At 45.0% G+C, this 975175-nt stretch overlaps 8 protein-coding genes and 4 long non-coding RNA genes across 53 annotated transcripts in view; 3 read left to right on the forward strand and 9 right to left on the reverse strand.

Annotated features, from left to right (window-relative positions):
* LOC309615454 (uncharacterized protein) overlaps positions 1-67877 on the reverse strand; it is a gene marked incomplete at its 3' end in the record, with an annotated part of 196475 nt that extends 128598 nt beyond the window's left edge. For 5 of the 8 annotated variants that reach the window (XR_014236824.1, XM_082365124.1, XM_082365125.1 and 2 more), the window contains exons 1-4: positions 67651-67877; positions 66018-66142; positions 25958-26124; positions 13577-13636 (exon numbers count right to left, since the gene is read on the reverse strand). Coding sequence is in view for 5 of the 8 variants with exons in the window: in XM_082365124.1 (XP_082221250.1) it covers positions 13577-13636; positions 25958-26124; positions 66018-66072 (282 nt within the window). The remainder of the gene's footprint in view (positions 1-13576; positions 13637-25957; positions 26125-66017; positions 66143-67650) is intronic. The other 3 variants (XR_014236822.1, XR_014236823.1, XM_082365122.1) reach the window with 1 other exon arrangement.
* SGCG (sarcoglycan gamma) lies at positions 67350-117683 on the forward strand. Of its 6 annotated transcripts, none has more exons than XM_082365117.1 (9): positions 67423-67547; positions 69410-69519; positions 89725-89919; positions 90536-90637; positions 92173-92260; positions 98884-99003; positions 105276-105348; positions 114419-114542; positions 116882-117683. In XM_082365117.1, the coding sequence occupies exons 3-9, from the start codon at positions 89725-89727 to the stop codon at positions 117053-117055; spliced, it is 876 nt and encodes a 291-aa protein (XP_082221243.1). In that variant the 5' UTR covers positions 67423-67547; positions 69410-69519; the 3' UTR covers positions 117056-117683. The 6 variants fall into 6 exon arrangements, with proteins under 6 accessions (XP_082221240.1, XP_082221243.1, XP_082221245.1 ...); XM_082365118.1 differs by lacking the exon at positions 67423-67547 and adding an exon at positions 67949-68025; XM_082365114.1 differs by lacking the exon at positions 69410-69519 and having other exon boundaries at positions 67350-67547.
* A 4158-nt stretch (positions 117684-121841) lies between these two features.
* SACS (sacsin molecular chaperone) lies at positions 121842-201153 on the reverse strand. 6 transcript variants are annotated; one of them, XM_082365008.1, is made up of 11 exons: positions 199946-201153; positions 182988-183512; positions 160757-160907; positions 154859-154946; positions 153877-153962; positions 151297-151408; positions 148005-148151; positions 144443-145934; positions 143736-143827; positions 138363-138389; positions 121842-134717 (listed from the first exon to the last, which is right to left on the reverse strand). In XM_082365008.1, exons 2-11 carry the CDS (start codon positions 183005-183007, stop codon positions 123160-123162), a joined length of 13773 nt encoding a protein of 4590 aa, XP_082221134.1. In that variant the 5' UTR covers positions 183008-183512; positions 199946-201153; the 3' UTR covers positions 121842-123159. The 6 variants fall into 6 exon arrangements, with proteins under 6 accessions (XP_082221134.1, XP_082221135.1, XP_082221136.1 ...); XM_082365009.1 differs by lacking the exon at positions 199946-201153 and adding an exon at positions 198423-199899; XM_082365010.1 differs by lacking the exon at positions 199946-201153 and adding an exon at positions 185255-185272.
* On the forward strand, positions 161405-178483 carry LOC309615474. Of its 2 annotated transcripts, none has more exons than XR_014236849.1 (5): positions 161405-162161; positions 166318-166500; positions 171833-171895; positions 175493-175577; positions 177190-178483. It is a non-coding gene; the product is annotated as an uncharacterized lncRNA (long non-coding RNA). The 2 variants fall into 2 exon arrangements; XR_014236850.1 differs by having other exon boundaries at positions 161408-162161; positions 166318-166488.
* An 83461-nt stretch (positions 201154-284614) lies between the features above and the next one.
* TNFRSF19 (TNF receptor superfamily member 19) lies at positions 284615-381887 on the forward strand. 7 transcript variants are annotated; one of them, XM_082365801.1, is made up of 10 exons: positions 284615-291833; positions 309368-309470; positions 311875-311985; positions 325045-325223; positions 335381-335466; positions 369080-369244; positions 369733-369858; positions 373113-373233; positions 373836-374241; positions 378740-381887. In XM_082365801.1, exons 2-10 carry the CDS (start codon positions 309393-309395, stop codon positions 378770-378772), a joined length of 1305 nt encoding a protein of 434 aa, XP_082221927.1. In that variant the 5' UTR covers positions 284615-291833; positions 309368-309392; the 3' UTR covers positions 378773-381887. The 7 variants fall into 7 exon arrangements, with proteins under 7 accessions (XP_082221927.1, XP_082221929.1, XP_082221928.1 ...); XM_082365803.1 differs by lacking the exon at positions 284615-291833 and adding an exon at positions 291848-298073; XM_082365802.1 differs by lacking the exon at positions 284615-291833 and adding an exon at positions 298137-298512.
* Positions 381150-389704, reverse strand: LOC309615836. The gene is made up of 2 exons (XR_014237090.1): positions 389034-389704; positions 381150-383285 (listed from the first exon to the last, which is right to left on the reverse strand). It is a non-coding gene; the product is annotated as an uncharacterized lncRNA (long non-coding RNA).
* A 45749-nt stretch (positions 389705-435453) lies between these two features.
* On the reverse strand, positions 435454-576588 carry MIPEP (mitochondrial intermediate peptidase). Of its 4 annotated transcripts, XM_082365048.1 has the most exons (19): positions 576313-576587; positions 573289-573462; positions 570196-570284; positions 567699-567785; positions 560685-560748; positions 556468-556650; positions 555771-555927; positions 551583-551631; positions 550087-550147; positions 545788-545840; positions 529830-529983; positions 528225-528302; positions 526238-526442; positions 524956-525065; positions 498028-498102; positions 495049-495168; positions 462725-462846; positions 460864-460937; positions 435454-435710 (listed from the first exon to the last, which is right to left on the reverse strand). In XM_082365048.1, the coding sequence occupies exons 1-19, from the start codon at positions 576448-576450 to the stop codon at positions 435613-435615; spliced, it is 2091 nt and encodes a 696-aa protein (XP_082221174.1). In that variant the 5' UTR covers positions 576451-576587; the 3' UTR covers positions 435454-435612. The 4 variants fall into 4 exon arrangements, with proteins under 4 accessions (XP_082221174.1, XP_082221175.1, XP_082221176.1 ...); XM_082365049.1 differs by lacking the exon at positions 498028-498102 and having other exon boundaries at positions 576313-576588; XM_082365050.1 differs by lacking the exon at positions 462725-462846.
* On the reverse strand, positions 450386-460849 carry LOC309615480. The gene is made up of 2 exons (XR_014236867.1): positions 457864-460849; positions 450386-457240 (listed from the first exon to the last, which is right to left on the reverse strand). It is a non-coding gene; the product is annotated as an uncharacterized lncRNA (long non-coding RNA).
* Positions 576589-579429: 2841 nt separating the features above from the next.
* On the reverse strand, positions 579430-592858 carry C1QTNF9 (C1q and TNF related 9). Of its 2 annotated transcripts, XM_082365120.1 has the most exons (6): positions 592582-592858; positions 589897-590755; positions 586671-586731; positions 585756-585937; positions 581847-581909; positions 579430-580404 (listed from the first exon to the last, which is right to left on the reverse strand). In XM_082365120.1, the coding sequence occupies exons 4-6, from the start codon at positions 585919-585921 to the stop codon at positions 579632-579634; spliced, it is 1002 nt and encodes a 333-aa protein (XP_082221246.1). In that variant the 5' UTR covers positions 585922-585937; positions 586671-586731; positions 589897-590755; positions 592582-592858; the 3' UTR covers positions 579430-579631. The 2 variants fall into 2 exon arrangements, with proteins under 2 accessions (XP_082221246.1, XP_082221247.1); XM_082365121.1 differs by lacking the exon at positions 586671-586731.
* Positions 592859-592949: 91 nt separating this feature from the next.
* SPATA13 (spermatogenesis associated 13) lies at positions 592950-859394 on the reverse strand. Of its 13 annotated transcripts, none has more exons than XR_014236816.1 (14): positions 740431-740979; positions 664119-665711; positions 640504-640869; positions 638676-638820; positions 610138-610274; positions 608883-609062; positions 608417-608602; positions 606884-607063; positions 604996-605228; positions 601477-601606; positions 599378-599750; positions 598870-598944; positions 594669-594766; positions 592950-593248 (listed from the first exon to the last, which is right to left on the reverse strand). XR_014236816.1 is itself a non-coding variant. In XM_082365030.1 (14 exons), exons 3-14 carry the CDS (start codon positions 665550-665552, stop codon positions 596905-596907), a joined length of 3618 nt encoding a protein of 1205 aa, XP_082221156.1. In that variant the 5' UTR covers positions 665553-665711; positions 675840-675958; positions 714709-714870; the 3' UTR covers positions 592950-596904. The 13 variants fall into 13 exon arrangements, 12 of the variants coding, with proteins under 12 accessions (XP_082221156.1, XP_082221157.1, XP_082221152.1 ...); XM_082365030.1 differs by lacking the exon at positions 740431-740979 and adding exons at positions 675840-675958; positions 714709-714870 and having other exon boundaries at positions 592950-597083; XM_082365031.1 differs by lacking the exon at positions 740431-740979 and adding exons at positions 693364-693486; positions 714709-714870 and having other exon boundaries at positions 592950-597083.
* Positions 859395-865597: 6203 nt separating this feature from the next.
* On the reverse strand, positions 865598-966330 carry LOC309615482. Its single transcript, XR_014236869.1, has 3 exons — positions 965375-966330; positions 883268-883442; positions 865598-865851 (listed from the first exon to the last, which is right to left on the reverse strand). It is a non-coding gene; the product is annotated as an uncharacterized lncRNA (long non-coding RNA).
* On the reverse strand, positions 929598-947752 carry AMER2 (APC membrane recruitment protein 2). 2 transcript variants are annotated; one of them, XM_082365811.1, is made up of 3 exons: positions 946449-947752; positions 938298-945833; positions 929598-937979 (listed from the first exon to the last, which is right to left on the reverse strand). In XM_082365811.1, the coding sequence occupies exons 2-3, from the start codon at positions 939016-939018 to the stop codon at positions 937096-937098; spliced, it is 1605 nt and encodes a 534-aa protein (XP_082221937.1). In that variant the 5' UTR covers positions 939019-945833; positions 946449-947752; the 3' UTR covers positions 929598-937095. The 2 variants fall into 2 exon arrangements, with proteins under 2 accessions (XP_082221937.1, XP_082221936.1); XM_082365810.1 differs by having other exon boundaries at positions 929598-945833.
* Positions 966331-975175: the final 8845 nt, after the last annotated feature.

The raw sequence follows: 975175 nt of genomic DNA on the forward strand, positions 1-975175 counted from the left end.
ATACATTTAGTCTGAGTATCACGTCATATCTTATGGTAACTAGGATAACCTTGTTATCTGTGGCACTTTGGCTAAAACTGCAGGCACTGAGGAGTTGAACGGGGGTGCCCCAAAGGCCGATCAGGAGCCTACAGGTCACCAATCAGAAAAAGTCTTAGTGCACAGTGACGAGTTCTAACAAAGAGTTATTCCCAGCATCTCTCTGTCAGTAGGTCTATATACCAAATTCTGTGGATTCAATTCAATCCTAGTCAAAATCTCAGCAAGTTACTCTGTGAATATTGACAAACTGATTCTGAAGTTTGTATGACGAGCAAAAGACCCAGAAAAATCAACACAGTATTGATGGAGCAGAACAAAGTCAAAGAACGGACACAATCCAACTTCAAGACTTACTATAGAGCTACAGTAATCAAGACAGTGTGGTGTTGGTGAAAAAATAGAAAAATAGATCAACAGAGCGAAATAGAGAGCCCTGAACAGACCCTCACAGTATTGCCCGCTGATCATTGACAAAGGATCAAAGGCAGTTCATGGAGAAAGGACTGTCTTTTCAAAATGGTGATGAAACAACGACATCCACATTCCAAAAAAAGAACCTAGAGACAGACCTTCTACCTTTCACAAAAATTAACTCCAAAGGGATTACCAACCAAATGTAAAACACAAAACTGTAAAACTCCTAGAAGATAACAAAAAAAAATCTAGATGACTTTGGGTACAATGATGTCTTTTTTAGATACAACGCCAATGGCATGATCCATGAAAGAAATCATTGATAAGCTGGACTTCATTAAAATTAAAATGTCTGCTCAGTAAAAGACACCATAAAGAGAATCAGGAGACAAGCCACAAACTGTGAGAAAATATTTGCATTATATCTGATTAAATTTAATCCAGCAATATAAAAAGTATGATACAGCATGAGTAGATGGAGTAATCCAAGAAATGTAAGGTTGGTTTAATAATTTAACATCAACCAATGTGATTTACCATATTAATAAAAATTTTACATATGCATATGTAAAAAGTAGAAAGAAAAGTCATATGATCATTTCAGTAGAGGTAGAAAAGTCAGTTTAAAATTCAATACTCGTTCATGATACAAACCCATCAATAAACTAGGCATAGAATGAATTTTCTTCAATCTGATAAAACACATCTAGGAAAAACCCACGGCTAAGATTATACTTCATGGTGTAATATTGAATGGTTCCCCCTAAAGTTGAAAACAAGGCACGAATATCTGCTCTCATCACCTCTGTTCAACATTGCACAGGGGGTTCTAGCCAGTGCACAAGGCAAGAAAAAGAAATGAAGGAAATAATGTTGGGAAAATAGGAAGTAAAACTGCCTGTGTTAACGGACAACTTGATTATGTCCTTGGTAAAAAATACTAAGGAATCTGTAAAGAAACTATTAGAACTGATTAGTGAATTTATTCTGCAATCTGCAAATATCAATTGTATTTCTAGGTATTAGCAGCAAAAATTAGAAAATGAAATAAAAATAAATTCTTTTACAATAATATAAAAAGTGTAAAGTTATTAGAAATAAATTTAACAAAGATACGCAAGACTTCTACACTGAAAATTGCAAAGCACGGCGGTGAAAAAAAAACTGAAGAGCGAAGTAAATAAAGAGATAAGTCATGTTCATAGCCTGGAAGACTCAAAAGTTATTAGGATGCTAGTGATCTCCTGCTTAACCTATGTATTAACATAATTCCAACCAGAATCCCTGCCTGCTTTCTTTAGAATTTGATAAGATGATTTCAAAATTTATATGGAAATGCAAATAATGCAGAACAGCCAAAGCAATCTCGATAAAGAACAAAGAACTTACATTACCTGATTTCAAGACCCACTATAAAGCTACTCTCATCAGTTTGACATTGCATTTAGGATCAACACCTAGTTCAATGGTGCAGAATATATAGTGCAGAAATAGAGTCACATTTATGAGGTCAACTGATTTTCAACAAAGGCACTTAAGCAACTTAACGAGGAAAAGAAAATCTTTTTAATAAATGGCATTGAAAAAATGGATATCAACATGGGAAAAATAAAATAAAATTCAACCTCCACCTCACCGTGTATACAAAAATCAATTTGAGATGGATCACAGACCAGAACATAAAAGCGATAACTATAACATCTTTACAGAAAACAAACATGGGAGGATTTCTTTGTGGCCAATCGATAGTTCTTAAACACAACACAGAAATCACTAACAACAAAGAAGTAAGATTGATAAATTGGAATATATTAAAATGTAAAACTTCTGCCAGTCGAAGGACACTTCGAAGAAAATGAATAGGCAAATCACAGAGAAAACACATGCAAAACATATATCTAACAATAGACTTTTATGCCAAATATATAAAAGATACCTACAACTCAGTAAAAAAGAAGATAAGCAACCCAATTAAAAATGAGCAAAGGCTTAATAAACACTTCAAAACAGAAGATGTACAAATAGCCAAAAAGCACATGAAAAGATATTCACAATTATTAGTTATCAGGAAAATGCAAATAAAATCACAAAATACCACTAGAACACCCGAATGGGTACAATTAAAAAGACGAATAACACCAAACGTTGGCTAATTGAAATCTCAGACATTGCTAGTTAATATAGCGCTGGCTATATAAAAATAGCAAAACCACTTTGAAAACATGTGTGGTAGTTTCTTATAAAATAAACTAATATCTACCGTCCAACCCAGTAACTCCACCCCTAAATATTGAGCAAAAATAAGTATATTTGTAAAACTGGTCCAAGAATATCCTTAGAATATTTATTCATTACAACCTGGAACAACTGAAATGTCCATTAAAGGGAGACTGGATGAACAAGTTGTGGTGCATTCCTACAATAGAATCATACTCAGGAAGAAAAACAAATTAAACTACTGCTACATGCAACAACAAGAGAAGTCACACACAAATGTAAGATTCCATCTGTGTAAGGTTCTGGAACAGGAGAAACTAATCCATGGTGGAAAAAACGGGGAAAATGGTCACCTTTTGGGGACAAGGAGTTAATTGGGGAAAGGTATAAGAAAACTTTCTGGGATGACAGAAATATTCTATATCTTAGTTAAGACAGGAATGTCAGTTACACACGTGTATGTACTTGTCACAACTGTGAATTTCACACTTAAGATGTGTGCTTCTCACTATATGTAAACTTTGCTTTGAAATAAAAGAACTGTAAACAACATTGACCTCTACATAGAAGGTCTCCTTTTTGGTTTGGGTTAGCAATTCTGAAACTTCTCCCTGTGTATTCCATGCTTGAGTAAATAAGCACATATACTGAAGAAAACATGAGTCAGGTTTGTCACTGCTGGAGAAGTGGTTACAAACATGAAAAAGGAGAAAGACAAAAATGTAACTTGTGGTTCTTAACATACTAAGTGAAGTAAGTCAGACACAGAAAGACGAATATCATATGATAACACTTACATGTGGAATCTTAAAAAAAATAACACAAATGAACTTATTTACAAAACAGAAATAGGCTCACAGACATAGAAGACAAACTTAGGGTTACCAAAGGGGAAAGCCGGGGAGGAGGGATAAATTAGGAGTTTGGGATTAAAATATGCATACTACTATATATACAATAGATAACCAACAAGGACCTACTGTATAGCACAGGGAACTCTACTCAATATTTTCTAATAAACTATAAGGGAAAAGAATCTAAAAAAGAATATATATATATATATATATATTCATATATATATATATATATATATATATATATATATATATATATATATAATCTGAATCACTTATAAAACAATAAGTATACCTGAAACTAACACAATATTGTACATCAACTATACTTCAATAAAAAAAGAAAATTTTTTAAAATGTAACTTGTGGTGCTGATTTGGAATTGGAAGCCCGGGCATGAACACATGGTTTATGATAAATAGGTGAAAGACAGATGATGATAGTCGGACAGATGGAAGATAGGTGATAACAGATGAAAGATAGATGATATATGATGATGATAGCTAGATAGACAGTAGATAGATACATAATTAGATAGACAACAGATGACAGATAGATAGATAGACAGACAGATGAACGTTGATGTATTTCTCAGCTCTGTTGAGGAGGACTAGGAACGATGACTCGTCTAAAGCAATGATTGCAGCTAATGCCAGCACCTTGGTTTACAGCTAATATTCCACAGGAAAAGGAACTAGAGTACCTCAGAGAAGAGGCTGATACCAAGGCTGGGACAGAAAAAGTACAAAATAAGTCTGCAAGATCTTGTATTAAAAAGCAACAAGGTGGTCAAAGTATGATGGAAACATCAAAAAGACACGGGAGCCAGCTTGAGGGGCTCCCACTGGTCAAATGTAGAAGAATTCGATCATCAAGATAAATAATAATTGTAATGGATTAAAATTTTCAGAATATAATAAAAAATTATTGGCCCAAACCTATACGAATAAATTACTAAATAAACAAATAGGAGAGAAAAGGAATATTTCTTAAAATAGGATGCCAAGAAATAAACACAGACGTAATGATGGAGGTATAAAAATCATTAATGAATGTTTACTATAGTGGATAAGTTTGATGGGGAACAGCGTATGCACGTAGTCTCAAAGCATGTCCCCATAAATTACACATTATTTAAAAAGGAAAAACAGTAACTTTACAGTAGAGACACCTGGCTGACAATACCCTAATCCAGTTATCAAAATTAACATCAGCTACACTGGTACAAACTGACATTACGTGTTTCTCCATACTATATAATAAGGAGAACACAGCATCATTTCTGTGGCGTTCTTACTAAAAGCATCAAAAAAGACTCATTCTTCAAAAGAGTCAAGGTCAAGAAAGAAAAAAAATTAACTCAGGAACTAATTAATCCCAGGTAAAGGAGATTAAAATGATATGGTACCTCAATGCAGTGTCTAACCCCTGGATAGGATCCTAGAACAGGGATAAAATAGTCATATAGGGCATTGGACAACTGATGAAATTTGGACTTGGACTGCCAATTAAACCTCCCGATTTTTATCACTGTAATTTGGTTACATAAGTATTTGTCCTTGTTCTTAGGAAATATACACTAAAGAACTTAGTGCCAAAGGGGCACAATATGTTCAACTTACTCTGAAAGGGTTCAAGAAAAGTAAATGTTATCTCTATATTGTATTATCTCTCTATGTACTATACCTGTCTCTAAAGAAAGAATGATAAACAGGTCACTATTCTTGAAATTTTTCCACTTTCGAAATTATATTAAATAAAAGGTTGCATAAAAGAATGCACATCGAAATAGGGAAAATGCATACAAAATTATATCTTTCTTATTTTGACGGTTTCTCTCAAATTTGCATAGGTCAGGAAGTTGTGAATTATTCAAATTAATAGCGATAGTAGGTGGAGGGTACTGGTTAGAAACAGCAGGAAGCAAATTTTACTCTTAGCAATTCATGACGAGGTACAAGGTTTTAAAAATCCTTACACAGAGGAGGTGGCTGAATGCAAAAGATCACAGCTTTCTCATTTAAAAAGGGCAAGTAATCTATTGCACAAAACCTTCTGCATGATAAAATGGATTTTAAATGCCCTAACATTACATATTTTCATAGAGTACTCTGAACCGCTATACAGCTGCTGGAGATAGCAAAGAATTTACTTCTTCCTGTATTTGATAAAACGACTGGAAATAGCACTTTTAAAATGAAATCGTCATTTTGTTTCGATTTTCAATCCAAGAAACCCCTTTATTTTCACCCCATGGTTATATATGTCTTTGGAGGCTCGCAAGAAAATGCGTCAAGAATGCACACTAACACAGTCAGGATGAAACCTTTTGACTTATATCTTTTCCCCTATTATGTGAAATTCCCGTCATAAGTCGTATACTTGAATTCTGCCCTGAGTGATAGGATGCCCGTGGCACCCTGAAGGCCGTGAGATGACAGGTCACAAAACGTCAAGTCTGGGAACGACAGCATTGGGTAAATACCGCTGCTATGAGCCTGTGCCTGGGGGCTGAGCCAAATGTGGAGGAAAGCCAGAATACAGTTCCACCAACACTAGTTACAAGATGGGGAAACAACTTCCGTGACCCTCAAAGCAGCAGCAGAAAGCACCATGTGAGTGAACATACATTCTAGTTTTTTTTAACTTGTAAAACATGTAGTCAGGAAAAGGGAAGCAATGGAGAAATAACTATGGCTCAGATATTTCACTTATTTCTCATAAAAAGTCAGGGAAATACAAACGATAACACTCTCTCTTCCTTTATAAACATGACGACAGATTTAGTGAGGCTAAATGTACCACTGAAGCTCCAGCCACCGTGGGATGGAGTTGGGATTCCAAACTCGGTGCTGTTCCAGACCAAAGGCTTGTGCCACATCACGTCCTTCAAGAGACAGCGACGGTCTTCACCCTCCCTTGGGAAAAAGTGTTAAAGAAGAAAATCTGTTGCTGCGCTTCCCTACTTCTTCTCCTCCATTTTATCAATCTGCCATTATTCTGAGTTGGAGAGCATGGACAGAGCCAGTTCTGAGGGAGCCAGAGGAGCTCACAACAGCGAGGGTGACTGAGGTCCCGGGGCGGGGAACGCGGATGGGGTGTCCCTGCCCTTGAGCATGATGCGGAATGCCATACCCTGTGGATAGTTCCACCTCAAGTGTTTCTAGCTGGCATGCCCTGCTGTAAACCGGGAAGGATAGAATGAAATGCATTTTTTTAGATCTACAAAAAATGAGACCTTCCCTCCTCTGCATAACAAGAGAATGTTTGAGAGTTCAGGTTAGGGTGAGAAACAGGGAGGTATCTACCATGAGCTACAAGTAAGGAAAATGAAGCTGTTCTTTGACAGTTAAACTAGTAAAACCCACCCAGAGTAGATGAGAAAAGCCATCCTATGAGTACGCTAGCATAGGTATAGTTATACTACTTGTTAACTGCCTATTATGAACTGGTCAGAGAACTGGACATTTTACACATTTTCTTACCTCATCCAATCCTCACAACAATCTCATGATTTAAATTGGATTAACTAAATTTCACAGAGGAAAATGAGACAGAAAAATCAACTTGGCTAAGTCCTAGCTAAGACTGAAACCTAGGCTGTTAAACATCAAAGTCTTTGTTCTCACCTCAAGGCTGTGTTGGCCATAAATGGGTTTCTGAACTGCTGGGGTGATCTTCAAATCCTACATCGGGGGGAAGCCCTGGCACAAGGCTATAAGGAAGACAATATAAGTCCATCCTTCCCTATTTTACCCATAGGGGAAGATTATATGACTAAAAGAGGATTATCACCCTGCAGCATAGAAAAGAACATCCAAAAAATGAGAAATGCCAGGGTTTACTAACAACCGTTCAAAGAAGGTACACATTAACACATGGGGTCATAAATTTCTAGCACATGAAGAGGTGTCCTCCATTATGGGATAAGAATCACTCATCTGGCATCACCACACACGCTGCTGAAATAGGTCTCCGATGTATTCACGCTATTTCCCTCTAATTATATGATCAGTAAGAACTTTACTGAATTACCAAGGAACATTCCAGAATATATGCCATTCTATTTTATGCAAACAAATTATGCAACTAGAAATAGTGCAATTTAAAAAAAGAAAAATTCAAACGTTTGTGTAAAATATATTAAATCATACAAAAATGTCATTCTTAAAGAAAAAAGGTGAATTTTAAGCCATGCTGCAGATAAACCACCTTAGATGGAAACAGAAGTGCTTCCTTTTCCTTGTCAATATTATCAGTTTTGTGATGCCTTTTACATGCATCAGAAATTTCTGAGACTGATTTAGGGATTATGGCGCTTTTATTTTAACATTCACTACGCATAAAATTTTAAATAATTTTATATACTACAAATAATGTTATTCAAATGTTCATTAAATTGTGGTGTCAATATAAGAGTGGAAAAACAGATCCCCAAATCAAGGAAGGGCCAAATGTTTTTCAGTTAATGCTAGAGGGAACGTTCTGAAAATTTTAAAGCAGCATTATAGGAGCACAGCTTCGTGTTGGCAAAAATCACTGTATATCAGGCAGGGATGATGAAAAAATATTGGTGACATAGCTGCAAAGTAAATGCCATAGCAATGTGCCTTTACACTTCAATTTCAGGAAATTTCTAAGCTCTGAAAAAGCATACTACCTACCTTACATTTATTTCTTTATGAAAATTACTGCTGAATTATTCAAGTTCTGAATTGCTCACGGTCTTCAGAAACAATTCCTTTTATAAAAATGGGATCATTATATTGAATGCAGATGAAAAATCATTCCAGTCAGAAGAAAGAATAACGTCCTTTAGAAATTAACGTACTTATGCCTGATTTATACACTTCCTTGTGATGCCTGATCAACAATAAGAAAATAAAAGGGCAAATGACTTTAAGAAATGCAGCCTTGGAGGACTCTCAGATGAAGGGCCCCTGAACTGCCACCTGCCACCCTTTCTCTCTGAGATGGAGATCTATGCCCAAACATGCCAGTGCTAACATCTTAACAACAAAGGTCAAGAAAATTCTCTTTCCTCTGAATTTCTTACTTGCCATTAAGACTGTTTGATCACAGAGCAAGAAATTAAAAAAAAAATACTACTGATACAGATCAAAAGACATGCTAAAATCAGTTGTGTATCTGGAATATAGTACTGTCTTCCGATGGAAAGTTTATTGTTAAAATGCACATGCCTGGCCCTAAACGCGCGTACTTCTGAGAGTCTGCACCCCTGAACTCTGTGCTCCTCTGGACCAGCTCTAGTTTGTCCAGTGTGTGCCTCCCCAGTGGCTCTCCCTTGCTTAGCAAGTAGCTGGGCCTCTGGTAGGAGGTGAGGAGGGGTGGCTTCTTCCTGGGACGGGTTAGAGCCCTACTTGGCACGAGCCACTTGCGTGCTGGCAGCTACCGGCTCGGCCCCCTCAATGTAGTAACTCCGTTCCTAGGAGAGTCCCTGGCCCATAGATGCTCGATGAATAGCCCTTGAATTGTCTAATGTGGGGGGCCCTCTGACTCGTGCTGGGGCTGAGGCAGGGGATAAGGCCCCAGAATAGGAAACAGCCAGTGGGAAGAAGTGCTTTATTCCTGGGAGAGCAGCTTGCGCTGGAGGTCAGGGAGCTGGGCCAGGATATGAGAAGAAGGCTCTGAGCATTGGGGCAGCGTGCTGGGTGTGTAGACATTACATCATTCTCACATCTCTTGTACCCAGAGCCCATGGTGAGGGCCCTGGACCCAAGGAAGAGAGGATACTGGTAACCTTAGCATCACACAGAAAGTAACTGAAAGAACACCTACTGAACGCTGGCAGAAGACCTCAGACTTCCAAAAAGGCAAGAAAATCCCCATATACCTGGCCATGTGGCTGACAGGGTCTTGGTGCTCCAGCCTGGTGTCAGGCCTGAGCCTCTGAGGTGGGAGAGCCAAGTTCAGGACACTGGACTACAAGAGACCTCCCAGCCCCACGTAATATCAATTGGCGAGAGCTCTCCCAGAGATCTCCATCTCAACACTAAGACCCAGCTCCACCCAATGGCCAGCAAGCTCCAGTGCTGGACACCCCATGCCAAACAACTAGCCAGACAGGAACACAACCCCACCCATTAGCAGAGAGGCTGCCTGAAATCATACTAAGTCACAGATACCCCAAAACACACCATTGGACCCAGCCCTGCCCTCCAGAACGACAAGATCCAGCCTCATACACCAGAACACAGGCACCAGTCCCCTCCACCAGGAAGCCTACACAAGCCACTGAACCAACCTTACCCACTGGGGGCAGACACCAAAAACAACAGTAACTGCAAACCTACAGCCTGCGAAAAGGAGACCCCAAACACAGTAAGTTAAGCAAAATGAGAAGACAGAGAAATATGCAGCAGATGAAGGAGCAAGGTAAAAACCCACCAGACCAGACAAATGAAGAAGAAATAGGCAGTCTACCTGAAAAAGAATTCAGAGTAATGATAGTAAACATGATCCAAAATCTTGGAAATAGAATGGAGAAAATACTAGAAACATTTAACAAGGACCAAGAAGAATTAAAGAGCAAACAAACAATGATGAACACCACAATAAATGAAATTTAAAATTCCCTAGAAGGAATCAATAGCAGAATAACTGAGGCAGAATAATGGATAAGTGACCTGGAAGATAAAATAGTAGAAATAACTACCACAGAGCAGAATAAAGAAAAAAGAATGAAAAGAATTGAGGACAGTCCCAGACACCTCTGGGACAACACTAAACACACCAAAATTCAAATTATAGGGGTCCCAGAAGAAGAAGAGAAAAGAAAGGGTCTGAAAAAATACTTAAAGAGATTATAGTTGAAAACCTCTCTAATACGGGAAAGGAACTAGTCAATCAAGTCCAGGAAGCACAGAGAGTCCCATACAGGATAAATCCAAGGAGAAACACGCCAAGACACATATTAATCAAACTATCAAAAATTAAATACAAAGAAAAAATATTAAAAGCAGCAAGGGAAAAGCAACAAATAACATATAAGGGAATCCCCATAAGATTAACAGCTGATCTTTCAGCAGAAACTCTGCAAGCCAGAAGGCAGGGGCAGGACATATTTAACGTGATGAAAGGGAAAAATCTACAACCAAGATTACTCTACCCAGCAAGGATCTCATTCAGATTCAATGGAGAAATTAAAAACTTTACAGACAAGCAAAAGTTAAGAGAATTCAGCACCACCAAACCAGTTTAACAACAAATGCTAAAGGAACTTCTCTAGGCAGGAAACACAAGAGAAGGAAAAGACCTACAAAAACAAACCCAAAACTATTAAGAAAATGGTAATAGGAACATACATATCGATAATTACCTTAAATGTAAATGGATGAAATGCTCCAACCAAAAGACATAGATTGGCTGAATGGATAAAAAAAACAGGACCCATATATATGCTGTCTACAAGAGACCTACTTCAGACCTAGGGACACATACAGACTGAAAGTGAAGGGTTGGAAAAAGATATTCCATGTAAATGGAAATCAAAAGAAAGCTGGAGCAGCAATTCTCATATCAGACAAAATAGACTTTAAAATTAAGACTATTACAAGAGACAAAGAAGGACACTACATAATGATCAAGGGATCAATCCAAGAAGAAGCTATAACAATGGTAAATATTTATGCACCCAACATAGGAGCACCTCAATACATAAGGCAAATGCTAACAGCCATAAAAAGGGAAATAAACAGTAACAAAATCATAGTAGGGGACTTTAACACCCCACTTTCACCAATGGACGGATCATCCACAATGAAAATAAATAAGGAAACACAAGCTTTAAATGACACATTAAACAAGATGGACTTAATTGATATTTATAGGACATTCCATCCAAAACAACAGAATACACTTTCTCCTCAAGTGCTCATGGAACATTCTCCAGGATAGATCATATCTTGGGTCACAAACCAAGCCTTGGTAAATTGAAGAAAATTGAAATTGTATCAAGTATCTTTTCCAACCACAACGCTATGAGACTAGATATCAATTACAGGAAAAAAACTGAAAAACTACAGACACATGGAGGCTAAACAATATACTATTAAATAACCAAGAGATCACTGAAGAAATCAAAGAGGAAATCAAAAAATACCTAGAAACAAATGACAATGAAAACACGATGACCCAAAACTTATGGGATGCAGCAAAAGCAGTTCTAAGAAGAAAGTTTATAGCAATATAATCCTACATCAAGAAACAAGAAAAATGTCAAGTAAACAATCTACCTTACACCTAAAGCAATTAGAGGAAGAAAAACAAAAAAACCCCAAAGTTAGCAGAAGGAAAGAAATCATAAAGATCAGATCAGAAATAAATGAAAAAGAAATGAAGGAAACAACAGCAAACATCAATAAAACTAAAAGCTGGTTCTTTGAGAAGATAAACAAAATTGATAAACCACTAGCCACACTCATCAAGAAAAAAAGGGAGAAGACTCAAATCAACAGAATTAGAAATGAAAAAAGAGAGGTAACAACTGACACTGCAGAAACACAAAGAATCATGAGGGATTACTACAAGCAACTCTATGCCAATAAAATGGACAACCTGGAAGAAATGGACAAATTCTTAGAAAAGCACAACCTTCCAAGACTGAACCAGGAAGAAATAGAAAATGTAAACAGACCAATCACAAGCACTGAAATTGAAACTGTGATTAAAAATCTTCCAACAAACGAAAGCCCAGGACCAGATGGCTTCACAGGCGAATTCTATCAAACATTTAGAGAAGAGCTAACACCTATCCTTCTCAAACTCTTCCAAAATAGAGCAGAGGGAGGAACACTCCCAAACTCATTCTACAAGGCCACCATCACCCTGATACCAAAACCAGACAAAGATGTCACAAAGAAAGAAAACTACAGGCCAATATCACTGATGAACATAGGTGCAAAAATCCTCAACAAAATACTAGCAAACAGAATCCAACAGCACATTAAAAGGATCATACACCATGATCAAGTGGGGTTTATTCCAGGAATGCAAGGATTCTTCAATACATGCCAATCAATCAATGTGATACACCATATTAACCAATTGAAGGAGAAAAACCATATGATCATCTCAGTAGATGAAGATAAAGCTTTCAACAAAATTCAACACCCATTTATGATAAAAACCCTCCAGAAAGTAGGCATAGAGGGAACTTACCTCAACATAATAAAGGCCATATATGACAAACCCACGGCCAACATCGTTCTCAATGGTGAAAAACTGAAACCATTTCCTCTAAGATCAAGAACAAGACAAGGTTGTCCACTCTCACCACTATTATTCAACATAGATTTGGAAGTTTTAGCCACAGCAATCAGAGAAGAAAAAGAAATAAAAGGAATCCAAATCAGAAAAGAAGAAGTGAAACTGTCACTGTTTGCAGATGACATGATATTATACATAGAGAATCCTAAAGATGCCCCCAGAAAACTACCAGAGCTAATCAATGAATTTGGTAAAGTAGCAGGATATAAAGTTAATGCACAGAAATCTCTTGCATTCCTATACACTAATGATGAAAAATCTGATAGAGAAATTAAGGAAATGCTCCCACTTACCACTGCAACAAAAAGAATAAAATACCTAGGAATAAACCTACCTAAGGAGACAAAAGACCTGTATGCCGAAAACTGTAAGACACTGATGAAAGAAATTAAAGACAATACAAACAGATGGAGAGATATACCATGTTCTTAGATTGGAAGAATCAACATTGTGAAATTGACTATACTACCCAAAGCAATCTACAGATTCAATGCAATCCCTATCAAACTACCAATGGCATTTTTCACAAAACTAGAACAAAAAATTTCACATTTATATGGAAACACAAAAGACCCTGAATAGTCAAAACAATCTTGAGAAAGAAAAATGGAGCTGGAGGAATCAGGCTCCCTGACTTCAGACTATACTACAGAGCTACAGTGTAATCAAGACAGTATGGTACTGGCACAAAAACAGAAATATAGATCAATGGAACAGGATAGAAAGCCCAGAGATAAACCACACACATACGGTCACCTTACCTTTGATAAAGGAGGCAAGAGTATACAATGGAGAGAAGACAGCCTCTTCAATAAGTGGTGCTGGGAAAATTGGACAGTTACATGTAAAAGAATGAAATTAGAACACTTCCTAACACCATACACAAAAATAAACTCAAAATGGATTAAAGACCTAAATGTAAGACTGGACACTATAAAACTCTTAGAGGAAAACATAGGAAGAACACTCTGACATAAATCACAGCAAGATCTTTTTTGACCCACCTCCTAGAGAAATGGAAATAAAAACAAAAATAAAGAAATGGGACCTAATGAAACTTCAAAGCTTTTGCACAGCAAAGGAAACCATAAACTAGACGAAAAGACAACCTTCAGAATGGGAGAAAATATTTGCAAACGAAGCAACTGACAAAGGATTAATCTCCAAAATATACAAGCAGCTCATGCAGCTCAGTATCAAAGAAACAAACAACCCAATCCAAAAATGGGCAGAAGACCTAAATAGACATTTCTCCAAAGAAGATATACAGATGGCCTACAGACACATGAAAGAATGCTCAACATCATTAATCATTAGAGAAATGCAAATCAAAACTACAATGAGGTATCACCTCACACCGGTCAGAATGGCCATCATGAAAAAATCTACAAACAATAAATGCTGGAGAGGGTGTGGAGAAAAGGGAAGTTTCTTGCACTGTTGGTAGGAATGTAAGTTGATACAGCCACTATGGAGAACAGTATGGAGGTTCCTTAAAAAACTAAAAATAGAATTACCATATGACCCAGCAATCTCACTACTGGGCATATACCCTGAGAAAACCATAATTCAAAAAGAGTCATGCACCACAATGTTCACTGCAGCTCTATTTACAATAGCCAGGACATGGAAGCAACTAAGTGTCCATCGACAGATGAATAGATAAAGAAAATGTGGCACATATATACAATGGACTATTACTCAGCCATAAAAAAAAACGAAACTGAGTTATCTGTATTGAGGTGGATGAACCTAGAGTCTGTCATACAGAGTAAAGTAAGTCAGAAAGAGAAAAACAAATACCGTATGCTAACACATATATATGGATTCTAAAAAAAATGGTTCTGATGAACCTAGGGGCAGGATAGGAATAAAGACACAGATGTAGAGAATGGACTTGAGGACACGGGGAGGGGGAAAGGTAAGCTGGGACGAAGTGAGAGAGTGGCATGGACATATATACACTACCAAATGTAAACTAGATAGCTAGTGGGAAGCAGCCGCATAGCACAGGGAGATCAGCTCGGTGCTTTGTGAGCACCTAGAGGGGTGGGATAGGGAGGGTGGGAGGGAGACGCAAGAGGGAGGGGATATATGTATACATATAGCTGATTCACTTTGTTAAACAGCAGGAACACACCATTGTAAAGCAATTATACTCCAATGAAGATGTTAAAAAAAAAATGCACATGCCTGGAGCCTTTTGCTACTTTATCTGCTTTGCCTTCCCGTCTAATTTAGATTTTTTTTTAACATAAATTTATTTATTTATTTATTTTTGGCTGCATTGGGTCTTTGTTGCTGCGCGTGGGCTTTCTCTAGTTGCAGCGAGCGGGGGCTCCTCTTCCTTGCGGTGCGCAGGCTTCTCACTGCGGTGGCTTCTCTTGTTGTGCAGCACGGGCTCTAGGAGCGCGGGCTTCAGTAGTTGTGGTGCACGGGCTCAGCAGTTGTGGCGCGCGGGCTTAGTTGCTCCACGGCATGTGGCATCTTCCCGGACCAGGGCTCGAACCCGTGTCCCCTGCATTGGCAGGCGGATTCTTAACCCCTGTGCCACCAGGGAAGCCCCCTCTAATTTAAATTTCCAGTCACTCCAAAAAGATGCTTCTTCCCATGTGAAAACAGTACTTACAGCCTGTCAGGAAATTGTTGTCACTTACTAAAAACTCCTGTATCAATCAGAAAATTTTCCCATTTTCTCCTGGTGATTTGGTTCCTGCTTTTACCTAAATAAAGCACCACTTAATTTAAGTTCAGAAATACGTGTTGTAGTTGGCTCATTTAAAAATTGAAGAAGGTTATTGTAAAGGGCACATTTTAAAAGCCCCAGGCTTTTAAATTATTGGTTCAGCTTTGATTGAACCTTATTACTAACTTCCTCCAAACTTGCACCTGAGTTTCCATAACTGGACCACCTCCTTTCTTGTCTGTTGCAATAAATAAATCTGTCTGTATCCCGCTCTTCCAACATGACAGAGTGGATCTTGACATGAAATGGGTATATTAGTTTTTTATTGCTGTATAATAAATTACCACAAACACAGCAGCTTAAAGCACCTATTCACTGTCTCACATTTCCCACGGTTCAGGAGTTTGGGTGCTGGTTAGATGGATTCTCTGCTCAGGATCTCATCAGGCTGAAATCCAAGAGAGGGCTGGGGCTGGGGTCTCATTTGAAGCTATTTCTTTGCACCGGTGTGGCTTAGGTCACTGTCTTCTTGCTAGCTGTTGATTGACAAATTCTCAAAGCTGCCTCTACTTCTGGAACTTTACAATTAGCAAATCAATCAGCACACTTGTGTGAGATCTCTCCGTAGAACACGTTTGTCTTGTGTTGTCATGTACAGGAACCGCTGCTGAAGACTAAGTGAAAACTTCCTAATGTACCTAAGTCTTTGGGTTCTTATTTTACAGGATACATCTACTGTGAGGGACTTCGACTGGGGAGGAATCTCTGAGAGTTTCTCCATTTCGGACATCCATCACGTACAGGATTTAATATCAGGAGGACGGATCATTGTGTCATTACTAATTCTGATGACCAAATGCTTAGGCAGGTTCCTAACTGAAGTGGGAAACAAATAGTGGCCACCTGCCCACCAGATCATAGCATATGTGTGAAAACATCACAATTCTTGGTTTGTGGAAAGCTACACACAAGATTAAAGAAAACCATGGCTTCAGATGCGGGTGAAGCATTAAGCTCACATGGGGGACTCACATCCCTGTCAGAGATAAAGGAGAGGCTGTGGGAAGCTTTGTGTCAACTCAAACAAAAACCCATTTAGGAGTGACCAGTACACATCTGACCTCAGCATAGAGGGCTCAGTATTTTGGGTACAAAATATGTATCTTTATTGTTCCCTGGCAATTAGCACTCAATGGCAAAAGCATATGTGGTGGATTAAACAACCTTGACCAATGAGACCATAAAGACCCCTTTGTAAAATAGATGCAGGTCTAAGTATACTAAGACAAGCTGAGTTTGCTTTTAATGTAAAGCGACGTTCCAAAGAAAAAGATCTGTTAGCTAAGAGAGCCAAATTGGAAGAAATGCTCTCCGAAGAGCATGGAGAAGGATGGGAATCTGTTTGAAAAGGTAAAGATGGGCTAGTAAATTGAGTCATACCGACCCAACCCATCATGTTAGAACACGACTGAACCCGACCGTGCAAAACAGCACACACCCTAACCCAACAAGGTCTTCTGATCGCGTCACTTGAAATGGAGGCCAAGGCAGTCATGGGCAAAACCCTTCCGTCTTAGCTGTAGACATTCAAGTAGCACATCACGGTGCCCCGAACTTATCTAAATGTTCTGGGGGCAAATGTAGCCTACAACAACATCCCCTAAATGTTCTCACTCCAGGGCATGGCCTACTGTGTGGGAACGATAATAAATGACATCTGTACACTTCTGGTGAGTCAAGATGGACTTTGTTACATAACACAGGAGGGGAACCTATCTCTGTGCAAACATGCCGATTGAGACAGGGTGATTAGCTTTGCTTCGAGTTAGACTGGAACCCAGAAATTACAGAATCAGTGGAACCGGTAACAATCCCAGTTCATAATAATACCTGGTAAGTGGGTAAAGTCCAATTCTATTAGCAAGGATTTTAGAATGCTAATACTCACACAACTATTTTCCAACAAACCTAAAGAATATCATGATAGGGACTTCCCTGGTGGTCCAGTGGTAGAGAATCCGCCTTCCAATACAGAAGACACGGGTTCCATCCCTGGTCAGGGAACTAAGATCCCACACGCCACGGGGCAACTAAGCCCAGGCACCACAACTACTTGAGCTCGTGCCCCTCAACGAGAGAGCCCGCGTGCCGCAAACTACAGAGAAGCCCTCGCACCACCACTAGAGAGAAACCCAAGCAGACCGCGTGACTTAACGAAAAGATCCTGCAGGTCTCAACGAAGATCCCGTGTGCCGCAACTAAGACCTGACGCAGCCAAATAAATAAATAAATCTAAAAATAAATACTATCATAATAATACCACAATCTGATGTAATATTGGTAAAATTTGGCTACCTTATATAAATATATAATATGATAATATTGATCAAATGTACTGAGAAATTGACCTAAAACTTTCTTAGGTTGTAAAGCCCCTGGGGACCGAGGAAGAACTAGATTCACTTAATCACCAGTTTATCACTGTAATTACTATCTCTATGGAGGGTTATCATAAAGCACAGATATCTGTAGATAAGAATATATGTAATAATCAAGTTGATAAAACAGTAAAAAGAAATACATAGTGGATTTTGGCTTTTCATTAAGTCTATCCCCACTCCTTGCTGGCTTCTGCAAATGAGGGGTGTATTTGCATTATTATTGCTGTTCTACATTATGAATAAGTGGTACAGTACGTGTAGATGTAATAGTACTAGAGATGGTTTCACTGTGGGGACCTTGGCCAAGGCTTGAAGGTAAGCCGTGAGGAATGAGACAACTTGGCAGGTCTGTTTATTCAGTAGCCATGACAATGACCTTTGGCCAAGCTCTGAGAACTAGGTTCTGGGATGTTCACATGGTTACTGGTAAATGATGTGATCCTATACGGCCAGGGCAGCAGGTCAGAATGTTTAGCATAAACATGAAGGTTCTGGTGTGCCTGGCTGGGACCTCATGGTGGCTGGTACCATGTGACCAGCACACCTGAAGACTGAAGAACTCTGCCTCCAAGACCCAGATGGGCTCCCCTAAGTGGAGACACCTTTTTTTTTTAATATAAATTTATTTATTTTATTTATTTTTGGCTGCGTTGGGTCTTCGTTGCTGCGCGTGGGCTTTCTCTAGTTGTGGCGAGCGGGCTACTCTTCGTTGTGGTGCGCGGGCTTCTCACTGCGGTGGCTTCACTTGTTGCGGAGCACGGGCTCTAGGTGCACGGGATTCAGTAGTTGTGGCACATGAGCTCAGTAGTTGTGGCTCGTGAGCTCAGTAGTTGTGGCTCACGGGCTCAGTAGTTGTGGCTCGCAGGCTCAGTAGTTGTGGCACGTGGGCTCTAGAGCGCAGGCTCAGTAGTTGTGGCACACGGGCTTAGTTGCTCCGCAGCATGTGGGATCTTCCCGGACCAGGGCTCGAACCCATGTCCCCTGTGTTGGCAGGTGGATTCTTCTTAACTGCTGCACCACCAGGGAAGCCCAATGGAGACACCTTGTATGCATCTTTTCTGTTCACAGCTGGACAGAAAATTATATCCATGCAACCCTCACGTGGGAGGGAGGACCTGCAAACCTGTGCTTGGTCTCTCCAGCCTTTATGTGTGTGTATATCCATCTTCCCTGCTGTTCCTGCACTATCTCCTCTGCTGTAATAAGCCATATCCACCAGTATACCTTTACGTTGAGTTGTATAAGTTCTCACAGTGAACCATCAAGTGAGTGAGTGATCATCAGACGCCTGAAATAATCAAAAGATTTGCGATAAACTTACTAAATCTTCCTGTAAATTCCCTACAACATCCCTGGACCCCGGTACCGACACTGTGGGGACCTCAGTGGTATTTACACATACCGCAGAGTACAATCCTAAAGGGAGTGTCCATCTATACTCCCTTCATCGCAGTATGGTTGTAATTTCATCTCATATGGCCATTGTCAATGCAGTATTATCACGTTAAAAAGCTCTCTTAAGCCAAAATTAGGTAAAGTTAGATAAATCAGACAAAACATTTATTCAAATAGTATTAGTCATCTTTGTTCACACTTTGATAAATTTCCTATTAGTAACCTTTGCCCTTTATCTCAGCAGTATTTGTTTTTTATATTTAAAGGAATGGAATATTTAACATCATCTTTGTTGAACATAATTTTCAGATTCCTAGATTAAAACTTTTGCTAAAGCAGATATAATATTTTATTCCAATAGATTCTACTTGGTTATTACTGGAATATAAAAAGTATCATCTTTATACATTTATTCAGAAATTGATAAACATTATAAAGTTTTCTGTGGATTTTTATGGACTCAGTTGATTCTAACAGATTTTTTTTCTAGGTAATCCTCAAATCACCTTAAAAAGTAATGATTTTCCCCTTATTTATGCTCATGTTAAATAATAATTATCCTTGACTTTAAAATATTCTTCTGGTGTTTTATATTTATGATATTATTAGGTTTAAAATTGAGATGTTCTTTATCATGTTATAAGGTGTCTTCTAGATGTACTGGGTTTTTCCTATAATTTATTAAGAATGTGTGATAAGTTTACCTTACTGACTTCAGCAGCTATTGAGAGAGTGATACAGTATTTCTTATTTGACGAATGGTGTGAAATATAGGCCGTTCTCACTCTGCACAGTGGTGTAAAACTGTAAAAATGATGAGGTACCTGAAGCTTCACAACCAGGGGGGAAGATAGTGATTGTTCCATGACCTTTACAAAATTGTTGTCAATGTACTGAAAAAATCTCTCAATGTCAGTTACTAATATACATTAGTAATGGAATGGGGGGGAAATAAAGCTTACTGTTATTTAGTACACTGAATTTTAAAACTAGAAACCTTGAGAATTCAAGTGTCTCTTTGTAAAAGCTCAGGAAGAAGGATGTGAGTAGTTCTTGCCTTGCTCTCCTTGTCCTGTAGCTGATGATACTATACGAAGTGCTCATGTTTTCCATGTCACCCCCTCTCTAAGTTTGGACCAGCTTCCCACACTTGATCCTTTGTGCTTTTATGTCATGAAATACCTCTGAGAATTCTTTGATGCCAGCGTCACTGCCTCTGGGACACCATCCATTTCCTCACACCCACTCTCCTTATTTACGTTGATAAATCTGCCGTCTCTAAGCTCCTCTGGACACGTTCCTAGAGTACTGCCAGCGTCCTCGTTTTCAGCTATTTCTTCTGTGACTCCGTTTACTTCTTGTTCCTATTTCAGTTCCCGTAAGTATTATCACTTTTAATTTCTTTGTTGTACTTTCATTTTTGTTGCCCAATTCCCTCTTTCCATTATGCATTTATTTTTACTTTCTTAGGGTAGACCCTTTTGACTATTGTAAATAATTTTCTCACTGTTTATTAAAATTCTACATGCATGTTTATAAGTAACAGTATGCATTAGTTTCTTTTTTTTCAGTAAGTAGCTTTTTTCCACTACTTTCATGCAGCATTGGCGCTAGTTAGGTAACTTCATTAAATGGAACTGAGTAGCACCATAATTCCTATATTCCTGAACAGATTATGTATCTGGGAAGTCATTTTTTTCTTAAGTGCTTTTATATGATTCATATAACTCTTTTTACCAAAATATATTGAATTATTTGGCTTCATTTTGCTCTTATTGTTAATATTATCACTCCTGATTTCTTTAAGTCAATATTTGCTTTGATACGTTTATTAAATGTATTCTGTATTATTATGTTATATGTTTGTTGTAAACAGCATATACTTTAATTCTGTGCGTATATGTGCATTTGTCTGTTTTAACATGCATTTTAATCCTCAGTCTTTTCAGGATATTTTCTATATGATCTTGCTTCTGTCTTTTTCTTTTATGTTTTCAAAATCTGTAGTTCCTTTCTAGTCGATTTCATTTTCTGTCCAGACTACACCACTTGCTGTTATTTTGTTCAATGATATGAATAGTAGATAACCTGCTATAAATTTAATAATGGCTACCTAAGAGTTCACAAAGACATCTGTAAGCTGACTTCCCTTAAGTGTGTTAGGTTAATTTTTTCCATCATTCATTCTGGTATTAAAAACTGACAAAGCATTAAATAAAACTTGAATAAACATGTAAGGACAAATAATCTCAAAAGAACAGGAGCTATAGTCTGATAGTCGCATAAAAAAGGCTGTCAGATTTAGATAGGATCGTGTAATTATTTTCCACCTGAATGCCTCCTGCAGTTAAGTATCTCATTTTCCTGTCTCACTAAATAAAGGAGGACAGGAAAGCAACAATAGCAGTTGATCATAAAGATGCATGATCTTTTCAAAGACTTAAATGCCCTACAACACAGAAGAGGAGGCTGCAGAGACTAACCTTGCAGGTCATCGTCCAAGTGGGGACATTCCCAGACTCAGAAGTACTCCTGACTATCATTAGTTTCAGATTTACTACAAGGAAGTCCTTCCAGGGTCTCTTGTCTTTCTTTCTTTCTCTTCTTCTCTCTTTTCTTTCTTTTTTTTTTTTTCAGTATATAATACTAGTGCTAGAAGTTCTCTCTGAGAACAGCCAGTTTAACCCCTTAGAAAGGCTATGTGACTTGTCAAAATCTCTGACATTTAATTATACAAGCAGCATTAGAGCTTTTGAATCCAGGTTCCCTGCATCTCAGTCCAATGTTTTTCCCATCACGAGCCTCCTAGGCTTTTATGGGGTTTTTTTGCTTTCTACCCAGAATAAACAACACACAATTTGCCACTGAATTGTCTGGAACTCCTTGACACAACTTCAATGGTCCCTGATTACTTCATCCCATAGATTATGGAACTAAACCACACACACACACACACACACACACACACACACACCACGGAGACGTCCCCCCCAAGCCAGAGATCTGATGAGCGCTACACCAGAGTAGCACTGAGGGTATTATTTCCCTTTCTGATCACTCCACCCATTGGGTGCTCATCATCAACAGACGCTGAGTAAAACCAATGTAACTGAGGATGGCAAGAAGCACCCTAGATTCTAAAAATATGAATTTAAGGATAGAAAAGACAGCACTGTCCTTATTACTCATAAGGTTCAGATATTTTATGAAATGCATGAGGCTCACTCATAGGACTCCTTTAGAAAATCTTTCATTATTTTGTGTAAAACACCACCGATATGTAACCCAGTGAAGCACAAGAAGGAAACCACCTTCGCATCGACAGTTTCACTGATCTCATTTCACTCTGCCCTTCACCAGTCTAACTGATAACCTGCCCATCAACAAGCCAGTTTCTGTAGTTTGAAATATGACCTGCTGGTGTGAGTGCCCCAAAATGTATTCTAAATGAAAGTGGATCGTGAATATATTTATAATGTGGTTTCTAAAGCAAGTGCCACAGAGTGTTTGAAGAGTTCTTTGTGCCAATTCTGTGACTATTTTTTAAATTCTGAAGAGGTTCTAAGTTATTAACAAGTCATGATTACGGATGAAATGAAATAATCTGAACCCTGTTGACTTTTTCCTGATGTAACTGTGCTTTGATCCTTGTTTTAATGAAGCTCTAAATGAAGGATACATATCAACTCAAATCTTATTTCCCAAATGTGAGCCTGACCTGTGTTGCTTTGTCCTTTGAGATGTCAAAGTTGGTTAAAAGAATAAAATCTGACTTTGATCGTTCCTGTATGCCAACCAGGAACGTTTTTATTGTAGAAGATCTGCATGAGCAACAGTGATGTTCTCTTCTCACTGTCAGGAAGGCAGTGGAGTAGCTGCACCCACTCTGATAGAACACAGATGTTCTCTGCAGCCCCATCCATCTTACTCCCGAGAGCTGCCATTAATCAGCTACATTTTCCCACCACCTTCCTTCCGAAAGACCATCCACGCAAGGGCTCTGGCTCCCTTCCTCTGACACGTAGTCATTGCTGTGACATCTTGGGCAAACACACCCACGATACGGGAGAATTCCAACAGGACTAGGCAGTGCTTAAATCTCCTACTAAAATTTTGGGTTTTGAGTTACATTTATTTTAGATGTTAGAACAATTTAAGAAATATAAAATAGTATTATGGCATGAAATTATTCATTTATGATCCCACCAGAGAAAGATGAATACTATTCATATTTTTACAGATTTCCTTTCAATCACCTCTTTGTCCACATATATGGTATATATTTTAAAAACTTAGTATCCTCCCTTTTTGCGCAATTCATGAATAACTTACCATATCCTTACAAATCTTTTTAAAACGTTATATTTAATTGCTAATAATATTCCATTATATTGATCTAACTGGAGTTAGCCAATGCTATTATTTTTTCATTCTTAACCTCTAAATTTATGCAAAAATATTTCTCTAAATTTATTATTAAGTTCTTAGACTAGATTCCTGGAATTAGAATTAATGAGTCAAATGACTAGATGTTCTTAAGACTATTAACAAAAATAATGTAAGGGCCTGCATTTCACAAATCCTCACCAGTAACAGCTCATTTGATAAAGTAAATTTATTTGACATTCCATTCAATAATAAGGGATTGGCTTTTTAATATTTATCATCCATTTATGTTCCTTTTCTTGTGAATATCTTTTGTTTTAATATTTTCACATTTATTTATGCTACTATGGTATACATTATGCGACTTATGACATGTAATATACTATATGTTCTATTGTATATATTACATAGAAAGGCTTGCCATTTTAAACTTAGCAAGAATGTCTTTATCTAAACAAATAACAGGTTTTCACTTATCCATATGCTCATATTTTTTCCTATAGAAACTTTACAAATATTCTGCAAGACCAGAAAGTCTTCAATCAGAGTATTACAAGAGACTGTTACCATATAAGTGCTACACACATTCATAATCTTTTCCATAATCCAAAATACTCTGAAACTAAAATAATAGGATTTTATAAAATTATTTGGAAGCAAAATCTGATATAACATTATATGCTCATAAAAATCTGTGGGCTAGGGATTTCCCAATGAGAAATATGAAAGTCAGGTATACAGCAAAAAAATTCTACCATGTGGTCAAATTCAATAATTCTCTGTATTCTGGGACTTCCCTGGTGGCGCAGTGGTTAAGAACCCGCCTGCCAATGCAGGGGACACGGGTTCGAGCCCTGGTCCGGGAAGATTCCACATGCCGCAGAGCAACCAAGCCCGTGCGCCACAACTACTGAGCCTGCGCTCTAAAGCCCGTGAGCCACAACTACTGAAGCCCACGTGCCACAACTACCGAAGCCCGCGCACCTAGAGCCCATGCTTCACAACAAGAGAAGCCACCGCAATGAGAAGCCCGCGCACCACAATGAAGAGTAGCCCCCGCTCGCCACAACTAGAGAAAGCCCGCGCGCAGCAACAAAGACCCAACGCAGCCAAAAATAAATAAGTAAATTTTAAAAAATAGTAATAATTCTCTGTATTCTGAATGTGTTTGCATGCTGTGTGTGTTTTGTGTGTATGTGCCCTGTTCATCATAATGCCTAAATATATCTCAGATCAATTCAGTTCTGTACTCCTCACTTCCTGGGTCCTCTTTTCTCCTTCTTGTCTGAGTGTTTTTTAAAATAGTCTTCATATACCCTACTCAGTGAGGATAATCATATATTTTGCATCATACATTCAAACTCTCTGCAGATATATTGATGCATTTGATTCAAAAAAACATAATATTTCCATCAGTTAAAAAAAGAACTTCTATTCTCAAGGATTCTGAATAAGGGATTGTGGATGTTAATATCAATTCTAAAAGAATTCTGTTTCATAGACTCAGCACTCACACATATTCACCTTCTGGCATGAGGCCAAACTAAGCAATCATTTCGGTGTATTTGCAAGTGATTGTAGCAGAATGCCACTGCAGCCATGATTTTTTAAAAAATACAAATTCATACTAAAATCAGGTTATGACTGAAAGAAAAAGAAAATTTGGTTAAAAGGTGTTTTCCAGTGAAATTGTCTGGATCTTCTTCAGTCTCTTTACAAGAGTCCTTTGTAGAAATAATAATTCTACTTAGCTGTGTGTAAAACTGGTGGGCTAGGGATTCCCCAGTGAGAAACAGAAAAGTACAGTATGCACCAGAATAGCCCCCCACGTGATCTAAGCTCATAAATTCTACTGTATTCTGAGTGTATACAGGTCATGCATTTTGTATGTATATGTCATGTTCATTATAATGCCAAAATAGATCTCAAATCTCTTCAATTCTGCATTCTTACTTCCAAGTCCTCTTCTCTCCATCCTGTCTACATTATCCCTAAGAGATCTCATCTCTCTCATGGCTTCAAATTCCCTGTGCTGGACCCAATAAAGACCCCCAAAGATGTTCACAACCGTGTAAGGTTATACATTACTTTACATGGCAAAAGGGACTTTGCAGATATGGTTAAGGATCTCAAGATGGGGCGATTATCTGAAATTATCTGGGTCAGAATCAGAGAAGGTAACGTAATGATGGAAGCACTGGTGTTGATCAGAGAGAGAGAGTTGCAGCTCCTACCTGGGTGGCGTGAAGATGGAGGGGTCGCTGAGCTGAGGAGGGCAGACAGCCTCTAGAAGCTGGAACGGACTCGGAGATGGATACTGCTGGAGGCTCCAGAAGGAACACAGCCTGCTGACGCGTCGATGTCAGCTCGGGGAAACGTTTCAGACTGCTGACTTCCAGAACTGTAAGATGATAAATACGCACTGTTTTAAGCCAATACATTTGTGGTAATTTATAACAGCAGCAATAGGAAAATAACACATTCCCCTACCAGCAGACAATTCCCATTCGAGAATGAGTGAGACTAGGCTTCTGAGTTCCAGACCTATATCCTGATTTCCATTTGGCATCTCCACTTGCATGTTTCAGAGGGACTTAAAACTTAGCATGGTCCAAAGGACACATGCTCTGTGAAAGTCATGGACATTACAGTAAACTACAGTTGTGGGAAAGAAACTTAAATGCAAGACAAAATTTGTGTAACATGGGTACACAGTTTACTGGTTCAGGACAGGCTTAGTTCCAACCTTGCAATGAATGACCTTAAATAATAAGAAATATTGCCCCAAAAGAATTATAATGCAAATAAGTCACTTGCTTAAAAAACTTTTAGACATCAATTACAATATCTCTTAAAAGACTTTAGAATTTTAATTATTTAAAGGTTATTAAAAAAAAAATTGGGTTAAGAGAAACTTTTTTCTATCATGCTATTCTTTTAATTTCCTGGAAGAGAGAAGCCAAAAAGTAATTAAAATACTGAAAGTGTAAGGGATTATCATCACCACAGTATCTTCAAAAACAAAATAAAACAAAACAACACAAAAAAATAATTAAAAACTTGCTAGAGTCTTTTAGGTCATTGGTTTCCAGTGAAAAATCATACTAAACACGGACTAATTAAACCAGGGCTTTCATTGTAGATAACGTTAACTCTATGAAACGGCAAGAGAAAAATAAATTATATACTGATCAAGGGTAAGTCATGAAAAAGACAATAGGGCTTGTAAAATATTAGGAAACAGGTAGGGAGAGAATTAAATGTCCGAAATACTACTCTTTCAGAAATTATTTGATTGGGTTTTACCACCATGAAAACCTTCATATTCTCAAAATATCACTAAGTCCTCAAAATTACCCATGCATATGAATATTTGTATATGAATATATAGACAGATATATAGATATACATATATAACTTAACCCATTAAAGATAATAGCTTTCTTTTAACATGGGATTCTGTATAAACTGGTGGCTTTTGCAAAGTAAGCTCCTCATCAATAATTTCATCCTGTCTATGGTCAACTCTTAAACTTCACTTCATGTCTGTACATTCAAAGCTCAAATCTCTCACCAAAGTACAAAATGAATTTCAAAGAAATGGACCAAAGGATGGCTGGTATATGCATATATACATACCAATAAAGTGCATTTTCTACGATTGTGTTAGCAATAATAGCTGCATGTGCTACTGAATATTTCAAACTTCAGACCCTATTTACAGCACAGTGTCAACACGTATTACAAGGCTGTTGTCCTGCAGATCTTTCACAAGATCCAGCTGAGAATTACACCATGTCATCTGCCTACTGTTGATGCTGAATGGGAACTGTGGCAAACAGCCCAGGCACTGGAATATTTTAATTAAATTAATATTTTGATTACTATTGCAAAAAATTATAATGCCACAACTACTAATAAATAAGATTTGAGCTCTGTGATAAGTGCTTTATCTGCTTATCTCATTTAAGCCTCACTGCAACCTTCAAAACAAATATTATTCATTTAAAACACTTTTTACAAGTGAATATACTGAGTAAAGAGAGGTTAAGTAACTTGCAGAGGTTGCATAGGTAGGGAGGGGTAGAGTTGAAATTCAAACCCTATTATGTAACACTAGAATGTACTTTTGAATAAAACATTAATTGATGTGTTAGAAATAAGTAACGCATATCATTTTTAGTCATTTTAAAAAGCAGTGAATACATAATAACAGACTACCTGATGACCACACGAAATTGTTACAAAATAAATTTGTAGGGTCTGTTTCAGCATAAAGAATAAATGAGAAAATATATATGTGCAAAAAACACATTTTGTAAATCCCATTATGTTGCCAGAAATGACTGCCTATCTGGGGAAAAATGATGACCACTTATTACGTATCATATTGAAAATTAAATTCTAGATGATTTGAAATTTAAAATATAAAAAAGTTTCTAAAAGTCTAGAAATATTAAGAAAGTGTTTGGAAACTAAAGATTTAACTAGAATATTTTTTTAAAGAATGGAACAGAGCGTGCTGAAGCAGGACGCAATCATATTTTTTATTGAGGTATAATTGACACATAACAACATATTAGTTTCAAGTGTACAACATAATGATTTGATATTTGTATGTGCTGTGAAATGATCACCAGAGTTAGGCTAGTTAACATCTCTCATCATGCACAGTTATTTTTTTTTCTTGTGATTAAAAACTTTTAAGATCTGCTCTCTTAGCAATTTTCAAACATGCAACACAGTACTATTAACTATGGCCACCATGCTGTACTTTACATCTCCATGATTATTTAATAACTGGAAGTTTGCACCGTTTGACCCCTTCACCCACTTCATCCACCCCTAGCCCCTTCTCTGGCCACCGCAAACCAATCTATTCTCTTCTGTTCTCTGTATCTATGAGCTGTCTTTTTTTTTCCTATTCCAAATATGTGAAATCATATGGTATTTATCTTTCTCTATGTGACATATTTCATTTAGCATAATGCCCTCAATGTCCATCCATGCTGTCAAAAATGACAAAACTTTTTGTGATTTCTTTTTTTATGGCTTAGTAATATTCCATTGTATAAATATACCACCTTCTCTTTATCCATTTATCCATCAATGGACTTGTAGGTTGTTACCATAACTTGGCTATTGTAAATAATACTGAATTTGAATTTGAGGGTGCATATACCTTTCTAATATTTTCTTTTTCTTCAGAAAAATACCCAGAAGTGGAATTGCTGATAGTTCTATTTTTAAATTTCTGAGGAACCTCCACACTACTTTCCACAGTGGCTGCACCAATTTGCATTCCCACCAACAGTGCACAAAGGCTCCCTTTTCTCCACACCCTCACCAACACTTGTTATCTCTTGTCTTTTTGATAACAGCCATTCTAACAGGTGTGGGGTGATGCCTCCTAGTGGTTCTGATGTGCATTGCCCTGATGATTAGTGATGCGGAACACCTTTTCATGTACCCGTTGGCCATCCGTATGTCCTCTTTGGAAAAATGTCTATTCAGATACTCTGCCCGTTTTTGATTGGATTGTTTGGGTTTTTTGCTATTGAGTTATATGAGTTCTTTACTATATATTTATAATCGTGCTGGGCACAGGTGGCCAAGGTAAGAACTTACATTTTACCTGGAGTGAGATAGGAGCCACCTAGGAACCATATTTTGAGCAAAGAAGTGACAGGGCCAGGCTGAAGTTTGTTTTTTTTTTTTGTTTTTTTTGTTTTTTTTAAATTTTATAGCTACTTTTATTTTTATTTATTTATTTATTTTTGGCTGTGCTGGGTCTTCGGTTCGCGCGAGGGCTTTCTCCAGTTGCGGCAAGCGGGGGCCACTCTTCATCGCGGTGTGCGGGCCTCTCACTATCGCGGCCCCTCCCGTTGCGGGGCACAGGCTCCAGACGCGCAGGCTCAGTAGTTGTGGCTCACGGGCCCAGTTGCTCCGCGGCATGTGGGATCTTCCCAGACCAGGGCTCGAACCCGTGTCCCCTGCACTAGCAGGCAGACTCTCAACCACTGTGCCACCAGGGAAGCCCCAGGCTTAAGTTTTAAAAGAATCATTCTGGCTGTTATGTGAAGAACAGATTATCAGGGGCCAAGGGTGGAAGCAAAGACACCTGGACCTTTATATTTACTGTCCGGTGGCCTTCTACCTTAGGTCTCTACGAATGCATTGGTCTACTTTCATGTACCTCATGCCTCCGGTTTACTGAATGCCTGCGTGCCAGGCCCTACTATGCCACACACCAGGGCCACACAGGTGATGCGGCACAGGTCCTGCTCTCTAGGAACTACAATTTAATGGAAGACACTGAAGCAAAAACCCCATAACACACAGAGTGTAGGTGCTATAACAGAGGGTTGTACCAAGTATTATTAGAGGAACAATAATGAATTCTGTGATTATTCATTTCTATTCTAATAATTTCCGATGACTCCTGGGAGGTAAAGAAGGAGAAAACCAGGGCTGTGCACCATCTGTCAACAAGGAGCAGAGGGAAGAGAAGATTCCAGCAAGTCCCCAAGCGCACATGGAATGCAGCCATGAAGACTTTAGCAGAATAGATCTGTCCGTGCTTGAAAGTTAATACCTAGTAAAACACAGCATGGAAATGATGGAAAAAATACGGAGACATAAGTGAAAGAAAACACAACTTAGAAGGCCTTGAGGTGCGGCCAATCTATGGACTTACTTCCCTGCAGGAGCCAGGGAAAGGTTTTAGAAAATGATTTATGTTCTAGAATATCCTGGAAGACCTCTGTGAAATACGAGCAAGTCCCACTGAAGTACAGGCTGAGATGAACACACAACAGACAACAGACAGGTTTTCCTAAATTATAACCTACCAGCTTGAAAGAGGGAATGCACCTTCCCAGGACTTCACTGACCTCTAGTCACTGTGGATCCATAAAGGACTCCACCATAACCAGAGAGGACAAGGCCCAAGTAAGATGGGGACCATGACAGAGCCAATGCAGATGTGTTTATGACATGGAAATTTGAAAATAAAGAGATGGGGAAAGACCTGCCAGGTAACTGCTATAAAAATGAAAACTGACTTCGAGAAATGTGTATTTGGCAAAACTGAAGACAGGGTCAAAGTATTGAGTGTGATGAGGGCAAATGCTTTATATTGATAAAGGTACCTTCATCGAAAGGTCAAAAAACTTAAGGACTGAACAGCATCACTTTGAAATATATAAAGAAAATATTTTCAAAAAATACAAAGAGAAACTGGCAAAACCAGAACTAGTGGCAAGTCACGCTGAAAAAAATAATGGTATAAAGAATTTGAATATCACAAACATCCAGCTTGGTATGATATACATATATATAGAATTGTGTACCAAACAAATTGAAACTACGCATTCTTTTCAAACACCATGGAACAGCTGCAGTAACTAGCCAGATGTTAGGTTACCAAAAAATTCTTTTAGAAAGTCCCAAAGCAGAAATTACACAGCCCAAGTTCTGATTACAATGTCACGAAACCAGACAGTAAACAACCAAAGGCTAGCCCCAAAGAACTTTCCACTCAGAAATGTTAAATCACTATTCTAAATGACTCAAGATAAAGAAAAACTCAAAATTAAAATTAAAGACTATTCAGAAATGAGTGAGAATAAAACATCATCTATCAAAACACAGACTTTGGACAAAGCATTAATCAAGGAAAATTTGACTGTGAGGGCATTTATTAGAAATGGAGAAAAATGGGAAATATATGAGCAAAGGAGTCAGTTCAATACAGTGGAAAGAGCAGTGGTCCAAACCCACAGCAAGGAGCATCAGCCAGGGGATGGGGAGCGAGTTCCAGAGCCAGACTCTGGGGTAGAATCCTCCTCCTCCCTCTCCAGCTTGGTCCTCAAGAGTTATTTCACCTCTCTGTGCCTCAGGCTTCTCATCAGCAAACCAGGGCTCTCATCGTTTTGTTAAAGGATTAAGTGAGATAGTGCAGATAAAATTCCTAGGAGAGCACTTGACACATGGTCAGCACCAAATAAATACCAATGTAAGCTTATTTTAAGAGGAAGACAACAAGGTAATTCAATTAGTCAAGGACTCATTTTCTTGGGGCAGAGGTGGAGGTAAGAGCAGGTTGCGTTTTCTGTAGTAAGAGCCCTTTACCAGAATCTCAGTTCCTCCAAGTACGCTGCGGTAGAGAGCACACTGATGTCGGAGCAGCGCACATGGATTGGTAATGGAACCAACCCAACATTTAGGGAGACGTTAGTGTTAATTCTACACAAACTCTTTCAGAGAATAGGCAATGAAGAGCCACCTTCCAGCTCATTTTATGAGAGCTGCATAAACTTGACTACAAAACTTGAACAGGACATTCCAAGAAAAAAATTAGCCCATCTCTTGTATGAACAGAGATGCAAAACCCTTAAACAAAATACTTGCAAACCAAATCCAGTTACATATAAAGGGATAACATGAGTGACCCAGCTGAACATATTCTAGACACACAAAGTTGGCTTACCATCAGAAAAAAATCAACCAATGTAATTCATAAAGGAGAAAATTAAATAGAATAAATTAGAATAAAGGAAAAACTCATAGAATTATCTCAATCTATGCAGAAAAATATCTGAAAAAAATTCAACATCATCTGATAATTTTAAATCTTAGCAACTAGAAATAGAAGGAAGTTCCTTTAGTCTAAAACAGCATAGCTATAAAAACATTACACGCCATGGTGAAATGCTGAACACTTCTATTTAAGACTGGGAAACAATCTTGGATGCTCACTGTCTTCCCTTCCATTCACCACAGTATTGGAGATCTTAGCCAGAGCAGTAAAACAAGAAAAAGAAATCAGGAGCATTGATTAGAAATGCAGGAATGTGATCATCACTTTGTGTAGGTAACATGATTATGTACATAAAAATAAAAAATAATCCACAAATAAACATTAAAATTAATGGCTGAGTTTAGTAATAAGGCTAATACATAAGACTAAAGCTCTTTCTCCAGATTCAAAACAAAGGGAATTTTTTATTTAAAAAATATAATTTTAAACAAACCTAATGAAATGCACAAAATTTCTACATAGAAAACTGTAAAACACTGAAAGAAATAAAAAATGATGTAAAAGAATAAAGGACATGCCAGGACTTCCCTGGTGGCACAGTGGTTAAGAATCCACCTGCCAATGCAGGGGACATGGGTTCGAGTACTGTTCCAGGAATATCCCACATGCCGCGGAGCAGCTAAGCCCGTGCGCCACAACTACTGAACCTGCGCTCTAGAGCCCGCGAGCCACAACTACTGAGCCCGCGTGCCACAACTACTGAAGCCCGCTAACCCTAGAGCCCGTGCTCCACAACAAGAGAAGCCACCGCAATGAGAAGCCTGCGCACCGCAACAAAGAGTAGCCCCTGCTCACCACAGCTAGAGAAAGAGCGCGTGCAGCAACAAAGACTCAATGCAGGGGCTTCCCTGGTGGCGCAGTGGTTGAGAATCTGCCTGCCAATGCAGGGGACATGGGTTCGAGCCCTGGTCTGGGAAGATCCCACATGCCACGGAGCAACTGGGCCCGTGAGCCACAATTACTGAGCCTGCGCTTCTGGAGCCTGTGCTCCGCAACAAGAGAGGCCGCGATAGTTAGAGGCCTGTGCACCGCGATGAAGAGTGGTCCCCGCTTGCCACAGCTAGAGAAAGCCCTCGCACAGAAACGAAGACCCAACACAGCCATAAATAAATTTAAAAAATAAAAATTAAAAAAAAAAAAAAAAATTGAACATTTAAAAAAAAAAAAAAGACTCAATGCAGCCATAAATAAATAAATAAATAAATTTATTAAAAAAAAAGAATATAGGACATGCCATGTTCATAGATTGGAAGAAGCAATATTGTTAAGATGTTCATTCTCCCCAAATTAATTTACAGATTCAATGAATTATCACTCAAACTCCAACAGGTTCCTTTGTGAAATTGGCAGCTGGTTCTAAAATCTACATGGTAATGTGAAGGACCAAGAGTAGCCAAAAGAGAAGAACAGGGTGGAATGACTTGCTCTAATGGATATCAAGATTTATTTCTAAATGACGGTAATGAAGCAGTACGGTACTGGGTGCAGAGACAGGCAGACCAATAGGACAGAAGTGAGAGCTTACACATGGGCACTGGATTTATGACTAGGACAGTAAGTAGGGGAAGCACAGCATATGGTCTCCTTGAGAAAAAGGGCTGGGAAATTCTGGATATGCATGGTGAAAAACATGGAATAACCTCTGATTCACATCTGATCATTAGACCTAACAATGTAGAGGTTGTTCATGACCCTATCACACACGGTTTTCATAGAGTGACGGGGACTAAAATCTGATTAGTACAGATTCAAAAGAGATTGGGAGAAGAGGAAACTGTGATAGAAAATGCAGACAACTCCTTCCAGGAGTTTTGATATAGAATAAGATATACACACTACTATATATAAAATAGACAAACAGCAAGGACCTACTGTACAGCACAGGGGACTATATTCAGTATCTTGTAATAACCTATAATGGAGAAAAATCTAAAAAAGAATTACGTGTGTGTGTGTAATTATTCAGTATATATACTGAATCACTTTGCTGTAAACCTAAAACTAACACAACATTGTAAATCAACGATACTCCAATTAAAAAAATGAAACTATTAAAAATCTAATCATGTCATTCTCTACTTAAAATCTTTCAATTTTTACTCATCAAAGCTACTCTTTAGTGAAACATTATGTGCAAGGCACTGTGATAAAAGCTTTATTTATAGCATTCTAATTAATCCTGACAATTCCAGGACATAGGTACTATTATTATCTCAATTTTTAAAAGGAAGGACCTGAGGCTTACAGAAATTAAATAATTGGACCCAGGGTTACACGGTTATTGGGGATAACCAACCTTGACATCGTTCAGTTTCTTGAACACACACACATCTCAAAACAGCCAGAACACTCACTTTGCCCTCAGTCATCCGCTCCCGCTGTCCCCTCTCTGATCCTGCAGGACTTAGATTAAAGTTTCTTTCTCCAAATGTCCTCCCGACATTCTGGGCTACACTACATCTCCCTGCTGTGTGCTTGTAATTTTCCTTCTAAACTATCTCCATGTAGTCTTATGATCAGGTGATCTCAAAGTCCCTTCAAGCTTTAAAAATGACTATGATTTCACCAAGTTTAGAGCAGTTTCTTATTATAAGAAGTTGGAAGTAGAGTGCTCTGTATTTTTTTTTTAATTTCCATAAACTTTTTGAAAATTCAGTGAAGATTATAATTTTATTTATTCTTGAGGATGCTGCCTGGGTAACTCTGTTCTAAAAAAGTTATTGCGATGATACGATTAAACATCTGGCAATACAAAATAAAAGCATCCTTTCGGTACTCTGCTCAGAAAAGAATAATAAACTGCCTGCCTCACAACAGCATGTTCCTGCTCAGGCTGAAACGTGGAGCCTCATTCTTCCTGAGCCAAACAGACTTGCCTAACGTTCTTGCAAGCAAGTTAGACAGCCGAAGAGCCCTTGCCTCAGCGCCATTAGGAACAGCATTGTTCCACTGAAATAGATGTGTTATCTGCAGCATATCCTAGAACCGTTTGGAAACCATCCAGGAGACAAGATGATAAAGATTAAAAGTCATTATAGTTACTTTCGCAGCCATAGTTAGACTAATGCATCTTCGGTGAGGACAGCTCACACATCAAAAACGGCCTTAGCATGACCTCTTAGAGAAATAGAGAAAATTATTAAGGAGGAAAAGAAAGGATTGTAAGCACAATCTTTATAAGCACTGATATTTATTTGGCAAAAGCACAGGTTGGGAGGAAGACAGAAGGACATGAAGGGTGTGGCATTGCAGACACATGCCATAGTATGCTTCTTTGGTGGGTATATACACACCCTTCTCTGTCAAATATCTATTTTAACACTACAACCCCAGACAACTTTTTGATAGCCTGCTATAGAACGGTTCAGTGTTTACTCTATTCGGGCAGATGCAAAAAACAAACAAAAAGTTAAATAGTTTATTTGACTGTACCTACTGAGTAAAAAAAGAGACGAAAACAAACAATGTAGATTAAGATCCCATAGCAATGTGATATAACACTTAAAATCATGAGGTTCAAACTACTCTTGGTATATGGGATATTTTTTCTAGGAGCCTTGAATCCTGCATTAATTAAGGCTGTTTGGGTTGCAAATAAAAGCCCTGCTTCCACTAATTTTTTTTTAAACATCTTTATTGGAGTATAATTGCTTTACAATGGTGTGTTAGTTTCTGCTGTATAACAAGGTGAATCAGCTATACATATACATATATCCCCATATCTCCTCCCTCTTGCGTCTCCCTCCCACCCTCCCTATCCCACCCCTCTAGGTGCTCACAAAGCACCGAGCTGATCTCCCTGTGCTATGCGGCTGCTTCCCACTAGCTATCTAGTTTACATTTGGTAGTGTATATATGCCCATGCCACTCTCTCACTTCGTCCCAGCTTACCCTTCCCCTTCCAGTGTCCTCAAGTCCATTCTCTACATCTGCGTCTTTATTCCTGTCCTGCCCCTAGATTCTTCACAACCATTTTTTATTTAAGAAAGTTTTCATGGACACCAAGGGCAGAAATGCATGCAGGACACAGAAAAAGAGCCCCAGGGCACAGAGCACCACCAAAATGGGCTGTGTCTCTCCTGTCTGCTTCTCCCAGCATGCTGACTAACATCCTACAGCTTCACGGGTCTACGTATGTAGTGAATAACTTAAACATTTCCATCAAGAAAGAATTCAATTTTATTAGAGATTTAGAGCATTTTAAAATTCTCAAGCAAAAAAAGAAATCAGTACTTCACATAAGCACATTTATTCTATTCTCCTATTCTCATGATTTTAAAAATAATATCCAAATTGCCACTTTAGTAAAGGAGATAACCAGATGGCAATTTTATTTCAAGAATTTTATTTCCAGAGGGTCAACAAATCAATCGTGGTTAAGCTTTTTCTTTATATAGCTTAAGTGTTTCTTAAGCTTGTTGGATCTGCAGATTTATAGTAGTTATCAGATTGGGAATACATCTTGGCCATTATTTCCTCAAACTTTTTTCTGCTCCTGCTTTTTTGGGTCTCCAATTACAGACATGTTACATTGCTTTACATTGTCCCACAGGTTACTGAGTCTCTAGGTTTGGGTGGGTTTGTTTTTTTCTTTTCTGTCTCTTTTCTTTGTCTCTGGATAATTTCTATTTCTGTGTCTTCTACTTTATGAGTTTTTCATCTAATCTGGTGTTTATCACATCCAGTTAAATTTTTATTTCAGATGCTGTTTTTTTCAGCTCTTGAATTCCCATTTGGCTCTTTTTATATCTTTTAGTTCTCTTGGTATTATGTTTTAATGTCCAGTTTTCCCAACACCATTTATGGAAGAAGCTCTCATTTACCCATTATATATTCTTGACTGCTTTGTTGTAAATTAATTGACCATATATGCATGGGTGTATTTCTGGGCTGTCACGTTCCATTGACATGTGTGTTTTCATGCCAATACTATACTGTTCTGATTACTATATCTTTGTAATATAGTTAGAAATCGGGGGGCATGATGCCACCAGATTTGTTCTTCTTTCTCAAGATTGCTTTGGCTATTCGAGGTCTTTTATGGTTCCATACAAATTTTAGGATTGTTTGTTCTATATCTGTGAAAAATGTCACTGGAATTTTGATAGCAATTGCACTGAATGTGTAGATGGCTTTGGGTAGTATGGACATCTTAACAATATTAAATCTCTAAATCCATGAACATGAAATACCCCATAAGTTTTTATGTGCAGTATTCTCATTTAATCATCTAAATTACCAATGATTGTAGTAATTTCCTTGCTACCAAACAGTTACTTTGGAGAATGTTATTTTAATTTTCAAGTGATTGTATTTTTGTTTAAATAGTCAACAGTGTACAGAAAGGAGATTTGTAGGATTCTTTTGTGGTTCCTTGATTAACAGGTGAGGTTTTCTTTCTTACGTGAAATTAGTTCTTCCATACTGATTCCATTAAGTGTTTTTCTTTATTTTCATATTTTCCTCATCATCTCAGTGGGAAGTCAGTGTTCTGTGACTATGACAATGTCAGGGTCATTTTAAATTCCTTTTGAAGGAAAAGTAAGTTGCTGTCTACTTAGAATGTAAGTTGAAAACCAACAGCCAGCCTCCATTGTGCCAAGCCATGATTTTTTCTGCATAGCATGATTATGGCACCCTCCAGCAACAGCAATTCAGGAGTAACTTGAAGATGTGGCTGTGTAATTGCTCTACACCCAGAGTCACAAAGCCAGTAACAGCTCTGCAAGGGACCAGGCAGATCATCCAATTAGTAAGTACAGTCCCTTGTTTTGTAGACTTTTCCATACCTTTAGTGGAAAATTTGCATGAAGAGCAATGCCTTACATAACAGAAGACTAACAACTTATTATAATTTATGAAAACATAATTTTTAAAAGGGTTACCCATAACCTCAGCTCCTTTAGAAACTAGGTAGAATAGAAATGGTTTTTCATCAGCCTGTAAAACTAACTACATTTTCTATTCTAAATGTCAATTGGTAAGTAACTCACCAGAGTAGATCATGAATAGCACTCAAGAGACATTGGAAAGTTTATATTTGAGATTCTGTATTTCAAAGTAATTGGAATTTCTTGATCATGAAGACAGGTGATGTCTGTGGAACATCTATTTGTAACTTAAAAGCAGGTATATTCTGAGTTACCTCTAAGTGTACTCTTTACATAAACAGTTGTCATCTGCTCTGGCCTTACCCATCTTTACTGTCATTTATAGGATCTCCTTTCCTCACCCCACTTCTAATAATCAGACATGGGGTTTCACTGTTAGACTTAAAGCCAGCCCAGTAATAATGTTAATACTATTACTGATGCTACTTTCATCTTACCTCTAATTCTGATTTTAATTCTAATACTAATACCAGCTAACGTTCACTGAGTGCTTATTAGACACCAAGCTCTTTTCTAAATGCTTTACGTGGATTATCTCTTTTAACACAAATAAGAACCTACTACTATAATCTCCATTTTACAGATTAGGAAACTGAGGCACAGATTGTTGAGTAATGCAGGCCAGTGGTAGAAGTGGGCCATCTACCCAGGCATCTACCCAGACCCTGGAGTCTGGTTTTAAACGCTGTGCTACTGCCCGGCCCTGGAGCTCATCTGGGTATTCAGGTCATATCCTGGTAAAAAGGGGAATTCTGAGAGCCTTCTCCAACTACAAGGGTCCATGGAACCTGTCTTTCTTGTAAAAACTACAGGCAACTTGCCCAAACTTGATCCTGCCTGCCTCAGAAGCCTGATGAGAGTCACACGCATGATTTTTCACGAGCAGGAGAGAGAAATGGGCTTCACAAATCATAACCTCCAGCTGTTCATTTCTGAGAAGGAGAAAAAGACCCCAAAAGAATAGCAGACTCTATTCAGATGTTTGACAAACATTTGACTAGTGATCATAACCCAGTGATGAAGGGCAGATTACCACACTCGCACATTTTCTTTTCAGGGGCTGTTTCTCAGAGGAAAACAATGGATCTTACTTGGAAATACTTCCTCCTTGATCTCATATTTTTTGTTAATTTTAAGGTGGTAATGTTGAATGGTTATTCCCATTGGCGTCAGATAAAGACTGAAATTGTCCATTGAATTTAACAACTAGGCAGTGTGGCTACAGCAGAGGGAATGAGGGAAACAAGGTAGGGGTGAGGTTCTAGAGGTGAGATGGCCCAGGTTCACAGAGTCCTGTTGAAATGCTGGCTTTCATTCTGAATATGGTGGAGCCACGGGCATGATTTGCATACAAGAATGGCATGATCTGACTCAAGATTTTAAATGATCACACAGGCTGCCATGTTGTGGACAGACCCAAAGGATACAAGGACAGAAGAGACCAGTTAGGAAGGGATTTTAATAATCCCAGCAAAGGAGGACAAGGAACTTTGGTAGCAGGAGAGACGGAGGGGTGGAACGCCGGGATGGAGGTGGAACCAGTTAGATTTGCTGAGAGATGGGATGTGGGTAAGAGAAGCAGTGAGGTCCAAGGATGACTCCAGGTCTTTGCTGATGACACTGGTCCTGGCTTTTTGTTTGTTTGCTTGTTTGTTTTGTTAGCACGGCTACAAGGATGGAGTTACCACTAATTGAAATGAGGAAGTATTCAGAAGGAAAAACAGATGGCCCAATGCATTGGTGCCATCTTATTCCATTTCATTAATTCAATCAATAAAATGTATTGCGTGTCGATTTCACGGGCTGCTCTATGTTAGATGTCAGAGATGGAGAGAGAAATACATGCTGTCCGTACCCTCGAAGAATTCACAATCTAGGAGGAGACAGACATATAAGACCATGTTTCAAATAATTTACTTCCCTCTTAAGAGGAGGAAATGTGTTACCACGGAAGAGAAGTGAATTTATCACCCCACAGAACATGACCAAACCAAATCATTCCCCAGTCCCATCTACTAAGGTTCTATAATGTTAAGAGAAAAGTTTGAAATATCCTCATCCTGAGCAGGTCCGAACAGCTAAACCCTAAGGGCAGGTCAGTGTTTAACACCATCCCCCCGACCCCAAGCAGGTACACACATGACTTTATATGAAGAGACCCGAGTTGACGAAATAACTCTATTTTTCTATATTCAAAATTTCCCTTTATCTTGAAGCACCAACTGTGAGAAGCCAGGAGGACAGAAGAAGATCTAAGAGTAAATCAATTTAGAATAAATTGGCATCCTTCTGAACACAGCAATTTGGCAAATGGGAGGAAAAGTGTCAACCGTAAAACTCAAAGAGCATATTATCACTGTAGATGCCTTGTTGGTTCTGAAATCCTTCCTTAGGGTGTTAAGATTTTAGACTCAAGAAGAACATGAGAAACACAATCACGTGTTTTGTTCTGAATCACTTATTCACAGTATAACCTTTTTAAAGTTGTCATACACTGTAGACATTTTAAGTTTTGCCCCTAGTTTTCAGAAATATAGAATTTTTCCTTCCAGTGTGTATATACTTACTACTGTGATTATATAATATCATACATATTATAAAATTATCATTCTACTTTGAAAAGTAGCCTCAGTAGTTTATAGCACCGCTATATTGAGCCAGCTTCCCCAAAGCTTCCCTGGGTTGAGCTGATCATATTTCATTTCTAGAATTAATTAGATACAAATTCTAGGACTAAACCCGTAGTAAGAGCAAATTTATAAGCTAACAAACCATTTCCAGAGCTCTTACTCTTTATGCTAACATTTCTATTGTGGTCTTGAAAATGAGTGTGGCTATGCATCTACGAAATGATTTTAAATAAGCTAATAAAGACGGAGTGAACATTGAAGAATCTATGAAACAGTATAGAGTTCTTCCTTCAAATTTACGTTTGGATCTGACCATGCCGGCAATAGAAAGCACATCTCTCACACTGGGGCAAACTTCTGAGCAAAGACCTGTTACCTTCTCCTAAATCTATTCTGAACGTAGAAGCTATTCCCAGTCCTAAAGTGCAAAGTTCAGGAAGATAAGAACCATTGTTATTCGTTTTTGTATCTTAGTGTCTGATACACAGTAGGTCTTCAACAAATGTTTGCAAATGAATAAAGGAATTAACTAGATCACTATTTTTAATTTGATAATTGAAAGTATTTTCACACAAGTTAAAGAATGTATCAGTGAGGCAGAAGTGACCTAAGGCATAATAGTCTTGGTTGCAGGAAATTTCTCTGGTTGATAATTACTCTACATACTACAGTATATACACATATCAGAGAATAATTTGGCGAAACCTAGACTTAGTTGGTAGTGGAGTAAAATATTTTGAGATGCTATTTAAAAGATATATGCAAATGAACTTATAATTGTAAAATTGTATTAGAAAAATCATAGTACTTCACGTAATATGGCACTTTGAGAATTAAATGGTATAACACATGCAAAGCCTTTGAATAGCGCCGGAGACCTAGTAGGTGCTTTGTGTACTTTGCAAGATGAGGAGAGAGGATGGACTGTTAGCAGTTAAATTTGTAAAACCTTGAGAAAAATCCATATGAAATTGTAATGAATTAAAGAAACGTTTATCAATCACCTACTACACGCCAACTCTGTATAAGTTGCTCGATAGGGATTGAGGCATGACTGAGATGCAGTTTCTGCCTCCGATGTGTGAAGGTGAGGTAATTATAAATAATTAAAATGCAACAACCAGGCGCTATGATGGAGGTACGTCCAAAGGTCTGGGGGACAGAGCAAGATAAGCAGCTAGCCTGTGGAGAAGAGGACCCTGGAGTTGGGTCACAGAGGATTCCCAAAGGGCAAAGGAAGAACGGTTTTCCAAGCAGAGAAAACAGATGCTCAGGAACCTGGAAGCAAGACCATGCTGTGGATTCACTTTAATCAGGGACAGACAATGTGGGGCAATGCTTCGGCAAGACTGGGACGACGGGTGACCTCAGACTGAAGGGCCCTGTGGGTTTAGCATTCTTCCTCTAGGCAATGTGGAGCCACCAAAATTTTGATTTTACCATAGCCTAAAACGTAAGATATTTTAAAATAGCATTTCATCAAACACTTTGGAAATCTTCTGAGAGCTGAGCCACTGAAGAAATACAGAACTCAGAGTTCTGAAATGTCTCAGAAGATAGACTCTAGCCCTGCCTGGGTCATTCCTGGGAGAAGCCTGGAGGAGCTGCAGTGCTATCAGTTGCACTTCAGTGAATTTAAAGAGGAACTTAATTTACTATCAGGCATTCATTAAGGTATTGGAAGGGATCTGTCTCACTGTCCCTGACCAAGGTCATTAAACAATGCTATTTTTGCATGTATTATATACAAAGCTAAGATTAATCCTGATTTTCTTATATTTCATTGTTTCATCTCATAATCGCACATGCAGAGGCAAGAGAAAAACTGAGCAAACTCCAAGGCAATTAACCAGAAATAGGAAGGATCCTCCTGATTTGTCTCTTTAAATCTCTACGGAAACTATATTGACAAAGTACGTGATGGTCTTCATATACAAACCTTTCTCTTTAGAAATGAAAGTACCTATTAAAAAGTTTAAAGTACCGGGCTTCCCTGGTGGCGCAGTGGTTAAGAATCTGCCTGCCAATGCAGGGGACAAGGGTTTGAGCCCTGGTGCAGGAAGATCCCACATGCCTCGGAGCAACTAAGCCCATGCGCCACAACTACTGAGCCTGCGCTCTAGAGCCCGCGAGCCACAACTACTGAGCCCACGTGCCACAACTACTGAAGTCCACGCGCCTAGAGTCCGTGCTCTGCGGAAAAAGAAGCCACCGCAATGAGAAGCCTGCGCACGGCAATGAAGAGTAGGCCCTGCTCGCCACAACTAAAGAAAGACTGTGCGAAGCAACGAAGACCCAACGCAGCCAAAAATAAATTAAAAAAAAAATTAGTTCCTTTAAAAAAAACTTTAAGTACTGACTACTATGAATATAAATGGGATTTCAAATACTATGGGCTTTAAAAGGTTTCTATCCTATGTGATAAAAAATGAAAGCCTCTAAGTCCGAAAGTTATGTATGTTTCAAAGGCAAGCATTTTACACTTTCCATGTCCATTATTACATTTTATTATGGGAGGCAGTATCCCTGGAATAATGCAACTCCATTTCCTACATTTGGTATAGAGCTGTCTCTAGACGTATACAGGGAGCTGTTTCAATGGATCTTTATTATTGTAGATTTTCATGACAACCACTCTGAGTGCATTCCAGATACTACTACATTCGAATTTGGTGACCCAGATGGTCTGTCCCTCTAGGAGATTTGTACATGTTTTGATGGACACTTAGTGTCATGTTGAAAAATTAACTGTCCCTATTTTTCTCCTCCAGTGTCAACCACTTTGGATGATTATATCCCTTCTGAAATTGCTGTTGCTCTAGCGTTGTTTTTGAGGTCCACTTAAGTACCCAAATCTACTCACATTTTTATCCCTGGTATGGCAGCTTGGAAAAATGTAAAACACTACACAGCAAAATGAAGGTTGTCTTTAAAGAAATATGGTAATTTTTATCTTCATTTAAAGGAAAGCTGGAAGGCTTTTAACCAGCTCAGAAGCCCAGAGAGGTTAAATAACTCATCCGAGGTCATATAACTTATAAATGGTGGTTCAGCCTGACTCCAAATTGCAGTCTCTGCTGACATTCAGGGCTCTGTTCATATTAGTATTAAGCTACGATGTTTCCATATGGATTTCCTGAACACCTGGACTCTGGCACGAGAAAATGAAATGTGTTTTTCTATGTTTATTCATTCAAAATATCTTTTCCAAGCACCTAGTGCCAAGTCTTACGTTTGCAACAAAAAACTAAACACTGTTCTTGGCCAGAAGAATGCTTAACCCAATTAGGGAGGAAATCTCATGAATTACAAAAAGAAAGGGGGAAAACACCATGATGTGTTAAGTGCTGTTCAGAGAAGGAATCTGCTCCCACCGTGATGGGTGTGGTGCTACAGTGTGGGAGGCACCTGGCAACACGAACGCCGCCAGATTCCGGAAAGTGGGCAGACATTAGGGCCCACCACGGGTCAAACACCGCGTACAATCCCAACTCCTTTTTCAAAACCGCAAATCCTGGAGATGGCTCAGAGCCCCGATTTGCCTTTGACGGCTCAGAGCCAATACGCTACCTCACGCCACCACGCCGTTTTTCAGTTCCCATGTTCACCATCCCATCCAAAGCCAGCACTGCCCTAGTAACACCGCGAGGATGGAAAATTACCTGGTCTCCTTGTCCGCAAGTCTTAAACCCTCTAATACACCCTACGCCTAGCTGCTGCAGCTCTCTTTTTGGACTGTGTACTTGGACTATGTACTCATTCTCAAAAACTTTTTGATGGCTTCCGGTGATCAAAATGAGTGGTTTTCAAGCTACGTATGCAGTCCACCCCACTTTTTCAAGGAAAATCTTACACCCAGAACCCCAATAACTAAATCAGATTGAAATGCATTTATTTGCACAAGAATCACTCCCAACCCCGCAGGCCTCAGGGATCTGGGAAACAAGTTTAAAAAACACTGAAAAGATCAAGAGGGGCACTGAGAGGCACCTTCACTACCGATCGCAGCCTAGAGCCTCGCTTCCAGCAGCCTTGTTACTTATGGGCCAGAAGCACAGACCTCACGCGGGAGCAGGGGAGAAATGCTGCGCCTCAGACCCACCCTGGCCCTGAATCAGAAACAGCACTTTAAAGATCCCCAGGTGACTTGCACGCACAGTAAAGCTGGAGAAACACACAAAGCACTCTAGCTCTCTACCATCTCCCCACACTGATGCCTTGAACGGCTGCCCTATCGCAGGCCCTCCCCTTCCCGGAAATGAGCATCCCCACAGCACCTTATTAGATGGCTTCACCCCTCCCCTGCTCTCCAGGTGCACTGGACACCTTCTCCCTCTGTTACTGCACCACCTGGGTTTACCTGCTGGGCTTCATTCTCGCCGTCACTCGACCTCTGATGGTCAGGGAACAGCCCAGATTTTAGAATAAGCAGGATCGCTTCCCCCTGGCTGGGGCCTTTCCCACCCCTCAAACAGATGTGATCTACCCTCTTCAGACCCCAAAGCACTTAGAACCATTCTTATACAAAGAGTATTCTATTTTCTTGTGTTTTAGCTAATTGGACGTTTGTTCTGTCTCCTATCAGATTGAAAGCTTTCCGGATCAGGAGCTCTGGCTTGCTTAACCTATGGCGTGTAAGCGTCCACAAAATATTTCTGGAATGGAATTGATTCTTGTGGGAAAGGGAGCTGAATAAAGGGGAGGGAAGTGAAGTCCGATGACAGCGTTCTCATCCAGCCCAGCCAAAACCACGGTACCGAGTCCAGCCGCCCAGGCTCTGCATTCCAAACTTCACTTCAGTAACGTGAGGAGGAGCCCTGCAGCGATAGGACTGTATTCCTGGGTGGTGTGTGTAAAACACCTGCCGAGACTACAAATTTCACGTTATGTTCACTGGAACTGCAAAACTGAAATCCACTCTGTAAGTATGCTTCTTGAACTCGCAGCCTTCTACAAGTATGCTACTTCTAAAAACTGTAGAAAATAAAAATAAAGCAGACTTCCAAACAAATTCCACGGAGTCGTTAGATTTCAGATGACATAAAAGTCATTTTCAAAGGAAGAAAAATCTAATCATGACATCAGGGTTTACATAAGCTTATTTTATTTATTCTAAAAATCTCACTTCAAAAAGGCTGGTAAGGAGCATATAATACAAGGCTTAAAATACCACAATATGACATGAACTAAAGAAAAACAAGACTGGAATGTAAAAGGACACAGAATGAGGCCAATAGGTGAGGTAAAATTTTATTAAGACATTTGCTTTGCATCTTTTCGAATGCACAAGGAGACAGTAGGGATCCTGTATTTTGTGTTAAGCTTTTAGCAGCCAACATAGAAAAGGAAACATCCCAGTTGAATGATTCATATCTAGAGCATAAGATGGGCTGGGTCATCTTTGCAATTAAGATTTTTGATGAATATTGGAGACAGAGCTACAGAACATTCTTTCAGTAAGTATTTGAAAGATGCCCATTTAGTAAGGTTTTTCAAATTTCGGCTTTATTGAGGTATAATTGACCTATAAAATTATAAGATATTTAAAGTATACATCCGAGTAATTTGACATATGTATACACTGTGAAAGGACTCCCCATCTAGTTAATTAACCTAGCCATCACCTCTCATATTTACCGTTGTTTTTAGGTGAGAATATTTGAGTTCTACTCTCTTAGCAAATTTCAGTTATGTGATACCATGTAATGTTGACAGTTGAATAAAGAATTATTTGTCTCAAGAGACAATGGAACTGGGGTTGTGTTAGACACCTTTGGTAAAAACTAAGATTCTATTAAGATAAAAATAAAGCCAAAATTTTATTAAGACAATTACTTTGCAGCTTTTCTAAGGCGCAGATAGACAATGGAAGAAAATTTAAAGTCATATAAGATAGACAGCCACAGAGTGCAAAGGGAAAAGGCAAAGTCTCAATACACATGGGGAATGAAAGGATTTTATTGTACCTGGATTTAACTCTAACAGATGCTTTTTGACTTTCCCCAAAGTGACATTGGTCATTTGACTAGAGGGAGTGCTGAGGGAAAATTTTAATAGAGATCATTTTAAAGGCATAGGAAAAAAGATGGTGCAAAAGTATATTTAAAATGTTGATGATGGGGTTACAACTGACATTAATTTTTCTTTATACTTCGTTTTTCAAAATTTCTACAATGTATGTGAATTAGTATCATGATCATAAATATCATATATATTAAATAACAATGAAAATACAAAGAAAAAGAGATGCCATTCCATTGCAAGATGAATGAAGACTGCTTTCAAAAGAGTTACCAGATGTATAATTCTGTTGTCAGCAAGGAGTCTGAATTTCTTGGCCAAAATATTCTGGCCATTTTCAATGAAAAAAATATCACAAATTAATAAAGATAAATTGCCTAGAGATAGATTTTAATGAAAGTGAACATACAACAGCAGCGTATTTATTACCCTGAATTGGTAATTTAACAGAGGCACATCTGGTACTGAAATACATATTGTTTAAACTATCTGAGCACATCTGGTCTTATCTTATTAAACAAACAATGCAAATCCAGGTAAAACTGGGCATCTCCTCATGTCCATGCGAATTACGACATAAAAACTTTCCAAACAGCAGAACACATGCAAGGAGACATAGGAACACCTACAGAAAAACACACATTCATTGATTGGCAAGTTAAATTAGGGATGTGTTGGACCACGGCTAAATCTGGAAATTGAGCACAATTAAAGACATGCTTGCTTCAGAAAAATGACAGAGTTTTAAAATGAAAGAGACAAAAATAAACTTGTAACTACATTCTAAAGAGCAGACAGCTTTTAAATTACAGGTTGTACAGAATCACACCCTTATTCATGCATGCATCCATTTGTGGACCAGAAATTTTTACATTCTCTTGTGTGCCAGCTTCTGATGAGATACTGGTGACCAGGTGACCAGTACGCTGAAGCACACTTACAGAGCGGACTTCAGTTTTGCAGTTCCAGTGAACATAACGTGAAATTTGTAGTCTCGGCAGGTGTTTTACACACACCACCCGGGAATACAGTCCTGTCGCTGCAGGGCTCCTCCTCACGTTACTGAAGTGAAGTTTGAAATGCAGAACCCGGGCGGCTGGACTCGGTACCGTGGTTTTGGCTGGGCTGGATGAGAACGCTGTCATCGGACTTCACTTCCCTCCCCTTTATTCAGCTCCCTTTCCCACAAACACAATCATCACAGAGCTCCAGGTCAATGGGGGGCAGACAGCACGCTAAAGCCTGGTGCGTGCTCTACAGGGGAAGGGTCCTAATATTTCAGAGAAGCCCCAAAGCAGAGGGAGAGCTGGCACCCACAATAACCCATCACGCAGCGCACCCCCCCAGGGTTAAACCAATCAATGGTGACCTCGCCATTCCGCGAGCATCTAAGCAGAGGGTTGCGGCTCAGGGTGGGTTTGGTGCGTGAGTCTGCTGGTTGAGGCCTCAGCCCTCTACGTCCTGTTCATCACTCTCACTGGCCCACAGAAGCACCCGATAAATAATGCTGAATGAATGAATGAACACTTAAGCAAGGGATTAGAGGCCTTAATGTTACTTCTCATTGTCTCTCTTTAAGAGAGTCAACAAAATTTTCATATGTCTGGGAAAACGTGTGACAATAGGGAAGCTATTTTTAAAATGTCTGAACTTTGCCTTGGAAATGACCTTAAAATGTTAAGGCAATTTGAGAATCATGAAAACAAATGTAATTAAGTAATTTAAATTACTGAAATTACAACTTCTGTAAACAGGACAGGAAACGCTGACCCAGATATTGTACTACCAGACAGCACGCTATTCCCTTCCATCGTGTTGTGAATCTGGATTCTTTATTCAGAACAGAACGCTCCAGTAATTACTAGGAATGTCTTGTTGACACCTGTTCAGAAGAACTTTTTCCCCTCCTTAGTGCGATTTTATTTCATAAAGCAAGAACAAAATACTCCAATAAAACACATCTCTAATTTAATATTAATGGGAAAATGATTTCTCTTTAAAAGATTATTTTTTAAAGCATTAAAACAATTTATTCCTTTAAGCAAAGAATCATCTGTACAATTTATTTTAGAGATGTTTTTCTATCTCACATAGAATAATTACCTCACCACAGCTTTAAACATTTGGGAGCTCCATATTTTTAAGAATATAAAATAAAATTGACATGATTGCCGCTACCAGTAAACTTACAACCTAGCAAGGTAAACACATCAAAAGAAACAATCTACTAAAAGCGATGAAATAAATTGTGAAATATATAAGATAGCATATACCAACCAAGTCACATGATGCAATAATTAATAAATGGCTCAGAGAACAGACCCTCAGGAAGGGGTAGAGGAATCCAAGATGATTGCACAGAGGGGTCGGACCCAGGAAGAGCCTGAAGAAGGGGAAGGATTTTGACTGGAAGCACAGAAACGGAGAAGCCTGGTAGCCAGGGGAATCTCAGAAGTCAATACAGGTAGATGGAAATTTCCTACAAAACTCTATCGCCCCTTCTAGCTCCCTCTAATCAAGGAGAACTTAAAGAGGTATTCCACGCAAAACTGGAATTCTAGAGACAGCATATAAATACATATCACAGGAATCTACTTGGTACATACCAGAAGGACATATGTGTGTGTAATATCAGACGGATATAGGCCACATCTGAGGGATAGATATCATGCAGTATATACGTTTAGGTATCACTTCATATCAGAGGGACCCAAATCCTATCTAGGATCTAAGACTGAAATTCCTGACCATCAGAGTTTGCTTTTCCCAAAAAAACCCTCAAAGAAAGTGGCATCCATCCTTCAGAGCCATACATTTCACTCCCAACAGCTAACATCATCCCACAAACAGCCAAGGAAGCACCGGGATGCAACTTCTCCTCTGGCGGGTTAACCTGAGAAATCTGTCTGGGGATTTCTCTTCATTTGCTGGTCATGAGGCTTTTAGTTCTCCAGTTGGTACCATCGTGTCTCCAGCCTTTCAGCCTCACTTATCGCAGTGATGCCCGCTTATCCACGAGAAGCCACATTTACATGGCTCTAAACACCAACTGCCCTGCATGCACTCCTCATGGTCCTCCCATTTCACTGGTGACTCCTTCTCACTACTCATCTCCTCCTCCTCCTCTCCCAAAACTCTAAATGCTGGAGGGACCCAGAACTGAGTCTTCCAGACTCTTCTCTCTGCAACTACACTCCATCCCTCAGGTATCTTATCCAGTGTCGTGGCTTAAGTCCTAGCTTCCATCTTTATAGCTCCAGCCTGGAGCCTCCCTCCTCATCTCCTGATGCATACGTGTGCATACAAGACACGTCAGCTTTGATGTCTTAAAGGGGACTCAAATTTAGCAAATCCAAAACCAAACTCCTCATCACTCCCTTAAACCTGCTTTTCCAGCCATCTCCAAATCAGCCCACAAGACCATCATACATCATTGTTTGGGGCAAAAATGTGAAGTTCTCTGCAAGTTGGCTCTTTTCCTCTGACCTCACATCCAACCCATCACCAAATGCATTGACTCTGGGCAACACGTCCTCCACACTGACCCACACTCTGGCCTGGGCTGTGGTCACCTCCCACCGGGACTGTCACAGTAAATGTCTGTCACGTTGCCCGATCACTGTAATCTACTCAATCAGTGGCTTACACAACAGATTACATCTCACAGTCTGGAGGCTGGACGTCCAAGATCAAGGTTTGGTTTCTCCTGCGGCCTCTCTCCTTGTCTTGAAGACGGACTGCCTCCTTGCTATGTCCTCACACAGTCTTTCCCCCTTTTCCTCCCACCCCTAGTGTCTTTCTTGTGTCCTGATCCCTTCTTCTTACAAGGACACCAATTAGACTGAATTAGGGCCCCACCCTAATGACCTCATTTTACATTAATTATCTCTTTAAAGGCCAAATCCTTAAATATAGCTACACTGGAGCTTAGGGCTTCAGTATATGAATTTGGGGAGGACACAAGTCAGTCCATAATGGTACCATTCAACAGTTTCCCATCTCACTCAGAAAACAAGCCAGTATCTTTTCAGTGGCCGGGGAAATAGTACCGGGTGTGGCCATCCTGTCTCCATTCTCTCCCCAGCTCCCGCACTCAAGCAAACTGGCCTCTTTGCCGCTCCTGGAACGAACGGGCACACTCTTGGGACTTGCAGTTCTCTCCTCAGAAGAGCCTTTCCCTCCCTCTCACACTGTTCTCAGGCCTTTACTGAAACGCCACTTCTCTAGGAGACCTTCCTGCCTAATTTACAGCCTCTCACCTTGAACACCACGACGCACTCTCCTGCTTTATTTTCCATCAGGACACCCATCACCATCTCTCCCTATGTTGACATGACACATATTTTACATATTTATGGGTATTTGTCTGGCACCAAGATTCATGGTGGCTGAGGTCTTTGTTTTATTCAATGCTATTCTTCATCATCATCATCATCTTCATCAACAGGAACAAATATTCTCCTATCAAGGTGACAGAAATTCATGACTGTTTTCAAGGGTACACTGCAGATAGGAATTATCAACTATTTCTAGAACTTATTTGGTCTTGACCACTAAATGACCTCCACTTTCTCCTACTTGATAATAAACTTGCACTGGTTTTTGGATCTCTTTCTGGCTGCTGACTTTGCAAAGCTACTCCAAATCCATTATCATTTCTTGTTTCTTTGCTTGTATACTCAGAACATGCTGAAATCAGCACATACAAATTCATAAATTCAGACCTCAAGGGCTTTTCTATGAAACCCCTTGGTTTACTGAGGTGTTAACATAAACAATAGTACTACAAAGAGTTAGAAATTTTAGATGAAAGAAGAGAACATTTATTGAGCACCTGACATGCGCCAGGCACTTTAGAAGTGCAGGATTTCGTTGAGTCCTTACAACAAGCCTCTCTGTTACTACTGTTATTCAGATTATTGATACTGTATTAAGTCTACTGATTTGATTGTCTCCTCTCACACACGGGAGCCGATCCTGTTCCTTGAATATAAGAAAATCTACGGGTTTTTTTTTCTCCTGAATGTGCACAGTTAATTTATGACTCTTAAGGATTTTATATAACAAGAAGCTTATCTTCTCCAATGAGCTAACATTCTCCTGTCCTGACACAGCCTCCATCTCAGAGACGCGGTATAAGCAGGAGTCAGGAGGGGAGAAAGGCACTGTTCTTCAACAATTCTCCAAATGCAGCATAATGTAGTCATTAAGAAGAGTCTGGATTCCTGAGTGCAAAGCCCAGCTCTCCCATTTATTAGCTGTACATCTTGGGAAGATACTTCACCTTTCTGTAAAATGGGAAGGATGGCGGCAATGATAATGACAGTATTCATAGAGGTGTTATGCCCACAACCTGTAACAGCTTCAATAATGTAAGTTATTGATCTGCAACTTGCTTTTTTTCATTTGCACAAACACGTCACACATACTTCCCCTGTTGATAAGCATTTAGTTAATTTCCAATCTTTTACTTTAATAAACAATGCCAAGCCAAACATCCTCATACATATTTCCACAGGTTTATGTAAAAATCAGTCCAGGATATATACAGAGAACAGAACTGGGGAAATGTTCATCTCCAATTTGTCTAGATATCGCAAAATTGTTCTCTAACGCGTTTGTACCGACTTTTACTGCACCCCAAGCAGTGAGTGACATCCCCCCATCATTTGATTGTCAGGCTTGATGAATGTGACCATCTGATGTGTGTGAGATGATGTCATCAGATATTCCGTTTTCATTTCCCTGATGGTTAGTGAGGCTGGATATCTTTTCATCATGTTGGCCTTTCAGATTCCTTTTTCTGCCAATTGCTTATTCACCATCGTATCTGCTACATTTTATTGGTCAAGGTAATTCATAAAACCAACCTTGATTTGAGGGGAGGAAAAATAGAGCCCACCTCTAAACAGACAGAGCATCATGCACACAGAGAGGGGAGGAAAAATAGAGCCCACCTCTAAACAGACAGAGCATCATGCACACAGAGAGGGGAGGAAGGAACTGACCACGGCCATCTTCAAAGGCTGTCCATTTATCAGTCGTGTTGCTTGCCTTTTTGTAATTGTTTTAGTTAATTTTATAGGAATTATATATCGCTCCCAAAAAATAATTCTTTAATCATTTAGGTTATTACAGAATATTGAGCAGAGTTCCCTGTGCTATACAGTAGGTGCCAAATGAAAACAGAATTTGAAAAGAATAGATAACATACATATGTATAACTGAATCACTTTGCTGTACACCTAAACTAACACAACATTGTTAATCAACGGTACTCCAATGTAAAATAAACATAATAATAATAATAATTCTTTGTAATTTATGCATCACAAATGCCACTTCCCAGTGTGTGGCTGGTTTTTTCACACTTTCCAGAGTCTTTCGAATCATAGAAGTTTTTGGTTTTAATATAGTCAAATGTACTGCCTTTGTCTCATGAACTGTGATTTTTGTGTCTCTTTTAAGAAAATCTGTGCTCTCCAAAAGTCATATTCTGCTGTTTCTCCAAATGCTTTAAATTTTAGTATCTACATTTGGGTCATAAACCATTTGGTACTTATTTTAGTACATAGTTTGGGGTAAGAATAAAATCTATTTTAACTTTTTTTCATGTCACAAGCCAATTCCCCCAGCACAGTTTGTTAAAGAATCTAGATTTCTTTATTTATTTGTGATGTCCTTCTGCCATATAATAAGTTTCCTTATATTTATGGGTCTATTTATGGCCTCTACAGCTATAATACAACACTATTTTAACAACTTAATAAGTAAGTTAAGCCTGAATATTTGGTTTGATATACCTTCATTTTTCTTCTTCAACTTTTCTTGACTATTAATGGTTCTTTGCTTTCTCATTCAAATTGCAGTCAGTTTGTCAAGTTCCACTTATTAGTATCTTGATTGCTATTACATCAAATTTTAAAACTTAATTACGTTATATGCAATCCCAATAAAAATCTCATCAGGCATTTTTCATTTTTTTCTTGGAAATTGACAAGCTGATTCTAAAATTAATATGAAACCATCTAGTGTGCAGAAATCTGGTATATCCAAAGCAGTCTCTGAAAAGAATTAAGTTGAAGGACTTATACTATTTGATTTCAAGACTTATTATAAAGCTGTAGTAATCAGGATTCGGTGATACTGGCATGAAGACTGACAAATAAATCAATGGAACAGAAAAGATCCCAGAAATAAACCCACATCTGTACTGACATTTGATTACCAGCAAAGTCAGCAAAGCAACGACAGAGAGGAGAACCTTTTCAGTAGGAATGGCAGGAATAACTGAACTCCGTCCGGAAAAACAGACTATAATGCCCACCTCAAAACAAACACAAACATAACTTATCATGGATTACAGACCTACATTTAAATGCCAGAACTACAAAGCTTCTAGAAGAAAACATAACAGAATATCTTCATGACTTAAGAGGCAGGGAAAGGTTTATTTAATAGGACACAGAAATTTAAAGCCATAAAAGAAAAAACTAATCTATCAAAATGAAAAACTCTACTCACAAATTCATAAATAGATACTATTAAAAATGAGTAAGAAAGCTACATACTGAAAAGAAATATCTGTTTATCTGACAAACACTCGCTATATAGAAGAACGCCTTCAACTCGATAATAAAAGCCAGTCTAACAAAACACGTGTAAAAGATTTGAATAGGTACTTCCCAAAGTACCATATGTGAATGGCCAACAAACGCGTGAAAAATTTCTGAGCAAGATTAGTCATCAGAGAAATGCTTATAAAACTATAATGAGATACAGCTACACACCCATTAGAATTTAAAAGATTGACAGCACTAAACGTTGGTGAGGATGAAGGGAATCTGAACTCTCATGCATTATGTGTGGGAACGTAAAATGATAAACCTCTCTGGAAAAATGTAAGATGGTGTCTTAAAAAACTAAACACACACCTACCCCATGACGATCAATTCTACTTCTGGGTATTCACCCGAGATAAATAAAGTATGTGTCCACAGAATGATTTGTATAGAAACGCTCATAGTTGCTTTATTCATAAGAGACAAAATTTGGAAAGAAGCCAGTGTCCATCAATAGGGAAATGGAAAAACAAATTGTTTCAATAAAAAAATGTTATTCAAAAATAAAAAGGAACAAACTACTAAAACATGTAACAACATGAAGGAATCTCACATACATTATGCCGAGTGAAAGAAGCCTTACTCAAAACAATAGACACTGTGTGATTACATTTATACAAAGCTCTAAAATAGGCAAATCTAATCTAGAATAGAAAAACTCAGAACTGTGGTTGCCTATAAGGATTAAGGACATGAGGGCACTTTCTTAGGTGGTGGTCATGTCCCACATCTGAATAGAGTTCTGAATTACCCAAGCATACACGCTGTCAAAACTCATGGAATGTTCTGTAATGACCTAAATGGGAAAAGAATTTGAAAAAAAATAGATACATGTATATGTATAGCTGAATCACTTTGCTGTACACCTGAAACTAACACAACACTGTAAATAGTTATGCTCCAATACAAAAACAAAATTTAAAAAGATTTTAAAAAAAAAAAAAGCTCATGGGATGATGGTATACCTAAGACCTGCCTTCCGTTATCCAAAGCAGTCAATGCCTATGAAGAACGTCAGCCTCTACACTACCTGGAAAATCATCTTCCTGAGACAGGAGTTTCTCTTGTTGGGGAAATTTCCCCCCAACAGGAAATGGGGGCGCAGGGATCTGTGCAATGCGACAGGGGTCAACACAGACTAGATAGAGCACAGCTTTGAAACGAGTCTGGACCCTGCCGTGTCCTAACTGGGTGATGTAAGTATTAGAAGTCACTACTCCTGCTGAAACTTCCTCCTTCAGTACTCGGGATAATAATATTATTATAAATAAAGTCTGAGCATTTCATGTGAGAATTAGAACAAACTTATGTATTTCAGTCCCATTTTCATAACCAGAGTCTGGTTTTAGGCAGGGGCTCAAGCCCAGCTCAAAATTTGGTGTAGAACCTATACATTGACTTCACTTTATGTAGGAACTGAAGCCCCTGCCCCAGGGTCTGTTTCCAGGAGTGATAACCCAGGGGCCACGGCAGTGCAGCCTGCACTCGGAACCTAGCTCTGGGGTCCTCCTTCTTTCTGGCAACTGAGAATTTCCTATTTTTCATTTAGGGTTTTGGGGGCTCTTTTTTTTTTTTTGGTCTTGGCTGTGTATTTTGAAAATGTTTATACTTCGTGCAGCATTTCTACGTATTTGCAGGGAAAGAATATTAAGGAAAGCCATTCCTCATCATGTTCGCACTTTAACTTTTCTAAGTCTGGTTTCTTCCTCTACAGAATGGTACTAGTGATGCTAATAATACTTAGTATCTATCACTAAGGTTGATGAGAAGATGAAGAGAGACTAAGCATGCAAAGCACTGGTGTATAAGATCTCCCTTCTAGAACCTAGTCTAGTGTCCAACCAATCTCAAAGAACAAAGTCAGAGGATTTACGTGGGTCCCTACCAAGAAAATGGGCAAGGAAAAGAAATAAGAGCTTATACACTGGAAAGAAAGAAGTAAAGCCATCCTTATTTGAAGATCGTAAGATTGTACATTTAGATAATCTAGTAAACTAAAGACAACATATTAGATGCTGTTAAGAGAATTTAGCAAGGCTTCTGGATATAAGATAAATACGAAAAAAACAATTGTATATATCTATATACTAGCATCAGTTAGTTAATTATTTGATTTTTAAAACACTATAATTTATAACTGATACCTAGGAATAAGTCTAACAAAAAATAAGCAAGACCCATACACAGAAGAGTATAAAACACACTGAGAGAAAGAAAAGATTTAAGTAATGGAGAGATATTCCATGTTCATGAACTGGAAGACTTAATATTTAAGTTGATTTTTCCCAAAATGAAGTATAAATGTAATTCAATCCCAATCGAAATCTCATCAGGCGTGTGTGCACATGTGCATGTGTAGAAATAGAAATGTAAAAATTAAGGGCGGGGGGCTTCCCTGGTGGCGCAGTGGTTGAGAATCTGCCTGCCAATGCAGGGGACACGGGTTCGAGCCCTGGTCTGGGACGATCCCACATGCCGCGGAGCAACTGGGCCCGTGAGCCACAATTACTGAGCCTGCGTGTCTGGAGCCTGTGCTCCGCAACAAGAGAGGCCGCGATAGTGAGAGGCCCGCGCACCGCGATGAAGAGTGGCCCCCGCTTGCCACAACTGGAGAAAGCGCTTGCACAGAAACGAAGACCCAACACAGCCATAAATAAATAAAAATTAAATTAAAAAAAAAAAAAATTAAGGGCGGGACGAGTCAATTTTGAAAAAGAGCAAAATTGGAGTGTTAGAGTTCCAGATACAAAGACTCGTGAGCAAGCAATGGTCATTAAGACAGACCAGTGCAATCAAACAGGAAGCCCAGGAACAGATGCTACCTTTACAGTCCCTTGATTATGACAGAGGGGACAGTGCCCCGTAGTGGGGAAAGGGCATTCTCTGCAATAGTGAAAGTGGATTAACTAGATATCTATTCTGGAAAAAAAAGTGCCCCACTATGTACTTCATACCATACATAAAAGGACAGATGGAACACAGATTTAAAGACATTAAACAATAAACCTCTAGGAGATATCATAAGGGGGAGTTCTTCGTGGTGCTGGACAGGCAAAGATTTCTTCAACAGAACATGAATGCATTAACCATAAAGAAAATCTAGTTCCTTAAAATTAAGAACTTTTGTTCATCAAAATTCACTACTAGGAGAGTGAAAAGCAAAAAAAAACAAAAACCAAATCATTCGCAAAACATGTATCTGTTCAAGGGAATCATATTCAGAGTATAGTATATATGGAATTCCTAAAAATTGATGGAAAAAAAGATATAACCTAATTTATAAATGGAGAAAAGCCTTAAGTAGTCACTCTACATGAAACAGTTTCAAAATATTTAGTCATTAAGCAAAAACAAATTAAAAGCAAAATGAGATACCCAAACACCAGAGTGGCTAAATAAATACATAATAACCAAAACTAAGTACTGGTAAGGATGTGGAATAATTTAGACCTCTCATACACTGCTGGTGAGGTTGTAAGCTGGCAAAACCATTTTGGAAAGCATGCCCATACCCTACGACGTAGCAAATCCACTTCCAGATACGTAGTTAACTGAAATGCATGCATCTGTGTACAAAGACATACAGAAGAATGTTCATAGCACAGGCAGCAAAAGCAAAGATAAGCAGATGGGACAGCTGCAGACTTTAGAACTTCTGTGCAGCAAAGGAAAGAATCAAACAGAGTGAAATGCTACCTACAGAACTGGAGAAAAGGTTTGCAACTCACGTATCTGATGATAAATAATGCGACTCACGTATCTAGATTAATATCTAGAAAATATAAAGAACTCAACAACAACCACCACCAAAACAACCTGGTTAAAAAATGGGCTAAAGATTTTAATAGACATTTCTTCAAAGAAGATATACAAATGGCCAACAAGCATATGAAAAGATGCTCAGCATCACTAATCACTAGAGGAATACACATTAAAACTACAACGAGATGTCACCTCTTACCTATTAGGATGGCCGCTGTCAAAAGCAAAACAAAAAACAGTGTTGGCAAGGATGTGGAGAACTTGGAACCCCCGTGCACCTACCCCAACCTCATGATCCAATTAAATTGAGAATTCCATACCAGGCACTTTAAAATGTAAAGCAAACCCAATTTTATTAAGTGTAAAGGGCAAAATTGGAAAAGAAGGGACTGGACTCTTTATGCCCCCAAGGGCCCGGTCGACGGGCCTGAGTTTGAGGGACCTGCGTCAGGATGGAGGCTGCAACACTGGACGTGACAGCGACCGTTCCCTCAGAGACTATGCGTTCATTGCTGCTAGTACCCCGTCTTTAATTATTAAGGAGAAAGCTATGGGATCCAAGTTAGGTCTCGGAATATCTGTACCGTTCCTTTAACTTATCTAACAAGACAGAGCTGAGTAATAACAAATTGTTTCACAGCCATGTTCCCACGAACAGCACAAAATTTTCTCTAAAACACTGTACACTCCAAAACCAACATACTCAACAACTAAATCTAATCATACTCCATATGCTTCTTACTTTACTTTTTCTCAGTGCATAAAATCTTAACAAGATTCTTTTAAAAACTCCTTATGGGAAATCTGACACCACCTCATTTCCTTACACTCCAAACTGAGTTGCTTAACTCACGCTTAAGAAATTTCCCATGTCTTTCTCTTTGTTTTTCCTCTCCTGGCTGGCACAATTTTTGATATGTAGTAGGTACTACTTTATTTGTTTAATTTTATCTAATTGAAGATATAAAATCAAAGTTTAAATGTCGATAAAAGTTTAAGAAGGAAAAATTTTTTTATATCACTAAAGTTGAAGCCAATGAAATGACAGTAAAACTATAAAATACCTATTTTCTTCCATCCAAAAAATCCTTATTATTCTATTACAGATTATTCCAAAGCATTTTAAACGATTTTTTCCCCCCAAAACCAACAAAGAGCAAAAGGGTAAAATTTTAAAACACAATACAGGAGTTTGAGCAAATTCAGAGTTTTCTCATCATTAAAGTTAATGAACCTCTGAGACTATAGTTTTAATATGAAATGATGATGTTATTCTTGAAATCTGTTCATGACTATTCATGGTGAAGCAGTTTTAGGTTCACCGAATTTACATGTTGCATATTACAGAGCGTGACAGCTTGAAATCCCATAGCCAAGAAACCCTGTGACTTCCAATTCAAGTTAATTTATGTCTTAAGTTTATAGATATGTAAACCCATAACAGATATTTTCATCTACGAAGACTGCAGTTGCAGTAAGGAGCATGACAACTATTTCTTTTCCACCATGGCCAGTGCCAGTTTCTGAGTGAGCACATGTAATCTTGTTCTTATACCTCCTTAAAATATTTTAGGGCCTCTCATGTTTGTTCCAGTGTGCTAAGCCATATGACTTTCTAAATTTCTAGCACAGTCCAGAGGCTGCAAAACTTTAATACATTTTTTGAAACTGTTTATTAGAACACAAAGGTATCTGAAGGAGAATCTGACACAGTGACCATGAAGTTTTCTTATTCAAGGAATCTTTTTGAGACTCATAAAGATTACAGACACTGTCAAAACAAATGCACAGGGCTTCCCTGGCGGCGCAGTGGTTGAGAATCTGCCTGCCAATGCAGGGGACACAGGTTCGAGCCCTGGTCTGGGAGGATCCCACATGCCGCGGAGCAACTGGGCCCGTGATCCACAATTACTGAGCCTGCGCGTCTGGAGCCTGTGCTCCGCAATAAGAGAGGCCGCGATAGTAAGAGGCCCGCGCACCGCGATGAAGAGTGGCCCCTGCTTGCCACAACTAGAGAAAGCCCTCGCACAGAAACGAAGACCCAACACAGCCATAAATAAATAAATACATACATACATACATACATACATAAATTTAAAAAAAGTTTAAAAAAAACAAAAAAACAAAAAAACAAATGCACACTTACACAAAATTTTGCTTACAATTTTAGGAATTTTAAAGAATACTGAAGTCCAATTCTTAGATCCCAGGTTAAGAATCCTTACCTACTTCAGTCCCCTTACTGGGAACCAAAGCCCAGAATGGGCCAGGACTCAACACTTTAGTGGCCAAGCCAGCCTGACACCCAAGCCTTTGCTGTCTGAGTTCAATGCTTTTTTCCTGCACTGCACTCAAACTCAGAAGAGGTGACAAGAAAGAAAACACAGAATTACAATTCAAAGTTCCCATTAGATATGGAATAAAGGCTAAACCAGACAGAAATGATAGGTGTAATAACTCTAGCATAATAGATTTAGTGGTAGAAAACAACCAAAACAAACCGTCAAAAGTGATAGCCTAGGCATGAGTGGCCAAAGTACATGTATAAAATGAACATGATCATTAATATCAAGTGATTGCTGGAAGGGAAGAGGGGGAGGGGCAGAGAAGAGAAGGAGGTAAGGGAGGGGAGGGGGGAGAAATGGGTTTACTGGCACAGAAATAAATATTGGTCTAACAAGTCATGCTGCTGCTAAGGTTAACATGGCTTAAGCTATCCAATTAAGTGAAAATGTGAAGATGATATTAAAGTCTGCCATAGGACTTCCCTGGCGGTCCAGTGGTTAAGACTGCACACTTCCAATGCAGGGGGTGCAGGTTCGATCCCTGGTCGGGGAACTAAGATCCCACATGCCGCACGGCAACTAAGCCCGCGTGCCGCAACTACTGAGCCCACGTACCGCAACTAAGAGCCTGCGCACTGCAACGAAAGATCCCAAGTGCCACAACTAAACCAAATAAATAAATATTTGGTATTTATTTACCAAACACAGCCATACAGGAAAATAAATATTAAAAAAAAAAAAAATAGGAGAAGAGAAAGGACTTCCCTGACAGTCGGGTGGTTAAGACTCCAAGCTTCCACTGCAGGGGCCACAGGTTCGATCCCTGGTCGGGGAACTAAGATCCCGCACGCTGCAAGGTGCGGCTAAATAAATAAATATAAAAAATAAAAGTCTCCCATAAGGTAACTATAAAAGGAACAACTATTATCTCGGTTTTTTAAACTTGGAGTAAGATGGACCATGCTCAGGTGATGCTTCGTTCAGAGACGGAGAGGTAAGTGTCGAGGTAGAAGAGCCAAGGTTTCAGAAGCAAGCGGACGCCAATCTGCACAAGGAGGGACAAGTATCTGGAACCTTGAGTCGAGGGAGGACTGGGAGAGGGCAGGACAGAGGTGGGAGAAGAGGAGGAGGGCGGGGTGCGGGGGTGGCAGGAGGACCACACTCTGCGCAGGTACTGTAACAGGGAAGAACGAATCTGACTCCACGTGAGATCTGTTCCTTTTGCTTTAACCCTTGGGCTCTGTTGCCTGCGCTTGTCAGGCTGGCTCTGCACCTTTTGTAAAAGAACGTTGCCTAGAGCCTGAAATACAAAGGACAGCCCATTCTCAAAGCTCTGACCTTTAAGAGTCTATTCATGTAGAGATAGAGTTGCAGAATGTCTGGTTGGAGGTTTATAGGGACATCATGGCCTGACCTACCTGACAGCTGCAAGAACAAAGGATCCTACACCAAGAAGTGTGCAACAACTAACCGCCTCCCTCCCTCACCTTGCCTTTAAAAATGCTTTGCTGAAACCCTTCGGAGAGTTAGAGGTTTTTTGGGCGTGAGCCACCCATTTCCTTGCATGGCCTTGCAATAAACCTTTCTCCGCTCCAAACTCCGACGTTTCAGTTTGTTTGGCCTCACTGTGCGGTGGGCACACGAACTTGCGTTCGGTAACAGTATCTCTTCCTCAGAACCCCCAAATCTTGAGATTGGTCTAAAACCCACAGAACGTTTAATGTGAGTGGTCGCGTTATGGAAGACACTGAATGACCCAAACGCTTCCTCTAAGGTGATGTACGAGCCAAAACAAACCTGTTAATTCTTAGAAAACTCTTTCTGACAATAGAACATATTTCCAAAGAAGACTGCACAATCTTCTCTGGAAAGTTAAGGCTAAATTAGTTATACAAGTGATTAAAATGATGCAAGTATAAAACCAGTTGAAGTTATCAAAATCTGCTAAATATCTTCTTTAGAATCTTTTAACTTGTTTCTTGTGATTCTATGATGTGCTTTCTTCAAAAGCCCACATATTTTAAAATATTAGACACCATTAGAAACAAGAATTTCAGGTACTGAATTTAAATACATCTGTGAAATTCACTCATGCACATGGATTTCATTAAGTTCAGTAAAGCAAATAAAACCTGTTGTTATAAAAAGGACCTTTGACAGCTCATAATTACATAAAAATAAATGCACCAGTTGAAGAGCAGGATAAAATTAAGATGTCACTATTGATGAATCTCATAACTAAAATTTTTAAGAAGCATTTTAAGACTCAGTAACTTTTCCCTGTTTTGTGTGGTTAAATTAAAATGGTAACAATTAATTTTGCAGCAACTTGACAGTAATTATTTAATTCTTAACACATCGTGGAAGGTAATTTTTAGAAATGATAGACTAAAATATATTATATTAAAATCTGCTTAGTTAATTAAACCATGAAAGACTAAGATGGCAATTGCAGTAAGAATTCAATTTAATTCTAAACCTGGGCTAAATTTATAGATTAGAAATAAATGATTGGTTCTAACACATGTAAGTAAGGATTACAATACTAAAATGAAAAGTAGCTCCAGGTCAAGAAGCTAGTAAAAGGCATTCTTGGCAGTGGTAGCAGCAAGATTCTTTTTGGTAAATATTGGCAGCTGACAACAGTTAGGACAGATGTGTGTTGCAGGCTTCACTTAAAAGCTAGTCTCAGATTAAAATCCATCACACATGGTAGGTACTGCATTGAATCTGTAGACTGCCTTGGGTAGTATGGTCATTTTAACAGCAGTAATTCTCCCAATCCACGGGCACAGTATATCTTCCCATCTGTTTGTGTCATCTTCCAGTTCTTTCATCAGCATCTCATAGTTTTCTGAGTACAGGTCTTTTACCTCCTTAGTTACATTTATTCCTTGTTATTTTATTAATTTTTATATGACTGTTAAGTGGGATAGTTTTCTTAATTTCTCTTTCTGGTAGTTCTTTATTAGTGTATAGAAATGCAACCACTGAGTATAATATTAGCTTTGGGCTTATCATATATGTCTTTATTATGTTGAGGGATTTTCCTCTAGAGCCACTTCGTTGAGAGTTTTTATCATAAATGGATGCTGAATTTTGTCAAAAGCTTTTTGTGCATCTGTTGAGATGATCACATAGTTTTTATTCTTTAATTTGTTAATGTGGTGTATCACATTGATTGATGTGTGGCTACTGAAGAATCCTTGCATCCCTGGGTTAAATCCCACTTGATCGTGGTGTATGAGCCTTTTAAAGTGTTGTTGAATTCGGTTTGCTAATATTATGATGAGGATTTTTGCATCTACGTTCATTAGTGATAGTGGCCTGTAATTTTCTCTTTTTATGATATCTTTGTCTGGTATCAAGGTGATCCTGACCTCATAGAATGTGTTCCAAAAAGTCCTGTCCTCTGCAATTGTTTGGAATAATTTGAGAATGATAGGTCTTAACTCTTCTCTGTTTGGTAGAATTCACCTGTGACGCCATCTGGTCTAGGACTTTTGTTTGTTGGGCTTTTTAAAATTATTGATTCAATTTCAGTAATGGTCACCAGAGCTATATGCTGTAGGGCTTCCTCCTACGGGGGCTGCCTGGGCCCTTCTCTTGTAGCAGGCTGACTACTGTGGGCACGCTAGTAGGCTTGTCTGACCTTTGTTCCAGTTGGTTGCCAGGCCCTGCCTCGTGCAGAGGCTGCCAGCCGGCCACGGGTTGGCAGGTCCAAGTCCTGGCATGGCTGGATATAGGGCCAGGGGAGTCTTGGTCCCGGTGCCAACCTGCTGGCGGGTGGGGCTGAGTCATGAGCGGGTGACCTTCTGGTGGGCTGGGCCAGTCCTGTCATGGTTGGCTGCAGGGTCCATGGTGTCCTGGCGCTGGTGATGGGGCCATGTCCTGGGGTCTCTAGCTGCAGGACCCTGGGGGTCCTGGAGTCACTGTTAGCTCTCAGGTGGGTGGGACAAGGGCCCAGGGCGTTCCAGGGCTGGTGCTCACCCCTTGGTGGGTAGGGCTGGGTTCTGGGCCCTCTGGTGGGCAGGGCCAGTCCCAGGGCAGCTGGCCTGCTGTCGCGTGGGGCTTTGTCCCTGCCCACTTAGCTGCTCGGCCTGAGGCAGCCCAGGACCGATGCTGACCGGCTGGTGGGTGGGGCTGGGTTCTGGCACTAGAGGGAGGATTTCAACGCTTACCAACACCAGCATCGTCGTGGTGGGATGAGCTCTGCACAACGGCTGCTGCAGAGTCCTCACCCCAGGCTGAGCGCCTGCTACCTCCTGCCTCTCTGCGAGCCTCTCCAAGATCAGCACGTGGGTCTGACCCAGGCTCCCTCCAAGCTACTGCTCTGCCCCGGGTCCTGGAGCGTGTGAGATGTTGCAGGCGCTCTTTAAGCATGGAGTCTCTGTTTACCACAGCGTTCTTCTCTCTCTATCCTTGGTTTTCTCTGTTAAATTTCTAGCTAGTCTACCACTGAGCTCTTTGCTGTCACGGAGCTACCAGCCTCTTCTCAATTGCATATTACCAAGCTCTCCATCATTTCTGAGGGTGCCCTTCCCCACCATCTGCACAGGGAGGGCTGTGGAAGTCCCCGCTTAGCCTGCCTCTGCCCCGGGCAGAACCTCGCCCCACTGCTCCAGAGCTAGAGCCCCCTCTCTCACCATGACCTCCCACCCTACGACTAGGGCACTGATTAGGGACTGCAGCCCCTAGTCTCGTCTCCTCTCCTCTCCGAGTGTGGAACTGCCCCCTACGAGGGAGCCAAGATGGGGCAGTAGTGGCCCCATATCCTTGGCCTGCCACACCTGGGGGAGAGGTTCCACGCTAGAGTGGTGGCTAGGACGTGGGAGGTCCCAGACCTGTCGGCCACACTTGCCTGGAACAAAGCTTGTGCCTGCAGCTTGGGGGAGGGGGGCTGAGGATGCTGGAGGCCTGCCCCTTCTAAGGAGAAACCAGCAACGCAGACTGGGAACTGGAGGGGAGGAAGGCCGTCTTCTCGGCTGCACGCACATAGCGCATCACACTGAGCTGGGGTGGCGCAGATTCAGTCCTAGACCAAATACCCAGATTCCTGCTGTTGTTACCAAGATTTAGTAGATTCTCATGAATGAATGTTTCTCCATTTACTGTATGCACTTAGGACAATTTCCAGAGACTTTAAATAAATGTTTTTAAAATAATTTTCACCACTCACTTTTGATTGTTTCCCTGGAGAGAGGGTCTACAAAGAGGCTCACATCACCATTCCAATACTTTTTCTATTTATATGCACTTTTATCATTCATTTAAAATTTTCTCTTTGTGTTTTACAATCTAAGTAAGATATTAATTTTCTGCATGTAATATATTCATAAATACGTATAAGATGCAAATAATTGTACATGTCCTGTGTTGCTCAAAATATCTCAGATAAGGCGCTCAATCAAAACCATCTGGAGAGTTCAGACCTTGTACACACCCCTGGCTTTTTCCATATTCCACTTTGGATATATTTACCTTTTCCATCAGGGAAGTCATGGCACGTGCTCTGGGCCCTTGATGCCGTCACCATCCCCAGCAGGAAACTCTTGCCAGCTCTTTTTTCCTAAGCCAACGAGAGAGATGATGCTGGCTCTGGGATCCTGTCAGTTTTGGCAAACAGAATACATTAATAACTTTTACACTATTTGACACAAACATAAAAACAGCAACCTTTACTGGATAGTATGGACATGTTTAGAGCAACAATTCCCAATTCTTTTCATTATGCTGCCTGTGAAATATGCAGAAAATTATTAATCCATCTTTAATAGTACGTCTGAATCTACAGCAATCTTACTTATCCCTGTGAGAGTAAATTTTTTTAAAAAACGGTTGTCACTATCACCTATGAGGTGGAGAATAATTAATGAAAATTTTCATTGGACTTTTCTGGGAAAATGGTTTTTGATTTCCACCTGTGAAAAGTCTGCTTTAAAAAAAAATGTAATCTAAGAGTTGTAAACATTTCTGCCTTGCAATTATCCACTTGGTTACGTGAAAAACATTTTTAAATACCCCAGCGTCTTTGTGTTTCCATTTGCTTCCAGATAAAATAGCGTTATCTCCATTTAAAAATTCACAGAATACACCAGTAGGACCCTTTCAGGAATGTGTTTGATAATCCACCTCCTCAGTACGTTCACCAAACATCTGCAGACACCCCGGCCATTCCCCAGACACAAAACTGCTGGAACCAAGTCACCCTCCCGTGCGGAGGTGTCAACAAGTAAACAAGTGACAGGCACGGAAGCACTACCAGGAAAACCCTACGCCTTAGCATCATTTGAGCGAACCGCTCCAGGCTTTAAAAAAGGAAACAAATCGTAGTACAGCTGCCGTTCAAAGCAGCGGGGGGGCGCGCAGTCCCCTTGGTGCCGCGGCCAGAGTTTCTGCAAACCCCGCGGGGGCCGCCCAGCGGCCAGGCCCCGGCCCTGCTCGGTGTCCGGAGCCGCAGAGGCTCGCGGGGGACAGGCCGGGGGACACACTGGAGCCCGCGAAGGGCCGGGTCCCCAGCAGGGCCGCCCTGGCGCGCGCGGAAAGGGCGGCGCCGGTTCTGGTACCTCGTGGGACGAGGGCCGAGGCAGGGACACCGGAGCTCCGAGCCGCACTGCGTGACGCGACGCCGCTGCACCGGGAACGGCTGGAAGGCGCCCCCGCGGCGGCAGAGGAGACGGGCCGGGGCCCAGCGACCCGCGGGGACGTGACTCGGGGTTGGCACGTGGACGCGCGCGCCGGGCGGGCGGGGGCGCGGGACGCCTCGGGGGCCCCGCGCGCCCCGCCGAGGTCCGCGGTCCCCGCCCGCCCGGCGCCGGGTCCCGGGCGCCCCGAGCCCGCGCGGGGATGTGGGCCCCCCCCGCCCGGGAGCGCAGTCGCCGCTGCGGCCGCCGAGGACGCAGGACGGAGCCGCGGCCCGCGCTGTCCGGGGAGAAGACGGCGGCCCTTCCGCCTGGGACGACGGGACCTGCGGCGCCGGCCCGCGCCCCCGGCCCGCGGGGAGCAGCGCAGGTAAGGAGCGCAGCCGCGGGCCACCGCTTCGCCGTCAGCTGCCCGGTTTCCAGCCCCTGAGCGGGCCCGCGCGTGCTCAGGCGCCCCCTGCCCGGCCCCGCACCTGCTCCTTCCGCCGCTGCGGCCCGCGGGTCCGGGGGAAGCCACGCAGTGTAGTTGGGACCGTCCGCCTGCCTTTGCCCCAAAGAGTTTTGCCGGCCGAGCCGCCCTCGGACTGGACTGAACTTCGGGGGAGTGACTCGTGTTCCGTGAATTGGTTTTGCGCATCGCGTCGCCCTGGGTTACTGACCGGCCCGCCCCCGGAATTAGGCGCGAGCGCACTTGGGGGCTGACCTGGGCTTCCCGGGGCGGGGCCGGGCGGGGGGTGGAGACAGAGAGCCCTGAAGTCACGTGCTTCACACCCGCTTCCCTGGGTTGGGGGGGGGGTCCCGGGGGGTCCCTCCAGCCTCAGCCACTACCCACCGAGTACCCATGGTTGGTAGGTACATATTTGCGTGTTATCGCTTGGTTAAATCGGGATTAATTAGAAAGTTGATAGGAGCCAGCGGTGGATAGTTGACTGGGAGAGTCACGTACGGTTTTTCTGGGAAACAGCTGCTCATCCAGTGATACCTACTGTCGTAGGAGTAGATGTTATAGAGATGGCACTCTGTGTAGATGCGTGGTATTGTTGTACTAGGGCTGCTGGGTGTCCCTTAAAGTGGGTAAATCTGTGTAAAGCAAGGGAATTGTATTTTTTAACTAAGCCTTTTTCTATGGCTCTTCTTGTGCTTTTCTTCCTTGAATATGAGCAGGTTATTTAAAAACTATGAAAAATAGATTTTACAGTATTTTTCAAATATTTACTTAAGCTGATCTCTTGGTTTTTGGTGATGGACTGTTTTACTGGAAGGTTCAGTGTGTCTGGTATTAAAACTTCCTCTGGAGAAAATGTGCTTCCAAACAAAATGATTGCAAAGTGGCCTTCGGTCCACGTGTGTAAAACATCCTGCAGTGAACTTTTGAGGTTGTAGAACAATCATGTTTTCAATTATTTTACTTTCTCTGAATCCTATGTTCTTTCCATTTTCAGTGTTTGTTAGAGCTGAATCAGACATTAAGGACAATATTTAGTAAATACTGCACATAAATCATTAACACGGATAGTACACTTACACTTCAGGCTTAGAAACGTAAGAAGGTGCCCTGCATAACAATTGTAATCTATGAATAATGTTTCTTTAATCTCAGGAAAAAATGTAGTGATGAATAATCCATTGAACAAATTAAATTCGTTAGCACTACATAGCAGACTATAAAAGGAATAAACAAACTCACATTTAACCAATAATTTGTTTGCTTTTTTAAACTATGAAAACACCTCTCTCAGAGATAATGAGGATAATACTCATTTCATTTTTAAAGAGGCATTTTATTCCTGTGGCTAGATCATGTTTCAAATATATTATATTAAAAAATATATATGTACTATTACATTTTAATCGGCACCATTTCATTTTCTTGGTTCTGATTTTTTTTTTAAACAAACCTGTAGATTACTTAGAGTTTTGTTTTGTTTTTAATTTTATTTATTTATTTTTGGCTGCTTTGGGTCTTCGTTGCGGTGGCTTCTCTTGTTGCAGAACATGGGCTTTAGACGTGTGGGCTTCAGTAGTTGCAGCAGGCCGGCTCTGTAGTTGTGGCTCGAGGGCTCCAGAGCGCAGGCTCAGTAGTTGTGGCGCACGGGCTTAGTTGCTCCGCGGCATGTGGGATCTTCCTGGACCAGGGATCGAACCCGTGTCCCCTGCATTGGCAGGCAGATTCTTAACCACTGTGCCACCAGGGGAGTCCTGATTTTTTTTTTTTTTTTTTAAATTTATCAGACCCTCGTTTAGTCTTTACTTCTTAAGATTGTGCCCTGCAAGAGCTCCTGTCTTACTGTGGATAACATCTGCAAGTATCTACAGACATAGTTACAGTTAAGCAAAAAAAGGTAATTGTATTTCTTTCTCCAGAATTGTACTGTTAGAAAGTGATTTATGTGGGAATGATCATTGTAGTATAACAACCCAAACATTTAATTTTCTAGACTTAGGAAATGGTGCTTTGTGATTTTTTTTAAAAATGCCCATTTCATTGTCTTCTTAGTTAAATTTATACGAAGTAAACACAACTGGTTATGTGCTCTCAGTGATACAAATACAGTGTTCTCTGTATAGACAGCCCTCCTTTGAAGTATATTTGCATATAAATTTCTGAACATGACGCCTTCCAAATTAGGAAACAAAATAACTACATATAACGCCTTGTCTTTTTAGCATATCATTTTGTTATATGTGAGGGAGATATTTGTACTGGAATAGGAGGCCGCAGGAAAAGGAGATAGTAAAGAGATGCTTCCTAAGTATTTTAAGGTCATGGACCCCTTTGAAAGTCTGGTGATAGTTATAGACGTGCTATCCAGAAAAATGCCTGGACATGGATACCTACTTTGGATTCACTTTCAAGAGGTTAACAGCTCTCTAAGCCCAGCCTTGGATTCCGACCAAGATCACTTAAATTAGATTTTTAGCATGTCAGTAGGCTTGGTTGCTGCACATACAAAACCCTAAGTCATTCCATTATATCAAAACATAACTGCATTAATAATTACCTTAATAATAAAACAATGAAAACTTAATTGGAAAAGTAACATGAACCAGGTGTTGATTTATAAAAATGTGCTTATTATCGCTTCTCGGCCTTTTGGCTAAGATCAAGTGTAAAAATGTGCTTATTATTTTTGTGTAATGTTTGTTGCTAAACCCTTTTTTTCAAAAATAAGGTCTCTGAATGAGAAAAGGAAGAATTTTTAAATATGAAAAACTCAACTAAAATCATATTGCATTGAAGACAAAGACCTGAGGAGCAAACAGATATGAAAAAGCTAGGGCTGTATACAAGTTATATTTTTACAAACAGTGCCTGTATGAATCATGGAGCTATTTAGGTGCAATTCTGTGGGTTGTGTTGTAACTCAGGTTCCTGACCAATGGCCCCTCCTCTGTATCCTTCTCCTTTAAGATTCATGACTCAGTCTGTTTGTTTATAAGCTCTTAATTCATAATGAATTAAGGGAAATATTCAAAAAATTATTCTCCAGAGAATCTCCTTCTCAGATGTACCCCTAATAGCTTGCTCCTTTACCTCTGTCTTCTGGCATTTGCCTTAACAAGAAAAGGGCTGTGTCCATGCCATCGATTGAGCTCCTGCTTTAACCCAGGCACTTTAGGAATTCCATTTCATCCCACCTTCACAAGCACCCTGTGATTAGGGCCCCCCTTTACACAGCCGGAAACTGGGCCACAGAGGCTGTCATTGGGCCAGGTGGCCGCTGGGCAGAGCTGGGTAATAACAGAGACCTGCCCCCAAACCCGTGGTTCCCACTGCAGCACAGTGCTCAGGAAAACCTTCCCACGAGCCCTGCATTTCACTCTTCTTATGGATGCAAAACAGCTCAAACAGCCAGCCCATATGACTAGGGCTAGTAATTCCTTGAATCAAGGGAAAAGAAGACCAACGTTTAAGGTTAAAGCGACGTCGTGTAAAAAAATAAGCACCACTAACCTTCATGCCCTTAAAACCTCACAGAATTTGTCTTTGGAAACTCTGTAGACGCCTCCTTTAGGTCTTCCTCCTCTCATTAAGTGTATTTCTTTGACTTTATAGTAAGTCAGGTAAATATAGGACATGGATGGAATAATATTAACACAGTATTCTATTAGCAAGTATCGAGGTGAGTTGAGTATAGTGGAAGGGTGATTTAGCCCATTGTACTTGCTTTTTATGAAAGATTTTAATTTTATTAACATTTATCCTAATCTGCCTGGGACAGTTCTGTCATCCTTTACACAGGATCATGTTTTACTACCCCGTTTTTGCCTGTCTTCCTTTTTTCCTTTCCTGTCCTTTCTTGATGGGTCCTAGACCAGTTTTTCTGTACATTTCAAGGGGGGATTTAGAGCACATATTTGTAGTAAATTTGGTCAAAGTCACACCCACACACGGTGCAGGCTCGTGGTTGGTACAGGCCCTGACTTTGCTGACTTTGCTGTCTTTCCGTCCACAGCCTTGAGGAGGGAGGGGCCTCTCCTTGTACTTCCTTCCATGGCAGGAGCTCCGGCCTTGCTCTGCCCAGAGGCCAGCTATCCCTGTTGGGCACAAAGATTCAGGCTGGGCCTCTGGGCCCAAGAGTGGGTCTCATCACCTGCCGCCTCCGCGCCTGTGAAGCTGCACCTCCCACTGTCTCTGGCTGTGACTTCCGTCCGTATTTCTAGCCCTGGAGAATTTTCCACTCTTTCCTATAAATCTGACTGTATATACTTTTTAATTAATTAATTAAATCATTTTCTAAAAATTGAAGTTTAGTTAATTTACAATGTTGTGTTAGTCTCAGGTGTACAGCAAAATGATTCAGTTATAATACATTTTATATATATATATATATATATATATATATATATTCTTTTTCAGAGTCTTTTTCATTATCGTTTATTACAGGACATTGAGTACAGTTCCCTGTGCTGTACCGTAGGTCCTTGCTGGTTACCTGTTTTATATATAGTAGTGTGTATCTGCTAATCCCAAACTCCTAATTTATCCCTCCCCCCAACCTTTCCCCTTTAGTAACCATAAGTTTGTTTTCTATGTCTGTGGGTCTATTTCTGTTTTGTAAATAAGTTTATTCGTATCATATTTTTAGATTCCACACATAAGTGATATCATACGATATATTTGTCTTTCTCTTTCTGACTTGCTTCACTTAGTATGGTCGTCTCTAGGTTCATCCCTTTTGCTGCAAATGGCATTATTTCATTCTTTTTTATGACTGAGTACAGTTGATTTTAGTTTTTTGAAGGTGGAGGGGATGTAAGAATGTAATATAATTATCAGATTCACTTCTTGAATTGACAATGCTAATTAGACACAGTAAATTTATTTTTAAAATAGTAAAACCAAAGTAAAACATGACCCACATTACAGTTTATTTCCAGTGGGTTGTATCAGGAGGTAGAAAACTTTTTCTGTAAGGAGGCATGTAATAAATACTTTAGGCTTTGTGGGCATAAGGTCCCTGTCACAACTAACTACTCAGCTCTGCAGCGCTGGCCACCATGGGGGTCCCTAAAAGAATAAGCATGGCTGTAACCTGGTCTCGCTCTACCTACAAGGACAGGTGGCAGGCCTTATTTGACACACAGGCCATTGTTTACCAAACCCTGACCCATACTAATGAAAGCAGTCAATTATTAAGAAATATGTTTAGTTGTGAAATATTTTTCAACATAGACTGGAATATATGTAAACATTCTTTTTTGAGAAATCACCTCATACAAAATACTGCTTAGTCATCCTCGAAAGATTTGGCAAAGAAGGAATTAGTCCCTTTTATCTTGACTTTGCTTTCTCTTCTCACCTCTTGCTTCAGAGAATGAGATAATACACAACCCCTGTGCCTCCCTGCAGGAAAAAAAAAAAAAAATGTTGCTTTCCTCTCTGGAGCTAAAAATTCAAACTGAGTAAATTAATGTTTGTAAACTATGCCCAGGTTGTAAAAAATTAGTACAAATAAGCGTTTCTCTTTTTTCGAAAAATAATATTGTAGTAGCTGCATCACTGAGAATATACTGTACATGTTGCATTACATTAAGAATCATCCCTGAGTTCCATCACTCTGCAAAACTGTTTCAACAATGAACAGCATAGAAAACTATATGAGTGACCCATACTTTAAAGGGGAGATTGCATTGTACCTATCAGTAAACCATGATCATGTGCATAGTTTTGATTTTATATTTTTATTACTTCATACAATAATCAAATGAGGTGAGCCAGACGAGTAATTGTTCTTTAAGAAAATAAGCAGGAAATAAGAATTGGAAATAAGAAAAAAAAAAAAAAACCCTAAAAAATATTTTATAAAGTTTGCCTTTTTGGCATTTGTAAGATTTTATAATTTCATTAGACTAAATGTTCTTAGTTTCATACTGGAAAGGATTCCAGATTTTTCTATGTTGCTTAATTTAAAAATGTTAGCTACATATTGAAAAGTGATGTTATCCTTTATTTGCTACACCTTAAACAGTTGGGAGATATTTTCCAACTTACAGATTTTGGTTATTTGTAGATTTTTTTTTTCAAATAAAATGGATGCCCAAGGTGATGAAAGGGAAGGTATCTGTACATACTTTCGTTAAGAATATTTTCCTGCAAATAAAGTAAATAGACTACTTTTATTAGATTTAGAAAGTAAATGCAAGGCCTGCAGGTGTGCTTCACTAGGAGTAGGACAGGAGAAGACAGCGGAATCCAGAGAATCCCCCAGGTAGCCTATTTGTTCCAAAGGCAGATGACTTCAGTGTTGTGGTGCTGACATGCCTCTGGTTTCACACATGAGGTTATTTCTGTGTGTAAGTTAGAGAAGCAAGAGTGTCCCGTAAAACCTGAGCAGTGTGCTGGCGGGGGTGTGATGCAAGAGGAACTCCCATTCACTGCTGGTGGGAGTGCAGAATGGTGCGGCCACTTTGGAAGACACTCTGGCAGTTTCTACAAAATTAAACACGCTCTTAGCATATGATCCAGCAATCGCGTTCCTTGGTATTTACCCAAAGGAGTTGATAACCTATGTCTACACAAAAATCTGCACCCAGGTGTTTATAGCAGCCTTATTCATAATTGTCAGAATTTGTTGACAACCAAGATGTCTTTCTGTAAACGAATGGATAAACAAACTGGTACATCCAGACAATGGAATGTTATTCAGTGATAAAAAGAAGTGAGCTATCAAGCCACAAACAGACATGGAAGAACTTAAATGCATATTACTAAGTGAAAGAAGAAATCTGAAAGAGCTACATACTGTATGATTAAAACAATATGACTTTCTGGAAGAGTCAAAACTATGGAGACAATGAAAAAAGAGCAGAGGTTGCCAGATGCAGGGAAGCGGTGTGAAAGAGGTGAACAGACAGCACAGAGGATTATAGGGCAGGTAAAAAAATATCCTCTATGAATCAATACAGGAGGAAAGCTGGAAAATTCACAAATGTGTAGAAGTTAAACAAAACACTCCTGAACAACCAATGGGTCAAAGGAGAAATCAAAAGGGAAATGAAAAAATACCTCGAGGCAAATGAAAATGACAACACAACATAAAACCTTTGGGGTGCTGCAAAAGCCATGCTAAGAGGAAAGTGGAGAGCAAAAGTGCCTACATTAAGAAAAAAGAAAGATCTCAAATAAATAACTTCATTTTATACCTCAAGGAACTAGAAAAGGAGATCGAAGTTGGCAGAAGGAAGGAAATAACAAATGTCAGAGCAGAAATAAATGAAATAGAAACTAAAAAGACCATAGAAAAGATCAATGAAACTAGGAGCTGGTTTTTTGAAAAGTAATTAAAATGTACAAACCTTTAGTTAGACTAAGAGAAAAAGAGAGGACTCACATAAACAAAATCAGAAGTTAAAAAGAAGTCATTACAAACAATAGAACAGAAATACAAAAGATCATAAGAGACTACTATGAACAATTACATTCCAACAAATTGGATAACCTGGAAGAAATGGATATATTCCCAGGAAAAATACAGCCTACCAGGACCAAATCAGTAAGAAATAGAAAATCTGAAGAGCCCAATAACAAGTAGGGAGATTGAATCAAAATAAAAAATCTCCCAACAAAGAAAAGCCAGAGACCAGATCCGGCGTCACAGGTAAATTCTACCAAACGTTTAAAGAGTTAATGCAATTTCTTCTCAAACTCTTCCAGAAGAGTAAAAAATGCGAACACTGTTTTTTTGCATTTTCGTATTTTGAATCCACCTGGTCAAATTGTAGGAGATACAGGAGATGATCATTTCAGAATGGAATGTGAATGTGATCCGTTTGATCATGTAGAAGTAGTCAGGGGAAATGCTGACGTCCTCGGTTGGAGGGCAGAAGGGTGGAGAGATGTTCTGTCATTAGGGACCAAGAAACAAATGCCTACAGAGACTGGAATTTCAGACGTGACCACGGGTAAAACCAAATGGAGAAAAGGAGGGGAAGGCTACTGGGTGGTAACGTACATGAACTCAACCCACAGGGTGAGTCTGGAGTTCGTAAATCGAGCTATAGCAATATAAAGTTATTCGAAGGTCAGAGGTTAAGTATGGGGAAAAAGATGTAAGTAGTGACCTCAGACCAGTGGATGTAGAGATGGCGGGGAGAAGCGGGAGACGCTGGGGTTTATCACAAGCCCTTCTGATGGATTTCCTCTCCAGCGTGTGCCGATTCTGCCTTGGTAATTACTTAGTGGGTTTCCTGTCATTCTGATGGACACACGCTACACTTCCATTCTCTGCCCAAAAACTCTATACTTAATGGAGCTGCAGGATCTGCTCCCTATAATTATGCAAAGTTATATGTTCATGGAATAATACTTTTTAATGATTATGACTCACTTCAGGCATTACCATCAGGTAACTTTTGAAATTTCAGATCATGCTCCATTTTCTCCTCTGAAATCTAAAAGTTTTCTATTCCTTTTAGTCTTTCCTTTTCTTGTCTCTTATTTCTCCAGATGGTTTTATCCCCTCTGTCTTCCCTGAAAACACTGAATTAGCCCTTTATACTAAATATTGACATCTAAATTCCCCCAGAGTACCATGAAAAAATAAAATACCTACATTCAGTAGTCTAGTAGTCAGTTTCATTTTTTATTGATATGGCAACTCTGAAAGGAATATGAATTATCTTTGTTAAAATGCATACACTTGGATCATCCCTATTTAAAAATAATCAGAGAAGCTGGGTGAGAATCATCCAGGTACTTACATTAATTACATTCTAGATGAAAACTGAGTTATCAGTTGTGTATGGAATCATTTGATCACTTCATTTTGCTTACTTGGAGAGTCTGTGGCCACCTATTTTGAAGACGTATAGCTTCAATTGAAAGTGCAAATAATTCACATGGAAATTTTTAAAGGTTTAAAGTTTATCACTTACAAAAGAATTTAATTTGATTTCACATTTCATTTGCCCCGAAAGCCATCCCTTATTGCTGTTACACTGACCTCTTCTGGATAATTCTTGTAATGTCATCCTGATTGTGTGTGTTAGCTCTATTTTTTTTTTAATGTTACTGTGCACTATAGAATTGATATCATAAAAAACAGAGTCTGGTGTAACTACAAAGTTCAACTAATTGAGGGTTGACTCTAGGCGGGTGCTGAGCAGGGAGTTCATGGTCCAGTAGAGAGAACAGGTCTATAAACCGATGATGGCAATGTAAATACAAACAATTATAATACATTTAAAAATCCATATACAAGGCTGGCTCTGAAAAGGTAAAAGATGAGAAAAAGATGAGAGGTGACTCTAATCCGAGGTACAGCTGGGCAGCCGACAGCACTGTGACTCCTGTGGTTTCTTACGGAGCCCAAAGGAAGGGGACAGGTGAGATGGGCAGGGCTCCACCGTAAAGGTACGTGTTCCTGTCCAGAACCAGGTACCGTATCCTGACGGCTTGCTGAAGGGCTTGAAGCAGGGCGGTGATAAGGACAGAATTACCTGTCCTCAGCGTTTCTCTGGCAGCCCCAGGGTATGAGGTGAGCACAGCGGTACCTAGAAGCAGGGAAGCAGGTCGGCTACACACAGACCAGGTCCCACAGTCAGGGGGGCACTGATGGGTGGAGAGGGAAGCAAGGCAGCAGGCACTGGGGAGCTTAGGGACCGACAGGCTGGTTAGCGAGGACGATTCCCAGATCTGTCGCCCCTGATTTTTGCGGAGGATGGACGAAAGAGTGGGTCTGGGGAGACGACGAAAGTGTGGTCTGGTTTGGGGAGATTTTGCCATATAGGCACTCACAGCTGCAGTTAGCGTGTAAAGCCACAGGGACGGTTTAAAATGGGACTACTGTGTATTCATCAACTTCAGCTGGGCCCGGAACGTGGTCTAATAGGTCTCACTAGTAACTTTCCTGCCAACTCTTCAAGGCAACTACGCCAGACTTCTCTGTTCTTTCCAAACCTTGAATTATCTCATCTGAAAGTCACTTCTCTCCACGCCCTCAGCAGCTCTGACCTTGAGCAAACTATTTTACATCTAGTGGAGGGTTAGACTAGTTTTCTTTAAGGCCCCTGATAGCTTTAAGATGTTATGATTCTGTTGAAAACAGATGAGACGTGTATGTGAGTTACAAACCCCAACTAGACCTACAGTGGAAACTTTGAAGATCTCGTTTCAATAATCTCAACTATGCTAAAAAATCAAAAGATTTTCTTTTTTCTCGAAGTCATCCTCCAGCAGGACCAAAAGTAGAAGTCAATAGTGTTAAATGAATCTGTGAATGTGAATGGAGATTCAACATACAACTTGACTAATGGCCTTACAAAGCAGCCCCCAATGCTGAAAAGTTCATTGCTATAAACCAGTTAACTGGTGGTTGAAAGGTCCCTCAGTAAGTAACCTTTCAGTGTGACATTTCAACCGGAATATTGAGTTAGGAGTTTCAAATTTTGACTTTTCAGACACACAGTAATACAGAAGTACATCTCATAACATCACTGTTAAATATAGTAGATATTTTTGTTGAGAATTGGTAGTTGTGCCATGGTTTTATGTCTAAACGAATTGCCATGATGAGAAAAATAGTAATGTGCAAAGAAGTCATGGAAGATTTTTAAATGTCTTATAAATAAATGTACGATTAGTTGAAGCTGTATCAGCTTTTCATTTAAGACCTGCAGCTGTTGGTGTTAAGAAGCATCAAATTTCAAAAGAAGTTACAGCGTAAATGACTAGAATAAGAGAAAAGGTCTCCTGAGAAGAAAATTAAAATTAACTATATGGATTATCATTACACTGCTTCTCATAATCAAGGTTTAGTGCTAAAAGGTGAATTTCAAATGTATAATTTAGTCAGTTTTAATTCAGACTCTAAAAATAATGCAAAATAAAAGATTAAGGTTATTTGAAATTTTGATATTTGTTCTGTGTTCTTTACACCTTATAAAAATTGAATGATCTACTTATCGTTCTTTTTAAATAAAGGTAAGACAACATAACATCACCTTGTTACGTTCTCATAATTTGTTAAACAAAATATAAATTCAGTTTACTTAGAAAACAACTGTGATAATTTTAACATGTAGAGTTTACCTTCTGTTTATTATGATGATCATTATTTAAGGTTTTCTCAAGTGTTAAAGTTTTTTCACTTAAAAAGAAGCCTAAGGAAATTGGTTTTTAAAGAGTGACTATTAACATGAGAATATGCAGTTTACTTGGAGGAGAACAGTACACATTTAATACCAATAAAGTTACAAGTTCTAAATGTTGCCTGTGAATTTGAAGTGATTTTTTTATGAGATTTCTGTCAACATTAGATTCTACTGGAAACTTGTCCCAGAAGTTTTTGCTGTTCATTTAAGGTAAAGTTCATTTTAGAAAGTTACAGTTACGTAAGACTGTCCTGATTCAGGGTTTTTAGCTGGTGGTTTCGTAGGAATTGCTTTCCTCTTGGCACACTTAGCGCTGTGTTCTGGAATTGGTGCCCAAACAATTTTAAGTGTGGTATATGAGTGGTTTGTGTCACTAAGTAAAATTAGATGCGCCGGCTGCTAACAACCGGGGATGAAACCTGAGACGAGGCCAGGCTGGGAGCCTTTGCTTCCAGGCTGGCTGGTGGACTTGACCCGTCCCCTCTCAGCGAGGCGTGGGACAGCCTGAAACGCTCTGTCTCAGAAGGATCTGGAGCGGTGCAGTTAATTCACAGTGTGCTTTTTACAACATCTAAGGTAAGTAATCGGTTTTTACTTGGATCTTATATAATTATAATGTTCAATTTAAAAACCAAATAGGTATGAGGCTTCTTGATTATTTTTTACCTTCATAGGTATCATAATGGAAAATGAATTTTAAATGTTGAATAAATTTAGCTCAAAATGATTATGTATTAAGTATCAACAAACTGTAGTTAACGTCTCAAGTTTCTTTCAAGTTATTACGACTACTAATATGCTACCTGTTTTTAGCATGATTATGTCCTTCTAATAGTTTTAATTTGTATCAATAGAATACCGTGATAGCATTTCTGTTTTATCGGGCATTCAATCGTTATACTGTTATTAATCTAGACAAAGGATAATCTTTAAGATCACCTGCTGCTAATTCTACTCTTAAACTTTTGTGGCAGAATTACGTTTGATTTACATTTTGCCCATAGTTTTGTTACAGACATTTAAAAACAGGGTAAAATTCATGAGAACAGAAGTCCAGGTAGTTTGATACATTAAGAATAAGCAAAACAAGAGCAAAATACCAAGTTTGGCTGCCCAGCCCTTCTTGGATGAAAAAGGGAAGAGTGTATCTCTCCCTAAATCTGGAATAAATAATGTGTTGCTCAAAATATGTATGAAAAAGTAAAGAGAAGTAGAATCAAGGTAAACCGTGCTATGCTTCGGCTTGTTTAAAGTGTCTGTTGTTTCTGGTGGATCCTAAGTTAATTAGGGCCCTTAGAAGACAAGTTTGTAGAGAAAGTCATCAAGAAAGATAACGGGGAAAAAAATAGCTCAACTGGCTGGAAGATTTGTCAGCAGGATGGAGTAACTCACTAGGTACGAAATGAACTACAAAACATACTGTGTTTATTTTTTGCTTATTTTCTTGGAAACGTTTTGGATCCACAGAGCCACTTACTGCCTCATGGTTCAAGTTGGTGGTAGTCTTAGAGGTTCTAGAATTTATCTGAGGTTTCTTTCAAAGCCAAAGGAAAAGTAGTATTTCAATATATTTAAATATCAAATTCCAAAGACTCACAAATCCAAGTTTCCCAAACATGCTGGCTAAGCTTGCAGCTAAAATGGTGCAAATCAAATTGTTCCATAATGTCCTTTAAAAAAACATACACTCTAGTCACTAAACTAGATTGCTATTATATTGAAGATGAAACTCAAAGAATAATTGTAAATTATGAATGGGTGCCCGTTTGGTTTAATTTTGCACATGTTGTTGGACCTGGGTGGGGTCTTCTCCGTGGCTTCCTCTCAAGCGAGCACAGCCCTGCTCACCCACCACGGATGTGGTTTCCCGGTGGGGAACCCTCAGGACCTGCCTCCCGCTTCTTTCTGTCCTTCCCGCCTCCTTCTCCTCCCAGCCTCAAACGCATCCAGTGTTGTTCTTCTCTGGACCCACTTCAGGACCAGATGTTTCTCTGGTGTTCTCATGAGCTTTGTAGAATCCCTCACCCACTGTCCTTGCCATTCCAGACTCCAAGCTCATCTCCTATTTCACATGTTATTGTGCCTTGGGGAAATTTATGGGAAAATAGATGCAGGAGTGTTTAGCAATCTGTGGATTTGCAAGGGTCTTGAGACTTCTCCCCAAGCCCCTCACAGCGCCCGAGTCCACTTGACTTTGGTCCAGCTGGTGTGCTGTGCACGCTGGTGAAGGAGATGGGCTTCCCAAGGGCTGCATGTGCCCAAGGCATCTGTGCTTTGTCCTGAAGCCACTGGGATAGAATTAGTCTCGGGGAAGGTCACTCTGGTTGCCATGGAGACTGGATAAGGGGCGTGGAGGGAGGAGAGAGGAGCTGTAAAACATTGACAGATGGCCTCAGATGAGGTCTGGAAAACAGACCCCAAGGGAGAACCAACAGGAAGAAGTCGTTGCCATGGAGGCCATACCTAAAACCCAGCCTCACCTTTGTGACTATTTTAACTCTATTTTAAACATTCTCAGTGAGTTTTACATGTGAAACATCTCTGAAAAAGCACACTGTCAAGAAGCCTGATAGGTCACTTGAGTTGATCAATTGACCAACTGATTGTTGATCGGTGGACGGAATTGATCATCATATGACCTAGCTAAGAAGGCATGACTTTGGAACTCAGTCTGGTTTATATGATAGCTAAAGGGAAATACCTAAGATAGTATGGTTGAAAAGCAAAGGTAGAAACAGTGCTTTTCTGATGCTAACCTTCCTCCCAAATCCAACTCACAAGGTAGAACTTTATGTGATCTTGAACCTTAAAATACACTGTTGAAATACAGCGTGCTTATGGATTAACATTCCAAGTAGAAAATTAAGTAGTATGATGGTCACTGATATGTGAAATGCAGGAACTGTCAGCCTGTAAACTATGACATATGCATCAATCACATCATTATGTCAATAAAAGGGCCAGGAAAATAACAATGTATAAGTCTATTATTTTCCCCTTTTGTTCTGTGGGTTCCGGTTATTTTCCTAGCAGTTTATGGAGTTTCTGTTAAAGTTGGTATGAGACATATATGAAGTGTGGTAAAGATGGAATGATTTCGGTTTTCAGTCATAACATTGGACCTAGACATGGGGACCTATTCCACAAATACATCGTAAATGAGAATATACTTCATTCTGCCTGCCTGTGTTTAACAAATACGTATAATTGAGCCCCTGCTCAGTTCCAGGCACTACTGTAGGTGCTGGTTATATTGTGGTGAACAAAACAGTGAACAAAACATCCTTATTTTGGCCTTATTTCCACCAACTTCAACTTCTGGACCTTGATATTACCCTTTAGTCAAATACTATATAAGGACATGGTAAAAGCTTCAGATTTCTGAGTTTCTTTAATAAAACAAAGAATAAAACACTAAGAAAATATATTTGAGTTGCCCATCTTTATAAACTTAACACTGCTTTAAAATAAGCCTCCTATCTGAACTAAGCAAACATGCCTTTTAAAACTACAGTTTTATGAGCTAACATTTGTGTGACAGTGGGTACGAGTGGTTTTTTTTTCCTTTTGTTACTTTTCCATTTAAATAAAGGTTTCTTCCCTGTTCAGGACTGTTAGCTACTTAAAGGGCATTTCTTCTGTTGATTTGGTGTATCTTGTAAGGAACTTTTTAAAATGGTAGTTTGCCATTTTATTTGAAAAGTCAGTTCTATTGTAAAGAAGAGAGAATGGTTTGATGACCTTTTAATCTGTGTGTGTGTGTGTGTGTGTATGCACGCATGTGTGTATTTATAGCAGGGGCATTAGTGATTGTGAGAATTGTACTGATTGTAACTTTGGATGAAATGGATAACTACAGTTTGTGTACTTTGCTCTATTTAGTGGCCATGCTGAGCAATTTGACCAAAAGATGAAGCAGAACTATTTTTGAAATTATTTGGTCGTCCTAAATGTAGTCATAAAGTTGGGACAAGTATGGTGAATTTACTATTAACTTCACTATTATCACAGGAATATATATATCCAAAGATATATATATATATATTTTTTTTAATCTGAAAAAATACAGAAAAACATTTGGGAAATGAAATTTTAAGTGAAAAAGGTAGAATATAGGGGGAAATGATTGTTAACAATTTTTAAATTTCTTTATCGTCTATTTTCTATGGGTATATATATATATTCATAAGTATTTCAATAGTCTTTTTCATTCAACACTCTATCATTAGCATTTCTCTAGGATATTATATGCTTTTCAAGCAGTTAATTCTGAACTAATTACTCTAATAAATTATCATTTATTTACTTTCCAGTTATTCACCATTACACATAACGTAAAATAAATATCCTTAAACATGAACCTTCATTTTCATTCCTAATTGTTTCTTTGGAATAAGTTTCTAGAGTTGAAATTACTGTTTGTTTGAGGTTCTTGGTACACCATCCTTCGAGAGGGACGATGTTAATTTTCACTTTCAACAGCAGAGGAGTTCCATGCCCATTTTTCAAACACTTTGCCAATAATGGCTACTACCAGTTTTTAAATCTCCCTTAATCTTTGAAAACTGCTTATGGAACTTGTGTTTATTTGCATTTCATGGTGAAGCTGAACCTTTTGCTGTGTGTATTAATCATCTGTGTTTCTTTAATGTATGTGCATTGTTTTGTTCAAGTTTTATTGGATTATTTATATTTTTAAGGGTAATAACCTTGCCTTATCTTTAAGGCAAATATTCTCCCCATTTGTTATCTGCTGTTAAATTTTCCTTGTCGATGTACTTTTGTCACATCTACCAGGGTGAGCTCCTCCCCACTGCTCTTTCTTTTCCTAAATGTTGGCACCAGTTGGGAATGCTATGAGTTATGATGCAGACAGTGAGGCAGGAAATACCTTGACAATTAGCAATTTAATGTGGGGATTAGCTATTTCTTGGAAGTTTAAAGGAAAATGGAGGTAAACTCGTCCAATGATTCTCAGTGCCAGCCTGACCTAGTCAGCTTTAACTTAATAAGCATGTATAAGAGACATGGAAGCAACCTAAATGTCCATCAACAGATGAATGAATAAAGATGTGGTCTACATATGCAGTGAAATATTACTCAGCCATAAAAAAGAATGAAATAATGCCATTTTCAGCAACCTAGACATTATCACACTAAATGAGGTAAGTCAGAAAGAGAAAGACAAATACCGTACGATATCACTTATATGTGGAATCTAAAATATGATACAGATGAACTTATTTATAGAACAGACATAGAAAATAACTTATGGTTACCAAAGGGGAAAGGCGGGGGGTGGGAGATAAATTAGGAGTTTGGGATTAAAATATACACTCTACTATATATCAAATAGACAAGCAACAAAGACCTACTGTGTAGCACAAACTATATATTCAATATCTTGTAATAAACTACAATGGAAAAGAATCTGAAAAGAATATACATAGTAAATATATATAAATTCAACTATACTTGTAAATCAACTACACTTCAGTTAAAAAAAAAAAAGTATATGAAGAGCAACCCATAAATACTGGATGTCTCTCATTTCTCACTTTCGTTTACTTATCACTTCTGTGTATGGGCTTGTTCTCGACTCTGTGTGCTCTTATCTTTGTCTATTTGTCTGTCCTTTTGTCACTGTCTCATTTTTTCATTACCATAGCATAAAACTGTGCTTTACATCCAGCAAGGTAAGCCCCACTCTTCACACATTCATTTGTTCAGTGCATATTGGCCTGTTATGTGCACGTAACTCCTGCAGGTCATGGTATGTCGTCACATGGTTATGATTGACTTTGCATGTGAGTGGCCTTGTCATTCTGATGGATGATGTAACATGATGGTACTAGTTATGTCATAAGAAATGATGCTACTTGAATATAGAGCCAGGTGACTATGAAAGGCAATTTTTGAAACTGAAAAATAATTTTCCTGAAGTTTTCAAAGGGACATGATGGATGCTATAAGAGGTTTGGTAATGCCCCAGTCAGCATGCCCTGTGGCCTGGCAGGACCTCACTCGGTGCTATAGAATTCCATCCCTGACATTCAGATGACTCTCCCTTGAAGAAGGGGGATGACCAGAGAAGCAGCACCTACGGGATCCCCTCCATCCCTGCCTGTGGTTCTCTTTGCTAAAATTAGCCAGTGAGCTTACGGCAGGAAAGCAGCCTCTGTCAGACGTATGCGTGGAAGTGAGCATAACCCCAGACCTCCTAACACTTCAGAGATCGATTTTTGTTTTATCCATTGCATTTCTAATTTTACTGAATTATGACGAGAGCAAAGAATTTGTATGAAATTTATCCTTTGGCATTTCTTCATTCTTCCTTGTAAATGTTTATCAGATTTTGCAAAGGTTACACCCTTTGTTGAAAAAAGTAAGCATTTCCCAACTTCAGGGATGGAGCTCTACACACATCCACTTAAACACATTTTAATTGTATTGTCCAGGGTTTCTATAGAAATATGTTAAAGTCTTCCACTATGGTAATACCTTTCTCGGTTTTTTCTTAACGTTCTTCTTCAATTTTTATCCCGTATATACAGATGAAGAGGTATAGAAACAGGTATAGATGTATCAGGACATTTGAGAGATGCATACACGTCTAGCATTTTATAGCCTCCTGATGAATTTGCTTATTTTTATATCCATAGTATTACAGCAATGCCCCATCGTCACGTGCCCTATCATCATGGGAGTTCAGATACAGCATAAATGTCAGGTGGCTCCTGTCCTTTGCTCCTGCCCCAGGAAACAGTGCCTGGTTTTCGTCACGTCTGGGGAAAGGATGCGAGGCGGGGTGTGGATGTGGCTGAGTGCCGTGTCAGGGTCGTGCAGAGCTGGCTCCGTCACCAGTAATCACCAGAGTGGGTTCACAGGGAGGTCCTTCACCCCGTGAAGGTGGCTTCACCCACGTCCTCTTCCCCTCTGTCCTGGAATCACTGTGCAAGCCCAGGGGCTCAGGACCACTCCCTTCGGTGGCCGAGCAGGAAGTGCGGGCCAGGGGGCTGGATGGGATGGTCAGCCCACAGCCTGATCATGTCTCCCCTGGGGCGATCTCACCAGCTGCACGGCACGTCTCTCCACTTACAAAGTTGAAATCTGGGACCCATACCTGTCATGAAGTTTCTTTGCTTCGGCGTTGTCCAGACTCAGAATGATTTTATTTAATTGACTTGAATTAAGTTATCCTGCTCAGGAGTCAGTATCTGTTTCCAATCTCACATATCTTCAATTATAGAAAATTCTTGGCAATTACCTCTAATCATTGTCTTTCCTATGTTTTCTCTGGTTACTCCTGCTGGAGCTTCAGTAAGACATATTTAGACCGTCTCATTCCTCAGACATGTCCTTTAAACTCACCCTCACGTTTCCGATGCCTTTTATCACTCCGGCGTGTTTTCTAAGATCTGTCTTCCTATATGTACTGATTCTCTTCTCAGCTCTGTGTAATCTGTTAAATATAGGGAAATTGTCTTTATATGTCACAACTTTAAGCGATACAACACATTCTTTGGAATTTAAAATATAACTGAACTTCTCATTTCTAAGGAGTCTGTTTAGGTCTTTTTCAAACCCACCTTTTTAAAAACTCCTTTTAGATTAGTTTCTTTTGAACATCATCCATGTGTTTATCATTTCCATGCCTCAAACTCCTGGCAACAGCCTCTCCAGACTAGGCATTCAGTAAAGGTTAGTTAAAATTAACAATGTCATTTAACAACATTTATGTAGTGGACACTGCATTCAGTTACTATACTATGTACTATGACAAGAATCAAAGAATGTAGAAGGCAGAATTTCTATCCTTAAGATGGTTTTATTTTAAATAATCAATAAGTAACCATGAATTCAAGAGCATATGAAAACTGATATTTTTGCAAAACATACTATAATGTTTCGTGTCTGGAGCCTTATGTGTTAAAATATTGATAACTATATTTAGAGAGAAGCATTTAAAGCTAATCAAAATTAAGTATACCATCAACATACTTTAAAGATGGTTAACAGGGAAAGGGGTGGGATATTTTTTAGTTAATTAATTAATTTATTTTTGGCTGTGTTGGGTCTTCGTTGCTGCATGCGGGCTTTCTCAAGTTGCGGCGAGCAGGGGCTACTCTTCGTTGCAGTGCACGGGCTTCTCATTGCGGTGGCTTCTCTTGTTGTGGAGCACGGGCTCTAAGCGTGCAGGCTCAGTAGTTGTGGCGCACGGGCTTAGTTGCTCCGCGGCATGTGGGATCTTCCCGGACTAGGGCTCGAACCCGTGTGCCCTGCATTGGCAGGTGTATTCTTAACCACTGAGCCACCAGGGAAGTCCCCATAAATTGTTTTTTAAATAAAGGAGCCTATGAAAATAATTTTTGCTCAAGATGTAGTAAAACTCAAAATTATTCACCTTGGAGTATAGATTTTTAAGTTCTAACATAAAATATTATCTTATTAATTTTTTGTAAAGGGTCTATAAGTAGATCATAAAGCATAATGCGTTGTTCCAGAGCAGTTTCTTGCCAGCATGAATACTAATACTTTACAGTTATCTGACCTCGAAGTGATAAAGAACTGGTGTCCTTTCCAATGCTAATTTTAACACATATCTGAAGGAAGCTAGCTGAACCTGATAGCCTCTGAAAGTCTCTTCCAGAAAAAATTGAATATACAGTGTCAAATAAAAATGGAAGCCACCATGAGTCACCATTAGAATATAAGCTAATAATTTATTAAAATAACAGCATCAACTTTTTAGAAAAAAAAAAACTGGAGTTGAGTGTTCTGCCTCATCATTTTAAATCATGCCTGTCTAGAGTAAGATCCTTGTTCAATGCAACACATCTAACACTGGTAAATGGCAGGTTAACCAAAAGAGTTAAGGGGGGCAATCATAAAACGTGGCTTTGTTACCGAAACTCAGGCCCAGGTGCCTGCCGCTCAAGCAGCCCTGTTCACACTTTGATTTTTAGCCCCAAAGACCCATTTTCATACTTCTGACCCCCAAAACTATAAAATAATAAAATTATGTTGGGTTAAGCTAGGTTTGTGATAGCTTTACACCAGCAATAGGAAGCTCTAGATAGGAATAGAAATATGCAGCAAGTGGAAACCGTACGTGTGTGTGCGCGCATGTGCATGTATATACACACACACTTGGAAAACTGCTGTTTTTATCGATCTGTAGCAATACTGTAAAATAACGCACTTGCTTTAAATTCAGATTCTCTGGCCACCCTTCCCAATCCAATCGCAGACTCCTAGCCTATCTTTTACAGAAAGTGTGGTTTTGCCACCATTATTTAGACGACAAGTGCTTTGAAATAAATATAACAGAGTGCTGTGTTGGGAGTGAGTGAGTGTCGGGGAAGACTTCTTTGAGGAGGTGACATGTGAGCTGGTCTGAAGCTGAGGAGGGAGCTGGCAGAGGGTTTCAGGTGGAGGGGATGCTCAGGAGTGAGTCCTGACCCGAGGGTTCACCTGGGCTGTTAAAGAGTGGATGGGGCGCTGCGAGCAAAAGACCAACAACTGCAGGTGAAGAGGTGAGCCAAGTAGGGTCTGGGAGGTGATGGAGGAGGTTGGATGTTCTCAGTGGGGAAAAGTCACGGGAAGGTGTGAAACTGTAGAGTGACAGGCGCTGACTTACATTTCACATGTCTGCTTGCGGGTAGAGAGGGGTTTCGGAGGGGAAGGAAGGGAAGCAGGCTTGCAGTGGTGCAGATGACAGTTCGCGGTGGCTGGCACCAGAGCGGTAGCCATGGCAATGGAGAGAAGTAGACAGATTTGGGATGCAGGTTGAAGGCAGAGCTGATGTGGGGCTACGAGGGTGGTGATGGACTTTCTAATACAAAAAAAGACTGGAGGGGTCAAAGGTGAGTGAGTAAAGAATGCCCTCATGAAATTGTTAAACACTTAGGTTTTGAATAATGCAGATTGTCAGTCCTGAGTGTTTGAAAATACTGAGTGATGAATAGCACCATTTTATACAATCAGCTGGAACACGGGGAAATGCCTGTTGTTTGGTTGGAAAGAAATTTATAGAATTATTTTGACCATAACATTTTAAATAAGGACACCTCCAAATCATTCCTAAAAATAAATGCATAAAAAATCGCAGAGGAGAATATTTTATATGATTCATCATTTTGCTACATTTACAATCAGAAAAGTTATAATTTCTAATCTTAATTTAAACAGGTAAAACCATGTTCTTTTTTTCCTTGTGTAAAGGGGAAAATTGAGCAACTTTTAAAAATCTCTTCACAGAGTGGAAATTGTTACTAAAACTCTTAACCTAATTTACATAAAACAGTGAATGTTTGTAAACATTTGTACACGTACACATTTTGATCTTTCTTGAAGTAGGTCAGTACTTGGGAGCTTTATTATAGGCCAAAGTTGGTGTGGTAGGTATCTTGAAAAGAGCCTTTTTAATTCTGAATAATTTAGTAGCTGAAGGAAGATGTAATTTAATCATTTGGCATAAAATTGAGTAATTGGATTTTTTTTTCAGAAGGCTCTTAGGTACCAGCTTGATTTTCCTCCCACTGAATCTTTTAAGAATGTGATAACTTGATTGTTGTGGGTTGATGCTTCAATTCCAAGTTTAATCTTGCAGAATTTTGAAAGCTGTATATGTACTGATTTTATTAATTAAAATCTGAAAATATAATCACTGGATTTCAAATGAATTTGTCCTATCTAAATATGTTGCATGACAGATTATCACTGTGGTTGAAATACAGTGACATGTTTCAAAGTAATAGCCAATGCTCATTTTAAACATCACTAATTTGGAAATTTGTTATTGGGGTAAAAAGTATTTTGTTGGACTAATGGTCAATCAATATTGACAAACAAATTCTCTTTCTGGCCATGTGTCTCTCCCTCTCTCCCTCTACCCCCCTCCTCCCCCCCCCCCTTTACCCCTCCCTCCCTTGCCCCCCACCCGGTGGCAGATGGTGCGTGAACAATACACCACGACCCCAGAAGGCACCCGCGTAGAGCGGCCAGAGAACCAGTCTGTCTACAAAATCGGCATTTATGGCTGGAGAAAGCGTTGCCTGTACTTATTCGTTCTTCTTTTGCTCATTGTCCTCCTTGTGAATTTTGCTCTTACAATTTGGATTCTTAAAGTGATGTGGTTTTCCCCAGTAAGTATTTTTTTTTCCTGATAAACATGTTCTTGTTTTGTTTGCGCTGTCCCTCCAGCCACATTGTATCAACAGAAGCTTCCTTTCATGCAGTTAATGTTGGTTTCCTGTCTGGATCAGAATTTTCAGTAGCAAAAAATAATATAACATTTACTTTTCTTTTTTACCTTTTTTAAATAATTTCACTGCGAACTAGAGCGTGTTGGTTTTCATTGCAGTTCTGTATTCTGATTGTGTTGGTGGCTACCCGAATCTATATGTATGTTAAAACTCATAGAACTATAAGCCTCAAGAGTCCATTTTATTGCATCTTAATTTTTAAAAATTTTTAAATAGTAGTGGTAAGATTTTTTTTTTCTGACATGGTGGTGGGCTCTTGCATGTTTGTTATAAAGTGATTATTTAAATCTTATATGCATTTCCTAAATAGTCCTTTGTATTTACACTAGACGTAATGAAATACTGAATATTGAATAAAAACAACTAAAGTTTTAAATAAAGTATTTAAGAGAAATACAGTAAAGTGCCAATAGGAAATCTATGACAATGCATACATAATTTAAGTTGATACTAAAAGGAGTGAAGAAGAAAGCAATAACAAATCTCTTTTTAACAGACAGGGATGGGTCACCTGTATGTTACAGAAGATGGACTTCGCCTGGAGGGGGAATCGGAGTTTTTATTCCCACTGTATGCCAAAGAAATACACTCCAGAGTGGTAAGAAAATGAGGACACATTTAAATAATTTGTGTTTCATGAAAAATAAATAATGGTGAAACACAGAAAGTTTGCTTTTCTGATGAAAGGGGTGCATGCGTCGACACTGCCTGTTTCCCTGGCCACGTGCCTTGGGTGGGCCCTAGCGAGTGACCGCCATGGTCACACCCAAAACCTTGCCTGGAAACCCCCAGCCCCGCCCCAGCAGATTTCTGCTTACATCTCATTGACCAGAATTGTGTCACTTGGGTCTCCCTCCCTGCAGGACAGGCTGAGAAAGCAATTAGCCTTTGCAGCCCCTGCGGTGGAAGCCAGAAAAAGAACAGTGTTGGAGAGCATCCATTGGATCAGACAACCAGAGTGGTTCCCGGGACAGCTTACTTTGTCTAGGTCCGGGGGTGGGCCTCACAGCTCTGACCTGGGCCGTGTCCTCCCTTTCAGGGAAAATGATAAAAAAAAAAAAAAAAAAAAGAGTCTGGATGTTGGGGCCTGAAGACTGGGTTCCATCATGGAACTGTCACTTGCTAGCTGTTGCTTTGGGAGAGCTGTCATTTAATCTCTTTGAGCTCAATTTCCTCATCTGTATGTGAGGAGTAATGCCACCTCCTTCAAAATGTGGAGATAAAAGGAGAGGCTGGATGGTAAAAATCATTGGTGAATTATTAGCTCTTATTATCATGCTGGTTATTTCAAAACACAGCAAAAACAAGTAGTAAGGTCACGCCATTGGATAAAAGGTGAGACAATGGTAAATCCATCTGCCTCCACAAAGCAAGTTGGAGAATTTCTGACCTGCTAGAGTTCCAAAGCACTCCTAAAACTTCTTTTCTTCTGAAAAATCATATTATACCCCACAACTCTGGAAGATATTTGGTTCCCTCTGAGTGACATAAACCCACCTGAATCCAGCAGCCAAATTACTGCATTCCTTTTGAAGAAAACTGTTATAGAAGAGCCAGCAATCTTCTGTGAGGCAAAGCCCCCGCTCAGACTATGACCCCACTTAACGTGCTCATAAAGCCACTGTATCTTCCAACAAAAAGCTCTAAAAACGTAGGCATCCAACAGATTTTAAAAGCTCTTTTGAAATTGTGAGAAGCCTTTTGCGTTTTGAAAAATAAGTAATATGGTCTTTATTTATAGAAGAGCTAACCGCTCTCTGATATATCATGTCCTGGACATAAATTATGAGAAATGAAATTTTAATTCCTTGGAAAAGACAAAACACTGATTAAAACTTGATTGTTTCAGATCTTCACCTTGAGAGCGGACTTGGTCCATTGTAACCAGTGCACACAGGCTCTGTAAACCCAGGAGGTTATTATATTTTGTGGGGAAAAAAAATTAATGCATTTACTCCCTTCACATAATATAATCCAAGTTTAAAAAATAGTTTTAGCCACAAATTTATAGGTTCACAGGATCTATGACATTGGAGAAATTAGTTTGTATAAATCCTCAATTTATATACAAATACAAAGGTATAGTCATTTTAAATAGTCTGTATTTGGCTAACTTTGTAAATCTGTTTTTAGGACTCATCTCTGCTTCTGCAGTCCACACAGAATGTGACTGTAAATGCGCGCAACCCGGAAGGAGAAGTCACAGGCAGGTTAAAAGTGGGTGAGTCCAGCTTCATAACAGTGCTTTGCATGTGTGTGGTCCATGAACAGTTGTGCTGAATGGATCCATTTGTTTATTTTCTTCTAGAGAATTCAAAGTTATTTATGAGCAATCAAAGTATGAGTTTTCTAAATATCATGCTGTGTGGACCACGGAGACTAGTTCAGGAGGTGGGAGGCCAGTCTGAAGTATTTTAAGTGAAGTTATTTTGGTTCCAAGAAATAAGAGAACCATTTAAGGTAGTACAAGAAACACAGTGATTGTCGCAGGATACAAAATAATCTCACAGAGACTAAGGAAAGGAAACAAAGTAGCTGCCCTCAAGAAAAGAATCACCAGGGCGGGAGAATCAAAGTATTCATCCTCTCTCTCCCTCCCTCCCCCTCCTTCTCTCCGCCATGTTCCCCTCCTTTCCATGAATCTCTGTCCATGATCTTCACTTGGGTATCATGGTTGCACCAGTTCTAACTCTACAGGACTCTCTGGTTCTTCATCCGATTGGCTGTAGTTCTCAACACCAGCCAACTTGGTTTTCAATGTCATGAATTCTCAATTCACAACAAAGTACTCTAATTGGCCCAATTACTCTGTTCAACCAACTGCCCTTGGGTGAGCCATGTACACCCATCCGATCAGCTAAGACCAAAGAATATGGTCACGTGGGAGAGAGGTCCTTTGGAGTCGTGCACAGAGAGCAAAAGGATTAGAAAGAAAGAATATCGATGGAAGAAATAACAAAAGAGCAAACAGCTGGTGAAAGGAATATACCTTCTCTACACCATCAACACTTTATAGATTTGCTAAATCTAAGAAATTGGATGGCTCTTCAGATTATGGGGAAATAGATGACAAGTGTACTACCAACACAGGCAGGTAACTTTCCGTGTCCCCCTTTTTTAATGGCTGTTGTTACAGAACAATAATGTTACATTGGAAGGTACAGCCATATCTTAACTTTATGATTCCTCTTTATTACAGTAATACATGAGTTCCATAGTCTGTGTTCTGATTTAACCTTTATAACTTTTTCTAAATGACAAATTGTATTTCTCTTTTGCTTAGAAGCTTGTTTGATCACCAAGTCCAGTGAAATTCTCAATAAATGTAGAGATGAACCTGAGTTTACACAGCATACATGTTCATGAAACTTGTCTAAACCAAATCATATTTCTTTATAAATTATGTTGTATTATGAATTGTGTCTACCATTTCTTAAATTTCTTGAAAATTTTTAACTGACTATAGCTTTTAAATGTTTGAGAGATTTTTACCCATCTTTTGTCATTCATTCAGCAAACATTTATTGAATGCCTATGTGCTACTTTCCATATGCTGTCAAGTAATTAATAACATTTAGAGTGTGTAATTATTTTGTAGGAGTTCCAAAAGTAAAAGAGTCATTTTATATTCTTCTGAAAATGACTTAACACAAATACTCATTTTCACATTTAATTTTTTGCTAAGTGTGGATTTTCATATATAGGGGAGTTAAAGATAACATAAATCTGTCTCCAATTTCGTGGATGAAATAATGGAAGCACTGAAAAGCTAATTTTCTCAAAAACACACAGCTAGTTAGTAGAGAAGCCAAACCAGGAGTCACCTTAGGACTTGCTTCTCCATCGGGGTGTTTCCACCACCCTCCCTCTCTACTCAGATCTCATTATCATGAAATAATAATCATAGCACACCAGGAACTGTCCTAGATGCTGCAAATATGGTGTTGTTTTTGTCACCAAGGAATTCACTTTAAAAAAAAAGTTTCCCATCAGAATTACTTTAAACTGTTAACCTCAAATTTTGAGTTTTAACCTTAGTGTTTCATACCTGAGGTAGATTTAAAATAAGTGATTTCTATTAAACCTTTGGTTGGAAAGCCTCTGCTATATTGAGACTCCTGAACCAGGAAATACTCAACTCACCAAATCCAAGATGATTTTCAGTAAATGACTTCCCACAATCACACTCATTCCAGCCTCACGTTTCCTGAAAGAAGTTAAATTTAGCCAATCTGGATATTAAAATGTGATTTATGTGAACTAGACAAAGTAATCCCATTTAATTAAATGAATAATTGTTTATTACTAAGACCACTGAAAAAATTGGCAACCAATACAATCAAAGACAAAAGTCTTAAATTCCAAAAGAAATCAAACATAGGAAAGCAAGCATCAACAGCTGCATTTCAAATCTTGGAACTAAAAGACAACAAATTGTGAACAACAGTGGACTCTTACTAGTTATAAATGCAGCCCTGGTTACTACAGTTAATGTTCTTTTGACTTTGAATAATAGAAACCACTTCTGGTTAGCTTCAAAATAAGACTTTTTAGCTGAATGGGGTCAATTTTGGCAATTCCTATTTCCCTGAAATTTTCTGTTTCATCTAGGTTTTCAAATTTATTTGCATAGAAATCTACATAGTACTCTCTTTTTGTTTTTTTAATTTCTTCCATTTCAATGGCATTATTTTAATGGCTACATAATATTCCAAGGAATATATATATATATATAATTGTGAATATAATTATAAAATTATATTGTAAATATAATGTATATTTATTGTAAATACAATTGTATATATACAATAATATTATTGCATATTTTATATATATATATATATATATATATATATATATATATATATATATATACACACACATACACACACACACACGATAATTTGATTATGTAATACTCAAAAATTGGAGTTAGGTTATTCCATTCAGTCAACACCACAGTTCTTAATCCAGGCCACTCATATATTTAGGAGGTATTCAATAAATACTTGTTGAATGAATGAATGGAGGAATGAATAAAAGACTGTGTAGGAAGGGATGGGCTGGAAAGCCAGCTTAAGTGTGGGAGAGAGTTCCAGGAGATGGGGTGGGGGAAGATGGACTGTCCAGGGTGCTCCAGAGTGGACAAGGGTTCAAGTATAAGTTTGAGCCACAGCTGTGAGGGATTTGGGGTCATAAGTGGGAAACAAACTCAAAATTTCTCAAGTAAAACAAACTCAAAATTTCTCTCTTCTCAGGTAGAAGAGAGAAATTCAACAAAGAAAGTCAGGAATAAAAAACAAGGGGTTAACATCACTGTTCACAATAGTCAAAACATGGAAACAACCTGTGTCTATAGACAGATGAATGAATAAAGAAGATGTGGTATACACACACACACACACACACACACACACACAATATATACATTGTGTATATATATAGTAGAATACTACTCAGTCATGAAAAAGAAGGAAATAATGCCATTTGCAGCAACATGGATGGAGCTAGAGATTATCATACTAAGTGAAGTAAATCAGACAGAGAAAGACAAATATATGATATCACTTATATGTGGAATCTAAAATATGACACAAATGAACTTATCTATGAAACAGAAACAGACTCACAGACATAGAGAACAGACTTGTGGTTGCCGAGGGAGTGGGGGAGGGGTGGATTGGGAATTTGGGATTAGCAGATGCAAACTAGTATATATAGGATGGATAAACAAGTCCTATTGCATAACGCAGGGAACTATACTCAATATCCTGTGATAAACCATAATGGAAAAGAATATGAAAAAGAATATACTTATAACTGAATCATTTGCTGTACAGCAGAAATGAATACAACATCGTAAATCAACTATACTTCAATAAAATAAATTTTTAAAAAACAGTGGGTTCATCCAAGGCAATTGCTGTGAACAGCACTGGAGCCCTTTCCTGGTTATTATAGGTGCATGAACTCATGTGCTTGGATGTAACAGACTAGCCTAAAGAATAGAGTCAGGCTATACAGATAAGAGTCACTGACTCCAGGCTTATGAAGTTGAACCTAGTGATACAAGATGATACCAAAAAATTAGTAGAATGAACTTAACCTCAGTTTTATACTTCCAGTTCAGTATTTTCTGTGATACGATATTTGCAGCAGCAGAATAAATCTTTCCTTTTCTCAAAGGACTCTGTGACGTTTGTTTTGAAACGATGCTGTCTTAAAGCTATCAAGGTGCGCGAGTGGAGTGGAGCTGTTAATGGGGCATATGGTAAAAGCCAGGAAGAATTTGATTGTGTCTTTACCAGAAACCGCTTAGGCCATTTCACAAACCTAATTCATCAGGTCATAAAACCTTCCTTTATTTAATTCCTTTATCTTTTATTTATTTCCCTCGTTATTTGTACCAAAGCCTCTTATTAAAATTGTGATTTTACCAGACAGCTCCTTTTTTAATCACAAAGAAAATATTTGAGTTTTATTTCTTAAAGAACTCTGCTGCACATGAGGGTGACTTGCTCAGCTCTAATGCATGTCCAGCAAGGTTATAAAGACTAGTAGAATATTAATGAAAGTTAAAAGATTTAACTATCAACTCACTTACTTTAAGAGATGATCATTCCTGTGGTGGGCTTGTTATCACTTGGAGCACAGTTTCTTTTGAAGTGGAAAACATATTTAAACTGAACATTCTATGTCTATATTTTTTTATAAAATGAAGATGGAATTTTATCCACCTCTGTGCCTTTGCTGGAGCAACCCCCTCTACCTGGAATCTCGCATTCTCCCTTCATCAGGGAAACATGAACTCTTCCAGGTCAGCCCAGACATCCTCTTCCCTGAGGTGTCATCCCTGACCCCCCAGGAGGGACAGGAATTCCTGGTCAGGGTTCTCACTGGACACTGTCCATGCTTGTATCACGGCACTTCTCAACTTGCCCTGGGACTAGATTTATATGCTTTTTTCTTCAGTGGACTACGAAATCCTATAAGTTGTGAACTGCATCTCCTCTTTTATATATCCTCAATTCTTAGCACAAAACCTTGAACATAAAAACATGCAATAAATTTGTGTTGAATGGAAGAGACTCACTTTCCTGCATTTTCTTTGATTTGAGGATTTATGTAGCTTTGTTACTCATGAAAATTATGCAGCTAAACTCATTTGTTGAATATTTCATCAATGTATATGAAACAATGGTTACAGAAAAAATGTCATTTAGTTTAACCACTTTCACTTGATAAATTCTCCTCGAATTGTTATATGAACCTCCAATGAGCTAAACAGTGAACTCTTACTGGATAAATTACTCCAGTTTTTTCCTCTTGATTCTAAACTCAAATAACTTCAAATTCATCACTTAATGCAAATCAGTGTTTATATGATAAATATGTAGGATATATCAGTGACCCAGAAGAGGTAAATAGTGACACTGAATCACAGGATAACTGAGCTTGGGTGAAAGCTCAGAAGAGCAAAAATACAGGCAACTATCAAAAAATAAAGCCAGGCTTCCTTCAGAGAAAGGAGATAAAACATAGAGAAAAAAAATGTGTTCCGCTTTGTAACATGTGCACATACACACACACACACACACACACACACACACACATTTAAATGAAGAATCATTGGAGGGTTCTGAGGTACAAATTAGTGAAAAAACATAAGAATATGTTGCTGACAATATCCAAAGCTGATTAATGTATTAATTGAAAAGCTTCTATTTAATTTCTAGCAGGTACCAATCAACTTGAATGAGTACTGTGAGGGACACAGGGACACATACACGAAATCTACAAGTATCCATTTCACAATAAACTTACTTTTCTAGATCAGAAAATAGAACTAACAAAAGAATGAAGGAACACTTGTAGTTCCTTAAGCAAATGCTGAACGCTATGTTCTAGAGAGATGAATCCATTGTGCTGCTAAGGTTAGAAGGACAGGAAGCACAGAGAAATCAGAAAACATGAAATGATGGACACCCAAGTGTACCAATGAGAGACGTGGAACAAGATCTCACACGCTGAAGGTACAGCGTCCCCAGTGCCTGGCACACAGAAGCACACATTAAACATCTGCTGAGTACAGTCGTAATTTAAAAGCCAGTGGGTCAGAGATTGGGATTGGCGTATATGCACTAATATGTATAAAGTAGATAACTGATAAGAACCTGCTGTATAGCAAAAATGAACAACAAACAGAACAAGTTCATGTGAAAGGAGTAAGCTTGGAGGAGAAAGTGATGCCCTGTCCCTGAAATAGAAAGAAGGGCTGGAGAAGACAGTAACGCCTGAGATGAAGGTGAAGGGCAGAAACTTTAGGGTGTGTTTCCATGGTGATGTCTGTTTGCTCCATGGAGTAGGAGGTGAGGATTAGGGCAGAGGCAGGGACCTGAGTGTGACTCATTCATTGTCTGCGTTAACTTTGGCCATTGAAGGAGGCCATTCATAAGATGGTCTTTCACAAATCTCACATTTCAGCATATAAAATCCTCAGTTGGTTAAATACTCAAAAGAACACCAATTTCAGTAATCTGCTTAGAAGAATTATATATTTTTTGGCAAGTTTTAAAAACCTGAAAAAATTAATTTTTATATAATTCATTCATACATATATTTGATATAGATCAACATACATGTGACCTACATTAATTTTAATAATATAATAGATTTAGGTTTAGGACTTAAAATTTAATCACAGAATCAAAAAAATTACTGGTAACAAATCTTAAATGTTTAATGATTTGGTACTACTGGGTGCCATGGCATGTGTAAAAGTAGAGCCTTTAACACTGCATAGACTACAGACTTTATAATAAAATGTTTTAATTAATTCTTTAGGTCCCAATATGGTAGAGGTGCAGAGTCAACAGTTTCAGATCAACTCCAAGGACGGCAAGCCACTGTTTACTGTTGATGAAAAGGCAGTTGTGGTTGGTACAGATAAACTTCGAGTAACTGGTATGTGGTAGCTCTTTATTTTTAATTAAGGAATAATTGACAAACAACATTAGTTTCAGGTGTACAACATAAGGAGTCAATATTTGTATATATTGTGAAATGATCCCCACAATAAGTCTAATTAACGTCCATCACCACACATACTTAAAATTTTTTTCTTGTGACAAGAACTTTTAAGATCTACTTTCTTAGCAACTTGCAAATACACAATACGTGGTAACTGTAGTCGCCATGCTGTATATCACATCCCCGTGACTTATTTGTCTTATAACTGGAAGTTTGTACCTTTGACCACCTCCGCCCATTTTGCCCACCTCCCAACACTCACCTCTTGCAACCATCAATCTGTTCTCTGTGGGAGTTCAGTTTTTGTTTTGTTGTTGTTTGTTTTTTAGATTCTACATATCAGTGAGATCATATAGTATTTATCTTTCTCTGACTTTTTTCACTGAGAATAATTCCCTCGAGGTCCATCCATGTTGTTGCAAATGGCAGGATTTCCTTCTTTTTCTGGTTGAATAATATTCCATTGTGTATATACCACATCTTCTGTATCCATTCATCTGTAGTAACTCTTAAGAAAAACAGTATCCCATGGAGGGCACTTCTGCAAAAGCAAATTGCAGTTTTGGCAAGTTTACTGTGGAATATTTCAGGCCGACAAGAAAAAGTACTGTAGTTTGAATTTGTTGACTTTTCTTCATGGCATTTCTTTTGAAATTCTTTGATACTCTCTTAGAAGAATGAAATCTTCCTCACAAATCTTTACCCACTTTTTTTTCCCCACCATATTGTTTCCTTTTATCTCTTTCCAATTTGTGTAACCCAAAGGCTTTACACAGAAATAGAAAACCACTACAGCCATCCTATAATTCCAACTGTGTTGGGAAAATTGCACCAAAAAACAAAACTTGATTTATTGTTTATGTCATACGATTCCATAATTGCTAGAAGGATGGTTAAGTTTTGTTAAATATATAAAATACGAGAAGAATATTTTTATAAACGTTAATTTTTCCAAGTAGATTCCCATTCAAGCTTTTCTCCACTACGTACTATAAAAGTTTGGTCTCTGTTTTAAATGGATTGATTTCAAGTAGCCTTTGGAGTTTCTTGGATCAGCAAAAGCAGCGGCAGTTGACGGCCAAGGAAAGAGGAGTGAGAAACGACAGAGAATCAGCTCACTCTGGGGGCCGAGAAAGAGAATTCAGTGCTTGGCTACACTCTTCCCTCTGGCCACTTGCCCTGAGCATGGGGCGGAAGGGGGGGGACTCAGTGGTCTTTCTTTAAGGCGGCCCCTCCAGATTCCTGACTTGCAGTGCCTCCTGATCTGAACGCGCATCAAGAAGTGCTTTCTTGCCGTTGCCTTTGTCTCAAGTACTCAAAGCGTAACGTGAAATCCCTCGTCCATTCTTAAACAGCTGCCATATATACTCCAGTCAACGGGGAAACTGAAAAATCATTTTTAAATCAAATTCATGGAGGGGATTAAACAATTTCACCACCCCAGTTTGAAATTGACCTCAGCCTTCAGCAGTCTCATTTTTCCCCCTAAAAATAGAATTGTCACCAAGTGACCAAAATCAGCACATCTCTTTTACTAACCCCAGTTGCAGAACATGTTATTGGAGCAGCAACAAAATGTCATCTTCAAAAAAAATATTTTATCCCGTTGCCAGAACTGGCTTCTGGAAGACGATGCACGGTTGGGTACTTCGGTTCCTTGGCAGTGATTCGCTAGGCGGGGTCCATTCCCCAACATTTAGGAAGGAAAACAGGGCCCTGGAAGAGTATCCAGTCTCATCACTAAGGAGAAAGACACAATCTAGCGATAAGGCAGTTCAATCCCTTCATCCCCCTCTGAGCAGCTAAATGGGATTACATATGTCACAAGTGACGACATAGAAATTCTGGAGTCACCCACAAAGCCACCCACAAAAGAGGACCTGGAAAGTAAGGTTTCAGCCACTGAAGAAGAAGTGAAGGTAAACACAGGTGGTGAGCCCATGTCCCTTAAAGATGTGAAGACGGATCTCTAGCAGCTGCTTAGAGAGAACCACACCCTTCAAGCACATGCTCAACACATCTGGCTCCGGACCCAGTCATGCAGCCCTGTGGACAGCTGATGACCGGCTCCATCAGTTAACAGCCCTTCAGCTGAAAGGAGCAAAAGGCCCAATTAAAACTGGCTTCGACTCTAAGGACATACATGATCCCACAGGAGGTCTCCAGGCTGATTCATTCGGTATTTTCCTCCAGTTCTGCTTCTCTCCTGACTTTCCCCTTTCAGTGGTGGTGAATGGTGCCATCAATTCCAAGGGTCACTTCCTTGTGCAGTGACTTCTCCAAACTTCCATAAGAGGACCTTGATGGCCTCTGGGGATCTGTGCTCCTTAAGTTGTCCTTCCAGCCTAAATTCTCCTCGTATTAAATTGCTTGCGTTTCTCTTGTAAGTGGCACTTAGTTGGATTTTTTTTTTTTAACCCAATCTAACAGAATGATTTTTAGCGGAGTTTAAGACATTCACATTCATTTTGATAACTGCTCTGTTTGGGCTTATCTGTATCATATTATTTCATGATTTTCACTTTTTAATCTTAATGAATTTGAGTCTGAAATAAACCTGGTGTAAGGAAAGATACAAGGGAAGCAGATCATGCAGGGGCTTTGGGCCTTTATGAGAAGTTAGGATTTGTTTTAAATGCAAAGGAAAGGGATTGAATTGTCTTGAACCGGGTACTCCTTGATTTATTATACATTTTAAGATCAATGTAACCATTATAAGAGAGAACAGCTTGTTGGAATGAAAGAATGGAAGCTGTAGGACCAATGAGGAGGACATTAATTGTAGTAATTGTAGTACAGGCAGTAGATGATGGTGACCTGGCCCAGGTGGTAGCTGTGCTCAGAGAGTGAAGCTGATTGATGACTCCAAATTAAGAACTAACGTATAGAGACTTGACAGTGGAGCAAATGGGTGGCAGGCATCCAGCGAGAGTGTCGAAGATGAGAAGATTACATTTGTTCCTGGATGATGGCGTTACTCTTGGGTAATGGAGGTGCCTGAGGAGGAGGAGAATACATCTGAAGGCAGAAAGAATCAACAGTTAATGTTTTAGACACTTACATTGAAGCTGCCTGTGAAACAGCCAAGTGCACGTGTCAGGTCGGCGATGGATACGCGAGTTGTCTGCTGCTCAGAGCAGAAGTCCCCGCTAGAGATGTAAACGAGGGCATCGCCAGCCAGCTGGGCCCCGAGAGATGCCAGCATCAGGGCCCAGGTAAAAGGGAGCAGCCATCAGAGAGAGTGAGAAGGACCGCGTGGTGGGAGGGACATCCCAAGAGACGTTTGCCCGGTGCCAGGAGACTCTGTGTCCCCGGGGTTTGAGTCCAGGAAAGGTGGGGACAGAAGGTGCCCTTGGATTTATCATCAGGAGGCCATTACTGTCTCAACAAGAGCATTCTCACTGGAGTACTGAAGCAAAGGGCACTTTGAGGTGGTGGCAGAGTGGATAGAATGGGACACAGGAGAGACGTGTGGAAGTGTGACTTGAAAAGCTCGTTTCAGCCCATAAATGCTCAGTGACTGTGTGGAATGAATCAATAGCTGTCAGTTCAGATACAAACATCAAAAAATGGCTGTTTGAACAGAAGTGTTAATACTGAACTCTACATATATCTGTAACTGAGGGGACCTGGGGGAGCGGCAGGGGGAAGGATGGGGCCACTTGGAGCAACATCCCCCCAGCTGTGGGCTCTGTCCACGAGCCCTTGAACTGCTTTCACCACCATGTCCGTCCATCTTGTCCCACGGTCTGACTGTAGATCTTCCCAGGAGCATCACACAGGATAAACTGCTCTAGGACCCAGAGGAGAAGGATGGTGTCATCCAGATACTACTGATACTTCATAGGAGAAATGACCAGACCATTTACTATGTCTACTCTCATTGACATATTCTTTAAAAAGTTAACATTTTAACACCGAGCTTTTTTTGTCTTTTTGATTATACTTTCTTGTATAGATACTATTCATACAGGTCATATTATACAGGATCATTTCAATACATTATTTCTAGGATGATGTTTTATAGTGGAACTTTTGTTCCCTGCCTAAAATTTAAATTCTACAACCTCAAATAATATGTTAGTTCTGTTTTCCACAAGGAGGAGATGTTACACCAATTATATTTTTTATATAATCTTTGTTGGGAATATTTAAATATGAGCATGAATGTAAAGGAAATACAATTACATTGAAAATCAACAACCATTAACTGAGATTTATTTTATGAAACCATTTAGGAAACACCCATTTTATATATTATATGCATACCACTTCTCAGGAGTAGTTACTGAATAGTAATGATATAATCAAGATCATACAATTTGGGCATCTACAGTTTCAGTGGTAGAGAGCTGCTCCTCTTATTTGAAGATAATACATAGTGGTTTATAGACTTCATGTCTGACTGTAAGTACGTTACCATTATCACATGTCACTGTACTATCACTAATTCTGGTCATATTAGAAGGTGAGTAATTGGCACGCATTTAAAATCTGATTGCGGAGTCATATTTTCTTGTAAAATAGTACCACTGGCAGTCTTAGAATAATTTCAACTCTTGGAGGAAAAAGAGTTGAAACTGTGTTAAAGTAAAAAGTGCCTGGGTACCTGGACTACATTGCAGTTTCTAGCTTGTCTTATAAAGGGTTTATAGGGGGTAAACCTTGTTGGCACTTTTTTCTCAGTCATATCGTTTTATTCATATAAAAATTAAAAGGTAAATAATTACACAAAAGTTTATGGCCCATGTTCCTTTTGACTCTGTCATCCTAGCTATGGAAAGGAATCATTATTTTTTGATGATCTGTAAAGCCCATCCTAGGTTTCTTGTCACAAAGCACGAATCCTGTTTCAAACAACGCTGTATAAACCCAGACGATAAATCTACTTCACAAGTAAAACTATACTTAGCATGTCTCCACCTATCTTATTAATGATTGACTTGAGATGTATTTTTTCTTTACTTTTTCTTTTATATTTTGCAAAGCAGGAGAAGCAAAGGGGAAAGAAAAGGATAAAGGGAATGCAAAAATCATACAAATTACTGTTAAATTATTTTCCTTTCCACACCAAACAGAAAATGTTGTCTATACTTCAGGCAAACCAGACATCAACCTGTGAAATTTGACTGACACAGTTTACTGGGGAAACTCTAGTGCTTAGTATAGTCTTATTCTCCACAATGGTCACCATCATCATTTAGGTTTGCTTAAGTGGTGTTTTAAGGAGAAGTGTCCTATTATAGCCTGTATGAGGATGTTTCTCATCTGAATATAATTTACATGAATTATAATTTTCATGAACACTAACCTTCACTCACCTGTGCTCCTTTATTTCAGTTTATTATCGCTTTTATGTTGATCACGCTACCAAATCTGGTTTGTAATTTTGAAATTTCATTTTGTACTGATGGGTGTGGTCTAGGCCAGACAGAAGGACCTAGGTAAATCATGCTGAGCACTTATCTGTGAATAACCCTGCTGTGCGTAGGTTAAAAGTGTGGGCTTTGAAGTCAAATCACAATCCAGCCACTTAGCTGTGTAACTCTAGGCAAGTTAATTAACCTTTCTGTTCCTCATTTTCTTCTTCAGTAAAATGGGAAAATAATCATACCTGCCTTGTAGGGCTCTGACTACTAAGCAAGTTAGGATATATCACCTTCGAATCTCTGCACCCTAACCCAATACCCACACCGTGTCTTGCACATAATTAGGTTCTCAGACTAACCAGACAACTGGGAACATACTGATTCGTACAAATTAGAAAGTCAATTTTAAATATTCAAAATTTGGATTTTTCTATAAATTTCCTGATGTGCCTTAAGAAACAGATCACACAAGATACAATTTTTACACATAAAATCTAGAGAATGAGTCAAATTACTATTACCGAAAATATATGGACTTAATGCAATTGTCAACTGAAATTTCTTTCAATTTGAGGGCTAATATTGCTTTCTGGTTTTAAAATAAGCCTGGGTATTTGTAACTGCTTTAAAAATCATATTTTGTTTATAGACATCTAATGAAATCGTGGTATCCTTGGAAAAGCAGATATACCTATTTTTTTCCTGCAACTCAAACATCTGTACGAATTCAGCAACGATTAGAACCTGCGTGTCCTGTAATATGCAGTGTAAATGCTCGATTTGTTGGCTGTTGTTCATTTTACTTTTGTAAAAGCTTCATCTTTGGTTTGTGTTTAGGGCCTGAAGGGGCTCTTTTTGAACATTCAGTGGAGACGCCCCTCATAAAACCGGACCCAATCCAGGACCTTAGGTAAGAATTTTGTTCAAATATAAACAAACTCTCTTATAGAAGATACCTGGTTAAGTGCTAGAATAACACGTTAGCAGATACTACCAGGTTGTTTCTTATTCCATTAGTTGTCTTTATTCTGATGAACTTCCGCCCATAACAAGTCATTTCTTACAAAAATCCAAAGGAGGTTAGAAGTCCTACTGAATGTCCCGTCCTTTTGTCTCTGAGCTCTTTACTAGCCCTGCCCCTGCCCCAGTGCAGCCTGTACTGTTCCAATAGCTATTCCTGCCTCCAGAAAATCTGAGGGACTTGGCTAAATGCGGCTATTTTATTTATTTTTTCCGATTTTTTAAATTGTGGTAAAATACACATATAAAATTTATCATCTTAACCATTTTTAAGTGTACAGTTCAGAACATATTTATACTTTACATACTTTAAAAGAATTTATTTTCTTTTCCATTATGGTTTATCACAGGATATTGAATATAGTTCCCTGTGCTATACAGTAGGACCTTATTGTCTATTCATTCTATATATAATAGTTTGCATCTGCTAATCCCAACCTCCTAATCCATCCCTCCCCCACCCTACCTGCCCCTTGGCAACCACAAGTCTGTTCTCTGTGTCTGTGAGTCTGTTTCAGTTTCATAGATAAGTTCATTTGTGTATATTTTAGATTCCAAATATAAGTGATATCATATGGTATTTGTCTTTCTCTTTCTGACTTACTTCACTTAGTATGATAATCTCTGTGTCCATCCAAGTAGCAGCAAATGGCATTATTTCATTCTTTTTTATGGCTGAGTAATATTCCATTGTCTATAGGTACCACATCTTCTTTATCTGTTCCCCTGTCGATGGACATTTAGGTTGCTTCCATGTCTTGGCCATTGTGCATAATGCTGCTATGAACATGGGGCTGTAAATGCAGCTATTTTAAATGTTTCATTGTTTCCACATCAGCCATAGTAAAGTCCAGAATGCTACTGGGGCACTTGACCTGTGACCTAGACTCCTTGGGGCTCTCTAGGTTGGCACCCTGGGGACCTCCTGCCTCACCCGTCCTGAGACTGAGCCGCTGCCAGGCCCCGACTCCACACTTCCACACACATTGTCCCACCTGACTGGGGTGCCCTCCTTCCCTTGGAGACCCCACGAATGTCTGCTTGTCCTCACGCTTCAGGTCACATGCCATGGGGTTATGATTCATGTGGTCCACAAACCCTTCGTTTTTCCCTGAAGAGCATCAGCTGAGGCAAAACATTTGCACTTGTTAATGAAGGAGGATGGTGTCCTATGTGGGCTGGAAATTTGCAAAAGGCATTCTTGAAAATTTAAATTTACATTACATTTTTTAAATATGTGCACTGTTAGTAGAGACAAGAACGTTATAAAACCGAGAGCTTGACGGATTCACATACGCAAAAAAAGTTGATATAGCTTTTTTTTCAATTGTGGCAAAATGCACATAATATAAAATTTACCATCTTAACCACTTTCAAGTGTACCGTTCAAAAGTCTAAGGTACGCTTATTGTTGTGCAGCCATCCCCCGCCTCCATCTCCAGCATTCTGTACATTTTGCAAAACTGAAACTCTGTGCCCATTAAACACTAACTCCCCATTTCCCCCCAGCCCCTGCAAACCACCATCCAACTCTCTGTCTCTATGAATTTCAGGACTATAGGTGCCTCATTTAAGTGGAATCAAACAGTATTTGTCCTTTTGTGACTGGCTTATTTCACTTAGCACAATATCCTCAACCTTTGGTATATCTTTACATCATATCAGAACATATAAAATCACCCAGTTCCATATATAAGTTTATTCTTTATACAGAGTCTCTGTGTGACTGTGTGTATTTCACTTTATTACTAGGCTACTGAATGTTTTTTGCTGGTATAACTGTTTATTCCAATAGTATATTTGTATTTTATAACAAAAACAAATAATATTTTTAAAAACAAATGTCTTAAAGTCTACAATGTCACTTAAAATCACGTTTAGAATTTGAACTTGAAAAATATTCAGGAGACAATTAACATGTTAACATATTATGTATAATAGGGAATAATGTACAGTAGGAATCCCAGCTTTACAGACAAGCCTGGTGACCTTGGCCAAACTAACCTTTTGAGGCTATTTTTTCTCATATATAAAACGTTGAGGGGCTTCCCTGGTGGCGCAGTGGTTGAGAATCTGCCTGCCAATGCAGGGGACACGGGTTCGAGCCCTGGTCTGGGAAGATCCCACATGCCGCGGAGCAACTGGGCCCGTGAGCCACAACTACTGAGCCTGCGCGTCTGGCACCTGTGCTCCGAAACAAGAGAGGCCGTGACGGTGAGAGGCCCGCGCACCGCGATGAAGAGTGGCCCCCGCTTGCCGCAACTGGAGAAAGCCCTCGCACAGAAACGAAGACCCAACACAGCCAAAAATAAATTAATTAATTAATTAAAAAAAAAAAAAACAAAAAACGTTGATAGGGACTTGGCTGGCAGTCCAGTGGTTAAGACTTCGCCTTCCAATGCTGGGCGTGTGGGTGCGATCCCTGGTCAGGGAGCTAAGATCTCCGTGGATCTCCCGTAGCCAAAAAAACAAAACATGAAACAGAAGCAATATTGTAACAAATTCAATAAAAGACTTTAAAAATGGTCCACATCAAAAAAAATCTTTAAAAAAAGTTGATAGTAATGCACATCTCAGAGTGTTCTAGGAAAGATTTAATAAGCTATTAAGTTAAAAATATTTTTTCTAAACTGAAAGTGGAATACAAATAATCATTTTTATTATCAAGTAGATATTCACACAAAATGGAATTAGGGTTAGGAAATTCAGCATTTCTCTTAATTTTAATGTCTAATTAAATATTCATCAAAAGCAAATGAGAGTTCAATTCAGCTTACCCACTTAGAGAACATTGGCAGCATAAAAATAGATTGTGACAATTAAATTATAACAATTTCATTGATTTTGATAAAGAACCATAAGATTAATATTACAGAATTATTAGAGTTAGGGAAAAAGAACATTTTATTTTCCTAGGAGAGGAAAATAATTCAATATCTTTAAAAAATAATCCCATTAAAACCATTTTGGAATTATAAAATAATGTAAATTGTAGAGATGCCAAGCCACTCTTTGCAATAAATGTCACTATTTTAAAATTATAGGTCTCAAAATTAAACAATTCATCATACGTTTTCCCATTAGGAAATAAATCTGCTGGCTTCTACAGCAGTCCCTTACTAAAAAAGAAATGGCAGAAGGGTATTATTCTCTGGCTTTCTAAAGAGTGATACTAAGAGAGGATTACATAACCCAAATGTTACAACCAAAGTGATTGAGAATGTAACGAAATTGTAAGGAATTGCTTACAATAAGGAATGAGGTTTGGATGGAAGATGTGAGCTAATATGTGCTGAATGCCTTCCATGGCCAGGAAAGGTGCTGTCACATAATTTGTCTCATTTACTCATCAATTCGACCTGAAAAGCATCAACTTGATCCCCATCTTATAAAAGAGAACACTGAGCTCTAGATAGTAGTTCTAAGGCACAAAGGAAAAAAATGTAACCAACTCATGACTCAACTTCAGCTCTGACCCCAAAGCCCTTCCATATACACTCTGTTCCCTCTTTCTACCGTGCAAGTGAACCCTTCACTGATTTATTCTTTGATTTACTACCAGGCTCCACTGATTGAGTACATGAGAGTCGTATTTTCTTCTGTAAGTTCTTGCCATAAACTGTCTTTCCCTTTTTATTTCTGTCCAGTAGCATTACTGTTCCTGGCCTGAGTAAAGTAAAGTAAGATATTCCTGGAATATCTTAACTGACCCATGAAAACTTTGAATGTGGATTTTGTTGGGTTAAGATCATGATGCATTTATAAAAAGATCTCTGAAATATACACGTTTAAATATCACAATTCAAATTTTGGTATTTGCTCAAATGGTAGTCATGAAAGGGTAACAATTATTATTTTAGTTAAGAAAAAAATATAATTAACTTGTATTTAAACTAGATTTACATTTCTTACAGCAAAATCATCCTCAAAAAAAGTGTGAACTCTGACATACTGTTTTAAAGCTACTTCTCATTCACACACGATATAATTCCATCTTTTTTTTTAAGTTAGCAAAAATGTATTAAGTGTATTTATTTGCCAGAGTCTATGATAGATGTTGGTTCTACAGTGATAAAAGGCATGGTCCCTGACCTTAGTGAGTTTAAAGTCTATTGGGAAAAGAAACATGCAAACAAGTTAGAACAACATAATTCTTTGCTATGATGAAGGTACAAATTACAGTGAGAGCATAGGAAAAAGAGCATAAATTCTTCCCAGGGTGACCTGAGATGAAATCACAGATAAGGAAGCATGTGAACTGAAACTTAAGGAATCAGTAGATGTGGATACGGTAGGGTAAACTGCAAAGCCTCTGCAACCCAATAGGGATGGGACGTGATTAAATATGTTATTATTTGTAAATTTGTGGAAACAACGCCTAGCACATAGTAATATGTGTGTCTTCATTAGTTAAGTAAAATGAGCAGACATGGAAATATTTGTTCCTGTTTCAAACACTTGTAAATATTGCTTTGCTTAATAAGAGTTTATAAATATTGCTCAACTAGAAACCAAGGAAAGCTAGTTCCCAGGTCCCAGTAATAAAGAGGAAATTCATGGTCAGAGCAAAGTGGAAGCTAAGTCAAGGGTACTCAGGGAGAAATCAGGATCCCATAGAGATTAGGGGCTGGGACTTTAATATTTTATGGGGACTGAGATTCTAAGGTATAGCCTAGTGTATATTGAAATGCCCAAACTGAGATATCTCATCTATCTTGGCCTCCGTGAAACAGGTATTTCAATTTACCTACTAGCCCAAGGATGCTGCAAGAAAGTTGCTATCTTGGGCTATGGGTTGAAAAAGTTACCCAGGAGAAATCATGGGTTGCAAGCATTAGGACTAAATCCACACGACCTCATTGTGTAGGAGCTCAAAGCTGGAAAATTAACATTAAAAACTGCACCAAGTCTATAAACCAATAGGATGATTAAAAAAAAAAAAGAGAGAAACTACATTGAAGATGTTAATGGCATAAAAACACTGATGGAAAAAAAATCTTGCTGAAGATGAGCTTACTAAAAGAAGAAGAAAAAGGCAAATGACTCAGGAATTGAACTACCATGGGGAAGAATTAGCAGCCACTTCAAGTTACCCTGAAACTCCAAGTAGTAGAGCAAAGCGAAGAGATTTTAAAACAGGTGTGAATAAAAGGCTCAAAGAGAAGAAAAAAAAAAACTTGAATACAAAGGTAAGGCAAAGACAAGATGAAAACAGAAGATTTGGAAAATAACGAAAAGAAGTTCTAGGAATGAGAGATTGAGTAATTAAAATCAGTGGCAGCCAGAACTTGGTTTCTCATACCATTCTCCAACAAAAGGAATCAGGATTCCTTGGAGAAATCCTTGGCTCATTCTAGGACTGGGAATGTAGATGAATTTAGAGCATCTTATAGCCAATAAGTAAGAAGTGCTCAAACATCAAAATAATGAGGGTGTGTCAGAAGGAACACAGGAGTCAACTGAAGGTTGGCAGGTATCAAATCTCCCTGATTTTTAGATTCATTTTTAAAAATGACAATGTTTGTAATATGGAAGAAATTACATCTTTTGCAAGATACTTAAATGTATGATCAAACATTTAGATGTTAACTTAAAATATGTAATGGGTGCCTCGTTTTTCAAAATTCTTTTAGGACAGCCATGAAGAGCACTGCTTGGTTTTCTATTCTACCCAGTTTTGGAATGTGTGGGTTTCGGGGATGAACATACTCAGTTTTACCAAACTTGGCCAACGTACACCTCAGAGTGCTTGCAATGGTGTCCAATTCATGAGCAGTACGAGTTTGTCTTTCCTCACATTTTTCCAATATTCGTCACTGTCAGAGTTTATGATAGTTTTCATCCTGATGTGTGCTATATTGTGTTATTTTACTTTTTGTTTCCCTGATGACTAGTGTGGTTAAGCATCTTTCATATTTTTATTTTGTTATTGAGGTTGCTTCTTCTGTGAATTGACTCTTCATCTCTTTGCTTCTTTAATTACTTTTTTAAATGGATTTGTAGGGATTGAAATATATACATATTCAGAATATTAACCTTTTTCCTATTATATTTCTATTAATTTTTAATGTTTACATACTGAAGTTTATTAATCATTTATTACTTCTGGATGTTAAGCCATAATTAAAAGACTTTGCCTACAGGAAGAGAAACTCATCAGCCACGTTTCTTGTATGGCTTTCTCTCTTACATTTGGATCGCTGATCCATTTGGAGTTTATTCTTGTATGAGGTACAGATACGAGAATCTGGGTCTAATTTTCTCTCTTCCAACTGGCCAACCAGGTGCCAGCAATTGCATTATCATGTAACTGCCACTACAATTTGAAATGTAACCTTTATCATATATAAGATTTCCCTGTGCATCTGGGTCTGTTTCTGCAGTTTCTACTCTATCCTGCTCAGCTGTCTATTCAGGTCCAAGTACCAACTTTGTTACTTAAATAAACTTTAAAAGATATTTCAGTGTCTGGTAGGGCTAGCCACACACAGGCACACATACACACAGACATACACATACATACATACACACATGTACACATACACATATACATATGTACACAAACATACATACACACATGTACACATACACACATGTACACAAACACATGCACACATGTACACGTGCACATACAAACACATGTACATACACATACACACGTACACATACATGCATACACACATGCACATATATACATACACGTGCACATACAAACACACAAACACAAACACACACAAACACACATACATACACACACGTGCACACACACAACACACATATACACACATACACACAGATGTACACATACACACAATACACACAACACACACACATACTCACAAACACACACACAACACACACATACACACACTCTTGCAGCTTTTCCCTTTCACCATTTCTGTCTGCTCTTGCTTATTTTTCCACATGAACGTGAGGTCTTTGATATCCGACCACTGTTGAATGTGTTCACAGAGAGGTGCACTTCAGAGCATTCTAATCTCAGCCGTTTGGGTAAAATGTGTCTACACCTGTGCTGAACTGAAACGTTTCATCTTCAAGGATAGAAATGACGCAAAGGGGACGAAGGTTGCTCTCCCAGGAGCTCATAGTATAAGGCCGTTAACAGCTAGTCACTGGACCTGTTGAGGTCGTTTGCGGTTTGAGAACTGATCTTTGAAACCGACTCACCCTCACCAGGGTCCCTGAAACAGGCCGGACCTGTGCAGTTGCTCACTCGTCCACCTCCCTTCCCTTCCTTCCCTCCCCTCCCCTTTCTTTCATCAATCCTGGCAGGAGAAATGCAGGCAGTTAGCAAAGTCGGAAGGGGCCCGCGATCAGCAGACCAGGCTCATGAAGATACCAGCGTGTTTCCCCAACACCTAAACCCAACAGAATTTGACCGATAAATTCTAGGAATGTCTCTGTTTCCTTGCACTCAAAGTAATATTTTTAAATGTGTAACAGATCAGATCTTACATACTGAGATGTACATAAGGAAGCTTTGTTTTCCATAACAAGTAGTGGTAGACAAGAAACTTGCTGATCAAAGGGAACAATCCACCTGATTTAAAAGTCGATCAATACTACTCAGCCATAAAAAAGAATGAAATAATGCCATTTGCAGCAACATGGATGCAACTAGAGATGATCATACTGAGTGAAGTAAGTCAGACAAAGAAAAAAACCATATGATATCACTTATATGTGGAATCTAAAATATGACACAAATGAACTTATCTATGAAACAGAAGCAGGCTCACAGACATAGAGAAGAGACTGGCGGTTGCCAAGGGGGAGGGGGGTGGGGGAGGGATGGATTGGGAGTTTGAGATTAGCAGGTGCAAACTATTATATATAGAATGGATAAAAACAAGGCCCTACTGTATAGCACAGGGAACTATATTCAATATCCTATGATAAACCGTAATGAAAAGGAATATTAAAAAGAATATATGTATGTATAACTGAGTCACTTGGCTGTACCGCAGAAATTAACACAGCATTGTAAATCAACTAGACTTCAATTTTAAAAAATTGCAAAAGTCGATCAAACACTCAGTCAATTCAGCAGCAAATTCATTACCAGGCACTTCTCTCCTCTTAAACATTACCCTTTCTGTCTCCTACCCACCTCCCCCTTGCTCTTACCCTGCAGTGGGAGGGTTTCCATCCTGTTCTCCTTCTTATGGATCTTTACACATTTCAAGGAAGTCACCCTTTCAACTTCTGGTTGAGTCAGGTTGGAGCAGCTGAAAAACCTGTCCAGTGATCACGTTGTGCCATCTGGTGGAAACTCAGTCTTTTCCAGGCGGAGGCAAATAAGAGAATTTTTCTGCTCCTGTGTTCCTGGTTCTGTATCTGTGTTTGACTACATCACAAGGAGATGCTGATAAATTTTACAAAAACAACGCCAGCGGAGGCCAGTCTCCACCCTGTCAACTCCATTAATTCAGTATTTTTCCAAAAGAAATCTTTGCATCTGCCCTGTAATCTTCCTAAATGAAAGCAAACAACACCTAGAGTCCAAATTTACATCCTATTTTGTGAACGTGTTAGCAAATGTACACGTTGCCCTTAAATTTCTCTTTTTCCCAAAGAAATTTGTATTTTGGCTAAAAAATAGTTTTCCAGAGATATTCACCAATAGCATTTTCTTCTGCTGTGGTGTGCCAGAGTGCAACCACGCCGTCGAAGCTACTGCACAGGGCTAGGACTGTCTAATGTTTGCATCTATTTTCAGAGGATGCTAATTTCATAGACTCCATTAATGGGAAATTAAAATTCCTTACTGCACTTTATTTCTGGATTTATCAATGAGTAACGTACCATATGTTAGCATTCAAGAATGAGTGAAGATACCATATACCTTACTGATAATATTTTCTATGCTCAGCCCTTGGTTGGGGGATTCCTGGGGTGGCTGTTTTTTATGCTATTTTTCCTGGTTTCCCTCATTTCAGACTAGAATCCCCAACACGGAGTCTCAGCATGGACGCCCCGAAAGGCATTCATATTCAAGCTGCTGCAGGGAAAATCGAGGCCCTTTCCCAGATGGACATCGTTCTTCACAGCAGTGATGGGACGGTGAGTCCAGTAGATGGGGGCGGGGTGGGCCTCCCGTTGTACAAGCCTCACGTCCCCTGAGCACTGATGACACGCTTGCCCATTAAGGCATCAGCATAGTAAATTTATGGTAGTGTGTAAAGAAACGTCATGAAAGGCATGGCACAGAAAATGTGAAAGGAAGGAAAAGACAATTTAGCACTGAAAGAAGGGCCAAGAAAGGTTAAAATAATTCTATGTTGGATCCAGACTGCTTTGTTTGGTATTTGTGCTATCAAGTCTCTTGTTATTTTCAGCTTTGAAAAAGTACTAGACTTTCAGAGCTTACAGAGAACATCAGTACTGCCACTTCCTAGTGATCCAACTTCCCTCAGTAGGGCCGTCACTAGGAGTTACCTGTGACAGCCGTCATCTGTTACTGCCAGGGGTGGTCGCTCGCACCAAGTTCTGGGTAAGTGAAAATTAAATATGAAAAGTAAGAGCTACAGTAAGAAAAAACCTGGAACCTCAGGTCCAGAAATAAAACATCGCTGATACGAGCTGTGGCTGTAACGGGCAGCAGGGTAGAGGCTCCCCACTATTGACCTTTCTAGTGTGAGATCAGTTTGCCAATTACTGTGTGAATTCGGGGACGCTAACGGGCCTCTCTGGGCCTACCCGTTAATTGTCAAGTACGGGAAATAGTATTTACTTCACAGTGTCACAGGGTTATGAGACCCCAATGCGGTAAGATAACTTTGAAATGATACTAATTTAATAGTAAGAGGGAGGTGGTGTTAAGGCGGCTCCTGAGTACACAGGACCCTCGAGGGCAGCCCACTGGTGGGAAACCAAAGTCATCAGGCGAAGCCCCTGCAGGTTGTAACTTACAAAGTTCTGATGCATGGAGCAGATAAATGCAAAAGTGGAAGCCAGGAATTTTGGAATCTTATTACTAAATCGTAATGTCACTACGTCCTGAAAGCGTATGACCTTGAAAAAAATCTATACTGATCTTAGTTTTGAAATAATATTACTTATTTTCATGAATTGGGTGCCATTTTACAAGTAGCACTCAGCCTGACCCGTACTTGAAGTTGATACCCCTTATTACTGGGAGCTAGTTCAAAGTGAAGAGATGTCTGGCCTCCCAAAAAATATTCTCCCAAAAAGGCAAATGAAGATGAACAAGAAAGCAGTATATGGACCATCAGTGACCAGAGTTTGCTGGAAGGACAGGAAAAAAATAACTAGAAAAAAATTAACCAATTAACCAGGAGAAAGGAGAGAGGAGAAGCCAACAAGTTAGGGAAAAGCAAAGAACTGGGCAGAGCCCAAAGCATTAGACAATAACCCAAATATGTTCTGCTCTAAAAAAATAAGACCCACTTGACTTCCTCCTCTGACAGTGACCCAGACCCCCGGGCAAAGCCTGCCTATCACGCATGTGTACTGTCACCCACCGCTTCCATGAAGAGGTCAGCATCCCGAGAGGGGACACAGACGCAAACGCCAGTTTTTTAAAAGCTTGGAGTATACAGGATGAGAGCCACGTAAAACAAAGGAGGGGTCCGACCTTGTTGGCGAGGAAGAACATGGAACCTTCCCAAACATGGTTTAATTCCTTCTGACAAGTGAGCGCCCTGGTCAGGCTTGGCTGCTCTGTGTGACCACACTTATTTCCTTAAGCTGTCAGAGAGATTTCCAGATCTCAATAAATGGCCATTTGTTTGTATTTCAGTTCAACTAAACCTCGATAGGAACAAAAAAATCCAGTGGCTTTCATCTTATTTTAGTTGTCTGTGTGTCTACTGCTTTCCTGCATTTAACAGAAGGCAGCAGAGTTTCAAATAATATTTTAAAAGCCGGGGAAATGGTTGACAGCTATTAGGATGAATTTAATTGCCTCTCACAGGAAAATAAAATCAGGAGAAATTCCAACAATCACAGGTTAAAATGACTAAGATGAATCTACTTCTGTGGCTTGTATCAATACTTTATCCTAATAGGGAGGAGAAGCTGAAGGTCAAAGTGGAACACAAGGCAAAGAATTGTATTATTTTGGTCAAATAATTCTGAAAGGTCTTCATAAAAGTGTCGCATCATACATTTTTTTCTAGCTCTCCCAGCACAATGAGTAAAAGAAAAAAATGACTTCCCTCCAGTTCCTAAGGACTATTTATCCCCTGCCTGGATGTAAACTAGAAATAGGCTTTTAAAGAATCAGATAATTGTAATATGATTTCAGTCAAGCCAGATGCCTACTTCATTTTCTCTGCAGAGACACAGCGAATTTGTTTGGAACATTCTGAGCATTTAATTTTGTGCTTGTTGCGTTCATTCCTCCTTGACCACTTCATCTCTCGTTCTCTCCCAAGCAGCTTGTGCTCGATGCTGAAACCGTGTGTTTACCCAAGTTGGCTCAGGGGACTCAGGGTCCCGCAAGCAGCTTGCAGGGACTCTACGAAATCTGTGCGTGTCCAGATGGGAAGCTTTACCTGTCTGTGGCCGGCGTGGGTACCACGTGCCACGAGAACAGTCACATCTGCCTCTAAACCAGGGGCATCTTCCACGGAGCTACCTGCCTCATTTCGGTGAGCTTTGGAGTGCCGACCTTAAGCCTTCACACCTGGAGCAACTCGACAAAGTAAAGCTGAGTTGGCACATGGGAAGGAAGTAGGACCCGCTTTCGAAAGGAGCTCAGAAAGAAAAATGTACCAGTGGAAGTGTTCCCATGAAACTCCGTGATCTCAAAGTGGCGGGTGGACCTTAGACACAAAAGTCAAAGGAATATCAGGAGAATGTGTTGATTCCACTAGACTGATTCATTTCCATCAGAACCATTGTGACTTTCCCTTTCTTGTACGTGTCGATCTACAGTGAAATATTGAACTGCTGTGTGGAATATCAGCTGTGGGTATGTGACTCCCCATGAGAGTAGCCATGGTCCTGCTGAGGTGCCCCGAGAGTTCCATGAGGTTTTCCTCTGTGTTGCTCAAACCTGTAAGTGCTCTCTTCATTTAATGCAACGTTTGTCAGGTTTCACAAGAAAATCTTCAAGTTTTGAAGGGACGTTAAGGTTGATTTGATTTTCAATATGTAGTCAGGGGAATACATTATACAAAACCATGCTTTCTTTATATAGTCAATGAGCAATAAAAATCAACCTACATTTTTCACAGACTTCACAGTGTGTCTTACTTTCTTTAATCCTCATAACTCTTTGAGGTAGGTACTACTTTTCCCCCAGTTACTGGTGATAAAAAAGGTTCAGATGAGACAAGTCACAAGGTCACACAGTATCTGTTAAAATTAAACTAAACTGTGACCCTGCATTTCCACATCGGTTTTCACTTCAGACAACTTTGACCTGTGTCTCATTCCATCCGCGGCACCAATCTACCTGATACCTGCGCAGATGGGCTGGTGCTCGCTTGACAAGTGGAGAAACTAAAGTCCAGAGGGGTTTGTCATCCACCAGAATCGCACCGCGAGTAGGCAGGGGCTCCCAGCTGCCCAGCAGGCATGCTCACTTGACGGGACAGGCGAGGGACCAGGTGGAACCTCACGGAGTCAGCCTCTTAACACTCACCGTCGGTTGTGTGATTTGTATTTGCATCCAGTGGGCACACTGAACCCATGAGCACGTTGGTTTTGTGGAGGCCACTCACTCACTCTGTAAAATGCCCTTCAGCACACAGAGCTGTGGATGTCAGTTTTGGTTTGTGGTTTACCAGTTGTTTATTTATTTTTTATTTATTTTTGGCCGCATTAGGTCTTCGTTGCTGCATGGGCTTTCTCTAGTTGCGGCGAGCGGGGGCTACTTTTCGTTGCGGTGCACGGGCTTCTCATTGCGGTGGCTTCTCTTGTTGCGGAGCACGGGCTCTAGGTGCGCAGGCTTCAGTAGTTGTGGCTCACAGGCTCAGTAGTTGTGACTCGTGGGCCCCAGAGCGCAGGCTCAGTAGCTGTGGCACACGGGCTTAGTTGCTCCGCGGCATGTGGGATCTTCCCGGACCAGGGCTCGAACCCACGTCCCCTGCATCGGCAGGGGGATTCTTAACCACTGCACCACCAGGGAAGCCCAGCACTGCAACTTTCTAATTAAAGGATTTATAACTATAAACACAACTTCAGTTTCACTTTCCACAGTCTCAGAACTGAGAGAAAAGTGAGTCTTTATTTCCAGTGCTGTTTTGACAAGGTGTTAACAGTGCAGCCCACTTCTGACAACTCCGCGACTTTTAAATTACTAGTGTCATAAACACTTGAGATTACAAAAGTACAGTGTTTCCTAAGCAGTTAAGGGCAAAGTCAACTCTAAATATAATGCTCCTAGTTTCTGGGGGCGGGGGGGGGACTTTAGATTATAAACTGGTATTTGCCTTTTCCATTTAGTTGAGTCCTGATTTTTAAAATTAACGTCTGCTTTCTTGCTCTAACATTCCTATTGTCATAGTAAATAATGTCGCCGTTTTTGTGTCATATGTACTTTCCTGTACCATGTTTGTGCAAAATAAAAAAGTCTTCCAGCCCAGTTGATGTAGATGGAACACAGGATCACCATGGAACATTTCTAAACTAGTTTGGTTCTCATAGAACGTGTGTACATGTCAAAAAAGATGATGCCGATGATAAAGTGAGGTCGAGAAAAACAATCAAAGAGAAAGTATGCGGAATAGAACCTTTTAAACAAAAGGTGCAAATCAGATCTTTTTTCTCCTCTGCTATAATGGAATCATCACTAAAGCTGTTTCTAGCTTCATTCTCCAGAGTGATCAGGAATTTCTCCTTGGTTAGAATAAGAACTTTTAGATGGGCTGTATTCTAAGATGTATTACATAAACCTGTCTTCTTAAGTACATTATACAGTGTAACTTAAATTTCCATTAAAGGTGCAAGGCCATGCTTATGAACGTACCCAATGAGGCATACACACGGATAGCCCTACACACTAGGTGCTTATCGACCGTCGAGTGCTGATATTTTAGTGACCTCGCAAAATAGTCCTTGTTTCTTTTCCAATTTCCGAACCGACTGAGAAGCAGACACAAGTGAAAAAGATGAAGATCACAATATCAGCTTTAATAGTAAAGTTGGATTTGCAGCAAAATGGACTTGCTAAGACCTTTCAGCAGAACAACCCCGAACCTCTCCCGCCCCGGCAGGCTCCGACTCCGCAGCCCCTACACGAGTTCAGGTCCCCCCGCCCGGGCACCCCCAGGTCAGTCTCCACTCGTGCGCGGACAGGGAAGCAGGGTGGGAGCTCCGGCGAGGCTGGGTCGATTTGTATTGATTTTCATCCCCTCCCTTCCCTGATCCAACACGCCTCTTCTCCCTTGGCTTTAGCTGGCTTCTCCGTACTGTAAATGCCACTGCAAATTGGCTGTGGTTTCATAACCAAACAAACTTTGGGCCACGTATAAACAAGCAGGTGGAAGAAGCGGGTCTGAGGGCACCGAGGGAAAAAGGTGGATTCGGAGCTGAACAGTCAGTGCAGCTTCACCTTTCGTCCTGGGCTTTGTATCCAGAACAAATGAGGGCACTTCCCGGGCCACTTAGCAGCTACAGGAGAAACAAGCCCGAATTTTAAACACATAGTTCTTATTTTTCAGTAAAATGTACCTCGCGTTGGCTTTGGTATCCAAGTCTTCCCCAGTCTCTCCCACACCTGATGGCACGGGGTGCCCGGGACCGGCTTCCAAACCAATGAAGGAGTGATGACACTTTAGGCCAAACTTGTCAAAACAAGATAAATGGAGAAGAAGCGTCAGAAGACAAGAGTTTTAGGAAATTCCACCTGCCGACTGCAGCTCTTGCCCGTGGGGTGCACGCCCTGCAGGTCGCGGACTTGCCGGCCCCCGCGATGGCGAGTCAGCTCCTGGAAGGAGAGCTCTTCCCAGGTCTGTGTCCGTGTCTCCTGCTGGTTCTCAGTCTCTGGTAGAAGCCGGAGTCATACATGACTCATTAAAAATCTCATCTAACTGCTGTCTTCTACTAGCTTTTATCCTTGAGGTCTGCAAAATATTGGAAGGACGGAAGATGTCAGCTGGCGCTAGTGAAAAACATCCCCACCAGTCCCCAAAGCAGACCTGTTCTCTTTTGACTGAACGCTATGTGAACATTTTCCCACCATCATTCTCAGGCTCGTCACTGGTCTCCCCCTGGGGGCTGTGGCGCATTCAGCCCTTCCGCTCACGGGGAAGCACAGAACCCGCTCCTGAGTGCAGAAGGCCTGTTCCAACCCCTTTCTCAGGAGCAGCTACGCCCACACCGGCTGGCAGTTTCCACCTTCTTTTTAATAAAAAAAGCAAAATAGGATAAAGGGTCGGGGGGAGCCTGATACAAAAAATAGTTCGGGTCCAAAATTCCTTACCCTGAATTCCAAAAAATGAAAACTTTCCAAATACATCTACTGCAAACTATGGATGGCAAAACCTGACCTAAATTTAGATGAGGCTACTTCTCATGGCTGTGTAGTTTACTGTGGGTGGGTATTCATGGTTTCACTGCAGAAATACTAATGTGTTTGATTAAAGGGAGCTGCCCAACTCTGATGGAAAAGCCTCATTAAACCCAGTTTATATGCACTGGTATTAACGTTCTAAAATCCAAATTCTGAAAAACATTTGGATGCAAGCGTTTCATATAAGGGACTGCGGACCTGTATTTTTTCTTTCAAAGGAAGTCTAGAAAAAACACAAAACTCCACCTAGATCAACTATCACAAAAGCCAGACAGGGTGTTCTGTGTACATTTTAATATCCAAAAGCAATGAAATATATTCCAAGTGTCGAATCTGAGTTTTAAAGCAGCAAGAACTTAAGAAAGTCCCAGACAGCTGGAGACCCAGCGTTTGGGTCGCCCCGGAACACAGAATTCCAAGCCTGGTCTGCCAGATTTAGAAGACTTGTGCCTGAGGTGTAAAGATGAACATGTCCTACCTGTTAGGGCTCAAGTGTGAATTGGCCCCAGGCACACAGCCCTCCCCTGAGGCAAGGTCGGTATCAATCCAGCTTCTACCTACAGAAGAACCATATTTAACGTATTTCCAAATACATATGTATACCACATATGTCAACTAATTTTATTCCCTAAAAAGGCGAAATAAAATCAACTCTTAACAAAATCAGTGAGCACCTAATAAACCTAGTATATGTCAAGTACTTTATATTCCATCATAAAAAAAGGAACCTATTAAAATTCCAGTATAAAATATATAGGAAAGTTCTATCCTAATATTTCCAATAAACACACATATACACACAGGTCAGAACTTCATATAGGAAGATATTAAGTTTGATCTTCAAGGAACTGTTTCTCAGGAAATACCAGCTACAATGATTTCATATGTACATTTGCTTTATTAAAATTGTGGCACTTAATATAATAGCAGAAATTATCACATGGCTTCACATCCAGAAGCAATACAATAGTGGAGGCGCAAACATTCCTTATTACCAATAAAAGTAAAAAAGTTTTAATATGTTCCATAAGCCCTTAATTGCATAAAATATTATATTTAGCATCATTTACAGCCAGCACACTTATAGAAACTAATTATCATCACCTTTCTTTTACATTCTGCAAAAGAAGTACATTTGTAGGACATTCAAACAGGATAAAAATTAAATGTCAGTTGTGAATTGTTCATGGGGAAAACACAAGCTGATAATTCCTCTTTTATAACTTATTAGATATTGTCACATGATTTTACAATTTTTTAATGCCTTCAAAGTGAAATCCCAAAAACTCCACTAAGTGCCATGTTGAAGGACAAAAAATGTTTACTGCAGCACCTTTAGACAACAAAAGATTGCATCCTGTTCAACCACACTATATAAATTATGACGTTTGTGGAAAATATGTACAAACAAACATAAAGCAAATGTTCTAACAGGTGACAGATGTCGCTTTGGCAGGCGGTTCTTGGAAGCAGTATTCACATCCAGCGGCCAGAACGGCCACCACTGGGGTCTCCCACGTGCTACCTTCATGAACCAGGAAGCCTGTAAACCCAGGGCGGGAGGACATCCAGAACAAGGATGTAAAGTGCACTCAGTGCGCCCCAGCAGTACCGTCTGCAGAGTCTCAATCAAGTAATATTCAGGAGTAAAGTACTGTACCATGTTATACATGTACTGAGGGTCTAATATGTAAAATTGCAACAAATTCATAATCGGATCCAGCTGATAAGAAAATAACACACCCAAGAGGATCCACTTAAAGAGATAATAAGTTCCAAAGACTTAATTCCCCTTATTTGTTTAAATCAATGATATGTCCAGTGTTTCATTAGCTCCTTCAAAAAATACTACATGGAAGACATAAAACTAACTTCACCCTAACCAGAGACAGACAGACTCTTATGTAACAAACTGCTGAGCTTTGGTTGTATAAAGTGCAGTTCAACAAGCTGCCACCTCAGCCGGCCAGCTGCCTCCAGCAATTCCACAGTTCACCACCAGCCTCAAAATAGTTCTTAGATCGGGTTAACGTCTTCTGCTGAAATTCATGTTAATAACAACTCCAAAATTCTCCCCGAACAGTCTGCAGTGTGCTTCACAATTCCTAAATAACTGGCAAGGAAGCTTAAGGACAGCAATTCATACTTGTGCTACAACACATTCAAGACCTAGCTCTGCTTTTTCTTTAAATACGTTCACACTTTTTGTTGTATAAAATTTTCAAGTTTTATGATGATACAGGCAGTACATTCCATCACTCTCATGGCAACCTCAGAAGTGAACCTGTCATTCGGGATCTGTGGGAAAGGCAGCAGATCGGGGTACCTTGTTTTTAAACTGTCTACACCGTAAGCTTCCAAGGTATGGACGTCATTCGTCAGGCCTTCCAGCTGCTCACTGTATTCCTCTATTTTCTGCGCGAGTGCAGTCGGCTTCACGTCTTTGTCGGACTTGCCCCGCACAGCATAGTCGGCGGCGATCAGAGCCAGCTTGGTAGAGAGGAAACATTTGAAGCACACCCATTCGTTGGCGTTTTTGTGGAGGTCATTCCTGGCGGCTGAGAAATTGGCTCTGGCTTGTCGTAGCCATCTGCGTGCTTCGACTGGGTTACCAACTGACTTGAAGGTGGGGGGAACAAAGAACCTCGGAGAGTAAGTCTGTCCGGCTGAAGGTGGGCATTTTTCCTTATTTTGTTGTTGCCTTTCAGATTTATGGCTCGTTGCTTCTTGATTCCATGAAGTGTAAAATCTCTGAAATGAGTACTTCTCTGACTGAAATCGGGATGCTGAGGTTGAAAACGTTCGCCTCGAGCCTCTGTCTGCATTTTGATCTAGAAAAGCCTGTTTCTCTAATCTGTTAATTTCATTCTGCAGATGTTTAAAAACTTCATTAGCAATGTCATGATTCTCTGGGTTTTTGTCAGGGTGCCATTTCAAATACAACCGCCTAATAATCTTTTTTCTTTCAGATTCTGGAAGCTTCCAAGCTTGCTCCACCACTGATGTCACTTCTTTTAAAATTTCTGGTAAAGAATTCACCTTAAGCTTCTTGGGGGAATGATGCTTCGAAGATGAGGTCTTGTGGCTCTCCCTACCAAAGAAAAGAGGAGGGATGCTTCGTAGACCAGGGGCCAGGAACTCTGTAGGGCTGGTGGGTGTGGAAGGGGCACTGTCTCTGCTCTGAGAGCTTTCCTCTGGCCTTGAAAACTTATACAGATCAAGAGAGCTAACTATTTTATATTCACTATAACCAATATCAATCTGATATATCTTTCCTAGAAAACTAGAGTTGTCAGCATCTTCTCTTTCAACTTCTTGTACGATAATGGCGTATGTATATGTCGGCTGGTACGACCCATAGATCTCCCCACCTTCAGCGTCAACAAGGTACCCGACATATTCCCCCGGGTAAAAGACATTCATTGGGTCCATAAGCAGAGTGTAATGAATCTCAGCAGGTATCGGAGTGCCGGGCATTGGAAGTTCAAGTTTCGATGGTTCTGAAGAGTCGTATTTCACTCCTAAACTGTCGAGTTTCTCACTGATCCTGTAAATATCATTGCATCCTAGCATAGCAATTAGATATGAAGTGTCGGAAATCAAATTGTCGGTCGCTGATTTAAGCGTCATTGCCAAGGCTAACAGGAAGTTAATGTCTTTACTGTCTGAATGCTGTATGTAGAGCAGGATGACTGCATTCCCAAACCTCTTCAGGAAAGCAAAAGTTTCACTTCTGCTCTGGGGAATAGGATTGAAACCTTTGACTCTTAACGTTGTCTGAAGCTTCTCAAAACAGGACACTTTCAAGCCTTCTCTTAGAGCTTTGCAGAGTCGTACGGCTTTCTCCTCGTTGGCCAGAAAAGCGTTATCGTTTTCATGCTTCATGATTCTGATCAGGCCTGTGATGAACTGTTCAGAGGACAAGAGCAACTGCAGCCTGCCCTGAAGAGAGCACAGCGCTCCAAACTGGCAGACTCGGGGGGTCTCCTCATCTAACTGCTCCTCGAGGATGCTGCTCAGCAGACGAGGCCTGAGTTTCTGAGGAACGAGCATAGTCAACTTAGTGTGGAACCCATGGTCTTTCCCTAAGTAGCACTGGCTGAGATCCACCAACATCTGCACACCGATATTGCCCTGGATCCTGCTCTTGTAATGCGGGGCGTCATCAAACACCAGGATGTTGGACTTCACCAGCCTCCCGTCCTGGCTCGGCAGGTAGAGTGCAAGGTCCCGGATGTTCTCAAGATCGCCCCGCACCTTGACCGAGTCATTCTGTAGACTCTTGAACAAGCCAGAAACGACTCTCTTAACGGTGCGCATTTCATTAGGATCTAACTGTTTCCCTTCAGAATTTTTGAATATGCGGCTCAGCACTTCAACATACTGCTTGGTTGAAATGATATCTTCAGTGCCTAAGTGTTTGAACAGCTGGTGAAAGGTGCCCAGTTCTAAAGGCAGCTTGTACAGATACGGTTTAAAATCAGACTCGTACTCAAGATTGATCACCACCTCCTCCGGCTTCAGAAGCTTCCAGCCATCTTCCACCATCACAAAAGCAATGCCCCGCAGTTGAAAACGGAACTCCCTTTTCTCTGCGCTGAGAAACTCGTATATGCTCCTTAAGACCTTTGCTCTAGTCTTGACCATGTCTTCATCCAGAGTTGTGATGTTGCATATGTTCCTGCAGTTATTGATGACCTTATCCAGAGGGGGGTCCAGGTTCACATTCAGCATACTTAAAACCTGCTCCAGCTGTTCTTGTGGACCAAGGTCACTCCCTTCTTGTTCTTTGATGCTCAAGGGGGTGGCTTTCTCTGGAAGAATAGGGCATGACGTCCATAACAGCTGGAGCACATCGCACTGCTTGAATTTTGGATTCACCTGTGCTCCGTTGAACTTTATAAGAGGAAGCGTTCCGTTCACCTCTTGATACTGAGGATGAAATCGAATGAATTCGGCAGGGGCCCGCTCAGGACATAAGAATGGTATTAAAGACAGTTCTTTCAAAAAATTTCCAGATAACAAATCCATTCGTTCTTGGAATATGTGGTAGAGAAGGATATCGACTGTATTTTGCAATGTTTCTTTAGACCAGTTTTCTGTATTAGCCCTCACACTGATCTCCTTAGCAAACTGTAACAACTGCTGCTGAGAAAGGATGTGTTTTAGTCCGATATTTCTTAAGAATTCTACCCAGGATGTCATAAATGCAACTTGATTTTTGGGTTTTATAAGTTGTTCCAATTTTTTAAAGAAGTCCTTAGGAATAAACAATTTTTCAGGAAGCATAACTTCAAAAACTCTCACAGTTCTATCATAGAAATGTTTGGCTTGCTTTAGTCGACTGTTAGCATCATGGATTATCAATAAACTTTCCAGTTTTTCAAAAAGTTGTTCCTTGATCTCTGACAATTCCTCAATACTTGAGAGTCTATTCTTAAGATAGATCAAATGCTCTAATTTTGCATCATAAGAGAGATTTTCAATTTTTGGTAAGAGGTGTTTCAAATATACCTCAAGATCATCTACAGGTACACAACCAAGCACCTCATATAGTTCTTTTAAGTGTATTTTTTCTTCAAGAAATGCAGAGGACGATGATTGTGTCCATTTTTCCACTTCAGCGGAAGGAATACTTTTTGTAAGCACATAGCATGTTCCAAATTTCGCAATGCTCATATAGCGACCACTGATGGATTTGTAGCATGGAAGTGACTTTAAAATTTTTATGTCATCTTGGGACATCAAGTGATTCAAATTGCAGTTGAAATACATCAAAAGTGCTTCAAAGTCACTTTCTACTAATTTTTCAGTTCTAAAAGTTGAGGTTTGGACCATATAATGCACAGCCCTCAAAATGCTTGTGGGGCTCTCTATGTTTGCTGTGTGACATGACAACAGAGGAACAAATGCACTGTCTTTGGAGCAGATTTTGTTCAAAGCAAGCTGAATACAGCCAGCTTTCATGAGAGCATGAAAAACCTTATCACTCTGGGCATTTGGAAAGACTGCAATGTGCATGAGACTTAGAGGAAGCAGAACATCACCTTCGGGAACTACAAGCTGATTGGCTGACACAGTAAACTTTGTTCCAGGGAGCAATGCCCAGTCTTTTAGGGTGTCAACAACAGTGTCAAAGGTTGCTTTTGTCTCTTCTTGATCCTCTTTCACATTTACGGATTCGCTGATAAAATGCCATGCACTCTTAAGCCAAGACTCGCTTGTAAAACTGTCTTCCCACTTTGTGCAACTTTTGGTCTTATATTCACGGGGCAACACAGAGGATAACAAGTCAGCAAAGCTGGAAATGTCAAACACTTTTGCAACTTTACAGTTCAGTAAAATATTATTGTACTTCAGGTACAATGTATTCATGAACAAGTCTTTGCGGGATGGAATCAATTCATGGTATGTTGTTAGAAACTTGGGTCGTTTTGCATCAAAAGTTTGCAAAACACTGTCTAGTGTAATGAGAAGGGGCAGTCCCTCCACTTCAATCCCGTTTTCTTCTGCATCCTTAAAACAGTAATCAACTAAGAGTTTTAAACTGTGAAAAAGTTTCAGGTTAGTCTGCTGGAGACGACAAGGCAGCTTCCCAATATGGCAGTTAGTATCAGGAGAGGAAAACGTCATTAAAAAAGATCGCACATCAGCAGGGGTGACATAACTAACGGGAATATCGGCATCTATCAGACAGTGGTACAGATTAGCAGTTTCATCACAGTTATAAACCAAGTTGAAGCCAATTTCCAAAAGCAGGTGTTTCAGCCTATAGACATTCTCTGCCACTGTTTTGCGTGTGGTGATGTTATAGTCTGCATTTTTAAGGTGGTGTAATTCATCCTGCAGCAAATTGTCAAAAAATGGTCTAGTTTTATTTGAAGTCGACATATTAATCCAAGTGATTATAACTGCAGAGTGCAGGTCAGAGCCATCAATGTTCGGAGCCCGCACAACGGGTAAAAGGCGCTTCATGTCCTCGTGGATGCAGCCGTAAAGTGCTTTCACCAGACAGTATAAATCTGGCTGTAGATCAAGCCTGTTGACTGGGAAGAATGACAAAAACTTCTTTAAGGTGTCCTTTACAACATGAATAGGCGTGTTCTGTAAGACCGATAACGTCGGGTCAGAACCAGGGAAATAGCGCTTTTTTAGCTGGATTAATAACTCGACGTACGCGGGAGCAATCAGGGCCGTCATTAAGCTGTTGTTCCAGTCACTCCGAACGCCCACCCCGTTGTCATCCCGCCACAGGTTCCTCCTGGCTGAATCGAGGGCAAAGTGGCCGTTCATGTGAAACGGTAACCCCGTCTCTAAAGAGAGGGGCAGAAAGCAGAAGGCCCTGTGGGGCTTTTTATAGTTGTGGGTGATGCAGGCAGCTACTCCGCCACGTGGGAAGAGAGTGATATCTTGGTTCTTGTGAGCTGATATAACGCTCTTAGATACTTTCTCCATACTTGAAAAACCTGATCTATTACAAATTAGCCAGGTGGTAAGGTTTCCCTCAGAGTCCTCCGTATCCATAGTGTAGGTGATCTGCTGAACCGGTATGTCCTTGAGCGGCCTCTTTTTAGTGACACTGTCAATTACAGATGCGTGAAACTGCTTCCTTTTCAGCCTGTCTCCATCAGTGATGTTGCCCTTCACAGAATACAGCACGTTTAGGGCTCCTGTAGCTTTATCTATTTCACAAATAGAAATTTTTTCCATGTGATTAAGAAACATTAAAAGTTCAGCCCCATCTGACCGCAGTTTGTCCAAAAGATTCTGGACCATTCTGTCTGATGATGGAACTGAAGAAATTTCTGAAACTTTTGCCATTTCTGCATTACGAAGAGGAAATCGAAACATTGTGCAATTATCCAGTTTAAAGTGGGTTCCCAGATAAAGATCCAGAACATCTGAGAACTGTGTCCTAAAATCTGCATCCAAATCTCTAAACATGCGTCCAGGACTAACAGATGTGGCTCCTGGTGCATATCTGGCATGAGGATCAAAAATACACAGGATGTCATTGCCGGAAATAAAAGAAGGGCAGTCTGTAATGTGATACACAGAATTGAATCCTATTCCGTACTGTCCAGTTTTACACGGATTTCCTTCCTTGGTGCCTTTCCCGAGGTTCTGAATCCCTCTGACGTCATCTTCTGTGAAAGGCTGGTTGTTGTACACACACAGTGCTGGCCCCTGCAAGGGGGCCCACTTGTCGTCAAATATCCTATCAACTGGATGCTGTCGAGGGTCAAACACAAAACAGATTTCTGTAGCCTTTGCATCATCAGCATTCTGAAGAAGTTCTTTCAGCATTTCCTTTTCTGAGGGATAGGCATTAAGGATACTCTTAATTCTGCTGGTCAGTTTTTCCTTCTGTCCAAATTCAGTGCCCAGTGTTGTAAAGCAGATGTTGGACGCATACCTTTCTAAGGCTTTATGTCGCTTTGGTACTGCTCCTAGTTTCACAGCCACTTCCCTGGGTATATCTGCATGACAGTATTTTACAGTGCTATCCTTTACTTTTATCCAGGGACAATCATTGTAGCATAAAGATTTTGCAGGGAGAAGCTTAAGATTAGTATCTGGCAATAATATTTGGCCATAATTTTTCTCACAAAATTCTTGTTTCTTTTCTCTAATGAGACTCCATATTCCTTCACTGATTATTCGCCGGCAAAGCTGAAAATTCTCTTCTGTTATTTGTTTTGTCTCTTTTTCTTGAGCAATAGACTCCAAAACAAGGGCAAAATCTTCAACAGTAAAAGACTGCCTCACACCCACACTTTCAAAAAGTTCACGGAAATTATTTTTATATTTATTAGGCAACTGATAAAGGTATGGGGCTGCTTCAAAATTCAAATGAAAAGCAATTTTTTCTGAGTCAACATATGCACTCTCAACTAGAATGAAGCTAAAGGTTTTTAACTTTTCAATAATTGATATCTTAGTGATGTCACTTTGCATCATTGCTTCATGAAGGTATTTGTAGCAAGCGTTGGTGATGTTCTCCTGGTACAATGTGATTCCATCATCAACTGATTTTGCAACTTCTTTCAGTTGGTTTACGACCAGGTCAACTGTGGGCTTCCGCAGTAACCCCAAAAAATCTTTAACAGCCAGTGGCACTGAACCGCAGCCTCTGAAGGAATGTGAATTTTCGTTTAGAACTGGCTGCAAAAGACAAACTATATCCTGATACTCAGCTGTATAAAGGTCGGTTGCTGCAAACATGGTTTCAGGCTTAAAACTGTTACCTTTCCAGTCCAAAGAAAAACCTGCTGGTTTTGTGAGAAATGGGAGGAAGGGGATTGTTTGATATTTTGCAGCAAAATCCTTTGCTCTAGGATCCCTTATTTTTAGTTTTTCATCAATAAGACTTAACAGGATGCTACTTCTTAGGCAAGCAGCACCGTGATCACTTTTATTAATTTCAGCTACTGACTCGGCACGTTCTAGCATGTCATCCCATAAAATATCATCTTTTGCCATACCTAACTGGACGAGTTTAATCAGAATAATAGGATTTAGGTAGTCCTGAGTAGAGCCGTAAGGAAATCGTCCGTCTTTAGTATCAAATAACTTTGCAACCCGTCCTTCAGGGTGGATTAATCTTGATGGTAAAACCAGAGGATGCCCCTCCAGAGAGCAAGGGATACATGGAGTAACACGAAGAATTCCTGAGAACTCATCAACTTTCTCATTCAGAACAAAATTCATTAAAGGATCTCTGAGTTCTGCTTCAATTTCTTGAATATTCGGAAAAAACACTTCTGAAAAAAACTGTTTCTCTGAAAATGTATTTTCAAGCAGTATCTGTTTGCAGCCAGCTTCTTCAAATCCTAATTTTACTGAAGAAGGAAGTTCAACAGCACAGAGGTTTTTTGACCCAGTCTTCTTGAGGTATTTCAAAAATATCTTGAAGGCTGCTGGACCAACATCTCTTCTCTTAAGTATACAGTCATCTAGAAATCTCACATTCTTCATGGAAACCCATGTGGATCCATCAGAGAAGACTCTTGTCAATTCCTTCCCTTTCCCGTGAGCTACATCTTCATAAAACCCTTGACAAATTACAGAGAAGTCATCATGAACCAGATCAGGGTCAGGCCACACTGCATGGTAAGTGTAGTCCATCAGCTCCCCACTTGTGGCCAGGTCACGCAGGATGCTGAGTGCCTCTAGGTAAGCTTTCACAACCACGTGTCTCATGAAGGTGGTGTTCCAGCGTCCTTTCGTATCTGTCTTCCAGATCTCTTTCCTATTTGAAGTAACAGCAAAGCACCCGTTGATGTGAACTGGCAATCCTGTTTTGATTCGTAGGGGTAAATAGCAGAACACCTCTCCAGCCTGTGGTCTCACAGCCCACTTCTGGTCCTGGATCTCAGCCAGAAAAACTCCCACTGCCCCGCAAGGAACCACTCCCAGCCTTCTCCCGCTCTCACTCAGGGAAAACCTGAGAGCCTCTCCTGTATCCATGCAGGTACATATAAGCCACGTGGTGCACTCCATTGTTTTTTGTGGTAACTCATCCGATGGCTTTTTTGATTGGCCGGACTTAGCCATTTCAAAGAGAGCAGCTGGGTCGTCATCTGGACCTCTAAAAAGTGGTGACTGTAAATCAGCAATCCTTCTGAACACGTGATGAAATTCCTCCACTGTGATCTGAAGGATGCAAGCTGACTTGGGTGCATCAGCGGGGAGCTTCTTGTTACTGCTGTCACAAGTCTTCATGAGCTTAGCAGCTTCTTTTAAAACACTGATGACAGGTGCAATCAATGCTTTGGAAGAGCACAATTTTTTTTTAATTACGATTGTATCTTGAGCTAAGCTGGGATTGGTTTCCTCAATTTTCAAGTACTTCAGATACATTGAGGTTACACTCTGAGTGAAAATAATAAGCCTGTGTCCACAGAGACTGAATTCATCCACAAGAGAGTAAATATCTGCTGTGTTGTAGCAGGTACTACTAACTTCACTCACTTTGGCTTCCTGCTGAGTTCTAAAGGACAGTCGGAACAGAGTCCCACTATAGCTGTAAGGTGCTTCCACGGTCAGAGGTAACTGACAGCCAAATACGTCTATGAATGGTTTGAACTGATTAGGAAATTTCCTAAGTCTTTTCTGCTGTTTACTCCAATTAATTTTGATCCCGGGATTAGATCTGTCTTTAATGTGTTTACTGATGTGGTTTATGTTGGGATCAAACATTATCATGAATTCTCGACTCATGATGATGGGAATGTCGGTGATGTGGTACACGGAATTAAACCCAAGACCAAATTTCCCAACTTTGTCAACTTCTGCCCTCTTTAAAGATTCCCCTAGCCTTGTTATGTTCACGAAGTCCGAATCTGAGAATTGAGAGTTGTTGAATGACCACAGAGCTGGCCCATGACACGCTGCCATCCCCGGGTCCAGGAGATTCTCTCGAATGTCCATGTTTCTTCTCATGTCAATCATGAAGCTGCATTCTGTTGCATTCGCATCGTCAGCATTTTGAAGAAGTTCTTTAAAGATATCTGACACTGAAGGGTATTCTTCCAGAATATTTTTAATTCTTACAGTCAGTGGTTCTCTTTGTCCTGACTGCTCAAAGCCCATGTTTTCGGGGTTGATCAGTCTTGTACTGAGGCACGGGACTTTCAGCCACTCTGCAGTTTTCATGGGTATGTCCTCATGCACCAAAATGATTGGTTCCACGGAATCTTCCAGTAAGTCATTCAGGTCATCAACTTTGATGTCACAGTAACAGCATTCATGAATTGGCTTCATGATAAGCTTGGAAGGATCTCTGCTATGATGTATAGGAACTGGTGTGTTGAGGCTTACTGGAATCTGATTGCTATAAAGCCATCGGATAATATTCAACATAAGATGAAGATTCTGTTTGCTTTCTTGGTCACTGAGGTCTTGGCCGCTTTTGAGGTACACCTTCTGAATGACCATGGAAATGTGATCTGGCATCAGCTCCTCTACTGAACCGCAGGCCTTGAACAGCTGGTGGAACTTTGCCATGGTTTTAGGCACACTGTGCAAATAAGGCTGAAGGTCAAGATCATAAAACGGTTTTATCACAGCTTGGGCGAGAGGACAGAACTTTTTGCCAGTCCAAACCCACGGAAATTTTAAGGCTCTAAAAGCATCCTTCCCTTCATTTAAATGATCATGCATGAATCCATAAATTTCGAGCAAAATGTGCTGGAATTGATAGTAGTCTTCATCACTAAAGGTGTTCGAAGTATACCAATCGACAACAATTTTAAAGTGCTTTAAGACAGCATTGATATCAGGTTTTGTGAAGATACCTAAAGCTTCTTCCAAGTTCACATGGACACTCTCAACAAGAGGAAGTGATGAGCCGACCAGAATGGCGTGGGCCGCGTCGCACATGTCCGCGGGTGCACAGAGGTCCCAGAGATCCCCTTTCCAGACTAAGGAGCCTGGGTAGTTCGGAGGCCTTTGCTTGCAAGCTGGAGCCCATTTTATTTTCTTCAGGGCCATCTTCCCTTCAGATGACTGCAGCAGGGCGTGGTTCTTATTTAAGACCAGTAAGAGCGTTCTGGCTTTCTTCAGGAGAATGTCCTGATTTGGACAAGAGCTGGCCTGTAAAGCTTCAATTTTTTTAGCCACTTGCACAACATCTTTCTCTTTGAGACTGGCTTCGTTTTTTAAACCAATCTGTCTTAAAGAGTGAAGAATATCTGGTGAGGTAAAAGCTGAGGGTGGGAAACAAGTTTCTTCTTCATCATAGAAGAGGTCCTTTAATACTTGCACATCAGGGTCAAAGAGCTCACTGGCTGATACCAGCCGCTCCTGTGAGATCTGCATGAATTTTAATGGCATTAGCCAATCAAGCACATTTGGATTCTCATTTTTAAGAGAGGATAGATTCTCGAGGACCCACAACATAAGGTGTGTCATCTCTTCGTGTGAATAAAATGCATTTTCGATGTCTTTTAAGATAAGCTTTAAGCAGCTGGTGGTCTTTACCTTCTCCACCTTGAGCAGGTTTGCCAGGCGGATGGTGGCCTCGTCGCTGCTGTCCACGACCGAGATGGAGAGCCGCAGGCCAGCCGGGAGCCTGGACGTGTGGTGCAGGACCCTGCAGCCCTTCAGCCTGGTGTAGGAGGAGATCCCCTGACTGGATGAATGGTTAATGCGCTTGAATATTGGCAGTTCCTGAATTACTCTTTTCTCCTTTTCACTGCTATCAGTTAAGTTAGCTAAGAACTTCCTTAGGGCATCTTTGTGCGTTGGAAGGAGCGACGCAACCTGGTTGCACAGCTTCTGCAGAGGCATCTTCTCCATCATCTGCAGAACAGCACTTGGGGATGGCGAATGAATGTATTTTTTAATAAGTGGATGTTGTATGGAGGCATCTAATTGCTTAAGGATAATCCCTCCAAGTTTTTGTACAATGTCAGCTAAAAATTCTGGGAGCTGTGCTTCAGATTCATCATCTAAAATGACTAATGAGGGGATCCTGAGTCTGATGAGTTCCACACACGTCTGACCTTCTTCTACTGCGGTTCTAGGGATGAGTGGCATCTCATCAAATAAAGTCAAATCCTCTGAAAAATGTATATAGAGATTCTTCCACACCATTTTAAGCCATGAAATAGATGGGTGCTTTTTGTCTTCATCACATGGATACCACTGAACAATCAACTCCCTGCCAGGCCAGAATGTGTTCACTACTTCTTTGATAAGACGTGCAAAACGTTCTGGGTTTAGAAGCTGTAGCTGGGTACACGGTCTTCCTGTAAATCACGTAAAGAAATGTTATGAATACATACAATTCTACTGTAACTTATATAACTTTCTATTCTCATAGATTAGACAGATTAAATAGTACTAGAAAGTCATTTTGAGAGTTTTAAGTACACTGTGAAAACGCAAAAATTGGGCATAACTGGGCTGATCACACATAAATCCATATTTATAATAGCCTGTGGGAGTGATAATTCTCTCTGGAAAGTGCTTATTTTAAATAAATATCTAAAATGAATTTAGATGTGTTTTAAAAATTATCCTATAATGCCCTACAAATAGAATCAACATGGAAAATAATTTTTAGTGGTGATTTGTTCACAAATAAAAGCACCAAAGAAAATGTGGATAAAGTTTAAATAAGTACCCTTTTATTTAAGGGTAAGTAATTTATAAGGAGGCCCAGTTTCCAGGAGCCAGGTGGCCACAGGATAAAGCAAGGCCCGAGTGAGCACACGGGGGCTAGCACCCTGTCCCAGCTGACCAAGGCTGCCAGGAGCTGAGGCCGCCAGGACACTGGAGTTTCCTCTCCACCAGTAACTAGATGTGTGAGGAGTTAGGGGTCACGCAGCCTCTCTGGGATTGGAAGTCTCTCACCTGGAGAAAGGACGAGGCTGAGGTTCTAGCTCTAAGACTGCTCTGTGCGCGTGTCCAGGTACGGAGCACAGTCACAACCCCCCGAGGCAGCGCTTACTTGGTACTTAGCACAAAGTAAAGTGTGTTCTTCTGGGATCTGGGCTTTGCAGAAGTGCTTCAGGGACAAGCAACAGGGGAAGCGGGCCCTGCTGTGAAGGCAGGGTTACCCCCAAAAAGGCAGCTCCACTCCCAGATGTTTTATAAACTAGGAGACTAATAAGGTTTTCTCTGGGGAAGAAAAGATTTTTGCTGACTTTTAATCAGTGGTCTAGAAAATAACATTTTACTTCTAAGTGCATGTTGTGTTTCAGAGTATTTCATTTGCAATACCAGGAGTAACAAAATTTTAAAGTAACACTAGGTACCTATAGGTATGTTATTTGCCCATATAGAGAAATAAAAAGCATCTCAAATTCAATCTTATGGAAAACTTAATATTCCATTTTCTCCCTAGGTACACGTAATTTCTAGACTCTTAAAAGACTAATTTTGGAAAAAGTTATAAAAGGGGGCACACCTCAAGCCCCTTGAAATTTTTCTGTATCAGCATTTGTTAACCAAGGAAGGACACCCTCGTTCCACAGACTCACACGTCAGGAAGATGGCCTTACTTTCTACCATGAAAGTTATCTTCCATGTTACAATAAGACATTTAAAATTACTGCCATAGAAGTTTAAGCAAGGGCATACTTTTGCAACTTTTGAAGATATCAATACCCACATTCTGATTATTATCAGTTTCTACATTGTGTGACTTAGGGTAAGTCAAGTAGTAATATTTAAGAAGTCATAAAATCTTGTCAGTAGTCTGACTAGCATAGCCTCCTCGGTCTATGAGTCCCATTAAGATATAATTTTTTTAATTAATTTGTTTAATGTTCTAAAAAATGCTTACTGAATTGAATTAACTATAATAGAATTTCCAAATCACAAGTAAGGCAAGGATACAATACCAAAGATACAAAAAAGGGTTAGAAATTAAAAATCAGAACACTCAACAAAAAAATCAAATACGCACCACACTGTGTCCTATGTTAATAATTGGCACATGACATGCATTTTGTAGATAATCCTATCCAATATCCTTGCATGAACTTTGGAACTTATAAAACATACCTACCTTCAGGAAAGTTATCTAATATCAATGTATAAATAAAATGCCAATAAAACCCGCACACCACACGTAACATGCGATTAACACCAGTCATGCTCAAATGAAAAAACAGCAGGGAAAATAAAGGAGAGAGAAAATGTAGTAGGACACAATTCTAAGTACATAAGTCAATTCAATCTGAAGTCCCGATTTCTGTTTATTTCGTATTTAAGCCTTTAGCTTTTACCCTAAAATATAAATGTTAACACAGAAAGAAGTCTCCCTGCCCTAGATTAAAAGTCATTGAAATTGTAAAGCATCTCCAACAGTATCAGTAAAATAATTTCACAGCGTTTTAATAAATGACTTGTGTTTCTGTGGCCTAGCCTTTAAAATCATCAGCACTGTCAAAAGAGGTTACGTAGCACTGTTAGGTGTCCCTGGAGACAGAAAGTGCTTCTCTAAACTCTCATCAGATGTGTCTGTTTAGAAATAGCTCTTCTCAGGGTAGTTTGTGCTTTCCTATAGATCGGTTCAAGATAATCACATCGACATGCTGAATCACTATTCAAGGATTGCACTACGTTTTTGTTTATGTGTTTATGTTCAGTCCTAACTTTGAGAAAGATTTTCAACATGAATGGAAATAGGATATTACAGTCTACTTCAAAATAAGGTGAGGGGCCAATTAAATGGTATGCCATCAGTCAGTCAAACCTTCAAAGAAAAAGGAAAAACGGGAAAGTAAATGAGCACACGGAAGGCGAGGACAGCCCGCGGGCAGGCTCAGCACTCCCTCGGGCACTCTGCAAGCCTGGCGGCAGCACCTAGCACCCCAGGGAAGCCAGCGGAAACCTCATTCTACCGCGGAAGGCACCAGCGTCATTCAGAACAGCACTCGTGACCAAATGACCAAACTTCTCTCAAGAAGTCATCACTGACGCTGCTTCGGCTTCCTAGTTTCCATCCCTAATAGGAGACGGACAAGTGGGGAGATGGCCGACACAACCCAGGGTCCCCAGGGCAGGCGCTAACCGTGCAGCCTGCTGACATCAAGATCCTGTCTTCCTCTTTGCTCACACCTTAAAAATATAAGAATATATAGTCATAGCAGCTGTGGATGATCAGCCACTTTTAATACAAGCTAGAAACCAAAGTTAATATTTATATGAATTATCACTATAACAATGACTTGGTTTCTAAATTTATTTCAGCTTCAAGGAAGAGACTGACTCAAAAAATAATGTTTACTATAAAAACAATTTCTGTAAAGCAAATCTTACGTCCTCTGATCTTCCAAGTGAAACATGACCTGGGGGGAAATAATACAAGTTGAGTCAAAACTTGTTATTAAAAAAAAAAAAAGACAGTCAATAACTGACACTCAGCATTGTGCGAACAGTCAGCGGCTGCCCCTAATGGCAGCTGGCGGCCACTCTACCTTTGCTCATCCCCCGGGTGCACCAGGCACACTGGACCAGGCTCCTCGGTGGCCGGTCCACACAGGGCCTCTCACTTCATCGGCACAGGTCCCAGAACGGATCCCCCTCTGACCTTTTTAATCTCAATATTTACGTGCATCATATAATAGGTGTGTGCACTCTCACACTTTCCCCTTAAATACCACAGCTTAAAATACCAATTTCAGCATAATTCTTTCATTTGAGACTAAATGTTCTATGAAATGAATGTTTCCAAGTCATTTAAATATGGTTTTATTGTGGTATGTGTAACAACCACCTATATACTCTACTAGTATAGTTTCCTCTCTCCTTTAAGAATTACCACCAGAAAAAAAATACTGATATAAATTCTAGCTACTTAGGTAAACGAAAGAACAGGATTCAAAGAATCAAATGAACAAAAACATCAGGCTACAAATGAACACAACATTTAGTCATCATACCTGAATATCCCCAGAGAAGTTGTTGTGCTAGAATATAATTAAATCCGTTCTTAGAAAAAGCCAGAATTGTCACAATTTTCACATGATGGCTACAGGAATTATTCTGTATCTTAAGATAACACAGTTTGCAGAATCTTACATATCATTATGTAAAAGAAAAGCCATAAACAAAACTCCAAACATAGCAGAATGTACATTTAAGATTTAAAGATATATTTCAATACGAACTAAAACCAAACTATTAGGCATTCCTACCATTCATCTGACTCAACTTTTTTTCTATTTATTTCCTCCAAAACCCATTGACCTGCTCCTCTAACTTCTGATTGTCACCCATTTGCTCAGGTAACCTAACACAGAAATAATCTAGACCTGTAATAGGAAAAACAAAACAAAACAGAATCATCATTCCAACTCTGCAGCTCAAGCAAGGCACTTAAATCCTTCAAATTCTTTCAGCTTCAATGTCTCCACCCCTCAAAGGAGGATGACGATTATCTCACGATTGTGGAGAACAAATAAGATACTGACGATACAAGAAATCCTGACTCACAGGCACAATGGGGGGATCTGCCTTTTCGCCCTTGTCCCTGCAACACCAGCCCACCTGGCCCATCAGCTTGCCACCCAGGCACTGGGAGTACAAAAGAAATAACAGATGGCCCCTGCTCTCAAGGGTTTGTAGTCTGGCACAGTGAAAACGCGCCTGTGATCAGGCAAAGAGGAGCACACGGACGGCGACAGGGTCCGGGAGTGAAGCAGAGACGGCCCCTCAGGTCTGCGGGCTGGGCGGGGCTGGAGACGGGAGAGTGGGAAAGGGAGCCGCTTGGAGGAGGCGCGCGGGCTGAGGGCCAGAAGATGAAGGAAAGTCACAGGGTGACGTGGAGGAGGGCGCCAGCAGTCTAAGCCAAAGGAACACCGTGTGCAAAACACAGGTATGAGAAAACCTTAATTCGGGTAAAAAAAATTTACCAAGCGCCCACCTTGAAGTGGGCGCTGTGCTGCACGGCGGTGACAAATCTCACAGGGCTCCGCTCCCACACGGTGCAGGGCACTCAAGTTTGTCCATCTGCAAGCGCCTGTGGTGACGAGAACAGAAGAGGGACACCGAACGAGTCGGGGTCAATCACGGGACGCCCCGCAGGCCACACGAACAAGACCACACCTGTCTCGAGTCGGGATCCGCTAGAAACCCGTGAGCGGGGCAGGCGGTGATGAGATGAGGGGTGTGGGCACAGTGACGCCGTGGCCCAGAGACAGAGGGCCTGCAGCACAGCCAGGGAAAGTGCGATCCCCAGACCCCGGAGACTGGAGAACAAGGAGGGCGAACGGGGGTTCAGTCCTGGGCATGGTAACGGGCGCCTTTCTCAGGAGGAAGGACCGGGCCAAAGGAGAGACAGATGCGGGACAGGATGAGGACCCCAGCTGGGAGAACGCCGACTTTGAGACACCTAAGGAACTCCAAGGGCAGAATGATAACAGCTGCCATTTCATCACCATTTCTTAGGAGCAGGTAGCGTGTTAAACTGTACACGCTCTGTACACATCATCCGATCTTCAGAGAAGCGCCTACCACGACTAAAATATTACAGTGGAGGTTATCAATAAGCTGCCCCACTGCGGTAACGCAAACTGGATAAAATTCAGCTGGCAAGTTGTGACTGCCGTCCTCCACTCAACCCTTATTCTCATTTCATTCCACTTGTGAGAAAGCAATCTTGCATTTCATGTAATTGAATCTTGAGGGCCCCAGATATACTCTTATGGAAGGATGTTCCTGTACTGCCATGACACTGATGAGGAAAGAGAGGCTCAGACAGGTCGGGTAATTTGTTCAAAGTCACACGATGGAGGAGTCGAGTCTGAACCCAGATTTGTGCGGCCACAGAGCCCAGGCTTGTAACCACTACACTGCACTGCACTGCCCCTCTTGAGACTGGGGTGACAACTGAAGGTATGGAGACCATTACATATGCGTGACAGTGGATGCCTGGGGGTGAATGAGTATACTCGAAGAAAGTAAGGAACAAAATGAGAGCTGAGCAAGGAGTTCCTGAACTAATCCCATTTAGCGGGTAAGCTGAGGAACGGGAATTCACAAGTAATTCTCAGAAGCAGGCAAAGAAGTATAAGGACACCGAGAGAGTGGTATCATCAAAGCCAGGGAGTTCAAAGAGGGAGTGACCAGTAGTACCAAAGCTGCAGGGAGATCAGGTAAAAAGAACAGAACATTCCACTAGATTTAATAATTTTTAAAAAGTCATTAACTGGTGACCTCAGTCAGGCAATTTTATTGGAATGATGTAGAAGCAAAAGTCCATGTGCTGTGATAACAGATGACGAGAAAGTACAGACAACAAACACACGCCACTCCTTCCAGTAGCTGGACTAGGACGGGATGCAAGAAAGCGAATCAAAGTCAAGGACTGTTTTGTTTTCCCCCAAACGGAAAAGACGGAAGCATGTAATTGCAAATGGGAAAGAGGTAACAGAGGTAAACAGCGAAAGTACAAGTAGTAACTTAATATTTAGCTCAGGATTTTAAATGTGAAAGAAGTGAAAAGTAAAACTACCACATAATGAGATAGATTTTGCTTGGGCTACAGAATTAGAGAAATACCCATTGCAGAGGAAAAAAACTTCACACTTCAATTGTATGCAGCAGTACTTTCAAAATTGGCCAGTCAGATTTTACTGATAATTGGTAAACAGAAGTCCACAGTGCTTTGTGTCAGCAAAACAATCACACAGTCATCATTTAGAGCAAAAAAGATCCAATGCTGTTAGACACCTGGGATGTTCCCTACCATAGGAAGGGAGCTACACAGATGTAATACTCTCGGCCTCTCCCCTCCCCACTCGTAATTCCCCACCTGCCCCACACACCAGAAAGAGGAATGACTTATCAACCAGTCAGGGTGAAGAGACTCTGCCCCTGCCCAGGGAGACTCGTGGGGCAGGGCGTACCCGGGAAGGAAGCCCGAGGTCTCCCAGTGCCCCTGCGACTGGCCTGGCGAGCTCACCCGCCTCACACTGGAGCGGTCACAGCACGAGTCCACCACGCACCACAAGCCAGGAGCCCCACTACCAGGATTATAAGTAACACGGGGGAGACTGGCGACGTCTACCTGCTGGATCCCTCTCTGTGCATCTCTTCACGGACGCGGCTCTCAGGAAAGCAAAGGTGTCATTTATTGGGTCCCCAACAGCCCCTACACATGTTTAATGTTTAATGTTCCCAAAACATGGCAATAAAGTAGTATCAAAAACAAATTTTTGTCTGGAACCAATGGTATAAAAGCAATAGGGAAGATACCCAGGAAGCAGTTACCCATCACCCATATGGCCAGATAAAAATACTGGAAAGGCTAGAGATCATGATTATTAAATAATCACAAGGGTGGCAGGCCAATACTTAAATCAAGATAGGAAAAGCGACCATGAAGACAACTTCTGGGGTAACTGAGCCACACGTTACGGGCAACAAACACAGTGAAGACGTCCCTTCTAGTGTAACAGTCAAAAAAAATTAACCAGGAACCAGAGATAAAACATGGTGTTGGTATGATCCCAAAATAACAAATCAGAATCCACAGTAGGTGAGAAAATGAAAAGACACACAAAGTGGGAAGACTCAACGTTATAACAATGTCAAATTACCAAAGTTAAGAGTATATAAATTTAATTTGTCCCTAAAAATCTTACAATAGGTACCCCATCCGTCTAAGGCCAGAGAAGCAAGTTGTGGCCATGTTCTGTGCTACAGGGTACTTGAACATTTTGAGTAAAAGCAGTATGATTCTGCTGGTTTTCTACCCCTTTTACCTGATTTGATTCTGAATAACTTTTGACTGATTTCCAAACCCCTATCTACCTCAGAAACTACTGGCCATTAACAAAAATTCTGTCTTCAAAAGAAAGTAAAACCACACAATGAAATAGCACAGCCATGGAAACGATGATCTACAACTGCGTGCACCAACCTGGACGGATCTCACAAACTCAGAGTAAGTGAAAGCAGCAGACAGAGTGCACACTGTGATTCCCCCCACAGGGAGTACAGTAACTCGCTGAATCAATCGGTGCTATTAAGAGTCAGGGTCACGGTTACCGTTGAGTGGACAAGACTGTCACAGAAAAGGCAGCCAAGAGTCCCTGGGTGTTGGCAGTCCTCTGGTTTTGATCTGGGCGTGTTCAGTTTATAAGACTTCATTAGGCCTACATTTAAGATATGTATACTTTTCTGTACGTACATTATATCTCAATGTAAAGTTTTTATGTAAGAATGTAATAGAGAATTTGAAAAGCAAGGATTTCTAAAACTTCGGAGCAAAAAATGGCAGAGTAATAGGAATCCACGTTTAGACTCCCAAAAAGGCTACTCTGAAGATGACAATTCCCAGTTAAGGAAGGGATCTCGATATTGGGAAGAGCAGTGTCCCAGGGATGCCCTTCTGGTTCACACCCGCACTCCCTTCAGCGTCACTCTGCTCCACCCTGAACTCGCCTCCCCCATTCCAGCTCCTTTCCCTTCTGTTTACGTGAATGAAGATGCACAATCATTACCTTTGAAAAGAAAACAGCATATAGTATAAAAGACACATCACAAAGAATATGCTTTACAACCTCAACTAGTAGGACAAATCTAGAATTTTTCAGGCCAATATCTAACTTAGAAAAAGTTCAGGCAACAGTCTTACAAGAGAAAGGATGCTCACAAAAGTTGGAAGATAATACTAAACAGAACCATGGTGATTTTTTTCCCCCAATTATTCTGTCTTTTCCTAAAAAGGATTCCCAATAAAGGACACCCAGCCTTTGCTACGACCCCAGGAGTGCCCTTTCCTGGCCCTGCTGCAGAGGTCATTTTGTCAGCCTGCATCTCCTCGACGCTGCCCCAGGACAGCCACACAGAACTGAGGAGGCGGGTGGTGTGAGGACAGAGCAAGGATGACGACCTTCTCTCCGCGTATGCGCCCTCTAACCCATGAGAGCGCCCTCACCACCGCATAGGCTACAAGGGATGAGGCTGGGGGCACAAATGGAAAAGAAACGGGGAGCACCGAAAGCTGTAAAGCACTGCGCACGCGTCAGGGATCACATCCATAAAGGCACACCGCCAGACCGTGACGAGAGACACTTAAATACAGTATCACGTTCGGATTCTTTTAGATGTCAGAATCCAGCACTGACATATCTTAAACTACAACAAGTACATGAAGTTGAACCACATGGAACTGCTGAGTGATAACGTCTAAAATGGGTAACTAATAATTTCCTATCGGTTCAACGTAATAGGAAACTTACATAAGCTGTCATTTTTATAAATACATATATTAAAAAAAAAAAACAACAACTCAACAGCTATAATACCTCGGGTTTGGGCAGCTTCCTTTAAAGCAGCCAGAAGGTGAGGCTTCAAGTTATCCAAAATAAATCTTCCTTCGAGACCTGGGAAAAGGGACCTAAAAAGTGAAAGAAACACAGCAATTTTAATCTTCTAACAATTCTAAGATACAGAAATTCAATCATAAAATTTCAAGCCAGTTAAATGTACTTACTATTTTACATCAATTATAAGGCACACATCTAATCACACTGCAATACTTTTTGATCAAGTATTATCCAGGCTTCGCTTTAAAACATGAGGACATCATGCACCATATCCAAATCCAGAAATTGTCTAAACTTCTTAGAATAAAATTCATTTTATTTTCTGAAATGTCAATACACACCCTGAGTTATAAAGAATTACTTAGTATAGTATTTTAATTAATTTAAATTAACTTCATCAAAATAATTCACTTTGACTAACTGTAGTTATTATTAGCGCTTTATAACCACTCTTTTCTGTGTTCTGTTATTGGAATTTCCCAGAAAAACAACTGCTAGGACCCGCTCTTTAACTGGTAAACATCTGGATGCCTTTCACCTTAGAATGTAAAAATGTATCCTTTCCTATTTTAACAAAGCAGCTCTGCAAAAGTCCCCCTAAGGTAACATCCACACTGACAGCCGATGAATTTCACAGCAGCCGACTGGAGGTGCGGGCAGGGGCAGAAGGTGGGGTCCGTGCATACCTGGGATAGCTTTCTGAGCTTATATAAACCACATCTTGATCGGACACAGACGAGGAGAAGGGGACGAAACTTCCGTTCTGTAGGGGCAGCAGCTCCAGCCCCAGCAGCTCGCCGTAGGCCTGGTCGGAGAGCACGAACTCTAGCAGCTGCAGCTTCTCAGCGGCGCTGGTACCGCCCAGGTGGGCTGCCTTCCGCAGCACCTGCCGGGTCCACGCGGGCGTCACCTTCCTCACGGGCCTCACGCCGGACGCCGCGAGCTGAACGGCGGCGGCCACGTGGGCCGGGACCCTGACGACCTGCTTCCCTGAGCTCTGGAGATAGCTGAGCACGGACCTGGTGCATTCCAGACTCTCGTCCAGTTCCGAGAAGCACGCCTGCTCCAAGGGGACCCAGTGGCCGCTGAGGGAATACAGGACTGCGTGCTGGAACAGCTCGTGAAACAGAGGCTCCAACACGGGCTGCCAGTGCGCCGTGACCCGCTTGACGTCGGGCCACAGCTTGTAGATGACGTCCACCGACAGGGGCAGGTCGGGGCTCCTTCCCGCCTGCAGACGTTCTATGCAGTCTAAGATCAGAGTGGCGTAGGCTCTAGGGACGACGTTCAGGACGAGAAACTCATTCCACAAGGCGGCCGGGTCCCTCCACTGGTCCAGCTCTCTCCATTTGATGCTCCTGCGATTGTCCGTCAGGCCAAAGAAGCCACTGATGTGAACTGGGAGGCCTGTTTTGCTTTCCTCGCCAGGCGGTAAAGGAAGGAAGCAGAAGGCTTTCCCTGAGAACGCGGACGCTGCTCCTCCCTCCTCCTCAGCTCTGCTTGACAGCAGCGTGGCTATTCCAATGACGGGGACGAACTTCAACTCATCAGCCAATGCATCGAGCCTACTACTAATCCCTCGCCCGCCCACGCCGTTACACACCAGCCAAGACGTTTTCTGTGCACCCCTGGCACTCTCATCTTCTAAAACTATATTTATAGGGTACGTGACACAGGTTATGCTGTTGCTGGGAATCTTCTCACAATAGTTACCGATGGCAGCTCCCAGGATCTTTATAGAATCCGGCCGCTCCTGTGTCAGGGCTGCACTCTCACTAGCACGCACTCTGAAGACCAGCTTCTCTGTTCCATCGGCCTCGCGGACAAGTAAGGAGATGTCCTGCACACTTTTCAGAAAGAGCAGCACCGTGTCTGCATCTGCCCTGAAAGACTCAAACAACTCGAGAACCTTCTGCTTATTGTAGAGGTTACTACTAAGCTGGGAGGGCTGGAGCCGAAGGGGGAAACGGAAAAATGTTCCTGGAAAACTGCCATTTATAAACGTCTCCTTGGTGCTTCCAAAGATGCCAATAAATGGTGCAAACTGGTCTGAAAGTTCGCTAATTTCTTTGCTGTCATCTTTGAGATTCCAACATTGGCCTGATTCATGTGGACCAAAAAGTGTCTGATGAGGATCTAACATCCCAATCTGATCACCACTAAAGATACAAGGAACATCTGTAAAGGAAAATTCAAGTCATGATCAACTCTGAAATTTAAAGGACAATTATAAGTACAACTACAATAGATAGTTACTATCATATATTACACATGAAAAAGCATGAGCCACAAGATGACTCTAAACAGATTTATCTAAAAACAAACTAAATCTAGCTTTCGAAATATAATTCTTTGAGCACAAAAAAATGGTTTCTCTTTTGATTCAAAAAGTACCAGGCATTGAGAGACTTTACATGATTGTTGTGAAAACCTAAGATATATCTTCAAACACTTATTAAACTATTAAAATACGTAAAGAGAATTTGGATATTTACACTCTCCCCATAGCCTAGTGAACCCAATTAAACAGAAGAGAGTTGCATCCTATGCTCAAAATAAAACCTCAACCACAGATTCTCTGAGAAAAGAGGGAAGAGAAAGAACAACACAGATGATCTGCAAGCACCGTGCCCTGGAGCGAGTGTGAAATGGGCAGGGACTTGAGGGCCTAACCTTCACACAAGACACAACTCCGTGAGGTCCACCTGTAATACGCATGGTCACTGACCACAGCCTCAGGTGTCACAACCGCCGACTCCTAAGTTCTCGGGTATTTTAAGTAGGAGATGTTACATCCACCGGCCCAGCCACCACATCCACCAGCAACGCCGGTCCACGGCCCCCTCGTCCACACTCCCTGTTCCACTCCCACTATTGAAACTATGTCAGGGAGGCTCCTGATGGTTGTAAAGCAGGACTCAAGAACTTCGCAAGTCCTCAGATTAGAGAACAGCACCCCGGGTAACACTGTCCCACATAAATGTGCTCGTTCTCCGATAGCGAACAAATCCACAGTGAGAGCAGATGCTGGCCATCAGGGGAATCTCTAAACAATTCACTCCTGTACAACTGGCTCCATGCTTATGCAACTCACGTGTATGCCCCCATAAAATTTAAAAACTACTACATGACACAGATGTGAGGAGTAACTCACAAATAGTTGAACACATGAATATTAATATTTGTATAATTGTTATATAATATTATGATTTCATCAGTGTTATTATATAACACATAACTAATATTACTTAACACAATATCATACAATATATCGTAATAATGTAAATGCAATTTAAAAAATAGGCTTAGTATATAAAAGTGGGCCATAGTGATGGTGACCCTATATCCCACTTGCCCAGGGCAGTCCCAATTCAGGCCAGTGTCTGAGAATAATACCACCTCTTTCGCTCTCAGCAGTGTCCCAGTTTGGGCAATAAATTATATGCCACTCTAGCTACAGCTACAGCTCTGCCAGCTCAACCCTCCTTCTCCTGCAAGTTCAAAATGCACAAACGGTTTCAAACTTAAACGATAACAAGTGCTAATTTCATAAAAAAGTTTTATCACAAAACTACAGTAAATACTAAGAGCTCTGATTCTGGAAGAACAGCCATATACCCTTAGAGGTGTCTACCCTAAGAGTTTCAAGTATTTCCTACTATAACCATGAATCAGAAACCTCATATTCTTTCTAGATTCCAAGCATGATTTCAAAGTAATGGTTAAAATACTCGTAAGTTTAAAGACAGTAAAATTTTTATGAAGAAAGTGAGAAACCAGAGTCATTTCAAAGGTCCTCTCCTTGTCAGTTATTCAATACCACTGGATATTATACTTCCTTCTTCCTGTTATTTAAACCTATGTACAAGAAAATCTGTGAAAATCGGTTTGCCTGACTCTTAAAGATTTGCAGTGTAAAAGTTTTTAGAGTAACAATTTTGTGTAGGCTTTCAACAGCTCACATAAAGTCTCAAACCTCACATAAAATGACTTAATATACTACACTGATTCCACCAGAGATGATGGCATTAACTTTTGCATCACATGATGAAGATTTGGTATAGTTACCATGGTAACGTGAGAAAACACAAGACACACTGATATTTCATTGATATACTTCTTGCCACTGACAAGAATTCGGGAAAAATGCCTTTTAAAACAGTATCATCTCTGAAGTTAACCCAATAAAGTACAAAATATAGGCTAAAATAATTGTCAGTCTCAAGACTGAAAAGCCAAACACCATACCTGTTATATGATAGACAGAATTAAACCCAATTCCGAATCTTCCAACCTTCAGAGGGTCGTCCTTCTTCCTGCTGCGTGCTATTTCCTGAATGCCGTGCCAGTCCTCCGGGGTGAACACCGCGTTGTTATGCACGTAGAGGGCAGGCCCTGGGCATCAGGAGGCACACGCACGTGTTGAGAAAGAAGGGAGCCTGGGTGATCACTTCTCTTACAATAACTTCCTCTACATAACATTGCTTATTTGATGGGAAGATGGAAAGAACTGAATGGAGTGACTCATCCAGCATTACAGTTTGGTTGCTTTCACATTAAAAACAGAAATTACAAATTAATGGTAAAAATTACCAGCAGAGGAAATATAGTATTGTTGACCAAAATTCCAAAAAGGAAAACTTATGGTACTTAGATACTCAAAACACAGGGCAAAGAAGAAAATTAATCACAGTGTACTACTTTTAAATTTGTTCCTAAATAGAATATTTATTTTTGTGAATGGAATTACCTGTAAATGTATAAGAAGACCAAAGAAACCTTGTTAATATATTATTTCATAGGGTGAAAAATAACCCTTCTCGGGCTTCCCCCTGGTGGCGCAGTGGTTGAGAATCTGCCTGCCAATGCAGGGCACACGGGTTCGAGCCCTGGTCTGGGAAGATCCCACATGCCGCGGAGCAACTGGGCCCGTGAGCCACAACTACTGAGCCTGCGCATCTGGAGCTTGTGCTCCGCAACAAGACAGGCCGTGACAGTGAGAGGCCCGTGCACCGCGATGAAGAGTGGCCCCCACTCGCCGCAACTAGAGAAAGCCCACGCACAGCAACGAGGACCCAACACAGCCAAAATAAATAAATAAATAAATAGCGTTCCTTAAAAAAAAAAAAAAAAAACCCTTCTCACGCGTCTATGAATTCAAGCACAGATATGGGGATGCTGGCCACAGTTTGCTTTACAAAAATGGCGTGACTGCTATTTGGAAAATAGTCAAAGTGGGGATATGAAAAGGCCAAGACTGCGAGGCTTTTGTAGGAAGGACAAGCACGTGGAGGCCGCCTCTGCTAAATCCAGGCCACAGGGTGTCCTCGGACACAGCAGGAAAGGGCCTGGGGGAGCCCCAGATTTCGCCACACTCCTCCACTTGTACCTCTTAATTAACCACATCCTTGAAATCTTTAGTAAAGTGAGAAACTGGGGAAGATCTCTGAGTTTTCTGCATCGGATCTGACATTCTGAGTCTTTTGTCATCTCATTACATAAAAAAGAAACAAAAACAAGTTGAACTCAAGAGTTCCCATCTACAACACTAAGTGTCGGTAAAGGGAAAAAACTGTGACCCAAGAAGATGACACCAGCCAAGATACCGCTCATGTCTGAATGCGAGAGAAAGACCCTCAAACACCACAAGCATGGAGGGCCCTCAACAAACATTTGTTAATTAAAGAGATCAAAGATCATGTCCACTTCCTTCTGTATGTGCAAGTTTTAAAAAATTGTCTAATCTGACGTCACTTTAAAGAGCCTCTAAGTATGCTTACGCATAAACTCAGCTAATTAATCTTGTTTCATAATTTTTTCTTCTAATGCGGTGAAGTCAGGGCTGGAAGGAAAAACTCCTAGACATGAGAGAATTGTGAAGCAGAATACTTCCAGGACCTCTTCCCGTATACGGTTCTACAGGACACTCCCCCAATCAGGATGACACCAGACAGAAAGCACTATGACACACACGAGCTCCCTGAACCCTCAGTGACTGGGGGCGGACTGCGTTCTCGCCACTCCAGGGGAGAGGCTGACAGGCAGCTGGCCTCGGGGCCCCGCTCAGGCACAGGAAGCACGAGGCACAGGCCTGACTGACACTCGGCACACAGCACCCCACGGACGTGGGCCCCGGGGAGCCCCGCGCAGGATCAGGATTCAGACAAAAGTCCCTCATATCTACACGGGGCATCTTTCGACAATGATTACATTAAATCACAGGCTCTCAGAGCCAGGAAACCTGACTGGTTTCACCCTCTCACCGAACAAATGAACGATGGGGGTGAGCTGACTTGCCCGAGATCATGAAGGGGGCAGGTGTCAGGGCTAGAACGAAAACCTCCTGACATACTACGTCTCATCCCAACTCTTTATAGAATTTTAAAAATGCAACTTCCATATCACAAATATGACCTAAGAATAAATATATTTATTTATTTCTATAATAAATATATCATAAACGCTAAATATTTAGTATTTAGACATTTAACAGTAATGTTGATTACCCTCCTAAATCATGAAACCTCTTTTCAAAAATATATGACTGGACTTCCCTGGTGGTGCAGTGGTTCAGAATCTGCCTGCCAATGCAGGGGACACGGGTTCGAGCCCTGGTCTGGGAAGATCCCACATGCCGCGGAGCAACTAGGCCCGTGAGCCACAATTACTGAGCTTGCGCGTCTGGAGCCTGTGCCCCGCAACAAGAGAGGCCGTGATAATGAGAGGCCCGCGCACCGCGATGAAGAGTGGCCCCCACTTGCTGCAACTAGAGAAAGCCCTCGCACAGAAACGAAGACCCAACACAGCCATAAATAAATAAAACCCAAAAGTTTAAAAATAAATAAAAAAATAGAGTGGTCTTTCTAAAAAAAAAATATATATATATATATATATGACTTACATCCCCTTAAAAATATGTCCAGGAGAGTCTGAACTGATCCTCCCTTTTTTCAATGACTTTCTACCACACACAGTCATTCACAATCACCCTACTGACTTTAAAGCTGCACTAAAAGTTATGCATATTCTTTTCAACACAGCACTTCAAAGCGCAGGACTTCGGAGTCCTTACGTTGGTTATCATTTCTTACTGTCTTTACTTTCATTTTCCTTACTCACTTCTCTCCTTCAATCTTCCTTCTCACCCTACTTCAAAATAATTCAAGGGCACTCTCAAAGCACAAAGTAATACACAAAGCCACAGCCTCTAACTTCTTTCCAAATGCAGAGAAGTGTTCTATTTGTCTCGCTAGTGATATAAATGCTCACAAGTTGACTGAACAGAATAAGAGGTTTATGTATTTACATTGCTTATTACTCTGAGTTTCAAGATTTTTATTCTTCACTCTGTAAAAATACCAACTAGCAGAGACATCTGCCCACAAAAAGCAGAGAAAAACATCTCTTGGAGTTAAATACGCCAAGAAGTGAAGGACAGGTGGTAACTTGACTGTTCATTAAACACTGAATTGTAAATCACTAAAACTCACCTGTTAGTACATAAAATAAAACTTGTCCGTAACTAATTATTGATTCTTACCCTGATATTGTGCCATATCTTTTGACCAAAGAGTCTCTGTTCCATACTGAGTTTCATCATATAAAAATTTAACTTCTGTGGCCCCAGCATCTTCTGCATTCTGAATTAATTCCTAGTCAAGAAATACACCAAAAAATAATAATATTTAATAAAACAGTAATCTACTGCCCATCTTTGTATTTACTTATAATATTTAAAAAGTAATTACACATAAGTAAAGGAAACCCACTATTTGCATCATGAGCGAGGTCTTTGTACATTCTTACAGTTAGCAAGCGCTGATGTGTAGTCCTTCCACGTTGCTCATTGTGTAGATCTGTGTGCCAGCCAACTCAGTATAATTTTTCTCCCTTGGATATTTTAGTAGAATTCGACCTAGTGTAGTCTAACGTAAAGAACAGGTGACAATCTCCTGGATGAGCTCTGAATTAGACCAAACCAAATCAAGGGGTTATATTTTAAATGGATGGGTCTTTAGACACAGAATAATCCACCCTGTATTAGCACACTCATGAACCTCTAACTTTGGGGGGCACTATTTTTTACTTTCCCAGCACCCTGGAATCACTAACGGGGGTGGGGGTGGCAGGGATGGGCAGGAACTGCAGAGGGCGTACACTGATACTACAGCCATGCCGACAGCAAAGCCTTCATCAGAGCGGGTGACACAGCACACCGCCTGCATGCAACAAGATAAGCATCAGACTGAGTGCGGGAACAGTGTGCAAATGAGAGCTGGTTGTGACATCAGGTGGGTGGTTAGTTCACCCCGTGCACACCAGAAGGCTGGGGACACTTATCCCACATGTCGTTCAACCCCAAACACGAACACGTGACCACGCCTTTATCTACCTCCTCATCAGCTACAAAGTCTTCCTGTTTACACAACTTCCTATTTCTCATGGGATTTTTAAGACCCACTCCCACCCTATTTAGTCTAGTAGAATCCCTAAAAATTAGCAATCTTATTTACATTAGGGTATAATATAAAATAATATTAAAGGTAGAAATAAAAGTTAAATAGGTAGCAAAATGCAAGTTTAACTTACAGAATGATAGCACTTTAGAGGCTGGATCTTGCTTTCATCTGGATGGCTACTTGAGACTTATGTGTATTTTAGGCAACAGAGATGAAGAAAACAAGATAACATCCCAAGTCCCAGATTCCAACTATCAGTCTCAAGTTGAACAAAAAATACGATGGGGCCCTTCTTCTCAGGGGATCTCTTTCAAACTGATTCTGAGAAGAAGAGGCAATAAATGTGCCCATTTGCATAAGATCTTGAGCTAGTCACTAAAATTTCTCTGGATCTATTTCAGCAAACATCACACAAGGTGGTGGCCTAAGTCTAGGTAATTCTAAGATTCCTATTACATCTAAAATGGTAGAATTCTACTAAAATAGCCAAGGGACAAAAATCATACTGAGTTGTCTGGCACATAAATCCACACAATAAGCAAAGCGGAAGGACTATACATCAGCGCTTGCTAACCCTAAGAATGTACAAAGACCTCGCTCACGACCACTGCCTTGTTTGCCAACAGGATCTCTACCACTCATTTTTGAATTGATGAGGCCCTACTAAATCCTATCTTAAATTTATTCTGTTCACCTCTCTCTACCCCCATAACCCAATAATGACACTCTTCCCACCTTCACTTTCCTAATATCTCAATATAAAAATGGCTTTCAAATTAGCCTTCTGTGGGCCACTGGTGCCTGCTCTCAAAGATGGACTTAAACTGCCCCAGTGCCTCATCATTAGTAAACTCCCTAGGGTACAGCACTCCTCAATCAGCGCCTGCCTGAGTATGACTAATACTTAAGGTAAGCTAAACTGACCTAGTGCTTATTCTCTAAAATTTTACCATCTAAACTAGAAAATATAATAAGAGCTAAGATATTGAACACAATAACAACTAAATAATTAGAGGAAAATGCATAATAATTGATCTACTTTTACACTTAATTAAGGAAGTTTCTTATTAAGCTTGAACACAAAATCTAACTTTTGCAGTATCTTCCATTTGCATTCTTTTATGATTGTTCAGTTTGTTTTTTTAATGAGTGTATTCAAACTAAAAGAATATATCGTAAATAGAAATACTTAACTAAAACAATTATCCTTTTAAATAAACTCTCCCAAAAAGCAAACTTCTAAATCTAGGGGAGTCAAACAGGCATGGGTTCATGGCCTCTGAATGTGGGTTTTGTCTTATTTTATTTGGTCGGCTGGTTGGTTTGTAATGCCCCTGCACAATGTTTTACATAAAATTCATAAAATTACACTACATAATTACATAAAATTACCAAATAAATGTTCCTAGAGCAACACTGCATGACTACAGCACACTGCAGCTTAGGGGGTTCCTTTGCCTCTGAAACCTCACATATTTACATGGACTGCATCTCAAGCCATCCCATCCAGCGTATACACTGCAAGTGCAGAGGGAAACAGACACAGCCATTCAAATCTAGACAAAATTCTAAAATGTAAATACTAACAGGACTTGTAAGTAATACTATTCCGTCTCATTTTTATCAATGTAAATGCACACATGCACACACCCATACCTCACCTTAAGAATCTGTCCTCCTTCTGGATATCTTCTTAAAATGTCCTTGAGGAAATCAACAAGTGGGGGAGTTGTTTGACCAAATCGACCTGAGAACACGTGTAAAACACTTTAGAAGAAAGTCCAGTCCTTTGGCCTATTATCAACGTGTTATTTGGTTCTGAGACACAATGAAGTTGTGCAAGTTCTGACTTCACACACTTCACTGCAGCCCTCTGGTACGAGGGCTACCTGACTAAACAGATTCAGTACAAAGCAAAGCAGATTCCATTTTATCAAATCTCAAGATTTTTAATTAAACTACAAATTAGGTTTTTAAAAAATGTTCAAACATATACCAAATGTCACATAAGGTTATTAATTCAAAAATAAAGAGCATGGCGGGGTGTTGCTATTTTCCAAAGCAAATGAAATAAATGGCGCTATTTTGTGGGTGCTTTGCCACTAAGTAATAAGCCAGAGATTGTGGTGCCTGTTATGACATCCTTAATAGTCGCAAACTCAACCAATGTCCTGAGTGTTTTGAAATACGGCACAATGTCTCAATGGCTGCCCAGTTCAAATACCCTAAGTCTCTCCTAAACTGGAGATTCTCAGAACTGACCAACCAGGTCACCTTCAGACAGGTGACAGCAAAGCGTAGGGAGCATGGGGGAAGGGAGATAATTTCTCAGATGCACAGAATAAAAATACATCTGTTTATAAGTAAAAAAGAAATCTGTGCTTAAGACAGAATCATCACTATGAATTTATCTGCATCATTTTAGTACAACTACCCACCACGACCAAGCATCCACAGGACCCTGCCCGCAGACTACTCCACCCATGCACCCTTACAGCTCACTGGCTCCACCCACACCTGGGTTCCTCTGGCCCTGACATCCCCTCATCACATCCAAATGTTATGTACATTCTTTTTATTTTTAAAACATAATCTTTATGCGACTAAAAATGGAATTTACTCCTGGTAAAGTCAATGTTATACCTCCCCCTTTTAAGCCTTTTGATTGAAGGTTTACAAAAAGATGACAATTTTGGGAAGTCAGATCTCCAATCCTGATCCAGTCAGATAACTGAAAAAAGAAAATAAAATTATGAAAAGCAATATAGTTCTTAATTCTGCAAGTTCAAAACTTTACCTCATTTTTTTTCACCTAAGAAATGTTTGTTTTACAAAACAGAAATAGAGTCACAGATGTAGAAAACAAACCTATGATTACCAGGGGGGAAACGGGGGAGGGATAAATTGGGAGATTGGGATTGACACGTACACACTACTATATATAAAATAGATAATAAAGACCTACTGTATAGCACAGGGAACGCTACTCAATACTCTGTAATGGCCTATATGGGAAAAGAATCTAAAAAGAGTGGATTTATGTATATGCATAACAAAAAAAAAGAAATAATGTTTGTTAAGTGTTCATATAAGGAAATGAGTTGTTCTGGAGAAGTGAATATTCCAAAGAACAAAAATTTAGTCAAAAATTTTATTTAAAAATGTAAATGCTTTTTCCTTAAATAATTACAAATAGATAAAGATATACAGATTCTGCTTTAAAATAATTTTTAAAATTTTATGGTGAATCAGGATTATCAACATAAACAAAATCATTATTTTGATCAGCATTTCCAGAGAGCATTACTCAGAACAGAGCTCCATGGGATTCGACAGATATTAGAGGACCAAAAAAAAAAAAAAAAAAGCTTTAATTTGTTGGAATAATTTGGTTTTTAGGGCATTCAACATATTAATATTATGGTAACCTTCTTTCAAAGCATTATACTATGTGGTATTTCACAAATTTTAGCAGTAATTTTTTTTTCATTTATTTTGAAGAGCACCTTGTAAGATACTGTTCCTAGAAATACACTTTGGTAAACTGCTTATAGACGTTGTTATAAAAAAGCTATGATGTGAAAGGAAGAGACAAGTGAGGACTCCAACCTCTGAAGCTGCTTTGGTCTATGATTTCCCCAACTGGCTCTCCTGAGAAATGCCTCAGTATTCGTTTTCCTTTCGGTGACTGCTCTGTTTCCCACAAAGGCAGGGTACAAGTGTGATCATGACCCACAGGGGCAGGTGATGGACGACTTTTCTGAAAAACTGCCAGATCCACTTCTCCCCAGCAGCCCACTCACGTTACTGAGGAGTGACTCACAGGCAACAGTCTGCAAACACTACCCCAGCTCTCACCTCTGGTGGAAGAGGTGAGAACCACCTCTGTCACTGACTCTTCCTTGACAGGGAGGACAGGTGCTGAAGGACAGTGCTCTCCATACCACGACTCCACCATCTCCATCGTCCACCCCCCACCTCACCCGGCTGCCCTCCAGGCTCCCAGAGCTCGGCCTGCCAAAAGGTGGCTTCAGCGGCCCTCCTCCACCAACAGTGGCACCAGCGTGTCCATTCCTAGTTCCTCTCACATCTAACTCGGTCTTCTCCACTTCCAATTGTTCAGACTCTCAACTTCTGTTGGATTTTTATAACCATCAACCATCTGGTCTCCTTACTTTCTGTACATCATCTTCATTCTAGTCCCCATTTCTAAAATACAAATCTGAACACAGTTGTTAACAGTTGTTACAGCTCCCAGTTTATAAAGCACTTTCATATACGTGTTCCCACTGAATCTTAAGGCAAGCCTGTAAAAAAAACCTCTGTGCACAGGAAATACGGAGAAAGATAATCACAACAGTACTGTTGTTAACAACAAAAATTCAGAAACAACCCAAATCCTATGACATATTCATACAGTGGAATATTATACAGCAATGAAAATGACTTAACTAAACTGTACATAAATTGGGGTGAATATTCATAACATAATATTGAGTGAAAAAAGCTAAATCCAAGTTGTTACATATAGCATAATAAGCTTCTTGTAAAGTTCATAAACAACTAAAAGTAAACAGTATATTGTTTAGCTTATACACACACATCCGTACACACATACAAACACAGGTATCCACACACACACACACACACACACACACTTATGATAAAACTATCGAAACAACTATAAAAAGGCACCAGAATAAAACACACGAAGAGGTAAGGCAAAAGAGACAGGCATACAGGCTGGGGAAGAAAAGAACAGAGGGAAAGGAAACCGTCAACAGCATTCTAGTTCTCCAGTTGGATGATGTCATCAAGGTTGTTCATTCTACTATTAATTAACTAATTAATTGATTACTAAAAGAGAGCTATGCATAAGCCAAGGATTAGTAGTCTAATTCAGTTAGCTAAGGTACTTTTAAAGAAGAACAGCAGAAAGGGAGGAAGGAAGGAAATCTGTAATACAGGAAGATGTCTCCAGGTCTTAAAGAGGACTTGAAAATGAAGAATACACGGAGTAGAACCCTGTCAGTGAAAACACACCTAACTGCTGTGTGAGTCTGACACTGAATGCTTTTGGTAGATTGTAATCAGTGGCCCATATCAAGGCGGTGATTCTCTCAAAGAGAAATCAAGCAGCAGAGATAACCTCAACAGTGCTACCTGCTTTCTCCCCCTGAGACTGCCAAGACTTGGGAGTTCTGCTTGGGCCTCTCTCCTTGGACCCTAAATCATTCAACCAAGCAAAGTGACATTGGTCGTGTTCATCTCCAGAGGCAACGAAACCTTAAAAGTTGTCCATTTCAGTCTTCATATTTTGTTTCAAACAGAATGATGACAAAATACTTTGAACACCGGGTCTCTGTTCAGGCCAGCCTAAGCCTCCCTTGAGGACCTCAGAGACGCTCACTTTCATTTACTAGGAAACAATAACTCTCTCCAAATTGTGAAGCAAATAGTATAATATGAACTGCAATCTGGATCTCCCAACACTTTTCCCTCTGTTCAGCTGTCAAGAACACAAGGAGGTTCTCAAGATTCAAGAGCTGATAGGCAGGACGTTTCCGATCAACTAAAAGACAGGAAAGGTAAGCAATACTTCAAACCTCCGGGTTTGAGGCTCAAACACATTTGGCTCGAGGAGAAAGGGTCAGGAAGATATGCAGCTCTAACGAACAGCTTCACTCTCTTCACAGGACAGGAAGAAGAACTTACAGATTACTCTTCCAGACCAGGAAAAGCAAGAGAGACAAGGAGAAGAGGATGGTAGGTGACCTGGAAAGACTGAGGACCAAGTAAGTGCCCAATGCTAAGTCCAAAACCAACCAGAACCAGCGAGTGACACCGAGGTGTCAGCAGCTTTTGTTTCTGCTTACCCTGAAATATGCAGAAGTCTCACCAATGATTCAAATCTAAGAGGTTCTGAGCAGCACTGAATAAAAAGGGAGAGAAACCACCTCTGTGAAAGATTCGCTTATAAAAAGGAGACCCTTCTTGATGACATGCGTTAGCATCACTAAGTTCACCAGTTCCGTAGAAGTCACAGCCCGTCCTCTGCATCAGGAGAGAACTGTGCCCTCTGACTGTTTTCTAGGAGAGCTCCATCCTTGAGTTCAAAGTTCACTTTTAATGGTTTAAGCTCTTCTTTGTTTTAAAGAACTTTACATTTAACTTTTACTTATTCCCAATAGACAGCCTGACAGGTTCTCTCTGATGTGGAATAGTCAAAAGTCCATAGACTCTGGAATCAGACAGATGTGGGTTCAAATCCTGACTTGATACTTTATCTCTCTGAATCTTAGCTTTGCTCTTCTGCAAAATGGACTAGTCACAACCATCTCCTGAGGCTGGCTGTTCTGAGTAGTAAATGAGATGATACACGCAAAGTCCCCAGCAGAACAGTGTGTGGAGCGTAGTTAAGTGCTCAGCAAATGTCAATCATATTCCCAGTGAGTTCACCAAGGTGCAGAAGGAGAAACGCACTGAGCAAGCTGCTTCCCAAAATCATGTCCCCAGCCCCGACCACTATCCCTTGAGCTTCAGTGCCAGATCCATAGCTGCCTGTTGACGATCATGCCCTAGACTCTTACACAGCAGAGACCTCAGAACTGGTTAGAATTCATTTTATCCCATTCCTACCAGAAACAGGAAAACAGATTCTAACAGGTTACTTAACTTGGCCTCTGTTATCCGCTGGTAATACAGGAACAGGATCTAGGTCATCTACCTCTTCACGCATTTTCCTAGATGCTTATATCCTGCCACCAGCTCAAACATATGCAAAAGCGAACTGAAACTTGGATCCCCCCGAACTTGTTCATCTCTGCTAACTGAGCATTCTTTTCCTGGTCTGCCTCAAGGCCTGTGAACATCCTTGGCCGGGCCTTCTCCCTTATTCTACATCCACCACCGCCACCACCCCTCCCTCGGTCTGCACGAATACACCCCCCCATCCGGTACCAAACCACCATAACTTTGTCTTTCACAAAGCCCGCTGTACATCCCTTCCTCTCAGTTTCAGCTCCACGATCGAAGTCTGGAAGCTCACCCCTCGTACCAGCACAAGCTTCCTAACTAGACTCGCCGCCGCCCACCCGCTCAATCCGAAACACGTTGCACACCACGCCCGCGTCCGCCATCCCACAGCAGTGCTTTGCAGAGACACCTCCAGAAACCTTTCCAATAGCAAGACAGAGCCCCACCTGACTCTTTGGTTCTGACCACATCTAGGGGATAAGATGACAAAGGAGAACCAGAGGAGCAACCAAAGAAGTAGGTATAGGACCCGGGAGGGTACACAGGAAGGTCAAGAGACTGGGGCGGACACAGATACAGAGGTAAGAACGATAAGCTTTCCTCCTCGGTCCTGCCCAAAGCCTTCAATCAAGCCACTGTCTGACACCAAAGACCCTGGGGAACCAAGCAGTAAGGAGGACTGATGCCTGGAGGAACACAAGAACAGGTTAACCTGAAATCTGTCTAAGAGGGCAAGAGACCAGAGGGTGCGCCCAGGCACGCAGAGGCCAAGATTACACTGAGAGGTTAAAAATCACGGGTACCAAGCATGTCCCCAGTATTTGTACTCGGTAGTAAGGAAATCCAATACTTGAAATGCCATCCTGGGTGGCTCAAGCAGTCCTTGTGTATCTGGTTCAACTCTTTTTTACCTCTTTATCACTTAAAAAGTGAAGATATTTACTAGGATAAAATAAGAAGTTAATTTCTAGTAAAACGTCTCCATTTAACACCGCCTTAAAGAAAACGGTAGTACTTCCACCAGTCTTAAAGGTTATATATAACATGAAATACTCCTATTTTCCAAAGTTTTGATCTGTTAAATCATTCATTTGCACCTTACAAGTTTTAATATAAATTTACTCCTCAAAATAACAGCTTCCATGTTAAAGTATGCCTGAAGAGCCTCTCAGTCCTAAATTTCTGTGATTCAGAGATGGGTAGAAACTTCTAAGACATAAAAGGTGAAAGTACTGACCAGGATTCCAGTTAAATGCATAACAAAATCAGAAAACTATGAGTAATGATGAAGTCACTTCAGTGGTGATGGCTCCGAAGAAGCGAACCAAAAACAAAACAAAACAAAAAAAACCCTCTCGCTAAAACGCCCATCAAAAAAGTATCTTAATTTCAGGAAGCGAAGATTCAGACAAAAGGGGGGAGGGGGAAACAATGCTGAAACGGCAGATCGACAGAAATCACAGCAGTGACAGGCACGCAGCCCCGTCATTCGATCGGTATCCACCAGGCATGATCATTCCCGGGCGAGCGGGAGCCCGGTCCCCCGTCCCGGCCGCCCCATCCCCGGCCTCTCCCCCCAGACCCCGTCGCCGGTACCCCCCGTACCCCGGGCCCCGTCCCCAGCCCGCTCCCCCACGTCCCCGGTCCCCAGGCCCCATCCCCGGGCCCCGTCCCCGGTCCCGCCGTCCCCAGGCCCCGTCCCCAGGCCCCGTCCCCAAGCCCCCCGCCCCAGCCGCCCCGTCCCCAGGCCCCACCCCCGTCCCCGGGACCCCGTCCCCGCCCTACCTGCCGGCCTCCGAGCCACAGCCGCTGCTCCGACGCGGGGAAGCCCGTCTCGGCCGCGAGGCGCCGCTTCACGTCGCGCACCGTCCAGGACGCGGGCACCGCCATCGTCCTGCAGCCCACGCAGCCGGGCAGCACGGTCACCCGGAGCCACCTGTGTGAAGGCAAAGGCCTCAGCGGGCGCCACGTGGGGCCGCGCCCTGGGCCGACCCGCGCTCACCTGTCGCCCATGACGTGTCCTCACCGCCGGCGCCGCCGCGCCCGCACCATGCTCCCGCCGCAGCCCGCGCCTCCCGGCCCGGCCCGCCGACAGGGAGCCGCTGGAGGAAGCCTCGGCCGAGGAGGGGCCGGCAGAGGCGCCGGCGCGCTCCCGGCCGCAAGGGCCCCGGAGGCGCCGCCCGCGGGCACGCGCCCGCCCGGACCGTTAGCTGAGGAGACGCCTGGCCTGCACGTAAGGCCCACCCGCAGGCCCTGCCCCAGGCCCCAGGCCCCGCCCCAGGCCCCGCCCCTCCGAAGGCCCCGCCCCTCATGGACCGTTCCGGAGGAGATGCCCCTCCCGTCAAGCCCCGCGTCTCCCTCACCTTTCCTTGAGGAGACGCTGGACCCACCAGGCCCCGCCCCGCCCTCAGGCCCCTTCCCGCCCATCAGGACTCGCCCCGCCTACAGGCTCCACCCTACCCGGATCTGTAGTTGAGAAGCTGCCTGGCCCCGTCCCTCCCTCAGGCCTCGCCACCGCCCGCCCGCCCTCCGTCTGCGACAATGCCAGGCAGGGACCGCCTGCAACACTTCGCTGGAAACGGGGGACGCAGGTTTACAGAGGACTTGTGTTTTCCTTGACCGAGTTCAAAGTGCCAGGACATGCAGAACTAGACCGGCAGGGCCTACGTCTCCTTCAGCCGTAGTGATTTGAGTCTCTGGAAGCATCTCCAAATGAGGTTGACGGTGGCCTCTCGGGCACCAGCGGGGAACGAGGCGGCCGCAGAACAGTGTCTCCGCGGATTCGTTTCCTCTTTGTTTTTAAGGTACAAGAGGAGGATCGATGATTCGGTTTCCTGATGGAGTGAGGACTGCCAGCAGGAAAGTGATAGATGAGAATGCACGCGAGCGTATCCTATGACGCGTTAAAACATATGCAACTTATTTTGGCAATATTGGCTTCTGTTGTCGTGGCCCGTTTCCCATCACACCTGCAAGCTTGTAATCAGAAGCAGGAGTCTCAGAGTTGATGGAATCGCCCCAGAGTGACTAACGTTGCCTTGTAATTTGAAAGTGTATGTGGCTTGTTGACACTTACGAACATGTCAGTCCTTTCTTCCGGCTAACGTCTCTCGGAGGTGTGGAAGAGACACATTGCGGAAAAAAAAAGGCAACGTCTACTCAGGCAACTCAAAGGCTCTGTCGTGAACAGGTAAACTTGTGTGCTTCTTGTTTAAATACCCTTAATAGAATTAAATTTTAGTGTTGACCCCAAAAATGGTATTAAATACTGTTTTTCAATTTTACCCCCTCCTCCACAGAAAATATTACTCAGAACTCACTATCAGTAATAAAGATACAAAACACCCTTACAGCTGTTCCATTCCTTCCTTCCAACCGTATTTAAAAGTGAAGTTGCTATAAGTCATGCAGGTTTTTCCCTACTTGGAACAAGTAAGCATGTTCAATCAATTACAGGAGAACATGCAAATTCAATATAAAGATCAGGCCAGAAAACCCTAACGGATGAACGTTCACTTCTTCAATCAGACGAGGCCATACAAGCAAGTGCATTAGTGCCAGGACAAATCTTTCACACCTCAATTCTTTGATAACCCTCAGATCTCTGATTTCCTTAAGGAGCCAGGCAAACAGGGTGTAGTGGCAAAGGAACAGAGGTGCAGAGTGAAGACTCGAGAGACAAAGAAGTGACCTGAAGGGAGAGGATTTCACAAGAAGTGAAGCAGATTTGGCTGGGGAAGGAGGCTGATCACGAAAATCTTTGAACACCTGGAGTTCAAAGTACACTCAGGATATCTTTTAAAGGGTTGGTCAGCGTGGGGCATGCAAATCTGGAACTCAGGCGAGGTGTCAAAGCTAAGGATATAGATTAGGGAATCATTCTTTTAATCACTCTGTTGATATTTGTTAAACCTCTCCTGTGTCCTAGATGCACACACTTCTAAATTGCAGGAATACAGCAATGAACAAAACAGAGTCCCTATCTCATGCTTACATTTTGAGGAAGAAGACAATAGTAAACAAGTGGACAGAGGATACATAAATTCACGCTATGAGGTCAGCCAGTTCTGTTTAAGTGAGGGGAGGGCGCTGGGGCTGTGCAAGATGGGACAGGAAAGGCACTCGGGTGGTCGCAGAACTTCTTCCTAAGAAGTGACAGGGAGCAGAGGCCTGGGTGAAACACAGGAAGGTGAGCTTCTCCAGAGAGAACTTACAAAGGGGGCAGAGAGCTGGTGCAGCTCACATTCCCCTCCTCTTTCACCCGCACTTGGTGTCGCTGCCTAATTCTTCCCCCTCTTCCAGTTCTCTCTCTGATGCATGCCCCAACCCGACACAAACTCAGATTTGGAATTAGTGTCTCCTGTTACTGGTGGCTTCCCGGGGCCTGGAAGAGGTCCTAACACAGAATAGGTGCTCAGTAAATATATACAAAGAAAGGAAGGAAGGACTGAGGGAGGGAGGGAAGGAAGAGAGGGAGGAAAAGAGGGAGAGAGGGAAAAGAAGGAATGAATAAATATCTGGAAAATAAAGAAAAGTGGAAACTCAAACATTATTCATAATTCTAACACCAACCTTAATACAAACAACAATTTTATACATGGCCATAAATTTAAGGGTTTTTAATATGATGGTAATTATACCATGAACACATAGTATTTTTCAATGTTTTTATCACTGTGTAAATCTCATTTCTATTAACTGCCTAACTTTCCATTGAGAAGAAATATCTTAGGCTACTTAACCCGATGAATAAGTATGGTAGTTTAATTTTTAATAAGTATGGGTATTTTAATTTTTCAAAAGTGCACAAACTTCGTAACTGTTGAATATCTGTTCATGAAACGTCACCAGTATGTATGATAAGAAGGAAATTTGCAAAATGTACTCTAAGAAATGTTAAGCTGAGCCTTATATTCATTCTGTAGGAACCTATTATCAAATGCAGAACAGCAAGAAGTCAAAGCTTTAGTCCCTTCTTTTAGAACGAGTCCAAATCAGTAAGATAGGAGGGGGTCATGGGACCACCCTCTGAGCCTGTTTCAGTTATAGAGACAGGCAAATGAAGCTGTTTTATTGGACAACCTGGATTCAGCAGGACGCAGAGAACAATGTTATTCCTTCTCATGACCCCTGTTTTAACTTGCCCTGGTTCTTTCTTTCTCTTTCCCTGGATGACGTATCTGGCATTGCATGGGCCCCAGCGTCCCCATCACTCTTAGATGATGAAAATCTTCCAGCCCCTAACGTGGACACATTTTAGTAACTGAAAATCCTATCCAGGGTAATCATCAAAATGCCAGTCCAATCCAGTGTAAAAATTCTTAAATTTTTATTCTGGTCCATCTGCAGTCTCACACTGCAGTTTAGAAGCATAGCTCCAGGCTCAGGTTAACTTCCCCTGAAACAATGCTTTGTGATTTTACAAACTGGAATGCACCTGATAGCATGTCTTTGATCAGAGGGAAACAATTAATTAGCCCCTTCTGGAAAATGTTCTCCAATTATACAAAGACAAAAGTATAACAAATCATTATTCCTTTGTTTCATGAGTCAGCACAAGGCTGTTTAGCTTGGAATTAAAAAGATGAGGATATCGTAGGCATGCCATTCAGTGAAGTCCTAAAGAATAAGTAAAACCATAAACGAAACAGGGAGAGGAAAAAGATCTCTAAGGGAGAGAAAACAGCACCTGCAAATTATGGAGTCAAAAATAGCAATAAAGCTGAGGAACTTCTAATAGTTCCCTACGAAAAGGTCAGAGGGCAAAATTCGTGCTGGAGCGTAAAAAATATGACCACGCGGTCATGAAGTCTCTATGCCACATACGGAGTGACTGGAGGGGATGGGGAACCCCTTTCAGATTTTAATCAGGTTAGGCGATCATAGCTACATTTTACAAAGATTCCTCAGGCAGCAGAACTGAGGGTGACTTAAGGAGACAAGACTTAAACTAGGAACAAAACCAAGGGAAAAATCGTATCCGTGAGATTAAGTAAAAAGCTTCAAGAAGGGCATCAGCAATGCCAAGTAGCTGAAGTGCCTATAGGATCTGACGACAGGGAGGCCACTGTTGACTTAGTTCTTTGCTCCAAAACCTACAAGAATTTGTAGGATCCAGGGTCAAGTTATTCAGCGTGGCATACAAGGCTCATCACAGTTTAGCACCAATCAACCTTCTCAGAGTCTTCTCAGGCCACCCTGCCAACCATAAAAGTCTGTGTCCCAGGATAAGGGAAGACACCCCTCCTGTCTGTTTTATGGGAAAAGAAGGATTTTCCCAGCAGACTTCTATTTCTCTCTCATTAGCCAGAACTTTATCACATGGCCACCCCATAGCTGCGAGGAAGGCAAGGAAAGTGAACACAGTTGTCTCTCGGTATGAGGAGCAGGAGGGAGGGGGGATTGGTTCCAGGACCCCCGTGGTTTCCAAAATCCTTGGATGCTCAAGTCCCTTATATAAAAGGGCATAATATCTGCATATAACCTACACACATCTGTGTACTTTAAATCATCTACAGGTTACGTATAATGCCTACTACAATGTAAATGCTCTGTAAATAGTTGCCGGCTCATAGCAAATTCAAGTTTTGCTTTTTGGAACTTTCTGGATATGGAGTTTCCACAGGTTTATTTAGCTTTTCAAGCCTCCATAGTAGGTTCCAGCAAGATAGTAGGGATTTGTGCGTGATCACCGGATCAGCCTACAGCATTGCTCTAATCTACATGGCAAAATGATGTTTAAATAATCTGCAGAAATATTAGAAAACAGTGCAACTGATAAGATTTTAAAAGATGTTGTGTAGTAACATATCAAGGTACATTTTTCTGAAGGATGGTGGAGGGGTGATATTGTGTGCAAGTAATCTTTCTTGGCCTTGGGATGGGAATTTGGGCAGATCCTATGATTTTTTTGCTCACTCTAATATAATGGCAGTCCTGAGGTCACTTTCAGTTATTTCAATGCTATGATTGGAATAAGTTCAGCCAAAATCATTACATAAAAATTCAACCTTCAACCTTCAATCCTCATTCGAAGGTCAGTTTTCTCCTCACTGAAGCTATCACCACCCCACACTAAGGCGGGTGGTCAGAGCCTTCCTAGAGGGAAGGGGTAGGGGGGGGTTCTCCTCTCTCCTTGTTCCCCCAAATAGTCAGCTGCGATTGAGCCCACACAGGCCAAAGCCCTGAGACAGGAAAGGAAGGAAGGTGGTCTGTTCCTACTTGGCTGGGTGGGCCTGAGCCCTATGGGCCTGGCAGGTGACTGAGGTCACCCTTTCTCTTCCTTGCCTCTGTGTTACTGAGCCTCTGTGTTTGATAAACCTCCCCCCGTTTCTGCTTTCCATCAGATCGCCTGACCTTGAAGAAGCATGGGGAGTCCACCGTCCTGAGTCAGGCTTGCTGGTTTCCACTCGTTTTGTCTCCATGCTTTCCTGGGGCGTCCAGCACCTGCCCTCTGCCTGCCACAGCCTCCACTGCCGGTGAATATCCTAAAAACACTGAGTTGGACCCTTTAAAAGGTGAATTTTATGGTATGCGAATTATATCTAAAAATAATGACATTGTAGTTGATGCGAAGGCAAAGGCATTCCCTGTACCACAGTGTGTAGAGTCCCTCTGGGCACAAACATTTGTGAATGTGGCTACTTTGACTTTTCTGGTGAGTCCAGTGGTTTGTCTATTTAACCGTCTTCTTAAGATGCTCTGGGTCTTTTTCCAGAATGGCCGGAACTGACATCTTTGCCCTCAAATACGTACAGGAACAGAATGAAATACAAACTCCTTAGAAGGACATTCAAGTTCTACTTGTCACACTCATCTCTCACTCCCCGCCCTCGCCCCAATTTACTCTCCCCCCGCTCCCACCTACCCTTCCGGGCTCTGCTGCAGCCTCATGAAATTAACTCCCCAGCTCTCTCACGTGGTCTCTGCCTGTATTCCCCTTCCTTCCCCGATGTCCACTCCTCCTTCAGATGCACCCCAAGTATCCTTCGCTGGGAAGCCTGACGCCTCACAGGGCACCGTGGCTGCGAGCCTGGTGCCCACCTTCTAGATGACTTCCCCCGTGGACCCCACAACTCCACCATCAAGGCCTTATGCAGAGTGATCCTTTGCACGGAGGATCTGGGCTTCAACCAGAAAGGCAGAGCTTAGCCGGCAAGCCACGTTCAATACAACAAGCCAAACGAGTGAAAGAACTTCCCTTCTCTGTGCCAATGGAGACACGGTGCCTTAACTTTTTTTTTTTTTTTTTGAAATAACTTTGATTTTATTTGTAATTGTATATATTTGCTTATAACTTTGACAAAGAACATCAAAGAATTTGGCACTGAAATCTCATATTGCTGTGATTAAAAGGAACCTGAGAGCCTGGATAAGGGCAGGGTTAATAATAATAATTTGACCATGATATCTCATCCCTGAATGCTTTTGACATATTTTATAGTGTTATTTAAAAGCTCAGTAGGGCTTCCCTGGTGGCACAGTGGTTGAGAATCTGCCTGCCAATGCAGGGGACACGGGTTCGAGCCCTGGTCTGGGAAGATCCCACATGCCGCAGAGCAACTAGGCCCATGAGCCACAATTACTGAGCCTGCGCTCCGCAACAAGAGAGGCCGCGATAGTGAGAGGCCCATGCACCGCGATGAAGAGTGGCCCCCACTTGCCGCAACTAGAGAAAGCCCTCACACAGAAACGAAGACCCAACACAGCCATAAATAAAATAAATAAATAAATAAATAAATAAATAAATAAATAAATAACGTAGTTCAAATATGTACTTCTTTAAAAGCTCAGTAAATATAGTATGGTATTCTGGATTGGATCCTGGAATGGAAAATGGTACTAGTGGATAACTAGTGAATACAAATAAAGTCTGGAATTTAGTTAATGATAATGTCCTAATGTTGTATCAGCTAGAACTCTTGTGATTGCAAGTAACTGAGGCTCAGCTCAGCGTACAAGGAAAATGGAACAATCATGAGTTTATCTCAGATTAGACTTGGTATGGTACAAACTTCTTTCTCTCTATTCTGCTTCTCTCTCTGTCTCTCTCTCCTCTGGATCCCTCTATGTTGCTCTAAAAGAAAACCTGTGTACTTCACTAAGATGCCATTGTTAGCCCCAACTAGTTATCTACTTAACATTCCAAGTGGAGGAAATGTATGCTTCCCTCTCCAATATCTATGTATGAAAAGTGCTAAAGAGCTAAAATCTATTTTAGTTATTTATTCACCCTTGAAATGATTACTAAGCCTGTTCATTTTGGCCATCCAAACTCGTGTGACCAAATAAGAATGAATCAACTACAGAGAAAAAAACTGTCTTGGGAAAACTGAATCTATGCAGTCATGTTACCAACATGTATGATCTCAAACAGGATAGGGTTTCTTTGCTACATGATCCCACAGCATCCTGTATATTCCTCAGTGAAATTATTCTAAATCATCGCAAGTCTGCCTTCCTCATAAGATCATCTTTGGTGACTTGAGTTATGAAATATTGCCTTACTCATCTTTCTATCTCCATGTTTATCTGATGTTAGTAACTACAAAATATTTGATGAATGGAGACAGAAAATAAATCAATCTGATGCAGGTAAGAAAAATAACTGGAGTTAGCACAGAATATGTTAATATTCATTTTTGTTTTTTGGCATTTAAGCAAAATTAATTTTGTTTAATGGAGGCATTAGATTTTAGTCCATGCCTCTGTTTGTTTCTCTGAGGTATAAGTGACATGTAATATTAGTTTCAGGTGTACAACATAATAATTGGCTATTTGTATATGTTGCAAAATGATCACCGCAATACGTCTAGTTAACATCTATCACTACACATAGTTACAATTTTTTTCTTGTGATGAGAACTTTTAAGATCTACTCTTAGCAACTTTCAAATATACAATACAGTTTTATTAACTGTAGTCACCATGCTGTACCTTAAATCCCCATGGCTTATTTATTTTATAAAGATGCTCATTTTTAACATAGCTCCTAGACGCTAGCTTTTCCCATTTTTTTTTTTTAATGTATTATCCATTTAACTTGAAGGTGAGGTTCTAGACTCAGCATTTTCACATGAGTGAGAATCCACTGGAGCACATGGTTTCTAGCCAACAGGTGAAAGAAATCCAGCAAGGCTCTTTAAACCCCATTCAGGATGGGAGTAAGGGTGGCCCAGGAAGCCTGAATGATCATCTCAGATTCTCACTTATTCTTCCCTTCCACACAAGGAAGGAAAATGGAGATAGAGGAGACGGTGCCTTAACTTTTTTTAGTTCCATTAAACCATGCTCTGAGAAATGATGTCATGTTTCTGAATGAACAATCCTCCCTTTCCTCCTTCCAAAGAGGGACTACGAATTCCCTAAACTGCTGTAAAAGTTTTGACAAAATAGGATTGTATAGACTTTACATGATGCTTTTGAATCTATTGTTAATGTGAATGTGAGGTAGCTGTTCGGTTGCCAAAAATCCTAGATTATTCTAATATAGCTTTGCCAAAGCAAAAGTAACCAGGAAGGGCCTTAAGTGTAGTCATGGTTATATACAGCAATGGGGTAATCTGAAAGAACTTTGCATTAGAAAGGAAAAAAGTGACTCAGGCCCTCAGATTTTGTAAAGGTGACACATCTTGAGCCATATTAGCCATTTCAGGGAATAACAAAACCACATGTGGTTTCTGAATTCCTCTTCCATTTATGACGACCTTGATTAAACATCCCCTCTTGGAACGCTTTATAGAAAATACGGAGATAGAGTGAGCTAACTATAGCAGTATGTACATTAAAATAAATGTACTGCATGCTAATAATTAGAGTGTTTTAATGGAGTCTCGGCCCTAGACACAATGGTAGGAAACTTACGACATAAACCTATAAAACACTCCATCATAAAATTGACTAAATTGAACATAAAAAAAAGGAAATGGTATGAGCAACGAATACCATAATACACTCTAATACACTTCTTCCTTTTTTCTGTTTCTTCCAGCTATTGATATTGTGCTTTTCTTTTAGGGAGTTAATAATTTTCCTTCTGTTTTGTCCTTTATTTACACACGTTGCTTTTCTTCACTTTCCACCTGTCTCCATCCTCCACCCCTTGTGTGGAGGTGAACTGATGGTCAGACCCGACGCCCCCTGCAGCCCCGCTCTCACGCCTTTCCATGGGAGGGATGTCACCGCTCCGAGCTCACTTCCTCACCTGTTACGACCCTTCCTCAGGGTTACGGTGAGGTGAAAAGGGCTGTCGCTGACCTGGGAGGGTCGCATTTATTCATACAATAAAAATGCGTGACGACCACGATGCGCTGGGTGCTGGCATCCTGATAAAGGAGCACAGTTCCCGCCTCTGTCTGGGGGTGCGCCAGCTCATGGAAACGGCACGCAGGCAGGCATCACGAGAGGGCGGCCTCCACACTCTTCTTCTCACCCTCATCCTCCCCATCGCCCTCCTCTGTGGCTCTGGCACCTGAACAGTCAAGGCCAATGCCAGAAAAACCGTGCAGCAGGCCAGTGGTGTCTTGGGTACTCTTCAACATCTGGATCTGAACTTCACCTCCTCTCCTGATGCACTCTGCACTTTGATCTACTGCTTCCCCAGCTCTGCTGAGTTCAGTAAGCGTGACCTGTGCCCATCCTACGTTCAGGCACTCCGCTGGGTGCCCAGAAATCAAAGACCAATGATGCTGTCAATAACGACCCCAGTGCCCGTAAGGAGCTCAAAGACTGAAATGATACACAAACATCATTTCAATATGAAAGGGAAAGTGCTAAAATAAAGGAAAGCTCCTGAGTGTCACGGCGTTGTCTTCCATTAAAGGTTTTCTTGGATGAGCACAGCAGCCTCAAGTCCCCGTCAGGAAAGAGACTGCCCTCCTGGTTGATTCCGTGTCTGGACTGAGATCTGGTTCTTCCTTTTCCTCCTTCATTGTCTTTACTCCCAAGCGTACCCACGGTGAGCTCCCATCAGCTCCATCCTTCACACCGTCGTGGATCTGCTTCCCTGCCAGGCACATCCCTCCTGCTCACGAGGAGTCCCACTCCAAAGTGGCCCTGGGATTCCCTTCAGGTGCATTTCCCTGTGTCTGTGTGTGTTTAGAAATAGAATTTATTTTTCTTTCCGTCTCTTTAAACCTTCTTTGGAGAAGACCACGCACACGGGGTAACTCTCAACAAGACGTATCCCTCTCGATGCCATGGCACTGTCTCCTCTGATCCCCACTTGCTTCTTCCAGCAGGAAGGCAATGCAGCCTATTCCTCTCTCTCAAGGATATTTCTGTTGCTGTGTGGGCACTAGGTTCAGAGTTTGGGAAGATGAGTCACCCAACTGCCTCTGAAATCGTATCACAGAGACCACTGTTCACTTAAAGCAGTCATTGGGATGGTGAGAAATTCAAAACCACACATAATAATAATACCTGCCATAATGAAACACTTACTGGGCACCCAACACTTCTAATTTAATCTTCACTAAAATCCTATGAGGCATTTTTATTTCTATTTTACAGATTTTTTAATAAAAGAGATTCAGAAAGGTTATAATTTCCCCAGACCACACACAGGGCCAAGATCTAACCCCACTCCGTGCAAACCCATACCCTGTCCATACCCCGATATGGGGTTGTTATTGGTGCTAATAGAGATGTTTATCCTGGGGAAAACATGACTCCAGGGTACATGTTATACTGTTCAAATAAGAGAATGGTTTTCATGTATAAAAATTTCTGTGTCTCCAGAGACAGATTTGGGGTTCACTCTAAAGAAAAATATTCCACCATTTAGAACAATACTCATTTGTATTCATTTATCACCAATCACATGCTGAATCTTTCACACCCACTGTCATATTTAATTCCCAGGTAAATCTGCAAAGAAGACATTATCAACCACATTTATAAATCAGGATTCAGGACCCAGAGATGGTAAGTAATTTGTCTAAGATTTCCTTGCAAATGCCAAGTGTCAAGACTGGAACCCAGGTTTCCATTCAATTTCCTTATTCTATGCTGCTCCCCAGAATTGAAGTAAAGGGGAAACACTTTGCTTGAGATTCTAAAAATCTCACACAGTCAGCATGCTTTAGGGATAAAAGTGCCCTAAAATCTCTCCTAAGAGCTAATTACAGTCTTGTATTTTCAAGCACATGGCAATTTTATAGTCTGGCTGGATGTAGGCAGCACAAAAGCCCTCACACACGTGCTGGAAAACACTTTTGAATGAATATGGTAAGTCAGACAAAGACAAATATCATACGATACCACTTATATGTGGAATCTAAAAAAATTGTACAAATGAACTTATTTACAAAACAGAAATAGAGTCACAGATGTGGAAAACAAACCTATGGTTACCGGGGGAAAAGGGCGGGAGGAATAAACTGGGAGATTGGAATTGACATATACACACTGCTATATATAAAATAGATAACTAATAAGGACATACTGTATAGCACAGGGAACTCTACTCAGTACTCTGTAATGGCCTATATGGGAAAAGAATCTAAAAAAGGGTGGATATATGTATATGCATAACCGATTCACTTTGCTGTACACCTGAAACTAACACAACATTGTAAATCAACCACAGTTCAATAAAAATTAAAGATAAATAAGTAAATAAATGTGATATATAAGCATGAATTACAGAATAGAGATATAGACATATCTACATGTCTATATAGATATAGACAGCAAAAAGGGTGAAATTTTACAATTCACTAGTTCTGTTCAGTTAATTATAGCCAATTGAGTTACTTGTGTAAAAATACACTCACCTGTGTTTAGCTGTTAAGCAGTGTCTCAGATAGAATCCCTAGACCATGATTTGATTAAACTAACATCCTTTGGATCAGAAGTATTTGAGAAATGAGTTTATTTATGAAAAATGGAATCTTTTTTATTTTGTCATATTTTATTTTTAACATTTCTTGCTTACATTCATTAAAGATTTTTAAAAATAAAAAAACATGTTCTTATTTATCTAATGTCTAAATATCTGGACTTGGAGTAATAATGTCAATGAATAATCACTTCAAAAGCTGACCATTGTTTTATCTCTGTGCAGAGTCAGCACCACAATAACTTGAAAATATGAATCACAGAAACTGTGTCCACAAAATTACAGATCTGTGAATTTGTGAAAAACAATGTTCTGTTTTTTCCCTTTGCTTTATTTAAAAATAGGAGCATGCTACAGCCTTCCTCACACGGAAGGGTTCATGAACGGCTTCATGCATTTGCTGTTTGGAGAACAATGATAGTAGTTGGCAGGCAACCACTACTGGAGGGGACACAAAGGAAATGCTAGTTAGAAATAGGTCAAGAGAGCTTTTTAAGGAAAATTGGGAATGAATCCATAAAAAACCAAAATGAGTGAATTTTACATGATTACTGCAATTGAACAGATGCTTCATCTGTTAAAATCCTACATTTTTGCTCATTTCCCAAACCATTTCAAATTTTCTCTTGATAGGATTTTATTGGATAAATTAGATAGTTATAAAATGGAAAAAGATGTCTATTTACTGACTGCTTCTAAAAATGAATATTTCTGAAGCAGCAGGGACAAAATTTTTAAATAGGGAAAGGGTAGAATAATATTCAAATGTACAGTTTTTCTTTCAGAATTCACCCAAATCTAAATCTAAACAAACTGTATGATTGTTCACTATTTCCATAATCTTTATAACTATAATGGCTAAGTAATTTACATTAAAAACTCATCAGTGGGGCTTCCCTGGTGGCGCAGTGGTTGAGAATCTGCCTGCCAATGCAGGGGACACAGGTTCAAGCCCTGGTCTGGGAAGATCCCACATGCCGCGGAGCAACTAGGCCCGTGAGCCACAACTACTGAGCCTGTGCGTCTGGAGCCTGTGCTCCGCAACAAGAGAGGCCACGATAGTGAGAGGCCCGCGCACCACAATGAAGAGTGGCCCCCACTCGCCGCAACTGGAGAAAGCCCTCACACAGAAACAAACACCCAACACAGCCATAAATTAATTAATTAATTAATTAATTAAAAAAAAAAACTCATCAGTGGAAAACTATTAAGGGCAATTGAATGTAGTTCAGAAAACACATATTTAATGTCCTTAGCAACGAAAGTTATATGTGTGTTTGTCTTGTAAGCCTTTGGTCACTTTCTTGTTTTCTAAATATTTTCCCTTTTTGGTTAAATAATCTAAAGATATTATAGATGCAAAACAAATATTCCAAGAAGGAAATGCTGGTCATTGTCTGCAAACCCTCTCCTTACACATCCAATTGGCCACCGTGTCGAAGTGCTCAGTCCTATCAACACCTTTTGAATCCATTCCCTCCGTCTGTTCCTGTTGGTTCAGGTCCTTACCCTCTTTTACTCAGACCACTAGGTCAGGGTCCCAGCTCTTCTCACTGCCCCAAATCGTTTCCCCTCCGACTAATCCTTCCTGTTGCCACCGAGTTGATCTATAACGAAGCACGACTGAGCCTTTCCCCAGCATAACAACACTCAGTGCTTCAAGTTCAAAGGCTTCAGAGACAGGCTCACCTCTCCTGCCTTGCCCCAGCCCCTCCTTCCTGAGCATCCTCCCAGAGCCCTGCAGCCATGCTCACATCGTTGTACCTTTTTTGCACATTTCCCTGGACATTCTATTTTAAAGACGTTAAAGTGGGAAAAAAAGCACCAATAGCTAGGCATGGCTTAACCAGTCAACTGAGTGGACGCAGAAGGTTAAGACGACGCAATCCAGGAAGAATCCACGCTCTCAATTGAAAGAATGGGCTAATCCTAACCTAACCCTTTGAGCAGCCTTCACTAAATAACTGTAAGTAAACTGGGTAACATTCATGGTATTTACTCTAAAAATGTATGGTCACAATTTCCTGTTCCAGAATAGGGAACAAGGGTTCTTAATCATCTCTTATTGTAACACGACCTATGGATCCAAAGAATATGATGACGAGGTACTATTAGTAAAGTGCAGACACAGAGATGACCCTCCCAGTGTTTGCCTTTTTCAGTGGCTGTGAGCAGCGGACAGAGAAGCCATCAGTTGCCTCCTCCGTACTTAACACGATATCTGCAAGACATGCGTCCTCCTTGCAAACCTTCTCTCCTCTCCTTCTGGGGCTCGACTGAAGCTCTAAGCTAAGCCCTCCCTAGTTAAAAATAAAGGTATGGTAAACATGTATGATGGGTCTGTAGTACATCATTTTTTTTTTTTTTTTTTTTGGCTGTGTTGGGTCTTCGTTTCTGTGCGAGGGCTTTCTCTAGTTGCGGCAAGCGGGGGCCACTCTTCATCGCGCTGCGCGGGCCTCTCACTAGCGCGGCCTCTCTTGTTGCGGAGCACAGGCTCCAGACGCACAGGCTCAGTAGTTGTGGCTCACGAGCCCAGTTGCTCCACGGCATGTGGGATCTTCCAGGACCAGGGCTCGAACCCGTGTCCCCTGCATTGGCAGGCAGATTCTCAACCACTGCGCCACCAGGGAAGCCCCATTGTCTTTTAAAAAACACATTTGCCTTCATCTTTCTCCATGCAGGTGAAAGGAACAAATTAAATACTGTCTGAAATCCATTCATTCGGGACTCTGCATTCAGCCGCCACTTTCTTGCAACGTGAGAATGGTCAGTTCCTTTTCGTTGTTTTCCCTTTTGTGGGCAGTGGGGAGCAGGTAGCAATTTAACCTTACGTCAAAATGTCAAATGGTTTGGCTGTGCCTTCTTATGCCAGATGGCACAATCATATGCAATCACTTTTATACAGCTTTTCTGTCTTTTATATTTTCTACGATTGTTCTAGGGATTTTGTTTTTTTCTACTCACTCTTTGAGGGCTTTTTCTACAGAACCTGTTTACTTGGTCTAGGAGGTGCTGTAGCTTTCAGATGGAGTTTGCCTCTGAAAAGAATTAGCGTTTTGTTTCTGTACTGTTTTTCGATGGCTACTGCTTTCAATCATAACAGACTAGAAATGAGAACCATTTATATTAAATTTTCACATATAAATCGTTTTGCCTACTGCTTAATATAAAAAAATCATCTTGAGTCGATTTAACTCTATGCTATCACTTCTATATGAGATTCCTTCCCCCAGCACCCCTCCCCAGGAGATTCAGTAAATGAGATAATTTAAAATCCTGTTTCATGCTGGGTAATAAGTTAACTTTCTATTATTCTGAAGAAAAAGCTATCAGTTGATTTTTCAGCGAAGGGGACCTTCCTAAGCAGTGTCTAAAGGGCAATGATTCTGACAGCCATGAATGTTAAATAACACATGTGTTTCTATGGCTGTGACTGTTCCTCTTCTCCCATCTGTGCCTTCTGGTAACCGCACCGAACTTGCCCCGGCTCCGCACACGAGTCCCTCCTTCCCTGAGAGGAACCTGCCTGGAGCGGAGCAGCCCTTGGGGCTCCTCAGAGGACCACCCTGCAGTTTAAGAAGTGCCCCCCGACACAGATGTACACGCAGGGCCCTGCCACAAAGACCAGGGCAAAATAAGACGTCTAGGGTTTGCTTTAACACACTGACACAAAGAAAAAGAGGGTCATGAACAAATGTGGTGGATTTCAATCATCACTGAATCTGCCCATTGGCTATATGGATGTTCATTGTAATAGTTCCCCTACTTCTGTGGATGCCTGAAATTTCTCATGATAAAATTTTTATCACAAGGTAGAGGGGTACCAAGGCCAAGCATAGGATTTCTGTCAATTCCAGGTAAGGAGGGTGAAAGCCCAAGCACCCCTCCACATACACCAATACTTTCCCTTTGCCCCATGGGCCCACTCTCCACCCTGCTCTGGGCCTCTGGCCAGAAATCCCCACCACCAACCAAGAAGGACAAGAAAGACGGGTTTGCAACTGCTCATTAGGCTGGGATGGTGGTGGCAGCACCGTGCCTGGGGCACCTGCGTGATGACAGATGCTCTGGACTGTGGGTGAGCCATCAGTGCTGGTTTCTGGAGGATGGAGGGATGAGAGCAATGGTGCCCTTTTCCACATCAGGTACTACACAAGTGTCTTACATTCACAGTCTCTGATCTAACATTATTATAGGCATTATTTTCCCCATATTATGAAAAGAAGTAACTTACTCAAGGCTCCATGACTAGTAAATGGGATTCAAACCAAGTTATGTCTGGCTCAAAAGTTTATACTCTTCCCATTACACAATTTGTTTTCTCTTAAAGGAGCTGGGAGGGTGTTTGTTGAGTTGGTTTTGTTGTGTTTGGATGCAGAGGTAGGTGTCTAAGGAAGAGAGGAAAGAGAAGACCTAGAAGGGATAGGATGGGAACCATCCTCCCCTCTCTGGCCACACACGAAGGACCGGTGTGGAGCCTATGAGGACAGAAGGTGAAGAACCAGTGCCATGAAATGCTGAATGGGAATAAGTCCATGCAGCACTGCCTCTTTCCTAGGAAACAAAATCAGCACGGGCTTGAGGAGAAGCCATTCCTCTTCCCGACCTACCATCCACAGGTTGCAGTCACTTTGGCCCCAAGGGAGTCCGTTGGGATAAAGTCTTACTGAGGCACCAGCTGCAGGGGTCATGACAAGTGACCTTGACCAAGAGGCTCAAGTGGAAAGAACGTGAGCAAATTCGTTCCTGGGCCCATAGGAGATGTCACCACCCTGAGGACACCCAGAAGTAGCTGGGGAAGAATTTAAGCCAACAAGAAGAGCATGGAGGTTAAGGTCTTACCAACAAGGTGAAGATCTGGAGCCATGGAGACATGGGTGTAAATATTAATTGACCTTATTTATACTCACAAGCTATTGAAACCTAGGAGGTGCGGAATAATTGCTAATCCACTGTTCTTTCTTTGGACTCTATGTCCCTGGCTCTATTCCGGGGTTACTGCCACCAAATCCACGACTCCATCAGAAGTCAGGGCTGGCAGGTTTGCTTCGCCCTCTCCTGCACACCTGCTCTTCCCTGTCTGGGCTTAGTTTTCATACAATTGGACTCAGCTTATCTGCCTGCTCTCCTGAAGACTGGACTCTGCTCTCTCATCTGAATCTTTGTTACTTTGATTATGGGATAATAGGAAATAAATATTTGGTCTTTGCCTCTGGATCCTGGCACAGAGCTCCTAAAACTCTTGGAATTTCCTGAGTGATAAGAGTGTTTTCTGTATGCTGATGGCAGGGCCCCCAGGTAGCCTCAGATCGGGGTGGGGAGGGGAGTTGGTCACCCCAGGAACCAACCACATGATTAGAGGGTAGGAACTTTCTGACCCGTTCTGATCTCCAGGGAGGGGAGATAGACTAGAGATTGACTTCAACCACCAACAGCCAATGATTTAATCAATCACGCCAACATGATGACACTTAGCTGGGAACTCTGGAACAACCACCAAGCGGCAGGAGTTTCCGGGCTGGTGAGCACATGAAGGTGCTGGGACGGGACGTGCACCTGGAGAGGGCCCGGGAGCTCTGCACACCTGCTGCCCCCAAATCTTGACCTATGCATCTCTGCCATGAGCTGTTCCTGAGCTGTATTCTTTATAATAAACTGTAGTCATAAGTAAAGAGCTTTCTGGGTTCTGAGTCAGTCTAGTGAATTATTGAACCTGAGGGCAGGGGTCCTGGGAATCCCTGAATTTGTAGTGGGGGTAGCCTGGGGATTCCGTCCCTGTTGGCACCTCAAGTGAAGGCGATCCCACAGGACTGAGCCTGTAACCGTGGGGTCTGTGCTAATTCTGGGTAGTTAGTGTTGGAATCAACTTGAATTGCTGGACACCCAGGAGGTACTGGAGAATTAGGGAACCGATTGTTGTTGGAAAGATCCTCATCAGGTTGTCAACATTCATCTTAAATGACATTCCGACACTGCCAGGTGGTCAGGACATTCTCCCAGCCTCCCTGGACAGACTGACACATGAACCAGCATAGAGCCGTCAGGTAAGGGCCTCCTACACACAGCCCTCCTGGCCAGAACTGCCGTCATCTCTCACCTGGGTTGTGACAGCAAACCATAATGGGTTTCCCCGCCTCTACCCCTGCCCTCCACACAGCAGCTAGAGGAACCCTTTCACAAAGTAAGTCAGACCATGTCACTCCCTGCAGTGGGTCCCCATCTCCTTCACGGCTTCCTCTTCAACCATGACTTCGACTCCCTGGCCCTCAGTCCCTCCCCGCCAGCACACCAGTCTCCTCCCTGTTCTTGGAACGTGCCAAGCAGCGCCCACCTACGGGATCTGCACGTGATCCCCTGTCTGGAACATTCTTCCCCTAAATAGCTTATGACTAATTCACTCACCTCCTTCAAGTGTTCGCTCAAATTTCACCTCCAAGAAGTCTTTCCTGAGCATCCTATTTAAAACTGTGACACACATTCCTACAACACCCCATTGGACTCCCACCTCCTTTTCCTGCCCACTGTTCCTTTTGTTCCATTGTATGAGGTACCATATAATTTAATTATGTATTATGTTTACTGTGTACTGTCTTCCTCTGTCAGAAAGGAAAAGTCACAAAAGTCAGCATCTACATCCATTTCATTCCCTTCCATATTCTAAAGACCAGGCATAATAAATGCCCAACACATGTTAGTTGAATGAATGACTTTAAGGACAGAGCTTCTGTAGCGAGCAGAACTCTGTGGGGTCTTCCCGGAACAGACCACCCCCACCAAGTCCTCTGCCTGCCTCTTGTCTGTAGAAAAACTATAGCTCCTAGGTCTTCCCCGAGTTCCAAAGAGTAAATTTAATCAGAGAAGTGAGAAAACGCAGAAAGAAAGGAAAACAGTCAAGCAAGACAAAATAATAATAGTTTAGCCGTTAAACAAAGTCAAGGACCTTTAGTTCCTCCTCCAGGGCTACAGATGATATTCTGAGCCATGTCCTTTGAGCTGTTTTGCAGATACTGAAATCCCCACCAGTTAACTGCATGCTGCCCACAAGCATGGAGACCCCAGACCTGTTGGAACCAGAAGGTTGATGATGTTGACTCCCAATCACTTCACCACCAACCAATCAGAAGAACGTCCACGAGCTGATCACGCCCTCCACAAGCCCCCTCCCTACCCCTGTCTTTATAAACCTTTACCTGAAAGCCTTTGGGGAGTTCAGGCCTTTTAAGCACTAGCTGCCTGGACTCCTTGCTTGGCGCCAGCAATAAACGCTGCACTTTTCCTTCACCACAACTGCGGGGTCAGTACGCTGGCTTTACGACGTGTGGGCAAGTGGACCCAAGTTTGGATCGGTAACAGTTCGTTTGCAGGATCCTAATTGAAAGGGCTGCACTGCCATCCCCTGGTTAGATGGACACTCAACACCTTGGATGGACCCTGCAGGAAGATAGCACTGGTCCAGTTGTGGCCGGGCTTGAACCTGACAAGGGCTCTCCACCTGGCCAAACTTTAGAAGGCTCCTCTGAGCCCTCTCTTCAACTAGGCCTTGTCCTCGGGCTCTGTCTTTGAACTGCCTAGCCCAGTTTTAGCAAGAATCCTGCTGTCAGTTTAGCAAGAATCTCCTCACCCTCGAGATCTGATTAACCCCCGCAGCTAACCAAAGTCCTCCTCCCGACCCTTGATACCTTATCACCTGGCCTGCCTTCAGCAAGTACCCTGTCAAGCCAGTTTAGCTGGAATTCCCCACCCTGGATGCCTCCTCTTATTAATTTGCCATCCACTGGCCCCCTCTCTCGGCTCACTGGCTATAACTACCTAGCTGGCTTTGCTGTATTATGAGTTAAGCCAGATCTCCTCCACAACTGCAATCGGTGTCAAGTCCTAAATAAAATCTTCCTTACCATTTTAACAAGTATCAGGATAATTTTTTCTTTAACCAAACTTATGAGTTTGAACAAGTCACATAACTTCAGTTTTCTCATCCATCAAATGAGACACTAAGACAGGACCTCTTAGACATTGTCACCAGCCTGAATCAACCCCAAATGGACCAAGCTCTTTAGCACCGTGTACCTAGAACTGTTTCCTTAGCATCCTAGGGGGCAGTTTCCCCAAGTCTCGTCCACCCCTCCGTATCCTGGAATCTGCTCTTTGCACTGTCACATACTGACACTCCAGAGTCCCCCTGAAGGCAATGGAAGGGAACCAATCCCAAAGCAGCCTTCAACAAGTGAGACTAACTCAATTTTTAGTTTAATGTTCAGATGGTATAGTCAAGAATATATCTGCTTTTATCTTAGCGTAACATTTTATATTGCTTATCACGTAGATAATCTAACTTCTTTTCTCCAAATACTTGCCTAAAGCCAGTTCCCTGGGAAAGCTCTGTGTGTTAATGCAGTGGCTCAGAGCAAGGTCCACGGCCCACACATCCCCCTGAGAACTCGGCATACAGTGCTCCAGAGATCAAGCCCACCCCGGATCCTTTTTAGCTTTAAAACTTATTATCTTGCCCCAGGGACAAAAAGACCAGACAATCAAGTTTTACATAGTAATGGTCTTAATAAGACAGGTTTTAAGTGTCTTAATAAAAGTGTGTTTATAGGTTGATGCTTTGATTATCAACCCATATACTCTGCTCTATGTATTCATAAATGTTGCTGTAACCAGTCACTGACATTTTCACTTCAAGGAAATTATAAGTTCTGTGGAAATTCTAAAGTACCCAAAGCCTATAGGATGTAAATCTCTGCAAAGATATTCTCAAAGTTAATTTACACTTTGTTCTAGCTGTAAATAGACTTTATCACCTAGTGACTGCAAAGATCATCTAATCTGTTGGTTTTTTTCACTATATGTTAGATGCTTCAAATCAATCCTGATTGTTGAAAATGTATACTTAGTGTCAGCATCAATGAGTCTATGTTATCACTGCTATTTAAAATAAATTTATAAATGAAATTATTTCTAACAAATCAGCCAACTGATAAGTTGGATGTAAATGAGGTCACCTTTAATTTGAAAAAACATCTACTTTCAAAACTACATGGAGAAAAGCACTACATGGAAGCAGTTTAGAAGGTAAAAAAAAGAAAAAATCCAAAGAAATACTGTGATATAACACATATGATGCTACATGAGGGTTCTTCTTTCAAGCTTAAACAATTTAGCATCAGAAATAGTGAGAAAATTCATCTCAGGTGACTTCTTATAATATTAGAAATAATCAAATATTCCAACTTGTCAATAAAAGTCAGACCCATTAAGTAGTCTCTATACCTGTGTGAACCACACATTTGAATGACAATCAGTCACAAAATGAATCCCGATTTGTTAAGAGGTTAAGTTATTTTGAAAAAGTTACACTTACTTCCTCTGTCTAATGAATAAAAATTTTCAAAAGGTAAAGAAAAAAAAAACAGATATTGGGTTTTTTCAATATTTCAAATTTGGAAAGCCAAATTTAAAAAATCTTTTTATCCATTGACATCATTGGGTTACAAGATGTGAAGCCCTACCTGGTCTCTGTGGCCCTAAATTTTGAATTACTGAACACACTATTTGAATACAGCCGTCAAAAACCAGTGAAAGAGTATTTTGTTATATGCTTAAGAAAAAAGAAGAGCACAGAGAAATTTAAGGGGTGATTATACATATACACCGATACTACATTTTTGCATAAACCCTCAAGCTTATCAAATAGGTTCTCATAAAATAGCAACTAAATTTGAGGAAAGGAGCAAATGTTATCTTTTATCGTCATAGTTTATAAAGGAAAAGCAGAGAGCTCTCTCTCTTCTCTCAGCTTATTTGATACAACTCCAAGTACTTCACAGTTGTTATTTAATATTTTCTAAATAATCATATGGCCAGTGAAAGGCACCAATATATACATTTTACAAAGGAGAAAATAGGATACATCTAGTCAACTGTCCATTGTAAGAGCCACACAAGGAAACAAAATCCAAAACCGTATACAGAAATGTAAGGAGTGATTGTCAACCACGGCTTGAAGTGTTATCTGCACGATTCCCATTAGAACCAGTGTATCTATGGTTGATTCACTTTTACCTCTAAAGAGCTTTCCTTTGTTTTTGCCAACATATGTTTCACATGGGAAAACCCAATAAGCCTTAAAATCACAGTGCAAAGTGTTGTAACTTAAAACATTAACTCATTTACCTATTATCCTTGGTCTCCATTATCACTTGGCCTGGAATATCTGTCTGGGAAAACCATGAAAATATTTTTCTTTCTTCCAAGTCTTTCCTTTGTGTTTCCTGTAAGCGTGTACTCCAGTTCAGCTCCGCCTGGCCAGTGAAAAGGCCGTTTTCCCCTCAGCATCCACTCATCATCTGATGTCCGAAAGCGTTGCTATGTTTTGTGTTTGTGTTCCTTAAAGTATGACTCTCCAGTCTCAAAGTGTTGCCTCCTTGGGTTACGCCTTCTGATCCAACAACCCACAGATGTTCTTAAGGTAAAATGGTATTGATTAGCTAATGGGTTTTGGCTTTTCCCCAAAGCAAAGATAAGCTATTTTCATCTGAGAATCTTCCGTATTTCTTTTTGAAGGAGTTGGGAAAGATATGTAGACGTTCTCAGGCTCCGTGTTCCTCACCCTTATCTCAGCAGACGTGCAGTACTCCTTGGCGAGCACCTTTCTTCTTGCTCCTGTGATACCTGCATCTTGGCATCACTTTTGGGCTCCTGAAAGAAAAATCAAGGAAGGGTAAAGGAAGGGGTAGGGGAAAGTACTCAAAGTAAAGGCACTGACAGTGCAGTTCCTCGTGGAAGACTGCCATGCTTCTGAGCTCCAGGGACTTTCTAATTATAGACTGCTGGTTGCACCACAGCCCTGGCCAAGTAGCATGGCACTTAGCCTTCCCCTCACCACCGGCAGACACACATCGTAACCACACAAGGCCGCCTCTATAAATAAAGGCATGTCCACTTAATTTAGTTCCATGTTCTCACTACCTGCGCATCTCTCCTCATCCCTCTAGTTCCCCGGCTTCTTCCAAGTAGAAGATGTGCTTCCCACAATGTGCCTTTTTTCAGGAACAATACCCCTAGATCCAAGCCTATGACTTTACCCATTATAGCTCATGTTTGAAAATGAAACATCTACTTTTTAAGAAGAAGAAATTTTACTAGTCATATGCTTAATAACCATTGTTGCCTGCAACAGTCTAACATTTTAAGAAATAAACCAGAAGAAAAAAATGACAAACTGAAACCATGGTAAGCCAGAGGGATGAATGAAACTGAATTTTCTACCCACTCCTACAAGTATCATGGTTACAAATTCTTTATAATTTTCAAGGCGCCCTCTTAGACATTATCGCGGTTCTTTGATAGAGACAGAAGTGCGTTAAAGCAGGAAGGTGAGTCGCTATGCTTCAGCGTCCTCGACTAGAAAGGGAGGGACTGAAAACGGGAAAACCAGTTCCTGACTTCTTACTCTGTTTTTGCTACCCAGCAATGTTTCCTTTTGGACAAAAGTAATGTAGAGATAATAATCTAAGCTATATTTAGAACACTGTAGATTCTTGGATTCATTAAAACCCAGGGAAGAAACTCAAAACTCACTGCAAATTCTTCCCCAAACACTTCCCTAGTGACTTGCTATAATAAAAATATTCCTAGGCACCATGAGTGAGATTAATGGAAACAAACCAACCCAAAATCTTATTATTCTTTTATAGGAAATCATATATCAAAAAATTTGACTGCCTCCTGTCAAGAATTAGAATAATTCTAGATTTTAAATTAAAATTTAAGAATTAAAATTAAACTAAGGAATTGTAGTAGCAAGAGAATGGAAGCCTTTGGCATGATAGTGGATTTTAAAAATTGGACTCTTCAATTTGAAATGCTCAGATTCAGAGACATTATGCATAATAAAGTGGAAGAACAGGATTGATTTCTTTATCTGTAGAATGAGAGAATTAGAATGTGTTCTAAGTTACCAACTCCTCTAAAATTCTATGATTCTAGACAAGTATATGTACTTTTAACTCATCAACAATTGTGAGACTAGGAATTAATCCAAATATGCTTTTTTTTAATTAATTTTTATTGGAGTATAGTTGCTTTACAATGTTGTATTAGTTTCTACTGTACAGCAAAGTGAATCAGCTATATGTATACATATATACCCTCTTTTTTGGATTTCCTTCCCATTTAGGTCACCACAGAGCAGAGTAGAGTTCCCTGTGCTATACAGTAGGTTCTCATTAGTCATCTATTTTATACATAGTATCAATAGTGTATATATGTCAATCCCCATCTCCCAAGTCATCCCCTCCTTCCCCCCTTGGTGTCCATACATTTGTTCTCTATGTCTGTGTCTCTATTTCTGTTTTGCAAATAAGATCATCTGTACCATTTTTCTAGATTCCACATATATGTGTTAACATTCGATATTTGTTTTCCTCTCTCTGACTTACTTCACTCTGTATGACAGTCTCTAGGTCCATCCACATCTCTACAAATGACCCAGTTTCTTTCCTTTTCATGGCTGAGTACCAAATATGTCTTTTAAATACAAAAAAAAAAAAGTTTTGTCAGTGAAAATATCCTTTTAAGGAAAACCATAAAATATGCGTGTATTATTGAACAGATGCAGGCATGAACATACATGAATGTTTACGGCAAAACATGAGCCTCCGAGGGAAATCTGGAATTGGCTATCCTTGGAGCAAGAAGACTTTCAAGGCTTTGCCTGCAGCCTGCGTGGGTTATCTGCGCAGGAAGTTCTGCCACCCTAGGAACATCAGCAGGAAATAGGAGTATCGATCTTAGTGGAACACTGCACGTCCATGCCCACCAGCCCCACTGCATGAGTTTCCATCTCTAATTCCAGCTTCTGGATACCTTTTAAAATATGTATTCTGTCATCTGGGATATTAATTAACTTTATATCACCTGGCACGCTTGACAAACTTGCTAAACAGCAAAGAGCCCTGTGGCATATTATTATAACTTTCCTCTGGATGGACAATGATACATTCATTACAAAAAAACAATCTTTGGATTGTTTTTCCTAAATAACTCTGCGCCCTAATGAACGTACATCAAACACATTTATTGCCATCATTTCTAGCACGATACAGTGACTTTGCCCAGCGTATTACTAAAGCCAAGATACAGTCTTTCTCCTTGACCACTACTGAGCTGCCAGTCTAATAATCTTGTCAAAGGGAGAAATGCATTATATAGATGTGCACTTCATGAACCCGTGCTGGGTCCCAAGGATCACCGTGTCCTAACAGCTCATGACCTCTCGCTAGTAATCCAATCTTCAATTTTAATATCACTTCTATTAGGAATATCTTCCTTTTTTAGACACTGGATTGGTTGTGCGTGTGCATCTCCCCAGAACCTGTCTTATTCTCTAATTGTGCAGAACTCACCGTCTGCGGTTGAATAACTATATGCCAATGACCACGCATGTGGATGAGAGAAGGCAGTGTGTTGACTGGAACATCAGTTTCCCAAACAATAGTCCAAAATTATAGTCATTTCATAATGTTTCTCATATTTGAGATGCAACATACCACTTTGAGGATCTTTGGCCTATTGTGTACCACCTGTTTGATTATTTACTTAATTTTTTTTTCTTTAAATGACTCTCTACTTAAATAAATGTATTATAAAAGGAAACCCAGTACCACGTTCCACAAATAGAAGGCAACTCTAAAAATAAACAAAAGGAATACAAAAGGAATCTTATTAAATTCTGGTTGAAAACACAATTGTCCATGAAAAACACTGAGTCTTTGACTTGCTCTTTCCTCATTATAAATGGGGATTAGTAAATTTATGGGGCATTCATTGCCTTCAATGATTTTATTCAGAAAGAAGAAAGGCTAAAGATTAAGTATCCATTTCAAGAACTTCGAAAAAAAGGTAATGGGGATAAACTCAAAGAAAATAAGGTTGAGAGCAGATAAGAGTAGAATTAATGAAATAGAAAACAAAGATACAATGGAAAAGTTAGTTCTTTAAAAAGACTAATAGGGCTTCCCTGGTGGCGCAGTGGTTGAGAGTCTGCCTGCCAATGCAGGGGACGCGGGCTCGAGCCCTGGTCTGGGAAGATCCCACATGACGCGGAGCAAGTGGGCCCGTGAGCCACAACTGCTGAGCCTGCGCGTCTGGAGCCTGTGCTCCGCAACAAGAGAGGCCGCGATGGTGAGAGACCCGCGCACCGCGATGAAGAGTGGCCCCCGCTTGCCACAACTAGAGAAAGTCCTTGCACAGAAACGAAGACCCAACACAACTAAAATAAATAAATAAATAAATAATTAAAAAAAAAAAAAAAGACTAATAATATTGGCCAACTTGTGGCAAGACTGATCAAGATAAAAGCAAAGAAGAAAAAAAAATGTTGGAATGCATCAGAAATTAAAAAGATAAGAGAATATTATTTTTTTTAAAAAAACTTTGTTTTTGGCCGCCCTGCGTGGCTTGTGGGATCTTACTTCCCCGACCAGGGATTGAACCCCGGCCCTGGCAGTGAAAGCGCCAAGTCCTAACCAAAGGACCACCAGGGAATTCCCTAAGTAAAAAACTTTAAGGTAATGCATTTTCAAATTTTGAAAATGGACAAATCCTTGGAAAAATATAAAGTACCAAACTAATTCAAGAAATAAGTCAATACTATATTAAATAGTTTCAATCACTGATATTTAAAATCTCCCCTTGGGGAAAACATTAGGTTAGATGGCTTTACTGGTAAGACGTACCAAATATTCAATAAACAAACAACTCTAAAAGCTACAGATTCTACCAGAGAACATAAAAACAGACAATATGCCCAAATAACGTCATGAGACTGATAATATTCCCAAATCCAATTATCTAAACCAGACTGGGACAGTCTGAAAAAGGAAAATTACTGGCCAATCTTACTCACGAACATAGATGCAAAAATTCCAAATACGTATTAGGAAGTTGAATGGAGCATGTGTAGTATAATAAAGATAATACTTTATGACCAAATTTATTGGACTTAGAGGATAAAATTCAATATCCATTAATGAACCCCCCTCTCAAAAATAGGAAAGAAAACAAAAAACTTTTAGTAAATAGGAAGTAGATGGGAACTTCCTTAATGGGCAAACCTCACACTGGGCTATCTCCATTTCTAGTAAACATTTCACTGCAGGCACTGCCAGGAAAAGACAGGAAAAAAAAAAAAAAAATGAGAGGGGCAGGAGGAGTGGGGAGGAAGAGGGGACAAAACCATCACCATTCACAGATGGGACAGTTGAAAAGAATTTCAGACAAATTAACAGAATTAATGATAGAGTTTATCAAGATTAGTTCTGATAAAGTTGATTAGTTCTGATAAAGTAATTGAACTGATAGAATTCAATTGCGCTTCTACACACCAGCAAAAGTTTTTTTAAAAAAGGAAGTTTTTAAGACAACCATTTATAATAGCAAGAAAAAATAAGTTACCTTGGAATAATTATAACAAAAGAACTTGTATAAAAATTTTAGATAGAAAATCTATAAACTTGAACAAAAGACACCCTTTTAAAAATGGAGAGATATATATGATGGGCAGGAAGGCCCAATATCACTGAAATGTCCGCTCTCCTCAGATTGATCTTTTAATTCAAAGGAATTCCAGTCAAAATCACAACAACCTTTTTTTTTTTTTTTTAGATTCCATATCTATGTGTTAGCATACGGTATTTGTTTTTCTCTTTCTGACTTACTTCACTCTGTATGACAGACTCTAGGTCCATCCACGCAGACGTAGAGAATGGACTTGAGGACACGGGGAGGGGGAAGGGTAAGCTGGGACGAAGTGAGAGAGTGGCATGGACTTATATACACTACCAAGTGTAAGATAGATAGCTAGTGGGAAGCAGCCACATAGCACAGGGAGATCAGCTCGGAGCTTTGTGACCACCTAAAAGGGAGGGATAGGGAGGGTGGGAGGGAGACGCAAGAGGGAGGGGAAATGGGGATGTATGTGTACATACAGCTGATTCACTTTGTTGTACAGCAGCAACTAACACAACAATGTAAAGCAATTACACTCCAGTAAAGATGTTTAAAAAAAAAAATCCCAACAACCTTTTAAAATGAAACTTGAAATTCTAAAAGTTTTATGGAAGAACAAGGGGATAAGAATAAAGAAAGACACTCCTTCAGAAGCATGAGGGGAAAGACTTGCTTTACTAAATAGCAAACTGTAATATAAAACTATAATAACTAAGTTGGTATGGCATTCACACAGAAACAATCAAAGAGCAGAAAGCTTAGAAACAGATCCATGCATTAATAGAAACTTGATACATGACAGAGGTGTTTGTCAGTTCAGTGGGGAAAGCTGGACCATTCAAAAAATGTTACCCGGACAAGTGCTTATCCACCTGGAAACATAAATGTATCTGTACCTCGCACTGCATACAAGTATTAATTCCAGATGATTAAGGGCATAAGTGAGAAAATGAAACATTAAAGTTTCTGGAAAGAAATATAACCCAATATCTTTATGACCTCAGGGTAGAGAAGAGCTCCTTAAACAACAAATAGAGAGCACTAACCGTAGAAGAAAAGATGGCTACATTCAAACCACATTAAAATTTAGAACTTCTGTTCACCTAAAGCAAGCTACATAAATCAGGAGAACATATTTGTCACACAGACAATCAAAAAAAAAAAAAAACTTGAAAGTAAAAAAAGATACAACCTCAAAGAAAAGTGGGCCAAAGACTCCAATTTATATATACTCTTTCCTATGCATAGCATTTCCATTTTAAAATGATAAAATTTAAATTTGTACTATATTGTGTCTTCTACATAGGATAATGTTGAAAGTGTTTATAACATGATGAAGAGTATATAATGACAGCTCTGTTTGAAGTAGTATCTTTAATATCTTTCATTTATTATCATAATAGCTGTTCATTAAGAATGAGGTAAAGATGGAATAACAGAGTCTACGTAATAAGATTTTAAAAGAAGAGGAAAGGAAGGGAGGGGAGGCAAGGAAAGAAAAGGGATTTGCAGACAGGGTCGCCCCTCACAGCATGGCTTCATTTTTTGGTGCCTACTTGAGTAGCACCCACTCCTACCCTAAATACCTCTCTGTTATCAGGGCATGCGTCCAGCCCCTTGTGAAACCTCCCTGAGAACTTATTCCCCAAGCATTCAAAGTATTCTTTGGGGTTCCCAAGATTCACTTGGTGCCAATAAATCCTTCTTCATTAGTATGAAATTCTGCATGTGGTATTTAAATAATAGCACTGTAGGGGAGCAAAATTTGCCATTTATCATACTAAGTGAAGTAAGTCAGAAAGAGAAAGACAAATACCACATGATATCACTTATATGTGGAATCTAAAATATGACACAAATGAACTTATTTATGTAACAGACTCACAGACATAGAGAACAGACTTGTGGTTGCCAAGGGGGAGGGGTGGTGCCAGAGGGATGGATCTGGAGTTTGAGATTAGCAGATGCAAACTAGTATATATAGGATGGATAAACAACAAGGTCCTACTGTAGAGCACAGGGAACTATATTTAATATCCTCTGATAAACCATAAGGGAAAAGAATATATATGTATATGTATAACTGAATCACTTTGCAGTGTTGCAGAAATTAACCCAACATTGTAAATCGACTATACTTCAATTAAATAAATTTTTTAAAAACTTAGGCTGATTATGTTTAAGGCCCCAAAGACTCAGGGAGAACCTCTGACCTTCCCACGAACTGCCTAAAAGAACACAGAGCACGTGTTCCAGGAAGGGAACATCACCATACATAACTGTGTTATGCACTGTCTGTCTGTTACCATTCCTCTCTGTGTCCCATTGTCTCTGCCTGGCCCAGCAAACGGTTGTTCACCAAACTTCTGCTTTTCCATCTTCATGTCAATTGCCTTCCTCCACTTTCAAGTCCCAAACCCCTATTCCCAACCTCCTCTCATGTCTTTAGCTGAGGATGGTATTTAAGGTGAGGGCTTTGGCCACTTCGGCGAGTGACTCAGTTCCTGGGTCTCTCCATGTAGACATGTTAATAAAATTTTGTCTGATTTTTCTCATATTAATCTGTCTCATGTCAATTTCATCCTTAGACCTGCCAGCAGAACTTAGAAGGGAAGAGGAAAATTTCTTCTTCCCCAGCAGTACCTTACCTATGTGTAATCCTTTACAATTACATGCATTGTTTCATGTGATCCTCAAGACAACTTTATAAAAGAGGTAGACCAGATAGCTTCCTCATTTTACAGGTTAAGAGTCCAAAGCTATAAGAGGTTAGAGGATGTGCCCACACCCTACAGGCATAGAGAAGGGGACAAGATGACAGAAGTTCTCAGGACCTGTCGGTGTTTGTTTACAGAGATGTTAGCTCTACCGGGGGAGTGTGAGGGAGCGAGGTCGTGCACACCATCACAGAGCCTCCTAGGGCAGCCGGAAGTGACAGAGCCCCAGCAGACCTCTTGACCCCCAGGTAAGGGATTTCAACAATAAACCAGGCTGCTTTCATATAATAATATTGAAATGTGTGGAGCTCATCAACATTCACAAATAATTATATATTGTTTATTATATATATAATAACCTTTATTATATATTGTTTTACTTATTCTCATGATTATATATTGTTATATATATTGTTTTATTTATTATATATTGTTTATTATATTTATAATAAACAAGCCTTTATTATATATTGTTTTACTTATTCTCATGATTACTTTGTACTAATTCAAGATCAAAATATGTAGACAAAGAAATATTAAAATGTCTTTCTTGATTCTCAGTACATGCTTTCACACATGTTTATTCAGTTCAACAAACATCCATTTCTTGGTGTGCTGTGGCCATTCTACATATGCAGATATATGAACACATCTCTGCCTATAATTAAGCATATATTTAGTTCTATTTCATTTTTATTGTATTAAACTACAGAAATGTTTTGTTCCTTACTGATTATATGACTACCACTATATAGATTTTTATACTTATGTGTTTAATGCTTCTCTTGTGTATAAATCTTCATCTGATAATGCATCCATTTTTGAGTGCTTCAGTGTATCCCACATTTACTTTTATAAATCCTTTACAATAACAATGCATGGAAGATAAAAGCTAGTAGCCTTTTTATAGCATCTAATATGATTGAACAGCAGTCTGATGCAATTTAAAAAAACGAGAAATGTGAACATTCAAACTATGCATACTGATAAATTGACAATTCCTCAACAAGACAATCAAATTAATCAAGATATGATAAAACTGGGTCTTTTTTAATTTTTTACTGCTTTCATGATAATTCTGTGTTTACATATTTCATTAACACAGGCAAGAAAATTAGTATATCCTAAATTTTGTACCCAGTTTCATTGCTATTGATAGTAAAACTGCAATGCAGTATGGTAAGGTTTTCTTGTAGAGGTATGGTATCTTTAATTTGTTAAAGTGATTTCATAGATATTATCTTATTTCAGCCTCATAACAGCCTCGTGATTTGGTGGGAAATCATTAATTCCATTTGACAGATAAGGAAACTGGTGTCCAGAAAAGTCAAGCACCATCTCATGCTGGGACTTAAACTAAGGTCTTTACTCCATCTCTTACCTTAATCCCACTATTGAGTACCCTATTACACTATTACTTAGTATCCCACTAAGTATTGAGTACTTAGGCTGATTATGTTTAAGGCCCCAAAGACTCAGGGAGAACCTCTGACCTTCCCACGAACTGCCTAAAAGAACACACTATTGTGTGTACACTATTGAGTAGTACACTAGTACTAAAAGAGTACACTATTGAATACTTGTACTAACACAATAAAGACACTCAAATATTATTTCCTTCTCTGCCCTTTGGTCCCCAAAGGGGAAGGAAGATGCTCCCATCATATCACTTTGGGGTAGAGTAATTCAATCGAGGCCACGACCCGGGAGTCACATAACCTCTCCGTGCCCAGCCTTCCTCACTGTGACACAGGACAGCTTGCCCCATCTACACACAGAGTCATCATAAACACCAGCCTGAACGGTGTCTAAAAGTACTTAATGGACGGCAGGCCGGTCCTGCAAATACGGGATGCCAGTCTTTTTGCTCGTGGCCTATCCTCTCACCCACAAAGGGCCAGGAAATGTTCATGCTCTTCTCGCCCAGTGATCCCTGCCCTTCTCTCACGCATCAGGGGCTAAACAGTCAGTGCCCTATGATGGCTATGAGGGAACAGGCCTGGCCGTCCACCCTGGCCAGCTGTGAAATCCCCGTGTTCGGCTTTGACTCCTGAAGCCACTGCCCACGGCTAATACAAGCACAGTGTGTCCCTCCAGTGATTTCTTCACCTTCCCAGCAAAAACACCCTGTTGTGGCAACCTGGCCTTTCCTCAGAGCAGTCGGATTTGACACCATATATGATCTCATTTAAGGAGCAGGAAAGAAACACGCTTGTTCCACTTACTCACTGGGGTGAATATTTCTTTGAGTTGCTCTACTTGAAATGGAAACTGGCCGGTTACCCAGGGCTTAACTCATGGCCATTGTGCCCGAGGGCCCTGTTTTAAGGAAGCAGGGACGTCCAAGGTGCCCCTCCCCCTTCACAGTTCACATCGACCCCTGAGCTCTACCTGTCACGAAAGCTTCACTTTCCCTAGAAGCAGTCTTTTCACCTATTTATAGCAAAGACTAGAGCCAGAGTTGTCTTCAGCGATCTCCTGCCAACAGGATACACATTCCTCTAAAGCTGGGAATTAAAAATCAACATTACTCTTCATCATGTTTGATGAGACGCATTCACAGGCAGCTAAATCCTCTGTGACGTGCTGAAAATTCACCGTTGAAAGTCCCTAACGTTACAGAAACGAGGAACCAATACAGACAGACCCCGGGCCCACAGAAAGCCTCCACCGGAATTACCCTCAGAATAACGGTCTTGCTCTCCTTGCTGTCAGCACAAAACATGAGTCAGCACAGACTTGAACACGGCATCTTTGCAAAACAGAGAAGTCAGATTAATTCACCCTGTAAATCAATAGACCAAAATGTAAGGCAAAGCAAGAACTCCAGCTGTCATTAATAACAGAACTGTATGGGCACAATCTACCGTAGAAAAGGTCATGGTCACTATAGCCTTATTTGACCTCAAGTAAACATCCCTGAAATGGAAGATTTACAGAAATGCACTTTACAGAGCCCAGAAGTGAAGTTAAAGGTAAGGGATACTTATCAGTGGTGTGTGTGTGTGTGTGTGTGTGTGTGTGTGTGTAATTGAAGATTTCCAGTAGAATGTACAGCAGAAAAAATACTGTATCTCAAATTTAATAAGAAAAATGTATAAATTATTCCCTTACTGTCCCAAATCCCTTCTATGTTGTACAAATCTTCCTCGTCCACTTTGCAAAAAGTTCCTCAAGAATGTCTTACTCAACTTTGCCCCCCTACTCGGTCAGATGCAGGGCTATGGATACAGAAGGTATTCAATAAAGAATGAATAGTTTAGTCACTTTGGCCCATTTCCAGGTAATAAAAGACATATATACTGTCATAGCATATCTTGAATCGAGTTGATCTAGCCTCAGCTTTTGGTCCGTCGACGGGCAGAGCTAATTGTTGGAGGCATGGGTTTGGAAGGGTTACCACTGGAATAAACTCCTTGGAGTCTTAGGTTTACCTTTAAAAGCTCAGTTATCTTCAAAGATAAATTTTACATTAAAATAATATGGGGCTTCCCTGGTGGCGCAGTGGTTGAGAATCTGCCTGCTAATGCAGGGGACACGGGTTCGAACCCTGGTCTGGGAAGATCCCACATGCCGCGGGGCAACTAGGCCCGTGAGCCACAACTACTGAGCCTGCGCGTCTGGAGCCTGTGCTCCGCAACAAGAGAGGCCGCGATAGTGAGAGGCCCGCGCACCGCGATGAAGAGTGGCCCCCGCTTGCCGCAACTAGAGAAAGCCCTCGCACAGACACGAAGACCCAACACAGCCAAAAATAAAAATAAATAAATAAATAAATAAATAACATAAGTACTCTCACAGAATTAGTTGAAGAATCAAACGTAATACTGCACTGTAGAAACACTTTAAAAAATAAAAATAAAAAAAAAATAATATGCCATATGGGTGAACTGTATAGTATGTGAATGATAACTCAATAAAGCTTTTAAAAATAATATATTAAAAATAGATTATATGATTGAAATACATCTCTTTTGATATTATCTGACTACTATTATTATTATCTAGCTTTTTGAAGGGAAAAATAACATTCACTCATTCACTTGAAAACCAATGTTTCTCTGGAGCCTGCCAGGGACTTTGCTCACCAGCCATCTGATCCCAGAGGTGGGGAGGGGAGAGGGTCACTGAGCTATTATTCTCAGGCCCAGTTAAGGAGAAACTGAGACTCCAAGAGATGAAGCATCAGAGCTAGTCTGATGTAGAGCCCGTTTTCAAAACCGCGTTTACCTGACTCCTAATAAATGTATTTGAAGTCTCGGGTATTTTTTTTCAGTCATTAGTCGGGCCTCTGGGGAAAATGAAGGCGAGTGGTACATAATACGTTCTTCAGGATCAGAATTTTCTTAGGATAATCATTGAACTTAAACATTTAATAAACAAAAGTATCAATAAATAAACCCAGAGAAATGTTTGGCATGTCATGGAAAATTGATAAAGATTAGATATAACTTATATTTTAAGTTTAAAAACCTAACACATTAATATCTTTAGGCTCAAAGTAACTATTATTTATCAGTTAAGATTCTGTTTATATAAGGTTGCCAGACTTAGCAAATAAAAATATGCCCAGTTAAGTCTGAATTTCAAACAAATAACAAATAATTTTTTTAGGTTATGTTTATCTTATGCAATAGTTTCTGTAATTTATCTGGTAACCTTATTAGGACTTTTTTTAATGGTTAAATGTATCATTGCTTTAAAAACAAGGAGAGGGGTGGGATGAATTGGGAGATTGGGATTGACATATACGCTACTATGTATAAAATAGATAACTAATGAGGACCTACTGCATAGCACAGGGAACTCTACTCAGTGCTCTGTGGTGACCGAAATGGGAAGGAAAACTAAAAAAGAGGGGATACGTGTATATGATTCACTTTGCTGTACAGCAGAAACTAACACATACATACGTCCCCACATCTCCTAAATGTTTTTATTAAAAAAAAAAAAACAAACAAGGAGAAAGACTAAACCTCTATTAATATGGTGAAATAGTGCACAAATTCCAGATGCCCCAAAAATTCAAATACAAACTCCTCTCTAGCACTTAGTACTTTAATGAAATAAGATCTATGAAGTTTAAATGATCACCCATAAAAATATTCAGGCAGCTTTGACTTATTTTAGAATGTTGTCGTTTCAGAACACGTGAAAAGGATATGTGAACTGCAGAGCCCGTATTTTTTTGACTAGAGGATAGACTCGTGGTCTCATCCAGAGCAGAATATTGAAAACGAATGCTTGTCTGGATGGCATGTTGCTGTAAGTGGACCACAGATTTCCCCTTACAAAACCGAGAAGCCCCATGGCATCCTGGGCTTCACATCGCCACGACCTCTTAGTGCCCTGAGAGGGCACACCGGGTGCAGGGGTCACCGCTCAGGGTTGGCAATCTGAGCGCTCACTGATGTCCAGCAACAAAAGCGAATTTAGATACCGCCCAGTCAACCCCCTCTTTCTACAAATAAGAAATGGTCAGGGCTCCACTCTTTTAATTTTACATTCTATAATCTGCAAAATGGGCTGCCTGTTTCACAAGGCTGTTGTGAAAGTGAAGAGAGACAACATACGTGAAAGCGTGCTATTTGATCAATAATTGTGATAAACTGGAGTATACCAGGCCTTGAAGGAAATTTAAAGACTGCCTACACCATACCTCTTATCTCAGAGCTGAGGTTAACAGACTTTCCCATTAGCACAAAGAGAAGCCACAGCCAAGGCAGAGCTACGCCTCTGATTCCCAGGCCAGTGTTTCTTCCAACTTCTTATGTCTCCTGGCACAATGGCGCCATCCTCGACTTAAATCTGACACTATGTGCTAAGAGCAGAGTTTAAGGAAAGCAAAGGTGGCCAGGAGAAAGGCATGCAAAATAGAAACTAAAACAGTAACGGGATTGGCAATATGAAAAGCAAGTTGCCACCCAGGTTGTCCAAGATCAGAACTGCCGCGGGAATTGTTCCAATTTCAAATCGGCGCCCTTTTGCACCGCTCACTTGGACTCATGGCCGGACAGTCAGTATCATCCTCAATTCTGCCATCATACAGGATTTGATGGGAGCCAGAAAAAGGAAATTGGCCTTTCCTCTTCCAGTAGAACATGCCTGCGGCAACATGGAAATATCAGCATCACTTTTATAAGAGATCCTTAGCAAGTGCTGAATATATTTTTTGTACTTAGAGCTGATTAAGCAGCACTTGGTCAAAAGATCATTTCAAAATTCATACCTTTAGGGGTTTCCCTGGTGGCGCAGTGGTTGAGAGTCTGCCTGCCAATGCAGGGGACACGGGTTCGAGCCCTGGTCTGGGAGGATCCCACATGCCGTGGAGCAACTGGGCCCGTGAGCCACAACTACTGAGCCTGCGCCTCTGGACCCTGTGCTCCGCAACAGGAGAGGCCGCAACAGTGAGAGGCCCACGCACCGCGATGAAGAGTGGCCCCCGCTCGCCGCAACTAGAGATAAGCCCTCGCACAGAAACGAAGACCCAACACAGCCATAAATAAATAAATAAATAAATTTAAAAATTAAAAAAAAAATTCATACCTTTAGTGAAATGGTATGAGAAACCTCTTTTTTTTTATTTTTTAAAATAAAAATTTATTAAAGAATTAACAACAAAACATAATAATAAGCATAAATAGTAAAACAACAAACATAGAATTACCGAGAACCCAATCCCTGTATAACACTATGTACATTCTTACTGTTAAACATGGTCTTATCCAGTGTGAACAGCAATTTATGCTTTACTTATTTTTGCTTGTCAAAAAATGAAGGATTTTCTTCTTTGCTTAATGAATAAATCTTTTGTTACTTTACCTAGGCTCTCCACTTGGGAAGGAAAATCTTGAACGTATGCTAATCGTAATTGAAACTGTATTATAATTGAAAGTCAGTTATGTTGTCATCAGCTTGCATTGTTCTGTTGGAAATAATTGTGAAAACCTGAACTCCATCTTAGGATGATTATTTAGTCAACAAGGACTCTTCATTGCCATTTTTATCAAGGGGGTTTATTAACGTCTAGTCTTAAAAAAAGATAATTTAAAATTTTGACAACACTTTTTTTGGCTCCTACGTACCTATTCATTAAGGAATCATTCACCTAATGACATAAGCAAAATGCCTTTTCTTTCTCCTATCGAAATGCTTTCTATTTCTTCCATCTACCTGGCTCTGGGATGTCAGCAGTCACAGTGAATCAGTAGAAGGAAAGAAGACCAGGGCCCTTAAAAGAGGAAAAATAATCCACGTTTCATTGTGCCCAAAGACAATTCAAATCACTAGATTTACAAGAATGTTTGAGAAACCTCTTTAGCCTGCTTCCCCACAGATGGGTAGACTGAATGAGAAAATGACAAAACACCCGCGAAGTAGCTACCTTTGTGCCAAGTACTGTGCTCGGTGCCTTCAGATGCACTGGATCATTTCAACCCTAGAAAACTGTGTGAACAACTGCCATCATCTCTGACACAGGAAGGAACTGAGGCTCGCAGAAGTTGAGTGGATTTTCAGGGGCTGCAGGGCTGAGATCTGAACCCAAGGCTTCTGAGAGCAAATCCAGTGTCAAGCAGCAATACACGAGATGCTGCTGATGTAAGCCAAAAGTCTTAAAATAAGGCTGTCAATCAGGTTTTCCTTCCTATTATGTGAAGAATAGAAAACACCATATTAATCATGGAAAAGATCTTACAAACCAAGCCAGGAACAAGGAAAATATGGGAATATGGTTTGTTTGAAAGGGAGACCGAAGGAGTCTTGACCTCCACAGAAAAGGAGGCAATTGGCCAGCTGAAAAGCCAGGAGGGTAAAGAAAGGATGAAGGGATGGCCACAGAGGAAGGAGGAAAAGGAACTGGGTATCATTTGTCCATGATGTGAAGAAGACTGCAGCAAGATTAGGGAAAGACAGCTGGTTAGTCATCAGTAAAACCAATGGGTTATGGTAACCATGCATTAACCTAATATGTGTCTGGTTATCAAGGAATAACTTCCGAAAACAATGTGAGAGATTTGCTTTTCAAGTGACAAATAAAATGGCATTAAGTGTCAATCGCTTATCTGCAGTGGAGGAAAGGTAAGAGCTCCCCTCGGTATAACTTCAGGGCAGCTCCCCTCAGCTCCGGGAGCGTATGGGCTTGGCCTGCATTCTGCCTTTTACTCAAATGAACAGGCTTTCCTCACACAGAGAGAACAAAACTTACACAAAAATTAAAGCCCAAGCTATCGACATGCTAGAAGCAAACCCAACACTCTTCACCGAGGCATCAACCTTGTTTTAAGAAAAAGAGTGAGAGATTTTCGTTGCTACTGTTAAAGCTGGGATACTCTAAGAATTTAATGATCACTTATTAAAATAAAATTTAATAACTAAGTAAAATGTTTTCAACTAAAAGCAGGATTTTCAGATATTACTACTTAAGATAACTGCAATAAGTGACATCATTTACGAGCATGCTGTTTCAAGGAGGACCATTACTATAAATTAGACCAGAAGGCACTTGGGGAACCCCGCTTTATTATTCAATAGCACTCTGCGCTCCACACTCTGCATTACAGCAATAGACCCTTTGTGAGCAAACCCACAGCCCGGGGTGGGAATTAAAATGACAAAGCCGGGAGCTCTGAGCATCTCGGCCGCGGGCATCTCTCTAGCAAGGCTGCAGCCCGCGCCTCCCCCGCAAACCGCAGGCTGCGGCCCAAAGTGGGAATCGCCAAAAGAACCCCTAACTTACAGCAGCACGGAGCTTTAAAGAAGCGTCTCTGTCCTCTCACAAGGCCGTTTCCCAAGGCGACCGCAGGGCCCGGCTCTCAGAGGACCTGGTGACCCATCCCCCGCGGAGCCCGCATTCCCGGGGGCCCCGGCCCGCTCCCGTGACATCCGGCCGGCCCCTCGCATACTCACCGGTGGCTGCCAGCATCGCGTCCCCGGCCTTTGTGGTCCTTGTGTCCCATCAGCAGGTTCCAGCGTGACTGCCACCGCAGCCGCACTGGTCCAGGCCACTGGACGCCGTGCCGCAGTCAGCAGCTACCCGCCCACACCCCGCGCGCCTTTTTTTTTTCTTTTTAAAGAGACAGGACCATCACCAAACCTTCGGTTTCAATAATGCTGCAAAATGCGGCTTGGTCGCTCCAACGGGTGGTACAGAGGACAGTAAGTGCATGATCTCTCCTGTTCAAATTACAGAGTTGCACTTAGGAGGAAGGCATGGCTACCAGCAGATCATCTCTCTTGGACACTGGTAGACCTAAGGCTGTGTGACCTTAGGCACGTCGGTTGTGGGTTGCATTTTCCCCATGGAAAGCAAAGACTGTGACCGGCCATATCCAGCCTGGAAATCCTATCATCCACTAGAATTAAGGAGCAGCCACACACCTGCTGCTAGAACACGATAACACGTTATGCTTGCCTTGCAGGTTCTAGCTCACAAGGAATTTTTTGTATTTTATTTGGATCTGGGTAGGAGTTTCCAAAGGTTAAAAAGAGCATTCACTCAAAAGGCTTTGTCAACTGTGAAATGCTATACAGCTGTCAAACGCTCTAAGTTTTCATTGTTACTGTCTATTTAATAATAAAACGATAGGAATGCTAGATCAGATAGTATCTACCTCCTTGCTTCCTACAGGAGGAGGATGTGAAATACCAGGAGAGTCTGTTTTCATAGGCAGCCCTACCTCCCCTCCCCCTTCTTGCACCGTCTTCCTCATCCAGGTTCCCGGGGAACGAGCCTGCTTCACCAGTGTGGACCTGGACGGCAGGCTTATCTGGGGACAGCTGGAGCTTTGAAGCTCCGGCTCGCTTTACCTCTGAGGAGAATTCCTAACTCAGCTCAGCAAACTCCAGACCTCTCCCCTGGGGAGACCAAGCAGGCCCCCAGTGTCAGAATCACTCCAGATTCAAAGCCACCTGCCTCTGCAGAATGGCCCTGCACAGGCTGCACTCAGGACACTAAACTGCCTGGTGTTTCCCTGGCATCTTAGCCTCACAGAGTCAGATGTATAAATATAATGCCCTAGGAGATGGTAAAGAAGTGTTTTGTTCTAGCAAAACCACTGTGTAACGACAGGTTTCCATCAGGGAGAAATCGCGCTGGGGAGCCCTTTTCCCTGATTCTCACTTGGTGCCGTGCGGGCCCTTGGTGGCAGACGGAGGCCAGCCTGTTCCCTCAGTTCCAACAGCACCCTTTCGATGGTCCCCAGGTGAATGAAGCCCATGTCGACCGAGACGCGGGCTCCACAGGCCCTGGGAAAACCTTCAGTTTCTTGTTCACCTAGCACAGTTATCTGCTCGTAACTCTGAGCTATAAGTTCTAAGTTTATTACTCCCCACTCCCCAACCTGCCAAGGAAAGTGGGTCCCTAAGAATATCCCGGGTAGGGGGTGTGGGGATGCAAGTAGCAGAAGCCCAGAGAAGAGCCTGGTCGTGCTGACCTGGCTAGAAAGTCCTCCAGGTGCCAGGAATCCAAGGAGAGGGAAAGCTGCGGGGTTGAGAGGACCCAAGAGAGAGCTGGAGGGGGGGTGGGGGAGGGGAGGGGAGATGAAATGTTTCTATGATGAGTGAGATTTGGGGGAGAGACTTAGTGAATTTCCAGGAAGCCGTGCTGCAGCTTGTGCGGTGTCATTCTGTCCTGTGTCCCCTCATCAGGAGCAAACTTTAGTAAGATTGTTCCCATTTCTCCCTGACACTCTGCAGCCGGGTTTGGGATCCCTCCGAACCTGCCACAGTGCTGAGTCACGTCAGCCCGGGAGCAAGAAGACATTTGCGGAGGGATGCGGAGTCTGCCTCCGGGGTGGAGACCCCCTGGGTGAGGACTGCCGTGTAGCGTGGCCTCTTCCTCGGGGCCCCTGCCCCTAAGCGAGTGCCTCCGTGCCCTCTGACTTCTTTCCCTCCTTCTGGGTCAGTGATGCCATCACCCAGGTGCAGGCTTTCTCCACCCCAGGCCTACGTGCTCCAATTGCTTCTTTGGTATCTCTCAGATACATTCATCAAAATTGGCTCTTCAGGAACTTCCCTGGTGGCTCAGTGGTTAAGAATCCGCCTGCCAATGCAGGAGACACGGGTTCGAGCCCTGGTCCGGGAAGATCCCACATGCTGGGGAGCAACTAAGCCCGTGCGCCACAACTACTGAGCCTGCGCTCTACAGCCTGTGAGCCACAACTACTGAGCCTGCGTGCCACAACTACTGAAGCCCACGCGCCTAGAGCCCATGCTCTGCAACAAGAGAAGCCACCACAATGAGAAGCCCGTGCACTGCAACAAAGAGTAGTCCCCGCTCGCCACATATATATATATATATATATATATATATATATAAATATATATATATATTATGTATAATATATTATAATATATATAATATATCATATTATATATAATATATTATATATATTATGATACTATATATATAATATTATATATATTAAAAAAAAGTGGTCTTCAGGGCAGTGTAGACAGGAAGAGGGGTCGTGGGCTTGCCTGCCACCTGTGTCCACACAAATGCAGCCAGTTACACCGAATCCCGTGGTCTTGTGCTGTCACTCATTTGGTGATATTTTTGCAATTAAATGACAAAACCTAGATTTTTTTTTCTTAAGTGGCAGTTATTGCCTTACACTAATTAGAAAGACAATGTGGGTTGCTTTTAGAAAATATGACAAATATAGCCCATAATCCTACCATCTGATGTAACTGCTCTTCGTCTTTTGATCTATATCCTATTTATATATTTATGTATATATCAATTTTGTTTCTGGTTTTCCCACTTAAATTATACTGAGAATATTTTCCTCTTTTATTCTTTGAGAGCATACTTTTTTTTTTTTTTTTTAAACTTTGGGTTTATTTATTTATTTATGGCTGTGTTGGGTCTTCGTGTCTGTGCGAGGGCTTCCTCCAGTTGCGGCGAGCGGGGGCCACTCTTCATCGCGCTGCGCGGGCCTCTCACTATCGCGGCCTCTCTTGTTGCGGAGCACAGGCTCCAGACGCGCAGGCTCAGTAGTTGTGGCTCACGGGCCCAGTTGCTCCGCGGCATGTGGGATCTTCCCAGACCAGGGCTCGAACCCGTGTCCCCTGCATTGGCGGGCAGATTCTCAACCACTGCGCCACCAGGGAAGCCCCTGAGAGCATACTTTTTAATGCCTGCATAATAACCCTTCTTACAGCTATGCCATAATTTATTCAACCAATTCCCTATGGTTGGACTTTAGGTTGACATACATGGTTTTCAGAAAGGTTAATCCCTTTTCCCCACCTACTCACGCTGCAAGGAAGCACCCAGCAAAATACTGGTTATGCGGAAGTCACCCAGTGAAGTTTCAGCGCCTTCACAAGCTTGCACAAGACAGGCCTTTCCACTGTCATGACACTCGCACGTGATTCCGCATGGCTTTACACTCGTTCTGCAGGTTCCTGTACCCCCATGACCCCCGCCTGCACTGTCCAGATGCACCAGCACCTACAGGAAACTGTACATGTTCAGTTAAATTCCTGGTACCGTTCATGGTATTTGAATGTTGTTGTCAAAAGATTTAGACTTTGTCGTAACAATGTTAGGGAGTCAAAGGCTTCTGGATAATTAGTGAAGCACAGATCTTCTGTGTTCCGGTCCATGATTAGGTGTTGATGCACACGGGTTAGAGGTCAACATATCTCCACCTCACCTCAAGCTGACCCTAGGAAATAGCATAATAAAGTATCATCTAGAGCCACCCTTGCCCAGAACCACGAAGGCTTAGCCAGAGGAGAAGCCTTTGCCACTTGTCTGGGGCTTTTAAGGAGCTGGCACCACCAGCCCTCTGGCTTTTTCTCCTGGAAGACTCCCAGCCATGGCTTTCACCACGGCCCACTCTTCCTTTCCAGCCATGTCTTGGGGCCTAACCCCTCTGCCCACGCGGCCTGCGTCGTCAAACTTGTACAAAGTTGTATGAGTGTCAGATTTTTATCAACTCAGAGATGGCCATTCAACCTGAGAGACGTCAGCTCCATCTCAGCACCTACTCATAACTCTGGGGTCTTAGCTTTCATGCCTTTTTCCCAGTCTCTGTTAGCTCACCTGTGTACAAGGCCAGGGCTCTCTCCATTCCAATAGCTGCTTTCAGCAGCTTAGCAAGCAAACATGGCTTCAACCCCTATAAACCAGTCAGGGTCCAGGCAAGTCACCTGTGACTTTCAGTTTTTTCATCTGTGAAATGGGAATATTACCTTCCAATGTGGGAGTACACGGTGCTCGGCATATAATCAGTAATTTCTAGGTGTTCAAATCGTAGAGGTTATTACTTTTGTATATTTCCTGCTTTAAGACACTTTCTCAAGTTGAGAAGTATAACTTTAGACCTGGGGGCAAGACACTTGCCCTTAAAAACTACCTATGTTACTTCAGGTCAACTTTCAGAGAATCCCATTACATTTCTAACAACAGCAGAAAAATGATCCCATGCCAAGACCTAAGAAGGACATGGAGCCCCTGAATTGCGAGAATGTGAGGGCCATTGGAAAAAACTAACAGACCTATGTTCCCATAAGCACATGGCCCTCAGTACAACTAGGCCGGCAGGGAAGAGGTACCAGCCACGTTGTGGGTTTCCTGTAAGTCCCCACAGCCTCTGGCCCCGGTGGACATCTAGGTGTGTGGCCAATGTTAGCTGAACAGAGAGGTTTGGGGCAGAGCACGCTATGTGGGGGACTAGACTATGGCATCCTGAAATATGCCACTTTGGCCTAAGGATTATTTCGAACTGACGACAATCGAGAAGCAGCAGACACAGAAAAGCTCGAAGTCCTCCTCTTAATCATCGGAGAGGACTCTGGGCTCCTAGCAGCCCACCTTGCGAAAGCCCACCTCCCTTCAGCTTCCCCCGGTGTTTACCTTCCCACAGTCTGTCATTTTCCTTGGTCTCGTCATACCCCTACACACTCACTGTCCTTTGTGAAGAGACTGTGTAAGCCCCAAGTTCTAACCACCCCTTTGGCGATTCATCCTTGAGTTTCTCCAGTGTGTATGGGCGCGGGGCATGGCTTAGCAAAATTTCTGGGCTTTACTCTTGTGAATCTGGCCTTTGTCAGTTTTATATCAGAGTCCCAGCAGAACCTAAGAGGGCAGAGGAAGGTTTTCTGCTCTCCGGCACGTACAGACTTGTCACTGGTTCCCTGAACTATTTTCTCAGCAGTCAGTCCCTGGAGCTCAGCTCTGAGTTAACATGCCTGCGGCTTTCTAGTCCTGTGATGTTCCAGAATAACCAGGCCTTCTGAGGCACATTCACATAGACAAGGAGACAAAGACCATCGCCACACGGCTTCCTTGTAAGTAGCTTTCTGTACAAAGCTAAAATCGGGCTCGTTTTGTCCCTGCTTCAAAATATAAAGGTGTCACAGTGAAGAAATACAAACTTTGCACATCTTAATTACAAGGGACCCAATTCTGCCACTTAATGCTGTGTAGGCAAAATTACAATCGATGTTTACGGTGATGCGTGAAACCATCCTAGTCACCTAAAAAACAGAAAAGAAAAGAAAAAAAAAAGCACACCAGCCTACAGCATCATTGGCTCCCTAGAAAATGAACACTGTTGTCAATAACCCAAACCTCTGTGAGGCCACAAAACGAAACACAGTCTACACAACTAGGAGTTGTCTCAGGTCAGCCTCCCATCCCCTTCGGGGTTTTTTTTTCCTTTTTAACTTGAAAAATATATCATTTTGAATATATAAAAACCAACCATAATCCTACCACTCAGAAAAGCACTGCTGGCATTTTTTAGTGGGTGGAAATCATTCCCGGTTATTTCCTAGGCGTATGTGTGCAATCGACAACTATTTATTTATTGATCACCCTGTATGTGTAAGGCCCTGTTCCATGCGCTGCAGCAAACAAACAGCAGTAAACAAATGGGCGGGGGGCCCTGCCAGGTGGAGCTTACATTCTAGCGGGGAGAAACCAAATATACACAAATAAACATATATGTAAGCATAAAATTAAGCAGTATAAGGAGATAATGGTGACATTGAGGAGGTGCTATTATAGACAGAGAAGGAGTTGAACCAAAAACTATTTACTGGACACTTACCATATGCCAGCTTTATGAAATATAGAATTTTCAGGCTTAGAATCAGAGTTACAATTCTTAACCTAGTAAGATTAAAGACAACAATCATCAAAGAAAAAAAATCAAATAGTCGACATTTTCATATATTTCTTTCTTTTTGTTTTTCTTAAACACTCAAAGTGATCATTTTTAATTACACAAGTAACATCATTGCATTCTTCTTGAAAATGACTCAAACGTTACAGCTAAAGGAAACCTTCCTTTATAACCCGAACATCCCGCCAGATTCTCATCTCAGAATAAATAACTGTAATCATGCCGAGTGTCTCCTTCTAGAGTAAACCTAGATCCTTTCAATAACGTGTATCACTGCAAACATGACAACGCGTTGTATCGAGTCTTCTGAAGAGCACAAATTAGACTCCCCGTCCTGCAAATTGCTTTTTCCACCTAATAATCTGTCAGTAAATAGGCTTAAATTTCATGCCAGTACCCCAATCTTTCTAACTGTTGCATAGTACTCCATAGTTAGGACAAATCAGCGTATTTAACTCTTCCTTTCTTGATAGATGTTAAGATGATGTCCAATTTGTAGTATTTAAAAATAAGACAGGGGCTTCCCTGGTGGCGCAGTGGTTAAGAATCCGCCTGCCAATGCAGGGGACACGGGTTCGAGCCCTGGTCTGGGAAGATCCCACATGCCGTGGAGCAACTGGGCCCGTGAGCCACAATTACTGAGCCTGCACGTCTGGAGCCTGTGCTCCGCAACACGAGAGGCTGCGATGGTGGGAGGCCCGCACACCACGATGAAGAGTGGCCCCCGCTTGCCACAACTAGAGAAAGCCCTCGCACAGAAACGAAGACACAACACAGCCATAAATAAATTAATTAATTAACTTAAAAAATAAATAAATAAAAAATAATAAGGCAATCGAATGAATAAACTTTTAAAAAAATAAATAAATAAGACAGTACTTGCCTCTTCATGTCCATGTGACTATTTTCCTTGGGCAGGTAATAAGGAGTGGAATGGTTGAAACATAGGATTTAAATCTTAATATATGCTGTACAATGGCTCAATCCATTTAAAGTGCTTGTATTGGTTTAAACTTCACTGGAAGTACATCCTTTGCAAAATTAGAACCACAATATATTCATCGTTTAAGACTGCATTTTCTCCCATATAACAAAATTCTGTGAACATTTTTGTATGTCTTTAAGTGCACTTTTAAAAGACAATTTTTAATGGAGGCTTATTATTCCATTTCATTTGATGTATTATAATAGCTTTTATCAATTTCTCTACTGTTGGATATTTCAGATATATCCAATTGCAGCTATAAATCTTTGTATGCATTTAGAATGATTTCCTTATGCTATATTCTTTGAAGTTAATAGTGGACCAAAGAGGATGGACATAAGGTGTTTAAAGCATCTTATACCAGTTGCCAAATTGGTCTCCAGAAAGACTTCACCAGCTGACGTCCCCACCAGCAGGAGGTAAGGATAACCACGTTCATTTTTAGATGAGCTGGAATTCAGCTGTTCTGCAGGACGTACTACGTAGGAGGAAGTCATGAAGGACTTTGTGAAGGTACCAAATCCCCCCACCGTGGAAGGACCTCACACGATGATGTGAGGCAATGCGGCAGAGTGGGTAAGAACACGCCAGCTGTGTTCAAGCCCCGGCTCCCCACCTACCACTGTGGGTCCTGGTAACACGACTTGTCTTCAGGCATCAGCGTCCTCGAATGTAATATGGGATGACGACAGAGCCTGTGTGCATAAAGCTTTTTGCACAGCACCTGGCGCAGCTCTCCCATAAGTATTAGCCAGATATCATTACATCATTGCCAACTATTCGCCTAGAGCAGCTACAGCTCCACAGACGCCCTTGCGGGGAGAGGGGAGGTGGTGACATGTGTCAGCCTAGGAGCAGCTGCCTCGGGTCATGGGTGACGTGACTCAGTGAATCCTCTGTCACAACGCCGGGCAAATGTTGGTATAACCTCACTGTGGACACGTGTGTGGAAGGTGGAGGGGGTGGCCTGGGGACACTCGGTCCCACTCGGTGACACGTAAACAGCTGCAGCATCCGAGAAGCCCAAGAGAAGCCTGGTGCGAGGCAGTCCCCCTCCACACCCGGGCCAGGGCTTCCTCCCCGCCTCAGCCTCCTGCACGCCATTCATCCTTTAGCAAACCTTGTTTCCGTCCCCACTGTGGACTGAATGTCCATGTCCCCCCTGAGTTCAGACACTGGAGCCCTGTCCCCAGTGTGATGGTGCCAGGAGGTGGGGCCTTTGGGAGGGGACTAGGGCACCAGGGGGAGCCTCACGGCGGGGTTAGTGCCCTTGTTGGAAGAGACAGGAGAGATGATCTCTGCATCACGTGAGGACACAGCGTGCAGGCGGCTGTCTACAAACCTGGAGGAGGGCCCGCACCAGGAACCCACCACGCTGGCACCTTGATCTCAGACTCCAGCCTCCAGAACCACAAGGAATCAGTGTCTTGATTAAGCTGCTCAGTCTGTGGTCTCTGGTATAGCAGCAGAGCTGACTAAGACATGCCCTTCTAGTGCCAAGACTTGCACTGGGCCCCGGGGACGGAGGGATGGGGACGGCCCCTCCCCAGGGGACTGCAGGTCCCCCAGTAGAGGGAGGCACACAGATGGCAGTGACGGTGACAGAGGCGTGTTTGTAACTGGGTGTGTCCACCCAGGGCTGGGGAAGAGGACAGAGAGGGTGAAAATGATTGCCTGGGGGGGCTCCGTGTCAATTAAAGACTGGTATTCTCAAGAGAAGCTTGTGCACAAAATAGCACTCAAATGTGATTTTCATATTAAAAATTAATATTTATTTTATTAAAGTTATAAATTTAAAATTTAAAGTTTTCCTTTAGCTCTTAATCCAATTCACAAATCTTATTATCTTATAAAGACATACATGATTCTAGAGAATTTTAGCAATCTCTACTAAGGAAACTTTGACAACTTAATTAGAATGCCATAAATCATTCAGACTTATTAATAAATGTAAAATCTTCAACTTACTTTTATTTATTTATTTATTTATTTAACATCTTTATTGGAGTATAATTGCTTTACAATGGTGTGTTAGTTTCTGCTGTATAGCACAGTGAATCAGCTATAAATATACATATATCCCCATATCTCCTCCCTCTTGCGTCTCCCTCCCACCCTCCCTATCCCACCCCTCCAGGTGGTCACAAAGCACCAAGCTGATCTCCCTGTGCTATGCGGCTGCTTCCCACTAGCTATCTATTTTACATTTGGTAGCGTATATATGTCCATGCCACTCTCTCACTTCGTCCCAGCTTACCCTTCCCCCTCCCCGTGTCCTCAAGTCCATTCTCTACGTCTGTGTCTTTATTCATGTCCTGCCCCTAGGTTCTTCAGAGCCTTTTTTTTTTTTTTTTTTTAGATTCCTTATATATGTGTGTTACTGTACGGTATTTGTTTTTCTCTTTCTGACTTACTTCACTCTGTATGACAGACTCTAGGTCCATCCGCCTCACTACAAATAACTCAATTTCATTTCTTTTTATGGCTGAGTAATATTCCATTCTATATATGTGCCACATCTTCTTTAACCATTCATCTGTCAATGGACAATTAGGTTGCTTCCATGTCCTGGCTATTGTAAATAGGGCTGCAATGAACATTGTGGTACATGACTCTTTTTGAATTATGGTTTTCTCAGGGTATATGCCCAGTAGTGGGATTGCTGGGTCGTATGGTAGTTCTATTTTTAGTTCAACTTACTTTTAAATGCTACAATTTAATAAACAAAATCGTCTTGAGTATCTAAATAACTCCTACAACTCATAAACTTATAAATGTAATGATTCTTAAGTTATCATAAATGTATACATTTTAGTAAGACTTCAATATACAACAGCAAATCAAAATGAGCTACTGAATCACATTTTTAATAGAATCATAGAGCTAATCATTGCTCCTACACACCAATTTCTTTTAAACATTACAGACACTTAAAATGTCAAACATGCACACTTTAATCCTCAGCACTAAACTATAAATATCACAAAGTTGATGGATTTCATCCCCTTAAAGATTTCTATATTTAATTCACAAGCTTCTCAGGATTAAAAGATGCTTACCTTGTTATAAAGCAGAAACTAACACACCATTGTAAAGCAATTACACTCCAATAAAGATGTTTAAAAAAAAATAGATAACTAATAAGAACCTGTTGTATAAAAAATAAATTAAATTTAAAAAAAGAAAAATTAAAAAAATTTTAAAAAGATGCTTACCCGCTAAGAAGGCAATTATGTAACCCCAACAATTTTGGAGGTGACTTTTCGGCCTTCTGAGGGTGCATAACAACAAGAGAGAAGAGCTGGGACCTAAGCTCGGACGCTTCCCAGATCCAGACTTATTTTTCTGTGACCTCGAAGCCAGGCTGAGCCATACGAATGGGGTCCTGCACCTCTCAGGGAGCATGCTCGGGGAGCCCACTTTCTCACCTCACCTAATTCTTCTCATCACTCATGAAGTCTACAAAGGCCAATCAGGATGCTCCCTCACCCGTCAGATGTTGTGTCTGACATGCTCATTGGCTGAGTTTAGACATTCCGTTGTCTGAGAGAACGAGCACGGCGCCTCGTGGAGAAGGAGGCTCATCTATTTCCTGGTGTCTCATGCCCTCTTGCTTTCTGCCCGCCGTCCAGCGCCCCTCTTGGGTGGCCCCCTGGTATGCTGGGGGCAGATGTGCAATTCTTCCCAACCCTGCCTTCAGTGACATCACACTGGGAGCTTGAAATCAGTCAAGGTGGGAGTGTTTACACCATGAAAATTGGTGATGCTACAAACAAGGGCTTTCAGGAAACTGGTGGTTAAATACTCACTGTTGGTGGTGCCCCTGGCAGGCTTGCAAACTCTTTGGTCACACGCTGTATTCTAGGTCAATCCATTGATTATTCTCTCCTCCCAAACAAATTTGGTCCATGCCAAGTTGGAGTGTTATAGAACTCTGTACTATTCTCTCTAGTAGAAAAGACTAATGTTAGATAAATCAAGTCACATTAAGAATTAGTGACAGTTGTTTACAGGCAAGCTGAGAGAGGAGGCCTCTTCCATAGGCTGCTGGGAACACCATGATTTTTTTAATATGTGTCACCCTCTGAGAACCTTCTCTCATTGTCCTCATAACTGTCTTTCCACGGAGCTTTTTCTCTAGTGTCTTTTTGGTTTATTGTTGTTGATCCTAATCTTGAAAACAATCTGTTGCCTTAAAAAAGGCCACTTTCAAAATGAAGAAACGGAAATCTTTGTAATATCACTGCTCAGAGACAACCGCTATTAATATTTTGGTGTATTTCCCTAATTCTGTTTTCTATCCATATTTATTTCTACATAATGTTTAAAAAATAGACACACATGATGTGTCTCACCTGGGACTCCCCCAGCTTAGCGAACATATCTTACACCAAAGTGACCTGACATCTCTGGCCATCAGACTCAAGGGTGGCCCTTTTTTTTTTTTAACATCTTTATTGGAGTATAATTGCTTTACAATGGTGTGTTAGTTTCTGCTGTATAACAAAGTGAATCAGCTATACGTATACATACATCCCCATATCCCCTCACTCTTGTGTCTCCCTCCCACCCTCCCTATCCTACCCCTTTAGGTGGTTACAAAGCACCGAGCTGATCTCCCTGTGCTATGCAGCTGCTTCCCACTAGCTATCTATTTTACATTTGGTAGTGTATATATGTCAATGCTACTCTCTCACTTCGCCCCAGCTTACCCTTCCCCCTCCCGGTGTCCTCAAGTCCATTCTCTACATTTGTGTCTTTATTCCTGTCCTGCCCCTGGGTTCATCAGAAACTTTTTTTTTTTTTTTTTGGATTCCATATCTATGTGTTAGCATACGGTATTTGTTTTTCTCTTTCTGACTTACTTCACTCTGTATGACAGACTCTATGTCCATAGGGTGGCCCATTCTTAGACCGACTAAGGACCTGTGAGCTGTGGTCCTACTCAAAAGATGGGCTGAGCCCATCAGCGTAGGAATTTGGAACTGGGAGACAGAGAGGAAGCCAGTGAGTGATGAAATTGAGATGAACATGTGTGCGGTATGAGAGAAGCTAAGGAAGGCAGTGTGGACCATGTGCAGGCTGGATTGTGAGACAGCAAAGGCTGTGTTTTGGGAGAGGAAGTGTGGGGTGGAGAGAGGAAAACAGGAAGCAGGTGCAGGAAGAGGTAGATTTCCCTCAATAGGGAAACCAGGAGCCCGAGGAAGGAGCCTTATGCTTGGCGATTTTCCAGATTCAGTTTCCAGGAGATCCCTCTGTCTCTGATTCTCATGAGGCTCCTGAAACCTTCTTAAAGCCCCTTTCATCCAAGCCAGGTCAATGTTACTGACAACCAGAAGAGTTACTGACTCAAACAATTTAAGTCTGAATTGACACTTTTTATTGACTATTATAAAATATTTCCCCAAGTTTTATTTATGCTTTAAATACATAGTTTTTAATGGCTAAATAATATTTCGTAGTATGGATACATTGTATAAGAAATCTAAATACAACAAAGTTGATTACTGTTAATGCCATCAAAATGAATCCCGGGGTATTGAGAAATCTAAGACCTATGGTCGCCCAGATGATCCAGGAAGAGCTCCAATATCCAAGAATCCTTTTACCCACCAGACATGGCAACACACACACACCAGAACTGACTGTGGAGAAATCTAGCATGCCTTCAAAAACTTCCTTGAGTGCTGTTTTCCTAACTGAACCCATTACAAATATTTTTATGAGGGCACAGTGGCTATTTTCCAGCTACCCCCTGCCTTTGTAACTCATGTCATAGCTCTGCCTGATCTTAGCCGTGGGACAAGGAAATCCAGGAAAAAGGCCACCATGAAGTTCAGGTGAGCAGATTAGACGCACAGAAACAACACTTACACCTAAACCCTAAATCTGCCTTTTCTTTCTAATAGATCTACTAGATTGAAAGAACATAAAATGTCATGGTTGCTCTTTATAGGGAAAGAAGAAATGGCATCAGCTCAAAAATTGGCACCAACGCTTGGTAAAACCTCGGGCAAAGTGTGAGGAATGTGGGCTCCATCCCGTTTCTAAATAGACTATCAAGTGCTGCACTTGTGGGTTTGGAGATTGTTTGGGAAAAAAATCTATCACCTTTCCCTCATGCAAATTTCACCCACATGGTAACCTGAAAGTTCTCCTGTAGCTCCTCTTTCCCAACTTAACAGGACAGTTAGTTTTTCTAGCTGAGCTTCTCCCAAACCCCTAAATTCACGCCAATCCTCCCACAAAACTCCACCCACCCAGTATTATCAAATACACGTGAGAGAGAAAAGCCACAGGATAATTCAAGCAGCAGGAGCATCTCTGAACTTCTCTGAGTGCTTTGCCTTATCTTTTTCCAATGATGTAGCTAAACCACCTATGAGGTAAGGGACAATGTTCTAGCTCTTATTTAGTGTTATTTAGGAATGATTGTGGCCCCCTTAGGTCAAAGGTTAGTTCTGAGAAAATGTGAGATAAAGTGTGTAAAAGATGAAGCTTATTTTACAGATAAAATGCTGTCTTTTGCTGGAGGGTCGAGTAAACCAAAAGTTCTGGTGAACAGACTGAACTATGACAGACGTGGGTTCCAGTCTGATCTTCTTGACCCTGGGTTAGTCCCTCACCACTCTGTGATTTGCTTTCTTTGTTTATAACGTGGTTTTACTGATGTATTGCCTCCTTCATCCAGGTTCGATGTATTCTGTATCAGTAACACCTCCCTCACTAAGTTAATGAGAAGATTAAGAGAAGTTTGTGACGTGTCTGCACTAAAAGTGGTCTTAATGGGGAAAAAAAGGTCACTTTCCCAGTAGCCTTACTGAGGGTTTAGTCGCTCTCCCTGCTACTCCCCTAGTTGAATTACTGCCTCAGATGTGTCTCATTTGGCCTTTACATTTTGGCCAGCACAGTGTTTGGTAAATAACTTAAATATATTTTTTTAAATTGTCAATATTTATAAGTTGGAATATGCCACTTTCAATCCAGGTTTCTGGCTTCTCTCGACCAGTGGGAGATCTGAGGACACATGACCCATGTTCTCAAATGACCATCGGTCCACAGTCAGCCCCGGCTGGCAGGGGTGCTCCTCTGGAAGGGGTCGGGTTGGCTTCGCTTCACGAAAGGAACCCAGAAGTATGTCTGCACACCCCACCTTGGGACGTGGAGGAGACCTCATTCATGGAGGGCCAGGGCCTCGGCCTTTGTCATTTCCTTCCTACCTCACAGCAAACCTCACGATTAAACCAGGCTCACAACGGAGGAAACGGGAGCTCGCAGAGGTCAGGTTCCTCCCCCATCCACGCCCACCTAGCGGAGCGCAGAGGTGGAGTCCACACCTGTCCCACCGCGACCCAGGTCCTGAGGTCAGTGGGGTTGTTACCAACCCTTCGAGTCGGGTCCCAGCAAGGGTCCTCCCGCCTGGTTTGCTCATCCCAATAGAACGACGCCCAGTTCGGTTCAGAAGCAAAGTAAAGTTTTATTCTCTGACCAAAGACCGGGAAGGTGGGAGCCTGCTCTGGAGGACAGACTCCCCCAGCGTCGGCTCTGCGGGGGCTGCTTTATGGGGTCTCAGCCGCGGGCGGGGTTCTCGCGGGGCGGGGTTCTCGCGGGGCGGGGTTCTCGCGGGGCGGGGTTCTCGCGGGGCGGGGTTCTCGCGGGGCGGGGTTCTCGCGGGGCGGGGTTCTCGCGGGGCGGGGTTCTCGCGGGGCGGGGTTCTCGCGGGGTGGGCGCAGGCGCAGGCGCAGGCGCAGATGGGCGGCTCACGCTCCAGGTCCCGTGCCTGGGGCAGCCTCTCTGCGCACGGCCCACCGCTGCCGCCATCTTGGAGTGAGTACCGGTGCAGCGTCTGCACGCGGCCCCCCCCCCCCCCCCCCCCCCGCCCCGAGCGCTGGGAACTCTAACCCGATGTGTTAGGTGGAGGCTTCTGTGCGCGGCCCTGAGCGGAGATGTCAGCGCAGCCATTTTGCCCCAGGAACCCTGGTCTGAGGTGCCGGCCTGCATGCGACCCCCTAGGAGCCAGTGACACGAGACTCAGCACAAAGGAAAAGGAAAAAAGGTTAGACTTGACTTTATTACCAGATTTCATCTTTGTTTCCCCGGAATTGTGAATGGCCTTTGCCGGTGACAAACCCTTGCTCTGCCGTCGGCCCTGCTCCTCACCGTCGAGGGCAGGACGCGGGCGGCGTCCCGACCCGGGTGGAGGAGCCGAGCTCCTCCTCAGACACCGCGACGGCTGCGTGGGAGCCCCCGGGCCTCGGCCCCGACCGTCCACATCCCTGAGCGACCCCCATTTGTCTAACCTCTGGGAGACAGAGGACCCCAGACAGGTTAAGATAGGTGCCCAAGTATCGGTCAGAGAATCCGGTCATCGGTGAAATCCTCCTGACAAGGCAGGGCTGCGGGTCTTCGGCCCCGACCCCGAGGCTCACCGCCGGGCTGAGCGTCCCTGGTCGCACGGTCGTGGTTTTCCGGAGGAGAAGCTCCAGGTCAGAGAGAGGGTCCCACGGGCGGTCAGGGTGCCGTGGCCCCAGGTCGTGTCTGTGGAGGCTGGGGCTCGGGGCCCCTTCCCTCGAGTGTGATGCACCCACGGAGTGACCCCTGCCACTTGGGGGCCGATGGGTGGTCAGGGTCACCAAGCGGGGTCCGTCCACTTAGGGGCGCAGTTCGGGGAACTCAGTGTGGCCCGCGTTCATTCACTAGCCCCCGCGGCCTCCTAGGTCTCTAGCGATGCCCCGCTGTCGGGCTTTGTCGAGCTCTCCTTCTGTGTAGACCGGCGGACGATTGGATGGACCTGGCCTTGGAGGTGTGAGGGGTTGTTGCCAAGTTACTGGTTCCAGGGCCGCCCTGTTGGCAGTTGGCGTCCACCTTGTTGTTTCCCTTTATCACCGCTGCACCCCCTTTGGTGACCCCCACAGTGAATCACTGCTGCCTTTATGGGAAACTGCACTGCTTCTAAGTGCTTCAGTATCCTTAAGCCATGTTTCTCCTGTTTATATTCTGCAGTAAGCGTTCCTCTTTCCTTCCAAATAGACTGTGTGTGTGTGTGCACGCGCGCGCACACACGAGCGTGTCGGATGGCATATGCATACTAGAATCTGTGTAAACATTCAACATCTTCCCTGTCCCGAGCTCTAAGGCTCAGGTGAGGGCTGTCAGCTCCGCCTTTTGGGCAGAAGTCCCTGGGAAGGCTTCGTGTGTCTATCACTTGGGTCTGGGAGGTCACCGCGTGTCCCCCCAGCCTTTTTCCCTCCCTCATAAAACTGCTCCTCTCTGTGGACCATTCCTCTTTGGGGTTTGGGCGACACTCACTTCCTGCCTCGGGGCAACTGGAATCGATCGTGTCTGTGGTTTCTATTCGGTCATGCTCCAGGGGCCCCGTTTCTGTGTGTAGCTGGGTAGCAGGGTTTAGCGTGTGACCGGTTTTTGTGGTGGCCACTGGGTTGTCTAAAAGCACAGCCTGCACTTGCATCCACCCTTCAGGGGATAGCCACTGTGTTCCCTTAGGACTTAACAAAGCCGGAACCTGGTGTGGGGTCCATATAGTGATTGGATTTGCTCCAGGGAGGTCGACTTGCTCTGTGCGGGGAGGTTTGTCCCCAGCCATTAACATCATCCTCTTGTGCCCTTTGTCTATGGGGACACCACCCTCCAGCTTGCCTCCCATTAGGTGGACAGCAGCCCCCAATTTATGTGAGATATCTGCGATATCTCTTCCCAGCAGGGGTACAGGATATTCGGGGACATACTGGAAGGAATGGGTGAGTGTGTGTTGGTCCACTTCACATTCTAGTGGCTCTAAGAATGCCCGTTCTTGGGCCTTCCCTGATAACCCCATAATTTTACAATCTTGGGACCCAGTTTGCCTGATCTGGTGATCAGAACCAAGTAAGTAGCATCAGTGTCAACTAAGAATTCGACAGGCTTTCCCCCTACGGCCAATGTTGGCCAGGGTTCCGGGGGGTTCAGGTGGTGTGCCAGCTTAGGAGTCCCCAGCCCCGTCATTCTTCATCTCTGTGGACCATCTGCCTTCGAGGGCTGTGGCCGGGATCTGCCATTTCTGTCCCCCTTCGGGGGCGGCAGGGTCATTCTCCCTTCCAGTGTCCCTCATTTACATATGGTGCACTGATTGGGTCCTAGTTTCCTTGGCTTGATGTCCCTCCTTGGGGGCCGGGGGTCACTTGCTGGAGTCGAGAGTCTCCATGGGCAGGTAGTCCGGATTCCTGGGCTGACTGGCTGACACTGGAGGCCAGCAGCCAGTAGGTGGGCTTGCCTCTGGCCCTCTTTACTCTCTGACTTTTCTTTCTTTATATCTCGGTTATTAAACACCCAGTAGGCAACCTGGACCAGACAGGAGGTCGGGGTATCTGGTTCTATTTCCAGCCTGACGTTTATGCCTAAAGTCAGGGGCAGTTTGGGAAATGAATTACGACCTCAGGATTGCGTTCCTTCCAATGACTCAGGGTCAGTGGTGGTACAGATTCGAAGGCATTCCCAGGGTGCTCTAGGAATGCCAAGCGGTTTTCCATTGGCTCCTGACTGATTTCCTTTATCTTATTCCAGTTGACAGGTTCTTGCCTGCTGCCTGGATTCCCTTTAGGACTATATCTTTATAATAGGTCAGCCTCAATCTTCTCTCCCCTTTTCCATTGTCTCCGTGGTCCCAGTCGGGTTCCTCATCCGGGACCACTTGATTCCCCATCTGAAAATAGCATGACCTGCGTTGTTTCTCTTCCCTGTGGCTGCTTCCTCTCAGGCTTTTGAAAAGACCACGGCCTTTTCTTCCCCTTTAGGAGTACATTGAGGAGGCTCTGGATGTCGGCCCAGGTGCTGGGGATTGCCAGAATTTGTTACCGACCCTTTCGAGTCCATCCACAGCGAGGGTCCTCCTGCCGGTGTCGTTAGAGCCAACAGAATGAGACCGAGTTTGGTTCAGAAGCAAAGGAAAGTTTTATTCTTTGACCAAAGAACGGGGAGGTGATTCACAATGTTGTGTTAGTTTCTGCAGTACAGCAAAGTGACCCACTTATATCAATATATATACATACATTCTTTTTCATATTCTTTTCCATTATGCTTTATCACAGGATACTGAATACAGTTCCCTGTGCTCTGCAGTAGGACCTTGTTGTTTATCCACTGTCTATATAATAGTTTGCCTCTGCTAATCCCAAATTCCCACTTCAATCAATCAATCAATCAATAAAAATAAATAAAACCAAAAAAATGGAGAGGCTAGAGCTCCTGCTCTAGAGCACATGCTTCCCCAACAGGCAGAGGAGGGGCTGCATTACAGGGTCTCAGCAGCTGGGAGGGGGTGAGGTTCTCCCGGGGCGGGCACAGGTGCAGCTGGGCTGCTCACGCTCCAGATCCAGGGCGGGGAACATAGCCTTTCTGCAGCAGGCCCACCACCGCCCTACTGGACTGAGTGTCGTGGGCGGGGCTCCTGCACCTGGCCCCTGGAGCGCTGGGAAACACGTATCTGATGTGAGTTTAGTGCGAGGCCTCTGCACACGGCCCCTTGTGAGCCAGTGACACTAGACTCAGCACACAGGAAAAGGAAAGGTTAGGCTTGATTTCATTACCCACACTCTATCTTTACCTCTTGGAGTCGTTTGTGGCCTTTGCCGTGACAGGCCAACCTGGGAGACAGGGACTAGACGAAAAGGCCATCCAGCCGCTCCGGGTGTGGCCTGGGGGCTCCTCTGGTGCTGGCTCCACTGAGAGGCAAGCTGATTCTCAGGGGGCTTCACACTGGCAGATGCTTGGAAAGAACTGAAAACACTCTACATCCTGTTGTCCAAGCAAAAGGGACTCAGTTTGGGGCTGGTCTTCCCAGGCTGGTGAGCCCGGCCACCAGTCTATCTGGCGACTTGGTGCTGTCTGGATTAGTCCATGTGTCTGTACTGATGTTGGGGGCATCTGTACTGATATCCACCGTCCCAGGCCCGCATTTCCCCAGACGCCGGGGCACCACCAACCTTGGCGACTCTACTTCCAACCACGGGGGGGCGCAGCGGCATCACTAAAAAGATTCCCACGACAAAGCTGTTAGGACACAAGGTTTGGGGAAAAGACTCATGGTTGTGGTGTTTTGTTTTTTGTTTGTTTGTTTTTATGATAAATTGTTCTAATACAAACTCAAATGGGGTTGTTCAAAACAGAACCTGTTCCAATCCCCTCATTTTGCAAATGAGAAAATGAAGGCCAGAAAGCTCCAGGGCCTCAGCCTCCCAAGGTGCACAGGAAGTCGGTGGCCACCTACGCTGCAGGCTTCTCCAGGCGATGCAGCATGACCCAGCCAGGGGCTGGGGCTGGGCGAGGGCCATGCACAGCTCGAAGGACACAGGGAGGCTCGGTGACAGCAGCCCCACTGTGTGCCATGGAGAACTGCCCAGGAAACCTCAGCATCGTTTCCAGATTGGAGGAAGTCGTAATGTAATGGGAAAATGAAGGAGTGCACAGCACAGGAAGAGTGGATGATGGAAGCACGTGGAGCCCAGAAGGGCTTCACTGGTTGCATCTGCACCTGTAGGGCCAGCAATCACTCTCGAGCTCCTGGCTGCCATGTTTGCACGGAGAGCTCCTTCCCTCCACGCAGAGCTCCTTCCCTCCACGCAGAGTTGACGAGCTCTGTCTATTTCTGAGTGTCTGATGAAGGATCCAATTTAAATGATTATTAGGACAGGCCAAAGCAGAGCAGCGCTGACCACTGAAGACCCTGCACGCCGTGGGGAGCTAACGCAGGAGGCTGTTGAAGGGAGCCCACCAATGGATGGAGCCTAAGGACTGATTATCTGGTCTGGTGCATCTCTAGCATTCAGACAAATCCCCATTAAAATTTTTTATTTTATTTACACTTTTGCTGCATTTAGTCATGATCATTCTAACTTAATTGCTGTTGTCTGTGTAATTTTATTAACTGTCTTTTCTTAGATATACCTTGTGTACCTTTCCAGGGTAATGCAGTAAATAAAGAGGAAAAGAACTTGAGAGACTGAAGCACTCAGAATGAGTCATTTCCTGGTTATCAAATCTAATCCTGTACTAGCGTGGATGCTGTATCCATGGTTAACCTCATGAGGAAGCAAGCTGTTCACTTCTCATTTCCTTAAAGATGTGCATTCCATTTCTTCTAGGGGCAAATAACCTAAAAGACAATTAAGCTAGATAATAAAAGATAGTTATGCTTTATCATTTCTATAAATTCTGCCCTTCTCCAAAATTGTCTTGATAAAATTTACCCAAAAAAGCATATGATATATTTATAGGACATTCCATCCAAAAACAACAGAATACAATTTTTTCTCAAGTCCTGATGAAACATTCTCCAGAATAGATAATATCTTGGATCACAAATCAAGCCTTGGTAAATTTAAGAAAATCAAAATCGTATCAAGTATCTTTTCTGACCACAACGCTATGAGACTAGATATCAGTTACAGGAAAAATATCTGTAAAAAATACAAACAGGTGGAGGCTAAACAATACACTACTTAATAACCAAGAGATCACTGAAGAAATCAAAGAGGAAATCAAAAAATACCTAGAAACAAATGACAATGAAAGCACGACCACCCAAAACCTATGGGATGCAGCAAAAGCAGTTCTAAGAGGGAAGTTTATAACAATACAATCCTACCTTAAGAAACAAGAAACATCTCAAATAATCAACCTAACCTTACACCTAAAGAAATTAGAGAAAGAAGGACAAAAAAACCCCAAAGTTAGCAGAAGGAAAGAAATCATAAAGATCAGATCAGAAATAAATGAAAAAGAAATGAAGGGAATGATAGCAAAGATCAATAAAACTAAAAGCTGGTTCTTTGAGAAGATAAACAAAATTGATAAACCATTAGCCAGACTCATCAAGAAAAAAAGGGAAAAGACTCAATAGAATTAGAAACAAAAAAGGAAAAGTAACAACTGACACTGCAGAAATACAAAGGATCATGAGAGATTACTACAAGCAACTCTATGCCAATAAAGTGGACAACCTGGAAGAAATGGACAAATTTTTAGAAAAGCACAACCTTCTGAGACTGAACCAGGAAGAAATAGAAAATATAAACAGACCAGTCACAAGCACTGAAGTTGAAACTGTGTTTAAAAATCTTCCAACAAACAAAAGCCCAGGACCAGATGGCTTCACAGGCGAATTCTATCAAACATTTAGAGAAGAGCTAACACCTATCCTTCTCAAACTCTTCCAAAATATAGCAGAGGGAGGAACACTTCCAAACTCATTCTACCAGGCCACCATCACCCTGATACCAAAACCAGACAAAGATGTCACAAAAAAAGAAAACTACAGACCAATATCACTGATGATCATAGATGCAAAAATCCTCAACAAAATACTAGCAAACAGAATCCAACAGCACATTAAAAGGATCATACTCCATGATCAAGTGGGGTTTATCCCAGGAATGCAAGGATTCTTCGATATATGCAAATCAATCAATGTGATACACCATATTAACAAATTGAAGGAAAAAAACCATATGATTATCTCAATAGATGCAGAGAAAGCTTTCAACAAAATTCAACACCCGTTTATGGTAAAAACCCTCCAGAAAGTAGGCATATAGGGAACTTACCTCAACATAATAAAGGCCATATATGACAAACCCACAGCCAACATAGTCCTCAATGGTGAAAAACTGAAACCATTTCCACTAAGATCAGGAACATGACAAGGTTGCCCACGCTCACCACTATTATTCAACATAGTTTTGGAAGTTTTAGGCACAGCAATCAGAGAAGAAAAAGAAATAAAAGGAATCCAAATCAGAAAAGAAGAAGTAAAGCTGTCACTGTTTGCAGATGACATGATACTATACATAGAGAATCCTAAAGATGCTACCAGAAAACTACTAGAGCTAATCAATGAATTTGGTAAAGTAGTAGGATACAAAATTAATGCACAGAAATCTCTTGCATTCCTATACACTAATGATAAAAAAGCTGAAAGTGAAATTAAGAAAACACTCTCATTTATCATTGCAACAAAAAGAATAAAGTATCTAGGAATAAACCTACCTAAGGAAACAAAAGACCTGTATGCAGAAAATTATAAGACACAGATGAAAGAAATTAAAGAAGATACAAATAGATAGAGAGATATACCATGTTCTTGGATTGGAAGAATCAACATTGTGAAAATGACTATACTACCCAAAGCAATCTACAGATTCAATGCAATCCCTATCAAACTACCAATGGCATTTTTCACAGAACTAGAACAAAAAATTTCACAATTTGTATGGAAACACAAAAGACCCCGAATAACCAAAGCAATCTTGAGAAAGAAAAATGGAGCTGGAGGAATCAGGCTCCCAGACTTCAGACTATACTACAAAGCTACAGTAATCAAGACAGTTTGGTACTGGCACAAAAACAGAAATATAGATCAATGGAACAGGATAGAAAGCCCAGAGATGAACCCACGCACGTACGGTCACCTTATCTTTGATAAAGGAGACAAGAGTATACAATGGAGAAAAGACAGCCTCTTCAATAAGTGGTGCTGGGAAAACTGGACAGCCACATGTAAAAGAATGAAATTAAAATACTCCCTAATACCATACACAAAAATAAACTCAAAATGGATTAAAGACCTAAATGTAAGGCCAGACACTATAAAACTCTTAGAGGAAAACATAGGCAGAACACTCTATGACATAAATCACAGCAAGATCCTTTTTGACCCAGCTCCTAGAGAAATGGAAATAAAAACAAAAATAAACAAATGGGACCTAATGAAACTTAAAAGCTTTTGCACAGCAAAGGAAAACATAAACAAGATGAAAAGACAACCCTCAGAATGGGAGAAAATATTTGCAAATGAAGCAACTGACAAAGGATTAATCTCCAAAATTTGCAAGCAGCTCATGCAGCTCAATATCAAAAAAACAACCCAATCCAAAAATGGGCAGAAGACCTAAATAGACATTTCTCCAAAGAAGATACACAGATCGCCAACAAACACGTGAAAGAATGCTCAACATCATTAATCATTAGAGGAATGCAAATCAAAACTACAATGCAATATCATCTCACACCGGTCAGAATGGCCATCATCAAAAAATCTACAAAAAATAAATGCTGGAGAGGGTGTGGAGAAAAGGGCACCCTCTTGCACTGTAGGTGGGAATGTAAATTGATGCAGCCACTATGGAGAACAGTATGGAGGTTCCTTAAAAAACTAAAAATAAAACTACAGTACGACCCAGCAATCCCACTACTGGGCATATACCTTGAGGAAACCATAATTCAAAAAAAGACATGCACCACAGTGTTCATTGCAGCACTATTTACAATAGCCAGGACATGGAAGCAACCTAAGTGTCCATTGACAGATGAATGGATAAAGAATATGTGGCACATATATACAATGGAATATTACTCAGCCATAAAAAGAAACGAAATTGAGTTATTTGTAGTGAGATGGATGGACCTAGAGTCAGTCATACAGAGTGAAGTAAGTCAGAAAGAGAAAAACAAATACCATATGCTAACACATACATATGGAATCTAAATAAAAAAAAAAAAAAGGTCATGAAGAACCCAGGGGCAAGACAGGAATAAAGATGCAGTCCTACTAGAGAATGGACTTGAGGACACTGGGAGGGGGAAGGGTTAGCTGGGACAAAGTGAGAGAGTGGTAGTGTATATATGGATATATATACACTACCAATTGTAAAATAGATAGCTAGTGGGAAGCAGTCACATAGCACAGGGAGATCAGCTCGGTGCTTTGTGACCAGCTAGAAGGGTGGGATAGGGAGGGTGGGAGGGAGACGAAAGAGGGAGGAGATATGGGGATATATGTATATGTATAACTGATTCACTTTGTTATAAAGCAGAAACTAACACACATTGTGAAGCAATTATACTCCAGTAAAAATGTTAAAAAAAAAAAAAAGCTTATGATAGACCTAATAAAAGAAGAATGAGCTGGGAGCTAAGGATCAAGAGGAAAAGGTACAGTAAGTACAGTAATGCTAACATGTAACATAGTTTCTATAACAGAGTATGAAACATGACTCTGAGCTTCCTGGAGGCGAAGGCAAAAGTGGAAACGAGAAATATGTAATAACAGCAGCAGACAGAAAACGTGATTTTTTAAAAAATTATTCTTCCTTGAAACCAAATCTAAAAAGAATTGGTGTATGTAAGGATTCATATGATGGCTTTAAGTGAAGAAATGATGGACAATATCCTCCATAAGAGTTCTTGCACAAATTGAAGGCAGTAAGAATTGATACTCCAGCACAACCAGTAAAGTTAATCCTGAGAGGGGCTGGGCCAGCCTAAGCGAACTTGTGAAGAAAAACTCAGAATTCCAGCAAATGGAGGCATGGAATTAAGGTGGCTGTTTCTTCTACATCCTTGTGCCTGGAGCCAGGTATGAATGCTGAAGACAGCTTGTTCCCATATAAACTCAGATAGGATTGGTCAAAACAGGGTCCTGCAAGAATTCTGCATCTCTGATTTGAAATTATAAATGCTTCTCCTGGGCCGTGTGTCTGGCCCCTTGGCAGACACTGGGGCACCCACGCCAGGCTGTCTAAGCGCATCCACTGGCAGCTCCGGGAACCAACAGGGGACATCTCAACGATAACGTGTGTGACACAGCTTTATTTCATCATTTCATCTCTGGATTGAATTTTGAGCAGATGTACATTGCTCTCTTTTTTTAAGGTAAAAAGCAATGAAAAATGCTGTGGTTTTGAAATTAAGTGAGCCCTTGAAAAATATCAGCTTTGTTTGGCTTCGGGTTTTGTTTTTTCCTATACTCTAAGTTTCTCTCCTTGGCAGCAAAATATCTAATTGAAAACTCAGCATGCCCACTGCCTCCCCACTCCTTCAACAACAACAAAAAATCTGTGGAAAGTTTTCACTAACTGAGAGAAGTTTTCAGTTTGGTTTTATTTTTAAATGATAGTCATTTACTTAATCTTTTAAGCATTTGTAATAAATTAATCAGTTAACACCCGTGTATCAGTTTCTAATGTGTCTAATATTGCCCTGAGCTACAAAAAAAAAAGATAATTTCTTCTATTCTCACAAATATCATGATCTTGTTGGAGAGGAGAAACTGAGACATGTGATACAGTTAGAGGACTAGTAAGTACGAATATGTGTCAGATCCCCAAGTGCAAGTTCAAAGGAGGGACCACGGTGGGAAGGGGTGGTCCGGGAAGAATTCAGGGTCTTTACCCGTGCAGTCATTCCTCATGCCTGAGAGAATGAGAAATATCTGAGAGCCCTGCTGCTCTCGGCCCTTCTCCAATCTGACAGATACTTATCCAGATCCAAATCTCTCCCCAAGTTTCACTGTGGCTCCTTGTAAGAACAGGAAAATCCTGCCCATGAATCAGACACTGGGAACTGCACAGAACCTGGTCGGCTCTGAGCTCATCAGCTCACACTGGGATTCCTGAGCACAGGCTTGCATTCCCGCTCTCAGTCTCCCTTGGCGACCTTCCACTCCAGCATCATCTTTTGTGCAGAGAACCAGGCACATTTCTCATCAGCATTAATCCTGCTCTCAGCCAGGCATGTAGATGAGCACCAGGATGTGAATCTGTCAGAGGGATTCCAGCCCAGCCTTCTCTCACAGCTGGGACACTGGCCGAGTCATGGATACAACCTGATCAGACATGAGGCTGACAGGTACATTCTTTATAAGTATGGTCCTGTTCGAACTTTCGCCTCATCAAAAATGTAACAACCGATGAAAGAAGAAATTCCTACTTCTTTCTTAGTGTATTTTTATTTTTTCAAAATTTTATGACCACTGTTGAGGAAAGGAGTAAGTTTTGGAATTACCGAAAAAACATGTTGATGGCAGCAGGGTGCCAGCTTCATCAGCTCCCCCATCCCACTGAGACCCCTTGACGAGCCAGGGGACAGAGACTGGGCAGCAGCAGAGGTGAAATTTACTAGGTGGGACCTTGGGTTCAACTGACAGATCTGCTGCAGTCCTATCAGCCCTCTCGGGAATTATAACACATTTCAACTTTGTACATTTCACATATTTCAAGTATGAGAGCTCAGGACTGACAATAACTGACCCTCATTCGCTCAGCAGACCTTTATTTCACACTGCGTGGCCCGGTTCTGGGCACTGTGGTGAGGACATTAACAAATGGTCCTGCCCTTTGGGTGGTCACTGTTTTATAGGGGATCTCTGAAAGCAAGATGGAAGCAAGGTCCCAGAGGGGTGGCCTTTGAACTGAATCGGTCTTTCAAAATAAGTTGGTCAATAGAGTTGGACCGAGGGAAAGAGAGTTTTGGAAGATGGACCTTTCAGAAAAAGCAATTAACTTGAGCCAAGGCATGGACACAAAAAAGCCAGAGCATTTGCAGAATTTCAGAATTTCAGACTGGGTAGAAGGAGCACGAGAGGGGCTTTGAAAAATACGGCTGGAGAGGTAACGAGAGTCCAGATCTCATGTCGCACAAAGGACCTCTTATGCTACCCAAAGGAATTTGGATTTTTTTTTTTCCTTTAGGCATAAGGAAGCCATTGAAGGGTTTTAAACAGGCAGCAAAGTAATCAGATTTACTCTTTGGAAATAAGAACTCCTGATTAGTTAATGAGCTCATATTTCTTTTCTTTCATGTTAACCATTGTTTTATTTTTTGGTCTTTAGACTCTATTACTTATTGAAATAACAAAATGACTGGAGTTAAGAGGCTAGGCCACTTAACCTTCTAAAGTCTCAGTTTCGTCTGTTTTTAAAATAGTGGTTACATTATCTGCTTTACCTTATTAAGTTTGATGTAAGAGTGAAGTAAGATGAAGGCAGATAAACTGGCTTGCGGTACTATTGTCATTGGTGTGCCTGTTGGACTCTATCAGTTAGCTGGTACCAAGCAAGTTACAGATGAATCAGTGTTTACTTTCAATGGGGAAAGGATAGTCTTTTCAACAAATGATGCTGGAACAATTGGATATTCACCTGCAAAATATATATATGAACTTACTCCCTTACCCCCTACCATATACAAATATTAACTCAAAATTGGCCATAGATCTAAATGCTAAGCACTAAGTCTATAAAATTTCAAAAAGAAAACATAGAAATACAGGAGAAAATCATTGTGGCCTTGAATTACACAAAGATATCTTAGATATGACACCAAGACAAAATTCAAGAGAGAGAAATCGGTAAATTGGATTTTGTTAAAATCTAAAACACTTGCTTTTCAAAACACATCATTAAGCAAATACAAAGATAAGTCTCAGGCTGAGAAAAATATTTGCAAATCATATATCCGATAAAGACTTGCAGCTCAAAGAACTCCATGACTCCATAGAGAACTTTACAACTCCATAGAAAGAAGACAAACAATCCAATAAAAATTGGACAAAAAACTTGAACCAAAAGATATACTATGGATAAAAAAGCACATGAAAGCTGCTCAATATTATTTGTGGTTAGGCACTCACACATATTTGTTGAGTGAATGAAATATATATAGAGACAACTTTATAATATCAGTTGTGGCTATTTTGGGTGAGAAAGAGAACAATGATGATATCATTATTAGCCAAGTGAGCCTCAAATGAGTTAATCCAAATAATTTACATCAAGGTAAATTTTTAATCTAAAATATTTATATATTTGAGGTAAAACTGGTAAATTTCTTCTTAAATTATTTGGATAATAGTTCAGGGCTCCCCTGGTGGTGCAGTGGTTAAGAATCCACCTGCCAATGCAGGGGACACGGGTTCTAGCCCTGGTCCAGGAAGATCCCACATGCCGCAGAGCAACTAAGCCTGAGTGCCACAACTACTGAGCCTGTGCTCTAGAGCCCGCGCACCACAACTACTGAAGCCTAGAGCCCATGCTCTGCAACAAGAGAAACCACCACAATGAGAAGCCCGTGCACCGCAACGAAGAGTAGTCCCCGCTCAACGCAACTAGAGAAAGCCTGAGTGCAGCAATGAAGACCCAACACAGCCAAAAATAAAATAAATAACATAAATAAATTAAAAAAGAAAAAAATATCTTAGTTCAAAAACTTGAGAGATGTTATACCATACCATTTTCTATCTTGGCTGTTAGAATTTGTGTGTGATTTGAGGATCCAAACCTCAGGTTGATCAAGTTCAGGATCATACTGAACAGGTGTATTCACCTCCCATCCCTCCTGAGAGCCCTGGGAAGTGACAGCGTAGCAGCACAAAGGGGAATAAACCCTTACAACAGAGAAAGTAAATGAGAGGGATTTCAGTAGACAAGACATTTCAACACATGCCCAGAGGACAGTAAAGCAGATGGACCGGGCAGCAAAGGAAGCTGGAGCCCAGAATATAATAACTGGGGACCCTGTGGAGTCTCCCCTGTGGAGGCCTGGAGAATCTCAGGCCTCAGAAATGAGAGGTACAGTGGGCATAAGTGAAGGAGAAGGCAGAAGCACAGAGGGGATGATGGGCTGTGTGTCTTTGTGGCTGCTGTGCTGTCACCTCTCTTCCACCCCCTCCCCACCCTTTCCCGAGCATGTGGAAGCCCAACATTGCCACTATTAAAAATAGTGGTAAAGGAGGTGGGTATTTTTGGGTTTTTTAAATAAATTTATTTTCTTATTTATTTATTTTTGGCTGCATTGGGTCTCTGTTGCTGTGCGCGGGCTTTCTCTAGTTGCGGTGAGCAGGGGCTACTCTTTGTTGCTGTGCGTGGGCTTCTTATTGCGGTGGCTTCTCTTGTTGCAGAGCACGGGCTCTTAGGTGCATGGACTTCAGTAGCTGTGGCTCGTGGGCTCTAGAGCACAGGCTCAGTAGTTGTGGCACACGGGCTTAGTTGCTCTGTGGCATGTGGGATCTTCCCAGGCCAGCGCTCGTGTCCCTTGCATTGGCAGGCGGATTCTTAACCACTGCGCCACCAGGGAAGTCCCTAAAGGAGGTTTTTGTAAAAGAGACTGTACCAATTTACCTAGGAAGATGTAAATCTTCTGTCCTAGATGCTTCGTTACAGAGACTCCTTCTGGCATCACGGAGTGGGGATTGACTCTAACCCAGTCGAGCCACCTGTGGTGAAGGACCAGTTCCTTTTTACAATTTTTTAATCCATTGCAGACTGTTACTTTTTAGAATACAGTGGAAATGAATTACTAGAAAAGATAAAAATGTAAAGGCAAAGACATGCCAAGTACAAGCACGAACGTTTTATCATTAGATCCAAGAGACACAAGATTGCATTTCAATGAATGTAATCAGAACAAACAAAATAGGGGGAAAAGAATTATAAAAATGGTACATATTTATTGATAGTGAGCATGTAGTTTTTGTCATTCTGTGATTGTAACTAGAGGTTATAAAAGAAATAGTGATTGTCCACACTTTAAGCCTATAAGCATTGGATGGACATCACATATAAAAATACTGAAAGTTTTTATTGTAAAAAGTGAGCCTGATTCTTGCTTTTAAATGTACTTAATTCATGTTGGATTATCAACAATGCTATTCACAGAGGATAATACATACCTAAACTGTTTCCATGTACTTTTTTCTTTATTTTTTGAAATAAAATTTACACACCCAAAAACTTTCCATTTTAAAGTGTACAGTTCAGTGGTTTTAAGTATATTCACAGAGTTGTGCAACTACCACCACTATCCAATTCCAGAACATTTTCATCCCCCCAAATGGAAACTTTATACTTGTTAGTGGTCATTTCCCAAACTCCCCTACTCCCAGCCCCTGGCAACTGCTAGTCGCCTTTCTGTCTTTATGGATTTGCCTATTATGGACATTTCATATAAATGGGGTAATACAATAAGTGGCCTTTTTTGTCTGGCTTCTGTCACTTAGCATCATGTTTTTAAGGTTCATCCATGTTGTAACATGTACCAGTACTTCATTCCATTTATGGCTGCATAACATTTTGTTGTATGGAGGGATCACAATTTGTTTATCTGTTCATCTGTTAATGGGCAATTGAGTTGTTTCCACTTTTTGGCTATTATGAACAATGTTGCTCTTAACATTAACATACAAGCTTTTGTGTCAAAATATGTTTCCAGTTCTCTTGGGTATATCCCTAGGAATGGAATTGCCAGGTTATGTAGTTACTTTCTGACTTTTTCAGGAACTACTGTTTTCCACAATGGTTGCCCATTTTACATTCCCACCAGCATTATATGATGGTTTCAGTTTCTCCATATCCTCGCCAACACCTATTATTTCCCCTTTTAAGTCATAATTATTATAATGGGATATAGCTGTTGTTTTTAGTGTGTGTGAAATGATAAATCATTGTAGATTTGATTTGATTTGCATTTCCCTAATGATATTGAGCATCTTTTCATGTTTATTGTCCATTTTTATGTCTCCTTTGGAGGAATGTCTATTCAAATCATTTGCCCATTTTAAACCTGAATTATTTGTCATCTTCTTATTGAGTTGTAAGAAATTTTTTATATATTCTGGATACTAGACCCTTATCAGATACATGATTTACAACATTTTTTCCCATTCTATGGGTTGTCTTTTTTTTTTTTTTAATAGTTTATTTATTTATTTATTTATTTTTGGCTGTGTTGGGTCTTCGTTTCTGTGCGAGGGCTTTCTCTAGTTGCGGCGAGCGGGGGCCACTCTTCATCGCAGTGCACGGGCCTCTCACTGTCGCAGCCTTGTCGCGGAGCACAGGCTCCAGGCGCGCAGGCTCAGTAGTTGTGGCGAGCGGGCCCAGTTGCCCCGCGGCATGTGGGATCTCCCCAGACCAGGGCTTGAACCCGTGTCCCCTGCATTGGCAGACAGATTCTCAACCACTGTGCCACCAGGGAAGCCCTATGGGTTGTCTTTTCACTCTCTTTATAGTTTCCTTTGATGCACAAAAGTTTCCGGTGTTGATGAAATTCAGTTTGTCTAATTTTTTCTTTGCTTACTTGTGCTTTAGGGGTCATCTCTAAGAAACTATTGCCTAACCCAAGGTCATAAAGACTTACGTACATGTTTTCTTCTAAAATTGTTATAGTTTTAGCTCTTGAATGTAGATATTTTGTCCATTTTGACATAATGTTTAAATATGTTGTGAGGCAGGGGTCCAAATTCATTCTTTTTGCATGTGGTTAATCAGTTGTCCTGGCATCATTTGTTAAAAAGAGACTATTCTTTTCTCCATTGAATAGTCTTGGCACCCTTTCTCAAAAAAATCAATTGACCGTAAATGCATGGGTTTATTTCTGGACTCTCAATTCTACTCACTGTTCTATATGTCTATTCTTATTTCAGTGTCACCTGTGTGGATTACTGTAGCTTTGTAGTACATTTTGAAGTTAGGAAGTGTGAATCCACCAAGTTTGTTCTTTTTCGAAATTGTTTGGGCTGTTCTATGTCCCTGGCATTTCTGTCTGAATTTTAGGATCAACTTGTCAATTTCTGCAAACACAGTAGCAGAAATTTTGATAGTGATTGCACTGAACTGTAGATCAATTTGGGTAGCGTTCCCATCCTAACAATATTAAGCCTTTCACTACACAAACATGAGATGCCTTTAATATTTATTTAGATCTTCTTCAATTTCTTTCAGCAATGTTTTGTAGTTTTCATGTATAAGTCTTGCACTTCTTTTATTAAATTTATTCCTAAGTATTTTATTCTATTTTAAATGGAATTGTTTTCTTAATTTCAATTTTGGGCTGTTCATTGTTATTGTATGACACAATTGATTTTTGTCTATGGTCTTGTATACTACATACTTCCTGAACTCATTTATTAACTCTAATAGATTTTTTGTATGTGGAATCTTTAGGGTTTTCTGTAAATAAGTTCTGTCATCTGCAAATAGAGACAGTTTCACTTTTTGCTTTCCAGTCTGGATGCCTTTTATTTCATTTTCTTACCCAATTGCCCTGGCTAGAATTTCCAGTACAATGTCTTGTTCCTGAACTTAAGGGGGAAAGCTTTCAGTCTTTCACTATTAAGTAATATGTCAGTTGTGGATTTTTTGTAGATGTGCTTTATCACATTGAGGAAGTTGCCTTCAGTACCTAGTTTGTTGAAGGGTTTTAATCATAAAAGGGTGTAATTTTGTCAAATGCTTTTTCTGAATCAATTGAGTTGATCACATGGGCTTTTTCCCTTTATTCTATTAATGTTGTATATTACATTGATGGATTTTATATGTTGAACCACCTTGGACAGAGAATTCCTTAAACATCTGAAGGCAATAAACCTCTGAATCTTTGTGGGGGGCTGGGGTGCTCCATGTGCATGTGGGATAATACCTTTAACCCTCAGACAGGCAGCTTAGAGCTCTGCCTTAGCCTTCACTTCCTGCTGGCACAGAACCTCAAGGTCAACTAGAGGGGAGAGCTTTTATAATAATAAATTACACAATAATTTGAATGTGTAATCTACATGTAATATAAATATATTATACAAGTATATATATTTATTTGTAAACATTTATGCATCCAATATAGGAGCACCTAAATACATAAAGCAAATACTAAGAGACCTAAAAGGAGAAATAGACAGCAATACACCTTTTTATACAAAGAAGCAAATTATATTGTATAAACTTTGTGTGAATAATACATGCCACACGTATTTGATAAACATGTATTAATGTCATGTATATTCAGTTTATTTATAATTATTTATGTTATAATTTATGTTTTATGATAATTCATTTATAATACATATAATACATTCATTTATATGAATATGTATGTTTTAGTAATTATATAAATTTATAAATTTATTACATTTATATTTTACAAATTACCAAGCTCTCCAAGATTAAGAGCTGGGCCAACAAAATGGAAGCCCTGAGCAGCAGGTTGGCTGCTGTCCTGAGGACTACCTGGCATACCTGTAAATGCCTACAAACTGGTGAAGCAGCTGACCACAGACTGGCAGTGCTGGAGGACCTTGTCCTGAAGGACTCAGCCACAGGTTTCACTGCTGACCTCTCAGTGCAGTGGCAGTCCGTCTCCACTGCGGAAGTCAGCAAGGCCCTGGATTCAGACATGATTTCCACACGGGAACTTCCAGGAGCCAAAGACCAGGCAATGCCGAGTGTGGACAACTCCTTTGGGATGGCCTATGATGAGACTTTCTGGGGGTGCCACCATGGCAACAGTATGTCACAGCTGCTCATACCCCCTTAATAGAGGAGGACACATGGGACAGTCCACACCTCATCAGGTACTACGATGTCATGTCTGACATGGAAATTGAATTTATTAAAAATAAAAAGGCTGATGAAGCATGCTGACGAGAAAGTACACTGAATTAAAGCATCCATAAAAAATATGGACAAAGGACCTGAATAGACGTTTTCCCAAAGTTATACAAATGGCCAACACATCCATGAAAAGGTGCTCAATGTCACTAATCACTATGGAAATGCAAATCAAACCCCACAGTGAGATACCACTTCACCCTGTTAGAATGGCCATCATCAAAAAGACAAAACATAACAGATGCTGGTGAAGATGTGGAGAAAAGGGAACCCTTGTGCACTGTTGGTGGGAATGTAAATTGGTACAGCCACTGTGGAGAGCAGTATGGAAGAGATCAGATTTGTGGTCACCAGAGGCAGGGGGTGGAGGGTAGGGGAACTGGATGAAGGTGGTCAAAAGCTACATACTCCCAGTTATAAGACAAATAAGTCCTGAGGATGTGATGTGCAACATGATGACTATGGTTAGCACTGCTTTATGATATATTTAAAAGTTCTTAAGAGAGTAGATCCTAAGAGGTCTCATCACACGGAAAAAAATATTTTTTGTATCAATATGAGATGATGGATGTTAACTGAATTTATTGTGGTAAACATTTCACAATATACATAAGTCAAGTGAAATATACATATATTTTGCTGTATACCTTAAACCTATGCAATGCTATATGTCAATTATATCTCAGTAAAACTAGGGGGCAGAGATGAGAAAGTTTACAAAATAAAGTACATTGCTTTAAAAAAAAAGAAATTAGTAGTGCTCTGATCTACATTCTGTCATAATTTCTTTATTATGAGTAAAATATTTTCCTGTCCTGTAGCTGAGTCATCAAAATATACTCCTATACAAACCTTAAATGCAAAACCATATTAAACATGCCAGCTTGGGTTTCTCAGCATTGTGTTAAAATGCTACAAAATTATGTATTTGAGCATTCTGAATTTCCCTACTTGTCTCATTGTGGACCAGTAGCCAATGGTTTGCAGACCAGCACCAGTGAAGGAGCCCACCTAGGAACTCTTCCCTGAGCAAAGCCCTCACACGTGTGAAACTCTAACTTCCTCTTCCACAGAGGGTCCTGGGAGGAAAATGGACCCATCAAGCCACAGCCAGGGAATCCCTCACCACCTACCCAGAACAGTCACCTGCTTCATTCACTCATTTATTGATTCACACATGCATTCAATGAATGAGAATTACCACAGGAGGAAAGTTAAAAACACCCAAAGAGAGATTTCCCTGGCAGTCCAGTGGTTAGGACTTCTTCCAATGCAGGAGGTGTGGGTTCGATCTGTGGTCGGGGAGCTAAGATCCCACATGCCTCCTGGCCAAAAAACATAAAATAGAAGCAGTATTGTAACAAATTCAATAAAGATTAAAAAAAATAAAAACACCCAAAGAAAGTAAACAGAGCAAGTAACTCTGGAGTAAAAAAAAAAAAGATTCAAAGAACAGAAGAGAACTTTAGAAGAAAGTTTAACTGAATCATTAAAGATTCAACAAGAGATATTAAAGAATTTCTCGGATTCAAGTCAGTTTCCTTTTGAAACATAAGAACATAATGTCTTGAAAAAGAAAGCAAAGATAAGCATTTGGGAATGAAAAATATGATCGTCAAAAATTTTTTTTTCAAAAGAAAGAATTTCAAAGTTAATCAAAATAACTTACACCAAGGGGTTGGGGGGGGTGGGGGGGGGTGGGAGAGATTAAAGGATGAATGAGATGGGAAAGTATTTAAAAAGAATTAATAGAAGTAGGCAGTCCAGGACATCTAATATTTGACTAGCAGGAGTTCTAAGCAGAGATACCAGAAAACGAAGGGTAGGAGATCATTCTTTTAAAGTGTGAGGAGGACAAAACTTTACTCGGAACCAAAAATGTTCAGAGTAAATGGGACCATAGAATTCCAAGCAGGACAAAAGAAATTAAAAGGCTTGAGACTCATCTTTGTGAAATTTCAGAACAGTAATAATAATAGGAGACTTAGCAATATTCCAAAGAGGAAAAAACAGACCATCAACCAAGGAGAAGATTTCAGCTGGTATCAGGTTTTTCTCATCAGCCACACATATGTTAGAAAATACTGAAGCAATGCCTTCAAATGCAGAGGAAAAATTACTTTGAAACTTTAATAATTGGCCCAGACAAACAATAAACTATGCAAGGGAAATAAATGCATTTTAAGTGATACTGGAAGTTCACCTGTCACATCTTTTTTCTCCAGAATTTACTGGAGAATATACTCTAGTCAACTGAAGGAGAAAGCCAAGCAGACTCACAGTGGAGGCTACTGAAGGTCCACATGGGGCGGAAGACTCCAGATGATGGCACATGAGTTTGTCCCAGAGAAAACTCAATTAAAATGAGAACAATTAAGGACTCTGGGAAAAGGAGGACTTCATGCAGTTAGTGTGACAGGCAGATAAATTTTAGGTTACAGTGAAGGTATATTATTCCTTTTCCAAAAAGAAGTATAAAAATAATTTAAAACTTAAGGAGGGGAAAATGGAAAGATGTGAAGACTGGCTCAGATGTGACACTTGTACTCTGTGAGCTTTGAGCATCTACTGCAAGTACAGAAATGGGGTTCATTTGACTGTCGTGAGCCCCATTCCTCTTGGACATCACCGCAGTTCTGCACTGGACACTTAGAGAAGGGGATGTTAACCGGGAAATCCACCCAGCGCTGCAGGAGCAGTGTTTACAAATTCATAAAGGCTGCCCTTGGCTTTCTACTTTTAGAATCAACCTGCAGACATTGAAGACTTAATTATAGTTGCAGAATGAAAGGTAAAATATTATCAGCCTTAATAAAGTCATAACTGTCAGAAGTTGTCAGTGAACAAGGGTAAGGAAAAAGGGAAGATTGTAAGGCATTTTATATGGCGCAAGGGAGTCAAAAACATTGACAAATGTTGATGAAACAAAGAAATAGACTATGTTGCTTAATATGACAACAATAACCAACATAAAAATTTTTTGAATTGTCAAAAAAATTGTCAAAAAATTGTCAAAAATTTAGAGAAATGGAAATGGGGAAAGGCAGTTCTATAAGTGAGATAAATCTTTATCTTTTGTATCAGGAAGTAAATAAGTATTGTTTTAAATATATTGGTCACTTGCATTTCTGTGAAATGTCCAGAAGAGGTGAATAAATCTATAGAGACAGAAGATGGAATGGGGATTGCCCAGGGCTGGGACTGAAAATGTGGGGTAACTGCAAATGGCCAGGAGGACCATTTTGGAGGGATAGAAATGTTCTAAAATTGGATTGTGGTGATGCTTACACAACTCTGTAAATTTACCAAAATTCATTTCATTGTACACTTAAATAAGTGAATTTTACACACACATTATACATCAATAAAGCTGTGTTTAAAAAAGAACTGTTAAAAATTGATGGATTATTGGAAGTTTTAGCCACAGCAGTCAGAGAAGAAAAAGAAATAAAAGGACTCCAAATTGGAAAAGAAGTAAAGCTGTCACTGTTTGCAGATGACATGATACTATACATAGAGAATCCTGAGGATGCTACCAGAAAACTAACAGAATTTGTTGGTAAAAATTCATTAATACAAAATTAATGCACAGAAATCTCTTGCATTCCTATACACTAATGATGAAAAATCTGAAAGGGAAATTAAGGAAACACTCTCATTTACCACTGCAACAAAAAGAATAAAATACCTAGGAATAAACCTACCTAAGGAGACAAAAGACCTGTATGCAGAAAACTATAAGACACTGATGAAAGAAATTAAAGATGATACAAACAGATGGAGGGATATACCATGTTCTTGGATTGGAAGAATCAACATTGTGAAAATGACTCTACTACCCAAAGCAATCTACAGATTCATTGCAATCCCTATCAAACTACCAATGGCGTTTTTCACAGAACTAGAACAAAAAATTTCACAATTTGTATGGAAACACAAAAGACCCCGAATAGCCAAAACCACCTTGAGAAAGAAAAACGGAGCTGGAGGAATCAGGCTCCTGGACTTCAGACTATACTACAAAGCTACAGTAATCAAGAGAGTATGGTACTGCCACAAAAACAGAAATATAGATCAATGGAATAGGATAGAAAGCCCAGATATAAACACAAGTGCATATGGTCACCTTATTTTTCATAAAGGAGGCAAGAATATACAATGGAGAAAAGACAGCCTCTTCAATAAGTGGTGCTGGGAAAACTGGACAGCCTCATGTAAAAGAATGAAATTAGAACACTCCCTAACACCATACACAAAAATAAACTCAAAATGGATTAAAGACCTAAATGTAAGGCCACACACTATAAAACTCTTAGAGGAAAACATAGGCAGAATACTCTGTGACATAAATCACAGAAAGATCCTTTTTGACCATTTCCTAGAGAAATGGAAATAAAAACAAAAATAAACAAATGGGACCTAATGAAACTTCAAAGCTTTTGCACAGCAAAGGAAAACATAAACAAGATGAAAAGACAACCCTCAGAATGGGAGAAAATATTTGCAAATGAAGCAACTGACAAAGGATTAATCTCCAACATCTGCAAGCAGCTCATGCAGCTCAATATCAAAAAAACAAACAACCCAATCCAAAAATGGGCAGAAGACCTAAGTAGACATTTCTCCAAAGAAGATATACAGATTGCCAACAAACACATGAAAGGATGCCCAACATCACTACTCATTAGAGAAATGCAAATCAAAAACTACAGTGAGGGTATCACTTCACACCGGTCAGAATGGCCATCATCAAAAAGTCTACAAACAATAAATGCTGGAGAGGGTGTGGAGCAAAGGGAACCCTCTTGCACTGTTGGTGGGAATGTAAATTGATACAGCCACTATGGAGAACTGTATGGAGGTTCCTTAGAAAACTAAAAATAGCACTACCATACAACCCAGCAATCCCACTACTGGGCATATACCCTGAGAAAACCATAATTCAAAAAGAGTCATGTACCACAATGTTCATTGCAGCTCTATTTACAATAGCCAGGACATGGACGCAACCTAAGTGTCCATCGACAGATGAATGGATAAAGAAGATGTGGCACATATATAGAATGGAATATTACTCAGCCATAAAAAGAAACGAAATTGAGTTATTTGTAGTGAGGTGGATGGACCTAGAGTCAGTCATACAGAGTGAAGTAAGTCAGAAAGAGGAAAACAAATACTGTATGCTAACACATAGATATGGAATCTAAAAAAAAAAAAAAAAAAAAAAAGGTTCTGATGAACCTAGGGGCAGGACAGGAATAAAGACGAAGACATACAGAATGGACTTGAGGACACTGGGAGGGGGAAAGGTAAGCTGGGACAAAGTGAGAGAGTGGCATGGACTTATGTATACTATCAAATGTAAAATAGATAGCCAATGGGAAGCAGCCGCACAGCACAGGGAGATCAGCTCCGTGCTTTGTGACCACCTAGAGGGGTGGGATGGGGGGGTGGGAGGGAGATGCAAGAGGGAGGAGATATGGGGATATATATATATGTATAGCTGATTCACTTTGTTATAAAGCAGAAACTAACACACATTGTGAAGCAATTATACTCCAATAAAGATGTTAAAAAGAAAATTGATGGGTCAAAGAACAGATGCAAAAGCACATTATTTAGAAAATGTTAGGTTAATGTTAGGTAACCAACAGGAGTAAAAATAGATGTATTCAAGAATCATTTAGGAACAGTGGGGCATGGTGAGAAAGTGAAATGGAGGCTGTTGTTTATCATTTATGCTTTTCTTTGCTATTTGATTTTTTATCAACACATAAAAATTTAAAAAAATTTTAAACATTTAGATTCATTGATGCAGAAAATAAATTCCTATTTTTTTAAAAAATATTTTATTTATTTATTTATGGCTGTGCTGGGTCTTCGTTTCTGTGTGAGGGCTTTCTCCAGTTGCGGCAAGTGGGGGCCATTCTTCATCGCGGTGCGCGGGCCTCTCACTATCGCGGCCTCTCTTGTTGCGGAGCACAGGCTCCAGACGCGCAGGCTCAGTAATTGTGGCTCATGGGCCCAGTGGCTCCGCGGCATGTGGGATCTTCCCAGACCAGGGCGCGAACCCGTGTCCCCTGCATTGGCAGGCAGATTCTCAACCACTGCGCCACCAGGGAAGCCCTAAATTCCTATTTTTAATCGTTTAAAATTTAAATATGAGTAATGATGCCATTGGGTAAATGAGCAGATTTTTTTTTCTCCTAAAGACCAAGGCCAAGTGGCACACTCTTTGACAAGCCACCATTGGTAACTCGATGGAGGCAAGAGCTCAGCTGAGCATAGTCAGAAGTGTGCAGCACTCCCAGAATAGAACAGTGTAAAGGAGAATAAACAACTGACCATCCCGGGAACAACATTTGGTACAGCTATGCGAAGTGGTTGCCATGGATTAACAGATCAAACATAAATAATTTTCAGGGAAGCAAGTGCCCTAGAAAACGAGATGACAAGTGAAGTCGATAATGTTCTCAGCTGTCTTCATCTGTTTGTGTAAGAACGATGCCAAAGTAATCATCTATATGCTTGGGTTCTGAGCCTCGTGAAGCAGCCTTCTTAACCTGGCCCAAAACTGTTAGGGTGGCTGATGAGAGACTGTCAACTGTGAAAAACAAATAGCAAGAAGTTTTCGAGATGGGAAGTGTTAGGGTGGGTCTGGGGGCTTAAAGCTGCAAGCTGAGGGCCTTGCAGTTGGTTTAGTCACCAACACACTCAGCACCAAGGTTGCTACGAAGTGCCTGGGAATATTTCAGTGTCATTTTGTTGGGTAACCAGAAACTTTAGACATGGACTCCCTTTCAAGTAAAGTGCTATGTTGGTAATAATAGTAAACCCATTGAGGGATCGCATGCAGCCAAGCAGACAAGAAAAGGGAATGTGTTGCCTTGGGCCAACTCCATCGTATTCAATTCTGTTGCACAGTCTTCCTAATAACAGTCTTGGTTTGCTCATTTTTTTCAGAATCCTCTTTTTACTTAAAAGTGTTCTTCAACCACTTTGAAACTGAATTCTAAGAGAAAGCCAGTTGTGAGCCGGAGAAGTTGGAGACTGATGTTCTCCTGGGTCTGTTCATGAGCCCTGGGGCCTGCTTTCTCTCAGACATAAGGAGGCCCATGTGAGATCCCCACCAGCTACAAATGTTCACGTGCTAGGCAGGATGCAGAACTTCAGGGGGTATAAAACAGTGACCTTCCTGAGTTACACGGGACAAATTAATAAAACGGTAACTAGCAATAGAGACCAGCATATAGAGTGTTGTATGGTGTGTGTGTGTCAAGTTTTGTTCGGGTCCTTTGATGTTGGGTACGTGAAGCCATCAGTGTGTATGAAGGTGTGTGTGTGTCCGGGAGGATGCAGACGATACTCAACATCTTAAACATTGAAAGGAAAATATGAATGAGACTAAATTATGATCACTCTCCCGTCACTCATCTGTCCCCCCTTTTCCAACTCTATCTGCTCACATGTTAAGCTGCATCTCTTCATGTTTTACCCCAGGTCAAGGTGATTACTGAGCTCAAAGATCTAACAAGTTCACCACAGACAATGCCTCCCTGACAATATGCACCTAATCCAGCACTACCCAAGTCCACTGTTGGGACACACATTATCCGGCTATAAAGCCCCAAATGCAGGTGGAGGTGGTGGTCCTCTTCCTTTGGACCTTCCCTCCTCTGCACCCTAAATAGAAAGTTAGAGAAAGACACTCAAAATCTCTCTTCACCTTTATTCCAGCCCAATCACTTTATTCTTCAAAAAAAGGAAAAGAATTGTAATAATTAACATAATTTTTCCCTGGACCCTGTTTTCTTATGTTCACTTTGATTGGACATATGTCTTTTGCCTACCATTTCTTTTTCTTGGAATATCTAAACAGCTAGAGTAAAGAAGGCTGTTTTTTTCTTTTCCCTTTCCTTTAAAACTTAAAAGTTGGAGTTCCGTAAAAAGTCAAAGTGGGGGACGGGGACTCATCAAAGAAATAATGCAAGAGGATTTCTCAGAACTACGAGTCACTAGTTTCTGTATTGAAAAGCCAACCAAGTAACCAAGCAAATAAGCACAATCACATCAGAGCACGTTGTCAGAATTTTTCAGAATTCCAGGACAGAGAAGGTCCTAAAACCTCCTAAAGATGAAGAAAAGAAAATGCAGTTAAGTGGAAGCCAGAAAGCAATGGAGCAATGCCTTTGAAATCCTAAAGAAAATGTTTTCATCCTAGAACTATATACCAAGCCCAACTATAAATCAAGTGTGAGGACATAATAATGGTATATTTTAATGTACAAGTTCTCAAAAAAAATTTTTTGTCCCTTATATCAAAAAGCTAAAAAAAAGCTGAGCTTTTTTTTTACTAAAAGCTACCAGAAGATGAGTTTCACCAATAAAAATGAAGACAAGGAATAAAAGAAATAAGAAATCAGCACAGGAACAGGCAAAGAAATGGTGAAGAGAGATCCCATGAGGACAGCTGTGGACCAGGCCTGGAGGACAAGAAGTCTGAACTAGAGGAAACTGGAAGGTTGTAGAAGATGTTTCTCCTGAAAAAAAAATGAAATTGATCGAATGCTTGATGTGATCTGGGGGAAGATTTGGACAATTTGTGAAGAGTTTGTGGTTGAATTAGCAAAAAAGACATAAAAATCAAGGGGGAAAAATAAAGATTATTAACTCCAAGAAAAACAAAACTTTGTACAGAAAGGGAAAAGTAATCATGATTTACTACATGGCTCAGCTACAGATAACATTTACATGGTCATAATGATGTAAATACTGAATACTGAGCTAATTATTTTACAGCATAGCTATTTTTGGAACTGGGAGGAGAGACATAGTTAAGTAATCCTCTTTTATAGTAGGAAGGTAACCTACAGCTGAACAATTGAAAAGTAGAAATAGAAGCATGCCATTAGAGAATTATACCCTAAAACAGGTAAACACAGCTGTCTCAGAGTAGAAAATGAGGTGAGAAAGGGATGGAGCCTGTTGTTTCTCACAACCAGCTTGTTAGCTTAAACTAAGGGCATATAAAAATTTGATAAATATTAAAGCTAAGACAAATACACACAAAAACAATCCAATTAACAAAGGGGTTGGCACCAAGATGGGTTGCTTCTGAGACCATAAAACTGTGGAAACCTGAAGCTTCCATCGACAAAATAATTATCCAAACTGGCTTCAATTAGGGGAAAAAAAGACATATATACTTGCAGTCATTATAGTCAGAAATTAGTGGAATTTTCTGGAATTACAACCTTCTAGAACTAATAAGAAATAAGAAAGATATTAGAAGTGGGAAATGGCTTACATTATGAAGCAGAGGGCTGGCTTTAAAGAGCTCAGATTATTTTACGAAGATGTGCATCATCAGTTTAGGTTTATAGCTTCAGTGTCTGAGCCTGTGCTTTCACATAGGGCAAACCATGCTGTGGGTTACATCTATCCGTGGTTAATGGTGATCCTCACCCACATAAGAAGGGGTGATATTGGGAGGCTGGCTATATGTGATCATTCTCCAGTTTACTTCTAATCAGTGATGGAGATTGTCTAAGCTCTGGGGGTTTCCAGCCGTTCTTGTCCTCAGTTTTCAAGAAAAAGATTCAGTGTGGAAACAGTCTGGAGGGAGTCATGGAAAAGGAGAAGGCTCAAGAAGAAACCACTTGGGAAATGCAGTCGCCTGGTGGCTAGGAAGAAGATGTTTGTACCACCAAGACACTGGAATTCAAAATAACAGATCAGATTTGCACAGCCTTATATAAGGCAGTGGAAATGAGAAACAAAAGACAAAAAGACTGGCCCCGCCGTGACTGGCAGTGCGTTCTGCGCCCATCTGTTTGGGTTTACTGAGTTGTCCTTTGCCAGCAGAGTTGGGGAAATGCATAAAAATAATTCCATCCCATCTCAGGCAGGCAGTATAATCAGAAAGGGAATATAATAAACCAATTCATGGAAATGGTGGGGTGTACCCTGTAAAAACTTAAAGCCAACATCTCTGAGCCAGGGTTGACTTCTTCAGTAAACTTTTGCTGAGTTTCCCAAGACAGCATGTCTCTTTCTTCTTTTCCCAGAAGCGTCCCAACCCAAAAAGCCTTTGGAAATAATGTCCTGTGCCAGTTTCCTAATCCCAAAACTCTACAGCAGATTATTCTAAAATAATGTCATTAGAAATGCTAGACTGGATTCTCAGTTGATTGAATTATAAGTTGATATGAAGTCAACTGCAACTATAAAATTGGACAATAAATCCTAATCATGTCCCTTGAACAACAACAACAAAAATGTGGGGAGGGAGTCCTTCAGTAAAACCTGGGCTTCTTCGTGTCTCACAAATCATGACGCTTGGACTCCTTAAGTAAAATAGTGAGGCTCTGTCTTCTTCCTTTGACCCCACAAGCCATGCGGGCCCTCAGGGGGAGAAGAGGCAGCCCTGACCCCTTGTGTATGCATCAGAGCCCCTGCGGGAAGCAGCAGTTCACCCAGGGGCCGCACTTCACACACATCCATGCAGAGACCTTTCACAGAGCTGTGGGCCACCCCAAGGCTCCACCAAAGATGCGAAGAGACCCCAAGGTGAGCATCATTAGGGAAAAAGCCAGGTTCCCCCAGTTTGATGGGAAGACAGGAGAAGGGAAGGTGACCAGAGCCCAGTGGCTACATTCTTGGAGGGACAGTTATTACCTGAAGGGTGGGCCGACGGGGAGAGCAGGGGAGGACGATCCTGAGCTCTCTTCCCTCCTGCTCTCCATCCTCTGGCCAGGCCCAAAGCTGGCTGACAAGAAGCTGAAAAAGGGAGTTCACAGGGATCAGTCTCCCAGGATTCAGACCGAAGAGAAGAACGGATGGGGAAGGTGGGGAGGAAGGAAAAAATGAGGAGAAACCAGCACAACTGGCATTTGAGCCAAAATGGTTGACTTAGACAACACCTGAAGTTGATTTTTTAGAAGCCTGAAAAGTATGTATATTAACGTGTGTGCGTGTATATGTAAAATAGAGATCACACACACACATGGACTAATCATCATTGTACCTCCAAAGTGATCTCAGTTCGCATAGAGTCATGAAGACACAAAACACTTTATGTTATACAAATATGGATGTCATAGCAACCCCCTGCCCCACAAGACTCCCGTTCAGCCTGGAGTGAGAGGCCTGGGTGTTGTATTTTCAACAGCTCAGTGAGTGATTCATTGCACATAAAGTTCTGAGAACCAGCCACTTCAGTAATCAATATCAGTCATGCACCTCTAAGGAAAAATGCATTTAAGCAGATTATTTTCCTTCTGATGACGGGGTTGGACCCTCTCTAACCAGAAGGAGAAGGAGCAGGAAAGGTGGAAAGGTGTGAAGGGAAGGACAGAAGGCAGAGAGAGGAGCAAAGACAGCTTCTGAAGGAAACAGGAAAAAAGCAGGCAGGAGAGGGGTAAGAAATAATAAGAAAGAGGAATCAGAAATGTGCATGTGTGGCTGACATCATAGTAGAAGTTTTATGTAGGATCCATTTAAAACCTTTAAAAATTCTAAGCACTAAGAACATTATGACTACCTGCTGAGAAGTTCTAAAGACCATGACACCCTGGTAGCTATGAGCGCACCCACGGCCCAGAGCTTGGTTTGTGAATACCAACCTGCAATGAAAGAAACCAGGGATCCTTGGAGAAATAGCTGATTCTAAGGCTGGGGCAGGAAATATGCAAGATGTACCTGGAGCATCTTGTAGGGTCAGGAAGTGAGAAAGTACTCAAAAAACAAACAAGCAGGAGCATCTGAAAGGATCACAGGATCCAACCTGAAAGAGCTCCCAACAGCCAAAGCAACAGAATAAAGTATATTGGACTACAGCCCAAAGTGCAGATAAATGTACACGAGTCCACAATTCTGTAAATAAATACTAAATAATTAAATGAGGGGAAGAGATGCGGTTTTCATACACAGGAATTCCAAGCAATACACACAGATACTCCCCTCGCTGGGAGTGGAGTTTAATTTCCTCCTTGGAGGGTAGGCTGGGCTTAGTGACTTGCTCCCAAAGAATAAAGAAATGGGAAGAGAAAAACAGTGACTTTACAGTGGAGAAACCTGACTGACACCACCTGAACCAGGTGGAAGTGAACATCACCAGCAATGTCACGTGGAGATCTGTGCCCTCAGTACCACGTGTGGAAAGGACACATCTCCTCGGGGATAATCTTGCCAGAAACCCATCATTCTGCTCCAATTAGGAGGACATCAGATGAACCCAAATTCAGGGACATTCTAAAAAATGCCTGCCCAGTACTCCTCAAAACTGTCAAGGTTATGAAAATAAGGAATTGTCACAGAGCTGAGGATCCCAGGGAACATAACAATGAAAGCAACGTGGGGTTCAGGATGGGACCATGGAACAGGGAGAAGAGATTATGGGAAAACGTGTTTGAATTCATGTTTTAATAAAGTCTGGATTTTAGCTAGTAGTAATGGAGCAATGTTAAATTTGAGGAATTTTAATTTTTTTTGAATTTTTTTTTTATACAGCTGGTTCTTATTAGTTATCCATTTCATACATATTAGTGTATATATGTCAATCCCAATCTCCCAATTCATCACACCATCACCACCACCCACCCCACTTTCCCCTCCTTGGTGTCCATACGTTTGTTCTCTACATCTGTGTCTCTATTTCTGCCCTGCAAACCGGTTCATCTGTACCATTTTTCTAGATTTCACATATATGCGTTAATATACGATATTTGTTTTTCTCTTTCTGACTTACTTCACTCTGTATGACAGTCTCTGTGTCCATCCACATCTCTACAAATGACCCAGTTTCGTTCCTTTTTATGGCTGAGTAATATTCCATTGTATATATGTACCACATCTTCTTTATCCATTCCTCTGTCGATGGGCATTTAGGTTGCTTCCATGACCTGGCTATTGTAAATAGTGCTGCAGTGAACACTGGGGTGCATGTGTCTTTTTTAATTATGGTTTTCTCTGGGTATATGCCCAGTGAGGAATTTTAAAATTATTCAAATAATTTTAATTTTAAATAAAAAATCAAATATCTATTGGAACTATTGATACTTCCTATAATATCTAAAGCAGTTTTTAAGACATTGGCTTGAGTAGTATCTTAATTGAATTACAGTCCACTTTTGAAAAACCAATACTGCAAAAAACAACATAAACCCTCCTGCTTCACTTTATGCACAGTCATCATCTGGATGTTTCCATTCACTTTACTGAATTAAAAGTGGCTCCTCCTCCAGGAAGCAAAAAGTAGCTGCCATAGGAGTTCACTGGCCAGAAGTTGCACGAATAAAACCTCATGTAAAATTTCTGAAATTTTCCTTGAACTAAAAATAAGCAAAATGAGTTGTTGATGACTAGATTGCTGATAAGGTCACCCCGGGAGACATTCCAGAAGCTCTGCAGATAATCATCTGCTCCCACAGTAAATTTCATACAGTTGGCCCATAAGAAATTTCACTCTCTGAAGTGATAAGACGTTCTGATTAATGCAAAAAATTCTCTTTTAAGGTTCAAATAGGAAGCAACTATTTGGATAACTAGAGGCACTATGAAAAAATTAGGTATTGAAATGGGATAATAAGTCCCTGTGCTGGTAATTGGTAACTAGAGGCTGAAACATGGTTACGGTGCCTTTTTTCTGGATGAACCTCAAAGCCCTTGACTCACGGTGGTGACAGCGAGTGGTACGTTTCTTTAGACACCTCCCTCTGGGGACAATGAACTGGTTCAGAGCAGCTCTGGCTAGAGATGGTTTACCCAGGGATAAATATTCGACTATAAGGCTTTTTATTCCTAGAGTACTGAATCCCAAGGATTCTCTGCAGGGCCAACTTAAAGGACATTTACTGAGCAAGATGTTTCCTGAATGTTTCTCATGGATTGGAAAATGGTTTGTAGGGAGAGAGGACACCTGTACTTCCCTGGGCACCAGATTACAAGAGTGACTGATAAGTTCCAATCGCAGCAGCAGTTTCTCCATCTAAGGCCTTCAGAGATGTTGAAGGACAGAGGCAGACAGACAGACAAAGACAGACGGAGAGAACCAGACTTAATGTTCCCAAAGTACTAATTCACCACGGAGAAGACAAAACGTTTCCGTAACTGTGATAGAGCATCCAGTGGCAGCTAAGTTTTATTTCATTCTTATGAAAATACAGATTTTTAAATTTATCCTAACCAAAATATTGACTTTGTTCTCTCTTAAATATCATTCTCCAATATGAACTGCTGAATCCTGGGACCACAAGTAAGATACTCTGAAGGGCTATCTCCTTATCTCACACCAAGAGCACAACTTACATGGAAACATTCACAGCTAATTCATCCCTGTAGACATCCCTCCATCCCTGCAGACATCCCTCCATCCCTGGATGGAGAACAGAACCAGATATCCCCATGGGGACGGCTAAGTGGTTTTTTAACTACAGAAATGACTGGTGACGTGGACCAGGAAAACTTTCTAGATGCGGACAATCTTTGTCATGCACCATGGCGGGAATTCCACAGTCTCAAACAAATCCTTGCCGAGATATTTGGATGGATTCAAATCTTAACTTTGAGGGGAATCCCACCTCTGCTGCCGCTGCCCCTAACAGCCCACCATGGACTGGGATTGTGTGGACTTCGGTTCCAGCCAGAGCCCTGGCCTGATGTACCAACATTTATAACCAGAGGTCACTCACTCATTTGGTAACCAGAACGTATCTTATTCTCTTAATGACTTGATTGAAACTTCCTAAGAAGCAGAGCTATGTCTTTTTAACCCCAAATCCAGCTCAGGCCTAACCTGATGAACCATAAATATTTGTCCAATGAATGAATAAACTACACTGTTTTATCACCCAAAGTCTCTTGCGTAAAATCTAACGTGATCCTCTCAGAATCTGCCACCAGGAAGATGTTGTCTCTTTTAAGGAATTTATAAGCATCTTACATTAGAATCAGAATTATTTAACTCACTAAGCTTAGCTTTTTGCCCTGGCAGCCAAATCAGAACCAAATAGTGTATTCAGTAGCAGTAACGAGACAAGGCCTTACAGTCAGAGTGTTTTCTTTTCTGATTTTAGTTTATTAAACTTACTGTTTATTTATATTTTATTCTAAGCTGCCTCAAATTGAGAAAGACAGTGATCGTTAAATAAATAAGTAAAAAAGTGGCAACGTGGGTTATGTTAACTGATCCATGATTTCAAGGTGTCCTGTTCCTCCCCCAGGGGCAGGAGACTACGTTTCTTCCCCTCCCTAGGAAGCCAAGGGGTGTTGTCTGTGTCCTGGGGGCAGGAGAGTTTTCCGTTCCTCCCCCAAGGCAGCTGGTTCTGCTTTTACACCTCCAGGGGCAGAGGGTACGTGGGTGGGCTTTGGGCTGGTCCCCAGGGGCAGCTGCCCTCCTCTGTCCCAGCACCGAGGGCCTCCAGTCTCCTGCGTCGGGGTGGGAGCTCCTTTTCCATCTGGGCTCCCGGCTGAGGGACATGCTCGCCCACATGAGCCTTGGGAATCTGCCTTCTCACTTGTCTGTATGGCGCCACCTCCTCCTCGAGCTGCGGGTGATCTGGCCTCTCCTGGAAGGGCTGGTCCCTCTTTGAAATTCCGTTTACTTGGTGACCTTGTAACCTCGGCTCTCTGATGGGCTCCAGAAAACTCATGATTTGGTAGATTATCCAGCTTGTTGTCATTGCTAAGGTGGGAGTGATGTTCTTTTGCAGTTTTCTACATCCTAAGTGGAAGCAGAATCACCAAGGTGATAGTTTGAACCACCACTGGGTGTTTTTCGAACACCCTTCAGCTGTGGAGCCATGGTTCGCATCCCCTCCTGCCTTCCTTACGTCCAACTGGGGCCCGGGCTCTGATCCTTTGCCAGGGTTCACATTCCGATCAAACCCATGACCTGAGTTTATTAGTCCCATGCCCAGGCACCTGGGTAACCAGCCGTCCTGATGGGAAATCAGATTACACCACGGGGTGGAGAACCACAGCCTCCTATGTAGTTATCACTTTTCACATCAGGGCTGTATTTTGGCAAGATCTCATTAAGTTTTCACAACAGGAACTTTGAAAAGCAACACATAAGGTTTACATAGTACAAAGTGAAATAGAGATGAATCATTTTCATAATTAATGCGTAGTAATTATATCAACACAGTCAATCCAAGTAATTTAATCTTAGCCCCATGATATGGGCTCTGAAGTTACCACGAGCTTGTTTGGTCTGGATCAGTACTTGCCAGATTCGTACTTTTTCTTGAGCTTTTTGATTCATGAAAATATATGATAAAGTCTATATGGAAAATGAAAGCCTTGGTACCTTCCTGAAAGTTATTTTTACAAATTATGGAGGCCTTTATAACAATATTTTTGCTAATCATCGTCTTTCCAATTGTCTTTATTTTCTATCTTAACTTGTCCTTGGAGGGTTACTGTTTCTGGTTGGTATTATATATGCCTGGAGAAAGCAAGCAAAATGTCCATGTGAGGTATCCTACTCCAGCAGTGAGATTAACCAGCTTTCCTGAAGTTGCTAGAAGATTGTACAGAACAAAAATTATACTGTTTAAAGTTTTAAAGCAAGTAGTCTCCAGTTTAAATAATGGCAGATGACTGTTTTTTCCCTAATAAAAAAACTATAAATACAGTAACTCTATTATAAGGGCCACATGCTACAAATTTTTCTGAAACAATTTTTTATAGTTTAAATTACAAATACCAGAAGTCAAATGTTTATAATTAAAAACTTAAAGTCTGATATCACAAATCCCAGACTGTCAAACACAGAGCACATACCTTTTTTTTTTTTTTTGAATTTAATTTTATTTATTTTTTTATACAGCAGGTTCTTATTAGTTATCCATTTTATACATATTAGTGTATATGTGTCAATCCAATTTACCAATTCATCACACCACCACCTGCCACTTTCCCCGCTTGGTGTCCATATGTTTGTTCTCTACACCTGTGTCTCTGTTTCTGCCCTGCAAACCGGTTCATCTGTACCATTTTTCTAGGTTCCACATATATGTGTTAATATACGATACTTGTTTTTCTCTTTCTGACTTACTTCACTCTGTATGACAGTCTATAGATCCATCCACATCTCTACAAATGACCTAATTTTGTTCCTTTTTATGGCTGAGTAATATTCCATCGTATATATGTACCACATCTTCTTTATCCATTCGTCTGTTGATGGGCATTTAGGTTGCTTCCATGACCTGGCTATTGTAAACAGTGCTGCAATGAACATTGGGGTGCATGTGTCTTTTTGAATTATGGTTTTCTCTGGGTATATGCCCAGTAGTGGGATTGCTGGATCATATGGTAATTCTATTTTTAGTTTTTTAAGGAACCTCCATACTGTTCTCCATAGTGGCTGTATCAATTTACATTCCCACCAATAGTGCAAGAGGGTTCCCTTTTCTCCACACCCTCTGCAGCATTTGTTGTTTGTAGATTTTCTGGTGATACCCATTCTAACTGGTGTGAGGTGATACCTCATTGTAGTTTTGATTTGCATTTCTCTAATAATTAGTGATGATGAACAGCTTTTCATGTGCTTCTTGGCCATCTGTATATCTTCTTTGGAGAAATGTCTGTTTAGGTCTTCTGCCCATTATTGGATTGGGTTGTTTGTTTTTTTAATATTGAGCTGAATGAGCTGTTTATATATTTTGGAGATTAATCCTTTGTCTGTTGATTCATTTGCAAATATTTTCTTCCATTCTGAGGGTTGTCCTTTCGTCTTGTTTGTAGTTTGCTTTGTTGTGCAAAAGCTTTTAAGTTTCATTAGGTCCCATCTGTTTATTTTTGTTTTTATTTCCATTATTCTAGGAGGTGGATCAAAAAAGATCTTGCTGCGATTTATGTCAAACAGTGTTCTTCCTATGTTTCCTCTAAGAGTTTTATAGTGTCCAGTCTTACATTTAGGTCTCTAATCCATTTTGAGTTTATTTTTGTGTATGGTGTTAGGGAGTGTTCTAATTTCATTCTTTTACATGCAGCTGTCCAGTTTTCCCAGCACCACTTATTGAAGAGACTATCTTTTCTCCATTGTATATGCTTGCTTCCTTTGTCATAGATTAGTCGACCATAGGTGTGTGGGTTTATCTGTGGGCTTTCTATCCCGTTCCATTGATCTATATTTCTGTTTTTGTGCCAGTACCATATTGTCTTCATTACTGTAGCTTTGTAGTATAGTCTGAAGTCAGGGAGTCTGATTCCTCCAGCTCCGTTTTTTTCCTGCAAAACCACTTTGGCTATTCGGGGTTTTTGTGTCTCCATACAAATTTTAAGATTTTTTGTTCTAGTTCCGTAAAACATGCCATTGGTAATTTGATAGGGATTGCATTGAATCTGTAGATTGCTTTGGGTAGTATAGTCATTTTCACAATATTGATTCTTCCAATCCAAGAACATGGTATATCTCTCCATCTGTTTGTATCATCTTTAATTTCTTTCATCAGTGTCTTATAGTTTTCTGCATGTAGGTCTTTTGTCTCTTTAGGTAGGTTTATTCCTAGGTATTTTATTCTTTTTGTTGCAATGGTAAATGGGAGTGTTTCCTTAATTTCTCTTTCAGATTTTTCATCATTAGTATATAGGAATGCAAGAGATTTCTGTGCATTAATTTTGTATCTTGCAACTTTACCAAATTCATTGAGTAGCTCTAGTAGTTTTCTGGTGGCATCTTTAGGATTCTCTATGTATAGTATCATGTCATCCATAAACAGTGACAGTTTTACGTCTTCTTTTCCAATTTGTATTCCTTCTATTTCTTTTTCTTCTCTGATTGCCATGGCTAGGACTTCCAGAACTATGTTGAATAATAGTGGTGAGAGTGGACATCCTTGTCTCGTTCCTGATCTTAGAGGAAATGCTTTCAGTTTTTCACCATTGAGAATGATGTTTGCTGTGGGTTTGTCATATACGGCCTTTATTATGTTGAGGTAGGTTCCCTCTATGCCCACTTTCTGGAGAGTTTTTATCATAAATGGATGTTGAATTTTGTCAGAAGCTTTTTCTGCATCTATTGAGATGATCATATGGTTTTTCTTCTTCAGTTTGTTAATATGGTGTATCACATTGATTGACTTGCGTATATTGAAGAATCCTTGCATCCCTGGGATAAACCCCACTTGATCATGGTGTATGATCCTTTTAATGTGTTGTTGGATTCTGTTTGCTAGTATTTTGTTGAGGATTTTTGCATCTATATTCATGAGTGATACTGGTCTGTAATTTGCTTTTTTTGTAGTATCTTTGTCTGGTTTTGGTATCTGGTTTTGGGAGTGTTCCTTCCTCTGCAATTTTTTGGAAGAGTTTGAGAAGGATAGGTGTTAGCTCTTCTCTAAATGTTTGATAGAATTCACCTGTGAAGCCATCTGGTCCTGGACTTTTGTTTGCTGGAAGTTTTTTAATCACAGTTTCCATTTCATTAGTTGTGATTGGTCTGTTCATATTTTCTATTTCTTCCTGGTTCAGTCTTGGAAGGTTATACCTTTCTAAGAATTTGTCCATTTGTTCCAGGTTGTCCATTTTATTGGCATAGAGTTGCTTGTAGTAGTCTCTTAGGATGCTTTGAATTTCTGCAGTGTCTGTTGTAACTTCTCCTTTTCATTTCTAATTTTATTGATTTGAGTCCTCTCCCTGTTTTTCTTGATGAGTCTGGCTAATGGTTTATCAATTTTGTTTATCTTCTCAAAGAACCAACTTTTAGTTTTATTGATCTTTGCTATTGTTTTCTTTGTTTCTATTTCATTTATTTCTGCTCTGATCTTTATGGTTTCTTTCCTTCTACTAACTCTGGGTTTTGTTTGTTCTTCTTTCTCTAGTTCCTTTAGGTGTAAGGTTAGATTGTTTATTTGAGATGTCTGTTGTTTCTTGAGGTAGGATTGTATTGCTATAAACTTCCCTCTTAGAACTGCTTTTGCTGCATCCCATAGGTTTTGGATTGTCGTGTTTTCATTGTCATTTGTCTCTAGGTATTTTTTGATTTCCTCTTTGATTTCTTCAGTGATCTCTTGGTTATTTAGTAACGTATTGTTTAGCCTCCATGTGTTTGTGTTTTTTACATTTTTTTCCCTGTAATTGATTTCTAATCTTATAGTGTTGTGGTCAGAAAAGATGCTTGATATGATTTCAATTTTCTTAAATTTACTGAGGCTTGATTTGTGACCCAAGAGGTGATCTTTCCTGGAGAATGTTCTGTGCGCACTTGAGAAGAAAGTGTAATCTGCTACTTTTGGATGGAATGTCCTATAAATATCAGTTAAATCTATCTGGTCTATTGTGTCATTTAAAGTTTGTGTTTCCTTATTAATTTTCTGTTTGCATGGTCTGTCCATTGGTGTAAGTGAGGTGTTAACGTCCCCCACTATTATTGTGTTACTGTCGATTTCGTCTTTTATAGCTGTTAGCAGTTGCTTATGTATTGAGGTGCTCCTATGTTGGATGCATATATATTTATAATTGTTATATCTTCTTCTTGGATTGATCCCTAGATCATTATGTAGTGTCCTTCCTTGTCTCTTGTAACATTCTTTATTTTAAAGTCTATTTTATCTGATATAAGTACTCCTACTCCAGCTTTCTTTTGATTTCCATTTGCATGGAATATCTTTTTCCATCCCCTCACTTTCCGTCTGTATGTGTCCCTAGGTCTGAAGTGGGTCTCTTGTAGACAGCATATAGATGGGTCTTGTTTTTGTATCCATTCAGTGAGCCTGTGTCTTTCGGTTGGAGCATTTAATCCATTCACGTTTAAGGTAATTATCAATATGTATGTTCCTATGACCATTTTCTTAATTGTTTTGGGTTTGTTTTTGTAGGTCCTTTTCTTCTCTTGTGTTTCCCACTTAGAGACGTTCCTTTAGCATTTGTTGTAGAGCTGGTTTGGTGGTCCTGAATTCTCTTAGCTTTTGCTTGTCTGTAAAGCTTTTGATTTCTCCGTCGAATCTGAATGAGATCCTTGCCGGGTAGAGTAATCTTGGTTGTAGGTTCTTCCCTTTCATCACTTTAAATATGTCATGCCACTCCCTTCTGGCTTGTAGAGTTTCTTGTAGAAATCAGCTGTTAACCTTATGGGAGTTCCCTTGTATGTTATTTTTCATTTTTCCCTTGCTGCCTTCAATAATTTTTCTTTGTTTCTAATTTTTGTCAATTTGATTACTATGTGTCTTGGTGTGTTTCTCCTTGGGTTTATCCTGTATGGTACTCTCTGTGCTTCCTGCACTTGGGTGGCTATTTCCTTTCCCATGTTAGGAAAGTTTTTAACTATAATCTCTTCAAATATTTTCTCGAGTCCTTTCTCTCTCTCTTCTCCTTCTGGGACCCCTATAATGCGAAGGTTGTTGCGTTTAATGTTGTCCCAGAGGTCTCTTAGGCTGTCTTCATTTCTTTTCATTCTTTTTTCTTTATTCTGTTCTGCAGCAGTGAATTCCAGCATTCTGTCTTCCAGGTCGCTTATCTGTTCTTCTGCCTCAGTTACTCATCTATTGATTCCTTCTAGTGTATTTTTCATTTCAGTTATTGTATTGTTCATCTCTGTTTGTTCTTTAATTCTTCTAGGTCTTTGTTAAACATTTCTTACATCTTCTCGATCTTTGCCTCCATTCTTTTTCTGAGGTCCTGGATCATCTTCACTATCATTCTGAAATCTTTTTCTGGAAGGTTGCCTATCTCCACTTCATTTAGTTGTTTTTCTGGGGTTTTATCTTGTTCCTTCATCTGGTACATAGCCCTCTGCCTTTTCATCTTGTCTGTCTTTCTGTGAATGTGGTTTTAGTTCCACAGGCTGCAGGATTGTAGTTCTTCTTGCTTCTGCTGTCTGCCCTCTGGTGGATGACGCTATCTAAGAGGCTTGTGCCAGTTTCCTGATGGGAGGGACTGGTGGTGGGTAGAGCTGGGTGTTGCTCTGGTGGGCAGAGCTCAGTAAAATTTTAATCCGCTTGTCTGCTAGTGGGTGGGGCTGGGTTCCCTCCCTGTTGGTTGTTTGGCCTGAGGCAACCCAACACTGGATCCTACCCGGGCTTATTGGTGGGGCTAATGGTGGACTCTGGGAGGACTCACACCAAGGAGTACTTCCCAGAACTTCTGCTGCCAGTGTCCTTGTCCTCACGGTGAGACACAGCCAACCCCCGCCTCTGCAGGAGACCCTCCAACCCTAGCAGGTAGGTCTGGTCCAGTTTCCCATGGGGTCACTGCTTCTTCCCCTGGGTTCCGATGTGCACACTACTTTGTGTGTGCCTTCCAAGAGTGGAGTCTGTGTTTCCCCCAGTCCTGTTGAAGTCCTGCAATCAAATCCTGCTAACCTTCAAAGTCTGATTCTCTAGGAATTCCTCCTCCTGTTGCCAGATCCCCAGGTTGGGAAGCCTGACGTGGGGCTCAGAACCTTCACTCCAGTGGGTGGACTTCTGTGGTATAAGCGTTCTCCAGTTTGTGAGTCACCCACCCAGCAGTTGTGGGATTTGATTTTATTGTGATTGCGCCCCTCTTACCATCTCATTGTGGCTTCTCCTTTGTCTTTGGATGTGGGGTATCTTTTTTGGTGAGTTCCAGTGTCTTCCTGTCGATGATTGTTCAGCAGCTAGTTGTGATTCCGGTGCTCTCACAAGAGGGAGTAAGGGCGCATCCTTCTACTCTGCCATCTCGAGCGAATCTCAGCACATACCTTTTTAATTGAGGATCTGGCCAGGGGCCCCGGCAGAACTGAAGGCTGAGACTGGCAGTGAGAGTGGTCAGGGGTGGGCGTGGCCCTGTCTGCCGGGGCCCCCAGGGCACCCTCCGAGGGGGTAGGACTGTGCCCAGCTTGGAGGTGATGGATCACCTTGAAAGAGCAGCGTGGGCAGGACCTATCTTTTATAAAAGCACTCACTTAGAATTGATGCCTTTCTGTTAGTGGAATAGAGCAAAGTCTGTCTGATTTTCTTATGTGGCCGGCTCTGCAAGGTTTCTTCTGCAACTGAGAATGACAGAGCAAGAATGCGTTTCTGGAAGCCAACTAGTCCAAACTCTTCTCCAGAGAAGAGGTGAATGACAATTCTACATCTAAAATGAAAAGATCAGCCAATCCTTTGTCAGATAAGAAACACATTTGGAAGAAAAAAAGGCCAGATGGATAGATATTTCACAAAACTAAACCAAACTATACCCCAAAATATAACTAGACAACAATATTAGCTTTCTTTAAGTGTTTAGAGCAGATCGCCCAATTTCGTAGTCTCATTTCTTAGGCTAACTTACCTTTATCAATTAGCTGACTATATTCTCTAACGATGAGTTATTTGGAATGTAAACATTTTGAAAAAATTAAAATCTTCTTATATTTCTTAACTCAAACAATTTTTTCATTCATTTAAAGTCATTTAAGATTTTATTTGATCTGAGAATTTCTAATTGATTAGGAATATAACATATATCTTGAGAGAAAATATGTTCCTCGCAATTATTTAACTACTGTGTCAGAAAACTATTGGGATTCTCCACCACCTTGCATTGTTCAGATTTGTATAAGCTATTGCAAAATACCATCACCTTTTATATTAGTTCCTTTGTTTTAAAAGGCACTAAGTATGACTTCGTTTACTTCTGACAGAATTGCAGTTGATCTAAACAAGATCTAAAACTACAAACCAAGGCATCATTTCCGAAGGAAGCCCCTTGTGCTTTTATTGTAACGTGTCTGGCTCACTTTACACTGGCGATCTCTTCAATATCCCTTAGTCACATCTGTTTCATGGATTTACTTGGAAAACAAAAGGGCTGTGAGAGCCTGGAAGACACTGATGCTGCCACCATGCATGGATTCAATTCCTCCGTCTTTGAAATCGCCTCCCAGACACATTCTGTGCATTTGGTGCCATGTGGAACAACTTAAGCCAGAGAAGACGGCATCAATATTAGATCAAAAGTATTTTTCCAGATGCCACTTCAAAATAACAAACAGAGCTGTAGAGCTTACTTCCCAGTGGAGACAGCATTTGGAACAATGCTTATCATTCACAGCTCCTGCTTCTGCGGATTAAAAAACATTGATCCATTCTTTTCAAAAGGCCACTGAAATATTTTGTACCCAGCCAAAGAGAGTTTAACAGAGTCTGTTAAAGCCCACCCTCCTGGGCCTGTGCCTCAGGAGAAGGAAACCAGTGACATGAACCGATAAGAATTAGAGTCTGGAAAAGATACTTTCATTAGGAAAAAAAAAAGAGATAAAAGGAAGCCAGTTAAAAGGAAAAATATGAGGATTCGAGGTACAGATTTCCTTGTAAGTATTTTTGTGTGTTTTTATTTTCTAAGTCCTTCTCTAATTCACTCAGCCAAAGTACTCTGCCTCTCTCAGCATTCCAGGGACATGTCATTTAACTGTTCCTCCGCAGGGAATGGTATCGTGTACTAGAGAGATTCGGGCAGTCATTGCGAGGTTCTTTGGGGACATGAGCCTCATCTTCACTTCACTTTGTATATCCCTGGGTGTCTTCCAAACACAGTCCCTCTCTGTGGTAACAATTCAGTAAATGTTGAGTTGAAGAGGAACAGGATGGGATGGAGTGGATGGAACGGGTAAAGGAGAGACCGAGGACAAGATGGGAGGAGGTTTGAGACACTTACACAAAATCAAAACAAGTCCACAAAAATGTATGCAGAGAACAAAGAAGTTTGTTCCAGTTGTTCCGTGCAGCTAACAAGGAATGGAATGGCTATCCTGCTACAGAAAAGTATATGAGCTCTACCACATCTACTCATCAACCACTTCTCCCTCGTATAAAATAAGGGTTTGTATGTGGAGTCAGGAGGGAAAGATCCATCTGTTCCGAACTCCAGGTGCACCTGAAGCTCCGTCTACGCTCCAGCCGCCTACCTCAGCCCAGGCTTCCAGCTGGAGATGCTCTTCTATCAAAGAGCAGGGGTGGCAATGAGTTGAATCTGAAACAGTTATGGGTGAAGGCTTCAGCCTGTTTGACCCCCTATTAATTTAGCTTGGATGTCTCATCCCTAAGGGGAAAAAAATGAAAAGAAAGAAAAGCGAAATTCCTTCTAAAGTGGCAAAAAGAACACAATGAAGATGTCTCAATATGTTCTCCAAAATCTCACCCAGGAAAGCCACTTCGAAGCTCTAGGGGGAACATGATACTCTTGGATTGTTCAGAAGTGTTGCTCAATCACAAAAATCTAAACGGTTCCTTGGCAATAAACAAATATGTAAATTATGTTGCTTCAGCATTTTTAAGTGGTGGGTAGCCTGAAAATGCTTTCTACAAAAAGATTAGTCTGTGTGTTAGACAGATATACTAGTTAGACCGTCCTTCTTAATCACTGAAAATAATGCTTCCTTTCCCACTAACTTAATCCAGAATAACCTTATATTATTATGACACTTTCAGAAAGAAAACACCTGTGTGTGTCACCTGGCACAATTTAAAACTTGTTAACAAGGTGGTGACAAGGAATTGGATGCCGTTTACCAGTGGTCAATACATGTTTCCAATAAACAAAGCCGATTTTGATCTCCCCAGTTCCTTGCTCACTGGTAGTTTAAATAAATGCATACCTTCCTTCAGTGAGGTGGGATCACTGTTCTTTGCCAGCAGGTGGTGCAAAAACCATATCGTAGAGATGGTTCCAGAAAAACAAAAGGACGTCTCGAGTTGGGAGCTTAGGTACACATGGACCCTGCTGATGGAGCTCCTTCTGTAATCTTGGCAGGTGCTACTTCCGTAATATATCACCCCTTCCCACCCTACCACCTTGCTAATTCCACACCTTGGGTTGGACACAGAGTTGATCCATTTTGGCCATCATGACAAATTTCATACTCGTCAGCTCTCATCGCATTTCCTCTGCTTTCTCCAGCTCCTTGAGGTTGATAACCAGAGCAGCCCAAGACCATTAGCCATTCCCAAGAGAGGCAGGTTATTTGTGACATGACTCCTTCTTCTCACCTCACCTGGAGGGCCCTGGATGAGATTGGGGTCCCTAGATCCGATGGACTCTGCCTACTAAGCTTCTGTTTCCGTTTTCTCCACCTCATTCTCTGCTTCCAATCAGAGATGAGATTCTGCACCATCAAAGCTGGTCCAAAGCAAATGACTATGATTATTTAGTGACAGAAATAGTGAACCATGGGATGTGTTGTGGAGAAGAAAGAAAACCAGTTAAAAATGTAAAGAATTTGATTGTAGAAATTTTGAATAGTTTAAAATCTGCTTGATTATTTCCTATATGATCTCCTTCAAATTCCTTACCTCTTCCATGCCTCAATTTATTTCTTTATTTACTTACTTTGGCCATGTGACAAGAGAGGGCACAGGGGAGGTCGAATGAATTGTAAGCACTCAAGAAAAAAGAATAAACTAGACCCAAATTTAATTCTTATTCACTGTACCAGGCACTGTGCTGTGGACTTCCACAAACTTCAGAAAAACAGCTACTAAGGGATAGTTCCAGGACGTAAATCCAAAATCCGGTTGGTTCTCCCAATGTGTTTCTCTTCATATACTGATCCATAAATGCTGATTCGATCTTAGGTTACAGGCTCTAGTTTTCAGGTCCGAGCAAGGCCACAGGTTGAATGTGACACTCAATGCTGTGATCCTCCTTAGCTGCTGAGGACACGCTGTCACAGGGATGCTGATTGGAGAAGGTCCCCCTCCCAGAAACACACATGCACACACAGTTCACTTTAAAATGCACCCCAGTTTTACTAGAAAGACTGGACATTCTGCCCTATGTCACAGAGACGGTTGGCTGCCTGAGAATAATCTGTTTCTTTTCAGCAGAGGACTAAGCAGCCAGATTCAAGTAGGAGAGAAGACAAATTTCCCCTCATTCCCCACTCTTCTGTGATAGCCGAAGATACCCTTGGGTAACCTAGACAGGCCTTACATGATCTCACCGCCACCTGGACCATGCCCAAGACCCGCCCCTTCAGCTTCAAAGCTGAGGCTCGGTTCCCAGGCAGCTCTCTTCCCTTATCTGCACCTGCATTCCAGCGCTCCCAGTGGGCCGGCTCCAGGCAACTCGCTCAACCCGCTTCCTCCCTTCCTTTGCTCTGCCACCTTCCTCTGTCCCTACAGGAGCTGCTCAGGGGACCCGAACAGTCTCCCGCCCCCAGCCTCCAGGACTCCCAAGTTCCCAGATGAACCGCACTTTATTTAGCTATGGCTGTGTTTATGTGCACTTACTTTTCACAAGGATGTAGAGCAGCTCAGATTCATCCCCCTAATTCTAACCAAACACAGAACTTTATATGCTCCATTAATGCAGTTTTTATTTATAGGTTTTCTATATAATCCTATGAACTTGTGTTAGATGGCATGTTTTATATGGATTCACATTATCCCATTGACTCTCATCATACTGGCAGTTGTCTGACCTTAAGACACGTTTTGATCCTAATATGTCCTGATGTCACACTTAAGAATGTAGATGTTTGATCTATGTTTTATCCTTTTTATTGGTGATTCTCCTTGTGCCTAATTTTTGTACTCAACTTTTGCACTAAGTTTATCAAGTGAGTGATCCAGGTGATAGCGGAGACCACCTATCACTTATCATATTAGCCATATTATTCAGTACATATTTATTAAGTATAAACCAAATACAAGTCACTGAATTTAGCTCCAGGAAAGAAAAAAATGAAAAAGTAATGCTCTCAGTCCTCAAAGAGTTTATTATCTTGAAAAGGGAAAAGATTAAGAATGTACACACACTTCTGCTAAGAAGCAGAACGGGGCAAGCATATCTCAGAGGCATAAACAAAGTGGTCTAGAAACACAGACAAGGGAGAGGTCTTTCTGGCAGAGGGCAGGCTGGAGATCGGATGGGGGCTGGGGGGGGGGGGTCTGTGCGTCTGAGGATAACGGCATTCATATCTGCCAGAGGCGCAGAATGGCCAAAACCACGAAGAGGGGACCGGCAGTTGACTTTTACTGCAACTGCAGTTGGCGAGGGAACAGAGCAGAGACCATCAGTAGCACTGAATTGAAAAGGGTAGGGGGTGTGGATTCAAGAGGATTTAGAGACGAATCCTTAGAATTCGACAAGTGCCCCGTGTGCCCGCAGGACTCAGCAGTGCCCTTCCTAAGCACTAGGCATTGTTGCAAGCGTGTCACGTGTGTTAATGCTGAGTCCTCAGGACAAGCTCCCGGAGAAAACCGAGAAGAGAAGGAAATGAAAGAGCAGGTTGAGAGCCAGGTTGTCAAGAGCCTCCAAGGCTCTACAAAGCCGAGACGGGATTCAGAGGCAAAGGGGATTCGTGGTGGCTTTTCAGCAAGGATGTGCTCAGGCAACACGGGGTGGTGAGTGGTGGCTGGGCCCTGGAAACTGGCTTGAACCCCAGTCTCTTACCTACTGGACCTGTCCGCTTGGGCCAGTTACAGGTGGGTAGTCGTTGGCCCCACCTAGTCCAGTTGTAGTGAGGATTAACTAAGTTAACACGTGTAAAACATTGCAAAGGGGGGCCCGGCATGTGCTGAACTCAGAGTTACACCTTCAGATCTGGGCTCCAGGCAGGTTAGACGGCAGGTGCATAAGTGGGAGGCCAGGCAGGGCTGCCGAGGTCGTCGTAGGCTGGGAGGACACCGAGGTGACCTAAAACTGGAGGGGGTGGATTTAAGAGATACTTAAAGGGAGGATCTCAGAATTCGACACGGTTGGGTATCTGAGTGAAGCCTCAAGGATGACGTCTCTAAGGTTAGATTGTCAGGAGAATGGGGTGCTGGAGACTAGTACAAGAAAGAACCCCTGTTTGGAGGAAGAGGATGTGTGTGGTGGGTGATTAAGACAGGATCAGTTTTGGATGTGTTTAATTTGGTCACTAGTGGAATACCCAAATAGAGGTACAGAGTAAGCAGTTTCAAATGCTTCCCAAAACACAGGAGAAACAAAACCTGTAAGATTTACCCTCTACTATTATTCCCATGGTGAATCTCCACTCAGTCCTCAAAATGTAGCTCAAAGGCTGCCCCCTCTGTGGACACTATTGTATTTATCAAATTGCACTGTATTTGTTTATACGTGTAACTTACTGAACTCCTTAAGGAAAGTAACATGTCTTGTTTTCATCTTTTTTTTTTTTTACCGTATTTGGCTGAATTGACAAAGGGATATAAACATCGTCTTTAGAGTGCTGCTAATTTAAATCGCAGAGATGTATGAGGTTCCCAGGGAGGGTGAAAAGAGAGAGGAAACGGAAGACCAAGGGTAAATCTCCCCTTTAGGGGACGCCTACATTTAAAGGTAAGAGAAAGTGGGGAAAGCAGTGAAAATCGGGCACAGAAGGAGGAGAGGTAGCTGGAGAGTAGAGTGCTACCTCGGATGAGACAAGAGAGGAGATTTAGACAAAAGAGAGGTCAGTGGTATCATGCTGAGAGAGGCACAGGCGAGGGAAGGAAGACACAAACGCTGTGGGTGCCAGGACACTTGAAGTTGGCTGGGAGATACACCAGTTAGGGGTGGGGGAAGGACCACGGCATGAACGTGGAGGGCCAGCATCTAGGGAACGTTGGCTCAGTAGATCCAGATCTTCTGAGTTCTGAAGGAAAGCCAGAATGCAGATGCGCATGTGAATATTAAACCTCAGCAACTGACTCCAGTTCAGAAAATAAAAATGTGACGGCCAGCACTCTGTGGGGCAGACAGATCCCACCTGCCCTGGAGGCAGCCAGTTTCCAGCATCCAGGCAAGAGTGATGGGGGGGTGGGGGGAGAGGACAGACGCTGAAATGGTGTTAAGTGGTTAGTGGTTGTCAGGACAGGGCAGAAGTCACGTTACAAGGCTAAGCAGTGAGTTGAGCGTTGAGGACCCAGAGGCAGGACACACAGCAAGTCACACTTCCTTGTGGTCTCTTGCCTTCCTGACCAGGAAGAACAGCCACCTATGGGCGAGCTTGCCTCAGAGGCACCACGCACTCGCTTTTGCTCAGACAGCACAGGGAGTTCCATTTACTTGTTTCTGAAAAGAAAGCTCAGCGCAGGGAAAATGGAAGTTATTGTCTCTCTAAAAGCCTTCCTCTAATACCTGCAGGGGCCAGATAGCCCAGACCGGATTTAATCAGTTAAGGTCAGGGCCATTAGCATCCATTAAGGCGCTGCTATCTGGGGTGTCTTTTGAAGTTCTATGTGGACCAGGCAGATCCTTTCAAGTCCTGAAGTGATTTTGTTTTGTCTGCGGCCAGCCAGCGGGGAAGCCAAGACAGGGCCCCAGGGGACCGAGGATACACTGCAAGCTGGGGCCCCGCCATCACCCAGCACAGAAAGGGCTCTGAGCGGGGTCTGCTCCAGGAGATCAGTCTAGCCTCTCAGAGGGTCTCTGCTTGGTTAGCACAAACTGAGTGTTTAGGTCAAGTTGCTTGTCTCTTCTAGGACTTAGTTATCCCATCTACAAAATGGAAATGATGGTAATAAGGCTAAAACCTAGTCCAGAACGTTTTCTGCATTTATCATAGTGTAACATGAAATTGAGTACTTAATAGAAGTGTGTGTGAGTGTGTGTGTGTGTATATGTGTGCAATAGAGAGCTTCCATCTAGTTAAAAAATATAAAAACTGAGATTTTTTTCTCTTTAGTCCATTAACTCCAAATCACAGAACAGACGGATGTTACAGACGCGCATCCAACGGGCTGTTTATAACCACATTCTTCATTTCGTTGGAGGCACTTGTAATTATTTCATTTCAAAGACAGTGCTATTTAAAGGTTATGACAAATCTTATTGGAAAGCTCCAGTAAACATACCTTATTTCACTGAGCATTTCTGGAAATTACCTCAGAATTGTTCAAGATGGTACAGGGCAGGTTTGCTTCCCTCAGAAAGAAGCAAAGGGTAATTTAGTAGCTGTGGATTGAAACTAAACAATGTTGCCAAAACAGTAGGAAGCGTCTCACTCAGGACCTTACCTTAACCAGTGGTGATAATTCTCATTTTCATGAAAGCTAAGTACAACTTAGGGCTTCTGAAGCTCTCTGCTAATGCACAATTGGTTCATTTAATGTTTCATCTTTCCACTGCTTTGATGTATGGATTTGTTTATTTTGTAATCATTTTGTTTAAAGACACTCTATGATTGTTTGATGGCTATGCCCATTCGTGCCATCCTTGAGATTTTAAAAACTACCTGTCATGGGCAATCACTAGGACCATGCTGCTGAAAGAGAATAATGGGATTAAAATACCACACACATGCAAGGAATATCTGGAACATAGTGGAGTCGATTTAAATATATACTGAATCAAGGATAAATGCATTGGGTAGAACACAGGTGCAAGTTCATTCCACTTCAAGGTCTGTGGGTACAAAGCACATCTTTCCTCCAGGTAGTGCTGCTGGTGGCGAAGGGCTGGCTTTGGGAGGCCCTGAGACGTCTGTCTCCTTTTGGGTAACTCTGCCCCTGGCAAGGAGCTGGGTGAGGGCCACAGGCATGGCAAACTGTTCCACCGTGAACAGGGATTCTCACAGGCTTAAGAGAAAACGTTTTCTCAGAGCACAGCCCTCTGCCCTCAGATTCCACTTCTCGCCTTCACCTGGACCTGTTCATCCCTTCAGAGCAAGGGCCACCCTCCCAGTGACGGGCTCCAGGGAGGGGTGTGGGTGAGAAGGCTACGGAGAAGCTGCTGAAGTTCCCTCCTGGACCATGTCCTGGGAATTTTACACACCTCTCACCGCTTTCATCTTAAAAGGTCTGCTGCAGACTGAATGTGTCCCCCAGATGCCTATGTTGAAGTCCTGACCCCCAAGTGGGGGTATTAGGGCCTTTGGGGTTGATGAGGCTGTGAAGGTGGGGCCCTCATGAATGGGATTCGTGCCCTTTGAAAAGAGACCACAGGGAGCTCCCTCGCCCCTTCCACCATGTGATGTTACAGCTAAAAGACGACTGTCCGTGAACCAGGACTCCACGTCTGCCTGCTGGCACCTTGAACTTGGACTTCCCAGCCTCCAGCACTGTGAGAAATAAGTGTTTGCTGTTTATAAGCCGCCCAGTCAATGGTGTTCTGTGACAGCAGCCAAACTGATTAAGACGACACTAGAAGTAGAGAGAACCCCATTCAGGTTTCTCATAATCATGGTTTTTCATAATTAAAATTATGATGTGACTTAACAGTGCTTGGTGTCCAGGTGCTTTTAAAATAAAAATGTGATCTCTATAATATCATTATGCTGTCAATAGTACGAAATAGAGTTAGTATGGTTCTTAATAGTCTGCAGAAGCACTTCCCTACAATTTAACTTGTTCAGGCCTAGAACGGAGGTAACAAACACCAGTGTTCGTACTGTGATGCTCATCCCAGGTGCAGATACTGAGGTTTAGAGACGCTTAAACTTAGTGTGTGTCAGCGTTGTCATCCGTCTGACCTGCTGAAGGCCATTCTTTCCCACCTCACACCATTATCCTTGATCAAAATTTTGTAAAATTCTTTTGTTACGCAGTCCTGGGGCAGGTGAAGTTTCTCGCCCATTTACACAGTCACTGTAAAGCTAAATCAATAGTGCTGGAAACCTGGATATAATAGAATCCTTTAAAACGTGGCAAGCATTCAGTATACCCAAAGTAACAAAAAGAACTTGCTATAGTATTACTCTGCCACATATAGGCCTGAAAATGCCAGTTTGGGGACAGAGTTAATGAAACCACTGCCGTTTTCTCTGGCTACAGTGACTGAGTCCTCTGCAAACCACGGAACCCCAGCCCCCAGCATCGTTCCTGCCGGGAGCAAGCGTGCGGTCCATGTTTCCTGACTGCTTGTTGAAACATGCGATTTATCTCTTGCTAAACACTGATTAACGTTGGATTCATTTAAAGTGTTGAATAATAGACACGTCATCAAGCACACAAATATGTCTCTCCTGTGACTAAACAAGATGTCCACCGATTTAGTATATTTTCCCTTTTTTCCTGACTTGCATTCCTATCACAAACAGAAATCCTCTCTAGTGAGCTCTGTGCACCTCAGAAATCTCTCATCACTGTCTTTTTTTTCTCTAATGTCTTTGCCTCAGTTCAATGACTCCACAATGTTGCTGATTTGATCCTTTCTAAGCTGCTCCTTGAAAGGCAGACTGTCCGTGTCTACTCACAGGGAAACAACTAGCAAATGGAGTGCCTGAGTTTGTGGAAACCAGCCAAATGCTTCTGGGGCTCCTGCTGGGGCCCGTCCACCTCTGCCGTCACTTAATCAGAGTGTTGCTTTTCTCGGGGGACCAGAAACAGCCATCTTTCTTCTGTCATTCATTTTTTCCCTTTTCAAACAGTTTTGAACCATGTTTTCTATCCATCCTCTTACAGAACTGGATCAAATATATTCTTTCACGAGGCTAATCTGAAATGTGAGTCTAGAGTACAGGATCTCGAACAATCCTTCCAATGCGGAAGAGACAGGCCCACAGGTAGGGGAAGGTACCTCTTTTGATTTAAAGTTGTTTCATCCAGAGGAAAAAAAAAATCAAAGGGATTACTTAATAATTATTTCCAAGGTCCGTAAAGCCGGCCTCACCCTTAGTAGCAATGATTTAAGACAGAAGAGGATGAATGGTCAAAATCAGCGGTTCTCAAGTCGAGGGGGCTTTTGCCTCCCAGGGGACATTTGCAACGTCTGGAGATATTTTTCATTATCTTGACTGGGGCTTGGGAGCAGCTGCTACTCTCTTGTAGCAGGTAGAGGTCAGGGATGTGGCTGAACATCCTACAGTGCAGGGGACAGCCCCTCCCCCCCCGCAAAAGAATGTTGTTGGGTGAGATTGACACCTTCCTGACCACCACACACCTGTCTCTGAACCACACAACTAGGGGAGTTTTCCCAATCTTGTGACGTAGCGAAAATGGATAAGGGTGTGGTGATGCTTATTCCCGTTCTCTTCTTACCTGTTGCTGATGCTGAGAAAGAACCATGATGGCATGTACATCCATCCCTTCACCGGTGCTCTTCCCTTTGACAAGATTGTGGGGAATGCAGGCTTGCAGAGGGTTTTCTGAAGACCCACGTGATTTTAGACATTCTGGTCTGGATATATTTTTTCTCTTCATTTTCTGAACTGACTTGACTGTGGAGTAATATTGTCTTTACTCTGGTTTTAAGGTCTTAAAAGCAACTATAGCCGTTTAGAGGGTATCAGATGTCATTGAGGTGAGTAACCACGATCATCATTAGATCTGACTTGTGTTCCATCTGCCCACTCTGCCTTAAATTGTAGGCTCCATAATGACTAAATTTAACTTGGAAATGTTTTCTGTCATGTTTATATAACATGTTTTGACCAGCTCTGCCTAGCAGCAAGCCAGAAGAGAAAACCGTAAATAGATTTTAAAAGTTTTTCGATTCAGTGCAAACAGTAATCCACATTCAGGGTTAAACCTTGAAATTCCAGAAAGATTTGAAGGTTTTATAAGGTTTACCCACCTATTATGTTAACTTCTACCTTCTTTAGTATCTAACTTAATTGCTTTGAAAGACAATTCTTACAGTGACTGGTTTTGTTTTCTTTTGTGTTTAACCTAGATTTTGCCAATATATGTAGCTGATTTCACTAACTCTCAAATATTTGCTTCCTTTGGGGGATAATATCTTTAAAACTATAATAGATGGCAGTAAGTCTGCCAGGATGCTGTCTTCGGTGGATAAGATTTCTGTGGTGGAGCTAATTATATAGGACATTGGGTGGTGTAGCATTTAAAATCCAGAACCGGAGTCCGACAGCCTGGGTTCCTAGTCAGCCTTACCGCTGGAAGGTGGGAGTGTAGCCACGTGATTCAGTTCCCCTGTTTCCTTCTGTGTAACATGGGAATAATAGTTGCATCTTCCTCACAGGTATTTGTCAGAAGTAAATTAGTTAAATCAGTGGTTCTCAAAGTGTGGTCCACAATCTGCTAGCAGCGTCACCTGGGAACTATTTGAAATGCAAATTTGCTGGCCCTGCCCAGACCCACTAAATCATAAGCTGTCCAGGTGGTTCTGATGCACACAAAACTTTGAGAACCACCAAGTTAAGCCACGTCATAATAAGCATTCAGTAAATGCTAGCTATTATTATCATGCAGTCTCTGTAAGGCTTCTCTTTTCTAAAGTATTTTATACTCCTGTCTACTTATTTCTTTGAAAACATCTATTTCTGACACGCCCTGGCTTTCATACCCTCCTGGCTTTTAGTCAAGCACAGAGTGACTCACTCAGACTCCCGCTCCTCCCTCACCCCTCCTCCTTCCTGGCTCTGGGGACTCCCCACCACCCTCCCCCTGCCCCCCGGTCCTCATCTTTCCTCCGTGAGCCCTGCACAGACCTCGAGGCAGTGGAGGTGCTCTCTTTGCTCTCCCAGAACATATGACAGTGTGAGAAAGGGCACGTGCCCTGATGCCAGAAACCACAGGGACATTGTAATGGTTTCCTTTAGGACACAGATCTCCACCTTTGTGGTTCATCACACCGCATAATTGCAGGGGGCACCATTCATACCATATTCCATGTAACCCTGCTCAGGTGTCTTCCTAAAGGGAATTTTTAGGACAAATAGGGAGGAGAGAAGATGACCTCGTAGCACTGAGAACAGTGGTTTTGGTGAAGTGGGGCCCCTGGCACATCTCAAAGTGCTGGCCTTGCTTGCACAGCGGAAAGGAAAGGCTCGTCTGGGACTTGGACCCCAAGTAGAAAGCGAAGACGCAGTGTCATCCTGGAAGGACTTTGGCGGAAGAAAGCCTGGTGTGACACCAACAGCATCCCTGTCCTCACTCAGTTTCACAGATTAACTTAACTGACAGAAAAAAGAAGAGCGAGCGTCCTTCTGAGGAGCGCAGCACGGAGAGGGGAGGGGAGAGAGTGACAAACACGACCTTGGCCAGGAGACCTTGGGCAACATCAACAGTCATAAACCAGGTTGACAGCACATGCCCTTGATTTTATATGATACGGTGAAAAGGGCACTTCACCTCTGTGGTCTTCCTCCCCAAAGCCCACAGCCCTGGTCTAATCTTGAGAAAAACATTAGATGATCCCATCAGAGGGACAGACCACAAAATACCTGATTAGTGCTCCCCAGCGTGTCCAGCTCAGCAAAAATAAGGAACATCTGAGAAACTGTCAAAGACCAGGATCGACTAAGGCGCCATGAGGACTAAATGTGACGTGTCCTCGATGGGATCCTGCAACAGAAAAGGACGTTAGGAAAAACTAAGGAGATCTGTATAAAGTATGGGCTTCAATAACAGTGCATCAATATTGATTTGTTCATTGTGACAAATGTACCATACTAATGTAAGATGTTAATGATAGGGGAAACTGGGTAAGAGGTATATGGGAAATCTTTTCAATATCTTCATAATTTTTCTTTAGGTCTCAAATATTTCTAAGAGTTAACGTTTGTTAAAAAGAAATAAAACAGTAAGACTTGAGGGGATTCAGCCACCATGGAGAGCAGTATGAGTTTCCTTAACAAACTAAAAATAGAGCCAAGATATAATTCTGCAATCCCACTCCTGGGCATATATATATATCCAGAGAAAACCGTAATTCGAAAAGGTACATGCCCTCCAGTGTTCGTAGCAGCACTGTTTACAATAGCCAAGACATGGAAGCAACCCAAGTGTCCATCCACAGATGAATGGATAAAGAGGATGTGGTATATACATACAATGGGATATTACTCAGCCATGGAAAAGAATGAAATAATGCCATTTGCAGAAACCTGGATGGACCTAGAGATTATCATACTAAGTGAAGTAAATCAGACAGAAAAAGACAAATACCATATGATATCGCTTATATGTGGAATCTAAAAAAAAACGATACAAATGAACTTATTTACAAAACAGAAATAGACTCATAGACATGGAAAACAAATTATGGTTACCAGAGGGGAAGGGGGGGATAAATTAGGAGTCTGGGAGTAGCATATACACACTACTATATATAAAACAGATAAACAACAAGGACCTACTGCATAGCACAGGGAACTCTACTCAATATTTTGTAATAACCTATAAGAACTTGAGAAATGTATATATATATATGTATAACTGAATCACTTTGCTGTGCACCTGAAACTAACACAACATTGTGAATTGGTTACACTTCAATTAAAGAAAAAAAGTCTTGAGGGGAGAGTGTGACAGTGGGCATACATGACATTCGTGTTGCAGGTCCAGCCAACATTTCTAGCCTTATTTCCTCTATTTAAACCTTACACATCAGCCAGTATGACTATGATTTCCTTAAGGTGAGGATTTTACTGTTTATTCTCCACAGAGTCTTGCATACAGGATGTGCTTACTTGTTTGAGAAATTGACAGAAGGGAAGAGAGAAGAAGAAAGGGAGAGATATAACCTTTCAGAGAAACAAATGAATTTTCCTAATTTCTTGGAAGATACAAGAGATAAAGCTGAGGTCATAAAGTACAAGTTAAGCAAAATTTCTACCTGAAGAAACTTCTAAAACAGAAAATGGTGGTGAGGAAAAGTAGTAGTGTTTAATTTATTATAAAAGATTTAGCAAATCAATGGGGGAGCACATTGGTTTTTAAAGGCTCTGCTTCAAGATATGCATACATTTTAAGGTCCTCCCCTAAGTACAAAGCCTGCTAGAGCTCATCAATTCAAATAAAGCTTTGGTTATGGTTATCTGCAGGATGCTTTCCTGTCATATCCTGTCTCACATGAGGCTCTTTAAACAAATGCTTCAATAGTCTAGATTTCCCTTGCAGGAATTGCTGCTACTGGCCCACCCAATAACCATTCCCTCACCTTCCTTGCAAAGAACCCTGTCTGTTCAGGAGTCTCCCAACATGCTCAGGAAAGGGGGGGCTCTCCTAGGCCCAGGTGGTTACCTTTGATTGCCATGTGACATCACGGTGATCCCAATCACCTTTGCCACTGATGGTTTAAGGGTAGGGATGTTACTCATTCTGGTCAACGATATGAGAGAAGTTTATTGGGAGGGGTTGTTTGCTTACATTGTTTAATGAGTACAGAGTTTCAGTTTTGCAAGATGAAAATGTTCTGGAGATCGGTTGCACGACGATGTGAATATTTTTAGCACTACTGTACATTTAAAGATTGTTAAGATGGTAAATTTTATGTTAAGTGTATTTTACCACAATTAATACTTTAAAAATATATATTGAGTATTCCAATCTATAAACACAGTGTATCTGTTTGTTCAGATATTCTTTCATTTCTCACAGCAATGTTTTGTAGTTTCCAATGACCAGATTTTACAATATTTTGTTAAATTTATTGCTAGGCACTTCATGTTTTTGATGTCATTGTAAATGGTGTTGTTGAAAGACAGTTTTACTACTTCCTCTTAATTTGTATTTCTTCCTTACATCCTGCCTTCCTTCCTTCTCTTCTCTCTGTTTTGGCGATGTTGAGCTCAAGTGGGGAGACAGGCGTCCTTGCCGTGCTCCCAGTATTGGAGAATGTTCAGTCTTTCTCCATTAAGTATGTTGTTAACGCTAGGTTTTTCACAGATGACCAGACTGAGGAAGTTCCCTTTTATTCCTAGTTTGTTTAGAGTATTTATTATTAGTGGGTGTTGGATTTTGTCAAATACTTTTCCTTGCATGCACTGAGATTATCTGGCAGTTATGTGTATTCTGTTAATATGTTGAAGTATCTTGATGATTTTTAGCCATCCTTAGATTCCCAACAGGAAACCCACTTAACCATGATGCACTGTCCTCTTTATGTATTAATGTGCTTGATTGGCTAACATTTGTTAAGGACTTTTTGTCTCTGTGTTCACAATATATCTTTATAAATGGCTGTCTTTTTTCTTGTAATGTCATTTTCTGGATTTGGTATCTGGACAATACTTACATCATAAAATTAAGAAGCATTCACTTCTGTATTTTCTCAAAAGTTGATAGAAAGACTTTGGGTAGAATTCAGCAGTCCAAAACTATCTGAGTCTGGAATTTTCTTTATCGAGAGATTTAACCACAGATTAAAATATTTAATAAGCATAAGCCTATTCATATTTTCTGTTTCCTCTTGAATCATATTGGTAGTTTGTGTCTTTTGAGTAATTTGTCCATTTAAAGTTTTTTAATTTATTGACATAAAGTTGTTCACAATATCTCATTATCCTTTTAATATCTGTATGATCTGTATGATAACCCACTCTCATTCCTAACATTAGTAATTTGTGTCTTTTTTTCTTAACCACTCTAGCTAGAGATTTGTAGATTATACTGATAATTACAGAAAATAGCTTTCGCTTACACTGATTTTCTCTACTGTTTGGTTGATTCCTAATGTATGAATATGTGCTCTAGTCCTTATTTTTTTTCCTTCCTTCTACTTTGGGTTTCATTTGTTCTTCTTTTTCTAGCCTATATAATACCTCTAAATACTACTTAAAGTGCCCCTTACAAATTTTTATATATTGTGTTTTCATTATCAACAGTACCATGGGTATTGTTTGATTTCCAAATACTTACAGACCTTGCATTTTTATTCAGTTTGGCAATCTCTAACTTTTAATTCAATTGTTTAGATAATTTTTATTTACAAGTCTGCCCCTTTGGGTTTAAATCTGGCATCTTGCCGTCTATTTTTTCATTAACTCCTCTGTTCTTTGCTTGTTCATTCTTTTATTACTCCCTCCTTTTGGATTAATTTAGTATTTTTTACATATTCTCTTTTATCTCCATTATTGACTTATTGGCTATTCATCTTTTATTAGTATTAATATTTATTAACTGCTCTATATTTTACAATAAATATCTTTAATTTATATCTTCAAATAATATTGTAACTTTTCATGTGTAATGTAGGAGCCTATAACAGGATACTTCCCTTTCACTCCGTGTCATTCTTTGTGCTGCTGTCAGACATTTTACTTCTACATTTATTACAAACTACACAATACATTCTTCTTTAAACTGTCTTTTACATTTACCTATACATTTCCCATTTCTGATGTTTTTCTCTCCTTTTTAAGATTCAAGTTACTGGTATGATTTTACTTCTTCCTGAGGAATATCTTTTAACATTTCTTACAGTACAAGCTGGGAAAAAGTCTTTCCAGATTTTGTTTGTCTGAAAATGACCATTTTGTCTTTATTTTTGAGGAATATTTTCACTGGATATATACTTCTGTGTTCCCCCTTTTCTTTCAGCAATTTAAAGATGTCTTTCCATTGTTTTCTGGCTTTTACTGGTTATGATGAGAAGGATGGGACATTCTTAATTTTGTTCTTGTGTACATAATGCTCCCTCCCACCCCGGGGCTGCATTTAAAATTTTCTCTTCATCGGTTTCCAGTAATTTGAGTGTGATGTGCCTTAGTATGTTTTTTTTTTTTTCATGTTTCTTCTGCTTGGAATTTATGGAGCTTATTGGTTTATAGTTTTAATCAACTTTGAAAATTTTGACTCTTATTTCAAAAAAATTTTTTCTGCCCTCTTCTCACTCAAATGATATGTTAAATCACTTACTTTCCCAGTCACTAAAGCACTGTTCACTTTTGTCCAGTCTTTTTTTTCCCTCTCTCCATGATTCAATTTGGAGTTTCCATTGCTACGTCTATAATTTCACTTACTTCCTTCTGCAGTGTTTAATCTGCTGTTAATCTCACTGAGTGAGTTTTCTCTTTCCAGGTATTGTAATTTTCAACTCTAGAAGTAATACGATATATGTACATCTGATTAAGTTCTTCCATGTCTAAAGCCCAGAAGACAGTAGGACTCACACTGTTGGTTTCCCCTCCATCCAGAATCACACCCCTGTGCTCTCTGTGGTCCAACATCTTCAAGCAGGTGTTTCAAAAATTTTGTCTCCTTTTCTCGTTCTCCATGGCAGAAGGGCAAGTCCATGACAACAATGACAGCATGACTGAAAGTGGAAGTTGTTGATAAGCTTTTAACACACTAATTATATAACCTTCTTCCCCTTACCCATCTTTTTTTGTTTTCAGTTTCTCCTACTAGAATGTAAGTTCTGTAAAGTCAGGGAATTCAGTCTGTTTCCTTCCTGTTACATCTCCATTACCTAAAATATACCGTAAATATTTGTTACATTATTGAATCAATTATTTATTTTTTTCTGCAACTTGAAGTACTTTAGCCAAGAAAGAATGACACTATATTAGTTCCAGTAAATTCAGGTTTTGACATGGCACAGTCAATATTCGTGACCATGAGTCCACATTCAGGGGTGTCTAGCTAGTATTACCTCAGTCAGCATGTGAGGCATCACTTAATTAGCAAAATGTATGTGAAAAATGGGCTCTCACTGGTGAAATTAAAGGTATTCAGAATATGGGGATAGGCTAGCATATTTCAGAGACATTCCTCACCGTTATAGGCCATAAGAATTCAGTGAGCCTGTCGTCTGAACCCTTAGTGATGGTATGAGGCTTAATCTTTTTTTTTTAAATTAATTAATTAATTAATGATTTTTGGCTGCATTGTGTCTTTGTTGCTGCGCACGGGCCTTCTTTAGTAGCGTTGAGCGGGGGTTACTCTTCGTTGCAGTGCACGGGCTTCTCGTTGTGGTGGCTTCTCTTGTTGCGGAGCGCGGGCTCTAGGCACCCGGGCTTCAGTAGTTGTGGCTTGTGGGCTCTAAACTGCAGGCTCAGTAATTGTGGCTCATGGGCTTAGTTGCTCTACGGCATGTGGGATCTTCCCGGACCAGGGCTCGAACCCGTGTCCCCGGCATTGGCAGGTGGATTCTTAACCACTGCGCCACCAGGGAAGCCCGAGGCTTAATCTTTAAACAATCCTGTCTCCAGCCATTTCTAGGCAAATACGTTTGCCTGACAGCAACTATGGAATGTTGTCATGCATTTTATGCAGAGCACTCAAATGTACAGAGAGCTGGAATTTCATCTAGATTAGAGAACCAGTTTCATATCTACTTTTTAATCAGTATCTGTTTAGTAAATGTTAGTATGTGTGCAGAAGTTGGTCTAAGATATGCTTTCATTATAGCTGGTAGGGAGGTTTTGGGGCAATAGCTAACCTTCTCCCACTACAAACTTTTCAGGGGTTCCTGCTTTCTACTAAATAGTAGCTAAGAGTTACGTGTAATCAAATTCACTTAGATCAGTTTGTGATTGACCAACTTGATTTATTCCCAAGAAAGTTAACTTAAGAAAAATCTAGTAAGGTAATTCATCTCATCAGTAGATTAAAGGAGGAAAATCTCATGATCATGTTAGAAGATGTATCACAGCTTTGACATATAATTTCTAACAAATTCATGATTTTGTAAAAGTTTAGCAAACAAGAAATGGAAGAGACCTTCTTTAACTTGAAAAGTATTATACCCAAATCTAAGATTAAATAAACTTATAAAATAAAATGAAAACCAAGGAACAGTTTTTTAAAAAATATTTAATGTGTATGTGATACTATAGATGTAGCTTTACGAATCAGTGAGAAAAGTATGAAGTATTCAACCAATTTTGCTCCTTTTACTACCTGGAAGGAATTTGACTTTTTGGTTTTTTCTATGGTAATCTTAAGGTCCTAGCAATCTTTGATTAAAAAGTCTGAACTACTTTAACAGAACACTAAAAAGCTGAATACCTCATCTCTTACTAATAATATCTCAGATACAATCTTATTGTGTGCAAATAGTTACATTGCATATACTGGGATAATTGGCAGTGCCCTGGGGGAAAATACATCTATTTCATTCCATGCATAAATGCATTTAAAAATCTAAGTGTAAAAAGTAAAAGACTGAAAACTAGAAGAAAGCACTAGAGAATATCTTTATAACTTTGGAATAGGCTAAATATCCCTTAAACAAGACAGAAAAAGCAAACACCTTATCCATTCATCAAAAAGATTTATAAATTTTATTACATTAACATTCTTTAACTTCAGTACAAAGAAATAACTTAGGCAAAGATAAATGGTAATTGATACACATACAACCGGCCACAAATTAGTATCAAAATTTACATGTAACATTCAGCAAATCAATAAGTAAAAGACAAACTATGGCAGAAATTGGCAAAGTATATGAATGGGTAGTTCAAAGAAGAAGAAATATAAATCGCTAGTAAGCATTTGAAAAGATAGTCAACCTCGTAATCAGGGAAATGAAGCTAAAAATAATGAAATATTATTTCATACTTATCATCTGGCCAAAGCTTAAAGCCAAGCATTGGTTGAGGAGTACTGGGAAGCAGAACAGCCTCTTGGAAAGCAAGTTGGCAACAGCTAGCAAATCCCTAAATTCTGCGTTTAGATCCCCTTGTGAAGCTCTCGTATATGCGTACTTAGAGCTGTAGATAAAGATGTTTAGTGGATGTCCATTGCAGCATTTTGTAACAGTGAAAAGCTGGAAGCAACCTAAATGCTCAGCACCAGGGCAATGAATAAACATTAGACGTTAAGATCCACATGGCGGAGATGATTCTCAGTGCCTAGAACCATGCCCAGCTCTTAGTAGATGCTCAATTAATACTTGTTATATATACGATTAAGTGAATTCTAGTACGTTCATACTGTCTTGTGTCATACAGCACATAAAACAATCTACATGCATCAACATCAATGAATCTCAGAGAAAAGACCTGCAAAAGAATTTGTGGAGCATAAATCCATACATGTAAACTTTCAAAGCACACGTCTTGTCACCTAACACTGCATATATTTTACTTCGTATTTACTCACTGTCTGTCCCTGCACTCTTTCAAATGTCAGCTCCAGGAAAGCGGGAATGTTTGTCTGTTTTATTTACTGCTGAATCCCCAGGAACTGGAATATTGCCTGGTGCCGAGTAGGCTCAGAATGAAATATAAAGGCACGGCGGTCAGGAGGCTGACCTCTTTCAGGACAGTGATTGCCTCTGGGGACCGAGAAATGTGGGTGGGATGTGGGGATGGCTCCAAATATATTTTGTAGTGTTTTATGTTTTAATCAACAAAAGAATAGAAGCAAATATGGCAAATGCTGGCATTAAACAAATCTAAATGACACATCTTGTTGTCTGTTATATAATTTTTCATATTCTTTAAATTGATGAATAATATCTGTATAACAAAACACAGTCATCTCAAATGTACAGCTTGATGAGTTTTTATATATGTATATGCCCACGTGACCACCAGCTAAATCAACATTCGCATGTTCGGCACCCTATGAAGTTTGCTTGTGCTCCTTCAGGTTTATACCACTCCTGCCCCAGACAACCACTATTCTGACTTCAATAACTAGTAAATCTGCCTGTTCTTGATATTCATATAAATGGGTTCATACAACGTACGCTCTGTTAGTCAACTTAATTTCATTGAGATGTATCCATGTGCTTGCATGTAGCAGTAGATCACTTTTTAAAAAAAATGTATAGTATTCCCTTGTGTGAATAGATAACAATTATTTATCTAACCTCCTGTGGTGGGAGTTTGATTTTTTTCCCCTAGTTTTGGGCCTTTATGCATAAAGCATCTATACATTTCAGGAACATATTTGTTTGTGTACATATGCTTTCATTTCTCTTGCATAGATCCTGGAACTAGAATTTCTGAGTCTTAGGTTAGGGATATGCTTGGATCTGGTAAAAACTGCCAAGTGGTTTTCTGAAGTGGTCGCACCATCAACACCAGCACCAGCGGTGTCTGAGTTTCAGCTGCTCCAGTCCTCACGAGCACCTGCTACTGCCCGCCTTCTTAGGTTTTAGCCATTCCGGTGGCTGTGGCAGCTTCTTGTTTAAGGTTCTAATGTGCATTTTCCTTCTTTTTTTATTATTATTTTTTTTTACATTTTTATTTTATACTGGAGTACAGTTGATTAACAATGTTGTGTTAGTTTCAGGTGTACAGCACAGTGATTCAGTTATACATGTACATGTATCTATTCTTTTTCAAATTCTTTTCCCATTTAGGTTATTACAGAGTATTGAGCAGAGTTCCCTGTGCTATACAGTAGGTCCTTGTTGGTTATCTATTTTATTTATTTATTTATATTGGAATAGAATTGCTTTACAATGTTGTGTTATTTTCCGCCATACAATGAAGTGAATCAGCTGTATGTATACCTATATTCCCTCCCTCTTGGACCTCCCTTCCCCACATCCCACCCATCTAGGTCCTCACAGAGCGCTGAGCTGAGCTTCGTGGGCTTTACAGCATGTTCCCAGTAGCTATCTGTTTTACCGTAACTGAAAAGGACACATGCACCCCAGTGTTCATTGCAGCACTATTTACAATAGCCAGGTCATGGAAACAACCTAAATGTCCAACAACAGATGAATGGATAAAGAAGATTTGGTACATATATACAATGGAATATTACTCAGCCATAAAAAGGAATGAAATTGGGTCATTCGTAGAGATGTGGGTGGCCCTAGAGTCTGTCATACAGAGTGAAGTAAGCCAGAAAGAGAAAAATAAATATTGTATATTAATGCATATATGTGGTTATCTATTTTAAATATAGCAGTGTGTACATGTCATTCCCAAATTCCCAATCTATCCCTCCCTTCCTTCCCCTCTGGCAACCATAAGTTCGTCCTCCAAGTCTGTGCATCGGTTTCTGTTTTGTAAATAAGTTCATTTGTATCATTTTTTAGATTCTGCTTATAAGCGATATCATATGATGTTTGTCTTTCTCTGTCTGACTTGACTTCACTTAGTATAATAATCTCCAGGTCCACCAATGTTGCTGCAAATGGCATTATTTCATTCTTTTTAAAGGCTGAGTAATATTCCATTGTATATACGTACCCCATCTTCTTTATCCAATCATCTGTCGATGGGCATTTAGGTTGCTTCCATGTCCTGGCTATTGTAAATAGTGCTGCAATGAACATTGGGGTGCATGTATCCTTTCAAACCATGTTTTTCTTTGGATATATGCCCAGAAGTGGGATTGCTGGGTCATATGGTAGCTCTATTTTTAGTTTCTTAAGGAACCTCCATACTGTTCTCCATAGTGGTTTTACAGATTGACATTCCCACCAACAGTGTAGGTGGGTTCCCTTTTCTCCACACCCTTTCCAGCATTTATTGTTTGTAGACGTTTTGATGATGCCCATTCTAACCAGTGTGAGGTGATACCTCATTGTAGTTTTGATTTGTATTTCTCTAATTAGTGATGTTGAGCATCTTTTCATGTGCCTCTTGGCCATCTGTATGTCTTCTTTGGAGAAATGTCCATTTAGGCCTTCTGCCCATTTTTTGATTGAGTTGTTTGTTTCTTTTGATATTGAGCTACATGAGCTGTTTATAAATTTGGGAGAGTAATCCCTCACCAGTTGCACTGTTGGCAAATATTTTCTCCCATTCTGTAGGTTGTCTTTTTGTTTTGTTTATGGTTTCCTTTGCTATGCAAATTCTAAGTAATAACATTGAGCACCTTCATTTACTTGTTGACCTTGGGAGCCCACTTTTGTGAAGAGCCCCATCTAACAATTAGGTTGTTTGCCTTTCTTATCATTTGTAAGAATTCTTCATCTGTTCTGAGACAGGCTCTTCAGGTCCTCATATCGTGAATATCCTTCCCTGGTCTGGCTTGCTTTCCACGTTCTTAATGATGTTTTTTGGTAACTAGAAATTTAGAATCTTGGTAAGATCCACTTGCATGTTTTTGAATATTTGAAATATTTTATAATTTAAAAATTTTAATTGAAAATAAAAAAGAGAGAAGGGCCTTTTCCTTTTCCTCCCAGTTAGAACATATGGTTGGAAGGATCCTTCCTCCCTCCCTCCCTTCCTTTCCTTCCTCTTCCTTCCTTCCTTTCTTTTTCCCCTTCTTTCCTTCTGTATTCCTTCCTTTTTTCTCTTCCTTCCTTCATTTGCTGTATATTGTATGACTTGTCTCTAACTCCAGGATCAGCACGGAGGGTAAGCCCTTCCTGCTCTCTGCGGCCCTCCCCTCCTTCCCCTCTGCCCTCTCCCCTGCGAGCCTTCCTTGGGGGCAGAGGCAGGTCTTCCTCCCTGGGGACCGGGGACCCGCAGGCCTGGAGGGGAGTGGGGGTGAAGGCCCAGCGCGCAGCCCCGCAGCCCTGTGCACCCCGAAGGAAGGGCAGGCGGGTGGCAGGCGCTGTTGCACAGGGCAGGCTGTTCCCGCTGCACCGAGTTGCTGAGAAGTGTCTCCGGGGCATAAATGCTGGGATAAACTGTGTGGAGAGGCGGGGCGGCCCGGACACACTCACGTTTGGAGAAGAATACCAAAGAATTTATAGAGGAAAAATAGAGATGACATAGTACAACATAAGGCATAGCTTAGAAAAGAGAATACATGCTAATCTACCCATCAAAAGAGTAATAGAATCAAGGGGATCAAATTTGAGAAACAGGTCACTCCTAACAGAAATCAGTCATTTATTTATTCAACCACTATTTATTGGCCATCCACTGTGCCATACCCCACGTGAGATGCTGAGAATTACTACTAACTCCTACAAGGCATTGATCCGGTCGCTAAAGGAGCTCAAAGGGCAAGGCTGGCCTGGAGCCACATTATGAAATATACAGTACAACATGTATCATTGCTTTTCTTAATCTTCTTTTTGTAAGCTTCTCCCAGCTGCTTTCCCCTCTCTGTGGTTCATCTTTGAACTTTAGACACCAGAATTAAAAATTTATTGTAGGAAATATATATATAGTTAGTGTAGTTGTGTCTTAGTGAGAATTTAGGTCTCCCAATAGTATTCCTGTTTTAAAGTTTATCTATTTTAATTGAATACATAAATAGTTACGTCTTAGTGGGAATTTAGGTCAACTATCGTCTCCCAATAGTATTCCTGTTTTAAAGCTTATCTACTTCAGTTAAAATGGTTGACTGGGGGCTTCCCTGGTGGCGCAGTGGTTGAGAATCTGCCTGCTAATGCGGGGGACACGGGTTCGAGCCCTGGTCTGGGAAGATCCCACATGCCACGGAGCAACTAAGCCCGTGCGCCACAACTACTGAGCCTGCGCGTCTGGAGCCTGTGCCCCACAACGGGAGGGGCCGCGATAGTGAAAGGCCCGCGCACCGCGATGAAGAGCGGTCCCCGCACCGCGATGAAGAGTGGCCCCCGCTTGCCACAACTGGAGAAAGCCCTCGCACGAACCGAAGACCCAACACAGCCAAAAATAAATAAATAAAGTAGCTATAAAAAAAAAAAAAAACGCAGCTTTCTAAAAAAAAAAAAAAAAAATGGTTGACTGGCTCCAGTAAAGGAAATCAGAAGAAGGTAGAAACAATCCATCAGCAGACGATGACAATAAAAAGTCCTTTCTGTTACTCCCTCCTCCCAGGTAAACTATCCCACATTTTATTATTGTTAGGAACTTGAAAGGCCAGCTTATTTAACTGTGTGCTTGAAATAACTTCAGTTAGAGTGAAAAGGAAAGTCTTGAGCTGGGTCAAGTGCTCCACGGATTTACATCACGGAACAGCAAAGGAGTATTTTCTCTGCAGTCTGCTTCCCCGAAGAGTACAGCTGGGCTGCGCATAGCAGCGTTTGTTAACAGGAGTAAGTTGATACAGTTGAGAGGGTCCAGAGCAAGGCAGCAAAATGATCAAAGGAGTGGCTGTGCATTAAGGTCGAAAGGCCTGGCAGAGTGTAGACTGGCCGAGCACTGGTGGAGAGGGGGGGTATGCTGCCTGGGTTCTCGATAAGAGTTCCACAAATATTTGAAAGGTGTCAACACCCGAGAAGGCAAGTCCTTATTTTGCTTCCTTGGAGGTGACATAATGTGAAACAGTAAAGGTAAAAGTAAAGGAAGAACAAAGTACCCAGAATATCAGGAAATATTTCCTACAAATAGCAACTGAAGTTTTTTGAAAAATGTCAAGCATTAGATCCACTATGCCCATAGTAGAAACTAACCGTGAATAACTTCCCTTGTCTGAGAATCATTGTCTTTCTTACCTTATTATCCAACATTTAATGCTTACTAACCCACCTTCTTCTACCTGTTGCTCAAATTCTTTCATATCCTTAGAGATCCCATCAGTGATGTTGTACCTGCTTTTTGGCAGAATATGATTTACGTAGCCAAGTCATGTAGACATATACAAATAGGAAGCTTCTGAAGTGGCCATCGCTGAATGTGTTCCATATGTAGCATCTCTGTTAATCAAGCAATGCAAAGGTTAGAATCACAGGGTTTTAAGAACCAGAAGCAAGCTTGAGGGAACCGCTCTCATCAGAGAGGCTGGTTGACTTCTCCAAAATGCACCAGCCTGATGACTGAGGAGAGAAAAAAAACAGGTCTCACCACCGTGGGGCCTGATTCCCAGTCTACGGCAAAAACTTTTTCCTTCCGAAAATGCAGTGCTCTCTGACTCTATATGACGGTCTCAATTTCATTTTTCTTAAAGCTACAATTAGCAGATTTTAGGAAATGTTTCTTTGCCAGATTTCCAAATTCTCCCACTTTTATTAATGCTAAGAAGAGATCTGTTTAAATTCGCACATCAGGTTCATTCACAGTACAGCTCTTATCCTAATGGGAAGATGAGCTTGGACAAGACTTCCCTGAGTGTCGGCCCCTCACTGTGCTCCGCACGGAGAGCGGCTGGAGCCGGGAGGGATGGTTTCTCCCTCAGCACAGGAGCAGCCCTGGTCCGTGCAGCTTCTCTGTAGAAGAGCTTCCCGTTGGGCACACCTAAGTCTGACGTAGGAAGACTGAGTTGCCAGGAGCCCTGTAACAGTCTCCCCATAGGCTGGGACAGGCTTACCAAAGGAAGTGTTGAAGGTTGGGACTATGGTGATTTCTTTCTACCTAGTGGCAAGATGATTGTGGTGGGCGAACTGCATCACACAGTGATGAATGGTACGTTTCACCCCCTGATCTCACCCTCCACTGACTAACTGTCTGGTTCTCGGCACTGAGCTGGTCTCGAGGTCGGCCAAGGTGAGTGACTCGTGGTTCCTTCCAGGAGCTCAGGGTCTGTTGTGCAAAGTGGAAACAGAGACCAATTTATAGCACTGTGTGGTGGGGAGCTATGATAGGGCCAGCAAGTGCTGTAGAGATAGAGAGTCCCACAGAGATAAGTACTGCCGACGGAATATGTGTTTCTTATTGTAAATCACATCACACATACAAATGCTGAAAACCCTTTAGTATGTAAACTAAGTACTCTGGAGGTGACTTGCTAGGTTGACATTGCTGGTAAAAACAAGGAGACTAGCTCGGAGAAGTCAGGCTTCCTAATCATAACAAAATCCAGAAATCAGGGGCAAAATAAAATGTAAAATTGTTTCATTGTGCATTAATATGCAAGGGTAGATACTGGAGGAAGGGAATAGGAAATGAAGTTAGGAATGAGGATAGAAGGGAAAACATGTAAAATAAAACAAAGTAAAATACAATACAGCAAAACAAAATAGAATAAAGTAAAATACGCCACAAGAGTCTGTAAGCAGATAATAGTGTGCCTTGAGCTAAGAATAACGATTGATTGTGTTAAATGCGTATACAAATATGGAAAAGTTTAAAATGCAGTAGCAGATTTGGAGACAATATTTGCAACATATATAACAGATAAATTATTATTTATAGTACCAAAATTATTGTTTCAAATCAATCAGAACACATTAAATAAGAGAAAAAGACAGGAAATCACAATAGTGGAAATACAAATGACCAATAAATATGTGAAAAGTTGCCTAAGTTCACTTGTAATTAATACGGAATGCAAATTAAAATGAGATATCACCTATCTAATTGGCAAAAAAAAAGTGGAAAATACCGATAAATCTCAATGTGAAGCAAAGGTGAAGGTTGGGGTAAAAGAGTTCATTTTTATATGCTGCTGGCAGTAATACTAAATGATAAAAACATTTTTGGAGCGTAATGCAGAGATACCATAAAATGTATCATTTCACCTAGCAATGTTCTAGGAGTCTTTCCTAAAGAAATATTAGCATTTGCTGGCAAAGATATTAACTATGGTACTGTTTACAATAACAGAATAATTGGGAATAACTTAATATCCACTAATAAGGAAATATCATGCTAGCATTCTGATATATTTAGTGTACAAAAGGTAAGTTTTAAAACAATAGAGCAGAATATAGCATAACCACATTTTTGTTTAAAAATAAGTAAATGTGTGTGCGTGTGTGCACGGTGTGGTGTGTGTGTATGGTGTGGCGGGTGTGTGTGCAGTGTGTGTGGTGCAGGCATGGTGTGTGTGCACGGTGTGTGTGCATGGTGTGGCGGGTGTGTGTGCAGTGTGTGTGGTGCAGGCATGGTGTGTGTGCACGGTGTGGTGTGTGTGCATGGTGTGGCGGGTGTGTGTGCAGTGTGTGTGGTGCAGGCATGGTGTGGTGCGTGCACGCTGTGTGTGCGTGGTATGGTTGGTGTGGTGTGTGTGCAGTGTGTGCACCTGCAAAGACGCACGTTTGGAAGGGCTCCCATCACAGGGCTGGCAGAGTTGGCCTGTGTAATGGGATTAGAATGGAAGGAAGGAAGGAAGGGAGTTCCTTTTCACTGTACACATTTCAGTGTACTTTGAATTTTTATTACAGATTCCTGTACCGATGTTCTGATCTGAGTCACATTTCTCTTTTCATGCTAGACCTTTAGAGAGGAAATCGTGCAATTTCTATTCGAATTCCAACACAAGAGACCTTTTTCTTAGCAACCTCATTTGAGGACAGTGTCTTATTTTGCAGTCTCTCCCACAGTGTCAGAGAGGTTGCCAATAAAGGGAGTGATTTTCAGAGATACTTGTTTCCTAAAGCTTTGCATGTAGATGTGATTATGAGATAAAGCAGCAGCAACGCATTTCCTGTATTAAATATCACACTGAAGTAGCACTTAAGATACCGACCAGAAGGTTAAACAAACATGAGTGGAAGAACACCCTTGTCAGAAACCAGCTTGCTAGCTGCCTTCTCCATTCAGGATTTGCCAGTAATGAAAAGCTTCTTGCTTTTTAAATTAAAAAAAAAATTTATTTATTTATTTTGGCTGTGTTGGATCTTTGCTGCGTGCGGGCTTTCTCTAGTTGCGGCGAGCAGGGGCCACTCTTCGTTGCGGTGCGCGGGCTTCTCATTGCGGTGGCTTCTCTTGTTGCGGAGCACGGGCTCTAGGCGTGTGGGCCTCAGTAGTTGCAGCATGCACGCTCAGTAGTTGTGGCTCGCGGGCTCTAGAGCACAGGCTCAGTAGTTGTGGCGCACGGGTTTAGTTGCTCTGCAGCATGTGGGAATCTTCCCAGACCAGGGCTCGAACCCGTGTCCCCTGCATTGGCAGGCGGATTCTCAACCACTGCGCCACCAGGGAAGTCCCAAGCTCCTTGCTTTAATCTTTTGAATCCATATAATTTTTTATAAAGAAGAATGAATTAGGATTATGGGTGATATGGATAATGTTTTTTACTTTGTTTTTCTGTACTTATCCAATTTTCTATAATAAATATATACTGTTTTTGTAATCAGAAAAAAAAAACCCAGTCCTTGAAATTTAACATTTTTAATAGGAGGACCCACACGCCTCCTACGGGGGATTTCTGTAGTGCAAGAAGCCAAGGGTAATTTACAGAGGCTATTAACACTTATGTTGGCAGGGCTCCCTACTTGTGAAAACTAAAACAGTGTTTTAGAAAGATATTTAATTAACAGAAAAAATAGTGCAATAGTGTAAAACAACACAGGTTTGGAGTCATACACTCCTGAGATTGATTTTAGCCATGTGACCTTGGAAGGTTGATATATCTTTTCAGACCCTTGGTCTCCTGGCCTATGCACTGGGGGAGTTGATGATGAACCTAGCAGAGGACCAGGTTGAAGGGAAATGGTTAACCAGGAACTATTGTTAAAGCTCTGCAGAATGCACATGAAAACTGAGTGTTCCATTATGTTCCAAACCTCTTGGAGACCCCAAATGAGCTGTCAGATCATCAAGGCATTTGAGGAGAGCTGGACACTTTCCTGCCTCTGATCATAGACTGTCTCCTGGCAGCGTCCCAGGTGCACTGGGCCCCAGGGCCCTTCACTTCTGACTTTTGACCGGTTGGACTTGCTACATCTTTCAGGGGCTGAGGTCTTTGCTACTCATCATGTCATGTGCAGCCCCTCCAGACCATACCCTTAGTCTTAGCAGCACAAGAAGCTCTGGGCCTTCCTAGCATCTCAAGGCCTGTGCCCTGTCTCTAGACAGCCTGCACCACACCAGGGTGGCAGGCTCACAAAATGCTGCCCCCAGCCCCGGCACACACAGGCCACTCCTGTTGTCTTCCCGTCATTCCTCCCTGTCTCCACGGTGACTCCTGCCCTCCACCATACCCTTAGCTGGTGAAGGACCAGACATCCTTCTCTGGGGGCACTCTGCCCCTCCAGTAGTAGAGGACTCACTCGCTGTCTAGCTGTGCCTGTATATGAAAGTCCTTTTAAATCGTTGAAGTTTATGCATACAGTATACACTTCATTTCTTATTTTGAGAGAATCTTATTTATAATCTTATACATTTATCTAAGGAGTGGTGAATCCTTAACCTCGAACGTGAATGAAGTATCCCCTCTGAAAATTGTCATAATACTCTTTGGACTTTTTGATGGTATAATGTAATAGTAAATATAATACTAAATATAATATAAAATATCACAGTAGCAGTTTAAAAAAAAATCAAAGTTGTCCACTTTCAAATGCTGTAAAACATGTTGCTTGACAAAATGCAAAATATCTTTTGACTTCACCATGAGAAATGCTTAGAAAAGGCAGAATACAGGGTGCTTTTCTCTTCCAAAGAGAATTTTTTCTCACCTGATACAGTCAGAAATGACTTTCTTTTTTTTAAATTTATTTATTATTTATTTATTATTTATTTTTGGCTGTGTTGGATCTTCGTTTCTGTGCGAGGGCTTTCTCTAGTTGCGGCAAGCGGGGGCCACTCTTCATCGCGGTGCGCGGGCCTCTCACTATCGCGGCCTCTCTTGTTGCGGAGCACAGGCTCCAGACGTGCAGGCTCAGTAGTTGTGGCTCACGGGCCCAGTTGCTCCGCGGCATGTGGGATCTTCCCAGACCAGGGCTCGAACCCGTGTCCCCTGCATTGGCAGGCAGATTGTCAACCACTGCACCACCAAGGAAGCCCCAGAAATGACTTTCTTTTAGCAATACTTTAAATAGCTGGGCGTTAAGATGTGTTCCATACTTACTATATGCCAGTACTATTCTAAGGTTGACAAAAACCTTAGGGAGTAGGTACACTTATTGTCCCAAATTTTAGAGATAAGGAATCTGAAGTTTAAAGTGACTTATTCACACTCGGAATTTCATGTGGAAATACTGGAATTCAAGCCAACACAGCCTGGCACAAGCAACCATTCACCTTCTTTATCCATTTATCTGTGGGTGGGCACTTAGGTTGCTTCTGGGTCTTGGCTGTTGTGAACAATGCTGCAGTGAACATGGGGGTGAAGGTGTCTCTTCAAGACAGTGATTTCATTTCGTCGGACAAATACCCAGGAGCAGGATACTCTCACATAAGGTCATTGTCTCAACGGCACTAACAGGGTAGATGTTGTCCCCTTCCCCTTTCCTAAACTATAGTTTAGGAAAATGAAGCTCGATGCGATTGAGCCAGTTTACCCCAATTCTCCAAGCTGTTACCCAGTAAGAGATGATGAGAGAGATTGAAACTCAGGCCTTTCTGACTCCAGTGCCCGTGCTCCTTCCTTGACATTGAGCTACTTCACACACAGACACACACAAAGTGTGTAAATGAAACAAGTTCTAAAATGATTCCTCCCCACTGATGTATATAAAGCAGTGCTTATCAGATATCATCCAGGATATAGCCTCTGAACAGAAAGTTTGGAAAAGATGGCATTAGAGAAGACTTCTAGGGAACTCCAAGAACTCTGAAAAGTGATGGGAAAAAAATAATATGTATTCCCTGAGCCTAGATCTCACAATTGTGGAATTTATGTGATTTGCCTGTCAAGGTAGCGAAACAAAGGAGGCATGTCTCAGGTGTGGGAAAGAAAAAAGCACTCAGTGGCAATTGGGGGACATAAGACACCTTCCTCAAGAACCTCAGGAAGCCCCCTCCATTCTTTGACATGAACAAGTGAAGTCTCCTCAGTGTTAAGTGCACCGAAAGGCAGCCTGGGCCCCTCGCTGTGGATCAGACAGCCGCCCAGCCCCACGGCACAGCCAGGTGGCAGAGACAGGACTTGGGGAAGAGAGCGAAATATGCCATTTACACACGACGTGGCACTAGGAATCAGCAATAAAATACTGCCACTTGGTGTTGTTAAAACCGATCATTATGTAGCCTGTGGTGACAGCATCAGATTTAATTGCTCTAATCTGAGCTTCTTGGAGGGGAAAGGAAAGCTGTGCAGCGGCTCGCCTTCCTGGAGTCCTGCCGAAGCAACAGCGGTGCAGGCACGCCTCCACAATGCAGGGGGCTCCGCGGCCTGGGGCTCAGCCCTAATGAGCCGGGTCGGGAGGCCTCATTCCAGGCGGCCTTCAGCCACGCTCTGCTCCTGGTGACACGGGGCCCGAACCTCGCTCCCCTTCATCTTACACGTGGGGGGTCTTGGCCACAAGACAAACAACTCAAAATAATTTTCAGCCACTTGGTGAATACACTCCCCCACTGGAGATGATATCGCATTACTAGACATATTTTGAACTACAGATCTTCCCTGATGAGATTTGTGTAAAGCGAGGATCATTTGAGTGGTTTTCATTGAAGTCCCTGCTTTCAAATGCCCCCTGCCAGGTTCCAGTGGAACTGTAAGAATCCTAATTCAGCCCCTCACCTATTTCTGTTGGTGTTGAGCTCTATCAAGACATTAGGGTTTACTTGCTTATCCATAGAGCCTTACAGAACATGTAGGTGTTATGAGTTCATATGTCGGTGTATCAGGAAACCTAATTTCTGAGGGCAGTTTGATGGAATATGGATTTAACACTGGATGCAAGGTTGGATTAACTCAGAGAAGAAATGGGCATACTTCCTATTTCCATTGGGAAATATTTTGTCCTTTGAGATATTTTATTTGCATTCAGTGGAGCCCAGGAAACGTTACGTTGAGTCCAGGTATCACAGGAGTTTTCCTGGTGTACTTTGGAGAAGTAATGGGAAATCACACCTGTATCACATACTGTCCAACCTCTGAGCATCTTTGAGAAATGATGTGTGAGGGAGGAAAATTATACAAGAAATGTTGGATAAAATGACTATTTTTTTTTTAATTTTTTAAAAATTATTTTTGGCTGCGTTGGGTTTTCGTTGCTGCACGCGGGCTTTCTCTAGTTGCGGCGAGCGGGGGCTTCTCATTGCAGTGGCTTCTCTTGTGTGGAGCACGGGCTCTAGGTGCGCAGGCTTCAGTAGTTGTGGCCCGCAGGCTCGATAGTTCTGGCTCACGGGCTCTAGAGCGCAGGCTCAGTAGTTGTGGTGCATGAGCTTAGTTGCTCCGCGGCATGTGGGATCTTCCCGGACCAGGGCTCGAACCTGTGTCCCCTGCATTGGCAGGCGGATTCTTAACCACTGCGCCAACAGGGAAGCCCCTAAAGTGACTATTTAAATGTTATACTGAACTCATTAACTGTTGAAACCAAAAATTTTGCTATCAAAATTTGTTCGAGAATCATAGAAGTCTGGAAATAAACACACCATAAACTACATTTTCTAATATCACATCAGGAAAAAATAAGATGAAACTAATTAGGAAGGGAAGTTATATAAGTTATATAAATTAAATTCTGTTGTCTTCTAAGTTTTGCAAAGATATTTTTAACTGGCCTTCTAAAAGTTGGCAAGTTGCCATTAGAAAATAGAAAATTTTCCTTCAGGCTGTAAAAGAGTGGTCTGCAATTCAGAAATGCACTGTAACCTAGATGGTAAAGAAGATGGAATTTTCTGTTTTCTATTTGGATAAATACTAAAAATAAAATAAGCTTATTTTATTGAATCTGCTACTGTTAAGGAAGAGTAGCAAGACAATTCTAAATAATGTGCAATAAATTTCTTTATTTTTTGAAGCATATTTTCTTTTTTAAAAATAATTAATTAATTCACGTTTGGCTGCATTGGTTGGTGCGTGCGGGCTTGGTGCTAGGGCTTCTCATTGCGGTGGCTTCTCTTGTTGTGGAGCACAGGCTTCTAGGCACGTGGGCTTCAGTAGTTGTGGCACACAGGTTCAGTAGTTGTGGCTCACTGGCCCTAGAGCGCAGCCTCAGTAGCTGAGGCGCACGGGCTTAGTTGCTTCGTGACATGTGGGATCTTCCCGGACCAGGGCTCGAACCTGTGTTCCTTGCATTGGCAGGTGGATTCTTAACCACTGTACCACCAGGGAAGTACGAAGTTTAATCTTAAATTATGGATAAATAGACTAATGTGATGGTTTTTAGTGAGTAAAGGGTTCAAACTATGGATTTAGCAGAAACGGCCCTAAAAGGCAAGGAGCACAGCTTTGGGGTAAGCACGGGGCAAGACTATGCTCTACATCATTCTTTTCTTTTGTGAATTTTAAATGCTTCACAAGTGCTAATAAATTACACCTATCTAAGAAGTACACGTGGTTTTAAAATCTAATTTTCTGAATCCCAAACTAAGACCAAGACTAAGATTAAGTGTCCGCCCAGGGCCTTAATTGAGAGGGTGACAGAGATCAGACACTAGGTAACTCTTGGTTATCTCGTTAATTACTTTAATTAAAGTACTGCTGTTTAATTGGCAAAGTCTAACAATTTAAATTTCAAAGAAAAGACAGTTTACTTAAAATCCTTAAGGACTTGTCACACTGCAAACAAAAACACACTTTGAAGAAGTCACCCTCTCCCTCTGGCAGTGTCCTGGTGCTTCTCCGAACCATTCTGGATACTGGACCCCGGTCTTTGGGAAGTACTGTGATTTCTCTAAGGAAGAGGCAATTATTACATGCTGTCCCCTGGAGCCAGGGTGGATCAGGGGGCCTTTCCCGCTGGAATCACCCCGCAGTACCGCCAGGCCTTCCAGCTGGGCAGCAGATGACAGAGCTGCGCTGCGTGAGTCGCAGGCGTGCAGCGCGATTAGAGGCCGGGCCGCCCTGCTTCCCGGGGCGGGGCGCGCTCCCCGCGGGCGGTGCAGCCTTCCTGCCAGGCCCGGCGCGGTGATGTCATGGGATCCGCGGCTCGGCGAGATGAAAGGGATCCAGCGCGGCCCGCTGGCACCAGGCACAGCTTCCAGCGCGCAATCAGGGCGCAGCGTGGGGACCCGAGCGCTGCGGTCCCGCCACTCAGCCCGGGCTGGGGGCACCGCCGGGCCAACTGGGTGCAAGAAAAAAGGAGGAAAGCAACGTGATCCGGGCCAAACAAAAGAATCCGAGGACGGGGAGGCGGGAGGGCGACTACCTGCTGAAAGGAGCGTTCCAGGAACCCTGCGCGCACACACGCAAACTTGGCCTGCCTTTGATGTGCTGCAACTGATCACCGATCAGATTACGGGCATTTCATCTCGCTGCTCGTCTGCCTTTGATCTGCAGGGCTCTTTTTCTTCTCCTGGATTGGAAGATTCGTCTGGGCTTGCGCTGACATACATTTTGGGGAAGGTAGAGCTTTTGGCACAGAAGCGCTGCCAAGGAGAAACTCAGCTGCCGAAAAGGGTGAGTACTGCAAAGAGTTCAGCACGCTGAAGGCGCAGCGTTCATGTTTCGTTGTGGCTTTCAGTTCGCTTTTCCTGCGAGTTCTCAGAAAAGGTGGTTCTGGTCCAGAGAGCGCGAGCATTTCTGTGCTTGAATACTATGTGTATGGATGAGAGGAAACACGATACTCGGTGCCGTTTCAGTAGTTTGTACAAAGGGTTTGCAATCTGTCGCGCACATTTTACTTGGAAATGAGTTGTTCCAACAGGACAGAAAGGGAGAGAGCTAACTTTAGCAATCACCCGCCGCTGCAGAGCCCGAGGTCTGTAGGCTGTAATTGCTCTAAGTATTTACAGGTTGCTTTACTTAGTAAACGGGCGGAGGAACTCTACTGGATGCCAATGTTTTCCTTGTTTTCTCATAGAAAAGAGTACAGTGCATCTCTGGCAATACTGTTTATTTATTCTCTCACCTCCAAGACTCCAACCTATCAAATACATTTCCTTATGCAGTGTGTATCCTCAAAGGAATCACTGGAGAGGCATTCAAGTATGATTAAAGCCTTTCCTGGGTAAAACTGAAGAATTTTCAAACAGGGAGGTTTAAGTTGTGCTAAGTTTGGTTTAAAAAAAAAAAAAATCCTCTAGTGGTTTTCTGGAACCTTTGGCAATAGCACAGGCCTCATGTACAGAAACATTCACAAAGTTAATATTCCTAAATTAAAATGTACTCTAAATGTAGTGACAGCTGTTGTGAGTTAAAATTTGCCAACTCTTTATGAAAACTGAGTAATCAACAGTTATGATGTTACATACAGTTTTTAGCCACATTTTCACTTTAGTTTACACCCAACATGGCAAAACCAAAATATATTGCTGTGCTGAATTTGAAAGTTAGCTTGTTTTGTCAGTTCAGTGATCACATGCATGTGCGCATGCACACACACACAGAGTGAAGTCTTTACATCGAGATGCAAGAAAATCCAGTGGAAATGTAAGAGCGCCATGTTCACATTAGTTCATTTTAATATTCTGGTCTTAATTTGGGGGGGGTTAAATATTTATCATCACGATAGTCTATTTTAGTGCTAGCCGAACCAGAGAGAAAGTAAGTGATGAGAGAGATGGGTTATTCTTTAGTCTGAAATTCTGATGAGACAGGAAGGGCCTAATGAGTCTCATTTCACGTGTAATTAATTTTTCAGAGCCAATTAATTAAATTACTTTCTAAACTTTCCTCCTGATATTCTAAGGAGGATAATTAGCATTGTTTGCTTAATTTTAAAACTGATAGCTGTTAAGTGGAGATTATTTAAAACCATACCAAACTGACTATATTTTTAAGATGTGTCAGTAAGAATTTGAAAGATTTAACTGTTGTATTTAGTCATGCCAAGAGAGGCATTTAAATTTTTGTTTTACTGACAATGTGACAAAGCATGTTCACAAAATCCTGAATTATCAGCTTAGGTTGATTTTTTTCATTTGTTTGCTGAAAAAGTCCTCTTTAAATCACAAAAGCAGTAGTAATGTTCACATTAGGATAAAGAAAATTAAACTTTTAAAATAATGACTGGAGAAGATGCCCAAAGAAATAGTGTGCTTAAGAACTCGGTCATTTAGTTCATGTTTGGGACTTCAAAAAATTTTTTAATGACTATTTATTCTGCTACTAGGTTCATTCTAACAAACAGACTTCCTTCAACACAAAACAAAAGGGAGAATTAGCAATTATCTGATTAATTTAGGTTTTGTAGAAAACTAGCTTGGGCAAGTCAAGTCATTGAAAATTCAGTTCAGTGTCTGAATTAATTCAGTTAATTGTTTACTTCTTGTGTCTTGGTTGAGAAATGAAACAGATTGTATTTGATTTTAAAAGAAGGATGCCTATTGCTGAATGTACAGGTACAGTCTCAAAAGCTGTCTCTGAATTAATTGCCGCCTGATGATCTTGACTGTGATTTAAGAGGGGATACTCCATAAGATTTCCACTGAACGAAACCCTTATATTACATTTTTTAATCACTTTCCTATCTGTTGCTTCAATGGCAGCTTTGTTACTGCAGAAAGTCCAAGACTTCAAAAGACTTATTTCTAGTCCTGATTCTGTCACTGATTAGCTATGTGACCTTAAGGGATTTGCTTCACTCCCCAGTGTTCTCATATGGGAAATGAGGGAGTGGATCAGATCATCCTCCTGAAATAAGTGGGGTGGAATTTTTATAGCCATCTTACAGATGAGGAAACTGAGATTGCAGAAAAGTCACTTGACTTTTTTAACTAAGTTACATGGCCTGTTTTCCAAGTCCTGGTCCTGTGTCCTTCCCAGTTCACCATGGATATTTTCCAACACCTGCTAAAACAAATGCACTGCTGCCTGGAGAACAGGGTTAGTTTGAAAGATCAAGATAACTACTTCCTTCTGCTATGCAGTTTTTGTTTCTATGATAGATGTGTCCGTCAACTGGATTAGTCCGCTGACTTCCCAACAGTTGCTTTTGCTTCCGTATTTCTAAGCAGTCTGAACACAATTACTGCTACACATAGTTTACCATGACATTTAAAATAATTTTCACAAAAATTTAATATATCAATGCAATGTGAAATTATATATATTTGTGTGTCTGTGTGTGTATGTGTATATATATACGTGTGTGCACATATATATATTATGCACATCTTTTGACATTATATGCACATCTTTTTGTGTTTCCAAGGATTTGATACTTTCTTAGAAGATGTCAGTGGTGTGCATGAAAAGTTTAATAGTTAATTAAAGGTTGTTATTCCTCCAGGGAGATTCCCAGTGGGATTTTGTGAGATTTCAGTTTACATATTCCATATGGGCTGGTACATGATATATATTCCCTATTACATTTGATTATGTTAAGAATCCTTGAACATGTTTTCACTAGCTCCTTCTGGGTTTTTTCTTGAAAAAAAAGGAATATATTTCTTGTGAATAAATTTATTTATTGACTATAAATTTTACACATACACACTGCTCTCAAGGCCAAATATCTCTCATGTCTTATCACCCTCATAAAGGTTTCATATAAAGCTTTACAGATTATTACTTAGTAACATTGTAACATTCACTAATATTTATTAATGTACTAGTTATTAATTCAGTAATATTTATTGAGTACTTGTGTGCTAGGCACTCTGACAATATTTTTCAGGACACCATCTCATTTAAATTTCCAGCAATTAAGTTTGTCATTCCAATTATACAGATGAGAAAAGTGAGGCTCAGAGGGATTAAATAACAAGTGCAAGGTCACAGGGCTGATTAAGTGGCACCACTAGAGTCTATCTGATTTCAGTTCGGGTTCTTTTGTTCTAGGGCTGGGCAGTTAATTCCTTCTATTATAAGAATTACATACAGCTGAACTTTACTGTTAGCAAACATTACAGCCAAAATTTGGGGGCAAAAACGTGCTCTGTTTTTCTTTCCTTCTTTTGGTATATTTTATGAGCGCTATTAGAATTTTTTGATAGGGTTTTCCATCAGTTGGCCTAGAATCTTCAACCAGAAAGGACCTCAGGACGTAATTCATTCTTCCTCTGCTTCAGGACTGGACCACACTCAAGCGTCCACCATTGGTCTGGTTGGTCAGACTCCCTGTGATGGCAGGGCTGGTCCAAGGCACCCTGGAAACATTCAGAAACTGGTGTGCCTTTAAAGAGTGATTCTTTAAAATGTCAGCACCATTTAGAGGAACGGGCTATGAAAGGGGGGGGCAGGAGGAGGCTCCCTGGTGGCCATGCTTAATTTCTCCTCAACTGTCACAAGCCATTCAGCTGTGCTCCAAGCTGCCCCGCAGATCCACCCACTTGCTGAAATCACCACTCTGAAGTGACCAAGTCTCACATCCTTCGATTGAGAAGTACTTCAGCATCATCCATTGTGACTTAACTCAGATCTTTGGTGAGAAGGTGGAGGGAGGTGAGATGGGGGTGTTGAGTGACTTTATGAAACCATTTCTTCCAACACAACCCACTCCCTTTGTGAGAAGAGTTCCGGGAAGTACAGCTTTCCGCATCCTGTTAATGGTCCCCAGCACTTAGACAGCCCTATGGCCTAGCCTCATTGGCTGCTGCCCTGCGAGCCTGTTCCTTAATTCTGCACGTGCGGAGAGGTCCCCTGTATTTATCGGGAAGCAGAGGAGGAGAGTCAGTGGCTCGTTTCTCCTCTCAATAAACACATGAGAAGAGTCTGGCCAACGCAGTGTCATAAACTCACCAGGGTCAGTGCAAGTGCTGCAACTTATAGCACCTTTGCTCTATAAATGTCATGAGTTTGACATTATATCAACTAAATAAATACCCTCCTTGGACTTTCCATGTGTATTAATTTAAGCATTCGTGGTACAGGGATGATTATATTAGGGTTCAGGAGGCCTGGATTTTGGATCCCGCTTTGTTAGTAACTTGGTGTGTGACCTTGGGCAAGTTGCTCCCCATCAGGCCCCAGCCCTACACTGATAGTCTGATTGGCAGCAGTGGGTGCTGGGAATTACTTAAATAGCTGGGTCTTGGTTATTTTCCCCCTCATTTTCTTAACTATATTTGGCAAACTTTACAACTCTTCGAGATTGTGGCCCCCATTTATTCATTCATTCAACAAATTTTTAATGAGTACCTACCACGTGCCAGGCACTGTGAACAAAGGGACAGAATTCAGTATTCTCATGTAGCTTGCATTCTATTCCTTTTTCCCATGAAATAGTGCTCTACATGGAAATTACTAGAAAGTCAAACAATTTTCCATTAACTTTGCTTCCAGTGAGCTAGCTTATCCCTGAAATTATTTTCTCAAGAAGTTTGTTACTTCATTGGTTCAACTTTTTTAGGAATATATTCTAAACAAATACACTGCGTATCAGCTTAGATATTGCTAAAACTAGCTTCAGAAAACCAACCCGTAACAGTCTTAAAAACAACACCTCTGCCGAGATCTTCATAAGAATTTGGCTTTTTCAGAGAATTCGCTGGCGGTCCAGTGGTTAAGACTTCGGGCTGTCACTGCCATGGGCCTGGGCTCAATCCCTGGTCGGGGAACTGAGGTCCCTCAAGCCACAGCGGCCAAAAAAAAAAGAATTTAGCCTTTTCACTAAAATTTCAATAATGATAGTCAGTGCTCTAAAGGGAGAGAATGCTTGCAGCCCTAATTCTAAGCATTGGTTTCATTGTGAAAGATCCTAGGAGTCATATGATTCTTTTTGTGCTACCACTGGGTCCTCCTTCCTTCAGACACTGTCCCCAGGTCACTTACACTCAAAGTGAGGTAAGTGGGGAGCATTTGTTAACTTAAGCGGCCTCTTCTTTAAAGAGTAAGAGGCACTTAACGGCTACAGTGCAGAGGTTCAATGGCTCTCCACTGTCAAATACCATTTCAGTTACCGATTTTTGATGCTTGGCATTGTGTGCCTGACAAAAGGTACAGCCCTGCCAACAATGGCTGCCATTTAATGAGCACTTACTATGTGCCAGGCATTGGGCCAAGCTCTTTAAATACCGTATCTTATTTAACAACGACCAATGAAACAACTTACTTCAACAGTGGGAGATACAGAAAATTGGGAAGGTCAAGTAATTTTTCCAAGGGCATGCAACTAGCCCACGGCCAATTGGCCTCCAAGGCCAGAATATGCGATGCCAAAGGGTGTGTACGTTAATAGGATCTGTCTGCAGAGAGCTAGCAGGGGGCTCACGGGGAAGAGCAGTCACATACAGATGACATGATGCAAGAATGAGTGAACTAAATGTGCCACTGTCTCTAACAAGGAAGGGAGGCCAGAGAAAAAACAAAGTAGTTCCTGGGCTGGCAGATTAAATTCCTCCCAGAAAACACTTATTGAACATTCGTGTGAATGTTTGATACTATCACAGATGCAAGTTTGAGCAAAATATGCTGCTTCTCGAAAGCAGGACTCCTTTTAAGTCCTTGAGGAAGAAAGCTAAGTCACAGGAAGTCAGGACAGGCGGGTGCTGCCATTGCGGCAAAAAGGCCTCAGACCTCGCCGTGACTCCTGGGAGCTGTGGCTTCTGAGCTGGTTCCTTACCACCTCGGGGGACGGAGCATCAAGAGGAAGCTTGGGGAGCCAAGGAAGGGCACGTTCAGGGCACACCGGAGGCAAGGCCCGCAGACCAGTTCGGCCAGAACTTAAAGTGTCCCGTCTAGAGGCAGGAAAGACAGAGCTGAAGATGTGGGTGGAGCCCAAACATGGAAATCCCTGACCAGAAGCCATTCTTCACAGTGAGGAATCTTTGTAAATCTTTTCGTTGGACAGGGACTACGATGAAAGGCAGGGGAAGCAGGACGGGTGGAGCAGAGCAGCCGGGAGGGAGGTTTGAGGGCGGGGCATTCAGGGGAGAGGCGTGGAGGGCCTGTATGGCACAGGCCGTGGACCGGGTGCTGGGATGAAGAGGAAACGAGGAGGAGGGGGTGAGTGTGTGAGACCTCACAGAGAAGCAGCAGTAAGTCAGCTTAACCACGGCGGCCGCAGGATGCCCTGTGTGCCGGGCTCTGGGCTACGAAGAAAATAAGCTGTGCCCTCGGGAAGGTGAGGTCTAGTTAGACAGACAGGTAGCTTCCAGCTAAGGGCGAGCTTGTTAGGGAACCTCGGGGTGTGATGTGGTCCCAGATCACAGCTGACAGGTAGGCTGGGGACAGGCCCACTCGCCTTGACATTCAGGTAAGACAGTGCGTATCATTTGTAAATGGTTAAAAATAAGTCGTGATTGCGGTTTCTATTCCGGCCATGACAGCCTTGAGGCTGACACTTGGAAGGATATTTTTAATGTATTTTTGTACAAGTACCTAGTAGCGCATTCGGCGTTCTCAGTGCGGGGTCATGAGACGGGCGGATTGGTGACCAACTGTGACAACTTATTCATTCTCTCAACAGACATTTATTGACCGCTACTATGGGCCTTGCGGTATAGAAAGGAAACATGGGATTTGGTTCCATTCAAAGAGACGTGCAGGTGTGCCGGGGAAATCAAAACCAACACAGGAAGTGGTGGGCGCCCCTGCACCAACGCGGTGCGTGCGCAGTCTCTTGGGTTGGGGGGAAGTTTGTCCACGTTCTCACTGGACGGATGAACAATTGCTTACATTTCTACAGCATTGTAGTGCCGAAAACCTATTTGTTCTGTACATGGTTCTTTTACTCCTTCCACTAAATCTGTAGAGCGGGCACCGTTAGCCTCGCTTCGTAAGCGCGCAAAGTGGAGAAGTTTCGACACCGTCCTCGAGCCGCGTGTGGAGGCACAAAGCCCGGACCTGCGCCGCCCACGATCCCCGGGGGCCTGGGCCGGACTGGGCTGTGCCCGCGCCGAGGCGGTGGAAGCATCCCGACCTCTGGAGGCCAATGTCTGGCGAGCGAAATGGGGAGGGCCCGCCGAGAAAAGCATCTGCAAATGACGAGGCGGCTGGTGGGCCGGGTCCTGGTGATTCGGACCCACCGCGCACACGTGTCACACCGTTTCCTGGGCCTTTCCTGGCGCAGAGGCGGGCGCGGGGTAGAAGGTCACCGGCAGCGCAGAGGCACAAAGGCCTGGAAACAGGTCCAGGTGGACGCGAAGGCGCCCCCTAGCCGCAGGCAGGTCCCCGACACAGCCCCGCTCTCCGTGGTCCTGGTGGGCCCCCTCCTGCCTGCCCAGGTCCGCCTGCGGGATGCAATCAGCAGCTCCCGCAGCCCGGGGGCCACCAGCGGCTGGACCGCGGCCTGGGGCACCCGGGGGTCTGCGGGGACGCAGCCCGGAGCCCAGAGGGTGGGTGGTGGGCGGTGGTTCCGATGTGGGCGGGGGCTCCCGCGTGGGCGGGGCTCCCGGTGGGCGGGGCCGGGAGGCGGCGGCCGTTGCTGGGCTACGGGGCAGCGCGGACCCGCGGCGCCTGGACGTGCCGGGTGTGCGCCCGTGGAGGGGACCCCGGCCCAGCTCCGCACCGAGTGCCGCGCGCTCAGCCCGGCTCAGCACGTACTGGAGCGTCAGATCGTCGCCGGGACCTGCGGAGCAGCCTCTAGGCACCCGGGAAGGTAGGTTCCCCGCCGCCCCCGGGGCCGTGGCGCCGCGCCGCGCGGCGGATCCGCGCGGCACGCGCGCGGAGAGGAGGCAGCTGCGGGTGGAGGGAGGGGGCGCCGGCCTGGGCTGCTCGCGTGCAGAGTAGGGGGCGGGAGGACAGGGCCGGCGGAGGCGACTCTCGGGAGGGCTGACAGCAAGGCCACCGAGATGCTGCAGCTGGAGGAAGCGGAGGGTGTGAGCACCCCCCGGCCCCCGTGGGCGACGGGAGTGACCGCGCTGAGCCCCGCTGTGCAGGGATCTTGTAAATAGAAAGACTGCATGTAGGCGAAGGTTCCTGAGTGTGTAAGTGTGTGCGCGAGGCTCTCCCGGGGCCTGGACGGAGGCGCTCCAGCCCGTCCTGGCGGGAAGCGGTCTGCAGGCCGGCCGGCCCGGCGGGAACTGGGGAGAAGGGAGGGCACTCGGAGGATGTGCCAGCAGCCCGTAGACACAGTGATGGGAAGGGCCGCTCTCACAGCCCTGGTCAAGGGTCTCATGCCATTTCATGGAACAGAAATTTAGCTCATACAGTCTTGAGGATGACGTTTGGAAGCATCCAAATACAGCGATCTGTTTTGATGGTAGCGAACTATGCGTCAAACCTGCAGTTACCATTGTAAGAAATCCAGGTCACTTTTTTTTTTTTTTTGCCTTTTAATGAAAGGACTCAATTTGCAAACAAAAAAAAAACATAAGCATTGTTCGATATTTCTTTAATTGAAACAGTTTAACAAACTACTTATGAATGGGTGGTTTTTACTCCAATGACAGTTTTCCTTTACTAGAAGACGATTTCTTTATATAAAGAAGAAACAGTTATTGTTAAACATGACTTCTGTAAACAGAAGGATTTATTTTAATATGTTGTTATTTCATGACCAGATACTTGTATGCAAAAGGGAAGATTATACTGCATTCGTTCAGGATTTACTCTATATGTTTTCTGTTGTACAGCTTCACCTTAGGTGTAGTTTAAAAACATGTTTATTTAAAGCACTGCTTATTATCTAATTTAAACATATGTAACTAGAGGGGGTGAGAATAGAGTCCTTCCCTGGAAGACAGTTTTTGACAGTTATTCACAGAGATGTCGGTACTTAAAAAGAGTTTTTCTTCGCATAATATTTACCAAGTTCTGAGAATAATACAAAACATAGAAATGCAATTTCATTTTGAAAATACTGCCTTGACATGAATACATAGTGCATTATCATGAGCTCTATGTTTGTTCCTTTTTAACCCAGGGAAGTGTCTCATGACATCTACTTTGTTACTGAGGCCACATGGCTTTATTAACTTTGGAATGTTTTTGCATACTAAGTGCTAGCTCTAGGATGTTGTGTTAGCATTTTCTGGGACATTCATGGAAGTTTTTTGTTTCTTTGATGGGGGTATTTTTAGGCTCTGAGTCCAGGCTGGATTTTGAGTTTGAAAGGTAAGGACATAGGAAGACTTTTTGTGCACTTGAAATTGCAATGTAAAGTGCCTTTCCTATCCAGAAGACTTGAATAAGGAACACTGCTAAATTTAAGTAACGTTTAAGAGGCTTTTTAAAAGAACAGAAAGAAAATTTTTTTTTACTTTAGATGGTCATCAAATTTAATTTATATATAATGTGTTTGTACATACATATAATAATCACATGCTGTGCTTAATATGTTAATTTAATTCACTAGTTGTAGCTCTAATATATGAATCCAGGGTATGTTGGGGACATTTGAAACCTAAGTGAGGAATTCTGCTAACATGAGGAGAATATTCTTCTCCTTTTTCACCTATTTAAATCTCTGAACCCAAACTTAACCCAATCCTCTGCAACCAGTTCAACGATTCAAAATATAACACAGCACAAAAAACTGAAGACATCTTTAATGAAGAAAGCCAAGTCCTCTTAAATCTGATGAATCAATATTTAAAGTCAAGCATTTAAAAATCTGGAAAAGGCCAGCATGCTCTGTCTGTTGACGACAGGTTGAATAAGAATACCCACCTCGAATAAATGTACACCCCAAATAAAGAGACAGCTGCTTATGTGATAAGAGAGCCGGGAACAGTTAAACAGTCCAAGGCGTTTGTCTCATGGCAGCTGATTCTTAAATGTTCATAGCCTTTCTAAAATGACCTTCTGGCTGAAGAAAAAGAACAGTCAAGCAGTAGGAACGCAATTTCCTTTCATGATTTACTGGCTGAGCAGTGAGTTCATTCATCGTATTTTATCTGTCTCAAATGTTTACATTTAAAAGTAAGATGTTTAAACAGTATTGGGTTATCGTCTAGTCCACACATCACAGAATAGGTACCTTTTAAATTGACGTTTTAAGACCTGGGTTTTTAAAAAGAGAACAACCAACCTCAGCAATTATATAAGACAAAGGAGCTTGTCTACCTCAAGATTAGATGTTATTCAGCCAACTCTTCCCCTCTGTCTGCTCGGATGGCTCTAATCTGAGGAAATTCTAGAAGAATGGAGGCCTCTTATAATGGAGAACACTACACATGTTACAAAGAAGGACTTTGGAATCTATCCAGGCTTCTAAAATAAAAATTTAAACAGCTGTGTTGTAGACATTATTATGCACAATTCTCTAGAATAGATTGTGTCAATGTTTGGGGTTCCCTCAGACCTTGATGCTACAATTGTCCTATTTGTATTTTAGGATTGAGAAACATTTGTGAATTGGGGGGAAGAGTACATTAGTTACAATACGCTTGTTGATTGAACATTCTGAGAACACTATGACTGATTTTCCTAAAGCAAAAATGATAGCATCTACAGCTCAGAGAAATGAAAAGAATTAGTCTCAAAAAACCGTATCCTAGGTTAAGTTCTGTTGAAAAAAATTATAGGAGCCTGACGGTGACTGGCCCCTAATGTTTTTGAACTTTGGAGGAATTGAAGATATTGTATTTGGCAACAGAACATTTTAAAGCTTGTAGAGTTTTTAGTAGAAAATATTTCTTGACTTGAAAAGGGAAATCATTCTCATTTCCCAGCCAACAACAATATGTATATTTTTATTACCACATACCTTCGTGAGCTTCCTGGGCTACAAAAAGGGCTGCCAACCCTACCGTGTAGGAAGAACAATTTTCAGGATATAGTGAAATTGAAGACGAAGATAAAGAACAGCTAGAGGCTAGGGGTTATTGCCCCGTTTGGAAATAGCAGTACCCTAAATTTCTAATTACTTTTTTATTCTCTTCACATATGGGACTGACGTTATTCTCAGCCATTTATGATTCTGTTCCACCATTAAATGTAAAAGGCTGTATGTGTGGCATTGGCGTCACTTCAGTGCTGATTTTATAAATTGTAAGCCTGCCAGTGTACTTTAATGTTGATTTCTTTAAAAATATTTCAGCTTATTGCATATTGGAAAAATGTATGAGTTGGTTGTAGCTTCATGACCTAATGTTAATACAGTTTTGCTAGATGAAAATGTTTACATGTTGCATGCCCTGTGTGCTGGATAATAAATCAAATGGCTTTGAAGGGATGGGGGGAAAAAAAAAAGAAAATTAAACAACTTATTCTGAAATGAATTATCCAGATTATTTGAATTATTTCAGATTCATATATTTTGGTCATTTATAAGATCACAAATAAAGACTATTCTCAAAAAGGTTACTGAATTGTTAAAATTAGAAAGATACATACCAGATCTTCCTCCTTGGTGATCTTTGTCGATATTATAGCCCTATATTCAGAAATGGGGTCCTCACCTGAATTGTGTGCTACCACCATCACTTATAGTTCAAGCTTAAGCTGTGGTTGCACAGATTTTTCCCCTATATTATTTTATCCCTTACAGCAGCCCTAAGAGTAAAAATATTATCCCTAGCTAATGAATTTCTTCATTTATTCAGCATCTGTTGGGCACATATTTTGGGTGAGTTAACAGCTCTAAAGGGAAATCGCAGTTCTTGTCATGAAGTCCTCAGACCCTAACTGATGGTAAACTCAGATGGCTTGGTTGATGATGAATGAGGGAAGGTTGCCCCCTGTGACAATAGGGAGGAGTAGGGACTGGAGCACCAGACGCCTATGTTCTTCTATGGATGGGACAACAGATGCTCAGCTGTAGCTCATGTTGCCTTAATGTGGGACTCGTGGATGCCAGGCTTTCTAATTTTTCAGGAAAATGCTCCATTTTTAATATTGAAAACTTATTTTTAAAATTAAGTGCTGTACTGACAGAGGGAAACAATGCATCCTGGCAAGATGCAATACAAGAGCTACAAAGAGAGAGAAGGAACCAGATAATCATCCTGTGAGACAGAGAGATATCCAGGGTGCTATGGAAGCACCAAGGAGGGTGCCCGTGCCAGATTTAGGGAGATCCCGGCTTGACAGATTCAGGGAAGGCATGGTAGATGAGGCACAGTGTATAGGAGAGCCCCAAGGCAAAAGAGGGGGCGGCAGTGGAGGGACCTGCAGGTTGAAGCAGCCACTGCGGTTCAGATCCAGGGGGCTGCCCCTCCCCAGCTGCTCCCGGAAACCCTGAGCTTTGCCTGGTGACGCACCAGCCCAGGTCTTCAGGATCTGGACGAGGAAGGGAAGGGGGCTGCACTTCGTTTTAGCGTCTGTTGGATTTACCCTGTCTAGAGGCTGGCCAATTAGGACGCCTCCCTGTTAGTTACCATTCATTCAAATGAGCAGGTTAACTTGATAAGCAGCCACTTTCTCTGCCGCTTAACAGAGTGTTTGCCTGCTCTGTGCTTTGGGCTCCTACCTCTTCTTTTTTGCTTGCCTGGTTCTCCTGACACCTGCTTGCATTTGCTGTAGAGCAGATGGCGAGGCAGGAATGCCACACACCTAGATTCCTGTAAACCAGCATCCTTGATCTTCTCCTGATATTTAGGCAAACCGTGAAAACCCTCGTGGGCCCATTATACATAATCTCATAATGTGTATATCTTGTGCTTGACAAGTCCTCCCCCAGATAAACAGAACACGGAATTCTGTCTATAAATGCATTTCTTTACCTTGGCCAGACCCAGAAGTTAAAAGCAATTTCAGTAAATACCTTTTTATGGCCTTATTTTTATTTTAAATATTATTACTTAAATGCTTGTTATTTCATTAACTTTTCCTTCTTTTTATGAATGCCAAAGCATTTCATAAGGTATTTCATTTGTTTCCAGGAAATTCAAGGTCACGCTTATAACACTGCACCAGCTAAATTGTTTATTTCTAAGTAGTGTGTGGCCAAGGGGTATGAAAAGTCTCCGCAGCCCTGCTTAGCTGGGAGCCCCTGCAAAGCACACCTTTGCAGCATCCTACCCCAGATGGCACCACCTCCTTTCAGGCACCTAATAACTGCTTAATCAGAGTTGGCGTTCGTTCAACGTGTTACGTGGTTACATAGCTTTGTTCGTGTTGACCAGGTGGATGTAGTCCTACTGTGCTAAGTGGAAGGGACTTGGACGCTCAGCGCGGTGGGTACAGCCCTTAGCCAAGCTGGCAAAGCACCAGGGCCCTGCCTCAGGGTCACCAAGCGTGAATTTGCTTTGGTTTCCACTGTTTCTAGTACATGTGTCCTTCGGCCCTCAGCATTCTCCCCATTGTGTGGGGATAAAGATCTACTTTAGAGGGTAGGTAGTAAGGAAAGAAGCTGCACTTCTTCTGAAGCACCGACACAGTACTTGATACCGTGAACGCTAAGTTCACACTGACCCTGTTCTCAGTCTTCGAACGCTTTCTGCAGCCTCAGTCCAGAGGTCTGAAACGCTGCCTGCCCCTCGATTGCGACTGTCTGCATCATGTCCCACATTTGTCCAGAAGGTTGCAGCCTTCAGGGGCTGTCACACACACTGGACCATTTGCTCCTCGAGGATGATATCACTAACAGTGGCGGCCACCATCGCTAACGAGTATCGAGCACTTCTTCTGGGCCAGGAACGGTGACATCTTCCAGCTGTTAAGCTCACTATTCCTCACAGCCGTCCAGGAGGCGGTACTGTCACGACGCCCAGTTCAGAGAGAAGGAGACAGACTTGGGTGAGGTCCACAGCTGGTAAGTGGTGCTCCCAAGAGCAGCAGAGCCACGGCAACATTAGCAGCCGTGAGCTTTTACTGTGTCCCAGGCCCCGGGCTGCGCATCTTACCTGCATTATTGCAGCGGACCCTCCGCACACCCCATGGAAAGGGGTGTGTTTCTGTCTCTATAGATGTGTGGTCTCAGAGGGACTTTGCTAAGAAATGGGACTGAAAACCCAGGTGTTCCGGTTGCCCTTTTCCCGTGACCATTCTCAATAACGCCCAGGCTGTTTTCAGTTATGGTGGCTTTACCTGCAGAAGACTATTTGAACTTGGCCTTTATAGCGCCTGATGGCTCTCAGGATCACCCACCCAAGTCTAAATTACATCTCAGCCTCTTGGTATAAAAAGCCAGGTTAAACAAGAAGCCACGGAAAACAGAAGTGGCGTATTTCAGTGGCACAGTTCAATCCCCAGCTCCCAGTGTAAGAAATCTTCTGTGAAGAACTGCTTGCGCTTTTTAAGCCAATTAGGATTTTTTAAAATACATCACTATATCATTTAATCCTGTGTCCTAATCTAAGGCACTGAATGCCTTGAGAAGGCAATAAGATTTTATATAAATCTGAAACAGAATGTTTATCCTGTTCACCCCAGAAGAATTAGATCTGTTACGTGCAAACAAATCTCAGGTGTTTTCCACAGTGTATTTTTCATTGTTTTGTGCTTCTTCATTCACTTAGTTAATTCAGGAAACGTTCGCTGAGCACCTTTGCGCTCGACGCTGGGAACACAGAGAATTCTAGGTGTGATCCTAGGATTGAATGCTTTAAAGGAACATTCAGTCTGGGAGTGAAACTGACCTGCGGCATGATGGGTCTTGTCCATGGACGTGGAAAGGGCTGTGGAACCTCAGGGAGGACCTCACTTCACTCAAGCTGCTTGGCTGTGGACCGCATTCAGCAGAGTGATAGTTGAGCTGGTTCTCAGAGGGACCCAAAAAGCGAAAGGCTGTCCAGACCAAGAGGGCAGGATCACGGGTGTCCAGAAGAACTGTGGGTATCGGGGCATGGCTGAGCTGGGCGGGCAGTGAGAGCAGTGACCCGTGATGAGACTGGCAGGCCGGCGGGTGAGATTATACAGGGCATAGGTGCCAGGCCGAGGAGTTCAGAAGATAATTTGCAGGGACAAACCCACCTGTACCCCTGGAAATTTAGGTGTAGCAATGCTCCTTTTGTATTTCCCATTCAAACTACTCAATTTAGCATGTGTGTTGGGAAGATAAGACAAATCAGCACATTGGCTGTAGTTCCGTTAATTTTTTTCTACCCTATCATCAAAAAATAAACCAAAATCTTTGTGATGCAAAAATCATAGTACACTGTGTTCAAATTTTCTCCTTTTTTTTGGTAGTGTATATGTGGTTTTTATCTCATCCTTTTTTTTAGGTTATAAACTTTCAAAAAGGATCATATTACGTACCTTTTTTTGCCCCAAGAGCACTATACATATATTTTTTTCATTATGAATAAAATATTTACACTACAAAGATTTTTTTAGGGTAAAGAGGGTAAAAAATTCACCTGGATCGCCACAGTATAAACCTAAACCATTGATAATATGTTGGCATATTTATTTTTGTACACAAAATGGGTGTATCTTACAAAGTCAGAATCATAGTGCCATGACTTCCAGCTTGATGTGCCTTTACAAGAAGATGCTGCAGCGTTCGTGTGCTTTACACAGTAATCAGCACCGTATCCCAGGAGAGTTTTCTGTGTAAACTAGATGCTCGATTGCCGACCGATTACGGACAGACTCTATCGATCTCTTTATTGCTCATGTTTTATGTAAATGCTTTGGTATTTATACCCTCTTTTCCATATTAGTTTACTTCCACGTAGATTTTATGTTTTTTACTTTGCAAAAATTAACACATTAAAAAAAATTGAAGACCCTGCTGGGAAAGAGATAGCCTAAAGCATACCTTTCAGGGAATGTGATTTTATCTTCTGACCCCAATCCTGTGTCTACACAGCAGCAGGTTGCATGGTTGGGTAATTGCTGGATGATTTTGAGATATGCAAGGGGAAAAAAAGCTATGACCAAGAAGCTGGAAAAGCAAAAAAAAAAAAAAAAAAAAAAAAAAAAAAAAGCCGTGTGAATTCACTCAAAATGGGTCTTTCATTCAACTAAGCTTAAAAATGATTTTTCATTGCCCTGGTGGTTGGACCTGCTGGGGCAGCTGGGATGACCACCTGGGTTGGTCCCCAGGCGGGGGTGGGGCGCGCCCCTGGCTGGCTGCTTGGTCCACGGTTAGGACAGCAGCCTGCTCTGCCCGCTTCCTTTGTTGTTATTGTTGCTGTTTTTCTTGAGCTCTTTGCTTCTGGTTGTTCTCTGCTCTGGTTTCTTTCCAGTTAGTCAGGTTCTCTGCTCTGGGTTTCTGTTAAAGAGAAACTGAACCATTTTTTCTCTGCCTGATCGATGGAGCGACCAGGTGAGTCTTCACTTTTTAAAAATTTTCAAATAAATCTCTTCTCTTGACATTGAGTGAATCTGTAAAACAAAACAAGACAGATTCGTTTCTACATTTTCGATCATTCCTGGTAAAGATATAGAGGCTTAGTTTACCTTTTCTTGAAATGTCAGGATAGTGCCTCCAATTCATCACTTGTAAATGATTTTTAGATGGTTTTAAATAAATGCTCATTTTTCTGCTAGTAGATGATTTGCACTGCACTGGTTTGGGGAAGAGCTCACAAATGCCAGATGTTAGCTATTTCTGCTTCTTAGTGGAGCTGAAGGCCCAATACCCAAGCACACAGTTTTTATTAAACGGAGCAGGTTGTTTTCAGGTGTATGTGACACGGGGACATTGGAGCCACCCACCTGGGTTTGCATCCAGCTCTGCCTCTCACTGGCGATGTGACCTTGAGCAAGTGACTCAGGCCTCTCTGAGCCTCAGTCTCCCCAGCTCTAAAACGGGGATAATGACAGTATCCACCTTCTAGAGTAGTTGTGAAGATGAAATGAGTTCTGCTAAAAATAGTACCTGGCATGGCGTGCTTAGCGTGTGTTAATTGTTATTTTATCTTTGTTATCATCCAGTATGACTAAACCCGTATAAATGGAAGGTTTCTATAAGTCACAGTTTGAACGTAATTCTCTGCTGGGTGAAGTCGACTGGACACTGTAGAGACTTGGATAGAAAGAAAATAAAGGCATGTGTAGCCTGGGAACTCAGAGCCAGCAGGAGTTTTGTATATACTTTGTAGGTAGACAAAGCTTCAATTCTCATAACCTAAATTTGTAAAGAATTACATAGTATTTGTCTATGGTATCCTTTTAAAAGGTGATTCCTTTTAAAACATAAATAGTGTTATGTTTTACTAACATACTAAATAATATTATGTTTTACTAGTGTATATAATAAATGGTAACATTGTATAATAAATACAGAATGCAGTCACTCATGTTATTAATGTTAAACGTATCTTCTTATCTTTTAGAGCTCTTCAACCAGAAATACATTTAATGAGAGCGATGGCTTTCAAAGTGCTACTAGAACAACAGAAAGCATTTTTCACGGTTGTAGTTTTACTAGCCTGTTTGGTAAGTCAACTCTTTACTTTCATAAGAATGTGGGGAAAGAATTCATAGAACTAGTACCCAATCTATTTTCTATTTCTAACCCCATATCTTAAAATTTTCTTTCAAATTCATTTTATCATTGTTGCATTTAATTAATAAGTCAAAGGTTGCTGTTGGGTCTTGACTTTTGTAACAGTGGTCGCAATTATTTATTTAAATCTAGGTGAAGTCATAAAAATCACAGCATCACTCGTTGCCACATGATAATGATACTCCATTGAGTTTATAGGCAGATGCCTGTCACAGCACAGCCTAACAAGACCTTAGATTCTAGTTTGGAGCCCATGACTTCACAGTTTGTGAAAAATTAGGAATCATTTCTTAAATGCTACTGTTTTATTTAGTTATTTATATCCTTCTTGGTTTCAAAAAGCATCAAAGATAGATGGAGAATTGTAATGTTTGAAAGCTTTAACACAAAACATCTATGAAGCTGTTCAAAAGAATTACTGAAACATTTAATCTGGAGATGTAGTCATGATCTACAAATGTAAAAAGAATTATTTACACTGAAGACAGTTCCTGAAGTCTTCTTGGAAGACAAAGTAAGAGGAAATGGGGTCCGATTGGAGTCTGACATGCAGATAGATGTAAGGAAAACATCCCTTCCTTGAGTTGAGGTTGTTAAACGTTGGAAGAAATGGTCCACAACAGAAGCTGTGGCATTTCTTTCTCAAAGCGATGCAGTGTCTTTGTGGTGGAGGGGAATCTCCTCTCTCCCTTAAATAAAACCAAACTCCTCTAAGATTGGTTGTTAATGAAGGTTAAGAAAGGTGGGAGGTGATTACTAGACCTTTAGCCCCAAATCATGGTTTAGTCTTGAACCCCACCTTGAATTCTCCCTTCTGCCTGCTCTAGAGGTTAAGGCTGTGATTTTATTTAAGGAGGTTGGCTGACTTCATTATAGATATTTGCTTCAAGGTGGAGGCAGTTTGTACTGAATAACTTCCCATCGTTATAACCATCAAAAACCATTTCTGTGCACTTGTGCGATGGACGTTACACACACCAGTCTCTGTTCCCCCAGTGCTTCCTAAGGTTCTCAGTTTTCCTTTAGGGAAACAAAATTGTATCAATAGTCAGGAATGTTACTGAGGGAGTCCCTGCTTGATGTAAGAGTTTGAACTGAATGTTGTCACCAGTCTGAGATTCTGTTAATATCAACATTTTTAATGAAATACCATCTGTTAAGAAGCAGATATACACACTTTGGTAGGATGGTGTGTGTAAGACGAACTTACCATTTTTAGGTAAAATAAGAAATAAAGGCTATATCTTGAAAATGACTTACAACCTTTGTTTTTGCAAAGCAGATAATCTTTCCATTTAAGTCCTATGCTGTGAACCAAAGTTATTGTTAGGACACAGAGAACAGACTTGTGGTTGCCAAGGGGGAGGGAATGGGGGAGGGATGGATTGGGAGTTTGGGGTTAGCAGATGCAAACTATTACATATAGAATGGATAAACAACAAGGTCCTACTATATAGCACAGGGAACTATATTCAATATCTGGAGATAAACCATAATGGAAAAGAATATGAAAAAGAATGTATATATATGTATAACTGAATCAATTTGCTGTACAGCAGAAATTAGCACAACATTGTAAATCAACTATACTAATTTTTAAAAAAAGTGTATTGTTAGGTCCCATTTAAGTGGCAAAATGGCAATCAGTAGGAAAGTAAGTTCATGTTTACATGACATTTTTACTCTGAAGCGTTCAGAGAATTGGTCCATTGTTATTGTCATCATTATCAGGAATTTTACTGATCTCACGATTGTCAGAATTTTTTGAATGATGAACTCTAAGTAAATGGAATTCAGCTGAAAAACTTCTGCATCAAAGCTGGGTATCAGATATGTCTAAAGGATAATAGCAAAGTTCTTGGGACTAGTATATGTATTCCATTTATTTATTTATTCAACTCATTATGGGTGAATATGTTTTCTTAAAGAGCAAAAATATAATTCTTGAATTCAGATTTTTTCAGGTTGCAAAAGGACCTTGGTCTCTGCGTAACTGTTCTTTTATACATCTTCTTATTTAGAAAAGAGAGCAGTTTCTACCTATTTTTACCTTGGGTACTCAGAAAAGTGTCAGAAGAAGATAGCAGTTAAATCCAGAAAAAGAGAACTCTCATTCAAGGAATACAGAGAGGAATCAGGCTTGTTGATTTAATTGTTCCACTGACTTTTCCAGAAAGTGTTTTTTCTTCCTGAAGTGAAAACTGAATTGGCCTCACTCTGAATTAATGTTTACATTCAGTGATTATGTGAATAACACTGAAGATACTCTTCCTTTTTTGTGAAAAATAGAATTAACTTCCCTTAAGATAACGTTTTGTGGAACATTTTTTTCAGGCGTGTAGAGTGATCTGTGAAACAGGAGACTGTGGACAGCAGGAATTCAGGGATCGGTCGGGAAACTGTGTTCTCTGCAAGCAGTGCGGGCCAGGCATGGAGTTGTCCAAGGTAACTGTCGGGCGTGTGGGAAAGTTGTAGATCTGTGTCTTTAAAATGCGTTCTTTTCGGCTCAATCCTTTCAGTTAATGACTAGTGAAATTTCTTGGTTCGTCATGTCCCTTTAGCCAAATATTGCACAATTCCCTTTTCAGTACATTCGATTCATGTGTCTTACTGAGATAAAAGAAATAGATTCTAATAACCGTAATTCAATAAATGTCATTGTTTTGTATAGTTTAGTGTTTATTGTATTTTATTGAAAGAATAGAATCATTAAACAACAAGGTCCTACTGTATAGCACAGGGAATTATTCAGTGTCCCGTGAAAAACTGTAATGAAAAAGTATATGAATAATGGGATCACTTTGCTGTACAGCAGAAATTAACACAACATTGTAAATCAACTATACTTCAATAAAATAAATTTTAAAAAATAGAATCATTAAGGTTTATTTGCTTTAATTAAAAAGAATCAACATTCTACTAAAGATTTAAAAGTAAAACATTGATAACAGAAAATGGTAATAATACTATTTACTGGGCCTTCTTTTTCTTAAAATTAAGGTTACAATTACTAGTCAAGAAAAACAGAGCCCAGCAGTGTCTTAAGTAACCGGGCTCCAAGGGAGCAGTTCTTTTCCAAGCCAGAGTTTTGAACATTGTTTTGACAGTGCCAGTACGATTATTAATTTTCCCACTTTGAGTATATGCTACTCCCAGGAGCATCTTAAATGTATTCATCTTCACCACTGCTTGTGAAGCAGCTGTGTTCCAACGGGGTGGATTCAGAGTTCTGGGTGTTCCCAGGCCCTTCTTTGTTGTGAGCATGCTCAGAGGCACACATGCATTTGCTTTATTTTCTGACCTTTTGAAGACGTTACCAGTTGTGGACAATTGATGTATCGTTTTGTTCTAAAGAATGCACCAAGGTCTTCCTGTTAGAAAAGGAACAAAAGATATGTCTTTATTTTAAGTGACTTTTCAAAGAGAAGTCCTTTTCCCTACGGTCTGCTGTTCTCTGAATTTGAGTCTTGTCATTCATAGATTTTTTGATCGATGATCTGCAAACAGCAGGAAACAAAGAATTATGCATTCCACAAGTGATTCCTGGCGGATGGCCTCTCTGGGTGTTGTGTTTAATATGTTGGCTTTCAGCTTCTTGTGCCATCCACTTGGAAGGAACTGGCTGAATTTTGAACTCTGCGGTGTCTAGTTGCTGAAGCACCCCGGCCGATGTTTTTTAAATCCCTGTGGATTGTAGTAACATGGCATTTTCAGACATAGGTTTTGCTCTGTTGGATGTAAAAAGGTCTTTTATAACAGCAGACCTGCATATCTAGGATATGTCAACAAAGTAGTTAAGAATGCGATTGTGCCCGGGAGGAAAACAGTGATGTTTCTACCCTTCAGAGTTCTTTTGTCAAATCTCTGTGAAAATATGAATATATCACAGATTCGAAGAGATGAGTGAATCATTTCTAAGAAATTGCTCCCTAACCTTCATTCTTTATCTAGAGAATGAAGATGAAGGTTCTGTCAGCTCGCAGTATTTTTTTTTAAATCCATCCTCTGAGATTATCTGATAACAGTTTCTGTATTTCATAATTTCCCACAGATATCCGTAAGAAATATTTTTCATTAGGTAGTAATTTTCCCTGAGTATTGCAATAGCTGTCCAACTTTATTTCATCAGGAGCCACCAAAAGGAAGCAATCTGAATAACCCTGCCTGTGTGTACTTATTTTAGTTATTAATATTTATGATCATTTTCCTCATTAAAAAAAAAAGACCAGGACAAAAAATTGAGTGAGAAAGAGTAAAAGTAAAGGTAACGACATCACTGAAATATTAGATTCTCAGGACCCACTCAGAAGCACAAATTTACAAATGTAGATAGAGGGTGTTCCTGCCTGTGTTGAGGTGTCCACCCTGCGGGCAGGCAACCCCTCAGCTTTCACCCTCACTGTCTTAAACAGACCGCCCAGCTCCTTTTAACAGACACTTAGTGAATCTTTGCTCAAGGAGTGGACCAATCTGTCAGCCTCGGATAGGTTTTGGAAAAAAAAGATGACAGTTAAATCTAGTAATATAAAAGTTAATGGATGTGTGATTGTGTGTTGCAAATAATGTTTTGCCAAGTCTTTTAGCTTGGGTTTAGCTCTTAGTAAATAAAATTAGCAAGTGAGCCTCGCTCAGGGTCTAAAATGTAAAGCGTAAGAAAGGCAAAGGAGTCAAACATACCTATGGAAGTAAAAATATATTTTTATTTTCCAGTTAATTAATCAAGGCAAAGGATGTGAGTTTTTTATAAGCAATTACTTTGGAGCTGGAAGTTTCTAAACTGTCCACTCATGAATTTGCAGTTTCTTCCTTCCAGGCTGCCTTTATTAAATTTTTAGCAAGAACATATATCTTTCAAAGGAAAGAAGAGTAAGTTCTGAGTATATTAAAATCAGATAAATCACTTAAATTGACAAGTATGTTCAACTGGTTAATTGTCACTTCCAAGCTTTGCAAATCAAGGCAAAATTTATTTTTGTCACTGAGACTAAGTTTTTGTTAAATTGTTAGATAACTACATTTATAAATAGTCTATTTGCTTGTTGCTTGGAATACTAAATATATCATGGCAGGGGTGGTTACCTGTTAATTTGTAATGAAGCAGATGAGTACAAGAGTCTTTACTTTTTTAACTGAGGTGTACCATTTTGGTTACCAGTGGTGTTTGAAATTTTGAAAGCACAATAAATAGCAAATATTTTATAATTATGAAAAAGGAAAGCTGGATCAAATTATTGATATCCACAACTAAAGTTTTCTTTATATTAAGAATTTTAAAAAGAACATTTTCACCAAACACAGAGCTTTTAATAATCTTTATTCTAACATTATTATGTAACTTATTCTGCTGTACTAAGCATAATTTAAAACTTCTGTCCATTTTTCTACTATCATGTCTATCCAAAATAAATTCCGGGTCGTGAGGTTCTTCGAATTACAAACATATATCTATACCTTAAAACTCAAGCTTGGAAATACTTTGGGTAAGCAGGTACAGTTAAAATTTCCATCTGTGGTTTTATTACTCCTATTTATTATTTTCTTTGGAAGGCATTCAGTCCTGCCTTTTCACAAGGTATGGCTTGCTCTCCCATGGTTAGGTCTCTACATTAGGACATGCAGTTGGGCTTGTTGGAAGGTGCCGGAAGAGCTTTCCTGGGGCAGCGTGTGCTCTGCTCACCTGTGGCGTGTGGTCGCTGTTTCCCGACCGCTTTTCACTTCCTTTCAGTTGTGAGAGCGTAAGGAATCTACGCAGTAGCTCCAGGTTCAGTAAGACCCTTGATGCTTGTTGCGAGCAGTGCCCTTCTCAGCTTTGGCCACTTTTTAAACGAGTACTTATTTTAACCTCTCACCCTGGATACTTTGCGTGTGTTCACCTGCAGGGTGTGTCTTAACCTAAAAAATATGGACTCTCTCTCAAAATGTCTTTAATTGTGAGTCTGTGATATATACCATGCAACGAAAATAGCTGACATTGGCCAACATGTCTTATAGTGAGCCAGGTTCTAGGTGATCTTTGTATGACATAAGGAATTCTTACAGCATAGGTCTTAAGTGGGGAATATAACTACCCCTGTTTACAGATGGGACACAGAGGTTAGTCGGTGTGTCCACCATCACTGTAAGTAAGTGACAGTGTGGGGGAGGAGGGGGGGCTCTTGGGGTCACCGTCTGCCTCCCGTCTTGATAATGCCTGAGGACGGCACACCTGGCAGGACTTTCTGTGCTGATGCGCGTGGTCTCTACCTGTGCCGTTCAGCACGGGTGCTATGAGCCGCTGTGGTTACCGAGCACGTGAACTGTGGCTGGTGTCACCGAGGACCTGGGTTGCTTATTTTATTTCATTTTAAGTAATGAAATTTAAGTTTCCCCATGTGAGGTTATGGTTGTCGTATTGGACAGTGTCGTTCTAGAATGATCGACTTCCCGCCAGAAGTTGTGGCTTAGGACCAACTTTGAAAACAGAGACAAATGTCCCAGCGTGTGCGATGCAGGAGCTGCTCCCGGCAGCGGCGGCCTTCCACTCCTCCTCCTGCGGGTGTCGGCATTGTCCTGGTCCCCACCTGTCCCTCCCGCTCCACGGGCCCCGCCCACCACTGCTGCCCTGGGGCCACCTGAGCCCTAGCATCTCAGCAGCCCTTTTGGTTCCCAGGTCCCTCCCACAGAGCCCCAAGCGCCATCTCCGTCATTTCGGCTCCTTTTAGTAACTCAGCTTAGGAAGTCGTTTTCCTGAATCTTTGGGAAAATATGTGACGGGTCACCGAGCCATTTAGAGTCTGTTTTGAGGATTTTATCCCCTTGAGCCATATTTACTCTCTCCCCCACTGCAGGGTTTAATTTTTAGTCTTTGAAAGTTTATGATAAAGATAATGAATAATGTCTTTTTCCTATTTCCGAGGCAAAAAATACCGAATATGATTTCCATGGCTCTGTAAGCAGCTACGCTGGGCGTTTTGACCGCAACCGTGTGCGTGAGTGTTCGGTGGCGTCCCGGGGGCTCGTGAGAGTGAGTGGGAGATGATTTTTGTTTTCCCGAAGTGACCACATTAGACTTGAATTCTCACCGTCTAGCGTTTGCCCGGCCACGGCCCCTCCTCCGCACCAAGCATTAATGCCAACAGTGTGCTTTTAACACGATCGCCTCCCGGCAGTAAATCAAGAAACTAGTTTTTGCATGAGCCTCTGGAAACAGACTTCAAGTCTCTGGAACGGTTTTCAAAGTAAGCTTTTGCTAAGCAATTATTGGGATGACTTTAGTTACTGTGAAAAAAGTTAACTCTTGTAAACAACAACATCCTTCCCTCCACACGGGTGCATGCGGGGCTTCCTATTTTTAAAGACATCTACTCTTTGGAAAACTGTTTACAACCTTATGAAGAAAATCACACAAAAAAATTAATGTAATTTTCAAGCATGAAAGAGATTCATTTCTGCCATTTAATTACAGTGTCGCTCACTTTATTTGTGTTTAATTATACCTAATCAAGCCCAGTGGTGTTTGGCAGATATTAACAAGCTCTAGCTTGTAATTTTTTCGTTAGAAAACTCAACTATGGGTTTTCACAAACCAGAAGTTGGGGGGATATGTCTTTGGTGTTGTTTTCTTAAAGGAAATTAAAAAGCTGATTGCTGCACACCAGTGACACCTGAATCTAATTTGTCATTTCCATTTGTGTGCCCTAGATTTTCTTTGTAAATAATTCTTTCTCCATCCAATTTGAGCTTTCAAAGTTCAAAGAACCCAAGTTAATACTTATTGGCTGTACAAATAAATAGTGCTTTTGACCGGAGGCCCCTGGTTGTGTTTCCCGGATAATTCATGGTCTGTGAGGATCTCCCCTGTCGGGGGGGCGGGCCTGCTCCCCCGGTGTGTAGGTGGGATCCACTGGTGCTTTTTGTTCAGTTCTGGATTTGCAGAGGGAGAGAAGAGAGAAGGGGATATGAGCACTGTTTACTTGGAGTCATTTTGCCACTGGAAAGCCACCAAATGTGGCTTAAAAATATTGGGCAGAGTGACAGAGCCACGGCTGCCCCCAGCTTGGGTGGAAGAAGCCCAGTTGGGTCCAACCCTCTCTTGCTTTGGAACCAAGATAAGGAAACTGCTCACATCTCCACCCGCCCAGGGGGAAGACTTGGCCTTACCAGCTAGGAGATATTGCTGTGGCCCTTACGGGCTTTTGCTCCCTGGGATAAAATAATAGTAGTAGTACTAATACTAATACTACTACTAATAATAAACTTTAGCAAATACTGCTTCACACAATATTTGTTCATCCGTCTGTTTACCCAGCAAGCAGCTCTTTATTACGCACTGGCTTAACTACGGTGAAAGAGAACATATTCAGTGGCACTTGCTGAAGTTGGCAGGGCAGGCATCGTTCAGAACCTTTGCAGTAGGCATGGGGATTTTACAGGGGGGAGGGAAGGGGCTGATCTCCGAATACAGCCTGGATGAGTGGGAATTCATAGCCGAGGAGCAGGGGTCGAGTCAGTGATGGGAATTACTACCAGGGGACATGAGAGGAAGAGTTTCTGACCAAAGCCGACCCGACAGGATTCTTGCTGAACACAGGGTGGGACGGTAGGATGTCACCTGGGGGGTGGGAGGCTGAGGACCCTGAGGGTGGGGTCCTGGTTAAGCCGACCCCGCAGGGTTCTTGCTGGAACTACATTTCACGAGGACATGCGCAGATGGGCTGGGAGGAGGTCCAGGATCCCGACTCGAGCGTGCTCACGCAGAGAACCTTTGACAGCTCCAGGGACGTGGGCTTTGGGGAAGCGGGGTAGGGGGCGATGTCAGATGCCAAGGGTTAGTCACTTCTTTTATGATTTGGGGAAGTAAGTAGGAACCCTATGGCAATGCTTTTTTTTTTTTTAATTGCATTCTTTTTTATCCATGTGTATATTTTCCCACCTCAAAGTTTATTAATAAAAAGGTCTCCTCGGCGATTCAGGGAAGTCCTAGGTATCTCCTTTAAGCTTTAAGGTACCAGGTCATAATTTCAAAAATAAAGGACTGCCGTATTGTTTTAAAGCCTCAGTGCATTTCTAGCGTTGATATTAATGGCAGACCGTCCTCCATAAAAATAAAACATGTAACTAATTCTGGAGCCCAGGCCAGTGACTGACTCACTCTTCCCTCCCCCTTCTCCTCCCTCTCCCTTAGCCTCCCACACCAAACATACACACACACACACACACACACACACACAGTCCTTCTAATAACTGGTGAGAGGGAGAACTCAGTACAACCTGGAAAGTGTCAAAGAAAACCAGAACAGGACAGAGGTTAAAGCAGTAAACACAAATTCTATTCAGGAGCTTTTGCAACAGGAGAAGAGAGACCTCGCTCTAGAGCTGCATTCAGCTCCAAATCCAACGTGGACACATGGGGGGTTATAGCCCAGGAGCAGAGCGGGCGTCAGGGTGGGCAATCACCAAGAGGAAACAGCGGAGGAAGGGGGATCCTGGCTAAATAGACACCAGGATTCCTGCTGCAGGCAGACAGGGGACCAGGCATCACCTGGGGCAGGGGGTAGGGTGGGTGGCTTGGGAGGTCAGGTATGGAGAATAAGCAGGTACCGAGGATGGGGGATTCTGGCTAAACCAACCGGGCAGGATCCTTGGACAACCGCGTTCTTCAAGACCAGACCTAAGAACGGGGTGCAGTTGAAAAAGTGGCTCAAAGACGCCTGCAGACTTTGGTCAAGCAGAGAGTCTGTCAAAGGAAAGACTAAGCAGAGCCAGCGTGGGCAGCCTGCCCCTTCCTCCTGTCACCATGGACCTGTCCACACCTCTGCTTCTGTCCCCAAAGGAAGTACTGTGCCTGGGAGCTCGCCCCCTTGTACCCCAAGGTAACGCGGGAAAAACCAAAAGATCTGATACTGTTGATATTTTCATGAGATGCCCAATTAGATCACGTGATCCTTGCCAGCTCAGCTGGCAGCGCTCGAAGGGTGCCCTCTGTGCCGCAGCACCTGGCATGCAGTGATGAGTAAGAGCAGCTCCCGTGGGGTAACAACCTGCATCCCTGTGGAGGAACCCGCGCTCAGGGGCTGATGCCGGCGCTCCCCACAATGCGCTGAGCGGGGTGAACAAAAAGGAGACGCAGAACGGTTGTCCACACACGAGGAGGGTGTGTCTGGGAGGTTTCCCCAAACCTGGCATAGTGGGGGAGTAGGAAGTTAGGGACGAAGGATGGAAAGACGGGTTACCATGGGACAGGGGCTGGTGACCCCCCCGCCTCGGTCTCTCTGTCTCTCTGTCTCTGTCACTCTCTCTGTCTTTGTCTCTCTCTCTCCGTTGTTTCGCCTCCTTCTGTTTCTCTTGGTAGTTGTTTACTGAACTTAATATGGAAGATTTCAAGGCATTTTTAACTACCTCGTTTTACTGAATGAAATAAAAACATCAAGGTAGACATTTATATGGGGGGTAATTTAATATTTATATGCTTTTTATAGCCTGGATTTCAAATAATTATGGCGTCTCTACATTTATGGTGCTTTAGAAATATGACAAATCAGCTGTAAATGTGGTCGCTGCCATGGACGCTATACAGTAATTCTTTGGAAATAATTGCTCTGAATTTCTAGTTAATTCAAGATGTCTAGTTAATTTAACATGTGGAATGATCTCTTCATACACTTCTTAGACTCTCATGAACTGAAAGCAATGATATTATTCGTAAAAGTTTAAAAATAATATTAGGCTGTGTTTCTAATAATCTTTTTTTAAATGGCAAATACTTTAGAGAAAGTATATATTTTAAACATTTTATTGAAGTGTAGTTGATTTACAACGTTGTGTTAATTTCTGCTGTACAGCAGAGTGACTCAGCTATACATACGTACGTTCTTTTTCATCTTCTTTTCCACATGGTTTATCATAAGATATTGAACGTAGTTCCCTCTACAGTAGGACCTTGTTGTTTATCCATCCTACACATACTAGTTTGCATCTGCTAATCCCTAACTCCCACTCCATCCCTCCCTCCCCCACCTACCCCCTTCCCCTTGGCAACCACACGTCTGTTCTCTGTGTCTGTGAGTCTGTTTCTGAGAGAAAATATATTTTGAATAAAATTCCCCCAAATAATCAATCTCTGTTCAAGTATGGCTCATGGTACCTGCTCTGTACATTTTGGTACTCTTTTGTGATAGTGATGATACAAAGCCTTATCTCAACCCCTCACCTAAATCTGCCCCAAAGAAAATGGCTACAGCTGCCACCAGAGCATATAAACTGCAGGCAGAAATAGTAAGCCAATATCCAGTTAATAAAGGCAAGCTATGATGCATTTGGAGCCTGGCTTTGTTTTCTTTCTATACATGGTTTGGTCCAGTGTAGAATGAACCAAAAAAAAAAAAAAGTTTCATGAAATCCTCATTCTATAAAATCTAATGACACGTAAATCACACACAACGATACATGGCAAAAGCTCATCGGTCAAAGCGGTCCTTATGTACAATATAAACTCTAGACACGGCCAGGAATCAAAAAAGAAGCACAAAGATTTCCCAACACTAAAGTATATGTTCTTTCTCAAAAGAGATGAAACTGTCAACACACCTGTGTATATTCTTTCAAGTTCATTTCTAGTCAGATCATTTCTCTAGTTTCTCAGGACTGGAGAGAGGAAGTGAGTGGCTGTAGACAGCAACGCTCAGCAGGAGGAAGGGAGGCCAGCTGACCAGCTGGCAGAGGCGTTAGAACAGCAGACCGGCCCCACAGACCCAGGACTGCCTAGTTCTTTGTATGACGGCACAACGCAGTAGTGGATTCAACCAGGAAAGGTTAAATTCTATCTTATGTACCCGTTTTCAAAAGGAGGTACTTGGGATTCGTTTTAGAAAAAGTTTTATTCAATAAAAATGTTTTAGATGGAAAGTGATGTTTGAAGTAGCCTAGAAAAAACTGGGGTCTGAAGATCCCTTTGTTCCCCAGTGAAGCTTTATTATACCGGAATCAAGGAAATCGGTCTGTTGGGCTGTAGAGAATCCAAAATAGTAATGGCCATCGGTATCATTTATTTACGGACGCCTGTGCTTGATTTAGAGTTTAGAGGCTTTATATGTTTTCCCTTTTATTCCTCAGAATAACCCTGTAGGGCCTGGATTGTTATCCAGTCTCACAGAGGAAGAGTCTGAGGGTCAGAGAGTTCCCAAAATAACTTAGCTGGCAAGTGGCCGATGTGTCTTTGGCTCCAATGCAGGAAAATATACACTTTCCCCCTGTATCAGCCTGGCTTGAAAAGCAACATTTCTGATGTTTGCTACCAGTTCATAGATGCCTACCCCTTTCCCTTTGTTTTCCTATCTTCCTCTCCCTCCCTTTTTCTTTCCTTCTCTGTTTTGTGTTAACCTGTATATGAGACCCTTACAGTCCCAGCTGCCTGGATCAAAGCGTGATGTTGAAATCGCTGCCGCAGGAACTTTGAGGGATGTGCCCAGCCTGTGAGTGAGGAGGTCCCGCCCCGGATGTCATGTGCACACGCTTTGATCCTGGGACTCGGGGTGGGAGGCTCCCTTCTGTGCCTAAAGAAAGCCTTTGGATGCCTGGGGCTCTCTCAGCAGCTAACACTGTCCTGGTGCAGATCCCGCTGCTGTGCACAGCCCCCCAGAATAGCAGTGGCCTCCCTCCCGCCAAGAGCAAGTACACATCCCAAGAAATTCTTTCTCAGTGTGTGTCTGTATTGTTTTCCTGATTACTAGAGATGCCTTGTGCAAGAAAATCAAATTCTAAAGAAATTCTAATTTGTGAATTAGTATTTAAAATTGTTCCCCCCTGCTCCTGTCTGCGCCTTTGGTTCAGAACGTTGTCTAGCTGGAGCCCTCAGGGTTAGGAAGGTGCTGACCTTCTGCTTTGTTTTTCTCCCCTGCTCTTTGCTGTGCTTGTTCAAGACACACATTGAAAGACGGGCAGAGGATTGAAGGAAAGGAAGGGATAGTCCTTCCCAGATGTGAGTGAGTTCATTAGTGAGGTCTGGATTGAAGTATCATTGCTAATATCCTTTACTGAGTGGCTTATTGAGTACAGGGAATACTATTCTTTGTGTTGGTTTTTGTTTTTTAATTGAAGTATAGTTGATTTACAATGTCGTGTTAGTTTCAGGTGTACAGCAAAGTGATTCAGTTATACATATATACATACATATATATATATGTATGTATACATATACTCTTTCAGATTCTTTTCCCTTACAGGTATTATAAGATATCGACTAGAGTTCCCTGTGCTATACAGTAGGTCTTTATTGATTATCTATTTTATATATAGTAGTGTGTATATGTTAACCCTAACCTCCTAATTTATCCCCACCTCCACCCACCCTTCCCCTTTGGTAACCGTACATTTGTTTTCTATGTCTGTGAGTCTATTTCTGTTTTGTAAATAAGTTCATTTGTATCTTTGTGTGTGTGTGTGTTTGTGTGTTGGTTTTGATTTAATTTTCAGCCAATAAGTACTGCTTAGTTGACTTTGTATAAAAATATGGATGAAGAAGTTAAATATATAAATTTTATGGAGAAACGAGAATTCTGACCTCGCTGGATCTGTGTTCTGGCTTCCGTGGTTCCCAGTGAGGAAGCTGAGGCTGTGAGTGGGAGCGCTGCCCGCCCCCCGCCCCCTGCCGCCCATCTGTCTGTGTGTGGGCTCCCAGCATGCCCTCCACGTGGGGCTCTGTTCGCAGCTCAAGAGCTGCTGTCTGATTTTTTTTTTAATGGCCAGTGTTCTATAGAAATCATCACATAGTGCAGATAACCATGCTAACATTTGATATGCAATCTTTCAGACATCTTCCTGTGTATATGTCACATAAAGTGCCTGAAAGTCCCAGAGTGTAGTGGTATGAAGTCTGGCTCTGGAATTAAACCACGTAGGTTCGTACCATATGACTCGGCAATTCCGCTCCTAGGCATACATCTGAAAAAAACAAAAGCACTGATTTGAAAAGATACGTGCACCTCAGTGTTCACAGCAGCACTATTTACAATAGCCAAGGTATGGAAGCAAACCTAAGTGTCCATCCACAGATGGATGGGTAAAGAAGATGTGGTACGTATATGCAATGGAATATTACTCAGCCATAAACAAGAAAGAAATTTTGCCATTTGTGGCAACACGGAAGGACTTGGAGGGCACTGTGCTAAGCGAAGCAAGTCAGACAGAGAAAGACAAGTACTGTGTGAATTCACTTATATGTGGAGTCTAGAAAGTACAACAAACTAGTGAGTAAAACAAAAAAGAAACAGACTCACAGATAAAAGAGAATAAACTAGTGGTTACCAGTGGGGAGAGGGAGGGAGAGGGGCAATACAGGGATAGAGGATTTTTTAAAAAGGATTATTATGGGATTGTATGAAATCACGTGTGTGAAACTTTTGAAAATTGTAAAGCACTATAGAATAAATAAATAAATTAATTAATTAATTTAAAAAACATGTAGGTTCAAATCCTGGTTCTGACATTAGCAATGTCTCTTTGGTTAAGGTGCATGCCTTCTGGGAAACCCCATACTCCCATCCGGGAAATAAGAGCATGGGAAGCGCTTCCCTCATTGGGGGGGAGGATGAATTAATGAGATCCTGGCATAGAGGAAGCCCCTGATAAATGTTAGTACTTACTATTAATGTTTTTGTAAGAAATGGGATCATATTTCTCATTCTGTTTTATAACTTATTTTTTAAACTATCATGAACACTTGTCTATAGCATTCTTTCTGTGATTGCATTATAACGACATCATATGACATGCTGTGATTGATTTAGTGCTTGAACTTGTGGAAATGATTGTATGCAGGTCAAAGAGCCGTCTGTGAAGCCCATCCTTGGAAAGCAGTTCTGGGTTCTGATGGCCAAATCTAGAGATGCTTGAGACCTTTAGTATCACAGGGTTTGATCCAAACAAGGATTTAGTGTTCTTATAAGCGTTGTGTAAGCATCTTCCCTCTCTCAGACAGTAATAAACAGCTAACCATTCCAAGTTTCTCTACGGATATTGTAAGCTTCTGACATTTCGTATGCAGCTGTCCTCGTGTTCTATTACTTATCATCAAAGCACTTATTTTCTGCCTTGATAAGTGAGTAGGTGTCTACATATTTCCCCGACTCTAGCTTCTGAGCACTCAGATGACCAGCTGAGTTGGAGAAGAAAGTGCTGTAATTCTGCCCTAAGCTGGCGATAATGCCGCAGCAGCGGGGGTGGGGTGGGGTGGGGGGGAGAGGCGGGGGGAGGGGGAGTCGGGGGGAGGGGAGGCGGGGGGAGGGGGAGAGCCTTTCTTACTCAAATGCTCGTGCTCCTGGAATAAGTGGATGACTAAGTATACTTAGGTCGTAAGAGAGATTATTAGCAGGGGGAGACACAGTGGAAGTCGCTGAGAGAGCGGCCTGTGTGCCCCGAGAGGCGGGCGCTGGGCAGATCACCAGCCCAGTTCTCCGCGGTATCTCCTCGTCCTCCTTTTTCACGCTCGCGGGGGCTGAATAGCTGTCTCTTGCCTGTTCCTCCCCGCAGGAATGTGGCTTTGGCTACGGGGAGGATGCCCAGTGCGCGAGGTGCCGGCCGCACAGGTTCAAGGAGGACTGGGGCTTTCAGAAGTGCAAGCCGTGCCTCGACTGCGCCCTGCTGAGCCGCTTCCAGAAGGCCAACTGCTCTGCCACCCGCGACGCCACCTGTGGGGACTGCCTGCCCGGGTACGTGGCCGGTCCTTCCCGCGTAGTCAGGCAGTTAGTCCGAACAGGCTTTTCTCCGGTTCCCTGCCAAGTGCAGATGCCCGCTGACGTTAACCCGAACACACTTGCTGGGGTTCGTGGCTCTTCTGTTCTCTGGGCCTCCTGTGTGCCGTGCACGGCGACAGGCGTGGTTAGGATGAAATGGATAAGCGTGGTGACCGGGGCTCAGTGTCCCGAAAATCCTCAGAGTTCCTGCAGATCGATAGGAAAGAAAACATGGACAAAGGGACGAAAGAAAAAACATTCAGTTCACAGAAGAGGAAGCGTGTGTGGCCTGTGACCATACAAAGCTGTCCATCCTCAATATGATTGGAGAAATGCAAATACCGCCATCCAGTCATTTCTGCGGTATTTTGTAAGGCATCACTTTGGGGGAGGGAGACAGAGATCCCCACCCACAGGCAGCTTACATCCTAATAAGATTTGACAAATACCTACACAGTAAATGATACGGTATGCAAAAAGGTGGAAGATATGATTGCTATGGAAAAAAATTCTCAAGCAGCTCAGGACGTTGGGCGTGCCCCCTGGGGGATGCAGGCGATGCAGGTTGCAGGATCAAAGTGGGTCATCAGGATGGGCGATGCTGAAAAGGTGAGCTCCCTCTGGACACAGACCCTGAGGTGGACATGGCCTGGTGTATTTCAGAAACTGCCAAGGGGCCAAGGCGGCTACAGGAGAAGGGAGAGCGGAGAGGAGGGAGACGCAGTGAGAGCAGCAGGGGGTGGGCAGGTGTACCGGTGGAGACCTTAAATGGGCACATTGAAGAGGAACCCAGGCCGTGGACAGAAAGGGGACCACACCTGGGCCAGGTGGGGAGACAGAGCCCAGGAGGAGGAACTTTAACATTTTAAGCGCTTCTAGGTAACGGTTGGCCGGACATGCCAGGTAAAACAGGCAGTTGGAAGCCAGAGTCCTGATGAAGCCGGGGACTCAGTGGGCCGGTGTGGTGGTCTGTTAGGGGCGAGGCATTGCTGCAGGAAGCAAGGAGGGGAGGGGACAAAGTGAGCATCAGGAGAACCTGATTAGTATCTAGTAGAGCCAGAGGAGAGACCAGGATTCCTGGAGCTTTCCTGGAACCCAGGCATGACAGGAGCAGCAAACTGTATTATGTAGTGGCTAAGCAGTTTACATGAATTATTGTCTGTGATGTTCACAGTGTTTTAAAAACAAAGAAAGTGAGCCTTATCATTAAGGTTATTCAGGCGAGATGGCACAGGCAGTGCTCAGTGTAGCTTGGACTCTGCCACCAGAAGCCACGCTCCAAGTCAGTGCAGACAGAGGACCCTGACTGCACTCCGCCGGCTCGTGCCCACAGGAGCAGGGATTTGACAAGTGCTGGGTGCCAGCTCTGGGGCTTTTAATGAAGCCAGAGGGCAGACAGAGCTCTGGGCCTGAAGGGCAGAAACAGGGCAGGAAATAGCCTCACGGGTCAAGCAAGTCCTTATGCGAAGACCCAGAACCCAAACAGATGCAAAAAGTAGTGGTCTTACATCAGCAGCACAAGTGACCAAGGAAAAAATAGCTATATTGGACTTTGTCAAAATTAAAGCCTTTTGTGCTTCACAGGATACCATCAAGAAATTGAAACAACAACCCCCAGAATTAAAGGAACTATTCGTAAATCATATATGTGATAAGGGACTATCTTATCTAGCATATATAAAGAACTCTTACAATTCAATAACAAAAAGAAAAATAACCCAATTAAAATATGGGCAAAGGATTTGAATAGACATTTCTCCAAAGAAGAGACACAAATGACCAGTGAGCTCATGAAAAGATATACGTCAATTAGTCATCAGCAAACGCAAAAAAAAGAAAAAAGAAAAAAACCCCACATACTTCACACCCACCAGGGTGGTTATAACCAAAAGACAGGCAATAACAGGTGTTGGTGAGGACGTGGAGAAACTGGGAATGTAAAATTGTGCAGCCACTTCGGAAAACAGTACGGCGTTTCCTCAGAAAGTTACACATAGAGTTACCACGCGACCCAGCACTTCTACTCTTGAGCATGTAACCCAGGGAACTGAAAACATGTCCACACAAAATCCTGTACACAGATGTCCATAGCAGCCTTATACATGAGAGTCAAAAAGTAGAAATGACCCAAATGTTCATCAGCTGATGAATGGATAAACAAAATGGAGTGTATTTAGCGATGGAATATTATTCAGCAGTAAAAAGGAATGAATTACTGATACATATGACAACGTGGAGAAACCTAGAAAACATTATGCTAAGTGAAAGAGGCCAATCACAAAAGAACACATATTGTAGGATTCCATTGGCGTGAAACGTCCGGAATGGGCAGATCTAAAGAACAGAAAGTAAATTAGTGGTTGTCTAGGGCTGGTGGTTGGGAAGGGTTGAGAAGAAGGGGGAGTGATTGCCAAAGGGTACAGAGTTTCTTTTCTTGCCTGATGAAAATGTTCTGAAATTGACTGTGCTGATGTTTACACAGCTCCGTGAGTATACTAAAGACCATTTACTTGAATACTTTTTTTAAATTTATTTATTTATTTTAATGATATTCTTGTCTGCTTACATTCTTTTTATTTATGTATGTATGTATGGCTGTGTTGGGTCTTCGTTTCTGTGCGAGGGCTTTCTCCAGTTGTGGCAAGCAGGGGCCGCTCTTCATCGCGGTGCGGGGGCCTCTCACTATCGCGGCCTCTCTTGTTGCGGAGCACAGGCTCCAGACGCGCAGGCTCAGTAGTTGTGGCTCACGGGCCAAGCTGCTCCGCGGCATGTGGGATCTTCCCAGACCAGGGCTCGAACCCGCGTCCCCCTGCATTGGCAGGCAGATTCTCAACCACTGCGCCACCAGGAAAGCCCTACTTGAATACTTTAAAGGGGTAGATTGCGTGGTATGTGAAGTATATCTCAGTAATCTGTTATTTTTTTAAAAAGTAATGGCCTGTAATCTCAGAAGACACTGATAGCTGTGAATATTATTACCCAGAGTCTTGAGCTCGTGCAAAGCTGATGGAAGGGCAGAAACAGGGCACCTGGTACCTCTCTGCTCCTGTTCTGACGAAACCGTGTCTTTGCTCCTCTGCCCTCTTCACCGGGGAAGAGGATGGGGGTCAGGGAGAGGAGGAGTCCACGGGAGATGCCAGGCTGAGCTGGGCAGTGTCCAGAGACCCAGGACTCGGTTTTTACAAGGGGGAACCCAGGCGTGGGCTGCTGGAGCGTGAGACGGAGCCCCCGCCAAACATGCTTCCTTCATGCTTCACCAAATTTGTTGTCACCTGAGCCCACTGCTTTAGTGTCACAGTGTTTGCTCATTCTGTAAATAGATGCTTAGATGTGGGACAGTTAGAAATGAGTAGACATTTGAATGGTGTTTTGTAGTTTATTTATGTGATTAGTTTAAAATTACATCCTTTCTAAGCAAGCATGACGGTATGAGGCAGGCAACAATTATAGAGTGACTTCTACTCTTCCAGGTCTTCCAGGGTGTTTTCAAAGTGTTCACCCAGCTTGACTGTACTTTTGTGAAAGAGGAAAATAGTTGACACCCGTTTGACAGACAGGAAAATTGAGGCAGAAAGAAAATACGCAAATTGTGTATTGCCTCCAGAAAAATGCCAAGGTCAGGCATAAGGTGGGCAAGTTTATTCCTGGTGTGACGCCTGCCCTCTGCGGCCGCGGCCTCACTCAGATCAGGATCTTCTGCTGCCCAAAGGCCCAGCCCCCCACCGGACACCAGTGTGGAAAGTCTGTCCTCTGTGCTACAATTTGACCAGTTAGGGAAATTCAGTGCCCTCGTTCCCAAATATGGTCAACAGCTTTGGGCCAGTTACTTAATTTCTCCGACATTGATTCTTCTCACCTATAAAAATATCACCTAATAATAACAGCAGCCTACAGAATTGTCAGAAGGATTAAGAACGTAGCTCATGTAGAGCGCCTAGCAGAGCACCTAGTACACAGTAAGCACTAGATAAATCATTGACATTGTTGCCAATTAATGTTATTGGGGGCCGGTGAAAGCTTTGCAGAAAGTGGCCAAAGGGCCTCCAGCCCCTGCTCTGGGCCACGCCCCCTTCCCTTCTCTGCCGAGGGGACCTGGGGCTCCGCCTTGGAAGAGTAACCCAGCCCCTGCCAGTTCTTTGCTGCTTTTAGTAACCGGGATGGTTAACACTAGGGTTTAACATCACCCCCTCCTTACAAAGGAGGAAGTCCATCCTTGGAGCGGATAAATGACTTGCTCGAGTCCTGTTTCGCTGCCCCTGAGGGTGGCCTCTGCCGGTTCTGTACCCACCCCCCCGTCAGCCCTGCTCCCCAGCCGCCTGGTCCGTCCTCCGTCCTTCTCACAGTGGCACTTGGCAACCCTTGCCCATCCCGAGCGCCCCAGTCAACACCAGGCTCTTCCCCTGGCGGTCATCTTTTCAGTAGCATCTTCTCAGTGTCACTGGGGCCATCGCTTTGGCTGCCGAGAACTGTGAATAGGGGGCTGACCCTCCAGCACAAACAGGGAGCCCACGGGTGTGTAGGAGAGGGCAGAATTGTCACCCGCCTCCGACGGACGCGCTGCAGGAAATGGGACCTGATGTCACACACAGGACGTGGCAGCTGCATTCAAACCTGTATTAAGGGAGATCATTCTGAAACCAGGGCTGGACTGGGGTCTGTCATCCCCCTGCAGAAATGCGTTCATTGGTGGAAGAGTTAGTGTCTACAACCAGGCTTTCTTAGAATAGCAGTTATCAAGCTGGTGTTCATTAGACTAAGTAGTGTTATTTGGGTTCAGCTCAATTAAAAACGCCTCTTCACATTCAGTGTTGGGGAATATTTTGGGTGGACAGATGTATTTATATGGTGCATCTCATCAGACAGTAAATTAGATAAAATTCAATGTGGTTTCCTTTTGTCTCTTTGCATTAGCTGAAAGCATGGAGTAAAATTTAAAGTTCAACGATAAAAACCACTTTAACCAGACACCGTGTCTATGTCTCTGTTCTCTTTTGTCTTATTTAATTTTTAAAAATTTGTGTCCTGTCTCATTTGGTCAGGAGCAGAGTGGCAAATATACCTATGTCCCCCAAACCTTGGCAATCTAAACAAAACAGAGAGTAGAATAATTTTTAAAGATTTATAGATTTCTTTACCCACTTAATCTTTTGTCACATCTTAAAACTCTAATTTCTGTATCTTCATCTTCAAATTGAATGATAATTTTAAGGAGACTTTTTAAAAATAAAAAAACAGTGTCTTTGATCGTTAATACATAATTGGTGATTCACTAATTATTCTGTGCTTTAGGATTCAGACCTTAATCTCATTTTGTACTAAGTGGAAAAAGTGAGAGTCGGTTGATGGCTTTGAAAATTTCGTAGCAGTTAAAAAAATCTTACATTCTGCCGTCCAGCCATTGTAATCAAGAAGCTGGCAGAGCAGGTTCTGAATGCTTTTAGATGATCTCTATACCACTGCTGATAGCTGCTATGAGCATCATGCCCAAGTATCACCTCTCCTGTGAGCAGTGGCAACAAGGCAGGCCCATCCAACCTCCTATCTAGTTAGGGTTTCTAGTTAAGACTTAATGGTCTTTGAAAACATGGTATTTTCTCACCTGCTAGCCTCATTTGTGTTACAGCCCTCAAACTCATCATATATTTTAATAATTATATTTTTGGCAAATATATTTTGTTCAATTTCAGGGAGAGCTCAGACCTCCAAACTGTTTTGTCACAAGTAGAATTCGTTATTTTAAAAATGTTCAATAATGTCCACATTTGATTCCCAGCACTTGTTTAGCTTATTTACATAGAAAGAGTTTTTCTGTTTAAAAACTACATTAGACTATCTTAATATTTAATTTAATCAACTTATAATTTGGCATGTTTTCTGTCTGAGATAAAGAGAATTAGTCCGCATATATTACAATGTTTAGCAAGAAGTACATCTAAGGAAGCTCCCTTATATTGTCCTATGGTTTTTACCTATTTTTAGATTTTTAAATGCATTTTTTAGTTGTGGTAAAAAAAATGTAACATAAAATTTACCATCTTAACCATTTTTTAAGTGTACAGTTCAGTAGTGTTAAGTATATTCACATTGTTGTCATTATACGCAGATGACATGACTCTCTATATAGAAAACCCTAAAGACTCCACACAACACTATTAGAACTGATAAAGAAATTCCACAAGGTAGCAGGATACGAGATTAACATACAGAAATCTGTTGCATTTCTTTAGACTAACAATGAAATATCAGAAAGATAAAGTTTAAAAATATTCCTTTTAAAATTGTGTACGAAAAAAAAAAAAACCTAGGAATAAACCTGACCAAGGAGGTGAAAGACTTATACACTGAGAACTAGAAAACATTGATAAAGGAAATTGAAGATTATTTAAAGAAATGGAAAGATATCCCATGCTCTTAGATTGGAAGAATTAATTTTGTTAAAATGGCCATACTACCCAAAGCAATCTACAGATTTATTGTGATCCCTATCAAATTACCCATGACATTTTTCACAAGACTAGAACAAAAAATCCTAAAATTTATATGGAGCCACAAAAGACCCAGAATTGCCAAAGCAATCCTGAGGAAAAAGAACAAAGCAGGAGACATAACCCTCCCAGACTTCAGACTATACTACAAAGCTGCAGTAATCAAAACAGCATGGTATTGGCACAAACACAGACATATGGATCAATGGAACAGAACAGAGAGCCCAGAAATAAACCTGTGCACCTATGGTCAATTAGTCTATGACAAAGGAGGCAAGAATGTACAATGGAGGAAAGACAGTCTCTTCAGCAAGATCCTGGTTTCAGTTCTTTTGGCTAGGACTTCCCTGGTGGTGCAGTGGTTAAGAATCCGCCTGCCAATGCAGGGGACACAGATTCGAGCCCTGGTCCAGGAAGATCCCACATGCCGCGGAGCAACTAAGCCCATGCGCCACAACTACTGAGCCTGCGCTGCAGAGCCCGTGAGCCACAGCTACTGAAGCCTGCGTGCCACAACTACTGAAGCTTGCACGCCTAGAGCCCGTGCTCCGCAACAAGAGAAGCCACCGCAATGAGAAGCCTGTGCACTGCAGCAAAGAGTAGCCCCCGCTCGCCACAACTAGAGAAAGCCTGCACACAGCAACAAAGACCCAACACCGCCAAAAAATAAATAAATGAATAAAAAAAGAAGTTTAAAAAAAATGCTTTTGGGTATATACCCAGAAGTGGAATTTCTGGATCTTATGGTAGTTTTATTTTTAATTTTCTAAGAAAACTCCATACCATTTGCCATAGCAGTTGCTCCATTTAACATTCCTGCGAGTAGTGCACAGGGGTTCCAGTTTCTCCACATTCTCGCCAACACTTTTTTTTAAATAGCAGCTCATTTCAGATCATTTAGTGCAATTTAGTGCTATTTTTTCATAGCACTAATGAGTGTGAGGTGATGCCTCACTATGGTTTTGATTTGCATTTCCCTGATGATTAGTGATGTTAACCGTCTTTTCACGTGCTTGCTTACCATTTATATATAATCTTTGGAGAAATATTCAAGTCCTCTGCCCATTTTAAAATCAGGTTATTTGATTTTTGTTGTTGAGTTGTAGGAGTTCCTTATATATTCTGAATATTGACCCCTTATCATATATATGATTTGCAAATATTTTTTCCCAGAGGGGTAGGTTGCCTTTTCACTGTTTTCATTGTATCTTTTTTTTTTTTAACCACCAAAGAAACTATTATTACTATAATTTAAAACTTTCTTTTTTTTTTTTTTGGTTGTGACATTTTTTCAACCACTTTGTTGAGGTATGATTGACAAAAGCTGTACATATTTATTGTATACAACTCCTTGAGTTTGGGAATAAGTATACATTGATAGTATTCTTTGATGCACAAAAGTTTTAAGTTTAATATATTCCCCCTTGTCTATTTTTGCTTTTGTTGCCTATTTACTATATGCCTTCTGGTTGCCTTTTGATGTCATATCCGAGAAATCATTGCCAGAGTCCATGTCATGAAACTTCTCCTATATTTTCTTCTAGGAGTTTTGTAGTTTGGGGTCTTACGTTTAATTAATTTTGAATTAATTTTGGTATATGGTGAAAGATCAGGATCCAACTTCATTCTTTTGCATGTGGATATCCAGTTTTCCCAGCACCTTTTGTTGAAGAGACTGTCCTATATTCCTATATCCATTAAGTGGTCTTGGCACCCTTGTCAAAAAGCATTTGACCATACGTGTGAGGGTTCATTTCTGGGCTCTCTATTCTGTTCCATTGGTCTGTATGTCTGCATTTATGCCAGTATTGATAATTGGAGTTCGTAATATGTTTTGATATCAGAAAGTGTGAATCCTCCAACTTTGTTCTTTAACTTTTACTTTATAAATTCCAAAATAAATATTTTTTATAAATTCTGGTGGAAAGTCACCATATTATAATCATTTAAACAGATTTTCACAGTCAAATGAAAATGGAAGGTTGAGCAAGTGCTGGATATGTCTGGACATTTGGTCTAATTATCTAGTTTCAAATGCAAATTTTGCTTCAACCACAAATCATACAGATTTGCTACTACATTATCAATTCCACAAAATAATTGCATCTATCTGTCTTTATAAACTTGATCTGTAATTTATTCTCCCTGTCACTATTTTTGTCATGAAAAAGTTGGAAGATATACATATATGTAAAATCACTTGAATCCCCACCATCTAGAAATAATCAGTTGTTAATATGTGGTATATAATATCCTTCCAAACTGTTTACAATGCAAATATATACACAAAAATTGTTCTTAGCTGCATTGGTAAATAAATGATCTGAAAGAATCTATACCAAAGCGTGTGTCTGTGCAAAATGGCATTATATTATTCACACTTCTTTCTTTTCCACTTAATGATAATTCATGAATTAAAAAAAATAGATACGTAGATCTGCATCATCGTTTCTAAAGGTCCCTTTGTATTCCACAGCCTTGGGTCTACCATGGCTGGTCGTGTCTGCTTTGGGTATGGGACTGTGCCTCGTTGACTTTTTTTCTTTTATGAGCAATGCTGTGGTTACACTCTTTACATCCAGCTTCACCCACTTGATTATTTTTTGAAGATAAATTTCAAAAAATGAAATTACTGGGTAGAATGTAAACTATTCTATTGAGTTCTGATGGCCTACAGCTAATTGCCCTCCTAAGTGTCAATTTATGTGCCCACTGGCAATAAACACAAGTGCCTCTTTGCCTAGGCTCACGCCAACACTTTCCCAATTTTCTAAGTGAAAATGGTATATTTTCACTGCAATTTGCACTTACTTGTTAGTAATGAGGTTAAACATTTTACTGTTAATTTTTTAAATTTAATTGCATCATCTTTTTAGTTTTAATTATGAAGTTTTAAAATTATGAAATGTTCTTCTTTTGGGAATTAGTGTTTTTTGCCTGTTTTTCAGTTGCCTTGTTCACTTTCACCATAATGATTTTTAAGTTTTATGTTATAGTCTTAAGTTATAGACAATACCATGACTAGAACTATTTTCCAATTTTCTTTTGCCCACTATGTTGATGATACTTTGTTTTTGCTCTTCAGATGCCTCTAGTATTTGTGCGTCTGTGTGTGTGTGTGTGTGTGTGTTTGTGTGCGCGCGCGTGTGTTCAAAGCTGTTAATCTCTTCCGTTCTGGCTCCTGGGTTTCTTGTCATGCCTAGAAAGATGCCCCCTTTTATCACGATTGTATCAGTATCTGCCTGCATTTTTCCAATACTTTTATGGTTTGCTTAGCATTTTTGGTCTCCGAATTTCAAAGGTTAAAAACTAGCACTTCACAAGTCATTTTGTCATTTAAATGACAATAGAAATGTCCAGATTTCATACGCTCTCACGGGCACCCCACCTCAGTGTACGAAAAATGGGGCTGAGTAGAACCTTCAAAGTTACGTTTAGTGAATTGTTATTTCTTAAGCGTTCACTGCATGCTCAGAGGCCTTTCTAAGGATGTGTCTGTCTGCTGTTATAGTTAAGCCTTTGAGAACCTTTTTTTAAACACTAGAACTGGTAATGGAGACTGCCAGTAATTTATCACCTAAGTCTGTTTGCTGCAGCTGTGAGCTTAGATGAAAATGCTAACAAGGATTATTTCCCTTTCTCTTCTAGATTTTACAGGAAGACCAAACTTGTTGGTTTTCAAGACATGGAGTGCGTGCCTTGCGGAGACCCCCCGCCCCCCTACGAGCCGCACTGTGAGTAACGCCACACAAAGAGCAGAGGGGCTGTGGGCCTTTTTAAAAACCTTTCTTCAGTGGGCAAATGGAACAAAATCTCTCTCTACTGCGGGGCTTAGAGTGTGTGGCCTTTTATCAGGCGTCCAGCAGGACAGAAAGCCCTTTTGTTGCGTGTCTCAGTCAGCAAACCGCATCCATTGATTGGACTCTCGGGTGAAGCACAGAGGCGTTGCTGCTGCCATGTTCCATTCAGACTCTTATCTTTCATGCTAGATCGTAACTCAGGCACCTCCGGTTAACTAGGGGGTCCACATCCTACCGCGTCGTGTCTTTGTGCCGGGCTCTTCCTAGTCCCCAGACGCTGTCGTGGGGTGGCTTCCAGGCGGTTCTGGAGGCATCCCCCTCGGGGACTGGCAGTCACCTGCTGAATGAGTGCGTGTCCTAGTTCATTGCATTCCCTCCTTCACTTTTCTCGTTTAACAAATAAGTAAAAAGAGAAAACCCGTTACATGTTGGTAAAGAGAAAATGGTGCCTTTTCTTCTTTGTATTAACGTTAGTTGAACTTTTTGACCATATTTTTTCCTTAGATGAAAAAGGCGTTTGTTTCAGGTTATCAACCTGCATTGATTTTGAATAGGAAAGAGTGACTCCTCACTCTCCTTAATCCTAAATACAAATCTGGCCAATGAAAACCCACAGGTGAGGGGCCAGCAGAGAAGTCAGAGGGCGGGCGCCCCCCAACCCCCCGGCCCCCAGGTGTGCTCAGGGCAGGCTTGTCTCCGCTGGGCAGGGCCTTCCTGAGCTGTGGGAGCAGCGAGGTCCAGGAGGAAGGCTGGAGGAGGGCGCCATCCCTGCATGGGTTGCTCTTGACTTGTGGGGAGCATGAGTAACACAGATGTTTATTTAGGGATTAGTTTGATATAATTTTCCGTGCGTGGGATCTGACCTCTTGCTTCTTTTTGTGACAGAAGCCCCCTTTAATCCATTGAAAGTCATTGCATTATTTGATAAGGTCACATGGTACTTTTGTTTCCAAGAATGTCATGGAATTTTGCAGTCCCTACTATTAGGTCCTTTACCAAAACGCATTACTTTCTACATTTGAAGTGATGGAAAGGCAAAGAACTTGACCCTTTCCAACTTTTATAGAAACGTACCTTGACCCCCATCTTTATAATAGGTAAAAGTTCGCCAAATAATTCATTGCAATTAACAGATGCAGTATTGAATACCTGTTATGTATTGGTCACAATTTGTTTTACTTAATTTTCTCAATGTCTCATCATCAGCTCACATTTGTCATTGAGGACACTGGGTCCAGAGGGGTTAATAACTTTCCATTGTTGGCTGGTAACTGGCAGAGACAACATTCAATCCCAGGTCCAGCTCCAAATACTATGTTCTTCCCCCCCACGCCCTACTATCTCGCTAGAAAAACCCAGCTGTCCAGTCTTCCCTCTGTTGGCTGGTGTAATCCTCTCCATGTTGACTTTTTCCTGTATTATTTGCTTTAAGGTTCGTCGTTTAACAAAAACTCTAAAAATCTAACATAGGGGAGATACTGAGAGGGTCTCTTTTTGCTAGACAGCCCCTAAAAGGACACGTCCCCTTGCCAGTTAAAATGGGGCAGCAACCTAGCCTTGCCAGTGGCTCAGCTCAGCCATCATTTTGTCCAGAAGGCCAAGATTATGCCCTTCATGCTAAACTACCATAAAAAGATTTAGTGAAGAAATCAGTATTACCCAATTTAGAGTTGGAAGGCCCTGGGTTTTTTTTTTCCCCTTAATTTATTGAGATTAAATTTAATGTAATCTAATCATAAGTCTGAGGCACTGGAATTTTTTGCCTTCGGGGATCTGGCTAAGCTTGGACATCATAAATTAGCCTTCAACTGTAGATTTCACATTTAACCTTTAATGTGTTGTAAAGCCATAAGTTATAATTTGAAAAGAAAATTGGCTAGTTTAATTTATGTGTATAGATATGTTTCACCCTATATAAGACTTTTTAGAAAACAAAGAAATATATTTTTCAGAGTCAGAAATGCAGTACACACAGCTAATAGCTTTTTGAATTATGAAACAACTGTCTGGTGGTCTTTAGTGAGCCTTAATCCTTATCACTTGGAAGGAAAGTTTGCTGCCTTTGGCACAGTTCTTGGGAATAATTCCAGAATGCAGCTAATCTCTTCAAAAGAGATCTTGAGGTCTTTGGGGGACATTATGTAAGGTGCCTTATGTTTTCATTTCTTCTACTTCGGGCTTTTCCACTCATCCACGAAATACTGCTCCTTCAGTGACTTTCCCCGGAGGAGTTGCTGTGTTATTTAGACTCTGAGCTCGAAGGTGGTGGCACTTCTCAAGCTACCTGGAGCGGTGGGGCTTGTTTCAGGGGTACACGTGGCAGTGGGAGGCTGGACTCCCCAGGCCCAGCGGCAGCCCTGGAGCCTGGGGGCTGTGGCCTCTGCAGCAGGACGCTCCCCGCAGCTACTTTTTCAGGCTCTGCTTCAGTCCCCCGTCCCCCCAACACTCTCAGCGGGCTGCTGGGGTGTGTACTTCCCTAGTCAGGCTCCTGAAGGAGAGAATCCGATCGGTGCAGGTAAACACCATCGTCCTGGGAGGTCCAGCCTTTCCCACTTACCTGCTGCACAAATACTTGGGTTCCTGCTGGGAGCGTGCACACCATGGTGCACACGTAGACCCAGTCCTTCCCTTCGTGGAGCTTACGGTGCAGGCGGCTAGCCGTCAAGTCACTCAGGCGCTGCACACCTGGACGCACCTGGCGACGGATCAGTCCCGCATGGGAGGATCCGCGGCTTTAAGAAAAAGTGATGGGTGATGACTCGGGAGCCGAGGGGCGCTGCCCCGACAGACCGTGACTTTCGAGCTGTGATCTAAGGATCGGCCAGGGGAAGATGAGCCCGAGAAGGAGGAAGCTGGGGCTGGGGCAGGGGCGGGGCGGGTCAGCCGAGGCGGGAGGTGCCCTTGGACTTGGCCCCGGAGGTCTTCGGCGGCCATTTTAGGGAGTGATGGACACAGAAGCCAGACGACGGTGATGTAGGAGGCTGTGCAAGGAGAGGAGCGGAGCCGACGGGAGGCCACTCGGTCCAGAGCTCTGGCTTGAAGGTGACGCGCGGGAGGGCGCAGGCAGGGCCGGGGTTTTGTTTTCCGTTGTTTGCAGGCAGGAGACACGTCTGCCTGTTTGCAGGTTGAGGGGAAGGTCCAGCTGAGAAAGGCTGCCTGTTCTGTATGAGAGAACAAAAGAATGATGTCACGTGAGGCTTGTTGAAGGATCCAGAGAAGGGGTGGCCTCTGGTGGCGGTGGCGGCGAGGGCTCCGTGCTGTAACCAGGGCCGGGCGGGGCGCGGGTGGGCAGGAAGCCGGGCTCGTGCGCCCAGAGTCCGGCGAGGCGCTCTCGTTCTGGGCTGTGCGTGCGGCAAGCACGAGGTGCCCCTCTGCCGGCTGAGGCTGGACCGGCACAGGGGGCTGAGGGCCTCATCCCAGAGAGTGGACGGACTAGATTAGATGAAGAGGTGTGTTTCCCAGGAACACCAAGGGTCCGCAGGAGTTAGTGGTCATGGTGAGGCCTTGTTTGCATCTGCTGTGATACCCGTAGGGGCTTCTGCTGCCACAAGACATGCCTAAATTGTACCCCAAATGCGCAGTTATAGCAAGCAACAAAGAAGTCCTTAAAGAGGATGACTGTCTGTGTTAATAACACCAGAATAATTTTAAATGACTGTAAATACATTTTTTTATCTGATACCTGAAGCAAACTGAAGATTTGCTTCGCGAGATTACGAGAAAACTTAACAGAAAGCACAAGATTGAAGACTTCCCATATTTCCGTCAACTCTCCAAAGGGCCACCCGGGCCCATCCTTGTCCTGGTTGGTGTAACTGTGGCGGGTGACTGAACTCCCTGGGGGCTGGGTTTCATGTCTGTAAAATGGGGTGCCCCCCCCCCGCTAAGGCTGATGTGAGGAGGAGATGGTCGGTATCTGTGATCCTCTGTGTGCTGTCTGGGCGGGCAGGAGCTCCAAGCTCTCAGCTCCTTCCTGGCCCCTTCTCCCACGCAGTGCTTCCTGCGTGCCTAGGCCTCACCGCCTAGCATTTGGGAGGAGTTGCTGTCTGGAGAAAGGGCCGCGGGACTGCCCCGGGGGTCTGGTGTTTAGCAGAGGCGGTGGTTCAAAGACCAGCAGTGAGTGTGGGAAGCCGCCCCACTCAACCGGACAGGGGGTAACAGGAGATGGAGGAGACGTTAGCCGTCAGATAACAGATCTATTCTCTGCAGCTTGATTTGTGATCAAGAATGTCTCAATAGGCGTTTCTCTCCCTGTAGGGCGTACCTGTATTCCTTGTAAACTGATTTCAGAAACTGGAAGGAGGGACTTCCCTGGTGGTCCAGTAGTAAAGAGTCCGCCTTCCAATGCAGGGGACGCGGGTTCCATCCCTGGTCGGGGAACTAAGATCCCTCATGCCACGGGGCAGTTAAGCCCATGCAACACAACTAGAGAAGCCCGCGCGCTGCAACTAAGACCCGACGCAGCCAAAAATAAAAATAAATAAATAAAATGAATATGAAAAAAAAGACTAGAAGCAAATTTCTATCTCCCCGACTCTTTATATTGGCCCAGTCTTAAGGACTCCTCGGAACCTTGGCGTCTACCAGCAGCAGAGTGTAGGACACAGCCTGGGACCAGCAAGAAGTCTGGATTCACTTCCAGGCTCTGCCTGGACCAATGGCGTCACGTTGGGCAAGTCAGCTCACCACTTTGAACCTCCACTTACTCCTTGGAAAACGGGGCTAAGCATGCCATGTTGGCCGAGTTTAGATAGAACTGAATGGAATCGCATCCAGAAGCACGCCAGCCTTCTTCCCAATGGTGCCTGCACCTGCCCCCCATCTCTGCGGCCCCGCCCGCCCCAGGTGTACCCTTTGTGGGGTACGGAGCCTGGGAACTGCCCCACTCCGGGAGGGTCTCAGATGCAGCTGGCTTCGATGTTGCCTTGCTGGTCCTCCCCCTGCACTGGGGGCTGAGCAATGAAGGTTACCTAGAAAGGGGCTGCGGTGGACTTTTGCGTTTGTTTACTCGGATGGCCAGAATGTCAGGCTGAAGAGTCCCTACTCCAGCTGGCTGCTTTCCTCTCTGTCCCGTTGCCCAAGGCCTCATGCCCGCTGCCCAGCCATGAGCTTTAAGCTCTCCTCCCCCCAAAGTAATGATGGATGTGTGAACATCAATTAGTCTGCCTGTAGCATTAATTTGTGAGGATGTCTGGTTGACATCACTGTAAATGCAGATAAATAAATGGCAGCCTTTACGGTAGAAACCCCTGCTTCAGGCTTTGCCCCTCATCATAGCTTCACCTCCTGATAAGGTGCAGCTGCTCTTTAGAGCATTAGGCGAAATAGAGAAAAACACCAGGAAATTTTAGAACTATGTCCTGCCCCGGGCCTGATAAGAAATGCAGATTTGGTGTGATCTCTTTTAGATGTGTTTACTTAATTTGGAACTGTAGTTGGAACAAATGGTTTTGAAAAAATTCAAAGCGGTTTTTATTTAAGGGTGTTTAACCTAGATGTTTGCTTTGTTCTTGGGGGCTCTGTAAAACGAACCACGTGATTCCGAAGAGATAAGCGATCAGATAAATCCGCCGGTGGGGGAGAAGGAAAGTCAGGAGCTGTGCTAACCTGCAACTATTTAGGAATTTACATGACTTAATACTCTCAGAAAACCCGCAGGTCTCTGCACCAGTAAGTAATACATCACATTATGAAAGATTGATTGTTTTCCAAAGGAAACTCAAACTGTCTTCTAAATAATGAATAAAACTGATTTCAAAGTAAACTTTTAGAAGAATTATTTGCTCATTAAAGATAATTTTAAAAGTTTAGTAGAAAATAAGAAGGGGAGAACATCGTAAACAAAACATTTCCAGCATTAGCACATACAAAACAAAATACAGCCTTCTGATGGTTTTCTTTTCAGTATTTTTTCTATCTCTACTACTGATCTTTTTTTAAAATAGGTGTAATTATGCTGTACATACAATTTTGTATCCTTTTTCCACTTGAGATGTATATTTTTTTCACGTACTATTCTAAACCTTAATGATATTTTCAAGTGAGTACGGCGTGGGCTTTGGACCTCAGGTGGATTTCAGGGCTGTCTCTGCCACACACATTGCTCTGTCCACGTGTGCGTGAGCCCTTCCACAGGTGGGCAGGTGGATGGTGCCCACAGGTGTTTGTGTGTCCAAAGGCACTGATATTTTTCTCTCTTGATCTGCAATGCTAAATTGTTTTGAAGTAAGGGTGCCTGGTAAACACCACTTTTAAAGAAAACCAATTTAAAAGGAAATAATGGGGAGTGTTCTGAAATCGATACCAGTACGGGTTTTCCAGCTACTTGTGGTGAAATACAGGTGGCCTCAGCTGCTACGTATGTTTCAGCTGAACCCCTGAGGTTCAGAAGCCAGTTCCTGCCGTCCTGCCAGCACCCAGGACTCTTCATACTACCAGGGACTAAAACACTCACTGAATCTGATCAGAGTGAGTGACATAGAATGAGATGCAGAGAGATGCATATAATCCAAAAGATTTATAGCAAATCCATTTGCTTTGGAAACACCATGTGATGTTATTGCATCTGTGTGTGTTTTCTGTTTCTGCAGCAGAGAGTTCTTCTCCTGGGCTTGCTAATACTTAGTGGCCTGACTTCCTGGAGTCCTTCCTGGATCCTCTGCAGGACAGGCCCACAAAGCCACCCTGTGCTAATTAAGGGTTCAGTGTACAGAGGACGCTCACGGAGTCTGTGGTCCTCAGGGCGCGACTCTAAGTGTCGGGGGGGGGGTCTGGTGCCCTGGGTGTGCTGGTGGAGCCCGGCTTCCAGACTGTTTCAGGACAGATGGGGGCTCCTGGGCCTCCTAACCGGTGGAGAAGGGCAGCTTCTTCAAGATTTGGGTCTTTCCTGTTAAGCAGAACAGGGTGGGGAGTAGAGGACAGTGAGATCAAAGGAAACAGCCTGGGCCTGTGGAAGTGCCGATTCCAGGGCCGCCTCCCCAGGCTTCTGAAGCAGGTGCCCCGTGCTGTTCACTCTTTATTCTTTGCTTTAGGGAACCATTCTCCTCTCTTCCGTCCACTTTCCGTAGTTCTCTGCTTTTCCTCCCTTTCTTTTTCTCAGTATTATGTGATTCCCTTACTTTATTGACAAACCGTCTAAAACAGTGGTCACGGAAGGTTGCTTATGGGGGAACCAAAGAGACGGAAATCCACCAGGGCTCCCTGCAGGGTCCCGGCACGAATGTCCTGCCCCGAGGACGCCTCGTGGGCCCCCCGTGGGGTCCACCTAGGCTTTACTGTGGATGATCTGTTGGCCCAGCCAGCCTGGCGGAGGGCAGGAAGCGGGGGAGCAGCTGAGACAGGCAGAGAGGTGGACGCAGGCGGGGGAGCAGCTGAGACAGGCAGAGAGGTGGACGCAGGGAGAAGCGCAAGGGCAGCCTGTGGGTCCAGCGGGGAGGACGCAGGACCCGTCGGGGCAGCCACAGAGCGCCAAGCACGCCGTGACTTTGTGCCACTTAGTGTAGAGCAGAGGGGCCAGTTCCACTGCAACGCCTGACCCCTGGGCTTTTCTGATGCCCCTCGCGACAGGCACTGCAGTTTTCGTTATTGCTCTGGACCCAGAAAGGGTGGGGGAGGGGAGACCCCATCACGTTTGTTGACATCTTTTTTCGGAAAACAGAAAACTGCCGTAATTTCTTTGAAGTGATTTCCATTGCAAATGGTTAACCCATTTTTCAAGCAGATTTGCTTCTGGAGGGGTAAACAACCGTTTTCTAAACATAGATTGACAATTCGTTGTAGCAAACTCTTCGTTTTCCAAGGAGCAGGACAGTTTTAACATCTTGGCCTCTTTAGAGAGAAAAAAGTGCGCGGTAAATGCAGCTGCTTTGAACGATTATTTAGCTGTTTTGGGTATTTATCTTTCCTTAGCCCTAGCTTCATTAAAGTTATAAAAATCAAAAAATTTTAAGAGAAAAAGGTTTCTCGTGTGCTCTATGTGCATTCTTTTCTCCCGATATAAAATTGCCAAATATTTGTAAGCCGTTCACTTGGTCCCGCGTAAGAAGAAGAACAGGAAAGGGCAGTTTAGCTGCCTTCACTGGGTCCGTGGACCGTGTCCCTTGAGTCTGGAGATGCTTTGAGAGCTCTGGTCAGCCGGCTGCCGTCTGGGAGGTGGGAGAGTCCTGGGCTGGAGACGCTGAAGGCTTTGATCCCGCCCTTCGAGCGGGGCAGTTGATTATTACCCAATCGGCTATAAATCTAGCTTCTCGGCCTTATCTTCAGTCTCTTTCAGACATCTAAAGTCAATGAACTCGTTTAAATATTTGCTCACGAAGAAACAGGTTGTGGTTTGTTAAAGGCCATCCCTAAATTAAATGAATGTTAGATTAAGTGCAGTTTATTTAAAAAACATAAAATCCAGCAGGCCTGTTTCATTAAGTTGTGGGCTTTTACAAAGGGTACAGTGATTTGTGTGTGTACCCATTAAACTCTTGAAGTAAATAGGTGTGGAGAAAAGCCGTCTCACAGTTTATGCCGGACCCGTAGTGGAAACACTCAAGGTTGTAGCTTAGCGATGACTCCTTCTCTTGGAGCAGAGTATTTATTCTCAGGAGGTGGTGTGCCAGGGCTCCTGCTGCCTGGAAACCAGCGCTTGGTCCTTTTGGGGCCACATTCCAAGGGCGCCTGGAATACGTAGCTGCCCCCGTGGAGGGGGGTCTTTTTGTCTTTAAACGTGGATGCGCGCCCGGCCGCTTCCCACGCCAACTGCTTGACAAGGGATGTCATTGGAGGAACATTGCTTTGAGGAGGGAAAAGAGAAGCATCAGGAGAGTTTAAAATAGCAAGCAAGGGGGCTTCCCTGGTGGCGCAGTGGTTAAGAATCTGCCTGCCACTGCCGGGAACACGGGTTCGAGCCCCGGTCCGGGAAGATCCCACATGCCGCGGAGCAACGAAGCCGTGCGCCACAACTACTGAGCCTGCGCTCTAGAGCCCGCGAGCCTTAACTACTGAGCCCACGTGCCACAACTACTGAAGCCTGGGCACCTAGAGCCCGTGCTCCACAACAAGGGAAGCCACCGCAATGAGAAGCCCGCGCACCGCAACGAAGAGTAGCCCCCGCTCGCCGCAACTAGAGAAAGCCCACGCGCAGCAACGAAGACCCAACGCAGCCAAACGTAAATAAATAAATTAATTAGTTAAAATCAATAAATAAAATAAAATAGCAAGCAGGGCTTGAGTTCCGGAGGGTACGACACTCCCTCCGCGTCCCGCAGCCTGCGCTGCCCACACGTAGCCAGGAGGTGGTCCCAGAGGAGAGAGGCAGGACTGCCACCCAAGTCGGGCCTAGCTCTCCAGGCCAGCTCGGAACGACCAGGGGCAAGAGTTTAATTTCAAACTTAAGGAAAAAACATCGAAACTATACTCGAAATGTAGTTGAGTCATCCTACTTGAAAAAGTAATGTAAAATAAGTCAAAGGGAAAATAAAAAGTTAAAAAAAATTTTTTGTTTAATAACTCAAAGGGTGGAAAAGGTAGTAGAAAGTAAAAATTGGAAGCTTAAACTCAAATATCAAATAGGAATTTTTAAAAAAATCTCATTTTAGGTGTTTAAACAAGTATTTTAACTGCTTTGTTTATTATTTTGACCGTATCAGAGAAATTAAGTGTTTGTGAGGGTTTTGTCTATATATTAATCATGTATCCATTTTCTTAAATATTCAGGACGCTTCTTTTCTTAATACTGTACAATTATAAGGAAAGGGAAGAAGTGCTTCTTTTGTCTTTAACTGTTCCAAAGTAATTTTTTAACTTTATTGAAATGTACTTGACATACAAGAAGAGGCATCCATTTTACGTGCACAGTTCAGTGGGTTTTGACAGATGTGCACAGCTGTGTCGTCATCTGCCCCAGGGAAGATGTAAAAGTCTTCCCAAAGGGGAGTCATCTCAAGCAGAGCCTGGAGTCACCTCAGAGGGGTTCTCTTTATCGTACTTACCATTGTCTTGAAGACAGGGTTTAGACATCTTTTTGTTCTCTTGCATTTTAAAAAAATGTATGTATGCATATATTACTGTTTTCTGTCCACGTTTCCTTTTCTATGTGGAGACCAAAGGGTTATGGTGTGAAATGTCGAATCTTGTGTTTAAATGATTTTCTGAAAAATCTTCAGTATCAAACTTAAAAAGTGCACTGAAAATCAGTCATCCCTGGAAAGCTTTCCAGTGATCATAAGAGACATGCTTTTCTTTAAAATGAGGAAAATTACTTTTTCAAATTTTTGGTGTTAGGCTGCTTAGCTCAGGAAGTCTCCCAGGGAGTCCTTTTTGGGGGCTTAATGCTAGTCTGGAAAGCAGAGGGCATAAAGACAGCTCTCTGATGTGATAACTGTCGACCAGTCTGTCCTCTTGTTCACGGACGAATGTACTAGATCCTACTCTGGGCACTGACGTGGCACCAGGGACCCTGCAGTGAAAAACACGGACTAAATTCCCAGTGCTCAAGGAGTCGACGCCCTAATACTCTGGGGGAGAGGGGTATTATGTAAGATAAGGTGGTCAGAAGAAGGCCTGTCCCAGGGTCCCTGATGCAGGGAGGAGGGCAGAGTGTGGACAGAGGCGGGAGCTCAGCCAGTGGGTGCAGGGCCTTGGGAAACCGTGCAGACCAAGGAGGACCCTGCCCTCTGAGGGGGAATGTTAACTACAGGAGTGACAGGATCTGCCTTCACATTTCACAGAGATCCTTCTGTGCTGCTGAAGATGGACTTCAGGAGAGCAAGGGAAGAAGCAGGGGCAGCGGTTTTAGCTGATTTGATAAAAGGATGCACTTAGAAGAACGGGCTTTCCACCCGTTTCTCAAGAGTTAATTTTTTTTTTTTTGGCTGCATATATTAATAATGTAATAATATTTATTATATTTTATCTGCTCTGTGATGTCAAAGAAAATTACAGAAGAATAGCATTCAGTTGATTTTTTTCTAAACTTGGGCAAAACACAAATTTTGAAGAGGTCAACTTACGATTTTATATCACATCGTAAGATTTTACTGCATGATAAATGTTTTCTATTATTTTAGGCCCTGGGGACACAAGAAGGATCTAAAAAATAAGATCCTGGAAGTTTCTCTCTTACTTCTAATGCTGATTAGCACTGAAAGGACACTCACATAACTACCTCATTTGATCATCCCAAGACTAATGCCAACCAATATCTACTTGATGTTTTTGTGGATTAGCTCATTTAATCTTCATTATGAAGAGGCTTGCTTTTGAGTCCTGGTCCTAACAGCTAACTTTCAGATGAGTTATTTAACTTGTCTGTGTCCCAGTTTTTTCATGTACCAAAGGAAGATTCTTATAGGTTTAAAAGAGGAAATAAAGCCCCCTCAATTGAAGTCCTGAATCTGCTTCACATTCCAAACCTCAAGACATATGTGCTCTTTCCAACCTAACCCAGACTTGGGTTCTTTACCATAAGGTCTGTCAACTGTCAGGTTATAAATTAATTAAGAGCAGGGTCAATTCTGCTGTAACAGAGACAGCAAGAAACCCAGTCCAAATCCAGATTTTCTCTTCAGTCTAGACCCAGCCATGTGAAACTGGGCAGAGACATACACACGTTTTTTTTTCTTAGTTGGAAGTTAATGGGTGGAAATAATTGAGTTTCATCATTTTAGAATAATTTCACAGAAGATTACTTCTTTCAGGGACTTCCCTGGTGGCGCAGTGGTTGAGAATCCGCCTGCCAATGCAGGGGACACGGGTTCGAGCCCTGGTCCGGGAAGCTCCCACATGCCACGGAGGAACTAAGCCCGTGCGCCACAGCTACTGAGCCTGCGAGCCATAACTACTGAGCCTGTGCTCTAGAGCCCGCGTGCCACAACTACTGAAGCCCGCGTGCCTAGAGCCCGTGCTCCACCACAAGAGAAGCCACCACAATGAGGAGCCCGCGCACCATAAGGAAGAGCAGCCCCCGTTTGCCGCAACTAGAGAAACCCTGCGTGCAGCAACGAAGACCCAATGCAGCCAAAAACAAAAAATTACTTCTTTCAATACTGCAGTGAGGTAGATAAGAATTATCCACTTTACTAATAACAGGGAAGCTGAGAAGTTCAGGAGGCAGAGTCCTTAGGTGAAAGCATGCTGAGCTGGACACTGCCTTCCCCGAGGATGTGGTCAAACGAACAAGGTCATGCTTTCACGGGAACACGGAGTCCAGGGCCCCCAGTGGAGCCTGGCACTCAAGGGGTTAAGCAGAGTCCTGTGCAGGAACCAGGAGGGCAGGGGCCCAAGTTTCATGTCTTTGTTCCAATTCCCAGATGGCAACCCGGTCTGTTAGTTGCAGTTGAAGCAAAACTATTTTTGAGTCTGTGTATCCTACAGCACAGATGGTTGAGGCCATAATAATGTGTTTCTTTTATGGTGTCTTTTCTGTTTCTTGGTGTAGAAGTTTAAAAGCTTCATTGTTTCATCAGTCAAATAAACACAGCAAGACCTTATGGGACTGTGGGATAATAAAAGGAAGAAAAACATCCTTGAAAGCAGGAAAAAAATCTTTTTCTTTATTCTGTTTACGGAGAAATGCTATAGACAATCTGTGGCCATTGTGTGGCTTATAATTTTTTCAGTGTTAAATATGGTATTTATCATAATTACAGTACCGAACAGTTATAATCTGCCCAGTGCCAAAGACAAGTCTAAAGTACCGAGCTCTCTCTGGGCGTCACAGACTTTCTGCGAACAGCACCGGGCGGTGAAAGTCGCTGGCCAATTGCGCGGCTGAACTGCGGGCAGTGGTGGCCTGGGGTTCACATCCCAGTCTCACCGGCCACTCTGCTGTGACAGTTGCCTTGTCTGTCCTTCCCTTCTCTTCCCCACAAAGATATGCATGATAACATGTGGCACAGCTCTGGCGGCGGACAGGTCTCTAAGCCAAGTGATCTGGAAGCAAGATTACGAAGAACAGAAACCAGGGGACTTCCCTGGTGGCACAGTGGTTGAGAATCCGCCTGCCAGTGCAGGGGACGCGGGTTCGAGCCCTGGTCCGGGAAGATCCCACACGCTGTGGAGCAACTAAGCCTGGGCGCCACAACTAGAGAGAAGCCCACAAGCCGCAACAAAGAGCCCTCATGCTGCAACTAAGACCCAACGCAGCCATAAATAAATAAATAGATAGACAGATAGATAAATAAACTGCTTGTTTCAGCTTCAAAAAAAAAAAAAAAGAAGAAGAGCAGAAACCAAGTTCAGTTAAGTAATTGACCAAGTCTCAGCCACTGGGACGTTCAGCCTCGTGGCAGCAGGTCCCAAGCCAGGATGTTACCCCCCCCGGGGATGCTTCTGCGTGTTGGGTTGGACTTCAGGATCCCCTCCGACCGCCAGCCTTTCAGGTCACTCCCCAGCCCCCAGGCCTCCAGGGTTGTCTTCCTACCTTTTGGGAGCCTGAACCCCTCATCCTAACCCCACCCCAGCCCCTCTCTTAACACCCCTCCCGACCCCTTTGCCTGTCCGACCTCTTATGACACTTGTTCCAGGCCTATCACTGGGCTGCTGAGTGCCCTTGAATCCTGTTTTCCTTTGGTTTTTTTGTTGCGTTTCTGATGGCACACCCAAGGACACGCACATCTTGAGGAGTAGAAAACTGTTTATCTTGTCCATCTATAATTTTCTTTTGTCCTGCTGAGAAGAAATACAGCTGTTCACTTCAATGCCTTGCTTTTTTTTTTAATTTTTTAAAAAATGTATTTGTTTTATTTATTTATTTTTGGCTGCATTGGATCTTCGTTGCGGTGCGCGGGCTTCTCATTGCGGTGGCTTCTCTTGTTGCAGAGCACGGGCTGTAGGCACAGGCTCAGTAGTTGTGGCTCACGGGCTCTAGAGCACAGGGCTCAGTAGTGCGGCTCACGGGCTCTAGAGCGCAGGCTCAGTAGTTGCGGCGCACGGGCTTAGTTGCTCCGCGGCATGTGGGATCTTCCTGGACCAGGGCTCGAACCCGTGTCCCCTGCATTGGCAGACGGATTCTTAACCACTGCGCCACCAGGGAAGTCCTCAATGCCTTATAAATGTAGTTAATTTTCATTTTCTGGATAGAAATGTTGACCTTTGGTACTAATAAATAAGATCCAAAGCCAAATTTAAAGAAATGAAAAAAGGGAAACCTTTGCCACTCCCTGTTGGTAACAGTCCATCAGCAGTGACGGGTCAGCTTCAGTGACCAGCGCTTTTGGGGAACAACAGGCCTGGAGAGGACGAGGCTCACTTCCCAGCTGCTTCTCACGCCTCCCGCCAGGGCCACGCCGGGGCCAGTGCATCCGCCCCTGGGTGGGCTGTCCTCCCCTGGCCCCTCGGCGCTCCCGGCCGGTGTTGGTGGAAGCTGGCGGCTCAGAGTGCAGACCAGCCACTGCTGGCAGATTCGGGCAGCAGGGCAGGGTCTGCAGGGCGCAGAGGAGATGGTGGGTGAGAACCAGGTGGAAGCTGGTGGGAGGGAGAAGAGGACAGAGACCCAGGTATTTGGAAAGACAGTTTTCAAAGCAGTACATACCCTGCTGGATGAGAAAGGACATCCTCAAATCATTATTCTTCTGGCCACTGAAAGACAAAGTACTCATTATTGTAGTCAGAGTGAGTGATGATACCGTGGCTTTTCAGCTTAGAACAAAACGGAGCCCTGCTGGCAGGTTACAGTGCTTGGCCTTCAGGGGTTAAGGGCTGTCAGCTCACTTTGTGTCTCAGAGGGCATTTGCACCGGTGAGCACGCGGCTGGTGATGGGTGGAGCAGCGGAGACGCTCTGGGTGGTGCCGTCGCTCAGGAAGAAGGCGCCGGGCTCCCCGAGACTCCGTTCAGACGTGCTGTGGGAGCGCGTTTACGCAGTCGGTGAGGTTCGCCGTGCAAAATACGGCCTCAGGTGGACAGGGAGCCAAGCCCACGTCTGCACACACCAAGCGGAGACTTGGTGACTTCCGCCGATTTTTAAAAATCATTTTTTGTAACCACGCAGGTTAGTAATTGAAGTCAGAAGATGTAGTTGGGTAGCTGTGTTGGTGAGAATCTGAACCCACCACATTCCTCCTTCAATTCACACCATCAGCTTATTGCAAATACATGCATCACCGACTTCCTGACCCTAAGGTGTCCCCAGGTGGGAGCAAGAGTGACTCTCAGGTAAAAGGTCACAGGTAAAGTCAAGGAGAGACAAGAGGGTGAAACATCCCCGACGTTGGGTAGAATTTCCCGTCGGTCAGCGTGTCTTTTTGGTCGTGACACTGTGCTGGCCAGGTGGTGGTCCAGGCTCCTTCCTCGTCACTGTCTCCCCTTTACCCCTCTTCCTCTCACATAAGAGGGTCTCTCTTCCCACGTTGGCGCTCCACCACGTTGCAGATGCTCACCGAGCATCACATCCACCCTCAGGAAAGAATTAAGCCAAATTCCTTTGTCCACAAAGACAGTTATCTCACATCCACGGAACTGGCCTTTTCTTCTGTTGTAATTTCACAGTGAGGCCAGACCATCTAAATATTGGCAATAGAACCAGGGAAATACATACATGACAAAATACAGATTTCAGACAGTCATTTGTATTAATCCCTCTTCCTTCAATGCCCCTTTTGTTTGCATTGAATTTAAATATGTGTCATTGTTTATGCTTAAAGTCTGTTTCTGTTTATCTGTCAATATGTCGGTAATAAGTCCAAACTGTGGTCTTAGTGCTCAAGGAGCTACAATAGAAAAAAGCACATTGTTTTAGTTTATTCTCTCCAAATCCTGTACCAACAGTGCTTAATACAAGGCTTTGGGAGAGGCTTGGAGATCTTGGACAAACATTATACTCAGGTGGGACTCTCACCTTGTGTCTCATCCACACAGAATGCTCCGCCAGTGTATTTAAGAAGCAGTGAGGGCAGGTCCTATAGCTTGTGTGCCACACCCCTCTAGAGAGGGACCAGAGGGTTGCTTCAGAGTCTTGGCAGGTGTACCCCTGCTCTGTATTCTCTGAGCTATCTCTGTGCCTGACCATTAATATTTTCCTGATTTGCCTAAAGTTTTTTTTCCTAAAGGCTTTTCTTAGTAATAGCTTTACCGTTTCATTCACAGTATTCCACGAGGTTGAGTTATTTTGCTCGTGGTCGCTTATTCTTATATAACATTGCTTCTGTTACCACTGGGAGATCATATGGTGGGACCCTTTGAGATACTTAGATAAAAGTAGTGATAGCTGTGTCTTTTGTAAGAAATGCGTCTAAACTTCTGGGGAGAGTCATGTTGGTTTGTCTTCACTGTGAATTTTCCTTCTGAATTTTCCTGCCGTCTAGGGCCGTGTAACAAGGACCCAGGCTGTCCCATCAGTGTATTCAGCGGCCTGCGCACTACGTTGGTGGTTCAATTGGTCTAAAAGACACTCCAGATTCTGACATAATTACAGTTAGAATATAATATCTGGTTCCGAATAATAACAGGAGGAAGCATGGCTAACACAGAAAGTTCTCTGTGGGAGGTACCATGCTAACCCTCTGTGTGCGTCACATCGTTCAGGTCTCACAAAAATCCTACGAGGTAGATACTGTTATTTCCCGATTTTACCGATAAGGAAAGTGGGGTTGTCATTTGCTGGTGGTAACACAGCTAGTAAATGGGAGAGCCAGCTCTTAACCAAGAGTATGCGCAGCCATATATACAATGGAATAGTTCTCAGCCATAAAAAGAAATCAAATTGAGTTATTTGCAGTGAGGTGGATGGACCTAGAGACTGTCGTACAGAGTGAAGTAAGCCAGAAAGAGAAAAACAAATATCGTATGCTAACACATATATGTGGAATCTAAAAAAAAAAATGGTTCTGAAGAACCTAGGGGCAGGACAGGAATAAAGATGCAGACGTAGAAAATGGACTTGAGGACATGGGGAGGGGGAAGGGTAAGCTGTGACAAAGTGAGAGAGTGGCATGGACATATATACACTACCAAATGTAAAATAGATAGCTAGTGGGAAGCAGCTGCATAGCACAGGGAGATCAGCTCGGTGCTTTGTGTCCACCTAGAGGGGTGGGATAGGGAGGGTGGGAGGGAGACGCAAGAGGGAGGGGATATGGGGATATATGTATACGTATAGCTGATTCACTTTGTTATAAAGCAGAAACTAACACACCATTGTAAAGCATTATACTCCAATAGAGATGTTAAAAAAAAAAAAAAAAAGAGTATGTGCAGCATTTTACAGTAAGTGTTCAAGCCAGGAAAAGAGAGAAGGAAAAAAGGATAAAGGCCCGCAGATGTCCGTGTACCACACTTGGACCAGTGGAGGGAAGCTTCTGTCCAATCCTTTTTAAAAGTTGAGCTCTGGACCTTCAGCAGCAAAGTGAATTCATGAACCAGCAGTGCTTCTGGTTCGAGCAGCGTCCACCGACACGGCAGCTCCGGGAGAAAGAGCTGTGTGTTTGCTATTTTAATTCTCACTCAGTAGAATCAGGTTCACATAAACACAACTTGCGTGAGCTCCACTTATGTGAGCTGATGGCCAGTAGAATCCGCTAGTTGTTTGTTATTATGTGTATTAACTTACCTGGATGGTCGCTGCTAACTATTTTCTGCTTCGACATCAGCAGGCCTAATTACACGCAGTTGCTCTACATAATCAAAATCCTGATACTGCATTCTTATCTTTAACCCTTTGATTGGTAGTAGTGTTCTGTCAGTTCCAAACTATTAGCAATCAGTTACCTCATTTCTCCACTGACTTTAGTTAAGATTTTCTACAAGGGACGACTCTATAGCACAGGGAACTTACCCAGTATTCTGTGATAACCTATATGAGAAAAGAATCTAAAAACGAATGAATATATGTATATGTATAACTGAATCACTTTGCTGTGCACCTGAAACTAACACAACATTGTAAATCAACAATGCTCCATTAAAATTAAAATATTTTAAAAAGTAAGAACAAAAAAAAAAAAGGATTTTCTAAGAGCAGAGATAAAGTTGCAGATAAGAACTGATAGGCCTGTTATTTAAAGAAGTTTCTTTGAATAACACACCTCTTCTTTTAATCACACACCTCTTCTAGGGTAAGAAATTCAGAAAAATGTTTTGATGAAAGCTTTCCAGAATGCAAAAAGGAGCTTTGATTCATATCACTAGTGTTTTCATTACAAGATTTGGACTTTCCTTCTTTAATTCAAAAGATAATAATGGAATAATTGGAACCATTTTGGAATATTGACTATAATCATATCTTTTTAAATGTCTTGTAATAGAGAGTAATGTTTATTAATAATCTAAAGGAAAGACTCTGTATATAAAGATTATGAGAATAGACATAAATGCGAAGGACACTTCTAAATGCTTTAAATTTAAGAATGCATTGAATTATATCCACCACCCTCCCCCTCCCTCCAGTTTCCAGAAGGACACTTCACATTTTCTTCATAGTTTCCTCCCAACAAACATGGTAACAAGCTGAGAATAGCAATAAAGCAGCGATGGGCAGGCAGCCCAGAGGGGAACAGAAATTGATCACGGCAGAATGGCAGATGGAGAGAGGGCTCAAAGGTCCTCCATGGGGGTCTCAGGGTCTCCTGCTCTCAGGAACCTGGGGAGCCGCCATCCCATAATCCCACAATCAGGGCGCCCATCCGTGCCATCACAGGGTACCCTGGGTTTCTTTGGTTCTGTAGCCTTTCAGCTTTTACATTTCACTTTATTTATCCTCAGTGGTTAGCCCAACGTGGCCAAGTGGGAAATAAAGATACAAAAGTTTACTTCTCAGAGGTGGGTTCTGCTTATGATAAAACCATATTTGTGAATCATCTGTATTAGTAATAGAAGAAAGCAAGCTTGAGGCCACCTTGGGGTTCTGCCTTGATTCACTTGCATTTAAATCATGAAAGGACTCATAATTAGGGCAGTGCCTGCAAGGGAACTTAAAAGAAGGAAACGAGCTCAGAAGTTCTGTATTTATAAACAAATGTTAAAACGTTGCTCAACAAAGGAAAAATGCTTGCCTAGCTGCACTGTTTTTGATGTGCTCTCAGTTCAAAAAGGAAAATCAATAAAAACAGTTTAGGACACTAACTTGGGAACTCAGCACTCAGAGCATGTTTGAAAACTGGTGTGACACGGTGAACTTTTGGTTTCACTTGCACACAACTGACTGCCCCAAATACAGATGTTAGAAGATGGTCTGGCCAATGTTTACTAGGCTCAGATTCTGGTAAACAGAAATGACAAGTTGAATGATTTGGGTGAAGCTTCAAAAGTAAGGTCAGAATGATTCCTTTTAAAAAAAGATGCAAATCCTAGTATAATCCTTCTGTCATTCCTTTGAAAAATGATACTTTCTTAATGTAAATAATCTTGCTTAATGAGTAATGAAATCTTGCTTGAGTTGTGATTACTGTTCATTATAAACTCCCACTGAGCTTCGCTCCTCTTATTTTACTTTGTGATATCATATTTTGAAATCACATTTTAGTTTCATTTTAATTCAGAGATTCACTCAACAAAAAATTTGTAGGCAGCTGCAATGGGCAAGGTCAGTAATTTTTTTAAAATATGGTAGTTCTATTTGTAATTTTTTAGGAACCTGCATATTGTTTTCCATAGTGTCTGCACCAATTTACATTCCCACAAACAGTGCAAGAGGGTCCCCTTTTCTCCACATTCTCACCAACACTTGTTATTTCTTGTCTTTTTGATGATAGCCATTCTGACAGGTGGGAAGTGATATCTCACTGTGGTTTTGGTTTGCATTTCCCTGCTGATTAGTGATGTTGAGCATTTCATGTGTCTGTTGGCCATCTGTTGTCTTCTTTGGAAAAATGCCTGTTCAGGTCCTCTGCCCATTTTTTAATCAGGTTGTTTGGGTTTTTTTGATATTCAGTTGTATGAGTCCTTTATATATGTTGGATATTAACCCCTTATCAGTCATATCATTTGCAAATATCTTCTCCCATTCAGTAGGCTGGGTTTTTTTGTTTCATTGATGGTTTCCTTTGATGTGCAAAAGCTTTTCAGTATGATTAGGTTCCAATTGTTTCATTTTGCTTTTGTTTCCCTTGTCAGAGGAGACAGATCTCAAAAACTGTTGCTAAGACCAGTGTCAAAGAGAGTACTGCTTGTATTTTCTTCCAGGAGTTTTATGGTCTTTTCATTTAGGTCTTTAATCCATTTTGAGTTTATTTTTGTATACAGTGTGAGAAAATGTTCTAATTTCATTCTTTTGCATGTGGTTTTCCAAGCACCACTTATTGGAGAGACTGTCTTTCTCCACTGTATATTCTTGCCTCCTTTGTTGTAGATTAATTGACCATAGGTGCATGGGGTTATCTCTGGGCTGTGCTGTTCCACTGATCCATGTACCTGTTTTTGTGCCAATACCATACTGTTTTGATGACTGTAGCTTTTGTAGTGTAGTCTGGAGTCAGGGGGCTAAAAATCACAAATCTGTTTTAACTTTCCTCTGGAATTGTTGAAATTTGCTTTCTGTAACCAATCCCCCAAATAAATCCTGATGTTGCTTAGTTATTTAAGAATTGGAAGAATTCATCCCATTAACCTTTGTTTACCACTTCTTTCTTGAAATGAATTCTTTTTCAGGCTTGTTTTCTTCTTATCTCAGAGACTAGCTCCTCCTCTTCTATCAGATTTCCTAATTTCACAGTGTACCTGAGTTCCGTCCTAGGTCCTCTTCTTTATCTACACTACACGTGTAGGTGATTTTACAGTCCTCTGGCTTTGGACATTATCTGTACACTCAAGAGTTTCAAATCTGTGTCTCCAATTACAATCTCTTTTATGCTTTGTTGGGATATCCAGCTGCCAACTCAGCAGCTCCGGGTAGACAGGTAACAGGTATCTGAAACTTCACATTTCCAAAACAGAATTCCCTTCCTTCCCGACCCCCACCAAATGCAGTGTCCTTCAAGCTTCTGCCATCCCGATTAGTAAATGGCACCATAGTTTTTCTGGGTTCACTCCAAAACCTCATATCATTGTTGGTTCCATCTTTCCTTGCCCATGACTCACAACTAGTACATCCAGTTGCTCTTACAACAAATATTGCTCAAACGTAACCAGTTGGCAACATCTCCGTGGTTACAGTCTTAACGCAAGCCATCATCATCATCATCTAGACCACTGCACACCCCCTCACCTGATGTCTTTCTCTCTTCACCTCAGCAGACAGCAGGTGGTTATCTTTCTAAAGTGTGAGAGCGTGTCACCCTCCACGTTTAAAACCCTCCAATCCCTTCCCATTATTATTATTATTTTATTATGCTATGCTTTGGTATTTAAGGAACCAAATACCAAATCCAAGGTCATGAAGGTTTTACCCTATGTTTTATTCTAAGAATTTTATAGCTTTAGTTCTTAAACTTAGATCTTTGATCCATTTTTTGAGTTAATTTTTTTAATATGGTATGAGATAGTATCCAGCTTCATTCTTTTGCACGTGGATATCCAGTTTTCCCAGCACCATTTGTTGAAGAGCATGGTCTTGGCACCCTTGTTAAAAATCAGTCGACCATACATGTGTGAGTTAGAGTTAGGGTTAGGTCAGTGCAACCTCTTTGGAATCAGTTTAGTCAAATGAATCTGGTGCTCTTGTGTACCAGGAATAGGTGAGACGTATATGAGCAAAATTTACTCATTATGCTTGTATTTGGGGTAGATTCCAAACCATCATTGCCCTGGCACATAAATCATCAAATGCAATGTGAAATCCAAAGCCTCAGAGGAAAGAGTTCAGTCCCCAAGAGAGCAGTGAGAGCTTAACAGTGTAAAACTTTGTCCAGAGTGTATCAGCATTAAATTAGCACTGCTGAAACAGTACGTTGAAGATTTGCAGTAACACCTGGAAGTTCCTTCCAATGTGCATATAAGTAGAATCCTGGAAGCTTTTTATATTACTTGTCTTATGGCCTTACAGATTTAATGAACCAAATGAAAAACTGAATCTCTGTTCCACATCCCTCCCTTTATCTCTAGGTAAGACAGAATCTATTCTTATTTCAAGGTAGAGTTCTAAGTGTCCATATTTCTTAAGCTACATTTAAAGGAATCATATCTTAAGTAATTTTAAATGTTGTCTGTCTTCATCTTGTACATAAAACTCCAGCAAATTTAATATTGGCATTCATCATGCTCTTCAAAGCAATCAAATTTGGGATCCTCAACATTTCCGTGTCAATAAAATAAGGCGTGGAACTAGCAGATTCGATGAAGACCTGCTTCATCCTTGCCATACTGGACGTCTGGGTGCCATTTGGGTTGGGTTTAGAAGATGGGGGAGTGGAGCTGTTTCCAGGCCTGAGTCTCTTAACAGCAGAGATATGGAAGGGAGGAGGAGATCCCCAAGAGACCGGCTGTTGACTGCAGAGCACTGCCACTTGCCTCATGGTGGCACTCGCTGGATTTGGGGCAGTTGTGGTGTTCTGAGAGGAGGACCTGAAAGTCTTACAAGAGTTGTTGGATTTGAACAAATCTGCTTGGATTGGAGCAGCCCAGTCTGAGCCTGCCCACCACCGCTTTGCCCACATCTGCTCTGTGGGCACACGGCATGTCTCGCTGGGTGCTGGGTGCTGGGTGTACGGAGAACCACCGGCTCGGGGCAGGCGCAGGCAAGGACTCTTGCTAATATATTGAGTGTTTTTATCGTGAAAGGGTTAGGGTTTTGTCAAGTACTTTTTTAGCATAAATGAGATGATCGTGTGTTTTTTTTCCCCTTTCATTTTTTTATTGTGTATTACGTTGATTGATTTTTTTTATGATTAATCATCATTGCCTTCATGGGATAGATCCCACTTGGTCATGGTGTATAATCCTTTAATATGCACTGACTTTGATTTGCTACTATTTTTGTTGAGGGTTTTTCATCTATATTTGTAAGGGATCTTGATCTGTAGTTTTCTTTCCTTATAGTGCCTTTATCTGGCTTTGGTATCAGGGTAATGTTGGCCTCATAGAATGAGTTAGGAACTCTTCTTTCCTCTTCATTTTTTGGAAGAGTTTGAGAAGGAATGGTGTTGATTTTTCTTTAAATATTTGGTAGAATTCACCAGTGAAGGCATCTGGTTCTAGGCTTTTCTTTGTCAGGAGGTTTTTGATTACTGATTCCATCTCTTTGTTATGGTCTATTTTGATTTTCTGTCTCTTCTGTGTCAGTTTTGTTGGCTTGTGTATTTCTAAGAATTTTTCTGTTTTACCTAGTTTATCCAATTTGTTGGTGTATTGTTGTTCATAATGTTCTCCCTTTTTATTTCTGTAAAGTCCATAGCAATGTCTGCTCTTTCATTTCTGATTTTAGTTATTTGAGTCTTCTCCCTTTTTTCCTGTCAATCTAAGTTTCATCAATTTTGCTGATCTTTTCAAAGAACTAACTTTTGGTTTTATTGCTTCTATTGTTTTTCTCTATTTATTTGTCTCTGCTCTAATCTTTATTACTTCATTCCATCTGCTAGCTTTTGGTTTAGTTTGCTCTTATTTTTCTAATGTCACCAAGTTAAACATTAGGTTATTGATTTTAGATCTTTTTAAATGTAGACATTTGCTGCTATAAATTTCCCTCTAAGCACTGCTTTTGCTGTATCCCATAAGTTTTGATATGTTGTTTTTTATTCTCATTCCTCTCAAAGTATTTTCTAATTTCCTTTGTGATTTCTTCTTTAACCCATTGGTTATTTAAGAGTATATTATTTAATTTCTGCATATTTGTGAACTTCCCGGTTTTCCTTGCGTTATTGATTTCTAGTTTAATTCCATTGTTGTTGGAAGAGTTACTTTGTATGATCTTAGTCTTTTTAAAGCTATTGAGACATGTTTTGTGACCTAACATGTGGTATAGCCTGAAGAATATTCCACATGTACTTGAGAAGAATATATGTTCTGCGATTGTTGAGTACTTCCTATTATTCTTAGAATAGAATTCAAGCTCCTCAATACGGTTTACAAATCCCTACATGCAGTGATCCTGACCAGTTCTCTGGCTCTGTCTCCTTCCACTCTTCTCTTGGTTTGCCCAGGAATTGTTTTTATTTCCTGACTTACTAATTAACTTAATGCTTTAGTGTAATAACATTAAATAGATGAGTGACTGATTAACTTAATTCCTTAGTGAAATAACAGTAATGTACCTTTTGATAGCGTGTGGAACCGTTGCTGTGTATCTTCGTGAAAAGTTTAAACATATATGGAAAAAGATTGAACGTAAATGTTCATAGCAACATTATTCATAATAGCCAAAAGGTGGAGACAACTCAGATATCCACCATCTGATGAATGAATAAACGAAATGTGGTCCATCCATACAGTGGAATGTTATTCAGTCATAAAAAGGAATGAAGTTCTGATGCATGCTGTAACATAGGTGAAACTCGAAGACATTCCACTAAGTTAAAGAAGCCATACACAAAAGGTCACATGATATTTTATGATTCCATTTATATGAAATATCCAGAATAGGCAAATTCATAGAGACAGAAAGCAGATTAGTGCTTACCAGGACATGGGGTGAAAAGGGGGAGGAAAACCATCACTTTAGTGGTGATGGTTACACAATGTTGTGAATGTACTCAGTGTCACTAAAGGTAAATTTTATGTTATGTATATTTCACCACAGTAAAAAAAATCAATTCAGTTTAAAAAATATATTTTTTTCTGTGCAAACAGAAAAAAATCTCATTTTCAAATAATGTTTTTTTAAATCAGTTATTGAAAAACAAACCACATAGTTCAAAGACCAAAGTTTAAAATGAAAAATAAGTAAAATGATAAAGACTCACTCTTTTACATTACATTACATCCAGTGTCAGAGTGCTTGATATAAAATGGATTTTAAAAATCCAACTATTTTATTTATTGTTTATTTCAGAGGAATATGCTGGTGGCTTGAACTCCAAAGGGTTTATCTCAACAGATAAATGAAATCTGGTGGTAGACAGTGCAGAGAGGATGTAGAACAGAGATGAGTAAACTACTGCTCTTTCTATGGGAATACAGCCCTAGCCATTCATGTACATATTGTCTGTGGCTCCTTTTCACTGCAATAGCAGAGTTGAGTGGTTGCAAACCTTTACAGGAAAAGTTTGCCCACCCTCAGTTTAGATACTGCATTTAGTATTTGACATCACTGAGGAGTCAAGCCTCCTCTACAATGTACTCCAACATCCTCAGTAACAAACTTTTATCCCCATGGCTGGCCAAAAAAAACAACACGGGCACATTTAGGTAAGGATATCTCCATGAATAAGAATTACACAGCTTTTTCCTCCCAGCTGGATTATAACTTGCCTGAGGATAAGAACCATACTTTATATTTACTTATATTCTTTATACTTTGCATTTAGAAAAGTAAGAAATAGTTTTATTAGGTCTACAAAAAAATCAGAAGAAAATACTCACGGACACTTTTGATACTCTCTGTCTTCATTTCTCAGAAATAAATTACTGATATTATTTTTTTACATGTTCCTTTGTTATCCATAATCAACAAATTCCACTTGGAAAGAAAAAGGAACAGTGCTATTCTAGCATGTCAAATAAAATGTAATCATGTCTTCTTGTCCTTCCTTCATCATCATTATCATCATCATTATTATTATTTTAAATAAAACCAAGGATACTTCAAATGCCAAAAAGAAAAAGAATAGAAGCTTTCTTTTAATGTGTGTGTCGCTTGTAACCAGGGGCAGGCGGGGCAAGAGAAAGGGGAGGAGGTGAAAAAAAACAAACGTAAATCATAATTGCATATCAAGACCCTCATCTAAATTAGAAGAGGATCTATGTATAAAATAAATAAGATACATGGACATAATGTGCCACACAGGGAATATAGCCTATATTTTATTATAACTATAAATGGAATATAACCTTAAAAAATTGTGAATCACTATGTTGTTACACCTGAAATTTATATAATTCTGTACATCAACTATACCTCAATAAACAAATAAATAATTTAGAAGAGGGGGAAAAAATCCAACTATTTTGTTTATTGGCAGACTTCTTTAATACATCTGGAATTCATACATTGAGTGTTACCATAGATATTTTTGTTTAACCAGTTTAGATTAACAAGATAAACCTTACTAAACTCCAGGGCTATATCCTTGCCTCAGTTAAGATTGCAAAATGCTCTTTGTTAATGTATTTTTTTAATGAAAGAACATAGCTAGAAATAGATTCATCAGGTTTTAAATTTGTTGAACAGTTATTCAACATGGGGTTTTTTGGTTGGTAATGGTAGTGGTGATGGAAGAGCACAGAAAGCAATGGATTGATTTGTACTTTACTTGAAAGAAATAAAAAAGTCAAAGATAAAATATATTACTGAAAATTATTAGCAAACGTCTAAATCGTAAGTTTATCTTCCTGAACTAATTGTTAATTGAGTTGCATGTGCCAAAGCATGGTCATCCACAAGTGAAAAGGCTCACATTTCCAATTCTGTTGGAGTTTCCGAAGTGATCTGTCACATAGTGTGACACCTGCTGTATTATTTTCTTACGTGACCTCTCTGATGAAAACACAAGGCATTAGTGAGGTCTTAAACATGGAAGCCCAGGCAGAAAGCATAATTAGTTCATTTACAGCTGGTTCTCCCCTACTCTATTTATCTGACACTCATCTAGTTCTACCATATAGACCTTAAAAAGAACATTTAAAAAATAAATTTAAAGAGCCATATGTTCTTTTTCACTGCGATAACATGCAAGAGCCTCTTTAATCTTGGGGCAAGAGAGGCTGAATTTGTGAAGCTCTATTTGTGTTTTAAGTTAGGTCAAGTTATATTGTATATGTTAACTAATTAAGTAGAATTTACTGGTCTGTACAAAATTTGAACTAGCAATCCTTCACACGGTAGTATATTTTTTGCTCTAAGCGATATTGTTGGAATATTGGAAGGAGCATAGCTTAATTTTTTTAAAAAGAGCAGACAGACAAATCGGGCCTAAATCTAGATTGAACCAGATTCAGTTGTTTAAATGAAAAACTGTATAGATTTGTACAGATGTCTTCATTTTTTAAAAATAATTTATCTTTTATTCAAATTGTTGAATACTTTATATTACAGTAAATTTGATTGAAAAAAATGAGGAAAGAAATCAATTTTTAAATATATACTCATGTTGAAATCAAACAAGCCAGCCGAACGGAGTACAAACCAAGGAACACTGTAGTTTGGTTTGCTTTCCAGAATATGAATACCCAATGGTGGTTTAAATGAAAAACTGTTTATAGATTTGAACAGACGTCTTCATCTGTAAAACCCTTGCTGTGAAGGATTATTATAACATTTCAAAAGTGGGTAATAAGAGGCCGGCCCTCTGTAGGTGTTTGGTGTGTGGTGTCTGTGATAATGTTGATGATAATTTGGATGACTTAATACAAAAAAAAAAAAAATTCATGGGCTTCTGTTGTTAGCAGATCTCTAAATGTTCATGTAATTTTCTCCATCCCTCTGAGTGGTTTTAGGGGGAGGGAGTGGGTAAAAATGTAAGATAAAGATGCCTAATTTGGTAAAATGATAGGAATGCAATTTAATCGTTCCCTGTATCCAATTTGCCTAACGGTCAGTTTCTGAAATTGACACCAAAGCAGCTTTTGTTGGAAGATGTGATTGACCTCCTGAAGGTCCTCTCCTTTTCTGGCTTCTTTGGTAATTCACTATAACTCTATTGTTGCTAAGTGTGGATTTTTAACTAAGATTACATTTGGCGGAGAATAACTAAAATAAGATCCCTTTCTGATGAGTCCATGGGGTGCTAATTCAGATTGAATAGAGAGAGCTAAATTTTTGTTTCATTCTCATTCTGAAGTTATAGCCAATAACCTTCAAGGTTTGTGTATTGATAAATCTGAGCAACCCTTGCTTTTTCTCCCAGAGTCAAATTAACATAACGTAAAGTAAGTGCCTGCAGATGAAACTGTTATTTTCCCCCAGCTGTTTGCACCTGTACTGTCACCAGCCAGAGGTGGAGGGATAAAGGACAAACGCACTGTGGGTATAATCTCATCTCAGTGATTGGACAATTTGCCATTTAACAAACTTTGGGGAATACTTAGGGTTTTCCAGTTTCTTTCACAGACATGCATTCGTTTCATCATTTATATTTATTGGGCACCAGCTATGTGCCCAGAACTCTTGTAAGTATCATCAATACAGTGGTGAACAAAACCGCTGACATCTCTGCCCTTATGGAGCCTGTATTTCAGGGAGGGATTTAATTGGTTGTGGTCAAGGCTAAGCAGCTGTAACAAGGAAGCCCCCCAGCACTGCAGCCTCTATAAGACAGCAGGTCCTCTCCGTTCTGTAACCGTCCAGGTGATTCAGCTGGTGGAACAGCTGTGCTGCAGGTGTCCTGCAGAGGCCCGGTGTCTGGCCCTTGCTGCTCTGCCAGCCTTGGGGTAGCTTCCTCTTCTGTCCTCCTCACCCATAGGATCCAGACTGGGCTGCTGCTACATGCAGCTCCAGCCCCAGTGAAGGGGACTCCGGAGTCATTTGTCCCTAAAGTGGAGATGACACAGATGCCACACCATCCCTTCTGCTACATGCAGCTCCAGCCCCAGTGAAGGGGACTCCGGAGTCATTTGTCCCTAAAGTGGAGATGACACAGATGCCACACCATCCCTTCTGCTACATGCAGCTCCAGCCCCAGTGAAGGGGACTCCGGAGTCATTTGTCCCTAAAGTGGAGATGACACAGATGCCACACCATCCCTTCTGCTCATCCTGCCGGGCCCCCTTGACTCTGGTTTGGACGTATCACACTTGGCCACAAAGGAGGCTGGGAAACGTAGCCTCTTGCTGGACCAGCTTAAACACAAGGCAGGGGGGTGGGTTTGGGGAAGCAGAGTGGGCTGTACTGCTCCCACCACAGGGGAGAAAGACAAGGAAGCACCCAAGTTAAATATATAAAATGTCAGGTGGTGGCAAGTGCTGGGGAGGAAAGGAAAGCGGGGGGCATTGGAGAGAGATGACAGCTTTAAGGAGTTGGGCAGGGGAGCCTCACTGAGTAGGTGACACTTGAGGAAAGAGCTACAGCAGTGAAGGGGTCATGCTCGCAGCCCGGGGAGGGCGCTGCAGACCGAGGCCATGGCAGGGAGGAGAGATTCGCGGGGCGCAGGGCGGGTGCTGGGAAGAGGGTGGGCCGGGACGGTGGAGAGCTCGTTTGGCGATATGCTGGGCTTAAGGTGCTTCCCCATCCACGTGGCGACGCCCCGCTGGCCGTTGGGTTTGTGACTCTGGAGCTGGGAAAGCAGCTTGGACTGGGAATGTAAAGTTCAGAGAAACGAGATGCAGCGTCTGACTTAATCCTGTTCTTTACTGTAAGGACCACGCTCACCTCTGTGGGGAGAAGCCGGCCAGGCCACAGGGAGGTCACGGGCTCCTGACCGCAGACCTGTCCGGGGGTGCAGGTGTGCATGGAAGCTCGTTCCGCCCTGAGGGAAATTCTCGTGGCCCCCCGCAGTGGATCTCGGTGCCACATCTGAGCCACTGTGTGATCGTCCCTGGGGAGGCTGAGGTTCAGGGAGGGGCCAGATGGCGCCAACCAGCTCCCTCCTCCCTGCTCAGCACCCTCTGTGGGGAGTGGGCTCTGGGAAGAGGGAGCTTTTGTTCAGCAGGTTTTTAAACACAGCCTACTCAGGCGTGAGAGAGGTTGAACAAGCAGGGGGCTCGAGAGGAAGCAGAGCTGCAGTTACTAGTGGAGGGCGTCTGGGCGCTGCCCCTCCTGCCATCTCGCCCTCGAATCCTTTCCAGACTCAAGCCCCTCCGTAGAGTTTCCGCTCTGCCCAGCTCATCATGCGACACTGAGATCCACGCTGGGCCAGAGGCCCGCAAGTGGAACGAGCTTCCGTGCACACCTGGACACGGGGCAGGTCTGTGGTCAGGAGGCCCGTGGTCTGGGGGGCCCGGCACCTGGACACCTGCACACCTGGACACTGGGCAGGTCTGTGGTCAGGAGGCCCGTGGTCTGTGGGGCCCGGCACCTGGACACCTGCACACCTGGACACTGGGCAGGTCTGTGGTCAGGAGGCCCGTGGTCTGTGGGGCCCAGCACCTGGACACCTGCACACCTGGACACTGGGCAGGTCTGTGGTCAGGAGGCCCGTGGTCTGTGGGGCCCGGCACCTGGACACCTGCACACCTGGACACTGGGCAGGTCTGTGGTCAGGAGGCCTGTGGTCTCGGGGGCCCGGCCAGCTTCTCCCCACAGACATGAGCCACCTTCTCCTCATCGCTACCTGACAGATGTTTACCTGCATCCCTGGGCAGGGTGGTCCACCAGAAAGGACCCGAAGGCCACGTTCCGGTTCTCAGGCTGCCTGCACGTCGCTGTGTGACCTTGAGCAGGTCCCTCAAAGTCTGGGTTTTCTCCTCTATAAATGGAGGGTGGTCAACGGACCTCACCCCATCGTCAGGAGGGTGGGGTCACCGGAGGTGCGTGTCACCGTCAGGTGGAGGAAAGCACGCCAAGGTCCACCCCGGCCTGAGCTCCTCCTCGGACTTTCCCGAAAGCAGTCGGAGCCCGGCAACAAATCCCCCCAACACACACGTCTCCCCAGCCACATTCCGAAGCTCTTTAGAGGCTGAGGTGCAAGGAGGGCGTCTCAGCTACTCGGATTCGCTCACCTTGTCCCACTCCAAAGGGGGCAGCAGGCCTTATAGAAACACTTGCCAGGCCTTGCAGGTGACCCCCGTGTTCTCATCTGTTCAGATCCTCACTCAACGAACGTCGTGCCTTGTAGGACTGAGACGTCTCAGTCACTACAGACACTCAGTACATCACCGTCCAGTTGAGCTGAGCCCACTGAAACGTTCAGTGTGAAACTGAACCCATGTACAGTGTGTCCTGTAACGTGAAACTTAAGCGAAGAAACAGCTCTCACTCTGAAGTAACTTGCCGAAGCGTAGTGCTGAGATCAGGGAGGAATCTGATAACTTAATTGGTTAGGGTAAGACGTGCCTTTGTATTCCAGAAGAGTTAAAACTTTCCAGAGAATATGGATAGTCCTATTCCCGATTGCTTGGACGTACCCTCAGGATCCTAGCAAGGTGAGGGTGAGATGCCTTGTAGGCATCGAGGTGCTTGGTCAGGGAATTGAGTTAAAGCCGTGGGTGGAAAGAATCTTGAATCTCAGTATCATGGCAGCAGCTACAGGCCAGAGAAGCAATCCTTTTTGGTTTGTAGTCGATAAATCCTTTTCTGAGCCAGAACTTAGTAGGGTAGAAGCCACTTCATACAGCTGGTACCGCTCCCTCCCCTCTGTTTTTACTGCTTAAGTCAAAAGAATGATAAGAAAATAGGCTTTTATCGGGAACTGATGTGAATGAGTTTCTGAGGGTGGTTCTAAAATCTAATGATATTCGGCCCAGTCTCTCATAGCTTCTGTAGTTATGTCTGCATTGCTGATGTGACAAACTTGAGAATGATGAACCCATTTCCCATTAAAAAAAAAAAAAAAAAAGATGGTGTTTGCTGTAAGGGTTGTCATAAACTTGTCCATATAAACAAGAATAAAGAATGTGGCTTTCGGATCATGCTTCCCATGGGGACTCTTGGGAGCGGTGTTTGCGTTAAACAAGATGCCTTTTCGTATATAGGTGTCAAAAACTGAGAGGTGAAACGTCCGTCTTTTTCTTGTTCATCTTCAGATGCTCCTGCCTGGGAAATGCATAGAGAAATAGCTTATTTGGTGTAATTACGTTTAAAATGGACGTTATTATGGCAACTCACTAGCATTGAAATCACAGTATTAGTGCCCTTCCTTGGAAAGATACGTGTTACCAAGACTTTTCTGATTGGCTTGGGGAAAATAAACCCTGAGTCACAAACCACCAAATTAAAAATATAATACCCATTTGAGGGCATTTCAGCTTATTTATAAGTTAGAAACAGTTCCTTTTCTATGAAGGCAAGGAAGTTGACTAATCCATTTTAGAAAGGTTTTAAACAATAAGAACCCAGAAGACTCTAATCTTGACCTACTTTAACCTGAATTCCTGGTTCTTCCGTAGGGTTTTTCTGAATATCTAATACTCCATTGATCAACGAGTTTAACTTAATCCTTACATCTAGTTAGGAACTTTATCTTCGACTCAAATAACGTATTCAGTCTCATTTTGATAACAGTTCTGCTAAAGCCTGGTATTGACTAGAGCTTGGTTATTTGGTGGGAAGTTTCAGCTAAGGGGCCTGATCTCACTCTGAACTAAACCGCTTTCTCACAAACATAAATCAGCTTCACCATTTGGTCGCAATAGGTAATACTTAATGTTTCCCAAGCGTAGCTCACGATTTTACTTGCATTCGATATAAATTCCTATTCGTGTATTTACTTATCAGTGTTTGCACAGCTGTGCTTGTGTTCATACGTCCTCTTGTGAATTTGTCCACTGACAGAGGCTGTTTCAGGTTTAGATTTCATCTCTATCAGGTCAGAGGTGTAATCTGTTTAACTTGCTGTATGATGAACATCTAACGTGTGCGATTTGATTATGACAGTATGTCTACATAGCTAGAAGCGCTATTTTTTTATGAATATTAAAACATGTTTACAAACAAGTATCCTTCAAAATGTATGATTGGATTAAGATTCTTATTCATCCAGGTCCAAGGCATATGGTTTATGTGCCTTTCCCAGTGGCAATAAGAAACGTGTATGAGGGTAGCCCAGAATCACTGAGTGTAGATACACCAAGATTCAACATTCCAGAACGATCGCTCCTGCTGTCATATTTTTATGATTCAATAATATCAACCCTGAAGTTTCTCTCTGGCTCTAGCCTCAGGGGTCGTACAGTGGAAACCAGGCTTCAGGGGTTGGGATGGGGGTGGGGCCTATGCAGTCAGGGCTGGGGAGAAAGTACCAGGTGGCCTTTTGTGCCGTGTGCAGCACCGATGCAGACACCAGCCTGTCATCTCTAGGGCTGCCAAGTCCATTACCATCACCGTGAGCCACAGGGGCAAACGGCCCTCAAGATGTGCTTCGTCCAAATTGAGATGTGCTGTCAATCTGAGGTCACAACAGTGGTTTTTTTCTCCAAAACTTAGGTGTTGTTCAGTAATTTAACAGCTAAGGCGTTAAAAAATGTTCACTGTCTCAGAAAGTGGGGACCTACTGTGAGGTTATGAATGATCCAAGTCCTCGTTTTCCCCTAAAGTTGACCCCCAAAGCATACTTTAGTTCAGCCTGCTTAAAACTGTAGAAGGTCTAATGCCAATTACAGAATGCATATCGAGTGCTTGCTCTGTGGCCCACACTGCCAAGTGCTGGGGAGGAAGAACAAGATGACAGATTCCCAACTCGCGGACGGTTCTGGCCCAACGGGCCCGACAGCACACGTGTCAGGGCTGCGCGTGCTTGGTGTCATGGGAACAGAGGAGAGTCGCAGGTAGAGGTGCGGTATTCCAGCGATCTCCCGGGCGGAGGGCGTGTCTGAGCCCTCTAGAACACCTCCCCCTGGTCTCACTGATGTTGCCTGAAGGCCACTGCAGCAGGGGACCCCGAGTTCAGTGTGAGCACCTGAGTACCTTGGGTGGTCGAGATGTGCTGATTCCATCCCCGTGGTTTTCAGGTACCAGCAAGGTCAACCTGGTGAGGATCCCGTCCACGGCCTCCAGCCCGCGGGACACGGCCCTGGCTGCCGTGATCTGCAGCGCCCTGGCCACCGTCCTGCTGGCCCTGCTCATCCTCTGCGTCATATATTGTAAGCGGCAGTTTATGGAGAAGAAACCCAGCTGTGAGTTCTGAGCTCTTTCTGTGTCTTAGCGTCTTGGTGAAGGGTGTTTGTCCGTCATCACTGCCATCCGGGTGTCCGACGAGAACCTAAGAGGAGAGTCAGGTTGCAGCCAAAGGGACAGAGAGAACACGTGGAAACAGGCGTCCCAGGGGCCTGCTCCCCAAGCGGCCTCCTGCCAAAAGGCGCAGAGGGCGCGGCCAGCGGGCAACATCACTTCCCGGGGACCTGAGGAGGCAGGGATACCCCCGCCCCTCGGCAGAAGCACAGCTCGTCTGAGTTCTGGCAACACAAGTACCTTACGTCTCGAGCTGCCTTGACCGATTGTTTCATATCTTTGCTTCCGTGTAAGAAGGAGTATTTTTAGCTGTGAACAGCAGCTCTCCTTTCCTTTATGACTGCAAAAGCTGGGGTGGTTCTGGCTGCGCTGTGATGTCCGTGGGCCCCTCCTGGGGAAGCTGTCTCGCTGACCGAGTTCTCGGCCTCCGCAGGGTCCCTGAGGGCACAGGACCTGCAGTACAACGGTTCTGAACTGTCCTGTTTCGACAGACCCCGGCTCAGCACCGCTGCGCCCCACGCCTGTTGTCAGTGCCACCGGGACTCGGCCCAGACCTGCGGTAAGTTCAGCGCTTGGGGGCCACTGGGAATGCGGGCCCTGAAGCTGCAAAGAACTGCTCCCACTCAGGTTTCCAGTTAAAGCTAATCTAGTTCAGTCCTTCTCCCCCGTCCCCTGATGTTTTGGGTGTTTTGTGTCTCTTAAGTATTGAACAGAAAAGAAGCATGTCATTAAAATTCTAGAATTTCTCAGTAACTTCTTAAGCAAGTTTGCCTTTATTTTGGGGTGAATTGATTTAGAATAATATGAGCCTTTTGCAGAACAGGGGATCCATCTCCTTTCTTGTCTGGTGGATTCCAACTGAACCTGCATGTAAGTGTCTTAGTGTCTTTTGGGATATCTTAAAGAAGAGGGAGGAGGGAGACCTATTGCAGGGTTTTCCACAAACCATAATTGTCTCTGGGGTTATTGACAGAAGTGAAAGTTTAGGGAAGTCCAGGCAGACCCCGGAGATACTGTGGGTTCGGTTCCAGACCACTGCAATAAAGTGAATATTGCAATAAAGCGAGTCACGTGATATTTTGGGGTTTCCCAGTGCATATAACAGTTACGTTTGCACTGTACTGTAGTCTATTAAGTGTGCAACAGCATTATGTCTAAAAAAATAATGTATACACCTTAATTTAAAAATACTTTATTGCTGAAAAATGCTAACCGTCATCTGAGCCTTCAGCGAGTATAGTAGTAACATTGAGATCCCTGATCACAGATCAGCATGACAAATATCACAATAATGAAAAAATAATGAAAAATTCGAAATATTGTGAGAATTACCAAAGTGGGACACAGACACAAAGTGAGGAGATGCTGTAGGAAAAATGCTGTCGATAGACCTGCTCAATGCAAGGTGGCCACAGACCTTCACTTTGGGAAAAAGCAATAACTGTGAGGCACGACACAGCCAGGTCTGCCTGTGATTCAGATGGACTTGGTTTCTAACGTGGGCAAAAACGGGCAAAGGTGACACCAGCTGGCACCCTTCCTGCGCCTGTCCCCACGAACTCACCTCCTCTGCAAAGTAAAAATCGACGCGGCCGCAGCCCTTCCGGAAGCCTGCCCTATGCCTGCTCCGGCACCTGTGGTTGCAATAGCGCAGCAGCAGCATTTTGTCTCCTGTAATAACCTTCCTTGAAGTTAAACATTTCCCAGTTCAATTGCTTATTGTCTCAGAACTGTCCGATCTTTCTTTTCAAGAAATTGAAGGGTTCAGCTTTTCAGTCTAATATTTAATATGTGGGATAAGGCATCTTCAACGTCATTATTTCTCTACTGGCCACTACTGTCTTCTGCTTTAGGGTTGAGAATAAAACATAGGATTTCCGTAGCGTGCGTGGATCTGGTTTTGCCTTTGCCTGCAGACGTCGTAGACTCAGCTCCTGGCAGTAGCGATGCCTTGGTGATTCTCAGGGCGGCCCAAGCACTGCATTTTCTAGATGCTGTGCCAGGCACTGCCCCTAGATCAGAGTTAGCAAAGAGGATCGCTTGAGAGAGAAACTTGGGTTTGAAATGTGATCAAGTACAGCTTTGTGCAAACTCTGCCTCATCGTCACTTCTATCTGAAAAGAAAGATTAAATACGTGGATGGCTTTGTTGCACGTTTTTGTAATAGAACGCAGAGACTGGACAGAATCCGCCCCCGCTGTCACCCGCCCAGGTTCAGTGTCGCTCATCATATAAATTGCTTCTTCCTTAGTGGCAGTGCCTATTTTCTTTTCACTTTTATTTTGACATAATTTCAGACTTTCAAAAATGTTGAAAGAATAGGACAAAGAATTCCCACATACCCTGTACCTCGATTCCCCCAGTATTAACATTGTATCTCATTTCCACATTTGCTTTATCGTTTTTATCTCTTTCTAAGCATGGTGGGTGTACACAGTCGACCCTTGAACAACTTGGGGGTTAGGGGCACCCACTCTCCGCCCAGTCAAAAATCAACGTGTAACTTATAGTTGGCCCTCTGTATCTGCGGCTTCTCTGTGTTCACGGTTTCTCCGTATCCGTGGTCCTGCATCCTCGGAGCCAAATACCCGCTGATCATGTGGCACTGTAGTATTTACTGTTGAGTATTTACTCCAAGACGTGCACCCACACACTGCAAATCCACGTTGTTCAAGGGCCAACTGTGTGCTTTACATAGACATGTACACAGTTTTTAAATTTCCATTTAAAAATCAGTTGCAGGGAGTTCACTGGTGCCCTAGGGTTAGGATTCTGGGCTTTCACTGCCGTGGCCTGGGTTCAGTCCCTGGTTGGCGAACAGAGATCCCACAAGCTGTGCGGTGCAGCCAAAAAAAGAGAAAAATCTGTTGCAGATGAGGTGTCCCTTTACTTCAGTGCTTGTTTCCTAAGAACAAGAATGTTCTCTTACACACAGCATGATTAGTGCTAATTTCCTAATTTTGTCTGTATGCTTTACTATATTTATAGTTTTATAAAATCAGAATTACATATGTCTGTATATGTAGAGAGAGAAGTCTAGAAGGCTGTTCAGAAATGTGGACAGTGTTTTACAGCTTACGGAATTAAGGAAGATTTATATTTTAATTTCTGATCTAATCTCTCTATTTTTAAAGTTTTTTTCTTCAGTGAATGTGTATTACCTTTGTAAGCAAAAATACCTACCGCTTCAGTGAACATAATAGTTTGCAAAGCTGTGTGCACATAGATAGCTATTCTTTAAGATACATTCCTAGCAGTAAAAAGACAAAAAGGTGTGTGTGTATTGAGTTAAAGGGTTTAGACGTTTATGTTCTGCGCTGCGTGGCTAGGCCACTCTGCAGAAACTCTGTGCTCTTTCCACCCTCGTCAGCCATACGTCATTTCACGTACCCTCTCATCATTCCTCTTCATCCTTATTTTCGTTGCAGTAAAATAGACATCACCTTAAATTTACCGTTTTAGCCGTTTCTCAGTGCACAGTTGGGGGGCATTAAGCACGTTCACATTGTTGTGCAACCGTCACCACCATCCCCAGAACTTCTCCACGACCCCAAACTGAAACCCTGTCCCCTTTAAACACTAACCCCCTATTCTTCCTGCCCTCCAGCCCCTGGGACCCACCATCCTACTTTCTGTCTCCAGGAATTTGACTCTTCCTGGTCCTTCATAGAAGTGGTCCATCATTTTTAAGATAAGAAAAAAGAGAAAAAATTAAACCTCATAACCCCTTTCCCCCCGAAAGTCACCCAAAGGGGATAGCTAAATTTTCAAGAGCAGTGTTGAACTGGTATAAACAAGCGCTGCACCTCACAGCCCTGCCGGCTTTCCTAGGGCCCGTGCATCTCATCCCATCCGCATGCTGTGACGGGGCCTGCAGCGTCGGCCGGGAGACTCCTGCTTGCAGGGTGCACTCCAAGGCCATTCTTCAGGACAGGTAAATGGGTGTTTTTAATCTATGTAATTTCATGTTCGCGTGTGCAAATATACAGGCTATACTCATTCACCAATTTTTATGTGAAACTATGGGACATCACTTTTTTAGTATTATTAATAACATTCTAGACATTGTAGGGGGTGGGAACTTTGGCAAGAATTAGGTAAGTGTCTCAGGGTTACTGATAGCCAATGTAACATTCTTTATTCTTTATATTCCACTAATTTTGTTTTTGTCTTATATTCATGATTTGTGACACTTCCATCATCTGTAAGTAATTTTTAGCATGTCACATACTCAGAGAATTTTAGAACAGCAATCAAAGGAACTCAGTTAAGACCCAGGAAACTGCCTATTTTAGACATCGGATTAAGTTTAACTATATTGGTTAGAAGTAGGTATAAAAATTCGGTTTTAAAGTAAATGTAGTAATTTAACTTACTGTATTGAAGCAAGTTTATAACAAAGGAAACAGGAGAATTCTGACTTAATAACTTGTTGTTTATTTCATCTAGAAAACTGAAAAGCATAGCTGGAATGTTGCTTTGTAGTAGGTTTTTCTCCCAGTAGAGTACTTACAGCTCCTTCGAACATGTGTCCAGAAACACAGGTCCAGCGGGGGAAGCAATGCCGACTTTCTTCGGGTCTCTTTCAAGGTCCATCTGTGGCGAGTTTTCGGACGCCTGGCCTCTGATGCAAAATCCCAGCTGTGGTGACGACATCTCTTCCTGCGATTCTTATCCTGAGCTCCCTGGAGAAGATGTTCGCTCTCTCAATCCAGAGAGTGCAAGCTCGGCATCCTTGGACTCAAACAGTAGTCGGGGTGTGGTTGGTGGGGCGGTTCCAATTCAAGCTCATCCTGAAAACTTTACAGAAACTACTGATTTATCGAGACTCGACAACTCAGTGCCAGAACCAGCGCTAACTCAGGACGCGCTCACTGCTAGAAATCAGCTGGATCAGGAGAGAGGAGATGTCCATCACCTGACCACTCAGCCGTCACCCCAGGTAAGGCAGCGATGGATTTGCTGTGGGCACAGCAATGATTTAAGGAATCCCAGAGGGAACAGGACTCTGTCCTCCATTAAATGTGGGGGAACCTGGGGAGAAGGTCTTTCCGTCCTTCATAACTTCTTGCATGTTATAGGAGAATATATTTAAATTAAATTTCAGGAGTCTTTTTTTTAAACTAATAGCTCATCTCTAAGGCCATCCAGGGCAGCCGCATTCTTTTCTCCTCTTGTCACTCCAGCTACCCAGCACCACACCCCAGCACCATCCTGATTGAGAGATGAGTTATTTATGGGAGCATCTTGGAAGCAGTTCCTCACCTTTGTCTTCCCCCGTGATGTTCTTATGCCCAATACTTACATGCTGTCCATTCACGGTCGAGTTAACGAGAATTTAGGTCCCCTCGGCTACCCTTTTCCCTCCTCTCTCTTTCACTGTGGTTTTTCTAGATTGCTTTGCTTTGACTGATTGATCAGTTTGGTTGGAAATTGATTGTTGGTTGTGATCTGGCACCAAAGACAGTAGAAGAACCTTCCAGATGGAAGGGTCTGAAATCAGGTTTTGGGGTGGGGCGGGTGGTGACTGCAGGGAGATGGGGCTCTGGCACCGGGGGTACCTGGGCACTGGCCCTGCTTTCTCCTCCAGGTGAGGAGGTGGCCCTTGCTGAATTTGACTTAATGTGTATAAGCGTTTCCTGAATGTGAGCACATACATCGTTGGTGTACGTTCTTCTGGAAGAATGATGCCGGCCTTGAGTATGAAAGGGCAGAATCACAGCAACAGGGGCTCCCAGGCCCCGCAAGCCCTGTTCTGCCCAGACAGGGCTGCTGTCATCCTTGGTCCTGCCTGCCCCGGATCAGGGACGCGGCCGATGAGGCACAGGCACACTGCGTGGGCTCCTGGATAGCACCTCTGTTTCCTTGAGACGTCCTGTCTTTGTCTCATAAAATCAGAAGGAGTCTAAATTCAGTGTGGATGGAGATAGTTCCTTCTAAGAACAAATATGTGGGTTTATATGCATCTAAATCTGCAGTACTTTTTTTTTTTTAACTATGAAGAAAATCTATAAAGCATGTACAGGGAATTCTGTACTGAAAACATGTGTTGGCTTTGGAGAAAAAACGATGCTGGTTTTCTCATAATAACGGAAATGAAGAAGAGCTCAATGAAAGGAGGAAAATCAAACAAATTAGGCAGTTTAAAAAGCATAGACTACGTACCTCTATAGCTGGGAAAGGTCACTTACTGACCTTGTTCTTTGGAGCCGGCCTCTAATTTTCACACTGTTCATGAGGATAGTAAGAAAAGACTTAAGAGTTGGCCTAGGTGCATATAGGTCTCAGAATGGACGTGGCCCACAGACCTTTGGACAGAGAACCCCCAGCAGCCCAGAGCAGCTAACAAGCCCCGAGAATGGGTGAGAGCAGGACGCAGAAGACAGGATACGGGGCCCTTTGGCAGCTAATCCCTACATCCCAATCGGATGCCTTGCCACGTACTCTAAAATGAACATCTTAGGACACTTAATATTTAATCTGAGTCACATTTTCATTACAAAATGCTGAAGTTTCTTTTCCATCAAGTCACTTGGTTCTGACGATAAACTTGCTTGTGTTGCCTTCACGAATTATGTGTTTCACCTTCTCGTGCATCTACTGTCAGAAGAAAGTCTGAGTGGCTGCAGTGACGGTGCTACCATCGGACTAGCTACAGTTCTTCCGAGTATTGTCAGTAAATAGAATTACTGCTCGTCTTAATTTTGTAGCTTGTCCCCAATTTTGTGGTGTAAATTCTAAAACTAAGGAATAAAGCATCTCGAAGCCAAGTCGTGTCCGAAGCAACTCAGCCTGCCCTTTTTCCTGTCTATGTTATCGAGGAGGTGGGGGTTAGGGTGGATAAGCCCTTTTGTCACAGCTACATGGATGCAAAATTGTAGAAACATAGTTTAGTATGTAAGATTGGTGCATCATGACATGCATTCTTTTCAGAATTGTCAAGGTAATTATGATTACATAAAGATACCTTCAACTCAAAGTCTGATGGAAAGTTATAATTACGTATAAGATGAATGAGAAAATGTTACATTCAGGTTGCTCCATGTAATTTATTTATTTATTTTTGAGGTAGTTCTCGGTGGCTAAGGACATCACCAAATATTTTTTTTATAAATTTATTTATTTTATTTATTTATTTTTGGCTCCGTTGGGTCTTCGTTGTTGCACGCGGGCTTTCTCTAGTTGCGGTGAGCGGGGCTACTCTTCCTTGCAGTGCACGGGCTTCTCATTGCGGTGGCTTCTCTTGTTGCGGAGCACGGGCTCTAGGCACGCGGGCTTCAGTAGTTGTGGCACACAGGCTCAGTAGTTGTGGCTCGTGGGCTCTAGAGCGCAGGCTCAGGAGTTGTGGCGCACGGGCTTAGTTGCTCCACGACATGTGGGATCTTCCCGGACCAGGGCTCGAACCCATGTCTCCTGCATTGGCAGGCAGATTCTCAACCACTGCGCCACCAGTGAAGCCCCATTCCATGTAATTTATTAATGAAGGGTTTTTATAGGCTTTCCAAGATGTGTTGTCTTATAACTATTAGATAATTTTGGCAAATCTAAATAAGACATCCTGAATTCAGGAAAGGGATTGTTATAGTGTAAATCATTTCCATTTTCTCCATATAATTGAAAATAGCAAATAATATTTTGAGCCCATTTTAAGCGAGAATCTTTTCTAAACTCTGAAAAACACTTCTCTTAGTTGTAGTTACTGAACTTACCTCTTGCAAAGAATTTGATTTCGGAAGCTTTCCATTAATGGACCAGAGGGCAGGACTCCTGGCTCTTCAAGTTCAAGTGCAGTGAGCTTGGCCCCTGATGTGGGCTCACTCCTAACTCAGGAGGGCACTGTTTCCTGTTTGGGGGTTGGATGAGGGCAGCTGTTGCCAAAACAGCCCCACCCCTTTTTAAACAATTTATTTCTATTTTATTTTCAATGAAACTTTAAATTCCTACCCAGGCACTCACTTGTATTTTAACCTCTATTTCACTTGAATACAAGTTTCATTCACTTGTATTTTAACCTCTATTCACTCTTTATTCCCCAGCTTTATGGAGATGTAATTGACATATAACATAGCATAAGTTAAAGGTGTACAGTGTGATTCGATTTATTGCCACGTGCACCAAGGGACTTTTGTCTGTATTTGGTGTGAGCCTCAGATTTCTAACGTGTGATGCATTTGTTTCCGAAAATTTATTTTTACACGGTAGTCTTCCTGTGGGTAGTTTAATGCCACCCAGAGTCTGATATGATAGTTATGGTTCAGGATAAAGCAAATAGGAGTGAGAGCTGTCTTTAGTCTGTATGATTCCATTTTAATCAAATGTTCCCTAAACAACACCTCCCCAGAAGGGAACCAGGACTAACATATTGAGACATCACTTGCTAAGATATTTGGGAGAATGAAGCCAGCCTGTTTAATAACAGGAAAAGCTTTCTTTGGTGGTGTTTCTTAACCAACGTTTTAAATGTCAACATGAAATAATGGAAGGAATGGTAGAAAAGATATGAGATGACCTGGGTTCTAGTTTCTCAATCTATCAAAATCTCTATTTTTTCCTTATTGGCCAATTAAGTATAATTTTCCTCCCTGGTAGCATTAATATGGTTGTTATTATCGTATCAGTTGATCAACATATTTGATAAAACTATCTTATTATTGAGAGAACCTCAGAAGTTTCTATTTCTAGATAATCTCCTTAGACCTTTGAAAAAAATTTTTTCTGTAAATGTGTCTGATATGTCACTAATGCCAAATTAGTGGTAAGTTAATGAAGGTTACTGCGTGAATGAAGGTTTCACTCACGTATAATAACACGCAGGTGACCCAAGCCTCAGCCCCTCCCAAAGTGAGGTCACTGTGCTTTTGTGATAAGGGACAGATCTAAAGGCTGCTCTCTCCTGAGGACGTTTGCCCTGTGACGTATGTGTGAGTATTCCAGGGAGGTCATTATAAGAGAAGTCTCATTCCCAGACTCTTTCTAAACTTTCTCCAATGGCTTCGCAGAAGTTTTAAATTCAAAGACTAAGAATAGCATTAATTATTAACCATCTTTGTTCTTTTAAAGAATAGACTAAAGAATCCTAAAATCTTTACCTACAATTGCTTTAAAAGAGTGCAACACAGAAACAAGCTTTAAATGTTTGACTGAGGTTGAAAATCAGCAAAAGAATTGTTCATTGATATAGTTTGTTTGGGGCACATTTTCATCTTTTAAGGACTGTTTGCACATATGGAGTGACTGTGGGTTGTGAGGAAATCTTTCTTTATTTTTATTCTCAGAGTACCTGATATTGGGACACCCTTACAGGAGTTTCTTGTCCATATATTATAAAATTCATGTGCACAATTAGTAAAAGCTAAGCACCATAAATTTTTACAGTCACAGTTGAGGGCTTTAATTTGTAAGGTGCTGTGTTCAAAGCTGTCCTTCTGTCACCGTTTCAGGAGGCCGAAAGGACTTGCTTCTTTCTGCAGTGAAGTGTCGTACGGAGGCCAAAGGGCGGCCACTCCTCTGCTTATGGACTCAGCACCATCTGGACCTCGTGTGGCATCTGGGGGAAGAAAGTAAATCTGAACCACACTGACAGCATTTTAAGCCTTTCAACCAGTTGCTTCTGAGCCAGACCAGCTGTAAGCTGAGACCTCAAGGAATACACTCCAAGCACTTCTGGGACTTTGCATCTTTCCTGCACAAGAAGCTTCTACGCTACAGGCTGACTTCAGAGACTGACGGGCCAAGTTTGCAGCCACCGAGCTTAGGGGTGTAACAAGAAACAGAAATGCATTCGTGCTTCTTTTCATGGCGGAGGTGGTTTGCCGAGACTGAAGACCCAGAGTATAAATTTTCATTTACGTTTTCTTTCCAGAAATAATTTCATGTATCCTACTAAAAGTCAACGTCAGATTAGTTACTTTAGTTTTTAGGTAGGATGGATGGGTTCAAAAGGGAGTGTTTTTATTTCCTGAAGGTCACTTTTTCATCCTCTACATAATTAGCATAGGAGGTTAGAATTGACTTAGCGTGGCCTGCCTGAGTCTTGGGTTTATTAGATGATGTTAACGGTCCTCACTGGGAATCAGAAGAGACCAAATCCTGCAGAATTGACGCTTCTCGCCTCAGCCACTGTCTTGTGAACAGCGGCTGAGTTAGTTAACAAGAGGGGCCTGAGTTAGGACATGTGTTTGGGAAAGAACTGCCCATCCCTCCGAGTTAAAAACCCCTTAGCGTGCGCATTCTAGATTAGCAGATTTATGTGAAAATCCATGGATATGGAAGCATTTGTTACTTCTGTCCCTGGGACTGAGCTTAAAAGATCCAGAATTTCTCTTTTATAGAGAATCGGTATTTATAATGATCTTTTATTTGCATCATATTTTATACTAAAGGCTTTAGAAATGACAACATATCAGGTTTCCCTACTACTGAAACGTGACACCAGGTGAGTAGTCTTAGGAGACTCTGCGTATTAGGACGAGAAGAAATAGCACAACTTGCAGGCAGCGTTTAGGTGAATGGATTACGACTGCCGTCGTGTAGCTTGACCAGGACATCACAGGGCTCCCACCCATCTCCTCGGCTTCGTCAGCACGGTGATTCCCACCGTAGCCCAACGGCGCTGGATTTGAGAGTCTGGTGCTTCTCTGGAGGTGATCCGTCCCCTACCACCTTGGTATTCACCTACTAGAACTAGCTCTAGAGCTGGGACAGAAATAACCCAGCTCAGGCATGAACCAGGGGCTGGCTCGTTTGCTCATCTCTGCGCCCTGGAGAGGAATTATTTGAGCAGGGTTTATTTTTTTCCTGCTTGAACGTACGTGATCAGCTCTGGCTGTTGTCTTTTAAGTGATTACTATTAGCTCTGTCCCAGTTGCACTTAAAAAAGAAACAGACCTTTGAACATCCCTGTGTTAGAGAACGCTGAGATATTTTGTTTCCAAATCAGTGTCTTCTACTTGACATTTAAAGTCGGCATTAGAGGGTATTCCTGGGCAGTCCAGTGGTTAGGATTCAGCACTTTGACTGCGGAGGGCCTGGGTTCAATCCCTGGTCGGGGAATTAAGATCCTGCAAGCTGCACGATGCAGCAAAAAAAAAAAAAAGAGTTTAAAGTGAGCATTAGAGATCTGCCTTTCCCAAGGACATTTTTATCTTCCCTCTTATTGCCCCGTGCTTTGCTCTCTTGCAGTAGTGAGCTCTCACGAGGCCTCTTCCTCGTGCTGGGACTGTCCCTCTATCCGCAGTTCAGGATCCGTGTGCGGACATGAGCTCAGGGTGTGTCGTGCACGTGACCTCCGTTCCTTTGACTGAAATGGGAAATTAGAGGGTCTCGTGGTAATGCACAGCCTTTCCTGTCTACCTGGTGTCCCATCATAGTTGATTGACTTTCTTTTTTCTCTTCCTTTTTTAGCCTAAACCAGTGGTTCCTAAGCTCTGGTACTCACCAACTCTTCTGAGACTTGCCCTTAGGAAATGTATATAAAGTATTTAGGACCTGATCACAAGAGGTCCACGAAAATGCAAGTTTCACTGTAAGTCACACGTGTGCCGTAGTTTGTAATCTGATCACTTTTGTGATGACAGAGGGGTGATCAAAGTAGGCCAGGGTAGTGCTCCTTTTTGTAACCTGAGTATATTTTCCACATGTAGAGCCCTCTTTAACTTCAAAGGCAAAAACACTTGCAGGAGAAAGCTAAGATTGATGGGAATGAGATTTTGGCCGCAAATCCTGAAACATCACTTTTGATCAATAGAGAAATACTTAGGGTTAAAAACTTGATTTCATTTGATACTGCATTTGAAAAATCCTGGGTTATTTTGTTGTGGACCATTTTTAAAGTCTTTATTGAATTTGTTAACAATATTGCTTCTGTTTTATGTTTTGGTTTTTTTTGACCCCAAGACATCTGGGATCTTAGCTCCCTGACCAGGGATCGAACCCGCACCTCCTGAATTGTAAGGCGAAGTCGTAACCACTGGACCGCCAGGGAAGTCCCGATCCTGGGTTATTTTTATTCAGAGGAAGACAGTTTACTACCATGTGCTGTGGAAACATACAATGATGTTATAGTCTACACTCTTTGTAAATGCTGTAGAGGACAGTCCAGTTGGCATTTCATATCAATATCCTGCAGAACTCGGATAAACTCAGCTGCTAGGGTGCTGATGCCAGGATCGCCATCAGCTAATAACAGGGCTGGGAGTGCGGGTGCTTGTGACTTCCGGCACTGCAGAAGCTCCCTGACAAGGATGAGATCAGGATTGGGGAACAACCACATAAAGGCATGGGGTTTTCTAATCTTGTGTATATGGAATGTATTTTTCAAATGTAGATTTTTCTACTTTAGATAAAGTGTTAATGTTGCTGTTACCTAGGTTAAGCACTATTGTCTGTGCTAGTAAAAAAAAAAAATAGAAAAGGAAAAAATACCCATCATTGCTTTAAGGCAGTCAGCTTGCATCAGTTTAGACCTCATCCTGACTATTTTGCATACTGGAATTGATAAATTTGTAAATGTTGGTTTCCTTACATAACTAGTTTTGTAAGACCTTTTTTTAATTTGTGAATAAAATTGTTACCTGGTATTCTTATCGACACGTCTGGTGAGAAAATGGTTGATGGTGTGAATGCTCCTCTCCTGCTCTCCGTGGAGGGTCTCACTAAGATCTCCTCTTTCCCCATGTATCCCTCTCTGGATTTCAGACTCTAGGAGGGAGATTTGGAATCCTCTGGTTACATCTCTCGGGCTGGTCAAGCTACTGAAAAATGTACTGAGTTATTTGAGAAGCTTTAGTATCAAGGTTTTCTCATGACCTCTTTTTTTTTTTTTTTTCCTTCATTTTGTGACACCGAGAGGGAAGGTCTGAAGAAGGAGAAGTTTTCCGTTCATTCTCTTTGGAGGTCAGTGGGGCGTTCTCCTGGGAGAGGTGGGCTGTGGGAGTGAGGGACCGCACACAGGGCAGCGCTGGTCACCGTGAGAGCCCTTGTTTCTTGCCAGCTCCTTCCCTTCTCCCTTCTCAGCCCCCCTTTTCCTTCCCTTCCTTCCCTCAGTAAAGCTTTGAAAGCTGTTCCTAGATTTTGAGAGGAATTTAGACTTCCTGGAAAAAAATGGCTTATTTATTTATTTATTTATTTTTATTTTATATTAGAGTATAGTTGATTTACAATGTCATGCTGGTCTCAGGTGTACAGCAAAGTGATTCAGTTCTACATATACATGTATCTATTCTCTTTCAGGTTCTTTTTCCAAAATAGGTTATTTGAAGGGTCACCATATTCTCTCAGCTTGGTGTTAAATGTTCCTGTGGACTCCATGAGGGAAGGACATTCATTAGCTTCTCTCCTCTTTCCCAGTGTCCGTGCAGACTTGGGAGAGGGGGCCTTGCGGGACCACCAGCTCTCTGAGGAAAGTAGCTCAGATCCTAGGAGCGTCTGACAGGAGGCCCAAGTGTTCTTTCATCACACAGATGACACATTTGCATGATTACAGCTATGATGGGTCTCTCTGCAGCTGTCCACCTGTCACTCTGAATATGTCCGTTTGTCCCATTGTAACTTGAGAAGTTGTCTGATTTTTTAAAAACGTATTTGGCACCCAAGAAGGTAGGAAAGTACAGCTTAAATGTATTATTCAGTTATACTGAAGCTAAACAGCAATCCAAGAATTTCCAAAATCTTCTATAATTTTGAAGACATTTCACGAAGACCCGGTGGATGATTCTAAAGACGTAATTATCCCACTCAGCCGTCAGCTCTCAGTAATATCGCTTATGTCACATTTCAGCCAGAGGAAGGTTGCAAGGTTTCTGCCGTAGAGATTCAGCAGGCCAGGGCCGGGTCCTTTCATAAACCACCAGTGGCATTTGAAGTAGTGTGATTTCTGGCTGCTTTCAAATTAGCCTTTCCAAGAGACTTGAACGTTAAAAACTTAACCAGCAAAATACTTTCTCTGGAACCATGGGTGGTCTTCTGAAGCAGGTTTCAATGATTCATCTGTAAAGACAGAGGAGTCTTTCTTTTTTATCTTAATTTCTAATGGCGTTAACTATTCCTACTTAAGACGGAAATAGCTGTGTTCTCTCAGTTTTGTTTGGGGTTGCATGTAGCCCCCAATGCCCTGCAGAGGGATTTTCCTCCCCTGGGTTGACTGTTTACAGTCAATAGAAGGTCTGCAGAATAGGCTGGCAATCCTTTAATTGCAGGTGAGAGAGGCAAGTGCCCACAGCCTGGTACACATCAGCTCTCGGTGAATCAGGTAAGAACTGTGTCCCCTGAAATCTAAGCACAAATCTGACTCCTCTCAGAGGGCTTCTCTGGGAAGAAGCTGTTTCCTGTGTCAGCCCCTCCTTCCTTCCTTCAATATCTTGATATATTTATATAGTCGTATAGGGTATGTGCTCGGTCATAAATGCAGTGCCGAGGTTGAAGCAGACACTAACTGTGAGGGAGACAAGCCTTTTAAGTATTTACAAAATGGGTCGCGTTGTAAGGAGAGTGCAGATTCCTCTGAGGCGTGAGGGAGCAGCGACGATCTGCGGACACTCAGGACGGGCGCGGAAACTGGGGAACCTTGTTCATGGTGGAGGTCCCCACGAGCAGCACGTGGAGAGGCCCAGCTTGTTCTGGGAGCAGTGGGACCAGGTTTGGGGGGAGCGGAAGCTCCAGCCTGACAAGGGCCTGCTGTGGTGCCCGGGGTGTCAGCTCTGCCCTGGAGGGAGTTACTTGCCTTTCAACAGATGGGTGATGTGACTTGAAAACCCTGAAATCTCTCGTCTTCCAGAAGCTTGGACGTTACAAAGCTAGGTGAGTTAGACCTCTGGCTGGGAGCAGGGGATGCGGCCAGCTGTGCATGGAGAGGCGGACAGTCAGTCCCCTGTTTGGAAATACCGGGGCTGAGACTTGTGTCATCGGGCTCACGTTTGTCCTGTTCCGATCTCAGGGGAGACGGTGCTAAGCGCGAGGTGCACGCTTAGGACTCGGCTGAAGCACCTGCTCAGGTCAGATCCGCGCTCCCCGGTCCCTGAGAGGCCTCGGGTGGGGACAGAACTGACTTCCCAGCCCCGGCGTGGCCATATGTCCCACAGCAGCACTGCTCAGACGCCTGGCCTGAGTCGGCCGCTGGGTGAAAGGCGTTTGTCCACTAGCTTCTAGATCTGAGTCAGCCGCCTTCATCTGAGAGCTAAAATCCTGCCTGCCAGTTTTTTCTCAGCCCCTCGCCCTTGTCTTAGAAACGCTGCCACTGGTGCTGCTTGTTCCTCAGGTGGGCGAGCAGCCTGGCACAGAAAAGCTCGAAGCCTGGCCCCTGGTTCGGGGTGGGCGGCGAGGCCCGGGGGGCCTGTGTGCAGCCTTTTCTGCTCCCCCAGCTCTGTCACTCCTGCTCGCCCTGGTCCCCGCGGTGCAGCCTCTCGGCTCCCCTGTCGGCCCCCCTGTCGGCTCCCTGGCACTCAGCACCCCTGCAGGGAGATCTTCCCGGGTAACGTTAACCCCAGATAAGTGCCCGGAGAGAGAAGTAGTCAGGTGGCTGGAGATGGAGCCCAAGCAGGAAGGTGAGGAAGGAGCCGCACAGAGAACCCAGGACCCTCCCTGAACCTGGAAGCGAACCCCATGCGGGTTGGGGGACGGGGGGGCAGAGCAAATGAGGAGCAGCTGCAGTCACGTGACCCGAGGGTCCCGTTTTCTGCAGAATGACTGTGTTAATCCTAATGTCCCTAAAGCCTAGGGAGAGAAACTGGGATTCAGTGTTTTTTCAGATGCGCCACTCAGAAGTGGGGAGGGAAGACTCGCGTGTGAGCTTGCAGAGAGGAAGCCTTCCTCCTTCCCTTGCTGCTGTCCCCCTCTGTGGCCCTCACCACGTGGCCTAAGGTCTGGGTCCCCCGTTTCCCAGCCACGCAGATTCCAGCTAACGTGGGGGCCGCCTCCTGGGCCGCCCATGGCCGAGGTTCCGTCCACGCAGAGCGCCCAGAACGCATCCAGGAGGGGAGCTCAGGTTGCATCCGAGTCCCATCTGACCGTGAACGTTGTATTCCCTTGAGGAATCGCACATCTAATAAACCTGCGCGGTAATTCTTGCGCTCGCCTGTCAAACCTAGGACAAGGCGCCTTTACGGACGTCCCTTCCTGGAAGGTGAGTTTGATGAGGAGGTTATGGAAGGTCAGGTTCCAGATGAGGCCTCTTGAGAGAATGTCTTCTCTCAGCTCATAAACCAGTCAACCACCCATAACGCTGTGGACTCCAGTCACTCTCTGACTGGATCCCAGTTAGATATTGCGTTGGGGAGGGTGATGGTTAATTTATGTGTCAACTTGGCTGGACCACGGTGGCCACGTAGTTGGTCAAACACTGGTCTGGATGTTGCTGTGAAGGCATTTTTTTAGATGAGATTAACATTTGAAGCAGCAGACTTTGAGTCAAGCAGATGACCCTCCATTGTGTGGTGGGCCTCGTCCAATCAGTCGAGGACTTAAGAGAAACGGCTGAAGCTCCCTGAGGAAGAAGGAATTCTGCTTCCAGGCGCCTTCGGATTCAAGCTGTACCATCATCTCTTCGCTGGTCTCCAGCCTGCTGGCCTGACCTGTAGACTTTAGACTCGTCAGCTCCACAATCTCTTAACTCCTTAAAATCAACCTCTCTCTTTCTTTATCTACCCGCCCTCCCAACACACACACACCCTATTGGTTCTGTTTCTTTGGGAAAACATGACTAATACAAGGACCAAAGATTAATCAATCAGTCAATCCCCAAGCTGCATAGACACCAGTGACCAGAACTTGTGGAGCCGTAATATGAGTGAAAGGTTCTCTGTTGGGCAGACCATAGAATCTCGAGGGGCTCCAGGTGTTCTTAAAGGCCGAGTCACACCACCCAGAGGTCACTGCTTGGAAACCACTGGACCGTCTCGTCTTTTTCTTCAGGCCCAGCTCCCTTTGCCCCCCACTCCCTTTCCTCCCTTCTCATAATTCCCATCCGGTCTCCCTGCTCCTCTCTCCTCTCTCTACCGTGCAGACGGCCTCCTGCCAAAGAGGCTTCGTCCGTGAAGGGAAAGTCCTGGCTCTTGTTGGTTTTGATACGATGACTGGACGTTGGTTCAGGGAGAATAAGAGAAAGAAAGCTATGGTTCTCTTCTGGAGGAACGGCCAAAATGACACTTTCTGAGGTGAGCGCTGGCCTGAAAACACTGTTGTCATTTGTTGTGAAACATGCAAAACAGCCAGCGAGTGTGACTTCCTTTGGCTGAGAGCTTCAGTACAGAGAACTTGTAATTGTTCTGCCTCTTCAGCAGCCCGGGCAGTGGGCACTGCTTTCCTGTGAAGGGAGTGATGCACAGACAGAGCCCAGGGTCTTCCGGGGACTCAGAGACAGACTCGGAGCAAGAACCTCTGTGGTCCTCCACGGCTCCCAAGGACACTCAGGAGTCCAGGAGAAACTTGTTCCCCAGGACCCAAAGCAGAGTCCCTGCAGGCCTCACTTCTCCCTTCCCAAAAAGCCAACCCCGCCTGCAGGATCGTATAAATCACTCTGGGGGGACACTGTCTTCGTTCTAAACCCAAGTTCTGTGCTGCCCTCTGACTGGGATTCAGGGTCCCAGGAATGGCATCTCCTAAAAATCCAGCATGCCCTTTCATAAGCAAACCAATTCAGTTGTCAATTTCCACACCTCCTCAAACAAAATGTAGAATTTGTTAGTGTAGAGCAGGAGCCCGAATTTCAGAAAAATCCTACATTAAACAGTACAGTGGAGGCCGCCACACAGGAGAACAAGCTCATGGCGTAGAAGGTGTTCCTCATTTTCAACACATGTGCCTTATCTGGCTCGATCTGCCCCTATGGTCAAAAGTCTATATGGCTCCATGGGTATAAATATTGTTTTTTCACCAAAGTTCAATCCAATGGATAAAGAGTTACCTCTACCAAAGATAATACCAGCTTTGGAGACAGCTCTAAGAGATGCGTTTGAAAGAAATCTTAAGTAACAGCAACATTATCAGAATAATGAATTGCCCAGTGAAGGAACATCTTTGAAGTTAATGATATTTATCTGGATATTCAGGGCTTGTTTGTTGTTTAGAATCTCAGTACTTAACGTCCAGGCCTCACACGCTGCACATTCTGTCGGAAGTGGTGAACATGCTGAAAGCCCGACCCGCGCTTGGGGGCCTCTCAGTCATAACGTGACATTTGAAAACAGCTTATCTCTTATTCGGCGCTTCTACATCCGTTATCTCATCTCGTCTTCACATCTGTCCTACGAGCAGGATTACGATCTTCATCTTACGGATGAGGAAATGGAGATTCAAAGACAGTAAAAACCAGCCTTAAAGTCAGTAAATGGTACAAAGTGGTAGAAAACATGTAAAAAGGTTTTCAGCCAATAGTGGTAGAGCTGAGATGTGAACCCTGGATTCCCACTCTCAGAGCCATGATCTCCTGGTCTCGCGATGCAACCAAGGAGTCCCTTTCCACACTGCGGTGCAGGGAGAGGGGACCCGGGCTTCTGGCCGCATTTGTGTGGGATGAAGGCGTGGCACTCCTGGCTTCACCTACAGCCCCAGGATGGAGCTGGAAGGACCGTAGAGATTGTCTGGTCCTGCAGCTTCAGCCTGGAGATCTGCAGAGCCCAGAGTTCTGAGGAGGCTGCCCCAGGGAGTGAGAGAGGCCTGCAGCGGGTACCTGGCCCATCTCAGCCCTGCTCCAAACACAGGACCATTCATCTCTCACTCTGCAAATGCACAGACATGGACCCAGCGAATCCCCACTCCATCCTTGGTCTCCTGGCTCTGAATCCATGGAGGACAGCAATGGCTTGATGATAATGAACACCAAGACAAAAAGCAGAGAGACCAGATTCTAGTCTGAGTTCAGCCACCAACAGTTGAGGGAGCTTGGGCCCATCACTTCTTTGGATTGTTTTTCTTACTCTATAATATAAAGGAATCAGAGGTTCTTTCAGGCCCTTGTGTTCTTCAAGCTGGAATCCCGGGTTATGGAGACTCAGAGCACCCACCACAAGGGCACAGCCCCTCATGTCACAGCACTGTCCCTGCTCCCTACGGCCAAGCTCACCTTCCACACCTGCCACATACCGTTGGTGGCCAGTTTCCAGTTCAAGCCCCAGGGTCCCATCCTTCTTTTATTGTTACCCCAGGAAAATAGCAGGACCTGGCTGTGATCCGTACCCCGCACCTCCACTATTTCTGGATGCTGTTGGAGCGGAAACACCAGGCTCCTATGAAAAGTGTGCAGACCATGGAAGCTAGAGCAGCCATGGGTCCCTGGGGGGTCGTCTGATCCTTTTATTCCTTCTCTCAAAAACGTTTATCCACCCGCAGTGGAATGGATAAACAACACGTGGTCTGCCCATAAAACGGAATATTATTCAGCCTTAAAAAGGAAGGGGGATAGGGAGCGTGGGAGGGAGACATAAGAGGGAGGAGATACGGGGATATACGTATACGTATGGCTGATTCACTTTGTTATACAGCAGAAACCGACACACCATTGTAAAGCAGTTATACTCCAATAAAGAGGTTAAAAAAGAAGAAAAAAGGAAGGAAATTCTGACACCTGCTACAACGTGGGTGAACCTTGAACACATTATGCTGAGTGAAATAAGTCACAAACAAAAGGACAGTATATAATGCTACTTACTGTGGTGTACTTACAAGAGGCAAATTTATAGAGACAGGAAGTGAAATTGAGGTTTCTAAGGTCTGGGGGTAGAGGAAGGGATAGTTAGTGCTTACCGGGTGTGGAGTTTATGTGAGAAGATGACAACGTTTTAGGTGGAGACGGTGGTGATGGTCACACAACATGGCGCATGTACTTGGTGCCACTGAGATGCACACTTGCGTTGGCTAAAACGGTAAGTTTTGTGTATATTTTACATTTTTTAAAGCAGAGTCTGTATCTAAATCAAGGTCCTGGGGGCCCAGCGCACGCCTCTCAGGTGGGCCCGCGGCTGCACACGCAGCTCCCCGGGCGACGTGAATCACGGAGTCTGGGACCCTCCTCCGAGCTGTTCTGGGTGGGGAGGCTGAGCCTGCGGCCCTTGCGGCCGGGAGCACCGGGCTCCCAGCGCGCCCTTCCCAGAACTCCCCCAGCACCTGCGGCTGCGGGACGCGGCTCAGCCGAGACCGCCGCCCTCGGCCGGCGGGGCCACCGCGCAGCCGCCGCCTTCGGACGCTCGGGTCGCCGGGGCTGCGGGCAGGCGGGGCGGGGTGGACGGGCGCAGCGCCCCGCACTTCCGCGCGCCACGCGGCCGCCCCGGGATCCAGCCTGACTTGCCCTTGGGATCCATCCCTTCCTTCCCTCGGGTAGAGTCACCAAGGGCGCGGGGAGTCCAGCTCCCGTGAAGACTGGAGCCCGGCCGTGGGCAGGCCCTTGAGCCCGGCGCTGGCCGCAGCCGTGTCCGGTGTCCCGCCGGCTGCCGTGCCCATGCGCCCAGCCCCGCCCCGCCTCCCTCCCCTGCCAAGCGGGTGGGCGGGGCCGCCCGGAGGAGGGACAGTGGCAGCGGGGAGCAGGGCGGGCTCGACCCTGACCCGGCGCCGGCACCCGCGCAAGTCACTTCACTTCCCTGAGTCGTTTTCTTAATTGTGGCAAAAGAGACGTAACGTATAATCTACCGTCTTAACCATCGTAAGTGTACAGCTCAGTGGCATGAAGTACTTTCACACTGTTGTGCAGCCGTCACCCCCATCCATCCCCAGAACTTTTTTTTTCTCTTTCCAAACTGAAGCTCTGCCCCCATTAAACATTCACTCCCCAGCCCCCTCCCTCCAGGCCCTGGCCCCCACCATTCTTCTCGTCCCTATGAATTTGACGACTCATATAAATGGAATCATATTTATCCCTTTGTGGCTGGTTTATTTCACCCGGCATAATGTCCTCAAGGTTCATCCATGTTGTGTAGCAGGTGTCAGAATTTCATCTTGAGTTTCCTTTTAACAACTCCTGTGCAAAATAGTGATGATTTCTAACTCTCCAGAAAGAATATAGTAAGAATCAGAGAGAAAATATGTAAAACTATCACAGAATAGGTGCTCCGTAAGTGGAAGATATTACTAACTCTACATGTATTACCAGTATAATAAGATGTGGAAAGAGTCTGCAAGCAAAATGGAAAGAGTCTTTGGACAAAAAAATGTTGCCTGCCATTCCAGTAAACAAGGAATGTTGCTGGCATTAAACCATCAGCCAGGACGGTGCACCCTGAGGGGATTCAGGATGGAGAGAAACAGGACACTGGCCCTAGACAGTTAAGATGCGGATCTAAGGAAGAATTTCGACGAGCCCAGACTCTTGCATCTTCCCACCCACAGAAAAGCACGAGAATCGTTAACTTGCGATGTCTGTGTTTTGTGATCAGCAGTCCTCATGATGCTCCACTACATGTTTGATTGTTTCTGGCAAAAACTCCTGTGCATCCCAGCTCCTCCCTGACCTCTTCAGAGAAGTTTCTCAGAGCATCTGAGAGGCTGTCTCCTGGGCCATGGTCCTCAGCAAGCTCCCCGAATAAAGCATAACTCGCAACTTTTAGGTTGTGCGTTTTTCTTTTTCAGTCGACAAGTTGCCTCTGCCTGTTCATCTGGGCTTGTGAGGTTCAGGGGGTCAGTTCAGAGCTTCCCACAGTAACGCGGGATTCTTTGGAGGCAGAGGAAGACTGAGGCCAGACTGTGGTTTGGCGACCTCGTTCCCTCCAGGTGGTGTGTGTAAGGGTAGAGGAGGTGGTAGAGGGTACAAGGAGACTGGGATGTTTCATCCTGGAGTCTGGGGTGGTTTTCCAGCACTGCCGCAAGAAACTCCTCTGGGCCAGCATGGAGATGCAAGGCCCCCAGGCCTGGATGCACAAATGCACATGTGCAGACAGTGAGACAGCAGTAAGCTGGGAAGCAGTGGGCCAGGCTTCCCAGGGAATCTCCCAGAACCTGGCCTCCAGGAAGGAGATCTCAGCCATGAAAGGCCACTGCCTGTGGGTGGGCTGCAGGTGCCAGACCAGCAAGTGTGGAGGAAGCAGCAAGGGTGACGGGCAGAGGCTGCAGAGGTGACAGCAGCTAGGAAGCTGGTGTCGGCACGTGGCCCAGCGTGTTTGCTGTGATCCACCTGTTCTGGAATTCTGGGATTCTGTTCTGTTCTGGGATTCTACCAGTCCCTGTTGGGTAAACCTATCCAATACTGCCTCAGGGGATGAAGGCCTGGGAAAACCAGCTACCCAGGAAGCCCAGAGAGCCAGGGATTCAGGCAGCACCGGCTGCACCCCACGCGGGGGCTCTGTCCGTGCTACTATGCCACAGAAGTTTACCTGCAGGGACAGAAGAGACTCTGAAGAAAGAACCAAGGGCAAGAGGGACCAGACGGAGCAATCTGAGAAAGCCCTCCTGCCCGGTCTGTCACCAAAGTATCTCAGAGGAGGAAACCAGGCCCCCGGAGCAAGAGCCAGCCGACACGACAAGGGCCAGGTTACGTCTCCAAGAACTTGCTGCCACAGCCACAGTCTGGAATAAATCTTGTTACATGATTAAAGATATAAAAGAAGAAATAAAAGATTATGGGACTTCCCTGGCGGTCCAGTGGTTAAGACTCCGTGCTGCCACAGCAGGGGTTACCGGCTCGATCCCTGGTCAGGGAACTAAGATCCCGCATGCTGCACGGCGTGGCCAAAAAAAAGAAAATTATGGGCGAGGAAAACAAGCAGATGTAGGAAATAAACAAATAGAACGTCTAAAAATTAAAAACATGATAAATGAAATTTAAAACAAATGTTAGGAAGCAAAAGAGACAATTGGAAAAATCAGTGGGCTGGAAATTGGATCTGAGGAAATAGAAGGGACGTATGATAGAACACGTGAAAAATAAGATGAGAAAGTCTAACATGTATCTAAAAGAAGTTTCAGAAAGAAAGAAAATAGAAGATGAGGGAAAGAAAATTCACAGCGGCCGTTTTCCAGGACCAAGTGTGTATCTCTATAGTCATGCCCTTAGATCCAGGAGAGCAGGCACCCTGCCCTGGGCCCTGCACCTCAGGGAGCCCCGGGGCTGCCAAGTGCCTTCCTCAGGGTTTTCTACACCCCCTCCAGAGGCGAGGACGAGCAGGGCTGGCAGTGTGTAGTCAGGATGCCCAGCGCCTGGAACAAGCCAGGGTGGACCACAGGCCTGGTTCCCCCCTTCAACGCACCCTCTGGCTCTCTATCTGGCTTATGGGGACATCGAGTCTTCCCCTCTGGGTTGTCCTGGGGGATAATTTAATGCCCAAAATGAACACGCAGGCCCAAAGGTGCACTTAAGTGCAAGAACATCGGTATATGGCATTGCAAGACTCAAACAATAGAATCAATCAAACCACGTGCAGCGTAAGGAAGTCGGGAGGCGAATGATTAGTAATGGAGTTGCGAAGCCTCAGGACTTGGGGCCCACGCAGGACGCCGGCTGCTGCTGGAATAACCAGCCCCCGGCCCCCGGCTCCAGAGCTGATGCAGCTGATGGAGGGCAGGAGGGGCGGCTGCAGCCACACCTGCACCCAGTACCGGCCATCAGCGAGCCCGGATATCCGGCCCCTCGGCGGCCCCGGAGGAGCACTGCCAAGCGGGCGGGGGTCAGCAGGCCTTCTCCCCGAGGTTCAGGCCGGGGGACGCGGCCTGGGAGCGGCCCCGAGTCCCCACAGAGACCCACACCCGCCGGCTCAGACCCCAGCACTGGGACGCCACGCACCGAGAGCTGCCGGCCAAGCCTTCTCGGCAAGACTGCTCCAACGCTGGTAGGGAAGAAAAGTTGTTTGTTTGGGGGTTCGGGTGCTTTTCTTTTGCTTTTCTTGGGGCAGAAGAAGGCGGGGAGCAGGCAGAGAGAGCCCGCTGGGGACATTGACCTGTCCGGGTCCCTTCCCCATCACCCGCCCTGTGCCCACCCTGCGGGGACCCAGCGCCCTCTCCTGCTGGGACACCGTGTCGGACTCGGGGCGCCAGCGCGGAGATGGTGACTGAGCCGGCCGGACGCCGGAGGTCCCCCGGATGCCTCTGGTCCTCCCGAGGGTCCTGCGCGCGGGGTGCCCGCCCGCCCCGGGGAGCAGCCTGGGTTCGGGCCTCGAGGCAGCGATTAACTCGGCGTTCTTGCAGCTGCTCCTCCCCAGGTGCGCTGCGGGGCTTGATCTGATCCCGGTCCTGTAGCCCGAGGTGGGGGGAAGAGTTTCTCCTTTGCTGTGGCTCCTTTGAAGGCCTTGGGCTCGCATTCCTCCGAAGTCCCTCCGGGCACAGCCCGGCTCTCCTGGCCTCCCTTTCCCCGACTGCGGGGCTGAAGCTGAGATTCCATCTCGGGCGCGGCTGTTTTCTCACCCAAACGAAGGGCCCCCGGAGCGGGGAAGAGGGAGCAGGCCCGCCCAGTAACCACAGGGCCCCAGGCCCCGGTGTTGACAAGCCCGCCTGGGCCTGGCCCGGCTGCGTGGCTTCTGTGACCATGTCCTGGGGTCGGGCAGCTTCGAGGCTGTGCCCCCCGAGAGCCCCACACGGCCCTGCTCGCTCGCAGGAGGGCCCACGCTTGGTTTCACCCCCTGTTTGCCGTCAGCATCTTGAAACTCTCAGTACTTGTTTGAACAGGGACGCCTGTGTTCACTCTGGATCGGGCCCCAGTGGGGTAGAAACTTGGGCCCAGCCCGGAGCACGTTCACGTGACTACTTGGGGGTGAGCAGACGCGGGGAGACCGAGGGGGAGGGGGAAGGGGGTGGAATCGGAGTCCTCCCCACGCTCCTCCCCTGCCCCGACCCTCCTGTGTCTCTCATTGTAAGTGTCCGTTGTGCCTGCTGGGACCAGGGCCTAGGAGGGTGCCGGGCAAACCTGTCCCCGTGAGCCAAGAAACCCCCGCCCTGGGGACAAGGAATGGGCCCCCTGCCTCTGGTTTTACTGTGTCCGACACATCTCAGATTACGGTGCCTTGAAAGCAAAGATGAAGCTTCCTTTGGATTTCCTGGTATAGGCTAATCAGAGAAAAGCAAATGTCTTCTGAAATGTAGCAGAAGCAGTCAGTGATGGCTTTAAATGCCTGGCGTGACCCTCCGGAGACTGAGAATGGGCGGCGTTTGTGATGCTTTGAGGACAGCAGTCCAGGTTCTCCCAAGAAAGCCTGACTGGTGACTCCACTCTCTCTGGGGGTGGGTTCATGATCTCCGCAGTCTGGGAGAAGGTTGGCCTCCGTATTTACTAACCTGGTCTTTACAAACAAGGGGCCCTGATGACCAGCATGGGGGGCGCAGTGTGGGGAGAAGGAAGGAATGGAAATTGGGGGAACCTCGGAAGACTGGACAAGGGAACCCTAGAATCCTGCCTCTTTCTCTGACCTTACGATGCCTCGGCTCATTCTTTTTTTTTTTTTTTTTTTTTATTGGAGTATAGTTGATTTACAATGTTATGTTATTTTCAGGTGTACAGCAAAGTGAATCAGTTATACATATACATATCCATTCATTTTTAGATTCTTTTCCCATATAGGCCATTACAGACTATGAGTAGAGTTCCCTGTGCTATATGGTAGGTCCTTATTAGTTACCTATTTTATATATAGTGGTGTGTACATGTCAATCCCAATCCCTCCCCACCCCCAGCTCCAGCTCATTCTCATGCAAACATAAAAAGGCTGGAAAAGTAGCGCTTTAGGGAACATATAGGATTTTGGAAAAATTAGCCCATTCCATGAAAATCCATGCCATTCTATGAGCCTTGGTCTGGGTGGGGTGGGGTGAGAGGTGTGCCTTGCCAACTCAGACGTATGGAATAAATCTGAGAGTTGGAAAGGACTTATGTGTAATCAAGTCCTGACCATAAAAAATCAATATGGGAAAAGTCCTGACTATATTTATTTATTTTTTGATTGAAGTATAGTTGAGTTACAGTGATGTGTTAATTTCTGCTGTACAGCAAAGTGATTCAGTTTTATATATATATATATATATATATATATATATATATATATATATATGATTCCTTCTTTTTTTAATGTTCTTTTCCATTATGGTTTATCATAGGATACTGAATATAGTTCCTTGTGGTATACAGTAGGACCTTGTTGTTTGTCCATTCTTTATAGAGTAGTTTGCATCTGCTAATCCCAAACTCCCAGTCCATCCCTCCCCTGACCCCCTCCCCCTTGACAGCCACAAGTCTGTTCTCTATGTCCATGAGTCTGTTTCTGTTTTATAGATAGGTTCATTTGTGTCATATTTTAGATTCCACATGTAAGTGATATCATATGGTATTTGTCTTTCTCTTTCTGGCTTACTTCACTTAGTATGATAATCTCTAGTTGCATTCATGCTGCTACAGATGGCATTATTTCATTCCTTTTTATGGCTGAGTAGTATTCCATTGTATATATGTACCACATCTTCTTTATCCATTCATCTGTTGATGGACATTTAGGTTACTTCCGTGTCTTGGCTATTGTAAATAGTGCTTCTATGAACACAGCGGTGCATGTATCCTATTGAATTATAGTTTTCTCTGATGTATGCCAAGAAGTGGGATTGCTGAATCATATGGTAATTCTATTTTTAGTTTTCTGAGGAACCTCCATATTGTTTTCCATAGTGGCTGTACCAACTTACATTCCCACCAACAGTGTAGGAGAGTTCCCTTTTCTCCACACCCTCTCCAGCACTTGTTATTTGTAGACTTTTTAGAAATGGCCATTCTGACTGGTGTGAGGTGGTATCTCGTAGTTTTGATTTGCATTTCTCTAATAAAACAATGTTGAGAATCTTTCCATGTGCCTATTGGCCATCTGTATTTCTTCTTTGGAGAAATGTCTATTTAGGTCTTCTGCCCAATTTTTTGCTCGGGTTGTCTGTTGTTTTGTTGTTGAGTTGTATGAGCTGTTTGTATATTTTGGAAATTAAGCCCTTGTCAGTCATATCATTTGCAAATATTTTCTCCCATTCTGTACGTTGTCTTTTCATTTTGTTAATGGTTCCTTTGTTGTGCAAAAGCTTGTAAGTTTGATTAGGTCGCATTTGTTTATTTTTATTTTTATTTCTATTGCCTTGGGAGACTGACCTAAGAAAACATTGGTAAAATTTACATCAGAGAATGGCTTGCCTACATTCGCTTCTAGGAGTTTTATGGTGTCATGTCTTATATTTAAGTCTTTAATCCATTTTGAGTTTATTTTTGTGTATGGTGTGAGGGTGTGTTCTAGCTTCATTGATTTGCATGTGGCTGTCCGACTTTCCCAGCACCACTTGCTGAAGAGACTGTCTTTTTCCCATTGTATGTTCTTGCCTCCTTTGTTGAAGACTAATTGACCGTAGGTGTGTGGGTTTATTTCTGGGCTCTCTATTCTGTTCCATTGATCCACATGTCTGTTTTTGTGCCAGTACCATGTTGTTTTGCTTATGTAGCCTTGTAGTACGGTCTGGAGTCTGGGAGGGTAAAGGAAAGGTCCTGACTATAAACAATTAATATGGGAAAAGTCCTGACTATAAAAAATCAATATGGGAAAAGTGAGACCCAGAGGGGAAAACACTGACTTAGGACCACTTCTGTCATCATGTTATCATCACCATTGACCATCCACACATTCACCGACCACTTAGTCTGTTTCATGCGCTGCATTTGCCACATTTCCTGCGACAGCTGTCCCAGGACGCAGGCAACTGGGGTGTAGTGTTAAGTGTCAGCAGTGTAGGGGTTCAGCTCAAATTGTTCCCTCAGCTGAGATCCCTCCCCGGAGTTGCTGACGGCCAAGACGGTTGATCCTGAAACTGTCAGTTTAAGGTGAGATTTGAGAACCGAGGAGGGTGGTTACATGGTTTGCGTGTAAACCATCTTCAGAGTCCGAGAGCAGATGCGTGAAGATCAAATAAGTTTCCAGGATCAAGCACGCCTGTTGTAAACCTGCTCCTTTGTAATTTACAGTGTGCTCCTAAACCAAAATAACTCTGGAGATACTGAGATAAACAGTTACATAGAACAGAAGGAGAGAGAATTATTGAGAACAATGTCCAAAGGGCTGGAATCAAAGCCAGAAGATGTTGATCTAGTCTACATGTATTAAGGATCCCATTTGACAAGCCTTGGACTTGAGCCCTCCTGATAGAAAAATCTCCATTTTATTTCTAAAGATCATGCAGGAAGAGACTCTCCCTACCAGCACCCGCACTCCCACCCCAGGAAATCTTTCCTTGGCTCCCATCCCATGCCTCAGGATTAACTACGGAGAAACTTTATCTCAAATCTTGTTCTAGTACTAACCCATCTGCATCATGTAAAAGAGATGGGAAACACAGCTAATTTCTGCCCTCGATAGAAGAACGCCTCACCCCGGGAGGAACACTTGGGCCCGAGCGTGAGATCCCAGTCACGCGGTTCTGGTTATTTTATGTCTTCCTCAGAGCTCACGTCTCTGTGTCTTCGCAGGACTTCCCCGAGGCCCCAGCGGGCAGGGCCTGGAGGCAGGAGGAGGAGGGGTGTCCGTGGTAACATCCATCCCTCTGGCATCGCCTTCCTGCCCAGAAGACCCGGGGAGGCAGCTGCCCATTAACCGAAACTCCATGAGCCTCCCAGTTGAGGATGAGAATAGGATGCAAAAAGCAAGGGGCGATCATTAAGGGCAGTAAATAAAAGGCGGTCCAGGGTGGAAAAAATGCAAGGATTACCCCAAGGAGGACAAGAATCCCAAACATAGTTATTAATGGCAAGGAGATAAAGTGTTTGGAAACGGCAAACACTGAGCGAGAACTCAGGGGAATGAGAAAAGGCCGACAAATTATATGTGAGCTCGTAACGGGATCCAGGGAAACAACCGCACGGAGCACAGCAGTTGTGAATCGCATAGTTGAGGTATCGCGTCATGGACCAGGGAAGAGGGCCGTCTCCCCGGAGCCCCCGGAGCCCACAGGCCGGCCCGCAGATGGCGGAGATTTAGCTGAGGTGGAGGGGATGGAAAGAGGGTCCTGCAGAGGGCGAGGGGGCAGGGCTGGACGGAGAGAATATTCCCAGCAGAGCTGGTCCCGGGCGGACAGGCCAGCCAGGCCCAGCCCCAGGGGATGGGGAGGCCCACAGGGGCGGGGCAGGTCCTCACCCAGTGCGTGCAGACCCCGAGGCCGTGGGACCGCTGGCCGAGCAGCTCTTCTAAGCATGTAGGGGAACAGGCAACACCACAGCCCGTGGGCCCTTGGGGGGTGTGCAGAGCAGCCGTGGCCGTGGCCCCCTCGGAGCCTTGGGTGAGCTCCTCGGGAAGGGATGGGCATTTTCTCAGCCTCTGCGGGCAGCCCTGCCGACGCCATCAAAGGCTGAACTTGGCAGGGACTGGGGAGCCTGTTCCCACCTCTGTCCACCGAGACCCAGGCCTGGTCTTTCTGTCATTTCTTGAGGTCTATTGTCTGCCCATGTTTCAAGCTGAGAGAAGGGCTGGCAGCAGAGGAGACTGGGGGTGACAGAGGGAAGCAGAAGCCAAGAAGGCCCCGCTCAGGGTGGCCACAGGGTGGGCACAGGGGCCAAGGCGGGGTTCGGGGTAGCCTCCAAGGGCATCAGACAGCGGGCTGAGGCCAGGAAACCATCCCCGGGGCCTGGGCCCGCTTTCAGCCACAAGCAGCTGAGCGCCTCATCCACTGTGTGATACACGCCTGTCTCCCATGCCTTGTGCAAATGTGTATTGATCCCCTGCACTAGACTCAAAATGCAAAGTGACCCATGTGGACCCCGGTAGGGACATGGAATAGGGGGAGATAGACAGGGAAGCAGATGATCATGCTCGGGGTGGTGGGTGCATGAAATGAGACCCCTGGGGTGGGAGTGGCCGCTCGGCCCGCAGTGAAGACCTTGTTGGGGGGATGCGTGGGCTCCTGCAGACGGAGCAGGGTCTGGCCAGGCAGTGGCAGGGGTGAGGGCAGCTCTGCACAGGTGTGGAGTATAAGGTTGAGGCTGGATTCACTCGGCCTGACTTTGAAGCTGTGTGACCTCAGGCAAGCAACTTAACATCTCTGTGCCTCAGTTCCTCATCTGTAAATAAGGATGGAAAATGGTACCCACCACCCAGGGTCGTCCTGAGGATTACATGTGTTGGTGTATGTAAAAACCTTAGATGCGTGTCCGGCACAAAGAAAGTGCTCTTTAAACAGGAGCAGCTGTCTTTTGTCATGTGTTGGGAGAACTTGGGGAAATTCAGTGTGATTGGACGGGACAGAGAGACACAAGCTCGAGGGCTGGAAGGGGGCAGACAAGGAGGGCGACGCCCGAGAAGTCACCTCGGGCAGGCACAGGCCTTGGGTCTTTTGGAGGCTGAGATGAGAAATAGCTTTCTACCTCTCATGTTATAGATTTCTAAGTATATTACTTTCTTCAATATATTTACAATCATTTTCCAATTCCATGACCTACAAACCTAAAATTAAAACACGCTGCTGTTTTTATATTGCGTCATTCAAGAGCTGTACAAAGCTATTGCTTAAACATGTATTTACTTGCGGCCAAAAGAACAAACAAAAATGAATGTCAGAGTTTATTATTTGGCTCAAAAAAAAATGCATCATGCTGGGGCAGCTGAAGGAGAAAAAATGAGTTCTACAAAAATAGGTGACCCCAGATGGTAAGATAAGTAATCAAAGCAAAAATCGTTGGCATTTTAGTGCTTATGAAATCCTTCACCTAAATGCAGTGCAAAAAGGTCCTGCTGCCCTTTTGGGCTCTTGGCCTGGGAGGTGCCGGGCAGAGGTGCTCAGGGCCCAGGAGAGGACTTGGGGTCAGAAAAACCCGGGGAGAAACCTCAGTAAATCTCTTAGGTAAGGAAGAAGACACTGCTTTTTAAATTAATTTATAATGCATTCACCTCTGTTTCTTAAAAATATTATATATACAGACCTTCCCCCAAAGCTAAATTTCATCAGGTGAGAGATGGAATGTCGAACTTCTGTGCCCTCCGGGCCTCTGTAGGGGGCTCGGCCCCCCTCCTCCCGGCTCTTGAACCAAGGAGCAGGAAAGCGGGAGGGGCCGGGTCTCAGTGCGGCCACACGTTGGAGGAGTTGGGCAGTCGCTGTTCGTCCTCACCTTCTCCTGTGCAATGGCCTGCCTCAGACACGGACCTGGGTGGGCCTCGCCGCCTCTCTCTCTTCTGGGCTCTCAAACACACATGAGCCCTCATAACCTTTGTCCTCCAGTGAGCTAACCCTGGCCCTAACCCTAACCCTAACCCTAACCCTAGACCTAGCCCTAACCCTAACTCTAAACCTAACCCTAACCCTGACCCTAACATTAGCCCTAGCCCTACACCGAGCCCTAGCCCTAACCGTAACCCTAACCCTAACATTAGCCCTAGCCCTACACCGAGCCCTAGCCCTAACCGTAACCCTAACCCTAACATTAGCCCTAGCCCTACACCGAGCCCTAGCCCTAACCGTAACCCTAACCCTAACATTAGCCCCAGCCCCAGCCCCGGCCCCATCAGGCCTCAGGCCCCAGCCACACGCCTGGTTTCCAGAGGGCTTCGCAGCCCAGCACGCAGTAATGTGCTACTTTGGTTACTTGGCCATCGTATTTGGGCAGAGGCCTCCTTCCCGGCATTCCTGCCCAGAGACGGCTGGGACGAAGCCAGCTGCGGTGTTCCTGTGGCCGTGGCCATAACGGCCTCTAATACCAGCAGAACCACCCAAACTGAAGCACCTGGGCCCCCGATCACTGCTGGCCCCTCCTCCATCACCTAAGTGCTATGATGGGCAGGCGAGAGGGACACGGGGGGTCTGGAAAACCAGACTCCTCTGCCCCACGTTGTCACCGGCGTCGGCCTCAGCTAGCCGCACCGACCCGGAGACCCTGCCGTGCTCTGACGACGCCCACCCGCCAGGCCCTCACACCCTCGGAGCCAAACCACGAGCCCCGTGGGAGCGGCGGCTGTGACCGAGCTGGACGAGCATTTGGAACACAGTGGGCGTCACCAGGGCCTGGGGGGGGATGGACGGTGAGGGGCGCAGGTCAGGACGGCCACGTCCCCCGGCGGTTAACAGACAAGAAGCGGGACCGGCTCCACGGATGCCCACAGGGCCCGACCTCCCTCCGGCCTCTCCTGGGCCACTTAACACACAGCCTTCATAAAAACTGTGAGCTACTTTGTCAGGGATGCTTGGAAATTCTCGAGGCCTCTTAAAGTGCTGAGGTTTGGAGCAGTGACTCCAGAAGCCGGGAGGGGTCTGAGTGACTAATCACCAGGTCGCTGATTTCCAGGCGAAATCCTGGGTGTCCTGACGCCTTCAAGGTGAGATGACAGCTGAGAAGGATCCCTCCTTTGATGGCAGCAGCCGAAACGTAAAGAGTTAAAAAGATGCTCCAAGGTCAGGAAATTCTACCCTGGATTTCGACAGCAGCTCCCCCGCCCACACTTTCCCACTAACCATTTGAGGGCGGCCAGAAGGTCCTGCCAGAGGCCACTTGAAAGAGAGCGGTTTGCTCTGCGCTCCTAGAACTGCAAGTCTGCAAGTCCAGAGTCTTTGATAAACATTTGGCTACAGACTCCCGCTCAGCAATCCCCGCTCCCCCCGGCCCAGATGAAGCGCAGGGCCCGGGTCTCCTGGGGAGGAAGGAGCCTCTCGTTTCCCCCCTCCCCGCCTCGATGTGGGCCAGCGGCACGCGTGGCCAGAGCCCTGGCCGTGAGACCCGGAGGACTGAAGGTTCCTCCCAGCACACACGTCCAGCAGGGCCTTGCGCCAGGCGCCGTGCGGGGAACTGGTCATCGGTCGCCCGCTCTTTCTGGAGGCCTGTCATGCCTGGTGCTGCTCTCCGTGCTGGGGGGACACACAGATGAAAACAGTGCTTTGCCACCAAGGGGCTTAGTGGAAAGTGGAGGGCTGTCATCAGGTCACAGGCAGACAGACAAGGTAGATGATGTTTGGCACTGAGGGGGGGACGGGGGACAGGACACGGGGCGGAGGAGAGGGAGCGCCGGGTGGGCGGCAGCCGCAGGGATGCTGGGCCTCCGGTTGGGAGGAAGCAGTCAGCGGGGACCCGTGGGCAGAAGCGAAGCCAGTGGGGGCCCCAAGACAGGCTATGGTTGAAGCCCCGGGAACCGGGCTGAGACGCTGAGAGGAAGGGCTCCTGGGGGTGTGTGGAGAGTGGGGCCTGCGGAGGCAGGGTCACGGGCTCGGACCTGACTCTCCCCTGGCTTCGGGGACCCACAGCGGGCCCCCAGTGGACGTGAATTAGGGGTGAAGGAGGCTCGCAGACAGAGAGGACGTGATTCAGGAGGCGCTGCCCATCCCCCGAGCCGAGCTGGAGCCCACACCCAGGCCTCCGTGACACTGACACCCAAGGGGGCCACTCGAACACCGGACACGACCCTGACTCACACGGACCCCACTGTGACGTAACCCGCCGGGGCCTGGCTGGACCTGCAGTGAGCGGCGTTGGGTGGAAGCAAGTCGGGAAGCGAGGAGGACGGAAGCCCGTCGTGCAGGGCGAAGGGTGAGAGGCGGCAGTCGTGGGCTGGTGGTTGCCTGGCAACCAGGATGCAGCCCTGCTCTGTAGCCGACTCCCCCGCTGTCAACACTCCCATCGGGGCGGTTTCTAGTTACCCAGGGGAAGCCACCGAACGAGGAGCTGGGAAGAGATGTGCACAACTGGCTCTTTGGAGCTGTTCCCACCGACGCCAGCTCCCACTGGTGGGGACCAGGGCCTGGAGAGTGCAGAGGTGAAGGGCTTGGACTCTAAAGCCAGGCAGACTGGGTTCAGATCACAGCTCTGGTGTTGATTAGCTGTGTGATCTTAGACAAGTAACCTAACCTCTCTGTGCTTCAGCTTATACCCTTGTAGAATGGGGATAACAGTAGTAGCTACCTGAGGATTGTTATAAGGATTGAGTGAGTTTATATTTATAAACACCTAGCATGTAGTAAATATTTAAATGTTTTCCAAATAAAATATGGAAAAAAGAGGTCTGAGTTCCTGTTGTGAATGTTTCTATGTCCAAGGACCAGTTCACAAACAGGTGCTCACGTACCGCAAAGAATGTTAGACAATAGTTAAGTGTGGAAGGAAATAGTTTATTGTTTGCTTTTTAAAATATAGTTAGTAGTTAACAGAGTTTAGTGCCTTAATATAGACCTCTACAGCCTTCAAAGAGTCAGGCTCATCTCCACCGCAGGGCCTTTGCATGTGCTGTTCCCTTGGCTCTTCCCCCAGACACCCCACAGCTCTTTCACTGTCCTGGGTTTTTTTTCCTCTCTCTCTTTTTTTTTTCCTCTCTCTCTCTTTTCACTGTCCTGTTTTAAGTCACTTTCCCAGTGAGGCTGCCTCTGACCGCCCAATTTTCCATTGCATGCCTCCCCCAGATTCCATATTCCCTTCCCTATTTTCCCATAGATGTTGTTACCTTTTAACCTACTACCTATTTTATTTTCCATCATTCCCTGCTAGGATGTAAGTGCCATGACAGCAGAGAGTTTTCACTGTTTTGTTCAACACTGTATTCCTAGTGCCTAAAAAGTACCAAATGCACAGCAGGTGCTTTAGTAAGTATTTGTGAAATGAATAGAGGAATATGTATGTCTCTTTGGGCTCAGCTAAATTCTCAGGCTGATTAACTTCATAATAATCATGCCAACTTGCACTAAAGCTTCAGCTGTGAAGTTTAGTAAGTCTGGGTTTTAACTCAAATATCAAGGTGGTTTGGTAAGATTCATCAATAAGATTGTTATTGTATGATGTGCCCTTTGCTTCAACTCAGATAACCCTCCATCTGTGTTTAGTTACTTCTTTGAACATTTATCTTACGGACTTTTCTTTGTGCTTATCCCCGCAACTGCATCTGGGCATGAATGACTGTGTATCAGTGTTTCAGGCACTGAGGAAGCAGATTTTTCTCTGACCCATCAAGGTAGTTTCAAAACCCTAGTTTTCCAGACAAGGAGCCTGACTCTGTCCAAGGGGGCACAGCTAGTAAATGGCTGGTTCAGGAATTTGTCCAGATCCACTCAGCTCTGAAGCTGTGTTTTGCTGCTCTGTCACGTTACCTCCAAGTGCAAGTTCTAGCTTACTTTAGTTTGCTTCTTGGTTTTTACTTTCTTTTCTTCCACAATAAAGTTAAGGTGATATAGTCAAAACCCAATGTGGTTTTCCTCCCAGAAATGATATGTTTAGGTATCCACCTAAGTAAGTTAATTAGATAAATGTCACATTCCTCTTTTCTCCCATTATTCATAGGCCTCAAGGTCTTTTGGTCCTAGTATCTTTTAATTTATCTATTTCTCTTGATAATTAGTTTTTAATTTATCTATTTCCCTTGATAATTAGTTTATCTCTATCATTGTAAGTTTGTGTGCAAGGCGTACCTAGCAGGCAGGTGTGCAGTGATCAGCAACAGCCAACTTCTCACAGCCTTTCATCTACAGGTGAAGGAAATTGTGCCTCACGTTCACTCATTCATTCGTTCGGTCATTCAATCCTTTGTTAATTTGTTCATTCATTCATTCACTCATTTGTTTGTTCGTTCATTCATTCTACAAAGTTCTATTGAATGCCAGCTGTGTGCCAGACATTGTGTTAAATATGAAAGTTACAAAGACACGGTCCTTAGCCTCAGAAGTGTTCTACACAGTAGGTGGATGTGTAAAGAATTTAATAGCATATCATAAAATTTCTGCAGATTCTCCAAATCAGCAAATTAATAACAAGTGATAATTATTGTACTTGCCATTTAGGTAACAGAGCTTTTCTGCAGCAGAGTCCTCAGGAAATCAGGGCCCCTGCCTCTGGGATACCAGGAAGGCTCACACACACACACACACACCACACACCACACTCCACATACATATCCCCGCATACCACACACACACACAATCTGAGCAGTAATAGGAATCAAGTCAGGATTCCTTTTAATCTATCAAGTGAATGATGTGCACGGCTCCTTTCTGTTAACACATTCTTAAGACATTTACAGTGTCTATAAAGCACTCTGGTCTCACCATCAGATTTAGATGTAAACTCCCATGAAGTCCTTCAGTAACAACCGTGACTAAGTCAGAATCATTTAAACTCATTCATGACTTCTGGGAAAGTCAGCTCACACTCTCTGTGGTGCATTTCAGATGCTTTTTCAAGATTTTCATAACGTAACAATGGCCAGATGTTAAAACCAGGCCCTGACTTGGAAATGTACCAGCTGCTTGAAATTTTAGAAACTCATCCTGAGGTCTTGTCCTGGGGCATCTGGGCACCATCGATGCCGTCAGCTAGAGGCCCACGTCACCAGCTCGGTGCTGGGCGGGAGGCTCCTAACAACCCAGGAGGTCCAGGAACCCCTGAAAAATGGCAGCAGGTGGGGGGCATGTCTTGCAAAGTCCAGGCAGGTACAGGCTGTGGGGCTAGGCTTCCTCTCGTCCTATTCCTTCTTCTCTCACCAGAACATCCAGGGGCCACTGTCACCGCCACCAGCTTGGTTGCAAAGGGGCCTGAACACTCCCTCTTGAGCTTTCATTGCAGAAGCCACCTCTCCTGTCCTTGAGGAGCCCACAGGGTTGTTTGGGGTTTTTTTCTTTGAAGAGTTACCTAGAAACTACAGGAAATTAGAAAGCAATAATAACAGGGTTTAGCACGGGGCTGGAATGACATTTCACAAAGATATTCTGGCCCGAAATTCATCTTACTGCATTCAGAGCTGGAAGAATCTTCCAACACGTTTTAGACATTTTCAAGTCTGATTTCCAGGTATGGAAATGCCATTGGTCCCCTGGGATTTTGCATGGCCCAGGGCACCACCCCACCCCCGACGTGGCCTCTGCTGTGTGAAACCCCATTTCCTGTGCAAGGAAGTTGACTCCACCCAAGGGGCACAGCTAGTAAACGGCTGGTCCAGAGATTTGCCCAGATCCATCAAATTCGGAGCCTGTTTTGTCGCTCTTACCATGTTGCCTCCAAGTACAAGCTCTAGCTTACCTTAGTTCGCTTCTTGGTTTCACTTTTTCTTCCACGATACAGTGGAAGAATAAATGTGTCTCTGTTTGGCTCTGTGACCTGCCCTCCCCCTCAGCCAGTCCTCTCGAGTCTCACGGGCGCATACGCATAGAACACCCAGTCAAGCTGGTTGTCAGGCCGGTTCGGCCCCTTGGCGGTAGCTCGTGTCTGGTCTGGAGGTGGCATAAGTCTCAGACCTTCCACCTCATCTGACGCCTTCAGATTCCAGAAGCCGACTCGGTCTTTCCCCCCTAAAGCAAATCTCCAGTCCTCTGGTTGGACCCTTGGTGGCGGCTAAGTTACGACATCCTCTGTGACTCTCACATCGCCCGCGGGGGAGAGAAGGCACCTGCCTTGTTCTGAGCTTTTGGCAAAGGACCTCGTCCTCCAGCTCCGACCGCCAGCTCCTCTCCCCACCCCCCAGCCCCGTTCTTTTTGTGTCGCGGGTCCCTTTGGGAATTTGAAGCTGCTCTCATCTCAGGTAAATGCACATCCACACAAAGCGCCGCGTACACATCTAGGCGCTCCACGGACCCTACGAAGCCCAGCCACACGGTTAACCTGCATCACATGTCTGTAAACTGGTCTCCTTTAATGGAACAATTTTCATGTGAGGTTGTAGGTGAGACACAAAGAAATCATTCCTTTGCTGAATCAATCGCTTGTGAGTAACCATGATGAGTCAGGTACTTTTCTCGATGCTGGGGATTCGACAGGGACCCGGACAGATGAGACCTTTGCATTAGAGAGCTTTCATTTTAGAGCAGAGACGAGAGGCAAGAAGTCAAATAAATCACATGGTGACCTCAGCCCCTGATAAATGAACGTAAAGGTGTAACCGGTGGCGCCGGGAGACGTGGCACTGCTCCTACAGACGCAGGCGGGGAAGGGGCTCCCGGGCGACGGCATTTGGGCGGAGACCTCAAGGGTACCCGGGCCGTCCAGGCCGAGGGAACAGCCAGCGCGGGCGGGAGAAGAAGCGCCGCAGGGAGGCGCGGCTCACTCCCGGCGTGCGGGACCCCTGGGGGGGGCCAGGCCCGGCTCCGCGCGCCCACGTGAGCAGGGAGGTGCCCCCCGGTCTTCGGCTCCGCCCCTTGGAGGCGGGGCAGCATCTCGGCTCCCGCGTCCCCGCGGCGCCGCCTGCCGGGACCCTGTGGATGGTGGGTGCCGTCAGCGCCTGTTGGGAGAGACCGGCCGGCGCCCCCGAGGCCCAGGCCTCGGCCGGGTCGGTGTCGGGGTCACGTCTGACCAGCCTGAGGTCGACTCGCACGAACGCCAGGCAGAGCGCGCCGTCCTCGGGGGGCCCCGAAGGATGCGCGGCTTCGTGGGTGATTCCTTACAGGTGTGGGTTGAAGTGTTTTGAATATGTACACGCGCCACGTGGTGAATTTTTTAACCCAAGTTTGTTCACTATGTAAACGATGAAACGTGTAAGCAGGTAAACGTCTAGTGCCGTTTGTGGCAGAGATTCCCCAGGGACGGAGTGGTGGACCCGGGCCCGCGGCGTTCATGACGATCCTGCCTGTGGCCGGCATCACACACACACACACAGACACACACACAGACACACACACACGCACACACACACACACACGCACACACACACACAGACACACACACACACACGCACACACACACACACGCACACACACACACACACACGCACACACACACACACACACGCACACACACACACACAGACACACACACACGCACACACACACACACGCACACACACACACAGACACACACACACACACACACACACGCACACACACACACACACACGCACACACACACACACACACACACGCACACACACACACGCACGCACTGCTCAGGCAGCAGCAGACGGCGTCAAGCGCTCGGTGAGCCCCAGTCACGAGCCGCAGGCCGGTCACCTCCCGCTCTGCCCCCTCCACGCGGAGGCCGCCCCGCGCCCGAGCTGCTCTGACCTTCCGTCCGCCTTTGGGCTGCTCGCCACTGGGCTTTAGAAGGGACCTTTGTCGGTTTCCTGTCTGCTCTTCCTCGCTAACTTCCAGAAGGAAACAAAGGGGACGAAGACTCAGCCAAGCAGCCCCCAGAGAGAGGCGGGCCCAGAACAGTGAACGAGGCCGGGTCGGGCGCGCCTCCTGCTGCCGGGCCCGTGGGCTGCTGGCCGTGGAATCCGAGACCTCTTCTAAGGCGTCTGTCTGAAGACACAGGCGAGTCAGAGGTGGGGAACCAAAGACGAACCGAGGGCAGCGAGGACGGTGGGCCCTCCCCTTGCCTGGTGAGGGTGGGGAAGGGGACGGGAGGAGCTGACCTGACGAGACGCCACGCAGGTGCGGGGCACACACTGAAGGACCCTGAGGAAGCCCCCAGCGTGAGGGACGCGGGGCGCGGAGAGCCCGGCGATGGGCTGACGAGCCAACCGCCAGGTGCTAGAGATCCTGGTGGCCCGGGAGGGTTGCTAGGTGGTGTTCTGGGCAGAAGTCCCCAGAATGCCCAAACCACCCTGTAAGTTACCGCTCCTCCCTGCGTGGCCCCAGGGAGACAGATACATGAACACAAAGATGCGAGGGAGAAGGGCGGCGGCTTTCAGATGTGTCTACCCCACCCTCCTCCCAGGGCCTCTAAGGTGATTCCACAATGGTTACAATTTATTCACTGCCCACCACGGGCCAAGCAATGTCCACACGACTCTCATCCAAAAGGTAGGGACTATTTAGTCCCATTTTATGATTAGGACGTTTAGGCTTATCTTGCCCCAGAACTACTAAGAAATTGTATTTTCTAATGGAAGGCTCCCTTAGACTGCTCAAAATTGAAATAACACTGAGGTGCAGACATTTTGCCATCAAATTCACAAAGATCAACAAGGAAGGACTGACCCAGGGTGTGTGTGTGTTAAGGAAACATGTTCTCACATACTGCTAGTAGCAACGTCCAGTTACACAAACCTTCCAGAGGGAAACGTGGCATCGAAAGCTTTAAACACGCTAACATCATTTGGTCCAGGATTCCACTCCCAGGACTTTATCTTGAGGAAATTACCATAAACATGGACAAAGATTAATTACAAAGGTATTTAATGTCTATGTTGTCTGGAAACAACCTAAACATACAACAATAGAGGGTTGGTTCAATGAGTAATGGGACCTTCGTATGTTAGAGGGGACGCCTCCATCCAAGCTGCTGGTTTTGTAGGCTTCTCCTCAGTCCTCCTGGCTTTTCTCCCCACCCCCTCCTCTTACCCAGAGAGGGTTGGGAGTTGCAGCCGCTGGTGAGTTATGGGCAGCAGGTGGGGGTGAGCAAAGGCCCTCTGCATGGAGAATTTGTCCCCTTTCTCCATCCCTCTGCACTTGGGCCGATGGGACGCCGGGGGCCTGGGGAGTTGTCTGCTCTGCGCTTTCCCTGGGGTGGGTTCTTGCAAGGTCTGAGCAGAGACTTGCTTCCCCTGGGCTCCTCCAGGCAATGACCACACTGGCCCAGTTTGTTTCTCGTTCTGGGCTCTGCCTTCCATTTAGCCTTAATTAGGAATAGGGTGATATTCTGGTTCTCCACCAGCTGTCTTATCTCTCGATTGATTTGGGTAGGGAAGATGGGGGCTACTCACTGGTTTCTCTCAAAGACCCTCAAAAACATTCGGTAGAATACGACGTCGCCATGAAAACTGGTCCCGAAACATACTTATGATTAAAATGGTTATATTTTTACAGCAAAAGAGTCAGTTACAAAACAATATGTAATAGCTGAGAAAAATGGGGAGATACCCATAGATTGTGGTTATTTTCTTCTTTCTTATTCTGCATTCTCTAAGTTTTTTAAAACAAGTCTTTAAAAATAAGAAAATCTATATTTAACACCTTGCTCCGCTTGAACAATCCGCTCTGAAGCCCTTCTCCGGATCTTCCTGGCTCGCCGGCCTCAGCGCGCCTTCCTCTGAGGCCCCGCACACCCGCGCTTGGACAGGTTATTACGTCACTATGGAAGCGTTTATGCAGATACTTCTTTTCCGCTAGGTTGCAAGCTCCTTGGGGGCAGGGACCTTATCTTTTCCATCTCTGACCACAGTCACCAGCAGGCATTGGCTGGTAATTGGTGCTCGCTCAGCTGACGTCCGTCCCGAGTATCTGAGGACAAGGTTCCCGTACCTAAAGGGCGGTGACAGAGGAAATGGCGAGCAGGTGGCTCTTCTTCAGGACAGGACGGAAGAAAGAGAGGGGGGCTGTAAGTAGCTCTAGGGAAGGCTGGCCTCCTCTTTTGCAGACGGTAAAACCAGAAAGCCTGTCACCCACGCGGGGCAGTCTGGGCGTGCCTCTGCCTGAGGGGTGGCGGCCCGGTGAACACGGGAGTCCCTCCCCAGCTACGATTCCAAGGTGAGGCAAGGGAGACCTTTCCTGCTCATCTCACGGCGCAGCCCCACGCTTCGGCCGGTGTGTGCCGCCCCTTGCACACTGTGGGCAAGCGTCTCCAGGTGGAATCAGCAACCTATGACCCCACCGCTCCCGGGCTCTAGGGGGCTAAGCGTCGTGGTCTCAGGGCTGAAGAAGAGCAGCCGAAGCTGGTCACTGTCCATGCCGGCAGAGCCTGGCTTCCCCTGTGCGGCACTTTGTATCACCTGGTCTGCCCCGCAAAGCCGCCCAGCGGGGCCCCTCCACCAGGGCGGTGAGCACCGACCGCTTCCTGCCCGGCATCCAGTCTGCTAACATCACCCACAGTGACCTTTTCTCTCTGCGCGGCCGCTCTGGTCTCGCTCACTCCACGTGTTTCAGATACCCTGCGACTTCTGCCTTGGGGCGGGGGGTGGGGGGGTGGGACACGTGGCCCAGACCTCGCGAGATCCTCACGCGGCCGCCGGTGAGCTCGGCACCTCTCCGAGGCAGTGCTTGGCTGAGCGGCGAGCACGTGACCGGGGCTGGTCCAATCGAATCCACCCAGGCGTGGCTCGTGTGGTCTAGCTGGCGCGCATGCTCCGTCCTTCCGGCTGAACCTGGGTTGACACCTGCGGCTGCGGCTGAGTCGGTGGTGTGGGGCCGCTCAGGAGCGAGGACGCAGGACGGAGACAGTTGTTTCGGAAAGAGTAGAATTTGGAGGTTGGTAATGACCTTTTATTGGCTTCTTTGATTTTGGGCAAATGTAAACTCTGTAAGCTTATCCTTGGTTAGTAGTGGTAATTATCGTGAAGCGCTGTGTGAGGATCAGATAAACCAGTGTGCATGTGTGAAAAGCCTCTTTCATTTAACATTAGCAGTGATTGTAACGTTGGGAGAAGGAAAACCTCGCGAGGAATTGAGCCCAGGAGGTCGTTTCTTTCCCCAGCCGCGCTAGGGCCTGATTCATAGCAGGACACTGGGTGTGAATTGATCTCTATTAAATGAATGAATATGAAATTGCAAAAGAACAGTGTTTTCTCTGAAGATCATTGCATGCGGATGGCATGTGGTGGTTCTTGGTTTGCATGGGGCTGTGGAAATGTGCTGTTGTCTTCTTCAAGAGACTCTGTCGTGGGGATTCAGCTGACTGGCAGCCCCTGACGCTGTGTTACTGAACCAAACTTGGGTCCCTTTGCCCAGCGTGGTAAAGCCTATCTATGACACCTGTTTGCGGTGAAGGAAAGGGCAGCCTTTCTGGCAAGGCAAGCAAGGAAAGGTTTTTAAAGACAGGGTGAGGGAGAGGGGTAGGGGGGGTGTGTGATCAGCTGGTGCACATTCTTGTGATTGGCTGGTGGTGAGGTAATCAGGAGTCAACAGCATCAACCTGGTTCCAGCCCATCTGGGACCTACTCGCTGGTGGTCAAGCAGCAGTTAACTTCTTCCACCTGATGGGGGTTTCAGTATCTGCAGAACAACTCAAGGATGGCTCAGAATATTATCTACAGCCCTGAAGAAGGAACTAAAGGTCTTTGACTTTGTTTAATGGCTAAACTATTATTGTTTGGAATTGCTTGACTGTGTTCCTTTGTTTCTGCATTTTCTCACTTCTCTGATTAAATTTGCTCTTTGGAACCCAGGGAAGACCTAGGAGGCTAAAGTTTTTCTACAGACAAGAAGGCATTTGGCGGACATGGGGGAGAGGGGTCTGTCCCAGGAAGGCCCCATAGGGTCCTTCTCAGTTACAATCTCACATTTTCTTTGATACTCCTCAGTCTTGAAGGGGAACAGGTGTGGAACAAGAAAGGGAATAAAGTTTTGGATAGAGAGGTTAATCATAAACTCGGCAGAGTAACTTCGTTTTAGGGGGACTCAGTTTCAGCTGAGCTTTGAGGTCCGCCGCTGTGTTATTGGGCCATGTTTCCCCTGGGCTCCTCCAATCAGTGATTGAGCATGGACCATTTCTTTTTAAATTTTGAACAATTTAATAGAGGTATAATGCACATACCACAAAATTCAGTCATTTCGCGTGTATAATTCAACGGTTTTTATTATAGTCACAGATTTATGCAACCATCACCACTAATTCTAGAACATTCTCATCTTCCCTAAAAGAAACTCCGTACCTATTAGCACTCACTCCCCATTTCCTCCACACCTAGCCCCAGGCAACCACTAATCTACTTTCTGTCTGTATAGAATTGCCTATTCTGGACATTTTATATGATTGGAATCACACAGTTTGTGGTCTTTCTTTCACTTGGCATTACATTTTCAAGGTTCATCTGTGTTGTAGCATGTGACAATACTTTGTTTCCTTTTACTGCTAAATAATATTCCACTATATGGATATACCACTTACCAGTTGATGAACTGTGGGTTGGTTCCACTTTTTGGCTCTTATGAATAAAGTTTCTGTGAACATTCATGTACAAGTTTTGGGGTGGACATATTTCACATATATATATGAATGGGTTATATTCATATAAATACCAAATATATTTGATATACTCAATATATTCACATTTCATTTTCTTGGGTATATACCTAGGAGTGGAATTTCCGAGTCATATAATAACTCCACGTTTAACTTTTTGAGTAACTACCAAACTGTTTTCCAAAGCAGTTTTACCATTTACATTCCCATTAGTAATATATGAGGGTTCCAGTTTCTCAACATCCTCACCAACACTTGTTACTGTCTTTTTTATTGTAGCCATCCTATTGGATGTGAAATGGTATGTTATTGCAGTTTTGATTTGCATTTCCCTGGTGGTTAACTATTTTGAACATTTTTCACGTGCTTATTTGTATACCTATTTGTATGGCTATTTGTATATCTTCTTTGGAGAAATGTCTATTCAGATCCTTTGCCCATTTTTAATTGGGTTGTCTTTTTATTATTGAATCATAAAATTTCTTTATATATCTGGATACAAGCCCCTTATCAGAGATGGGATTTGCAAATATTTTCTCCCATTCTGTGGATTGTCTCTTCACTTTCTTGTTGGTTTAATTTATAGCAAAATTGAAAAGTTTAAAATTCTGATGCAGTCCAGTTTATTCCTTTCTTTTGTCTCTTGTGCTTTTGGTGTCATATCTAAGAAGCCATTACCTAACCCAAAGTCATAAAAATGTATAGTTATGTTTATAGTTTGAGCGCTTACATTTAGGACTATCATCCATTTTCGTATATGGTGTGAAGTAGAGGTCCAATTTCATTCTTTTGTGTGTGGATATCCAGCTGTTCTGATTTGTTGAAAAGACTATTCTTTCCCCCATTGAATTGTTTTAGCACCCTTGTCAAAAACCGATTGGCCGTAAATGCAGAGCTTTATTTCTGGACTCTCAATTCTGTTCTGTCAATCTATATATCTGTCCCTATGCCAGTACTACACTGTCTTGATTACTGTAGCTTTGTAGTAAGTTTTGAAATTGGGAAGTGTGAGTCCTCCTACTTTGTCTTTTTCAAGATCATTTTGGTTATTGGGAGTCCATTTCCATATGAATGCTGGGTAATTTCTGTGGAATGCAGAACCCATCTAATGGGCAGTTTTGACTTGGGGACTCCACATTGGCCTGCCTGAAACTTTCTCAGAGCTGTGCTGAGACTCTTCTTGCCTGATATTCCTTCACCCCTCTCCTTTCACAGGGGTCAGACAGACCTTCATCAGTGTCTAAAGGTACTTCCTGCCTCCTTCTGCTACCTCCTGTTTATCCTTTACAGGCATTTCCTCCAGTGCATCTCCTGTCTCAACATCTACTCCTCAAAGAAGCTGAACTGACTCAAGTCCTAAGCTTGGAGTTTCTAAATCCCATTCCAAACCCTTTTGATATACAGTACTTGGAAATACATCAATCAATTAGGGAAGGGAAATGTCAACTTCTAGAAAACACGCCTTCTTTTAAGAGATAGGGGCCCAGGACCCTTTTCATAAGGAGAGTAAGCAGGTACAGCTCTGAATGTCCCACCTGTAGCCCTTCAACGGTGAGAGTTGAAGTGGCCAATTTTTCAGTATATGAAGATGAAATATTTTAGGGCTGTTTTTCACTTGATCACCCATGACCATGTGGCATGAGAATTTTTTCCCTTGTGGTTTAACCCAGTTTGATTCTAGAATTATGTTATTTGCAGCCAAAGCATCCTAACTATTGCTGACTGTCCATGGGTGGCTTGAAGACATTCTAGCAGTATCTTTATAAGAGATCATCCATTTTATTCAAGGTAGTTCAAGTTTGCCTTCTATCATTTGCTATCAAAGTGTTCATGTTTCTAAAAATCGTGTAGGAAGAAGAGAAATTGACAGTTTGCATAGCAAGAGAAAATCAATCTTCATTCTAACTTTCTCTATGTGACAGTATTTCATCTATTTCTGAAGGTGTTAAAACTAAATAAAAAGTGGTTATGTACCTTGAAAAGGGAGAATTATGAGCATTAATATGTACTAGCTACTTTCAGGAAGTTATAATTTCATAACAAAATGGAATTGTTTCATCATATACAGAAACAATCACACTTCCAGTCAAACACTATGTTTTGGAGCTTGTTACCCACAGAATAGAGAAAGGAAGTAAACATATCTACCACTTTCAGGAAGAAAACTGTTATGGCAAAAGATCATTTAGCAAGAATTTCCTAATCATCAGTGAAGCTTTGATAAAGATGCACCCAGCTGGGCTGCCATATGCAAGGCACTCTATTATTTACTGAATAAATAAAGATGAAAGGATACATATCTGGCTTCACAGTGTAGTGAGGAGATAAATATTGATAAAGTATAATTATAGATTTATTTTTAAAACAGCTTTATTAGGATATAATTCACATACCATAAAATTTACCCATTTGGAGTATATAATTCAGTGGTTTTTAGGCATATTGCATAATTATTTAACTTTATTTTGAATGTCTGTATTTTATTTTATTTATTTTTTTATACAGCAGGTTCTTATTAGTTATCCATTTTATACATATTAGTGTATACATGTCAATCCCAATCTCCCAGTTCATCCCACCACCACCACCCCCCGCCATTTTCCCCCATTGGTGTCCATACGTTTGTTCTCTACATCTGTGTCTCTATTTCTGCCCTGCAAACTGGTTCATCTGTACCATTTTTCTAGGTTCCATATATGCGTTAACAAAGAATATTTGTTTTTCTCGTTCTTTTTTTTTTTTAATTTTACAGATTTATTTATTTATTTATTTTTGGCTGCGTTGGGTCTTCATTGCTGCGCGCAGGCTTTTTGTACTTGTGGCGAGAAGGGGCTACTCTTCATTGCGGTGCGCGGGCTTCTCATTACGGTGGCTTCTCTTGTTGCGGAGCACGGGCTCTAGGTGCACAGGCTTCAGTCGTTGTGGCACGTGGGCTCAGTAGTTGTGGCTTGTGGGCTCTAGAGCGCAGGCTCAGTAGCTGTGGCGCACAGGCTTAGTTGCTCCGCAGCACATGGGATCTTCCCGGACCAGGGCTCGAACCCGTGTCCCCTGCATTGGCAGGCGGATTCTTAACCACTGTGCCACCAGGGAAGTCCTGTTTCTCTTTTTCTGACGTACTTCACTCTGTAGGACAGTCTCTAGATCCATCCACGTCTCTACAAATGACTCAGTGTCGTTCCTTTTTATGGCTAATATTCCATTGTATGTATGTACCACTTCTTCTTTATCCATTCGTCTGTCGATGGGCATTTAGGTTGCTTCCATGTCCTGGCTATTGTAAATAGTGCTGCAATGAACGTTGGGGTGCATGTGTCTTTTTGAATTATGGTTTTCTCAGCATATATGCCCAGTAGTGGGATTGCTGGGTCATATGGACATCTGTTCTTAGTTTCTTAAGGAACCTCCATACTGTTCTCCATAGTGGCTGTATCAATTAACATTCCCACCAACAGTGCAAGAGGCTTCCCTTTTCTCCACACCCTCTCCAGCATTTGTTGTTTGTATTTTTTCTGATGATGCCCATTCTAACTGGTGTGAGGTGATACCTCATTGTAGTTTTGATTTGCATTCCTCTAATAATTAGTGATGTTGAGCAGCTTTTCATGTGCTTCTTGGCCATCTGTATGTCTTCTTTGGAGAAATGTCTATTTAGGACTTCTGCCCATTTTTGGATTGGGTTGTTTCTTTTTTTAATATTGAGCTGCATGAGTTGTTTATATAGTTTGGAGATTAATCCTTTGTCCGTTGATTCATTTGCAAATATTTTCTCCCATTCTGAGGGTTGTCCTTTCGTCTTGTTCGGAATTTCCTTTGCTGTGCAAAAGCTTTGAAGTTTCATTAGGTCCCATTTGTTTATTTTTGTTTTTATTTCCATTACTCAAGGAGGTGGATCAAAAAAGATCTTGCTGTGATTTATGTCAACGAGTGTTATTCCTATGTTTTCCTCTAAGAGTTTTACAGTGTCCAGTCTTACATTTAGGTCTCTAATCCATTTAGAGATTATTTTTGTGTATGGTGTTAGGGAGTGTTCTAATTTCATTCTTTTACATAGGCTGTACAGTTTTCCCAGCACCACTTATTGAAGAGACTGTCTTTTCTCCATTGTATATGCTTGCATCCTTTGTCATAAATTAGTTGACCATAGGTGCGTGGGTTTCTTTCTGGGCTTTCTATCCTGTTCCATTGATTTATATTTCTGTTTTTGTGCCAGTACCATATTGTCTTGATTACTGTAGCTTTGTAGTATAGTCTGAAGTCAGGGAGTCTGATTCCTCCAGCTCCGTTTTTTCCCCTCAAGACCACTTTGGCTATTCGGGGTCTTTTGTGTCTCCATACAAATCTTACGATTTTTTGTTCTAGTTCTGTAAAAAATGCCATTGGTAATTTGATAGGGATTGCATTGAATCTGTAGATTGCTTTGGGTAGTATACTCATTTTCACAATGTTGATTCTTCCATTCCAAGAACATGGTATATCTCTCCATCTGTTGGTATCATCTTTAATTTCTTTCATCAGTGTCTTATAGTTTTCTGCATACAAGTCTTTTGTCTCCCTAGGTAGGTTTATTCCTAGGTATTTTATTCTTTTTGTTGCAGTGGTAAATGGGAGTGTTTCCTTAATTTCTCTTTCAGATTTTTCATCGTTAGTGTATAGGAATGCAAGAGATTTCTGTGCATTAATTTTGTATCCTGCAACTTTACCAAATTCATTGATTAGCTCTAGTAGTTTTCTGGTGGCATCATTAGGATTCTCTATGTATAGTATCATGTCATCTGCAAACAGTGACAGTTTTACTTCTTCTTTTCCAATTTGTATTCCTTTTATTTCTTTTTCTTCTCTGATTGCCGTGGCTAGGACTTCCAGAACTATGTTGAATAATAGTGGTGAGAGTGGACATCCTTGTCTCGTTCCTGATCTTAGAGGAAATGCTTTCAGGTTTTCACCATTGAGAATGATGTTTGCTGTGGGTTTGTCATATATGGCCTTTATTATGTTGAGGTAGGTTCCCTCTATGCCCACTTTCTGGAGAGTTTTTATCAGAAATGGGTGTTGAATTTTGTCAAAAGCTTTTTCTGCATCTATTGAGATGATCATATGGTTTTTATTCTTCAATTTGTTAATATGGTGTATCACATTGATTGATTTGCATATATTGAAGAATCCTTGCATCCCTGGGATAAATCCCACTTGATCGTGGTGTATGATCCTTTTAATGTGTTGTTGGATTCTGTTTGCTAGTATTTTGTTGAAGATTTTTGCATCTATATTCATGAGTGATATTGGTCTGTAATTTTCTTTTTTTGTAGTGTCTTTGTCTGGTTTTGGTATCAGGGTGATGGTGGCCTCACAGAATGAGTTTGGGAGTGTTCCTTCCTCTGCAATTTTTTGGAAGAGTTTGAGAAGGATAGGTGTTAGCTCTTCTCTAAATGTTTGATAGAATTCACCTGTGAAGCCATCTGGTCCTGGACTTTTGTTTGTTGGAAGATTTTTTTTTTTAATTTTTATTTATTTATTTATGGCTGTGTCTTTGTATCTGTGCGAGGGCTTTCTCTAGTTGCGGCAAGTGGGGGCCACTCTTCATCGCGGCGCACGGGCCTCTCACTATCGCGGTCTCTTGTTGCGGAGCACAGGCTCCAGATGCGCAGGCTCAGTAATTGTGGCTCATGGGCCCAGTTGCTCTGCAGCATGTGGGATCTTCCCAGACCAGGGCTCGAACCTGTGTCCCCTGTACTGGCAGGCAGATTCTCAACCACTGCGCCACCATGGAAGTCCCTGTTGGAAGATTTTTAATCACAGTTTCAATTTCATTACTTGTGATTGGTCTGTTCATATTTTCTGTTTCTTCCTGGTTCAGTCTTGGAAGGCTATACCTTTCTAAGAATTTGTCCATTTCTTCCAGGTTGTCCATTTTATTGGCATACTGTTGCTTGTAGTAGTCTCTTAGGATGCTTTGTATTTTTGTGTTGTCTGTTGTAACTTCTCCTTTTTCAGTTCTAATTTTATTGATTTGAGTCCTCTCCCTCTTTTTCTCGATGAGTCTGGCTAATGGTTTATCAATTTTATCTTCTCAGAGAACCAGCTTTTAGTTTTATTGATCTTTGCTATTGTTTTCTTTGTTTCTATTTCATTTAATTCTGCTCTGATCTTTATGATTTCTTTCCTTCTACTAACTTTGGGTTTTGTTTGTTCTTCTTTCTCTAGTTCCTTTAGGTGTAAGTTTAGATTGTTTATTTGAGATTTTTCTTGTTTCTTGAGGTAGGATTGTATTGCTATACCCTTCCCTCTTAGAACTGCTTTTGCTGCATCACATAGGTTTTGGATCATCGTGTTTTCATTGTCATTTGTCTCTAGTATTTTTTGATTTCCTCTTTGATTTCTTCAGTGATCTCTTGGTTATTTAGTAATGTATTGTTTATCCTCCATGTGTTTGTGTTTTTTACAATTTTTCCACTGTAATTGATTTCTAATCTCATAGCGTGTGGTCAGAAAAGATGTTTGATATGATTTCAATATTCTTAAATTTACCAAGGCTTGATTTGTGACCCAAGATGTGATCTATCCTGGAGAATGTTCCATGCACACTTGAGAAGAAAGTGTAATCTGGTGTTTCTGGATGGAATGTCCTATAAATATCAATTAAATCTATCTGGTCTGTTGTGTCATTTAAAGCTTGTGTTTCTTATTAATTTTCTGTTTGGGTGATCTGTCCATTGGTGTAAATGAGGTGTTAAAGTCCCCCACTATTATTGTGTTACTGTCTATTTCCTCTTTTACAGATGTTAGTCATTGCCTTATGTATTGAGGTGCTCCTATGTTGGGTGCATACATATTTATAATTGTTATATCTTCTTCTTGGATTGATCCCTTGATCATTATGTTGTGTCCATCCTTGTCTCTTGTAACATTCTTTATTTTAAAGTCTATTTTATCTGATATGAGTGTTGCTCCTCCAGCTTCCTTTTGATTTCCATTTACATGGAATATTTTTTCCATCCCCTCACTTTCAGTCTGTATGTGTCCCTAGGTCTGAAGTGGGTCTCTTGTAGACAGCATATAGATGGGTCTTGTTTTTGTATCCATTCAGCGAGCCTGTGTCTTTTGGTTGGAGCATCTAATCCTTTCATGTTTAAGGTACTTATCGATATGTATGTTCCTATTACCATTTCTTAATTGTTTTGGGTTTGCTTTTGTAGGTCCTTTTCTTCTGTTGTGTTTCCCACTTAGAGAAGTTCCTTTAGCATTTGTTATAGAGCTGGTTTGGGGGTGCTGAATTCTCTTAGCTTTTGCTTATCTGTAAAGCTTTTGATTTCTCCATTGAATCTGAATGAGATCCTTGCCGGGTAGAGTAATCTTGGTTGTAGGTTCTCCCCTTTCATCACTTTAAGTATGTCATGCTACTCCCTTCTGGCTTGTAGAGTTTCTTGTAGAAATCAGCTGTTAACCTTATGGGAGTTCCCTTGTATGTTATTTGTCATTTTTCCCTTGCTTCTTTCAGTAATTTTTCTTTGTCTTTAATTTTTGCCAATTTGATTACTAAGTGTCTCAGTGTGTTTCTCCTTGGGTTTATCCTGTATGGGACTCTCTGCGCTCTCTGGACGTGGGTGGCTATTTCCTTTCCCATGTTAGGGAAGTTTTCGACAATAATCTCTTCAAATATTTTCTCAGGTCCTTTCTCTCTCTCTTCCCCTTCTGGGACCCCTATAATGTGAATGTTGTTGCGTTTAATGTTGTCCCAGAGGTCTCCTTTCTGTCTTCATTTATTTTCATTTCTTTTTTCTTCTGTTCCACAGAAGTGAATTCCAGCATTCTGTCTTCCAGGTCACTTATATGTTCTTCTGCCTCAGTTACTCTGCTATTGATTCCTTCTAGTGTATTTTTCATTTCAGTTATTGTATTGTTCATCTCTGTTTGTTTGTTTTTTAATCCTTCTAGGTCTTTGTTAAACATTTGTTGCATTTCTCGATCTTTGTCTCCATTCTTTTTCCGAGGTCCTGGATCATCTTCACTATCATTATTCTGAATTCTTTTTCTGGAAGGTTGCCTATCTCCACTTCATTTAGTTGTTTTTCTGGGGTTTTATCTTGTTCCTTCATCTGGTACATAGCCCTCTGCCTTTTCATCTTGTCTTTCTGTGAATGTGGTTTTTGTTCCACAGGGTGCAGGATTGTAGTTCTTCTTGTTTTTTTTTTTTTTTTTTTAAAGATTTGATGAAAGTTCATAATAATGCAGTTGACAAGAAAATTAGTTATTTCTGAGATATACATTTTAAAGTAATAACTAGGATTATTACTTATAACATTATACCAGAACATATAAGATTTTTAGAAATTTCATGTAATGTCTGAAACATTTATATTAACATATTTCCATACATATTTCCATACAAATACAAATATAAGATTTTTAGAAATTTCATGTAATGTCTGAAACATTTATATTAACATATTTCCATACAAATAACCCAATGAAAGTTTAGTATTAGTTGTTTTGTTTGTTTTTTTATACTGCAGGTTCTTATTAGGCATCAATTTTATACACATCAGTGTATACATGTCAATCCCAATCGCCCAATTCAGCACACCACCATCCCCACCCCACCGCAGTTTTCCCCCCTTGGTGTCCATATGTCCGTTCTCTACATCTGTGTCTCAACTTCTGCCCTGCAAACCAGCTCATCTGTACCATTTTTCTAGGTTCCACATACATGCGTTAATATACGATATTTGTTTTTCTTTTTCTGACTTACGTTACTCTGTATGACAGTCTCTAGATCCATCCACGTCTCAACAAATGACTCAATTTCGTTCCTTTTTATGGCTGAGTAATATTCCATTGTATATATGTACCACAACTTCTTTATCCATTCGTCTGTTGATGGGCATTTAGGTTGCTTCCATGACCTGGCTATTGTAAATAGTGCTGCAATGAACATTCGGGTGCATGTGTCTTTTTGAATTACGGTTTTCTCTGGGTATATGCCCAGTAGTGGGATTGCTGGGTCATATGGTAATTCTATTTTTAGTTTTTTAAGGAACCTCCATATCATTCTCCATAGTGGCTGTATCCATTTACATTCCCACCAACAGTGCAAGAGAGTTCCCTTTTCTCCACACCCTCTCCAGCATTTGTTGTTTGTAGATTTTCTGATGATGCCCATTCTAACTGGTGTGAGGTGATACCTCATTGTAGTTTTGATTTGCATTTCTCTAATAATTAGTGATGTTGAGCATCTTTTCATGTGCTTCGTGGCCGTCTGTATGTCTTCTTTGGAGAAATGTCTATTTAGGTCTTCTGCCCATTTTTGGATTGGGGTGTTTGTTTCTTTAATACTGAGCTGAATGAGCTGTTTATATATTTTGGAGATTAATCCTTTGTCCATTGATTCGTTTGCAAATATTTTCTCCCATCCTGAGGGTTGTCTTTTCGTCTTGTTTATGGTTTCCTTTGCTGTGCAAAAGCTTTGAAGTTTCATTAGGTCCCATTTGTTTATTTTTGTTTCTATTTCCATTACTGTAGGAGGTGGATCAAAAAAGATCTTGCTGTGATTTATGTCAACGAGTGTTCTTCCTATGTTTTCCTCTAAGAGTTTTATAGTGTTCAGTCTTATATTTAGGTTTCTAATCCATTTTGAGTTTATTTTTGTGTATGGTGTTAGGGAGTATTCTAATTTCAGTCTTTTACATGTAGCTGTCCAGTTTTCCCAGCACCACTTATTGAAGAGACTGTCTTTTCGCCATTGTATATCTTTGCCTCCTTTGTCATAGATTAGTTGTCCATAGGTGCGTGAGTTAATCTCTGGGCTTTCTATCTTGTTCCATTGATCTATGTTTCTGTTTTTGTGCCAGTACCATATTGTCTTGATTACTGTAGCTTTGTAGTATAGTCTGAAGTCAGGGAGTCTGATTCCTCCAGCTCCATTTTTTTTCCCTCAAGACTGCTTTGGCTATTCGGGGTCTTTTGAGTCTCCATACAAATTTTAAGATGATTTGTTCTAGCTCCGTAAAAAATGCCATTGGTAATTTGATAGGGATTGCATTGAATCTGTAGATTGCTTTGGGTAGTATACTCATTTTCACAATGTTGATTCTTCCAATCCAAGAACATGGTATATCTCTCCATCTGTTGGTATCATCTTTAATTTCTTTCATCAGTGTCTTATAGTTTTCTGCATACAAGTCTTTTGTCTCCCTAGGTAGGTTTATTCCTAGGTATTTTATTCTTTTTGTTGCAGTGGTAAATGGGAGTGTTTCCATAATTTCTCTTTCAGATTTTTCATCGTTAGTGTATAGGAATGCAAGAGATTTCTGTGCATTAATTTTGTATCCTGCAACTTTACCATATTCATTAATTAGCTCTAGCAGTTTTCTGGTGGCATCATTAGGATTCTCTATGTATAGTATCATGTCATCTGCAAACAGTGACAGTTTTACTTCTTCTTTTCCAATTTGTATTCCTTTTATTTCTTTTTCTTCTCTGATTGCCGTGGCTAGGACTTCCAGAACTATGTTGAATAATAGTGGTGAGAGTGGACATCCTTGTCTCGTTCCTGATCTTAGAGGAAATGCTTTCAGGTTTTCACCATTGAGAATGATGTTTGCTGTGGGTTTGTCATATATGGCCTTTATTATGTTGAGGTAGGTTCCCTCTATGCCCACTTTCTGGAGAGTTTTTATCAGAAATGGGTGTTGAATTTTGTCAAAAGCTTTTTCTGCATCTATTGAGATGATCATATGGTTTTTATTCTTCAATTTGTTAATATGGTGTATCACATTGATTGATTTGCATATATTGAAGAATCCTTGCATCCCTGGGATAAATCCCACTTGATCGTGGTGTATGATCCTTTTAATGTGTTGTTGGATTCTGTTTGCTAGTATTTTGTTGAAGATTTTTGCATCTATATTCATGAGTGATATTGGTCTGTAATTTTCTTTTTTTGTAGTGTCTTTGTCTGGTTTTGGTATCAGGGTGATGGTGGCCTCACAGAATGAGTTTGGGAGTGTTCCTTCCTCTGCAATTTTTTGGAAGAGTTTGAGAAGGATAGGTGTTAGCTCTTCTCTAAATATTTGATAGAATTCACCTGTGAAGCCATCTGGTCCTGGACTTTTGTTTGTTGGAAGATTTTTAATCACAGTTTCAATTTCATTACTTGTGATTGGTCTGTTCATATTTTGTTTCTTCCTGGTTCAGTCTTGGAAGGTTATACCTTTCTAAAAATTTGTCCATTTCTTCCAGGTTGTCCATTTTATTGGCATACTGTTGCTTGTAGTAGTCTCTTAGGATGCTTTGTATTTCTGCAGTGTCTGTTGTAACTTCTCCTTTTTCATTTCTGATTTTATTGATTTGAGTCCTCTCCCTGTTTTTCTTGATGAGTCTGGCTAATGGCTTATCAATTTTGTTTATCTTCTCAAAGAACCAACTTTTAGTTTTATTGATCTTTGCTATTGTTTTCTTTGTTTCTATTTCATTTATTTCTGCTCTGATCTTTATGATTTCTTTCCTTCTGCTAACTTTGGGTTTTGTTTGTTCTTCTTTTTCTAGTTCCTTTAGGTGTAAGGTTAGATTGTTTACTTGAGATTTTTATTGTTTCTTTAGGTAGGCTTATATAGCTATAAACTTCCCTCTTAGAACTGCTTTTGCTGCATTCCATAGGTTTTGGGTCGTCGTGTTTTCATTGTCATTTGTCTCTAGGTATTTTTTGATTTCCTCTTTGATTTCTTCAGTGATCTCTTGGTTATTTAGTAACGTATTGTTTAGCCTCCATGTGTTTGTGTTTTTTACGTTTTTTTCCCTGTAATTGATTTCTTATCTCATAGTGTTGTGGTCAGAAAAGATGCTTGATATGATTTCAATTTTCTTAAATTTACTGAGGCTTGATTTGTGACCCAAGATGTGATCTATCCTGGAGAATGTTACGTGCGCACTTGAGAAGAATGTGTAAGCTGCTGTTTTTGGATGGAATGTCCTATATATATCAATTAAATCTATCTGTTCTATTGTGTCATTTAAAGCTTCTGTTTCCTTATTTATTTTCATTTTGGATGATCTGTCCATTGGTGTAAGTGAGGTGTTAAAGTCCCCCACTATTATTGTGTTACTGTCGATTTCCTCTTTTATAGCTGTTAGCAGTTGCCTTATGTATTGAGGTGCTCCTATGTTGGGTGCATATATATTTATAATTGTTATATCTTCTTCTTGGATTGATCCCTTGATCATTATGTAGTGTCCTTCCTTGTCTCTTGTAACATTCTTTATTTTAAAGTCTATTTTATCTGATATGAGTATAGCTACTCCAGCTTTCTTTTGATTTCCATTTGCATGGAATATCTTTTTCCATCCCCTCACTTTCAGTCTGTATGTGTCCCTAGGTCTAAAGTGGGTCTCTTGTAGACAGCATATATATGGGTCTTGTTTTTGTATCCATTCAGCCAGTCTATGTCTTTTGGTTGGGGCATTTAATCCATTCACGTTTAAGGTAATTATCAATATGTATGTTCCTATGACCATTTTCTTAATTGTTTTGGGTTTGTTTTTGTAGGTCCTTTTCTTCTGTTGTGTTTCCCACTTAGAGAAGTTCCTTTAGCATTTGTTGTAGAGCTGGTTTGGTGGTGCTGAATTCTCTTAGCTTTTGCTTGTCTGTGAAGCTTTTGATTTCTCCATCAAATCTAAATGAGATCCTTGCCGGGTAGAGTAATCTTGGTTGTAGGTTTTCCCTTTCATCACTTTAAGTATATCATGCCACTCTCTTCTGGCTTATAGAGTTTCTGCTGAGAAATCAGCTGTTAACCTTATGGGAGTTCCCTTGTATGTTATTTGTCGTTTTTCCCTTGCTGCTTTCAATAATTTTTCTTTGTCTTTAATTTTTGCCACTTTGATTACTATGTGTCTCGGCGTGTTTCTCCTTGGGTTTATCCTGTATGGGACTCTCTGCGCTTCCTGGACTTGGGTGGCTATTTTCTTTCCCATGTTAGGGAAGTTTTCGACTATAATCTCTTCAGATATTTTCTCTGGTCCTTTCTCTCTCTCTTCTCTTTCTGGGACCCTTATAATGCGAATGTTGTTGCATTTAATGTTGTCCCAGAGGTCTCTTAGGCTGTCTTCATTTCTTTTCATTCTTTTTTCTTTATTCTGTTCTGCAGCAGTGAATTCCACCATTCTGTCTTCCAGGTCACTTATCCGTTCTTCTGCCTCAGTTATTCTGCTATTGATTCCTTCTAGTGTATTTTTCATTTCAGTTATTGTATTGGTCATCTCTGTTTGTTTCTTCTTTAATTCTTCTAGGTCTTTGTTAATCATTTCTTGCATCTTCTCAATCTTTGCCTCCATTCTTATTCCGAGGTCCTGGATCATCTTCACTATCATTATTTTGAATTCTTTTTCTGGAAGGTTGCCTATCTCCACTTCATTTAGTTGTTTTTCTGGGGTTTTTTCTTGTTCCTTCATCTGGTACATAGCCCTCTGCCTTTTCATCTTGTCTATCTTTCTGTAACTGTGGTTTTTGGGCCACAGGCTGCAGGAGTGTAGTTTTTTTGCTTCTGTTGTCTGCCCTCTGGTGGTTGAGGCTATCTAAGAGGCTTGATGGGAGGCTCTGGTGGTGGGTAGAGCTGACTGTTGCTGTGGCGGTCAGAGCTCAGTAAAACTTTAATCCACTTGACTGTTGATGGGTGGGGCTGGGTTCCCTCCCTGTTGGTTGTTTTGCCTGAGGCAACCCAACACTGGAGCCTACCTGGGCTCTTTGGTGGGGTTAATGGCAGACTCTGGGAGGGCTCACGCCAAGGAGCACTTCCCAGAACCTCCGCTGCCAGTGTCCTTGTCTCCACGGTGAAACAGAGCCACCCCCCGCCTCTGCAGGAGACCCCCCAACACCAGCAGGTAGGTCTGGTTCAGTCTCCCCCAGGGTCACTGCTCCTTCCCCTGGGTCCCAATGCGCACACTACTTTGTGTGTGCCCTCCAAGAGTGGGGTCTCTGTTTCCCCCAGTCCTGTCGAAGTCCTGCAATCAATTCCCACTAGGCTTCAAAGTCTGATTCTCTAGGAATTCCTCCTCCCGTTGCTGGACCCCCAGGTTGGGAAGCCTGACGTGGGGCTCAGAACCTTCACTCCAGTGGGTGGACTTCTGTAGTATAAGTGTTCGCCAGTCTGTGAGTCACCCACCCAGCAGTTATGGGATTTGATTTTACTCTGATTGTGCCCCTCCTACCGTCTCACTGTGGCTTCTCCTCTGTCCTTGGACGTGGGGTATCCTCCTTGGTGAAGTCCAGGGTCTTCCTGTCAATGATTGTCCAGCAGCCAGTTGTGATTCTGGTGCTCTCACAAGAGGGAGTGAGAGCACGTCCTTCTACTCCGCCATCTTGGTTAATCCTCCTGTAGTTCTTCTTGCTTCTGCTGTGTGCCCTCTGGTGGATAAGGCTATCTAAGAGGCTTGAGCAAGTTTTCTGATGGGAGGGACTGGTGGTGGGTAGAGCTGGCTGTTGCTCTGGTGGGCAGAGCTCAGTAAAACTTTAATCCGCTTGTTTGCTGATGGGTGGGGCTGGGTTCCCTCCCTGTTGGTTGTTTTGCCTGAGGCGACCCAGCACTGGAGCCTACCCGGGCTCTTTGGTGGGGCTAATGGCGGACTCTGGGAGGGCTCACACCAAGGAGTACTTCCAGAACTTCTGCTGCCAGTGTCCTTGTCCTCACTGTGAGACCCAGCCACCCCCCACCTCTGCAGGAGACCCTCCAACACTAGTAGGTAGGTCTGGTTCAGTCTCCTATGGGGTCACTGCTCCTTCCCCTGGGTCCCAATGTGCACACTACTTTGTTCCCCCCCGTCCTGTTGAAGTCCTGCAATCAAATCCTGCTCTGTTTCCCCCCGTCCTGTTGAAGTCCTGCAATCAAATCCCACTAGCCTTCGAAGTCTGATTCTCTAGGAATTCTTCCTCCCGTTGCCGGACCCCCAGGTTGGGAAGCCTGACATGGGGCTCAGAACCTTCACTCCAGTGGGTGGACTTCTGTGGTGTAAGTGTTCTCCGATTTGTGAGTCACCCAGCCTGCAGTTATGGGATTTGATTTTATTGTGATTGCGCCCCTCCTACCATCTCATTGTGGTTTCTCCTTTGTCTTTGGATGTGGGGTGTCTTTTTTGGTGAGTTCCAGTGTCTTCCTGTTGATGATTGTTCAGCAGTTAGTTGTGATTCCGGTGTTCTCGCAAGAGGGAGTGAGAGCACGTCCTTCTACTCCTCCATCTTGAACCAGGCACTATTTAACATTTTGAGAAAGTATTTACAACACAAAATTTTCCATTTTAACCATTGTTACGTGTACAATTCAGTGGCATTAATTACATTCATATTGTTGGGCAACTGTCACCACTCTCTATTTCCAAAAATTTTGCATCACTTGAAACAGAAACTCTGTAACTCTATGATAATTGCCCCATTACCCCACCCCAGCCCCAGGTAACCTCTATATTAATTTTTGTCTCTGATGAATTTGCCTATTTTAGATATTTCATGTAAGTGGAATCACACAATATTTGTCCTTTTGTGTCTGGCTTCTTTGCATAATTTTTTGAGTTTCATCCATGTTGTAGCAGGTATCAGAACTTCATTCCTTTTTATGGTCACATAATGTTTCATTATAGGGATATACCATATTTTGTTTGTCCATTTATCTATTGATAGGCATTTAGGTTGTTTCCACCTTTTGGCTATTGTGAGTAATGCTACAATGAACATTGGTGCACAAATATAAATTCGAGTTCCTGCTTTCAGTAACTTTGGGTATAAAACTGGGAGTGGAATTGCTAGAGCATATGGTAATTCTATGTTTAGATCTTAGAGGAACAGAATTATACGTTTCTGGTAATGGTGGATTAGGCATTTGGACTACCCCACAGAAAACAGTTTTTAAAAACTAGATCAGATGTTTCTTGAAATCTTCTTAAAAACATTCAAGACCTCACCACATGACATGAAACTGGTTGAGATCTGGGGGAGAAAAGGAAATTAGAGGGGTGAGCTTGGGCACTCAGGGCATCTTTGCTCTGGAAATATTTGCCAATCTGGAAAAGATAGTTGTGAGATTGTACTGCACTTCTGACAGCCCTGCAGGCCATTCTAAGGAGTAAGGGTCAGCTATAAGTATGGGTAGCTCCTCTGCTTTAGAATTGGATACTGAAGGGAGAAAGGAGAACTAGAAGTAAAGTAGCTCCTGTATGGATTTCAGCCCACTTTTGAGTCTTCTGAGTTGCTCAGAAAATCATTAGTCCTAAAGTTGGAAGCATGTGATCCAGAATACTAGTATTTGTGTGCTCTCTAGAGAAAGATGGCATTATCATAGGACTCAAACTCTTTCTAGAAATAAGTTTGCAAATATAATCTCCAGTACTCAGTGGAAGACAAACAGGCATACATGAAGAAGAACCAGAGAAACAACAGATGTTGGAATTATCAGACAACACTGTAAAGAAACTGTGTTTACCATGTTCAAGAAGATAAGAGTTGACTGTGAAATTTTCAGAAGGAAATTGGAAACTATTAAAACTGCCATGGCAGATTTGAAAAAGAGAACCAAAAACAAACTCCAGAATGGAAAACACATAATTAAGAACTTAGATAGATTTAATAGCATATTAGACACAACTGAAGACAGAATTAGTTTCTACCTGGTCTGTCTTCAAATTTACTATCTAGAATGAAGCAAGAATAGACAAAGGATGGAAAAAAGAGAAGGGAAGGGAAGAGGCACAGAAGGTCTAACACACATTTAATTGGAGTCCCAGAAGAACACAGTCCAAAACAATGTTTTAAAAGACAATGACTCAGAATTTTTCAAAAACAGATGAAAAAATAATCCACAGATGTAAGAATCTTAGTAAATTCCAGTGGGCTTAGTAATAAGTAATAAACAAGTCTATAGCTAGGTATTGGGTTGGCCAAAAAGTTCGTTTGGGTTTTTCTGTAAGATCTTACAAAAACCCGAACGAACTGGTCAACTCAGTACATCATAGTGAAACTACAGAATAACGAGAGAAGAATCTTAAAAAGAGCCAGGCAGGAGGGAATAAAAAGATTACCTTCAAAGGAGTAAGATTCAGACTGACAGCTGACTTTTCAACAGCAGTAATGGAAGCCAAAAAGGTAGTTGCCACGGTATAGTTAATGTGATGAAAGAAAAGAACTGCTAACGTAGAACTATCTACCCCGTGAAAGTATATTTTTAAGATGAAATGAGACATTCTTGTAATAAAACATTGGGGAAAAATAAAGACTTCATGATAAATGAAAATGGAGAGAATCTTCAGCAGATCCACATTAGGAAATTCTAAAGGTGATCTTCAATTGCAAATGGAAAGTGAGAGGTGCAGGAAAGAATAAAGAGCAATCAAAAAGGTAAACGTACTTGAATCTTAATACCACCTATATAGATAATAAAAATTATATATATATACACACAACAGAGAATGTATGGTTTCCAAAATAATAGAGGAATAATAAAAATGGAATAATAAAATAAACAATGTAATGACAAAAAATATCAATAAAGGAATTTAAAAAAGGAGAGAAAAGAGAACATAAAATAGGTGAACCAAACAGAAATCATATAGTAAGATGATTGATGTAAACAGAAATGAATTAGTATTTTATATGAAACATAAATGACCTAAGTGACCCAGTTAAGAGACAAAGAATATCAGAATAAGAAGCAACATAGCATGTATAAAAGACACACCAAATAATTAATGAGATAGTGAAGGAACAGAAAATACATCATGCAGATATTAAACAAAGGAAAACTTGTGTAGTTATAATAAATCAGGCAAAATAGGTTTTAAGCTAAAAGGTACAACTGGAGATAAAGAGAATCACATCATAATTTAAAAATTTACCAGGAAGATATAATAATTCTAAATTTGTTTGTAGTTAGCAATATGGCCTCAAAATCTATAAAGCGAAAACTGACCAAATTACAGTGGTAAATAGATAAATATGCAATTATGGTAAGAGATTTTTAATACATCTTTCAGATGTTTTAAAACAGATTAAGCAGACAAAAGATGAAGAAAACGCACCTTGCACCTAACAACTAAAAAATACACATTCTTCCCAAGCACATCTAATATGTTTACAGTCAGTATTGACCATATACAGGGCCCTAAAGTGGGTCTCAATAAATTGCAAAAGACTGAAATGGTACAGAATATGTACTCTGACCACAGTGCAATAAAGATACACTTCTAAATTACCCATTAGACTACATTAGATATTTTGAATGAATAATAATGAAAATACTCCATGTGAACACTTCTGGGATATAATTAAAGCACTACTTCGAAGAAAGTTTATAGACTTGAGATGCACATCTGAGAAAAGAAAGGCTGAAAATTAAAAATTAATTAACCCAAGACGTAAGAAAATGAATAGGAAAATAAACATGATGAAAGTTGGAGGAAATAATAAATAGATCGGGTGCCTGTGGAGAGCAGTTACCCTTGGCCCAGTGCGTCGGGACTGCAGAAGGGCACCTAACACGGTCCTGCTGGTTCCTCTGTTGGTGAGATGGAGAAACGGGCCTGGAGAAGAGCTCATCACTGCTGGACAGTCCTACTCAAAGGATGCGGATTAAGCAGTTTATCAAACTAAAGGACCGTCACAACGGCCACCCAAGGCTTGTCCTAGCGCTGCTTCCCACAGTTTTCTAAAAACATCGAGTCACGACTTAAAGAGTACAAAGCTGCCACCCGCCACCTGCCACCACCCAGTGGATGGCAAGTTCTGTGGAAAACTTTCCAGATGGCCTCTCCTCTCTCTCCTCCCACCCCTCATCTCTCCTGGTCTGATGCTGTGATGTCTCATCGTCTGTCTGTCCACGGGCACAGGCGTCCTCAAGCAGAAAGGCCACGCGCGACATCAGGCCTGGTGGGCCCTGTAACCACCCAACACTCTGTCTGAATGTGCACCTGAGCCCCTGCAGGAGATCCACATCCTCTCCTGGAGACCCGTGTGCAGGGGAGGGGGCACAGTCCAGGAGTCCTGCATTGGCGTGACCAGCTCAGCGGCCGACGCATCGCCAGCCTGTCTGCCCCACTGTGGCGACAGAGTCCTGACACTGCCTGCGCCCTGTTATCTCTTGGGTGATGGGTCGCACCTGAGATGACCACGTGATAAAGTTCTTCGTGAACTGAAAAATGCTAAATGAATGTCAAGCACTACTGCTATTCATGTTTTATCTCAGTTGCTTTGAGCAAATCACGCTAACCCTTGGGTATTAATAAAGTTTCTGACTGTACGGGTTGTTCCCTGAATGTCTCAGAAACATTTTCTGAATTTGCCTACATCAGCCAAGCATTCCTTCAGAATTGGAAACATGCTTTGAAGTTTAGCTCTGTCATGATTAAACTTTTTGTAAATTTTAAATTATATTAAAGTGAACACGTTGCCAATTTTTTTTAAATTTGGAAATAGAAAATAAAAGGCCAGAATCTCAACACTAAGGACAATCACATTAACATTTTACTCATTATCCTCCAGTTCTTTCTCTAGATTATTATTTTTTTTAGCGTTTACATATTCATAAGTAGTTTAAACTGGATTTTTGGAAGCTGCTGGTAAACCGTAAAGTACTGGAGAGAATTTTTCCCAGAGGAATTGCTGTGTGTTGTGGGCTTATTCCCATCATAAGGAAAAGCATTCATAATAAAATAATTTGCTGTTATGATTTATCCAGCTGTTGTTGAGAAAAGAGGCAATGACCCCTCAGCATTCTTACAAGTTCCTTAGGGATTTCCTTTGCTTTGACTCGATCTAAATTACTTATTCTTCTAGTGATTTTTAGAGAAAGGTACAAAGCTGAGATGTCTCCTGAGCCCTCGTATATCTGAGAACGCCATTCTGCATCTCAGCCTTTACCTCTGAAAACTTTTTTTCCTTGTGCTTTGGCTTTCACAGCGATAAACAGTTGAATTCTGGGAGCGCTGTCCGTTTTGTTCCTTTCTGTGTAAGCCTGTTGTTTCTAGCTGGAGGCTTTCAGCAGTTAGTCCCCAGCGTTCTGAAAAATGTCATCAGCAGGTCCTCCAACAAAGCGGGCAGGCCCCCTCCTCAAACACGTTTGGGAAGTAGGTGTTGTGAGCGCAGGACTGCTGGTGTGCATATGGTGAAACACAGAGTTAACTTGTATTTTACAAATGTATTTAACACCGGGACCCTTTTGAGTTCGTGGAACACCAGCAGCTCCTGGGAAATGCCCAGTTTGGGATCAGTTGGCTTATAATTTTCATTGTATTTATATTTAAGTTCTCAAAACAAAAGGCAGAGTCTGTCTAGGTGGGGGGGGTGTTTCTTTTTCCTGTTTTCTTTGTTCGTTTTGATCTGGAATGCAGGATTCTCTTCTCTTTGCTCACATTTATTTACTTTGCTTTAAAAAATTGTGGTAAAACATACATAGCAAAAACTTTACCGTTTTAACCATTTTAACTTGTGTATAGTTCAGTGGCATTAAGCACATTCACATTGTTGGGCAGCCATCAAGGATTCCCTTTTAAATTACACATCCATTTTTTTCACCTCAAAAAAGTTTCCTTAAATTCGCTGACTAGCATGTCTTCACCAGAGCTCCTACCATGCGCTGGTCACTGTTCTGAGCGCTGGGAACACAGGAGGACACGAGAATTGGGGTTTCAGTGCTGTTTCTGTCCCAGCTGCCCTGGCTTTGTCCTTGGGACTCTGCGCCGCCTCCTGGCTGCCGGCTTTCACCGTGTCCCTGAATTTAACCTGCACCCTGAGTGACATGCTTCTCATTTCTCCTTGGCAGTTCTGGTCTTTTCTGCTTTGATCATGTTTTACATCACTGCACTATGTTTCAGTTTCTCTGCATTTCTTTTTTTCTTATTCTGCCTGTCTTCTTTTTTAGATTAGCCTATTTTAAATTTCTGCTCGTTCTTTCTTTATGGCTTTCGGCTTCATAAATACCATGTTTCCTCAAGTCTCACTGAGAATGGCAGAGGTGTTTTCTACAGTGTGCCTTATTAGTTCCTTTTAAAAATAGTGTTCAGGGTTGGGATCTTCCCGAATCTTCCAGGTGATCTTCCCTTCCTTGTTCTGAAGCTCCGCACAGATTTCCTTTTCTGCTCACTCACCCTCAGCTGAAAAGGGAGGATAAAGGCCCAGGGGCTGGTGGCTCGGTACACCTGGGGCTGTTAAAGCACCTTTGCAGACTCACCTGTAACGGACGGCAGGTTGGTGTCAGTTTCTCCGGGCCGTTTCCCAGATGAGAGTTAGCGTCTGTGTCAGCAAGAGCGTCGCCTCCCTCAGCTCACAGACCGTGTGGGTGGGGACAGAAGCAGCTGCTCCTGCCCTGGGCGCTGGCACCCGGCTGTCCCTGTGGCATCACCCCACACCTCCCACGGGGGAGCGACTGCTGCAGGCCTGCCCTCCTTCCCACCCAAGGATTCTCTGCGCTGTGGTTTCCCCGTGTTCAAGACTGAGAGAGTCAGACGGGAGGAGCCGGGAGAGGACAACAGGCCCGCGTGGCTAACGCGGAAGCCCCACAGGAGGTGCGCGGGGCCGCGGCTCCCAGGCTGGGGCACGCAGCGTGTTATCTGTGTGAGCAGGAGGTGGGGCGAGAACGGAGGGTCACCCCTCCCCTCACCCCAGCATCCAGGTGGACCCGGCACGCGTGGGTCACTGACGTTTCTTCATCCTGTCTCGTCTGTTTCTAGCTTGTAGAAATTCCTCCAGATTCTGTGAGTAGGTTGGACATGTGTCCTAGTTTGGGGGATTTTTAATCCCGCCCTTTTGCATCATCACTGGTCTTTTAGTGAGAAGCAGGAAGAGGCCGCTAGCAGGTGTCATTTTAAACGAAAGCCTATAATTAAATTCTTGACTTTGAAGGTGGGAAAAACCTATTAAACAGTGTCTTTCTTTTCTGTTATTAACACATGGTGATACGGTATGCAGTAATGTTTAGGATAAAGACCGGGTTTGAATCCCAGTTTCCGTATTTATCAGTGGCTGCACTTGACACATCATTCACTAATTGTACCTGCACTTATTTTTGTATATTCATCGTCAGGTCAGAAAAGTGTGAGTTCAGGTCCCCTCTGTTCTGAGTCCATCTGTATAGTATACTCCTAAACACACAGGAAAAGCCAACGCCATCGATTACAAATACTTTGGAAACCACACTTGGTTTCTCGGTCACTGTAACTGACTATTCCATCTTCAAAGCCACCTATAAGAAATCATGCAGAGGAACTATATGTGTCATCTTTCTGAAGACTGCTTCAAACTAATTTTGCTTTTTATTACGTCTCTAACCAAGTAAAGGTCATCGGACAGGGAAAAGTTCACCGGGAGTGGGGCTGGGCTGCGGGGGTGTCTGGCCCCTGACTGTAACACCTCTGTGTTCTGGTTTGTACTCGCTCACTGAATGGATTTCCTTATGTTCAAAAATCTGCCAAACAAACAGGCTAAAAGCCAGCATGATTTTAAAAAATTATTTATTCCAAGTTCCACTGGTTTAAGGTTTTTCATAAGTTATTACAGAACTGAATGCTGAAATCAGAAACAAACGTTCAAAGTTGTAGCACTTACAACAAAACTGATATCTCCGTGACTGATTTAAAGGATTCACGGTGTTCCCATCATTTAGAATCCATGAGGAAAGTTTCCGAGTCCATATCCAAGTCAGAAACAAGGGCATTTACGAAGTCATCGATAGAAGGACACTTCTGAAGCACACCTGCGAACGAAGAAAAGATCAGCTGGCTCGTTCCCCGCGGACAGTACACAGGGACGAAGACATACATCAAATCTGCGCGGTCAGGGGACATTCGGCTTTGTGAACCGAGAGCTTGACTGCGAGGACGTTTCAAAAAGTCCTGGGCAGCGTGTGGGCCCCGAAGCTATTTCTTGTTTTAATGCCTTTTTTACTCTCTAACCAACTCTTAGCTTAGAGATTTAGAGCCAAATATGTTTCCCAGGGGTTTTTATTTTGCACATATTACTATACACTTGGAGTGATGTCAGAAGACTTAATTTTTCAGCTATCTTTGGGCTGATTCAGAATTTAATATGTTTAATTACCTGCCAAGTGTTATTATCAAGTTCTGTGCACTTTAAAATCATTCAACTGTTAATTATCTTGCAGAAGTCTTATATCAGACACAAGTTATTGGCTTTCCTCCAGACTTGCCTGTCTTGGAGAACTCCTAATGTCTGGTTCTCAAATTTCCTCATCTGACATACAAGGTTGCAATAAAGCTAGAATAAGAAGCTGTATTGGAAAGCAGTGAGGCACCCTGTCTAGCGTACAGTAACAATTCAATAAAAAGCTGAATTTATCTCCACTCTTCACTCAAAGAAGCCAAAGACAACATTCAAGCAATCAACCCTGTGGCCCCGACCTGTGCTCTTGGCACGTAATGCTAACTCAAGGTTGGACAGGGCTCTCTCACCAGTATTTAATTTGAGGGATGGATCCTGTAAAATGAATTCCAACACCAAGACATTAAAAGATTACCAGAGTCCCTATTTCCTCTAAATCGTCAGTGCAATTCAGTTAACATGCCTTGAGTGTTTGCTGTGTGAAGGACCAGGCCAAGTCACAATATGAGGGCAAGAAGGACACAATCACAAAAGTAAACCATGTGGAACTGGATAGCCATATGGGGAAAATTAACCTTGACCCCTGTCACATACCGTACATAACCATTAATGTGAGATGGGCACAGACCTAATTGTAAAAGCTAAAATTATTAAGCATCTAGAAGAAAATATAGAATATGTTTGTGACTTTGAGGTAGGCAAAGGTCTCTTAGGACACAGACGGTAATAACCATAAAAGAAAAAAAGATACATTAGAGTTCATCAAAACTTAAAACTTCCAGCCTTGCAAAGAAACCATTAAAAAAAATGAACAGGTAAATGACAGAATGGGAGAAAATACTGACACAACACATATGTCACATAGGACTGGTAGCCAGAATATATAAAGGACTCCAACTCATCATAAAAATACTTTTAAAAATAAAAAATGGACAAAAGATTTGAGCAGACCTTTCACAAAAAAAGATACCTGAATAAACACGGAACTAACAGGCCCTGAGAAGACACACATCACTGTCATCCAGGAAAAGAAAACTAAAGCCACAAAGAGACACCATGATGTTCCACCAGGATGGCTGAAGTCCCAGGGCTGAAGACACCAAATGCAGTCAAGGCCTTGGGTGCCATGGCTTGTCGTCCAGCAGGGGCAGAGGGTGAGGCGCGAGAGCCCTTTAGAAACAGGTCCAGCAGTTTCTACAAAGCTCAGCACACACCTGCCCCGTGACCCAGCTGTTTCCTCCTAGGTATTAACCAAGAGAAATGAAGGCACGTTCCCAGCAGCCTAAAGTGGAACAACACAAGTTCCCATTACCAGGCTGCAGATGGACGTTCATGGTGTCTTCACACAATGGAATGGCACCAGCAACGAAAAGGAAAGAACTCCTGACCCAGACAACACCTCGGGCGGGCCTCAGACACAGTGCGTTGCACACAAGGGCCCACACAAAGCACACGCTGCCTGTTTCGTTTATATTCACTTCCAAAACGGGCCGGACTAACCCATGGCGAAAAAAAATTGGAACAGTGGTTGCCTTTGGGAGTGGGGATGGCGACCGACCCAGAAGGTCCTGGTGTGATGGGAAAGTTCTCATCTGGACAGTGGTTTGTGACACCCAGGTATAGACCTCGTCAAAATTCAGTAAATGGAACATTAAGGATTTGTGCATTTCACCATATGTAAATGTTACCTCAAAAAGAAACGTAACTGACACTGAACTCTAGTTAACGCTACGCACACAGAAGTGTCTGGGGTAAAACATACTTATGTCTGCACCTTGTTTTGAAAAAATATATATATGATGGGTGGATGGAATGGACAGATGGATCCGTGACAAAGCAGAGCAAAATGTTAATTGTAGACTCTAAAGGGCAAGTATATGAGTGTTTACAGTTCACGTGACTTTTCTGAATGCCTGAAAAATTTCCACATAAAGCGTTCGGGGAAAAGTCAGTTTGGGGTGTTAATAGCACACAAATGGCAGCCAGTGGGAGAACAGAGGGAGAAGGACAACTTGCAGTGGAGAGATTCCGGAGGCTCCGTGGAGCAGATGGGATCCTGGAGAAACGTGAGAGATGCGGAAGGTTCAGGCTCAAATTAGGGCCTTTGCGGTGGAGAGGGCGGCCTAGGAAAGGCACCCGGTGGGCGGCGCACAGAGCGTCTGGGGTCTAGAGGGAGGTGACCGGGAACAGAGCACCGGGGAACCAACCGCTCATGACGTTTGGGTGCCATCCACAGTGGAACGCAGAGCTTGGGGCAGGCGCAGGGCTGGACCCACGGACACGGTCATTCCCCCTGGGGAGCACGGCCGTGGCGGAAACAGACCAAGGACTGGCTTGTGCAGTGGACATAAAGCAGTAGCTCCAACATGTGCTTGTCAGCCGCTAACCAGACCTGGTGCAGTTAACAGCAAGAATACTGTACGATTGGAAACTGCTGGCCAAAGTAGTTTCATCTTCGTTCAAGTTCAGATGATCATATCTCCATCGCAGGGAGTATTTGAGGAATAAGGAGCGGCTACTGGAAGAGAATTTCATTGCTGTGTTTTTATTGGCAAAACTCAAGTTTCAAAGCAATTTTCTTTCCACAGTAAAATAATCTTTATGGATGAGAAAGGCCTGTCCTCTGGTCCCGCTGTGTCACTAATGACAGGAATGTGGCAGCTTTGACAATGGCTAAAGCGGCGCATTTCACTTTGTGTCTCTGAGATGCGGGTTTTCACTTAAACAGATGCAGTCAGAGTAATAAATCCGGTTTATGCTTTTCCTACGTGCCAGGTTTCTTAATGCAGAGAACAGTTGTAGGGAAAACACTGAAACGTGGCTGGTCAAATGTGTTATCCTGTTACACCATTTCCTTCCTTGTAATGTTTGAAACATCCTATAATTACAAAGGACTGGCTGTCTGTAATGAAACGGTTACAGAACGGTCAGAGGTGGAGCCGACCGTGCAGTCGAGCTTGGCCCTCCCGCCCTGTGAAGTGTCACGTCCACTCCACAAGCTGCCCACGTTCACAGGGCCCTGCTCGGTCCTCCGGTCCTCCGCGGCCGCGCCTCAGGGGCACACGCCCCCTGCGAGGCCCACCTCCAGCCACTTCTGCGTCTCAGAGAACGGCAGTCGCGGCGACAGCAGGGGAAGACCATAACACGCTCAGGGTAGTTTTAAATAAAATCCGGTCAGAGACGAATGGTTCAGTAATTGTGTGTGTGATGTGACTGGTAAAGCTGAAGGTTCAAAAAGGAGGGAACCCAGACCGAGAGGGATGGGGGAGTTACCAGGGGAGGGATTCTCCTGGAATATGGCTGCGGTGTCCTCACTTTAATTAGATCGAAGTGTTTAGCAAGTGTCAACCTGAACTAACTTCCGCACAGAGAATTAAAAGAGAAACACAATGTTTTCAGGCAGTTCCACAAATAAGAAAAATTGAAATTGGCTTTTATATATGTGGATGGTAAAAAGATTCCAAGAACTCTGAGGTTTTTACAAAAGCTGACAAACATGTCCCCTTTGTCTTCAAGTCTTAGTCTTAAAAGGGTGGTGATGAGACGTGCAATTTCGCAGGAGCCCCGGGAACCCGGCTGGAGGTGCCGAGTCCACGAGCGGGCGAGTTTACACACGTTTCTCTGTGCACATCACCTGAGTCGGGGGTCGGGGGGCTGAAACAGTAAAACAAAACCGAGGGCAGCTTCACACCTGAAAGGGGAAGCGTGGACGGCGATGTAAGAAAAGCAGGTGCGCTGGGCCCGCCGGCCGAGTCCTCGCGGAAGGACGGCGGCTTCCACCTGCCCGCCCTCCTCAGAGCCGCGGAGGATGACTTAGTTTCTTTTCCTCCTCGTTTTACCAGAGAGGCAAATGCGCTGATAAAAACTGGGACAAGCCCGAACCTTTTGGTCCTGACTGCTCTGCTCAAACCACGTGTTCCGGGACCTCGAAGGACGGGGCAGCTGCCCTAAAAGGCCTGACGGCCCTGAGTTTCGGTCTCGAGGGCTGCAGGCTGCGTCGCGAGGCAGGAGGGGCTCCTGTTCTGCACCGGCATCGTGGTCCTGCTCGAGGCCCCGGCACTGGGGCAGCTGGGGGGCAGGCCTCGCTGCCCAGCTCGGCGCCCGCCGCGCCCCTCCGGGACCTGCTCCCGGGGCGGAGGACGAGCGGCCGGGGACCACGGGGCGGGTGAACGCGGCCCCCGGCGGCCCCGAGGAGCTCGTCCGCGCCCTTCGCCGGCCCCGGAAACCGCTCGCTCTTAGCTGTGCTTCGGCTTCTCCCTTTGACTCCGTGGTGACCTCTGCACTGTTCCCCCAAACTCCTTTTCTGCTCGGTCAGTCTAAGTTGGTTCTGTTTCTTTCAAGAAGATTGCCAGTTGATGAAAAGATGAGTTCACACGTTATGAAAAGGGACTGAGCGATGCCCGGGGGACACTGATATTTTGTCTGATTAAGGACCAACTTTGTAGACTCAGGGTTTAGACTAGAAGCAGGTGGTTTTTGTTTCTTCTTTGTTCATTTAAGTGACCATGTCTTCTTTCCCACAGATAAAGTAAACAGGTGACACACAAGCAGGCTTTCCTCTCAGATTCCCTCTCTCCAAGCCCACTGGTGGGGAAAGGAGAGCGGCCCTGGCCCGAGAGGGGAGAAAGACAGCTCTGCCCGCAGCCCTGGCCGCTGCAGTGGGAGGTGGGCACGGCGAGGGGGCAGGAACACTGCCCCAGCAGCTCCAGGGTCCTCCTGAAATGGGTGCCTTCCTGGTGGGATCGGGAAAGGGAACACCTTCTGACTGTAGGCCTCAAGGTGCAGTGGAGGCCCCTGGGTTGGGTGTGTGTCCCCGGCTGCCCCAGAGAGGGAGGTGGGTGTGGTCCTAACCCCTCTCAGGCCAGGCCCTCAATGCCTGAGGTGGTCGGGACACGGAACTCCCCCCCAGTTTTTTTTTTTTTTTTTCTCTCACATACACACTGTTTTTTATTTTTACAAGAGATAAATAGACTGACATCAAGCATTGTACATGGATGACCACAACAAAAGCAACAATGATTGCAATTACCAAACATGAAACACACTCATACTATGTCATAATATTGACATTCAGTCCAGTAATCCTCCACTGTAGCAGCTCCTTTACTTTGCAGGGAAAATTGATTTGTATATTCTTTGCCTCTGAGCCCTTGTGGGATTTTTTTTTTTTTAATTCAAACAGAAAGTCACAAAAATTATACTCATCCTCATCAGTTCACTCAGTCCCATGTAATTAATTTTTTTTTCATCTTGATCTTTTGTTAGCACTTTTATGAGTTCATCAGTTTTTCATTAGAGTTCTGAAAATGCTTATTCATTCAGTTCAGCAATACCGTCAGTTACCAGAAACCTGTACTTGTCAGTCTTTTCCATGAATTTCTTGAAGATGAAACCCTTTTATAGGAACATATTTGCAAAAGCATCAGAGTACACCCAGAACTGTCTGTAAATGACAAAAGACTTAAAAATGACCACGGTTAAAGATTTGATGAAAGTTCATAATAATGCAGTTGACAAGAAAATTAGTTATTTCTGAGATATACATTTTAAAGTAATAACTAGGATTATGACTTATAACATTATACCAGAACACATAAGATTTTTAGAAATTTCATGTAATGTCTGAAACATTTATATTAACATATTTCCATACAAATAACCCAATGAAAGTTTAGTATTAGTTGTTTTGTTTGTTTTTTTATACTGCAGGTTATTAGGCATCAATTTTATACACATCAGTGTATACATGTCAATCCCAATCGCCCAATTCAGCACACCACCATCCCCACCCCACTGCAGTTTTCCCCCCTTGGTGTCCATATGTCTGTTCTCTACATCTGTGCCTCAACTTCTGCCCTGCAAACCGGCTCATCTGTACCGTTTTTCTAGGTTCCACATACATGCATTAATATACGATATTTGTTTTTCTCTTTCTGACTTACGTTACTCTGTATGACAGTCTCTAGATCCATCCACGTCTCAACAAATGACTCAATTTCGTTCCTTTTTATGGCTGAGTAATATTCCATTGTATATATGTACCACAACTTCTTTATCCATTTGTCTGTTGATGGGCATTTAGGTTGCTTCCATGACCTGGCTATTGTAAATAGTGCTGCAATGAACATTCGGGTGCATGTGTCTTTTTGAATTACGGTTTTCTCTGGGTATATGCCCAGTAGTGGGATTGCTGGGTCATATGGTAATTCTATTTTTAGTTTTTTAAGGAACCCCCATATTGTTCTCCATAGTGGCTGTATCCATTTACATTCCCACCAACAGTGCAAGAGGCTTCCCTTTTCTCCACACCCTCTCCAGCATTTGTTGTTTGTAGATTTTCTGATGATGCCCATTCTAACTGGTGTGAGGTGATACCTCATTGTAGTTTTGATTTGCATTTCTCTAATCATTAGTGATGTTGAGCATCTTTTCATGTGCTTCGTGGCCGTCTGTATGTCTTCTTTGGAGAAATGTCTATTTAGGTCTTCTGCCAATTTTTGGATTGGGGTGTTTGTTTCTTTAATACTGAGCTGAATGAGCTGTTTATATATTTTGGAGATTAATCCTTTGTCCATTGATTCGTTTGCAAATATTTTCTCCCATTTTGAGGGTTGTCTTTTCATCTTGTTTATGGTTTCCTTTGCTGTGCAAAAGCTTTGAAGTTTCATTAGGTCCCATTTGTTTATTTTTGTTTTTATTTCCATTACTGTAGGAGGTGGATCAATAAAGATCTTGCTGTGATTTATGCCAAAGAGTGTTCTTCCTATGTTTTCCTCTAAGAGTTTTATAGTGTCCAGTCTTACATTTAGGTCTCTAATCCATTTTGAGTTTATTTTTGTGTATGGTGTTAGGGAGTATTCTAATTTCATTCTTTTTACATGTAGCTGTCCAGTTTTCCCAGCACCACTTATTGAAGAGACTGTCTTTTCTCCATTGTATATCTTTGCCTCCTTTGTCATAGATTAGTTGACCATATGTGCATGGGTTTATCTCTGGGCTTTCTATCTTGTTCCATTGATCTATGTTTCTGTTTTTGTGCCAGTACCATATTGTCTTGATTACTGTAGCTTTGTAGTATAGTCTGAAGTCAGGGCGTCTGATTCCTCCAGCTCCGTTTTTTTCCCTCAAGACTGCTTTGGCTATTCGGGGTCTTTTGTGTCTCCATACAAATTTTAAGATGATTTGTTCTAGCTCCGTAAAAAATGCCATTGGTAATTTGATAGGGATTGCATTGAATCCCCCCCAGTTCTTTTAAAATCAGATCTGAAAGCAACCATACTCTTACATTTCAGACACAGCGCCAGTGCTTGGTTTAAATGAAGGTGTGTCTGTCAGGTTTCTGTTTGAGGTCCACAGGTATCATTTATTTAGGAGACAACAACCCAGCTCTGAAAGGCGGCAGAAGAGCTGCCGTGCACGGGGTGGGGCGCTGGGCAGGTTAGGGTCTTAGGCCGAGTGGAACATTCCCTGGCTCAGCACAGCATCTTATAATTTAAAATTTCAGTCCATTCTCCTCTCTGACTATCCCGAAGTTTTCCTCTGAAGGATTACCAAGGAGGAAAAGAGTGGAAAGATAACTCTTCCTTAGAAGGCACTGATGCAAGGGCTTGAGCTACCCCATCAGCCACCTGGTTAGGGACTTCAGACCAGTCACGTAACTTCTGGAACTCCCTTCTTCCGCTAGAAGCAGAGGCAGACTGGTAGAGTGAAACATAATGTTTGAAGATCATAAAAGTTGGCATAATGTCATCTACTTTGCTGGATTGTTACAAGGATTAAATAAAGTGCATTTAACTCATGGAAAATGCTCCATAACTGGTAACGGTAACCATCAGATCGCAAGTTCAAGAGCTGAAGGATGAGGCTGCTTACTTTTCTGCACAAGTTCAATTTCAAAACTCTGGTCTTTGATTAAGTATTTAGGGTATTATCAAACACAGTCACAAGCTAACTACCCAGCTAATGAATCATTGCTTGCTTTGCTTTTTTCTGGCTTTCGCCATCTGCTTTTTATGAGATAACTGTTTATCTATGGAAAGGTGGAAACAGAAGTAACTAGAGTCGATCCATTTTCTGCCTGTCAGCAGCTGTGATAGAAGGTTTATCAGGAAGAGATCACTGGACAGCAGTGATGATCACACAGGGCTGTGAATGGCAACCACGGTAAATTTTATGTTCTATACACTTAGCCACAACTTAAAAAAGAAGTGACTGCGACTACTGAGCCTGTGATTCGCCTACATGTTCAGCTGCCGTGGCTCCGTCCTCTGTCACCAAACATCGGGTTGTCCCCACAGACTGGGCAACGAGCGAGGGGTCTGCATGTCTCCAACACCACCTTGGTTCTAGAACCCATCGTGACAGTTCACGGCTGCTTTTCATGCTGAAATAATTGCGTGTGTCAAACTTGGCTCCGACTGATGAAGGATTCCAGCGCAGAGGCTGGCCTGGCATCTGAAGAGGCTCAAGTGAACTTCACGCGATCAGAGCTCATCCCAGAGCTGCCTCTCCCGGGCCTCGGGCGGCTGGCTCATCTTTCTCTCCTTTGAAGTCCTGGGCTGCGAGGCTGCAGCTGCTACACCTTTTCCTAAAGGTGGTTCCCACTATCTGCAGTCAGTTCTCGGGAGAACAAGGATGTCAGCCAGAAAGTGAAATTCCTTTCCTCCTCTGAACTCAAGAACTCTCCTGCCCCCTCGGCTGGGCTAATACCTGTCACACTGGAGCCATGGCTCTGCCTCTGGGGTCCCTGCCTGCAGGGCTTCCTGCTGGGTGGGAGCTAACCCAGCAAGGGGAGCCCACGGACGTGCTCTGTTTACTAATCAGTTTACTCTGGTTTCTAGTCAGATTCAACAATTCCATTTACCAGTTACATTTCTGGGTTACAAAACATCTTGCCTTTTGAAGCTCCATGTCTTCCTTAAACAAACACACCCACACATTAAACACGTGCACACCCTCTGAAAAAATCAGCGCGTTTACAAAAGGGAGGCCTCGGCCTTGGGAAGCCAGGTGCCCGCTTCCACTGCTTTCTTCCAGAAAGCGCTCAGCTACTGCAGAGGCCACGCTGAGTAAATATCCAGACACGCCAAGGCGGAGGGGTTCCATTTACTTGGCTATTGTTCAGGGTGCCATCCACCCTGTTACTGAACCTGTGTGGTAGGTCCTGTAGCGCCACTAAATGCTAGGTCTGCTTCCCTGATGTGCTTTCCTCACGTATTCCTGTTACTGTGTGCAAGAAAAGAAGGTTTCTGCCAGTGAGTGTGCTGTGAAGTACCACAGCCGGCCCTGCGTTCATGCATTCTCACTCAGCAAATCTTATTTTGCCATAAAACCACTACTATGTGGAAGGCAGCTGACACCTTGTCAGGTCTAGTTCGCATGTGCGGCCTTTCAGATCTGTCTCTGTGATGTCCTGCCCGGAGAACGCAACAGTATCTTCTTTGAGCATCAGTGTACCAGGCAACTCAGTCACCGAAAATTATGAAAGAGCAGAGGGGAGATACAGTGCAACATGCACGCAACTACTTCCAAAGCAAAAGCTTCCTGGTCTGACCTGAATGAGAAGTTTAAGAGACTAGCAGTGCACACAAGACGGGTTGGAGCGCCTGAGTTTGCATACTGGTTCTCCTGCTTGCCACGGTGTGACCTCGGGCAGGAAGAGGTCACCTAAGCGCCCCTGGGACGGCTGAGAGAATGAAACGGGGGAACGCGTGCAACGTGCTTAGCACAGCACCTGGCAAAGCACCCAGCACGGGGCACAGTGGTTCTCGTTACCGCTACGTTGCCAGCACCGCTCTCCCTCCTGTCCGTTCAACTGGAGAACACCGAAGTAGCAGAGGTTAGTCTTACTGGTAATATCCAACATAAAGTATCTTAGGAACATCAGTACACAAGGCTACTGCAACATGTTAATAAAATTCCCACTCTGAAGTGAAAAAAAACGTGCAGGAAGAAGACAAAAATGAATGTGGGGCTGAAATTCCAATTATTTTGAGGGTGTGATTTAAGATTTTAAGAATTTTTTAAAGCTCTGTTTTGTTTAAACTGCTTGAAGGGAAAATGTAAGTGGAGTTTAGCTATTGTCCTGACCCTACAGCTTAAACTAAACATACTCAGTGCTATAAGAAGAGGGATTAAGAAACTAAACGTGTCTTATTTGACGTACCCTGACATGTGATGGGGTCAAAAAAGAACTTGATCATGGTAGTCAAATGTTTTGAGATGTGCAAATTCTGAGATTAAGGAGGGATTATTCTATCTTACAAACTTTAATGTAAAGATGAACTGTTAAGCAAAGAAGAAAGTTAGGTTTAGGTATAATCATGCCTTAATCTAGTTTCATTATTAGTGATGTTACATAATAGTCACAAGGGAAAGTTTCTTTTAGAGGTAGCTGAAAAGACTCAAACACTAGAAGATACCTTGCAGAGGATCTTTCAGGAGATGAACCAGTTAAACCAGGAGAAACTTCCCCATCTCCATGCTCTCTGGCAACATTCCAGGAGGTGCTTAGCAAATGCCAGTTTCAATTCTTCCACTGAAATCTGCTCGAAGTCTCTGCCAGTGCGAGTTCACCCGCGTCAGTGGACTCCGGAGTGCAGATTCCTCAGCGGGTGCCCAGCATCAGCCCCGCCAAGGCGCTTGCGGCCCCGAATTCCTTAGCCCTGGAAGCTCTGAGCCCCCTCCTGTCAGCTGGGAGTCTAGGGCGAGAGCTTTGAGGAGGTGACACCTGCTTTTCTAACAGCACACTGGTACCCATGCGCCAGGAACATCATCTGTAACGACCGTCTGTAAAGAACACGTTATGATGTTTCCCCTAAGCAGTCAGAAGACTCCCGAGAATACTGTCTACGTTCCTGTTAGAAAGTTGTCTACGCACCATGATCTGGAAACAGCAACGGTGGTGTTTCTTGGAATGCGTCCCCTACAGGGCACCTACCCAGGAGAGAAAGGCTCTGAGACCTCAGTGCAGGCCGGCTGCAGGGGCACCGTCCCGGATGCTACACGAGGGGAGACGGCCCGTCCCACGCACGCAGCAGGCAGAGAGCAAGTCCGCTGCTGTTCAGAGAAAACGGCCAAGAGGAGCACGGCCCACCCAAAGTGAACAGCGGCTGAAAGCCTGTCCAGGGGGACAGGTGCTGGTAAAGGGCTCTGCACCACCGAGGGGGCCCATCGGCTTCTCTCGGCCTTACCTCTGTTCCCGTGAAGGGAGTCGCACGCCCCCCAGAGCAGCGCCGGTGCATTAAGGGGCCACTGTCCCCACTCCTCTCTGGAGAGTGGCTCTCCTTGTGGCATGCTGTCATCTGTTATAAACCTGTTATAAAGCAGACTATCTGGAAGCGGGAGGGCAGGAGCAGGGGCTGGACCATGACCGCCAGTGAGCGTGCAGTGGACACACTCGTTCGCTCAGGGCCAGAACCATGCGAGGTGTGCAACGCCAAGTGCAGTCAACACGTTACAAGTTAAAATTCTGTTTAAAACTTACTTTCCCAGAGGCTTTTCATCATCTTTGCTAGCAAAAATTATGTTGGTTGAATTTATTCACTGGAACATTTGACAATAAAATAGGGGGGAAAATCCAAGGGTAGTAGAGGCTTCTGGGCTAAGTTAATAGAAGGAAAGGCCTGTCGCTTCCTGGTAAAGGCCGACTCCTCCTACCCAGGTGAAGAGATCAACGCGCATGTGGTTCCCACCACCCTACACCCCAAATTATACAGAATGCCCATCGGTTTCTAGCATGCGGGACGCGGTTATCTGCCTGATGTGTCAACAAGACACCGTAACCCACAGGAGGTGCTTACTCCTGGGGTCCCAAAGTGCATTTGTTCAGAAAAGTGAAAAATGGCGCTCTTTCCAGGAGGGCATTTCCCACGTGTTCTCCGGGTTTATCGTGTCTTTGAAACGCCAGCCTTGTGTTTCAGCCTCAGCTCTTCGCATCTCTAACTCTACTATATGTTCTCTCTAAGCTTGACCTTTGCTATTTATAAGCAAAGAATGTGATGAGCTCTAGGAAGGCGGCGGCCCGCCTCCAGAACAGACTGGACACATGTTGGGGACAGGGGGCAGTGGACGCGGCTGCAGACTCGGGTCCGAGGCCTGCTAGCGTGAGGGGCGTGTCCAGAGCCCCCCGAGGCAGGCGGCCTGTCCTGCCCACTTAGGTCTGCACCCTCCGCATGGCCCCTTCCCCCCAGTGCTCACGGCCGCCTCGTCCACCGGTGCAGAGAACACGGGTGCAAGGTAGCTGACAGGTCAGAGGGCTGAACCCCCGGAGTCCTGAAGTCCCCAAGCCGTGGGCCCAGAGGGGCTCCTCTGCGTCATTCCTACAGGACGCTGCACCCCTCAAGTAAACGCAGGATCGCTATCGTTCTTACTTATTTCTGTGTCCCTGAAATGCCTGGTTAGCAGCAAGTATTTGATAAATATTTGCTAAGTTAAATGAATTAACTTCATCAACGACTATCATAAAGCTTTTTTCATTCAATCAGATTACTTACTGGTCACTAACACAAGGACACTGCAGTAACACATTTGAACGAAAGCCAGCGCCCTGGACAGCGGTTTCAGTCTCAGGCCCGGAGGTGGTGTGTCTGAGAGCACTCGGCCCCGGAGGTGCCGGGTGGAGCGGGACGGGGTGCGAGGGCTGCGGCCAGCGTCTGCTGCAGCAAAGCCCCGAGAGAGGACTCACCTTCTGTAACAGAGTGCAGTGCCCAGTGCCGGGAAAGAGGAGGCAGAATGTATCTCTGACCTCCCCCAGTAGGAAAGTATTCTCCACTTTAATGTCCGTTCCTTAAGTAACTTCAGTAATCTACCAGACTGACCTGGTCCTGCATTAGGTGAATTATAAAACACCAGGACAGGCCTGTCTTATTACGTACGCCCTGTAGGACGCCAGGTGTGTGTCGCGTAGGAAACACAAGCTGCTTCTAGAGGCAAAGCTCTGCAGGGGGTAGAGCACCTCACAGAGCAAGTGGATGGTCTGGAGGGCGGCTTCCTCCTGCCTCCCGAGGGACTGAGGCCAGGGAAGCAGGAGTCCTGCTGTGGGCGAGCAGGGCACAAAGGCAAAGCTGGTGTCCAGACTTCTGAGCAGACGGGGGGACTGAAGTCAGGGCAGAGGGTGACGCTGAGCTGCTGGGTGACAGACGTCTGTCCTAGACCTGTTTCTCTTTTGTGTTATAAAAGTTGTATCACAAAAAATATTTGGGCCAACAAAATATTTAGAAAAAATTTCATAATAAGGTGAATAAAAACCTATCCCTTTCTAATAATCATCACGATTTTTTTGAAGTAGAGTTGATTTACAATATTATAGTTCAAGTGTATAGCATAGTGATTCGGGATTTTTATGAATTATACTCCAAGTTATTACAGGATGATGGCTGTCAGTCCCTGTGCTGTACAGTGTATCTTTGTTGCTTGTCTGTCTTATACACAGTAGTCTGTATCTCCTAATCCTCTAGCCCATCTTGCCGCTCCCTCCCCCCCACTGGTAACCAGTAGTTTGTTTTCTGTTATCTGTGAGTCTGTTTCTGTTTTGCTGTATATGTTCGTTTTAGTTTTTAGATTCCACATATAAGTGATATCATACAGTATTTGTCTTGCTCTGTCTTATTTCACTAAGTATAATATTCTCTAAGTCCATCCACGTTGCTGCAAAGGGAAGAATTTCATCGTTTTTATGGATGAATAATAATCCATTGCGTGTATGTGTGTGTGTGTGTGTGTGTGTATCACATCTTTTTTATCCATTCATCTGTGGATGAACACTTGGGTTGCTTCCATGTCTTGGCTATTGTAAACAGTGCTGCTACGAACACTGGGGTGCATGTATCTTTTCAAATTAGTGTTTTTGTTTTGTTCTACGTATATACCCAGGAGTGGAACTGCTAGATCATATGGTAGCTCTATTTCTAGTTTTCTGAGGAACCTTCATACAGTTTTCCATAGTGACTGTACCAGTTTACATTCCCACCAACAGTGCATGAGTTCCCTTTTCCCCACACCCTCTCCAATATTTATTTATACACTTTTTGATGACAGTCATTCTGACGAGTGTGATGACATTTCATTGTCGTTTTTATTTGCATTTCCTTAATAATTAGCGATGTTGAGCATCTTTTCATGTGCCTGTTGGCCACAGGTCACAGATGACCTGTATTCAGGTCATCTGCCCATTTTTTGATTGGATTGTTTGTTTTTTTGATACTGAGTTGTATGAGCTGTTTATATATTTTTTATATTAACCCCTTGTTGGTCATACCATTTGCAAATATTTTCTCCCATTCTGTAGGTTGTCTTTTTGTTTCACTAATGGTTTCCTTTGCTGAGACTGTCTTTTCTCCATTGTTTATTCTTGCCCCCTTTGTTGTAGATTAATTGACCATAGGTGCGTGGGTTTACTTCTGGGCTCACTGTTCCACTGATCTGTGTGTCTGTTTTTGTGCCATTACCACAGTGTTTTTATTACTGTAGCTTTATAGTTCAGTCTGAAGTCTGAGAGGGTTATGCCTGCAGCTTTGTTCTTTTTTCTCAGGATTGCTTTGACAATTCTGGGTCTTCTGTGGTCCTATACAAATTTTAGGATTATTTGTTCTAGTTCTGTGAAAAATGTCATAAGTATTTTGATAGGGATCGCATTAAACCTGTAGATTGCTTTGAGAGGTATGACCATTTTAACAATATTAATTCTTCCTATCCAAAGCACTGGGTATCTTTCCATTTCTTTGTATCATCTTCAGTTTCCTTCATCAGTGTTTTATAGTTTTCAGTGTCTAGATCTTTCACCTTCTTGGTTAAATTTATTCCTAGGTATTTTATGCTTTTTGATGTGATTTTAAATAGGATTTTTTTTGTTTTGTTTTCGCTTTCTGATAGTTAATTATTAGTGCATAGAAAAAGCAACAGACTTCTGTATATTAATCTTGTATCCTGCAACTTTACAGAATTTATTTATTCTAATAGTTTTTTGGTGGAGACTTCAGGGTTTTCTATATAAAATATCATCATCTGCAAATGGTGACAGTTTGACTTCTTCCCTTCCAATTTGGATTCCTTTTCTTTTTCTTGTCTGACTGCTGTGGCTAGGACCTCTAATACTATGCTAAATTGATGGCAAGAGTGGGCATCTTTGCCTTGTTCCTGAATTTAGAGGAAAGGCTTTTGTCTTTTCACTGTTGAGTATGATGGTAGCTGTGGTTTGTCATAAATGTTCTTGATTATGTTGAGATATATTTCCTCTATACCAACTTTGATAAGAGTTTTAATCATGAATAGATGCTGAATTTTGTCAAATACTTTTGCTGCGTCTTTTGAGATGATCATTTGATTCTTATTAATGTGTTGTACCACACTGATTGATTTGTGAGTACGGAACCATCCTTGCATACCTGGAATAAATCTCACTTATGGTGTACAATCCTTTTTACGTATTTTGGATTTGGCTTGCTAATATTTTGTTGAGAATTTTTGCATCTATATTCATCAAAGATATTGGCCTGTAATTTTCTTTTTTTGTATCGTCTTTGGTTTTGGTATCAGGGTAATGGTAGTCTTGTAGAATGACCTTGGGAGTGTTCCATTCTCTTCAATTCTGGGGAACAGTTTGAGGAAGATAAGTATTAGCTTTTATTTGTATGTTTGGTAGAATTCCCCTGTGAAGCTGTCCAGTCCTGACTTTTGTTTGCTGGGAGTTTTTTAAAACTACAAATTCAGTTTCACTACTAGTGATCAGTCTATTCAAATTGTTTCTTCTTGATTCAGTCTTGGCATGCTGTATGTTTCTAGAGATTTGTCCATTTTTTCTAAGTTGTCCAATTTATTGGCATAGTATTTTATGATTTTTTTTATCTCTGTGGTATTGGTTGTTATTTTTCCTCTTTCATTTATTGTTTCTTTGGGTCCTCTCTCTTTTCTTCTTGGTGAGCCTTGCTAGAGGTTTGTCAATTTTGTTTATCTTTTCAAAAAAAAACTCCAGCTCTTGGTTTTACTGATCTTTCCTATTTTTTTATCTCTATTTTATTTATTTCCTCTCTGATCTTTATTGTTTCTCCCTTCTCCTGATTTTGGGCTTTGTTGGTTCTTTTTCTAATTCCGTTAGGTGGTAGGTTAGACTGTTTATATGAGATTTTTCTTGTGTTTCAAGGAAGGCCTGTATTGCCGTGAACTTCCCTCTGCTTTCACTGATTTTGGAGAGTTGTATTTCCACTTTCACTTGTCTCGAGTTATTTTCTGATTTCCTCTTTGCTTTGTTCACTGACCCACTGGTTTTTATAGTGTCCACGTGTTTGTTCTTTTCCCATTTTTCCTTCTGCAACTGATTTCTAGTTTCATACTGTTGTGGTTGGGAAAAAATGCTTGATATAATTTCTATCTTCTTCAATTTTTTGAGAATTGTTTTGTGGCTTAGCATGTGATCTATACTAGAGATCATTCCATGTGCACGTGAGAAGAATGTGTATTCTGCTATTTATGGATGGAATGTCCTGTAGATATCTATGAAGTCAGACTAGTCTGTTGTGTCATTTAAGACCACTGTTACCTTATTGGTTTTCTGTCTGGATTATCTGTCCATTGATGTAAGTGGGGTGTTAAAGTCCCCTAAGATTATTGTATTATTGTCAGTTTCTCCCTTTATGTCTGTTAGTATTTGCTTCATGTATTTAGGTGCTCCTGTACTGGGTGCCTATATGTTAATGAGTGTAATATCTTCTTCTTATATTGAGTTCCTTTATCATTGTATAATGCCCTTCTTTGTCTTTTGTTATAGCCTTTATTTTAAAGTCTGTTTTATCTGATATAAATATTGCTATGCCCACTGTCTTGTCATTTCTGTTTGCATGAAATATCTTTTTTCATCCCCTCACTTTCAGTGTGTGTGTCTTTAGCTCTGAAGTAAGTTTCTTGTAGGCAGCATATAGAAGGGTCTTGTTTTTTTTATCCAATCAGCCACCGTATGTCTTTTGATCAGAGCATTTAGTCCATTGACATTTAAAGTAATTACTGATATAGGTATGTACTTACTGCCATTTTTCCCCTTGTTTTCCAGTTGCTTTTTTTAGTTCTTCTCTGTTCATTTCTTCTTTGTTTTTTCCCTTGTGGTTTGATGATTTTCTTTAGTAGTATGCTTGTTTTCCTTTCTTTTTAGTTTTTGTGTATCTATTGTAGGTTTTTGATTTGTGATTACCATGGGGTTTATATATATATTGATCTATAATTTTACCTACTTGAAACTGATAGTCATTTAACTTCATATTCTAGAAGATCCACATTTTTTACTCCTCCCCCCCATTCTGTGATTCTGATGTCATACTTTATATTTCATGTTTATCATTTAACTGCTTATTATCGTTATAGTTGCTTTTACATTTTTTTTGTCTTTTAATCTTTGTACTGGCTTATTTAAGTGGTTGATCCTCAGTCCTTACTATAGATTTGCCTTTCCTATTGGAGTTTTCCCTTTCCTGTAGATTCTTCTTTTCCACTTAGAGAAGACTCTTTAATATTTCTTTTGGGGTAGATTTAGCATTGATGAACTCTTAGTTTTTGCTTGTCTGAGAAGTTCTCTCTCCTTAGATTCTAAATGAAAATCTTGCTGGGTAGAGTATCCTACGTTGCAGGCTTTTCCCTTTAGGCACTTTGAATATATCATGCCACTCTCTTCTGGCCTGCAAAGTTTCTGTAGAGAAATCAGCTGGTAGCCTTATGGGAATTCCCTTGTATATGACTATTTTTTTCTTGCTGCTGCTTTTAGGCTTCTCTCTTTTCTTGCCATTTTAATTATAATGTCTTGGTTTGGGTTTATCTTGTTTGGGACCCTCTGTGCTTCTGTATCTGGATATCCGTTTTCTTCTTCAGGTTTGGGAAGTTTTCAGCCATAATTTCTTCAAATACATTTTCAATACCCTTTTCTCTCTTCTGGGACCCCCTATAATGTGAATGTTGGTACGCTTTTATCCAGAGATCTCTTAACCTTTTTTAATTTTTTTACATTTGTTTGTCATTTTGTTGTACTGGTCAGGTGATTTCCATTATTATATCTTCCAGATGCCTTAAGTGTTCTTCTGTATCACTTAGTCTGCTATTCATTCCTTCTAGTGTGTTTTTTGATTTCAGTTATTGAATTCATTTCTGATTGGGTTTTTTTCATATTTCCTAGTTCCTTGTTAAAACTCTCACTGTGCTCATGTATTCTTTTCTCTAATTCAGTTAACAATTTTATTACCAATGCTGTCAATTCTTTATCTGATAAATTATTTGTTTTATTACTTTTTTCCGGGGTTTTCTCTTATTATTTCAATTGAGAGCAATTCCTCTGCCTCTATGAATTTAGGTGCAACAGTTTCCTATCGTGGTCTTGAAGGGACCATGTTCTTATGAGGGACTGGCCCTATACAGACTGTGTGTGTCTAATGCCTTTGGTGGGAAAACTGGATCTGATGTGGACACAAGTCATGTCTTCCTCAGGGTGTGCTGGAAGCTATCACCTCGGTAGGGGGTAGGGCTGGGGGTGGAGGGGCTAGAGCTGGAGCTGGGTGTGAAGCAAGACTTCCCTTCTGCTCAGTGGCCATCACTGCCCTATTGGGGGTGGGATCTGGCCCCAAGGGTCAGGCCTGAGCTGGCTCTGTTCCCTGTACGTGTGCGCTTTCCCTGCTCCCTACACTGGGACCCTTGCTGCAGAGGCAGGGGTGCTGAAGCAAGGGGGCCTGTGCAGGCTGTCGGCACACACTGGCTGCAGCCAGAGGTCTGGGCCGTCTCTGACGCACGGCCTGTGCAGTGCCCGCCGTGTTCCCTGGCTCTGTGGAGAAAGCCTCAGGCGAAAGTCCCCTTTGTCCCTCACAGCCGCCCCTGCCCGTGTAGGGCCGCACTGCAGGGCGGATGGGGCCCGGGGGGAGCCTCAGTGCACACCGGGCTGTGAGCTGTGGTGGAGCAGCTGCTCTCAGAGTTCTGGGCTTCAGGGGGACGGCTCGAGTAGCTGCCAACACCCCGCCCAGGCTCTGTCCCGGCCCCGGTGGCCTCTGGGTCCCACGTGAGTCCTCTGCCGTAGACCCTGTGCTGCCCTGTGACGTGGAGTATGCGGGGCTGGAGCGTGTGCCGAGGCGGCCGTCGGAAACCTGGCAGGCAGCAGAGCAGCCTTCAACCCGCCCTTTCCTCTGTGCCTCGGGGCTCGTCTGCCCTGTGCTGGATGCCAGGACAGAGGTGCCCAGTCTGTGGCTCTCACCGCTCACTGCCCAGAGCAGGTCTCTGCCTGTGCCATCTTTTCCTCTGAGTCCCCTCCCAGGGGCACAGGCCCAGACCCGATCGCTTTTCTTCCTTTCCTACCCCGTTACCGCCTTGGTCGTATAGGAGTTCTTCTGCCAGTTTCCAGTTAGTTTTCAGTGAGACTCGTTCCACACACAGATGTGTCTTTGATGTGTTCCTCGGCGGGGGTGAGCTCCATGCCCTCCTCTGTTCCACCATCTTGTTCGATCCCCCATAATCACCTTGTTAATGGCACAGGAGACATCTGCCCTTCCAGGTAAACTCTAACAAACACTTAAGTATGCATTAATGCAGCAGGTACCCACGGATGGTGTGCACAGCGCGGGCCTAGCCGTTTCCTCCTCTCCGAGAGCCGAGGCTCGACTCTGGTGCCCCTTGTCTGTGATGACCTGGGAAGGAAGACCCCAGAGGTGAGGTGCCCTTCTCATCACACCAAGGGTCGTGACAGCACGACTCGCCTTGCCGGTGCTGACCCTGAACACCTGGCCGAGGCAGTGTTTCATGTAAAGCCACTCTCCCTTCCTTCCAGAGCACGGTATGAAAGGGGGAGGGTCACCGTGTGGCCCACACTCGGCAGGGTGGGGAGGCACCTACAGAAGCCATCTGAACTCTCCTGCACGGGAGGTCTGCCCTGCTGATTCATTCAAGCATTCCTATCAGGGCGGGCTCATGGATACACACTTTATACTTTGTGTTATATCCCAATGCTGCCTTATTTACTTTTTTGCTCAAATTGTTGAAGTTTTGGCTGTTGAGGGTTCGTTTATAGTGGGAGCCTGTCCCCCCTGACACACATGCCCATCCTTGTGTGCATTCCTGAGCACCTTCCTTCCTGGTGCTGCAGGATGCTGCAGGCCAGCCCTGGAATCAGCCCTTCCCCCAAGGAGCCCTGATTCCTCTAGGGGAGAAGGTGTCAAACCAAGCTCCGGGCGCTCCCTGCTCCTAGGACCAAGGAGAGGAGTTATCATTGTACACTGTTTGTAGTAATCTCCTTGGGGGACGAGGGTGACCATTTGGAATATACACCACAAATTTCTGACTTGTTTCTTGAATAAGAGTACTATGTAGTAAGAAGAGATGCTATAGGATAGTTACAGCAACGATGAATGAGCTTTGAAAGCCACGAAGCTGTGCAGGAGCGTGAGCTCTTGCGATTTTAATCAGCTTACGGTGAGGCCTGGGGCGTCTAGACGCTGGTTCCACAAGTCAGTGTGGCAACACAGAAGAACAGACTGAAGGGAGCTTCGCTGAGAATTTATCTACGATTTCTTTTCATCTTATCTGATGCTTCGTCCTTTTTAAAACTCTGTTAAGTTATAATGTTATATCTCTACTTGCCTACTGCTTTTGGCCAAAAGTCATAAAGCTAAGAGTTTCTTTTCTGGAAAGGAGAACAGAAATAAAGTTGTTTAATATTTAAAAATAACCACTTGGAACGCTAAAATCTTGGGCTTTAACCTTTCCTTTCCCCACAAAATTCTTTGTGCCAAGGCTGCAGGCGAGAGCACACAGGATCATAACCAGAGGCGGAAATGTGAAACTCGGCGGGCACCGTGCTTACGCGGCTGCGGTGAGAATCATCCCATGGGAACGGCTGTGACTAAAAGGGATCATGAACCACGTTGATAGCTTTGCCACCAAAGTCTAAAGAGCTTACGTAAAAACAGATTACGGAAAACTTTAGTGCTCGTCAGTGGATGTCAGGCAGGCCTCGCCAGCGCCCATGGGAGTAGTTAGGGTGTGACATGAAAGACACACACAGACTGGGCGTCACCGAGGCCTCAAGGCCCAGGCCACTGACGTCTTCACATTCCAAAGACCAGCTCAGTCTCAAGTCAGCCTTCAAAGATCAACCGAGGAAGACGCGCGCATCGGGAGGAAGGCGGCAGGGAGGAGAATGAGCCTCGTCATCTATGGAAATGGGGAAATAAGACCTACTTTAGAGGGATTAAATGAGTAGCAAAACAGGAAGCACCTGGCAAGCGGAGACTTTTCAATGTGTTGGTTTTTTCCTAGTTATTTAAAGATAAGTAACATCTGAACCTAAAAACTCAACAAGGGCCATTTACTCAAGAATTTTGGATAACGTAAAAGAAAGATAAAGCAGTCTACAATGGAAGAGGTAACATCCTGCAGGGACTTCACCTGTTGTTCCTGAACTGCTGAAATAATACAGCTCCGACCCCCAAAAGCTGTATAATCCCCCTCTTCTTCTACCTGCTGTGGTAGAAACAATTCTCGTTCCAGGTGGGTACCAGGTATTTCCACCTCCTTGTTACAAACTCACTGTATGTTTATCTTTCTAGAGAGACATTCATTTTCTGAAATGGTTTTGCAGAAACTGAACTCTGGGTCGTGTTCACCACAGCACACCTAAAAAGTTTTCTAGTATATGTTTTTAAAAATGGCAAAATGAATGAAAATGTCGTATCATCCTGGTTTATTTTAAGCAAAAACTAAGTTCTCTTATTACTAAGAAATGTGATACTTAAACCAGAAAACACTGTATGCAATGTACAAAGAGTTCAACTCACCCCAGAATCCTCGGCAATTAGGAGAGTTGAATTCAGTCAGGTGTGTTGCCACCTTTGTTTTAGTGGAGGATTAAGTAACTGAATATTCTGCTTATAACATCCTTATATGTGCTATGGATGTGTTTAAAACTAGATAAGGACACAGTTTCAACCTGCAGATTAGAAAGAAGTGTTTTGAAGTCAAATCACATTTTGTGTCCCTTGGGGAAATCGACTTGGTCGAGGAATTTGGCAAGTACCAGAGCTGGCAACTGCAAATCCAATTCTGTTTTACCGTGCGATGCGACCGCTCCCCCACCCCGCCCCCCGAGGAAGGAAATACTTTCTTAACCACTATTTTGTTTTCTTCCAATGGTGTTTAGAGTTTTGAGAGGAAAACACTATGGGCCCTTTAAGAAAAGTCTGTGTTGCCGCACGTGGAGCTTCCCCGAGGCTCCCGGGCACGGAGGTAGGAGTCAGCTCGGGGCGAGGAGGCTGCGTGCCAGGGGCGGCGGGCGGCGCTCCCTTCAGACCTGACAGTGAGTCTAAAAAAGGCGAGCAAGCTCAAGGCTCACCTGTGAGGTGTTTATCGTCCAAAGATCAGAAGCACTGTTGCGTTTGAGTAGATCGTACAAAGAGCACCAGCAGGACGCACGGCCTCCTGACTCTAAGGAAAGGCTCGGCGTTCACCTGAAATGCTGTGTCTTAAGTAAGGACGTCAACAGAGGTGGCATCTGGTCACAGAGGTACGGATTCTGTTTCTTTACCTTCTGCTACTTAATATAATTCTTTACATTTACCTAGTAAGTAGTTAAATACAACAGATGAAGCACCTTTAAAAATTACATTTTCATAAAAAGAATAATACCAACTAGAATGTTTATGCTTTCATATCACGACGCTGAGTAATTTCACAGTCACTCCTCCTAGGGCCACCCTGATGCTATGAGCCGTCATGCAGGACGCTCCTGCTTTTGGGGTGCAGGCTGGCCGGTCGCACACAGGAAGAGGGGACGCCACTGCCGATCTTGTCTTACAAACCCAACCCTACGGAGTGACAACTGGCGTGGCACCTGCGCATGGCCCCATTCATCCACCGTGTAACAGATCACGTGAATTAAGGAGGTCCGGCAGAACAACATTAAGGACAGTGGTAACACTTACAAGCCGAGCAGTTCTATCGCTGGTGTTAGCTGCGATCTGAATACTTTCTCATTTCTAGTTTGAACCACAGGCTTGTTTTTCTCTCATGAGTGTGAGTTTCAGTGTGGAAAAATATTTTTTCTTCACACAAAAATGTTTCATATGAAGAACAGAATTTCCAGAGAGATGATACAACCATCTTGGAAGCAGAGTAGAAAAATACACCAACCAAAAGACAAACACTGAAAAGGATTTAGTATTTTTCTTTTGCTGGAGCCATATGTAAGCTAATATTTATGTGCAGACGGCGTTTAGACCCTGGTGTCAGGAAGGATAAACTAAGCACCGCTGCTGAGAGAGCTTTCCCACCAGAACATCCGCATGAGAACGAACCCTGGAGCCTCTTCTGCCCCCACTCACAGCGGGCTGTCCACGCAGCACCACAAACTACCAGCCCAAAGGGCGCCATGTAGACCATCATGAGCCAAGTAATTTCACTGTTCCCGAGTCCACAAGGGGCCTGCGGCCAGCAGTCCTACCCAGGGAGCTGCTCAGAGCTCCGTCCCTGTGGTCGGAAGTCCCAGGCTCCAATCCTGGTGGGGCTCCCTCTGTCTCTGCTGCACCACAGGGCCGGGACCTGAGCTGTTCCACCATCGGTAGAAGGGTACGGATCACCCCACCTCAGAGGGTTGCTGGAAGATTCCATCAATCAGTACACGAAACCCATTTAGAACAGTGACTGGACGTGGCAGAATTCAACGAGGGCTGGCAGGATTGGCCAGAGAAGGGGGGGGCATCACAAGCCTCCTCGTCGAGAGGGTGACCCGAGGCACAATCACTGATGGGAGACCAGGGCGTCACCCCCAAAGCACAGCGGGGCTGGGCTACAGGAAACTGCAGGCAGTCTGGGCTGGCTGACCCGCTTTATACACCGACTGCGGCAGTGGGCAGACCGAGCCTGGACGAACAAACCCTCCCAGAAAAGCTGACGGAATCGAGGTCCCCAGCGGGACTTTGTCACCTCCAGTGCCTGGCATGTCAGCAGCTCTCAGCCACTGGGCTGGATGAATGAGCAGCTACAGCCCTGCCCGAGAGGACAGCAGGTGCAACCGATGTGCACAAGGGACGTCACCTCAACCCATCAGAGCAGAACTGCTCCGTTACCACTAGGAAGACAGCATCCCCCTAAGACTGGGAGTCATCTCCTAAATGCACTTTCATCAGATAGTCAGAGGGACCAGCTGCATAGAAATGCCGGCATCCTGAGAGCACCCAATATCACCCACATTTCCTTGAAATATTTGTGAGAACATTCTAAGAAACATCATGACGGTCACTTCCGTTCACAATTAAATTTTCAGTGGAAATACTTAAAAAATTATCCAAAACACATAGGAAAACAAGCATCGTGAGATGTCTAAGAAGACTGAATTAGGTTCTTTTAAGTAAAAAATCCATCCTGATGCCTTGGAATTTCTAGCAAATGTATTGCTAGGCTTTCATAAGGGAATAAGAAATGAGTTCTTTAGGCCAGAGAAACACACTGTAACCTATTAAAATCTGAAGGCAAATTTTCTGAGAATTTACAGTAACTTAATAGTTTCCTATTAGAGTGTTAGTAACACTTTGAGAGTTAAAGCCTGAAATTTTTTCTCAATCTAAATAAATCACAGTCACTAACTTATTTGGGACACAATGAAACAGACGCTCAGAACAAAGTGCACAGCTGAAGCGTCATGTCTTTAAAAGAAAAAACAGGCAAAATAGGAAACATCTTTCATTACAGATGACACGAAACAAAACCCAAAGTGCTAATGTTAACACGTAAACCTTAAAAAAAAAAAAAAAAAAAAAAAAGCGCATCTCACGTTGGCTTACCTTGCACCATGAGCAGGGGCTCCTTGCCCCCGCCGTGCGCCAGCATCTCCCGGCGGTAGCGCTCCCCCGCCGCCCTGGGGAGGAGAGAACTGTCACTGGAGCCTGCACGCGCCCAGCCGCACCCGCCGGAGTCCCCCAGATGAAGCCACACTGATGTCAAGTTCAGAGAAGCTGCCCTTCATTATCTTCTGGCTTCTAAAAATCTCATTCCGATTTTTAACCTACTCTACTAAGACAGACCAGCGGTGATATATTTACTATAAGAGCAAGCATGCTCTTTCTAGAAAGGATTGTTTAGTTTATGTGGTACAGAACAAGCAGAAAATCATACCCCATTCTCCATCATCTTTAAGATTATTTTAAAGTGAGATTTAAAATCATTTATGCTCTTCTCTCAAAAAAGAATTTGAAATGGCACCCAACAGAGAGAAAAATAACACTCGGACCTAAGAGTAAAGCCACAAAAGCTGTCAGGAGAGGGTTAATTACGCCAGGAAGCCTTGGCTAAGGATAACAGAGGACACTTTTGCCCCGTGCTGCTCTTCATCAGCTGGATTCAATAAGGAACAGTGTCCATAACACTCGAAGGCTAGACAGAAATTCTCTAAATTAATGGCTACTCTCTTTTTTTAAATAGAAAATGCAATTCCTTAAATGCAAATAACTGAAGTTAAATAAAGTATGTTTTCATTCCACTATTTCCGGAGGATCTTTACGTGGGCAATTTTGTGAACGTGGTCTCTAATTGGAAATGTTGCCAGCACTTCACTCTCAGAAACAGGATGACATCAAACGCTAATCCTGGCTCCACCCTGAAGTGAGCACCGAGGCACCGTGGGCCCCGAGGCAGGCAGCGTGGACAGGGCAGCTGAGAGGCCCCGCCCGGCCTCAGCTCTGCTGCTTCCAACCGGGAGACTTCCCAGAACGGGGATCAAAAAGGATCTTTTGGTAGAGGTTAGAAATTTTCTCGTCCCTCTGAGTATTTTTACTAGCTTACTTTTACATGCCCATAGAAGTACAGCAACTGCATGTCTAGGCGAGAATGCATACATAAACAAGATATAAATACTGGGGAATACATGTATTTAAAAGTATGTGGTTTTCTAGTAAAGTGTGATTCCTTTAAACAAGATAGTATTTTGCCTATTTTATAGAAATCTTCAGTGAAGAATTATAATCCCCAGAATTGATTTATGGTACTCAATTTTGGCTTCAGAGCCTTTGAAAATAATAAAAATTTAAAAAGCAGACCAAGTGTCTACAGTTCGCAGAGGCTGGAAGACACACCAGCATGTGGGCACCGAGCTGCAAAACATTTAAACATTCGATTACGTCAGACTCAAGTTCAAAAGAGCCTGGAATTGAATGTGATGATTAACTGCTGAGAAAACCCAAGCCTTTGCCAAATGACATTAAGAGCTGAGGGGGGGGCGTGGGGTGGGGTGGGGTGGGTGGGGGGCAGAAAGGACCAGGAATTAGCAGACCTGGTTCTCATCTTAGTCCAGTTGGTTCGCTGTGAAGCCTTGAACAAATCACCCCCTCCGAGCCTCAGTTTCCTCTTATGAAAACTCCTGCTCCGCCAAGGCTGCTGGGACTACCGTAGTAACCTGCGTGGGAAACTCGAGGGCGCTCCCGGCATCTGAGGGGCCACGAGCCTCAACCTGTGCAGCGAGGCCGCCTGACCGTGCGACCCGTGCGGCGCAGACAGGCCGCTCTGAACGGCTGTGAGAGCAGGTCTCAGTCAGTGCTTTCAAAGGACGCTCCTTCTCAGGACCGTGGAACCAGAAGCCGCTTCCCCGGGCTCCCGCTGGGGAGGAGGCCCAGGCGCGCACAGCAGGCCGTGAAACCCCCGCCCTCTTACCTGTTAAACGGATCCCGGAGAAAGCACTCCCTCCAGACCAGGGACGCCACTGCCCGGGACACCAGGTAGGAGTAGTATTTGGCACCGTAGCCCACCAGGTGGCTGAAGCGCAGCTGCCAGGCCTGCGGACAGACAGGGCACAGGCGGCGCTGAGGCTGCAGCCGGACGCCGCGCGGGCCCAGTGCAGGGGGGCACGCAGGAACCGCAGACGTGCCCGTGACGTGGCACCCTCGGGGGCGTCCCGCACGGGCGGTCACTTCTCACGTGGTGCACACGGAGAGGGCTGCAGTGAGTCCCCTCAAAACCCTCACGCTGAGCCCCGATCCCCAGGCCCCCGGAGTGAGACTGTCTGTGGAGACGGGCCTCTAGAGAGGTGATGGAGGTAAAACGAGGCTGCCGGGGCGGCCCTAGGCCACCAGGGCTGGATATGTAGGTCCCCGTAGGACGGGGGAGACCACACCGGGACAGGGCAGGAAGGCGGCCTCAGGAGAACCAACCCTGACACCCGACTGTTTTGTACAAGTTCACTGCCACTGGACTCGTGTCTGGCAGAAACAGAGGGAGGACGCCCAGACACGCAGCGTAGCGTCAGTAACGGGGCAGCACGCGTGTCCCAGGATTCCGGCCTGCTGGGAAGCCTGGCCGCTGGGTCGGGAGAGGGCGCTCTGGCCTGGCACTGGGTGCCGTCCTTTTTGAGGACGGTGACGTCGTTACTGTAAGAAAGGCCACGTGAGTTCCCGGGGAAGAACACCCTCCCACTGGAAGACTCTTTTCCTGCAAATGCTGTTCTTTTTCTGGACCTAAAAGCTGAAAACAAGTACGTTCTGGGTGGTTAGTAGGAAGAGGGTATCCAAGTGCAAAGGCATATAAGCTGCCCACAGCACAGTCATGGCACCACTGCTAGAAAAGCCAGAATTACAGAAGCCATCATCCTCAAATGACACGGTTGTAACTTAAAAATTTTTACTTTACTGAAACAAATCTGACACGCAGTAAATACTCTACTGTCTTTTAATGTGTGCTTTAGCTGACGGTAAAATTTTTAGGAAAAAAAATTGAAGCCTAAGTTTTTAAACTAAGGTAATCATTATCTAATAAATCTTTTCACCCCCTGGAAGATAAAGTATAAAGTTTAATCACCACAAATGTTTAACCAGATAAACAATTTCCACCTAATTGATTAAGCCACAAACTATAAGCCAACAGACAGTTCCCTGCTGACAGCGGGTCGGCGGATCCGAGGACACCTCGACGTCCCCCACGTGGCCCACAGGGGCCCGGCGCTCTGCGTGGTGTCCAGCACCTCACGAGGGCGCTCGGCCTGGGCTGGGCGTGGGGCAGGCAGGCCAGCTCTCAGGCTAGAGCTGGAACAGGAGGGGGTCTGGCGGGGGGAACGGGAACCCTCGGGATCCACCCTCCCCTTTCCAACCGGGATGCGACTGGAAGCAAGGGGGGCTCGCGAGCTGTGTCCCTCCGTCTGTGTGGGACACCTCGCCCTGCCCTCTGTGAAGGCGAGACCCCAGGGGCGGGGCACCACAACCCAGGGCGGTGGTCCCCGACTCCACACGGCCACCGCTGGTGCTGGGTGGTACACCTGCGAGGCTGTCACAGTAACCAGACCCCCAGGCACAGGTGCTGCCACCAGCAGAGCAGAGGTGCCGAGGCCCTGCAGCTCGCCCGGCACGATCCACACCTGGATACCTGGACACAGAGAGTCCACGGCGTCTGCCTCCCACCAGCCTCCCACCTGGACAGAGCTACTCAAGGCATGGCGCACACCTTGCTGTCTTGTGCTTACATGACAGGTTTCCATACCTCAAGACATGCCAAATAAATGATACCTACCGCCTGACACCCTTCATCAGCGGTCTGTAAGTTTATGGCACACTAAGACCTACAATCCCATTGCTGTGTGACCACACATAGCTGAACTCCTGATAATTCAGCCTAATGTTAAGTCCTTGTTATCACTCCACTCATAGACAGCATCTCATTTTAGGCTCTGGAATTATGTCATCCTCTTCCTTTTATCTCCAAGTTTCCTTCTTCCGAAAGGGACCTTTGCCAGATGAACAAAAGTTTTCACCCGTCCTTTGAAGCGCCAGGTGAGGAGCTGGTCTTAAGAACAAAGGACTCGGGCTTCCCTGGTGGCGCAGTGGTTGAGAATCTGCCTGCCAATGCAGGGAACATGGGTTTGGAGCCCTGGTCTGGGAAGATCCCACATGCCGCGGAGCAACTAGGCCCGTGAGCCACAATTACTGAGCCTGCGTGTCTGGAGCCTGTGCTCCCCAACAAGAGAGGCCGCGATGAAGAGAGGCCCCCACTTGCCACAACTAGAGAAAGCCCTCGCACAGAAACGACCCAACACAGCCATAAATAAATAAATAAAATAAATAAAAATTAAAAAAAAAAAAAAGAACAAAGGACTCAGAAGCCTTTGCAGTTTCTCTTCTGTTCTGACTAGAGGTGTGGGCCGTCCCATCCTAACGCGAGCCCTCCGTCTGTCTGTCCTGAGTGAGACAATCTCTGTGATCCGGACGTAAGACAAGAACGGGAGCAGGAGCGCGGCCGGGGCCCCGCGAGCGCAGAGTCACCAGCTGGAACCCTGGGGGGAGGCCCTCCGAGGATCCCCATGCGCTACAGCCCTGTTCTCACCCACGACACTCGTCCGTCCACATCAGAGACGGGCCCAGGGATGGAAAGGAGCAAAGCAGCCGTTACTTACACCTGTTTTCAGTTTCAGACCTAGATGAGGGGCTCGTGCAGAGTCAGCACCCAATAGCTACATGTTAGAAGTTGAATGACCGAGCTAATCATTTCTATTATCGTCTCAAATAGCACGTCATTTCTCCACGTCCAGTTACACATGTATAAGTGCATTTAACTAAAATTTTAAAACAATCTTACTACTAGACTATTAAACCAAACCACATGAGAACAGAAACAACATCACTGCTTTCTGGGTTTGGGTCACACAGAACTGAAATTTCCTTCAGAGCAAGGTCCACGAGGCCATGCCTGTGTCTGGCATGGGGCCAGCACGGGGCCTGGAGCACAGCAGGAACTCAACAGCTGTCTGCTGGACGGGTGGACAGACAGGTGGACAGATGGATGGACACTGCAGGATTCTGTCACAGCGATGCTCCGTGTTCCCGACAGACTGGACTTTGGACTGAGATGAGGAATCACGTCCAGATCACAAGCAAGAGGACGTCACAGCGCTACAAACACATTTTGGATCTCAGGCTATTAAAAATAGTTTTTTTGTTTTTTGTTTTTTTTAAAGAATTCTTTGACTACATTATATGACAGTTAAGACTTCTGAGGCTAGTTTTGGCACCAAATGTACGGCATCTGTGTGGTGTTTCCTCATGTGTGATTCAATCTCTGTCAAGTTTCACAGACTCAAAACAAGCCATGGGCCAGCAGTACCACACAGGCTTCACGGTGCAGCTGCTGTAATAGGACTAAAGGACAGCAAGGCAGAAAGCAGCAAACTCGTGAGCTAGGCTCTGTGGGCAGACCGCCGGGCTGTTCACATTCTCCGAGCACAATACTGTTGGCTTGTGGATTATGTCCTATGGTACCCAAGCCTGGGCATCCAGAAGTGTCCACTTAACCACAGTCGGGAGCAGGAGACCCTCCCCCACCTGCCTTCTCAGGTTCGTATTCTCTCTTTCTTAATGTGTGTGTATATATGTTTTCCATGAAGTAATATAGACGAGTACTTCTAATTTAATAAAAAGTCCCCGCTGACATTTTACCAAAACCCATGAAACAACAATGCCAAACAAACAGGAATTCTCAGTTTGGAATAAAACTGAGAATTTATTTTAGATGAAACACAGCCGTTGTGGTGGACACACTCTCAGGTGGCCTCCGTGGATGCCGGTGTGAAATTTCCTCACCGTGAGTGTGGGCAGGACCAGAGCCTTGCTTCTGACCACCAGAACTGGCAAAGAAGGCGGGATGTCACAGCCACAGCGAGTTACTTACTTGATATGTCTGCCAGGCTGCAGACCCACTGCAGAAACCCTCCTGTTGCCCGAGGTCAGCGGCCCTGGTGGGAAAGCCCACCAGCAGGGACCCTGTGGGATCTGGGGGTGGGGATTTAGGACCTGGGGGTGGCCTCTGGGGCCCAGGGGTGTCCAACAGCTGACAGGCAGCAAGAAGTTGGGCACCTCCATCCTACAAGTGCACAGATAAGAATTCTGCCGAGCAACTTCCCTGGTGGCGCAGTGGTTAAGTATCCGCCTGCCAATGCAGGGGACACAGGTTCGAGCCCTGGTCCGGAAAGATCTCACGTGCCACAGAGCAACTAAGCCCGTGCGCCACAACTACTGAGCCTGCGTGCCACAACTACTGAGCCCGTGTGCCTAGAGCCCATGCACCGCAGCGAAGAGTAGCCCCCGCTCGCCGCAACTAGAGAAAGCCCGCGCGCAGCAACGAAGACCCGACGCAGCCAAAGGTAAATAATTAAAAAAATGAATTCTGCCGAGAACCCAGGTGAAGCAGCCAAGCCCCCAGGTGAGACGTGGGCCCGGCCAACACCCCGACTGCAACCTTGGGCCCCGAGCACGGGGCGCGGCCACACGGGGCTCCGCCTCCTGACCCGCGGGGGCCGTGAGCTTTGTGCAGCAGCTTTGTGCTGCTGCAGCCACTTGGCGTGGTAATTTGTTCCACAGCGATAGAAACTAACACCGTTATGTATTTCAACATGAGAGCTGTGTCCAGAAATACTAACAAGAGAAGTAAATGGAAAATATGGAAGGGCACCTATATTTATTAAATGTATACCCCTGTGTCTTCATGGATATCTTTTGAGGAAGGTATTTTTACAAATGCTTCATCATTTTCAGCAGATATTTTAACAGCTTACATTTTACAATAGACTCAAAAGCGTAATTTGGTCAAGGCTGCCGGCAGAGACTGCCCAGTACCCCTCGTCCGTTCAGAAACAGAACCGCCCCTCCGCCGCTCGGCTGGAGCAAGGCCTTGGCCACTGTTCTGCAGGCTTCCTCTGGGCTCAGGGCGGCTGTGCACCTACTTCCTGCAACCCAGTGTGAATGGAGATAACGCACTTACCAGGTGCTTCACAAGAAAGCTGCTCGCGCCCTCCACCTCCTTCCCCTTCCTGCTCCCCTTAAAGAAGTGAGACCCGGACCCACACCTGGGACTCAGGTAAGCCACATGCCGAGGAGCCGCCAGCCCACCGGCCCACCTGCCCACCTCTGCCTTGCTGGGCAGGAGGAAAGGAGCTTTATCTTACTGAAATCACTGTATTTGGGGGTCTCTGTCACAGCAACTTAGCCTGTACTCCAACAGACGATCACACAGGATTCAGACCCGGCTGTCTTTCTGATTCAGAGCCCCGCTTCCCTGCTCCTCTGCACCGCACACCCCAAGTATCTAATATGGGACCTACTGCTCCCCACAAATGTGAAAGTTGCAACCGGCTTGATTTCAAATTCCTGAGCCCCCCAGCAGATCCCCATGCCATATTCCTGTGTTTATATTTGACACCTACAACTTGTAAATTCATTTCCATCACGTCAGCTTCAACACATATCAAAACACACCACATAGCTATTTTTACAGCGAAAAAGGAAAGCCCCTATACAAGTTGATGTAAAAGCGAGTATTATACTAAGAATAAGTTAAAATGCTGACACTGCTGGACCCGGGGGAGGACTCGGGGACATGCGGGTGGCTCAGTGCCGACAGCGGCGAGAATGTGGCTGAGGCATAATGACACCAACCCTAAGCAGAACGGCAGCTACAAGGTTAACGCTGCTCTCCAACAGACAGAGACACGCAGCAGCCACAAATCCCTCCTTCACGTTGCCATAAAGGTCTGAATAATTTCCAAAGTGCCAATATGAGAATTTTATATGATCTCAATGACAACTAGAAGCCATTTTCTCTGCTAATGGTGGACTCACGGCTTATTTTAAGGAGACTAGCCCCAGTCTTATAAGAACAAATGACTTCTAACTACCTGACCAAATCTCTTTAGGCAATTAATAGTAACACAAAACATTAACCGTCAATTCTATTTATATATAAATATTGAAAAAAAAAAGCTCTGCAAAACAAAATTTAAAACCCCCTGGAAATACCAGTATGTGTCTATCAAAAGCAAATCCATGAGCAGAACAAAGATGTAACCAATTCAAATGGAAATGCATTTATTAGATGAAACATGGGAAGGTAACGTTAATCTAATTAAATGAGATAATGAGGTGAAAAGCAATAAACAGAACTGGAAACTAGACATGCTGGGTTTTTTCTTCCTAATCAAAGCTCCTTAATATTGTTTTTCCCATTGCCTGTAACATCTCAAGGAAAAAATGGCAGATTCTTCATTTTAAAGGAACCCGTGGTCAAGTAATAAGGACTTCCACAGAAAAAGAGAGCCTCTGTGGTCAGGAGGGCAGCCCAGGGGAGCAAGGGGAGCCTCCACAAGGACAAGACACAATCCGGAAGCTCTGGTGTTGGTACTAAAACCACCAAAACACACTCACAAAATGGCAACAGTAAGTCCGTACCTATCAATAATTACTCTAAATGTAAATGGACTGAATTCGCCAATCAAAAGACATAGATGGGCTGAATAAACTAAGAACAAGACCCAACAATATGCCGCATTTAGCTTTAGTCTTTTCAAGGAACTAGAAAAAGAAGAACAAATTAAGCCCAAAGTCAGCAGAAGGAAGGAAATAACAATCAGAGCAGAAATAAATAGAGACTAAAAAGATGATAGAAAAGATCAGTGAAACTAAGAGCTGGTTTTTTGAAAAGTTAAACAAAACAGACAAACTTTTAGTTAAATTCACTAAGAAAAAAATGCACAAAGGAGTCAAATAAAATTAGAAATGAAAGAGGAGACACTACAACTGATGCCACAGAAATACAAAGGATCGTAGGTGACTACCTTGAACAATTAGACACCAACAAAAAGGACAACCTAGAAAAATGGATCATCCATAAAACTCCAAGAAGAAAACATGGGAAAATACTCCTTGAATTGGCCTTGGCAGTGATTTTTTCAATTTGATACCAAAAGCAAAGGCAACAAAAGCAAAATTAAACAAGCTGAGCAACATCAAACTAAAATGCTTCTGTAAAGCAAAGGAAACCATCAACAAAATGAAAAGGCAACCTGTGGAATGGGAGAAAATATTTGCAAATCATATAACAAGTGATATATGATATTATATAATATCTAAAATATGTAAAGAACCATACAACTCAACAGAAAACAAACAATCTGCTTAATACAGGGCCAGGGATCTGAAGACATTTTCTTCCAAAGGAGACAAACAAATGGCCAACAAGCACACGCAAAGATTCTCAACATCGCTAATCATTACGGAAATGCAAATCAAAACCACAATGAGATATCACGTGACACCTGTCAGAATGGCTTAATAATACATACATTAAAAAAAACAAACAAGAAGAGGGACTCTGCTACTGTCTTCATGACCGTGCAGTTCAACAAAGGCGGCGGGGCCACCGTGGAGGCCAACTGGAAAAGACGGGCGTGTCCTTTGTAGACTACGGGACTTTCTGCTCGCACACGAAGAAGGAAGCACAGAACAGGAACTCCTCGGTGGGGAGACGAGCCAAGAGCAGGGGTGCAGCCCTGGCCTCCGCACCCCGGGGGCGGGGCTGGCATCGAACCGGTGGGAGCAGAGGCTCCTGCAGCTCCGCCTTCCCCCCTCCCAGGGGCCCTCAGAGATGTGTAACTATTGTCTCCAACCTACAGGCCGGCAGCCCCCTCTCCTGTGAGATCAAGCTGAGGTACAAAGAGGGGAGAACACCTGGAACCGTCTGATGTCGACTAGGGCTCAGCACCTTCCTGCAGCAAACAGGCCAGGGACCCGGGAGCTTCCCTTGGAGCCCTGGCTTCCCCTCCTCACCCTGCATGCCGGCAGTCAGGAACCTGTGCGGCGCCCTCCCTACTTCCCTCCGTTTCCATTCCGATGACACTGCACCACAGGGCCTTCTCCAGAGGTGATGAAGGGGTACTGCCGATGGTGGGGGACACGCGAGGTCTCCCCCCAGCCCGCCACGTCCTCACGGCAGTGGGAAGACTGTGCTGCCAGCTCCCTCCTCTCTTGCTGGTTGGGGCCCTGGCGCGGTGTGTCCCCGGTGTCAGACTAGAGTTCTGGGCTCAGGGCTGCCGCCCCCAGCACGGTGGCCCTCTCCCCTCTATTCTCTGGTCAGCACCTGGATCATCCTTGTGGACGGGCTGGGGAAGGTGATCTACGGACAGGGGAATGAGAACACACTTGCTTCGTATTTTCAAAATACTCCCCCAGTTCCAAAAGAGTTTTATCGTGCCCTTAAAGTCTCCAGAGAGAAAACTGGAGAGGCCGTTCCTCCTTCCCGGACCTCCTGGAGCCCTTGGCGTCTACACCGGCAGCGGCGGCCGGCACCTTAGCCACAGGTGCGCACGTGCTCGCGCTCCCCACCTGGGGTGGGGAGCTTTGGTGTGATGGCTCCAAAGTCGTCCACCTCTCCACGCACGGGGAAGCCTTCACGGACGCCGCCTGCATGGCCACACTGCGGCGGGGGGGGGGGGGGGCGGACACTACACAAGGGCCACCCGGCCTGGCACTGACCACTGTGAGGCTCCCGGACCCTCACCGTGACCACGCCCGCCTGGCAGGGCCGCCGTGCGGATTACACGAGGGCAAGCAGGGAAGAGGCCCGCACTGTGCCGGCCTGGCGCGGCCTCCATTTATCAGCCACAGACCTGATCCTCTGCAGTCGGGGACAACACTGTGACCAGCACGGTGTCCTCAAGAGACAGTCACAGAAAGCGGGTAAAAAGGTAGGAAAATTAGAACCAAACTGCTGTAATTTGGACATAGCTGACATCTGTAAGTCCAAATTCTCTTTCTGTAATTAACTAGTTTCAATAATCCCTGAAATTATTAAGATGTCAACAGGTAAAAAAAATAATGTACTGACTATACACACACACACACACAGTCAATTTCTGAAGTGACAAAACAAAAGATATGTACCCAACTGCCTTGGTTGGAATAACTGCTACTTTGCAAACTCATTTCCTAACTCACGTGGTGAAAGATCCCTCTGCATCACATTAAAAGTATACCTGCTGTTAACTTTCATTTGTGTTGCCTACGATGTGTTAATACAAAAGGTAGATGTGTGCAGTGAAGAAATACGTCTCACTAAGGGTGACGCTCCTGGTGAGATGAGACTGAGTTACAGAGATAGGAACACCCCCCGCCCAGAGCATGCAGCCCCTGCCCCGCGTGTGAGGCAGGCCCTGGGTCCCTGCCAGAAGTTCCTTGAGCGGCAGCACAGAAGTGCAGCCCGGGGCTCACGATACCATGTCATCTGCAGGTCGTGTCACTACCTGCATTTTGTACAGAGTAACTGACAGAAATAAAGTTCGTGACTGATCCACTGAAATTACCAGGGCTGCCTGCTTTCAATCAACATGTCATCAGTCCTCCCCGATTATCTCGTCTGAAGAATGTCCAAAATTCCTGATGTAACAGCTTTTAGCAATTTCTTACCAAAAAAAAAAAACCCCAAAAAAACCCTGCTATATTTGTGGTTGAAACATATGGAAAACCTGGGTAATGCCCAACAGTGCACACTACTGTAACTCAAAACAAGTGTTGGATAAAAAGAATCAACACCTAAGTATTATTACAACTTTCATATAAAAATACTATCAACTAGCATTACTTCACAATGCTATAATAATAGGTGCTACGGGTAGGCTTTCTTCTCATATTTCCTGAGTTTGAAAGTTCAAGGTGGGATCTTCCAAAGGGTCAGCTGGGAGCAGTGGCTTGTTTAAGGCTGAAATGGACTGATGGCCTTTTACTTCCTTCCAAATCTCTAGGGTACTAAGTCTCACTCCACGTCACAACAGCCAGCACACCTTCTGCGCTAGCTGACCTCCAGCTGGCCTAGCAGTTCAACGTCCTCGTGGGAAGGAGCACAGCGCACCAAGTGTCCCCCATCACAGCCCTGCCCTGCTCCCCGGCGGCTGCCGGCATTCGCTCTGTTTAAAAATTCAGATAGGGCTTCCCTGGTGGCGCAGTGGTTGAGAATCTGCCTGCCAATGCAGGGGACACGGGTTCGAGCCCTGGTCTGGGAAGATCCCACATGCCGCGGAGCAACTAGGCCCGTGAGCCACAACTACTGAGCCTGCGCGTCTGGATCCTGTGCTCTGCAACAGGAGAGGCCGCGATAACGAGAGGCCCGCGCACCGCGATGAAGAGTGGCCCCTGCTTGCCACAACTGGAGAAAGTCCTCGCACAGAAACGAAGACCCAACACAGCAAAAAAATAAATTTCTAAAAAAAATTAAAAAATCAGATAAAATTCACACACCATAAAATTTACATTTTTAAAGTTATTTTTAGTATATTCACAAAGTTGTGCAACCATGACCACTATCAAATTTTCATCATCCCCCAAAGAAACCCCTTACCCACCAGCACTCACTCTGCACTCCTTCCCCAGCCCCTGACAACCACGTTCTACTTTCTGTCTCTATGGATTTGCCTATTCTGAATATTTCATATAAATGGAGTCATACAGTAACTGGCACTTTGTGTTTGGCCTCTTTCACTTAGCATACTGTTTTCAAGAGTCATCTACGTTGTACTATGTGCCAGTACTTCAGTCCCTTTTACGGCAGAATAATATTCCACTGCATGGATATACAATATCTGTATATCCGTCCATCCAAACGTCGACTAAAGTACATTTGGTTTGCTTCCACTTTTGGCTATTATGAATAAAGCTGCTGTTAACATTAGTGTACAAATTTGGGGATAGACATACGTTTTCATTTCTACTGAGTATATACCTAGGAGTGGAATTGCTGGGTCATACGGAAACTCTGTTAACTTTGAGCACCAGCCAAGCTGTTTTCCAAACCTGCTGCACCACTTTGCATCCCCACCAGCGGCGTACTAAGGCTCCAGTTTCTCTACATCCTTGCCAACACTTGTTATTGACTCTTGTTATTATATCCATCCCAGTGGGCAAAAAGTGGTAAATCTCATTGTGGTTTTGATTTGCACTTCCTTAAGGACTGATGTTGTTGAGCATCTTTTCCTGTGCTCATTGGCCATCTGTGTATCCTCTTTGGAGAAATGTCTATTGAAATCCTTTGCTTCTTTATGTATTCTGGAGATTAATACCCATCAGATGTCTATTGTCCCATTCTGAGCTGTCGTTTCCCTTTCCTGATGCTGTCCTTTGAGTACAAATTTTTAAATTTTGATGATTCCAAATTATCTTTTTGGTTTTTTTGGTTGTTTGTGCTTTAGCTGTCAAATCTAAGAAACCACTGCCTTATCCAAGGTCACAAATCATCAAACCTATTGAGATGATCATGTAATTTTTATCCTTCATTGTGTTAATATGGTGATTACACTGATTGATTTGCAGATATTAAATCATCCTTGCATCCCTGGAATAAATTCCACTTGATCATGGTGTGTGGTCCTTTTAATGTACTGTTGAATTTGGTTTGTTAATATTTTGTTGAGGATTTTTGCATCTATGTTCATCAGGAACACTGGTCTCTAATTTTCCTTCCTTGTGTCCTTGTCTGGCTTTGGCATCAGAGTAATGCTGGTCTTGTAAAATTAATTTGCAAAGTGTTCCCTTCTTTTCTGTTTTTTTGTAAGAGTTTGAGAAGGATTGGTATTTTTTTCTTTAAATGTTTGGTAGAACTCACAGTGAAGCCATCTGGTCCTAAGCTTTTGTTTGTTGGGAGAGTTTTGATGCCTGATTCAATCACCTTACTAACTAGTAGCTGGTCTGTTCAGATTTCCTATTTCTTCATGATTCGATTTTGATAGGTTGTATGTTTCTAGGAATTTATCCATTTCTTCTGGGTGGTCCAATCTGTGCGTAATTGTTCATAGTCTTCTTATGATCCTTTGTATTTTTGTATTATCAATTGTAATGTCTCCTCTTTCATTTGTAATATTATTTGAGTTCTTGCTTTTTCTTGGTTAAGTGTAGCTAACAGTTGTCTATTTTGTTTTTCTTTTCAAAAAACCAGCTCTTAGTTTCATTGATCTTTTCTACTGTCTTTTTAGTCTCTATTTCATTTATTTCTCTCTCATCTTTGTTATTCCTTTCTTCTGCTAACTCTGAGTTTAATTTTGTTTTCTTTTTTTTTGTTCTTCTTTTTCTAGTTCCTTGAAGTTTATAGTCAGGTTGTTTATTTGAGGTATTTCTTTTTTCTTAAATGTAGGTGTTTATGGCTATAACCTTCCCACTTAGAACCACTTTTGCAGCATCCCATAAGTTTTGATATGTTTTGCTTCCATTTTTGTTTCAAGATATTTTAAATTTTTTCTTTTGATTTCTTTGACCTGTTGGTTTTCCAGGAGTATGTTGTTTAATTTCCACATATCTGTGCAATTTCCAGCTTTCCTCCTGTTACTGATTTCTAGTTTTATGGCATTTTGGTCAGAAAAGATAGCTGGTATGATTTCAGTCTTCTTATATTTGCTAAGACTTGTTTTGTGACCTATCATATCGTCTATGCTGGAGAATGTTGCACGTGCACTTGAGAAGAATGCATATCTTGCTGCTGTTCAATGAAATGTTCTGTGTATGTCAGGTCCATCTGTATAAAACATGGCTCAAGTCCAGCGTTTTCCTGTTGATTTTGTGTCTGAATGATCTATCCATTGCTGAAAGTGGGATACTGAAGTCCCCTATTATAAGGTTGTCTATTTCTTCCTTCAGATCTGTTAGTATCTGTTTAATATAGTTAGGTGCTCTGATGTTAGGTACATATATATTTATGATTGTTATATTTTCTTGATGAATTGACTGCTTTATCATTATGTAATAACCTTCTTTGTCTCTTGTTACCATTTTTGGCTCAAAGTCTCTTCCATGTGACGTAAGTATAGCTACCCATGCTCTCTTTTGTTTTCCATTTGAATGAATGTCTTTTTCCCATACCTTCACTTTGAGTCTGTGTCCTTAAAGCTGAAGTGAGTCTTTTGTAGGCAGCTTATTGTTGGGTTTTATTTTTTTAATCCTCTAGACACTCTATGCCTTTTGATTGGAGCATTCAGTCCATTTACATTTAGAGTAATTATTGATTGGTAAGGAGTTTTTCATGCCATCTTATTGTTTTTCTGGCTCACTTGTAGTTTCCTTCTTCCTTTTCTGATTAACTTCCTTTGTAACTTGATGATTTTCCACAGCGGTATGCTTTGATTTCCTTCTCTTTATCTTTTCTGAATCTACTGTAGGTTTATGCTTTATGGTTACCATAAGGTTTACATAAAACATGTTAGAGATATGTCTATTTTACACTGAGAACAATTTAACTTTGATCACATAAAAACATTTACCCTTCTTTTACTCCTTTTCTTATATGTTTTTGATGTCAGAATTTACATCTTTTTATATAGTGTATCTATTAACAAATTACTATAGCAACAGCTATTTTTAATACTTCTGTCTTCTAATCTTTATACTCGAGTTAACACCCTGTTGCAATATTGAGTATTCTGAACCTGATCACATGCTTGTCTTTACCAATATGTTGTATGTTTTTATGTTACTAATTAGCCTTATTTCATTTCAGCTTGAAGAATTCCTTTCAGGTTTAGTGATGCAAGGCAGATTTAGGGGGATGAATTCCTTCAGCTCTTGTTTATTAGGGAAAGTCTTCATCTCACCTTCATTTCTGAAGGACAACTTTGCTGGGTAAAAAGTATTCTTAGTTGGCAGTTTCTTTTAGCACTTGGAATATTCATCCCATTCTCTCCTTGCCTATAAGGTCTCTATTGAGAAGACTGCTGATAGCCTTATGGGGTTGATTTCTGTGCATGAAAGAATTTTTTCTCTTGTAGCTTTAAAAATTCTTTTGTCTTTGATTTTAGACAGTTTTATTATTATGTATCTTGGAGAAGATTGTTTTGGATTGAAATTTCAGGGTGGCCTATTAGCTTCATGAACTTGGGATATCCAGATCACTCCCCAGGATTGGGAAGTTCTCAGCCATTAGTTCTTTAAATAAGCTTTCTACCCCTTCTCTCCCTCTCTTCTCCTTCAGGGACTCCAATGATAACTACATTACTTCTCGTGATGGTGTCCCATTAAGTCTGTAGGATTTCTTCAGTCTTTTTTATTGTTTTTACTTTTTGGTCCTCTGACTGGATAATTTCGATTGATCTGTCTTCTGTTGATTCTTTCTCCCACTTGGTCAAGTCTGCTGTTGAAGCTCTCTATTGAATTCTCCAGTTACGTTCTCTCTTTGTTGAACTTTCCATTTTGCTCTTGTATTGTTTTCCTCTATATCATTAAATTGTTATTCTGTGCTCTCTTTTAGTTCTCTGAGTATCATTACAATTATTTTGAGTTCTCTGTTGGACAGTTCCTGGATCTCCATTTCTCTGGGGTCAGTTACTGAGCCCTGAGGCATGCATGGCAGTGGAGGTCAGCCCCAGGGATCTAGGCTGGCGTCTTGCACTCACGTAGCTGCAGAGGCCTGAGGTGCAGTTCCCAGGCTCCACCAGGAGGGGTCAGAGAGGAAGTAGAGGGACTCAGGTGTCAGGGCACATGTGTACCTGTGGGAGAACACTGGCGAAACCTACAGGGGTCTGCGCTGTGCTGCCCGTTGGTTTCTTTGGTGGCAGAACGTGCTGGGTTTGTCTGCAGAGCAGGTCTGTGATCTGCCATCACTCCTGCGACACAGCTGCTGTTGGCGGCCCCAGCTTCTCTTCCTGGCTCCTCGCCATCTCTGTACATCTCACCTTTGCTGGTCTGGGGTGGGTGAAACTGAAGTGGACCTTTGCACGCGTCTGAAAGGCTGAGGAGGCTGGTCACCTCCCCTCCCCTCCTTTCCCAGTGAGGTGCACGCTGACCGGCGGGGAAGCTCCCTCTGGACGTCAAGTGGGGCTGGCAGGATGCAGCAACGTGCAGCTGCTCCCTTCTCGTCTTGTGAGGTTGTTCTAAGGCTTTTATTTCACTGTTTCTGAAATTTCTTAGACGTTTTCGCTCATGGAGAGCTAACTGTTGGTCTCCGTGGGGGACTGAGACTGGGATCTCCCACGTGACCATTTTGGTGGCTTTACTCTTGAAATTCCAGTCCTGATTACTACTGCTTTGTAGTAAGTTTTGAAATTAGGTAATGTGAGTCCTCCCATTTTTCTCTTCTTTTTCAGGACCGTTTTGGCTACTCTGGGTCCCCTGCATTTCCATGTGAATCTTATAATCAGCTTGTCAGTTTCTGCAAAAAAGGCAGCTGAGATTTCAATAGTGATTGTATTGAATCTGCAGGTCAATTGGGAGAGTGTTACCATCTTAACCGATAAGTCTTCTAATCCATGAATGCAAGACATCTTTTCATTTATTTGGGTCTTCTTTAATTTCTTTCAATGATATTTTATGGTTGTCAGTATACAAGTGTTAAACTTTTTTGTTAAATTTATTCCTAAACATCAATTTATTTTTGATGCTATTGTAAATTGAACTGTTTTCTTAATATTGGGGGTTTTATTGCTGGAGTACAGAAATACAACTGATTCTTGTTATTGATCTTATATCCTATAACCTTACTGAACCTGTTTTTTAGCTCTAATAAATTTTTGTGAATTTCTTTGGATTTTCTATGTACAAGACCATGTCACTCACAATAGAGATAATTTTACTTCCTCCTTTCCAGTCTGAATGTCTTTTATTTCTTTTTCTTGCCTAATTGCTCTGGTTAAAACCTATAATACAATATTGAATAGAAGGCAGACAGTGTTGTCTTACTCCTATCTTAGGCGAAAGCTTTCAGTCTTTGACCACTGAGTAGAATGTTAGCTGTGGGTTTTTCCTAGATGCTCTTTATCAGATTGAGAATCAGCACTGACCCTTGATTCCTTATCCCCAGGTACTGATCAATCCTCAAGTCCTGACAATTTTATCTCAATACATTTCTTATATGTTTCCCTTATATACATACCTACTGTCAATGCCCAGATTTAGAAACTCATCATCTCTTGCCTGGATTGTAAGAGCTTTAGGGCAGGATCTATGTACATTTATTTTTGTAACCAAAAAAGTTGCATTCATTAAACAAGATCAAGATGCTATGAAAAAGAAAGAAGAAGCATCAGCTACTGGCAATAAAAATATAATCATGAAAATCAAAACTAAAACCAACCAAGCCAAAAACAGTAGGAAGAAAAAAAAATGAAGGCAATCTCCCAATATAACATTAAACAAAAGCATAATAGGAAGACCTGAAGGAAAGAAAGAGAAACTGGACAGAGGGACCTCAGTTTTGCTGCACGATGAATGTGGTATTTTGAATAACCCTCCTGAATGAAACAACTGAAATGCGGGATAAAAATATATTTTGTAAAAAGATTTTATGAATGCATTGCTGAGACAGGAGAGAATGAAATATTGTCAAGATGATCAAGTAGATCATTTTTACAAATAAAAATGGATGTGTCTAAGTATATGGTAAATTCACAAATTATATTTGTTTCCTCTGTTACTTGGATAGATTCTTTTCTCCCTGCCTTCCATCTCTGTACCCTCCACTTCATCCTCTGTATTGAAATCCTAACTTTTCCCTTCTGTTTATATCTGCTCACGTCCCTGCTCCGCTCACAAAGTTCAGACCTCTCCTCTCAGGCCTCCCTGTCCCATCCAGGGGCACATAAAAGCCTCTGTGCAGACGTAACATGAAGGACTCTTGACTACCGGATCCTCGTCTGATTTTCAACCCTGAACGCTGCCCCTCCTCCCACACAGAGCCCCCTACTGTCAACAACCCCAGACCAACACATTCTCTACCCTCCTCCTGTCACACGTCACTTGTCCCTCTTCGCCTCCTCCTACCCCGGCTTCAGCTGGGGCAGACTCTGAATGAGAAGTGAACAGCCCAGGTAAGAGGTTATTTCGTACTCCCTGAGGCAAACCCGAGCGCTCCCCGCTCTACAACAGAGCATCCCAGACTGCGTCATGTCATTTTTCACACTATCTTATACACACACATATCTTTCCTAAAAGACAGTGCCTGTCAAATGAAGTACCACATGAGGAGAAACGGCGGGGCTGGGATCAAATGGGAGTCGTAGTTTATTTCTAAATGACTTAGTTGTAAAGCATCTCTCTCTGACACGGTCTTCTGGTTGATTTGGGAAAGAAGGGTAGAATAAGCAAAATAACGGGACAAGATCAGTTAACATGGTGTTCTTCAGACTGTGGGACCATTTTCTACAGCGGTTTGTGAAACCAATACAGCAGGTTGTAATGAGCATTTTAAAAATTTTTTAAAAAAGGGAAAATACTGCAGTACAGTGCACATAGTTAGAGTAACTTTTAGTCTGTGGTACTTTTGCTTCAGTTTTACATACCTAAACGTACATAAACATTTCTATAAAGGACCATAACGTAATGCATTTTGTATTATGGGTTTGGTCAAAATGCTTGAAAGTCAATGAGTTAACAGTTCAAGGACACTGATAAGAAAATCAGTGCCACTGTAAGTAAAGAGAGATGCCAAGGATATAACAACAGATGAAAAAGCTTAAGATGGGTGATCTTAAGATAGTGGATTTCCCCCAACAGGGAAGCAGATGATGAAGAGATAAAGAGCCCCTCCTCTCCGCAGCGCTCTGCATTTAGTGCTCGGCACTCTAGTGATTAGAAAGCAGGCTCTCGGATGATGGGCCAGTCTCTCCTGATCCTGCTTCTACTGTCCTGTCTCCAGGGTGATCATGAAGCCTGGTCATCCTCTAAACTGAACAGAAGGAGCTGTAGGTTACAGATTAGGCTCATGAGCCATAAGCGTTCTGAGGTGCACCACCCTGGAAAATGAACGACAGTCAATTTCAGGAGTGACCACAATGAGCAAATGCAGACGTGAAAGTAACTCAGATTACCGAGTAAGGACCGTACCAACGTCGCTTCCTGGACTGGACGATGTACCATGCTAGCACTGGACATCACCATCGGGGAAGTTGGGGGAAGGTACATGGGAGCGATGCCTGCAACTTACGAGTAAACTATTTCAAATACGAGGTTATCAGAAATCATCAGGACGAAGTGTTGTGGGTCCTCCCAGGACCAGCAGCCGTGGTTCCCCCAGTGACAGACGGGGCTGGTTACTCGCTCACCCCCAAGACCAACCACCTACAGTGGTTCCCTCATTTCAAACGAGCCCAGCAGCACTTGCTGTCACGCTGCTTTTTCGCGATACTGTGCTTTTCTAAACTAAGCTGTGGCCGGATATTATTCTCCAAGATCTTCTTATGTATTTACTTATTCACTTTAATTTAAATTCCATATAGGACTGGTTCAAATTTTTGGAGGATATACTAAGTTTTAAGAGGGAAACAAGTTAGAAAAAGTGTTATGAAATAAATGTAAACGATCATTTGATTTATAGACCTCCACTGCTTTCATTTAAAGGACTGAGCGTGAAAGAGCTGTTTAGACTGTACGCTGGCTTAAGTGGAAAAAAGTTATTGCTGAAATTGTATAAATCATTTCAAATATTGTTTGATTTCAGCTTTTAAGTGTCGGAATTTTTCTAAATGTTCTGAGAAAGTCTGGTTCACTTTTTACTCTCCATAAATCAGCAAGTATTTCAAAGCTTCCCAGAGACTTGAAAAAATACACACATGTGAAAAGAATGATTACGTCATCACTTAGTTAGGGACCTGAAGAGAAAGTATATTAAATAAAGCAACTAGCTGGGTGCTTGCTTTCATAATTATTAATTATATACATTACAAATCGAGACGTAAACGACTCCAAGGTAAACTATTCTCCTACATGAATAACCTGGTCGGGGAGACAGTGCTGGAGCACATGGCCGTGGGCGCACCACTCCAGGGACGCAGGTGGCCTGGCCCACGGCTGTCCTTGCGGAGCAGGGATCAGCCTCAACATCCTGACCAAACAATGCCGAACACACAGGGATGTCCATCTGCTTTAATGTATTAACTTGCTTCTGCTCTCAGCCATCCTACATGCAACCGATGAAATTATCTTTCCCGCACACCATTTGTATCATTGAAATCCCCCCTTTCAATAATCATGTATTACACTGACAAGAATAGGAACAGCAATGATACTTAACATTTGTTGTGTGTTCACTACGTGCCAGGCACTGGGCTAAGTGTTTCTGACATGCATGATGTCACTCTCTCTCCACAATAACGGCACAGGTCAGAGCTCAGCGTCACAGAGGAACATCTGAGGCCCCCGAGCGGGCACCTGAGCCTAGAGGTCCACACAAGCATCGCGCCTGCACACCCACCACGTGGGGTGGCCTCACCCTGGGGGGGCCTCTCTTGCTCATCCCCCCCGCCCCCAAGAACTCCAGCCTCCCTGCCTGTGTCCACACCTCACTGCCTCACTCCTGCCTTCATACTCTGAATACACACTCTTGATCCAGGAGCAGTCTCAAACACAGGTGCTGGCTCGCTTTCAAATCACAGATCCAACCAGAAATATGCCACTGAGACCGTGAACACAACCAGGACGCTCAACGCCCCTAGTATTACTTGGTGCGATTGTGAAAGTTCAAGCCCCTGGACCAGTGAAGGACACCAGGGTCACAGAAATACTGAAAAGGGGCAGCAAAACATTATTTATACATGTTGTGAGGTTTCATCTATACATGTAAATACATATTTAGAGAGAGAGAGCAGTATCTGGAAAACCTCCAAAATCCAGTGAATATGTATCAAAAACAGTAGGCGTTCATTAAGAATGCCAGCCACAAAATTAACAAACTAAAGTAAATAACTTTCTATGTGCCAATGATAAACAGCTAGAGGAAGTGGGAAAGAGGGACTAACAGACCCATTCACAACAGCAAAAAAAAAAAAAAAAGTCATACAACAGGAATACATTTAACAAGATGTATGAGGCACTTCTAAGAAGACCAGTAAATATAAAACGGTGTGACAGGAACAGGCAGATCCATAACAGAGTAAGGCATCTGTGTAAAAAAAAACAAAAACAAAACAAAACCAACTGATAATCAACAAAAAACTTCACAAATGATTATCCAGCCTCGGCAGGAGCTCCGAAACGGAAGCTCAGACACAAATCTTGTATACGAAACTCAGCATCTCCTAAAGGAGGCCTTTTCAAATCACTGGGGAAAGTGGGTTTTCAAAAACCAATTAGAAAAAGTAAAGTTGGTTCCGAATCTCATACCTTACACCACTAGAAGATTAAATAATCAAAGATTTAAAAGTAAACAATAAAACCACAAGAGTCTAGAAGAAAATATTGGCAAAAATTTAAATATTCTCAGGCTAGCAAGTTATTTTTAAGCGTGACAGGAAACTCAGAGAAAAGCCTGATAGATTTAACTAAAAACAACAATCACCACCATCAAGCAAACTGACAATAAAACCTTCTGAATGTTTAAAAAAAAAAAAAAAAAATTACACACGAAGTTGAAAGCTGAATAACAAGATGTGGGAAATATTTACAACAAAAAAGATAAAAGGTTAACATTCCTATAAAAATCAGTAACAACATGGGAAAATGACAAAAATAGGTAGTTCACCCCCTAACTTCCATACAGATGGAAAAATGTCATAGGGGAAGATGTTGGTTTTACTGGTAATAAAAGAATTACAAGTAAAAATAAGTCACAGTATTTGTGGCCTATCATACTGTCAAGGGAACGCTATCTGGACTTTAACTTTGCACGTGTGCTGGAGATAAACTGTGCAGCAGCAATCCCACTCTGAGGAATTTACTGTAGGGACAGAGCAGTCGGGCGGGCGCACACAGGTCGCTGTGTCCACAGGGTTACCTGCTCCATCACCACCACCGCCCTGTTGGCTCAGGGGCCACATGACGCCCCCCTCCGTGGGTCCCACTTCGCGCCCTCCCCTCTCTCCCGCCCACTCTCCACTGAGCTCTCGTCGGGAGCAAAACTGCCTGTATTTCCACCTGCCCCCTTGACGGCCCCCTTCACTCTTCTGCTGCAACAGGAACCTGGCTCTCCGCGCGACCTCGGCCCCTCCCCGCGGTGCCGCCCAGCTCCCCGCTCCCGCGGCTGCGGCCACTCCTTGCCGGGGGCTCTCACTTCTGCCTCAGATTCGCTCTCGCCGAGGCTGCTCCTGTCGCGGTTCTGGGGACGCCAGTGACCGCACAGCGAGTCCTTAAACGCCCCTCCCCCGCCTCAGAACCTGCGGCTGCCCGTCCCGTGAGGGAGCACCCCGGGTTACGTGAGTGGCCCCCGAATGCCACCGCCCGCGTCCCTGCAGGGGGGAAGCAGGCAGCTCAAGGGTGGAGGCGACGTGAGAGGGCGGCGAGGTGGCGCCGTGCGGCCTCCAGGAGCAGCCGGCGCACGAGGGGGCCGGCTGCCGCCACGGTGACTTTAGCGCATGGCTCGTTTCGGCCTCCCGACCTCCAGGACCTCCAGAACCGTGAGAGGAGAAACGCCTGTGCTGCTTTAAGCCACTAAATGGGCAGAGACTTGTGACGGCAGCGACAGGAAGCTCACGGCGCCCGGGCCTCCTGACTCCTTCCCTCCTTCCTCTCCTTGGGGGACGCCGTCCGGTTACGCCTGCGCCATCGCTGTCTCCGCGGCCCTTCCCTCACTCTAGGAGCCGGTCCCAGACGCCGCCGGGACTCGGGACCCGCTGAGCCCGCCGCCTGCGCACAGGCCGCAGCCCCGGGACTCACGTTCTCTCTGCCCGGCAAGCCCACGGTGGGTCACCAGGACAGCTCCGCCCACTCCAAGGCCACCACCTCCTCCCGTGCCGCCGGACCCACGTGGCAGAGCCACAGCTCTGGCCAGAGCGCGGCGCCTGAGCCCGCACGGCTGTACCCGTGACCCAGCAGGCCTTGCCTGCCTCCCGTGGGCCCCGGGCCCCTAACGCCGCCTCCTCGGGAGCTAGCAACGCCATGTCCCCACTCACTCCCTAACGCCAGCGTCCTGAACCACAGCACAAAGCAGCCCGAAGGGAACGTCCACCACGGCCCCTGCCGCCCCGGCCTCTCCCCGCGTGCCCCGCACCTGACTGCGCGTGCGCCGGCGAGGCTGACCCTGCGCGTCCGTGGAAGACCCACCCCCGGCCACGTCCCCATCACTCTCGGGCAGCGTTACTCGTCAGTCTCTGCAGATCCTTCCCACCAGCCTCTGCGTGTCATTCCTCTCCTTAAAAACCAAAATGAAATCCAACAGAGAAACAGCCTGTCCTCCCCACGCCCCCTCCAAGCCCCATTCCTCTCCGCTCGCAGGAAACCACCAGAGCGTCCCCAAGTCCCCTCCCTCCGCCCTCTCCTGCCCCGCACTCACTGGGCCTTCACTCCCACGGCTCTACCGGGACTGTTCTCACCTGGGTCACCAAGGACCCAAGAGTACAAACCACACGACAGCCCTTGCACGAGGCTCAAACAGGCAGAGCGACGGGTTACCTCGTGGGGAAGGTGCATCGACTGAGGGGTTCAGTGCCTTCTGAGGTCCTGGAAATGTTGGTCTCCTGACCTGCGTGGTGGTTACAAAGGTCTGTACGTATATAAAAATTCATGGAGCCGTACATCAGGATTTGTGCATGGTATGTAAGTTATGTCCAATAAAAAGGTTAAAAAAATCTTCAATAAATATTTGCTGGGCGTGTACCTTGCATACCGTGCGGGGCCCTGGAGAAGCGGTGAATAAATGAAAATGGGCCTTGCTCTTAGGGAATTTCACTCCCACTGGGACGATAGGAATTAGTCAAATGACATCAAGAAATGAGAACCTGGGGTGAAGGATAGGGAGGGCAGACCTGCTTTCTGTGAGACTGTGCGACAGAGGAAGGACGGGGTCTGGAGAAGCGGCCTTTCCGGGGAGGTGAGTGTGGGGAAGAGAAGGGGGCTCCGGGCAGGGGCAGGGGGCGTGCCGCAGCCTGAGGCCAGACTGCAGGACCCGCAGGACGGCGGCAGGAAGGCCCACCCCCGAAGGGTTTCCAGGGCGCACTGAGAAAAGGTCTCGCTGCAGAAGACAAGGGCTCCTCACTAACTGCCCCGTGTAAGGCTGGCCCACCCGGAGCAGAGGCAGATGAGACGCATCTCTGTGTCTGTGGGAGCTGGTTCCATCTTCAGGTGAGTGTGAGAGAACAACATGACACAGGGTGTCCCAGGGGATGGGGCCAGAGTGGGAGGGAGACCAGCTGCAAACCCTTTCAGGCCATCTGATTTTTGGTCACATGCATGCATGACTCAAACATACTTAAAATGTAAGAGTAGCATCACTCAACCGGCGGCCTCTTACAGGGGGCTGGTGCTGCCCCCGGAGTGCCAAGGGCACAGGTTAAAAAAAGACACCAGGACAAGCCCTCTGGGCCCCGAGCTGCCTGCGTCCTGCCCACGCTCACCATGGACAAGAACGTGACTCACTCAGACGACCACTAGGGCGGAAGCTTCTGGAAATGTAAACAGCATCAAATCTAAAAGACACACGTGTATTATTTAAAACGCAAAGTCTGCCTGGTAAAGAACAAGTGAATATTCTGGATTTTTAGGTTTCATTTTATCTAGCCTATGTGAATTCTATGTGAATTTGCAGGCAAACAAACAAACAAAAAGGCATAGCACTATTCATGGAACGCAAGAGGAAAACGAAAGCCGGCGGCTTGGCTCAAAGGGCTACATCATGAAAACAACTGGGTAGGCACATAATTTCCTCATGCTTTAAATCAGTGAAATCTAGAGCTGCAGCTGTCCCACAAACTGGAACCATGTAAATGTTTAGAAAGTGAGTCAATTGTGAGATTAAAGTTTCAATTTATAACACTTCTGTGTTTTAGTTACAAAGTCATAAATAAATCTAGCATGACAGAGAAGGTAAATATTTTCTCAGTTGTTTATGCAGCCAAAGAGGAAAGGAATTTAACATGCAATTAACCACTTAGGTTTTTCTAGATACGTGCCATATGGTCTTTGTATTTAAGATAGAGAAAAAAATAAATATTGTTTTGTTTAATCTAACATTTGCTTAGCAACGTCAGATACTCCAAACTGTGCCACCTGGGCATGCCTTTACCTCCCAGGAGACGTTTTTCATTTGTACAAGAGCCAGGGCATAAGAATAGGAGGAAATGTAACTTCTTCCGCAGGGGGAAAAAGAGCTAAGTAGGAGAAATGAGAATTTCTACCAAATAATTTAAGTTGAATTCTCTGGAGAGAAAATGATGAACTTTTAACCACCTTGGGGTCTAGTTCTACTGTTTAATAGACAGTTTTTGTTTTTTTTTTTAACACATTGAAAAAAAGAGACCTTTATGCCATTCTTTGAACCAACATCTGAGCAAGTGTGAGGCAAGAATAGCCAAAGGTCAAAAAAAAAAAAAAAAGAATAGCCAAAGGTCAAAAGCAGCCCTTGGATTTCTATATAAAGGCTCCCAAGTGATCAAAGCTTTCTCTCACCAGGCTTTCTTTAAAAATAACTAATAAGAAAACATCTGATTGCCATTTTAATCTAGATAGTAGAAATCATTTAATAGATAACTATTTCCTTATCTTAGTGTTTTATCAGTTAATCTAAAATTAGAGCTTTTAAAATAAACTCATTAATGCTTGACGCCACATAAAGTCAATAAGCTGATACAATTTTATTATGAACTGAACTTGTGACATCTCCTATGAAAAGCTTTGAAATATACATTCAAGATTAAAGCTATAAAACTGTAATTCTTCATGTGCTTGAACGCACACACGTCGGGTGTCTGCATGCATCTCTATACACACTCACATATATATTTTGAAGAAAGAAGTTCTTCAGTGAGCAGGAGAGAAAATAACCTCCAGCGGTAGCACACCCCAACCGTGGGGAGCAATGACGTCCTCTCGTGGCGAGTGTTTTTGTTACCTTTCTTCTTTTTGAGACTCTTGAAAAACCAACCAGAGGGAAACACCACAAGGCAAGCACACACAGCCAGGCTGCCCGCAGCCTCTCCCACTCCCTCCCCTCTGCGGGCTCAGCCCTCCGAGGTCAGGGGGCGGCGCGTGAATGAACACTGACCTGGGTGAGCACCCTGGACAAACAACCGGGTCACCCCTGACTGCACTCCAACTCCCAACTGGTCAACTAGCGGCCGCTGTCCTTTCCACATATAATCATGACAGCGGCAACACGAGCTTAAGAATCTGCTCGAAAACTTGAGCAGTTTCAAGACGGGAAGCCCTCAGATCACATGTGAGTTGTCTGATGAAAGTTTATCTATCAGTCTGTTCTTTGGGAACTCACAACACACATCCACGATAAATGTCCTACAACTGATGGTCCAAGCTACGTAGCACAATGTGACCCTAAATTAATAGAAAAGGGCACAGCGTTGTAGTGGTAGAAACAGAAAATACGTTTAAAATGTCAGTTTTTGCTGGTATTTAAGGAAAATCTATTTCAGTCAGAAGATCTTCCCCACCGACACCGGCTGACCCGGGTGTGCCGCCTCTTGCAGGTCCCCCCGCTCGGGGGCGCTGCCCCCCTCCACAGCACACAGCATCCTCTCTGTAGGCGAACGCCGCCCGAATCTACACGGCTCCCGCCAGGATCTGCTTCCTGGCCTTCAGACCATGGATCCAAGAGCATCCTCACCTCAGACTAAACCCGTCACCTCTGCGCCCCTCCTGTCTTCCTGTTTCACTGAAGCCACCCCTTCCCACCGCGGGGGCCGCCCCCACCCCCGGCTGAGGGAGCACCAGCTCCAGGTGGGTCTGTGGGCTCCTGAGCCGCTGACGCGCCTCTGCCCGCCCAGCCACCTCTTCCTCCTGGTACCTAACCTCACAGTGTCACCGAGCTGCGCCTGAGGGGTGCTCAGCCCCCAGGGATGCTGGCCCAGGTGAGGGCACGGCCCAGCAAGGGGGAGGAAGAATGCAGGGCCTGATGAAAACGAAGGTGCCTCTTCTCCTCACCCATCCTTCGGGGGAGAAGCCTGCCTCTGGAAATGAAAACTAATACCCCAGCGTACCCTTTGTACCAGCTGTACAACGCATCAGAAAGCCTCAATGTGCTGTAGGTTGTCGTACAAATTATATTTTCCTTTTCTCATTGTTTAATTTGAGGAAATAAAATGATTCGTTGGAGAAAAACAATCTCTGGAGATGAGTAGAGGGGAAAACTGCCCCTCCTCTGGTCTCGGGGGACTCGAGAAGTCTCCTGCCCATCTCACGTTAGAACCTGGCAGTCGCCCTGAACCCAACTTCCCGCCCCGGCCCCGCCAGGCTCCCCACCTTCCACACTGTCCCTGAACCCACCCGACCCCCCCCCCCCACACCCCGGGCAGGGCTGCCAGCAGCGCTGTCCCAACGCGGGAAAAACTTTCCAGCTGGCCCCCCAACCCCTCTCTACCCCATACACGGCAGCCAAAACAGTCTTTCAACATGTAAGGTACGTTCTACATACCAAGAATATATTCCTATATTCTATAGAATGACCAATTTATCAACCACAAGCCTATTAATCAGTTTAAGAAATAAAATATTTCTAAGACTTCTGTGCTCCCCCCCTTCCTTGCTCCAGCGGTTAGCACTGCCTCAATTCTGGGCTTACTATTCCTTCGTTTTCTTTATAGTTTTACTATGTATGTAGAGATCTATGATAATGCACTGCTTAGTTCTGCATGATTTTGAACTTTATATAAATGTACAAAATCTATTTCTTCTGAAGCTCATTTTTTTTTACTTTACATTTTGCTTCTCAAGCTCATCTTCGCGATTTCCCTGCTGCACAGTATCCCAGCCGATGAATATGCCCGAAATCAGTCATCTATTTTCTTGCTCACAATCGCGTGGGTTCTTCCCAGAAGCCCCGTCCTTTCCCCCCATTTACAAACAGTGCTGTTGTACACATTCCTATCCTCAACGCTTAGGACCTAAGACAACACTTTCTCTGGGTTCCATGTAGCAGGTGAACTGCTGGGTCACAGGGTCCATCCTCAACTTTAAGAGGTGACACCCGGCTGATTTCCAAGTAGTCACGGCAAACGCAACTCCGCCCGCGTGTGACTGTGACTCCACAGCCTGGGCAGCACTGGTCACTGTCCGGGGTTTTCTCTGTCGCCTGACGGGTAAGTGAGATGGCATCCTGACGCGGCTTCACCGCATGCCCCAAGGAACGCCAAGGTCATCTTACGCAGTGCATTCAAGGCACCATCTTTTCCAAGACGGTACTTTTTTATTTGGCTAAATGTCTAAAATTGTACCTACTTTTTTTTTTTATAACATCTTTATTGGAGTATAATTACTTTACAATGGTGTGTTAGTTTCTGCTTTATAACAAAGTGAATCAGCTATACATATACATATGTCCCCATATCTCTTCCCTCTTGCATCTCTCTCCCTATCCCACCCCTCTAGGTGGTCACAAAGCACCGAGCTGATCTCCCTGTGCTATGCGGCTGCTTCCCACTAGCTATCTATTTTACGTTTGGTAGTCTATATATGTCCATGCCACTCTCTCACTTTGTCACAGCTTACCCTTCCCCCTCCCCATAACCTCAAGTCCATTCTCTAGTAGGTCTGTGTCTTTATTCCCGTCTTGCCCCTAGGTTCTTCATGACCTTTTTTTTTTTTTTTTAAGATTCCATATATATGGTGTTAGCATACGGTATTTGTTTTTCTCTTTCTGACTTACTTCACTCTGTATGACAGACTCTGGGTCCATCCACCTCACTACAAATAACTGAATTTCGTTTCTTTTTATGGCTGAGTAATATTCCATTGTATATATGCCACATCTTCTTTATCCATTCATCTGTTGATGGACACTTAGGTTGTTTCCATGTCCTGGCTATTGTAAATAGAGCTGCAATGAACATTGTGGTACATGACTCTTTTTGAATTATTGTTTTCTCTGGGTATATGCCCAGTAGTGGAATTGCTGGGTCGTATGGTAGTTCTATTTTTAGTTTTTTAAGGAACCTCCATACTGTTCTCCATAGTGGCTGTATCAATTTACATTCCCACCAACAGTGCAAGAGGGTTCCCTTTTCTCCACACCCTCTCCAGCATTTATTGTTTGTAGATTTTTTGATGATGGCCATTCTGACCTGTGTGAGGTGATACCTCATTGTAGCTTTGATTTGCATTTCTCTAATGATAATGATGTTGAGCATTCTTTCATGTGTTTGTTGGCAATGTATATCTTCTTTGGAGAAATGTCTATTTAGGCCTTCTGCCCATTTTTGGATTGGGTTGTTTGTTTTTTTCATATTGAGCTGCCTGAGTTGCTTGTATGTTTTGGAGATTAATCCTTTGTCAGTTGCTTCATTTGCAAATATTTTCTCCCATTCTGAGGGTTGTCTTTTTGTCTTGTTTATGGGTTCAAGATGGTACCTTTTATGTCCTGTGTTTTTTGTACCACAATCAAAATTAATTTAAAAAGGAAGAAAATCCTTTTCCAGTTACATGTGTTGAAAACCTCTACTTCCAGTCTGTAGCTTTTCACTGATTTTCACCTGGTTTTTGGATGAACAGAAGACTCAGATTTTAATACAGTGGAATGTATCAGTCTTCCGTTTTACAGTTAATGTCTTTTGTGTTGTCGGTATGACATGAGAGTCTGAGCAGGAACAGAAAGGAGCTATCAGAAAGACACTCCCATCATCTCTACAAATTTAAACCTTTACTTCTCACAGAATGAGACAGATCCAAGTTTCATCTTCTCCATATGGACGATGGATAGCGACAGCACCATTTAAAATAAACCAATCTCTTCTCGGCCCACAGACCTGCAGTGTTATTCAGCTTACGGTCAAGAGGCCGCAGATGTGCTGAGCCAGCTTTCAGGTTCTGGGCTCTTCTCCACCATCTGTCCCTGCAGCCCTTGCAGTGTCGTTACACTGTCCTAACTCCCACAGCCTCCTCCTCTGAGTGCTAATCCCGACGGGGCAAGCCCACCCACCTGCCACTGTTCTTCAAAGCTGCTCCTTGGCCATCACGCTTCCACATAAAATCATACACTCAGCTCGTTAGCTTCAAGCCAACAAACGAGGAGAATCACATTACATTAAGTGTATAGATTAACTGGAGAAAAAGTGATACTGTTTTTATATCAAATCTTCCTATCTATAAATATGATTCAGTTCATTTATTTAGGATCTGGAAATTAAAGATAATATGCTTTTTTAAAAAGATGTTTGGGGGGGGGCACCACCTTATATTTTTTTCTTGCCTTAATGGTATCTTTACACTTTTCTTCTTTGTTGCTGGTAAACAGAGATGGATTAAAGTTTTATGTATTGTTTATCCAGAAAAGTTGCTAACTTCTCATTAATTTTAATAATTTACCTGTACACACTCTGGATTTTCTCAGCAATCAATCATCTGCAAATACTGACAGTTTTGTATCTTCCTTTCCAGTGCTTCTATCTTTTCTTCTCCTTGTCTTACTATCCTGATGGATACTACACTGAAGAATTCCAGTGAGCACCCTGGTCTTATTCTCTATGTTTATGGGAAGGTTTGTTACGGGTCTCACGATGAGTTGACAAATGGATGAGAGGCAGAAGTTGCTACGCAGGAAGAACAGAATACTTGTGCAAATCTAAACCGATCCTCAGACATTAAAAAAAAAAAAAAAAAGAAAAAAGACAAGGCTTTAAAGAATGCCTTTTTTCTCTAAATGTAGCTATGCTTCTTCTAAAGACCTCCAAAAACAACTGACACAAAGAGCTACAGCTACTGACCATGAATGGGGGAGGTAATCCCAGTGAAGAGATAAACCTTTATATTTTCTCAAAGGAGTTAGAATAAGGAGAGTGGACTTAATAACAACATCCTTCCTCAGAATAAGAATAGTGGACTTAATAACGACATCCTTCCTTTTAAATTAAAAATAATTTACTGATAGTTGATGCAGAATTGGGTACCAATGTCACCTCATCTTTGTATACTTAATTACTACACAAAAGAAACCTGCATGGTGAGGAAAACTGAGTTCTCCTCTTTTTTCTTTTTTTTTTTTTTTAAATTCTTTTTCCTTTTTTTTTTTTTTTTAAACTTTGGGTTTATTTATTTATTTATTTTATTTTATGGCTGTGTTGGGTGGGTCTTCGTTTCTGTGCAAGGGCTTTCTCTAGTTGCAGCAAGCGGGGGCCACTCTTCATCGCGGTGCGCGGGCCTCTCTTGTTGCGGAGCACAGGCTCCAGACGCGCAGGCTCAGTAATTGTGTCTCACGGGCCCAGCTGCTCTGCGGCATGTGGGATCTTCCCAGACCAGGGCTCGAACCTGTGACCCCTGCATTGGCAGGCAGATTCTCAACCACTGCGCCACCAGGGAAGCCCTCTCTTCTTTTTTATTTTTCTAACATTGTTTTTATTTTTATTTTGGCCATGCCACACGGCCTAGAGGATCTCAGTTCCCCGACCAGGGGCTGAACCCAGGCCACAGCAGTGAAAGCACCGAATCCTAACCACTGGACCACCAGGGAATTTCCTGGGTTTTCTTCTAAAAAGAGACACAGCTCAATTGTTATAAGACTTAAGATAAAGAAAGCTGGGGGCGAGCAACTCAGCCAAGCTGAAGTGGCTTCAGAAAGCATCCCAGTTCCTCCTAACTTTGGTGTTCTACGACTTTACTACCCACCAGTGATATAACCACGTGGAGTTCAAGTCACACTGATTTTAAAGCTAAGCAAAGAAGAATATAAAATGAGCACAAAACCACACAGGCACAAAAGCACATGGATCAGGCAATGCTCCATAAACTGGGAAACACCCTTAAACAATGTCTTTTTTCTCTAAATGTAGGCAGTTGATGAAGAGTGAGATTATTCTTATTATTACAGATTTTCACTAATATAGATAATTCAAGTACACAGCACTGGAACAGTAGATTTTTTATACATATGGTCAAAAATAGGTAGGTAATGTGACTAGCATTACGTATCACAAATAGATGATGCAGCTTCTATGACAATCAAACCCTGCTGATGAGGAGTCTTAGGAAGATGAAATTTCCTGTGACTTTACTTGTCTGGTAAAGATGAACAGTCCCACATGTTCACGTATTAGGACCTGAAGATCTAGTGGACAGTGACAGTTTACTGCTTAACTTAGACTCAGCACAACACATGCTGGTACCCAACACTGTAACAAATGAAACCACATTTATTTGGCATTTTACGGCTTACAGAGCGTTTTCAAATGAGCTTTCTTTCTATGAGATGGGCTAAGCTAGACCTTTTGGTGGCCACCATGCCACCAAGTCCGGGCCATCTCCCTGAGAACAAGACAAATCCAGAGAAAGACAGAGCTGAAAGACGAAACAAGGAGAAACATTTCTAACAATACTGTGTAAGAACTAACTCAACCCAGCTAACCGGCAACCAAACAGACCGACCCCTGCACCTTCCAGTCACGGGGCTCAATAAACACCCTTTCTGCTTAAGCCACTAGGAGTCGGGTTCCCATCGCTTGGACCTGAGGTCCCGAGTGATATGAAAGCGCCAGTCTCATGCCCGGACCCAGGGGCACTCTTCCCTGCCACGCAGCTTCCTCACGGAACCTGGGCTGATGAGGACACACGGCTTCAGGGTTGGGTGGGAATCCCAACACCACCGCTCACTACCCACGTGACCCTAGACGAGACACGTAACTGGCACAAGCCCCCCATGCACCCCGATGACGGGTAAGCATCGAATTCATAGGGTCCTTCTGAGTCAGGGTTTTTGCCAAGCAATCGGACGGAGTCTGGCACCTAGTCCTCAGCGAATGGTAGCGAGGCGCCGCTCTCCATCCCGACAGGGCACCGAATGACGCCCGTCACGGTCCCGACACGGCACCGAATGACGCCCGTCACGGTCCCGACACGGCACCGAATGACGCCCGTCACGGTCCCCACACGGCACCGAATGACGCCCGTCACGGTCCCGACACGGCACCGAATGACGCCCGTCACGGTCCCGACACGGCACCGAATGACGCCCGTCACGGTCCCGACACGGCACCGAATGACGCCCATCACGGTCCCGACACAAGCGGGTCCTCAATCAGTGTGGATTCTCTTTGCAGTGAGAGCGGCTGGGGACCGATCATCACGTTCATCTTACATCGCTGTTTTTCTTGTCACAGATAAATAATGAAAAAGAACACAAGACTAACTCCAAGGGCCTTTCCCTAGGAATCTAGAAAAACCCTGCTGGCAGGAGGAAAATAAGTACATGTAAACGGACGGCTGGGGGCAGTAAGTGAGTCGGGCGTTTCTAGCACTTGCCCCGCAGGAAACCTCAACGTCCAGGAGAGGATTTCACACCCCGCCCACTTGACACGTACACCCATTCAATGGCACACAACAGGGTCGGAACGCCAGACTCACAGTGTTTGGGACGTATGGTAGGCCATAGAACTTCTCCTGGGTGTCCCTGAGGATGTCTGTGGTCGAGCTCCTGAGGGGATGCTTCCCGTGGTAGATCTGATCCAGAGCAGCATAAAAGACCTGGACAGAAGAACGCACCTATTTAGTTTGGGTACCATGCTTACATCTATGATGTAGGTGACCAAAGATGTTACAAGTCTACCAGAATAATAACTGCAAGTCGCAGCTGGGCAGTCACAAGTATAAGTGTATGTGGCTTGAGATGTATTTTGTATTTCATACCACATTTAAGACCATGTTAATGACGAAAAGGAAAGCTCTCAACCTCTTCATGATTAAGGATATTAAAGAATTTTGAACACTATCTATAAGGTACTCTTTCTGTACAGTGTAGTAAATTAAATTTGTGACCACAAAACTATATACACACACACACACACACACACACACACACACACATATATGGAAATATATATATATAGCTGGAAATATGAAAAAATTAAGTTATAACCCGTGACCCGCTGGAGCTAATAAATACTGTTTGGCTTCTTCCTAGAATCCTGATATAATTAAATGAGAGAAATGACAGGGTGAGAATCCTAGTTTGTTGATGAGAGGTGAAAGGTGGGGTGAGGTGAGGTGAGGAAGCAGGAGTGTCACAAAGGATTCAGGAGCAGCTGTCGGAGAGTCTGAGGCCAGGACCAAAGCAGCCCCCAGCCCTGCTGTCAGGGCACAGAGGAAGCAGCTGCTGGGCAGGGCGACCCTGGCTTAAGGAGGTGACTGGTAGGGAAGGCTCACTCCCCTCCAAGGAGAGGACAGAGGCCACTGAAACATGACAGGAGAGTAAAGCATTAGAAGGAGTTTAAACATGAACCCTGCTGCGTATTTACCAAGCTCTGAAAGCTAAGATTTGCACAGAAAACCTAAAGTAAAGTGCTTTTTCACTGCAACATTTGACTTATTAACATTGTTTGAATTTTACCTGAAGCAAGCGAGTAGAGAATGTTTTATTTTAAAGGAAAAAATTCTGTCATGTGATTATGTTTCCGATACATATCTTTCTGATTCAAAATGGGAATTTGTAGAGAATGTGCAGCTGTTGACTTGAAAGAAGTGAGATTAGTTTGTATAAAAGAAAAAATTTAAATGACCTCTAACTTCTGGCTTCATCTAGATACAGAATTATGGTTCTAAATTATAAAGTCAAGTTTAAACCTTCACTGGAAAAATACAGACATTTCCTAAATATTGCTTTGCTCTAACTGGCAATCTAAACATATACTAAATACAGCTCTTTCCATTCTATGTTCTGTAATGAGTAACAATGCACAGAGAGAATCAGAGGGGCCCACATTACTCATCCATGTCCATATTCTAACAGAATAAATCATTAGAAATTGAAATTCTAAAACTCTAACCTCAACTGAGATGGGGTTTTTTTGCCCCAATCTATAAACAAATCAGAATTTAAGAGTTTCGTTCCTTCAGTTATGCCTTTCACAAACGAAAGATATAAGCATGGAATGCCTTTTTTAAAAAAATGATAAAAACAGCAAAATAAATGTGTATTGGGTTGGCCAAAAAGTTCGTTCGGGTTTTCCTGTACGCTGTAACGTCTTGCAGAAAAACCTGAACGAACTTTCTGGCCACCCCAATATTTCATGCTCATTTGCTGATGAACCAAACAATTCTAAGTGACAAGCCCACCCAGGGGGTCCTGCGTGCTTGGGACCAAGAACCTTAGAGCTGCAGAAAAACAGGAGCTATTTTTAAAATAATGCACAGCAAAAAATAAATAAATAAGAATAATTTTAAAAGGCACAATTTAAAAACCACTATTGATACCTGCTTAGAAATCTGCAGCAACTCCCTTCCGCCCTGGGGTGTCCCCACGGCTCGGGGGACGGCTGTGTGACAGGAAAGCAGCAGGAGCGGCCCTTCGGGCGGGAACTTCCTTCCCTCCCTCCTCCTCCAGCTTTTCAACCCCCCTCTCCCTTTCTCTCCCTCTCTCTCCTTATTCTTTTTGGAGGGCAGGCAGAAGTACAGAAAGGTTGGTTTTCCTTTTTAGAAGAAAATCACTGCAACAAGTGTTGCAAAGGATGCCAGGACACGGGCTTTTAAAAGGTAGGACTCCCACGACAGGTACCAGTAAATCAGAAGACTACTGCCAAGTAATGTTAACCTTTCAAATAATCCAGAAATCTTTTTTGCAATTGTGTGATACAAATAGACACTAAATAATGTAAATCCATGGTTTCGTCTATAGCAGGCATCTTCTTCACTGAAACGTGTATTTTAAGGTCCAAAAAAACAAGAGCACATACATTACTTTCTAGGGACTGAACTTTATACACCTATAAAGCAATTCAATAGTGACTATACTTCTAAACAGGTGACTGGATCATTAGACAGTGAATACTGCCTGAGATGAAAGATGGGTGTTTAGGCTGTGTTTACATAACACTCAAGATCTGGTGAAGAGGAAGAATTCCATAAACAATCTCAGAAATTACAAATAACCTAAACATCTGGTATCACACAGACCTGACATCCAGATGGTTTATAAAATGTTTCTCGTCTTTATCTGGAAACCTGGAACACTGGCTTTGAGTTTTACGAAAAACTAAGTCGTTACTGTTTAAACTTCACATGTAAAAACACAAATTTAAAAAAAGATACAAAGTGAACAAAAAGATACAACTTGGTTGCTGAAATGCACCATTTAGAAGAAGTCAGGTAAAACTTTTCCACGCTTTTATTTTCCACTGAAATTGGGAAATAACCTTATTTGACACCTACTTCCTTAGGACGGTTGGAAGACCAAATGATTAGTCAAGGTCAAGTTCTCTGAACTCAGAGGAAAGACGTTTTGGAAGCATAATTATTATAATAAATGGGTAGCACTGGCAAGAATTTAAAGTTATACATTTATTTTGAATAATATCTGTGGACAACTTCAGAACAAAGGCACACACCCACCTGAAGTTGCATGTCCGCTGCTGCACAAACCTTTTTAGATTCGCAAAGACGAGACACCATATTTCTGGGCAGTGACTTGAAAAACAAAACAATATGTATGTGAGTAAACTGCACTGTGTACTTTTGAGGCAGGAAGGTTAAAAATAACATCAAATGATACAATTTCATTTTGGTTTAATAATAACGTTGAAATATTTTCGAGGACAAGATAAAGGATGAATATATTCCACTGAATTTCAAAAAGTGCTAATTATCAAATAGGGGTTTGTATGTGAAAATACAGGATTGTAGGGAAGTCAGACATTGGCACTGTTCCTTAAAACTCTAGTTAAAACGTCAGGAAAAGTTAGTGCTTTTTCTCTTCGTTTGTTAGCAATGAAAGTCCGTTCAAGTGCTCTGTTGACCTTTAAGAGCACGTAATGACTGATGACAGGAATCAAAGGTCACAAGGTCAAGAAATAAACTCTAGTCCATGGTGCCAGTCAGTACTGGAGCCGAACTCATATCCCGACACATAACCATGATAATGAACTGTGCCGCCTTTTATTTTCCAACCTGAAAGAATTGCAGTGCTTGGAAACTCAGTCTGATTAATGTCCCTATACAATTTAGGGCTTCCTCTCCGAGACTAATTAGGCGTAATCATAAAACATCACGTATTCTCTTACAACTAAACTAATAATGTAGCTGAAGAAGTGCTGTAGCCAATCTTACTCTACTTTAAAATCATTAATACTGGTGTTTACTGAAGACAGCTGCCATTTTATACAATTCTATTTACAATCTAAATCAAGTTAAAAGCCCTTCTAAAGAGAAACAAATTATGTAAGAGACTTATGGCAGGTTACTCTGCACTACAGCTGTACAGACTAACCATTGGTGAGTGGTAATGTGAGCTGTGAGCCGGAAGGGGAAGCAGGCACTGCCGCGTGTGTGTGCACGTGTGTGCACATCTGTGTCTATATATCTATAAAGATATCTCCCCAGGGCCTAGAACAGTGCCTGGCACACAGCAGACACTCAGTACATATCTGCAGGAGGAGGGAACTAACGCAAGAATGATCCTGACTTCTGTAGCACAGGATGAAGGCTCAGACAACAAGGCCTTTTCTCTTCTCTTTCCGTTTGGCTATAAGAAAAGCAAACCAGCCAAAAAAGGTAATTTTTCAAGAGTTAAGACACAGACTGAAGGAAGCTGCACAGTGTAACTTCTGGTGCAGGGAAAAGGCCTGGGTCTTCCCGACATAAAACGAAAATTTCCTGCAACAGCATTTTAAAAAGTCAAGGTTCAGTGAAGTCATACACACCAGCAGCTTGTATCAAGATGTTCAGGTTTCTTTAAACCTTACTTTATGGTATACCTTCTGTTGACAGGACTGCTGCTGCACTTGGGTTTTTCATGCTTCACAAAGCTTTAATGGTTTTATTTTCATGTAAAAAATCGTACGTGTGGAAGGATTATCAACAAACAATGGGAACTCCAGTGGGCAAGCGCTTTATTAGACCTGAGGGACAGAAAGAGGGGGAGATGGGGTCCCAGCAGCACTGCCCATGTGCGCAGAACCATAAACAGAGCTACAATGAGCAAGAGGAAGGAAAACCCTGCACATGAGTGCGAAACCATAAGCTAGAAGGGCTTGACTGAGGGAACAAGGTAGAAGTGGGACCTACAAAGTGAACAGGCGTGAAGCGGGGATGGGGGGCTGCAGGGAGAAGGGCCCTGAGCAGAGGCACGGAAGAGGGGGCCCGGGGGCTCAGCCAGGCAAGGATGGGGTGCCCACCCTCAGATCCTGCAGGAGGCCACTGGTGAGTTTTGACCGAGGAAGTCACCTGGTCCAAGTTGTGTTCTGAAAAGATTCCTTTGGCCGCAGTGTAGACACGCCGTAGGAGGGGGCCAGGAGTGGGGACCAGTGAGACACACACACCACCAGTGACCTCAGCCACAGCAGAGTGAGCAGCCGGGGCATGACTGGGGCTGGACTGAGGGGGAAGAGAGGCAGGGCCGGTCAGGGGGTCGAGGTGGATGGGGAGGAAGGCCAGGAGGGAAGGCCCAGGCACTGAGCGGGGAGCGGAGAGGCGTCCATGGCCGTGGTCCCGGCTCTCTGTAAGGTTTACAAGTCCTACCTGGAGACAGTGAGGAGGAAAAGCCAATACTGGATCTAAGAACCAAACCCAACAGACCCCTTTCATTTGTAAGTACTTTACTTTGAGGCCAGTGTCTCCCAAGATTCAAACCCATCTAGGAAGGGCAAACAAAGGGACAAATTTAAGGAGGCTTAATTCTTTCCTGGTCAGGTTTACAATAAAACAAAAGACGCAAAGAAAAAGAGCACAAAAAGACAACTGAAAACAGTTTATCAAAAATTACATATTCAGGACTTCCCTGGTGGCACAGTGGTTAAGAATCCGCCTGCCAATGCAGGGGACACGGGTTCGAGCCCTGGTCCGGGAAGATCCCACATGCCATGGAGCAACTAAGCCCGTGCGCCACAACTACTGAGCCTGAGTTCTACAGCCCGCGAGCGAGCCACAACTACTGAAGTCCATGTGCCACAACTACTGAAGCCCACGCGCCTAGAGCCCGTGCTCCGCAACAAGAGAAGCCACTGCAGTGAGAAGCCCGCACGCAGCAACGAAGACCCAACGCAGCCAAAAATAAATAAATAAATTTATTAAAAAAAAAAAAAAAAAAAGACAAAAAAAAATTACATATTCAAGGGAATTCCCTGATGGTCCAGTGATTAGGACTCCACACTCTCACTGCCTGGGGCCTGGGTTTGATCCCTGGTCGGGGAATTAAGATCCCACAAAGCCAAGTGGCACGGCCAAAAAAGGAAAAAAACAATTACGTATTCAGAAAACCCACATGTGCTACATAGTTCTATAAAATGTTGGGGGAAATGAAGGTTACATGGGGCTCCTGGATTACTTTTTGCAACTTCCTATGAGTCTACAATTATTTCAAAATAAAAAGTACAAAAAAAATCCCCAAACTATGTATTCAAGGCCCACTGTACATATAGTAGTGAATACAAAGAATGTTTACCAAAAATGTAAGGAAACATTTAAGTAGAAGTTAAATACTGTCCTAGTAGAACAGTTCAGAGGAAAGAATTATTAACCCATCAAATCACAAATTAAATAATACATTTATATTATGTGTGGTGTAAACAGGAAAATAGATGTTCTTTTTTTTAAAATCTAGTTGGGTTGTTAATCAATTGGAATTAATAAATGTACTTCAGCTTATGGAAGGGAGTTATATATTTACTATATATACTTTTGAAAAAGTACTGCCTTTTTCAAAATTAAAAAACAATAACAATGATAAAGTAGAACAAAATTTAAATAACATCCAAACTGACCTTAAGTTTTATACAATTTTTTTTTTGGCTGCACCACACGGCTGTGGGATCCTAGTTCCCTGACCAGGGACTGAACCCGAGTCCATGGCAGTGAAAGCGCCAAATCCTAACCAATGGACTGCCAGGGAATCCCCTATATACAATTTTTTTTTAATATACAATATTTAGAAGTTAAATCTTAAACTTCAAATTAGAAACAATGTTTCCTGGTCAAGATTTTCTTCTGTAAATATCACTTTACCAACCAGAGTCATGGCAACCAATACTGACACCAATAATTCATCCAAAGGTGGATGTGTCCACAGAGTAGCACAGATGTTTCACAGTATTGGCTCCTGAAGTTAAAGTACGGGCTCACTTCTAGTATCAATATATTGAAGAAAGACAGAATGAATACATCCAAGCCAGCAGGCAATGAGCAACCACATAGAAAAGAAAACGTTTTAAAACACCTGAACCTCAAACAGTATTTTTTCATTATGTTAAAATGAAAATTTAACGAAGTCCAAGGCAGTAGAAATAATAATGACTCTTTCACCATATAATCAGCTGTGTGTTTTACCAGCTTCTACTACGATCTTCATAATTTCCAAAGTAGGAAATATCCCTTCTACTGATCACTAAGTCTCCTATCCCAACCATGACGTGAAGTTGTCTGCTCCCCTTCAGATCTGGATGCTGCCGTGTTCATCAAAGAGTGAAAAGCATACGGAGGATGCTACAGATCACGAACAGCCTTCAGGTTAACCAGTCACAGCGAAGACCCAATCACTGAATTCTCTAAGCCACGTTCTCCTCGCTTGTAAAGCGTCCATGTTACAGTTTCAGAGAATTAGATGACAACTGAACAAGATAATGTACTTTAAAAGTGTATAATGCCAGGTTTAACAGAGCAGACGCTGACTAAATGGTAGCCAGTGCTGTGCACGATTACAGCTGCTCTACGTGACACAGTAACCACTGACTTTGACCACTTTATTTACATTTTACTCTTTTACCTACATATTCTCTACATATGGTCTGTTTCAGATTTATAAATTCTTAGGAGACAGGAATTATAAGCTAAACAAGTTCTCTCTCTGTAGCACCTAACAATCAAATTCTTAATAAGAAAATGTAATTTGTTTCCTGTTTATATTTCTTTTCATTTATAAAACAGTCAAGTATGCTTAATGAAATACATGTCTCCTCAAATTACCCAGCTTTAGCAAAGGACACTTTCTCCACTATGTGATCATCTTAAGGCTTTTAGAAGAACAATGAAATCTCGTTTCACTGCGTTACTAGTATATCTTCCCTATTTCAACATCTGCCACAGAACTTGGTCCTTAACTCACGTTTTGAAAACATTTTCTCTCACTTTAAGCAGAACTAGCTATCAAACAGTGAGTCAGTTCCTCATCTGCAGGGTCCAGTTCATATTTAGAGAAGATTGGTGCTAATGAGGAAATGTTCCTTCTGATGATATTTTAATCAAATATGTCTCATGCTATGGATCTTGCAGTTCAGACTTTGTCTCTGATGAGCGTTCCTCTATAATCTCTGTCTCTGTTCCTCTGTTGGTAATGCGTCTTTTTTTCTCTGGCTCCCTTCATGGTTTTCTCTTTATCTTTGGTTTCCAGCAGTTTGACTACTATGTGTCTAGGTATATACTGTTTTCATTTATACTGCATGGGGTTCTCTAAGCGTCTTGGATTGCTGGCCTGATTTTCATCATTTTTGGCAAATTCTCAACCATTATCCCTTTGCCTATTTCTTATGCCTTATTTCTCTCATCTCATTTGTGGAACTCCAACTACATGTATGTTACATTGTCTGATATTGTCCCAAAGTTCCTTGGATGCTCTATTTTGCCTTCCCTCCCCCTAACATTCCCCCTGCCCTTGTATTTCTGTTTGGACAATTTCTACTGACCTGTCTTTAAGTTCACATTTTCCTCAGCTATGTCAAGTACATGGATGATCCCCTCAAAGGGATTCCTCACATATGATACCATGGCTTTCTTTCCTGCATTTCCACTTGACTGTTTCTCACAGTTTCCATCTCTCTTCTCCATCTGTTCACACATGTTGTCCGCCTTACCCATGATATCCTTTAACACAGTTATTTAAATCCCCGTCCAAGAGTTACTTTAAAATTATCTCAGTTACTAGTTATTTTAAAGGCCCTGAATCTGACTCTAATGGTTTCTTTGTCCTTGAGTGGGAGGCAGGGTTGTGTGCTGCTGAGTGATAATTCACTCAGCACACATTTACTGATTGCCCATTATGGTGATATATCAGTGAACAAAACAGATAAAAATCCCAGTTCTCAAGGGGTTTACATTCTAGGAGACTTCGTTAACTTAAAAATTACTATTGATGGAAAAAAGGACATTTTTCTTTATTTCAGTTCCTACAGGTTCAGGAATAAAAGGACAGAGATTTAATGCATCGCCTCCTTTAGGCCACCCAAAAGGATCAAACTGTACTAATTACAATGCTGTTTACATATGCAATCTTTACTCATTTTAAGTTCATTTGCGAGTTTTCCGCGCCATACATTTAGACAATAGCAGGTAGTCAACAAACAGTGTGTGAAGGTTAGCTATGCCTGTCACTGACATTCACACGTTTCCAGAGGGAATGAAGTGGTAAATGCACAAACACATTATCTCAGCATACGCTGACAACACCAATACCCATCCTTCATTCAACAAATTCTCAGCATAAGAATTTAGGTAACACAGGAAGAAGAAAGACAAAACACCATCTCCTGCCCTCAAAAGACTTAAAATTCTGATACCTGCTTTACACGGTGAAGTTTGTGATGCATGTTGTAGTTGTGTGACTTCAGTTTTGTAGATTTATTTTCAACTTATTTCTGTACCCCTCAAAATTCAACACCTCAATTAACGCACAATACCACTTGATAAAAGTAATAACCCTTTGCAAAATCTGTTTTATTACTACTCCAAGTTCCCCCAAAAAATGGATTAGCAGTGGTAATAAAATTTTCAGTGACTACTGATACTAAATACAGGTATTTAATATGTAATTAGAATACAATGAATAGATGAGGAAGTTAGAGACAGGGGAAATGGAGGTGAAAATACAATGAGGTCAGAATTGGGGTTAGGCACATAAAACTTAAAGTTTCATTCAACTTTCACAGCTGGGCCATGGACAGAGCAGAACTCAGTGATGTCCCTCATTCAGACTGCTCTGACTACAGGACTAGATCCTTCCACTGGAATTCCACAATCCAGAAAGTCTGAGGACTGAAAGTTCTCACCAATTTGACACAAACACATTTGACGGCAGTGCCTGCTTTGCACAAACGTGGACCTCTTTGCTCCAAACCGCCTGTGGATGGGGCCTGAGCCCCATACACTGCCAGCCCCTGACAACCAGGCCACGCTGACAATGTCCACGGCCCAGCCCCAAGCCCCCCAGTCTTCTCTTGCAAGGCTCCTTTTCCACAGTAAAGACAAGCAGATTTCCACTGTGCTCTGTTTCAAGGGTCTCTGCTATCACTGCTGTTCTCACTGAGCCACTTCATTTCAATACAAAAGTACTTCGAGTTATACCCTCAACCACGCTCAGCAATTCGCACCCCTTACAAACTCAGTGCAGAGCTGTTCAGAAACAATTTTCTCAAACAGTCTACACCCCTTTTTCAATGGGGTTGGAGAGCATTACTGCAAATTCACTTCAAAATAACACTGACTGAATGAACTTCGCACTTCAGATAATTTACACCCTTGCCTGAGTTTCTTTTATTAAAACACCTGCAGGAGGATTGGTTCAAGATGGCAGAGTAGAAGGACGTGCTCTCACTCTCACTCCCTCTTGCGAGAGCACCGGAATCACAACTAACTGCTGAACAATCATCGACAGGAAGACGCTGGAACTCACCAAAAAAGATACCCCACATCCAAAGACAAAGGAGAAGCCACAATGAGATGGTAGGAGGGGTGTAATCACAATAAAATCAAATCCCATAACTGCTGGGTGGGTGACTCACAAACTGGACAACACTTATACCACAGAAGTCCACCCACTGGAGTGAAGGTTCTGTGCCCCATGTCAGGCTTCCCAACCTGGGGGTCCGGCAACGGGAGGAGGAATTCCTAGAGAGTCAGACTTTGAAGGCTGGTGGGATTTGATTGCAGGACTTTGACAGGACTGGGGGAAACACAGACTCCACTCTTGGAGGGCACACACAAAGTAGTGTGCACATCGGAACCCCGGGGAAGGAGCAGTGACCCCAGGGGAGACTGAGCCAGACCGACCTGCTAGTGTTGGAAGGTCTCCTGCAGAGGCGGGGGGTGGCTGTGGCTCACCGTGGGGACAAGGACACTGGCAGCAGAAGTTCTGGGAAGTGCTCCTTTGGCGTGAGCCCTCCCAGAGTCTGCCATTAGCCCCACCAAAGAGCCCCGGTAGGCTCCAGTGTTGGGTCGCCTCAGGCCAAACAACCAACAGGGAGGGAACTCAGCCCCACCCATCAACAGTCAAGCAAATTAAAGTTTTACTGAGCCCTGCCCACCTGAGCGACACCCAGCTCTACCCACCACCAGTCCCTCCCATCAGGAAGCTTGCACAAGCCTCTTAGATAGCTCATCCACCAGAAGCAAGAAGAACTACAGTCCTGCAGCCTGTGAAACGAAAACCATATTCACAGAAAGATAGACAAGATGAAAAGGCAGAGGGCTATGTACCAGATGAAGGAACAAGATAAAACCCCAGATAAACAACTAAATGAAGTGGACATAGGTAACCTTCCAGAAAAAGAATTCAGATAGTGAAGACAACCCAGGACCTCAGAAAAAGAATGGAGGCAAAGATGGAGAAGATGCAAGAAATGTTTAACAAAGACCTAGAAGGATTAAAGAACAAACAAACAGATGTGAACAATACAAAAACTGAAATGAAAAATACACTAGAAGGAATCAAGAGCAGAATAACTGAGGCAGAAGAACAGTTAAGTGACCTGGAAGACAGAATGCTGGAATTCACTGCCACAGAACAGAATAAAGAAAAAAGAATGAAAAGAAATGAAGACCGCCTAAGAGACCTCTGGGACAACACTAACACAACAACATTCACATTATAGGGGTCCCAGAAGGAGAAGAGAGAGAGAAAGGACCTGACAAAATATCTGAAGAGATTATAGTGGAAAAATTCCCTAACATGGGAAAGGAAATAGCCACCCAAGTCCAGGAAGCACAGAGAGTCCCATACAGGATAAACCCAAGGAGAAACATGCTGAGACACATAGTAATCAAACTGGCAAAAATTAAAGACAAAGAAAAATTATTGAAAGCAGCAAGGGAAAAATGACAAATAACATACAAGGGAACTCCCATAACGTTAACAGCTGATTTCTCAGCAGAAACTCTACAAGCCAGAAGGGAGTGGCATGACACATTTAAAGTGATGAAAGGGAAGAACCTACAACCAAGATCACTCTACCCGGCAAGGATCTCATTCAGATTCGATGGAGAAATCAAAAGCTTTACAGACAAGCAAAAGCTAAGAGAATTCAGCACCACCAAACCAGCTCTACAACAAATGCTAAAGGAACTTCTCTAAGTGGGAAACACAACAGAAGAAAAGGACCTACAAAAACAAACCCATAACAATTAAGAAAATGGTAATAGGAACATACGTATCGATAATCACCCTTAAATGTGAATGGATTAAATGCTCCAACCAAAAGACACAGGCTCGCTGAATGGATACAAAAACAAGACCCATATATATGCTGTCTACAAGAGACCCCCACTTCAGACCTAGGGACACATACAGACTGAAAGTGAGGGGATGGAAAAAGATATTCCATGCAAATGGAAATCAAAAGAAAGCTGGAGTAGCAGTACTTATATCAGATAAAATAGACTTTAAAATAAAGAATGTTACAAGAGACAAGGAAGGACACTACATAATGATCAAGGGATCAATCCAAGAAGATGATGTAACAATTATAAATACATATGCACCCAACATAGGAGCACCTCAATAGATAAGGCAACTGCTAACAGCTATAAAAGAGGAAACTGACAGTAACACAATAATAGTGGGGGACTTTAACACCTCACTTACACCAATGGACAGATCATCCAAAATGAAAATAAATAAGGAAACAGAAGCTTTAAATGACACAATAGACCAGATAGATTTAATTGATATTTATAGGACATTCCATCCAAAAACAGCAGATTATACTTTCTTCTCAAGTGCACACAGAACACTCTCCAGGATAAATCACATCTTGGGTCACAAATCAAGCCTCAGTAAATTTAAGAAAATTGAAATCATATCAAGCATTTTTCTGACCACAACACTATGAGATTAGAAATCAATTACAGGGAAAAAAAGATAAAAAACACACACACATGGAGGCTAAACAATACGTTACTAAATAACCAAGAGATCACTGAAGAAATCAAAGAGGAAATCAAAAAATACCTAGGGAAAATGACAATGAAAACACGACGATCCAAAACCTATGGGATGCAGCAAAAGCAGTTCTAAGAGGGAAGTTTACAGCAATACAATCCTACCTCAAGAAACAGAAAAACCTCAAATAAACAATCTAACCTTACACCTAAAGGAACTAGAGAAAGAAGAACAAACAAAACCCAAAGTTAGTAGAAGGAAAGAAATCATAAAGATCAGAGCAGAAATAAATGAAATAGAAACAAAGAAAACAATAGCAAAGATCAATAAAACTAAAAGCTGGTTCTTTGAGAAGATAAACAAAATTGATAAACCATTAGCCAGACTCAACGAGAAAAAGAAGGAGAGGACTCAAATCAGTAAAATTAGAAATGAAAAAGGAGAAGTTACAACAGACACCGCAGAAATACAAAGCATCCTAAGAAACTACTACAAGCAACAGTATGCCAATAAAATGGACAACCTGGAAGAAATGGACAAATTCTTAGAAAGGTATAACCTTCCAAGACTGAACCAGGAAGAAATAGAAAATATGAACAGACAAATCACAAGTAATGAAATTGAAACTGGGATTAAAAATCTTCCAACAAACAAAAGTCCAGGACCAGATGGCTTCACAGGTGAATTCTATCAAATATTCAGAGAAGAGCTAACACCCATCCTTCTCAAACTCTTCCAAAAAATTGCAGAGGAAGGAACACTCCCAAAACCAGATACCAAAACCAGACAAAGATACTACAAAAAAAGCAAATTACAGACCAGTATCACTGATGAATATAGATGCAAAAATCCTCAACAAAATACTAACAAACAGAATCCAACAACACATTAAAAGGATCATACACCACGATCAAGTGGGATTTATCCCAGGGATGCAAGGATTCTTCAATATACGCAAATCAATCAATATGATACACTGTATTAACAAATTGAAGAAGAAAAACCATATGATCATCTCAATAGATGCAGAAAAAGCTTCTGACAAAATTCAACACCAATCTGTGATAAAAACTCTCCAGAAAGTGGGCATAGAGGGAACCTACCTCAACATAATAAAGACCATATACGACAAAGCCACAGCAAACATCATTCTCAATGGTGAGAAACTGAAAGCATTTCCTCTAAGATCAGGAACAAGACAAGGATGTCCACTCTCACCACTATTATTCAACATAGTTTTGGAAGTCCTAGCCACGGCAATCAGAGAAGACAAAGAAATAAAAGGAATACAAATTGGAAAAGAAGAAAACTGTCACTGTTTGCAGATGACATGATACTATACGTAGAGAATCCTAAAGATGCCAACAGAAAACCACTTAGAGCTAATCAATGAATTTGGTAAAATTGCAGGATACAAAATTAATGCACAGAAATCTCTTGCATTCCTATACACTAATGATGAAAAATCTGAAAGAGAAATTAAGGAAACACTCCCATTTACCACTGCAGCAAAAAGAATAAAACACCTAGGAATAAACCTACCTAGGGAGACAAAAGACCTGTATGCAGAAATCTATAAGACACTGTTGAAAGAAATTAAAGATGATACCAACAGATGGAAAGATATACCATGTTTTTGGATTGGAAGAATCAATATTGTGAAAATGACTATACTACCCAAAGCAAGCTACAGATTCAATGCAATCCCTATCAAATTACCAATGGCACTTTTTACAGAACTAGAACAAAAAATCTTAAAATTTGTATAGAGACACAAAAGACCCCGAATAGCCAAAGCGGTCTTGAGGGAAAAAAACGGAGCTGGAGGAATCAGACTCCCTGACTTCAGACTATACTACAAAGCTACAGTAATCAAGACAACATGGTACTGGCACAAAAACAGAAATACAGACCAATGGAACAGGATAGAAAGCCCAGAGATAAACCCACGCACCTAAGGTCAACTATCTATGACAAAGGAGGCAAGGATATACAATGGAGAAAAGGCAGTCTCTTCAATAAGAGGTGCTGGGAAAACTGGACAGCTACATGTAAAAGAAAGAAATTAGAACACTCCCTAACACCATACACAAAAATAAACTCAAAATGGATTAGAGACCTAAATGTAAGACCGGACACTATAAAACTCTTAGAGGAAAACATAGGAGTAACACTGTTTGACATAAATCACAGCAAGATCTTTTTTGATCCACGTCCTAGAGGAATGGAAATAAAGACAAAAATAAATAAATGGGACCTAATGAAACTTAAAAAGCTTTTGCAAAGCAAAGGAAACTTCAAACAAGATGAAAGAACAACCCTCAGAATAGGAGAAAATATTTGCAAATGAATCAACAGACAAAGGATTAATCTCCAAAATTTACAAGCAGCTCATGCAGCTCAATATCAAAAAAAACAAACAACCCAATCCAAAAATAGGCAGAAGACCTAAATAGACATCTCTCCAAGAAGACATACAGATTGCCACCAAACACGTGAAAGGATGCTCAACATCAGTAATCATTAGAGAATTCCCAATCAAGACTACAATGAGGTATCACCTCACACCGGTCAGAATGGCCATCATCATAAAATCTACAAACAATAAATGCTGGAGAGGGTGTATAGAATAGGGAACCCTCGTGCACTGTTGGTGGGAATGTAAATTGATACAGCCCCTATGGAGAACAGTATGGAGGTTCCTTAAAAAGCTAAAAATAAAACTACCATATGACACAGTAATCCCACTACTGGGCATATACCCAGAGAAAACCTTAATTCAAAAAGACATATGCACCCCAATGTTCACTGCAGCACTATTTACAATAGCCAGGACATGGAAGCAACCTAATGCCCATCGACAGACGAATGGATAAAGAAAATGTGGTACATATATACGATGGAATATTGCTCAGCCATAAAAAGGAACGAAATTGAGTCATTTGTAGAGACGTGGATGGATCTAGAGACTGTCCTACAGAGTGAAGTAAGGCAGAAAGAGAAAAACAAATATCGTATATTAACGGATATATGTGGAACCTAGAAAAATGGTACAGATGAACCGGTTTGCAGGGCAGAAATTGAGACACAGATGTAGAGAACAAACGTATGGACACCAAGGGGGGAAAGTGGTGGGGTGGCGGTGGTGGGATGAATTGGGAGACTGGGATTGACATATATATATATTAATATGGATAAAATGGATAACTAATAAGAACCAGCTGTTTAAAAATAAAATTCAAAAATAAACCAAAGCACCTGCAGTTTCTGTCTCTGTAGCGGCCCACGAGGCATGAACAGCCCGGGCGGACGCCGGCCCGGCCTCTCTCTGGGGGGACAGAGCAAGCCCAGCAGGCCAGGGAGCAGGGAGGCCCACTGAGCTCCCTGTATGAAGCACCCACTGTGTGCACGGCGCCCTACCCTGCAGCCAGGTACACTACAATGGACCCTTGATCCTGCTGCCAGGACCCAGAAAAGGGATGCATGTCAGAATTAATCACATGGGGAAACGCCCGACATGCCACAAAGGAGGTACAGGCGAAGCTACGTAGGAATTCAGATGACAGCAATTACTGAAATGACTGAAAGGCAATTACCTTCACAATTATTTATGCCTCTTGTATTACTGTAGGGGAGGTTATTTCTATTTCACAGATCCATTTTAGCTATAAAATGTAGAAAGACATTGTAGGTTTCCCCCCAGTGAGAAACAGAAAAACGGCAGAATTATTATTCCTACAATTAGAACATAATATGCCAACAGTTAACTATGGTGACCTAATTTGTTCTAATTTATTTTAATAATTCAATATGAATTTTTCCACAATTATCTTTGTTCCTTATTTAAAAACAAAAATGCTGTGCTGAGTTCTGAAGAATTGAGATCTGGCTTTGTGTGACTACGGCAATGACAATGACAGTGCCGCCTGTCAGCAGTAAATGCCAAGGCTCGGCGTCAACACGAAAGACCCCAAGGATCTGCTGGGTGTTTAGTTCCTATTTCTAGCATTTAGTTAATGTCTTCCTCCCAATCCACTGATGCACCTGTGTCTCAAATGTAAATTTCTGGAGCCCCAACCAGACTCTGAGGCGCAGTCAGCTGTCATGGTGTGATCTGGAAGCTTCTTGGAAATACATTGTCTCAGGCTGCTCCACGCCCACCGAGTTAGAATCTGCATTTTAACCAGATCCCAGATGATTTCATGCATATTAAAGTTCGAGGTGCCCTGACTCAGAAAAACATAATCACCACAATGATTTGAAAAACAAAGGTGAGCAAAATGAAACCGTCCTAACCTTATGAGAGAAGGAACTGGCTATAGGAAGGCGGCACAGAGGCGGCGGCCGCAGCTGGAGGCTGGCATTTTCTGAGGCTGCTCGTTAGCGTTCTGACAGCAGGCGAGGCTCTGGGCATCCTCCTTTCTCATTTGTAAGACGAGAATGTTAAAAAAAAAAGCTGCAAAAAATTACTATGACAATCTGGTGAGGTAATAGCTAGTCAATCAACTTGTGCAAAGTATTGCCTGATTGGAAGAAACTGAAGTCCCTGCGGGTGGCTCAGGTGTCTTTCTCAGCACTGCCAAAGGGTAACCATGTGTACAGGTGAGCCTGGCGCCTTCAGGTCAGGGTACTGTCATGTGAGACGGAGAATGGCCCTGTCTTCCTTCTTCACAGTGTTCAGGCCTGGAGGACAGATCACACAGCTGCCCCTGTGCAGCGAACTTTCCCCAGAACTTCCTGACTGCCCCGCCTCACAAGGAAGGGCGCGGTTCACTGTATTCTCGGGGTAAACACAGCTGCACTGTCTGCTGACCACACGTGGGAACAGAAATGTTAAAATACTAACAGATTTCCTATTATATTCAGAAAGCACAACATTTTTGGTAAGGTTTCTGAAATACTGTCAAAAGTGCAAATGTGTTAGCAAACTTGGCATTGCTTGAATTCTCTGAATGCTTCCCTGTGTGCTTAACTTGTACACACGCAACCCCATACATCTGTCAGACATCTGCGCTCACGTGACAACTCACCAGTCTGGTTTAAGTAGTGTCACGTTAAAAGTTTTGGCATCGGGCTTCCCTGGTGGTGCAGTGGTTAAGAGTCCACCTGCCAATGCAGGGGACACGGGTTCGAGCCCTGGTCCGGGAAGATCCCACATGCCGCGGAGCAACTAAGCCCGTGCACCACAACTACTGAGCCTGCGCTCTAGAGCCCGCGAGCCACAACTACTGAGCCCGCATGCCTAGAGCCCATGCTCTGCAACAAGAGAAGCCACTGCAATGAGAAGCCCGTGCACCGCAGCAAAGAGTAGCCCCTGCTCGCCGCAACTAGAGAAAAGCCCGGGTGCAGCAACAAAGACCCAGTGCAGACAAAAATAAAATAAATAAACTAAATAAATAAATGAAAAAACACCATTCACTTAAAAAAAAAAAAAAGTTTTGGCATCAACTTCTTACAGAGCCAAGTCACTGCAATAAAATATCTGGCTTATTTATGAGCATTTAGAAAATGTATTACGGTAGAAGCTGCACAAATATTCAAAATTAAGACATCCTCTGGTACAAATCCTTGTTTTCCTACCACCGAAATCCCCTGGGAACATGCTGGATCTAAAGACACAAACTTGTTGAGACACGGTCCCCTCAAACAAGAAAAGGCTTCAGAGGCAGCAGGCCAAGCACCAAAGCCATCCAGCCCACGAGTCAGCAGCTTCGATTCGCAGCTTGATCCCAGCACCCTGAGCCCTCGACCTCGGCACATGTCTACGGCGGGGAAACCACTGGATTTGGCGTGTCTCAAGCTGCCTGCTTTGCTGTTAGTCAATAATCCGATGGCACATCATCAATACAATGAAAATGCTGCCAGGCCCGAAGAGGCAAAGTCTCAGCTCTAAACCCAGAGCAAACAGCATCACTTCCTACTTACTTGACTTTTAGTGGTTTAGTGTTTTCTTACGAACTGAGATGGCATCAAAGAACCTTTAGAAATGCTTGCATAGTATCACAGACTCACCTGACGGACGGCACAGAGAAAGTCGTACAGGGCTCAACATGAAACACTGTAATGTGTAACAGAGTCTAACTTCTATTTTTTTCCTAAAAGAAACTGCAGTCATACCTTGATTACAGTTGGCATATATTATTAAATTTGACTGACTAGAATTTTTGATGTGGGTATAGAGCTATTCGTTTTTAGTTTCTAACTTTAAAATTTTTATTTTATACAAAAGAGCAGAGAAGTCTCAGATAAGTTCTGTGACTGATCTAGGCCACCTGCACTGGCAGTGGGGCTGGGGTCAGACCTGTCTCTGCTCTCCGGTTCAACGGTCTTGTCTAGACATAACTGAGAAGCATTAAAGCCGAAAATAAGAAACGTTTCAAAACAACTTAAACTTGCCAAAAGGAATCTAGTTCTAGTTGCACTATAATTTTTACCTTCAATCCTTATTCATATCTCCTGGGAGGATGACAGGAGAAGATTTATTACAAGGCTGTATGTCTCCTTGGAAATACATCTTAAGCAATTTTAGCCTTGGGCTAACTCCCACAAATGAAGGCAACAAGCTAAATCTTATGATGACGCAACACACAACAGTTCTAAAATGAAAGCACTAGAGCTGTGCTAAAAATAACACTTACTATGGAAATGGGCCTGTGTTTTTTGTGAGACGTACTGTATACGAAGCATAAGCCATTTCCTACGATATTAAGGGATTTTTAACTAGGAAAAACTGGAAAAAGAAAACACCCACAATGTTTTAATACTGATTTGAGTACCACTGTGTGACCCCTTAAAATTACTTAACCTGTCTGAGCTTCAGTTTCTACAAAGTGTGGGTAACTATGTACCTACTTCATACACTGCTGGACAGATTAAATAAGAAAAAACATATGAAATAATAAATGTTAATTTCTATTATTTATTGCTTGGTAAGTATTTTGTGAGAAAGATAACTAGAACAACAAACATTTCAGTGTAGTGGCTAATAGACAAAATTATGCAAAAAAATTTAGGTTCTCTTGAAAGTCAACTGACTATATCTCTGGTGATTAGTAATGCAGCTGGGGGTTACAAAATTACCAGAAAAAAAAGAATAAACTTGAAGGCAAGAAGCATTATGAATATTAAAAGGCTAACAACTGAGGAAGAAAGGAATAGCTCAACTCTATACTTTTACGCATCTAACAAAATATTCTCAAAATACAGCAAAAATCAATGAAATTATTTATAGGGCATTGAAATTACTCTGTATGATACCATAATGATGGATACATGTCATTACACATTTGCCCAAGCCCACAGAACGTATGGTACCACAAGTGAACCCCCATGTAAACTGTGGACGTGTCAATGGAGGTTCATCAGCCGTTACAGATGCAGCCTCCGGTGAGGATGCTGATGATAGGGGAGGCCATGCATGAGTCGGGGCGGGGGGTTTATAGGAAATCTCTACACTTTCCCCTCAATTTTGCTGCCAACCTAAAACTGCTTTAAATAAATAAAGCCTTAATAATTTTTAAAAAGAGACAAAACTAAGGGGAAAAAATGATACATCCAGCATCCTAGTGGAAGCCTTACATCTCTCAATTTTTGCTAGGTCATAAAAATTAGTCATATATCAAAGATTTAAACAACACAATTAAAAGGCTAACTTAACAGAAGGGTTTGAAACCCCAAGCCCAACAATTAGAAAATATACAATGTACGCAAGCACAAACAGAACATTTCCAAAAACTGATGACACACTAGGCCATAAAATAAATATCAACAAAATGCAAAATCAATACCAGTCGGACTAATTAATTAGATATCAATAACAAAAAGATAAACAACTCCTTTACAAAGGTTTAAAAATTGTAAACTACACTTCAAAAAAACTCATTAGTCAAAGAGGAAATTACAATGGAAATTAGCAACATTAGAAACATTTTGTATTAAAATCATGGCATGCAGCTAAAGCACTGCATCCCACAGTTTAAAATTTATAGCATTAAAATGTAAATGCACATGTTAGATAAAACTGAAACTCAATTAGCTAAGTGTCCATCTTAAGAAATTGGGGGAAAAAACCAAGGAGGGAGAGAATAATCATAAAGACAGAAACTAACCGACTAAAACAAACAAAAGAGGGAGGATAAACAAAGTTTGCATTAGTTCTTTGTAAATACTACTGATACTTATCTTCTGCCAAGATTAATAGAGAAAAAAATGAGAGAAGAATATTAGGGATGAAAAGGACATAAGCACGGATGTGGCAGGACGTGAAGCATGAAAGAATGCTATAAATAACTTCATGCCAATAAACTTGAAAACTTGGGTTAAATGGATAAATTTCTCGAAAATTACAAGTTAGCAAAGCTTACTTAAGAAGAAAAAAAGGCCAAAGACTCCTGTGACTATTAAGGAAATCAGTCATTTAAAAAATCTTCCCACAGAGAAAATGATAGACCCTGAATGGTTTTATGGCTGAATTCTGACAAAGTTTCAAGAAACCGATTATTACAATTTCATAAAAGTGCTTGTAAGGAAAAGAAGGAGCTCTCAGCAACTCATTTTATGAAATGGGATACACTTAATACCAACACCAGCAAGAGTGGGAGGACCAAGAAAATCACGAGCGCATCTCTCTCATAAACACAGATACAAGAAATCCTCCACACACAAAATATTAGCAAACTGAAGCCAGCACCGTATTAAAAAAATAACATTAAGTGAGGACCAAAGTCATTCAACCCTGGCACGCAAAGGCTGCTTAACATTAATATCAACATTCACGACATTACCAGATAAACGGAAAAGAACCACCCAATTACCTCAAAAGATGCAGAAAAAGTCTGATAAAATGCAATAACTGTTAGCGATTAAAAAGAAAAACAAAACCTTAGTAAACTGGGAATAGGAAAGAATTGCCTTTTCCTGTTATCTCCACTAAACCTATGACAACACACAGCTTGCTTTATGGTAAAACATGAGAAACATTTCCTTTAAAAATCAGGATAAAGGCAAATGATGCTCATATTACAACTTCTATTCCACGTCACTCCTGTACTGGAGGGTCCCGTAACTCGAGGGGGACAAAATAAAGATATAAAAGACCTATGAATGGGAAAGGAAAAATATAGCTTACTATTTGCAGCAAGAGTAACTGTTTGGTTAAAAAACTTTAAAAATTCCATAGACAAGTTATTAGAATTAATAAGAAAGTTTAGCAAGATTGCTAAAAATAAGATATATCCAATAAAGGATAAATTGCACATTTAAACACCAGCAACAAACAAGTAGAAACATAATTTTTTAAAATATACGTTTATAAAGCTATCAAAAAGGTAGGGCATCCAGGACTAAATCTAATAAAAGTTAAGCAAGACTCTTTGGAAGGAAGTTTGAAAACACTTTAAAAGGCTTTTTAAAAGACCTAAGGAAGGGAGAGGTGTGTCACAATTGTGGCCTGGAAGACTCAATATTCAAATATCAGTTCTCCCTAAACTGACCTACAGATTTAATGTAACCCCAACCAAACTCTTACCATAGTTTTTTTCAAGAAAATGGGTAAGCTGACTCTAAAATGTGTAGGAAAAAAGACAAAGGCCCAAGAGTTGACAAGAAATTTCTGAAAAACAAATAAAAAAAGATGTGCCCTATCAGATGTCAAGACTTATTACAAAGCTGTAGTGATGCAGACAGCACGGCACTGGTGTCGGGTCAGACAGAACAACGGGATAAGGGGGACCCCAGAGCAGGTGAGTGCACACAGGAGGGCACTGGGCACCCATCCCCCCAGGTCACTGGACAGAGTAGGGGACCCCAGAGCAGGTGAGGGCACACAGGTGGGCACTGGGCACCCATCCCCCCAGGTCACTGGACAGAGTAGGGGACCCCAGAGCAGATGAGTGCACACACGTGGGCACTGGGCACCCATCCCCCCAGGTCACTGGACACAGTACACGGTGCTCAGACAACTTGCTCATCCACCAGGAAGAAGGGAAACGGCATTTCCACTTCACACCAAACACAAAGAGCAGTTCCAACTTGATTAAAGACCTAAAGATAAGGGAAAGACACTAAAACTTTCAGGAAAAAACAGAAGAATCTCTTTATGACTTCGAGGGAAACAAAGGTTTTTAAAAATAGGATATTTAAAGCATTCACTAGGACGAAAAGATTGCTGGATTCAACAAAATTAAAATGAAGTTAAACCCATCAAAAGATTCCATAAAGAAAGTGAAAAGACAAGCTGTAAACTGAGAGCAGACATGCAGCTGACAAAGGATTATTATTCCAACATGTCAAGAAATCTGAGAAATCAATAGAGAAAGGCAAACGTCACACAGGAAAATGAGAAGAGAAACAGGCATGCGAGAGGAAACAAAGATGAACAATGAAAACATAAAAAGATGTTCAACCTAGACGTCCTCTACTAGGGGGGTACTGCTGGCAGCTGAGGTCCTCGCAGCATTCCATTTCACAGCCACAAAACTGGCAAAATTACAACTTCTGACAGCATCAGACATCGATGAGGATGAGGTGCGAGGGGAACCACTGCCGAAAAGGGTCAGTAAGCATGAACGTTCTGGACGGCAGCCTGGAGAGGGAAGCGGGTCGGAGGAAGACAATCTCCCCGTGATCTCATTTTGGGTGGAATCTTAAGAAAAAAACAAAAAAACTGAAGAGACTGGTGGTTGCCAGAGGTGGCGGGTAAAGTGTACCCACGTCCAGTCATAAGGTGGAAGAGTCTGGGCATGTCATGTACAGCATGGTGACCACAGTTAACAGTACTACATTGTGTGTCTGGAAGCTGCTAAAAGAGCAGATCTTAAAAGTTCTCTTCACAAGAAAAAAATCTAACTATGTGAGGTGATGGATGTAACTAAAATTACTGTGATCCTTTCACAATATGCACACATAGCAAATTAAGTTACATACCTGAAACTAACACAGTATGCCAAACATACCTCAATTAAAAAAAACAACATGGCATCACCTCATAAACTTGAAGACGCACACACCTCACAAACCCAGCAATTCCAACCATGCACATGAATGAGGAGAAAAGTAAAAAAAATGTTCACAGCAGATACACATGAACTGGTAAAAACCTGGAGGAACCCATTTCAATGACAAAAGAATGAGTACATAAATTACAGAATATTATGCTGAACTGAAAGTAAATATACTGCATCTACGTGCAACACTGATGAATCTTAGGCATACCAGGATTATAAAAAGAATCACAGGGCTTCCCTGGTGGCGCAGCGGTTGAGAATCTGCCTGCCAATGCAGGGGACACGGGTTCGAGCCCTGGTCTGGGAAGATCCCACGTGCCGCGGAGCAACTGGGCCCGTGAGCTACAACTACTGAGCCTGTGCGTCTGGAGCCTGTGCTCCACAACAAGAGAGGTCGCGATAGTGAGAGGCCCGCACACCGCGATGAAGAGTGGCCCCCGCTTGCCCCAACTAGAGAAAGCCCTCGCACAGAAACGAAGACCCAACACAGCCAAAAATAAATGAAAAACAAAAACAAAAACAATCACAGAAGGTTAGAAACCGTGTAATACCATATTTTTTTAAAACTCAAATACAAAACTAAACACTATGTTGCTGAGGAATAAATAACGTATGTGTAAAAACTATTTTTAATCAAAAAACTAATAGGAATTCAAGACTGTCCTTACCTCCAGAGAGGAGCATTTGGTAACACTTTACTTTTTGAGTTGGGTGCTGGTTTCCTAGATGTGCATTCTACAGTATGATTTTGCAACATTAAGCATTAAATAAAAACATACTACTTTCAGAGGCATCTTCTTTCCGATCATTTTTGAGATGAATCTACGGGGCTGAAATCAGCTTTATTTGATTCCCATCCACTGTTCCCAGTAATACTGTTTTCTGGAATGACACAGCAGATAACATTTTCTTCCTCTACATGGTATCCTTCAAATATTACGGCAGACTGCAGCTTCTTTTTCTGGTCTAAAACCATATTCTTACAACATTCCTAAGAGGAAGGGGTTCCCAACTTTACATGATGTGGCAGCCTCTTCTCAGGGTGCTTTCTAGATCACCGATGTCACAGTCATCCCACAAGGAACAAGAGTCCCCGTAGCCTGAAATGCCCTGGGCTTGGCAGCCCTGCTCCATGTGGTGCGCTGAGGGCAGAGGCGTGTTGGCGGGGAGGGGGGACAAGGCAGGAGGAGGGGGGTTGGAAACTGAGGACCGAGGACAAAGGGGACGGACGACGCAGACCCTGCGAAGGGAGACAGGGCGTGTGCTCCTGGGATCCAGGAAGAAATATACCTGTGGTCTTCATCCCCGGTTCCTGGCACAGGGCTTCCAAAACCCTCGGAACTTCCTGAGGGGAGGAGTGAGAGAAGCATCTTTGTTACTCATCACGCCCCTTCCAACCGCACAGGAGTTTATGCTGCGTGATGACCAGACTGTAGCCGTGACACAAGCCGCTCCATCTTGAGCAGTACCGAATCTCTGGCTAGCACGATTCTAAGAACTGGCCTCAAGAGAATAGGATTAACACTATTTCTCATAATAGTCTGTATCTTTGTGGGCATCAAAATAACCGTAGCTTGCTCTGCCCGTACATGTAAGCAGACAACACTGTCAGCAAAGAGATGGTACAGACCCATCTTCTGCTCCGAGAATACAGCGCCCTGTGTCAGCATGAAGCAGTTACAGAAGACGGACCTTAGCCCATAATCCCGCAGAAATGGAGTGATGTCTGACAGTGGGGATTTGTAAGCAGCTTTTTGCAGGCCGCTCCTCGTAGGAAAGAGCTCTCTGCAGGAGGTCCTTTTTGTCTTGTCACTTTAGCAAAGCTATATTTTAACTAACCTCCAGCCCAAGCACACCTTTCAAATCTTTTGATCGCATGATACTTTTTGCCTAACCTGTTGGTTCTTTCCTTAAAGTAGTAGAAATGAAGAGTAAGTAATTAACAGATGACCAGCCCTCTCCCCCAGCTCCCCGGGGGTTCAGTAATCGCGTGAGCAGACTGTGTGAGTAAGACCGCACCTAAGGAAAGACCACAAGGAGTCGACTCGGCTGCGCGCAGTAGGGGACAGTGACGGCTCTGACCTCAGTGATTAACGGAGACCACTTCCCCTTTCCCTTTAAAAACCTTCACGGTTGAGCAGAATCTTCAGAATTGGTTCCGGGACACGAGTCCGCTTTCTCCCCAGGTCGCCGGCCTAGTGAATAAAGCAAACTTTCTGCTCCTACCAGCACTCCTCTCTTAAGTATTGGCTTTTTGAGCGGTGAGTGGCCAAACCTGAGTTTGGTAACAACGGTAGCTGAAAGGTGGAAGCAACCCAAGTGTCCATCAACGGATGAATGGCTGAACAAAATGTGGTCCATCCACACAAAGAAAATCACTCAGCCTTAGAAAGAAATTCTGACACAGGCTACACCTGGATGAACCTTGAAAACATCATGCTAAATGAAATAAACCAGCCACAGAAGGATAAATACAGTATAATTCCACTTATGTGAGGTCCCTAGAATAGTGAAATTCATGGAAACAGAGCAGAGTGCTGGCTGACGGGCTGGGGGAGGGGAAACGAGGCGCTCGTGTCTAATGGGGACAGAGCGCCAGTTGTGCAGGACGAACAGCGTTCTGGGGACGGCGGTGGTGAGGGAAGCAGAGCAACGACAATGCACTTAACACCCCTGAACAGCCACTGAAACACGGTGAAGCTGGCACGTTGTACGTTATATGTATTTTACGACGACTAAAAAAGGAGGTGTGTATGAAAATGTTCAAGGGAGGACAAAGCCCGTGCTTCCAGAAGTGTGGAACCGCTGGAAGCAACTGGAAGGGTTAGGCTGAAGGCCAGAACCAACGAGCATGGAGAAGAAAGACAACACCCCCTTTCCTCAGATCCCACAGGTCCTGCGAAGCAGCCTAAGGTCAACCGAGGTTTGGGAGGAACTCCCCGAGACCGCTGATTCACATCAAGTTCACCACGTCTAAAAACCTGGATGTTTCCACGGGACCTGCTACCAAGTCTGTATTTCTGCTGTACTTGTGCTACTGATTTTAAGATTGATTTACAACTAATTCTGCTTCAGCTTTGATGCTGTAGCTTGTCAAGACGGTTTGAACCTCGAATGAGCACCTCTGGTATTTGTTTCCTGACAGCTGTATGGCACCTGCAGATCTGAGAGGCATACTTCTGATTCTGTGACCACAAGGAATCCACTGGCTCTGGGACGCTCAGGTTCAGATAAAGTACTTTTTAGGTGTTCGTAAGTCACCAATACCTTCTCCCTAGGCGGACGGCTCTCTGGAATAGACCACGTGACGGGGAAAATTCCTTCCCTGATGTGCAGCAGGCCAGGAAATGAAGCAGAAAGGTGCACCCTGCTACTCCTCTTCTGCTGTCCCTCTCTAACGTCATTTCTTCACAGAGTTAGATTCGAGGGGATTAGCTCCTGCCCTGAGGCTAGAACTGCCCTTACAGTGAAAGCGTCCAGCCAGCTGGTGTTGGATCAGCGACAAGAAGAGGCGAGTCCGCTGCGAGGCTCGAGGGGCCCCGTGCCTCTGGCGCCCTCTCCAGACTCCACGGTCCCAGAACGGTTCCTGCTTTGGAGGCTGCGTCTGCAGTCCCTTCAGCCCACTGGACGCGCCTCCTGAGTCCGAAGCGGGAGTTAATCCGCAGCAGCTCGCTGCTTGCTTCCCATCTCATCTCGTCTGAAGTGGAGTTTTGGGCTTAATATTCTTTTCTTGAAACGATCTTGTTCAAAAATGGTTCCTCTGACTGAAGAATTCAGTAATAAAACAGGAATTGTCTTTTTTGGGGACATTACACCACCCTCCCAGCAGTGGTCCTAGCCCTTCCTGGCTCTTCTCATTGCTCTGGAAACAGACGACAATATTTTTAAACTGGCCTCAGTATCGTGGTGCGTTTCAGCCCAGCACTCGGGTCCGACGCCGACAGGGTCTCGCCACCGTCTGGCAGGCGCCCCGCTCCACGCGCCCTCGGGAACCCGAGCCCCCCGGCAGCCCCTCTCACGGGCCGCTTCTAACCTCCCCACACGCCGCCCGCCACCTCCCCACCACTCGGCCCCACACGCCCGCGTGTCCACTTGACTCTGGGTTTCAGGCCGGCGCCGCGAGCCGCCGCGTGGGCAGCAACGCTGTGCAGCGGACATCCAAGGCGAGACCCGTCCTCCTCCCGGACTCCCTGCTCCCGGACCCTCCCCGCCATGTGACCAGCCGCAGGCCCTTCCCGCCAAGCCTCCAACGGCTGCTCGTCTCCCGGCCCCGCTGCCAGCACCTTGGCTCTGGCCCTCGTCACCGCTGACCGCAGCAAAGGACGGACGAGCCCTCGGGTCCAAAGGTGGACTCCAGGGAGGCTGCCGGCTGGAGGCTAATGAGAAGGGGGGCTGGGGCAGGGTCACAGGAGGGACTCGGCCCCGAGGGGAAGCCCGGGACACAGGAGAACCCCCCTCGTCACCAGGCGGGCGAGCGGAGGGGCCAGGACTCCCGGGGTGTGGGCAAGGCGGGTGCACAGGCAGATGGGGTGCAGGTTCTGAACGCGAGGACATTCCCGCGCTCGTCCCTGTCCGTCCCCCACCCCCCCTCGCTGACCCTGCCACACGCGCCGTCCTGCCTGTCTCGGGGTCTCTGAGCCCCGGGGACTGTCCCTCGGCTGGAGTCGCCTTGCCCTCAGCCCTGCTCTGCGCCCCCCGAGACGCGAGGCCACGAGTGCAGGGGTGCTGTCGCGCTTACTCCCGGCTGCTTCTCAGGCGCTGAGAACGGAGCCCGTTTCCTGACGGAAGGCCTCACCTACGGCCTCAGTGTGTCCTCAGTAAACGTCCTGCAACGAGACGGATGAGGGCTGCTGCGAGCTCACTGGCAAGTTGCCACCCGACGTACTTTTTCACGAGCCGGTTCCTCCAGGAGCTCCTGGTGAAGCCCGTCCCGAGGCCCCAGCAGAGGGCCGGCTCCCCGCCAGCCTGCGCCCTGTGCCCGAGCACGTCCGTGCCCTCGAGGATGGGCACGGGGCGGTTACGGGAGCAGGAGCTGCGCCAGGCCACCCGCCTCCTTCCCAGACCCCAAAGCGTGGAGCCGGGGGGACCAGGCTGTTGCCTGATGGGCTGTGTGCTTCTATGTCGTCGGCTAAGTGGACATAATCCCCAGAGCAACTCTGCACGTTGATGGGCAGGTAGCTGACTGGATCACAGATATTTCAAGTCTGTCCTCTTAACCACAGAAACAGATTATGATGGAGACTAACTCAGATTAGTTCTCCAGGAACTCACCCATTATTCTACAGTTGACAGTAATAGTTAAAGTCAAGTCCAAAAAATAGAAATCGCCAATTCACATTATGCATCCAGAGATACAACCGGAAAGAGAGTCACAAATAAAGGTGGGTTTTGGCCCTTCTTTTTCTGATTCCATTCAGTCCTTCCTTTAATTTCTTTTAGGGCTTTTTTTGTGTTAGGCACAATTCTAAATGCTGAAGATTAAAAGATGAATATAATTGTACACACAGGCACTCAGCGAGGTACAGTTTAAGGAAGAAACACACTACCTAATGTAACAGTGTATCACCAAAATTCTGAGAGAAGAATACATTTTCCATGGGACACGCAGACAGTAAACATACAATGTTGACAGTTAGATTAGAGCTAACTTACCGTAAAGTATCGCTCACTTAATCCTACCTTACAGAACTTAAAAACCTTTAACATTACAAGGCACTATTTAAACCTAAACCTCAAAATTAAGGAATTTTCAGACTTGGCATCATGTAGATGCTACCTAAACACATCGGGGAGATATGGCATCATAGTTTACCAAACAACACACACATTCAGACCTAGAGAATATTCAGAAGCATAAAGGGTAGAGGAAAGAGCAAAGGCTTTTTTGAGGTGAGACAGGCTTTGAGGCTTGTTTCCCCCTCTGGAAACAGGACACAGCACCTTCCTCAGGGGGCAGCTCTGGGGACTAGACGGGACATTACTGGGCATATAATAAAGGGCAGCTACTTGTTGCCCACACATGACTGTAGCTACAGCTGAAGAAAGGGAATCAGGAGATGGTAGAAGGATTCTGGTTCGGAGAAGGTTCTGAAAAAGCAGTAAGAGTACCACGCTACCCCGCAGGTCACAAAAGCCACCCCCGTGCCCCAGAGGATGGTACAGAAAGTCAATGCTCCCTACCTGCCCCGTCTGATAATGTCGGGCAAACTGGTGAACCACTCGGTAATCATTTGCAAAGTACTCCATCAGAATAGAAGGGACCTCGGCAAAGTCAGTGGGGCACCTGGTCCCTAAAATGGGGGAGAAAGAAAAAAGTTGGCATGAATCACATCAACACAATCATCCTACTACACTCTTTTAAAATTTTTTATTTGTACTTCTGATGAACTATGATAATCTTTAATTCATTAAGTCAGTATTTTACTTCTATAAAATTATTGCACATATTCACAGAATAGTTTGTAATCATCTCATATATTTTCCCACGTATCAGAAGTAAAACAAAGTATTTGCACAGCTGGATAGAACACCTTGTAAAGCAACGGCTCACACCCTCTACAAACAAAACTGTCTTCAGCTATGCTGGGCTATACCTGAAACACACATTACAACATTCTTACTTAATTAACACAGCAATTGAATTTAATTCATGAATTCCATCACCAAGCGCCCGTATCCTTCATTTGTTTTAAAAGTACTTTATCTGTTGATTGCTTCTGGTAACAAGGTCAATCCTCAATACAGAAAAGCAACATTTCAAACTCAAAATTATTTAAAGAACAAATCCTGTAAGCACGTCTTGGCGACACTTTATGATTCTGTCCGGCCCATCTACCGCCGTCTTTTCAAATATCTCCTCCTCCCCCAAAATACTGTGTGTAAAGTTAGTTACTAAATACTGAAGACCAACACTTGCCCAGGTGGTCTAAGGCTGACTGACCCTGTCTGACCGCAAGCTTAAGACTCAGAGAGGATAAGGAGGAGGGAAGCCTGGGACGTCACCCGACACAGCAACCCGACGGCAGGGGGACCACAGCTTTTACACAGGGGAAAGCAAAGGAGAAATACAAAGTACCTGGTCATACCTTTTCAACATGCCTTGAGGTTTTCTAACTGGTTTTGGATAAAAAGAGGCAACGGTTCATTGACTTATTCACTTGCTAAGTCTGTGTTCCTGCTAAGGAGATACACTTATTCATACACACGGCCACAGACTGAAATTCCACACAATATACAACAAAATGTAAAATGGTACAAACTGAAAAGACAGGCAACTGAGACATTCCTTGGTGAGAACTGTTGTCAAGGATGGAAAAAAATGTAACGGAGATCGGGTAGCATCACAGTTGGAAGGACAAGATGAGGCCATCTGCGATAAATGACCACAGATTTTCTAAATGAAAAGCTTTTTTCCGATTTAGAATGAAACGTACACGTCTGAAGCCCCCTCTTCTTGGCTCACCAGCGACATGCTGATAGCGAGTCCGTCCCAGCATGGAATGCACGGCGTGCCCCATCTCATGGAAAAGGTTTTCCGTCGTCCCCGGAGTTAATAACGTCGGCAAGTTCTTCGAGGGGTGGGGAAGATTCAGCATAAGAACGACAATGGGGAGCTGATAGTCGCCGTCTTCCTTTAATCGGCCTCCACGGATGGTAAAATGGCAGTCCTTTAAGAAAACACGGCAAGTGAGGAGAGGCTGAGGGAACCCCAAGCGTAATATAAAGTTGTATCAAAATGTGTGAGTACAAATTTTACCTTAATTCCATTCTTCTATTTATTTAGTTACAGACACTTTTATCCCAATACTTTTTATTTTGCTAACATATTAATTTTTTTAAAACACTAATAATACATTGAGCTTGTGCTGATGAACTCATTCCTTCGCTCCAAAAGTATGTGTTGAGTGATGCTATACCAGATACCGGAGACAGAGTCACCACTAAGCTTAGCCCTACGCCCTCAAAGTGCTCATGGCAGGTAGGAAGGGACAGCCGTGGACCACGGTGGGGCACTGATGTTAACGGAGCCCCTTCTGTGTCAGGCGAGGAACCAGGTGTCACTTTCCACACCACCGTCTCCATCACTTGGAGGTGGCGAGCTCTCAACTGTCGCAAAGCAAGGAACCTGGAGTATCTTTCTCAGTTCGCATGCACTTCATCACTTACTCTTCACAATGAGTCTATAAGGCAGGTATTTCATTTTTCAGATGAGAAAACAGAGTCTTGGAAATACTAAGTCACGTGTCCAAGGGCACACAGCTAGGGCTGCGGCATCTCAAACCTGAACCACCCAGGCTGGCAACTAGGAGCTGGGGCTCAGATCACTAACCCGGATTCTCCAGCCTTTCAAGCAGAGAGAAGGAACAGAGGACGCAGAGGTCAACGACCCAGACTCTGGTCCCACCGTCCAGATCTACCAGCCAAATCACCTTGGAAACTGGTTCACCTCCACCAGACTCACCTCCACCCTGTCAAACGCCAGAGCAGCTGCCCAGATTCATAAGCTCAATGTCTGCTAAAACTGCTTTGGAAATTGTGAAATCACTATTTAAATATAAGGTACCATTATTTCTGTTGTAACTTAATAACCCGAATTCTTGACAATTCCAATCAAACTGCCCAAAATTGCTTGAAGCTGATCGACCAGGAAACCTGGTTTGCAGCTCGAGGAGCTGAACCTCACTTTTTTGTGTAAGGAGTGAACTGGTGGTTGATAGGGTCTCCACAGGGACACATCTTGTGCAATTTGAAACTAGGTCCACGTCAAGTATGGAAAGTGGCTGAGAGCTGGGGCTCTAGTCAGAAAGTCTGGGTTCAAACCCTAGTGCTTCTAACTGTGTGACTCTGGGCAAGGAGGAACCTTACCTCTCTGACCTCAGCTTCCTCACAATGTCAGTGTCCAGTTCAAAAGGCTGACGTGAACTTTCAAAGGTGTGACATGGAAAAGGGCTCAGAGCGCTGGCGGGCACACAGAAGGGCTGGTAAAACGTCAGCTCTCATCATCACCAGCGTTACCATGACCCAGATAAAAATGACACATACAGATTTATGCAATTACCTTCCTAAGTTTTATTAGCTTTAAATTCTATCCTAGTTTCAAATTTATATATTTAGCCACCATCAGTAATGCCTTTTTTTTTTTTTTTTTTTAAAGATTTTTTTGATGTGGACCATTTTTAAAGTCTTTACGGAATTTGTTAACAATACTGCTTCTGTTTTATGTTTTGGTTTTTTGGCCACAAGGCATGTGGGATCTTAGCTCCCCGAACAGGGATCGAACCCGCAACCCTCTGCATTGGAAGGCGAAGTCTTAACCACTGGACTGCCAGGGAATTCCCCAGTAATGCCTTTTAAATATTAGGAACTACAAAAGTGAGGTATAAAGTTCACATCAATACAAATTAACTGCTGATTACTTTAGAGAGACCATTTTGTAAACAAAGCATCACCTGGTGAGGTTTGTCTGCTCGCTGAAAAAAATCACAGTAAATGTACCCCAACAGTCCTTCAGATTCATGAACCACAGCCTAGGGGGAAAAAAAAATGAATTTAGTGGAGAATGAGGCCTTTAGAAACTCTAAAAGAAGAAACACATTCCTAGCACAAGAACCTGTTCACAAAACACCAGAGCCACAAATATAGACGTTTCATTACTTCCTACGTCTCATGTGACCTCGAGGTGGCTTCCCCTTTGCCCTCAACCTCTTCTCCTGCATCTCCAGGACAACTACGATTTGGGAATCTGTCGGAAGGGGACACCCTCCTCCGCAAGCCCTGCGTTCTGCCTGGCAGTCCCCAGCGACGCGGCTTGGCCACTGGGCCCACACCACCCGCAAGAGGTGGGAAGGGGTGCTGGCGGGACCATTTTAGCAACAAAATTATAGCTCCTCCAATCTTAGGATGTAAGGATACGCGAGCACACCAACTATAACCCTGGGACATAGGAACAATACGCAGCGTCTGCCTTCAGCTGAAGAGCAGAACGTGATACCACCACTGACGTCCTTCTCCCAAATCAGGCTTCCAAGAGGCCCAGCTCGCAGGAGAGCTGGTCTCCATCTTTGCACAACCTGGGGCCTCTGCCATAAAGAACGGCAACCTCATGCTTCAGGGCTTCCTGCAAGCGTTCATTACTCCAGCAAACGTCTACCAAACATCTACCTGGTGTCAGGGACTGCTCAAGGCTTCTGGGGAACGGCCGTGAACAAAGCCGCAAGGGGCTCCCTCCTGAGCTGGGGAAGCTCTTCATTGCCCGCATCGTGCCCTTTCCCTCTTTTCATGGTGTGTCTGCACATTACCCACCGCTGTCGTTTTGTGAAGCGCACAGAAGGACGCGCAGTGACGACCACGCTCCCCGCTGATCTCCCGACTCCACCACCACCTGCTCTACGATCACGAAGCGCAGCCAAGAGGCCACAAGACGGTTCACGTTTCTCGTGAACCGTGCGCTAAGCACGTGAGCAAAGAGTAAAACAAGAGAACACCACCACCTAAGGGCCCATAAAGCCTCAAGATCTTATCAGGAAAAAACAACGGTAGTCGCAGCTCACGTGAAGCGGGCCCTGACAGAAGGGAGGATCCCAGGCTCGGAGCGACTGTCCAAGGAGTCTCACCAAGAACACAGGCCGCAGGCTAGCATCTGGCGCGAACCTGAGCCCCACGGGCGGGCGGGGAGGGGTAGGAGGTGCCTAAGGGAGCTGGAACTAACAGATGCGACACCTGGCACAGCGGGGACGTGAAGGGCAATGACAAACGTTCGTTTAACCAGGGTTTGTCAACATAAAAGACTCAACCTTCTATTAACTTCCTTAAAAACAAATTTTTTTTTCAGAGAAATAACTCTGCTGTTAAATGTTTACATTAATTTCAGACAACAACTGATGTTTAGAGAAAAGTGTTTCTTTTGTAGCATCAGAAGTGGCGATTTGGATCTTTCATCAAGCAATGACAAGCGCCACCGGGGCAAAGCTAACTTGAGATGAAACTGCTGTTAACTCAGTACCAAACCCGGGAGACAAGGAACGCAGCTTCTTCACTCCAACCGGGACGCTTACCAGCTTCCGAACATCTTCACACCACACCTCTCCCTTTGCAGGCTGCTCCACACACAGCGAAATCCCAAACAGCCTGTTAAACAAGATATTCAGGCCTTCCATGCACGCTCCCAGGGAGAAAAACGGGCAGTATAAACTGGGCTCGCTGTTGTACCTACAGAGGAAAAGAAGCTCAATCACGCTTCCGTTTGCTTCAGTTTCTTGAGGTAAATTCAGCTAACTTTTCATTGACAATTTACGAGCCAAGAAAGGATTGAAAACCTATGGGAGGTTTCTATCTTCTGAGGGACTTTCAGACTCAGTCTTCTTCAGAAGAACAGCAGTCTAATTATAACTGTAGTAAGAGTAATACTAGTTGGAACTATAGTGGTAAAACTCACTCTATGAAATGAGTTATATTCTAAAAAAAATGTCACATGTCACATCCGGTAAAATATTTGTTAATGGAAAAAGCTCCGAAGCTCTGTCATATAAACAATCAGATCTTAATTTATCTTTTTGTTATATATCTTAAATGAAGGATAATATTCTCATAATATTAATCATTCTTCACCCCAAAACAACTTTTTAATGTTTTTTATTCCAACATAAACCAAAATACACCCAGAATGCGTGATGTTAATGTTTCTGAATCATCACGTCAGGCCAAACCTTATGACCACAGCCAGAAAGAAGAGCTCTAGAATGATAGTAGGTACTGAATCTATTTCTACTTCCTGGGAGTAACCAAATATGTACAAACTTATACTTCTTACTAACTGGGGGACCGGATTTAGTGAGTGAGTATAAACTGCACCACAAGTGAGATTTCGGTACAGAATCCACCAACTTAGAACTTCATTTCTGATCACTTTTTCATAAAAGCAGACTCAGTGGAGTAAGAGACTTGAGTGGTCCAGCGCCCTCGCTCACTGATTCGTTCACTCACGCAGCCGTCGACTGGCCCGCTGGGCGCCGGGAATGGAAGGGGGCAGAGAAGGAAGGGCCCAGAGCAGCGGGCACCCAGTAGGCTCGGGGGCCGCCGTGGAGGGAGAGAGGGCAGGGCACGCAGCGTGGGGCGGCGAAGGCTGTGGCTTCCTTGTGCAGCGGAGACGGGAGGGGAGCCCGGGAGAGGCAGGCCACGGTGCCACCAAAGTGCGAAGGCACGAGGCAGCAGAGCCACCGCGGTAACCAGGGGGTTAAACAAGAGCTCAGGACGCAGGTAGATGGGAAAGAGGGGGAGAGACGCTGACACCGTGCGTGGGGGCCAGGGAACCGAGAGCCTGGCCCGCGAGCCTGAGGAGGGGGGACTGTGCACTCAGGCACAGGGTCTCCCAACATTCTGATTGTGCATCCCTCTCAATAAAATAACTGGAGTATTCAACCTTAATATGGGTATGTTTATAAATTATAGGCATGGGCTACTGATCTATTACATTTCAAAACAAGACATTTTTATAAGTTGAGATTAAGAAAAATAAATCTAAAGAGGACTAGTGGATTATCCTAAAGAGGATAATCTAATATCTTATGGGGTTGCTTGCAGCCTGGGAGACGTGGGACATCACTTCTGCAGACACCAGAGGAGTGACCTGGTGCCTGGAACCTGCCAGGCTGACGGTGAGGAGAGTGGACACAGCACTGAGAGGGCGGGGGTCACCCAACGAGGGTCTGAACAGGGGCAACAGCAGGGGCTCTAAGACCAGGAGCCAGATCTAAGTTTCTTTTTCTTTTAGATGAAAAAGTTCCAGGACTGTGCGTGACTGGATTTGGAGGCTGAGGGAGAAAGAACAGCCTAGACTAACATGCAGGTCTCTGGCTTGAGCAACTGCGTGGGTAGGAGCCATTTAATCAGAGCAATGAACACATGCGCGAACACATGCACACGCAAAGGCGCGCACACACACACACAAATTGAAGAGGGGAGGGTGGGTGTGTTTGTAGGAGAAGAAAAGAGATTCAGTTTTGAAGACACTGACTCTGAGGTCCTGGGAGAAGTCAGCACAGAGGCTGTTATGGCCGAGGAGAGTGTGAGCTGGAAAAGGAGAAAGGGAGGGGCCGACAGGAGGGTCAAGGGCAGGTCCCTGGACTTCCAGGCGAAGGGGTGGAAAGGAAGACAAGGAAGAAGAGTTAGAGATGGCAGACTGTCATACAGAGTGAAGTAAGTCGGAAAGAGAAAAACAAATATCGTATATTAACGCATATATGTGGAACCTAGAAAAATGGTACAGATGAACTGGTTTGCAGGGCAGAAATAGACGCAGACGTAGAGAACAAACATATGGACACCAAGGGGGGAAGGGGGAGTGTGGGATGAACTGGGAGATTGGGATTGACATGTATACATGAATATGTATAAAACAGATAACTAATGAGAACCTGCTGTATAAAAAGTAAATAATAAAATTAAGTTTAAAAAAAAGTTAGAGATGGCAGAGAATTGAAAGAAAGGGGTATCACAGAAATGGGGAACGGGGATGTGCTGTAAAACAGGAAACAACTGCCACTTCTGGTCTCCGGTCCAGCACATAAGGACCCTGGAGGGCACCACTGTCCTAAGGACAAGTAAAAGCTGAACAAACTGAAATCGGCAACTCTTCTCAGACCCAGCAGAGAAGTGAGGTCACAGAGCAAATCGCTGTGCCCCAAAACTGGAGAGGCAGGCAGGCAGGCAGATCCAGAGAGCCACAATTCACAGGAGGCTCCAGGGGAGACGAGTACCAAGGTAGGAAAACAAACTACAATCGACAAACTGTCTGAGAGTTAAAAATTCCAGGGAGGCCCAGTTTAAGGGGGAATCCCTACACTTTTATGAGTTTTCCCTCCAGGAGCCCCACCAGGTTCTCCCAGTGAAGGTGGAGAACAATTCCCCCATCTTCCAGCAGAGGGAGGAAAAAGTAGCCATTATGAACTACACCAGCACGTTCTGCTCTTCTTAATAAGGCCTGCCCTCCAGAGAGACTCTCTCACCAGAGGGAATATCCACCTCGCGCCCCCCAGCCTTCCCATCTCATCAAAGCGGAGGGGACCGGAAAGCACCTGTGAAAGTCGCAGCTGAGACGCAGGGCCCCTAACAGACTGAGACGTAACCACAGGCCTGCAGATCACATCTCTTCGTCCACACTTCAGCACCATATCAGCGGGGCTCCCGCAAAACAACACGGGACACAACCCAGGCCAGCAGGTCCCAGACCTTAGTTAAGCAGAAGTCTCGCGAGAAACCCAAACAAACAGGGGAGACAAAGAGAGCACACCAAAGGAGAGTTACCTCCAGCCCCAGGGTTAATGGAAAAAGCAAGCAGAGCACGGCCCCTGGCCAGATAAACATCTAACCTCACACCAAAGCCCTAATTATCTCAGTTCCTTTCACCCAGTATACCACGTCCAACCTTCAACAAAAAATTTCAAGTCATGCTAAAAGACAAAAAACACAGTTTGAAGAGAAAGAACAAGCACCAGAACCAGATTCAGATATGTCAGAGATGTTAGAATTAGCAGATTGAGAATTTAAAACAACTGTGATTAGTATCCCAAGCACTCTGAAGAAACAAGTAGAAAACATGCAAGAATACATGGGTAAGGTAAGCAGAGAGATGGAAACTCTAAAAACGAATCAAAAGGAAATGCTAGAAATTAAAGCACTGCAAAAGAAATAAAGAACGCCCTTGATAAGTCATCAGTAGACTGGATACAGCCAAGTAAAGGATCAGTGAGCTTGAAGAAACGTCAACAGAAACTTCAAAACTGGTATGCAAAGACAAAAAAGAAAAACAGAGACAGAAGAGGATACCCAAAGAACTGTAGGACAATCATAAAAGGTGCAATGCACACATGATGGGAAAACCAGAAGACGAAAGAGAGAAAGGAACTGAAGGAATATTTGAAGTAATAATGGCTGAGAACTTTCCACACTGAAGACAAACACCAAACTACAGATCCAGGAAGGTCAGAACACCAAGTAGGAAAAAACAAAACACAACACTTAGGCAGATCATATTTAAGCTGCAAAAAATCAAAGACAAAGAGAAAATCTTCAAAGAAGCCAGAGGGAAAAAAGTCACCTCACCTAAAAAGCAACGATAAGAATTATGTCAGACTTCTCTCCAGAAACCACGCAAGAGGAGTATGGAGTGAAATGCTTAAAGTTCTGAAATAAAAACCCACAAACCTAGAATTCTGTGCCCAACAAAATTATCCTTCAAAAGTGGAGAAACAAAGGCTTTCTTGGACAAACAAAAATTGAGGGAACTTCTCGCTAGTAGACCGGACTTATAAGAAATGTTAAAAGAAGTTCTTCAGGAAGAAGAAAAATGATGTAAGTCAGAAACCTGGATCCACGTAAATAAAGGAGGAGGGTTAGAAGAAATAAATGAAGATATTAAAAAACTTTCTATTTCTTCTGTTTAATGTTTGTTCAAAATAGTAATAGCAAGGATGTATTAGGTGATTCTAGCTTATGGATAAGTGACATAATGACAGCATTGTTAGGAGGGGCTGGAAAGAAGACCTAGGTGCCTGCACTAACCAACAAGCAGTAAGTACTACTGGGAAGGAGACTCACACTACTTGTGAATGGATACTGTAAACTTTAGGGCAACTACTTCAAACAGTGAAAAAAGGAGAAAAGCTGGAATCATATAACATACTCAATTAAAACCATAAAAGGCAGAAAAAGAGTGGAAGACAAAAAAAAGAAAGAAAAAAAGAAGGTACAGGCAACGGATCGAAAACAGTAACAAACATGGTAGATTTTAACCCAATAATATGACTAATCACTTTAAACATCAATAGTCTAAATGTAACAAGTACAATGCAGAGACTATGGGAATGGATTAAAAAACAAGACCCACTATATGTTGGCTGTAAAAAACTCACTTTATAGAAAAGAAACATAGTAAAGCTACAACCACACAGCCTATCCATAACCTAAAATAGGTACTGACTTGCCTAATGCCCACGACACCTACACATTGTAATCAGGCGAAGCTCAAGGAGACAATTTAGCTTGGAGAAAATAATTTAAGTACAGAATATAGGCTTCTATAATACTCCACATACTACTTCAACTCTGTATACACTAAATGGAACTATTATGAATGCTGAAAAGCAAATGGTATTCATTTGAAATGACTGAGAACAAATGCATTAAAAAGTAATATAAACTCCCTATTTTTTAAAAAAACTCTCAAATAACATCCCCTGGCTCACTAGTCCCACCATCCAGAGGTAACCACTTCTTGTGTATCATCATTTTATCTGTGTAACAAGGCTTACGTGTGTGCGCTTGTATACACATCTACAGGTACAGAAATACACATAGATATATATACATAGACACACATATAGAATCATACAATTCCTATCCTGCAATTTCCTTTTAACACACATTTTTAACAAAAATATGTTTTCCTATAGTTTTCAACAAAAATGTACTTTTAAATACTGTCCACTTCGGCACATAAAGCTCTGGTCCACAACAAGCACCTGCCATAACTTCTCCAAAGTGTCCACTCCCCGGTGTGTGTGGCCAGTGAGAGTCTGCGCCTTGTAAGGGAGCGTCCCATCCCTGACATCGTCTGAAACGGCCCACACACGGTGATAAGAGGAGCTGGACTTCTGGTCGTGTTTGCATCAACTTTAACTTCTCTACAGAAAATGCACCCAGAGCTGTGCAGTCAGCTGCTGTTAGTTGCTGTTAGTTCACCTCGGCTACAAACAGCCTACAAACACCCTGCCAGACAGGCGCAGACCCCTCTGTGGAATCCATCCAGAAATGACGATGCTGCATAGGGGATGAGATTCTAGATTTTTAAACAGGTGTTGCCAAATCATCCTGCCCACCCCCCAAGCTGTGATAATGTGCATCCCTGCCCTCCGTGCATGAAGGCGTGGGCCCTCGCACTTCAGGGCTCCCTGCCTCTCTTCCTTTGGCTCTGCGGGCCGCATCTTCCTTTTCTTTCTGGCAATTTGGTTTTGCTCCTCCACCACTTTTAAAATACCTAACTATTTATTTACTGGTGTATCACCTTTAGATAACGTCTACTGATCCCGGTGCAACACGACGCCGCATGCTACTTCACCCTCCTGAATTTGTCTGTTACACAGAGACGGAGATGCAGCTATACTGATGGCCTTGTTCGTTACCAGGTGTCGGGGGGGTAGAGCTCAAGGCCTCCGTTCTGCCACCCTTTCCTGGGTATCCCCCAAGAATGCACTCAGTGCAGCAGCACCACATTGGTAGCCAGGAAGACGAGGAGAGGAACTCAGAAATGCTGAAGACGGGCCTGGCACGGTGAACGGACACGGTCTAGGAGGCAAAGATTCATTACTTTGGCAAGAGAGGACTCCTTATGGCAAGTATGTCCATATGCCCTAAATTTAGTCTACAAAATGACAGCTTACCCGCTGTCATGTGGGTGATGCGGCGGACGACAAGTGCTCACGAGGACCCTGGGCTCAGCCCTTTATATATATCTCACCTAGCAGCAGAAGCAGCCCTACAGGTCACACTATTACCCCCACGTCACCAGTACGAAAACAGGTTCATACAGAGACAAGTCATCTCCCCGAGGTTACGACAGGACTGAGCAGGAGGGCTGAGGCTTCTTTTTAACTGGACGACGGCAGTCCGGGAGTAAACGACGCCAAGAAGAGAGCTGCGGGCCTGCTTTGTTTGGGCCCAGGCACTGAGGTCCCTCCCACAAGTGTGTTACCAGTGGAAGTACTAAAGGAAGCACTACACCTGGATGTTCGTCCTCAGTCACGTTTCCCAATAGTCGGGAGTCAGAACCCTGAGTTCACTGCTAAAGCTGCACCCCGCGAACAAAAAAGTGCTGCCAGTTTAGAGAAGAAACCAGAAGGGAAAATGAGCAGTGGTGAGAACATGGGGAGCAGGGGCTGAGGGCCCGTACTGAAGAAGGAACTTCAGGGAACAGGAAATAAGTACCATCGGGAACCGCAGAGGTCGGGGTGTTGAGGGCTAAAGCAAGGGACCGAACTGCACACGTGGCAGGTGGCGGGTAACTCGGAGAGACCATCTGATCGACTGTCAGGGCCACAAGTCAGACGACAGAGACCAGAGAGAGGAGGCATCCAGTCTAGACTGCTGGGGGAGGTTTGGCAAGAAAAAACGAGGACTTCAATCTCTGCAAGGGTCATGGGAGGGTCATGTTTCATGACCAGGAATATCTCAGCACCTCTGCAGGCAAAGGGAAAGAAGTTAATCAAAAGGAAGAGACTGATGATACACAATAAAGTTAGAATAACTGCTGAAGCAACACCTCTAACGGTGTGAGATAACATTATCTTAGACTTGCACAGTGCTTCACATTTGCCAAGCACTTTCACATCAGAAGCCTCCCATATTCCTTACATAATCCTGTGAGACAGGTGAGGCTAGAATTATTACTCAATTTTACTGGAGGAAATTGAGACTGGGAGAGGCTGGTGACAGCCCAAGGCAGTCTCAGAGAAAAAGCCCTGGGTTGGAAGTTAAAGCCTTGGCTCTACCTCTTTCTGTGCTTTGAGAGCAAGTTTTTTTTTTTTTTCTGGTTTTTGGGGGCCTCAACTTCCTCACCAGGAAAATGAACTGTTGGGTTTGCCAAAAAGCTCATTCGGGTTTTTCCATAAGAGGTTACGGAAAAACCAACATGAACATTTTGGGCAACCCAATACAATATGTCCCAGGCTCCGCTGATGATCAGACAAATGCACGCAAAGAAGCTGGCACTGTGCCTGGAGAAAAGCAGGCACTCCATCCATCACAGTGACACTCTGTCAGGGAGCTTGACTTAATGCTGCGAATTAATCACCTACTGTGTGCCTGATGACACTCAGTGTGGACATAGTAAGGCCCCAAAGCCATAAAGAGCACTTAATGCAAGTGACAAGGGATGCGAGTGCAGAGGAGATGAAGACGAGAAGCACGGGGGGGGGGGGGGGGGTGTCGGGGAGACGCATGGGGAGAGGGTCAGGGAGAAGCACAGGGGGTAGGGTCAGGGAGAAGCACGCTGTTGGGGGGAGGGTCAGGGAGAAGCACAGGGGGTAGGGTCAGGGAGAAGCACGGGGGAGGGGGGAGGGTCAGGGAGAAGCACGGGGCGGTGGGGGGGGGGGGGTAGGATCAGGGAGAAGCCAGGCCGCAGCTTGGCTTGGAGGGAAGGAGGGAAGGGTGTCAGGGGGAAGGAGCCCCAGGGGAGGGAGCGGCTGCACAGGGCACCACAGGCTCAACGACAAAGACCACCCGCCTCACTCAGCGGCCTCAAACCACAAGGAAGAGACCCACACACCGGTGCCCCACCAGGCTCTCCATGACCCTCCCAAACAAGAGGCTATTCCCTCCTGCAGAGCAGCCAGAAAGGAGAGGCCCAGAGAGGCTGTGAGGGATTCAGGAAGCTCCAAGGTATTTCCAGCAGCTACACCCCTGCCAGAGGCGCCCTGACGACCAGGCCCTGCCTTTGTGGGCTCAGCTTACATCCGCAACCCATAGGATGTTCGGCGTCACGGGTCACTGAGCCCCTCCAGGATGCCAGGCTCAGGAGGCAGCCACCCCCGGAAGAACCGAGGGGCAGGACTCGTTCCCCACCCCCGTGCCCCTGGGGCCACCACGCCGGTCACCCCCGCTTGCCATGACACCTGCTCACAGCATGGTCCCCACGACTGTCTTACTCGAAGAGAAACCACTGAGAAAAAAATTTCCTCCATCATCTAGAGACCACCCCCCCCAAACAGGGGAAAAGCACAACAGGTGACACATAAAACCTCAGAGCGCGCCAGAGCCACAGCTCAACCTAAACACAGTAAAATTTAAGTATATTCGGAGGATTTGGTTTCATCGCCTCAAACTCTTTCCTAGTTTTGCAAGGAGTTTACTGCTATTTGTTGTAAAGGTGTTCCCCTGACTTGAATGCAGAAATAAGAGATTTCTAGAATCCTCAGAAAAAAATTGGAAGATTACTGTTCATCCACCATGGTTGATAAGTGAAGCTCAGTAAATTCTCTGCTATTTCTTCTGGTTAAAAATATGTTACGTGTGGGTTTACAAATTTTCAGTTATCAAAGAACATATTATAATCAACATGGTAAATGGTATAAATTAGGTCTTTCTCATTAAGAACAATAGAATTTAGCAATATCTCAAAATCCTCATCAGGAACACTATCATTAAAATAAGTACAGAAATACTAGTCAGTAAGAGACTTTCCACTGAAGAATTCATTCACTGTAATTTAAGTTTTTTAAAACAATCAATGTATCAGTGTCTCTCTGAAGCACGCTCTATGAGTCAGACTTATATGTCAACTTCTGATGCACCTGGGATGAAGGTAAAGAAAGAACTTGGACTTTACTTCCAAAAGCCTTGGCGCTGAACTTAGTGAAAATACAAAACACAGTTCAGTACCATCAGTGAATCCAGGTTGAAACTGCAGGTACCACAGGCTTCAGTCTCACCCTATTCTATTCAGTAAGTTAAGGCAAGTGTGGGAATCTGCACAGCGGGCAAGTGCTTACAGAGGGTCCCTGCAGGACGAACACGACAGATAACAGACACTTAGGAGGCGCAGACATATATGTGTGACGACACCGTCAGAGGAGCTATTTTCAACTTCACCAAAAGAAAATGAAACACATAGAATGTTTCTGGCATCAGGAATGATGTTCTCGGCAGGATCACAGTGTGACAGCTGGATGACACCGTGAAACGTGTAATCTTGAAGCCACAGGGAGAACGACTGTTTTCTCCAGCTAAATAAAGGTAAGGTAGCAATGAAAGAACCGAAAGGTAGTAGGAACCTGTTTCCCTTTCAGGTAACCACACACTGAAAATATCTTTTTCGTCTCTGTTTCATAAAGAACTGGCCATCGTCTGTTTGGTCCTATCTTGACTTCTGACTCCAGAGGCAAGAAAACAGCTCCAGCCAAATTGCCTGGTAAGGAGGGGGATCTTTTCCTTAACGGTGGAGATTAGATACACGGTTCACTGGAAACTGCTTTTTTTTTTTTCAAATTTATTTACTTCATTTATTTTTGGCTGTGTTGGGTCTTTGTTGCTGCGCGCGGGCTTTCTCTAGTTGCGGAGAGCGGGGGCTACTCAGAAGCAGTGGCCTCTCTTGTTGCCGAGCACGGACTCTAGGCACGCAGGCTTCAGTAATTGTGGCACGCGGGCTCAGTACTTGTGGCTCGCGGGCTCTAGAGCACAGGTTCAGTAGTTGTGGCGCACGGGCTTAGTTGCTCCGCGGCATGTGGGATCTTCCCGGACCAGGGCTCGAACCCATGTCCCCTGCATTGGCAGGCGGATTCTTAACCACTGTGCCACCAGGGAAGTCCTGGAAACTGCTTTAACACAGATCACAGTACAATTTCATTCTCACCCTACAGAGGCAGGAAAGGGAACCTTAGGGGAAAGGATGACCACAGTCACGCTGACATGGCACCAGGTGACAGGATCCCATCATAGAGGCTGGAGCCAAATCCCAGGAGAGCAGGGAGACCTCTATTATGACAGCCTCTCACTCAGCTTCTTCAGTTCCATCAATATGTAAAATCAAATAGCCACACATGAAACACAAGACAGCGTAACCAACACAATAGGGGGGGAGAGGGGCACCAGATCCATAGTACAGGAAGACAGGAACCAGAGAAATGACCCCACGTGAAGGCAACCAGATCAGTCCACGAGCTCGGAAATTCTGTAGGACCAACGACCTGGTCTCTTTACCAAGTGGCAATGTGAACAAGGTTGGCTGGGGCATGACGTGTGGGGACCGGCTCTGGAGCAAGAGACTCAGACAGAAAGCCCAGCAAGCCAACTGGGAAGAAACAGACTGGAGAGCATCAAGGAAACAGGGGTGTAGTCGGGGTACGAGATGACGCCCATGAACTGCTGCGAACTTTACTGGGTTCTGGTGGTTCTGGAGTCATATAAGAAAACAGCCACGTACTGAGAGACAGAAAGAACACACAAGAGTGACATGACACAACGGCTAGGATTCAGCTTAAAATACTTTAGTAACAAGAAGGAAGGGAGAAATAAAACAGACCAGTGAAGCAAACATGGCAAAACCTTGATAATTACTTCACCTGGGAGATGAGTATATGGGGGTTACTTATATTATTCTCCCTATTTCTGTTTATTTTGAAAGTTTTCATTATAAAGGTTAATTTTCTTAAAAATTAAAAGCAACGAGCTCAGTATGCATATACTAACAAATAAACTACACAATTCCACGTATCAAGCAGTTGTATTAATCTTGAAACACCACACCATCCTTCTGTGGAAGTCCAATGTCTTATGAATAGTTTAAAACACAAAACATTCCTATTTCATTATGTGAACGCTCCCGACATTTCAGAATATACCTTAGCAAGGAATAAACTATACTGAATCCCACATCCCAATGACATCATTCTATAAATCAGCACCAAAATAAGTGAAATGTGATTCACTGAAACTCATCCTTGGCAGAAAAGAAATAAAGTCCTCAAGCATTAAAAACAAAAATCAAATACTGGAAGGACGCATGGAACACGGTGAGAATGATTATTCTAGGGGCAGGGGTGGGAGGAAGGCTCTGAGCAGCATTCGAAATATCTCAGTGGAGACATAATGTTGCTTTCAGTTTCTTCCCAACCACGTGAATGTATTAACTCTTCAAAAATAAAAATTGTAAATAAAATCATTGCACATACACGCTTTTCGTAAAGAATTACTTTCACTCTTCCATGAAGAGTTTAAAACTCGAAAAAGAAAAAAAATTAAGGTATTTTTGCTCTTTAAGATTCCCCATCAGCTGCTTCTGCCACTGTTTTCCAGGACTCACCTCTCACAGTTTTAAAACACAATTTCCTATCTTTCTAATAGGTTCTCTCTTCTCTTATGCGAAAATTAAGAAACTTGAAAGAAATCTTAAATGTTTAACATGTAGGCCAAAAAAGTCCCTGGGTAGCTTGAAAAAAAACTCAAATCAAGGAAAGCCCCTTCTGCTTTTCATTTCATGTCAAACCACACATTTTAGTCTTTACTTGCAAGTAGAGGCATTTAACGAGGATTTAGAAATCTTCACTTTGTTTGACCCTTCTAACCTCAAACCCAAACTATTACATTTTCCCTTTCTTTTCTCCTCCACTACCTGCGCCTCTCAGCCTACTCTAGTTAATCAAGATGATTGACACTGCAAACCAAAACTCAATCCTCTGCCTCTTAAGCTACTCAAAATAGATGTTTTAAACCCCCAATTCTTACAATCCCATCTAAAGCATTTCTGCATCCCTTTTCCTGATTCTTTTCCTGAGTTAACAGCCAAATAAGTGAACTGAAGTCCCCTGTGGCTGTCAGGTGGGTTACACTGTGTTCCCGGAAGAGTGGCGACTTCTACTCTAAGAACCGGCCAGCCTGGGGAAAACCTCTCAACAAAGGAGCTTCGTGAAGACCTCCAGAGGTCATGCTGCCTTCAACAAGCCTGACCGATGAAAAATGCCACCCACAGAAATAAGTTTACCAAAACAGTGATCACTGGGGTGCTTTTACCACGGATCTCCAACCACCGGTGTGGACACAGGCTCCAACAACGGCTGCCAACCAGCGCGCATTTCCTGGGCCCAGAGCGTGTTCCCCACTGCACTTCAGAGGAGACAAGGCAAACGTTGCTCCGCGCTTCCAGGCATGGCTGACAGTGAGGCCCAGAGGACGCAGTGAGTGCCCGGCCGTGCGGCACTTGGGCTGTAAGCACAGGCCGGGGGCTTCGGGGACTCCAGGCACAATGTCACAGGTAGGGCAGGGCAGGAAGCCGCAGCCTCTGAGACAGAAAGGGACCAGGCAGGGGACAGGGTTCAGTTTGGCAGAGGTAACCTGGGGAGGACGAGGGTGGTGAGGGAGAACCAGAGGGCGTGTGTGTATCTTTCGTTAGAGCCACGCGGGCCTTGAGCGACGCTCCAGCTTCATTTTAAAGGCGGTAGTGGGCCTGGGACCTTGAAGACGGAAGGGACCCCTGTGTGCTGTCCTGCCGGCCACAGGCAGGCTCCCCCGCCCTGGACACGGCCACCAGGACGCACAGGCAAGGTGGACCCCTGTCCAGTGCTGTCTCTCTCACCAAAAGCTCTCTGATGAGTATTCTGCTACTGATTTAATACAGTCATTACATTTCAGATGAGTGTTTTCTCAGAGAAGCTTTAAGGCAGAACTGAACCTCCTTCAAAAGATTTGAGAGGACAATTACAAAGCATCTCTGAGAGGGGACCATTCTCTAGAAGAAGGTCTACAGATGGCCAATTCCACATAACAATGCTATTTTAGTACTAAAAACACAAGCCGGCTGAGGATAAGTCACCGTCCCAGGCTGTGCGTGGCGCGTGTCACAGGGGAGCCAGGCCTGTCCGGGGCCTCAGCCCTCGGGGGCTCCTGGCCACAGGGCCACGCTGCCCCCGATCCTCCCATCTGGACAAGACCCCATCTCTGTGGTGGGTGCAGAGCAGTCAGAATTCCCAACCTTCAGGGGGCTCGGGGAGCTCTAAGTACTGAGTCCGGAGTCAGACAGCAACCTAAAGACCTTCCAGTGGTGCATTTTTGGTATAAATGGAGGACTCACTCCCCTTTATTCAATAGCTTCTGTTTAAGATCACTGTCAAACTTCTCAGGGATCGCACACCCTGATTAATGCATACGTATACTTCATAATTGATTCTATCTTTCCAAGTATTCAAATATCCACATGTAATTTCCACAGAACCACCACTTGTGTATGCTATACTTACAGAGCACAGTTAAATGACAAAAATATCGCTTTTAAATTTAAGGCTAAGGTTTTAAAAAATAAGGGATGGGAGGGACTTCCCTGGCGGTCCAGTGGTTAGGACTCAGAGCTTCCACTGCAGGGGACACGGGTTCGATCCCTGGTCGGAGAACTAAGATCCTGCATGCCACACAGCACGGTCAAAAATAATAATAATAATAGTAATAGTAATAATAAGGGGTGGGGGACATGATGCAGAGGAACACCACATAAAAATCACAGTGGCAGGGCTTCCCTGGTGGCGCAGTGGTTGAGAATCTGCCTGCCAGTGCAGGGGACGCGGGTTCGAGCCCTGGTCTGGGAAGATCCCACATGCCGAGGAACAACTGGGCCCGTGAGCCACAACTACTGAGCCTGCGCATCTGGAGCCTGTGCTCCGCAACAAGAGAGGCCGCGATAGTGAGAGGCCTGCGCACCACGATGAAGAGAGGCCCCCGCTCGCCGCAACTAGAGAAAGCCCTTGCACAGAAACGAAGACCCAACACAGCCAAAAATAAAATTAATTAATTAATTAAAAAAAAAAATCACAGTGGCAAAAATTAGAAAGAAACAAGGACATCTAATTTACATTACTTTCCAATGTCAAAAATACAACTAAAAACTTTACATAAATAAGGAACATATTAATAAAAAATTTAACATTCCTGTATGCTACGTCTTTGAAAGGATTTTAAGAGAGAAATGCTATTTTTTTAATGCAACTGTAAGAGCAGGATCTGAAGTCTTGCAGCCATAAAACACAATTGTGAAGTAATGTCTTATTACTAGCATATCTTATGTTAAGCTATAATATATTCTGAGCGCTCACTGTTTATCAGGATCAAATTATTACAGATTCTGAACTACAGTTTACATGCTTTCATACAGAAGGTGACTGATGCTGAATTTGGGACACATGTATAAGAAATACCAGTTGACAAAGCATTATTACCTACAGGTTAGGAGACACCTATGCTCTGTAAGTAAGACTGGTGTGGGGAACAGATACGTAAGGAGAGGCCACAGAGGGGAACCGATGGGAACTCAGTGGGTCAGTGGGTCAGCTCTTGGACACAATGACTGATCTCAGGCCACCTCCTGCTGCCGGGGCAGAAAGAACAGGAAAAGCTACGGGTTTCTGCTTCTATGACAAATGCCGAAAGAAACCATTAGAATAAGCGGCGCCTAATTTTAGTGAGGTGCTTACTACCCTTTGCTTGATGCTTGAATATAATGCATGGTAACCAAAAGACTTTAAAGTTTAATACCAACTGAGTAAGTATATTATCATGATATACGCCAGCACGCTTTAGTAAAGAAAGCGGCTCAAAACTTTTATTCTCTTCCAGGACCTAAGTCAATCTTAACTGCATATCTAAAAAATGAACCATAAGAGAAAAATGTTAAGGATTTGTTAAAGGCTAAGATTCTGAGATTCTTAAAAAATATATTCCTCTTGCAGATATAAAGTTGCTTGGGACATAAACATTTTTGTGTTCACTCTGAACAGGCCTCCATATTTTGTGGGTTTACAAGCAAACATAAAAATCACAGAAATAGGGTATATTTAGGGAAAAAAGCATAGCTCCTAGTTTGCCACAGTTTAATAGACACAGAGGAATACAGAAGCCAGAGGAGTCCCTCTATCAACATAAGTTTCCCAAAGCCTTATTTCATTTATATCCTCCCAGATGTGCCAATAACATGCTGACGTGTCCCAACAAAAATGAGAAAACATTAAGAAAAGCACACTGTGCCATGCCAAGTACTACCGTATTCCTCTACTGGTTCAACAAGTATTTGCCGAGCACCCACCTTGGGCCCGAAACGGGACACGACGAGGGTTCTAGCAAAGTCCCAGCCCCTCCAGCTCAGAGTCTAGAAAGAGCCTGGACAGCACCCACAGGAGGAGGCGGAGGGGCCCGGATTCCAGCCATGCGGGAGGTACTCACAAGGTGTAAACAGGAATGACAGAAGCCACAGAGGGCGGGGGCTATGGGGGAGGGACCACTACAGGCCTGGGGGAGGGGCTTCCCAGCCCGGATAAGTGACCTGAGGGCAGATGCTGGCCACGCTGGCACAGGGCCTGAGCTTGAGGGGATGCAGTTTGTAACGTGGGCACCGAGTGAAGGGACAGCTGCCCAGTTAGCAAGCAAAACGCTCAATACATATTTCTTTCTTCCTTCACACATACGAGTATTTCTCAAAAAACGTACCTCTCTGCACGAAGCACACCACTGTAGTAGGGGGGATCCCAAGGCATTAATTCCTACAATGGAAAAATTCACTGTTATAAAAGCTGTTGACTATTTCACAATTTCAATCAATAATTTAGCCAACTTATAAAATGTATACCTGTTATGATGTCAGAAAGTTTTATAAAAAGCCTAAAAATTCATGACTTGGCAGGAAATACGTGCCTTTTTATTTTGACTTCCCTCCAATCAGTGAGTTGAGAGGTATAAATGAGGCATAATCGCAGAATTTGGGGAAAAGGTTAACAAATGTCATTCTAAAATGTAAACTAATAAAAGTCAAAATTGATAGATTAAATTAGCCACGCTGAAATTTTCCCCAAAATGTAACCCATGTATTAATCCATAAAACATACTGCAGGTAAGATTAGGGAACTAAAGGTGAGACTAGGGTTCTTTCTAAATCTAAGCAAGAAGCTTAGGGTGGATCCCAGAAATGAAAGCAACAATTTAAAATGTAACTAAGGCAGAATTAACTCTAATCTTGGCAAAGAAAATGTCATAAAGAAATACGAGAACCACCACTTTTGACAGCTGGTACAGAACAGTGACGGGAAGCGGGGGTAGCTGTGCGGACCACACGCCTCGCGGGCTGCCAGATGACTGAGAGCAGGGCAGACGCCGGGCCGGGACGCAGGCGGCCTGGGCCCAGGCCCACGGTCCACAGCACGCCCACGCCGACTCCCAGCGCCCCCCCGCCTGCCTTCTCCCCCCAGCCCTGCCGGCCTCCTGCTGCTCCTCCACCGCAAGGCAGAGCCCTCCCTCCGGCCTCTGCCTAGAGGGCTCTTGCCTGGCTGTCGCCGGCCCCTCACTTCTTCAGGGCTGCTCGGGCGTCATCTTCCCGGGGGGTCTTCACCGCCCAGCCCCTGTAAGACAACAGCCTCCATCCGCTTCTCCTGCATTATTTCCCCACAGTCCCTATCACCACAGGACTAGCACAATCCTGATTTTGTCCATGTGTTTACTATCCCTTTCCTTCCCCTACGACGCAAGCTTCCTGAGGGCAGGGATTCTGCTTGCAATTCCCCCGTTGTATCTTGGCCCCTGAATTCTGCCTGGCACACAGTAGTCCCTCAAGAGTTATCTGCTGAATGAATCAACAGCGTCTCCCAGACGGTACTGCTAAATGCACTTCAACTGCAAAACCAAACACCTGGCACTGAGAAGAGCTCCGTGAACAAGGCGTCCATCCTTTACCAAGGTCCTTTAAAGGTTCAGTTTAGACATTATCTCCTCTGCCGACAAGGTATTCTTTCTCATGCGCCATGCTCACATTTTTATCAGGGAAGGGAACCAAGGTAAGACACGGAGGTTTCCTTTCTTTCTGCCCATGAGCTCCTGAAGGGCAGGGACAGCACCCCTGGGACTCTGGCCCCTGAGTGATCAGTTACCGGCACTCATGGCCTCCAACAGATGACTGTTTACTAACTGCTACGTGCCAGACAGAGCGCAGGCTCTAATGCAACAGAGACAAGACACGATCCCTGTACGAAGAGCTGACAACGGTCCAGGCAGCAGGAAGACAAGCAGCCCGCCAATCAGAGAACAGTGTGCCATGTCTATGACGTTGTACCATGCCAAACAGCCCATGAAGGGTGTTAAATCACAGGGGAGGGCAGGAAACGTCTGGAGGAGACAGAGCCTGAGTTGGGTTGTGAAGAATGGGAGCACGTAATCCAGATGTACGGCATTTGCTGGCACAAAAATGTCAGTTACAATTTAAAAATAAAAGAAAGCACAGCATGGTAAATCAACTATACTTCAATAAAAAACAAAAATAAAGTAAAAGAAGGGAAAGCAAAGCAAACAGTAAGTGAACAGCGCACACGAGCATCAGGCAGGTGTCAGTAGTGAGCAGAGAGCGCTGACCGGGCTCTCAGGCAGAAGAGGAGGCGGCCAGGAAGACTGCGAAGGGCTTGGTGGGAAAGCTGAGAGATGGGAAGGGGAACCTAATGATTACCTGAAAATGTTAAACAAAAGAGTGCAAGGCCCAACCAGTGTTTTAGAAAAATCCCTCTGGCGGCCCTGCATTCCTTCATTCCCATTCCGAGTAAGTGCACAGGACCTTCTCCACGTCCAGCGTGGGCCAGGCACCCAGCAAAGCAGTTGGAATGCAGGACAACTTCGAGGGGAGCAGAACAAAAGGCTAGAAAACCAGTCACTGTCGTCTTGGGGAGAAGGAATAATGACCTCAGCCAGGGCTGTGGCAATGGGCACAGACAGGGGACAGAGTTCCCAGGAAGGCAGAAGCTGCAGGCCTCGGTACCTGACACTATGGGCGGGGGCGGGGTGTGAACACCTGCAGGGCTCACTGGCACACAGCACGTGGCGCCTGAGAGCCTGCCTTTCTACCAAGTGCCCAGGTGCTGCCTCCCAGGGAGCAGTTTCAGAACCCCTGGTCTAGACTTAGTCCAGGGTCTGGCTAGGGGAGCAGGGTGAACGGTGGTACCTTCACCAAAACGGGGGCTTCAGGAGGAGACTGGGCATTTCCCAAACATCCTCAGAACAGCCGGCATCAGTAGCTACATAACATGTCCAGGGCTTCCCTGGTGGCGCAGTGGTTAAGAATCCACCTGCCGGGCTTCCCTGGTGGCGCAGTGGTTGAGAATCTGCCTGCTAATGCAGGGGACACGGGTTCGAGCCCTGGTCTGGGAGGATCCCACATGCCGCGGAGTGGCTGGGCCCGTGAGCCACAACTACTGAGCCTGCGCGTCTGGAGCCTGTGCCCTGCAACGGGAGGGGCCGCGATAGTGAGAGGCCCGCGCACCGCGATGAAGAGCGGTCCCCGCACCGCGATGAAGAGTGGCCCCCGCTTGCCGCAACTGGAGAAAGCCCTCGCACGAACCGAAGACCCAACACAGCCAAAAATAAATAAATAAATAAATAAATAAAGTAGCTATAAAAAAAAAACGCAGCTTTCTTTAAAAAAAAAAAAAAAAAAAAAAAAAGAATCCACCTGCCAATGCAGGGGACACAGGTTCGAGCCCTGGTCCGGGAAGATCCCACATGCCGCGGAGCAACTAAGCCCATGCGCCACAACTACTGAGCCTGTGCTCTAGAGCCCGTGAGCCACAACTACTGAGCCCACGTGCCACAACTACTGAGGCCCGCACGCCTAGAGCCCGTGCTCCGCAACAGGAGAAGCCACTGCAGTGAGAAGCCCACGCACCGCGACAAAGAGTGGCCCCCGCTCGCCGCAACTAGAGAAAGCCCGCATGCAGCAATGAAGACCCAATGCAGCCAAAAAACAAACAAACAAAAACATGTCCAGGGAGAACAATTTCGAGTCATATTAATGAACTAGCTTTTGGCAACACACTTCACCTTTTCTGTTCCTGTGCTCACCAAGCTAAACTCTGATCCATGACCTAGTTTCCCAAGTGGACCTGCCTACCAAGCCGAAGTGGGCGGATGGCTGATCCTAGCTACTCCGCTAGATACAGCTCTGACTACCAGTTAACAATCTCATGTGCTGCTCCAGAAATCAGTGACTACGACAGAATTACTCCATTTCATGGTGGTTGGATCTGGGAAGCCGGTCAAGAGTTTCTAACCCGGCTCAGCAGCCACCAGCAGCTACAGGAGAGGGGCCCCGACACCCCAGCAATCCCGTGGCAGCCCCGAGCCGGATGAGGACCCGCGTCCCGACACCTGGGATCTCCCCCCTTTTCAGGGCACCCTCTGGCCCTAAGGACACTCAGGCTGACTGGGAGGGTCACGCAATCGTTTGATCTTAAGAGTCGGTGTTTTCAGGACGGGTTTCACTTTGCCAGTCAATACTGATCTACTTCACTGAGCTCCACAGCTTAGCAAACAAACGTGTCAACTGCGAGGTGAGCACGGATGCTGAAGCTGCCACCGGCCAGGTCATCCCCCCCCAAGCCCCCTAAAGGTGCTTCACACAGAGACGCCGACTCTCCGTAGAACAGAGGCAACCTCTGTGTAAGCAGATGTTAACACAGGTTGTGTTAACAGACAGTATGGGTGGGTGGGTGGGTGGGTGTGTTTGTGTGTGTGTGTGTGTGTGTGTGTGTGTGTGTGTGGTAGCAACTAACCAACAAAAACACTGGATTTCCTGGAATGTCAGACTCGGACATTTGGATCAAATATTTCAATACTTTATTCCCCAAATCCAAGGATCAGAAACTAGACTATATACACCTTCAGCAAATCAAAAGAAAGTTCTAGAGTCAAAAGATAAAGACCTCAGCTGACAGACTGTTTATGTTATAATAAAAATATCCCAAGATGGTCACTTACAGAATTTTGAGGATTTAGTTTCATTTTCATCCCTCGTATCATCTCAAAATCTTTTATAGTTCTGTAAAACAGGTTTATCATTAATTGTTAGGACAATATTTTCATAATTACATTATAAAAGAACTAGTCTGCTTATGTTACTTTCCAATATTCATGATAAAATTAGAAGTGATTTGTAGTGCAAATGCAACCAGTACTAATCCAAATTTTACATGTGCTAGAAGAAACGATAATATATACATCAGTAAATTACTACAATTTCTACCTTTAAAAGCATCTTGGCAGAGATATGTCTTGAAAGTACTAAAAGCCTGGAAAAACTAGCAGTGTTAAAAGAAACATGCGAAGTGCAAAGTGTTAATCAGTAAACTTTAAACCACTGCTTTTTGCTACACCTTAAAAAAGAGGCTAACAAATTACTTCATATAAAAGAATATTAACATAGATTATATTCAAGATTGCTATTCATAATTTTTCCCCTACCAAAAAACTCCAGCTGGGCAATAATCAAATATGCACTTAATATTTGCAGAATATGAAATTTCCATCAGAATGAACTCCTATATACCACTATAAAACTCTGAAGATAAGTTTGCTCAAAATATAATCTATAGCTACATACAAGGGAAAAAGAATAATAATGCTTAACCAGCAAGGCAAAGTAGAATAAAGTCTCAAATAACTGCATAATCAACACTACTTCATAATATCAAAGCCACGACAGCTCACTGCATTGAAAGATAACTTTAGAATTTATAAATATAATCCAAACTGGAGAGGCCTGTGTTCTAAGGCATGAGTCTGTAACAGAAAATGGAAATTGGAGCTAAAATTAACACACTGGTGCAGTCAGGCAGCAAATGAGGTTTTAGGCAGCGCCACAGAGAGGTCACAGTCTCTCACAAACGTGCCATGCCTCGTCCTAGAGCCAGCGTGTCTGAAGGCTCCTGCGGGGCTGGCCCCCAGACAGAGCACTACCAGAGTGGCCCCGAGGACGAGGGCCAGCCCAGGGGGCTGGGCAGGGAGAAGGCCGGCGGTTGTGACAGAGGGACCGCTGAGAGCGCTCTTAAAGCACACAGCGGGGCAAACAGATCCGTCTACCATCCCCACCAGCCGCGCACACTGAGGCCGAAAGAAGAGAAATGCTACATCTCCAGCTGATGATAAAACTGATGGTACAAGCTAAAACATATAGTTTCAAAAGGTTTGGGAAACTTTAAGAAGTCCCTATCGATGATGAGCTCCTCAAGACGGCTGACTGGCTCAGCAGAGGGGACGCCCAAGCTTCCGAGACTGTCACCTTCGGGGGACGACTGCACTTTCACAGTAGGGCTCACTGCTCCTCCAATCTCTTGAACAGTCCACAGATCTGACGCAATATTCCAACACTTATATTCTTAACAGGTCACTTACTAATTGTTTTTTTATAAATCAAGTCTTAAAAAAAAAACTAACTAAATAACACGTACTCTAAAGAGTAGAATAAAAAAACAAACCTTTCAGAGAGTTTGTCAGATAGCTTCTCAAGGAACTGCATGACAGTCTCTAAAATGAAAATCCAAAAGAAAATATCTTTAACTACATAAAATAAAATGTACATACCTGTTAAAATTATAATGTGGTGATCATAAATCCACACACTACAATGCCTTTAAAGTGACAATTCTCAAAGGGAAGCTGGGTTGCTAACATATACTAGGCATTTCTGGATGATGATGATCTTTATTAAATAAACAAAATTAAACTGACATAGTAATAATCAAAGCTTTAAATGATACCCCAAAATAAAGAGTTAAGGGGAAAACGAAAGAAAAGAATCCAAAGTTTAATCTATTTCTATCTATTCATATGTATAATGGAAAAAAATGTCTGTCAGACATGTCTAATTTTTTTCTGAGTTTTCAACAGATAGCTAGACTCTGATTTGTTCATAAAAATCACTACAACTTAGAAACATCAGATTTTAAAAATCAGTGTTTTTCTGGGTAAATATTTTTATTTTTATATACACAGCAGAATAATCTATTTAGGATCAGTATCCAAAGGAACTATTGCAAAATTAGAACATTAAAAATTTAGGCTCTATTGGAATTTTTTTTTTTTTTTACTACTTAAAATACTTCGGCCATAAGTCACTATATGGTACAAACCCATAAAGGCAATGTAGTGGATTTACTGTTGTTTCCCATGATAGGAAATTTTTCATGTGACTTTCTGAATTTAGCACTTTTTGCCACTATTTAACATGTACAGAGCTTTCATATGTATTTGAGAGTGCGCTACACACACTGTTTTTCTATTTTCCAGATGGTCTTTTATATGTTTCAGTTTCTTGTTCAGTTTCTCTCTTGTCTGAGTAAAATAAGAGACTGGGGAAAGGACGGACCTAAACCAGGAAGCCAGGGGTCTCCCCACCATCAGTGCTGAACCAGCCCGTACCTCGTAACCTGAAAAACGCTGCCTCGTTTTAGATGGTGTTAAGAAAAACATCTGTTATTTAATTTAAAATAAAGTCTTTATTTCCAGATATCAAACCAGCTAGCATAGAAAACTGTTTTCAAATATATCTCTGTGTGTGCTTTTTATTTCAAAATAACCATTTTTTACTAACTTTCACCTATTTCGTTTTCCTAGCTCTCCTAGCTTTCGTAGTATTCAATAAAAAGGAATGAGTTTGAAACGGCCTGAGAGCAAATGCATGCCTCGCCGGAAGATGACCCCCTGACACACCTGTCACCTGGGGTCCACCTTAACCGGTACCCCTCCCACCTCCCTCCCCCTCTGTCGACAGCTCACTGCTCCTCACCACCACTTTCCCTTCCCTCATGAGACTTTCAGCAACCATCCAAGCACCTGCAAACTTCCTGCGCTCCTAAAATCCTAGGGCATTGTTTTCCATATTCTATGCATTTGGAACTAAAAAGACACTGACCTGTATTAAGGTTTATCTTTATACGTATACGTCTAAGCTCCCCAACCAAATGTTAAATCCCTCGAGGACACAGGTCACATTCGACACAACTACGCGCACAGAGTCCAGCTCCAAGACATTTCCATGCTAACCACCTTGTGAGCCGTGGATCTGCCAGCCATCACCCTGGGCGCTCGCTACTGCGGGGCCGGTGACGTCCAGTGCACGTCACTCAAGCCGGGGCTCAGTGCCCCACCTTCCCCGGGCCCCGGCTGCCCCCAGCGTCCAGGCAAGCCGACCAGTCTCGTCCTGGCGTGTGTGTGTGCCTCACCGTCCATCAGTGTTTCCACCTGCGCTGACCACCTGGCATCTCACACCTAACTCAGACCCACCGCGCTCCTGCCCCGCCCCCGTCAGCAGGAACTGTCTTCCCGGTGGCTCATGTCGAAGGCCTGGCTCTCCCTTCGGGTGCCACACACCCCAAACGTGACATCCCACCACCTGCACAGCCGCCGTCGGCCTGGAGCAGTCGCGTCCCTCACTGTGGCCACTGCGAAGCACCTCCGGATGCCCCTCCCTGTAGCCGTTCTCAGCCCCCTCGGCGGGGCCACGACCACTGAAGTCCCGGCTCAAACCCACCTCCCCCAAGGACGAGCCTCCTTCACCTGTGACCGCCCCCGCCCCGCCCCGCCCCGCGGGCTCCTCCTGCTCCTCCTCACGTCCTCACACCTGGGCCCCCATCTGGAGCCTCTGCTCACAGCCTCATCCACGAGCCTTCGCGGACCGTGCGGGGCCGCACACCTCCTGACACGCGCAGTCCTCCCTCCCCTGTACCACTTTCTCCACAACCTGTAGGAGCCAGGAACAGACCGGACTCTTCCCCTGCTTTTCTGTTCTCCTGTCACCTGCACACAAGCAGGGATTCCCATCTGTCCTACTCGGATTTATCTCCAGCGCCTAGAATAACATCTGGCACACAGTGGGCACTTAGTGCATATCTGTCGAACCAATGAACTGAAAGAGCCGATGCAGGTGACACAGAAAAAGGGGCATGTGGTCTCAGGTGGCCTACGGAGGAGCATGAATCGAGAGCCCGGGTTTGGGCTTGAGCTCTGCCACTTCTTAGCAATCAACCTGACCTGCGGTTCCTCATCTGTGAAGTGGATACAACCGTCTATCTCGCACGGCTATAGAGGAATGAAAGGAAATAATGGCCCAGAGTAGGCATTATATAACTATTACATATAGTATAAAATAATAAGACGTCGTTATAACAACGTGGTGACAACAGTGACCACAGAAAAGCACCCGAGGGGACAGAATACCTGTTTGGGAGCTAAAATATATAACACAAATTTTAAGTGTTCTAAGAGTTCAGGGACGAAGGAGTACAAGGGACGTGGAAACGTTTTAACAGGCTTCATGGAGGGGGCGGCGGGAGCCCAGCCCTGACACCCTGGATAGGATTTTGACAGACAGACACGCAGGCAGCAAGCAGGCCTCGAGTGAGGGAGACGTGCCCACGGCTGACCAGCGGGAGTGAGGCCAGGCCAAGGGGACGGCGTGCACAAGAGAGAAAGAAACAAGGCGGGGTGGGTTCAAGAAGACCTCCGAGGAGCTACGGACACCGCAGGGAACACGGGAGGGACAGAGACAGCACAGAGCCAAGGGTGACCCTTCCCGCAGAGCCCCTCCCAGTGTCCCCCGACCCCACAATCGGCACGTCTGTCCCAACGCACGGCCAGAGACCCCGGGTGTCCACGGCCGTCTGCCCCTCCCACTCGGCCCGTCACCGAGGCATGCAAACCCAACCCCTAAGATACACCTGGGTCTGAACAGCCCCACCACCGAGGCCACCCTACCCTGGACTCAGTGTCTAAAATGTAACTGTAATTTACTACACACCTTTGAACGATATGCTATATACATCTGTATCGTTTTCATTGCAAAACATTTTCCCTTATACATCATAAATCGTAGAGAACTGAACGGAGCAAACCCAGGAGAGATGCTCCCCCCAGGCCCGCCCCAGCACCAACTTTGCAAAGCAGCCCCCTTCTCTCTGAAAGGAGGGGTTTTTACATGATCCGGCCTACCCTGAACCTTGACTTCAGCAGAAATACTCTCTCTGACACTAATCCTAACCAATCTGGTCAGGCTCAGCACAGAAACCAGCTGAGTTAAAATGAAAACAATTCAAATCATCATCAGTGAGATTTTAAGTATGATGTGCTCTCAATGCGCACATAAAATACATAGGTTGGGCAGAATACATTCCAAACTATTAGCTCTATTTAAAACTTCTTCCGAGCTCCCCTGGTGGCGCGGTGGTTGAGAATCTGCCTGCCAATGCAGGGGACACGGGTTTGAGCCCTGGTCTGGGAAGATCCCACATGCCGCGGAGCAACTAGGCCCGTGAGCCACAACTACTGAGCCCGCGCGTCTGGAGCCTGTGCTCCGCAACAAGAGAGGCCGCGATAGTGAGAGGCCCGCGCACCGCGATGAAGAGTGGCCCCCGCTCGCCGCAACTAGAGAAAGCCCTCGCACAGAAACGAAGACCCAACACAGCCAAAAATAAAATAAATTAATAAAACTTCTTCCTAATAAAGAAGCAGAAATCTCAGTAACTGGTCTCTGACTATATGAAAAATAGAACAGTAATTTATAGCTATTTAAAATCATAAGTTCAGCTTCATAAAAACCCTACTTGGAAAAAAAAAAAAAAAAAAAAAAAAACCCTACTTTGTCCTTAAAGTTGGATAAACAGGCTTACCTGGATTTTTAGCCATTGTTCCTTGGAGAGCTCTGTGGGAATACGTAGAAAACCCCACTAACTTTGCCAGAAGATCTCTGTTGCTGAGCAATTCTTCTAAACATTTCAATTGACCAGCATTGGGATAAAGAAAAATTTTATAAGCGGCTTCTCGCACCTATGTTTAGAAAGTGAAAGGTAAAAGACAGCCGTACACGGTACAAAGTCCTACACCATAATAATATAGGGTACCTCCCCCACTTTGTTCTGCAGGCGAGCAACGCTTTAGAATAATGGTCTCCACAAGGTGAATAAAGCTTCTGGATTCATCACTGGTATGGGAGACACATCATACTCGACTGGGTTCTCTACTATGGGGCAGGGTGGCACAAATTTTAGCCAACACACGTGCCATGAAGCACCTTTAACCAGGTGACGTGCAAACTACCTGCATTAAAGTCTAAGTCCCTAGAATGGCCATCACTGCTGCTGTTCATCATACTTTGAAAATGAGGAGCCCTTTATGATACAGGAGTAATCAAACCATTTTCATTATTCAAAGCATTTACAGAATTAATCACCCCCCGTTCAATTTTTAGCGCTCAGTGACACTAACGTATTTTTAAAGGTGTGACTATCTTATCACTAAATTTGGGGGTCACAACAGACGTGGCCCCGGTACGGGGACCAAACTGCACAGAGGATGGAGCGCACGTACCAAGTCATCCGGCACTTCTGCACGCAGACCATCCACCAGCACGTGGTCCCCGGCCAGCTCGAAGTGATGTCGAATGTGTTCCGGCAGGAGATGCTTCTCAATCTTGCTGGGAAAGTGGGTTCCCATGAGAAACGCGCTGCTCAGATCCAAGATTTTAACGTTCAGGTCCACCGCTCTTTTACGCTGCACGTGGGGGCAGTAATAAAAGTTATTTAAGTAATATTTCACAACTAACTTAATAGGTAATCTATGAAGACAGCAAATCAACATATATAGCTGAATTATAATTTAATAAGATACTAAATATATTATGTGATAAAATGAATACTGAATATAATTTGTATCATAAATGTTTAATACACAGTAATGTACTACAAATGTTAACTCTACTTTTGACAGATATTTAATATCCTGACCAAAAAGTTATCCTTACGGTTTTTTAGTGCTTCTAGGCTTTAAGACGTATGTAACTTCTAGAGTTCTATTCGAAGTCTGGGTTATACAACGCATCTGTGAAATTAACAATATTGGGAAGTACAGGTCCTCCCCTGGCCCTGAAAACCTCTTAGTTAAGTGAGCCAGGGAGTAGTTGAATCTATTTGATATGATACTTAGAAGTATTTTGAGACTAAAAACATGAAGTATTTGAAGGGCAGATTAGAAAATATTCTCAGTCTTAAAAGATCAGGTACAAGGGCAGGGGAAGCAAGGTATAATTAATGCAGTTCTTCGCTGAAGTGCAGCGAAGGGGCACTTCCAAAGCTCTGCTGGGCACCCACTTGCGGGGTTACAGCAGGACAGCAGCAGAGAGGTGAGGAGGGCTGGAGTCGGGGCTGCTGGGGCAGGACCGCATCCCCCAGCCCCACGGCTGGCACCGTCAGGCCTCAGGCCGTCAGTGACAGTGACAGAATGGGGTGGGTTTTCTCGTCAGTCACACCCCTAGGACACCATCTCCTGAGAAAACCTGTGCCATCAAAGGGGCGCCACAAATATTTGGGATGAAACTTAAAACTGAGGTCCACATAACTGGTCAGGTCCTCCTGGGGACAAGGGGTGTATTTTCAGGCACTTGTTACAGGAAAACTACACAGGCATCCAGACCTGGGCTCAGGACAGGCTTCAGGTGAAATCACAGGCAAACTTCCCGGCAAGGGGGTCAATAGCTATTAACAGGTTCTAAACTACGCTATGACCCTAAAAAATGATTAGGCAGCACTAGTATTTTTTAAAAGATAACTATGTATGATGCAGATGTACCCTTGATAAGCTGCTGGAAAAAACTTAGTGTATTTTAATAACAAAAAATTTCAATACAGAAAATTCAAACTTCATAGGAAAAATAAGTTTTCAGATACTCCTACATCTTTATCATCCAGACTTCTCTTTGCCTATTTTATTTCTGATATGGCCATTTGTCACCCCCTAATGGTGACCAGTGGAATAACAAAAAAGAAAGACATCTGGAAATTATACTATAGTTCCAAAAACTTTCCTCAAAGCTTTTACTACTTAAAAAAAAAAAAAAAAAAAAAAGTGATAAAATTAGTTATTTCAAGGAGTTTATCACCTGTTACAATCCCTGGAAAAATAAAAACTGTTTATTTCCCGACTTCACCAACAGCCTGCTAAGTATATCATTTCATCATTTGGACATAATTAAACATGCGGTACTCAGAGCTCTAAGAATGCTATGAAATTGTTGTATTTATTAAATGATTGCTGAAGAACACACTTCCTTTAATTTTTAATTATATTCACGAGACCCTAAAATGTAAGTAAGGAATAACCTGGAAAGAATACAGAAAGAACGTAGGCCTTTACGGTTTGTAGGTTATGTTAGTGGCTTCATTTCAAGCTCTCTTAAAGTGTGCTATGTCTCCCTTGCCCCCTGTCCTAGTGGAGCACCTCTGACAACAGACACTGAAGTGACAACACGGGAGTTCAGCAGGTTTACGTTACTGCATCTTCAATATGGGTGGGCTCGCAGGGAGTTACCTGCTAGGAGGGGCAGCTGTCCTATTAAGAACACACATTAGATAAAAGCAAAGTCAGTGCTGGTGAAGCTGACCTTGACCTGACATGTTACTTTTTAATAAAGTTTCAAAAACATCTTTCATGAAGATTCTACAAAATAATAAAACTATTCTCCCAGATTCTCTAATAGCAAACTTCCTCATGAAAATATCAAATCTGATTAACGTTAGTGAGCATCGCTATGATTCTCACACATTCATTATTTTATTGAGTCTAAAACTCCTGTGCATGAAAAACGAGAACCCACACTCCCTGTCCTTGAGAGACCTGTGATTTAGATAAGCAACGCGGTAATAACAACCTAAAGATAAATGCCATATGTGTGAAATAAGTAAAATGTGAGTTTGGATGAATACAAAATTCCACCTGAGGGGTTGAGAACAGCTTTGCAGACACCATGGCCTGAAGATGAAGGCTTAATGGGGATTTCAGACAGGCAAGCCCAGAGGGGACAGAGGACCAGAGCAGGGAGGGCAGTGCCACTGAGTAACACGGGGGGTAGGGGCAGGGAGAGCTGGGGATTCTACGTATTAATTGCCATTTATACTCTTTCAATAGGCAATGGGAAGGCACTGGAAGGTTCTGGGTGGAGTGTAACAGTTGAATCAGTGCTTTAAGGAAAGTACTCCAATGGTCACAGACAGGTTAGACTGACCGCCAGAAGGCCTGCAGGCAGGGCAGCTGGGCAGGCCCTGGAGTCGGCATGGCTTATGTAATAGCCTCCTCCACCTACAAGCTCTATGACCTTGGGGAAATCACATGACCTCTAGGTGCCTCAGCGTCTTCACCCATGCAACAGGAATAGTAGTAGTACCAGCCTCAAAGCTGTTATGAAGATCTGATGAGAAATATGTGATTTAAAGAGCAAATGCAAAAAAAAAAAAAAAGAGCAAATGCTTAATCACTGTTACTTATAATGGGTGTAGGAAGACAATGGCTTTTAGGATGGCCCAGGTATTTGGTGATAAGGATCAAGGTGAGTTGTTTTGGGGATGCAGACAGATGCAAGTGAAGCCCTACAGAAACAATCCAAGGACTTGGTCACTGAGATGTGAGAGCACTGAGAATGGAAAAAATGCAAACTGACTCCAAAATTGTATTTGGGTGACTCAGAGAATGGTGGCATTATTGGTACAGAGAAGTATTAATAACAAACTGGTCTGGAAAGGGGCAAATGTGTCCATTTCAGGCAATCTGAGTTTGCAGTAGAGCCTATCAGCCTTGGGGACTGCTGGGTTAGGCCAGGAGTCACGTGCTGAGCCCTTAAGGCCACATAAGCACACAGACATGTGAGCGGCCTCAGAATTACTCACGCTCAGCACCAACCAAAATGATAGCATCTATGTATGTGACACGTATTCTCAATACCCTGCCTTCTACTTTCCAAGACACTTCGATAAACCAAACTCTGTTAATAGGTAAGTGGCTTTATCGTATATTTATCAGGAGAAACATATTTATCTAAAAAAGAAAGCAGCACCGTAACAGTCTAGGCTGCAGGCAGGCAGGGTGAGACACTGGGGCAGGCAGCTCTTTGGGTGCTGGTTGAGCCATCCCATTCTTCCAGCCCTGAGCTTAATACTGAAGTGAATAAGCATTCATTGGGATGTCATGTTCTAGAAGAGCAGTGGCCAGGGTGAGAGATCCTGAGGACAAAGGATGGGAACTTGAACAGATCACTTTGCCTTGTTCCCACACCTGTAAAATGAGGGGTCTGGACAAAGAAGGCCCCTCTCATCCCAGTTTCAACACTGTATAACCCATGCTTACTGCTTTCAGAATGAAACTATGGGGGTCTGTCCAAGATAGGTATTACATCAACAAACACACCTGCACTGGGTCTCAACAATACTTCCTGTACTTCTGCAACCAGACCCTAATCTTCAACAGTGCCAGCTTTCCTACTCACTAGCTGGCCTTCCTGATACGGCCCATCTCATCCCACTTCCATGACACCTAAAACGCCCCAACTGTCTCAAGCCATTTCTTAACTCTGAATTATCTTGGGTGACAGGCCAACCTCCAGAGAGCGCTATGTTCAAATACAACTTACAGAAGAATTTCATAACATAAACGACCTAGGTGTCTTTATAATATGGAAATTCAAGCAACATACAAGAACCACATCAACAATATACCAACTAGATATCAGTAAAACAAGAGGAGCCAAAAAACAAAGTTACCTTTTCTCTGTCTAGATGGATTCCACTGATTTCAAAATCAAACATAAACAGTTCGGCCACTCGCCTGTAAATAAAATAGGTGCCAGGTTAGAACAGGTAATAATAATTATGAACAAAAATCAGTTTTTTGCAAAATAAATCCATCTTTTTCAACCTTACTGCCCAAAAGCCAGATGTTTCCACACACACACACACACACACACACACACACACACACACACACACAGTTTGTTTGCTTGAAACCAGAAGCTTAACATCTTAGAAGTCAGGCAAAACAGCTGGCTGACTGGGTTTTAAGCTCTCCTATGGATGATTTGGTATCAGATACACCGTGCTAACTATACAACAAGCCTTAAACTGACAATGAATGACAATTACTCCAACAAGGCCAAATTTTCTGCTTTTTTCTAGAAAGGAAAAAATGGACATCTTTTCAACTGTCTTTCCTTCAAGAATATCTGCTGCAAACCATACACAACGCACCAAATTAAGTCCTTGTGGGACACACACATGCTGCCTGAACTCTGCATGAAGGTGTGCATGCATAACTGTAACACATTTCCTACTCAGCACGTGTACTGAACAGAATGATACTCTGCTCACCCATGAGGCGTGGCCCAGACGGGGATAAGTACTGTTACAATGAACGAACACAAGGCAAAAGAAATAATAAGTTTCCTAACCGGGGTACAAATAAAGTGCTTAGGGAGTTCAAAGACCATCAGGTGCGCGGGCTCAGTACTTGTGGCTCGCAGACTCAGTAGCTGTGGTGCACGGGCTTAGTTGCTCCATTGCATGTGGGATCTTCCTGGACCAGGGATCGAACTTGTGTTCCCTGCACAGGCAGGCGGATTCTTAACCACTGCACCACCAGTGAAGTCCCCATCTTTCCCTTTTTAGTTATAAGCTAATTTAAGATGATTTACTTTCCCATTAGGGACCAGGGGAATCAAAATACTGAACTCGTGGGCTTCCCTGGTGGCGCAGTGGTTATGAATCCACCTGCCAACGCAGGAGACACAGGTTCAATCCCTGGTCCAGGAAGATCCTACATGCCGTGGAGCAACTAAGCCCGTGCGCCACAACTACTGAGCCTGCACTCTAGAGTCCGCGAGCCACAACTACTGAGCCCGCATGCCACAACTACTGAATCCCGCGCGCCTAGAGCCTGTGCTCCGCAACAAGAGAAGCTACCACAATGAGAAGCCCACGCACCACAAAGAAGAGCAGCCCCCGCTCGCCACAACTAGAGAAAGCCTGCGCGCAGCAACGAAGACCCAACGTGGTCAAAAATAAACAAATTTTTAAAACAGGAAAGCATCCACCTATTCTTTAAAAAAAAAAAATACTGAACTCGTAACATACTAAATGAAAGAAAAACCTGTGTGACCTGGAAACAAGACATTACCATGCTGGGCCACAAAGGCATGGGCTGGGACACACAGCTCTTCAGATCTATTAGGGTGGAAACATGGTCCCTGATGCCCAGGAGACAATGATCTACCATCACTCGTAAGCAGATGTGACTGATAAACATCGGGGGACCAGGAAGCAGAGGTGTACCTCACAGCGCTTCTGTCAGTATTACTAAAATGTAAGTCATGTATAATTGCATATCACAAATTTACTGGCATATGAAAACAGCTCAGCAAATAGTAGCTGTTTATTGGGGGGTGGGAGGGCAATCAGCCAAATTAAGCCCTCTAAACTTCTCTACCACCATCATCCTAGTCCAGAACGTACTGCCATCACGCTGAACGGGCCATCGTGCCCCAAGTCCGCCACCCTGCAGGAAGGCCCTCCTCATGTCAGAAGTCCTTGCGTCGTGAGACACCCTATCCGCCACGGTGAGGTCTCTAAACACTGTCCCCCACCTCCGACCAAATCTGGGGCCTCTGCTACGGGCTCCAATAGCGTTCATGATTTCCACTCCACAAGCTTAAATGTTGGGCAAACACAGAAATTTTTTAATGGTTGTGTTGAGGCCATATGATGCCAAGTCATGTGGCAGGAGACTTCACTGCTGGGTTATAAATGCTTTATGGGAAGCTGAAGCATAGCAGACAAAGAGGGAACAAAACCCAGCTGCAACCAACGTTGAAATAAGCCAGTATAGGTATTGCAGAACACGAAAAACAATTACGATTAGCAGTTCATGTAGGAGCTTATTCTTTTATTCACAGAGGGCAAACCTGTGAATGCCACCGTGATGACTGATTATTTCAACTCCATCCAAATCCCAATAATTAAAAACATAAAACAGTTTATACTTGGACAGTTTTTCAAAGGCTTTCTGCATGAGATTTTCAGTTTTGCTTCCAACTAGTGGCAGCCACTTAGAACAGTAAATTCTCTGATGCTGTACCGGAAGTGGAATCTCTGGGCTAAGGAGAACTGTTTTCTTCCTTCTTAACCCTGCTGCATGCTGGGAACCGAGCTCAAGTGTAACACTCCTTGCTTTCATTAGTTTTTTTCTTTGTTTGTTTGTTTGGTTTTGTTTTGTTTTGGCTGCATTGGGTCTTCGTTGCTGCCTGTGGGCTTTCTCTAGTTGCAGTGAGCGGGGGCTACTCTTCGTCACGGTGCACAGGCTTCTCACTGCAGTGGCTTCTCTTGTTGCGGAGCACGGGCTCTAGGCGCTTGGGCTTCAGTAGTTGTGGCACACGGGCTCAGTAGTTGTGGCATGTGGGCTCTAGAGCACAGACTCAGTAGTTGTGGCGCACGGGCTTAGCTGCTCCGCGGCATGTGGGATCTTCCCGGACCAGGGCTCGAACCCACGTCCCCTGCATGGGCAGGTGCATTCTTAACCACTGCACCACCAGGGAAGTCCCAGTAGTATTTTTTTAAAACTACTTTTTTCTGGAATTAAGTTATCCAAATATATGATCTATTCTCCTGCTTTTCTTGACTTTTTATAATGGATATATTCATCTTCCTGATTATTGTGCCAATATACTGAATGAACAGAATTAAAGTTCTTCTAAATTTCTGAAACTTCAACAGACCTTCTTTCTTAAATAATGTAAAGGGCTCCACTCAAGCCCCAGACTGTCCTCGTCATCTGTCTCCCATCCATCTCCCATCCTCAACAGTCAACCTAGAACACACCCCTCCTCTCTTCCAGCAAAGGTGGTTTCTGTTTGTTCTAATAAGAGAAAAGAAAGACGGCAGGGGGATCAACTAGGGGTGGGAATTTACTGGGTAATATAATTTTATCGTGTTACATAACATAGGTTTATCATGTAACAGCTTTACTGTAGAAATGCATGAAAAAACTAAAATCACTAATCCTACCAAAGATAACCACTATTAAAATTCTTGTATTTCCTTCCAACATACGACTTTTTCTTTCTTCTTTCTCTTAAGGCTATGAAGAACATGCTTCATTAAATAAGATAGGTTCCAGAAAGCAGCTTGGTGCCCAGCACATAGTAGGTACTTGAAAAAGTTTGCTGACTTTCTGCGTGGACTTAAGGAGCAGTAACTTGATTCCTGGGCTCTGAAACAGCCACTGTCCCCGGGGGCCAGGCTAGGTGGTCTGGGGGGACACCCAACAAGACCCTTATCCTCAGAAGCACAGTCTGAGGTGCATCTTTGGTCTTGTGAAGATACTATCTCCATGGCAACCAACTGTGGCTGATACCACATCCCCCAGCTTCTATCCAATCCACTTTCAACGTGTTACACCAGGACTCCCGCTGGGATACAACTACACAGACTTTTGTATCTTGCTTTTTCTTGTAAAATTATATCACAAACATTGAACAGTTCTCTGTATCTTTAAATATTCTTCAAAAGCATGGCTTTTAGGGCTTCCCTGGTGGCGCAGAGGAGAAAAATAAGGCCTGGAGAGCTGGGGAACCAATATCCAGCCAAGGCCTCTAACTCTGGAGACCCATCTCCAGCCATGACATCCCACTTAGTACCAGTGTCACACTACACACTGTTACACGTTCAACAGCCATATGTTGCCATTCCTTACTTTGTGAAATAAGAGTTTCAGGAAAAGAATCCTTTACCCATTTTTCTATAAGAGGGTTCGCTTTTTTTCTTTTTCGGTAATTTGTAACACCTCTAAACATAATAACTATATTAACATTTATCATGTAAGTAACATCTGTCCCATTGTTTATTCTGACTCTGAATGTGGAAGGGCTCTGCCAGACCAAAGCTTGCAATTTGTATATGATCAAATCAATCTCCCCTTTTGTGCTCTGATTTTGGTATCCTGTGAAGAAAGACCTTCCACATTCCAAGTTATCAATACTTTTAGGATTTCTTTTTTAAAGATATTTAAATCTTAAATTAATTTACTTTTCCACTGGCCTAACATCATCGACTGAAAACCAAGCCTTTCCCTACTGATGAGAAACGATACTTCTATTCTGTGTTAAATACAGTCACACAGACATTTGTGTCTGTGTCTGAAATTTCTCTATTCTCTCATTGACCTTCTGGCCGAAGTATAATGCTCTTCATGCTCTTTTAAATACGGTATTTTTATAATATGTCTTACTATCTGGTACAAATCCCTCTGTAGCATTTTTTCTTTACCAGATCTTTCCTGCCTATTCTGGTATATTTACTGTTTATGACTTCAAAATCATTTTAAATAACAACAACAAAAATCTTTAGAATGGATAACATCAAACTTACAGACCAGTAGAGACCACTGAGTTTTCTTTTTCTAATCTAAGAATACAGCATGTTTCACCATTTAAATATCATCTTTCATGCCTTGGCGGGGGGGGGGGGTGTGCATGTGGAGGTTCTGCACTTTGCCCTCCTGAGGGTACTCCAAGCTGTATCACAGCTTTGCTGCTCTTGTGACTGGGACTTTCCCTCCATTATATTTTCTGGAGTGTGTTTGTTATATTCTTAGCAAACAAGAAAGCTCTTGATGGTTCTGGAAAACCCCAAGTGAAACAGGTTTCTTTATGGCTGGGCTTCCCAGAGACTCTACACTGAAATTCTCCAAGAGAGGAAAATTCATTAATATGTCTGATTTCCAAACTTACTGATCAATGGGACCCTTCTGGGAATACTTTCTAATATCTCACAAAACTAGTATTCTGAGGAATGCACCTAAGAATATGATGATGATGGCATTTCTTCTATACGTCATCTTCTCATGACAAAGTAATGTATTAAATCTCTAATACTTTGTTTTAGCCATTGACTTCTCCTTCACCATATGCAAGGTGCTTCCTGGGTTCCAGTCAACACTCCTGATGATATACAAGTGCCATGACAGTTTGATAATTATCACTTCCAATTCTTGTTTCCTTCCACTCACATGTAACCTTTCCTTTCCAGAATATTGATCTTCTACCCAGATTATTTTTCCCAATGTGTTTATCATTCTGTTATTTTAAAAATCCTGGGCTTCTCTGGTGGCGCAGTGGTTAAGAATCTGCCTGCCAATGCAGGGGACACGGGTTCAAGCCCTGGTCCGGGAAGATCCCACGTGCCACAGAGCAACTAAGCCCGTGCGCCACAACTACTGAGCCTGCACTCTAGAGCCCGCGCGCCACAACTACTGAGCCCACGTGCCACAGCTACTGAAGCCCGTGTGCCTAGAGCCCGTGCTCCGCAACAAGAGAAGCCACCGCAATGAGAAGCCCGTGCACCGCAACGAAGAGTAGCCCCCGCTCGCCGCAACTACAGAAAAGCCCGCGCGCAGCAACAAAGACCCAATGCAGCCAGAAATAAATAAAAAATAAATACTTTTTAAAATAAAAATAAAAATCCTATTGGCATCTTAGTAACATCTAGAAATGTGGTACATGTCCAATTAGCACAAGTCCTTTGTACCTCAAATGGTCTGCCAGTCTACTTCCATTTTTATACATTAAATATGGGAAAGCAAATCTGTAGTAAAGTCAGATCATGAACAACCTGTTGTTACTCAAAGTCAGCAGCAGCTTAGTATAAATCCAGCACAATTAGCAGGCATTCAACTTTTACTCATTTTGCTAACGAAGGTAATAATGCTCAAACCTAAAATTATAATAAGACCCATTGCTGTGATTGTACAGCCAGCTTTACCCATATCCTGAGCGTCAGGATCAATGAACTGAAACAGGAGCACAGGTAACCGCTTACAGGCAGACAGGTGAAGACAACCCCTCCCTGCTTCTCACACAGCGTGGTCATTCCTACACCAGATCAACATGAGACACCACCACTGACTGATCCCTGCGGGCAGGGCTTCACTTGGGGTCACAGGCCACGTACGGAGACAGACAAGAGAGGAGGAAGCAGACGGGGCCAAGTAAGCACCCCATAAAGAAAAAGGAGATAAACAAATGCAAGAAGGCAGGAAAAGACATTCGTCTCTGTGCCATGACACAAATAACATATAGGCGGGTTAACGACAAACTCTACCACGTTTCATAAACAAATAAATCTGAGCAAAGAAATATAATATCCACAGTCCTGTATCAAATATATTTGTGTACTGAGTTAGAATGAGGTCTTTTCAATTCAGAATCATAAATGGTATGAACCAAAGCCAACCATTTCAAGGATCTTGACATCCACCAGGTAAATAAAACCACTCTGCTTTCAGCTCCTGCTGCAGCAATGACGGAACTTTAGGAATGCAGCTAAATGGCACCGCCAACTGCTCACAGGAATCCATTCCCTGGAGAGGGCCCTGCTGCAGGCCGCGGCTGTGGGGTGCTGAGATGCAGCAGTGAACAAATCAGACCAGGCCCTGCCCTCGAGGAGCTTCCCGTCCAGTGGGTGGGGAAGCTGAGCCGACAAACAGGCAGAGGAGAGAAGGCTGGGAGCGGGAGGACTGAGAGAAGCGGAGCTGGGCAGGAGGCCGGGGTGAGACAGGCACAGAGCTCTCGGAGGAGACACCGTCTGAGTGGCGTCCAAGGAGGGCGCGGGACTCGTCGCCTGGGGAGAAACCGTCCGGACAGAGGGGCCGTGAGCGCAGGGACGCCGAGGGGATGGCTTTCAAGCTCAGCTCCACAGTCACAACCGCGATGAAAGCAAAGGAAGCAGTACCTGGTTTCTGGATCAAGGGAATCCACAAGTTTTTTATCAGCTAATAGTTTTTGCAGACTTTGATATAATTCCACATTTGTGTTCAACCTAGAAAAATTACAAATAAAAAAAGTTAAATGATTTTCTAGTACCTTCTTTTTTTGCTTTACGTGAAGAGAATGGTGTCAAGTTCCAGCATCCACACAGCCAGAGGCCAAAGGTCTGGGGTATTGTTTTGTTCTTCCTTTGGACCAGGAATGGCATAACCGCAGCTAGTGAGGGACGGGAAGCGTGTTAGTACTAATTGTCCCGGAAAGAAAAAGCACAAACTTAAAGCCACAGTTCACAGCTGGGGACAGAAGGGCAGACAGGACGTGACCCCACTTCCATCGAGAACCAGCGTGTCAGCAACGTGCCGAGGACCATGGCTTCTCTAACAGGAGAGGAGCGGGGACGGGCGGGGAGGGTCAGACGCAAAGACCCGCAGTCCTGACTGGGCGCCGGGCCCGGGCTGCCTCGGCTCCCCCGGGGGAGCGGCGGGTCCACACCGGGGACAGCTGGAGGGCACAGGCTTCGGAGCCGCACCCTGCAGCCACGTGGGCCCCGGCTACCGTGCCCTCGGCCCGAAAGGGTGAGACCCTTGGCGGCCCCCAGGGTTCAGCGAGACGCTGGGCACGGCCCCCACTCCCAGAGGCGGCGGCTACAGTCCGCGGCTGCACTCGGGCCCGGCCCACCCAGCACTGCCCGCCCGCCCGCGGCACCACCGACAGCTCCCGAGTGCCTCTCCCGAGAGCACCAGAGGCCCGGTGCCCTCAGGGCCGCACGGTGCCTCGGGGAAGGGCAAGGGCTGAGCGCCGCCCGCCAGGTCCACTCGGGGGCTCGCGGGAGGTCAGATTCCCCGGGCAGCTCACAATCAAACCCCTGCAAGTTCATACGAACCGAGGGGCCTCTGTCGCCACGGTGCTCACGGGCCACCCTGAACCTGAGGGACCAAGGCAGCCCCGGGCGCCGAGAAACGCTCAGCAGGGGGGCAGGCTCGGCCTCAGGAACCAGAGAAGGAGAAGATCAGCGCGGACGGCCGCCTCCTCTGGCTGCTCGGCGCCCGGCCGCCCACGTCCAAGGGCAGCCGTTCCGAGGTGGCCGGCCGGACCCACGTCCGAGGTTTGAGCACATCTCCCACGTCGTGTCCTATGTTGCAGGACTCTGAGATAAAGGCTGTATTCTAGTCTGTGTTTGGCATTAATTCTAAACCAATACGTCCAGTTTTATGCTTGCTTTTCCACCACTGGAAAGTCAGTCGATTCTCCTTGGCACGGGAAGGCATCCTATTCAAAGCTGCCCTGGGCAGTTAGGGTGCGGCTCAGGCTACGGGGGAGAAGGAGCCAGCGCCCGGGAGGGCGGAGGGCAAGGCTCTGGGCTCTGTCCGGGGACGACGGCCAGGTCCCTCGGCAGCACCCACGCCCCACCGGGGGGCAGGGCCCGGTCCCAGCAAAGGGCTGAGCTGCGCTCCACGGCCAAGGGGGGACCGCGGGCCAAGCCTCCGACACCACCTCTCTACCGACCGTGGCGTCCGCTGCCCCCCCGCGGAACCAGGAGCCCAGGTACGCCGACGCAGCACGCAGGCCCTGGGCAGGGGCCCGGGGCTCCCGCTCACCTCCCCAGCAGCCCTCGGCTCCAGCGCCTCCAGCACGCTGGGGTCTGGAGTCTGCAGGGACCAGCTTATCCGGTCAAGGAGCCGGATTTCGCACGCACCGTCCCAAAAAGGCAAACGCTGCCGGGGGCACCGGCCAGCAGCAGCCGTACACCCCACGCGAGCCCCGGGGTACGGAGGGGCCTCCGCTGGGCCGGGAGACATAGGTCCTGAGGTCTTTCCAGCCGGGGGGCCGGGCGCCCGCACTGGCTGACCCCCCCTCCTGGTGGGCGCCCTGCCCCCTCCCCATTACTCTGACCAGCATGCTTACATTTACTCCGAATCCCTTTAAGGTGACCGACTTCACCCCAGCCTGCGCCTGCCGCAGCTCCCAGACTGCCTTTACGATGTGCCCAGATGCCCTCAATCCCAGCCCCAAGGGGACCGCAAGGCCACCGGGCAGGGGTGACCACACTGGCCTCTCGCCCTGCGGCCACAGCTCCCGGGCGACAGCGATTCCACCGCACGGCCATCTGCCAGCTCGCGCTGCCCCCGAGACGCTGAAGACCCCTTCAACGAGGAGAACAAGGACCCCGGGCATCCGCCGCGCGCCCCCAGCATCACAAGCCCTTTGCATTTACCGCCTCATCCTCCTCCCAGCAGCCCTGAGACGCAGACCACTCCACCACCCCCGTGACCAGTGAGGAAACTGAGGGACAGCAGACAGGGAGGCGGCCCAGAGTCAGGCCGGGGCAGCCGTGTGGCTCAAACACCAACCCCACGCCCCATCCCCCGCCGGGCAGGGACAAGCCCTGCAGACAGACGACCTGGGGCACAGACCCGGGGGCCCCGCGGCCCAGCACGGTCTGGGAGGAGGGGCAGACGTACGTCTCCACCATGGCGCCAATGCTCCGGCAAGCTTCCTCCGCGGCCTCCCTGAATGCTGCCTCGGGGTGAGCGATTTTCACAAAATCGGCCTAAGGGAGGGGAGACAAAAGCAAAAGGGCGTTTGATGGGAGGCTTGATTCCAGGGTCTGAGGGCGAAAATGAAAACCTGAGCTTTAAAATGTGCCATTTGCCTTGACCCAGCATTTCCATTACTGGAACTTTCATAAACCAGCGGGAGGAGCAGCTTCTTCCTGAACACTCATTAATTCCGTTATTCCCGGGAACCAAGTCCGTTTCATTTTCAAATACATTCCAAAATACTTTTACTGATTTTTAGAGAGGTCTCCCTCCTGCAAATGTAAAACCCAAGTGAATTCTTCCTACTTCTATCATTCAAAAGAGCAGACTCTCGCTTCAAATAATCCGGAGCTTTCTACCTAAGTGTTCCTACCTGGCTCCATGAACATCGCTTGGAGGCGCTTCCAGTTAACGCTCACACCTGGTGTCCTTTCAAGGCTGCGTCAACTGCATTCCAGCCTTTGTGCAGAGAACAAGGACTGCCTTTAAGTAAATAGGAATCCCCAGCTGCAGCCCACCTGGCGCAGGGCTAGACCTGCTATTCTGACCTTAGAATTTAAGCCAGAATCCCCTTTTTATTTTTTTTAATGAAATCTCATAAAATCTCTAGATTTTAGTTTTCATGTTAACTGCAGTACACTGCAAAAGAGAAATGCAGGGAAACTACAAAATACTGCATATTTTCTTCATTCTCGTGAAGACAACGTGTACGGCTATAACGTGAAATAAAATCACCACAAAGTAAAATGTCCTAACTTTATTATCAAATAGTTCTTAATGTAGAAACATATAAATCCATAGTTTGATACAACATTTGACGTAACAGTAGGATAACATCTGCACTAAGGCACCTGAAAAGTGAGCTGTGTAAACTTTAAAAGATGCTATATAAATTACTCATCTGCATGGTGCACAATTTACAATCAATATTAAAATTCAAAACACCAGCATACGTTTTAAAACTCATTTGTGATAGCGGTGAGGAAAATAATACAGTTCCACGGGGACTGTATTAAGAAAGAAAAACAAAACAAAATGACCAGTTTATAAAACTCATGCCTTATGTGGTATTGATCTCACTAGTCGGTAAAATCTTAAAAATTCGAAAAAGGAAGAAGATTCTTTGAGCTTTCTGACCCAAAGATTTACATGTATAAATCACATCCTAGTCTTTTTGAATGAGATATTATCAAACTTCATAAATATAAAAAACTTCAAAAATAGGGCAAGCTATGGGGCAGAGAAGTTAAAATCTTTTCGTGAAGAGCAGAAGTAGAAATGGGGAAAAAATGCTAGAACACCAGTTAATTAAGACAGAGGCTAAGACAACAAACACCCAGTAAGTTCTGGGATTTCTGACCGCAAAAGCCAATACTCAATTACAAATAAGTGAAATCTGCTGACCGGCGCTTTCCTTTCAGATTTCAGTGGCACCGTTAAGCAGAGATGGTTCAAAACCTCTTTTCTGACAGTACGTCTCCCACATCCCCCAACAAGATGAGCCCTCGCTGAGCACATCCTGGAGGGGCAGAACCCAAACCCAGAAAAAGCAAGAGCTGACTGCCGGAGCCCGCGGCACAGCTCACTTCGCCCTCAGGAAAGCCCTTCAGGATGGATACTCTGCCGATCTCTTTACAACTGGGAAACTTGCAGCAGTGAGTCTAGGACAGCGGAGGTGTTACTGGCTCAGCGCAGAAGCTGAGAGCGAGAAGGCTCTCGAAGAAGGAAAGCACAGACGGGGAGCTGCCACTCTGGTGAAGAAAGTCAGCCTCAATCGGGAAATATGATTCCACTTAGCTGACACTTAAGAAAGGACAAACTACGGGGACGGAGAACAGGTGAGAGGTTGCCAGAGGTGAGAGGCGAGGTGGGCGCGAGGCACAGGGAGCGTTCTGGGGGTGACGGAAGAGTTACACATTCTGACCGTGGGGCGGCTACGTGCACAGAGTCCACGTTCACAGACCTGCACCATCCCTTAGGAGAAGTCGATTTTACCGCCCAATAACTGTGAAAAGAAACACTTTCTCACAAGATGGGAGGCGACCTTCCTGCCACGCCAGGTAAGGTTCCATCCGGCCCGGGCGGCAGCAGCCCTGGAAGCGTGGGGAGCGAGGCCTCTGCGGCCAGACGGCCCGGACGCGAAGCCCAGCTCCACCACTCACGGGCCGGGGAACGTAACCTCTTAGTGCCTTTCTTTCCTCGTCGACGACAGGTGGAGACATGCCCAGAAGGTTCAATCAGTCAATCCAGGTGAAGCTCTTACCTGGGTCCAGTGCCAGTAAGAGCTACGAGACAGCCAGCACCAGAACATAAGCTCCACGAGGTCGGAGTCTGTGTCTGTCTCACTCGTGGCCGCACCCCCAGTGCCCGGCCAGGGTGGGGCTGCGTGCAGAGTGAACGTGAAGCAAGAGCTGTGCAGACAGGAGCAGGCGTGACCACGACTGGGGACTGGCGTGCCACTACGATGTCGCGGCTGCCCTGGGCTGAGAGGGGATCCCGCTTCCACCTCGGCCGCGGGCGTCTCAGCTGGCGGAGAGACCTGCGGGCACTTCTATCTCAACTTCAAAACGTGGGGAAAAGACGCCTTTGATACAATCAGTTTGATGTCAAAACCTTATTTTCGATCAGAAAAGACATTCCTGAAAAGGCTTATAAAAACTAGTTTTTTATAAGATTAATTTTATTGTAAAGGTACAGATAAATGTTCTACTAGGATTTTGGTAGACATTTTCATAAATGAAGAACCTCTGTCACATGAAGAATCTTTGCCACGTGCGTAATCATTCTTCCATTACATATTACATATCTACTTTATTAAATATACATGTTAAAATACGAATACTAAATCTGACCTTTCCTACACGTTCTTCCCATTCAACAGCACACTTCACTTTAACAGATTACACCCAAGAGCTCTCAAACATTCCTAACTTTACCATCCAGTACTGAACCTAACACACTGAGCTTAACTTGCAAAAGTGAGAGGTGGCCTGCGGCCCACACCCGGCGTCTTACCAAGTCGGCCACCCTGCACAAGGAGTCCGAGAGCTCGTCAAAGATGAGCACGGTCTGGGGCCCGGGCGGCGTGGAGCACACGCGGCCCACCAGCTGCTCCGTTTTCCTCAAGGCCTTCTCCTGGGCGACACGGAATCCTTCTGGGGCGCTGAGCTCAGGAACTCCAAACAGGCCCTGAAACCCAAAGAACAGTTCCCATTGATAACTAAAAACATGACCTGGGGGTATTCAATACAAATACTTTCTTCATAAACAAAATCTTGGTTTTCGTTGATATTTCATATCGTGGTGACACCTGTCATCACAGGTATCGCTTTCACATTCCCCGCGACATTCCACATATGACACTAAAAATGTTTTAGAATGTAATTTTTCTTCAATTTTTAATTATTTTATAAAAAACAAAAATAGAATGATATGGGTTCAAAATCCAGCTCTGCTACTACCACAGAACCTAACTCACAAAGTGGCAAGGATTAAACGATACACTTTTTTAAAAAAACATCTTAGTGCCTGGCACACAGAAAGCATTTAACAGATGTCAGCTGTAACCACTATCAGCTGTGTGAGCCTGGTCGCGTTCTCTCTCCTCCTCGGCCTAATTTCTTCATCAGGCATGAAGGGATGACAATATGTGCTGCGTCTCACAGCACGGACACAGGAACAAGGTTAGTAGGTTCTCAGGACCCTGCCCGGCACTGAGTGAGGTCCAGGGCACAGCATCAAGCACTCCACAAAGTATAAAACAGGGACGGTGAGTTGATTTCTGAGCACATATATATTTTAGGAAGATTCAGTAAACAGGCTAAACCAAGTCATAGGCGGAAACTGGCAGCAAATTTTATACCTTCCAAAAGCATTTCAACACCTTGATAAAGATAAAAATCACTAATCTAATGGGAAGGAAGGACCATCTTCTTGTATCGGTTCGATCGCACTTGTTATGACGCCCAGGAAGGCAGACAAAAACCACAAACACTTACTACACATCCACGGCATGCCAAAAGTGTACCATGTACTTTACATAGGTTCTCTCATGGAAATCACACAATCCTAGAGCACAAACTATCAATCTCCTTTTTACAGATAAGGGAACACTTTCAGAGGTTAAACGAACATGTCTGTGGTCACTAGCGAACAGTGGGAAAGCCGCAACCTGTACTCACTCCAAGCACCCCTAAAGCCCACATGTTCTCCACGCTCGCGGACTGCAACTGGCATTGGAAAGTCTTGTCTCCGCAGGAGGCCAGCTCCGAGAACTGGGAACCCCGCTCTTCGCCATTTTTACCAGCTGCCGAACGCAGGGCCTAACACAGGCGGGAACTCACGAATGAGGCAAATTAACAGGGCCAGACCACTGTGTAGACAGCTTTGTATCAAGAGATGCTTAACACGTCAATTGCGGGAAATACCAAGAGGCAAAGCTTTCAGGCCTGACAAGGCCCACTGTTTCTGCAAGAAGGAATGCACGAAGTTGTTAACTTCTTTTCAAAATATATTAACAAGTTGGAGAAAATAAAGACAGGCAGCGGCAGAGCAGAATGAGGAACAAAAATATACTTGGTTTTTACAATGATTTAGTATGATTCAATTACGGACTTTATTTTCACTTCTCAGCACACCTCCCCACACTCCTCTTGGGAATTCTAAATCTCAGCCTACCAAGTTATGGTAATACTAGAAAACTACATAAGCCTTTGGGTTTCTTTTTTTAATCAAAAACCAATTCACGTATTTGAAAATCTGATATCAGCACCTAAAATTAAGATGTACAAAAGAAAAATTAATAAAGCTAAAATTAGATCTATTTCATCCACTCATAACCAAGCTTACCCCTCATGTCTTTTTGCTCAGTACCCACAGGCTGTGCTCGTTCTCACACCAATTATGTCAATACCAACGTTATTTACCCCCATGGAAGTTGGTGTAGCAAATTTCATTCAAAAATAATTTTAAAACAAAGAAATTTGGGAGTTAGTTAAATAAGAAAAACTCACATTATTAGGCTCACTGTAATTATATCCCAGACTCATCTTTCCAAGAAAGGCAATAGTAGAAATAATGAAAAAATTTAAAAGGCAAAAATAAAAGTAACCGTGCAAAAGTGAGCAAAATCCATAAATGCAAAGTAAAGCAGGCACAGGTAAATCCCTTCCAAGCTTTCCTTCCTTTCACCTTTAATTCAGTCATTCATTCAATAATGAGTTTCAGGAGGTGGGCGGTGGAGGAGGGAAGGATTGGGAGTTTGGGGTTAGCAGGTGCAAACTATTATATACAAGATGAATAAACAACAAGGTCCTACTGCAGAGCACAGGGAACTATATTCAATATCCTGGGCTAAACCATAATGGAAAAGAATACGAAAAGGGATGTATATGTGTATAACAGTCACTTCGCTGTACAGCAGAAATTAACACAACGTTGTAAATCAACTCTACTTCAATAAAATAAATTTTAAAAAAGAAAAAAATAATGAGTGTCTACTGAATGCCAGACACCGAGCGGGCCGCGTGGATACACAAACAACTAGGAACAACACAAGAACTCAGTGATTTTCTGCGGGAAAAATCTACGTGATGGGCTGCACCGCCTTAGAGGACAGCAGACTCTTCTCCAACTCGGTGTTTTAAAGGAAAAAAAACAAAGCCGAAAAGCTTGGGAAAGTATTAATGACGGCACTTCGGGCACCAATGGAAAGACTAATTACACTAATTGACAGAAGCGGGTCCTGGCATCAAGACACCGAGACCGTAGGGGAGCTCACCGCGCGGCCCGCGCCTCACCGGGGCGGGTCTGAGCTGCAGGGCTGGGAGTGCGGGGGACGCGCTCAGGCCCACTGCACCTGGGGCCCTCGCTGGGCAGGTGCTGGACCAGCACCTGGGGCCGCCCCGCCCCCCGGCACCTACCCCTCAGAGCGGGGGCCGCCCGCAAAGTCACCCCGGGCAAACGACACCTCCCTCCCGCGCGAGGCGGGCTCGCCGCCCGGACCCCGACGACCCCGCCCGGGCCCCGCGGGCCGCTCACCCGGCGCTCGCCGAACAGGTCCAGGCGGCGTCCCTGGGGCTGGACGTTGAAGGCGGCGCCCACCGGGGACCAGCTGGTGCTGACCCACCGGACCCGGAGCCCGGCCCCGAAGCCGCCCAGCCGCCGGGCGCACAGCATCGCGCCGCTGCAGCCGCTCCGCGCCGCGAAGGCCCGCGAAACCGGACTCCAGAAGCCGGCCCTCAGCCCCGCCGGAGAGCGCGCCGCGTCTCCACGGCAGCGCCCGCCTGCCACGTGACCCCGCGCTTCCGGGAAGGGCACTAAGCCGCGGGGCCAGCGCACGTCGGCGTCCCCAGGGCCAGAGCGTCGCCCGCCGCTTTCCCGGGCCGCCGCCTCTAGCGCCCCCGCGCGCCTGGAGGGGGAACCGCAGGATGCCCCGCCCTCCCACGTGGCCGGGCGGGTGGCAGGGTGTGCGGGGGGGGCCCAGCCTCGCACCCGCTGCCGGAAACACGCGTGGGCGGCGGGCCGACCGCTGCCCGGCACCCTGAACCGAGACCCGTCGCCCTCCGTCGGCCTCCGCTCCAGGAGGGTGCGAGACGCAAGGCACTGCGCCCGCACGTCCCAGCCCTGCAGTCAGAGCTGTCGGTGGACCTCCATCCACCGACTGTAAACTCGCAGTGATCGATAACATAATCGACAACGCAGCTTGTTGGGGGGTGGAATCTGACAAACTGCAGTCACCGACGGAGGGAGTACGGGGGCGGGAGGGCAGCGGCGGAGAGGGTGAGGGGTGGGGCCGGGGGGCGCCCTCCGGGTGTCCGCGAGCGGAGGCTGTGCAGCGCTCGGAGCATCCCCTGGACGGCCCGTGAGGATGACCCTGTTGGAGGACAGCGCGGAGGCTGGCGTGGGCGGGCGGGGAGCCTGCTGCTGGGCCTCGGCTTCGGGCGGAACCGGACGCCCCGGATCCAGTCCCCCAGCGCCCGGCGCGCAGGGCATTGCGTGCCGTGCCGAAGGATGCTTCGTGTCCCTGTACCAAGGACCAGCGCCGACGGAACCTTGTATCTCACCTGAATGCGTGGGTCTGCGGTAGAGTCTGCTCCTGTGAACACCTGTTGGGTGTGAGCAGCCCCGGAACCTTCTCTGAAGTTCCAGAGAGCCAGAAGCGATGGCCAACTGGGGCGGGCTTCTAACCCGCCCCTTTCCGTCCTCACAACAATTTACTGTTAAATGGAGTTTGTTTTCAGTGTAGCCTGGTGGGGAGAAAAAGCCCCAGTGATAAAAAGATAGAGAACAATGAAAATTTAGTAAAGGCAAGTGCCAGGGTGTGCTTACACAAGTCTCTACAGCTTAACTATAAATTCTGCGTTTGTTTGTCTACATATGGTAAGTCGTGATTTCATCTTCTGCTGACTTTTTCATCAAAGATTCCAAATTATTTAAAATCCCCAAAGTCCTAACTCCGTGGTGATTCATACCGCATCGTCTGTGACTGGTTGGTCCTTGGGGCGGCCACCCCACATCGCAGGCCTGCACAGCAGGCCCTTACACAGATGTCAAATCTGCCATGTAAAAATATTCATCAATATATGTGATAAAACTACTTACTTTATCATATTTTTTAAAAGGAGTTTCAAATCTGAGAGCTTTTCTTTAGCCCAGAATGGTTCCTAACCATTTTTAATGCAAACACTGAAGCGTAAAAACACCCTCAAAGGATGCTGACTTGTGCCACGTTAACAAGGTGTCTTGTGTCTCAGGGAGCCTGGCATAGTTAGACTTGTAAAAACTGCAGACCAGATCCACAGACAGCAGATGAGAGAGAATTCCAAATGGCAGATCAGACACCTCCCCAATCAACTTTATCCTTCTGAAGTTCTTTATAACATGCTTTAACATTTCATCCTCTACATTTGCCCTGCAAAAAAAAACAGAATTTTACGAAAGCTTGTATCCAATGTTCTGGTCATAAATTGTACTTTTTTCCTTTATGCCTATCTCACCTATAAAGTTCTGACCCTAAATAGTAGGGAGTTAGTACACGTATCGTTTGGTCCATAACAACACCAGACTTAACACTGGGGAAAAACAGCTTGGCTTATTGCAATTGAAAGAAGCCAAAGCATAAGGACACTCTGGCTCAATAAAGAAAATGATCAGTCCCTACAGCTGGGCCAACGTTAGGGCACCAAGGCAAGTGGGGGACTTGGGGTGTCTCACGTGCTTCACCCGAGTCCTGGCTCTGTTCTAGAAGAAACATACATTAAGGAAAGCCAATAAAATACCTATAAACAGAAATGATTTCCACATATATCCAAAGTCTTCCAAAACCAAGTAATTTTTCACCTTTTCATCTATAGCAGTGCTGACTGCTTATAATGATAATTCAGAAAATTCCCATTCTCCCAAGGAATGAAGATACTGTCACAACTGCGCTGACTTGGTTGACATGTGGAGAGAATGGCCGTAAGTCCGTCAGAGTCCCAGGCTGTGGTCTGGAAGATGCTGTCGGTTGAATATGCACCGGGCTTGTCTCCTCTTGCTTCTTTATTAGTTGCTCTCAGCTAATGGAAAAGTGTATGGAGTTAACATAAGCATAGTTAACGCTTCCAGAATTTTAGGAGGGGATTATTCGCTGGACCACCGGGCAGTTCCCCTCTAGATTACTTAAATTACCTAGTACAGTGTAAATGCTATGTCAGCAGTTTCCAGGTTGGCAAATTCAAGTTTTGCTTTTTGGAACTTCCTGATTTTTTTTTTTTTCAAATATTTTCCAACCATGGTTGGTTGAATCTGCAGATACGGAACTGTGGATACGGAGGGAAACTAAAACAGAGTCAAGTTTGGCAAACAGTTTACTAACAACTGTTTGTCGAGTTGAATGGTGATGAAAACCCAAGATAGAAAGCGAGCAGAGTACCCTGCAGGTCCCTGGGCTGCGCCACTGTCACCAGCCCAGACTCTGATTAGTCACACATGGAATGAACACTTCCTTTTCTTTCCCTGTAATATCCTCAGGAATTCAGATGGGAGATACATCATCACACGGCTCCTTTGAGCACTAAAAGGATATCAAAACACTCCCCACAAGGAACGCCCGAGCAAAGGATTCTTCAGATCATGGGAATGAGGGAAAATATCAAATACACTGTAATAAACAGAGCAGGTATTTTTACATTTACTCTTGGCAGGATAGCGAGTTCTATAGACTCAGTTTTAGGAATAACTTTCCCACTTTCACCTTTTTATGGTTATGACAAGTGGTGATATCATTAACGTGGTAAAGTCATCAAACAATGTCTTCACCAAGCTGATTCCGGCGGATGGAGAGACAGAGCTGTAACCGCTCCCCGCCCCCGACCCGTCACGCGCTGCAGAACAGGAGGAAGCCCGTGAACGTGGTGTCGTCGTCCTCATCCGCAAACAAGCCGTTGAACCTCTCCCCTCCCGTCACCTGCAGCCACACCTCGTCCCCGAGCTTCAGCTGCAGGACGATGCCACCCGACGCCTGGTCCTCGGAGCTCATGTAACCGTCCTTGGTGTGCAGGACTTTAACCCCGTTTTTGACCAAAGACACCTGGACGTTCCTGGAGAAAACGGTGACGTGGTAGGTGAAGTAATAGACGCCGGCGACGTGGCAGGTGAATTTCCCCGTGGCCACGTCGTAGTGGCCAAACTTGTTGTACAGGATCCTGTCGAACTTGACGGGCGCGTCTGACGGAGGGAACTTGCTCAGCACCGTGAGCCCCACGGTGAAGGCGCTTTTGGGCAAGACTGGCGTCTCCCCAGTTTTCCCTTTTTCTCCTCGATCCCCTTTCCAGCCTCTCATTCCCCGGGCTCCAGGCTCACCCTGGGGCCCCAAGGGGCTGGCATCTCCCCTGGGACCCGGCTTTCCAGTGGGGCCCACGGGGCCAGGTAAACCAGTTGGGCCCGAAGGTCCAGTGCTGCCCTTTGGCCCTTCTGGACCAACGGAACCCATGTCGCCCTTCTCCCCCTTCTGCCCTTGGGCGCCGGTCTCTCCTCTGAGGCCTTTCTCTCCCATGGGGCCCACAAGTCCCTGTGGCCCGTGTTTCCCTGGGGGGCCTCTTGAGCCCTGATCACCTTTCACGCCCTTTGCTTCAACGTTTCCATCGGCTCCTAGGTAGGAGGAGAAACAACGGAGGAAGAGACGATTTGTGAAACTTTGTGAAAACACCTTTGGTTTTTCTATTATTGAGCAAGCGAATGAGATAAGGCAGTGCACAGGTTCAGCATATGCTCAGGGTTTGAAAGTTAATTTACTCCTAAACTGTGCAGATACACACGTGTGCACAAAACACCCTTTGACGCTGTCTACTATATCAGCGTCGGGGCTCACGTTAGAAATGACAGTTATTTGGGACTTCCCTGGCGGCCCAGTGGTTAAGAGTCTGCGATTCCAATGCAGGGGGCGCGGGTTCGATCCCTGGTGGGGAACTAAGATCCCACATGCCGAGCGGCCAAAAACAAAAGAAAGAAATGACAGCTCTCTGCCCGTCCCTGAGGGGACACATCTTTGGAAGAGGGAAGAAGGCAAACAGCAGATTCACCGGGGCTGCTTTGGTAGCTGACACGCAGCCCTGATGACGTGACGCCCGCCGAGAAGACCCTCACTGGAGTCAGGTCGTCCTGGGTGGGCGCTCACTGCTCGCCGCGTCTGCCAGCCTGTGTGCCCCGCCAGGCGCCAGGCGCTGTCGTGATTCTGCCTTCCCCCCTCCCCGGCGCCTCCCGCTTCTCACGCCCTGACTGGACAGCCGTGGTCCGAGCCCCGGCTCTGGAGACGCCAGGATCCAGCCCAGTCTCCACCGCTTATGCACAAGCTGATTCCCCAGCTACACCTGGTTCCTCACCTGTACGGCTGGGATAATAAAGTGCCTCCTTTATAGGCTGTTGTATTGAGTGAGTCAACACATGGAAGGCACTTAGAATGACCCAGTGGGGCGAGAACACTCTTCGTGTTGCCGTGGTAACCATCCTCCCTCCCCCTCGGCGACAGCTGCAGCCTCCCTGCCTCCAGGGCCCGGCTCAAGTGCCACCTTCCGCTGCAGTGCCACCCGGGGCGCTGAGTCAGAATCCAGCGTCCCTCCTCAGGGCCCAGCGCTAAATCAGGCTTCAGCAAACCATGGAGCGCGGGCCACGTCCAGCCTCCGCCTGTTTTTGACAGCCCGCAAGCTAAGAACAGTTGACACTTTTAAATGGTCACAAATCATGTTCCGAGATTTGTGACAATTATGTAAAATTCAGGTTTCACTGGAACGCAGCCCCACTTACTAAGGCATCCTCTACGCAGCTTTTCCCTATGACGGCAGAGCTGAGTAGTCGTGACTGAGACCCTGTGGCCCGCAAAGCTGAAAATATTTACTATCTGGCCCTTTATGGAAAGTTTGCCCATCTCTGCAGTGAACCCTGAGCTCCTGGAGAGAAGAACCGTGTGGCCTTTATCACTGGAGCATCCTTGGAGCCTCGTAAGGGACTTGTCCTTGGTTAAGCACTTAATAATTCCCATCCTATCATTGACGGCTCCGGCTGCGGGCACAGCAGGACGGAAAGCCATCTCTGACCTGGTTCTCCTTTCTCTCCGGTCATCCCGTCCTTCCCTGGGCCACCAGGATGTCCTGGTTCGCCTGATGGAAAATGAGAAAATAGGCAGAAGTTAAAATTCTAGCTCCAGTTTCCCTCGATGTGGGTCCCAGTCAGCGATGGAGGGTCCCGAGGAGCCCCAGCCTGACCCGCACACCCCACCCCTCACAGACCTGCGGGGGGAGGGCAGGCAGGGGCAAGCAGCAAGGGTGCTGAGTGTGCCAAGACGCGGGTTGTGAAGTGGATTGGTGGGCTTCCCAAGCAGCCGGCTCGGGTGATGATCACGATTGCATGTTTCTCACGTGACAAGGACTTGGGGGGGGTGGCTTTGTCATTTGTGCTCCTTTTCCATCACTCTGTGGGGAGTGGAGTGGAAGTACCAGCCTCCTATGAAAGCGCAGATGACCATGGCTGCACCACACTACTTGGGATGGGAGAGGGGGTTCCAGAAGGATCTCTCTAGCGCCTCACAGTGGTGGTCAAGGTGCCGTGGAGACCCACTGGGACATCAGGCCATGAGGTTCTGCTGCGCCCAGGAGTCCTGATGCTCAGAACAGGCTGCCCCGAGCACCAGCATCCTATGTCATGTCCACGCGTGTATGTTTGTAAGCTGTGTACGGGTAATGTTCTAAAAACATGTTCATTATAAAACATACACACGGGACTTCCCTGGTGGTACAGTGGTTAAGAATCTGCCTGCCAATGCAGGGGACACGGGTTCAATCCCTGGTCCAGCAAGATCCCAAATGTCACGGAGTAAGCCCGTGTGCCACAACTACTGAGCCTGCACTCTAGAGCCCGCGAGCCACAACTGCTGAGCCCGCGTGCCACAACTACGGAAGCCCAGGCGCCTCGAGCCCGTGCTCCGCAACAAGAGAAACCACCGCAATGAGAAGCCCACGCGCCGCAACGAAGAGTAGCCCCCGCTCGCCACAACAAGAGAAAGCCCGCGCGCAGCAACAAAGACCCAACGCAGCCAAAAAATAAATAAATTAAAGAAAAAAAATAAAACATACACACAAATACATTTGAAAACGGTAAGACAAAGATTAAGTTAATTTTTAGTGTGAGAAATGTGACATAATATCCTAAGAAACATGTGTGTTGTATATAATCTAAATAAACTATATATGTAGCGTGCAAGTCTTAAGGATGTATGTGAAACCTGAAAGAACGGGGACCATGGAGGAAGAAGGAGAGAGAATGAGTAGCGGAGAGGTAGAGAAATTTGGTGTTGGATACAGGAGCATGTGTCTTCCTTCACTCTCTATCTATCTTCTTCTGTGTGTATAAAATATTTTATAACGAGCGTTTTAAATTAAACCTCCCAAATTTGCAGAGAGACCACCCCAGCGCACACATGCGCCCTTGAGCCGGAGAGAGAGGATGAGCGCCAGACGGGGGCCTGTGACCTGGCCCCACCCGCGCGCTTGGCCTGCAGAAATGTTGCCTCGGCTCTGGAGCAAAGGGGACTCAGACGTTTGTAGAGAAAGCGAGGCTGTGAGCCCGCAGTCTGAGTCACGGAGACGGATGCGACACTTCCACCGAGAAGAGTGGAAAGGAGAAGCCTCTGCGCAGCGCCGGTTCCCTGGGCGGCGGGCGCCTCCGCCGAGCCGGATGAGAAAACTGCGGCCGCGGAGAGCACGTGCCCCAGCCCCGGGGGTGCAGGCAGCGAGTGCATCGTCCACTCCGAGGGATGATACAGGAGGCCCACAGAGAGCCGCCCAGGAGAAAGGCCAGCATCGGGCCGTCACGCTCGGAGGGCCGCGGAGCCAGGTTCTGACAGCATCATCTGAGCGATGCCTTCCTGCGCCTCTTCTCCCGGCCCAGCCCGCTGGTGGGTCCGAGGCGGCCCTCGCAGTGAGGAGGGGCGTGGGAGTGACGGGGGCGGGGGGGAGGGATCTCGAAGACACAGGGTATCCTGTGCGCATGTGCGGGCACACGCACACACGTGTACGCACATGTACACATACATGTACACACGTGGTCCCAGCGAGAGGATAAGGGATGGATTTCAATAAGATGGAAGGTTTGCCATTCACTTGGACAGGGCCTTTCACTCCCCAGAAATGAGACGGGCCTAATGCCCCAAAGCGGCGTGGACTTACTGGAGGTGTTATCCGGTAGGAGAGCCCAGCGCCGAGCGCAGGGCGGGGCTTGGTGAGAAGGGACACTGCCCCTGGTGACCCTCTGCCCCATCCAGCCCACGCAGTAAACGCTAGACCACAAACGCCCTGAGCAGGGAAACGCCTACAAACACCTGGAATGTCACACATCTGTACAGCAGACTTCCCAGACTGAGTAATTCTTGTTTCTCCAAATCTTAAAGGCTTTTTCAAAATCCATATTCTAACAGCATTTGCTGGCAAAGCATTAATTTCAGTCCATCCTGAAATTGCTTTCTGTGTATTATGCCGTTTTAATATTGCCAGAGGAATATCTAATTCCCTGGTATGATTAAGAAATATCAAAAGAGGCTTCTAAATGTTTATCATTAAGTTTGGTGAAGCTTTCATACGACGTACTGAGAAAAATGACAGCGGCTTGTGTTCACGCTTCTCACGAGTCCTGAAATGCCTTACTTAATTGGTGTGCGTCTTCCTATGAGTCTGTGATACCCTTGGGACATCCACAGTCAGGACAAGGGCATCTCAATGAATGTAAACGTAAATTCACCTGCCCACAGTTATAATAATTTCCAGGTTGGGGGGTCAGACGTCTTGACAGATCTGACTGACGTTCATCATTATTTTTTCCTTCTAATGCACATTTGAAGAATTCACATTAAGAACAGAAATGGCAGCTCTGCCCTTCTCAGGATTCTTTACTGCTTGCATTATCAAGTTCACCTTCAACCATCAGGTTTTTTTGCGGGAGTATTTTCAGCACCCATCTCTTTGTGATAGTTCAACAGCATAATCTGAGAACCCCCTGGTCCAGGCACACTTAGTGCAAAACATCCCAACACGCTGAAGGTCAGTGAACGCGGGAGGGTCCCGGCCAGCCTGCTCACACTGTGGGCTGCCACTCTTCCCATGGGACATGGTCCACGCCTCAAATGACACGTGTGTATCTGCAAACCGACCAAGTGAGGCCATTCACATGGATTCATATAGCCAACGTTTTAAAAGCTCAATTTTTTCTTCACCTAAATTTATCTTTTAAGATGTCACTAGAAGTTTCGATGTTTTCTTCCTGCACCCAGATGGGTCCTCTGCTTACATCTTAGGTGTATGGCCCTATGGTCAGACCAGGGCTCAAGAACCCCATTCAGAAATCAAGCCTACAGGTTTTTGTCATGGAAACCACTCACACATCCTGGCTTTTGGGACTGTCCCTCCCAGAGGCTGGATCCTGTCCCCAAGTCCCCAAACCATGGGGCAGGTCCTGGGACACAGCACAGATACCCGAGGAGCGGCTGTGTGGCTCCAGGACCCTTCCTGTTCTCTGGCGTTCTGCACCGCCGGCCTCACGGCAAGGCCTGCACCGTGCTGCATGCTCTCTGCCAGAGACCTAGCCGTCGGATGTCTCTCCAGGACCCGGTGCCAAAGATCCCTCATACCTGTCGCCTGAGGCAGAAAGATCTATGACATCACAAGCTCCTGAAAACGGCCCTGTAGTATCGGAGATGGTGGCCAGCAGAGAGGCAGCCCTACTCAACGGGAAAGCCCACGAGGACAGGGGTCCTCATGGCTCGTGCTGCCCTGTACCCCACCACCCAGCCTGGATGTGGCCGGAGCAGGCTCTCCATCAGTGTCTTCTGGGCAATGGATGGATGGATCGATGGATGGATGGATGGAGAGGGGTGAGCACACAGGCGATGAATGAATGAATGAGGTGAAAGGAAGGGGGATGAGCGGAGGGCAGCTGCAGGCACAGGTGGTGGGTACCTGCGTCCCCCTTGTCGCCCTTTGCTCCATCTCGTCCATCTCTCCCGGGCAATCCATTGTGACCCGGGTTCCTGGGGACGCCAGGGTGGCCCTGCCTGCAGGTGTCCTGTGAGTTCCCCATCCCTGCGCAGACTCCGGAGACGAACAGGAGCCACCAGATCCTCATGGCTCAGATGACAGAGCTGAACGGAAAGAGGGAAACAGACTGAAGGGAGAAACTCTCGTCGCCGGGGCCACGGACAAAGCCTCTGCTCCTTGCGGCGGTCAAGCTTGGACAGCGCGGTCAGGGCGGGTCAGGGTGGCAGCTGGGAGCAGACTGGCCGCTCACAGTCGAAGGACACTGTCCTTGGAAGGACACGTGTGACTGGGGAGACTCCAGTGGTGGGCGATCCAGGAGAGAGCCACGTTCCAAGCCAGGAAACCCCCGCTGACTGTTTCGCTTTGGGCAAAGAAACTCCAGCTGACCGTTTCCCTTTGGGCAAACGCCTTTTTGCAGCCAGAGAAGAGATTAATGCTTCCCTCACAGGGCTGCTGTAAAAACCAAATGTGAGCACGTTGTGCGTGAAAGCACATTTTGAACAGTAAAGCAAACATGGAATCAGCATTTGCTCCAGCAATCCCACTTCTGGGTATACACGCAAAAGAACTGAGGGCAGGGACTCCCGCAGATATTTCTACACCCACGTTCACAGCAGTAATGCTGTCCACAATCGCTAAAAGATGGAAACAAACCCACGTGTCCATTGATGCATGAGTGGATAAACAAAATGTGGTCCATCCACATGATGGATGTGATTCAGCCTCAAAAAGGAGGGAAATCCTGACACAGGCTACAACCTGGATGAACCTTAAAGACACTGTGCTCGGTGAACTAGGCCAGTCACAAGTGGACAAACGCTGTGTGATTCCACTTACGTGAGGTGCTGAGAACAGTCAAATTCAGAGACAGAGAGTAGAAAAGTTGGTTCCAGAACCACTGCAATAAGGTGAAGATCAGAAACAAATTGAGTCACACAAATTTCTTGGTTTCCAGGGCATATAAAAGTTATGTTTATACTATACTGTAGTCTATTAAGTGTGCATAGCCTTATGTTGAAAAACAATTTACATACCTTAATTTTAAAAATACTTTATTGCTGAAAAATGCTAACCATCGTCTGAGCCTTCAGCGAGTGGCAGTAGTAACATCAAAGATCACAGATCATCAGAACAAATGTAATGGTGATGAAAAAGTTTGAAATATTGCGAGAATTACCCAAATGGAACACAGAGAGACGAAGTGAGCAAATGCTCAATGTAGGGTTGCCACAAATGTTTAGTTCGTGACAAAATGCACTGTCTGTGAAGCGCAATAAAGCAACGTGTGCCTATATGCATAGTAACAAAAACTAGAAGCAAATATATCCAGATGCACATGGTTGCTTTGGAATGGTGAGGTTATGGGAGCTTTTCTTTTTTAAAAATGCTTTTTTACAGTGTCTGTAAAACTATTTCTACATATACATTTTTAAAACCCAGCTAGACTGTCATCCAAAGGATCACATCGCCATCGTATGGAAGCCTCTATGTGTCTTAGGGTGCAGTTTGATGCAAATAAAAGTATTTTGGGACGGAAAGGCAGATGTTTCCCTTTAAAATCACAAACTTACGCCATTTCAGGAAATTGACTTGAGTTTTCTTAGAGCCAAATTCCATAAATAATCTACACCTTCCTCTTCTGTTTAACTCAGAAGTGACTGATCGTAGTCAAATCTAAATTGCACAGACCAACCTCTGTAGGGGGTTTATATTTTTCCCTTTTAATTTTTTCAAAATGTGTTACAATTATTCCAGTAATAAAAAAGATCAGGAGCTCATATAGGTGTCAAATTGGGATAAACTCCATTTTGCTCGCCAGCCAGAGGAGAGCTGAGATAAAAGCAAACATCCATCCTTCTGTGATTCTTTCCCTGGTTCTGCACACTTGACACGGGCGGAGATGTATCACCCTAGGCCCGGCAGGTAGACAAACTTCAACAAAGGATCATGAATAAAAGGAACGCGCTTTGCTCCCAAAGAAGCAGTGAGATAAGCTGTGGCACCATCTCTAAAGAAAAAAATTTTTAGAAGAAGGACGTGACGGTTTGCACAAGGAATAGAGTAGAAATTACATTCGTGTGTTATTTTTCAAAATAAAAAGTTACATTTGCGTTTCTCACAAAGCCTCTGGCTGGCTCCTCGGTGTCAGTGTTTAATTCCTACTTCTGGTGTTTCTCCAGAACGCACTGGAGCTGGGACCCCGTCTGTCTCCCACCTTGCCCTCCCCCGCTTCCACCCTCCCTCTTGTCTTCTCTGGAGCACTGCCCCCCCCGCCCCACCCCTTCTCCACGCAGCACCTAGACTAGCATCACTTATAGGTAACAGCTTGCTGAAGACAGCAACTGCATCTTCCTACTTTCTTATCTTCAGCACTCACAGTCAAATATTTGTTGAGTGGTTGAAGGAATGAATGACAAAGAATAACTAAATGAATAAATGAATAAATATTATCCTGGTTCCAACCACATGCAAATCATCACCAGGGAGGTGGCTGGATGTTGAATCCAGTCCTTGTCAGTGCTCTTGGTAGAGGTCGCTAGTCTCTCCAACGCCCCTGCTCACCATCATCAATGGTAACAGAAATGTTAGTTGGCACGTGGCTGCCCGCAATAGACTCATTTCCCAGCCACCCTCACAGCCCAGGTATCACCGTGAGACTAGATTTTGGCCGGTGGGAAGTGGGTAAAAGTGACACGTGCACCTTATGGACCAGGACCTTCACGGGAAGGGGGTGAGCCCTTCCTCACGAACTGGAGGGCAACACTTCGGGGACAGAGAGATCCTGGTCTCTGATGACAGCACAGACCAGGCCTGCCCTCCCAGCCCATCTTTGACGTGAGAGAGAAATACACGTGCTGCTAAATTGCCCAAGCCCGTTATCTAGGTTCCCTCCTGGAGCTAAGCCTAAGTTTTGATGGATGCAAGGCTTCAGCTGTCAAAGGTGTGGGTGCTCATCCAAAGTGAGGCGGGTTCGACATCTCTAGTCACTCAGCCCAACAAAGTTGCTGAGGACCCACTGGGTCAAAAACCCTTCAGGTGATACATTAAAAATCCCACAGCAGGCCCTGCCTTAGACAGAGCAATACAGTCGGTGTGAACGCAAAGAGAATGGACACAGTCCTTCTGTTGAATGTCAAGTCGGGGGGAAGGAGGGACCCTGGGAAGCCCCTGTGATCCCACAAACCTGACATACGGAAATGGTTAGGGGCAGAGGGATACAGACCGCAAACGGCTGTGGAGTTGCTGTTTGTTAGACCCAAATAAAATAGGTTCTTACTTCTTATTTCTGGGTTGTTTCTCCTATGCTTGATCTACATTCTCCTTCACTACTGAATTTCTTTCTGAAACGTTACTCAGGGCCCCTCCTGATTAATTTTCTCCGAGGACATGTTGTCCCTAATTCACGGCCGAGATTAAAGGTTTCTACTATTCAAGATTCTTACTTGCCCAAATATGAAGATTTAATAAAGACCTGCCAGAACTCAGCTGAGCAATCTTTACTGGGTCTCCAAACCTCTAGCCTTTAAAGGTTGCAAAAAATGCAAGGGATGAATGAACCCAGCATCCCTCCCGGACGTGACAGTCCAAGAACCTAAATCTCCAAATTGCCTTCATTGAATACATTTTATTCCACTTTCTCTATACTTTGTACATATGTATTTCTTCTTCAACATATGTTGAAGGCCGTGTTTTAAACTACACTGTGTAAGTTAGTATTGCCATGAATATAAAAAGGTACACGTTAACATTTGTGCAAAATAATCCATGGGCTTCTCTAGAAAGCTCTCTACAAAGGTCTGCTAATTCTCATGATTTACTCTATGGTTTCAGCCCTCCTCGCAGCCAGTTTGCAGAGTTCTAGTAGAACTTCAGAATCTGCTTCTGTCTCCTGTTTAGCCTCTTAAGAATGTATTTCGGAACTGGCTTAACCCCTTTACTACCCAAAGCCCTGTAGACAGCTACCTACTTAAGCAGGATTATCACACACCAGTAATACAAGAGCCGCTTTAGGACTCTGATGCCTTAAATTGAATTTAAAGAAATTGTTTCCTAAGGCTCTTACCTGAACCCCAGGGCTGCAGGTGGCACCCAGGTGCTATGCAAACAAGGAATCAGGAGCAAACTAAATAAAATCACACCTTCCTGCCACGCAATTCCCTAGTGGATAGATCTGCAAAACAGCAGGAAGGGGAGGGAACAAGTAAGCACAAGGTGTCTTGGAAGAACTTCAAAAGTTGAGGCAACACTTGAGCCAGGGGCATCTTCCAGCAACACCACTTAGTTCGGCCAATTTAGCTCCTTCTTTCGGTCCTTTTTATTTTTCGATTTATTTTATTATAATTATTATTTTTTAAACAACTTTATTGGAGTATAATTGCATTACAATGGTGTGTTAGTTTCTGCTGTATAACAAAGTGAATCAGCTATACATATACATACATCCCCATATCTCCTCCCTCTTGCGTCTCCCTCCCACCCTCCCTATCCCACCCCTCTAGGTGGTCAAAAAGCACCGAGCTGATCTCCCTGTGCTATGCAGCTGCTTCCCACTAGCTATCTATTTTACATTTGGTAGTGTATGTATGTCCATGCCACTCTCTCACTTTGTCCCAGCTTACCCTTCCCCCTCCCCATGTCCTCAAGTCCATTCTCTACGTCTGCGTCTTTATTTCTGTCCTGCCCCTAGGTTCATCAGAACCTTTTCTTTTTAAGATTCCATATATATGCGTTAGCATACGGCATTTGTTTTTCCCTTTCCGACTTACTTCACTCTGTATGACAGACTCTAGGTAGCGAGAGAAGGTGCGGCAGCTTCCAGGTGGGTCTGGAGGGAGAAGTCCCCATGGCAGGCCCTTCCCCTTAGAGTGACGTTTGTGCCTTTGCTTCCTCTCCGCGATCAATCACGAGCTAATAGGACCAAACTGAAGACGATGCTGTCAGGCCTTGACCGGATCCCGGACCCTTAGAACTGACATCACTTAACTAGATCTCTCTAACTCTGTGTAGTTCCTTTTAGTGTAGGCATTCGTGTGCCTAAGAGTTTAATGCCTGTTCTCTTCTCACACACACACACGCACACACACACACACACGGCACTAAGAAAAACATGGTGAAACTATTTTTTCAATCCCATGTGATCACTGATTCTTATCTTTTCCCACCAGTGTCTATTAACATTGATTTCTGACTTAAAAATAGCATCGAGAGAACAAATGCACCCAATGCTGTTTCTCACAGAACCAACTCTGAGAGCCAAGCTGGAATGCAGAGGCCCCAGGGAGAGTGGGGTGCAGGGCGAGTCCCCCCTGAACAGAGGTAAACCCCCTACCCTCACTGTGCCTCAGTTTCCTTCTCTGTATGCCAGGCAAAACAGTACCACCGTCACAGGGCAGTGGCGGGGTTTAATTACGTCACAGGTTAAGGACCTGGCCTCTTGACCCCTAACTCCGCCCGGACACCTGGGTCCTTTCTCAGGGGCAGGCGTGTGGGCAGCATTCGGCCCTGCGGACAGTCTCTTCCCTCTGCCCTCCTGTCCCCTTCCCCACCCCGGGCCCATTCCCCCTTCTCTGCCTCGCTCAGGGCTGAGGCTGGGGCCCCAGGTGCATCTTCACCCCCAGCTGCCTGCTCTCTGCTCAGCCCTCCCCCATCTGCACCCCACCCCGTGCTTCCACCGGGTGGTCCAGACAGTCTCAGACCCACCCTCCACGCCATCCCTTCCTGTATCCGATTATGGCAGCAGCGCCCAACACCCAGGGCAGAAGCGGGCAGCCACCCAGGTGATGACGGGGACCTGCATCCCCGCCGAGCATCCTGACAGCAGCCACCCAGGTGATGACGGGGACCTGCATCCTCGCCGAGCATCCTGACAGCAGCCACCCAGGTGATGACGGGGACCTGCATCCTCGCCGAGCATCCTGACAGCAGCCACCCAGGTGATGACGGGGACCTGCATCATCGCCGAGCATCCTGACAGCGACCTTCTCTCCTTTCTCATTGTCTCTTTGCTGGATTCTGTCTCGCCAGTCATCCCCCTGCCTCTGGTTTTAAGTCCGCCCCTTCTCTGCCGCTGCAGCAGCTCTCCTCGCCTAGACTCCGCCCAGTGCAACCCAGCGCCCCGGCCCGCAGCCCTGAGATGGACCTTCCACCACTGGTGTCTCAACTCCCATCGCACTTGGATCCCAGCAGCTCACCCAGGGCTGCTCGGGGCTCCCCCTCGGGGGTCTGCGTGGGCCCTGCCTCCTGCCCCAACCCCCCAGGAAAGGCCCCCATCCCTGAAGCCCTTCTAGAACTCAAATGCTTACAATGCATGCTGCGTTCCAGTGATGCCCTACGTGCTTGTCGCCCTGGAGCACACGCCCCATGGGAGGAGAGGATTGCCCGGTTCACCGTCTGTCTGGTGCCCGGTGGGAGGGCGGCTCCCGTGCTGGGCCGTCTCCCCAGAACCCCTCCGAGAACGGCCCTACCCCCAGCCCTCTCCTCCCTCCACGGGGTGCCCTCCTGGGCTGCGGGCACTGCCCTCCGAGGGGGTGTTAGGTTCCAGTGCTTCCACAGCCCCGGCCCCCAAGCAAAGCCCCTTCAGTCCAGCCCAAGGAGGGGAGCAAGGCCGAACGAGGAAACAAACCGAGCAGGGGCGCTGGGCGACCTCTGTGGCAACGCTTTCCTGATGACGTCACAGCAACAATGGGCTACTTGCTTAACTTTGCTGAGCCGTTAATTAGGGAAGGAAATTCTTATCCAGCCCACTCACCAAGGCTAAGTGAGCCGGGCCACCTGCGGATCTGGAACCCCTGGGAGCCAGAGCTGTGCTTCTCACTCCAGCTTTGGCTTTGCCCGTCTCATTCCGGTATTTGGTGGCTTCTTTCAAGTCGAGTGGCCCCTCTCTGTTCCCCTCAGAGCCTTCCTTCTCCCGCACTCACCCCAGCAGTTTTCATCAGTTCATTCATGGATGATTTTTTGCTGAAAAGAAATCTGTCAGTGTCCAGGCAGGGAAGGAGCTGCAAATTCCAGAAACCCTCCTAGCACTCACTCTCCATTTAAAATATGTTACACACACACACACACACACACACTCACACACACACACACACACACACTCCAATGCATTACTAGAGCCAGTTTGGCAAATTAACTTTAATATACAGATACAAAACAACAAATATAGATTCACAGCATTTACAAGAAATCATTCAAATAACATTGTAAATATATATTTTTTTTTTTTACAAAAACTTCAGAGAAAATACATATCAAGTTACAGCGATCTTGTACAACACAATTCAGCTGTCAACAGCCACTTCGTCTGGAAGCTGTCACTTGACCTATACAGATAACATCACCTTGATGCTGGTGAGTTAGAATTGAAGGAACAGGTCACCAAAAGCCTCGCGAAGTAGGTAAGTCAAACACCGTGGATGCTAATATTTACAAAAAGAGACCAACTGTTAAATTGCAGAATCAGTTACAGTATTTTCTAAATTCAAGTGTCAGATACCTAATAAACAACTAAAGACAGTAATGTTAAGTTTGTGGTTACTAAATTTGCATCCGTTATTTATGCTCCTGGGTTTGGTTTTTTTTCAAGATCACACAGTTTCTACTTATTATTTTCAGAGTCCTTTGGACTCCACCTTCCTTGCATCCATCCTGAGAAGAGCAGCGTCAGCCAGGTGAAATTTTAACAGGGAGAACAACTTGCGGGCCAAGCTTGTTACGGGGACAGCTGCTTTGGGGCAGTTTGGCCTTCTCGATGTGTGTCCGGCATCCCTGGCCTGTGAGCCACATTTATCCACGCTCGTTGGCACTGAACTGTGAGGGACACGTCTGTTTCTCCTCTCCTCAACAAAATATTACACCGCAATTTCTTCCCTAACTCAGGTGGCCGGGTTTTTTCTATTCTGGCTTGGTAACTAAGTTGATCTGCACTGAGGAGAATCAGCGGTCTGGGCCTGTAGAGATTCCCAACTGATAAAATGCTGGCGCATGGCTTTTACAAAAGATTTCTATTGTGAAACAGGTTTTGAATTAAATGCACTTTTGCTCTGTGTCTAGACAACAGCAATGTAGGATTGAGGGGATTTTCTGAACAGGAATGGAGCTCAGTCTTTGTATTATGAATAAAAAGGCACGACGATATTCAGAAGGAACGTGGAGATGGGGGTGAAATGTTTTCAACTACAAAATCAGGTCTACGGCAGGGGGGTGGGAAGAGATCAGATGTACCGAGAGCAAGAGACACAGAAGGTGTCCCAGGAAAGCCCTGGCAAATCCCTGCCACTCTTCTTCCAGTTTGCAGGCCAAAGACAAAGAATGCCATTTCTCCAGGACTTCACAGGTATTCTGTTGTACGATTGCTTACAATCTACTGCAAGGCTGTTATACATGTTAGGCATCATCAAAAACCGAGAAGGCTGCTTTGGACCTCAGGCCATTTCAAAGGTCTTTCAACAGAGTTGGCAAACTCTGAAACATGATAGAGTAAATGAAATTCATCAAAATGTTATGCCATCTTTTTTGGGGGGGGGGCGGGGGGGCGGTCCACCGATATCACGCAGTGTAGTGTTAAAAAGAGAAAAAGACAGACAGAGAAAGCGAGATTCCCAGTGAAATTCATACACAACCTGTACAGGGGGCTTTTCGTTTTTTCTCTTTTTCTCTCCAAGTGGAACATGTGAGAAATCAAGAAGGAAGTTCGGCAAATGTAAAAACAGAACACCGAGCCATCTATTCTGTAGAGAACGCAGGCATTTGCTAATAAACCCAAGCTAGACACACAAATTTAAAGAGGACAAAGGACGTTCTATCCTTTTAAACGCACTTTAGCAGTTTTCAAATCACCTGGAAATCCAAGCAGGAGCCACCTAGGATGGACATCTGACCAAGCGACTGTCACCACGTGCCCTGGTGTCCGTGCTTCCTGTCCCTCTGTTGGGAAGCTTGAGGGGAGGAGGGGGGAGCCAGGAGTCAGGGCTCGGCCGAGAGACAGACCAGGGCTGCCGAAAGCACGTCCAGCCCTTTGTCCCTGTGCTCTGGACAACGGGGGAGATGGAGGGAGATGGGGAGATGGGGAGATGGGGGGAGATGGGGAGATGGGGGGAGATGGGGAGATGGAGGAGATGGGGGAGACAGGGGAGACGGGGGGAGATGGGGAGAGGGGGGGAGACGGGGGGAGACGGGGGGGAGATGGGGTAGATGGGGGGAGATGGGGAGATGGGGAGACGGGGGGAGACGGGGGTAGATGGGGGTAGATGGGGAGATGGGGGAGACGGGGGAGATGGGGGAGACGGGGGAGATGGGGGGAGACGGGGGCCCTCTGGGTGCTTCTGCACTGGGGGTGAGTCCTCACTGGAAATATAACATGAGCAACTGATTCTCTTTACTTCCTCAAAGTAATTCTATTTAAAAAAAAAAAAAAAAGCAACCCAACTGTTCACAACTGCCATATATACAAACAACTCTGTTTAGCACAGAGGCCCGACAATGTTTGCTGAGGCGGCCCACAAAAAGCATATTAAGCATAGTCTTCAAAATTTATCATTATATCTTGTTAGTAAAAAGGTCAGTTATATAAATGCAACGAAAACTGAGAAGCCTATTCAGAAAGGAAACACACACACACACACACACACACGAGCACGCGGACCCACGGCACCTCCCGAGAAGCTTCCTCACAGAAGCGGCTTCCGTGCCGGGACCTGGGCCCCGAGGTCCCCAGAGGCAGCACCGCCTGGGTCCCCCCCGCCCCCCGGGAACAGCTCTGGGTGTGAGGAGGAGGGGGGCACACCTGGAGTCTCAGGTGTCCCCTCTGTTAGGACCGTACAGGTGTGTTTATTCTCAAGCAGGAACTGGGTAGAAAAGAGAACTTTCGAGGTTTCAACACCAAGAAGAGATTCCCGAGTAGAAAACCACAAGACATGTAACAGGACCCCCGCCCGGTGCATGAGGTCAATGGAAAGGTGACTCTCTGGCAGAGCCTGTTTCCTCCCGGCACGTTTAAAAGCCGTTTTCATCAGAATTTACCATCTAGAAAAGGCAAGGAGGTTGCCGCTGACCGGCGTCTGCCGCGTGGCCTTCGCTAGAGAAGGCTGCTGTCTCTGAGTCTGGGTCTATTTCGTAAGGTCTCTTCCATACGGAACCGATCTTCAGAAACCTGTCGACATGCTAATCATGGCACGGCGGACACTACTGCTCGGGGCTGTGGGACAAAGTCGGCTTCAAACATGGAGGAAGCAGGACCCTTGAGCCTCTGGTTTTCAGTGGAAGAAGGTACGTGTCACTGTCACTTGACCGGCGAGGACGGAGGCAGAGGGAGGAACAGGCACGCGGACGCTCTTTTAAGGACACGTTTCAGCTGGGAGGTCTGCACGTTCACTTCGTCATCAAACTACAGGAAATGGGTTTTCCTACTGGAAGTGCACGTGCGTGAAGTTTCTCAGGTTTCTGCTCGCGGAGTGGCACGCGGGCGGGGACAAGCGTACAAAGCCAGCAGCGGGCTCCCTGCCCCGCGAAAGCAACGGCGTCTTGGGAGCGCGTGGGTCTCTGTGCACCGCGGGCCCCGGACCACGTGCGCACGAGCCTGCGGGAGAGGCCCGCCCACCATCTGGCGACTGCGTGAATGCGGAAGACGCCAGGGGACCCCAGGGCCCCGACGGGGCTGCGGTCACCGCCCGCCACCCCCTGACCCCGGCGCTCCCCTCCCCTTCAAGACCGAAGGCAAAGTGGCCCTGCCCCTCCTCCTCGGGGAGCCCCGCCCGGGGCCTGGACCGCAGCTCGTCCTCGGCCATGCTCCCGGCTCCCCGCCCAGCATCTCCAGAGCCCACCCCGGTTCCCCGGCGGTGGCCGCCTCGGTAGGCTCACGGCGGCGGGGAGCGGCCCAGGCGACACTGGAGCTGTGCGTCATGCCCCCCTCCCTCCCGAGAAGGCAGCTGGGCCTCTGCGACCGCCGGCGAGGCCAGGTCTCCTCACCGCGTCCCCAGGGGAGGTTTTCAGCACCAGATCCCCATGCCCCGTGCGGAGTAGACTCCTTGGATGGGGCCCAGGAGGGGCACGGCGCCCCCCTCCCCGGCCCCCCGCGTCACTTCTTGAAGGGGGTGAGCTTGTTGAAGGTGTGCCAGAACAGCGACGGCTTCCTCTTGGGCTCCGCCAGCGCGAACACCTGCTGCTGCGGCAGGCTGGCGGGCACGGTGACGTGGCGCTGGTGGACCGGCCGCAGGCTCTGGAGCGGGGGGGCCGAAGGGCATCCTCCGCCGTAGCCTGATGCAGGGGTGGGGAGGGCAGAGGGCCACGGACTCAGCGCCGGCGGCAGCCCCCAGGGAAAAAGCAAGCGCCGGTCCCCACGCCCCAGGCCGACCCTCCAGTCATCTCCCCCAAAGGGGCCCTGAACACTGTCCTGACACTTACACTCAGACCCTGTGTGCCGATCGGACTACCACACTGAATCCTCACTTAAAACCCTCCCAGGACGGTACCGTGACAGCCAAGTGACCGGGAAGGAAACAGACACCCAGGGCCACTGTGTAAATGTCACCGGCAGGACGTCTGCGCGGGATGAGAAGCCGTGAAGTGCTTTCTGTGAAAGCCCGGAGTTCATACTGCGCGCCACTTACGGGATGCAAGTATTTGGTGCCTCTGAGCCTCAGTTTCCCAATGTCTAAAGACGGGGTAACGGTGCCCACTGGGTTGTTACGAGAATTAAATGAGTGAATACAAGTTACGTGCTTAGAGTAGCGCCCCTGATACCTCATCGAATTAACCGAAGCTGTTTCTTTGGAGCTGGCATACAAAACCTGCCCACAGGTGGTCAGAAAGTTGTGTTAAATGAGCTACAAGACCACATGCTAACTGTGAAAGTCAGCATGAAAAGAGGAGAGAGTGGGAGTTTGGGAAGAAGAGAGGCCTCCGTCCACAATCCCTCCCTGCCCCCGACCTGCCGTAAGGCTCTCCTCCTCTTCCAGGGCGGCAGAGAGGATGACATGGGAGAACTCATGGGAAGTGCAGGACAGGCGACCCCCAGAAACATGAGTGCTCCTTCGAACTAGCTGCCTGGCCGCTGAGCCAGTGACCCTTGGAAGATATGGATGGGAACTAGTGAATCCCAGCAAACTGATATTTACCAGTCACCTGCCATCCAAAGTGGAGATGCAAGAAATACTTAAAATGAGATTTTCTGCCTTGAAGATATCTGTTAACTGTGTGTGTGTGTGTGTGTGTGTGTGTGTGTGTGTGTGTGTGTGGTGGGTGGGGTGGGGGTGGGGGCGGGAGGGAATTCTGCATTTGAGCAGAGGAAGCAGGGCTTTGCTAAATGCTGTTCTGGTAATAAATTCTTCTCAACCCATCAGTCCTGGGCTCAACTGGTCCTTGTTTTTGCATTTTCGGGTAGGAAAATACCGAATGGGATAAATTTCACATGAATAAAGTTTGCAGAAATACAACACGTAGTTTTGGAATAAGAATCCTTATTGTTTCATTTCTGTTGGGCTAGAGTATCTGTACTATGCATGTGTGGACTCTGGGGTCCGTGTCCCGGGCCTTGGTGTTTTGTAAGAGCTGCCCAGGTCATCATTCCCTCGGAATGTGCCCGCAGGGTAGAGAATCCAGGCTCTAAAGAAGCCAGAGGATCTTCTTTTGCTTTCGCTCCTTGCTTGACACAGTGAACTTTTACATCTTTTTTCTCATCTGAACTAGGACATGCCTTCAGCTGACAAGCAGTCTGGGGCTGGAGATTTCCTCCTCACATGCCCCAGACTCCTGGGCTGGTTGGCCTGTGGACGGATAATCCCTCCCTCCGCAGGGGAAGGCTCAGAGGGCAGGGCGGGAGCGTCCAGAAGCTCCTCGGCCCCAAGTCAAACACGTTCAGAACCAAATGCAGGTTTGGTTTTTAAACCGTCCACTGCTCTGAACTATCATCTTGTTTTACCCACATTTCTCTCCTTCACTTAAGAGTCGGTCATACCTAACAGCTTCGGGCATTTCTCCCCATTTTAATTCCAGTACTGACACACACACACTAAGGAGATGAAAAACCTTCTCCAAAACTTACCTTTTGACTTTCCGTGTCCTGCCTTTTGAGCATTTAACATGGCGAGTTTCTTCTGATTTTCTGAAATTTCCATTCCTGGATTTAGAAACAAATGTGATATGTACTCAAAACAAGTGAAAACATTTCAGAATAAAACCTGCACTGAACCCACATTAACCCTGAGGTCTGCTCCATAACCCGAAGCAAAGAGCCTTAATCCTTCAGGAAGTAAGTATAAGGGGTTGGAGAGAGTGGAGAAGGAGGAGGATTATCACCAGGACGACCACATCACCACTCTCCCTACCGGGACACGTGAAGAGTGACAACCCGCCTTCTAAGAGTGGGTGGGTGCCTTCAGCCTCAGTTTCCTCATCTGTGAAATGGGTCCAACAATAGGACCCACGGCACACCTGTCCCTGTCGGTCTCGTAAGCAGGTTTAGGAATATCAGGACCTGCGGTTCCCTGGTCTTTTCCCCGCCGGGGGTGAACCGGGAGAGGCGGGGGAGGGGCCGAGACCCCAGGGCTCACCCATCGCCCGGTCCTCCTGCACCCGCCTGCGCTCGTCCCTGCAGGCCTGCAGCCACCGCGCCTTGTCCTCAGGCTTCTTGGCACAGAACAGGTGGGCCTCGTCACCCGTCCTGCTGACCAGCTTGAAGGCGTTTCTGACGCCGACGGTGCGGGCACCGTCGCGGCCGTCCTCCAGGTCCACGAGTTCCACGGCGTCCATGTCCGTGCGGCCGCGGTAGTAGAGCACGTCCCTCCGCAGCAGGTCCTTCTTGCAGGCCACCAGCTGGTGGTCAAACAGGAAGAACGTCCGCTGCTGGCTCTTGCCCTGCCGGGTGACCCTGGTCAGCTCCCCGGAGTGGATCAGCTCTGAGCTGCGCTCGAGGATGTCCTGGCCCTGGAGGGAAGGGTGGACACATGTCCTGAGGTCCCCCGACGCAAGGTCTGAGGGAACCGGGCATCGGGCGGAGCTGGGGGGGGAGGCCCTGGCACGAATCCCCACGGGTGGGCCAGTTACACGAGGCCCACGCGCAGGGCAGGGCCTCAAAGGCCGGTCAGACCTCGGCCGTCAGCCTCCTTGTGCAGGAAAACTCTTCTCTCGTTTCCCTATTCCATGGGAAAATGTGATTGAGCCCCTATGTTACCTGAGGGGTCTCCCTTATCAGAAAGATCTGGTGAAAAATTCTGGATGGGTGGGATCCAATCAGGATCCGAAATGGCAGCTGGCCTGGACCGATCCCCGAGAACAAGGAGACCCCCTGTGGCGAGGGGCTCAGTGCTGCAGACTCGGGGGGCTTCTATGCAGCTCCCCAGCATAACTAGCTCAGGGTCTTGGAAACAAGAGGCCAGATGGCAAACTGCCAGCAAGAAATTGGTAAACTTCTGACAAGAAATTATCCCCTAAATGTCAGAGTCCAAGAACAGGAGGAGAAACACACTTCTGTAATACTTAGGTCGGGTCTAATCCAATGTAACTTTGTGGTATTTGGTATGACACTGGCCTTTGATTTTAAGATTTTACTCTCCTCTAGTCCCAGTTATTCACAATAGTTTTTGGAGGCAAAAGATCTCGACTCCGAAATAGCTTTTCTATTTACTTGCCTACAGCGATTCTGTGCCCTGGATTCTTGGCTCACAGGAGACTTAGACCCACGGACCCCAAGGTCCCGTCTGAACTCCCAGAGTCCACGAAGGCCTTGAAAGAAGAGTATTTCTCTCCAGTGTTCACTGCTGTCACCTGCTTTAGTTAAAAACCTAACTTCTCCATCCAAACTTTCACAATCCTTGGGGAGAGTGAGCTCTGACCAATTAATCTGCTGCAGGATGACTCTTGCTGTGTCTGAAAACCATCTGAACAATGTGGGCTTATTGTCCTCGGTGATGGCCTCAGGTGCAGTGGTCCGTGGGTCCCATTCTGCTCCCTCACCTTTCTGTGCTTCAGTTTCCCCATCTGTTAAATGGGGTAATAATAGTTCCTACTTCATAGGACTACTGAGAGGGTTAAATGAGTTCATATATTTAAACGACTCAGACCAGCGCCAGGCATGTGTGAACACAGTACAGGCACTAGCTACTGTCACTGCTGTTTTAATAAATAAAAGCGTGTGTGTGTGCGTGTGCGCACTAGGCCATCACCACAGGCTGTGTATCAAGCGCTGCGTGGCACTGTCTTAGGCGATCCTCACAACAGCCCTACGAGATAGGTAACGTTTCCCTCCCCATCATGCAGATGGACTATCAATCTCGCCCACATCATACAGGAGTCGCACGCCCACCATGACGTAGCCTGCGCTGTCACCGTTCTCCAGCTGCTCTCACGGAGCCACAGTCAAGCAGGAGAGACGGGGTGCACGCAATCAGTTGGTTACAGACCCTCTTCAGAGTACTCCCTGGTGGAGGTGGAGGGTAAAGCGTTTGACTGCTAGCTTTAACAACGTGCATCCAAACATCATGCCATTAGAGCCAAGAGCACAGGGCGCCAATCACGGGACACAAAGTGAGCCGTCGCCTTAGACGACCACAGGTCGGGGGTGTGTGGGTCGAGCTGCGTGCTGAGCGGGGAGGGTTCCCAGGTGCCCCGCAGCCCACGATGGACCGCAGGTGGGGGGTGGGCTCCCACGTACCTCCCAGCCCACGATGGACACCTGCCACCGTGCTATCTTGTCTATGCTTTCCAGCTTGCGTTTTCGCTCATTGATCAGACAGGCGACGTTCTTCATGGCCTCGTACGCTGCCTTTATGTTGCTGTAATCGCTGCAAAGTGAGGGGTTAATTTTAACCACGTAATGGGCACCTCGCAAATGAGGACCCACGAAACAATACATTCCATCCGTGACTGTACACTGACAGTCTAGACAAGATGGCCTTTAAACAATAGCCATTGTTCCCCTTCCCTTGTTCCTTCGTGAATAGGCTACAGTTCGCATAGGTTAAGGGAGCCAACCGAATGCCACCCAGAATTCTGTGGAATAAGAATGTTGTCATTCGTTTCTCAGAAACCACAGTGAAATGAAGCAAAGGCCACAAGAAATAAGTTTTAGTCACAGTGACGACGGATTATTTTCCTTAATAAAGAAACGACAGGCCTCTGTTATCGCTCTGATCGTCATAGAGCTAGTTCTGCCATATAAAGTACTTTAATGATCCCCACCCATTCTCAAGAGTGGTCATTTGCTCTGAGTCAGGAAAGGAGGGGAGGACACAAGTGAGTTACGTAACTGCGGACACGACATTTGCCTCATCCACGCATCTTTACTTCTGGTGCCTTCCACCGGCCACAGTCAAATCAGACTCACGTGTCTCCCCCAGCAGCTCCTCTAACCCACCCTGGAGGCACCAGGAAAACTGAAGCTCCGATCTGCACACAGGCTGCCAGAGAGCGTGTCTGGGGCCGGAAAGGTTTACATTCAAGTCTCGCTTCACGTTAATAATTCAGGGACGCGTAAACCGGTTGCCCAGCTAACGAGCTAAGTCACTTCCCCCCCGCCCCCCACACACACTTTCCTGTGTCTTCCAGGACACACAGAGCCTCTGGGTCTCAGGTGGACCGGACTGCAGTCCTCCTGCACAGCCAGGAAAAAAGCCTTGGGAGCAGACTCTGCTGTCCACGCACCAAACATGCTCAGCTGCACTCCTGGGAGGTCCCTGGGTATCCCCCCTACCCCATTCCCGGACAGACCAGACCCCACTGTCTTCAGACAGAAGCGGAGCAGAAAAGTAGAACCAAGTGACACACAGGGGCTGCCAAAATAATGGGAGCAACCCCCCCACCAGAAAGGGCTCCAGCAATGAAGAAAGTGTGCATAATAACTGTATTTTTTTTCTACAAGTTTTTCTGTACAATTCCAGGAAAGAGGCAGTGTGTAATGGTTTTCTAAAATATTTTGTTTTACTTCAGACAAGGAAATGGGCTTTTTGTCATTTCTTTTAAAATGATTTTTTTTTGAAACAGCCAGAGTATGCAAATGCCTCATAGTGAAAAATGCCCTTAAAAGAGAAAAATGAAGCGTTGACGGGTGATGAGTACACTCCTGGCATAGCTTCCCTGTCTTTCGAGATGTTCTGCTTCTTAATTTGCTTATTTCTTTTCTCAGGTTCCTCATCACGATGACTTTTTATTCTTTTTAAAAAAATTTCTTCAAATTTGTGACTCGCTTGACTTTGCTATTTTCTTTCTGTCAAAGTTCTCTGATTTTTCCATCAGAAAAAGAAAAACATACATAGCTCTTTCCTTTTATTTATTTCAATCAACTCCTTTCTCTTATTCCTTTCACCTTAATTCTTGAAACTAACATCATCATCTGGGTATGTTGTTTAGCGACCCAGCTCTTTCTTTCGACCTTCTGATCTAATTGCGAAAAGACCCCTTTCCCAGCCCTGGCTCTCCGCAGGAGTCCAGGCGCAGAGGACAGAAGAAGGACCTGTCCCCCGCACCCTCCAGAGCAGGTGCTGCCGTGGAGAATCGCGCTGCTCTCAGGGCAATAGTCAGATGTTAAAACCCAGAGGCGTGCGGTTTGCTGCAGCAGATTTCCTCTGGGCACAGTTTCTCCCCGCTCCCTTTTCCCACTAGACTCCTTCAAGACTGCCCTTCCAAGGGCTGCAGGTGGAGTGAAAGCTTTGTGCCGTGACACGTATGTCACAGATGAGGTCTGGTTCTCATCGAAAACAATAAGCTTTGTCCTAAAACCTTGCTGGACGACGGCTGTGTCCCCACTGGCCTGCCAGTTGTGGGCTGCTGAGAACACAGCGAGGACCCCACGGCTGCCGGCGAAAGGGGCCCTGTGGTGGAGACCCTTCCCCACATCTCAGAGAGGGGGCAGGCCTGCTCCAACACATAATGGGTGACAGCTCACGGACAATCACAGCACGATCAGACATTGCTCTGTGCACGCGGGGAAGTGAAGAGTTGCTACTCGGTAAGCAGAGGTCAGTATTTTTGGGTCCCTCAGAAGAATTCACAAAGTAAGCCCCAAAGGGAGATGAAGCATTCCGGTAACCGTGACGAGAAGCCCTACGCTCAGAGCCAGAGGGAACAGGGAGGACGGGACTGGGAGACAGAGCAAGCACCGAGATGGACCAGAAAGGGCTCAGGGCCCAACAGGGTCTCAGGAGGATGTGTCCCCCAAGTAGAGCCCGCACACTACGCCACGCCCTTGAGACTCCCTACTCTTTCGGAGTTCAAATTTTTCTGTGTCCTCACCCCTCTGCGAAGGAACTTTTTGTTCCAGCATATAACGCAGTCAGCCCTGCATACCTAGGGGTTCTGCATCCGTGATTCAACCAGCCGCAGATTGAAAATATTTGGGAAAAAGATTCCAGAAAGTTCCAAAGAGCAAAACTTGAATTTGCCACAGGCCAGCAACTATTTACACAGCATTTACATTGTATTTACAACTATTTACATGGCATTTACATCGTATTAGACATCAGAAGTAATCTAGAGATGAGTTAAACTATCTGGGAAGCTGTGCATGGGTTAGATGTAAATACTGAGCCGTTTTCTATAAGGGACTTGAGCATCCTCAGATTTTAGTGACCAGGGGTCCTGAAGTCAATCTCCACGGATACCGAGGTCTGACTGTACTGCTCTGAGGGTGAGCTGGCCTGAAATATCTTAAGGATAAGTAAGAGGAAAGAAAATATTTCTGAAACTGTATTCACACCAATCTATTTTTTGTTAATTGTTTTTATTCACTACTGAGTAACTACAAAACAGTATTTATAAAACATATGTCAATTATAATGACAGCACAATAAAAATCCCCCACCTGCTCATGACACAGTTTAAGAATTAATTCTTATTTTCTAATATCTCTAGAAATGGATATTCAGGAGCCTCTTCAATGACCCCATTTCAGTAGTTAACAACCTTAAACTTTCTAAACGACCTGGAAACGTCTTCCCGACAGCTGACTGAGAGCATCAGGAGGGCACCGCAGCCCACCCGGCACCGGCACCGCTGCTCTGCGCTCCCGCTGCGCGCCGCCCCCCGCCCCCCGCCCCCGCGCCCCCAGCTGCGTGCCGCCCCCCCCGCCCCCGTGCCCCCCGCGTGCAGGCGTCCAGGGGAAGCCCCTCCCCTGCGCCCACCCCCCGCGCCCCCTGCGGAAGCCTCACGTGACCCTGCATCCTCTTGGGTGCCTCACCTGTGCTCCTGAGTGGTGTACTTGAGCAGCTCGGCCAGCTGCAGCGGGTACTTGCAGATCTTCTGCACGGGCGTCAGCAGGAAGCCGTCAATGGCGATGTCGATCATCTGCTGCAGCAGGCGGCAGGCCTCGAAGAAGTGTCGGTAGCGGCCCTGCTTCATCAGGCCCGCCAGCTCGGCGCAGGCGCCCGGGTGGTTGTTGCAGTACTCGGAGTAGATGGCGAAGCCCTCTTGCTGGGAAGCGGGGCACAGCTCCGTCAGGACAGGGCAGTTCTGGACCCTGACGAGGACGGACAACACCCAGCGCCCCCCCCACCCCCAGGGAGGTTCCTGGACAGGGGGGCCCGTGGGAAGGGGCCACAGCGAGACCCTGGGGGTGGAGGGAGAGGCTGCCGAGGACGCAGAGCCCCGGCCCATGCCAGGCCCGTTCCACAGACCCCGCCCGAAAGGGCGTGTCGGGCGCACAGGCCGCCCTGGGGAGCGGCGCCCTCTGTGTCACCCCCTGTGTCGCCTGATCCAGGACAAGAGGGAGGTGCTGTCCCTGCGCCTAGCTGCCGCCTGTCCCTTCTCCTCTCCCGGGCAGGTGGGCTTCTCCACGTGAGCAGGAGGACGCAAAGCCCCATCTCCTGGTCACAGGTCTCCTTCCCACCCTGCCACCTGCCATCCACGTAGGGGCCACCTCCCCCGCCCCAGGCTGCCCCGCCCCCTCTGGGACTCCGAGGGGGCCCCTCCCGGCCCCCCGAGGCTCCTCAGCCCCAAGGCCACCTCCTTCACACACGTCCACCTGCCCGCAGCTGCGGTGTCTTCGGCCTGGGTCCTACCCCAGTTTATACCTGGCTGTCCTCTGGCTCACCACCTCTCCAGCCAAGCCCCTCTTTCTGCGTCCCTGCTGCTGTCACCCTCGCCCAGGCCCACCTCCCTGTTTCCCCAGAAGCAGTGACACCTCTGTCCCCAAGCTAGGCTCTCCTGTCCTCCACAGCAAGATCCGCGTGCCACTCTGCAGCCTCACCTTGGCTGACCTGGAAGATTCTCTCCTACGGCTTGTTCCCGTGAACCTCCTGCTCTGGCCAAACAGTTCTCCTACGAAGTCCCAAACAGGCCCAGAGCCCTCACGGGCCCACCCCTCCAGCTGGAGACGACCACCAGCAACAGCGTCTCCAGCCGTTTAAAGACAGTCCACCCGAGGATCGGCCCCCGTTCCACAGCCACCGTAACGCTGCTGGGCCCAGAGGAGCGAGTGCTACACTAGCCCGGTCACTGGTGTGACCGCTACTGGTACTGCGCCCTGACCATTCTGGCTGGGGGCGGAATCTGCTTCCTCTGAAATCTGTTGTATTAAAAAGTGAGTCAGTCACCAGTTAGTGAGCTCAGGCCAGCATCAGGAGACTGTTCTGAGGCAGATACAGGCTTGGGTCCCAGAGCCGCACACCTTTGGCCTGAATCCACTTCTGCCAATTACTAATGTGTGACCCTGCGTCACTTACTCTCTGGGTGAAGCCTAGCTTCTGCATCTGGAACACGGGGAAAATAATCCTACCTGCGTCACAGCAGTACAGGAGCTGACATATAGCCCTGAACACGGCGATTAACATACAATAGACACCTGGTAGGTATTACTAGAAACTACCCCAAATACAACCCCTAAGTCGAAACTGCATAAAATTGAAAAGGTTTTGAAATAATGGACTTGGGGCACTCAGGTAAAGATCAACCATATACAGCAGTCCCCTTAATTTACAAGTGACACCTCCATCCTGCAGGAAATTAATCTAGCAAAAAAACAAAGAAATTAAAGTGGAACAAAACAAAAAGGACCCCTGTGCTTCAGGGAGAAACATTTGAAAATGATTTAGCCGGACGCTATCAGTAAGAAGCGGAGGGTGACGTACGTGTTGAAGAAAGCAGGACCCTATTTCACTCAGGTGAGGCTCCTCTTTATTGTACTGTTTCTCAAGGTCTTTCAGGAACTTTCTTTGGAATTTGTAAATATCTTCAATGTTTCCAAAAATGGTGGCGAGCTGTGCGACCGTGAACATCGCCGTGTGCTTGCGGCACTGTCGAATGTAGCCCTACAAGATAGGAAAGCAATGCCTGGTTTCAAATATTAGAGCTCAAAAATTGGTACTGTCACACTTTTCCTAAACTCTTAAGATAACCATTCTCTCATTCCGAAGTCCATTTCACAGCCGAGAAGGCCTGTCGGGTACAGACGCCATCGCTGGCTGGGCCACTCAGTGAGCAACGCTCACTGTCACAGCCCAGAGCCAAGAACGGCTTAGCCGAGGATTCCACCATCACCCAGTTTCTACAGGAAACAACACAGATCCGTCGACATCTAACCTGAGGCCTGCGCTAATCAGAGCACCACTAATTCTCTACGCCCAGCGCCCTGGCTGTACGCGGCTTGGGTAGGATACGGAGGTAGGAAGGAAAGGCCATAAAAACGTGTAACAATTATCCCCAGATGGGCACCGTGTCATTACACAGACTGAACTGACTATACGGTAAAACACAGACCACTGACTATTGGGGATGAATTTTAACAGGCTGTAGACCAGCGGCTCTGGTTTACGTCTGGGCTTCCTCATCCGTAATGGGGGCGCGTGGGACCTGCCCGTGAGTGTCATGGGGTCGAGTTACGCCAGTGAAGGGCACGGTCGTGCTCAACAGTTATCAGCAGTGACTGTTTCCCTAAAATGCCACTTCAGAGGAACTCCCTCAACCGCAGGTTCACACGGAACAAGACGTGTGCCACAAATACGCGCAACGCCGGGGGGTCCTCATCTGGGGGTCAGTCCAACCACACAGTGGGGCGGGGGCGGGGGGAGCGCGGCCCGCACTTGGCCTGCCTCCTGCTGGACCCTCGCAGCTGAACGGAAGGCGCAGGCATCAGCATTCACGGCCAGGATGCCGGAGTGAGTGACCAGGCGGGGCGCACAACGGTCTAGTGAAACACTCCACAGAATCGAAAAATACCACAGGGGAGAGACTTGGTTGCCGAGCGGGATCCCAGACCCTGTAGGACAAAGCCCGGGACGTCACCAGACGTCTGCATCTGAATGACTCGGGGTCTCGCTGTGCGTCAGAGATGAGATGCAGTGGTTGGTGGAGGGTGACAAACCTTCGGTTCTTTGTGAAGTCAGCTGGGTCTCACTTAAAGGTGCCGCCTCCCCGGAATGTCACTCCCTCTGAATACCCGTGGCAGCTAAGTCCCGCAAGGAGGTCGCTGCATCTCACCCTGCAGACGGCCGGCCGCTCGCGCTGCCCAGGGTGGACCAGCACGTGGTGAGCGAGTGGCCTGTACAGGGACCACGGGCGGGGGTGGCGATGGGGCTCCAGGAACACGCGTGCGCAGAGGGTCTGGCTGGGCGCGGAGGGGCCGCACGGCACGTCACTCGGCGCCACGAGGCCCCCAGGCTCACCTCGCAGATGTCCCGGAGGTGCTTGATGTACACCCGCTCGGTGTCCATGATCTCCTGGATGACGTTGGTCCGCATCTGCCGCTTGCTCTCAGGGTGCTTGTGGCGGCCCCGGCCCGCGTCCTCCGCCGGCTCCTTGCCCGGGCTGCCGCTGGCGCCCTCCGACAGCTCCTCCTGATTGACTCGCAGCTACGGTCACACGCAGGGCACAGGTCAGCGGGCGGCACCAGGCCCGCCCCCGGTTTCCACGGTGAGGAGGCGGGGGGGGGGGGGGGCGGCGGGGGGGGGGGCGGCGGGGGGTTCCCGGGCCCGCATGCGCCGAGCTGAGCATCGCAAACGCCGGCCGCCCCGCTGACCCCGGTGGGAAGTCTCCCTTTCCCCACCCCAGCCTCCAGGAGGTCTGGTTCAGAGGATGACCAGGGGACAGTGGCTCTTGCCCTTGAGCCCCCAGAGCCAGGAAGACACTCACTCGGACGAAGCTGGCGGGGAACCAGGCCTCCCTGTCCGCGCTGCGGCCCCACCACCAGTCCTTGTGGGAGGCTTCCAGGACCTGGATGACGTCCCCGGCCTTGAAACCCAGCTCCTGCTCGTCCATGGTCACGTGGTCCCACAGGGCCTCGGCGCAGACCACGCTGCCATCGCTGATCAGCTGGAATGGAGACGCGGGCGCTCAGCGCGGAGCCCAGGGACCCTGAGCTCGCCCGGCCACCAAGTGTTCACACCGATGGCGCTCAACCGATGCTCAGCGTGTGACGTCACACGACAGGGATGCGGAAGAGTACCAGGCGGGCGCCCCTCCTGTGCTCTTAAAGGAACCCCCAGGTCCACTCATCTGTGCATCAGTCATCCAGCAAGTGTGACTATCTGGACGGTTCGCCCCGGAAAGGGTTTCTGAGCAGCCAAACTAGACGTCGTGGAGCCGAGCCGTCAAAGGCCAGCACACCCTTTCCCGCAAGCCCCTCACGGCGTCACCCAGGACCTGCTCTTCGTTCTTTCCTCACAATCTGAGCAGACTCTGCATCTCACTGTGTCCTTTACTGCAATTAAAGAGAACACAGCATGACGTCTGGATGTTCAGCAGGTAATCTAAGCTCGTCCGTGAGCTGGCTGCAGGGGCGGAGGACCGTGCAAGCCCTCAGCTCCCGGGATGTCACGGGGACACCGTGGATCCTATAGCAACAACTGGTGATGCTGCCACTGAGAAGTTACACCCCAGGCGCTCTGTTCATGAGCTCCAAAGGCTAGAGGCGCCTTCTGGAAAGACTGCTGTAAAAAGGCCTAAAGATGCCGAGGGGCGGGGAGAAGCGCAGATCCGTGGTGAGAAGCACGTGGTTAACTTCAGCTCTGCCCTCTGCTAGCAAGTGGTTCAGCCTCTTAGTCTCAGAGCGTTTGCTAAAATGTGGACAGTAATGCTCACCTCCTAGATTTATCATGAGACAATAAATGTAGGGAGGGCAAATCCTGAACTGACGGAGAAGCCCTCTCCAAGCATAACGATGGCTGCTCTGACCGGGAGGGATGCCTGTAGTTAGCTACCTGCGACACTTAATCACATAAATCATCCTTGAAAATGCAAGAAAACCATAACGGTTTTGTAACCAGAGTACTAGGTTTTAGCATATGTTCACTAAGAAATAATCAGAGAGCGAAGTACGAGTGGGTTCCGGGCCCTGAAAACCGGGCCTCCTGCCCCGGCTGCTGCCGTGTGGAATTAAGCCCCGCACCTCGTTGATGGCCAGCTGCTCCCCGCCCGGCTGCAGGTACCGGGGGCTGGCCCGACAGAGGTCTTCATAGCTGTAGTCCTCCTCGCTGCCATTGTCATCCGCTAGGGCAGACGGCTCCGCACCGCCATCAGAAGAAACTGAGAGAGAGAGAGACGGTGCAGTTTAAAGGACACAGCTAATGTCAAAAATATAACCACGAAACCTATGACCTCTGAGAATGTGCCCTCAGTGGAAAGTAACCATTTGTATCTAACCCAGAATAAGAGACCATTAGAAAATGTCCACTGATCTGTTAATCCAAAGGTAGCAGTCGAGGCTAAGGAGAGCCGAGGTTGAGTGTCCCCATCGGTAAGAAAGGGGACATTTCAGAGACTACTGCCAATGGTGACGCACAGGATTATCTTGCGAGTCAGGATACTGAGTGAACGATGTGTGATTTAGTTGGAAATTTGTGCTCCAAAGTGGATATAAAAAATATAGATAATGTTCCTAAGTCATGTGTCAATAAGCTTGAGGAGGAAACGAAAGTGGAAAATATTGAGACAATCCTTTTTTTAAAAAGTGTCCTGCTTCCGTCGTTTCCCTGCCAGGCACAGCGAGGTGCTGCTAAAATCAGAAGCTGCTGACAGTATCGTATGTGAAGTCATGCACCATGCTTCCTGGTTGTCACAGAGCGAAGGGCCAGAACTCAGTGTCAGAATGAGGAGTTACCTGGCACCTTTACCAAAGAAAGAGAAAGCCCTTAGGGGGATGGGTGTGGCATTCTGGACGGACCACCTGGCACTCCGATCTCCTGCTGGGACGGTAGGCTCCTCACCAAGGCTCGTCAGTCACTGAACGTCCCCTGTGAGGACAAGGCCCCATGGCGGAGGCACCTGCCTCTTGCCTGAGGACGCAGTGTGGCCGGCCTTGGGCACGAGGGCATCTGACAAAGGATGGGGCCGGAAGGCAAGCCTAAGGGTTAGAGCAAGCACCGGCGCTGCTCTCGCGGGGTCTGAGCAAGGGAGTGGCAGGTTTGAACAGAGGTCCCCTGGTACAGCAGAAAGAGACCAGGTGTTAGAGTCACGAGGCCGGGTCTGAACTGTAGCCTCGCCCCTTCCGGGCGGGGACCGGAACCAGGCAACTCAGACTCTCCCAGCGCCACACCCTTCCGCTGTAAACGGCAGTTTCTTTCTTTTTGCAGAATTAGGTGGGGTGATGTGTGTCACGTTCCCAGCATCCCTGGTCCGTGGCTGGGACTCGCTCAAAGAAGCCACCGTGGTGACGGCAGCGAGCGCGGTCGTGGCTGGGCTGAAGGAGAGCGAATGGCCTCAGCACGCGGCAGGCGGGGCGGACGCTGGGCCCCGGAGACCGCAGGGAAGGCGGGTCAGCTGGATCGGGAGGGCCCACCGTGCCGCAACACGGAACCGGCCGCCGGAAGCGCAGTGCAAGGACCCGCACGTCCAGCTGACGTGGCAGCAACAAAGAGGGGCAAGTCAACGATGAATCGGAAACTCCCGAATTACTGGGCGAACTTCCCAGAGCTGGATGCTGGTGGGATAGCTCCGTGCGCCCTGCTTCTTTCAAGGACCTGAGAGTCGGGATTTCTAGTAACTTTATTCTCGGGGGACAGGTCTGCTTTCTAAACTGAGGAACCTGTTTTTAAAAATGAGATATTTTCTTATTATTTTTAATTTGTGTTTTATTTTATTTTTTAAATTGAGATATTTCCTAGTCTTTATTTTGTACTGAGTCTTCAAGATCTGATGTGCGTCTTACATTCCCAGCCCATCCCCTCTGGACGAGCCACGTTTCGGGTGCCCTGCAGACACCTGTCCGTCCCAGGACCGGGCTCCCAGCTCTGCACACCAGGCCCCCAGGGCTCTCCTCCTGCCCTCACTCCGGCCCTGCCACTCGCTCGATGCACACCTTCCAGGGGTGTGTGTGTGTGTGTGTGTGTCCATGTCCATCCTCAGGCCCCGTGCGGCCACTCCTGCCCTGCGCTGTGGTCACAGCGCTCTCAGGCAGAGGACACGAGGTCACCTGGCCGTTGCTGGGGTGCGTCTGGGGGGTGGGGAGAAAGCCCAGAGGAAGCAAACGCACTTGCGGTAAAGGCACGAGCCTTTCTCATCAGGCCACCAGGGAGGTAACGGTAAGGCTGCAACCCTCCTCTGACCGGGGCCCTCGGGGCAGCTGCCCCAGCATGCGCCCACTAGCACGGTGGCTAACGGCGGGCCTGGTCTGTCGGGGCCCAGAGCATCCCTCCTCCTCCCGTCTCAGCGGGACCGCTGCGCTCAGGAAAGTCAAACACCTGGGCCCCTCCCCACAGTGGAGTCAGAAACCGCGCTGTCCCTAAAGACCCTCCGAACTGCGTTTCCCAGGAGAATTCTTTACCACCTCGTCTGGCGTTGCTACGAAAATCAGTAAAGGGGAAAAAAGCCAGGTGATAACGTGCAAAGCCAGAGTTCACAGGAGTTTAATGAAAAAAGGATTCCGTCAAAAAAAGGCTGAACCTTTACGGGAGGCAGAGGGTAGAGTTATCTGAAAACAGACGTGAACCTCGCATGCTGGACGGTGTCTGACCGCATCACGAACGCCTGGAAAAGAGCTCCGGCCGAGGGGCCTCATGAGAGCGTTTGGGTCCCTCGGGTCAGCATGTCCTGAGCCGCGGAAACGAGGTGGTCCCCGTGCTGTCAGCCGGCTCGGCGGGGCAGAGCGGGGGGCCCGGGCGGGAGAGACGCCGTATGTCCGGGGACCAGCGAAAGAATCGGAGCAAAAGCACCTGGCAAATGTCCTAGCTTGACCAACTTTCCAGCTAAATGAGCTGGAGCCAGCCTCTGGGCCTCTTCCACCCCACGTGCCCATCTGTATGATGGGCACAAGTCCACACGTCCCATCTGTTCAGAGGTCACTCTTCCGCCTCACGTCCCACGTCTGACCTGTCCGCAAATCCGGACCCTCCCCTCAGCGTGTGTCCAGAACCTGCCGCTCCCCACGGGTCCCCACGACTCAAGCCTCAGCCACCTCGAGCTGGGTCACTGCAGCAGCCCCTCTGTGCCCCCGTCCCACCCCGCCCCCTCCACGAGTCTCACCAAAGCGGCCAGAGTGATGGTGCTAAACCCCCCAGACATCGGACCACTCAGGACCCTGCCCCAAGCCACCCACGGGGGACAAAGCCCAGGTCCTTGAAGACCCCCCAAAACACACACCGTATCTCCCCCGCCCCCAACACTCAGCTCTGACCCTGACAGCTGCCTGCTTCCTCCACCTGGCTCCCCTCCTCAGGGCCTGCTGTTCCCTCCCCCAAGGCCTTCCCCGACATCCCACCGAAAACGGCCCCGTCTTCTTTCCCGGTTTATTTTCCCCACAGCATTTATCACCACCTAAGATACTTTGCTTGTCATCTGTCTCCCCCAACTAAAAGGTAAGCTAGCCCGTCATTTTTGCCTGCTTTGTTCTCCACTGTACTCCTGGTACCCGGACCACTGCCTGGCTCGCAGGCTCGGTAGTTGTGGCACGTGGGCTCAGTAGTTGTGGCACGCGTGCTCTAGAGCGCAGGCTCAGTAGTTGTGGCGCACGGGCTTAGTTGCTTGGCGGCACGTGGGATCTTCCCGGACCAGGGCTCGAACCCATGTCCCCTGCATTGGCAGGCGTATTCTTAACCACTGCGCCACCAGGGAAGTCCGACAATGGGAGTCTTATAAAAAAGGCCTATGATGAACATGTCCACACTCCTTGGGAGGGTGACGTTCCTCTGTCTGAACCTGGATTTCACGTCTGTGAGGGGACAAAACCTGACAAGTGATCCTCAAGGTGAGTTTTTAGGAGAGGACACATCACACATCACCAACAATGGAAAACTTTATCCTGTAACACGCGCCGGAGGTTAAGGCCTTCCTACAGGTTCCTGAGTCCCACTCGCGGCAAACAGGCCCCCAGCCCGTGTCCCGGCAGGAATTTTTCTCAGGAAAAATCAGATCTCTCCTGTTTGGCTTAATTTTGCACGTTTAAGGACTTTTGATCAGAGGGATGGGATTTCAAAAGCACAAGACCTTGCTGGGACCCCAGCCAGGCCCCGTTAGAAAAGGCCCCGAGCTTTCCCGAGCCTTCCTTTCTCTTTGCAGCTGGGGAAAACTGTCCCCTTACCTGTCACACGGGGTCGGGGAGGGCAGGGGACAGATCAGGGGAAGGTAAGAGCTACCACGGCGGGTGTCACAGCTGGGCACCTGCCGTGCAGGCCACATGGGTGTGGACACCGATCGCCTGACCGGCACAGCATTCTCCAGGGGTGTCCCACTAAAACAAGGGTCGCTTCAGGGAAATTCCCGTACTTAGAATGATCCGTTAAAAATACGGACGTTAGGAAACCTCCTGCCGGTCACTCAGGCTTCCTCAGGTTGGACATAAGCTGTTCTCACGTGCCATCCTAAGAGCAGAAACGGCAAAGCCAGGCAGGCGGGCAGGTGGGCGGTCTGAGCTCAGAGCCCAGGGCGGCCTTCACGGGGAGCTGCTGCAGCCGTGTCTGGACCACCGGCCAGGTCCCTGCACCCGGCGCGGCCCCCGAGCCCCAAGATGCAACAGAGGGCATGAACCCGGCCACAGGGGGCCCTGGATGTCAGAACACGCCCCATGACTCCAGGGCCACTCATCTAGGGTAGATGGCGTCCCATCACAGGGGGGCGTTCAGAAAACACAGATTCCTGCGCTGGACCAGGGAGTGAGGCTCTCCTGGGGGAGGGGGGCAGGAGGGGGTGTTGGCTGAGAATCTCTTTCCAAAGCTCCCCAAGCGATTCTGACGCCTGGCTACATTTGTAAACCACAGGCACTCAAGCTAAACTTCCTTCACCCCACGTGCAGGGGTCTGCCCTGGGATGTGCGCTGTGTGGCCCGTCTGCACAGCGACAGAAGCTGGAGGACAGTGGATTCTGATCTCGTTGCTTGAACACCTCCGCTTTAGCCACTTTGTGAGCGTTCCCTGCGTTCTACAAAAAGGACGCGATCCTTCGGTCCACACTGACCTGTCCACCGGGAGCGATGTCCCCACCCAAAGAGCCCATCAAGTTCCCCCTTCTCCTTCGGGGCGGCCGAGCCCTCACTCCCGGGTGATGGGTGATGATTTTCCACTCTCCTGCCTACGTTCCCTGCCCTTGTGCAGCAACGGTCTCCGGTTTCAAAACGTTCACATTTACACTGTCATTATATTTTAGCCGTTGCACTGCCATGTCCTCCTTAGCTGTGCGTGTGTCTCTCCTCACACCTGCCCCACTCTTGCCCCAGCGCTGACTTCCTCAGGAACAAGGACCGTGCTTATTAGTGTCAGTTCCCCAATTAAAGCACGAAATTCTTCCTGTCTAGAATCTAACGTTGCTTTTAGGAAAGTCACTATTAGCCTAATTTAGACTTTCAAACCACTTTCCATACATAGTATTTTTGACTCTTTTAAACATGCTGACATTAAGAAGGTCAAAAAGGTACTAGAAGTGGACGTGCTACCCTTCACTGATAACCTTTTACAATGTCCACGGGTCTTCTGGAAATAGCCCTCCCAGCAGAGAACTTTACATCTGGACTCAACTCAGGGCCTCGGCCGCCTCCTGATGCCCGAGCAGGGACGGGAGTCACGTCACGGCGGAACTTAATTTACACCAAACCTCCAAGGTGCACTGTTTCTACAACGAGTTTAAAAAGGTTTGTTTTAAACCACTAAAAGTGAAAATTTTTCCTTCTTCTCAATGTAAAGGCAAATCCTGCCCTAGAGGTGTATCCTATATGCTCTCTATCACCTGCGGAAGGGGCACTCCGAGCCCTGAGACAGGCAGGTTGGGGTTTGGGCCGGGAGCCCCGGGCAGGCACCGCCCCCAGGGTCTCTGTGCTCCTGGGGACGCAGCAGCTGGACAGTCCTCAGCCTCCAACCCAGACCTGGGTTTAGGCTCTGGGGTCCTCAGTGTCCTGCCACGAGCCCTGGCGTTCTACCCTGGGCTTGTCCCTTGCAGTCTGTTTTCTCCTCTCTTCCCTGGGTTTGGCTCTGACCGTGGCTGCCCGTCCGTCCCAGCCTCGCCCCTCTCCTCCGCTCGGCCGCCCCCTGGCAGCTCGAGGCTGCTCACCACGCCCCTCCCAGCTCCTGGCAGCTGCCTTGCAGGCTGGCTGCACAAATCCTGAGGAGGAGCCCTTCCAGGCTCACCGCATCCCCGGAATGAGCTCACAACGTGTGCCAGGCACTGTGCTAAGCGCTTAAATAAATCATCTCATCCAAGCCACGTACGCCTCCTGGAATTATTACTGTCTGTAAATTAAACAGGAGGAAATTGTGGCTCTAAGAGGTTAAGGAACTGCTCCCCGGCGGTGGGGCTGGAATTCAACCCCAGATCTGTCTGTCTCCCAAGCCATCCTGCCGTGCACCTGCCTGGCCCTGGCCTCGCCGAGCCGCAGTGACTGGACAGCTCCCGCCCCCAGTCCCTGCAGGACATCCCTCCCGGGAGCCGCCAAGCTGTTCCGTAGGCCCCCTGGCCAATCAGGGATCTCAAAGAAAACAGAGCCCCCCATTCGGCAAGCTCTCCGCTTTATTTTACGCTGGCATGTCACTTAAGGCTGATTAAACATTGCGTTTGCATCACACGCACATACACGCTTCGTCCAGCGAGTACATGAAAGATGGTCCCGGGAACACACACAGATACACGCTTCGTACAGCAAGTACATGAAAGATGGTCCCGGGAACACACACACATACACGCTTCGTCCAGCGAGTACATGAAAGATGGTCCCGGGAACACACACAGATACACGCTTCGTACAGCAAGTACATGAAAGATGGTCCCGGGAACACACACACATACACGCTTCGTCCAGCGAGTACATGAAAGATGGTCCCGGGAACACACACACATACACGCTTCGTCCAGCGAGTACATGAAAGACGGTCCCGGGAACACACACACATACACGCTTCGTCCAGCGAGTACATGAAAGATGGTCCCGGGAACACACACACGTACACGCTTCGTACAGCGAGTACATGAAAGACGGTCCCGGGAACACACCGAACCAGCGGGAAAGAGACGATTCGGGCCGAGCTGCCTCCTTCTTTCTCTTCACAGCCAGGCTCCTCAAAGGCCGGCAGGGCTGGAGTGCGGGAGCCCGAGGGCACACGGGGAGGGGGGCGCGGACCCCACGCAGGAGGCCTGACCAGCTGCGCACCCCAGCGACGGGAGAGCATCCCGCTCAGCGTGGAGGCTGCGTCCAGCCTCCCTCGGCCTCCGCACACTGGGAATGAGGACTGGGACCCGTGCCCGCCCCGGGAGCAGAGGAATGCGGGGGGCGGCCTCCATCAGGCCCGGCTGCCCTGGAATAAACACAGGCGCGCACACGCCCCTCCCCCGCCCAGGGTGAGGCCGGGCGGCCAGCACTCCTCCACGCCGGACAGTGGGACCACCGGCCACTCAAGTGACAAGCACAGGCACTTGGCAGGCAGGCCTGTGCTCTGAACGCAGGAATATCTGGGCTACTTCTTTTTCTTTTTCTAAATTTTTGTTAGTGAGGAGGCCAGAAGCAGAAGCCCTAACCACATCCCTGTCTGCTGTCAGCCTGCACAGAAAGCCAACCAAAACAAGGAGGAAGCACAAAATACACACTGCATTGCAAGGCCCAAGGCTGACTTCAGACTCACCTATAATTCCCATTCATTTCAGCCTGAGCTACTGATTTAAGGCAAAAACAGCGACAAGACTTTTTTTTTTTTTTAAAGCATCCTACTGCATCCATGTGTAGCAGTCAGCCAGAATTCTTTCTGTGAAGCATTTTTTCTTACTCCTTTTAAAGAATACATGGGTTCCAATTGATAACTTCCTAGTATCAGAGAACCATGTTTCTTTCACACTTAAATAGGAATTAGTCTAGCTGACAACACTCGCAAAAACACTGACAAGCAAGGTGGGAAAGAGCACCATACGGTAACTGAGTCTTGGGCAATAACACTTTTGCAAACAGTCGACAGTATTTTTCAAAAATCAATTCATACCCTTAAACCTCACACACCCCAAATTAGCAAGGAACACTGTTACGGACCCCAGCAATAATCTCCTGTATAAAGAAATTTCATGTAACAGAAGCAAAGACTAACACAACAAAAACCAGATCCGTAACTCATGACGGATAGTCCACGTTTGATTCTTAGTACTTTCTATTTCACACCAACGGCTGTGCTGTAACCCAAACCAGCTTCTCTGATTCACTGCGCCCATGCCTAGAACTGCCCTCAGGACCCCGGACCGGACAAGTGAGCTTTCTCTCTCTCACACACACACACACACACACACACACACACCCGACAAGAAGCAGCGGAGAGAGCCCTGCAACTTGCAAGGACACAGAGAGGAATCGGCAACATGGCCAGACACAGGAGTCCAATCTCTGCACACGTACCCAGGTGAAGGCTTTCCAGACTCCAGAATCTTGCAATTTCCCCTCTAGCCACCATCCTTCTGTTTGGAAAACAGCCACGTTCAGAGCAGGGCTGGGGGTTGACTGAGCATCACGGAGACTCGCACAGGCTCTGGCTGCGGAGACGACAGAATCGCTTATTCACTGCTGACGCCTGTGCCTGCCCGGCCAGAGCCTCACTGCTCACAGCGCCCGCCCACGGGCGGCTGAGGTTACAGCCTCAGACTGGACGGCGGGGAGGAAAGCCTAAACGCAGGCCAGACGGCCACCCAGGAAACCAGGCACCGCATCTGCCTACCAGGGGCCCCGAGGGCCTCCGATGACGGTGGGAGAAAGGCAAGGCGCCTGCTGCTATTCATTACAATCCCAAAGCCCGAGGCAGACCCGAAGAGAACTTTCAAGATGTAAGCTATTATATACAGGATGGACAAACAACCGGCTCCTACAGGGAACTATATTCACTATCCTGTGATAAAGTATAATAGAAAAGAACACTTTAAAAGAATGTATGTATATGTATAACTGAATCACTCTGCTGTACAGCAGAAACTGACACAACATTGTCAATCAACTGTACTTCAATTAAAAAAAATAAAGGGGCGGGCTCAGAAAAAAAAAAAGAAGGAAACTATTTCATGGGGGAAGAAGCAGAGAGGTCACTAGGTTCAAAACTGGAGTTGGGATTTCACGCTAAGGCATGACAAAAATTTCAGTTGTGATATTACACTATGTTAACTGCAAATCTGTGAACTCATTTTAAAAGTGGGATTTGGGGCTTCCCTGGTGGCGCAGTGGTTGAGAATCTGCCTGCCAATGCAGAGGACACGGGGTTCGAGCCCTGGTCTGGGAAGATCCCACATGCCGCAAAGCAACTAGGCCCGTGACCCACAATTACTGAGCCTGCGCGTCTGGAGCCTGTGCTCCGCAACAAGAGAGGCCGCGACAGTGAGAGGCCCGCGCACCGCGATGAAGAGCGGCCCCCGCTTGCCGCAACTAGAGAAAGCCCTCGCACAGAAACGAAGACCCAACACAGCCAAAAATAAATAAATAAATAAATTTTAAAAATAAAAAATAAAAGTGGGATTTGTTTAAAAACACATATGTAAATATGTGTGTACCTTCTACGATGTGACAAGGATATGCATATCTTTTACTATATAAAGTATCTGTTCTATATATTATGATGAGAATTGTCTTTTTTTTAAAAGAGGCTCTCTCTAGCTGACACGGGTTATTTATTTCCTGTATACTTTTTTCCCAGTTATCTACAACGAGCAAGTCATACTGTGAAACGACACCTATTAACAAACAGCTTCCTTCAATTTCCTCACAACACGAAGATGCTGACTTTTTAAGTTAACGAGCAAGGAGACGGTATACACTGAGTAGTGATCACATGGTCGTCCCCCAGTAAATGGCGAGAAAACTGAGCCCGTGAGCGTGTGCCGGCTCTGGGGTGATGGGCGCCCTGGCATCACTACACCAGTTCAAACCCCCAGGGGCTCCGTGTCTGCTCTGTACAGCGGGGACAACCAGGCTCCGACAGCGCTCTCAGGGTTCCCGAGGACATATCACCAAGTTTAGAACAATGCGGGCACTTTCTTGGGGATTAATGAACAGAACAGATCATGTGGCAGCTACTCTGACAAACCGCAGGTCCACTGACCATGCTCGATGGACAAAGCTGCGTGATCAGTTACGACACCCACGCCGACCATGTGCTTTATCATAGGCTTTTCTCATCTTTAACTATTTGTGGCTGTTTCTGTTGATTTGGTGCATCCCACCTTTAAATCCAGCGAAGGCTTCAATAAACCACACCAAAGGCGAAACCTGCGAGCACACATACACCACTCACAAAACCGATCGGCTTCGAATCTACCCCTTGCAAGTGTTTTTAAACAATGATTGAAAAGAGTAACATTTTTAAAAACGATTAATAGACAGTTCATTCAATAGGGGTACACCTATTCTTTCTTTTTTCTTTCTTCCTTCCTTTCTTTCTCCCTCCCTCCCTCCTCCCTCTCTCCCCCCATATATATATATATATATATACATATATATATATATTATATATATATTTTTTTTATTGGCCGCACTGAGAGACATGTGGGATCTCAGTCCCTGACCCCCTGCAGTGGAAGCATGGTGTCTCGACCACTGGACCCAGCAGGGAATTCCCAGGGCATATCTATTCTTAATAAAGGCAGTGCTTCATTAAATGACAGACTCAAAAGATTCCTTGAAATTGTTTTTCAGGGCAGACCACTCTCTGTGAGGCAAGGTTTCCTACATCCCATGTGGAATACTAGTATAATATGGTCCATGAAAAACGTTTGAAAACCACTGAACACTATATCTATTTCCTGGAAATCCAGAGGATACATCAGTCCCCACAGGCTACAAATCCCGATCGTGACATCTGTGTCACCTTGTTTAACACAGAATTTCCCATAAGGCCACAAAACTCTCTGTTTATGATAACACGTATTACTGCCCCAAAGGGTGCGGTCCGGGGACCAGCGGCGCCGGGTGACTGGAGAGCCGGTCCCTGGTGGGGAGTGAAGATTGCGGACCCCACCGGCCTGTGGAATCACAGCCTGACTTTAACCAGACCCAGGGATCTGGGATCAGAGGCACACTCAGGCTTGAGAAGTGTTAATTCAGAAACGAATGAAGACCATGGAATGCAAGGGTGGACCTGGTTTTCGTTAGAATGAACAAGTGAAACGCTGAATATTGAGACACAAAGCAGTGAAACGGATATTAATTCTGATGAGCATCCTTTCTAACAAAGCTTAAAATCCAGCAGGAGGCAAATAAAATCCAGAGTGTTTTCATTTTCTTAAAATTTTTTTCTGGTTAAAATTGCAAGTTTTCAAAAAGAAAAAGCTCTCTTGGCCACATTTCCTTGGTATTGTCTTAACTTGGTTCTACGGCTCACTTTCACTTTCCCTGGGCAGCTGGTACAAAGGGCAGCTTCTGTTTCCCAAGGACTTTTTCTAAATCCAGAGATGGGGTCAGGGTGCTAGATTAAGGTCCTTGGGATTTTAGGATCTTAAACCAAAGGCATTCACTAAGTAAACTTACTTTACTGCACACAGACTCAAAACAAACATAAAGATAAAAAGAAGGAAAAAAGTAAACAAAAACTGCATTTCAGTGGGGCAACTTCTCAAAGGAAGATGACCCAAAAAATGCTTCCAAGATATTTTTGGAAGAAGCTACAGAGAAGGTTAGACTTTAGGTCTGGAAAGTTCTTTAGCGATTAGAGCCTATATTTACCAGATCAATAAGAATACTGCAACAAAGACCTTAAGCATAGTTGAAGGAAGTCTTAACCTCCTCCACCCCCCCAAACCCCTCCCTCCCCCCAACCCCTCCGCCCCCGGCCAACACACGAATCTATTCTCCTTGGATAAGATGCTGCCGTATGGTCAGGACTAGGCTGTCACCAACCTTGACTACTGGTACCATGAAAAGAATTCAGCAAGGGATTAAGTCCCACAGGAAAGTGGAGAAATCCAAATTATACATTAATATCAAATATTCAGAAATCAGAGATGATAAAATAAAAGTCAGAATCACGTGGGATGTTACGATCATTTTTACTCTACAGTAAGGCTATTTTCGGCCCAGTGGCCCTAAGACCCCTACATAGTTACATCCATATGTATGGAAAAGGAGGCTGCTGGCGAGGTAAGTTAGCGGTGGAACCTCAAACTCAAACCAGTGCTCATCCCGCCACCCGTCCAGGACCGGTTCTTGAGATGAGCAGGTGGTCGTTAAGGTTCCATTCAGCTCTGAATTTCTGGTATCTTCTTAAGTACAATACGGTACAGGTTTTCTTTTTCTTTTTTTTTCTTTGGCTGCATTGGGTCTTCATTGCTGTGCATGGGCTTTCTCTAGTTGCGGCGAGCGGAGGCTACTCTTCATTGCAGTGCGCAGGTTTCTCATTGCAGTGGCTTCTCTTGTTGCGGAGCACGGGCTCTAGGTACGCGGGCTTCAGTAGTTGTGGCTCGCGGGCTCAGTAGTTGTGGCTCGCGGGCTCTGGAGCGCAGGCTCAGTAGTTGTGGCGCACGGGCTTAGTTGCTCCGCGGCATGTGGGATCCGCCCGGACCGGGGCTCGAACCCGTGTCCCCTGCATTGGCAGGCAGATTCTTAACCACTGTGCCACCAGGGAAGTCCAGGTACAGGTTTTCTTACATGGCCACCGTCTGATACTGGGCAGAAAGATCACCAGCACTGGATATCTACTCAGCAACAAACATTTCCCAGCTGTTGCTGCCTCACCAAACTGCAGCCTCCCTGCTTGGTTCAGAGATGTCCTTAACCTGGGAAGATTCTAGAACTTCCCCTCTTTTCTGGGCTTGGGTAAGGCCCCATTACCAAGAGCTACAGGACAGGCACAGGGCGGCAGGCGGCCCCAAGGACAGTCATGCTGTTCTCCAGCCCAGCACTACTGCCAATTTCAGAAAATGAGCTCAAGGCTGGGTGCACGTCAGAACCGAGGAAGCCCCTGCCCTCAGCTGGACTGAGCCCCAGCCCAGACCCCCACCTGAGCAACAACCCCCCAGAATCAAGAGGAACACAGCGAGGGTTCTGAGTACACTCCCTCGCTGTCCCCGTTGCTGATACAGGGCTGCAGCTCCCAAAGCTGCAGGGGGGGGCATTTCTGAACAGGAAGTAATCAGCTACATTTGCCATCAGTTACTCAGACCCACGTTCCCTTGTCTATTAGCATAAATAATGGAGTATCCAGAGGGATGCCTTTATTCTAAATGGATTAAAGACAAACATTAGTACTAATCTACAGGTCACAGTTATGCCATTTTCCAGAGAAACATAAGAAAACACCACCAGAGACAGTCAACGCAACACATAACGTTTTCTAGCACATACTGACGTAGAACCGTAGACCCCGTTTTGGTAAGCTGCCTGCCCGAGGATGGCTACGGTAGGCTCCATTTAGGTCTTCCTGAAATATCGTTCAGCAGCCAGACTCCTGAACGCAGAGGGCAGGCCCCATCACTTAGACACACAGGAAACGGAGCGGGGGGAACACGAGCAAGCCGTTGAGAACTAAAAGCAGAGGATGAAGAGGTGTGTCTTCAAAGCTATTGCTCTTTCACCCGAGGTACTGTGTGCCTATCCACCCTAACTGATGGAAGATGTGCTCTCAATGCCTTAGTGAGCCCTGCCATCCACCCCACCCCATGCCCCCCACTCCAAAACCACCCCAAACAAGACAGTGGTCCTGGGCTCTGACTACAACTTTTAGACTAATTCAGAAACAGATACAAAATTGTCCTTTAAACGATAAGGTGCCATCTCTACGTTAAGACGGAGGCCTTTCCTGTCTTCTGTAAACAACCATGTGTGGTTTCCATCCTTCAAGGCCTGGGACACATTTCACTTCTTTTCTGTATTTATTTGTCTTTGGGTCCTCAGGATATGGTTCAAATATAACAAGAGCAAAACAAGATAATGGATGAATTTCACTTTTTTCTTTGTTGTAGTCAAAGGCAATTATTAGGGTGTGGACTTAAAAACTGACACATGGGTAAACTTCAGTGCACATAAATGAAATAACTTTGTGCTCTGTTCCTGCAAAAGCACAGTGCCTGGGAGACAGCAAGTGGAATGGAGCAATGTGGGCTTTGGGGTCTATCTGATCTGCTTTGATCGCTGGCTTCACTATCTAGGACTTAGATCTCGATTCGCGAGCGAGTAAAAAGCACGGCATGTTTTTAAGCCTCAGATTCTGTCTGCAAGACCAGTGACACGAGCGGAGGCTGGGTGCTTGGTGGTGGTTTGCTCCAAGTTCAGTTCTCTTGCTCTCCTTCCCCTGACTTTTAAAGTTCTTTCTTTTCCTTTTTTTTAAAAAAAAATTTATTTTATTGACGTATAGTTGATTTACAACGTTGTGTTAGTTTCAGGTGTATGGCAAAGTGATTCAACTGTACATGTATATATAAATATTTTCTTTTTCATATTCTTTTCCATTACGGTTTATTATAGGATACTGAATATAATTCCCTGCTCTTTTCCTTTTAAAAAATCCAATTTCTGAGACTTGGCATTAGACACATGATATTTTGAAAACTTTTTTAACTCTGTAGTTTAGAATGACTGGAACAAATACACGTCTTAGAACCGAGAAGCTTTTAAATGTTAGAAGATGAGAATTTCAAGAGTTTGCTGGAAAAACGTTAAAGAAACATTATGATGTTTTTCTGAGACAGGAACTAGAACGCTGTGTTCCTTTAAAAAAAACACCAACTCTTGATTCTGGGCACTGATAAGGCTGAGACAGCAGCTAAGTGCTGCTGAAGCCCACACACCTCTCAGACGTGCAGGCCTGCGGTCTAAGGCCCTGGTGTCTGCATCTGCAGGGCCTGTGCCTGCAGATGGAACCCTTTCCTGGCTCTAAATCGGTCTGACCGAGGAGTCCACGTGGTCTCACGGCGTGGTCAGCAGGGAGAGATTTTAGCCAGGACGGTGTCAGGAGGCAGGAAGACACCCGCCTAAAGACAAGAAAACAGAATCATCTTGTTTCACAAATAAATACACCCAGTGCCCGCCATCACGGGCAGGAGAGTGTGAAGCGGGCTGGAGATGGGAGAGCTCCAGACCCGACGCACGTGCACACCTGACCATCAGGGCTCGACGTGACCGACACTTCAACCAGCCTCCCGAGAGCTCCACTACGATCACCCTCCACAGGTCCTGAGCAAGGATGATCCGACTAAATATTTTCTCTCTGATTCGTCATTGAAAGAAAACTTCGGAAAAGCAGATGCAGAAAGAGCTCATCCAAACAATAAGAGATCAGACAAGGTTTGGTTAAAATAATCTCAAGGCATCACACACACCCCTCAACACCTGCCATTCCTTTTCTTTTCTTCTTTCCTCTTAACAAAAAGTTGAGAGGCGTCTCTGGGTGATACGTTGGAAAATCTTTGGTAAGGCCTGAAATTCTGGATCAAGAGAGTCAACAGAAAACATTTGAGTTACCTTCTTTTCTCCTATAACCTGAGTGTTTGCATTTTAGATCAGTTTAACCTATATTTGGATAATAATTAAACAGAATATTGCTCTGTATGGACTCCTGGTGCCCTAGGGCCTTAGCGATTAGATCAAGTGACTTGTCAAAGGTTGAACTGCTTGTTAGCGCAGTTGAGTTAGGAACTCAGAACTCTGGTTGCAGACGCAGGTCACCACTCACCACTATCCTTGTCGCTAGAACAATTCGTGCTTCTCTTTACGTCTTTGTAATAATTTACTGCACACATACTGTGTACCAGGTCACTCTCACCCATCTGTGGGACGGACAACAGTAATATTTCCTATTACAGACGAGGACACTAAGACTTTGAGGTTAAATAATTTGCCAAGGTCACATGGCTAGTCAGTAGAGGACTGGGACGCCACTGTTTTTTTGACCCAAAGGCTGGTTCATAAGAAAATTAACTTTCATAACAATTATTAGAATAGAACAACGCCAGAATAACAAATTAGAAGTAGGATTAACGACAACAAAAAACTAAGGCAAAGGGAAGAAACCTATATTCTTTGTCTTGACCAAGTAAAAAATAAAAGTCTTAATAAAGTTATTAACTTCATTGCAAGACTTTAAAAAAAATATGCTTCAGTAATTTCTTACAATTTATTTAATTTAAAAATATCAGAGTTGAAATGGCATAAACCCTTATGATTAAAGTGCCCCCAGTTCCTTCATGTTGGGGTATTAGAACAGAACTCTAGATCAAGGAATGGAACTTTCTGGTGTATATTTAACAGACTATTTCTTTCAAAAATATTTAGTACAAATGAACATTGACACAGTCAATTAACGAGCTTTCAGATACGGTAATATAAAGCCAAAATAGTTTTTTTAATATGATAGCAAAACAGTTTTTAATTAGCTCTAGCACTTATGGGAAATTTTCAGCTATCAAATCAGAAAACCAACACCAATAAACAAAATAAAATCCCCCCCCACTCACACATGAGGTTTGGACTCCCTGCACAATCTTGCAAGACACCCTCCTGCATCCTGGCTCTGCCCTCTCACTGAACTGAAACCGCTTTTCTCAAAACCCACAAGTTCCTAATTGCTGCTGGAGCCATGCGTATGGTTCAGAGCATCCGACTTGACCCTGGGCACAGGTGACATCGTAACCACCACCTCCCTGAAGCCCAGCATCCTTGGACATCTGGACACCACTCACCTGTCTGGCCACTCCTTTTCTTTTTTTAAAAAAATTTATTTATTTATTTATTTTTATTTTTGGCTGTGTTGGGTCTTCGTTTCTGTGCGAGTGCTTTCTCCAGTTGCGGCCAGCGGGGGCCACTCTTCATCACGGTGCGCGGGCCTCTCACTGTCGCGGCCTCTCCCGTTGCGGAGCACAGGCTCCAGACGCGCAGGCTCAGTAGTTGTGGCTCACGGGCTTAGTTGCTCCGCGGCATGTGGGATCTTCCCAGACCAGGGCTTGAACCCGTGTCCCCTGCATTGGCAGGCAGAGTCTTAACCACTGCGCCACCAGGGAAGCCCCTCCTTTTCTTTTTTTTTTTTTTAAAAACAGAGTCACAGATTGATTGATTGATTGATTTAATTTTTGGCTGCATTGGGTCTTCGTTGCTGTGCACAGCTTTCTCTAGATGCGGTGAGCAGAGGCTACTTTGATGAGGTGCGCGGGCTTCTCCTTGCGGCGGCTTCTCTTTGTTGTGGAGCATGGCCTCTAGGTGCACGGGCTATAGTAGTTGTGGCACACGGGGGCTCGGTAGTTGTGGCACACAGGCTTAGTTGCTCCGCAGCATGTGGGATCTTCCTGGACCAGGGCTCGAACCCATGTCCCCTGCATTGGCAGGCGGATTCTTCACCACTGCGCCACCAGGGAAGCCCCACTCCTTTTCTATCTTCTTTGTGGATTCCTTTCTTTACTGGCTCCCAAATGCTGACCCTCTTCTCACTCCACACACACCGTGGATGGTACCCCTCCCTGAATCAGCTTTGAGAACAACCATCACTTGCTGTTGACTCCCCAGTTTCCCCTCTAGCCTGGGCCACCTCCTCATGAGACCCTCATGGTGAAGGCCAGGGGATAAGATCTCCACCTAGCTGTCCCACCTGCACCTCCAACTTCAATGCCTGGAATGGACCCAAGCCCCCCACTCATGTGCTTTTCTCCTATGCTCCCCCCATCACTGGGGCACCGGGGTGTCTGCCCCCCAAACATCCGGACAATTGTTCGACCTCCACATCTTCGTTTTTCCAGGAGAACCGTCGTGTTCCTAGTTCAGGGCTCTGCCCACTGACTGTCTCCTCTGTCCCCAGGCAGGTCCACAATCTAGCCAGTGACATCACCAAAATGCAAACCTGACCATCGCACTCCACTTAAAACCCTTCTGCGGCTCCTGCTGCCCCCAGGATAAAGTCTGACCCCCTTCACAGGAGGCCCTGAATGGGCAGGCTCTGCCCGACCCCTGGTAGTCTGATCCCTCGTCTGGACCCGCCTCTCAACCCTGCCCCTCAGCTCATCTCGCTACAGCCTCAGGGGCTGCTGCAAGGCCCTCCCACCAGGTAGTCCGGCTGCCTGAAAGGCCCAAGTCAAAAACATGACACACGCATCATGCCCAGAACACCTCAACTTCAACGTACAAAGGTGCAGCTGATTCACCTCTGTTATCATCGAGGACCAGAGGTCTCCCCCTGTGATCACGGGACAGGAATTCTGCATGTCACACCCATGATGCGTCAACTATGATCGCCAGTTCTGGATGCTTTAAAGTAATGACCAGAAGCATTCTGAGTACAGATTCCCTGATTTTTCCATGTTTTACAGCTCTCAATTTTTATCTGACTGAAAATAAGTTTTTAGCAATTCACCTTGATTAAGCCTCTTCAAAGTGTTTAGTTTTCATAAATATGAATCTCTTTTGAGTCTCATATTTACATTTCATTTGTTTATGGAGCTGAACTTCTTCCGTGACTACAGTAATGACTACAGCTGCCAGAGCTAGCTTGGAGCCGTGCCCTTGACTCCCAAGAAGGACACAACTCCACCCACGAGAGTGGCATAGAGGGCGCCGCCCCCCCAAGCGAGCCCTGGGCAGGCGCAAGCCTTGTCCGCACCAAGGACACTTCCATCTGATGAGCGCATGGCTGGGTTAAGAAAGTTTCGGAGGGTGACCCAAACCTGGGTTTCTCAAGTTTCTCTTCTCTGGCTCCCACACTCCGCACATGCTGCTCCCCTGACATCTGGGACCCTTTGCTGCGAGGGCTTCAATGCTTGCACCTGGACAAACCTCTCCTCCAGCAAGAAAATACAAAGAAACTATACGGGACTAAAAATAACTGCATGCATGTGCAGTTGGGACAAATTATGGACAAAAAGATACAAAAGACTAAAAAAACTCAACTGCCGCTTTTGAAGAGCCTGGAGCAATGGCAGGGTACTGTGCATGCCCCCTGCACTGAACACCACCTAAGCGGTGGGCAAACTGCCTAAGCCACCCCTCCAGCCCGACCCCTGGACACACCTCTACCCTCAGCCCATATAAGGAACCAGCTCGCCCCCCGCCCCGCCCCTCGGGGAATGAGGGAGCAAGGGAAACTGTTACGTGTTCTCAATCCCCCGGCTGCAGCAGGGGCCCCAGTAAAGCCCTGCCTGGATTTCTCATCTGGCCTCTAATCAATTTCTACTGATTAAGGAGGCCAAGAACCCTGGTCGGTATCACCCCCAGCCTGGAGTACACCTTCTCCCAACAACACACTTCATCTAACTCCAGCTCAGCCCTCAAGTCTCAGCTTTGACGTCATTTTCTGGGGAAAGCCTGGGGACTCCCCAGACGGGATTTGCCTGCTCCACGGCTACACTCACCTCCTTTGCTGTTGCAGTGGCTTTCCGGGTCTGGACACCAGCCGGGAGGTTCCATGGGCCCAGTGTCGGCTTCCTGGGAGCAGCAGCCTCCACAACGTGCCTCACTTATCATAGGGCTCATGTTGATATATACATGTGTGTTACACAACAGCAGGCGTATGTGTTCAGTGGGTCAATACAAATGAGGTGTCTCCTAACCCAAGATCATACTGAAAGCTCAAGTCAGAAAGGCTTCGGCGCACCTTGGACGTGTCCTGAAATGCCACTGTTTGACTATGTCCTAATGGCACATCCTACATCATTTCCTAATGATATTAAGATTATCAACTTCATGATGAGGTTGGATAAACTGGCCTTTACAACCAATACTAGCTCCTAAACGCGGGAGAGTAAATAGGCACATACGTAAGGAAATCTCTCCGTGTCTGAGAAAATACATCTCTGCACAAAACCAAACGGAGGGCCTGGAAGGTGCGGGCGGGGAAGGACATCCCGAGTGATGACCTCAGTTGCCCTTTCAAACTACTGGGCTTTAAAGACACTGCACCGTCCTGACACACGCCTTTTCCCCGTAGACAAACCAACCTGAAAGCTGTGTGGGAACCTTCACCAGAGGAAAGCCAGGCCGGCGTGTGGGCAGCGGGCGGCAGTTGTCGGAGGCGCGCGTGCAGCCCCACCCCCACCCCGCGTGCAGGACCCCGTGTGCAGCCCCGCGCGCAGGACCCCACGGATAGCGCCCCCCCCGCGTGCAGGACCCCGTGTGCAGCCCCACGCGCAGGACCCCAGGCCCTCCTGCGCCGCGGACGTGCGGACGGGGGGCGCGGCCGTGGTTCAGGAGGAGCCCCCAGACTCGGGCTGCTCCCCCCGGGGCCCCGGCGGAAGGCAGCGCCCGTGCGGGGCTCGGGAGTTTACGGGTCCACCCCAGAGAGGTCGCCGGGCTCATGATGGGCTAAGTGGGACCGGCCCGGCCCCCCCACGGGAGCTCCTGCCCGGCCTTTCCGTGGACACGGACGGAGGAAGCAGGAACCCACTCGGTGGGACACCTGCCATCCCCTTTCAGACCTGGACGCGTCTCTAAAACGGGCCTCAGTGTGTTCTCGGCTAAAGGAAAAATGCAGCATGCTGGATTTCTCGTCATTAAGTACATTAGTTTGGAAATTTCTAAGTTATCCAATTCCCCACCCTTATCTCTAAATTTATATTCTCGTGGTAGACCCTGATCAGTAGCAGTGCGGTCTGTAGCATTGTTTTCGTGCTTCCTCACTGACGGCAGAACTAGAAATTTCTAAACCTCAGAGTAGGTTTTCAAAATAGCTCCTCCACCCACCAACACTGGCCAGACCGATGTGCTTCACATCTAGGCGGCCACTTGTGTAATTTGGGTCATTCTTTTATAGAACAAGATATTATTCATATACATCATGCCCTTAAGGACTGGATTTTTTGGTTGTTTCCTAACGAAAATATAAGGTACACAGGTGGTTATGAGTTAGAGTTTTACAACGCCATGGGTGACGGCTTAAATGATGACATCATTCTGCTGCAGATCCAGCAATGCTGGCCCAGGTCACTGGAGGGCTACACTGGTTTAACATGATCCTCTTTCCTAGCGTGCAAAGTGACTATACTCATAAGAAATTAAGATGTGAAAAAAAAATCAAATCAAGCAATCATTTGAGTAATTTTGAAATTTTTTTTTTTAATTCTATTTTTTGGCCGTGCCATGCGGCATGTGGGATCCTAGTTCCCCGACCAGGGATTGAACCCACGCCCCCGGAATTGGAAGCGCGGAGTCTTAACCACCGGATCGCCAGGGAAGTCTTTTTTCTTTTTTTAATTTTATTTTTTTGGCCGCTCCACACGGCATGTGGGACGAAATATTTTAAAAAGCCATAAAAAGTCCATCAAGTCAACTCATGTTGGTGTCTCCCCAGAAAGTCATATTCTCTATTTTTTATAATAAGTTTTCATTGGACCTAATCTTGCCATTTTCTTTCCTCTGTTGTCCGGCATTATTACAAAATACTCTAATACTTTTTGGTTGAGTAAAAGCCTTATTGAAAATGTAACAAATATATTTTTAAATGGCATACGCAAATCTACTGGTTCAGTGGCATGCTGTATTCCTTTGCTTGTGACCCATTAAGATTCCATCCAGCTAAGGAAACTGGGAGACAGTTAAGACAATCACTTCGTTTACATCACGGGCGAGAACTAATCTGAACTCGATGCGTGGGATGGGAAGAAAGAGAAGCAGGAGTAGACATGAAAATAAGAATTCTGAAGGGCGATCAAATCTGACATGGCAGGAACGGAAATAAGTATGGGAAAATCAGGCTGTGACGGAATAAGCTGCCTTGGATGTAAGAGAAAACATAAAAGGCAGCTCCCTAGGAGAACGTCAGCACTGCACAGGCACACTTGCTCAGACCCAAGGAAGAGCAAGGGGCACAAACACTATCGCCAACAAAGCCATGGGGTTTTTATAGGCTGGCACCCTCCCAGCCGTGAACTTGAGGAAAGCACTTCTGAGTGCCACTGTGATTCACGGTGGAATTCTATTATTCCAACACCACACCCGTGCAGCGGGTAAGCGTGACCAAGGATTGCTCCATGTAAGCTCTCCTCAGAGACATATGGGCCAGGGAGGAGGTGAGACAAGAGCTCTAAACAAAGCCAGAGAGAAGTAACTGGTTCTGGAAAAGAGCCCAGCACCGTGCTGCAAAGTTCTCAGAAGGAGGACCTCACTTTCACCTAAAAGGATTCGGTCTTCATTTCTTAAGAAAAATTAAACTGCTAATGTTCACATTTCTACATTTTAAGAAAATGTTAGTTGTGGGCACTTCTGGGATTTGGAGATTTTGAGGACACTTGACCAGGGCAAAGGAAACATCCTTTTCATTATTTTTAAAAGCTTTTATTCTACGAAATTGCAAACAAACATGAAAGTAGAGAAATTATATGATGAACCCAGAAGGATCAATATTTTACCAATTTTTCCCAACTAGTTCCCAACAATTTTGGGGCTTAAAGCAAATCTCCCATGTATCATTTCGTGCAACAAATACTAGTATGTACCCAAATGAATAAGGACTTAAAAATAACTATACTATCATTATCCCAATGAACAAAATTAACAATAACTCCTTTTCTGAATACTGATTCCATGTGAAAATGTCCCCCCTTGTCTCAAAATGACCTTTTTACAGCTGGTTGGTTGGTATCAGAATCCAAACAAGGTTCACACACACTGCATTTACTAAACATAATTCAGATCAAACCGAATCTGTCCATCTGGGCGGCACGTACCAGGGATTTTGCATTCAACACATGGGCTCCTGAGGCGGGGTTGCCACTCCAGCACATTGGTGGGATGGGAACCGGGACCCGGTGCTGCCCACTCATAAGGCAGCTGAGAGGCCAGCTCTCGGAAGATGAAGAAGAAGGGGTGCGAAGTCTGGGGACAGAAACGCTGGAGCTGGTGTCAGGTCCTCACCCTCCCCTGGGCTTACCTCCCAAACCAGATGACGGACGTGGCAGCTACATTATAATCAACCTGCTGCTAATCTCCCTGGGCCCAGGGAGCCAGCGGGAAAGGCTTCTATTTCAAGGAGTCCAGGACCCCATGGAGGTGGGATGTCCACCTGGGAAAGTGGGCGTGGCTTCTGCCCTAGGCAGCAGGGCCTGCTCGGTCACTGGGACGGTCTGACCCACCGGATCTCCGGCTGCGCTTCACTTATACAGGGTCCCTGGGGGACAAAACTGATGAGGGCCTCCATGAAGGTACTGCTTGACTCGTGTAGCGGGAAATGGCCAACTCTGGTCAGCAGAGGGCGCACCTGAGTCACCACCACAGGGAATCGAGGGACCTCACTCAACTCCCAGATCTAAGTGGGTTCCAGACTCAGGGCCTCCTCAAGGAGCAGAAGCCAGGGGACCTTGGGGTCGGGGGTCCCATTACTGCAACTCTTCCTTCGAGCCCTCCCGTCACTTCCCTGGTGCCCCCGGAAACGGAAGTCCCCCAGCAGTAAAATCTAAGCGATACTCTGGCCTCAGTGAGGGGTCAGCCTGTGTGGATTCACGGTCAGAGCAAATGGCTTGTCTGAGGAGCCACTGGGGGAGCTTGGAGAGAACAAAATGGGTTAATGGACGGCTTTGGGGAAAGAGTGTGATTGGATACGTCAGAATACACTCAAAGCATGGGAAATCATCTGTCCCACAGGAATCCCACTGCAAACGAGGCTGTTTGACAACCGTGTGACATTATGTCCCACGAGGCAAATGTCCATCTTTGTTCCTGGTCGTCTTGATGCTGACTCAGTGGGTTAAAAAAATAAAATGGCTCTGGTGGCAACCACAGATGCCAAGCCTGGGCTAAACCACAGGGTGTCCCCTCAACAAAGTTAATGATATGGTTCCTTGAAGGACCCAGACGACTACTTGTGGGGAGTTGATTACAGTGGACCCTTTCCATAATAGAGGGGTAGATGGTTTGTCCTTACTGGAAGAGACACTTATTCTAGACTCGGATTTGCCTGCCTTACCTATCAGGCCCCTGCTGGAATCTCCCCGGAGAGAGGGTGATGTTCACTATAGCCCAGAAACGAAGAGGTCAACACAGGTGTTTGGGATCACTTAATAATACATTGACAAAGTATTTTATTTCCATCCGGTAACTCAGCTCTGTCAAAACTGAATTTCTTCCCCCAAGAGAGAAGTACTTCCACCAGAGTCCCCAGCCCTGGCCCCGCGGACTCAGAGCCAAGGACCGCCTTTTAAACTTCCTCGTGCTCTGGAAAATGAGCGCCCAGGGAACACATGGGTGTCTTTTGTGGTCGCCGCCACCATCATTTCCCAACTGGACCAATGCAATAACCTTCCAATCAGCCTCCTTCCTCTGCCCTCTCTCCCCAGACAGCCTTCCTCTCTGAAGCCCAGCTGGCAACGGCTTCCCGTTTCACTCGGAACAACCCCGACTCCTTCTTGAGACCTGCAACGCCCCTTCTATCCAGCTTCTCTCTAACCTCCAGGCTGCACCGTCCTCTCCCATTGTTGATTCCCGAGCTCCAGGCGCCCCGGCCTTCTCGCTGAACCTCAGGCACACCAAGTTCCTGCCTGCTTTGGGCATCTGGTGCTCCTTCCGCTGGGACCTCTCCTCTCTCAGATCTTCCAGGTCTCGGCTCCAACGTCACCTCCTTAGGGACATGAGGATGCCCTCCGCCACTCCCACTCCTCCTCTGCCTCGTCCAGCTTCACCTTCTCCAGAACGATCATTAGTGCCTGAGTTAATCCTACTTACCCACTTACTGAATCTGTTTAAATGCTGGAAGGTAAATGCTTTGTGATTCTTTGTTCTCTGCTTTTCTCCAAATAGTGAAAGTGGTGCCTGGCTCAGAGCGGATGCTCCACTTTTTGTTTTTGTAGACTGACTGATTTTTGACTAAGAGAGGGGAATACAGGAGACCATGGTGACTCTAAACAAGCAGGACCACTACCAGCTGAGAGCCTGGAGTGAAGGCTTGGAGCACCTCAGCTGGCAAAGACCAGCACAGGCAGGGCTCGGGGCAGAGGCTCCGGGCAAACGAGGGGGTCAAGTCGGGCAGAGTGAGGAGTAGCACGTGTGCCTCGCAACCAGAGGCAGAGGAGAGACGCGTCCTGTCCTGGTATCACGTGTGTATGTACACACAATATTTATGTATTTTCTATTTCCTTCCCTCCACCTCTTTCCACTAGGGAAGGGTGTGTTGCTTGGACTTACTTCTGGGCATAAACACTGACGAGGCTTTGCAGTGGGGCTGGAGCACAGATGGAGGTACTCAGAGGCCCTGGACTTGGGAGACGTTTGCAGTGACTGGTGAGCCTCTGGGTTGTTTCCCTCCACGGAAGGAGTGAGAGGGTTTTAATTAGACGTGGAATAGGTGCGTCATTGTTAAAACGATGTTCTTTTAAAAACGAATACCCTCTACCTGCTTTATCTTTCTTTACGGTGTGCCACCTGCCATGTTACAGTTCCTTGTTAATTTATCATCCCCGCACTAGAATGTGTGTGAGGTAAAGGGCTTTGCTGTGCTCATGGCCGTCACCTGGCATATGGCAGGTCCTCAACAGACACTGAATGAATGAATGAACAAATGGGGCGTCTGTCCAGAATCTACTCCTACTTCCAACACCACTTCGATTTCCTTTGGGGGAACGACCTCCCCTCCATCGTGGTCAGGGAATCCATGCACCTGCCTCCTTGTACCGAAGACAAGGGGTCCATCCCTGGAGGACCCCATCCTCCACTCTGTCCCAGTGCCCCCAGGTGGTGGACACGTCACCTGAGCTGGGGAGTTGAACCCCATCCTGGGACTTTGCCTCTTGAGTGACTGAAGAGGCAAAGACGGACAGACTGTGCCTTCCTCGGCTCCTTGCATGTGGCTCCTCGACTCCCGGGAGCCACCCTGACTGCCACCCACTTCCTAGACAGGTTCCCAGCCACCCCATCAATTCTGGGAACACCTGACACCCTTCCCAGACGTCCTCTTTTGCTCCAACTAGGTAGAGCTGGTTTTTGTTGCTTCTCAACAAAAGAACACTAAACTCAAAACAAAACAAAACACAGAAGGTGCAGAAATAAGCTGTTTGTATGAGTACAGGGTTGGAAGAAAAACCATCTATATTCCTACCCGCCTAACTACACTATTTTCACTTTTGCGTATTTTGCAAAGGTAAACCTTTGACCACACGTGTACACGCCGTATACGGCTGCAATCATGGTATGTTATGGGTTGAATTGTGTTCCCCCTGCGCCAAAGGATGCTAAAATTCTAACCCCCAGTACCAGTGACTGTGGTCTTATTTGGAAATAAGGTCTCAGTAGATGATCAAGCTGAGATGCGATCATTAAGGCGGGCCCTGATTCAACAGGACGCTATGTGAAGACGAAGGCAGAGATAAGGGAGATGCATCCAGATGTCGAGGCACAGGGGACCCAAGGCCGCCAGGAGCCAGGAGCCAGGCCGGCAGAGGGTCCCCCTCACCCTGCTTCCAGCCTCTAGAACTGAGACAATTCATTCCTGCTGTTTAAGAAACCTGGTTTGTGGTACTTTGTGACGGCAGCCCTAGCAAACGTATACAACATTATTTCCCTTTTTCTCACTTTAGTATTACATCGGTCATTTTCCACGTTGTTACGGGCTTTCCCTAATGATGCTGTAAACTGTCTGCAAGTGGTCGCCCATATGACACTGCACTATCACACTGAAAGTGGACATTTCCATTGTTTCAACTTTTTTTCCATCGCAAGTAACGTTTCGAAGGCATCGTGTGCTCGCAGCCTTTTCTCTCCTTTTGAACAACTTTCTCGAAATGCATCACCGGACGCTGAAGACTGGCCTGGAGAGAAGCAACTGCTGTGCAGAAGGATGATGGTGCATTTGTCTCCAAGGGTCCCCAGGGCAGTGGGTTTTGAATCTGGAGTGGAATGAACGCTGCCGTATGTAAAGGGAAGGAAGGGGAATCTGGGCAGAGCGAGTGAGACAGCCGGGCGGTGAGTGAGCGCCGGAGGAGACGTGAGAGGAGCAGACCGTGGCGGGCAGGCGGCAGAGAGCCTGCAAACTCGCTTAAGGGGCTGGGACTCCATTCCAGTGACGCCGGGGAAAGTTCACAGGGAAACAGCAGTAAGAACTGAACAGGAACCCTGACCAGCGTGGGCGGAAGCCTGGCCTGAGGAGGTGGTGGGGGAGCCGGAGGGGCAGGGGCCCCGGGATGAGAGGGAGTGCGATCCCAGGGGCCCCACCTGCTCGGCCGAGAGGACCACACAAGCAAGAGATGCTCGAAAACTCCCTCGGCCTCCAGCTGCCCCCCGGTTCCTCTCTCCTTTTCACCCTGTCTGACGAGAGTCCAGCCTGGATTCCTCCTGAGGCAGAAGCCAGGCGGCTCCACGTGGAGGACAAACATTCCCTCACCCTCGCCGTTCACGACTCCCTGACCGCCCAGCGCCGGGCGCAGCCCTCCCAGGACACCCTCTGCCACCATTTCTGGGTCACAATCCATCAGCGACCTTCTCGTCACCATCTCCATCCTCTAGTCACCTTCTCCATCCTCTTCAGGGGGAGGATGAGTGGAGCCTCACCCCGCCTGTTCCCTTTCTCTTCTCCACCCTCTGTGGTCCCCCCTCCACTCCCTCTCCCTGAAATGTAAAGTGGCACCGAGTGACGCCCTTGGCCTCCTTCAAGTCTCTGGAAAGAACACTCTTTAAATCCTGCCCCTTCTCGCGGCTCGGCTCCGGTCACCACCGTCACGTGGAGGTCGTGCCCGCTGGCCGGTGGGTGGCAGCGCGGCCCAGAACCCAGGCGTCCGAGCGCCCCGTGCGTCACTCACGCTCACCGCACGACGCTCCTTTTCAACGGTAAGACAGCAAACCCGGCAACCGAAGGTCTGGTCACTGGCAGTCTGCTGGGTCTCTTTAGAGCCAGCACAGTCCAGTGGTTAAAAACATGGGCCTGGAGTGAAAATTCTATCTGACTGTAGATTCCCGTCCCTTCTCTGCCACATCCTGGGTGGTTCACCTATTTGCACTTGGGGTTCCTGGTCTGTAAAAGGAGGGTAACAACAGCATCCGCCAGAGCATGGAGTTCACACGGTCAGACGAACTAACCAGCAGAGCACATAGGGCGGTGTCCGCCCCACGGTAAGCGCCGTCCTATTCCTGCCCCGTGCGCCCGGCCAGGCCCCTGTCCAGCCAGCGGGCTGGCTCAGACGTCAGCGTGCTCTCTCAGGAACCTGAATCATTCCATAAATTCAGGTCAGCACGTATTTACCGGGTAAGAACTAAGGTAGCATATGAACAACTCTATTAGATAAAAAAACTCTTCCGTGCTGCTCAAACAGTACTGGTGAATCTCAAACACCCAGAAAGAGCTTTGAAAGTCAGGTTAAGACAAATGCTCCCTGAGAGCCCATTCACGGTCAGGAGCTCATTCCTCCACAGTAGGAACTCGGTCCCCAGACCTTCTCAAGGTCAGGGCCACCGTGATGGCTCAGAGCCCACAGGGCACCCTCCCTGGACAGGGGGCGATACGCCGGCCCCTGCAGCGGCAGCTCCTGACAGCCGGTGAGTCCTCCCCACCCCGGGGCCAGGGCAGGCGGACGGGGCGCAGAGGCCCGGGCTCCTGAGTTGAATGGAGACCGCCCGGTGGAGAACTCCACCCCCACCTCCGGGAGCGGACCAGGGAGGCCCGCGAGACTCACTGTTGGATGCTCTCATGAGCCGCCGGCGTCCCACGCGGTCCAGCCCGATGGGGGTGCTCTGGGAGAAGGCGCACGGCCGCAGCCGGGCCGACACCGCGCGGTAGGGCGGCACCTGGTGCGCGGGCACGGGCGGCCGGGCAGCCGGCTGCAAAGGAAAGGAGAGGCGGTGAGAAGGGGCAGGAAGTAGGGGCCCCGGGAGCTCAGCATCCTCACCTCGAGGCCCCGATCACAGCCCGGGCCCGGGCTGCACAAGCTCAAGGACGACCTTCCTCTAACCGGAAACCCCAGTGCCGACCCCTCAGGGCATCACGTTTTGGCCACCTGCCAGGACACACCCTCGGGGGACACTCAGGAAAGGCCAGCGTGGAGCAGGGGAAGCCGGGGGAGGAAGTGGTGCCCCCCCTCCGCCCGGCAACCCCCAGGGAAGCAGAGGCAACGCCAGCGCCCGCGGCCCCCCGCCCTACACCCACCCGCATGCAGGGACCAGCGTTTGCGGAGCACGGCTCTCGTTCACCTGAACTAACAGGGCAGTGGAGGCTTGTCTAAGAGGACAGTTGGTTTTCCACAAATTTAGAATCAGCTGTATGCCCTTGTGACCTTCCACATGAATTGTCCCTACAACTACACTCAAGGCCAAGTCGGTCCCTGCTTTCCGTAGGTTTTCTCAGGATTTTTCTACCCAGTTCCCTAAATGAGCTTATTAGAGTGCACAAAATTATCTTACTCCATTTCTTTTGGACGCTCTGAAGTGAAAAAATGTCTGTAATGCTTTAGATCTCCCCTAGGCTGTGTTTCAAGTTAAAATAGATTACAGTTTGCTTTCGTTCAGAATTATTTCTTGTGTGGCATTGGTGATACATTGGTGAGCAGAGCCGCCTTCCAGAATTATTTCCTAGCATGCAGAGCATCTTAACACAACAAAAAGTCTGAGGTATTCTTCAACATAATTTGTTTTTTACCTTAAGAATTCAGTTTAGTTCAATTAAGCAAGAGGTTTTTGGGTATTTGCTATAAATAAGCATTGTGCTGGGCTTATAGGGAGAATGTAAACATAAAATCCAATACCAATATAGAATTGCCCTTTTAAGAGAATTTATGGGCTATCTGTGATATCAACTAGCAAATTAAAAAAAAAAAATGAAACTGGCACTTGGTCATGTATGGTTCTGTGAACCCTGGACCATGGCTGGGGTATGAGTCTCACCAAATAACAGAGACTCCTTCGGAACAGGGCCTTTATTTAAATGTTTTGTAGCTTCAAAGGGCTCTCTGGGTAATTGATAAACACTTGTTGAATTACTAAAGTATACTAAGGGAATAATAGTAAGATTTTAATCTATTGTCAAAACAGTTACTGCTGCAACTGACGTGTAAAGAGTAAGAAAAGCTGTAACGTGTAGAGTAAGAAAATGGTAGAAAAAATTATTTTCTCACCTCTAGAAAAAAATTGGTTTATTTTCTTCGTATCTTTACATTTTAAGGATAAGTGACACTTTCTCTTTCCAGATTTCTTCTTTCAGGAAGCTCACTAAATATGCAAGGCTACTTTCCCCAGACGATTCAGAACAAACAGCAAACCAGCTTCCCGTATTATTCAAGATCCCAGAAAGACAGAGGATTAGTAAGAGACATCCATATGTCAGTGGGTTAGTTCTAATTCATGCATGTTTTCAAAGTCAGGAAGAAAAGGCTGTGAGCAGATGACGTCATCCTCGAGGCAGAGAGAAGAAAGGAAAGCGTTAAGTTTCCTGGTAAGTTTGCAGCCAGAGGACAGAGGCCAGGCGGCTGGAGGGCTAAGTGGCTTTGGTGGCAGCGTGCCCGGGCTTACTTGGGGCAGAATGGCCTCCCCCTCCTCCGCCTGGCTGCTCCCATAGAAGCCGACCCCGCCGATCACGGAGATGGGGCGTCTTCTCGGCGCCCCCCGGGGGCAGCCCCCAGCAGGGGTCTGGTCTGCAGGGTCGATGGGGGCCCCGCTGGGCTGGTGGTCACCGTCCTCAGTGTCCTCTTTCTGGGGGTCTACGGCGATCGAGTCTTCAGGGATGGACAGACTTAGGCTGACCGGCTGGCCGTAGTCAGAGAGTGGTCGGGGCCTCGGCCTCCTCCCGGGTGCGCACCTCCTCCTGGGGACCCTCTGAGCCTCCGGCCTCTCTTCCTCTGGTGCGGAGGTCCGCCTCCAGGACCCCTCGGTCACAACCTTTTCAAATGCGAACAAGTTAGGTGACGGCGACTTCCAGGAGGGTAAAGAAAAGGTACGAGCCAGACATCCCCGACCCCTCCCCAGCCCCCCAAGTTGTCTGCGTACCGGAAAGATGTGAGACGTGGATAAGAAGAAGCAAACCCGTCTTCAATCGGAGGCTGAATTAAAACCCTAATTTCATTAGTGATGTTTGGTGACCCATGATGAGCCATGATACAAGATACTAAGAAAATCAGCACCACGGTGAGTTAATAAAAATGACTTTTAACTACAGCGGGTGTCTCCCCAAATATACATAACAACAGGCGGGGTAACGCAGGCCCGCAGGAGAAATGGCCCTAAGGCTGCACTGTGCAACCTGAGGCACCTTCTCTCAGCTACGTTCACAGACAGAAGGTGCTTCGAGAGGATGGAGTCTCGGCTGCTCAGCACGATACTCACGCCTGGGGACGCAGTCTGCTGGGGCGGCACTGAACTAGGGGCTCCAAGGACGAGATCAGCCGACTAACCGGCCGTGTGCGCTGGGACTAGTCACCACTAACCTGTCAGGAGCTCAGATTCCAGACTAGACAATCCCACAGCTGGAGAGTCTGCAGCCCTGAAGTCGGCAAGACTTTCTAAGTTTTCAAGTAACTTTTTCAGAGGCAAGGCAACGCACTAGGGAAAAGACCACGAGGTGTGGAAACGGGCAGACTTCTGTGTGACTCCGGCTGGGCCCCCAGCTGGCTCCGTAGGCCCAAGCAAGGTGCCTCAGGTCTGCAGGCCTGCCTCTGCCCCGTCCCCTCCCGGGTCCTGGGAGGATGAGCCGTGAGCACGGTGAGCCAGAGGGCCGCCCACATCGGCCCTGGGGGATCGCTGCTCGTAAAACACTGTGCCAGGGAACAACCGTCCCAGGCTTCAGCCCACCCGGAGAGGAGCTCTCCCTCCGCGGATCCTCCAAGTCTGGGCTCAGGGGAGGCCGCTGCGGGCCCTGTGGGAGGGAGGGGGGCAGCGGAGCGTGCAGGCGCAGGCGCAGTCCCGCGAGCCCCGTGCCCTCCGCTCCTGCATCCCGAGACGTTCCGTAACGACCAAGTGAAAGCAGGACACAGCCCAGCCCGGGGAGGGCTGGGCTAACCAGGCAAGTCACGTGACCGCAGGGCAGGCAGAGCGGGCCACCCTGGCCGAGCGCCCAGCGGGGCGGATGTCCCGCTGCAGCCCTGCCCTGAGCACTGGCCCAAGGACTCTGGGCTCTCGCCAGTCAGTGGCAACTGCGACCAGAAATGCAGGTCCCGTATTTCCAAGCTGAGACCCAGGGAAGCGAGGTGACTTGCCCAGGGCCACGCAGCCAGCTAGCGGCAACAGAGACACCAGGTATGGGCCTTGTAACCTCTGTCCCCACTAAGCCACGACACTTCCCATATAGCAAGTCACCTCTGCTAGAGAGACAGAGGGCTCTAGCGAACACTACTCCCTTGCTACCTGCCGATTCGATTCTTACAGCTTGGACCACTATCTTTAATTCAAGTCACCAGGGATGGGGTCCAGAATACACCACTGTAGCATAAACACCATTTTGAGTGCAAGGCACTTAAGAAGAGGATTTTCTTCTGCGTGAAAGCAGAGTTCAGTTGTCGTTAAGTCCCCTCCCTTGGGACGGGATTCTCTTTCTTCCAGCCAGGGAAGAATGACTTGTCACTGAGAGGAGAAGCCCTCACCGAAACAGACACAGGCACAAAACTATCCTGTCTCCCAGCTGTTCACCTACAGGCCCCTTATCTTTCCTAAAAGTCACTTGTTTTCCCCCAAGTGCCTTTCTCCACCTCCTTTCCCCTATTAAGATGTTCTGTAAGCTCCTAGTGCTAACCCCTTCCTGGAGTCACATTTTCCTGTGAACTCCCACTTACTCACATGAATAAAAATCTGTCTTTTGTCAGTTTAATTCGCACATCTCCAGAAAAGAATGTATAAGAGGGTGTATTAAAACATTTTCCTCTGACACCGTGGGAAAATATGAGAGTAATCATGGAAAAGTTAATATTGTTTTTTTGCAGTACATACATATAAAAAACAAGCTATTATGGATTATTTAACTCAATTACTAAATCAAACGGCACAGACAACTTAAGCACACAGTGAGAATAAACCCATTTATATCATCACCCAGTGATAAAAAGGTTTGGAAACAACATGCTAGAAAAACAGTACAACAAAATTGCAGGCAATAAAGTGGTCACAAATCTATGTGCAGTTGTTGTTTTTGTTGGTGGTGGTGGGGTTTTGTGGGTGTTTTTTTTTTTTTTTTTTTTTTGCACGTATGCAACCTGCAGCCTGCTTTCCTCATTGATGCCAAAAAAAAAAAAAAAGGAGACAGAAAGAGACATGGGTTTAGGAAAACCAGCAGTTGTCTTAGTTCTCAGGTAACAAATCCTTCTGAGAGCAAACAGGCTCCAGGAAGTGATGGGGGCAGGTAAAGGAAGGCGTGCAGAGGGCAGGAAATCAGACACTGATTGCGTAAACCCTCGTGCCCACAGGGCAGCACGAGGAGAACCAACTGTGATTCTCGTGTGATACATCAGCACCGTACAGCCCCACGTGAGACCTGAAAGGAGAAATCATGCCTTCTGAGTGGTACCGAATGTCCCAGGAGGTGCAGAAATTAGTTAATAGAATCATAATATATAAAACTGAAATGTCCATTTTATTCAAAGCAAAAGTACAGAGGGAGGGACAGAGGGATGGGGGGAAATCCCTCAGATTTAAGCTCACATTCAAACAGTGAGGCTTTGCCAGAAGACAGGTACATTCAAATAAAACAAATGTGAACTTTCCTGCAAATTCTAAAGCTGAATCTTCTTTTAGCAAACATTATGTGCTTCTGAAATACACCCTTGGTTCGTCCCGGGGAACACAGCTTGAGTGCGACTCTTCCCGGAAATACAAACACCCAGCAAAGGACGCTCCGCACCCAATGAGCCAGGACCTACCCCAGACTCTGCTACAGGCAGTGGCCCCAGACGCTCTGAAGGGACAGCAGGTGACCACATCCATGCCCTCCGAGAGTTTTTCCCTGCTTTAAAAACATTCTCATTGGGTGTAAGTGGCTGGGCTGGAGCTCTGTTGGTCCAGGTTCTCCTCGCAGCCCAGCGCAGACCCACCCGGGACCAATTCACACCCAAGTCACCAACATCTGTGAACAGACCTGTCCGTGGCCTCGTTAATTCTTGCTTCCCAGCATAGTTTTAAAATACTTTCCCTAGTTGGGGGCCGGTTTGCATTTTTTTCTTCTATGCAAGATTCCCTCCTTTACATTACAAAAGTAAAAGCCAAAATAGATCTCATTACCTCTGCTTAGACACTTCAAAACATATTTTGAAACCACAGTGAAAAGTGAATCGTTAACCTGAGGGAAAAACCCTGATCCCACACACGTCCCTTCAGAACCCCGTCTAACATGAGTCTCCAGGACCGACAGCAAGAGCTGGGGTTGAACTGTGTCCCCTGAAGATCTACTGGGAGTCCTCACCCCCATACCTGTGAATTTGACCATAGTGGCAGGTACGGAGTCTGTAGGTGCAGTGGAGTTAAGATGAGGTCATACTAGTAGATGAGCCCTAATCCAATGGCTGGTGTCCCTAGAAGAAGAGGGAAATTTGGACACAGAGACAAGAGGAAGAAAGACGTGAGGCCCGAGGCAGAGATCAGAGCCACGCACCAGTGAGTCGAGGCCCCGCAGGGAACCCCGAGGCTGGAAGAGGCAGGGGGTCCACCTCTTGGGCTTACAGGGGTGGAGCCCTGCCTGCCCAGCCGTGACTGCAGACATCTGGCCTCCGCAGCAACGAGGATAAATGTCAGCTGTCTTACCCCCCCCCCCGTGGTAATTTGTTACAGTAGCTCCAGGGAAGCAGCACAGCAAGGTAACTCAGAAGAAAATATTACAGGCAAGCATATTCAGACTGTGTGAAGATTAAAAAATAAAATAAACTAGAGCAAGGAGACTTTTTTCTGGATGAGCCAGAGGTACTGTGAAGATGCAGATGAATACAAAGAGCAAAGTCAGGTTTTCACAGGTTGTCAGGGTCCTGGGTTCCACAGGGGACCCAGCACAGGCGCGGGGGCTGGAGGGGGAAGGAAAAGCATCTTGACAACGAACGTGGCAGACTGTGGAACAAGGGTAATGACAGCTGTGACTCTGGAACACCTGTGACCTGCTGGAACCACACCAGGCGCGTCACCGTATTTAATCTTCACAACCACCCTACGAGGTAGGGGCCACATTTTACTGATCAGGACACTAGGGCTACAATAAATAAAATTCCCTGCTCATGTCACTAGAGCCAGAAAGGGGAGGGGCCCATTTATACCCCAGTCTGTCTGATTTCAAAATTTCTGTCTTTTCTGCTCGGCCACCTGCATCCAAGGCATGTACCATTACAGAAGGAAAACAGAATTCTGTAGGTTTTCCAGCCCTTGGCTGTTGAGTGTTTCGAGGGAGCAGAGAGGAGATGGCAGTTATGAGAGGCTCTGATAACTGTGCCTGGGGAACCCACAGACCGCTTCTCAAAATCTCATTTTAAATGCATAAGATAAGATAAAAAGTATATTCCATCAACAGATGGAGGGATAAAGAAGATGTGATACACACGCACACACACACACACACACACAATGGAATACTATTCAGCAGTAAAAAAAGAATGAAATTCTGCCATTTGCAGCAACATGGATAGACCTAGAGAATATCATACTAAGTAAAGTAAGTCAGACAGAGAAAGACAGATACTGTATGATATCACTTCTATGTGGAATCTCAAAAATAAAACAAAACTAGTGAATAGAACAAAAAGAGACCCACAGAAAGAACAAACTAGTGGTTACCGGTGGGGGGGAGGGGCAAGATAGGGGGAGGGGATTAAGAGACATAAACTACCATATATAAAATAAATAAGCTGCAAGGATATATTGTACAGCACAGGGAATACAGTCAATATTATATAATAACTATAAGTGGAATATAACCTTTGAAAATTGTGAGTCACTATGTTATATACCTGAAATTTATGTACTATTGTACCTCAACTATACCTCAATGAAAAAAATATATACACATTAAACATTTACAGAAAAAAAGACAGATAGTATTATGAATGAAGCTGATTATTTTGAAATGCAATTTTCAAAATATTAAAAGAACCTTGATATAGTAGTACAGGTAATAGGAATTAAGAGGACTGGAGATAGGTCTAAAAGCTGTCACACTTTGAAGTACTGTACTGAGGAGTACAAGATATTTTAAGAATATCAGCAAAAACTGTCGTAAGATGTGAAAAAGATCTGTGATTTCCATGGTGATTATATCACAGGTGTTGCTAAAATTGCTCTGGTTTGATGCCTACATTCATAATAGAAGGAAATGCTATCTTTTAGTGAGAAAATAGTGAAAATAATAAAATCCCCACTTCCTGATTTCCACTGATGTAGTCCTTGGATGAACATAAGTTAAAACCTCCTAGTTTAAAATGTTGGAGAGGGTGTGGAGAAAAGGGAACCCTGCTACACTGTTGGTGGGAATGTACGTTGGTGCAACCACTATGGAGAACAGTATGGAGGTTCCTCAGACAACTAAAAATAGATTTATCATATGATCCAGCAATCCCACTCCTGGGCATGTATTCAGACAACTATAATTCAAAAAGATACATGTACCCCTATGTTCATAGCAGCACTATTCACAACAGCCAAGACATGGAAGCAACCTAAATGTCCATCAACAAATGAATGGATAAAGAAGATGTGGTACCTATATACAATGGCATACTACTCAGCCATAAAAAAGAATGAAATAATGCCATTTGCAGCAACATGGATGGACCCAGAGATTATCATACAAAGTGAAGTCAGAAAGAGAAAGACAAATACCATATGATATCACTTATATGTGGAATATAAAATATGACACAAATGAACCTATCTATGAAACAGAAACAGACTCATGGACATAGAGAACAGACTGGTGGTGGCCATGGGGGAGGGTGGGGAGGGGAGGGATGGAGCGGGAGTTTGGGGTCAGCAGATGCAAACTATTACATATAGAATGGATAAACAACAAGGTCCTACTGTGGAGCACAGGGAACTATATTCAATATCGTGTGATAAACCATAATGGAAAAGAATATTTAAAAAATGTAAATATATATATGTATAACTGATTCACTTTGCTGTACAACAGAAATTAACACAACATTGTAAATCAACTATACTCCAATAAAAAAAAAAACTCCTAGTTTACATAATATCACTTCAGAGTAGCCTGTGGGACCAGTGGTGGGCTCCAACTCCAGAAAATGACATTTTAGACCTTATCTATTATAAAATCAAAATAGTAGCATCTCACTGTTTAGAGCTACACATCATTACCTTATTTCCCTTAAGTGAACATGAATGTGTCACAATAAAAAAGCACCTGTGCAGGCCCGTTATATTCGGCTCGGGAGAGTCCCGGGAACGGGGTGTGTTGCCAACACGTGTCCTAGGAATTTAAGTGAGGAGGGAACTCATAAGATCCCAGATCAACTACCATATTTTGAGAAGATGAAGGCAAGAACAAGGACATATTTACACATTTAGAAAGAGAAAAGTTTGAGCCCTAATACAATTTTTTCCCTTTTTTGGTTACTTTTAAGACCAAAGGGATAATATCTTACATTTACATAAAAATTATTTTTTCCCCCAGTGTTACTGAGATAGAATTGACATACAGCACCGTCTAAGTTCACGGTGTGCAACATAACGACCTGACTCACATATGTTGTGAAATGATCACCACAGCAAGTTTGGTTAACGTCTGTCATCTCATACAGATACAAAAAAAGAAGGAAAAAGAACTTTCTCTTCCCCTTTGAACTTTTAGGGTCTACTCTATTAGCAACTTTCAAATTTACTGAACAGCGGGGTTGACAAGCGTCACCACTGTGTCCACCCCTGCGGCTTATTTATCTTTTAACTAGACATTTGTACCTACAAATCTGAAATTGTCATCAACTTGCTTTCACATCTACCTAGAGTTGTATGTTCAGACCAGTCAGGAGAACATTATGCCCCCCATATTGGAGCTGAGAAGCCAGTCACAGAGCAGGCGATGGGCTGAATGGAGAGAGTTCGGGCACCTCATTTGACGTCATCTCTGCAAGGCCCGCAGACACGAGCCCTCCCTTTGCAGCTGCAGGGAAGAAAAATGCCAACGCGTTTTATGGTTTATGGTGAAAACCCTTTGCAGCAACTTCCCAAAACACTAGACGGCGTGAGGCTGCTCCATCGCGCCCACATCCCTCCACCTGCGGCCCACCTGCCCTGTGACCCCTTCCCCTGCCGGCAGCGAGCACAGCGCTTCTGCCGCCCCCTCCATCCCCCGCCCCCCGGTCCCGCCCACAGCCTCTCACCTCCGCTGGCTTCTCTGCTCCCTTCCTGCTCTCTCTTCTCCTCCGAGCCCGAGCCCGAAACTTTCCCTTCACCCATCACACCTGGACCTCAAATAGAATCGGTTTTGTTTCATGTACGGAATCCTACTTGGTTTCTGGTCCTTAGTCTTTAGAACAAGCAGTGCAATAGCCTTTCTCTCTCCGCAGCTGCCTTTTCTCTTCCTGTCCTTAGCGGTAGGAGTTGGGGATCATCCTGGCAGGTGAGTCGCACTGGACACACCTCCCACCACACAGGCTTCCTAACCCAAACCCCGAACTCCTTCAGGGGGTCGTGGATCTTTTCTGACATCACTTAGGTGAGATAAGGAACAAACAGTGTTGAAGAGGGACTTCTGTAAGAGCGAAAATGCCCAAGGCAGGAGGAGCCGGGAGGGGCAGCCGCTGACTCGGTTCTGAAATAAGTTAAGTGGCCAAACGCCCTCCGCTTAGCGAACGACCCCCTAAAACCATGCCTGTTCCCTGGCTCAGCTCCACCCGCCACTGGCTTCTCCGGTTCAGGGCCATCTTGGGAGGGGACAGGCATCAACTCGTCTCTCCCCTCCTCAGGCCCCAGGTTTGGACTCAGCCTGGCTCTGGATGGGCCTGAGCAAGAAAGAGATGGGAAAGTAGAACGTACTTTACTGGGTTATTCCTTCCCCAGCTTTTCTACAGGCAAAGCAGCTATGAACGCGGGGTTACATTCTACATTCTTACCACTGTGCTGCAGCTGTGATTTCAGATGCCAGGTTCTAAGCTGTAAGAATCTTTAGTGGCTGTCAGAATTCCAACAGCAAATGAAACGCAAATGGCCAGCCTAAAGCTGCTCTGATTTTTATGGAATGGGATGATACGTGCATCAGTAATTTTGACGTAGCTTTTAAAAATTCGGGGAAAAAAAAAAAGACAGAGAGAAATGCAACGAAACTATTGTAATCTGGAAAGCAGTGGCCTTGTCCCTTGGATTCAGGCCATTTATTTAAAATACATAAGCAATTAATGCTTCTCATCTCCCTGGAGAGCACAGTGGTGGTAACAGATACTTGAGTTGCCCTAACATGTGGAAAATTGATGATAAAATGTGCTGAAATGAGTTTGTGAGCCTACGGACTTTGTAACTTGTTTGACAGGCAGAATAGGTAACTCATTAAAAATGCAAAATTAACACACATGCGGACACTTAATTTACTACTGTCCAGTTCTCCGAGCATAAAAAAACCCTTAATAGTAACTATGAAAAATCTGGGCTCTGGAAGTCCCCCCGCCCCTGCCTTTGTAATAATCATTCACAGGAATTCCATTTCTGGGCTTAACTAAAACCCCACCATCCTACCATCTCAGAATCAACAGCAGCACAATGCTAGTTTGACATCCAGGTAGAGAAATGATAAAATTGTAGGTTGTTCTTTTACGTGTGGACTCATGAAAAGTGAAGAGACCGTTTAAAGCCATCATATTATGAAATAAATGCACATAATGATTCCACCTTAAAACGTATTTTATCTGAAACACATGTTGAAGAATAGAGAGGTCTACTCAAACTTTTCTTCTTTCAATTAATAAAAAGTATGATTTTGTAAAAATGAACTTGCTTTCCTCTTTAGAAATTGTTTAATGGTTGAGGACAACTGAATATTCCAAATTCAAGAACCATGTTTTGGAGCTGAATATGTCAGAAGCCCACTGTTTTTCTAAACCTTTTTACTTTCTAACATCTTTATTGGAGTATAATTGCTTTACAATGGTGTGTTAGTTGCTGCTGTATAACAAAGTAAATCAGCTATACATATACATATATCCCCATGTCTCCTCCCTCTGGCGTCTCCCTCCCACCCTCCCTATCCCACCCCTCTAGGTGGACACAAAGCACCGAACTGACCTCCCTGTGCTATGCGGCTGTTTCCCACTAGCTAGCTATTTTACATTTGGTAGTGTATATATGTCCATGCCAAGCTCTCACTTTGTCCCAGCTTCCCCTTCCCCTTCCCCGTGTCCTCAAGTCCATTCTCTACATCTTCATCTTTATTCCTGTCTTGCCCTTAGGTTCTTCAGAACCTTTTTGGGTTTTTTTTTAGATTCCATATATGTGTGTTAGCATACGGTATATGTTCTTCTCTTTCTTACTTCATTCTGTATGATAGTCTCTAGGTCCAGCCACTTTACTACAAAAACTCAATTTCGTTTCTTTTTATGGCTGAGTAATATTCCATTGTATATACGTGCCACATCTTTTTTTTTCCAAACTTCTACTCTTTTTATACAGCAGGTTCTTATTAGTCATCCATTTTATACATATTAGTGTATATATGTGAATCCCAATCTCCCAATTCATCACACCACCACCTGCCACTTTCCCCCCTTGGGGTCCATACGTTTGTTCTCTACATCTGTCTCTATTTCTGCCCTGCAAAACGGTTCATCAGTACCATTTTTCTAGGTTCCACAAATATGCGTTAATATACAATATTTGTTTTTCTCTTTCTTACTTCACTCTGTATGACAGTCTCTAGATCCATCCACATGTCTACAAATGACCCAATTTCATTACTTTTTACAGCTGAGTAATATTCCATTGCATGTATGTACCACAACTTCTTTATCCATTCGTCTGTCGATGGGCATTTAGGTTGCTTCCATGACCTTGTTATTGTAAACAGTGCTGCAATGAACATTGGGGTGCATGTGTCTTTTTGAATTATGGTTTTCTCAGCATATATGCCCAGTAGTGGGATTGCTGGGTCATATGGTAATTCTATTTTTAGTTTCTTAAGGAAACTCCATACTGTTCTCCATAGTGGCTGTATCAATTTACTTTCCCACCAACAGTGCAAGAGGGTTCCCTTTTCTCCACACCCTCTCCAGCGTTTGTTGTTTGTAGAATTTCTGATGATGCCCATTCTAACTGGTGTGAGGTGATACCTCATTGTAGTTTTGATTTGCATTCCTCTAATAATTAGTGATGCTGAGCATCTTTTCATATGTCTTCTTTGGAGAAATGTCTATTTAGGTCTTCTGCCCAGTTTTTGATTGGGTTGTTTGTTTTTTTAAAATTGAGCTGCATGAGCTGTTTATATATTTTGGAGATTAATCCTTTGTCCCTTGATTCGTTTGCAAATATTTTCTCCCATTCTGAGGGTTGGCTTTTCGTCGTTTGTAGTTTCTTTGCTTTGCAAAACCTTTTAAGTTTCATTAGGTCCCATTTGTTTATTTTTGTTTTTATTTCCATTACTCTAGGAGGTGGATCAAAAAAGATCTTGCTGTGATTTATGTCAAAGAGTTTCCTTCCTATGTTTCCCTCTAAGAGTTTTATAGGGTCTGGTCTTACATTTAGGTCTCTAATCCATTTTGAGTTTATTTTTGTGTATGGTGTTAGGGAGTACTCTAATTTCATTCTTTTACATGTAGCTGTCCAGTCTTCCCAGTACCACTTATTGAATAGACTGTCTTTTCTCCACTGTATATCTTTGCCTCCTTTATCAAAGATAAGGTGACCATATGTGCGTGGGTTTATCTCTGGGCTTTCTATCCTATTCCATTGATCTGTATTTCTGTTTTTGTGCCAGTACCATATTGTCTTGGTTACTGTAGCTTTGTAGTATAGTCTGAAGTCAGGGAGTCTGATTCCTCCAGCTCCGTTTTTTTCCCTTAAGACTGCTTTGGCTATTCGGAATCTTTTGTGTCTCTATACAAATTTTAAGATTTTTTTGTTCTAGTTCTGTAAAAAATGCCATTGGTAATTTGATAGGGATTGCACTGAATCTGTAGATTGCTTTGGGTAGTATAGTCATTTTCACAATGTTGATTCTTCCAATCGAAGAACATGGTATATCTCTCCATCTGTTTGTATCATCTTTAATTTCTTTCATCAGTGTCTTATAGTTTTCTGCATACAGGTCTTTTGTCTACCTAGGTAGGTTTATTCCTAGGTATTTTATTCTTTTTGTTGCAATGGTAAATGGGAGTGTTTCCTTAATTTCTCTTTCAGATTTTTCATCATTAGTGTATAGGAATGCAAGAGATTTCTGTGCATTAATTTTGTATCCTGCAACTTTACCAAATTCATTGATTAGCTCTAGCAGTTTTCTGGTGGCATCTTTAGGATTCTCTATGTATAGTATCATGTCATCCACAAACAGTGACAGTTTTACTTCTTCTTTTCCAATTTGTATTGCTTTTCTTTTTCTTCTCTGATTGCTGTCACTAGGACTTCCAAGAGTCCTAGTGAGACTGACATCCTTGTGGACATCCTTGTCTTGTTCCTGATCTTAGAGGAAATGCTTTCAGTTTTTCACCATTGAGAATGATGTTTGCTGTGGGTTTGTTGCATATGGCCTTTATTATGTTGAGGTAGGTTCCCTCTATGCCCACTTTCTGGAGAGTTTTTATCATAAATGGGTGTCGAATTTTGTCAAAAGCTTTTTCTGCATCTATTAGGATGATCATATGGTTTTTCTTCTTCAATTTGTTAATACAGTATATCACATTGATTGATTTGCATATATTGAAGAATCCTTGCATCCCTGGGATAAATCCCATTTGATCATGGTGTATGATCCTTTTAATGTGCTGCTGGATTCTGTTTGCTAGTATTTTGTTGAGGATTTTTGTGTCTATATTCATCAGTGATACTGGTCTGTAAGTTTCTTTTTTTGTAGTATCTTTGTCTGGTTTTGGTACCAGGGTGATGGTGGCCTTGTAGAATGAGTTTGGGAGTGTTCCTCCCTCTGCTATATTTTGGAAGAGTTTGAGAAGGATAGGTGTTAGCTCGTCTCTAAATGTTTGATAGAATTCGCCTATGAAGCCATCTGGTCCTGGACTTTTGTTTGTTGGAAGATTTTTAATCACAGTTTCAATTTCATTACCTGTGATCTGTCTGCTTATATATTTATATTTCTTCCTGGTTCAGTCTTGGAAGGTTATACCTTTCTAAGAGTTTGTCCTTTTCTTCCAGGTTGTCCATTTTATTGACATAGAGTTGCTTGTAATAGTCTCTTACGATGCTTTGTATTTCTGCAGTGTCCATTGTAACTTCTATTTCATTTCTAATTTTATTGATTTGAGTCCTCTCCCTCTTTTTCTTGATGAGTCTGGCTAAAGGTTTCTCAATTTTATTTTTCTTCTCAAAGAACCAGCTTTTAGTTTTATTGATCTTTGCTATTGTTTTCTTTGTTTCTATTTCATTTATTTCTGCTCTGATCTTTATGATTTCTTGCCTTACACTAATTTTGGGTTTTGTTTGTTCTTCTTTCTCTAATTGCTTTAGGTGTAAGGTTAGGTTGTTTATTTGAGATTTTTCTTGTTTCTTGAGGTAGGATTGTATTGCTATAAACTTCCCTCTTAAAACTGCTTTTACTGCATCCCATAGGTTTTGGGTCATCGTGTTTTCATTGTCATTTGTTTCTAGTTATTTTTTGATTTCCTCTTTGATTTCTTCAGTGATCTCTTGGTTATTAAGTAGTGTATTGTTTAGCCTCCATGTGTTTGCATTTTTTACAGATTTTTTCCTGTAATTGATATCTAGTCTCATAGCATTGTGGTTGGATAAGATACTTGATACGATTTCAATTTTCTTAAATTTACCAAGGCTTGATTTGTGACCCAAGATATGATCTATCCTGGAGAATGTTCCATGAGCACTTGAAAAGAAAGTGTATTCTGCTGTTTTTGGATGGAATGTCCTATAAATATCAATTAAGTCCATCTTGTTTAATGTATCATTTAAAGCTTGTGTTTCCTTATTTATTTTCATTTTGGATGATCTGTCCATTGGTGAAACAGGGGTATTAAAGTCCCCTACTATGATTGTGTTACTGTCGATTTCCCCTTTTATGGCTGTTAGCATTTGCCTTATGCATTGAGGTGCTCCTATGTTGGGTGCATAAATATTCACAATTGTTATTTCTTCTTTTTGGACTGATGCCTTGATCATTATGTAGTGTCCTTCTTTGTCTCTTGTAATAGTCTTTATTTTAAAGTCTATTTTGTCTGATATGAGAATTACTATTCCAGCTTTCTTTTGATTTCCATTTGCATGGAATATCTTTTTCCATCCTCTCACTTTCAGTCTGTATGTATTGCTAGGTCTGAAATGGGTCTCTTGTAGACAGCTTATATACGGGTCTTGTTTTTGTATCCATTCAGTCAGTCTATGTCTTTTGCTTGGAGCATTTAATCCATTTACATTTAAGGTAATTATTGATATGTACGTTCCTATTACCATTTTCTTAATTGTTTTGGGTTTGTTATTGTAGGTGTTTTCCTTCTCTTGTGTTTCCTGCCTAGAGAAGTTCCTTTAGCATTTGTTGTAAAGCTGGTTTGGTGGTGCTGAATTCTCTTAGCTTTTGCTTGTCTGTAAAGGTTTTAATTTCTCCGTCAAATCTGAATGAGATCCTTGCTGGGTCTAAACCTTTTTGAACATGAGACTTTGTTAATGCTGTTTGACTTCCTTTGTACAGAGAGAGAGAGGAATCAGGAGAAGGGGGAAAGGGACTTCCCTGGTGGTCCAGTGGTTAAGACTCCGAGCTTCCACTGCAAGGGGCGTGGGTTTGATCCCTGGTCGGGGAACTAACATCCCGCTCGCTGCATGGCATGGCCAAAAAAAAAAAAAAAAGTTATCTAGAGATGATTTAAAGTATACGGGAGAATGTGAGTAGGTTATATGCAAATAATACACCATTGTATGTAAGGGACTTGAGCGTTCGTGGATTTCAGTATCTGTGAGGGGGAAAGGAGAAGGGGAAGCAGGGCCCAGCTTTCTCTCTGTGGAGGACAACGAAGGCTGCTGTCTGTGTTCCCGGCATCAACGCATTTCAAGCCACAGTTGGCAGCACAAATATGCAAATCAACAGCCCAGAATGCCTTTAGAATCAAGGAAACTAAGGGCCACCGGAGTAGAAGGCAGAATAGCATCTTCATAGTCATGAGTGCCTCTGTGTTCTAGCTGAGGAGATCCCGGGTGCCCAGTCGCCCCACGCTGGGCGCCCCTCAACGCTTCCCTCTCCCTCCCCAGCCACAGCTACAGTTAACCTCGGGAGGAATCTAGTCCATCACGCCCCATGGAACAGTCCCCTAACGCTTCCTTGTCTCCAACCCACTCTCCGTCCTACCACTAAAACACACATCAGATCGTGGCTGGCCGTCGCCCAGAACGAACCCGGGGTCATTCAGAACCTCATCCGATGTGCCTTTCCAGCTGCGTCTTCACACGCAGTTATTCACCAGTCACACCACACAACTTGCCTTAGCCGCAGACCACCTGAGGCAACCGGAAATGAGGGGAAGGCTGCCCCCCTACGACACCTTTCTGCCCGTCAATCCGGACATTGTATCCTTCAGCATTCAGCTGAAACGTCACCTCCTGCAGGAAAACTTCACAAATCCCCCTGGGCTCTGCGCTCTCTTTCCTGTGCCTCTGCTAAAACCACTGCAATATTTTTATAGCCTTGATTTATTTATCTGGGTGTCACATGACAGCAGCTACTTACATTCTTTCCAAATTATCCAATACCATAGTCACATCCCCAGAGTCTGCAGCCTGGGAAACTGGCAGTTTAAGAAGCTTCATGAATGGGTCAAGGGATGAATGGGTGACTGGTGGACAAAGGAGCAAATAAGTGAGCAGTTCTGGGTGGCAAGGAAGCTGTCCTCACCCTACATTTATACATGATTTTATAAAAATGAACTTAAGTTATCACTTGAGGATAACTAAATATCTCAAAACCTAAAACAATATCTTAGATCAGGAAATCAACCATCCCATTTCTGTCTCTTTCATAACCGATTTGAATTCCATGTACCCTGGAAACAAGCCGACTTCAATTTTCTTTCCCCCATTGTCAACAATCCTGTTTTAAAGTCTCCTATTTGGGACTTCCCTGGTGGCACAGTGGTTAAGAATCCGCCTGCCAATGCAGCAGACACAGATTTGAGCCCTGGTCCGGGAAGATCCCACATGCCGCGGAGCAACTAAGCCTGTGTGCTACAACTACTGAGCCTGCGCTCTAGAGCCCGCGAGTCACAACTACTGAGCCCACACGCCACAACTACTTAAGCCGGCACGCCTAGAGCCTGTGCTCCACAACAAGAGAAGCCACCACAATGAGAAGCCCGCACATCGCAACGAAGAGAAGGCCCATGTGCAGCAACAAAGACCCAACACAGCCAAAAATAAATAAATAAAATAAAAATAAAAATAAAATAAAGTCTCCTATTTGGTACCAGACACGTGAGAAGCAAAGTAATGCATCTTTTCTAACCAACAAGTTTCCTCTGCTGGTGACAGAGTATAAAAGGAAAGATTTAGGCCTTTTCAAACGTCTCTTTTCCATATTTTAGGCTCAGCGGGAAGCATCGCTGCATTGGGAGGAGAAAGGAGCCTGGGATGCAATGACAGGAGGCAGTGGATGACAAGGGCGTGGTGACGGGAGGGTGGGAAAAGCACTCCAGAGGGAAGTCAGAGGAGTGAGGGCTTTGTGGGGACCTGCTGTTCCTTTTGGCAACACTCACTGACGTCAAATACACTCTGTAACCCCCATCTTTACACTTCAAAGGGTCCAGCCCATGAACCTGAGGAGTCAAGTAAACCCCGAGCCTGATTAGATCTGCTGGTCCCCAGGGCGCTCTGGGTAGAGCTCCTGGGGCTGTGGGAACAGGGGCCACCCCAGAGGGAAGGAAGACCACGAGGCGGCACCAAGGTGCTCCGTGAGAATCGAACGCGCGATGCTGCAAAAGATCTCGAGTATGTTTAGTTCAAAACCTGCAGTAAAACAATTACAGATGAATAATTCATACTTCAGAAAGAGAAGAAACAAATCCAGACTTACAACGGAACCTGCTCTAAGTAAATATATAAAACATTTATACTGTGCGTTAGGGACTGGATCAGTCATGCACTGTGTCTACGGCTCCCCGCCCGAGGCTCTGCCCTTCCAGGCACGACAGGGCTCTGGCCCTGGAGTCACAGCCCCTCCACTGTCCACAGCAGCTTCCTGTCCTGTGCCATCGGGTGACCCACCCAAACTGCCAGGAGAGGGACTGAATGAAGGTCCTCAGTGAGCTGCCCAGCCCACCCTAAGCGGCCGAACCCCACCCGGAAAATCAAGAGGAGGGGCTCTGCTCCGGGCAGGGGCCAGCTGTGGCAGGCGGTGGCCCGAGCTCCGGGGAAGGGATGCTGGACTCAGAGTCAAAAGAGGAAACGGAGAGGAAACGCACTGGGCAGCGATGAAACCGGCGTTTGAAAATTGGCCTTTGCCGATCCCATCTCATTGAAACTTAAAAGCCTTGCAGTGGACACTTTAAATTCTGTTCTACAGATAAGGAAGATGAAGAGATTCCACCAAAGGTCAGGAAACCAGCAAATGGTTAGAATTTGTCTGCACGCAGCAGACACTTCCCCTGGGCCTTGGTCCCCATCAAAGGCCTGGCTCCAGCCCCACTGCGGGGCTTGGGAGGGGCCTGTAACCTTTCCAGGCCTCAGTTTATTCACTGTTTAAAAACAAAAATCCAAATCCAAAAATGTTGACCTCCTTGACAGGGTGGCCGAGAAGGATCTTTATTCACTGTTTAAAAACAAAAATCCAAATCCAAAAATGTTGACCTCCTTGACAGGGTGGCCGAGAAGGATCTTTATTCACTGAAAAACCATCAGATAAACATGAGCGGTTGCTATTAATACTTTTAGTTGTAAGAGCCAATGACATTTTTAAAGTTCCAAAGGGAGTTGGTAAAACTCCAGTCCCCAGCAGAGGGTGTAGCGATTTCTGGTCAACATATTTTAGACCAAATGCTTTATTCCACCATTTATTTCTTGCTTGAAAGGTTTTAATTTCATTCCTGGGGAACTGCTGTTTGTACTCTATAGAGATTCGTATCCAGTTAATAGAGTTCAATGAAAAAACCAGGATTACAAGTCATGTTTAACTCTTTCAGGGGTTAATGCCTCTCTTTCCTAAACCAAGAGTTAGCGGGGGTAGATGTGGAAGAGAAATGCCCAAACCTAACATACAGGATATTAGTACCCAGAGGAGCCTCGGCCTGGACAGCAGGTCTCAAGCTTCAGTGCCTGAGATACTTCCCTGGGTATTGTGTTAAAGGTCCAGATTACTGCTCCTGATTCAGTAGCTCCAGGTGGGGCTCAGGACCTGTGCCTTTACCTTGCATCCTGAGTGGTCCGATTCCAAACTGTGAGAAACTCTGGCTACAAGATGGGAAGTAATTTGCAGAATTTAACTGGTTTGTACTGAAGGGTCTGACCAAAGGTGACAATTTTAACCAACAATGAATATGATAAAAGCTAATATTTATGCTTTATTGTTAATATTAATGATTACTAATAATAACCAATAGTATAATTTTAATTATAATATATAATATGTAATATTTTAATTTTAATTATAAAATTAATATAATTTTTGTAATATTGTTTAACATATAATATTATATGTAATATAATAATATAGTATATAATATGATAAGATAAACTAATAAGATTAATAATAATGATATTAAGCGTAATAATATTCTACTATGTTCCAGGCACTGTGGTATGTATCTTATGTGCATTATTTCATTTACTCCTGATAGGTATTATTACCTGCATTTTTAAAGAAATGAGGCTTAAATAGGTCAAGTATTTTTCTTTAGGACGTACAGCTGGTTAGCAGCAAAGCCAGGACTTGAACTCGGGCAGCCCTCCCACAAAGCCCGACTATTCCACACCAGAGAGCCTCCCCACCACTCAGAAACGCTGGCATCGCTGGCTGGCAACCAATCCTGGGGCTCCCCCCCCCATTCCTGAACCAGGGGCGACCCCCTCAGCTGCCCTGTGCTCTTCCTGAGTGAATGGCGCGTTCTAATCGTCCTTGTGTCCTCACACTGTCCCTGGTGGGAGAAACAGAGGTAACAGTCGGTTTATACAGGGACGTGTGACAAACTGTGCTGATGTTCTTCTGTCAATTCATGCCTACGGCCTTCCTTCCGACAGTCACCGCAGACACATCAACGTGAACATGTGTCACCGGGCCAAATGGAAAGTAATTCCCAACCCTGGACGCTCTTTCCTCTTGATTATCATAGGGAAGCTTAAGATGAGAAAAACAGAACAGGAGAAAAACATATATACTGCCATCAGTTTCTTAATCATCAGGCTCAAATTTCCCCTGAAGAATACTGACACTACTTTTCTACATTTCATAACTTCATTAAGGCCTTATTATGCCTTTGTTACACACAAATTAAAACAAGGCACCAAATAAGCAAAAATACTAAAACTTTGACAAATACACTGTGATACTGGTTCATATCATTTCTTTTAAGAATTTCATATACTTTAGAAAACTTAAAATTCATAGCAAATATGATATAGCATATCATTTATACTTGATTACAAACGGTTATTACAGTAATTTTTATAAAAACTAGGCTCTTGCGCAGGTATATAGGTATACCTACAATTGGTGAATTTTGTCATGAAAATTATACCTCAATAAAGCTCCTAAAAATCTTGGGCAGGTTTTCTAGGGTCACTACATTTACCTCTATGTAGGCAACCTCATCTTTCTGGAATTTCTAGGCTCTGTGAAACAGCTGTGGATAATTCTAACCTCTAGCAGAACTGTTTAAATCTCCCAACTACCTATTGAAGTAACCTGGAGAGTAATGTCTAAGTAATCTGCAGAGTCAAAATTATGCAATATTTGTGTCTCTGATTAAATTACAGAAAAAACCAGTACCTCAGAACCATCATTATGTATGAAGTACCCCTCGTGATCACATAAAGTTCCAGAGTTCCTAATCCACGCTGAAAATAGGCCTGATTTAGCCCCTACTCACCTACTGGATTGATTATTCCAGTACTAGAAGCTACAGAGAGGCTTTATTTTAGTGACAGTGTACCTGGTGATGCCACAGAAATCCCCTCCTTTTTCAGAGGCAGCAGCAAAAAGCGGGCAGTGGTCCAGGGGCGGGGGCCGGCGGAGCACATGAAGTCCCCAGGCGCCCAGGCCGGACAGCGCCGGGCGGGGATGGCGACCTTGGCGGGTGGAAGCCCCAGGCAGGAATGACACTGTGCATCCCGCAGAACTAAAGTCTCCCAGTCCAGCGCTCAAATCGTCTCAACTGCATAAGGCTGCATACTGCGAGGGCTTCCGACGATTTTGAGGGCACAAGTCCCTGAGGAAGAAAGCTACAAGACCCTCAAACATTTGAGTGCTGGAGCCAACTGTAAGGCTTGGCTTACTCTATTCAGAAACATCTTTGATTCCTCAATGTTTACCAAGTAACGTATAGACTATCTGGAATCCAAGAGTCCATGATCTGAACCTAACAATTTCATCTTAACTGGGATGGTGCCGCAACACCAGATCAAACTTATATCCTGTTCTCTCAAATCACATAAAATCGCTGTACATCTGACCACTGAAATGCCCCACCTTCCTCTCCGTAACTACCTGCAGAAATCTCACCTTCTTCAAATCAGATGTGATCACCCCTATTAAGCTTTCCTTCATTTGGTACGTGGGTAAGAACTACAACTCTTGTGAAATCCCACAGCATCATGGTTTTACCTCTTTTGAGGAATTTAATCCATTCTGCATGTTCTACTATGATTTAGATACATCTTGGGTCATCAATAATCTTCCTCGACATCACCCACTATTCCTTAGAGCTACACCTGAGTGTCTTACACCTGGGAGGTACTCCACAATTTGATGTGACGTGTTACTGAATAAACATATAAATCTCACAATCCTCCAGAAGCCTGTAACACGGTGTTAACAACCAGTTTTGGAAAAAACTGACCTTAACTGGCCACTGTCTGAAGAAGTCAGGCAATCTAGGATGGAAAAATCATTAAACGGATAGTGAACACCAGACAATGTCAGCCAGTGTGAAGCACTGGGCTGAGTGTTCACCACATAATTTCCTTGGTTCTTACAAACCTCCAAGGCAGAGAAAGCTCTTCCACATTCTATCTTTGAGACGTTCAAGGGCTTGCCTAACGTTTGGCATCTTTGGAAGGCAGAGCTGGGACCCCAACCAAACTAGAAACATTTACCAAAAGAAGACTTAAGCTCCCTGTAAAGGAGTTACAATGGATTCTCATCACTTAAAAGAGCTTCATCTATGGTACATTTCAGCACCACCAGGAACTAGGGCATCCATACCGCAGGACTAAGGACAGGGCCCCCTCCCGCTGACCTAATTCAGCCAGTGAGTTACTGTGTGACTCTGTAGGAACACCAGCAGCGACACTAAACCCCTGTGTCTGCACCTTTATACGGGAACAGGTATAAATGCTCAGCTGCATTTCACAACCAAGTAACAATTTCAGTCTCATTCCCCAGATCATCGTTGTTACAACAAAGTTTACCACTAGGTGGCAGGAGTGCAACGCTAAGGAGGCTATTTTTGGACACAGTCTTGTTAAACAGTGTGCAGTTTTTCAAAGATTTTGTCCCTTTAGGAGTAGTATGTTACAAATGATTCTAAATTTAAAAAAATTATTCTCCCTTATTGAAAATTTCATGATGCTTATGCATCTTAAATAACATAATACACACAGGTTTCAACTTTTTTAAATTCAACCATAACCACAGCTCAAAATAGCTTTAAACATATAGATGAAACCATACTATCAATAAATTAAAAAATAACACAGTGCACATTAAAATATAGTAAAGACTGTTATTTAGTTTTATGGGAGGCTATATAAGACTGATAAATACTGCTTGTAACCCATGAAGGCTGGAACTGTCGCATTTCGCAAGGTGCTTTTTGGTTTGTTTTGTTTGCTTCATTTGGTTTGTACTTTGTTTCTAAATGTCAAAATAAAAGAGGAGGTTTCAGATTGTATTTTGCAAGTACTTTGCAAGTAACACTAAAGACTACCAATATATACAATGCAAACTGGGCAAAATCATCACTATATTTTCTCTTTCTGACATTTACTCTAAAAGCACAAGAGGAAGCTTGATGTGCTACATGAGAATTATGCGGAAATGAATGCAACCTAAAAATGTAATGAATAGCTTAAAGAAAATCCGTAGAATTATCAACATGCATGCCCTATTAATAACTTGTGTCTTTCTGCTTTCTCTCTTTGGTGATCCCTTGTGGGTAGAAACTAAATGATATAAACTACGAACAGCAAATATGCATGTAAAAGTATATAATGGTCAAAAATTACCCTGGGAAGTAACTAAGTTAGAAACTTAACTCTTGAATATGTTTAGTTAATACGTGTTCAGGAATAAAATATTTTAATGATTTTTTTTTTTTTTACTGGTTTTGTTAAGCAGAAAATAAAATCTCCACCTTAAGCATAAAGAACCCTCTAGAACTAGGCAAATCCCTCTTTTGAAGGAGGAGGGGGTGTCCTGAACCATCAGTGTGGCCGGATGCGGTGCCTGGTGTAAGGAATTACACTTCATCTCATCATCCAGGGAGACGTGAAGCCCAGATCGGCTCAGGCCTTGATCAATAACACAAACCAGAGCAGAGTCGGGACTCCTTCCCACGGCTGACACCTAGTCTCGTGTCCTTACAACTGTTCCATGGACTTCTTTGGAAATATGCAAATGAGCAAGTGGTCCTCAACATACAGGACCTCTGGAAGACAGACTGGCCGCCCGAGGTCTCCATGCAAACCCAGATCCAGAAAAAGTGAGGCAGCCTCCCTTCTCTGGCTACCCAGGGACCCATGAGGCAGATTTAGATCTCCTGAAAGTGATCTGTGGTAGGCTCTACCTTCTAAGGCTCCCTGCAAAGCAAAGGTTAAAAACAGTCCAGAGGCTGCCTTGGCTTCCAAGTTTGCTGTATCATTACTCATCTGCAGGCAGCAAGGCAAAACTGAGGTCCTCTCCGGGGATCAGTGGGAAGCAACCGTTGCAAGCACCAATTTATACCTGTGATATAGTCTAGGAACTTACGGAGAGAACAATTTGCAATATGGACACATGCATGCATCTCCTCGGCTCTCAGCTCTGTAAGGGACCATTACTGAATGCATTTATAAAGTGAAAATTACGCAGTAAGGTTGCCCGGATTCTTGACAGGATATGAAAAGACCTTTGCTCTTGGAGCCTTGACAGTTATTAGTGAATTCAATTCATGAAATGCTTATGTTCTACTCTAAAAATAAGTCCATGCTACTTTACATAAATAGGCTATTTTTAAATTAAAGTATGTAGTTACCAGTAAAAAATAAAAATAAGTACAATAACCATCATAAAAATTCCTTTGAACCATCATCACTCAGGTGTTGACAGGTATCAAACTGCATGTTTCTAATTCACTCCCGGAAATAAAGCAGACTTAGAATATGTAATGGTTTCTTCATAAAGAATCTCATTCATATGAACTCTGTTGGAAAGGATATAGAAACACTTTAAAGTAGAAAGAGAAGAAAGTTCTGGGTAATAAAAAAAAAAATGTTTCAAAAATCAAGATTTTGAGAGCCCCTATCAGCTAGCTGCATGGACTACAAAAGAGATGTTTTCAACTTTTCTCCCCAAATCTAGCACATGGCTGGGGCACCTGTCTTCTGAAGGAATTGTACGGTAAATGCCATCTCAAGGAGTTTCACACAACAGCAATTCATTTCAGAACAGAGAAAGACTACTCCTGAACCTGGTAAACAGCAACTTAACAAGAATAATCGTGAGGGCAAGAGAATCAGCTCAGGACCCCGGCCTCCAGGCAAGTGAAGGGACCCGCTGTGCCCACGGGCCATCTCCGGGGAGGGAGGGAGGGAGGGTGGCGCTGTGACAGGCACCCGTCACGTGGCGGGTCACCAAGGATGCCCCGCTCGGCCCTTACCTCGTCCATCTTTTCTTCTGGACAGTTCGCCCCTCCGAGGCTCTGCTGCGGGTGGCTGCCGGCGCCGCTGTTCTCACTGCCCAGGTCACAGGCGGTTTGCAGCGCATCCTGGAAGGACCCGGGACCTTGCTCCCTCTGGACGGGCCCCTCTGCCCTTTCCTCGCTGTCCACTGAACTCAGGGACAGCGCGCTGACACTGCTGGGACACTTGGCAGGGGCTGCGTCGGGGCTCCGAGTGCTGGGGGGCTTGGGCGTGGTGGGCCTCACAGGGCCGAGAGGAGGCTCGGGCTCCAGGGGAGACCGGTCGCCAGGGCCCGGTTCCTTGGAGCCTCTGTCCGACACCTCCCGGGCCGGGGGCCCGGAGGAAGAGCCGGGGGCGCGAGGAGCGGCACCTCCGGCAGCCGCGTCCCCGGCCGAGCCCCCAGCACCCGCCAGGCCGGGGTCCGGGGGCTCCGCGCCCCTCCGCCCGCGCTCGGGGCCGGCGACCGCGCGGCGGGAGTAGTCGTCGTGCAGCCGGCTGTGCGGCCGCGGCCCGGGCGGGGCGCCCCCGGGGTCCCCCGGCCGGCCGGCCGCGCCGCCGCCCACGAGCCGCAGCACCCGGGCCAGGTCCGGGGCCCGCAGCGGGCTCCTGCAGCGCCTGGGCCCCGCGGGGGCCCCGCCGGAGCTGTCGGAGTCGGCGGACGAGCCGCTCAGCGTCCTCCGCGGGCCCCGGCTCTCGGGCGCGCGCCGCAGCTCGGCCAGGTGCGAGGCCGACTTCCGCCGGAAGGAGCTCTTCTTGAGGAAGGTCAGGCTGTCCGTACTCTTGCTCCGCCTGCAGACGCCGTTCCTCTCGGGCTCCCGCGCCGGGGCCTCGCGCGCCGCGGGCTCCGGGGCGGGCGGCTCCGGGTCCAGGAGGCGAATGCGCCCCAGGCCGTAGGCGCGGCGGATGCTGCGGGACCGGAGGGCGCCGCGCGCGAAGCCGTCGTCGGGCTCCTCGGGGTCCGAGCCGTCGGACGCGAAGCCGGGTCCCGGGGAGCACCGGCCCGCGAGGGCTCCGGCCGCCGCGCCGTTGGGGACCGCCTTGCCTAGGTCGCGTTCCTCGGCCCCCTCTTTGGCGGCGTCCCATCCCTCCCGGTTCTGAATTCCCTGGAGGACCGAGGTCTTCAGTTTTTTGAAAGACCCCATTTTCCGGAAGGAGGCCAGGGCGTTCCACGTGGAGGAGCTGCCCACGAGGCCGGCGGGCCGGGGCCGCTCGGGGTCGGCGCGCGTCCTGTTCGCGCCGGCGGAGAAGAGGCGCAGGAGGCGGGCCGGGCTGAGCCGCGCCTCCCGGGCGCCCGCGCCGCCGCAGCCGCCGTGGCGACACGCCGGGTAGGTCACCATGCCGGGGTCTTTGGGATCAGAGATGGGACCGGGGACCGCAGCTCCGCGCCCGTGGCCGTTCTGGGCCGTGGTCATGGTCTGGGGGCCGGGAGCCCACGGGCACAGGGCAGCGCGGTTCAGACCCACGCGCGCCTCCGTGTCCCCCGGCTCCGCGCGCACGCCTTCCTCCCCAAGGCCGCCGGCCTGGCCTTCCCGCCTGCCGTGCACATCGGGCTCCGCGGTCGTGGTCACCGCCTGCAGCGGAAAACAAAGCAGAGAGTTAGCGTCTGCGCCCACGAGAGACTCCCTCTATCAACGGGGGCTCATCTATTTTGTTTAATAATTGCTAACAGAAAACCAGGCCTGCCCCCTGACAGGGCCGATCACATAAAACCTATTTTAAATTAAGTTAAAATGTCACTTTTTTCTCCTAATTCATTTCGCATTAAATGAGAGGGAAGAATGCAAATTATGCATTCATTAAAAAAAAGATAATTATAGGTTGTGCATTCAATATGATGGTAAACCCTGAAATCCACTGGAACTCGTTAAAGGAAACTTTTGAAAAACTTCTAGAATGAAAAAGCCAAGGCATCATTCAAGACTATGTCTTCTCTTTATTCGAAATAGAAGACATCTTCAGTTATCTCAGACACACACATGCGCACACACAAAACCCAACACTATTTCAAAATGTGTCACAGGGAAACGCTGAACTAGGTTAAATTTAATGCAGCTCATAGGAGGCTGAGTGCTTAGTATACAAGAGGCCTCAGGCAAGGATGAGTTGTGATGGAGACCAAGACACTTTTAGCTGCATATTGTCTACAAGATACCCCAAAACTCTAATGGCAGAGCTACAAAGCGCCACAGGGCCACAAGAGCAGGAGGGACCACGCTGAGGTGGCCTCAGGTCAGGCTCTGTGAAGGAAACCGCATTAGAGGGGCCTCTAACTGGCTGGGGAACGGAGGTGAGGATAATACTGAAACATTAGAAATTCAGACACAGAAATTCAGATTAAACAAATACCCGCACCGTCTACCTCACTCCCTCAGACCCAGAAGCCCACCGCACGCCTGCGTCTGTGCTCTCCCCCAGGTGCAAATGCTGCTCCCTTGGCCTCTGCCCATCAGGCCAAGACCTGCTCAGCCCTCAAGGGCTAGCATGCTCCCCTGCACTCACTGAACGATTAGGGAAGGAAGGGAGGGAGGGAGGAAGAGAGAGAGGGAGGGAGGGAGGGAGGGAGGGAGGGAGGGAGTGAGGGAGGAAGGGAGGGAGGGAGGGAGGGAGGAAGGGAGGGAGGGAGGGAGGGAGGAAGGGAGGGAGGGAGGGAGGGAGGAAGAGAGGGAGGGAGGGAGGGAGGAAGGAAGGGAGGGAGGAAGGGAGGGAGGAAGGAAGGGAGGGAGGGAGGAAGGAAGGGAGGGAGGGAGGGAGGGAGGAAGGGAGGGAGGGAGGAATGGAGGGAGGGAGGAAGGGAGGGAGGAGAGGGAGGGAGGGAGGGAGGGAGGAAGGGAGGGAGGGAGGGAGGAAGGGAGGGAGGGAGGAAGGGAGGGAGGAAGGAAGGGAGGGAGGGAGGGAGGGAGGGAGGAAGGGAGGGAGGGAGGGAGGGAGGGAGGGAGGAATGGAGGGAGGAAGGGAGGGAGGGAGGAAGGGAGGGAGGAAGGAAGGGAGGGAGGGAGGGAGGAAGGGAGGGAGGAAGGGAGGAAGGAAGGAAGGGAGGGAGGGAGGAAGGGAGGGAGGGAGGGAGGGAGGGAGGGAGGAAGGGAGGAAGGAAGGAAGGGAGGGAGGGAGGGAGGGAGGAAGGGAGGGAGGAAGGAAGGGAGGAAGGGAGGGAGGGAGGGAGGGAGGGAGGAAGGGAGGGAGGGAGGGAGGAAGGGAGGGAGGAAGGGAGGGAGGAAGGGAGGGAGGGAGGAAGGGAGGGAGGAAGGAAGGGAGGGAGGGAGGGAGGAAGGGAGGGAGGAAGGGAGGGAGGGAGGGAGGAAGGAAGGGAGGGAGGAAGGAAGGAAGGGAGGGAGGGAGGAAGGAAGGGAGGAAGGGAGGGAGGAAGGGAGGGAGGGAGGAAGGGAGGGAGGAAGGAAGGGAGGGAGGAAGGGAGGGAGGGAGGGAGGGAGGGAGGAAGGAAGGGAGGGAGGGAGGGAGGAAGGGAGGGAGGAAGGGAGGGAGGGAGGAAGGAAGGGAGGAAGGGAGGAAGGGAGGAAGGAAGGAAGGGAGGGAGGGAGGCAAGAGTATGATCATAATCCGAAAAGGCTACCATTTATGAAGTGCTTACATGTCAGGCCCCTGTACTAACTGCTTTCAAAACATCATGACACTGAGTAGTCTTGCAAACCTACAAAGTCAACCGAATGATTTCCATTTCATACACAATCAAATGGACGCTTGGGCAGGTTAGGTAATTCATCTGGGGGTCCTGCGGCTCCCCCACCCCAAGGCCTACGCGCTTCTTCACTGCTTCAAACTAATGAACAAAGACAGAGGCAGAGCTGGGATTTGAACGCAGGCATGACTCCAAGTTCAGTGCCTTATGACATAACCCGGACTTAAGTCAAATCCCGGAAGTCCTCACGACGCCAGTCAAGGCCGTTATTCCGAAGGCAACATTAAAGGCAGAAGAGAAGGAGCAAGTTGTATAAAGACCTGAGGTCAGGCCCCAATTTGGCTTATTCCTCTCACGTGCAGAAAAAAAATCTGACCTCATGCAAAGAGGTCTCATCTGCTTCTTCTCCCCAAATTCTCTGATGGGTTCATTTTCATTTGCCCCTACCTTGTGCCCACGGAGGAGGGATTTCCAGGGAGAATCATGGTTAAAGCGTTAATTCCATCCAGGACCAGGGAGGCTACACGGATGTAGACCCTGGAGCCTTTCTGATGTCCAGTTACCCAGTTCCACTCATCAGAAGACGGATGGGGTGCCCACATGCCCTCTGCAGTCTAATGTTCAAACAGAGAAATGAGGGGCCTGAAGAGCTGTGGGTTGCATTTGAATGAACCATATCAGTAAAATCTCAAATCATCCCGGCACCGAGGGCGGATGTGAAACCTACAAGCAGCTGCAGAATGAATCCAACACCCAGCATCACCCGTCCATCCTCACCTACTCTGGGAGGGACAGGGCATGGGGGCTGTTGCAGCTTCTCACAATCTTGAAATGAAGCGGATAGTTTGTGCCAACTGTCAAGTCCAGTCGCAAGTCAAGTCCACTGACTGCACATTACATAATAATAGTAGTCTTGTTATGACCTGCCCTGGACACAGAAGAGCAGACAGGATCCCTGCCTTGTAGTCTGGCTGGACGAAGACAACATACTGACACCACAAGCAGAGGGCGCTATGAGACCTTCTATAACCAAGGACCCAACTGTTAAGCTGCCCCTAAGGGCTCAAGGGGTGCAGGGAAGCGTTGCTTTACTGTTGGGTGGTTAATGATCTGTGGAGGACCAGGGGCCAGGTCTAGGTCTAAGCTGCCACCTGAATCTTGAGTAAAGTCATTTCAGTAATCTGTGCTTCAGCATCGTCTATAAAATAAGAGGTGCCAACATTATGTGTATCTCAAACAACCAATCAATTCATGAGCCTCTGTTGGCCTGTGTTGGATGTGTGTAGGCCCCATGATAAATTCAAGGCAGTGACAAGGTGATTGCCCATTCTAGGGGGAAAATGGCATGGGTACAGGGAGACTGGGGGGCAGTAAGTTCGGGTGACCAGCCCAGTTGGCCATGGGACTCTCAGGGTGAAACCAGGAAAGTTCTTGGCAAGCCGGGATGACTGTTCACCCTACATTAAGGAGAACAGTGTAGTTAGAAGGATGGCTCGATGTAATAGTGGAAACTCGGTGAAAACAGCTTTAGAAAAACCTACCTCCCCTTAGTCTAACTCTGAGACCGTCTGCAGGTGTCTGTCACCCTCTTTGAGAACTCCTTGCTGATCCTCCTAAAGTGAATTAGACCCCTTACTCTGTGGGTTCCAGGCATCTCACCAAATTGCTTTATAAAAGCATATTATACTGATCTGTATTTGTCATTTTAACAAGTTTATGTGGCTGCCTTCAGAACAAGACCATTAACTCTTTGAGAGTAAGAACTGTGCTTTGCACACTAAGATTATTTAAGTTTATCTGGATGTGAATTTTGTATCCGTTATCCTGCCTTGTCAATAACGGTACCAAGGCTAACAGTTCATCATTACGCACCACCATATTATTCCAATGTGAAGATGTTCACATTTTTACAACACTCAAAAGTCTAAGTATGTACTTAAAGCTTATACAAGTTTTAGGATACAGATCCAGTAAAATACATGCATATCTGAGTTTCTAATTGGGGCAACATGCTTTTTAAAAGACCAGTGACTTACTATTCCGTGAACAACGTGATTGTTGTCTGCTGCTTGGAATGAAACTGAAAATCACGGAAAAAAGCTTTTCCTGGAATTTCCGAGTAACATACCAACTTGCATTATTTAGAACTAATACTTTGACCTCTATTCACTAACAAGGGTTGCAATTCAATCAGTGGTTTTGTAGCAAGTCTTGTAAATTGTGGGAGCTCAGCCAGAGATATTTATGAACATAACTACAAGAAAGAATTTTAGATGGGAATATTGTGAAATCCATTGTCTAGCAGCTGGATTCTGGATTGTTTGAACTTTAGAAGGGAACATTTCATTCGTAATGAGAATTCTCTGAAAACAACCATGACCAATAATTTTTAAATAAGAACTTGTACTTGAATTTGAAATTCAGGAATACATACCAGGCTAATGTACAAACAAGGAGGTTTTCGTTAAATGTTCGGGTAAATTATAGGAAATGTGACACTGGAAGCAAACACTGAAATCTGGATGCTAAAGGGGTGAAAGCACAGAGCCTTGAATCACAGCATGGCAGAATATGGCCTCAGGGAACATCCAACTCCTAAGCGTAAAGATCAGGACCCTTCGTCAGGCTACAACAGGTGAAGGCACAGGCTGGGCAGCAGGGGACTGGGTTCCAGCCCAGGCGCTGCCACGTACTGGCCAAACCCCAGGGTCATCCTAGCCCTCTTCCTTTCCCTCCAGACCTCATCGGTTAGCCTAAGAGATTAGACTGCGCATCTCGACAATCCTGGCCTGGCCCCCCGCCATCAGTGCGTCCACCTGGACGGCTTCCCTGACAAGTCTCCTGTCCTGCGGTCTAACTCACCTCCCATTCAGCCGCAGTGTCCTTCCCAGAGTGCAAACGGACACATGTCACTTCATCTAGGGATGCTGGCTGCCTCCAGACCTCAGAAGGTGTCACATCTCAGCCCAGCACGCCATACCTTTCCCTCCAGGGATGCTGAGTGACTTACAGCCACCGTCCCTTGCACTGCGATACTCTGGGCCATTTCCTTGCTGGCTCTCAGAGTCTCTCGCAGCCGTTCTTGTCTCTCTGTATTAGGGAACCATGGTCCCCAGGCTCCCCTGACCAGTGGCTTCCGGTGAGGTTGGCCAGTGGGAAGCACTGGCGGGAGACGCCATGTGCGGGAAGAAGGGAGATGACGGGGCGTCCCCTCTGCCTGGGCCGCTGCCGGGCTCGTCCAGAAGCTGCTGTGCCCCTCCTCAGCTCCCGCTCCTGCTGGGGTCCCTGCCGGTCCTCGCTCCTGTGCGGGAGGGACACTGGCACCTGTCCCCCGCTTTCCCTCCAGCCTCGGGAGACAGCACCTTCCTGCTACTGTCCGTCTGAGCTCTTCTGGCTTCTCTCGTTTCTCAGCTGAGTAAAATCATCCCTCAGTTAGGGTCTCTTTGGAGTATCTAGAGATGCTTCTCTTTTCCTGATGGATAAACATGCACCCTGCCTGTCTCCAACTCAAGTCAGCTCTTCCCTGGAGCCTCTCTCCTTCCTTCCCAACTCAGATGTCCGTCCTCTGTGGGCTCCTGTGTGCGCTGCTGTTTCAGCACTGGCCACGCCGCTCTGCAACTCTGGTCTCTGTCTGCTCTCTCCACGTAACTCCGGTGAGGTTGAAAAGTTCTTTGAAGGCAGAGGCCAGGTCTTACTGAACTCTGCATCCTCTGCACCCGGCCAGTGACTGACTGATGAAGGATGGGAACCCCCCTCCTCTTGCACATCCAGGGCCAGATCATCCTCGGCTGTGAGGCTGCCCTGTGCACTGTAGGATGTTCAGCACTGTCGTTTGCTGAGGCTGCCCTGTGCACTGTAGGATGTTCAGCACTGTCGTTTGCTGAGCCTGCCCATTTTATTCTCCCCTTTCCCTTCCTGGTAGGTCCTTTCCTTCTCTTATTCACTCAGAATCTTTCCCAGAACCTCGCTGAAGTCAAGACTCTGACGGGAGCTCAAATTCTAGCACCCGCACCTTATGAACAGGTTGTATTCTAAAGGGTTACTTATGGGCAATCTATTTCCCCGTAGACTCTGTCCATCAAACTACATTTAACTGTTAATATAGTGAATTTAACCATAATTTATAACATTTCCATAGGAAAATGTATCTAAGATTCAATGGTGGGTTCTAGTTCCAAGGATGAAGTTCCTTTCCCCACTGCCCGGTCCTTAATACAAGACCCTCTCCCTCTCCCTTTCGACCCCCGTGTCCACATCTCAAAGGAAGACTGTCCTTCCCCCATGGACGTGGCATCCTCGGGGTCTCTCCAGGTGAAGACGGGGGAGGATGCTTCAAAAGAGCAGAGCTCTGCCTTCATTTAAATACCGAACCATTTAAGTGTCTAAAAACTCAAAGTATACATAAAACCGTAGCTCGGGGCTTCCCTGGTGGCACGGTGGTTGAGAGTCTACCTGCCAATGCAGGGGACACGGGTTCGAGCCCTGGTCTGGGAAGATCCCACATGCCGCGGAGCGACTAAGCCCGTGAGCCACAACTACTGAGCCTGCGCGTCTGGAGCCTGTGCTCCGCAACAAGAGAGGCCGCGATAGTGAGAGGCCCGCGCACCGCAATGAAGAGTGACTCCCGCTCGCCGCAACTAGAGAAAGCCCTCGCACAGAAACGAAGACCCAACACAGCCAAAAATAAATAAATTAATTAATTAATAATAATTTTTTAAAAAACCCGTAGCTCGGACAAGACTGAGTCACTGTATCTCTGGGAAGGGTGTCGATTCTATACAAGGTGTGACTGGCTGGCTGGCCTTATCTGGGTTACTAGGCTAAACCGCATTCCTGCAGGTGAGCATGGGGTTTCCCAGTAGGGAATGATGTTTGCTTTGTCAATTCTGAGGGTTTGCAAAGGCAGGCCTTGGGCCAAAGAGAGGAGAACCTTCCTCTGGTCTCTGAAGTCAGGGGCGGGCAGGTCTAGCCAGGTGGGCTAGGGTAGGTCTGCACCTGAGCTGTGCTTCCTGGCCGTGACCTCAACGCTCAGTAAAGTGCCAGCCTCTGAACCCCCGTCCTGCACCCCACCCTAAACCCGGGGTTGAAAGAGCCTCGGAAGACTTCAGAAGGAGAGGCACGCCAAGGAGAGAGCTGCAGATGGCCTGCCTTGGTTCCTGCACCTCCTCCCCAGCCCCCATCTTTCTCATGTAAGTCTGCAGCAGTAACCTCCCAAGTTCTCCGTGAGGACTACCTCATGCCAGCAGCCAGTGCCAAAAAGGATGTCACCACAGCAACGGGGCCTCCCCTGCACTGACGGTTCAGAGTAAAGAAAGTTTTCCAGATGGGTGGCCCTAATCTTGAAGGCACTTTGAAGGTCACTGAAGCAGAAGCAACGTTTCTGCTTGCGAGAGGCCGTTCAGCAGAAATCGGGGGCTGTGCGTCACTGGGCTCACCCGGCAGGCTGCACAGAAGCCCCGCCAACGATCAGCACAGCTTGTACCCCAGCCTTTGGGAAAAACCGTCTGTAAGGGTACATGTGTCGGTGTTGTGTTTTCCCTGAACTTACGCTACCGCTCAAGGTTTTTGGTCTTGTCTTTCTGCATCAAATGTCTTTCTGGGCATAGAACCCCAGTTGATAATACTGCCTTTTGGAGGAAACAAGATCAGCCTTCCACTCCGTTTCCATCCAGTCAGGTCTCGGTTTAGGGCTGTGGGAGCAGCACGTCCCGCTGTCACTGCGGACAGGGGCCCAGGGAACACCTTCCCCGGCTCTGTTCAGTCGGCATCCCGCGTCCCCACACTGTTCGCAGCAAAGCAGTTGCTGAAATGCCCTGTCTGTCGAATTGAAACGTCTTCTTCTCACGGAGCTGACGTCTGGCTGCTGTTTCACGGACGTCATCCCGCAGGAGGCACGCCGGGTACCCACGTGAACGGAGCAGAGGCGACCGGCCACTGTCCCTGAGCAGGCGCCCGCAACCATGCCTCCACAGCGGGGCGGGGCGGGGGGGGGGCGCGGGGGGGCCCAGCCCCACAGGAGCTGCGCTGGGGCCACTCTGTTCCAGGAGGGCCTGTTGTGACGAGCCCGCCCCAGGGGACATCAGCGGCCCCTCTGAGGCTTGAAGAAGGGACGCTGAGGGCCTCAGACACTGTGCTCGAGCACAAAGGAGACCTCCTCTACTCAGGGGGCCCCGGCCTCCCTCCCCTGCGGCTCAGCCCCCGGGCTGAGGCCCCCAGGCCCCCACGGCGAGGAAACGTTGACGGAGGAAAACGCCACACGCGTCTCAGGCCCTCGCTCAGTGCCAACTTCTCAGGTCACGTTTCTCCTTCGGAAAGGGACCCGCAGGCAACTCAGGAGAGCTCCTCGGCAGCTTCTTTGGGCTTTTACCGTTCTCTCTACGACAGAGACTTGGGCCAGAAGCTTCCACGGGATCGTGTGGCCTGCTCCATCGCTCGGCTCCTTTGCCACGGGCCCCTGCTACAGGAAGGGCGCCGCTCCCAGGGTTGCGCACACCAAGCCCTCCCCGGACAGCGATGGGCGACGCCCCTCCTGCGCCCACTCTCTCTACCAGCCCACCACCTAGCAGTGCAGGAGACAGGCCGTGCGAAGAGCTCCGTCCCCTAATCTTGCCCCCCAGACGCAGCCCACGGGCATCTTCCTCTCCTCCCAGGTTCAGCTCTGACCTCCTCCCCCGCCTGTCCGCCTAACCCGCGGGCGCTCACACCCACAACCTCAGCCAGCCTCCAGCTCTGCCCGTGGGGAGACTGGCCACCAGGTGGCTCCGTCCCGCTCCTCAGCTCCATTCACCCGACGGGATGCTTCTGGCGCTCTCATGTCAGAAGCTTCCGGAAGCCCAACGGAAGACAGGAGCATGTGGCAGACTCAGGAAAGCCCCGGCATCACACCCCACTGACACAGCTCCCTTGACACGAAGCTTAATAAGGTTCTAAATATGTCAGACGCTCAGTGGACCTGACATGAAACGAGCATTATATTCTGTCTTTCGTGAAAAGTTCAAAACCAGTTTAGGTGCTAAAAAAGAACTAAAGAATAACAAAGACGGAACTATCTTGAACCTAAAAAAAGGAGAGTGGAGGAAGGCGGGAGATGAGCAAGGTGGGGCGACTTCCCAGGAGGCTTGGGGAAGGTGAGCCCCAGGCGACCAAGAAAGGACACAGGTCTGCTCCCCGCCCCGCCCCCAAGAGCCGCTGCAAAGGACCCAGCGACCACAGACAAGGCCAGGCGCATTCCTCAGTGAGACCAGCCTCAGAGAGTTAGGGGGTCCCCGGGCTGGGGTAACAGGACCCCAACACCCCTGAGAGCACCTCACAGGTTGTCAGGAGAAGCAAATGCATCCCAAACAGAATATTTTCATTGGAATATCAGTCACGCTTATAAGAGGACACCTCTCCCTGTAGAGCACACATTTTATCGTTATAGGTTAATGTGAAAAAGGTAAACAGGAAATGGAATTCTACATCAAATTTATAGATCAGAAAGAAGTGCAATACTTCTCTGTTGGAAATTCAATGGATGTAAGCCTCTTAGAGGCGAATCTGGACTGAGGCAAAAGTAGCATCTCCCGTGGGGTCCATGGGGGTGCAGAAAAGGCCCCACCTGCACAGGTCACTGCTTTGTGATCCAAGATCAAAGCACCTCCTCCGCCCTCCAGCCAGCCTGCCCGGTCAAAGGTCACTGCCAGACCGCAGTGAAGGACCAGAGAAGGGATGTCTAAACGTGGATGTGGGGGAAATGCCATTATTTCATTTTTAAACTAGTTCTATCTTTTCTCCCTACAGATGGATAATATATGCTTCAGGACTCCTTTCAACTCTGACTATGACTTGTAAGTAACTGACAGCTCCAATTTGGACACGTGGTATTCTGAATGTCAATGTAGAAGTCAATCGTTCAGAATTTAAAACACATTTTCTTGTAAGATTCTATCATCTGCTCAACCCCCCTTAATTCCTAATGTAAATAAACTATGTTACCAATAGTAAGGAATGTGCTCGCTATATTAATTATCGTTAATTATTAGTGTATTATACTCAATTCATAATAGGAATTAATAAAAAGATGAACCTGATTTCTTTGGCTTAGGGGCTCGTATGGTAGCAGAAGTAGACGAAGGATGGGAAAGCCCCTCTGCGGTACTGGGAACAGGTGGGTTGTCCTTGGCCTCCTCCGGCCTCACACGTCCCCTGCAAAAAAAACACCCTGCCGAAGTCTGCTGGTTCATTTCTTTGCTAACAATCATTTCAGAACTGTAATGATACAGCAGTCCCCGTCATCCCTCCTAGACCGAACGCTCTGATGCAAGAAGCTGTGCTTTGGCAGAAATCTGTCCTCACTGCTTCCGGGCGGTGACACAAGCAGCTCAGGGCCACGTGCAGGTAATGGCATCACCTGAGTGCAGAAGCACGGATGGCTTCCATTTAAATGGGCTTCCTGCGGCTTGTTTTGAAACTTCATCTGGTAACAAGAAAGAACCTCATGTGAGGCATCATCCGTTCCTTCCATCGTTCCAGCAGGTTCCCCCGACGCCTCCTGTCTGACTGGTGTCGGGACAGACAGGGGAGGAGAGCGGGGAACAGCAGACACCGTTTCAGCCACCCCAGACCTCTATCCACTGGGGAGACACATGATTAAACAAGCAATCGTAATGAAGTCTGCATCGTTATGACACCTGGACGGGCTCCTTCAGAAGTGACATCAGTGCCAGAACTGAAGCTGATGGAAGGTGGGAGCACCTGACAAAGGTCCGCATTTTACTCTGCTGACTTGCCCTTGGCAAGAACCGTCTTTCCGTCTTTCATTCCCTCGCCCCCCGCCTTAAGTGTGACAACTGAGTTTCAACTAATCTTCTAAAATTAGAAATTAAATGAAGTCAAAGCCCCTGTCCTCTGGAGACAACTGAGAACATAACTGGGTTTTAACAGAGAAACGGGAATGGGGGCCTTTACGACAATTACTGTTGATGTTTTGGCGATCACACTGCATTTTCAAGCTGAATTCCTAAGTCTGCCTTGGCCCTAAGGATAGCTCTTGATCCCCTCGGTTAGGGTTGGGACACTTCTCACTGCGTCTATCGCTGTCCTAACGGGTCCCTGCGTGTGTGCTGAGAGCTCACCGGTACTGACGCCAAGGTCCACACAGGCCTGTTCTTCAGGAGATTATAATCTTGTCCAGAAAACAAGAAAAACATCATCAGAGATTCCTATTTTCTGGGAATACTGTGTTTTCCACATAATTTTGTAAAACTTTAGGTTAAAAAACCCCCTATATCCAATCTTCAACAAAAAGTGTGTATTCATGTTGAGACTTCTGCTTGCCTTCAAACTAAACCAAGCAGACGAATTTCTGAAATTTCTAATTTTCTTCTCTCTCTACACTTAGAAACAGCCCTCTCTGGATGGCTAGTTTAAAACTACTTAATAAATGGAATATTTAGGTGTTTCTTTTGGCCGAGGGGCTGCTTAAGAGACTTTCTGAGAAACCAGGACACATGGACTAAGGAAGTTTGGGACCCTCTGGACCAGGGTTGAACCTGCTCGCAGCAGAGATGAGCCTGGACGGCACCTCCCCCGACGGGGCCTTCATGACCGACTCTGGGAGTGGCTCGCTTAGGAACGTGCATGTGTCCTTGAGGACGGGCCTGTCCTCATCGCCCTTAGCTTCCACGCGGACACGGAGTCGCTGGCAGCTATCAGCAGCTCAGTAACTATCTGATGAAACATTCAGGGCCTCCTTGTAAACACTGAGTCTGGATGCCTTCAAAGCAACCTTACCCTGTGGGAGAGGCTGCCAGGTCCTTCTCCTGAAGTAACTGGGCACTGTAACATCCAAAATAATCTTTCTGGCTTCTTTTCCCACCTCTCTACCAAGAAAAATGAGAAATAAGTCTGAAACTTGGAGGGGGCCACTGAATTTAAGCTGCAAAAAATTCCGTATCCCAATTCTCGCCTTTAGGAACTGGCCCTGGAGTGAAGGGAAGGCCCCACGTTACTGAGATCAGGCTCTTCCAACACACACGTGACTGTCACCCGCTGGTCACACTCGGAGACCCACACAGGGACCCATGGCCCATCCTTGACAACGGAATTCAGGGAAACCACGCAAAGGGCCAGGGAGGTCTGCCCTTTGCTGAATCTGACACCTGACTCGTCACCAGAACAGACAATGAAACGAAGCTCGCGTCTCTGTGATGAACTGAGAAAAAGATGGAAAAAGCCGCAATGTTGGCATGGCTTCCTTTCCTGCTGAGGGGTGAGGATGGCCAGGCACCAACCCACATCCTGCCCAGAAGCGTCCTCTGCAAAGAGCCAACTCCAAACGGGTGCTCTTCGGAAGTCCTCACAGAATAAACCCGTGCACGATTCCAGGGGCCGTTTACTAACTCCTAAATAAGTTAGGGTTTACTGTTCCCTTCTCAGCCACTCTACGGCCAGAGTGGACAAGCTCGGGGATGCTTTAGCACACAAAACTGGTGGAGTGCCCTCCACTGTTCTCATCTCCGGTGGGGGGCTTTGTTACCTTTGCGCAGTGAAAATTTCTGACCTCCAGTCATTAGAGATGTACGTGGAGACACAGAACAGAAGACAAAACCGGTCTAATGAGAGCTGTCAGTGTCCCCACCTGTGTCTTCTGACAGGAATAGCAGCTCTGTTGTCTGTTACCTTGCGAGATCCTTCCTCCTACTCCCTTCAGGTAATAAACCCCAATTTTAACTTTCTTCCCCAATTTGCACATACACACAAAGTCACAGGAGCATTCTAATATTGTACCTCAAAGTACAGGTGAAGCTAAAATACAGGAACTTATTAGGTCTCTGATGGAGGCCAGTGCTGGGGGGTCTATGGACCGTGCTGGCTGGGTCCCCCCCGGCCCAGGACTGGGCTGTACGAGCCTGCTGGCCGGGTGCCCCGTCCGCTCGGGTGCAGAAGAGACACTTGTCCCAGGCTGGTCTCAAGAACGTGCTGTTCCCTGTGGGACCAGCACCCCTTTATGATCATGGGCAAAATATTTACGGCTGTTGGCCACCTATTTAGGGTGACTGTGCGGCTTTACAACCGAAAGAGGGCTTGGGGTCCCCATCAAAGGAAGATCAAACTCTTCTCCACGGTGCAATTATTCATGTCCTTCAGAAACTGAATCCTCGAAGAATTAAGAAACAAACTTGCAAACACACAGCAAAGTGATTATCTTTTAAAAGGAAGAATACACTCAGATGTAGCAAAGAATATAGGAGTCAAGTATTATATAGAGTTACTTATTGTAATTGTATAAAAATAAATGTTACTACAATATGGACAGACTTCAAAAGCTAAATGAAGCCTTAAAGGGCAAAGTGACGTAAGTCAGCACAGAGATGGCATGCTGTTGGGTTCTGGCGACACTGCGGTGTCCGGGAAGGGTGACTCTACCCAGCAAGTGGAGGGCTGTAGCCGGGGGCTGGGGAGGGGACAAGCAGTGACTAAAATGGCCACGAGGGTCCTTCTGGGGGTGACGGTTGCACGGCTCTGTAAAACTTGCTACAAATAACTGAATCGTACAATTGCACTGAGTGAATTTTATGGTAGGTAGATTATATCAGTAAAGCTGTTAAAAGCACAAAATTGACGATATTAAGCATAATGGCCTCGGGAATAGTCTAATAAACATTCTGAAGAGGATTTAGACACATAATTCAAGGCAAAGCATGTATTTACTCTAAGTATCCAGAGCATGAATTTCGGTCAAAAGAGCCACAGTAACTTCCCAAGTCCCCAACTCGGAAGAGTCACAAGGTTTCCGTCCTCATCACCAACGACCTCAGGAAAGGCCGTCTCTCCTGATGGTTCTTGCATCACTCTTTTTAGGGACTTTAAAACGAAGATTTTGATTGCTCAGTGTTTGCCTGTTTGGACTTCCTAAATTACACAGGAGAGCGACCTCCCTTCCTGTGACCTTCCTGTGACCAGCAGCGAATAAGCCACGAGAGAGACCCTCACAGCAAAGCGACCAGGAGCTCTCAAAACTGGGTGTGAGCCAATGCTTCTCCTCTGAAAGCCAGGCTCCCGGGCTGGCGGGCCCTCCGGGAGTGCACGCAGGAGGGACCATCTCCCTGGGCATCGAGAGGGGCTGCCCGCGTGGGTGCCAGGGCCCGGATGGTGGGGCTGCTGCGTTTCAGCTGATGTGACACCACCCTCAGCCCCCGCCCCGCTAAGCAGGAACATGCACCACGTCTGCCCACGTCCCAGGCCCTCCTGGCCAGCTCCACGCGTGACATCAGTTACAGGCTGAAAACTAGTCCCGTAAACCGAGCAGTCTCCAGAGCTCCTCCACCTCCACTGTCTGCTGCTCTGGGTTTTGTTTTCCATTTTGAAAGACTTCACCCCCATCCTCACGCTCTCGGCTCCGTCCAGCCCGTCTTCCCCCTCCTTCCCCTCCCGCATCTCCTCCTCTTGGGGACCACAATGTCTCCCACCCTCCTGGTCCTGTTCCTAGTTCTCAGCCGTCTTCACAGACGGGATTTCTGAGGGTTGGAAGCGATAAAGAGTTTTGTCCAATGTCTCATTTTTACCCAAGAGAACAAGTCGAAATAGCTGACATGTTTATAGCAGTTTTATTCACGGTCGCCAAAACTTGGAAACAATCAAGATGACCTTCAGGGGGTGACTAGAGAAATGAACTATGGTGCATCCAGATGACAGAATAGTATTCAGTGCTAAAAAGAGCTGAGCTACCAGCCATTTGAAAAAAAACATGGAGAAACCCTCAAAGCATAAAGCTAAGTGAAAGAAGCCAATCCAAAAAAGCCACATACTGGATAGTTCCAACTATATGACATTCTGGAAAAGGCACAGCCATGGAGACAATGAACAGATCAGTGGTTCCCAGGGGTTAAGGGGGGGGAGGGAGGAACAGGCGGAGCACAGAGGACTTTTCAGACAGTGAAGCCACTCTGTGTGACGCCGTCATGGCGGCTACCTGTCACTATGCACTTGTGCAGACTCAGAATGGACAACCCCGGGGGTGAACCCTAATGTAAACCATGGACCCTGGTGATGACAAGGTGTGTCAGCTTGCGGATTGGAACAACTGTGCCAGGCCGATGTGAGATGTTACCAGCAGGGGGAAACCGTATGTCAGGCAGAGGGGTGTTTGAGAACACTGTACTTGCTGATCAATTCTTCTGTAAACCTAAAACTACTCTAAAAAAGGGTATAAATTTAAAACATAAAGAAACAAAGAGCTGCTTAGTAAGTGGGACGGTCAAGCCAGTGACACAGACCTTTCCTGCTTGAGAGCTTTGTGCACAACACAGAGGGTCCCCGCTCATCCAGCTAAGTGCCCAGAAACCTGCCCCTTGAGTCAGTGATCGTGCTCACCTGACCAAGGTCTTGTAAAGGGAGAACCAGCACCATTACATCACCAAGACTCAAGAACACCTCCATCAACGTCCAGACTCTGTGTGTGTCACCCCAACCTGCTGATTTTAAAGTTCACACGAAAGAACAAGGGTTGGGGTGCCTGCCCTATTCTGGGTGGAGGGGGTCAGGGAGGTGCCAGGTCAAAAGCCTCGACTTTATCACGAGGTTAAAATTGGATTATTACACGAAACCGAGCATTTTAATTGCAGAAGTGAGTAGTTTGTTTAAACTGGAAGTGACTGTGAGATTCTTATGACCCAAAGTGACAGGGAGAGTCAGGGGACCTACCTGGGTTTTCGTGGAGGTCAGGGAAGGAAAGAAGCACAGAATTAATTCACAGGCCCCATGGGGAGCAGGAAAAACATCTGCCTTATAGTCACATCTCAAACGTTATGCTTATTCAACTAGGAAATTATAAAGAATAATGTATTACTGAGGAATATTTATCTATGTGGAAAACCAATAATGCAAAGTTAAGGAGTGATAAGCCCAAAATTCAGAGTGATGGTTACCTCTCAGGAGGGGCTGCTAAACTTATACATGTTACAAATATTCTTTGTATAAATTAAATATTTAATGAAGTTGTCTTTTAGAAGATATACCAGTGTTAGAAGGATGAGTCAGCAAATACTAATAAAAATAACATATCCAATAGGACTAAGTAGCTGTACCAATTACTTGGCATCAGACAGACCCATGTTCAAATTCCTACTGCAGATTCAGCAGCCATATAGCCCTGAACAAGCGACATAGTTCCCCCATCTGGAAAAAGGGGGCAAATAATGGTATTCTTCAAGTTGGAGTTGGGTTAAATAGCAAAATGCCTGTTGAAGAGCTCAGAGGAGTTGGGCAAAGAGAATAACCGCTCCCATTCAGATCACTGACCACGTGCCAGGAGCCCTGGGAAGTACCTTACAGGCACAATCCCACCGAATTATCTCTAGGTCATATAGTAATAAACAAAGGAGATAGGATTTGAACCCATAGACAGTCTGACTCCGGTGCTAGGCTAGTAACCATCATGCTACTCTTTCTGTCTGATAAAACTCCTATATTATTATTAATGGTGTTGCTTACCATCATAACTATTCACGGTTTAAGAAAAATAGGTTTAAAAATTACCTATATGTGGCTAAGATGGGACTACTTGACACAAAGAACCCAAAGATGTAGAAAGCCAGGTGGCCACTGTGATCTGACATTGTCACGCGACTCTCAGAAATTCCAGTACGTTCAACTCCACGCACAGGATAGGAGCCGAGCTCGATCAAAGAGGCAACAGTCTTTCCCAGCCCTCCCCTAACCCGTACCCTGGCCAGTTAACCTGGGGTAATACATCCAGTTCTAAGCACCACGTCTTAAAAGAACAGACACACTGCAGATCGGTTTGGACAATGACCTGGTACCCACATCCTTTCACAAACAGTAGAAGGATCCTGGGATACTCAGCTTTTAACACAAATTTTAGGGATTTTCCTAGGGAAGGAGTACAGATTTATTCACATGTGCACCCTCTGGGAGAATCAGCGCATAGCATATGGTTGCTTTCCTTCTGGGACAAAGAATTTACGAACAATCAAGGAATCAGGAACATGCGTCTAGCCCCCAGGACGGCCCAGCGGCCACAGACCGCAGAGGGCCAGGGGGCTGGATCCATCACCTCTGAGGTTTCCTCCACCTTTACGGTTTGGTGATCCTGAAAACACATACTACATCTCCTAAAAATACAATCCTTCCATAAAGAGCAGACAGGGCCCTTTGGGGAGGGCACCGCCCACCGCGGACGCCCTCGGGTCATCACTTGGTTAAAGCTCCTCTGACTCTGCGGAGCCCCAGTCACCTCCCAGCGTCCACATCCTCGTGACCACAGGTGGGACAGGCCACACAGCTCCGGGCTTTGCAGAGCAAGGACAAGGAGAAGAGACTGGAACAAATGCACCTGCTCACTTGCTGAGCCAGACGTCCAGTTTTAAGTTCCCGCAAGACTTAACTTAGGAAACTGGTGTGAACTGAGCTGCCCCAAGAATAAGGCAGCACGATGCTTCCACGGTGACCCCAGACCACACTTCAGCAGACTTAACCGGGCATCGAACCACACATACCCAGGACCCGGTGGGAGACGCCTGCAACGTTGTTACTGAGTCTAAAGGATTTCATGACAAAGGGTTTGAGAGACCGCTAGCCATTTTTTTCTTGTTTCCGGAACATCCAGCAAAGCCATCTGTCTCTGAAATAGGCCTGCTGCTTTATTCCTGAGTCCCTGCCTGTACGGGGGGCAGGGATGCTGTGAGGACCTGACGCTGAGTACAGTCAGTTTAGAAACAAAACAAGTGAAGAGGAGAGGATGGGGTGGGGGAGGGGAGGAGCTGGAAGAACAAGGGCTCTGCTTCCAGGAAACTGAATCCATGTCACTGGGCGGCTTGAGCCAGGGACAAAGACCTGCCCCCAGGACACCCCGTGCACGCCGAGTCCCAGGCATCCTGGTAACTTCAGTGATATTAATGGTCCCTCTCTAATCCTTATACACATTTTAAACGCCCAGAAATGGAAACCCAGCAAAGGGTGGCACCTTTCACACCAGAGCGGGTCCAACAGGACCACCCAAAGGCCATTTCATTCTCTAGGAGAATGTGCCTTATTTTGACGTGCTATTTTGTGCTGATCTGGTAAGTTACGGATTAATTTGCAGATTATCTGTGGCCAGTAGAGATGCAAATTATTTCTGCCATGCAAAAAAGATAACCACAAAGGTCACGGTTTTACTGCCTGTAAGGCATTAACTGGTTTTGTCTCCAACTTAGCAAACCTTTCAGCCTTTCCTGCCAGATGGTCTAATGCTCTGATCCTCGGCACCCCAAGCCCCTGCCCTCACTCACCAGCTAGATGTCTTTCACACAAGCTCACAATGGATCTGTGGGCTAGTCACGTTTTAGCACTTCGAAAATTGTACCTTGATACATTTAATCTATAGTCAATCACCACTGTCCCATTACTCTTTTCATCCTTATAATCTTCTACTGAGTCTGTGTTATGTCACAGTTTTTGTCACTGTTATCATATACTCTTAACTGTTTTATAATACAAATATTGTAGATTTTGTAGCAGTTATAATAAAAACAAAAACAACAGAAAGTTTTATCACAAAGTTAAGATTTCTAAATAACCAAGTTCCACTTTTCCAATATATCTGATCCCTGCCCACCTACACAGGCAGCTGGTTGCTTATTTCAACCTGGACTCTTTCTCCTCAAATTGGTTCTCTGTTTCTAGATAATCCAGTACTCTAGTTTAATTTAGAAATCATGCCTATTGTTGTCTCTTAAAATATGCTGCTTCCTACTGATCTGCCGATTTCTTTAGATAGCAAATAACATTTACTGAACATTAACTGCCAGACATTGTAACAGACGATCCGTGTGTTTGAACAAACAGGCAAAGAGGAAACCAGAATTGTTTTAAAAATGAGCTGCCATCGGGCTTCCCTGGTGGCGCAGTGGTTGAGAATCTACCTGCCAATGCAGGGGACACGGGTTCGAGCCCTGGTCTGGGAAGATCCCACATGCCGCGGAGCAACTAGGCCCGTGAGCCACAACTGCTGAGCCTGTGCGTCTGGAGCCTGTGCTCCGCAACAAGAGAGGCCGCGATAGTGAGAGGCGCGCGCACCGCGATGAAGAGTGGCCCCCGCTTGCCGCAAATGGAGAAAGCCCTCGCACAGAAACGAAGACCCAACACAGCCATAAATAATAAATAAATAAATAAGAATTAAAAAAAAAAAAAAAATGAGCTGCCATCTTTACTTGACTCTAAAAGCCATAACCCCGAGTGATGATTCTCAAAATCCCCATCTCCTCTTTATGATTTTCTACCCTCTAAGTGCTTGCTATCTTTGTTATTTCTTATTTTTCTATGCTATTATTATTGATATTATATTGCAGTACGGTACATGGACCTACTTAGCTTCTAGAGCTTCTGGAAACGTCCCTCTGCTCTGCTCACCCTCCCGATTCCACATCGGATGCCCCCACGGATGCAGGATCCGTGCAGTCTGGTCACTCTTGTTTCTGCTCCACACGCAGCTCTAATTACCTTCATTTCCCCCAGAGGACAGTGGGCCCTGGGACTCACAGGGGGTCCAGGGCTCCCAGCAGGAGGCCCGAGCTGGGCACTGATAGGAGAGCAGCCTGACCTCTTCTCTCTTCTCCACATCACACTGCCTCTCAGCATGGTCCCGGTTCCAGAAATTTCCAATAAGAACTTAACCATGCCTGATCCCTTGGGGGAAGCAAAGGGATGCTTAGAAAGAGCAGGTCACTTGACAGAAGTCACAGAGCAAGCATGAGAACTTGGAACACAAACTCAGGTCCTTTCAGCTGTAAACTGTCATCTTCAATGACTTAGCCACGAATATTTAAGCCCCCGGCCCCCAAATCTCCTCCACAGCACCCCTGCGTCTTTTCATTTCATGTTGACTTGATTTCTTCTATCAGGTCTTAATGATGTTTCCTCAAGTACCTCGTAGGATCTTTTAGGACTAACATATACACACTACTATATATAAAATAGATAACTAGCAAAAACCTACTGTATAGTACAGAGAACTATATTCAGTATGTATTTTGTAATAACCTATAAGGGAAAAGAATCTGAAAAAGAATATATACATACATACACACACACACACACACACACACACACACACACACACACACATATATATATAACTGAATCACTTTGCTGTATACCTGAAGCTAACACAACACTGTAAATCAACTATACATCAATATAAAAAAAATCCAGATTAAAAAAAAGAAATCCTTCACGAAAAAAAATTAGGGATAACATCTCTATACTTTTTTATCCCTAGTTCAGGGACCAATAACATTTATTAAATAAATGAATGGCATGGAGTAAAAATGTGTTCTATGTAAACTGGAGCATTTTTTAGTGTGCTGTGGAAAGGTGCAGCTATTTTTATTTGATTTTTTTTAAAAATAAATTTATTTATTTTATTTATTTATTTTTGGCTGTGTTGGGTTTTCGTTGCTGCGTGCGGGCTTTCTCTAGTTGCAGCGAGCGGGGGCTACTCTTCGTTGCGGTGCACGGGCTTCTCATTGCGGTGGCTTCTCTTGTTGTAGAGCATGGGCTCTAGGTGGGCGGGCTTCAGTAGTTGTGGTGCATGGGCTTCAGTAGTTGTGGCTCGCGGGCTCTAGAGCGCAGGCTCAGTAGTTGTGGCGCATGGGCTTAGTTGCTCCGCGGCATGTGGGATCTTCCCGGACCAGGGCTCGAACCTGTGTCCCCTGCATTGGCAGGCAGATTCTTAACCACTACGCCACCAGGGAAGTCCCTGATCTTTTGTTTTTTAAGACTTGGTTTTATAGTAAGATAAATGTCAGTTATCTATTCTGTGCCCATCATGAGACAGAATGTAAACTCCGCGACTGTTAAAGACTGGAGTTGACAGCTCACAGTGACGTTCGCTGGCGAAGGACCTCTTGACGCCAAGCCTTCACCCCGCTGGAGCGAGCGTGTCTTCCTGCTGACCATCGTTACGGGGGCTTCACAGAAAACACCGGAGAGGTACTGAACATGACACCCCCTCACCACATTTGAGTAACACAGGAAGCTCTTGGAAATATTACCCCAGACCCCTTAAGGTGTCTTGAAAACTCTGCATGAAATTAAGTACCGCCACTTTAGTTGAATTTCTTGGCACCAAGAAATTAAATTCAAATGCAAACAGAGGCGATAAAATTAAGTTGCAGTTTCCCCTATACAGTGGTCTTTCAGATAATATGGAAAATAATTAATTTTCAATACTTGCATTAAAGAAGACACAAAATTTACAAATTATCACAGTACCTCAGGACACAGCCCCCGTCCTACAGAGAGCTACTTGCCATTAATCCAAAATATCATGTAAGCTAACACAGTCAGCCTTTCTCCTTAAACCTTTCTGGCCAACTTATTAACAGGTGTTAATATGTACCTACATTAACCAGTTTAACATCTCCCACGTTCCCTCCTATCCCCAGGGAAGTGAAACTAGATATTGTTGAAGTGAAACCAACAGGTCAGTTGCTTGGAAGACAAAGAAAGAAAGAGAAACCAAAATCCTAGAAAACCCACCTCACAGATAATCAGTGCCTGAATAATTAGGAGTTTGCTAGAATACTGTATTGTTCTCGACAATAACAAGTGTTGACAAAGATGTTGGAGAAATCAGAGCCCTCTTACACTGCAGATGGGGATGTAAAACGGTGCAACCACTTTAGAAAGCAGTTGGGCAGTTCCTCAAAAAATATGAACTACAAAGTTATCATACGACCCAGCAATTCCACTCCTAAGGTATCTACCCAAGAGAATCGCAAACCTGTCTACACAAAGACTTGCGCGTGAATGTTTATAGCAACATTATTCCTAAGAGTTAAAAAAGTGGAAACAAACCACACATCCACCCAATGATGCACGAATAAACCAAATACAATGTACCCGTAGATCTGAATACTATTTGGCCACAAGAAGAAGCACTAATACATACTACATATGGATGAACACTGAAAATATTATCCTAAGTGAAAGAAGCCAGTCTCAACAGCCCATATACTATGTGATCCCATTTCTATGAAATGTCAAGAACAGGCAAGTCCATGGAGACTGAAAGCAGACCAGTGGTTGCCAGAGGCTGGCGCTGGAGGGAGGGGATGGGGAAACTTTCAGAAAGCTACACTGCCCTCTTCCCACAAATTTAGCCATAATTCACCCTTACAAGGTGCACTGGTTTATCTCCTGCTCCAACAGGCAAACATCTTGCAGCTGTCCCTGGACAGTACAGACGAAATCATTGACTCATGCCCAGCCGGTGAAGTCAAGACTCCACATACCTTAAGCAGGTAGAATTTTTAAACAGCAAACAAGTGATTCGGCCACGGAAGAAACCCAACTCAGCACAGTGACCAACTCAGTCTGAGTATCACCGATGCAGTCATCAAAGGACCACAGTTCGAAAACGGCCACAGGTTAAGAAGACGTGAAGTAACTGTCTTTTCAAAAGTCATGTGAGGGGGAGGTTGGATGAAAAATCAGTGATCCAACGCCACAGTCCGTGAACGACTCAGATGTCCACAGGAACCAACTACCGCAGTATCAAGAGCCGCGTCCCCCCCGCCGGCCACGTCCCGACTCTCGCAGGGCTGCTCCTCCTCCAGCAACGGGCCCGGACTCTCCTCTCCAGGTCCTGCCCTGCTCTTGCAGGCCAGAAGGGAAAGAGAAATCTCAGCGTGATGTTAGCTACATGAGCTTTCCTTTCTTTTTTTAAAAAAAAAAATCCTGTTCTGAATGACAAAAGTTCAGGACACCTAGAAATGCACATTTAAACCACCGCGTCTACGGGCACTCGCCCGACATAACGTGCATTTCAGCTCCGTGTACAACTGGGGTCTCACCACTCTAGAATCTGTTCTTCGAGGACCCTCTCCATGTTCGGGGGAAGCTGCCAGAGCCCACGTAACCAGAGGCAGTGGAGACCCATGAGGCGCCGTCAGGGCCTAAAACGAGGGCCTGTAGGTGGGAAGATGGACCAGACGCTTGCACAGCTGAGGCCCCCACACTCTCTTCTCCAATTCCCGCCCCTCTCCTGTGTCCCTACGGTCCTCAGGACCCCTCCCGTCTGGACTTCTCTCAGTGGATCCCCGTTCCCTGCTGACTCATCTCACCTCGCTGCTCGGAAACGCTACGAGGGACCAGGCTACGTGAGCCCTGCCCGTCGCTGTAGCTCCATCACCCAGCACGCGTGTGCGTGCGGAGCCCTCGACAGAGGACTGTCCCGGGGGGAACTGCTGCACCTTTACTCCTGCCGCTGCCTCGCTGCGTTTGGAAACCGTTCTTGCTATACTACTGCCGACGTGCTACTTACTGCCCGGCACCAAACCAAAGGCGCCCTCCCCACCTCCCCCCCGACGGCCCCGCAGCCTGGGACACCGTGAGCCCTGCTCTTCCCCAGGCTCCTGGCACGCCCCGGCCGCTGCTCTACCTGGCGCTGCTCCCGTCTATTCACCTCCTCATCAGCTGCCCTCTGTTCCACACGGGGGTTTCTCCAGCTCCGTGCGCCCGAGGGGCCACTCACTGCGCCCCCTTCCCTGCTCGGGGAGGAACTCTCCTAAGAACCAGGGGCGTCTGCACCAGGACCCACGGCCTCTTCTCAGCAGCCCCCGAGACAAGGAAACCTCCAGCGTCCCCTGCTAACACTGCCCGTTCTCCCCGCTGTCCACACCCATGGCTGGAGAACACCCCACGTTCCTCCCCCATGTCCTCACCGGTCTCCCGCCCGCACCCCCAGGTCCTGTGTCCACGTCCACACCCACGCCCCCGGCCTCGGGCTGCGCTACTGCTCACCAAGAGCTGTGATCATTTTCCTGCTCTCCATCCGTTCCGCACTCAATGCCATGTCCTCAGGGAAAGGTCCTGAAGTGTGTCCCCAGTCACAGCCAGCACCTGCCACGCTCACGTCCCTTCCCGGGTCGAAAGTCAACCTCCGCAGCCTGGTTCTCGGGCCCTCATGGTTCACACCCGCCCTGACTCACACCGACTTTCACAAACCGTAAGGAACTCCCGGGACGTGCGAGGCCCCGAGCCGGGTGTTCAGAAAGCAGCAGGCGGAACAGGACTCTCCCATCCGGCCCCGTGCGGACGCCCTGCACCTCAGTCCGCCCGCGGCTCGCAGGTCTGCGCTGTCCCCCCCGCACGGAGGCCTCCGCGGCCTCTCAAACTCCGCCGAGACCCGCCTCCCGCGCCTCTCCTCCCCAGACACATCCTCCGCGCTCCCCGCCACCCCGGCCACCCCACCAGGCCCCGGGAGTGGGCAGACCAACTCTGTCCCCTGGAGCCCGAGGCAGGGGACACGGCCCTCTGAGAGCTGGTGGCTGGGCTCTGCCGCCACAGAAGACGTGCACAGAACTGGTTCCTGACTCAGAAGAGCCCCCGGTGTCCCGGGATGTGCGGAGTGAGTGAACGGCTGGAGCTGAGGGGGAGGAGGGCCCCAGGGCCCCACATGCTGAAGGACGTGCCCTCGGCGCGCTGGGGAGCGGGGGCGGGCAGAGCCAGGCGGGCAGGTGCGCGGCCACCAAGCAGAGCTTCGAGGAGGCCGATCGACAGGCCATGGTTGCAGAGAATCCAGGAGTACCGACAAGAGGCCGTCGATTTGAAAATTCGGAGATCACCATTTAACCCGGAGTATACTTCCACTACTTGGATGACGTACATCAAATTACACCAAATTATATCGACTAGGGCTTCGCTGGTGGCGCAGTGGTTGAGAATCTGCCTGCCGATGCAGGGGACACGGGTTCGAGCCCTGGTCTGGGAAGATCCCACATGCCGTGGAGCAACTGGGCCCGTGAGCCACGACTACTGAGCCTGCGCGTCTGGAGCCTGTGCCCCGCAACAAGAGAGGCCGCGACAGTGAGAGGCCCGCGCACCGCGATGAAGAGTGGCCCCCACTCGCCGCAACTGGAGAAAGCCCTCGCACAGAAACGAAGACCCAACACAGCCAAAAATAAAATAAATAAATAAATAAATTTGTTTAAAAAAAAAATTATATCGACTAGAAGTAAGCGCAGGGGGAGGAGAGGGGCGGCTGTTCTCCAGGCCTCTGTCAGACTCTGTAGGAGGAGGCCGCGGGGACACTGGGCAGCACAGCTGGCTGAGAACCAGAGCCAGCTGGGGCCACTCAGAAAGGCAGCCACCGGACCCTCGGGGGCCACAGCGAGCTCAGTGGCCTCTGGGCATGGCCCCCGCACACCCTGAGGCGTCAGAAAAAGAGGTCTGGCACTCTCCCCTTTCTTGGGACAGTGAAGGAATTCATGGGTCTGAAAGCCTGGGAGCCTGTGACCAGTGACAGCACAGGTGACGCTGCTTTGAAAAAAGGAGTTTGCTGCCAAAGTGTCACAATGTAGAGCTCAGCGTCTGCTGGAAGGGCCTCCCGAAGGAAAAGGATTAATAAAAAGCTCTTTGTTGATTCTGCCCCGTTTGCACAAACCCGCTCCTACCCATCTGACCCACACCAAGGCCCTTTTAACTGAACAGCAGACGAAGTGTGACTTTGTGGAAATGGAATCGCTTTCTTGATAAATTAGCCAATTAGAACTTCCCCAGGACGCACAAAAGCCAAAGGCACTATGATTTCCTACCCTATCTCTCAGAATTGCTTTCTTTTTCTCTCCATTTGATGGATTTTTTCCAATAGTCCTGTTGCCCATTTCAAACAAATTGCCCCGTGGAGCCCTTCTCTCTAAAACCTGTGTTTTCCATGCAGAAAATTAATGTGCCCACTCAACTACTGTGCTTTGCTTTCACTTCCTGAAATTTAAGGCTGCAAAATCCTGAAAGGTAACTTCTCTCTAGCGAGGGGACTGGGCACAGAGGCCTGACTCAAACCCTGATGCCAACCGAAAATCATTTCTGCTGGAGCCTTAAGTCAGGGCGCGTTGTTGAGCTTCCGTCTGTGTGCAGCTCTGGGGCTCTGGGGCACCGGGGCATCACCTTCGCTGGGCCGTTGCCCCTGCTCTTCCACCTCGCACACCCTTCCCTGTCTAAAGGCTACTTTCAGCCCCTGCACCCACAGGACGTGACCTTGGCATATCCTTGATGTGTCCTCCCCTCCTGTCCTTAGTCCCACTTCTCGTTTCTAATCACTGGTGAGGCATCGAATTTTCCTGTGGTTACTCCCCAGCTTTCTAATTTTCCACTTTTACTTTGAAATTAACTCCACATCATGTGAGCAGGTGGAGGAAAGAGAACTTTTTATCGTCCACACAGGTAAACTGTCACATCCATATCTCCCCACTTGGCGGCAGTGATGATTAATGTCACGTGTTCGCTTGGCTGGGCCATGGTATCAGTTATTTGGTCAAACACTAGTCTAGATGTTGCTGTGAAGGCACTTTTTAAAAATATGATGAACAGTTAAATCAGGAGACTTTGAGTCAAGCAGATGACATGACCCTCCATAATGTGGGTGGGCCTCATCCAATCAGTAGATGGCCTTAAAAGACTGAGGTCTCCCAAAGAGAAAGGGATTCAGCCTCAAGACTGCCTTTGGGGCAAGACTGCGATATCAGCTCCTGCTAGACTCTCCAGCCTGGCGAGCTGCCCTGTAGACTGTGCTGTTGCCAGCCCTGCAACTGTATGAGCTCATTCCTTAAAGCCAGTCAACTTCTCGGTCTCTCTCGCTCTCTCATTTCAGTTCTGTTTCTCTGGAAGAAACTGTTAAATCCAGGTAATCAGAAATTTTCAATAAAATGCCTCATACGATCTCTAAAATGCCATGCCTTGTATGTTGAGACCAATGATTTGCTTAAGGTTTCTGAAATGAGAGCATATTCAAAGACTAGATATGCAGAATTGTCAATAATCATGATGTCAAAAATGACAGGCTACTAATGGACTCAAAATTGAAGAAGTAAATTATTTCCAGAGGTAAAATCAAAGTCCTAACTTAATTTGGTCCTTGCAAATCTCAGTCCCTTAATTCTCTGCATTGGTTTATTTCTTACAGAATGGATTTCCAAGTAGCTTTAGAGTAAATTATAGCCTTGAATCAGAAAAATCTAAATTATAGGCCCCTAAAAAAATCATACTCATGGCAGAACGTTGCCAATAAATAAAATCCCTTGTGAAAAAAATCTTTCATAAAGCAAGCAATAAAATTTTACCTAGTGCCTGTCATGTGTGCTGGGAACAGTTATAAACAAAAGCATTTACTGTATAGCCCTTGGTCACACAAACTAGCATCTACTCAGCGCCACAAACACACGTCACAGTGAGGTGCTCTGGTCTCCATTATTAGGAAAGGCTTATATTAAGTTACATAAAAGGGGGAAATGCCCAAATTGGTAACAAATACAATTACAGAGTAGGTCCCCTGGAGAAGCAAAACATAATGTAAAATGAATGCACTTTTCGAAAGACTGATGATTCCCAGCGCCTGCCCTGAAAGGCGTGATTTATTTCCTGGGGAACAACTCATATATCCACTCAAATTCTGTAACAGTAAAGCAATGCTTACTTTTGATACACGCTACCACTTGACCTTAAACTCAGAACAAAAATAAAACAATGGGTTTTCCTTTCACTCCGATCTCCCTTAAGATAACGAAAGAACTATTTCATTTAAAAACAGCAGACTGGACCCATCCTACCTTTCCAAGTCTTCAAAAGGCCACCACCGAGGTCACACCACAGTAGGGATGAATTTATTTTAGGTCCTGGTCGCTCAGCAGGAGAGCTCAGACCATGAAATTATCAGAGCTTTGAACTTTGTCCTGCACAGAACACAAAAACCCACCAGTGTGATTTGTAGGTTCATGCTGCTGCCTGGCATTAAGTTAATGTATAACAACAATTACACATCAGAGAGAAAAAAAATCAACAAGTTAAATATACACTCCAGAAAAACCCAAACTAGCAACAACAATGAGAATGTGATCATCTTGGCAATGCGGCTGGCCCTATCTGTATGTTTCCCCCTCTTTCCCATACGTGGGAGGGTGCTTGCTTGGGACCAGGCAGTGGGTGTGTGGACAGGTGACAGCTGGGCCCACCTGTGACCCAGTCAACAGGGGCGGTTCTGTTCAGCTGCATCATTTGGGTTTCAGGACAAAAGCAGTCTGACTACTTGGGTTTGGGTAGAACCAAAAATTCTTCCCAGAGGATTTTCTGTTGGGAATTTCAACATTCAAAGGAGTTTAACACTGATTTCTCAAAATGAGTCATTCTCAGTGAGCACAGATACCAGATACTTCTTCAAAATCAGTCATTCAAACATGGCGGTCAACACTGCCATGAATAAAGAAGGAGCCAGTCATTATATGAGGTGATTTGAAAACAATAATGAATATAATTCAACTCTCAAATTACTACATGCCTTTCTTTCTAGTGTGAATGTAAACTCAGGTTTTTGATTGTGGATACCTCAAAGATAAGAGAAGTCCTTCTATATTAGGTGGGAATCTTTTATATCTAGTTCCCCATGGATGTTTAAAGACACTGTAATGTAAAATGTACAATGAAAATCTAAATGGAGATGATGTTTGTCACTGATTTAAAACATTCCTATAGATCACCATAAGTTAAGCGTTCAGGGAATCATTCTTTGTATTCAACTAAGACAGAGGATCATTCTAAATTTTAAATTGCTTTTTAGGATAAAAAGATGGTAGTTCATTAAAATCCTGATAAACATTCACTAAATCGATAGAAGTCTTGAATATTAGTTGGCATGTTTGAAATAAATACATCTTCATCGATATCCAAGAAAAGGATAGGTAACTCTCCCATAAGATGTTATAAAATTAATGTATAATGCATCCCTGTTTACTAAATAATTAGCCTCCATTTTGTAAACCATAGAAATCACATTTCTCAGATCATTCTACCAGAAGAACAAGAATCCTTCTGAATTCCTGTAATCTTTATTTTGATAGAGAATCACAGGTGGATTGTTAAAGGTTTATTTAGGCTATGTGGGAACTTAATATATGTTAATTAATAAAACTGAATGATTTTTAATACGTTTAAAAAAAAAAGCAGCAGCTAGTGACTCTTCACTTAGTACTTTATGTAACTTCTCACAACAGTCCTGTGAAGGAAATTAGCTTTTCTGGGTGACTTTTAACAAGTTACCTAACCTCCCTGAGCTTCACAGGGTGCGAGTACTAATGTCTGCTCACTGTGTTGTATGTAGGAAGTGAACCAATACATGAAAAACCCAGGTAGCACCATTTCAGAGGATGCTTACATGATCATTTTAAAAATCGCACAGGGCAAGATCAGGATTTGAACGAATGCTCTAAATTTCCAATCCCAGTGTGGAGAGCAATGCAGGTCACCTCTCTTCCTCCCCCAGGCCAGGTGCGCCAACAGGTAAGGCCACCGTCAGCCAATGGAGAGCGTTATAAAGTAACACATGCCTTGATTTGGATCTCTGAAAACTTTCCACGTAGAAAGAGTTCCAACTTTTGGACATGACGCTTTTTCGGGTACTAAGTTTAAGGAGTGAGGATGCCTGGTCAGATGTTTCTAGTTCTGCCACCAACCTTGGTTTGCTTTGATGGCATTTTCCACAGGGAAGAGTTATGTCTACATGGAAGGAAGTTTGCATTCATTATATTTGACTTATAGGTGAAAAACGTATGTTCAATTTATGTGATTTTTGAAACACTCAGTCCTCTGCTAAAACAACTTCAACGTACAAATGAAAGAAAACGAAATGAAGAGATTTAGACTCAGTAAGAGAAAGAACCCAAGAGAGTACTGGAAAAAATAACTCAAAAAAAAAAAAAAGAGAGGCTTTAACCTTATTGCTAGGAAGTCACGTGTGCATGTAGAAATCTTTCTCTACCTTTGCTGGCCAGTTACCATGAGCAGGAAATATATGTGAGTAGACATCTTTCTTGAGAAGCCCCATAAAGCCCGATCCCAAATGCAGCAATGACAATCACGGTGCCCCTCGCCCCCTGTGAGGCCCCCCGCCAGCACGGAGAACAGTGCCACGACATGCGGGTCACGGTGGTACACACCCCCAGCCCGCCCCCCGGGGTCTCGTCGGGTGCGTTTGGACGGACTAGGCCTTGTTTAATGGGTCTGCTTAACGATGCAGAACAACAGTGAGTTTTCTAATGCCGATAAAATCTGCACGGCAAACTGTAACCCCATTAGTAGCACCCAAAACTACTAGAAATGAAGGTTTTGAAAAATTAAGGGATACAGCTTAAGGAAGGATAAAGACAGGACCATAAAAATCATAGCATTTGAAGTCACGCTAATCTCATCTTTACACTAAGGGTGGTGGGAAGACTCAGCCTTTCTAGAAATAGCTTGCATGTCACCCAGCCAGGCTTCCTTCCCAAGGCGGGATTCCTCCTACAGGGAAAAAAAAAAAAAGAAACCGAAGAGGAGTTTTCCACAAGTAGGTTAATAATTTCAACGCAACTTTTCACTCAGACACGTATCGGCTGCGAGGCTATAGCAGGTACTGATGACAAATACGGGAACACAATCACTTAACCCTCAGCTCTTACTAAACGCAGCTCCTGTGTGAAGTACCCCTCATGGAGAACCTCTGTGAACCCTCGGAAAGGCCCTAGGACCTTGGCCCTAGGATCCTGGGCGACAATCAGGAAGCGGGGAAAATCACGCGCCAGTGAGTGCCGGAACTTGGGCCCAGGCTGGCTGACTCTGGAGCCCATGACCTTAGGCATTTCCTCAAGGGAAAATTACATTCTTTTACAACAGCTTCCAGAGACATTCCAAAGAATTATTAGAAAAAAAGAGTACTCCTTTGTCAAAGAATTTAATGAGGAAAAATTTCAGCTAATCAGCTGTTAAAATTTCATATACTGAACCAAATCATCTATTATTTCAAACAAATACTAGAATATGGTTAATACTAGATAAATATTAAATATGAATATTAAAATATGGCTAATATCAGCTTCATTCTTTAAAAGGAGCTTAAGCCATCAGTTCTAACAGTCATTATTTATTGGTAACTAATTGCACAAAGAATTGGGGGTCTGGGGGGAAAGGGGAGTGACTGTTAGTGGGCATGGGGGTTTCTTTCTGGGGCAATGAACATGTTCTAAAATTGACCGTGGGGATGATTCCCATGACTCTGTGAATATAATAAAAACAATTTAATTCTGCACTTTAAATGGATGAGTGGCACAGTATGTCAATTATATTTCTTTTTTTTTTTCAATTGTAGTTGTATTAGTTTCAGGTGTACAGCAAAGTGATTCAGTTATACATATCTATATGTATACATATACAAAAGTATATGTATATGTATACATATACATATACTTTTTCAGATTCTTTTCCCTTATAGGTTATTACAAAATATTGAGTATGATTCCCTGTACTATACAGTAGGTCCTCATTGGTTATCTATTTTATATATAGTAGTATGTGTATATCAATTATATTTCAATAAAACTGTTTAAAAAAGAAACAAATGAGGCTGGTGGCTTTGCTGTGGTGCCAATTCATTCTTTTTTTAAAAATTTTTATTTCATATTGGAGTATAGTTGATTAACAATGTTGTGTTAGTTTCAGGCGTGCAGTCCATTCATTCTTAATAGAGTAAGAAGGTGGTAACAGGCAGGAATGGTGAAGAATGAACCACAGGGTTACAATCTCAGCTCAGCCATTAGACAGAATGTGTCAGCTCAGGTCATTATTTAAACTTTCTGATCTTCAATATGTGCATCTTTCTTATGCAGAGAATAATGCCCTCCCAGCACCGAATGGCACACAGTAGGCATGCTTGTTATGGTACTTGTTATTACTAGTACTGTTAATCACTATATACAAGTAATGTCAGGTACACACTGCTATATTTAAAATAGATAACCAACAAGGGCCTACTGTACAGCACAGGGAACTCTGCTCAATATTCTGTAATAACCTAAATGGGAAAAGAATTTGAAAAAGAATAGATACATGTATATGCATAACTGAATCACTTTGCTGTACACCTGAAACTAACACAACATGGTTAATCAACTGTACTTCAATATAACATAAAAATTTTAAAAAAAACAAGTAATGTCATAATTGTGGAGTAAAACAAGCTCTTACTACAAGAAGACAGATGCATGTTTCTCAGACGTTTCTAAAAGATCTCTATTTGTGGCAGCCATATCATAAAGCAGCTCAGTGAACTGCTGGTAATTCAACACACATTTTTAAAAGCAAGCTCAGGACTGGCAAGCACGGGTTTTCAGCTTGAATTTCATAGCTCTCATGCCGTTTTGGCCTACACGGGGAGTTTTTTAAAAACCGAATTCATTTTCAATATTTAAGAATAGAGAGATTTCGGGCGTCCCTCGTGGCTCAGCGGTTAAGAATCCACATGCCAATGCAGGGGACACGGGTTCGATCCCTGGTCCGGGAAGATCCCACATGCCGCGGAGCAGCTAAGCCCGCGAACCACAACTACTGAGCCCGCGAGCCACAACTACTGAAGCCCGCGCACCTAGAGCCTGTGCTCCGCAACAAGAGAAGCCACCGCCATGAGAAGCCCGTACACCGCAACGAAGAGTAGCCCCCACTCGCCGCAACTAGAGAAAGCCCGCGCGCAGCAACAAAGACCCAACGCAGCCAAAAATAAATTAAATAAATAAAACATTAAAAAAAAGAATAAAGAGATTTCACTTGCATTAAGATTTCTGGATTCTCTTGGAAAATAAGAAAGTTTGCTAACACTGGGCCACCTTCCCTTGGGACCCGACAGGCAGAACCTACTGAGTTTCCATCCAAACGGCATAGCTCCTGTTACATGCCTGGCCCCAGAAGGCAAACGCAGTTGCAGCATTGGGGCTGTCACAGATACAAAGACCACCGGCCACAGCTCTCTACCCACTGGAGCTCAGAGACCAGCCAGAGATGACAGTGAAAACAGCCATAACTAAATAGGCAGGGTCCCTTATGATCAGCCAGATTCACTTCACAGACAGGGAAACAAGGCTCAAAGAAGTTACGTGATTTATCTAAGGCAAACCATATCAGCCAGACCAACGGATACATGCCTGAATTGTTATACAGGCATTTGATCACTTTCTTCCAAATATCTCTAAGAACTTAATGTCACAGTTAAAAATAATGGTGAATCAGGGAAGTACAGCGGTGTCCACGTCCGCCATGCTGTGACTAACTGAGGAATAACAAAGAAGTTGAATAGACCATTTTCCGCTTCTTTTTATACTAGGAAGAAAGGAGGAGGCTTGTTAATAAAATGATAAACAATAAAGCATGAGCTTGTTATTTTTTAACAATTAATAGTCTGTCAACCACCTATAATGGAAGAGAATGTAAAAAAAGAATATATATGTTTATATATGTATGTATAACTGAATCACTTTGCTGTACACCTGAAACTAACACAATATTGTAAATCAACTATATTTCAATAAAATCTTTTTTTTTTTTTGGCTGCCCCACGCTGCTTGTGGGATCTTAGTTCCCTGAACCTGGGCCTCCTGCAGTGGAAGTGCGGAGTCCTAACCACTGGACCACCAGGGAATTCCCAATAAAAATTTTTTAAAATAAAAGTAAAATATCAAAAATAGATTATCAACCAATCATCTACCATTTATTTAGATATATGGAACTTCTTTAGAGAATTAACAGAAAACACGGTGATTAAATTAAAGAGCCCCAAGGGGACAGAAAGAAGACAGGACCATTTCCAGGGATCATGCCAGGTTCCTGTGTGCTTAATCTGTCCTTGGACTGGCCTGGCCCCATTAATCAAAGCAACTGGTTTTCTGGGAGAATAACATGTTTTTGTGATCTGAAAAAGAGATATTAAAGGGAAACTGTGATGTCATTGGGAAAAAGAAAGCAAATACTATGATACATTTAACTGTATTTTCTTACTTTTTGTTGTGTCACATGAAAAGTAATAGACCAAGGTCTTTGCTGCCCTTCTATAATTATACCTGGTTAAACAGGTTAAACTAATAGTGTGTTTACAAAACGATGTGAGGTAACTTCAGTATTGACACTGATACCGGATCTGTTTGTATTTAAATTCAACATGACTTATGTAGATATTCTTTATATAGTTGTGTTACTGAAAAAATGATGTAAATAAAAGTTTTCAGTACACATGGAAGCTTCTATTTCTTAAGAAATAATACATAAAAATGCATATAAGGTTTAAGAAATTTATACTTGGCCTCTATCTTTATAACAATCAGACTTAAGAAAGAAAGAGTACACCAGGGGCTAAGCAAAGCCAGATCTCCTGCACTCACTACAGTGCCTGGCACACAGGAGACCTGCAAGAAATGCCAGGCTTTTAACTGAAAGTGACTATGCAACCATGTAATAAAACAGTTTCCCTGCACAGCATATTTAATACTGTCTTTCATATTTAAGTTGCAGCATCTGAAACTAAAATCATCTTCAAGGTTTAATTTATTCTTATGTTTTCCAGTAATCAGTCTTTGTGGAAGCCATTGAGATTTCTAGGTTTTTCTTCTGTGGGAGAATCAAAAATACTTAAGTCCATGTCTCTCTAGTTTATTTTTATATTCTCAGGAACTAACACCAGGTCTGGAATAGAGGAATTACATAACAAACTTTTTAGAATAGATTAATAATATAGCTTTTATGTCAATAACCCATGACTCTGCTCTAGATCTAATTAAAGATTGAATACTTAATAAGCAATAAGCCAGCTAACTAATAAATACTATTCAACAAGAAGTAATGTAAACAACCTTGAAATATATCCTTTTCCTCCAGTCCTGGTCAGCAACTTTAGCTGTCTGACCTCTAATTTTGAGATCAAGCATGGTTTTCTTCAGACTTTCTAATCCTAAAACAATGGGGTAATAAACTGGCCCTCTGGTACCTACATTTTCAACACAGAATAGAAACTCTACTCTTTCCTTGGATGGTTGTCAAAGTCGCCCTAGATTGGCAATATGGAGTTTTAGCCTCCTTATTCTTGCCAGACAATATGATTTCAAATTCTTCACTGTCTAATCCTCATTCCCCTTCCCTCACCAGAAAAAAACAAAAGCAAGAAACAAATAATCACTATTAACATCACTACAACAAAACACGCCAATGCAGGATTAACAGCATTAACCAACAGGATTAGACAGTTATAGCACATTCCACCCTACAGCAACAGAACATATACAGTCTTCTCAAATACACATAGAACACAGATCAAGACAGACAATATTCTGGGCTATAAAACAAACTTCAAAAATTTTTAAAGAACTGAAATCATACAGAATGTATTCTCCAACCGTAATGGAATAAACTGGAAATCAATAACAGAAAGATAAAAGGAAAATCTCCAAACATCTGGAAACTAAACAACATACTTTTAAATAATCCACAGGTCAAAGAGGAAGTCTAGAGAGAGATTTAAAAAATACATTTAACCGAATGAAAATGAAAATGAGAATGCAACATATCAAAATTTGTAGAACACCGCTAAAGCAATGCTCTGAGGGAAATTTACAGCATTAAATAAATACATAAGAAAATAAGAAACTTCTCAAAATTAGTAGTCTAAACTCCCACCTCAAGAACCTAGAGAAAGAGCAAAATAAACCCAAAGCAAGCAAAGGAAAGAAATAATAAAGGCAAGAACAGATATAAAAGAAATTGAAAACAGAAACAGCAAAAATCAGTAAAACTAAAAGCTGGTTCTTTTAAAAGAGTAATAAAATTTACAAACTTTCTAACAAGGTTGACAAAGAACAAAGAAAAGAAGACACAATATACCAATATTAGGAATGAAATAAGGTAACACTACCAACACTGCAGACATCAAAAAGATAATAAGGGGGACTTCCCTGATGACACAGTGGTTAAGAATCTGCCTGCCAATGCAGGGGACATGGGTTTGAGCCCTGGCCCAGGAAGATCCCACATGCTGAGGAGCAACTAAGCCCATGAGCCACAACTACTGAGCCTGCGTGCCGCAACTACTGAAGCCCGCACACCTAGAGCCCGTGCTACGCAACAAGAGAATCCACCACAATGAGAAGAAGCCTGTGCACCGCAACGAAGAGTAGCCCCCACTCAGTGCAACGAGAGAAAGCCTGCGCGCAGCAACAAAGACCCAACGCAACCAAAAATAAATAAATAAATAAAATTGATTCTTTAAAAAAAAAAAAACGAGAATAAGGGAATACTATGAACAACTCTATACACACATATTGGACAACTTAGACAAAATGGACCACTTGCTCAAGAAACAAAAACTACCACAATTCACACAATATGAAATAGATAACTTCAACAGACCGTAATCATTTACGGAAATTGAATATGTCATTTCAAAACTAAGAAGAAATCTCCAGGCCCAAATGCTCTCACTGAAGAATTCTACCAAATATTTAAGAAAGAATTAACACCGATTCCACCCTTTGTCATCCAGGAAATGAAAGACATTTTCTATTCATTTTATGAAGCTAGTATTACCCTCATACCAAAACCAGATAAAGATAGTACCCTACCACCACCACCAAAACCAAACGAAAACAAATACAAAAACCCAACTACAGACAGACCAATATCCTTCATGAATATAGACATAAGAATGCTTAATAAAACAGAAGAGAATACAACAATATATAAAAATAATTATACACATGACCAAGTGGGGTTTATTCCATTTGGGTTTATTCCAGGGATCCAAGGCTGGTTCAATGTTTGAAAATTAATCAATATAATTCATTATATTAACGGGCTAAAGAAAAAAATCATATGATCATATCAATCGATAGAAAAAACATTTGATAAAATTCAGTCATCACAAAAAAAACTCTCAAAAAAATGGAATAGAGGGCAATTTCCTCAACTTGATAAGGAGCACTTACCAAAAACCTACAGCTAACATTATACTTTATGGTGAAAAGACAAGATGCTTTCCCGCTAAGATCAGAAAGAAGAGGCAAGGACTTTGCTCTCACCACTCTTATTCAACACATCATGAGAAGTTCTAGCCAGTGCGATAAGGCAAGAAAAGGAAATGAAAGGCATACAGCTTAGAAAGGAAGAAATTAAACCATCCCTATTTGCAGATGACATGACTGTCTACATAGAAAATCCCTAGGAATCTACCAAAAAACTCCTAGAGCTAATTAGTGAGCTCTACAAGGTTAAATAATACAAGTTAAACATCCAAAAAAAATATTACTGTATTTCTATATACTAGCGATGAACACATGGACATTGAAATAAAAAATACAATACCATTTACAAGTTCTCCAAAAAATGAAATACTTAGGTGTAAATCTATGCAAACATGAACAGAAATTGCATGCTTAAAACTACACAATGCTGATGAAAGAAATGGAGAGACATATTGTGTTCACTGACTGGAAAATTCAACATAGTAAAGATGTCAATTCTCCCCAAATTCCAGCAAGATTTTTTTGTAGATATGATAAGATTATTCTAAAATTTATGTAGAAAGGGAAAGGAGCTGGACTAGCTAAAACAATTTTGAAAAAGAATAAAGTGGGAGGAATCAATCCACCCAATTTCAAGACTCATAGCTATAGTAATCAAGACTGTGATATTGGCTGAGACACATAGCTAAATTCAACAGAAAAGCGAACTCAGAAACAGACCTACACAAATACGCCCAACTGATTTTTGATAAAGGTGCAAAAGGCATTGAACAGAAGAGGGATAGTCTTTTTAACAAAAAAGGGGCTGGAGCAATTAGACATCTACAGGCAAAAACAAACAAACAAACAAACAAAAACTTCACAAAAACCACAACCTAAATCTCACACCTTATACAAAAACTAACTCAAATGGGTCATGGACTTAAATGTAAAACTATAAAACTTAAAAAACAACAGAAGAAAATCTTCAAGATCTAAGGCTAGGCAAAGAGTTCTTAGACTTGACACCAGAAGCATAATCCATAAAAGGAAAAAAATCAGTAAATTAGATCTCATCAAAATGAAAAACTTTTGTTCTGCAAAGGACCCTGTTAAGAGGTTAAAGAGACAAGCTGCAGAGTCAGAGAACATATATGCAAGGCCCATATCCAAAGAAGGAGTAGTATCATCTTCAGAGAATTGTGTTGAGTAAGAAAAGCAATACCTAACACACTGTACGATTCGAATTTTATAACACTTTTGAAATAAAAGGACAACACAAGTGACCCTCTTGGTGATGGAAATGTTATTTAGCTTCACGAATCAATGTCAATATCCTGGTTGTGGTGTTGTACAATATCATGTAAATATCACTGTATTTTACCATGCATGTGAATCTATAATTATCTCAAAATAAAAAAGCTTAATTTTTTAAATTAAATAAGAATTTAAAACTCTCCACGAATACAATTACACATTGCCTGAACTCTCGAATTCCCACTCTCTTCTGCCAACACTTGCCTCTTCTGGGTCAGATGCTGACTTTTACCAATGTTAGTCCAGCTAAAGAAAACCACCTACGCACCACTGCTGCGTCTTCCACACAACCAAACACCAGGACTTGGGTATTTTACAGAGACCTTTCCTTGACCATCCAAACCTCATGACTGACATAGACAGGTTCAGCCGGAGAGCCCAGGACAGATGCCAGAAGTCTGTCTGAATTCCCGCGTAGATACCCCGTCAAGCACCAGCAAGCAGGTGTGGCCACCTCCCTGCTGGGCTATCACCGTAGTTACCAGCCCTCTATAACCACTTCTTTGAAAACGTCCACCTCACCCTTGTAACATTTCCACCATCTGGTCCTCCACATGGAAGCAGCAGGTGCTCAGATATGTCCCGCAGGTTCTGAGATGAGGGCCACCACTCCCCCATCTCCCTCTGCCTCTCGCCGAGGCAGCACGGAGCACACAGGCAGCCAACGGGCAGCCAACGGGCAGCGCATTCCAAGGGCTTCTGCACTCAGATGGCACCCTGCCCTGGGAACCCGAAACCACCCCGATCTCCTCCCGAGCCCTCAGTGAGTGGATCCCGACACAGGGCGGAAGTTCTCACTCCTCTAAGGTGAAAGCTGTGGGATCCTCCCAATGGGGAAATATCTTTCCATCTAAAAGCCCATGAGAAATGTGTTCCAAGTTAATTCTTTCTGAATCCCGCAGCCGTGAGTTTGTACAAGGAAAAGTTCACTAACCAGGCATGTCTTGTGTAATAACTGGTCACTGCATGACCAGCTCTCTTTAAAACAATCACATAAAAGAAATTCTTCTGTTTGGAAGAAACAGTAAAATACACACACACACACACACACACACACGATTTCAACAGCATTATGTTTTTTAAAAAAATCCTCTCTCAATAATGACCGAAGTGCTTCCCAGGTCTTTTTAGTTGACCCAGAAGCACACACAGAGGAGTGGCTGCCCCGGGTCCGGGTGACAAGGGACCAGGAACCTTCCTGCTGAGCCAACCTTGTGTTCCTCCCAGACCGATCTGCACAGATGGCCACTATCTTCATCTCAGAAGACAAGTGTTCCAACTGACACAAAGCCTTCTTAAAAATCCCCAGCCCAAGAAAAACAGAAGCACTGTGGGCAGAGAAAGACCTAGTTCTACAGAAACAACTTTCCAGGAAAGCCTAGAAAACAGTCCTGTCCTGCTGACAGCAGGCATTTCCTTCTTCCCTAGAGAGACCTCATCCCAGCAGGAAAGAATAACCAAAAGAGATTGGTTGTATCCACCCACAGAAATAAAAAAAAAGGATATTAAAGTCCTATAGTAGGAAACAAACAAAAACATAATCATCTAGTTGGACAATACAAATTCAGTAATCCAGCATGTGCGCCGGAATTTAATAAGCCATTTTGCTTCAGAATAGTTGTTGCATGGGGTTTGATTTAATTAATCTCAGCAGGCTTGGAAACAGCCCCCAGGAAATCAGTGTGATAAACTTCCTTCAGATGTGCTAGTCTGAGAATGTAAGTAGCCACGCTACCAACTCGCACATCTTTAGGCAGCGGCAGTGGTACTGTACGCTTTGACTGTCCACCTGCAGGCGCTGATCTTGTAATGCTAGAATATTCTTGCTTCCGTGTCCCACTTGAAGGCTTCCGGGTCGGCACCCACTCAGGGTGAGCACCTTGGATGAGGGGTCAGATTAGAAATAAAGACTAGGAAAAGCAGGGAGAGTTCCTGCTTCCTCCGACGAGATTACTTCTGTATCAGAAGGAAGGCAGATGGTGTTCTCTCGGCCTGAGTACTTTTCCTAATTTTGAGTGGAGCCACGGGAAGCGCAGACCAGCAGATGGAGGAGGAGAGCGGGGACAAACGGAGCACCCTCTCCATTCCTCTGGGTACCCCGTCCCTGGGAGCAGAAGATCCTAGCCTGAGAGGAAGTCCAGAGGAGGTTAACGTACGTCACTCCCCTCCAGCCCAACGCAGAATCTCACAAGGGAAGGCGGAAGGCGAGGCTGGAGGGAAGGAGTTGGCCGAGACTGGACAACGCCAGCGCCTCCCCCGGCCAGAAGCACGACCGCGTTTATGGATGGACCGTCCCTCGTCCCAGTGAGCAGTCATCATCCATGAGCACAGGACACTCTGCCAGGCACGCGGCAGTTCAAGAGCTGAGACTGGGCACAGGGTCTGCCTTCAGATGGCTCAACCGTGAGCGGAGCTGTTGACACTGATGCTGGCGGGTGAGGACAGCCGTTGAAAACACGAATAGAGGGACTCCCCCGGCGGTCCAGTGGTTAAGACTCCGCGCTTCCACTGCAGGGAGCGTGGCTTTGATCCCTGGTTGGGGGAACTAGGATCGCACATGCCTCACGGTACGGGGGGAAAAAGAGGGAAGGGAAGGGAAGGGAGAAAGAAAGAAAAGAAAAAGAAAATCCCAACATTCAGCCCAATTCCACAAGCTGCAAGTTTACAAATCAGCCTTCTCCCTCACACCTTGCCGTGACTTGTCATCAAAAAATCAGTCTTCAAAAGAGGCTGCCACTTTCCTTATTCAGACTTCCACTGCTTCATTTCTTAGGGAGGCCAGAAGTCTAGACCCAACTTAGGCGGGAACGTCACTGGTTCTAAGACACACTGACTCAGCAGAGCACACAGGCTGGCCCTACCCTAGACCTACACACACACACACACACACACCCCAGAACTGGAGCCGGGCCATAACAGTGAAGTCCCCCATCCTTTTCTGGGACGTGCACGACACCACGGTTCTGGCAGAGCAGCCTGAGGACTCAGAGAGATACTCCAACGCCAGAGCTGGACTGGACTTGATGAAACAAGCAGGCTCTTCAGCAAGACGGGCCACTCAATCCACTCGGGGGAGTTTAGGTTTGTTTCAGGAAAGTCAAAGGTAGAACAAGCAGAGAAAGCAGGTCGGGCAGATCTTAGAACATACCATTTTGAAGAATATTGTTGACTTTTCCCGATATGTCTTGGATTATTCCTTAACCTCAGATTCTTAAAGCTAAAATACATTTTTAACTTTTCTCATTTTAAATACCTAATCCTTTTTGATATAACTGAAGCTGTAGATATTCATATATCCCCTCCTTCTTTATTGTTTCAAATGAAGGTTTGGGGGATGTTATTTCAGAAGGCTCCATGGAATATTTAAGCCAGGGCAATTCCTGTGAAGGCCTGTATTTCTAAAGCCTATTCAGTCTGTGGGTAACACCACTGATAATGTTAAGACCACAACAATGGAGGCTAGTCTTTACCATAATACTGAGCTACTTGTGTGCTGGCTACACAAAAGTTTCCCCGGTGGTAGATTTTCACTTAGTAATCAGGCAGCAGAACAAATATAGTGAATCAATTATCTCCATTTGCAACACACATTTAAATGTACTAGGGGCAACCTAAGAGTAAACGTCAGGTCCTTGTAGGCCCTGCACGGCAAAACAAAACCAAAAACAGAATCTAACTTTTCCACAGAAAGAGAACAAATAGTAAACTCGAGATATGAATTCCCCTGTTTCTCATTTCTTTAATTAATTTGGCCAAACCACTAGGACGGACTCTGGACTAAAAGAAATCAGAAACCCCCAGACCTTAAACTGGATTGCGGATTTCATCCTGAGGGTACTGACTGTGGATCACTGACTCAGGGCTCCAGGCAAACTGGATTTTAATAACTTGTTGGGATATTTTAGGATAATTGTTGCATGGGGTTTGATTTAATTAATCTCAGCAGGGTTCAAAGAAGGCCCATGGAGTCAACATGAAAAATGTCCTTCAGATGTTCTATTATTAAAAGTGGAGTAATTACGTCACCAAAACAGACAGGTAGAGAGAAGGCTGCAGCTATGAACGAAAACCTAAAGAAACACTTTCTACATGCTGACAGATACGCTTGTCCTTCCACAGGAAAGAAGGGATGAAACTGCCAGCTTGGTGTCTGATGCAAAGCAGATACTCATCAATATTTGCTGAATTAATAAAACAATGAATGAAGGTAGGATGAATATGTGACAGGACAGAGTATGCAAAAAGACTGTTTGTTTTTCAAATAACGGTTAGAAATACATAATTTATAACATAGTCACATTTAGATCCTAGAACAGGGGTCCCCAGCCGGTCCGCGGGCTGTTAGGAACCAGGCAGCACAGCAGGAGGTGAGCGGCGGGCGAGCGAGCGAAGCTTCATCTGCCGCTCCCCCTCGCCCTCCTCGCTCACAGTACCACCTGAGCCATCGTGGAAAAACTCCCACCCCCACCGTGGAAAAACTGTCTTCCACAAAACCAGTCTCTGGTGCCAAAAAGGTTGGGGACCACTGTCCTAGAAGACAGTTCAGGTGCCAAAGAGAGATCAAGTCCAGAGATGTTTTGTGTGTCTGAAAACTGGCGTCTGGGACTTCCCTGGTGACGCAGTGGTTAAGAATCCGCCTGCCAATGCAGGGGACACGGGTTCGAGCCCTGGTCTGGGAAGATCCCACATGCCATGGAGCAACTAAGCCTGCGAGCCGCAACTACTGAGCCCGCGTGCCACAACTACTGAAGCCCACGCGCCTAGAGCCCGTGCTCCGCAACAAGAGAAGCCACTGCAATGAGAAGCCCGCGCACCGCAACGAAGAGTAGCCCCCGCTCGCCGCAACTAGAGAAAGCCCGTGCGCAGCAACGAAGACCCAACGCAGCCAAAAATAAATAAATAAATTTAGAAAACTGGCGTCTAAGTTCAAATGACAGATTAGGGCAGGGTCAGAACCCTAGGGGGCCCGATTCCCATTTTCACTGAAAAGCACTGCTCCTTCATGATTTTAGAAGCTGGTTATATTCCGAAAATTCAAGTTATTCTGCACAGAGGAGGGAAAAGGGTGTCCCGTGTTGGGAATGCTGGCTGGGGGGTGGGGGCCTGTGTGCTCTGTTCACGCAGGACCTCTGTAGTCCTGCCCAGCGGATGCCCAGAGAGTCAGACCTGGAGACCCACTGTGCTGGGCTACCTCACCCCCTAAGTCTCAGAACAAGACAGAGTCATCAGGAGATCCCCAAACCGACAGGCCCTCGACATCCAACAAGTGTTCACAGAACGAGCAACACAGCTCTGCCTTCTCCCCCACCATCACAGAACCAACAGAGCCTCCCCTCCCCCATCAGACAGAAGAGCCAGGCCAGACCCCCTTCTGAGCACTTCGCAAGTGGGGACTCATCTCATTCGCACCACAGCCTGTGACCGTGGTTCCCAACTTTACCGCCCCTGGGAAATTCCAATGCCAAGGTCACACCCACAACCAATTACAATATTTGGGGATGGGAGCAGGCATCAACCTTTCTTAAAGACCCCTCAGGTAATTCCAACGTCCAGCAAAGTTTGAAACACTCAGTGAAGAGATGGGTACCATGATGTACATTGTTCAGATAAGGCAACTGAGGCAGAGAGGTCAATGCCTCCCCAAGGTCACACAGCGGGCAAGCAGCAGGGTTGGGACCTGAACCCAGTTTACCTGACAACCGCCAAACACTAAGAAATCATGTTATAGAAATAATATAAATTACTAGTATGTGATGAAATGAAGCAGGGTGGACAAGAGAAATTGTGAGGTTGTACACGGTGGAGAAGAACGAGAAGGTTGGACAGCTGATGGCTCGAGGGAGGTCTGACGTGTCCAACCAGGCAGGAACACAGTCACTTTGAAGGACAACCAGGTGGCGATGAAGAGCAGCTGTTTTTAGGATGTCTGGAAAACATACGTTCTAAAGCACTAGTTCTCACACTTCAGCGTGTGTGAGAATCACCTGGAAGGCTGTTAAAGTACAGACACACACCCCAGAAACTCTAATTCGGCGGTTCCAGGGGAGAGCCCTAGAATTTGCTTTTCTAACAAATTCTCAGCTGATGCAGATGCAGAACCACTGCTCTGGGCAAATGGTTAACAGCCATGAATGATGGGCAGAATTGTCTGAGGGTCCCTCATCTCCAAGCTGGGGTCCGTGTCCCCACCTCTGCTTATTCTGTCCCCAGAGGCTACAATGCCTCCCTCTGTCAGCCCCTCCCCCAACCTGCACACTCCTATTCAGCCCTGGCTGTGGTTAGCTCCTCCTCCAGGAAGCCTTCCTGGATCCTCGGCCTCCCATGGGCTCACCTAACGCCCTCCCCATAAACTGATCCCTCACCTGCTACAGGTCTTTCCTTTCACGTGCCTACCACTCCCACCGGAAAGAGTGTGAGCCTCCACAGGGCAGGGGCTGGTTCCCTTCCCAGCATCCAGCACATAAAAGAGAAAGGGGGAAGGGAGCAAACTTTCTGAAGCTGTTCTTCCTTTCAGCCGCAGACAGTCCCAACATCCAAACTGGACAAGTTTCAATGCCCACATGGTTTAAGTGGTTTTAGGACTAGGGCCTCCTCTCTTTTTATACAGCACACGTGGTGGTGACGTAGTAGGGCCTGACCTTGTTTAATGTGACTGTAATTTTAACACTCCACCACAAGACTGCTCGCTGCTTCTATTATGGAGAACAGTAATTGCCAGGAAAGCCTGTGATCAAAGTTCCGATACCAGGAACACATCTCCTCCCTGGCCTCCTGCCCCCTCTGCTCTAAGACAACAAACATGGGGCACCAGCCCCCCCGCACCTGCCAGAGATGGCGGGCAAAGATCCCAGTTTCCTGCAGGCCGCATCTCACCCGCCCACACCTTCCAGTCTAGTCCTTTCGGACCTGAGTTCTATTTTTCTCTAAGGACAGCCTGCCAGGCTTCGGGAACAAACTCTGTAACGGTTCTAATGGGAGGGAAAAGGCTGGCCCCTCCCTCTCCCAGATTAGCAGGCAGGGTCCTCTTAGAGATCCCCGGCCCCATGGCTGAACCCCGAGAGAGAATTGGGGGTCCAGCTCAGATCTGACCAGAGCAAAAGATGCCCTGAGTCAGGCACACAGTGTCTGAAATGACAATGCTGAGCTCGCCTTGCTTCCACAGTGACAAAGAGCAGTCCTGTGTCACAGAAACAGGTGGAGGTTGTTTCTGGCCAAGAAATCAGGTCCTTTAAGGTCCTGGTTAGGTGAGGTAACAGTTGAAGATCACGAGCACAGGATGGGGCATTACCTGTGGCCACGAATGTTGACATCCCGACCACAGCAAATGGCCACAGCCATGTATGAGAAACAAGGACCATCTCTGTCCACTTGGGGCTTTGCCGCCCACAGTCAGAAAGCGCCCCTGGCCCCGAAGGGAGATGGAGGAGGGCTGGTCCGGGACTCCCGCGAGGCCCCAAGTGCCCCTCATTTTCCCTCCTCTAGTTCGTAAAAGGCTCTGGGAAGCTGCTGTGGAGGGTTATGAGCTTCAGAGCAGACAGACGCTGGACGTGCGTGTGGATCTCCTGGGTATGGCAGCCTCGCATTCAAATCTCAGCCTTGACTCTTCCTACAGGGCTGTGGCCAGGACATTCGATCCCCTCCCCTGTGCGAGGGGAGCAGTAAACCTAACCTGCTCCATAGTTACACCGATGATCCTCATCCGAACCACGGAGCACAGACAGTGAATGTCTCATCAACTCTCCCAAGGACGCACCGAGCCACCCATCTCACTCTGGAGCATCAGAGAGAGGTTAATTACATGCAACAAACACCTCAGGGCATTAGGGCTGGATTCTGTCAAGAAAGGCAGTTATGGAATGGCTTGAGCAATCCTGGGTGAGCAGCACCCTGCAGGTTCCCCGACGGCTCCTGGAGAAAGAGACGAGCCAGACAGCAGGCAGCAGAGCTGGGAATGGGGGGGCTTGGCTGGGAGCCCGAGGCCAGGGGGAGACGGGGCGGGGGCATGGCAGAGCCAACACAGAGACAGCACCTAACTGGACAGGCTCCCCCCTCAGCCCTGTTTTATCTGAGATGCAGAGATGAAGGAAATCACATGAGCGCTTTGTACTAAGGCCTTTCTCTCTGCAAATGAAAATACAATTCATCGTTCCAGTTACTGATTTTCAAATTGCCATGGATTGTACGATTTGCCTCTAGAAAGCAATGTATGTTTGGCGTGCCTGCCTGATGTTCTGGAAGACAAAAATATTTCTTTCTAAAAACATTTGAATTTATACTTCTGCGATTTTATGATCCCATTTATGCCATTACGTATCTCGAAAGCAAACATTTTTTTAAAATGTTTAGTTTTCAGACCAAAAAAAAAAAAAAAGAACCCACTGACAATTTCCATTCCAAATGAACCCTCCCAATGCCTCTTAGCTCAGGGAAGAAAGGGTTCGTCCACTGCTTTGCACAGCAAGCCCAGGGGTCACCCCACCAAGCTGTAGGGCCACGCATGGGGAGTCCTGGACCAGAGGTCGGCAGGTCGGGGGTCTGCTGTCCCGCTGCCTCCCCTGGACATGTCATTTTATTTCTCTGAGCCACAGTTTCCTCATCTGTGGAATGTAAGGCCCCTTCCAGCCATCAAAGTGTAAAACTTTCCCAACACTCTGCTTCAGCACCTGCAAAAGAACAAACACTTGCCTCCAACTTTCAGGAAGGTGAAGGAGATACAGGAACAAGGCTTTAAATTATATAATGAAACAGAAATAAGCAAGACTCATCACATCACAGGGCTCTCAAGGACCCTAAAGATCTGGCCAGCTAAGGTGAAACTGACCTCTCACTGCAGGGGAGGAACCGGCTGGCAACGGTCTTTGCAAGAAGCTTTCTTCCAGCCTTCCTGTAGCCAAGGGGCCAGGTGCTCTCTTCAGGAAAGTGAGCTGGAAGCCAGCCCAGGCAGTGTCCTCAGTCTTTCTGAGGGACAGGAGGCATTAGGTTTTCCCCGCACACTGCTCTACAGTAGAGATATTATGCCCTCAACAGCTGTAAACTGCAGACCAAATAAAACACGCAAATAATGACCTCATTTCCAAGGCCCAATCCCAGCCCACGTATGAGTTCCAAAGTTAGCATGGCCTGGGAGCACAGCCGCCTGGCGAGAAGAGGTGCTCTCCCACCGCACAGCCATGAGAAACTGGGCCTGGTACTTAAGTTCTCTGAGCCGCCCCTTTCTCATCTGTCAAATGGGGCTAGGAATGCATCGACATTACAGGGAAGCAAGGAGGATTCATGAGTTATTACTGCATGTACATCCCTCGGAAGACTGCTCGGCTCCTACTAAGTGTTTGACAACTGCTACCTAATATTCATATTAACATCAATATCAACATAGTCGGAGAACTTGTCTACATACGATACTACTTCTTCAGTAAGAACACAAACAGAACCAGGAGCAGATGGGAAGGTCCTGACGTCCAGAGAGGTCCTGGGGAAGCTGGTTGCCTATTTGTGACACTTTCAGACCTTCTGAAATAAAGACGTCTGCCGGGTAATGGAGGACCAACTGGAAGGGAAGAAAAGGAACCGAGGGGTGGTGATGCAGTAGCAAAATCAACCACCAGAGGAACCGAAACAAGGTGTGCTCTGGAGGCGGGAAAAGCATGGGGAGAAGTAGGTAAAAGGCAAGACAGCCCACAGCACGGGAGCACAGGCAGAAAGGCAGACAGCCAGCCTGGGTGGCAGGAAGATGGCAAATCTGGGGACCAAAGGAGGGGTGTGAAAATTAGAATACTAGGTAAGAAATAGTCACATAAAAAAAACTCTAAAGGATGGGGGGAGGGGGGCAGAGGCCAAGGTTCAGCACAGGGAGCAAGCATAATTAACAGGACCCCGAGGACACTGCGGTGAGGAAGTTTGGAAGAAGGGGGACATAGAAAAGGAGCATTTGTTTGGAAGAAGGGGGACACAGAAAAGGAGCATTTGTTAGGAAAAATAAAATGGGTGAAATTTCTGTACCTGTTAGAGAAGAGCACAGTACTTGGGGACTTGAAGGGGTTAATAGGGTAGAAAACACCAGGCAACACGGAAAATGAGGTGAGACGCAGGGAAAACCGTGGGAGGAGGGGCGGATGATGTATGAATTTAGATGGCCTTGGTAACAAGTGCTAAATAAACTCAAGTTATTCTTCTGTTTATCAACAAGACTGTCCAGTGGTGGGAAGCAACTGACCGAGAGAGTTCTGTTTGTATGGTTGGTTGGTTTGGCCTTTTTTCCGCACCTGGAGGGAGGGGAGGTTTGCCGGGGCTCAGACTGCACAGCCGGATGGTGGCCTCCAGCCCAGGTCACCTGAGCTCCCCGGCCGTAGGCGCAGCGCTGGTCTGTGTCCCCCTGGGCTGGGGTGCCCACTCCCTCACCTCGCCGAACGTGAGTGGAAGCAAACCAGCCCTGGAGCTCATCCCTCCAGTTCAGGGTCGCCGGACACAGGGTCCCGCCTTTCTCGGGAGATGAGGCCCGGGGCACCCGGGGAGAAACTCGCTTTGGGAGAGAAGATCTCCAGCGCATCCCCTGGGCGGCGCGGGCGCCCCGCGCCTTTGTCCCGCCCTCAGCCCGCGGCGGGCACGGGTCAAGTCTGGGGATCCCCAGGCGCGCGGGGCCGGGGGTCCCTCGCCCTCGGGCCGCCCAGCCCCGCAGCGAGCTCACCGAGCGAACTCGGTGTTTGGGCTGCGGGGCCGGCGTCGGGGTAACTCAGCTCCCGGGTTCGGGCTCCTCGCCAACACCCGGGCGGCCGCCCCGCGCCTCGGCGCAGCCTCACCTACCGCGGCCCCGCTCGAAGGAACCTCCAAAGTCGGCCGATCCAAGACGTCCCGGCGACACAGGGCTGGTCCTGGTGCCGCGGAGATCCGAGCACGCCGGGCTCTCGGAGGAGCCTCCGCTCGGGCGCACGGACTCCGGGCGGGCGGCGGGCTGGGCTGCGGGGGAGGAGCGCGGCGCTGAAGCCAGCCCGCCGCTGCCGCCCGGCCCAGGCCACGCCCCCGCCGGTCCAGGCCACGCCCCCGACCCTGCACTCCTTCCACGCCCCCGCCGGCCCCAGGCCACTCCCCAGCCCTAGGCCACGCCCCTGGCTCAGCTACCTTTCCACCCCCCCAGCCCGGGCCATGCCACGCCCGGCCCCAGGCCACGCCCCGGTCCGACTCTCCTTCCACGCCCCCCAGGCCTCACCCCGCCGGACTCAGGCCACGCCCCAGCCCCAGGCCACGCCCCCGGCTCATCTACCTTTCCACACACCCCCACCCCCCACCCCCACCCCGGGCCAAGCCGCGCCCGGCCCCAGGCCACGCCCCGGCACGGCTCTCCTTCCATGCCTCACAGGCCACGCCACACCTGGCTCCAGGCCACCCCTCTGGCTGGGCTCTCCCTTCTTGCCTCAGGCCGCGCCCCCAGCTCAGCCCCCAGACCACGCCCCTGGCTCGGCTCTTCTCCTCCCCCACCACCAGAATATCCCCCCCACCACATCCCCGCCCCGCTACACTTCCCACGACCCTAGCTCCTCATCCACCCAGCTACACCCCCCAGCCGGGCTCCCTTCCATCCACCCCCAGTAAGTCCCCCCATGTCAGCACCCCCCAGCCCGGCCCCCCTAAACCCGGCTCCCCTCCACCTCATCAACGCCCCAGCATCCGCCCTGGGCGGGAGGAGCAGCCGCGTCGCCCAGGCAACCGCCCCTCACTGCCCCCCTCGCCCCACCTCTGCCCAGGAGGAGGTCACTCCAGGCCAAGGCGCCCTGGCTACGCTTTTCGTGAAAAAGAAAACCCTAGGTGAGGCTTCCCTGGTGGCGCAGTAGTGACGAATCCGCCTGCCAATGCAGGGGACACGGGTTCGAGCCCTGGTCCGGGAAGATCCCACGTGCCGTGGAACAACTAAGCCCGTGCACCACAACTACTGAGCCTGCGCTCTAGAGCCCGGGAGCCACAACTGCTGAGCCCACGTGCCACAACTCCTGAAGCCCGCTCGCCTGGAGCCCATGATCCACAACAAGAGAAGCCACCGCAATGAGAAGCCCGTGCACCGCAACCCAGAGTAGCCCCCGCTCACCGCAACTAAAGCCTGCACGCAGCAATGAAGACCAAATGCAGCCAAAAATATAAATAAATAAATTTATAAAAAAAAAACAAAAAAATACCCTAGGTGAGGACTTTTAAACCCACTCACTTCCCTAGGACCTAGAGCAGGTCTTCTGTGGACTGTTTGGGTGAACACACTCAGAACTCTCACCCTTCCCGGGTGGCTCATGGCTCAATCATTAATTCACAGGAAAACCGCAGAAGGAAACCCTTCTGCGCAAGGATCTGGACCCTAAAAGTTCCATGACTGTTTCCTGATGTGCACCGAATGGAATTCATAAAATAAACACATTCTTCTAAAAACTGCTCTTTTAGATGATTCATCTGAGTGGTTCTGTGTTGCTAGCACTATAATTATACATGCTACTTTTATAATCAAAGAAGAACAATAACCACTATGTAAAAACTAAAGAACATATAAAAATATTAAATTACACAATGAAAAGTCAAAATTAATTCTATATATGCTTTTTTAAATAGTGGGAAACTATTCTGTGTGATACTCAAACGGTGGGTACATGTCGTTATGCGTTTGTCAAAACCCACAGAATATACAGCACACAGAGTGAAACCTAATGTAAAGTCGTTTATCATAATGTATCAATATTGGCTCATCAATCGCAACCAATGTGCCACACTGATGTAAGATGCCCGTAACTGGAGAAACTGGGGGGATGGGGGTGTGGTACAGGGAGGAGTTGAGGGAATCCATGGGAACTCTCCTTTCCTCCCAGTCTTTCTGTAAACCCAAAACTGCTCTAAAATAACAGCCCATTAATTAAAGCACACACACCTAAATACTAATGGTCATTATCTCTGGGTGGTGGAAATATGGGCAAGTTTTTATTTTATTGTTTGGATCTTTATTTGAAATTCTCCCAAATTTTTGACAATGAATATATATTTTTAAAGCAGAAACATATTATATTGGGTTGGCCAAAAAGTTCGTTTGGGTTTTTCTGTAACATCTTACAGAAAAACCCAAACGAACTTTTTGGCCAACCTAAAATAAATAAGCAATGGAAAATTTTAGAGACATAGCATGAAAGGCTAATATCAAATATTTCATTTTATTTCTACTTTCTATAACTTTAACGAAACCTGTGTGAAGCTCTCACAAATGTTAAAAATGATGTCTATTTCAGTATTGTTTTAGAAAAAAGAATATCAAGGGCTAAATTGATAGTTTTTAAATTAGCTCTTTGGAATTAGCACAAATCTGAGGAGAAATTTTTGATTTTTTTTTTTTTTTAAATCTGTGTCTCAGAGGATCATTTCTGCCTGCCTGGAAACTGTTATTAATATTTACATGAACACTGGCTCTCAGGTAAATGGATTTCTCTAGAGCTGTAAAGACTCGGCCTGCTTCCCTGATACCTGTGACCTGGGCTAGCCCTTTACCTTGCTGAGTGTCAGCTTCCCCTTCGGTGAAAAGGGAAACCTACCTCTCTGGATTGGTCGGAAAATATTAATACCAAACTTTAGCCCATATAAGACTCCTGGTATAATACATACAGGTGCTTAATAATCATTAGCTCCTGTCCTTTAAAAAATACAATTTTTGTTTTGTTTTGTTTTAGTGGGACTCTTGAGCTCCTGAGATAAAAAGATATTTCCGGTTTTAGATTATTAACGTATTGGACAAAGCAGGATCTGACATGGAGAGACTGGGTGCTCTACACCCGGAGCCAGCACTAGTTAACAGGCATCGAGGGAATAAATCACCCAACTTCTCTGGCTCTCACTTTCCTAATCTGCTACATGAGTGATGGGGACCAGCCATCTCAAAGTTTCCTGCAGCCTCCATCATTCCATGGGGAATCTCACCGTGGCTTCTGCGTAAAAAGGCTCTAAATCTCCTACAGTGACCTCTCTGCCCACACGACCAGCCATCACTCAGAGCCCTGCAAACAAAGCTGACATCTGCATTCTACCTTCCCCACAAATGGGAACTTCCAAAGGTTTCTTTGGACATTTTTCTCTTAGTGATCTGTTGGTACCCAACTCTGACCAGCAGCTTAAACCCTATAATTCTGTTAGAAGTCAGTCCAAAGCTCTCACCAAAGTCATTGTACACCGGCGCTGATAGAAACTACCAGCTCTCATCAAGTCGACGGTGCACTTTTTTTCACATAATAACATCTCTGAAATTATGTGTCCCTCTGTTAACACTTTCTGAGCACTTAACGTTCTATGTCCTTTACATTCGTTCTCTACTTAAAGCCTCAAAGCAGCCCTTAGAGTAGTATTATCTTTCACGTTTTATGGATGAAGAAAACAAAGTTCAGAGAAGTTGAAAGACTCACCTAAGGTCACACAGGACAAGGGAGGGAAGTGTATGGCCTGAATGATTATGTCGTCAAATCCATATGTTGAAGCCTAACAACCAATGAGATGGTTTTAGAAGGTGGGACTGTTAAGATTTAGATGAGGTCATGAGGGTGGGGCTCCATGATGGGATTAGTGCCTTTATAAGAAGAGGAAGAGAGACCAGAGCCCTCTCTCTGTCTCTGTCTCTCTCTCCCTCTCCACACCATGAGAGGACACAGCAAGAAGGTGGCCGTCTGCAAGCCAGGAAGTGGGTCCTCACCATTCACCGAATCTGCTGGTGCCTTGATCTTGGACTCCAGAACTGTGAGAAATAAATTCCTGCTGTTTAAGCCCCCCAGTCTGTGGTATTTTGTCCTGGCAGCCTGAGCTGACTCGTGCAGTAAGGAAACTCCTTTCTCCACGTTTCAGATCTTTCTCTTTGAGGAGCTTCCACAAAGTAACACTTCCTGCCTCAGGCCCCACCCTCTGAACCAAAGAAGGAGTTACTGACTGGTGGGAGGAACCCACTGGTCCACCTACCTTGATAGAACAGACCTAACTTATTAGTAATTTAACAGTAATTCTTCGGAAGCACAGAGGAGTCACTCCTTTCTAACCTCTCCGCCCAGACATCTGCAGGGAGCCATCTGCAGTCAGTGACTGTCACCTGGGGGGTGGGGGGCGGGTGTGGAACCAGCCGCTGAATGAAGCTCTACAGCTGGCTGGGGGGCAGGGGGCACTCAGAGAATATTAGCAAGAACTCTTCTCAGACCTAAAGTCACATTCTCCAACTGACTCAACTGGCGATATCACTGACATTTTTATCTTCATCTGTCCGTCTCCAGTGTCTTGTTTGTTAATTGGTTGTAAAGGTGGGAGGGGGTCGAGGGGGATGGGCTGGCCCCTGCGGTGGAAGGTAAGACCCGAGAGCCCAGGTCTTCCACTCCAGCCCTGGGGCTTTGGGAAAATGATTTAACCTCCCAGGAGTCCGCCTCATCTGTGAAACCCTGGGGTGAAGATTAAGTGTGATAATGTCCCAGCTCAGAGCCTGGCACGTGGTTAAATCTCAGTAAACGGTGGCTGTTTTTATTGATTAGAACGGATAAGGAGAATTTGCTGTCTTCTACAGTTTATTAGAGAAGATATCTAAGTTTCCTAGAATGAAAGAATAATGTTTGGCATTCATCAAATTATTTTGGCACACAAGTATCTATAAGGGGAAGAGTAGGGGGAGTTTTCCTTGCTCTTTGCCCAGGAATGGGGCACAGAGGCCGACAAAAGGTGGCAGACGTGCCAGGAGCCCGCCCCAGCGTCTGTCTGCAGTGCCGTCCTCGTGTGCTCAGCAAAGGGACGCTCTCACACCTGGATTTGGAGGGAACCTGATGGGCAGGGCCGTCCTCAGAAAGAGCAAAAGGAACAGTAAAACAATGTTCCCAGCTCTTACCAGCTGCCCAGAAGTTACACAAAGCCACTGGGATAAGGAGGGGAGTCGCTATCTCTACAATGTCCTTATTCCAAAGTGGTTCTGACAGCTCTAAAGACCCTGTGAATCTGGGACTGGGAATGCACATTGACTAGACCACTAGAATGGTTCTCCACAGACTTTCTCTTTGCCTGATCAAGCCACTCCTGAAATCCATCTTCTTTATTAAATCACCTTGACTGAGGCCCTTACCCACCGATCTTTGTTTTACCCCTCTGACCCCTGCATGTGACACAGAATGCCCCTAACCCTCTCCCCGAGGTAACCTCTACCCGGTTGATGGAGCCCCGGCTTCAGGGGCAGGCAAGTCATCAGACTCCCCCTTCTTTCAGCTTTCACTAGCTGGGTGGCCTTGGACAAGCTCTTCTGAACCTTAGCTTCTTCACCTGTAACACAGAAGTAATAGCCCTGCCCTGTTGTAGCGGGGATGAAATGAGAGAATCTCCGTAGAGTCTAGCATCCCCTGACCTGCAGAGAGCGTGGAACATATAAACCACCGCTCAGAGCACATCTGCAGGCAAACCCACAACTGCCTGGTGGCACCAGGGACTGTCAGGCTTACCTCCAGCCCACTTCCTCTCTGAAGCCTCCCTGGCTTCCTGGGTAGGGTTCATGACTTCATAGTCAGTGACACCCTAATATGTTCTCAGACACATGGCTGTCTTAGCGCTGACCAAAGAGATTATGAGCTCTTTAAGGGCAGTAAATATATACTTTTAAAATTAATAGACTTTATTTTTTAGAGCAGTTTTTGGTTTACAGAAAAATGGATCAGAAAGTATAGAGAGTATAGAGAACTATACTCAATATCTTGTAATAACCTATAATGGGAAAGAATCTGAAAAAGAATATATATATTATATTCAGTTATATATATATATATATATATATATATATAACTGAATCATTTTGCTGTACACTTGAAACTAACACAACATTGTAAATCAACTATACTTCAATTAAAAAAAAGAAAGTATAGGGAGTCCCCACATAACCCCTTTACCCCCCAACAGTTTCCCTCATTACTAACATCCACATCGGTGCGGCACGTTTGTTACAGTGGCTGAGCCAGCACTGACACAGCCTTACTGACTAAAGCTCAGTGCTCACACTGCGGTTCGCTCCTCTTCACATACGGGTCTCCGGCTTTTGACAGACGCAATGCCATGCACCCTCCGCCACACTGTCACAGGGGAGTTTCACTGCCCTAAAAACCCTCCGCGCTCCACCAGTTCAGCCCTCCCTCCCCTCTAACCCCTGGCACCCACTGAGCTGTCTACCATCTCCGTAGTTTTCCCTTTTCCAGAATGTCATATAGTTGGAGTTATATAGTACGTGTATGTAGCCTTAGCCAGCATTAATTATTTTACTTGCTCTGTTTCTCTCGAATACAGGGATGGAGGGCAAGTCTGGAAAGTGGTCAAGAAGGAGACCCTGCCTGCACCAAGTCCCCCCACCAACAGTATCCATGTACCCGTCAGGCGCCTAACAGGATGGGATGCTGAAACGTACCTCAGGCGATCACCTGCCCTCCATGGTTGGCAGGAGGTAAGCCCTGTCCTGCTGCCAGCCTGGGGCTGGGATGTGCCTGGGGTGGGCGTGGGGAGGGACGGGTTGGCCAGAGGCTGAACTGAAGCCATGGTCTGAGGCCAAGGAGGAGAAAGGAGGCCTTTCAGACCTGAGGCACTTCCTCCCCACAGCCAGTGCTTCCACCAACTCCCCGTTTCCTGCTGCTGAAATCTCAGCATTAGCCGGCCACATGCTGCTTCAGGACCCAGGCCAGGATCTTTCCCTGGACCTTTGTGCCTGGAAACAGTCCTGCATTCTCCACCGGGCGATTCCTCAAGACTCAGTCCCCGCGTCACAGGCAGGATTGAGTCCCTCTCATCTTTCCACCCACAGGTCCTTTAGGATCATGTGCTTATCTACCTCATCAGCCTGCGAGCTTCGTGGGTCCCTGGTGCCCAGTGTCATCTAGCGTCATATCCAGGATCTAGTAGGCATTCAATAACCATCTGTTGAATTAAATTGGGCTGGAAAAGATTGGACTGGATTGGAGAGGAGTTTAAGTAAGCACAATTTCTGTGGCTGACCTGAGATTCAGCTCCAAGTTTTCAGCTTTAAATTCAGGACCTTTCCCTACACCTCAGCTGGCAGACACGCTGGGGTCGGGGCACCTTTGGGGCGATCCTGAGTAGGTGATGGTTGAAAGTTAATAAGCATCGGAATCAACCAGACCATCAACTTAGGGTCTAACAGGAGCCCAATTTGGACACAAAATTCTCTGACTGAAAAGGAAGATCCAGGATCAGAAGGCAGGCGAAATGTCAGAATGTTTCTCAAACCTCCAACAGCAGCCACAGTAAGAAGCATATGTGACATCGCGACCCAGTGACACATGGATGAACATAGACACAGGGAAAGAATATTTACCCGCAACGCTGACACTCCCCTCTCGCCATGCATCTGAGATTCTCTCCTTCTTAGATTGTTTTATTTGGTGCTGCAGGACCCACTCATGGGATGAATCCCACAGGTGGTAAAGCACTGCAGCGAAATGGGATGTGCTGAAAAGTGAAAACTACAGTGTGGTAATCAGGGGGGGAGCAGACGTGACTCCTCCCCTCTGCCCTTCTCTTCTTGCCTCTCCCTTTATGCCTCCTCGCCCTCCTCTAGAGCAAGATGGCTGGTTTCAGCGAGCCATCCTCTTATGCCCGCCTCCCAACACGTTATTTCCCTTTCTCTGGAAAATTCTAGTTGTATCTTTAAGCTACTGGACATTTTATTTGACGTTATATGTTCTACCTTATCATATATTTGAAAAACCAAAAAGCGGCTCTTTCTCTTCTGTTCTAATATTTCCATCAAACAGCCCAAGAACGCAGAGCTGGAGACTTTTCAGGCTGAACGAGGCTGAGGACAAGACTGATACCATCTCTCCTCAGCCCTCAGGAGGACAAGGCTCCACCTGAATCCTGGACTCCCGGTGGGCGTCCGAGCCCCTTCCTTTCTCAGTCACAGGTAACTTCACCGAGTGGTTGAAGAGACCAAGTCTCCAAGTCCTCCTTCCACGTCTTTGCTGGTGGCCTGAGTCTACATTCCAGCGCACCAGTCACCCCGGCGGGTCACAAAGCACCTCTCTGCGCTGCAAGCCTTTCTTTCCCGGTAGAAACGCTCGCGGAAACCACGGCTAAGAAACAGGCGGCTCTAACCGAAATGGACGGTGACTCTCGCCTCCTTCCTTCCCCTGAGCTGCCCGCTGTGGCCTCCGCCAGCTCTCGGACGCTCTGCACACAGGCTCCTGCTGGACCAGAAGGCGCGTGGTTCCGGCTTCTGCTCGCCCAATCTGCTTGGCCGCTCAAGCCTTGTGAACAGTCATGGGCCCAAGACGACGGCTCCCAGGGCTTCTCCACTCTCTGACCAAGCTCCCTCTCGGGTTTCCAGCTTCTGCTCAGTCCTCTTTCAAACGATGATGTCTTGAGCTCCTGTGGTGTGTGGCCCAGGTGTCGGGATTTGGTGCCTCGGGTCAGGTGCTCCCCCAAGGGCCCTGGGGGGCAGTTACTGAGGAAGACCCTGGGCTCGGTTAAGTTTGTAAGGTGGTCAGTGCACTGCTGGACCCCAGCTACTGTCATCCAACTCTACAGGCAGCTCTGCTGTGAGGTGACGCATACATGTATTTCTGAATAAACAAACAAACACCCCTCTTGTTCTGTAAAACTGTGCCGCAAGACAGCAGGGCTCATGGGAGGGGCAGGGCTCAGCAGACTAGTCAGACCCTCACAGCTGTGGAGCAGAGCCCTAACAAAACAGCGATAATCCTAATGAAAAGTCTACACAGTGGGAAAGGCACCTTAGATTCCTACTAAAGAAATGCAAAAGCAAATATAGGCCTTCATCTTTTAAAAGCGGGGAATGAAAAGTAGGGACTCAGACAGACACTTGCACACCCATGTTCACAGCAGCGTCATTCACAGTAGCCAAGAGGGGGAAGCAACCCAAGTGTCCACTGACGACAGGTAAATGCATAAACAACATGTGGTCCAGCCATACAATGGAATATGGTTCAGCCTTAAGAAGGAAGGACATTCTGACACCTTTTACAACACGGATGAAACTTAAAGACATTATTCGAAGTCAAATAAGCCAGACACAGAAGGACAACTAGTGTATGATTCCACTTACGTGAGACACTAGTCAAAATCATGGAGACACAAAGGAGAATGCTGGTTTCCAGGGGGTGGGGAGTCAGTGTTTAATGGGGAGAGTTCCAGTTTTCCAAGATGAAGAGTCTTGGAGACGGATGGAGGGGCAGTGGTGACGGTTGCAATCATATAATGTACTTAATGCCAGGGAACTGTGCATAGGAAAATGGTGCAGATGGGAAAAGTTATACTCTGTGTATTTTACCACAATTTTAAAAAATAAGGGACTTCCCTGATGGTCCAGTGGGTAAGACTCCATGCTCCCAATTCCGGGGGCCCCGGGTTCTATCCCTGGTCCGGGAACTAGATCCCACATGCATGCCGCAACTAAGAAGCCCACACACCGCAACAAACATCCCGCGTGCCGCAACTAAGACCTGGCGCAGCCAAAATAAATAAATAAATAAATGTTTTTAAAGAAATAAAAAAATAAGGTGCAGGTAGCTTTATGGAAAGGGTTTAAGGGTTGTGAGTTATGAGGACTGGGACGGAGGGCACAGATGGAGAGAGCTGGGCCCAGAGGGACGTGGATGAGGGAGGCTGCGGATGGGTGTTCTCTCATTCTGCTGCCTTATCTGAGGCACCAAGCGCTGATACGTGGAATCTCTGTGAACCAGCGCAAATTTCTCTTTACCCTGAGGTCCTTCCCCAGTCTGGCAGTCGCTTGAGCTACAAAGCCTTACAGAAACCAGCCCCCTTCAGCCAACAGAATGTACCACGCAGTCACGACCACGTTCCTCATCATCCCACCTCCTTCCACCTTCACCTAACTTCCTACAAACGCTACACCCCCACGGCACCCCCCTCACCGTGCCCGTTCATCAGACTGGTGATTTTCTCACACGTGGTTTTGAGACGCAGTTTTCACAGTGCCTGACAAGGCATTCCACTCTCACCTTCCCCACCAGGTATCACACTCCCCCTGTCAGAGTCACAGCGTCTGAGACGGTGAAGAATCATAAACTCACCTACAGGCCTACCTCGAGAAGAATCTATTACTGTAGATCAAGAATCACCCAAATTTTCCTTCCCTTTATTTCCACGTGGAATTGCACAGTTTTTCTAGGAAGAAAACCTTTTATGTCCCCATAACATCTCTTAAAGGAGGAACTTGCACAAATGTTCAAAAATAGGGAAAGGAGTAAACAAATGTCAGCCCACCTGTGGGATGGGATATTCTACGGTGTTGTAGAAGGTGTATAAGACTGTACAGCACGTAGCCGAGCTCAATGGAAAATGCTTTAATACAAGGGGACATGGTAACTGAATGTATAATGTAATCATGACATTTTTAAAATCCTGAAGGTCAAGTAAGAAGATTATGGGCAATATTTTTTCTGTACACTTCCTGTAATGATCTCAGCTAAAAGAACATCTTAGAGGTTATTTATAGCCTACATTCCTCTACATTAGGTATCACACCAGTTTATATGTTATTTCTTATCATATTAAGGCTACATAGATAAGACTACAGGCTTAGGTAGTTTCTCCTTAGCAGCCATTTTAGTTACCCATTCCTATCTTTAAACTAAGACCAACGAATTTCCTGCCGACCCGCCCACAAGGAAGCCACTCAGATCGCAGGGCTGCTCGGTGCGCATGGGGACAAGGGGCTGCCTGAACTGGAGGGCTGTCGGGTCAGCTTTAGAGCGTCTGCTGCTCCCTTCCACGGCTCTGCCGGGGCTGGAATACTCGCGCTTGACTGGTTAGGATCCCTAGCGAACATTTCCGAATTGGGACCGGCTTTGTCAGTGGGACCAGGATACCCGAAGCCCACTGCCTGAGGCTCCCTCCATCCCGTGCAGGATGGGGACAGATGCTACCTAAAATACCATTTCCCCAGGTGCACCCTCCTCCAATCAGCCAAGATGCCCAGAGCCGTTTTTTCCTCTCCAGCTTCCAGGGCTCTCCCGAAGGACCCCACAGCACCTGTTCAGCCTAAGTGTCTCCACTCCCTCTACTCAGCTGCAGGCAGACCAGGCCTCACAATGCACGCCTGTAATTTGCTGGGGGCGGGTTGCTTGTCCGCCTCCTTCCTCCCTCCCCATCCCCTCCGCCAGCACACAGCCTTCTCTGCTCAAGACCCAGCTGGCGTTCTCTCATTCACCAGGTATACTTCCCTCCCCGGCTCCCTCACGCCCCCCCGCCCCGCCCCCAGCCGGCACCACCGACTCTGTTTTTTGTTCATGCATATTTCTCTCCACCTGGATTACGGTGGAGCCTCCCTGCACTGGACAGAGAACTTCCGGAAACATGGATTAAGTCAGCCACATTGACTCTCATCGTGTTAACCTTGTTCCTTTGTGATTCTTGTGTGTGTCACACGAAAGGCAAAGCCACACCCCGTTGGTCGTTAAAAGCTCACGTGCCCGAACCCCTTTTCCCATGGCACGCGCTGGCACTTTCACCAGACGGCCCCCCAAAGCCTAACAAATCTTGTGTCAGATAAACACCTTCATTCTCCAATCTACAGGTTGGGAGCTGGAAGAAGTATTTACTCACCCTGCCCTGCTCTCCTAGCTCAAATCTAGCTACATAAATGCCGGCCTCCCCCTCTGACTCTCCCTGCGGAGGACCGAGATTACTTTCATTACATGTGCTAACATTTCACTTGAAGTCCTCTGTGTCCTCAGATTAACCTAAGTGTGATGCTCGTGATGCATGTGAAGCGTGGGGTTCGGTGGGTCACGGAACCAGACAGACCCGGGTTCAAATCCTAACTTGATCACTTGCAGCGTGCGACCAGAGGCAGAGGCTCAGCGTCTCTGGGAGCTAAGTTTCTACTCTGCAAGTGGGGATAATAACGAGACCTCAGCAGGCCAGCATTCTGACAGCCTGGGATAGAGCACGCATGGCTCGTGGAAACACAAGGTCCGAGGTTCAGAGAATGGTTGCCTCCCCTAGCCCCCTTCCCCCTGTGCTAAGGGCCTGACCCTGGACCAGGCACTAGTCCCCGATGCGACCTTATCTAATTTCAGGGCCAACACATGAGGTAGGCGTGATTATTCCCTTCTTACAGATGAGGAAACCGGATAAATAATAAGCCCTCCCTCCAGTTTGGGGGTGGCCACAGAACCTCTGGGACCGTCCCTCTGCACCATGTGGAATCAAATTACCAGAAAGTCTCTGAACAGAGTTAAGCCCCCAGTGTTGGGTGTTGTATGTTTTCATTTGCAGGGTGTTTGGGGTTAAGTGTGGGTGCTACTGCGACATCCGCAAGCTCAGGTGCTACATCTCTCTTTACACCTGACCTCATGGTCCTAAAGCCTGGGAAGAAAAACTACAACTTGGAAAACAAAGACTTTTAAGTTTAAAAAACACATCTTTCTTTTCTACCTTGGGTCGTTCATCTTTAAAAAATAGAACTAGGCATCAACTGGTCCAAAATATTCCAGTATAGCAACAAGGATCAACTGTAGAGCACAGGGAACTCTACTCAGTATTCTTTAATAACCTAAAGGGGAAAAGAGTTTGAAAAAGAATAGATATATGTATATGTATAACTGAGTCACTTTGTTGTACACCTGAAACTAACACAACACTGTAAATCAACTATATTCCAATATAAAATAAAAAAATAATTTTTAACGCAAAGCAAAAAAATAAAAAATAAAAGAGTATACCAATGTCAGCGCTGCCAGAGTATCGGAGGATTCATACCTCCACAAAACTTTCATTCTGATGCCCTCCCCTCCCCAGCCCCCATCTTCCACTTGGGATTTTTTTTTAATATTGGAGAAAAGCGGGGTGGAGACAAAGAAGGAGAGGTAGGCAGACACGTGCTGGCCCCCAGGTCTCCAGCACTCGCAGCTGCCTTGAGCACCAGGGCTGCCTAGAGATTCTACCGCAGACACGGTGACCCTCCTCCCAGGGCATCCTCTGGTTTGGAAGGGCCGGAAAGCCAGACAGCGAGGCCCCTGGGAGCAGCCCTGGCCCGATGGAGGCGGGGGCTGCAGACTGAGCACTCAGTCTCCCTCCCTCCTGCCCTCCGCCCGCCCCGGCTCCCCTCCCAGACGTGACCGAGACCCACATCACTGTCCCCGGGGCAAGGGGGCAGCTTCCCGGTGCACCCAACCCCAGAAGCAGTGTGGAGTCAGTAAAAGGCGGGGGTGGAACTGAGAGCTGCGTGGGCAAGAGGAGAGGCCGCTGGCTGATGATGAGTTTCTGCCGACCGGACAAAGAGCAGGAAGGCCAGCTCCGGCGTTTCTGATCCCCCAGAGGCAGGGAAAGGAACGGCCTCCTAACGGAATCTTGGTTCATGAATCACGATTCCAAACACTAAGTCACTGAGTGATCTACCAAATTCCTGAGAATCCAGAGATTATAAATACAAAAAAAAAAAAGAGCAGTTATCTTTTAAGGAGCAAGTTCCAGCACTCACACAAAAAGCCAATGGGAAAATTTTTTACGTATACTGAGAATGGCGCAATAGCTCTTCCGTGGTATTTCTGCCCCAAATGCATAACCTCCATCTAAAGTGAGGAGACGACTTCCCTGGCGGTCCAGTGGTTAACACTGCGTGCTCCCAATGCAGGGGGCCCAGGTTCGATCCCTGGTCGGGAAACTAGATCCCACAGGCCGCGGGGCAGCTAAGAGTTCGCATGCCACAATTAAGGAGCCTGCGAGCCACAACTAAGACCCGACGCAACCAAAATAAATAAATAAATATTTTTAAAAATAAAAATAAAAAAATAAAGTGAGAAAACGTCAGACAAATCCCTGACAAATCCCTGGAGGGAATAACTGATGTGGCTCTTTGAAACTGTCAAGGTCATGAAAGGCAAGGGGACTAAAGAAACATAACAGTTTGAGAAAACAGTTTAGTTTGACAACAAAATGTAATAGGAATCCCAGGCTGGACGCTGAACCAGAAGACGGTATTAGTGGGAGAAACGGCGAATTCCAAATAAAGTACGTACAACTGTGTCAGTGTGAACACCCTCTCTGGATCACAGCACCGTGGTCACACCAGATGTCAACATCAGGGGAAGCTGGTGAAGGATACACGGGACCTCTCTCTTACTTTTATAACATTTTTTAAGCTTAAAATTATTTTAACGTAAAGGCTAAAAGCAAAAGAACAAAAAACAAAACAATGTTCCCTGCAAATGATTAACACTGTCCAAAGCTGCTCTAACGTCAGGACTGTAAATCATAATTGGAAAAAACTTGCTGGATTGTTTCCAGTGGAAAGTGAAAAGATGGGGAAGAAAGCACTGCCTGGTCTACTTTTTTATAATCACACAAGCTGGGCATCCGTAGAGCGTTTCTAAGTCATGTTTAGCTCAATCCTGGAAACGCTGTTTCTAGGGTGTTGTTTCTACAAGGTTCCTCTGAGATGCCTGAGCCCGTGGATAAACAGCTCCATGAAGACCCAACACTCCATTGGCCGGCCCGAGTTAAATAGCAGTTTCAAAAAGGAAAACACCAGACTTGCCCAAGTGGTGGTTAGTGTGCCCTGAAACCGCACATTATCGCCCTCGAAGTGATGAATTCAGAAAAAAAATTGACAACGTTCACTTTACAGTACATCTGGGTCTGTTGTTCTCACCCATCTGAGGTTTCACAGTTAGTGACATAAAAGGCAACAATGACCTGCTGTATAATAAATAAATTAATTAAATAAAATTTTTGTTAAAAAGGCAACAATGGTTACAGGTTGTCCTATTTCTTACTACGTAACAAATATCCATTAAATACCTCCTGGATAGAAGGCACTGAGGCTGCAAGGACAAACAGGACCCAGACCCGCCCTCAGGCAGTGTTTATATTCCAGCAGACAGTCATGTTATGTGGAAAAGCTCTATAGTAGAGGAACATGCAAAGTATTTTTGGAACATGGGGGAGAGAAGGATTAGCCCAGGTGGAGAGGTCAAGTAAGGCTTTGAGGAATGAGTAGGAGTTTGTCAGGTACAGAAGGGAGTGTGGGCTTGTGAAATCTCATGACCTGTTCACTAGTCGAGGGTGACTACAACGTACAGGGAAGCAGGAAGTGGTGGGAGAGTCAGAAGCATTGGCCCAACGTTAAAAAGTGACCTTCATTACAATTCCTCAGAACACGTAATAAGTTAACTTTTAAAATATCAATTCTCACCACTCCTCTTCAAGATCATACGAAACAGAGATGCTTCAGTGATCATAACGTTTAAAATGCGACCGAGAACCATCAGGGGGCCAGAGTGCTCATCAGTAAAGAAGTTAGACAACTAGCCCAGATTTTGTGAGCGCCCCCCATTGTATTAATTCTTGGCTTTTTCACTTAGTGAACTGCAGAGACTCACAAACAATCCCTAGCTTGACTATGGTCCTGAATGCCTCATAAACTACAGAGAGCTACTTCAGAAGGACCTACACACAGACAGAAACACACATGAAACCCAACTTTTGAACAAGAACGTCTGACCTCGGCGGAGAGAGGGTGGCTCTTGATCCAAGGAGTTCTGCTTCGACATCTGACCCTACTTGTTTTGGGTTCCGGAACCTCTTACCCCAGGTCCCACTAAGGCCTTTGAACATGAAAATCCTAAAGTTGAATCACTAGTTCAACTTTCCGACATCAATGAGCCTTTTATATTTTGAAAATATCCTCTCTTCCTGTAGGAAGAACAAAGTGTGGATTGATGTCTGAGCATCTTAGCATCTGTCAGAGCTCTTGACCTTCCCCAAATCCAACACCGTATTCAAGGGTAACAATGGTTGGACTATAAACTAACTCTAACCTAGACTACTAGGCTTGTGTTTACCAAACACAAGATTGAAGGACCTTTTACCCCTACAAATATACACATGAAAACCGAAGCAAATGGCTTTAACTTATGGCATTTGCAGCCACAGGTTATTAGAATCAGAAAGGGCCTTAACGGTGGTCTATACCCTGCGGGTTACAGACTTTGGAACAAGTATAGTTACGTCAATAAAGCAAATTGTTCTACGTGACATAGCTAAGCAGTGCCAGAACCAGGAAAACCCAGAGCAGCTGACTCTTTGTAGAATGTGTTTTCTACCTTTCCAGATTGCCAGAGTTTATTTTTATAGTTCCGGTGGTTAGCAAACAGTATTCTGAAATCTTAACAACTAATTTATATGTGTTTAAAATCCAAATCTAAAATTTTAAAAAACATGACTTTCTGCAGTACCTTGATGTAACGTATGGCAATGAAAGAACCTCTTGCTGGAAGGTGTCCTCCCTCTCTCCCCAAAATAGGGTGAAGTCCTAACCCCTGTGGATGTGACCTTATTTGGAAATAAGGTCCTTACAGATGTAGTCAAATTAACATGAGGTCATACTGGATCGGGGTGGGCCCTAATCTGACTGGTGTCTTTGTAAATGTCGACAGAGACCCATAAGGAGAGCACCGTGAAGAAGGAGGTGGGGATTGGAAGGAGGCACCTGTAAGCCAAGGACACCAGGGTTGCTGGCAACCAGCAGAAACTGGGAGAGGCAAGGAAGGGTACTCCCCTGGAGCCTTTGGAGAGAGCTGTCTCCTGATGCCCAGGAGAATTGGGTGATTGGCCTGAGGTCGTACAGTAAATAAATAAGGACGGAGCCAGAGCGAGAACTCAGGCCGCCTGCTCGCGTCCTTTCTCCCACAGGGCGGCATAAACCAGGCTTGCGTTCGGCCAGCCACGCAGACCTGACGACTGGTCATGCTGGCTTCACTCAATAGAGGTTTATTTTTCTCCCATAACAGGAAATTTGGAGAAACGCCACCCAAGGCTGACATGGCAGCTGCATCATGTAACCAGTTTCCAGGTTTCTTCTATATTCCTGTTCTGTCACGCTTGGCAAGACGGTTCCCATCTGTAACTACCAGCTCTGTGTCCTGGGGAGAAGGGCAAAGGGCAAAGATCAAAACGATGCCTGGCAGTTACTTCTCCGAGAAGCTTTCCTGCATGCCCCGCCCAGGGGCTCCACCTGCATCTGATTGGCTGAAACGTGTCACCTGGTCAGTCGTAGCTGCAAGGGAGTCTGGAAGGCTGGGTGCCTTAAGTGCACATCACTGCCCTGAACAAAACCTGGGCTGTTACAAGGAATGGACAGTGGGCTGTGTCTGCTACAGCTGTCGACGCCTCGAACCTGCCTTCCGCTATTTCACGTTGCCAAGTAACAGTCATCTCCTTGTCCCCTCTCTCCCCAGTTCCCCACCCACCACCAGTGTTCCGATGATACACCAAGACAGCCAAGCTCCACAGTTGTCACTCCTGTTTCTCAGCAAAACTTCTATTTTCCCAGAGAAGGGTTCAAAGCAACCATCTCTTAGAGTAATTAATATGACCATGTGAAAGCTGTGTTCATCCTGGATTTTCTGTTACACTTCCCATTTCAAGTCCATGGTCCTACGGTTCTCACAAACAGTTGGGATTTATATCTTGTAAATCCCAACATTTCAGCATCCAAACTGTACCTGCTAGATGTCTGGAAGTAGCACAATGCCCCTTTATCCTACATGTCTGGATTCTGAGCTACTGACCCTGCCCTCCAGGTGCTCTCTGTCTGGAGGGGAGACATCCCGGGTCCTGGTCAGGTAAGTGGAGGGACATGGGTGTCTGCAGGAGTCCAGGAAGCGTTCCAGGAAGAGGACCATTGATGGGACAAGGTATGCACAGCATGTGGTACGAATTCTCTCTTTTTTTGCTGTAAGCAAATGCAGAAGAACTTAAAAACCCAAGTAAACTTTGGTTTCTTCAAAGCAGCCACCAAGTGGGCTTTAACAATGCAGCCTTTGTTCAAAGCATTCCTTTGCAAATGCAATTTGTTCAAATGCAAGTCCTTTTCTGAATTACTTTCAAGACTATATAAAAATCTTTGGAATTTTTCTCACTGGAAAATCCTTGTCCCTTAGGATGGGTTTTATTTTCTGGACATAGGGGAACAGAGGGACAGAGGGAGACAAATACGTGAATCAGGATAGAGCAGGTGAACAGCCCTGCTAAGGGCTCACCAGGGCTATCTTGTAAGAAGCTTATCTGCAGAGAGGCCCCGCTCCTTAGATCACATATGCAAAGCCCACAGAGAAGAAAGTAAAACATTCAAAAGGCAGTGGAAATTTGAACAGGCCTTTATTTAAGTCCAGGACAATAGTGTGTTTACTGGGTCTGTGGATTTCTGTCTTCCTGGTCAGAGGACAGGTGTTTACGACTTCACACGTGGTCCGGGTTTTATCCTGAGAAGCTGTTAAACCTTCAGCACCAAGAACTCTTCCCTTATGTCCGCAGGGTCGTGGGTGTGGAAGGATTCATCCCGGGAAGCAGGCCTCCTCTCAGCTTCTGACCCCTCCTGATAAGCAGCTTGCCCTCTTGACACCCAGTCGTGAGTTGAAATGTGGCCCATGAATCAGCAAAGTCATTTTCCCCCCATGTGCCTCCAGAGTTCTCATCAGCTCCACTTTGCTCATCTCTGACCTTTCGCCCTTTTCTCTCCTCTGTTCATGTTTTCCCTCCTCCCAGCTGCATCCCGGGATGGTGGTCTGAGCCCTGTCTGCTACGCAGTCTCCTTTTCACCCACTTATGCGCGGGTGTCCGTACGGCTCACACCGGACACTGGACAGCTTTTTCCTTTCGGCTGAGGAAGCTCGGGGCCCCACTTAGTCACCAGCACCGTCGTCCTGTTTGTGCAAAGCCGCCCTCTGCTGCATCAGCCGGGGGCTCCGAGTGGACTTCGGCTTCCCTGGCACGATTCCCTCACACAAAGTGCAAACACACCTCCTCCAGCGCCTGGCCCCAAGCAGGGGACGAGGGCAGTCTGAGAGTTCACTGCCAGCACAGGGCAGAAAGCAAAATTCCTGAAGGGAAGGGCGGGGTGGGCAGCCTCCGGGCACCTCACCCCCTCTTTGCACTTCCCTATGATGTCAGGGTGTTGGAGGGGCCCCAGGTAAGGTTTTTTTTTTTTTTTTAAACGTCTTTATTGGAGTATAATTGCTTTACAGTGGCGTGTTAGTTTCTGCTGTATAACAAAGTGAATCAGCTATACATATACATATATGGAAGCAACCTAAGTGTCCATCGACAGCTGAATGGATAAAGAAGATGTGGCACATATACACAATGGAATATTACTCAGCCATAAAAAGAAACGAAATTGAGTTATTTGTAGTGAGGTGGGTGTCCCTAGAGTCTGTCATACGGAGTGAAGTAAGTCAGAAAGAGAAAAACAAACACCGTATGCTAATGCATAGATACGGAACCCAGGTGAGTTTTGCATCAGGAAAAGATCACAGGTCATCGGGAAGCAGCACAGGGCGCCCCAGGCTGCGGCTGCAGGGTCCTCCGGGGCCCGGACCTCTGGCCCAGGGTCTTGGGATTTTCACCTGCCCCTCCCTCCGGTCCCAGAGCTGTTGTGTGGTCCTCAGTCCCAGGAGGGGTCACTGGCAGCCCGGCACCGGCCCTGCTCACCAGGCAGGAAGAGGGGCGCTGGGGTCAGTTCCTGGCAGGAATTCTACGGACAGTACGTTGTGTGTTCTGAGTGATAAACACACGTCCATCATGCAGTCCTTGGGCACACACACTCAGGACACAAAGCACACACGGCCAGAGATCCCTGCTGGGGTCAGAAGCCGCCAGCTCTTCCTTTCACCGCAGACCTGGAGAGCCCTCCTTCTGGGCTGACTTCAGGCCAGCACCAGGGCTGTGAAGCAGGACAAACCCAGCTCTTCCTAACTTCAGGCTCAGGGCTCCAGCAAAAGTCAGGCTTAAACTTTCGGTCACACCCTCAGCACTCCTACAGACCAGCCCCAATCTGTGTTTTCAGCAGATTTTTTTTTTCTTCTTAAATCCTGAAACACAAAGGGTTAAAGGATCTACCTGGGAATTTAAGGATTAAAGTCAGGCGCGGATTCCCGTCCGCACCCCACCTCCCACAGGACAGATTTCTGCCTGATTCTTTGATCACTGGATGTTCCCCTGACCCCCACCATGTCACCGTGTCACCGAGTCAGTGAGGGCTGGGAAAGCGGGCCTGGCACCAGAGTCCACACAGGCCCTCTGACAGCAGGCACCGCCGGACTTTGGCTCCAAGGCCCACATTGCAGAAGCCGCCCCTTCAAAATCAGTGGTCCCTCGAGGGTCTCCGTAGTGGATGGCTCGGCCACAGGCTGACAGCGGAGGGTGCTTGTTTTCCTGGTGCTGAGTTTATCTCAGCGTTTGCAGGGGGCGGATTAGATGGGTGCTCCGCTGCAACCTTCCTGTAACCACTATTGTCCTAAATAAAGAAAATAATCTGATTTTGGCGGGCAGAGAAAGTTTTCTAAGCGGTCAGTTCACCTGTTTTCCTACCAGCTTTTAAAGATCAACGTGTCGTGAAATGTCGTATTGAAAACGTAAGCATGAAATTATTTCATAAATGAGATAAACTAAAGGCTAACCTTTCATTCATATTTTCATTGGGAAATAAGCAGGTTCTTAGAATAGAAGGTAGGACATCTTTATGCTTAAATCCTCTTTAAATATATTTTTTTGCTCTGCTTCCAGGAATCCTGTTGCCAAAACAAGCCCGGATGTCACGTCAATGGGGAGCTGTAAAACTGCAGATTCCTGGGCCCAGGAACAGCTGGTTCCCAAGCCTTAGCTGGAGACAGCGAAGAACAGGCTAACCAGCAGTGACCTGAGGCCCAGGGGACTTTCCTGTTTGCTCTGCCCACTATTGAATTACCTGGGCTTTACCCTTGTCTCCAAACAGCTACCAGAAACCAGAAAAATCTGGCCAGGCGTGGGGTTAGAATACATTAAAGCTGCTGCTTCAGAACAGTTTGAAAATCTTTACGGAGCAGGTTAGGCAGGTTCCCAAGCAGAAGGTCATTCCCCTCCCGGGCTTGACAAGTGCACGTGTGCAGTCACCCCACAGAGCACAGGAAAATGTCTGATCGGCCACCAAGGAGTCCAGTTCTAAGGGCAAGGGCCCTGGTCTGGGACAGAGCCCTACAGGGCCGCCTGTGAGGATCGCGTTACTCCCTAACACCCCAGGCCCCCGCGGCATAACAATGATTTGTTAGAGGTTCCATCCACCCAGAGCCTCCCCCCACCGCCAGCAAGAGCCCCTGCGACTTCGGAGAAAACACGCAGACATCAGAGACAGCGTGCAGGGGTGAGCAAGAAGCCCTTGGATGCAAACTCATCGGGGGAGAAAAAGTAAGAAACGGATAAAGCCATAGTTGTTTTCTATTTTATCTCCATCTGTGACGTACCACTGAAATGTACAACATCGTCATCTTTGAATACACTGTGCTTCCCATTCCATTCCATTCCAATGTTACACTTGCTGGCAAGTCAGCATTTCGTGCCCTTTCCAGCATCTGCTTACTGTTCAGCAAACACTGATTGGCACGTACTATGTGTACGGGATGGACTAATGCTTTGTGGCTAAACAAGATGCCTGCTCTCCAGAAACGTTCAAGTTCCAGGCTTGACAGGCTCTCAGCTGGACCAGAAGTGACGTGTCCCAACAGCTCTCATCTCTGGAGCCCTTCCCGAGCCGCGTGGCTTCTGTTTCAGCTACAGCTCACCTGCTCCACCCCGCTGCCTCCCTAGAGGCTGCCCTGAGCGGACTGCACCCGGGCTTCCATGCCCTCGGGCTTCTGCTGGGTTTGCACAGCTGGGAGCCCGGCCAGAAGGGAAGGAGGGAGGGAGGGAGGAGACAAGGAGACCATGGCGCCCGCAACGCAGCCCTCTCCACCTCCGGGTCTGCAAAAGCCCCTCCTGGGGCTGGTGCCTCCACGGCCACCAGCCAGGGTGGGCAGGCCCTGTGGCTCCCCTACCTGGCGAGTTACTCTTTTTTAAACAGTTTTTTTTTTAATTAATTAATTTATTTATTTTATTATTTATGGCTGTGTTGGGTCTTCGTTTCTGTGCGAGGGCTTTCTCTAGTTGCGGCGAGCGGGGGCCACTCTTCATCGCGGTGCGCGGGCCTCTCACTATCGTGGCCTCTCTTGTTGCGGAGCACAGGCTCCAGACGCGCAGGCTCAGTAGTTGTGGCTCACGGGCCCAGTCGCTCCGCGGCATGTGCGATCCTCCCAGACCGGGGCTCAAACCCGTGTCCCCTGCACTGGCAGGCGGATTCTCAACCACTGCGCCACCAGGGAAGCCCTACTCCTTTTTGACACATTCTTCATGTCAGCCCCTCCCACCAGCCCTGACAGGCGTTTCTCCCGTGACTTTGGGGTTATTTAATTAAATCCTCAAACAGCACGATGAGGTAAGTATTATCAGCTTCACCTTCCAGACCCTGCAAGGGAGTCTCTGGCGGGTTAGGGGATCTCCCCAAGACCACAGGTGAGAGTGGACTTGCTGGAATTCAAACCCATTTCTGCTTGGCTTCACAACCTCTGGTTTTCCTGATAATCGAGAGAGAGAGAGACAGAGACAGAGACAGAGAAGATTCGTGGTACAGATTAGTGAAGAGCTGGCAAGTTAATAATGAAAATAATAATGCCCATTTTCTGGTCTCTTTCCCTGATTCTGTCCAGGGAAACTCCAGGCTGAACACCAAATGTCACTGGCTTCAGAAAATGACTCAAGTCCAACCTTTCCAGAGAAGGAATCTGTCAGCTGACCGGCTGATTAGAGTGTGGCAGTAGTGAGACCACTTTGAGCCCCTCATTGCGTTTCTGGTTAACTTAATGCTCTGACAAGCTGTGTCACAGGCCTCAGGCTGCACCCCCCAACCCCCGGGGGCCCGCCCAGACCAAGCACCCATCCCGCAGCACAGACCCAGTGGCCCTGCCCCACCGCCTGCCCGGGAGAGGCAGCCCGCAGCACGTGGGGGCAGAGAAGGGAGCGGAACTGCAGCGGGACCAAACCGCGGACTGGGGGTGGCGGGGAGGGTGTTCCCCATCACTTCTAGGCCAAGGCTGCCCTGTCTGCACCCGGTCCGCCCCCGACTCTCCAGGAGCCGCAGGCCCGGCCTGAAGCAGAGCTGAAGACAGCTGCTCTCAGCTGCTGGGAGATTCATCGCTGGGAAAAGGGGATGTTTGAAATCCACACTCCAGAGTGGGCTCACTTTCCCCTCCTGTTGGTCCTTCATTTACTCGGCCAACGAATTGGCCAGATGTCTGTGCAGCGTCTACGATTTTCAAGAAGAGTGCTGGGCTTCCTGCATCCTTCTCCCACCTCCTGCACCATTTTCCTGGGTCGACCAAAGCACTTCTACCCCCTCCCCGACTTGCTCTTCACCTCCAAAATGACCCCTCTCCCCCTTCCCGCCTCCCCGGCAAGACAAACTTCATCCCTGGAATCTTGAAAATCTTAGCCATGTATACGGAAGAAATTCCCTGGTTATTAATTCAGCTGGGTGGCCTGACAGCTCTCCTGAACTCTCCCTGGCTCCTTAAACCAACTGGACCTCTAATTGGTGACTATTACGGAAGTTTAGGTTGCTCCCTGGGTCCCCTCAAGGGGTCATTGCATTCTCTACCTGTGCTAGAGAAGGAATGGAGAACCCCCTCACCTTACCACAGCTTGATCACTCACCAGCTTCTGTCAAGAGGCAACCATCTTCCTCTCATCCCTGTCCCCCCTCTGCCCCTTCCCTGGACCCCGAGGCTCCGAATGTCCCTTCCCCAGTGCAATGAGAGGACTTGACCCTCATTAGGAACGGAGCCTCCAAACTCGTCTGCTGAAGAATCCAGAGGAGGTGGGCTCAGAGCCACCAAATGCCAGCTCCAGAGTCAGTGCCTTTACAAGCCACCTCTACGTGCAAGCTTAAGTGACGGGCGGGGGTGGGCAGACACTAGGAGCCTTACAGAGGACGCAGGATGGGCCATGGAGCCATCTGGGCACAGGGTGGAGAGACCCCACCTCGCACTGCAGCCTCCAGGCCTCGCCTTTGCCTCCACGCCTTCTCACCCTGTGAATGAGTTTCAGTTCCTTTCAGACCCCTGCCCCCATCTAGGGGCTTGCTCTCATAAACCTGGTCAGGCAGGCTGGCATGGAAAAAGAAGCTGATACTATCCTAGGAGCATCTGGTCCCTCTGCAAACATCTGGACAAGTCTGCACGGAATGTCAGAAACCAACAAAATGGGCCAAACATTGACTATATAAAAATACATGTAAAAAGAAGACAGTTAAGTTGGAGTAACTGGACCCCCTGCTGTGTGTTACAAGGGACAACAATAGGATCTGTACAGTTCAAGGCAACTGAACGAAATTTACAAACAGAAGTCAAATGTTTCTTTAGCTTTCGAAAGGCTGATATATCGCCTAATATTCAGGTAGGCTTGTTTGCTGGCCTTCGAGCAAATCCACCTCCAGAATTGCCATTTCCACCAGAATCTGTAAGGCAGCACAGCGCTCTAGGAGGGGGTCCGCCCTCGTTTGGGAAGCCCTGCTCCCCTGGAAAGGCAGGCCCGGCGCGGCTACGGTACTCCTCGTCTCACGGGCGCGGAACAAGAGGGATTCTTCACCACGTGGTTAGAACACCCCAAACACGCAACACAAAAACTCTAAAACCCCCGAATCCGTTTCTCATCAGCTGTTTTCCCTAAAAGAACTCAGACAACTGCTTTCTTGGTGACCTTACATGCTTTCTGATGCTTCAAGACTCAGCCCTGAACAGACTGGGCCTGGCAAGGAGGGAAAGGAGGTTGGTTATGATTCTGAGAGTCCTGGGCTCCGTGCACGCCCGCCAGCGTGGACCCTGCTCGCCTGGGGCCGGCCACATGGTACACGGGTCGGATCTCCCGGGCATTTGAGCCATCCTTTCCCAGGGCCAATGCGCCCAGCTTATCTCAAAAGCCGAAAACAGGAAATCTGTTAAGGAATTAACAATGGTTTCCTCTGGGTGGAGGAGTTTTAAGTGACTTATTTCTGCTTTAAACATCCTTGCATATTCCCCAACGGGCCTTCGTTGCTTTCATAATTTAAAAAAAAAAAAAAAAAGCAAGCCTGAGACAACTCCTACTTCCTCTTTATCATTTGTTATCTTGCATTTTTCTGTCCCAGGAAGCTTCCGTCCACCTTTCATGGAAGCGCCAAGCCTACATTCCCATTTGTAAGGAGAACGCAGCAAACTTCTCTCTCCGTACATGTGTGGTTCTCTCTCTTCTATTAAACTGCAATTGCCTGGTTGGCAAGGATTCCAAAACACCAGGCAGCCCCTCCAGCTCCTAATCTTGCACAGAGACTTTTTTTAGCTGATACTTTGATTCCAATTTTAAGCATTTAGTAATAATGACAACAACATTTATGGAGTGTTTATGCCAGAATCTGCCTAAGCACTTCACAAGCATTAACACTGAATCCTCAAGGAACCCTAGGAACTGGGGGCCACTATGATCCCCATTTTACAGGTGAGACTATGGAGGCACAGAGCAGCATAGTAATTTGCCCGAGATCACACAGTGAGTGAGCGCCAGGGCCAGAGTTGGAATCCAGGCAATCTGACCCCAAAGACCATAGTTTACGCGTAGAAGATGTAGATAAACTTAACTTACTTTCCTTGCAGCTCCTCCTGCTGCTGGGCATGGTGGGGACAGAGGCAAGGGAAGACCACTCACGCCATAAATCTTCCCAGAAATAACAGCAGGACCAATGTGAGTAACCCAGGCCATGTGCCAGAGCGGCAGGAATTCTCTTGCATTCTGCAGTGTTTGGCTGCAGTCACACGCCAGTTTCTTGATAATCACTAACTAGGAAATTAAGCAGCAGTCGTAGAATCCAACTTTTGCAGAGAAGCAAACACTCCCAGGAGTTTGCAGGACGGAGGAATCTCGAAGCCAAACACAGATCACAGCAGGGCGGGAGCCCATCACCTTCCAAAAACACACCGACGGCGGCATTCGGTGGTTGCTCCTCATTGGCACGTTGGGGGCACATAACTAAGAGCCCACAGGCTGTCGGAAGGGATGCCGGCATTTGATCCCCAGGGGTAACGCTGGCAGGAAGAAATTCTGTCTAAAACGCCTGGGTATTCCGCTCTGGGATGCTCTCTCAAAGCACTCTCCTGGGGACACGTGGACGGACCCGAGCGCATCGGTGGACCTGCCCTCGAGGGTCTCCACTCATCTTGGGCTTTGAGAGGCTCCCTCCCCAGCTTTGGGCAGCTGGTGCTGGTCCAGCCCTTGGGAGGGCTGGTTACAGAGGAGACAGGAGACAAGATTGCCCACAGGACAAGTTCAGATCCTCGGCTAAGTTAGGAGACAGACTGGGGAAAGCTGTGGTTCTCTGAGCAAGTGAACACTTTTCAGGACCCTTGGTAGGGGCAGCTGCTCAGATCCAGCAGAGGGTGTCACAGATGCTCACCTCAGCGGGAGCAAAAGGAGTCTTGAGAAGAAGCTCTGGTAGCTGCCCCACGAAGGTGATTCCCTCGACACCCGGGTCCACGGGAAACCATCCACCAGATGCTGAGGAAAGACTTGCAAAGGCAGGTTTGGTCAGTATTTTTCCTCCCTCAATATCAATCTGAAAACTTTTCTGTTGAATTTGTATAGGATTTTCGAGTTGCAAACTATTCCTGGGTTTATCCTTGGCAAGGACTTGGTAAGAACTTGCAAACAATGGCAAAGAAGAGAACATTGGCTGAGGATCTCAGTTTTTCAATTCAACCCCCGAACACCTCTCCTGGCCCCCTCCACACTGGCGTGGGGCTGCAGGCGTGTTACCGCAACTCTCCAGGGCTCCACGGTTCTCTCTGTGACATGGGGATAGGGTTAGTGTCTCCCTGACGGGGCTGTGAGAATTCGACGAGGTAATCCCTGTAACGTTCTTCCCTCGGGGACGAGCGCATCGTAGGTACCAAATTAAGAGCTGGTTCTCCATCCTGCTGTCGTTGTCAGGTATCGAGAGGCAACCAGGTGCAGGCACAAACGCCAGGGCTAGAGATGGCCAGACAACAATGTGGTCCCTCCCCTCGGGAAACAGTCCGGCATGTGGTTCTCTGGTCCCCAAAGCAGCGGCACCAGCATCACAGGGCCTTGCGGGAAACACCAACTCCCAGAAGCCACCCCAGACCCACTGCATCAGCGCCTCCGGGGGCGGGGGGCAGGGCCGGCCACCTGCGGTTTACAAGCCCCCGGGTGACTCGCAGCTAAAGCTTGAGAGCCAGGACAGAATGAATGGCGTGCATCTGATGTGCTTTTTGTCATGCTTCTGAATTTTAGTGAATTGAGTTTCCTGTGCTTTGCGCTCCCTTGGCTCCTGAACACACCCTGTGTGAGGACTCCACGGACGCCAAGAGTTGCCCAGACACACTTTTGGTAGCTACCGTAAATGCATACAGAGATTGGCACACGTGGCATTTCTCCAACTCTGCGTTTTCCTGCTGCAAATGAGGAACAACGGATCAACTAATTAGAGGGAAGTAGGCCCCGGCTGGCAAGCTGAGAGCGTGCGGGGCGTGAGCCCTCTCAGGCATCGAGGAACCGGCATGAGGGACACCAGGCAGCCTGGCTCAGACCTGCCTCCCGGTTCCTGGTGGGCTCTACCTGGATTCGTGTGCTCTGCAGGACCGCCTCACGACGTCAGGACTTTCGTTCTCTCTTTCAGAGTTTTTACCAACCAATTTATGAGCTGTAGTTGGTGTAACAAATCAACCGAATAGCCATCAACATAGGTTACTACTGCAGCTCCTTTACGGCCACTAACATTATTCAAGTCCTTCTAAGTCCCCTTTTGGCAAATGAAAGGGTAAATTTTACCACGTGAGTTTGATACGGTGGGGTTTTTAAGGACCACAATTATAATGTTGAAGCAGAACAAAATATGCATTACTAGTACTTTTAAAGAATGTGAACAAAAATCGTTTCTTCACATAAAGACCCTCCAGCTCCAAGCTGTATCTCTGTAGCCCAAACACGAATGAATGAAGTACAGAGCAAACTAGGGGCTGCTGAAGCCCTGGTGCCATCATGGGTCTGGGATGGTTTCCTTGCTCTTTTCTCATTTTTTTAAAAATTTATTTTTATTTATTTATTTATTTTTAGCTGTGTTGGGTCTTTCATTTCTGTGTGAGGGCTTTCTCTAGTTGCGGCAAGTGGGGGCCACTCTTCATCGCGGTGCGCGGGCCTCTCACTATCGCAGCCTCTCTTGTTGCGGAGCACACGCTCCAGACGCGCAGGCTCAGTAATTGTGGCTCACGGGCCCAGTTGCTCCGCAGCATGTGGGATCTTCCCAGACCAGGGCTCGAACCCGTGTCCCCTGCATTGGCAGGCGGATTCTCAACCACTGCGCCACCAGGGAAGCCCTTTTCTCATTTTTTAAAAGGAATTTAAGGACCGTTTCAGGGAGCTTGCTCCTGAGGCAACAAAGCTCAGAGAAAAATCACACGCTGCAGACAGTTCTCGAGAACCGGAAAATGAACACACCTCTGAAAGTCCCATAATTTGTTCAGATCTACGCAGTGATTAATCCAGTAAGGTGATCCCTGAAGACGAGGAAATATATTTGACACAGTATTTTATTGTTGAGACTGTGAGAAGCTGCAGGCAAGGTTGGGAATGATCCCAGGGCGTTAAGGGTCCAGAGACGAGGCAGTTTGGATGGACCAGCAAGGACAGAGGGAGCTGCAGTAAAGCAGCGGGAGGAAGAAGAAAGCCCAGACCCCCCAGCGGTGGCATCTGCTCACTGCTCGCGCAGCCGGCCAGGGGTCCCCGTGCATCGGTGGAGGACTCCCTCGGTCAGTAAATCTGCATTCATCTCCCAGTTCAGTCTGCAGCGCAGGTACTGCTGCGCCACTGCACGAAGAGTCCGGCGCCGTCCGGTAGGAATTAAAGCCGAGCACAGTGCTGAGCTCCCCCGGCTTCAGGGACGGCCGGGCCTCGCCGGGGTCCCACCTTCACCCCTTCCGTCTACAAGGTAGCAGGCCAGCGGCTCCCTCTCACTGAGACGCTTCACATGTCTTCATCCGTACGATGGGGAGACACTGACCACCAGCAGAGCCGTCGTGAAGATGCTCACGAAGATCCGGTGCTGATCCGGGCACGCGGCGTGGCGCGTGTGCCCGGGGCCTGATGGTGGCAGCCAGCCTCCACGATGTCCCCCCACCGCCGCCCCGTGTGCTGCCCTCATGGGGGACACGCCGGCCTGTGCCACCAGCACGGCCCTGCAGAAACAGGGGGGGGGGGCGTGACTTCTGAGACAAGGTCGTGACAGACAGACACAGCGCTGGCCTGGATCACTCTCTCTGGGGGACACCCACCAGTGACGTGGGAACACCCAGACCACTGCTTGGAGAGGCCGTGACATGAGGCACTGGGGCCCCCTGCCGAGAACCAGCACCCGCCTGCAAGGTGAGTGCGTGAGCATCTTCAATGCGGCTCTCCCAGCCGCGGTCCAGCCCTCACAGTGGGGCAGCCTGAGCCGACCTCTGACGTCAGGGGACCCGGCGTTGGAACCACCCAGGCGGGCTGCTCCTCAGCTCCTGACCCCCAGACACCGGGTTATTACTGTCACAAGCGCTAAGCTGGGGGTAACGTGTTACGAAGTGAGCGGTAACGGTAACCGCCACGCTGGGAGGCTCCTGGTAAACACAGCTGATGCTTGAGGTCAGCTCCTGCAGGGTCCCTTCCTGATGAGGAGAGAACTCAAATGTCCTTTAAGAAGTATTTATTATTTCCACCGTCTCGAAAGGGCAGACCTGAGGACCTGCAGGGTCCCTTCCTTTCCCGTGATCCTACCTCGTCTCCTCCCCCGAGAGAACGTTTCTGGAAACTCCTCAGCCAGACTCCAGACCCATCCTGGGCTGGGGTTGGGAGGCTTCAAAAGCAAAGCGAGACGGACGAGTTGGACTGGCCTCAAGTTGCTTCCAAAAGCAAAAAACTGGAAGAAACCATCTGAATTCAGAAAAAATGAAACATGACTGAGGCAGCAGTGCTCTTAAAGTCAGAGGGCTGGTGAGCCGGGGAGGGCCATGGCCTCGCGTCTGTGACGTCTCACACACACACACACACACACACACACACACACACACACACACACACACACACACACACACACACACACACACACACTGAGCTGGCTTCCACATCCTCATGTACTGGTTTCCAGGCAGTTCTAACACTCGGGAAACAATGAGGAAACACACAATCAGATCTGACAGACCCCCAGCAAGAGGAACAACAATCCTTCTCTTGTCAACCTTCAAGGAACTGACTTCCAGCCTCTCCAGAAGCTGTTTCTGGGGAGCCCCTGTCCAGCCTCACTGCCCACCTGACTTAGAAACCTGACCGAGGTCAACATTTGTCCATCAGGCTGCGGCTGACCTGTGCGCTGCTCAGAGAAGCACGAAAGAGAAGTGAAATTTCTCTTCCACATCCAGACTTGTAGGCAACCTTTGCATGACTCAAGCGATCTGTACGAAACGGAAAACCCATAACCCCAGAGAATACTCTGCAAACTGACAGGACCTCCTCCTCGCTTGAGTGGGTGTTTCTATAACTTGTATGATTTCCTTGTCTCATTTAAAAAGGTAACCCAGCTGCTTTACAGAAGTAACTTATTAAACCACCAGTTCAAAAAAGAATTGATGTCACCACTAACAATGGTTCGAACGAAAACAACTTTTGCCTAAAATATTAAATAACTGAAGTAAGAACGTCTCGGTATGCGCACGAAGTGGTTTAGCTACAAAACTAAAACTTAGAGTGGACGTGGTCCAGATCACCTCTTCAGAATGTTCCAGGAACACGTGAGGGAAGAGGACCAGGAAGTGCCCCAGAGACGGCGTCCACCCGGCTGCCCGGGGGATGCTGCCCCAGGCACCCCAGCTTCCAGGAAGTCAGGCTTCCTCGACTGGAGGTCATCACAGTAAGGAGCCCCTCCTGCTGAGTGGAGTCTGTGAGGACGAACTATAGAACAATTCTAGAAAGCGTGCAAGGCCATCTGAACCATACAGAGGAGGTCTTAGCCGACACAGCAGGAGAAAGAGCACAGGAGGGTAAATGCACGGGTAAGAATTTGCAGCAAGAGCAGCCGAGATCATATACCACAGCTAGGTACTGAGGACCCTGCAGAGGGAGGCTGAGGCCCCGTCCACGGAGGCCAGGAGCCAGGGGAGACTGTGGACCAAGACAGAAAACGCAGCGCAGGACCGAGACTTAGCGAGGGCTGTAGTAATTTAAACAGCGTGGTGACAGAGACAGAGACAATTACACCAGTGGAATAAATAGCAACTCTAAGCCGGACCCTTGCTCCTATGATCAATTAGTATACGTCCAGGTGGCATCAGAATGTCTGGTTAGAAACTGCTAGGATAACAAATCGCACATCAGATCTGTAACGAGCTGTCTGTATTTAACAGATCAGAACATTCCGTTCATTTATTCAACAAACAGTGCCTGCCTGTTTCCGTGGCTGGTGCCACACTCGGCGTGGAAATTGCAATGAAGAACAAGGCTCAGCGTCCTGGAGCTCGTGTTCTGGTTGGAGACAGAACGTGCACCTTTAGTTATGATGCATCGTGGTGAGCAGGGCAGAGGGATAAAGCGCCGTGGGGCAAGCAGCTCAGAGCAGAGAACTGACCCGGCAAGTTCAGGGAGCGAGAAGACTTTTAGGCCACACCACTTGGCTTTGTCTGCAAGGCCAGAGGAGAGACAGCCGTCCTCACCAGCGTCCTGCCACGAACGTAGTCCTGGTCTGCAGGAAGGCGTGGTGGGCAGGGGTGCTTCTGTCCCAAATGAGCGCCTTGTGGGGGCCCAGGAGACAAGTGGAGGCGGCCACATGAATGCTGCTGCCATGAATGACAGGAGAGGAGACCAGGAACCAGCACTTCGCAAGTCCTCGAGGACAGCGATCCTTAAGTCGTTCAGATGGACCCAGAGAACGGAAGAGATGAGAATGCCCCCCCACTAACTGGACGAGCCGAGTACAATCATCACAGCAACTTCAAGCGGGGACAGTGTAAATGACAAAGCTACAAGCCACTCTGGATCATGAACGTGGGGGCAAAATCACCAAAATAAGATACTACCAGGCAAATTCCAAAAAGATATTTTTAAAAAAGCTATCGCGACCGAGTAGGAATTGCAATAATGGCTCCACATTAGAAAATTTATGTGTAATTCACCCCATTAAGAGATAAAAGGAAAAACAAAAAGCTTGGGTCATTAGACGCAGCAAAAGTATTTGATTCAGTTCAATAACTATTTCACCACAGATAGTGAAATGTTCCTAGTTTACTGTTAGTGAACTAGGAACTCAAGAAATATTTATTAATTTTATATAGGGCATCTTTCAAAAATCTAGTGCAAATATTGTCTTTAAAGGTAAAATATTAGGAGCTTTCGCTTCAAAAAATATAAAGAGCAGAGATCTGCTATTGCTGATTCTATTAAAAATTACACTAGTGGTCTAGCCATAAGACAAGAGAAAAAAGAAATGTAAGGATTGAAAAGAAAGAAAAAGCTGTCATTAACCACAGAGAATGAGAGTCTAAATTAAAAATTCCCAAAAAACCCTGGTATTTATAAACTATTAAACCTAGAAGAGGGTTCTGCAAGGTTGCTGGCTGCAAAATCAATTCATGAAAACCATAGCATTTCCATATACCAACAACAAACAATTAGCATATGGGACCTCCCTGGTGGCGCAATGGTTAGGAATCCGCCTGCCAACACGGGGCACGGGTTCGATCCCTGGTCCGGGAAGATCCCACATGCCGCGGAGCAGCTAAGCCCGTGCGCCACAACTACTGAAGCCCACGTGCCTAGAGCCTGTGCCCCACAACAAGAAAAGCCATCACAATGAGAAGCCCAAGCACCACAACGGAGAGTAGCCCCCACTCACGCAACTAAAGCCCACGCGCAGCAACGAAAACGCAACACAACCATAAATAAATAAATAAATTTATATTAAAAAAAACAATTAGCATAGGTCACTAAGAAATCCCATTCACAATAACAAAAATTTATGGGTTCCTAGAAATAATTCTAAGAAAAGATATATGAAATATTTGTATAGAAAATGATAAAACTTTACTAAATGAAATTAAAGAAGATATTTTCAAAATGGTGAGATTTATAATATTTCCGGATGGGAAGATTCAGTATCATACAGATGGCAGTTTTCTCCCAAATAATCTAAATTATCAGTGCAATTTCAATCAAAAGACCAGCAGGGTATTTTCAGGAAGTTGACAAGCTGTTCTTAAAATTCATATAGAAAGTAAAGGATCAAAGATAATCTTGAAAAAGAAGCAAGCATGACTTATTTGAAATGAAGACGTATAATAAGGCTATAGTAATTAAAACAGTATGATAACAGAAACAGAGACAATTACACCAATGGAACAGATGGAGAATCCAAAAGGATGGACCCACATACACATGACAAATTAGTACATGACAAGGTGGCGCTAGAACTTGGTAGAAATAATGGACCATTCAACACGTGATTCTGGGACAAATAGCCATCATACACGGGAAATTGTATCCATATCTCATATTATAAAAATAATTCTAGCCAAATGAAGACATAACTAAATGTACAAAACTGAAAGTAGAATATATATGACACTGGGGTAGAGGAAAGAGTTTCTCGAATAAGACAAAGCACAAACAATAGAGGAAAAAAATGATAAATTAGTTTACATAAAAATATGGAGTCCACAGGGAACTATATTCAATATCTTGTAATAACCTATAATGGAAAAGAATCTGAAAAAGAATATACATATATGTATATAACTGAATCACTTTGCTGTATAACCGAAACTAACAAAACATTATAAATCAACTATACTTCAATTTAAAAAATATATGGAGTCAACAAAAGCCCCCATGTAAGGGTGGATTCCAGGATCCATGTTAGAGAGAGAAAATCACGAGCATCTGAATTAAGATACTGGCAGTAGAGGTGGAATGGATGGAAGATGTTACAGTTCATTTTCTTGGAATTAGAAATATTTTTTCCCTAGTCTCTTTTTTTATTTTTATGAATAAAGAAGGAGGCAAGAATGTTATACTCACAGATAACACAACATATTTCAGTCTTTATCAGCGGTCCAAAAGCCTTGGTGTCAGCTCACCCGATTCCTCACACCCTTATCTGAAGTTGGTTATTGACTGGAAAGATGTGCCCCGCCTCTGTGTACTCTGCTTTATGGGCTATAAAATTATCACTCCATTATCATAGGCTAAATACTTATTCCCTAAATCGTTTTCAGGCACCTTGTCAGCAAGGATGTATTTACTTTGTTTCTGTGTCCCTAGGATCTACCACGGTAGGGGCTCAATAAAGGCCTGATAATAAAACATCATAATAAATAATAGATATTATAATAAATAATTATTAATAAATAAATAATAAATGGCCATTCACCCCCAAACCCTGCCTCTCCCCTACCTTCCGCTAGGGACTAGCCACGTGGAGGCCTAGGTCAGGGTAACGAGCGCTCAGGGCTGCAGACTCAAGGGAAGCACCTGACCTCCTCCGCAGCTCAGGAGCTCAGGGGTCCGGGGTGACCCACGGACTTATTTTAATATTCAGTGAATGTGGACCTAGTTCCCTCAATCCTGGCTCCAAAATGCAGTCCACTCCTCAGGTCTGTCCTCACGCTTCCCTTATTCCTTGTAGCATCCACTGGACGAGGGGGAATGAGGTCTGATCCACCAGCATTTCCCCCCTCTTTCCTGCCCCCTGACCGGCGCTCCCCCGGCTGAGGGCTGAGGGCTCGGGGAGAGCAGGCTTAGGCGGCAGGGGACACGGCAGTACTGATTCTATGGGCTCCCCGCTTCCTCTGTGGGCAGCCAGTAAAGGTGAAACCAAGTGCCACGATTCCTCATATAGCTGGAACTAAATAGTTAACAATAGAGTCACAAACTTAAAATAATATGATGTTTTTGCCTGTCGAATTTGCAAGTTTAAAAGTGTAATGACATCCAGGGTTGGTAGAAAATTAGTACTGGCCTAGAATGGGAGTGAGAAACTTATATAAACTTTCTGTAAGGCAATTTGACAATGTGTGTCAAAAGCCTTAAAAATGTGCAACCCTTTCATGAAAAGATGCTCAACATTGCTAATTATCAGAGAAATGGAAATCAAAACTACAATGAGGTATCACTTCACACTGGTCAGAATGGCCATCATCAAAAAGTCTACAAATGATAAATGCTGGAGAGGGTGTGGAGAAAAGGGAACCCTCCTCACTGTTGGTGGGAATGTAAATTGGTGCAGCTACTACGGAGGTTCCTTAAAAAACTAAAAGTAGAGTTATCATATGATCTCAGCAATCCCACTCCAGGGTATATATCCAGAAAAGACAAAAACTCTAATTTGAGAAGATATATGCACTACAATGTTCACAGCAGCGCTATTTACAATACAATAGCCAAGACATGGAAGCAACCTAAGTGTCCACTGACAGATAAATGGACAAAGAAGATGTGGTACATATAGACAATGGAATATTACTCAGACATAAAAAAGAATGAAATAATGCCATTTGCAGCAACATGGATGGACCTAGAGATCATCATACTAAGTGAAGTAAGTCAGAAAGGGAAAGACCAAATATCATATGATATCACTCATATGTGGAATCTAAAATATGACACCAATGAACTTATTTACAAAACAGAAACAGACTCACAGACATAAAAAACAAATTTATGGTTACCAAAGGGGAAAGGAGGGGAGGGATAAATTAGGAGTTTGGGATTAGCAAATACAAACTACCATATATAAAATAGATAAACAACAAGGTCCTACTGTATAGCACAGGGAACTGTAATCAATATCTTGTAATAACTTGTAAGGGAAAAGAATCCCTTTGACTCAGTGATTTCACTTCCCGTAATGTTTCCCAAGGACATAGTCAATGATGCCTCAGATGACACTATCACAGATATTCACTGCAGATGATTTTACTAGAGCAAAATTTACAATCAACTTAAATGCCTAGTAATGGGGTGCTGGTTAAGTGAATTACAGTCTATCCATATAATGGAATACTATGTGCAAATTGAAAAATAATAATGATGTAGGAAATACTTCAAAACATATGGCTAAGGGGGGGTAGAAGAGCCTCCAAAAGAGTATGTATGGTACGAGCTCTTTTTTTAAAGTGTCCATTAGTTCTCACTCTGATTCCTTATGGCTGACTCAGGACATGTGTACACACACACACACACACACACACACACTCACACACACACACACACACACTGGAGTGGGGATTGTCATCAGTGGAAGAGAGATTTTAAACCCTTCTAGAAGACAGAGCCAGTGCAAGGGTGTTGATGGTTAAAACTGAGAGCAGTGAGCTGCGGTCCAGAAGCTCACAGGAGGGACCAGGGTGGGAGGGAGGGAGGCGGGCAATCCTTCTGGCAAAACCCCGGGGAAGCTCTGGGCTTGGGGCCAATGGGCTTAAAGAGAAGAACAAGGGAAGGTGCTGAAAACCAGAAACCAACTGGAAGTCGTCCCGGGGAAACCTCAGCGCCGTCTCCCCAACCCGGGCACCATGGAAACCAGCGCATTTACTCCACCCCGCAGCGGAGGCTTCTAAAGAGAAGCTAAGGACACTGCCCAGGGAGAATCCCCTCTCTCAGGGCGAGCGATTCTGCACAGACGAGCAAGTCCCTGCTTCCAGCAGGTCCTGCCCAGGTGGACTCCCCGGGGGACACGCTGCACAGCCCAGGCGTCCCAGGGGTTGACTGAGGCCTCAGCTCTGACAATAAAAAGGCCACATCTTACACTGACGGGTCAAGTCCAGTGTTAGAGGAACAAGAAACAGAGGTTTCAGCCTAGGCACAAAGGTGCGAAGGTGACCAATAGAAGAACTACACATAGTAAGCATTAAAACTGGGAGAAGAAGAGCGCAAATGAACTTCTTTCCTACCAGAGGCTCAAGAGACACCCTAAATCCACATATGAATGTACAGATAACAAACAATATCAGCGTATTATTTAGAGTCATGGGAATTACCACCAAAAGGTCTAAAGCAAGCATGATTACAAGAAGCTGCCCCTTCTCAACTCCCTGATTTTTTTTTTTTTTTTTTTTTACCGTGGACATATATAACTTCAATAAAATTTTAAAAATAAAGGGAAGAGACCGTAATAGAAATGACCGCCATGCTTTTCTATTTCCCATGAGTCATTCAGAGATCCGTAAACATAAAAATGCTGAAGTCAGCATTCAGGTGCCTTTGGTGAGAGGGGATGATTTTTCTCTGTGAATTTCCATAAACACAGAGCAGACACCACTCATTTTTAATGTTTTAATGTCTGAGAGAACCAGCTTATTTAAATCAAAAGCTAGTGCATTTGCTTCTGTTTTTATTCCTCGCTAGGGCCTCCGTTCTGTTTGTTTTTTTCAAGTTTGGCAAACCATTTTCCTGGTTTCTTGGGACTACACAGCAGTGCATTTGACTGTGAACGCTCCCCGTTCTGGGTACAGCTTTCACTGTTTCCTGTGTACATAGGAGATTTTCACCAGCAAAACCCAGGTAACTGGGACTGAATAGAGAGCCAGGGCCTTACAATTTTCTGTCGTGAAAGGGAGACTTCAAAAGGGCATTTGAGTACCCACCCATTTTGTAATCATCTTGGATTTCACTCTCTCCATCACTTAATATATCTACTTTAATTTCTAGTATTTCCTTCCCCTGATAGAGTTGTAAAAGCTTTTTTCATTCCCTCCACTGCTCTGGCAAGTGCACATTCCTTCCCCCACTATTTTACTGCCTTTATCTCCCCTTCGTGTTTGTGCCTAATCTGAAGGTTCCCAGAAATATAGCTTTCAGAGAGGAAATGCAACTCAAATCCTATCAGTCGATTCCTCAAATGTTCAGAAAGGCCCGCAGAGGTGTGCACATGGTTACCTTTCGAATTCGCGTTCCCACATTTGCTCAAATGCACCTGATCCACTTTATCTGGAATCTCGAGTGAATTCAGGAACAAGATTTTTCTTTTGTTGTCTGTTTCTCTACAAGCTTACCTATTATTCCCGTTTCTTTTAGCAGGTTCTTGGCTTTAGACCTGCAGCGTGGGGTATGTGTAGAGGGGAGCTGGCCCTCACCTCGAACTTGTCTGTGGTTTGCTCTGGAGCCCAAGCCAGCCAGTGGAATCGTTGGGACTTAGACCCAGCGAGACACAACGCGGGGATTGTCCTGTGCACGCCGCCCGCTGACCCACGGCTACGCGGGAACCAGCAGGGCTGGTCTCCACTCAACAACTGTTCAACAGACATGAGAGGAAAATCTGTCATGATTCCCACCAACTCCAGTGGTGGAATAGTTCACATTTCCATATACAAGGAAAAGTTGAGGGTAGAGAAAAGATAACTCGGTTTCTAACAGATGAGAGATGAAAGATGGGGAAGATTCCTATTAATTAATATTAAGCAGATACTCAGTGGCTTAAAGAACAGAAATCTATTTTCTCACAGTTCTGGAGCCTGGATGTCCAAGCTCAAGGGGTCATCAGGGTTGGTTCCTTCCGAGGCCTCTCTCCTTGGGGTGCAGACAGTCACCACTTTCTGCATCTTCACATGGTCTTCCCTCTACCTGGGTCTGTCCTCATCTCCTCTTCTTGTAAGGATACCAATTGTTTTGGGTTAGGGCCCTTCCCAATGGCCTCATTTTAACTTAAATATCTTTTCAAAGGCCCCATCTCCAAATACAGTCAGATTCTGAGGTGCTGGGGGTTAAGGACTTCAGCACACGAATTTTTTTGGGGGGAAAGATCAGCCTATAGCAGAGACCTTTCATGTTCTTTCCATGTCTATCCTAAAACGCATTCTCTGTAGGCTTATTTTAGCTCATTTCATATACCCCCCTTTTCTCTTTCTATTCCCTCAACATTTATTTATTGAGTTTCCATAAGACTGAGTTTCCGTAAATATTGATTTTCCTCACACTGTGCTTGGTGCTGGAGATCCCAGGATGCCTCCTGTCACTGAGCAGAAGTTGACATGTAAAAATATCATGAGAGCCCAATTAGTACCGTAAAGAAGGGACGGATAACGTTTCGCGGGAGTTCAGAGGACCAGCGACGCCTGCCTGGGAGCAAACAAGTCTGAGCAGAGGAGCTGCTAAGCAGGAAGCTTCGAAAATGATGCTACAAGTTCATGAGGGAGAGACACGGAGATCACATGGTTCTAGAAAACAGGAACACACAGTACTCTGTGCTGAAGCCCGACAGGGTATGTACGGCACAGGGGTTGTGAGCGGGGCGGATTGCAGGGAGTGGACACGATGAAGCTGGAGAGGTGGGTGGGAGCCAGGCTAGGAGATGAGGACTTCAGCCACAGCAAGCCCACGGATATTCACAAACAGTAATTAACTAGTAAATTAATATATTAAAATCTAGTTCTGAATGCTTTCTAGGTTTCTGAATACTGTCGTCTATTACTGAGCCTTGGGTAATTTTCCTTGCCATCTAGACTCCTAGCTCAGGGACTGCACACCTTTACCTGATACTTCACTTGCCTTCCCCACGCTCCTGTTACTGTCACCATGAGTGAAAACGTGAGTAGATGAACAGGAAGCCTTTTCTTTCCAAGAAACGATTGTCTCTGTGCCTGACGCTTATCCACAAAGACAAAGATGCTCGCATATGTATGTGTATATAAAACACTTTTCCTTAATATGTATACTTAAGGGAAAGTGTTGTAAGGATTTCTGGATTTATGCCGGTTCTCAGAAGTTTCAAATCAGAACTATTTAAAAAATTGAGCTGGTTGCATCCTTCATTTTATAGGCTGATGGAACCAGGGTCCCTTTAAATTAACATGAAGTGAAATCAACATATCCTTTTTGTCAAACACCAAACACCCTTTTCTTAAAAAGGCCCCATTCGATCTTTATACTGGTCAACAAAACAAGACTGTTCGCCCCACAGGGCCCGTTCCTTACTGGCATTTTCTCAGCATTTTCTCAGCATTTATGCATGTGGTGGACAGCCTCACACTTGTTACATATTGCTCAGATAAGTAATTTCCTTTATAAACCGTTAAAAGCACAACATTTGTATCTTTCCATTACCCACAGCACCTGGCCTACAGAAAACAGTAATGGCAAACACAGTACCTGGTGCCCAATACTTTATGGATCAGGAACTCTTCTAACTCTTGTAATAATCTGTGAGGTAGGTACCATTATTATCTTTATTTTAAAGATGTAAAAACTGAGGCACAAAGAGGCTGAGCAAGGTGCCCAAGGAGCGACAACTCGGCAGCGGTGAGCAGGAGATGTGCCGAGTGTGGCTCTAGGGTCTGGATCTTGATCACACGAGTTAGAAGTTTCCTGAGTATTTGTTCACACTCAGCACGTCATCGGAGCCCAGGGACTAGTGACGGGACTGGACCCCTCCGTCCACTCGGCTGCTGGGCGAACCGGCAGCGAAGGGCTGGGCTCCCAGGACACTGCCTGGCAACGCGTCCCACCGCGGCGGCCAGCTCCGTGCCAGGCGCCGAGCCGCACAGCTGTGCGAGGTCAATAGACCTGTGTGTGCGGCCGGCACGAGGCCACCGACAATGGTCTGCTTTCTTCTCCCTGAGCACCAGCAGATACATCACCAAAAGCCTTTTGTTTTTATAAATATGGCTCAAAGAGACTATGAATGGAGAATGGTGGTTATCATAACTTTAAAATTTTTTTCTAAAACTATGAAGGATAAATTATGGTTAATAATAATAATAATAATAACTACCTTGATAAATGGCTGGTACTGGGCCAAGTGCTTTATTGCACTCTCATTTAAACTCCCCCAAGAACCCTAAGCAGGAGGAACCAGCCTCCCATTTACAGACAGGGAAGGAGGCTCAGGGGTCAAGGTCACACAGCTGTACACGCAGAGCCCTCTTCCTCCTCCTCTTCTTCCCCCTCCGTTCCCTCAGTCCTTTTCTGTCCCCTCCTTTCTCCCCGACCCGACTTCAGACCCTGTCCATTTCTCTCTCTCTCCTTATAAATTGAAGTATAAGTGACAAGCAGTAAAATACAACTTATTTTTCATTGTCAATTTTGTTTAGAATCAAATAGCATTGTGGTTACATATTTTCCTTTAGATCCTTATCTCTTAAGATGCATAATAAAGTGTTTACAATGAAATGGTAAGTTGACTACCTTATATAAAATATTTTAAATGAGGGTATAGATTAAACAAAAACAAAAACAGAACGTATCTTTATAGTACAGCTCTGTCCCGAGATCTAGGTGGGGACATTTCCAGCACCTAGAGGAGCCCAGCTCTTTGTGTCTACATTTACTGCCTCTTGGAAAGACCATTAAAGTCCTGGTGAAAATTCACATCAAAGCAAGAGCTTCTGGGGGTCAAGATTCTTCTGGAACATCGGATTTTATCAGCAAAGCTTTCTGTGGCTGAGATGCAGTTGAGATCAATAAAGTTGTTGACCCACCCAGGTCAGGCTTAATTTGGACTTCAGCAGCTAATTTCAATTTCAATTCAATTCACCAGAAGTGATCGTGCATTTCATAAAGCAAGATGCCCGGAGCCCCACTTAGTCTGTGCTCGGACAGGACCCACGACCCAGGAGAGGAGCCTTTCCTCCTGTCCCTCCGGCTTCTGGCTGAGTGTGGAGGTGGCCTGGGGAGGCCCCAGGGCCAGTGATTACCACAGGGCCACTATTATTGCTCTTGTGCTTAACTGTGCTATAAACATAGTATAAAACTTGTTCCCCAAAACTGTGTCACAATTTTTTAAATGCCTTAAAACTTTCTGTAAGTGTAAAGTAAGGTAACAGATTGCTTAAAAGTTTATGGATACCCTTTTTTTTGGACAAACAACTTTTAGATTCTATCCAATTAGTTAATCAAATTCAATGCTATCAAATCTGGTTAAGACTCTAGAATGAAGATTGTTTGTTAAAGAGCTTTGGTGAGTAAGGCGGCAAGCGTTCCTGCTGTTGGAGGATAAAAACATCAGTATCAGGGAGAGGACTTGCTGACTCGGAGCTGAGCCGAGAGGGAGGTCCACTTCCGGTGTGTGTTTTTTAATGTAGCAGGATTATTTAAGGCCGTTGAAATTTGAAAGGTTGCAGGGAACAAATGAAGTAATCACTGAAAAGTGCTGAAATCAGCCCTACTTACAGCAACTCCTCCTCAGCTAATAAGCAGGAGAAGTCACATACTGGGCGTGCCACAGCAGCACAGGGGGACGACCACCTTTGCTATTCTTTTCCCCCACAAGAGTGATGAAACGGCAGTTCTGGATGCAGTGCTACATCTATGAAAAAGGATGAAAATCCCCTGTAAAGGGATATATGCCTGAGTGTGGGCTTCTCCACAGGGAATCCTCATCTCATTCCTCCCCCATCCTTCCTCCCTGCCCCTCAGACACCACACCTGAATCCCACCTGGAGAACAGACGAACCCGTGTCTCTGAGCTGTGCGTCACAGAGCAGCCTCTCATGCAAAGCTGGAGACACAGCCCCTGCGTTTATTCGGGCGCTGCGAGGAGGCATGGGCTAAAAGGAGTAAAGAAAGACTTTTCTGTAGTCCAGGGCGCCAGACGACCTGAACACACAGGGGAGACAGTAGTAAGTGCTGATTCTGGGAGGAGAAAATGCGTGTGCTTCCACCGTCCTGATCATGCACCAGGGCTTGTGTGCGTGACAGCTGCCCAGGGCATTCAGTCCTGTGGTACAGAGCCCGGCTTCAGCGGGCTCCAGTTGGGTGCACAGCTGGCCCTCTCCCGGGAGCCCCAGCCAACACTGTCCTGCATCCTCGACTGTGTGTGGGTGGAGTCTCTCTAACCCCAGTTCAAGGAGAGAACACGACGGGGCTGGAAAGACCTCTGTCCTTTCCCCGCCTGGAGAGATTACGAGAGGGATACTGAGTTGACGTTTATCTTCAGAAGGATGTTTCCTGCCACTGGAAAATATCACCTTCTACCAATTTTGTTGGATATATATTTATATTACATATATAATATATGCATATATTTACTCATATATACAATTATATATAGGTATACATATATAACCTATATGTTTCAATATATTTTGGTACTCTGGCTGTTTTGTACTATGTGTGATAGGACAAACCTGTAAAGTCTGGAAGAGGAAACCACTTACTCAAATACACAGATACCAATGCAAGGAATGAAGGACCACGAAGGATTAGGTAAACATGACACGACCAAAGGAAACTAGTAAAGCTCCAATAACTGACACTAAAGAAATGGAGATTTGTGAACTCTCTGATGAAGAACTCAGAAAAATCCTCTTAAAGAAGTTCAGCAAACTATAAGAACACACAGGCAACTACATGAAATTAGGAAAACAATACATGAACAAAATGAGAAATAGAAACATCAAAAACAAACAGAAATCCTAGAGCTGAAGAATACAATGGCTGAACTGAAGAATTCAATGGAGAGCTTCAAAAGCAGACCTGACTGAGCTGAAGAATCAGTGATCTGGAAGGCAGACAATTTGGAATTATGCAGTCAGAGGAGCAAAAAGAAAAAAGAATGAAAAACGCGTAAAGAAAGCCTACAGGACTCATGGGACACCATCAAAAGAAAATATGCATTACAGGAATCTCAGAAGGAAAAGAGAAAGAGAAAGGGACAGAAAGTATATTTAAAGCAATAATGGCTGATACTAATGGGGGAAATGGGTGAAGGTGGTCAAAGGGTACAAAATTCCAGTTCTAAGATGAATAAGTAATGGACAGCATGGTGACTACAGTTAAAACACTGTACTGTATACTTGAAATTTGCTAAGAGAGTAGGTTTTAAAAATTATCACCTCAGGCTTCCCTGGTGGCGCAGTGGTTGAGAATCTGCCTGCCAATGCAGGGGACACAGGTTCGAGCCCTGGTCTGGGAAGATCCCACATGCCGCGGAGCAGCTGGGCCCGTGAGCCACAATTATTGAGCCTGCGCATCTGAAGCCTGTGCTCCACAAGAGAGGCCACGATAGTGAGAGGCCTGCGCACCGCGATGAAGAGTGGCCCCCGCTTGCTGCAACTAGAGAAAGCCCTCACACAGAAACGAAGACCCAACACAGCCATAAAAATAAATAAATTAATAAAACAAATGCTTCTAGTCATTCCCATTTAAAAAAAAAAAAAATTATCACCTCACACCACAAAATGGCAATTATCTGTTAACTAATCTTATTGTGGTAACCATTTAACAGTGTATACGTATGTTAAAACATCATGCTGTATACCTTAAACTTAAGAAACGTTATACATCAACTGCATCTAAATAAAGCTGAGAAAAAAACCTGTGCAGCAAAGGAAACAATGAATAGAGTGAAAAGGCAGCCTATCGAGGGAGAAAACATTTGCAAACTGTGTATCTGATAAGGGATTAATATCTAGAACATATAAAGAACTCCTATAACTCAACCATAAAAAGACAAATAACCCGATTAAAAAATGGGCAAAGGACTTAAATAGATCTTTCTCCAAAGAAGATAAACAAAAGCCAAAAAGCATACTAAAAGATGCTCAAAATCACTAATCATCAGGGCAATGCACATCAAAACCACAATGAGATATCACCTTACACCTGTTAGAATGGCTGTTATCAAAAGGACAAGAAATAACAAGTGTTGGTGAAGATGTGGAGAAAAGGGAGACCTTGTGCACTCTTCGTGAGAATGTAAAATGGTGCAGCCACTATGAAAAACAGTGGAGATTCATCAAAAAATTAAAAAATGGAAGTACCATACACTCTAGCATTGCCAGTCTGGGTATATATACAAAAGAATAACAACCAGCTCTCACAGAGATAAGATATGTCCACTCCCATGTACGACGCAGCTTTGTCCACAGTAGCCAAGAGGTGGAAGCAACCTAAATGTCCATCGACAGGTGAATGGATAAACAACATGGGGCATAGCCATACAGTGGAATATTACTGAGCCTTAAAAAAGAAGAAAATCTTGTCATACGCCACCATGTGGATGTACCCTGAGGACGCACGAGATGAAGTAAGCCAGCCACAAAAAGACAAACACGTATGATTCCACTTCTATGAAGTACTGAAAGAAGTCAAACTCATAGAAACAACCAGTAGACTGTGGTTACCAGGGGCTGGGGAGGGAGGGGAAAACGGGTGGGTTTTCAGTGGGTGTAGAGTTTCCCTTTTATAGGAAGGAAAGTTCTGGAGATCTGCAGTGTAACAACGTGCATACAGCTAACACTGCTGTACTGCACACTTAAAAATTGTTAAAACAGTAAATTTTAGGTTATATGTGTTTTTACCACAATAAAAATATAGAGTAACTGAATACATAGCAGTATTAAACAGGGTTAAAGGAACAAAAAATATTAAATTTGATGGCAAATAATAAACCATGTAGGTTAGCATTAAAACATGAAAAAAAAATCAAGTCCAGCAGGTGTTCTCAAATTGAGAATAAACTTCTTATCCAAAAGTAGAGAATGCTCATGGCACATCTGTGTGATGAAGTGGTGTGTGTAAGAAAAAACTCAGTTTCCTCCTTTGCCCTCTACTACTATCATGACACTTCTTCACTTCTGGCCACCAAATGTATCGGGCTTTTCCCCATGCTGACCAATTCTCCAGCACCAACTGGGTGTCTAAAATTCAATTTAATCCTGACACTATCCATCTGGAGTTAGCACAGGGCTACTAAGGGCTAAGGGCTCCATCCCACTGTGCTAAGGGCTCCATCCCACAAGACTACCCCCACCCCCGGCTTGAGTCCAGGCTGTCACCTGTGCTTCTGGCCAATTGTCCATAAATGGGAGGTTCCTACAATCCCTCCCTTCAGGGTTGGTCATTGGCTAGAAGGGCTCACAGAACTCAGCACCACAGTTCACTCACTACATTCCCGGTTTATTTATAAAGAAGTCAGAAATGGCCAAATGGATGAGAACACAGGGCGAGGTATAGGGGACGGGCACGCAGAGCTCCCAGGCCCTCTCCGGGTGCACCACCCCCCAGCACCTCCACCAAACTGGAAGCTCTCTGAACGCCACGCTTTACAGATCTGTATGGCGGCCTCGTTACCAGGCAGGACGGATTGCATCAGTGGCCACTGCTGACTCACTCCGCCTCCAGCCCCTCTCTCCTCCCTGGAGGGCAGGTGCGGGGCTCGATGTTCTAACCCTCCAATCACGTGGCGGGTCCCCTGGCAACCAGTCCCCATCCTGAGGCTCCCCGGGACCCCCCGACACAGGTCATCTGGTTAGCATGCAAAAGACACTCGACACAAGGGTTTCAGGAGCTGTGTGCCAGGAAAGGGGGGCGAGCAGAGACCAAATACGTATTTATCATTACGTCACAGTAGGTAAACTTTAACGGCATTTTTTGAAAATCTTACGTGTCTTTGAGTGTGAGTAGAGAGGGGGGGAGAAGGGAATAGATGAGAAAAGGAAAGGACAGAAGGGTGGAGAAGAGAAAAGAGTGGAGGGAAAGCAAGGGCAGGATCAACAGGCAAAATAGAGTCGGATATTCATAGTGGGCGATGGTTTTCTTTGTACTTTTCAAGATTTTCTAACAGGCGCGTGATATGACATCCTGGGAAAAACAGCTTTTAAAATGTAAAAGGACATCAGATTAACTAGAGGAACAGAAGGGAGCCCTGGGCGGGGATGTCCCTGTGGTCGAGGGGAGCTGGCCCTTGGGGGCAGCAGCTGCACAGGGAGGGGGCACAGAAGCCCAGGACCCCCGAGGCAGGGGCAGCCGAAGGGCCCATGGCCACGGAGGGGCAGAGGCACCAAATGTCACACTTAACCTGCTGAGGTTTCTCCCGGATTCCCACGGGGACGTGAACTTCCCTTCCAAAGGGTCCACTGAGTCCTTATTACATGTGACTCGTGCCCTCTTACAGTGGCCGTGTTTCTCAGTAATAAAGCTGCGATATCGTTGGTCACACCAAATAGATGTTTCTCCCCTTCTCAATGCTGTGAAAGCCAGTGGAATGCACCCTTGAAATTGTTATCAAAACGCTGGCTCAAAGGCGAGGGGTCCCTGGCAGGAGGGTGAATCTTATCGGCAAAGGTGAGAAGCGCGGGCAGCAGAGAAGCAGGGAGCGCAGGTGAAAACAAAAGCTGTCCTAGTCTAGACAGAGGCTTTTGAAGAGAAGGCAGAACCGGGGGATTCGAAAATCAAAGTTCCAGTCCCCAGCTTTGCTCCACTGAGTTCTGTGACTTTTTCATCCTTCTACGGGGCTCAGTCCTCGTAAGTGACTATTAGAGAGGGTTGAGTAGAATCAATCATCTCCGTTTTCCAGCAGAACATTCTACCAGCACTAGACAAGGCAATGTACAAAGTGCCATGTTCTCCTGGACAGAGTTGACAGAGGGAGGGCCGAGAACCAGGTCTCAGCAGCACGTTTCCAGACACCTGAGCCACAGAAGAGCAAAACCATCTGAAAATGAAATGCACAAGCTGACAGCAGGACCAAATGGAAAGTTACCTTTCTCTCCTTTAGAGAGCTAGTTGGTACCTTAGAGTGAACAGAGTGTAATCTTCTTAAATGTTAATGCAGTGGAGGATACGTATGTCACTTAGTAAAAAGGTTAGCTAAGGAAATTGAAAGGTCGTAAATCACAAGAAATTATCTTGTCAGAGGCATAGGGCTCTGATGAGGTACTCCTAGGTTCCTTTAAAATTTTTTTTTCTTTTATTATAAAATAAAACATAGAGAAAGCCATAAAAAGCAAAAGTCACAGCGCCCTGGCTTAATGAGCTATTGTAAGACGAACACTTTCGTTATCTGCACCCAGCTCAACACACAGAACCTTGTCAGTTCCGTCAGACGGTCAATAGGTAGTGTAAAAATTTTTTTATTTCAGAAAATTTTTCTTAAAAGATAGTTTTTATATTTGCTTTGTTCCCTTCTTTGCTTTTCTTCTTCAGGGATTTTCAATATTTGTAGGTTGTATCTCTCTTTTGCTTCTTTAAAAATATTTCTCATTTTCTCTCAAACCCTTTTGCAAAAGTCATTCCTTTCATTGCTTCTTTTTCCTAAAGCACACAATTCCTTTCTTCTTAAAGCATAAAAAAAATTCTTCCTTCTCACATTCTTTTTCTCTTAAAGTATCATCTGTTTTCTTTATTGACTCTCAAGTTCCTTTTGGTTGGTTCTTGATTTCTGAAATGACTTCTTTTATTTCTAATTATTTCCTGTTTTGTTACTTCTGAGTTTTTCCATTTTACTTTGCATTCTTTCACGTTTTGTATCACTGTATTAAAAACTTTTTTAGATTGCTTTGAAATGGAAGCTTCCTTTTTGATCTGTTCTGTGAATATAGCTTCCTCTGATGCCCTTGTTTTTTTCTAGGGTAACTTTGTAGGGACTTGTATTTGGTATTTTCTACTGACCATTTTCATGTGAAATCAGATTTCCTGCTCGGCTAGGAGGAGGCCTGGTCAAAGCAGCTCTGACTTCCCAGAGCTCCTCTTACTTCTTGCACGTGGTATCAACACCACCGACTCTGTCCTTTCCCCCACTTCTGTCTGGACCTTCTCTTTCCATCTCTGTTGTCCCTGTTTTGCTCAAGTGTGACTCCACTGCCAGGCTCCTCCTGAGGGTGGGGCCCTGGTATGCACTGAGGTTGGGGAAAACCTCATTTTCCACTGTTGTTCTCGGGTCGCCCACCACACTTTCTGCCGACCACCTGCTGGCGACGTTGAGGTTCTCCTCTCCATACGTAAGTTGGTCGGGTGCCCCGAGAGCCCCACTCCTCTCTCCATGCAGGTCCTGTTTCTTTTGGTGGTTTGGCTCTACCCGCTTGAGTTTGAGCGACATCTTGCACCTGGTTTTGTTGTAACTGTGGTCCCTGGAGGTGGTTGCTTCTCCAGTCTAGTTGCTTTCTCTGATTTCATGCTGGGATTCAGGAAGATGCATAGACTCTGCTGCTGTTGCAGGCATCTCCCCGGAATCTCTGAGCCAGGAGGAAGCGGTCGTTGGGCGAGTCACAACTGAGCTCTGGCTCTTTTCTCCCCAGTTTGACTTTCTTCTAGTCTTCCCATAAACTTTATGTCCTGGAGTCAGCAGACTAGGTTCTGAATTTCCTGACCACTTACTAGCCATGTGACCTCAGGATAGTTATTTAATTTCTCATTCGTAAGCACCCACCCCACGGGATTACTGGGAGGATTAAGTGGGTAGCGTAAGGTGTTAGCACAAAGCTTGGTGTGAACGGTCCATGTATGAGAGCTATTAATGCCTCCTCTGGCCACCCTGTTACTCCTGCTGGGGCCTGGACAGCTCCCTCTCCCTCACGCTTTCGGCACGTTTCCACCAGGAAGCCTGTTGATTCTACCTCCACTTCGCCTCGACTCTGCCGGCACCGTTTCCGTCTGTGCTTGGACTGCTGCAGTGGCCTCCTAACTAGACTCCCTGCTTCCTCCTTTGCTTCCTCTCCCACCACCATCAATCCATTCCACACGAGACAACCTGAGTGACCTCTTAAAATTTAAATCTGACCATGGCACGCTCTTGCTTAAACCCTGAAAGGCACCCCCTTACACGGGGGACAGAATCCAGAGTTCTTTGCATGGTCTCCAAGGCCCGGCACGAACTGACCACACATAGCGCACCTCGGTCTGTGGTCCAGCCACACCGGCTTTCCACCGAGCTCCCTCCTCCGCGGGGCGTGCGCCCTGGTGCTGCCTCTGCAGGTAATGCTCTTCTCTTCCCCATCTCTTCCTGGTTAGCGTCTGCTCGCCCAGGACTGGTCAGTTAGAACACCACTTCACCCCAAGGCCCTTCTCCGACTCAGAGCCTACATAGGGGCAGCACAGCAGGGAAAGTTAACCTGGGGGCCAAAGTTTCATGTAGGAAAAACCATGTCCCTTCCACCTATCCAAATCACCTCCTGGTGATTTTCCGTTGTAACACTGCTCTTCTCTACAGCTCTAATCATAATTTTAAATTCTATATTAATTTGTTTCATGTCTATATCCTCCCCAAGACTATAAGCTCTAGGAGGGCATGGGCTGCATCTCTTTTTTTCTTTCTTGTGTTTCCAGGCTCAGCCTAGTGCCTGGCACACAGCAGGTTCACAATGAAAAGTCACTGAACAAAAGCATAAAACCAGGCATGGCCGGATACAGTGATGTCGATGGTGAGAGCTGAGAGATAAGGAACTCCACCCAGGCTGAGCTGGGACGTGAACAGCTGAACAGGTTCTTAGTGGCAGGCAGAGTCATTGTGTTACATTTCTGCTGCGAGAAAGAGCTAGATCTAGCCTCGACATCTTCTGGGTTCTTGTCACAAGAACATGGTTGAGCTAAAGGGCGTCTGAGAGATGCAGTGTTATGGGTCTGTTAACACCAGACAAGACCCATCTCAAAGGCAGAAATGAGAATTTTTACAACTCAACCAATCGAAGCACTTCTCTGGGACGGGAAGACTCTTCTGGGACAGGATAGGTGGGACGGTTAACCTGGGAAGCCACATTTTCATGCAGGGAAAGGGAGGTGTTTCAGGTTCTCTGTTTTGAGCTTTGCATCCCCAGAGGACAGGAGTTTGTGGATAGAGGCAATACCCAGTATAGTTTTATTGACTATCCAAGGTGGATTTTAAATTTTTTTTAAAAATTTTAATTGTGATACAGACATAGAGAACAAACTTGTGGTTGCCAAGGGGGAGGAGGGGTGGGGGAGGGAAGAAGTGGGAGTTTGGGGTTAGTGGGTGCAAACTATTGTATACAGGACGGATAAACAACAAGGTCCTACTGCAGAGCACAGGGAACTATATTCAATATCCTGTGATAAACCATAATGGAAAAGAATACGAAAAAGAATGTATATATGTGTATAACTGAGTCACTTTGCTGTACAGCAGAAATTAACACAACATTGTAAATCAACTATACTTCGATAAATTTAAAAATTTTAATTGTGATGAAACACACATAAAGTTTACCATCTTAACCATTTTAAGTGTAGAGTTCAGTAGTGTTAAGTACATTCACATTGTTGCACAATGTCCAGAACTCTCTGTCTTGTAAAATTGAAACCCTGTACCCATTAAACAACAACTGCCTATCTTCCCCTCCCCTCAGCCTCTGGCAAGTACCATCCCACTTTCTGTTTCTATGAGTTTGATTACTCTAAGTACCTCATATAAGTGGAATGATGCAGTCTTTGCCATTTTGTGACTGGCTTATTCCTCTTAGCATAATCTTTTCAATCTTATCCACATTGTAGTATGTGACTGAACCGCCTTCCTTTTTATGGCTGAATAGTATTCCACTGTATGTGCAGACCACATTTTGTTTATCCATCATCCATCAGTGGACACTTGGGTTGCTTCCACCTTTCAGCTGTTGCAAATAGCACTGCTATGAATGTGGGTGTACAGATATCTCTTCAAGACCCTTCTTTCAATTCTTTTGGGTACATATCTAGAAATGGAATTGCTGGATCATATGGTAATTCTATTTTTAACTTTCTGAGGCACTGTCATACTCTTATTCATAACAGCTGCGCCCTTTTACATTCCCACTGGCAGTGCACAAGGGCTCCAGTTTCTCCACATCTTTGCCAACACTTGTTATTTTCTTCCCTTTCTTTCTTTTCTCTCTTTCTCTCTCTCTCTCCCTTCCTTCCTTCCTTTTCTTTCTTTCTCCTTTGATAATTCTAATGTGGATGAGGTGGTAAGGTGGCTTTCACTTTATGAGTCTGAAAAGGCTATCACAGCGTGACTTTTGTTTATTTATTCTGAAATAGTTTAAGCATACTGAAAAGAACAGGGACTAACACAGCGAATGTCTGTGCGCCCACCTCGCGGCCGCGTCAGATGCCACCCTCCCCACTAGGCTGTGTGCTGGCATTTTGAGAGATCTTGTGGTGGGAGATTTTTCAAGTTACATTAATTCTCCTCAAAAATGTTCATGTGTTTTTCACAATTATCTGAGCAAGCAGAAATATTTATTCTGAATCACTGAATGCACCAGTGGAAAACGGGTCCAAACCTGGGTGTGCCACACTCACCCGATCTCCATCCACTGGACACCACACGCTTCCAAAGGCCTCGTGGCCACGTGGCCGGAGGGACACAGACATTGGTAGGGTTGAACTGCTGCGACAAAGCAGTGCTTTGGGAGAGGCCGGGATGGCAGTTTGGCAGCCAGAATGTGTCCACGTCAAGCTGTTTGTGCTCTTGTCCCAGAGCTGACAGCCTGGGTCTGTTCCAGAATTTCCCAGGTGCCCGGGAGTCTGGCTCATGCTGACATCCACGGTTCACGCCTGCACCCCAAGGAGGGGGCCTGCAGCACGACGACAGCATGGTGACACCCAGGCTAACCTCTGGGCTGGGGACAGGCCTGAAATACAGAATCTGGGTGCCGCTGGGGCCACATCAGGTCTCCCCGCCTCCCCCAAGACCTGCAAACACACCTCATCCGGGTGAGGACCCCAAACGCCGCGAGCGCCTGGCAGACACACACACGGCGGCACTCCTGGGCCCAGGAGAACGGGGTGCGGAAGTAGTTTAACGCCCCCAGGGGAGGGCAGATTCTGGAGGACCCTGGGTGTGTGGAAACTGACCGATTTACTAAGATAATAAATACAGCTTTTCTTATTAAAATCCCTCCGAAGAATGACTATAACCACTTTTTTAAAACATTTCCATTTAAATCTCAGGGCAGACAATAAATCTGCCAATTTCTTGCCATTTTACTTAAAAGCCAATGTCCCTTTCGCCTTCACTGAATGACAAAGCATGCTTTTATGATATAGATATCATGCATTCTGGTCTGTGAAGAGCTTCTCTTTTCCCGGTGCTACGTCTGGTAAGAACTGCAAAGCTGTCCTTGACTACAGGAATTAAATGTCTCTAGGAAAGTTCTCTCAAAGGTGGGCTCAGGACCCCAGAATCACCTGGGGTGGGAGGTGCACTTGATAAAAAGACAGATCCCTGGGTCCGCCTCACATTTACTGGTCAGTAGCTGTGTGGTTACTGGAATGTCTATTTTTACAAATCCCCAGGGGACTCCTACGCCTTTTCGCTACCCTTCAGGTGGCTGCTGGAAGGTGAAAGATGACACAGGTGATGACAAGGTGGTTTAAGTGCAGCAACGGGGGAGGGGGAGGGATGAATTGGGAGATTGGGATTGACATATACATACTACTTGATAAAAAATAGATAACTAATAAGCACCTCCTGTATAGCACAGGGAACTCTACTCAGTACTCTATAATGACCTATATGGGAAAAGAATCTAAAAAAGAATGGATGTATGTATACGTATAACTGATTCACCTTTTTGTACACCTGAAACTAACACAACATTGTAAATCAACTATATTCCAATGAAAAATTAATTAAACATAAATAAATGCAGTGACTGAGCTCAGGTCATATGTGGATAATTGAGAGACTCAGGGATCTGGACTTAGAGACTCACCCTTTTTAATATCAGTATAGACAGAAATGTTCTCAGTTCTAGGTGATTCCAGAACTGCCCTTAACTTTTGCCATGAGGCAAGGACAAGAAGAAATAAAGACTTTTTTTTTTTTTCTTCGTCTGGGAAGACAAATGAACCAAAAAGGGGGGCTTAAAAAATTATGGAGGAGGTAATATGTTTATAGGGAAGACTAGCAAGAGCTATGAAGATGGTTTAAAGAAGCCAAGAGAAGGAGAAAGAGAACTGCATGAAAGAAAACATCTAGGAAGCAGAGGTTATCACAGTTAAGAGAGGAGAGAAGCAGTTAGTATTTAGCTTGTGCTAGTATTTAGTTTGTATTTAACTCTTGTGCTCACTGGGATATTAAGTTGCTTACAAGAAGAAACTAGGAGTTCCATGAAGTTGTTAGTTGGTGGTTCTCAAACTTTAGAGTGTATCAAATTCTGGTAGGGTGACTATTTAAAATAAAATCCCAAGTCCTAGATTTTGGTTTATTAGGGCAGGGAAAGACCCAGGAAGCTGTATTTTAACAAGCACACAGTTTGTGTATTCACACAGTCCTGTGACTCATGCCTCGAGAAAGATCGCTTAAAGTATTACGACCCAAATACTGAGTTTGCTTCAGATAAATTTTTTCTGAGGGAACGTATGAGTTTCAGAATTGAAAATAACATTCTCAGCTAGATCTGACGTACCAAAACTTGTGTTTTATATGTAACATCAAGTTTTATAGAAACTATGTAAGAATATATTTACCTGTACACAAACTCACTGTGGAATTCACAGTTTTTGAGATGGAGGGATAACTTGAAATCTGTGAGCAACACCAATAAATGTTTGACTAGTCTCCGAAAAAAAAAACAAAAAAAGCATTACGACCACAAGCTGGCTCTTTCTCCGTATGTCTGTCCTGTACTTTAATGTTAGAACCTAGATTCTTGGTTCTTGGCTTTTCTTAAAATTGTAACATTAAAAACATTCAAAATATTTAAAACAGACCTGTCTTGCACCTTCCTCCTAGTCATCAAGCCAAAGTGACTCTTTCTTCTCCGTGACATTGCCTCTTCCCAAAATCACTCCACTTAGCAGAAAAGAGACAGGTCAATCAGACTTCAAAGAGCATTTGGGCAAGACCTTTCCGCTGTCCTTTGGGAAATGTGCTTGAACTTTGCATTTGTGTTGGAACAATTTAGCAGACTTTTCCTCCTAAGGTCCACCTCAGTTTTTAGGAAGTCATTTTACCCGATCATGTACCTAGATCACTAACTGTAAGGTCTCTTTTAAAATTGGCAAATTACTGTAGAGTTTTTGCATCCCCTGCGGCACAGAACATTGGGATCCTGGCGGATGGACAGGGAAGTCCAGCATTTCCTGACTTTCAGGCAATTCAGGGAGGATGAATAGCCTGATTGAACCCAAAGATGTTTATTTTCACCCTTTATAAAATATATTCAAAACCAGGCTCAGTCACGAAGAGAAACAGCAGATTCCCATTGATGTTTCTCAGTGCGGTGGCTGGCCTTTTAACCCCCTGAAATATAGGGCCTCTTTATTAGGGTCAGGGGGGAAAATGGATGGATTGTTAATTGCTTTGGAAAATAATACAAGTAAAATGTGACCTCGCTAACAAAATGTGATCACTCTCACTGTTTTACCAAGATCCTCTGAAAAAATAAGATGAATTATCCCAGGCTGCTATTGTGCCCTCACATCCCATTTGAAAGAGAATGGTCATCCTTATTGTTAATGAGCAGACACCAAACATTAAAAACTCCAGCTTAATGTTAGTGCTTCAGGCTCCATCAAGCAATCTTTCAATTCTTAGCAGCTTTTTCAAGAAGTTGACACAGAGTCTGCGGAGTGTAAAAGTTCCACATACAGATACCCAAATATGATTACTAAAAATGGCCGCCTTCTCTATAAAGCGACAACTTTAAACACATAGAAATATTAAGCTGACAAACATGTGGCGGTTTGCAGGGGAATAACTGGTACGTCAGGAGAGCAGGATGCTTTCAAGGCCAACAGAAAGCATCCCATGGTGCCACCCACATACAGTCCATTTCCAAGAGGCCCTAAGGTCAGGCTTTCTAATTAATCACCTTTGACAATCTTATTTCTAAATTGTTCTTCTCATAAACTCTCTCACTCTTCATTACTTCTCATCTTACTTCATTACCAACACTGTTTTAAAAATTCTGCCTCTCATTGACTCATCTGCTTTGAAAATCTAAACCATTATCTTGTCATTCAGGTGATATGGATTGGAATCATTCAACAGCCATATGCAACAGCAAGGAAGTAATAAAAGCCTACTGGGGGTGTAAAAAATAAGTGAAATAAACACCTAACCCTTTAACTGGGCCCAGAGGCACTAAAAATCCCCTTCCTAAAATTGCTTCCCTCCTACGACTGCCAGGGTGCCCCAAAACACCACATGACTATGACTTCCTGCTTGAGAAAAAGGACAATCTCTAAAAAAGCCCTCTAAAAAGGTCAGTGCTGGATAAGCACTTCCAGAATAGTGGAGTAAGGACCTTCAAAACCCTCCATAAAAACGAGAAATTGACAAAATTTGTCAAAAACACCCTTTTCAGAACCCTGTAAACTAATCGAAAGATCACGACAACTTATGGAGTCTTTCTTTATTCAAGGAATATGACTGAATCTCCGTAACAACAAGGAGCTCTGTGGCATTTCAACTTGCCCTGTTCCCATCCAACCCCACCTCCACGGTAGCCTTGGAAACTGTCGTGTGCCTTGGTAAGTGTGAAAACCTAGCAGCCACAAGAGGGGACAGAATGGGTCTGGAGCGCCCCCAAAGCCATTCCCAGAAATATGTCATGGGAGCTCCCTGAAAAGCTCCATTCTCAGGGTTTGCATTTATTCGACCTTATTCAGAGCAAGTTCTGTGCAAGAAGCTGTATCCCCAGGGCAGTTACGAAACACAATCAGTGGCAAATGTTTAACATGGCAGCTGCTTGAGGTGGTGATAACAGCTGAGGCTAACAAGAAGCTGAACAAAAAACTGAAAAGGAAATTCTGGGGCGTGCAATGTCTACAGGGGGCTTTGTAAAGCTGTGACACATTACTGAGAATCTAGAAGGGCACACGCATGTGCAGGGCTGTGTGTATGCCCAGGCAAGATCCCAGAAGGCTTCATCTCTGACTTCGGCTGACAGAGTATGTACATGCAGGGCGTGACGGCCAAGGCAGAGATGTAAACAGTCTGCTGGAGTACTGAAGGTACGCCCCAACACACACATACACACACAGAGCTCCTTATAAAAGGCTGGGAGACTTATTCCTTCGATGCATTTAAGGAAATCTGTCTCCAATCATTAGGCAACGAGTGAGCAGACTTCACTACAGGCAAATGACAAAGAACGCATACTTCATAAAATTAATGCAGGAAAGTCACTAAACGAGCAAACAGCAAGAACAACAACAACAATCAATCCCAGGGAGAGGGGGATATTTAATATTTAAGACATCTAGTTTTCAACAAAAGACTGTGAGACATGCAAAGAAAAAGGAAAGTGCAGTCCACGCACAGGAAAAAAGTAATTAACAGAAACTGTCCCAGAGAAGGCATAGATGTTGGATTTACTAAACAAGGACTTTAAATCATCTGTTACAAATATGTCCAAATCACTAAAGGAAACCATGTCTAAAGAACTGAAAGAAAGTAAGAAAATGATGTCTCATCAAATAGAGAATGTCAGTAACGAGATGAAAATTCTTAAAAGGAACAAAATAGAAATTCTGGGTTGCAAAGTGCATACTGAGATGAAAAATTCACTAGGGGATGAAGAGCAGATTTGAATGGGCAAAAGAAATAACCAGAGAATTTGTAGATCGATCAATCCAGATTATAGAGAGACACCTATAGCTATAGTTGCCTACATTTAAAAAAAAAATCTCAAATCAATAACATAACCTTCCACCTTAGGAAACTAGAAAAAGAAGAGCAAACTAAACTCTAATCAAGCAGAAAGAAAAAATATGATAAAGATTAGAATGAAAATAAAATATGGAATAGAAAACCAATAGAGAAAATCTACACCAAAAGAGTTCTTTGAAAGACCAAAAAATTTATAAAACTTAGCTAGACCAACCAAGAAAAAAAAAATAGAGAAAACTAATTAAGTTACTAATTTGAGGAATGAAAGAGGCGGCATCCCTACCAACCTTACAGAAATAATAAGGAAATACTGTGAACAATTGTATGCCAACAAATCAGATCTTGTAGACAAATTCCTAGAAAGACATAAACTACCAAAACTGACTCAAAAAGAAATAGAAAAGTTTAGTAGACATATAATAAGTAAAGAAATTGAGCTAGTAACCAAAAAATTGCCACAAAGCCCAGACCTAGATGACTTCACTGGTGATTTCTACTCGATGTTTAAAGAAGAATTAACACCAATCCATCACAAACTGCTCCAAAAAACAGAAGATAAGAGAACACGTTCTATATCAAAACTGGACAAAGACATCACAGGAATAGAAAACTACAGACCAATATCTCTTATGAATATAAATGTAAAAATATAAACAAAACACTAGCAAACCAAATCCAGTAACATATAAAAAGAATTACACAACATGACCAGGTGAGATTTGTCCTGGGAATGCAAGGTTATTTTAATATGCCAAAATCAATTAATGTAATATTTTTAAAATTAATAGACTAAGGGACAAAAATATATAGTCATCTCAGACACAGAAAATGAATTTGATAAAATCCAATACCATGTCATGATTTAAAAAAAAAACAAAAAAAACCCTCAAACAAACCAGGAATAGAAGGGAACTTCCCCAACCTGAAAACCCACAACTAACATTGTACTTACTGGTGAAGAACTGAATTTTCCCCAGCGTCAGGAGAAAGACAAGGATGGCTGCTTTTGCCACTTAAACATTGTACCGGAGTTCTAGCCAGGACAAATAAGCAAAAAAAAGAAACCAAGACATACAGATGGGAATGAAAAAAAGTAAAACTAAATCTATCTGCAGATGACATGATCTTGTATATAGAAAATGGTAAGAAATCCACAAAGACCTATTAGAATTAATAAACAAGTTCAGCAATTTTACAGGGTGCAAAAATATACAAAAGTCTGCAGGATACAAAAATGTACAAACATCAACCCTACTTCTAGACACTAGCAATGAACAACCTAAAAATAAATTAAGGAAAAATTCTAGTTTACAATAACTTCAAAGAGAATAAAATACTTAGAAACAAATTTAAATAAATACATTTAAGAAAAGAGGTGCAAGTCTTGTACACTGAAAACTACAAAACATCACTGACGGAAATTAAAGAAGAACTAAATAAGTGGAAAAACATCCCATGTTTATGAATCCCAAGACTTATTAATGTTACAATGGCAATACCTCTCAAACTGATCTACAGATTCAGTGTAATTTCTATCAAAATCTCAGCTGTCTTGTTGTAGACACTGACAAGCTGATCCTAAAATTAACATGTAAACTCAAGGGATTTAGAAGGGCCAAAAAAAAAAAAGTCTTGAAATAGAAGAACAAAATTGGAATAATTACAATTCCCAATTTTAAAACTTACTACAAAGTTAAAATAAGCAAGACAGTGTGGTACTGGTATGAGTGTAGATATACAGTATACAGATCAATGGAATAGAACTGATATTCCAGAAACAAACCCTTGCATTTATGGTCAGCTGATTTTTGACAAGAGTGCCAAGACGATTCAATGAGGATGACAGTCTTTTCATCAAATATGGAAGAAGTGCATATCCACGTGCGAAAGAGTGAGGTTGAACCCCTTACCTCACACCACATCCAACAATTATGTCAAAAATGGATCACACACAGCAAAGGAAACCATCAACAAAATGAGAAGGCAATCTAGAGAATGGAAGAAAATATTTGCAAGTCATATATCTGATAAGGGGTTAACATCCAAAATATGTAAAAAAGTCATACAACTCAGTAGCGAAAAAACAATCTGATTTAAAAATGGACAGAGAATCTGAATAGACATTTTTTCCAAAGAAGACATACAGATGGCCAACAGATACATGAAAAGGCACTCAACATGGCTAATCATTAGGGATTCACAAATGAAAACCACAATGAGGTATCACCGAACACTTGTTAGAATGGCAATTATTAAAAAGAATAGAAATAACCAGTGTTGGCAAGGATGTAGAGAAAAGGCAACCCTTGTGCACTGTTGGTGGGAACGTAACTGGTGCAGCCACTGTGGAAACAGTGTGGACGGCAGTGTGGAATGCCAGGTGCCCCCACCTCCAGTTTCCAGTGGTAAACCAACAGCCCCTGGACAGACAAGGCCATTAAGAGCTTGCCGGCCTCTCTAGCAGAAGTGTAACAGGCAAGCTCACCTGCAGGTTTCCAATCACCTCTAACATCCATTGTCGTCAGAAGCAAGAAAAACTACGAGACTCTTAGAATCACTGCCTTGATTCAGCTATTGAGCTGAATTGAAGGACCGAGCTGAGAATTCGCAGACTCAGCCTTCACCTGGGCTACATGCGGGCGACATCACTGCTCAAATCCACCTGCTCCTCACAGCTTAACCGACACCGGGTCTGCTCACTCCCTGAGGACTGGGGTCCCCAGCGGCCCACCACCACCCCTGCCTCTGCCAAGCCCTCGCCGTGCTCTGCTGACCATTACATGAGAGACACAATCCTGCCCCCTACAGCTCCGTCTGCCTCTCCCCTCTCGCCTTGCCCCCTCCCCGGGCTCTCTCTGCCCTTCCGGTCCTCACACAGCGACCTGTTTCCCACCCACAGGCTTTCACACACGCTGTTCCCTCCGCCTGGAACGGCTCCTGTCTCACACCGTAGGTCCCGGCTCCTGTGTGCCCCCTCCTCATCACCCACCTACAGTAAGGGCTCCTGCCCGTCCCCGGGGCGGCGAGATCGTCTGCTTCCTCTGTGATGCAAACCATGATCTGATTATCCGTGTTTGTTTACTTGTTTGTTTTCTGCTCCCTTCTCTAGATTACAAGGTGCCCAAGGGCAGGGCTCCTATGTCTGGTTCGCTGTTGTACCCAAAAGCCCAGCACAGAGCCTGTCATTCAGGGCCTTGCAGACCCTGCTGAGGATTCTGGACACTGTTGTGAAGAAAATGAAATTCATTGCCCGGCAGTGACACGATCAGATTGGTATTTCCAAGTGATGTCCCCATCTGACTGCTGCACGGGGTGATTTAGAAAGAGAACAACAAAGAGACAGTCTAGACAAGAGGCAATGTGCTCTAACTGGGGTGTGATGGTGGAGTGGAAAGCAGATAAATGGAATCACAGGAACCAAGCTAGGCAGAGAGTCAGCAGGACTCGGGGCTGATGGCGGGGGCGAGGGAGGAGGTGTCAAGGTCAAGGCTCGGGCGGTGATACCACCACGGAGGGCGACAGCAGAGCTCACGTTTGTGCGAAGGTAATTTCACTTCAGAAAGCTGAGTTTGAGGCTGGGACATCTGGGCAGAGATGTCAACAGAGTTAATCGCACAGGTAGGGTGGCTGGGACGGCGATGTGGGCTGGAGCTACAGAGGTGGGAGCTCCATCAACATCAAACACTGTTCACATAAGGCATGTGTGCGTGAGACCCCAGCGAGACCGAGCAAGGCAGCTGCCACATGTGAGTTTATAATGGAAAACAGGTGCAGGTCCAGACAGGGATGTTCAAATACGTGTAACTGGGTGGGAATCTGATCGATGTCATAAGAATCAGAGTTGCCAGATTTAGGAAAAAATACAGGGTGCCCCGTTAAATTTGAATTTCAGATAAAAAACAAATACCTTTTTAAAGTATAAAGTATGTCCCAAATATTGTGTAGCCATACTTATATTAAAAATTATTTGCCTTTCTGATGATCTGTGGTTATTTCATAAAAGACATTCATGTTATACAAATCCAATCGTAACACTACAATTAAATTTGCATTTCAAATAAACAAATATATTTTTTAATATGACTATGCCTCATGCGATATTTAGGACATATTTATAGTAAAAGTTATTTGTTGTTTATCTGAAATTCAAATTTAACTGGGCATTGTATTTTATTTGCCAAATCTGACCACCCTACCCCTTACCTATGAAACAGAAGTCAAACTGACTCGTATGGCATTTCGGGCTTGCTGCCGTCCGACCTTTCCTAGGACCTTCTCCCACTGCACCTCACTAACTGTCTACCTGCACTTTGGCAATAATCCTCCTCCAGCCCAGAGCTTCCCTTATTTACATCAGACCCTCCTTTGAGCTCCCTTTCTTCCATGACCCTCCCCTGCCCCCTCTGAGAACTAAGAGCCTGGGACGCTTGTTTACTACTGGCTCCGATCGGGTTAAGACATTTGCGATATGAACAACACCCTGGGACCCAGTAGCACCAAGAGCCAGGAAACGCCTGCGCCCCCAGGGGCACCCTGCCCCTCACCAGGGCTGACGTCCCCACAGGAGGCCAGCCGCAGCTCCGCTAACACTGAGTGAGCAGCTCACTGCCCAGCGCGACCCTGCAGAACTTGCGAGGAACACCTGGACCATGGGGAAGTGAATAAAGGCAGGAAAGGACACGTGCAGCATCTCCACGAGGCACGTTATTGCAGACGGGGGATCCAAGTTTCCTCGGGCTTCCTTCTTGGGGCCGGGCACCCCAATTCCCGTGGCTGCCCTCACCCACTGGGGCTCTAGCCTCTGCACTCCCCCCCTGGACACTCCCAGGCCCATGAATGCTGCTCCTCGAAAAGCAGACACAGAACGGGATCCCGCACTCTGCTTCCAGGGCTCCTCGACCAACACTAACATCAAAAGCACCGTCTCCCCTTGACCTGCCCCTGTGCTTCCGAGAGCTCCCCTGAGATGGAGTTAGGTGTCCATTACCCCCATCACCCCCAGGCTTTATACTTAGCTCTGATTCAGCAAAATCCCCAAACCTCTTTCTCATAAATGGTGGTCAGGCTCGCCTTTCTCCCACCTCCACTGGACTTTTCCACTGGAAATCAGTGCTGTCACATGTCTCCTGGGTTTTAGGGCAGCGTTCAAAACCCTTTGAAACCTGGTTCTGACCACTCTTGAGCTGGTCACCAATGGGCCCCAGGCGGTCAGAAATTCATCTCCAGCTAAAGAACTGTAGACTGTATTTGTTCCCATAAGAAAAACAAGACAGCAGCTTCCCGCATGTTTTGAAAGGGAGGTGGTGCTGCGCTCAGAGGGCTGGGGGCCCGGAACCCAGGCTGGCCGGCCCACGGCCACTGCACACGTTTAGAAGCAAAAACAGTGAAGGATTCAGACGCCCTTCCCGGGCATTCCAGCAGCCGTAAAGCACCCCGCAAGCGACTTCTCCATCACTCGTGGGCCAGCTCCGCCCTCTGCCTGCTTTCTCGAAAGCAGCACAACCGCATGCACAGACTCCTTCTCCACCTGGCAAACGCCTCCCTTAGTGTACCCGGGGCGCTGGGGTGCCCTGTTCCCTTGCTTCCACCCACATCTTACCAGTGAATTGAAACTGTTCCCCTTTCTTCTTCTTCTCTCTTCCAGCACGTTGCTAAGTTACGGAAGACAATTAGGCACAGGTCTGGGAGCTCATTACAATTCCAGGCACGGTTCTCTCTCTCTCTCTCTCTCTCTCTCTCTCTCTCTCCCCCCAAGGAGCAGGGGAAGCAGCAGAAAAATGTTCCTTAAACTGAAATCAAGCAAAACCTTTCATTTTTGGAGCAGGCAACCCAGGTGGCAGGCACAGTACGGTGGGCTCTTGCAAACTGCACGGATGACCCCATGTTGCTGCAGAAACCCCTGAAATCCTTCACTGGACCCCAGCCCTGCTTCACAGAAAGTGTCAGGAAAGCACATGCGCTCGGACGGGACTGCTGGCCCAGGGAAGAGGGTGGGAGAGGCCAGGAAAGGAACAGTTAAAACTTTATAAAATTCTAAAGCTGCAAGTGGAACCAGTCTAATCAGCGTTTGGCTGAATCTGGTTTTCCAAACCAGCAAGGGCAGTGTTTCTGTCTGAAAAGGGACCCCTTTGGATTTCCCAAGCACCCCTTGCAGGACACATCAGAGGAAAGTGAAGTTTTCATCCACTCTGATTAATGTGACAAAATGAGCTCCCCTGACACCTGGAATATAATTCTCTGAGCAGATGATGAGAGAGGACAGGTCACCGTCGTCCCCCCGAAGCTGGCCCCGCCGTTAGCTGCTCAGGCCCACATGGCGAGGTGTCCTCGGCCCAGCCAGGCTCCCTCCGCCCTGACGCCACCGCATGCTTGTGGTTTGTGGTCCAGTACCCTCTCTGTCTGGGAGGCACAGCTGAGGCTGGCACCTGGGCCAGGTAGCCTTCGCCAGATGCCGGGAGCTGACGTCCATCACCCGTGTTTGCCACTGGGCATCTGTCTCTGTCCTGGTTCCCTGGAAGCTCTACATCTGCTGGTGCAGGACTTCCTCGGTCCCCAGATTATTCACTGATGCCTTTCTCTCTTCAGACTGTAAGCACCCCGAGACTGGAGCAAGTGCCTCATCCATCTCGGCAGCCGTAAAAGTTTCTTATTAAACAGATGAGTTTTCACCCTCACTTGGATGCTCTAATTTCTGGTCCATTTTTAAAGAGGCTTAGGCAATTGCAATCATTAAACATTTATCGTAGATTTATTCTCTGAAACCCTGATAACAAATTGTACATAAATGCAATTCTTATAAATTTAAGAGGAGACAGCCCTTCCATACTGAGACTACTGAGAAGTTTAAGTATGTTTCTAGGAGCTGAGGAGACACTAGGAAGGGTGCTGGAGCTGGCTGTCCAACCCTCAAGAAGGCTGGTTTACTCTTTGGAGGAAGACAAGACTTAAACACATGAGGCCAGTCAATAACAACCCGCCAGAGCACACAATAAAGCACAAAGTTGACAAGTGCCTTGGGCCCTGAGCCCTACGGAACCGGAAACACGACTGTGGCTCCACGGTACGTGGTACACGGTACCTGCCTCCTCGCAGCACGATTGATGCTCTGTGACGTCAAGGACGTCGGCCAGATCCCAGACCTAACTGCAAATTTGAGGGGCAATTCCCTTCTGAAATGACACATGGCCCGTCAGAGCTAATGGATTCCAGAGTCTACTGGGCTCAAATTCCCAACTGCAAATGTGCTCAACGTGACCCTGCTTTTCCCTTCCTGCCCCACTCTGTATTTATAGGGTGAGAATGGGCCTGTGGGGCAGTTTATGCATTTTGAGGCAATGAGGCATGCCACGGTGGCTGGCGAGCGATTGCAATCAAACAGCAGGTCTAATCCTTTGCCTTAATTTCTGATAAGTCGTTGGTACCTAATTAATCTCGTCACCGTCCATTTATTCCACAGCAGGAGACTTTCCAATTTGCTGCGATGCCCCAAGTTGTTTGCTTATAGCAATCAAAGTCACTGGGGTGTGTTTTAGAATCTTATTCTAGGTACTTCTGTGTTGACATACAGACAGTTAAAGGAAAGAGATGGTTGGAGGGCAAAGGTGAACTTGGTGTTAAAAGGGTTTGGGGTTTAGATTGGCCTGTTGACGATAAAGAACCCAAGAAGCAAGATTTTCAGAATTCTCAATCTCCTCCTCCTTCATTCTGGTGTTATCGAATATTTTAATTCAATTACTTCTCACTTCTGGTGTAGTTTCTGTTTTGAGACATTGGTGTCTACAAACAGAATCCCAAAGCAAGAAAAGCTGTCAGATCTTGATTTGAAAGTCTTAGTATCTTCAGAGAGATGCTGGTTGGAGATACAGATTGATTTTGTGATTTATCGTAAATGGCATGTGAATATCCCCAAGAAACATCATCCTCACCTGAGAGTCAGAAGCAGAGACCAGGAAAGTACTGGACTGCACACCTGGTCGGAAGGGCCTCCCCTTCTAACCCTCGGGAGTCTCCAGGATGACACACCTGCACATCTTACTGAGTCTCAAGTCAGGATGATCAGCTAAACCTTCTAGACAAGACTCCCTGAGAGCAATCAGAAACCAGGTCAGCAAAGAAAGTTCAGCCAGAGTCTTGCAAACGGAAAGGTCCAGACCAGGAACCCCCTACTTCTCTCCACCTCTGGCCTCTCTCCAATCCATTCTGCATCGTGAACCAGAGTGGTCTTCTCAAACCGTAACCTGGGTCACGTCACCCCCTCCCCAACTTTACCTCTGTTTAAAACCCTTCCACAGTCCCCCAGTGTCCTCGGTATAAAGATAAAACCGCTCAGTAGATGACAAGGCCTTGGACGGTCGGTCCCTGTTTGCATCTCCAGCCTCACTTCACCCCGTACGGTTTCTGCTTTTACACGTCATGCTCCCTCACACCCCAGGGCCTTTGCACACGCTGTCCTCACTCTTCCACGGCCTCTATGCACTCTTCAGTTCTCAAGTAAACATCACTTCCACCAAGGGCCCCTCCCTGATTCTCTGGTCACATCAAATCCAATGACAGGCTTACAGCACGCTGCACCATCGTTCACAGTACTTGCCAGTTGTAACTTTACATTTACTGGATGACAACTGGATTGGTTTCCCCACTGGATTGTAAACACCAAGAGGGCAGAGACTGTGTCTGCCAAATTGTTGTGTCCACAGTATCTGGTACAGTAAGGAACCAGAGGATATTTATTTAATAATTGCCTTGATGGATAAATGAATGAATGAGCAAACCAGGGCTGAAACCTTCTCACACACGTGGGCCTCTGGACTTGGGGCAGATCTGGGAAAGCTGTGTAGCAGTCACAGGATTATGGATTTAGGAACACGCCTTTATAGATTAGGGCAACAGCTATTTCCCCGGCACACCTACCGGGAGATGGAGATCTGGACGGACAGAACTGCGTATGGCAGCGATTTCCTTACTGGGGCCTCCCGCATGCTGGGCCCTGGCTGGGAGCATCACACGTGCCATTTCTGGAGGCTGTGAGTGCAGATCTGAAGTCACACCAGGTTAGAATCTTGGCTCCGTCACTTACTAGAAGTGATTCTTTAGGGGAATCACTGAAGTGCCAGTTTCCTTTCCTTGTTTGTAAAATAGGGTCATAACAGCATTTACTTCAGACTGTTATTGTGAGGTTTAAGGGAGCAAACACAAAGTTCTCACAATGGTATTTCTCTCGTAGTAAACACGAAAAATATCACAGCTATTATTCTCATCATCATCCCCGGTCCAAACAGAAGGAACGGGGGGGCCCAGGAAATTTGATCATAAAATAGATAACTAATGTATAGCACAGGGAACGCTACTCAATGCTCTGTGGTGACCTAAATGGGAAGGAAATCCAAAAAAGAAGGGACATACGTAAACGTATAGCTGATTCACTTTGCTGTATGGCAGAAACTAACACAGCATTGTAAGGCAACTATGCTCCAATAAAAATAAAAAATAAAAAAGAAGAAAGAACAGAAAATTCGATCAGTTTGTTCAAAGCCCCACAGCTGGTAAGTGGCAGAGCAAGAACTCAGACCGAGGCGTGTCTGGTCCAAAGCCCTTCCTCTCACGACCCTGTCGGGCTGAGGAGGTGGCAGCACTGAGCCTCCGGGCTGGGGGTCTTTGGTGTTTGCAGATGGGCTGGATGGGGGCGGTGAGAGCGGCAGCAAGCAGGGGTCCAGGTGGGCCGGCAGCCAGCACGGCTCCGGCCACAGGGGCCCAAACAGAGTCTAAGTCCCAGAGACCAAGTGACCAGACCGGGAAGCTCCACCAAAGCTCACAGCGGCTGCGAGCAGTCTGCTAGGCTAGTGGGGGATGAGCAAGGTGGCTGAGGGTGCCATGCCCGGCCCCAGAGGCCCTGGGATCAAGGGTGGGATTCTTCCCGGGCCTGTGGTGGGCCTGAGCCCGTGGCAGGGGGCGCTGAGGGACCAGCTGAGGGGTCAGAGTGGTGGCCGCTGGATCAGTGGCCCCAAGAGCAGTGCGGCCACCTCCTGAGGCTTCAAGCGAGGGTGAGTGCGGGCAGGGAGGGGTCAGAGAGCAGCCTGAGGACCCCGAGCCTGATCCCCCGTATTGGAGAGGGCACTGCCTTTTCCTGGAGAAACAGCGTTTGCAGTTCTACAGCACAGCACATCCAAGGTCTCCCTGGGCAAATCCATTTTCCATATTCTCTCCTATTGTTTCAGTAAGAACATGTCTGCTTGTCGAATCAAGCATCCCAGTTTTGGGCTCAGAAAACATGGCCCCTGTAACTACAGTTCGGCTCTATTGTAAATTAAACCAGCTCTTGTGGGCTGGAACTGGGCTCTTAATTCCTGTTTCTATTTCCTGTGGGAAAATTCCTTTCAAGTTCCAAAGAACTTTTGGAACGGAACCCATTCCTAGGTTGGGCAGTGCCTACCCGCTGGAAAAATCCATTTGCTATTATTAAGTTCAACTATAATGACACTGTGCTCTTCCTTGACATAATTCCACTTTCTCTTTATCCACAAGGGATGGTATTTTAACAAAAAGCAGTCATGGTGAAAACTGTGGCTTGACAAGGAACCCAGGGTCCCCTCAACAATGTCTGAATTAACAGGAAGGAGTTTGCCGTTTTCTAACTGAAAGCTAGTTGTTCTTAAGAGTGGAGCAGGGCTAATGGGGGTCACCGCCTTGATGACCCAGCAGGCCAGCTAGCCCCTGAGAACGAGAGGGGTCTTGTCTGCACGTCAGGGGGACCCCACGTGAACTCTGCTCTCAGCCTGTCTTCAGCTCGTCATCTGCCCCCTCTTTCTGGGGGGAAGCAACTTCCTTTTGATGAAGCGTGACATCCTGGATTTTCTTTCTTCTTGTGAACAGAATCCCTCCCTCTGTGTCCCTCCCCTCATCTCACCGAGTTACCCGTGGCCTTAGTTCTTGCATTTCACACCCACTGCAGCATTACCCCAAAACATAGGCAACCAGAGCCATAAGACCCTATACGGCCTTGAGTTTCAATGCCCCAGATTCTGCTGGTTTGTTTATATTTACTTTTTCCATTAACAGAGAGCTTTGTTTCACTTTTTGCACAAATGATATCAAAATGAGCATAAAGACACAGAACAACATAAAACCTGTCAACCTGACTCTCCTTTGGAACACCCACCTTCCCCCAGTCCTCGCCCAAGTGCAGACTTGGATCTACTTAGCCTGCATTTACCACTCAGGTGGGGACGGAGCACCCACCTGGCACAAAGATGATCACCCTTTGCCCAGGAGGAGTTCAGTCTGCACAGTTTATAATCAGTAGGGACACTGCATTTCATACAACTTTAATGAGGAAAATGGGATAAATTATTCCCAGTGGGCTAGACCTACTCCTCGTGTGTAAAGCAGGCAAGTGGAGGGCTGCGTCCATTGCTAGCTCCTTATGTTTCTGTTCTGGGCATGATACAAAATCGATTTTGATTGAACATCTGGATTCCTAGCCCTGACTTACAATGTAAATGTCCTGATTTCTAACGTAGTGGGGTCCAAATTGTCTTCCTTGATGCATTAGTTATTTACATAACTACAGTTTAGTTACGCTCCACATCTGTGCCAGTTCATGAATGACTAGAACACGTAACATGCTATGATTCTGTGTTTGTACTTAGGGAGGTCTGAGAACTTTCCAGAAAGAAAAATGTACATTGATGGTGCTTATTTTCTTTAATGAAGTCCAAAGTAAACACGTTCTCTATTTTACAGATGGAAAAACACGTTTGTATGAGACAGAAAAAGAAAATGGTCAACTTAATTTGGGCAGCTAGAGATTGACAGGAACAGGTTTTAGAGTAAACGGAGTGTTTTCCGCCATATATATGATTTCTTAGTTTTAGGTACTTTTTTTCTATTCTAGTCTATTCTGGCCCTAATTTTTCAACAGAAATCCTTTCTTCTACGGGGAGAATTTCTCTTCCACGGGGAGAGAATGTCAGTTAAGGGAGAAAGAAAGGTGGTAAATGACTTGGAAGGCCTTGCTTCCCTCCCCGTCCCACGCTGACACTGTGACACCCGGAACGCAGCCCTGGGACCGGCAGCGGAGCACAGAAGCTCCTATCCAGGAACTCTTTTGCACTCCCGATTCAGAGGGCAAGGAGAAAAACTTTCACTCATTTTGACTCCAGCTGAAATTACAGACAATCTCCATGCTTCTTTGAACTAAATACTTAACTTTCACAAAGCTGGATAAGCAACTTTGTCATAACTTTTCCGATTCCATAAAGTAGAAATGATGCCAGCATTACAGCTAATCTAATCAGCAAACACAGCTAGCAGCTATCAGAATATCACACGGTCATTAGAAACAGGAGAATATTTTAGCATTTGTACTTAACTCTTGAGCTTATTTAACCTCAATTAAATAAACTCAAGAAAGAGTTCCCCTTTATTAACATTTAGTTTTCCTTTCAATTATATCATTGTAAGATTCTAAGTTGCCAGACATCCATTTATGCGTCCATTCATTGTTTTCCGCTTATTGACTCTGTACCTACAACTTGCTAATCAAGGTTCTAGCGTGGGGGTGTAAACAGTAGGAAACAAGCACAGGCTTATCCTTTCATGGAGCTTACACTTCAGCAGGAGACTGGTGGTGAACAAAAAGTCAAAGAATAGTAAAAAGTAGAGAGTAAGAAAGGCTAGGCAAGGATTTAACACAGGTGCAGTGATGAAGAAAAACTGCATGGTCAGGAAAGGCCTTCAACAGAGGCGTAAATGGCAAGAAGGAATCAGCTGTCAGAGGTCAGAGGGACGCATCCGGCCCAGGAGCAGCACACAGAGCATCAGACACTGTGACACTCTGAGGAAGTGACCAAGGCCCAGGGGCAGCGCGCTCAGAGGCTGCGGACCAGAGGGTCTCGACTCACAGCCAGGCTGGGGCATGTGAACCCTGGTTCCACCACCAGAGTCAAGCAGCCAGGACCAAGTTCCCAACGCTTAATGAGGGTTTTTTTCCCTCTGTACGTGGCTTTTATTATTTACATAATGCAGCACAGCATCGATGCTGTAACAGCATGATTACCTGCAGTACCTAAATATGAACTATCGGTACACATCTGCACACCTGGCTCAGAATGGAGCTATGTTAAATTGAAAGCAAAACCAAATGCCTGAAGAATGAAAGTAAAAACTAGGACTGAACACTGCAGTAAATCAGAAGTAGGGCCTCGTGTATGTACTAAACTATTTCCAGATGAAAAGGGGCATTGTCACAACATTCATCCAACTACGCCCATGTGTATATAAAACACACAAGTTTCACACATCACAAAAGACCTTCCATTATAACACAGACATGATATTCCCAGACAAGCATTGGTGACACGTCCTGCCTCTTCCGGTTGTTACTGTGCAATGCTGTAGACAAGGCAGCGCATGCAGTCCTCACTGGTAAAATACGGGTAATAATAGTTCCCAACTCATAGGCTTGCTTCAAGGTTTAAAGGAATTAATATATGTTAGAATAGTGCCTCAAAAAGGACCTGCTGTATAGCACAGGGAACTCTACTCAGTATTCTGTAATAACCTGTAAGGGAAAAGAATCTGAAAAAGAATGGATATATGTATATGTCTAACGGAATCACTTTGCTGTATACCGGAAACAAACACAACATTGTAAATCAACTATACTCCAATGTAAAATAAAAATTAAATTAAAAAAACAAGGTCCTATTGTATAGCACAGGAAACTATATTCAATATCCTGTGACAAACCATAATGGAAAAGAATATGAAAAAGAATATATATATATATAGTTGAGTCACTTTGCCGTACAGAAGAAATTAACACAACGTTGTAAATCAACTCTACTTCAATAAAATAATTTAAAAAAAAGAATAGTGCCTTACACAGAAAGTGCTATATAAGGGATAGTCATTATTTTTAGTATTAAAAGTGCTAGGTATATACCCCCATGTTCACAGCAGCTAAAAGGTGGAAGCAACCCAGACGTGTAGCCATACAATGCACTATTATTAAGCCTTAAAAAGGAAAGACATTCTGACATCTGCTACAACATGGGTGAACCTTAAAGACATTATGGAGAGTTAAATAAGCCAGACACAAAAAGACAAGGAGTGCATGATTCCACTTCTATGAGGCATTTACAGTATTCACATCCATAGATATAGAAAGTAGAATGGTGGGTGCCAGGGGCTGGGGGCAGGAAGGAACAGGGAGTTATTGTTGAGTTGGTGTAGAGTTTCTGTTTGGGAAGACGATAAGTTCTGGGGATGGTGGTGGTGACGGATGCACAACAATGCGAATGTGTTTAACACCAGTGAACTGTGCACTTAAAAATGGTAAAGATGGTCAATTTAATGTTATGTGTATTTTACCATAATTTTTTAAAGCACAAAATCTAAAGTACAATGCGAGATCAGATCAGGGCAGAGACAGAGCAGCAGCTGAGTGGTAGCAAAGATCATCAGTACATGAGAGGCTGTGTGTCCCCAAGAGTTTCCATTCACACCAGAGGTGCTGAGTTCATAGCCTCCCTGGATATTCATGGGGACCTGATGCAATTCCCACTTAACACTCTTTCTCCCTCCCATACTTTCCTGATATGCTAGTCAAGATTCTTGTTGCAAGATATTACATAGGCTTGAGAACAAGGCTCAAGGCTAAGCTTCCAGGAAGAGACCCCAGATCACTTTGTCATACAGGGCTGGTGAGGAGACCAAGCCACTGATGTCACCAAGTCCCGCGGGCTACCATTTACACAGATGCAGCAGTAACTGCCACCACCGTCTGCACCAACGTCACATGGGTGTAGGGACAGAGTCTACCACCCCCAAGAACTGCTGGCCTCAGCCTCACTCTCATCAGCAAGGGTAAACTCCCCATGGGACTTCCTGTTTCAAATTTCCAACTTGCACACTGAAATCTCGCAAAGGCGATTCTGACTGGTGGATGGAAGCTGCCCATCTGTGCCCTAGGCTGGCAAAGTGAGTTTCTGGGTTCTTTCTTGAGATAGTGGGATTCATAAATCTGGAAATTTTACACAACAGCAAAGGTGAAAAGTACAGGGCAGCCACAGTGTTGGCAAATGTTCACTGCAGTTCCCCACACCACCCCTCCATCTTCCAGAATCAATATACTCTCCCCTCCCTCACTTAACACTTTTCAACCATAACGTCATCCAGAAAATGACCAGAAAGCTCCCACCACTGTCTGGGAGAGAACAACTTGACATTATCAAAATATCAATGATCCCTACATAAACCTTTAAACTTAAGGAGATAAGAACTAATGGGTCCCTCCTACACTGTTGGTGGGAATGTGAGTTGGTGCAGCCACTGTGGAGAACGGGTATAGAGGTTCCCCAGAAAACTAAAAATAGGACTACCATATGATCCAGCAATCCCACTCCTAGACATATATCCAGACAAAACTCTAATCCAAAAAGATACATGCACCCCTATGTTCATAGCAGCACTATTCACAATAGCCAAGACATGGAAATGACCTAACTGTCCATCGACAGATGAATGGATAAAGAAGATGTGGTACATATATACAAAGGAATACTACTCAGCCATAAAAAAGAACAAAATAATGCCATTTGCAGCAACATGGATGCAATCAGAGATTATCATACTAAGTGAAGTACATCAGAAAGAGAAAGACAAATACCATATGATATCACTTATATGTAGAATCTAAAATATGACACAAATAAACCTATCTATAAAACAGAAACAGACTCACAGACATAGAGAAGAGACTTATGGTTGCCAAGGGGGATGGGGGTGGGGGAGGGATGGAGTAGGAGTTTGGGATTAGCAGATGCAAACTATTACATGTAGAATGGATAAACAACAAGGTCCTACTGTATAGCACAGGCAACTACATATATTCAATATCCTGTGATAAACCATAATGGAAAAGAATATTTTAAAAAGAATATATGTATGCATGTGTAACTGGATCACTCTGCTGTACAACAGAAACTAACATAACATTGTAAATCAACTATACTTCAATTAAAAAAAAAAGAAAGATAGAAGATATTGTAGCCAGGGACTTCCCTGGTGGCAAAGTAGTGGTGGTGTGCACAACTACTGAGCCCACGAGCCACAACTCCTGAGCCCGCAAGCCACACTACTGAGCCCGTGCGCCACAACTACTGAACCTGCGCTCTAGAGCCCGCGTGCCACAACTACTGAGCCCGCGTGCCACAACTACTGAAGCCTGCACACCTAGAGCGCGTGCTCCGCAGCAAGAGAAGCCACCGCAATGAGAAGCCCGCGCACCGCAATGAAGAGTAGTCCCCGCCCACCACAACTAGAGAAAGCCCGCGTGCAGCAACGAAGACCCAACGCAGCCAAAAATAAATAAATTAATTAATTTTTTAAAAAAGAAGATACTGTAGCCATGAAACAAGAACAGGATACATTTTTAAAGAAAGAAGCCATTTGAGAATATAATAAATGTTTTATAATTGGTAGTAAAAAAAAAAAAGAACTAATGGGTTCAGCGTTGGGTGAGCTCAGTTGGAAATGCTAAAGGGAAAGTCAGGTCTGGAATTCGGGAGATGGTCTGGTTTGGATGTGGGAGCTGAGGAGTCGTTTGTGCGCTGGGTTTAGCGCTGGATGAAACCCTGCGTGACACTTAAGGAAGGTGGTAAAAGAAAAGGAGCCAACAATAGACACTGAGGAGGAGCCATCGAAGGCTGGAGAAGAACCTGGAGAAAATTGGAGGAGTTTTCAGAGCTGCCAAGAGCGTCACAGCACAGAGGGCGGCACAGAGGGAGAAAGGAGACTCTCTGGTTCGGTACGTGGATCCCTGGTGACATTCCAGAATGCGGTTTCAACCGAAGCTCGAGAGTGGAAGCCAGAATCCAGCGGACTGAGCTGAGCAGGAGTGGGAGGTGCGGGGGTGGGGGGCCCATCATACGTGACAAAGTCCGTCTGTCAACGGAAGAGAGTATGTGGCAGGAGCCCTGATGTAACAGGGCGGCTGACATCACCCCAAGGGCACCCACGGTGGAGGTGGACAGTGGGGGGTCAGTCTGAGCATCCATCGCCTGTGTGCCCAGTTCGTATGTGGGCTTGGGTTTCCATGTCTCTTTATCTTCCTGTATCTCATCCAGCATCTTTCAAAGGCTCCGTTGAGTTTATCCAGGCGTGAAGATTCTAAAGACTGTCTCAATTCAGAATAGTTCTGCAGATGGGTACTTACTTAAATAGGGACAATGGCTTTGACAATAATTTAGGGGCTTCTAAAAATAAATTTGCATCAGTAACTCCACATGTCTTGTTTTGTTTTTTCTAGGGTTAGTTACAAGCCACTTCTTGTGATTCTGAGAAAACATTTACCCTGTGACAAAGAATAACTATTTTCCTCATATACTTGTGTGCTCAATTTTAGTTTCCCCAATTCACTCTTACTTAACATCCTTGATTGGATATGTGCACTTCTTTTATTTTCTATAAAAAATGAGAAAAGGGCATATGAGTTGAATTATCAATATAGCAGGCACATGTTACAATCTAATTATGCCAACAAAACCAGCAATAACTTGCTGTATCCAGTTGCAAATCTCATTTCTTTAAGTCCTCTGGCTTCTACAGCACCAGGGACGGCTGCTATAAAGTGAGCTTGGAGAAAATCCCCTTGCTCAAACATTCTTTACCGTCTTGCAACGTTAAAACTTTTGCCAACATAAAAACAGAGCTAACGGTCTTCCAGAAAGATGGTAAAGTGGGTGACAATGCCAAGAATCTCCTCCTCACTCACGCTATTACACGTGGACAACAAAAAATGCTAGCAGCAAGGACGCCTCCGTGAACGTTAAATCTGAGCCGGCACAGTGTGGGGCAGGCCCACTTGGAAGCACAGCGCAGAGATCACTGGGATAAGCTCCAGATCCCGGAATCAGACCAACATTCACATCCCTGGTCCACCTCAGAGAAGCGATCGGGCATGTAGGGCAAGGTACTTCCTTTCTAAGCCTTAGCCTCCTTGTGTGTAAATTCTGGGTAGTCAGATCCACTTCACAGGTTTCTTACGAGGACTGAACATGGCAATGCAGGTAAAGGCTTTCTCCAATGCCTTGCACCAGTAGTGGTGGTGGCATTGCTATTATTCCTCTTTGGGTACGTCCACCGAAGCTCCTCAGAGCAGGCTGAACCCCAGCTGGCTTCTGCATCAGTTCTCACGACGTTTGCCTTCCTGCCCTTCACTCTGGCTGCCCTCCATTCCCATGTGTCTAGAATGAGTTCTAGGCTCCCGTGAGTCTCCTGAGATGCAGACTTCCCTTCTGTAAGGGGCTAAGGCATTGGTTTTCTCAGCACCTCTAGTTCCCCTGATGTACTAAAGCCCTTCCCTGAACCATAAGTGTGTCTGGGTTTTCCAGAGAAACAGAACCAACAGGATATCTATATAAATACAGATATAAGAAGACTATATAAAGAAATTGGCTCGTACAACTATGGAGGCTGGCAAGTCCCGAGAGCTGCAGGGTGAGTCAGCAAGCTGGACACCCAGGAGGGCTGACGGTTTCATTCCAAGTCCAAAGGCCTGAGAACCAGGAGAGGCCATGGGTTTGAAGGCCTTCCAGTTTGAAGGCTGCCAAGTTTGAAACCCAGGAAGAGCCAGTGTTTCGGTTTGAACCCAAAGGCAGAAGAAACGCCAATGTCTCGATTTGAAGGCTGTCAGGCAGGAAGAACTCTCTCTTACTCTGGGGAAGTGCAGCCTTTTTGTTCTACTCAGGCCTTTAACTGATTGGTTGAGGCCCACCCACATTAGGAAGAGCAATCTGCTTTACTCTGTCTACCGATTTAAATATTAACCTTGTTTGGAATAACCCTTACAGACACACCCAGAATAATGTCTGACCACATATCCGGGCACCCTGTGGCCCAGACAAGTTGACACACAGACTTCCCATGACAATAAGCATAGAGTCCCAGGGCTCAGCCTATGCTAATCAATAAAAGTCCTCTGGTTCAGGGTAGACACCTGACAATACACTAGTGAGACAGCCCAGAGAAGTCACATGCTGTGGACTCCTGAGAAGGACATCCTCTCTCTCTCTTCCTTTCAATGGGATGCCTGGATCCACTGCAATTGTTCACTATCCAGAGGGAAGCCAGTGTGAGGAGGAGAGAGCAGGACAGGAGAATCCAAGAAGGATGCTGCAGCCTTGATCAAGGCATGTAAAGGCTGACCATCTTGGGATGTTTCAGCTACCCAAGTGGATCCACCATCTTTACTGTGTAACCCAATTGGTTGGGTTTTCTGTGACTCGCAGCGTGAAGTCTAATGGGTCTGCTTCCTCCAACACCGGGACTGGTCTTGTCAGCAATGCTTCTCCTGTCCCGGAGCTCTGTTCCCCGCACAGCAGGCAGTATCTGGGACACTGCCCGAGCTAAATGATAACTGGAGCTGTGACAGTGTCCCTCAAGGTCACCTCTGCCTTGTCTTATCTCATGAGTAGCTCACCAGGACGTCCCCCATCTTGCCCCCCAAATCTCAAGCAGATAGCAATGCTGTCCCAGAGTGAACCCACATTTGGAACATCCCTGAGATTTGAGCCACTGGTCACCTTTTGGGGGTCAGGCCCCCCAACCCCGCCCATTCCCACTTTCTCCTTTCACAACAGCCAGAGCCATCTGGTCGTGGATTCTGAGCAAACGTGGGAAAGAACTACCGAATTGGTACTATGACAGGAATAACAAAATCAACGATTAAATAGAGAATCAATGATTAAATAGAGAATTGTTGTTGGCGAGTATAATTTTTGAAACAAAACAGTATTAGGTCAAATCAGTAGCTTTTTCTCTCCCAAGATTCTTTCCTGAGGAAAGAAACAAGAGGTAGTTTGTGAAAGAGCATAATAGTTGCTTTCCATGCTGCTAATTTAAAAAGAATTATCAGCCTTAACGTCCCATGACAATGACTTTTCAATTTCATATTATTGCAGATCTGTCATCTGTGAATTTATTCATATAACCATCCTCAATCTATTTACATTTTTGACCAGGTTTAGGCTTAACGCTGGGTATTTCTTTACATCTTTTTATTGAGCCACCTAGTTTTGATGCTCTGAAGTTTAATGAATAGATCCTTATTCAACCTAATCATAATCCTTCAATTTACAGACAGTATTTATAGCTCAAGAACAATGACCACGAAGCAAGAGTCAGGGATCTAGGACTGGTGGGATGTCCAGGTGTTTGCTGCCTGGATTACGGTCTTTACTCATGAAAGTCACAACTGAGTTAAATTCTGACCACGGATGAGAAAGGTGTAAAGACTTAGAGGTTTGGTCTAGGAAGCGCAGCAGTGCCTGGGTTGGGGACAACTCAGTTCGGGGACAGAAGGAAGTACAACCAACTTCATCTGCTCCAATATGGCCCTGAACTCTCATCTTCAGGATGGCGTGGGGTAGAAGCCCTGGGTGCGAGCAGAGGTTAGCAGAGGCGGCTTTAGCTAGGATCTTGCAAATGGCAACCCCAGGCTTCTTCTTGGACTGGTCTGTCCTCTCCCAGGCTGACGTTCTGAACCTCATGCTGCAGAGGGTCCGTGCTTGCTGGAGTTTGAAGGCTGACAGCCGGGCTGGCGCTGCTAACGCATCGTGGAGCAGAGGTTACCCTGGGTCTGCTCACTGGTTTTAAGCTGTGCTGCACTGGCAGCGGAATCCCATTTGAAAGATTGACGAGGGGAACAGAGCTGGAGAGGGAGCCTGAGGGGTTCCGGCCCAGGAAAGAGAGGGCCCAGGCCAGCGATGAAAGGGCTTTCGTGGGCACAGCCAGGCACCTGCTGCCACCTCCACGCATGAGGCACTACTGCCTCAGAGAAGGGTCTCCGCTTTCAGGGGCAGTTTAAAGGCAGTTCTGCCCCAGAGGCCCCAAATGGCAGCTGGCTCATCAGGGCCTGACACCGGAAACAAACGTTCAAGCCCTGAGATTCCAACCTCCTGGCTGCAGGACTTTGGGCAAATCATTTAAACTCTGAATCTCGGTTTTCCCATCAGCAAAGTTGGGGAAAGAATGTTTGTTTCCAAGAGTTTTGAAGAGGATCAAATGAAACAAAGTATGTGACATATTCACGAGTGACATACTTGGATAAAACAAAACTTCCTGAAGTCACCGACCTCTGGTGGGGCGGGGAAGGGGTGGGTAGAAGGATTTCCTTACCCACCTGGTCCAACCCCTTCGGATCATAAATTGACTAACTCATCTAACCATTATCTGGGTCCATTTGTAACCTAAAGGTACATTACAGGTACCTACCTTAATAATACATAATAAAAAATAATGATAATAGGTTACATTTATCTCACACGTGCTCTGTTCTTCGCACTGTACAAAATACTTCATGCACACTCTCTCATTTAATCCTCATAACAACCCTACGGAGACCACAATAAACTCAAAGCTACCAGTGACAAAATTTAGGCCAGATTGCTTAAGTGGTCTAAGATCACCTAGGTTGTGTGTGGCAGACCTGAGATTCGAACCCCAATAATTTGACTCCAGAGCCCATGCTTTAGAACTTAGAATCATTATTACTGTTTAAATGAGAATAATAGAACGCACAACGTTATGAAAAGAATTACAGCTGGTTTACCAAACTGTTGGCTTCATCATAAACATATACAAAACCCCAACGCAATACCATGCATTTCTAGCGTTAATCTTACATTCTCATCACTAAGGAATTGGTATCTTCAGCCAGGTGTGGCTCAGGGACCGTGCTGGGAGGACGTTCCATTTTCATTATCCCGATTCCGCTCTGAATGGTCAGGTGAGTTCTCAATGCTTTACTGAGGTGAGACTTGCTCCAGGGCAAGACTTGGATTCAGTTATGGGGATGTTATTTCCAGAGGCCCAGTCTCGCTTTCTTGAATCTGCTGCTGCACAGATCTGCGCGGCAATGGAACCCAGGCAGGCTGGCCGTCCTCCAGTGCCCGCCCTACCTCCTACCCGCTCCCCCGCTGTGGAGCTCGGCACCCAGGGGGTCTTAAACATGCCCTCCAACTACACGGCGGCCTTGGTGCCTGACCGCCTCCTAAAAAGTTCTTTCCTGTGCAGCTGTCATCGAATATGTTTTCCGTTCCACGTGCATTATCGGACAACCTGTTGACAGGTACAGCATCCTAGAGTTTTACTACTGAACGATTTATTAGCTTTGTCCATCAGTTAAAGTTATATAAGTGTGATGAAGTTCTATAATACAATGCAGGTATCAGTAGCGCTGAGGTAGGACTGTGAGATCCCAGATTAAGATACTCTACAGGTACTCTTGGCTGAAAGCTGGGTTGCTTTTCCTTCTTTGTGCCCCACGGTGCCAAGTCACTCAGTGTCTTCCCGTACTTGTCTGTCTTCTCTGCTGACTGTGACCTTCAAGATGGGACGGACAACATCTGTTTTACCCACCACTTTCTCACCAGCATTTCACACAGTGCCTGGTCTGGAGTGCTGGTCAGTACTGGACAGACGGACAGATGGATGGATGGATGGATTCTCTGGTCTTTCTGGCCTCTCGGAACTTCCAACCAGAGTATGGTTTCAGTTCCTTCTGCAGATTCTGTCCTGCCGTTCAGCACGGTGTTTGGGGTGAGGAACTGCAGGGGGGCCCAGTGTGGGAGCCTAGAGATCGCTCTGCCCTGGCATAACTGACTCAGCACAAAGAGATGCTGGGACCACCAGAAAGGGGTCTTAGGTAAATTCAAACTTCATTTTGTAAATAAACTCTTTATTTTGGTAAAAGTGGCAAAGATAGTACAGAGAGTTCTTGTACGTCCCTTACTCAGTTTCCCCCCTTGTTAACACTTTACACTTGTCACCACTTTACACTTGTCACCTCACTGTCAAGGGCGCTTGTCACTACATAACCAAGATGGGTGCCCAGCTATGACCTGAGCCCTGACGTGGATTTAGACGCAGCCAGTGACCGCCCTTCCCTTTGTTCCGGGCTCCTGTCTGGACGCCACACTGCATGGGGCTGTCACCTCTCCTTAATCTCCTCTGGCTTGGGACAGTTTCTCAGGCTTTTCTTGTTTCTCACGACAGTTTTAAAAATAACTGAAATACTTTATACAATTTTCTCCAATTTGAGTTTGATATTTTTCTCGTAATTAGACCGGGTTTAGGTTTAGGGAATTATCGCATCAGGGGTACATGCATCCTCATGACATCAGTGGTGACATTAGCCTTCTTCACCTGGTTCAGGTGCTCTCTCCCAGGTTTCTCTGCTGTGCGTTTCTCCTTTCCCTTTGATTTACCTGTAATGCTTTTTTTTTTTTTGATACATTTATTTATTTATTTATTTATTTATTTTTGGCTGTTGTTGGCTCTTCGCTGCTGCGCGCGGGCTTGCTCTAGTTGTGGATCGCGGGCTCAGTAGTTGTGGCTCACGGGCCCAGTTGCTCCGCAGCACATGGGATCTTCCCAGACCAGGGCTCGAACCCACGTCCCCTGCATTGGCAGGCGGATTCTTAACCACTGCGCCACCAGGGAAGCCCTACTTGTAATGCTTTGTGTCCAAATGTCACCGAGTCACTAAGTCATAAGATATGGGCTTGACGGAGCTGTGAGTCACAGGCCATTTTCGGCAGATTTTCTTTGCTTTTATGCTGATGTGCTGACTGTGATCTTGAGAACTTATTCAGTTTTCGGGAACAGGATGGTCGATTCACAGGGGAAAGGAGTCTGGAGCTGGGTCTGGTGCAGCCGACGAGCAGGTGCAAGAGAGATTAGGAGAGGAAGGGCCGGGAGGGTGGGAGGTCGTGATGGAGGATTGAAGACTCTGAGGTGGAGCAGCTCCAGGTGTGGCCACGGGAGGCCCTCGGAGCCGAGGCAGAGCCACCTGGGACGCCGGGCAGTTGAGGAGTCACTGCATGAAGCTTCCCAGAGTGACCCTGGGACCTTGAGTGCGGGAGGGGGTGACGGGAACGCCACAAATGGAGCGGGCAGCTTCATGACCCACGACGGGCCGCAGGCAGCGGGTTTCTGTTTCCATTTGTTTTACAAAAGATGAAACTGAAGCAGGGGATGCTGATCCCTCTTCCTGACCCTGAGGTTCAGAGGATGTGGGGAGGGAGGGGCCTTGGAGCAGCGTGTTCTTGGGTGACAGCCAGGGTTGAGTCCAGGCGACGAGGTCGGGGAGCACTTAGGGGTGATGTAAGGGACTTTGCCTTCCTGCAGCCAGGGTCCAGAGGGTAGGACAAAGCGCTTGGGAGGGAGACGCCGGGGCCCCTGGGCCAGGGGAGAGGAAGCCCAGGCCAGCTAGGGGTCAAGGCCAGAGGATGGGGGCTGGCCAGAGGGCTTATATCTTGGGCACGGGTCCAGAACGACAGTGATTCATGGGCTCATCCCGCGGGTATTTACTGAGTGCATCCTCTGTGCCAGATGGCAGCTTGGCATTGAGGATGCAGACGTGACCCGCCCAAGGGCCTCACCACGCGGCGCCTGCCTGCTCGTGGGGCAGACGTGGGCCTGCTGAGCAGAAGCCAAGCAGAGAGCGCGGGAGGCGGTGCAGCCGCGTGGGGTGCGGGGAAGGCGGCTGGGTGAGGGCTGGAGGCCCGTGTGCGGGGAGGGAGGGGAGGAAAGGGTCAGAGCAGGCAGGCCCGAGGCCCTGGCCGGTCTGCAACCTTGGTTCTGAGCGTGACCCCAGGCCAGGGGTGTTCTGCACGCAGACGTGCCATGATCTGACAGCACGTCACAGGCCCGCGGCCCAAGGCACCAGGAGGACGCGTGTGGCCCGGTTCCCAGGAGCCAGCTCCGTGCTGGTCTTCTTCCGAGTGAGCTGGCAGGAGACAGTGGGGCCTTTGGCTTCCAAGACTCGTGAAGTATGGGAAACGGACGCCTTCTGGGGAGGGGACTACGGTCTGTGGGATGGGCGGCCTCGGCCTTGATGGGCTCTCAGCGCCAGGGCGCCCACCCTCTGTGGGCCCAGGGGAGTCCAGGTCCCCGGGAAGACTCACACCAGCCTTACCGATGTGCGTCTGTGTTGGTTACACTGGCTGCAAAGAAAGGCCTTCGGGGTCAAGGCTGCCACCTGGGGCTCCAGGCGGTAGCGAGAAGTGTGCCCCGTCCTTGCTGGGCCCCAGCTCCCGCCCGCAGGCGTCGCCGTCCAGCCAACTGGGAGGCCTGGTGCCCGCAGAGGCCAGGGTCAGAGTCAGAAGCTCCGATTCTTCCCATACTTAATCCTCACGCGGGTTGGGTCCTAGCACCGTAAGAACGTGGAAACCAGAGCTGGATGGAAGCCCTTCGGTCACCTGATCCAATGCCCTCGATGTTGCAGGTAAGAAAGGCAGCCTCCAGGAAGGCGAGGTGACCTGACCAAGGGTCATGGACCTCTGGGCGGCCGGAGCCCTCCTCACTCACAGCACCTGCCCTACCCCCACTGCGGGGCGGTCAGCACGTCAGAAGGTCAATTCCACACAGTCCTGTGCCCCAAAGTCTCCCCGTCCCCTCACCCAGACCCGCAGCCGTTCTGGTTGTGCTCAGTAAATAGAGCTTGGTGACCATGAGAGGTGGGCGTGGGGCTCGAAGTTCCCACAGCTCTTCATGGAATAGCATCAGCATTGAAAGACAATAACGTGCCCAAGGTCACAGCAAAGCACGCTGACAATAAACTAGACCTGTTAGGATTTACTCCTGTGAATGACTATGCTCTCCTTCAAAATACTCCCATTGGGAGGTTACGTCTCTCTCCAGCTCTGGGCCTCCTCTTCCAGACGGCACCAGCAGTGCAAAGTAGGTTTTGAGTCCAAGGCACCTCAGTTAAATCTTAGTTCTAAAACACACTAGCTAGCTGTGTGACTTTGGGTGAGTTACTTAACCTCTCTGAACCTCAGCTTCCTCGATTATACAATGGACAGAATCATGGTTACATTACAGAACTGATGTAAGGATTAAGTGAGATAATGGAAATGAATGTACCTGTACTTGGTACATGACAGACTCTCAGAAATGCTTCCTCTCTTCTTCTTTTGGGAATTGCCCTCAAAAGTGAAGCATTAGTTTAAGTAACTTAACAGTGCCAAATCTTTATCTTCTGAAGATGAGTTATACCTTTGAAACTGCCCCAAAGCTATAGGATTCCAGCGAGATAAATAAGACCAGTAACTGAGCAGACAGTGCAGGGTGGGGCTGCTGTGTGAGTGTGAGATTGATTCCTGGAGATCAAAGACACTTTTCTTGACGGCCACCGTGTTCCAGTGCTGGGCTGGTGGTGTGGCCGCAGCAGTGACCGGGCCCTTGTCCCGTGGAGCTCGCGGGGCTGCGTGAGCTGCGGCAACATCGCCGCTGGAGAAGACAACGCCCCGCTCCTCAGAGGCAGGTTCTTCCCAGGTGATGTGCGTGGGGTCCAAGACAGCCCAGAAACTGTTTAGAAACAAGTTTTGCTACTTCATACGTTGAACAATGGACCTGTAGCATCCTTACTTAAGTTGTAAGAAAAAACAATTCGACAATTCCCCAGATAATCAGCTATTCTTCACTAACTTGGCATGGTTTTATCAAGCAAAAATAATTAATACATTAATTGAATGTCATAATTAGGTGGCATTTTCCAAGCCTTGGGCTTCAAACCAAGAAAGTTATTGATAATTTCCTTTGCTAGAATCTCTAATAGGGTCGTTACTACTTTAAATAACATGTAGCTCGTATAACCTAAAGATGAGTCGTAAACTTGAGAACTGCTTTCATCCCGTGTACAGCCATAGCACCCTAGGGAGGGAGTCTAAAGCCCTCTGTTTTGCCTCGATTTCCTCGGTTTTGGAACGGAGGTATTAGAATCGCCTTCTCTTAACACGGTGGTGAGGTGTGAATGAGCCCATACAATGTAAACGGTTCAAACGCTGCCAGGAAGAGAGAGAGCCTGTGCCGCTGCTGTTATTTGAATCTGACGCGCGAACCATGCTGTCACATCATGGGATGCAGACAGCTTCCTGCTTTGGGAGCCTATGTTCGTTCCCCTTGTGATGAAGAGATGCCCTCCAAAGCCCACTTTCTGAGTGGCGGGGGGTGGTGGTGGTGGGATGAACTGGGAGACTGGGATTGACATGTATACACTAATATGTATAAAATGGATAACTAATAAGAACCTGCTGTATAAAAAAAAATAAAATTCTAAAATTAAAAAAAAACACAACAAAGTCCACTTTCTGGGTTTCCCTTCACAGTCAGCAAAACTTTATGTAGCAGGATAATTATGAAAAGAGAAACAAATATAAAGATGTGACTCTCCCCCGCCCCGTGTGGCCTCGGATGCGCAGGCCGTCCGCGTGGTGAAACGGGGCTTCCTCTTGGAGCGCCCTGGGCGCATGAGGACCCACGGCGCTGTGCGGACGGCAGCTCGCCAAGTGTGAATTTGACCTCGAACGTTCCCTTCTGAGTTCTACAGTCCTCTGTCACAGTGTCCGTGGGATAAAGGTACAATAACGCACTGAGATCAAGGAAAACGGGAGGAGACGTGCGGAGGAGACCTCAGCCTGACCGCCTCTCACTGGGCCCTGGGACCCCGAGGGCAGGGCCGGCGGGCAACCTCCTCTGCCACTCACTGCAGTTTGGTGTAGGGTCACAGCGCTCAGAGAAGAGGAAAGAAAGCAGTGACAGTGACACACCCGGTGTGGAGATTCCGAAAGGCCACGACCGCCAGCCTCCAGGACTCTGGGTCTCTAGTAACATGGTGGTCGGCTGCAGCTGGTGGGGGAAGGGCAGAGGCGGAGGAAGAGCCAGGAGAACAAAGAAACACTTTATGTCCCAACACGGAAATCAGCTTCCCTGCCCTGGACCCAAACCTTCAATGCCTTCCGTGTTAGATCCACAGCCACGTGGTCTGACTCGACGTGGTCCCAGCACCCGGGCACAGGACTTCCCTGAGGCCCTCTCCGTGGGGGGAGCATCAGGAAGCCCCTCCCCAGACAGAGAGGGAAAATTCAGGACTTCCTTGAGAGGACCAACCAGTGCAGGGGGGTAGCAAGGTGCCAAAGCTGAGGAGCGGGCCAGGTTAGGCCAGAGCTCCATCCTCCTCCCCCGTATGTCCAACTCAAGGTTCCTGGAAGCGGCAGTAGGTAAGGAAGGCCACTCCCCTTTCACCTCAAACAATCTGAGGAGCAAAATCAGACCCATGACTTGATCAGTTCACTTCTCTAGCCAGACACACAGAGCAACTTGCTTATTCTTAGCTTCACTCCTCTTCCAAAACAAAGCCACTAAAACACACAGACATAGGTAACGGTCTTCTAAGCAGAGTATGCACAGCTCAGAAAATGAGTCGCTAAAAGAAGCCATCTTTCCATTCACTCAAGGTACACACGTGTATAGGTATTCTCCACCTGGGTGCTGGACACTGCTAGCTCCAAGGGGATGACAGTGAATGATCAGATAACACTGCCACCTCCACAGAGCTGACATGCAGGACAGAAGAACAGGGTGCCATGGGAGAGTGTAGGAGGAGGATTGAATTAATCGTATATTTTGTATGGAAAAGGCATGATGAATCTGAGGTTAAGTTTACTCTTTTACTACTTTAAAGGCAAATGGATTTGCTGAGCCAGATGTGTAACCTTTGCCTGCCTGCCCCTTTCTGGAACTTTCAAAGCATCTCTAAATGGATTGTAAAGTACTTTCAGATGGGCAAACAACAGACCCTATCTTGAAGCTGTTCTGGGCACTTCTATTCTTTCATCAGTTCTAGTCTTAACTTTATCTATTTATTCATTTGGTAAAAAGTGACTAATTTCCTCCATTCAACTGTTTCAACATCCATGAAACGCCTAGGCGCTGCCTCTACCCCACTTCCCATTATGAAGACCAGCTAAAACGTCTTACAGGGCTTTATGCTGGTTCCCTACAGCAGTGAAACCTGTTGTTAATATACTCCCTAAACTGTCAAACCACTAATCTTAATATGTGATATCCTCATAACTCCTTCCAACCCAAACACTCAAACGACACTTTCCGTACTAAGATCTGACACTGCCAAGGTCATTTACCTAATATGTCGCAATTGCTCTATTCTGAGTCACGGCCGGGGGAAGACAGAAGACCAGGAATCTCCATGAGGCCACCTGGCTGAGCATTAGGACTTCCAAGAGTACTTAGAGCTGGAACATAATTTTGAGATTACTGACTCCATCTTTACCACTTGAGAAAGGAGAAAACTGAGGCCCAAGGAGGTCGGGTGACTTGTCCAGAGTCACTTGGCTAGTAGGGCCAGTAGCACCCGAGGACCGGTGTTGGGGCCCTTGGTCTCGAGGGCTCTTCTCACCAGCACTGAATGCCACAGCCCAGCACAGTGCCTGGTTCGTGGCACCAGGCCACACCATGCGATACATGCTTTAGATGGACGAGGCCGGTAGCTGGGGATGTGTCAGGTGTTCTGGGCCTGCGTGCAGCATCAACTCATTATTAACTCCTCACAACCACCAGCGGGGTCAGAACCTTTATATCCTCAATGTGCTGAGTCACACGGAAGGTAAGGGAAGTGCCCAAAACAACACAGTTAGAAAAGGACAGAGGCAGCATTTGAACCCAGGCCTCCGAGTACCAAGGACGAGAGGATGGATACAGAGCAACGTATGTACCCTGAAGGAGGAAGGGAGACCGGGGACAGTTTAAGAGCAACATGGAAACTGAGTGTCACATGAAAGGACAGTATTACCACAAACATGTATGCTTCATACTATCCACACGTGGACCAGAGGCCGAGACCCCTTTACCCTAAGTGGGACTTCACCCTCCGGACTGATAGAGACCATAGGTTTGCTGATCCAAACTGCAAAGACTATGTAAAATAAGACAGGGCACAACATTTGCTTTCTTGGCACATAAATTTTGAATTATAGCAACTGGCATTCTGTTGTTCATAAAAAATTTGAATTATAAATGTAAAATCATAGTCATAATAACACCTTCTGAAAGGTAGCTAGCTGAAATCTACTTCTTTTTTAAATGGCAAAGGGCATAGTATCACAAGGAGTTAGCGCTATTCTTGCATGAATGTCAGGATTACGATCCTTGTACCATCATACAACTTCCCAACCTACACTGGAAGGTTCTCTCTGGTGCTGACATTTCTAAGGTCTCACCATCGACACCTCCAAACGTAGTTTGGTGGTTATTCCCAGGAACCTCCTCCTTCAAGACTCACTGGGGTAAAGCTTATTTTGCTAAACTTCACATTTGTCTGTCCACGCTTATGGCAAATGGATGTGCAGGCCTCATGAACTCCCCCCCTGGAGGGTTTTCCCTTCTCTCCTGGCTAAATGAACCAGTGGCCCACCACCCCGGGCTGCTGTGGGTGTGACGGGAACTGGCCCCTCCGCTGTGGGAAGAAGCATAGGAAGGATCTGGCACGTCCTTGAAGTGACGGCTCTTTGTGGGCTTTTTACATCCTCCCCTCTGCACGCTGCCCCGAGCACAGGGCACCTGTTATTCGGGGTGACCCAGCACAGGCAAAGCTCTGCAAGAGTCCCCGCAGACCCTGGACACAGAGGGAAGCCTGAGCCTGCCGCCTGCCATTTTATTTCTAAAGGTGCCTACACATAAATTGTATAAGTAATCCATGATAACTCTTCCTTTGTCGATGTGTTCGTGTTTGAAAAACCCTTGTAAATTCCTATTTCGTGGCCCACACGAAAATCCATTCCTGAAAGGGTCTGGTTCCCAGCCAGGTTTCAAACAGCCATCAAGAAAATGAAGGGAGGGACTTCCCTGGTGGCGCAGTGGTTAAGAATCCTCCTGCCAGGGGACACGGGTTCGAGCCCCGGTCTGGGAAGATCCCACATGCCGCGGGGCAACTGGGCCCGTGAGCCACAACTACTGAGCCTGCGCATCTGGAGCCTGTGCTCCGCAACAAGAGAGGCCGCGATAGTGAGAGGCTCGCGCACCGTGATGAAGAGTGGCCCCCACTCGCCACAACTAGAGAAAGCCCTCACACAGAAACGAAGACCCAACACAGCCAAAAATAAATAAATAACAATAAATAAATTTATTAAAAAAAAAAAAAAAAGAATCCTCCTGCCAATGCAGGGGACACGGGCTCAAGCCCTGGTCCGGGAAGATCCCACATGCCGCAGAGCAACTAAGCCCGTGTGCCACAACTACTGAAGCCATCACAATGAAAAGCCCACGCACCGCAACAAAGAGTAGCCCGTGCTCCCCTCAACTAGGGAAAGCCCGCACGCAGCAACGAAGATCCGACGCAGTCAAAAAAATAATAAAATAAAATTAAAAAAAAAAAGAAAAAGAAAACAAAGGGATTGTTTTGGTGTCTCTTAAAATTCTTGTCTGAGTCTGGATGGCTGAGTCACTAGCCCCCAAATATGACAAACATGAGACCAAAGCATCGCCCTGCTCACATCTGAGGGGCTCCCGAGCTCCCAGGGAGGACAAAGCCGGCAGGGGAGACAGCCCCTGGCCTCTCGGGAAAATCAGCCCCGCAGGTGTGTGCTCCTCGGACACCTCGTGGCCGGGGAGAGAAGTACCATCCTGCACCTGCCACCTCACAGCAAGGCAGGTCCAGAAGGATGGTCAGACGGCAAGCTGGCTGACCCTCATTTCCCGGTGAGAAAGCTGAGGTCCAGGGTTAGAACCACCCAATCTCATGGCTCCAATAGGTGGTGTTAGCACCTCTGTCCCACAGATCATTTCTACCTGAACACGAATATGCAGCAGCTCCAGGCAAATCACCCATGAACCGTGAGCGTCGAGAGGGAGTTTCAGCGGCTCAAGGTTCACTAGGTATTTGCATCTAAATGCAGTGATTTTTCCAAATTCTATCACTCATCTTTTATCGATCATGGCACTGCTTTATGAAAAGGAAAAAAAAATTGAAACTCACATTCCAGTCTAAAAGAAAAAGAGGTCAAAATAGTCTTGGAGACAACGTCTCAGCTAGCTCTGAAACTCTCTGCAAACATCCCTCACACAAAACCCTTTCTGCGTTTCACGATAATAAAACGCAAAAGCCGACAGAATGTTCTCGCGCCTCAAACAATTGATGCTTTAGATCCAAAAGGAAAATACCACGGAGCTAAAGAAATCTGTGCTGCAGGTACAGGCAGGTCTCCTAAACTGAAAACAAGATGCTAAAGGAGACTTGCTGTTTTTTAGCCTAAAGAGCAGCAGGGGAAGCAGAAAATTCAAAAGAATTAGGCCTCAGAGCAGTTACGTCACGTAGAGGGGAAAAATCGGAAGCCAAGGTTCTTAGTCCCCAAATATCCCTGCAGGAAGCTCAGTGGAACAACTTTCCACGGAAAACAGGAGACACATTCTTATAAATAAAAAGCTGGGCAAGACTGTGAGTCAAACAAGGAGCCCAGCGGGGGGAGGGGGGGAAGCGGCCGGGCAGGCTCTGGGTGCAGGCCTCCCGCCGCGCAAAGGGTAGGGGCCGGGGGGGCGGGGGGGGGTCGTCCAAGGCCAAGACGCTGAATATTTATGTTCTTCTTATCAAATGTGTCTTTCATAGAGAAACTAGTCACATTCTACTGTGTCCAAAGAGTCCCCTAAAGTAAGACCCTTTTACACCATCCGTCGCCCCCTGTCATCAGGCTGGTGTCCACGGAGACCAGTTCTCAGCTGCAAACGGGGGAGTCAGGCAGAGACGCTGTGCTAGCGAGTCCTAGCAACCCGCCGGGAGCACTTGTTCCTCAGACAACGGATTAAAAGTACACACACACACACACACACACGCACAGAGTCTGTATCAATAGGAAGGACCCTGACTTAGGTGAAGGTCCATTCTGAATTTAAATATAAGATCATTTCTTAATGACAACCAAGGAACAAAAACGTTAGGATCAAACTGTGCCACTGAGCCCGAGAGAACCTTTGGAATCAGGCTTGGTCCTCCCGTCTTTCCACTGGGAGTTGTACGGAGAGCAGAGACCCGAGGGGCCCCGAGGCCCAGCGAGGATGGGGCAGGGAGACACAGCTGAGCTCTGCCTACAGCCATTGGGGCCCCTCAACGACCAGGCAGGTTTCCATCTGCATGCGGCAGAGGAGACATGGGGGGAAGAGAACACGACAGGGAAGCCAGGACTCAGAGGCGAGCAGCAGAGGCTGCTCCGGGGTGAGGAGCCAGAACGGGGGCCTGCTGCCTGCGCCCCCTCGGCGCCCTCCCTGCCCTCCTCTGGTCCTGGGGAACCAACCATCCGCAGCCCCTCCCCGTGACTCTGACGGCGCTGCCCCCTCTGTAGCCAGTCCCGCCCCTCCTCTCACCACCTGCCCCTGAAGCCACCCACTCCTCTCAAGATTCAGCTCGGAGGCTCTCCCCCTCTGTGGAACCTCTCCTCTCGTCCCCTTGTCCCTGGACCAGCCCCGACAGGGACCATTCTCTCGTGACCAGCGGGCTCCTCCCCTTGTCCCTGGACCAGCCCCGATGGGGACCATTCTCTCCTCAGGGCTCCGTGTACGTGACCAGTGGGCACAGCGTTATTCGAGGCTTCCTTCTACCGACCACCCCCCGGAGACTAACCTCCCCAACGCACTGGCTTGTGCACGTGTGCTTCCCAGGACTCCCACGTCCCACGCCCGGGCATCGTCCAGGAGCCCCCAGCAGGAGGCGAGGGGCGTGACCCTGGGGCAAGACCCTGTCAGTTGGTCCTGGTGAGCGTGGTCAGAGCCTGCACAGGGGAGTCAGCAGGTGTGGCTGCAAGGGGGCCAGCCAGGCAGCCCGGAGGCCACCCACGAGGGGTGTCTGATGGCACAGGACAGGCTGCACCCGGAGGGCATGGGGGGAGGGGACTGTGACAGGGGTCAGCGGGGGGCCACTGGGCAGGAACAGCGAGGACGGAACATATCCGGCGTCTGAGGAAGTGTCGTCTCCTCCAGGATAAGGTCGTCCACCCAAAATGTCCAGACAAAGACAGACAATCTTGATGACCACAGACACAGCCTGTCTACCGGACTGGAAATTGCATCTGCAGGTCACGTCCTCATGGCAGGTCACAGGGACCCTGCAACAAGGCACGAGCTGTGTGGGGAGAAAAGAAAGGGAGAAGCTATGGGGGTTAGTGCCAAAGCGTCCCGTACAGGTCACGGACTCTCCCTTTCACATATGTCGAGGAAATCCAGAGAAGAGAAAAGGCTTTCTTTTTTTTTTTCCTTTTTGGCTGCGTTGGGTCTTTGTTGCGGTGTGCGGGCTTCTCATTGCGGTGGCTTCTCTTGTTGCGGAGCACGGGCTCTAGCCGCGCGGGCTTCAGTAGTTGTGGCGCGTGGGCTTCAGTAGTTGTGGCACACGGGCTCAGTAGTAGTGGCGCACGGGCTTCGTTGCTCCGCGGCATGTGGGATCTTCCCAGACCAGGGCTCGAACCCGTGTCCCCTGCACTGGCAGGCGGATTCTCAATCACTGCACCACCAGGGAAGCCCCTCGAAAAGGCTTTTTTATGGCACCCCAACCAGTCCCTGGCAGACCTGGATCTAGAAGTCAGCTTAGCTCACAATACACTCACCTGGAAGAACATGATGGGAAAAAACCCCTCAAGCACACAACTTAGATGGTTTAGTTCAGAAGTTAACAAGAAGCACGTTTCTGAGAAGTGGGGAGGCCTCCTGGGACGTCACAGAGGCACCAGTGCAGAAGGCTTCCCTCTAGCTGTCGAGTCTATGTTGTGCAAACCAGCACCGCCAAACGTGGGCGGCGCGCAGCTCCTGCCCACAGAGCCTGCAGGGCGGAGCCAGCCCTGCAACCTAGAGACGCCAACTGCCAACATGACGCGGAATCCTGAATTTGGAGCTGGATGAGGACAGGTTTCACGCAACATCAGGAAAGTACAGTACCATCCCTGTATTTAAACCCCTGCCTGAGACGCAGCCCAGAAAACGGCTTCACCTCCGTGAGTCCTCGCCCATGGCTGAGACCCAGCCCGCTGTCCCATGTCCCAGGCTCCCCTCCTCCTTCCCCAGATGCTGCCTGAGTCAGGGAGAGTGGCCCCTGCCCGATGGTACATGGTGGGAGCCGGCCTCTTGTCCTATAAACATAAGGCACCTTAACTGTGCTGCCTGCGTTTGTTCTGTTTCACTGGTCTCGTCTTTTAACAGGGATGCTGGTCTCTCAGGAGAACTGGTCCAGCAGGGAAACTGGGCTCTGGGAATCTGACCAGTCAGCATTATCAGATTTCAAGGAACCAGAACTCACCGAAGATTGTCATCTCTTGTTACTAACTGAGATCAACTTTATATCTGCTTTCTAATATCTACTATAGACAAGGAACCTTATGAGAATTTCTCATAAATTTGCGGTTAACATCCATCCTCCGACTTCTACAGATAGTTCAGAAAGAGTCTGAACGTGTCTGCAAACAAAAGTAATCAGACTCACCTCTTGTTGGCGCGTATGGCCCCTGCAGGCGTCTGTCTATGCGGCTCCGCGGTAAAGGTGGTTTAGGAACTTCCTGCAGAATATCCTCACACGCGGTGCGGAGGCCTCCGTGATGAACAGAGCTCCCACGATCCCTTGAAACGCGCGTGCACTTTTGTGTCTGCAGTATTCCAAAGCGAGCGTCTTGGCAGATGTAGACAGGAAATCATGATACTTACAACAATACTGCCTTTTTAGACCTTTCTATGACCACTTACACTGTCTTGGGTATTATTTCTGCTCCAGCTATTGCTCTTTTACAGCAAAGGAAACAAAATAACCAGAGAGGCGACACATTTGTCTTTAGGCCGCTCATCTTGTCCAGGGTCAGATTCAGGTATTTTGTTCACCAGCAAAGCCCACTGGGGTCCTCAGGAAAAATAAGCTGGAATCTAGGTGACAAAGTCCAACCTCCCCTTTCGTGCTTAGTCCAGTTGCACTCGCCTGTAGGGCCGTGAGCAGACGCCTCGCACCCCAGAGCGCAGCGGGCCCGGGGCAGAAGCGCCACTCATGACGCTTAATTCAAGATGGCGGTCGCAGTGGGCCGTGTGCAGAGAGGCGGCGCCCGGCACTGGGTCTGGAGCCTGAGCAGCTCGGCTGCGCCTGCGCCCGCCCCGCAAGAACCCCGCCCACAATCCCGCCCCTCCCGTATAAAGAAGCCCCCCGCACAGCCTGCCGGGAGAGCGTGCGCTCCAGAAGTCGGCTCCTCCTCGTTCTTTGATCAAAGAATGAAACTTTCCTTTGCTTTTGAACCGAGCTCCGTCTCGTTGTATTGTTTCCAACGACACCGTCAGGAGGACCCTCGTTGGGCCTGACTCCAAAGGGTTGGTAACAATTTCTGAACCTAATACTGAATTTCCGTAGCCAAACACTTAATAGTCCTTGTGTTTACTCCATTATTACCAGCTCCTATCTGTTTCCTTTTCCTAGATCCTTCGGGTTTGTTTGCTTATTTTTTTTCTTCCAGCATCTTAAAATGAATTCTAACCTGTATTTTAAAAATTCCTTCTAGGGTCACGAAGGTATTTAAGGCTTTTTCCTTGAATTACAACTTTCCTTGGACCCCATAGGTTTGGGATAAGTTCCTCTAGTTTTAATGCGCACTACATGACTTGTAATTTCACCCTCGACTTCCTCTTTGCTCTACTGGTACTGTATGAGTGTGCTCCCTGATTCCCAAGCATTTTGATTGGGTCTTTACACAGTTCATCTAATTTTATTGCATTTTGATGAGAGACCAAGGGTTCTAAAATCTCGACTTTCGTGAACTAGTTGAAACGTCCTTCATCATCAAGTACCAAATTGAATTTTATAAATTTAATTTTAAAGGACAAAACAAAACCTAAGGGAAAACGATATATTATGTATTTGTAGGATACAAACTTCACGTGTGTTATTACATGAGATTGTGGATGTGTGAGGATCCTATTTATCTTTGATTATTTAAAGTTTACTAGATCCGCTGCATTGCAAAATAAGAATATTTACAACCATTCATTATATTTGTGCTTTATCAAGTTCTGCTTATATTTCTAGTAGCTTTTGCTTTCTATGTTAGGTATGCAGGCATCTTACTTTAAACAATATAAGGTAATGTTAACAGCAACATCAGATTCATTTGTCGCCTCGGAGATGCAAACTAAAAGCATCCTAAGCTATCACTACACAGCCGTGTAGTGGGAACACCAAAATGAGAAAGAGGGAACATGACACGTGGCCATGAGGATGAAGAGGCACTCCCACACTCCAGTGGGGATAAAAATTGGCACCTTGGAAAACTGATAGGATCTACTAAGGCTCACCAATCTGCATACCCTCAAATCAGCAGCTACACCCCTCAGTATTCATCACATGGAAACATGTATATACATTTACCGTAAGACAGTTCGAGAAGGCCCTCAGCCGCTTTACTCATAACGTCCTCAAACTGGAAGCCCAAACTTCCATCATCAGTAGAACTGACACATACATTTGGTGTCGTGCGGTAGACGCAGTCACAGGAATGAACAAACCACGGCTGGTGTGTGGTAGACACACCAGGCACAAATCTTGCAAACATCCTGTTGAATGAAAGAAGCCACACACAAAAGAGTGTGCTATACTTGTTTGTGGAAAATCCCCAAATAGGCAAAACCAGAAGTCTGTACAGTGGGTGGGTCCCTTCCTAGGGCAGAGCAGTGACCAAGAGGGGACCAGAGGGGACCTGGAAGTTGTTTCTTAATCTCAGTGCTAGTACTTGGGTGTGTTGAGTGTGTGAAAATCCCAGCGCTGCCTGCACACTTATCACTTATGCACTTCTCTCTGTGTGTGCGACATATTCCAGCAAACCTGCTTTGTAAACATCGAGTACAGGGCTCCACCCAGGAGTTAATGAAACAGAAAATGCAACCTTTATCTTTTTCACAAGGTAGAATGCAAATTCCAGGAAATACGTGTCAGGCGCTGCGCAAATTTCTTGTCCTAAATTTTGTTATGAGACTCCGTTCACGTTGTTAAATGGCCAGCACTGCCCACTGAGGTGGGTGTTATGGTCCCATTTTACAGAATAGCCAAACAAGGCTCTGAGTGGAATCTGAGGCGTCTGAGACCACACACGTGCTCCAGGGCAGATCTCTCTGAGGGGCGGGGAGGAGGAAGCGGAGCTCTTTAGTTCTAGTGGTGACCACACGGTGATGATGAGGCAGCCTTGTTGAAGCCGAGAGCCTGGAGTGAGGACAAATCTCAGGAACCTGTGTGCAGATTATTTTTTCTGTGAAGTGTAAAAACGATCTTCCCTCAAGATATTTCATATGAATTGCTTAGAGATAATTCAAACTAAAATTAAACGGTAGCATTCCTGCATCTAACTTCCCAAGTTCCCTTCCACACTGGTTTTATTTCATTCCCCATCGTCATAAAGCCTGGTGTTGTTTATAGTGTCATTTTACACAATAAATTTCTTCCACAACAAGTTTTTACTCTTACAGTATTTGTAACTTTAAAAAAAGTATATTATATGATTCACCCAATTCCATGAAGTAATATTACAGCTTTATTTAAGGCATTTGATGTGTTTGTAGTAAATTAAACTCAGATCGAAAAATATTTATTCAAAATGTATACACCCTGTCTATTTCCAAAAAGCGTTGGTGCATAATAAAAGGTGCCTGTAAAATAAAGCTGAAATACACAATTTAAAACCTCATGGAAGGAGAGGAAATTAATTTAGGAAATTAATACAAAGGCCGTGATTGAATATTAAATTTAGCTCTAAGCTTTCTGGAAGACAAGAAGTACGTAAATCTCCTAATCTGATAATAGAAAATAGATCCGTTATTCAAAGAAGACAGTTTTCCAGATACAAATTTCCAAGAGGCATGCCAAAAACCTTATACAAAAGGTCTGATAATGAGTGATATATGTAGATGTAAAGTGATACAAAGAAGTCCATTTTAGGAGGAAACTTTTACAAACAAAACAGCCTTGGATTTTATTTTTTGAGAATGAGTTCCAAGGAAAAAACAAAAGAAAACAGAAACAAAGAGAGACTGTGGATTTTAAAAGGCAGCAGAGACACGCTGGGCCGCCCAGGCGGCGGCCAGGACAGCAGGTCACCCTCAGGGGTCACTCAGCAGTCACGGGGCCAGATGTGCCCTGCACCTTCTGTGCCTCGGTTTCCCTACAGGGAAAAAATGGAAACAACACTTTCCCTGCCACCTCACATTACAGCACTCTGGGAAATGCAAAATGCTTGACCACTGCATGTCCATCATCTGACCTCTACCAGTGCCATCAAAATGGGGCGGGTGGAGGGAAACCACAACTCATGTTTCCAAGGTTGAGAAGCAGTTAACATTGGTCATTCTCCTCGCAGCCTTTGTCTTGAGGATGATGTCATTTGTTCCCTTCGCTGTCCTTTGCAATTCTGTCAGGAAGCACATTTATTAGGAAATATCAATGTGTGATGAATCAGCACAGAATTAAAACCATGTGACCTTTCCTTCTGAGTTGTGCTGGCCCTATGTTCTGCGCCCCCCCATACAAGCCTATAAACACAAAAGTCCCCCATTTAAAATTATGAGAGACACAAAAAGTGGGGTGAAACTCACTGAGCACTTGCTCTCCCAGAGGAGCACGCTCCGTTCCTGGAAGCCGACAGTCGTGGGTTACAGCCTGGAAACTACCAGTGGACCTGACACTGCGTGTGTGTGTGTGATGTGTATGCATGTAAACGTGTATTCATGCACGTGTGTGTATGTAACCATCAAACAATCCCTGTCCAGAATCTGGGAGATGGAGCGTTCACTTTTCTCCCCCCACCGAGTAGACAAGAGGTTGCCAAAAACTCTTTCCTGCATCTCCCAAACTGCAGGGGCCACAGCTGCTGAGATTGGAGAAGTTTGATTTTTAAAAAGACAACATTGGGCTTCCCTGGCGGCGCAGTGGTTAATAAGAATCCGCCTGCCAATGCAGGGGGACACGGGTTCGAGCCCTGGTCCAGGAAGATCCCACATGCCACGGAGCAACTAAGCCCGTGCGCCACAACTACCAAAGCCTGTGCACCTAGAGCCCGTGCTCCTCAACAAGAGAAGCCACCGCAATGAGAAGCCCGTGCACCGCAACAAAGAGTAGCCCCCGCTCTCAGCAACTAGAGAAAACCCGCGTGCAGCAGCAAAGACCCAATGCAGCCAAAAGTTAAATAAATGAATAAATAAATAAATTTTTAAAAATAAAAAATTAAAAGACAACATTTGAAAGCTGCTAAAAGAGCAGATCTTTAAAGTTCTCATCACAGGAAAGAAAAAAATTGTAACTGTGAGTTCACAGTAGGTTAACTAAACTGGTAGTAATCATTTCAAAATTTATCAAATTATTATGTTGTACACCTTAAACTTACACAGTGTTATATGTCAATAACGTCTCAATAACCCTGGAAGGGAAACCAAGGCTGATATTTCATCACCTAAGCTCCTGTACCCCCATGTCCCCCACATGTCGTTTGCCAAAGCAAGCGTCCACGTCAGGTCGAGCAGAGAAGTAACACAGCACCGAGTCAGAGAGGGGGACGAGGAGGAAGCCAAGCTAGGCTGGGACATCTCTCTGTCTGCGAATGTACCCTGAAGAAGGAAAGGACTACGGCAACACCAAACAGGAAGCACTTAGATTGAGTGAGTTTGTATGTTCCGCTCAACTAAGCCACGACTGGCATCATTAACCAAGACCCACGTGCAAAAGGCTTCATTATCGACTCAGACCTGTTTAAAATATGTTTACACATATATCTTCATACAACATTTGCATCATCCCATCAACTGTTGCACTGTTGTTAAAGCTTTGAACTTGAATTTAGCCAACAGCAGACCTCCGCGAACCAGTTTTTAATGGAAGTTCCCAGCGGTGTTTCTCTAAGTGCGGTTCTTAGAGCATCAGTGTCGAAATCAACCTGAAGGGCCTGATCAAATGCAGATTCCTGGGCTCTGCCACTGGCTGGTTGGGGAGGCCTCTCTGGTTTTTTGTTTTGTTTTTTTTTACATCTTTATTGCAGTATAATTGCTTTACAATGGTGTGTTAGTTGCTGCTGTATAACACAGTGAATCAGCTATACATATACATATATCCCCATATCTCCTCCCTCTTGCATCTCCCTCCCACCCTCCCTATCCCACCCCTCTAGGTGGTCACAAAGCACCGAGCTGATCTCCCTGTGCTATGCGGCTGCTTCCCACTAGCTATCTATTTTACATTTGGTAGTGTATATATGTCCATGCCACTCTCTCACTTCGTCCCAGCTTACCCTTCCCCCTCCCCATGTCAAGTCCATTCTCTACATCTGCGTCTTTATTCCGGTCCTGCCCCTAGTTTCTTCAGAACCTTTTTTTTTTTTTTTTAGATTCCATATCTATGTGTTAGCATACGGTATTTGTTTTTCTCTTTCTGACTTACTTCACTCTGTATGACAGACTCTAGGTCCATCCACCTCACTACAAATAACTCAGTTTCGTTCCTTTTCATGGCTGAGTAATATTCCATTGTATATATGTGCCACATCTTCTTTATCCATTCACCTGTCCATGGGCATTTAGGTTGCTTCCACGTCCTGGCTATTGTAAATAGTGCTGCAATGAACGTTGTGGTACATGCCTCTTTGGTTAACATGGAGGAATTTCTGTTTTGATCAAGCTGCTCAGATTAAGTCCATGCACAAGGCATTCTGAGGTCTGTCCTTTAAATTAATTCAGGAAGGCTCATGTCTTGATGGTCAGAACACCTGATGACTACGTGTGAACCCATGCTGTGAAATGGTGAGTCAGGTACGTGTGTGAGCGTGCAGTCCTGTCTCTGATCTAAGTGGTCGGTGGGGAGAAAACAGTGATTTCCTCTGGAAACCTGATGTGCTTTGAAAACTGCGGTATTGTAAACACTCAGCATTTAAGAATGTGGCCTAGCACTTCATCACCCGCCTTCCCATTGTGCTTTTTAAATTTAGGTTACTTTTCCCTTCTTCTCCCATTCCATTGGGAATGTTAGAGTTTAACATTCCCAGTGAGACCAACATTGCTTATCCATAAGCCTTCAGGGCAAATACTGTGTCCCTAAAATTTAGGAATAAAAAGAAAAGTCACAAAACTGTCTCTGCCTTCTCTCTGATGATCTACAAGAATCGACTACAGCCTACACTCCTGTAACACAGAGGATGTCACAATTTTTCAGCAAATGTGCCCAAGGGCAGGTTGACCCTGTGACTAAAGTTGGTCCACACACCTTAAAAGGTGAGACACACACAGCCTGCTTTGTGTCCCACACACAATCCCAGAGCAAGGAATTCCCATTGCGTTTCCCAAATACGATGATGCAAAGGTGGAGGCTGAATGTCAAATTCATTAATACTGACCTTTACGCTCATTCTGACCCCACCTGGCCTTCGCAAAGCTGTGGTTGGTTACCAGGTGCCCTGGGCGTCCTCAGGCTGGGGGCAGGCTTCCTGTGCCCACCCCCTCCCTCCGTCCTTTTAGGTGCAGTGAGGGTGACCATGTCCTTGAGTGAGTGAGACTGAACCTCACACCCCTGATCTACCGTCTACCCTAACAGCGGCCCTTCCCACACCAGCCCTCACCTCCCAACTTTTCTACTCTCTGATGTTTTCCCCACAAATTTGGAGGCATGAAAATACGAGCTATGGAAGTGGGGAGGGGGCAGGGAGAAGAACAAAAAGATGGGAAAGAAAGCGTTTTCTTACCACGATGATTTCCTAACCCAGCTCTAGGTTTGTCTGTGTTTCCAATATCTTTAAAACCTTTGAGCTAAAAGCTATTTGACAAAACTGATACTTTTTTGGTTCGTTTTATATAACAACGTCTTTTATACCAGGGCTATTTAATCGTGAGAGTCTGATTCTGAGGAGTTTAACTTTGACACAGGCATCATAGGCTATGCTGATCTGATGCTAGTCAAGGGGTTTCAATTGGGAAAATGAGTGTTAAAATATAGAAAGAAAAAGAGAGAGAGAAAGAAAAAGGAAGGCAGGGAGGAAGGAGGGAGGAAAGGAGGAAGGGAGGGAGGGAGGGAATGAGTGAGGAAGAGAGGAAGGGAGGGAGGAAAGAAGGAAAGAGGGAGGGAGGAAAGGAGGAAGGGAGGGAGGAAGGGAATGAGTGAGGAAGAGAGGAGGGGAGGGAGGAAAGAAGGAAGGAAGGAGGGAGGGAGAGGGAGGGACGGAGAGGGAAGGAGGAAAGAAAGAACATATAAAAAGATAAACAACAAGGACCTACTATATAGTACAGGGAAGTATATTCAATATCTTATAATCTATAATGGAAAAGAATCTATACATATATATATAGCTAAATCACTTTGCTGTACACCTGAAACATTGCAAATCAACTATACTTCAATTAAAAAAGAAAGGAGGGAGGGAGGAAGCAAAACCAAAAACCCTTTCTATCGAAAATTCAGGTTGGGGCTTCACTGGTGGCGCAGTGGTTGAGAATCTGCCTGCCAATGCAGGGGACACGGGTTCGAGCCCTGGGCTGGGAAGATCCCACATGCCGCAGAGCATGTGGGATCTTCATGTGCCTCTCCAACAAGAGAGGCCGCGATAATGAGAGGCCCGCGCACCGCGATGAAGAGTGGCCCCCGCTTGCCGCAACTAGAGAAAGCCCTCGCACAGAAACAAAGACCCAACACAGCCATAAATAAATAAATAAATAATTAAAAAAAAAATTCAGGTTGAAAACCCCTTTAAAAATCCAAGTAACCTGTATAACATTGAAATTGCCAGGAGGTTATATTGAGACAAAGAGAACATGTCACCTTGATTATGAGTCAAGCTTTCCCAATTTTCCTGTGTGTTTCCAGCACACTGAGGGTTGAACCAAGAGAAGTGGATATATTGGAACCAGCTCGGCTCCACCCTAGCCCCATCCCACAAAGTTCCTACAGATAACAGCACAGGTTGCTCTGTTTGCTGCTTCAAAAAGTAAAACTGCTTTCATTGTTCTTGTCTAAATGGAGCTTTGCAGGGTCTGCAGGCACCTTACCCCACGCTGCCCTCTCTCTGCTGCCATCACCACTCTGGGGTCCCCTGCTGGAGCCACGACTACAGTATTTTAGTTCACGTTATGATCAAACCTGAGCAAGTTTCTTGTGATTGGCCAACCACAGTCTCTGATCTCGAAAAAGCTTTATAAAGGAATTATAATCAATGATTAGCAAGAGCCAGAGAGGAGAGATTTAAACTATTAAAGGGGGCTTCCCTGGTGGCGCAGTGGTTGAGAGTCTGCCTGCCGATGCAGGGGACACAGGTTCGAGCCCTGGTCTGGGAAGATCCCACATGCCGCGGAGCAGCTGGGCCCGTGAGCCACAACTACTGAGCCTGCGCGTCTGGAGCCTGTGCTCCGCAACAAGAGAGGCCACGATAGTGAGAGGCCCGCGCACCGCGATGAAGAGTGGCCCCCCGCTTGCCGCTACTAGAGAAAGCCCTCACACAGAAACGAAGACCCAACACAAGCCATAAATAAATAAACAAATAAATAAAAATTAAAAAAAAAATTTAAACTATTAAAGGATTTAAAACTGAAGTGCCTTTAAGTCCTTATTTTCTCCCTTTCGATTGGCAAAATTTTCATCCGTAACAAAGAAATCCTACCTGGATTCTCTTCGGGTGATTTCCCATCACCCAAGTTGAGCCTTGTGCGCCGCCTTCCCCGGACCGATGGGACGGCTGGGTCCACATCTTCTGCAGCGTCATCAAGTGGTGGCGATTTTCCCTCTCCAACCCCATCCTGCCCGAGGACACAAAAGCGGAGCCTGCCGGCTTCCCTGCACGGGGGTGTCATGAGTTTCCACCTCAAACTTTAATTACTACCTGTGTCCTCTTAAAAAGAGCTCAGACAGACTTTGCTTCCTATCCTGGCTCGGCCGCCTAGCGACCCGTAAGGCCTCGGAACCTCTCCGCTCATAGCCCCAGTGCCTGGTGTGGAAGTACGGTTTGTGCAGGTAGATACGCCCTGCCCCGGCTCAGCGGCCGCAGAGGCGCTGGCCATTTGGTCCGCCGCCCAGCATCTCCGCCGGGCCTCCGTTTGCAGAATCGCTGCCGAATGGGCTTTAGTGGAAGTTTAGGAGAGTCGTGGCTGAAGGTGCCAATCGGACCAAATGGTGCTTGACGGGGGGCGGGGGGGGGGGGTGGTCAGAACGCAGCCTCCTCGCAGGCTGCCCGGCTTCTGGGGCACAGCTGGCCCCCGCTGTCCACGGGGACCCCCCCCCCCGGGCGCACCTTGACGCACGAAGGAGAGCAGCGCCAAGCGAGGGCAGTGGAGCCAGCACCGGGGGTGACGGGAAGGGGGCTTTCTTGGGGCAAATCCAGGAGGGCAGCATTAACAGTTGCCGGGAAACCGAGTTCAGGCAGAGAAGACACAGGATCAGAGCCAGCTTCGGAATCACCCCCCCCAGTCCCCGTCCCGCGCAACTTACTAGAGGCAAACAAGAAACGCACAACTGATGGATCCCGCGAGGGGACAGAGCAGCGAGATACAAGACCAGTGAGATGCAAGGCTTCCTGCTGAGAATAAACCAGAAATGTTGCCTTTGGTGAAACCTTAAGAAAAGGGAATCTAAGGAAGTCTAAGCGCTTGCCAAGTTTTTAGATGCAGATTTGCAAGTTGAACTTGCAAATCTGTGTTTTCAGATCATTAAAAGCTGTGAATCAGCTTCCACATTTATGAGTTTCCACCTCCGATCCCTGCTCCCACCTGGGCCTTGCTTCCGCCGGGAAGGTCGGTGAGGGGCACTGACGAAGCCCGGGCGAGCATGAGTGAGTAGCTGATGGAGAGCTGGCCAGCGGTCCAGTGACAGCGGGCGCAAAGGCAGAATTTAAACAATTGAGAGACTGTTTTCAGAGCCCTGGTGACATCACACACCGTGAACTTTTTATTCATCCTCTGCCCAGGACAGAGAAAGAAAGGGTCAGTAATTACAGAGGAGGCTGATCAGGGAGTGATCCGGGTTTTACAGCAGGACCTGCCCTCTCCTTGTTTGTGATGGTGTAAACAATAACCTTTTTTATTGTCTCCGATAAAGGGTGCATGAGAACTGGCAGGGTGATAACAAAATTGCCCCTGTTTCCCTGCAGACGTCACTGGGCTGCCTGTCTGGGCCGCTACCTGAGACGAGGAGGAGCTGGCCCTCTGGCTTTGTGTGCTCACGTTTGCAGCCAAGGTTACAGTGTGGTGCTGCGGTGAAATGCACGGATCCGAAAGACCTGCCCGGCTTTTCAGTGTCATGCTCGTTGATGGTAACTGGGACTTCCTAGGTCCCAGGGAGCCATGAAGTAGATCAGAGGTCGGCAAACTCTGGCCTAGGGGCCAAATGCAGCCACTGCCTGTTTTTGTAAATAGAGCTGATCTTGGACATAGCCACGCCTACTGTTTACCCAAGTCTGTCTTCTCTGGCTGCGTTCCTGCAACAGTGGTAGATTGAGTAGTTGCCACTGAGACCATATGACCTGCAAAAAGCCTAAAATATTTACCGTTTACAGAAAAAGTTTGCTGACCTCTTGCTTGTTTCCCAGCAGAAAGGAGGTGCCTGGCTCAGCACACGTCCTGCTTCCCTGGAACTAAGCACATGTTTGTGTGAGACAGGACAGAATCGAGAGGTAAACCAAGGCTTCTTCCCTTCCAAACGTAGACCCCCCCCCCTTGGAATTTCAAAGGTGACCAGATGACTGGAATTCCCACATAAACACACAGCAGAGAAAACAACGCCCACTGGCACAATCAGGGAAGGAATTGCTTCTAGAGTTGAGGGTCTGAAGGATGGGCTGCCAGTGTGACCCTTCCTGACCACGTGATAGCAGATCTTGGGTTTAAAATGCCCCAATGACCAATCTGTTGAGGATCTAGCTTAGTTGTTATTAACCTTTTTATGGGGAAAAGAGAGGGTCATTCTTCTGAAAAAGTGACATATACGTAGCCATTCACAATTTTACTTATAATTTCTGGGGGCACGTGAACCCCCAGAAGCTAATCCACGAGAATAAGAAACACTGATCAAATTTTTTTTTGCTCTCTGTGAGGAAAACAAATTTTTTAAAAAGGGACTTCCCTGGCGGTCCAGTAGTTAAGACTCTGCACTTCCAATGCAGGGGGCACGGGTTCGATCCCTGGTCGGGGAACTAAGATCCCACATGATGCTCGGCCAGAAAAAAAAAAAAATTTTTTTTTAAAGCACTAGTCAAAGAATCTCTTTCCAATTAGCTTAATTAACAATTAGCAAGCTCTTACTTGGCAATTAATTTAAAATTAACAGCATCTACTAAGTGCCAAATAAGTGGTACAGATAACAACATTATTGGAATTGGGAGAAGAAAGATTATTGTTGTTAAGTAAGGTGAGGAGGCCTCACAGAAATAATGTGATTTGTCTGAGATCTGAAAGAACAGCTAGGTTTCAGGCAAGCAGAAAGGGGCAGGAAGGATTGGACTACAAATGTCTTCAAGGTTCAGAGAGTTCTGAGTCTTGGGTTCTTATGTGTGGGCCCCTAGCAGAGAAGCACCTAAAACACACCTAAAAGGCAGTCACCTTAAAAGTCGCCAGAATTTGAGGCTTCAGAGATCTTTATAAACTGTCCCCGTGTCTCACACCTTGACTATCAGCGCTACGGTGACTTGTGTTTGGGCCAACAGCATATCCTGGGCAGAGTAGGCTTCATGGGTGTCTGGCTTAATACTCTGCTGTCACTTTCTTTAAATTTTTCTTTTTGTTTTTGGCCGTGCCACTCGGCTTACGGGATCTTAGTTCCCTGACCAGGGATGGAACCCATGCCCCCTGCAGTGGAAGCTCAGAGTCCTAACCACTGGACCGCCAGGGAAGTCCCTACTTTCTGAAAATTTCTAATAATTTTTAAATAAAGGGACAGCATTTTCACTTTGCAATGGGCCCCACAAATTATCTTTTTCTGTTTCTCCTTATTCTTCAACTAAGACAACATATTGCGACAGATTCAGGTTTAATGCAAAAGCAGATTTGAGGATCCAGCTGTCTTCTGTTAAGACGGACATTAAAGACATTTGCAAAGTTCAAAGCAGTGACACTCTCCTTACTCCTTTTTTTTTTTCTGTCTTGAAAAAATATACTTAATTCTCATAAAAATATGTTATTTATGTCATGGGATTATTACTGTGCTTTTAAAATAATAAGTATTTTGAAAGCGTCTCAATTTTATTTTTGTTTAATATTGTCAATATTAGTAATCTAGCCCATTATAAATGAAAACTCTTCGAAATCCTCAGTTTTTAAGAGCAAAAGGGATTCCTGAGACCAACAGGTTTGAGAACCCCTGGCTCATATGAACGAGATACACTCAGGAACATGCATCCCATTAGTCTTGTTTCTCTGGCATGTGTTTGCTCATGTCTGCTTCTTATTTCTTCTAAGTTAGGCTGTGTGTCCAGGAATTCCTGCCCCTAAGGTTCCCACCACTCTGTTCCAAGTCTCCATGGCCAAAGCTAAACCAGGTGGCTTAAGAATATCACACAGGGAGAGAGCACTTGAATTGATGGAGAAGTGACCAGCATCCCAAACCTCTTTATCAGGACCTGTTAGAATTCACTGGCTCTTAGCCAACAATGAGAACTACAGTCTCTAAAGTAAGCATTTAGCATGAAATGATTGAATCCATTTCATGGAGAATTTGGTCTCCCTTGTTATACGTGATCCAGAGCAGAAAGGATATTAACTTTTTTTTTTTCCATTAAACTGTGCTACTTGGCAGTAACTTTATTAAGAGGAGAAGACTAGTAGCTTTTGTAAAGAAGGTTCCCCTGGGTCTGAATTGAGATTATTATACTGCTTGATTTCCCACTGCTTGATTTCTCACTCTTGAGCTCCCTTCTTGCTCAAGACCACAAATCCAAGAATTTCCCAGCATCATTCCAGGAGTCTAAACAGTCTTATAAACAGCTGCTGAGTGTTGATGGTCTCATGATTCCTTAAAGGAATTTGCCTGTGGGTGGGGGAAGCCACCGCCCCCGAGTGTTAGTTACATGTTGAAGGCTGACTGCGGGGATGAAAGAAACAGGATGGAATTCTCAGAATCTCGGTGTCGATAAACAGCCTTCTCTTCCATAAATAAGGACTTGCTACAGCTAAACCTAAAGCCTCCATCCTGCTGTTTAGGGAAAAGCCCATTCTGGATAAATGAGGAAAGCGAACGGGTGGTTCCCATAGCTGCAGTTACCCAGGCCTCCTGATCTCACTTTATCACGTCTCTCCTGGCACTCACCTCCCAAGGCTGTCACGCGGTCGAACCATAGGACTCACCTGCCAAAAGGTGGATGGCAAGGCAGCCGGGGCAGAGGTGATTTTCCCCAGCAATACACCAAGCAATATCCTAAATGGAGCTGCCCCTCACTTGGTATGAGACCTGGGGATGCTGGGAAGCCCCTCAGCAGCTGGGGCCAGGGACCCAGAGCCTCGCCAGTCCCTGAAACTGAGGCCAAATCAGCTGCTTTGTGTCCATTTTCTACTAAGCCCTCCTTCATGTCAGGTCAAGTACAAAGTCATTTTACCAGCCTGAGCGGGAACCAGGAGGTTAGCAGAACATTGGGGCTGGGGAAGGCGCCAGAAAGTCTTGTGCACTCAGGTCCAATCAGCATTCTCACCAGTGGAAATGAGTTTCCCTCTGATACCCAAGGGTCTGGCCCTCGATAACCCTGGTGCCCTTCTGGCCCCATCAAAAAACAAGTACGAAGCAGCACCTTTCCACATGCCTCTGAACTCAACTGTTGTTGACTTTCATTTTTATTCGCTTTTGGAAACTCTATTTTCTGAGCAGCTTTTGTTCGATGTGGTGGATTCACACACCGTGCAGAGGCTGGGTGAGTGGTCCTGCTCCCAGGTGGACCAGTCAAACCCCGCACATCCCGGGTGCCTCCATCCCTTACCTAACTCCGGGGGAACTGCTGTGGGCCCCCAAGAGTTAAATGCCTTAAAAAAGTTAAATTGGTGCCTTATTTAGCTAAATGAAAATGTGAATTTCTTCCTTCTCTCCATTAAAAGTATTTTATGAAGTGCACCTTTCCAACCACCCAAATTGAGCCAAAATAATAAATGAGTCAAACACTCCCTGGCCAGAACTATTTCAAAAGCCCAGTGTTCCCAGTTTTGGTGACCCAGAAAACAAAGACCAAGCCTCAGACCTACTGACTCAACTGAACTGAACTGAACCGTAAGGACGAGAACCAGCCAGAACTACAGCGACCCTCCAGGGCAGGGCCACCCGATGGATCGAGTGCATTTGGGGCAAACTGAGCTGTCCAGTGTCAAGTTATTTTGAAGTTCTTCTGCTCATGAACTAGACGTTCCCATGTTCCCCAAAACTCTAATGTCTTACTTGTAACCCAAAGCCTCTCCGTGTTTTCCATCACTACAGGAACACGCCAGCAGGCTTTCCTGTGTCAACCACCCCGTGAACAAACACACAAGGAAACCCAGGATGTTTGTCATCGCTCCTGGGGACGCTCTGGCAGAAGCCAAAGGGGACTGACTCAAGAAGTGTATGCCCCCTTCCTGCCGGTGCCACGTGAGTCATTGCTGAGGAGCAACGCCCCGTGTACTCAGCACACAGAGAACAATGACGGGTGAAGGATCACCGAAAAATGGAGGAGAGGGGCCCAGAGAAGCAGCTTGCCTACAGGGAAGCTTGTATACACAGTGCTGAGAACACCCTGGGGACCCGGGCATCCGGTTTCCCAGGCCTGGAATTAACTGGAACATGCTGCACACAGACATAAGAGGGAATTTTCTAGAGTTGATTGGGGGAGAGAGCGGATCCCAGACGATCCGCTCCCCAGGGGCAGGTCACCATCTTACTCTCTTTCGCACCCACAGTGCGTGGCGTGGCGATCACACAGACGCTCAGTGTATGCTCCTGACGACCCCGTCTGCGGTGGGAATCTCCGTTATTACAAATGGTAACTTTGGTCGGATGTTCCACAGCCTGAAGGTCATGTAATTTTCTTAGGTCACTGAATTTTCCTTTTTCTGATTCCAAGTTCACCAAGCTGGTCACTGACGTGTTTCCCCCACTGCCTTGCCACCTGGAAAGGCCCTGGAGAGTGGACGCAAGGATTCTGGTCACTGAAAAAAAGACCACCCCCCAGGGTAAATTAATACCCTTGAACTGGAATTCTGGCCTCTGAGATTTGTCCACATGAATCAGTTCACTGGAGTCAGATTAGCTCCAGGTAAACTGACACAATCAAGTTTCCAAACCAGTAAAGCCAAGGACAAGATCTTGGTCTGTGCTAAATCCCTCAGGCGAACCTCGAAGCAGAGGGGAGGTCCTGCCTAAACCACAGGCCAGGCCTGGCTCTAGCACCAAGGCCAGCCACGGGAGGGCTTTTCCCACAGGCATCGGGTCGGACCAAGGCATAAATAAATGAAGAAATCATAACTAGGTAAACAGACATAAGCTTTAACACTTTGGGCTACTTTGAATAGTAAAGGGTATTGAGAAATGGAAGAGAATGCAGCCAACTGGGTGAAAATGCAGGCTTTGGAGATCAGAAGAGCTAGGGTTGAATTGGGGTTGTTACTTTGTGAATTTGAGCAAATTATTGAAGTTTCCAAATCTCGAGTTTCTCTGTGAAATTGACATAATAATACTGTCTATTTCCTTAGGTTGTGAGGATTGAAAGAGGTAATCTACATTATATACCTTCCATTGCTGGCAACAGAATGGACAAGAGATCCTAAAAAGCCTCCTGATACAGAGCAGATAAGAGTCATTTTTTAAATGTCTTTAAAAATGTATGGGTGACTAGCAAGAGCATAAAGCATTCCTGTGGAATCAGGAATGAAGCTGTTCGACAGACCAAAGGAAGTGAGAGATTACCGACCATTCTTCTAGCTGGGAGGCATCTTCCAGCCCCTGAGGGCCGAGAGCTTTCGTCTCAATGGAAACCTGGGCGGTGGGTGGTTAGGCGGGGGGACAACCAGAGAGACCAAGAAAGGCAAGACACATAAAAGGCTCTGCCCTTAGAGAAATGTTAACGGGGAAACATAAACACCCTACAAGCAGCGGACAAGGAAAGTGATCTGTCACGGTTTGGCTTTCAGTGGAAGGAAAACGATCTCCCAAGTCGGGTTTGTCGGACATAGCAAATAAAAATACAGGGTGCTGGGGATTTCTAGGGCAGTGAAACGATTTCATACGATCCTATAATGGTGGATACACAATATTACACATTTGCCAAAATCCATAAAATGCGCAACGCCTAGAATAAACCCTACTGTAAACTATGGACTTTGGGTGACAATGGTGTGTCAATGTAAGGTCATTAATTGTAATAAACGCACCGTCTGGTGGGGTATGCTGACGCTGGGGGGAGCTGTGTGTATCTCTGAGGAGGCAGGGAATGTGAGAGCCCTGTACTTAGCATTCAGTTTTGCTGTGAACCCAAAGCTGCTCTTAAAATAAAGTCTATATATGTGAAGAAATGTGAGGTGCCCGGTTAAATTTCAATTTTATATAAACAACATACTTTTCCTAAAAAAGTATTCATTGTTTATTGGAAAATCCAATTTAACTGAGCATCAGTATTTTTTATGGCAACCCTACTTCCTGAGAATCCATGGCTATTAGTCAGCCCTAACACGTATTTGGGTCTCAAATTCACATTATCTGCCAAAAAGTTGTAGGCCAAATGTTTACATTAAATAGATCAAAATTTTAATGTTCCTACAAGCCTGGTTAAAAAAAAAAAAAAAATTCTTCCTCTAAAAATGCATCTTTACCCCAGGACTCAAAGAATTCCCACAAATAGATTTACAACAAACAAACAAACATACAAGGAAACAAAAGAGCCATAGAAAAAAATAATGAACCAGACTCACCAGGACTTTAGATGTTAGAATTGTCAGATATAAAAAATAAAATGTTTACATGTTTAAAGAAATAAAAGAGGAAACTGAAACCATTAGCAAGGAGAGTTTCAAAAATGACCAGAAACATTAACAAACAAACCTCTAAAATAAGGAAATATAATTATTGAGATGAAAAACTCGAAGAAACTGTTAAATCGCAGATCATACATGATTGAATAAAAAAGCAATGATCTAGAAGCCACAGTCCAACACAGAGAAACAGACAGAAAAATATGGAGGAAAGGTAAACATACTGAAACTTGAATGAGAACCGACATTTAATTGAAATTCCATAAAGAAATAGTAAAATGAATAAAGGACAGGAAATTAGAATTTTCCAAAATTGACAGTGGGTATCAATCCTCAGAATTAAAAAGCATAAAGAATGCTAAGCAAGATCACTTAAAAAAAAAACCAAACCCACTCCTAGACACATTACTAAAAAATTGAAGGATGCCAAAGCCAAAGAAAAGATTTAAAAGCAGTCAAAGAAAAAAAGAGAGATTACCTTGTATCTAATTAGACCCTCAGCTGACTTCACCACGGCAACCATGGAAGTCAGAAGAATATGATCTGTAAACTATTGATACTAGGAGAAACATAACTGTCAATCTAGGATTCCGTACTCAGCAAAACTATCTCTCAAGAATGATGGCAAAATATAGACATTTTCAGATACACAGACACATTCAGATAAATTGGGAGCAGTATATAAACAAGAGACTCTCTCTAAAAGGCTTCTGGAAGAATTTACTACAGGAGGAAAGAAAATGAGCCCATTTACAAAAGGGAATGATGAGCAAAGAAAGTGCTAGTCTACCTTGTGGGGATAAAACCAAACCAAAACAAACCAAAGCTCACAAAAGGACGTATTACACCACAGATCAGGTCTCACAAATTTTGAAAAACTGATATCAAATACACCATGTTTTCTGACCACAATATAATTGATAAATCAATTTTTAAAATAACTAAAGAACACTTCTTATATGTTTGGAAATTATAAAAACATCTAAATAATTCATGGATCAAAGAAAAAATATAATAAGAATTAAAACAAAAATCCTTTTCTTTCCCAAAGTTTATGACGTAAGTCAAAAGTTGATTCTTTGAAAATATTAATAAAATTAATAAACCTCTAGGAAGATTAACCAAAAAAAAAGACAAAACCAAAAATATCAGGAGTGAAGTGATATGACAGTAACATAACACAGATCCAAAAGATAAGACTAACCTATAATCATTTTTTGACCTACATATTTGAAAACACAAACAAAATGCACACATTCCTAGAAAAAATAGTAGAAAATTGACTTACAAAGAAACAATACCCATAAAAATTAAAGAAAGTAAATCATTTGTTTAAAATCTTCCTATAGAAGAAACAGTAGTTTTGTAACCAATTTCTGTACACAGTTTTGTAACCAATCTTACCAAACAGTAAAGGATCAGATAATTCTATCCCACCCAAACTCGATCAGAGAACAGAAAAAGAATCAATAACTAATACTGAAAGCAGACCTGGGAGATGGGAGAGAAGCTCTCCCACCCTGCCCACATCAGAAACAAATAATAATTCACATGCCCAGAATGTGAAGGGCACAGAACGTCAAACTTCTAGAAGAATATGCATAGGAGACCCCGACTTAGGGATAGGAAAGGACTTCTTAACTCACAAGAAGCATTAATCATAAAAGGAAAAAGATTGAATACATTAAGAACTTCTGTTCCTCAAGATACCGTAAAAACAGCTGAAATGTCAAGCCACTCATTGGGGAGAAGATATTTGGGACTTACATAATGGACAAAGAATTAGTATCCAAAATATATGAATAACAAGCAAGCCAATTTTTTAAAAAAGGGACAAAATATATGATCATATATTTTATTAAAAAGAAATGTGAATGGCTAATAATTATAAAAAAAAGATGCTCAACTTCCTTAGAAGTCACAAAAAGTAAACTTCAAATCATAATGAGATACCATTTTTTATCCACCAAACTGCAGAAATTTGAAAACCAAGAATACTGAATTTCAGTTGTATCTACTACTGGTTTTAAGCATGAATTAGTACAAACACTTTGGGAAAGAGTTTAGGATTATTTTTTATAGCTGAACATCAACTCCAGTATAATCCAGTAACTCCTAAATGGGTGCCCTAAAAAACTCGTACACGGATTCTGGGAGACATGAACAGAATGTCCACAGAAGCTTGTCCATGATAGTTAAGACTAGAAATAAATCTTCATCCATAGGAGAAAAAAGATGCATACAAGCACTTTCTGGGATTAAGCACAATGAAATACTTTAGCGAAAATGTATACGCAGTCTGGTGACTAAAAAGCAATTAGAAGGAGGATGTCCCTTTGCTCTAAAGAGCAGCCTTTGCAAAGGACCCAGGCATGTTTGAACCACCGCTATGTGTGTCTTACAAACAATAAGGGAAGCTATTGTCCTGTTCCTTTTATATAAGAACCTACACTATACATTCTTGCTTGAGTTTAATCCCAGGGAAGCTTCTGATTCTGCATGTGATCACCAAATGAAAAAACAACCTGGCCACAGATGTTTTAAAGCTACTTCAAGTACTCTAAGGAGTCGCCATTGTCTTAGTAAAGATAATCAAAGCACCTATTAATCATTTTTAAAAGAAGATCACTTTCAACTACTTTTTTAGATTCTAAAAATGCTTCATCAGATTTTTACACTTTAAAAAAGTATTCACTGAATTTAACTGCAGTGTCTCTTAATCATATGCATAAATTTTGTTTTAATAGGAGTTAAAAACTATGCTACTGCTTACTTACATCACATTACATTTTATAGGCCGATTATCTGGCCTGTTTTACCTGGTTTGTTAAAGCTCAAATACATTTCATTTAAAATTCAACAGCTCCCTCTGGTGGCCTCTGAGGGAAACTGGGTTTGCTGACCATGAGAGGTTAACAGTCAAGCCAGAGTTTCAGTTTATTTTTCGAACTTGAATTTGAGGTGATTCGCAATCAATTTCAGTTTTGAGGTTATCAAAAAACTTCACTTTTGAGATTACCACTGATGGTAAATTTTATTTGGCATAAAGTGTCGTTTTTAGGCCGAGAATAAACACAAGCAGTTATTTGAAATTTAGGTCAGTGGTTTCCATCTCAAATGACTGTAAACCTACTTTAAAAGATATTTGTATAGTTTTATTTGTGTTAATAAAATATTTTATGAAGGTTAAAAGGCAAACTTTTTCAGAAAGTCACATATACTTTTTCAGTGCGTGGGAGCGAATAAATCTGGGAATTCAGTGAGAATATATATAGCATTCTACTTTTGCTTTTTTCCTAATTTGGAACAATATCAATTGCAGATAAGTTAAAAGTTCAAGCATGCTAACTAGACAAGCAAATGCTCAAGTTGGAAATGCAACAATTTAAAACAAGAAACTACGTAACATTCTTAAACATTCAACCCCAAGTACAGCTCCCACTGAGGTCCAAATCCCTCAAGTCACCAGTGTCTGTGGTAGAAGCTTCATGCCAGCAGTCTGGCTGCTGGTGGGTCTGCGTTCTGAGGTGGGCTTCCTAGTGGGGCAGCTGAAGTCCCTCTTGCACGGTGAGGGCAGAAGTTCAATAAAGGTAGAGAGTCTGAATCCCGTGAACAAAGAGATCCAGCTGGCCAGAGGACTCCAAAGAAGGGCTTCAGGGAGAAACGGGGGGCCATCCTGACCCACCCCCCGCCTCGTGGGCTCCAGAGAGGACAGAAATAAGGGAGGTAGCACAGGAATCTGTGCCATGATTGCCAATGCGGCCTCGTCTGGAAGATAAGAAATCTATTTAATAGAAGCTGTTCCTGTTCCCTGAATGTCCCTTTCCCCCTGGATTCCCATGGTTGCAAAGAACCTCTAAACTGCCCGGGAGTCCAACAATTATTTCCAAACATCACACTTTTAGAAATATTTCTATAGCATTTTCCCCCTACGGTTTTATTTTTAAATAAAATCTAACCACAGAGAAGCATTTTCCTTAATGATATTTATCCTATTTGTGAAGGCTGCACAGAAAAAAAAAAGGAAACCCACTGTCTGATAATGTGTGATAACCATTTAGCACATGACATTAAAAATGTTTTAAAATGTACATAAAAATATGGCTGAATAATCGATTCCTTTAATGATGAGTTTACCAAAAAACAAAACAGCAAAAAACATCTAGAAATTATAACTAGTTTTACTAGTTATCAAACTTGTACTGATTATACCGTTATAAAAATACATACTATGTTTCTCTTTCATAAAAAAAGTCATAAACCTTCAGGCTCCCTCTTCTCTAGAAACACTGACTTTCCCTCAGTACCACCCAAGCTGTGACCATATGTCCTCTGAAGTCAGGGGGTGGATGGGGGCTAAGCACTCACCTTCATCCTAAATATTGAAAACATCCTTATAAAACAGACGGAGTATGTGTTTAATAGTGTTTCATAATTTCTTTTCACCTGAGTGTACACCAAAGGCTTTTGAAGTAAGGTGTAAAGATTTGTGATGATCCTTTCACATAACATGCAAAACTTTGGAATCCAAATGCCATAATGTCATTTTTCCACAAACACAAATAGCTAAAAATTCAAAAAGAATGCATTAAATCGGCAAAATATAGAAAAAACAGCCTCCTTATTTCAGGTCAGCGGTAAATGGCAAATGAATGTCAACTTCAGGAAAGGCCGATGGTGCACCAATTAATAATCCTGTTTGAACTTCAAACAAGCCCAGCCGATCGCCAAGCTGATAAGCTGTAACTTAGTTGTCATCAGTGGCTATTAATGGGTAGACCTCTTTGGGTTTCTGACATATAAATGTGATCTCAAGCTAAATTTTCTAAACTTTGCATGGTTGAGCTCAGTTAAAGCTTTTCACGCTCTGCCATCCACTTTACTTGGAGAATAAGGAATACGAAAGGATATTTCTTTCAATACCTAAATGGCCTTCCTTAGATACCTTACTTGTTAGTCTTTAGTTAGTTACCCAATAGGTAAATCACAGCTATAAATAATGCTAAGATGAAAAACATGATCTTTTGCAACATTTCCATCCATCCATCAGAAAAGACATTTTGACCTTACAACCGTGAAGTTGTAAAACTTCAAAGAGGTCATCATTTGGAAATGACAGGCCTTGCTCTGTCGAGAAAATATCGCTATTACCATAAAAACCCAGAAAGTGCCCAGAAAGGTAGATCTTCCAGAACTACACCAATCCCACAGAAACTATAACCAGAAAGAGAAGACAGCATGAGGATGAATACTGTGTGAATTACAGCTTTCCTTAACAATTAAAGCAATTATTTCCTCAGTCCCAGCTACACCACACAATCATGCTTTTAAAGGAGACTATGAAATAACAGTAATAAACTTTGGGGGGAAGACACACACAGTTTTGTTACAAACGAAGAAACTAAGGAAACAGGTAAACAGACTTCCAAATAGTCTGACCAAAATAACTGAGAAGGAGAAGTAGCAGTCAAGAGAACACCTGAGGGAAAATTAGTTAATTTTTTAATACTTTATATGACTGCATTTTCAAACTTTTTTATAGTAAAAGTTTCCAAATATACTCAAAAGTAGACTTCAAGGAACCTTTGTGAACTCCTCACCCAGCTTCAACAACCATCTCCATTTTGTTACACCCATTTCATTTATTTTTATTTTGCTGTATTTTTTAAAAAGTAAATCTAGTTTCTCATGCCATTTCACTGCTAAATCACTCAATATCCTCTCAGAAAAGGACATTTTCTTACATAGTCACAATGCCATTAACACATTAACCAAAATTATTATTCTTTAGTTCACTCTTTTGTCCAGTGATTTATTTGCTCTAATACCCAAATTTACAAATAGATGTTGTGCGGTGGTGGGATGAACTCGGAGACTGGGATTGACTTATATACACTAATATGTATAAAATAGATAAATAAGAACCTGCTGTATAAAAAAATTAAATTAAAATTTAAAAAACCCAAATAGATGTTGTTCCAGAAATTTGTTTATAAGTCCATTGTTTAGATTTCAGAAACCATTGCCCACATATGCATCTTTAACTTACATGTCACCAGAAACAGAACAATTTTCCAGCTAAAAATAGTAGAAAGTAACACTTACTGCACAGAAATGTGTTATTTCTATGGCATGACCTGGAATAAGCATCTTTGTATGCATTGCTTTGTCCGTATTTAAAATTATTTCTATCCTAAGTGAAATTCAAGAATCATGACCATCCTGAGAATCTTGCTCCATGCTGCCACACTTCTTTCCGACCAGCACTGCCCACACCTTAATGTGTGTTGGAATTGCCTGGGTATCTTGTTAAAATGCAAATTCTGGTCCAGTACATCTGGGGAGGGGCTCCCGGGTGACACCTGGGCTGCCCGCTTATGGGTGATCCATGGACCCCTGGTATTGGTTGAACTGTGTCCTCCCCAATTCACGTGTTGGAATGCATAGTAAATGGAACCTTATTAGGAAATAGTGTTGGTACAGATGTAATTAGTTAAGATGAGGTCATTGACTGGACCCTAATCCAATCTAAATTATATCCTTATAAAAAGGTGGAATCTGGGCTTCCCTGGTGGCGCAGTGGTTGAGAATCTGCCTGCCAATGCAGGGGACACGGGTTCGAGCCCTGGTCTGGGAGGATCCCACATGCCGCGGAGCAACTAAGCCCGTGAGCCACAACTACTGAGCCTGCGCTCCGCAACAAGAGAGGCCGCGATAGTGAGAGGCCCGCGCACCGCGATGAAGAGTGGCCCCCGCTCGCCGCAACTAGAGAAAGCCCTCGCACAGAAACGAAGACCCAACACAGCCATAAATAAATAAATTAATTAAAAAAAAAAAAAAAGGTGGAATCTGACACAGACAAGCACACGCAGAGGAAGCCACTGAAGACGGGGGTTATACACCAGCAGAAGCCGGGAGAGAGCCCGGAGCAGGTCCCTCCCGAGAGCCTGCAGAGGGGGCGGGGCCCTGAGGACACCTTGATCTTGGACTTGCAGCCTCCAGAGCTGTGAGGAAGGCAGCCGAGCCTGCTGTCAGGCCCTCGGTCCCCCACTGCCCGGCAGCCTGAGGAGACTCACGCACCGCCCTTCCCGAGGCCAGAAGCGGAGAGTCTCACTCCAGTGCCGCAGTCAGCGTTAGGGAAATGGCCCCAAACAGAGCCTGCAATCAGACAGGCCTACCTGCCACTACCTGCCCTGAGCAACTCCATAAACGCCTCAACCAGCCCGAGCTTTGATTCCCTCATTTGTAAGACGGCCACGATAATCTTCGGACCCACCTCATAGGGGGTTTGCGAGGATTAAATAAAAGCATGCACGTGACCTTCCTAACTCTGCCCGCTTTTGAGAGAGTAGTTTTCAGGGCAAAACACTAGAGAAAAACTCAGCTTGCGGGGAAGCAGGGAGAAAGTGGGTGTGGATTACGCTTTCAAAGCCTTTTTTTGGGAAAAGGAAAGTCAGAGAGAAATGAGACCTGGATGGATTCACAAGGTCAAGAAAGAAGTACTTTTTTAGGCTAAGTGGGACTGAAGATTGTTTGTAGCTCTCTCGTCCCCATTTTCAGAATAGCTGGAATAGTCCCCAGACTGTGTCCCAGGTGCCGGGCGGAGGTAGAGGGCGAGGCGTGGCAACCTGGGCGCCCCCGGGCCCAGAGCTGGGACGGCAGAGGGAGAAACGGAGCAGGGCGTGGACACGGCCAGCGTGAGGAAGTCAGGAAGAGGAGGGAAGCCAGGCAGATGGATCGTGTGCCGTGGAGACCGCGGAACTCACGTCCAGGTGAGAGAGGCCTGCTCCAGGAGCGGGAAGTGGGGCCCGGGGGAAAGGGCCCAGGAGCTGCGCAGCCCGCAAGGGGGTCCGTGTGCTCCAGCCTCACACGGATCGCGCTGAGGTTTCTCCCGTTTGCAGAGGTTCGCCACGTAACCTTGACCGGCCTCCGCCCCGGCTCTGGGTTCAGACGTGAGCTGGGCATCGGCAGGTGGGGTGCAGCAGAGGCTCGGAAAGTTCTTGCACGGTTTGGACCTGCTGGCCTTCCCTCTGCCGTCCCACTCAGAGCGCGTCCAGGAGGGGCAGCTGGAGGAGGGGGCACCTGCCCAGCTGCAGCCCCAGAGCTAGCTGGCTGCCAGCCTGGGGGCGAGCCCAGTCAGGCCCAGAAGAACCAACCAGGCAAGCCCAGCTGAGGCCCAACCTGTAGGCACATGGGCTAAATGAACGCTACTGCTTTAGCCCCTGGACTTGGGTGGTTTGTTAGGTGGCGTTTCTGTGGGAACAGGAGATGGGCAGTGCCCACGGCTGCCCTGAGGCCTGCAGCCCCTCCTTGCTCGTGGGGCTGGGTTTTTTAAATTTTTTTTAACATTTGACTTTTTTTCCATCATTTTATTCATTTTGGGGGCCGCACCACGCGGCATGCGGGATCTTAGTTCCCGGACCAGGGATTGAACTTGCGCCCCCTGCAGTGGAAGCGTGGAGTCTTAACCACTGGACCGCCAGGGAAGTCCCTCGTGGGCTGGTTTTGGAGACAGCAGGGCACAGCTCCCCCGAGCAGATGAAGGGGAGCTCTGAGAGCCACGAAGATTGGAGGGCCACGACCTTGGTCACCTCGGCCAACTCGAAGGGTCCTAACCCACCGCCAATGGGCAGCCAGTAGGTGTAAACTCTGTACCCGTCGCAGTGACACTGGGGCACGCCCTAACAGGGTCCCCCAGATACCGACCAGCAGGGACCATCTGAGGCGGACGTCCTCCTTCCCAGGGACAACCTTGGACAAGACAGATGAGAGTTTTGTCCTCGAGCTGCCCTGTGCCCCCAAGTCTAAAAGTGTTTCATTTGGAAAGTGGAAGGAAGCTCCCTGCTCTGGAGTGGTCCAGAGAACCCCGTGCTCGCGATGCGGGATGGAGGGTCTGGCCGTGATGCAAGGTGGAAGCAGCAGGTGACTGGATCCTGCACCAACCTTTCATCGTAGGTCAGCTACACCCTTGGCTTCTCGGCCGTGTTTGCCGGTGCCTGGGTCCCTCACCCCCTGCTGGGCCCCGTGGTGACAGGCAATGGCCAGAGGCAACGCCTGCAGGACGCCCAAGGCCCCACCCTCTCCTACCCATCGCCAAGCTTTACTTACAGATGCGGCGTGGGCGAGGCCAGGTCCTGTACCTGTGGGTCCCTGGAGAGCGCCCGGTCCTAAGAGGTACAGTGGGAGCCCAGGTGGGAAGGACGCCCTTGGGCTGAGGCGCCCTGGGAGGCTTTGTGAAGAAGATCTGAGAGGAGGGGCTTCGGGTGTGTAAGGATGGTGGGCGGGAGCCCAGGAGGGAGTGGGCACACCTGCAGGTCTCCAGGAGGAAGGCGCCGTCTGTCCATCGCAAAGCAAGAGCCTCTCCTCTCCCGTTCACGGGAAGCCTCGTCCACACCCTGCCTGGGAGCTGGTGACGCAGGACAGACGGCGTGAGGAGCTGGGCTGGTGTCACGTGGGCCCCTGGGGCCACCTCGCAGCCCCGTGAGTGAGGTGCCAGCCTCCCCGAGACTGAGCTGCTCAGGGTGAGATGGGACCATAGCCCCCCACACCCCGGGGTTCTTGCTAGGAGTCGATGAGCTGGCCCGGGCGGGGGCTCAGGTGGGCAGCTCAGGGACTCGGTGCTCGGGCCCCCATAGGGGCTGTTGCGATGGCTGTTATTATCAGGGGCCAAGGCAGTTGCCACGAGGACGGGCCTGGCCTGGCGCTGGCCCCAGAGAGCCCCTCCCCCCTCCGCTTGCTGGGCTCCCTCTGGCCTTTCCCTCCTCCATGTAGCACAGTAGGTGAAATGGGGACAGGCTGGGACGATCTTGCCACACCCTTATCTGAAACTGCTGCTCATTAAGACCATCTACAGATTTTTTTTTTTTTCTATCACATTCTCAATCCAAGGAAGCCTGATGTTGTAAGATGCTCAAGGATGCTAGGAAGGCCTGCATGTTTACCTGCCAATCAATTGGTGGGTCTCCTAAGATTCAAGGGTGACAGCTCACAGAGACACGGGGGTGGGGAGACAACGCTGATATTTAACTTACCCTCCACGTAGCCTCTCAGATACACTTTACTACGTCCATCATCAGCCTCCCACTTAATAATAGAATCACGGGTAGTTACTCACAAATTGTTGTATTTTCCCTGCGTTTCAACTGAAGCCCCACAGAATGTAACAGACCTACGGCCGTTCCCGTAGCCAACGGCTCTGAACAGGGCCTTACCTGTATTGGTTCTTTTTTATGGGTACTGTGTACACAGATGTGTGTTGTGTTTTTTCATATATTTTTGAATGTCTCTTCTATCCAGAAGTGAGTCTGAGCGTGGTGACTTCGTATTGGAACAGGTGATAATTATGCAACAAATACTGTACTGTTGTTTAGAAGGTCAACTCACAAGGTCAAGGGAGTGGAAGTCTTTACTAAGGAGGGAAAAAATGTCAGTTATGCCGCTGTGTGCAGAGCAAGGAATCCTCTCCTCCACTGACAAAAATGCCGAGGCTGTTACTTCTTGTGTCCTGTATTCAACTTTGATGGTTTGTTGACAAATCTGAAAGAATGTGCAGCCCTTGGGAAATGCCCTTCTAAACACTGTGTGTCCTCAGAGCCTTTTCATGACATTTACCAGCTGTTCTTCTTCACAGTGACTATTTGAAAGACAGTTTCATGAACTCAAAGCTTTCTCGCCCCTGTGTCCCTGTCCTTTGCCCCGTGCCTGCTCCAAGAGTGATCAAAACACACGAATTCGTTCCTTCACAGGCAAGAAAGCTATGTAGCTGTACCTCATCACCAACCATTCCATATTCCCCAAGCATCCTTAAACTTGTTTTCATTTTACAACTGCAAATACTCTCTCTCTCCTGCTTCAGTGTGAGCCCCTGCCCAGGACCCCGGCCCCCTGCCAGGCACTCGGTGGGCATTCGGTTGGTCTAAGACACCAGGCAATTCTCACTCCATCCAAATGGATCCCTGACTCTTGCCTCCAAGCATATGCATTTCTTTTAGGAACACGGTTTCATATGTCCATCCAGACTGGTTAAACATTATAAAAACGTAAGAATGAAAACAATTTTGAAATGTGAGCACTGCATACAGGCTGCCCAAGAAAGAGCAGAATTTCTTTACCATTAAATGCTGAAGTCTTCTTCCAGCGTTTAACTCCTTCCCTAGAGAGGCAGAAAAAGTAGAGCCCTCTTAAAATCAGGATGGTAAAATATTACTTACTTTGAGGAAATCTTACAGCTTTTAAAATTGAAAGCAAGTTGGCAAAGATAATTTATAGGTTAGAAAAAGGTAGTGATATAAAAGGGAATGTGGACGCATTTTTCAAATGCATATCGATGAATTCCTTGGGCTTCTTCGAACACACAGTGGGTTGTAATAATAACAGAGAAGCTAAAGGCAGGAGATGAGCTTTAAGTTTTCGCTGGGAATCTGATGGCGGGAAGGGGTTTATAGTCCAACTGGGGCTCTCCAGGTGGGCGGCGCCTTGCTATCTGAGGGCCCTTTTGTATTTTACTACTGGCTTTATCTCACTGCAGAATCTCTGGTAGTTCACCTTGGATAATGTGACTGAATGTAATTTGGCATGATAAATAGGATGGAAAGCGTATTTTCAGGCCTGTGTAACAGAGTCATCTTGGAATTGATTAAATTGATGCAATGTTCTGGCCCATTCCAAGTCTTCCTGGTAATACCTGTACTGCCTACTGCCAGTTCTGGGAGGAGACCTCAAGGAACATTCATGAAACGGGAGGTCCCGTCTTCTTTCCATTTTTTAATATTATTATTATTTTTAAATTGAAGTATAGTTAATTTACAATGTTGCATTAGCTTCAAGTGTACAGCAAAGCGATTTAGTTATCCATATATATACATCGGTATATATATATTCATTCTTTTTCAGATTCTTTTCCAATACCCGTCTTCTTTCTTGACTGTTCATCTTCTCCCCCGAGGGAAGCACCACAGTCCTGGATGGCCAATGAGTTAAGACAACAAAACCTTGAGAACTGTACAGCCTGAAAATAAAGGAGCCATGGCACAGCTTCCGTACTGCCTGAACCTCACACAGATGGATTTCAATCCAACCTACACTGATCAACTCGGCAAGCAAGAAGCAAGCATATCTGCCAGGTTAAAAACTTTGGAACACTGGTAGAAAGGGTATCTATTCAAAGTGTGCGTATAGGCTGTTGGTACATGGAGTCACTATTTCACTCCTAGCTCTTCATTTAGTTATGGCTAAGGAGCAGTATTTTGTGTATCTGTTTTTTAATTTCATTTTTCTAATAATTTGTCTTCATTTTTGTGATTTTACAAAATATTGGTTCATGATGCTTGGCAGATTTTTAAAAGCAGTCCTTTTCCAAAGACAGAGAAGCTTTGCCCTGGAGAGGATGATGCCAGAGCATGGCTGGGAGGAACCCAGGTCTCTGAACGACCTCAAGGGGTAGACCAGAACTCTGGACAGCTCACCAGGAATTACAAAAGGGAACGAAAGCAAATCTCTATATTAAAAGCAATAGTAATACAGATGGTTTATGTGTATGTGTATATGCAGTAAATGTATAACGATTCATGGACAGAGCGTGACTGGGAAGAGGCCTCACCTGTATTGGTTCTTTTTTATGGGTACTGTTGTACACAGATGTGTACTATGCTTTTTCAGATATTCTGAATGTCTCTGATATTGTTTTAAATTTATAAATTGAATTTAACATAGAACTAAAAGTAACGTATTTTAAGATATTAATATAGTGAATAACGGCTGATGCATAATGTAACAATTGCTTGCAAGTATTTTGCATTTGCAAAAAAATGGACTTTCTAAATTCATATTATTAATAATTTATATTCTGCTTTAATCCAAAATTGCTTGAAATGTACTATGTGTTAGTGTACTATCGATAGAGCATATAAAGAGCTGATTTCATAATGAAGATTCTAAACTTAACTCAATTATTATTATTATTATTTTTTTTTTTAATGTAGCTTTTTTATTTTTATTTTTTTTATTTTTATTTATGGCTGTGTTTGGGTCTTCGTTTCTGTGCGAGGGCTTTCTCCAGTTGTGGCAAGTGGGGGCCACTCTTCATCGCAGTGCGCGGGCCTCTCAGTATCGCGGCCTCTCTTGTTGCGGAGCACAGGCTCCAGACGCGCAGGCTCAGTAATTGTAGCTCACGGGCCCAGCTGCTCCGCGGCATGTGGGATCTTCCGGGACCAGGGCTTGAACCCGTGTCCCCTGCATTGGCAGGCAGATTCTTAACCACTGCGCCACCAGGGAAGCCCCAATTATTATTTTTTTAATCATACTTTTTGTTATTCTTTATTGGACTTCTTAATAAAATACCAACGGTTTTTCAGGCTAAATTATTAAATTTAAATATGTTTCAGAGCCAAAATCAATCATTTTTTTAATTCTAGGTTTTATCAAAAGCTAGTTGCTACCATCAAAGTCCTTTCATGGCTCCCAAGAATCGTGACATGTTAGCACGGCCACCAGCTTAATTCAGGCTCGTCGCGAAGATACGCACAACACTGTCTTTTCCGTGTGGGACCCATTCATTATTCGAGCTGTCGATCTTTTTTAAAGTCTGATTTACCAAACCTTCTCTTGGAAACCTGCTGTCACTCCAGGCCCAGTGATGACGGTGATACCGGTGTCAGAGCAGCCACGCTTAGCTTGAGATTTCTGTTACTGAAAATCACAATGAATTCATACCGCCCCCTCCCTGAGTGTTTGATACATACGCCCGCTCCATCTCTACGTGTACACAGATGGGCACACACACACACATATTATAATCTGCACTTATAGACCCATGTGGGGAAAATGCCACCAACAGAATGATGTAGAACCAGATGAACAGGATTTTGAATAACTGCGCAGAGGCTGCCTTTTTAAAGAAGGAACCAATGGCCTTGGGAACCTAGATCTGCACACACAGCCCTGGCCTGAGTTCACACGGAGAATCAACAGAAGAAGAAATAACAGCGATTTCCTTTGTTCGGCCCCAGGGTCCGAAAAAGAAAAATATTTAACTGCACTGCTTCTGGGAACATGAGAAGCAAATGTTCTGATAGGGGCTGGCCTGTGACTTTAATGCTTTACCAATAACGCATGTAATTACCTACTGGGGAGACTGGGAGGTGTGGGTTCTTAAGGATATGGCTGAGGAATAAGGGAAGCAGAGCAGCATGGGGGGGCTTTACCGCATCAAAGAGCACAGCCCACACCTCCCTGTGGGACGGCCTCCCGGCGCCCTGAGATACCGGCTCCCTCCCTGGAGAAGCCAGACTAGACAAGGCAGTCTTCTTTCAAAGAGGCTCTCAGAGGGAATTGGGGAAATTCACTGGCCTCCTGGTAGTCAGGTTGGTCCAACAGGGAGGGATTGAGGGACCCCAAAGTCCAGTGCAACTCCCATTTCTGTCCACATCTCAAGCCACTTAGGACAATCGTGTGTTTGCCCAAGTCCCATGTGCTGTCTTACAAAACCATCACCAGCATCCCTGCTTCATCCAGCCAAATACCTGAACTCTCTCTTCTCTCTACGGAATACAGATCAGCAGACATTATCTGCCTCTGGAATTCATGTGTTAATGCGCCAGTCTTGCTTACGGCTGTGAATATCTCCAGAAGAGACTTTTCTTTTTCTTTCTTTTCTTTTCTATACCCCTGTGATTGCAAGCCTAACTCCCGTCATTCAATTTATTTTCACTCAATAAATAAATAAATTTCACCCACAAATAAATAAAATTTTGAAAGCCTTATGCACCACAGCCGTGGCGCTAGGGTGAGCTATTGAAGAGATGTATGGGTGAGTCACTCACGTGAATCTTAACCCTCTTCTAGTACCACTACCTCTTGCCTCAGAGGAAGAGAATTCTAACGCTGCTTCTCTGAAGCTCATGCCTCAACCGTGCTCCTGAGCCTGTCTCTGCCGTTGCCCTTTCCTGCCCCTGGCTCCGGGCTCAGCCCCCCTCTCTATCCCTGGTCCCACCATCGCTCGGGCAAGGTCAGGGTCCACGCGGATGCCTCCTGGTCTCTTGGCCCCCTCATCTCCCCAGCTCCCATGATCTTTCCCTGTGTCCCCCCATCCCCCCCAGGCACACGCGGGAGGCACACGCGGGGTGTTGTCCTCCCAACATTCACGTCCAAGTCTCGAGAGTACGCATCCCGCAGCCCCTTCAGGCATCCCCACTGCTCCTCCACCCTGAGCTGCTCAGGCACCAACTCCTTTACTTTCTCCAAACCATCAGTCCCCTGCTTTCTTATGATGACAAACTGCTGTTTAAACAGCATCCATACCCCGGCCTGAACACACCCACCCCCAACTCCCCCCATGCTCGCCTGGACCAGCTCAGCTCCCTGCTTTATCCTCTGCGGTGCTCTCCCTCCCAGGGAGCAGCCCAGCAGCTCAGAAAAGGTGACTCAGGATCCCCCTGCCTGATGGTGGTCCTGCCCCATTTCTCTGGTCAACTCCTTCTCCCACTTGCTTTGCGGACCACTTCATCCTTTCTGCACTTTCCTCAAACTTCCAACCACTCCGCCCCCAACTTCCCCCTACTCAGCAGACCTCAGTCCCTAATTCTCAGAGAAGACAGATGTCATCAGACAGAAACCCCATCAAATCCCCTCACCATCCCTATAACTATTTATACCTTCCCCCGCATCCCCACAATAACCCTACACTAGTATTTCTCTCTCTGTTCTTGTGTGTTTGACTACTTCCTCGAAATGTGAACCTTTCCATCAGCATCTTAACAGACTAAAATCCCCCCATTTTGAAAGGGCTCTCCCCCCTCTGAACCCCGCGTGCGTCTCTAGCTTCTGCCTCCCCCTCCGCTGAGCACAAAGCTGCCCTTACGTCTCCCCCGGCTCCGTCCTCGGCTGGCTTCCTCCATCACCCCCAAAACAGCTCGGGCAAAGGGCACTGTGAAACCCAATTGTCACATTTTAGTCCCTGAGTTACTTCCAAACAGTTGCCCTTTCTGCTGTTTCTAAAATATGTGGAAGGGCAAAGTACCTAGAATAGCTAAAACAACCTTGAAAAGAAAAAGATGGAGGGCCCACAGTACCTGATTTTGAGACTTAGAAAGTTACAGTTATCAAGACAGCCTGGTATTGATGGAAAGGTGGAAAATTGATCATGGAACAAAATAGAGTCTAGAAATAGACTCAGGCCTATATGGTCAATTGATTTTCAACAAAAACGCAAAAGCAATTCAGTGGGAAAAGTATAGCTTTTTCAACAAATGGTCCTGAAACAAATGGTCCGGTACATATTTTTTTTAAACCCTTGATTCATATCTCACACTATATACAAAACTTAATTCAAATTGGATCACTGACCTAAATGTAAAATCTGAATATATAAAACTTAACTAGATAGATAAAACTTCCATAAGAACACACAGGAGAAAAGCATTGCCACCTTGTATTGGGCAAATTTCATAGATACAACAACAACAAGCATAATTCACAAAAGAAAAAATTGATAAATTGGATTTCATCAAAATTCAGTTCTTCTCTTTGAAAGGCACTGTAAAGAGAACGAAAAGAAAAGCCCACTGGCTGGGAGAAAATGTTTGCAAATCACATACTTGATAAAGGACTTTTGTCTAGAATGTATAAAGAACTCTCAAATGCAATAATATGAAAACAAACAATCCAATAAATAAATGGCAAAATATTTGTATAGATACTTCACGAAAGAAGATATACAGATGGCAAATATGCACATGAAAAAATACTCCACATCCTTAGTCACTAAGGAAATGCAAATTAAAACTTCTCTAAGATACCACCACACACATGTCAGAACTGCAAGAATTGAAAAACTGGCCACACCAAGTGTTCTTTAGAAGGGCAGAGCAACTGGAACTTTCATTCATGGCTGGCGGGGATGGAAAATGGTGCAGCGATGGCAGAAAATAGTTGGGCAGTTTCCTAAAAAGTTGAACAATCTGCCACATGGCCCAACATTCAATTAGGAGGTGTTACCACAGGGGAAAAGAAAGCACAGGCCCACACCCAGACTTGTGCGTGAATGCTTGTACGTGTCATAGTCCCAAACTGGACACAAGCTAAATGGTCATTCACAGGTGACTGGACAAACAAGGGAATGGCACCAAGCAACACAAAGGCACGAACCAGTGACACACCCAAAGGCTAGGATGAATCCCAACACGGCTGTGGGCGCAAAAAGAGTTCACGCCGTGTGATTCCTTTTATATAAAGTCTTTGAAAATGCAGTGTAATCTATAGTGATAGGAAGTAGATCCATGCACAGATCAAACTGTACACTTTAAATTCATGTGCAATGTATTGTATGTCCATTATACCTCAGTAGAAAAAAAGCAAAGGCAAAACAAAAATGGAGACCATTTCACTCACAATATTGTTAGTTTAAGATAAATAAGTACTAGGGAGGTAATGCACAACACGTACAACAGCAAATACAATTAACACTGCTGTATGTTATATATGAAAGTTGTTAAGAGAATAAATCCTGAGTTCCCATCACAAGGAAAAAATAGTTTTTCTTTTCCTTTTATTTCATATCTATACGAGATGATGGATGTTCCCTGAACTTATTGTGGTCACCATGTCATGACGTCCGTAAGTTAAATCGTCATGTTGTGCACCCTAAACTTATGTAGTGCTGTATGTCAATTACACCTCAATAAAACTGGAAGGAAAACGTAGAAAAATAATCATTTTAAAAACCCAGATTTTTCTTTTAATCACAATGGATCCTTACAAGAGTGACGAGAAACCCAGAACGAGTATGGGTTGTTCCATTATCCACTGCTCTTAAGAGGAATGGGGCACCAGAAACAGCAAGGACTCTCTAAGCCGTGTTTTCCGACCCATAACATGAGAAGAGCAACACCTACCTACAGGATTACCCGGATGGGCCCAACGTCATCACAAAGGTCCTTATAAGGAAAAGAGGGAGGCAGGAGAGCCAGAGAAGGAGAAGTGAGGATGAAAGAAGAGGTCGGAGTGAGGTGATGGCTGGCTTTGAAGATGCAGGAAGGGGCCACCAGCCAAGGAATGCAGGCGGCACCTCGAAGCTGGAAGAAGCAAAGAAATGGACTCTCTCCAAGGGCCTCCAGAAGGAAGGAAGTGCTGCTGTAAATTCCTTTACTGGGCTAAATTCAATGTGCTGACAAGACAGTATGCCTGATTCCACGCACAAGCCACTTAAAAATAACAGCATATTAATACCACTGACACGGGTCACAGACTAGTTGGTATCAGATCTACTAAAACCATCAATAAAAATGTAGTCGTCCATACAAAACTGCTGCATTGGACGGCAAATGTCACTGAGCCAGCCCCAGGATGCTCTGTTCTCCTGTGCAGGGCCATAAGCTGTGACCCTGCAGGTACAAAGTGTCAGGCGTAGGATCCTGAGGGGCCACGCGGGCCACAGAGCTGGCTCGTTTTGCCCTCCGTGTGGCAACTCAGGTTGTTGACGTTTTTAAACCCCATCTTCTCTGGTGCTTCCAGCCTTTCCTGAAAGCACAGGCGACAGCACCAACATGGGTGTCAGTACACGACATGAGGAGAAGTGAGACATCCCTCCTAGAAATACAACCAGACGAAGACGCCCTTGAAAACTGCACTTTGAAAATGAACACAGACTGGTCCAGAGCAGAGACATCCAAAGTCGCCTTACATATATGATGGACTCCTAGGCCTGGAGAACTCGTGTACAGCCAGACAAGGACCTCAGTTAACATGGACATTAAGGAACCAGCCAAAGCGTTTTGGCCAGCAAGGCAAACGTGGCAAGAACGCAAACCTGGGGGCAGGTGCATGTGCACGTGGAGGGGGACGCATGTCTCAGTGACAGTAACTAACACCTGTGGAGGTGACAACTAGTTATCACTCGAAGCACTCTTTCTGTGTCAGCTGAATCTTCCCAACAACTCCAGGAGGTAGTTCTGTCTTTAACCGTGTCCATTCGACAGAAGGGTAAACTGAGGACTGGTGGATGAAGGCGGCAGAGGCAGGAGGCCGGGCCCTTGACCACGGCCCCATCCAGCCTCTCAGCCCCTCCTTCCCGCCCACAGGCTCGCAGAGCCACCCTCCCAGTTCAGAACCAGCTTCTAAAGCCCCTCGGTCAGCGTCAGGCAGGAGGGTGTGTAACCAGGTGGCTGGTGTCCTCCTCTGTCCTGTATGCTTGGCCAGCCTGAGGCCACAACTGAGATGGGGGTGCAGTGTCTCCGAGCCGACAAATCAGGTTTCCGACACCTGCGACGCTAGAATTTGCATCACTTGTTCTCAATCCGGACCACTGGGGGAGCTTTTGAAAAATACCAATTAAATCAGAGTCTCTGACCAAGGAAGCTTCTAGAGAAGCTTTAAACAGGACTAACCAGTCCAACAATGGCCGGTCATGTGAATGATACCTTTGTAGACTACGCAGCCTTGGCCAAGCCAACACAGACCAAGAGAACTATCCAAACAACTCAGAGAATCACGAAAAGTAATAAATGTTTAGTGTTCTAAAATCAATCAATCAATCAATCAATCAACCAGACTCTCTGAGAAACCCAAGCACTGGTATTTCTTGAAGCTCCCCGCGTGGCTCTGCAGGGATCCAGGGCTCAGGAGCGTGGGCCAGCCTGAGATTACAGGGGGCCCAGCAGCTGCCATTAAGGCCCTCCAGAGACGCAGAAACAACAGACGCTGGATAGGGGTCTATTAGGAGGGATTGGTTCACACAGTCACGGAGGCTGACAAGGCCACGAGCTGCAGCGTGAATCTGGCAGCTGGAGACCCAGGAAGCCTGAAGGCCTAGTCCGAGTCCGAAGGCGAGAGCAGACCGCTGTCCAGCTGGAGGACAGGCAGGCAGAGGGGGCAAAGTCTCCTCGCCCTGCCTTGCTGTCTATTCAGGCCTTGGCGGATTGGATGAGGCCGCCGCGTCGGGAGGGATTGTCTGCTTTACTGAGTCCATCAACGCAAACGTTCAGCTCATCCAGGAACACCCTCCCGGAAACACCCAGAAAAGTGTTTCACCAAGTACCCGGGCACCTCGTGGCCCAGACTAGTGGACACACAGAGCTCACCGCCGCACAGCCCTGCCCGCACAGTGTCTTCCTTCCCCGAGTCTCAAAGGTCTGCACGTACAACCCTAAAGGGCTACATCATCAGTTCCGATTCTAGGGCATTGTCCGTCAAGATGAATGGTCTCCATGCCTTTCCAATGACACAGCCCAATAAGGAAAAAATGTAAAAACTCTGAACATCCCTATACACATTTACTTATTAATTTATAAATAATATTAAGGTTCTATTAGATGAGGAGATATATACATACATTCTGACATACATACATATGCGCATATATGTACATACGTGTACGTATATGTATGTTTATGTATACGTGTGTGTACACACACACACACACACACACACACACACACACACACACACACTCTGATACCGTCTACCCACCCCAAGAGGAGTACCCACCACTCCCGCTCTGGAGATGACAGGTGTAGACGCTGCAAAGCCTCTTTGATGTCAGGCTTCTGTATGTTCGTTCTCTTCAGCTAGACTTACCACTGACCTTAAGCTTCTCTGTGGTGCCAGCATGAGGCCGGGTGCGCGGAGCACGTGGGTGACACGGTACTGAGAAGCCACCGAGGGCAAGCAGGTGACATGGACATCCCCATCATTAAAGGGGCCATCTCACCGTCGCCCCCTGTGGACGCTGTTGGAAGCACGTTGGTGCTTGCACTGAGACCTCTAGCTGTCACCTGCCTCGCTGGACGTGCTCCCAGGACGCTGCGGGCAGCGTGGCTGTGACCCCGAGGCCCAGCTGGTGCCGCCTGCACTCCAGAGTCCCACGTGCCAAGAGGCCACGGAATCTGGGGCTGCAGGGCCCCTCCCCAGGCCTGCGAGGGGAGCTAACAATCTGGTCACTTTGGATTCTTTTTCTTAAAGAGCTTGCTCCTAACCGTATTCTGTTCAAGCCTCATCATATCCAAAACCACACCTGCCAACACCCTGCCCTGGTCCGTGGGTGGGTGTGAAAGCCTGCTATCTTTCGGTTATTCTTTCAGTACATCTCATGTTATATATTGTCTTGTGTTTATGCATCCACCTTTTGAAAGGTGAATAAGTCCTTTAAACACACTGGGAGAGTAGATAAACTTTCTTCTGAATATAACCTCTTCAATAAAGCCCCCTATAGCTCCTACCTGCTAAAGTCTGTCCTCTTAACAAAATTATTGTCACCGAGCCAGTATTTGGTCAATGGTGTTGAAAAGCAGGTTTCACTATTCTTAGACAAAATTCCCGTTTCACAGCAGAGTTCCAAAAGCTTCCCACAGGCTGCGGTAAGGATGCCAAAGAAAAGCAAATTTTTCAGCAACAGCCAATATAGAGAAGAGGGAGGAAAAAACTCAACAGCCCACCTGAGACATGAACAAAGGAAATGAAGATAGTCCCAGTGAAAGAAAATACAACGGCCCTGAAACACTCAGAGTTCACTCCAGAGAAATGTCAGTTGCAACTGTACCGAGACAGCGTTTTCCACCACGAGATGAGCAAAGGGGAAAAGGAGTCTGGCGACACTGTGTTAGCGAGGGGTTGGGAAGCAGGCAGTCTCTGGGGGGGTGCACATGGGGACAACGTCCATGGAGGACAAGTTGGCAAGAGCCCAAAATTTGTGATGCCCATAACATTTTGTTTTAGCCAATCCATTTCAAGAAATTTGTTTACTAGATACATGCATGTGTCAAATAGTTTAGGTTCACAGTTATTCACTGAAACATGGAAGTAACCTGATGCTTGTCACCAGGGAACTGGTTTATATAATATGCCACAACCATAGAACAGAATACTACACAGCCATTAAAGAGAATGAAGAAGGGTGGAAACAACACAAATGTCCACTGACAGACAAATGGATAAACCCAGTGCGGTATATACATACAATGGAATATTATTCAGCCATGAAAAGGAAATGAAATCCTGATATATGCTATACCACGGATAAACCTTGAGGATATTATGCTAAGTGAAATAAGCCAGACACAAAAGGATAACATTTATATGATTCTACTCATTCTGAGGTAGTTAAAATAGTCAAATTCTTAGAGAGAGAAAGTAGAATGGTGGTTACCAGGGGCTGGGGGTAGAGGGAGTTGTTGTTTAATGGGTACAGATTTTCAGCTGGGATGATGAAAAAGTTGTAGAAATAAATGGTGGTATGGTTACACAACAATGTGAATGTATGTAATGCCACAGGACTGTACACTTAAAAATGGAAAATTTCATGTTATGTATGTTTTACCACAATAAAAATAAAAGAATGAAGAAGTGTTTTATGTACTGATATGAAATATATCATTAATACATCATATATCATAATATGTCAAATATACCATAATATATCATCTCTGAAATATATCATTAAGTAAAAATAAAGGATCCGGAATACTATGTATACTATGTCAATACTTGTGTAAAAAATAGAGGGGGATAGGAGAAAACATATTTCCTTATACAGGAGCAGACCTTCTCTGAAGCATATGGAAAAAATGGTAATACCAGCCCCTCCCAGAGGGGCAGCTGGGTGACCTGCAAGGGTTAGTGGGGTGAAAGGCTGGAGGAGAGAGGAGATTACTTTTCAGCAGATGCTGTTTCATAACCCTCTAATTTTATAGCATGTAAATAAATTATATATTTTTAAAAATTAAAATTTTTAAATTAACATAATTTAAAAAAATTTTAATAGAGTTTTTCTTGCTTTCCTAAAAACTGCCATCTTTCCCACTATGAAAATCCATGTTTTAAATAATCAGTTTATTAAAAATAGATTTTTAAGTAAACTAGTGGGATATATCTTTACGTTCAATTAGCAATTAAACTATCAGGAACACTAAATTTTTAATATAAAACCACTTGAATAAAAATATTAACAAAGGATGTTGTTTTCTATCATGTGTCTAATTCATACATTGCTTTCAGTCCAACTACTTGGGCTAAAGCTTTCTCACCCCTCATAATCTGTCCTCATATATCAGATACCAATGGAAATTCCAGAAGCACCTTTTCCAAAGAAATAATCAAGGATGAACTATTTGAAAGTGAAGACCCCGCCCTCCTTCCGGTCCACCCTGGCATCCCCTGGTCCCACTGTGGCTCCACTGGTGCCCATGACCCTGCTGGCTGGCATCTTCCCTCCAGCAGCCGCAGACGCCCACTTTACTAAGCCCATCACTCCACAACTAAAACAAAGTGCCGCTGACTAGATTATGGCAGATATCATACTCATCAAATCCTGATGATACTATCTCTTGTTGCCTTTAGAAGAGGCTACTGACTCCTAAACTTCTGATTAGAGTTCCACTAAAAAGTATAGTTTTTACAAGAAACTCTATCATCGGTCAACATTCTTTGAAAATTCTTTCACTTTTCTCATTTTTTAACAGGAAAAAAAGTCTTAGGTCATTTTCTAAAGGAATTTTCCCTCTTTTCCTTTTCTTCTTTAAAAAACAGGTTCTCACTGCTGATGGCATTTTGACTTTTCTTGATTATTATCCTCATATCTTAACTTATAGCTTGCAGTGTAGCTTTGAAGATTGGCCGATTTGAAATTAAAATTTGTACAGCTGTTATTTATTGAGGGGGGAAAAACCATTTATACTTTAGATCATCAAAATACCAAGATTTCCAAGTCCAGAGCTTTTACCTCCCAATTTGTCAACATTTAATTGCATAACCAAATTCTTACTGGTCAAATCATGTCTTTTAGGGGGAAAAATGCCTCATTCAGTGGCTGATTGCCTAAGTTGGCTGAAGACAGACATTGTTGGAAGAATGACTTGTTTGGGCAGATTCCCAGAGCTAATAGTGATTAATATAATATTTAATGTTAGAAGTGCTTAAACTTTACTCCAGAGAATATACTCCCACAATCAGAGGAACCGCTGATTTTCACATTATTCCAGCTATCTTTCATCCCACAAAAAACATGGGTATCTTAGAGATAATGTGGTTCCTCATTTTCAAGTGACATACATATTCAAGAGCTAGACAGTAAAAATTCTTCTTTTCTTTTTTTTTTTCTGAGGTTGGACACCAGCTTTGCCACTTATTCAGTGTGTCCTCCGACAGGTGATGTAACTTCTCCATGTCTCACTTTACTAACTTCCAACATAAAAGCAACAACAGCTCCAAATACCATAAATACATCAATGTCCGGTTCACAGTCAGCACTCATTAATGTTATTTCCCTTTCTTTAAAAAAAAAAAATCAATGACATGTTTTTATGCTAAGAATTAAGTGTATCCCACTACAGTTCTCAAAATTGTAACCACCACAGTCAGAAATTTTGTTAGTTTCTCCACTCCTTAGCTTGTGAAACACTATCAAATGCTTCTACCCGGCTGTAACACAGGTGAGACGGAATTAGTTATCTCTGATGAGAAAGTAAGCAAAGTACCAAGCTAGAATTCCTTTTAATGATCTCTCTGATCTGAGATAGGAAATAAAGGTCCATCGTTTGGATCTTGGACAGAAATGTTTTCAAAGGGAAAACTGTATATACTTCTCATGCTGATGGTATGGGTACACTCAGCTTATAAACCAAAACATTCTAATTTAACTACAGATCATAATATGCATTTCAGATTGTAATATGCATTTTTCCTAAGATTTGCCTAATTGGAAGGCTTTTGAGAAATGTTTGTGTGGATTTCTCTTTTTCCTTTCAAAATAGATAAATAAATATATAATTAGAAAGGAAAAAAGTTTCTAAAACACCACATTTACTACCTAAATAGAGACACTACAAGGAAACCTGATACATAAGATCCCAAGATGATAAATTCTATAAACTAAGAGACCTACTTTCACTAGCCAGATTCAGTGTAGGTTCCATTTAGTTTGATCCCCTTGTTCATTTAAAGCATAAATCCAAAATACCAAAATTCTAAACTTTTCAAAATTTCCTGCTCCGTGTAAAGTGACCAAGAATTGTCCCTCACTTTGTATATGCTGTAATTCACTGCACAAGGAGATCCTTCCATGTTTCCAGTCAAAGGAAATTACAGGCCTTTGATCTGGGGATGCATTCTGGGATGCTCTCCTTGAGATGTGATGTAATAACAACAAAAACAGCTTACCTGGCCTGATGGTTTCTCAAGGCTGAGATCTCACAGCCAAGACATGGAAGCCAAGAGCACGTGGAGACAGCTTTATTTTTACAAAGGCATGAAACAAAAGAATCAGTTAAGGAAAACTGACAAATTCTCTCCTCTAAACCTTTTCCTGGAGAGACGTCCCCAACCTTGTGTATGGACACAGGGAGGAAGCAGCATCGCTGACTATGACAGACTCACGGGGACACCAGGAGACTCACGAATAAAAGGCAAAGGGATGGATACCTGACCAGCATCTGCGATACTTAGAGGTGACACATCCCATTTTAGGCTGCCTTTCAGAAAGAGCAGAATTCCAGAACACAACGGGACCTCAGAAATCATCTAATCAAGTCCCTCCTCTTACAGATAACAACTCCCGGGGAATTTCGCTTTTTGCTAAAATTTGTGAATTTGTATTAGAGATGATATTTGTACCCAGGTCTCCCCACCTTCCTCTAATGCTCATTCCTCTATGCCTTGGCTGTCCAGATAAAATTCCCAGTTGCCCTGATCTTCATTTCACAAAGGCTTGCTGCTCAAACATACATTTCACTTGCTTCAAGTTCAGCATATATTTTCCTTACAAATAGGATATACAGAACTGGTCCCTGGGCCAGCCCCAAATACCTAACACAAGCACAAGAAACAGTGGTGTGCTAAAAATCACCTGCAAACCTAACTCCCTACAACAGAATTGACTGTGCCAACTCCAAGTGCCAGGACCGATGGAATCAGAGACTCTATTCTCCCTGCAGTGGACCCTCCAGCTCCAAATCACTGCTGATCATCATGGGGGAGGGGGGTCTGGGCCCCAGTGGGTGAGGAGTACAGAGCTCAGGAGTGGGGAGCACAGAGCTTCCAGGGGTATAACCCCAGGGGACACATCTGTATCCCAGAGCTGGCTTCCTAGCCGCCATGTTTATTTTCTTCCCTTGGTCTCAGGGTAAGGACCAGTTGCCGGTGCTCTATCCTGTCACCAACTAGGGTTTGGACCACTTTTTTTCCCCTCTCTGCCCTGCTGTGGCCATCCACACAGTCTCCTGTTCTTATGTTGCCTGCATATCCTTCTGTCCTTGAAATGAATACTCAGGCAGTCTTTTTATGGCTTTCCAAGGATTTATGAACTCTATGCATGATGAGACAGTAGAAATGGCTCTCTCTTCTGCTCCTTCAGCCCAGTCCCTCCTTTATTTCCATCAAATCCTGATGGAGCTCCCAGGAGTATAAAGGCTTCGAATCCTGTGGCCAGATTCACCCTGGTTTAAACTCATCTGAGATAGGATTTCTTGAGCATCCTCACTGGAAAAGCAGGAAAGGGCCAGGTTAAGGGGCTGGGGTGATGGGAACTTGAAGGAGATCCGCATCTGGGAAGCCACAGCGAGGAAAGAGGATGCATCGCACCCCAATGTTCATAGCAGTCAAGACACGGAAGCAACTTAAATGTCCATCAGCAGAGGAATGGGTAAGGAAGATGTGGTACACATATACACGATGGAATACGACTCCGCCGTAAAAAGAATGAAATAATGCCATTTGCAGCCACATGGATGGGCCTAGAGATTATCAGACTAAGTGAAGTAAGTCAGACAAAGACAGATACCATACGATATCACTTATATGTGGAATCTAAGAAAATGATACAAATGAACTTGTTTACAAAACAGAAACAGACTCACAGACTTAGAAAACAAACTTACAGTTACCAAAGGGGAAACATGGTGGGGAGGGATAAATTAGGAGTTTGGGATTGACACATACACACTACTGTATATAAAATAGATAATCAACAAGGACCTACTGTATAGCACAGGGAACTCTACTCAATACTCTGTAATAACCTATATGGGAAAAAAACCTGAAAGAGATATATATATAATATATATATATATATCTTATATATCTTATAATATATATCTTAATATATCTTATTTTATATATATATATATCTGGATCACTTTGCTGTACACCTGAAACTAACACAACATTGTGAGTCAACTAGACTCCAATATAAAATAAAAATTTTTTAAACATAAAGAAAATAAAGAAAAAACAAAGAGGATGCAATTCCCTGGCTGTTGAGCCCCCTCGAGCAGCTGTTCCTCGTGTCTGGGGCACACCTACCGGCGTGTACACGACAGAGCCTTGAATTGTGCTTTCTTATTTTCACATCTGTTTACCCTGAACTAGAGTACCAGCTGCTTGAGGAGAAAGCCCATGACATGTCTTCTCATGCCCTGCAGGCTGAGAAGATCGTGAATGACTGATAAATACTCCCTGAAAGCCTGGGAACGTCCAGGCCACTTCAAGGTCATGACCTTCTCCAGTGGTGTAGAGGAATGAAGGGTACTTCACTGGCCCAAACCTGGGGAAGCCACGGACAGCCATGAACAGAAGTTCCTCCTCACTCTTCGTACAACAGTGCTGGCTTCTTTTCTCCTAAGTTGAGGGGAGTGCCTCTGAGGGGAGATCTTAATTAAAGGTGTTCTAGAAGCAGCCGTTGAACAGACCAGCCCACCTCCTGGACCTGTGCCAGCCGATATGCACAACTGACCAGGGAGACAAATGTCTGGCTCGAATCAGAAGGGGAAATGTAGAGTTCTGCCCTTCAGGAACTTGCACTAACTTTCAAGGCTGACTTTTCAAACTCCAGGCACTAGCCTCCAGCCCCTCACTGATTGAGCACGCACTGCTCTGAGGAGGACACATTCCTTTTGGGCTGGGATAATGATAGCTGGTTCACACATGAACCTGTTTCTGAAACCACCCATCGTGGAAAGCTGCTGGATCTAGCCAGGACATGGAAGCAACCTAAGTGCCCATCAACAGATGAATGGATAAAGAAGATGTGGCACATATATACAATGGAATATTACTCAGCCATAAAAAGAAACAAAATTGAGTTATTTGTAGTGAGGTAGATGGACTTAGAGTCTGTCATACAGAGTGAAGTAAGTCAGAAAGAGAAAAACAAATACCGTATGCTAACACATATATATGGAATCTTAAAAAAAATAAAAATCTTTCTGAAGAACCTATGGGCAGGACAGGAATAAAGACGCAGATGTAGAGAATGGACTTGAGGACACAGGGAGGGGGAAAGGTAAGCTGGGACGAAGTGAGAGAGTGGCATGGACATATATACACTACCAAATGTAAAACAGATAGCTAGTGGGAAGCAGCTGCATAGCACAGGGAGATCAGCTCGGTGCTTTGTGACCACCTAGAGGGGCGGGATAGGGAGGGTGGGAGGGAGACGCCAGAGGGAGGAGACATGGGGATATATGTATATGTATAACTGATTCACTGTGTTATACAGCAGAAACTAACACACCATTGTAAAGCAATTATACTCCAATAAAGATGTTAAAAAAAAAAAAGAAAAGAAAGAAAGCTGCTGGATCCCATCCAAAGAGCACATTTTGAAAGCTGGTATTCCTGGAAAAAGGTTCCCCAAGTGTATGGGATACACATTCTTCCGTAAGGATATCTCAGAATAGAGTCCAGGGCCTCACGATTAGAAGTAAATAGGACAGCCCTCAAAAGTCACAACTCAAGCAAGTGCGGTGAAGACATAAAAAACAACCCACAACTCAGGATGGTGAGGGGCGGCTTCCCTGGGACTGTGATAGAAACAGATTCGTCACAATGGACAGAGTTTCCATTCAACTTACCAAAAAGAGCCAAGAAATGACGTAGTAAGACTCTTTTAGCAAATGACAAGCTATTCCATGCAAAAAAGTGGACACCCACGCTCTACCTTTTCTGACGGCAAAATATGAAGTAATGAAGGAAATCGAGGAGACAAACAAAAGTCCTTTGAGACCCTGATGTTTGGTGAATACCGAAACCTTTATTGCAGGAAACTCTGGAAGCTTCTCGGGCTACCTTGAAACCTAGCCTGGATTCCTGCCTTCGCAAAGCAGGTTCTGTGGAGTGCAGCCAAGGGCCAGGCACTGGCTACAAGACCTGCAGGCTTCCCTCTGGTCCCTGATAGTCTATGACCACAGCATTTTCATAATTTGAGTCTCTGCAATACATTCCAATTATAACCTTGTGAGTTGTTCAGTGCCTCAGAGAAAACCTTCAAATTCTTCTGGCTACCTTCCACAGTCTGAAACACGATGCTGAGCATATCTTGTTAGAAATAAGCATGGAAAATGCCATTCAGATGGAAGGTTGCCCTAGCTTTTATCTTCATGGCTCTGAGGGTTGTAAAATCTACGCTTCCCTCTCCTTTCAGTACTGTGATTTCATTTCCAATGGATTTATCATGCTACCCAGGCAGTGCACGTGACTCAAATCACTCCACGGCACTAAAAAAGGCAGAGAGACAGGTCATACCTAGCTGGAAATGGGGGTCATCATCAGCTTTGTCTGCTCTCGTCAAAACGTGACAAGGGTGGAAGCTGGCCGTGCAGAGGTGAGAGTGAAAATAAAGTATAAAGCAAACTACATACAGAAGAGTTCAGTTCTGAATCTCTTTGTTTTCTTTATACGTCCGGTGGAATATACTGTTGTAAAAAACTGCCACAACTCACCCAAACGTTGATCGGTGTCAGGAGAGAAAACTAATGGGAACCGTAAAGCAATTGAAATGTCTTGTCTTCTGGGTCATAGACCAAGTTCACTTTCCTTTGTCTCTATTATGGGCTGAAATGAGTTCCCTCAAAATTCATCTGCTGAAGTCCTAACCCCCAGGACCTCCCAACGCAACTGTATCTGGCGCTGGGGCCTTTAAAGAGGCAATTATGATAAAATGAGGTCAGATGGGTGGGCCCTAATCCAATATGACAGGTGTCATAACAAGAAGAGACTAGGACAGAGACACACACGGAGGGGGGACCACATAAGGGCACAGCAAAGAGGAGGCATCAGCCAGCCAAGGAGAGAGTTCTCTGGAGAAACCCACCCTGCTGACTTCCAGCCTCCAGAGCTGTGACACAGTAAAGGTCTGTGGTTTAAGTCTGACAGTCTGGGATACTTTGTTACAGAAGCCCTAGTAGACTAGCGTACCCCTCCCCCGGGGTCTCCCCACTACCAATTTGGAACACTGGTTCCCCCTTCCTTCTGCCCCGCCTCTTTCTTTACTTGTCTTTTAAAAGAGGTTCCCTCGCCTTCTTCCCAGACAGAGTGGGAGCCTGGGGAAGGTGAGAGGGAGAGAAGGCATTTTGCACCCAGACTCCCCAGGTCTGTCAAGAGGCTCAGGACCCCAGAGCTCACAGGCGTGTCTGGTTTGCAAGGGCATCACTTGACTTCATCAGAAGATGTGACTCTCCCTTGCTGGGTGACTCTGACCAAGTCGCTCAACTTCTCTGAGCTTCTGTTTTCTCATACATTAAAAAAAAAAAATTGGTGATGTGAATTCCTTTGAAGGGGTTCAGAACGAGCCTCCCCAAAATGTGCCACTTTGGCACGTGGATAGTTTTGACCTAAAGAGAATCGGGGCCCAAGAGACCCAGGAGGGGCTTTTTACCTCCCCCTCAATTTCCTAAAGGAATTGAGACTGGGGCCAGACTCAGAGAGAGAGAGCTATTACCAGAGATCACTTTTATCTGAATGACCTATATATATGGCAGGACAGCCATCAACTTACCAAACATCTCTCTTCTTATTGTCCTGTGAATGACCCTCCTCCCCTTGGAAGCCTCAGGCCCCCATCCCATTCCTCAGCTCAGGATGGTATAGAAGCCTCAGCTGCCCAACTTGCCCTTGGGTCTCATATCTTTGGGACTCCCCTACGTACATAACTAATTTGTTTTTCTCCTGTTAATCTGTCTTATGTCAATTAAATTATTAGACCAGCCAAAAAACCCAGAGGGTATAGGAAAAAGTTTTCCTCCCCTACACTTTCAGGGTTGTTGTGAGGTTCAATTAAGATAACACACTGGAAAATACTTAAATACTAGTCACCGTAAGTCTTGTTAATTCTTTTCTTACCTTCTGTGATCATCTATGGATAATTAAGTTGGGTAAAAATTTCTATCTGCAAAATAGGTACTACCTAGAATTTAATAGTGAGGTATCATGGAAAAAAAGTAATCAACAAATAATTAGAACTTCTGTGACTCTGAATAAAGGATTATTTCTTCTACTCTATATTTTGTTGGCCTGATAAAGTTTATTTTTGTTTCTCCTGCCAGTTAATATTTATGAAGAGTGTTGTAGCTGGTATTAAGAGAAAGATTCTAAAAACACAAAAGATCTGGTTCCTGCCTTCATCGATCCTGCAATCTATTCAGGAAAATAACATTTTAACTGTAAAAACACTTATGAAATTAGTTCAACGTGGTTTTCAGGGCTGTGACGGGGTATATGGAGCCAAATCTCACTGCAGGTCAAGCTAGGTACATACCTGAACTTTTTAGGACAACTTTCCACACAGCAATTTCCAATTATCACCTATCTAAAGACAATGCCAGAAGAAGCTAACAAATCTGATAGAAAACATTTAAAATCAGGAAAGGCAATAAAAACCTGAATGCTAACTAAGTAATGTATTTTGCTTTAATGAAATCTAATTGTGTAACAATTTGTACAACAGAACCCTTTAATACACAAGTACCGGGACTTCCCTGGTGGCACAGGGGTTAAGAATCCACCTGTCAATGCAGGGGACATGGCTTCGAGCCCTGGTCCGGGAAGATCCCACATGCCTTGGAGCAACTAAGCCCGTGAGCTACAACTACTGAAGCCCATGTGCCTAGAGCCCGTGCTCCGCAACAAGAGAAGGCACGGCAGTGAGAAGCCCGCGCACTGCAACGGAGAGTAGCCCCCGCTCGCCGCAACTAGAGAAAGCCCAAGTGCAGCAACAAAGACCCAACGCAGTCAAAAATAAATAAATAAGTAAATTAAAAAAAAAAAATACACAAGTACTTCCAATATTCTTAAAACACGATTTGAATAACCAAATCTTAATTTTCTCATTAACTACTTGGGAACCCCTGAAAACAAGATTATTGACGATATCAACATTTCAGTAGGAAAACCATACATTCTTGAGAAATGCAATTCATATCTGACTTTTGAAATACCTGACTTTAAAAACAGCTCAACCGAAAAGGAAAGTGCATAGTTGGTTTTTTTTTGGTGGAAATTCACAAAATTCAAAATATGGTAATTTGGTTAGTAGGGACACAGGGTCAAATGGCTTAATGCTTCAGAAGCCGCATGTCTTAGGAGCCATATTTGAATTTGGATCCTGACTTTACCACTTACTGACTGTAAGTCCTGGGCCATATTACTGTACTTTTATGAGTGTCATCTTCCTCGTATTTTAAATGGCTACCTTTGCCTTAAAAGGGCAAGAATAATCAGTGCACCTCTCCTGGCCAGTAGCAGGGGTCATCCTGGGTGGAATTTCTAGATGAGAAAGTATCATAATGGATTCTGATGACTTCCCAGCCTTTGCCTCTCCCTAAACGGTGAATTTTTCTGACGCAACTTTGTGTGTCCCTCCTACCACTTATTCCTCTTCCCTGGAGTCTAGCAAGGTACACAGCATGTATCAGAACCTCAATCCATGTCTGATGAGTGAATACACAAATAAATAAATAAATAATACATAGATAATTTTTAAATGGAGGAAGAGGAAGAAATAAACTAGTGTGTGGAACACATCTTAAGTACTGGTAACAGACCCGTGTCTTTGGCAATTTAAATCTGGAGAAAGAGATGAAAAACACCAAAAGATACTTTTAGCTATAGGAGGATAAAAGGAAAAAAGAGTAGGGGGAAGTACTACGGTCGCTGTCAGTCACTGCTCTGGAAAAGGTCATGCAAAGTCCTTGTCAACTTTATTCTGTAGTGTATAGCTAAAACAGCCTTTAAAATAAGAAGCCAAAATTATCTGAAACATTTACATGCAAGAAAATACCCAGTGAAATAAAATGAAATTAATTCTCTCACGTGCATTGTGAGAGTCGTGTCTTTCTGAGACATTTTAAGATGCGACTGTCTGAATTTTTAATACTGCTGTCTGTTGTATGCGCTTTTCTTTAGCAAAGATTTTGGTTAATATGTCGGAAAGGCCGAAGGTCAATTCGTTTTCATGGATCCAAATCATGTACTCTATTTTAGTTTTTAAAAATGATAATAATTAAGGAATATCCTTGAAAACGAGGAAACACTACACGTTTTTGTTGCTTTAGAAAGGAATATCTTCTTTTTCACGTCTTCCATCAGACCACAATCCGAGTATTTTCAAAAGAGTATTATGGCATTGAGTAGGCGGTAGCCGAGAAGACTGATTCCCTATCCCAAGGACAGCGCTGCCAATAGGCTGAATGAAGTTAACGGCCAGGAAACAAGCGTCAAAGAAACCCCAGACTTGGCGGCTGATCCTCTGAGAAGCTCCCGGGACGCCGCGAGCCCCTCCCCGCGCCCTTCCGTCGCCCGGCAACCCGGCCACGCCGCGGCTCTGCCCCGCCCCCGCTACCATGGCGACGCATGCTGCGGCTCGGCCCCGCCCCCGCTGCCATGGCGACGCGGGTCGCCGGCGGGCGCTCGCGTCTCCCGGGCGCAGCGTGGCGCTTTCGCTGCACCTGCTGGGGCCGCGGCAACTTCTCAAACCTTCCGCTCACCCAGCGCTCCGCTCCCCCTCGCCTCCTCTCACCCTCGCTTCAGAAAGCGTGCCACGGACGCAGGAGTTCCGCCACCTGCTGCTGGGTGGTCCCCTCCCCAAAAGTGAGGGAGGGGTGACCACCGGCACAGAAAACCCGCCTACCTTTCTCAGCATTCCTGCACGTTAGCGGGGCTCTCCTGAGGGACTGCCCACCTCGCGCCGAGCTCCGGTGGGCAGGAAGTCACGGGGAAGCAGGCGGGGAACTCGGCCCCGGCGGGCGCCGCCGCGAGGGCCCCTGCGCCCCCCTCATTTGCAGGGCAAAGGGCGGGACCTTCGGGCCCCTCGGGCTGGAGACGGTGAACCCGTCCGGTTGCTACCTTCCCGGCCGGAGTTCAGACTGGCTCTGAAGAGCTGTTCAGACTCCACGTTTCCCGGGCGACGAACATCCAGCGGCTCCTCCGCCGCGGCGAGCGCGCCTCCGCGCCCCGGGGCTGTGCTATTGTTCGCCGGCCCGTGCAGGGCGTGGTAGAGGCTGGGAGCGGCCCGGAGCCGTTTCAGGCCGACAGAGGGTGAATTTCTTGCAGGGTTTTTCTCTCAGGCTTCCTCCCAGCCCCTTACTGTTGCATATTCATAAGAAGGCGGGGCCGCTTGCCGTCTCTTTTGAATCCTCGGGGTTGAGGAAGCCCAGGCGAAGAAGTGAGGACGATTCGATTTGGAAACAAACACTAAGAGGAGGACAAGGTGGGGAGGAAGTGGTCACATAAATAAGCAAACATAGGAGTCCTGTTTCACAGCTTCTTTCCCCACCTTCAGGCTTCGAGGGCGCACACACACACACACACACACACACACACACACACGACCTTCCTCCATTCCTGAAGTGAGCAAAGGAAACTTCAAGAAGGACCTCACTAAACCCCTTGGTCCTAATTATAGTAGTAGACTAACTGGGGAATTTGGGGGGAGGCAAGGATTTTTAACAGATGATTTGACCTATGTGCTCCTCATGGCAGTTAAAAATTATATATGCAGACCTTACTAATTACAATGATTTTATTGAATTTCATCATAATTGATTGTCTGCTTTTAATGTGGTGCAGCCCTCCACCATGCTCAAAAAAAAAAGATTTTCTGATTTATAAACAATTAAGTTGCTAATGGAAACCCATTTTCAGAAAATAAAACTAGCACAAGGAAAAGGACAGGCTTAAGAAACTTTATATGAGGACAGGGACAGTCCGATTGAGAAGCGCTAAAAGCCATTGGTGGGGAGCTATTTACCCCAGACCTGACAAGTGGTCCTCCAGAATGGCTTCTCTTTCCTCCCTGAAATGTCCACCATAGGAATCATCACTAAATCACATCATGGACTTCAGATCCAGCTGCCCCTCACAGTACAGGTTGTTCCCTGAGGAGGTGACTTAAAGGGATGCAAAATTCTTCTGCTTAACACTCGACCCCCAAACGACCTGCCATGATGCTTTCACCATAGAATCTACTCCTCTGTGTTAAAGTCCTATGGAAAAATCCCTGTTAAGATGTAAATTTGTTAACCCAAAAAGGTGACCCATGCTCCTTTCCCCTCACTATTTACAGGTGCTTAGACTCTCGGTCGTTAGAAATCCTCTTATCCTGCAGGTTCTCACTGGTGCCCATCTACTAGTGGATGGTGGGTTCTGGGGAGATAAATGATAATGAAACAGCCCAGGGCACTGCCCTGGGTGCCAACCTTCTAGCGCCAGACAGAATTCAAGCAAACAAAAAATCACGGAGTTATCATCGCTATAAAGTAAAATAAAGCCATTTAGAAAGGCAGGTGCTGGAAGCCCAGAGGGTATAGAGGTGCCGTGACTTCCTGGATGGAACCAACTGAGACTAAGTCCAGGTGTTCTGTCAGGGTTTCAGGTCAATTCTGTGGTCACCAGCTGTGTGACCTTAGGTATACAGGTACCCTTCTGAGTTTGTTTCCTCTTCAAGCAAACAAACAAAAGGCTAGGCTATGTTTTCAGTAGTTTTTAGTGGGCAGGGAAGGTTGCCATGCTGATGGCATGCACACGGAGGGGCAGAGGGTTTGTCCGTGTGGCCGGATGGTCATTGCATGGACGCTGCGGTCAGACTGCTGGGCAAGACCCTTCACCTCCGAGTCAGGTTGCCCCCATTGTAAACATGGGTAATAATACCCACCTCAGAGGTTGCTGAGAATAATAAATGAGGGGTACAAAAATAATAGGGCTAGCCATTGTAATAATGTCTCACCTTCTGGAGGGTGGCCCAATGGCACATCCTTGGAAAGTGGCGGCTGCCTGATTGTGAGAACTAACCTCGCTTTCTAACTTTGACCCTTATCTCTAGTTCTCTCCCTGCAAAGGGAAATAGGATGGGAGGGGACAGGCTAACGCCAACAGAGGCCCCCGCTGGCCCTCTACGTGCGTTATGTCTTGGCCGCAGCCACCACTAACCATTGTACAGATTCAAAAGAGGATCCGAGAGGTCGATTTCCTCACCGACAACACACAGCACGGTTTTCCTTAGTGCTCTAGTCACTTCTGAAGACTTAATAAAATCACTGTGAGACCTAGGGACAAACAAGCACCCCTGTTCTAGTCTAATCTGATGCTCTTCACTCTGTGTGTGCAGTAGGCACTTGTTAACTGTCCTGTCGACCAGCCTTTCTCCTAATGTGGATTCCCGTAAACGACTTTGAAACATGTTTCCCCATCTTTTCTCAGGGCCCACTTTGAGAGCGTCTGGTGAGAATCATTTCTGCCACTGGCTGTCAATTTGTCTGTTAAAGCATATAGACAGTGCTTCTGGATTTCAGATCGCCCTTCCCACAAAGGATGAGGAAGAGACTGAAGAGGCAACAGAGAGAGGGTGGGGAGGCCCAGTTGTGAGGAGTTGGCCGCCCTGAAACACAGTTCCATGAATCACGAGCACTGGGACCCGGGAAAGACAGAAGTCAGTGTCACAACCGGAGATGCCAACTAGACCTCAAGGAAGTAGCTGAACACCAATGAGGCCTCTCACTAGCATGTGCTAACACAGTGAAATGTTCGTCCACTTGTCTGGAGATCCTGAATCTTGTCATAGACCCAATACTTTGCAGGATACTGTCATCTATGAGATTTGGCTCAATTACCACTCGTGTTAATTCTTTTCTCAGCTTCTGTGATCATCTATGGTTAACTAATTTGGATAAACATCTCTTCTGCACTTGAAATACACAGAAATGCATTGTATCCCCGCCCTGGACTCCCAAGTTAATCCACAAGTAATGTTAGGCTAATTATGTGGGAAGATCCTTATCTAAGCCACATGCAGACAGAAATACACAAGCTAGAATCTCTCCAAATTTCCAGATGTAATATTATGCCCATGAATTGCTCTAGTGCATTATTGGGACTTGAACTAAATGAGAGGAAATCAAAAGTGGGTAAGAAAGACTCATGTCGACTGCCCTAAATTATTCTCAGCATCAAACAATCATGTCACCTTGGGATCCTAAAGTCACTTTTTATCATTTTCATTGCATACCCCAGAGAAATAGGCACATAAACAAAACCGACAAGCTCTGACGGTGTTATTAACCACCAACGCCAAATTTGATCATTGTAGCACAGAATCCCCGTGTGGTTATGCGGCTCGGTATAAGCACCTGCTGCCCTCAGTGTACCAGGTAGAGATGAAGGGGAGAGAAGTGAGATTGCAATTGAGGTTTCTTAGTAAATTCGCCCCAGAGTAAGCCCTTAAGAATTGTTAGTCAGATTTCCCCCAAAGCATTAATTGTGCACATGGCTCTGTTGCTATTGAAGACACAATAACAAATTGTTACTCTCCACTTTGACTTTTGTTCACTGGTTCATTCAGCAACTGTTTATCCAGTAACTATGTTTGAGGAAGATGCCAGGCACCTGGGGAGTTTTTTCAAAAAAGCAGTTGTCAAAAAAAAAAAAAAAAAAGCAGTTGTCCATAAGGACATAAAAATATAGTGAGGAGATAACATATGTGTAAATCTAATTCCTGTAAATTAAATTGTTTCAGTGTGGCTTTAAAAGACACACTTTGCATTACAAAAAATTGTAACTATGTGTGGTGATGAATGTTAACTAGACTTGTAATTATTTTGCAATATATACCTATATCAAATCATTATGTTGTACACCTGAAACTAATATAATGTTACATGTCAATTGTATCTCAATTAAAAAAAATAAAGGGCAATTTCTGATCAAAAGAAGACACAATTTGAAGAATTCTGTAAAACACGGTTTTATAAAGCCAAGAATCCAATTGTAATATGAATAACGGCTTTTACTTGATTTGTAAGTTGGAATTTGGGGATAAAATGCATTTGTAAGTTTGAGAGGAGGTTGAGGAATAGATTTCTTCCTGAAAGATCTCCTGGATGACCCAAGGGCGGGAAGGCATTGGAGACAGCGAGGGATTGGACAAGAGCACGGCCGAGGGAGATGGGGAGATGGCCAGGGTGGGAATGGGGACCCCCAAGAGTGAGGAGAGGTGAGGGCACCAGATTCGAAGGGGCCTCTAATCAAGGCAGAGAGGTTCTGGTTAATACGATTCAGTGACCAGCGTCCCCCGAGAGGGGCTGGTGGTGTGGTCGGTGGTCTTAGGTCAGAACTCCCATCTTGGCAGCAAAACAAGCACTGCTGTTGGTCGCACAGGAATTGATGTCACAGGGCTCAGCCCCAGCAAGGGAGGGTCAGGCAGGTTCAAGGAACGTGGGGAGAGAGTAAGTCAGAGGAGATGGCTGGGAACGGCCTCCAATTGACGCAGGCTATTTGCCCTCAGCCACAAAGGAAGGTGGAAAGACTCTTATTGAGCACCTTCAGCATACCTGGCACCATCACCTATGTTCACCTCCCTGGATACACATATCTGAGTGACATGTATTGTCTTTTCTGTTCCTAGCTTCCTTCAAATAATCCATCATCCATTAGCTTATTTAAATCCTTTCTGAACGGTCTCCAATTTTAGCCTGCGCATGTTCTTGGGAAGAACGAGTTACATCTACTTGACAATCATCGTCTACACGGGCACTTTTTTTGGCTGACCTTGATAGGATGTTAGCTTGCACCAGAGCACACCCTCAGTCAGCGCTGTTGGCTCCCCATCCAGCCTTCATTCATTTGCTCAATACGCACTGATTCAGCACAAACCCTGTGCTAGACTCTGGGCCCGGCACAGGGGAAGCAAAGCAATGCGCTCCCACTCTCCAGGAATTCACAGAGAGACTGGGAAACCGACCCTACAGCTGTAAGGCAGGTGTGAACATCGGAGCCGGTGCCATGGGCGCAGCGAGGAGAAATGCCTCCCTAATCAAACACGAGCCACTGCAGGAGCTCGCCTGTCCCTGCACCCCAGGTTTTTGGTTTTGATAGTCTGTCTTTTCGGTCTTCCCCTTTTCCACGTAAATAACCTTTATCTTTTTATCCGGCTCCTTTATGGAAGTCTCTTTAGACGCTTGACTTTTTAAATTTAAGGTTTATTATTTCTTTCTTGGCATTGGACCTGAAATGGAAGAATCTTTCAATTGTGGACACGTGACAAAAAAGTTCAGATTATGCCCTCAGGCTATTTCACTCTTCGATGTCAACCTAATAAATGGTTTAGTGACATGCACTGTGGAACTGATCTTATTTTCTTTTTTTTTTTTTTTTTTTTAAAGTTTAATTTTTATTTATTTATTTATTTATGGCTGTGTTGGGTCTTCGTTTCTGTGCGAGGGCTTTCTCTAGTTGTGGCAAGTGGGGGCCACTCTTCATCGCGGTGCGCAGGCCTCCCATTATCGCGGCCTCTCCTGTTGCGGAGCACAGGCTCCAGACGCGCAGGCTCAGTAATTGTGGCTCACGGGCCTAGTTGCTCCGTGGCATGTGGGATCTTCCCAGACCAGGGCTCGAACCCGTGTCCCCTGCATTGGCAGGCAGATTCTCAACCACTGCGCCACCAGGGAAGCCCTCTTATTTTCTTTTGAAATCCACTTAAATTGTAAATGTTGAGAACCCAGCACTCTAGGTCTGCTGTCATGATCTGATCGTCTGTGTGTGTGTGTATGTCTGTCCGTCCATCTGTCTTTTTGGTTTGCTGAAGCTGAAGTCACTTAGATTCTTTCATAAATACTAAACCCCTCGCCCAGAACCTATAAGGCAAGGATGTCATCCTTGGCAGCTAAGTGATCCTAAAAGGACACAGGTATTTTCTTTTAAGAGATTTGAGTGGAGATAAAACATATCAGTGACAGGCCAGAGAGGAAAACCCCAGGGTCATCTCCAGACGACTTGACATCGACTGACTTCACATTTGAAAAACGAATAACTGCTCTGAAGTTTGTGATTTCAGCTCACAGACGCTGAAGGCTCCTGGGCTGTCCTGACAGGAGAAGGCTCTGGAAGGTTTTCCCCACATGCTTTTACAGTTACCTTGAGACCCTTGCTCAGCAGGCGCGATTGCTGAAGAGGCTTTTCCTGCTGGGCCCGTGGACACATCACCAGCTTCCTTTTGGAAACTGACAAATCACATGTTAGAAGTCTGCTGTCACATCTTTCTATTTCACAAGCACAGAAGGAGGCATGTTGAGTTAAGAAGTGTTTATGGGGCTTCCCTGGTGGCGCAGTGGTTGAGAATCTGCCTGCCAATGCAGGGGACACGGGTTCAAGCCCTGGTCTGGGAAGATCCCACATGCCGCGGAGCAACTAGGCCCGTGAGCCACAACTACTGAGCCTGCGCGTCTGGAGCCTGTGCTCCGCAACAAGAGAGGCCGCGATGGTGGGAGGCCCGCGCACAGCGATGAAGAGTGGCCCCTGCTTGCCGCAACTAGAGAAAGCCCTCGCACAGAAACGAAGACCCAACACAGCCAAAAATAAATAAATAAATAAATTAAGAAAACACACACACACACACACACACACACACACACACACACAAAAACTCTTAGGATGAGCTACAGGGTGCTACGTGATTTATTAAAAAAAAAAAAAAAAAAGTGTTTATGGCCTGAATAAAGACAAAGCAATGAAAATACAAAGTTGAATACATGGATTTATGCCATTTAACCAGCAGTGTTGATGCTTTTAGTCCATTAAACTGTGCATCTCCAGCCTCACGCACTTGCTGGCTCTCCTTCTGGACATCTCCCCACAGAGCAGCCCGGCTCATCTCACTCCCTTCTCGTCTCCTGGCCACTGTCACCCTTTCAGGAAGGAGCCTCTGATTAGCCAGTGTAAACTAACAACATACACACACACACACACACACAAGGGCAATAGGGAAGCCAAATCATATTTCTTTGAAGAACAAATTTGTACACGGGATGAACAAACTAATTGAATTTTTAAAAATACCACTTGTCTGTTATTTTTTTTCTGTAAAATTCCACTCAGATAAGCCCCATTTGCACTTACATGGCCATAAAAATCACAGGATAAAAAATATGCTAACATGAAAGATGTGAAAATACAAGATCACAAGACAGAAGAGGGCTTCCCTGGTGGCGCAGCGGTTAAGAATCCGCCTGCCAATGCAGGGGACACGGGTTCGAACCCTGGTCCGGGAAGATCCCACATGCCACGGAGCAGCTAAGCCTGTGCGCCACAACTACTGAGCCTGTGCTCTAGAGCCCGCAAGCCACAACTACTGAAGCCCGTGTGCCTACAGCCCGTGCTCTGCAACAAGAGAAGCCACTGCAATGAGGAGCCCGTGTACCGCAACAAAGATCCAATGCAGCCAAAAATAAATAAAACAAATAAATTTAAAAAATATATATATATATTTTAAAAAAATAAAAAGAAGAGACGTCTACATTTCCCTTAATGCCGTCAGTTAAACCTCTGTTAGTCCAGCTGCCTCGTTTTTCAGTCACTCATATGTCAATGTCTTATCCCTTTCTGCAGGTTTTTTTTCCCTTTAAAAAATCAAAGAAAGCCGCATGGCAGTGATGCTGCTATTGTAACTCGCCTGTGCTGGTTTAGCGGTTCCTTCTAGACCCCCTTTTGCTTCACTCCAGAGACGGGTGACAGCAGTGAACAGGAGGGAGCAAAATGAGGGGACATCGGTGCTGTGGTCTGAGCCAAGGAGGAAGCTTAAGAAAGCTCACCTTTGGACCTGACCATATGCAAATCTGAGAACTGAAACGTGGTTCTACTATAATCCTCATTTCCAAGTCACCTGCGACTTCCTGGAGCCCACGTAGCAGATCCAGGACCCGGCCCAGCTGTCCCCACTCCACCGGGCCGCCTGGGCCCCTGCTGCAGACCCAAGACGCTGCCACCTCTCCCCTCGCCCACTCCCTGTGATGCTGCAGAGAGGGAAGCACTTAGGTCAGCAAAAGGGTCTGGTCTGAGGTCCAGCCCAGCATGTACCAGCTTGAGACCTGGGGGCATTCCTTTGGCTTTTGAGCACCAGTTTCTCTTTTTCTAAAATAGATGCAGAAAGCAACTAACTTAAGGGTGTCTTCCACTAAGAGAAGGAAACTGGAAACGAGATAAAAGTGAGATCCAGAGGACAGGAGGAGAGCAGCAAAGGGACTCTCCAGGGAGGGCTGCAGCGGGGCAGGCCTGGAGGACAGTCAGCGCGGCCTGGAGCAGAGACCCTGGAGCTCGGGCACTGGTACTGTGCTGCCCCTGTGCCAGCTTCTAACGAGTGCTCCACGGGGGCTAGGCTCATGCAAAGCAGGCACTAACGCGAGACAGAGGAAGGCCTGAGATCCAGGCAAAAGCGGATGCATGTAGGAGAGGGCAGGACGCACAGGGTGACAGCTGGAGAGGGCAGGACACACAGGGTGACAGCTACACGAGCCCAGACAGTGGCCACCCCAACAGGAGGCGGTGAGACCCCCGAGGCGGCACGCGGGCAACAAACACTGGAACTTCTGGGCCTCGGGAAAAGTTTTTGGAGGATGTGAGGGAAATTAGTAATTGACTGATACGCCAGGGAATTACTGACTTCAAGAAAACAGAAAGAATGTTCACAGTGCACTAAATATTCAACTGTGAATAACAGTTGCACAAGCAGGATACTGTGAGCAGTGAACGTAGATTTAATTTAAAATTATAACTATTTTGAAAGACAGCGGGCTAAGGATTGGCAGCTGTGTCGTGAAATCTTTGGTCACCGTGACTGTTAGAGCACACGGTTTGGGGCCATCTAAACTCTCCAGATGGTGTGGGTGGGCCCAGCCTTCCTTGGGCACCGCTGGTGTCATTTTGTAGATGATAGAGCGTCAGTTTACAGAAATGAAAAGTATGGTTTCACCGTTGAGGGCCAGGTGACCCAGGAGAGGAGGGCCAGGTGACCCAGGAGAGGTGGGCCGGCTCAGAGCGCTGAGGAGACCACGGTACAGCATAAGCCTCCAGGCTGTGGGAATCTTCCAGAGGATGGGGTCAGGCGGGGGCAACCCAGCACCTGTGCTTTCTGAAAGGAACAGTCCGGCAGCAGCGTGGAGAGCGGTCGGGGAGCTGTGAGAAGACGACCAAGGGGGCTCTGAAATAGGCCGGGAGAAAGGACAATCCATTTCCACCTTTTGCCAAGAGATGGGCCGCCACATTCTAAGGAGACAGCTTGCAGGAGTGGACCAAACATCAGTATCTCTGTGAGCTCATTCCAGACGCAAAACAGAATTCTTTTCAGTCAAGACTCTGCCCTTGTAAGGTTAAGATAAATGCAACGTATGTGCTCCCTTGCTGTACCTGGGACTAGCCACCAATAATTGGTCACCAACTGTGTACTGCGGGGCCCTTAGGAGGTATAATAGCTCAATCTGCACAGCAAACCAGCAAGGTCTCGCTTTGCATCCCAGGTTTACACATAAGAAAACCACAGCTCTGGGGGTTAAGTTAAATCGGCCAAATTCACAGAGGTGGTTGAAACTGGTTTACCTCTAAACTTACACACTTTTCATGGCCTCTCCATTTGTTGGTAATGAGAAGATACATTAAGGAAACATTTCTCTCAGAAGAAAACTTTGCTTTTACAAAAGCACTTTCTAGTAAACTGAAAATTCCCCCATTTTTTTTTTTCAGAATATATTAGATTTGGTTTTTATTGTAGAGCACACGTATCAGGGCAAAGTGCTGCACACACAACTACAAATCATTTTGGGGAAAAAAGCTGTAAAAAAAATAAATAAAACTGCAACTGCTTTAGTTATGCAGTCCTGACTCGAGGAATCCACACTGGCCTTAAGGAAACTGAATTAAAGCAGTTCATCTTTTTTAAAAATTAAAGCGTAATCACATACAGTAACACAACCAGATCTTAAATGTACAGTTTGATAAGCTTTGATAAATGTACACACCCATGTAATTACCATCTTAATAAAGATACAGAACAGAAAGCCCCTCCTGCCCATTTCCAGTCTCTCCTCCTCCCCACCCAGAAGCAGCCACTATTCTGGTTTCTATCCCCACAGATTAGTGTGGACTATTGTTGGGCTTTATCAAAACAGAATCCTACCATATGTACTCCCTTGTGCCTGGCTTCATTCGCCGAGTGCAATGTTTTTGAGATTCACCCATGTTGTGTACTAGGAGTTTGCTCCATGTTATTGCTGTGTCGGAATCGTCTTGAAATGGATGATTAATGTATATTAGCAGGTTTTCCATATCATTATAAATATCTCCTCAATGGAAAGAATTTCATATTTTAAACGTCTCATGTGTTTGCTGCGGTCTTGTTCCTTCTATACAACCTAGGCCGTTGAATTCAGGTATAGGATACCTTCTTTCCCCGAGTCACTCACTGATACACTGACAACATCCTAGGCCAGAACTGTGGGCACTGATGGATGGGTTCAGCTCCCCAGTGTTGATAATTAAGGCCATCTGCTTTGGATTGTTACCTCAGAGAGACACTAAATCTCAATTACAAGGTAAAGCTTCCATAAGCTGAGTGGATGCTGACAGATTGTGGAAATGGGGGAGTGCTTTTGTGTAAGGATTGCAGATGAAGACAGTGACACAATGAGGAACATTCTGCCCCAAAAAGAAAAAGAAAAACTTGTGTTTTCTGGAAAGAAATATAAATGCAGCTATTTAAGAGGGCACTGTGACCCCTGAAAGTGACCCCATGCCACACAAACCCTGACTGCCGCACAAGTGCCAAATAGAGGGAAGATCTAAGAAGACTGTCTGGTCAGGAAGAGGGCACAAAGCCCCAGATACCATCAGAGATAAAAGACCAATCTATACTAGTTTTCTTATTTCTATACATTAACACCAGACAATGGAAAATGACATTTAAGAAACAAATATAGCAATCCTAGAGCAACCACTAAAACCAATGAAATTAGTTAAAAAGCCAATAGATTAATTAAACAGTTTACTAAAAAAGTTTTTGTTTAATACATAAAAGGCAGGAGAAAAGGACTAGAGTGATTTTTTATTCTATTTTTCATTATTATTTTTTTATTTTTTGGCTGTGCCATGCAGCTTGCAGGATCTTCATTCCCCGACCAGGGATTGAACCCAGGTCCATGGCAGTGAAAGTGCTGAATCCTAACCACTGGACCACCAAGGAATTCCCTAGAGAGATTTTCTTAAAAAGAGATGTGACAGGGCTTCCCTGGTGGCACAGTCGTTGAGAATCTGCCTGCCAATGCAGGGCACACGGGTTCGAGCCCTGGTCTGGGAAGATCCCACATGCCGCAGAGCAACTAGGCCCGTGAGCCACAACTACTGAGCCTGCGCCTCTGGAGCCTGTGCTCCGCAACAAGAGAGGCCGCGACAGTGAGAGGCCCGCGCACCGCGATGAAGAGTGGCCCCCGCTTGCCGCAACTAGAGAAAGCCCTCGCACAGAAACGAAGACCCAACACAGCCAAAAATAAATAAATTAATTAATAAAATTAAAAAAAAAAAAGAGATGTGACAAATAGAAAAATGGCAGACAACATAAGTCCTATCAATAATTAAATGACTATATAGTACTATTTTGATTTCGGTGGGCCTTGCATATTTGCATTCATTAGCCAAAATCATAGAAATCTGTGAATGTTATTGAATGCAAATTTACCCTAAAGATGAAAAAATCCATATCTAAAAATCAGTATCTTTCAAGTGTGAAAATAACAGTCAGTAGAAGATTCAGTAGAAGCATCTGACTCCACCCAGGAAGGCTCTGTACCAACTACACCAGTCGGCTCTCCTGACCTCCTGCCTCTGCTTGGGTTTGGCCAATGGAAAGCCCCAGCAAGAGATCTAAGGGGAGGGGGGAAGGTAAGGGAGGTGGCATATTTATTTCCTCCAGAGAGAGTTTCCTATTCTCTCTGGTGGGATCACAGCAGGCTGGTGGTGTCCTTGGACCAAGGTCGTGGTTCCTATCTCTAAGAGGATCTCTGTGTGAAGGATACACCAACGCTTCCTTGCCCTTATCCATTCACACCTGGTGTGTGAATGGAGGCCCCGAGGTCTGCAGTTCCCAGCCCAAAGGTACTAACTCTTCTGCCCTCTTGCTTCTCTGTACCTTGTTCACATTTTTGTAAATACCACCTTTCTCTTCTTTATCGCCCCAAGTTGTCCAACTTAAATGCTGTCGTTTCTTTACTTATCAGAGCCCTTACTGATACAGAGCCCAATCGCAACAGCAACAAAAAAAGGAAAAATACATCAAAATTAACAAACCAGAAATGGCAGGAATTATGTAAAGAACATTTCAAAATCTACAGAAGAAGACTTAAATGGAAAGACATCCATGTACTTGAATGGGAAGCCTCAACATCATAAAGACGTCAGTTCTTCCTTGGCTAATTTCTAAGTTAAATGCCAACAGGTGCTTTTATTGTTGTGTTGCTATTATTGTTGTTGTTTCATTTTTTAATTAAACCAGTTTTACCATTCATGTTGGAAAACAAACAAACAAGAATCGCTAGGGAAACTCTGAAAAAGAAGGGTAAATATTAAAACATAAAATCGTTATCACTAATTTTTTTTAAAATACCTATGGTACCAGGCTTCCCTGGTGGCGCAGTGGTTGAGAATCCGCCTGCCAATGCAGGCGACACCGGTTCGAGCCCTGGTCTGGGAAGATCCCACATGCCGCGGAGCAACTAAGCCCGTGTGCCACAACTACTGAGCCTGTGCTCTAGAGCCCGCGAGCCACAACTACTGAGCCTGCGTGCTGCAACTACTGAAGCCCGCACGCCTAGAGTCCGTGCTCCACAACAAGAGAAGCCACTGCAATGAGAAGCCCGTGCATCGCAACGAAGAGTAGCTCCCACTCGCCGCAACTAGAGAAAGACTGTGTGCAGCAACAAAGACCCAACGCAGCCACAAATTAATTAATTAATTAATTAATTAATTAATTAATTAAATTTTAAAAACCTATCGTACTGACACGTGAATAGAGAGACCTATGTAATTAAACAAAAGCCCAGAAATATACACAAATACCTACGAAAAATTACAATAAACGTTGCATCTCAAATCAGTGGGGAAAAGAACTATTTAATAAATGGTTTTGGGACAACAGGCAGCATTCTGGAAAACAAATGCAGCTGAACATTTTAACATATATCAGGAAAAAAATCCAAATGAATCACAGATTTAAATATAAAAATGGAGTCATAAAAGTATTAGAAATAAATGTGAGAGAATTTGCTATAATTGTGGAGTGGTAAAAGTCTTTCTAATTGTAACTTAAAATCCAGAAGTCATGACAAAAATTGTTTAATACTATATTACAAAAAAAATTTTTTTTAACTAGAAGTAATGTCTAAAGAGGAAGTGGGAATAAAATAACATGTTCCCAGAGATCCATAAGTAAAAGACCAAAAACCCAGTAGAAAAATGACCAGAAAAACAGTTAATAGGAAAAGAAAAACAAAAGAGTTTTACACATGAGAAAATGCTCAACTTTTCTCATAATAAAAGAAATGCAAATTAAAACAACGCTGAGAAATTACTGTCCACTTATCAGGAAGGAAAACTTAGAAATATGATAAAGGCTTCCTCATGAGCCTGTGAACGAACAGGTTCCTCTATACAAGGCTCTTAGGAGTAAATTGGTGCCAGCTCTACAGAGGACTGTTGACGACAACGTCTATTAGAATTCCAAATGCATTTACTCTCTGATCCAGCTATGCAATCCCTGGGTATTTATTCTGCAGACATATTTGCACAAGTGCAAAATTATGTCTATATAAACATTCCATCTCAGCACGTTGTTAATAGCAAAAAACAAAAACAAAACCCCAAAACAATCCAAATATCTAACAATGAAGAAATGATGGAATAAATTAACACGTATCTATAGAATGCAATACTTTGCAGCCTGAACAAACACGGAGAATGCCCTCTGTGTACTGATATGGCAGAATGTTCATTGGAAATGTTAACTGAAAAAAGCAAGGTTCTGAGGAAGGCGCGTAGTGCATTACTATTTGTATGAACAAAAAAGGCGAGGAAAGTAAGAATATATAGATTTGCTTGTACGTAAACAAGAATACTCTGAATGACAGGTCCTACTGAATAGAATAGGGAACTATATTCAATATCCTGTAATAAACCATAATGGAAAAGAATATGAAAAAGAATATATACATATATATATATATATATATATATATATATATATATATGAATCACTTTGCTGTATACCTGAAACTAACACAACATTGTAAATCAACTATACTTCAATAAACTAAATTTTAAAAAAAGAATACTCTGAAAGGACAGGCAAGAAACTAGTCACAGTGGTTACCTGAGGGACAAAGGTAAGGCCTGGTGATGGCTGGGTGGATAAGGAACAGAGATGGTAGGGTGGCTTGCATCATTTACCTTTTTATATTTAGAGAGGTTGAACCCTGTAACTATATCCTCTATGCAAAATTTTCAAAATATAAAGACATATTAATCTTAAACGCAGAACCCCAGAATGATGGAGGTTGGTATGTTACCTAAGAATTACTCCTTAACTTAGAATGGGTTCTTCATACCCCCTGGGGCCCATGTTGTACCGTGAACATTTTCTGTCCTCATTCAGAGAGAATGAACAAGAGCAGGTCTGTAGCCTTTGTTTCCAGTTTGGCTAATGAGATGAGATTAGGATGTTTATTCCTCAGCTCTGACCCAGACTCAGGACTCAGAGGCAGGAGAACCGCCCTAGGTATGATCCCCTCTCCATTCTTGTCATGGGGTCTCCACGTGCACTGATTTTCGTAGCACTGTTGTACTTCTCTCTTTGAACAACTTAATATACGCAGCTGCTATAGTTTCAACCCCACCATACAATTCAACACCATTGCCAAAAATGATAGGTCTTTAGTTTAGCCTGACAGCCCATGAGTGATACTTCTCCTTTTTTCCTTTTTTTTTCTTTTTTTGCATGAGAACCTACTTCTTTCTGCCTTATTTGTGCATAAGACTACCGTAAGTTTTATCTATAAAAACATCTAGGAGGAGATGATTTCTACAGATCGTGGGCTCTCCAGCAGATGAGCATTCAAACCTGTCACTGGTGAAAATCATGAAATGAGCCGAAAACTCCACAAAAGGGAGAGGGAAAGCGTAGGAATCAGACGTGCGAATCTATTTTTCCTTTTATTTTGGAAACCATGGTGACTGAGAGCTCTGATGAAGCCATACAATACACCAGCATCGACTCAGGAGCGTCTTGGAAGGAATATATCCCTTTGATATGTTCAGTTCCTTTTCCTACCAGACAAAAATTTTCCTCAGAAATCAACATTTGCCAACCACTGTCAAGGTTTTCTATAAACCAAAATACAATGGACCGACTAGTTGCCCAGCAGAAATGACCTTCTGATGCCTAGTCTAGCCTTGTTTCAAATGCCTTAGTGTCCCTGGGCATGGGATTACAATCCTCCAAACTTCTGGAAAATCTGAAAATGAAGTTACAGATCAAATCACAGGTCTCCACTCACGTGAACAGTCCGTGAACAGCATCTCTAGGGAATAAATGCTGGTCTGTATTCACATCTTTGTGAATCTGCTTTCCTATCCATTTACACATTGAAATGGCTTTACTATGCTGCCTTTCTTTGAAAGAAAAGAGCATTTTGCATTTGTTAATGAGGCAGAAAATTCATCACACATCTTAATCACACCCTGCTTAGCACTTGCTTTTTCCAAGACTCCATTCTTCAAATGATGTGTTCCTAAAAAGCTGTGTATAAATCTAATTTTTAAAACTTTAATTGAATTTTATATTCGTGAAGACCATTATTTAAAGAAGCTCTGTAATGGATTCTTTGTAACGAGAACAGATCCTTCTAATTGATCCTCTTTGCAGGACTGGACCTTTTTTAAAAGGATTTTCTTAACAGAATTATTTCAGATTGTCAGTTACTTAGATACCTAGCAACATTAAGTCCCAAGATCAAGGTTGTGTAGTTTTGAGTATGAAACTCATACTTAACATGTGAATTCCCAGTCTGACTCCAAGAGAACACATATATATTATATTATTAACATTACATATTTGTCATATATTTACTATATAGTTATACATTTATATTATATATAAAGCAGAATGCATTATATATATATACAAATTAAAACATAATATTTAAAAACCCACATAATGTGTATATTAATAAAGTAGGAAGGAAAAAGAAAATTTTTCATTTGATCTATTTTTTCCTAGATATATGAAATTTGAGGTCTGAAAGCTATCCTCGGAAAATTATTAATTTTACTGGCCTTTCTCTGCTTTTTCTGAGCTATGATTTTTGTATCCCCCAATATATTTCCAAAATGAAAATCTCTTTTTTCATCCAAACTTTCAGATCTTTACATGATAGCATTTATTTTTAATATTCATAAATGAAGAGAATATATAACTATGTAATGAAAAATAGCTATTATAAATTCAGGAACATTTTTAAAAGTCATAAGAATTAATTTTAAATTTTATGTTTTTTTAAAGATAACTAATCAAAGATAAATACACATGTAATTTTTAAAGTCTAGTTGAATAGGGGGCATGCCTTGTCCTGATCACAAAGGTAATCACTTTATTTTATTTTTTTAAATTTTATTTTATTTATTTATTTATTTATGGCTGTGTTGGGTCTTCGTTTCTGTGCGAGGGCTTTCTCTAGTTGTGGCGAGCGGGGGCCACTCCTCATCACGGTGCGCGGGCCTCTCACTATGGCGGCCCCTCTTGTTGCGGAGCACAGGCTCCAGAAGCGCAGGCTCAGCAGTTGTGGCTCACGGGCCTAGTTGCTCCGCGGCATGTGGGATCTTCCCAGACCAGGGCTCGAACCCGTGTCCCCTGCATTGGCAGGCAGACTCTCAACCACTGCGCCACCAGGGAAGTCCCTTTATTTTATTTTTTTAAAGATTTTTTTTGGTGTGGACCATTTTTAAAGTCTTTATTGAATTTGTTACAATATTGCTTCTGTTTTATGTTTTGGTGTTTTGGCCACGAGGCTTGTGGGATCTTAGCTCCCCAAACAGGGATCGAACCCGCACCGCACTGGAAGGCAAAGTCTTAACCACTGGACCGCCAGGGAAGTCCCAAGGTAATCACGTTAAACTACTTTTTTGCAAGACCACTTTACTGAGGTGTGATGGACACACAAAAAGCTGTACACATTCAATGTATGCAACTTGATGAGTTGGGGGATAAGTATTACATCCCTGAAACTATCACAACAAAGGCCATGACTTATCCATCATCTCCTAAAGTTTCCTTCTGCCTCCTTTATTCATTTACTTTCATTAAAAGTTTGTTTTTCCTTTTGCAGTAAGAGCACTTAACATAAGGTCTGCCTCTTACCAAATTAAGTGCACAATGAGTGTTGTAACCAGGGGCTCGAGTTGTACAGAGATCTCCAAGTTACCCCTCTTGCACAACTGAAACTTTGTAACCTGTCACAGACATGTTCCCTGCCCCCACCGCTGGTGCCAACGATTCTACTCTCTGGTTCCATGAGTTTGACTATTACAGATTCCTCATAAAAGTGGGATCACGCAGTATTTGTCCTTCCCTGTCTGGCTTATTTCACTTAGCATGATGTCCTCTGGGTCCATCCACATTGTTTCAGATGGCAGCATTTCCTTCTTTTTTAAGGTTGAATAATATTCCGTGTACATGTATACCACATTTTCTTTATCCATTCATCCAATGATGGACATTTAGTTTGCTTCTACCTCTTGGCTACTGTGAATATTGCTGCAGTGAACACAGGAATGTGGTATCTCTTTGAGATCCTGACTTCACTTCCTTTGGATAAATACCCAGGAGTGGAGTTGCTGGGTCAAGTGGTAATTCTTTTTTTTTTTTTTTAATTAATTTATTATTTATTTATTTATTTATTTATGGCTGCGTTGGGTCTTCGTTGCTGTGCGTGGCTTTCTCTAGTTGCGAGCAGGGGCTACTCTTTGTTGCGGTGCGCGGGCTTCTCATTGCTGTGGCTTCTCTTGTTGCGGAGCACGCGCTCTAGGCACACGGGCTTCAGTAGTCGTGGCTCGCAGGCTCTAGAGCACAGGCTCAGTAGTTGTGGCGCACAGGCTTAGCTGCTCCGCGGCATGTGAGATCTTCCCAGACCAGGGCTCGAACCCGTGTCCCCTGCATTGGCAGGCGGATTCTTAACCACTGTGCCACCAGGGAAGCCCTCATATGGTAATTCTATTTTTAATTTTTTGAGGATCATCTATACTGTTTCCATAGTGCTTGCACCACTTTTTATTCCCACCAATAGTGCACGAGGGTTCCCTTTTCTCCACGTCCTCACCAACACTTGTTCGTTCTCGTCTTTTTGATGATAGCTGTTCTGACAGGTGTGAGGTGATATTTCACTGTGGTTTTGATTTACATTTCCCTGTGATTAGTGATGTGGAGCATCTTTTCATATACATGTTGGCCATTTGTACATCTTCTTTGGTGAAATGTCTATTCAGGTCCTTTGCCCACTTTTTAATCATCTTATTTGTTTTTTGCACTGATTTGTAGGAGCTGCTCATACATTTTGGATATTGACTTCTTATCAGATATTTAACCTTTTGATTTTAGTGTTTCTAGCAGTTGGTTTTCTCTAATAATAATTATACACGGTTATTTATTGTTTTATCAGCCTTACAATTGAACTATTGATTTCCTGCTACGATAGATGAGAATGTATTATTTACCACTTCCTACCATTCCTCCTCCTCCTCCCAGTATAAGTTATCACATCTCTAGTTACTTTATTGGTTATATTAATTAACAGAGACATTTACTTTATATTAACTAATGTTCCATCACTAATGGTGAAATGTATAAAAGGACAGCCCATATGAGCATTTTCCTTTGAGATGAACAGAGGTTATAATGTTGTATTATATATATTATTGATTATATTATATTGATATATTGATTATATATATAATCATATATTACTTTGCAATAAGCTATATATATAGAGTCACCATGTACATACAATGTGTGCATATGTACACAAACATGTACGTATAGAGTATATATATATATCATAATGATATAAATGCTGTTTATAGATTTCAACTTTTGGATTCAATCTATAGGTAAGTTATAGAGAACTTCATTATGGTTATATATACTTTATATATGGTGCAGTTATACTTAAAGGATTTTTAAAACTCATGAAATCAGAACATTTATGTTGGAAAAAACATAAAAAAGGATTTGGGTTGTGTTATTTATTCACTGACAGATACTGTTTGATGTACACACCGTGTACACAGCAGTGCTTCAACCCTGAGACCTCCCCAGTTTCCAGGTTGTTAAATACCAGTCTGCTGATGGTTTTGAAAGCAGTACCTCAAGAGTTTAAATACTTTCTTCTTTTTTTGTAAAATGGGCTTATAGTTTATATCTCTTTTAGGTTATAAGCATCCTAAATACAGAAACTGGGTTTGGCATAGCCAGTAGTTAACAAGTGCCTATCGATTGGCTGGTATCATACTTCCTGAGGAAGGTTATATACTTAATGCTCAAGTGCCTCAGTTCTAACAATATTTCTCAGGATAACTGAGGAAATGTTGATTTGAGCGTGCAGTGCAATTTTAGGTGACATGGGGGGCACAGGAAGAAATAGCTTCTGGTCCTTGGTCTTAAGGACCCACCCTCTACAGTTGGGGAGGCAGACAGGGAAACAAGTCGCTTCTTGGACCATAATGGGGCACGAGCCAAGTATACAGGAGAAGGACAATTAATTCCAACAGTGAGAGCTTTGGAGGACCTGGTGAATGAGATGGCACTGAAGCCGAGCCTTTAAAGATGAGCAGGATTTTGCTAGATGCTAAAGAGAAGACTAGATGTTACAGGCTGAGGGAGTTTGTCCAAAGGCAGATGGCTATTTGCCAAACCTCACCATCCTCTCCTTTCCATGGAGTAGAGTTGTCTCTGGAAAGTAGCTGCCCTTCCCAAGTCTGTCCTTCCCAGCTCCTTGTTACATCTAGAAATGGCCATGTCATTAGTTCTCGCCCAGGGAGTGATGGACAGCTAGGAAACAGGGGTATTTCCATTCTCTCTCTCCCCATCTCCTGGAGCATTCCAATCCCGTAAGAGAAAGAGGAGCCAGAGACAGAATCTTTGGCCCCAGAGTCACTCCAAGAACAAAGCTGCTCAGCAACTAGGAACACGTTCCTTGAACTGGAGAGAAGAGAAAGCACGAAGTGAGCGATACGGGCTGTGGTCACGTCATCACAGCACACTACATTTATCACTCAAAGGGGGAGAGACATCAAGAGACCCTTAAACCAACAAGCTTCTAATCAGTTAAAATGTTGAAAGAAAAAATACTCATCTTCTTCACTACAATCTTCCCATAAAATATGTCCTTTGGGATGTGGGAGGTGTTTGGAAACGGCATGGCCTGAAAGTTGAGGGCAAGGGAAGAAAAGGCACCCCCGAAAGGATAATTTCATTTCTCCCCCCATGGCTGGAGGCTGCACCTGACAAACCTCAGTTTTAGTTTTTAGTTTCCCTTGGGCTGTCCATGGCTGCTACTACCACTGGGAAAACTGGGTCACTGAATGGTAAGCAAAACTGTCCTCTTTTCCAAGAGCTCGCTGGGGAATCCCTGCCTGGGGCATCACACCTAACGGCAAAAGGCAAAGCTACCAGGGCTTTCTGGGCAATGCAATTGATGGGAGATGGGAAGTAATTAGGCTGCTCCAAGGAGACCAAAGTCCACGGAGGGGGCAGGCCTGCCTTGGGAAAGATAGGCCTGCAATTCGATCAGAAAATTACTGTCAAGTCTGATTTTATCATTAGACTTAAGTTGACACTAGTCAGTTAACACTGAACATTAGCCTTTAGAATACGTCAAGTCTAAGACATTCGAAAAGAAGAAGCTTCTAAATAAACAGAGACTCCTTTCCGAAATCACACGCCCATTAAGACATACACAGAACTGCACACAAACCTCTATAATAAACCACTCTTCTCGGGCCCAAACACATACGTATGTTGACACAAAACACCCACGGACAGATGAAAGTCCAGACACATTTGGGATCTACCGCCTGGGCTAATGGCCATTATAATAATATATCATTTTTATTGTAAATAATTTGGAAGGAGTCACGTGGTTAAGCACCTTGGATAAAAAAGTGATGAGCTACCTGTCCTGTCCCTTGGCTTTTATTTCCAATCGAAGGAAAATGGTGACCAAATACCACCCAGCAGTCAACCTAAAGGAGACAGGCCCTGGGACGAAGGCTCAGGACACACTTTGCTAAGGCCCTGTCAGTGCTTCTGCTTCACCAGGATTTGCCGTGAGACACAATATTCTCAAGAATTATTGCTTAGCCTTAAATGTATGTATATATAAATACGATGGGTATCACTTTCAGGAGAAGGCTACACAGCTTTGGAGACAAGCATTCTCCTGCAAAAGGCAAGAAACTGTGTATATCAGAAAGGGATTGTATCTGTTGGGTGACGAGCTCTCCTGGCCGAAGGAACTAGAAATCTGGGGCTTCGATCGAGGGCAGTTCACAAGGTCCAGCCATGACTCCCCAGAATACGCCTGCCTAAATAGACAGAGTGCGCCTAGATTAGTGCATTTAGACCAAAGAAAGATGGAGGTACTTTTACAGCATCAATACAGGTATCATGGGCTTTCTACCTCATGCAGTATTCACAGTATTTGAGAAGTGGACACAGATGTGCTTTCAAGGGGCAGGAAGTCAGTAAGCAGGAGAGACCGTGAAGCAGCTTCCAATGGAATTTATTAAAAATAGAATCCGTAGGGCTTCCCTGGTGGCGCAGTGGTTGAGAGTCTGCCTGCCAATGCAGGGGACATGGGTTCGAGCCCTGGTCTGGGAACATCCCACATGCCGGGGAGCAACTGGGCCCGTGAGCCGCAATTACTGAGCCTGCACGTGTGGAGCCTGTGCTCCGCAACAAGAGAGGCCGCGATGGTGAGAGGCCCGCGCACCGCGATGAAGAGTGGCCCTCGCTCGCCGCAACTAGAGAAAGCCCTCGCACAGAAACGAAGACCCAACACAGCCATAAATAAATAAATAAAATTAAACTTTAAAAAAAAAAAAAAAGAATCCGTAGGCACTACGCATTCTGAGAAATATACCGTGATATGAGTGACGTGACACCGGGACACACGTGAGAACGTGGACCGGGAGGCTGCCGTGATCAGGCACGTGCATCCACGTAGGAAGCTGGGGAGAAACACACACATACTCCAAGGAAATGTCACAGCATTTCAAAAGGAACTATTTCCTTCCAATGCATTTTATAAAATAGCTTATGGAACAAACTTCAAAAATCAGTATGCCACCAAAAGCCCATCTAGCCTCCCAGACTGGCACTTCCTGATAGTTACACGTCTGCAGTTAGGGAACAGAGGCTCACCCACTATCTGTCTAAGTATTTAAAAGTTATAAATATTAAAAGTTATAACTCAACCAACAGTTAAATAAAATGTTCTATCCATTGCCTTGTCAAATAGAGCTTCATAACAGAAGAACAGAAAAAGGTGTGTAGAGTTATGATTTTTATACTTTGGACTCAAGTCCAAAAATCACTATTTAGGTTTTCATCATCAAGCCATTTACAGAATTTGTGTTCTTCGACAATTATTGTCTAAGGGATTAAAAATAAAATGTAAGGGTAGTTGAAGTGTGAAAATTTTAAATATATATGATGAAGATGAAGAGTACATGAAGAAATTAAATTATTTTAATATACATATTTCCAAAAAAGTTAGTTTTATTATATTAAAATTGACTATTAAAATGTAAAGGCAAGATATAAGTTATAGTCAATTAAGATCAAAATTTTAATCCAGGGCTTCCCTGGTGGCGCATGGATTGAGAGTCTGCCTGCCAATGCAGGGGACACGGGTTCGAGCCCTGGTCTGGGAAGATCTCACATGCCGCGGAGCAACTAGGCCCGTGAGCCAAAACTACTGAGCCTGCGCGCCTGGAGCCTGTGCTCCGCAACAAGAGAGGCGGCGATAGTGAGAGGCCCACGCACCATGATGAAGAGTGGCCCCCACTCGCCGCAACTAGAGAAAGCCCTCGCACAGAAACAAAGACCCAACACACCCAAAAATAAAATTAATTAATTAATTAATTAAAAAAAGAAAAATTTTGGGCTTCCCTGGTGGCGCAGTGGTTGAGAATCTGCCTGCCGATGCAGGGGACACGGGTTCGAGCCCTGGTCTGGGGAGATCCCACATGCCATGGAGCAACTAGGCCCGTGAGCCACAGCTACTGAGCCTGCGCGTCTGGAGCCTGTGCTCCGCAACAAGAGAGGCCGCGATAGTGAGAGGCCCGCGCACCGCGATGAAGAGTGGCCCCCGCTTGCCACAACTGGAGAAAGCCCTCGCACAGAAACGAAGACCCAACACAGCCAAGAATGAATAAATAAATAAATAATAATTTAAAAAAAAAAAAAAAAGAAAAATTTTAATCCAAAATAAATTAAGTAAAGCTGAAAATCATGTTCTCTCCAAAATTTCATTAAATATTATCATATTAAATATTATCATAAAGGATAATATATATACATATATATAAAACATATACAAATATTTATACAAATAAAGCTACCACAGGTCTAGTGTTTCATGCCCATCTACTTGCTAATGTAAAGAGTTGATAAATACTCACACGTTATGTATACACCAAAACACATATATACACATACATGTTAATATTGAATATTCCTGCGTTAGAGAGGGCAAGTCTAGCCTTGGCCACATCTATGGGGGCTCCGGAACCTCCCAGGATCCCGAGGACAGGTGTCTGGGATGGTCACAGGTGTGAGCACCTGTCAGAGCCCCCAGGGAGGGGAAGGGTGTGCGGCTGGGAAGAGGATCTGGGGCCCCGCGTGTCCACTGGGTTCCTCCGCCCAGCGTGCATCTGTGCATTCGCGATGCTTCTGGACCGCGGCGGGGAACGAAGGACGTGCGCACCCCTGGCAAGTGATGCTCTGTTACACAAAACCCGTCGCACGCGTGCTGAGAGGACGCCTTTGTTAAGTTAGGTGTCTTATCAAAATACTTCATCCACCCCCAACCCCTGGCCCTCGATCCCTCCTGTTAATCTGGAGCAAGGTCCATCTCCAAAGTCAGCGGCAGTGCCCCCAACATGCATGCATTAGGACGTAAAAAGTGGATTCCCTGGGGCTTGAACCATGTCGGCGCAAGAACACGTCATACTTACGCCAGAGCTGAGCACGGGTCCGACTCAGCAGTGCGGGGTGACCTTTCACGTGTCCACTGGCGCGCAGGCGGGACGCGTAGCCTCCACTGCCCAGGTCTGCGTGGACAGCGCCTAAGCCAGCTCTGGGGCCTGAACTGTAAAGTGGCCCTGTGTTTCATTTTGAATTTTCTAGTAGCTGCATTAAAAAATAAAAAGAAAGAGGTAAAATTAATTTCAATAGCTTGTTTTCTTTAAGCCAGTACATCCAAGATATTGTTTTAACGTGTGCTCAATATAAAAATTATTCATGAGATGTTTTACGTTCTTTTTCTTTGTATATTTTAAAGATCAGGAAACAGACAAGAGAGTAGTGGTTCCTTGATCAAGGAAGAAGATCTCAAGTCCAAGAGCCATCGCTCCAGAGCCATGGACGCCACCAGGATAGGACAGCCCCAGAGCTCTCTGCTGCACCCAGATTCCCCAGACGCACTCCACAGAAAGGGAATCAGGAGGCAAGAAGTTCATTTCAATGTCTTTGCCCAATACTGACTCATTTTCATGAGCTCCATTTTGGATTTTCCCTCTTGGGCTTCGCCCACCAAATACAAATGCCACTGCTCGCCTCCAGTGCAGGGGCCAAGAGAAATTCCACGTGAGGGCTCATTTGTTCCTAGGGAAGACAGCCAAGCAGGTTGAGAAATTACCTCCTGTTTGGATGCAGGAATAATGAACTTGGCGTAAGGACAGAGATGGTTGTTAATCTTGTCTTAATCAGACATTTTGGATGTGCAGCAGAATTCTCGTCAGGTCTGGGTATCATGCCAATGTTAAAACACTGGGCAAACTTTGCAGGTTAGACCACTGCCCAGGTAGCATCCGTCAGCGCGGAGTCCTCTGGATAGGTCGTGCAAATCGACAAGGTTCACAAAGGAGAAGGATTTCAACTCTCCTGCTCCCCTCAAGACTAAAAGATACTGGGAAGTGAGGTGGGCTAGGTATCTGTTAATAACACTGAACAAAAACCCTGTAGAGTCAGGATTTTTTTCATGTAAAGAATGCATTTAGGGGCTTCCCTGGTGGCGCAGTGGTTGAGAATCTGCCTGCCAGTGCAGGGGACACGGGTTCGAGCCCTGGTCTGGGAAGATCCCACATGCCGCGGAGCAACTAGGCCCGTGAGCCACAACTACTGAGCCTGCGCGTCTGGAGCCTGTGCTCCACAACAAGAGAGGCCGCGATAGTGAGAGGCCCGCACACCGCGATGAAGAGTGGCCCCCACTTGCCGCAACTGGAGAAAGCCCTCTCACAGGAACTAAGACCCAACACGGCCATAAATAAATAAATAAATAAATAAATTTTTTTAAAAAAAGAATGCATTTAATTCTTATAGCTTTATAATATAGTTGGAAATCAGGAAGACATGCCTCCAGCTTTGTTCTTTTTTCTCAAGATTGCTTTGGTTATTTGGGGTCTTTTGTGGTTCATACAAATTTTAGGACTGTCAGTGGGCAAAAATTTCTTAAACAGGGCACAAAAAGAAGTAGTCATGATAGAAAAGATTAGTAAGTTGATCTTCATTAAAATTAAGAACTTCTGGGAGTTCCCTGGTGGTCCGGTGGTTAGGACTCGGTGCTCTCACAGCTGTGGCTTGGGTTCAACCCCTGGTCAGGGAAGTAAGATCCCACAAGCTGCACAGTGCAGCAAAAAAAAAAAAAAAAAAATTAAGAACTTCTGTTCAAAAAAGACAACATTGAAAGCAAAAAGGCAAGTCACAGATGGGGAGGAGATATTTGCAGTCCATATGTCTGATGAAGTACTCATTTCAGACTCTTCAAAGAACTACAGAATAATAGTAAAACTCAATCCAATTTTATTTCATTTTTACTTTTTTTTTTATCAAATGAGGAAAAGACTCAAACAGGCAGTTAACAAATATCCAAATAGACAGAAAGTACTAAAAAGATGTTGAACATCATGTAAAGTCATCACTACAGCACAAATTAAAGCCACAGTGAGATCACTACGTCCCTACCTGAATGGCTAAAATTAAAACGATTGACAGAACCAAGTGAGAGGGTGTGAAGCAAATAAAATGTGGTTATATTGCTAGTGGAGTATTAATGGAGGCAACCACTTTGGAGAGCTGCTTGACGTTCTACAAAAACAGATGTACGTACCACGATCCAGCATCTCCATCTGTATGCGTCTACCCAACATAAGTGAGTTCCTAGATCCAAAAGACACGGGCAAGAATGTTCGTAGCAGCTTTACTCATAACACCCTGGAACGGGAAAATCCAAATGCCTATCAGAAGAAGAACGGATAAATTAAAAAATAAATAAATTAATTAAAGGGATATTAAAGAATGGAGCAGCACACAGCAGTGAGGCGAAAAGACAAACTATGATGAACGCATCCACATGGATGACGCCCGCAGATATTGCGTTAAACCAAAGAAATCATAACTGAAAAGGTCTATGCTCTGTGATCCATTTCTATGAAGGTCAAGGACAGGCCACAGTCATCTATGGTGAAAGAAAAGGAATAGCAGCTAAACTTTGCAGGGGTGGGAGCACTGACTAAGAGACAAGAGAGAACTTTCCGGAACGCTGATAACTTTCTATATCTTCATCTGGGTCGTCAATGAATGAGTATATACATGTTTAAAAATTACACCTGAAACTAACACAACATTGTAAATCAACTATACTCCAATTAAAAGTTTTTTTAAATACAATAAAAATAAAAATTCACCAAGATGTACACTTAGGATGTGTGCACCATATTGTTTGTAAGTTATGCATCGACTTTTAAAAATTAAAGGAGGAGGAGGAGAAGTGAGAGCAACACATTCCCCTCAGAATTGCGAAACCAAGCTCCTGCCCTAGTGACAGAGTGGTATTAATCTAAAACCAAGAAACCTTCCTAGTAAGGGGAACATCACACTCAGTAGCAAGCATTCCTAATTAATTGCCTGCAAGTGTAAGAATACACTGCTAGTTAGGTTCGTAGTGTGAGATGGAAGAAAGAACAGGTTTGAGTTTTGATCCTCCCCATCCTGTAAGTGATGGTTTTGCCCTTCATATCTGTTTTGCTTCTGACTCAGTTAGTTTGCTTTTGATTGAAAACATCAGAAAATCCAACTCCAACTGGGTTAAACAGCCAAGAAATATATGGCCTCCCTAAAGGAAAGCCCTAAGGTCTTCTTGGTTGTTTGACCAGTTGCACCGAGGAATCCCACCATTCCATCTCACCTCTGTACCACCAGAGGGATGCATGGGGGTGAGACAGTTGCAGGGGAGGCTACTTTCTTCCTCATCCTTGTGGGAAGAATTGCTACTGGAAGATCTCCCAGAATAGTAAGGAAGAATTTCCCCAGAACCTCCAGCAAATCACTTCTTGTGTCTCCTTGGCCCAAGTTTTGTCCTAGTTCCATCTAAACCAAGTGCTGGCTGGAGGAGGGGAGGATGAGTGAGATTGCAAAGATGGGTTTGGTCTAAGGAGTGCCAACCCTAGGACTGATGATGAGCTGGATAGTGGGGAAAAAAATCAGGGTGCTGCTTAGAAAGAGAAAGAGGGCCTAGAAAAGGGATGTTGGGTTGACCACCAGTGATATTCAATACCATTCCCTCAACAAGATTTTAAGCACCTAGGTATCAGGGAATGTGTTTATCCCCACAATGTTGTACTGTCTGGGGACCACGACAGACAGACGAGACAGGGGTGTGTAGGACCTCAGAGTTTCACACGTCAGAGGAATAGCAGCTGATGCCATCAGCTGGCTACTAGTCCAGAGATGTGGCTAAGGTTCCCAAGAGTGCCCCAAAGTTTAGAAGAGTTTGGAAGACAACAGCTCCTACTGGACAGAGCCTTGTCCATATCAAGCCTGTAGACAATGAGCTAGAAAAGAAGTCACAGCCAATCAAGGAGGACCTCATAACCTGCAACAGACAGTCAAGTAAGAAGACAGCATCTTTTTCTCTCCCTTCTCCCTGCCCTCCCAGTAAGGGATCTGGAATGGGGTAGAAGGAGAGAACAAAAGTCTAGCCTGGAGTTGGAGTAGGGATATGAATTGAACATGAGCTTGAAGCTTAAAAATGAACAAGTCAGTGATTACATAGGTGTATACATTTTTTATAACATATTTTAATCAGGTTGTCTTTTTATTGTTGAGTTGTAAGAGTTCTTTATATATTCTGGATACAAGCCCCTTGTCAGATATGATTTGCAAATATTTCCTCCCATTCTATGGGGTTTCTTTTTATTCTTTTGATGGTGTGCTTTGAAAATACAAAAGTTTTTGATTTTGATGAAGTTCAATTTATCTATTTTTTTTCTTTTGTTGCTTGTGTTTTTGGTGTCATATCTAAGCAATCAATGCCTAATTCATGGTAATGAATATTTACTCCTGAGTTTGCTTCTGGGTGTTTTAGTTCTTACATGTAAGTCTATGATATGGTTTGAGTTAACTTTTGTATATGGTATAAGGTAAAAGTCAAACTTTATTTTAATGTGGATATCCAATTGTCCCAACACCATTTGTTGGAAAGAGTATTCTTTTCTCATTAAATGGTCTTGGTACCCTTGTAAAAAATAGATTGACAAAGATGGAAGCATGGGAAGACAGGGGGTTTGCGTCTCCCCACAACTAGGGCGCCTGCCGGCTGCTGGTGGGGTACCCTGATGCCCAAGGAGACGGGAGGAACCCCCAAGTGAACCGGTAGGACTGGGGGAACTGAGGGGGGAGGAGAAGTGGAGGCCAGACAGGGTCAGCGCCCCTGAGGCTGGGGAGATCAGGAGAGGCAGGCGGGAGGGACCCTCCGGGAGGAGCGGGAGAGGAACAGAGGGTGATCGCCTGGTCCACTCGGGCTGGGGAGCCTGCTGAGCTCCCAGACTGGTACGCCCCCTGCAAAGCCCCCTCCAGGCCGCATGGGTCCTTGGGGGTATAGGAGGGAGGCCAGGGAGATCAGGAGAGGCAGGAGGGAGGGGCCCTCCTGGACGGAGGAGCAGGAGAGGAGAAGAGGGCGTTTGCCCCGCCCACTTGGGTTGCAGGAGCCTGCTGAGTTCCCAGCGTGGTCCCCTGCCTTTCAAGGCCGCACCGCATTGGTCCTGGGGGTATAGGAGGGAGGCCAAGGGAGAACAGGGGAGGCAGGTGGAAGGGGCCCTCCAGGACCAGAGGAGCGGGAGAGGAGAGGAGGGCATTTGCCCCTCCCACTCGAGCCCAGGAAGCCTGCTGGGCTCCCAGGTGAGGTCCCCTACCCTCTGAGACCAGCGGTTGGGGGCACACCTGGGCCCCTTCTGTTCCTTGAGCCTAAGCCCCACCCCCCACGGCCCCCAGGGCCTTTTCCAGCCCTGTGGGTCCTGAGCATTGGCCCTGCCCACTGCCCAAACCTCACCTGTGCTTAGGCCCCGCCTTCCACAGTCAAGCGCTTTCCCCCCTTTTTTAAATTTTTTTCTCTTTTTTCTCCTCCCCTTTTATACTATTGTGGTAGTGTTGTACCTTCCAGTTGTTGATTCATGTGTATTTTTATTTTTATATTCTTTCTAAGACATCTGTTAGTTTCCTAGTCTAATTTTATTTTTTACCTTGTTATTGTTCTCTCACTCTCTTTTTTTTTTTTTTTTGCCACCCCACGTGGCTTGCGGGATCTTGGTTCGTGAGCTGGGGGTTGGGCCAAAGCTCCTGCGGTGGGAGTTCCGTGTCGGAATCACTGGACTAACAGAGAACCTCAGATCCCAGGGAATATTCATCAGAGTGAGATCTCCAGGAGGTCCTCATCTCAGCACCAAGACCCAGCTCTACCCAACAGCCTACAAACTCCAGTGTTGGAAGCCTCAGGCCAAACAACCAGTAAGACAGGAACACCATCCCACTCATAAAAAAAAAAATGAGATGGCAAAAAAATATGTCACAGATGAAGGAGCAAGGTAAAGACCTACAAGACCAAATAAATGAAGAGGAAATAGGTAATCTACCTGAAAAAGAATTCAGAGTAATGATAGTAAAGATGATCCAGAATCTCAGAAATAGAATGGAGGCACGGATTGAGATAATACAAGAAATGTTTAACAAAGATCTAGAAGAACTAAAGAACAAAAAAACAGAGATGAACAACACAATAACTGAAATGAAAAACACACTAGAAGGAATCAATAACAGAATAAGAGAGGCAGAAGAACGAATAAGTGAGCTGGAAGACAAAATGGTGGAAGTAACTGCCAAGGAACAGAATAAAGAAAAAAGAATGAAAAGAATTGAAGACAATCTCAGAGACCTCTGGGACAACACTAAATGCACCAACGTTTGAATTATAGGGGTCCCAGAGGAAGAAGAGAAAAAGAAAGGGTCTGAGAAAATATTTGAAGAGATTAGAGTCAAAAACTTCCCTAACATGGGAAAGGAAATAGTCACCCAAGTCCAGGAAGCACAGAGAGTTCCATAAAGGATAAACCCTAGGATAAAAACACCAAGACACATATTAATCAAACTAACAAAAAATTAAATTCAAAGAAAAAATATTAAAAGAATCAAGGGAAAAACAAAAAATAATACACAAAGGAATCCCCATAAGGTTATCAGCTGATTTTTCAGCAGAAACTCTTCAGGCCAGAAGGGAGTGGCAGGATATACTTAAAGTGATGAAAGAGAAAAACCTACAGCCAAGATTACTCTACCCAGTAAGGATCTCATTCAGATTCAACAGAGAAATGAAAAGTTTTTCAGACAAGCAAAAGCTAAGAGAATTCAGCACTACCAAACTAGCTTTACAACAAATGCTAAAGAAACTTCTCTAGGCAGGAAACACAAGAGAAGAAAAAGACCCACAAAAACAAACCCAAAACAATTAAGAAAATGGTAATAGGAACATACATATCTATAATAATCTTGAATGTAAATGGATTAAATGCCCCAACCAAAAGACACAGACTGGCTGAATGGATACAAAAACAAGAGCCATATATACGCCATCTACAAGAGACCCATTTCAGACCTAGGGACACATACAGACTGAAGGTGAATGGATGGAAAAAGGTATTCCATGCAAATGGAAATCAAAAGAAAGCTGGAGTAGTAATACTCATACCTGATAAAATAGACTTTAAAATAAAGACTGTTACAAGAGATAAGGAGGGACACTACATAATGATCAAAGGATCAATCCAAGAAGATATAACAATTATAAGTGTTTATGCATCCAACATGGGAGCACCTCAATACATAAGGCAAATGCTAACAATCATGAAAGGAGAAATCGACAGTAACGCAATAATTATAGGGGACTTTCACACGCCACTTACGCCAATGAACAGATCATCCAAACAGAAAATAAATAAGGAAACACAAGCTTTAAATGACACAATAGACCAGATAGATTTAATTGATATTTACAGAACATTCCACCCAAAAGTGGCAGAATACACTTTCTTCTCAAGTGCACATGGAACATTCTCGAGGAAAGATCACATCTTGGGTCACAAATCAAGCCTCAGAAAATTTAAGAAAATTGAAATCGCATCAAGCATCTTTACTGACCACAACACTGTGAGACTGGAAATCAATTACAGGAAAAAAACTGTAAAAAAAGCAAATACATTGAAGCTAAACAGTGCGCTACTAAATAACCAAGAGATCACTGAAGAAATCAAAGAACAAATAAAAAAATACATAGAAACAAATGACAACAAAAACACAATGACCCAAAACCTATGGGATGCAGCAAAAGCAGTTCTAAGAGGGAAGTTTATAGCAATTCAATCTCACCTCAAGAAACAAGAAACATCTCAAATAAACAATCTAACCCTACACTTAAAACAACTAGAGAAAGAAGAACAAAGAAAACCCAAAGTCAGTAGAAGGAAAGAAATCATAAAGATCAGAGCAGAAATAAATGAAATAGAAACAAAGAAAACAATAGCAAAGATCAATAAAACTAAAACCTGGGGCTTCCCTGGTGGAGCAGTGGTTGAGAGTCTGCCTGCTAATGCAGGGGACACGGGTTCGAGCCCTGGTCCGGGAAGATCCCACATGCCACGGAGCAACTAAGCCCGTGAGCCACAACTACTGAGCCTGTGCGTCTGGAACCTGTGCTCCGCAACAAGAGAGGCCATGATAGTGAGAGGCCCACACACTGCGATGAAGAGTGGCCCCCACTTGCCGCAACTAGAGAAAGCCCTCGCACAGAAACAAAGACCCAACACAGCCATAAATAAATAAATAACTAAATTTAAATACCGTATGCTAATGCATATATATGGAATCTAAAAAGAAAAAATGGTGCTGATGAACCTAGTGGCAGGGCAGGAATAAAGACGTAGACATAGAGAATGGACTTGAGGACACGGGGTGGGAGGAGGAAGCTGGGGCGAAGTGAGAGTAGCATCGACATATATACACTACCAAATGTAAAATAGTTGGCTGGTGGGAAGCAGCAGCATAGCACAGGGAGATCAGCTCGCTGCTTTGCAATGACCTAGAGGGGTGGGATAGGGAGGATGGGAGGGAGGCTCAAGAGGGAGGGGATATGGGGACATATGTATGCATATGGCTGATTCACTTTGGTGTACAACAGAAACTAACACAGTATTGTGAAGCACTTATACTCCAATAAAGATCTATTTTAAAAATCGTTTGACAATAAATGTTAGGGTTTATGTCTGGACTCTGGATTCAATCTCATTGATCTGTATGTGTATCCTATGCCAGTCTTATACTGTCTTGATTACTGGGTCTTTAAAGTAAGTTTTGAAATTGGGAAGTGTGAGTTCTCCAACTTTGTTCTTCTTTTTCAAGATTATTTTGGTTATTCTGGGTCCCTTGCATTTCCATTTTAGAATCATCTTGTCAATGTCTGCCCCCCAAAAAAGGTAGCTCGGATTTTTATAGGAGTCATGTTTAATCTGTAGATCAATTTGTGGAATATTGCCATGTTGACAGTATTAAGTCATCCCATCCATTAACATGGGATGTCTTCTCTTTTATTTAGGTCTTCTTTAAATTCTTTCAACAATGTACTGTATATTTCAGTGTACAAATCTTACACTACTTTGTAAATTTATTCTTAAATATTTTATTCTTTTTATGCAACTGTAGTGAAATTGTTTTCTTAATTTCGCTTCCAGATTTTTAAGAGCTCGTACACAGAAATACAATTTATTTTTGCATATTCATCTTGTATCCTACATAGGTATATACATGTGTTGAAAGTAATTGAATCTTGCATATAAGATACATGCATTTCACTTCATAAAGTTTACCTCAGTAAAAAAAAATTAACATATGGTTTTAAAGCAAATAAACAGGACTGGTTATTTTTAGAATGAGATTGTTTTAATAACTGGAAATACTAAAGTTTTATGTAATCGGACTGGCTCCTCACAGAGAGAAAGGAGGGGTGATGTTCAACAGAGCACAGCTAAGGGCTGTTAATGGAAAAATCAAGCCGTTCAATACTGATTCTCCAAAGAGTTAAGACAACTCACTACATCAGTAACCATGGTGACAGAAGATAGCATAGGCTATTACTTGCATTACCCTGACATTTACTTTGTCAGAGCAATCTCACAATCAAAAAGGCATTTGTTTCCCTTTAGAAAAATACATACTGTCTCTCTGTCAAATGTTTATTGAATTTGCCTCTGTCATAATAAGCACCCAAGTCCCAGCATCTTTGTGTTCAGTACTCCTCTCTCTACCGCTCACATCTCGAGGCACCTTGGGGATGAGTAGAGAACCTGCTGTCCCTCCACCCATGTCACAAATGCTGAGACTCTGCCGTCTGGTACTTACTGAGAGAAGTTTCAGCTGTCCATCAAGAATAAGGCTCTTTTTAACACAACATTGTAGATCAACTATACATCAATAAATTTTTTTAAAAAAGAAAGAAAGAGGGCTCTTTTGGGACAGATCTTGTGGAAATATAACAACTACTCACAAGTTTTCCTAACTACTGAGATAGGCAGGTCCGTTTCTTACTGTAGTAAAATATACATTCTATTTCTTCTAGATATCTCGTGACACTAGAAAATCTGATGAACCCTTAGTACCTATGTGATGCTTCCTGTGCCTTCCAGAGTTTACAAGGAAAGCTTCAAGAACAGAACCTCCTGGAGACGTTGGTCTTTGAGCTTTTGTAGCCGAAGTTAAAGGAAAGCAGACCAGATGGGATAAAATGGGCTCCACGGACCATGAACACTTTCTCACTGCCAGGATGATTCATCTTCAAAGTTCTTAGGCCTCAGCAGACCTTAGTTTAAGAAAATCCTGTGCGAAACTAGCCAACATTTATTTAAGACAATCTGTTGATCTTTAGTCTCCTAATGTGAGCTGCTATCACATAAATAATCTGGCTATTCCTGAGATGATTCCAAATAATCACCCTTCAAGTACATTCTACAAAAAATGGCATTAACATTTGTTGAGTGATTGCATTCCGTGCATTGTTCTGGTGCTTTTATACATAATCCTCAGCTTAGTGAAATTCGGTAATAATGAAAGAATATATTCACTTTACCTGCCAAGTCAATTCAATAAATTTGTGATCATTAAACAGACTACTAAAACACTGTTCATATATACCTATTCCAATATTTTTTCTTAATATTATTTTAAGCTCTCCAAAAAGTACCATAAAGACATCAAAACCTAATTGCAGTTCATCCTTCTTATTCTCCCACTGAAGGACGAGAGAAGAAAATGCCGTATCTGTCATCTAAAATCTATTAGTAACTGCTTTGGCTAAGCCTTGAAACTAAGATGCCACAGATCAATTACACAGGAGTGAGCTGACACTGGCTTCCTGCCAGTGGTAATATGCACTGACAGGAAGAATTGCTTTTCTGAATGTAGTTACGGAAAATACAACATTCACCTTTGTAGGGATCTGAGACTTATGAATCTAAAAGTAAAAGCTGTATGTTCCAAATGAGAACTTAGGTTTGGGAAGTCGGTGGAAGTCCTATATTTCCTTGGTGTGGTGTCTCTTCAGCTGGCTTGTCTGGACGCGCTGAAGCAGAGAGAGTGTGCTCTCTTTCTGCTGGTCGAGCTGGGCAGAAGTCAGGGGAGGAAGTAAATCCTTAATCCTCTCACAACGCCTCCAAAAAAAGAAATACTGAAATGTTAAACCTGAAAGAGCCCTCAGAAGTCATGTCATCCACAGTCCTTATTTTTACAGACAAGGAAATGGAGGCAAAGGTTGCAGGGGACTTTGGTTGAAGCTTCTGGATCCTTTGTCATCCCTGCTTTTCTGTCTGTCATTTAGAAACGATGCCCGGAAGTTTTGCTGGTGGGACTGGAACTTGGGTCCTTTGCAGTTGAGACAAAACAAATGCAGGGATGATTTTCTCATCTGTGTGTATGTTCTTGGTTGTATGTGTATGTTTTTATGTGTGCATATGTTCCTATGTATACGAATGATAACCAAATAGCGCGGAACACACAGAGGGTCGCTGACAGTAAGAGTCGGCGGAGTCCGTTCCAGAGAACAACTGATCCTCCCCGCTGTGGCCCTCTAAGGAGTTTCAGGTACATCCAGACTAATGGGCATTGTCCCTAATGCAATTTCCATCACTCAGGACCATCTACTAAGGTAAGGTGCCCTCTGCTTCACAATGAGTTTCTGGATTTGCCAGCTACAAACAGCTTGATAGAGACCAGCTGCTTTAAAAAATACCACTGAACTAAGGTACAGACCTCCAAGGCAGCAGCCATCTGCAATCTTTTTTTAATTTTATTTTATTTATCTATTTATCTATCTATCTATCTATTTATTTATTTATTTAGGCTGTGTTGGGTCTTCGTTGCTGCGCGCAGGCTTTCTCTAGTTGCAGCAACAGGGGACTACTCTTCGTTGCGGTGCGCAGGCGTCTCATTGTGGTGGCTTCTCTTGTTGCGGAGCACGGGCTCTAGGCGTGCGGGCTTCACTAGTTGTGGCACACGGGCTCAGTAGTTGTGGCTCATGGGCTCTAGAGCGCAGGTTCAGTAGTTGTGGCGCACGGGCTTAGTTGCTCCATGGCATGTGGGATCTTCCCGGACCAGGGCTTGAACCCATGTCCCCTGCATTGGCAGGCGGATTCTTAAACCACTGCGCCACCAGGGAAGCCCCTGCCATCTTAATATAAAATGAAATTGGGCTTAAAAGAACTTTCCTGTTAGGTGAATTACGATCTATATCTGTATACCAGATATTTATGGTGGATATATATCTCTTAAATATTCTTAAAGTAGAAAAGTATGTTAAACTATAAATATATGTATTTACATATATACATGCTTATATAGGCAAATTTCTTGAAGACATCTTGCATTTCTTTTTGAATAATAATTAGTTTATACTTCAGCCTATTTACATTAACAGGAAGAGCATATACAATCCCACATAATGATGTCTTTCTGGGAATAAAATTAACTCTTATGCTGGCAATAAAACAACTAAGTTCAGTCTTTCCTTGTCTAAGAAAAAGACTGGTGTCCTTTCTGAGACACCCCAAAATACAGAAAACCCCTCTCCCCAAAAGTTTACATTTGATAGGCTATTTCCAAAATTCCAGTTTTCCAGCTGCTGTAGCAAAAGCAGATTTCTAAGCAGTAGACCTCATTCACTGTTGAAGCAATGAATTTTGACAGCATATGCAATATTTACTTTCTGGAAATTGGGATAGAAACACACGGCACTTGGATCAGAAATCACAGGAAATGTGTTTTTCCCTATTTCTCACATTTTGTGATTCAGTAATATTGAGTGAAAGACTTATCTGTTATTATTATTCTATATCTAGTGATTGTTTTCATTGGCGGTGAGTAGTAATGCAGGTTCCAAGACTATGGGCTGAGAGTGTCTCACTGCTGCCATCATCTGGACACTCCATTCTCTGCAACATTGACCAGACGGTTTGGGCATGTCTAGATGCATGTTTAGAAATCACAAAGTAGACAGTTTGCTCCCCATCTTAGTCAGGGGAAGCAACAGCAGAGCAGACAGAGCCCCAAATTAGGGATTCGAATCCCAGTTCTGCAATTAGGGGGCTCTGCTCCTGCCGAGGGCCTTCCCATGCCTCTGCACCTTCAGCCAAAAGTAAGGCGTTGGACCAGATGTTTCCCTCAGGTTCCTTTAGGTTCTGCCACGCTGGGATTTTTAAAAAATCACTACCTTCTGCTGTGAAGTGATTAAGCAGTTCAGAACCCCCAAGTTCCTGTGTGCCATCGGTATTTGAGATGTTAGCAGTGGAAACACTGATTCTCCCCTCTGACCATCTTTGCAGATAACCCTGTATTTTATGGAGCTGTCAAAGCAGCAAGAGCCTTGCTGGAACTGTGGCAGATGCTTCTTCCCTTTGTGCCAGGTCACAATGTTCTAGGTGCCCCCGTGGCCCCTGACTTCACACGGTCAGAACTGTATTTTTGTTTATTAGCCAGAGGTGATGGAGATTCCGCAGTGGCACGCCCTCACTTCGGAGGAAGCATTTTTCCACCTAGGCCTCTTTCCCCAGCAAACTCTCCATGCAGATTTTGAAAGGAGACGTTGAGAGGAATAGCAGTCCTGCAATGAGTCCCCGGCCCAGGTGAGGGCATCTGCTGTAGCTCACACAGGGCCCAGTCCCCAGAACTACGGGGCGGGCGCCTCAGGCAGCGATGGGCAACGACCTTGAGTCCAAGTACAGCCGAGGGCATGGCCACTTGCTTCCCCTCCACGCGGCCCACCCGGTTCCCACGCGGGGCCAGCTCCGGGGCCAAACTCTGACACCAAGACTCCCTCAGACTGGCTCATCCCCACCCACTTCTCTGGGGACACCACCCACCCTCTAGAGGCTCTCTCCCTCAGGGCCTGCAGGAGGCACACCTCTCTCTAGGTGAGAAATAAACCCCACAGGGCTAAGTTCCACTTTTCTAAAAGTGACCTACATACTCAGAATTTTGGTCCCAGTGATTCGACATCTGAATAAGATTTGAAAAGCTCATTGACAAAGCGCAACAAAATACATCACAGGTCCTGTTGAAGGTCCTGCTGTACTTCATCTATTCCTTTCTCTCCCTCTTCTTAAGATCATTTATTCACTCAACAAACATTTACTGAGCCCTTCCTTTGTGTCAGACACTGAGGTTTCAAAGACAGAGTTATTTATGTGGGAGAGACAGGTGTGCAAATGAATGACACCACGAAGGTCTGGCTGTGTCCCTGGCACCACTGGGCAGAATGGTGCCAGGGACTGCCTGCCTTTGGGTGCCCGGCTCCCACACTGCAATTCTGGAGAGATAACTATTCCATTTTACAGAGGACAAAACTGAGGCCCAAAGAGGTTCATCCACTCAGCACACACCCTCAAGGTAGAAATGGGTAAAGTCGGGTTTGCCCTTTGGACCACATCTGACACTGTCTCTGGACACTCTCCAGGCAGGCTGCTGAGGACCACAAGGCAGCTGGACCCCCTCCACCTGCCCAGGAATCAAAGCAGAGAAAGGAGAGGAACCCAGTGTATCTGGGCTGGAACTCAGGGGCCCGTGGCTCCTGCACTAAGAAACACCACTTGGGCAACGAGTTCCTTAGAAACTCTGCCCAGCTCTTAGATTATTCAAAAAGCAAAGGAAACAAAGAAAACCCCCAAAGTTCTTGCAGTAAATGACCCATTCGTTCATTCCAGGGACAGTCATTTATTGAGCCCTGGTGTTGGGAAAAGAGGGATTAATAAAATGTGGCCACCGTCACGCAGAAGATGACGCAGATCACCTGTGAGGACATGGCAGCCCGGCTGGTCCACAGGCATCGTTCTGCACCTAAAGGCGGGGCCTGGTCCACCACCACCCTGACCCGTGCCCCAGCCCTCAGGTGGCCCCAGGGCTCTGGCTAGGACCCCAGCCCTCTGACGACAATCCCTCATCCCCCCCCCACCCCTGGCTCTCCAGGCCCTGGCCCCAGCATTCCTGGCAGATAAAGGAAACAGACCCTAGAACTCAACATCGTCACCTCCAATCTGAGGTGGCACTTAGGGGACAGGGCAGGAAGGAGGGAGGCCTCTGGAGGCACCGGCCGTCCCGCTGTTATCACCTCCCCCAGTGCAAACCAGGAGCATCACGTGGCAGACGGCGTCCCAGGGGACATCAGGGTGAGCGGGAGAGGGCATGGGACGTGTGCTCCCTGGGGGCTGGGTCACCTCTGCCCGTCCCCTGAGCTGAAAAGGTGAAGGTGATGGCCGGGTGGGAGCCTGCAGGGAAAAAGGAAGGGGAAGCAAGACCAGCGGGGCCGGCGACGTGCCTGGCATGCCCTCCTCACGCCCGGCCTCAGTTCATCCCCTCTGCAGGGCCGCGGCCCTAGACCCTCCCTCTGAGCACTCCAGTCTACAGGACCCCCTCTCCCACACCTGCGGTGCTCATTGCCGTAACTGTCGCCTGCCTCTCGCTGCTGGCCGGGAACCCTCTGCTCCCCTGTTACTATCACCATGGCACAGCTCCAGCTCTCCAGCTGGGACACAGGCCTGTCCACCCAGCATCCAGATGTGCACACGTGTCAACTCTGATGTGTGTTTGAAGGAATGATTTCCCTGCACATTTGCACAGCCGGGAGCCTCTAGGAGTTTTCCTCTGGAAGAGGGGCCGGGCAGCCTTCAGAGTCAGACAACACATCCAGCATATTCATGAAGCTTAGACAACACAGCCTAGAGTCCCTGACCTCCCAGTGGAGTCTCGGGCCGGAAGTGCCAAACCCCAGGCCAGGAAAGCAGGTCATAGGCGTCCTGTGCTCGGGACATTAGAATATGGTGCTTACGGGGCCATGCTTGACTCACCCTGCACCTGTAACAGTCTAGTCGGTGCTCAGAAGTCCTGATGTGTTAGCGAGAGCGGGAGATGACATCACTTTTAAGGTGAGACCACGTGAAAAAAGTCAAAGAGTGGAGGCTCTGAGGGAGACCATTCCCAGACCAGGGACTCACAGCCCCTCTTAGGAACATCGCCATGCTTGTCTTCATGGCCTGAACTCTGGGACTTGTTTTTTGCAAGGGCTGTTGGGGGATGTTTGCCACGGGCTCGGGGCTGCCATGGTTCTGTGGCTTCAGTAACAGCAGGCCACGTGGGAGAACAGCCTTGCCCACTAAACAAATCCGTGTTTCCCTGTCCATCAAAACACCTGGGGTCCTTTCACACAACTCATGGTGGCAAGCTTCTGTCTCATCTTAGCTCCAGAAAGAAACAAACTCAATCAAATGCAGGTAATTCAGTTCAAACAGAGAGAGTAAGGCTGATGGGACACCAAAATGTCACGTTTATCACAAACAAGGCCATTACTGGAGGATGGGGCTTATGGCAGTGGAAGAGTGGGCATCCTCGTGTCGGACCCCGGAGTGAGGGCGCTGTGCCCACCGTGTCCAGATAGGGCCATCCAGGAAACCTGCAGCCCGCAGGGGCCCTGCAGGACACGTCCCACCTGGGAGCCAGCCCTGAGAGGAGAGGGGGTGGAGCTGCGTCACCCACGTCACCATCAGGACCAGAGTGGGTGCTGAGGCTCAAACTAAGGCGCTTCCTTCACCAAGAACAAGACATCCCACGTGAGGAAAACCTTCATCCCAACACGTAGTATGCAGGTTTCACAAGTAAAGCAAGAGTTTCACCATGAAACGTAGAACTTAACTTCTAGGTCCGACCAACCTCTTTCCCTTGGTGGTAAAGAAGGATGGAGGGGCAGGTTCTAAGACATCAACTGACCAAGACGGCAGGGGCCACTCTGAACGAATGAGTTTCTCTTTATTTTTTCATTTTATTGGAGCATAGTTGATTTACAATGTTGGGTTAATTTCTACTGTACGGCAAAGTGACTCAGTTATACGCATATATATACACATCCTTTTTCGTATTCTCTTCCATTATGGTTCATTCCAGGATATTGAATATAGTTCCCTGTGCTATACAGTAGGACCTTGTTTATCCATTCTATATATACCAGTTTGCATCTGCTAATCCCAAACTCCCATTCCATCCCTGCTCCATTCCCCGCCTTGGCAACCACGGGTTTGTTCTCTGGGTCTGTGAGTCTGTTTTGTTTCATAGGTATGTTCATTTGTGTTGTATTTTACATTCCACATATAAATGATATCATACGGTATTTGTCTTTTTCTCTCTGACTTACTTCACTTAGTATGATAATCTCTAGGTCCATCCACATTGCTGCAAATGGCATCATTTCATACTTTTTTTATGGCTGAGTAATATCCCATTGTGTATATGTACCACATCTTCTTTATCTGTTCCTCCGTCTATGGACATTTAGGTTAGTTCCATGTCTTGACTACTGTGAATAGTGCTGCTATGAACACTGGGGTGTTTGTATCTTTTCGAATTAGAGTTTTGTCCAGATATACGCCCAGGAATGGGATTGCTGGATCATCTGATAGTTCTACTTTTAGTTTTCTGAGGAACATTCATACTGTTTCCCATAGTGGCTGTACCCATTTACTTTCCCACCAACAGTTTAGGAGGGTTCCCTTTGGGTTTCTCTTTGGAGACACTTTTCTTTTACTCATATGCCCTGCAAGACATCATCTGAACCCTGCTCCCTAAAGAAAAAGAGAGAACTTGAATTTTTTTTTTTTTTATTTTTTTATTTTTGGCTGTGTTGGGTCTCCGTGTCTGTGCGAGGGCTTTCTCCAGTTGCGGCGAGCGGGGGCCACTCTTCATCGCGGCGCGCGGGCCTCTCACTGTCGCGGCCTCTCTTGTCGCGGAGCACAGGCTCCAGACGCGCAGGCTCAGTAGCTGAGGCTCACGGGCCCAGCTGCTCCGCGGCACGTGGGATCCTCCCGGACCAGGGCGCGAACCCGCGTCCCCTGCATTGGCAGGCGGACTCTCAACCGCTGCGCCACCAGGGAGCCCGAGAGCGTGGATATTGACAAGCACCTTCGAAACACCAGTGTCAATGGATGGCGCTGGGCACCTGGGTTTAGTGAGTGATGGAGAGGTTTAGTGGGAAGCCTGCCAGACCAGAACGGCTGAGTCCTGGTCTTGGCTGTGTGTGTGTGTGTGTGTGTGTGTGTGAGTGTGTGTGTGTGGTGGGCAAGTTCCTCCACCTCTGGAGCCAGTGGTTCTCAAACTTGAATGTGCTGACAAATCACCTGGAGAGTTTATTAAAAATGCAAATTCCAGAGCCCCACCCCAGAGCTTCTGACTGAGATCAGGAACCCGATTTTTAAACAAATGCTCCCATGTGATTCCAAGGCGGATGGTCTCTGGGCCATAATTTGAGGAAAACTGCGATTGGTTTCTCATGGGTTAACTTAGAATCAGACCTTCCCTGTGTCTCTCCTGGGGCCTCGATGGGGATGAAGGAGCCAGTCTCTGTAACGTCACATGGGAAATTGGTGCTCCTGCACTTGCAGGATCGTTCTGTAATTAAAACTCCATTTCTCGCCACGAAACCTTTTGTATCCTCCACCAGAACGGTCTAGGTTCTTCCCTGGGTGTGTACAGCACGCTTCCCAAGGGGCTGGCTGGGGGGCAGGGTCCATACCAGACCTCATTTCTGCTCTTCCCAAACGTCCCAACACACGATACCCACATCATCTGTGTTTTCCTTTCCTCTTGTTCCAACCCGAATCTACTCTCTTGTCTACACTCCCACATGTCAGCCAGTGAACAGGCTGAAATAAATGTTTGCAGAATGGACTGGTCCACGATTAAACAAGATACAGATCGGGAGGGTCACTGATGTGATAGCTAATTCCCGAAGCTGTATGGGGTCAGGGTGGGGACGGAGACCAACCGTAAAACTCCCCTAAGAGACCCTGACCCTGACAAAGTATCAGTGGCACTGGGGCTACCTACACCAGAACTTTGGAAGACGATGTCACGTTATTGTGCTTTGAGTAACTGCCATTTTCCCATTAACAAAACACATTCACAGAGTCTTCTTTCTGTTAATAACACTCTTCTCTGCTACTTTGTGGCTGGGATGCTGGTTAGTTAGTACCAACACACAGAGAGGCCTTATGGTCCCATATTCCTGGATTTGGGGGGTAGTCTTAGCCTAGAGAATTGTGACATTCTCATAAATTCATGAGATATCTGCGGCTTGGGGGCAAAAATGAGGTGTGGCTTGTGTCCAAATCGCTCACGTGGGGTGGAGGTGTTTTCACACCCTCCTCACACGTTTGCTGAGGACAGACTGCACGCGGCGGGTGTAACAGAGCCAGGAAGGTGGGAGCCCCGGGGGAGCAAGCCTACAGCATAAGGCTCTGTTGTGTTGTGTCTATTCTGGGAAAAAATGACTCTCCTCACAGTGTCTTGAGATCGGAGGATGGCTCTGAAACTCTATTCGCACGAGGTGCTTCCACGGCAGGAGGTGTGGCCTGAGTCACGGGGAGCCGGGGAGGCGGACGGAGCGATGACCCGAGCCTGAATGCTCTGTGGGTGCAGGGTCCACCTTCCCAGATGCCACGTAGGACAGCTGTGCAAAGGGAGGGGACGGACGCTGCACAAGGGCCGCACCTCGGGGGCTGAAGGAGACTTGAAACTAAAAGGCAAGAGCGGACACAAAATTTTGTTGGGAAGAGGATGTGGAGGGGGCGTGTCCTTCAGTTCCTAGCTTCTCAAAGTCGGCAAAACCTGGGTGCTTGTCACAAGTGCGGAATCCCAGGTCCCACCCAGATCCATAAAACTCGAATATGCGTTTCAGCAAGATCTCCAGGTGGCTCATATGCACCTAACAGCTCCAGTGGTGCTGGTTCAAATCCGGGAAGAAGGCACAGCCAAGGATGGAGACAAGGATTGGAGGGGAGGGACCACGCAAGCGAGTCGAGGAGATGCTGATGGAGAGGACGCCTGGGGACTGAGGGCATCTTGAGCTGAGTCTCCTCTTCATGCTTTTTCTGGGATCCTCCCGGTCTGAAACCATCTGTCTCCATAACTCTGACAACAGCTAACACTCCTATGGTGCCAGACACACTGCCAGGACCTTCACGTGTATCAACTCATTTGATCCTCGCGACAGCTGTAAGGTGGTGATTACTGTTATCTCCATCTCGCAGATGAGAAAGCCAAGATGCTGAGGTGACGTGCCTCCCCATGTGCACACAGCCAGCCAGCCCCAGACCAGGCTTCAAACCCGGGGGCTGACATCCCGATGCTGTAGGCTTCACCACCGTGCTCTGAGGCTGCGTAGGAGCTTAAGCTGTTCATATTTGCTCTCTGTTCTCCTTGGAGTGTTTTGTTTGTTTGTTAATATTAACATCCTAAGTCTGTCTACTGCTCCGAGGAGGAAGGGGACAGGACAGGTGTGTCCTGGACCGGTTCTTCCTCCAGCCTCTTGCCCTTCCACTTCTCATGGTGATGTGAGAGCTGGCCAGCCAGGGGGTCGATTCAGCCCCTGGTGTGTTCTGCTTCACCAGAGGTGTTTTAAAAGCCAGACGTTTGCACACAAAAATCTCCCTGCTCACATCTGCTGCCTCAGCCCTCCACAGTCCCCCCCGCTCCCTGACGTCCTACGCCTGGGAGGCCTCTTCGTGTGCTCACATCTGCTGTCTGCACCTCGACAGGGCATCTCCCCCACCCCATAGTCTCCTCCGACCTACAAGCTCACAAGAGCCGTGTCTCCTAGTCACCCGTGTCCCCCTCCAAGCCCAGCGCGGGGCCCAGAGCAGAGGAACAGCCAGATCAGTGCTTCCCGCTCTGGGCATCTGTGGGAGGAGCGGGCCCCGGAGGAGTGGTCTGGAAGTGAGGGCAGAGGAATCAACGCGAGAATCCCAGACTCACAGAGGAGGCTTTCAGAAAATGACTGTAAATTATGGTGATCCAAAGACAAATCCTGACTTCAGAGCAAGCAGCTGGGGAATCCCTCTCCTCTTTGAATCACACCCCATGCATCTTCCCTGGAACCTTGCCATGGCATCTCAAGCAGCTGATTTCTTAATAAGCAAAGTCATGTTCTACAGTATCGGTCTCTCTCCTTCACGCACCATCTGTCCTTTTGCGTCTGTACCAATGCATCCCTTCTAAGACATGCACAGGTTTTGAAGTGGGATGAATGTGCTCAAAAACGCTCCACCGCCAGGAGGGCTGTTCTGTTCCCCACCCTCACCAGTGCCAGAAGAGACCTTATCACCTGTTCTCTGCTTTTCCAAATTGTGAGCACTCATGACTTATGCACTCAATGCTAAAATTGACTTTTCAAGGGAATAGAGTCGTGATCTCTGAAAGGATAACACCAGTAAAGCTGGTTCCACTGTGAGTCACTGCTAGAAAGACCAAAGCCTCCACATTTTCCACCTGTCAATTGGATTCTGGAATACAGCTATGATGATAAAAGATTTAATACAATTGGCCACTAGTAGCTAAGTTCAAAAAACAAATCTCCATTTAAATAAGTGATTTTTAGAAAAGGGAACCCTCATACACTGTTGGTGGCAATGTAAATTAGTGCAGCCACTGTGGAAAACAGTATGGAGGTTACTCGAAAAACTAAAAATAGAACTACCATATGATCCGGCAATACCACTCCTGGGTATATATCTGGAAAAAATGAAAATGCTAATTCAAAAAGATAGATGCACCCCACTGTTCACAGCAGCATTATTTACGATTCCCAAGATATGGAAGCAACCGAAGTGCCCATAAATAGATGAAAGGATAAACATGTGATCTGTGTGTATGTGTGTGTGTATATATATGGCCATATGCAGCAACATGGATGGACTAAGTGAAATAAGTCAGACAGAGAAAGACATATATTGTATGATATCACTTATATGTGGAATCTAAAAAATACAACAAACTAGTAAATATAACAAAAAATAAGCGGACTCACACATATGGAGAAAAAACTAGTGGTTACTAGTGGGGAGAGGGAAAGGAAGGGCAATATAGGGGTAGAGGGTTAAGAGGTACAAACTATTAGGTATAAAATAAATAAGCTACAAGGATATATTGTACAACACAGGGAATATAGCCAAGATTTTATAATAACTATAAAAGGAATATAACTTTTAAAAATTGTGAATCACTATATTGTACACCTGTAACATATAATATTGTACATCCACTATACTTCAATAAAATAATAAAATAAAAATATAATAAAGCAAGTGGTGATTTTAGTTCACTTAAGAGAAATGTGTAAGGATATTAAATATTCTTGCAGCTCTTTCTTCTACTGCGAATACATCCAAAGGGAAAATCAGAGTTGGATTACCATTTCTGGAAGGAAGAAAAATGAGCCCCCTGCTGTGGAACATGAGATCTTTACTGAGCCTGAAACCCGAAATTCTCTCATTTCTGTCTCTCTTTGCCCTTCCCTCACCCCCTCTTAACTCCTCCCTCCCCTCCCAAACACATCCTGCTAACTAAGCCTTAAACCTTGTACTCGGTCCCATTTATGCCACTTTGTGTTGTCCTTTCCCAAGTCCCCGAGCTGCAGCCGAGCTTTAACCCCTCCCTGCATCAGCCGAAGCGCTAACCACTGAGTAGCACTGTTCTGGTTCCACCAGCTCCCATCAAGGGCCTCACTTTGCTGGCCAGTTGTTTCTCGTTCCTACACTAAGTTGCCTCAAAGCATATAGAAAAGGACCTATGGCTTGTTTTCTTCAGTGACGTATTATGTTAATCCCTCTGAAAAGGATGGACATTTTCCAACAATAACCATGACAGGGCAAGACCCTACTTTCTTTTTTTTTTTTTTGGCCGAGCCGCACGGGATCTCAGTTCCCCGACCTGGGATCGAACCCGCGCCCCCAGCAGTGGAAGTGCAGAAGCCTAACCACTGGACCTCCCGGGAAGTCCCAAGACCCTACTTTTCATGTGTCCGACTCAGACTTGTCCTGGAACGATGCATTTTGAACTTACGAACTAATTCAATAGGAACAATGTTTTGAAATAAGTGAGTTCTTAATCACCCAATTCTGAGAAACTTTAATCCTTATCACTTATTTTAATATCCTTTAGGAATGTATTTTTTATGATTCTCCTTTCCAGCAATCATCATTACAGTCATCATCTTCACCTGTACATCACCCACCTGCACAGCACGTTAGATTTTCTAAAAGGCTTTATGTATCTAATCTCATCTCTTTTTTAAAAAATATTTATTTTATTTATTATTTATTTTGGCTGTGCTGGGTCTTAGCTGCAGCATGTGGGATATTTAGTTGCAGCATGTGGGCTTCTTAGTTGCGGCATGCATGAGCGATCTAGTTCCCTGACCAGGGATCGAACCCTGGCTCCCTGTATTGGGAGCGTGGAGTCTTAACCACTGGACCACCAGGGAAGACCCTGTCTAATCTCATCTGATGTTCCCAAGGACCCTGTGAAGCCGGGCCTAGGATTTCCATTTCAAGGGGAAGGGAGCTTAGATGCAGTAAGATAAAGGAATTTATACGGGACAAACGGCAAGTGGCAGCGCTGAGGTTTGAAGTCGAGCCTGCCTGGGTGCCTCCTTACACAGTAGTGTTGAGACAGAGAGAGATAGAGAGACAGAGAGATAGATAATATCAAGAGCTCTGCTCTCAGACTTCCTGGATGTGAACCCTGGCGCTGCCATTTACCAGCCAGGGGACCTTGGCCCCGTTACTTAACCTGCGTACCTGCCTTCTCATCTGTAAAATGGAAATAATGATGTCCCCATCAAAGAGCAATCAGAAGGAGAAAACAAGTGGACGTGTGTAAAGCACACAGAACGGCACGGAAAGCGCCACAGGTTAGCCTTATATACACACGTGCTGCGTCTCACACGCTGTTCTCCTGGTGAGCGCTCGGCATAAAAATCAGGGTCCAGACCAGGACCATATGACCCAGTGTCCGTGTCTAAATGACTAGGAAAAAAGGATACTCAGCGGGTATTCTGGATATCAGTTTTCCTTAGTTCTGTGCAAAAAAGCCACCGGGCTGAAGCAGCCGTGGTTAGGGATTCAGGTGTTGAAAAAGCTGGGAAGGGTCTCCTGTCTGTTCATGGATGCAAAGGGCATCCGTTCCGGCAGGCTCTTATCTCTGCCAAGGTCAGGAAGCTCTCCGTCTCTCCTGGTCCCTTCATTAGTCAGTGGCATCGAGGAAAACAATGGCTTACATTTCCACTTCAATCTTCCCACAGAAAAGAGTTCAATCTGATACGGCAAAATGCTACCATATTTCAAAGCTCTCATTACATACTTCAAAGAGAGTTTAGGAGCTTTTTTCTGTATTTCTCTTCAATTATTCATAACAGCAATCTTTGAAATATTTACACTCCTTTCTCCGGTGGCCAGAGGAGAATGCTGATGGAAAGCTCTCTGCACGCCTGGGACAGGCTCCCTGCGATGTTGGGGGCTGGAGACAAGGCCCGGGGGGTGCGGGCGGGTCGGCCTCCCCACGCTGCCTTCAGGGGCTTTTCGTTCTACAGAAGGCTTGCTCTACTTTCTGAAACTAGGGATGTTTTCCTCTTAAGATCCGGGTTTTAGCAAATGGGATCTATTTTATCTAATGTTGTTCTCAAGGAAGAGCCCTTAACCAAACCCAAGCAAACATGTGAAAAAGTGGGAATGTCCTCCCTCCAGCAAATGAGAAGTGGCTCGTTAGCGGACGCAGGAGATGCTGCGATCCAGACACTGGCGCAGCTGGCACCCATCCTGACAGATGATTCATTCCCATGGTTACTGATACCAGAAATGTTACTCTGCGATCAGCACACACAAAGATCCTTTAAAGAGAGTGTAAAAATTAGAGCGCCGTCAACAATTAGTGAACATTGCCAACGGGCACGGAGGCTGCACTTACACAACGCTGCTTTCAGGGCATCAAAAGGGGTGGGGGGGATGCACCACGGCTGCACCAGCCAATCTTGCAGGAAGCAGAGAAGACGCTCGTGTTCGGGGGGCTGAACCCACAAACATCTCTGTAGGGTAGAAGGCCCTACCCACAAACATCTCTGTACAAATTTGTTATCAGTCACAGGGGCAAAGCGAGAAAAACGCCTGTCTGATTGGTCATCTTTGAATGCTCAACTTCATTAAACCCACAGTCAGTTTTTGTTAAGTTCTTTTTTTAAACCAATAAACTTTATTTTTTAGACCAGTTTTAAGGTCACAGAAAAATTGAGCAAAAGTACAGAGAGTTCTGATACAGCCCCTGTGCCCCCTGCAGTGAACTCCCCCAGCATCAGCATCTCCCAGCAGATGATGCACTGATAACAACTGATGACCCTGCATGGACGCATCTTCATCACCCAGAGTCCATAGTTTACCACACGGTTCACTCTCGGTGTCGTACATTCTATGGCTCTGGGCAAATGCATAATGACATGCATCCGCCATGACAGTATCCTACAGAGTACTTCCAATGCCCTAAGATCTCTGTGCTCCTCCAATTCATCCCTCCCTCCCCACTGAGTCCTGCCAGCTGCTGGCCTTCATACTGTCTCCATAGCCTTTTCCAGAATGTCATAGCATTGCAATCACACAGTAGATAGCTTTTTCACATTGGCTTCTGTCACTTAGCAATATGCACTTAAGCTTCCTCCGTGTCTTTTCATGGCCTGATAGCTCTTTTTTTTTTTTTTAGTGCTGAATAATATTCCATTGTCTGGATGGACCACCGTTTAATTTATCCATTCACCTACTGAAGGACATCTAGGTGGCTTCCAAGTTTTGGCAGTTATGAACAAAGCTGCTAAAAACATCCACATGGATGGACGTAGAGATTATCATATTAACTGAAGTAAGTCAGAGAAAGACAAATATCATATGATATCACTTATTCGTGGAATCTAAAAAAATGATGCAAATGAACTTATTTACAAAACAGAAATAGACTCACAGACATAGAAAACAAACTTATGGTTACCAAAGGGCACAGGGGGAAGGCGGGGGAGATATAAATTAGGAGTTTGGGATTAGCAGAGACATACTACTATATATAAAATAGGTAAACAACAAGGACCTACTGTATAGCACAGGGAACTATACTCAATATCTTGTAATGACCTATAATGGAAAAGAATCTGAAAAAGAATATATATACATAAGAATTTATATATACATATGTATGTGTAACTGAATCACTTTGCTGCACACTTGAAACTAACACAACATTGTAAATTAACTATACCTAAAAAAAAGTTAAAAATTTAAAAAAGAAAAAAGAATGAAAAAAAAATCTGCATACAATTTTTTGTGTGGACAGACGTTTTCAACTCCTTCGGGTAAATACCAAGGAGCACAATTGCTGGATCATATGGCAAAAGAGGATTCTTAGTTCTGTAAGAAACTGCCAGCTGTCTCCCAAAGTGGCTGCTCCATCGTGCCTGCCCACTAGCATGAATAAGAGTTCCCCACAGTTTTTGCAAAGGGCTTTGGAAAACGCAGTGTATTACAGCCATATATTATTACAGTCAAATGCTGTTACGTCTTAGTAACAAAATAAGGATAAAGAACTTCAAGGAAAGGAAGTGTGGTTGTTAAATGACAACGGTTGCGTTTTCAACTGCAGTGGATTATCTTCCAAGTCTTGAAATAGGAAGTCAGATGAACTCCCACAAGAAAGCTTTGACTGAGTGGATGAGTCATTTACTGTACATATTTTATTCTGTCTAAATAACGTCAGCACCTTGAGGCAACCCAGGCTTTCATAAACTCTAGTCCAAACCCAGTACATCCCAAAGCCCCACCCTGTTGTGCTGAAATGCCTGCGGTAGAACCTGGATTGCACAAAACTCTAATTCCTGTCACAATCGCTCAAGCGTTCAATGGACAGAAGTTTACTTCCTACAGCATCATTTCTTCACTAAAAGGTTGTTAAATCAATTTGTAGTATCAATAAGATAATAATCTAACTATAGGAACAAAGTGCTTTTGCATTTTGCAATATAATCTGCAAAGTCAGTGAAAATGCTCTTTATTTCATGTTTATCATTTATTCTTTAAAGAAAGAATAGCAGTTTATCAATACTTTAGTAGCTGCTAGGATGGCCTCAAGTGGATGTGATTTGATAAATACAGACACAGATACATTCTGCACATATATACATAGAAAAGTAGATAGATATACATATAATGTTGAAACAGGAGAGAAAGGGGCAGGGCACAACCTTTAAAAGAATGACATAGCCATAGGACATGACAAAAACTGGTTTGAACCAACTAGGTCCAAGATGGTGGAAGGTTTGACTTCCAGTGGACCTTGAGCCTCATCATACACTCATTGTAATATATCAGCTAAATGACACACCCATAGGTGCCATAACAGTTCCAAGGCTGACCATCAAAGACCAAAAAGTGGGTGGTGGCCCAATTCTTGGAAATTTCCGCCCCTTCCCCAGAATAGTTGTAATAATCCTCCCCCTCATTAGCCTATGAAATTACCCAGACCATAAAACCTAACCATGCCATATTTCAGGGCCTCTCACCTTCTGAGATGGCCCATGCTCTGTCTGTGGAGAGTGTATCTCTCTAAACAAATCCACTTCTTACCTATCACTTTGTCTCTCACTGAATTCTCTCTGCAATGAGACATCAAGAACCTGAGCTTCATTAAGTCTTGAGACCAGATGTGTGATCTCAATTCAAAGACCGTGGGTTCAAGTCCCAATCTGAGGTGTGCGGTTTCAATGTGATCTCCACATGAGCAAGGGTTTTTTGTTTATGTTGTCCGTTTATCCCAAGCACCTAGAAAAGTGCCAGCTCATCGAAGGTATAACCACATATAGTTTCCTAATATCTACACACACACACACGCACACACACACACAAATGAATGTGAAGGTTCCCTCCTTCCACCCCCGAATTCAATGTTGTTGATGGGTCTTCTTCGTGTTTTCTTGTGGGGAGGACCGGAGCTCGCTCTCCTCAAGGCTGTAATGAAGCTTCAGTCCTGGGCATCCCTAGCCTTCCCAGAGCCCAGCGAGGGCTCACCTGATTCTTGCTCTTGGCATCTCGGATTTGATTCTGGTCCACTGGGTCCTGGCTTGGCCCTGTGGGTTACTTCTGCTTCACCTCCGCACTTGGGTCCCCAAACCCAGCTTGCAAAGGGCCCTTGCTTCTTCTTTGCTTCACTTTGATGTACTTCTTTGAAGCTCCAAACAGTAACTAAACATGACATGTCTGACTTCTGGTCTCTTCAAGCATTACAGCATCCTTTTCCTTGGTGCTAATGGTTGGTATCTGATGATATGCAACTAAGAGCTCTCAGGGAACAAAGCCAGCTGCTGGGTAACGCCCTTTGCACACCATCACATGGTCAACCAGAACAAGACTGGCCAAAACGCTGCAGACTGGCTAAACTGCTGGGCTTGCTAACATGATAACTTCCAAACAGACTTCACCTGAAGGGGCGATACAGCAATCATTAAACTCTGCTTTGTTCTCTTGTAAGGAGTTACGTACATTCTGAGATTAACCAGGCCTGAGTACGATCATGTGTTTGTCTGGCCTCTGGGGCGGAGAGGCGGGGGAGCGATACAGAACAGGATGATGCGGGTGTCCGTCCCTCCAGGGGGCCTGCGCCTCCCGTGAAGTTGGGCTGACAGGGCTTGGCTGGTGCACACCCCCTGTAAGGGCCCTCATTTCTCTGCCTCAAAGGAACATCAGCACACCTCTGCCCACGAAGACACCTGAGAACCGACAAGCTCCTCGGTCCTGTCTTCCTTCTCAGTGGACGGCACCACGGAGCAGGTAAGAGCCTGGCTGGCAGCCCGTCACAGGCGGATTCCAATCCCTGCTACTTACGACCTGCATCGTTTTAGGAAAGTTGCATAAGTTCCCCAGCCTTCGGGTCCTGTCACTGTAAAACGGCAAAACTTATCACCAACCACACAAGGCTGTGACAAGGTGGTGCCAGGGAGCGTAGAGCGTGGAGGGCACAGAGACCCTGGGGGCTCTGTCCCAACTGTTCCCCCACGGCCATCGTAACATCCGGATGGACCAGCCCCGCCTGGCCGCCTCTGCGCATGCCCCGTGCAGCATCAGACCCACCTCCCATCGCTGACCCCACTGCATGGGGCAATCACGTGAGACGTGGATTTTACTCAAGACTTTATGAGGATTCAGTAAAGAGGACTCAGCACCCAGCGCACACCCGTTTAACACCTCAGATGTTTCCCTCGACTGGAATCAGCCTCAGACCTCCTGCTGCTCTCCCACAAGGCAGATTCGAAAGATCTCGGTGATGCCCTGAGCCCACCAGCCCCGCCCGGCAAAACACGGGGCCGCGCTCAGCAGCTCCCCGCCTGGCTGGCAGCTGGTGTGGACCTGAAACCCCACGGCTTTGGCCCAGACATCTCTCTGGGGCTCTCCGGCTCTCAGGGAAGAAAGACACAGGCAACCCCGACGTGAGAAGCGACCACCTTCTCTGGCAGCTTCTCTGGGGCTGCTCGAGTCCGCACAGCAAGGTGGGCTCAGGGCTGCCCATCCAGGCCCGCGACTGCAAGGCCCTACCTGTCCTGCCCTCCTCCCGTGCGCCCCTGGGCTCTAAGGGGACAACTGCCGTTCTGTGCCGCCCTGCCCCGGGCACGTGCAGTTTAATGAGAACGCTGGAGACGCCCAGATCAACTCCCGTCAGCCACGACACAAAGCAAACCAGAGCAAGAGGCCGGGAGCGCCTTTGAGTAATCCAGCCACAGGCGTGGTTTCCTGGCAGCACACGAGGTGCCCGCCCCCCCCACCCCCGGCCTCCCTCCTTCCCTCCGGTGGGTGCAGCTTACCTCCTGCTGCACCTGCTCCTGCCTGCAGGCCTGGATCTGTCCAGTGGTGGGAAGTGGACCACGTGCTTGACGTCCTCCTGCTCGGCGTCTGAATCTTGGGTCCCCCGCTTACTAGTGGGCGGGTTCCTTAACCTCTCCGAGCCTCAGTTTCCCCATCTGTAAACCATGGATGCTATTACCTCTCAGAGAACTATGGTTAAGATCCAGCACCTGGTACAACGCACATTTCCAACAGAGTGACTATTTGTTCCTGATTTGGGCAGAGCTGGGTTTGGGGTTCCCATACCCACCTGGTGGGCTTTCCCGTGAGGACCAGCCACGCAGGCCTGCGTGCCGTCCTCAGGGGCTGCCACCACGGCCCCGGACCGCAGGATTTCACTCTCATCACCCTTGCTTTCCTTCGTATAATTTTGCCAAGTCCCCCACCTCCAGGGGACATTGGGCCATGTCTGGAGACATTTGGGGCTGTCACAACCGGGGGGCCTGGGGTGCTACTGGCACCTGGTGGGTGAGAGCAGGGACGCTGCTGAACATCAGACAACGGACAGGACAGGCCCTGCCACAAAGAACCATCCAGCCCCCAATGCTCGTGGGCTGAGGTCAAAGGCTCTGAAGCAGACCTCATATCCAGAAGGTATGTGCTCTCAGATCAAATGGCACTTCTTATTCAGGGGGGATGGGAAGACTGTTGGAGACAACTATGTTCAAAGTGCACTTGTGGACAAAGTCTCTGAAAAGAAAACCGAGAATTGTTATCGGGAGAATAAGATCTCAGTTGATTTTTCTTGCATTTTAAATCTTCCTGTTGGGTTGTTTGGGCAACAGATAAAGAAGAAGAAATGAATTATTCTAGAGTGTGGCACAAGATTCAGCTGGTAATTTAAACAAGATAACCAGACTCGGCGATTCAATGACCTTTCAACTCTCCCCATTCACCCGATGGGTCAATTTGTCCACATCCCCTGCCCGCTAAGAGACACCACCATCGGGGGAGGGGTGAGAAAGTCCATCCACATGAAAATAACTTAAGTAGGGTTTTTATATGCATTTCATTTTTACTTCATTGTTCATTAAACCAGAAAATGACAGTGGCTGCCATGACCAGTTAGGTCCATTGGGGAAAAAATTTCTGGTTTGACTGGTTTTTCCTTTAAAACAATTTTTTTTTTTCCCCAGAAACCGCTTTGCCCTGCCAAGTCATTCAAAACTGCCAAACTAATCTGTGTGTAAAACAGAACCAAAGCAGAACAGTAGCTCAGAGGGGGAAAAGTAAGCACTTAAAATCCCTTCCACATTATGGACAGACAGCTTCCATAATCAGAAAAGGAAAAAATAGGACCTTGATAATGAAATGAAGCTGGCTGAACATCAGAAGATGTTATTAAATTGAGGTGGAAAAAGATTCCAACGTAAAACACAAAAGTTTAATCAGGGCAAGACATTGAAAAGTCCTATTCATTTGAGGCCAAAGAATGGCCTAGATCCCCAAATACTATTAAAAAACTAGTTACACCCCACGTTTCTTGTTAGCTGAATGTGTGAGACATGATAACTGCTCTCAGCAAAGTGTGTTAATTTGCATATGATTTACATATACTCTTCTGCAGGCAGATTATGTTATTCACAAGCCTGAACTTTTTATTATTCTTTTTTTTCAAAGGGAAGGATCCATTGACTAATGGTGTGGGTTAGTTATAACAGCTTTTGTCATTCCTGCCTCTAACCTCTGGATATTAGCAAGCTCATGAATTGTCCTTTTGATTTATTTACTAACACTGATAAAGCAAGGAAACATGACATCCAACCTTTAATCTTTGAGACGGTTATATAGGATGGAGTTGAGCTTAGTTCCCCAGTAGAAAACACCAAAGTTAAGAAATTAAAAACTATATTAATTTTGAAAGAGGAATTTAGTCTTGACAAAAATAAGCTTTTAGGCAGTATTCTGTAATGGGTACAGTTAATGTGATCTGCTCATTCTACCCTGTCTAGTCTTGCAGTCTTGCTGAAATAATCTGTTTATTTATTCACTGATTCGTTTATGCTGCACTCCACAAATGCTTCTGGGAAGCACACACACATACAATACACACACAGTACTTGAGGTGATAAAGTTGAGGAAAAAGACCAGGGAGAGGTTAGAACACAGAATCCATGCCATGCAGTGCTATGGAGTTCCCAGTGTGGGCTACAAATCTGGTGCCAAGCTTCTTAGCAGCCAAAGCAAAAAGCACGCTCCAATTACTATAAGGGTCACAGAAAAAAAAAGTTGTTCAGAAGTAGAGTGTTTCTTGATTGTGAAAACTGAAAGAACATTCTCTGTTGTGCCTCGTGATGGCAATTTCTTGAGGGATTTGGTAAATAATAGTAACATTTGTGTTTTCTGTTTCATTACTTTCTGCACTTATCTGTATTGTTTTCAAAATAGGTTAATAGAACACAATTTTGAAAAACCACTGCCCTAGAGAAACCCACATATATGCATGAGAGCGTTGCTGCATAGAAACAAAATAAATGTTCATCATTAGAAGAATGCCTAAATAAATTTTGATATATCCATACATGGGAATATAATACAGCAGTTGAAATAAATGAATTAGATCTGCATTATTAACATGGATAAATCTCAAAAATATTGACTCTTAAAAAGCAAGTTGGAATATGACACAGATAGTATGATTTAATTGATCTAAAAATTTCTCTCCTTGAATAATACTAGATAGTGTCTATAGACACATATAATTAACAAAAACACATGAACTTGGGTGGGAAGGATACAGAACAACTTCAGGATAGTGATTGCCTCAAGGGAGCAGAGAGGGATGCTGTGGCAGTGACACTGAACGCCACCCGCCACCTGGGCATGCAGAGCAGCAGGGAACTTCCGCTCCACCTGTAAGGCTCTCTTTAAACAAAGATATGAAATAAACAAGGCAAACTAATTAAGAGTCTAATCTTGGTTGTGAGCACTTGGATGTCTGTTATATGCTTCTCTGAACTTTTCTGTGTATTGAAATCTTTCATATTTAAACATAAAAAATTAAAACAATGAAAGGGAAGTTTGAGGACAGAGTTTGAAGGATCTAGACTATCATACCCAGGATTCTGAACTTTATCCTCTAGGCATTAAAAGTATCTGAGCAGAGGGCAGCCTTGGCAGAGCTGTGCTCTAGAAAGATTATTCTACCAGCCACAGGGTTGATAAGAAGGAAAAGGTAAGGAGGCAAAGAGATTTGCTTGGAAGTTGCCGCAAAACGCCCATTATAAGAGATAGGGTGCAGCCTACCATATTAGTTCGGAAACATACACATATTTGCTTAAAGTATCAATAGATAAAACATTATTCTCTCGCTCTTCCTCTGACACATACTTAATTCCATCCCTATACTCTGACATCATAGTCTCCAAGTTATTCCACGGGGATTACTGGAACCCTCACTGCCCCATTTCACCACCAGGGCCAATGTTTCTTGACTCAGCTGTAGATCTTTGAGAGAGAAGACTTAGTTATTGTAGAGAGTGAATGAGAAAAATTGAGACTGAGGGTAGGGAGCGGATCAGGAATCCAGAAACATTATTGCTGCTATTAAAAATACCCTAAGGGGAGCAACGTAAAATTAAAACTGAAAAGCAGAGTTTGTGTGAATTACATACCAATTCACTGGTGGCCCAGCTATTTTAAGTACCGGCTTAGTTACATGTGATTAACACGAGCACATCAAATCTAAGAAGGACACATCTCATCATTCCTTGTTCCTCCTTGTTTGGGGACCATTCCAAAGCATGTTGTTACACTTTTCCCAAGTGTAAATGAGGAAGCCACGGGCCACATCCGGTCTTGTCTTTGGTCTGTGTGTACCCCAAACGAGGGCCTCCAAGGGCAGGTTGGGAATTTCCCATGAGTCAGTGCACTGTCGATGATACAGAACACTTTACATCCTGGCTAGAAGTGTCTGCAGTGTGTCTATTTCTCCCAACATTTTGGCTTTCTCCCCTCAAACTCCAAGTGCTGCTAAAAAAAGTCTCATAACTGTGCCGATGGACTCAAATGTGTATTTGTGCTCTCTAACCTCAGGGCCGGGTGCACAATCCTTTAATTCATATTTCAGTCTCTTCTGCTGGGTCCCCATGGGCTGTTTCTGACTGTAGGTCATCTGAAGCTCCTCCCACACTCTGGTCCTGGCAGCAGAGGGCTTCCCGTTCCCTTTACTAAGAACATATGAGCCCTGTTTGTACTAAAGCAACGCCTGTAGTTCACATCGATTGTCTCCCTCCCCTCCATCAACCTCCTCATCTTCCTCCCTCTTTGGGGATTTGGTTTGACCATGGGTCCCAGCAGTCTTTAGGGCTAGAACGTGGGACCCAAATCTGGCTTTTCCTCCCTCTGAAATCTCCCAGCGATGTGATTGGATCAGAGGCAGTCACATGTTCTGGGGGCCAGCCAATCAGAGCCATTCAAATCCCTGGCCACGGTGATGGGCTCAAGGATGAGCTTAAGATCCAAAGTGGTCTAGTCCAGGCCAATGCAGGATTGAGGCAGGATCTCCAGGAGGAAACCTCTCCTTTTTCACTGTACTTGATCCCAAGAAAAGGATCAAGTTGCCAGGGACCGGTCAGTGGCACTGAGAACTGGAGCCAACATAAAGGAGGGAGGGAAAGAAGCCAGTTCTGATGGCCTTGTCTGAACTCCTGGGTGCAGCCCTGCCCTGGACCTTCCATGACATGACCAGTAGCTTTCCCTTCTGTTCAGGTCAGGCTGAGCAGAGTTTTCTGTCACTGTTGTTGGACAAGCCTGACTGATCCCGAATCCTCTCCACTCCCCAAGGCAGCCCCCGCTGTTCCTTGCCAGGCTACACACTCCCCCGCCTCCATCGCCCTCCTGCTCACCACAGAGAAGAGAAGCCATCAGGCACGAGGAGGGGAGGAAGCGGGGGGGGGGGGGGGGGGAGGGGGGAGGGTGAAGGAAAGAAAGGAAAACAACTTCCTTTCGTTCTGAAAATCTATCATCCTTTTTCTTTTCTTTACTTCGCGTGTTTGCTTCGAAAACATTCTATACCCCCCTGCACTTTCTCATCCCCGTTCACTCCTCAGAATGCTGCAATTAGGATTCTGCTTCCACTTTCCTGAAACGGCCAAGTGCAGTGACCTAATTCCGACATCTCTCTCCTCTAGAACAGTCGATTCTGCTGATTTATCCTCCTCAGAACGGCGCCTCCAGCACCCTGCCCCCAGAGATCTCACTGCTCCTTCCCAGGGCTCCTTCCTACACCCTGCATCCCGCAAGCCAACAGGGCATAGCCTTTGGGGGATTACAAGCCTATTGAAAATTTGACAAAGCCTGTGGTTTGTTTCCCTAGAAACATGTGCTTTGCACAGTATTGGTCAAGGTTGTTAGCGACACACTGCAGACTCTACTTCAGCTACTTTAATCAGAAAGGACTTTCCTAAGAGGATAGAGTTCCCATGAGGGTTGGGAGGGTAAAACTTCAGGAACCCTTACCCACGCACTGGAACTGCTCTGCCTCTGCCCAGGGAGAAGGCTTCCAAACAAAAAGCCACCACTGGGTTGCTGGCACAAAATCTCTACCAGCTCCAGCAGGAACGGCGCGGGCAGGGGGTGCCGGCACCCGGCTCTGCTCTCGTGTCAGTCTGTCCCAGATCAATCTCGCATGAGGCTCACGGAGTCGCAGGAGGCAACCCAGTTTCTCATCAAGGTCTGTTACAGCTCATCTTACTGGCAGGATCTGAATCCCATCCAGAAGCCGAGCTTCGATGGGGAACAGGAAATGTCTTTTCCATCTTCCCAGCTCTGCACTGTAGGAAGGGAGCGTTACCTCCAAGCCCCCGGAGCCCCCGAGCACGTACACGCGACGTCCAAAGACAAGTTTGAGAACCACATTTTAAATGTTAATGTTTCCTAGTGCCCTAGTCAGGATCCTTTTTTTTGGTCACAGGTGTCAGATCGCTATCGAAATCACCTTGACTACAAGAGGGGACTGATCAGCTCAGTCACAGAGCGAGCTTGGTCACACCATGGCCATGGACCTGGGCACCAGGAGGGTTGGTCATCAAGTAGTGTTACTATCTCCTCAATCCCTCTCATCTCTGGGTCTCTCCCTCCTCCTCTGCACTTGCCTTCATTAATAAGGCCCTTTTCACGAATTGCCGACATCTCACTTGAATTTATAGCAAAAGCCTGAAAACGGGTTTCACATCGCCAGCCTTGCCCTTCTCCATCCTATCCATCTCTGGAAAAGACCCAGACAAAGCTCTGCCTTCAGCTCTGTCTGTGGACCTGTCCCCTCACTCACTGTGGGATCCCAAGATCGTTTCCCCTCCTTGGACCTCAGTTTCCTCATTTGTAAGGGAGGGGGCTGGAGTTCATCATCTCCAAGGCCCCCTCAGCTCAACAGTTCTGGGATTCTGGTTCCAACAATCCTGCCCCATTTAGCTCACAGGGTTGTTGTGAAAATATGAGAATGTCCTTGAACCCCCTGCCTTATTAGTTTCCAGATCTCCAGGCAGGTGGTTAATTACTATTAATTCATCACGTCACCTCCAACTGGTACAGAAGGCACAACAGATAACCGCTAATATTTACCGAGCACTTACTGTGTACCAGACGTTTGCTCAGCTGCCTACATTCGTTAGCACTTTTGTGAGCTAATATAAAAGGGAAAGTCTCCCGTCGCTCACCAGTTCTCAGAAGGCGCTCTGCCTGCTGTCAGAGGCTCCGCTTTTGCTGCCCCGGAGGTGAGCAGAGGCAGGAAGACAGAGCAGATGAAGCAAAAGCTGCCCGGGAGCGTTTCTGCGCAGCAGGACCGCGGACAAACGAGGCCCACGGGCCCTGCTGGGGCGCAGCTTTCTGTAACCGCGTCCTCAGGAGGCAAAATTGCAGCCCCGCCTGCTACGGCCAAGGACACGCACTGCAAACCTCCCCAGGTGCCTTCGAGACCTTTCCTACGGCCTCCACGGGCGGGGACCACGAACCCCAGTGCAGCTCGCCCCCGAAAGGCAGGACGTGGCCCTCTTTTCTCTTTTGCTCGCCTTTCTCCCCTCACAGCTGTTACTTTCAAATCAGATGGTCTCTGCTGCTCCCGTGTACCCACCTATCCTCGTGACCCTCCTCCTCCTCCTCCTCCGAACCTGGTGCAGGTAATCTCGGCCTCAGATGAAGTCTATCTCCCCCCTCGGCCTCAGGCTGGGCCCCCCTGGAATCAGGGACCCTGGGCAGGTGGCCCCAGGAGCGTCCTGTAAGGAAGAGGAGACCAAGCCTGGATATGCTTCCTGGGGGTTCTCCCCCCTGCCTGACCCCACGGGGGCCCAGGGCACATGCTTCACCGTGCGCGGTCTGTCCTGACTTCGGCCTGGGGACAGGGCTTTGTCCCCCTCCCGAGTCACGGCAGGCAGGCCCGGGACGCAGCTCCAGCCAAGCACACTCGGAGGCTTCCTGGGCAGCAGCAGGGAGCTGTCTGTGAACACCCCTGGGCCCGGCAGGGCTCAGAGCACCTGCAACGCCTCCTCTCCTCCCCCTGTTCTCTCTTACTTAACGACCTAGATGGCAAGGGTGGGGTCCCTGCTGCACCGATTTCTACTCAGGAAACACCTGTGTATGAGAGGCCCTGACTTGACCTGTCTGGGGCTGGGCGAAAGCATGGTCCCTCAGGAGTCAGGGAAACCCAGGGGGAAGCCTGGGCAGGGGCGGAAAGAGAAAGAAACCCACGTGGCCAAGAAACCTAGACAGAGATGCTGGCCTCACACTGACCGCTGATGGTGGGGAGGATGCAAAGCCCTGCTCCTGGGCTCCAGGTGGTGTTACTTTCTGGTGAATTACACACTCCAGAGCCCGCAAGGGTCACGTGGAGGGGGCTTCCCCTGAAACCACATTCTGGCTTAATTGGGTTTCCCACCATTTGAAGGATGGCATTTAAACGCAGAGGCCCAGGCCACTCCAGCTGTCACTTATGTTAGTAACATAACACAGTGGCACTGCTCTCTGATTTCCTTTAATTAAAAATGTATTAAGGGACGTCCCTGGTGGCACAGTGGTTAAGAATCCACCTGCCGATGCAGGGGACACGGGTTCGATCCCTGGTCCGGGAAGATCCCACATGCCGTGGAGCAACTAAGGCTGTGCTCACAACTACTGAGCCTGCGCTCTAGAGCCTGCGTGCCACAACTACTGAGCCCACGAGCCACAACTACTGAAGCCCGTGCGCCTAGAGCCCATGCTCTGCAACAAGATAAGCCACCGCAATGAGAAGCCCGCGCACCGCAACAAAGAGTAGCCCCCGCTCGCCGCAACTAGAGAAAGCCTGGGCACAGCAATGAAGACCCAACGCAGCCAAAAATAAATAAACGAATAAAAAAAAGTATTAAACCTGTGTATTTGCCCATGTTCGCTATTACACGTCACACGAGAATCCATTGAGATTTATGGTGTTGGTACTGTTATTATGTAACAGCTGTCGGGGGAGGGGGGGAAGGGGGGGGTGGAACAATATAAATGGGTTTTTCTGATGTGAAGCAGGGAGGGTAACTGCAGACCACATCCTGAGTTTCCCTAAAATGCGAGTGAGTCTCACCTGAGCCTGGGCACCTCCTGACCGAGGAGAGCCGGGCCCCAAGCTTTTCCCGTTACAACCGGCCGGTAGAGAATGACAATCAGAACACAGCACTGGGGGGCAAGGCAGAGGGGGCCTGGGAACAACCACATGGGACCGGGTAAAAACATTACATCTTCTTCATATTATATAATTATGTCAAGAAAAATAAGATAGGACGTATCAGGGGAAATACGTAACACTGACTCTCTATAAAACTTTTCAATAAAATCTCTTCGAGAACTGGCCTGAGAAATTCCAGCTTGCTCTCCTGGACGTAGCTCGTGTCTCTTGGGGTTTCAGCCTTACCTGGCTCTATGTTTCTTTTCCAGCTCGTGACAGTCACCATGTAGGAAAAAACGTGTTCACATAGATAGGTGATAAAAAATTGAAAACCACTTTGCAAACCTCTCAAACATTTATAACAGTTGAGATTAGCTTTCAACAGTCTGGGAGCTCTGCCTTTTCTTTCGTGATGGAAGTTCTTGGAAGAAGAGCGAGCGGATTTTGAACCCAGTGGGACTTTTTGACACCAGCGACTCCGCAGCGTGGAAGCTCTCCTTTGCTTGTCTCGTGAGTGTGAGAACAGTCACGCTGGGGGCAGTCACTCTGCAGAAAGTCCCCTCAGCCAGAAACAGACAGAAGCACGCGAGGTGGGTGGGCCGATGGCGGCCTGGCCTCCTGACCCCAAGCCTGGCTGCACCCTGGTTTGTGGAGCCCTGCTCCCTGCCCTGTCCAGCCCAAACTCGACTCACAGCCCTACCCTTCCCCCATCAAATGGGCAGCAGATGCTGGGTCACCTTGCCTGCCCTTTCTAGCACGCAGGGGGTCCCAGGTTTGTGGGTACCATGTGCTCAGGCCTGTGGGTACCATGGGATGAAGTCAGGACCCCCATCCTCTGGCCCAGCCATACTCTAAGGAGCCCCAAACCAGGGTGCTGGCGAGCCACTCCAGGCCCTGCCAGGCTGCCCAAAGGGCGGAGGAGATCAGGGCCTCCCAGTAGACCTCGGAGGAATATCCAGTTAAAGCCATAAGCAGTGAGTGGAAAAGTAAGTCTTTAAAGGCTCAGAGAAACAGCCTCCTAAAATGACTCAGATTCAAGCGTAGCTGGTCGATCAGTTAGATATATAAGCTATGAGAATGGAGTATCAATTTTTATTTCTTTCATTACAGATAATATAATAAAAATAATTTTTTAAAAGGTTTTATTTGGGCCTGTTGGAATCAAGCCTTCCTTTTCACCGCGTCGCTGCAATACTGCAATCCGCTTCTGATGCTAGCCACGCAAAATGAGCATAGTTTCGTGCCCTCTCTCTGCTCACCCACCAGGAGGCGACCCTGAGAAGCCGCAGTGTCCAGGGATTTGACTGGGGTTTCATTTCATAGGTGTAAGTGATTCAGTCGTTGGCCATGTGGTTGAACTCAATGTCCAGCCCCTTCCCCTCCCAGGAAGTCAGGAGGTCAGCTGATACCACATGGCAACCCTCCAATCCCACAGCCGGTCTTTCTGGGTGGCCGGTCCCCATCCTGAGTCACCTCACTAGCATAAACTCGGGTGTGGCTGAGAGACCCCCCATGAACAACAAAGACACTCCTATAACTCAGGAAATTCCAAGGATTTCGAGGTTATCTCCCAGGAAGCAGGAACAAAGACCAAGCAAATTCTTTATTATACAACAATCCCTGACTACACTAGTTTATCAGTACAAAACTCTCAGGACAAGTCTCCCAGAGAAAGCAGATATTATATGGAATTTCCCCTAAAGGAGAACAAATGAATTGCTGGGAAGATAATTCTGGGCTAAAGGTCAGTAGGAAAGAAGGTTGTTAAGAGAACAAAGAGGGCTTCCCTGGTGGCGCAGTGGTTGAGAATCTGCCTGCCAATGCAGGGGACACGGGTTCGAGCCCTGGTCTGGGAAGATCCCACATGCTGTGGAGCAACTAAGCCTGTGCGCCACAACTACTGAGCCCACGTGCCACAACTACTGAGCCTGCGCGTCTGGAGCCTGTGCCCCACAACAAGAAAGGCCGCAATAGTGAGAGGCCCGCGCACTGCGATGAAGTGTGGCCCCCACTTGCCCCAACTAGAGAAAGCCCTCACACAGAAACGAAGACCCAACACAGCCAAAAATAAATAAATACATTAATTAATTTAAAAAAAAAAGAGAACAAAGAGCAAAGATGGTAAGAAGAAAGAAAGATTTCGCCCACAATACATAGTCTGAGAAGAAGTGATCAAGTAAAAGACGCAAGTCCTCGGAATGGGAGAACTTAGACCGTGGGAAAAGGGTGGAGCCAACTAGGCTTTCGCCTCTTACTGCTGTTTAAAGACCTACAGGTGGAGGGTTATCACTGTGGGGAGACCAACACTCTCTGCAGCAAAACGCTGGGCTTGGAGCAACCAGTGGACAGGCTCCCCACACGGAAGAAATTCCCTGACACCCACTGACCAGGCACGTCCCGGTGAGTGTGGTCACGCATCAGGCCAAGAGTGAGAAAACAAGATGTGACAGGAGGCTTCTGAAACGCGGTCCTGTGGGCCGAAGAAAGATTTAGACGCTTGTTAAGAAACACATTACCATCTGGAAATAAGTATGAGACATACACCTATGAGAAACTGGTGTCTTCTGGGAAACACTGAGGTGCTAGCCGCCGACAAAGATCTTTTTAGATTATCATTCTGTTCTTGCCTGCCAACTTGGAGGGACTGGTAGACAGAGGAAGACAAGAAGCAAAGATGTCAAATGTGCAGGCCTTCGTTTTCTTCAAAGTGAGAAGCTTGAGAAATAACCTTACATATGTGTGAATTTTTTTCAGCACAAAAAGGAAGAGACCATTTCCCTAAAGTTTGAGACCTTGCTTGTGTCTGTTTGGCATCTTCTTCACTAAATATTAATTGCTTCCAAACGTCTGGACATTTGGTAGCTGTAGACCCAACATTTAGATAACTGTCTTTTTTTCATGTAAATCTTTATTTCCCTAAATGAAGAGGAAGCATATGATTATTAAAACTCGTAACAAACACATCAATATTTCACCCATTCTAAGACGTGCATTTTAACAACTTACATCTCTAAAATTGGGTGCTTCTCTCAATCACTGGTGTCTTACAATGATAACTGCCAGCATTTTTTTCTTCCTTCACGATATAGAAGAGAATGGTGTACCTATAGCATCTTAGACTGGATGAAATATGGGCAACTGCTTAAAAGAATGCTACCAGACAAAACGTTTAAAGAAACCCAGTGTCCACAACATCGTAAATCAACTATACGTCAATAAAATTAAAAAAATAAAGAAACCCATTGTCCTAAGAGCTTGAATGTTTCAAGAACATGACAGGATTTAGTGTTCGGATTCTGGATTTGTTAAGGAACCTTAAAAACTGCCTTAGGCATGTGAATCCACAGCTTTGAGATGTTATATGCTTCTCCTTAATCTCTTAATGTGGTGAATTATTCTAATAGACTTTTTTTTAAGGTGAACCATATTTGCATTCCTGGAATGAGGATCGGTGTTACAGACGACTAGATTTCGGTTTTCCAACAGCTTATACAGAAATGCTGAATTCCATGATAGAGAGATGTCTGTAGTTTTCCTCTCTTGCTGATGGCAGACAACGCACTGAGGAAGGTTTCCCTCCTTCTAGGAAAGAGGTTGGGTTGGACTCAAGTTATCTGATGACTAGAAGTCTGGTGGAGCATCCATTCTGCCATCTGGTTTTATGGTGTTGCTTTGTTTGGAAAGGCAGGAAGAGGTTTACCTGCCAATTCAATGCCTCTCACAGTTTTACGACTCCTTAGGTTATTTCTTCTCAAGTCACTTTTGGCAATTTTTTTTTTTTTTGGGAATTTGTATATTTTGTCTAAATTTTAAAACCCATTGGCATGACTTCTATAGCATTCTTTATCTTTTTATCTCTGCTGCAGCTATAGTTACGCCCATCTTCTCATTCCGTACCTTTCTTGTATCTTCTCTATTTCTTTCTTAATAAATATTATTAGATATTTTTTCCCAAAAAATCAATGTTTGTCTTTGTTGACCCACTTTAGAGTATTTTTGTTTTCTGTCTCACTACTTTCCGTTGTTGCCTATATTACTTCTTACTTATACTTTCTATGGGTTTATTCTTTTTCTAATTTTTCTTACAGTTGATTAAAATGGATTAACTCATTAATCCCTAGCTTACTTTTTCCTAATCTAAGCATTTTAGGCTATAAAATTTCTTCTAAGTAACCTTTAGCTACATTTCAGGTTTTAACATACAATGTTTTCATAATGATTACTCCTAATTGTTTTCTAATATTTATACTAATTTCTTTGATCCATAAGTTGTTGAAAGGTGTATTTTTAAAAAATTTGCAAATGTATGGAGTGGTTTTAGTTATCTTTTTACTGATAATTTCTAGCATAGTTGTATTGTAATCAGAGAAGATGTTCTGTATGGAACTGATTTTTTTGAAACGTGTTAAGACTTAGTTCGTGGCTTAGGATGTGGTCAGTTTTCGTGTTTTGTTTGTACTTGAAAAGAGTGTGGATTCGCTAACTGGTCCAGGGTTATATATGTGTGCAAATGTGTTGCTCAAATCTTTATCTTTAAAGATTTTGTGCCTGCTCGATCTTTCAATTACCAAAAAAAGGTCTACAAAATAGCCCTTCTGCTTTGACTGTGGATTTAATGTCTCCCATATGGCCCCAGCTCATTCTTCCATGTTCTAGGCCTCCAGGCATCAGTAGTTACAGCTGGGGATTACTGGCCTCCCTTCCTGGAGAGCTCAACTGTGCATTTAAAGAAATAAAAATTAATTTTGTCAGGCACTGGTAAGTATTCTGTACAAGAAAAAAATTTAACTCTATCCAACCTTCTGTTGCCAGAAACACTTAAGATCTCTAAGCTTCACTTTTTCACCAGCAAATGGAAATCAGAATAGGTTGGAGTTCCCTGGGAAATGACACTGAGACACAGATTTGTACAGGCAGTTTACTGGGAAGTTACAGCAACCTTAGCAGAGGGGCCAGTGTTATGTCTCACCTGCACCCACCACGCCTAACACACAGCCCAACACATTAAATTCTAGATATTTGTTGAGCTGAACCAAAGTTGTGAATCCATTTACTGCCACATATGATGGATATGACGTCTTGTCAGATGGACAAAGCTCCAACAAGCATGTGACCTCGGGCCTGGGACCACGTGAGCACCTGCAAGGGTCGTCCCTGAGCTGCCCACGAGGACCAGGGTCCTCTAAGAAGTGCCTCGCTTCACCAAACAACTAAGCCAAAACAGAGGTGTCTTCTGGCACGAGAATAACCACCAAGGACTCTGAATTAACTTGTAAAGGCCACCTTCACCCAGGGAGCCAGGGCTAGAAAGACCTCAGGAGCTGAGAAGGAAACTAACCTCTCAAATCCTAGGACTAGAAGCCAGAAAAACATAAAAAGGCTGATCTGAAATGGGGACCCATCTCTGATGGAGCCCAAACACTCTTTGGGGCTTCTCCCCGGATTAACAAGGACAACGGGCTCTGTCAGCAGCCCTGAGCCCTGGTCTTTGCCCAGGTGCCCCTTCTTTCTTGGGGACACCCCTCTCCCCACCCCACCACGTGTCACCCAACACCCCTGCTGGTCATAAGCACCAACGTGCCCTCTGCAAGTGCAGGGCCTAGGTGGAGGGAAAGGTTCCAGGACACTTTTCCACTGCTCTGTTCTCTTGGGTTAGATTCCTGACACAGTTGCTTCCATGGGACTCTAAACTTGCAGCCTAAAGTTCTCCCTACGGTGAAAACAGCATAAAAGGTAAGGATTGTGGACACCCCGAAAATCCGCTGAGAAGCCCACACTGGAGGCTGACACCCATCCAGAGTGGCCACCAACCCCCTCGGTGTAGGAATAGATGGTGTGCCTCTGGCCAGGCGAAAGACGAGATGCTCTGAGTTTGACAGCCAGGTTGTATGAAAATGGTGTTATCCTTAAGCCCCAGAATCCCACATCCCAGGGCAGGGCGATGTTCGCTCTGTGGGAGGCATTCAGGAACTGAGGCCAATTCAGAGCATAGGCCTTGCCCATCCGTTGCTTGAAATGGCAGAAGAAATTGCCCTTGAGCTTAAATTATTTCCTATCTCTCAAGCCCATACAGTTACTTTTTTTTTTTCAGGTTGAATGCACCACTGATTTCTCTCCACTGTACTAAGCCACCCGGCTCTCCGCCTGAGGTTCTGGGTGCACCAAGTCTTACAGCCCGTCGTTCGGAGTCTAGGGGAGGAAGCTGCCTTCTGACTTGACTACCATGGTGTCTGGTCATTGCTCTTGAGGCTGCCAAGACCCCACATACTCAGCTAGTATCCGTGACGTCATCCCCTAGTCTCCCCTAAGCACACGCAGGCTTTTCATTTCAGAGTAATGAGTCTCAGAGAAACACACTTCAAAGCCCTCTACTCCTCAGCACACTTCTCTCTCTTCACCAATCCGAGAAGTTTGATTTATCTCTACCTACATCGAAGCAAGTTCTCTGTTCAAGAGTATTTCAACTCTAACCCATGAAGTTTTAATGTTTATAAATGCCCCCTTTTTAAAAAGCAAAAGGAGCTCAACTAACATATACAAAAAATATACTATGTCTTCGACACCTATCTTTCTGAAAGTTAATCATGGTACAACTACCCTGTAAATTAAATCTCCTTATCCTTGTATAGAGCGGGAAACTGTGGCTCAGAGAAGTTCGGGAAACTGCCTGGATTCACAGAGCTGGTAAGTGTCCAAACCAGAATTCAAACCCCGATTCTGTTTGGTCCCCAAACTCGGTCTCTTTTTACCAACTTCACCACCTCAGAGGCCTCAGGAAAGTCATGGCATCCCTTGGCTTTAGTTTCCTCACGGCCTCATGAAAGGGAGATTGAGTGTGTTATTGTTAGGTGCCTTCTGTGTGAATTCTAGGAAAAGTGGGAAGAGGAGGGACGATGTGGGCTGGGAAAAGGGGGAGCCAGCAAAGGCGTCCAGGTTTTGTGAATCTCTTGTCTATTTGTGGTTCTATGTCCATTTACTCTGACTCTTCTCTGTACAAATCAGATCTCCCTTTGGAAGTTTATGCTAATCAGGTTCTAAAGATAAATATGAGTTTTTTCTTGTTATTTAAGAGAAATGTGGGCTTCCCCGGTGGCGCAGTGGTTAAGAATCCGCCTGCCAATGCAGGGGACATGGGTTTGATCCCTGGTCTGGGAAGATCCCACATGCCACGGAGCAACTGGGCCCGTGCGCCACAACTACTGAGCCTGCGCTCTAGAGCCCGTGCGCCACAACTACTGAGCCCACGTGCCACAGCTACTGAGCACGTGAGCCACAGCTACTGAAGCCCGCGTGTCTAGAGCCCGCGCTCCGCAACGAGAAGCCACCGCAATGAGAAGCCCGCGCACCGCAATGAAGAGTAGCCCCCGCTCGCTGCAACTAGAGAAAGCCTGTGCGCAGCAGCGAAGACCCAATGCAGCCAAAAATAAATAAATAAATAAATAAATAAATAAATAAATAAATAAATAAATAAATAAATAAAAAGAGAAATGTAAGTAAGCGCAGCGTGGACAAGCCCATTCTAAGGGAAGTAGACTTCCAAACAATCTAGGCAGACTCCGATTCTTATTTTTCAAACAAGATGGCGCAATCTCATTATTCTTCACATTGTTTCAAAAGTACTATGGGTTTGAATTGTTAGACAGATGAAGTGAAAACAACCCCCCAAACGACACAGAACAGGAAACAGCTCTTCAGAAAGACTCCAGTTCGCTGCTCCCTGCGGCCACACACAGCAGGTGAGTCCAACTCGAGGAGGGTTACAAGGAACAGAGATTCTCCGAGTAAAAGGCTCAGAAATCAGATCAGAGTCAGAACACCGAATGAGCTTGTCCAAAGGCACCTGCTCAAAGCAAACAGTAACTTTTCACATGTTCACAAAGTGTGGAAAGAAATACGGGCCTCCTGTTGGTCAAACACACACACACACACACACACACACACACACACACACACACACACACCGTCATTATCATCAATAGTATAAATTCTAAAAATTGAAGCGGCTGGAAATAAAATTTATCCCGGAAAAATAACCACCAACAGACTTCACAATCAATGTAAAGGAGCAACAAAATTTATTGACTGAATTAAACACAACATTTCAAATGGCAGTGCTGTATTTTCATTTTACGATGTTTGAATGAAGAGAAGTGCTATTAGTCCAAGCTTCTTACATTCATTAAGAGAGTGACTATCAAAACCAGCAACATGCATGGTGATACATATGCACGAAATGGAATTATATCAACAAATATACAAAATACCCAAAATAAAATATTTACAGGTTTAAAAATATAAACATTGGTTCATCTATCCCATTAAACCACTGGAGAGGAGAAAAGAGAAAAGACCCTATTGCTATTTAGAACCCTTTTTTAGAACAAGTCTTAAAAACATAGAGTAATTTTAGGAGACAATTTTTGATGTTTGGGGGGACTTTAACATTCTATTATAAAAATAATATCTATAAACCTACTAACAACTTTCCTCCTGTGCACAAAAATAATACAGCCAAAAGCTTGTCCTCAGAGACATGCCTGACTTTCAGGAAAACTAATTCTAGAAATGGAGTTTCTCATTTGGGTTCTCTTTGTCTTTATTTTCAAATAACCTGCAATTCCCTCTATTACACTGAGATATTTCCTATAAATAACTTGGGCAAAACCTGAAGTTAGCAATGAGCCTGGTACGTAGCTGGAGTCCATTAAAAAATGACAGGAATTTACTTTGTCTATAACATCTAAACCATTTTCCCCGATATTCTTGGTAAAAAGACCACCATCGGATCCTCCATGTTCAGTTAAATGTATCCTGGAAGCAGTAAACATGCTAGATATTATTTTGTTAGAGTTTCTCCTCCTTTATTTAGAAATAACTGTGTGGTGGGGGATTCGTGGTTTGTAAGGTAGTTATTTGAGAAGGTTTATGAATTCCTCCAGGCTCCCTTGGTCCATTTCATCTTATGACATGATAACAAGTATTTCCTGTGTGTCACTTCAAGACCCTTGTGTAATATGACCAGATATTTTTAGTATTTTCTTTTTTAGTGTATTAATCATCCAGATAGGGATCTGAGAAAGTTTATTATGCCTCTAATAACCAATGACCTAGGCTGTATTTTATTAAAAATCTATCTTCTCACATAGAGCAGAAAGTTACTCTACCCAATTACCGAATAATTTCCAAAAATAACCCCAGTGTACAATTCAACACAATGATCACCTGTGACTGAATTCTTTCACTGCTTCTCATTAAAAAAGCATTTCATCAAGCGTGGGCAGCCCGTATATGAATAAAATGCTTTTGTAGGTTTTTATTATTGACAAAGCAGTCATCAGATTATAAAATCTGTATGCAGGCCTGCTAGCATGTAATAATGGGTGACTATGGCCCAAATTTTTGACTGGTCAGGTGTGAAAAAAAAAACCAAAAAACCCCGCTAGCTCTGAGATCTACCTTTCAGGCTTGCATGTACAAAAGGCATCAAATAATTTTTTTAAAAAACCAAGTTCACTTTTAAATGAAATAGTCGTCATTTTAATGGTATCCACCATCATAAAAATCTGGTTTGGCTCTTGCTGTTCAGAACGTTGATCAGTTTCTTACTAAATCATACAAGAATTGAATCATATGGCTAAAAAAGAGGTTTATAATTAAAGCACAAGCAGTAGAGTTAGACTTCTGGTTAATATTCCGTCCACTGCTTGCTAAATGGGTGGCTTCGGACAAGGGATTCCACCTTTTCGTCATTTTCTTCCTCTGTAGGACAAAGCCAAGCCCCGCCTTGCCTGGTTCTCGTGGACAGAATGTCAAAGAAAACACAGCATCATCCCAGCTCGCGGTAAACACACAGCATAGGTTAGGCTAGTTTAATTAAATATAAAATACTCAGATTCACAGTGACTGACTTATAGGTGTGCAAGAAATATGAGTTAAATGAATGAATGAATCAGAAAATCGAGGCCAGGATGCAATGGTCGGAGACAACGTGGGACGCGCTACTTTCTAAAGAGCCAGGAGCATGTCTCTGCAGTTCAGAACCGCGTCAAGGCGAGGCGTCACGGAGCCAGCTAGTATCTCAGCAAACAACCCAGGACACCCAGAACCAGCTTGGACTGGGTTTCAGGTAGAAAAACAAGTGAAACGTGCTCGACCTGACTGAAATCCTATCAGGGCACAGGTATCATCATGACAACAGAAGAGACGTCCGTCTACACTTTTGAAGTTAATCCCCAAAAGGCGAGGATCCCTCCAAAGCAAGGCAGACTGTTTGCCTCTGGAACCCAGCAGCAGCCTTCCCCCGGAATGATGTGAGTACCAACATCTCGGACACAAAACCAGTTCTCAGCTGCGTGACATGGGTTGGCTCTTTTTCTATTGAAAGTGAGCTGGTGATGCGATTTAGCAGCTCTTAGCTCTTGTATTACTGTAAGTCACTAAAGAGTGTCTATCCCTGTCCTAGGTGAAGAGAGAGAAAGAGATGGATGGATGCATGGATGGAATGAACGGGGTAGAAACAAACCAAAAGGATGAATTAAATATGCTCTGTGAGGGAGATAGTATTACCTAACCCACATGGCTGTGAGAGGGCTAGGTAAATATTTGTAAAGCTCCTGGAAGGGGCTGACACGTAGTAAGTACTCAACACACGTTAATCCTTGTTGTAATTACTATTCTTACTTTTAGAGGACTCTGTGTGACTTAATCCATACCCCCTCATTCAATCTCACCCCACCCTGCTCCACCCCACAGACTATCAGCAAAAAATACAAAATAAAAGTAGGTAAAATAAAATAAAGGTGTTTTTAATGAATATTAAGAATGTCTGACTATAGTACAGCTACTTGTGAGCTCCAAACTGAATGGGTTTTTATTAAGCATGAGATCCAGTATATGCCCCGTGAATATGTGCTACACTGAATTAAAGTAAATATCAGTCATAAAATGTGCCCAGTTTCAGTTCTGGAGGCTTAGAGGCTATTTTAACCTTTTGTTTTGCAGCTTGAGAAGGAGCTGCTTTCCATAATCATGAAACGACTCTGAATCAGTCCTTAGAAACATTATCTGCGGGGAGACAACAACTTTCCTTGTGAGTGGCTATTGTTACAACAAACTGTCTCTTCTCAGCGGTCATCACAGTGAAAAGGCTGTAAGAAGCCATCCGGCACGGCCATTGGAGAACCTTCAGAGCAGCATGGGGTCGCAGGATGGGTGCCTGCCCGGAGGAGGGACCACGTGGCCACGTCACCTGACACTTACATCCTCCTCTCTTCACCAAGTAAATGCTGGCCTCTGGCTTTCCCACCCGAGAGACCAGGCTGCCATGCTAGCCTTTGGCTCCTAAACTGCTTTATAAATGTTCGTGCCTGGAGAATTGAAAATTCCTAAATAAGAACTGTGTTGTTCATCCCTCGGTCTGCCTGGCTAGGGGGAGGGAAATGGGATTGGGCCGGGGTATTTGGGTTTCTCCTCTTATTTCATTCAAGTACTTCTAATGGGCCGTCCTCAGTGGTGGGAAATAAGAGGCAAGTGTGATTCTTTTTCCATATGTTTAAGGGCATAAAATTCTTGGATTAATTTCTTAACAGTGATAGAGGGAGCTAAGTGCCTGTGAATGTAGAAGCCAAGCACAGGGGGCCACGTCCAGACAGTCCTAATTCAGGAGAGAAATCAGGAACGACTACAAACGGGGACTGAGTTCCACTGTACGAATGTCAGAACAGGCGAACATCCTGAGCAGTGTCCCAGCACTGCTACCTGAGGGCACCAAGCAAACATGATGGAGACCGAGGGAGAGGACGGCACGCTCACTAACCAATCTCTTCATACAAAGTTAACAGTAAAAGGTTGCTGAAAATTAATCTGACAAAGACGTAAATAATGAAAACTTGGAAAGTTCAGCCAAAGACGTCTCGGTCCCTAATACCATCTTTTTACTTTGACAACTGTGTAGGCAAAGGGTTATATGAATATTCATGGGAGTGCCAATACCTGAACACTACTTCTGAGATTAATGAATAAACCCTTAAACTCCTAAGTCATCACTTTCATAGATCTCACACACTTTGTATTAAAACAGGCAGATACCCTTAAACTCCTAAGTCATCACTTTCATAGATCTCACACACTTTGTATTTAAATAGGCAGATACCCTTAAACTCCTAAGTCATCACTTTCATAGATCTCACACACTTTGTATTTAAATAGGCAGATAATCTGTGGGAAATGGAGCTAAAGGAAGTCCTTAACAGTCTTCATTCCATTGTTGTTATTAGGTGAAATGACACAAATCTATTTCCTCTTGCGATTACTCAAAATGCTATAGGGCTAACGGAAGCATGAAAGCATTAGTACCGAAGCACAGTGGCCCAAGTAACACTGCCCAGGTAATGCAGACACTGAAGTCAGGCTGTCTTTGTGCAGAGCTATTGAACTGACTGACAAATTCAGGGCCAACAATCGATGTGACTTTTTCCTAAAGAATTTGGCCAACTCTGACTAAAGGGACTTAATCAACCGAGCATCTCAGAAACACAGATACACAGGAAAGGTGTCAGCAGCCCACATCCAATCCTTTCCTTAAAAAATCAGCAAATATGACCAAATTAGACAATGCATTAATATTGGGTTGGCCAAAAAGTAACATCTTACGGAAAAACCTGAACAAACTTTTTGGCCAACCCATAACAACTGGAATGTAAATCCATTAAAATCCTAGGAAACAATCCCCATGAACATGAATGAGAGAAAGTAGCCCTTGGTACAAAAAGGCAACTACCATCCCTTGTCTGTGGTTGGAAAAGGTTAAGACACACCTCCCTGTACTGGTCTTGATTTGCCATCAGGTGATTGAGGCCATTTAATTCATTGCCTGAATCCTTCATTTGACTGGTGTGGGTGGAATTCTTAAAGATAGAGTCAAAACAAAAACAAAAACAAAAACAAAAAAACATGGAAAATATATGGAAAAAAGAACAAAAAAGAAAATAGTTTAAATCTTGCATAAGTGGTTCACTGACAGGCAGGGGGAAAATAAGGCAAACGTTGCTGACATTTTCCTTTACTTATAAAAACAAGACACAGCACAGTGGTGTAAATGCGGAAACAAGTCCCAAAACTGTGAAAGCAAAAATACTTCGTTCCAGTGCTTACAAAATAGATAAATAGGTTGCCTTTACTATTACAATGTGCTCATGAGTCCTTCAGGGCCTCCTACCTTCACTGTGCAATTGAACAAGTGAACAGATATAACTCTGTCATGGATTCATGCAGGGGAGACTCTAACCCCTGCAAGAAGATGCACAGGAAGAAAAGAAAGATCCTTTGTTTTACAGCTAGGAATAAAATGTATGTTCTTCCCATTCACTGGGGGAACATGAATGTATCTGGAGTCTAAGTAATACTATCAGCGTTGAATCATATTCAAATCCCTTTCTCAAGACAGAACTAATTTCTAAAACATCTCCAAGTGTACGGTGAACGCCTTTGTCTGCTAGTTGTACACAGCTGAGTGCGTGAGCACGTGTGAATGTGAGCCGCTTTATGAATTCCTGGTGGTGTATTCAGAGTGCTTAAGGCTATGTCTGCCTACAAGACCTCATCTACAGACATAAGGAAATTAAATATTAAAACACTACTTTAAAATCACATTAAGGATCTGACATGACACAATAAAAGCCAGTAATCTGAATAATAAAGAAATTTAGCCAATCTCTACCACCGCTTCTAATTGAATCACCACAGATTTAAAATGGGGAACAACCTGCTTTGTGCTACTGGCGCGGATTTGTATTCCTCTGATATCTGTTTATTTCGTTACTCCTTTCATATTATTAAAATAAGTTTTCATATACTTAACTTGCCTTTTTCTTTCCTTTATAAAACAGAAAACTAACTTAAAAAACGGGTACTACCAGTTCATTACTCAGGGAATCTCTCTGGAAAATGAGTTAGAGAGAAGTGTGCATGTCTTTTACGTGTGTGTAGTTTCACTTGAATATGTGTAACCTTCCCGATACTGTGAATCATCTCCTAGTCGAAGCTCTGGTCTTTTGATTAAATACACTGAAATACATTTCAAAGAGGATATTCTATAATCATTAGACCCTAACAGCATTCTAGGAACAGCTTCAGTTTATCATTCAAACTATCGAGGCATATGGTAATGCTTTCTGAAATAAATATTTCATCTAAAATAATAGAAAACACACATATAAGTCAACCACTTTTCAAAAATAATCTTGGCACACAATGTTTATGATACATAAGCTTCCCAGTGTCATATTCTGAACATACGTGGCTCAGTCCTAAGTCTATAAAGCAGAAGTCAAATGACAGGAAAAACTACATTTTCTATTGTTTTTCTTTATGTGTTCCTCGTTTTGGACTCCCCATACTGAGAAACGGTTGAATCCAAAATTTTTATAACCAAGGTAAAATCTCTGAAAACCAGGGTCTGGGGTGAAAAACAAACAGACTCTTAACCCAAGACAAGGCAGAACCATTCCTTTGGGACATCAACACAATAGATTATTTTTCCTGCACTGAAAGCCAGAGAACCCACATAAAACAAAAACAGAATTGCTTCCGCTTAGAGTACATAAAAGACCATCAATGGTTTGGGAACGGTTATCGTGTCTAGCTATAAAACCAGATTTTAAACTCGAGGTTACGGACAGATTATAAAAGGTTGACAGCTGGATAATCTGTAAAATATGCATCATCTACACATGAAAAGGTTACAGTTTATAAATGCTAAAACACTGTGTCTGTTGGCATTTAGTGCAATCTTTCCCTGATCTTGATCTCTGCACTGGGTGGAAAAAAAAAAGGGAGGGAAACCTGCTCTGCTGAGCTTTTTTTTTCTCTCCAAACAAATGATCGAAATAAACCCACCAAACCCAAACTCTCCTTGATCGTCCTAGTGGTAGATAAATACCTATTTGCACACCTAGCAACTGAAAGTACCAGGGTTTCTGCCAATCAGTGATGCTTCCGCTCATCAGGTAAATTACCTGACTCAGCTTTGTAGGTGTTTTCCACACAGTGATACAGCAAAGGGTCCTTGTTTTTTTTTGTCCTGGAAAGGAAAAGGAAAAGAAGGAAGGAAAGTGTCAGGAAGAGGAGGGCTCCTCTGATTCTCCCGATGGTTCCTGCAGGCCCGCTGGACACGGCACAGCCAAATATCATGGCGTGACGCTTCCTTAGATTGGATTAAGTTCTGTCTTCTGCAAAGGCAAGTAAAGGTGACTTCCTAGCGTTCAGTGCATTAAAGAAAAAAGAAAGAAAAAAAAAGATTTTTTAAAAAGGTAAAAAAGAAAAAAAAAGTGCTTGAAAATAATTCTCAGGGACTTATCTGGAGGGGAAATCCCGCGTGTGGCATCCCCTGCCTGGTGTATCCTGCCCCTGCTGGCGACACAAAGACATCCTTGGTCCAGGCTCGGAGCAGGGACGGTCCGAAAGGCCTTTCTTTGAGGGGTGCAAAACTTGCCGCAGTGGTTTCCGGGGAAAGTTGTGTTCCTCGACAAGCGGCCCCTCCACCTCGGCCTCGGAGACCTCACAACTTTTTGGCACTGTCGTGGCACGCCGCGGCCCGGAGGGTGGTCCCGGCCAAGCCCCGGCTGCTGACCCGGCGGACCAGCACCTTGGACACGGGGATTTTGGTTCTGGGCAGCTCGCTCCTAGCTGGTTGCTGGTGCACCACCGGGTGGCTGGGTGGAAGGTTCGCGAGGTGCTTGATGCTGATCGGGATCTTGGAGTCCTTCGGCAAGCTCCCCGGCGTTCGCAGGGCACAGGTGACGGTGACCGGAGACACGGGCTTTAACCGGGACGAGCAGGACGTGTCCTCGGCGGCGGCGGGCAGGGCCGCGGGGCTTCCATCGGGCTCGGCGTAGAGGTCGTAGAGCGCGTCACCGCTGTCGCTGTCCCGGGGGACGCCCGCCTTCCTCACGCCGCCGCCCGAGCCGTCCTCCCGCGGCCCGGGGGTGGGGGAGTCCCAGTAGCCCTCGTCGCTGTTGGGGACGCCTTCCTGCGGCTCCTCGTCCGGGTGCTTAGGCTCCTCCTTCGGCTGGAGCTCCGTGGGGAGCCGGTGCAGCCTCCGGCGCTTGACCGAGGACGCGTCCTTGGCCCCCTCGGCCCGCCTGGCGTCCTTGGGGGTCTCGGAGGCCACCTGCGCTTCGGGCGCCGCCGCCGCCGCCGCCGCCGGGGCCGCCCCCTGCTGGGGCCCGGGGCCCTGGTCCTCGGTCTGGGAGAGCATGTCCCAGAACTCCTGCAGGTACGAGTCGTCCGCCTCGGCCGGGCTCGCCATCTCCTCCCCGCCTCCCTGGTAGGCCACCACGCCGGGGGGCTTTTGGGCGGGGCCCGGCTGGCCCGGCGCGGGGGCATGCCTGGCACAGCTGGGCCCTGCCTCGTCCTCGGGGTCTGCGATAATATCTCCGCAGCCTGTAAGAGAGTCAAAGCTTTTCAGTGAAGTCACGTCAGAGAACATCAGACAAATACGATCGGCCGATGGGTCGGAGGGCGGATCGACCGAAGAAGGGTCGGGGGCGGCGGGCGCGCGGCCGCCTTCGGAGTCGGGCCGGGGCGCAGTCTCGGCCGGCGCGGCCCCGGGCCCCGCGGCGTCCTCGGCCGGCCGGCCCTCCCCGGCGCGCGGCTCGGGCTCGGGCTCGGGGGGCGCGCGGGGCCGCTCGGCGCGCCCGGGTCCCGCGGCGCCCTCTCCCGGGGCGCAGGCCGGCTCCGGCTCCCCCGCCGCGGGCTCACCTGCTGGCTCCGGCTCGCGCGCGGCCGCGGGCGCCTCCTCCTTGACGCACTCCAGGCTGGCGGTGAGCGAGCCCGGCCGCGCCAGGCTGCCCGGGGCCCCCGCGCGCCCGGCCGGCGCCGCGTCCTTGGGCCGCCGGTCCTTCCTGCGCCAGCGCACGCCGCCCAGGAGCCCCCGCAGCCCCCGCTTTTGTCTGCCGCCGGCCTTGCCCGCGTCGGCCTGCTCCGCCCCGCCGCTCTCGGGCCGCCCGTTCTTCCGCAGGAGCGAGAAGAAGCTGTGCGACTTGGCCACCGAGCCGCCAGCCGCCGGGCCCGCGCCGCCCGGGGCCGCCCGGGGGGCCGCGGGGCCCGGCCGCGCCCCGTCCCCGCCGCCCGCGCGCGGTTCCTCGCGGCGGCCGCCCTCCACCGCCAGCGCCTCGGCCAGCCCGTCGTGCGTCCGGCTGCGCACCAGCCCCGCGGGCCCCGCGCCCTTCCCGTCCCCTTTGTTTTTGACCCCGAAGATGCTGGGCATCGCGCCGCCCGGCTTCCTCTTCTTGAACAGTTTGAAGGCGGCTCTGTTAATCTTGCCCGACGGCGGCTCGGCGGCCGGTGGCTCGGCGGCGCGATCACAATGCAAGTCCATGTCTGCCGCGAGGGTCCCGGCCGCGGCCCGCGCCTTCCTCCGGCGGCCCCCCGCGGCCGCGCGCCCGCCGCTGACAGCCGCGCCGCGCCCGCCCGTCTCCATGGCGACGCAGCAGCCTGGCGTCAGCGCGGCCGCGCCAGCCCGCTGTCAGCCGCGCTCTAAATCAACCGGAGCCGCGCCGCCGCCGCCGCCGCCGCGGGAGGAGCGCGCAGAAAAGACCATCTCCCCTCCCGCCGGGGCTTATATAACGCCCTAACCCACTTCGCGTCCGGCTCGGCTTTGTGCTGCAGCTCTTCTGCGGCGAGAGCGGGCAGCGGAGCCTCCTCGAGCTGATTGCAGATATTAGAGCCGTAATCTTGCAATGCAAATTCCATCCAGTCTCACCCACCTTCAGATTCCTCCTCCTGATCGCTCTTTTCAGAAGCCCAATCGTGGATCGCAAAATGCCCCCGATTGGACAAAGAAATCCAACCCAACACAAAACACTGATTTCTCTAACCCCCCGACCCGGACTTCATGACTCTTCATGCCTTTCCCACGCCCTGCATGTCCGTTTTTATCATTTGGGTACCAAGCCCGGCGGGCACGGAGGATGTCTGTTTACATCTGTCTTGTCCAGGGCTGAGCACAGCCCCCGGGTCGATGGGGAACCCCGATCACTGAGGTTCAGATTCTTGCTACAAAAGCATCGGCCATTAGTCAGATACCAATCGGCAACTCTCTGCAATGAAAGTGCAAGTTCCCTGGGGTGGAAGCTGACTGGTCCTTTAGGACAACCTTGGCTTTTATCCCAGACTCCAGCTACTGGGGCTGAGGTCACAGAAGACACCACCCAGTCTGGCCGAGCTGAGGAAGGAGGACCCGGTTTGAGGTCCACTCCACAGGTCGTCCTTGGAGTCCAGGGTCTACCCTCTCCTTTTCCATCCGGCGGGACACATGCGCTACTCCTGCTCCTGCTGCTGCAACCCCCGTTGACCACCTCCCAGGACTGTCCTGCAGTCTTCTCCCCTATGGGGCAAGGAAAAGCCTGGCAGTGTCCCTGAGTGCCACTTGGTCTGGCTGCTTGGTCTGGGAAAAAGGAAATCTTGTCCCAGGGAACAGCCCAATGTGGGGATCTTTGCTATGTTTTGACTTTGAAAGTGGCTGCTAATATGGTAAACTTGGCAACGGATTTCATGATCCTGGCTGAGGGCTTATTAGCAAAATAAGAAGAAATTTGAAGAAGCATGTGCCTACATATAATCTATGTTTCATATTATTTAATAATATTATGTAATAAATATGTAAGAATAGTAGTTATTATACAGTATTTGTTATTCATTAAATATTACTTAATAACACGTGATATTTACATATCTACAAATATCAATCTTTCCCCTAATCATCTTGAGCTTTGTTTTGTTGTGCACTACTCAGAAGCCTCAGAAACCCCAATCCCCATGGACTGAACTTGGAGTGTTACTAATAACATATCGACCATTGCAGCTTCTGTAGCATGGAACACGGTATGAATTTAGGCCTTGGGGTTATTAGTTGTATAGTTGCCCTCTTTGTAGTAGTTGCCCTGCTTTGATTTCGATCAAAGACACTCTTTTAAAATTGAGAAATCAGAGTTTGGATTCAGGAAAGAGTTTTCTTCCCAGCTCTCTCCCACTATTTGCATGCATCTCTGCCAGGACAGGCTGCAAAGCTGAGACCAGACAGACTTTTCCCAATTCTAACTGACCACTGGCCCTGATGAGTCAGAGTCCTCATTGCCATAGGGAGAAAACAGGTATGAAGAACCATAAAGAGAAACCCATTTGTTATTTCTTCACAACCTCTTGGGGGACAGTTGAAAACCTCTCAATTCTTTTACACAAACCATGCAATTGCTTAGCTACGTGGGTTACTACAGAACTGTAGTAACCCTGGGGTGGAAGGTTAAATAAACTCTTTCAGGGTCTGAAAGAGTTTCTGACTGGGATCAGGAGGAAATGAAGTGGTCTATAAAAACTCTTCCCTTCCCCATCCTTGAGCCTGAGATTTGGGAGAAGGTGGACCTGCTTATCTACTGGAGAGCTCTGATCTCACAGGACGGACTGAATGAGTCTCATTTACGTGAGAATCCTTGGGACCCCAGGAAGAAGTCTGGCCAGGACTTTGGGATGGATATCATTCCTTTGGGACATAAACCTAACGCAAAGAGAAAGGGACAAAGCAGTCTTCAGCCTAGGGCAGGTGCCCTGGTGGTCCTGAGGTGGAAGGGAGCCCTCATGCAGGAACCATCCGAGGGCCCCGGGGAAGGCGAGCTTTAAAAGCTGTGGTGTGAGTGGGGACCCGCAGATGTCCTCCAGCCCAAGGGCCTGGTTACGGGGACCAACAGAGAACAGAGGGAGGCCAGCTTACAAGGACTTCACCAAAAGGACCAGACAGATGGGGAGACCCTCTGGCCACTCGGGAGGGTGATGGTTAGGGTCCAACCATGCTGTTGCGTGGCAGACTGAAGTCAAGGCCACCGTCATGAATCCCTGCAAAGGCTCCTCACACCTTACATTGCTCTTCACGGTCAAGCGTGGGGACGCCAAGATTGCACAGAATGGTGACTTTTTCTCCGAAAGACAGATCGTGACCGTGAAGATCATTTTACCAGAAGCACCTCTGTTTAGGGTTATGCTTTCTTCTTTCATTCTTTCTCCTCCAGCTTGCCACTGCCCCGTCCCACCCAAAATTAGAGAGTGAACAGAAAATTAGAGGAGAAGGGAATAGAGGAAGCGTCTCTGGGGCTTCAGGGTAAAGCTCTTCCAAAATGGTAGCATGCATCACAGATGTACACAGCACATGCCTTCTGCTGGAGATGTGTGCACGCTTGTCTTTTCTGCACAAGGGAGTACTTGTCATTGGAGGAGGATAATCAAAACAAGACAACTGGCGAAATGCATGAGGAATCACTTGCGAGCCCACCATCACCACCACCACCACCACCACCACCATCATCATCATCATCATCATCATCACCATCATCACCATCAATTGCTTTCTCAGGTGTCTTCCAACCAGCCTGGCCCCTGCCTTTGTCCTAAGATTCCTGAGGGGAATTTTCCATCTCAAGGGAACCACCCAGAACATAACGTGGAGAAAGCTGGGCTCCAAGCTGCCCTCCAAGCCACGGTGTGGCTGCCAGAGGAGCTGCCCCTGCAACAGCATCCCCATTAAGGAGACCACGGGCTCTACTTTAAATTTGCTTTGGGTCTTTAAAGGGATAATGTTTAATCAATGAAGTCTGAAAATGATGCTTGACTCGGGAGCAACACCTCCCATCCTCAGGCCACTTAGCTGCTCTGGACCCCAGCCCCACTGGAAATGCCAGCTCCCCACTCCTGTCCGTCTGCACTCCCGCCCCCACGATTATTCTCCAGGGCAAGCGTCAGAAGCCCTGTGATGTAAGTGAAGACCTCAACTGTGCTCCAAACCAAAGTCCTTGTTCTGGGGACTGCTAGGAACAGCCCCAGCTTCGCGAGCCTTGACCCTCATCCAGCGTCTACTCTGTCCACAAATCCCAGGCCTGGCACTGCCCTCTGAGGGATGCTGTGGGCCTCGAACAAGCTGAGACCACAAGATGAAGTGCACAGTTGCCAGGAGAGACCCGAGTGGGTGCCCCCTGCAGGGAGCCTGGCCAGGGGTTACCGTGCCCTCCTTCCTGGGGAAGGGGTGCTGTGGACCAGGCCCGGCAGGATGAGGACTAGAGGGGTCTCAGCACAGCAGGCCCCAAGCTAGATTGAAGGTCTTATGTTTCCTTTTTCATATTTTGATTCCTGACTTTCCCGAACATCAGCTTTCACTGTGGGTTAATAGCTGTTCCGGATATATGTGTATTCAGAGGAGGAACTCATTTCTAACAAGTCACATGCAGGTGTAAAAAGCCCAGCACGACTCGTAATTTCCCACATTAACCCGGTGCACAACTGGGGCTGCTGAGGAGAGAGAGCTCACCCCATGAGGAGCGAGAACCCACGTGGGCTCTGGAATGACTGGGAAGCTCAGTGCGTGAGGTGGTCTGGGCTCAGCAGGTCATCACTCAGAAGATGTCACTCGGCCTGGGCCCCGTGGGTTTGTACCTGGATTCTGGGGCACGGGGGTGTGCAACAGGAGACCAAATAAGAGCAAAATGAATGCTTCTCTGCAATGCCGGGGATCCGGGCGCAGGGGCCATGCAGCAGCTGGCAGCGCTGCATTTGGGCAGAGGCCATGCCTCTCAGGTGGCTTCTGGTGATGGCTGCAATCCTGGCGTCCCTTGGCTTCTAGACACGTCATCCTAAACTCTGCCTCACCTCCACGCAATGTTGAACTTACACCTTAGTCATACCTACAAAGACCCTGCTTCCAAATAAGGTCGCATCCACAGGTGCCAGGGGTTAGGACTTCAACAGATCTTTGTGGGGACACGATTCTACCCGCAGCAAGCATCTTGTCAGCATGGTGATGGCACCCCTCCCCTCCATTCTTCAGCGCAGTCACCAGTGCCCTTGACACAGACATCCACGTTGGTGGGCTCAAACTGGGCATGGGTGCTCCAGCAAGTGGGGACCCTTGGCAGATTTCAAGGTCATGGGAGGCACTTCTGGAGTTGCCAGCAATGAGGGGACAGAACCACTGCCAGCCAGAGTGAACAAGAAAGAAAATGGGGGCTTCCCTGGTGGCGCAGTGTTTAAGAATCCGCCTGCCAATGCAGGGGACACGGGTTCGAGCCCTGGTCCGGGAAGATCCCACATGCCGCGGAGCAACGAAGCCCATGTGCCACAACTACTGAGCCCACGAGCCACAACTACTGAGCCTACGAGCCACAACTACTGAAGCCCATGCGCCTAGAGCCCATGCTCCGCAACAAGAGAAGCCACCGCAATGAGAAGCCCGTGCACCGCAACAAGAGTAGCCCCCGCTCGCCGCAACTAGAGAAAGCCCGTGTGCAGCAACGAAGACCCAATGCAGACAATAAATAAATAAATAAACAAACAAATAAATAAATAAATAAGAAAATGGGGGTGGCCACAAGGACTAGGTCCTAACATCCATCTGTGAGATCCTGGGGTCTCTCGGGATTATCCAGAGGGAACGTAACTCAACGGTTCCCTTTTCTCCTGGTCTGCTACCTGGGTGGAGCTACTCAGAAAATATTCCATCCCCAAACTAACACAACATTGTTAATCAACTATACTCCAATATAAAATAAAATGTTAAAAAAAAAAAAGAAAAAAATATCCCATCCCAGATTGCAGAGTAGGGTGGGGTCTCTCCAAGCTGTCAGCACCAAGGTGGCCGCAGGGAAGCCAAAAACAGGCAGAATGAGGTCAGGTAGCAGAGGACGTGTGGACGGACACCAGGCCTCGGTCACGGGTGACGCACGTTAGGGAAGGCCAGACTCAGCCGCGGGAATCGTCTCCTCCTAGCAGGGATGTTAACCGGAACCAGAGCCCACGATGTGGGCCCACAGGCGTTATTAACAAGGAGGCCAGGCCCAGGAATTCACCGGCGTGAGCCGGAGAGGCTGCAAACAAGCACAAAAGCCCGAGCACCCGGCCGCTCGGCGTGCCTTTGTCCTCTCACAGGAGCGCCACTCTGCATCAGCTTCTCCACAGGAAGCAGCACCACACACAGGGTTGGTCCAGCCCTCTCAGCAGACAGTGTGCACGAACCACCTGCATGGCTCAGGTAGGTGCTCTGCCCGGGCACCTCCTCATCAGGACCACGCAGATGCCCGAGGGGCTGCTGGTTGCCTTTCTCAGCTACTTCCCTTCAGACTCAGAGATTCGAGAAAGTTGCCCTGCTTCCCTGCCCTGCCCCACGTCATAGCACCTCCCCCTGGCTGCTGCAATGGCACAGGGACACACCCAAGGGCACTCAGCTTCCTAAGCCCGTGGGGTGTCCCAGCCCCACTCCTTCGGGGCTGACCTGGAGGCAGTGTTAGCCATGGGCTACGAAGTTTATTTTGGACTTCAATAGGTGAGTCTTCTCTCTTTTCCTGCCTCTCTGCCTCCCTACGCTAGTCTAATTTCCTGGCCCTGTCCCATCCCTAACCCCCTACACACAACACACAACACACTCGCTCTCATAGTCTGTGTTCCAACAAGTCTGAACACAATCCCTGAATACGTATTGTCCTGCTTTGAACCACTGGAGCCGGGATACTAACCATCTGGAACAGTACTGTCCTCCCCTCGGCCCCCCGTACAGCTAACAAATCGTATGCACCCCCACGTGATGGCTGGGACCCCAGCTCCTCTGTGTCTCTCTGAGCTGCAGCAAACTCCCGTGGTGCGTCACAAATGGCCAGGCAGTTTTCTACGTAGTGTCTGTCAGTCCTTGTGGCGCCTGAGGGCCCACCTCCCAGACGTGGACCCTGACTTTTGGGAAACGAAGGTGGTGATGAGAGTGAAGAGTGTGGTTCTTCCCCTGCAGGTGAGTAGCTCCATCATCTCAATCACAGGCTGATGCCTCACTTTCTGGGGCCGCCATCTCCCCCTTCTGAGTCTCGTGGGCTGCTGGGTTACTTCCCTCGGTTGTTCTAAGGTGTTACTTGGAATTGTGCTGGCTTCTAAAGCAAATAGATCCCCCAATATAATGACTCAACCCAACGGAGGACTGTTTCTGCCTCACCCCCCAGTCCGGGGCGAGTGTTCAGATCAGTGGAGTGGGTCTCCTCCACGTGATCAACCACGCAGGGTCCCAGGCGTCACGCCCCCGTGTCTCCCCGGGGGTCCTGTTGCCATCTGCATCCAGCTGATGGAAGGGAGAAGAAACCCTGGAAGAAGCTTTGGCTCAGATGTGGTGCATTTCACTTCCTTTCACGTTCTGTTGGTGACAACTAGTCATATGGCCGCATCTAGCGACAGAGAGAGTGGGAAATTCCGTGGGATCCGTGCCTAGCCGCATTCCTACGACTGGGGAAGGAGAGAAGAGGTTCGAGCAGACAGCTGCCGCAGATCCACCCACCCTGCAGCCACGCGGGGCTCACCTGCCTTCCCGCCTCCTCCTGCACAAGCCGGCGTCTTAGATCCCAAGACCTCTGGGTCCCCAACTCCATCACCCACGTCCAGCTCTCTCGTACCCTGCAGCCTCCTCCTCCAGAGAGAATAGTTTTTGTTTAAGGCAATTACATCTAGTAAATGTTTGAAAGAGACGGAATTGACCACCTGACCACGGTTACTGCCACCTCCAGTATCTTAGGAAGGGCCTCCAGGTCGCCTTAGCTGCGTCCATTTGCATTTAACGGAGCGTCTACCGTGTGCTGGGGGCTGGCATGAAGCAAGCACGATGCCAGCCCTGGATGCCGACCAGAAGACGCGTCACTGTGACACTTAGTTCAATGTGAAACGCTACCACCTGGTCAGACTGACAGGACCTTGTTCCATCCCAGGTGCTGGGCCGGTATGATGGGGACATGGCAGCTTACATGTTAGATTTTTCTCCTTTGGAAAAAAAAAACCAAACCTATGTTTACCTCCACGATGGGTTAATCCCCAAACGGCAGGCTTAACTTGTGCGCAGATGCTGACCACCTCCTGGGCTTCCCTGCTTTGGGCTCAGCCCCTGATCCGGCTTCACGCGGCTCCCATTTGTGTTTCCTCTGCCATCCACCACCACAAGGGTACTTCTTTTTCAAAAGACAGACATCTCAGCGGATGAATTCATTCTGGGATGTTTCCCAGACACACACCAGTGAGCTCATTAGCCCAAGCTAATACCAGGAGGCTTTTCCCTCCCTTTTTTCTTTTTTCTTTTTTTTTTTTTCAGTTTGCAGCAAAGTGCAGGATCATGTGATCTCCTCCTCTCGGCTCTCATTCCCGTCTGCTCAGGGAGCGGGGACTAAAATCACCCTCGGGGAGGGAGGGCTGTGCATTCTAAACACGCCTGCTTCTTCGGAGTGTCTGCTTTTGTTTAGCAGAAGACAGAAGCTCACACAGAAGATTTCTAGGTCACCTACTCTCTGCTCTAATGAAAGAAAAGTCATTACAGCAAGCAAAAACCGTGGCCCGGGCTTCTTGGAGTGCCTTGTCTGATTAGCCGATGATGACAGCTCAGACGAGGCAGGGATTAAGCCCCACGGTGGCACAGATGGGGAGCGCTCTCAAAGTACCCCGTGGGGTCCTTCAGACTGAGTGGCAAAGTGATCACCTGTCCCTGTCTCCTGGGTCAGCCTGTCCTCGTTTAGGGCGCCAGGATTGCTGCCCTTGAGGCCCGTGTGTGGAGAGAGTGAACCGCCCCAGGCTCGCCCAGGGCCCCTGCCCCCCTGCTTCTCTCTCCCTATCTTGTGCCCTGCCCTAGAATGACCTGGTAAGAAGTGTTCAGCTGAATTGCAAGGGACTTTGGGGTTGTTATCTCTCGGGGCCCTTGGGACCAGGGCTGGGACACTTTATCAGATCGGAACGGACAGGAAGTTTACTCTGCCTTTTCCCATCACACTGGCCCCATCTCGCCCAGGCCTCCCTTTCTTTGTGAACTTCTGTGTGGGCAGCTCCTTTCTTGGCCTCCGTGATTCAGGGGCTACCTGGGCTATTTCTTTGTCTCAGAAGCTGGAGAGAAGTGAAGAGAGGTATGTTCCATGTCTTTGTGCCTTTTCGGCCCCGCATTTGGGGAGGTCGGGACAGTCTGGACAAGGTCTGGGCAAGGAAACCCAGAGGTGAGGGCCTCGTGGTCCAGCTGTGACTTCACAGGCAGGAAGGGGCTGCAAGCAGCCCCTTCAATAATGAATAAGCCATGTGGCTCTCCAAGGCCTTGATCTTGCAGAAGTGGTGATGCTGGCCTCACGAGGACCGGTCCAGGAGCACTCACGGCTGACGGGAAGCCATTACGGTAGATCAAGTGTGTTGGGTGATCTCGACATTGTAATGGTTCAGCGGGACGAGGGCTTCCTTCTTCTCTCTGTCGACTCGAGAGCAGCGCCTGGAGCACGCTGAGCCCCTCCTCCACCAGGACGCGGCCCCGGCACGGCGGGACAGGGGGCCTCCGCCTCAGCACCCAACGGGCAGCTGCCTGCGCGTGACTGGAGGCTCCCGGGGACGCGTCTCACCACCTCCTGAGGCAGCTCACTCTGCATCTGGATGATTCCATTAGAGGCGTTTTTAATAGAGTTGGATTATTTTGTACCTTCACAGCTTCCATCCCTTCCTCCTCGTTCTACCCCAGGTTTTATGGAACAGTGATTGTTCCAAGTGATTCTCATTCATTAAATTATTTAATCCCCACAGTCATCCCATGAGGTGGGCCCTCCCTGTTTTACAGAAGAAACTGGGACAAAGAAATTAAGTGATTTGCTCCAGATCAAATAGCCAGTAAGTGGCCACGCAGCTGGCTCCAAGCCTACGTTCCCAATCACTGTCTGGTATATTTACTGCTGAATAACATTCCTCTCCAAAATGTTAGTGGCTTAAAGCAAGAACCATTTGATTTGCTCGGAATCCTGTGGGTCAGATATTTTGGCAGGGCTCAGCTGGGCGGATCTTCTGTCCCATTGGCACCAGCTGAGGTCCCTCGAGGACCGAGGTGTGATGGCAGCTAGAACTGGGATGTGCAGGTGGCTTCACACATCTGGCATGTGACAAGGACAGCTGACGTTCCACATGGCTCTTGCCAAATGACCAGTGTGTGCTTCTTTTCATGACAACTGGACCCCAAAAGCAAGCGTTTCAGCCTGCAAAGGCGAAAGCTGCATACCTGCCAAGACCCAGAAGTTACCTGACACATCCACCAAATTCTATTGGTCAAAACAAGTCTCAGGGTGGCCCAGCCTCAAGCGGAGGATGACCAAACTCCACTGATTTATCAAAGAGTGGCAAGATCATAACACAAAAGAACATGAGAGATGAGAGACACTGTCTTGGCCACCTGGGGAAACACCATCTACCAAAACCACACCACCACACCACCTCTCCAGAAGAGAAGTCCATGCACCTTCCAAATGACACCTCTCCAGATAGTCAAAGCTCTACCTCCCATGTCTCTCCGAGTCTTCTGTTTGTGAAGTTAGCCTTCTTGTTCCTTCAAGTGTTCTTTATGAGATAGGGACCCACACTGTCCTTCTCCTCCGATGTGCTCAGAACTGAGTGTCATGGTCCAGGCTGTACCTAGGCGGGTGCAGGGCAGAAGGACCATCATCTCCTGTCTTGTAGCTATGGATACTGGATCAGATGGGAACTGCTGACTGCCACACAGCCTCACGTGGCAATTCTGTCACCTGAACTCCCCTGTGCCCCACACTGTACTTGTGCCGTTGTTTCCAGGGACCCACGTTAAATTCCGTCTTCTGAAATGCAGCCTGGCTCTCTGATCCACTGGGCCTTTCTGGATCCTGATCTTGCCTGCCACTGTATTCACGCCCTTCCCAGCTTTCAGTCAAACCTACATGTGACTCACGACTTACCTCCTCCTTCTACATCTTCTGCCACGTGACCAATAAAACTATTGCCCTGTTTGGAGACAAGAACAAAGCTCTGAAAACCACCACTAAAGCCTGTTTCCACATTACAGTCTAGACAGGGATCGGCAGCTTTGCAAATGATGGGGCGGTTGCTAGGCAGCTTTGGCCTCACTGACTTGTCCTTGCATCCAACCCACCTCTTTCCGTTTTTGCATAAGAACCACTGCCGGCACTTTGCTCAAGTTCCAGAAACTTCCTGCTGTGTGCCTTCCCCAGGTGTGCCGCAACTGTGATCCTGGCAGAACGAGGAATTCAGTCAGTTTGACTTTCTCATGGAGCCCCTGTTGACTCCCAGTGATGGCAAACTCCCCCCCTGCCCCAGTCGTCCCTTTAGCATCCGACGACGGTGGACTCCTGCCCCCATCTTGTCCACCTGCTGCCCTGTCTGGACACCACCGCACCGTCCACCCATCTGCAGCCTTCCAGAACTCCTCCTGGGCTCCAGAGCCCCCAGAGAGAACCTCAGGGATGCGCTCATGGAATTAATCACAACACCGCTTCAGTCTGATCCTCTTATGAATCTGGGTCAGCAGACATAAAGTTAGAGCAGCAAGCACTGCCAACTCTTTCCAAGAAACGTGGGTCTCTGCTCCCCTCAACGTTTATTGCACGGCAAGCACGAGAAAGGCACAGATGCTCCCTTCAAGCTGCTTATAGTCTAGTTCAAGGGTGCATGCTAATAACAATAAGATAAAAAAGAATATAATTGCCACCTTTACGAGGCTGGAAGTGAGCCATTACAGGGTTTATAAGACAAATTACTTCTCCTTGGGCAGAGAAAAAGCTTCTTGGAGGCATATGGAATAAATCCTAAGTAGCAGGTAAGTGCTGGCGAGGAGGCAGAGAGACGGCTCTTGCACCGCTGCCTGCAGGCCTGTACATTCACGGACATTCTTGAGAACAGCCAAGCAACAACGTAACAGATTTCTTTAAAACGCTTGTACCATCTGACCTAGTGCTTTCAAAGTCCGAGGAAATCATCCAAACACAAAGTTGTTCAAAGTGCTATTTAAATGATACCACCGTTGAATGGAATACTAGGCAACCAGCAAAAGACTATGGTGGATGCAAACCTGATCTCAGCTTAGGGACCTAAAAGGGTGTCCCCTGTTGTCTCAGATAATCAGGGATTATCAGGGATTAACGTGCCCTTCATATGTAGGGCATTCACACGTTATGAAAATGCAGTGCTTTCCCGCTCATTGTGTGGATGACCAAGAACTTCCCTCCTCCCAAATGCATTTTTTCTGTCTAAGCCCCCTGTCCAGGGCTGCCCAAACTCAGCTTCCACGGCCCCCAAGCATTTCATGGTTTGGGTGACTTTAGTGTCATCATGGGGATGTGCAGAGGGCCGTAGATGAGGCCGCTGTGTGCCAGCCCACTCTCAATTCCCTGGAGAAACAGACAAATTAGTCTCCACGCTTCTCCAGAGCTTTTTCCTCAAAAAATGGGGCAAATTTTTCCCTAAAAGGAATTCTTGTATCAGTTGCTAATAATATACATTTCCCCCCTTACATTATTGTATGAGGAATTTCTCGTGACATGGGAAAATGCTTATGATAACATGAGCTAAGCAGGAAAAAAGCAAGATACCATCCTAACATCATGCCCAGAGTAGTCTCAACTATGCAAGATGACGTGCATCCAGGAGGGACTTTAATCAGACAGTAGCGGTGGCCATCTCTGGTCACTGGACTCCAGGTGATTTTTATTCTCCTGTATGTCCATGGCTTTATTTTCCAAGTTTTCAGAGGTAATGAAAATATTTGGAAGTACCTGAGAGAATGGTATTACCATTTGGAAAAATTAAAAAGTCAAAAAGTCAGGAAAAGCCAGTGTGGGGCAGGAAAATGCGGTTCCTTCCCACCCAGGGCTCAGACAGGCTGATGCTCCGGCCCCGCTTGCTGATAACCACCGACCTGACATGAAAGCTTGACGGTCCCGATGTTTTTAAAGGCAGATCTATTTATATGACTCCTCCTCATCCTGTTGCCAGACTGCCTCCGGGCCACCTGATGCCTCGAGGACGTGGCTCCTGCCGGGCTGGTGGCCCCGAGTCCCTGCAGCCCCGAAGGCGCACCTGCTGGTTCGCAGGCGCACAGAGCATCCTTTCTCCCTACGCGCTGGAGCCGCCCAATGAGGTTCTCACGCCCACGCGTTCCCCTTCTTTCCTCCGAGCAGCAAAGCCAGGGCATTCACCAGGGCGGCTCTGGGCTTATTACCTCTGCCAAACGTGTAGCTTCCGATTAATCGACAGCCAAGGCCGGGATGCAGACACAGCCTTGCGCAGCTGGCAGGCGTGTTTCCAGAGGAGACGCAAGCATCCACGAGGATACGGAAGGACCGCTACGATCTCAGTCCGAAGCGGTTTCCCTGAATTTTCACAGGGCATACCGTGGAAGCACACACACATCTTACTGTCCTGGACGTCTCGGAGGCAGCTGTTCACAGCTCGTCTGAGGCCAGACACGGCTCGTAGGTGGTGATTCCTGAGTAAGCTTCTCTCCTCCCTTCCGACCTCCGACAGGAAGCACGAGGGGAAAGAAAATGCTTTTCCTCGTTCAGAATGTGCACATTTCTCGTAGGTGGTGTGCGCTCTTCTTTTATTTCTTTAAATCATTACGAGAGGCTGGTTCTCTGGGCAGCCCAGAAGCGATTCTTCCTGCACCTGGGAAAGTGATGCTGTTCTGTCAGTCGGGGTGAATGGCACTGCCCGTTCACCTGTGCGAATCCTCCAGGGCCCCCGCTCCACGCCAGAACTCCCGCGATGTCTCCTGCCAACGCCGCTCGCCCGCAGACAGGACAAGGCCCAAGGAAGCCAGGCAAGAATCCCCTGTCCTTGCGGAGACCCAGGGAAATAATCCGAAAGAAAGGGGTCCCACTTAGACATGCGGCTCTCCCGCCTGCCCGCCCCCCCCGCCCCCCCCCCCCGGCGGAAACGGAGGCAGCCCAGGGGCAGGAAGATCTGAGAGTCAGGGCGGAAGGAATACAAAAGAGGAAGAGGGAGGGGGTTGGAGAGAGGACCCTCTGGTAGATTGCGGACCAGGGCAGGACCCCGACAGGCAGGGGTCTCCGCCTCCTTTCCGGTTCTTCCCACTTAAACACACTCCAAGTGTGAATCGGGTACCAGCAGCCCGTGTGAATCGGGTACCAGCAGCCCGTGTGGTTCGGGGAATACCTCGGCCTTCTCCATCAGCCATCCCGAAGCAACCTCGACTCTGATGAAAAGGCACTGTTCCGGGCCCTGGGTCCTTTCTTTCGTCATGAAAAGGCAGTGTTCTGGGTCCTGGGTGCTTTCTTTCATCAGAGAGGAGAGACGGAGGAAACCCACAGCTAAGGAGCTGGAAGGAGAGAGGGTCAGCATAGAAGCTATCCAGAGAGTTGGGTTGATATCTTTGCTCTGTGGACCTTTAACTTGATGTCGCCCTGCCACACAGCTGGCTTACAGTGTTCCTTCTGGTTTGCTTGGCTGGGTTTTCTGTCTCTACTTCGTTGGACACTATGATTCCCAAATAATAGAATGTACTGTTGCTGAGAAAGATCTTTGACAAAATTTCCGTCACGGAATTTGGTTCCATGACCTTGCTGATCTTCATTTTTCAAATCATACAATTGTTCTGCATTTTTAGGCCTCCAGAATTCTATATATTTATGTCTTCCTGGCTATCTCAAAGTCATTCAGTGCTACTCAAACCCTAGGCTAGTGTATCTGTTGGTATTTTTTGGTTGGTGATAGTGCATTGCCATTCATGAATACTACTTCTAGGGATGATATCTTGCTTTTTAAAAAAAGTTTATAGTGGATTTGATTTACAGCGTTGTGTTTGTTTCAGGTGTATAGCAAAGTGATTCAGTTATACATATACATATATCTCTTCTTTTTGAGATTCTTTTCCCATATAGGTTATTACAGGATACTGAGTAGAGTTCCCTGTGCTAGAGTAGGTCCTTGTTGGTTATCTATTTTATATACGATAGTGTGTACATACTAATCCCAAACTCCTAGTTTATCCCTCCCCAAAATCTTGCTGTGTTTATGTGTTATCAAGATCAAAGTAAAGGTGCTCACCCAGTAAATAATCCAATCATGCATGCATTATGTACAAAACACACTTACTATAGACCTCAGCATCCTTCCTGAGTAGAAGGGTGAGGTAGGACCTGGGAGGAGAGAGAGAGAAGCAACCACAGCTCAGATGGTAAGTATGTGACTGGTTCAGACCACAAAGCAGGGCCGGCTTCGTGGCACGGCCAGTGTCACAGGGCCCCCGCTGGGCTAATGGCCCACTGTCACATCTTGAAATTCGAATATATTTTGAACAGGGAGCCCTGCATTTGTATTTTGCGCTGAGCCCTGCAGATTCTGGAGCCAGCCCCTGCTGCAGAGCTCAAGGTACCAGGAATAACAGAAAAGGTCATCAGGGTCTCTCCTGCAAACAGTGTTGGCAGTGGCTCTTTGGGTCAAAGTGAGCCAGGACCATGGGGTGTGTGGCGCCCTGGGCTGCCCACACAGTGGTCCTCTGAGATGAGCCTGGGGAGGGCCAGGGGCTGGCCAGACGGCCAGGCGAGCTCTCCCTTTGAGGCGGCGCCTGGCAACAGCTGCTCACCCTGCCCGGCTGAAGAATTTAGCTGCAAAAATCTAATTTGGAACTCCCTAATTAAGCTAATGAAGTCAAGCCATTTTAATCTGTTCTTGGTCCAGTCCTGTGTCTAGTCCCAGAGTAAATAGATGATCGTGACTTTGTGGCATATGTGTCCTTTCTTTTTTTTTTTTTTTGATATATGAGCCAGGCAACATGTTTGTATGATTTTTTTTAAAGCTTTATGAAAGGAACTGATCTTCCTTAGCCTTGAATGTTTGAGATGAGGTGAAACCGTAGTGCCTTTAAAATAAGTCAATCATGTTCTCATTTTACATTTACTGACAACTGCAAACCACTTGTGCTGATATAGTCCCTTAGTCCTGAAAGACCCTTGTGATCCTCAGGGTTTTCTTGTTTAAGGAACATTTATGAACCATAAATGTCACTATACACAGATGTCTCCTGAAACGGGCTGAGGTTAGTGGAAGAGAGACTAAGCCCTTTTTGTCCTTTGGCCTCACAATTCTATAAATGAGGAAAATTCACTCATTAACCTTTAAACTATATCAAATTATTTCCCTGAGACACACACATCTTCATAACGTTGGGAAAGCCTATGAAATCCAGAGATCCTCGGTTTCATCCATCCATCTTCCTGCCAATCATGATCGTCCTTTATGAGATATTTCCACCTTCTCTTCAAATAACTGAGGTGAAGTCATTCTCTCCCCTTTGGAGTTGATCGATTCATTTTCTGTATCTTTTAAATATGAATCCAAACAGTAGGCTAGTTCCAGGCATCATCTGTTTCCCTCTTTAGAGGGCTCTGTTTTCCACCCATGTAATTTAATTCCTAAACATTATGAGAAAATACAGGAACCATTTACAAAGAGCCCAGTTGGTTAACAATAATAATAATAATGCCAACAACAGTAAGAGGTAATGTTGGCCGAGTGCCTACCGTATGTGTCAGGCACTAGGCAGAGGGCTTTGTATACATTATTACTTAATTCTCCCGATCACAAGAGGCAGGGATTCCCACTGTTGGAAATGAGGGAATCGGGGCCAGACCAGCTCTGCCCTTAGCCAGTGCCCAGCTGGCAAGCGGAGGGAGGATCTGGCCCAGGCAGTCCCAGGGCTCTGGGCATCACTTGGGTTCTTTTCTGTAGGAGGATCTCTGTCCCCCGACTTAGCTCCAGAACAGCCAAGTGCTACCTGTGAGTACTCCACATGCAGAGCGACGGCTGAGACAGTGTGAGCGCTCAGCGCCCTTGGTCCACACCACCAGGAAGAAAAAGCTCTCACATCATGGTTGAGCACTCTTTGCTGTGTGTCAGGCTGGCAGTCCACTCAGGGACACAAAGATCAGAAAAACACAGACCCTACCTTCAGAAATCATATGCAAATCTTCCAGATTTCCTTTAGAGAGATAGAGCCCAACCATCCTGGTTTGCCTGGGACTGAGGGGTTTCCTGAGATGTGTCTTTTAATTTTAAAATCCCTTCCAGGGCTTCCCTGGTGGCGCAGTGGTTAAGAATCCACCTGCCAATGCAGGGGACACAGGTTCGATCGCTGGTCCGGGAAGATCCCACATGCCGCAGAGCAACTAAGCCCGTGCACCACAACTACTGAGGCTGCGCTCTAGAGCCCGTGAGCCACAAACACTGAGTCCACATGCCACAACCACTGAAGCCTGCACGCCCAGAGCCCATGCTCCGCAACAAGAGAAGCCACCGCAATAAGAAGCCCACGCACCACAACGAAGAGTAGCCCCCGGTCGCTGCAACTAGGGAAAGCCCGAGCGCAGCAACGAAGACCGAACACAGCCAAAAAAATAAAAATCCCTGCCAGACCAGGGTGAGCTTGTCATTCCATGGGTAGAAAAGCAAGCAGCATCACTGTGTATGTTGAAAAGAAAATACATGCACCCCTCTGTGTGGACGCTCTGAACAAACACCAGCTCCCGCGCAGCCTCCGGTGTATGCCCCACGCCCACAGAGGCCGAGGGGTCCCCTAGGTAAGCAGTGTGCTCAAGACTCACATCTTAGGACTGTAAGGCCCTAAGGACCCAAGGTGAATAGGGGCCAACTCGGGGGAAGACAGGCCCAGAGGAGGACCTTCCAAAGCCCCGAGGATGGAGAGAGGAGATGGGAGTGAGGGCGGGGCTGCCTGCAGGTGGGAGCGCCCTGGGAGGGACCGGTACCCCTCTCCCTCACTCCCCCCACCATCCCATGACTCCCCCCAACGACACTGGACTCTTTCAACAGCAGGCAGCGGGGACCACTGCTCTGGTTGACCGCTCCAGGACACCCCCTCTTCTCCTGCTGGTGACCCCAGCAGGATTGTTCCAACAGTCCTGGACTACCTCCTGTGCTCTGCTGTCCCTCGCGGGCATTTGGACAAAGTTCACGAGGGCAGACGTCCTGGAGGGGCACACTGGCCCCAGGACAGATGCCGCCCTGCCATCTGTCTCCAGAGAAGCCTTTGAGCTTCCATTTAGGTGGAAAACAGTGTGGTGGACAGAGCCAGAGCGTTTTCATGAAGCTTTGAGAAGGAATCCTGGGGAACCAAAAATAACAGGGAAAGACAAATAGCTTTTCTTTTCTTTTCATTTTAATATTTGTTGCTGAAGAGCCCCTTGTTTACAACCTTTGGGCATGTGCTCAGTTCCCATGACAATGCCACGGCAGAGCCAAAATGTGAAATCAGACTCATTGTCAACCACAGATGTGCAGCAGGGTCTGGGCGGGGCTGCAAAAAGGAGGGACCGGCGTCAGCTGAGCACGAAACAGTGGTACATTCTGTGCTGTGGACCCTGGTAGCCACAATAGTCCAGATGCGGGCGTTTCACACAAGGCTGGAAAACCCTCAATAGAGGAGATTCTAGGGAGTGAAGAGGAGAATGCAGCTGAATTTGGGTGATGAACTGGGTCTGATTTCAGAGAGAGACAGGGTACTTCCCTGCGGTCAAGGCATTTGCTGAGCCAAGAACTAGTTCTTACTGTTGGGCAGTGGACACCTAACAGGGTCCTCTGGGAGGTAACAGATGCCCAAATCATATTAATACTTAAGCTGATTAAAGATTTATAGTAGCTCGGTTTAACCATGTCACTAGACTAACATCTTTCACTTCTATTTTTATTTTGAGGTTAAAATGGGAACCGCTGTGAAAACAAGCATGGAATTAATTTCCTGTCATCTTTTAGGAGGAATGTGACATCAGTACTATTGCTTGCACTGGAGGGCTCTCTGACTCAATAAAAATCGAATGTCGGGCACATTAGTCCTGCAGAAGGGTGACTCTCCTGGTAAACATCTATGATATGTTCATCGACAGGAAGATACAATATTGTCATCAGGCCAGTTCTTCCCAACTTCATCTGTAGATTCAGTGCAATCTGAATCAAGATCCTAGCAATTCATTTTGTGGATATTAACAAACTGATTCTAATGTTTATAGAATTAAAAGACCCAGAACAGCCAACACAATATTAAAGGACAAGAACGAAGTCAGAGGACTGACATTCCCCGAATTTGAGACTTACTATAAAGCTACAGTAATCAAGACAATATGGTATTTGAGGGGAAAAAAGACAAACAGATCAATAGAAGAGAATACAGAATCTAGAAATATAACCACATGAATATAGTCAACTGATCTTTAACAAAGGCACAAGAGCAATACAATGAAGCAAAGATCATTTTTCAACAAACGATGCCAGAACAACCAAAAACGATGAATCTAGACGCGTACCTTACACCCTTTCCACAAAATAACTCAAAATGGACTGTAGACCTAAATGTAAAATGCGAAGCTATAAAACTCATAGAAGACAACATAGGAGACCGTTTAGGTGACCCTGGGTATGGCAATGACTTTTTAAAGCCAACAACAAAGTAGCAATCCATGAAATAAATTATTAATAATCTGGACTTTACTGAAATTAAAAACTTGTACTCTGCAAAAGATGTCAAGAGAATGAGAAGACAAGGCACAGACTGAGAAAAAAGTATTTGCAAAAGACATCTGATTAAGAACCGCTATACAAGATGTACAAAGAACTCTTTAAACTCGACAACGAGGAAATGAACAACTGGATTAATAAATGGGCAAAAGATCCGAAAAGATACCTCACCAAAAAAGATGTACTGATGGCAAATAAGCATAGGAAAAGATGTTCCACGTCGTGTCATGAGGGAATTACATACCTTTAGAATGGCCATAACCCAACAGAGACGATGCCAAGTGCTGGTGAGGATGTGGAGCAACAGGAACTCTCTTTCACTGCTGGTGGGAAGGTACAATGGTGCAGCCACTTTGGAAGACGGTTTGGAAGTTTCCCACAAAACTGAACACGTTCTTACCATGCAATCCAGCAATCACGCTCCTTGATATTGACCCAAATGAACTGAAAATTTATAACCACACAAAAACCTACCCACATATGTTTATAACAGCTTTATTCATAATTGCCAAAACCTGGAAGCAACTGAGATGTCCTTCAACAGGTGAATGGATAAATAAACTCTGGTCCATCCAGACGGTGGAATATTATTCAGCAATAACAAGAAATGAGCTGTCACCCATGAAAAGACAGGGAGGAACCTTAAATGAATATGACTAAGTGAAAGGAGCCAATGTGAAAAGCCTACCTACTGTATGGTTCCAACTCTATGACATTCTGGAAAAGGCAAAACCATGGAGACCATAAACAGATCAGTGGTTGCCAGGGGGTGAATGGGAAGGAAGGATTTTTTAAAGCAGTGAAACTACTCTGTATGGCACTATAATGGTGGATATATGTCATTACACATTACGCATTTGTCCAAATCCGTAGAATTTACAATGCCAGGAGTGAATCCTAGTGTAAACTCTGGGCTTTGGATGACACGGGGTCAATGCAGGTTCATCGACTGTAAGAAATATACCAGTCTGGTGCAGGGTTTTGATACTGGGGAGGCTGTGCCTATGTTGGGGCAGGACGTATACGGGAAATCTCTGTACTTTCCACTCAATTCTGCTGTCAACCTAAAACTGCTCATAAAAACACAGTCTATTAAAAACATATATATAGTGAGGAAAGGAAATGATTAAAAGATTTGACTATATAAAAGTTAATAATATGAAATGAAAATTATAACCTTTCAAAATAAAATGATAACATCCTAAACATTAAGTCACTGGAAAACATAACATTGTAACATTGTAACACTTATGCTCAGGCTTCCAAGTGTAATGTCCCCCAGCTGACCTGCTTCCACTCCCACATCAGCTGGGACACAAACCACCTTTCCCCCAGCCACCACCATCAGCTGGTCCTCGTGTCTCCATGGAGAGGGCAGCTGAGGAGAATCAGGAGGACGCAGACCCCATCTATGTCGTGCTCTCCATCCTGAAGGAAGGACACCCCTCCACTCCCAGAGCCAGAGTGCCTGCCGGCTTTCCCTTCCTCCCTGGAAGGCCTTTTACAAAGTACTTCCCTTGGCTGTGGCGTTAGGAAGCTTCTGTCTAGCGAGAAACAGCCTCAGATGTGGAGAAAGAGCCGACGCCCTGCCTGCCTGGGGCGAGAGGGGGAGGGTCTGTGCTGGGGTGTCTCTGTTTCTGCTTTGCAAATAAGATCATCTATACCATTTTACGCATTTGTTTTTTTTTTTTTAAAGAGAAATGATTTCTGACGTGAATGTCAAAGGATAAAAATTATGTGAGTAGGGACTTCCCTGGTGGTCCAGTGGTAAAGAATCCGCCTTCCACTGCAGGGGACGCGGGTACGATCCCTGGTTGGGCAACTAAGCCTGCGTGCCACAACTACTGAGCTCGTGCTCCCTGGAGCCCGGGCGCCACAACTAGAGAGAAGCCCACATGCCGCAGAAAAAAAATTCATGTGAGTAGAGAAAGCATAGCTTCTTTGGCATCCGTGCTCTTTTTTTGTTTCCAAAATAATGCATTAGAGAAACACAACTGAGAGATCAATGATATGTCAACAGATGCAGATATAGAACTAGACATAGATAAGAGGAGATTTATTACAGGAACTGGCTCCCACGGTTATGGGGGCTGAGAAGTCTCAGCATCTGCCATCTCCAAGCTGGAGGCCCAGGAAAGCAGGTGATGTAGTTTAGTCTGAGTCAAAGGCCCAGGAAGGGGAGGGGGAGGCCGATGGTGTGAGTGCCAGTCTGAGAACCAGGAGCACGCATGCCCGAGGGCAGGACCAGCTCAAGCAGCGAGGGCAGACTCCCCCTCCTTTCCGCTGCTGTTCGGTTCAGGCTTCCCATGGGTTGGATGTCACCCGCCACATTGGTGAGGCTGGTCTTCTTGACTCCACCAATTCAAATGCTAATCTCTTCTGGAAACACCCTACAGACACACTCAGAACTCCTCTTTTACTGGCTCTCTGGGCATCCCTTAGGCCCGTGGAGTTGGCACATAAATGTTTGTTTCTTCACCACTAAGTTGCAGGCACCTTTCTGCAACAATGCCACACGAGTGAGCTTTTGCTGCCATAGTGCTGAGTAACAAATGAGCCCAAATCTCAGGAGACAGCAACCAAAAACATCTGTTTCTCATGGCCAAAGCCAAATGCCCTTCCTCGCGGCCTTGCTCTTTTGATGCTGTCTCCCCTGCACCGTAACGCCACAGCATACCTGGTGGGCCTGCTCAGTAAAGGTGGGGACCGGGGCTCATCTGCTGCCTGAAGCCCTGTGTCCCAGCAGGGCTGCGGGGCATCTGAGCCACATGCTCGGCAAGCAGCTCGACATGAAGCAGTGGGTGAAGTCAAGCAGCTCTCTAAACAGCCGGATGTGGGGTTTCTTCCTTTCTGTCCACTGCTCCATGTAGTTGTATGTCCATTATTGCAATTCTCAGGGCAACTGTTGCATCTCAGATGCTGGGTTTGTGTGTGATTAGTGCAGCTCCTATTAGTAACAGCCCGCAGATCAGAATGCCCGACGTGCTGTCTCATGGGGACCTTCCATCCTGCTGCAGAGCACAGGGTACACAGTCAGCCTCTGGTCAACCGTGAGACGGCTCCTGCCTGCCCAGCTGAACCCTCCATCCTCTGGGTGACCTTCCTGTCTCCAAGAAGGGCGAGTCTCTCCTCTGTGTTTCAGAGACAACAATAATTATCACGACGTCCACCATCTGGGGAGCATTCATTAGAATAAGAATGATACGCGGACCCTTACTTCATCCTCATCAGAGCCCACTGGTAGACACTGGCTATTCCCATTTTACAAATGAGAAAACCTGAGGCTAGAAATGTTCATTCAATTGTGCAGAGCTTGGCATGAGTTAGAGCAGTTCCTGCAACTCTCATCAGCCTCGGAAAATAGAAGTCTTTCCATCAATTTTAGCACGGTCTTACTTCTCTGTAATTAAAAATGACCAGTTCCATGTGCTATCTGAGGCTCCAAATTCATTTAAAGTGAAATGCTTCTCCATCTAGATTTGGTTTCTAAGTATCACTTTCCACTGAAAGGAACCAGGGCTCCTTGAAGAAATTACTTTGGTCAGATTTGGGGCAGGAAATGTACAAGATGAACCTGACATCTTGAGCCTGAAAACAGAAAACCATCTAAGAGCCCAGAGTATTTTTAAAACGACACAAGACCCAATCTGAAGGCTCATCAGTTCACCAAAAATTGGATAATTTGAGCACCAAAACGAAGGATGATGACAACCAAATATATACCAACTCATGGGTTCATAATAATATGAAAACAAACAAAATTAAACATACAAAGAACAGAAATCCCAAACCTATTGGTTATCTTTGGAGGCGGCTAGGACACCTACATGTTATTCTGAAGACGGAATGTAAAGAAGACTCCTTTCCTATACAGACTGTACTTCAGAAAAACCCAGCAGTTGATGGGGAAAATTCTTAATAGAAGAACCCAGCTAATTAATATGCAAGTAATTATATTCTTAGAAAATCACAATCTTGCAAAGAAACGGTGGAGCTTGGGAACGATCATCAGTGGCTGTTAAAAACCATCAGGAGGGACGTGAAGACCTAAGAGACCTATCCCATGAATGCGAGGCAATGGGGAGTCCCGTTTGGTTCCTGATTTGAATAAATGAACCAAAGCATTCATTTTTGAGTCAAGGGGAAAATCTAACATGTGCTGCCTCTCAAATATTAGATATTATGGGAATACTGCTTTGTGTGGTTGGGTGTGATAATAACATTGTGGTGATTTTTTTTTTTAATGTCCTTATGTATTAGAGACACATACTGAAGTGCTTATCAGTATTGTGTCTGGGATTTGCTTTAAAATCCTCCAGGAGAAACCACATTGGGGAAGAAGAGGTAAAACATAAAAGGCAGAATATTGGTAACTGTTGAAATTAGGGGATGAGTAAATGGGGGTTTATTACTCTATCCTTTCTACTTTTGTGTATATGTGAGACCCATTTCCATAATAGTTAAAAGAATTTTTTATTAACAAGCCAATGCTTCTCTCTAGCCCGGTTCTATTCTAGCCTGAGGACCGGAGGGAAAGGGCTCTTCTCCCCTCCTTCCGCCCATGCCTGACGTCTGGCTGGGAGGAGGCCCAGAGGGGAAACAAGGGCAGGAAGCGTCGCACCTGACAGGTGCACTTGCATCTAATGCTGCTGTCTTCTGAACCTGGCAGGCGTATGAAGCTCACTCTCCTTCCAGGTAGGGGTGGATTTTACGTAATTATTGTTCAGAGACTCTCCTTTGTTGAGTCCTTTCACCCACTGGCCCCTTAACGTGGGCAATGCCCCAGGCTGGCGCACATCTTCCCCGCCGCAGCCCGAGCCCCACAGGGTCCAGGTTTCCAGCAGTGCACCCCCCACACACACACACAGCCCCCGTGTCACTGCCCCAGTGCTCCTGCCTGGGACCTCCTCGGATGAAGGCCCTTTTAAGATGGCTCCAGGCTGGTTCCCTTCCATGCAGACACAGCTCACCCTAGCCCAGTGCCCCAGAAGCAAGATACAGGGTATTCCTTGACTTTGGGGTCTCTTCATTCGTTTCCTTTCCAAATTCTCCCAAGAGAGACAAACAGGTCCCCTTGACTGAGATACCATCTGGGAAGGGGTGGGGACAACAGAGGATCCTGACATTTTCTGGGAGCTAGTGCTGTTTCTCAGCTAGGGGTTATCAAAAAAAAGAACCTGTTCAACTTATGGACATAGAGAACAGACTTGTGGTTGCCAAGGGGGAGGGGTTTCGGGAAGGGAAGAATTGGCAGTTTGGGATTAGCAAATGTAAACTATTATACATAGGATGGATAAACAACAAGGTCCTACTGTATAACACGGGGAACTATATTCAATATCCTATGATAAACCATATGGGAAAAGAATATTTTAAAAAAGAATGCATATATACATACAACTGAATCACTTTGCTGTACAGCATAAACTAACAGAACATTGTACATTAACTGTACTTCAATAAAAAAATTTTTTTAAATAAAAGAACCTGTTCCGTCTTCTCCTGTCATCCTTGCTCTCTGCCATGTATGCAACAAGCTTCACCAGACTACATCACCACTGTGGGCCTCTCCAAGAAAGTCCCAAGGCATGTTGGTGCCTGATATATCAGTCAACCAGCTCTTGATAGCAAGTAACAGGACACCTGACTAACAGCACATAAGCAATAGTGACCTATTATTATATATAATAAGTGTAGAGGTAGAAAATTCCACATTGATCCAGTGGTTTGATGATATCAGGGTTCTAGGTCAGCCTCTCTGCATTGTCTTGTTTTGTTTGGCTATTTTTTTTTCTCCTCTTGGTCCCAAGATGGCTGCCACAGTTCCAAACATCCCATCATCCACAATAATATACAAAGGCTGGAAAAAAAGGGTAAATTCACTTCATGTACATCTGTTCTCATCAAAAAGGAAAATATTTCCCAAAATTCTCCACGAGACTTCCCTTTACATCTCACTGGCCAGAACAGGGTTGCACGCCCTCACTCCACTGCTGCCCAAACTCAATCACTAACAAAGGGGAACAGGATTCTCAGGATTGCCTTAGACTCATCACGATTCATCCTGTGGAGCTGGTTCCATCTCCCCTCAGTCAGCCAGTCCCAGAATGGAAATGAGACTTCATTACCCAGGGAAAAAGAGGGGCTGGCTGTCGGTGTACCACGGGCACCAGAGACAAATGCCACCCTTCGCCCAGGGCCACTCATAGCAACGTCAGGCCTTCCTCCTCGAAACGAAACAGTCACACCCAAGCGTGGTTTGGGTGATGGGACCGGAGCTGAATCCTCCAGCCTAAAGAGGCTTGTTTCTGCATTGTACATCCTCTGAACAGGCGGTCACAGAGCGGGCCCCATGTCAGGGCGCCACACCGGGACACGGGCCCCGGCTGCAGGGTCCTCCGTCTCACCTGGGGATTGCCTACCCCGGCCCCTCCTCTGGGCAACACTGCCAGCCCGGCTTCCTCTCCCCTCCCACCTCCCCGGCTGGGAGCCTGGGTTTGCTCAGCCAGGGAGGGGGTCACGCTAAGGACTGACACAGCCAGCAAGTGCGGTTCGGGGTATGTACAGGAGAGAGAGGGAGGTGGAGGGGGGTGGGAGGATAGGGGAGGAAAGAGAAAGGGCCGTTCCCTCTGGATTCATAGTGTCGCGTTTACAGACTTTACTTCTACTTCTGTTTTCTGCTGGTTTCTGCAGAACACTTAAACAGGTTAGAGCGTGGCTTATTTTACTTTATTATTTTTTTTAATTAATTAATTTATTTTTATGTTTGGCTGCGTTGGGTCTTTGTTGCTGAGGGCGGGCTTTCTCTAGTTGCGGTGAGCGAGGGCTCCTCTTCACTGCGGTGCGCGGGCTTCTCACTGTGGTGGCTTCTCTTGTTGCGGAGCACGGGACCTAGGCGTGCAGGCTTCAGTAGTTGTGGCACGCGGGCTCAGTAGCTGTGGCTCACGGGCTCTAGAGCACAGGCTCAGTAGTTGTGGCACACGGGCTTCGTTGCTCCGCGGCACGTGGGATCTTCCCGGACCAGGGCTCAAACCCATGTCCCCTGCATTGGCAGGTGGATTCTTAACCACTGCGCCGCCAGGGAAGCCCAGAGCGTGGCTTAAATTAGTTTGAATATCCCTGCTCTGGATTGGGGGTTAATTTAATTTTCACCACTGGAATAGACTAATCGGATTCTCCTCTTGGGGAGTTTGAACGTGAAATACTGAGACAGAGTTAGCAGAAAATAGTGGAAGCAAAGTGAAAGACAGAAGGCGTTGGGCAGCCCTGCCCTGAGAGCTGAGGTCCATTCAGACTGAGAGAGACAGGCTTCTGCTCTGTCCTCCTGAGGCCACAGGACCCAGCCTCACGTCTTCGTCTCCTCACACATCCGTTAATGAGCCCTCCTTACACACGGGAACCAAGTGAGGGCCTTTTTTAGCACTAAAAAGCTCGTTAAGATCTTAATCGGTACTTACGGTTTTTTAACCTTCTTCGATGTCTTGCTTCTCAATTTCGATCCCAAATCAGTACGTGAAATATGTCCCAGTTCTCCTTCCGTGAACGACACTGTCGCCTGGGATTTGGCCTGGCTGGTGTGGCTTGTGTGGCCAAAAATGAAATTCATTCCTTCGTCCTGTTGGGGAACCGCTGACCGAAACGGCCTGCCTTGGCCACAGGACGCTAACCACTTGCGTGAGCTGTCTCACCACAGAACGTCCCCAAAAGAACGCCGCGCCGCCGCTGAGAACTAACCCGGAGAATCCGGGCGGGGCCGAAAGGAAGAGGGAAGAGACGATTGGTCCGGCCAGCCTCCCAGAAACCCTCGCGCCGGACTCCATCTTGGCCGAGAGATGCGCGCGCCACCAGGAAGGACCCGAGCCAGACCAAATATGGGCCGAGGACGATGATTGGCCAGAGACAACCCGGCAACCCCCATCACCGTAAACCCGAAGACTGCGAGCCCCGTGGAGAGCAGTTCTCCTGGGTTCTTTTACCCTCCTGCTCTCTGCCCGGGCGCCCCTTCCCAGTAAAGCCTTTTGTTTTGTCAGCACGTGTGTCTCCTCGGACAGTTCATTTCCGAGTGTTAGACAAGAGCCCGCCCTCGGGCCCTGGAAGGGGTCCCCCCCTTCCTGCCACAGTTCATTCGTTTGTTCAGCATGTATTTAATCTGCCCTGGGTGTCACATTAGGGGATGTCCAGGGTGAGCAAAGTGGCATCAAAATGCCACAGGTCCATCCGGAATATTTGACGCTTTAGAGAAGAGCATGGAGAGACTGAAACCAAAAGCAAGTGAGCTACGGAGGAAGAAAGATGACAAAAGTTGCTCACTGGCTCCTGGGAAGAAGAGAGGAGAAAGGGCCGTGAGGCATCCGTGTCACGGTGGGGGGCGGGGGGGGAGGGACGTGGGGTCAGCCAGGCGTGCACCTCAGGCCCCAGGTAGACGGTCCTCTCCAGACAGGCAGCCCGTCCTGGGGACAACCTGGAACTGATCCCGCCAGCACCCCCAGCAGAAAGGCCCCTCGGACCCTGGGGCTTCCGGCGGAGGCCAGCCCAGCAGCCAGCTCTGCGTGCCCTCGGGGATGGGGCGTCCGAGGACCAGGTGGCTAGAGCAAGGCCTGCGCTCTGGACAGCGGTGGCTGTGTGTTTGGCTTTTAAAGCTGAAAAATGATAGAGGTATTTTATAACAGCGAAGTGTTGTGAGTGGCGTGTCGACTTTCTGGAGGAGTGAGGGTGTGTGTACCGGGGTTCCAGATGTGTTCCAAGGGAAGGACGTGTGACTTTGGTGTCAGATGCCGGGTGTTCCTATACCGAGTGGTTGGCCAAGGCTTCCCAGTTACAGCTGGGATAATTAAGAAGGATCTGCTGCGGCTAACTGGCTGCCTGATTGGAGGCCAAGATCAAAGTCTGAACGCCGGGCTCGGCTGCTTCACTGACGGGATCCTTTGAGGACGCGGCATCACTCAGGATTCCACTCATTCATGTGCCGGCTCAGAATCCTTCTGACCGGGACATGAGAAACGGGCTCTAAGCACACTTTCAAAAAGGAGACAAGAACGATTGGAATGATTTTTCTTACTTTTTGCAACAGTTGGACGTTACACTCAAAGAATCTCCTGGAATCTAAAAAAAAAAAAAAATGGTTCTGAAGAACCTAGGGGCAGGACAGGAATAAAGACGCAGACGTAGAGAATGGACTTGAGGACACGGGGAGGGGGAAGGGTAAGCTGGGACGAAGTGAGAGAGTGGCATGGACATGTATACACTACCAAATGTAAAATAGATAGCTCGTGGGAAGCAGCCGCATAGCACAGGGAGATCAGCTCGGTGCTTTGGGTCCACCTAGAGGGGTGGGATAGGGAGGGTGGGAGGGAGATGCAAGAGGGAAGAGATATGGGGATATATGTATATGTATAGCTGATTCACTTTGTTATACAGCAGAAACTAACACACCATTGTAAAGCAATTATACTCCAATAAAGATGTTAAAAAAATAAAATGTGAAGAAAAAAAAAAAATCTCCTGGTTCCACGTAGATGGTCAGGGCTATGGACACAGTGGGTCCCACCATCCCTGCGCAGTCCCCACCTGCCGGGCACCCTGAGGCAGGACTGGGGGACAAAAGCTCTGCTGACCCCAGGTGGGGACCCCATGCCCCAGCCTCCTCCTTCACAAACTGGGGATCACAGTCACCCTACTTCAGGGCCCCTGCAAGGATGTGGTGACTGAGGCTTGTTGCGTGTTCAGCCTGAGAAAAGTCTTGCAAGTTAAGTGTCATCATTGTTCGCCAGCAAACAGGGTGGGTGTGCATGTGGGCCCGCGTGTGTGTTTATTGATTTACATGCACCCTCGTTGGGCAAAGGAGGAAACTGGGGCTTGGCGAGTGAGGGTAACAAACAATGTCCAAGAAGTCGGCCTGGCGGTGTCAGGTTGTCCGAGCGTGGTTGGGATGCTCTCGGCCTGACTGTCCACCAGGCCTGTCCCCTGGCACTGCCATGATCTGAAGGAGGAGAGAACAGCCCCCTTTAGGGAGCCGGTGGGAAACGTCAGAAGCAGCTGCCCTCGGCCAGCTCCACCCACTCTTGGGGAATGGGCACCATACAGTGAGGCCAGGAGGAGGCTTAGCCCAGCTCTAAGCTGGGAAACTGGCCCCTCTGAGCTTCCGATCCTTACATCAGATGAGAACAAGACTTCTTGCTATACATCATCTATAGGGCTGTAGTGAAGACCGAAGGAGATGCTAAGCAGTACAGTTCCTGGTAAAGTTACACAGATGAAGTCTGGGGGGTTTGTTTTGGTTTTGCCCAGAGGTTGCTCTGAGCCCTGGTTCCCACAAAGCAGCCCTGGGACCTCGGCCCAAATCCCTGGCACCTCCCTGACTCTGCTTCCTCATGGTGACATTGGCGTGAGCACACCCCCTCCCGGCAAACCCCAGCGCTTACATCCTATGCCATGATCCGCCATTTTTCTCCCTTTCGAGGTGCTGAAAATTGCATCTGTGTGTGTGCCCCAGAGCGCAGGGAGGATTGGACCTCTCCAAAGCTCGCATAGCTGTTTAAATTCCATTGCAGACTTCATCCCTTCCACGCAGCACTGGTGCTGATGAAACAGAGCAGAGACTGGTGTTTCCTTCCCGGGGCGGCTCTCAGCTGAACGGCCCAGGCTGGGACTCGGCCTCTCCTCTGCACGTGTGTGTCCTGTGTAGCTACACACATGGCTCTGATCTCACAAGAGCCTTTCCAGAGAGGAAATATCTGACTGATCAAATGCTCCTGGGATAGTGATTCTGCAAGCTTTGATATAAAATAATATTTATGAAATATCCTAGGCTTTGGGTTGGAAGTGAAACATGAGGGTCATAAATGTTTCATCTCCCTCATTAGGCAAAGCGTCCTCGTGTCCCATAAAGTAGGTCTGCAGCTCCATCTGTCACACTATTCTGTGATTATCTGGAAACCCGTAGTAAGTCCCTTTTGCAGGAGTGATGACTAAAGATGAAATTTATAACTAGGAAATGCAGAAGCCCATCGATCCTCCGATACTTACAGAAGTGCTCGGGACATGAAACAGAGGATGCTCCGGGGTTCTGCCCCGGCAGCTGCAGACCGCAATGAACCTGACTGGGGCATGTACAGCCCGTGCAGGGGCCCCCCACACACCCCTTCCTCTGCCCCCTCCATCCCTGAGCTCTTGTCCCCAGGAGCCCCGGGCACTGCAGTGAGGCAACGGGGACGGAATTTCCCAGGATTCAGTCAAGCCAGTCTGATGGGATCATTGAAGCATTACCCTCAGGGATCTGCTCATTCTCTTCGGCAAAAGGCTCAGTCCTCAGATATTATCCCCTCTTCCCGCTCTCCTCCCAGATGGTGACTGAGAGGGTGGGCTGGCTACTGACAGCACGTGGTGCTGGACAACCTCGTCTCCCCTGGGGGCCTCCAGAGACCCTCTGGTCCTGACCTCAGAGCAGCTGATGGGGCCAACTCCAAAGCAGCTGAGGACTTACAGGGCCTGCCCGGGGTGGGGGCATTGTGCCTCTACAGGGCCTTTGCTCTGATCCCTCATACCACACAGGCTTCCACCCATCGGTGAGCCCTACCAGGGGTATGAGGGCATGGCCGGGTCCCAGCCTCACGCCGTAGTGGAAGGGGCCACACGGGGGACCAGCGACAGTTACAAACCGCACTGGGGACCAGGCTTCACAGAAAAGGCATCTGTTTCTCAGCAGCAGAAGAGAGAAGATTGACGTCAACACTGGTGATATCTCCCTTTATCACAGGTGGTGGTGCTGACTGGGACAAGCAAAGGGTTGGGGTCCCTTTCACTCTCAGAGAGGTGAGTGATCAGTTTGCCATCAAAAGGATGCTGTAAAGCCAAAATCCTGGATGTGACCTCTTCCGTGAAGCCCTCCAGGGTTCCTGGTCAGCGGGCAGCACGAGGGGAGGGAAGCCTGACAAACTGTCACAGACCAGAGGAGGTTACAGAGACATGACACCTAAATGTAATCTAGGAACCTAGACAGGATCCTGGAACAGAGAAGAGCATTGGGGGAAACTGATGAAATTTGAGGATAGAATGCAGGTTAGTGGTAACGTACCAGTGTTGGTTCCTGGGGCAGACCCTGCTGTAGTAAGATGTCGGCAACGGGGGAAACGGGAACGGTGTGTCTGGAACTCTCTTCATCTCTGCAAACTCTGACCTAAACCTAAGTCTATCCAAATATTAGATGTTTTCTAAAAAATTAGATGAGTCACAACTAAAACAGTATTAACCCATTTATATAAATAAGACTAACGAATAGACAAAAAAAAAAGTCTAAGCTGCACAACACCCGGACCCTGTAATTTCAAAGAGCAGTTAAGACAGCACAGATGGAATCAAAAGCAGATAACGACTTCGCCAAACGTCAGTTACCTCAGATTTGGGACTTAGGATGCTGAAATGATCAGTGGCTGTACATGGAGTAATTAATTATAAAAGATTAACTAGACTATGATTCAATTTAAAATTTGAGTTTCGAGGTATGCTTCAAGATGGCGGAAGAGTAAGACGTGGAGATCACCTTCCTCCCCACAAATACATCAGAAATACATCTACATGTGGAACTGCTCCTACAGAACACCTACTGAACGCTGGCAGAAGACCTCAGACCTCCCAGAAGTCAAGAGACCCCCCACGTAGCTGGGTAGGGCAAAAGGAAAAACAGAGACAAAAGTATAGGGGTGGGACCTGCACCAGTGGGAGGGAGCTGTGAAGGAGGAAAGGTTCCCACACACTAGAAGCCCCTTCGCGGGCGGAGACTGCGGGTGGCGGAGGGGGGAAGCTTCGGGGCCACGGAGGAGAGCGCAGCCACAGGGGTGCAGAGGGCAAAGCGGAGAGACTCCCGCACGGAGGCTCGGCGCCGAGCAGCGCTCACCAGCCCGAGAGGCTTGTCTGCTCCCCCGCCGGGGCGGGCGGGACTGGGAGCTGAGGCTCGGGCTGCGGTCGGATCGCAGGGAGAGGACTGGGGTTGGCGGTGTGAACACAGCCTGAAGGGGGCTAGTGCGCCACGGCGAGCCGGGAGGGAGTCCGGGAAAAAGTCTGCAGCTGCCGAAGAGGCAAGAGACTTTTTCTTGCCTCTTTGTTTCCTGGTGCGCGAGGAGAGGGGATTCAGAGCGCCGCCTAAACGAGCTCCAGAGACGGGCACGAGCCGCCGTTATCAGTGCGGACCCCAGAGACGGGCGTGAGACGCTAAGGCTGCTGCTGCCGCCACCAAGAAGCCTGTGTGCGAGCACAGGTCACTCCCCACACCGCCCCGCCCGGGAGCCGGTGCAGCCCGCCACGGCCAGGGTCCCGTGATCCGGGGACAACTTCCCCGGGAGAACGCACGGCGCGCCTCAGGCTGCTGCAACGTCACGACGCCTCTGCTGCCGCAGGCTCGCCCCGCCTCTTCCGTACCGCTCCCTCCCCCGGCCTGAGGGAGCCAGAGCCCCCGAAGCAGCTGCTCCTTTAACCCCGTCCTGTCTGAGCGAAGAACAGACACCCTCAGGCAACCTACACACAGAGGCGGGTCCAAATCCAAAGCTGAACCCGGGAGCTGTGCGAACAAAGAAGAGAAAGGGAAACCTCTCCCAGCAGCCTCAGGAGCAGCGGATTAAATCTCCACAATCAACTTGATGTACCTGCATCTGTGGAACACCTGAATAGACAACGAATCATCCCAAATTGAGGAGGTGGACTTTGGGAGCCACTGTAGACTTGGGGTTTGTTTTCTGCATCTAATTTGTTTCTGGTTTTATGTTTACCTTAGTTTAGTATTTAGAGTTTATTATCACTGCTAGATTTGTTTATTGATTTGGTTGCTCTCTTCCTTTTTTTATAGATATATGTAGATATATACACTTTTTCCCTTTTTCTCTTTTTCTGCCTGTGTATGTGTATGCTTCTTTGTGTGATTTCGTCTGTATAGCTTTGCTTTCACCATTTGTCCTAGGGTTCTGTCTGTCCATTTTTGGGTTTTTTTTAGTATAGTTTTTAGCACTTGTTATCATTGGTGGATTTGTTTTCTGCTTTGGTTGCCCTCTTCTTTTTTTTAATTACTTAAAAAATTTTTTTATTCTAATAATTTTTAAAATTTTTTATTTGAATAACTATTCTATTTTTTAAATAACTATATTTTACTTTATTTTTCTTTCTTTCTTCCTTTTTTCTCCCTTTTCTTCTGACCCATGTGACTGACTGGGTCTTGGTGCTCCGGCCAGGTGTGAGGCCTGTGCCTCTGAGGTGGGAGAGCCGAGTTCAGGACATTGGTCCACCAGAGACCTCCCGGCTCCACGCAATATCAAATGGCAAAAGCTCTCCCAGAGATCTCCATCTCAACGCTAAGACCCAGATCCACTCAACGACCAGCAAGCCACAGTGCTGGACACCCTATGCCAAACACCTAGCAACACAGAAACACAACCCCACCCATTAGCAGAGAGGCTGCCTAAAATCATAATAAGGTCACAGACACCCCAAAACACACCACCGGATGCAGTCCTGCCTACCAGAAAGACAAGATCCACCCTCATCCACCAGAACACAGGCACCAGTCCCCTCCACCAGGAAGCCTACACAACTCACTGAACCAACCTTAGCCACTGGGGGCAGACACCAAAAACAGTGGGAACTATGAACCTGCAGCCTGCGAAAAGGAGACCCCAAACACAGTTAAGCAAAATGAGAAAACAGAGAAAAACACAGCAGATGAAGGAGCAAGGCAAAAACCCACCAGATCAAAGAAATGAAGAGGAAATAGGCAGTCTACTTGAAAAAGAATTCAGAATAATGATAGTAAAGATGATCCAAAATCTTGGAAATAGAATGGAGAAAATACAAGAAATGTTTAACAAGGACCTAGAAGAACTAAACAGCAAACAAACAGTGATGAACAACACAATAAACGAAATTTAAAATTCTCTAGAAAGAATCAGTAGCAGAATAACTGAGGCAGAAGAACAGATAAGTGACCTGGAAGATAAAATAGTGGAAATAATTACCGCAGAGCAGAATAAAGAAAAAAGAATGAGAAGAATCAAGGACAGTATCAGAGACCTCTGAGACAACATTAAACGCACCAACATTCGAATTATAGGGGTCCCAGAAGAAGAAGAGAAAAAGAAAGGGGCTGAGAAAATATTTGAAGAGATTATAGTTGAAAACTTCCCTAATATGGGAAAGGAAATACTCAGTCAAGTCCAGGAAGCGCAGAGAATCCCATACAGGATAAATCAAAGGAGAAACCAGCCAAGACACATATTAATCAAACTATCAAAAATTAAATACAAAGAAAAAATATTAAAAGCAGCAAGGGAAAAACAACAAATAACATACAAGGGAATCCCCATAAGGTTAACAGCTGATCTTTCAGCAGAAACTCTGCAAGCCAGAAGGGAGTGGCAGGACATATTTAAAGTGATGAAAGGGAAAAACCTACAATCAAGATTACTCTACCCAGCAAGGATCTCATTCAGATTTGATGGAGAAATTAAAACCTTTACAGACAAGCAAAAGCTAAGAGAATTCAGCACCACCAAACCAGCTTTACAACAAATGCTAAAGGAACTTCTCTAGGCAGGAAACTCAAGAGAAGGAAAAGACCTACAATAACAAACCCAAAACAATTAAGAAAATGGAAATAGGAACATACATATCGATAACTACCTTAAATGTAAATGGATTAAATGTTCCAGCCAAAAGACATAGACTGGCTGAATGGATACAAAAACAAGACCCATATATATGCTGTCTACGAGAGACCCACTTCAGACCTACGGACACATACAGACTGAAAGTGAGGGGATGGAAAAAGATATTCCATACAAATGGAAATCAAAAGAAAGCTGGAGTAGCAATTCTCATATCAGACAAAATAGACTTTAAAATAAAGACTATTACAAGAGACAAAGAAGGACACTACATAATGATCAAGGGATCAATCCAAGAAGAAGATAGAACAATTGTAAATATTTATGCACCCAACATAGGAGCACCTCAATACATAAGGCAAATGCTAACAGCCATAAAAGGGGAAATCGACAGTAACACAATCATAGTAGGGGACTTTAACACCCCACTTTCACCAATGGACAGGTCAAAATGAAAATAAATAAGGAAACACAAGCTTTAAATGATACATTAAACAAGATTGAAATACATTTAAATGATACATTAAACAAGATGGAAATATCAATTGATTAATTGATATTTATAGGACATTCCATCCAAAAACAACAGAATTCACTTTCTTCTCAAGTGCTCATGGAACATTCTCCAGGATAGATCATATCTTGGGTCACAAATCAAACCTTGGTAAATTTAAGAAAATTGAAATCTTATCAAGTATCCTTTCCAACCACAACTCTATGAGATTAGATATCAATTACAGGAAAAAACCTGTAGAAAATACACATGCAGGCTAAACAATACACTACTAAATAACCAAGAGATCGCTGAAGAAATCAAAGAGGAAATCAAAAAATACCTAGAAACAAATGACAATGAAAACACAATGGCCCAAAACCTATGGGATGCAGCAAAAGTGGTTCTAAGAGGGAAGTTTATAGCAATACAATCCTACCTCAAGGAACAAGAAACATCTCAAATAAACAACCTAACCTTACACCTAAAGCAATTAGAGAAAGAAGAACAAAAAAACCCCAAAGTTAGCAGAAGGAAAGAAATCATAAAGATCAGATCAGAAATAAATGAAAAAGAAATGAAGGAAACTATAGCAAAGATCAATAAACTAAAGCTGGTTCTTTGAGAAGATAAACAAAATTGATAAACCATTAGCCAGACTCATCAAGAAAAAAAGGGAGAAGACTCAAATCAATAGACTTAGAAATGAAAAAGGAGAAGTAACAACTGACACTGAAGAAATACAAAGGATGATGAGAGATTACTACAAGCAACTCTATGCCAATAAAATGGACAACCTGGAAGAAATGGACAAATTCTTAGAAAAGCACAACCTTCTGAGACTGAACCAGGAAGAAATAGAAAATATAAACAGACCAATCACAAGCACTGAAATTGAAACTGTGATTTAAAATCTTCCAACAAACAAAAGCCCAGGACCAGATGGCTTCACAGGCGAATTCTATCAAACATTTAGAGAAGAGCTAACACCTACCCTTCTCAAACTCTTCCAAAATATAGCAGAGGGAGGAACACTCCCAAACTCATTCTACAAGGCCACCATCACCCTGATACCAAAACCAAACAAAGATGTCACAAAGAAAGAAAACTACAGGCCAATA

The sequence above is a fragment of the Balaenoptera borealis genome, assembly GCF_965194805.1.
Source record: "Balaenoptera borealis genome assembly, chromosome: 18".
NCBI classification, from domain to species: domain Eukaryota; kingdom Metazoa; phylum Chordata; class Mammalia; order Artiodactyla; family Balaenopteridae; genus Balaenoptera; species Balaenoptera borealis.

Excerpts from the sequence above, each read along its gene's own strand:
- SGCG (XM_082365114.1), top strand. The coding sequence starts at position 67,383 with ATGTGGGCCCCCCCCGCCCGGGAGCGCAGTCGCCGCTGCGGCCGCCGA. Across the intron at positions 67,548-89,724 it reads GCCCGCGGGGAGCAGCGCAG|ATGGTGCGTGAACAATACAC; the intron begins GTAAGGAGCGCA and ends ACCCGGTGGCAG. Across the intron at positions 114,543-116,881 it reads TTCACAGCAGTGATGGGACG|CTTGTGCTCGATGCTGAAAC; the intron begins GTGAGTCCAGTA and ends TCTCCCAAGCAG.
- SACS (XM_082365008.1), bottom strand. The coding sequence starts at position 183,007 with ATGGAGACCAAGGATAATAG. Across the intron at positions 154,947-160,756 it reads TGTGGCTCGGAGGCCGGCAG|TTATCTGACTGGATCAGGAT; the intron begins GTAGGGCGGGGA and ends TTCTTTTTTCAG. Across the intron at positions 134,718-138,362 it reads ACTTCTCTGGGGATATTCAG|GAAGACCGTGTACCCAGCTA; the intron begins GTATGATGACTA and ends CGTGATTTACAG.
- TNFRSF19 (XM_082365801.1), top strand. The coding sequence starts at position 309,393 with ATGAGAGCGATGGCTTTCAAAGTGCTACTAGAACAACAGAAAGCATTT. Across the intron at positions 309,471-311,874 it reads TAGTTTTACTAGCCTGTTTG|GCGTGTAGAGTGATCTGTGA; the intron begins GTAAGTCAACTC and ends CATTTTTTTCAG. Across the intron at positions 369,859-373,112 it reads GGACTCGGCCCAGACCTGCG|CCCTGCCGGCTTTCCTAGGG; the intron begins GTAAGTTCAGCG and ends TGCACCTCACAG.
- MIPEP (XM_082365048.1), bottom strand. The coding sequence starts at position 576,450 with ATGCTGTGCGCCCGGCGGCTGGGCGGCTTCGGGGCCGGGCTCCGGGTC. Across the intron at positions 555,928-556,467 it reads CAGAAGTGCCGGATGACTTG|GTGCGAGAAGCCGCTTATAA; the intron begins GTACGTGCGCTC and ends TTCTAAACATAG. Across the intron at positions 529,984-545,787 it reads GGTGTGCTTCGTGCAGAGAG|GTACAACAGCGAGCCCAGTT; the intron begins GTACGTTTTTTG and ends TTTCCTCTGTAG.
- C1QTNF9 (XM_082365121.1), bottom strand. The coding sequence starts at position 585,921 with ATGAGGATCTGGTGGCTCCTGTTCGTCTCCGGAGTCTGCGCAGGGATG. Across the intron at positions 581,910-585,755 it reads GGGCGACAAGGGGGACGCAG|GCGAACCAGGACATCCTGGT; the intron begins GTACCCACCACC and ends ATTTTCCATCAG. Across the intron at positions 580,405-581,846 it reads CGGAGAGAAAGGAGAACCAG|GAGCCGATGGAAACGTTGAA; the intron begins GTCAGAGATGGC and ends CCTCCTACCTAG.
- SPATA13 (XM_082365020.1), bottom strand. The coding sequence starts at position 740,547 with ATGGCCTGGGTTACTCACATTGGTCCTGCTGTTATTTCTGGGAAGATT. Across the intron at positions 598,945-599,377 it reads GCAGGAGGACCGGGCGATGG|GAATGGAAATTTCAGAAAAT; the intron begins GTGAGCCCTGGG and ends TTCTAAATCCAG. Across the intron at positions 597,084-598,869 it reads AGGACACGGAAAGTCAAAAG|GCTACGGCGGAGGATGCCCT; the intron begins GTAAGTTTTGGA and ends CCCCTGCATCAG.
- AMER2 (XM_082365810.1), bottom strand. The coding sequence starts at position 939,018 with ATGGAGACGGGCGGGCGCGGCGCGGCTGTCAGCGGCGGGCGCGCGGCC.